Raw genomic sequence first — 1149138 nt, 5'->3', positions numbered from 1 at the left:
CCGTCTGCCTTTTCAAGCATCGTGTAGTAGTATTTGGCTTTTCACTCTTTTGAAAACTAACTCTCTGCACTTAATAAAATTAAAAAAACAACAAAACACTGCGATCGTTTCCCTCTTCTATAGGAGGCCCAAACTGAGAGGGCTCAGAGCAGTGTGTCCACCCCCTCCGTGCCTAGGGGTCACTCTGCTAACAGGAGTCTCCGCCAAGTTTTCTCTAGGATGCCCTTTGCTATCTGGTTGGTCTATTCTGGGCCCAATTTTTGGTTTATCACCCTCCTTAAGGAATATATATGCGTAAGTCCTAAATAAACTCCTAGGAAACAATATCTAGCAATGTATTAAAAGAATAATAGGACATAACTGAGTAGGGCTTATTACAAGAATACCAGGGAGAGTCCAAGAAATGAACCCTTGATACACATCACACCATGGCTGAATCACAAAATAATTATTCTGCATGAAAGAAGCCAGACAAAACAAGAATGCATCTAAGACCCTAGAAAGTGCAAACTGATCTATAGTGACAGAAGGCAGATCGCTGTTGCCCGGAGGAGGGGGGCCAGGAGGAAGCGATCCCAGGAGGAGGAGGAGGAGGCGCTGGGGCACGATAGATTGTTTGCTCTTTTGATGGTGGTGTTGGATTCATAGAGGGCAGGCACATGTCAAAACACCAAATTACACACTAAAAAGATCAAAGAAGCTTCCACATTAAGAAATTTACTAATGTGGTCAAGTGTATAAGGTTGGGTTCCAGGGTCAGGACATAAAATGGGAAGCCACGTGGCAGATGAAAACATCCCCACACAGATGTTTCCAATGACAGAGGCTTTCTGGAGGCCAGGGTTCTCCCAAGTCCTCCCCGACTGTCCACACTTCCCAGGGGTGTAACTGGGAAATTTCTTTCTTCTTCTTTTTTTTTTTTTTTGTAGAGACAGAGTCTCACTTTATCGCCCTCAGTAGAGTGCTGTGGAGTCACACAGCTCACAGCAACCTCCAAGTCCTGGGCTTAGGTGATTCTCTTGTCTCAGCCTCCTGAGCAGTTGGGACTACAGGTGTCCGCCACAACACCCGGCTATTTTTTTTTGTTGCAGTTTGGCCGGGGCCGGGTTTGAACCTGCCACCGTGGGTATATGGGGCCAGCGCCCTACTCACTGAGCCACAGGCACCGCCCTAACTGGGAAATTTCTTTCCGTTCTAGCTTTGGGACTGTCTTCTGTGAAACGGGGACTCAGGGCCGTTGCAGGGTGAGAGGTGATAGGTGTGAGGTGCTCATGATAAAGTAGAGCCTCCGTGGATGGTAACAATGAGAAAGCATGTTCCTCACACCTCCTAGGACTTTCTGCATTCCAGGGCTTCCCTGCCAGCTGGGGATCTTGAGAGAAAGGACGTGGTTCCTGTGAGCTGTCACTGCATGCCGGGAAACACAAGGCAGCCACTGGGCACAGGGACTGTCCCACCTCAGTCCTCAGCACATCAACATAACAGGGTCACTTTATTCATGAGTCCAGCTCAAGATCCATCCTCACCAGCTTTCCAGAAACTGTTTTGGGATCCCCAGGGGAGGGAGGACTTACTTAAAAGCAAACAAATGTTAGCTGTTTGAAAAGCACGTTGAATATGTATTCTGAAAGCAGGGAATAGCAATAAACACAGCAGCATCAAAGAATATATCTGAAAGGAAATTCCAAAATGCGACATTCAGGGTTCGTTTTGTTAGTTGGGATTTTAACTTTCAGAATACATGACAAATGTCTTTGGGTTTTGGAGGGGCTGATTTCATCACCAAGACCTGTCATTCCGGGAGAGAAAGAGACCAGTCACAGGTGTGAGGAGACTTCCCAGAGGCTGCCCCAGGGTAGGAAGACAGGTGCAGCTAGACCTCCATGGTGTGGCTCAATAGCAGAGGCGTAAGTGGGTGCGCGGTGGGGTAGGGCCCCCCCTTGGATCTGGTCAGGAAAGACAAACCCATCGTCACCATCGCTGTCATCGCTGTCACATATATCTTATTTAATCTAGAAGACAGCCCCGTGAGGGTAGGTGTTATTACCATCTCTCTTCTACAGATGAGGAAACTGAGGCAAAGACAGGTTAAGTGCTTGCTCAAAGTCATACATGCAGGTCTGGGGAGGCAAGATGATTCCACCCAGGGGGGTGTTCTTATTAATAGAGCATTGATCTAAAGATGTAACTTTAAGGGTACTGGTTCCTTAACCCCTACAAGGCTACAGGCCTGGGGACGCTCAACCAATTTATGGAGGGGCACATCATGACTCTTTTCATGATGTTTAGAAAAGAGGAGTGAGGGGCAGGACCCATGGCCCCCTAAGTAAGCAGGGGGCGTGCAGGGACTCCCCAGTTTTTCTGCCTACAAACATTGGGATGGCCCCACATTTTACAGATGAGGAAACTGAGTCCAGAGGACCTATCTAACTTGACCAGAGCCCCACAGTTAGTCCAGAGCTGGGACTTGAATTCAGGTCTTCAGGGGTGCTGGCTCTGCCCACACTGCTCAAGAAGAGTCAGGGTTTCTTGTTACTCGGGTTCTAGGAACTGAGGCCCTGAGAGGTGAAGGCAGCTCTGTGTCTCCTCCCACCTTGTCCCATCCACATGGGCAAGACCCTTGCAGCTGCCACTGGGGGAACAGGAGTCCTGGTCGGCCACTCAGCTGACACAGGACTTTCTCAGCCTGGTTCAGACGGGCAGGTGTAATTCAGGAGAACGGACGTGGCTTTTCAATAAACTTCAATACCTGCCCATTGAGAAAAAGGACATCCACACAAGGGAAATTATATGATGCGCTGTTCAAAAGACTTTGGATGGGGAAGGCTCCGAACCCATCTGGGAATACAGCCAGAAAAAAGTCATTTCCACAGCTTACAGGGAAGCAGAGACCGTGACTCTGCTGGAGAAGCCTTAGTTAGAGAAAGGCCTGAGGGCCCCTCAGGAAGGGGCTCCTGCCTCTGCTTTCCTCCCAGAACCATATTACCCACACCTGAAAAAGTAAGGATGTCCCCCCACACACATCCAGAAACTGCCCAGCAACAGAAGGGCGTAAGCTACCCCCACAGGCTGCACGCAGCAAGAAGCCAGGCTCTGCATAGTCCTGCTTCTGTGATATTCCGAAAAATGCAAAACTACAGTGCCAGAGAGAGAGAGAGAGAGAGCAAGTGTGGCCAGGGCTTGGCTAGGGGGAGGAGACAACTGCAAAGGGGCCTTAGGGGACTTTCTGGGGTGATGGAAATGCTCTGTAGTTTTGTGGGGTGGTGGAAATACCTTGTCAAAACTTCTCCAACTGTGTTAAGGAAGTAAAGTATATTGAATGTGAGTTGTACCTAAATCCAGCCGGTGGAGCATCACTGGGAGAAAAAGGAAGAAGGGGGGCAGCCCCGGCTCTGCTTCTGCTGCTAGACCCCAGTCCCTGCCTTAATGGCCACGTGGGAAGGGTCCCTGCAATGTCTTCTGGGGAGGCCCAGCACCCACTGCCACTCGCACTTCTGTGGAATGAATGAACCCATCAGGATGGGCACCTCTGGCCACAGCCTCAGGAGACAGTGTGAACAGCCAGACCCCTGCCTCTGCTCTGCGGCTGCCAGCAGGCACTCTCCTGGCCGGGCTCTGAGGACCGCCTGCTGCCTTCACCCCAACCCTCACTGGGCCAACCTGGGGCCCTGAGCAGATGCTGGAGACTGGGCTCTTCCCTGGAGGGGCTCACACTCAGAGGGGGTGGCAGAGCTGGCTGCAGATGATTATAAGAGGGTGAGATGGAGGGAACCCCTGGACTGCAGAATCTGAAGACAGGCTGACCCTGACTGGAGGTCAAGGAGGCTTCCTGGAGGAAGTAACATTGCAGCTAAGCTTCGGGGTGATGAGAAGTTGGCCAGTGAGAGGCAGGGGAGCGTCACCAGCCACGGCAGGAATGAGGCAGTGCGGCCTGGGGGCGGAGGCTCCGGGGAGGGGCGCAGCACTGTGATTCTACTGGAGAATGATGTGTGTGATGGCTGGTGAGGGCCCCCTCTTGGGTCTTGAAGGCTCATGAATCTTTAGGCTCCCCTGAGGAAATGGTGGGTCCCCTGGGGAGTGGTAGTATTGGGTTTTCATTTTAGAAAAATCCCCAGGGCAGTCAACTTCTGGGCTTCACGTGCCAGCGTTTGGGTTTCATTTTGTGTTTTTAACATCTTTAGTTCATAGGGTTGCCACCTTTTAATTTTGTCTTTAAAAAACAACCACTATTCTCTCTTGCCGTCATGTCGAATAAAAAACAAAAGTGGTGAGAGGGAGCAGATTCTAACACGCAACATTGGAAAGGAACTAATCTCAGGGTATGGAACAAATTTTAAAACTGAATACATGTAGATTTATGACAAATTCACTATGTATCCCCCACAGACCCAAATAGACTTCCCAGGTCCAACTGACACCTTCAGACATGCTGGAACCTTGAGCTGAATCACCCTCATGAACACGTCAGAGACATGGAAACAGGCAGAGAGCCCCCTAAGCCACCTGCAGCAGGAGGGAAGAAGCTGGCAGGGGCTGGGACAGCCATAGAAGGCTCTAGAACTGTGTTGTCCAAGTAGGTAGCCACTAACCATGTGTGGTTATTGATTTCTTGAACTGTGGCTACCCTGAATTGAGATCTGCTGTATACGTTGGACTTCAAAGTTTGGTGATAAAAAAGAATGTACTTATCATATCAGTATTTTGATATGGTTTGCATGTTGGAATAGTAATATTTTAGAAATATTGAGTTAAATAAAAATATTATGAATTTCACTGTTTTCTTTTTACTTTTTTACTGGCCCCATATGCTGGAGGTGGTGGGTTCAAACCCAGCCCCAGCCAAAAAAAAAAAAAAAATCTGCAAAACAAACAAACAAACAAAAAAAAAGAAATATGGCTACTGGGTGGCACCTGTGGCTCAAAGGAGTAGGGTGCCGGCTCCATATCCAGAGGTGGAGGGTTCAAACCCAGCCCCAGCCAAAAACTGCAAGGAAAAAAAAAAAAAGAAATATGACTACTACAGGATGTGCAAGTACTTACGAGCCTTGCATCAGCGTCTCTCATGATATTTTTGTTCTAGGAGCTGGTGTCTAAGCAGTGATAGAGCAGGGGCCGGGAGAGGCAGGGGGCACAGCAGTGGAGAGTGGAGGAGGGGGGAGCTGGACCTGATGCCTTTGGCCATGGGGAAGGAGTGTAGGTCTTTTAGCAGAGGAGAGAGGTGTGGAAAGCTGTGATAGAGAATGGCGTTTTTCTGGAGCGATGTGCAGGAGGTCAGGCCTGGGCAGGGTGATGCCAGCAGGCTGTTGGCAGGGTCTGGGTTGGGAGACTGTGAGGGTGTGATGGGAAGCCTGAGCTGGCGGGGACGGGGAGTTCAGAGAAATCCCACAGCAGTGACACACTAGATTAAGATGGACAGATGGACAGGTTCTGCCACCTCAGGTCCCTCAGAGTCCACTCCTGAAGCCCAGAGAATGTCACAAAGAAAAGTTCAGGGCACCTGGTGGGGTCACTGCTGCTAGGTGGCACGTTTCCCTACAGCCTGTCTCTCTCTCACACACACACACACACACACACCCTTTCCTGAGTTACCAGGACTGAGCTGGGGGAGGACAGCTCACAGCAACCCCTAACCCTCCTCTCTGAGCCACAGGACAATTTGCTTACACGTTTGTTTAGCTGAACCACAGCCACCACGGTTACGATGTGTCTGACCTCTCAGGGTCACGTCTTGAGTAACATACAGAAGCACCCTATAAATTACGTGCGTCCATGACACTCTGACTGAACAACTTTCTGACAGGTGGGCAAACATTTCAACTCCATCTCACCATCTCACAGGTGGTCAAACAGCATCCTGAAGAAATGAAGGGATTTGCCCAGAGAGTCCTAATCACTTTTTGGTGGGGCAAGGGTGATGGATGTGTACAGTGTTTGGGAGCCAGGACTGACCTCTCCCAGGGCTCCCACCCACCTGGACCAGGGCTCCCAAGAATGCCTGGCCTGCCTGGAGGCCTAAAGAGCAGAGCAGGTCCTTGCCGCTCTCTGAGCTGCCTGTGTCCCCACACCTGAGGCCTGAGCCTGGGGACGCCATTTGTGGCTAGGGCCAGCAGGGGGCGCCCCAGGACAGACGAATTCTTCAGACTTGCCCAAAGGGATGGGCCAGGAACTGTGTCCTCTGTACAGGCAGAACTGGTGTACCTGTCTTCCTCTTCCTTCCAAAACCTGGATGGTCAGGTGTCTTCAAGGAATCGTGTTGGGACAACCCCTGCTACATCTGACACCCTTGATCAGGCCCAGTGCTTTGGAGAGAGGTCCTTGAAAAGCCCCCACCAGGAGAAGTTTTCCCAAGACAACCGGTTAATCTGTTTGTCAAGGAAGAGGGACTGACAATTTTAGGGTGGGGGCTGGGGAGATGCCAACTGGGAGAGGTTCCCTGGGAGCATTTGCCAGGACCATTTCTTGACCCACATTGAATGTGTTCCCCTGTTAGGCCTCACACTCTTGGGGGATCTGTGTGGATGGAGAGGTGTCAAACCCTTGGCATCCCCTCCCATGACACCCACACTTAGGACTCAACCTCCTAGAGCCAGGGCAGATCTCTGATCCCAGGTCACGGGTGTGGGTAGGTTCATCCAGAAGTCAGTTCCAAGGTTAGCTCAGAGCTGCCCTGGGGGGTAGGGGGGGCAACAGGTGCCGGGGGGCCTGGATGGGATCTTCTCTAGTAATCGAATTATTTTAGGGAGAGAGTGGCAGGCAGGCCAGGGAGTGTGCACCGTGCAGATGGGTGTCACAGAGCAGAGTTCAGTGCTGTAGTTAAATCATACACGCAACAGAGTTAGTCCCACACCTACTTAAAGACGTGTGATGGCGATTATGTGGCATGATAATTGGGCAGAAATAGGAAAATGTGTTGTGTAAATGACTATAATTAACATGGCTTTTGCTCAGTAAACCTTTTTACAGCCTTCTGTTCTCTGCTAGTGCTTTCCTGGGAAAGGCAGGTTTGCTGTTTCTGCTGACACCAGTTTTAGGGACATCCTACTCACCCTGACAGAGACATGCATTTTCCAGAGGAAACTTCCTTCTCCTATTTGCAGCCCACGTGGTTTAGGTGGTGCTGACCCCATGCCCAACTTCATGAGCACGTGACCCATTAGAGGACTGCGCACCGCCGTGCCCCAGTAACGCAGTGAAGGGATGGCCGTGTAACCCAGACATAGTCAATGAAACTCAACTCCTGGACCCTGGAGAGATCTGTAGGGAAGAGAGAAATCTCTTTCTGTTGGCCTTTAATGTGGGGGGCCAACCCATGGAGAGGATGGGCCTGGAAAGTATGCTGATTGAGAAAAGAGCAAAAACAGAGAGACCAGGTCCTCTTGACATTGCTTAATCTCTGAACCTTTTAGTTATGTGAGGTAATAAATACAATGTTTTACTTACACTAATTTGAGTTAGATTTATGTCACTGTGTAACAAAAAGTCTCCTGTGGGTTATACTTTAGGAAAGGTTAAGGCCACCTGGATAATTTAAAAAAAAAATTTTGTAGATATGGGGTCTTCATATGTTGCCCAGGCTGGGCAGTGAGAGGGAACCAGTCTGGATAGGAGGGACTGAACTTGGACAGGTGCTAGGGAGAGAAAGACGTGGACAGTTCTGAGAAGAACTGAGCTGGCATCATCGCTGGGGCTGCCTGAGTGACTGGAGGTACTGGGGGGCGGATGAGAATGAGTCAGGGGCCAGGGCCATCCCATTCACAAAGGCAGAGACTATAAGGAAGGTTGTGCGTGTGGAAAGACACCAGTTTCCACTTGGCAAACACACAGTTTGGGTGCCCTGGGTATCCCAGTACTTGCCCAGTGGGCCACTGGCTATGGCTATGTGAGGGTCCGAGAGCTCAGGCCTGGAAAGGCAGTGTGAGGTCAGCAGAGGCCTTGAGAGTGAAGACATTGCCCAGGAGACCGGAGAGTGAGGATGGAGGAGTTGGGGCCATGCACTGACAAAGTGCTGGAAACAGAGGAGAAGAAGTCTTGGAGATGACAATTCCAGAGAGCTCTGCCGAAGTCATCGCCAGTCCTTTCTTCCTTTTTCTTTTCTTTTCATTTCTTTTCCCTCTCTTCTTTCTTTCTTTCGCAGTTTTTTTTTGTTTGTTTGTTTGTTTTTGTGGGGGGGGGCTGGGGCTGGGCTTGAACCTGCCACCTCCGGTATATGGGGCCAGTGCCCTACTCCTTTGAGCCATGGGCGCCGCCCCTTTCTTTCTTTCTTTCTTTTTTTTTTATTGAGATAGGGTCTCTCTGTCACCTAGGCCAGAGTGCAGTAACACCCTCACAGCTCACTGTAACCATGAACCCCTGGGCTCAAGTGATGCTTTTGCCTCAGCCTCCTGAGTAGCTAGAACCACAGGTGCCTGCCACCTCTGGCTAATTATTTTTAACCTTTTTGTAGAGATGGGGGTCTTGCTATATTGCCCAGGCTGGTCTCAATCTCCTGGCCTCAAGTTATCCTCTGACCTCAGCTTCCCAAAATGCTAGGGTTACAGGCTGCTCCTGGCTTCACCAGATCTCTCTTTAACCTGGCTGCCACCAGCCTGTAACCCCACAGGTAAGTGCAGAGATGGTGTCTGATTCATTTCCCAGGGATTCCTAGAACCAGCTGGCACCTGGTGATGGGAGCTCAGTAACTGCTGGATGTGTGAGTGAAGGAAAAATGAAAAGGCAGAAGGACTGGTGGACTACAAATATGGATATGGACCAACTTCTTTTTAAAAATAATCAGATTGGAACATTAGGTAACCAGTTTGGTTGGTTTCTTGGAATGGGCACTTGTGTCTGGCACCTCTGTGAGGCCCGTCTCCTCCGCTTTCAGGGCCAGAGTCCTCCCCCACTCCTCTTTCCTTCCTTATGCTGCTTCAAGTCACAGCCAGGGAGGAGCTGGCAGGGAAACAGGCCACTGATTTCATTTTCCTTTTCGAAGGCCTGGTGTTCCCTTTACATAGTGCCCTCTGCACCTGGCCCCAGCTCCTCCTTTCTCACTCTCTCGTCTCCCTGGACAATGTCTCCACTTTCAAGGCTTCAAGAGCTGCCCTCTGCTGACCCCACATGGCCTGCCCAGACTGGAGCTCTCTGACCCTCACACAGGCCCAGCCAGCGGCCTACTGAGCAAATCCCAGGATGCCCAAGGCGCCAGATCTCATGTTTGCAAAGTGGAATACCTGCTCTTCACATTCTCTGCCTTGGTGGAGAGCATGACCTGGAGCCCTAGAAGGGCCTTACTCCTCTTTGTCCCCCACCCACTCAAATCCAATTGCTTATCAAGACCTTTTGATGGGCCCGGCACCTGCAGCTCAGTGGCTATAGCACCAGCCACGTACACTGGAGCTGGCGGGTTTGGATGCAGCCCGGGCCTGCCAAGCAACAATGACAACTATAATCAAAAAATAGCTGGGTGTTGTGGCAGGTGCCTGTAGTCCCAGCTACTTGGGAGGCTGAAGCAAGAGAATCACTTGAGAGTTTGAGGTTGCTGTGAGCTGTGACGCAACGGCACTCTACCAAGGGCAACATACTGAGATTCTGTCTCAAAAAAACAAAAAGATCTTTTGATGCTGCTGCCTGATAAGCGCTTCTCAGATCTGTTCCCTTTGCTCTCACCCTGGACCTGCCTGGCTTCAGACCCTTGTACTGGCTGGATCCTGCTCATTTTCACCCATCCTCCTCACCCCTGCCATGGTCCAAACGTTGGTGTTCTCCCAGATTCATATGTCGGAACCTAATACCCAGTGGGATAATATTGATATTAAGAAGTGAGGGCTTGGGCAGCACGCGTGGCTCAGTAAGTAGGGCTCAGGCCCCATATACGAAGGGTGGCGGGTTCGAACCCGGCCCTGGCCAAACTGCAACAAAAAATAGCCAGGCATTGTGGTGGGCACCTATAGTCCCAGCTACTTGGGAGTCTGAGGCAAGAGAATTGCCTAAGCCCAAGAGCTGGAGGTTGCTGTGAGCTGTGATGCCCTAGCGCTCTACCTAGGGTGACAAAGTGAGATTCTGTCTCTAAAAAAAAAAAAAAAAAAAAAAAGTGAGGACTTTGGGAAGTAATTCAGTCCTAAAGACTTCACCCACATAATCCCACATAAATGGGATTAGTATCTTCAGAAAAGAGGCTCAAGTGAGCTTCCTTGCCTCTCCCACCAAATGAGGGGACAGCTAGAAGACATGGCTCTGGAGGAACAGGTCCTGACCCAACCCCAATCTGCCAGCACCTTGTTCTCCCACCCCTCAGCCTTCAGAACTGTGAGCAATAAATCACACTGTTCATAAATTAGTCTAAGGTGTTTTGTTACAGCAGCCTGAATGGACTTCCGGATGGCACTGCAGGTGTGAGCCACCACCAGGCCTCGTCACCTCCCACCCCCCAGCCCTGGACAACGGCAGAGCCTGCAGCTGCTGCTGCCGCACCAAGGTTGCTTTCCGTATTCCTTCTCTTTCCCCACTCCTGCCCGGGACCCAGATGCTGTCCTGCCCAAAAGGGGTTAAGTGAACCCCTGACCGTTGCAAGTAGTTATTTGGGTGCCAGGTTGGAAGCTTAGGTGAAGAGAGGCAGATGGCCTCCTGCAAACTCTGGGAGCTGGTGAGCCAAACTGTACCACCTGGGAGCCCACATAATGGAACACACAATCAGGCCTCCTAGTGGGTGGGCAGTGGGAGTTCCTGCGGTTTAATCTGCATGTCATTAGTGACCAGTGATCCTGAGCATCTTCCCGTGTGCTCATTAACCATTCATATGTCTCATTGATTCAGTGTCTGTTCAAATCTGCTAACATTTTAAAAATTAAGTTTATTAGCTTATTGAGTTGTGAGAGTTCTTTATACAGTCTAAATACAAGTCCCTTGTTGGATATATATTGTTTCATTTACAGTTTTATTGGGATGTAATTCACATATCACAAACATCACCCTTTTAAAATATATAACTCAGTAGCTTTTATTATATTCCCAAAGTTGTTCATGGAACACCACTGTCGGTGTGTTTTACCAATATTTTCTCCCAGTCTATGGCTTGCTTGCTTTTACATTTTCTTAACAGATTGTTTTGAAGACAAACTGAAAGGGGGAGGGGGCCACTTGACGGCAGAAATCTCACAGAGCACCGAGGCTTGTAGGAAAGGTTTTTATTGGTGAGGGAAGGATGCTGCAGAGCAGCACCAAGGAGGAGAGAAAACAAGAGAGAGAGGGGAGAAGAGAGAGAGAGAGAGAGCACATGTGCAAGAGAGAGCTGTATAGGTTTGGTTAGGGGAAGTCTTAGAATGGTGACGGGACGGTAGAATAGCCAGTAAGGAGTTACTGCTCTGGCTGGAAGAGCCATTAGGGGCAGGCCATAAGTTTGAAATTTTCAGTGGGTAGCTGTAACTTTAAGAGTGAGACAGCTACGCTTGGTCTGTAGAAAGTAGGAGGGGGCTTTTCTGGAGGTGGGGCTTTCTCTGGGGCAATTACCTAACACAAACTTTTATAATTGTGATGAAGTCCAATTTATTGATTTTTTTTTTCTTTTGTAATTTGTTGTTTGGAGATTTATTTAAGAAATCTTTGTCAGACCCAAGGTCAATAAGATTTTCTGCTATTCTTTTTTTCTAGAAGTTTAATTAGAGTTTTACAACTCTTACATTTAGAAAAATGATCCTTTCAAGGCAATTGTTGTATATGATGTGAGGTCAGAGTCAAGGTTCATTTTTTTGGTCATTTTGGTCATAACATTGTTCCAAGACCATTCATGGACAAGAGCATCCTTTTACCTATATTAAAAATCGATTGGGGTGGTGCCTGTGGCTCAAAGGGGTAGGGCGCCGGCTCCATATGCCGGAGGTGATGGGTTCAAACCCAGCCCCCACCAAAAACTGCAAATAAATAAATAAATAAAAATTAAAAATTAAAAAAAAATCGATTGACCTTACACGTATGGATCCTCTACCAGACTCTCTCTTCTGTTTCATTTATGTACTTATTTTTGTACCAACACCACACTATCTTGTTTACTGTGGCCTTAGAATAATTCTTAAAACTAACTAGTATGTATCCCCAAATCTGTTCTTTTTCAAGGTTGTTTTGGCCATTCAGTTTCCTTTTGCATTTACATATAATTTTGTTGTTGTTGTTGGGGATTCATTGAGGGTACAAAGAATCAGGTTACATTCATTCCATTTGTTAGGTAAAGTTCCTCTTATAATTGTGTCCCACCCCCAAAAGGTGTGTCACACACCCCGACCCTCCACCCCCTCCCTCCTTCCCTCTCTCTGCTCTCCCCTTCCCACACCCCCACCGTGTCATTAATTGTCCTCATATCAGAATTGAGTACATAGGATTCTTGCTTCTCCATTCTTGTGATGCTTTACTGAGAATAATGTGTTCCCTTTCCATCCAGGTTAATACAAGAAATGTAAAGTCTCCACCTTTCCTGGTGCCTGAATACTATTCCATGGTGTACATATACCACAACTTGTTAATCCATTCCTGGGTTGGGGGCATTTAGGCTGTTTCCACATTTTGGCGATTGTAAATTGAGCTGCAGTAAACAGTCTAGTACAAGTGTCCTTATGGTAAAAGGATTTTTTTTTTCTTCTGGGTAGATGCCCAGTAATGGGATTGCAGGATCAAATGGGAGGTCTAGTCTGAGTTCTTTGAGGATGCTCCATACTTCCTTCTGAAAAGGTTGCATTAGTTTGAAGTCCCACCAACAGTGTAAAAGTGTTCCCTTCTCTCCACAGCCATGCCAGCATCTGCAGTTTTGAGATTTTGTGATGTGGGTGAGGTGATATCTCAGGGTGGCTTTGATTTACATTTCTCTAATAGAGACAATAAGCATTTTTTCATATGTTTGCTAGCCATTTGTCTTCTTTAGAGAAGGTTCTGTTCCTCTCGCATAGTGACATAAGGGATTATTGGCTCTTTTTATGTTGATTGAGTTCTCTGTAGAGCCTAGTTATCAAGCTTTTGTCTGATTCAAAATATGCAAATATATTTTCCCATTGTTTAGATTGTCTATTTGCTTTGGTTGTTGTCTCCTTAGCCGTACAGAAGCTTTTCATTTTAATTAAGTCCCATTTGTTTATTTTTGTTGTTGTTGCAATTGCCACAGAAGTCTTCTTCATAACATCTTTGCCCAGGCTGATATCTTCAAGTGTTTTTCCTATGCTTTCTTTGAGAATTTTTATCGTTTTATGCCTTAAATTCAGGTCTTTTATCCATCTTGAATCAATTTTAGTGAGTGGAGAAAGGTGCAGGTCCAGTTTCAGTCTTTTACATGTGGATATCCAGTTCTCCCAGCACTATTTATTGAATAGGGAGTCTTTCCCCCAGTGGATGTTCTTGTTTGGTTTATCAAAGATTAGGTGGCTATAAGATGTTAGTTTCATCTACTGGTTTTCTATTTGGTTCCAAATGTCTATGTCTCTATTTTTGTGCCAGTACCATACTGTTTTGATCACTGTGGCCTTGTAGTACAGCCTTAAGTCTGTACTATGCCCCCAGCTTTGTTTTTATTACTAAAAATTGCCTTAGCAATAAGAGGTTTTATCTGGTTTCATACAAAATGAAGAAATATTTTTTCCAAGTCTTGAAAGTACAATGTTGGTATTTTAATAGGGATGGCATTGAATATGTAGATTGCTTTGGAAAGTACAGACATTTTAATAATGTTGATTCTTCCCAACCATGAACACGGTATGTTCTTCCGTTTGTTAATATCTTCTGCTATTTCTTTTCTTAGGGTTTTGTAATTTTCTTTATAGAGATCCTTCACCTCTTTTATTAGGTATATTCCTAGGTATTTAATTTTCTTTGAAGCTACTGTGAAGGGGATTGTGTCCTTAATTAGTTTCTCAAACTGGCTGTTATTGGCGTATACAAAGGCTACTGATTTGTGGACATTGATTTTATATCCTGAGACATTAGTGTATTTTTCGATCACATCCAGGAGTCTTGTGGTTGAGTCTTTGGGGTTCTCTAAGTTAAGATCATGTCATCAGCAAAGAGGGAGAGTTTGACCTCCTCTGCTCCCATTTGTATGTCCTTTATTTTCTTCTCTTGCCTGATTGCATTGGCTAGAACTTCCAGCACTATGTTGAATAGTAGCGGCGATAGAGGACAACCTTGTCTGGTTCCGATTCTAAGTGGAAAAGCTTTCAGTTTTACTCCATTCAGTAAAATATTAGCTGTGGGTTTGTTGTAGATGGCCTCAATCAGTTTAGGAAATGTGCTGCCAATGCCTTTACTCTTCAGTATTCGAATTACAAAAGGATGCTGGATTTTATCAAATGCTTTTTCTGCATCTATTAAGAGGATCATATGGTCTTTGTTTTTGCTTCCATTTATATGATGAATTACATTTATGGACTTGCGTATGTTAAACCAGCCTTGTATCCCTGGAATGAAACCTACTTGATCATGATGTATAACTTTTTTGATGAAAAGCTTTAGTCTATTGGCTAAGATTTTGTTGAGAATTTTTGCATCTATATTCATTAGTGAAATTGGTCTGAAGCTTTCCTTTGTAGTTGGGCCTTTTCCTGGTTTTGGTATCAGCGTAATGTTTGCTTCATAGAATGTGTTGGGGAAGATTCTTTCCTCCTCAATTTTTGGGAATAATTTCTGCAATATGTGAATAAGCTTCTTTGAAGGTTTGATAGAATCCTGGTGTGAAGCCATCCTGACCAGGGAATTTTTTTGTTGAGAGATGTTATTGTTTCTTTGATCTCAGTGCTTGAAATTGGTCTGTTTAGGAGATCTATTTCTTCCTGGCTAAGTCTAGGGAGAAGGTGTAATTCCAAATATTGATCCATTTCCTTCCCATTGTCAAATTTCTGGGCATAGAGTTTCTTGTAGTATTCAGAGAGAATCTTTTATATCCCTGTGGCATCTGTTGTTATTTCCCCTTTATAATTTCTGATTGAGGTTGCTAGAGAGTTTACTTTTCTGTTTCTGGTTAGTCTGACCAAAGGTTTATCTATTTTATTTGCTTTTTAAAAAAAGCAATGCTTTGTTTTGTTAACTTTGTAAATAATTTTTTTGTTTTCAATTTCATTAATCTCTGATTTAATTTTGGCTATTTCTTTTCTCCTGCTGGGTTTAGGGTTAGATTGTTCTTCTTTTTCCAATTCCATAAGATGGTTTGTGAGTGTGCTGATGCACTAACTTTCTGTTTTTCATCTAGCACAATAAATTTTCCTCTCAGGACTGCTTTTGCTGTATCCCAGAGGTTTGGTAACTTGTGCCTTCATGTTACATATAAATTTTGGAATCAGTTTGTCAGTTTCCACGCACATACCAAAAAAGCTACTGGATGTGGTCAGGATTGCAGTGAATCAATGGATCAATTTGAGAAGAATTGACATTTTAACAACACAGAGTCCTCTGATCCATGAACACAGTATATTTCTCTTTTTATTTAGGTCATCATTTCACTCAGCAATGTTGCACAGTTGTCAATGTTGGAGTCTCGACTATCTTTTGACAAATTTATCCTTAAGTATTTCATGTTTTTGATGCTATCACAGGTCATTACTTTTAAAATATGAATTTCTAATCGTTTGTTTCTAGTATATAGCATACACAATTTCCGTACTGTTAGTGTGTGAAATACAAATGATTCTTGCATATTGGTCTGGTGCCCTTGTCAAATTCTCTTATTATTACTATTGTTATTATTTTTTGAGACAGAGTCTCACTGTGTGACCCCTGCTAGGATGCAGTGGCATCATTGTAGCTCACTGCAACCTCAAACTCCTGGGCTCAAGTAATCCTCCTGCCTCAGCCTCCTGAGTAGCTGGGACTACTGTACCCAGTCTCCCTTAATATTCCTAGTATTTTTTTGTAGGATCTGTAAGATTTTCTACATAGGTGATCAGGCCGTCTGCAAATAAAAAGTTTTACTTCTCCGGTGCGGTGCCTGTGGCTCAGTGAGTAGGGCACCGGCCCCATATGCCAAGGGTGGTGGGTTCAAACCCAGCCCCCGCCAAACTGCAACAAAAAAATAGCCAGGCATTGTGGCGGGCACCTGTAGTTCCAGCTGCTTGGGAGGCCGAGGCAAGAGAATCACGTAAGCCCAAGAGTTAGAGGTTGCTGTGAGCCGTGTGATGTCATGGCACTCTACCTGAGGGTGGTACAGTGAGACTCTGTCTCTACAAAAAAAAAAAAAGAAGTTTTACTTCTTCCTTTCTAATCAGTCAGCATTAATTTCCTTTTCTTGCCTTATTGCATTGGCTAGACCCTTCACTATAACATTGAATGGAAGTGATAGAGAAGAATCCTGCCTTGTTCCTGATCCTGGAAAGCATTCCCTCTGTCACCACTAAATGTAACATTACCTGAAGGATTTTTGTAGATGCCTTTTTCAGGTTTAAAAAAAAAATCCCTTCTACCCTTAGTTCTCTGAAAGGAATTTTTATCATGAATGGAGACTAGACTTTATTAAAGATATTTTTTCATTTATTAAGATGATTATAGGGGCTGTGCCTGTGGCTCAGTGAGTAGGGCGCCGGCCCCATATGCCGAGGGTGGCGGGTTCGGACCCAGCACCGGACAAACTGCAACAGAAAAATAGCCGGGCGTTGTGGCGGGCGCCTGTAGTCCCAGCTGCTCGGGAGGCTGAGGCAAGAGAATCGCGTAAGCCCAAGAGTTAGAGGTTGCTGTGAGCCGTGTGACACCACAGCACTCTACCCAAGGGCGGTACAGTGAGACTCTGTCTCTACAAAAAAAAAAAAAAAAAAAGATTATAGTTTTTCTTTCTCAATTTGTTACTATAATGAATTATAGTGATTGGTTGAAAAATATTAAACCAACCTTATATTCCTGGGATAAACTCCACTTGGCCATGATGTGTTATCCTTTTTAATATACTGTTGGATTCCACTGGATGAAACAAAATTTTTTGAGAAAGAGTCTCACTCTGTTGCCCTCAGTAGAGTACTGTGGCATCATAGCTCACAGCAACCTCAAACTCCTGGGCTCAAGTGACCCTCTTGCCTCAGCCTCCAAGGTAGCTGGAACTACAGGTGCCTATGACAATGCCCAGCTAGTTTTAGAGATGGGGTCTTGCTCTTGCTCAGGCTGTTCTCAAACTCCTGAGTTCAAGAAATCTACCTGCCTCAGCCTCCCAGAGTGCTAGGATTACAGTTGTGAGCCACAGCGCCCCACTCCACTGGATAATATCTTATTAAGAATGTTGCATCAGCAAGGCAAGGTGGCTCACACCTATAATTCCAGCACTCTGAGAGCCTAGGGCAGGAAGATTGCTTGAGCTCAAGAGTTTGAGACCAGCCTGAGCAACACAGTGAGATTCCATCTCTACTAAAAATGGAAAAATTAGCCAGGTGTTGTGGGGGGTGCCTGTAGTCCCAGCTACTCAGGAGGCAGAGGCAGAAGGATGACTTGAGCCCAGGAGTGTGAGGTTGCTGTGAGCTGTGATGCCACACAGCATTCTAGCTGGGCGGGGGAGGGAGGGAGGGAGGGAGGAAGGAAGGAAGGAAGGAAGGTTGGTTACATCTATGTCTGGTGGGAACACAAACCATTCCTTATGTTATGTGGGCTCCAGACATTGGTCCCCCTGCTCCTTTTGGGTGGCTGTCCCCCAGCCTCGGGTAGACTCCTCACATACACACACGGATCAGTTCTCAGATGAAGGCGTGAGGGAGGCCCTCTGCAAGCCACCACAACTTTCTTTCCGGGTAGCTCTCTCTTCTTGGATACTCCACCCTATGAATTCCAGCACTTGGGCTCCTTGGACTTACCTCTGTTTCCTCAACTCAGGGGACCTGGGGTTGAGGTTCAACCTGGGGTTGGCTTTCTGCCCGATCTGAAAACTCTCAGAAGTGCAATCAAAGCCTCACTCCATTGTGTCTCCTCTCTCCGGGGCCGCTGTCTTGCACTGCCTGCTGACCAATGTCCAGAGTCCACTGCTTCATCTATGCTGTCTGGCGCTTTACTTGTTTCAGGCGCGTGGGTCAATCTGGTCCTTACCACTTCATATTGGATGGAAGCAAAGTCCCAGGCTTTTCCACGTGAGAAATTTTGTCTATTTTTCGGTAGCTGAGATCATCTGGCCATGTAATTTGATAACCTATTTTTCTCACTCAACATTTTAACATAAGCATTTTCATGTGATTTTAACCTTTTCATGGATGTCAGTTTGAGGGATGTGGAACATTCTGTCAAGGCTGTGGCTAAGTTTCATTGATTCTGCGCCTGTGTCTGAACAATCCCCTTCGCAGCCCAGTCAAAGGAGGTGAAGCCCTCCCCACGTCAGGGGCCTTTGCCCTTCCCTCCTCAGACTTTGCTTGTCACTTCCTCAGCAGAAGACATTTTGTACCATAAACTTCAAGAAGGTGGTAATTAAGGACTGCAGAAGATGCGCTTTTCAATTTAAACCTATTTTTTTCCTGAATGGAGCAGGTGTCTGGAAGTCATAGTTGCAGGAATGAAAGAATCACATTATTCAGAGTTTGCCTGTAATTAAGCTCATCCACTTTCTGAATGAAGCCCTGTGCTCAAAATAATAACAACTAGAGCTCCCACTTGGCGAGTCCCTACTTTCTTAGCAGGCATCGTCTCGGGCCCAGAGTCAGACTGTGGTTTGCTCCAGATACTGGTGAACCCCAAGAAGGCTTCTCCTGAACTCCTGCTCCAATCCCCCTTCCTCAACTCTGGTGCCGCTGGAGATCTTGAGGAGGAGGTAGAGGGAGCATGTTATCAAACAAGGTAAACTGAGCAAGAATGTAATCCTAATGGCTACCATTTATTAAGGCCCGGGGTTAATTAATCCTCATAATAGCTCTTTGAGGGACATATTGAGAAATTATGGCTCAGAGAGGTGAGTTAACTTGATCAAAGTCACACAGCAAGTTGGTAGTGTTGCTGGGATTCTAACCTGGACAGTGTGACTACTTTAGAACTGTTTCTTTTAACCAGTCTGATTTGTTTAGCTAATGGAAGCCATTCTCCCCCCTCTCCACAGATGCCCAGGAGAGCCAGGTGGCAGGGATAGCCTAAGAAGTGCTGAATCCCAAGAAAAACTTCAGTCCTAGGACTAACCCTTGGGTGGTTTGAGCACCCCTAAAGCCAAGAGCCACACAGAGGCCACAATTCCACCCTGGAGGGAGTCAAATGGGCCCTCTGTCCCATATGGGTCTCTCCTACGCACCCCCTGTCCAAGTGCCCTTTTCCTGCCCCGACCTCTGAAAGAACCAGGAAATTCTTTAGTGAGGTTAGTCATTGTCCAGCCCACCTACACTACCAGTGTGGTGCATTACAGTATTTTCTATTTTTTCAACTTTACCAGCAAGGAAACCAAGGCTAGAAGGTGGGGTATAATTTGTCCAAAGAAAGTAAAGGAGACAGAATTTGAGCTGAGGTCTGCTATGACTCACTGGTGGTAAAATTCTTCATAATTCACAGCCCTTAGGTGTCTTATCTCATTTGTGAATCTGCAAGTCCTTATTGAGAGAGTGGAAAACAGAAGGCGCTCTATCCCTCCTCGGGGAGTGGAGGATCAGACAGATAACAGATATTACATTCTTAATCCAAGGCAGCCCTGACCACACAAATTGATTCTGAAGCTTCCTCTAAACCATTCTGTGGATTAATTATGGCACGTACCAGTCAAGGTCTTTGGTTAAGGACAAAACAAAAACAGTCCTTTCTTTTTTTTTATTTTTTGAGACACGGTCTCACTCAGTGGCCCTGAGTAGAGTGCAATGACGTCATAGCTCACAGCAACCTCCAACTCTTGGGCTCAAGTGATTCTCTTGCCTCAACCACCCAAGTAGCTGGGACTACAGGTGCCGGCCACAATGCCCCGCTAGTTTTAGAGATGGGGTCTCCCTCTTATTCAGGCTGGTCTCCAACTCCTGAGCTCAAGGGATCTTCCCATCTCAGCCTCCCAGAGTGCTAGTATTACAGGAGGGAACCACCCCGCCCAGCCAATAAAAATACATTTGACTAACTTAAGCAGGGAAGAGACTTGTTGAAAAGCTATTGGTTTGAGCCAACGTTCCCAGGCCACTGAGCACCCAGCCACAACCACACCTTAGGATCAGTCTGCTCTAGGCATTGCTGCCTGGTCCCCCAGCACCTTAAGGGCACCCCACAGAAGACTGGCCTCTCTCTGCAGCGCTCTGCTGCCATCCCTTCACAAATAACAGCAACAGCTAATCTTCACTGAGACCTCCCTGGGTCCAGGCACGCGCTAAAAGCTTTCCCTCTATTAATTTATACTGTACATGAGGAAACTGAGTCACAGAAAGGCAAAATGAGTTTCCCAAGGCTAACAGTAAACAGGAGGGCCAGGATTCCACCCGGCCTGCTGGTTCCTTCCGGAGCCAACGCTCACGCCCAACCACCACGGTTTGCTTTATGCCAGCATCTCGGATGGTCCTTTTGGTGTGTGTTCCTCCCTCAGGATCAAGCTTCCAGCGTGGCTCTGAGCTGAATCCATGTCCCATCTTTCAGGGACAGGACAGGAGACCACCTGTTCTGCCTCAATTTCCCAAATGGGGAGGTATGGCCCTGCAATTCCCTGCAGGTGGAAGCGGACTCAGGCGCTGGGCAGGCCCAGTGTCAATGGCTCCCACAGAACTGAAAAGACTCCAGAGGAGAGCCCTTTGCCAAGTGTCTGGCCCTCAAAAACACAGACAGCAGTCTAAGATAGACAGACTTTGGGGTCCTTAGCAAGTAGGGTCGTTCCTGAGATCCAGGGTAGATTGGGTAACTCATGGTGTGTCCCTCCTGGGGACAGCTGGGCTGGGTCCCCAGACGCCTGGGGGCCACATGCATACAGGCTGGGAAGCAGCCCTTGCCCCCTGAGCTGGGGTGTCTCTCACTCCTCTTCCCCATCCCTGGAGGCGCCTCTCAGGGAGAGCAGAGCCGCTATCTTTGGCATTTTTCAATGTCAGCAACAGAGAAGCAAAATCAGCCCCAAGGCCTGTTTAATTGCAATATAAAAATCATGCTTTTTCAAGGGAAAAAAAGAGAGTTCCCCACCCCTTTGGTTTCCAGCACAATACTGTATCTGCTGATTCTGTCTCATTCAAATCCAAATAAGCACATTCATCATCCCAGAAAGTGCCATTCAAGCTCTGCTCTCCACATGGCTGTGCTTTGCCTCAAATGTTCCCAAGCTCAGTTAAATCCTGGTGCAAGCTGATGCACCCCAGAGGAGAGGGTGCTGAGGGGAGACGCCCCACAGCTCCCTGGAAAATGCTGTCTCACTCCTCTGGTTCCCCAGGGCAGAAGGAAAGATAGCAGGGGCCCTGGACCTGCCAGCTCTGACCTGAGGTATGTCCCCTCCCCTCTCTGTAAAAACAAAAGTTTGCACTGGGTGGGGGACAGCAAACAGAAGCCCCATGCACCTGTATCCTCCTACCTGCCCGTGCCAACACCTCTAATGACTCAGGCTTTATTTACTAAGCCCAGGTTCAGTCTTAGACCTTCTCAGCACAGCACTCCAGGCCACTAGCACTTAAGAAGTGTGTCACCACCTTAGGTGTAAGAGTCTCCTGGATCCCTTCCAGGTCATACACTTAGAGTTAGAGAGCAGTAATGACAGCCAGCAGACTTTCACTGTGAGTGTCCTGTGGGCCAGATAGCGTTCTAAGTGCTCTCCCTATGTGAATATGTATTTAACACACCCAGCGACCTTCTAAGTATTACTTATGTCCCCACTTGATGGACAAGGCACAGATAGGGTAAATAACTTGCCTGAGGTTGATAGCAGGTAGGTAGAGGTGTTGGGACTCAGACTCAGGCCATCCAGTTCCAGATGTGAAGCTCCTGACCTCTCACTAGGGCACACATAAGTCAATCAACACCAAAACTTGCCTCTGGATAGAGATGGGGCCACATCTGATGTCCCTCCCCGTCACCCTGTACTCAACCAATGTTTGTCAAATAAACAGATAAATGGATGGATGAATAATGAATGAATGAAATCCAGAAAAACACTAGGAACAACCCAATAATAATTATATCATTAATGGCTGCTGCTTACTCAGGGCTCCCTCTGGGCCAGATGTCATGCTACCCCCACTTAGGAGGGGCTCAAAAAATATCTGTTGAAAAATGAGGATCCTAATTACTGTCCTTGGTATCCCCAGGGCCAGGAGCCAGGGAAGGAAACTGACCACATACAGGCAGAGGCTTTTCAATTTTTTTGTTTTTGACTGTGACCCACAGAAAGAAATTTGTTTTATATACAGACCTTGAAACAGCAGTCCCATAAAACAATATTTACCCTCCCTAATCGCAAAGTATTGTGATCACTTTCTAGTTTATCCTGTCAAAAGAAGGGACTAGGGATGACGTACTAGGTTGTGTTCAGGGCCCATGTGTGGCTTGTGTGATTTGGAAAACATGGCTCGAAGGTCAGGCATTAACTGGGCACTCACTACCAAGTGTGCAGTTAGCAACGTGTATGACTCAAACAACAGCTCACGAGTGAGGTCAGCGCTAGTTCTGTGTTTCAGATGAGGGAACCGCGGCACTTGGCGGTCCAATGTATCCCTTAACTGTTCCTGCAGAACAAACAGCTCAGGCTCTCAGTGGTGCAAATCAGTAAACGTTTACTTCTCACTCACAGGTCTGGCTGGAGTGGCTCTGGGCCACATGTCTCTCATCCTCTCCCTGAGACCACTGGGCAGCCAGGACACAATCTTTTCCCAGCAATGGCAGTGACACAGAAGGACAGGCCCCGCTGCAAAGCACATTCCAAGCCTCCACTTGCTTCATCTGCCAATTCCCAAGTCCTGGGGAAACACTGTGACGCGTGCAGTGAGGCTTTGGTTTGGGCTCTTCAGGAGAGAAAAGTCAGAGACCTGTGCTCTCCAGCACAGCCATGTGACACGTTTGGTTCAGACTGCTTTTGGGGTATGGAGTCCAACAAAAATCAGCATTTAGAAGTCAGTCATCTGACAGAAAATAGAATGAGGGTTTCCAGAGGCTGGGAAGGGTCATGGGGAGGGGATACAGGGTGGGGATGGTTAATGGGTACAAAAATATAGGTAGATAATTTAATAGAATTGACAATATTTGATAACAGAACAAAGTGACTATAATCAACAATTAGTTAGGGTCTTCTTTAAGATAACTTAAAGAGTCAACTGGAATATTCCTAACACTAATAAATGTGACATGCCTGAGGTCAAAGATACCGCAGTTACCCTGATTTGATTAATTCACATTTTATGCCTGTATTAAAACATTCATGTGCCCTATCAAGATATACAATGATTATGTGCCCGTAACAATTAAAAATAAACAAATTTTTAAGTCACCCATACTGTACGGAAAGATTTATAATTCTTTGTTTCTGCACTTCCAGTGAATTCATTCCTTTGAGAAGAAGGGAAGAGAGGAGGGAGGGAATCCAGAGGGCAGATATGTGGGTAGATGGCCTCGTATCTCTGAGCTGAGGTTCCCTCACCTTTAAAATGAGGATACAGCTGAACATACATTTTAACATGCCGCTGAGTGACAAAATGAGGTTACGGCACAGCGTGCAGAGCAGCGTCTCGCCCTTGCGGCTTTGTGTTCGTATTTAATGTATATGCATGTGCGTGCATATTTAGAGAGATCTATGGAGAAGGTCCGCCTAAATCTTACCCATGGTTACCTCACAGTGGTGGGATTTGGAGTGGTTTTTGCTTTTTCTGTGTACTTGCGTTGTTCTGCATGAATGTTTTTACCAAGAAAATGCATTACATAGACCCTCAGAGAAAGCAACAAGGGCAGTTTTATTTTGCTAAACAAAACTAAAATTGTCAGCACTTACGCCTGTCCCCAGTGCCCTCCGATGGGGCAGCCCCCACCCCCAGCTGGCCCTCCTTTCATGCCCAGGCTTATCTGCTAACCGGGGTGCAGGCCCACACACCATCCACATCCTGGCCGCTTGTCCTTGTTCCTCCCACTCACCACCCTGAACACTCTGGACGTCTTATCTTGCATGTTCCATTTCCCTTCCCCAGTCCCACGACCTTTAACAGCATGGAGTTAATCTTCACTAACATTCTGTGAGATTGGAATTCATTCATTCTTCTTCTAACCTCAGTCTAACTCCCAGGTTTGCAAGTAGGGAAATGTTAATTATCACCTTCATTATACAGACAAGTCACAGCAGAAGCCACGGCGTCGGAGCTGGAAGGCCCTTAGGAGACTGTCTATCAGGGATGGCAAACACAGGGTATCATACCATGTTTCCTGCCATCTCATGACCAGGCAGACATTACTAATCAAACAGGCATCTTTCCCAGGAAGCCAGGGCACCTTTGAATCAATGTCAGTGTTATCCTGCCAGATAACTGGAGTTGGTGTGTACGTCAAGTCCAATCCTGGATGGGAGAATGGAGATGCCGAGAGGCTCAGAGGCACTCAACGTCACTCGTTGAGTTTATGTCCCGACTTCCTGCTCTTAGGCATAGACAGAACTGGCCACAGAGGAGTCATGTTGGAGTTCAGTACCTGTGACTCTAACCTTTCTCCCTGCACCACTGATAGGTGAACTCGCCTTATCTTCGCTTTCTGCACCCTGAAGGAAAGCAAGGAGGGTGATCTTCAGCTGAAAAAACCCAGGATGCATGTCAGATGGCTTTTTGGTGGTCTCCATAAATTGCTGAGTGGATAAGTGAGCCCCAAGACACCAGGCCCACACACGGGAACAGGCCTGGCCTGGACCTATTTCATTTCCAGTCACACCGGAATCAAGCAAGATTATGAACACAGTGCACAGACCTAAACAGCCACGCCTGATAATCCACCTGCTCACTGTCACTTTTAAGGTGCTGTGTCTGCCTCTCTCCAACCGGGAAACACTAAATCCCGCTGCTTAAGGAGCCACTTCACGCTACAATATGCCAAGGGTCTTTCTCAAGACCTGGCTGGTTCCCACGGAACATCCACACACAGGAGCCCTGGCCCCCAGCCCGTGACCCTGCTGTGGGGACTAACCAAGAGGCTGTGTCTGGCAGAGAGGGGACTTCACATGTGGCCCATGTGTTATGTATCAAAACAACAAACATGGCCATTCCACACCCCTTCTTTCTAAAGCCCCATTGCACTTTAGGCATTAGGAGTTGAGGGCACAGACTTCGGAGTGGACTTGGATTCAAGTTCTAGTCCACCACTTATGCATCGGGGGACTCTGGATGAGGCATCTGATCCTGCTCGGTGCCCTCACTAAGTAAATGAGCTCACAAGGTTAATGTGAGGTGAGGAGCCCGTGCTGGAGAATGTATAGGACACCAGCTCAGCTACTGGCACCTAGTTGGTACTTACAGAAGTTAGTATCATAGGTGGTGTCCAGACACGGGAGGAGGGACCTGTGAGCCACCCCTGGGTCACAGTTCACGGGGTCGCCAGCTGGAGACAGAGGCTGGGTGGACAATGCAGCTGACGGGTGGACAGATGTGGGTGAGGGTGGGGGTAGGGAGGGGGATGTTTGTTCTATCCTGTGACAGAAAATGTCAAAGAAGCGATTTGTGGGCAGCACCTGTGGCTCAACGGAGTTGGTCGCTGGCCCCATATGGGTTCAAACCCAGCCCTGGCCAAAAAAAAACCTGCCAAAAAAAAAAAAAAAAGAAGCGATTTGTGAGGGCTCAAAATTGGCCCCCCTCGTTTCAACTTCAAAGGTCACATTTCCTGCTCCCCTCAGTAACTCGCCACTTATCCGTATCAGAGAATTCCCCGGACCCTTCCCAAACCTGTCTACATCCTCAGAGGGCTTACTCAGACTGCCCTGCCTTGTTCTGCCACATCCAGCAGAAATCCTCAGCTTGGTGCTCCGGGTCACCACAGCCGTCAGACCCATCCACCCATTCCCTGAGCTGGGCACGGCAGGGTGCTCCGTGGGGCACAGGGGTGGCCCTGGGGAGGTGTTGAAAGGATGGCTCTGGGGAAGGATGCCCTGCTGCAGGTGTGACCAGGGGGAGGCTCAGGGCCCTTCCCATTTGCACACCTGCTCCTGGTCTTGGGTTCTCGGCTCAGCAAGGCCCCAGGCACCATTCTGTCCCAGCCGCACTGCTCGGCAGTCCTGTGTCTCAGCCAGACACCCAAGGCAGTGAGGGGTGGAGCCTTGCACGCATCTCCCACGGCCACTTGACACACGGTAAATTGCTTTTCATGAACTCAGGCAGGAGGCGGCCCGGGGGAGCGACTGCCTGGTGACGCGTGACATCCGTAAGGTACAATCTTCATTCCGTGCAGACAGGATTGGGGCTGGCTGGCATGGAGAGCCGCCATGGTGGCAGCGGGCTCCCAGGCAGCACAGTGCCACGTTGCCAAGCCAGGTGTGCTCCCCACCCCGCCAGGCCTGCTGAGTGCAGACTGGGGGGCTCCACAGGGGAGAGACGTCAGCAGAGACATGGGTAGAGGCGGGGGCGTCCTGGAGGAACCAAGCAGCAGCTGCCCGCTGCTGCTTCTGACACTTGGTTTCTTCCTCTCTAAAATGAATGCGATGGCCTCTCCCACTTGCCGGTATTATTCTGAGAACTAAACAAGCAGAAGTCCTAACAGTGACAACAATGCTTGCATCGGTACAGTAGTCTGCAGTTAACAAAGCCTCTTTCCTTGCCAGGAACACAATTCAGTAAATATTTCCCCTCCCCTGTGAACTGCTGCCTTAAATGCCACAGTGAGCCTGACCTTTCTCCTTGGCTTTGTGAGGGCAGGCGCCCTGCAGTGGAGAGAGAGGGCACGTCCTACCCGCACTTTCCTCTACTCCCACCTGCTCTGCTGGTCTGGAGAGGGACCGAGGAAACTGGCACCCCCCACCCCAGAATGGGAGGGAAGTACAATGGCACACCCTGATGTAAGCGTGAGCGAGCACCTAGGATGCTCTATCACCCACTGGTAGGTAGATACAGTTGGATACCCCCATTTCATGGGGAGGGGACTGAGACTGAGAGAGGCCAAGAAGCTGACCCTGGCCTTGAGGCCTGGTGGTGGCAAAGCCAGTGTAAGGACCTGTCTGAGGCAGAGTGGGCAGGTGGGGGAGCAGATGAACAATTAGAGCGGTCTCAGCTATGGGAATGGATAGGTGTGTAGGGAACAGATGGGTGAGGGGTGGCGAATGGATAAAATTGGAGGGTGCAGATTAAGCCACCAGTTAATGGGAAAACAAAAATTGCATCAGGCGACAGCCCTGGGGCCCAGTGCTGCTCCGGGATGCCCTCAAGTCTGGGCTCCTAGGGCCCCTAATCAAGGTAGGGGAAGCCTTCCCTGAACGCGGTCTGTGGGGAGTCTTGGGTGGGCAGTAGAGGAGGCTGACTTCCTCCCACTGCCTCATGGGGGCGCTGCTCAGCTCCTGCCCCATCCTGCCCTCCTGCCCCTGGAGGTGTGAGCGCACAGGCTGGGGCCCATCCCGCAGGAGGGTTGTGATGAAGAGTCCTACCCTCGTGCCATCTGTGCCGGGAGTCTGGGACCTTCCAGTAGTCACAGCACTAGTCTGTTGAAACAGAGGAAGGCTACCTGGTGGGCAGTGTAGGGGTCAGGTGTATATCCTCCGGGAGTCCTGGCCCAGCTGGCACTGTGCCCCTTGTCTCCCTGGCTGCGGCAGCTTCTCATCATCAAAGGCTCAGCCTCCTCCATTATTCACCAGGGCCCAGCTGCCCCCACCCACATGCACTGGGCCCACCCCTGGGGCCTTGCACATCAAACACTTCTCTCTGTGTGCTCTGTTTCATTTTTAAATAGACTCATTTCCTTCCTCATCTCCTAGTTCATCCACAGAAACAGCTTTTCCTCTAGTTGCTCAGGCCAGAAACCTTGGGCTCCTAGAAGATTCTCTTTCTCTCCACACCGCTGCAGGCCTGCGGGCTGCTCCTTCAGACCCCAGTACCCACCACATCTCCCACCTTGACCTGAACACCCCAGGCCTGGACCATTGCAGCAGCTGCCCCTTCATCTCCCCACTTCTGCCTGAAGCCCCTGCAGTCTCTTCTCAGCTCGTATCATGGCCCCCTGTCCAGACCCCTATGTGGCCCCCAGCTCAGTCCTGACTGTGGGCCTCAGGCCCCACCTGACCTGTCCTCTCTGCATCACCCCCAGCCCCTGCTAACTCCACTCCCGCATCGCTGGCCTCCTGGCCACTCCTGGCACCCCCCACCATAGGGCCATCCTGGGGTATCCCAGGTGAATATCCCCACAGCCCACGGAGTCATAGCTCACAACAACCTCAAATTCTTGGGATCAAGCCATCCTGTGGCCTCAGCCTCCCTAGTTGCTAGAACTATAGACACCTGTCACACCTGGGCTAGTTTTTCTATTTTTAGTAGAGATGGCATCTCACTCTTGCTCAGGCTGGTCTTGAACTCCTGAACTCAGGCAATCCACCGGCCTTAGCCTCCCAGAATGCTAGGATTCCAGGCGTGAGCCATCGCACCTGGCCACCCCCATCACCTTCTTTAAAACTGCATCCTGTGGCTTGCTGCCCACAGCTCAGTGGTTAGGGCGCTGGCCACATACACGGGGGCTGGCGGGTTCAAACCTAGCCCAGGCCTCTAAACAACAATGACAACTACAACAACAACAACAAAAATAGCTGGGCGTTGTGGCGGGCGCCTGTTGTCCCAGCTACTTGGGAGGCTGAGGCAAGAGAATCTCTTAAGCCCAAGAGTTTGAGGTTGCTGTGAGCTGTGAGCTGTGACGCCACAGTACTCTACGAAGGGCGACATAGTGAGACTCCATCTCAAAAAATAAAAACAACACTGCATCCTGCCTCCCAACAGAGCATACCGATCGCCTTACTTGCTCTCCGTTTTACTTCACTCGCTGTCAGTACCTTCTAACAGCCACATAATTTATTTACTATGTCTACTGTTCATTGTCCCCTGCTTAAGCTCAACAGAGGCAGAGACTTTTGTCTGTCATATTCATCTTTGGATCTCAAAGCCTAGAACAGTGCTTGGCACACCGTGGGCACTCAATAAATATTTGTTGAATGAATAATATAAAGGTCATTAGAAATATTCTCACTGCGTAAGTAATGATATTATCAAAGTAAGGAAATTATGGTATAAAAAGTAAGGAAAATAGAAAAGAAAGAAGGAAATTAAAATTAGTCCGAGTCTTACCACTTAAGCACAGCCAATCATTAATATCTGGGGGTAACGTCTTCTAGTCCCTTCTGTTAAAATGTTCATAACAAGGGCGGCGCCTGTGGCTCAGTGAGTAGGGTGCCGGCCCCATATGCAGAGGGCGGCGGGTTCAGACCCAGCCTCGGCCAAATTGCAACAAAAAAATAGCTGGGCGTTGTGGTGGGCGCCTGTAGTCCCAGCTACTCGGGAGGCTGAGGCACGAGAATCGCTTAAGCCCAGGAGTTGGAGGTTGCTGTGAGCTATGATGCTACAGCACTCTATCGAGGGCGCTACAGTGAGACTCTGTCTCTACAAAAAAAAAAAAAGTTCATAACAAGTACCCCAAATTGCTTGCCTACCATATACCAAACATTGTTCTAGACCACTGTCAAATGTCATTCTTAACTCTTTTTCACAACAAGCCTTGTGGCAAGTGTCACGCCTATTTTTCAGATGAGGAAACAGAGGCCCTGAGAGATGAAGAAATTTGCCCAGTTTTAAACTGTTATCTTGACAATTGTGCTAGTACTAGAGATATCATTTCTGGTCCTACCTTTAACACTTAATAATATCCTCATAATGTCCCCATGTCATAAAACCATTTGCGAACACAGCTGTTAGTGGCTGCATAATCCTCTGTCAAGAGGACATTTCCCTAACCAATCTCTTAGTGTTCAGGATTCTGGATATTTCTACATTTTATCATTATGAATAATAAATGGATGTTCTTAAACACAAAGCTTTTCCTACATTTGTGAATGTTTTCTTCATCCTGATTTCTAGAAAGGAAAACCCCTGGGGTACAGTTGTACAAAATTTTAAAATGTCTCTGATGCCTATTACCAAAGGCCATGTTGAAAACTGCATTGGGAGGGCAGCGCCTGTGGCTCAGTGAGTAGGGCGCAGGCCCCATATGCCGAGGGTGGCGGGTTCAAACCCAGCCCCAGCCAAACTGCAACAGAAAAATAGCCGGGCATTGTGGCGGGCGCCTGTAGTCCCAGCAGCTCGGGAGGCTGAGGCAGGAGAATCGCGTAAGCCCAAGAATTAGAGGTTGCTGTGAGCCGTGTGACGCCACGGCACTCTACCGGAGGGCGGTACAGTGAGACTCTGTCTCTACAAAAAAAAAAAAAAAAGAAACTGCATTGGGTGGGTTTGGAGCGCGTGTGTTGGGGTAACTGGAGGGTAGTGGAGGTGGGGGGGGCAGCGCAGATGTTTTCCTGTGGTTTCTTTGTCCTTCTCACAGGCTAGATTGGCTCATGTTTCTCCAGGTGAGATGCCCTTGGTTATGAGAGCCCCAGGCTTTGGTGTGTCTGCAGCCAATGCCTTCTTGCCTGCCACATGAATATTACAGGCAGGCTCCTGAGGATCTAAATATTTGATCAGAGTGTGTGCCTGGCTGCCAGTGAGCTGTGTTCAGAGCAAATTAGACTCTCCTCCCCTCTGCTGCACCCAAGGTGGCATGCTTGAGGCCTAGCCACCACCAGACAATGTGGTCAAGTGTTGTCTGTGGAAAGCTGATCACCATGGACAAGACAGGTTAAAACTACAATGACACATATTACAGCAGCCCCAGGCTTCTCTGTATTCCACAGCTACCGCCCATACCAGCACCCCTGACACCTGAGCAGGAGGAGAAGGCAGGAGCCAAGACCCCCAGTCCAAGGCCTGGTGCACAGTAGGGCCCACGAGTGAGACTTGATCCTGGAAACTGAGGATATTCATTTAACTCATGCACCTTGCTGAGCACAGTGGTTCATGCCCGTAATTCTAGCACTCTGGAAGCTAAGGTGGGTGGATTGCTTGAGCTCAGAAGTTTGAAACCAGCCTAAGCAAGAACAAGACCCCGTTTCTACTAAAAACAGAAAAACTAGCTGGGCATTGTGGTGCCCACCTGTAGTTCCAGCTACCTGGGAGGCTGAGGCAAGAGGATTGCTTGAGCCCAAGATTTGGGCTTTGGGGATTGCTGGAGGATAGCTTTGAGACTCTGTCTCAAAATAAAAAAAGAAAAATGCTCATTCAACTTATCTACTCACCACTTATTAAGCACCTATTGAGTACCAGACTTCATGCTATGCACTTTGCCAAGATAATTTCAATTGTACTTAGAATAGTGCCTAGCATGTAGTGTTTTAAAAGCCTTAGCTGTTATAGTTATAATAATAAATGCTATTATTTACTTACTGTTTATGATCTTAACTCTAGAGGGAAGTATGATCAGTATTCCCATTTTACAGATGAGGAAAACAGTTTACAGCTCAGCTAAGGAGTCAAGAGGCTAGTACCAAGACAGTTCATTCCAGACCCAGACCTGTGCATGGATGCCATGGCCTGGCCCGCACTCTGAGACTGGGATGCTGTGTTCATCCATCCAGGCTCCTCCAACCCCAGCTTTGGCCACAGAGGGAGATGGACAAACTCCTGGGGCTGGTGGATCTGTCACTGCTCTCGAGAAGCATGGCCTTGCAGGGAGAAGACCCTGGATTTCATGGGGGAGACCTCATGAGGCTGGCATCCAGTCTCTTGCCTGTTTGGGAGCTCCCAGGCCTACTGATAAGGGCTTGGAAGGAAAGCAGGGGTGAGGTGTGGGGTGACTGAGATGTGATACAATGCAGAGGATGGTGATGGAAGGGCCTGGGGCAGATCTCTGGCCTTCAGGGATACTAATGCAGAGCTGGTATCCCCCCAAATGAGGCCATCTGGAGCAGCCACATCCCGGCCCAGTGAAGATCTGCAGATGCCCTGGGAGGGGCCATCCCCAGCCAGAGCTCCCCTGCCTGCCTAGGGGCCGTCCCCTCCTCGCCCTGGCTTGTGCTGGCTCTGACAGGAGCAGCCTGCTTCCCACTCTCCCAGCTCTCTGTGTGACACTATGTGTTGTCTCGGGTCCCAAGAGTCATTACTGCCACTTCTAAGGGTATATTTTGCAAAAGTCCTCAAGGAGTTGGGCAAAGATTTGTTCACAACAGCGCTCATCATAATGGTGATGACAATACTGTTACACCCACGTGTCAGACCACTCGCGCACACAGCCATCCATTCCTCCCCTCTCTCTTTTTTTTTTTTTTTTTGCAGTTTTTGGCCGGGGCTGGGCTTGAACCTGCCACCTCTGGCATATGGGGCTGGGGCCCTACGCCTTTGAGCCACAGGTGCTGCCCTCCCCTCTCTCTCAGTCACTCATCCATTCCTCAGACATGGTAGGAGGATCAGGGTGTCACTCCTCAACCTTAAATCCTCCCATGACTTCCCATCACATTTAGAATAGAAATCAAACTCCTCAGCAGGCCCACAGACCCGCAGATAACCTGTCTTGAGAAACGTCTTCCTGTTTCTCAATTAGCATCTGCCGTTCCCTCCGCCTGACACTCTTCCCACCTCTTCCCAGCCTCTTGCAGTCTCAGCTCAGCCTCCCCTCAGGCAGCCTTCCTACCTCGGGTCCCTTCCTTCCATCACCCTGTTCTGGTTTCTCCATAAATTAATTATGTTACTTACTAAATCATCGGCCACTCAAAATCTCAAAGTCCCAAGAGAACAAGCACTAGTTTTGTTGGCTGCAATACCCCGGGTGTCCACACTCATGCCTGTGCTAAGGAAGGGGAGAAAGGGGAGAGCGAGGGAGGTGAGCTAGACCCCGCAGGCTCTCTGTGTCTGCTCAGCCAGCAGAGACTGGGCGCTATACCAGGACCCATTGTGCCGGGGGCATGCGGGGTCCCTGGGTCTCTTTGCTCCTCAGAAGAGGAACAGGACAGGTGCTCCTTTGTCCGTTTTACAGCTGGACCTCGGGAAGAGTGACTAGGCCCCAGGATCAGAGGCCTGCCCACCCCTCAGCATTCCCAGGAGCCCCCCACCCCAGCAGCCAGGTGAGGTTGCCTGCCCTGCTTGTCATTCCAGCCATAGTAGCGTCCTTCCCTCACACTTCCCACAGCACCAGGAGTGGATTTGTGATAACGTCCAAATAAATTATTGAAGCGATTTTCCTCGCGGTGGGATGAAACTCCAGGCTGATAACCATGTGTAGGGCGGGGGAGGTTCAGCTCCTGTGCCTGCCAGGACCATTTCCTCTGGTTTGGCATAATCACCCTGGGCTAGAGAAGGCAGGCAGACTTACTGTTGGGCTCAAAGAACCCTGGTGGGGGCCACAGTCTGAGAAGCTGGGCAGGGTCTAGAGGTGGATCTGAGGGAGGGCTGGGGGACCCCTGTACAGGGAGGATTCCAGCGCCTGATGTGGGCGTCCTGTGGGACACCGTCCTCCCAGTCTGGGCTGGGGTAGAGGTTTAGGGTGAGTCACTGCTGTGTCCTGGAAAGTGACAGCCCAGGCTTCTCAGGTGAGGTGAAGCCTGGCCTGGGGATCAGGGTGAGGGATGCTGGGCCCACACGCCACTTGTGTGAGTGGCGCCTTCCTGTTGTTCCTAAGGATCAACCTAATCCAAGGTGGTGGGAAAGGCGTCCTGTGTCAGGGTAAGGCCGAAGGGCAGGTCTCACCAGTTACTGTGACACCCTGTGCCTCTGTAGCAGGGACTTGGGCCTCTTGAGGCACCGGAACCGCGGGGCCACACCTGTCTGAGGTCCTATTATGTCAGGACCTACATAATCCCCAATCCCTCAGGGAAGATTCCTTCCTCCTCTCTTCCCAGACTTTCTTCCCAAGGCCCCCTTATTTCCCTAAGGAGCGTTTGAAAGCCAGACCAGGAAGGGATGGGCCTAGCAGGCAACTTCTGCCTCAGGCCCTGCTGGGAGCCTCCTTGAGCCAGAACAGAGCCCCCGCTTCAAAGAGGAAGAAAAGGGGAGAAATACCACCAGGAAAACAAATCAGTTTCTCTCCTTGTAGCCCTGACCCCCTCAGTAGCAGCAGCAGTCTTTGGGGCTGCCAGGAGGAGTTCCTCCTTCATACTAAGGTGGGTGCCCAGGCAGCCCCGTGGCTCTGAGGGGCAGGGCCGGGCCAAGGGGCGTTGTGGGCAGGAGTCATAGTGGGAGGAGTGGCTCTCAGCTGGGGATTGGCATCTGAGCCTTGGGGTTCTTCCTAAAAGTCTCAGGGCAAGTGGAGGCCTAGCTGGTGGGCTCTGAGAGACAGTGTAGGGCAAAACAGCTTGAGGCCCTGGCTGCTGTGTGACAGCTGTGTGGACCTGGATGAGTGGCTTAACCTTTCTGAGTCTCCTCATCTGTCTGTATCTGTCATGTGAAACACCTGCACGCAGTCAGGCCCAAGCCCCCTCCTATGGCCTAGAGCCCACAGTCTGGGCTCGTCATGGGGGTTGGGGGGTGGCAGGGGGGAAGGGGGAACCTCCAGTGCTCAGCACAGAAGAGGTGTCCGTGACTCCCAGAGGATGTGGACGTAGAGAACTGGGGCCACAGATGAAGTGCCAGGAAATGAAGAGGCAGAAGTGAGCCCAGCCATGGTGTATGGTCCCTTCCGGGGCCTCAGTTTCCCTACCCTCAGTGGGGATTGTCATCCCTGCCCTCGCCACACACAGGACAAGGGGAAATGATAGCAGCTAATCCTCATGGAGTGGCTCCTGGGGCTACCTTGTTCAGGCCACAGGACAACCCTGTGGGTAGACAGTGTTACACCTTACAGATGAGGACTCAGAGGCACAGGCAATGTGGCTAATGGTGGCTAAGGTACAGTGGGGGTGGAGGGGAGGGACAGAGGAGCTGCATCCAAGTTCTCAGCTGCTAGAGCTGGCCCTGGCCCCCTCCTAAGACCCAGACACTGTCCGGACACTGGCACAGAGCAGGGGAGCTCTGCTCAGCCCCCTCAAACAGGGCCTAAAGGAAGCTGACTCGGCTGTGGGTGGGACTGTGGGGCCAGGGCACCGGGTACAGAACAGATTGTCAGCAGGCAATGTGCCTCCATCCCCAGTCAAGGGCAGATCTGCGTCACTGTCACTACAGCCACCTCCCACCCTCTGCTGGAACCCTGCAATTGGTCCTGAAGGTGAAGGGGGGCTGACCCACATGGGAGCTCCGGAGCTGGGCCACCTGGCTCCCAGCCCATCCTTGGAGGGTGTGAAGGTGCAGGCAAAAGAAGAAAGCAGCCCACAAAGCCCCCGCTGGGCTAATCCTCATTTAATCTTCAAACAACCTGCTGTGTGGAATTGTTTTGACAGCCCATTTAACAGAAGAGAAGCTGAGGACTGGAGAGTGTGGGAAGAAATACATAATTGAAAACGGACAGCTGAGCAGAGTTTTCAGGCCCTGCAGGCAGATGCAAAATTGCAGCTAGGCTGACGGCCTAAGAGTCAGCATTTGCTATGCTCCCCCTTAGTTCCATTTTACATATATGCAAACTGAGGTTCAGGAAAGAGGGAGTGGCCAGCCCCAGCTCGCGAAGCCTGCTGTGTGAGAGCTACTGATTGGCAGGTCTTTACTCTCCTAGAAGTTTTAGTCCATTGGGGGAAACAGATTCATACCAGACCCAAGGCAACTCAGCTGTGATTAAGACATGAACCAGTCCTCTGGGAGGCTGAGAAGAGAGGGAGAATGCCAGTCAAAAGGCAAGATGAGGGGAAGGACTTCCACGTATGGGGACAGAGGAGATGGAGGCAGGCAAGTTGGAGACATGCTCAGAAAATTGTGAGGGGTCCTGGGAGGCTGGAGCATTGGTCACAGAGAAGTGGAAGGGGAGGTAAGCCAGGTGGGGTGCCCCAGGGAGCAGAGAACCTCTCTAAGGTTTGCAGCACAGCATGGGAAATGGCTGGGAGCAGGGTAAACAGGCCATAAGCCTCAGAGAAGCAATAACTGCAGAGCTGGGTGTCGAGACTGGCACTTGTAGGGCTCCTGGGTTGACAGCAGGTGTCAGGAGTTTGGGCTGTGGGTTCAAGTCCTGGTTCTGCCGTTACTGGATGGGTGGCTTTGGAAAGTTGCTTGCCTTCTCTGAGCCCTGGCTTTTTCCTCTGCAAAGGAAAAATTACAGCAGAACTACCTCCTAGGGTTGTTGTGGGTGGCAACTGTGAGCACGCAGGGCTTTTCATTTAAACCTTCCAACGCAGTAGGTAGCTAGGAGCTATCATTACCCTCATTTCACAGAAGGGCAAACCGGGATTGATTATGGACAGTACATAAAGGGATAACTTAGATGACCACACAGGCTCCAGGGGTGGCTGGAGCTCTGTTGGACCTGCATCGCCCTTCCCTCTGCACCTAATCCTGCTTCCTCCCCATGGCTTCCCCACCTGTTGATCCCTAATAAATATCCTCCACATCTCAAGATCTGCAACTCGCAACCCCGTCTGTGACAGAGCCCATTTATTCTCCAGACAGCTTGGCAATCCTGCTTGGTGTTCAGTGTGGCCTTCAGTGACCCATCCTCAAGCTCCTCCCACTCCCCAAGGAGGACCAAGGATCAACCCACCAAAAAGAGGACGCTGCCTGCAAAGTGAGCCAGAAAGGACCCTTGGAGTCAGCCACATTGGGCTCCATAGGGGGCTGAATGGTCACCCCCAAAGTGAAATGTCCATGTCCTAATCCCCAGAACCTGTAAGGACTGTCTTTTTTGGAAAGAGGGTTTTTATAGCTGCAGTGAAGGATTCTGAGATGAAGAGATCACCCTGATTCAAGGGACCCTAAAGCCAAAGACAAGCGTCCTTGGAAGAGTGAGACAGAAGGAGAGACACACAGAGAAGGTAATATAAAGATGAAAACAGAGATTAGAGCGATGTGGCCACAAGCCAAGGAAGCCAGAAGGCTGGAAGAGGCAGAGGGAATCTCCCTCCAAGCCTCTGGCGTGGGCGTGGCCCTCCCCACCCCCTTGATTTCTGACTTCTGGCCTCCAACACTGGGAGAAACTACCTTCTGTTGTCTCCGAAGTGACTCTGTTTGTGGTCAAGCATTACAGCAGCCGCAGGAAACTAAGACAGGCCCCAAGTCCAGGTTCCACGTATGCCCTTAAGAAGATGGGGAAGTGCTTTCTGGAGATCCTGGGTCGAGCCCTGAGCCAGCCACGCTGCGGTCAGGGGAGAGCAGGGGCACGCTCTGGGGCAAGTGTCCTTGGTCTTAGAGTTTGACCTTTCGTAGGAAGCATATCAGGGAAGGTGGAGAGAAGTCAAGCCAGGGAGGGTATCATAATTGCAACAGTCTGAAGAACTGAAAAGCACGGTTCTTTCTAGAAATTTGGCTTAGAGATACAATGGGAGTGTGAGTTACCCAGAGGAGGGAGGAGGGGGACACAGTTCAATAGAGAGGCAGGGGCCAGACCGCAAAGGCCACTGGGTGCCCAGGGGTGGCTTATTCTGGATGTGAGCGTTTTTCAACTTCATATTTTAGAGCAGTTTTAAATTTCCAGAAAAATTGCAAAGGTTGCATAGTTTCCATACACTTTACATTTGTTCCAATTACTGAACCAATGTTGACATATTATTACTTCTTCAGATTTCTTTTGTTATCACCCAAGGTCCTTTTTCTCTTCCCATTTAGGACATGACATTTCATTTAGTCATTATGTCTCCTGAGACTGCTCTTGGCCGTGACTATTTCTTGGACTTCCCTTGTTTTTGATGACCATGACAGCTTTGAGGAGAATGCTCCTCAGCTGGGATCTGTCTCATATTTTTCTCATAATTAGACTGGGGTTAGAGATTTTGTAGAGTTTTGCCACAGAGGCAAAGGGCAGCTTTTTTGACACTATAGCAAGGCTGCTTACTCTCAGCATGACTTATCACTGTTGATGTTGACCTTGGTCACCTGGCTCGGGTGGCCTTTATCAGGTTTCTCCACCATAACTCCAGTTACTCTTTTCCGTCCCTTTCCATGCTGTATTCTTTGGAAAGAGGTCATCGTGCACAGACCACACCTAAGGGGTGGGAAGTTAAGCTCCACGTCCTTGAGAGGTGTGGAGTATTAAGCAGGAAATTCTCGTGGTCAGATTTTCTTCTTAAAACCCGGAGGTGGCTAGACACAGTGGCTCACACCTGTAATCCCAACACTCTGGCAGTGGGTGGGGGACTGAGATGGGAGGATTGCTTGAGGCCAGGAGTTCGACTAGTCTGGGCAACATAGTAAGATCCTGTCTCTATTTAACAAAAAAATTAAACATTAGTGAGATGTGGTGGCAGGTTCCTGCAGTCCTAGCTTCTTGGGAGGCTGAGGCAGGAGGATCACTGGAGCCCAGAAGTTTAATGTTGCAATGAGCTATGTGCATTCTAGCGTGATGGCAGCGCAAGACCCCATCTCAAACAAACAAAACCCAAATACTTCAATAACCAGGGTTGACAAAGATACGGGGAAATAGACCCTTTCATATTTTAGTGACAGAAGTACAGATTGGAACATGTCGAGGAGACAATTTGATACATCCTTCAAATATTAAATATATATGCCCTTTAACCCAGCAAGTCAATCCTGCAAAAATGTCTAGCCACAGTGATAGTGGACAAGAATTCCTGTGGCAAGTTTGGGCACAGCGGCTCACTCCTGTAATCCTAGAACTCTGGGACAAAGAGGTGGGTTGATTGCTTGAGCTCAGGAGTTTGAGACCAGCCTGAGCAAAACAGAAAAACTAGCTGGGCCTGTGACAGGTACCTGTACTTCCAGCTACTGGGAGACCAGCCCGAGCAAGAGCAAGACCCCATCTCCACTAAAAACAGAAAAACTAGCTGGCCCTGGTGGTGACTGTTACCTGTACTTCCAGCAACCCCAAGAGTTTGAGGTTGCTGTGAGCTGTGACGCCACAGCGCTCTACTGAGGGTGACATAGTGAGACTGTCTCAAAAAAAAAAAAAAAAAGGAGTTAAATTGAAATTCTCCAAGGTATGTTACAAATGCAAAAGTATTTGCAGGCTTATATATGATCTAAGTCTGTTCCTGTGAACAAAAAGTGTACGTTGCTACGTGTATGTGTATATAAGGCTAGCGGAAGTGTGGCAGGATCCACAGGCACCGGAATCTGGTGGCTGTAAGGACAGGGACACTGGGGCGGGGGTGGCGGCAGAGGAGGCTTCTACTTTTCACTTTCTACTTCTCTGTAGTGTTTGATATTTTGCACAATAAGCAAGCATAGCTTTCATGACAAAAAATGTTTTGTTTTGGTTTTTTTTTTGCAGTTTTTGGCCGGGGCTGGGTTTGCACCCGCCACCTCTGGCATATGGGGCCGGCGTCCTACCCCTTTGAGCCACAGGCACCGCCCCGACAAAAAATGTTTTAAACATCAAAAATATTTCTTTGAAGATTTGCATTTGAAGGAACCCACTGTAGTTGCTTGGGAAGGATGAGATGGGGAGCCCGGGTGGAGTGGAGAGACCATCATCAGGGTGTTTAGATGCCACAGCGGGGCAGAGAAGAAGGTGGGTTGGGGAGTTACTTAGGCAGTAGAATTGAGAGAACTTGATGATTTGGGGTGGGGGTGGGATGGGGGAGGCAGAGGGTGTTCCCTGCAGGGTCCTGGCAGGAAGAGGGTGGTGCATTCAGACTGTGTGACGGAGGAGAGCATGACAAAGGGACTGCTTAGGAAAGTCTAGGTGTATTAAAGGAAGTCAAGGAAGGATTGTGCCACACCCAGGCTAGCCCCCTTTGGGAGCTGTCACCACACGCAGGCCTAGAGGCAGAGGGAGGGCAAGATGACTAGACCAGACTGGGTGGCTGTGGAGAGGGTGCCCGACAGGTGCTGTCACTTAGGGGACCAGCCTCCCTGCAGCCTGGACCACAGATACGCCATCCCCACTCCTGCCTGCCCTTCTCCTGTTGGAACATGGTAACTCCCATTGGCCAAACCCAACTGGAGGCCACAGGACAAGTTTATGGAGGACAGCTGCCTGAGTGACAGCAGCAGCAGCTGGCAGAGGGACCCAGCACAGAGATGGAGAAGCATTGACTGATGTCCAGACTCCTGGTACAAGTGCCTGAGGGGTGGCATGACCCTGGGGATGGGACCTCAGCAGGAGCAGGCTTCAGGGAGGGTAAAGAATTCCACTGGCTCTAAGTTGGGCAGGGTGGGCTACCTGCTTCATGATAGCCCCAACATCTGGGGGGGGCCACATTGGGATACTGGGTAGGTCCCCTTCCTATGGTGACCCCTTGAGGTCACCCCCCACCAACCTCTACCTGCCCTGGCAAATGGGCCTCTGCCTGAGATAGGTCCTAGATGACTTTCCTTTAAGGGCACATACCAGGTTGTAGGCTTGCCAGAGGTTCTGGATCCCCCCAGACTCTGTGGGTGCAGCCTGGTCCTACAAAGGCAGCTTTGGCCCTCCGGACCTCAGGGCTGGGTTAACTGATGGGGGACGTCTTACTCAAAGCTGCTCAGACTAGCCTGGGCCGGAAAGCCTTGAGATGCCATATGGACCCTTGGTAGGGGAAATCTCTAAAAAGCTTGGCTTTCTGTGGAAGGCTCAGGTGCAGCAGAGGCAGGAGGAGGGGACACTGTTCCCCCAGCCTCCTCCAGATGGTGACCAACTCCTCAGAGGAAAGAAGACCCGGAAGCAATGCAAATAGAGTGTGTGCAGGGAGAACCAGGAGCCCACTGGCACTACTGGCACATTCCACAGGGCCCTGTAATCTGATTAGCTCCCAGGAGGGCCCAGGAGGGTTGGGGCGATGGGTGGGGAGAACAAGCGGTCAAGGCTGGCCTCTAGACTGCATTTTCCTAGTCCTGTCTCTCCAGCCCATTCTAAAGCTTTGGAGTCTCCCCATCTAATTACCCTCACTGATCATAAGCGAAAACCGAGCCTCTGCAAGGGAAAGGGACTTGTCCAGAGTCACAGGATGTAGGGATAAATCCTGACCCTATATTTCTGCCCTTTCTCTGTGAGATGTTTTCCCAGCCCCCTTTGGTGACAGACTCACCTCCACCCTATGCAAGATTGGTATGTAGCTTTTGGGACCCAGTGCAAAATAAATATGTGGAGCTCCTTGTGGGACCCTGTGCAGGTTGATGGGCTGTGCACCCCAAGCCCATGCCAGCTCTCAGTGCCACTTAACACCGTTACCCCAGCCCCAGCACCCTGCCTTGCTGGAGGAGTGGAAGCCTTCCTCAGCCCCAGGGGCTCCCCTGAGCCTGCAGTCCCTGGGTCTCTAGATGGTGTGGGGGCAGCGTCTCTAGCAGACCAAGGGAACCCCCCTTTCCCTGCCAGCATCTTCAGCACCCAGCACAGGCTTGTGGGTGTTTGTAAGTGGTACAGCACACTTCTCCCAGTGAGGACATTTTGGGGTGAACTTGGAAGCCCCTCCCACCCTGGCTCTAGGGAACAACCAGTGGGTGGTGGGTAGGGGGCTCCCAGACCCAGTGCCTCCCTCCAGGTTCACCCAGATCCTCTCAGGACTCAAGTTCAGCCTCCCTCCTCTCGGGTTTCCCAAAGCAGGGTAGGATGGCTCCTCCTTTTCTGGGAAAAAAGTGGGGACTAAAGAAGATTAAGTGATAAGGGGATTTCACAGAAAGCTGCTGTAAAGCTGATGGGGTGGGAATTAATAGATTAATATCCGGGGCCAAGCTCCAGGCTCTGGGCCCTGTGCCCACATCTTTGCTGATAAGAGTTGATTCCAGTTCAAGAAGTACAATTCCCTTCAGGCAGTCAATCTGGAGCAGATAATTGATAATATTTCCATTGTACAGATGAGAAACTGAAGCTAGGAAGGTCAAAATTCTTAAAAGTGGCTGAGGTGTGATTTAAACCCTGTTCCGGCCCAAACTGTCTTCCAGCCCAGTTCCCCACCTCGGGGCCCAGACTGTCTAGGAGCTGAGACACAGGGAACTCAGAGGAGGGATAGGTCCTTGTGGCAAGGGCATCAGGGAAGTCTTCCTGGAGGAGGAAGAAGAGAGAAACACATGAGCTGTCTTTGAAAGTTAGGCATCATTGTCCTCAGGAGAGGGATTGTCACAGGCAAGCAGAGCAGCCCCATTAAAGGGGTGGAAGAGGGCTGGGCATATGAGTGTTGGCTGGGGACCGAGGTTCTAGTAGGGGTCCCCAAGGCAATTACCAGGCTGAAGGACTTAGCCTTGGTCCTCAGGGCCAGGGGAGGTCTGGACAGTGGCAGCCTGGTGGCCCTGGGATCTATGAGCAGGCAGGGGGTACATTCTGGGCTTCAAGGAGCAGGGACAAGCTGAGCTTCGAAAGGCCAGGGGGTCAATTTGGATCACCCAGGAAACTCCAAAGGAGATAATGAAGGGCCTGTTTCTTCAGAGTTTGCCTGCTGATTAACTTTGGTCCTTGGCCCAAGGATCTGCAGAAATCTCAGTTTTAGCAGGCCAGGCAGCCCTGCATGATACTGGGTGAGAGGAAGCCCACAACCCACAGATCTGTCTTCTCTCACCTGGGTACTTCACACTACTACAGGCCTCAAGACAATTGTAAGAGAGGAGGACAGTGACGGCCAAACCCCCAGAAATGCCCATTTGGCAGATGGGAGCATGGAGGCTGGCAGTGGGAAAGAACTTACCCCAGGCTATATAGCTAATAAAGGGAGTGGCAGGTAGAGAATGTTGATCTAGGATGGGTCTGGGTTTTTTTGTTTGTTTGTTTTGTTTAGTTTTGCTCTGTTGCCTTCACTGCAACCTCAAGCAATCCTCTTGCCTCAGCCTCCCGAGTAACTGGGACTACAGGTGTGCATTCTACTGCAGCCGGTTATTTGTCTATTTTTAGTAGGGACAGGGTCTCAATCTTACTCAGACTGGTCTCAGAACACTGTGTTCAAGCAATCCCCCAACCTTGGGCTCCCAGAGGGCTAGGATTACAGGCGGGAGTTGTCACACCTAGGATAGGTCTTTTAATTTTGGAGGGGAGAGGAGCAAACATCAGTGAGTGTAGATATTTCAGGGGCCTGTGGGGCGCACACTATCACTCATCTTGACTATGGAAGTTGGCATCCAAGCTCAGAGAAACTAAATGCCCTGCCCAAGGGCACACAGCTGAAAAGAGGGCAGGTGACTTCTTTGCTGAGCCTCAGTCTTATCATTTTTGCGAGAGGGACTCAGGCTGGGAGTGTTACTGGACAAAGAGGTCCGGCTGCCTGTCACTAGAAAAATCAGCATGAATATGATCAAACTTCTAGATCTATCCCTGGTTTGCAAGGCCAGTTCTCTCAGGCAAGAGGGGAGCCAATATGCAGAGACTGGTGATAGGTCCAAGCAAGCTTTAACACCAATCTTGTTCAACATTATTCTAGCCTCTATAATTTTACAAGAAAGAGGGAGTATAAATATTAGGAAGGAAGAAAGAGACAAAAGTACTATATTACTTACATATGATGTAATTACAGGTCATTATGAAAGTTTTGAGATACGCAAAAATCCAGAAACGTAACATCTGTGCGTATGGAAACAAATAAAGCCCACCCAGAAACAGCAACAAGCTGAGCAAGTTGAAAGTTGCACAGGTGAATCAGAAAAGACACTGTCAACTGTGTTTCTTGAAAGTGAAATAATGGTGGGGGAAAGGAAGAGCAGAGAGAGGGAAGGAGGAAAGGGGGTCTCAGTGTGTGACACACCTTTTGATGGCAACACACAATTGTAAGAGGGGCTTTACTTAACAAATGCAATCAGTGTAACCTGGTTTCTTGCACCCTCAATGGATCCCCAACAATAAAAAAAAAAAAAAAAAAAAGTGAGGTGGCGCCTGTGGCTCAAGGAGTAAGGCGCCGGTCCCATATGCCAGAGGTGGTAGGTTCAAACCTAGGCCCGGCCAAAAAACAAAAACAAAAACAAAAACAAAAACAAAAAAGTGAAATAACGACCATAATACAGTATGTCTCAAAACTTTTGTAGTGACCCACATATACACTTGATAAACTAAAAAAATAATTATTATTATTACAAATAAAATATTTTGATAGAATTAAGGGAAAAAAATGTAATGTAAGGTGGCACCTGTAGCTCAAGTAGCTAAGGCGCCAGCCACATACACCAGAGCTGGTGGGTTCGAATCTGGCCCAGGCCTACCAAACAATGACAACTACAACCAAAAAATAGCCAGGTGTTATGGTGGGTGCCTGTAGTCCCAGCTACTTGGGAGGTGGAGGCAGGAGAATTGCTTAAGCCCAGGAGTTTGAGGTTGCTGTGAGCTGTGACACCACGGCATTCTACCCAGGGCTATAGCTTGAGGCTCTGTCTCAAAAAAAAAAAAAAAAAAAGTAATGTAAAAAGTAATAGATTTCCAAAATAAATAAATAAATACATAATTTAGAAAAAAAAAGTAATAGATTTCCTATATGATAATGAGTTAGAAAGGGTAGTTAAAGGAAAGATCCCATCTGCAAAAGTAGCAAAAAAGATAAAATATCCTGTAATACATATAAAAGGGAATATGCAAAATGTGTATAAAATATTGTAATGTTACTGGACACCTAAAACAAAATAAGAATAAATGGAAAGAGACACCGTATCTGTGAATAGGAAGATAGTACTTTAATAAAATCAGTTCTCCGTAAATTAATATATGTGTTTAGAATGATTCCAATAAAAATAAAAATAACAGTTCTTCCCCAAGTATATGGTGGCTAGAACATGATAGGTATTATTCTCAGCTTACATGGAACATAGATGGTCCGGATTGATGGCCCCTCTCTCTTTCATCTCCCTTTCTCTCTCTCCTTCTCTTCCCAACACTTGGTTTCCAAGGTGACTGTTTTCATGTGCCTCAAGCTGGTAGAGGAACATGAATGATCAAGAACAGGAGTTTTGGGACAGCGCCTGTGGCTCAGTGAGTAGGGTGCTGGCCCCATATACCGAGGGTGGTGGGTTCAAACCCTCAGCCAAATTACAACAAAAAATAGCCAGGCGTTGTAGTGGGTGCCTGTAGTCCCAGCTGCTCGGAAGGTTGAGGCAGGAGAATCACGTAAGCCCAAGAGATGGAGGTTGCTGTGAGTCCTGTGACGTTATGGTACTCTACCGAGGGCGGTAAAGTTAGACTCCGTCTGTACAAAAAAAAAAAAAAAAGAATAGGAGTTTTTTTTCAGGCCAGTCCTAAAAGTGATACATATCACTTCCACTCACATCTATGGGCTAGAATTCTGTCATATGACCTCATTTAATTACAAGAAAGGACAGGATATGTTGTCTATCTATGTGTTTAAGAAATAGAGGAATTAAGCTGAAGCATTCTTTGACATGGGAAAAATTTCACATGAAAAGCATGCAACAAAAGTTGGTGACCATTATGACAATTTTATGCAAATTTTGACCACTTAGATGAAATGGTCAAGTTCCTTAAAAAAACAACTCTAGCAAAACTGACAAAAGAAGAAATAGAGAAACTAAATAGCCCCATGTCTATTAAAGAAATAATACTTGTGATAAAAATCTTTCCTGCAGAGAAAACTCGAGGATTAGCGGGTCCTTGCTGGTAAATTCGATCAAACATTAAAAGAAGAAATAATTGCGGTTCTACACAAACTCTTTAGGAAATAAGGGTTTTAAAAAATTTTTTTTGATTTATTTTCAAGACAGAGTCTCACTTTGTCACTCTTGGTAGAGTGCCATGGCCTGTAGCTCACAGTGAACTCAAACTCTTAGGCTCAAGTGATCCTCTTGCCTCAGCCTCTCAAGTTTGGGACTATAGGCACCACCGCAATACCCGGCTATTTTTAGAGACGTGATCTTGCTCTAACTCAGGCTGATCTCAAACTCCTGAGCTCAAACAATTCACCTGTCTCAGCCTCCCAGAGTGCTAGGATTATAGGCGTGAGCCACCGCACCTGGTCTATTTTCACTGTTTTTCAGATCCTACATACATGTGCCTGCACATCTAGTTCATTTCTTCTCACTGCTTCACTGTGTTCTGCACATTCATTACGTTTTACCAAAGTACTCTCCGAATGAGAGGAGAAGCTACACACTGCTGCCTCCACACACATAACCACCTCTTCTTTCTCCCAGGGAGGAGATGCTGGGGCATAGGGTATGTGCATGAAAAGGGCTGCCAGGTTGCTCTCCCACATGGCAGCCATCAGTCCACACTTCCACCAGGTGCCTGTAGGGGTTTCTGTAGTTCAAAAAAAGGTAATTTATTCATCTTTGTTACTCCTATAGTAGGGCAGCTATTGTTTTTGCATGGCCAGCATCTATTCTTCCTTTTTCTGGTCACTGTGCCCTAGTATTCTTTTATAAGTCTACCTGTTCCTCATTCTCAATCCTTGTGATTCCGGTGGGACTCACCCTGCTCTCTTACATCCCAATTTGACCATGTGACTAAGCACTGACCAATAGCAGCTAGTCTAGCACCTCTAAGTCAATCAAGTGAAAGTAAGTGACTCAAACTGGATCACATTGGAACCATCAGGACTTTTACTGGAACTGTTGGGTGGCTGGTAAATTTAGAGCCACTGGAAACTGTCACTGCTATTGTCTCAGGAGAGGAGCTATGAAGGGCAAAGCATTTAAAGAAGAAAGCCTACCTGAGATGGGAAGAGAGGCTAAGCCTTGATGCCACCTGTGCCCCTGGAACCAACTATGCCTGAAGCTGGCGTAAGTCAACAAATTCCTTTTTTACTTAAACCAATTTGAGTTAGGCTTAGGTCACTCACAGGCAAAAGAAGTCAGCCTAACCTATAGCTCTTGCCCCACTTATCCTGGTTCCAGGCTTACAGTAGGTCACAGCGATACAGGACAAGTGGCATCCCAGCCAGCCGGTATAGCTGGTGGAGGGGGCGTGGACCTGCTGCCTCCACCTTGGTGATGTTGGTGTAGTAGCAGCAAGCAGCGGAACCAGCAGGGGTGGGTGGGCGGGGGGGGGGTCCCCATTTCCTAGGTCTGGGAATGAAAGGGATTATAGCCATTCATTTGTGACCCAGACATGTTGTTCCAGACATGTCCTAGACACGATGTCCCAGACACACTAAATGTAACTACTAAGCCCAGCTATATGTAACTACTGAGGGCCAAACATGTCCCAGACATGTTGTTCCAGACATGTCCCAGACACAATGTCCCAGACACCCTAAATGTAACTATCAAGCCCCACTAAAGGTAACTACCAAGGGCCAGACATGTCCCAGACACTATATCCCAGACACCCTAAATGTAACTACCAAGCCCCACTAAATGTAACTACCGAGGGCCAGATATGTCCCAGACACAATGTCCCAGACACGATGTCCCAGACACACTAAATGTAACTACCAAGCCCCACTAAATGTAACTACCAAGGGCCAGACATGTCCCAGACACGATGTCCCAGACACACTAAATGTAACTACCAAGCCCCACTAAATGTAACTACCGAGGACCAGACGTGTACCAGACACGATGTCCCAGACACACTAAATGTAACTACCAAGCCCCACTAAATGTAACTACCGAGGGCCAAACGTGTCCCAGACATGTTGTTCCAGACATGTCCCAGACAGGATCTCCCAGACATGCTAAATGTAACTACCAAGCCCATGTCCCAGACACGCCCCCATGCGTGTAACTACCGAGGCCCCCATGCGACTATATATACCCCTAGACAAAGAGCCTGCAGACAGACAGACAGGGAGAGAGAGCACTTTTCTTTTCTGTAAATAAATCCTGTCTTACCACTGATCCATGGTGCACGGATTCATTCTTTGAATCACCGAGACCAAGAACCTACAGAAGAGGGAAATTCCAGTATCAACAGGAGAAATCAAATAAATGAGTTCCTGATTGAGAATAAATGAGACATTAGAAACAGCCACCAGTGATGTATAAACCTCCATGAGGCCCTCTGCAAAAGTTCCGATGAAGTATATTTCTGGGAAGGCCCACAAATAAGAAAGTGGGCTTATCAGTGTAACCTGGCTTATTGTACCCTCAATGAATCCCCAACAATATAAAAAAAAAAAAAGAAAGTGGGCTTGAAAAAAATTCCTTGTGCTAAATTCACATACTAAGGCTAAACAAGGCACATTCCAGCTCATTCACTACAGTTCTGTTTTCTTCCTTTTGCATACAGATAATCAGGGTGTCCTCCTAAACTAGGAGGGTAACCCGAAACCCAGCCACATGCCCCCGAGAAGAATAGAGAACAGATAAACACTAGAAGACTTTTCTCTTCCACAGCTTTCCAGGGATATGTGTGTGTGTGTGTGTGTGTGTGTGTGTGTGGTGCTTATTTTTTTGAAAAGTGGGTACTGAGAAATCCTAAGAATGAGGTCATTAGTCCCATCCATCTAACAATGATTTAAACTAAAAATAAAATTAGAATTTCTTATGGTCTTTAACTTGGATATTCATAAAAAGCAATAGATGTATTTGATTTTTAAACTACCAACAGTCAGGCAGATTGGTCGCCTGAGGCTTCCTGCACCGGGCAGGGAGGCGCGGAACTCAGCGGGCGGCTGTCAGAAATGGGGGTTTTAAAATGAGCCACGAGGCTTGGCACCCGTAACTCAGTGGCTGGGACGCTAGCCACATACACCCGTGCTGGAGGGGTCGAACCCCGCCTAGGGCCTGCTAAACAATGACAACTGCAACAACAACAAAAAATAGCCGGGTGTTGTGGTGGGCTCCGGTAGTCCCAGCTACTTGGGAGGCCGAGGCCAAGAGGATCCCTTGAGCCCAACAGTTTGAGGTTGCTGTGAGCTGTGACAAAGTGAGACTCAAATAAATAAAAAGAAATAATAAAAAACTTCTTCCATCAAAAGACATCACTGACAAAACATAGCTAGGAAAGCTGATACCAGAATTTGGTCTTCAGTAGTTTCTTGGTCTTAGTGATTCAAAGAATGAATCCATGGACCATGGATCAGTGGTAAGACAGGATTTATGTACAGAAAGGAATACAGAAACGCCAGCGCTCCTGGCAGAGAGAGAAAAGCCAAGTCGGGAGAGAAAAGCTCTCTCTCTCCCCCTGTCTGTCTCTCTCCTGGGCTGTTTGTCTAGAGGGGCTCGGTAGTTACATTTAGCACATCTGGGACAACTCGTCTGGAACATGTCTGAGACAGCGTGTCTGGGACAACTCGTCTGGAACATGTCTGGCCCTCAGTAGTTACATTTAGCAGGGCTTGGTAGTTACATTTAGTATGTCTGGAACATTGTGTCTGGGACATGTCTGAGTCGTGTCTGGGTGGCAAATGAATGGCCTCAATCCCTTTCATTCCCAGGTCTAGGAAATGAGGTCCACCCTGCCTACCCTCCAGCCCGCTGGTTCCGCTGCTTGCTGCCACCGCACCAACACCGCCAAGGCGGAGGCAGCCGGTCTGCGCCCCCTGCCAGCTCCACCAGCTGGCTGGGATGCCACTTGTCCTGTATCAAAGCTATGGATTGGTACAAAATATTTGCAAAACATATACACATATATATGAGACAAATGATTGGTATTTAGGATATATAATGAACTCTTACGACGCAACTTTTCTTTTTTTTTTTGAGAAAGAGTCTCACTCTGTTGCTCCAGGCTAGAGCGCCATGGCATCAGCCTAGCTCACAGCAACCTCCACCTCCTGGGTTCAAGCGATCCTCCTGCCTCAGTCTCCCATACAGCGGGGACTACATCGCTGCCACCACCCCCAGCTAATTTTTCTATTTTTAGTAGAGATGGGGTCTCACTCTTGCTCAGCTTGGTCTTGAACTCTTGAACTCAAGCAATCTCCCCATCTTGGCCTCCCAGCATATCCAATTTTTAAGATGGGCCAAAGATTCGAACAGACATTTGACAAAAGAAGTTATGCAAATGGCCAAAAAGCAAAGAAGTGCTCAACATTATTAGTCATTATGGAAATGCAAATTGAAGCACAATAAGATACAACCATAAACCCACCAGAATGGTTAAAATTGAAAAGATCGACAACACCCATTAGACAGCGTAGATCAACATTTTTTTTTATTATTAAATCATAGCTGTGTACATAGATCAACCTTTTTTATAATACCTTGTGATGGTGAGAATGTAGGGCAGTAAGTTCTCTCCTGCCTCGTTGATGGGAGTACAAATTCACCAGCTTTTGGGAAGACAGTCTGGTGATGATACAGGACAAGTGGCATCCCAGCCACTTGTGCAGCTGGGGGGCACGGACCTGCTGCCTCTGCCTTGGTGATGTTGGTGCAGTGGCAGCAATCAGCGGAGCCAGCAGGCTGGAGGGTGGGCAGGGGGTCTCCATTTCCTAGGCCTGGGAATGAAAGGGATTGTAGCCATTCATTTGGGACCCAGACATGTTGTTCCAGACATGTCCCAGACATGATGTCCCAGACACCCTAAATGTAACTACCAAGCCCCACTAAAGGTAACTACCAAGGGCCAGACATGTCCCAGACACTATATCCCAGACACCTTAAATGTAACTACCAAGCCCCACTAAATGTAACTACCAAGGGCCAGACATGTCCCAGACACAATGTCCCAGACACGATGTCCCAGACACACTAAATGTAACTACCAAGCCCCACTAAATGTAACTACCGAGGGCCAGACGTGTCCCAGACACTATGTCCCAGACACCCTAAATGTAACAACCAAGCCCCACTAAATGTAACTACCAAGGGCCAGACATGTCCCAGACACTATGTCCCAGACACCCTAAATGTAACAACCAGGCCCCACTAAACATAACTACCAAGGGCCAGACATGTCCTAGACACAATGTCCCAGACACGATGTCCCAGACACACTAAATGTAACTACCAAGCCCCACTAAATGTAACTACCGAGGGCCAGACGTGTCCCAGACACTATGTCCCAGACACCCTAAATGTAACAACCAAGCCCCACTAAATGTAACTACCAAGGGCCAGACATGTCCCAGACACAATGCCCCAGACACATGTCCCAGACACACTAACTGTAACTACCAAGCCCCACTAAATGTAACTACCGAGGGCCAGACATGTCCCAGACACAATTTCCCAGACACACTAAATGTAACTACCAAGCCCCACTAAATGTAACTACCGAGGGCCAGACGTGTCCCAGACACAATTTCCCAGACACACTAAATGTAACTACCGAGGCCCCCATGCGACTATATATACCCCTAGACAAAGAGCCTGCAAATAGACAGAGAGGGAGAGAGAGCACTTTTCTCTCCTGACTCAAGTTTTCTCTCTCTGCCAGGAGCTCTGGCGCTTCTGTATTCTTTTCTGTAAATAAATCCTGTCTTACCACACTGATCTGTGGTCCACGGATTCATTCTTCAAATCACTGAGATCAAGAACCTATTGAAGAGTGAAATTCCAGTATCGGTGATATCCATCAAATATAAAATTATACTCACCCTGTGACCTAGGCATTCAGTTTCCAGGAATTAATTCAACAGATGCACTTCCACATGTCCAGAAAGATGAATGGCAAAGATATCAGTGCAGCCTTGTTCACAGTGGCAAATAATAGCCTTCGAGAGGAGCCTGGTTAAATAAATGAGCATGGAGAGGCAGAACGGAATTCCCTGAGATGGCTTAAAGTACACGAAAGACATTTAGTGGTTTCCTTAGGACACAGACTCTGGAGCCAGGACGCCTGGGCCTAACCCCGGCTCTGCCACTTACTGACTGTGTGACCTTGGGCCTTAACCGAACCTTTCTGTATTTGATTTTCTTGTTGTTTTTCTTTCCAGCCAAAATTCTTCCTAAGGGATGTGCTCCAGTTTTCCTATCTGTAAAACAGGGTTCTTAATAATAATAATAACAGCAACAGCAGCAATAATAATAATGCCACCTACCTCAAAACATTGTGGTAGGCCGGGCGTGGTATCTCACGCCTATAATCCTAGCACTCTGGGAGGCCAACATGGGTGGATTGCTTGAACTCATAGGTTCGAGACAAGCCTGAGCAAGAGCCAGACCCTAGCTCTATTAAAAATAGAAAAACTAGCCAGGTATTGTGGTGGACGCCTATATTCTCAGTTTCTGGAGAGGCTGAGGCCAGAGGATTACTTGAGCTTGAGTTTGAGGTTGCTGTGAACTATGATGCCATGGCACTCTCAAAACAAAAACAAAAACAAATCCCCCAAAAAAACATTGTGCTGAAGATTAAATGAGCTGAAACACACAACACATTTAGACCAGTGCCTAGTATATGGTAATTACCATGCATGTGTAGGATAGAATTATTAGTGACCTACAACAATCTCCAAAACATATTAAATACAAAAGAGCAAGATGTGACTCTAGTTCTATAGAACTATGGTGTGCAGGATAGTTCTACATGTTTCTGCTTGCACGTGCATGAGATACCTCTGGAAGGATCCACTGCAAACTACAAATTGCATCTGAGGAGCAACCAGAGATGGGAATCACAGTTCTCACTGAGTAACTTTTAAGTGCTTTTTTTTTTTACAAAGTAAAAAATATACTTTTACAAAGTATATATATATATTTATTCCAAAATAGCAAAATTAGAAAAGACATATTTTGCAAAGAAAACCCCTTGGGATGATAAAACTCTTCTGTATCCTGATTATGGTGGTAGTTATACAAATTTATACATGGATTAGAATTCACAGACCTGCACATGAAAAGAAAAGAAAACATACATTCTACTGTATGTTTTTTAATGTAAAAAAAGAAAGTCCCTTTGGGACAGTGCATAACGCAGAGCAAGCCTTGAGGACAGCAGACCAGTGAGGATGTGACTGCATTTTTTTTTTCAGACAGAGTCTCACTTTGTTACCCTGAGTAGAGTGCTGTTGTGTCATAGCTCACAGAAACCTCCAATTCTTGGGGTCAAGTGATTCTCTTGACTCAGCCTCAGAGTAGCAGGGATTACAGGTGCCTGCCACAACGCCCAGCGATTTTTACAGACGGGGTCCCACTCTTGCTCAGGCTGGTCTCGAACCTGTGAGCTCAGCCAATCCACCTGCCTCGGCCTCCCAGAGTGCTAGGATTACAGGCGTGAGCCACCGCGCCCGGCCCAAGGTGACTGCATCTTGTAGGGAAAGAAAGTCTCAGAACCCAGGGTGGAGCAATGGTGTGGGAACACAGAGGAGAGAATTCAGAGCTGTGCAGGGAAAACACTGTGCTTCCTTCTTTCATGAAGCACCTGCTGTTTGCCAGCACCATCCATGCACTCTCTAGTCACAATCCCCAGATGGCAGTTGTCATCATTCCAAATTTCTAAATGAGATTAAAATGCTTTGCCCAAGGTGTAAGCATCAGGGCCTTTGAACCAGGCTTGTCTGACTCTAAAAACTGCACCTTTTAGCACAGCAAGTTCCTTTTCCCCTAATCTATTAGACATAGGGGAATCTGGGCAGGCTTCACAGAGGAGGTGATGTTGGAACCTCTTAAGGCTGATGCTTCTGTTCTGCAGTGCTGTTCACAATGTGGTCTCTGCAACTGGTTCCCCCCTGCAATTGTGCAGCGCACAACCTGCACAGCCATGTGCAGCCACTCTGAGTTTTTCACACAGAGACGTATCCGTTAGATTTTGCCATGTAACAAACCACCCTTTAAAACAGTAAGCATTTGCAGGCCAGTGGGACAGTTCTATGTTCTTAGCTGGGTTTGTTCCCTCACCCGAGGCAGCTGGTGGGCCAGTTGTAGGCTGATAACTATCTGGTCTGTCTGGGATCGTCCTAGTGATAGTACTAAAAACCCGTATCCCAGAAAACCCATCAATCCTGGGCAAATGGAGAGTGTTGGTCACTGTAGCTGCGTGGGTGCTTGGTCTCCATAGGTCCCATCTGGGATGGCTGGGGCCTCCCACCATGGGGTCTCTCATGTTCTGGTAGCCTGGCCCAAGCCATTCACATGGCAGTGACAGGGGTCCAAGACAGAAAGAAGCAACACGTCCTCTTAAGGTTGAGGCTTGGAACCAGCCCATCATCACTGCGGCCACGTCCTGTTGGTCAAAGAAAGTAAAAAGAGCAGCCCAGATTGAGGGGTAGGAAGACAGACTCCCCCTGCTGAGGGGAGGAATGATAAAGTCACATGGTAAGAGGCACGGTATGAGGAGGGTGGAGAACTGGGGCCGGTTCTTTTTTCTTTTTTTTTTTTTTAGACAGACTCTTAAGCTGTCACTCTGGGTACAGTGTAGCAGAGTCATACTCACAGCAACCTCCAAGTCAGGCTCAAGAGATCCTCTTGCCTCAGCTTCTCTATTTTTAGTAGAGATGGTATCTCACTTTTGCTCAGGCTGGTCTTGAACTCATGAGCTCAAGCAATCCACCCGCCTCAGCCTCCCAGAGTGCTAGGATTACAGGCATGAGCCACTGCTCCCGGCAAAATTGGGCCAATCCTGTGATCAGTCTTTCCCAGAAGGGAAGTCCTGACTCTGGTGCAGCAGTAAACACAGTGAGATCAGAGCTGCCCAGCTGACCCATCAATGCTTATTGTTTTAAACACACTCTTGCATTTGGAAGGTGGTTTATTGCACAGCAAAGTCTGATTGATGCACCTTCCTGGTCTCAGTGGCAGGAAATTCAGTGTGGCTGGAGCACGACAGGGCTACAGAAGGAGAATAATATGATTGGGACCAAGTGCTTTTCTCATCTCTTGGACTGGTAGAGTGAGAACAGGTGAGGGACCACTATTCCTTTGTACAAGTGGGAAAGACTGGGGCCCCGAGACGGCAGGCATGTGCACAAGGCCACCCAGCTGGTCAGCGCAGAGATTGGAACAAGGCTTCTCTTCCTGGGCCCTAGGGGTGAAGATTCTGTTGCAGTCTCTTTCCTTGACACTAGGAGGCCATCAACTATCCGTGAAAGAATGAGAGGTGGGTGGGCTGACAGCGATGGTGGGATTGAAATCTCAGGACTCCCCATGCCACCTGCATGGCTATGTTTATTTATTCCTTCAATATGAATGATCTTTTTTTTTTCCTTCAAAAATTCCCTGAGACTCCCTCTGTATCATTAGGTAGCAAATGGATCTGCAGTTGTTTAACTAGGCTGGGAAATTATGGACATCCAGAACCTTGACAAGGATTCTTTTGCCTCCTGGGGAGGCCTTGCAGGCCAGGAAATCAGGCCAGGTCCAGAGAAAGGGCCTCCCTGCTCAGGTCCTAGCCAACCTCTCTGAAATGCCACTAAGCTGTTGTGAGTGACTCTGGGCTAGTCTCTTCCCTCTCTGGTCCTGGGGCTTTGTGTCTGTCCTGGGAAGGCGTGAGTGGGTGAGATGTAGTGTGGTGAGATTTGCCACAGCAAGGAGTGTCTAGTATCCCAGGGAGGAGGCCTGGCTTGAGCAAACGGGTGGTGGCAGGACCCACAGGGACCTGTGCTTGGGACATGACTGCCCCCCAGTGTGGCTGAGGGGGGAGTCAGCAGAGTGCAGCACCCACCCGTGGCAGTGAGGGAAACGGTCCTCACTTGGGAAGAGCAGATGATGCTCTGTTTGATCAGCGCGTCTGCTGTGTGCCCAGGGCTCATGTACATCCTGCCCCAGCCCGCTGCTGTTGCCCCTGCTCATGGGAGGACAAGCCAGCTACCTCACTGGACAAATGAGGAGATCGGGCTTGGGGGAGGAAGTGATGTGTCCCATGTGACACACGGGCAGTCTAACTTTAGGTTCTTTCCAAAATCTGTGAACCCTCCTACCCGGGGAGTGTTTCTAGTCCCGGCAGTTACGGCAGGGAGGGAGAGAAATTGGGGGGACTGACCCCTTGCTACTGCTCTGTGAACCCAGAGTTCAGCCCTCACATTGGCCTAGCTCTTGAGGCCCAGGTCAAGGTGGCACCTGCTCCCCACACCCCTTCACCTGTCTTTAAACCTACTTCTGTGAACCCTCTGAGCGAGACCTTGGGAGACACCCTCAGGAGGCTGATTCCACCCACAGAACTCTGGGGTCCCCCCAGGGTCCTGATCCAGGCTGACAGCGGTTCCCGGCCAAGCTGTATTTCCCACCCATCGAGGCCTGCAAATCTCCAGAGCTAGTATTTGTTTAATACTTCCCTTTCATAGACTTGCTTTTCTCTAAAAGCCTTTTTCTCTTTAAATTGAAACTGGAGGTTTATTGTAATAAACTTTTTATTTTAGAGCAGTGTTAGATTTACAGAAGTATGGTGAAGAGAGTTGCGATCGACTCACTTCACAGGCTTTATTTTAACATGAAACATTTCATTATTTCTGTAAATGGAAAACCAGCAGGACTTGCCTCCACTAGACCTTAATCTTAAAAATGAACAGTGAAAGCAAAACAATGTTATTACATTTTTAAAATTGAAATAAAAAATTAACAGTCTGATACAAGTAGTAATAAATCTGATCGATTTACAAAAATGCAGCCTGTGCAGACTTGGCTGAGCGTGTGTGTGTGTGTGTGTGTGTGTGTGTGTGTGTGTGTGTGTGTGCGCGTGCGCAGGCATAAGAGGAGGCAGGCATAAACCACATCGCACAGCAGGGCCATCTCCTGGGGCCATGTGACTTTCCCCTGTGGCCCACTTTAACGACCCTGCTGAGAGCTGTCCAAGGATTGGTCTGGGCACAGCACAGTCTGAGTTTACAGAGCACCTGCTCATGTCCCCCACTGTCCCAGCCTCCCAACACCCAACAGGATGGTGGGCACTGTCCTCACCTCTACTTTTAAGATGAAGAAACCAGACCTGGTGCCGTGGCTAATGCCTGTAATCCTAGCACTCTGGCTCAGGAATTTGAGACCAGCCTAAGCAAGAGTGAGAATCCATCCTACTAAAAATAGAAAAACTAGCCAGGCGCAGTGGCAGTCGCCTATAGTCCCAGCTACTCAGGAGGCTCAGGCAGGAGAATCACTTGAGCCCAAGAGTTTGAGGTTGCTGTGAGCTGTGACACCACAGCACTTTAACCAGGGCAGCGACCAAGTGAGACTCCGTTTCAAAAAAAAAAAAAGATGAAGAAACTGAGGCAGTTTAAGTAATTGGTTCAAGGCCACAGCCAGGAGTCATCCCAAGGCACTTGGGCCCCAAAGCCTGCACTTCTAACTGCTGTGTTCTGCTACCAAGAGCAGAAAAAAAAAAAACAGAGGAACTGTCTTTTAAACAAGGGAGTCTCTTTAGTTTTATTTCCCCTGATCAACTTTGTACTCTGAAATATCTCAATTACATAGAAAAGTTGAAAGAGTAGAAAAATGAACACCCTCTATGTCCTCCTCCAAGATGTGACCATTGTTAACATTGTCACTGTGTGTGTGTGTGTGTGTATTCTTCTGTTTCCAACTGAAATAAACAGAGCCTTTTCTCCATGTGTCCTTGGTGGTCATACCAGGTTTGATGTGCTTGTTATCTTTTTTCTAGATACATTTTAAAATAAAGGCATTACTGTGAAAATGAGATGTTCTTACCTCCTCAAATCACCCTGTGCACCCCTGGTGGTATGCTCGATTCACACTGGGGAAACACTTGTGGTCATTATCAACAAGGCTGTGAGCTGCCCAGACCCCCAGCTCCCTCTGCTGGCAGGATACGGGGGCTGCATGGGGATGACACTGCTGGAGTCAGGGTGAGGGAGGCAGGGAGTCCTGGAGTGTCTCAGATGAGGACGAGGGCCATGGAAAGGATGTGGGGCAGTGCTACATGGGCCTTTGCACAGGCTATTTGCTGGGCCTGGATGCTCTTCCTGTGTGTTTGGAGGCTCCTCCTCTCCCTCCTTCCATCCACTTGAGTGTATGCTCAGATGTCCCCTCTCAGAAGGGCCTTGCTGGCCACCCAGCTATAGTGCTTCCCACTCCAATTCATTTTCTTCAGGGGACTTCAAATGACACCACAGTTTTGTACACTGGTCTGTGAACTCCACGAGTGCTAGGACACCTGTCTTTATTTAGCATGATGCCTGTGCAACCTGTGCTTCACACAGAGCCTGACACCGGCTCTAGCAGATGACTCGACTGCATGGTTCAGTGGCCAGGGGTTCTGATCAGACACTAGGCCTGGTGCCAAGGCATTCTGGTTCTTGTGTACATACTGTGATGGGGAGCTCAGTCTCTCCATTCCTGAAAGATGAGGGTGCTCCTCTCACACGTTTAATGTCCCTTCAAAAACTAGAATTTGTATTTTTTTCAAAGGATAATGTAACTCCTTGAGAAACTGAGAGGGAGTTTGTGCCCAGTACAGGGTGCCTGCCAGGGACTCGGTGGTGGTAAGTACCCTCCATCTCCATGGGCCCCTGGTATGCATATCTCTGAGCAGGAGGCCACTTTCACTCTAGACTCTGGGCCCATGGGGTCCTCACTCCTGCTCCCCCAGTTTGCTCCTTCCTCCTCCCTACCCACCAGGAGTCCTTATTGATAAAATCCTGAGCTGGATGTGGCAGTGAGGAGTGATTCAGCTCAGATGTAGCAGTCCTGGGTTTTCTGCCACAGACTCACTGGGTGACCTTGGACCTCACCTTCTATACCTGCAAAATGGGGACAGTGAGTTCTTTGTAGGCCCAGGGACAAGGAACTATTCTAGGTCAGACTGCCAAGCCACAGGGGCCTTCTGCAAATAGCAGCAAAACCATGCTGTTCCCTGAGGCCTTGGTACAAATCAGCAGCAGAGAAACATGTCGGGGCCAAGTTTGCCTGAGCCCAGGCAGAATTACAGAGGAGCCAGGTCAGGGGCCCCGCAACGGCCTAATGCTGAGCTGTCAGAGTGATGCATGGGGCAAATTAATACATAAGTAAAACAAGAGTGGGCTGTGGCAACTTGGCCACAAACCACACTCCTCAGCCAGCCTTGGATAGGGGCACAGGAGCCTCGGGAAAGGCCCGGTCCAGTGTCTTCTGTGTCCACCGCCCTCCTCACAGGCCATTCAGGCAGAGGCTTGTCACCCAGGCTTTGCTTGGCCACGTTCCTCTCTGATGTGCCCTCCCCACCTGGCTCCAGACACAGTGACCTGGAAGGGGGCACTGCCTGGGCAAGGCTCAGAAGTGTGAAAAGGCTCAGGAAGTGAGAAGGCAGCGCAGAATGTGGGAGTCCCAGAGTGAGGTCCTCCACAGGAGAGGTAGGAGGGTCCAGGGTGCCTGGCGAGGGCGAGAGGGTGATGGGGGTGATGGCAGGGTATTAACTGAGGAAGAGCCGGGACATTGGGTTTTGAACAACCCCCATGGCTGGGTGGGAGAAGGGACTCTGAGGGGCCCCAGGGGAGGCAGGGAGACCAGTGAGGAGGCCGTGGAGTTTGTCAGGTGAAGGAGAGTGTGCACTTGGCCTAGGGAGGGCAACTTGAGGGGTGAGTCATGGTGGGGTGAGAGAGTGAGCGGAGACCGGTGGCTGGGTGCTGAGTGGCTATGGGCAGTGGGAGGAGGTGTGGACAGTCTCTGGGCCCAGGCTGCTCCTGCCCAGCCCCAGGCCAGCCAGTGGTCTCCAGCGGAAGCTTTACCCCAAAGCTGCTCCAGTCCAGAAGACCATCGGTGTTGCTGCCTGCAACCCTGAAATGGGGTAAAGGATTATCTTACTTGTTTGTATTAGTTTTTCTTAAATGTATGTGTAGCTCACATGTATTTCAATGTTTAATTTGGGGGGGGCTTTATTTAGAAGTGCGGTGGCAATTTTTGAGACCAGAAATATGTCAAAGGAACTTAACTTCTGTTTATAACAATTAACCTACAGTAAAATTGGTTCCCTTATTTGTCATTTCACTTAAAGTCGAAATTTCCAACAACTTATCCATAACATGAAATGAGGACCTACTGGGCAGAAAAGACACTTGGATTGTCACAGCTGCTCAGCCGCGGGAGGAGTGATCCAGCTGTGCAAGGTGCCATCAGAGGCCACGTGAATGCTCCTGCACGTCTCTGTGGAGGGAGGGGAGGGATGAGCTGTCTGGGAGCCCTTCCAGCTGAGGGGCAGAGCACTCAGTGTGGCTCACAGTGCAGGAAGCTCCCTCCGAGGGCTAGCCTTAGCCTTGACCCTGCTGCAGTCCTGAAGGCGCCCAGCCCAGGACCAGCATCCCCCTCCTTGGGCTGGGTCTGACACTCTACAGAGCCATGGGGCTGCCATGTCTACACTCTTTATCACTGGGACCATCAGCCCAGCAAGACTAATGGGAAAACTGAGGCCCAGAATGTAATGGGACTGGCCTAAGTCACGTCTGTGCCATCAGAGGATTAAATAAAATATTATCCAATCCTTTTTTTTAATTGTTAAATCATAGCTGTGTACATTAGTATCCGATCCTTTTGTAGTTCATAAGCGTGACGATTGGGTTTTCATGCGCATGAGTGAGATGTGCCTCCCACAAATCTTGTTACGACGTTAGCACATTACCCGTCTGACATGAAAAAATAAATAAATAAAATATTAGCCGGTGTGCAAGGGCTTTTGCCACTGTCTGATCAGCTGGGTCCAGCCCTGCCCTGACTCTTGAGATCATTTGACCACTGGACATACACCTCATAGTTGAAGCTTCTCGGGGAAGCAGGAAGCTGGGATTCCTGTGACTTCCTGTTGCTATCCCCAGAACTGCCCTTGGGAACTCTGCAAACACTGGCACAGGTGTACAGCAGGAAGTCCAGGTGGGGCATTGCCATCTCATTTCTCAACACTTGAGCAGGCTGAGGGCTGGGCTGCCTGTCCTCAAACTCCTCCACTGAAGCCTGGGGTTCCTTCATTACAGCCGAATCCCTGACTCTCAGTATTGTCTCTCAGGAGGCTGATTCCCACTGGGGGGCTTATGACCCAGAATCTACTGATTCTGCCTGTTCCAGACCTAGTGAAGGGGCCCTAGGCTCAGGAGTCCTAGCTCTGCTCCTTACTAGTGATGTGACTCTGGGCAAGTTCACTCACATCTCTGAGCCTTACTTTCCCAGAGGGTTCAAACATGCCACAGACAGATATAGCCTGCACAGTAGTTTGTTTTAATCAAATTGGTTACAACAGTTTAATTCAATTTATTTATTTATTAGACATTTAAAAGATAAATGATCAAGACATGGCATACAAAAATCTAGAATCTTCTAGATCTTTAGCTTTTCTTGAAAAAATCAGAATATCTCGTCTTACTGGGTCCCCATCCCTATCAGGCAACAAACCGCTGGAGCGAATCTCACTCCCTACTTCCTATAGCCCCTGGAGGACAGTGGGCTTTCTGCCCTGAGTTGAGCTGGGAGCCCCCAGCCTCTTGTCTCAGAGCACATGGCCCACACCTGGTTGATGGATGGATGGACGGATGAATGAATAAATGGATGAATGAATGAAAGCAGCAAAATTCATAATAATAATGCCTGCTCCTTGCCCCTCATTTCCCCAGAAGAGTGCGAAGAGGTCCTGGTGTCTTGAAAACTAGGAAGTACCTGGAATAGTACTTATGGACTATTCCTGGACATCCATGTACACGCTTATATTCAAGCAAGCAACAAAATAAAGTAAGTTCTGGGAGTTTACACACACACACACACACCCCTACTGTCAAGCACACACAGACACAGCTACCCACAGAAATCATGTGTAGAATTAGCTGTCTCCACACACGAATATAAACATAAAGGCACAATCATGCAGAAACATGCAATGCCCCCCACCAGTAGGGTCACACCAGACGTGTCATCTGGTACCTGTGCTGGAGTCAGTCCATGTGGGGCTGAACTGGCTCCGAGGTTGAGGAGGCGTCTCCTGGAGACAGGCTGGGAGGCCTCGAGCCAGGGCCTGGGAAACTAGACCACTACCTCCCGCTGGAGCTTGTTCCTGGATAAATGATGTGTGTGCTGGGCTCTCAGGGGGAGAGGCTTCCGGGCTGACTTCTGGCTCCCATTTCCTTCTTGCCACTTGTGTTTTTAGGCCACCTCTGACCCAGCAAGCCCCTGCTCACAGGGCATTGCTTGGGCACCTTTGTAGGCCTCTGTCCCTTAAATAAGAAGAGCCAGTTTTACCAGCATTTGCCAAGCACAGGGCCAGACACAGGGAGAACTTAGTCCCCAGGCGCCTCCCAGACATCACCTAGTCCGGGTCCTAATGGCACTGACACTTGGCCCACAGCACGCTTCAGATACGTCATGACACCTCCAACAAGTGGGGATAATTCTGTTCATTTTAAAAGAATGGAAACAGAATCAGAGAGACAAAGGGAATTGCCTCAAGTGACCCAGCCTCCCAAGGGGGGTCCTCACCCCTGTGCTGCAGTCTGGGTCTCCCTCAGCCCTAGCCACACCTGGAGAGGCCACAGGAGCAGGGCACTCCAGGGTAGGGCACAGTCTCTCCTTGGGTCTAGGGAGGCAGCAGGGTGGACATTGCTGGAAGCAGCCTGGCTTTTCTGGCTCAGCACCCAGGAGAGGGGCTCCCAGTCTGAAAGCCATAGACACTGGGTCCTAACAGGCTGTGGCCAGGTTTTCAGGTAAAGGCAGGTCCTTGGGAGGTTTCTGTGGGCCCCCAGGCTCTGAAATCCCTGACCTAAAGGAAGGAGTGTAGCCCTAGGCCATCCCAGGCACCGGGCACTACAGAACAGGCTCAAGCTGGCGCCAAGGGTTTAAAAGATTATGACGTGAAAAGCTTCAAGCTAAGAAACTTGCACGCCTGCTGATTGCCTTCAAGAATTAGGCAAGACAGCCATGAGCAGACAGAACTCAGGTTTACAAGAAATGTGAAACTGCTCCTTGCCTGACCCCAGCTGAGCCCTGGGCTGTCCCCTTCAACACTTCTGCGACTCTCTGGGTGAGGTTGGACAATCCTGCCCATCTCAGGGCCTCGGCCTCCCTGGCCTCTGGATGTCAATGGGGATTCTCAAACTATGTTTCTCATTTGGGAGAGGATTTGATAGGATGCTGCCAGCTGTGGGGTCTAGAGTCCCCCTCTACAACAAAACCATTCAGTGTGACTGCATGTGGTTCATGCCAGTAATCCCAGCACTTTGGGAGGCTGAGGCAGGTAGATCCCCTGAGCTCAGGAGTTCGAGAACGGCTTGAGCAAGAGCAAGATCCTATCTCTACTAAAAATAGAAAAACTAGCCAGGCGTCGTGGTGGGCACCTTTAGTTCTAGCCACTCAGGAGGCTGAGGCAAGAGGATCACTTGAGCCCAGGAGTTTAAGGTTGCTTTGAACTATGACACTACAGCACTCTACCCAGGGTGACTGAGTGAGACTCTGCTTCAAAAACAAAAAAGACATTTTTATTTGAAAAAAGAGCTCTGGGCTCAGCGCCTGTGGCTCAAGCGGCTAAGGCACCAGCCACATACACCTGGTGGGTTTGAATCCAGCTCAGGCCTGCCAAACAATGATGGCTGTAACCAAAAAATAGCCAGGTTTTGTGGTAGATGCCTGTAATCCCAGCTACTTGGAAGGCGGAGGCAGGAGAATAGCTTGAGCCCAGGAGTTGGAGGTTGCTGTGAGCTGTGATGCCACGGCACTCTACCCAGGGTGACAGATGAGGCTCTGTCTCAAAAAAAAAGAAAAGAAAAGAAAAGAAAAAAGAGCTCTGTGACTAAGTTCGCGTATCTGAGATTTCTCCCCCCAGTGTCCTAGGTCTGCTGTCTTGGTATTCTGTATTCAGGCAGAACGTGGCAGTGGAAGTCAGGAGTCTCCAGCGTCTTCTTTGTTTTAGAGGAGAGGGGGTGGTGTTGCCTCCTGTGACAACGATGGCTCATGTTCACCGAGCACTTACCATGTGCCAGGCTCTTAGTGATCCCATGGGACTCCATGGGGTAAGTATTTTCCTCCTCCTTTTTGTGGAGTGAGAAGCTCCAGTGGGAAGCTCCACATCAAGCCACTTGCTTAGTGTCACACAGGCAAGGCCGGGATCTGAGTCTAGGGCCCCTGCAGCAGTGTGAGTGGGGTGGGAGTGCCGGGTGTGGGAGCAAGCAGAATAGTAAGATTTGTCTCCTGCCTCTGACTCTGTCTCCCCAGCTTTCTTCTGACCCCATTGATACGACTCACCTGGCCTGACCGTTCTCCTGGCTCAGCTTTAACTCCTCCAGTGGCTCCTCGCTGCTCTCAGGATACAGTCTCGGATCCTGGGTTTGACATTTCCCTGGAAAGTGTCCTTTCCAGCCCCACTGCTGCCACGCATGGCCCTGTGCCCTACACCCCGTGCTTCGCGTGGGTTGAGCTGTGTGGCTGTGTCCCCAGGCCCAGCCTGTGCTTCCTCACGCCACTCCATCCTGCTCTCTCTGCCTGAGAGAGGACATTCCCCACTTACTTGAGTGAGTCCAGTGCTCACTCCCACTGGACTTTTAAAACTCAGCTCCAGGCAGCCTTCGCTGGGCCCCTGGGTCAGGCCGTCTTCTCTGTGATGCCACAGCCTGATCCCTGGATTGTCATAGTTTCCATCTCTGCCTGCCCCTCCATGGCTGGGTCCTGGACATCGCCCAGCACAGGGCCTGGCACAGAGAGCCCTGGCACAGGCTGTCAGGGACCCTGTGTAGACCTGGATGGTGGACAAGGTTCTAGGGCCCCTGGGGAGATGGCCCCACATAGAGTGACCGTAGCAGGTTCAAACCTAGCCTCAGCCAAACTGCAACCAAAAAATAGCTGGGCGTTGTGGCAGGCGCCTGTAGTCCCAGCTACTCGGGAGGCTGAGGCAAGAGAATAGCGGAAGCCCAAGAGCTGGAGGTTGCTGTGAGTCCTGTGACGTCATGGCACTCTACCGAGGGCAGTAAAGTGAGACTCTGTCTCTACAAAAAAAGAAAGGGCCACAACAGAAGTTACTCGGGGCTCTCCCTGGAATGTTAGGAAGCCCACCTCCTCCATGATGCCTGGCTAATTTTTCTATTTTTAGTAGAGATGGGGATTTCTCTTTTGCTCAGACTGGTCTCAAACTTGTGAGATCAAGTGATCCACTCGCTTTGGCCTCTCAGAGTTTTAGGCTTATAGGCGTGAGCCACCAGGTCTGACCACATGTTGCATTTTATAAGAAAGATAAAGGAAAGAAAGAACCTCTCTGAGGAAGAAAAAAGATTGCAATGGATAATTATACTGGGACAATAGATATAAACCAATATTGTTCTGGGAACACCGGATGTACAGCCACCTTGATATGAAGCATACAAATAAAGAACACCTTTGAATCCAACTTAAACATGTGAGTATGACTCACACCGTGGGCTTCTTTCTTATCCCCTCCCCTGCCTTCCTTGTGGAAGTAACCTCTGTCCTGAATTCTGTGTGATTCATTTTTCTCAGGTAAAAAACCAACTTGGATCATATACATATGAAAAACTAAACAATGTCGTTTTGAGCCTCACAAATGTTGGGTCGTTTGTATGCCTCACAAATGTTGGGTCGTTTGTATGCAGTCTTTTGCAACAAGCCTCTCTCACTCAGTATTTTGTTTCTAAACATGGTTGGCTGAAGTTATGTTTGATTCCTTTTTGCTGCTCTATAGGATTTCATTACAGGGAGATGCCACAATTAATTCATTTTCCTGGTAAAGGCCTTATTAGGGTGGTTTCCAGGTTTTTGCCATTATAAACAGCACTGCTGTGAATATCCTTGTATGCATCTCCAGGTTCTTATATGCAAGAGTTTCTCTAGGGTTCACATTTTGAAATGTGATGATATAGTAATGAAATCACAGTCAAGTCAAGTTGGAAATTTATACTGTATTAGGAGCATCTAAGAATTTCTGCTGATTCCCACCTCACCAGAACTTGCTATGGCCAGACTCCTTTTCTGTGGAAAATCTCCCTGTGGTCTTAATTTGCATTTTCTTGATTTCTGTCAGGTTGAGCATCTTTTGTTTTCCATTCATATTTCTTCTGGTGGGAAATGCTGGTTCGTATCTTTTGTTCCTTTTTAATTGAATTATTGGTCTTATAGATTTATAAGAGTTCTTTCTGCATTCTGGGTAGTAATACTTTGTTTGTTATTTGTGCTATAACATATAATGTTCATGGTTAATCTTTTCAACAATTAGAAAAATAATTAACTTGGAGGAAACAGAGACTAGGCATGGTTAAAAACCAACAGAAACAACAACAAAACATTACTAACATCCTCAAAGAAATAAGAGAAAATATTGTGCCCATGAAAAAAAAACAAGGTCCTATAGAAAAAAGAATAGTCAGCTAGGCACCTGTAGCTCAGTGGCTAGGGTGCCAGCCACATACAACAGGGCTGGCAGGTTTGAACCTGTCCTCAGTCTGTCAAACAACGGTGACAACTACAACAAAAAAATAGCCAGACATTGTGGTGGGTGCCTTGTAGTCCCAGCTACTTGGAAGGCTGAAGCAAGAGAATCACTTAAGCCCAAGAGTTTGAGGTTGCTGTGAGCTGTGAGCACTCCACTGAGGGTGACAAAGTGAAACTCTGTCTCAAAAAAGAAAAGAAAAGAAAAAGAAAAAGGAATAGTCAAAGAAAAAACAAGATCTTACAAATACGATGAGAAAATTTAAAAAACAGCAAAAAATCCTTGAGTGTTAAAGAAATCTTTCAGAATGGAAAGTAAAAATGGATGAAAATAAAAAATAGGTGAAAAAAAATAGAAGAAATACAGAGGACCAGTCCAGGAGGGCTAGTATTTAAATAATTAAGGCGGTCCAGAAAGAAAAAAATGTAAAAATCATAATACACATAGTATTTTTTGTTTTGTTTTGTTCTTTGTTAATCAGGCCCAGGCAAGGTGTGAACTCGCCACCGCTGGTGTGCAGGGTCAGCACACTAACCACTGAGCTACAGCACCCAGCTATCATAGAGGTAGTTCTAGAAGTTTTTCTACAAACTGAAGATGTGAGGACCCACTGTGTGACCAGAACAATCCGTGGAAATAAAGTGACTTCAAGACAGACTAAGGAAATGAAAACCTGAAAACTTCTAGAGACAAAGGGTAGGGTTTTTGCAAGAGACTGGGAAACAGAGTGGCCTTTGGCTTTTCAATAGGAAGTAGAAGACGATGGAGCGAATCTTCAAAATTCACATGGAAAATTATTTCCAGGGCCAGGTGGTGGCTCAGGCCTATAACCCTAGCCCTCTGGGAGTCGGAGATGGGGAGATTGCTTGAGCTCACAATTTCAAGACCACCCTGGGCAGGAGCGGGAGGTCTTAAAAAATCTGCCTCAAATATCTCTTTTTAGAAAACTATACATGGATGTTCCCCAAAATAAGGTAGCGAATTTAGAAAGAAGGCCTGGTATTTAGGAAACTAGGGGTTCACCCAAAAGTTCAGAACAGCCTCCAAAAGATGAGAAGGGAGATCTTACCATGAGAGCTGAGCAGCTGGCCTTGGCATCAACAAGTCTAATACACAGCAGTCAGAAATCTGCAGGAACTCCAACTCCGCAGGAAGTTGGTAGACTACGGCAGTCCACCCTTACCCGAGGTAAATACATTCCAGGACCCCCAGTGGACGCCTAAAACCTTGGATTGCACTGAACCTGACAGCCATCAAACAGAACACATCTGTTTGTGCCTTCTACCCACAAATTTAATGCCTTTCCCTTTTTAACTAAGTGCTTACCATGCACTGTGGCTGTAACTTACAGTGTGAGGTATGACAGCAAAAGTAGGACGGATTTCTTCTTTCTTCTGCACAATTTCACGGGTAGAAGATCCAATCTTACTGTAGATCTTAGCAACCTCAGCATGTGATTCTTTTCCCCCCTTTCCTTTTTAAATGGAGAAGTTTGCCTTTTCACTTAAAGAAAGCACTTGGCAGCTTCCCTTTGGCATATCCAAATTGCCAGCATCACTCTTCTTATTCTTTGGAACCGTTATGAAGTAAAGTAAGGTTACCTGAACAAGAGCACTGCAGTACTAAGACAATTGATCTGATAAGCTAGAGGACCACTGAGTTACTAACTGGTAGTAGCATCTATGGTGCCTGAGAAGGAATGATTCACACCCTAGGCAACTGAAAGCATTGGCTAGGATGTGGAGACATTGGCCCTTCCATGCGCTGTCAGTGGGAATGTAAAATGGTACTAGAATTAAATGCAATATGGTCCAGCCATTCCACTTCTGAGTATATTCAAAAGAAATGAAAGCAGGGACTTTGAAAGGTATCTTGTACATTCATGTTTATAGCAGCATTATTCATGATGGCTAAAACATGGAACCAACCACAGTGTCCATTGATAGATGAACAAAGAAATAAAAGAAGGACTATCCATACAGGGAAATATGATTCATCCTTAAAAAGGAAGGAAATTCTGACACATGTTACAACATGGATGAACTTTGAAGATATTGTGCTAAGCCAACTAAGCCAGTCACAAAAGGAAAAATACTGTCCAATTCCACTTAGATGAGGTGCCTAGAAGAGTCAAATTTATAGAGACAGAAAGTAAAACGGTGGTTGTCAGGGGTTGGAAAGAGAAAGGAAGAGGAGTTATTTAATGGATACAGAATTATAGTCTGGCAAGATAAAAGGTTCTGGAGATGGATGTTGGTGACGAGGGCACAGCAGTGTGAATGCCCTTAATGCCGCTAAACTACACTTAAACTTGGTTAACATGGTAAATTTTATGTTATATATATTTTATCACAATTTAGAAAAATGATTTGAATCACTCAATCCCAATCATCTTGGAAGGATGGACGGGCATTGACTCAGAGTAAGTGTCTGTGTGTGAGTGTTTTGGGGGGTGTTGGAGGTATGAGGGAGCTAAATCTTCGTCTTCGTGGCAGGAAATCAAAAGACAGTGCCTAAAATGGAAAGATCAAGAAATAGGAAGAAGCGTGTTATTTAACGATGTGGAGGTAAATTCCAAAAGAATCAGCTAGAAGAGCTGCGTGGTCTTCTGTGGAGAGAGAAATGGAGGTGGGAGCGAACAATGTGAGTTTTTCACAACAAGCCTTACAGAACAATTTGATTCTTTAAACTATATGAAAGTAAAACTTCAATTTAAAAAAAGAGAACTAATCCAAAATAAAAGCAAACAGAAAATTGCTGAGCCTGTCCTCAAAGACCCTGTGACTCAGGCAATGGCACCCAGGGCCTGGGCCCTTTCCAAGTCACCTTGAGAAGCATCTGTCATTAGGACTTGTGTCCTCCATGCTTCCGGGAATGAATGAGGTTGGGGTGACACGGTGGGAGGGCCCTCAGAGGACATCTGCAGGGACAGACACCCATTGTTTACTTGAATAGCTGCACGTTTATTTTAATGTGTATTGGAAAAATGTAATTAGCATATCAAGCCTGTGATTTCATGGAGATTATTGCTCGGGATGAAGCTCAATTTATTAAGTGAAAGGATTTAAGGGAATGGCTGAAGTCAGGGTGAGAGAGGGAACTGGCAGACGCTGCTTAACACAGAGTCAAAAAGCCCCTAACATCCTGATCAAAAACAAGATGTGGCAATAGAACAAGTTAAAATTGGTTAGAACCAGGATGGCCAAGAAATATTTCATTTCTTGACCTTGAGCTCATTATGCTTTAATTATAATACATTAGCATGCTAAAAGAAACTTCCATCGGACACCAGGACAGTTTTAGGATGAAACCTCATAAAGTAAAGAAAGGAGAGAGTCCCAGTTCTAAGAAAGCAGTGCCCCCTTTCCAAAAATGAATATGACTGTCCCTCCTCTTCTTAGCTTATGATTAAGCCATTGCATAAATAAAGAAATCAGGCTTGGCGCCCATAGCACAGTGGTTACAGTGCCAGCCACATACACTAAAGTTGGCGGGTTCGAACCCAGCCCAGGCCAGCTAACCAACAATGAAAACTGCAACAAAAAATAGCCAGGTGTTGTGGCAGACACCTGTAGTCCCAGCTACTTGGGAGGCTGAGGCAAGAGAATTGCTAGAGCCCAAGAGTTTGAGGTTGTTGTGAGCTGTGACGCCACCGCACTCTACCGAGGGCGACATAGTGAGACTCTGTCTCAAAAAAAAGAGAGAGAAATCAAAAAAGCACAAGTTCTGTTCTCCTCAGCAGGGAGAGCTGGCTTTTCTGTTCTGTGGAGCTGATCTTCTGAATAAAACTCACTTTCACTTTACACCAGGGATGTCTAACCTTTTTTCTTTTCTGCTGTGCATCGGAAGAATAAGTGTTGTCTTTAGGCCACATAGTAAATACACAAACACTAAGGAAAGCTGATTAGCAAAAAAAGGTCTGTGCATACTGTGATATCACACAGAGAAGGGGCAAAAGTCCTCCAAAAGGCAGCATTCAGCCGACATCTGCAGGTTGGACACCCCTGCTTACACTGCTTACACTGTCCCAATACTAGGAATTACTTTCCTGTGTCAAGGGGAAATACTGACCTAGTTCAACACCAAGCCCAGAGAGGGAGAGGGACTGGCTCGCTCTCAAAGTGAGCAATGGGGGAAGCCATGGCGGAGAGCACATGGCGGAGAGGCAAGAAACCAAGGCTGGGTTTGTTCAGCTTTTCTGTGAACCCCTGAACCACCTTGCAACGCTCAACTCTTGTGTCTTCCTCGATAAGGTGAAGGGGTTCTGCAGCTAAGAGCAATCATGCTAATGATAACTGTACATAATCCTTACAGAGCTATCTCTTACTACGTACCAGAAACGACAACAACAATAATAGCAAAGATTAAGTTACTATGTGCTGAAAACCCTGCTGAGAGCTGTATTTTATTTCATTTTTGAGACAGACTCTCATTTTGTTGCTTTTGGTAGAATGCTGTGGTGTCACAGCTCACAGCAACCTCAAACTCTTGGGCTCAAGTAATCCTCTTGCCTAAGCCTCCTAAGTAGCTAGGACCTCAAGCGCCCACCACAACGCCCAACTATTTTAAGAAACGGGATCTCTCTCTGGCTCAGGCTCAAGCTGGTCTTGAACTCATGAGCTCAGGCAATCTACCCACCTCGGCCTCCCAGAGTGCCAGGATTATGGGCGTGAGCAATGGCGCCTGGCCTCCTGCTAAGAGCTTTATATACATAGCTGATCCTCCATATTTGTGGGTTCCACATCAGTGGATTCAACCAAAGGCAGATCGAAATTATCCAGGAAAAAATAATGCATCTGGAAAAAAAAAATGAAAAACATTTTAAAGTACAAGCTTCCCTCCCCTTCTCATTACTTCCTACTCAGTACAGTGTAACAACTATTTACATAGCAGATACATATTCTGAGTAATCCAGAGATGACCTCAGAGGAGGACGTGTGTGGGTTATGTGCAAATGTTAAGTCAGCCATTTTACAGTGGGAGTTTGAGCGTCCATTGATTGAATATCTGAGGGCATCCTGGGGCCAGTCCCCAGGGATCTTGAGGGAGGATTCTATTAACTTATTTCATTCTTATGAATCTTATGAGACAGCCCCAGTGACTGCTGCTTCCTAGGAGTCACACTCCTGAGTAGTCCCTTCCAACATAGAATGGGGCTGACCTCTGTAACCAACAGAATATTGCAAAAATGAGGGAGTGTGACTTCCACTGTTAAGTCATAAAATGGTGACTTCCTCCTTGTTTTCTCTTTCTTGGACCAATCACTCTAGGGAAACCCAGCTGCTATGTTGTGTGGACACTCTAGCAGTCCCATGGCAAGATCCGTAAGGAGAAAACCTGATTCCTCCTGCCACAGTCAATAAGAACTTGCCAGCCGTTTGGGTGAGCCAACCCAGACCCCAGCCCCAGTTACATCTTCAGGAAACTGCAACGACCACACCCTCCTGACAGAGCCAGAGCTAGAACCACCCAGCTCAGAGGCTCCCAAATTCCTGCCCCACAGACACTGTGAAAGATAATAAATGTTTATTGTTGCTTTAAGGTGCTAAATTTTGGGGTCATTTGATATGCAGCCATAGTTAATTGATACTATTAGGTAACATTATGACCCCCATTTTAGAGATGGACAAAATGAGGGCCAAAAATTTCAAGTAACTGGATGACACAGGTAGTAAGTGACTGAAACTATAGTAATTTGGATCTATGTAAAGTTCATGCAATGAATTAGAATCTCTGTTTTATAGGACTGTCTCTCTGAGCAAAACACTCTGCCTGCTAAGAGAGAGAGAGACAAATATAGAGTGATAGTGACAAGAAGACATGGGCAGTGGACTCACATGAAGGACATGGCTATAATTCTGTGGGGTGAAAGAGCAGGCTGCAGAGCGCTCCACTGCCCGGGGCAGTTCAGTTCTGACCGTCTCAGGGCCGCAGGTCTCTGACTCTCCCTGGGCTGGTGACCAGCTCTTTTCTTCCCTGTGCTGACATTGTCTGTCCTAAGCTATCACCGCCTCCAGACCAGAGATCCTCAAGGGCAGGGATGGATTGGTGTTTGTCTGTGTCCCTTGCTTAGCACAGGGACAGCCAGGACTGGGTTGGTGTGCTGTGTGTAGAAGGCCCTGTGGCCCTGGCCTGGGAGAGAATTCATTTGGCCACCCCTTCCTTTTAAGAAGACATCACTGGTGACATAGCAAGGTCCAGGATGACTTAGCTTCTGACTTGAGGAGTTCCCCATTGGATGGAGGATACAACCACAGCCCAGTGTGATCAGGGAGATTAGGACACACAGTGCCGGGGGAGCCAAGAGGAGTGGGGAGGACCTCTGTGGAGAAGGCTGGAAAGCTTCCAGAAGAGGAGGCATTTGGGCTGAGGCCCAAAGGATGAACAGAATTTGGACCAGGCATGGTGGCTCACACCTGCCATCCCAACACTTTGGGAGTCCAAGGTGGAAAGATAGCTGAGCCCAAGTGTTTGAGACTAGCCTGATCACCAAAGCAAGAACCCACCTCTACAAAAAATAAAAATAATAAAAAAATAGCCAAGTGTGGTGGTGCATCCTGGTCTCAGCTCCTGGGGAGGCTGGAGCAGAAGGATTGTTTAAGCCCAGGAGTTGGAGGCTATAGCAAGTAGGCTACAACAGGAGTTGGAGCCACTGTACTCCAGCCTGGGTGACCGAACAAGACCTCATTTCTAAAAAAATTAAAATGAAGTTGGCCCATACAAGAATACTCTAGGCAGAGGGGACAACCTGACAAAGGCCTGAAGCTCCAGCTTTTTTTGTGTGTGTGTGTGGGGGTAGCCTCCAGTAGCTCTAGTGGCCAGATGCAGAGGCTTGGGAGGGTCAGGGTGCCATGCCGACAGCTGATGGAATGTCACCTATTTCTGTCTCATGGGGACTCACTGCATCTGGGGTAAGGTTTAGGGGTTTTCTTTGTAAACCCAAAGGTAGGCAGGGCCAGTATGCTAGAGTGAGCCCCAAATGGAAAAGCGGAGAGATGAGGACAAGTAAGTCCCCTGGGCAGCAGCAGCTGTGCCAGAACCTCAGTGTCCATTTGCTGTCTCGTGTGTTCCGAGGGCTCGGTTTTCTCTCTTTGCTCCTCATAGGAGTTAACCAATTTATATGCCCTAAAAAACTCCCAGTTCTGTCATCTGGGTTCAAACGCTGGCCGTCACTTACTAGCTGTATGCCCTTGCCAATGCTTAGTTTGTCATCTGTACAATGGGACAAACATAAAACTCACCTCGTGGAGATGTTTTAGGGATTAAATGAGTGAAAGAATGTAAAATACTTAGAATGGTGCTCGGCCCTTAGCAAATGCACAATAAGCATTAGCTATTATTATTATTTTCTGTGATTCCTTTCAACTTTTTCTTATATTTAAATATAGTTCATCCAAGGCTTTTCATGTGCAAGGCCTTGTATTTATCATCTGATGACAAAGATGAGTATGACATAGTCTTCCTAGGGGTACAGAAACCTTCAGTGAAGGCAGAAACAACCATTGGTCAAATATCCCCTGTGCCAGGGACCTAGGAAAGCAGGAGAGCTCGTTCCAGTCCTCGAGAACTCACAGGCTGACAACGGGGACAGGTGCATAGATAACGGCAACACAGAGTGATCAGGGCTGTGACAAAGGGATGCCTGGGGACTGCACGGACCCATCGGGGCTGAGAAGAGCCAGGAGAACCTCTGCTGTGGGGGCTGTTGACGGACGAGACCGGTGTGTGTAGACAGTATGAGCAACAACTCCCCTGGGGAAGATTGGGGAGTGTCTGGGCTCAATCTTGATTCTCCGGGTGTTGGAAAGCCATTAGGGTTTTGTGGATAGGGAATTAAATTTGGATAATTATAACAATAACTAATATCTATTACGTACCTATACAGCATACAGGATACAGTACTGTATGCTGTGCGTACCCAATGTCATCAACCAGATGAACACCATCACCATTCCCATTTCTCAGATATAGACACTGAGCCTTAGAGGCTGAGTGGCCCAAGTTCACCTAACTAGAGAGGGAAGGAACAGATGCAAACCCAGGTCAAAAGCCCGTGCTCTCTATCTTCCTGCTGCCTCTGAACTTCAACTCACACCCAACGTTGGATGAGTATCAGGAATTCTCCATCTCCTCCATCTCAGGGATGAGAAAGTGAGACTCAGAGATGCCACTGACTTTCCCAAGACCACAGAATGGAGGAGGGACTGAGCTGGACAGATCAGTCTGGGCTGAGGAGGGGCTTACACCCACCATCCTGGCATGTTGCTCCCAATGGGCATCACTGTGCTTAACGCAAAAGCCGAACTCCTTGCTGGGGTTTGCAAAGCCCTCATGTGATTCGGGCCTCGTTGAGTCTCGGGCCTCGTTGAGTCTCCAGCCTCATCAGGCTCTAGCCCACCTTGAGGTCTGCACCAGGAATGCCCTTTACCTGATCTTCATGTGGGTCAGGCACCTTCTTGACATTCAGCAAAATATCACCTCCTTAGTAAGGCCTTTCCTGATCCCCTTCTGTAAAGTCACTCCCATCACTCTCATATCACATATCATTATTTTTTCCATAGCAGTTACGATGATCTGAAATAATCTTTTTTTGTTTTGTTGCTTTCATGTTTCTCTCTCCCAACTAAGACATACTTTGCAGGAGAGGAGGCAGGGACTATATCTATCTCTACATGGTATCCTTGAGCCTTGAACAGTGCTGGGAGTTTTGTTGAGTTAGCCTGCATGTCATCGTCTCTGTGTTGATGATCAGGGACTGACCCCTCTGGGAATGACGCCAAGTCTGATGTACCTCCATACTCCCAGGCCCAGAACACCACCCCAAGGTGTTTGTTGAATGACTGAATAAACAAAAAATAGAGTAATGGCAAGAGCAACCTGCTGGGCCCCCAGGGGTCTAAACCCTTCCGGTAAGGTGGGCCCAAACATTGCCACTGGGCTGCAAAGCCCATAATACAGCCCAGGAAGCTGCTGATGAGATAGGATGGTTTCCAGGCCTAGGGCTAATAGCTCCCACCCATCTGCTGGGGAAATGAAGGGGCAAGCGGGGAGGGGGAGGGCAGACACTGGCTCTTGCCACCCACTGGCCAATGCCCTGAAATCTCATTTTCTAAAGAAGATTGTGTGAGTCTAATCCCAGCTCTGCTCTCTGCACCCCTTCTCCCCCTCTTGGGTGAAGTGGGGTAGCAACCCTCCAGAAGAAGCTTCTCATTTGCAGAGGGGGAACTGCCAGCAGCCACAGGCAGGGATAAGGCATCCCATCTGTGGGCCCCCAAGACCTGATCTTTCTCCATCATGGCGAGAATTACCTTGTCCTCCCCGGGGTCCCCCTGTGGAGTATACTGAATGAGGATGAATGAAATAGTCTGTGCACTAGGCCCAAGCCACGGGCCTCATATCCCAGCCCGTGATCGCACGAGCATGTGACTTGCACAGATGCACATGGGTGCAGAAATGAGAACAGCCACAACCACACAGACTTGTAATATCCCGACCAGAGTCAATGACAGGTGGAGAGGTCCTGCCTGGCGCCCACAGCTTCTCGTTGATTACCCACATCTTGGTACCCCAGCCCCTAACCTCCCCTCCCCACCCCTTGCACACACTGCACAGGCCTGTGCACCCTGGAACATCATTTTCCCTCCGGCCCAAGTTCAGTCCTAATCATCCCTCAGCCGATCTGCCTGTCACCTCCTCCAGGAAGGAAGTCTCCGTTGCTTCCCTTGGACCTGCTACCTCTGAGGGCAGGGGCCGGCCTGGCTCATCTCTGCATCTGCAAAGCCCAGCACTCAGGAGCGCCCACAGCAAGGTTCTAGAGCACGGGCTGAGGGAGGAGCGGACCAAGGACAGGAGGGAGGAGGGAGAGGAGGCGGCTGCAGGAGTAGCGTGGGGCGGAGGCGGCAGCAGGAGGGAGCGCGCGCGCTGGCGGCTGCCGCGCAGGGCCGGGGCCGCGCGCCCAGCCTAAGCCCGCCCCGCCGCCGAGCGTCACCGAACCTGCTTGAAATGCAGCCGAGGAGCCCGGGCGGGCGGCAGCGGCGGCGGCGGCGGGGGCAGTGGCATCCCCGGTACCACGGCAAGGACTCAGAGGGCTGAGGCGCGGCGGCTGCAGCAGCGGCGCGGGGTGCACGGGGTGCGGCGGCCGGAGCCCCAGGCCCGCCATGGGCCGCCCCGAGCGGGGCAAGCTCCGGCCGCTGGCGCTGCTGCTGCTGCTGCTGCTGCTGCGGCTCCAGCATCTCGCGGCCGCGGCAGAGCCGCTGCCCGGCGGCCAAGGTGCGTGTTGCTGGTCCCTGGCCCGGCTCCGCGCCGCCCTAGCCGCCAACAAAGCGCGGCCCGGCGGCCGGAGGAGTCGGGAGCAGGTTGTGGCGGGGCACTCGAGCCCGGGGCTGACAGGGGCGCCCGGGCGAACAGGCTCTTAGGGACCCAGTTGTTTCCAAATTGGCCCTTGGCCCCCCCGCCCCTGCGGCTCCCAGAATTGAGGGCTTTGCCTCCTGGGTTCTCGCCTTCGGAGGATGGATGAAAGGGGGGCCTGGTCGGCCGGGAACTTTGCCGGGGGCAGAGGCGGTTCATGGTTTCGGATGAGCTGTGTGATCCTCGCGGTTGGGGTTTATTTGACACGCGCGTTCCGCGGCTGCCTTGGGCCGGGCAGCTTCTCCGCCTGACAATGCGATTCGGAGACCCCTGCGCGCCGCGGAGAGAGGGGCTGCCTCCGGGGCGGACGTGCCCGCGGCGCGCGTGTGCTGGGGGCTCCCCGTAGGCTGTGTCGGCTCGGATCTCGGACTGTGGGTCTTGTGTGCGGGTGAGTGTCTGAATGGAGGGCATACCCAGGTCCTGTGACACCCACCGTAAGTATGCGCCTGGCCTCTGCCGGCCACGAAGCGGCCCGCCATCTGAGGAGCCCTTAGCATCCTGCTCTCTCTCCGGATCGAGTGTGCCCGATGCCCCCGGGGTCTGCAGCATTGCCCCTTTCCTTCGCCCCGGCAGACCCTTCCCGTGTGGCCAGGGCTGCAGGGTGGGGAGTGGGGCTCGAGTCTGCTGATCCAGCTCACGCTCCCTTCACCCCGCAGGGCCTGTCAAGGAGTGCGAAGAGGAGCAGTTCCGGTGCCGGAACGAGCGCTGCATCCCCTCAGTGTGGAGATGCGACGAGGACGACGACTGCTCGGACAACAGCGACGAGGACGACTGCCGTGAGTGGCGGGCCAGAGCGCTCCGACTCGGGGAGGGAAGGAAGAGTGGGGGCGCCATGCTCTGGGAGCACGTGGCTGCAGCCGCGGCGCCGCCGCCGGAGTCCGCAACCGGAAAACCGCTTGGGAGACGCTTCCCTCCGGGCCAGGTAGCTCCTGACCACCCGGAGGGAGCAGGGCAGGGGCGTGTCCTCAAGGAGAGGGGGCGGAGCCCAGGTTGGCGTGCCACGCTGGGGCTGCTGGGCCGGAGCTGTGCACGCGGACCAGGCAGTCCCTGCAAACGTCTAGCTTCCCTGACACGGCCCTCTGCGATTGCCGCTCGGCCCCGCGGGACGCGCGCGTGTTTCAAACTTACACACAGCTCCTGGCCCCACTGCGCTCCTTTTTTTGCTCGGTTTTTGTGAATAAATAGGCTCCCCGGGGCCCCTGATTGGCTAGGAGAGGACCACCCCATAGGCCCCGGTGTCCGGAGCGACCAATCGTGGGGCGGGCGGGTGTGTAGTATTTGGAAGTCTTGGGCGCTGGGGCTCTGCCCTGGCCCCGCCCCGGCCACACCCCCGCGCGCATCCTCAGGGTAGTAGGATCCGTCGCTCGCAGCTTTTCTGCCTAGTCACGGTGAAGACCTTTTTGAACCCCGGTGGTTGGAGACGGCGCTCTCCCGCCAGCCTGGCCCGACTGTGAGTCATGGGGCACAACAGGAAGGAGGGGACGACTTTGTTTCCTGGAAGGGGCCCGAGGAGCCCGAGGCCCACGTGAACCCCTGGCGAGTGCAGGTGGCTGGCTGTCTTTGCTGAGCACGGTGTTTGCCTTCCACAAGCGCTACTGATTTTAAAGTTCCTTCTCCGGGTTTCTGGTGTCTGTGGGGCCGAAGCTAGTCAGCAAGCAATTGCCACCGCCAAAGGAACGTAGTTCCAGGAACAGAAAAACAGCCTTCTAGAGACAGCCTCAGGCAGTCATTCATTCCTCATTACTGGAATGATTGGAGGTGCTGTCCAGACCAGGCCAGCCCCCGGGTGTAGCAGTGTCTGAGGGGAGAGGGCAACGTGGACAGACCCACAGCTCACACTCTGTGCAGGAAGGGAGGACAGGCACCTTCTCTGTTGAATCCTTGAGTTTTTTTGTTTTGCAGTTTTTGCCCAGAGCTGGGATTGAACCCACCACCTCTGGCATATGGGGCTGGCGCCCTACTCCTTTGAGCCACAGGTGCCGCCCAAGTCCTTGAGTTTTTTTTTTTATTGTTGCAGTTTGGCCAGGGTTGGGTTTGAACTCACCACCCTCAGTATATGGGACCAGCACCCCACTCACTGAGCCACAGGCACTACCCGTCCTTGAGTTTTTTTTGACTGCCACTCAGCCTGCCCTGTTCGTTCTTGGACTTAACCCAAAGTTAGCTCTGTCCTGTCTCCATTTTCTCACCTGACCACTTAGGCTAATGATTACTGTCCTGGCAACCTCACAGGACTGTTCTGAGGATGAGTTCTAGACATGTAATTGGAAATAATAAGACTCACTTGTGCTGACTGTTAACTGTGCCAAACACTGTGGTGTCTATCTTACATAAACTGCTTTCGTCTTCACAACAGTCCTATTTTACAGACCCAAGAATGGAGGCCCCGAGTGGTTACTTGCTCTACCCCTAGTCATTTGCCAAGTAGGAGCTTGAACTTAAGCATTTGACTCCAGAGTTCTTAGCCTTATCATGATGCTGGGCGCCACCCAGTGCTGGTGAAGTTAGGAGAATAACTGTTTCTAGGTAGAACATTATCATGAGTTTTATTGCTGGGAACCATTCTGTGATTCCCTTGCAGTGGGTGTGGTGAGGAGGACGAAGGGAAATAGAAACTGCATTTTGAGGCTGGTTATACCTTATCTCCCTGGCTCTTCATAACAACAGCCCTGGGAGGGTGGCTGTAAAGAGCAAAAGCTCTTCTTGCTTGGTAGACAAGGGTGCTTGCTTGGTGAAGTGATTTGCTCAAGGTCACACAACTCAGATGACAGAACTTGGTCTGGATCTCTACCTGCCTTCTAGTTCAGGGGCACAGTCTACTGTGGTGGAGAGTGATGCAGAAAGACCCAGCAGCATGGTCTAGGAGCTTGGAAGCCATACTCTATCAGGGGTGTCCAACCTTTTTTTCTGTCACACATTGTATGGAGAAGAGTTGTTTTGGACTACACATTAAATCCACAAACACTAACGACATTTGATGAGCAAAAGAAAAAAGTTTGTTGCCTACTTTTTATGATGTGGGTCACCCCAGATAAGCAAAACATTCCTCAAGTAATCTATGTTGGGTCTGTGGGCCACTGGTTGGACACCCCTGCATGTTGGGCTGTCTCATTTCATCTCCATGGGAGGCTTTGGGCAAGATGGAGGTATGAAGTAGCTGGTGGCTGAGTGGCCCCAGGGAGGGCCAGGAGAGCTCCGATGGTCCATTGGGACTCCTGCTCTGGTTCTGAGATGGATGATATAGAATCTTAGGAAGATAGTCCCTGAGCAAAAGCAAATGATGCCAAGGGCTGCGAGTGGAAAGGGTGTTGGCTTTGTTGATATACCAAGTATCAATTGTACGTGGCTTGACTTTCCTGAGCTTTCCTGATTGCCAAACACAGCTAGCTGTCCCTCTCCATCAGTGGTTAAATCCCTAGATGGTCTTCACACAGGGCTAGCGAGGAGAAGGGAATGGGGGCTCTTTCCACCTGTGTGGTCTTTAGAAATGGACTCCTTGTAGTCACAAAAGGAAACTGAAGAAATGGGGTGAGGTTTTGGGTGGCTGTGTTGGTGCCAGTGATCTTTCCTTAGCCCTTCCCTTCCCCTCTGAAGAATTCTCCCCACCTCCCTGTTCCAGGCCACCTGCCCAGACTGTATTTCTTTGAACTCTTCTCCCTTCAAGCCACTGGCTTCTCCGTGGGCAGCCTCCCTGACTTAGACCTGACCACCTCCTTTGGCACTCCACCCTGCAAGAGGGCCTGAGCTGCCCCACCTCTGTACCTCTCTGGGCCTGCAAAACGGGGTTGGAGTTTGTAGATAAAATTTGTGTGAAGAAAAAGGAGCTTGAGCTCCCAAAGGATCGTAATGCTGCCCAAGTACCAAGAGGCTTATGGAGGCCGGAGGGAGGGAGATTTTATTTTGAGGAAGCCAAGGAAGGCTTCCTGGAGGAGGAGACAACTGAGCTAGGCCTTGAAAGATGGTAACTAATACCATTCTCCCAGGGCTTAATATTTTAAAACAGATAGTATGTCTCTATATTATAGCGGACACTGAGACTCAGAGAGGTGAAGTGACTGCCCCAGACTCACGGAGCTCCTCAGGGTTAAGCTGGAACTCATATTAGGCCTTCTAAGTTCTGATCCTCATCCATAGTGGGTGGGACTTGGCCCTTGGGAGGCTCAGAGCTTGTGGGATAGAGAAGGGAAAAGCTCATGGGGTTTTAGTTCCCAGCTCAATGGACCTTCAAAGTGGAGGAAGGAGCTGGAAGCCGAAGGGCCAGGCCCAAGGAAGCCCAGGGGCAGCCTGGCCAGGGGAAGTCAGTGGGATTCCAGGCTATGGACCTGGGTCACGTAGGCCAGCTGGCTCCCTGGCCTCAGTTTCCTGTTGCTCCCAAGTGTCTAGGGGCAGAGGCAGGGACTTTGGTCTCTGGCCAGACCTTTACTCCCATAGTAACAGCAGCAGCAACACCCACTACCACTTTCTGAGCTCTTGTTTGGACCTGGCATTGTGCTGGCATTTTACATGCATCACTTTGTGTTCTTCTATCAAATGGGGCACCTCATGAAGTATCTGGATTATTCCCATTTAATAAAGGCCCAGAACGGTTAAGTAACCGGCCCAAGGGTGTATGGTTTTTCAGGGAAACTGCTGGGGTGTGAATGCAGGTACCCAACTGTGGAATCTATGCTGTCTCAAGTACTAGCTGGTGACCTCAGGCAGGTCCTCCCCAGGCCTTCTTCCCCACCTTGAGACATCTTAAGGCTCCTCTGCCCTTCCCCCCGTCCCCCTCTGTGAAGAATTCTGTACTTCTGGGCAGCAGTCTTGTAAATAATTGAAGCTCTGGCTGGTGCAGTAGCCAACGTTTGGCCTTCAGTGTGCAGCTGGAACCACAGCCCCAACACCCACCACAGCTTCATCTCCTTTTGGGGATGGAGTCGTCTGACAGACAATGCTGCTCTTCTCAGAACCTCAGTGTCCTCAGCCCTCAGCCCTCCAGGCACCTCCACCATTCAGAGCCCCTCTTGGGGCTCCCAAGTACCCAGAGGGTAAAGTCAGCTTGGACTTTTCTGCATTTGGCCCTCTGTGACTGGCTCCTGACGCCTACTCCCCTCCAGCCTCTTCCTGTGAGTGTGGGACACCAAACTTTAGCATCTGTCATGTTCCTTTTGCTTGTCACCTCCAGGCCTTTGCATGTGCCCATCCATCTGGCTGGGATACTCTTTCTTCACCTCACTGGCTATGTCCTTTTTGTCATCTTAGGAGATTCAGTGCAGGTATCACCTCCTCCAGGAAGCCTTCCCTGACACCTCCCTCTCCCCAGGCTGAGATACAGGAGTTGAGATAAGAGACTTTGGGACCCAAGTCAAAATCATAACACTCCTGGTTTTACATCCCAGCTGTCACCTCCTGGCCTTGGAAGATGATAATAGTCCTTCCTTCCCAGAGAAGTTGTGAGGATTAAATGAGGTCCTGTGCCTTGTGAGCTGTAGGTGCTCAGTGAATGGCAATGGGTATGATCATTTTTGGAGAAGTTCTACCAAGCTCTCTAGGTACCTGACTCTGGTCTCTGCAGGCCACCCAGGACCCTCTCCTTTCCTTGCTCCCATGTGCTTAGCTGGATGTTGTCTGAGGCTCCTGCAGCTGGTGCTCACCTCAGCCAGTGGGTTGCCCAGCCACAGAGGAGGTGGCCTCAAGGCTCCCCAAGATGGATCTGGAGGTGGCAGAAGCTGCCAAAAGGGACTGGGAGAAGAAATGAGTCAAACAGGCCAGGGCCTTGCAGGGGCAGGGGCTGGCTTCCCTCAGGCTGTGTGGTTGTCTTGGAGACTGTCCCTGGGAAGGAGAGGAAGGCCTACAGCCTCTAGGGCTCTGGCCAGCAGTCCCCATGCTTCTCTTCCTTCCAGGCCCAGGTCTGCTCTCCTGGGACTGATTCCAGCAGGCCTTGGGAATGTTTGCCGAAGGTTTTCCCTTAGAAAACATCCCATGGGCCCTCCTGGATCAGAGTCACTCTCTGTGAGCTTCTTGAGTTTCTTAGGCCTGCTTGGGGTTCAGGCTGCAATTGTTCTTGGAGCTGGTTGGCTTCTTGCTCCCCAGTGGTCTGCTGGTGGCCGACTTGACAGCTTTCCCTCCTTGGAAAGATGTTGGCAGCAGGCGAAGCCAAAGAGACCCCTGCCCAGGGAGAGAGTGAGGCGATGAGAACCCAGAGGGCTGCTGGAGCAGGTACCCTCCCAAGGGATGTAAACAAGTGGATGTTCTCCTGGCTCCAGGTCAGTAATCACACCCCCAGGTGCATGCTTTCCCCAAGGAGCCAGTCCTGGGCCTGTGGGAGGGTGTGGGGCTGTGTCCTGGGGACTATGGAGCCAGGCCCTGGGGCCCCAGCTGTTAAGCAACCTTAGTAACACCTATCCTGAAAATGCCCACACATCCAGGTCATCTATTCCCTGAAGGCCTAGCAGGGATGCCCCCTCCCTCATGATGCCTCTCCCAACCTCTGTCCTCCAGCCCTCCAGCCTCTGACCTCCCACAGCATGTCCTGTTCTTCTGTAGGTTACAGATCCTTCTCCACAGTGTGCCCTGCCAGCCTCATGCAGGGTACTAGGGTCCCAACATAAACAGTTCCCACAAGGAATTATATCCTTGGACAATTTACATCCTTCAGCTTTCCCACTCATGAGGGTCATTTTATTACTTTTCCTATTTTGAAGATGATGAAATAGGCTTTCACAGGAGACATGGCCAATGTCATGACTCTTAAGTGATGGAGCTGGGATCTGACCCAGGTCAGTCTGGTCTGGAGTCTGGACTTTTCTTTAGGCTGTTCCTCTCTGAGGTCTATCCGTCCTGCTGGGTCAGAGGACCTTGTGCGTGTAGGGTGTGGAGGAAGTTGGTGGGGGGTGGGGGGGAAGGTGGCCACAGTGCCCAGCATTGCCTCCTTGGGCTATGGGTTTCTGGCCTGTGGGGAATGGGAAGGGACCCTCTTCTCTGGAAACCCCAAGAGGCCCAACATAAGGCGCCCCCCTTTTCTAGCCTTCCATGGATATGACCTATCACAATTTCCAAAGGTTTCTCTCGGCCATTGCCTGTGAGATTGTTGCTCTTCTAACTGTACAGAAAGGGAAACTGAGGACCTGATGCTATGTCGCTGGCACAGGTGACCTCAGGGAGTGTCAGCCCCAGTGTTATCGCCCTGACTGTCTGCGGTCTGTCACACAGAGCCTGGCTGCCTCCCTGCACCCAGGATTCTCATTGCTTGCCCTGCAAACTTGGAAGCTTTGCTAGCTCTCGGCTTCAGAAGTTGAAACTGAGGCCCTAGTGGCCAGACATCAGCTGCAGGGGTCAGTAGGAGCCCATTGCCAGCACCAGGGTGTCCTCAGTCCCTGGGTGGGACTGGAGTCAGAGCAGTACGGGCTCCCTCCTCCCGTCCACTGCTGCACCCATGCTAGATCAGGGAACCGGGTGTTCGTAGGCTGAGGGGTAGCACAGGCCTCTTTGGGCTCCAACACTGGGGACTTCAGGCACGTCACAGCCCCTGGCTGGGTCCTGCTTACCCAACCCTGGATGGGTGGGAAGTCATCTCCAATGCTCATGTTTATATTCGTAGGAGTTGATGAGCATGCTTGCCGGGGGGGGGTTTCTCAGGCAGGGTCTCCTCCAGCAGTGCCTTAAAGTATCATGACTGCATTTTGCAGAGGAAAGAGCTGAGCCTCCAAACACTGAAGTCACTTGCCCCAGGTGGCCCGACTGTTCCATGGCAGGCCTGGGCCATGCCTGTCCTGGCTACAAAGCAGGTGACATGAGAAGGTAATGCGTCCCCAGCGACAGTTATGTGTGGCTCGGGCTGTGCCTCAGCCTCCCTTTCCAGGGGTCTCCCTTGGTTAGCCCCTGCCAGTGGTGTGCCAGCTCCCTCCCGAGTAGCACTGGCTGACCCCTAGGGTGCCCTTGAGCATCAGCTGGGTCCCCAGGTGGGGGTTTTAATTATCATCCCTGCTCACCTGGCTCCTCTCACAAGCCTCTCACAAGCTACTCTGTCACAGTCCCAGGAATAGCCCCAAAGTCGGAGTGGCATAGCAGGGGCTGAGGGCCTTCAGAGGAAGAGTCCCTGCTCCTGACTGAGCTCCTCACCTGTCACACTTCTGCGTTGCCGGGGCTGGGAGAGCCAGGCCTGGCCACTTTGTTTGTGCGTATGGAACCTGGCGTACTCTCAGGCCCCACGGAATGCCCCTGAGTGACTAGGAAAGTCACCCAGCAAGGCCAGGGCTGTGGGGCTTTCAGGTCTACACGGTTCCCATGGTCCTCACTGCCTCTACACGCCTGCCTCTTGGAAGGTAGACCGTGGCAGGACAGACAGCTCAAAGCCCCCTGGGGGACTGCCAGTCTAAGTGTCCACAGCAGTGGTCACTGGTCTTGACTTGCCACAGGGACTTCAGCCGCTCTGCCGATGTTGTCAGTTTCCAGGTCTCTCATAACCACAGTATGACCTTTTCCATTTTGTGTCTCACAGGGATGGTCCTGGGAGGCAGGCAGTGTAGGAGTGAATTCTTATCTCCATTTTCCTGCGGAGGAAATTAAGGAGGGGAAGGGACTTGCCCAGATATTGGTAATACTGAAGCTAAAACTCACCTCAACTGATAATAGTTTTCCAATAGAAGTAACTTTTTCTGATTATATGAAGATAGTTTCATAGTTATAATAAAAAAAAAATCACAGATAATAAAGAAAAGCAAAAAAAAAAAAAGGCAGCAGTCACTCGAGGTTTTCCCTGTGGGCTGGTATGCATGAACACAGGTTTTTTTTTTTTTTTTTTTTTTTTAACAAAAATGAGGTCATGTTATGGCAGCTGATTCCACACATGGCTTTCTATGTCAATAACAGTAGATTCACATCATTGTTTTAAAGGGACAGATAGTATTCCATTGTGTGGCTCTCCCATAATTTAATGATATGCTCTCCTGTTGATAGATGTATGTTTAGTGGCTTCCATTTTTCCCTCTTCTGTACAATGCTGGGATAGATACCCTTGTGCTACATCTTGGTATATTTGTCTGATTCTTTCCCTTACGACGGATTCTTAGGAAAGGAATTACGCAGCATGGATGTTTTCATCATGGCCACGTCACTCTCTAGAGAGGAGACTTGTTTCCATCTCATACCATCACTCCCTACATGGCCCCACGGCCCCCCTTTCCAGTAGGGCAGGCAGCCTGAAAGACCTCCCTTCCTGCATACAGGGCCACCTCGTCCTGGCCCCATGAGACAGACAAAGTAGCCATATCTAGGCCACCACACAAAGCAAAGGCAGGAGAAAGGACAACTGTGTTCTGGCCCCAAGGACTTCTCACACCCACCAAAAAGCTAGAAGAGAACAACACTGTTCCTCATTCTTCTCAAGATACTGGTGGAATTCATCTCCTCCATAGCATTATGATAATCGTTTTGTCTCTGCCCTTGCTGTGTGACCCGAGCAAGGGGCTCCCCCTCTCCAAACTTCATTTCCTTTTCGCTCATTAGTCCTTCCTCCACCTGCACCCAGAGCAGACTCCTTCTGCTTGCAGCTGGGTTTGGGACTGGAGCTGGCCTGGGGCTGGAGGACCTGTGCCCTTGGGGTCCCTTCCTGCCTGTTGAGGTTTGGGAGGAGAAGAGCTGGCTTGCTGGGCTGAATTCTGGGCGGGTAAACGGAGGGTAACCCGACGTTTTAGGTCCACTTGCAGAACTCGGCCCTGAGGCCCGGGTTCCTTGGGCTCCTTTCCCTCCTACCTCCTTCCTGGGTGCATGATTGGGTTGGGTACAGCGCAGTGATGGAGAAAAACGGAGTCAGGCCCACCGGTCCCCGAGCCATTCTGAAATGGATGTGAGCCCAGGCTGTGGTGGTGCGTAGGCTGACAGTAAAGCATTTCACCCAGAGCCTGGGTCTGAAAATGAGCATTTTTCTTCCCCTTCCTGAGCCCATGATTCCAGCACAGGGAAAGGCCAAGTAGAAGGGGCTATCAGCCGCTTTCCTCCTCCTCCAGCAAGGACATGCACGCACAGCAAGAGGGCAGCTGCTGAACTAGCAGCTAGAGAGATTTAGATCAGCTGGCCGGTGGGGAGGACTTGGCTGCCTGAGAGGACAGCAGCTTCTTGGGTTGGAGGGATGGTAGGAATCATCTCATCCACTCCCATCTGCACTGGGGGCCCTGGGTGGCTGGTGGACCTCCAGGCCTGGTGTGGTAGTTACCCATGAGGGCCCTCCATTTTCCAGTGGGTGCAGGTTAACAGCAGAGACTTGGTGGCTGAGGAGAGGCAGGAAGGGCCCATCAGGCCCAGGTTAAGCTGGCTGACTAAATAGCTGGAGGCCAAGGGTGGGCTTTCCTGGTGGCCTGAATCCAGGAACATTCCAGCCAGCAGTGCTCCCCTCTCCCTCCCACTCTTCCTGGACTCTGAGCTGCCATCTGCTTCCCCATCACCCTCAGAGCCCTTTCTCGGCTGTGGGCACACATGCGTGTGCTCGGGGTACGTGCATGAGAGGAGGGGGTGTGCACCAGGAGGGAAGTGACCATTCTGGACATGAGGAGACCAAGGTGATGCTCTTCCTCCCACACCCACCCAGGCTGCCCAGACCAAAGCCCCCCACTGGGCTGTTATGGCTGGGGAATTATCGCAAGTTATTTGTAGTTGGAGAGGTGCCAACAATCTCTGTTCCCAGGGTGTCCTCTGCCACAGTAGCTTGTTCCCCAGGCCTCTGTCTGCAGTGTGCACTGGCCCCACTTGGAGGTCTAAAGCTGTTAGAGCAGCTGTGCCTGGGCATCAGGCCTCCTCTGCTCCCACCTTGCTCAGTCGCTGTTTGGGTTCTTGCCCTTCTTGGGGTCTCTTATTGGGAGTGGGCTATCTCCAGCCCCTCTCAGTCCCAATTCCCTGGGATTGTTTTGTTTTCCCCTGAGAGCCAGGGCATAGCCAGGCCCTAGGTGTGGGAGCTCCAAAGAGCTGTGCCCTGTTCCCTGAGGCCCAAGAGGCCCAGGGCTAGAAGCAAGGGGCAGGTCCTCTAAAGCCCAACCCCACAGACCCCCCAAGGGTCTACCGCAACCCCTGACACGGGGGACATGGCCTAAACCATATACACAAAGCCCAAACTGTTTATTAGCAGAGCCTACATCTGCTAATAAACTTGGTTTTTTTTTCCTACCTGCTTATTTTTTTGCTGAGGTCTGACTGAGCTGTTTTTTTAATAACTTTGAGCCAGCTAGGACAATATTAGCTGCCTATGTGACATCCTTATCTCCCTCCCTGCTGTCCCTGGCTGCCTCTGCCGCCTGCTTCTCCAAAGTAGGAGTCAGATGTGCGAGGGGGGCTAGTGTGGCCTCTCCAGTGTTGGCCAGACCTGGGTTCAGCCTGCAGCCCTTCCACTTCCTGGTCGGAAGGCCCAGGGCAAGTTCTTTAAACCTGAATCCCAGACTCCTACACTGCACAATGTGAGTAATAAATAACTCCTGGCCCATGTAAAGGACCAGAAACCTCATCAGCTCTCAGTGTGCAGGCCCTGAGCCAGTCAGTTCTTATTACACCATGAATTAGACCAAACCAGGGCAGCAAGGTCCGCCAGCCTGTGAGGTTTGGGCCCCTGTTCTCTGTGCTGCCTCCTCTCCCCAGACGCCTTGCCCTCCCTCCAGCCTCTCCAGCCCCAAAGACTCCATGCAGAGGTCTACCCTCCAGAAACAAAGGCCTGAGCCCTTGTTGCAGGTGGTTAACTGAACTACTTAGCTTGCTAGTTGCCCCTCAGGCTCTCCAGCCCCAGAAACCAGTCACCCTCATCTTGTCACAAACTTGCCGTGTGACCTGGGTAAGTCCCTGCCCTTCTCTGGGGCCCTATCTTCCATCTGTGCTGGGAGAGGGTTAGGATTAGATCAGTGGGTTGAATCACTGTAGGCAGCTTTTGAAATTCAGCCCCACTCCCTTTCCAAGCTGACTATAAACCTCTGCTTGGTGCAGAGCCAGCTGGGAGTCATAGATGAGGAAGTCTCTGGGGTCCCTCCTCATTGGTGAGAGGTTCAACCAGCAGAACCAACCTCCCAGCTGTGGGACCCTGGCATGGTACTTCACCACTCTGAGTGCCTGTCCCATCTGTGCAGTGGAGCCATCAATACCTGCCCCCATGGTGATGGTGGGATTGAGATGTGAATTTACCAAAAGCACTAAGGGCTGGGAGCGGTGGCTCACATCTGTAAATCTAGCACTTTCGGAGGCTATGGTGGGAGGATCATGAGCCTAGGAGTTTGAGACCAGACTGAGCAACATAGTGAGACCCTTTCTCTACGAAAAATTTAAAAATTAGCTGAATGTGGTGGTGTGCAAATGTAGTCCTAGTTACTTGGAAGGCTGAGGCAGGAGGATCAATTGAACCCAGGACTTTGAGGTTGCTGTGAGCTATGATGACAGCACTACACTCTAGCCTGGGTGACAGAGCAAGACTCTGTCAACAACAAAAAAAGACTAAGTGCAGCTCCTGGCATGTGATGAGTGCTCAGTTCAAGGCTGACTTGGCTGATTTTGACCTCCTTCTCTGAACCTCCGTCTTCTATCCTTCAAGAATACCCTCTTGTTCAGGGCTGCTGAGAGGGTGGACTGGGAGGGTTCAGGGAACCCCTAAAAGGCTCCTTTGCCCTCTCCCCCTTCTTCCCTTCTGCCCTAGGCCGTAACTCACTGGCCCAATTTAATTAGGGAGAGAGTCATTCCAGGGACTCATTAGGAAATGAGCCCAGAGCCTTGGGGACCTGTGGGAGGGGTGGGGTGAGGGAGGTTACATTGTGTCTGGCCCTGTCCAGCCCTTGGCAGTGCCCCAGAAAGTGAGGGTGCTTGGTCCTTTAGAAGGCAGGACACAGACCTGTGACACAGGCATGGCAGCCGAAGCTGAAGGGACTGACATGTCTGCATCTTCAGCCCCCACCCTTCTCTGGCCTCACCTCCTCGAAGGGGATGGGGCGGGTTGGGAGAGGAGGTTTTTCTGGTTCTCCTCCACCCACCCTGGTGCCCACTGTCCTGGCCTGTGATCTGTGTGAAGTGAATGAATGAGTGCGCTGTGGCTCTTGGGGGCTGGGACAGCATCTCAATGGCAAAGCAGCCTCCCCACTCCCATCCCACAGCAAGAATTCCCTCAGCAGCCCTGGGAGTGAAGGTCAGGGTGTCCAGTACCTTTAGGGACAGGGAGTTCATGTACTGTCCAGGCAGCCCCTATTGCCCCCAAACAGCTCTCCCTGTTAGAAAATGTGTTCTTCTGTCAATCCCAGATCTGCCTCCTACTGCTCTCCTGTCCCTCTCTGAGCCCAGCTCTGCTTCTGGGGCCTCTGTTATAGAGACTGCCCCTCCCCACTTTCACCCGAGGCCTGTCCAGTGACCCTTCCATCTGTGCCACAGTCCCCAGGCTCAAGGAGGTATAGCCTGTGATGCTGACTTGCAGTGAGGGCTCAGATAAGACCCATCCTTCCTGGGGCCACTCTTCTTGGCCTCTCCCAGTGTGGGCTGTTTGGGTACACACCCGCAGGCTCTGTAAATGTCAGCTCCCTGTTGTGGCCCTGACTTACCTCTAAGGCCTTTGAAAGGTGGTGGTGGGGGGTAAGGACAGAGTGCCAAGCCTGAAGATAAGGGGTGACATCTATATAGACAGCTTGGTCTCCTGGACAGCAGGGCAGCAGTGCCCAGATCCTGCAGTGACCTGTGACTCAGCACATAGTACTTGGGGGGCTGTGGCTGAATTTGGACCCTTGGACCAGTGTGTAGCACAGGCATTACCTAGCCCTTGGTTTGGGAACCTGAGAGTTGTCACAAACTCTGTTTTCCTTCCCTTGAACCCTCACTGCTAATGGTCCCCAGGTCCTTAGACTCCTTCCTGCCTACCTGCCAGTCTGAGACCCTCCCCACTTCCACTGCCATGCCTTTCCGGGATCCCCGTTCTGTAGCCAAGTGCTCTTAAAAAAGATGCAAAGTTGCATCCTTCCCTTGCTCAGCATCCTGCAGTGATGCCCACTTCTCATTGGATTGGACATTCCGAGCTCTTCAAGACCTAACATAACCTGTCTCCTCTCTAGCCCCAGGATCCCCATTCATTGCCCCCAAAGCCCCAGGACTTTGTGCTCCAGCCCCACCTGGAAGGAGACACCTCATGCGCTTTCTCATGCAGTTCCCATGGCCTGGGAGGGCCCACCTTTGCTTGTTCAACCCCACTTGACCTCTAGTCATCATTTCCAGGAGCCCCTCCCCCCACCCAGGTGGGTCAGAACCCCCTCTGGGCTTTCCCTCCATCTCTGTCCTTGTCACTCTTCACCATGATGACCTGATTTAAAGTCTGTGGTTCACGATGTGCACCATGAGCCTCTCAGGGATAGGGGCAGTGTAGGGACAGGGGCAGGGCTACCTGGCCAGGGCCTGTGGAAGGTGGAAGGAGAGGAGAGGAAAGGGTGGAAGGCGTGTCTGAACTTTGAACACGCCCCCTGTCCCCGGCCACTTGCTGAGGGTCCAGCTCCACTGTTTGTCCGGGCCTGGATGGAATGTTTCTGTCAGTTCCAGGGGTACCTGGTGTGGACTGGAGCTCTGAGTCTTAGCTCTGACGTTCACTGAGGGTTGTTCTGTGCGTGATGCCCTGTCCCGGGAGCACTGGCTCCCTAACTAATGTGTGATCTTCTCTGAGCCTCAGCTTCCTCTGCTGTGAAATGGGTAGAGAGAGGGCCTAAGACCCCCCCCCAGCTGTTACTCTGGGCACATCTGTGCTGTGGCTGAGGTCAGGCCTGGCCCTGAGGGACCCGTAGACTACAGCCACCAGGCCTCTGGAGCCCTGGGCTAATCTTCACGGGGCAGGAGTGAGGTGAGCAGGGGTGTTTGCCCGGTGCTTTGGTGTGGCCGTGCTTAGAGCTATCCTGTCCCCCCACCCCCACCCCATCTTCTTCAGAATGCATATCCTGGTTTTAAAAATTCAGCATCTCAGAGGCTGGGTGTGGTGATTCATGCCTGTAATTTTAGCACTCTGGGAGGCTGAGGAGAGTGGATCCCTTGAGCTCAGGAGTTTGAGACCAGCCTGAGCAAAGTTAGATCCCCATCTCTATTAAAAATAGAAAAATTAGTGTAGTGCAGTGGTGTGCACCTGTAGTCCCAGCTACAAGGGAAGCTGAGGCAGGAGGATGGCTTCAGTCCAGGAATTTGTGGTTGCTATGAGCTAGGCTGATGACACAGTACTCTACCCAGGGCAACAGAATAAGACTCTGTCTCAATAAGGAAAAAAAAATCTACCTCTTAGGAACCCCTTGAGTCCTGGGCAAACTGAGACACTTGACCAGTCTACTTGTACCCCACAAACCCTGCCACTGCTCCCCAGGTCTGTAGTAGGCTTCCCATTCCTGTGCTCTTTGCCAGTAGGACATGGCTCACTTAAAACAAGGCTGATTCCCCTCCCCCACCCCCTCATTTTGGGAAGTTTCAAGAGAGAAATAAGAGTCTCTTGGAAGGTCTGGAAGATCCAGGGCCAAGCCCCCTGGATGGGGAGCTGTGTGGCTGGGGCCAGGAGGCCTGGTGACTGTTACAGATTCTGCCTCCAACACAGCTGTGTGACTGTCCGTCTTTGGCCAGCTCACCTCCCATGGACCTGGGGAGAACCACAGCAGTGATGGGCCTGCCTTGTGTTCCCGCTGCCATTTATGCTCTGCAAGGCATTTTCCTGTCTGTCAGTGTCCCATTTTGGCCTCACTACTTCCAAGTGGAGGACAGCACTGAGCTCCTTATTCTCACCTTAAATAGGAAGAAGCTGGGGACACTCATCATTTGCCCGGTCCAGGCCCCTGCAATTGACAAAGCCCTTTTCCACGTGTTGCTTCCAGGCTCATGGTAGCCCTTGGGAGGCAGGCCCAGCAGGAATTTCTACACCCGAAATCCCACAGCATCTGACTCCTCAGTGTGTGGGGAGAAGGGAAGACAAATGGGTGGCGGTGTTGTGGCCTTGGTGTGTGCGGTTATAGGTGGGGGTTGCTGGCTGGCCGGTCCTCCCCCACCCCATGCCCCTTCCCGTCAATGTCTTCATCAGTAGGAAGAGATGGAGACAGATGGAAGTGAAGGGAGAGACACGGGAGGGCGCAGGGGGAGGGGTGGGGTGGAGAAACACTGGAGAGGGGAGGGGAGGAGTCCAAGAGCCTCGCCACTTCCTCTGCTGGTTCTCAGTCTGTCTGCACGGATTCCTGACAGATGGAGGGAAAGGGGGAGCTGGTGCCAAGAGGCTGTCACCGCAGGCGGGCAGAGCTGGGGAAGGTGCTTTGTGGCCAGGGTTCGTGTGGGGAGAAGGAAGCAGCTGGTGGTCTGGCTACTAGGCCTCCCTGGAGCCTGCTCCCCGGGAACTGTTGAGGAGCAAGAGGGTGGGAGGGGGGTGAGCCTGCCCCCTGCCTGGGACTGGCTGTGCCTTTGCTTATGTCCGGGCAGAGGTGGCTACTCCCCTCCCTCCTCCACACCCTGCCATTGGCTGGGCCCTCCCACCAAGGATACCTTCTGCCCATTCCTCACTGGGTTTGGGAGGTGGGCAAGGGCTCTGAGGGCTGGTGCTGGACTATGGTTGAGGTGGGCCAGGGTAGGGGGCTCAACAGGTGGAGCCAGGACCGTGCGTCTGTGCTGTCCTGCGTGCCTCCCAAGCCCCCTTCATGGAGAAGGGCCTTTTGCACGTCCCCCAGCTCCGACCCATTTATGGGGTGGGCAGGCCTGACCTGAGGTCTCTTTACAGTGGCCTTCTCCAGATGGAGTTGGCCTCACATCCCTTCCCAAACCTCTAGTGCCGACACAGGGCTAGGCACAGAGGAAGGCCACAGTGAATGGTTGCTGAAGGAGTGAATGGATCCCCTGCATGCACAACTCCGGGGACAAAGATCTCATTCCTTTGTAAAAAAGTTCTTTCTGGTCGTGTCCTGAGAGGCCCATGGGTCCCAGGCCTGTGCAGGGAACATGGACCCTGGCTCAGAGCAACACTTTGAAGCAGAGGCCAGAGGCACCTCTGAGCCTGCCCGGCCTCTCAAGTCCTGCTGGGTTGAGTCTTCTGCCCAATCTCAGGGTCATTTGTCACCACAGCTGTCACACACTGAGGCCACACGGGCCAGGTGGTATCTCTTCAGTCTTTTTTTTTTTTTTTATAGAGACAGAGTCTCACTTTATCACCCTCAGTACAGTGCTGTGGCATCACAGCTCACAGTAACCTCCAACTCCTGGGTTTAGGCGATTCTCTTGCCTCAGCCTCCTGAGTAGCTGGGACTACAGGCGCCTGCCACAATACCCGGCTATTTTTTTTGTTGCAGTTTGGCCGGGGCTGGGTTTGAATCCACCACCATCGGTATATGGGGCCGGCACCCTGCTCACTGAGCCACAGGCGCCGCCCTCTCCTCAGTCTTCACATCAGCCCCATCAGGCAGGTACTGTTTTTAACCCCCCCCCTTCACAGAGGAGAAAAATGAGGTAGAAGGTGATCCCTTCGAGGTCATATGGCTGAGTCAGGAGACTAAATGTCTGAGTCTGGAGGGTGGGAGGTGGCTGGGGTGGGCCTGGATGGCCTCTTCCTGGAACATGGGATCAGGGGGCCCTTGGGGCTGTTCTGGAGTTGGAACCTGCCCCATCTCAGCCCCTTTCTCCTCCCCTGCCCCACATTGTTCCCAGGTAAGACCCATGGGCCTGGGGCCCAGAGTCCCTGCTGTCGCCTGGGAGGCCAGAGTGTGGGGGTGCTCCACGGTGGAGCCCAAGGCCCTTAAACTGATAGGACAGCTCGCTGCCCCATTCAGTGACCCCAGATGTGTACAGGCTGATGGCTGGGGCCCGAGTGGCGGGGGCTGCTATCTTCTGTGGTGAGGTGTCAGGAGAGGTGGGTGGGGGCTGGGCCTTCTTGCTGCTTAGCATGGTCTGCTCAGAGGTACCCTCCCTGTTAATATTAATGATGGCAATCATTCATGATGAGTGACAGCTTGCCTACCCTTGCCAGGGCTGGGCCAGGTGCTTTGGGGAAAGCTGAGAAGAGCAGGAGGTGGTGTCTCTCCTGAGAGGGGGACGGGGGTGTACCTCCCACTACCGTTCTCTCTTCCCCAGAGCCCGACACCGGCTGGGCACTCAGCGGCAGCTTAGGAAAGTCTTGATGACTGAAAAACAGGGATTGGGCCTCTTTGATGGGATGCCCACCACCCAAGGGCACACTTCTCCCCTTCCTCCATCGTTCACAGATTCACTTTGTAAACAGCATCTCAGGCCCTGTGCCTGCCTCAGTGTGGCCTCCTGCCCTTTCCCCACCCCATGCCAGTGAGTGTAGCCTCCTCAGCCCCACCTACTGTGTGCCCTACATACAGTGTGATGGGCTCTCCCAGGGGTATGACCTACTCACCCAAGATCACAGAGCAAGTGAAATGAGCCAGTCACCCCCACTTCTTGGTGCCTTGGTTTCCTCCGCTGCACAGTGGGGTTGTGGAGTACCTACCTCAAAGGACTATGGTTGGGAGCATTAGATGAGGGCTGAGCACAGCGCAGAGCGGGCACACAGTTGCACTTGCCCTTATGCCCTGCTACTGTCCACACGTGACCTCATGAGTCCTTTAACAGCCCTGCGAAAGAAGATTTGTCCTGTCCCTTTGCTGATAGTATGGTGAGGCACAGAGAGGTGAGGAGACTCACCCAAGGGCACACAGCACGTGAGTGGAAGCAGCAGGATTTGAACCCTGGTCTCTCACACTCTGATGCCCATGTGTGTTAGCCACTTTGCTAGGCAAGGGACAAAGGACTTAGTCTGAGAGTGACTTTGGCATTGGAGTTACAGAGGCTCCTGGCTGCTCGTGGGGATCTGTGAGTCTCCAGCTCCCTGCACGTCTGTCAGCCTTTCTGAGAACCTTCCTTGGGCCTCTCCCCTCCCACAGGAGCAGAGAAGCAACAGACAAGGTCCTGGGCGGTGGGGATGGGGGATTTCCCGATTCTGGCTAAGATCTGTCACAACATTAATGTTAATTAAGCCTTGTTAATTCAGCCCTCTGCTTTACACAGAGCTCCTGACAGCAAATTGCTCATAAGTGAGGCAGTAAATTTATTACTGCGTTTTCCCAAACATTCGGCAGCAAAGATCATGCCCCAGGTTGGGCAGAGGAAAGGCCTAGAGGGCAAGTGATGCTTGGTGGACTAGTAAGTCGGAACCCCCGGGACACTCATGGCCCGGAGCCGAGTGGGCCTCCCTGAGAGAACTGGCTAAGGCTGAATTCTGGTCCCTTCGGCTCAGACTGCCTGGAGATGTAGTGAGCTCCCGTCATTGCAAGACAGAGCTGAGGCGGGAGCTGGGGGCCATGCTGAAGACCTGCGGTGCCTGCCTCAGTCCGGCCTGCACAGCAGGCTGCCTCATAGCTCTGTGCTTTGTATACACTCTGTTCCCTTTGGTTCCTCCTACAGCACCTTGAACTGTGCTCTGCACACAGTAGGACTTAGTAAAGGTGCATTTGGATTTGAACAGTAAATGACCTTCTCACTGTAGTGCAGTCACAAGAGCACCAGTGGCCCCCCAGGGACTGAGCTCCCTGTGTCCCGCAGCATTCAGGCAGGACCCGATGTCCTTGCCAGGGGTATACTAACAGGGGGGTTTTCTGTGTCCTGGGTTGTGGGGGTCTCTTGGAACCAGGATCAGGCCCACATTCTGGGCAGGAGGCCTGTCATTCCAGGTCTCCCTGCTAGGCTAGGTATCTACCCATCAGGTCCTCACCTTTCCTGGGGGCAATGGGACCCCCTTTCCCCTCCTAAGTCCTGCTTCCCTCCTTGGCCTCAGGTTGAGCCATGTGTGGGCTATTTGGAATAAGCCCAGCCTTTGGGTACCTAGAATTTTTTTTTAATTAATTAGAGCATTAAATGGTAGTCCTCAGGGAGAATCCCACCATCTGGCTGTCACAGGAGAAGCAGGAAAATCTGCAGATTTGTCTGCAGTGTGTAAGTGAGCATCATATGAAGCCAACTGTGTGTGTGGGTATGCGGTCTGTGTGCTGCGGTGTGGGCAAAGCATGGCACCTGTGTTCTGTCTGTGGTGCACACACAAGCATGCGTGTGGGCAGTACATGCCTCACTGTGTGACGCGTGCCCATCTGGAGGTGTGCGTGCTGCTGCATGTGCCTGAGTGTCTTTACATCTGCCTGAGCACAATTCTGTGTGTGGCCTGTGCCCAGGCCTGGCTTTTTGGGGCAATGGGTTGGGCTGGGCCATATGCAGAAAGAGGGCAAGCCTCTCGACCCCTCCTGGCTGAGATGGTGGTCACAGACAGCTGTGCAGAAGGGGGACAGGGTAGGTTTGACAAGTGTACAGCTGGCCTTCCCGGGGTGGGGAGGCCAGAATCCTTGTCCCCTATATAGGACAGATGGGGAAACCCAGGACTGGAGCCCAGGCTCTGGGCTCTCTGTGTGGTGCTCTGTCTGTTGAGTGGGCTGTTGACCTGGTCACCACCTTTGGCATCACTGATGCTGTTGGATTTCATGCTGGCTCCGAGAGGTTCCTGAGAGGAGGATACCACCCTCGTTTCTCAGGGTTGCTCAGGGGCAAGGTCAGGACTCCCGCTCCAGAGCCTGTGTTTGTTTCATTTCATGGAGGAGGCATGTGAGCTGCTGGAGAATGCCAGGCATGATCACCTGCTCACTTGCTGTGTGACCTGGGGCCCATCCTGTTCCTCTCTGAGCCTCAGGGGGTGGTACTAAGAACTAGAGGAGGAGGCATGTGCAAAGAGCTTTGTAAACCACGAGGTGGGGTAAGGTGACCTGGCCCAGAGGTGACCATCAATCTATGTTCAACGCCAGAACTGAGGCCTGAGTCCACGTGTCCCCAGGGTTTCCTGAGGAGCAGGCCAGGATGTGGGGCCCAGGACAATGGCTGGTGCCCTCCCCCAAGCCTTGCAGAAGGAAACTTTCTCCAGAATGTCTGCCTGGTTGCTAGCACTGCCCTTATGAACTAGAGCAGTAATAGGCTCAGAGAGCAGTGAGACCCAACCCCTCATCTAACATGGTGACACTGAGGCCCAGAGAGGATGGGTGGCTTGCTCGAGGCCACACAGCTGCTCGGAGGTACAGCTGGGACCAGAACCCAGGCCTCCTTGCCCTTGGCTCTCTGTTCCCCTTGTACTGCACTACTGTTTTGCAAAGGGGTGAAGGAGACATGATAGATGGTTCGTATACCTGGAGAGAAGGATTGGGGTGCCACTGAAATGGAGAGGATTTAGGTCCTTATGCATGGTTAAAGGATTTTAAAGTCATGTTTTTTAACAAGTATTGTTTTTACTATATACAGACTGCTGGATGGTAAAGATTGTTTGTATTTTGGGCTATGAATTCTATATAGATAGAAAAGACCCAGGCCTCAAGATTGCCTATGTTCATTCTTTCATTTAGCACATACTCCCTTGGCGCCTGCCTGTACAGACCTTGTCCTACCTCCAATGAGCTGCTAGTCTGGCAGGGAAAGAGTTATATGACAGCAACTCAGGGTGGTGAGGCTGTGGAACAGAAGAGGTGTGTGATCCCACAGATGACTTCCCAATTGAATGAAGGTGGAGGGTTTTCCACTCCCAACTCCTAAAGAATGAGGAAGGAGTGTACATCAGACATCCTGGCCTCACATGATCTCAATCTTAGGCAGGTTCACCATTCCTGCAGAAATGGGGGGCTGGGCACCACCCACCCAACTCTCCCTGGGCTGGGGTCCCTGCGCAAGGTGGAGGATAGGCTGTCCTAGAAGAGCTCTCCGTAGGGCTTAGGTGAGACTGGTGCAGAGCAGGGGTGTAGGCAGCAGGGAAGGTGGGTGGCTGAACCTCCTTGTAACCTCTTCTCGCTGCCTGTGTCCAAGTGGGCCAGTCTTGTAGAGACAAGACTGCTTGGGCTCATAATCATTGTGGGATTAGCTGCGGAAGCTGCTTCTGAAATGGCTGCCCTGTGAGCCCAGCCAGCTGTCTGGTGATAATTCCACCTTCCTCCACCTTTTTCTCAATGAACAGCCCTTCAACTTTATACATGAGGCAGTAAGTCAGAGAAGAACCAGATAGCCCAGGAGGACAGAGGTTAGGCCTTTAAAAATTGTAATGCAGACTTCTCGTGTACAAGCCCGGCAGTGGGGGTGGTGGCAGCTCCTCACTGAGTATTTTCTCTGCCAGGCCCCATGTCGGGCCCTGAAGTGTGTTGTCTAACAACCATCAGGATTCCTCATCACATTTTTAGACGAGGAGAACATAGGCTCAGAGAGGTTAAGTAGCCTGCCTCGCTCCTTCCCTTACAGGATTTGAGCTCTGGGTTCCTTACTTACCCTGTTCCTGGTGGGAGAAGAGCCATAGCAGGGAGCAGACTGGAATCTTCCAAACCTGGGCCCTTGCAGGAAAGACCCAGGGGAGTGGAAGGCTCTGGGGCAGAAGGCTGTGCTGGCTGGACAGGCTGTTTCAGAAATGGCTTCCCCGTTTGCAAGCTGCAATGGGCCTGCCTTACGGGGGGATCCTGGGCAACCTGTGTAAGGGACTCTGAGAAGTAGCAGGGGTGGCTGAGATCAGGGCCAGGATGCCAGTGGGCAGGGAGAGTGTGCCAGGCACCCGACTCACAGCCATCTTTGTCCCTTTCTGCCAGTCCCTGGTGTGGCTCCTGCCATCAACTCTGTCCATACTGCTGGCCCTGCGACTGGCCTCAGAGCCCTGAGCCACAACTCTCCCAGGACCAACACCCTAAGACACAGCCACCCCCAAAGGGCTTGCCAGCTCCTAGCAGGGAACCTGGCACACAGTAGGCACCCTACTTGGTTCTTTTGGGTTCCAGAAGCAGAGGCACAGACTTCTAGTTAGGACAGAAGTCAACAGAAGCTTGGGGCTGGGCAAGGGGAGGCTGCCAGCGGCCCCTCACCGGGCCTCCTGAAGTGGGCCTGGGGGCCCCCCTGCCCTGAGCATTTGCCAAGCAGCCCAGTGGCTACGCGTGGGCCTGCCTTTCCTCCCCCACTTTGGCATGGCCATCTCCCAGGAAACGGAGAATTCTCCCTCATTCCCATCATTAGGGTGCCAGGGCAAACAAACAGCCTAATCCAGATGAGCCCTGGGCCACAATCACACCCTTTGGAGTTTTTTTCTTTATTTCTAGCAATTTTGAGAAGCCTGAAGTAATTGGTATTCCACGTGGGTTAACAGAACTGCTGCCTCCTTGGTATTATGCCTTAATTTCCTTTATCACATAGCACGCTGGAATTAATCGCCCCTCTCCTTCCTTTTCCCACCGAAACCTATCACCAGCCTGTCTGCTGGTTAAAGTCATTTCGTGGCAGCTCTTGGCTTCTTTCCACTTCCCTGGGAATCTTTCTGACCAGAGCCAAAGAACAAGGAGGGGTGAAAAATCCATTTGTACAAAGTCGGGATCTCCTGTTGAGAACTTATTTCCCTCCCTGTTCAAGAGGAAGGAACGTGTTCAGCCTCCAGCCGGCACAGCTGACTGAGTCCCCTGTCACTGAGAGCATTCAAGAGGGTGGAATGGCCATATGTCAGAGGTAGGAACAGAGGATTCCTGCACTGGTGGGGGGTGAGGGGGGTGGCCTCTGCCACTCCTGGCGCTGGGTTAGGGTCTATGATTCAGAGCTTCTAAGATTCTGTTCTGTTCGTGACTCTAAGATTTGTGATTTCAAATTTGGAAAGATTCTGTGACTCCACTGCAGGCGTCACATTTGGCCAGTTAAGTACTTTTAGGTTGTGTGTTTTATGACTCTAAGATCCTCTCTTGCGATAAGGAGAATGTGTTCTGTGATTCTAAGGCCATCTTACCATTCCTTGAGTCTTTTTTTTTTTTGAGACAGAGTCCCAAGCTGTCGCTCTGGTAGAGTGCTGTGATGTCACAGCTCAGAGCAACCTCCAACTCTTAGACTTAAGTGATTCTCTCGCTTCAGCCTCCCAGGTAGCTGGGACTATAGGCACCCGCCACAATGCCTGGCTATTTTTTTTTTTTTTTTCTTTTTGGTTGAGTTGTCATTGTTGCTTAGCAGGCCTGGGTTGGGTTCAAACTCACCACCCTAGGCGTATGTGGCCAGTGCCCTTGCAGATTGAGCTACAGGCGCCGCCTCATTCCTTGAGTCTCTTAAGCTGCAGTTTTGTTCCTGACCGTGCCTTGGGAGGTAGTGTCACTGTTTGCTGAGGTAGCCCGGGGAGTGTGATTTCCCTGGCCACATTTTCCCCATCTATGAAATTCGAGGGCTGGACCATGTGGCCTCTAGGGCCAAGTAACAAATGCTGTTGGCACCTCCTGAGTCTTTGCCAGACCAACCATTCCCCAGCCATCCCCCAAAGTCCAGCAGGAAAGGTGGGGGAGTGAACAAGGGTCATTAGAAATAAGCCTCATTGACAAAAACACTGCCTTTAATCTTGATGCCTGTAGCCACATACACCGAGGCTAGTGGGTTCAAACCCAGCCCAGGCCAGCTAAACAACAATGACAACTGCAAATATAAAATAGCTGGGCATTGTGGCGGATGCCTGTAGTTCCAGTTACTTAGGAGGCTGAGGCAAGAGAATCGCTTAAGCCCAAGAGTTTGAGGTTGCTATGAGCTGTGATGCCACGGTGCTCTACCAAGGGTGACAGAGATGCTGTCTTAAAAAAAAACAAACCTGCCATTGGAGATTTAATTTCAACACCTGCAGTCTCCTTTAATCCTCACCACCTGAGATTGTTAGCCCTATTATGTAGGCGAGGAAACTGTCTCATAGGTGTCTTACGGATAATTTACCTGTAGTCACATGGGTTGTTCCTGGGACCTCGCTTTGAATCACTTGCCCTTAGCTCCGCCACTGATGCAGGCTGGAGCCTAACTGGACAGAAGCAGCCAGCCATTGTGATGCAGGGATTTTGGGGAGAGCTCCTGGCCTGGGGGTGATCTCTTCTGCGAATGGAACTCACGCTTCTCTGCTGGAACCAACCTCTGGGGCAGCTAAAGAGCTTCTGAGAGTGGACCACATTTCCTTCCAAACGCACCAAGAAGCTCGTCATAGAAGCAGCGTACTCCACTTGCTTTGAAGATCTACCTTTTCCTTCTGGATCAAACAAGGTTTCTCAGGGTGGGCGTCCTCAGCCCCTGCTGCTGCCAGCCAGCATCACCCTTTCCTGGAGGCCCAGCGTAAAGCCTCTGATCCAGCCCTGCCTGCTCTCCCTCCTGCAGCCCCTGCAAATAGAGAAGGGAGAAGACCTCCAAGGGCAGTGTCCTTGTCCTACAGCTGGGGGCTCTGAGGCCCAGAGAGGGGGAAGGAGGGTCTTCAGCCACATGCTGACTTCACCCTGAATTCTGATCAAGTCCTCACATACCTTGTTCTGGGTTATGGCTGCTATATCTGGGGTTCTTATGTCCTCAGGAAGGAAGGTCCACAGCCCATTTTTTCCTTTCCTTATTAGGCATTAGGGATGAGACAACCTGGGTTCTGGTCCTACCTCTAGCTATGTGACCTTGGAGCCATGTGACCTTGGAGCAGACTTTTAAGGATTTTACTTCTTCACCTGTCAGAAGGGTAGTGACCTCCACCTGTGCCCACTTCACAGAGCTACATTGAGGAGCCAGGCCAAGGGCTGGGGATGGAGTCCCCCAACCTGTCCCTCCTCTCTGCATCCACTTGGGACCCAGAATGCCAGACTTCCTCAGGGCTCATCACTTGTGTCCCCTCCTGGAAGTGGTGCTGGCTATGCTTGCCCACTCCCCTCAGCCTTGCCTCTCACACCTGGAGGGCCCTCTGATGGTGCACGTGGAAACCCTGACATCTTATGTCTGGATGAGGAGACTGAGACAGAGGAGAGTAAGGGACTTCTCCAAGGCTACCCCAGGAGTGCCCAGGGCTCGCGAGGCCCGGATTGCAACCCAAGCCTGCTTCGTGGAACTCTCAGAAGCCCGTGAAGGGTTTTCTTGCAGTTGAGGGCTCAGCTATCATGAGACAAGATAGGGAGGGTTTGCATGTCCCTGAGCCCAGCTCTGTGACGGTGGCTGAGCCATGAGCCCAGGCTCTGGGCTGGGGATCTGTCAGACACCGTTGATAGCTGATGCTTGAGCTGACCTTGCAGGGCAGGCGGAGGCTTGCCAGGTGTAGCCACCTGAGTAAAGGCCCCTAGTGGGAGGATCATGGTTTGTCCAGTGAACTTTGAGTGGTTCTGGGAGGAGGTTGTGGCCAGGACAGGCCAGAGCAGTTAGCAGGGCAGCGTGAAGTGTGCTTGGTACCCTGCTAAGGTGCTTCATAGTATTCTAGGGGAGACGGGAAGCCAGCAGGACAGGGAAAGATGGCCTTTGGGAGGACAACGGCACCTGGCTCTGGATTTACAGCCCCACAGGTAGACTGTGAGGACCCGGGGATCAAACTTCATTCTCTGTCAGCCTTGCTCTGGGCCTGGTATGGGTAAAATCGTAACTAAAAAGGAGAAGAACTTAGAGCTTGTCTTGTTCAATCCGTTATGCCATGGAGGAAGAGGGCAAGGGACTTATACAAAGGCCACAGAACAGAGCCAGCACCCCGGGCAAGGGGGTGGTGGTGCAGAGAGCTCAGTGCTAACTCCATTCTCAGTAAATATTCTCAACCTTTCTCAAAATAAGCTGGCAGCCTCCCAGCACAGACCTCAGCAACTTCGTAGGGTGACACTTCAGCCTACACGCCTCCTTCTGGGCGCCAGGTAAGCAGAGACTCCTTGGATGACCAGCACAAGGCTAGGCTACCAGCTTCCTGGGCACAGCCTGCCCCACACTCCCTGGGAAGAAGCCCAGGGCCCAGCACCGGGGAGCACCCAGAGAGGCAGCAGGAGATGGGTTTCCCAATTACAGGTGTCGCTGCCTGTTTGTCACTGGGACAGGCCAGTGAGGCTTCTCCCACCAGCCTAATTGGTGAAAGCATTTGCGTTTTCCACTTGGCCAGGGCTGCTTCCCAGCGTGCAGCCTCTGCCCAGTGGGTGGAGGGTGCTGCATCAACATCATCACTGACAGCAGAGGCCAGAGTGTCCTGACTGCCTGTGGGAGAGAAAAGGGAAAGGGACTCATCGCCCCTCCCCCAGATGGGCAGGGGTCCCCAATCACTGACTCTACCAGAAGCAGTGTCTGTGCCTGGTAGGATCTGGGGCCTCTCTGGCCTGGCCGCTTGCCTGGGCCCTGGCTGCCGAGTTCTGCTCTGGGAGCCCTGAGCTTCCCGCTTACAGTTGCCGGGGTCTGAAAGCCCAGAGAGGCCTGCCCAGTGCGTGTTGGTGGAGCCTTTTGTTCAACTGCAAAAGAAGCAGAAGTGCTGCTCCTTCTTCCCTCAGAGGGCTGGTGGCAAGGGGGACAGGGCCTGGAATGTGGGGGTCCGGGGTCTGCCCAGGGGAGGCAGAGCCATGGACCCATCAGCTCCAGGTGGCCTGGCTGGGGTTAGCCCGGAAGGCCTCCTGGTCAGAGGAGGCTGAGTTTCCCCTGGGGTCTGTCAGGTGCTCCTGGCCAGCAGCATGGAGGAGGAATATGGGGTTGGGAGCTGGCCCTGGGTTGGAAGCCCTAAAGCATTTCCCAGCCTTCTTCCCTTCTGCCCTCTGGAGACTTCTACTTTGAAAATGCCGTGAGTTTTCTTCTAGCTGTTTCCCTGAGACCTCTAATCCCACTGCCAAGTGGGGACCAAAATCCAGGGGGTGGGGGTGGGGGGCTGGTCTGAGCCTGTGAGATGGGCAGGAAGGGGGCCACTTCCTCGGTGTCCACCTGCTTCCTAAGCAGCACCCCCTACATCATGCTTGGTCTCTTTGCCTCTGCTGGTCCCACCCTACCTGCTAATCCCCACTCCTACCTCCCAGTCCCTGGGCTGTCCCTGGCTCGATACCTCCTGCATCAGCAAATCACTAGGACAGGGAGACGCTTTTGTCATCTGTCCTTGGAGAAACTCATCTTCCTTGTGGCGACGAGGACCACATACCCCAGGGAGGGCTTGGGCCTCCCTTGGTGACAGTGGGAGTGTCCAAGAGCAGCTGGTGGCTACTGAGGAAGGACTTAAGCATAGCAAGTCCTAGGGAACCCTCTTGAAGGGGCCTGGAACAGCACCAAGATGCACAACCCATCTGTGTTGTGGGGTCTCAGATCTAGAGGGTCAGCCGGAGGGGCCCTTAAAACTTTGTTCACATGAGGAGACTGAAGCCCAGAGTGGGAAGAGGTGATGCTTGTCAGAAGAGTGGGACCATGGGTGTTCTTGGAGCACCCACCTGGCAGCAGACCCTTTGAGAGATGGTATGAAGGAGACCCTGAGGTGAAGGAAATGATTTTTGTGGGGCCCGGGGGACACTTGGGCCGAGGACATGGAAGAAAGAGCCCTGGGCCAGGAGCCAGGGGACTTGGTTCAGCTTCTGGCCCTGACCCTACTGGCTGTCAAGTCTTGCTCAGGTCCCCTACCCTTTCTGGGGCTCCCTCCTGTCCTCATTTAGTGGGGGGCACCTCCTGAGAGGGCCCCCAAGCTGAAGTCTGGTGAGGGTGATATGGAGACCCCATCTTTTCATCTGAGATGGTGGTGTGGGCCACTGGTGGAATAACGCCTGTGTCCTCTGCCACAGCCACAGGACATTGTGCTGGTCCTGACACTCCAGTCTTTCCCCAGCTCAGCCCTCCCCTGGAAAACCGTCCCTGTGCCGGCCTCGCTTACAGTCTCTTCCTCTGGCTTCCCTGACCTTTCCACGTCATTTGACACTTGGTGTTTTGAGGGGTTTTTGTCTTATGATTTGGCTTGGTTAGAATGATAACTGCTTAGTGGAATGGGTTGGTGGAAAAGAATACCAGGAAAATTGGGAGGGGAACTTTTCCCAACCTAAAGCAAAGACACCCTCACCAAAACGTGTTTCTTCCCCCAGACCCGCTTTGTTCATTCATCCTTTCCCCCAGCCCTTCTTCCGTCTGTGCTCTGCATTCTCCCCAGGTGGGATAGGAGGCTGGGGGGAAAGTGAATTCAGATGTCACCTGCTGATGGATGGTGGCGGCTCAAGCCCCACAGCCCGCTGGGCAGCACAAAGCTGTGGGCTGAGCCCGGCCCACCGCATTTGGTGGGTGCTGGCTCCCTGTGCCCTGCCGTCAGGACACTGTGGGCGCAGTTTGCTTTCTCAGTACCACCAGGAGCCTTGAGTCAGAGACCAGTGAGCATGTCGGTACTTGGACTCAGGTAACAGTCCTTTGTAGAGGGACATCGCAGTTTAGCGACATCTCTGACTCCAGCAGTAACTGTCATAGTCTCATCACAGAGGCTTAGGGGGTGCAAATCAAAGTGTTGGGACCTCAGAGCCTTGTGTCCTTAGAGATTTAGAATTATAGACTTACGGGAACTGTCTTAAATGTTACCGTAGACCCACACGCTCTTTAAACCAAGCGTTTTGGGAAATAGCATATGTCCAGGGAGGAATTAGGATTTGAACCAAGTGCTGCTGGCCCCAAACGCTGCTGGCAATGGGCTGTGAGTTTCAGGGGTGCCCCAGCAGAGCTCTGGAGGGGCTGCTGAGGAAACAGCTGGTGGAGCCCCCAGCCCTGCTTCCAACGGTACAGCTCCATTTTTATCTGTTTTATATTTTGGAGTTTCACTTGGAAAAGGGATTCTTCAGCTTAACAATCACGTTTGCCAAGCCCTGCTTTGTGCCCCAACTCCATGCCAGGACTGAGAGGGTGGCTCCGGCAGTGGGTGGACAGGCGGCAGGCCAGGGCCTCCCGGGTGGGGGCGTGGGTTGCTCTAGGCCACCGTCTCCTCCCCCTCTCACTCCTGCTGTGTTGTTGCTGCAGCCAGAGAACACTCTGGGTCTGTCGTCCTGTTGACTGCGGTGACAGTTTAATAGTAGCTTCCTGGGCTGTCATTTAAATCTGCCTGCCAGGTTAGTAGGCCAGGGGCGGGCTGGCACGCCCCCTGCTCCCACCCCGGATCTCCGTTCTGCTGGCAGCAGTTGTCTTGGCAACGCCAGGCCCTGGTGAGCTCTGCCGAAGGGTAACCGTGGGGGGAGCAGCCCTTTCATCTCCCGGCTCGGGTACAAGTGGCCCAGCTGCCTCACGGCTGGGATGTGGGGCTGGAGCCAGGCTACCGGGTGCTGGCCCAGGCCTACAAGTGCGAATGGCCTTGTCCATGCCTCTGGGCACCGGACTCGAGTCCAGGGCTTTATCATTGCTCTTTCAGTCTCTCAGCTGCCCCAGGAGGGAAAGAGACCTGGCTGTAGTTGTTGAGTTGAGCTGTAACCCACCTTTCTTATGGGTCTCTGCTCTGCCCTCAAAGACTATTCCCTGCGGCCCAAGACCTGCCCTTAGAAACCAGAGAGCAGACAAAGCCTGTGTACCCGACGTCTTTCTCATCTCCCTGTCCCAGGTGGGCTGATATTATTTCCCTCTCTTGCGTTCTGGGACCTCCACTAGACATGTTCCTGCTCTGAGGACCGGGGTCTCTCTAGTGGGGTCCCCCCAGCTTCACTTGGCTCAGTCTCTGTGTCATAGCATTTCCCCTGTTTTTCATGGCCTCGTGGGGCTTGCCCAGAGACAGAGGACTGGGTACCAGATTCTGCAGTGTGAACATGGGCCAGTCGTTTCCTTTATCTGACCTCACCTCATCTGCAGCATGACAGGTTTGCACCACAGCAGGGTTTTTTCCCCACTGTGGCTCATTGGGCCACTTGTTTCTTGGGAAATTAATAGACATGGCATCTGAAAAAGGAGTTCTTTGGTTAAAGAAAGTGCTAGAGGAAACATAGTCAATCAAGTATCTTTCCTGCAGGCCTTCTCAGGTCCTTTTGTAAGACCCTGGGCATAATGAGTCTCCAAGGGGACAAATAATGAGTGCCCATCTCAAATGTCTGGTTGGATGGCCACCCCTGCCCTCTTCCTTGCTCTCTGTCCCTCCCTTTCTCTGCTAGGGCCAGTTGTCTTGCTCAGCCTCACCACAGCCCAAGGGGAGCTCTGGCAACTTGGAACAGTGGGTTTTATTGGCGGCTAGACAGCAGCCCTGTGCTTAGCAAGAGGCTGGATGTGTGAGCTCAAGGAAAGCCAGGCCCCTGTGTTGGGCCTCAGAGGGCCAGTGTGATGCCAGGCAGGGCAAGTTGGCCCCTGGCCTGGAGGAACTCACAGGTCCTTTGCCACTTGCCTCTTCCTAAGCCCCTAATGACCACTCTACTGGCTGGGCCCTGTTACCCCTCTTCTTAGAATGTCCTTCATTGCCCTCTGCACTCCCACAGCTTGGCTGACTCTTCTTTGAACACAGTGCCCTCCTCTGGGAAGCCGTCTCTGACCCCTGGGTTGGGTCAGGTGGCCAACCCTGGCTTCCTGGCTAGACCAGGAGTCAGTACTTGGATTCAAATGTGACCCTTCCACAAACATGTGCTGTGACCTTGAGCAGTCATTTCTCTCTGGAACTTGGCTTCCAGGTTTAAAAGATGGTCATGAACAGGGAGCCTCATAACCCTGGGGTCTGACATACTGGAGCGTTCTACTGATTCTTGTTTTGAAGTCTCCTCCCTGCACTGGGGCTGCAGGATGAGTGTGAGTCGGGAACAGCAGCCTGAAGGATGTGTATTTTCCCCTGGGAAGCTGGGAGGTGCTGAGTGCTCATAATAATTCCACAAGGTCAGGTGGCCTGTGGCTCAGTAAGTGGGGTGCCGGCCCCACATACCGAGGGTGGCGGGTTCAAACCCGGCCGTGGCCAAACTGCAACAAAAAAATAGCTGGGTGTTGTGGTGGACACCTGTAGTCCCAGCTCCTCGGGAGGCTGAGGCAAGAGAATCGCTTAAGCCCAGGAGTTGGACGTTGCTGTGAGCAGTGTGATGCCATGGCACTCTACCAAGAGCGATAAAGTGAGACTCTGTCTCTACAAAAAAAAAATACATAAAATCATAATTGAACAAGGTCATCTATGACCTCTTTGGGACTTGGTCAGCACCACACCTCCAGGCCCAGAGGGTTTAAATGATAGAGTCACAGACAGCAGCTGGGGCCAGAGCTATGACTTCACACACCCCAAACTTGCCCCATTTTGCTTTTCAGTTCATAAAGCCTTGACACCATCCTTAACGCATTTGCTCCTCACAACAACCATGTGTGTTTCATTAGCCAGGGATGGTATCCTTGAAGGCAGATGAAGTGAGGCTCAGAGAAGTTGTGTAACTTGCTGAAGTCACACAGCAAACTACTGGCAGAGCAGAGTTTGATAGACCGCGGACTGTCTGATGTTCTCCTTGCCTGTGTTCTTGTTATAAATAGCAGGTCCCAGTTCCTTTGTCCCGGATTTCCCACTCTGCCCTGGGGCAGGCCCCTCCTCATTGCCCTCTGGAATCTCCAGTCCTTTGTGGCAGCCCATCTGTTGCCATGGCACCAGATTATGATGTCGCAGAGCCTGGATGACTATGTATCATTCCTGGGCTGTGGAGTACAGGGACTCACAGAGGTGGGCATTGTCCAAGGGGCAGACTGGCACGGAGGGACATAAATCCCTGGAAACAGGGAGCCATGGCCTTGAGCCCAGCTGGGGAATCGCCCTGGGAACCAGAGCCAAGGCCAGGAAGGTGGAGGTCTGGCACAGCTTGCTCTGACAGCCTCAGAGCAACTGCTCAGCCCTCATCTCCTGTCTGGGCTGATCCAGCCTCTTGATAAGGGATTCTCAGGCTCATTATGCTGAATGACTTGACCCTGGGTGTTCACTGGGATCTCCCAGCAGAGTCTTTTGCCTCTTGTCCCTACAGCGCTACTACAAGACAAAGACACATGCGCGCTTGCCCTGGTTCACCCTGCGAGGTGCGACTGTTGTTTGCAGAGAGAGGAAAGGAGCTTGCCCTGGTTCACCCTGCGAGGTGCGACTGTTGTTTGCAGCTCTGACTGCAAACCCTGCCATGCAGTTCCACTTCTGATGTGCCCTCAGAGGTGGTTTACTCTAGTGCTCAACCTGGAATCAACCATGCTGCCTCAGTTTCCCCATGGTGGTCCATTAGCAGGGCACCGTAGGCCCAGGTTTACTCTGCTGCATGTTTCTGGGCACTGTCCAGAAGACCTGAGAGGCATTTAGCTTCACTTGCCTCCCTGGGGTCCTCCTCCTTAGCGAGGTAACATTGAAGGGGTGAGGACCTTTAGAGGAAAGGGCCCAAGCTTTGGCAGCTGCCACACAGAATTGAAATCCCACTTCAGCCACCTATTACCCTCACCTCTTTGAGCCTCAATTTCCTCTTCTGTAAAATGGAATTAATAATAGCTATTGGCATAGCTTCAAGGAGTCACTGGGATTTAAGGTGAAAACTTCCAGGTCAGAGCCAGGGTGGAAAATGTCCAAACTGGTCTAGATGGTGAACAAATCTATACCCAAAACAACACCACGGGACACCATCTCATGGGCCTGGCTAACCTCGAAGCTGCCCTTCAGGACTCCGATGGGACTTGGGCCTCCTTGCCCAGTGCCTCCCAGGGCTTGGCACGTGGAGGGAAGCCAACCTGACCCCTGGGCTTCCAGAGTGCCAGGGAGGGCAGGGCTCTTGGAAGGCATCTGTCCTGTGCCCAGTGACAACCCCTTCATCACCTTCCTCTTGCTGTTGTGGGCGCTGCTGGTTGTGCATCCTTCCCAGACTTGCTACTTGCTCTGAACTGGGCTGATTCTCTCCTGTGTTCTCAACGCAGAACCTGGAACAGATCTGAGGCTCACTGAATGCCGGGCTGAAGCTTCATGGGGCTTTCCCACCTGCTTTGGGCTTTTCCTCCACATCTGAGACTGCTGAAGGGGTCCTGGGCCTGGACTTCCTGATATATCACGTGGTTACTAATGAGTCCTTTAGCCTGGGGTTTCCTGGGTAAAAACTCCAGCACAGAGACTGACATGAAGGAGGCACTCACTGAATGTTAGAAAGGAAGAAGGAAAAACTAGAATACACCTTTCTTTTTTTTGGGTGCTGAGCATCCTCCGGTGTTCACACTGGGAGATACCGCAGGTGCTGTGGTTCGTTATGGTACTTAGCGTAAGTGATTACAGACTGATTTACCGATATCTGGTATCTGTCACTGACAACCTCTCAGCACAGAGCACACAGGGAAGGCCACTTGAGGGACGTGGGCTGAGAGACAGGAGAGTTGGTTCCCCTCCTTTGCTGTGTTTCCCTGGGCTGGCCCATTGTCCTCTCTGGGCCTCAGTCACCCCACCTGTAGGTAGACTCTGATTCCTCTAGTTTTTTTCTAGCCACACACATACAGAGGCATTCTTATAAGGCAAGAAAACTCATCTTAGAACACAGATATATTGCAAGGACTCTATTGAAAAGAAAGGCAGAAATGGGACCCAGGGACACTCAGGGCACCCAGTCTCTCTCTCCCAAGTCCCTCCCAGGCTGCCCAGAGCAGGGGAGCAGTCGTGTGGCTCTCAAAGCAGCCAGAGGGCCTATGGGTAGCTTTAAATAAAGCTGGCCCATGGGAAGTAGCTTCCCTGGGTGAAGGTGAGCCCCAGCCCCAGCTGTGTTTCCATTGGATGCAGTGTCTCCCCACAGATCTATATTTAGTCAGGTCCACAGGGACAAAGAAGAAAGGAAATCTTAGGCCAGGTGCAGTGGCTCATGCCTGTAATCCCAGCACTCTGGGAGGCTAAGGTGGGTAGATTGCCTGAGCTCAGGAGTTCCAGACCAGCCAGAGCTAAAGCAAGATGCAGTCTCAAAAAACAGCTGGATGTTGTGACAGGTGCCTTGTTCAAGCTGCCTTTGTCTGTAAGCCAGTTCCCCCAACTCTGCCTTCTTTCCATTACACACTAGGCTTAGAGATTACCTCCTCCAAGAAGCCATCCCTCCACTCCACCCAGCCACTCCAGAGTCTGAGGCAAGAGAATCACTTAAGCCCAAGAGTTTGACGTTGATGTGAGCAATGCCATGGAACTCTAGTTGGGGCAAGAAAGTGAGACTCTGTCTCAAAAAATAAAAAAGAAAGCAAATTATATTGGACTGTGTGGATCAGTGATGACTTAGAGGAGAAGGCATCAAACTATACGCACCAGGCCAAAGCCAGACTATTTTTTAAATAAAGTTTTATTGAAACATAGGCATGCTCCATTTACCTATTGTCTGTTGCTGCTTCTGAGAGTTGAGTAGTGTGACGGACCATATAGCCCTCAAAGCCTAAAATATCTAAAACTTGCACCGTCTGCTCTAGAATAGACATTCAGGGTATTATGGAACTCGTGGTGATGGGGGCTGACCAAGATGAGGGATGGCTTCTTGGAGGAGGTAATCTCTAAGCCTAGTGTGTAATGGAAAGAAGGCAGAGTTGGGGGAACTGGCTTACAGACAAAGGACAGCTCGAACAGGTGTGATGTTATAATGGTGTGGGGGATGCAGGGACCTACCAGCTGTTGACGTGAAGCTGAATTGGAAAGTGGAGGTGGGGGGAGACAGACTGAGGCCAAGGAACTTCTCAGCCCCTGGGGAAAGGCTGCATCCTGATGGCCCCTGAGGTTACATTTAGCCCCAAGGTAAGCATTCAAGAGGGCATCCCCTGATCCCCCATGAAAGCCCATCAGGGCAACTGCCCTCACCCTGCCCTGGCCTGCCAGATGTGGTCTGTGCTGAGTGCTGGTGTTCAGGAAGGAGCGGGGCTCCAGGTCAGCACAGAGCAGTAATAATAGGGGCATGTTAGGATATGGACAGCCCTCTCTTGACCCTTCCCTGGCCCCGAAACTCTAGTTCCTCTCAGGACAAGGTGCAGGGACAGGGCAGAGAGTCTTGGGTTGGGGCTGGTGCCCACATCTTGTCCTAGGTCTGCTACCAGCTATGAGATCTCAGCGGCTACATCACCCATTTAGGTACTGAACCCCCATTTCTTTTTTTTTTTTTTTTTTTTTTGTGGTTTTTGGCCGGGGCTGGGTTTGAACCTGCCACCTCCAGCATATGGGACCGGCGCCCTACTCACTGAGCCACAAGCGCCGCCCTGAACCCCCATTTCTTTTGCTTCTAATTTCAAACTCAAGCCATGAAAACAGCAATAGGTGCTACTTGCTAAGCATCTGCCATGGGGCAGAATCTGCTGCATGTTCTTTATACATTATAACTTCTTGTTACTCCTCACAGTCTGTTTTCTTCTCCCCTGTATATAGATAAGAAAACAGGCTCAGAGGTTAATTAACATCTTCAAGGTCACACAGACAAGAGGAGGCAGAATTGGGATTCAAGGCTGTAAGCACCTCGGGGCGTCTTGGTCAGGAGATCCTCTTCCCACTGCTCACTATGCTAACCACAAAGCAGTCGTCCACAGTAGGAGACATGATGACCAGCTCCCCGGTGCTTGCAGAAGGGGCCTCAACTTCCAGTCGGGTTGGAGGAAGCGGAGCAGGCAGGGAAAGACTGAGAGGGAGGGAGCTAAATCCGCTGCTACAGGGGATCGGGGACCATGGAGGCCATGGCAGTGGAGCTGGACTTTGAGGGGACAGAGGGGTGTGGTGAATCCTGTCACCCTTGCTGGACTAGAACTGTTTGACTTGGAAGGCATGGCCAGAATGTCCCCTGTCTTCACCATGATATTTAGTAAGTGCCTGTGGCATGAATGAGCATTCCTCTCCTGCCCTCTGACTTGTCTGGGAGGCACTCTCCAGCCCAGCAAGGCAGTGAAAGGTCATGTGATCCACCTTTCAGACCAACAACATCTTGGTCCCCCAGTGCCACCTGACTGTGTGCCCTAGCAAAAGATTGCTGTACCCACCAGGCCCATCATGCTCTTCTCCTTGCCCCACAGCCAAGAAGACCTGTATGGACAGCGACTTTACCTGTGACAACGGCCACTGCATCCCTGAGCGATGGAAGTGTGACGGCGAGGAGGAGTGTCCTGACGGCTCCGATGAGTCTGAGGCCACTTGCAGTGAGTCCTGCCCCTGGGGCTGGGTGAGGGTGGGCTATGCTCTGGGCCTCAGTTTCCTCAGATCTTCCTCGCTGGGAGGCTCAAGTGGGGTGATCACTTGAACACCTTGTGCCGTATCTTTGGGGGCCTCCTGGAAAATAGCTTAGTGTGTCCAGTTGCTCCTTTCCATTTGTCTGTTTCTGGGGCTTTCTTCATGGCCCTCTTTTAGGCTGCACCTGTTCTGTAGTGACAGGAGCTAGATGGCGCTCCCAGAACATCCTCCAGGCCTCCCCGCTATTGTTCTCGAGGACCCTGATCATAATTCCAATAGTGCTAATGGCAGCTGGCACTTAGCAAGCATTTCCTGTGTGCTGAGCTCTTTGTGCGCATTAATTTCTTTTATCCCCACAGCAGCCTCTTGCGGCAGGTACAATCACTTTCTGAATTTTGTAAAGGAGAACAGTGAAGCTCAGAGAGGTTGAGTGACTTGCTGAAGGCTACCTAGCCCTTTCCACTCTCCTGGCTGGGCTGAGCCTAGCAGCCCCTGCCTCTGTGGCCAGCTGGGTGGCAGCAGAGGCAGCCGGGGGAGTCCCAGGCCTGCCTCCCCTGCTCAGGGCTTTGTTTCTCCATGATTTATTTTCCAGGCCCTAATCCTCAAAGCAAACTTACACCCAGCAGGTCATTCTGTGACATTTGTTAAATTAAAAAGGAGATGAGAAGGGGGCAGGAAAGGACCCAGAGGTCCTGAGGCAGAGCTTCAGCGTGAGCCCCAGACAAAAGGCGTGTGAGGGGGAAGCAAGCGGAGGACGAGGGGCTGGCAGAGACCTGGGATCCCCTCTTTAGGAATAGCGGTCGCCCCAGAGGCAGAGGTGGGGACAATGGAGACCAGAGTCCTATCCCGGGCTGCTGCCGGTGATAACTGGGTTTCCTTGTCGCCTAGCAACAGAGCTACCCGTCTCTGCATAAGGGAAAGAGAGCGAGAAAGGCAGAGCGAGCGGACCCCTGCCAGAGACAAGGGGGCCCTCATTTCCTGCACAGCTGCCCCCACTCTCCCCAGCCTGCTGTAGGCCCCATCCTTTCCTCACTCCACTGAGTATCCAAATTCCCTGCCGTCCCGGGGGCGCCTCAGCAGGAGGGAAGCCCGGTGCTTTGTCCTGAGCTTCTGAAGGAACAAAGCCCTGCCACGCCCACTGTGACTTTCATCCTCTTGGCAACCTTGGGAGGGAGGTGGATCCCCACACAGAGAGAAAGAAACTGAGGCTGGAATAGGTTCAGCTGCTTGCCCAAGGCTGCCCAGCTAACAAGGGGCAGAGGGTGCTCAGAGAGGGTAGCTGTGGCCACAGGGGGTCAGTCTGCTCAGCCACCATACCCTGATCCAGCAGCTACCCGGACACGGGGCTGTGCACGGGGAAGGAAAGGAGTCTCATCGTGGTCATAGGTTGGGGACTGTCTGGGGGCTGTGCTCCCCCTGCTCCCCACATCTCTGTTTGGGTCGATGTCCCTTTCCAGCCCTGCTCTCTTGGGCCGCCTCCCTTCCCTGGGCATCCACTCCTCTCCTGGCCCTTCCTGTCACCATCTCTCTCCCTGAGCAGCCCCGTGTTTCCCTCTGTCCTTCCCCCTGTCCCCTATCTCAGCACTGGCTGCCTCTCCACCTTACGAGCTGTACAGAGACCCTGCTGTCTCCCCCCTCATGTCTCCCAGACACACTTTTGACAGTTGGGAAACTGGAAGCCCAGAGGAGTTGATAGGCGTGTTTCAAAGACACATAGCTTGTTCATGGCAGGTCTCCCTTCCATGACAAAAGTCAGGCTTCTCACACTCCCTGAGGTTTGACCAGGTGCTGGTGGGAACAGCAGCTGAGGAGACTGGAGGCCCAGCTCTGCTGTGGCCTTCCCCTCTGTGTGCTGTGAGGTCCTGCACGTCTTCCCACCCCGCTAGGCCCTGATCTCTACCATTCCATAATTCCAAAGACTTCACAGTGTCCAGATTCCCGAATTCTGTATTCTGGCACCTTCTTTCTCCCTTGCTTGTGCCCAGCTGGGGTGCTATGGCCAGGATCCCCAGTATCTGTGCAATTATATCAGTCAGAGGGTGGCAAGGTCTGTAGGTAGGGAGGAGGCTGCCTGGAGGAGGTTGGCCAGGATGGGACCTCAGGGGTCAGTCAGAATTTAGAACAGCAGGACCTGGTGGCATTCTTGCTCACTGAATGAGAATCCAGCAGCCAACCTGCTGTCCATTTAATTGGCATTGCCATAGCAACTAACATAGCCTACCAGGTTCCTGGAGCTGTGCCAGCTCCCAGGAAAGAGTCCCACTCCCCAACCCTAAAAGAAACATTATAGGCAGTTAGTAAAGCGTGGTGAGTTTGGTGTGGTGAGTTTGGTGTCCGATAGAATTGGGTTCACGTCCTATAACCTGTGAGACCTCAGGCAAGTTGCGTGATCTTCCTGAGCCTCAGTTTATTCATCTGTAAAATGGTATAGTATAAGTGAATAGTATAGACAAAAAGAGTTACATTCAGAAGGAAAGGGATATAAGAGCAGGTCTGAATTCTGTGTTCCGATCCCCTTTGTCTGCCCCTAGCTGGCTGGGGTTTCTCCCAGCTCTGATTCTCTCTGGGTTCTGTATCTATCAAACATAGCCAGGAATCACAATGGAAAAGCCCAGAACATTTGTCTTATGAAAGTAGCATTTCTAATTATAGCTCACTTGATTGGGAACGGCTTCTGACCCACCTTCAGACAGCTGATGGGAGGGAGAGGATGGTACAGTTCTGGGTGCTACCGATATGGAGGTTTTTTTTTTTTCATGCATTTTAGAACCTTTCCGCTTGTAAGGGGGACCTCTCTGATTCAGCAGGCTCACCTATTATAGGTCAGGAAATGGAGGCCCAGAGATGTTTCTGACATCACCCAGTAAGTGAGGAATTGCCCCAGCCAGAAGCATTTGGCCTGGCCCTGTGTGAAGGAGCTTGATATACCCACCCCTGCACAGTGGGGTGGTCCCACTCTGTGCTCCCTAGGGCAAGATTTAGAGTGAGTATAGGCCAGGCATGGTGGCTCACGCCTATAATCCTAGCACTCTGGGAGCCCGAGGTGAGTGGTTTGCCCTGAGCTCACAGGTTGGAAACCAGCCTGAGCAAGAGCAAGACCCTGTCTCTAAAAAAATACCTGGGCATTGTGGCGGGCGCCTGTAGTCCCAGCTACTTGGGAGGCTGAGGCAAGAGAATCGCTTAAGCCCAAGAGTTTGAGGTTGCTGTGAGCTATGATGCCACAGCACTCTGCCGAGGGTGACATAGTGAGACTCTGTCTCGAAAAAAAAGAGACATTTCCCACCACTGAGTCTCAGGTGTCCTGAACTAGCAGTCCCCATTTGGAGGCTGCCTGTCTCTAAAACTCACTTGAGTTGACACTGCTCAATCCATAAGCAGTCACCAAGTACTTTCATTCGTCTATTCAACAGACATTTCCCCTTTTGTCAATTTGTGAACTTATCAGTAGGGAGAAGTACTGATGGATTTATTTGGATTTCTGGGACTGGATTCTCTGGGAATTTACAAGTGCCTTCTGCTACTCCAGGATGGAGTTTTAAGCCCCCTTGCCAACCTTGGAGGGATCCTGCTGTCTGAGAGACAGTAAGGTTCTTCACTTCTGCCTCTCAGAACCTGGGCTACTTGAACAGCATCTGTCATGAAGGGCAAAGCTCTCTGAGAAGGGCTGTAGCATGGTGGACCGTGTGGACACCCAGTGTACATTGCCCAGTGGTGGAACTAGCCTCTTCCACCAGCCAGCTGTTCATGAATAAAACAAAGACAGGTGTTTTCTGAGCCCCATTCTCAGATGAGGGGTGCCAGGGAACAGAGGGGTTAAGTGACTTGGTTAAGGACCTCAGTTTTAGTAACTGAAATTTGAACCCAGGTCTGTCTGACTCTAAAACCCATGCTCTTTGTCCTATGTCAAGCTGCCTAGGGGCCTTTGGCCTCAAGTATCCTGAGAACAGACATCAGATGAGTATCTTATACAACCTGCCTGAGCAAAGGCTCAGTGAGCCCCCTCCCTCCAGTGACCCCTCTCTAGCCCAGAAGTACCATGAAGAAAAAGGATCTACCTTTCTTGTGGGCCCTGGTTAGGTGCATTAGGTACAGTAATATAGCGGTGGGTTTGGACCTGGGATGGAAGTCCAGCTCTCACCACAAGACTTTGAACAACTTTCTCTGGGCTTTGCCCTCTTCACCCATAAAATGGAGGTAATCAGTAGGTAATAATATCACCCACCTCACAGGGAGACGCTGAGCATCAGTATTTAAGCAGATCCACTTCCCAGGGCTGTGCATTTGAGAGGGCTAACCTGGGAGCCCTGAGAGCCAGACTCAAGTGCTAGTTTCAGAGAAGAGCCAGATCACAAGAGAGATGGTGAGGAGGTTCTAGGGGTGATAGGACTCCGAATGCTCAGCATCCAGTAGCCACATGACCCTAGGGAGGTCCCTTCCCCTCTCGGGGTCTCACTCAGTCTCCTGACACTGCAAGGGATGCTCATGCATGTGACCTCTGAGGCCTCTCATGCCCTGGCATTCCACAAGCCTTGGCTCTTTGGGTGTGGGGGCTGTTACCAGACACTGCTGAATCCTCAAGGGCCTGTAATTAGAGCTGTCTATTTAGGGACACAGCAAATGTCTTATTAATTATAAAGAAAGGAAGCAGACAGATTGTTTAATCATTGTCCTTGCTGAAAGGTTATGCAATTAACTGTATAAATATTCATTAAAAGTTCGAGCGGCTGCCTGCTGCACTGGGGTCTGCAGAAACAGGCTTTTGAAGGTGGTGCCTACAGCCAAGGGCCATTTCAGTCACCTGGGCTATCAGGAGGAGACTTTGGGCTGGTTCTGGAGTGTGTGTGGTTTGATAGAAAGGGCAAGGTTCTAATCACAGGAACCCAGACTCTGTCTCTTACCTGTTGTGCATGTTTGGGCCAGGACTTGGTTTCTCTAAACCTCAGTTTCCTCATCTGTAAAATAGAATGCTTACCTGCAAGACTGCTCTCCCCCTCCACTCCAGGAGCTAACAGACATGATACTCTTTATGAATGGTGCCTCTGGAATTTGCCTGCTTACCTGTCCAGGTGAGGGTTAGGGATTATTTTAGTCCTTTTGGCTGTTATTACAAAATACTTTCAATTGAGTAATTTATAAATAACAGAAATTTATTGCTCACAGGTCTAGAGGCTGGGAAGTCCAAGATCAAGGCAGCGGGCAGATTCAGTGAGGGCCAGTTCCTTATAGATGGCACCTTCTTGCTTTATCCTCACAATGTTGAAAGGGAAGGAATCCCTCTGGCCTTTTAAAAGGGCACTAATCGCATTCTCGAGGGCTCCACCCTCATGTCTTAATCACCTCCTCAGACCCCAACTCTTTTTTTTTTTTTTGTAGAGACAGAGTTTCACTTTATTGCCCTCCGTAGAGTGCCGTGGCATCACACAGCTCACAGCAACCTCCAACTCCTGGGCTTAGGTGATTCTCCTGCCTCAGCCTCCCAAGTAGCTGGGACTACAGGCGCCCGCCACAACACCCGGCTATTTTTTTTTTGTTGCAGTTTGGCCAGGGCTGGGTTTGAACCTGCCACCCTCGGCATGTGGGGCCAGCGCCCTGCTCACTGAGCCACAGGTGCCGCCCAAGACCCCAACTCTTAAAACTATCACATTGGGGGATTAAGTTCCAACATAAATTTTGAGGGGACACCAATGTTCAGACCAGGCAGAGTGAAATGGGAGAATGTAAAATATTTGGCATAGAGAGCAGCACCTGTGGCTCAAAGGAGTAGAGCACCAGCCCCATATCCCGGAGGTGGCGAGTTCAAACCCCAGCCAAAAACTGCAAAAAATAAATAAATAAATAAATAAATATATATATATATATATATGGAGCAGACTAACACATTGTAGGTGCTCGATAAACTCCCCTGGGAGGTTCTGTCTTATGAGGCCTGGCTTAGGCATAAGTGATCACCTTGCCCTTCCATCCCATTGCCATCTCAGGGGCATGCAAACATACGGAACACCTCTATCACTTTTATCATGGTGAATGTTGACTCGGGTTCTCATACAGAGGAGCATGGCAACACCTGGGTTTGGGTAGGGAGTTACTATTATGCAGATTCCTGGGCTCTGGCCTCAAAGTCTGAGCTCAGTTGGCATGAGCAGCGGCCCAGGAGCCTGCACTTCTAATAATAGTTTCTTCACCCCCTTCCTCTGAGGACCCTCTGGGAAATGCTGGTAAGCATCAGCTCCCTTGTGTCCTTATGGGGCCTGGAGGAAAGCGCTTACCTGAGGCCCTGCAGTATGTTGGTGATAGAAATGCCCTGCAAGGGCCTCATCTCCAAGTCCCAGTCTCCCTTCACCACCCCACATGATAACCCTGAGGTGGTGTTTTTCAAAGGTCTCTAAGGCCAGACACAGTGGCTCATGTCTGTAATACCAGCACTTTGGGAGGCTAAGGTGGGAGAATCACTTGAGACCAGGAGTTTGAGGCTAGCCTGGGCAACATAGCAAGACCCCATTTCTACAAAAATAGTAAAATTAGCCAGGCATGGGTGGTATGCACTTGTAGTCCTAGATGCTCCGGAGGCTGAGGTGGGAGGATTTCCTAAGCCCAGAAGTTAGAGGTTACAGTGAGCTATGATCATGCCACTGCAGTCCAGCCTGGGTGACAGAGTGAGACTCTGTCTCTAAGAAAAGGTCTGTTGAGTATCAGTGCTTTCCAGAGCTCTACCTCTCTACCTGATAGTTATTTGTAAAGGGAAATTTCTATAACATGAATCCTATGAATCCTGTATTCCCAGTGGATTCCAAGAGATTCCTTTTGCTCATAGGAATAACTTTGGGGCCTTCACTTGGTGGGTGTCTAAGATACTCCCCTAGCAGTAGTTGTTTCTTGACTTAGGCACCGGCCCTCTCCCCAACTTATCTGTGCCCTTTTCTCCATCCCTGTGGTCTTTCATCCCAGCTATAGAAGAGGGAGGGAAATTGTTCTGAGTTCAGAAAATAAAATTGGGGGTGAAGCGCAAGTGGCCCATTGCCTCCAAGGGTGACGTGGCCTATGCCATCTCTGGCATCAAACACAGCTGACTTTGAATCCTTACGCTGTTCTTTACCAGCTGTGTAACTAGAACTCAACGCTCACCACCATGTTCGTACACATAGGCTCAAATACTCATGGTATGAACAAACAAGACTCAGCGCCCTCACCTGTTAATGTGTGAATAACAGGTAACATTTAGCAAGATCTGGGCTAGCTGTTCTCTACTGAGAAGAGCTACAGTAGTTTATAGACATTAACTTAGTTGTCATAACAATCCTTTGAGACAAATAATGATATTATCCCCACTTTACTGGCTCAGAGGTGAGAATTGTTGGCCAAGGTCACATGGCCAGTGAGTGATGGAGCTAGGATTTGAACTCAGTCAGCCAGGCTTCAGAGTCTGTGTCCTCGACCTCCAAGCTGGAGGCCAGGGCATAATCCTCTCACCCTGCTGGGTTATTGTGAAAATTAAATGCCTGGCTCATCATAGAGACCACTGAGATTGGGCCTCCCGCAGGCCTTGGAAGGCAGTAGGGAGCCATCCATGGAGGTCTAAGATGCATCTGTCCCTAGCCCTGAGTAGGGTTCTCATTCTTCCAAATTGAGAATCAACCCTGGGGCATCAGGCACCTGATTGAGTCAGCCTCTGATTGAGGCTGCAGTAATTATAGCTGTGCCGTCCCGCTGGGCCCTGCCGTGCAGTGGCTGCTCTCAGCAGCGGGCCCAGCACCATCACTGGGGGATGGGGTTGGAAGGGTATGGGCTGGAGCTGCTGGAACCTCAGTGAGCCCTCTAAATTTACAGATTCAGATCATGGGGTCACTGATCTGGGAGTCAAACTGAGGCCCGGATGGGGAATTTCTCTTCCAAAGGCACACACATCTGGGAAATGGCCGAGTCTTCAGCGAGCAGGGCATGGTGGCTCTATGATGCTGGAGCTTTCAGAAGAGGTTTGGAGGGGTGGGAGGTGCAGCCAGGTGAGGCAGGCAGGAGTCAGTGAGTCCAGGAGGGACTTAAGTGCCAGGGACCAGGGGGCCGTGAAAGACCGTTAATCAGGAGTCATATTTAGAATTTGGAAAGCCCTAGGGAAGAGTTGGACTTCTCAAAATGAAGAAACTGAGCCATGAAGGGGGAGGGCCCTGACAGACTCCTAGGCCCTCAGGCCAGCAGGGTGGAAGCAGGTGGTAGGACTGGTTGGCACCATGCCCTGTGGGCCCCTTGGCTAAGCCATGCATGGATGTCTGTTTCCACAGCCAAGCAGGTGTGTCCCGCAGAGAAGCTGAGTTGTGGACCCACCAGCCACAAGTGTGTGCCTGCCTCATGGCGCTGCGACGGGGAGAAGGACTGCGAGGGTGGAGCGGATGAGGCCGGCTGCGCCACCTGTGAGTCCGGGGTCAGAGCCCCAGCGTCTGCCAAGCCTCAGAGAGTGGCAGCCACTTCTGGGGAGGGGCCTAGTTCTCTGAGAAGCTTGGTAGCTAGGGAGGAAAGGATAATGACTGGAACGCTAGCCATGGCCAGTCACTTTGGAGACATTTATTTTCTTCATCCTCACAACCAACTCATGAGGAGCCATTATCATCACCATTTCATACGTGAGGAAACTGAGGCTCAGACAAGGGAGGAAAAGTGCCCAAGGCTGAGTGATGCAACTGAGATTCAAATTCAGGTCTGGACAGCAAAGCCCATGAGCTTTTTCTACGCCTGACATCTGCTCATTCATCTCACAAAGCTACCTATCCCCGAGCTAGGGAGGGGGAGCCGGGGCGGGGTGGGTGGCTGAACTGAGAAATCGTGGTGACCTGAGCCAGGGCACTGGCAGTGCTGGGGGACAGGCAGACTCCTGACGTGAGATAGACGACTGTTGCTGAAATCTCAGATTCAAGCACAGTTGTCACGGGGTGGGGAAGACATGCTTAGCAGCCTCAGCAGGGACAGATGGAAGTGGCCACTGGGACAGTTCCACATCACTGAGCTTCAAACACAGGATTATTTCCTTCCCAGAGAGTGGGCCAGCAGTGGGGAGCATGACCCCACCTTGCTTGTTTCCATTCGATGGGTACCTACTGTGTGCCAGGCCTCGAGCCACGTTCTGAAAGGGCTAGCGAGGCGAATTCTATATAGTCTTCCCTCTGGGCACACGTGATTAACAGGGCAGACAGACTGGCTGTCATTAGCAGGCCACGAGGCTGGGCTGAGATACAGGTGGTCACTCAGGAGGGTTTTTGCCAGGCACTTGCCATCACTGCCGCTCACCCCCACTCCCATCCACCAGCGTCTATATTTGCATCCTATCCATCCTTCCTGGCCCGGGGGAACTGCCATCTCCTCCAGGGGCTTCTGAGTCATAGCACTCCAAGATTCTAAGTCTGGAGTTTGGATGTATCTGAAGCAGGAAGCATTTGGGGGTGGGGGGAGATGCTGGCTGGGCTGAGCAATTTCAAAGCCCCAGTGATGGCACTGGCTTCTTTCTTCAGCTGCAATAATTTAACTGAGACTCCTCGACTGATGAGAGTCCTGTTCCCTCCTTTCCCTGCTGCCCCCCAGAGTCAGAGGATTCCTCCAATATGAAGCCTACTACCGCAGGGGGCAGATGCATCTCTAACTAGGGCATGGTGGGACAGGAACATTTCCCATTAATTACAGGGATCAGAGATAGTAGGAGGTCATGTTAAGCTTTTCTGCTGCAGCTCCCATCCACCTGGGCAGAGAAACAAGAATCCTTCCCTTCCCATCTCTTAGAGCTTCTCCCATTTACAAGTGTGGGATGGAGTCTCTGGACGTAGGCTGGCCTGAGAGGGTGGATCTTTTTTTTTTTTTTTGGTAGAGACAGAGTCCCACTCTATGGCCCTCGGCAGAGTGCTGTGGCCTCACACAGCTCACAGCAACCTCCAACTCCTGAGCTTAAGCAATTCTCTTGCCTCAGCCTCCCAAGTAGCTGGGACTACAGGCGCCCGCTGAGAGGGTGGATCTTAAAGTTACTGTCAGCTTAAAAACCCCAGAGAAAACTCGTTGTTAAGAAGCACTTCTCTCAGAGCGGTCAGAAGGCAGCGGGTCCTGCCTGCTGGACACATAGGAGCTAGCTCAGCACAGGCAGGAGGGGCTGGCTGCTCTAGCCAGTAGTGTACTCTGAGGAATGACAGCTCTGGGAGCCGCAGAGGCCTGGAAGGGGAACTGACACCATCAGAAACGTGGTACAGCTGTCAGAAATACATGATGTGTACTCCCTGTGTTATGAAACTGAAGACATCACTCTATTTCATGTCCACTAACAATGAGAATTGACATTTTTTCCATCAGAAAATAGACACAGACTATGAGCTCCCCCAGGTGGAAAGAGAAGGTGCTACCACCTGCCTGTTACCTGTGGCCACAGCCACGGCCCGCAGGCCCACCTGGCCCCCTGTTTTTGGCCTGTATGTGAGGACACCAAGGAGGGAAGGAGCTGAGGAGGTCGCTGCCCTGAAAAGAGCTTACGCTCCGGGAAGGGAGGAAAAAACCATAATGCTGAGAGGAGGAGTCAGAGTAAGAAGGAAACACCCCAAACTGAGTTCTAGTTCTCTTATCTCCATCAACAGTGTGACCTTGGGCATGTTGCTCCCCTCTCTGGGCCTCAGTTTTCCCATCTGTAAACTGGCAGTTGGGTTGGCTGGTCTCTAGTGCTGTCTGCCTCTGGGCTCAGACCAGCCTACCAGAGAGAAGCCTAACGGCCCAGGCAGGTCCGGGACCTATACCCTTTCTTTCTTTTTTTTTTTTTTTAATTGTTTCAGATTAATTTGAGGGTTCAAAGAATTAGGTTACAGCGTTTGCATTTTTTAGGTAAAGCCCCTCTTACAATTGTGTCCGGGCCCACAAAAGGTACCCGCTAACATTGTGCCCATTAAGTGGGAATACAGCCAACCCCCTCCTTTCTCCCCTCCCCCCACTACTTCGTTCCCCTGGCCCCAAACTTGAATTGAATTGAGCTTTTCTCTTACATGGGCATGTATTAGATCGTCTACTGGCTTCATATTAGTATTGAGTACCTTGGATTCTTGCTCCTTCATTCTTGTGATACTTTACTAAGAAGAATGTGTTTCAACTCCATCCAGGGGCCTATACCCTTAATTACTGCACAGCCCATGATTACACCTCCCACCTGGACCAGTCCAGTACCATCCACTCCACACCCATTTACTGCAGGGAGCTCTGTGCCAGACCCTCAGGACAAAAGAGGGTTGTCCCGAGATCCTTTGTGGTCATGGGACAGATGGAGAAGGATATGAAGCCTGGACGCCTGAGCAGGCTGTGAAGAACAGACAAAAAGGAAGACAGAGGGAGATTTCCTAAGCGAGGGAACACTGAGTGTGTTATGGACAAGGCTGAATTTGAGTCCGTGAAGTGCAAAAACCCATCCCTGCAGGCGGTAAAGGTCATGGTGTGCAAGGAGGGGGTTTCCAGCTGGTGGGCCAACTTGAGCACCAACCCAGAGGTGGCACCTGCACCCTGGGCCCAGCAAATGGTCTAGTGTGGCTTTGGCGGAAGTATGTTCATGAGTGAGGTGACATGGTCAGAGACACTCCAGGCCAGGGCCCATAGGCCGAGCAGTGCAGGTTATGTACAGCAATGCTATAAGGCGGCAACCCCAGACCCTGTTCCCTGGGAAGGGTCAGTGTCCTGCTACAAAACAATTCTTGGGAACATCAAAGCTCCCTCAACACAGGCAGCGCCCCACAGCTTTTCAGTCCCCTCGGCGCCCAAGGCGCGGCGCAGCAGAGCAGGAATTCTCGTTTCCCGGGGAGGCCCGGGCAGGGCAAGTCTTCCCCTGGCGTGCCGGTGCTGGGGCCCCTTTACTGTGCTGGCCTGTGCGCCGGCCACTCAAGCCCCCCGGAGGGACTGGTCCTGGCCCATAGTGAGGGTCCGAGCCCCCGCCGGCAGGACCACGGGGCCCCCGGTTGGCAGGGCTGGGAGGCGGCGGGCCGACCGGCTCTCTGTCCCGCGCAGTGTGCGCCCCGCACGAGTTCCAGTGCAGCAACCGCTCGTGCCTGGCCGCCGTGTTCGTGTGCGACGGCGACGACGACTGTGGCGACGGCAGCGACGAGCGCGGCTGCGCCCACCCGGCCTGCGGGCCCCGCGAGTTCCGCTGCGGCGGTGACGCCGGCGCCTGCATCCCGGAGCGCTGGGTCTGCGACCGCCAGTTCGACTGCGAGGACCGCTCGGACGAGGTGGCCGAGCTCTGTGGCCGCGCCGGCCCGGGGGCCACGTCCGCGCCCGCGGCCTGCGCCGCCGCCGCCCAGTTCGCCTGCCGCAGCGGCGAGTGCGTGCACCTGGGCTGGCTCTGCGACGGCGACCACGACTGCAAGGACAAGTCGGACGAGGCCGACTGCCGTAAGCCCCCTCCATACCGCCCAGTCCCTTCCGGGGATTGCAGGTCCGGCTACCTGACGGCCAGGTGCAGGCTTCCTGTCCTCACCTGGCCCTGACTGTATTGCCCTGATTGACTACGGAGGAGACGAGGTAGGGAGAAGTCAAGTGACTTGTTTGAGGTCACGTGGCTTACAAATGCTAGCTCAGGTCTACCTCCAGAAACCACACCTCTCCGCTGGTACCTGTGTCTCTGCCATGACGCCCTCCCGGTCATTCTCCCCACCCCTACCCTTTCCTGTTACAGGCACCCACTGGTTCCCTTGCTTGTACCCCTGCACTTGGGAATTCCTCCCCAGTTCCCCACCAGCTACACCTGCTCATCTTTCCAGGCCTGGCCCAGGTTCCTCTGACCTTCCCAGCTGGGTTGGGCCCCTCTGCCTGGCTCGCAAACGTCCCTGAGCTGCCCTCTCTTACAACATAGCTCACACCATGATGTTCCCATCTGTGTATCCCCAGCCCCCCTGCACTCTGAGCTCCTAAGGATGAGACTGCCCTTAGGGGTCTCTGGACTCCCTACCCCCAAGCCCCAGCACAGTGCCTGGCTCAGGAGGGGTTTGCAGAGTGGATGAAGTTATTGTAACAAGCACTAAGACTCAAAAGAAGGCCATGTGTCTGTTCTGGAGGAGTGACCTGGGTGAGAGGCGGTAGAGAGGGGAAAAGGAGACCTGGGTTTAGTCCTGTCTCTGCCAGGCAGAGTGCTGTGTGACCCTGGGCAAGGCCTTCTCCCTCTCTGAGCTTCAGTCTCCCCATCTGTACACTGGAGGTACTTTGGGCAGGTATCCTAAGCTCAGCCACTGGTTCTGAATATGGTGTAGGGGTGGGGGGGAGGGGAGGAGGAGAGCTGTCCTCCACCTCATTGACCCTGACCCTCTTCCCTGCCCTCTCCCGGCAGCGCTGGGTACCTGCCATGGGGATGAGTTCCAGTGTGGGGATGGGACTTGTGTCCTTGCAATCGAGCGCTGCAACCAGGAACAGAACTGTCCAGACGGGAGCGATGAAGCTGGCTGCCTACAGGGTGCGTGTGGTCAGGGCACAGGGACAGCGTCCTCCATGAGGGAAAGCTCTGAGTGCTCTCCTGCCTCTGGAGAGAACAGAGTTGGAAGAAGTCTCCCCTTGGTTCCTGAAATGCATTTTCCTTCAGAGCACCACTTGCCCCTAAATCACCTGGCTCCCCTTCCATGGGCTCCTTCTGACACCAGAACTAGATGTTTAAGGACTTTGCAAAAGCTGAACAAGGCCTAGGGGGACAGGAAAGGGCACGGTAAGGAGTCCGGTCCCCCATTGTTTGTCCAGGTCCAAGCCTCTGAGTGGCTTTTTTTTTTTTTTAAACTGAGACAGAGTCTCACTTTGTCCCCCTCAGTAGAGTACCTTGGCCTCATAGCTCACAGCAACTTCAAACTCTTGAGCTCGAGCAAGTCTCTTGCCTCAGCCTCCCTTGTAGCTGGGACTACAGGCTCCCAACACAACACCCAGCTATTTTTTTTGTTTGTTTGTTTGTTTGTTTAACAGGCCTGGGCCAGGTTCGAACCCACCAGTTCCAGAGCATGTGGCCAGCACCCTAACAATTGAGCTACAGGTGCCCAGCCCTCTTGAGTGGCTTTTCTCACTAATTCCCAACTGGAGCAGAGTCTGGATCCTGTTCTCCAAAGAGCCCCTTTAAATCTCAGATGGCTCTTGTGGTTAACACGTGCCCTGTGCAGGAGCAAGGACTCCAACTCACTGGTCATCTGAGGGAACGGATAGCAGGTTGGGCAGTGAGGCAGCCTCCCATATTTAGGGTCCATGGGGCAAAAGTCCTCCCTCAGCAGATGGTCAGTCCAGCCTCCAAGGTCCCTCCCAGGACATTACTACTGCCAGATCAGGCTCAGACCACCTGTGGCCCAGCTAGGCGAGGCCTGGATCTCATCCTGTGAGCAGAGCTTCCACAGCCCTGGATTTGGCTGTCAGTCCTAGGCCACCCTCTAGGGACCTGTGGTGGCTAGTGCAGAAACTCTGCTCACTGCCTATGGGCCATGGCCCAGCCTAGCCCTTCCCATCCAAGGCCTCACAGGCACTGTCCACTCTCTGTCCGGCCCAACAGAGTCAACTTGTGAGGGTCCCCGCAGATTTCAGTGTAAGAGTGGCGAGTGCGTGGACGGCGGCAAAGTGTGTGACGCTCAGAAGGACTGCCGGGACTGGTCAGATGAGCTCCTGAAAGAGTGTGGTACGGTACCTGTCTGCTCAACTGCTGGCTAACCCTCCTGTCATGCCCTGTCCCAGCATCTGGGCTCAAGGCCCCCGAGTGCCCCTCTGTTCTGACCCTCTCTCTGGACTCCCGTGCTGACTGGGGGCTTTAGATGGGGCCTTTGTCCCTGAGGCCTCTTGTTCTGCAACTCTATGAAGTTCTAAAGGCCTTTCCTTTCTAGCCCCATGCTTAAAAATGACACTTCCTCTCACAAACTTGGCCTCTGCTCCTCATTCCCTTCATTTTCAGACCTCTGAGTGTGTGTTCTCTGGAACTTTCTCATTTCCTCAGTATTGCTGCCCTGCTAACCTAGCCAGGGTCCTGGCCTCTGAGGAGGTCCTGCATAGAGAGATGGGGAACAGCAGGGAGGCAGCCAAGTGAGACACTCCCCAGGGCCGGAGCAGGCCGGACCCAGCAGCAGGAGGTGGCACCATCCTTAGCTCCGAGGAGCTCAGGCTTGCTGACATCAGACTGTAGGCTGTACTACAGTGAGAAACAGAATGAAGCAGCTGGGTTCAAGGAGTAGGGCGCTGGCCCCATATGCTGGAGGTAGCAGGTTCAAACCCAGCCCCAGCCAAAAACTGCAAAAAAAAAAAAGAATGAAGCAGCTGCCCTGACAGCTAGAGCTGGTGCTGCCAGGCTAGAAAGAACAGAGGCTGTGGGCTGTAGGTGGGGTGGGCATTCCAGAGAATCAGCAGGGCTCCACAGGTCATTTCATTACTGCTCCCAGAAGGTCAGAGCTAGAGGAATTTTTAGCCAGAGAGGACAGAGCCTATGTCGGCCTCGCTCTCATCCACCTCCTGGCAGACTGTTATCCCCAGCACCTCCCATCCTGGTACTCAGAGGAGCTTCATTCTCTGGAGCTTCCCAGGAATAGCATATTTCCTCCCCTTTCAAAGATTCAAAAGAAAAAAAAACTAATCATGAAAGGAAGAGGAGCTGAGTGAAGGTCATTCAGCCAACATGTAAGCATGCAGGGGGCTGATGCTCCTGCCCCCAGGCCCTGCCGAGAGACCTCCCAGAAGAAGGAACCTATATGGAAGAGGGACAGGGAAGCAGGAGCCACTGAGCTTAGCTTCACACACCCAGATTTGGAGTTGGCCAGGCCCTACTAACCTACTAAACTCTCTCTTCTCTCTCACCTTTGCACGACACACCAAAGAGAAGTATGTACGCATGTGTTTGTGTCCGTGTGTGTCCTTTCTGTTCCCGTGTCAGTGAGAGGCCAGTGTCTCTACCCACATCTGCGACTAAGGCAGGGGAATTGCCTCTCTGCATGTGTTCTGCGTGAATGTGTCTGTGGAGTCCGTGGGCCTGTTTGTGCCTCTGCACATAAGCTGGTGTGTGCGTGCATGCTGGCGTATGCATGCAGTGTGTGCGTGCAGGTGTGCACAGGCTGGAGAAAGTGATCCCGGAGCTCCTTCCTTCCATGGAAGGAAGCCTCAAATGCTGCTCAGGCCTCTCCGGGGCACTTTATCCCCGTCTCTCCCAGGTCCCCAGAAAAATCAGCTCCATTTGGACTAGATAGAATTAGGAAGGACCTGAGTTTCCCTTCGGGCATTCTAGGGAAGGGCTGACAGGGATGGACAGGTCCAGACCTGCTATCCTTTCTCTTCCCTGACCCTGCCCTCCTCACACCTGGAGGATTCGCCCCTCCCTCCAGAAGCCAGAATCACTTTGAGCTGTCCCCTTTTCCCTTTCAGAGCCATCCTACACATGCCACTCCATCGAGTGCTCAGTAAATAGAATTGTTGAGTTGCTGCCACCTGCAAAAGGAGAGGAAGGAAGTGAGTGGATATAAGATTGAGGCAGTGAGTGAATGGGAGGAGAAATGGAGGGGCAGAGCTCAGGAAGTAGTAGGGAACTCAGGGAGGGCTTGGAGGACAGAAGGCTTCCTGGAGGTCGTGCCCCCAGAGACTTTTCCAAAGTACTGTGCCTCAGCCCACCCCTAGGGCTGGACATGGCTGAGTCATCCCCAGGTCCTCCAGTCATCAGGTTGCTGTGGTCTTGTTCTTTCAGTTCTGCCAACATTCCTGGGAAACAGGAGGCGGCCCAGGGGTAAAGGGGACATTCCCTAAGCATGGCTCAGGCTGGAGGTGGGGACACTCCTTATCTGTGCATGGCCTGGGGTGGGCAGCTCAGACCAGCTGTATGCATGGCCATGGCTGGCTCAGCTCAGCTCTGCTTGGCTTGGGTAAAGTGGCAGTGCATGGCCCTGGTGGGCAGAGGGGCATGGCACCTTTTCTTGGCTTGTGGAATTGACCTATGATCCTAAAGCTCAGGAGATGCTCTGAGAACATCAGTCCTGGGCTCCCTGACCACCTCCAGGATCTTGCCAGAAGGTGGGGAGGGAGGGAAAGATGGGGGGGGACCAGAACCAGATGACCTCCGGGCCTCCCTTTATCCCTTGCAGCAGTTGGTAATCCTGGGACCAGCCTCCATGACAAAATGGAGAAACAGAGTCAAATGCTGAGAGGAGAGGAGTTGAAAAAAATCCACTGTATTAGCTCAGAGTAGCAACAGCTCTGGGTAAAGAAAGTCTTGAACAACCACAAGCGTAGCAGGGGGCATATTGTGTCGTTCACACTCCTTCTGGGTGTCAGATTAGCTCTGGGGGCCCGTCCGAGTGAGGAGCATGACAGATGGAGTGTGTCCAGAGAAAGGCACCCGAATGTCAGGAGACCAGAAGCAGCACTTCTGGAGGTTCCACGGGAGTCTCCGCAGCCTGGCGGGCCCCACACCGCAGAGCTGGGAGCAGGCAGATCGGTGACAAGGAACTGCAGAACAGGGAGTGGTGTTCCCAGGTGGAGCCAGCTGCCCCAGGAGGGAAGTGGGCTCCCTGAGGGCATTTCAGAAAGGATTCTGGAAGTATCCTGAGGGTTGGACATGATGCAAGCAGGCCCCTTCAACTCTGAGGTCAGAGGAAGGAGGAGCTCTAAGAAACATGTTTGTGAAAGGAAATGCCTTTGGCCACCAGGAAAGGCCTAGCTGCCTCCAGCCTGGGAAAGGACAGAGCCCAACTTGAGGTCCTGGGGGCCGAGGATCTGAGTTCTGGTTCCATTCTGTCCCTGTCTCTGTGTCTGGCCTCTGCACTTCCTCTTGCCCAGACACCTGGGTCATGAGGCTGAGGTCGCCTGGCTCTGTGGAAGTCCTGCTGCCCTGAGGCTCTGCTTCTGCTCTGGGCCCTGCCCCTGCCCCACCCTCTCCCTTGCGGGACTCCTGGACCCTCAGGAACCTCTGTCCCTTCCCAGGGCTGAACGAATGTCTGCACAACAACGGCGGCTGTTCCCACATCTGCACAGACCTCAAGATGGGCTTTGAGTGCACGTGCCCAACGGGCTTCCGGCTTCTGGACGAGAAGACCTGTGGCGGTGAGACCTCCCCCTGCACCCCCAAGCAGAGGCTGATCCTCTTGCCAGTTCTGACCCTTGCTCCTCCCCACAGACATTGACGAGTGTGAGGACCCAGATGCCTGCAGCCAGATCTGTGTCAATTACAAGGGCTACTTTAAGTGCGAGTGCCACCCTGGCTATGAGATGGACATACTGACCAAGAACTGCAAAGCTGTTGGTATGGACACCCCAAGGGCAAGTGGACGGCTGTGAAGGGGGTGCAGGAAGCAGCGCTTTCCACATATGTGAGGAGTAGATGTGCACATGTGTGTGCACATAGAAAGCAGGCTGCACACATGGTGCACCGTGCCAAGAATGCAGTGCACGCTGATGCCCACACACACGCTGTACAGGGCCACTCAGTACAGCTCACAGAGGCCACACACACAGAATGTGGGCATGCAGACTGTGCACACAACATCAGCAGGACACAAACAGGATAGCCTGTGCAGGCCTGTTTATCCATCAGTCCCAACAGTGAAATTAATTCATTTTATTCAGTTGATTGTATTGAACACCTAAGATCGTTGTAGGCACTGGGGATTCAGCAGTAAGCAAAACACACAAATCCCATCTGCCTTCATGGGACTTCTATTTTAAGTGGGACAGACAAGAAATCAGAAAAATAAATAAAATACAGTGCATGGCAAATGGTGAGAAGGCCTAAGGAGAAATATCAAGTAGAGAATGGGAACAGGGAAGTCCTGGGGGGCTGTGGGTCATAGAACGGCCAGGGAAGTCCTTGCTGAGAAGGTGGCATTTGAGTGCAGAAGCCTTGAGTCAGGAGCATTCCTGGGTGTTGAAGGAGCAGCATGGAAGTCAGCGCCGTTGGAGCAGGACTATGAGGAGATGAAGTCAGGGAGGTGACTTGGGCCAGATCCCAAAGGGTCTTGTAGATGGTTGTCAGAGCTGATCCTGGATTGCAGTCTAAACTGGGGGAAGCCGCGGAGGGGTTTGAATAGAGTGTGAACATGGCGTGACATTTTAACAGGCTCCCTCTGATGACAGTATTGTGAACAGACTGTAGATCAATGTTTTTCAACCTTTTCTATCTCATGGCACACTTGAACCTATAGTTAAACTTCTGTGACACACAATTATGTTTATCAAAAAAAAAAAAAGTAAAAACAAGAATATACTTAATATGCTTTAAACTTCTTTTGAAAATAATTTAACTAATGGTCTTTACATTTTTTCATGGAGGGGCTGGATGCAGTGGCTCACGCCTGGAATCCCAGCACTCTGGGAGACCAAGGCAGGCAGATTGCTTAAGCTCATGAGTTGGAGACCAGCCTGAGCTACAGTGAGACCCCGTCTCTAAAAAATAGCCGGGCATTATTGTAAGCACCTGTAGTCCCAGCTACTCGGGAGGGTGACGCAAGAGAATCACTTGAGCCCAAGAGTCTGAGGTTGCTGTGAGCTGTGACAGCATAACTCTACCAGGGGCAACAAAGTGAGAATCTGTCTCAAAAAAAAGAAAAAAGAAAAGAAATAATTTTTTTCACAGCATCCTGGCTGAAAGTCACTGCTGTGGAGGGCAAGGATAGAAGCAGGGGGACCACAGAGAGGCGACTGTAGAGGCGGCTGGACCAGGGTGTGTACCGGGGAACAGTGGGAAGTGGGCAGACTGCAGGTAACTGTGGGGGCCAGCTACCAAGGTTTCCCTATGAATTGGATGTGCGATATGAGAGGAAAAAAAGGGTGTCAGAGATGACGTCAAGGCTTTCGGCCAAGCAACTGAAAAAATAGAATTTCCATTTATGGACCTGAGAAAGTTGGTGAGACTGCTTGGACATGTTAAGCTTAACAAAACTGTTCAGATGTCCGAACAGAGAGATTGAGGAGGCAGCTGGCTATTTGAGTCTGGAGTTCATGTGCACAAATACAGTATGAACATTCAGACCGTCACAGCACAGTAGCCATAATGCTTGACGTGTACCCCATAAACCCAAAAGCCTACCACCGCAACTGTACAACATATAAGACGTTGATTCGCATACCACATGTAACCTGTAGCCTGTTCTTACCCCTCAGAGGACACGGGTAGTATGTGGCACAGATGACAGGCATGCAGTGAAGACGGCACACAACTCTGCATGCACAAACCCACACATTAATACCTAACTTGTAATTATACAAAATCTCAGACCACAGGCGTACGTGGTCACCGTCACAGACTAAAATCCCTTCAACATGTCCCTCTAACCCAGCTCCTGCCTTTGAGGAAGTGAAGTGTCTCTGCTCTCATTTTGGGGTGAAAAAAATCACACAGTTGATCAGTGGCAGAGCTCGTCCTAGAACCTACCTCTTTGCCCCTTCCTGTACTCGGAGCCCATTTGCTGTGGTATTTGTACCACACCCTCCCTCATCCCACCCGGCTTTGAAACAGTCTCCATCACTACCTACAGACCACACACGCGGCCCCAGGCCCTACGTGGCTTTGTGCTGGTCCTCCCTTTGTCTCCAGGGGATAAATTAGCCTGGCACAGATGCACAGTGACAGGGACCAGGTGGCCAGCAGAGGTGTCTGCTGGAAAACTGAGAGGGAGAAGGCCCAGGCAGCTTTGTGGGCAAGTGCCACTCGGAGCTGCCTGAGAGTGGCCCTGTACATCTAAAACAGCCTGGAGTTGGCACGAGGCCTTCACAGGCCTCTGGGGCAGCAGCCTTCCATGTGGAGTATCCAGGAATATCTGTACCACTGATGATCTTCTGAAGATGTAATCCTAAGTCTAAAACTGGGTTTCGTGTATACGTGGCCAATCTGTCATCTGTCATACACGTCCTGCCTCTGCCACTGACTCGGGGGAAGAACGAACTCTTAGCTCACAGAACCCTTCATGCTCTGGCCCCTGCCAGTCCCTGCAGCTTCACCTCCTACTGGGTCCCCAAACACTTTGCCTAAACTGCAGATTCCTAGCAACCTCCCTGAGGAGTTCCTCCCCCTGTCTCAGCCCTGCTGTCTCCTCTACACTGGCTCAGGTGGATCCTTGAACTATGGCAGTGGGGGTGGGGTCCCCAGCAGAGAAGGTGGTAGTTACTGGAAGGAAATGCTTGTTAGGTGGAAGGGGCAGTTTAAGCCTCCAGGCCCTGAGGCTGGAATCAAGGTATGTTGGGGGGTGAGTGATGAGGCAGGCGGGACAGGGAGCTGGGGGTTGCACTGCACAAGGCCTTAAGTGCAGGCCTAAGGAGGAAATGGGGAGTCATAAAGATTTGGGGGGAATTTATATCCAATAAAAAGAATGAAATCCTGTTACGAATGGCGTTCTGCACGTTAGGCTTCTATACTCATGATTTCATCTGCTCCTCTGACCTGTGAAGTAGGAATTATCACCCCTATTTTATAGGAAAATGAGGTATCACCCAGCAAACCAGTGGCAATCCAGACTCCCTGCCTCTGGCACTGACCCTTTCTGTTTTGTTGTTTTTTTTTAGAGACAGAGTCTCACTTTGTCACCCTCTGTAGAGTGCTATAGCGTCACAGCTCACAGCAACCTCTAACTCTTGGGCTTAGGTGATTCTCTTGCCTCAGCCTCCCAAGTAGCTGGGACTACAGGCGCCCGCCACACGCCAGGCTTTTTGTTGCAGTTTGGCTGGATGGGGTTCGAACCTGCCACCCTTGGTATATGGGGCTGATGCCCTACCCACTGAACCACAGGGGCCGCCCTGCACTGACCCTTTCTCTCTTGGCCTCTCGGCAGCTGGCAGGAACCCGTCCCTAATTTTCACCAACCGGCATGAGGTGCGCAAGATAGATCTGGTGAAGCGGGACTACTCACGCCTCATCCCCATGCTCAAGAACGTGGTGGCGCTAGATGTCGAGGTTGCCACCAATCGTATCTACTGGTGTGACCTCTCCTACCGTAAGATCTACAGGTGAGTGGCATGTGCCCTGCAGCCAGGCCTGGGAGTGGGAGTGACCGGTGGCTGGTAGATGAGTAGAGGAAGGGTGGCCTCTGCCTCTGGTGTTTCTAGACAGAGTTGGGTCTTGGGAACTGGTGCAGAATCAAGGTGGATATGGACCTGGGCTGGCCTAAGCTGAGGGCTTTGTTGGGTGAGCTGCTTTAAGTCCCAAACACCCAGGCTTTGTCTGCCCTCTGGCGGCCTACTAGGGAAGTGCAAGACACAAGAACTATTCAGCCACAGCGTGAAGAAAAAAACCTCTGTCTCTAGGGAGGATTTTCAAGGCAGCTCACTTATCTGTGTGCAGGATCTCGGGGACTCAAAGATGATTTAGATATGGCCCCTGTGAGGGGGATAATGAAATCCTCTGTGATGATCATGACAGAAAGTACAGGGGAGGGCTCTGACCCAGTGTGGAGGTCTGGGACATCTTCCTGGAAAGCACTTCACTGTCGCTGTGACACCATAGCCAGGGGACTTTTGTGCTTGGGAAGCTCTTCACACACTTGAAGAGTGTTTCTCATAGGTTCTTCTCAAAGGCTTGTAGCCTGCCTCCCAGCATGTCCGGACTCCCTTGGGGTAATCACACCTTTTCTTTGTCCTGAGATGTACTTGGCAAGACTGCCAGTATCTAGGGAATGGGAGACACTGAGTCACTCTGAAAGGTGATGGCGGATGGGTGGGTCAGTGAGCAAATTCACCAAGCCCTGCTCACTGACACCGGATTCCTAGAGACCTACCTCCCCTACCACAGAGACATGCTCAGTTCACACTTGCACACCCAGAAAAGCTACAGCAGCGCCTGTCTAGCAGTTGTGACTGAAAGAGGCAGGATTTGATTAAAATCAGACTAAACATGGGCCTGAAGGAGGAGGGATCTAAGTTTACTCCCAGGTTAACTTGGGGATTTTCAGGTTTCTACCTTGGGGGTTTCACGGACAGTGGGGCTGCTCTCTGAGCTGGAACACACTGGCAGAGGATCGGCATCAGCGTTCTCCAGTCTGTCTCTCTGGCTGAGGGGAGCAGTTGTGGACATGAGGAGTTCAAAGTGTCCGTGGGACATCCAAAGGAGGGGAGCAGTCGGCTTTGCAGTATGGAAGTTAAGAGAGTTGTCAGGATTGGAGAGTCAGTTATGGACGGCAGTGGGCGCTGTGGAACTAACTGCCCTGAAATGGGGAAAATAGCATTTGGGAAGTGAAGTCCTGCCCATGGCTCCTCCTGAGTGTCTACTGTGTTACTGGTCCCTTCTTTCCATTCTCACCGTATAACCTTCTTCAGGCCCTTATCTCTCCCCTGGATGTTGTGATAGCCTCCTAACCAGTTTTTTCCCTGCCTTCCTCCCCTCTCCTTCCAGCCCATCTATTCCCGTGATGCTGCAGTGATCAAACATGCCTGTTTGGCTGGGTCCTCTGCCTCCCCTTACCCCAGGATAAAACCCTGCTTATTTAGTGTGGTGCTCAGAGCCTGTTGGGGTATAGTCCTTATGCATATTTCTAGCCTTACATCTCACATGCCCACCTCTGCCCCATTGAACATCTCACTATTCGAGAACACACAACCCCTGGGCATTTGCATGTGCTGTTCCCTTTGCCTGAATGGGCTTTCCATCCTTCAGGACTCAGCTACAAAGCCTTCTCCCGCCCTCCAGGATGACGTGATCTCCATCATCTCTGTTGCCATAGCCTCTAATGCTTCCCGTAATCCCATAGTATTATATCTGACTGCAAGTTTCCGTCCCCCACAGCTCCTCCAGGGTAGAGACTAACTTATTCAAGCCTGTGTCCCTACCCTGGTGACCCGGGGAATGTTTTGAATGAAAATTAGCCAAGTTCCTTTAAAATCCACTGCCATGGGCCAGAAGGAAGAGAGAGGGGGGAAGAGTGGTGCACAGACATTCCAGATGGGCACGTGGATAGAACCTCTCCTCCACGGCCATCTCTGGTTTCTCCTAAGTGCCTACATGGACAAGGCCAGTGACCCAGCAGAGCAAGAAGTCCTCATTGATGAGCAGCTGCACTCCCCAGAGGGCCTGGCAGTGGACTGGGTCCACAAGCACATCTATTGGACTGACTCGGGCAATAAGACCATCTCAGTGGCCACAGTGTACGGTGGCCGCCGGTGCACCCTCTTCAGCCATAACCTCAGCGAACCCCGGGCCATCGCTGTCGACCCCCTGCGAGGGTGAGTGTCCCCACCTCAAACTCCCCATTCTCTCAGCATAGGTGCTCAGTCCTCCTGTCTGTCACAGGAGCCATCTTCAGGGCTCTGGAAGGTTCTAGGCCAGGCATCCTCAAACTTTTTAAACAAGGGGCCAATTCAGTGTCCCTCAGAACGTTGGAGGGCCGGACTATAGTTTAAAAAAAAAAAAAACTATGGGGCGGCGCCTGTGGCTCAGTCAGTAAGGTGCCGGCCCCATATACCGAGGGTGGCGGGTTCAAACCCGGCCCCGACCAAACTGCAACCAAAAAATAGTCGGGCATTATGGCGGGCGCCTGTAGTCCCAGCTACTCGGGAGGCCGAGGCAAGAGAATCGCTTAAGCCTGGGAGTTGGAGGTTGCTGTGAGCTGTGTGAGGCCACGGCACTCTACCGAGGGCCATAAAGTGAGACTCTGTCTCTACGAAAAAAAAAAAACTATGAACAAATTCCTATGCACACTGCACATATCTTATTTTGAAGTAAAAAAACAAAACAGGAACAAATACAATCACACCGCCTCATGTGGCCCGCGGGCCACAGTTTGAGGACCCCTGTGACTAGGCTGTTCACACACCAGCCATGAGAAAGAAAGCCTGTGCCTTCATCCTGTTAATCCTGAGCAAGGGTTTTTTGGGCATTGGTCACCAGAGTTCTGCCTGGATTCTCCCTCTCACTCATTTTATCAGAGAGTCAGAGCATCTAAAAGCAGGTAGATCTCTAGAAATTGCCTGACAGAAGTTTCTTGGGGAGGAAACCTGTCCTCAGGATGCTGCAAGTGGGCAGAGACAGGGAGCTCATTTGCTTTCCATAGGGCCTGTTTCATTATGGGGCGGCTCTTCCCATTAAAAGAGTGATTTTCAACTGGTGTGCCAGGGCACATAGGTATGCCGTGAGAGAATCTTAGGTGTGCTATGAAAAATTTTAAAGATCATTAATTAAATTATTTTCCAAAGAAGTTCAAAACACAGTACGTATATTCCTTTTTTTTAACTCTTCTTTTTGGATCAACATAATTTAAGTGTGCCACGGAAATTTAACTATAGGTTCAAGTGTGCCGTGAGTTAAAAAAAAAAAAAAAAGGTTGAGGTCAGCACCTGTGGCTCAAAGGGGTAGGACGCCACCCCATGTGCCGGAGGTGGTGGGTTTAAACCCAGCCCCTGCCAGAAAACTGCAAAAAAAAAAAGGTTGAAAAACACTGCATTAGAAGGTGGTTTTTCCCCTCTCATAATCCCGAATCTGTCTTCCTGTAACTTTCCCCATTGGCCTCTCTGCCCTACACGGACAGCCAGCAAAATTTGCAAACTGAGATCACTGGGCCTGCCCTGCTTCTGCCTGCCCACCTCCATCACCACCCCATTGCCCTCAGTCTCGGGGCCCCTCACCCCCTGCTTAGGAATTCTGAGCTGAACAGGACCCCGCCTCTCATCAGGGGGAATGTCTTGAGATAGCATCAGGTTTTTAGCAGTTGTGTCCATGTAAAGTTTACCAGAGTAGCCAACTTCTTCCTGCTGCTGTGTCCTTAACTGTTACATAATGATAAGAAAACTCTCTTCTTCAAGAGAGGTGCTGGCAAGGGGAGTGGCCTATGAGAGAGTGTGCGAGGGCTTGGGAAGCACCTGGCAGCTGCCATTTACTGGTGTGTGGCAGGTGTTCCCAGCCCAGCGGGAGGCACTGAACGTTCTAGTTGAGCTCCCACATCAACCCCATTCCCTGTCTGCTCTCATGCGCACTCTGCCCCCCAAACCATATAGTTATGCTCAGCCCAAACCTGATGCACTGTAGATCTGTCACGGTCCCAGCCAGAGACCCACTGCATACTCAAACCGAGGTAATTGGAGGAAGGTTTAATAAAGAGACTATTTACAAAGAAGTGGGCAAACTCTAATGTACAGTGTTGAGTCAGTAACATGGGCTACTACAGCCCTGGTAGGTCTAAGGAGATGGGGGCAGGGAGGGCTGGCCAAGTTAGGAAGATCATCACTTTCTCTTCTATAAACCAGGAAAGAGGCTGGGCGAGGTGCCTCACGCCTGTAAACCCAGCACTTGTGGAGGCCGAGGCAGGTGGATTGCCTGAGCTCAGGAGTTCCAGACCAGCCTGAGCAAGAGCAAGAGCCTATTTCTACTAAAAATAGAAAAACTAACCGGGCGTTGTGTCGTGCGCCTGTAGTCCCAGCTACCAGCTACTCAGGAGGCTGTGGCAGGGGAATCGCTTGAGTCCAGGAGTTTGAGGTTGCTGTAAACTATGATGCCACAGCACTCTACCAAGGGCAACAAAATGAGGAAAAAAAACAGGAAAGAAAGCGTTGACTGGGGGTCCTTCCCACACTGACACTCTAAGGGTCCAAAGTGGGGGAGACGCTAACAGACTGTTCAGCTGGGGCTGAGTGGACTCTCAGGGGACACAGAGATTCTCTTTAGTTCTCAAATGAGGTGAGGGCAAAAGCACCTGCTAATTCTGAGCTTTTATGGTGCCCAAGGATTTCAGAGTCTTCCCAGTCCCCACTGAGCATGATCCTAGCTTTTCAGTGGGTCATTGAGCCCTGTGACTCAGGCCACCCTAATCATGTCCCCAGGAATAAGTGAAATTGCATTCTTTTGTCTTTTAGGTTCATGTATTGGTCTGACTGGGGATACCAGGCCAAGATTGAGAAGTCTGGGCTCAACGGTGTAGACCGGCAAACACTGGTGTCAGACAACATCGAATGGCCCAATGGAATCACCCTAGGTGAGCCCCGCCTTTCCTTGGTTGCGAGGCTATTCTAGCACCTGATCCTGACCACCAACCAGGACTCTAGGCGTCTCATTTCTGGGCCCCCTGATGGTGCCATTGATCCCTGATGGTTGCCCTAAGCTGCCTCAGTGTGAGGCCTGGAAATGTGGGTAGGGAGGGAATACAGAGGAGCAGAGCTCCAGGCCCACGTCCTGGGTTTCTGGCCTGATCCCTCTTCCCCTCTTCCCTCCCAAGACTTGCTGACCCAGCGCTTATACTGGGTTGACTCCAAGCTCCACCAGCTGTCCAGCATTGACTTCAGTGGGGGCAACAGGAAGGTGCTGATTTCCTCCATTGACTTCCTGAGCCACCCCTTTGGGATAGCTGTGTTTGAGGTGAGTCCCGAGAGGGGAGGGATGGCCCCACTAGGGGGTGAAAGCCAAGAAAAGCCTTGTTCAAATAGAGCTACTCCCTGAGACCTGTCCAAATGTAACAAGGAAACCAGCTGACTCTTTTGCAAATAGTGTGTGGGCTGCCTGCACACAAAGGCTTGGCGGCCCTCATCTGCCTGGCAGCCTTGCCTGTGGTGTCCTCCCAAGACTCCATCTCAGAGCACTTCTTGTAGGGGAGTTGCTAGGCAGGATGTTTCCTCTCTGTGCCCTCAGCACCCAGAGCCGTGCCACAGACATGGAAGGTCCCCAGTACAGGGAGGAAGGGAAGGAGTATACATTTCCATTTACTGCAGAAAATGGGCCTGAGAGATGCCATTCAATCCAGCACACTTCTGCTGACCTCTGCCAGACCCTGTGGTCACAGAAGTGAATCAGACACTATTCCAGTCCTCAAGAAGTTCCCAGGAAGGTGAGGAATCAAGACCTCTGACCCTAACAACCTTTCTTTTCCTGGAATGAGGAAGCTAAAACCAACCAAAGTCTCACACAGTCACCTCTTCCCCGAAACTAACTCTGCCACCAAGGGGAAGGAAAGCAAGGGGCCAATGGTCTGTGATGGGCACTGGCAGTAACTGCTTGGAGCAACATCGCCCAGCACTGCTCCAAATTGTGGGCAAAGCTCCACCTCTAAGTCCATCCCCCCAAAATGTGTGGTGTGTTTATGTAAAGTATGTATATGTGTATATATAAATGTACGTGCTGGTGCTTATGAGTGTAAGCGCAGCTTGCACACCAGTGTGCATTGAGACTGCTTATTGAGGTACAAGTGTGCCTTCATGTGTACAGGTGATATTTAAGTGTGTCCTGGATCTGCGTATGAGGATGCACTGTCATTCCTGTAAATGTGGGTTTGCCTACAGCGGCGCATCTAGGCTTGTGTGGACTCATATCTGTGCATGGCCGGAAGCTGTAGGGGCCCAGCAGGGGACCACAGCCCTTGGTAGCGCCACATCCTCTCCGGTCCTGCTCCTGTGCCCCAGTAATGGTAATAGCCATAAAGATCCAATTTCAGGGTTCTGCTGGGCTCCAGGTAGGATGCCCAGCCAAGCACTGCTGAGTAGCTTTGTGGCCTTAGACCAAAACACAGAATCACCAAATAATGCTTTAAGACAGAAGAGAACCAGGGAAGCGTTCATCACAGATCAGAGCCTGAGAGTTCCACGGCAGTATAGCTCAGAGGAGATTTGAGGGACAATTCTTATGGATGTGGGTTGGGGCTGAGCCCTCAGGTTGAAGTCGTGGGTTTAGCTTCTAGGCCTCCCATCCTCTGCATCTGTACCCCACAGGACAAGGTGTTCTGGACAGACCTGGAGAATGAGGCCATTTTCAGCGCAAATCGGCTCAATGGCCTGGAAATCTCCATCCTGGCTGAGAATCTCAATAACCCACATGATATTGTCATCTTCCATGAGCTGAAGCAGCCGAGAGGTGAGCCATCTCTGACCCTAGGCCCCAGGCCCCTGCCTGTGTCCTCTCCCTCCACTGGGTGGGCTGTGCCCACCTTCATGTCACAGCTGAGCACCCCCAGGGGTGATAGTTGCAGTCCCTCCTGTTGGCAGATGCTGTGTCACCATGGATTTCGTCTCATTTTACCTTAAGATCTTTGTGAGACAAGGCCAGGTATAAGTGAACATAGAGATGTCTGATTTTTGCCAATCCCACAAAGTGTGTAGATATTTCTTTTAACAGATGAGGAAGTTGAAGCTCAGAGAGGCAAAATAATGTTAGCAGGTAGCAGAACTAAAACCCGAGCTCAGGTGGGTCTGATTCTAAAGCTCCTTCTGGTGTGATACATTGCTCTCATTTGCCATGTGTACCCATTTTGCAGTAGTATGTTGTATAAGCTAATGTGTCCTAGGGCCATATAACAAGGCAGCTTGTCCACTGGGAATAGAATCCAGGAATCCTACGGCAAAGGTGTCCCCTCCTCTACCTCTAGGGTATATATACTATGTTTAATTTCAACTATAACTGAGGTGTCTGCTGCCAGGGTGAAGGTGAGAAAGCAAAGGAGAGTAAGGAGATATAAGATTGGTCCTGATTCAAGATGTAGAAATCTAAATGAGAGGCATAGCTGGAGTCGTGGGGGCAAAACCCATGGGCTTTAGGTGCAAGAGTCCTCCATTTAAATTGTCTCTAAAATTCCTGGAGGTCTAATTTTGCCAAGTGTATTCTCTGTGAGCCTAGGTGTCTTCATCTATCAAACTAGGACCTAAAACCCACCTCTCAGGATTATTGTAAGGATTAAGTGAGAGCGTAGGGCTAAAACACCAGGTGCAGCGCTGGATGGATGGTACTCAGTGAAAAGTAGAAGGAAAGCTTTCTGAGCAAGCCAAGTGAGAGAGCCATCCTCAGGAGGCAGGAGGACCTGGCGTGTCCCGTCTGTGCCCCACCTGTCTCTCTCTCTGCCATTAGCTGCAGATGTCTGTGAGCTGAGTGCCCAGCCTAATGGCGGCTGTGAGTACCTGTGCCTTCCTGCTCCTCAGACCTCCAGCCACTCTCCTAAATACACGTGTGCCTGTCCTGACACAATGTGGCTGGGTCCAGACATGAAGAGGTGCTACCGAGGTAAGCAGAGTTTCCAGCAGGGGGGGATCCATGGCAGTGCCAGACCCGACCCTGCTGAAATCTTTCCTTGGCTCCGGGCCCCAGTAGGCTCCGGGTTTTCCTCTCTCTTCTCTGGCTACTCACCACCTTTGCAGGCTCCTCTTTTTCACCTTCCTTAAATGCTCACAACCCCACATCTTCCTGAGGATTTCTCTTCTCACTCCCAAGAAAAAAAATGCACATATACATAAAACATTTTAAATTCCATTTCATGGAATTTCTGAAGCCCTTGGAAACCTCAATTAAGAACCCTTAGGCTGGGTGGCGCCTGTGGCTCAAAGAGTAGGGCGCCTGTCTCATATGCCGGAGGTGGTGGGTTCAAACCTAGCCCCGGCCAAAAACCAAAGAAAAAAAAAGAACCCTTAGGCTTCAGTTACTATTCATATGCAGATAACTTGCCTATTCCTTACTTAATACACTACACAGACACCCTTTTGGCCTAACCTTGTGGTTAATACTTCAACCACATAAATAAATGCATTCATTTCCTAATTTGAGGACAGCCAAGGCCTTTTATTTGAACTTAGGTCTGCTACACCCCGTTCAATTGTTTAAAGTGGAGTAAGAATTTAAACCTAGTGGGATAACAGTATGAGTATAAAGTTAGATGTGTATGAATTCCCTTCCTCCCAGTCTTCTACAGTAGTCTTGCCCACACCTACTTCTATAGTATTGTTTTAATGACTTGTCTTTATTGAATCAAAGTAAAGGGCTTAGGATTCAGCCAAAGAAAATATCATTGGGGTATTAGGAAAGGCTTCACAGAAGTGGCATTTGAGCTAAGCCACGAGGATGAGTTCCTAAGTATAACTCAGAGGCAATAACTTAGGCACTAAGCAACAAAATTCTCTGTCCAAGTGACCTCCATGGTATTTCCCCTCCAGCACCTCAGTCTACCTCAACTACGACGTTAGCCTCTACCACGCCGGGGACAGTATCTGCCACCACAAGAGCCCCTGGGACCACCGTCCACAGCCCCACCTACCAGAACCACAGCACAGAGACACCAAGCCTGGCAGCTGCGATCCCAACCTCAGTCAGCGTCCCCAGGGCTCCCAGCATCATCCCGTCTACCCCAAGCCCTGCAACTAGCAACCACTCCCAGCACTGTAAGGAATGAATTCTGCATTCTCTCATGACATGGGAGGGGTCCTAGGGAAGCCAGCATGGGGGGATGTGAGAAAAGAAGAACATCCCAGAGCCACACACTCTGCATCTCTGAGGAGGAAGCAGGGCAAGGTCCAGTGCCAGCCTGCTGCTCAGACCTCTCAGCTGCCCCTGCCTTATGGAGGGCCCAGGGGAAAGCCACATCGTGTCTCTGAGCCTCCGTTTCCCCTCCTACAAAGTGGAAATAATAATAACCCTTCCCAATCTGCTTCTCAAGATCGCCCTGAGAGACAAGGCAGGCAGAGTACCCAGGGGTGCTCACACACACAGCTTCTGCCGACTCTGGTCTGTGTGTGTATGTGTGTTTCAAGAGTTACTGAGGTGTTCATGAGGAGGTGTTCTCAGGTTTGGGAAGCTCTGGTCTCAGTTCCCAGCAGCCCTTGTAATCTCCCCAGATAGCAGTGCCCATAACTGGGATCTGCTTGTGTTTCTTTCCAACCCTGGTAGGAAAGTAATTAAGTTCACCACTTAAATCACTGGGAGCAGTAATTGTCACTGCTAGAGATGTTCTATCTCATTAACTAGCAAATACCTTTTTAATTGAGTTACCTGCCGGGGGAGTTTATTTAAAAGGATAAACTATCTTTTAAATTTTTTCCCGTACGTGGATGGCCTAGAAACCAAGCAGCTTGGCAGCACCTTTCCGACTGGGCTGTTTTGCCAGTGGAAGCTGCATTTTCATCAGAGTGGAGCCCTTACTCCCCAGTCTGCAGAGCCAGGTGAATTCCAGTTCTGCTTATCTCAGGGCAGAGCCTCGTTCAGCCTGTCCCCACTGGCTTCATCACGCTCGAGGCTTTAATCTTGCTGTCCAGTGTTTGCTCTGGTCGCAGACTGAGAGGCCAGCAGCATCTCCAGTTAGCTCTGTACAGAGAGCAGCTCTTTTCTCCCCCTGATAGTTAGATCCCCTGGGAGTCACAAGGAGAAACAGACACATTGAGAGAAAGGGATCTGGGCCATTGCCAGGGTGCAGTCATGTCCTTACTTAGAGCAAATGTAGATGACGGCACCTCTTCCCACCTCAGAGGGCTGTCGGGAGGACCCCAGGAAAAGTGCTTTCTAAACTATAAAGTGCTGTACAAATGCTATAATGAAGATGGTTGCAAGACTGAGAAGGACAACACAGCACATGCTTTAAAAAATACAGGATAGGGCTCAGCGCCTGTGGCTCAAGCGGCTAAGGCCCCAGCTACATACACCTGATCTGGCGGGTTCGAATCCAGCCCGGGCCCGCCAAACAACACTGATGGCCACAACCAAAAAATAGCCAGGCGTTGTGGTGGGCGCCTGTGGTCCCAGCTACTTGGGAGGCAGAGGCAGGAGAATCACTTGAGCCCAGGAGTTGGAGGTTGCTGTGAGCTGTGATGCCAGTGCACTCTACCAAGGGCAACAGCTTGAGGCTCTGTCTCAAAAAAAGAAAATACAGGATAGGTTGGACGGGGAGGCACCTTCCTATAATCTCAGCACTTTGGAAGGCGCACACAGTAGGATTGCTTGAGGCCAAGAGTTCAAAACTAGCCAGGGCCACATACTGAGATCCCATCTCTACAAAAAGAAAAAACAATAATCATAATTAAATTAGCTGGGCTTGGTGGTGTGCACCTATAATCCTAGGTATGAAAGCTGAGGTGGGAGGATCACTTGAGCCCAGGAATTCGCGGTTGCAGTGAGCTATGATTGCCACTGCAATCTTGCCTGGGCAGCAGAGCAAAATCCTCTCTCTCTAAAAAAAAAAAATACACACATACGCACTAGAGTGTGCCAAAAAATGTAAAAAATACTAAGTTTGTAATACTCAAGTTACATTTGACTTATACAATCACAACAGGTGCGCAGTGTGACTTGCATTCATCTTTTGTTATTGGTGTATATATTATTATGATTTTAATATATATGTATATGTGTGTATATATACAGCATATTTTCCAAGCACTTCTCAATTTAGAATGTGCTTTTACATATTGAATTTCTAATTAGGCCTCACAACAACCCCTATGCCACTGTCCACCCTCTTTGAATTAGTAAACATTGTGCCAGGCACTGTGCCAAGCATCTTATATGAATTAATCCTCACCATATCTCTAGGAGGTAGATAATAATATCATTACCCCGTTTTAATGATAAAGAAGTATAATATAACATGTGTTTATAATACACCACTCACCCAAGGTCACACATGCAGTGAACAGCAGAGCTGGAATTTGAATTCGGGAAGTCTGATGCAGAAGCCTGTACGCTCGATTCCCCTATGTTATACTACATCTGTTTAAATTACTTATGAAAAATACACTGACACGCAGGTTGACGGACAGCACCAAAAACAACGTTGACAAAGTAACTACTGGCTGGAAAAGATAAGCGACCTAGTCTGTCAGCCGCAGAAAGCCTAAGTGCTCCTGGACCTTGCCATGTGCAGCCCCCAGCTTCCTACTACCATGACTCTGTGGGAAGGGTGTGGACTTGGTTTGTGAGTCCTGTGTTCAAGTCCCAGCTCTGCCACATACCTGTGAGTCCCCAAACCCTTCAGGAAGACTCAGTTTCCCCATCTGTGAAATGGAGATAACCTGTGTCCTATTCATCTCACTGGAGTATTGATAGGATATGGAAAGACTGAAGTATTAAGCACTCGCCAGGCTCATCATTTTAGAATAAGGATGAGAAGCACTTGGGTAGTTCTTACTGCTTGAAGCCAACAAGGCCTTGGACTCACAGCGATGGAGCATCATTCTGCAAATGTTTGTGTTTTGCAGATGGGAATGAAGGTGGTAAGATGGCCTCCACAGTCACTGCTGCTGTCATTGGGATCATCGTACCCATAGGTGAGTGTGGCCCTGAGTTACTGGGGAGAGCAGAGAGACCCTGGCCAGACCTGGAGAAAAGCACAAGAAAGATAGAAAACCCGGCACAGTGACTTGTTCTGCCTGAGCAGCCTGCCTGCTCACCCCCCAGTCCTCATGTGCTTTCTTAGCCCGGCACATAAGACTTTCAGGATCTAGCCCCAGGTGACCATCCAGGCACATCCGCCATCCCCCTCATTCACACTCTTCCCTTCAGCCATGTGAAAGTGCTACGGTATGTTCCCTGGGGAAAGGGCTGATGTGGCTCTTACTTACCACTCTCCCCTGCTCCTAGCAATAGCTGGCACCTGGTAGGAAATTAGATTTTTATGGAATTAATTAGCAGAACTGCTTGCCATCCCTTTAATAGGTCATGCTGTCCTGCTTTCTTTGTGTTTGGTTTTCAACAAACATTTATCAAGCAGCTACTATGTGCCAAACTCTATGATAAGGGGAGACAAGGTGGTTAAAGATGAGCAAGACAAGGTCCTGTCCTACAAAAGGTTATAGCAGTGGTTCTCAACCTTCCTAATGCTGCGACCCTTTAATACAGTTCTTCATGTTGTGGTGACCCCCAACCATAAAATTATTTTTGTTGCTACTTCATAACTGTAATTTTGCTACTATTATGAAACATAATGTAAATATCTGATATGCAGGATGTATTTAGGTGACCCCAGTAAAAAAGTCATTCGACCCCCAAAGAGGTCGAGACCCACAGGTTGAGAACCACTGGTTTGTGGGCTTGTTGGAAAGGCAGTAACACAGAGAAGTTTATTATGACATGACACATCCTAAGATTAAGCTGTATCATTGAGTTCAGTGAAAGTACTGAGGACGCACCTAACTTTGGGGAGAGGGGAATTGGGCAGGGGAAGTTTCCTAGCAGAAATGGCAATGGAGCTGGGTCAGCCAAGAGTAGGGTCAAGACCAATCTAAGTATAATGAAGATGGCATGAACAAAGCCAGGAGTGGGGAATGGCATGGCCGGGTTTAGATCCAGAAGGAGTTCCATACGGCCAGAGTATAACATTTGGTCAAGACCTCGCAGAGAACCAGGGGGCTGGCTCGTCCTTTCCCTCTCTGATGTTCACATAGTATCCTATACATCCCATCTCGCCTACCAGGGTCATCTCTTGGCGGTACCTTTGAATTGTTATTGTTCATCCGTAAGCTTATCTCCCTTGCTTGGTCATCAGTACTCAAGGACAGAAACTTTGTCCTTTTCCCCTGAGAATCCTCAATATGGTGGTGAGTTAGTGTGAATGTCACTGGGATCTTTGTGCCCATAGGGAAAACTTCTTCCCTGCCTTCCCTTAATTCAAGACACTATGCCGAGTGGCGACAATGCAGGGAAGAATAAGATAAAGATTTTAAGAGCTTTCAGTCTTTAATCAGACTAAGCATAAAGAAGCCATCCAAGGTAGATGTTAATACATATTATAATATGCTATGATAGAGACGTATTAGATGTAGGTACAGGCTAAGGCACAGCATTCCTGGGGAGGAACAGTGGAAGGAAAGATAATTACAGGGAAAATGCGGTGCTTCTGGAGAAGCGGGATTTGAATTGGCCTTGAAAGTTTTCACCACAAAAGATGACAGTGAGACAGTAATTTCAGGTGTATTTTGAGTGGAGTGTGAGAAAGACAGATCTACCCCTTTCTTGCCATCCTGTGCTCTGTAGAAAAAGACACGTGTGTGCTGTTTTGCTGAAACAGCTCACTCTGATATAATCAATATTTTAAATTTCTACTAACTTGAGAGGTGAAAGATGAATGATATTTCCCTGATATTTCTCTTTGAGGCAGAATAGGTTTTCATAAGATTATTGGCTATTTATTTACATTTTATCCTTCACGAATTGTCTATTCACAGTCTTTTCTGATTTTTCTATTGGTTATCTTATTCTTACTTATAGAAATATTTATACATAATGAATATTAAATCTTTACAATAGACGTTACAAATGTTTTCTCCCAGTCTGACACTTAATTTTAAAATTTGTTCGCAGTATCTTTTGCCATGCATAAATTTGATTTTTAAGTATCAGATCTGTCAATCTTTTGTTTTATGATTTCTGGATTTTACTTAGGAAAGCTTGTCTCATGCTAAATTATTAAAACATCTCCCAATATTTTCTCCTGCTACTTTAAACTTTTTTTAGTATTTAGGTATTGATCCGTTTGGAATTTATTTTTGAGTTTTTTTTTTTTTTTTTTGAGACAGAGTCTTACCTTGTCACCCTCAGTAGAGTGCTGTGGCATCACAGCAACCTTGAACTCCTGGGCTCATGTAATTCTTTTGCCTCAGCCTCCCAAGTAGCTGGGACTACAGGCACCCCCACAATGCCGGCTAGTCTTTTTAAAGACAGGGTCTCACTTTTGCTCAGGCTGGTCTGGAATTCGTGAGCTCAAGCAGTCCACCCGCCTTAGCCTCGCAGAGTGATAGGATTGTGGTGAGCCAGCTCACCCGGCCGGACTATCTTGAATGTTTTCTCGTTCCATTTTGTTTTCTAATTAGGTCTTGCTAATGAAAAAGAAAGCTGTTGATCTTTATGTTGATTCTTGACTGACTAAAATTATTTCTAATAGTTTCCCACTCGCTTCTGTAAGATTTTCTAAACAGGAAAATAGTTGTAAATACTAGCAGTTTGGTTTCTTCCTTTCCTGTATTTATACGTTTATGTGTTTCTGGAGCTACTGTATCACAGTGATCTCCAAGACAGTAAATAGTAGCAGTGATAACAGGTATTCTTGCCTTGTTCCTATTTTTAATGAGTATCATGACTATAATCTTCCTAAAACAGAAATGCTCTCTATAGCATCCTGGACAGGAGGTTCTCCAGCCTCCACTTGAAGGCTCAGAGTGAGGACTTACAAAGCTGCTTACCCCATTTTTGCAGCAAGCATTTTTTACTCATTCATTTGTTCACACTCAGAGCCCATGTTGCCCTGCTGTGTTCCCTTGTAGAGATGCTCCTCTTCTGGTGGAGTCCTCCCTTTGGAAAGAAGCACCCCCTCTACCCCATCCCACTCTCCACCCCCAGTTTTGAGAACACTGAGATTTAGAGAAATCCAAGAAAACAGTAGCTTTAGAGTAAAGGTATGGTTTAAAAAAAAACCAAAAACCTCACTAATTCATTGAGAACATTACTGAGCACCTACTATGGTAGGCACTGAGCATAAAGGGATAAAAGAGACACAGTCCCTGCCCTCACAGGGCTCAGGCCAGTGGTGGGTACAGACACGTAAAGTTAGACACTGTGCCCAGAGCAGTTGGGGAAAGACTCCACATTTCAGCTGCATCTTGAACAATAGCAGGAAGGGATGGGAGAAGGACCTCCAAGGAGCAGGAAAAGAACACACAGAAACAGAGCCCGAGGTGTGAGGGGCAGTGAGGTTGGAGAGGTGGCAGAATGTGCACGAGGTCCAGGCAGTGGCTGGAGCCACTGGAGAGCCACTGGAGGTCCAGTGTCGTGTCCCTTCCTCCAGCGGTAATAGCCCTGCTGTGCATGACTGGCTACCTGATCTGGAGAAACTGGAAGCGGAAGAACACCAAGAGCATGAATTTTGACAACCCAGTATACAGGAAAACAACAGAAGAAGAAGATGAAGACGAGCTCCACATAGGGAGGACTGCTCAGATTGGCCACGTCTATCCTGCAGTAAGTTTTTCTTGCTGGGAGAATTCCTGCCATTCTATCCTTCTTCCTCCCATCATTCTTCCCTCCCTCCCTCACTCCCTTCCTTCCTTCCTTCCTTCCTTCCATATTTCCTTTCTCAAACATTTATCAAGAACCTACCCTGCACCAGATACTCTTCTAGCCCCTGGGGAACACAGAGCTGCTGGGGCAGGTGGTTGGGGTGAAAGGGCATCAGGACCACCCTACACCTAGAGGCTCTTCCTGGTAGTTAAGAAGCCAGATGTCCTTCTTTTTGCTGAGTTAGTTTTCAGAACCTTTGGCGAGGAAGGGTGACTGTGACCATTTAACTCAAATGTATTCATCTCAAAACTGTATTCCAGTTGTGTGCCAAGCACCACATTGGATACCAAGTGTTCAAAAGTAAATAAGGAATGTACTTGGCTCCCAAGGAGCTGGGGGTAGTTAGAGATACTACCATACAGTTGTACCACTCTGTGCTGCGTGACGTGGTGGAAGCTCAGGAGTCCCTCTTCCAGGAAGCTTTCCCTTGCTTACTTTGTTGTACCATGGTCCCCTAGGCCCCTCTCCATCACAGTACCTGTCACACTATATCAGCTTCTCATTTACTTAGTGGTCTCCCCAGTAGACTGTGAAATCCTTCGGGGAAGAACTGTTTGATTAAATCTGTTTTCCTGGTGCCTAGCACAGCATAGCTTGCATCCAACAAATATTTGTTGAACAACTACTATGGAAAGATCTACTTGGGAGCTATTAATTCTGTCTGGGATACCAGGCAAGGAATACCTCACAGAGAAGGTGACATATGAACTGTGTCCTTGAAAGGATTAATAGCAGTTTTTTAGGTAGAGAAGGAAGGAAATGGCATTCTAGACAGATGATGTACAAAGCCTTACAGGCACAACAGAACATGGCCTGTTGGGGGAGCAAGGACCATGAAGTGGCTGTAGCAGGTGTCATTGTTGTATAGCAGAGTCAGGGGGCTGAGTGTGACCTCAGAGGTCATCCAGTCCATCCCCCTGTCAGGCAATCAGCAGCTTTGATCGCCCACTGTGGGCAGAGCCCTGTCTTGGGGAGACCAGAGAACTGGAAGACCCAGCCCCTGCCCTCAAGGAGCTTTTTGTCTTGCCGGGGGAACCAAGGTCACAGCTGCACCAACTCCCGAAGAACCCTCTTTCCGAGCTGCCTGTCGTCAAGTGCAAGGTAGGGCAGTGCCATGCTAAGTCTGAGGGGCTGGTGAGTGACGGCATGAACCCAGGCAGGTGCAGCCAACCCTAGAAGGCTTTCTGGTTTTGGAAGGCTGCAGATTGTAAGCTGGGTGTCGGGGCGAAGAGGAAACGTGGGCTAGTCACATACCAAGGAGATGGCATGTGAAAGAAAGTGACTGAGTATGGGGCAGGGCAGACAGAATTGCTGCTGAAGCAAATTGTTCGTGAAGGGGAGCCAAGGGAAAGGAAGTGAGGAGGGTTAGCAGAGGCCTTGAGGATTCTTAACCTTGGCCAGTTTAAGGAAATCGTTGCTTAATAGATTTTTTAAGATCAGAGGGGCTGCAGTGGAAGAATTATTGACCTTGGAATAAGAAGATGACTTCTGGTTCCACCATTCCATAGCCCTGTGATCTTAGTCACTTCTCTCTGCTTTTATTTGTAAAATGAGGATAATAAGCCCTGTGCTGTCTGCCTTCTGAGTTAATACAGTCCAAGAGGGATAGCACACGTGAGAGCACTTTGTGAATTACAAAGCACTCTATTATTTCCAGAGAAGGAAAACAACTTAGGGGGAGTTCCTCCTGTTGAGTCTAAAGACCAAGTAATGAGCTCCTGCCAGTTGCAGAGAAACAGTGTAATAAAGGAAATCAACATTCAGTGAGGATTTAGACACCTGTTACGTGTCAGACACATTTCTCAGTGTTCTCCATACATTTTCTCATTTAATCTTCGTAGTAACCTTATCGAGGTGATATTATTAGCCCCGTTTTGCAGATGAAGAAACTGAGATTCATAGAAATTGAATAACTTGCCTAAGGTCATAGCCAGGAAGTGGCAGAAGTAGAATTGAAACTCCAGTCTGTATGTACACAAAAGCCATGCTCCTTCCATTATATCATGGGGTAAGTAGCCTTGCAGCTCTGGAAATCAGCATTCTCAGCAACCTGTCCTCTCCTCTGTCCTTTTCTCGGGTAGCTCTACCATCGCTGCTGAGGCCTGTCTTTGGCCTAGAGATCTGTCTTGGAGAGAGTGAGAGGGTGGCTGGACTAGAATAATGTAGAATAATGTAGTTTCAAATAGCAATGCTTGTGGACCATGACCATGGCATTCATTAAAAAAACCCATGATAACCCAAAGATGACTTGAAAGGCAGTGGAATTACTTTTTTACCCAATGTAGAATGCCCAGAGATGGAAAGTACCAACTCTGGTTCTATCTTATGCTGGTTGGGTTGATGTATAGTACTGTGGTATCAGGTACTATATTAAACACTCCACGGGCCTTATTTATATCATGTGGTTCCCCAACAGCCCTATGAGGTAGGTCCTGTTATTTGACAGATGATGAAACTAAGGCTCAGAGAAATGAAGTGGCTATGCCCAAATTCACATCGCTATAAGAAAGGTACTGAAACTAGGGTCTGTCTAGAGGTGAGTATCCAGGAAATGGAAAAATGGCAAACTCTTAAGATTCCATCAGGACCAGTCAGGGAAAGTTAAATGTATATCCTGGAGAAGAAAACAGAATGAAGGGAAGAAAATTCAAACACCCATCTGTAAATGTCAAGAGTTGTCTTTGTCAGAACTCTCTAAGAGAGAGAATCAAGGAACATCAGAAGATGGAAAGAAACAGATTTCACATTAATATAAGAAAGAATTTAAATTCACTGTTCACAAGGGAATAGACTAGCTCAGAGGCTAGTGGTCAGCCTTTTGTGGTAGAGGGGAGTCTTGCGTGTAATGACTGGGAAGTAGGGGTGAAGGAGAGGAGGAGTGAATGTAGTTGACCTGCGTCGCCTTCCAGTTCTGTTTAATCAGTTGGAAAGGTGCAGCATATTCCTAACTGTTTAGGAAGTAGCGTGCTAAAGACATGTAAATGGTAGGCTGAGATCTGACATTTGCCAGCACTAATTCATTGAAGTTGACTAAACCTAAAATCCTGTAAGGGAGGATCAATAAAGTTCAGATCGCTGATGAAAAAACTACAGTTCTGTATTCCCACAGATCTGGGGTCGTATTTTAGTTCAGCCACTTGCTATGTGATCCAGAAAAAACATTACTTAAGATCCTTGAGTTTCAGTTTTCTCATCTGTAAAATAAATATGTTAAATCTTGTCTCTTGGGATAATTTGAAGATTATGTTCAGTAGTATCTATAAAGTAATAGCATGTCTGATACTTGGTCAACAATCAATAAATGATAGCTCCTATGGATCTGATGATGATTTCTTTGGTCTGTCTCCCCAGCGAGTGGCATTAAGCCTTGAAGACGATGGACTACCCTGAAGATGGGACCATCCACTTCGTGCCTCCTGGAATTCAGTCCACACACTACACTCTCTGGATGATGTATGATTGGATGAATGGGTTTCTATATAAGGGTCTGTGTGAGTGTGTTTGTGTGTAATTTTTTTTTTAATTTATGTTGCGGAAAGGTAACCACAAAGTTATGATGAACTGCAAACATCCAAAGGATGTGAGAGTTTTTATATGTATAAAGTTTTATACACTTTTTAACTGGTTGCACTACCCATGAGGAATTCATGGAATGGCTACTGCAGAGTGACTAACATGTACATAACCAAATGGGGGCCGATGGTACAGTACCTTACTCATCATTTAGAAATTATATTTACAGAGGATGTTGATTTTGGGGGGGTGTTTTTTAGGTTTGGGGGTTTTGTTTTTTGTAAATAAGATGATTATGCTTTGTGGCTATCCATCAACATAAGTAAAAAAGAAAAACCACTTCAACTCCCTCCCCCATTTAGATTATTTATTAACATACTTCAGAAATAAGATTAGTTCTATAAATAATCTAGAGAAGCGAGAGTATTTATTTTTGGTATGATTGGCCCACCATGCAGACTCTGTGTGTGTACATGAGTATGTTTATATGTGTATGTGTGTGAGAGAGAGATCTGTAGAGAAGAGGCACACCTATGGCTGTTGATCAAATACAGAAAGATAAATTTATTTTAAAGCGGTCCACAAGAGGAGTATCCATAGTTTTCCACAAAGACTTAGGAAGTTAGACTTAGAAAACATACCATGGTTTGTGCAAACATGTCGTGGGAAAGGCAGATCTTTTCACCTCTGGCTGTTCCTGAGACCCCAGTAAGTCAGGGAGAGCCACAGCTGCTGTGACTTCCACCCGGGCTTTCTTGTTCCGGCTGAGGTCAGCGTAGAGACATTACATGGTGCCAGAGCTCCTGTAAGCTCAAGACAGAACAGGCCTAAACCTCAGCTCCTCTTTGTCTTAATATTCTGCCGTTCAAGTACCTTCCTCAATTTCTTTCAGGACACTTGGGTTGAAACTTAACCCAACTTAAACTAATGTAAGTTAGTTTCCTCGGAAACACCCAGAAGGGTGCTATCCTTATTTATAGAGCCAAGTGGAGATACTTCCCCAATGGCTCAAGTTTATTCTGAGACATGCTGTGGATGAGGATAGGGATGGTGGAGATTTTATTATGTCTCTTATTTCTCCCTTCCCCTTACTCTCTGCCATTTCCTTTAGGTAGGGAAAACATTTTAAAGTAATAACTAGGTTTCTTATCATCATGCATTCATGTAGATGAAACTAATTTTTGGCTTAAGGCAAAAAACCAGGCCAAACCTGAAGTCCTGTTTGTGGGGAAATGGCATACACAATATTATAGTATATTGGATATATATGTTCGCACAGGGACTTGGTTAACTGCTTTGTAAATAAAAGGAAAAACTCTGGGCATATGTATAGATTTTTTTTTTAATTATGGACACCTCCTTTGCTTTTCCTGGGCTTTGGGGAGATGGGGAGAAGTGCTGTTTTCTATTTGTGGGGGTCTACCAGTGGAAATATAATCCTACAGTCCCAGAAGGAATTTAATCCCCAAGGACTTTCTCATCCAAAGTGTAGTATTTTCTTAACTCTGCTGCTCTGCTATTTCACTCCCACTACACAACCAAGGACGAGGTGCAACATGGGAGTGTTTGGCTTAAGTAGGAGCAGAGGACGTGTATCTAGATTTAACATACCTGGAACTTGATACACTTAAGCAAATGCCTCTAACCCCCATCCTCCAGATGCCCCAACTCAATGATGCTTGGACGTCTCATCAGCTTGATACTCTTTGAATTTCCAGGCAGAAAATATGGAGTACTATCATCCTGTTCCCAGGACTTTCCTCAACATCATGGTCTGTGAACCTCTAAGAAACAACTGTGTTCAGAGCTTGGGCACTATGTTTTCCATTAGTGAACAATTTTCTCATGATGTGCATGTGTTGACAGTCCTGACACATTCATTGTCAGGCCAAATGCCCTTGACCTAGAATGACCAACACCAAACAGAATTTTAAGAACAGGCAGCCAACTCCTATGGAGCTTAATCACTTAATACTATTCTTTCAAGAATGGAAAGTAAAATTATTTTTGACTGAAGAAAAATGTTGATAATGGAAAACATGGAAATTTATATAAAATAAGTGACTTTTTCTGTAAACTTTCTCCAAAGAAATTGAATTTTCCAGGGAATTAATTGGTAACAGTGGCTAATGCATAGTTTCTAAACTTTCAGTAAGATCCTGGCCTTCGCAGAACAAAATAATGAATGGGGTCTGGACATATAACCTGAGACCTTAAAATGATGATGAAATCCACAGTTTTTTCAGAGAAATCCACGTGTCATGAACATACTACAACTGCAGTTGGAAAGAGGGAGCTATGAGAGCAACCTATAAGCAGCAAATAGTGAGATATCATGTGCTCATTGGCAGGAAATAAATGAAATCAGGAGTCAGGTCCACTTTCTCCCTATTCTTGGAGGCTTTTAAGCCTTGTTTTGAGGAGTAGTTATATTTCCATTGCCTTTTGCCCCTGCACATATGTATTTACAGCCAGTAACAAACCATACAGACGTTAGCTGAGAGAAAGCTCAAGGATAATACCAAAAGGGCAGAAAATGTATCAGACAATATTTTCTTTTTTTAAAAGAAGCCCGTCCCAGTCCTTCCCTTCTCTAAGAGATTACTTTGGGCTGCCTGGCCATTGTGTCAGCTTGCTACCTACCCTGTGGCCTATCTTTCCAGTGGAATTATAATGGCACTGGCTGAAATGGCCTTCCAGAAACAGAAAACGAAAACTTTATTGCTCTTGAGAGCATGATTATTTATAAAATAAATTGAAGTAGTCTGTACCGTCAACTGGCAAAGAGAATGAGATCCGATTTAAATTTATGGCCATAAATCCTTCCAGTTCTCGCTATATGATTGCAGTATATTCATTCACTACAACCACTCACTAGACTCTGCCTGTACTGCAGATACAGAGCTCGACCATGTGTTCTGTCCTCACAGAGCTCTACACTAGCAGTAGAGGAAGATAGGGGCATACAAGTGGAAATGAAAAAGCAATCAACTCTACTCAGACTACAGTTAGGGTACAAAGGGAAAGAGGGGGCATTCTATTTGAGGAGATGAGGATAGGGTCATCATAGGAGAAATGATTTTAAGCTTAAGTCTTTTTTTTTTTCTTTGTAGAGACAGAGTCTCACTTTATGGCCCTCGGTAGTGTGCCGTGGCCTCACACAGCTCACAGCAACCTCCAACTCCTGGGCTTAAGCGATTCTCTTGCCTCAGCCTCCCAAGTGGCTGGGACTACAGGCGCCCGCCACAACGCCCGGCTATTTTTTGGTTGCAGTTTGGCCGGGCCCGGGTTTGAACCCACCACCCTCGGTATATGGGGCCGGCGCCTTACCGACTGAGCCACAGGCGCCGCCCTTAAGCTTAAGTCTTAAGAAGGGAGTCCAACTGCTTCAGGCAGAGGAAACACTGAGCTAAGATAAGGAAGCATGAAAAGCACAGGGGCTTTAAGGAACTGCACATAGTTCATTATAACAAGGAACAAAAGGCTTGACGGGGGTATAGCAAGAAATGAGCCAAATGGAACGACAGGTTAGTGTCAGCACTTTAATTTCTGATTCACTTAAGCGAGCATTTCTTGGTCTTACTGTGTATGAGGCCCTAGGTACGTGGAAAACTGATCAGGATGTGTGTTGGCACTCTGAGGACATGATGTTCAGCCTCAGCTTTCCACTGGCCATAGGGAAATGCTGACTGTGTCAAAGATGTTTGATATGGTCAATGAAAACTCACGTACAGGCAGTGGATTTTCACCTGAACACACCATGCTGTCAAGAGCCTCTTAGATTTTTCTCAACTGTGAGAAAGAAAACTGGAAATTTGAAGACATGGAGAGGAGATCCCAATCATGGTCCAGGCAGGCGCTGGTGGGAACGGACTGGGCACAGCAATGCAAGCCTCTCTACCCCATCCCCAAACTGCAGCCACACACTCCTCATTGCACAGAATATAAATGAGTTAGCATTGAAAGTTTCAGAGTAAATCATTTCCTTTCTCACAAATGCATGAAGATAGAGTATCAGAGTCTTCTCACTGCATTTTTAGGGTATTAGGGGTTGTCAAGATAGAATTTAGAAAATGAAGGAATTACAGCTTCAAATTTTTAGTTAATATAAAAAATCAGGAAGCTCTGTTCATTCAGACTGTGCACCATGTGCACAGTCAAGAATCAGCAGAAACCCTCTGCATTTACAAGCACTTTGTGCTATAAAAAGTAATTTTTAAAAAGCCACCTATAAATATATATTTAAAGACAAGGTTTTGATACTTTTTTATAAAAACAAGAGAAAACAAATACTTGTACAAACCATGTACTTTTTAAACTAGCATTTTGTTCTGTACAAGCTGTTGTGAATTTGGGAGCAAAGTACTGGTTTGCAAACTCCATTACATTGTACCCAAATGCATTTTCCTTGTTTGACTTCAGCCACCCCCAAATGACCGTATTTGATGTAACAGTCTGGCATGTTAGAATGTCGTGTCACACTACCTGATCTGCTCTTTTTGTTCTATCATTCCAAGTCTCGTCAGCTGCTGTACCTGGTGCCATTGCCGTCTGGTTTCTTTTCCAGAGGCAAAGGGACTTCTGTGCTGCATCTTACTAGCTGTACTGACATCATCTTGGTGAACTGAAAACCAAATGTGGACATTTGTAAAATCAGTGCACTGTTTCTAGAGAGAGATTAAATTCATATTTTAAAATCATTAAGAAGTGTTTCATTGTGATGCTTTAAAGAGGGGGAGAGTGAACTGTCACTGAGACCCTATTGGATGCCAGGTATTCTACATAAGTTATCTCAAGCTTTGTCAACTATCCTGTGAGATAAGTGCTGTCAATATTATTCACTCCCATTTTATAGAGGATGAAATGGGTGAAACCACTGCCCAAAGTCATAGTTATTTTTAGCACTCCCAAAGAGCAATTATACATGTAGCATGCTTTGCCTAAATTTTCATTTTCTGCTTCTATCTGGCTAACTCTTGCTCATCCTTGAGTACTCCACTTGGGTAATGCCTCCTCCAGGAAGCCTTCCCTATTCTCTCAGACGGGGTTAGGTAACTCACCTCTGGGCTTCCATAAGAATTTTTGCCTACCTGCATCCTAATAGTTCTTTCTGCCCTGCCACTCACTCCCATGCTATTACCAAAGTAATCTGGGACCTCCTTGGTTATAAATCTAGTAAATACTTTCAGTCCTTATCTTCCTTGACTTGACCCAGAGGCGTGTTTAAGACTATTGACCACTCCTTTCGGGAACACTTTTTTTTTTTTAAATTGTTGGGGATTCATTGAGGGTACAATAAGCCAGGTTACACTGATTGCATTTGTTAGGTAAAGTCCCTCTTGCAATCATGTCTTGCTTTGGCTTCCATAACACCAGACTCCTGGTTTTCCACTTACCTCTCTGGCCATCTTAAGTCTTCTTTGCCTACCCCTTAAATCATGGTATTCTATCTCAAATCCACCTATCATCATTTTCTGTCATCATTGACAGTTTCTGAGTACAGGTCATCATCATCTTGGATCAACACCATCTTATTTCAACAACTACTTATTCCAATTTCATGCTTCTAGTCTTTCTATTTTCTAATCCAACCTCTAACATTGCAGCTAAAGTGATCTCTCTAAACTGCAATTAAGTCATGTCACCACCACCTTTCCTGTTAAAGCCCTTGAATTGCTTCCCTGGCATCCCAATCTTCTTGGGTTTGCCCAAACTCTTTAAAATAGCTTTTTAAGACCCTTTGTGGTTTGGCTGCTGCCCCTTCTCCAACCTCATCACTCACTAACCAGGGGCTGGGAACCTGTGGCCTTCTAGATCCTTACGTGTGGCCTTTTGACTGAACACAAATTTTACAGAACAAATCATTTTATTTTTATTACATTTTTGTTCATCTTTTATATTTTTAAAATGAGTGAATTTTAAATACCCAAGAAAATAAGTTTCAATAAAATAATCCTCCTGTATTGACTAGCACAATTAGAACATCAGTAAGCCAAAAGGGCTAAACTGACAGAGGCTGTGCTCATGGTTTAGTTCTACCTTCCCTGCCGGACTGGTGCCACTACTGCAGGAGGCTGGTTGGGGAGAGTTTATGGGAGTTGGTACGCCGATCCATTACTGGCTTTTGACAATGACACACTGCGTTTCTGTTTGAAGTGGAATCTGTGAATAGTTGCACAGCCCCACATTATTTTTTAAATTCTGCCTGCTTAACAGCCCATCATGTCAAAGAGAATGCTAAAGGAAGAAAACAGATTTTTTAACAAGAATTGGGGATTGCAGTATTATCTTGTTTCTACTAAAGATAAGATGATCTGCTTGCTTTGTGATACTGCAGTATCGACATTAAAGAAATTCACTGCTCAGCATCTTAACACTCATAAGGACCACAAGTATTTTAAATTAGAGGGAGAAGCACAAAATGTTGTACTGCAGAAATTAAAAGATGAAAAGCAAAAGCAAAGGCAATTCCTTCAAGCATCAATAAGACCTAGAAATAATACCACTGATGCAACTTATAAAGTAGCTAATATACCTGAGGAAAAAGGGAAGCCATTGAGTGAGGTGGAAATTGTGAAGGAATACATTATCAAGCCAGGCGCAGTGACTCATGCCTGTAATCCCAGCACTCTGGGAGGCTGAGGCAGGAGAATTGCTTGAGCTCAGGAGTTTGAGACCAGCCTGAGCAAGAGTGAGACCCCCATCTCTACTAAAAATAGAAAAACTAGTTGGGTTTTATGGTGTTTGTCTGTAGACCCACCTACTCGGGAGGCTGAAGCAGGAGGATTGCTTAAGCCCAGGAATGTGAGCTATGATCACACCACTACATTACAAAAAGTTGCATTGTCAAAGTTGCTGGATGCTTTGACCTTGATAACATGTCAAAGTACAAACAACTTTCTTTTTCAAGGAGAAGCATAACTCAATGGCAACATGAATTAAGCTTCAATTTAACAGAACAACTTCATGCAATACTTCAAAATGAAAATATATATTATTCAATCACTTTGGATGAATCAACTGATACTACTGACTCAGTGCAGGTTTTTTTTTTTTAGAGACAGAGTTTCATTTTGTCGCCCTCAGTAGAGTGCTGTGGCATCACAGTTCACAGCAACCTCTAGCTCTTGGGCTTAGCTGATTATCTTGCCTCAGCCTCCCAAGTAGTTGGGACTACAGGCGCGCCCGCCACAAGGCCCGGCTATTTTTTTGTTGCAGTTTGGCCGGGGCTGGGTTCGAATCTGCCACCCTCGGTAAATGGGGCCGGCACCCTACTCACTGAGCCACAGGCACCACCCTCAGTGCAGGTTTTATACTTTATTTGGGTTGTAACAGATGTCTTTTTTTTTTTTTTTTTTTGAGACAGAGTCTCACTACGTGGCCCTCAGTAGAGTGCTGTTGCATCACAGCTCACAGCAACCTCAAACTCTTGGGCTCAAGTGATTCTCTTGCTCAGCCTCCCAAATAGCTGGGACTACAGGTGCCTGCCACAATGCGTGGCTATTTTTTGTTGCAGTTGTCATTGATGTCTAACTGGCCCGGGCCGGGTTTGAACCTGCCACCCTCAGTGCATGTGGTCAGTGCCATAACCACTGTGCTATGGGTGCCGCCAGAAAAATTTCTTTACTAGGAAGAGTTACTCACTCTCCTGTGAACAGAATACGGGGAAGAGCTGTCTTCAACAACTATCAAAATAAATGTCACGAAGGTGGACTGAACTTGGTAAATTTAGTATGTACAGATGGTGTACCTTCCATGACAAGAAAACACAAAGGGCTTATTGCACAGACAAAAATAAGTATTAACAGATCCAGATGCTCTCACTTCTTTCCATTGTATCTTATGTCAGCAAAATCTCTGTGCTAAAGCTACTATTTTAAGTGATACTTTGCATAAAGTTGTAAGTATCATTAACTATATTCCAGCATATGCAGCACCATCTGTCAGTTTCATCAGTTTTGTCAGTTTCATAACATGCTAAAGTTGAAGGATGAGGTATTCAGAGTGGCTTTGCCTGATCACTTTAAAGCACATTGGCTATCACAGGGACAGGTGTTAGCCAACATTTTATGCAACATCTTGCATCAAACTCTACAAGAACAGTTTAATTTTATGAAGAATAGAATCAGCAACGTGAATTATTGAAAGATTTTGTATAGGACTGCAACATTTCTGTGTTATATTATGTCAAATCAAAACAACTTGAATATTTCTTTGCCAGGTAAAATAAAGTCTATAGTGGCAAAAAAAAAAAAAAAAAAAACCAAGCATTTAAAAAAATCAGTCTTTTTTTCAAAACATGTCTTCAAAACAAAAGTTTAGATAAACTTTTTCCACAGTTAGCAAAGGTCATTGATGAGCAGGATGATATATGCAAGTCATTTGAAGAATACACAGCTGTTATAGACCTACTAATTGAAGAATACGATGACAGGTTCACTGACTTTGAGAATCATGATGTCACACTCAAATTAGCATTTCTCGCTCAGCTAGTTAATATCACCAATGCACCTAAAGAACTACAGATGGAAATGATTGAGCTCTCAGTAATCATTATTTGATAGGAAAGATCCAATTAAAATATGGAAAAATGCAGAATACCCAGACCTTCAGAAACATGCCCCCCAGATACATTCTTTTCAACTATTGCTGCAAATCTACATTCTCCTACTTAACCCAAGTGAAGATGACTTTAAGGTCGCAAATTACTGTTACCCATCAAGAAGATCAGCTGAAACTGTGGCCCTCCATGCTGCAACCAAATATTCAAATACTTCCAATGAAAAGCAAACACAAAAAGTCATCAAAAATTTAGTCAACTTTAACAGTTTTCATTTTTTGAAATTATTAAGTACGTAGTATATTTTTGCAAAATAATGTACATTTTTTAAGTATGTCTAATTGAAGTTTCTCAAATGTGACCTTATTTGTTTATAGTTAAATTAATGCAACCTTCTGGCATGAAGATTCCCCACTCCTGCGCTTATCATTATAACCACACAGTTCTGCACCCTCACTTATTATAACCACACAGTTCTGGACCCTCACAGTCCTTCAGAAAGACTTCCCTTAAGCTCCTAGAACGGATTAGAGGCCACCCCATGTGCTTCCATAGTATCATGCACTTCCCCTATTGATAATCTTATCCCTGCCTTGTAATTGCTTATATGCTCCTTAACTGCCTCCTCTACATGCTCTATGAAGAAATGTCTTGCTCACCATTGTAATCACTAGCAGGACACATACTAACTAGATGCCCAGTAAATTATGCTAAATTCAGACACTGCAGACACCCACACCACGTTCTATCATGTCGTCTCATACCTAAAACTCTAGGTTTACTTTCCAGCCTGATTAGAATCAGTCCTTTACATTTGGCACTGTTACTTGTCATAAATTTCTTGGTGCTTTGATTTGCCACATCTGCAGATGCCCAGATTCACTGGTTACATAATTTTACTCTTGGAAAAAAGCTTGTGGCAATTGCCTGATACCTCTATTATCTCCAATTACCACCTCAAGATTGTTGTGATGATTCAAAGAACAAGCACACGTAATGTTAGCCTTGGAGCTAACATTAGGTGCCTAATACCTTTCTCTTTTTCTGGTATACCCAAGTCCAGTGTTTTCTTTTTTTTTTTTTTTTTTTTGTAGAGACAGAGTCTCACTTTATGGCCCTCGGTAGAGTGCCATGGCATCACACAGCTCACAGCAACCTCCAACTCCTGGGCTTAAGCGATTCTCTTGCCTCAGCCTCCCAAGTAGCTGGGACTACAGGCGCCCGCCACAACGCCCAGCTATTTTTTGGTTGCAGTTCAGCCAGGGCCGGGTTTGAACCGGCCACCCTTGGCATATGGGGCCGGCGCCTTACCAACTGAGCCACAGGCACCGCCCAAGTCCAATGTTTTCTAATAACAGTGCCTAGGATCTTATAGCAGTTTACAGTTTGCAAAGTATTTTTCCAAGACATTGTTTCTTATCTGCAGTTCTGCCAGGTGTACAATATTACCAAGCTCATTTTAAAAACAGGGAAACTGAGGTCTAAAATATTGAATCAGTGCACCCATGGACACAGTGGATCGCTGTTACACACGGGATTATTCTAATACAAGTCTCTACTCACTCTACATTCTACTGGTGCTTTTTCGGGGAGAAAAGAACTCAACATTAAGACTGCGAGTGAGAACCAGAGACTACTGGCCTGATTTACAGAATAGTATATGGTTATAGTTACCAGACCCCAAGAATTAATGTCATCTCAGCATTAATGTCATCTCTAGAACCATTTTCTGTGGTTGGAACTTAGATAAGCTAAAGCAGCTCCTATAATTATGATTTTGATTGCCCTGGGCCTACTCAACTGTAAGTTTTTTCCACAGCCAAAGCGATCTTGCTAAAGTGCAGTTAAGTCATGTCACCACTTCCTTCCACTTGCCAGCTTAACAGTAGCAAACCAATGGTGAGGGCTGTCAGGGACATGCAAAAACAAACTATCCTTAACTCCCCCCTTACCCTGCCCCATTGGTATACCACTGTACTTCAGCCTTCACTGAGGACAACCACTTTGGTCTAAAACGTAAGAGTCTCTTGGGCAGTGGTCCTCAACTATTACTCACCTGGGGAACTTTAGATAAAATACCAATGCCCAGGTCCACCACTGGGGATTTTATTTGGTTTGGGGCAGGGCCCAGGCATCAATATTTCCTAAATGACCACGGGGGATTCCACTGTGCATCCAGGACTGAGAATCACTGTTAGGTAAGTGGAATTGCTGGGTCAGCAGTTATCTGTTCTTGCTTCCTAGCATGCTCTTGGTGGAAGAATGAGCAGACACACCAAAAGCAAGGTAAGCAAGAAAGGAGATTTATAGAAAGAGGGAGCAAGATGTGTTTGCCACATAGTATGAAAGGTTCCCTGTGGTAACAAGAGGCCCTGGGTATGGCCTAGGGTCTTGTTTTATAGTGTCTGGATTGGGCCCTCCTTGTGTCACCACTGAACCACTTTGATGGACAGGTAATGACATAATTAGCCTTCGGTTACTCTAGGTCACTTGGGCAACCGCTGGAGGACAGACCACCCACCTTTGTCCCTGAAAGCCATAATCTCTATCTACCTAACAGAAAGACTAGGAGTGGGAAATCAAATATTCAGTTTACCTTCTCCTCACAACGCCTATTCTAGAGACCAGTGAGGCAGAAAAGGATAGAAAGGTAGTAATAAAGGGCAGAAAGGGATAATATGGGTGGATAAGAGCGGGCCCGTCACTTGCAGGGAAATCTCCACTGTGGATTCACGAAAGAGGCCGCTGAAAACGGTTTTCTTAAACAGGAAAGTTCAGACGAAGCCAACTTTTGACATACGGTGCGTGGAGTCCTCCGGGGAGGTCGGGTCACTTCACCCCATTTTACTTGACGTAGGCCAGAAACGGTGAAAAGCTTTGGCCGACGCACCAAATCAAGTGTCCTTTAGAATGAGGGTGAGCCAGGCTGGGCGCAGGGCGCAGGGTGGTCGCCCGAAGCCAACCAGGTGCCTTCCGCCTCAGGCCCAGCAAGAACCCGGGAGGGCGAACTTCAGCCTTACCCCAACTCCGAAGCAGAAGCGGCGGACTGCTTGACCCCACTCCGGGTTAAAGGTACCAGTTCCCTCCTGGGGGTGGGGGGCGTGGCAGTCTTCCCGGAGGGGCAGGGAGCGAGGAGGACCCTCCTCCGCGGCGACGGCGCTGAGGTCATTTCCGCGCGCCGCCTCGACGTCAGTGCCGTGCGCGGGCCGCGGCGGTGAGGTTTGCTGTAGAAGTTCGATCTTATTCGCGTTCTGAGAGCCATGGAGAGTGACTTTTATTTGCGTTACTACGTAGGTCACAAGGGCAAGTTCGGCCACGAGTTCCTGGAGTTTGAGTTCCGACCCGACGGTAAAAACAGCCTCCCGCCTACCGGAAACAGACTAGGCCTGGGGGCGGGCGAGTGGGGAGGCTCGGGGCTTGGAATTGGGAGGTGGGGGACTAAAGGAGGAAGGTGATGAAACCTGTGCGGTGGCTGCCCCGCAGGGTCTTTCTATCCAGGTACCAGGCGACTTCTGTTCACTGACATTTTCTGTTCACTGAGTGTTTGCATTCAACAAACGTTGCTTGCACGTCCGCTTTGTGCCAGGCTCTGTTCCACTCTCTGGGATCAACAAAGATAGACAAGCTTTCTCTCTTGTGGAAGTTGTGTTAGTGTTGGGAGTGATATCGTAAACAAAAAGGTAATTCCAGGTAGTGAAGAGTGGTCAGGAAATAAAATGATAAAATAATTGCTGGGCGGGCTGCTTGTAGATAGGGTGGCCATTACAGAGCTCTCTGGAGAAGGAATATTTGAACTGAACTCTTGAGAAGAAGGAGCTAGCTTTGTGACACAGAACAAGTGCCAAGTGTCAAGGCTGAGGGCAGGAATGAGGTGGGCATGTTGCCAGTGGTCAGTGTAGCTAAAGAGTAGTGAGTTCAGGATAGGAGATAATGTTGGATAGGCAAGTAGGAGCCACAGTTTGGAGGGTAGGTCTCTATGGTACAGAGTTTGGAATTGGAATGTTATAAGCAGAGAAAAGATGTGATATGTTCTTAATAAAGTATTCTACCTATAATGTGCTGAATAAAGAGTGGAAACCGGGCTCCTGATTAGGAGATGGTTGCAGTTGTCAAGACAAATGGAATGTTGATTGGGACTAAAGAAATAGTGTGGAGATAAGGATTTAGGATACTGTTGGAGGAAGAACCAGTTGGACTTGTGTCATTGGTGGGATTTGGGGAGAGGACACTGATAAGGGAAAGAGGAATCAAAGATGACAGAAAACATCCACTCAGTGAGGGGATAAAGATGAATCTGATAAGCCCTCTGAGGGAGACAGATTTGTAAACAGTGAGGGTGTATTGGGTGTTGTGGTAAAGAGAAATAGAGGGGGCTTCTCAGAGCGGAGAGGATGCACCTAACCTAGTCTCGGGGTCAGATAAGACTTCCTGCATAAAATGATGTGAGGTGGCTGGAGGGCAGGGACATTATAGGAGTTGGTTAGGAGTCCAGAAAGAGTCAAGAAGGTATTTTGGACAGCATTAGTAGCAAAGAGGCTGAAAAGTAAAAAGTGCATGGGATGTTTCCGGCAGAAACCAAGTAGTTTGATGGACTCCAGCAGTGTGAGAGAGAAATATTGCAAGAGTGTGGCTGGAAAGGCAGATGGGCTCAGATTAGCTATAAGCAATTGATGGTATCAGAGTAACCTAGTGAGACAGGTCTGATACTAAATCACTTTGTTCACTGTATGGAGAATGCACTGAAAGGGAAGAGACTTCAGGAAGAGGAACAGTGCAGAACCTTTCTAATAGCCCTGACTTTTGAAATAAGTTAATTTGACTCTTTTTACATGTGTGTGTCTACAGGGGAAAAAAAATCATGTCTTCTATTCCCCTTGTTTTCTTCTTTATCCCCACACCATATACTCAGATTAGCCTGTTGGAGGCACAAATGCACACAAAGAGCTTTGGTTACCAAATGTGCTCAGCCATAAAAGCACATTTTCATCACAGAAGCAGATCACAGTGTTACACAGTCCCACAATAATATATATAAACAGCATCCTGCAGTTATCAAAATGCTTTTATATCCTAGCACTCTGGGAGGCCAAGGCGAGAGGATTATTTGAGTTTAGGAGTTTGAGACTAACCTGAGCAAGAGCAAGACCCCTTCTCTATTGAAATACAGAAAAATTATCCTGGTGTGGTGGTGCAGGCCTGTAGTCCCAGCTACTTGGGACTCAAGAGAATCACTTGAGCCCAACGGTTGAAGTTACTGTGAGTTATGATGCCATAGGACTCTACCCAAGGCAATAGAGAGAGACTCTGTCTCAAAAATAATAATAATAATAAAATAAAAAGAAATGGTTTTACAACTCATTTGAGCCTTAGGAGGTTCTGTGTGCAGGTAAGTTACCAATTACTATCCTTATTTTTAGCTGAGGACATTAATCTGCCAAAATGTGATTTGCCAGAGTCACAAAAGAGCCAGCCTATATTGTTTTACCACACTTGAGCAGCCTTTTGCAAGAATTACAGGTCAGAGTCAGCTGCTGTGAGCCTGTCTAATAGCCTGAAGTAAAGAACTGACATGATTAATATTGTTGAAACACCAAAGGTTTAAATAGTAAATCTGTTAAGGCACATTGAAGACCAAATTAGAATATGTTTTAGGCAATAGCTGGTAGTATTTGTAGGCTAGTAATGCTTTATTCCTGTGTTTTTATTGTACATTGAATTTGTTTTTATCCCTCACAGGGAAATTGAGATATGCCAACAACAGCAATTATAAAAATGATGTCATGATCAGAAAAGAGGTATGAGCCTTCATTCACTACACAGTTTGAGCCTTTTGTCTTGTACTGTTTTTGTTCTTTCTGGAAGTAGTATTGACAGGTAGAGAACAGAGAAGTATGTATATGTCTGTAGACAACTTCTGGATTAAATCTCAAATCTTTTAGTTTGTATTTTCTTTTATAATGCCAAATCAGTTACTGGTAACCAAAGTCTGGCACACCTTGGTTTGAACCCTGAATCTCCTGCTTACTAACCATGTGATCTTGGGCAAGTCCCCTGTCTGAATTTGATAAATTTTCTGTTTTTTCATCTGTAAAAAGAAGGATAATACAACCTACCTCCACTCCTCTGTTGCAGAATTAAATATGTTATGCTTAATGTGCTTCGTATGTTCCCTGGCACATAGTACTCAATGGGAAGGGCAGTTTAATTTGCATCTGAAGGGCGTGTAGGGAGCATAGGAAAGCAGTTAACATCATTGAATGCATGTTAGATATCAGGTGCGGCACTAGGTGTTTTACATATATTTTATTTAACCTTGATTATAAGCCCATGTGATGGGGGCATTATATATCCCCTTTACAAACAAGAAAATGAAGGCCTAGATAATAACTGTGGGGCTTGTTTTTAAGTTACCCCTGCTTGTAAGAATTACAGTGGGAATTCAGACCCATGCCTACCTCTGTAAAAATATACGTGCTCCATTCCGCTGTGATTTCTGCCACACAATTAAGGCTTGATCAGAGCTACTGTTTCCTTTTAACCACTTTGTTGCATTTGAAAAGTCTTAACAGTCAATATATTTTCATACTATTACATTTAATTAGCTATTGATTTCATACTTATCTACACATGTCAACATCCTCACTGCTAGTCTATAAAATGTATTTTAAAAACATCTCTCTGGTCCCCAGAAGCATGTTACTTAGCTGAGAATAAAACAGCACCATTTTGTGCTGCTAAACAAAATACCTGAGGCTGGGTAATTTATAAGCAACAGAATTTTCTCACAGTTTTGGAAGCTGGTAGGTTTGGTTCCCCGTGAGGGCCCCGTCCCTGCTTCTAAGATGGTGCTCTGCTGGTGCCCTTACTGGGTACTCCAGAGGGGACAAATGCTATGTCCTTATAAAGCAGAGGAGCAAAAAGGGGCCAGTGGTTCCTGAGCTCTTACAAGGCACTGATCCACAAGGGCTCCTGGCCCACAGTGGGCTCATTGTATACCCTCATGGCCTAATCACCTAACAGCACTGCTTTTTTTTTTTTTTTGCAGTTTTTGGCCAGGGCTGGGTTTGAACCTGCCACCTCTGGTATATGGGGCCAGTGCCCTACCCCTTTGAGCCACAGGCACTGCCCCCAGCACTGCTTCTTAATACTGTTGAATTGGGGATTAAATTTGAACATGAGTGTTGGAGGGAACATAAACATTACCACAGTAGGGTGCATTCCCAGATGTGTTTTGGGTTCAGGTGTGAATTGGGTAGGTGAGCAGGGAGAAGGTCCAAGTGAATAGGATGTGCCAGGAGGTGGTAACAAGTAGATAGGATAGTGGAGTGTAGTTACTGGGTACTTCTGACCCTGTCTCTCTCCTTTAGAATGCTGAGGTCAAGAGTTAATGTCTTCCCACTTAAGGAGATGCCATAAATAAGTCTGTAGGAGCATGTGTTTTTATCTTACATCACTTCCTGAGTCAAAGCACTGCTTGTGGATACAACTTGAATTTTGTTTTTTAACTTGCTTTCAGGCTTATGTACATAAAAGTGTGATGGAGGAACTCAAGAGAATAATTGATGACAGTGAAATTACCAAAGAGGATGATGCTTTATGGCCTCCTCCTGACCGAGTGGGCCGACAGGTGCGTGTTCTATTGATCATCCTATACTGCAGAAGATAAGGTTTACTGCTCTGCATATGACAATAAATCCGTGTGTGTTTGTGTGTGTGTGATTTGCCCTGCACATAGCAAATTACCAGCACCTTGGTCTAAGGAAACATTAATAGGGAGGAACAAAGAAAGCGGGTAGTACTGCTGGCCACTTAGAGTCCAGCCCTGAATTTCTTCTTATGACAACCCTCTTTCTCAAATCTTTCACTGCCCACTCAGGTAGTGAGTAACCGGTATGGACAAAGCATTGTAGGCATACAAAGATAAATAGAACATAATTGTTTCAACAATCTAATAGAAGGAAAATCATATAAGTAACTAAGTGTATTATGTCAATTCATGGCTTATATATTCATTCTGAAGACATTTTGGTAATTAAAAATATAAAAACCACTCTCAAGTTTGAACAGAAAAGATATGTTTCTGCCACAACAGCTGAAACTCTAATCCAGATTTCTCCTTTCCTATTTCTTCTGTCCCATATTATCCATTTTTCCATCTTGAAGCAAATGTGATCTTTAAAAATGTATATTTATTTGTGTAATCCACTGATTCAAATGCTTCAGTGGATTCCCACTGCACTTAAATCCCAAACTTCAACCTTATCTTCTGTCGTCTTCACAATCTCTGTGTTCAAGCCTTACTAGCCTCATTTCTGTTCCTCAGACACACCTAGTGGATCTTACTTTAAGGCCTTTGAACATGTCACATTCTGCCTAGAATATTTTTCCTTTAACTGTGTACAAAACTATCTTTATTATTGAAGTCTTCAAAAGTTACTTTCTCTCAGGCCTGGCGCCTGTAGCTCAGTGGTTAGGGTGCCGGCCACATACACTAGGGCTGGTGGGTTAGAACCCGACCCAAGCCTGCTAAACAGCAATAACAACTGCAACAAAAAAATTGCCGGGCATTGTGGCAGGCATCTGTAGTCCCAGCTACTTGGGAGGCTGAGGCAAGAGAATAACTTAAATTGCTTAAGCCCAAGAGTTTGAGGTTGCTGTGAGCTGTGACGCCACAGCACTCTACCAAGGGCAACATAGTGAGACTCTGTCTCAAAAAATACATATAAATAAATTAAAGAAAAAGAAAGTTAAGACATAAGATAACATTTTGAACCTGTTAAACAACAAAGAAAACTCAGCATATTAAGGATATGAGAAAAACGGTGTTCTTATTATAGTAATAATGGACCTGGGAATAGAACTAAAATTAATACAGCCAATTTAAGGAGCAATTTGGTAGGATCAGGCATAGTATTTTTTTTTTAAACAGAGTCTCACCATATTGCCCTTGTTAGAGTGCCATAGCATCACAGCTCACAGAAACCTCAAACTCTTGGGTTTAAGCAGTCTTTTGCCTCCACCTCCCAAGTAGCTGGAACTACAGGCACCCACCACAATGCCTGGCTATTTTTTTGTTGCAGTTGTCGTTGTTTAGCAGGTCCGGGCTGGGTTTGAACCCACCAGCCTTGGTATATGTGGCTGGCACCCTAACCACTGAGCTGTGGGCACCAAACCTCAGGCACAGTTTATTATCATACTTCTGGGAATTTTCCTGGAGACATTTTCACATATGTATCACAAGATGTGTATAACACTTCTTGCCACATTGCTTATATAGTAGAACTTCTTTTTTTTTTTTTGAGACAGAGCCTCAAGCTGTCGCCCTGGGTAGAGTGCAGTGGCATCACAGCTCACAGCAACCTCCAACTCCTGGGCTCAAGTGATTCTTTTGCCTCAGCTTCCCAAGTAGCTGGGACTACAGGCACCTGCCACAATGCCAGGCTATTTTTTGGATGCAGCTGTCATTGTTGTTTGGTGGGCCCAGGCTGGATTCGAACTCGCCGGCTCAGGTGTATGTGGCTGGCGCCTTAGCCACTTGAGCCACAGGTGCCGAGCCTATAGTAGAACTTCTAAGTTAACCACCCAAGGAACCGTAACAAACTGGTTACCAGATGGATGTGGTCAGTATAAGGAACTGAACCTACTGTACTGATAAGGTACATGTGGGGCATGTCTAATCTATGGAAGTTAGGTCAACTTGATGTGGTCCTTGTAGAGAAGTGGTCAACCATGGAGGTTCCTACTGCAGTAACAAAAATTTGGAACTTAAATCTGCTTCAATAGGGAAATGGAATTCTTAGCCTAAAACACTTACAACTAATGAAGTAGATCTACAGAACTCAACATGCATAAATCTCAAAAACAATATTGAATGGAAAAAGCAAAAAGATACATATAGTATGACCATTTTTGTAAGATTTTTTTTTTTCTTTTTTGAGACATAATCTTACTTTGTCATCCTGGGTAGAGTGTCACGGTGTCATTGTAGTTCACAACAACCTCAAACTCCTGGGCTTGGGTGAACCTCTTGCCTCAGCCTCCTAAGTAGCTGGGACTACAGGTGAGCACCACTATGCCTGGCTAGTTTTTCTATTTTTAGCAGAGACCAGGTCTTGTTCTTGCTCAGGCTATTCATGAACTCCTGAGCTCAAACAATCTGCCTCAGCCTCTTAGAGTGCTAGGATTATAGGCATGAGCCATTGCACCTGGCCAATGTAAATTTTTTTTTTTTTGGCCGGGGCTGGGTTTGAACCCGCCACCTCCAGCATATGGGACCGGCACCCTACTCCTTGAGCCACAGGCGCCGCCCCAATGTAAAATTTTTAAAACATAGGGCGGCGCCTGTGGCTCAGTGAGTAGGGCGCCAGCCCCATATGCCGAGGGTGGCGGGTTCGGACCCAGCCCTAGCCAAAATGCAACAGAAAAATAGCTGGGCGTTGTGGCGTGCGCCTGTAGTCCCACCTGCTCGGGAGGCTGAGGCAAGAGAATCGCGTAAGCCCAAGAGTTAGAGGTTGCTGTGAGCCGTGTGAGGCCACGGCACTCTACCCGAGGGCGGTACAGTGAGACACTGTCTCTACAAAAAAAAAAAAAAAAAAAATTTTTTTAAAACATATCACCAAATCTAAAAACATGAGTAGAACAGATACACCCCAACTTCAAGGGATGCAGGAAGAACAGAATAGGAAGTGAACATAAACTTTGTAATATTTTATTTCTTTAAAAAAAAACCTCACGCAAGCATGACAGAATATTATTTCTCAAATCTGGGTATTGGGAACATTGATCTCTATTTCTTTTTTCTATTTTCTGATAGAATGATAAATCAAAAATAGGAAAAATAGAAAAAATAAGTAGAGTTCCCTAGAGTGTACATTCCACGGGGCAGAGACAGTTCTTTGGTTTTGTTTGGTTTTACCTGTCCTAAGCACTGAGAACAGTCCCTGGCACGCAGTAGGTGCTCCCATAGATATTTTGTGAACATTTATGGTACTCATGTTACGATTCAGAAATTCAGACCCAAGGTCATACAGCTAGGAAGTGACAAAGCGAGGGTCAAACCCAACGTTTTGCTTGTCCCATATCCCCCAGAAAGGTTAGATCCTTTGGTATTTTTAAGACACAGATCTATCCATGTTACTCCACATTGTTAACAATGAAACCTTGTGTATAAAATAGTATATAAATTCTTCCAAATCTCAGAAGGATACAGCTTTCTCTAAAAGTATGAGCTTCTTACGGGCTAAACCATTATTTATCTGTTTCTAGAACCTAGCATACTTTGGAGCTCAGAGGGAAATGCCCTTGTTTTTGTGGCCATCTGTAGTAGAGTTTGTGATTTGGCAAATGATAAACCCTTCTCCTATGTGCTTGATGAATAATCCAGTTCTTCTCAACTTCGATTTTTTTAAAATATGTTTTTAGGAGCTTGAAATTGTCATTGGAGATGAACACATTTCTTTCACAACATCAAAAATTGGTTCCCTTATTGACGTCAATCAATCCAAGTAAGTGTACATGATCCTTACATCCATTTGTGTCTGTTTTGGAGCAATAAGAAACCCTTAACCCAACTGTAACCATTATAGGAAGATCTGATGCCTAACTGAGGTGGCAGCTTTGTTCTCCTTGTTAGGGAAAGACTCTAAATATTTTCAAAGGCTTGCTCCTGTTACTTTTGGTGTTTCATTTGATCACTGCTACTAAGAGCTTCTCGGTGACATTCACACATACAGATTAATGCACAGGAGCAACCAGAATAGAAAGTGAAATATGCCAAAACAAGACCCAGGATAAACTGTACCTTCACCAAGTCTGAATAGCTTTTTCAGTATTGACCATTCAGACTGGAGCATCTTAGTCTGACTTTGATAAAACTTGAAATTTTTTAGGATCTGAATTTTAAAATTCATGTTGTCAGTGTGGCAAACTATAAATTGAGCGTGAGTCTGTGCGCTGCAAAGGATCCTTAAGAATTTGGCAACCTTAGGCAGTACCTGGGGTTCAGTGGGTAGGGCACCAGCTCCATATATCAAGGGTGACAGGTTCAAACCCGACCCCAGCCAAAATGCAACAAAAAAATAGCTGGGCGTTGCGGTGGGCGCCTGTAGTCCCAGCTGCCTGGGAGGCTGAGGCAAGAGAATCACCTAAGTCCAGGAGTTGGAGGTTGCTGTGAGCTACGATGCCACGGCACTCTACCGAGGGTGATACAGTGAGACTCTGTCTCAAAAAAAAAAAAAACAGTATTTGGGGGCGGCGCCTGTGACTCAAGGAGTAGGGCGCCAGTCCCGTATGCCGGAGGTGGCAGGTTCAAACCCAGCCCTGGCCAAAAAACACAAAAAAAAAAAAAAAAAAAAAAAGAATTTGGCAATCTCTTTGGCTCTTGTATTTTGAGGATTTGGGAGTAGATACGGCTCACTTTTAGTAAATATTGAGCATAATTGTGTTCCTTTGTACAGTCTCCTTGTTCTTAGCTAGTGATGCCGTAGTAATCAACTTCTTGGTCTTGCATGTATTACTTCTTTTTATAAAGTTTTCCTAATTCTGAAAGTAATATGTACTCACTACAGAAAAATACAGGAACTGTAACAAGGTAGGTAGAAAGTAAAAATTGTCGATCAATTAGACAAACTTCATTAATGTCTTGTTAGTCTTTTTTTCTCTGTACATTAAAAATAATCATTTTTTAAAAGCACAAAAAACACTTGAAATCAATCTGTTATTTTAATCGTAATTTTTTCACTCAATGTGTAAACACTTCCCCATTTTAAAAAGTCAGTGTATTTAAGTGATCGCATATTCCATTTTAATATAGCCTTTTCCTTCTTTATGGACATTTGATTGTTGAAAGTTTTAATGCTGTCAGTATCTTTATAAGGAACATCTTAGTAGGTAAGTGATAATTAGGGTTATTAAGTGGTTTTTTTTGCCGGTTTCCTCAGTTTTTAAACATTTTTTCCCTTGTATTTTAGGGATCCAGAAGGTTTACGAGTATTTTATTATCTTGTCCAGGACCTGAAGTGTTTGGTCTTCAGTCTTATTGGATTACACTTCAAGATTAAACCAATCTAGGTTGAATATTGCTGTGGACATGAGGGGGGTGGGAGTAGTTATTAATTAACATTATCAGGAAATTTTTGTGTATATCAGGGCAATATTTTTTATAAGCTATAAATGATTGTCTTTAATAAATGTGATAAAATCCAATTTTTATTATTTTATAAAGACCCGAATATGTGAACTTGTCTCAATTTCTTTGTAAAACACTAACATCCTCTGCGAAGTATTGCCCCCAAATGGAATCTAATCAATCCCCTAGGTATATCTACCATTTTATAGGAAATTAGAGAATAGAGAAACATGCTAAGAAAAGTATAATGGGAATCCAATGAGCAGTTTCTAGAGGAAATTCCAGAACAAATGACATGGTTTCTTTAATAAATTGCAAAGGAAACAAAGGGAGTGGGAAAATATAAAAGAGATTTAAGAGAGATGTTAATCAGTATGTTTGAACCCTATTTGGACCATGATTCAAAAAGGAAATTTGAACTCCTATGTGATGGTTTTTTTTTTTGTGTGTGTGGTTTTTGGCCGGGGCTGGGTTTGAACCCGCCACCTCCGGCGTATGGGGCCGGCGCCCTACTCTGTTGAGCCACAGGCGCCGCCCTATTTGATGATTTTTATTTTAAGTGTGTAATAGTACTGTGGTTAGGGCTTTTTTTTTTTTTTTTTTTTGAGAATCTCACTCTATTGCTCTGGGTAGAGTGTGGTGGTGTCATAGCTCTCAGCAACCTCAAACTCTTGGGCTTGAGCAATCCTCTTGTCTCAGCCTCCCAACTATAGCTGCCTGCCACAATGTCCAGCTAATTTTTAGAGGCGGGATCTTGCTCTTGCTCAGGCTGGTCTTGAACTCCTGAGCTCAAGCAATCCACCCACTTCTGCCTCCCAAAGTGCTAGGATTGAGCCTGGCCCTAGTATTGTGGTTAGGGCTTTTAAAATAACCTTTTAGAGATACAGCTATATTTCAGTAGTGTGTGTGGAAATACTTCAGTTTAGTACATTACAAGAGATAAAATACCTGACTGGTCTTAGAAAAGTTTTACATTAATCCATTTTTAAAATCAGAACACCAACAGCCAGTTAGGACTGAAACCAAATTGGTACAGACTGGGAATCTGTTCAGCAGTCAGACCTGTAGGAGCTTCTTGCCTAAGTGTACTTCTTTAGGCAAATTGCTGATTGAACAGATTGCACCTGCTAAAAGGAAGTAGCCCTTGATAAGCCTCATTTGAAAGCAATTAATTACAACTCACATCCCTAAACACTGGCCAGCTTGATACAAGGTCCCAAGTATTCTGACTCCTGGCCCAGCGCTCTTTTCACCACACTCGGCCTCCTCCTTCAGAGACTATGGGGCAAGTGAGAAGCAGTGCCGAGATGTTAGGGCTCCTGAATCCAGCGCACCTCCTGCTATAAGGGTACTTGGGGCGATGCGGCAAAAAGTCACCTTATCCACCTGGTCTTCAAGTATTAAAACAAAAACAAATTTTTTTTTTTTAAATGACAGTGAAGACTTCAGAAGATTATGAAAGGGTTCTTGGATGGGCTGTTCGGTCTAACCCGGACTAGAGGCCAGGTAAAACAAGGTTCAGTGAGCATGACAGAAGGACAAGCCAGGTGGGAGCGCAAAGAGACAACTGAAGCCAGGAACATCTAGTCCCAGGGACCACGATGAGAAGGGCGCGGACACTTGGCAACTCTGAAGAGTGGCCTGCAAAGCAGCACTCGGTCGGCGAAACAGGAAAGGGCAGCTTAGAGAAGATAGGCTTCATCTCCAAATCTGCCAGGCTGCAGGGGGAATCGACGTGAGCTGAGAAGTTTCAACTGGCAGGCAGACTAATGAAGAGCCAAGAACGAGGACTCGGGGGCAGGAAGATGCCAAGCAGAAGTTTTGAGGAAGTGGAACTTGAGTCTGGCGCCTTAGACCACTCGGCCGTCCTGACACTCGCAAGCACAAGTTTTGTACAGAGGCTGTTTTGTTCGCTTAGTGCTGGCACAAAATCGACGTGCGTTACCGATTCCTGGAGGCATGCTTCAGGGGAGCTGAGCACTGGTTAACCACGGACTTAGCTGACATTCACAGGTTGCAGTCCACCTGCTGAGAAGAACCCGGCGGAGAGGGCAAGCAGTGCGCGCAGGCCCCGCCCCTCCCCGAGGCCGCGCACTGAGGGTGCGCAGATCGCATCCGCCTTTTACGACGCGCCGGAAAGTAGCGGCCGCAGCCAGCGGCAGGTTGAGCCGGGACATTATGGGGGTGAGGGGAGGCGACCCGCCGCCGGGGCATTGGAGGGACAGGTGGCGAGGATCTGGGAGGCAGACGTTCGCGCCAGAAGGGAACGAAGGGCGTGTGCTCGCGTTGAAGGAGCGGGAGGCAGAGCTCGTGCTGGGAGGGGCAGGGCAGAGCCGACGGTCGGGACTAAGCGGTCCCTTGTGGGCTGCGCAGGCGCAGCTGACGCGGACTCTGTGGCCCTCCCTCTCCTCAGAAAATCGCGCTGCAGCTCAAAGCCACGCTGGACAACGTCACCAACCTCCGGCCAATGGGCGAGGACTTTCGGTGGTACCTGAAGGTGCGGGCGGACCGCCAGGCCCTTGGTCCGGGAGGAGGGAAGAGCGTGGAGAGTCAGTGGAGCTTCTAGGGGTTTTCGGTAGGGGCAGCTGGGGCCAGACACCGGGAAGAGGTGGCCCATCCTCATCTCAGTACAGGACAGGAGCTTTTTCTACGGTCGCATGAGAAATATTTAGCCAGACGCATTAAATGTTCGGGTTTTATTCTTACTAGAATTTTAGGTTTGCTTTTTTAAGTTTATTGGTTCATCTTTAACGGGCAGTCTTGGAGCTCTTCCTTTTGTAATTTTTGCCTCTTAAATATTTCGTGCTCTTAGTAAACAGGGACTAAATGAAATGCTTCGTGAAGAGACCTTGTGATTATTTAATAAGGTGAATAATTTCTCCTTTGGTTTTATTTGTTGATTTGGTTTTATTTTTTGTGAAGTAGGTCGATTTTAAGCATAATTCACTCTTCCCTTTCCATGTTGGTAAAAAGCTGGTACCCTAGTGTCATGGTCTGCAGAAGTCCTACTACTACCCAAACAGTTTGAGGCCCTTCACTATCCCAGAGCCTCTGCTGTATTTTCCTCCTAGTCCAGGCATTCTTCTGTATGGCCAAGAGCCCTATCCTTCAAGAAGTTACCTCTGCCCACTTTTATTTCCACGTATTTTGAAGCCTGAGTGCCAGGGCTTATTTGGGCAATCAGTATTTTTGGCTTTAGGCAGCACAAAGTCTAGTTAAGGAGACAGGGAAATAGAGTGACAACAGATTGATTACAGACAGTCCCCGAGTTACACACATCCAACTTATGCACAACTCTCACTTACGAATGGAGGTTATTACAGTAAATCCTTGAGTTACAAACATCCAACTGACATACAACTCAGACTTACAAATGGAGGCTATTTTATGTAATAGGTAAATGTACCTGTTCCAACTTACATACAAATTCAACTTAAGACCAGACCTACAGAACCGATCTTATTTGTAACCTGGGGACTGCCAGGTGGCCCCTTTAGGGCCTAGGGGAATGCAAAAGAAGCTCTCAATCAAGCAGAGGAGGTGGGGGGCCTGTTGAAGCCATTTCTGTACCACATGAACCTTGAATCATCTGCTGGACAGGGCACTTTTTAGAGGAGGGTGGGTATGTCAGCATAGGAAGCAACTTGACCTGTCCTTTGCCCAGAGATAAGTCCAGTTATGTCCTTGGTGGGGCTAGTTGTAAAGATGAAGTAAGAGTGCCAAGAAGAAAGTAGATTGTGGGCGGCACCTGTGGCTCAAGGAGTAGGTCGGGCGCCGGTCCCATATGCCAGAGGTGGCGGGTTCAAACCCAGCCCCGGCCAAAAAAACACACACACACAAAAAGAAAGTAGATTGTAAGTCTGCCCACCTCACAGTTTCTTTTTCTTCTCTCAGTGTCTGCCCAGCTCAGCCGCTTGATTTACTAATACTTTTTTTTCCTTCCAAGATGAAATGTGGCAACTGTGGTGAGATTTCAGAGAAATGGCAGTACATCCGGCTGATGGTAACTGTTCCCTACCACCACCATACTCACAAATACAAGTACACCTCTGGGGAGGAATTGGGGAAACTGACCCTAATCTCCCTGGTCCTTTGGGCCCATTTTTCTTGAGTTTGGGAGGGCAGGCATCTGTGTGTGCAGCACGGGAATAGCAGGCATATTTGGGATGTGAAGCAGAGTTCAGAATTAAGGGGAAGCCTTTTCCTCATTCTCAGGAAGCCTCCCCAGGGTTCTTGTCATAACAAGTCACTCCCCCTCTCTGGATCTTGGTCTCTTAACTGGAAAATAAGTAGTGGGACTGGATATCCTCAGGACCCTAGCATTTATTTGATGTGTAACTATCGGTTCTGTTTGCTCTTTGCCAGGACAGTGTGGCCCTGAAGGGTGGGCGTGGCAGCGCCTCCATGGTCCAGAAGTGCAAACTTTGCACACGGGAAAACTCCATTGGTAGGTCAGGCCCAGAATACTGAGTTCTGCCAAGCTGGCCCACAGTTACCTGGTACCAGGCCAAAAGCAGGCTCATGTTATCTATGGGTGGAGTCAAGCCTACAGTGCAGAAGCCTGTGCAGTGATCTCTTTTTCCCAGTGTCACATTTGGGTAACTGGGTGGGGCCAGGGTATGGACTCAAGTCAACTTCGTGTTTTTTTTGTTTCAGACATTTTGAGCAGCACCATCAAGCCTTACAATGTAAGTTTGTTGCTGTGGTGGCAGGTGTTTTAGATTTGAATCTAAACTGGGAGCTAGGAGGCCTGGGTTCTAGAGTTACATCTGTGTCACTGTGACCCATCACAGGATATTCAAGCGTGTACTTACTCAGTTGTTCATTCACTCAGTTGTTTATTACCATACACTGAGCACTTGAAGAAAAAGACTCATCACCAGGCTGTTGCAGTGCCTTATAAACTCTGTGCTATGGGAGCTCAGGGCATTGCTGACCCACCTGGCTGCTTAGCTCACATCACTGAGAGCGCTTGTCTTGTCTACATTTCAGGGGATGTGCAAGCCTTCTCCAAAACCACAGGTGGAACAGTCCTTGGATGCATCCCATACCATGATAACATGGATGTAATTAGATAGTTATTTGCTAGTAACTTGCATAACAAGCCCAAAAGTGAGGCAGAGAGAGGGTGTTTTGGGTCTTTTTGTTTAAAGAAGGACAGTTATTTGTATTCACTTATTCCTTATTTGATATTTACTTAAAATGTCTGAATTATGCCAGATTCTTGGCTTTGTTTTGAAGTTAAATGAGGACTTGCCCTCGAGTAAAAATCATGGTGTGGTTGGTGTGCAGGAAATTATTTTACAGTAGATAATAGGAAGAGAGTGAATGTGTGGGTATGGTGCTTGGAGTCTCTGGGCCTGTGGGTCAGGTAAACAAGAGTTTCCTGGCCACCTACCCACAAGAGGTATCCCTTCCCACATACATACACCATGTCAAAGGCTTTAGGTCATAGGTCAGCCCTCTGCCCTTGCAGCATGGCAGAGAGTTGGCAAAAGGCTACGTGGCTGTGTGTACCACGACTGTCTGGATGATTTGGAGACCTTATAGCTCAACATTCTTGTTCATATTTTTGTGTTGGTAATTTTATCTGTCATTTATTGAACATGTCAAGTACTGTGCTGAGCACTTAACATATATTCCAGATTCTCAAAATAAACTTGTAGAGGTCTCCTCAGTTTTGTTTAAGATATCAGGAATCTTGGGCCTGGAGGGGAAGAGAGGCAGAGCTCAGCCTCACAGCCAGCTGGGCTGACCCCAGAGAATCAATACTTTTTCTGCAGTACTCATGTCCACGGAAAGCCTGATGGGGATCAGGTGGCTTCTTTTAAGAAGGGAATGAGTTGTTCCCAGGTCCCATTTTAGAGGGATAGGGGCAGGAAGGGCGGGGGTCATGGGGCCATCTGGGTGCCCGTTTGAGCTTACCCTCTCAACGCACTTTCTTTTTAGGCTGAAGACAATGAGAAGTTCAAGACAATAGTAGAGTTTGAATGCCGGGGCCTTGAACCAGTTGATTTCCAGCCACAGGTGTGTGTCTTCGTAGGTAACCTGGATGGGGAGGGCATGTTGTGAAGCAGAACTATGCTTCCTACAGAGACCATGGACTGGGAATGACTGTCATTTATCAGGTGGTCACTATATGCTGCGCACAATGGCTGTCACTTTCACATGTTAATTCATTTAATCCCCATAGTAACCCTATGGAGCTGTTCATCCTATTCAGATGAGGAAAGAAATTCAGAGGTTTTGTGACTTGCCCAGGATCATACAGCGAGCAGTGGGGTTATAATTTGGTCCAAGTCTGTCTTTCTCTAGAGCTAGTGCTCCTCCCTTTTTGTTTGTGCAGCTTTTCTTTCTTTTTTTAGAGTCTCACTTTGTTGCCCTCGGTAGAGTGCCATGGCATCAGAGCTCATAGCAACCTCCAGCTCTTGGGCTAAGGCGATTCTCTTGCCTCAGCTTCCCAAGTATCTGGGACTACAGGTGCCCACCACAATGTCCAGCTATGTTTTTTGTTGTTACAGTTTGGCTGGGACCGGGTTCGAACCCACCACCCTCAGTATATGGGGCTGGTGCCCTACTTACTGAGCCACAGGCACCGCCCTGTGTAGCTTTTCATGTCACAACAAATCAGAGGCAGACAGAAGAGAGAATACCATCATCCCCATATCATAAATAAGAAAACTAAGGTCCAGAGAGGAGAGTGACATGCCCAGGGTGGTTCAGCAAATCAAGGATAGCAGAAGAATTCACCCCACCCCTCCTGCCTTCTGGTCTGGAAGAAACTGCCAGGTCCTGGAAGCTCTGTCTTCCATCTCAAAGGCATTGCAAGAAGAGCTAGCAGCAACCCAACAGCCCTCACGTGTCAGCCTAGTGCCTCCATTTCCCAGGATTAACTGCTGGCTTTCTGTTCTCTGCAGGCTGGGTTTGCTGCCGAGGGTGTGGAGTCAGGGACAGTGTTCAGTGACATTAATCTGCAGGAGAAGGTATGAAAGTTGGGGACCTTGCATGGTACTGTAGGGCGCCTGGTGGAAATTATCCTTTTGTTAAACAAGGCTCAGCGACGGAAAGCTCATTGTATTTTTGTGCTTTTTGTTGGTGATTTCACTATATAGCCCAAATGTAGGGCTCTCTGGTGTACATGCATGGAGGCTGTGATGTGCTTCACAGGGAAAATACATGTTAGGTAAGCCTTGTTCTGACATGAGTTATAGTGCTGCTGGCCATGAGTTCAATGTTAATAAATCAACATTGTATATTAAGTAAGGTGTCTTTAAACAGCAGTACCACATGAAACAAGATTACTTACTGATCAGAGCCCACAGGAACCTAACCCTGCATTCCCCTGGGAGCAGTATTTGTGGTGACTTTATAAAGCCTTGCTATAGTGAACAACAAGAAATAGTCTCTATTACTGGACATGTTACTATCCTGGTGATAGAAAAGCCTTGCACTCAGGTTGAAAGAATGACAGAAACTCATTTAGTTTGCATAGCGCCTCATAGTAACAGTAGCTGGCACTTACTGAGCTCTTATATGTGCCAGGCGCTATGCTAACTGCTTTTACATGCTTTTTACGTTGACTCTTTCAACATTCAATATGAAATATATTGTCTTTTCTTTTTAATAGAGGTCAGGACTCAGAGAAGTTAAGTGACTTGTCCACAGTCACAAAGCTAAAATCGCTGGAATTTGGGCCTGAGCTGTCTGGCTTTGTTCAGGGTGGTATGTTTGTGACTATCTGAGTCAGAGAAATGGGCTTTCTAAGTCCCAGCTCTCTACTTTCCACACTGTTCCTTTCGGCCTTATGAGGCTAACATTGCCACTTTATTTCACAGGATTGGACTGAGTATGATGAAAAGGCCCAGGAGTCTGTGGGAATCTATGAGGTCACCCACCAGTTTGTGAAGTGCTGAACTCTTCCTGCACACTTGCCCTTAAGGATTGAAACGGGACAAAGTGCTCCAAGTTGCAGAGCCCACTGAGGCCAGTCCCTTCTTCCCTCGTCTCCTAGTAGCTGTACCAAACCCTCCTGGTCTGCATGCTAGGCTCTGTTGCAGCTTCCCAAGCCCCACAAATAAAGCCCCTGTTGCTGCCGCACTGGTGTGTGAAGGTGGAGTCAGATAGCAGCCGCTCCCTCCACAAGTATTCACACTTTTCTTGCCTCTTGCCACCTTCCCTTGGATTTAAATCATGCGCCTGTCCCTATTTATGAAATGTGCAAGAGCACATGGCTTCTGAAATCTCTCTGGCTCTTGAGGAGTGAGCAGGTCCACCCAGAAGATTAAAGGTGTAAAAGCCAGTGGCACAGAGGGCAGCAGAGCCGGGAATGATGCCATGAGACCAGCAGTTCTAAGCCAAAACACTGTCTAAGCCAAAACACTGCATTGACCAGCTTGGCCAAGTAAACCCAGCCATCCCCGTTAGCTGGCGTCCCTTCTTAGTCCAGAGCTAAAAGGGACTTTAGAGGTTAGCAGTCAACTTCTGGCATGTATCTACTCTACAAAAGAGCTGGTCACTGGCTGTGATTGGACTCCCTGCTCATCGAGAGAGTCAAGATGAAAGTTCTTCTTTATTCTCAGTCAGCCTCTATGGGCCTTGTAGCTGCTTCTGCTGGTCCTGGTTTGTCTCCCTGTGACCACACTTACATGTTCTGCCCCTAAATAACTCTTTGGAGCTATGAAGACAGCAGTCACAGCCCTTTAAGTGTCAAGAGCCTGGTTCCCTGGGTCAGAAGACCCCCATACAGTAAACAGTTGTTCAGTGAACAGCTGGATGATAAGAGGATGCTCGTACCTTCACACCAGCGAACCTGCCATTTGGAAAACCTTACCGGGGACCTTATTTCTTCAGTGTTCCACGGGAGGCTGGAATTCTTTGGAAGCAAAATTTCATATCTTTATTTCCCATATCTGAGAGTGGGAAAGGGCTTACCCATTCCCAAGCTTGTTGTGAATTTATAGGAAGGGTATCTTCAGATTTTAGGCAAAGCTGGCTATGTCCAAGGTGGCAAGGAAGTGCCTCCCTCATCGCCTCTGACGTCTGGCGATCACATCATGTTTCCTCTCAGTTCTCTGCATTCATGGCCCACTGGGCTCTTCTCTACACCTAACAGAGCTGGGCTTCTTCAGTCCTCTCAGCCAGCAGGTCAGCCAGCCCTCTGCCCAGTGGGTCTAGTCCACTGCCTGTCTAGGAAGCAAATAGTCGAGGCAGCATTGGGCTGGGCAGCCTTTCTGGTTTTAGTCTCTGTACCAGTCAGTGTGTGTTACACTCATAAAGACAAACACTAAGGGGATTTCATTATCCTTTATTTTCTCATCTTTCAGGAAATTGGGAGAGGACCCAAGTAATTAGTAGAATAAAGGAAAAATGAAATGGATTATGTCAACAGATGAAAAGTGTTCAGTAAAATTCAACACTCGTTAATAAACCAGAGAATTTAGCAAACTAGGAACAGGAGGGAGCCACCCTCACCTCACAAAAGCTACCTTTAAAAACAGCAATGCTGTGTTTAATAAATGATAAAATTTTGAAAAATTCCATTCAAGATGAGGTGAGATGAGGAAGCTTTCAAACACTGCCTCTGTTAACATTGTGCTGGGTCCCAAGCAGTGTGATAAGACTATAGAAATTAAGAGGAAAGGAAGAACTCATTTTCCTCAGGTTATGATTTTTGACTGAAAAAAGTCCAAAAGAATTAACAGGTGCTGGATTTAAGATCAATACACAGAGATCAAATGTATTTCAAAGCACTAGCAACGCAGAGTACAGGAGCGACAACGTTCATAGCAGTAACCAGAAAGGACTAGGAATTAACCTGTCGGGGAGTTAGGACCTTAACGGAGAAAACTATTAAACTTCAGTGAAAGGTAGTAAAGCCTAAATAAATGGAGACTTAACACTACTATTGATGGTTAGGAAGACTTGATTTTATAAAGATGCTTATTTCCCACAATTACCTTTATAAATTAAATTCCAATAGAAATGCCAACTTAAATAGGACTAGCCACAGTGATCATGTCTGAGGACTGCTGTCCCCATTCCTCAGCTAGCCAAGTGCTGCCAGGCTGAGTCCCTCCCTTGGTTGGTCCATCAGGGCTCCAGAGAAGGTCGCTTTCATGCCTGGGCTCTAAAAAGCCGCAGGACTCAACAGTACTGAGCATTTTTGTTTTGTGGGTACCTTTGGAGCCTCTGAAGGCTCGCGTGGCACATTCTCCTGAAGTCTTCTCCACCAAAGTCTAGAGAAGCAAAGGGTCAGAGTGATGTACCCTGTGTGAACTAAGTCGTTCCCAATAATAGCCTTGTACTGGATCTCTGGGAAAACTTCTGAAAAGGACAAGTTTTCTGGCCTCATTTCATTTCTACTGAATCAGCCTCTCCCGAGCTAAGGCTTGAGATTTCCTATTATTTTTTATTTATTTATTTTTTTTTTTGTAGAGACAGAGTCTCACTTTACTGCCCTCGGTAGAGTGCCGTGACGTCACAGGACTCACAGCAACCTCCAACTCTTGGGCTTCCGCAGTTCTGCCTCAGCCTCCCGAGCAGCTGGGAGTACAGGCACCCGCCATAATGCCCGGCTATTTTTTGGTTGCAGTTCAGCTGGGCCAGGTTTGAACCCGCCACCCTCAGTATATGGGGCCGGCACCCTACTCACTGAGCCACAGGCGCCAAAATCACACCACCGCCCCGCCTCAGTGAATCAGGCATCCAGACCACCAGAATCGTTGCTGGGGCTTCCCAGCAGGGTGTACTCTGAGTCGCTGTAGGGATCGAATGAGATAATGTAAGCAGTGTGTTCAGCAGTGTCAGGGACCAGTCAGTACTCAGGAGTGAATGGCAGCAGTTAGGATTGATTAGAAACGCAGAGGCAGAGTCTGCACTGTGCCCTAATGACCACGTACCCACTCGGAGTCAGCCCAGGGCCCAGTCGTGTGTGCCCTGGAGATGAAGCCAGATAGACTCAGCTGAGCACCAGGTGTTAATTAATCCCTGCCTTCTTCCCTGCTCCCTGAAGATGCAAGAGGAAGGTCGTGGATTCTTTTCAAATGAAAAGATCAAAAACTTTGCCCAAAAGCTATTTTTGCTTCTCTCTAAATTGGGAAACAGTAGACAAGTGACCTTGCCCCAGTTCCCCAAGGATGGGACTATTACAGCTCCCTCTTCTGGGCCCACTGCTTTCCATTTAGAAAGAATTGGTTTGGAACCAAAAGATAAAATGTCACAGGAAGCAACAGATGTCAGATGTTGATTATAAACGTCAGTTGCTTAAATTTGTAGCAGATAAAGATAGATTTACAGTGGGATTTGGGTTATTCATAATAAACTGCAAATTGTGAATTAAAAGTGATCTCAGGTCATATCAAAAGAAATTATAGCAGGCTGAGGGTGAAGACAAGACTCTCCCTTTGATTTGAGCAGCCTGTGCTGTGCGGAAGTGCCCCCTTCGTGAGATAAAAACAAAATTTTCCAGGCCTAGAGCTCATTCCCTGTGAGGTACTGGAGAACAAGAGATGTCTTTCCAGAAGAAAAAACTAGGAAGGTGAGGAGAAGGGGCAGACATGATTAGCTTTGGTAGAGCTGAGGATTGGGAAAAGGCAAAGGCCATTACAGTCCCTAGGGGAAAAGCCAGCACCAAACGCAGAGTTCCAGTGACATAGATTTCAGTTCTGTATAGGGGAGATGCTCCACTTTCTGCCCAGAATGGGAATGTACTAATTATAAGGTAGTGAGCTCTAAATCCCTGGAGGTTTTCAAGAGGAGGAACAAATAATGAGGATTCGAGTCTCTGATGTGACTTAAGATCAGAATTATCAAATCAGAATTCCAGTTTGCATGCATGCAGTAAGGAATCAGTGAGCTAGACAATCCTCGAAGTCTTTATTTTTATTTTTTTTGTTTTCTTTTTTTATTTTAGAGACAGAGTCTTACTTTATCACCCTCGGTAGAGTGCCATGGCGTCACACAGCTCATGGCAACCTCCAACTCCTGGGCTTAGGCGATTCTCTCGCCTCAGCCTCCTGAGTAGCTGGGACTAACAGGCGCCCGCCACAACACCCGGCTATTTTCTGTTGCAGTTTGGCCGGGGCCGGGTTTGAACCCGCCACCCTTGGTATATGGGGCCGGTGCCCTACTCACTGAGCCACAGGCGCTGCCCAATCCTGGAGGTTTTTACAGCCTTTGGTTAAGAATCACTTCAACAGCCACATACAGCGAGTTCAATCGTCAAAGGCTGGTTGGGGTGAAAACCAAAGACTTTTCTCTTCTTTGGAAGTATCCTGGACAACAGTGTTTTAACAATAACTGAAAGGGAAAATGAATCCAGGACCAATTCCATCTGCCTTAAAAGTTCAGGTTTTGTCAGTTTGTTTCTTCCCTTCCCGTTCTCTGGGTGTTAGTCTGGAGCCAGTCACTTCCGGGTAACAGTCCACGTATTTAACTGTGAGCCCTATAGCTCACTCTCCTGCCATGCTGCATAATTGCTAAGGACACCAATACTCCTGGTCCTGCTGTTGGATGTGCCACCCGGCTCACGTGTAGAACCAGAGGTACAGACGTGCATGATACATTCCTCAGCCCTCAAGATACTGCTCAGGCAGAACCACAATCGCAGTACGGGGCTTCCGGTGGGATGTGTTCAGTTGTTCTACAAATATTTAATGGGCCACACTTGTGTTGCGGCCCGGGGGCTGCCCATAGCCTAGCAATGGAGATGGTTGCAGAAACTGGTAAGTGCTGGATAAAGGTCCGTTTGGAATGCCGTGGGCATACACAGGAGGGGCACTGACTACTGCAGTCTTATAGGGGTGCAGTGAGGGGAGGTTTCCTAGAGGCAGTGACTCTAGGTAAAACCTGAAAGTTGAGCAGAAGGTAACCGAAAGGGCAGGGAGGGTGGCATACTCCAGGCAGAGGCAACATTACGTGAGATGGTGTGGGTCCCTGGGGAAGTGCAAGCTGTCCAGAGGGGTGAGAATGAAAAGATCAGACCAGTGGGGCCAGCTCCATCAGGGCCTCAACTGTCACACTGAGGGATATGGACTTTTTTTTTTTTTTTTTGAAACAGAGTCTGGCTTTGTTGCCCTGGGTAGAGTGCTATGGCATCATAGCTCACAGCAACTTCAAACTCCTGGGCTCAAGCAATCCTTTTGCCTCAGCCTTCCAAGTAACGGGGACTACAGGTGCCTGCCACAATGCCAGCTAGTTTTTAGATAGAGACGGGGTCTTGCTCTTGCTCAGACTGGTCTCGAACTCCTGACCTCAAGCAATCCACCCATTTAGGGTTCCAGAGTGCTAGGATTACAGGTGTGAGCCACCACGCCCAGCCAAGATATGGACTTCTTTCCAAGGGTAATGGAAAGCAATTAACAGATTTTAAGAAGGGACATGATCAGAGTTATCCATAAGAAAAATTACCAGCTACTGTGAGGAGGATGGAGGGAGGGAGTTGAGGCAGGAGGGCCAGCCAGAGGGAGAACAGACTCCATCTCTTGATGGGAGGAGCTACAAAGTCACCTTGTGGGTGCCAACAATCAGGCACTGTGTCAGGCCCCTTGCTGGCTAAGACAGGCCAATGCTAGGAGTAGCTGGAGGATGGGAAAAGGTATGACCCATTCTTCCCATGGGGGACAGACCCTATGAAATGGCTTCATGGCAGTAGACATTTGAGCTAGGCTAAAAAGAACAAGGAAAAAATTGTCAGAGGATGTGCCTGGACAAAGGGCATTCCAAAGGATGACATTGCAAGGTACAGAGCCACGGTAGAGATAAGGCATGGCTGAGACCTCGGGGGGTGTGGCTGACACATGAGGAAGGTGATGAGGAGTGAGAGGCTGCTAGTGTGAATTCCTTTGTTGCCTGATGACTGAGTATGGCACAGATGGTATGATATCAATAAAAGGAAAAGGAAAAAGACAATTTTTCTTAGCCCCCACCATCCTAACTCCCTATCACAAATGTGTCTGTTTCTCCCTATCAAGACTTATCTACACACAGATGTGTTTTTATATGGCTATAATCCTAGCACAGATTTAAGTTAAATCTTTAGTGAAAGTAATTCCCAGAAAGGAACTACGTCGGTAACCAATGCTGCTAAAACACTGCCCTCCTCTCTGCTGGAGGCTGGCCGTCTTTGGGCTCCCCTCATCTCTTCGGGCATTAAGCCCCAGCTGTGTCTCCTGCTAGACACCCCCCCCCAAACTCCCTCCTTTTCACCAGCCTCACCTGTCCCGTGTCTCCTCTTCAAATACTCTCATTCTTCTTTGTTGGTTATGTGAAGATATTGAATGAGTGTCACTAGATTTGGAAAGTGTTAAGATGGTCTAACAAAACATAAGCTAATAAAAACCATTAGAGAGCACTTCACACCCATCAGAATGGCTATAATCAGAAATGACCAAAACAATAAGTAAATAAATAAAGTTACTGTGTAACTCAGCAGTTCCACTCTCAGGTGTGTTAGCCATTCCACTCATGCAAACATGTCCGTGCAAAAACTTGTGCATGGGGCGGCGCCTGTGGCTCAGTGAGTAGGGCACCGGCCCCATATACCGAGGGTGGCGGGTTCAAACCCAGCCCAGGCCAAACTGCAACCAAAAAATAGCTGGGTGTTGTGGTGGGCACCTGTAGTCCCAGCTGCTCGGGAGGCTGAGGCAAGAGAATCGCTTAAGCCCAGGAGTTGGAGGTTGCTGTGAGCTGTGTGAGGCCACGGCACTGTACCGAGGGCCATAAAGTGAGACTCTGTCTCTACAAAAAAAAAACAACTTGTGCATGAACACTCACAGCAGCATGATTCCTAATGGCCAAAAGGTGGAAACAACCCAAATGTCCATCAGCCACTGAGTGGACAGACATGATGTGTTGTATTCGTGCCCTGGAATATTATTCAGCAATAAAAAGAAATGAAGTACCAATACGTGCGAGGACATGGGTAGACCTTAAAACCATGATACTAAGTGAAAGGGACAAATCACAAGAGGCCGCATAGTATGTGACTCTGTTTATATGAAATGTTCAGGACAGGAAAATCTATAGAAACAAAAAGTAGATTAGTGACTGTCTAGGGCTTGGGAGATTTAAGGGGTTATGGAAGAAGGGAAGTGATTGCTAACGGGTACAGGGTTTCTTTTTGGAACAACAATGTTCTAAAATTGTGGTAATGGTCGCGTAATTCTATGAATATGCCAAAAACAGTTGAATGATACACTTTAAATAATTGAAATGCATAGTATTGTGAAGTTTATCTAAATAAAACTGCTTTTTAAAAAGGATAAGCTACATGGTATCTACAAACCTCAGTTCAGGGGTCCTGGGAGCACCTGGGATGATGTCCAGGGATACTGGGGTGGCTGTGGGTCTGGTACAGAGAAAGTGGCCTGATAAAGCTTGCCGACTTCCAAAGATCTGCTCCTCACGTGGGCAGCCCCACATGACAGCCACTTTAGGGTCAGGAACGGCAGGGATTAATTTAATAACATTCACTGTCCTGAACTGGGAAGCCAACAAGTTTAAGATCTAATTACTGGTAGGCTGGATAAATATCAGCATAATAGAAAGAGCGGGGCCTCCATCTCGGCCTATCCACCTCTGCAGGTAAAATGAGGATATCTTTGGCCTCTTCTAGAGCTGACATCCAATCAGTTGCCGCATAGAGAAGAGCTTACAAATGGTTCCTTCTGTACAAATGGGCAAGACTTGTGTGTGACCCCTAACTGGGCTGAGATCAATAGTTAAGTGTCTTTGCCACCCTAGCTACCACCTTGAATGCTTCCTTGGATTTAAACACGAATCCAAAACGTGAAGGGGAGCTGTCCGTAGGAACGCTGAGCACTGGACAGGCCAGTAGGAGGCCCCCTGAACAAGCTCCATGCACTCAAGCTGTGTTTATGTTCCCTATGAACATGAGCACCAAGTATAGTTTGTCAGCCCTGTATGATTCAGTTGGTTCTAAGAGTTAATGCTATGGAGAACTTGCTCTTCAAAGAGGTCTGCACCTCAGTAAGCACTGGAAGGGCCACATCTCACAGAGCAGTGAGGAGACACGGACGGATTAAGCTTCAGCTATGTGTCTGGTTTTGATCATCGTAACCTCCCCATGCTGTAGGAAATAACCTCATTTTACTAAGAGGAACTCGTGGCTAGAGAGGCAAAATAACTTGCCTATGGTCAGAAAGTCGGGACGAGATGGAATCAGGATATGATCAGGCATTCCTAATTACGGTCCCTGAATGAGTGGCAGTATGTTTCTGTGCATTGGCAGCCACCAGGTGTCCCTCTCTGACCAAACCAGCACACAAGGGACCAGCTACTTGCTGGTGTTCACTACCACTGAGGATAGGTGATGAGAACTAAGATAGGCAGGTATGTTTTTATGAATTGTAAGGATTGAATGGGGTAATGCTTTCTATGAGTTGTAAGGAGGATTAAATGAGGCAATGCTTCGCGACTGTTTCATACCAGAATCCAAATCCCAGTGGTGCCGCTAATTCACAGGAAGCCACTAGGAACGGAGTAAAATTAAAATTAAACACAAGGACGGCGCCTGTGGCTCAGTGAGTAGGGCACCAGCTCCATATACTGAGGGTGGAGGGTTTGAACCTGGCCCTGGCCCTGGCCAAACTGCAACAACAAAAAAAACTGGGCGTTGTGGCGGGAACCTGCAGTCCCAGCTACTCGGGAGGCTGAGGCAAGAGAACCACTTAAGCCCAAGAGCTGGAGGTTGCTGTGAGCTGTGACACCACAGCACTCTACCGAGGGTGACAAAGTGAGACTCTATCTCAAAAATATAATAAATAATAAAATTAAATACAACAAAACCCCTTCCTTTAAAAAAAAAAAGAAAGAAAAAGCCCCAAACAGCCTTCCTTTCATGTTACAGCAGTGTTCTAACCATAATTTGGAAGGAAAAAAAAAAAATTTTTTTTTTGAGACAGTCTTACTATGTTGCCCTCGGCAGAGTGCTGTGGCGTCACAACTCACAGCAACCTCTAGCTCTTAGCCTTAAGTGATTCTCTTGCCTCAGCCTCCCGAGTACTGGGACTACAGGTGCCCACCACAACACCCAGCTATTTTTTTGCTGTAGTCTTCATTGTTGTTTAGCAGGCCCAGGCTGGGCTCGAACCTGCCAGCCTTGGTGTATGTGGCCAGCGCGCTACTCACTGAGCTACGGGCACTAAGCTGGAAGGAAAAAAAATTCTGTCACTTCACTCAATGAAGAAGTCTCCACAACTGCAAAATATAGAGTGATGTCTTCTACCTGAGACCATAATTAGCATTAGCTAGTTAAAATAAATACAGTCCAATTATAATTGATGTGCATAAACTTTTGACCGGAGGAATACAGAAGACGCTTCATTACAGCAGGACTGTTACAATCAAGCAGTTTACTCCTCAGAAAAATGAAGAGTACAGCAAAACCTCTGTAAGTTGACCACCCCAGGGACTGTAACAAACTGGTCAACACACAGAGGTGGTCAAAATAAGGAACTAGGCCTACTGTACTGGTATGTACATGTGATGTATGCCCAGTCTGTGAAAATTAGGTCAACTTAAGGAAGTGGTCACTGTACAGAAGTCGTCAACTATGGAGGTTCTACTCTTTTTTTATTTAATTAATTAATTTATTTAGACAGAGTCGCACTTTGTCCTCCTTGGTAGAGTGCTGTGGCATCATAGCTCATGGCAACCTCAGACTCCAGGGCTCAAGTGATTCTCTTGCCTCAGCCTCCCCAGTAGCTGGAACTACAGGTGCCTATCACAACGCCCAGCTATTTTTAGAGGCAGGGTCTCACTCTAGCTCCTGCTGGTCTCCAATTTGTGAGGTCAGGCAATCTGCCTGCCTTGGCCTCCCAGAGTGTTGTGATTACAGGTGTGAGCCACTCAGCCAGCCCTCTACTATTTTTTAAGTAGATAATGTCCCAGAAAAGATGGGCAAATTTACAGAGAGGATGAAAAAGCAATCCCACCATCACTTAAGCCAGAAGCCAATGGGAACTTACTGAACTTATTGTTGGAAAGCTCTTTGTGATGACTTGGAAATTAGATTAAAAAATTTAAAAGATAAAAAAAAAAAAAAAAAATTTAAAAGATATCATCTTCAAGAAAAATTAAATTTTATTTTTGCTTAAACAATAAATACACCTGAGTTATTTTTCCAACCTCTACCTCCTGATCAAATGCCCTTAAAAGCAAAATCTCTCATTATCTTCAGTTGTTCTCTAGTCCCACATGTTTAGCTTTAAAACCATGATTTTAAAGCTCAGGCCTGCAGCACAAGCTGCTCAGGCACCTCCATGCTTAGTTTCATTAGTCACAGACTAGCACCTATTGGCTACACAGGCTTCACTATTCATGAAGCGATGGTGGCTTTTCATCCACCCAGAAGCTAAGTTTTGATGGGTTTGCCCTCTAAGACATCAAACATGTCTTCTAAGGCCTTCTCCACGCACTCGAGAAACTCCCGGGCATTGCGGCCTGGGTAGGAAGCGACATTGCAGCCTATCCAGTTGTCATGAACAGCATACGCAATGCCAAAGCCATCAGGGACCACAGGGGCAAAGCCACCGAGTTTCACAGCCGGGCTGCTCAGTGTGCTTGTGGACAGGATGTTGTGGTTTATCTGTCTGTACGCAGGGTCCAGGTAGAACTCGGGCAGGGCAATCCCTTTGGCTGCTGCCAGATACCGCAGTGCAAACAAGTGTCGGTCAAAGCCCTGGCCTGTCAAAGACAAAATGGAAAACAGCATTTCAGAATCTCAGAATAAAAAAGGACCTTAGGAAAACCTCCCATTCATTGTAGCATCCTTAAGAGTGGAAGAAGGGTCTGTCTACCTCTGCGTTCATACCCCAGCTCATTAACCCTTCAGCTCATTCTAGAATGCTTTTACTATTTTAAAAACATGTTAAATTATATAATATTTCAAAATAGTGGTCAACAGCTGAGCTAGAAGTGAGCCTAAAATGAGTGTATGCTTTTGAAAATTTTGAACTGGTTTAGTCAAATAGTAAAGAAAATAAGTGAAGAGAACTATGGACTCAAAAACTAGGATAAAACTCAAAGTCCAATTCAAGTGCAAAGGAGAAGATTGAGTCAGTGGAAGACAATGGAAAAGGTGTTTAACCAGGGTTCTAATCTCAGCCTCACTACTAACCTTCTAGTAACATTGGGCCAGCAGCCTCACCTTCCTCCCTATAACATGGAGGAGAGAGAAACTAGATGTCTCGGCGGTTCCTTTCAATTCCCAGACTTTATAGCTACAGGAAAGGATTGGACTACGTGATCCGACATGTCTTTTCCAGGTCTTGAGTTTTTGCACAAAAGTTGAACACTGACACTTAAGTTGGGGAAGAGCTTCTGAGATGACCTATTTGCAGGGAGTTGACACATTACAATTGAGGTGAGTTCAGGGGTGCTGTGAGCTCAAAAATCCTAAATTGTCAAAAGTGAATCTGATGACCAATGAGTAATAGAAAAAGAATCATGTGTCACAGCTGGAAAATATCTTAAATGGGATAGTTAGATGAATTTCCCCATTGCTGCTTAGGAGATCCCTAGTGGCTAGTGTGGCTGTTTGGCTGTTCAGACTGCTAGTGTAGAAAAAAAATCATTTTGGGTACTGGCAGATGGATTAATCCTCGTGAAGTGGTAAGAATCACATTTGGGGCAGAATATGACTGGGGCTCACTCAAGCACTGGGGTAGCAAGTCCCAAGGGCACGTTCCCATCCTTGCCTCACCCATTGCAGCTTCTTTGGTCAGCTGGCCATGGTACTTGGAGCACTCAGCCATCATCTGCTGAAGCTCTCCAGCACCATGCTTGGAGGGCTCCCTGACAAAGGCCTCCGAGCACCTCTTTGTGAAGATGGAGGCTGGGCGGATGGTCTCCGTGCGGCCGTGCTTGAATGCTGCAGTGCTGCAGGACTCATAGGTGGCCACTGTCTGCCCGTGCTGGCGCAGGAAGGCCATTTGGAAGGCCAGCTGGGCCACTGCATCAGGGCTTAGCTTCTGCTTCTTCAAGAATTCTTTGCCTCCTCTCTGAAACTGGATGTAGTCGATGGTGAGGGTTTTCATGGTGGCATCAAACTTCTCCTTAGCAGCAGTGATGCCGGTCTTCAAGGCATCATTCAGCTTGAAGCTGAGTTTCTGCACAGCGGCAGAAGAGTCAGTGGTAGCTGGCCTGCTCTGTGGAGTGACAGCAGGGGCCTGAGTGCTGTCATTAAACACTTCATTGAAGAACCTAAGCACTGCGACACCATCACCCCAAGCATGCTCAAAGTGGACAGCAGCAGTGCCATCCTTGGCTATAATGAGGTTGAAGGATTTATCAAACCAGCGGTTTGTGCCATCTCCATGCAGCATGTTGTGGGACAAGTGGATAAGGTCCTTAATGGGGAAGTCATCCAGGCAGAGGCAGAACACAGCAGAGTCCACTTTCCTCACGCTCTCCTCATTGCCGCTACTAACCAGCTGCTGCCTGAGCTCTGCCCACACGTCCCGGTTCTCACTGGTCAGGTACGCCAGAGGAAACTCGGGGGCAGGACTAACATCTGAGAGAATGTACTTCAGATGCGCCTGGATTTCTGAGGCACTCACAATGTTCCCACCTTGATCCAGGACATCAAAGACATAAAAATGTCCTCTTCGTAGGACCAGGAGGTGTTTGGCCTTGTCATCAGTAAAGAGTTCATCCCGAGTGGGTTTGGGTAAACGAGTTGAACTGAAAAGCCGAAAATACTGGGACATGTCCAGGGGATATGCATTGACCAAGTAGGCACCATACCAGGACAAAGGGGAAGGCACAAAGCGTATGAGTCTCTTGAAGGTGTCAGTGTCACTTTTGGCAGGGTTCAAGTGGAATACTTCTGGTTCCAGAAGCCCATCCCGGAGGGTCTTCAGAAACCGGAGGGCAGAAACAGTCATGTTGGTCGCCCTGGTAAGCTGGTCATTAAATTCAGGTTTTGGGTCAGGATTGAATGACATAAATGGATTAAAGTTCAGAACAACAGAGTCTCGAGCCATTAAGTACATATCAAACCAGGGACCTAAAAAATAAAAATAAAAAACCAGCAAAAGTAAATGCAGTTCCTAAAAATAAAATTTTTGGAAGAAAAAAAATTCAAGCATAGGCAGAGGAAACGACATCAACTTCCAGAGGGTGGAATTCCCTGAATTGTTTTTCAGAGATGGGGTCTGGCTGCGTCACCTACACAAAGTTTTTGTGTGCACATATGTTCTCAATTCTCTTAGGCATATAATTAGGGGTGGAATTGCTAGACTAGATGGTAAGTCTGTCTCACCTCTGAGGAAGTGCCAGAGGGCTTTTCCAAGTGGCTACACCATTCCCACAAGCTGTATATGGGGCTCCAATTTTCCCAGGTTCTCAGCAACACCTGTCATTGTATGTCTGATTGTTTGGAGCCATTCTGGTGGGTATGAAGTGGTATATCTTTGTGGATTTGACTCGCATTTCCCTAATATTTATTAATTGCTTCTTTCTCAGTCTGTTTTCTTTCTTGGTTCACAAAGGAATAAAACACAGTAATACCTCACTTACATTCATGCTGTAACAAACTAATTCCCACCCCATCTCCTTGGCTTTCTCTTGCTGTTTCTCCTTTCAGGGACAATATTCCTACTTGACTGTCTCCTTCATAAGAGGGGAGGTCTTCGCCATCCCCTTGTGTATTCCTTGTTTTAGGAAGTGGTCAATTATCAGTGCATGTGGATCGCTCACACTAGCCCTCTCCATTTCTGCAGGTTTTGCCTGTAAAAACTGCAGAAACAATATTTTATCAGAAAGTGTATCTTCAAGACAATTCAGGCTCGGATTAGCAAGCATGAATAAACTCCATAAAGAAAACCATCTTCCACTGGAGTGAATAATGTTTACATGTAAAGCACTGTTCTTTTTTTTCTTTTCTTTTTTTTTTTTTTGAGACAGGGTTTTACTCTGTTGCCCTGGGTAGAGTGTCGTGGCATCACAGCTCACAGCAACCTCAAACTCTTAGGCTTAAGCAATCCTCTTGCCTTAGCCTCCCTAGTAGCTGGGACTACATGTGCCTGCCACAACCCGGCCAGTTTTTCTATTTTTAGTAGAGATAGGGCCTTGCTCTTGCTCAGGCTGGTCTCAAACTCCTGACCTCAGGCAATCCACCTGCCTCAGCCTCCCAAAGTGCTAGGACCACAGGTGTGGCCAGTGTTCTTGAGCACTGTCTCCTCAACAACTAGGTAGAGGAGGAATACACTCAGCCTCCATATTTACCTACAGAAGAGAGGATGAGATGTTACTTCATTTGCTGATCTCACTGAAAGTATCTGAGACCAAAACAGGAGAAAAGATGCCTTACTTTTCATTATGGAGGGCCCACAGCCCAACCTACCTACCTGAAATGTAGCTTGTCTGTTTATTCTGTTTGTCTTGAGCAACTAGCTGCTTGTGAAGTTCTCTTCCAATCCCATTTTCAAAACTCTTACAAAATTGTTCTGTTTTCCTGAAATGTTTAAGAAAAGACAGAATCAACCCTGGTAGAGAATCCATGGCCGGAAACTCACACAGAAAGCTTTGGGTATTTTACAGCATATCCCCAGAACCTAGAATGAGATTAGAAAGTATCTCTGATCAGAAGGAATAGGAGTCAACTTAAATGGATAAATCAAGGATATCTTCTTAAAATAACTGGTCAGGGCTCAGAGCCCACACTTCAGTGGTTAGGGTGCCAGCCACATACACGGGGCTGGTGGGTTCAAACCCAGCCCGGGCCTGCTAAACAATGGCAACTACAACAAAAACATAGCTAGGCGTTGTGGTGGGTGCCTGTAGTCCCAGCTACTAGGGAGGCTGAGGCAAGAAAATTGCTTAAGCCCAAGAGCTGGAGGTTGCTGTGAGCTGTGACGCCACAGCATTCTACCAAGGGCGACATAGTGAGACACTGTCTCAAAAAAAAAAACTGATCAGGAAGATAAGTCAACATCTCACAAAACAATCTGTACTCTAAGCTCTAAGAAGCAATTTAGCATGTAGAAAAGGATGTAAGTTTTGGAGTCAAAAAGAACTAAGTTTGAATCCCAGATCTGTCATTTTTCAAACTGTGTGACCTTGTATAAGTTACCTAATCTCCCTGAGTCTTGGTTTCTTGATATATACAATAGAAATAATAGTAACACCTTACAAGATTAAAAGATATTTACAATGCCATGAATTTAGAATAGCCTAAAACATAATATCTACTTAATAACTGGTAGCTATTAATTTACTACCCTTTCAAGAGAAATCTCCAAGTGACTCATACGAAATACTTAAAAACAGAGTAGCTTATGAATAGTTCATTTGTTTCTCCATCACTGTGCAGAGAAGGACTCTGTAATTCTAATGGCAATGCCTGTCATTATACAAAAAAATTCCCATTACGGAAAAATCCATTTTTCAAGAATATCTGATATTATTTGCCAATTCCAGTACCACAAACTGAGTGGGTTAAAACAACATAAACTTATTCTCTCACAGTCCTTGAAGGCTGTAAGGGCAAAATCAAGGTGTCATGTTCTCCTTGAAGACTCTAGGGCAGAATCTGTTCCATGCCTTTCTCTTAGCGTCTAACGTGGCTGGCAGTCCTTGGCATTCCCTGGCTTATCGACATAGTGCTGCCATCTCTGCTTGTGTCCTCACATGGCTGTCTCTGTGTCTCTTCTTGTTATGATGACACCGGTCAAATTGGATTAAAAGCCTACCTTACTCCAATAGTGCTTCATCTTAACTAATAACATCTGCAACAACCCTATTTCCAAATAAGATTATATACTGAGGTTCATGAGAAAGGGCATAAATTTGGAGACATAGTTCCCAACCCATTAAACATGCTCAGCAAGCAATCTCCTGCTCTTCTACATGGTCTCCTCAGTGGACCTCCCTACCAAGAAGCACATGCCCTCTGTAAAGAACCAGTACCAGCTAGCCCGCTGGGTACGCATGCCAAGAAAGTACGATCGGGGCACTCTGGCTAATCAACCATCTCCTGTTGAGTCTGTTAGAGGAACTCTCACCTCAGGGGTTGGTCAGTCTTCATGAAAGAAAATCTATTTCCTGGAGGCGCCTGTGGCTCAGTCGGTAGGGCGCCGGCCCCATATGCCGAGGGTGGCGGGTTCAAGCCCGGCCCCGGCCAAACTGCAACCAAAAAAAAATAGCCGGGCGTTGTGGCGGGTGCCTGTAGTCCCGGCTGCTCGGGAGGCTGAGGCAGGAGAATCGCTTAAGCCCAGGAGTTGGAGGTTGCTGTGAGCCGTGTGAGGCCACGGCACTCTACCAAGGGCCATAGAGTGAGACTCTGTCTCTACAAAAAAAAAAAAGAAAATCTATTTCCTGAAAGTTGGCAAACAAATAAGTAGGTTCCAAGGAAGCCCAATCAAATCACAGACATTCCCTGAAGCTTGGTTCACCATCACTTGCCAGCCCCTCTTGAACTACCCCAACCATGGTCCTACAGGGTTCTCAGTGTTTACCTGAACTGGCCATCATCCAAGAGAGGCTTCTGTGCACTGAGGTATCTCTTGATGGTGTCTTCAAGTTTGGGAATAGGCAGCCTGGGAAGAAAGCAAGGCCATTGTAAGGCTGACAATACGTGGAAGAGGTTAATTACTTTCACAGGCTTAAGTTTTAAACTGATTACTGGATAATTAATTTCCTTCCCCAAAAAACAATGATGAGAGAAGCCACTGATAAATCAGAATCAATGGATTTACTAATACAAGTATCAATGATAACTCTAATTTGAAGTAAAATAATAACTACACTTTTAATTTTTATTTACTTAAAGACAGTATAAATGCATTTTTGTTACTTTCTCTCTCAATAAAAGATAATTACATAAAGAAATAATTATAAATTTGCATTACAACTCAAGACAAATCACACAATGAAGACAACACAATTAAAAAGTAGTCAAAGGATCTGAATGGACATTTTTTCCTGAAGGTCTACAAATGGCCAATAAGCACATGAAAAGGTGTTCAACATAATTAAGCATGAAGGAAATATAAATCAAACCCACCATGATACATGGTATACCACTCTATACCCACTGGGATAGCCATCATAAAAAAGTTAATAACTAAACTTTTAAAATAAAATAATAATAATGGATTCAAAATGGGGAAAACAGAAACTACCCCAAGCATTCCTATTTCCTGGTCACAATTTTACTACCTTTGCTAAAACTGTATTGACACTGATTCAAATTATACTCTCAGTTTGAACAACTGATTTTTCTCCTCCAGGATAAACAATTTTAAAAATTTTTTCCTATGTACTTTACAACAAAGAATCATACAAGAGTGAAACATAGATCTGTGCAGGGGCCAACCAAATATGGGGGCAATCTTCACAGAACCAGCTATCAAGCCATTCCTGGACACCAGGAATCCTATTAGGAGGAAGCAGGTAATTTAATCCCATGGGCTTAAATAACAGAACAACAGTTTACCTACTCATCATTCTCTACCAGTAAATTCCCAAAAATGGTTACAGGGATGAAGTTACTGGACCATAGTGAAATAAAAACACACAGACAGTAAAGGGAGCTGCATTTTTTCTTTCATTTCAATAGTTTTATTGAAAGATATATTCTCTAGTATCAAAGCAAATGTAGTTTGCTAGGTTACCTCTGCCAACTCAAAATTAACACTAATATATGTCTGATTCACTTAGGAAAACTGAACATTATTGGCAAAGCCTAAATTAAAAGCTCCGTGAAAGGACAGCTTTGCTAATACACTAACAGGAAAAGTTATCTATCCCGAATCTCTAACATCAATGAGGTGAGCATTCTCACTAACTGATCACCTGCGGAGATGTTTTCATAGCAACTGAAAAGAGCTGAACTGACAAAAAGAAAGTGTAAATCCTTGTCAGACCAACCTAATGATATTCCAAAGATACGTCTCCTAGAGAAAAGTAAAACGGGGTGTTATCAGTCTGTAGCCAAGAAAAAACAGGAGAGATGGACCCCCTGACATCTTACAGCTGCCTTCTGCTTCTAAGTCCTCAGCTAGTTCTGTTATCAGCTAACAGCCCTAACTATTTTTTCCCCTTTTTCTTTGTCCTCATAAAAACCACAAGCTATTTCTGCTTGGGTGGCACTTTCCTTTCTTCCTTTCATGTCCTGTGCCCTCTCCCTCTTCTCTCTCTTCCCCTTCTCTCTTTTCTTTCCTTTCTCTCTCTCTCTCTCTCTCTCTCTCTCTCTCTCTCTCTCTCTCTCTCGCTTGCTCGCTCTCTTTTCTCTCTCCTCCCCCAGAGAAAGCAAAATAATCTTTTTAGCTTCTTTATACATATATTTTAAATTTTGTGTTGAGAACTCTTTCTCCACGCTAACACTTAATATAAGATATACTGTGGTTTGGCTGGGCACAGTGGCTCACGCCTGTAATCCCAGCACTCTGAGGAGGCTGAGGAGGGTGGACTGCTTGAGCTCAGGAGTTTGAGACCAGCCTGTCTCTACTAAAAATAGAAAAATTAGCTGGGCATTGTGAAGGGCACCTGTAGTCCCAGCTACTTGGGAGGCCGAGACAAGAGGATTGCTTGAGCCCAGGAGTTTTAGGTTGCTGTGAGCTATGATGCCAAGACACTCTACCCGGGGCAACAGAGTGACACTTAAAAAAAAAAAAAGATATACTGTGGCTCATCAGTTTATTCTTTAATGCATATTTATCCGTAACATGATGACAAAAATAAATCTGAATTATTTACAGCCATTATGGACTTAGACTGCACTAAGTAACCATGCACAGCAACTAAGTTTACCCTGTAGAACCCCTTACATTCACTGACTTACAAAAAAAATCATAAACATCACCCCGGCTACCGCATAATCATAAAGTTGCCTACTTAAGTTTCTGAAGACTTTGTTTTAACACAGTAGAAATATTAAATTTACCTTCCTTCTTTAAAACAAAATTTTTTTTAAAAAAATATTTAGGATTTATTTAAAGGCCTAAAAACATTCAGAATGGTACCACTGTAACTTATAATAACAACAACATAATATAAAACTTTGAAAAATGTAGACACAATTAACACCTAAATAACGCACTATCCAATTCTCAAAAGCAAGTGCTATTTCAGAAAATGTAAGGTGGATAATAGCAAAATTTTTTCATACACTGAAAGAAAACATAATTAGCAGCAAGCTAATCAGACAAAACAAACATTTTTACATTTTCCATTTTTTTAATGTTGCTTCATAAAGCCATTGATAATTGAAGCTTCCTTCAAGTATAGGATTTCTAACAGTAAAAATTATGTTTCAAGCATTTTTTTTTTGTAGAGACAGAGTCTCACTTTATGGCCCTGGGTAGAGTGCCGTGGCCTCACACAGCTCACAGCAACCTCCAACTCCTGGGCTTAAGTGATTCTCTTGCCTCAGCCTCCCGAGCAGCTGGGACTACAGGCGCCCGCCACAACGCCCGGCTATTTTTTGGTTGCAGTTTGGCCGGGGCCAGGTTTGAACCCGCCACCCTTGGTATATGGGGCCGGCGCCCTACCGACTGAGCCACAGGCACCGCCCTGTTTCAAGCATTTTTATAAAGAAATGAAAGCCACAGACTATCATTGTTTACCAAAAATTCATACGCTAAAAAGTAAAATACAACTAAACTGAATTTATATGCTTTCCTCTTCTTCAACAGCTTTAGATGTTTCTCTCTATCCTTTATATTTTAATTAAAATTAGACCTAAGGCCCAGTGCTATGACTCACACCTATAATCCTAGCACTCTGAGAGGCCAAGGCCAGTGGATTGCTTTAGCTCAGGAATTTGAGACCCCCCCATCTCTAAAAATAACTGGGTGTTGTGGTGGGCACCTGTAGTCCCAGCTACATGGGAGGCTGAGGCAAGAGGCTCACTTGAATCCAAGAGTTGGAGGTTGCTGTGAGCTACAATGCCTCGGCACTCTAACAAGGGTGACAAAGACTGTCCCAAAAAATAAAATTGGACCTAACTCATTTATGTAGATGAAGGGAAAATTATTTATAATGAAGTATCTTTAAAATTACCTTCTATATACTTCTACCCTTACCCCGCTCATCACCACTATCTATTGCTAAAGTGACCAATAATGCAATGTGCTGTCTGACGGGGCCAAAGTGATATGTAATCTTAAAATTCCTAAATATCCAAGGTTTTAACTTTCTATCAAAATAGACAAAAAGACTACAGTGGACAAAAATCATAATAAGAATAAAAATCCATATTATTTAACTAAAACCTTTCTCTCAAGCTACAAGCACCCTTTAGACTAGCATTAAATTACATCGTGCAGGGCGGCGCCTGTGGCTCAGTGAGTAGGGCGCTGGCCCCATATGCCGAGGCTGAGGCAAGAGAATCTCGTAAGCCCAAGAGTTAGAGGTTGCTGTGAGCCGTGTGACGCCACGGCACTTTACCCGAGGGCGGTACAGTGAGACTCTGTCTCTACAAAAAAAAAAAAAAAAAAAAAAAAAATTACATCGTGCATACATAACTATGACAGTTGAGATTTGCCCTGGAATCTAAAATAAGTTTCTATTTTACAGTTTTATCAGCTGTTAGTTTTGCTAGGGGGAAGAGAATTTTGTGTTAAGAAACTGGTACATATAAACTAACAGCTAAAATGTTCACATAAACCTTGAGGAAACAAAAGGATGAAGTTAGTGGGTTTTTAAAATTTTTTTATAGATGGGTCTTGCTACATTGCTGATCTCAAACTCCTGTCCTCAAGTGATCCTCAGGCCACAACCTCCTGAATAGTTGGGATTACAGGCATGAGTGATTGTGCCTGACTTGTAAAACAAAATTTTAAATTAGAGGCAATGGGAGTTTGATAAAAAACAGTCCTCATTAAAAAGTTCCAGACTGTTAATTCTAGCCTAATTTTACTTTAGTGGAGTCAATTTTCAGAGTGATGATTTGTTTTTGAGTTATGAATACAAAAGAAACTAAATTTTCTAGATGGAGCTAAATGGAAGCTCCATTTACATGAGATTATACATAGATTATGTATAATCATGGATATAAAAATCACTAGTTTTGGAGGGTGGCACCTGTGGCTCAACAGAGTAGGGTGCCAGCCCCATATGCCGGAGGTGGCGGGTTCAAACCCAGCCCCGGCCAAAAAAAAAATCACCAGTTTTGGGGGTGGGGCGTGGTGGCTCACGCCTATAATCCTAGCACTCTGGGAGACCGAGGAGAGTGGATTGCCTGAGCTCACAGGTTTGAGACCAGCCTGAGCCAAAGCAAAACCCCATCTCTAAAAAATAGCCAGGTGTTGTGGCAGGTACCTGTAGTCCCAGCTACTTGGGAGGCTGAGGCAAGAGAATCACTTGAGCCTAAGAGTTTGAGGTTGCTGTGAGCTATGATGTGGTGACAAAGTGAGACTCTGTCTCAAAAAAAAAAAAAAAAAATCACCAGTTTTCTACAAAATATATTAAAGATAACTTAATGAATAAGCCACACATTCCAGGTCTATATTTTTATCTTATATAAAATACCCTCGATATAAATTTATACAGCAAGACAGTCCACTTTACTGGATTGTCTAATACTTAGCAGACAATGGCCATAGCGAGGAAGTTACTGGTTCACACAAAAAATATGAAAAGTATAGTGAGTGTTTCACAAATTTGCTAACTTTGCTTAATTTAAAAGTCTTTCCGTAATTCTCAGGTTATGTTCTTTTGGGGGAATGCAATCATTAAAAGTCTTTTCTTTCAAGAAAATATCAATAGCAGTATTTTCCCCCCATAATTTTACTGATCTGTTAAATCTAAGAGTATAAGAACTACTAACACAGTGTAAAGAAAAATGAGATTTTGAATCAGACCTAGACTTGATGCCTACCTAAAGTTCTGCCACTTAATCTCTAGCTATATGCTCAAAGGCAGCAAATGACTTGTCTCGCAGACTCTGTTTCCAGCGTCTGGAGAACTCTAAAATGCATCTGTTAAGAGGCCAGGCATGGTGGCTCATGCCTATAATCTTAGCACTCTGAGAGGCCAAGGCAGTTGGATTGCTTGAGCTCACAGGTTCCAGACCAGCCTGACCAAAAGCCAGACCCGTCTTCTAAAAATAGCCGGACATTTTGTGGCAGGCGCCTGTAGTCCCAACTACTTGGGAAGTTGAGGCAAGAGAATCACTCAAGCCCAAGAATTTGAGGTTGCTGTAAGCTATGATGCCACAGCACTCTATCAAGGGCAACAAAGTGAGACTCTGTCTCAAAAAAAAAAAAAAAAAGCATCTGTTACATTTCAACCACATCTAGATCTAACACAAGTCTATCACAGTCCAGTATATCGCAGAGGCTACATTCTCAGCCTTTGGAATCACACAGATCTAGGCTTGCATCCTGGACTCTGGCACTTAACTAAAAGAAAAACAACAGATAATTGACATTTATTGTGGATCAATTACAGACCTAACTCTGCGCCTCATTTTTTTTTTTTTTTAACACAATTGGACCCTCTCCTCCACATACACCCCAGACCAATTCCAATAATTTAAGGTCTAAATAGTGACTCTTTACATTAGGCTACGCCTAACCTTCTCAAAATTTCAGCAAGTGTCTTGTGATTCTGGCTTCATGATCCTTGGCTCTAACCTTCCCTCGTGCTCCACGCTTGGTGAACTGTGAAGTTTCCCTTCCTTATCCAGGCACCACATACAACACAACAGTTCTCTTCTGGCACATTCTAGATTTGTAACAAATATTTGTTTAAAGCAGTTATAATATCTGTGAATGTCTGAGTACTTCTTATGTGCCAGACTCTGTACTAAGGGTTCTATTTAGAATTAAATATCCTGATAGGAAGGTAATACAGTAGAATGTCCATAGCTGACCACGTCCCCTCAAGTTGACCTAATTTTCATAGACCAGACATGAACCACATTTATGTATCAGTACAGTAGGCCTCGTTCCTCTGTCGACACTTCCACATATTGACTGGTTTGTTACAGTCTCTGGGGTGGTCAATTTACAGAGGTTCCACTCTAAGTTGGAAAAAAATTCCCATTTGTAGGTTAGATGATTTCCACCTGGCCACACAGCTAGTTGAGATTTGGAGCTGGGAGGAAAAATCTGGTCTGACTCCTGGCTCATGACTTTAACTTCCTTAAGATGCTGCTTCCTACTTACCACATTATATCCTAACTGTTTACCTGTCAAATCTCCCCCACTGTACAGCAGGCTCCTCACCTTAGACTATTTGGTCTCCAAATCTATATTAAAGTGTTTATCAAGTTAATAATGGGAATGAGGTGGAGCGATCCACTGTCTCCTCAGCATTTGCAGTCTTATATCCTGAGGTTATATAAGCATGGCCCTTATCGATAACACCTCACAGAATTATAAACTTAAAAACAGCAAATTTTATGTTATGGATATTTTTACTACACTCACAAAAGGGCCAAGCAAAAGCATAATACCTAAAACATAAGCAAATGACAATCCAAGGCTTTCTAGAGGAAAGAAAATCGAGGTCCACCTGGTTAAAAGGCAGCAGTGTTAAGACAGGAACAGGAAAAGGGAGGGAGACCCAACACAAAAGGTTTGGTTGTTCTCCACAACAACTAATTATGATAGTTCTCTGTCTGTGATACCTTATCTCAGTCCATCCTCACAACAGCCCTAAGAATTGTGTGTTGCCATTCCTACTTCACAGGTAAGTACTGTGGCTCAAAGGAGCTAATAAAATCGCTCAAAGTTATAGCTAAAGAGTTGCACAGCCAGAATCTGAAACTAAGTTTGACCATATGTCAAAGTTAGGGCTTTTCATCAAGTGTAACATCAAAATGAGTGTCAAAGATCAGAACTTACGCCAGTCTAGACTCTCAGAAAGATTTTCATCTCTGTGAGGTAATGGAAGCCTAAGGGAAGGTGGTTGCTTAAAGTTGCACCTGGGTGACTACTGGTATTCTTTGTACCTCCAGATTCCTACCAATTTCTGTGCTGCTGAGGGGGTTGGAATATGTAATCTTGAATATGCTCTCCAGCTTTCCAATTGTAAAGAGCAGAAAATTCCTCTGATCTTAAACCTGGGTGGGGCCCAGCCCTGCCTGAAAGTCAATGACCATCTGACTTCTGAGCTTGGCAAGGCAAGTGAAGACAGTTCTCAGTTCTCACCTTTCCCCCACATGCTGGCTCAGCTCATACCCACAGGCTAACAGTGCGGCAGCATGTCCCAGGCTCATCCCACAGGCACAAAGACCCTTTTTTTTCCTCTCTCCCTCCTGCCAAATTTAAATATTCTCATTTTAGTCTATCTTAGATGTTTGTACAAGATGTAATTTCATAAGAATCGCCCTTGATCTTCCTGAAAGGGTAGGGGTGGGCAATGATGACGGTGGGTTAAGTGGTCCTGGATGTGGACAAAAAGAACAACCCAGTAGTTAGGGGTGATGCCTGTGATACAATGTTTATTCTACTCATGCAGAAAGAGTGCAGGCCTCCAGCCCCTAGAACAGGGGATTGCTAATGGCAGTTTGACTAAGAAAGGGTCTTTGAGACAAATGTGGAACTTGGCTCCAAGAACTGCATAGAGAAACTACTTTAGGTTTGGTTTTAGAAGGTGAAGAAAATTTCTTATTTTATTATTATTATTGTTGTTATTATTTTGGTCTTGCTCGGTAACCCAGGCTGGAGAGTGCAGTGGTGGGATCAAAGCTCACAGCAACCCAGAACTCTTAGCGCAAGTGATGTTCCTGCCTCAGCCTCCCAGGTAGCTAAGCCACCACACCTGGCCAAACGGTGGAAAAAATTTCTAATATAGGAAGAAAAGACCTGGCAACTCAAATAAAGGGTGTGAGTTCAAAGGCTGGGAAAACTGGAAGCCACATATAAGAAAGTATTGGGTGAGAGAGAGAAGAGGAAGATTTACTAGGGCTGAGTGAAGTGTTTCAAAACTGAGCAGCCTATGGTGAATGGGAGTGCAGATAATTTGGGGGGTCCTGATAAGAGTTTGGGCAGAGTACTGAGAGTGGGCTGAAGCTACACGGGATAATGTGGGTGAGGAAGGATATTTTAGGGGGAAGAATCTGTTGAGGCGGGTTTGGTGGGAGTGAAAAAGTCTCCAGGTAAGGTTTTAAAAAGGACATGGGGGAGGCTAAGTTGTGCTAAGGGTAAACACTTAAGAGGGGTGTGCTTGTGGGGACTGATGGGTGCTACAGATTACTGCAAGAAACGGGGGTGGGCCCGACCTCCGGGGTAGTAGGGGTAAAGGAAGTGGTGCTGGGAGAAGTGGCGGGAGAGTAACTACCAGTGTCAGGAATTAGCCCACCCAGTATTCTGGGCAGGAATGCGGCGCACTCGTTAAAGTACTTCAGGGAACATCCCATGTGAGGGGTTAGGGTGGTGGTGGAGATTTTTCAGGGAGAAATGTAAAGTACTCAGGATATCTGGTTGGAAGTTAATGGAGAGGAAATTTGAGAAGGGTTCAAGATGGGAAACTGAGAAAGCAACAAGGGATTCTGGAAGAGAATGTGAGGGTTCTGTGGTCCCTGTCTGAATGCTGAAAGTCACAGGACTCCCAGATCATGGGATGGGGCAGCGGCAAGTTCCCCAGCAGAGTCCTAAGTGACTGGAGTCAGGATGGCGGCGGGCAGCGGGCACCGGGAGGCCGGGCTCACCTGGGCAGGCTGTCCTGGTAGTGCATGGTGGGCACGATGCTGTGCTGCAGGTACTGGGCGGGCCCGGAGCCGGCGCTGAGGGGCCGACAGGGAGCTCCCGGGCCCACGGCAGGGCCCCGGGGCCAGGCGCGCAGCAACAGACGAGGCACCATAGTCCCGGGAGACGCCTGCGGCGGCAAGAACGCGGCGGGCGGGGGAGTTTCGAAGTATAAAGGCTAGGCCGCTGCCGCAGGGACGGGGACACAGCGTCCGGACCTGGTGTCCACTTAGACTCCGTCTGTGAGTCACTTCCGGTCCGCGGCGGCCTCTGGCCCCGCCCCCGGGCCGCGCGGCCCCCGCCCACCGCCGCGCCGAAGGGGCCCCGCCCCCAAGCCGGGCGACCCCGCCCACCGCCGCGCCGAAGGAGCCCCGCCTCCCGCCCACCCCTGCCCCCCACCCCAGAGGCGGGAAACTGAGCTCCGGGCAGTCTGCTTCTCCCGGTTTGGAGCAAGGTAGAAACCGGACTCAAGAAAAACTGAGAGACAATCCGAAAACCCAAAGGTGACCCAGGCTCCGCTCCTCCGAGACTACGGACTAAATATTAAACCTCTATTTCCTTGCCTAAGAAATAGAGATTATGATCGTTCAACCCATCTCCCACGATTCTAGACATGAAATAAGCTTATGTAGTATGTAAAGTGCCTGTAACAGGTAAGCAGTAGTTGGTGTCGGTTGTTTTTGTTCAGAAATCCGTGATGTTTGCCCAATTCGAGATTTTTTATGTAAAATGATTCTTAACGCTGCACAGCAGCCTTGCCAGCTCAGCCCAGCGGATACCAGAAAAAAAGTGAGCAGGGGCTGGAAGCCGTGGAGTCTTCCTCTGACCACCTCTTCTGCGCCCACGTACGCCCTTCAAAGCAGAATCCCCACTGCTTGAACATCTCCAAAGGCAGGAAGCTCAGTGCTAAGAGGAAACCTTTGTCCTCTGGCTGTAGAGTGTCATATGCCCCTGCAACCACCGCAGAACAGAAGGCTACCTGTCACCACAGACCACTGCAGAAAGTTGTCACCACATATCCCCAACGGAGGTTCCTTCCAGCTCTTAACTCTTAAGATTTCACAATTTGAACATAGATCCATCATCCTTCATCCCTCACAAAACAACCGAACAGCTGATCACACCCCAATCCCTGATCTCAGCAGTAGGCTCTGCTCCCACTTTACAGAAGAAGATGTAATATAATGCTGCCTGGCTTGAGGCACAACAGAATTCCATTCTGGAAACACAACCTTCTTTTACCTCCAGTTCTCAGTCAAGGCCCTATGGGTTTGCAGCAGCCAAGTACGTTGTATCTGCTCCATAACTGGCTAAGCAGAACCAGAACCTGGAGCACACCAGAGATAGCACTGGACTGAGTGTCAGAAGACCTAAGTTTTAGTCTCACTTCTGCTTGAGCAGGAAGATCAATGACCAGCTCCGCCACTCATTCAATGATGATTAGGAATGCTTAAGAACTAAGCATGGAATTAAAAAATACTGAATATCTAATCTTCCTCCCGTGAGGAGAGAAAAAAACTCAATTGACCCAAGTCCAAAACATCAGTGCCATTTGCCTATAGGGCATGAGGGTAGAAGGAGAATATAAAATCCTTTCTGAAAAAGATCACCCACAAATCCTGACAGTACAGATTCTTGAAATGTGAGGCACATATCAAGATCTATGCAGAGCTAAGAGGATCAGAGGACCAGGAAGAAATAGTGGACCCAATAGAACAGCAGCAGGGATAGGGCTCATCCAGTCCGACAGCTAAAAGAGGCTGAGAAGCCTTCTGTGGGTGCAGGCCAGTAGGAGCATAGCTAACCCTTTAGGCTTATGTCCAAGGCCTTCTGAATTCTGGCCCCCACCTGCTTCTCCAGCTCCTATCAAGTCACTCAGAGTGACACTAAGCTACTCCTATTCCCATCCTTGAACTGACTACATGCCTTATTTATTTATTTTTTTTCTTAGGTATCTCTGCTGTCTGGAATGTACTATCCATGAATCTCTGCCTAGTAAACACATCCTCATCCTTTAAACTCCATTTCAGAACTCACAACCTCTCTGAAGTCTTCCTTGATCCTCATCCTTCCTCCCTTCAAGAACAAATCCTTCCTGCTGTGACTTCACAGCATTGTTCACGTTCTTTTCCTGTCATGTATACAAAATATAACTGTATTATGACTTACATAATTATCACTTATCAGTCATCTCCCACAAACTTTGACATCCTACGAGGCAGGGACCTTATTTTCACTTATGTACCCAGGTGACTAGCACAGGGCCTGCTGTGGACATGGGCTTTTCTTCTTTTTCCTAGGGATGGCCCTTGCACCCTGTACCACATTAAGGGTAACCATGAGCTGGGAGACCAGAAAGACCATATTTTGCTGTGTCAGATCAAGAAATTTCCTCTACTTAGAGAAGAATCCTGAAAAATAAATTGTTTATATTGAAGTAATCCCCAAAGTTCTGTTTTAAATTAGCTATGAAAAACCAGAACATGGTGGCCAGGTTAAAGCAATATTCATACTAAAAATAAAAGTTCTTAAAAACAATGAACTTAAAAAAAAAAAAAACAACAATGAACTTTAGTTGGATAGAAGAAGAGTTCACATTTCAAAAAAAAAAAGATCTGGTTGGTTAAGTATGACCAAAGTCAACAAATGTGAAACCCAAGCATTCAAAGAAATGACAGGAACTAGTAGCTAGAGTTGACCTGGCCTTCCCAAGTTCTCAGGTTCCACTGGATCTTACTTGGACCAAATCTTGCTTAATATCATATGCCAGACCTTGAAAAGCACTACCTGATTTAATGGGATTTGTTATAATAAACTTGAAGCCTGGCTCGGCGCCTGTGGCTCAAGCGGCTAAGTGCCAGCCATATACACCTGAGGTGGAGGGTTCAAATCTAGCCCAGGCCACCAAACAAGAATGATGGCTGCAACCAAAAAAAAAAACAAAAACTGGGCGTTGTGGCGGGCACTTGTAATCCCAGCTACTTGGGAGGCAGAGACAGGAGAATCGCTTGAGCCCAGGAGTTGGCAGTTGCTGTGAACTGTGATGCTACAGCACTCTACCTAGGGTGACAGCTTGAGGCTCTGTCTCAAAAAAAAACAAAAAACTCGAAGCTTTGAAAAGAAATTGAGTATGTGAGAAAGTATTTAAATAAAAAAAGTGAAAGCAGAGTATAAAAGATGCTCTTTCTGGGCAGTGCCTGTGGCTCAGTGGGTAGGGCGCTGGCCCCATATACCAAGGGTGGCGGGTTCAAACCCGACTCTGGCCAAACTGCAACAACAACAAAAAAATAGCTGGGCGTTGTGGCAGTCACCTATAGTCCCACCTACTCGGGAAGCTGAGGCAAGAGAATTGCTTAAGCCCAGAAGTTGGAGGTTGCTGTGAGCTGTGTGATGCCATGGCACTCTACAGAGGGTGATAGAATGAGACTGTGTCTCTACCAAAAAAAAGATGCACTTTCTGCGCCATAAAGGAACTTGTATGCTCAAGGCTCAGCACCTGTAGCTCAGCAGCTAGGGCACCAGCCATAGCTGCTGGTGGGTTTGAATTCATCCCAGGCCTGCCAAACAACAATGACAACTACAACCAAAAAACTAGCCAGGCGTTGTGGCGGGTGTCTGCAGAACCAGCTACTTGGGAGGCTGAGGCAAGAGAATCACTTAAGCCCAAGAGTTGGAGGTTGCTGTGAGCTGTGATGCCATAGCACTCTACCCAGGGCAACAGCTTGAGACTCTGCCTCAAAAAACAAACAAACAAACAAACAAAAACTTGTATGCTCGTTAGATATTTGACTAAACCAATCACTGAAGATTTCATGATGTTTGAAATAAAAAAAAAAAATCTGTTCCTTTTAACTTTACTCTTCTGTTTACTTTTTGAAGCATTGCTGAGAACTATTAGAGAAAAAGAACCAGTGACGGGGCATAGATCGCTTATGAGTAATGGCAAATGAAGTGTGTTTTGGAGGGATGCAGAGGACAAAACGTATGCATCCCACACATGGGGCCTGGTCATCTGAGCTGGCAGGCTATGAGGGTTACAATAGAGAGTGGGATTGGGGAGGAGGTGAACACTTCACCCACAGCTGACACCTCCTGAGCAGGGCCCTGGACAGGGAGGCCTTGCCACTCCGGACCCCTTGTAGTTGTTCCTGACTTCTGCTGTACTGCCGTGTGCATTTGGCTCTTCTGAAGTGAGGAAGGCTAAGTCAAAGTCCAGTACCCTCTAATTTGCTCAATTTTCGGTGTAGATTTTTCTGGCAGGGGCAGGCCTTACCCACTCAAATCTCCAAGTCAGTGGCCAGGTAGGAAGAGAGAGGGCAACTTTCAAATCTCTAAAATGGCAGCCTGGTACAGTTGCCTAAGTGTGATGAGATTATAATAAAAGATCACTTTCCAATAGAAGCTTAGTTTCCCTACTGGGTCCTTTGGTCTCAGTTTTTTCTTTTCTTTTTTTTTTTTTTTTTGAGACAGAGTCTCATTACGTTGCCTTCGGTAGAGTGCCGTGGCACATAGCTCACAGCAACCTCAAACTCTTGGGCTTAAGTGATTCTCTTGCCTCAGCCTCCCAAGTAGCTGGGACTACAGGCGCCTGCCACAACCTCGGCTATTTTTTGGTTGTAGTTGTCATTGTTGCTTGGTGGGCCTGGGCTGGATTTGAACCTGCCAGCTCTGGTGTATGTGGCTGGCGCTCTAGCCGCTGAGCTACAGGTGCTGAGCCGGTCTCATTTTTCTTTGTGAGCCTTTGCTGATTTCAGTGAGAGAAAGAAGGTGTGTGTGAATGTGTGTGTGTGTGTGTGAAAAAGAGAGAGAGAGAGAGTGTGTATGTATTCTGGGTTAGTTAAAAACCTCACAGAATTCAACCACACAGAAACCTCAGTCAAAAAAAAAATTTTTTTTAAGGGGCAGTGCCTGTGGCTCAGAGGAGTAGGGCGCCAGCCCCATATGCCAGAGGTGGTGGGTTCAAACCCAGCCCCGGCCAAAAAAATAAAGAAAATTTTTTTTTAAGATTGTAGGAGAAATGGACAAATGATGTCAAAAGGAGATGTCAAGAATGCCATGTTTTAAAACTTACATAAAACTTCCAGCTCCTATGCCGTCTGCTCCACTGTCTGTACTTCTGCTGCTACTTCGTTCCGTACCCCATCAAAGCCAGAGAGCACTGGGAGGAGCTGAGAGCCAGATGTGGCTTCTTCTCAAAACTGTCTGAGAATCCTAATGCTGGGGACTCAGCCCGTCACTATTTCCACATCTGAGACCGTGGAGCTAATGGTAGCACGGGCTGAACTCTGGGTCCCTTTAGGGCCACACCAGTCCAGTCAGCACAGCCGAGGAGGAGTCGTGACCCCAGCCTTCCCAGTTGAGATGGGATTTCGGCCTCTGGATCTCGTGGGCAGCAGCCTGATGCAGCAGCAGGAGCTCCTGGGGTGCAGACAGACAGTTCTGAGTTCTCCACGCACTGGTCGTGTGACTTTAAATAAGTTCATGTGGCTTGGCGCCTGTGGCTCAAGCGGCTAAGGCGCCAGCCACATACACCTGAGCTGGCAGGTTCGAATCCAGCCAGGGCCTGCCAAACAACAATGACAGCTGCAACCAAAAAATAGCTGGGCGTTGTTGGAGGCGCCTGTAGTCCCAGTTACTTGGGAGGCAAAGGCAGGAGAATTGCTTGAGCCCAGGAGTTGGAGGTTGCTGTGAGCTTCAGCGACAGCTTGAGGCGCTGTCTCAAAAAAATAAAAAAAGTTCACATCTGGGCCTCAGGTTCCTTTATTAGTAAAAGCGAACTAATCCGTACACTGACTCCTTCTCAAGTTTGTTATGGGAGAGGATTTTGCAAACTGCTAAATGCAGATGTGAGTGTTTAAATTTTTGCAGGAGACAAGGCTTCTAAGTCCTGTAAAATCTGTCTCCTTCTTATTTTTCTGTTCCTTAACTGGATTACTACAGTTGTGACTTCTTTCCCTGTTTCCAGGCTAGGTCACCTCCAACTCATTCTCCATCATGCCGTCAGTATTATGTTTCTGAAACACAAACCTGGCAACAATAATAATAGTAATGATGAGGGCTAACATTTATGGTGTACTCGCTATTTGCCTGGATTCAGTTTTCTTAAAATCCAGCATTCAGAATGAAGGTCAGACTCCTTGGCTTAGCACGCCTTCCTGATCTTGTTCTTAATTTCTTCTCTAACCTCCCTTGAGTGAACCCAAGCCTTTCCCAATATATTGTGTTATTTTATAGTTCTTGTTGTTGTTCTAACTTGATCCTATTTGTTCTTTGAACTCGGTCCTACCTTCACTGACCACAGAGAGGCCTTCTTTGCCCTTGACTGATCAAGCTGGCTGAATCACCCCCTGTCCTCAGCTCCCACACAAAACACCCCATGCCCAGCATTTAGCAAATGCCCTGGCCTCGTTGGAGCTTTCATTTGTTCTCCTCACCAAGTTCAGTGCCCTGGCCAAAAACTACAAAAAAAAAAAATATGTCCAGAATCAGATCACTTTTGATTACTTCTACCAGCGTAAGCTGGTTCAAGCCATCGCTGTATCTTGTCTACATGATCGCATTAATAAAAATGGCTAACATGTATATAACACTTACTGTGTGCCAGGCACTCTCTTGTGCTTTACCTATACTGACTCATTAACTCTTCATAATAACTCTGTGAGGTAGATATTACTATCACCTCAACTTACAAAAGGGGAAACCAACGCCCAAGGAGGTTGAGTGACTTGCCCAAAACTCAGACGGTAAGGAAGGGAACTGTTCTCCATACTTCTTCCACTCTCGCCCCTGAGCAATCCCAATGGAACATCTGTTAGAGTATATCCATTCTTTTTTTTTTTTGTAGAGACAGAGTCTCACTTTATGGCCCTCGGTAGAGTGCCGTGGCCTCACACAGCTCACAGCAACCTCCAACTCCTGGGCTTAAGCGATTCTCTTGCCTCAGCCTCCCGAGTAGCTGGGACTACAGGCGCCCGCCACAATGCCCGGCTATTTTTTGGTTGCAGTTTGGCCGGGGCCAGGTTTGAACCCACCACCCTCGGTATATGGGGCCGGCGCCCTACTCACTGAGCCACAGGCGCCGCCCGAGTATATCCATTCTTTACTGAAGACTCTTTGATGGCTCTCCATTTTACTCAAGTAAAATTAAGACCTCATAATACCTCCGATGTTCTTTTTTTTTTTTTCCAGGAAAAAAATCTTTATTCTCCATCAAGCCTCCCACTCCACTTCCCCCACGTGACTCTTTTGTTTTCCTCCAGCAAATGTTGTGTGATAAACCCCAGATAACTCCTTATCCAGAAAGTTGGATTGAGCCATAGGCAGAAGATGAAAGGATGAAAGACTATTCTTCGTCTTTCTCCTTGTACTTATGCCAACTCTCTGCTCCAGTTTCTCTTGGCCCCACTAACCACTGATCGCCAGGGCAGGAGCAGGAGGTAGAGCTGGTACCAGGGTGATAGGATGAGATCCCATCTTCATGGTCCTTTCACAGCACACCCCTTTGGAACCTGGTCCTCTCCTATATGGTCTGACCCTGTGGAAAAAGGGTTCTCAGGAGGCCTTGATCTCCATAGTAGTCCTTTGGTTTTTCCATCCTTCATGACTAGGTTCATCAGAGGTTCCATTACTGGAGTGTCTATCATGGGGGTTTTGGCCTTTGGGTGGTTTAGTCCTCCAAAGATGCAAGCTACTATGCTCTGGCCCTGCCAAGGTCCCCTCCAAACTTATATAGTCTTCTGAGAGGCCCACCTCTTGTGGCCTGGCTCTTTGGTATTCAGGCTCTTTGTAATCTAGCCCTCTAGGAAACTTCTCAATATGTGGGTCCTCACAGAGTATATGAAGTTGTGTCTTGGCCTTCCTGGAACAGTGGTCCCTAGGTTTGAGGCATCCAGGGGTCTGGTCCTCCAGGAGTTTCTTCTGCAGCTGTACTCCATTGTCTGGCTCTTTGGTGAACCTGTCCTCCACAGCCTGGCTGTCTGATGGCATAGGAAACTATGGTCTAGCCCTCCTATAGCATGTTTCCCTACACTTAGCTCTAGCTGGTTTTTGTGTAGGGGACAGACTTTCTGAAGATTTGTGGGGTGATTTGACTCTCTGGCAGGAGTCATCTAGCTCTCCAGTGGTCTTGTCTCTGTAGAACTGGTCCTTTAGTGATGGGTTTGCTTGTGACTGGTCACTGTCACAGACCTGTCCTCCATGGTCTGGGTGCATGCAGGGCTTGTCTCTGGTCTGACCTGTTTCTGGGGATCTCAGTGTTTGCTTGAGCATCAGGTACTCCTTACGGCTATTGATGGCCTGTTGCAGCCATAGCAGCTCCATGGCCAAGTGGCTGCGGTGGTATTGGAGCTCCTGAAGCTGAGGCTGGCTGTGAAGCAGTCCTGGACCTGTGGCTGGGTTCTTCATCCTTATCATGTCTCCAATTTCTTCCTGGCTGGTTTTCCTGCTCCGGTCAGTCTGAAGCCAGGGGCCATCACCTCGGCAGAGATTTCCTGGGTTTGCTGAGCTCTCTCCTGACTTCTTGAACACCATCTCCTCCCAGATGGCCTCTCTTTCAGCCTCTTTACATGAGAAGTGGCTCCTCAGTCAGTACCTCCGATGTTCTACCCTAGGGTAGTCAAAGCCCAGTTTGCAGGCCATTCTGGCCCATCACCCATTTTTATTTTTATTTTTTTTATTGTTGGGGATTCATTGAGGGTATAATAAGCCAGTTACACTGATTGCAATTGTTAGGTAAAGTCCCTCTTGCAATCATGTCTTGCCCCCATAAAGTGTGACACACACTAAGGCCCCACCCTTCTCCATCACCCATTTTTATAAATAAAGTTTTATTGGAACACAGCATGCTCACTTGTTTACATTTAGTCTGTGGCTGTTTTCACACTATAGTGGCAGAGTTGAGTAGGGCAAGAGAGACCACATGGTGCACAAAGCCTGAACTATTTACTATCTGGCCCTACAAAAATAAAAGTAAAAGTTTACTGACCCTTGTCCTACAAAATTTGGCTTCCTGATGTCTCTGATGCTGCCCCCGCTGCCCACCTTGATTCTGCTCCAGCCACACTGGCCTCATTGCTTTTCTAAGATTCCACCAGGTATGCTCTGACCTCAGCCTCCACCTGTGCTGTTTTCTCTACCTGGGATGCTGTTCCCCAGGACTTGGAAGCTTTACTCCCTCACACACTTTGGTTCTATATTCACCTTCTCCCCAGGCCTTTGCTGATTGATCATCTTATCTAAAATTGCAATACTGCCCACCTTGTCTAGCCTCTTTCCCTGCCTTATTTTTTTCTGTTGCTCTTAGCGCCATCTGAAACACCAGACATCTTATTATGTATGTGTTTGTTGCCTGTCTCTCCCAGTAGACTGTAGGCTCCCTGAGAGCAGCCATCCTTATTTTGGCACCTTCTGTATGTCTAACACCTAGAACAGTGCCTGGCACAGAGTAGGCATTCAGTAAATATTAGTGGAATGAATGAATGAATGGTATATTTCTTCAGTAGTCTGCTAACTAGTTCCCTTATTTCTGGTTTCTTCTCTCTTCTGGTCCAGCATCCACACTGCTACTGGCAATCCTTCTAAACCCAGAGCTCCTGTCCTTCAGTGACCTCCCCACCACAGAAGAAAGGCTCCCTCCACTGTCACATGTGGCCTTTCCCAACCTGGCCCAGACCCATTCCCTACTCCCAGGCTCTCTTGAGGCCTAGGCTGCACCACACCCAGTCTTTCACCAACTTCTGATGTCCATGTGTGACTCTTTGGCATGTCACATTCTGCTATCCACACTTGGACCATCTCTTTATCTTTTCTCTGCTGCTGCCCATTCCTGTGCATTCCTTTGGAAAACTACCTCAAAGCCTGGCTCACGTGTCACCCCCCTGAGGTCCTCTTATGCCAGATGTCCAGCATACACCCAAATCATGGCTTTTACCACATGGCATGGAGGGGTCCACATTTGGTCCAAATGGAAATCATGAGTTACTAATAGAGCTTGACTTTATGTGTATAACTTTAAAATAATGCAGCTCTCACCCATTAAAAGAAATTAATGAAGATTTGCATTATTTTAAAATGGGTTTTCTAAGTCAGTTGCAAATAGTGTTTACGTTCTTGCCACACGGTGGTGCCAATTTAGCCAGTGAGCAGAAATCTCGGGCATGTCCCGTCAGTGCTGCCTGAACAAGGATGTTTACATGCTCTCATTGCTGTGGCTTCTAATTGGTCTTTGCATTTTAAAATTTCTTTAAATATCTAATGATAACATCATCCAAATATCCCATAAGCAACAGTACTACTTAAGAGTGTCGACATGGCACTGCTGAAAATCAGTTACAATGGGAGGAGTTAGGATGTGATGAAACCCCACCACGTGCCCTCCATAAAACACTAGAGAGGGTACTGAGAATATAGAAAGCGCGGTTACAGACTGATGTTTCCCTAGCACGCATTTCCATAAGAAATATTCCTAAGGGAAAATGAGCACTGCACAATGGGAACTGTGATGCCTGCCCTGTGTGGGAAGGATTTGTTTTTTTCACTTCCTTAGCCATCCATGGAGAGATTCCTAACAACCAGTTTATAGTGTAGCTGCTGTTTTGTTTGGTAGTTAGGTCTGTGAGCAACCTGGGTTCAAATCCTGACTCCACCACTTGCCAGCAGTGTGAACTTGGGCAAGTCATCAACGTTCTGCATCTTCCTTATCTGTGAAATGGGACATAACAGTACCCAGCTCACAGGGCTGCTGTGTGTCCGCTGAGTGGGGATAATCTATTAGGGCTTAGCATAGTGCCTGGGACAGAGTGACGTGCTCATCGGATGTTAGCCAGCCCTCTTCTCTTCATCATCATCGTTGTGGTTATCATCTCTGCTCAGGGCTGAGCCCGCCCCAAGAGGTGGAGACTTACCATCGCCAAGAGCACCCTTTCCCCTTTGCCCCTCCCCGTCTCTGGCACATAGCTAGTCAGAAAACCAGTATGTTTTGCAGCTCTTTGCCAATCTCATTTTGAAATTTGTGGGAAAACTTTTGGGTTTTCCCAAAATAGTAGGAAAAACTATCATAGCTTTGGTGAATCAAGGCTGGCAAGATGTTGGCAGAGCCTTCGGGGACCTGCCCTCCCCTCTGCCACATCCACCTCGCCTTCCCTGGGCTATTCTGACAACCTCCTCACATCTCTGGGACCTTCCTTCACAAGGACCTCCTGCCTGAAACATGGCACCCCGTGAGCCAGACCCAAAGTTCTCTCCTACATCTTCCCTTCAAATCTTAGAGACCTGGGCTCAATGGGAGGCACCCCTCCTCCTGCCCCTCAGAAGGTACTCTTGCCATCTTTGTGAATAGGATATGTTAGGGACAAGTAAAAAGATGAAAAGGGCTAGAAACGGATTATAGGGACACTTTCTCCTTGATGTGGCATTTGGCTGGGAAGCCTTGGGGTGACCAATTTGGAGAGCTGAAGACGGAGATTGCTTCTGACTAGAAGACTCTGGCCTGGGATCACTGGAGCATCTGGGCATGCCTGTAAGAGGCAGAGTGGGGATCCATTAGTTGGGGTTCTCCAGAGCAACAGAACTGATAGGATTATGTATGTATGAAGAGATTCATCATGAGGAATTGGCATGTGTGATTATGGAAGCTGAGAAGTCCCACTTTCTGCCGTCTGCAAGTGGGAGGCCCAGGAAAGTCAGTGTTGTGTTTCTGTCAGGGCCTGAGAACCAGTGGGGAGCTGATAGTCCAGTATGGCGGCAGGAGAAGACCAGTGTCTCAACTCAAGCTGTCAGGTAGAGAGCAAATTCACCCTTCTTGCCTTTTAGTTTCATTCAGTCCCTCGGGAGATTGGATGAGGCCCACACACTTTTCAAATGCTAATCACATCCTGAAACACCCTTACAGATATACCCAGAAATAATCTTTACCCAAATATCTGGGCATCCTGTGATCCAGTCATGTTGACACACAAATGAAATTAACCATTCCAAGGAGGTATTTCCTGAGCTTCATCTCTGCCAGGGTTCAGAATCTTTTTCGCATGGTCTTCTAAGAGAATTTAGCTACCAAATTGCATTTTAAAAGCAATTTATTATTTCTTTTCTCTGTTAAACACACACATACACACACACACACATAAAAGCATGAGTGTATAAACCAGGGGGCAGGGAGCTGAAGGAAGGATTGTTGGGGTAAAAGGTGAGGTGGGAGATACATGCCTTCCAGTGGTCTAGAGTTCAGAGGTACTGGCTTGGGTAATGCTCTGAAAAGAGCCCTGGAAACTCGGACATTTGCTCTTAGCTCAGCCACTAATCGGCTGTGTGACCTTAAGGAAGTCATTTCTTTCAAGCCTCAGTTTTGACATTGAGGGGAGTCTGGGAATTTCTGATCTCTACAACCCCAGATGAGTTTTCTCCCCTTCTGCTGCCATTGGGCCCCATCAGCCATGCTCAAGTTCCAGAGAGATACCAAGTCTTTGCCCCTGGCTCCTCAAACATGAGCCTACACAAAATGACTCTTGCTACATTATTTGTTAATAAGGAAATGATAAAAGGAGCTGCCCTTTCTGCACCATCTCTCATATGCCAAGCAGTGTGCCAGGGACCTTTATGAACATTATGTACAATTCTTACAGTGCCTCGGGGTAGAATTTTTTTTTTAATCTTGATACTGGAAATTGATTACATCTCTCCATTAGTAGCATTTGACTATTAGCGTTGATCCCCGCAATGTTCTTTTCTGGTTTTAGTCCACCTCACCCTGATATGGTGATTTACAATAAGAAATATATTTTTCAAAAAAAAAAAAAAGAAATATATTTTTCTATCTTCACCCATGGCTCCCAGCAGAGAGCTCCTAAACTCTAGTACAGTGGTTCTCAACCTGTAGGTCGTGACCCACAGGAACTGTATTAAAGGACCATGGCGTTAGGAAGGTTGAGAACCACTGCTCTAGCAATTTGCAATGGGGATACAAGCTGTGTCTTCTGTTCTAGTTTGACCCCAGTTCCTGACACGGAACTCCTAATCCCTTGGAGCGTCCTGGGTGATAGGAGTGTCTTTTGTTCTAATAAGGTGACTCTTAATGGATTCCTAAATGGGTCACCAGAGAGACCAAGTTGCGATTAGAAGGTTGAAATTGTCAACCCAACTCCACCCCCAGGAACAGGAGCAGGTCTGAAGTTTGAGTTAATCTATCATACCTACATGATGAAGTTCATATAAAAATCCCTGAACTAGGCCTTTCTTTGTCCCAGCAATTAAGGCCTGTTCACTGTCTATAGTGAACCTATCTTGCTTTGCAAACCAGTACCTTGCTCTTACTCTGTAAATCTATCTTTCTCTTTCTCAATAAACTTTGTTTCATGCTTGCCTTACTTTGGGGCATCTAGTCATTATTTGACCAATGTTGGGGTTCTGGGGAGACCCCAACACAGGCTGGGGGCTTACAAGGGAGATGGCACTGAAGGAAGAAGGAGACTTCACACCAACTTAATGTATAAAGTCTGGGTAGCCTGGAGAGGCATACACTGTCTCACATACTGAGTGGCAGTTTGAGACAGAGCATTAGCACTTGGAAACCTCGCATTGATCTCTAAAACAAAGCATTGTGAAAAAATGCAAAGGTGTCAAAATTCAAAAATAGGATTAAAAAGGATCCCAATCCCTCCTCTACCAAAGGGGGAGTACAGAGTAACAGCTGGATAATTGGGAACATAGGGTAATAAATCGTCAACAATGGCCCAATAACACATTTAGAAAAGGGGGAAAGGAAAACAAGTTTCATCTCCACTGGGCAGACACCTAGCTTCCCTAATCTAACTGCTGATCAGGAGTCCAAAGTTCTCAGCCTGAATGCCTGCTGATTCTCATGCAGGGATGGGTTATTTTTTTTGTGTGTGTGTTGTTATTTTTTAATAGAGACCACATTACTTCATTTGTCACTGCAAATAATAAATGAGAGGCAATAATTCAAGAGGGCCTCAGAAAGCTTTTTCATCCACAAAATAATAAAGGATAAGCACCTTCACCACCCAAGCATTTGGTTGAGTTTTTCTTTTGATCTCTGTTCTCTCACCAACATAAGCATGCTGCTTCCAGATGTAACTCTATCTTCATATTTTCTACTACTTAGGAGGCTAGCCTATCAGTTTGATTTAATAATGTAATGGTGTCCCTAACTTAGCTGAGGAACCTAGACAAGTCTTCTTTGCTTTCAGCTTCATCCCAAGGTCCATGAATGTTTTCTTTAAAAAGCTGCAGGCGAATGAGGTGGAAAGGACAGAGACATGAGATGGAAATCAGCAGAAGGGCAAAGAGTATGGCTCCCACAAAATTAATGGACAACAAACCTCCCAAGGCTGAAAATACAAAAAGCAGAGTGACCCCCGCATAGCTGCGGGGAGTACATGCCTTCAGTTTCTTCTGTAACATGGGCCCCAGGGCAAAAATCTGGATGGCAAACGTCACCATGATGAAGGCATGCAGGGACCGGGGAAGGCGTGAGGCCAGGCAAACAGAAGCAAAGATGGCCATGTTCAAGGACAGCGTGCTGGATACAATGGCAGCATTGGCACCATAGTCAAAGAAGATAAGGTGGCCTAACAGCATGAAGACTGACGTGGTATAGATGGTGTCAGTGCTGACGGACTCTGTCAAGGTCTTCAGCACTGGGGAAAAGCCATAGGTGAAAGTAATAAAGACTAGGGCACTCTTCAGGTCAGCCCACCGGGTCCGTCCACTCTTCTTCCGTCCTTCACCTCCATCAATGAGATCAAACAAAACATACCCAATCAGTGAGGAAGCCAGGCCAGTCCCAAAAAGCCAGTGGGGGGCTAGAAGACCTTCATCCATATACCACCAGATAACCACAAAAACACAGACACTGCACAGCTGCTGTACTACCACGCTAGACTCAAATACTACAGCCCAATATTGATATTTCCGAGCATAGATGTTCTTCCGGAGTTCTTCCAGGAACCGCCGGTCCACATAGTTATCAGGGAAAGGCTGTCGCTCATACAAGACCTTCTGCCACTTAGCTTCCTTGGTGTTAGTTACAGGTTGGGCACACATCATCCCTTCCCTCAAGCTTAGGCCAGTCGAATCTCCTTCACAGAGGTCCATGTGGTTCTTCTTCATCATGTTTTGAAATAAGACCTCTCTGGAAATCTCATGCTATGTTTGATACTCTACTGGCCTTTCCTTGTTTTCAAAGGCAGCAACCCAGGCTAGGCCTGCAATAGATGAGTTTGTTCTCTGCAGCAGGACAACACAGCCAAGTTCCGGTGAGCTAGGAGGGGTGCATGGCCAGGGAAGGGCAGCCGCCGGCCTCCTTCCCCATCCAGGGCGCCGGGGGTTGCGACGGCAGCTCGCAGGGATGGTTTTGATGACATTACCCTGTCTGGGCTGCCTCTGGGTTCCTTTCATCTTCAATAGTCTTGATAAGGAGCTGCAGGAATGGTCCACCTTCATGCTTTACCCTGAATTGGAGGGCTGGAAAAGAGATTAACCTATCCACCTCCCACAGACCAAGAGCACCCCAGGAATTGAGGATGCAGACAGCTGCCTGAACCCTGACATTTTAGGAGACAGATAGCTGTCTTGAAACTCACCGGTTCTACCCAGAATTGGCATCAGAAGAGAGTAGGAGAGCACAGAGCATTCCAAAGCATTCTGAAGCTTACAAAGTCATGCCTAAGCTGACCTTAAAAGAATGGGTAGGAAAGGAAAAGGGAAGAGCTCGTTCTGCAGAGGAAATAGGACGTGGAAAACACCTATGTATGATATACAGACCAGCAAGGATTATGCTAGATGACCCAGGGATGATACAGATCCTGAATGATAAAGTGAAAAGATAATCTGATGACCTTACAATTCTACTTTTGGTATATACTCTCGAAATTGAAGACAGGTACTCAAATACATGTACACACATTTTTATAGCTGCATCATTCACTGTAGCCTCAACATGGAAACAACCCAAATATCCATTAGTGGAGCAATGGAAAAACAAATTATGGTATTTACCTGCAGTATATTCCATACACACATAATGAAATACTATTTAGCCATAAAAATGAATAAGTATGATATATCATACAACATGAATGAACCTTAAAGACATTATGCTAAGCAAAATAGCCCCACATAAAGGTCACATGTTCTGTGCCTTCATTAGATTAGTTGTGTCCAAGCTGGGGCCTGTGGGCTGCATGCAGATCTTGGGAGGACTTTCTTTGTTCATCTATGACAGTGGTTCTCAACCTTCCTAATGCCCTGGCCCTTTAATAAAGTTCCTGTGGGTTGCGATCCACAGGTTGAGAACCGCTGATCTATGGTGTCAGATATCACAAATAATATGCACGAAACTTTTTTTTTAATTTTTGCTAATAAGCTTTTGTTAGTATTTGTGTATTTAATGTATGGCCCAAGACAACTCCTATTCTTCCAATGTGGGGCAGAGAAAAAAAAAGGCTGGACACCCCTGGTAGATAAATAATCTGATAGGAATAGAGAAACCCATAGGAAAGCGATACAGATTGGTGAATTCCAGGAACTGGGGGAGTGGGGAGAAACTACTTAATAGGTAAGAGGTTTTACTCTGGAGTAATGAACATGTTTTGGAACTAGATATCAGCCAGTTGTGCACAACATTGGATACTTACTAAATGTCACTCAATTGTTCACTTCAAAGTGGTTAATTTTATGTTATGTGGATTTCATCTTAATAAACTATTTTTTTTTGTTTGTTTTTTGGTTTTTTTTGTAGAGACAGAGTCTTACTTTATGGCCCTCGGTAGAGTGCCATGGCATCACACAGCTCACAGCAACCTCCAACTTCTGGGCTTAAGCGATTCTCTTGCCTCAGCCTCCCGAGTAGCTGGGACTACAGGTGCCCGCCACAACGCCCGGCTATTTTTTGGTTGCAGTTTGGCTGGGGCTGGGTTTGAACCCGCCACCCTCGGCATATGGGGCCAGCGCCCTACTCACTGAGCCACAGGCGCCGCCTTAATAAACTATTTTTAAAACTCCCTGAACTAAGCCAGGTATGGTGGCTCATGCCTGTAATTCTCGCAGTTTGAGAGACTGAGGTGGGAGGATCACTTGATGCCAGGTGCTGGGGACCAGTGAAACCCCATCTCTACAAAAAACAGAAAAATTAGCAGGACAAGGTGTGGCACATACCTATAGTCCTAGCTACTCAGAAGGCTGAGGCAGGAGGGTTGCTTGAGCCCAGGAATTTCAGGTTGCAGTGAGCTCTGATGATGCCATGGCACTCTAGCCTGGGCGTCAGAGCAAGACTCTGTCTAAAAAAAAAAAAAAAAAACAAATCCCTGAACTGCAGGGTTTAAAGAGCTTCTGTGTTGGTGAACAAGCCAGAAAGGTGGTGCAACCCAACTCTGTGGAAAAAGAAACTCCTGAGCTGGGGATCCTTCTGAACCTCACCTTTATGTATCTTTTCATCTGACTGTTCATCTGTATCCTTTAAAATAGCCTTTGTAACAGGCCGAGCGTGGTGGCTCCTGCCTGTCATCTCAGTACTCTGGGAGGCCAAGATGAGAGGATCCCTTGAGCTCAGGAGTTCGAGACCAGCCTGAGCAAGAGCGAAACTCCATCTCTACTAAAATAGAAAAATTAGCTGGATGTGGCGGCAGGCACCTGTAGTCCCAGGTACTTAGGAGGCTGAGGCAAGAGCCTCACTTGAGCCCAGGAGTTTGAGGTTGCTGTGAACTAGGCTGATGCCACAGCACTCTAGCCTGTGTGATAGAGTGTCTCAAAAAGTAAAAAAATCCTTTGTAATAAATCAGCAATAGTAAGTAAACTGTTTTCCTGGGTTCTGTGAGCACCTCTACCAAATTACTAAATCCAATAAGGGAGTCATGGAAATCTGATTTGTAGCCAAGTCAGAAAGAAGTTGTAGGTAACCTGGGGACTTCCTGCATATGACTGGCTCCTGAAATGGGATTGAGCTCTTAACTTGTGGGATCTGCACCAATTCCAGTTAGTGTCAGGATGGAGTTGAATTGTAGGACCAGCTGGTGTTGGAAAGTGAGTCATTGTGGGCAAAACCCCACATATCTAGTTGCAGAAGTGTTCTGTGTTAAGAGTATGGAAAATACACACTTTATGGGGGCAAGACATGATTGCAAGAGGGACTTTACCTAACAATTGCAATCAGTGTAACTGGCTTATTGTACCCTCAATGAATCCCCAACAATAAAAAAAAAAAAAGAGTATGGAAAATGGCTAGTTTTTTTCCCTTACATTTGTTAGTTTTTCCTGCACACCCCCTCACCATTGATCTCCATCCTCTTCATCTCCTCCCATAGGCCTTCATGATAATGCATTGGCTATAGGTCTGTCAATGTGCCTGTATCCTGGTGAAACAGGTTCTCTGGTTTCAGGTGTGCTTGTGTCCATGGTATTGTGAGGCATCGTGTCCCACCCCTATTTTTACCCACACCGTTTGGAAGCATGACCCACATTGCTATGTGCGTGACTAGTCCCTCGCTTCTGCCTGCTGTGCAGAATGCCCCAGTCACTCCATCAAGGCTTACTCACCTGCTCCCCTGGGTCTGAAAACCTCTGGTATCCCCACTGTCTGCTACCAAAGACGGCCCCACAGTGAACATCCTTCTACGTGTTCATTGCCTTACACAGCAGGATTGCTGGGTCCCAGGGCATTTGCAAAGTGGAGGTTATAGTCCCAGTTTTAGAGCTTAAAAAAGAAGGCCTATATTACACAATGAAATTGGGGATTCATTTCCAGAATTTCTGCCTCCGTATCCTGGACTAGCCACAGGGTGCCAGCCTGACTCTGTGAATAACTAAATCTATTCCAGGGAAGCAACACTTAGTTTCCCTGCTATGTGGTTCTCACATCTCAATAATGACCTGAGATAAACCCAACGGGTTGTCTAGACATCTTGGCGTGACTATGGCTTGAGGAAGCCTTGCCTCTTTGAATTACTGACAACCTCTCACGTGTCTACAGCAGGACACAGTTAAAAGTCTTTATAACAACCCTATGAGGTAGGAATGATCATGATTTATATTACACAGCAAAGGAAACCGAGGTTCAGCATCACTTAGCTGTAAAGTGGCAGGGCTGAGAATCAAGTTTACTGTAATCCACACTATCTCAGAGATGGTTCCCTGCAGCCAGGCGTTTGGATGAGATCACAAAAGCTCCAAACTCTGAGCCAGTTGTTTGCAGACCCTGTCTGCAGATAGTTGGCACTGGGCAGGACCGGCTCTGTCCAGGAGAGGGAGAGACCCCAGTTGGCACACAGAAGGGAGAGGGACAGGGACCAGGGAGAGCCCCTCACACCAGCAATCCTGAGCTGCAGAGTTCTGTGCCGGTGGTGGCAAGGCACTGTGGCCTACACCCAAGAGGTGACAACCTGGCATCCCACTCCTGGCTCTCTCCCCGGACAGAGAAATATCAGCGATGACAGAAGAGAAACAAATGCCCTCTGTTTTGAAGCCTTCCCTGACAATCCCTCTTTTATCTCATTCCATTCCATTCGCTTGCGAAGCCCAGCATTGCTACCACACGCTCCCATGTGACAAACATTTATGCTCCACTCTGGGCCAGAGCGGGTGCTCAGATCAATTGAATGATTAACTCACCAGCCGGGAGTTACTGAGCAAGGTACTTACCCCCTCTGTAGGGGCAGACACTTGCTCAGCAGAGCAAACACTCAGGGAGCAGGCATGGGAGGGTGGTGCTTGAAGCAATAAATAGGAAAATGGTAAATATAAAATGTTAGGGAGCACTGGGAAAGGAAGGGTGAATTATCTCTGGCAGAGCAGTGGAGGCACAGGAGCCTCTAGTGAGCAGAGGGATGATGTTTATTTTTATTTTATTTTTATTTTATTTTATTTTTTTTGAGGGATGATATTTAGCTGCAGCGCAGCAAAGGGAGGAGCACAGGTAACATGAGAGGTTCCCTCCCTCTGCAAAGTGCCTTCCCCACATACCTCTTTCCTCCCCTCTGTGTCCCGGAGAGCATGCAGGGCACAACCAGCCCATGGTTGCACTTGCTGCTTCCAAGCCTGTCTTTCCCCTACACTCTGAGCTCTTTATTTTTTTTGAGACAGAGTCTCACTCTGTTGCCCTGGGTAGAGCACCACAGTGCCGTAGCTCATAGAAACCTCAAACTCTTGGGCTCACGGATCCTCCTGCCTCAGCCTCCTGAGTAACAGGGACTACAGGTGTGAGCCACCGTGTCCGGCTAGTTTTTCTATTTTTAGTAGAGACAGGGTCTTGCTCTTGCTCAGGCTGGTCTTGAACTTGTGAGCTCAAGTGATCCGGCCACCCCCACCTTCCAGAGTGCTAGGATTACAGGCCTGAACCATCGTGCTGGGCCCATGCTGAGCTCCTCGAGGCCTGGGATTCTGTGTCTGTCCTCGGCACTGGGTTGTACACATGGTCAGCCCTCGGGGGAGAATTTTTAGGTGAATGAAATGGGGGCACTCGTGGATGGCATGAGTGGTGGAGAGTTCTGCCCACGTGTACATAGGGCAAATGCTGGAAACGAGCGATGGAAGTTGGGAGTTAGGTGGCATATGACTTATCTTGTCTTTCCGGACAAATTGGTGGTGTAAGGCTCTGTAGTTAGCCCATGGTTGTGAGGAAGTCCTGTCATTCCTGGAAAAGAAACTCAGAAGGATGTGTCAGTGCAACAGGGAGTTACAGAGTTCCGCTCAGCAAATCTTACTGGCCTGGGAACTTGAAATATAAGAGAACTACTGGGCGGTGCCTGTGGCTCAGTCGGTGGGGCGCCGGCCCCATATACCGAGGGTGGCGGGTTAAAACCCGGCCCCGGTCAAACTGCAACCAAAAAATAGCCGGGCGTTGTGGCGGGCGCCTGTAGTCCCAGCTACTCGGGAGGCTGAGGCAAGAGAATCGCTTAAGCCCAGGAGTTGGAGGTTGCTGTGAGCTGTGTGACGCCACAGCACTCTACCGAGGGCCATAAAGTGAGACTCTGTCTCTACATATAAAAAAAAAAAAAAAGAAATAAAAGAGAACTACAAAAATAAATATACATATATATATGAAAAAAGTTTTCTTGCTTATGGAATCAGTTACTGCACTTTTTCCAGGATGAGTTTGTGAACTTAATTGTTCAACTTCATAGGTGGTGTTACCACTCGGGGCCTGACTAGGGCTGGAGTGGTCACTCACGTGAAGAGACCACCTTAACTAGAGCCAGGTGACCTTGACCAGAGTACATCCCAGTCCAAGGTGACCCTGCAGGAAGGAAGGAAGCAAGGGAATAAATAGATAAATGCCCTAACCCCACTTTCCTCTGGCTTTCTTTATCTGTTTCTGCTCTGCTGTCTGAAGACACAGGGGCCCACTCGTGTATTTCTAGCTGAGTTTCCCAGGCTGAGAACAGGGTGGAAAAGGTGAAAAGGGAATCTGGAAGGGGACCCCAGAGAGCTCCAGCTCCTTCTCTAAACCCTCCCTTCTCTCTGCATCTCAGGCTGAGTGTGGTGACTGGGATGGGAGACTTGTTTGGCCTTTTCATTCCCTCCTTGATATCCATCCTTTCTTACACCTGTGGGTCACCACCAATGCAGCTTGCACTTAAATGCTGAGGACTCACTACCTTTTTTAAGGTGGCCCATTTTTGGCAACCGCTCTCTGAAACAAATGGTGGCCCCCAGGTCACCAAACTAAGGTGTAGGGGTGGGGGCGAAGAGAAAGAGAAGAAGAACATTCTGGTAAATTTCTAAAATAACAACCCCCCCCCCCCGACATACACACAGACAGTGGTAAATGTTTACTGAGTACCAAGCACTGGCCAGCTCGTTTAATCCTCCCCTATCTCCACAACAGATGTCATTTTTCTCCTGCTTTACAGATGAGGAAGCTGAGACTTCAAGAGCCTAAATAACTTAGCGTCCTTCAGCCAAAGGTGCTCATGGAAGGAGGACTGATTCCTGCCCTTGAAAAGCTGTAGTCTTGTTAGGGAGACAGTGAGCAGGTGGTAAGTGCTGTAAGAGAGAGATGAGAGGTCATGTGCGGTTGTCAGTGAGGCTGTCTCAAAAGAGGGGACATTTGCACTTGGTCTTGAAGGACAATTTCATTCCCTGGATGGACCAAGAGCATCGCAGGCAGTGGGATAGCAGGTGCCATACTCAGGCAGAGCATTGTGAGGTGGATGATGACGAGAGTCTCTCTGGAGCCCGGGGACAGGGAGGAGCGGAGGGAAAGTGGAGAGATGAAGGCAAGGACAGTGGATGTTGGTTGTTGTGGTAAAATAAGTCCTCACAGCAGAATTCTTGCTGACATGCAAATTCCAAATTTTATTTGAAATGTAGGCTAAGTACGCCCTGATCAGCCAGAGACCCTGCATCAGAGGTGTTATATGAATTTCAATTGTTCAGCTTGGTCCAACACAACTATAAAAAGAACTGAACAGGGCTTGAAAATGGTGTTTTGAATTAAAAAAAAAAAAAAAAAAGAAGAAGAAGCAGAGTCAGAAGAACCTTTTTTTTTCTTTTTGAGATTCTTGCTTTGTTGCCCTCAGTAGAGTGCTATGGCATCATAGCTCATAGCAACCTCAGACTCTTGGGTTCAAGCGATTCTCTTGCCTCAGCCTCCGAGGTAGCTGAGACTACAGGTGCCCGCCACAACACCCGGCTATGGTTGAGGCGGGGGGGAGGGAGGCGGAGCAAGATGGCAGCCGAGTAACAGCTTCCTTGCATCTGGGCACTGTAAGTCTGGGGAGATAGGACTCCAGGCATCTCTGGCTGCTGGAATCTGCCTGTCATCACCCCTGAGCGGATACAGGGAGTCAGCGAGAGACTTCTGGACCCCAAGAGGAGGACTAAAACAGTGGAAAACCGGCAAGTGGTCGCGTGTGTTCAATCCGTCTAAACCCGCCCGCAACTTCCACAGGCACGAGAACTTAAAAAGCAAGAGGAAGTGAAAGGAAAATTAGGGCAAGGAAACAGATAAAAGAAATCACTCATGAGGAAGAATCAGCAGAAAACTCCAGGCAACATGAAGAACCAGTCCAGAACAACCCTGCCAAGGGACCAGGAGGTAGCTACCACAGATGATTCCACCTATGAAGAAATGTTAGGAATGACAGAAAGGGAATTTAGAATACACATGTTGCAAACAATGAAAGAAATGATGGAAACAATGAAGGAAACTGCTAATAAAGTGGAAAATAACCAAAAGGAAATTCAAAAACAGAATCAAATAAGAGATGAACGATATGAAGAATATAAAAAGGATATAGCAGAGCTGAAGGAACTGAAACAGTCAATTAGGGAACTTAAAGATGCAATGGAAAGTATCAGCAACAGGTTAGACCACGCAGAAGAAAGAATTTCAGAGGTAGAAGACAAAGTTTTTGAGATAACTCAGATAGTAAAAGAGGCAGAAAAGAAGAGAGAGAAAGCAGAACGTTCCCTGTCAGAATTATGGGACTTTATGAAGCGTTCCAACATACGAGTTATAGGAATTCCAGAAGGGGAAGAAGAATGCCCCAGAGGAATGGAAGCCATACTAGAGAATATTATAAAAGAAAATTTCCCAAATATCACCAAAGATTCTGACACACTGCTTTCAGAGGGCTATCGGACCCCAGGTCGCCTCAACTCTAACCGAGCTTCTCCAAGACACATTGTGATGAACCTGTCCAAAGTCAAGACAAAAGAAAAGATTCTGCAAGCTGCCAGGAGTAAGCGCCAGTTGACCTACAGGGGAAAATCCATCAGAGTGACAGCAGACTTCTCTAATGAAACTTTCCAAGCAAGAAGACAATGGTCATCTACCTTTAATCTACTTAAACAGAACAATTTCCAGCCCAGAATTCTGTACCCTGCTAAGCTAAGCTTCAAAATTGATGGAGAAATCAAATCATTTACAGATATACAAACATTGAGGAAATTTGCCACAACAAGACCAGCCCTACAGGAAATACTTCAACCTGTTCTGCACACTGACCACCACAATGGATCAGCAGCAAAGTAAGAACTCAGAAATTAAAGGACAGAACCAAACCTCCACACTGATGCAAAAGGTAAAACTAAGCAATGGACTCTCACAAAATAAGACGAATAGAATACTACCACACTTATCAATTATCTCAATAAATGTTAATGGTTTAAATTCCCCACTGAAGAGACATAGATTGGTTGACTGGATTAAAAAACACAAGCCATCCATTTGCTGTCTGCAAGAAACACACCTGGCTTCAAAAGACAAATTAAAGCTCCGAGTCAAGGGTTGGTAGACAATTTTTCAAGCAAATGGAATTCAGAAGAAAAGAGGAGTTGCAATCTTATTTTCAGATACATGTGGATTTAAAGCAACTAAAGTCAAAAAAGACAAAGATGGTCACTTTATATTGGTCAAGGGCAAAATACAACAAGAAGACATTTCAATTCTAAATATTTATGCACCCAATTTAAATGCTCCCAGATTCTTGAAACAGACCTTACTCAGTCTGAGCAATATGATATCTGATAATACCATAATAACAGGGGACCTTAACACTCCTCTTACAGAGCTGGATAGATCCTCTAAACAGAAATTAAACAAGGATATAAGAGATTTAAATGAGACCCTAGAACAACTGTGCTTGATAGACGCATATAGAACACTCCATCCCAAAGATAAAGAATATACATTCTTCTCATCACTCCATGGAACATTCTCCAAAATTGATCATATCCTGGGACACAAAACAAATATCAACAGAATCAAAAGAATTGAAATTTTACCTTGTATCTTCTCAGACCATAAGGCACTAAAGGTGGAACTCAACTCTAACAAAAATGCTCGACCCCACCCAAAGGCATGGAAATTAAACAATCTTCTGTTGAATAACAGATGGGTGCAGGAAGAAACAAAACAGGAAATCATTAACTTCCTTGAGCATAACAACAATGAAGACACAAGCTACCAAAACCTGTGGGGGATACTGCAAAAGCAGTTTTGAGAGGAAAATTCTTCGCTTTAGATGCCTACATCCAAAAAACAGAAAGAGAGCACATCAACAATCTCACAAGAGATCTTATGGAATTGGAAAAAGAAGAACAATCTAAGCCTAAACTCAGTAGAAGAAAAGAAATATCCAAAATCAAATCAGAGATCAATGAAATTGAAAACAAAAGAATCATTCAGAAAATTAATGAAACAAGGAGTTGGTTTTTTGAAAAAATAAATAAAATAGATAAACCATTGGCCAGACTAACGAGGAATAGAAAAGTAAAATCTCTAGGAACCTCAATCAGAAACGATAAAGGGGAAATAACAACTGATCCCACAGAGATACAAGAGATCATCTCTGAATACTACCAGAAACTCTATGCCCAGAAATTTGACAATGTGAAGGAAATGGATCAATATTTGGAATCACACCCTCTCCCTAGACTCAGCCAGGGTCTGAGCACTGAGATTTCAAGCACTGAGATCAAAGAAACAATAAAAAAGCTTCCAACCAAAAAATGCCCTGGTCCAGATGGCTTCACTCCAGAATTCTATCAAACCTTCAAGGAAGAGCTTATTCCTGTACTGCAGAAATTATTCCAAAAAATTGAGGAAGAAGGAATCTTCCCCAACACATTCTATGAAGCAAACATCACCCTGATACCAAAACCAGGAAAAGACCCAAACAAAAAGGAGAATTTCAGACCAATCTCACTCATGAACATAGATGCAAAAATTCTCAACAAAATCCTAGCCAATAGATTACAGCTTATCATCAAAAAAGTCATTCATCATGATCAAGTAGGCTTCATCCCAGGGATGCAAGGCTGGTTTAACATACGCAAGTCCATAAACGTTATCCACCATATTAACAGAGGCAAAAATAAAGGTCACATGATCCTCTCAATAGATGCAGAAAAAGCATTTGATAAAATCCAGCATCCTTTTCTAATTAGAACACTGAAGAGTATAGGCATAGGTGGCACATTTCTAAAACTGATTGAAGCTATCTATGACAAACCCACAGCCAATATTTTACTGAATGGAGTTAAACTGAAAGCTTTTCCTCTTAGAACTGGAACCAGACAAGGTTGTCCTCTGTCACCTTTACTATTCAATGTAGTGCTGGAAGTTCTAGCCAATACAATTAGGCAAGACAAGGAAATAAAGGGAATCCAAATGGGAGCAGAGGAGGTCAAACTCTCCCTCTTTGCTGATGACATGATCTTATACTTAGAGAACCCCAAAGACTCAACCACAAGACTCCTAGAAGTCATCAAAAAATACAGTAATGTTTCAGGATATAAAATCAATGTCCACAAGACAGTAGCCTTTGTGTACACCAATAACAGTCAAGATGAGAAGCTAATTAAGGACACAACTCCCTTCACCATAGTTTCAAAGAAAATGAAATACCTAGGAATATACCTAACGAAGGAGGTGAAGGACCTCTATAAAGAAAACTATGAAATCCTCAGAAAGGAAATAGCAGAGGATATTAACAAATGGAAGAACATACCATGCTCATGGATGGGAAGAATCAACATTGTTAAAATGTCTATACTTCCCAAAGCAATCTACCTATTCAATGCCATTCCTATCAAAATACCAACATTGTACTTTCAAGATTTGGAAAAAATGATTCTGTGTTTTGTATGGAACTGGAAAAAACCCCGTATAGCTAAGGCAGTTCTCTGTAACAAAAATAAAGCTGGAGGCATCAGCATACCAGATTTTAGTCTGTACTACAAAGCCATAGTGCTCAAGACAGCATGGTACTGGCACAAAAACAGAGACATAGACACTTGGAATCGAATTGAAAACCAAGAAATGAAACTAACATCTTATAACCACCTAATCTTTGATAAACCAAACAAGAACATACCTTGGGGGAAAGACTCCCTATTCAATAAATGGTGTTGGGAGAACTGGATGTCTACATGTAAAAGACTGAAACTGGACCCACACCTTTCACCACTCACAAAAATTGATTCAAGATGGATAAAGGACTTAAATTTAAGGCATGAAACAATAAAAATCCTCCAAGAAAGCATAGGAAAAACTCTGGAAGATATTGGCCTGGGGAAAGACTTCATGAAGAAGACTGCCATGGCAATTGCAACAACAACAAAAATAAACAAATGGGACTTCATTAAACTGAAAAGCTTCTGTACAGCTAAGGAGACAATAACCAAAGCAAAGAGACAACCTACACAATGGGAAAGGATATTTGCATATTTTCAATCAGACAAAAACTTGATAACAAGGATCTATAGAGAACTCAAATTAATCCACATGAAAAAAGCCAACAATCCCTTATATCAATGGGCAAGAGACATGAATAGAACTTTCTCTAAAGACGACAGACGAATGGCTAACAAACACATGAAAAAATGTTCATCATCTCTATATATCAGAGAAATGCAAATCAAAACAACCCTGAGATATCATCTAACCCCAGTGAGAATGGCCCACATCACAAAATCTCAAAACTGCAGATGCTGGCGTGGATGTGGAGAGAAGGGAACACTTTTACACTGCTGGTGGGACTGCAAACTAGTACAACCTTTCTGGAAGGAAGTATGGAGAAACCTCAAAGCACTCAAGCTAGACCTCCCATTTGATCCTGCAATCCCATTACTGGGCATCTACCCAGAAGGAAAAAAATCCTTTTATCATAAGGAGACTTGTACTAGACTGTTTATTGCAGCTCAATTTACAATCGCCAAAATGTGGAAACAGCCTAAATGCCCACCAACCCAGGAATGGATTAACAAGCTGTGGTCTATGTATACCATGGAATACTATTCAGCCATTAAAAAAAATGGAGACTTTACATCCTTCGTATTAACCTGGATGGACGTGGAAGACATTATTCTTAGTAAAGCATCACAAGAATGGAGAAGCATGAATCCTATGTACTCAATTTTGATATGAGGACAATTAATGACAATTAAGGTTATGGTGGGGGAAGCAGAAAGAGGGACAGAGGGAGGGGGGTGGGGCCTTGGTGTATGTCACACTTTATGGGGGCAAGACATGATTGCAAGAGGGACTTTGCCTAACAATTGCAATCAGTGTAACCTGGCTTATTGTACCCTCAATGAATCCCCAACAATAAAAAAAAAAAAGTTTATAAAAAATAAAAATAAAAATAAAATAAGATTGGGGGTGGGGGGGTAGTTCTTGCTCCAGCACAGGCTGGTCTTGAACTTATGAGCTCATGTGATCTGCCCGCCTCAGCCTCCCAGAGTGCTGGGATTACAGGCATGAGCCACCGTGCCCGGCCTCAGAAGAACCTTTTGAAACTTTCAGAAAAATTGACTTCTCCATGCTTCAGAAATGGTGTCTGTCACCTGGCGTAGTTAACAAAACCTCGGGTGAGATGGGTGCCAGCAGCCTCATCACCCCCATAAGATGGATGCCAGCTGCCACTGACTGGCACCAGGGGGCTGGGTAGGACAAGAGTTGAAAGGACAAAAGATGAGAATACCGTAACTCTGAAAGGATGACAGGCACCATCACTCTTAGATCGGTCTGGATCAAGCCGGAATAAAACATGATAAGAGCTAACAAGCTAAGGGCTGTCATAGCAAGAGTTAACGAGCGAAGTGCTGTGACAAATTGCTTTACTTATCTGCTAATTGCCAGATCTTCTTTATGTGACCTTTATGTTACCTTATTGTTAACTATCTGCCCTTTATGTTATCTTTATGTTATCTATCTGCTAATCTGCTAAATTGCAAGGTTTGCTTCTGTAAAAGAGGTCATCCTGACCCCAGGCTTGCTTTTTGCTTCTTTTGCCAACTTTCAGCCCACCTGTTTGTTTCTTTTGCCAACTTTCAGAGTATAAAAACCCCAAGTTCAGGGCGGTGCTTGTGGCTCATGAGTAGGGTGCCGGCCCCATATACCAAGGGTGGCGGGTTCAAACCCGGCCCTGGCCCAATTGCAACCCAAAAATATCCGGGTGTTGTGGTGGGTGCCTGTAATCCCAGCTACTTGGGAGGCTGAGGCAAGAAAATCGCCTAAGCCCAAGTGCTGGAGGTTGCTGTGAGCTGTGATGCCACAGCACTCTACCAAGGGTGACAAAGTGAGACTCTGTCTCTAAAAAAAAAAAAACAACAACAACAACAAACCAACTTCAGACCTAGACTTTGCTGAGACAGCCCTGTGGTTAATTTTGAACTTCTAATTTGAGTCAGTGATCCTTATCTCGCCCCATAACACAGGCTCCTGAGGTCCCCGCATCTCAGAGACATTACAGCTCTCAGAAGCCTATTCCCAGGTGTCTTCTCATAGAATAAGCTGCCACTTTTCTCTTCTGCTTCCTCATTCCCACTGCCTCTGACCTCTCTCCCCAGACCCCACTCAGCAACCGGTTTATCCACAGTAGAAACAACCCAATGGAGAGAATCAGGAATCCCTCAGGGGAGGATGAGAGCAGTTTGCACTCAATTTCATGGACAATAAACAATAAGAAAACAAGCTCCTCTGGGACATTTAGTTCAACTGTGGTTCCCAGGCTGTGTATGGACATTAGGCAGCCTTGTTCAACTTCTGCATATCTTGTGTAGCTAGCCCTGCCCTGGGTGCCCCAAACTGTTCACACCAATATTTGTGAAATTCTTAGGTGCCATTGGCATCTTTAAGAAGCAGGTAGGTCATTTGATGAGGAGTCTATTGGAGGGCACTCGGATCTACTGATTTACTCAGGCAGAAAGTTCAATTAATTAGAAAACTCTATTTTGCAAGAATTCAGAATAACCAGGCATTCATTGGACTCTCCCTAAAAGCAGTTCTTCTGGATTTACTCCCGTGGATTGTACTCTAAGAAATTGAAGCAGCAGCAACACCCATCACCTTTCCTCAAGGCGTTTTCATTCACCTGACAGTAACATAGATAGAGTCTACCATGTGCAGGCACGGCACTGGGGGCAGGGCCTCAACCTCGCAGGCAATGGTCAGAACCAAGAGGTAGGAGCTAAGTGCAGTCTGTCAGACCAGAATGGACATGAACACTTAAATGACAGGGAACAGGCTATTGATTCAGAACTTGCTGTAGCAAGGGAGTCAGCCAGCAGCACTTGGCATTGGCTGAGACTCAAAGGCAGGCAAGGGAGTGGGGCAAGGGAAGGTTGTTGACAGCGTGGGGAAGCTGGAGGTAGGCTGACTGGATGCTGAACATCTTTTGTGGCTGGTTTGAGGAGCATATTTGGCTTTCTCTGGCTAGTTCTGAGTTGGAAGCAGAGGGCAAAAAAGCTCATTCTGTCCTCTGGGTAGAGTGCAATGGTGTTGATGTCATTGACTAAGTTCTGGGTCGATTAGTGCAGAGGTGGTGGTCTGGCTTCCCAGGCTGGTGGCTGCAGTGGTTGTGGGTCTGCATTCAATTATCAGATATGGTCTGGTCATTGTCTGTTTATACATTTAGTCTCTCGGTGTGCACATGGATGTTCATATGCATATTATTTGAGCCACTTATCAAATGGGACATAAGCTTGAGGCAGAACGGGGTTAAGAAGTGAAGCGGGGCATTGAGCACAGGGATAAGCAGACAACAGGCGTTTAAGAAGTCCCTGCTCTAAAGAGTGAGGCTGGGAGGCGAGTCTAGGACTTCAGACTTCACATTGTGGCTGATCCTCAGTCCCCGTCAGTTCATTCCAGTCATTCCACAGATATTTCTGCTTGTTTTTGCTGTGTCTTCTTTCCTCTATTAGTTCTTTTGCAAGTAACCAGCTCCTCTTCTGATGTTTTTTGTTTTGGTTTGGCTTTTTTGAGACAAAGTCTTGCTCTGTCCCCTGGGAAGAGTATAATGGTGTCAGTCTAGCTCACAGCAACCTCAAATTCCTGGGCTCAAGGGGTCCTCCGGCCTCAGCTTCCCAAGCAGCTGGGAATACAAGCAGGTGCCACTATGCCCAGCTGATTTTTCTTTTTTTAGTAGAGATGGGGTCTCGCTCTTGCTCAGACTGGTCTCAAACTCCTGAGCTCAAGGGATCCTCCCATCTTGGCCTCCCAGAGTGCTAGGATTACAGGTGCAAGCCACTGTGCCTGGCTTTTCTGATGTTTTTAGCTTGTCTCCCTCCCTTAAGTTTCTGAATTTTTCCAAATCCAATTTCTTTTTTTCTTTCATTTTGGGGGGAAGGGGAATAGAGTCTCACTTTGGCATTCTCTGGAGAGTGCTGTAGCATCATAGCTCATGGTAACCTCAAACTCTTAGGCTAAAGTGATCCTCTTGCCTCAGCCTCCTAAGTAGCTGCGACTACAAGGACCCCACCACAATGCCTGGCTATTTTTAGAGACAGGTCTCACTCTTGCTCAGGCTGGTCTTGAACTCCTGAGCTCAGGCAATACACTTGCCTTGGCCTCTGAGAGTGCTAGGATTACAGGCATGAGCCACCACTCCCGGCCCCCTATACCCAATTTCTAAATTCTCTTAAATGGTTTTGTAGTGGTTTGAATGGTGGTCCCCCCAAAAGATACATCCAGACCCTAACCCCTAGAACCTGTGAAGATGACATTGTTTGGTAAAGGGCCTTTGCAGATGTAATTAAGACCATTCTGGATTATCTAGGTGGGGCCTAAAGCCACCAGCAGCGGGAGACCCCACAGACACAGAGAGAAAGGCCATGTGAAGATGGGGGCAGAGACTGGAGTGACACAGCCACAAGCCAAGGAATGCCAAGGCTTGCTGGCCGCTATCAGAAGCGAGGAAACAGCCAGGGAACAGATTCTCTCCCCAGAGCCTCTGTAGGAAGCAGGGCCCTGTCAACACCCGGATTTCAGACTTCCAGCCTCCAGAACTGTGAGAGAATAATTTATATTGTTTTACCCACCAAATTTATGGTAAATTATTACAAGACACTGATGCCGTCACCCACTGACCAAAAACTGTGTGATTTTGAACACTATAAATACTGTTAAACCACCTAAAAAATTATCAAAAGAAACAAACCAAAAAACCCCATGATCCCCACCAGGAATATTGATTATTTCTATTTTTTTCATATTTCCTTCCATTCCCTGTACTTACAAATACCTAGTACAGTAGAACCTCCATGGCTGACCACCTCCCTACACTGACCACGCCTTCAGTTAACCTAATTTTCATAGACCGGACACGCACCACCTGTACACACCAGTACAGTAGGCCCAGTTCCTGATGTTAACCACCTCCGTGTGTTGATCAGCTTGTTACAGTCCCTTGGGTGGTCAATTTACAGAGATTCTGCATCGTTGTCAAGTCTCCTTTTCATTCATCTTTATAATAGAGATATTGTCCCACATTGCTCCACTGTCTGAATCATTATATTCACAGCTGTATCTCATAGAGTGGAACCAGAGCATTACTTAATTATTCCTCTATTGTTAGCTATCTAGGCTGTTTCTAAGCTTTTTATGTTAAGGATAAAGTTGCAATTAAACACAATAACATAGGCTCAGCTGCTGTAGCACAGTAGTTAAAGAGCCAACCACATACACCAAGGCTGGCGGGTTCAAACCCAGCCCAGGCCAGCTAAACAACAATGACAACCTCAACAAAAAATAGCTGGGCATTGTAGCAGGAGCCTGTAGTCCCAGCTACTCGAGAGGCTGAGGCAAGAGAATCGCTTAAGCCCGAGAGTTGGAGGTTGCTGTGAGCTGTGATGCCATGGCACTCTACCCAGGGCAACAAGCTTGAGACTCTGTTTCAAGAAAAAAAAAAAGAATCAGGGCGGTTCCTGTAGCTCAATGAGTAGGGCGCCGGCCCCATATACCAAGGGTGGCAGGTTCAAACCTGGCCCCTGCTAAACTGCAACAAAAAATAGCTGGACATAGTGGCGGCCACCTGAAGTCCCAGCTACGTGGGAGGCTGAGGCAAGAGAATCACTTAAGCCCAAGAGCTGGAGGTTGCTGTGATCTGTGATGCCACAGCACTCTACTGAGGGCGACATATTGAGACTCTGTCTCTAAAAACAAACAAACACAATAGCATAATAATCGCATTTATGGTGAACCTATGCCCAGAAACGCCACTTTAAATGGTTTTATTTAAGCCTCTTAATAACTCTCAAGCAAAATGAGTCTGGGGGTAGGGTGTGTTACAGACCAAGACACTGGAATTTTGAGAGATAAATTGACATGCCTGAGGCATAAAGCTAGAAAGCAGGAGAGCCCGGATTAAGTGCGTCTGACTCCAAAACCCTTGCTCTGACATCCAGCCACTCTGCCTCCCAAGTCGGGGCAAAGAAAATGTTTAGTTAACACCGTATTGTCCAACTACATCCCTACGAGTGAGACGACAAAGCCGGAGGTTAGATGCTCATCCTGTCCCAAACTCCTATTGTCACACCACCTGGGCTGCTGCTTTTCCCCTGTGCCACCCCCACCCTCGCATCCTCTCTCCATTCATCTGCTCTCCTCTGGGACCATCACCCATGTGCCATTTTCCTCCAGGTCGAGTTAGGTGGGAGGAGAGAGCAGTCGGTACTTACCACTCTGCGGCCTCTGTTGGTCTGCAGTTTGGACAGTGGCTGTGACCCTCCCTCTCTGACTCATGGCTGCTGCTTCCAGCCTCCCTGGTTCTGGTAATGGCTCTTTCCCTCCCCTGCAGGCTCCTCCAGAGCCTCGCCATCCATAGCTGCCCTCCTCAACTGATCCCCACCTTTTTAAATGCCTTCATCACTCTCTCTTCATTTAACCTCCTAGTATTCCATTTTCTTCTTATGGAACGTTTTTTAGTACTTGTGAATTAGCATTCACACGTTTCCAAGGTACTGAATGACACCATCAAGGCCTGAGATCTCCAAGGGCAAGAAAGAGTTTCTGGGCCGGTGTGAGATCCCTGGGAAGTAGATCCCTCTGTCTTGTTCGGTCCTCCCATGGCAGCCTCTTTATGAGGAGTGGGCTTGCCCTTCCCTCTTGCCCCAGGTGGAGGCCTCATCTAGGTGGGGCCACCCTCTCCCTCTGTTCCTTGATGATGGTGCTGAAGCTGAGAGGTCAGGTACTATGGGGCCTGGGGCCCACGGTCCACCCATGTTGGAGAAAAACAATCTGGTCTGCACAGACAGAGAGACAAGTGAGGGAGAGGCACAGAGAGAGACAGATGTGAAAGAAAAGATGGCCCCAGAGGGATGGAGAAATAGTGTGAGCACTCGACTCTCCAGTTCTGGGTTCTAGACCCATGTGAGACCCAGGCAGCCTCATCCTCAGGTTCTCTGCAGGATCTCCATTTCCTTTCCCATAAATCCCCCCACTTTGTTTCAGCCAGTTGGGGTAGCTGGTGCATACTTTTGTTTAACCAAATGTTCTCTGCAAAGACCTCTTTGCCACATGGCACAGAGGCTCAGCTTGGCTTCCGAGAGAAAGTCCCACCCAAGGATCCCGTGACAAACAAGCAAGAATGAGGCTGATTGGCTTCTATTATAGAGTCCTGTGGCCCTCACACCTGGAGGTGTAGGGGACATCTGTCCACCCAGGTTTAGACCTACTGGTGGGGCGGGAGGGGGCTGATTATAACAAGAGCCCAGCAGGGAACAAAGGCCTCATACTCTCTGATTACTCTTTTTGTCTGAAAGTCATAATCAGTCAGGGAAGCAAAGATGTTATTCACCAAGTATTTATTCCAGCACTGTATTATAAGAGCAAAAAATCATAAACAAACTGAATTTCCAACCCTTAGGGATTAGCCAACTAAATTGTGGAAGAGCCACGTAATGTACTATAATGCAGCCACTAAAAAAGGGCTTGGGAAATTTAGTTATTCATGTGAAAAGATGTTCATAGTATAGGAAGTTAAAACAATCTGTGCAATAGCTAAAATGTGGAAGTGACCAAGGCATCCATTAACAGATGAATGGGCAAGCAAAATCTGGTGCATACACACAACAGAATGTTATTCAGCCTTAAAAATGAAGGAAATTCTGACCATATGACAGCGTGGATAACCACTGAGAATATTATGTTAAGTGAAACATACCAGCTAGAAAAAATCATTACTGTAAGATTCTACATAGATGAGGTAGGGTAGTCAAAGTCATAAACAGAATGCAGAAAGATCATTGCCAGAGGCTGGAGGGAGGAGGGAAATGGGGAGTTATTGTTTAATGGGTACAAAGTGTCAGGTGGGCAAGATAAAAGTTCTGGAGAAGGTTGGAGGTGATGATTGGTAACAGGGTACATGCGCTTAATGCCACCCCACCATACACTTAAAAGTGGTTAAAATGGTAAATTTTGTTATGCATAATTTACCACAAGACAAAGGGTGAGGGATGCAATATGTATGCTTTTACACACACACACACAAAAGACATACAAAAATGAAAAAAAAAGACATACAAAAATGTTTGGGGAGTATAATCTGTTATTTCTTGGTGTTGGATGGTGCATATTTTTTATGTATATTTTTCTTACTTTTGACAGTGCACATGTATCACTTGCAGCATTTTGTGTTTTAGTTGAAAAAAAGGAGGGCAAGGGCGGTCGCTCATGCCTGTAATCCTAGCACTCTGGAAGGCAGAGGCGGGTGGATTGCTTGAGTTTAGGAGTTCCAGACCAGCCTCAGCAAGAGCAAGACCCATCTCTAAAAATAGCCGGCCGTTGTAGTGGGCGCCTATGGTCCCAGCTACTTGGGAGGCTGAGGCTAGAGGATCGCTTGAGCTGTGAGCTATGGTGCCACAGCACTCTACCCAGGGAGACAGAGTGAGACTCTGTCTTTCAAAAAAAGAAGGAAGGAAGGAAACAGAGCAAGACCCGCGCAGCTGGCGGATGGACTTGGCCTGTCTGCGGGGGACGGTGGTGTCAGGGAAGGGTGCAGCGCCCCCTACAGGTGCCAGATGATCCTGTTCATTACCTGGCAGACCCCAGTTATCCTGGTGTGATCCCAAGCGCCTAGACGTGGAACCCAGATCAATGCTCTTTATACGTGTGTACACTCAATAGCAAGTGCATGGAGAACCACAGACGCTGCGAAGAGCTTCCATCTCTCCTCACTCCCCTGCACTTTTTCTATCCTTTAACTTGTATGATGCCTTCTCTCTCTCCTGGACAACGTCAGTCCATTCATCAAGATTTGACTCAGCTGACGCTTCCTCTGGACGCCTTCCCTGACCGCCGGGCTGTGTTTGGAGACACCCTGTGACCTCCCACAGTCTCCCGAGTGCCCTGTGTGCAGCGCACATCACACAGACCGTGAGCGCACGGAGGCAGGGCCACAGCTCTGCAGCTCTGCAGCTCCGCAGCCTCAGACCCAAGCTGCGCCCTGCGTGGAGGGAGCTGGGGATGGTTGAGCTGAGCAGAACCCATCTGGTTGGGAGGAGGCAGCTCGTTTCTCTATGGTGGTCATCCAGGACTAGCAGCTCAGTTTTCAACTCCGCATCTACGATTATGGCTAATAATTTGCTTTCCTAAAACAAAAGGGAGGTAAATCATAAATGGTTTGTAGATTTAGGGCTTGTGTCTTTGTCATAGTCAGGTCAGTGCAGAGAGGTCCTGAAGGAGCTGTGCTCCAGCCGGAGACGTACAGCCTGGGGTTCAGAAAATCTATGGGGTGGGGAGATATCCTAAAGAGAGTGAATTCATCTCACTATGACTCACGTTGCTTTTTAATGCAACAATAATCCCTGGTCAGACTACTTTGTAGAATCATTGTAGGAGAAAATAAAATAATGGATAAGGAAGGAACAGCATGGGGGGCGGGGGGAAGGACCCAGACTATACCAGGGGACCAGCTTTTTAGAGAGTCAGCCCAGGACACAGGCATACCAACCTACATAGATATAGATGGATATTACATTACCCCCTATGAAAAAAGTATTTATTTAAAATTAATTTTTTTTTTTTTTTGCGGTTTTTGGCCGGGCCTGGGTTTGAACCCGCCCCCTCCAGTATATGGAGCTGGTGCCCTACTCCTTTGAGCCACAAGGCACATCCTAAAATTAAACTTTTATATTATTTACTTTCCTGCCACATAAATACTATTTCAACAACAATGGGACTAGTTAATAGGGGCATTTAGTTAATTATTATTTAGTAGTAATTAATAGTAGGTTTAATGAAACACTTAACATGTGTATGAAAAATATAACAATACTGGCTGGGCACAGTGGCTCACACCTATAATCTTGGCACTCTGAGAGGCTGAGGCAGGTAGATTGCTTGAGCTCAGGAGTTCGAGACCAGCCTGAGCAAGAGCAAGACCCCATCTCTAAAAATAGCCGGGCATTGTGGCAGGAGCCTGTAGTCCCAGCTGCTGAGGAGGCTGAGTCAAGAGAATCACTTGAGCCCAAGAGTCTGAGGTTGCTGTGAGCTGTGACACTACAGCACTCTACCAAGGGTGACTAAGTGAGACTCTGTCTCAAAATAAATAAATTAATTAAAAATATGTATATATAAAAAACCAATATTTTTATGATGTTATATCCTATGGTGCAGCCAGTTATTTAACTTTTTTTTTTTTTTGTAGAGACTGAGTCTCACTTTATCGCCCTTGGTAGAGTGCCATGGCATCACACAGCTCACAGCAACCTCCAACTCCTGGGCTTAGGAGATTCTCTTGCCTCAGCCTCCCGAGTAGCTGGGACTACAGGCGCCCGCCACAACGCCCGGCTATGTTGTTGTTGCAGTTTGGCCGGGGCTGGGTTTGAACCCGCCACTCGTGGTATAAGCCAACTAAGCCACAGGCACCACCCGAGTTATTTAACTCTTTAAAATGCTTTTTGGTTATTTAAATTTTGTAGGCCATATTGCTTCTACCTGCCTCTGGAAAACTGCAGTCCTTTACTAGAATCTCCAGAAATCTTGGAGAGGGAAATGGTGAGAGAAATTAGTTTGATCAAATATATTAAACTTCACCATCTTTGCTGGATCTCAGTGAGCCTGAGCAAAACGGGAATATTTTAGCAAGAAATTTTTTCAAAATGTACTCCCTACCCTTACTTTGTAAAACTGGGTGACAGCCCATGTAGTTCTTATGGAAATTGAGATAATGTGCATGCAAATATCAATGAATTTCTTACTCCCTTAAATTTTTGTGGGATTCCTAAATAGCATATTTTAACTTCCATTCAGAACAATAGGATGTTGAATAAATTGCCCTTTTATGTGAAAAAAAAAATGTACTTTGTCTTGGGTTGTCATCATACACCTTTCCCAGAGATTCCAAGTGAGGCCATTTTTGCAGTTGAAAATGTAAGTCCAAAAAAAGGCAATGGTCATTCTAAACTGGTTTGATTCAATTGTCATCCTTATTTTGCAAAGATCACAAGTGGGTCACAGATTATATCTGAGGGAAAAAGTAACTTTCTTGGCAAGTGACTCATATCCACACACATCCTTTATTTGAATTTTGGGTGTTTTTCACTTGGGCTCGAGCTGCTCAAGAACAGCCCATCAAGGGCCCACAGAGTAGATCCTCATCTTTAATGCCAATTAGTTTAATTAGTTAACCAATTAACTTATTTACAGACGTGGGGGTATTGAAAACCCACAACATTGCCTCTGTGGCTGTATCCGTTCCCTCTTTCTTGGGCTTTTCCTGTATTTCAAGCTTTCTAGGTGCTGAAGATACAGCAAGGAACAAATATAAAAGGTGAGCCTGCCCCTCTCACCAAAAATCTCACACATTCTTAGCAGAAGCGGGGACCCATGGAAGGCAGCAAAGACTGTACTGTGGTACAATGGAACAAGTGTGGATTAGGGCTCACAAAGCTTGAGTTTATTTTGAACTTTCTAGCTGTGTGACCTTTGGAAAGTTATTTGACATCTCTCTGCCTCAGTTTCCTTATTTGTAAAACAGGGATAGTGAAAATATCTATTATGAAGAGTACATTAACTAAACACTTAAAGTGCTTAGAATAATGCCTGGCTCCTGGCAAATACCCAATTATGTTCTTCTTTCCTGCTGTTGCTGTTGTTATTAGTTCACAGTAGGTCCCGTAACATCTCAGCTTCAGCTTCTCTTGTAAAGGAGACAGTATTAATGCCTCCCTCCCACCATATAAAAGGTGCAAATGAGATGAAGCAGGTGAAAGCACTTTATCAACTGTGGGCCTAAATGAAGGGCTCAAAGCCTTCAGCAGCCAGTGTTCAGGGGCTCCAGGGAGAGGAGGGCTTAGGAGGCGGAAGGTGGCTGGGAGTCATGGGGACTGAGTGGGAACAAGGCGCCGACTCAGCTCTAGCAGTTGTGTTCATGCAGATGTTTCCAATGAAGCCACAAATCCAGATTTTTATGTAAGATCCCTAGTTTTTAAATGTTGGCAACTAAGTCAGGTTTTTGCAAATCACTTTGAGTGCCAATCAAAACAAGAGTGCCGGCTGCCAATTCGTACCCTGTTGTAAACTTTTACAACTATTACTTAATAAACTAAGGGGGGAAACTATGAAAATAGCTGATGCAATAACTAAACTGAAAAGCCAAGAAATAACTCACATATACTGGGTGTTATGTGTCATGCACGTTATATAGCATTTCATTCTCCCAGTGGCCCTGAGAGATAGGCATTAACATCCCCATATTCCAGATGAGGAAACTGAGGCCCAGAGATGGACAGTCACACAACTGGTGAGTGGCTGAAGGGGTTGGATGCTATATCTCTATGACTCCCAAACCCAATCTCTCTTCACTCTGACGGTATGGCAAGATGACAGCACAGTATCACCCGAGCCCACAGGCCCATAGCTTCGCTGCCGAAGTAAAAGGCAGCAGACCCAGCCTTGGGACTCAATGTCCTGCCTTGTTTCACGAAGACCATTAACGCTAACCCCATGGAGAATGTTTGTATTCCATCATTCAACGCTTGAATTGTATGTTTGTATTCCATCATTCAACGTCTTTGCCTAAAAGAGTGGTTTGGGCAGTAAGGTGTCTTTTCAGTAAGGTTTCCAGATCTGTGGGCAACCTAAAGAGAAAGGAGAGGGAAAGGAAGTTAGAGTCTCCAGATCAAAAGGGGTCTTGGAGCCAGTCTCCAAAGCAAAGTCCAAAAATGCACCAAGGTCTCCACACTGCTGTGGTTTACATCAGCATCTCCCATCACACTCAGCCAATGCTAGGCCCCATGCTCAAACAATTCAATCACAACCCGGAAATTTGATGGGACTTTTTATTTGATTGTTTTTTGTTGTTGTTGTTGTTGTTGTTGTTTTTTGAGACAGTCTCTTCTATTGCCCAGGCTAGGGCACTGTGGCATCAGCCTAGCTCACAACAACCTCAAACTCCTGGGTTCAAGCAATCCTCCTGCCTCAGCCTCCCGGGTAGCTGGGACTACAGGCTCCTGCCATGACATCCAGCTAATTTTTCTATTTTTCATAGATGTGGGCCTCGCTGTTGCTCAGGTTGGTCTTTTTTTTTTTTAATTGTTGGGGAATCATTGAAGGTACAAAGAACCAGGTTACATTGCTTGCATTTGTTAGGTAAAGTCCCTCTTATAATTGTGTCCTGCCCCCAAGAGATGTGTCACGCACTGTAAACCCCCCACTCCTCTCCCTCCTTCCCTCTCTCCACTCCCCCATTCCCCAACCCCCACCATGTACTAGCATCAATTGTCCTCATATCAGAATTGAGTACCTGGATTCTTGCTCAGGCTGGTCTTGATCTCCTGACCTCAAGCGATCCTCCTACCTCGGCCTCTCAAAGTGCTAGGATTACAGGCATGAGCCACCATACCTGGGCCTGACCTCTAATATAGTGTTAATCTACATTTATCTTGTTGAATGAAGTTGACCATCTTTTTGCCTGTTTAAAGCTATCTGTATTTACTTAATTTTGAAATGCCTTTTCATGACTTTTGCCCTTTTATCCCAGATCGATGAGACATGTATTTTCCTCCTCTGTTTCTAGAAGCTTTTCATATATTAGAAGGCTTAATCCTTGATGATAGGAGTTGCAAACAATTTTTCATAATTTATCTCTTGTTTTTTGACTTTGTTTATGGAGTTTAAAATTTTTAGTTTGGTTCTTAATTTTTCTTATAATATAATATTGTTCTCTACCTAAAATTTAGTTCTTGACAATCTGACTCATCCAGAATCTATCACAGGGTCAACTAGAGCCTATCAGAGGCCAAGGACCAAGCCCTTCTCCTCAAGGGAAATTTTTCCCAGTCTCCTTTTCCCTCCACTCCTCACTGGGTGGGCACCTGCATAGCAGGACACTTTGTTCCCTGAGGACCAGCCACAGTGGCTTTGTGGCCTCAGATAAGTGAGTCCTACTCTGTGGCACCTGAGGGGGCATGAGCCCATCCCTACCGTGGAATAAAGGTTGGCCACGGACTGGTGCCTTCTTGTCTCCACAGGCTACACTCTGACCTTGGACCTTTGGCCCAGGCCAGGCTTCCCACACCCCATGGGACAGGCAGCCACTATGTCTGGGCTCCTGCCCTACTCAGAAAACATCCAGATGCTCTGGATCCACCAGACCTCTTTAGCCTCATCTCTGATCTCTGGCCTGAGCTCCCCACACAGACTCAGCCTCTCTAACTGGGGTCCTCTGCGTGCCCGGACAGATGCCTCCATCAGCCACCTCTTCTTCCTTTAATCTACCTCAAGTGTTAACCTTCAAAATTAAATAAGTCTACTGATCCAAGAAAAGAAATGTTGTATTGACAATATTTTTATATAAATACTTATGTAGTATCTACTAAGTGACAGGCCTGAATAGTGTTTTTTCCTACAATTTTTCAATACAAATATAGGTCGCTGTACAGAAGGTCCCCAATTTACAAGGGTTTGACTTAACCATTCATTGACTTTATGATGGGTTTACTGAGCTGTAACCTCACAGTAACTCAGGAAGCATCTGTATATAATTGTGTATAAATGTTTTTCCACTTAATCTAGGGTATAAATTTTTTTATCCTCCCAAAGAACAAATTATTCTGAGTTCCAAAGACCTATTTACAAGTAAAATTCTGGGATGCAGCCCATTTGTAGGTTCTCAAGTCAGTTGGTATGTTTTCCATCCTCTGTTCAGTGCTAAGCTCTGAGAAGACAAAGTGACCAGGTCTCCACAGTGACCACCAAAAACTTCTGAGGACAGGCTTGGCACCCGTAGCACAGTGGTTATGGAGCTGGAGGCTGGTGGGTTTGAATCCGGGCCAGCTAAAACAATGACAACTGCAACAAAAAAAAAATGGCCGGGCGTTGTGGCGGGTGCCTGTGGTCCCAGCTGCTTGGGAGGCTGAGGCAAGAGAATCACGTAAGCCCAAGAGTTGGAGGTTACTGTGAGCTGTGACACCACAGCACTCTACCCGGGGCGACCTGGTGAGACTCTGTCTCAAAAAGAAAAAAAACTTCTGAGGATAACTTACTAATTAATGAACCATGGAGAAGTGACCTAACCAAATGCATTGTGTCCTTAAATGCCCACATGAGTGCCCATGCTCGTCCCTTGGTTTAGAATCCTTCTCTGCACCTCTTCTCAGAAGCCTGGGCCCTCAGCCAACTCCCTGGGCACAGCCCCAGGCTAGGGGCCTTGTGACTTCCAGATCATGGCCCCTCTGCACTGTTTGTCCTGGGGAGTCCAGAGTTCATCACAAGTTGAGCCAGCTCAACCCCTTCAGCTTAGAAGCTCCCTATGGCCACAAAACCCACTATGAGCCTGGGGTAATTTTTCTCTCTTTGGAGCTTCTAGAACAGTGTTTTGTAACCTCTTTTATCTCATGGCACACTTGAACCTACAGTTAAAGTTTCACATCACATTTAAATATGTTGATTAAACAAAAGAATAGAGAAAATAATATACTTACTGTGCTTTGACCTTCTTTTGAAAATAATTAATGATCTTTAATTTTTTTCACTGCACACCGAAGATCCTCTCATGGCATACCAGTGTGCCATGACACACCAGTTGAAAATCACTCTTCTTGGCTTGGTGCCTGTAGCTCAGCGGCTAAGGTGCTAGCCACATACACCAGAGCTGGCGGGTTCAAACCCAAACCGGTCCTGCCAAACAACAATGACAACTACAACCAAAAAATAGTCAGATGTTGTGGCAGGTGCCTGTAGTCCCAGCTACTTGGGAGGCTGAGGCAAGAGAATCGCTTAAACCCAGGAGTTGGAGGTTGCTGTGAGCTGTGATGCCACAGCACTCTACTAAGGGCGACATACTGAGACTCTGTCTCAAAAAAAAGAAAAAAGAAAAAATCACTCTTCTCGCTTTGGCGCCCATAGCTCAGTGGTTTGGGCACCTGCAACAAGCACTGGGGCTGGCGGGTTCGAACTCGGCCTGGGCCTGCTAAAAACAACAACAACAACCACACCCCCCAAAAAGAAAAATAGCCGGGCATTGTGTCGGGTGCCTGTGGTCCCAGCTACTTGGGAGGCTGAAGCAAGAGGATCTCTTAAGCCCAAGAGTTTGAGGTTGCTGTGAGCTGTGACACCAGGGCACTCACTCTACTGAGAGTGACATAGTGAGACTCTGTCTCAGAGTAAATAAAAAATAAATAAATAGTCACTCTTCTAGAAAGAGAGGAGGAAATGAGAAATAAACTAATATTTACACTTTATATATTTGTTCTTTAAACTCATCCCGTTGAAGTTGGGGTTACACAAATCCTCAGTGGAAAGATGGAGGCCCAAGAAGGAAAATGGATTTTTTTTTCATATAGACTATTTTATTTAATCTTTTATTCACAGATGGAAAAGTTAACAATCATGGGATTAAAGTGATTTAAACAATGATTTACACATACTAAACATTTCATTCATTTGATGACTAGAGTTACTAATTTTTTTTTTTCCTCAGAGGAAGCATTGTGTCATAATTATTAAAAGCATTGGTTTGAAATAAGAGACTTGAATTCATATCCCTGATCTACCATTTACTAGCACTGCGGTTTAGAAAAAGTTAGTCTTTTATGTTTTGTGAGTTTCAGTGTCTTCAGCTGCAAAAGAGAGATAATAATATAATACCAATTTCATAAGATTATGGACATTAAATGTGCTCCATCGATGTTATCTGTGGTTAATATAATAGAACATGGATTTAACACAATAGAACATGGATTTAAGGTCATAGAACAGGGATTTAAAGGTGGGTTTGTGCTTTGGCCGTATCTAAAAAAAACGACACTAGTTTAGTGGTGTCAGTAATACACAGAGTGCCCAGTTAAATTTGGATTTCAGGTAAACACACACACATATATGTATATATGCATTATATATATATACACACAATATTAGAACATTAACTTATGCTAAAAATTATTGCTTATTCATCTGAAATTCAAATTTAACCTGATAGTCTATATTTTTATTTACTAAATATGGCCACCCTACACATGTTTCTTTTGTGAGAATTCATTTTCTTGGATATTACCTGAAAAATGTGTCAGAAAACTCATGTACTTGGGTTATGGCTTGTTCCTTATGTGTCAACCAGTGCTTTTGAGAGTCTACTGGCTTGCCATTTGTAATCAATAAAGCAGAAATATTCTGATATTGCAATTTTCAAAAATACCAGTTATATTTCAGTGCCTGCTTTGTGCCATACGTAATGTGCTTTAATTTCATTAACATATTTAGTACCACCCCTCCCAACAGTCTTATGTAATCAGTGCTATTGATATTGCCACTTTAAAGATGAAGAAACTAAGGTTCAGAAAGGTTAAGTGACCTTTCCTGTGAGAAGAGTGAGTAAATAAGGGAACTTGCACGTTCTTTTGCTTGTTTCATTGCTACCTGATAAAACACCTCTTATCAAAGAGTATAAAATGCTATAAAAGATGGCTAGTACCAAGATCTGTATTAACCCACTATCACACAGTTCTAAAAAGCAATTTAATATGGCTTATGCTGTGAAACATGTGTTAAAATGCCTCCAGACTCTGGTTCACTCCCCTTCACTGTGCTGGTTTGTGACACCCAGGGGTAGTTATAGGTCTGGAATATCTTACCTGGATGCCTCTTCTGTTCTGTGCAGTGAAGGGTGAGGTGGGGGAGGCAAGATGGCCGACTGGAGCCAGCTTTCCACAGAGGCTCCCATCCAGAAGGAGAGTTAAAGGACAGAAGTTTAGCAAGTAGCCGAAGATTTGGAGCTGAGCCAAGAGAGAAGGTTGATGAATGCACATCAACCCTGCTGAGGTGAGCTGCAACCCCAAGGAAACAAACAATAGGTACAAAATCCATTGCCAAGCCGATGGGAGTCCCCTCCCCCAAGAGAACGGCTCACAGTATACTCTATACAAACAAGCAAGCAGAGTTCAGATCCCCTCCTATTTTATCCCATGGGAGAGACCCTCTAAAACTGGAACTCCTTCCCTAGAGAGGACTTAAGAATGTGCCATGGCACTTTTCCACCAGGCATAAGACTGTATAAAACCGTATATATTCTCTACCTGCAATTATGAACTCCCAGAACTCCCCTCCACTCTCACCCCAAGGTCTGGAAGCCTGTCCCCCATGGAGTCCAGATTTTGGGCATTTTCTCAAGAGGTGGACAGAGCATGGGCTGTTGCTGGTATGTGCTGATTCTATGGCATGGGAGTAAGGAGAAGATGGTGAACTGAGAGAACCCCAGGGGAGAGGGAGAGGTGGTGCCCCTTGGCACAGAGCAACAGCGGCAGCAGTGGGAACAATAGGGCTCACATCCCTGGGGATATTTTGGAGAGACACTCCCTACCCCTCTGGTCAACCAGAGGAAGCTGGGCATCTTCTCCGGTGGCAGCCACTGGTAGAACAGATCTGGGATGGAAACGCAGGCCCCATGAGTAAAGGGTATGCCTGAGGCAATAGCTGCCTGGACCAGGCACAGTGGGGACACGCGCAGAGACGGCATACTCCCAGGGTGGGGCTGAGCGAGGATTGGTTTAATGAGTCTAAGAAACACCCGGCCCTCAGGGATGATAGCTGAGAGAAAAGCAGGTGAGAGCTGAGTGTGAGGTCTAACCGCGCCTGCCCCAACACAGACTGCAGCTGAGATAGACACATCAACTTTGCGTAGCGGCACAGACCAGGGCTGAGTCACAGTTTCTGTGAACTCAAACAGTGTCTGATCTGCAGGGGAATATAGCTGGAACAGAAAAAATTCTGCAAAATTGTTCTGTTCTGTCAGCAACATCAATCAGGGGCGAGGCTGGAACTGAGTGAACTGCCCCAGCCTCCATTAAGCACCTGAGGTTCTCAGGCCTCAGCTCCCCCTGCTGGATAGTAGCAGACAGCAGCAGCCTGGCTGAGGAGACATAGACCTCCCTGTGACTCAGGCAGGCTCAACCTCCTGGAGCGTCAGTTCATTGGAGGGAACTGAGTCATAGCACTGCGGGGTTACCAGTGACTGGGTGTGACAGAGGTTCAAGGTGGGGAAGGAGGCATCAACCTTCCAAGACTAATTCATTTGCTGGGTGGGTCCTTCTGACTTCATGGAGCACTGAGCATGTCATACTTGAGCTGCCAGCAGACCCTGCTATCCAGTTGCCAGAGACGTTTTGAACTCTCACACCTGAGACTAATGCTGACTGGGACAATTGATTTGGACTTCTTGAAATGGGCCAATCACCCGAGGACCATCCAAAGTGGTACCCTGGGTGTGTGGTTGTGGGAGGGTTTGATTTTCCTTTCCAGTTGTTGCCTGGGGGGGGGGCAGGGTGACTTAATTGCTGGTATTTCTCCACAGCTGAGACTTCAACCCGGAGTAACTGATTCACTAGGGTAGGACAGAGACCAGCTAAAAACAAGACAGAACCACTTAGCCCCATCACACCAAGCAGGTCCCCAGTTTCTCAGGCTGTAGCACTGTACAGGTCCTTTGAAAAGCTCTAGGGAAAAAGGTACAAACACCAGTCCCAGTTCTTGGGCAATGGGCTGGTTAATCACTACTCCAGGAGCCCCCAACCCAACTTCACCTTATCTGCTCATCTAGCCAAACAGTATAAAATAATCATGGGGCAGAATCAGTGGAAAAATTCCGGTAACATGAATAACCAGAGTAGATCAACTGCCCCAAGGAATGACATAGCAAACATGACTGAAGATCCCATTCATAAACAGATGGCTAAGATGTCAGAAATTGAATTCAGAATTTAGATTGCAAATAAGATTAATAGAATGGAGGTAAACTTGCAATTAAAAATTCAAGGAGCATTTCAAAATTGTCTCAAGAATTCAATGAATTCAAAGACAAAATCACCAAAGATTTTGACACACTGAGACAAGAATTTGCAGCCCTCAAAGATCTGAGAAATACAGTAGAATCCCTCAGTAACAGAATGGAGCAAGCAGAACAAAGGATTTCTGACATTGAAGGCAAAGCTTTTGAACACTCCAAAACACTCAAAGAGGAAGAGAAGTGGAGAGCAAAAACGGATCGTTCTCTCAGAGAGCTCTGGGATAATTTAAAAAACTAATATTCACCTTATAAGAATTCCTGAAGGCAACAAGCTTGACTTCAAAAGGCGCAGAGGCTCTTCTTCACGAGACAATGAAAGAAAACTTTCCAGACGTGCCAAGAGATTCTGAAATTCAGATAGTTTCAGAACCCCAGCACTACTCAACCCAAATAAGACATCTCCTAGGCACATTATAATTAACTTCACCAAAGTTAAAATGAAGGAGAAAATTTTGCAAGCAACCAGATGTAAGAAAACCATAACCTACCAGGGCTTCCCCTTGGTAGGTTACAATATTAGAATAACTGCAGATTTCTCTGCTGAAACCTTTCAAGCTAGAAGAGGGCGGTCATCGACTTTTAATCTCCTAAAACAAAATAACTTTCAACCCAGGATCCTGTATCCAGCAAAACTGAGTTTCATTTATGATAGAGAAATTACTTTAATGACATTCACATGTTGAAAAAATTTGCCATAACTAAACCAGCTCTCCAGGATATTCTTAGACCTACCCTCCATAACGACAAGTGCAATACTCCACCACAAAAGTAAACTCACTCAGAAACTTTTGATCAAATTCCAACTTCCGCAGTAGCAAAAGGATTAAAAATGTCCACTGTGGCTCAGTGAGTAGGGTGCTGGCCCCATATACCGAGGGTGGCGGGTTCAAACCCAGCCCCGGCCAAACTGCAACCAAAAATAGCCGGGTGTTGTGGCAGGCACCTGTAGTCCCAGCTGCTTGGGAGGATGAGGCACGTAAGCCCAACAGCTAGAGGTTGCTGTGAGTCCTGTGACGTCATGGCACTCTACCAAGGGTGGTAAAGTGAGACTCTGTCTCTACAAAAAAAAAAAAAGTCCACTGGACTTTCAAAAAATTCAATACCCAAAATTCTACTAGGCTTATCAATGTTTACAATTAATGTGAATGGCTTAAATTGCCCTCTCAAGAGGCACAGATTGGCTGACTAGATACAAAAACTCAGGCCAGATATCTGCTGCATACAAGAATCTCATCCTACCTTAAAAGATAAATATAGTCTAAGAAGGCCTGGTGCCTGTGGCTCAAGCAGCTAAGGCACCAGCCACATACACTTGAGCTGGTGGGTTCGAATCCAGCCCAGGCCTGCCAAACAACAATGATAGCTGCAACCAAAAAATAGCCGGCCCTGTGGTGGGTGCCTATGGTCCCAGCTACTTAGGAGGCAGAGGCAGGAGAATCGCTTGAGCCCAGGAGTTGGAGGTTACTGTGAGCTGTGATGCTACAGTACTCTACCCAGGATGACAGTTTGAGGCTCTCTCTCTCTCAAAAATAAATAAATAAATAAATAAATAAAAATTTAAAAATTAAAAAAATACATATATATACACAAATATATATATAGTCTCAGGGTGAAGGGTTGGTCATATATATTTCAGGTAAATGGAAATCAGAAAAAAGCAGGTGTTGCAATTTTATTCGCAGATACAATAGGCTTTAAACCAACAAAAGTAAGGAAAGATAAGGATGGTCTTCATATTTGTTAAGGGTAACACTCAACATGATGAGATTTCAATTATTAACATTTATGCACCCAACCAGAATTCACCTCAATTTATAACAGAGACTCTAACAGACACGAGCAACTTGATTTCCTCCAACACCATAATACTCAGAGATTTTAACACTGCTTTAGCAGTGCTAGATAGATCCTCCAAAGGAAGCTAGGCAAAGAAATTTTAGACTTAAACTTAACAATTCAACAATTGGATTTCACAGACATCTACAGAACATTTCATCCTAACAGGACTGAATACACATTCTTCTCATCAGCCCAGGGAACATACTCCCAAATTGATCACCTCTTAGGTCACAAGTCTAACCTCAGCAAATTTAAAAGAGTAGAAATTATTCCTTGCATCTTCTTGAACCATCATGGAATAAAAGTTGAGCTCAATAACAACAGTAATCTACATACTCATACAAAAACATGGAAACTAAATAACCTTATGCTGAATAATAGCTGGGTTATACTGAATAATAGCTGGGTCATGGATGAGATTAAGAAGGAAATTACCACATTTTTGGAACAAAATGACAATGAAGACATGAATTATCAGAACCTCTGGGATACTTCAAAGGCAGTCCTAAGAGGGAAATTTATAGCACTGCAAGCCTTCCTCAAGAAAACGGAAAGAAAGGAAGTTAACAACTTAATGGGACATCTCAAACAACTGGAGATGGAAGAACACTCCAACCCCAAACCCAGCAGAAGAAAAGAAATAACCAAAATCAGAGCAGAATTAAATGAAATTGAAAACAAAAGGATTATACAACAGATCAATAAATCAAAAAGTTGGTTTTTTGAAAAGGCAATAAAATAGATAAACCTTTGACTAACCTAACCAGGAAAAAAAGAGTAAAATCTCTAATTTCATCAATCAGAAATGGTAAAGATGAAATAACAACAGACTCCTCAGAAATTCAAAAAATCCTTAATGAATATTACAAGAAACTCTATTCTCAGAAATACAAAAATCTGAAGGAACTAGACCAATACTTGGAAGCACACCACCTTCTAAGACTTTGCCAGAATGAAGTGGAAATGTTGAACAGGCCTATATCAAGTTCTGAAATAGCATCAACTATACAAAATTTCCTTAAAAAGAAAAGCCCAGGACGAGATGGCTTCACATCAGAATTTGACCAAACCCTTAAAGAGGAACTAGTACCTATATTACTCAACCTTTTTCAAAATATAGAAAAAGAAGGAATACTACCCAACACATTCTATGAAGCAAACATTACCTTGATCCCCAAACCAGGAAAAGACCCAACAAAAAAAGAAAACTATAGACCAACATCCCCAATGAATATCGATGCAAAAATATTTAACAAAATCCTGGCAAACAGAATCCAGCAATACATCAAACAAATTATACATCATGACCAAGTAGGTTTTATCCCAGGGTCTCAAGGCTGGTTCAATATATGTAAATCTATAAATATAACTCATCACATAAACAAATTAAAAAACAAAGACCATATGATTCTCTCAATTGATGCAGAAAAAGCCTTTGATAATATCCAGCATCCTTTCATGATCAGAACACTTAAGAAAATGGGTATAGAAGGGACATTTCTTAAACTGATCCATCTACAGCAAACCCACAGCCAATATTGTATTGAATGGAGCTAAATTGAAATCATTTCCACTCAGATCAGGAGCCAGGCAAGGTTGCCCATTGTCTCCACTGCTTTTTAACATTGTAATGGAGGTCTTAGCCACTGTAATCAGGCAAGAGAAGGCAATCAAGGGGATCCACATAGGGCCAGAAAAGATCAAACTTTCACTCTTCACAGATGATATAATTGTATATCTGGAAAACACCAGGGATTATACTACAAAACTCTTAGAAGTGATGAAGGAATATAGCAGTGTCTCAGGTTACAAAATCAACACTCATAAATCAGTAGCCTTTATATATACCAATATAGTCAAGCTGAAAAAACAGTCAAGGACTCTATTCTGTTCACAGTAGTGCCAAAGAAGATGAAATATTTGGGAGTTTATCTAACAAAGGATGTGAAACATCTCTATAAAGAGAACTATGAAACTCTAAGGAAAGAAATAACTGAAGATGTAACAAATGAAAAAACATACCATGCTCATGGCTGGGAAGAATCAACATTGTTAAAATGTCCATACTACCAAAGCAATATACAATTTTAATGCAATCCCTATTAAAGTTCCACTGTCATACTTTAAAGAACTCAAAAAAATAATACTTCGCTTTATATGGAATCAGAAAAAACCTCAAATAGCCAAGACATTACTCAGAAATAAAAACAAAGCAGGAGGAATCACACTACCAGACTTCAGACTATACTACAAATCAATAGTGATCAAAACAGCATGGTACTGGCACAAAAAGAGAGAGGTAGATGTATGGAACAGAATAGAGAACCAAGAGATGGACCCAGCTACTTACCGTTATTTGATCTTTGACAAGCCAATTAAAAATATTCAATGGGGAAAAGATTCCCTATTTAACAAATGGGGCTGGGTGAACTGGCTGGTGACCTGTAGAAGACTGAAACTGGACCCACACCTTTCACCATTAAGTAAGATAGACTCTCACTGGATAAAATATTTAAACTTAAGACATGAAACTATAAAAATACTAGAAGAAAGTGCAGGGAAAACTCTTGAAGAAATCGGCCTGGGCAAATATTTTATGAGGAGGACCCCCCGGGTAATTGAAGCAGCTTCAAAAATACATTACTGGGATCTGATCAAACTAAAAAGCTTCTGTGCAGCCAAGAACACAGTAAGTAAAGCAAGCAGACAGCACTCAGAATGGGAGAAGATATTTGCAGGTTATGTCTTCAACAAAGGTTTAATAACCAGAATCCACAGAAAACTCAAATGTATTAACAAGAAAAGAACAAGTGATCCCTTCTCAGGCTGGGCAAGGGACTTGAAGAGAAACTACTCTGAAGAAAACAGGCTCACGGCCTACAGGCATATGAAAAAATGCTCATCATCCTTAATCATCAGAGAAATGCAAATCAAAACTACTTTGAAATATCATCTAACTCCAGTAAGATTAGCCCACAAAATCCCAAAACCAGAGATGTTGGCGTGGATGTGGAGAAAAGGGAACACTTCTACACTGCTGGTGGGAATGCAAACTAATATGTTCCTTTTGGAAAGATGTTTGGAGAACACTTAGGGATCTAAAAATAGACCTGCCATTCGATCCTACAATTCCTCTACTAGGTATCTATCCAGACGACCAAAAATCACATCATCACAAAGATAGTTGTACAAGAATGTTTATTGCAGCCCAATTCATAATTACTAAGTCATGGAAAAAGCCCAGGTGCCCATCGATCCACGAATGGATTAATAAATTGTAGTATATGTACACCATGGAATATTATGCAGCCTTAAAGAAAGATGGAGACTTTTAACTCTTTCATGTTGACATGGATGGAGCTGGAACATATTCTTCTTAGCTAAGTATCTGAAGAATGAAAGAAAAAGTATCCAATTCAGCCCTACTATGAAGCCCTACTATGAAACAATTATAGCCCAAGAATATGGAGAAAGGGGAGAGGGAGGGGATGGAAGGAGGGAGGATGGGTGGAGGGAAGGTAATTGGTGGGACCACACCTATGGTCAATCTTACAAGGGTACATGTGAAATTTACTAAATGTAGAATATAAATGTCTTAACACAATAACTAAGAATTGTGTTATTGTGTTGATAACCAGGAAGGCTACGTTAACCAGTTTGATGAAAATATTTCAAATTGTATATAAAACCAGCACATTGCGCCCCATGATTGCATTAATGTACACAGCTATGATTTAATTTTTAAAAATGCCTCCCTGGGGGCATCCTGGAAAAGTGTGAGACTAGTCGGGCCTCTTACTGAGATTCCTATGCTGAAAAATTTTTAATCTTATGTTGTTGCCTATGTTTCATATAAGACTAATATAATTAATAAATTTGAGCTTCAGAGACTTTAGTTTCATGAATGACATTTATAACCTAGTAAAAAATCTCACATAAATCATCTGGGCCTTTACTTAAAGGAGAGAGGAAAGAAATAAGCTGTGTTGTTCATACAAAGGAGCTCTAAACAGACCTTGACTCTGAGGCAGGCACAGCACCTGTATTCCTCAACCTGGTATCTGAGAGAATCTTCCATTTTGCACAGTATGTTCTTAGAGAATGATCTGCCATGATTATAGCACAGAGCATAAGAGCATGCATGGGACTGCAACTTAGTCTATTATAGTTCAAGTGAAAATGGATTTTTTTATGGTCACATAATTAGTAGAGACCCAGTCTAGAATAATAACAATGATAGTAACAATAATAGCCAGTAGTTACTGACAGTGCCCTGCAGGCCGCTAAGCATTTTTCATACATGGCGGTATTTAATGCTCATAACTGCCCTGTGAATGAGGAATTGTTAGTACTACCCCACCAGTTATCAATGAGGAAACCAAGCTCCTAAGAAGTAAAGTGGCTTGCTTAATGTCACCTACCAGTGGGGTGGTGGTGTGGGATTCAAATATAGGTGCCCCTTGCCCCCAGCCCACTGTACTCCCTTGATGTCCCCCTGTACTGAGTACCAGGGCTCAGGTGGGGGTAGGAGAAAAGGTGGCCACACCGCCTTCCTCCCTCACTAGCTCTCCTAGCTGTTTATGTGGCTCAAAAACTCTTCTGTTGCAGAAATCAAGTTCTCTGGTTTCCTCTTCAGACAAGGAGGGTAAGAAGAGCTGGGTCCAAATCCTGGCTGTGCTACTTACCAGCCAATTTATTCAGGCCTAAGTGTTCTCATTTGTGAAATGATGATGGGAATGCCTTCCTCATGGGGTCATTGTATAGACTGGATGAACTCGGGTATGCCAAGGACTTGGCACAGAATAGGGGCTGAACTAGTGGGTTTTCTCTTGGTGTTGGCTGAGACCACAGCCTTCATCTACTTTGGGGGAGGTTATTTTCTCAGGATGCAGATATCTCCTTTCCTAACCTCAGAAAGTTATTGAGCATCAGCTGATAAGGAGAAAGAGGTGCTCTCCCCTTAGAAGGGTGAGGCATGACATCTGGACAGGGAGCTGGCCTCGTCCCCATTTCCCTAACAAGTCCAGCTGCTTCACGCTCTGTTTAGAATACGAACTATATATACCTTTCCATTGAGCCAAGGACAGATTGCAGGAGAAGCTGGCAGTGGCCTTGATTTCTATGCCTCACATTCTACATATGAGGAGGTAAAGCACCTAAACAAGAAATCTAGAGCCCCAAACATGTCACATTCTTCTGGCACACACATTTCCTTCTAGTTAAATAATGAAGCTTCTTTTTTTTTTAAGACAGGGTCTCACTATGTTGCCCTCTGTAGAGTGTTATGGAGTCACAGCTCACAGCAACCTCAAACTCTTGGGCTCAAGCAATTCTCTTGCCTCAGCTTCCCTGTAGCTGGGACTACAGGCACCTGCCACAAGGCCCAGCTATTTTCTTTTTCTTTTTTTGTTTAGCAGGCCCAGGCCAGGTTCAAACCCATCAGCCCCGGTGCATGTGGCCAGCGCCCTAACTACTGAGCTACAGGCACTAAGCCACATACTGAAGCTTCTTAATTTCTGCCTGGCTTTGAAAAGAAGAACCTTCTTCCTCTTTCATGTTTTTGCTTTCTTATCAAACATCAAATTACTTGAATAAACTGTTAAACATTGTGTTTTTTGGCATCCCACAGAAAAGATGCCTACTCAACTAGAATTTCTTTGGATTAATGCACGAATGTAAACCTGCCTGGGAAGGGATTGGAGGGGAAGGGCCTATGCAAAAAAAGCTACAGTATTTATCACCTCACCTGGCCTAATCTTCCAAGTTCACAGTCCCTGGACTTTCTCCAGGGAAGGATACTAATATCAGACCAAACAGACTTTGAAGGAAAAAATACTGCTAGAGATTAGGAGGGTCACTACGTAATAATAAAATGATCAAATTGCAAGGAAAACTTATATGAAACCAATAACACAGCTTGCAAATATATAAATTAATAATAGGACTACAGGGAGGAAAAAGACAAATCCAAGATCATGGTGGTAGATTTTTTTTTTTTTGTAGAGACAGAGTCTCACTTTATGGCCCTTGGTAGAGTGCCGTGGCCTCACACAGCTCACAGCAACCTCCAACTCCTGGGCTTAAGCGATTCTCTTGCCTCAGCCTCCCGAGTAGCTGGGACTACAGGCGCCCGCCACAACGCCCGGCTATTTTTTGGTTGCAGTTTGGCCGGGGCCGGGTTTGAACCCGTCACCCTCGGTATATGGGGCTGGCGCCCTACCGACTGAGCCACAGGCGCCGCCCCAGATTTTTTTTTTTTTTTTGAGACAGAGTCTCACTATGTTATCCTCAGTAGAGTGCTGTGGCATCACAGCTCACAGCATGTGTGACTGGTGCTATCACACTTTATAGGACAGATAAAGATGACAGACATTAAAACTGTGGGCAGGGATGTGGAGAAATTGGAATCCTCATACTTCACTAGTAGGAACGTAAAATGGTATGGCTACTTTTTGTTTGTTTTGTCTTTGTTTTTTGAGACAGAGTCTCACTTTGTCGCCCTCAGTAGAGTTAGGTGGCATCACAGTTCACAACAACCTCAAACTCTTGGGCTCAAGTAATCCTCTTGCCTCAGACTCCGAGTAGCTGGGACTATAGGTGCCCACCACAACGCCTGGCTAGTTTCTTTATTTTTAGTCGAGATGGGGTCTCACTCGTGCTCAGGCCCGTCTCCCACTCCTCAACTCAGGTAATCTACCTGTCTCGGCCTCCCAGAATGCTGGATTACAGGCGTGAACCCCTGTGCTCAGCCCAGTGTAGCTACTTTGTAAATAGTTTGGCATTTTCTTAAAATGATAAACATAAATTCATTAAACAATTTAGTAATTTGACTCACAGTATCTACTCAAGATAAATGAAAATGTGTTCACAGAAAGACTTTTACATGAGTGTTCATAGCAGCATTATTCAAAAAGCCAAAATGTGAGCCTGAGCGTGAATTAGGACCTTGACCAGGTGTGGTGGCTCACCTAGCCCTCTGAGAGGCCTAGGTAGGAGGATTGCTTGAGCTCAGGAGCTCAAGACCAGCCTGATCAAGAGCTAGACCCCATCTCTACTAAAAATAGAAAAATTATCTGAGTGTTGTGGCTGGCACCTATGGTTTCAGCTACCCAGGAGGCTGAGGCAGGAGGATCACTTGGACTCAGGAGTTTGAGGTTGCTATGAGCTAGTCTGATGCCATGGCACTCTACCTCGGGAGATGGATTAAGACTCTGTCTCAAAAAAACAAAATAGTGAGACCTTATCTATACAAAAAATAGCCAGGTGTTGTGGCACATATCTGCAGTTACAGCTATTTGGGAGACTGAGGCAGGAGGATCCCTTGAGCCCAGGAGTTTGAAGTTGTTGTGCACTATGATGAGGCCACTGCACTCCAGTCTGGATGATAGAGCGAGACCCTGTCTCAAAATAAAAACAAAACCCTGGCATTGTACCATATAAAGATGAACAATAAAATTTATGCTAATAATTTAAATTTGTTTATTCATTTAAGAATAACATTAAATTACATTTTTAAAAAACCCATGGGCTCAGCACCTGTAGCTCAGCGGCTAGGGCTCCAGCCATATACGTCAGAGCTGCCAGGTTCGAATTCAGCCCAGGCCAGCCAAACAACAATGACAACTACAACCAAAAAATAACTGGGTGTTGAGGTGGGCGCCTGTATTCCCAGCTACTTGGGAGGCTGAGGCAAGAGAATCTCTTAAGCCCGAGAGTTTGAGGTCGCTGTGAGCTGTGATGCCACAGCACTCTACCAAGGGTGACAAAGTGAGACTCTGTCTCACAAAAAATAAATAAATAATAATAATAAAAAAAAAACCATGATGAGTTGAAGGACAGATGGTAAGAGAAATAAAAAAGCTATTTGAACAAAGAGACCCACATGTTTGTTTTACACTGGGCCCCACAAATTATGTGGTCAAGTTCTGCTTATAAATTCCCTTTTTACCTAAGCCAGCTTGGTTTAATTTTCTGTTACTTGCTAACAAAAGTCCTAACTATTTGGAAACTTACTTTGAATCTGTTCCTTAGTTCCTCACATGAGAGGAAGTGCCTTACAATGTAAAGATCATGGAAACCTAATAAACACACATATATGTAAAAATGAAAAAAAAGAGGTTTACTAACTTGAGCAAAGTAACACAGCTTCCAAGAGAATGAGCTGATTTGAATTTGGCTCAGTGTGACTACTTAAAGTTCAGTCGCCGCAGGCTACTGAGTCCTTGAAATGTGGCTAATGCAACTAAAGAATTGAATTTCAAACTTTATTAATTTTTTTTCTTTTTTTGTTTTAGAGACAAGAGTTTCACTTTGTCGCCCTCGTTAGAGTGCCTTGGCATCACAGCTCACAGCAACCTCCAGCTCCTGGGCTTAGGCGATTCTCTTGTCTTGCCTCAGCCTCCCAAGCAGCTGGGACTACAGGTGATCACCAAACGCCTGGCTATTTTTTGTTGCGCTTTGGCCAGGGCTGGGCTCGAACCTGCCACCTCAGTATATGGGGCTGGCGCCCTACTCACTGAGCCACAGATGCCACCCAACTTTATTAAATTTTAATTAATTTAAATGTAAATAGTGTGACTAGCGCTACCACACTAGATAGACCAGATCCAGTACCTCTGACCCTTGGACTGGCCCAGTGAGTGTCTGGGAGGGGCTGAATCGCCCACTTGCTCCCTCTGGCCCTTGGCCCTTTCTGGCATGTCTAGGTCAGTGATTTTCAACTGGTGTGCCATGAAAGGATCTTAAGGATGCAGCAAAAATTTTTAAAGAGCATTAATTAAATTATTTTCAAAAGAAGTTCAAATCACAGTAAGTATATTCTTTTGTTTTATTTTTCATCAACATAATTTAAGTGTGCTGTGGAAGCTCAATGATAGATTCAAGTGTGCTGTGAGATAAACATGGTTGAAAAACACTGGTCTAAGTGAAAGTGTTACAGTACCCGGACAGGGCCTGGCACATAGTAAGTGCTTAACAAATAGTAGCTGAGCGGTTTCAGGCATGATTTCCATAAATGACAACTCTAAACAGGAGGAGCTGCCACAAGAGAGTGACTTTCTGAGGCAAATGTGGGAAAGAATCAGCCCTCAGCAGAGGTCAGGACAGCCGCTTGGTGACTAACGCTTTCAGGAATCCACACCCGGCCGGGTTATCTACCCACAGAAAGGCTTCCCAGAAGGGCCTGGCCTCTAGTGAATTAGGAAGACATGTCATGGAGATTAAGGCGCCTCTGTTGTGTCTCTGGAAAGCAGCCAACAAACCTCGAGTGTCATCACCACAAACCCATCTGGGATCACACAAGGCCCAACCTAAACTCGTCTTGACACCCGGTGAAAGGGGTGAGGCCCAGCACTGCTGGCTACTCCAGCCCACTGACTGTTGCCAGTTCCAGGCAGCTTGGCTCTCACACCTCCAGCCTGGGCTCCTCTTTCGGAACTGGCTCCCCTCCCTTCACCACTTCCCCCCCACCTTGAGCAGCACCCCCTACCCTGGCTGCCTGAGGTTTCAGACTAAATGACACCTCTGGGAAGCCTTCCTACATCCACCTCCCCCAGCCTGAGTTGGCCTCTCCACTAGCCCTGAAGAATCTTTCCTCATTAATCGTTAATGAGGCTGCTGCCCCACTGGCCTATCCTGAAGAGCTGCCCGGTGAGAGGCACCCCAGCTGCAAACCCACTTCTACCCAGTGAGACAGCTGCAGCCGCCATGTGTGACTTGGTATTCTTTTTTCAACAACACTGTTTCCCTCCTAGGTCTCTATAGCACCTTAATCTGTGTGGCTCGAGTCTCCTGCAAAGTGTCTCTCAGGCTTTCACAATGGCTTCCTGTGCCCAACTCAGTGGCTCAGTCTGGGGCCCCAGACAATGCCCAAAGTTCTCCACATTCCTGGTCGAGCTCTCCCCAAGGCAGTTCAACTGAGTGCCAAGTCCAAGAACACCGAAACAGTTCACAGAACCCACTTTGGATGACTATTTCATCTAATTTTAAGAACGCTATTGTTGTCTTTCTGTGTCACACTTTTGATGACTTCATACTCTTCTGCTTCACAAAGTTTCTCTTCAGAGATATCCAAGCTGCAATGTAATCCATCAGAGACAGAGTCTCACTTTGTCACCCTCAGTAGAGTGCTCTGGTGTCACAGCTCACAGCAACCTCTACCTCTTGAGATTAGGCAATTCTCTTGCCTCAATATCCCAAGTAGCTGGGACCACAGGTGCCCGCCACAATGCCCAGCTACTTTTGTTGCAGTTTGGCCGGGGTCAAATTTGAACCACCACCCTCCGTAGATGGGGCTGGCGCCCTACCCACTGAGCCACAGGTGCTGCCCAAGTTTAATTTCTTTACTCTTCCATATGCTTGTTATATTTATTATGAATATCAAAGATTACTTTGCAAAAATAAAAGGTATATTGATACATTAATACAGGAATGAGTAGATAAATAGTATAAGCAATAAATCAATTGTACTAAAATGTTAATAGTAGGATGTCAGTTGTGGATTTCTGGATGTTCACAACATAATTCTTTCAACTTTTCTGGATGAATGTTTGAATAAAATGTTGAGTGATCTATTTCTGAAATTAAATGACAAATAAAACAAAAACTGTATTTCTAACAACCAAAAAAAAAGAAAAGAAAACTTAATATAAATAGAAAAAGAGCATGCAATTAACCATGTGTCTGTCTTTTGTGCAAGGCAGATGACTCAGCATAATGTTTGTGAGAGCCATTCATGTTATTGTATGTATCAGTAGTTTCTTGCTGTGGGCATTATGCCATTCTGTACAAATCTTTCTATGGACATATATCATTTCCTTTAAGTAACACTTACTTAGAATTGTGAGTCTTATGGTAAGTATATGTTTGTCTTTATCAATAGTTTCCAAACTATTTTCCAGAGTGGTTGTAATATTTTATACTCCAACCAGCAGCATATGAGAGTGCAGTGCTCCCCAGGCTTGTCAACACTTGGAATTGTCTGTTTAATTTATACATGCTAGTGGATCTATTCTTGTTTAATTTGCAATTTTGTTATACTAATACTGTTGAGCATCTTGCATGTGTTCATTGGCCATTCCTAGCTCTTTTTTGGTAATCCTTCTGTCCAAATCCCTTACAGACTTTGGGCTGTTTATCTTATTGTTAAATTATAAGAATTCTTAATGTATTATACAGTTCTTTATCAGATACACATATTTTTGAATGTTTTCTCCCCATTATCAAGTTGCCTTTTTGTTTTTCTGGTTTTATCTTTTAAGGCAAAGAAGTTCCTACCTTTGCTGATATTTAATTTATCAATTATTTGCATTGAGGTTTGTGTTTTATTTATTTCCTAAATAATCTGCTTACTCCAAGTCATGAAAATTTTCTCCTATTCTTTCTTCTAAAAGTTTTACAGTTTTATGTAGGAGAACTATCAAAGCTAGTTTGTGAGCTGTTTTGAGTCAATTTTTGTGTGTGGTATGAGGCAGAGGTAAAGGTTTCTCCCCCCACCCCCAGGTAAATATTCAGGTGTTTTAGTAACATTTGTTTCACATATTATACTATTGAATTTCCTCAGCACTTTTTGTCAAAAAATCAATTTAACTTATTAAATATCAAATATATAAATCTATGTTATATGTTAAATATATAATCTATATTAAATATATAACACATTAACATATAATATAGATGCACACTTTTTTATATGTATATAAATGTAATGTATATATATATAATATACATATATATCTTTTTCTGGATTCTCTGTTCTCTATTTTTATTTCTATACATGCCCATCCTCATACCAATATTGACATTTACTGTAGTAAATCACAAAAGTATGTACTATAGTTTGAATGTATCCTCCAGATTTTATACATTGGAAACTTAATCCTCAGTGTGGTAGTATTGAAAGGTAGGTTCTTTAAGAGGCGTTTAGATCCCAAGGACTTTACCCTTCCAAGTGCCTTAATTCAATCATACATTAATGGATTAGTAGGTTATCTTGAAAAGGGAACCGGTGGCTTTATAAGAGAGACCTGAGGAAGCATGCTAGCATGTTCAGTCTCCTCCCCATGTGATACCCTGTGCTGTCTTGAGATTGTTCATATAGTACCCACCAGCAGGAAGTCTTCCACTAGAAGTCCTGGGGGTGGAAACTTCATGGAGAAGATTAGCATCCTTATAAAAGAAACCTCAGAGAGTTTTGTTACACCCTTTCATTACACTACGACACAGCTAGAAGGCAAGGTCTCTTAGGAATGGGCCCTTAACAGACAACAAGTCTCCTGGCTCCTTGCTCTTGAATTTTCCAGCCTTCAAAATTGTGAGAAGTAAATGTTTGTTATTTATAAGCCACCTAGTTCATGGGAGTTTTGTTGTAGCACACTGAACAGACTAAGACACCATATTTATCAAATTTATCTCTGAAGACTTTTGTGATTTTGATAGTATTTTAAAGGGTAATTCTGCAATTCTGTTTTATATATTTTTAGTTCTGGTATAAGGAAATACAATAAATTCTTTGAATATTGAAAAAAAAGTGTCTCTCAGACTTCTTTTTTTTTAATTGTTAAATCATAGCTGTGTACATTAGTGCAATCAAGGGGTACAATGTGCTGGTTTCACATACAATCTGAAATATTCTCATCAAACTGTTCAACGTAGCCTTCATGGCATTTTCTTGGTTATTGTATGTAGACATTTGTATTCTGCCTTTAGTAAGTTTTGCCTGTACCCATTCTAAGATGCACTGTAGGTGTGGCCCCACCCATCACCCTTCCTCCACACTGACTTCCCCCATCCCTTCCCCTTCCTTGGCCCTTTCTCCATAGTCTTGTGCTATAGTTGGGTTATAGCCTTCATGTGAAAGCTATAATTTAGCTTCATAGTAGCGCTGAGTACATTGGATACTTTTTCTTCCATTCCTGAAATACTTTGCTAAGAAGAATATGTTCCAGCTCCATCCATGTAAACATGAAAGAGGTAAAGTCTCCATCTTTCTTTAAGGCTGCATAATATTCCATGGTATACATGTACCACAATTTGCTAGTCCATCGTGGGTCGATGGGCACTTGGGCTTCTTCCATGACTTAGCAATTATGAATTGGGCTGCAATAAACATTCTGGTACAGATGTCTTTGTTGTATTGTGATTTTTGGTCTTTTGGGTATAAACCTAGTAAAGGAATTATAGGATTGAATGGCAGGTCTATTTTTAGGTCTCTAAGTATTCTCCAAACATCCTTCCAGAAGGAACGTATTAATGTGCATTCCCACCAGCAGTGTAGAAGTGTGCCCTTTTCTCCACATCTGCGCCAACATCTCTGGTTTTGGGATTTTGTTATGTGGGCTATTCTTACTGGGGTTAGGTGATATCTCAAAGTAGTTTTGATTTGCATTTCTCTGATGATTAAGGATGATGAGCTTTTTTTCATGTGTTTGTAGATTGTGCTTCTGTCTTCTTTAGAGAAGTTTCTCTTCAAGTCCCTTGCCCACTCTGAGATGGGATCACGTGTTCTTTTCTTGCTAATATGTTTGAGTTCTCTGTGGATTCTGGTTATTAGGACTTTATCGGAGGTATAACTTGCAAATATTTTCTCCCATTCTGAGGGCTGTCTGCTTGCTTTACTTACTATGTTCTTGGCTGTGCAGAAGCTTTTTAGTTTGATCAGGTCCCAGTAGTGTATTTTTGATACTGCTTCAATTGCCTGGCGAGTCCTCCTCATAAAATATTCACCCAGGCTGATTCCTTCAAGAGTTTTCCCTGCACTTTCTTCAAGTATTTTTATAGTTTCATGCCTTAGGTTTAGATCTTTTATCCAGTGAGAGTCTATCTTAGTTAATGGTGAAAGGTGTGGGTCCAGTTTCAATCTTCTACAGGTTGCCAGCCAGTTCACCCAGCACCATTTGTTAAATAGGGAATCTTTTCCCCACTGAATGTTTTTAATTGGCTTGTCAAAGATCAAATAACGGTAAGTAGCTGGATTCATCTCTTGGTTCTCTATTCTGTTCCAGACATCTACTTCTCTGTTTTTGTGCCAGTACCAGGCTGTTTTGATAACTATGGATTTATAGTACAGTCTCAGGTCTGGTAGCATGATTCCTCCTGCTTTGTTTTTATTTCTGAGTAATGTTTTGGCTATTTGAGGTTTTTTCTGATTCCATATAAAATGAAGTATTATTTTTTCAAGATCTTTACAAATGACAATGGAGCTTTAATAGGAATTGCATTAAAATTATATATTGCTCTGGGTAGTATAGACATTTTAACAATGTTGATTCTTCCCAGCCATGAGCATGGTATGTTTTTGCATTTGTTAACATCTTCAGCTATTTCTTTTCTTAAAGGTTCATAGTTCTCTTTGTAGAGATCTTTCACGTCCTTTGATAGTATACTCCCAAATATTTCATCTTCTTTGGCACTACTGTGAAAGGAATAGAGTCCTTGACTGTTTTTTCGGCTTGGTTATTGTTGGTATATATAAAGGCTACAGATTTATGGGTGTTGATTTTGTAGCCTGAGACATTACTGTATTCCTTGATCACTTCTAAAAGTTATGTAGTAGAATCCCTAGTGTTTTCCAGATATACGATCACATCATCTGTGAAGAGTGAAAGTTTGATCTCTTCTGACCCTATGTGGATCCCTTTGATCGCCTTTTCTTCCCTAATTGCAATGGCTAAAACTTCCATTACAATGTTAAAGAGCAATGGAGACAATGGGCAACCTTGCCTGGTTCCTGATCTAAGTGGAGATGATTTCAATTTAACTCCATTCAATATGATATTGGCTGTGGGTTTGCTGTAGATGGCTTGTATTAGTTTAAGAAATGTCCCTTCTATACCAATTTTCTTAAGTGTTCTGATCATGAAGGGATGCTGGATATTATCAAAAGCTTGTTCTGCATCAATTGAAAGATCATATGGTCCTTATTTTTTAGTTTGTTTATGTGCTAATTACATTTATTGATTTACATATATTGAACCAGCCTTAAGACCCTGGGATGAATCCCACTTGATCGTGGTGTATAATTTTTTTGATGTGTTGTTGGATTCTGTTTGTTAGGATCTTATTGAGTATTTTAACATCAATATTCATCAATTTTCTTTTTTTGTTGGGTCTTTCCCTGGTTTGGGGATCAAGGTGATATTTGCTTCATAGAATGTGTTGGGTAATATTCCTTCTTTTTCTATATTTTGGAAGAGGTTTAGTAATATAGGTACTAGTTCTTCTTTAAAGGTTTTGTAGAATTCTGACATAAAGCCATCTGGTCCTGGACTTTTCTTTTTAGGGAGATTTTGTATAGTTGATACTATTTCAGAACTTGATATAGGCCTGTTCAACATTTCCACTTCATTCTGACTAAGTCTTGGTAGGTGGCATACTTCCAGATATTGGTCAATTTCTTTCAGATTTTCATATTTCTGAGAGTAGAGTTTCTTGTAGTATTCGTTAAGGATTTTTTGAATTTCTGAGGGGTCTGTTGTTATTTCGTCTTTACCATTTCTGATTGATGAAATTAGAGATTTTTTCTTTTTTTCCTGGTTAGGTTAGCCAAAGGTTTATCTATTTTATTGATCTTTTCAAAAAACCAGCTTTTGGATTTATTGCTCTGTTGTATAATTCTTTTGTTTTCAATTTCATTTAATTCTGCTCTGATTTTGGTTATTTCTTTTCTTCTGCTGGGTTTGGAGTTGGAGTGTTCTTTCTTCTCTAGTCACTTGAGATGTCCCATTAAGTTATTAACTTCCTCTCTTTCCGTTTTCTTGAGGAAGGCTTGCAGTGCTATAAATTTCCCTCTTAGGACTGCCTTTGCAGTATCCCAGAGGTTCTGGTAACTCGTGTCTTGATTGTTGTTTTGTTCCAAAAATTTGGTGATTTCCTTCTTAATCTCGTCTATTACCCATCTATCCTTCAGCGTAAGGTTGTTTAGCTTCCATGTTTTTGTATGGGTATGCAGGTTCCTGTTGTTATTGAGTTCAACTTTTATTCCATGATGGTCTGAGAAGATGCAAGGAATAATTTCTATTTTTTAAAATTTGCTGAGGTTAGATTTGTGGCCTCGGATGTGGTTGATTTTGGAGTATGTTCCATGGGAACATGTGTATTCTAATGAGAAGAACGTGTATTCAGTTTTGTTGGGATGAAATGTTCCGTATATGTCTGTTAAGTCCAGATGTTGAATGGTTCAGTTTAAATCTTAGATTTCTTTGCTTAGCTTCTTTTTGGAGGATCTATCCAGCACAGCTAAAGGGGTGTTAAAATCTCCAACTACTATGGAACTGGAGGAAATCACGTTGCTCATGTCTGTTAGAGTTTCTCTTATAAAGTGAGGTGCATTCTGGTTGGATGCATAAATATTAATAATTGAAATCTCATCATATTGAGTATTATCTTTAACAAATATGAAGTGTCCATCCTTATCCTTCCATATTTCAGTTGGTTTAAAGCTTATTGCAGGGGCGGCGCCTGTGGCTCAAGGAGTAGGGCGCCGGTCCCATATGCCAGAGGTGGCGGGTTCAAACCCAGCCCCGGCCAAAAAATAAAAAATAAAAAATAAAGCTTATTGCATCTGCGAATAGGATTGCAACACCTGCTTTTTTCTGCTTTCCATTTGCCTGGAGTATAGATGGCCATCCCTTCACCTTGAGTCTATATTTGTCTCTTAATGTAAGATGCGATTCTTGTATGCAGCAGATATCTGGCTTGACTTTTTGTATCCAGTCAGCTAACCTGTGCCTCTTTAGAGGACAATTTAAACCATTCACATTAATTGAGAATATTGATAAGCCTTTTAAGAGTCCGGTGGACATTTTTAATCCTTTTGCGACTGTGGAAGTTGGAATTTGATCAAAATTTTCTGGGTGGGTTTATTGTGGGTTTACTTTTGTGGTGGAGGATTACGCTGGTCTTTTTGGAGGATAGGTCTGAGAATATCCTGGAGATCTGGTTTAGTTATGGAAAATTTCTTCAACATGTGAATGTCATTGAGGTATTTAATTTCTCCGTCATAAATGAAAGTCATCTTAGCTGGGTACAGGATCCTGGGGTGAAAGTTATTTTGTTTTAGGAGATTAAAAGTCAATGACCATCATCTTCTAGCTTGAAAGGTTTCAGCAGAGAGATCTGCATTTATTCTAATATTCTTGCCCTTGTAGGTGATGGTTTTCTTTCGTCTGGCTGCTTTCAGAATTTTCTTCTTCATATTAACTTTAGTGAAATTGATTATGATGTGTCTGGGGGATGTCTTATTCGGATTGAGTCATGCTGGAGTTCTGAAACTGTCTGCTATCTGAATTTCAGAATCTCTTGGCATGTCTGGAAAGTTCTCCTTCATAATCTCATGGAGAAGAGATTCTGTGCCTTGTGAAGCCACTTCACCACTTTCGGGGATCCCTATAAGACGAATATTGGTTTTCTTCAAATTATCCCAGAGCTCTCTGAGAGAGTGATCTGTTTTTGCCCTCCATTTCTCTTCCTCTTTGTGAGTTTGGGAGCATTTGAAAGCTTTGTCTTCAATGTCAGAAATTCTTTCTTCTGCTTGCTCCATTCTGTTACTGAGGGATTCTACTGTGTTTCTCAGATCTTTGAGGGCTGCAAAGTCTTGTCTCAATGTGTCAAAATCTTTGGTCATTTGGTCTTTGAATCCGTTGAATTCTTGAGATATCTTTTGGGTTACTGCTTCGAATTCTAATTCGATCTTATTTGCTATCCAGATTCTGAATTAGATTTCTGACATCTCAGCTATTTGTTTGTGCATGGGATCTTTTGCTGTGTCTGCCCCATTGATCCTTGGGGGAGTTGATCTACTCTGATTATTCATATTGCCAGAGTTTTTCTGTTGATTTCACGTCATGATTGTTTTTTACTGTTGCCTCTGGCCATCCTCAGAGTTGGGGAGGTGTATCTCCAAGATTAGACCCCAGCGGGATCACTCTATTGTTGCTGGATCTTTGTAGGGAGTGACCCTGTGTAGTTCCTCTGGGGCTGCCCCATCAGGGGAGTCCTGGTTGTGGAAGCAGCTCCAGAGTGTGACACACCTGGATCCAGCAACAGGGTGGGAGGTGGTGCGCATGGTTCTGGGAGTGCCTGGCACCCAGTGAAGTGACTTTGGCACAGAGAGCCCAAGGTTCCAGCAGTCTCTGGCCAGGAGAAGGGCTCTGCGCAGAGGCAGGGAGGGCTCCAGAGGGCACCTGCCTACCAGAGTCCCTGGCCAGTTGAGTGGGCCGGTGTGGAGGCGGGGAGGGTACAGGAGGGAGGACACAGGGTTGCATGGCTCCCACAGTTCCTGGTCAGGGCATGTGGAGGCCTGGCGGGTGTGGGTCGCGGGTTGGGGGTCGTAGCGCAGCTCTTATGGAGGTCTGGGTGGCATCAAGCCCAGGAGTTTGAGGTTGCTATGAGCTGTGACACCACAGCACTCTACCCAGAGCAACAGCCCGAGGCTCCAGTGTGCCAAAACCGGTCTCACTCTGCCCCTGAGGGTTAAGGCTGTAAGGCAGCTCAGTCCCCACCTTTAGGCTGCTCAGTCACTAGGTTACTAGCTCCTGCCCAATCCTTGCTCTGCTACCGTGAGGGCGGAGCTTGCTGGGGCAGTTCTCTCACAGTGGCTCCCTGCGGCCCACAGCCAAACACTATTAGCTCCGTCCGGCTTAGCGGCTCAGTCTGGGGCCCTAGACAATGCCCAAAGTTCTCCACACTCCTGCTCAAGCTCTCCCCAAGGCAGTTCAACTGAATGCCGAGTCCAAAAACACTGAAACAGTTCACAGGTAAGGCCTTTCTGGTTTGCAGTCTCACTGCTGCTTGTACTTACGGTTGCCGGGGGGATTAGGTTGATCGAACACACGCAACCACTTGCCAGTTTTCCACTGTTTTTATCCTCCTCTTGGGGTCCAGAAGTCCCTTGCTGACTCCCTGTATCCTCAAAGGGATGATTATAGGCAGATCCCACCAGCCAGAGATGCCTGGAGTCTTATCTCCCCAGATTCACTGTGCCCTGTTGCAGGGAAGCTGTTACTCAGCCGCCATCTTGGATTATTCTCTTCTTTTTTTTTGTTGGGGATTCATTGAAGGGACAAGAAACCATATTACACTTATTGCATTTGTTAGGCAAAGTCCCTCTTACAATCATGTCTTGTCCCCAAACGGTGTGGCACACCTCTCAGGCTTCTTACTGCCAAATAGTTTCAGCTGCCCTGGAGGACAACTCCTTGTTCCTGAGGGGGCTGCCAGCCACCCCCCATATACTCTTCAACTTTGGGGATTCTCCATTGAAGTGTTTTCAAATGACATGACAACTAAAAGATCTGGGAAGCCAAGTCGGGTGGATGGCTTGAGCTCAGGAGTTTGAGATCAGCCTGAGCAAGAGCAAGAGCAAGACCCCATCTCAATTAAAAACAGAAAAATAAGCCAAATGTTGTGGCAGGTGCCTGTCATCCCAGCTACTTGGGAGGCTGAAGCAGAAGAATTGCTTGAACCCAGGAGTTTGAGGTTGCAATGAGTTATGATGCCATGGCACTCTACCCAGGGCGACAGAGTGAAACTTGATTTTTTTCTCATAGATTGTTATTTCCTTGTCAGAGCCGATTAAAAGGGAACTGCAGTTAATCCCTGGCTAGTGACTGTGGAAGGGCCTAAGTAGGTGGGAAGAAAAGGGGAGGAGTATTGTATCTGGGGTAGTCAGGGAAGGCCTCAAGAAAGAGGGGGCATTCGACCTGATGTTAGTGACAAGGAAGGACATTCTAGGCAGAAGAAATAGCAAGGGCAAAGGCACGGAAGCCTCAGAGGAGACACATAATTCCAGGAACCACAGTCATTTGGTGTCGTGGAAGCACCCAGTGTGTGCAGTAGCAGATGGTGTTCTGAAGAGACAAGAGAACACAAGATCCCGAGGATCTCCAATACTTTGCAGGAGAGCACGGACTTGGTCCCGGAGGCGGGAGTTTTCCCAAGTGTGTTCCCCAAACACCAGACCTGCAGAATTCTGTTCCAAAAGAGGGGTATGTATCCTCCACTTGGAAACTTCCTTCAACACAGGCCACGACAGGCCCAGCACAGCTCATGCCTATAATCCTAGCACTCTGGGAGGCTGAGGCGGGTGCATTGCCTGAGCTCAAGAGTTCAATACCAGCCTGAGCAAGAGCAAGACACTGTCTCTAAAAACTAGCCAGGCATGGTGGTGGGCACCTGTAGTCCCAGCTACTCAGGAGGCTAAGGAGGCAAGAGGATCACTTGAGCCCAAGAGTTTGAAGTTGCTGTGAGCTATGACGCAATGGTACTCCATTGGTGACAAAGCGAGACTGTCTCAAAAAAAAAAAAAATTGCCCCCGGTTGCACAGCTAATAAATAGTATTACTAAGATTTTAACTCCAACAGTCTGATTTTGAGCTGTCTTGTAAAGAATTTGTCTAATTTTGTTTCATCAACCATTTCCCAAACTTGTTTTTTATGTAATTATGGGGGAAATGTTTGCATATCTAGTAACACTGCAGAAGGCAGTTGTTTCTTAGACAATCGTGAGCTATGGAAGTGTTCTGAGCCCGGAGCCTTTGGATTTGATTTCCAAATATCTTTAGTGAAGAACTCTTTATCAGTCACTTACCCGTAAGTGGGCATTCATTCGTCTTTTCTTAGACCCCCCCCCCAATTTTCTTATAAGCTCTCCAAGGGTAGCTGCTGTGTCTCATTCACCCCTGTGTTCCCCAGTACTGGGGGAGGGGGGCACTAAATGGTGCTAGAAGAATACTTGCTAGAATGCAAGTGGGAAAGAAAGGCCTGGCGTCTGGGAGGCAGGTGGTGGTAGGGTCAGAGTTTTGGGGAGAACGAGACAGCAGTGATTGTGAGGAACATCCTGAGAATCCCAACCTTGGAGCTGGAGGGGAAAGCAAGACTCACTTACCTACTTCATGGCACAGCTGAAAGCCTGAATCAAATGCAAATGCAAATCCAAATATCTACTCTGAATGTTTTCTAGGCAGCAATTAACCACCTAGTTAATCACAAAATGAGGCATTTGTAGGAGTGGAAGATACAGTAGGAAACGTTTGGTTTTAAGAGTCAGAGTTGGGGGAAAAATGTCTGAGAGTTGGGCGGTGCCTGTGTCTCAAAGGAGTAGGGCGCTGGCTCCAGATGGGGGAGGTGGTGGGTTCAAACCCAGCCCCTGCCAAAAAGTGCAAAAAAAAAAAAAAAAAAGCTGCTGCCCAGCAGGGACTTTGAAATTTGGTTTGTTGAACTGAAGTTCCTTAGAAAGCACTCAGCCCATTTCTCTCATTCTAAAGGGGCAAGACTGAGACCCAGAGAAGGCATGGTCACAGAGCGGATTAAGTTGGGACCAGAATCCAAGTGTCTCCTCCCAGTGTGGAGCCCATGGTTTCAGGACTGTGCCCTGCCCTGTCCTCTCCATTCCCCACCCCCTGGGGGAATGCACACCCCTCTCCGATGTGTTCCCGCCCCTATTGCAGATGGCACTCCCTGCTGTCGCCCAACTGCCCCTAATGAGATTACAGATTCCTGGTGATATAGACGAGGGTTAATTCTCCCTGGCTTTAAAGGGCAGTCCAGGCCACAAGAAATAGCAAAAAAGAAACTCTTTCTCCAAAGCATTAAGTAGAATGATCATCCTAACAGGCCTTTTCCCTACTCAGCACGCTGGAGCTCACACTGCTCGCCTGAACATTCTCCAGCTGGAATTTTGTACTGGCCCTAAGGAAGCAGACGCTGTCATTATCTCTCTTGAGTATTATCTCTTTGGATGGGGAAAGTCAGGCACAGTGAGATGAAATGGCTTGTCCAGAGTCACACAGCTAGTAAGTGGTGGAGCAGAGACTTGAATGCAGGTCTCTGGGTCATCTTTAATAAAAATAATAGACCCTGCAGACCTGCAGGGTGCCAGGGTTAAGTTTAAAACAGCCCTGAAGAATATGCACCCCCATTGCACAGTGAGAGGCACAGCCCAAGTTTGAACTCAGGTCTGCTGGACTCAAAATCCTCACTCTCCACAATACTGCCAAGGGCCTTTGAACCCATCCACTGGTTCATGTGGCGGAAACCAAACCGACATAGGTCTCAGTTCTACCCTGCTGCTTGCTAGCTCTGTGACGTGGCCGAGGGACTCTGGGATGATTCCCTCTGATTAGCACAGGTGAAGCCACAGACCAGGCGTGGCCACACAGTGCACGCTCATTGCTCAGCCACCTTGGGTCCTTCCCCTGTAAAATGGTGATATTGACAGCACTTACATCTCGGGATCAGTGCTGCCATTTAATTTGCTAACACAAACAAAATGCTTCTAGAACAGCGCCTGGTACACAGTAAATGCTCACTGAATGTTGGCAATGACTGGTGTTTTATTGCCTTGCTTTCGATTCTTTCTGGAATTAGGTGGGGGTAAAATTCAACCAACCAGCCAAGCAAATGTTCCTCTGGTTCCTCCACCGGTACCTGGTCCACCCCTCTGTAAAGAGGAGCACTTGGCTTTGAGGTCCAAACTCCCAGACCACATGGCCTGCTCTAATTTCCCAGGCCCTAATCTGCTCCCGGCTCCTAATGATGCAGCTGGTAATAGGATTGTGGCTTCCCTCTGGGGCAGCCGCACAGGCCATGGCCGTGGGGCTGGCAACTGGCAACAGCTGAGGAGCCAGAGCCCTCTGCCTGCCCAGACCCTGTGCCCCCGGCTGGCCTCACGTGCATGGAATGGTGCTGTGCCCCTTGCCAGCGGGCCAGGCTCACCATGGTGCCGGGGGCCATCCTGGCGCGGGGACGGGACGTGTGCAAGCGGAATGGACTGCTCATCCTGTCCGTGCTGTCGGTCATCGTGGGCTGCCTCCTCGGCTTCTTCCTGAGGACCCGACGGCTCTCACCACAGGTCAGCCCCCTGGAGCATCTCAGGGGTGTGCGGGTCTGTGGGGATCTCACTCCACGCTCCCTGGTCAGTGTGTGAGTCCTTTGCCTCTCTGGGTGGCAGTTTTCTCTTCTGTAACATGGGTGTGATAAAAACCTTACAGGACCACGCCGAGGAAAGGATTACAATCCCAGGATGACCGGGTGACTGAGAGGAAAGGATGTCTCCTTAGAACAACTGCAGGGCTAGGAGCTGTGGTGGGGGAAGGATGGGGTCTCATACGAGTCAGAGCAGGCTCCAGAGAACACCTCCTAAAGGCAGCTCGGACGAGAGAGATCCAGGAAGGGCCTTCTAGGCAGAGGAGACAGGAGGAGCCAGGTACAGGGGCTGGAGCTTGGGACCAGCAAGCCCGCAGGCCCCACCGCCAAGCAGAGACTTGGGGCCACCACAAGAAGCTTGTGAGAAGAAGAGTGACATGGTCAGATCTGAGTTCTGGGGAGTTCCCTCAGGTATTGTGGGGGGGGGGCAGGAGGACAGTGAGGGCAGCTGTCGGGAGACATGGTGGTAGAGGAAAGGGGCAGACAGGAGAACTGTTTCCTAAAGGGGAGCCTCGGGCTGTGCCGGATGGAGTGTGAGGCTGGGGGACAGGGAGGCACGCAGGCCCCTGCTTTGCCATGTGACGATCATGGTGGAGCTTCCTACCTGGGAAAGGGCCCCTTTCCCCTCTCAGCCAGTCTTCTATGGGAGAGGGAGGGACATTCCACGGTGGTAAAGAAACATTATTCTGTCGCTTGTTATGATAAGGAAGACTTTACTCAGGACTATTGCCACAGGTCAAGACCTCCTGTGGGAGAGGTATACAACTCATCTGCAGATAGACAAAGGCAGGGGGATTGCAGCCAAGGAGCAAGTGAGGGAATCAGTGGGTGATAATTACTAGGAGACACCCAGGTTGGGAGATCCTTGCTAAAGGCAAGCCAGGGTGACCCCCATGTTGAAAGTGGGGTGAGGAATCTTACCAGATAGGAGGAGTTGGCAGGATTCTCACCACAACTGCACTATACAGGCCACAGCCCACAAGGACAAAAAGGACAGAAACTCATTGAAAAGAGGGTTCGGGGAGCCTGTCTCAAGTTCTGTCAAAGAGAAGGTCCTTGTCAATGGATTCCTGAAAGGTTTTCTATTCCACAAAATTCCTCTTCCTGCAGCTCCCTGAAGGTGAATGCTGTATGGAACCAGCATATGGGACTCAAGGAATCAAACTTTGTCTGGAGTTGAGCCTGTTCTTACTATAATAACCCTGTTAAGCCTCGAGCAGTTATTTAGGAAGAAGCTTGAACTCTGGAACCAAAGGAACCCTGAACTTTGACTCTATTAGTAAATGGCTGAGCAAAATCCCATCTCTTCTCTGGACCTCAGTTTCCCTATCTGTAGAGTAGGGAAGTATATGCCTACTAGAATTATTTTTAGGGCTGTGCCTGTGGCTCAAAGGAGTAGGGCGCTGGCCCCATATACCAGAGGTGGTGGACTCAAACCTAGCCCCAGCCAAAAAAAAAAAAAAAAAAAAAAACTGCAAAAGAAATAGAATTATTTTTAGAAATAAATCAAAGATTCATCAGTGCCCAGCAAACAGTAAGTGCTAAATGATTGTTAATTCATCCCTCTCTCCCTTATCAGCTTTCAAATTCCTACCTACATAACGAACCACCTCATTCCATATCTTATAAAAAAAAGATTTTTCAGACCTGTCTCCATCTGAAATAATACTCCCACACTCAGGCCAAGTACATTCCTGTACCATAACCCACTTGCCGACTACCTCGCCTTAGAGCCTATTATGTAGGTATCTGTTTCCCCCGACAGACTGTGAACTGCTAAACATGGGTTTTCTGGAGTGTGAGCCTAGATCAGGGGAAGGAAAAGAGAGAACACTCAACTATTTGCTGTAATTAGCTAGAAATAGAATAATGATCGGCAATCTGCTCTCTTTAATTTTCCTCAACAACAGAAAAATTACCGCAGGAAGATTATTTTGTGAAAACAAATTGGAATGCCTATTATTAAAAGCCAAACTCATCTGTAGCCTCCTTTGCCAAAGCTGCCTTCCCCATCTGTTTGGAAATGCAAGTGTATTCCGGTCTGGATTAACCTGCCAGATAAATCCAAGGAAGGATATGGAGTCTTAGAACAATTATTTGGCAGGAATTGGCTTTCTCAGCATCTTGCTTTGAAATCCAGGATTTTTCTGTTTGATCTCTTTGCCTGTGACTCAGAAAATAAACCCTTCTTATTTTGTAGGCTTATGCAATAAAAATCATAAACAATTTGGAAAATGGTGGAATGTTCTATTGGTGAAAAGAACTTAGAAAGATCATAGAATTTTTATCTCTGGAATATCTCATTTTAAAATTTCAACCATTTTGAAATTATGGGCATTCCATTTTGAGACTTCCAGGCAAACAATGGCACATCGCAAATGCATCCATTTTCCTCTCCTGCCTGGAATTCCACTATTATTCTAGTAATGGAATGTTTAAAAGGTAAAAATCATCAGGAACAAAGAGATTATAAAAGGAGATAGCTGACAAAAGAAATTAAGAGACAACATCAAATCAGGCAATATGGAAGTGGATGAAATTGAACGAGCTCATTTAGTAGAACACAGGAAGCTAAAATCTTACATCTGTAGATGTTGATACCAAGTCAGTTCGTCTCATACAACTCCAGAAGGGCTCTGGACATAAAAATGCTTTAGACAGGGATGAGGCATGGAGTTGAGAGCAGTCAGAATTTTCTAACCAGAGCAGTTAGGCCCTTCCATTTCCCACAGTCAGGGGACTCCTCATCCACCCATCTCTACCCCACTGCCTGCCCCAAGGAGCCAGAGAAACTTGCCTTGGGGATGTTAGGCCCACCCGTGTGTGTTGGGGAGGGGGCGATGGTGAAGCTCATGCTTCAAGTTAGTGAGCAGACACCTCCATTCTGAATGTGAGACCCCTAGTTTACAAACTGTTGTCAGTCTAGCTTGGGCATAGCCCAGTTCCCCAGCCAAAGGTAGGAAGGGACTTATTTCATTGAAGCTTCAGAGAAAACATTTCTAAATTCCACTATTATGGAATTCAGAATGCCATCCCACCCAGCCCCAGTGAAAAAGCCACTCATCACCCGTCACTGTGTGCTGAGGAGCCATCTGTTTGCAAGCCCTGCTCATATACACAGAGGTTTAGCTCCTTGAACTTATGTATGAACAGAAAGCCAAAATCACTGGAAATTTTAGAAAAGCTGTTAATGTGAAAGAGATTAAACAAAGAGAAAAGATGGTTTCTGAGGCAGCAGAGACAACACGGGCGGTAGAAGAAAACTCTTCCATCTTTTCATAAGCTCTTGGGAGCTACAAGAGAGGATACCGTTACTGTGAAACAGAATGGGATGCTAAAAGGAAAGAACAGAGGACAAGAAAGAGTTTTGAGAAATTAAAAATACATATAAGGGGGAGCATCTGTGGCTCAAAGGGATAGGGTGCTGGCCCCATATACCGGAGGTGGTGGGTTCAAATCCAGCCCCAGTCGGAAACTGAAAAAAAAAATATATATATATATATATAAGACCCAAGGAAAAAAATGCCAATAGCTGAGATAAAGTTGTAGAAATCTCCCAGAAAGTAAAATGCAAAGAGATGAAAATGAAAATGAAAAAAGAAAATATAAGAAAATTGGGGCTTGGCACCTGCCGCTCAGTGGCTAGGGCACCAGCCACATACACCGGAGTTGGCAGGTTCAAATCCAGCCTGGGCCTGCCAAATAACAATTACAACTACAACCAAAAAGTAGTTGGGCATTGTGCCGGGCACCTGTAGTCCCAGCTACTTGGGAAGGCAAGAGAATCGCTTCAGCCCAGGAGTTTAAGGTTGCTGTGAGCTATGACACCACGTCACTCTACCCAGGGCGACATAGTGAGACTCTGTCTCAAAAAAAATAAATAAATAATAGAAGAGAAAAGAAAAGAAAATTGGAATGTCCAACACCCAACAATCTTATAACAGTTCCTAACATAGAAAATGGAAGTGAGGAAAACAATTGCAAAGAACACAAGAAAGCCTCTTAAAAGTGAAAGGAAGCACAGCCCCAGGAAAGGAAGTGAAGGGAAGAGAAGGGAGGAGAACGGCCCTATCATGGCACATCACCACGAAATTACAGAAAGGCGGAGATAAACAAACAATCCTCCGACGGCTCCGGGACTCACACAGGTCCACGTGAGGAGGAGGAAGCGAGGACGGCTCTACGCAACCAGAAGACAATGGGGCAATGCCTTCAAAATGTGAAGGGGAAATTCTTTTCAAGTGGGACTCTTACCCAAGGCCAAACTATCACCAGAGATAAAGGTAGAATAAAGGACTCGGAATGAAGTTTCTCTGCCATGCACCCGTACTCAGGAAGCTACAGAAAAAGATGTTCCTGCAAATTAATAACCCCAGCACACAGTCCAGAATGATGGTGCGGAGGAGACCCAGGACAAGCACTGGGCCTAGAGGGCAGCCTGTTCAGACCGGGGCTCAAAGATGGGGAGCTCCTGGCCTGAGCTCCCAGGTGGGAGAAAAGGGAACTGACATGCTCGAGTGTGGAGAAGGCACTAAATACAAAGTTAAGGGGACAAGTGTCCTTTGTTACGTGGATGAATTACATCCTGCTGAAGTCGGGGCATTCGGGGTGCCCATCCCTGGAATAGTTTGCACTGTACCTGACGAATTTTTATCCTTCATCCCCTCCCCTCTCCCTTTCTTAGTTTTCAGCATCCGTCACACCACTTTAGGACCATATCTATCCCTAGTTGGGCTCCCACTGATGAGTGAGAACATGTGGTATTTGTTTTTCCATTCCCGAGATACTTCACTTCAGATAATGCTCTCCAGTTCCAACCAAGTTACTGCAAAGAACATTATTTCATCGCTTTTGATGGCTGAGTACTACCCCACAGTATACATGTCAATACATCCCCATTTTCTTTATTCACTCATCAGTCCGTGGACGCTTAAGGTGGTTCCAGACTGTTGTGAGTTGTGCTGTGCTAAACATTCAGATGCACGTATCATTTTTATAAAATGATTTCTTTTCCTTTGGGTAGTTAGCCAGAAGTGGGACGGCTGGATCAAATGGTCGGTCTATTTTAGTTCTGAGGAATTTCCATAGTGGTTGTACTTGCTTACACGCCTACCAACAGTGGATAAGTGCTCTCTTTCACCCCATCCGTGCCAACGTCTATTGGTTTTTAGTTTTAGTAACGCCAGTTCTGACAGGGGTAAGACGGTATCTCGCTGTGGTTTTAATTTGCATTTCCCTGGTGATCAGTGATGGTGAACGTTTTTCTTCCTGTGTTTGCTGGCCATTTGTCTATCTTCTTTTGAGAAAGATCTGTTTATGTCTTTTGCCCAATTTTTGATGGGGTTGTTTTTTCCTTGATGATTTGTTTCAATTCTTTGTGGATTCTGGATATTAACCCTTTGTCAAATGTATAATTTCCAAATATTTTCTCCCATTCTATAGGTTGTCTATTTACTCCGTTGACTATCTCCTTTGCTATGCAGAAACTTTTTCTTTTAATTATATCCCATTTATTTATTTTTGTCATTGCTATATTTGCTTTTGGAGTCTTAACTCACAAATTCTTTGCCTTGGCCAATGTGCAAAAGAGTTTTTCCTAGGTTTTCTTCTAGAATTTTTATGGTTTGGGGGTCTTACATTTAAGTCTTTAATCCATCTTGAGATAATTTTACCACATGGTGACAGATAGTGTTCTGTTAGTTATTTTGGTAGACATGTTAAAATGTTTGGAAGAAATGAATGGGCGATTCTCAGAAAATAAGACAAATAAGAATCAGTCAATTAACTTCAGAGGGAAAATGAACACTGTGCAAACGAGAAGCCATAATTATAACACATTACTTGGCTTAACAGCACATTGTGATGAACATATTATAAACTTTGACTATTGATTTGCCCAAATTTGAATATAAATATAATGATGAAATGGGAGGAGGGGGATAGGAGCTAAGTTCTCATCAGTCATGGCAGGGAGTTTAACAGATGTCCAAATGATGAATCAAAAACTAGCATTATTGGCTTGGCACCGGTAGCACAGTGGTTCCAGCACCAGCCACATACACCAAGGTTGTACTTGCTTACATGGCGGGTTTGAACTCGGCCGAGGCCAGCTAAACAACAATGACAACCACAACAAAAAACAGTCGGGTGCTGTGGTGGGGGCCTGTAGTCCCAGCTACTTGGGAGGCTGAGGCAGGAGAATTACTTAAGCCCAAGAGTTTGAGGTTGCTGTGAGCTGTGACGCCATAGCACTCTACCGAGGGCGACATAGTGAGACTATGTCTCAACAACAAAAAATAAATAAATAAGTAAACCCCCCTTTAAAAAAAAAAACTAGCATTATATAATCTGTTATGGAATTAGAGTTTAAAAAGAAATAGAACCACAACCATATTATTTTGAAATATTGGTAGTAGGGGAAATAGTTGTAGGACTTGAGCACGTTCATTCCTGGGAAGTGGGGGGCTAGGAATAGGCAGGGGGAAAGAAGGAGCTGAATTTTTTATCATTAGAGCCCTTTTTAACTTAAAAAATATATATACATGGATTAACGTTAATTAAAAATATAGTCATGGTGGGTATATTTCTTTCAAAAGCAGATTTTCTGGTGCATTGACATGGTGGCAGAAGGGGGCTGCTGTCACAGTGCTGTGGCTGACATCTGGTCGGCAAGTCACCCCTCTCCGGGCTCAGCTTCCTCCTCTGTGAATTGGTGGCCTGGATGAGAGGATGGGCTCTGTACCACATTGTCACAGCACCAGCATTCCACCATTTAGGGCTTTTCTTTTCTTTCTTTCTTTCTTTCTTTTTTTTTTTTATTAAATCATAGCCGTGTACATTAATGCAATCATGGGGTACAGTGTGCTGGTTTTATAAACAATTTGAAATATTTTTATCAAACTGGTTAATATAGCCTTCACGGCATTTTCTTAGTTATTATGTTAAGACATTTATATTCTACACTTAGTAAATTTCACCTTGTAAGATGATTTAGGGCTTTTCAAAGCATCAGATCATTAGCCAATATGTTTGGCTTTGGTTAAAAAAAAAAGTTGCAAAAGATACAAAAATTTAACATGCCTCACCCACGACCTCACCCTCTGAAGAAAGTGGTCCCCAGCGTAGGGCTGCCAGAAATAGCAAAACTAAATTAAATTTAAAATGTCACACCCAGGTAAAGCAGACTATAAACAATAAATAATTATTTTGAGTGTAAGCAAAGACTAAATTATTTGTTATCTGAAAATCTGATTTAACCAGGCTTATCAGTCTCTTCAGCTTCAGTGGTCAGGTGCCGACCACGTGGCCCTGTTTTCAGGAAACAGCTACTGGGTGAGGATTTGGTGCCCTAGACAAAGATCTGTGGATAAACTGGAGCCAGCAGCCTGTGAAGGGGCCAGAAGTAAGAACTGAGCCTAATCCTGAGTGGCATCTCACCGATCCAATCCAATCCTTCTTTCAGTACTTAGGGGAGAAGCCCCAGAGAACAGGCCCAAACAGAGAAAATGACACTTCCAAGGCCCTGTGTGCTTATGACTCCACCTCCTCCTTAACTAGGCTGGGGACTTGTCTGGGGCAGGAGCTATGCCTGATTCATTTTGGGGGTATCCAGAATGATGCCTGGCACAGTGTGGGTTGAATGAATGTCCATAGCGTGGACAAAGCGAGGCCCTGCCCTCTCTCCACTTCCCATCTGCTGCGTGAGACACAGTTTATGTCACGGGCAGGTGGGCGGCTGGTGCAGATGCAGCCAGGGCTGTCAGTTGCTGGGATTCCTGCCCGTTTGCTCCCACCCAGTTCTGTGCTAAGAGCTTGGGTTCATTCTCTCATTCAAGCTCATCCAGGGAGTTCTCATTCAATGGCCCCCTGAGGTAGAGTCATCCCCCTTATCCACAGTTTCACTTCCCATGGTTTCAGTTACCTGGGGTCAAGGGTGGTCCAAAACTGGGTGAGTTAATGTGCAATAAGATATTTTGAGAGAGATCACATTCCCTTAACTTTTATTACAGTATATTGCTCTAATTGTTCTGTTTTAGTATTCGTTATTATTGTTAACCTCTTACTGAGCCTAATTAACAAATTAAACTTTATCACAGATACATATTTATAGGAAAAATGTAGTATTTAGAGGGTTTAGATTATCTGCAGTTTGAGGCAACAACTGGGGGTCTTGGAACATGTGCCTTGAGAATAAGAGGAGACTATGGCAGTTATTGACCTCGTGTGACAGATGAGGAAAACTCAAAACTCAGAGCTCTCACAGAAGACGCTAAAGGCCACACAGCCATTTGGGTGGAGTGGGGGTTGCCAGGGTTGGAATCCAGGTCTGTTTGGCTCCAAAGTGAGTTCTTCCTCCACGGACACAGGAGCGTGCGGGTGAGACGGTGCAGAGGTGACGCCCACCGTAACCCGGCTCTTGCTGTGTTTTCAGGAGATCAGTTACCTCCAGTTCCCGGGAGAGCTCCTGATGAGAATGCTGAAGATGCTCATCCTACCGCTGGTGGTCTCCAGGTAAGGGGCAGGATTTTGGCTAGGTGGGCTGGGGCGGGGAGAGGGGAGGGCAGATTCTGTCAGTGCCTTGCACCTGCTGCAGGTGGCTGATGGCACCTGCAGGCCCAGAGGGAAGTGGGGCTGTGAGCCCTTATGGACAGTGTCGTGGGCTGCTGGATTCCAGGTCATTCGGTGACACTAATTATTCAATCTCATCCAGTGGACTTTTTAGTGAACTGAGCAAGTGATTTGGAATCGTAGGCATGACCTGACTGCAGGATAGCTCAAGGCCAGCGAGTTCAAGGATGCCTTCCCAGAGGAGGGGCTCTTTGCTCCTAGCAGGAGCAAGGCATGGGAAAGACAGCTAACTCTGGAGATGCTCCAAAGATGAGGTGTGGGTTCATCTGTGTACTGAACTGGCTGTGTAGCCTGGGACAAGCTATCAAGCCTCTCTAAGCCTCAGTTTCCTCACCCTACTTCGTAGGACTGTCATGAAGTGGGGTTGTGAGCCCTTATGGACAGTGTCATGGGCCGCTGGATTCCAGGTCACAAACTGTATGTTTGTGTATGCTAAGGGTTCAGGAGGCCGGGTCTCAGGGGATGGAGGGAAGGGTAGTGGAAGGTGAATTTGGAGGCTGGGGCTCTTGTTCAATCATGAAAGATCTTGAACACCTGGCTAAAAAATTTAGACTTTCCCCAGTAGGCCAAGTCATTCTCCATGGAAATCATTGGAGATCACTTGGCCTCTACCAGTGATGTGTTAGGTGACCTCAGGAAAGCCCTGCCCTTCTCTGGGTTTCAGATTTTCCAGCTGTACAACGAACTCCTGCTCTCGATGGCATCTGAAAGACTTTTGCTCTGAGGCTATGGGTTTGGAATATTCACCTCCCAAGACTCTCTTGCAGGGAGGAAGGTGAACAAGCCCCTGAGTCCTGGGGGTATAAGTGGGTTCTGTCCCCTGGGGACAGCCTCCCAGCCTCCCTGCTGCCGAGGACAGAGCCAGCTCCTCTGCCCTCTCCCTCTTGCAAGGTGGAGCTATTGCTCCTTAGGCCAAGGGCACCAGTTACTGGGACTTTGTGCTCTCCCAGGGAGGCTCTTGCAGGCAGCATTCAAGTCTCTCCGGACTCAGCTTTCCAGGCTCTGCTGGAATTCCACTTCCCTCAGGAAGCCTTCCCTGACTCCTCAGCCCGCTTTGGTTCTTGTCTCTTTATGCATCTTTTGAGTCATTCACTGAGTCGGTGAATCTGTCAAGGTCACCAGTGACCTCCATGTTGCTAAATCTAATAGACACTTGGGATTCTGATCTCTACACAGCAGCTGGTAAAGCTGATCACGCATGCTCTCATGAAATACTCTTCCCTATGGCCTTCCCCAATCCTGACGTTGTGTAGAGAGCACAGTGTGAGAACTGGGGAAGGTCACAGGGAAGATATTTCACGTCAGTTTCTCTTCCTACTCAGCTTCCAAACACTGAGGTTTCTCAGGCCCTTTCTTCTCTAGCCCTGTGGCTTTGATGTGCCACCTATCAACCCAGCACTCCCAGATACAGCCCTGCCTCCCAGATCTCTCCTCCAAGCTCCACACTTGATGAACCAACTGTATACACTAGAACCTCTATAAGGTGAACACCCACGGGACTCTAGCAAACTGATCAGTGTACAGAGGTGGTCAACTTAAGGAACCCAGCCTACTGCACATCCAGTCTATGAAAATTAGGTCAACTTAAGGAGGTGGTCAGTGCGGGGAGGTGGTCAGCTACAGAGGTTCTGCTGTATTTGACATTTCCAGGTGGATGTTTCACAAGCATCTAAAGTTTAATGTAACCAACTTGAGACTTTTTACCTAGTAAACCAACTCCTTTTCTTGTTCTCTGCTTGTCCAGAAAAGGCAGCTCAGTCTGCCCAGGTGTCAGGCAAGTCCCCAGGGTGTTCTCTCTCCCTCCCCGCCCTTAGCCGACCCTCAGCTGCCCCAGCTGATTCTGCCTCTGCCTCCCATTCATCTCGCCTCCCTCCACTGGAGTCCCGAAGCAGACCAAGCCCTGCCCGGCCTCGGGGTCTGCACACATGCTGTTCCTTCTGCATGGAACACGCTTCCCCGGTGTCATATTCCTCCTCCTCCTCCTCTTCCTTCTGGCCTCAACTTGCACGTCACCTCCTTAGAGAGGCCTCCCTGCTGTCCTCCTTCACGCCACCCGGCTGTCCTTCCTGCGCTCTGTTCCTTTCTCCGGCACTTGTCATACGTTGTCATTCTAGGAGTATTCACGTGTCTTTACCTTCCGCTAGATTAAGCTCTGTGAAGTTGGCCGTGCTGGCCACGTGCCTGGAGCATAGTAGGTGCTCATTAACACCTGTCCAGTGAATTAATGAATTCAGTAATCCCGTGTCATGCTTTCTGGGTGCTTGGCCCGTGCTGGGCATGGCAGATACCGCGATGACCACGGGACTGTTCACAGGCTGTGGGGAAGAGTGACAGGAAAACAGACAATCACCCCACAGCTGAATAAGTGTGCTGGGGGAGGAAGCGGCCCCTCACCAGGCCGCGTGGTGCACCCTCACGGCTCACTGTGTTCACGGCCTGGGCGTGGCCGCTGTCTCAGAACAGAGGCCCTTGCGTGTGCCCTGGCGTCAGACAGACCTGAGTCCCCATCCCAGCCCTGCCATTCCTTGAGGAGGCCCTTGGCCGGGTCACTCAGCTTTTACAGAAATCCTGCTCAGAAGCCAGAGGCCTAGCTCCTAAACCTGCCTCCACCACAAATGATCCTGTGACCCAGGGTTAGGCCCTCCCATCCTGGGCTTCCTTCCCCAGGGACTAAGGGCCCATCCAATTCTCCGAGTTCTTGCTCTCAAACACCTGGTCCCCCTCTGTGAGGCTAACGTGCTTGCTCTTGGCTGGAGATGGCGGCACGTGGTATTAACTTGAGAGAACCCAGCACATGTTCAAATGTCTCGTTTGTTTATTATACAGTTTGGGCAGATGCAGAGCAACCGTGTCACTAAAAAATGGAAGTGATTTAAAATTTTCCTACCAAAGGAAAATAAAACTTCCCAGGGAGAAAATGGCATATTTCTGAGCCCTAAATGCCTTGTACCTGAACCCTCCTTCCTGTAGCCCAACCTGGTCTGCAATCCATCCATCCATCCCTCCCACGCTGCTCCCGCCAGGTGTCCCTGCCCTCAGGAAGAAACCACTCTGGTGTGAGGTTGTCACCCAGGGAAGAGCAAACTCATCCGAGCGGCTTTAAAACACTCAGATGTCAGGCCTCACCTTGGGCTCACTAAACCAGAATCGCCAAGGGACCTAAGCAGGGATTTGTTTTAAAAGCTCCTCAAATATTCTGATGGTTTAAAAACCCCTGAGTGTCTTGGGCTCACATCTTTTGTCCAGACAGCTGCTCTCCCATCTCTGAGGGCTCCAGGCTGTGACCCAGGAGGTGGGTTTTCTGCAGCACCTTTGCTGTTGGACGTCAGGAGGACACACGGTTAGGTTCATTTGCTTCTGGTTCTAAATAACCTGCAGGTCCAGGCCCCAGAGCTTGGCACCCACAACTATCTACTCCCACCTCTTCTCCAGGACAACTTGCTACCCTTCCCCCTGCCAAGCCCCTGGAACCAGGCTGGCCTCCCCGCGAATCCCGAGGCATCGGTGTGCCACCCCTGTCTCCATGCTTCTGCTGTTGCTGATCCCCTGCCGTGAATGCCCTTTCTTCTATGCTTAATTTAGTGTTGTCTTGCCCCGAGTTCAAGACCTAGCTCAAGTTTCTGTCTGCGAAGTCCTCCCAGCTCCCCATTTGTTGGTTGAAGCCCGGCTTAGTCACTTTCCCCACAATCCGGCATCTTCCAGCTGTTGGGCTTCTTTTTGCTAGAATCCACGTTAACCCAGCCCCTAGCCCGACCCCTCCGCAGAGAGGTGTGCTGCAGCCCAGCTGAGTGCGCCCGCCCTTGGCCGGTGGCGGCTGAGTCACAAGGAAGGTGAGCAGGCAGCACAGACAGGCATCTTTGAGGATCCACAAAGGGTGCAGGGCAGGTGCAGATGTGCAAACCAAGATGCCGACCAAGTCTTATAGTCTTACCTGCACCATGTGAAGAACACCCCCTCACAGGGTTACTATGAGAATTAAATAAGGTAACGCACCTGCATAGCGCTCAGTACCTTGTGGATGCCACATCTTTGTTTTTCTGGATTATTCAAGCATCACCAGACCACTCCGAGGCCCAGATGTTTCATGAAACCCTCCACCTTTGTTTCTGTTCTTAGCAGGTGGCCCCTTGGGATGACTTCTTCCTTCCTTATGGTTTTAAATGGCACCTGAAGCTTCCTAGGCAGCTCCCTTCACTGAGGTGCCCTGGGATACTTGTTCACTCCCAGCACAGACCTGCATCAACACCCTCTCGCTGCCTGAGCTGTGCACACCTTGTCCACAGTGGCCTCCTCGGAGGCACGGGCCAGATTCCCACCCATCTCACCACGATGCACTCACCTGGGGCCCAGAGCTGTTCCTCGTGCCACGACTGTCACAGCCTCCTCATTTCCCGTGAATTCCTAGTGTCTCCTGCCCCTTGCCTTCCTCTGCCCTTGCCCTCCCTTTGCCAATCTCCCATTCACACAGACATCCCTTGCTTTAACTGGTTCGTGAAGGTGGCAACTTCACTGGCAGCTGGAAGAGAGCACAGGAAAGAACCTGTTCACATTTAGATTGTAAGGCCTTCTGCTGTCTCCTGGGTGTGTTTGTGCACTTGGGCACTATGTGTATTCGTTACCAACTGCAGTGTAAGAATCAGTTGATTCCTACTGGTTGATCCATCCCCAAGTCTCCGTAGATCAGCAGGCTGGATAGGGCTCAGCTGGGTCCTCTGCTCAGCACCTTACAAGGTTGCAGTCAAGGTGTCAACTGGGCTTCATTCTCGTCTGGGGGCTCAACCAGGGAAGAATCCACTTGGCAGCTCATTCAGGTCATGGGCAGAAGAGATTTCCCTGTGGCTGTTTGTCTGAGGGCCCCTGGCTGTCAGCTGGAGACCACCCTCAGGTCCTGCAGGCTGCTTGTAGCTCCCACCTGTCTCAATGGGGCAGTTCACCAGGTAGCACTGGGCCACATCATGGTGGTTCTGTCACATCATAACCTGTGTCACCTTTCGTTAGAATGGGTCACAGGACTATCCAGGGAGTGGCTCCTTGAGGTTGCCTTAGAGCGTGTCCACTTCTTTCTCTTCCTCTGCTCCCAGACCAGCCAGAAACCCTGCCCTTTCTCTTTCAGAGGTCACCCCCACTTATTCTCTGTCCCTGGAGTAGGGTGGGGTCGGGTGGGGCTGCTGCTTGTTTTCTGGTTCTAGTGGCTCCTCCAGAAATTTCTTCCGAACAAGTACAGCTCCCTCATTGCAAAAAGAACTCTGAAGAACACAACTTTACCCCGTCATCTGATTTCTCACTGCCCACTACAGGGTCAGATACACTACACAGTAGGTGCCTTTAGAAGCTGTCTTTTTTAGATGTTTTTGTACTTTAAGTAGATAAGCAAATTACAAACATGTTAGATAACAGAAAAAAAAATTTTTTCCTAATTCTTTCACTATTTTTCTTTTACCTATAAATATTTGTTCTTATCATTCTTAGTAGTGATGCAAAGGTCTACCAGGTCCAGGGTGTGGTTCTTGGCTGACCCGTTCAAGCTCAACCTGTCTGTGCTCCAGCATCCTCTGATGTTGGCCGGAGGTGACCAAATAAACCAAATGGCAATTTATTCATTCACAGAGATAAAATGCATTTGCCAAGAAGGACAGATGCACATAGCCTCTGGCCAGAGCATTTTTCCCTGTAGGCTTAGCACATGGGGAACCCACTGGTTACATCTGATTGCTGGAAGGACCATTTAATTATTTCATTGTGTAACCAGTGGAACTGTGGGTCTGCCATTTTCAGTGAATTTTGGCCCTCCCCACAACCCTCAGCCTTATGAAAGAGTCCCATCATATATGCATTAACTTAAGTGAATTTGATTACATCTACTCTGAAAAAGAGAGAAAATCATTTAAACAAAGCAGGAGACACACCCCCTTCTAAGTGTACCACAGGAGAGGAGGGTGGGCTTTGCCCTCAGCCAGCCTCAGAGCCCATGTGCCTCTCAAGGTGTGAGCACTTCCCTGGAGGTGGTGGTTCATGGGTCGTGACCCCTTTGTAACAATGAAAACACATCCTGCATATCAGATATTTACATTACGATTCATAACAGTAGCAAAATTACAGTTACGAAGTAGCAACGAAAATAATTTTATGGTGGGGTCACCACAACATGAAGAATTGTATTAAAGGGTCATGGCACCAGGAGGCCTTAGGAAGGTGGAGAATCACTGCTCCAGGGCATGCAGGGAGGTATGTTTTATAGATCCTGGCCTCTAAGTGTGTGCTGACTGCTTCATCTGTTGTTCACCTAAGGAAACAACCCACTCCAAGGCTGGAAGAAAAACTGTCTTGAATGAACTTAAACAAAACCATATCTCCTGAACTCTATGGGCATCTCAAGGGATATATGTTCAGGGGTAAATTTAACTGTTTTTTGCTTTATTTACTGACTTGCAACCGAATATGCTGAATGTGGTTCTACTCCTCTGTACAACCAAAAAGCCCAGTGTCTTCCTCTTGAGGCCTCTATCCATTGGTCCAGGTCAGCTTGTTTCATTCAGTGGAAGTTTCTGGTGCCAAGTAGAGAGAGAACTGGATCAGCTAATCCTGGTTCCTTCCACATGGTGTCGCTGTTGAACACAGGTCCTGCATGGTTTGGTAGCCATCTGTATGCTGACGCTTACAGGGATGCCTTGCTCTGAAATCCTGGGTCACACTGAAGTGCTCAATCATTGTTCCTCAAAGCAGCCTCAGGCATGCCTTGAGATTAGCTCCCTGGGAGTCAGGGGTTTCCTCCCCTGGGAGTTCACCCTCAGAGTCTTAAGTGCCAACAGATAGATCTTGGTTGGGAGACTCCAGTGTACAGTGACACTAACTTCAAATCACAAAGAGCAGGAGACAGAAACTTAGTTTCTTTTCTCTCACAAAGCCCCTGGGCCTGGCATGCTAATTGGTACAACTTCCCATAATTCTGCAGACCTCAAGAAGTTCTCAAGAAGGGGCCCTCCTATCAACCCACAAAAGACTCCTTTCCCCTAGACAGTGTGTACCTTCTTACCTTACATTTACTATTCAAAAGATTCTTCTCAAAGTAAAATTGGCTGCAAGGGGAATTTCACCATCAACCTATGAATATAGAAGCCTCAGACAAAAGTTAGAAAATTCTGCCTTGCATTACATTGGCATAGGAACAAATAGTCCGAAGGATAGGACCTATCACAGCACCATCGCCTGCCTGCATCAGGGCCCCTTTCCCATGAGTGATGCCTGCTGGGGGGCCAATGGATTTGCCACTCTCAGCTCCCTTCCTGTGCCTCCACTGGTGACTGACCCCACGCTGATTACACCTTTGCTTAGAAAAGTCAAGCCTTTAGGACCCAGGAGGCTTCCTTTCCTGTTCTCCCCCCATAAGGCCACTTGTTACTATTCTGATCCTTTTTGCCTTTAATTTATAGCCTAGCCCAGTGTTTTTCAACCTTCTTTATCTCATGGCACACTTGAACCTATAGTTAAAGTTCTGCAGCACACTTTGGTTATATTGATCAAAAAAAATTGAGTAAATGGCTCAGCGCCTATAACTCAAGTGGCTAAGGCACCAGTCACATACACAGAGCTGGTGGGTTCAAATCCAGCCCAGGCCTGCCAAACAACAGTGACAACTACAACCAAAAAATCGCCGGACATTGTGGCGGGCACCTGTAGTCCCAGCTACTTGGGAGACTAAGGCAAGAGAATTGCTTAAACCCAGGAGTTGGAGGTTGCTGTTGTTGGAGGGCAACAGCTTGAGGTTCTGTCTAAAAAAAAAAAAGTAAAAAAAAGAATACATTTACTGTGCTTTGAACTTTTTTGGAAAATAATTTAACTAATGATCTATAAACATTTTTGTGGCACACCTAAGATTCTCTCACAGTACACCAGTTGAAAAATCACTAGCCCACAGACACCTGGGTTCTTCCTTGATAATGAGGCGATTGTGGTGTGGCTGGAAGGGACCGGGTCTGGATGCAGGGGATCTGAATACTGCACTTACCACGTCTCTCAGGCTCATGGGCACCAAGGAGATAAACATCTGGTCATCTGTATGTCCTCAACATAAAGTAAAGTCTCTGTGCTGTGGGAATAAAAAAAAAAAAAAGAAAAAGAAAAAGAAAAATCACTAGCCCAAAAAGTATTGGCAACTTTCTGTTCCTGTAAGTTCTTGGAGCATACCTCATTGTTACTTCCAGAAAAATAATCTATAGCTTGCTTTTTAAAATTTTTTTGGATTTCTTTTTATTTTATGTTATTTCTTTTTTTGAGACAGACTCTCACTCTATAGCCCTGGGTAGAGAGTTGTGACATCAGCCTCCCTCACGACAACCTCCTTCCAGTGTTCCTCTTGCCTCAGCCTCCTGAGTAGCTGGGACTACAGGCCTGTCTGTACACACACACCCGGCGACTAGCCCGCCACCACACCCAGCTAGTTTATTTTTTTTTAGTTGAGATGCTTTCTTGCTCTGTTCAGGCTGTTCTTGCACTTCTGAGCTCAAGCAATCCATGCACCTTGACCTCCCAGAGTGCTAGGATTATAGGTGTGACCCACTAAGGCGCTCGGCCCTATTTTTTTTTTATTTTCACTCAATATGATACCATGAGAACGTCCATGCTGCACCCTCACCTTTGCAACCATGTTTTGCAATTCCACTCAGGGGCCGGTGCAGAGTTTGCAAAGCATTTTTCCTATCACTGGGCACTTGGCGTGCTGCTGGGTCCACTGGTGGGGCATCCCTCTGCCTCAGGGATCTGGACTCCCTTCAGTTCTGTTATTTATCACACTCTTAGCCTCAGCCATAAAATAGAAACAATGCTATCTGCAAATTTACAAAGCAGGTGACAGCAGGTGCTGTGTGTGTGTGTGTGTGTGTGTGACCTATCGTGGCCCCACGGAGGTGGCATTTGCATCTAATCTTGAGAAGTCCATTGACCCTTGTTTTTCACACATCCCCAGACCAGAACAACAGAAAGAACCAGGGTGGGTTGAACCAGCATCTGGATCCAGCTAGAGCCTCCAATTCTCCACTTGCTTTTTGCCAAACCCTCCCCCCTCATTCTCCAACTTCTTAAACCAGGCATCATTCAGGAAAACCCGAATCCACGTGTTTGTGGTTTACTGATGCCGCACATGGCGGAGTGTTTTGTAAGCTCCACATCACAGCAGAGAAATCCAAGTGTGTGTGTGGGTCTGGGTGTGAATCTGTGGTGTGTGTTGTATCAGGTATATACTGTTTTCCATTCTATTTCTTATAAGAATTTTAAACTGATTTTCCTTAGAATCAGGAAATCATGTTTGGCCAGAGAAACTCAACACTCCCTTCTCCCCCTGCCTAAGGAACTCTAGTTTGGCAGAAAACTCCCAAACACCCACGTTCTGACTTATTGGAGATGGTCCTGGGCCAAGTAGCCGTCAAAGACTGGTTTGAGAGCCAGTGTGCAGGGGGCAGCTGCCCTGGGCTCCCCAGGACAGGCTGCGAGAGGGAGGCAGGCAGGCGGAGCAGCAGCCAGAGGCCAAATTGAGTGCAGCCCATGCTTCTGGACAACGCCGAGTCACGGGGCAGCCGTTCTCAGCCGAGCTCTGCTGAACCTTCTGATGGGAGCCTGGGATCTGTCCTTGGCCTCTTGCCCAGTCAGCTGATTGCCTTACTCATCAGGAGGGGAAACGTGGCCGGGCTGCGGGCTGCAGGCTGCGGGTAGGGTCAGACCTTCAGCCTGGTGACTCCAAAGAACTCCTGGAGTCTCTCCCCTTCACAAACTTGTGTGCTCTCGCCCCCTTCCAGCTAGGGACGTCCTGCCCATCCTCCATTGCTCCTTCCAGCAGTCCCTTCCTTCAGGAAGCCCAGCCTGATCCCTGGCTGCGCTAGCCCCTGCTTCCAGGCTGTCTTGGTCACAGCCACAATCGGGATACTGGCCAGGCATGCTCAGGAAGCCACCAGGGGGGGACACAGTCTGTGCAGCGCACAGCAGGGTGGCAGCCACCTGTGGAGACATTCCGGCTTCTTTACAGCTGACATTCTTTGCCCTGAGGGTAGAAAAGGGGTACGGGTTCCACTCCCGTGGAGCTGGGACCTGGACCTGACCCTGATTTCACTTGGGCACACAGCCTTCATGATGAGAAATGGTTAAGATGGGCCAGAGGTTGGACTATGAGCTCCCTGAGGGCTAGAGCTGTGGCTTCTCCAGCTGTTGTATTTGATTCAAAGTTCAGGTTCATGTGTGCACAAGTCCCAGAGGTGAGCCCTCCTGGTGCCCAGCAGCCTGGGAAGGCAGCAGTGTCCCATGGTGCCACGCTGGTCTCTGTGCCCCTTCTGCACCCTTCTCCTCTGCCCAGGCCCTGTCCTCCCTTCCACCCTCCCCCATAAATCCAAAGTGGGGCCAGGCAGTTTGGGTCCGGGTGGCTGGAGAGGGCAGGCTGAGCCCAGGGCGGGGAATTCCCTCCCCTGGAGGCAGATTTCATTCTGACACCAGGAAGGCCTTCCTAATAAGTATCCCCAGCCCAGTGTAGGGGGCTGACTCGAAATGCTGAAGTCCTCTGTCTTCTGAAGTGTGTGACAGGGAGTGGCAGAGGAATTTCTGATCTTGGGAGGAGAGTACTGAGACCAGACGGCCCAGACCTTAGCTCAGTGGGAATTAGGACATCCCACCTCAGGCCTTAGGAGGATTTCAGGCTGGGGGCATGACAGAGCCATCCCAGAAGCACAACTAGGAGCTAATGTGCCATTTGCTGTCAGCTGCTAGGCCTTGTCACCTGCTCAGGGGAAAGCAGCAAGTTGTGATGTTCGGATGGGCTGAGGGACCCTACTCAACACAGACACCCAGCTGCCTCCTTCCTGTGGCCCATCAGGTGGACTCCCTATAGTGTGTCCCCTGGGCCAGCTTGGGAGAGCCTCTCAGGCTAGGTCAGCTGAGGCCAAAGCTCAGGGACGTGGCTGGTGGGGGTGCTAAGGACTCCCTGCTATCTCTTGGGTCCTCCAGTGCCAGGTACTGCTAACAGCTCACTACAGTGTGCCTTCAGCGAGTGCCCGCACACCTCCAGTGGCTGGGGATTCATTTCCCAAAGTGGTTCCTTCCAGGGCAGGATACTTCTGCTAGAAAGTTATTTCTGGTGCCGAGCTGAGAGCCTCATGGCTTTTCCCAGCATTCTCAGGTCTGCTCTGCTGCAAGATCCTAGCACCTTTCCCCTCAACAGCCCCCCACCCAGGCGTGTCTCTGCCACCTGCCACCCACTCCAGCTGCCCTCTGGGGGACACTCCCCTTCCCCAACCCTTTCCCAGGGGGATTCAACATTGGGGCAGGTCTGTGGTATCTTTGACAAGCCCCGGGCTTCTGCAGCCACAAGCTAAGGGCCCACCAGCCTGTTGGCAGCCACACTTCCCAAGTGACTCACCAAGCTGGCAGCAAACACAATCCCAAAGTCCCCCACCCACGTGCTGCTGCCACAGCTCAGCCTCCCCCTCCCACCCCAGAGTTTGTGCTTTTCAAGCTGTTGGAGCCAAGTACGGCCCAACAGATGTCTGTGTTCACTCTCATAGTGTCAGAATTGGCCTGTGGTCCCAGCCTGCTGGGGTCTGCTTAGACTCCCAACTCTTTCATCCAACACGTTAGCTGTTCTTCCCAGCCTCCTGTCCTCCGCAAATCCAAGCCATGTGCTGTCAGCGGTCTTGGCCAAGCCATTGATAAAAACAAGAGGGCTGAGAGCAGAGCCCTGAGGCACACCTCTGGAGACCCTGTCTACTGCCTGAAATAGTCTTTTGACCCCTTGCACCTTCTTCACGCCCCATCTGCCTCAATACCACATAGACAGTCCCCTAGGAATCCCCCTAAACCTGGCAAAGGGACCAAAGCGGGTCCAGGTGACTTGTTCTCAGGGAACCTACAAGGGATGCTCAGTCCCCAGGGCTAATAAGTTGTCTTCTTAACAGTGAGGTCTAAAATGTCACCCTAGTTTAACATCTCACACATCAGCAAACCTGCACTCAGTCCTATGCTAGGGCCTGTGTTCTGAGAACCTAGAACTAAACCGGATTGAACCCCACCCCGGAGGACCTCCCAATCTGCTGGGGCAGGCAGTCCCAGGACAGACAATAACAACACAGACGGAATACTAATAATTGAAATGTGTTATGGCCAGGCACAGTGGTGCACTCCTGTAATCCCAGCAGTCTGAGAGGCAGAGGCAGGAGGATTGCTTGAGGCCAAGAGTTTGAGACCAGCCTGAGCAACACAGCAAGAACCCATCCCTACAAAAATTTAGCTGGACATGGATATACGCTCCTTTAGTCCCAACTACTCAGGAGGCTGAGCCAGGAGGATCGCTTGAGCCCAAGAGTTTGAGGTTGGAGTGATCTGTGATCATACCACTCACTACCCTCCAGCCTGGATGATAGGGTAAGACCTTATCTGGGGGGAAAATTAATTATACCGTACACTTATTACATCCTAGGCCCTATTCTAAATTGAGACTAACCCTCAAGATACACCATTATCATCTCCATTCATCCTTAGTGGAAACCGAGGTACACCAGAGCTCAGTAACTTGTCCAAGGGCTCCCGGCAAGGGGAAGATGAGACAGCCTCACTCCCACTCATCCCCTGCCCACCTGTCCTGTGCTAGAGATTCAGGTGAGCCCACTGGCCGGGTGCCCTGCAACAACTGGGAAGCACAGGGTACCCTGCAGACATGGAGCTGGCTGTAGTCAGGGACGGCTTCGCAGAGGCAGTGATGTGTAGCTGAGCTCGGAAAAGGCTGCGCTCAGAAAAGGAGTGCAGATTTGCCAGGCTGGGGAAATTGGGCCTGTGCGGGAGGGAGGGGCAGGGAACATGGATGGAGTTCCAGGGCGAAGGTAGTTCAAGGAGCAGCAGGGAGACCACTGAGGTGGGAGAGTAAGCCTGGCCCCTGCAGCCGGCCCAAGGTCACTGAAGGAGTTCGTACAGTTCCCTAGGGCAGTAGGAGCCATCCCACCCTGGCAGCAGATCTCTGTGACTCTCTGGGGCTCCCTCTGCAGTGAGGGGCACAGGTAGCTGCAGACAGAGCCATAGGGAGTTGTTTCTGTCCCACCCGTCTCCAGACCTCCTGATGGGAGATGGGCTCAGGGCTCCCACCTGAGGGCTTGATATGAGAACCAGGTAAATGTCACTAAGTAGCCTTTTCCTCCCTCCATGAGGACCCTAGCAGCCACTGCCTCCCTTCCTCCACCCCTGCAAGTGGAACAATTACCAGATTGAAACAGGCTGGGCCCAGAGTCCAGCTGCCTCCCCGCTGCCTCTGGGGGTTAGTGGCTCTAATCACCACAATCTCTTGATCCACAATCCCTGAGCTCTGAGTGGTGACCAGATGGCTTGGGAGGGAGCGAAGTCTCCTTCCTGGGGCCCTAAAGGACCTCAGGGGCTCCCAGGAGCACCCAGCTTGGAGCGGGTGAGATGAGGTTGCCTATTCTGCTCACCATAAATCACAGGAATGTTGGAGATCATCCTCGTGAAACCTCCCACTCCATCTGGAAGTCTCCATTCGGCACCATGACAAGTGGCCATTCAGGCTCCACTTGGATGCTTCTAAAGATGGGAAGCTCACCACCACAGATGTGCGGGCTATAGCCATGGGTCATGAACTCTGAGAGTTGAACTGAAACATCATTATTACATGGACCAGATCACATTAAACGACATGGGCCAGTGGGGTGGGTCACACTTGCAATCCCAGCACTTTGGGAGGTTGAGGCAAGAGGACAGTTTGAGGCCAGGAGTTCAAGACTAACCTGAGCAGCATAATGAGACCCATCTCTAAAAAAAAAAAAAAAAATTATAGTCAGCCCAAATCAGAAGACCCTTTTTTCCACAGGAATTAAACCAGGTCTGCACCACCAAAAGACCCTATGGGAAAGGGAAAACCCCACAGAGTTCCAAGTCAGAAATTCCTGTTTCAGTCTTTTTTTTTTTTTTAAGACAGAGTCTCACTATGTTGCCCTCAGTAGAGTGCTATGGCATCATAGCTCACAGCAATCTCAAACTCTTGGGCTTAAATGATTCTCTTGCCTCAGCCTCCCAAGTAGCTAGGACAACAGGCGACCACCACAACGTCCAGCTATTTTTTGTTGCAATTGTCATTGTTGTTTAGCTGGCCCAGGCTGGGTTCCAACCCGCCACCCTCAGTGTATGTGGCTGGTGCCGTAACCACTGTGCTACGGGTGCTGAGCCCCTGTTTCAGTCTTGATGCTACAATTAATCAGCTGGTGGCTTAGCCAATTATCTCTGCCTCCCTGAACTTTATTTTCCTTGCCTGAAACACAGAACTGGGCCATCCCATACAATAGCCACTAGAAGTAAGTGGCCATTGGGCACTTAAAATGGGGCTGATGCAATCAAGAAACTAAATTTTTAATTTATTTCATTAATTGAAATTAAAATTTTAAACCTGAAGCAGCACAACAATTTCAATCGCTTACCCATTGAAATAATAATATTTTGGATATACTGGATATTTATTCACATAAATAAAATAAAGCATTATTCCACTTAACTTTATCAAAAAATAAATTTCACCTTTTTTTAAAAGTGATTTCTAGAAAATTTTAAATTATAAATGTTGCTTTTATTGTAATTCATAGGGCAATGATGACCTAGAAGGTTATTTAAGCCAACAGGGTGGATATTCAGGTGTGTGGGGGACAGTAAAGCTCCAGGCAGATGATGGTTTCTGTGGCTGCTGGGACTCAGGCACCGTGTTTTGCATCACCCAAGAAGATGTGCTCAGCTCGGCGCCTGTACTCAGTGGTTAGAGCGCTGGCCACATATACCAGGGCTGGGGGGTTCGAACCCAGCCCAGGCCTGCTAAACAACAATGACAACTACAACAAAAAAATAGCTGGGCATTGTGTTGGGCACTGTAGCCCCAGCTATTCGGGAGGCTGAGGCAAGAGAATAGCTTAAGCCCAAGAGTTTGAGGTTGCTGTGAGCTGTGATTACATAGCACTCTACTGAGTGTGATACAGTAAGACTCTGTCTCAAAAAAAAAAAAAAAAAGAAAGAAAAAGATGTGCTCATTCTAGGAAGAATACAGAATGTGAAGAAAGGTAAAAACAAAACGAAATGGTCTAACATCTCACCACCCAAAGACGACTACTGTTTAACTTTCTAGAGTCTGTTATAGTCTACTCATGTACGTGGAACCTAATGTTCCTCTCGCTGCCCTGTCCTCGTGCCTAGGTTCTCGAGAAAGTCACTTTAAAGTGACTTTAGCCACTTTAGCTGCTTAGCCCTAAAGTCTTAAACCTCAAGGAGACCCCACCCAGAGGAACTCCCAAAAGGCCAATGGCAGGACCTTTACACCCTTTCTTGGGACCGTGAGCTCTGGGAGAGCCGTGGGTCCCACATGGAGCCCACACTCTCCCTGCATTTGGCCCCCATCCTTCTGGGCTTCTGCCATCATCCAAGGTGACCTGGCACTGCTGGCACCAGCCTGGGGGTCAGCCTGTCTCCAGCAGTTCTTTTCCCACCTGCAAAATTACTTGGGTCTTGGGATGGGATTCTCTCCATTTTGTCCATTAGCTCACCTCTCCAGAGCCAGGGTGTTCCCCCCAGGTCTGGGTCGGGGTCCCCCTCCTGCTCTGTCTAGAACCTGCAATCCTTCCCTCCCACGTCTGGGTCTGTCCCTGAGTTGGGACACCCCAGCTTAGGCCTCTTCTTCCCCAAAGGATCTTCTGAAGGGCCCTTTATCTTTTTCTGAAATCCAATTCTCATTCTACTTAACTTTACCACAAAATGAATTCCACCTTTTTTTTAAGTGATTTCTAGAAAATTTTAAATTATAAATGTTGCTCTCATTGTAATTCATAGGTCAATGATGAATTAGAAGGGTATTTAACCCAACAGGCTGGATGTTCAGGTGTTTGGGGGACGGTACAATCCCTCCCGCACAATCCCTCACATACCTGTGTACACGTCCTGACTGCAGATCAGGGGTGGGAGGTGCAGAGCTACATAGGATCCACCAACTTGCTTTTCCACTTAGCATTAAATTGGGAACACCTTTCCAGTACACCCCCACCCTTTGCTGCTGTCTGCCACGCCATATCATTTAATATAATCCCCATTGAAGACTTCTTAAGTCAGTCCCAGGTTTCTGCCTACAAATGCCACTTGAGTGACCCTCCTGGTACGTGGCTTACTGGGATATTCTCAAATCTAAGGAACTCTCAGCCTTCCCTTCTCTTATACCCAGCAAATTCTGCTGCATGAGACGTGCTGAAAGACCACCAGGCCCCTCAGTGGTGTCCAGACCCCTGGCCTGGAGTACAGACTATCTTCTCTTCTCTGTCCCATCTGTCACTGTTCCCCAAACATACTTCCCAGCCACCCTGCTGCCATCCCACTGCCTGGCACATCTGCCCCATCTCCAAATCCTCTCAGTTTCCAAGAACCAACACGAGTGCCACCTCTTCCAGGAAGCCCTCCTTGACTAGTTAGAAGTAATTTCCCCCTCCTCTGAAAAGACAGGACCTCCTTGTCCCCACCTTGTCGTACTGACATGTCCACCTTGTCCAGTGGTTACCTAAGTGCACAGTGTCCCAGTGTTCTTGGCTACCTCCCTCATCACCCTGGCCAGACTAGGAGCTCCTTGAGGCCAGGGACAGGGTCTGATTTCTCTCTGTGGGCACAGAGCCTGCATTGGAGCGGGTATGCTAAAGGTTTGAATAAACACACAAATAAAAGAAGACAAGCCTGGAGTCAGGGCCTGAGTTCCAGTCCAGCTGGGCACCAGTGTCCTGTGAGAGCTTGAGCAGGTCTTCCTCTGGGGCCGTGGCTTCCCTGTGGCCCAAGGCAGCTGGATTTGACTGAGGCCAGGATTTTGTTGTGGTGGGAGGACTGTCTGGCCCTAGGTAATGGTGCAGGACGACCCCTCATTTCCTCTGGCCACACAATCCCATTATGAGCCTGCCAGGATTTATGTCTGAGACCCACCCTAAGCCCATCACTAACATATGGCACCCTGGCAGATGAAGATGAGCAGAGATTGTAAACACTGACACATTCATTCATTAGTTCATTCATTCCCTCCTACACTCGGCAATCTGCTACCAAGCCAGGCCCTGGGCCAGATCTGTGCCTGGCTCTGGGGACCCCCCTTGGATCAGACCCTGGCCCAGCCCTGAAGGCCTTTCCACTAAATAGTCAGCAATTCAGTGAGTGAGGGCTGGGACAGAGGGAAGCCTAGGCACCATGGGAGCCCAGAGAGGGGCCTGTACTCAGCCTGGTAGTCAGGGATGCTTCCTGGAGGAGGAGACCCTTAAACTATGTCCTGATGGAGGTCAGCCATTGCCACAGTAAGCAGGAAGAGCAGGGGCCGGAGGAGTTGGCCTTGCTCAGCCCTGCCGCCCCTGGCTGCTGTGTGGAGTCTGATGATAAGAGAAACATGGACCAGGGATTATCTGCTCTTGTTTACATGATTAAAGCCAGACAAATACTTCCTTTATCTGAAAGAATGAAAGGGCTTTAGGGAAAAATCCTTTTGGCAGGAAAGCAAAGCACAAACATTTCCTTAATTAATCTCACTCCCCTCCTCCTCCCCCCTCCACTCTCCTCACACCCCCACAGCAGTCAGAAGAAGAGCAGCTCTGGGCTCTGGGGTGGCCTGAGCTGGTGGCCAGAGGTGGGAAGGAGTGGAGAGGAGAGAGACCCACAGGCCCCCTAGCACAGCTCCTGTGAGGTCTGGGTCTAGCACTAACCCCAGACAGCCCTTGGTGGCCGCTCTTAGGGAGAGGCACCTCTCATGGCCCCATTGTACAGATGGGGATCCTGAGGCCTGAAGATGAGAGAGTGACTTGCTTGCCTGAGGTCACACAGCCGGTTGGTGGGGCTAGAACTAGAACCTGGGTCACCAGCTCCAGCCCAGCATTCACTCCGGGGATTAAGGAAGCTGTGTGAGTTCAGTGCCAGCTCTGGGAACTCACAGGGGGGTCGGTCCTGCCTGTCCTCTCAGGGGCCCTCAGTCCAGTGAGAGAGATGGACTATTAAACAATGACAACCAAGGTCATGCCAAAAGTGGCCAGGGGCCCAGAATGGACTCCTAACTCTGGGGAGGGGCAGGTAGACCAGGGAATTGACCCTGAGCAGTCTTCCTGCAGGGAGGAGTGAGGCACGTGGAGGAGGCCTAAGAGACAGCACAGGGAGAGGCCTCAAGGGGTGAGCATGCTTGGCCTGTGACCCTGGGCACAGGGGAGAGGGCAGAGCAGAGAGGCTAGAAGGAGCCACAGGACTGAGTTACTGGAGAAAAGACTCCCCAGGGCACTGCAAGGGTGTGGGTGCAGCCGGAGGGGGCCACAGAGGGTGGGCCTAAGAGCCTGGCCAGGCCTGGGCCTCCCCACCTGCTGACCCACCCCATCCTCCCAGCTTGATGTCCGGCCTCGCCTCTCTGGATGCCAAGACCTCCAGCCGCCTGGGCATCCTCACTGTGGCCTACTACCTGTGGACCACCTTTGTGGCTGTCATTGTGGGCATCATCATGGTCTCCATCATTCACCCGGGCGTTGCGGCTCAGAAGGAGACCACGGAGCAGAGCGGGAAGCCCATCATGAGCTCGGCCGACGCCCTGCTGGACCTCATCAGGTAGAACTGGCCACTGACACCTGCTTGGGAAGGCCCTGCCCGGCAGAGGCCCCTAGAGCCTCTCACAGAGGGGCGCAGAGGCCACTGGCTCACACTGCAGTCTGTACCCCCAGGCTTGGGGCACTGGGAGGGCAGCGCAGAGCAAACATCCGGGGCCTGCGCTGACTTCTGACCCCGCGAGCTGCTCGTGCAGGCCCAACCTGTAAGGCGGGAGGCCAGCAGTTACTGGTCCCTCCCTCTCGTCACAGGTCTTCTCTTTACAGATGAGAAAATGGGGTTCACAGAGTTGTGTGACTTTTCTAGGGTCAGCCAGGATTTAGGTGATGGAGCCAGGATTCAACCCACACCTGTATGCCTCCAAGGACAGTGCTCTTGTTGTGGCCATGCCTTAGCCACAACAGGCTGAGCACATTCTCAATCCTGGAAAACACTGCAGACCCAGTGACAAAGTCAACTGGGACTCCCAGTCCCAGGCACCCTCCAGGCTGCCCCCCCCCTCTCCTGCCAGCACTCGCTGTCCCTCCACTGCCAGCTTTATAGCAGGCCTTGTGGGGGAGGAGCAGTCAGTCTCACAGGAGGGAAGGACCCTGAGCAGCCAGTGAGGAAGTGGAGAATTAAACCGGGGACAGACTTTGGAGGACAGAATTAAACCAGGCCAAAAGTTGAGTTTTGTCCTAGAGGCCACAGGAAATGGGTTTTAGACAGAGGAGAGGCACGGCCCAAATCAGAAGACTCACTGGGGCCACTGCAGGGACTGTGGATGGGGAGGCGGTGAACCCAGAGCCAGGGCAGTGGGAGGGGCCTCCAGGGCTGCCCTGGAGGGTGCATTGGCAGGCAGGCGAGATGCCAGTGAGGGAGCTGATGGCCCGACATGCCTGAACATCCAAGTGAACAGTGGTGTGGTCACCTAGAGCAGGGGCAGACATCTGGGGGACATGTCAGCTGATGGTTGGCCAGAGATGGAGGTATGGAAGTCACCAGGTAGGGGTGCTAGGTATGACCCTGGTCAGAGGAGCTCCCCATCAGGCTTGTCTGTGGCCTCCTCTAGTCCCTCTCACCTTTGAGTTAATTGCAGATACAGGAAGTCATACTCATCTAACTTAAAATCAACGCTATCTTAGCCTTGTGGGACTCGGAGTTGGAACCATGCAATAGGAAGAGAGTCGTGATGAGTTTGTTTCTCTCTTTCTTGCTCCGCCCGTTCCTTGCTGAGAGAGTGGCCGGGTGAGCCAGGAAGGGCCTCCTAGACTAGGCTGGGGTGAGCCGGGGTGGGTGGTCTCTGATTGTGTTTTTTCTGGGGTACTTTCATGGCTACTTGGAACCCTCCTATCTCTGCTATCTCTCACCTGCTGTCTCTGTGACTCAGGTAATCCCTGATCTGGCTGCTTACTATGCCCTTCTTAGACTTGACCCCTGGCCAACTCCTCTGATGGGTGACAACTCCATATATGATCCATGAGAAACTTACACATCCTTGCTGAAAGTGTAGGCCTTTTCCAGGGCCTTTGACATAAGTCAGGCACCATCCCCTATGTTCCTCAAATCTAAGGGGACACAAGCCATGATCTCTGAGTACCCTGTTCCCCAAAAAATAAGACATCCTCCGAAAATAAGACCTACTTACAGGAAAGAGAAGATGTCCCCTGAACATAAGACCTAGCGCATCTTTGGGAGCATACCTTAAAATAAGACACTGTCTTATTTTCGGGGAAACAGGGTAGTTCTCTTGGCTTAAAGTTAGGGAGAAGCATGAAGTATTCCTTCCCTCCCCCACCGGAATAGATGCCCAGCACACAGCCTGTCTCCCTCTCTCCAAAGAAACTCTCATTCTCTGTATTAGTTAGCTACTGCTGCGTAACAAACCAACCCATGACTTAGGGGCTTAGAATGAGAACCAGAAGTCTAGGAGTCAGCTGGGAGTTTCTGCTGATTTGGACAGAGCTCATGCATGTGCCTGCAGGTTGGTGTAGGGTCATCTTGGCTGGGATGACTCAGTTGTGCTGCTTGCAATCTTTATTAATCCATCGGGCTAGCCTGGGTTTATTTCTCAGTGGTGACAAGATTCCAGAAGAGAGCAGCCTGAACATTTTCTTATGATGGAGGTAGAGGAGAAAGAAGAAATAAAAATGTGCAAGTGTTGGCAGCTCCCATAGCTCAGTCGGTAGAGCGCCAACTGCATACACCAAGGCTGGCGGTTCCAACCCAGCCTAGGGCAACTAAAATAACAACGATAACTGCAAGAACAACAACAAAAATAGCCAACAGATGTGGTGGGCACCTGTAGTCCCAGCTACTTGGGAGGCTGAGGCAAGAGAATCGCTTAAGCCCAAGAGTTGGAGGTTGCTGTGAGCTATGACGCCATGGTACTCTACCCAGGGCGACGGCTTGAGATTCTGTCTCAAAAAAAAGAGAGAAAAAAAAAAGTGCAAGTGTTTTTCCAAGCCTCTGTTTCAGGCAAGTCCACCAACATCCTCGTGGCCACAGAAAGTTATGTGGCCACACTCAGGGTGGGAGAGGACCACAGTGTTACAAGGGAAAGAGAGTGCACTCATTGGGGTCATTACAATCAATCTGCCACTCCTCCACCTCTCCAGGAAAATCTCCACGAAAATTCACCCTGGCAGTGTGTGCTAAACTCAGGATCATAAAAATGCTAGCAGCTTTTTTATGGTTCTCACAGATAGGGTCTGTTCTGTGCGCACTCACTAGCCTGTTCATCCCAGGGCTTTGGGCACCTTCTGGACTCTGGCACTCCCAGTTTTTTTTTTTTTCCAGCCTTGGAAACCTCTCACCTGAGTTCCAGATTCTCACTGTACATGTCTAAGTCACCTCAAAATTCACATGTCCACACTGGACTCTTGGTTTTCCCCATAACCCTGCCCTTTCTTCAGCCCTTCCATGTTAGGCCAACATCTCTCACTCACTTATATCCTGAATCCAAATCCTCAGCAAATTCTGTCAGCTCTCCCTTGAAAATCATATTCCAAACTACTGCCCTCTGTCCCCTCTGCCACTGCCACCATCACCGCCCGCTCCAGTGTCCAGCCTGGCCACTGCTTTTTCTTGCCTTCCTGTGATCTGTTCTCCATCCTGCAGCCAGAGAGCTCCTTTCCAGAACCTGCTCACAACCCACCACCTTCAACGAGATGGTGATCTCCCCGGGCTCTCCTCCTCCCACTCCTGCTTCTGCCCCCCCAGCCCTGCTTCTCTGCGGGGTGTCACTGATACCTCTCTGGATGGCCCATCCCGTGGAGAGCAGAGCCCAGGGCTCTTACCCTCCTTCCTCAGTGTCACTTCCTTGGGGGGACTCCTGGGCTCTGTCACTCTCCCTGTTACCTTCTCTTGTTCGCTTTCCCTATTAGCTTTTATTACTACCCAATATCACCTCATCTATGTGTGTCTTTATTTCTTTTTCTGTCACCTCCACTGGAATACTCGTATAATATGCCAGTGAGGACCAGATCTTTAGATCTGTTCCCTGCTGTTTCCTGGAGCCTAGAACGGTGGCAGGCACAGAGCAGATGCTCCGAGCTTGTCAAATGCACATGTGGGCTTGGACTCAGTGGTGGGGCTGGGGTCTGAAGCCCCTGGGGGAGCCAGAATGGTCCAGGGAGTGAGCAGGTCTCCAGCCACCCAGAAGGCTGCACAGAGCCCACACAGCCCAGCCCAGCATCAGGCAGGAGTAGACCCAGAAAGTGGGTGTCCTGGAAGCGTCATTTCTAAGATCCAGTAGTTTTAGGATTTGGTGACTATGAGTCACCATTTCTTGCAGTCTGTGATTCAGAACAGCTTTTCACATGGTGGAGGGGTTGGTGGTGCTGCCCTCCCCACCACGGCCTCCCCTGCTTGGGGGCTGTGAGGCTCTGGATTGGACACATGTGTCAGAGTCAAATGTTCCGGAGCATTCCGTGCCCCATTGCTTTTCACATGGTGAAAATTGATCCTTCTGCTTTGAGGCTCCTCCCACCTCCCCATTCTCAGCCCCGAGGCAAGCTGTTCTGCAAAGCTGGGTGGTTGGGGAGCACTGTCGCCATTCCTTGGTCAGACAGCAGGGCTGCTAGGAGAGAGTATGTGCTTCCTGGGACAGGGAACTGGGACCTGGAAGGCCTGTGGTCTCAGTCCTGCACTGCCATCGCTAAGTCAGTATGTGATCCTGGGTAGGCCAGTTCCCCTCTCCAGGCCTCAATTTCCCCAGTGATTTCTAAGGTTCTTTTTAGCTCTGTGGTTCTGAAGCACAGAGGTCTACAAGCCAGTGAGGAGGCTTCAGGGCGTGAGCAGAAGCTTCTGGAGGCAGGTTCTGAGAGCTAAGGTTGGGAGGACAGGGCACAGCCGACCGTGAAGGCCAGGTTGAGGGCCTGGCTGTGTGGCTTCAGAAATAGGAAGATGAGGGGTTGGGAAGGGGGAGGCTAGGGTAGACTGAAGGGGACAGGATATGGCTGGAGGTGTGGGGTGCCCTGGGAGGGGTGCAATAACTTCCATTTCTATTCAGCCCCCTCTGTTAAGCACCTGCTCTCGCCAAATCCATTGCGCTGAGAGGTGGGGAGCAAAAACAAGTCCCTGCATCAGGACTGTCCGCCCTCTCAGGACTGATGGGTAAGTGGGTACAGTGAACAGTCACACCTGATGTTCCGAGAGGCTGTGCAGAAGCTGGGCACCAGGTACCTGCTCACCCTCACTCTGGCCGAGGGCGGGTACCTACCAAGTGTCAGTGACTGGATGACAACACGGGTGACCCGGCAGGGAGCTGGGAACTCGGGCAAGTGCGCCAAATGAAAAGCCAGAGCTACGTGGGGGCTGACTGCACAGGGACACGAGGGCCCGCCACACGTTCTCGGGTGCAAAGATGTGTGTCTATGCCCCAAGGAGGATCCAGAGGAACACAACACGCCATGTCCCCAGATGACCTATTAAGACACAAATTCCTCTCCCAGGGCGCCGAGTGGGGGCTGCAGAACACTGACGTCTGCTCACAGTGCAGACTCACAAAATGAAAACTCAGTGGAACACTAATCAGAGCTGGCCCCTTCTTTTTCTTTCCAATCTTATTAAAACACCACAGAGATTAAGTAATGACTTGGCTGTGTTTATGGCTCCCAGTTACCCTCTCAGGGACTGGATAGAGCTCTCAGGAGCTGTACTTGAGAAGAATAATCCCCACCTTTGGGTCCTGGGTTGGGACGAAGGACTAGGAGTGAGTTTGGAACCGTCACAGTGAGCACTTACAAATAGCAGGTAAGGAGGGGAGCCGAGAGCTGGGTTCTGGCCCTTCCCAGAGAACCGTGCGGGGAGGTCCAGGGCAGAGTATCGATGTCTGGTAGGCAAAGCTATTAATGTCCCTCGGCATCTTCCATATTTTACGTAGCTGCCACCAGGAATACAGGCCTCGTGGGACAAGCAGGAAGCTTCCTGTGGTGGCCCAGAGCAAAGAAACATTTAATAATCAAAAATACAATTCTTTTTTTTTTTTTGCAGTTGTTGCCCAGGGCTGGGTTTGAACCTGCCACCTCTGGCATATGGGGCTGGTGCCCTACTCCTTTGAGCCACAGGCGCTGCCCAAAAATATAATTTTTGATTAAAATCTACAGGACAAGTTCATTGATTATTAGGTTGAGCACACATAGGAAGTGTTTTTGGCTCCTGGTTAAGAAACACCTGAACTAGCAGGGCTAACGCAAGGTGAAGGCTTGCCTTTTCTCCTGAATGGGCAGACCAGATGTGGGAGGATTGTGGCCCCAGGGATCCCTGCTCGGTCCACGTGGGTGCTCTGCCATGCTTAGCACCTGGTTTTCATCATCAGTTTGTCTTCTGGTCCAGGAAAGTCGCTCATGTTCTAGCTATTATGTCCATGGTCCAGGCAGAAAAAAGAAAATCAGAGGAAAGGACCAGAAAGACCTCTGCACTTCCAGGAAGCACCACCCGGTGACTTCCACGCACATCTCCATGGGATCACGGTTTGACAGCAGGCCCTGCTGGTCCCACAGCATGACAGGGCTCCTGTGTGGAAGGAGGGAGGAGAGATGGAGTCTAGGTAGGCAACTAGCTACCCCCACCCCAGCCCACATTTTAAATTATTCCAATTGTAAAAGAAGTTGTAAAGAAATGTACATGCTAGGTGTAAGTTCCGTTTGGTTTTTTAGGACTTCATGGAAGTTCTTAGTTTTTGCTCATGCTAAGGCAGCCTTCCCTCTAAGCCTCAACAGAAAACAACCTTGCAAGTCACTTGGGCTTCCTGGGGCCATACCCAGGAGAGGTTTTCAAACATTTGACAGTCAGGGAGCACAGGCATCTGCACCCCAGTCATAGATGCCCAGAGCAGGTTGGCCACTGCACCTGCCAGCTGTGTGGCCGTACGGCCCTGGCACGCCCCCAGCACTCGCTCCGGTGGCACTGGTGCTTTGGATCTGCCTGATGCCAGGAGTCCTTACAGTCATTCTGCTGACAGACAGCTGCTTACAACTCATTGGAAAAAAGTTTCATTTAAGCTTCTGAGATCCCCAATTCCAGAGTTCTATTTCTTTTCTCCCTTGTGACAAAGCAGGTAAATTAGGGGTGGGTCACAACATACCCATAACCATTCTCGCTGGTTTTCTGTCTTGACAGCTCATTCTTTTTTGTTTGTTTGTTTGTTTTAGCAGGCCCGGGGCCGGCTTCGAACCCACCAGCCCTGGTGCATGTGGCCGGCACCCTAACCACTGAGCTATGGGTGCCCAGCCTTGACAGATAATTCTTGATCCTCTTCCTCCTGCCATATGCTTACAGTGAACCTGTATTTTAGCAGCAGTGAAAAAAAAAATGACAGTTTATGTTTCTACAACTAGGCTACTAGGGCGTGAAATGAGGCACACTCATATTCACATATATGACTCCAACGTGTGTGAGCTAAGCCTTGAAAGAGAAGAGATTTTGGCAGGAACAAGAGTGGTTGGGTGGAAGATCCAGGTGGAGCAGGCAGCTGGGTGCAAAGTCTGTGCACACCTGTGCCAGGAAGGGCGAGCACAGGAACAAGCCTCTCTGTCAGCAACTCAGATTTAGGACTGATTCCTAGAAGAAGTGTGTAAAGACACAGATTTAGAACTGATTCCTAGAAAGGAGTGTGTAAAGACACAGATTTAGAACTGATTCCTAGAAGGAGTGTGTAAAGACACAGATACCAATGCTTTTGAGACTCATGACACGAATTGCTCAATTGCTTCAGAGGAAGTTTGCTGTCAGAACCACGTGAAGGTGCCCATGTCACCTCCCTGGATCCTGGAACCTCCCCAATGACGTTATTGTCATTTCAAAAAATACATTGTCTGTCTGACGAGTGAAAATGCCATTAATATATTGATGACACAACATTTTTTTATTTTTTTGTTTTTGGGGGTTTTTTTTGTTTTTTTTGGATTTCAATTCGACACAACATTTTTTTTTTTTTTTTAAAGCTTTTGTGGCAGGTGGCGCCTGTGGCTCAGTGAGTAGGGCACCGGCCCCATATACCAAGGGTGGCGGGTTCAAACCCAGCCCCGGCTGAACTGCAACCAAAAAATAGCTGGGCGTTGTGGCTGGCGCCTGTAGTCCCAGCTGCTCAGGAGGCTGAGGCAGGAGGATGGCTGAAGCCCAAGAGCTGGAGGTTGCTGTGAGTCCTGTGACATCATGGCACCCTACTGAAGGCAGTAAACTGAGACTCTGTCTCTACAAAAAAAAAAATAAATAAAAGCTTTTGTGGCCTCGACTGCCAACGGAGATTTTCAGATGACCCCAATAGCATGTCATATCTTTTTTTTATTTTTAATTTCAGCTTGCTTGTTCATTCTTCTTCATTTGAAGTACTCTTTTTTTTGTGTGTGTGTGCAGTTTTTGGCCGGGGCTGGGTTTGAACCCGCCACCTCCGGCATATGGGGCCAGCGCCCTACCCTTTGAGCTACAGGCACCGCCCTGAAGTACTCTTTTTTTGTTGTTGTTCATTTTCTTCTTCCTCTGGTGATGCTCTTTCCCGTTGCCTCCCCAGTAGCTGGGATTACAGTCGCCCACCACAACGTCCGGCTGGTTTTGATGTTGTTAGTAGAGACGGGGTCTTACTCTGGCTCACTGCTGCTCATACTGGTCTCGAACCTCTAAGCTCAGGCAATCCACCCGCCTCGGCCTCCCACAGCGCTGGGACTACAGGTGTGAGCCACCACACCCGGCCCTGTCATATCTTTTGATCATTTCATATTGGGGTATTAATGTTTTGTGGTCTATTTGTTTATGCAGCAAATATTTACTAAGTACCTGACATATGACAGCAGATGCTCCCCAGGTGCTGGGGACACAGCAGGGAACAAAACAGATGTCTCTGCACCCCCAGGGAGCTCTGGGGAGAACAAATAGAGGTCAACACAGAAGCAAGGACAAGATGTGTAAGACCCAGCACATTCTTCATTCAGCTTCCCCTAATGTTAGCATCTTACATGACTGTGACACACTTCGTTAAAACTAAGGAGTTAAATTGGCACAATGCTATTAACTAAATTACAGACTTCATTTGGATTCTACCAGTTTTCCCACAAATGTTCTTTCCTTTTTTCTGTTCCAGGATCCAGTCCAGCTTGCACTTAGGAATTTCTTAATTTTAACACATTAACTGCCATGTGAGTTGTATTTAATTACATTAGGTTCAAGCCTGGGGCCTTGTGAAGCATATATAACTCACACATCTTTTGACCTATCTTAACCTACAAAACTCCGTGGCCCCAAGGGAAAAACTATTTTTTTTTTTAGAGACACAGTCTCACTTTGACACCCTTGGTAGAGTGCTGTGGCATCACAGCTCACAGCAACCTCCAGCTCTTGGGCTTAGGCGATTCTCTTGCCTCAGCCTCCCAAGTAGCTGGGACTACAGGTGCCCACTACAACACCCGGCTATTTTTTGTTGCAGTTTGGCAGGGGCTGGGTTTGAACCTGCTATATATGGTATATACCCTTATATTTTGTTATAAGGCGCCCTACTCACTGAGTCACAGGCGCCACCCAAAACGATCTTTTTTAGTGTGGCAGTTAATGTGTTAAAGTAGTAAAGTCTATTAATTGATTGCTCATTTTATTCTTAGAGAGTCCTTTCATATTTTGAGTCCTTTCATATTTTCATATCAACTTACATTTCTTTTGGCTTTTTATGGTATCATATATATATATATATATATTTTTTTTCTTTTTAGGGGCAGAGTCTCACTTTATAACCCTCAGTAGAGTACCATAGTGTCACAGCTCACAGCAACCTCCAACTCCTGGGCTTAAGCAATTATCTTGCCTTAGCCTCCCAAGTATCTGGGACTACAGGCACCCACTACCATGCCCGGCTATTTTTTTGTTGCAGTTTGGCCAGGGCCGGGCTAGAAACTGCCACCCTTGGTATATGGGGCCAGCACCCTACCCACTGAGCCACAGGCACCACCCCTATGGTATCATTTTTTAAAGAATTATTTCTTTAAACCATCTGGAATTTATTTTGTTATAAGGTGTAAAATAAGGATCTAATGTTTATTTTCCCAAATAGTTGGTCAGCTATACCATACTCTATAATGAATCCTTCCTTTCCTCTCTGATTTCTGAAGCAACTTTTATCAAATGTGAAATTCTTAGATGTACTAAATTCAGTTTCTAGGCTACAGGTTCTCTTATACTGAGTATTCCATTGACATCTGGGTCAGTATCACACTGTTTTGACACTTACATTTTTACAGTATGTTTTCACATCTGATAGGATAAGACTCCTCCACCTTCAGCTTTATAATAAAATATTACTAAGAACAGTGACCCCACTTATGTACCAGGTCCTGTGTTGGGCTCCCCAGATAGGATATGAACAACCAAGTCTCAGCTGTAAGGAGGCCACTCCCTTGGGGAGGTAGACAGGTCAACCAGTGACCACACTGCTGCCTGGTGGGGTGGAGGTGATCAGCACACACAGGAGCTTGGGACCTGCCTGGGGCAGCGGAGAGGGCGGGGCAGAGGACATGATGCCTGACCCTGATTGTTTGGAGTAGGAGTGAGCCAGACAGGGAAGCAGGCAGAGTGTTACAAGCAGAGGTAGCAGTGTGGACACATGCCGGCTGCTAGAAATGCACCGGCACAGTTAGGGAGCTGTAAATGCTGCAGGTGGGGCAGTGGGAAGGGGCCCAGCGGGGACAGGTGAGGCTGCAGAGGGAGGGGGCTGGCTTGAGGAAGGCCTTGACTGCCAAGGGAGATGTTCAGATGACCCCAAGGACACAAGCCTCAGGGCCCTGCTGTCCTGGGCTCCGGAATTCTTCAACTGCTGGCTCTCTTCCCAGGAACATGTTCCCAGCCAACCTGGTGGAAGCCACATTCAAACAGGTGAGTAGGTCCCTGGGTGAGGGAGGGGAGGGGGCAGCTTACAGAGGGGCAGGCAGGCGGGCTGGAAAGGGACAGGTCTGCCCAGTCCATCTCCTTCTTTCCTAGCAGTGGGATGCTAGAGGGGAGGGGAGGTGGAGGGACCTAGATCCTTAGGGCCTCCCACCACCACACCCCTGTCCTAAGTTGAGTTTTTCATGAAGAAAATGACATGGGTGGAGGATGCTCACACATACACTTCCTCCCTCAACCTCTCAGTGACCCTGCATTGAGGTAGGATCGACCCCATTTCCTAGATGAGGAAACTGAGGCTCAGAAGAATTAAAGGACTTGCCCAAGGTTATACCTGTAAACGGCAAAGCCAGTAGGTAAACCCTGGCCTGCCTGGCTTCTAAGCCCATTTTCTTCTTCTTTTAAAAATAATCCTGTGTCCCCCTAATACGAATAGCAATAATGTTCACTGTAGAAAATGAGGAAAACACTAAAAAATAGAAAATAAAAATCACTTCCAGTTCCAGTACTTAGCTATAGGGGTAGCAAATGGTATGTTTTAGTCTTTTTTTCCTCTGCATTTATTTTTAAAAATAATATTAGGATCATGGTACACATACGACTTTTACCTTGCCTTTTTTTCACTTCCATTATATATATTATGAGCATTTTCCATGATTATTAAATGTTTCTTAAAAGCACAATATTTAGTGGTGGTGTAATAACCTGTTGTAAGGCTAGACTATAATTTATTTGGCCATTCTTCCTTTCAGTGGTCTTTTAGGATATTTTCAAACTTTTGTTGAGTTTTTTTTTTGAAACCCAGGCTGGAGTGCAGTGGCACAATTACAGCTCACTGCAACCTCAAACTCCTGGCCTTAAGAGATCCTCCTGCCTCAGTCTCTTGAGTAGCTGGGACTACAGGCACCCACCACAACACCTAGCCAATTTTTAAATTTTTTGTAGAAATAGGGTCTCACTATGTAGATCAGGCTGGTTTTGAACTCCTGGCCTCAAGTGATCCTCCTGCCTCAGCCTCTCAAAGTGCTAGGACTACAGGTATGATCCACTGTACCAGGTAAGATGTTTACGTATTGTGGTAAACATACTTGTACATCAGCCTTTGTCTGCACTTCTAATAATTTCAGATTCTCTTTCCCCTTCCAAAATGCTCACTAGTCAGTTGACTCAATCCAGCAGGCATTTCCTGAACCCCTTCCCTGTGCTAGGCCCTGTGTTGAGCCTGGGGACACAAAGGGAATGATGACGAATTGGAGAGAAGCCTTCAAAATAAGGTGTTGCAAAAGCTTTTGCAAATCACTGCATCTCTCTCCTGACATCTTAGCTCTTCTTAACCTATGAAATGAACCAGATTGCGAAGGGCCCTGAATGCTAGGCAAGGGTATTGGGGACCAGTCCCAAACTACACCATGGGTTCTTTTCCAGTGACTGGCGGTGACAAGAGGATGAGGGGAAAATAAAGAGTTGAAGACACAAGAAGAAAGTTTAAAAAGCAGGCCCATGAGACCTTCCACCTCTAAACATGAGGACCAGCAAAAAGGCCCTTACCTCCAGGCTAGCTCCACATTTATTACACACATCCCTGTTTAATCATCAATCTAACAGGGAAGGCTGAACCCTTAGGAGATGGTTCTTGCTAGGCTTGCATTTTCTAACTAAACTATTTCTTTAACTAACTACTTTAATTAGACTGATTTACCTCTGGCTGTTATTAGTCTAAGTTACTTATGATCTTAACACAAACAGAGCATGGGACAGGGAACACAGTCCAGGAGCAGGCTCTCAAAGCAGACCCCAATCAGACCACGCACACAAATCTCAAGAGTGGCGATTAAACCCTTCCGGAAGACTCGTGGGCAGACGAGCTGGTGCTGCTGCCAATACTGAGAAAACAGAGGAAAGAGACATTTTCCTCCTTATCTCCCCGAGAGACCTTTTCTCTCTTAACAAGGTTTAGGTGCCCGCCCTGTCTCCAGCACGTTCTGCACTCCCTCACTATTTTCCTAACTCCCCAAATGCACTCAGTCTCCCAGAGAGGGCAGCCCTGCTCGAGCCTCTCTCAGTGCTCAGTGACCTCTGAGCCCAGTCGTGCTGGGAGAGGAGTGAAACTCTGGCAAGACCATTTCTCTGTTTGAAAATGCTAGGCCAGGGTGTCACACTTTGCAACAGAGTTGGGGCTCCCGGTATTACTATTGCAGTCTGAAAGCGAATGTGCTGTTCTCTGATCCACTTCCCTCCTGTCTCTTTTCCCTTTTGCCCATCATCTGTGATCATTTTCTTAATTCCATTCCTAACCTACTTATAATAAACAGCGATTTTAAACTTACTAAATCATTATTTCTAGCAATGCAAGCACATCAAGATATGACTCTAAAGTGACCCACATGTCCACCCACATGAGGGGGTTTGGATTTTATTCCACTTGCGATGGGGAATTATTGAAGATACAAGTCACAAAGAAAACATCCCTCTGCCTCATACCTTTTTTGGAATACTCTTCTTCTTTTGGCAAATTCCTACCTCTCCTTCAAGACCCAAGTCAAGTGTCCCCATCATTGGGAAGCTGACACTTGGGCAGTTAGTCGCTCCTTTTCCAAGGCTCTCAGAGCAGAAATCATATCTAATTCATTTTTTTTATCTCCAGCAACCAGCACAGAGTTTCGACATGGGGATGATGATGATGATAAAGTAATGTTTGCGTAGGGCTAGCCAGGCGTCAGGAGCTGTTGTAAGCACTTCATATAGAGATGTATGTTTCATTTAATCCAGGGAGGCAGCTACTACACATGGATCCCAGGATCCCATTTTACAGATGAGGAAAACACACAAGAGATTTTAGGTCCATGTATTTCTCAAGTGGTTCCTTCTTTTCCCTAGAAGACTTAACTTACTGATACTGTGATATGTGGGGAGACAGGAGGCTCCCTTATTTGGGCTCCTAATACCTGAGGAATGAGGGGGAGAGGAATGCCCTGAGGGCCGAGGGAAAGGCAGGCAGCTGGATTCACTTTGTCTAGAAGGCTGAGCCTTTTAAGAGAAGTTCTGAGTTTCCATCAGTGGAGGGCAGGTTGGCTGACATTAGATAGATGGATAATGGACAGTTGGGAGGGTCCAGGTGGTGAATGGAGGACTATTCAGGTGATGAGGAGATGGACAGGTGGCTAGAGAAGGCCCAGATGGCCCTGTGCATAAACAGGAGAAGGGATGAGGACATGAGGGAGGCAGGTTGGGTAGCACAGAGATGGCGGAGGGACTGTCAACTCCCTCTTGGAATAATACTGATGATAAGCCCTGCCCTGCCCAACCCACAGGCTTATTGTCACTCCAATAGGATATGGGTAGATACAAATGTGCTTTCAGGCTGCAATTGTTGCTGCTGATATTAATAACCACACTTGGCCCTATCTCCCTCCTGGCTGGGGTGTCGCCCACTAGTACCGCACCAAGACCACTCCGGTTGTCAAGACCCCCAAGGTGGCACAGGAGGAGACCCCTCCTCGCCGGATCCTCATCTACGGAGTCCAGGAGGAGAACGGCTCTCGAGTGCAGAACTTCGCCCTGGACCTGACGCCACCGCCTGAAGTCGTGTACAAGGCGGAGCCTGGCACCAGCGACGGCATGAACGTGCTGGGCATTGTCATCTTCTCCGCCACCATGGGTATGTGCAAGGCGAGCCATGCCACCCTCCTTGCAATCATCTGAGTTCATGGAAGGTGGTTCTTTCCTTTCCTGTCCAGCAGAGGGGCTGGAGCCTCCAGCACCTCAGTGACCTCAGAACAGATGAGGTGCAGGTACACACAGACACACACTGACATGGACACAGATAGGTGCAGGCACCCGCAGACACAGTCACACACTGACTTGTACACTGACACCAGTGATTTTCAACCTGTGTGCTGTGGCACCCTGGTGTGCCGTGAGAGGATCTTAGGAGTGCTGGGGAAACTTTTAAAGATCATTAATTAGGTCAGGTGCAGTGGCTCATGCCTGCAGTCCTAGCACTCTGGAAGGCTGGTGAATTGCTTGAGTTCAGTAGTTCGAGACCAGCCTGAGCAAGAGTGAGACCTCATCTTTAAAAAAAAAAAAAAAGCCAGGCATTGTGGCGGGCGCCTGTAGTCCCAGCTGCTTGGGAGGCTGTGGCAAGAAGATTGCTTAAGCCCAAGAGTTTGAGGTTGCTGTGAGCTGTGATGCCAAGACACTCTACCCAGGGTGACAGAATGAGACTGACTCAAAAAAAAGAAAAAAGATCATTAATTAAATTATTTTCGAAAGAAGTTCAAAGTACAGTAACTACATGCTTATTTATTTACTCTTTTTTTTTTCAAGCAACATAATTTAACTGGGCTGGGGAAGTTTAACTATAGGTTCAAACGTGCCATGAGATTAAAAAAAGGTTGAAAAACACTGACTTACACAAATGTACACTGGTAATGTTTCACTCAGACGCCACTGACACACGCTCAGTGAAGTCTGAGTGAATTGAGTTCACTCGGGGCTTCTTGGGTTCAGGCACCCTTTTCACGTGTGCAAAGAGAGCCTGGGGGTGGGGCCTGTGTATCAGGTGCTCAGAGGGGTGCTTCCAAACACCATCTCAGGTCACTAAGGTCCTGGTTCCCTGCATGCCTAGAGCTTTGCCAGACCTTGCTGAGTGCCTGCACCAGCCATGCTGTGGGGTGGGTGGAGAACAAGCCAGGCTGTGCCATCAGGGCAGGTATCAGTGTGTGCCTGACACAGCCGCTCGGAAGAGGATTGCTTGAGCCCAAGAGTTTAAGGTTGCTGTGAGCTATGACACCAAGACACTCTACTCAGGGTGACAAAGTGAGACAGGTCTTTCTTTGGTCCCCTCAACCCAGCCCCCTTTCCATACCCCTCCCTGGTGTTGGGATGTGACTAATGCTAAGTCCTTGGATGACCCCAGAAAAGTCCAAATGGGTCTGAGGAGAGGCAGGAATAGCCTGGGAGAGGCAGAGCCCAGGGAGACCCAGGTCCATGTCAGCCAGACCATGACAGGCGAGTTGAGTAGGGCGAGGCCCCATGTCACCTTCAACTGTGGTTTTACCTCACCCCATCACCGCGGGTGGCTGCTCTGGGACTGTGCACACACAGGTGTCCCTGGGCAGGGAAAGAACCTCCTCTGGTATCCCATAGACTAAGGGGTGAACCCCTATCCTTCCCCTGGGCCTCTGAGCACTGTGCCAGTGAGCTTCCCTAGAACAGCCAGAGAGTGTATGCTGCTCCCCATATTAATCACAGCAGAAGAGAGAGTAACCACTATCACAGCAGCACCCCCAGGACACACCACACATGAACGTGTATGTGAAGAGAAGCCCGGAACACCAACTGGGGAGAAACAGAGGCTCGGGGAGGGCATCATTCGTCAACAATGAGTGTTGCACACCCACACGGGCTGACCACGGTGCTCACAGCACACCTGCGGACGCAGTTCTGGCCCTCACAGAGCCTCCTAGCAGAGGAGACGAACAAATCAGACAAACAGGAAACAATGTTCTAAGTTGTGGAAGGAATCAGCTGGCGGTGAGACAGACACAAACAAGGGAGGAGTTTGAGATGGGGGTGGGGGTGGCCGGCATCCCAGCCGCCGGGCACTGCATAGGCAAAGGCCCTGAGGCAGCTGATGTATTCCAGAGGCTTAAGGAAGCCCCGGGTGCCAGGGCACGGTGAGGAGAAGCAGCAAGGCCAACATAGGAAGGAGGTGCAGACGGGCCAGCTCCAGGGACCCAGGCAGTGGGCTCGGCTAGGGTCTAAGTGCACAGGGCCGTCAGCGGGGGCACCTGGCAGGGAGCATTCTATCTTGAGAAGACGGATGGAGAGAAGGAAGAGATGAGGGCCCTGCTGGGTCTGGTGTTGGAGCCAAGAAGAAGAGGGTAGGGGTGGGGTGGTGGTGCAGCAAAGCTGCTGGCAGTCAGCCAGGCTGAGACCTGCACACAGGTCTGTCCCCCAGTGCACCTATGACATGTTCGTGTGTCCCCGTCCTACAGGCATCATGCTGGGCCGCATGGGTGACAGTGGGACCCCTCTGGTCAGCTTCTGCCAGTGTCTCAACGAGTCGGTGATGAAGATTGTGGCAGTGGCTGTTTGGTGAGCCTGGTCGGGATGGGTCCTCTCCCACCCCACCCACCCTGCCCTTTCTGCTCCTAGGCCGGTGGAGGGCACGATGGTCCCGTCCTCATCCTCTGCTCTCCTGGGACACAGCAGAAAGCCACAGGGAGGTTCAGCCCTGGGCCTGAGGCCAGAGCTACACATGTTTTCACAGATCCACCCAGCCCTGACCAGGCCTTCTTCTGGCCCTGGGCCTGCCACTTCCAGGCAGGACAGCCAAGAGCTCAGCCTGGCTCTGCTGCCTTCCCAGCCTCAGTTTCCCAGTCAGAAGGGGCATCCTCAGATCAGCTTTAGGAGAAGGGAGCCCAGGAATGAGAAACAGCTGCTGTTCCTCGCTGAGTTCAGACCTTAGGAGTTCAGATGGGTCATGGTCTTGCTGGGGCTGCACTGGGGTACTTCTCAGAGACGCAGGCAGGGTGGGACCCTGACTGCCTGCCACCCGAGCCCACGTCGCCTGCCACCCCCAGGTACTTCCCCTTTGGCATCGTGTTCCTCATCGCCGGCAAGATCCTGGAGATGGACGACCCCAGGGCTGTGGGCAAGAAGCTGGGCTTCTACGCGGTCACCGTGGTGTGCGGGCTGGTGCTCCACGGCCTCTTCATCCTGCCTCTCCTCTACTTCTTCATCACCAGGAAGAACCCCATCGTCTTCATCCGCGGCGTCCTGCAGGCCCTGCTCATCGCACTGGCCACCTCCTCCAGGTACCCTGGTGGGCAGGCTGTGGGTAGGATGGCAGGGCGTGGGGGCCGGGCTCTGTCCACCGGCCAGGCATCGTCCGCCCACCGCCACAGAGCCACAGAGGGAGACCGAGTGACCCGCTCCACAGGCACAGGGTGGCCCAGCCGCACTGGTGGCAGGACCTGGTGGGGACTTTCCGTTTGAGGCCTCACCAGCCTGAATCACCTCTCAAGGCCTTCCCTCCCTGACTGCCGGCCCGCCCTACGTTTCACTCAGATGGGCATCGCATATATGCAGCGGGGGCAGAGGGAGCTGCAGAGTCTGTTGAAAAATCACATCAGCAGTGAACTGCCGTTGCCTTCTGCCGCCACATGATGCTCCTATTGGAGTCAGGCTGCGTGCCCTTCTTGGGACTCACTGGGACCTCCCTGCTGGAAGCCCAGTTACAGGGAGGCAGTGTTGCCAGGTGGCAGGGATTTGAGTCATGGCTCCATCAGTCGCTTGCTGTGTGACTGCAGGCTGGTCACACCCTCCCTGGGCACCAGCTTCCTCGTGCACACTCGGGGCAGCTGGCATCCCCCAGGCTGGACTCATAACCGTTGTCATTGTGCTCACGTCTGTGGCACTGCCCACAGACACAGAGCTGCTGGGGGGGGGGGTTGAGGTAATGGATCCTCGAAGGGTGAGAATGCCAGGCTGGGCCAGATGAGTCCGCACCTGGCCTCAAGGGTGGTTGAAGGGGCAGGAAGGAAGCAGTCATTTGCAAGCATCGACCCTGTGAAGAAAGGGCGTGCTCCCCACAGCGAGTGTCCAAGCTCCTCAGTAAGGATGTTGAAGGGGCTCGAGCCAGCCACATCCTTCTGGCACCAAAGGCCTCACTCTTCCCTCCAGTTCCTGCTGCCTTCTCTTCCATGGGCCTCAGTAAGACGCCCTGCATGCCCCACCCCCACCCCAGGCAGACCCAGGGACCCACCCTTGGCAACAAAAGCAGAAGAAAAGCCCAGAAGGCACTGTCCAGGAACATCTGTGCAGGGCCAAGGCCAGGGGGTAAAAGGGAAGGACAAAGCCTCAGACAGTGCCAGCTCCCATGCCAGGAGCCAGCCACACCAGGGCCAGCATCCCCGGCCACCTCCTGCCAGCAGGATCCACATCTAGGGCTCATTAGAGGCTCTGCCAGTAGAACAGTTTCCTGGGCAGTGGCCTGTGGAGACAGGAAGGGCTCAAGGGCTACTCCAACCTGGATTTTCATCCCAGCACAGCCAGGAGGGACTCTCACAACAAACATAGTAACTGAGTGTTACCACGCAAACATGCAACTGAGCATTCACCCAGGTACTGTTCAAGACAAAGAAGCTGAGGCACCAGCTTCAGGAACTTGCCAGGGCCACTTGGTAGGAGGCTGGAATCTAAACCCAGGCTGGCCTGGAGCCCCTGCTGTTCCATACGTCATGTGCTCTTGGCACAGCAGGAAGACATTGGGTCAGCCTTTTCCCGCTCTGGGCTCAGTTTCCTCATCTGTGAAATGAACGCAAAGCCATCCCCATAGGAAGAACAGGCGAGGGTACAGCACAGCGCCTGGCGCACGGAGGTGCTCTGCCAGCAGCTGCCCCCTCCTGCACTGAGCACCCACATACCCTGTGTGCTGGTGCATGCTCTACCCACCCCGTGGGCCACTGCCGGGTGTAGGGGGAGCTTCCTGTCAGAGGCCCTGACCATCCTGCAGAGGGCACTGCACAGACACTAGCCCCTCTGCCCTCAGCTCAGCCACGCTGCCCATCACCTTCAAGTGCCTGCTGGAGAACAACCACGTCGACCGGCGCATTGCACGCTTTGTGCTGCCCGTGGGCGCCACCATCAACATGGACGGCACTGCGCTCTACGAGGCTGTGGCTGCCATCTTCATCGCCCAGGTCAACAACTACGAGCTGGACTTCGGCCAGATCATCACCATCAGGTGCACCCTGACGCCCATCCCCTGTAGGGACAGGGCGGGGCCAGAGGCGCCTTCTGGATCCTCCAGCTCCCGGACCTGTTGGGCTCTCTGAGGCCAGTCAGTCCTGGGGCTGGGAATCAGGACACAGGGCTCCTTCCATAGATGCCCTGCACCTTGAGGGTGGACAGAGGGCCAGGTCCAGCAGCTCTGAGCCTTGGAATAGGTGGAAGTGGGAGGGCAGTCCAGGGGGCACAGAGCAGGACTAAGGACCGTGGAGAGGCCACGCAGGGCAGGAGCTGAGGGAGGTACTGGGGCCAGGCAGGCGCTGAGAGGCAGCCTCACGTGCTAGGCAAGAACACTGGTCCCGCCTTGGGGAGGCTGGGCAGACCTGTGCCCGGGGAATCTCAGAATCTCACAGGTGTCTACACCTTCCTCAAGAGGGTCTCCTCAGGCCATGGATCGGGGCTCATGGTGCCACAGGACGTGAGCATGGATGTGTCCCCCAAGAACTCACTGAGGTGGCATTCCTAACAACCCTGCTCCATGTGGCTGCCCAGAGGCCCTGGGATTCTGGCCTCTCCTTGGAGCCAGGGCCCTGACAGTGCCCCCACCCCCCCACCCCACCTCCGCAGCATCACAGCCACTGCAGCCAGCATCGGGGCAGCTGGCATCCCCCAGGCTGGACTCGTAACCATGGTCATCGTGCTCACGTCTGTGGGACTGCCCACTGACGATATCACCCTCATCATCGCTGTCGACTGGGCTCTGTGAGTGGACTTGGGCCTGGCCCCAGAGCTCATGCAGCAGGGGTGGCTTGGAGGGCAGCAGGTGGCAGGGTGGGGGGTTGAGCCCCTGCCCAGGGTAGAGGAATGGAGAATTGCCCCTTGCAGCATAGTGGGAGCGCCCTACTCATCAGAAAAGACCTAGCTATATGGCCCTTTGTTTAAAAATTATAAAGAATTTCAAGATAGAAACAACAGAACATTAAACCAGGCCCGGCCCCTCTAAGCATGGGGACTATACAACACACAGCCACACGCCCGTGAAGCCAGCCCTGCCTCGGGGGGGAACCACCTGGCTGCAGGCTCCTCATTCCTCAGGGTTGAGTACTGTGCTCTGTCAGCTCCCCTCCAGGTGCCCCCTGCTCACCACCCTGCTTGGCTCTGCAGGGACCGTTTCCGCACCATGATTAATGTGCTGGGGGATGCTCTGGCCGCAGGGATCATGGCACACATCTGCCGGAAGGACTTCGCTCGGGACACAGGCACAGAGGTGAGATAATTGTCCCCCTCCCGGCCTGGTGGCCCTCTCCTGGTGGAGCCTGGTCGGGTGGGAACCAGAACTTCCACCAACCAGCCAGGCAGCCTTCAGGCAACCACTCCATGTCTCCAGGCCTCAGTCTCCTCATCTGTTACGGGGGAACTAATTTCTCTAGCATCTGTTTATCAAGCACCCACGGTGGCCAGCACTGACATAGACACAGGAGGAACAGTGGAGAGAAAATAGGATAAAATCCCCTGTCCTCGTGGAACTCACTGTAGCCTGGGGAGGGTGCTGATCTGCTCAGCACCAACATGAACATCTGTGGGTCTGTACAGGTGGTGTAGTCTTTGGGCTGTCACAGGCTGCCCCACTTCACAGGGAGGAAGCTGATCTCGGGCAGGGGAGCCATTGATTCCCTCACTGGACCCTGTGGGTCAGGTCCCCTCATCTACTAAGATAGCCCCAGCAGGAGGCAGGGCAGCTTGGGAGCAGAGCCCAGGGAGGCCACATGGCAGGCCTGTCAGAAAATCCATCTCATGGTTCCCAGACCTGAGGTTGTTCTGTTCCATCCTGACCCTCAGTCCTCCCTGGTGTCTAAACTTGGTCCCGCCTGCTGTTACCAAGACCTGTTTCCCCTCTCCAGAAACTGCCACCCTGCGAGACCAAGCCAGTGAGCCTCCAGGAAATCGTGGCAACCCAGCAGAACGGCTGCGTGAAGAGCGTGGCCGAGGCCTCAGAGCTGACACTGGGCCCTGCCTGCCCCCACCACGTCCCCGTGCAGGTGGAGCAGGATGAGGAGCCAGCAGCCACCAGTCTGGAGCACTGTACCATTGAGATCAGTGAGCTTGAAACCAACGTCTGAGCCTGCAGGGCTGGGCTGGGGCAGAAACACAACTTTCCAACCCTCCTGAGCAGTCAACAGGGGCCAGACTCACACATTCTTCCTACCCTTGAGAGACTCAGCCCCACTTGACAGAAAACAAATCTCGCAGAAGGGAAAGGTCTCAGGAGCAGCCCCAGCCAGAGACTGATGGGCCCAGCATAGCCCAAGCACCAGCTGTGACAGTTTTCCCTGTGGACGACAGAATTGAGGCCCTGAAAGCTGAAAACACTTGCCCGAGGCCTTGCCAAGTAGGGTTATGGCCAGGATGCTAACTCAAGTCTTTCAAGCGTGGACCTCTCCCTTCTGGAGGTCAGATGCCGGGTGAGGCTACGCCACCACCACCACTTCCCGTGTGTGAAGACATAACAATGATGTCCTGGTTTCTGCCCCAGCTGTGTCCAGGCCAGGTCCAGGCCTCCACCCCACCCCATAACAGGTGGCCTCAGCCAAACAGTTCTCCCCAGGGGAAGCCCAGCCCAGGGCGAACACCCACTGCTTTCCTGGGGCCACTGTCCATCCGGTCTCCTATCCCACCACTTGGCTCTTGCAAAGCTCATCAGATGCGGAGACAGATGTCCTCACTGCAGCTGGAAAGCTCCTTAGACACAACCAAGCCAATCTCTCATGAGACAAGTGGGCAAGCCAGGCTCTGGGAGAGGCTCAGCCTGGGATGCTCTGGTCAGTTCCTAAGAGGCCTCTGTGGCAAAGTCAGCCCTTTTTGTGTTTGCGAATTCCATGATAATAAAGACATTTTGTTTTGCACTCTGTGGGCTTACAGACCACTTCTTTATTGGGCTAATCCAGGCTATCACAGTGTAGACGGGCCTATCCGGGCAGCTGGAGTATGGACAGGCCTGTGCACATGGCCAGAATACAAACAAGCTTTTCCATGTAGCTTGAGTGTAGACAGGTCTACCCAGGGTGTCGGTGCGTGGAGAGGCCTGCCTGGGCAGCCAGAGTGCAGATGAGCCTGGCATGGTAGCTGTCCACATGGGAACAGGAGCCCAGGGAGGGCTGTCATATTCAGAAGATAGCATACAAACTGGCCTGCCCAGGGTTCTGTCTCAACAGCCTCAGTGTGGCTGGACCTTGTCCAGTGTGGACAGACCACTCTGCCCCCAGCCCGGCTCTGATTTACAGACAACACCCTGGAGTCAGTCCCCATAAAAGGAACCAATTTCCTTAGCCGGTCCAGCTCCCTTTGGTGAATGCTTTGTCTTAGAGAGGGGACATGCCCTGACTGCCTCCCTCATACTCCTCTCCTCAGAGTGCCTCCAGGAGGCCTGCAGGGCGCAGGGCCCTGTCACACAGCCTGTTCTAGGTGTGCCCTGGGGAGAAGATAGAGCTCTAGGGTCTGGAGGGGTCTTGCACCGGGATGTCGGCAAAGACACCAACGTACAGAGAGGAGCCAGGCCCCCCAAGGTCATTCAGGGAGTGAGGAGGGCAGCTGTTCCCAGCCACCCACCCTGAACTACCTCCATCCTCCTCCTAGGACCATGGTCTGAGGAGTCTAGGATACCCCGGGATACTTCCAGGATACCCCCTCCTGCTGCTGGGGGCTGCGGGGTGACCATGAGAGTGGCCTTCTTTGTTGAGGCCCACTCGTCCAGGAGAGGTGAGGCGTCAAGGCACAGCCACTCGCAGCTTCGTGGGGACAGGCTTGCTCACTCCCTCCCTGTGTCACAGCTCTAACCCCCTTTGAGCAGTCAAGTCTGGAGCCTTGACAGGAGCACACTTACATATCTCCAGCAGCAGAGAGGTCACTACTTCTTGGGTTTCTCAAGCCACTGTGGGGTAGCGCTGCCTATCAGAGGTTCTCCTTAGCTGGGAGCTGGGTAGTACCTCCTGCAGCTGCCTCTCCCAATTCCAGTTCTGTCCCTACGGGTGTGGGGAAACACTGAGCATGTCTGTTACCTCTGCCCTGGGGAGGCCGTCAGAGACCTGGGTCCCCAAGTTGGCTCTGCTCCAGCTCCCAGGCCCACCTTGAGTCCTGTCTGCCACAGATCCCACTGACAAGTCTCCTTAAGTGCAAAGGTTCCCTGTGACCCTCCAGGTGAGCCCTGAACAGGCCCACAACCTCTGGGAAGGTAGTGTGAGCTTAAAGGGCCAATATGTGGTCCCAGGACAGGACCCGTGGGTTCTCATCAAGCCAACAGGCTGCACCCAACTCCTGGCCTCCTTACCTGTGGCTGAGCCCGTCTCCCTGGACATCTATGGGTACAGCTACTGTCTGGGCCCCAAGACTAAAGTCTGCACTGACGCCTGCTGGTCTGGCCAGCGCACAGGGGTGCTTGCGTCCTACCCTCCCCAACCTGGTGCCAGCCCAGCACGGGGCAGGAAGCACACACACACACGGCCACAAGCTGCAAGGACAGGCTAATGCTTTTATATTAGTTTTTCTATAACAAGAAAAATCAGTTTCAAGATTTTTATCATTTTTTTCCTTGAAAAAGAATAAAAAACCAAAGGCACCGAGAACTTCCACAGGCCTAAAGAATAAAGACAGTGTCTCATAGGTGTGGCTGGGTCTTTCCTGCCTGGCTCGGCCCCACTGCCTCTTCCTCACTCCTGCCCATCAGCAAAGTACCTGGGGCCTACCAAGGCATGGCAGGGAGAGGCTCTCAGCAGAGTGGCTGCCCCAGCACCTACCTGGGGTGACAGAGTGGCAGAGCCAGGGCAGCAGTCTTGAAGGTTCCTGCCCCCTTTGAGAGGCAAAGGAACAAAAGCCAGCTTTTGTGAGTTCCAGAGGACAGCAGGCACCTGGCCAGGGCATGGAGATAACCCTGTGTCTTCTCCAGGGGACGGACGGACAGATGCACCAGGCAGATGGCGAGCTGCTCTGGCAGAGCTGTTGGTGGCATAGGCTGTGGAGGGCTGTTTGCACATGTCTGTGTATGTGTGCAACACACGGGCACACGAGTACAAGTGTCAGTGGGCAGGGAGCAGGCACCTGTGTGTGCAGGGCAGAGTCAGACCTCCTGTTAACTCAGAAGGCGTGGCGGTGGAGGGGAGTGTGCAACCAGCTGTGTGTGTGGCCGAGCGGGTGTGTATGGGTGTGACGTGCTGTCTGCACATGGCTGGCCGTGGGAGCATGTTCAAGCTGTGTTGTGTGGGATGCCCCTGGGGTGCAGCGCTGGGAGTGTCCGTGTGAGTGTGGCAGGAGGAGGTTCACAGGGCACAGGCGAGTGCTGCAGAAAGGAGTCCAGCGGTCCGCTGTCCTGCAGAACACACAGGAGAGTCAGGGGCCAGCTCGGTAGACCCTCAGCCACAGCCAGCATGGAGGGGCCCGCTGGAGGTGAACTCCACTCAGACGGGCTCTGGAAAGGCCAGGCTAACTGTGAGGGGGTGGGGAGCTACACTGGGAGCCCAGAGCTCACTGGGAGGTGCACCTGCCGATGTGAGTGGCCTAGTGTGCACCAGAAAGCCTTGGGTCCCACCAGCCACTCCTCAGAGCCCTGGTCAATCAACCTGCCTATGGCCAATGTCCTCCAGAGGAGACAGATTCTCACCCATCCTAGGATTCCCATAGCCCACCCTGCCCCTGCCCCACCCCCATGAAGGCCATAGTGTCCTCACTGAATGGCCAGTCACCCTGTCCCTGACCTCTAACTCTGCATGATGATAGGGCATCAGGGGGTGCCTGGGCCTGTCCCTCCGAGCTGGGATAATCTCCCCATGCTGTCTTCTGTGTCTTCAGCCTGGGTCTGTTACCCCAGCTCCCTCTGCCATCTGCCCACAGGGTCCTCAGCCCTCAGGCTCCTCTTCCCCAGGCCCTACTTCAAGTCAGCATCCTGACAGTGGCCTAGTGACCCCATGCCCCCTGTCCCCACTGCACGGAACATTCCTACTAGCCTGTGATAGCTTCTCCGGCCACACTGCCTCTCCCCTGGCTAGCCAGTACATGCCCCCTCTCCAACAGCCCCCTCCATGACACTGCTCACCCACTCTCCATCTCCACCCGCTTCCCTGCCCGGCCCGACCCCCTGCCCCACGACTTCAGCCACTCTCTAGTCAATACTCTTAGTTTCCTTGGTCCTTGCCCTCCTGTCCTATACACCTGGCTACAAACCCAGCCGTGGATGGATCCAGTGGTCCATCTTCTCATACCCCCTGGTCTGCTGAGCACCTGCCACTGCACAGAGAGAACAGAAGGCTAAAGGCATCAGGCTAAAGGCATCGGGCTGATACGACCCGATGTCCAGCCACCAAGCCACTAACCAGCCTGTGACTATAGCCTCTTGGCCCTCTGCCCCTCCTGCCATAGTGTAAGAAGCACTGAACCTCCTGCCAAATCCAGACCCTCCTACCATCCCCACAGGAGCCCTCACCCTCCTCCCATGTCATTAGCTCCCCTTCACCCTCCCCACTTCCCATCAGCATCCGAGCCAGCTCCATACCTCAAAAAAGGCATCTAATAAAGGGGTCCTTCCCGGATTTCACACCCCCTCCCACACCACCCTCTCTCATCTCTTCACACCCAAACTTCTTGAAAGGGCTGTGTACACTCCCTAGATCCACTTTCTTTCTTTCTTTCTTTTTTTTTTCCTAGAGACAGAGTCTCACTTTACCGCCCTCGGTAGAGTGCCATGATGTCACAGGACTCACAACAACCTCCAACTCTTGGGCTTTTACGATTCTCCTGCCTCAGCCTCCCGAGCAGCTGGGACTACAGGCGCCCCTAGATCCACTTTCTTTCTAGCCATTCCCTCTACCCTCCCTCCCCTGCAGCCACTCCCTACAAAGTCACTGTGACCTGTATGCGGATAAACTCAGTAGGCCCCCAGTGGTGCTCAGCACTCTCTGTCCCTCAGCAGTAGTGACACGGCTGATTCTCCCCACTTTGGAAGAAGCTGGTGCTTGTACGTATCATGTGTGTATGTGTGTGCACATAGGTGTGCTTGTGAGAGCCCATGTGCAAGGTACACACGGGTGCGCATGTGTCCCCAAATGCAGGCATACATGTGCATGTAGGTGAACACATGGTCTATGCTGGAAATGCGCCATGAAGTACAAGCACACGTGTGTCTGTGTGCGTGTGTGTGCTGTATGTTCTGTTTCTGTGTGTTTCGTGAATTTGCGCATGTTTAGACATGCTTGTACATACACGTGTGTTGGCACATATGTATCCTTGCACATGAGGGGGTGGGGAGCTACACTGGGAGCCCAGAGCTTGGGTTACACACACACATGCAAATACCCGTTGCCCATGGCGGCCGGTGGGCTTCCTACCTTCTTTCCCACCTGCTCCGTGCGGGTCTTTCTGCAGTCTCGCTCCCACTGTACCTGCTCCCCTCCCTCCCTGGCAAATTCCCCCAGCCCCTGCAGCTTCAGAGACTGCTGAAGGCTGACAAGGCCTGGATTCCTGTCTTCAGCCCCAAACCCACATGTCCAACCCCCTGCCCTGGGGCAGCCCCCATCACAGCACTGGTCACCCTGGGGTAGACTGCTCGGCCTCCAGGAGCATGCTGTTACCCCCCCAACCTGTCAGCCAGGGCCTGCTGCTTCCCTAACGTCTTATAAATTTGCAAAATGAATGGATGACGCAGACAGAAGGTGAAGAGTGGACAGCAAGAGCCTAGGCGAGGCTCAGACACAGGACGATGTGGTGAGAAGTGAGTGTCGCCCCCACACAGACCACCTACCTAGGTCAGATCTGTGTCGCCCTGTCCCTATCGCATTTCCTCTTCCTCCTCCTCCTCATCCTCCTCATCCTCTTCTTCCTCCTCCTCCAAGCGGCCCCGGTCCTTGGAAACCTCACCGAACTCGAAGTTGCCTTCAATGTCCAAGACCTGCAAATGCTTCAGCCTCCGGAAGGCGCTCTCCACCACAGAGCCCACAGCCAGCTTGTTAAACCTGTGCAGGCCATCCAGACAGGGCCAACGTCAAGAGCCCGGCCCCCAGAGTCCCTGCCTGAACCCCTAGAAGGTGAAAGGGAAGGGAAAGTGGCACGGCGGGTGGAAAAGGTATGATGCGTGATGGAGAGTACTTGTTCAGGGCAGCCACCGCCAGGTGCAGGGCTGGCACAGGGCTAGTCCCCTACAGAGAGCAGGTCCCGGTCTGCATACACTACCACTGCCTCCTCAAGAGTGGCAGCCCTGGTGCCAACTCTCTGTCCACCTGTGGCACTTACCCCAAAACCTGGTGGCACCGAGGTGCCTGGTATGGCTCTATGGTACAGGCTAGGGCACACTCAGCATGGGAACGGGGAGACAGTGGCTCTGATCTCAGCGCCTCTGCTCTCCACCTCGGCTCCCTTGCAGAGGCCTGAGGCATGTGTCACACCACCCAGCCACCATCACCAAGCCCTGGGCCTCTGGGCCACAGAGTCCCCGGAAGTACACCCCTACTCTGCTCTATCCCTCTGTGATTGGGGGTGAGGGCTGTGAGGGGTACAGAGAAGAACCACCCCAGCTCTGATGTAGGGGAGCCCCTCAGCTCCTCAGGGAGCCATGTCCTGGGAATCGTTCCAAACCCCACCCCTAGACCCACAGCCCAGCTGGGACCTGCACATCTATTCCTGGTCTGAGGCCCAGGCCCAGCCTGGGTGGCTGTGGACACAGCAGTCACCTGTGCTCTCTGGGCCTCAGCTTTCTCAGTGGTAAATTGAGAGGATGCTCTCTGGGTTCCCTTCCTGCCATAGGAGCACTAATATCACCTGTATGCAGTGGTTGTCAAAGTTTCCAAAGCTCTTTTACAGACCTACAAACCATATCAGGCCTGGCCATAACTGTCCTCACACTTGAGAGCTGAGAATGCAGAGGCTCAGTGGGGTCCTGTGACCTATCTGTGGTCACACAGCCAGGCAGTGGTGCAACCAGTGGTCTTTCAACACTGACCTCCACCTGCACCTGTTCCCATGTGCCTCAGCTGCCCCTCCAGAGCTGGGGCAGACTTGGAGGGGAGTGTGAGGGGCCACTGGAACATTCCTACCTGAGAAAGATCCCCTTGAGGTTGGGTGTGGAGTCAAAGGCGTTGGCAGGCACGGTGCTAATCTTGTTGTTCTGCAAATACAGGTACTCCAGCGACTTGGGGAGCCCTTCAGGGATCTCTGTGAGCTGGTTCCCAGCAATATCCAGCAGCTGCAGGGGTGACCAAGGGAGTCAGGGACTCCCACCTGTGCAAAGCACTTAATAGCTTATAAAAACCCCAGCAAGCCCCAAGCCCATCTAACACTAATGATGGCCCTGTGGGGGGCAGGGAGGAGGAAGTCTATAATTATCCCCATTTTCCAGGTGGGGAAACAGAGGCTTAGAGAGGTTGAGTGATCTGTCCAAGGCCTCACAGCCTATAAGAGGCTGGAACCCAGTGCACCTGACTTTAAACCTTCATTATAATTACTGTCTGTCCTACCCAGCCCCTCTCCTTCCCACATGAAATCATAGTAAAGATGTTTGAGCACCACAGTCCTTCCTTCTCAACACACCTGCCATTACTCTCAGACTCAAGACATAAGATGGCCCTGGCACGGTGACTCACACCTATAATCCTAGCACTCTGGGAGGCCGAGGCAGGTCATCTCTTGAGCTCATGAGTTTGAGAACAGCCTGAGCAACAGTAAGACCTCTGTCTCTAAAAACTAGCTGGGTGTTGTGGCAGGTGCTTGTAGTCCCAGCTACTTGGGAGGCTGAGGCAAGAGGATTGCTTGAGCCCAAGAGGTTGAGGTTGCTGTGAGCTGTGATGCCACGGCACTCTACCAAGAACGACAAAATGAAACTCTGTCTCAAAATACATTAATTAATTAAATAAAGACTTCAGATGGGCAGAGCCCAGGGATCCTCCAGCCTTTGAATCTCATCCTATTGGCCCTGGATGAGAAGTACATGCGTGAGCCTCAGTGAATAGTGGGGCAGAAGCCATGTGTGAGTCCCACGATGACCCCAGCACAGCAGCCAGACCCAGGCTGGTCAGTCTGAACTATCTCGTGCCTGGAGTATAGGAGTGGCAGCCGGGGAAGTGGCCATGGGGTTCCAGGGAGCAGGACAAATGCTGTGCAGGAGACTTGTGCATGCACTGGCTCTGGGGCCACCCATGCCCAACTCAGACACCTGGGCAGCCGTGGTTGGGGGGTACCCAACCAGGGAGGGGGGTACCCCATGGTTTCTCAGCTCCCTTCCTTACCCTGAGAGGCTGGGTTCAGGGCCAGAAACTGGGAGCAGTGAATCTAGAGAGCCAGGCAAGTTGGTACCGGGATTCCAGGGGAGCACAAGCTTCATGCACGTTAGGAAGTCCCCCTGTCACCTCCCTTACCCAGCAGGGCCCCCTACTTCCCACTGTGTGCCCTCCACACATCTCTGCTTCAGCATTTCCTCATGACATTCCTTAGTGCCCGTGGGCACAGCGTCGGACAACGCACTGAGACACTGCCTCCACCAGCAGGAAGACGGCCTGGCAGTGGAGATGGACACAAACTCTGACAATGACAAGCTTGTGGGGTTGAGCTGTAATGAGCGAGTCCAGGGGGAGGGTCAAGCCCCAGTCTTGAGGCAGGGGGAGCCTTCCAGGGGAGTCGAAGGCAGGCAGCATGCTTGGGGGCTCGGAAGTCACAGGAGCGGCTGCCTGTAGGAAGAGCCAGTGTGAGGAAGAGTCCCCCACCGTCACTAGATATCCTTGGTCTAGGCCCAGAGAGGCGTCTGTCCTGCCCATTATTGATGGACGGTAGGGGACTTCCTAGAGAAGGTGACACCTGAGCGAGTCCTTAGTATGTGTTCCAGAAGGGCCTTATCCCCGCCTAGGCCCCCATTCCCAGAGCTGTGTCCAGGCTTGGTACAGGCCTGTGGAGTGAATGAGTGAATGAGAAGCTGTCCCCAGGGAACAGCGGCCAGTATGAGCTGGGAGCAGATGTGCAGCAGGCTTGGAAGGCCCAGCAAGGGCCTCGGTTCTCAGGATGGTGGATCCACAGCAGGGTTCTGGGCAGGAGCCAGAGTTGGGTGTTTGTTTTTCAAGATGTTCCTAGTACACAGGAGTGGAGGCCTCCTAGGAAGCTGAGGCCCAGGGAAAAAATAGGCTGCCGGTCTCAGATGCAGGCAGCAGGGACATGGTGGCACAACTGTCAGGACTAGGCAATGAGGGGCTGTTGTCAGGGGGCAGTGGTGAAAAGGGGGATGTCAAGGGGGCTTACGGGCCTCTTGAGGGGCACTTGATGGATATCACCCTGTCCGTTCAGTGAGTTAGAAAACACAGCAGGAAGAGTGGAAATGGAAAAGAAGACAGTGGGTTAGGGGCCCCTTGAGAAGACAGACAGCACAGGTGGCTGGTTACTGGTGTCCGGCACTCAGCAGGTGGTCTGGGTGAGGAGAGACCCTGCTGACCTCACAGGGACAGCTGCCCCATGCTCTCTCCACCCTGCTCTACCTCCGGGCTGACCCCTTCCCCGATCCTCCCCATCCTCCAGGCCTCTGCCCTGTACTCTGCTCAGACACCCCAACCTTGCAGCACCCCCCATGAACTTCCACAGATCGTTCATTCATCCCTCCCCAGGCACTGGCAGTGGGTCTGCCACACAGGGGGCTGGGTCCAACGGTGACACAACAGCCTGAAGGCCTGCTTCTTACTGTAGCTGGAGGAACCGGCAATAAACAAGTGAACAAATGACCTAATGCCCAGAAGAGACCAGGGCTATGAAGGAAAGCAAGGCAGAGGAAGGCCAGAGAGTAAGGGAAGGCCTCCCAAGGAGGTGACCATGGAGCAGAGCCCTGAGGACGTCTGGGGAAGACAGGACAGCACTGAGCCTCTCAGGTAGGTCTGAGCGTGAAGGGCAGGACCTGGTAGGGCCAGCAAGGAACCCCGGGTGTGGCCCACAGTCCCTGACATGGCAGCACCTTGTCTTCCCTCCCAGGTTCTGTTTTCAGCCATGCTCACAGAGTTGGGAAGGTTCACCTGTTACCAAAGGAGGCTAGATTCATGGGCCCAGACATCCCTGCCTGATCTGACCATGTGACCACAGCAGTGACACCCACCGGCCAACCCCCAAATGCTGGAGCAGACCCCCACCCCCACCCCAGCCCTGTGCAGGCTGGTGAGGTCAGCCCACCCCCACCCCACCCCCTTCTCCTTGCACCTGTCCCTATCCTGACTCTGGTGCCACCCAGTCTGCCCCCCAGTTTTCCTGAACCACAAGGCCCTACCTGCAGCCATGACGGTCCCTTAGCCCCACAGCCCTGCTCAAACCTGCTTCTATCTGTAGATGGCGGCTCAGCCAGGCCACACCAGCTGAACTCTGCCCTTGGTTCCTGCAACTGAGGGTGGGCTAGGCTGACCCAGACATGTCAACCCCTACCCAGCCTCTCCAGCCATACCTGAATGTGCTCAGCCTGTCCCCCGCCCTTCACCGGGCCCCACAGGTGGGTGGGCCCAGGGCAGCCCAGCCCTCACCGGCACGGCCAGCCGGCTCCAGTCCCCTTACCTGCAGGCCGGCGAGGTCTACCCAGGCTCGGGGGCCGAGGGCCCGGCTGCGCAGTTTGTTGCCGGTGAGGTAGAGCTCCCGCAGCTGGGCCATGCCCGCCAGCGCCCCTCGCGCCAGGGCAGCCAGCTCATTGCGCTTGACCTTCAGCACGTGCACGTTGCGGGGCAGCCCGGGCGGCAGCGTGTGCAGCCGGTTGCCGGAAAGGTCCAGCGAACGCAGCAGGCGCAGCTTGCGGAAGGCATCGCGGTGCACCTGCTGGCTGGTGATGCGGTTGTAACTGAGGTTGAGCTCCTCCAGAAAGTAGGTGGTGGCGAAGTCGTCGCGGCCGATGCCGGCGATCTGGTTGTGCAGGATCATGAGGGTGCGCACGCGGCGCGGCAGGCCGCTGGGCACGCGCTCCAGCGCGTTGTTGTACAGGTGCACCGTGTGCAGCCGCTTCAGGCCCTGGAAGGCCCGCGGGTGGATGCCGTGCGCGCGCAGCCGGTTGCTGTGCAGCAGCAGGTACTCCAGGCTGCGGATGGGCGTCAGCACGTCGGCGTCCACGCTCTGGATGACGTTCTTCTCCAGGTGCAGCAGCACCAGGCTGCGCGGCAGCCCCGCCGGCACCCGCGACAGGTTGTTGCTGGACAGATCCAGGTACTCCAGGCTGGAGAGCTTCCTAGGGATGGGAGGGAATTAGGATGGCTGGCTGGAGCCGCGCCGCGCCTGGGGAAGAAGCAGGGGACCTGCTTCGGATTCAGCCCGGCTCGGCCACCCGACTGCCTGGGGGACCCCCGTCCTCTCTGAGCCTCTCATTGGGGTGACTCAGTGAGGCAAGACTCAGTGGGGTGACTCTATCGGTATGGAAAGGTTCTAGCATGGTTTCGGACACATAGGAGTTAGTTTGGAGATCACCGTTGAACCTTTTGTGAGCCTTTGATGGCTACCCTGGGCCTTCGAAAATGAAAACACATTTGCTTTCAGTAAGAAAGCTTGAGTTTATATTTCACACAGAGAAGTCTGCCTCTGCAAACACTCCCTTGCCTCACTGGAATCTTGGCAGGCCTTCCCTATAGGTATTATTTGTTCTTAGGAACAGAAATGTCAACACAAGCCTCAAAGTTCCCTCTCCAGGAAAGCAGGCGAGGGGAGGTGGGCAAGGGATGTGTGTGAGGGGCCTGGCTGGATGGTGGGCCAGGAGAGGTCACACTGGGGCCTCACCAGAAGGTCTCATTGTCCAGGCCCTCATCGGTCAGGTAGTTATTCTGCAGGTACAGCTCCCGCAGGTTGCTCAGCTCACTGAAGGCCCCTGGGGGAATCTTCTCCAGCTTGTTGTTCTGGGAGGTGGGAAGGAAGGGCCAAGGGGCAAGGTCAGGCCCTCAGGATGAGATGCGGGGCAGGTTCAGGGGAGCCACCAGGAAGGGACCCAGGCCAGGAGCATCACAGGTACAGATGGTCCCCTACACAAGGTGCCTCAAAGGCCAGGTGCCCGGGCTCTGCCTACCCTACACAGTGGGCCCTGTGCTCTCTGCCCCACAGTCCCACTTGGGCAGTGCCTGTGCCCATATGGGCCTGAGCAATTCCCCTTGCAGGTCCCTGCCTTGGTGCCCTGGCCATGGGGTCTGCTCTCTGCCCAGCCCTCTCCATTCCCCACCTTGAGGTGCAGCTTGTACAGGGCAGGCGGCAGGTGCTTGGGCACGTGGCGCAGGAAGTTGCTGGACAGGATAAGGATCTCAACATTGCTGGAGCCGTTGAACATGTTGTCTGGCAGCCCGGCATCGGCCAGCTTATTGTTATGCAGGTACACAGACCTAGAGAGTAGAGGCACAGGTCCTCACTCCACCTGGCCCCTAAGCCAGCTCACCTGGTGAGCCTTGAAACCCTTGCTCAGGCTGATTCTGGGGCCTGGAGTGCTCTACTCCCCAAACCCACGGGTTCAGTTAGAAGAGCCTCAGACGCCACCTACATAGCTGGGGGACCAAGGACCAGAAGGGTCAGTGCCCTACCAGAGGTGGTCCCATAAATTAGCATCAGAAATAGGATTTTGCTGACCCCTAGTCCTGGTTCCTTCCCCATTTTCAAGGTTCTTAGTTGACCCTGAGCTGTTCCAGCCCTGGAGTCCTTGCTCCACTCTCACCTCCTTTATCTCTGCCTTTTCTTTACCCCCCAAATAAAGGAAATATTGAAAGAAGACATTTTGGCGACAGTAAGGACATCAGCTACTACAGTAGCTCTGATGGCCATTCCAGAAAGGAGTTCCAAAAGTGCTTTTAAGGGTAGACTAGGTGCAGGCATCAATACACAGCTTCCCAAGGGAAGTACTTTGGAGGTGACCATAGTGATGTTCGGCAATGAGGAGGTAGCACTTTTTCTAGGATGAGTTTGGCAAATTGTCAGATCTCATACACATATACTTTGTAAATAAATAAACAAATAAATATATAAACAAACAAACAGACACTGTGTGCCAGGACCGGTCTAAACTTTGAAGACCTAACTGTGGATACAACCAACAAGTCTCTGCCCTCGTGGCACTGGCGTACTAGGAGGGAAGGCCAGGGGCAAGACGAGCACGTATCAGATAGAGCTCAGGCTCCAAGACGAGCACGTATCAGATAGAGCTCAGGCTCGCTGTGCAGCCTCGCTTGCGCCTCAGCCTTCTCATCTGTGGGATGGAGCTGTGCACAGGGACCCTAGGTCCTCAGGCAGAGAGAGAGAGTCAAGAGAGATGACAGATGGAAGAACGGAAGCAGTGCCAGGCCAACTCCTGGAGGAGCCTCCACCGCAGCCCTGTCCTGCCCCACAGCACCTCCTTGCCCTGCTCACACACCTGTGCCCTGCTCGCTCCTCCTAAGGCGGCTCTGCCTGTTGGAAGATGCTCCCCTCACCCAAGGGCTGGGAAAAGGGGAGAGCACCCTGCCCCAGCTCCCCACAAACCCTGGGGACAACACTCTGTCCTTGCCTTCTGGACTGACCCTCCTCATCCCTCAGGGTCCTGCAGCCCCCAGGTGTCACCAGGCTGCAAAGGACAGCCCCTCCTCCAGGGCCTGTCTATGCTTCATACAGGACAGGCAGCCTCCATCTCAGCCCTCCCCTTTTCTCAGCCCGACCCTGGGGTCACCCCTCTGACCTCTAACCTCAAGTTTGGCTTCTGGCCGAAGGTGAGCCCGTAGATCTTGGTGAGATAGTTGGCAGCAAAGTCCACGCTGATCAGGGCGTTTGGCAGGAATCGGGGTGCCAAGGTCAGCTGGAAAGGGAAATATTGGGGCCAAAAGACCACTGGAGGAGCAGGGGTGAGCCCTGGGTCCTAGTGCCTGCTGCTCACCAGGGCCCCTTTCCTGTGTCCCCCTCTGTACCAGGACCCTCACTCTAAAACAGAAACCTGTCTCTCTTCCCTGATGGAACAAAAGCAAAACCTCCCTGGTTCCCCCAGCCCTTAACTTGGCATTTAGAGCCCTTCAGACCTGTCCCCTGCTTGCCCAGCCTCCCAGGTGGGTGAGATATAGCAGCAGTGGCTTTTAAAGGCTCTGAGGGCAATGGGGAGGCGAAGAGGCACAGTGTCCAGCGAGGGCTGGTGGGCACTGGGGACCTGTGGCAGTCCTGGACCTGGGTGAGAGACCCAGAATCCAGAAGCACCCCTGGTTGTGGCTGGGACTGATGGTGCTGTAGGTGGCTGCAGATGCCCCTTGTAGCAAGGGGAAGGTGGAGGAAGATTCAGTTTGGGGGCTGAGGGCGGGAAGTGGTGTAGCTACTTCCACTAGATGTCTAGGCAGATGTCAGGAAGGCAGGAGATCTTTGAGTCCCAAGCTGGAGGAGTAGAAAGGTTGGAGACAGCCATCGGATGTGGCTATGATGCAGATTAAGTCAAAGCTTGGGAGGGGACGGATCACCCAGGGAGAATTCAGAGAGAGAAGAGGGGCGGGGACAGAGCAATGGGACAGACCAAATGTTTTGTGCTTTCTTGCATTTGTGGCTTCACTCATGCTGTCCCTTCTACTGAAGAGCCCTGCTCTCTGGGACCCCTGGCCGGAATCCTGTTACCTTTCATGGCTCTGCTCAAATGCCATCTCCTCTAGGAAGCCCTCCAAGTGCCCCTTCCCCAGTGGGGATAATCTTCCTCCACTACACTCTTATAGACTTTGGCCTCTGTCTTCATCTGCTGACACACTCTGATGCCCTGAGTCACAGGCATCTCTCTCTGCCCCCCATCCACCCAGGGCCATGTCTGAGCAGGAACAAGGACCCAGTGGCCAGCCCAGAAAAGGCCTTGGTGGAAAGTTCATGGAACTCAGGGAAGACAATGCCAGGACAGGGCAGCACACCCCCACCTGCCTCGGGCCCCTCACCTTATTGTTGGCCAGGTACAGGTAATTGAGGTTGGTCAGATGCTTAAACGCCTCCTCTGGGAGCCCTTCAAAGGACAGGCATCAGTCAGGGCCCTGGATGGAGGAGACGCTACAAGGGAGCACGGCCGGTGCTCACTCCACTCCCCAGGCTGGGGGAGGGGGAGGCAGCATAGACCCCTTCCCAGTCAATCCAAGGTGCCTACCCAGCCCTATTTTGTCCTCTTTGCTCATACAAGCCCAAGCTCAGAGGAGCAAGCAGTTAAGTGTCTGCTGGGGGACTGAGTGATTCCTCACCCTGAGCAGGGATGATCCTTGAAAGGTCAGGCCTCTGGCAGAAGACGCAGCCTGACCCCTTCCTACTAGGAAAGGGTGCTCCCTTCAGGGACAGCCCCAGAGGACTCAGAGCCCCTCTTCACCCATGGGCAGGTGGGTCCCAGCTGGGGCCTCCAGGCCTCCCTGCCACCTGGCTCACCCTGCCCCATCTAGCAGATGTGGTGTCAGGACTTGACCAGGCTGGCCCTTCTCCAGCTGAGGCTGGCCTCTGACACTTGGTTCTGGGCTCCAAGACCCCCAGACACTGAGACTTACCCCAGTATCTAACAAGAGGGAAAGTTACCTAAACTGTATAGTGTCCCTCCATGGAACACCCTGCTGCTGCTATTGTAAAATGACAGTGAGAGATTTTAGCAATATACAAAACGCTGCTGAACTGAAGGGTAAGGTTTAAATATCTATAGTGTGAGTTCAGTTTTGAATTAAAAATACAAAGAAAAAAGACTGGATTAGATTGTGGTGATGGGTGCACAACTGGATAAACGCACTAAAACTTAGCAAGTTATATGTTGAAATTGGGTAAATTTTATGCCATATAAATTATACCTCAAGAAAGCTGCTTTTTGGGCCAGGCACAGTGGTTCACACCTATAATCCTAGCACTGTGGGAGGCCAAGGAGTCCTTTGAGTTCAGGAGTTCGAGACCAGCCTTAGCAAGAGCAAGACCCTGTCTCTATTAAAAATAGAAAAACTAGCTGGGCATTGTGGTGGGTGCCTGTAGTCCCAGCTAGTTGGGAGGCTGAGGCAAGAGGATGGCTTGTGTCCAAGAGTTTGAAGTTGCTGTGAGTGCCCTTGCCATTCTACCCAGGGCAATAGTGGGAGACTCTGTCTTGAAAAAAAGAATGAAAGAAAAGAAAAGCAAGCTCCTTTTTAAAAATGGAAATAAATATACCAAAAATATCAATAGTGATTAATTCCAAATTGCAGAATTAGGAGTGTTTTTGTCTTTGTGTTTTATTTCTATTTTCCTAATTGCCTATCCTAACCATATATTATTTTCATCATCAGAAAAACAAATTTCAAAATTTAAGGACTCTATAACTTTTTGATTCTAAAGAGCCCCTGAATTGAAGGTCCTCTGACAAGGACCCAGGAAGCTAAGTTTCTCTAAAGCCTCTCCCCTGACCTGGCCCGCAGGTCCCAGAAACACCCAACTACAGGGAGCCCCTTGCCCGTGTGGAGCCAGTCCTTGTCCAGCACCCCACCAGCCTGGCCCAGGCTTCCTCTTTTCCACACCCGCGATGTGCTGGGCCAAGCTTTCCACATGGGTACCCAGCACCACTCAGGCCCCCATCCCCGGCCTGATGGCTCCAATCCTGGGCTCTGGGTGACCTCTCACCCCGGGAAGTCAGGCGGTTGTTCTGGAGGTTCAGTGTCTCCAGCTGGTGCAGCCGTGAGAGCTCCTGGGGGTAAATCTTCTCCAGCTGGTTGTTCTGGGGGAGGGGGCAGACACAGAGGCAGCATTAGTCTGGGGGTGCCTGGAGCTCCTGTCCCTGCCCCTAGCTTCAGTCCTAGCAGCCAGTCCCTCAGCTGGGCACCTCCTCCTTGGGATTCTCCCCCAGGGCAGACAGAACCTGGGAGCCAGCTATGGGCCAGGCCTGGATATGGAAGTGAGTCCTGCCTTTAAGGAGCCCCAGGGACCTACATGGGCAGTTCTAGCTTGGCATGCTGTCTCCCTCCAGACCTGTTCCCTGAGTGTGCCCACACTCTGAGGCCATGGCTATTCCCCAAGCCAGAAACCACTTTCCCTTCCCTTTCCTAGCCCTGCAGCTCCTTCTGTCCTTAGAATGCTTCAAATCCTAGGCAGGGACCACCTCCTCCAGATGCCTTCCTGGGATGGATCGGGCTGGACCAGAGCCTGCTCTCGGCCCCACAGCACAAGTCCTTCCCTTTCTGACATCTCTACCTGTTTAGGTCTCTGCCCCTCCTGCAGGCCATAAACACCGGAAAGGCCGGGTGCATTCAAGTCCCCCCTGCATGCCAGCACCCAGCATGGGAGAGAGCAGAGCAGTGCCCAAGAGATGCTTTGTGTACATGAATGAGCAGAGGGACCAACAGAAAGAGCTGTCCTTAGTGTGTCCCCTTCCCTCACTGGGACCCTGGCCATGAGCTCCCACAGCTGCCAGCCCAGACCCACCAGGGTGTGTGAACTCAAACCGGTCACTTTCCCACCCAGGGCTGATCTCTGGGAGTGGGTGTAAAGCCCCTCCTGTCCCCCTCCAGAATCACTGGGCCACACACGGCCATGACGGTTGCACCTGTGCTCCCACAGTCCCCCCAGTGGGGAACACCATATCCCACTCCTCAAGGTTCCAAATTCTAGCTGCCTGCCGCTCAGCTAAAGAGAGCACTCTGTCCTCCAAGGCCCCGAGTACTCTGCTTTGCTCGGATTTTCCTGGCTCTGTGGTGCCCTGATTATCTACTGAGAGGGTCAGTTGCCAAGCAGGTCTTGGTCCATTTTCAGACAGAACCTGAGAGTACTTCCTGGGCCTCCTCCCAGACTCCTCTAAGTGAGCAAAGCAGGTGGTGATCTTACAGTGCTCTGTGACAGGCACGTCAGAAGAGGTGCCACATGGGCAGGTCTGGAACTCCACAAGTCTGACCTCCCCAGCCCCTGTATCTGGGGGTGAGAGCCACGAGTACCGGGAGTTCTGGGTGAGTAGGGTGCTATGAGCATTGGGGGTTCTGGATAAGAGCCATGTATGCAGGAAGGGCAGCCCATGGTGGCCTCACCTGCAGAGACAGGTGGTTGGTGTGCTCAGGCAGGTCCCCTGGGAACTCACGCAGGTCGATGCCACCACAGTCCACGACACCCTCCTGAGAACAGGCACACTCTCGGGGGCAGTCAATTGTGGCTGGGCCAGGCACTGGCTCCTCAGGGCTCAGGACAAGCACCGCCTCCTCCTCCAAAAATTCATTCTCTTCTGGGCTCAGGCTATGGCCACCACTTCGGCCAAACAGTGGGGCCCTCACTGCAAGCACAGGTCCTCGGTGCAGCTGTGGTGGCAACAGCAGCAGGAGCAGCCACGCCCAGGCCATGGTGCCTGCAGGGGAGGCCAAGACAGACCCACCTTAATACCAGGGCCGACAGGTGTTAAGGTGAGTGGGCACACAGCTGGGACCCTCGAAAGTCATGTCGGGGCCCTCCCAGGCACAAAGCAGTGCCTACTGTGGCCCGGTCCTCACACCCAGCTGATCTCCTGACTGCCATGCTTCCCAGCCCAACCCCATAGGCTGCCCTCTGGAGGAGTAGGGGTGACATGAAGCCCTGGCCATAGGTAGGTCTGCAAAACCTTCTGCAACCCTCACCAGACCTGGCCCTAAGGACTCTGTGTCCTTCTCAAAGAAGGGGAAGCTAAGGCACAACCTGGACTTGGCTGCATTCTTGCTACCCTGGCACAGACAGTGCTGGGGGATCCTGCCCTCTTCCAGCAGCCACGGCCATGGTGAGCCAGCACCAGCAGGGTGCATCCCAGCTCCTCAGCCTGCCATTCTTCTGAGCCCTTGCACATGCTGTTCCTTCTGCCTGGAATGCCCTTCCCCTGCCTTGTACAATCAGCAATTTCTTTTCTGGGAACCAACTCCAGTGTGATGACTGGGGAGATGATTCTGAGATGCCCCAGGGCTCTCGGTTACTGTATTCCTCCAGGGCTTAGCACTAGTTGCACTGGGTTGTGAATAGTGAAGGTGTCTTTCTCCCACACAGGTCTGTGAGCAGCAATCTGTGTCTGGATGTAGGCCAAGCCCAGAGCCTGGCACAGAGAAAGCATCAGTGCGTGGAGCTGCCCTCACGGCCTCCCAAGTCCCGTTCCTGATGTTTCCACCCTCCGCCGCCTTCACAGGGGCCTGATGTGCTCACACGGCCTCTGTCCCTTCAGGAGACTTCTCCCCCTGTATGCTGCCCTGGTGCCTCAGGGAGGGGTCCAGGGGCTGATCTCAGGCCCACTGAGGAATGTGCTGGGTGCCACTGTCCCACCAGCTGTCCCCTGGGCCTGGGCTCAAGGCTGGGTCTCTGAGTTCTCTTTACAAGGACCCACTTAGACAATGTCTCTGGGATAATGGCTCTAGAGTCCTACAGACAGACCCCAGTGTGAGTGCTATGACACCATGTAGCACCACCTTGCTGAGCCTCAGTTTTCTCGTCTGTATGATGCAGATAGACATGGAAACTTCCATGAGGAGTCAGTAAGGTAACAAACACAAGGCGCCTGGAGCCTGAGAGGTGGCGAGGAGCTACATCAGTGCTGCAGGATCACACACAGCAGCGCGCTCCATCGACAGAGCTTGAGGTGCAGCAGTGTGGCGGGGGCGGGGGGGAACATCCACCCCTGAGCTGCGTGGCCACGAGCACGGGACTTGGGCTGAGCCTCTCTCTCTGCCACCGGATCAGGAGCCACAACCCATAGAGCAGTCAGAAGAGTCTGACAAAGGGCTGGGCCTGGGAGGGTCTGGTAAACACAGAGCTTGACAATGACAGCAGCTTTGGGTGGAGCCAGCCGCCAGCCCTGCAATCTTGGCTCTGGCTCTTCCCAGTGGTGGGACCTTGTAACCCTCTCAACCTCAGCTTTCTCACCTGTCCTTGGTGATAACAGCAGAACTGTCCTCACAGGGAGATTGCGAGGAGTCAGTAAGAGGCACTTACTTCACACAGGAAGTGCTCAATGAACACTGGCTCTTCCTTTCACTAATTCTGTTCCCTGGACATGGCCTACACCCGCCCACACCATTATCCCCTGCTGCTTCCCTTTCCAGGGACTTTGCAGCCCTGCCACAGGCCCACCTCCTCCTAGAAGATGCTGCCGACGCTTTAGCCACCTGTGGGTTCCCACTGCTTATAACTGCTGCAGTATTTCACTTGGCTCAGCCAACTCTGAGCTGAAGCCCTGCCTGTACCTACCTGGCCTGGGGTCACAGTGTAAGAGGGGCCCCGAGAAGCACAAGGCCCCAGAGGGGAGAGGTGTGAGGAGAGGAGGGTGGTAGCCAGGCTTGCTGAGCCTATGAGTCCCCACGAACCACACATACTCAGGCCTGGCAGAGAACCAGCAAGCCCAGCACACACACAGCTTCCAGGCTCCAGGATCGGTTGGCACCAATGAGTGATGCCCACAATAGCCTGGCCTGATGCTCTCCCTGCCACAGCCCCGCACCCCTGCCCCCAACCAAATGCCAGTCACCAGACCATGCTAAACCCCATGGCTGGCTCAGCAGTTCTCAGCCCCTGGAGCTGCAGAGTTAGACTAGAGCAAGCCTTCTGCCTCCTTGCCCATTTGACCCCACTGCAGACCTGGGTTCTAAGAGGGGGTGTGTGGACACAGACCCAGGCCCCAAATGCCACCAGGGCAGGAGGCCAGGGAGAAGGAATAAGGGGAAGGATCACTGGTCCTTTCATATCCCGTGTGCTCACTGGACAGGCTGTTTCTGCCTCCCTCACCTTCAGTTTTGTATCTGTAAAAATCTGTAAACTGTACTCATAAAAATATTTCATTCATATAACATACTAAACCATACTGAAAATGTTATTATCACTTTACCGACCAAGGAGCAAGGTCCATCTGGATCAGCCAATGTTACAGCTGTTAAGTGACAAAGCCAAGGTCCCAGCCCAGGTCTTAACCAGAGCTGTGCTGCTCTCCCCAAGCAGTGTGTGCAGGGACCCAGTCAGGAGACACAAGCATGGCTTCTGCTCCTCCGAGGCTCCCAGCTGCAATGTCCACAAGTGGCTACTGAGCGCATGAAACGTGGCTGGTCCGAGTAGAGATGTGCGCATGAAGGGTAGTTAGTATACAGGATTTCAAAGACATGATACAAAACAGAATGTAAAACATCTCATTAACATTAATGGTAGTGCATAAAACATCTCATTTATTGTTATATTGATCACATGACAATATTTTGGCTGTATTAGATAAAATAACATTAATTTTACTTCCTTCACTTTATTTTTTCTAATGTTGCTTCTAGAAAATTCTTCGTTGCATGTGTGACTTGCCCTCATGGCTCACATTGTATAGGGTGGACAGAAAGTTTGTGTGCAATTTTGGTAACAGCAGCTTTGGATGGAGCCAGCCGCCAGCAGTGGATTAGTGACAGGAGGCCCAATGTTAAATGTAAACTCCACACAAACTTTATGTCCACCCTGTGTTTCTATCGGACAGTGAGAGTCCGGAGCATTGTGTGTAAACTGAGTATTATAATCCCAGTGTGTCAGAGGGATGGTGGTGGAAAGTCAGAGTCCACAGGAGCCCTGAGGAAGACTAACCTCCCTGGAGCCGGAGAAGGCTTCCCAGAGGTAATGCCTGATCTGGCCATTCTGAAGGGTGGGTATCAGGCAAAGGGAAGAGGTCTGCAAGCTACGGGGTCAGCACGTGCAAAGCCCTGGGGACAGGGAGGCCATGCTCATGAGACTGTCCGGTGGGGGACGGGGACTGGGAAGTGGGCATAGTGGCCACATGCCTAGGCCAAGAAGGAGGCCAGGTTTGGGAGTGTGAGCCTTATCTCTGGAAGATGAGGACCAGTGAACAGCAGGAGCCTGGCATAGGCAGGTCTGAGGGTGGGCTGTGAGACTGTGTGGTGGCGGCGGCACAGGCCTGAGCTAAGGAACCTGGTCCCTGCAAAGAGGGAGGTGCTGGATTCAAAGGAGAGGCGGTTAGAACTGACAGTGGCCCGCCACCCTCAGGACCACAGACTCCTGGGCAGCTCCAGCTTTATCATCCAGCTTGACTTTCGGCCACACTGCTGACCTTAGTGTCAACCTGAAATACTTTTTCTTTTCTTTTTTTTGAGGCAGAGTCTCAAGCTGTCACCCTGAGTAGAGTGCCGTGGCATCATAGCTCACAGCAACCTCAAACTCTTGGGCTTAAGTGATTGATTCTCTTGCCTCAGCCTCTCAAGTAGCTGGGACTACAGGTGCCCACCACAATGCCCAGCTATTTTTTAGTTGCAGTTGTCATTGTTTAGCAAGCCCAGGCTGGGTTCAAACTCGCCAGCCTCGGTGCATGTGGCCGGAGCCCTACGCATTAAGCCATGGGCACCACTGAATACTTATTTTTCTGAGTAAGATAAACAAGCCAGCACAGCCCCTTCTATATGCCCAGCCCTGTGGGAGGGGTGTAGGGAAGAACAGAGAAGAAAGCAGACCCTGGTCTCCAAGAGCTTCAAGTCTGCCTGGGGAGTAATAACTCAACCCCCTGGGACGCGGGACAGCTCAGTTTGCAGGGAGCCTTTCTCGCGCAGAGCTTTAGAGGTACAAAGACATGGGTTCCAGTCTTGACTGCTGTGTGAGCTTGGATGTCACTTCACTGCTCTGAGCCTCTGTTTACTAGTCTAAGAAGTGGAGCTGAGAGCTACCGTGAGGATGAATCAAAATGACAGGTCCAGCCAGTGCTGGCCTCAAGTAGGTGCAACACACACCTACTTGGGGTTACTGTTACTGTTACCTGCTGTCTCCTCCCATATCCTCCTGGGGAACCAAATCTCAAGGCCCAAAGCGGGGGGAAGGGAAGGGAGACCCAAGTCAGAAGGCAGACCCCTTGGCCTCCCAGGCGATGACTTGCTGTGGGGGGGGGGGCCCAAGCAGCTGCATCTAGTTGACTTTAATGGCAATAATATTGGGACTGAAAGTTCATCTTCCTATTCACAGGCTCAGAGCACCCAGGGGCTTTTGTTGCTGCCCATCTCTAGAAAACTTCCACTCAAATGCCCCCACTCTGGAGCCTCTCCTGCCCCCACAACTGGGTTAGGGTGTTTGTCCCTGGTGCTGCCACTACAACCGGGAGTGGAGACAGTGGTCAGGAAATGTTTGCTAAATGAATGAATTTGTGCAAAGCGAAGTTGGGAAAGACCTGCAATATTGTCTGCTCTAATTCCTTCAGTTATAGCTCCGCACGGTAAAGGCAAGGCCAAGAGTAAAACTTGGGTCTTCTTACTTCTTCCCAGAGCCTGAGTTGGTCTGAACTCTTCAAGTGAACAAAGCAGCAGGAACTGTACTCCCGGCAGAGGAAGGGCACCAGCAGAGGCAGGTGTGGGGATGGGGGAAGGGAGAGGTGTTCTGAGGAAAGGCAGCTAAGCAGGTTTGGAGGCCTAGGTTGCCAAGGGCATTGGACGTTATGCCAAATGGTTGGTGACAGAAGCCATCCAGAGTTCCAAGCAAGTTGTGATTAGCACCCTTACTATGACTCCACCAGGCCTTCGAGGGGCCATCGTTAGGACAGACAGAAGGGACAAAGCTGCTCCCAAAGGAACATGAAAAGTCACGTGATTCCGACACCTCTTAACTTGTACTCTAGACTAGATGGTCTCTGCACCCTACAAGTGACAGGGAGGGCAAGACCTCCAGCAGGGTCGCTGGTCCCTGGGCAGACCCCAGGCTCTTCTGAGTAACCTACCTCCAGCGCTGCCAGCCCAGGATCTGGCTAGCCCCTCCGGCCTCACTTCTGCCTTCGCAAGGTGGAAAGTTTCAAGGTAGGAATGGGGCCTCCCCGGTCCGTAATTCACTACAAGCGCCATGCGCTTATTCCTCCCGAATAAGGACTGTCAGTCCCCCAGGCACCTGGGCCCGGGTGCGGGGCCCCTCGCGGCCGCGCCTCCTCCTCTCCAGAAAGCTGCAACTGCCTCCCAGCCCCAGCCCAGCCCCAGCCCCAGCGCCAAGCGCTCTCCAACGCCGCCGCTACCGCTTCCACCTGATGTATTCCAAAGCCACCATCTCATCCTCAGCCCCAGGCCGGGCTGGTGGTTCAGGGACCTGCAACCCAAGGCTTCTGCTGCAATAGCAGAAGGGCGTGGACCCCACTCCCAGCCCCGCCTCAGTCTAGCGGTGCCGGCCGGGAAGCAGCCGCGTGCAGACGCTCCAGGCCGCCAGCTTTGGCCCGAGAGGCAGCGTTGCTAAGCTGGGGCGGCACAGTGGCCGGGGAAGCCGAGCCCTGGAGCGCCCTGTGGGCAGATCTCTGCCCCTCTCTGGGCCTCAGTTTCTCTGTCTGTAAAGAAGTCGGAGGGTGGACTCGCTAGGGCCCCTGATGAGTTGACCAGGAAATACGCAGGGATATTCTGTGCCCCGGTTCTAAGTGCAGGGTCCACGCCCCTCCCCAGTTCCACCTGCCCCCCACATTCCGGGTCGCCCGCCCGCATCCTTCCACTCCCCCGCATCCGCCCTCAGATTCTTTCCAGATGTGCGCAGCGGGAGGGGCCCAGGGACTGGGACCAGACTCTGGTCCGAGCGGAGAAAAGGCCCCAGCCCGAGTCCTGACAGCGCAAGGGTCGCACCCCCAAGGGGGACATCTCCCGCGGTGCCCTCCAGGCAGGGTCCGACGGAGGGGGCAAGTGCGGCGGCCCTCGCCCGGACAGTAGCAGGGCTCGTCCGGAGAAGCGGAGAAGTCTGACCCTCTGCCAGGCTTGGCCCCGGCCCCTCGAGCCCCCAGCCCCGGCCGCCCGCGCCCCGTACCTGCTGCGCCCCGGCGCCGCGCCGCGCCCCGCCGGCCGAACGCTCTCCCCCGAGTGTCGGCTGCGCTCGGCGGGCTCGGGCTTCTTCCATTCAAGTCGAGCTGTGAGCTCCGCGACGCAAGTTTTGTTGTGGGTTTTCTCCTCCCCGCCTCTCCCCCGCCCCACCCCACCCCCGTGCATCTGATGGACGCCGGCCTCCTCCGGACACAGCGCTGGGCACCCCCAGGCGCGGGGTGTGGGGGGGTGCGATGGCCGGCGCCCTCCCTGTGCTGGACTTGGCCAGGCCCCACTTCCCCGGGAGGCAGAGCCGCCGCACCGACCCCCCTCGGCTCGGGCGGGGCCGCCACACCACGCCCCCCCTCCAGGAGACCGGGAGGCGGGTGCCTGAGCCGCAGCGCTTCCTAGTTCCCAGCCTTCCGCGCAGGAATTGGACCCCCTTCAGGCCCCAGCACCTGAAAGGAGGGCCGGGGAAAGGGCCCCGTCGACCCAGGGCGTCTGAGCTCAGCTTCTTCCTCCCAGTGGAGGATTCTCCAAGCGCGAGTACCTTTCCCTTCACTCTTCCACCCTGGGGTCCTGGGCTGTGGCTAACAGGGCCTCCAGCCAAGACCCTGCTGGGCCTCTTCCCGGAAAAGTTCCCCTTTCTCCACCGTACCCCTCTTGGCCCTGGGCCCAAGGCCTGGTGAGCCCTGAAGGATAGATGATAAACCGACCAGGAGCTGGGTGCATGAGGACCCTGGTCGCAGAGAGACAGGGGAGTGAACAGTGAGCCCTCACAGCACCATATTGCTCCCAGGAGCCGAAAACGTTTCCAAGTAAGGAAGCATTAACTACTAGCAGCTGAAGCAACACTGTTTGGCGCCAGGGGCTTCAGTGGTGGAACAGGCTGTGGGGCTGGGTTTAGGTGGTACTTGGCACCTCCTCTGTGTGACAAGCCTCTCCCCCACTACCTGCTCTGGCCTGTGGGCAGGACACCCACAGTTATCTCACCCGGCTTGCCTCGTGCTGGAGACCCAGAAGGAGAAATCAAACATGGGACCACTTGCTCACCCTGACTTGCTGGGGCTGTGACGCAGCTCCAGACCTTTCACCGCTAAGGCTGCTGCCATGGCATCCTGGTACTTCCTCTCTAACTTCACCCCTGCAAGGGAAGAACTGCTGCTGCCCCTCGGACAAGTGACTGAGTAAAATGGCCCTTAACTGGCAAAGCTGGGGTTTGAACCCAGGTTTATCCTTCTCCACAGCCCGAGTTCTGTCCCCAATAGAAACAGGCAAGTCACTTGAGCGTGCAAGCGTAGAGTGTGCATTTGAACCCAGGACTATTTCCATGACACCAGTAACTCAAGAACTTAGCAAGAATGGGAAGGGGAAATATTTTGCCTTCTTTGGCCTCAAATTTCAGTCCTTTCTGAGCTCAAACTTACGAGAGTTGGTATGATTCACAGGATTGGACAGGGGCCAACAGAGATGCATCTCAGATCTCCTCCTAAACATTGAACCCAGGTTCAAGTGGAGCTACAAGAACAGGATTCCCTGGCTTGCATACCCATGAACTAAAAACCAGCACATACTGAGGGCCTACTAAGTACCAGGCACCATCTTAAATCCTTACATATCTTAATCATCTCGGCCCTGCGGGGAGGGTATTCTCTGCATCTATAACAGCCAGGCCCCGTCCCTATGCCTCCCAAATAGGCTCTTCTGTGGAAAGCCAAGCCAGGTGCCCACATGTGCTTTGTGGTTGTCTGGTGCTATCATCTGTCTTCAGGACAGTCTAATAGTCACTTTGAGTGTCTCTGGTGGAAAAATGCAGGCAATCCTGGTGCTCTAAAAGCAAATCCTCTACCTTTCAGAAGGGCTGTAGAGACAGACTTGAGTTGGAGATTTAGGTTTCCTTAATCTACTTGTACTGCTGCAACTCCTCCTGGCTGCTCCTCCAGTCCGGCTCCTGTTTGATGTTACTGTAGTACATTCTGTCCAGTGTAAGCTATGAACTTGGACCTGGGTTCAAATCCCAGGTGGATTCAAATGAATATAAACATCATGCCTACACTTCAAGGAATATCTGAATTAAATGCCAGGCATTCTGCACAGTACCTGGCATGTGGGAAGGGCTCCATATAATTGCAGCTATTATTATTACAAAACTAGCACCCAGATCTGACCGAATATCCAGGAAACATTATTAAAATAGAAATGACGAGTGGAAAGAATGAAGTAGAAACCTCTGCATTGCCCAGCACAAGTGTCTTCAAATTCAAAACAATAAGGAACAAGAACGCTCAAAAGAGGAGGGAGGAAAGACACACCTGTGGCTAAAGAGAGCGAGGAGTGAAGGACAGGAAGGCTGGCAAAGGGGTCTGAGGACGCAAGGTGGGACAGGAGGAATGTGAAGCTGCGAGAAGAAAACAGTTCCTCTCACCTTGAGATGAAGGCTCAAGACCTTTCCTTAGTTACTAATAGGCTCCCGAATACTGAGCTATGGTAGCAGCTTGATTTTCTGGACATTTTAGGAATCAAATCACGTATACTGTTGCTTGGGATATATGGATTCCATTGAATGATCTTGATAAAAGGGAAGACTCATCCAGGAACAAGCAGCGAATGATGGGAAAATCACAGGCCAAGTCAGATACACAAAAAGTCTTCTGAACTCCTGTAACATCCCATACAAACTCTTATTGGACTTTTCTGGCTGTATTATGTTTTTCACCTCTTTCCCCCACCAGATTATGAGCCCCCCAGGGCAGGAATCTCATCTCCATGTCCTGAAAGGTCCCCTTTCTAGCCCTTTATAAAATGACATCATTGCGATAGGCAGAATGGCCCCCCAAAGATACACACACCTTAATCCCTAGAACTTGTGAAGATGTTGGATGACAAAAGGGACTGTGTAGATGTAATTAAGGTTATGGACCTTAAAATAGGGAGTTTATCCTAGATTATCTGGGTGGACTTACTCTAATCACATGAGCTCTTTTTTTTTTGTAGAGACAGAGTCTCACTGTACCGCCCTCAGGTAGAGTGCCATGACATCACACGGCTCACAGCAACCTCTAACTCCTGGGCTTACGCGATTCTCCTGCCTCAGCCTCCCGAGCAGCTGGGACTACAGGCGCCCGCCACAACGCCTGGCTATTTTTTGGTTGCAGTTTGGCCGGGGCTGGGTTTGAACCCGCCACCCTCGGCATATGGGGCCGGTGCCCTACGCACTGAGCCACAGGCGCCGCCCATCATATGAGCTCTTAAAAACAGAGAACTTTTTCTGGCTGGAGGAAGGAGAGAGAATGCAGACGGGGAGGTTGAGCGATCTGAAATGTGAGGTGGACTCAACTACCTTTGAAGATGAAGGGGGCCATAAGCCAGGGAATGAGGCAGCCTAGAAGCCGAGATCCCCCAGGCTGCCAGGAAGGGTAATAGAAACTTCCTACAGCAACATGAAAATGAATTCTCTCACCATCCTGAACAAGCAAGGAAGCTGGGCCATCTTCTTCCCTAGGGCCTCTGGATAGGAGCTCAGGGAAGCAAGACTTTGACTTCAGCCTTGTGAGGCCCAGAGCAAAGAGACCAGTCAAACCTAACCAGACTTCTAAACTACATACTGTGAGATGATAAATCTTTGTTGTGTTAAACTACTACATTTGTAGTAGTTTGTTTTGGCAGCAATAGAAAATACAAATGCTAGTAACAAACTGGTACGGCATTTTCCCACACACGATTTCACTTGATCTTCACAGCAGGATGGTTTAACAGCCCCCTTAGCTAGGAAACAGGTGCTCATATGTAACCTGCTCAGGTGACCCACCTAATGCATGTCTGAATCAGAATCCAAACCCGGATCTTCAGGTTCCAACTCCATTGAGAGTTATCTCCAACTACAGCTCGTGAGCATTTGACGACTTGAGGATTCTACTACCTAAAGCTAGATAAAAATGTAGAATGTAAATGTTTTGGCACAGTAACTGAGATAACGCCGGAAAGGCTATGTTAACCACTGTGATAAAAATGTGTCAAATGGTTTATGAAGCGAGTGTATGATGCCCCATGATCATATCAATGTATACAGTTATGATTTAATAAAAATATATATATATAAAAAATAAATAAATAAAGACGAAATCTAAAAAAAAAAAAAAACGGATGAAAAAAAAAAAAGACAATGAAAACCTAAAAAACATGGCTTGGCCCCTGTAGCTCAAGAGGCTTAGGCACCAGCAGCTCAAAAGGCTTAGGCACCAGCCACATACACCAGAGTTGGTGAGTTCGAATCCAGCCCGGGCCTGCCAAGCAACAATGACAACTACAACCAAAAAATAGCCGGGTGTTGGGCGGTGCCTGTGGCTCAGTGAGTAGGGTGCCAGCCCCATATGCCGAGGGTGGCGGGTTCAAACCCAGCCCCGGCCAAACTGCAACAAAAAAATAGCCGGGTGTTGTGGCAGGCGCCTGTAGTCCCAGCTGCTTGGGAGGCTGAGGCAAGAGAATCATGTAAGCCCAAGAGTTAGAGGTTGCTGTGAGCCGTGTGAAGTCATGGCACTCTTCCTGAGGACGGTACAGTGAGATTCTGTCTCTACAAAAATAAATAAATAAATAAATAAATAAATAAATAACTGGTGTTGTGGTCCCAGCTACTTGGAAGGCTGAGGCAAGAGAATTGCTTAAGCCCAGGAGTTGGAGGTTGCTCTACCCAGGGCAACAGCTTGAGGCTCTGTCTCAAAAAGAAAAAGAAAGCCTAAAAAACAATTAGGTTGTTTTTATACTATGAAAACTTGAAAGTGTTTGGATATTTATTTCCTTTGAATACTGTTTCTTCCAAAGGTATATATTATAGTTTTTCTTCCAAAGTAAAGTTAGGAACAAGTCAGAGTACAAACAAAAAGATATCCAGTCTTCCTTCTGACATGTAGAAGAAAAAAAAGACTGATCAGTGGCAAAAGAAGAAATTCACAAGAGTGATTATCAATGAAATGCCACTTTTCCCCATTTAGATAATCTTTCAGCTATTTTTTTTTTGGCCGTTTTTGGCCGGGGCTGGGTTTGAAACTGCCACCTCCACCATATGGGGCTGCACCCTACTCCTTTGAGCCACGGGTGCTGCCCTCTCTCACCTACTCTTTTTTTTTTTTGTAGAGACAGAGTCTCACTTTATGGCCCTGGGTAGAGTGCCGTGGCCTCACACAGCTCACAGCAACCTCCAACTCCTGGGCTTAAGCGATTCTCTTGCCTCAGCCTCCCGAGCAACTGGGACTACAGGCGCCCGCCACAACGCCCAGCTATTTTTTGATTGCAGTTTGGCTGGGGCTGGGTTTGAACCCGCCACCCTCGGTATATGGGGCCAGCGCCTTACCGACTGAGCCACAGGCGCCGCCCTCTCTCACCTACTCTTAAAGTATATCTCCCACAGTGAACTGCCCTGTTTTTGCCATCTCTGTAGTCAGAGCTTCCAATCCATTCACTGTCAGGAAATTCAACTGATATTTAGTTCAAAACTTCCTTTTCTATATTTCCTCCCCTTACTTCTAATAACTAACCAAAATAATTCCCACCACCGCCACCTTTGGCTTTTCCATTTCTCAAATATGTCTTAACTGATACCACACCCTGCCCTTGGGTATCCCTTTGGCAAGCTTAATCTTCCTTCAGTCTGCTTAAGTCCATTGTTCTTACCCTTTTCCAATTCTTTCTGTTCTCATAGAGTCTATAATCTTTAACACTGTTGTTCATACCACACAAAAGGGCCATATTCTAAGTCGTGAACTATACAACAAATTGCAGAGAAAAAGAAAACTTGGTAGTTGGTTAGAAAGTTGTAGCACTTAGTACTTTTCTGCCTGCAATTTAAATAAACAGCAGACTACAGTCAGTTTCCCCAGCTTTACATAAAAGTTTACCGCCACAAATTTAGACATGAAAAGGTCAAGCACTTACTACATGCTGCTGGATAACAGTACTGTGAATATTTACAAAGTATTTAAATAACTATTAATAGAATAGACTAAATGGACATCACTTTTGCACTAAGTTTTGGATATATTTTTTAAAAAATGTTTTTCCAAGAAGTCTGGCTAAAATTCCATACCAAATTAAAACTTCCAGCCAAATGGAATCAGACTTCACATTTCTTAAGGGCCAGAAATCTGGCCCAATAGTCTCTGTTCTTACCAAGAATTAAAGAGCTGTTTGTTTGCAGCAGTCTCCTGATAGATATAATACTGGACCTTTCCAGAAGATTTTGTAACTCTCTATTGAGAAAAACTCTAAAATCTGGCCAGACATGCCTGTGGTTCCTGATAGCACATCAATCTTTCAAGCTCCTCATTAGAGCTGGTTTAGAGCTCTAAACACACTCAATCCTACAGTAATTGACTCAGACGTACAATCTGGCTGATTCCCTCTTTTTTCTAGTCAGTAACACCAAGCAACTTCTTCTTTTTTTTATTTTTATTTTTTGCAGTTTTTGGCCAGGGGTGGGTTATGAACCTGCCGCCTCCAGTATATGGCGGGTTCATAACCCTACTCCTTTGAGCCACAGGCGCCACCCCACCAAACAACTTCTTTATGTTCAAAATGCAAACAGAGTGGGCTGCTAGAACTGCAATCTTTGAGCAAAATGCAAACCTTCTGAAAGTCAAACTAAACAACTGTATGTCCACTGACTTACAGAGATTACTAAGTTTTAGTCGTTCTTGAGAAAAATGTAAAGATGTAAACAGTCAATAAAAGCAGACTATCCTCAATTCTGAAGCCAGCTGATTATCTGAACTAAAAGGCTTGTCACAAAATGTTCCAAAGAATGAATTCTTCGTTAAAAAAGTTCTCAAATCAACATCGGGCAGTGGCTAATCAGTACCTACTATGTGCTTGACACTTTACAGCTATCACTGTGAATCCTCTTAACAGCAGCAAGGTAGGCTTACTCTGTCTCCCTGACTAGATTGCCGTGGCATTATAGCTCACAGCAACGTCCAACTCTCGGGGGCTCAAGTGAGCCTCTTGCCTCAGTTTTTCTCTTTTTAGTAGAGACAGGGTCTTGGTCTCGCTCAGGCTGTTCTCAAACTCCTGAACTCAAGCAATCCACCCACCTTGGCCTCCCAGAGTAAGTAGGCATTATTATTCCTTCTTCTTCTTCTTTTTTTTTTTTTTTTTTAATAAGAGATAGGGTCTCTTCAAACTCACTCATGGGCTCAACTGATCCTCAGCCTCCTGAGCAGCTGGGACTACAAGGTCCGTGCCACCATGCCAGGACAATTTAATTTTTGTTGAGACAAGGTCTTGCTATATTGCTAAATCTAGTCTCAAACTCCTGGCCTCAAGCAATCCTCCTGCTTCAGCCTCCCAAAGCACTGGCATTACATGTGTGAACCCCTGTTCCTGGCCTATTATTCTTTTTTATTTACAGAAAGAGAAACAGACTCAGTCCTTTCTTATCATCAGCTCAAGGCCCCACAGCTGTGTTAAGTGCCACAGGGACTTAAAACCCACATCTAATGGGCCCCAGTGTTTTCCCACTATACCGGCTGCTCTAAATGTTATTTTCTGAGACTGCTAAAGTTTCAGAAGATGAAACTGTTCATTGTAGAATTTCATACCTTTTCCTAAGGTGACAGAAGGAACTTGTATTTAAGTGTGATTGAATGTAAGAATTGTATAATTTTAAAAGAACTTTCATGATCATTCTCTAATCCTCTTCCAGAAACAGTTATGGCTGCTTACTTTGGTGGATGCTGCATTCACACTAGAGGCAGAGATGAGTAAGAGTTTCTACATTCAAAGGGTGTATAGTCTAAGGAGAGTGACTGTCAAGAATTCAGTGCCCCCTCCCCACCTTTTGCAGAGGAAGATACTAAAAGCTGGTCAGGCTTAAATGCCTTACCCCAACTTAGCTCAACATCCTAATCCTGCTTCAATTACCATATCTCTTTAAATTCAACCAGGATAACAGAAATCTGAGAGCATGAATTTATCTGACAGACATATACAGCAATAAGACTAATGATTTTAATGTTCAAAGAACTCACTGAGCTACTTGTGTGTGTGTGTGAGAGACAGTCTCACTATGTCGCCCTCAGTAGAGTGCCGTACTGTCACAGCTCACAGCAACCTCCAACTCTTAGGCTTAAGCGATTCTCTTGCCTCAGCCTCCCAAGTAGCTGGGTCTACAGGCGCCCGCCACAACGCCCCGCTATTTTTTGGTTGCAGTTGCCATTATTGTTTAGCAGGCCTGGGCTGGGCTTGAACCTGCCACCTTCAGTGTGTGTGGCCGGTGCCCTACTCACTGAGCTACTTTCAGGCGCCAAGCCTGAGCTACTTTGTTTTTAAAAAAATATATAGTGAGGCCAGGTATGGTTAGTGGTGGTGGCTCATGCCTATAATCCTAGCATCTGGGAGTCCAAGGCTGGTGAATGGCTTGAGCTCAGAAGTTTAAGACCAGTATGAGCAAGAATAAGACCCTGTCTCTATTAAAAATAGAAAAACTAGCCATGGCACTCTACCCAGGGTGACCAAGTGAGACTGTGCCTCAAAAATAAATAAATAAAATGTAGTGAGATCACCAATAAACTGATTTTTCTTACTACAGGCAGTCCCCGAGTTATAAATATCTGACTGACATGACTTGCACTTACAAATGAAGGCTATTGCAGGTAATAGGTAAATGTACCTATTCCAACTTACATACAAATTCAACTTAAGAATCTACAGAACCTATCTTTTTCATAACCCAGGGACTGCCTATACTGACTGTTTCAGTATGAAGTTGAGTGTTAAGGGAAGCTGCAAATATTTTCAAAGAAAGATCAGGGTAATAAGTGAGGCTAGGGAAGGAATTTTTTTTGTAGAGACAGAGTCTCACTTTATTGCCCTTGGTAGAGTGCCGTGGCATCACACAGCTCACAGCAACCTCCAACTCCTAGGCTTAGGCGATTCTCTTGCCTCAGCCTCCCAAGTAGCTGGGATTACAGGCGCCCGCCACAACGCCCGGCTATTTTTTTTGTTGCAGTTTGGCGGGGGCCGGGTTTGAACCCACCACCCTCAGTATGTGGGGCCGGCTCCCTACCCGCTGAGCCACAGGCACCACCTAGGGAAGGAATTTTTAATGTTCTCTTTCACCTTCAGAGCTACAAAAAGATCTTTGTAATAGAGAATGCAATTCCCATCCTCAGAAATGCCCTCTGTGTGAATATAAAATTGTTACTCAGCTTATCTTCTTCATTTAACAACACAGGCCGGGACTGTACTGGGGGTATCAAAATGGACACACGAGAGGCAGTCCTTGCCCTTCACTGTTTATGCTAGAGGTTGAAATGTCTGAATTTTTTACTCGACTTTTTGACAAGCTCCCAGCACGTCAGTATCTGCAGCAGTGACTAACCCTATGCACGTGATAACATGTACCCTCAGAAGGCAGACCTTGGCGATGAGCTTGAGTAGGATATAAATAACCCCATGTCATCACCATCCCAATAATGAACAGGAGGCATAAATGCATTAATGAGCTCTCTGGTGGGAGACAGAAACCACAGACTACAAAGGACTGATCAGCTCTGTCATGGCAAACAGGGACAGCTTCCTGAAAGTAAAGGCACCTGAGTGGGTCTTAAATGATAAAGAGAAATTTACCAAATGAAATGTGGTGGGCAGGAGAGAGGAAGGTGAGAAGGGGACCGGGAAGAGCTTGTGCAAGACGACCTAGCTTAGCACTAACAGCATCAGTGAATGCGCTTGCTTTGTTAATCACTTGGAATCTCACCACCAAATAGATCTTCCACTGTTATTTTTCAGAGCTTTATGAAACCAATTCCAATCTAGCTGTTATCCTTACTACTCCACTGAAACTGGTTTGTAGTGGTCACTAGTGACTTCCGTGTTGCCAAATTTAATACTTTTTGGACACGATCCTGGTTGACCACTCGCCCTTTGTGGCTGTAATCTCTTCTGGAAGTTTTCCTCCCCCTCTCTGGCCCCGCTTCCTCCTCTGACAGACCTCTAAAAAGCTGAAGTTCCACACAAGCCTTCCCCCCACCCCAGGTGCACTGTCTCTTTCTGGACCTTAAATACAACCTGTATGTTCACGACTTCCAAATGTGCATCTTCAAGCTGACCTCATTTCTGAGCTCCAGTGTGGTAAACCCAACTGTCTCCTTACTATCTCCACTTGGAAACCTTACAGGCAACTCAAAGTTAACAAGTTCAAAAGTGAAACTTACTTTAACCAATCCCTCTGAAACTTGCTTGTCCCCTTATCACTCCAGCCATGATCTACTGATCAACTGGCCAGTCACCCAAAGTCATTCTTGCCTCTGCATCCAAGTTCTCCCAGCTCTACCTCTGCCTGTTTTCCTGGACCTACTTCCACTGCCCCAGTCCAGGACACCACCATCTTACACCTGCACATCCAGCCTCTGCCACGTGTCCATCTGCCAGGCAGCAATTTAAGTCATTTAATTCCCCTGCTTACGGCCCTTCAGTGGTGGTCGTCGGCTCTGTTCACCAATATTCCAGCTCCACTCTCTCCTTTTGGTACATGATAGGCTTTTAAAGTTAGGTGGGTCGTGTGACTTTCTTTGGACAATGAAACGGAGGAAGAGTGATGTGTTATTACCTCTGGGCAGAAGCTTCACGGGCCAATAAGCACTTCACCTTTTTCTCTTCCTCTGCCACGATGGACATGATGTTCTAAAATAGTGCCTGCTGCATTAGCCTAGGCTCAAGACTCAGGATACGAAGGCAGGACAGATAGGAGTCTGAGTGAGAAATAAACACACGTAAAGCTGTAATGTCAACAGCTCCTGTCTGCGCTCAGAATGAAATGCAAACGAATTCCAATATAGCTGGCTCCTGTGTACCTATCCAATCTCATCTAGGGCTGGACCTTTCTGCTCACTCCACTCCACTCACATTGGCCGCCCTGCAATTTTTGGAACAGGCTAAGCCTGTTTCCACCCTTCTATGCAATATTCTTTGCATGGGTTGCTCCTTTTCAACTTTAGACCTAAAGGGAGATGTTTCCCTTAATTGCCTTATCAAAAGCCCCTCACTGTGACTCTCTAATAGCAGCCTGACCATTTCCTGCAAGGCACTTAGGAGCCCACATGACTGATGGGCTTTCGCATTAAACCGACTATCTCCAGAGCCTAGTACTGTGCCTTCCACACAGTACCAGACAGATGACAGGCTCTCAATAAATACTTGTTTTAAACAAATGAACAAATGAGAAAAGACTCCAACAGTGGGACATACACTACAAACGTCCTATCATATGAGCAAGTGATGGTGGTAATGGTGAGGACAGAAGGAGACCTAGCACTGCTTTAGGTACTTTATATATGTTACCTCTCTATGCTGAGATTCTCTTAATCCTCAGGAGGTCAATGTTATAGCTCGGTAGCACAATCAGTAACAGCAGTTTTCACTCAGAGCTATTAATCTCCTCCCTCCGAACCATAATACTAAGGGTAAAAAAAAAAAAAATCAGCCATACGATCAGTTTTTCCATTACACACATAAATTATGTTTATATATGAACATATTTCTACCCCAAAAACCAGTTTCTGTTTTTCTTGTTTTGTTTTTTTAGGCTCTTCCTAAAGCCTGATGCAGCTCTCTCTTGTTATCTGGAACCGGTAAGGACAGAATGCTGCAAATCCAAGTTATAGTTAATCGCTTTCCTTGAAGTCTTTTTCTTCTCAGAGTAAGAAGATACTATGATTAGGATATAGGTCTGTATTATGACTTTATTTTATGGAACTTGAGACCAAATTATGTTAGCTTGATTTACCCTCTTGACTATCACCAAATGCTGGTCACAAAAATACTCAAAGCTAAATGGCATAAGAGCAATCAGATTCACAGTCCTGACCGTAAGAGCAAGGGATCCCTAACGTCTAAAAACGAATGAACCACCTGGTTTCTTACCTCTTACCACCCCTGGAGGAAGTAAAAGTCTAACAACAGAAAGGCAGTGCTCGGGTAACTCCCGGACTGTTCTGCTGGGTTCTGAGGAGACTCAGGATTCTCAGAGCAGAAGGGACCTTTCGGACCACCTACTTAAAATCCCCTCTCCCAACAGTTTAGCAAACAGGCCCAGGCAGGCAGTTAAGTGGCTAAGAGAAGCCAGTCTCAGGCTCCTAATCAAGTGCTCTTCCCACTCCCCTCATCAAGATCTAGCGATCATGTCAAAGTAGCCAATGTAGTAGTAGTTCATGTCCAGATAACATTCACTTTGCAAATCCCTCAACGTTTCTCTTTATTCTCCATCACCTAGAAAATTCTAAGCAAAAAGAACATACAAAGGAGCTGGGCACCATAGCTAACTCCCACCCTCCCCATCCCTGGTTTGCTGGCCCTGCAAACCAGGGATGGGAGGATGGGGGGTGGGGAGTTCGCACCTCGCCTGGGCCTGATTAAGAAAACAATAAAACAAGGGAGACCAGGAAGAGCCATTTTAATTTTCTATTAAACATTCTTCCAAAAGCATTATTTTATCTTCTATGTTACTGAATTATAAGAAATAACATTAGCATTAGAAAATTAGGAAAAAAGACAAATGCAGATACTTAAACACACATGAAAATTACAACACAGACGGAGAGCTTTATAAATTTGAATAGATTATTATTTTAAAACCGTGCATCTCAAAGCAAACTTTATTTTTAACAGTGTTTTATGACTCTAATACACATATTTTTCAAGAAGGAAACCCAGTTTTAAAACATTTTTATTTTAAAAATAAGCCTGTGTTCAGCAACACATCCCCCTTCCAAGAAGTGATCATATTTCTTTTATTTTAATTTGGGAAGAAAATACTGTTTCTGATGGCATGAAATGCAAACTTTTCTTTGAAATGGGAAATGCTTAAGTTGGTTTTCTTTTATCATCCTAGTGCAGAATTTTAAGCACTATTCATGAGAGATTAATTAAAGGTCATTAAGTGCACAACACTAATTACTGACCAGTTATTGGAACTGTTTCTTCACGAGTTCTCCCAAGGAAAACTCTTAAATCGAATATTCAGCAGAATAGTCCCTAAATATACTTTATAAGCATAATAAGAGCTTTTATCTACATAATTTTTTGGATTTTACTCTTCCTAATTTTATTCTGAAACTCAGTTTTACCCCAAACCATAATTACCATATTAACTTTGTAATGCACAGTTGTATGCAGCTCAGCAAAGCAGCCGTACACCATCAGGCTCTATCCACCCAGAGCTTAGGGAAAACAGGATTGGTCATACAATTGAAAAACAAATCTGTCTCGCACAATTTGCCAAGGTGTAGTTTCAGTCTAAATGCTGACAATGAAATATATGGATGTGTAGCTATATATTTCATCTTGATTTTCAAAAGTAGCCAAAGGGAGTTCTTCACAGCTTAGGTTTGCCTGGCTGAAGCTGAAGATTTTGCAACTTCATGGCCAGACCCATGTTGCCAGTGATTTTCAGTTTGCCTTGAAAGAAAGCCTGTGAATCAGAAATAAGAACACGCGTTACTTGGTGTTTTTTGTTTTGAGATTGCTGATGTTTCTAGACTATCCAGCCCTGAGATCATTTATTTATCCAGGTCACTTGACTTTCTCCAAAATGTGAAACTTGCTTTCTGGAATAGATTTAGAACCAGATTCCTCAAAAGGAAGAATCTGTAAATGCATGCTTTACATAGAACAGAAAGAAATATCTTTCCCAAATGTCTTCTCTTAGAAATTGAGTCTGTTTTTACCTCTCTTCCTCAAAGGTGGTACGTTTTCCAATTATTAGGGAAAGTGAGTTCACACTAGACTGATTTTGTTTAAAAACGTTACATGTGGGTTGAAAATATGAACTGAAATTTCTCAGCGGGCTGCTGGGAGACAAGCATACACAGAAAACATACTTAGAAACTTGGGATTCAATACAATGAACTGGCCACTGGTGAGATGCCACCCATTTCTTCTTCTTCCTTTCTTTTGGTCTACGTGATAAAGGATTTTTATTCCTACAGAGGATAGGCAGGCAGCCTGCTGAGACTGAAAGAATCAAACCAATCTGAAGTGCAAAGCCACAATCTGTTCCACTTAACAAATGCCTAGGACTAGATCACATGATGTTTGCTAAATTTACCATGTAACAAAATCCCAGGAAAACTTAAGAGAAACAGCAAAATTGGGAACATAGTATGATTTCCCTGCCGTGGTCTCAGTTTTTTTTTTAACTCAAGTCTTAGAATGGGGCTACATGAAAAAAGTTTCTGGTCATCTTTACTCTTTAAGCAAGTGCATTAAGAAGTTAGGAGCTTCTACATCATTCATGGGAATGCACAGAGCTCTTTTTTTCTACAGCTCTTGGTAAGGGTGACTAATTCCTTCCCCTCCCCCTACTCCACTGTCTGGACAAACTAAATATTTCCTTTCTATATGGCACAAAGCCTTCCATCTGATGACTTTAAAGGTCAGGTGTTGGCTTGGCGCCCGTAGCACAGTGGTTACGGCACCAGCCACATGCATTGAGTCTGGTGGGTTTGAACCCAGCCAGGGCCAACTAAACAACAACAACTGCAACAAAAAACAGCCAGGCGTTGAGATGGGCACCTGTAATCCCAGCTATTTGGGAGGCTGAAGCAAGAGAATTGCTTAAGCCCAAGAGTTGGAAGTTTCAGGCAGTGCCTATGGCTCAAAAGAGTAGGGCACCCGCCCCATATACCGGAGGTGGTGGGTTCAAACCCAGCCCTGGCCAAAAACTACAAAACAAAAAAGAGTTGGAGGTTGCTGTGAGCTGTGACGCCATGGCACTCTACCAAGGGCAACATAGTGAGACTCTGTCTCAAAAATAAATAAATAAGTAAATAAATAAATAAAATAAAGGCCAGGTGCCTCAGAACACAACATATTTAACATATGTCATTTAAAAATATGGCCCAGTAGTACAAGAAAAACCCACCATCTTTCCCCTTTTTATGTTAAAAGAGAAAAATGAGTTTTTTATTTACTAATACTTGAAAAAACATGAATCTTCACTCTTCAGAGAATCCAAAAGTAAGGATCATTTTAATCTGGCCCCTAAGTGTTCTTCACATGTGCTTTCTGCTGGACAGCACATTGTCCAGCACTGTGGCCAAATAATGAAATTAGAATTTCCACAGCATTTAATGACTTCCGGTCAAATGCTCTACTAAACATAAGGTAAGGCCATTAGTGCATTAATAGTAAGGTCTGTCATTTTTATCTTTCATTCCTCTGGGTATGAACAGGTACTAAGGAAAAATAAGCTGACATCTCACCCCCCAAATGGGCAGTACATAGATAAATTGAGAGCACAAAGGCAGTAATGTGTGAAGTCTGGACACCCTGCCACAGCTGTGCACGGTGTGTTCCACGGGCGGGAGGGAGGATGACAGCCAGCTCCTATTCTGGTGGCCTCTGTTCTGTCCAGATTTCTGAAGCAGGCTCAGTGGGTGAAAATTATAGTGCCAATAGTATATTCAGCTGAAACATCACAGATGTGAATCTCTCACTCATCATGGCATCCACTGAAATATGCTTAGTTGCTTAGAAATAGCATTTTTAAAAGGAATGCAAATGGAAGTCAGACTTAGTTGTTTTACCCAAATTGCCAATACCAAAGATCCACAGGAATAAGACCTGAAACGACTTAGGCTAAGGAAACAAAAAATTAAACTGCAATGGAATAGTTTCTTCTTTGTTAATGGAAAGCTCAGTATATCAAGTTGTCAGAAAGCTCACTATATAAAGTCCGTTCAACACTGTGCAACTACAAAAAAAAATTAAAAACACACACACAACAAAACAAAACACCGTGCAACTACAGAAGACAAGAAAGCACTAATAATTTGGGGACCAGCAAAATCTATACAGGGCATAAATACATTTAAGACAAATAAAATTTTATTCTAATAACTGTTTATGGAAAACCTAAAAACATCACATATTGTGCTAAATTCCAGAAATGCAAAGATGAATAAGAAGTGGCTTGATTCTTTGAGACACCCCCAACCTACTGGGGAAGAGTGAGGCACATTCTGGCTACTGCTGTCCAATAAGCAGCACGGAAGAGGGACGGCTCCCCAACAACTTGGAAGGAGGCCCTTGGAGAGAACATCTGCACTAATTTTAAAGGACAAGGAGTTTCTCGGGGAAGACAATGGAGGACAAAAGAAGCGCATAACCAAGGACACAGAATGTAAGAGGCTGTGCCTTTGTCACAACGCTCCTCCTACCACTCGGAGCACTCCTACTCTCTAGCTGGGCACTGCCAATGTCTGACGACCCTGGGTACTCAGTTCAACTGCTCCTTCCTCCATCCTCCACTGACCACAAGCCAGGAGTGGCAACTTGGGCCCTTGGCTGTACTTACTCTTTTATAAATCTGTGTCCTACCATATTGTGGCTGCCTTGAGAGTGGGGACTATTTCTCATTCATCTGGGTACTCCCACACACAGGGTGGTGTCCGGCACACAGCTTGCTTCACAAATGTCTGCCATTTGTTAGGTGAACATTTTGGGGAGCACTGGGCTTTGTGGGTCTCATCACTATGTGGGTTACAGTATGAGGCAGGAGATGCAGTGGAAAGGGCCAGAAGACCCAGCAGGGGATCTGCTCCATCACACTTACCGACTGAGGATTCATTTTGCCAGTCATTAAGGCCAGTAAGTCAGAGTCAGCCATTGTGATTGTGCAGTCAGCCTTCTTATCTAAGACAGAGATACGTAGGAAAAGGATCGAGAAAAGAGGGAGGGTTCAGTTCCACATAGACATTTTGGTCAACAGCCCCGGACTGCAACAGAATCACCCAGTAACGGGGCAGTGTGGGGAAATGGGCACTTGCATGAATTCACACGGCAGCCTTGTAAAATTCGACCCAGACAATAAGCAACTTTGATCTTTAATCAGAGGGAATTGGTTAATTAAACAAATTATAGTATAGTCATATAATGCAGCCATTATAAGAAATGATGTGGATCTACACTTAATTGACATGAAAATATTCATGTTGTATTATTTGTGATATTGTTATATAAGCCAGTTACAAAACAAACTGTATGATCCCATTTTTGCTTTAAAAAATCAGTTATGTAAATATAGAAAAAACAGCTGTATACTTAGAAACCAATATATTACTAACAGTTATTATGGCAGATTCTAAAGTGACCACTCCATGACCCCTGTCCCCAGCGTATATGCCTTTAAATCAGTGGTTCTCAACCTTCCTAATGCAGTGGCCCTTCAATACAGTTCCTATGGGTCACAATCCACAGGTTTAGAACCAGTGCTTTAAATAATTCCCTTCCCCCTCAAGGAAATCTCCAACCAAAAAATAATAAATAAATAAATAAATATTTGGGGGCAAGACATGATTGTAAGAGGGTCTTTACCTAACAAATGCAATCAGTGTAACCTAGTTTCTTGTACCCTCAATGAATCCCCAACAATAAATAAATAGCTAGCTCTTTGCTACACCTTCTAACATTAAAAAAACAAAACAAAACAAATTCCCTTCACTCTGGTGTGAACAAGACTATGCCCTGCTTCTAGATAACAGAATACAGCAAAAGGAATAGGATGTCATTCCTGAGTTTTGCTACATTATTAAAGATTCCACCTTGCTAGCAGGCTCACTCTCCCTGTCCTATTAGCGTTGACTAGCTAGCTGCTTATTCAAAGGGCTTCCTAAGGAGAGGGCCATGTGGCAGGGAACCATCATTAGGTGCAAAGGACCGACTCTGGCCTATTGCCAGTAAAATACTAAAGCTATCATTCTCATAGCCACAAGAAAATGAATTCTGCCAGCAACATGAATGAACTTGGACAGGGACCCTCCAGATGACAGTCCAGCCCTGGCCAATACCTTGATGGCACCCTTGGGTGACTCTCTGCAGAGGATCCAGAGGAAACAAAAAATAAACTTACAATGGAAACCCATGGAAACTGTGAGGTAATAAATATGGTAGATATCTGGGGGAGATAATCTTAGGCAAAGCAAACAGAGAGTAGAAAGCCTCCAAACCAAAAGCACCCCACATTCAATCAATGTTGTTTTAAGCTGCTGAGTTTGTGGCAATTCATTGTACAGGAGTAGAAGATGAACAAAGTTATCTAGATCAAGGGCTAAACTTCATAAAGGATCAGACACAAAATATTTTAGATTTTGTAGGTCAATAGGTTTCTTTTTTTTTTTTTGCAGTTTTTGGCCAGGGCTGGGTTTGAACCCGCCACCTCCGGCATATGGGGCCGGCACCTTACTCCTTTGAGCCACAGGCGCCACCCGGTCAATAGGTTTCTATCACAACTACTCTGCTTTGTTCTTGCAGTGCAGAAGCAGCTATAAATAATTACATAAACAACTGTGTGCCTGTGTTCCAATAAAATATTCGCAAAACAGGTGGCACAGGAAAGAGATGGATTTGGAACTTACACAGCTGCTAAAGAACTGGTACCCAGCATATATAAAGAACCTCCACTCAGTTAGAAAAGTTACATAATCTGATATAAAAAAAGGGCAAATGACTGTACAAAAGAAGATCTCCAAGTGGCCCCAAAATACATGAAACAGTGCTTAACTTCATTAGTCATCAGAAAATGCAAGTAAAACCACGAGAAGCCATGTAGCTACTAGAATGAGTGGCTGAATTAAAAAAAGAAAGAAAGAAAGAAAAGAAAGAAAATCAGACAATATGCAGTGCTAGTGAGGATGAGGACCAACTGAAAACTCAACACGGTGCTACAGGGACCGTTAGACAGTGCAGCCACTTGGGAAAACAGTCTGGAAGTTTCACATAAAGCTAAACAGAGGCCAAGGCCAAGGCCAAGCACAGTGGCTCACACCTGTAATCCTAGCACTTTGGAAAGCCAAGAGCTCAAGACTAGCTTGGGCAATACAGTGAGACCGATCTCTACACAAAAATATCCCTCTCAATTTTTTTTTTTTAAGAGACAGAGTCTCACTTCGCCACCCTCGATAGTGCCGTGGCGTCACAGTTCACAGCAACCTACAATTCCTAGAGTTAGGCGATTCTCTTGCCTGAGCCTCCCGAGTAGCAATTTGGCTGGTGCCAGGTTTGAACCTGCCACCCTCGATATATGGGGCTGGCGCCCTACACTGAGCCACAGGTGGCACCCAATTTTTTTTTTTTTTTTTTTTTGAGACAGAGTCTCACTATGTTACCTGGTGACACCTTGCCATGGTGTCACAGCTCAGAGCAACATCAAATTCTTGGGCTTATTCTCTTGCCTCAGCCTCCCAAGTAGCTGGGACTACCGGCGCCTGCCACAATGCCCAGCTATTTTTTGGTTGTAGTTGTCGTTGTTTGGCAGGCCCAGGCTGGATTCGAACCTGCCAGCCCTGGTGTATGCGGCTGGTGCCTTACCTGCTGAATTAAGGTGCCACGCCCACTCCCCAAAGTTTTAAATAGCTAAACACACACATATCATACGAACTAGTAATCCTACTGTCAGGTATTTACAACAAAGAGAAATGCAAACATGTCCACATAAAAACCTGTATGCAAATGCTTATGGTAGCATAACTGAAAAATTTCAAATGTTTATTTCAGTGAAGAAATAAACCACTCAGCAACAAAAAAGCATAAATTCCTGATGACACCTTCAACAGTATGAGCGAGTCTCAATGGAACAGCCAGGCATCGTTTAATGCCATTCGTACAACTTTCGGGGAAGTTAAAACTATAGGGACAGAAATCACATCAGTGGTTGCCAGGGCCTGAGGGTGGGAGGAGGAAAATGACTACAAAGCAACATACGGACACTTCTGGGATGACACAAATACAGTAGAACCTCCACAGATGACCACCTCCCTACACTGACCACCTCCTCAGCTTAGACCGCATTTTCACAAAGTGGACACGCACCACATGTATGTATCAGTACGCTAGGCCGAGGCCCTTGTGTTGACCACCTCCGAATGTTGACCAGTTTGTTACTGTCCCCTCAGTGATCAATTTAGACATTCCATTGTATTCAACATCTTGACTTTTAGAGATTGTTACACAACTGTATGCATTTACCTAAATTCATAGAACTGCACATCTAAAAGGGGTATATTTATTGTATAGAAATTGTACCTTAATAAGCCTGACTTAATAAAAACTGACAGTACTTTGTACTGTTTTTGTTTTGTTTTGTTTTGTTTTTTTGCAGTTTTTGGCAGGGGTTGGGCTTGAACCCGCCACCTCCAGCATATGAGGCTGGCGCCCTACTCCTTTGAACCACAGGCGCAGCCCCAGTACTTTGTACTGTTAAAACTGTGGAGCAACTGAAACTTCATATAATGTAAAATAGTACATATAATACAAAATACCTAAAACCTGTTTGGCTATATTGTACCTTATGACCTAGAATTTTCTTCCTTTTTTTTCATTTTTCATCTTTAATATATAATGTTTATTGAAATATTATTCACACATATTTTGGCACTTTTTAAATTCTGTTTTCTGGGTTTTTTTGAGACCCCACCCCCTCCCTCCTTCTCTCTCTCTTTGCTCTCCCCTTCCCTGTGTCATTAACTGTCATTAATTGTCCTAATATCAAAATTGAATACATATGATTCCTGCTTCTCCATTCTTGTGATGCCATGCTAAGAATAATATGTTCCACTTCCATCCAGGTTAATACAAAGGCTCCATTTTTTAATGGCTGAATAGAATTATGAATAATGACCTAGAATTTTCATACTGGGTATGTGGCTGATGGAAATTAGCAAAATGGAAATGTCCACTAAAAGATATGTTTAAGAACATTTATAATGGCTTTATTTGTAAGGCCTTAAAATGGAAATAATGCAAAGACGTATCAACCACATAATGAATAAAGTCGGGTTTTCACATAGTAAAAATAAACTACTGCCACATGCAACAATACAAATCAATCTTATACTGCTGAACAAAAGAAGCCAGATGTAGGGCGGCGCCTGTGGCTCAGTCGGTAAGGCGCCGGCCCCATATACAGAGGGTGGTGGGTTCAAACCCAGCCCTGGCCAAACTGCAACAAAAAATAGCCAGGCGTTGTGGCGGGCACCTGTAGTCCCAGCTACTCGGGAGGCTGAGGCAAAAGAATCGCTTAAACCCAGGAGTTGGAGGTTGCTGTGAGCTGTGTGATGCCATGGCACTCTACCGAGGGCCATAAAGTGAGACCTTGTCTCTACAAAAAAAAGAAAAAAAAAAAAAAAAGAAGCCAGATGTAAAAAAAGAGTAAATTTTTGTGTTTGTCTTTGGTTTTGAGTCATAATATTATTTTTTATTAATTTTTATGTATTTATTTATTTATTGAGACAAAGAGTCTCACTATGTCACCCCAGGTAGAATGCCACGGTGTCACAACTCACAGCAAACTCAAACTCTTGGGCTTAAGTGATTTTCTTGCCTCAGTCCCTGAAGCAGCTGGGACTACACGCGCCCGCCACAACACCCGGCTATTTTTTGGTTGCAGTAGTCATTGTTGCTTAGCAGACCTGGGGCGGGTTCGAGCCCGCCACTTTGGGTGTATGTGGCTGGTGCCCTACCCACTGAGGTATGGGCACTACCGCACCTTTTTTTTTTTGAGACAGAGTCTCACTATGCTGCCCTCGGTAGAATGCCATGGCGTCACAACTCACAGCAACCTCAAACTCTTGGGCTTAAGAGATTGCCTCAGCCTCCCAAGTAGTTGGGACTATCGGCACCTGCCACAACGCCCGGCTATTTTTTTTTTGCAGTTGTCATTGTTATTTAGCAGGCCCAGACCAGGTTAGAACCCACCAGCCCCAGTTTATGTGGCCAGTGCTCTAACCACTGAGCAACGAGCACCGAGCCAAAAAAAGAATAAATGTTATTGTCCTATGGTTCTATTTATTTGAATCTCCAAAATTAATACAATCAATCTATGGTGATAGGATTCAGAATGGGGGTCCGTTTGGGGGATGGATAGTGATGGGGGGGCATAAGGAAGGCTTCTGGAATGCTGGCAGTATTTTGATCTGGGAGATGTATTCATTTGTAAACATTCATCAAGTGGTACACTTCAGATTTATGCCCTTTACTACAGGATAGACATCAATAAAAATTTTACAAAAACCAAAACAAAACAGAAAAACAGATGGTGGGCTAGCTAGGATCCATAAGCTCTGATTTGCCAATACCTAACTTAGATGGTAGAATATGGGAGAGTGAGTTTCTCATTTTATTTCTCTATTATTTCTAATTTTTTTTTTATCAAGTGTATATTATTTAAATAATGGTTTTTTTTTTAATATTACTTTCAGTATTATCAAAGTAACATGGGGAAAAGACAAGACAACAAAGACTAATATCTCATTGCTAAACTGTGTACTTGGAGCAAATGAGAGGTTTTGAGTACAAAAGAAAACATTCACCAAGAAATCACATTTTTTCAGCAATGTTTTAGGCAATCAATTAATATAGTAATACTACTCTTAGCAGTTGGCTCCTCCTCTCATTAAGAAATAGTTCAAATCAGGCCGTCTGGGAGCAGTAATCCTAGCACTCTGGGAGGTCCAGGCGGTGGACTGCTTAAGCTCAGGAGTTGGAGACCTGCCTGAGCAAGAGTGAGACCCTGTCTCTACTACAAATAGAAAAACCAGCCCGGCACAGTGGCAGGCACGCGTACTCCCAGCTACTTGGGAGACTGAGGTTGCTGTGAGCTATGATGATGCTACGGCATTCTACCCAGGGTGACAGAGTGAGACTGTCTCAAAAGCAAAAAAAAAAATTAAAGAAGAAAAGAAGAAAAAGAAAAAGTTCAAATTAAAGTTGGTCTCTCTGTAGAAACCAAGTCATTTTCTATTTTCATTCATTGTTTGTATCTGAAACTACCTAATTTGCATATATGCATTTTCTGTGCCCAGTAGACGAGGGCTCCTGTCAGTCTTTTTCACTGCCGTATCTGCAGGCCTTTGAAGAGTGCCAGACACATAAAAGACAATCAATAAATACCTGCTGAATAAATGAATAGATGCCCAACATCTAATCAGATAATCTGTGCCTTAATAAAAGGTGAGGGTAAACTGTTAAAGCATATTATTAAATAACTAAAACAAGATAGGAGGCTCGGCGCCTGTGGCTCAAGCAGCTAAGGCGCCAGCCACATACACCTGAGCTGGCGGGTTCGAATCCAGCCCAGGCCCGCCAAACAATGATGGCTGCAACCAAAAAATAGCCGGGTGTTGTGGCGGAGGCCTGTAGTCCCAGCTACTTGAAGGCAGAGGCAGGAGAATCGCTTGAGCCCAGGGTTGGAGGTTGCTGTGAGCTGTGATGCTACAGCACTCTACCCAAGGTGACAGCTTGAGGCTCTGTCTCAAAAAATAAATAAATACATAAATATAAAACAAGATAGGAAAAATAGGTTTTTATTATATGTCTTATAACTCAGGAATAGCCCTAAAAAGACTCTGATTCAATAGTCATGCTAGCATGGCTGCTAAAAACATTTTCTCTTATTACTGGAAAAAGGATCTGAATCCTTAAAATGAAGTATATCGTCTAGAAAATTCTAGGTTCTATTGTAGATACGTAACATCAAAGAGCAGAGAGGAAAAAGCAAACAGAGATTGTTGGACCTGTGCACAATATTTTAAGAAAAGACCTGAGGAAGTAAAATCTGCTATTGCTGTTGCTGTAGTATCAGCATTTACCGAGCTCTACCTATGCTGAGCACTTCACACACCTGGTCATCTCTTTTGGTGTTTTTAACAATCCGTTGAGGTCAGAGAGGTCAAATAACTTGCCCAAGGTCAGAGCTATTAAGTGGCTCAGCTAGTTCTGAATGCAGATTCCTGTTTCCAAAGCTAATACTCCCAATTGTTAGGCCTTACTTCTTCCTCAAGTAATAGAAAGAAAGAGTCTTTCTATTCTGGATACCTGTTAGTATCTTCTCCATGAGTTCTGCCCCTCCCTCCTTTCCTTTGAAACAACTCATCAAAAATGAGTCTGAATCGGGAGTCCTCAAACTTTTTAAACAGGGGGCCAGTTCACTGTCCCTCAGACCGTTGGAGGGCCGGACTATAGTTTAAAAAAAAACAACTATGAACAAATTCCTATGCACACTGCACAGGAAGTGAAAAAACAAAACAGGAACAAATACAATCACACCGCCTCATGTGGCCCACGGGCCGCAGTTTGAGGACCCCTGGTCTGAATATTTAAATACCCCTTTAGAGAAAGAAGCATCCTCCCATCCTCTTAGTAAGGCTAACCTTTGTTGCACCTGTGCTCCTGATCTCATGGGGCCTCCCTCAGTAATGTGTCAGTAATGAAACCCAAACACCTCTGACAGGCCTCCTTCTACACAGCCCCGGGTCTCACGTCTTCACCTCCAAGACCTCCAGCATCTACTCTAACACCACTCAGTTTTAACTGGCTTCACCAATCATCAGCATCTGATGAATCATCCCCAAGTCCTTTTGAGGAGCTTATACAAGTCTATGTGCCCAAGCAAAATTAATATTTAATGTATGGGTTGGGGAAGAAGCAGTGATTTACTAAGTACTTACTATCTAGGGCTTTTATATGTGTATATCTTATCTCATTTAACCCCCCAACAGCTCTATGAAAAGGCTATTCTCTTTCCACTGAACCTTGGAGATGGGAGATCCTAAGGCCTTCTGTAACATATCGAGCACTCCAGTGTTGAGAGGTCAGAAAAAAGGAATAAAAGAACAAAGGAATAATATATCATGTTAGATTAATCAAAGGTGGCTTCCTCAAGACATACTATGTGAGTTGTTTCAAAGGAAAGGGGGGGGGCAGAACTCATAGAGAAGATCCTAACAGGTATCCAGACAGCAAGAAAAAGATGCAGAAAAATGCACAAAAATCTGAAAGTCCTTAATAGAATCACGTACATAATCATCACCAAGCTCTCAGAGTACAAGCAAATGAAATACATTTAAGTAAATCTTACTTCATTAACAATAAGCAAGCCTCCTAACACTCTGTACAATTCTTAAGATGCCAGTTCAACCTAGGACAGGTTATTAATGCTTTAACATAGCTAATGTCTAACAAATGGCCATTTGTTGGTTGATGTAAAAGGAGCTGGCAATTTCCAGTGGTGGCTTTTACTGGGTAAGTCCATATTTCAACACCACTCCTGGCTGCCAACAAGTGTCCATTTCAGCAAAAATTACCCTGCCTCAGGGTGAGATCCCTTTGGATCTGGGATGGGGCATCTAATATGAGGAGAGCACGTAGCAGGAGCCTATAGGCAGGAACACAGCTTTTCTGAAATCATTCAAAAGCTTTCCATAGCATGTTATCATTCATGACAAACAAATAACATACAAGAGGAAAAGGAGAATTTTTTTTTTTTAAGAATCACCTTAACATCTACCTGGGCAAAGCAGAATATTAAAATAACCATTAATTGGGCGGCGCCTGTGGCTCAAGGAGTAGGGCGCCGGTCCCATATGCCGGAGGTGGCGGGTTCAAACCCAGCCCCGGCCAAAAAAAAAAAAAAATTAAGAATTCTTTTGGGCGGCGCCTGTGGCTCAAGGGGTAGGGCGCCGGTCCCATATGCCGGAGGTGGCGGGTTCAAACCCAGCTCCTGCCAAAAAAAAAAAAAAAAAAAAACCATTAATTTTTAGTCATTTAAAAAAATTGGCACTGACTGAGCACTGTGGCAGGTGGATTGCTTGAGCTCAGGAGTTTGAAACCAGCCTGAGCAAGAGTGGGAGACCCCATCTCTACTAAAAATAGAAAAACTACCCAGATGTTGTGGTAGACACCTGTAGTGCTGGCTACTCAGGAGGCTGAGGCAGAAGGATGGTTTGTCCCACGAGTTTGTGGTCACTGTGAGCTAGGCTGATATCATGGCACCTAGCGTGTGCAGCAGAGTGAGATTCTGTCTAAAAAAATTAATTAAAAAATTAAAAAATCATCACTACTATAATTCCCAAAGTTCTATTTCTAAAAGCTGGAATCTGGATGAAGCCTTTAGCTTTTCTTCCTATACCACCTTAGAGTGGCAGCTCAAAGAATACAAAGTTATAGTCATTTTTCTGCCCATTCATTTGGGAAGAAAAAAAAAAGGACTGTATAATTCAGGACCTTCTCCAACAAAGCATGCTGCCTACAGATGGAGGTCCTTCCTGCTGCTCAGCTTTTCCTTCATTAACTTCTCAGTGATTCTTTGGCTCATCACATTACTTTACTTCTCCCACCTCCAAGATCTACAGTCTCTTCTAGGAGTTCTGACAACCTCCTCTCCCCTCACAATGAGTCTGAATATTTAAATACCCCTTCAGAGAAAGAAGCATCCTCCCATCTCTTACTAAGGTAACCGTTGTTGCTCCTGATCTCACGCTCTCCTGCCGGACCTCCCTCGGTAACGTGTCAGTAATGAAACCAAACACTTCTGACAGGCCTCCTTCTACACAGCCCCGGGTCTCACGTCTTCACCTCCACGACCTCCAGCAGCTTCTCTAACACCACTCACTTTTCTCACTGCCAACACTTAGGCTGGCCATCCTCTCTGCTCACTTAGTGGCAAGATCCATCCTCCTGAATGTTCTCTCTGCCTCTGATCTGACCCTTTCCAATTCATCGGGTCTAAGCCACCAGCTTTCATTTCACAGCTTTGATTTTCACTCTTCTACTTAAAAAGCTTTAATGGATTAATTATATACCATATAACTTTCAAAGTTCCTATCCTGGTATTTTAAGCCCTCCAAAATCTGGTCCTCCATCTATCCTATTTTTAAATGACACCAAGTTCTCTCCAACAAGAGAAATTTAACAATACACTAAAGATAGGGCAGTGCCTGTGGCTCAAGGAGTAGAGCACTCATATACCAGAGGTCCCATAGACCAAAGGTGGCAGGTTCAAATCTAGTCACGGCCAAAAACTGCAACAACAAAATAGAAATTTAAGGTTGGCATCTGTGGCTCAAGGAGTAGGGCGCCAGCCCCATATACTGGGGGTGGCGGGTTCAAACCCGACCCTGGCAAAAAACAAAACAAAACAAACAAAAAATACAATATGGCTATATTGTATAACAATTGTGTTGTTAAATGGCTGAATTCTGAACACTTACAAAGTGGCACTCGTTCATTCTATTGTTCATTTCTAAATGACTTATTTTTTGAAGGCCTACTATGGGTCAGGTACTATTCTAGGTACTGGAATGCAGCAGAGAACTTAAGAGGCAAAATGGTCTTTCTTCACAGAGCTTATAAATCCAGCAGGAGGTATAGGCATTATTAAGTAGATAAATAAAACATTACGTGGTATGTCAGATAGTGATAAGGCAAAAACAACACTAGGGAATGGTAATGGGGATTTGATTTTTTAAAGGGTGGTTAAGGAAAGGCTCACTGAGAAGGCTGCATCTGGGCAAAGATCAAAGAAGCTGCGGGAAAAGTCATGAGGATATCTGGGGGAGATCATCTCAGCAAAGCGAACAGAGTAGAAAGCCTCCAAACCAAAAGCACCCCACATTCAATCAAGCAACAGCAAGGAGGCTGTGTTGAGCAAAGTAAGGGAAAAAGTGGTAAGACATGGGAAACTGGGGCCAGATCACACCATTGTACAAGCTCTGTTTTTCTTGCAGTGAGCTGAAAGCCATTGGAGAGTGCTGAGCAGAGAATGGGTAACAATCTGAGTTAAGTTTTAAAATGATCACTGTGGGCTAGATGTGGAGGCTCAAGCTTGTAATCTTATCACTCTGGGAGGCCAAGGCAGGTGGATCACTTGAGCTCAAAGGAGTTGGAGATCACCCTGAGCAAGAGCGAGACCCGGTCTCTGAAAATAGCCAGGTGCTGGCAGGCGCCTACAGTCCCAGCTACTCGGGAGGCTGAGGAAAGAGGATCATATGAGCCCAGGAGTTTGAGGCTGCTGTCACTCTACCAAGGGCAACAAAGTGAGACTCTGTCTCAAAAAAACAAAACAAAACAAAAAAAAAAACCTTGTCAATTAAGCAGCTATATATAAGATTTATACCTTGGGGGCGGCGCCTGTGGCTCAGTCGGTAAGGCGCCGGCCCCATATACCGAGGGTGGTGGGTTCAAACCCGGCCCCGGCCAAACTGCAACCAAAAAAATAGCCGGGCGTTGTGGCGGGCGCCTGTAGTCCCAGCTACTAGGGAGGCTGAGGCAAGAGAATCGCTTAAGCCCAGGAGTTGGAGGTTGCTGTGAGCTGTGTGATGCCACAGCACTCTACCAAGGGCCGTAAAGTGAGACTCTGTCTCTATAAAAAAAAAAAAAAAGATATATACCTTGGAGTTCAGAAGACATAAATCTGCGAGTCATCAGTGTAGACTGCTTTTAAAGCATGAGACTAGATGAGAAACCCAGGGAGTAAATGCATCAAGAAACTAAAGCTTGGGACACATCAATGCTGGGAAAATGAGGAAGTCTAAGATTATGAGAGCTGGGACGTTGAATTTAGCAGGGTAGTAGCTACTGGAAACCTTGATAAGAACAGTTTGGGGATAGTGATGAAGACAAAAGATGACTAAAGTGGGTTCAAGAAAAATTTAGATGAGAGGAACTGGTGATACTGAGTGTAGACAGGTCTCCTGAGGCCACATAACCATGCACTGGACTGTGTGCTTTACAGGCTAATTGAGAGATTCTTTTAATGCTCTCATCAACCCTATGAAACAGGTACCACTGGGAGGCACCTGTGGCTCTGTGGGTAGGGAACCAGCCCCATATGCTGAGCGGGTTCAAACCCAGCCCTGGCCAAACTACAACAAAAAATAGTTGGGTGTTGTGGTGGGCGCCTGTAGTCCTAGCTGCTTGGGAGGCTGAGGCAAGAAAATTGCTCCCAGGAGTTGGAGGTTGCTATGAGTTGTGACACCACAGCACTCTACTGAGGGCGCTAAAAAAAAAAAAAAAAAAAAACTAGTTTACTAGTCCATTTACAGATAAGAAAGTCAAATCTCAGAGAAGTAACCTGTTTAAGGTCAGAATCTGTGAGTGGCAAGGCCAAGAGCCCAACCGAAGTTTGTCTAATTCCAAATTCTGTAAGATTGGCGACTCTGTGATAGAGCCTCAAAATCGCTGCAAAGAGGTGACTTTAACCGGCTCCTCGGGATTCACAGGTTCTGTAACAAGGTCCTACATCTCTAAAGCCAGCCCTTTTGGGAAAACAAAGCAGATCCCTATTTTCCTGGCTGACAGTCCCTGTAAACTTGTCAGTACTTCTGCAGATGACGTCACCCCTGCACTCACCTGAGTTAGGAAGCACTGACCCTTTGCCATTCTTCACATCCACCACCCAGGTGGCCTCTTTACCCCCAGGGCCATCCTTCACCTTGAAGGCAAAAATACCACCGATTTTCTTCACAAACTGTTCCCCTTCCTGGAAAGAAAAATAACACTGGAGTTATAATAAGTCCATTTCTCTGGCTTTCTCCCCAAGCAAATTAATTTTAAATAGATACATGATGTGAGCAGCTGGGCCAGAGGGCAGTTTCCAAGGTCCCTTAGGACCGATCTTTTACCCAGAAAAGTCTGAAAGGCGACCAGGCATCAACTCCCATATCTGGCAAATCTTTCATTAAAATGGCTTTTTAGTATAACTGGTGAAAGGGAAGTGAGGACAGGAGATGCACGGCAGTATTTTCTGCCAAAATACCATTCACGTCTCAATAATTTGGAAAAAATTCTGGCTTCTCTAAATGGAGGAATCACTAAGCCCCCACTCTCTTTTTATGTAGGTAAATTCCTTTATATGTTTTTGAGTCCTTGGAATCAGAACTTAAAGACAAATAGTTCTGAAATCAAAGCCTTTTTTCTTTTCTTTTCTTTTTTTTTTTTTGGTCAACCCATTTTCTGTATTAGTATAAGGAATTATGAAGTAACACACTGTCCAGCACATACTTTTGGATCTTAGAGAATGAAGTTGGCCTAAGCACACACACACAAAAATAACCTCAGACCCTGATCTCTGCAAGGGGGTCTCCTTTCTCCTTTTTTCTTTATCTTTCTCCTTCCTTCCCATTCTGCTTTATCCTTTCTTTCTGAAACATTTATTGAGCCAGACATTGCTCTAGGCACCAGGGATAAGGAAGGAGGAGTCAGCAAAGTACAGGATAATAACATACCACGATCACTGTGACAATACACTGGCATCAAAGGATACGAGGGCACTACAGGAGCCCAGAGCAGCAGCTAAGCCAGGTGGCAGGGTAAATAATGAAAGGATGACAATGACCTCAGACAACTAGTTTAAAAAAAACAAGCATAATAATCTTGTGATTATCTCCAGAGCTGACAAGTTCGAATCAAGCCAGGGCCTGCCAAACAACAATGACAACTACAACCAAAAAAAGAGCCAGGCGTTGTGGTGGGCGCTGTAGTCCCAGCTACTTGGGAGGCTGAGGCAAGAGAATGGCTTAACCCCAGCAGTTGGAGGTTGCTGTGAGCTGTGATGACACGCGGCCCTACACCAGGGCGACAGCGTGAGAGAGCCTCAAGCTGTTGCCCCTGTGTACAGTGATGCTGTGGCTCAGTGGGTAGGGCACCAGCCCCATATATCGAGGGTGGCGGGTTCCAACCTGACCCAGGCCAACTGCAACAAAAAAATAGCTGGGCATTGTGGCGAGTGCCTGTAGTTCCAGCTACTCAGGAGGCTGAGGCAGGAGAATAGCCTAAGCCCAGGATTTGGAGGTTGCTGTGAGCTGTGATGCCACAGCAAAGGTGACACCAAAGGTGACAAAGTAAAACTCTTGTCTCAAAAAAAAAAAGAAAAGAAAAACTTATTTGGTATAAATTCCATCTTTTTTCTGCCTACATATATCTTAAATGGGGTCATATGGTTTTGTAATCTACTTTTTTCTGTTTAAAATAATTATCCCCATTACTGTGTCACTAAATATTCTTCTCTGTAGTTTTATTTATTTATGAGACAGAGTCTCAAGCTGTCGCCCTGGGTAGAGTGCCATGGCATCACAGCTCATGGCAACCTCCAACTCCTGGGCTTAAGCGATTCTCTTGCCTCGGCCTCTCAAGTAGCTGGGTACAGGCGCCCGCCACAACGCCCAGCTATTTTTTGGTTGTAGTTGTTATTGTTTGGCAGGCCCAGCCTGGATTCGAATCCGTCAGCTCTGGTTTATGTGGCTGTTGCCTTAGCCACTTGAGCTACAGGCACTGAGCCACTTCTCTATAATTTTAAATGGCCACATATACATCTTTAATTGTAAAAGTGTGTCATACTTTAACTGATACCCTGTTGCTTTTTATTCAGGCTAGTTTTAACTTCTGGCTTATATCTCAATGCTGTGAATAACAGTATTATATCTAAATATTTTTACATAGCCTCATTAATTTAAGGATAAATTTCCAGAATTAAACCTTGATGATTAAGAACATTGCATCTGGGATCAGCATGCGTTTGAGTTCCTGCTCTTCCACGCCCTCTACAAAACTAGCCAAGTTTTCCTACCTGTTCAGGGAATAAAACAATAGTAGCTCTCATAAAGCTGTATGAGAATTAATTTATATCAATATTCACAAAGCAAAATAATTCCTAAATGAATGTTAGCCATTTTTTGTTGTTATTTTCTTATATGATTTTTCTATTATTCCTGAGTTTGATATAGCAAATTCCAATCATAATTGCTCTCTTCCAAATATTCTTGGACTTTTGGGGGGGGACATGTTTTCCTCCATTTGTACTTTTTATAATCTAGTTAGTTCTTCCCCCCAAAATGTTTTTGGAGTTGGATGAGGTTAAATAAAATATATGGATCTTCCTGAGGGAGAAGCAGTATCTTTACAATACCATGACGTATCATCAGGTTTTCTTTAATGTCCCTTGGGAAAATGTCATTCTCCCTCCACCCCCCCACAGACTTTTGTATATTTCTTGCTAAGTTTATTCTTGGGTATTTTATATATTGCTCTTCTTAGTATCTTTTCATTATATTTTATTGCTGGGTTATTGCAAATATACAGAAATAATATATTGTATGGATGTTTTTTAATTAAAAAAAGGAAAATATATACAAAATTCTTCCTTTTGGTATCATAATATTCATTCTTTTAACAGACTTAAAATGTTTACTATATTCCTACATTATGATAAAATACCTAAAATACTCACATAATTATTGCCCCTCAGGAACTCACATAACCTCGCATTAGTTGCTAACTTCTGTTTCTATGTATGCAGAGAGCCTGGCCTTAAGTCATTTTTTTTGAGACAGCGTCTCACTATGTCGCCCTGGGTAGAGTGCCGTGGCGTCACAGCTCATAGCAACCTCAAACTCTTGGGCTTAAGTGATTCTCTTGCATCAGCCTCCCAAGTAGCTGGGACTACAGGCACCCACCACAACACCCGGCTATGTTTTTGTTGCAATGGTCATTGTTTTTTAGCTGGCCCGGGTCGGGTTTGAACCCGCCAGCCTTGGTGTATGTAGCCAGTGCCCTACCCACTTAACTACAGGCATCACCAGGCTTGAATTTCTTAATGGCTCACCACAGCCAAGAGGATGATATCACTCAAAAGTCTTTGAAATCTGAAGGTTATATGTTCTTATTTCCAGTCATTTTCTCATCCTCCCCAGTCTCTCAGTTCTAACAATACTGATCATTTTAAATTCCATGAACATGTAATTGGGTAAATGAGGTGAAGGCTATGTTAATTAGTAGGATCTAAGTGCTCCAATTTGTACAAATAATCAACACATCGAATCCCATAATGGCATAAATGTATTTATCATATATGTGCAAATGACTTAATTAAAAAAAAATTAAATTCCACGAACATACATGTTGAGTGCTCTGATGCTTCCATGCCCCTTCCAATGCGCCAACCCAGGACATAAACTCTTCCTAGTCTCCACTCCCACCCACGACCTCCATTCAAGTCTCAGCTCATGTGCTAACCCTTTGGGGAAGGATTCTCCATCTCCCATTACATACCTTGATAACCCTTTGCACAAGCACCCATGTTTCTTTTTCTTGTTAAAGTAACTGCTTTTTCTGGAAAAAATTTTCCGTGTCTCTCTTTCTACTAAATTCTGTTCCCTGAGAGGCAGGGTCATATTGCTAGGAAGTACTATGTCCAGAACTCAATCCCAGGTAGGTTTAATCCCAAATCCAGTGCTCTTTCCATCTGACCATACCATACTGAAACTGTAGGTTACACTGATACTTGTAAACTTTAGCCTATGACAGCAGAGCGGTATCTACCATCATAAAATGAATTAAAACAAAGTTCAAAGTCTTCTCCACATTCCTTAAAATCTTTTCTCTCTCAAGGTTCTGTGGAGAAAACGTAGGAGTGGATTAATACTGTTGGTGTGCTAAGCCACTCAAAAGCCTGGCTTCCTTGGGGGCCAGCGGCCATGCAGGATGACTCCCCGGTGTATCCATGTCATCTACTTGCACAAGGCCTCACGTACACAGCTATGAGCAGACACCAACAAGTCAGAGCAGGAAAACACCAGCAAACATACAGAAATTTGACCTGCAAGACTGAAGAGAAATTCTTATAATCTTACTACTTATCCTCCCACCTCCTTAAAACAGACGTAGATTAATTTACACTTGCTGTTACTTTTGAGAACCAACTCACTCTCTTATAAAATTACATCCTTTGGTCAATAAACATTTTCAATTGAAGTGGGAGTGAGAGAGAGTTAAGAAAATGTATGAGGAGAGAGTGTTAAAAGGAAAAAGAAAATACAGTGGTGAAACTAGAGCTCATTAGTACTAAGAAAGTTCTCAGTGCCTTCTTATGTGAAGAAAAGTACTTGTTTCTGAGTAGGCAAAAGGTCAAGGAGTAGGTCCTGTTGTAAACTTAGTAGGGACAAAAAATTAAGACAGAATTCAAAGAAGGGCAATGGACTATTGGGAATAAAGACAAAAGTGGAAATAAAATCTCCTGCCAGGCTGCCTTTGCTAATGCAGAAAATGCATGAATTGACAAAAGACTTTGAAACTTTCACTTTCTAGTACTGCACACACTTGGGAAACTGACAATCGTGGGAAGGAGAAAAGAAACAGGGGGCCAAGGCTGGTGGGGGTGAGGTTATAGAAGGGAAAAGAATTAAAAGGGGAGCAAAAGGTATACATTTGCAAAGCTAAAAGAATGCTGCAACATAAAAACAGCACTGCTTTGTTAATTCCAATAATGAAGTATTCAATGACTGATACAGAGCTATATCTCATACTTCATAACAGATGATCTCTAGACTACTTTTCTTATTTGATTTTCAGTAATAGAATAGGGTTGAAGAAAATGGAGCAACTTAGATGCAATGGGTTGCTTGTAGGAAAATAGTAGCAGTATATAGTAAAAACTCCTCAGCAAAACCTTTAGGGAGTCCTACTTCATTTTACGCTTGTAACGAAAGAAATTTTCAAAAATGATAATGAGATATTTTTCTCCAAATTAGACTGGCCAAGTTTTATTTTAAGGGACATGGTCTCCCTATGTTGCCCAGGCTGGACTCAAGCTATCCTCTGACATTAGCCTTCCAACTAGCTGGACTGTAAGTCCATACTACTGCACCCTGCTACAAAGATTTTTTTAAAACCAGCCAATATATTATCAGAGAAGGTGTGGGGGAAGGTTATTCTCATAAATTGTTAGTCATTTTGTAAATTAGTATCTTCCTTCTGGTGAGTAGTTTGATAATATGTATCAAAAACCAAAATGTGGCTCAGTGCCTATGGCTCAAGCAGCTAAGGCGCCAGACACATACACCTGAGCTGGCAGGTTCAAATCCAGGGCAGGCCCACCAAACAGCAATGATGGCTGCAACCAAAAAAAAAAAATTAGCCAGGCATTGTGGTGGGTGCCTGTAGTTCCAGCGACTTGGGAGGCGGAGGCAGGAGAATTGCTTAAGCCCAGGAGTTGGAGGTTGCTGTGAGCTGTGATGCCACAGCACTCTACCCAAGGGGGACAGCTTGAGGCTTTGTCTCAAAAAAAAAAAAAAAAAAAAGCAAAATGTATATACCTTATCACACAACAACTTCCTCCCTTTAATTATTTATACTAAATGGATCATGGAATAAGTATTTAAAGATGAGTACAAAAGGAAATTTATTACAATCTTGTTTTACTTACAAATTTTAAATACAACATGACATTCATCATAGGAAGCTAAGTTAGGCATACCATGTATTAGAAATGAGGGTACGATTTATATGAACACACTGTCAAGAGAAAAGAGCAGGTTATGAAACAGGCATTCCCACACAGGTGTATTCCCACAAGATGGCGACCTGACAAGTTTGCAGTTCCTGGCCAGTATGGGCCCCCGCTCTCCGGAAGGAAGGTCATGGATCATTATAAAAATCCTGGAAACACTGGGTCCTTTCACAAGGCATGGTTACATCAGCTGTTTTCACAATGACGCTGCAATTGTAGATGTTAGTTAAGTCCTCTGCCCTGTAATAGGGGATGCGCACACCATGTCTGCCTCTCACACTGTGGCTCCAAGATGAGGGAAATTCAAAGCTTAATACACAGCTTAATATTCTCAATCCTTTTGTTTATTTCAGCCCACTGTGATAACCTTAACAGATGTGCATTTGAATCGTGATTGTGGCTATAACCATGCCTCATATGGTCTCAAATCCAAAATCAATAATGAAATCCCAAGGTACTTCTAAGTTTAAAACAACGAAATAAATATCTAATGTTGCCTGACAAAAAAAACCTCTTTTGGGAGAGTTACTGTTAGATTGCTTTATATGATTATCTATCGAGATTATTATCAATAATTATGCATGTTATACATAAAAATAGATATATCTACAAGTATAATAAAAAACCCCAGATATATGACCCTAGATACACAAAACTGTAAGTTTATATACACAGAGAAAGACATTTAAAAGAATGTTAACTCTATTAACATTTTAGTGAACTCCTGAATGGCAGAATTTGGCCAGATTTTACATTTTTATTTTTTATGTGTTACTGTATACCGTAAACTTTTTCAATTAGCATCCTTTTTTATAACAAAAAACTAAAAAGTACTTAAAAAAAAATCAAACATAAGGCTGGGCGTGGTGGCTCATGCCTGTAATCCTAGCACTCTGGGAGGCCAAGGCAAGTGGACTGCCTTGAGCTCACAGGTTTGAGACCAGTCTGAGCAAGAGTGAGACTCCATCTCTAAAAATAGCCAGATGTTGTGATGGGCACCTGTAGTCCTAGCTACTTGGGAGGCTGAGGAAAGAGAATCCTTGAGCCCAAGAGTTGGAGGTTGCTGTGAGCTATGACACCACAGCACTCTACCAAGGGTGACAAAGTAAGACTCCGACTCAAAAAAAAAAAAAAAAAACAACAAAAAACTAAAAACAAAAGGCTCAGTGCCTGTAGCTCAAGTGGCTAAGGCGCCAGCCACATACACCAAAGCTGGTGGGTTTGAATCCAGCCCGGGCCTACCAAACAACAATGACAACTACAACCAAAAAAAATAGCCAGACATTGTGGCGGGTGCCTGTAGTCCCAGCTACTTGGGAGGCTGAGGCAAGAGAATTGCTTAAGCCCAGGAGTTGGAGGTTGCTGTGAGCTGTGATGCCACAGCTTGAGGCTCTGTCTCAAAAAAACCCATAATTTCTTTTTTAAAAAAATGTTGATATTATGTACATTATTATTATTATTATTATAGGCTTATTTTAAATATTATTCTTTGAAATGATTCTAAGATCTTTTTAATTTAGAAGGAAATTATACCAAAATAAATTAGAACCCTTTTACATATGAACTGAATATCTATCCCTTTGACAAAGAGGGCTTAGAAAAGAGTGACAATTTTAACAGTATTTATTATAGCTCTTGGAAGCTGAAGATTTATACATCTGTGAAATTCTTACTAGAATTACAAGGAAATTAGTAAACACTCAGGAATCTAAATACAATTAATATTTGACATGATACAAATTTTCAACTTGAACCACCTTGTGGCAACTCCTGAAACCTATGTCTGCTTCCCCTAGTCCCAGTAATATTGCAGATTAATCTTACCTCTTCAAGCTTCTTCTCAATCTCCTTAAAGACAACATTTGCTTTAAATCCATCACCTGGAGAGCTGGTTGGAGCAGCCTCAATTTGATGAGTTCTAAAAGAACTGTAGAATAAATCAGTTTCAATTCATGGAGTTACATAGGTACTAGGTTTTTCAACATTTATACAATAGTAATTTGCAAAAACCCTAAGAATAAAGATGGTGTGACTCTTATCCAAAGGAAATCATTAGTAAGTAAATAAAACAATTAAGTTTTTCTTCCCATTTTCTCAACTAATCACAAGCTCATTGGGCACAAGGCACTGTTCTTCAAAATACCGTACACCAAAGAAGCTACCCTAATGAACAATATGCTTGCTAGGGGACGAGACAATTAATAAATGTTAAAAATAAGGAGCAGCGCCTGTGGCTCAAAGGAGTAGGGCGCCAGCCCCATATACTGGAGGCAGTGGGTTCAAACCCAGCCCTGGCCCAAAAAAAGTAGAAAAAAAAAAAACAAGTGATAAAAATAAAGAAAGAATAGGCTCAGCGCCTGTGGCTCAAGCAGCTAAGGCACCAGCCACATACACCTGAGCTGGCGGGTTCGAATCTAGCCCAGGCCCGCCAAAGTTCAATGACAGCTGCAACCAAAAAATAGGCAGGCGTTGTGGCTTGTGCCTGTAGTCCCAGCTACTTGGGAGGTAGAGTCAGGAGAATCTCTTGAGCCCAGGAGTTAGAAGTTGCTGTGAACTGTGATGCCGCAGCACTCTACCCAGGGCGACAGCTTGAGGCTCTGTCTCAAAAAAAATAAATAAATAAAGGAAAGAACAACTTTACTATGAAGAAGATAAGGCAGGCTAAGGGGATAAAGAGTACAGTATATTTATGTGTATGGTGTGCTGTTTTCTATAGCACGATCAAGAAAGGCCTTCCTGAAGTGGTGATATTTAAATTAGGTCTTAAAATAGTGAATGAGCTAGTTCCACAAAGATTTAGGTAGGGAAGCCAGTTCTAGCCTGAGAGAACTTCTCTGTAAAGAACTAGAGGACCACGCCGGGTTGGTGGCTCCAATCCTAGCACTCTGGGAGGCCAAGTAGGGTGGAATGCCTGAGCTGAAAAGTTCAAGACCAGCCTGTGCACGAGTGAGCTATGCCCCCTAGCAAGGTGTTGTGGCAGACACCTGTAGTCCCAGCTACTTGGGAGGCTGAGGCAAGAGGATCCCTTGAGTCTAGGAGCTTGAGGTTGCTGTGAGCTATGATGCCCCAGCATTTTACCCTGAGGCAACAGAGTAAGAGTCTGTCTCAAAAAAAAAAAAGAAAGAAAGAAACAGAAGGTAAAGAAAGTGAAGGGCAGTATGATGCAAGCACTCCAATTTGTACAAATAATCAACACGCTGAAATGGGCATAAATGTATTTATGATCTATGTACAAAAGACTTAATAAAAAAATTAAAATTAAAAAAAAAGAAAGTGAAGGGCTTTATAAATCAGTCAGGTGGTTCAGGTTTAAGTATAATAGGAACGGTAGGCTGTAAGCTAGAGTGGTACAATCCAATTCACATGTTTCCAAAAAACAATCTGGATGCCAGCTGGAAGATGGATGGTAAGGGGGCAAGTGTGGGGCACAGGAGTCAATTAAGAGGCTTCTGCAGAAGTCCAAGACAGAGATGATGGGAATTAAAATGGATGATTATAAGGCAATGGGAAATAAGCAGAGGTTGAACTCCAGATTTACATTTTTCCTGCAACACAAGACATGAATTTAACAACCACCTGCCCATTGGCTGTTTCATATTTAGGAAACAACCACAGACAAAATAGCCTGATGTGGCAGAAGGAACACAGCCTTCGTAACTGTGAAGTCCTGGGATGGAATGCCAAGGCCTCCTCCACTCGCTAGTGATATGATTCTGAGCAAGTTACTTCATCCCGTGCAGGGCAGCTGGCAGAGAACCTGGGCCGTGGTAAAAACACAACAGTCATTAACTGTTAAGGCTCTAGAGTTCTCAACCTTCCTAATGCCACGGCCCTTTAATACAGTTCCTGTGGGTCACGACCCATGGCTGGAGAACCGCTGCTCTAGAGTTTCAAGTGTTAGGTATGAACAAAAAAGCATCTAGCATGTTAAAAGAGTGACACGAAAGGAAACTGGAGAACTGGGATCTGATCATGCAAGCTAGCCAAAGTAGAGAACTTGGGAAGCCACAGAAATAACACAGAAGTGAAATAGTTTGATTTGTGATTATTCTTACAGCAGCCTGCTGAATGAATGGGAGGAGGGGAAATGCCACGAATAGGGGCCAGGGACTATTTAGGAATCTGTAGTAATAGTCCAAACAGAAGCGAATGGCAGCCTGGACTAGGAGGCAGTTTGCCAGTGGAGATGGAGAGAAGAAGTAGATTCAAAATAGAATAAGAATCCGCAGGTCTTGCTGCTGGGGGGAGGGAGATAAGAGGGAAGTGGCAAGGATTATCCAGGCGTTTGGTTGGAGATACTGGGTGATGGTAGTGACGTTGACCAAGATAAGGAAGAATAAGTGGGAGTAGAGGGGATGTGAGATAAAAGCAGCTGAATGAGAATCAGGAGCTTAGCAGAGAGGTCCAGGCTAAAGATGCAGGATCCTCAGCATAACGAAAGCATTTAAATCCACAGGAAGAGACCAAAAGGCAATTATAGAGAAAGAAGAGAGCATAGGGCAATGCCCTTTAAGAACCCCATTATCCAGAGGTCAGAAGAAGCCAAAGCAGCAGCCGGTGATGCAAAATGAAAACCTGAAGAGCACCGTGTCACAGAAGCCAGGAGGGCAGAGGTTCCAGGAGGGAGGAGCGAACTAAGTCAAGCACTACCCAAAGGTCAAATACTCACTGGATCTGGCACATGGAAAGTACAGATGACCTTAACAAAAGCAGGTTTAAATGGTGGAGGGTTGAGGTCAGATTTTAGCAAATTAAAGAATGAATAGGAGAGGGAAATAGAGATGGTTTGGTTCTTTTGAGACATCAATTTAGGAGAACAGTGAAGTGTGGTATCAAGGAAGGTTTGTATTTTGGGAGCGACAGGATAAAAATGAACTCTTTATTGGGCGATGCCTGTGGCTCAAGGAGTAGGGCACTGGCCCCAAAGACTGGAAGTGGCGGGTTCAAATCCAGCTCCCGGCCAAAAACTGCAATTAAAAAAAAAGACCTCTTTATTTTGACTTCTCTTAAAGAAATGAAGAGTTTCCTTCTGGACGTGGGCATATGGGAGTCCTATAACATTTTTTTCCCTTTCCCAAAATGTACTGCGCTAAAATATACATAACATAAAATTTACCACCCTAACATTTAAAATATACAGTTCAGTGGCATTAAATACATTCAATTATTGGACTACCATATCACATCCATCTCTATAATTCTTTTCATCTTGCAAAACCAAAACTCTGTACTCATTAAATAGTAACTTCCCATTCTCCCCTCCCCCAACCCCTGGCTACCACCATTCTACTACAATTTTGATTACTACAGATACCTCATGTAAGTGGAATTACACAGTACTTGTCTTTTTGTGACTGGTTTATATCACGTGGCATAATGTCTTCCTGGTTCAGCCGTGTTACAGAACTTTAAGGAAGGTATGATTTTATTTTAAGATTTATCAGAACATGTACGTCTGATAATGACAATGACCCAGGGGAAGGAGTGACAGGGGATAGGATCTAGTGGCCTGTGACTTGAGAGAAAGAGGAGGATCAGATGGGTACAATTCTAGTGGGTCTATATATCTTGGGATGGACGTTGAGAGAGTTTGGATTTATTTTTTTTTTTTCCCCCCGCCACGTGACCGCCCCGGCCCGAGAGTTTGGATTTAATAAGCCTTCTATTTTCTCAAGAAAGTATAAGGCAAAGTAACCAGCAGACAGCAAGCATGAAAGGGTGGTGTGGAAATTAGTCTTGAGAAGCTGAAAAGCGAGCCTACTAGAGGAATCAAGTAAATATTCTGAGAAAAGAATGGAACCTGGGCTGCAGCTGTGCTGCCTGCAAGCCCTTCCCAGAAAGCTCCCTCATGTGCCTGAAAGCCTCGGTCTTAGCAAACTACTGCCCAGGAAATCCCTTTTCTGTGAAACCCCATTAACTATCAGCTTCACAAGAGCAGATACCACATCTTTAAAAAAAAAAAAATTTTTTTTTTTTGTATTGCCAGTTCCCCCCTGGCACACAACAGGCTTCTAGTAAATAAACAGTGACTGAATGGAACTGAAATTGCATTGAGTTCTCCCGTGCCTTAATCCTAATTCTTTCCTGTTTCATTCAGAACAGAATTATCTAGGATACACTGTCTTTTTAGTCAAAAGTCGGAAGAAGTACAGTGGCTTATGTCTATAAACCCAGCAACTTGGGAGGCTGAGTTGGGAGGATGGTGAAGGCATAAATTTGACACCTGTCTGGGCAACCCAGCAAGACTGTCTCAAAAGAAAATCTAAACAGGTGCCCTAAATCAAGTACACACATCTCGTTCTCCTCCACGAGCCAATTACATTTCATGAACGGTCCACCTTTTCAGCATTTTTATTTTGTTTTGTTTTAGAGTGCTCGCTTTGGTAACACATATACTAAAACTGTCTTGTTTTAGTGAGACTCTGTCTCACTCTGTTGCTGAGGCTCAAGTGCCATGGTGTCAGCCTAGCTCGCAGCACCCTCAAATCCATCCTCCTGCCTCAGCCTCCCAAGTAACTGGGACTACAGGCTCCCGCTATGATGCCTGGCTAAATGTTTTATTTTATTTTATTTATCTTTTTTTTTGAGACAGAGTCTCACTATATCACCCTCAGTAGAGTGCAGTGTCGTCACAGCTTACAGCAACCTCAAACTCTTGGGCTTAAGCGATTCTCTTGCCTCAGCCTCCCAAGTAGCTGCGACTACAGGCACCCGCCACACTGCCCAGCTATTTTTTTGTTGCAGTTGTCATTGTTGATTTTAGCTGGCCTGGGCTGGGTTTGAACCCACCAGCCTCAGTGTATGTGGCTGATACCCTACCCACTGAGCTACGGGCACCACCCTAAATTTTTTATTTTTTAGTAGAGATGGGGTCTCGCTGTTGCTCAGACTGATCTCAACTCTTAAGCTCAAGCGATCCTTCCACCTTTGGCATTCCAGAGTGCAAGATTATAGGCCTCAGCCACCTGGCCTAGCTCACAACCTTTCAGCTTTTAATCATCACTGTGCCTCCAAACTTTCTGCCTCTTAACATGTTCTCAAAGGTCACAGATATCTATCTCGCTTATTTGAAAGACTCGTCAAGTAACTAATTAAACAACTTTCCATCCAGATTAGTAAAAAAGTTAATAAAGTTTAATCAATATTTTCTTTTCTTTGTTTTGAAACAAGTCTTGGTACAGTGCCATGGTGTCATAGCTCACAGCAATCTGAACTCTTGGGCTTGAGCAATCCTCTCATCTCAGCCTCTCAGAGTGCTAGGATTAGAAGCACTAGCCACCATGCCCTGCAATTAATATTTTCTGAAAACCCCTATTCCTTACAATTTGTGATATATCCTGCCCTAAGAAACTAAATATACCAACTTAAACTGAGAAAGAAATTATTCACATTCACAAAAGAACATTCTTCATGACTTCTTCATATATAAAGTTCAGAAAGTTTATTCATGGCTCGGCGCCTATAGCACAGTGGTTACGGGCCAGCCACATGCATCGAGGCTGGCAGGTTCGAACCCACTCCGGGCCGCCAGCTAAATAACAATGACAATTGCAACAAAAAAAATAGCCGGGAGTTGTAGTGGGTGCCTGTAGTCCCAGCTACTTGGGAGGCTGAGGCAAGAGAATCTCTTAAGCCCAAGAGTTTGAGGTTGCTGTAGGCTGTGTGCCATGGGACTCTACCAAGGGTGACATAGCGAGACCCTGTCTCAGAAAAAAAAAAAAAAAAAAAGATTATTCACATTTATAAATGTAAATAATTTCTTTATATACAAAGGTCTTTTAGTAGAAACTAAATTATGATTCATTTTATTTAATTTTAAATTTTGCTTTATATGGCCGGGCAAAGAGGCTCACGCATAGAATCCTAAGCACTCTGGGAGGCTGAGGCAGGTGGATTGCTTGAGCTCAGGAATTCGAGACCAGTCTGAGCAAAAGTAAGACCCTGGCTCTAATAATACCTGAGAGTTGTGGCTGGTGCCTGCAGTCCCAGCTACTCAGTAGTGTGAAGCAACAGAATCGCATAAGCCCAAGAGTTGGAGGTTGCTGTGAGCTGTGATGCTACGGCACTCTACCCTTGAGCCCAAGAGTATGAGATTGCTGTGAGCTTTGATGATTCCACAGCATGCAACCCCAGAGTTTGGAGACTGTATCTCCAAATAAATAAATAAATAAATAAATAAATTTGGTTTCCTCCCATATTGTCTCGAAGATAAAAAATAAATAAATTTTACATATATGTGTGTGTGTATATTCATGATTTCCTGGAATAAATCTGGTATATTAAATGTTAAAAGGAACCTTGAAGATTAACCAGCAGAGTACTCTACTTGGTATACAAATTGCCTCTATGATTCCTGAAAATTTTCATTCTAAGGCCTAAAACAGGTTTTGCCCCAACAATGTCAAAGACTGGGCTGCCGAGCAGCCAAACAAACAGGAGCTTTGAATCCAGATGATAATTAGAATGTTGATCTCTACCATGTAAGACCCTCTTTAGATAAATTGTTTTAACTTTGACCACCAATTTCCCAATTTATAAACAGGATATAATACCTATTCTGCAGGGCTTTTGTGAGGATCATACAAAAAAGGGTATGTGAAGTACCTATTGTGGTCCTAGCATTTAGTAGGCCCTCCAAAAGTGGTTGTTAAAGAACTCTTACAATGGCTCGGTACCACAGTGTTTAGGGCACCAAACACATATGCCGAAGCTGGCGGGTTCCAACCCAGCCCAGGCCAGCTAAACAACAATGGCAAGTGCAACAAAAAAATAGCTGGGCATTATGGCGGGCGCCGGTAGTCCCAGCTACTTGGGAGGCTGAGGGAAGAGAATCACTTGAGCCCAAGAGTTTGAGGTTGCTGTGAGCTGTGATGCTACAGCACTCTACTGAGGGTAATGTAGTAACACTCTCTGTCTCAAAAAAAAAAAAAAAAAAAAGAACTTTTACAATAACACAAGAATAAAGGGATAATTAACCCAACTTTAAAATGGCCAACGGATCAGAAAAGGCATTTCTTCAAAAAAGACATGCATATGAAAAGATTCTCAACATCATTATCCATTAGGGAAATGCAAATCAAAATCACAATGAGATACCACTTCATACCCACTAGGAAGGCTAAAGTTAAAAAAATAACAAAGCATGACAGGATGTGGAGAAACTGGAACCCTCCTGCAATGGAATATTATTCCATTCCATATAGTGGCTCAAGCCTATAATTCCAGCAACTTAGGAGGCTGTGGCAGGAGGATCATTTGAGGCCAGGTATTCAAGACCAGCCTATGCAATGTAACAAGACCCCATCACTAAAAATATGGGAAAATATTAGTTGGGCATGGTGGTACTACTTGGAAAGCTGAGGCTAGGGGATTGCTTAAGTTGACGAGTTCAAGACTGCAGTGAGTAACAGAGTGAGACCCGTCTCTAAAAACAAATAAAAAAATAGAAATTTTAAATTTTTAGGCTGAGTGCGGTGGCTCATGCCTGTAATCCTAGCACTCTGGGAGGCTGAGGCTGGTGAATTGCTTGAGCTCTGGAGTTTGAGACCAGCCTGAGCAAAAGCAAGACCCCATCTCTACTAAAATAGAAAAACTGAGGCAAAAGGATCACTTAAGCCCAAGAGTTGGAGGTTTCTGTGAGCTATGACACCACAGCACTCTACCCAGGGCAACAGCTTGAGACTGTCTCAAAAAAAAAAAAAAAAAAAGAAATTTAAAATTTTTGAGAACTTAAAAAAAAAAGGATTTAAGTACTATTATATGCTACAACGTGGATGAGGCTTGAAGATATCACTCTCAATGAAAAAAGCCAGTTATGAAAGACCACATAGTGTAGGATTTCATTTTCTAAAATATACAGAATAGACAAATCCATACATGGAGACAGAAAGTAGATTAAAGGTTGCCATAGACTACAAGGAGGGACTACTAAATGGTTACCTAGGTCTTTTTTAGTGATGAAAATGTTCTAAAATTAATTGCAGTACAATTAATGACAGCACAACTCTAAAAACCACTGTCACTGAATGTAACATTTAAAATGGGCATGTGACTTAGGTCTCAATTCAGTTGTTGAAAATAATCTTTAAGGCCAGGCAAGGTGGTTCATGACTATAGTCCTAGCACTTTGGGAAACCAAGGTGGGAAGACTGCTTGTAGCCAGGAACTCAAGACTACCCTGACCAAGACAGCCACACCCTGTCTCTACAAAAAAATACAAAAGTTACCCAGGCATGATGGTGTGCCTGTGTATACAGTTCCAGCTGCTTGGGAGGCTGAGGCAGGAGGATAGCCTGGGCCCAGGGGTTTGAGGTTGAAGGGAGCTGATGACACTATTGCACTCTAGCCTAGGAACAGAGCAAGACCTTCTCTCAAAATAATAATAATAATAATAATAATAATAATAAAGTGGTTACTGTTATCCTTTGTTTTTAGAAAGACTAGGAAAGCCTTCATTTTATTTATTTATTTATTTTTGCAGTTTTTCGGCCAGGGCTGGGTTTGAACCTGTCACCTCTGGCATATGGGGCCAGCGCCCTACTCCTTTGAGCCACAGGAGCCGCCCGGAAAGCCTTCATTTTAATCTAAGCTTCATCCCTAGATCTAACATTTAACCAGTAATAGTTTGTTCTGATCAGAGATGGTTGTCCTAAGCACAATAAGTAATAGGGAATAAAGTTCATTTGTAATCAGTAAGCCCCTGACTTCGGAGCAGACACGTGGTCCCATTGTGGACAGAAATCTAGCCCAAAGAGCTGGGAGATGAGAAAGGTAAAAAAAAAAAAAAAAGAAAACCTCAGAGGGGTCTAGTGGCAGGTATGATCAGACCCTCTTTTCCCATGCTGTGGGCTTCAATTCACTGGATATGTTCCCCATTCCTTATTAAAGATTCAAGTTGATTATTTCCAACCCTTTAGGTAGTATTTATAGTTTAACATATAATACCATTTTTTAACCATTTAACCAGTGACATGACTAAAGAATTGAAAAGAAGGAAAATGCACTAGGAAATCAAAAGCCTGCAGTTTACTGAGCAACTATAATGCGTAACAGATATTTTTTATTTGTTAGTTCTCTAATCTCTAATACAGATATTTTCAACATTTTCTAAGTGAGGAGAAGGCATTTTCTAAATGCCCAAAGAAGCCAGTGATATAAAAATGTTGATAAGATGCCCTTTCTACTGATCAACACTGCCTCTCTGAGAACTCTGAAACGGCCCTTATAAATTGATCAAGTGATGCACGAAAGAACTAGAGGAAGGTCTCCCCAACTCTGAAGAGGCTTAGCTAAAATAATAATCACCCCCGTCCCCTTGTTTGCAGGATAAAAGTCACTATCCCCTAGCTTGCTTCTCCATAGTTGCTACTCTACAGGGCACAGCTGGAGGTTGTGAAGATTCTTAACTTTTCTCACCTATTTAGAATCTAGGGGTAGTTTTTGAGCTATCCTCCAGGTCCTGAATCCCAGTGGATTGACAGACCCACCCAGACCAAGGAACTAACTCAACTGGTGTCTTGGACCTTTCCACCCGAAGAACTACATCCCAGTGAACTGGCTGACCCATCCAGACAGTGGCCCAGACCAAGAAATTGACAGTTCTGCCCTGAACCAAGACAATTAGCAGATCCTGATTGCCTAATTCTCTGCCCACCAAACTGTCTTTAAAAACCCTGTCTCCCCAATTCTCTAGGAGATGGATTTGAGAAATTTCTTCCACCTTCCCACTTAGCGCCACGCAGAATAAACTCTTTCTCTGCTATAAACCCTGCTGTCTCGGGGTACAGGCTTTCTCTTGGGCAGAGGGCAGATGAACTTGATTGTGTGGCAATAATTCTAGTCCATAAGATTTTTTTTTTTTTTTTGTAGAGACAGAGTCTCACTTTACTGCCCTGGGTAGAGTGCCGTGGCGTCACACGGCTCACAGCAACCTCTAACTCTTGGGCTTACGCGATTCTCTTGCCTCAGCCTCCCGAGCAGCTGGGACTACAGGCGCCCACCACAACGCCCGGCTATTTTTTGGTTGCAGTTTGGCCGGGGCTGGGTTTGAACCCGCCACCCTCGGCATATGGGGCCGGCGCCCTACTCACTGAGCCACAGGCGCCGCCCTAGTCCATAAGATTTTAAAAGATGTCACACACACAGGTGGCATTTAACTAGTTTTGTAAGTTCCTCATTGTAATTGCTACAGGAGCATAGAGATAGATACAAATCACATTACGATTACTGCAACCATTCCTTAAGTATCTGTCTTAGAACAAAGCTATAGTAATGCACGTGTATGTATGTGTAAAATGTCAGCTAGAAGTAATAGTACCTAGCACTCAGCTAGCAGCCACATTATGATCTCTATATACCATTCTCCATTAAAAGGAACCAGGAATCTCTTCAGGTACTACCTAGGTGAAAGAAATAAAGGAAAGAGGGCCAGGCACAGTGGCTCATGCCTGTAATCCTAGCACTCTGGGAGGCAGAGAGCAGCTTGAGCAAGAGCTAGAGCGAGAGTCCTGTCTTTAAAAAAATAGCTGGGTGTTGTGGCAGAGCGAGAGTCCTGTCTTTAAAAAAATAGCCGGGTGTTGTGGCAGAGCGAGAGTCCTGTCTTTAAAAAAATAGCCGGGTGTTGTCCTTGAGAGGCTTAGGCAAGAGAATCGCTTGAGCCCAGGAGTTGAGGTTGCTGTGAGCTGTGATGCCATGCATTCCACCCTGGGGCAAAAGAGTGAGAGTCTGTCTCAGAAAAAAAAAAAAAAGGAACAAGGACTCCATGGAGAAATGACTGATCTGGGGCATGGAAAGTACAAGATGAGCCGAGAATATCTTCTTGAGCCAAAAAGGAAAAACTAAAAAGAATCATGGGGACACATGAATCAACTTAAAGGGCCAAATCAGGGGCATTCAGAGCATCAAAATAATTAATACTAATGCATTATAACCTATTAACTGAGAATTCATGAGTTCATACTATACATATGTTTGTATAAACATGTGAATGATTTAAAATTTACTTTTTATTTATTTAATTTTTTTGAGACAGAGTCTCACTTTCTTGCCCCGGTTAGAGTGCCAGGGTGTCAGCGTAGCTCACAGCAACCCCAAAGTCCGGGGCTCAAGTGATCCCCTGACTGCAGCCAGACTACAATTTAAAATATACAAATAAATTGGGCGGCGCCTGTGGCTCAGTGAGTAGGGCGCCGGCCCCATATGCCGAGGGTGGCGGGTTCAAACCCAGCCCCGGCCAAACTGCAACCAAAAAAATAGCCGGGCGTTGTGGCGGGCGCCTGTAGTCCCAGCTGCTCGGGAGGCTGAGGCAAGAGAATCGCTTAAGCCCAGGAGTTAGAGGTTGCTGTGAGCCGTGTGATGCCACGGCACTCTACCCGAGGGCGGTACAGTGAGACTCTCTCTCTACAAAAAAAAAAAAAAAAAAAATATACAAATAAATTTTAAAATGAGAGAGAGTAGAAAGCTCTTCCTTACAGCAGGATACCAGTTAATAAATACAGACGGAATAAAGCTAGAAAATTATCTATGAAAGCCACAATGAATGGTAACAGCTGAAAGTTTAATGAGGGTGATTTATATAATCTCAAAGCATCTCACCATAATCACTTATTAACTACAAAGTAAATGACAAAATGTCAGAGAAAAACATGGTAGATGCCATTTTAATCAAGTGATTAAAGCTAATCACCAATACGGGACAAGCACCCTCATGCACCTCCACATTTGGGTACCTAGAAGGACACGGCACCCCCTCAGTGGTATTCCTGAATCTAATTATGAGGAAACATCGGCAGGGGGCAGTGGCTCATGCCTGTGATCCTACCACTCTGGATCCCAAGTAGAGCCCAAGTAGAGTAGATCGCCGGAACTCAGTAGTTCAAGACCAAAAAGAGTGAGACCCCCTTCTCTACTAAAAATAGAAAAATCAGCCAGGCAAAGTGATGCAAGCCTGTTCAGTAAGGTGAGGTATGCTGACACCAGGGCACTCTACCCATGGTGACAAAGTGAGACTCTGTCTCAAAAAAAAAAGAGAGAATTGGAACAATCCAAATATGCCTCAGCTAAGGAATCAGTACTAGTAAAGAAACTAGTATATCCATACAATGGAAAGCTAGTATATCCCTACAATAGAATATTACTGAGCAATAAAAAGGAACAAATTACTGATACAATAAGAGGATGAATCTAAAATATATAATATATTATATAAAGTTAAAGAAGCAGACTCAAAGAATTTTTAATTACATTCACATGAAATTCTGCTAAAGGGAAAACTACAGGGGCAGGAAAGAGCTCAGTGGTTGCCAGGGCAAGAGGAGAAGGGGCACTTGAGAAATTTCGAGGGGGATGGAACTGTTCTACATCTTGATTATGGTGGTAGTTATATGGCTGCATGTTTGTCACAACTGTGGAAATATAAAAAAAGGGGTAAACTTTACTGTATATAAACTGTACTTTAATAAACAAAGTTTAATACAATGGCATGTATTTATGTAATAAATAAATAATAATAAAAAACAAAGTTGAGAGCAGTGCCTGTGGCTCAGTGAGTAGAGCACCGGCCCCATACTAAGGGTAGTGGGTTCAAACTCGGCTCTGGCCAAACTGCAACAAAAAAATAGCCGGGCGTTGTGGCAGGTGCCTGTAGTCCCAGCTACTCGGGAGACTGAGGCAAGAGAATCGCCTAAGCCCAGGAGTTGGAGGTTGCTGTGAGCTGTGACGTCACAGCACTCTACCGAGGGCGATAAAGTAAGACTCTGTCTCTTAAAAAAAAAAAAAAGAATCGTTTTCTCAACTTTGGTCTTTAGGAGTGAGTTATGTTCTACCACTAAACCTATCAATAATATCTGCAATATATTCCAAGCCAATTTATTAGTCATTAATGTAACTTCTGATTGTTTTCATGCTTTTGCATTCTCAGAAATAATTGACTCTGGTCACTGTGAACTGTTCTTTCTCTTAATTTAGTCTCTTGAAAATAAAAGAATAAAAGAATTATGGGGATTCTGTTGCCCAAAATTCATGCCTTTCTACTCTGAGCAAATTAGACAGCTACACTAATATGATGACTGTAGCTCTTTATAGTTTGACTTTTACTAAGGATTTTCAACTTCAAATATGAACTGGATGGAATTTCAGAGGTCAGTCCATAGCAATGAATCCAATTTAGGAGGAAATGAGACTCAACACCTTTTATTCCACTTCAACAAACATTTATTCACTATAAAAGAGACTCTAAGACCAGGAGAAGTTACAGTATTAGGCCTCAAGGACTTCAACAATAAAGAGAATAAAAAGAAGCTAGATGCACGGCCACCAAGCAAATCACAACTGGACAGTAAGTACCCCAAAAGGTACAAAGTGCTATGGATATTCAAAGAGAGGTGGCACTAGACTGAAATAGGCTTTAAAAGAAAGACACAACTTTTACAGCAGAAATGATATTCTAAGCAGAGAAAGAAGAGGGAGAAGACAGGAAGAGACCCTAAAGCCTGTAGAAGGTAAGAACATAACACACTGAATAAATGAAGTGTGTCCCAAAGGCACAATAAAATCCCTGCACTATGCACCTGTATAGTCCCTGCACTCTGGGAGGCTGAGAAGGAGGGTCCTTTGAGCCCAGGAATTTGAGATTGCTGCAAGGATGACTGATACCATAGCACTCTAGCCCCAGGCAACAGAGCAAGACTCTCAGTCTCAAAAAAAATAAGTAAAAAGAAAGTGTCTTATATGCGTCATATCTTTTGTGGAAAATAAAGTATGAATAAATGATTAAATAATTACCAAGAATTTCACAATGACTCAATTAATATTAAAAGCTACATAAGTTTAAAGAGAATAAGAGAGAGTTAGGGGCGGTGGCTCACACCTGTAATCCCAGCACTTTGGGAGGCAGAGGTAGATAGCCTGAGCTCACAAATTTGAGACCAGCCTGAGCCAGAGCAAGACCGTGTCTTAAAAAATAAAACAACAACAATAGTCAGGCATGTGGCAGGAGCCTTCAGTCCCAGCTACTTAGGAGGCTGAGGCAGGAGAATCCCTTGAGCCCAAGAGTCTGAGGCTGCTGTGAGCTATGACAGCACAGCACTCAATCAAGGGCAACAAAGCGAGACTTGGTCTCAAAAAAAAAAAGAGAATAAGGAGAGAAAATACAGACAAGGACATTTACTTTTGTTCAGATTATTGGTGGCCTTACCTGACTTCAGTGGTGAGGCATGTAGACTGTGAGGTGTTCCAGCTTAGAAAAATAAAGGTAGGTTGGGAGAGGTGGCTCACGCCTATAATCCTAGCACTTTGGGAGGCTGAGGCAGGAGTTCGAGCTCAGGAGCTCAGGAGTTCGAGGCCTGAGTGAGATTAGCTCTACTAAAAATAGAAAAATTAGCTCAGCATTGTAGTAGGCACCTATGGTCCCAGCTACTCAGGAGGCTGAGGCAAGAGAATCTCTTGAGCCCAAGAGATTGAGGTTGCTGTGAGCTATGATGCCACAGCACTCTGCCCTGACACCACAAGCACTTTACTCAGGGCAACAGTGAGACTCTGTCTCAAAAAAAAAAAAAAAAAAAAAAGAAAAGAAAAGATGGCTTAATATAAAAGGCTCATCTTGAAAAAGAGAAATTAGGGAAGAAGAGTAAATTTGAAAAGGTTCAAAAGAGGGTAGATATAAAATACTCAGAGCAAATTTACAGAAAGTGGTTAGAAATAAAAGCATGCAAAAGAGGAGAGCTGAGCCTTGGAAAGGAAGGGGAACTATTTTCCTCTGGGAAAGAGGAGCACTTCTTTGAGAGATGAGCAGGGAAGCTGAGGGATCCTGAGAGGGGATGGGAAAGAAAGTGCCTCGAGACTTTAGGAACTCAGGCATTTGGAGGAGAGGAAGAAAGTTAGCAAGATAAATAAGTCTTCTTCTAGCAGCAATATGGGCTCAGCTAGATTCAGAAACATACAATTGCAAAGATCCAATCAGCACATTTGGTGACTTTCTGTAAGCCACCTCAGAAGCCTGGGAGGCAACGAGGAGAAAGTAAATTGTGGGAAAAGAAATCAAAAAAGTGACTCGCCTAAATTACTCAGGTTGGCAGGACTGAGACTGGTAGCCAGCCAGCTGCGGCTTCTAGTTCAGCACTCTCATTTAACTAAGCTGCCTCCTTTCTGTAACAGAATTTTTCTAAAGACAGTTAAACTTAGAGGCTAATGGTCGGTTTTAAAGCCATGTTATTAAAACAATGCAATGTGATACTTTTCTATGCATACTGACATGATAAAATCAGAATTTCTTACATGCAAAACATCATCAACTGTGCAAAGTCAGAAAGATTAACCGACAAACAAAACTCAGAATGCTACTGACCTGGCAGCTTCAGGAAAACCCATCCTGTAAAGCGTTACAACCACAGCTCCCCCAAGGCCTAGGTTGTGCTGCAGAGCCACCTTTGCACCAGGAACTTGCCTCTTTCCGGCTTCCCCTCGCAGTTGCCAACAGAGTTCAGCGCACTGGGCCAGACCTGACAAATCAAACACCGAGAGTCAGAGCAGGCCGGTTTGGCAAGCAGCCTCCACCAGCTTTCTCACGCCAGGAAAGGGTTTATGTTTAATTGTGACTTTTAATCAAAGCATTGGATTAAACTGAGACCATGTTTGCCTAAATAATAACTTCCCTTATAACAATGAAGGGTTTTGTAGCTAGTCATTCTCCCCACTAAGTAATCTCTGTATTAAGACGATAAATTCCCTGCACTCTTTGTTTAATTCAACCTGTTGTTCTCTGGCATTTTGCAAGAAAAAACATTAAATATACAATTCTCTGGCCCAGGAAAAATGGCATAAAAATGATATCATTTTTCAGAATTTTTTGAGTGCCGTGGCGTCATATCTCACAGCAACCTCCAACTCTTGGGCTCCAGCAATCATCTTGCCTCACTTTTTCTATTTTCAGTAGAGGCGGGGGTCTCGCTTTTGCGGCTGGTCTCGAACTCCTGAGCTCCAGCAATCCACCCACCCTCGCCTCCCAGAGTGCTGGATTACAGACATGAGCCACCGCGCCCTGCCTAATATCATTTTTAATGTATCAAAAATAAATAAACAAGAATTCATAAGTTCACTTTCCCTAAAAACTTTAGCTGGTATGGGGAATTTTTCATATTATTTACCCAAAGTAATTCCCAGCAAGAAAATTGTTTTCTTCTTTCCAAGAAAAGCTCTGAATTCACAAGAGTAACATTCTGTCCCCTGGATAATAAAATCAAAGATTTTTATAGCTGAAAGGAACCTAATGATATAAACACTAAGCAACAGGTTAAATAATATATATCTCACCAGGAGCAATGGCTCACATCTGTAATCCTAGCCCTCTGGGAGGCCAAGGCAGGTAAATCACTTGAGTTCAGGAGCTTGAGACCATCCTGAGCAAGAGTGAGAACCCGTCTCTACTAAAATAGAAAAAATTAGCTAGACATTGTGGCAGGCATCTGTAGTCCTGGCTACTTGGGAAGCTAAAGCAAGCGGATCTCTTAAGCCCCAGAGCTTTGAGGCCGCTGTGAACCATGATGAGACACCACTGCACTCTATTCAGGGTGACAGAGTGAGATTCTGTCTCAAAAAAAAAGAACATATGTCTCAAACACTTTTATTTATTTATTATTATTATTTTTTTTGGTAGAGACAGAGTCTCACTTTGCCGCCCGTAGAGTGCCATGACGTCACACGGATCACAGCAACCTCCAGCTTTTGGGCTTACACGATTCTCTTGCCTCAGCCTCCCGAGCAGCTGGGACTACAGGCGCCTGCCACAACACCCGGCTATTTTTTGGTTGCAGTTTGGCCGAGGCCAGGTTTGAACCCACTACCCTCGGTATATGGGGCTGGCGCCTACTCACTGAGCCACAGGCGCCACCCGTCTCAAACACTTTTAAAAATGGGTAGCTCCACGCCTTGTAATAATTTTTTTGAATTGTGAACATTGAGAAGTTCTGGCATAGAAGCCAGATGAGGGGCTCGGCTCCCCCAGCACAGTGGTTATGACACCAGTCCCATACACTGAAGGTGGCAGGTTCTAGCCCTGCCTGGGCTAGCTAAAAAACAATGACAACTGCAACACAAAATAGGTGGTCATTTTGGTGGTTGCCTGAAGTCCCAGCTACTTGGCAAGAGAACTGTTTGAGTTTGAGGTTGCTGTGAGCTATGACACCACAGCACTCTACCAAGGGTGACATAGTGAGACTCTGCTTCAAAATAAAAAAAATAAAAAAGAAAGAAAGAAAAGAAAAAGGCTCAGAGCATGTAGCTCAGTGGCTAGGGCACTGGCCACATACACTGGGGCTGGCAGGTTTGAACCTAGACCTGCCAAACAACAACTACAACAACAACAAAAATAGCCGGGCGTTGTGGTGGGCGCCCGTAGTCCCAGCTACTTGGGAGGCTGAGGCAAGAGAATCACTTAAGCCCAAGAGTTTGAGGTTGCTGTGAGCTGTGATACCACAGAACTCTACCCAGGGCGACATAGTGAGATGCTGTCTAACAAAAAAAGAAGAGGGTCTGTAAGAAAAGAGAAGAGGCCAGTCCAGGAATAAGGAAAGACTTTAAAACAGGGGAAAAACAGAATGAAGACTGGCCAGATGTCAGCTCTGCTCCTACAGAGTAGCTGAAATGGGGAAGTGAGCCTGGAGCACTGCCTGGGGCTTTTCTCTACTGTGGATCAGGACTATGGGTGTACGTGTAGGGTCAAGATTAAAGGTAGGGTGTTTCAAAAAACTCTGGCCTTGAGGAATTCCAGGAATCTGGGGAGGGGATTGATGGTTTCTGACCTGATATGCTAAAATGGCCGCCCTCCTGTCAGTGCTTTGAGAGTTCCTTTCCCACAAACATTTTGAAAAAGGTCCAATTGAAATGATACTATCATACCCAAACTTTGAGGCAATCTGTTTTACTAAAACTCTGCTTTATAAAAGGCCTAATTTACAGGCCTGTAAATCCTAGAACTCTGGGAGGCCAAGGCAGGAAGGTTGCTGGAGCTCAGGAGTTTGCGACCAGCCTAAGCAAGAGTTAAGAGCCTCTCTCTACCAGAAATAGAAAAAAGTAACCTACCTGAGAGGCTGAAGCAAGAGGCTTCCTTGAGCCAGGAGTTTGAGGCAGTGAGCTATGATGATGCCAATGAAAGCACATATAGTGAGAAGGCGATGGAGTCTGTCAGGCTGGGGCAGACATGACACAGCTGCTCTGGTCGGTTCAGGTCCGGTCTGACCTTCACCCCGTGTCTCCCATTCTTATTGTTTTATAAATTTAGCTCCCACTGAAAGATACCTATCTTGAGTAGTTTATGTGAATTGATTTAGGAGACTAAATCTGGAATGTTGTAATAAGCCTATAAATTATGCTGATTATTACTTAGAATAGGGGTTGGTGTAGTCTTTGCTTTGAACTTTTATGTATAAAACTGTAATTTTGGAAATGGAAGAACAGAACAGTCTTGGAGAGGCTACTCTCACTGTTCTCGAGAATGCCAGCCTTCTGACAAATCAAGTTTGGTGGACCTGTCCCTGTCTCTGCATATTGGTTGATAGTGACACGTGGCCAGACCTTCTTTGTCCAGTAACACCATTACATTCTAGCTTGGGTGACAAGAGAGTCTGTCTGTAAAAATAATACAATAATCAATAAAAAGGCCAACATACCAAATGGATATTCCAGCCAATAAACATTTACTGAATGCCTATTACGTGCTGTACACTGCACAAGGCTCACAAGATAAGCATGGTCCTTTGCCTCATGAAGCTGATATTTGGGATATAAAAGAAAGGATGAAACAACTTTTGTCAGACCCAGAGTAAACAGGCCCAGGAAGGCCCAAAGGAAAAGAGGCTCATGTTTACAAGTCAGAGAAGAACTGTTTTCAAGGACATTCTAAAACCCTTTCATTGGCTTGGCGCCTGTAGCTCAGCAGCTAGGGCGCCAGCCACACACACTGGGACCGGTCATATTCGAACCCAGCCTAGACCTGCCAAATAACAATGACAACTACACCAAAAAAATTGCCAGGCATTGTATAGTCCCAGTTACTTGGGAGGCTGAGGCAAGAGACTCTCTTAAGCACAAGGGCTTGAGGTTGCTGTGAGCTATGATGCCTCTCCACTCTACCCAGGGCGACAGAGTGAGACTCTGTCTCAAAAACAAACAAATAAAAAACCCTTTCGTATCCTGCAGGCACCTCCTGCTTTAACAAGGCTTATCACTAGACAGTCTTTAGGACCATAGTAATTCAGATCTGATGTTCTCAGAGAACACTTGCTTAATAATGGCGTCACTACCAATGAACTGACAACTCTGATTTCAAACTTCTGGAACCAAAGAATTCTGTGCCTAGGCAGTTTCTGTAAATAAACTCCCCCCCCCCCCTTTTTTGTTGCTAATATAAGCTCTCTTTACCATTTCCCAACTAAAAGCACTGGTGGTTTACTATTTCATGTATTATGGATTATAATTCTTATTTCCATTCTTGAGTAAACACAACATATTTAGAGATAATTTTCTCTAGTGTCTTTTTTTTAAGGTTGAGATAGACATATTATAGTCCAATAATGCTACCACAGGCATAAGCAAGGTGTTCCAAGAGCACAAAGGAGGAATATTTCACATAGCTTGGAAAGTCGAAGGATAACTCCCAAATGAATGGAGATGAACTGAGACCCTATGAATAAAGAAGAAAAAGTCAGGGAAAACAGGAGAAAATAATGCTTTAAAAAATAGAGATGAGGCTCAGCGCTTGCGGCTCAGCGGCTAGGGCGCCAGCCACGTACACCAAAGCTGGCTGGTTCGAGCCTGGCCTAGGCCTCCAGAACAACAATGACAACTGCAACAAAAAAAACAGCCTGGCGTTGTGGCAGGCACCTGTACTCCCAGCTACTCAGGAGGCTGAGGCAAGAGAATGGCCTAAGCCCAGAGGTTGCTGTAAGCTGTGATGCCACGGCACTCCACCAAGGTACTGAGGGCGATAAAGTGAGACTATGTCTCTACAAAAAAAAAAAAAAAAAAAAAGGAGTGGTGAGCACATGCAAAGAAAAAATATGTATGGTCTGCTTAAGGAATAGAAGTTATGTGAGTAATGCAACAGGAAAGAAAGTACCTCAAACAGCCAATCTAGTGAGGAAGGAGAAAAAGAGAGGGAAAGGGGAGGGGAGGGGAGGAAGAGAAAAGGGCTGAAATATAAGATTGCAGAAACATGTCTACAATTTACAATTAATTTCAATCACATTATACCATTCCTATTGTAAGGGATGTGGTATACCAAATAAATCTTTACTCATCATTTGCTCAACACACATGTGGCAAAAAAAAAAGGAAAGGGAAGAAATAAAGATCCATGTTATTTTTTTGTTTGTTTGTTTGTTTGTTTTTTGGAGATAGGGTCTCACTCTGTTGCCCCAGCTGGGGTGCACTGGCATTATCATAGCTCAGTACAGCCTCCAACTCCTAGGCTAAAGCCATTCTCCTGCTTCAGCCTTCTTAGTAGCTAGAATGACAGGCACATGCCACCATGCCTGGCTGATTTTTAAAATTCTTTTTTTTAGAGACAGAGTTTCACTTTGTCACCCTCGGTAGAGTGCTGTGGCATCACAACTCACAGCAACCTCCAGCTCTTGGGCTTAGGCAATTCTCCTGCCTCAGCCTCCAAGTAGCTGGGACTACAGGTGCCCGCCACAACGCCCGGCTATTTTTTGTTGCAGTTTGGCCAGGGCTGGGTTCAAACCTACCATCCTCAGTATATGGGGCACCCTACTCACTGAGCCACAGGTGCCACCCCATTTTTTAAATTCTTGTGGAGATGGCGTATCTCTGTCTGAGGCTTTCAGCTTGTTTTCTTATTATTTATTTACTTTTGACAGAAGTATAGTACCAGTGGAAAAACAAACATGATTGTCTGAGCTTTCTGGTTGTCTACTTTCAGAATAAACAAAATTTCCCGGGTGGCGCCTGTGGCTCAAGGAGTAGGGCGCCGGTCCCATACGCCGGAGGTGGCGGGTTCAAACCCAGCCCCGGCCAAAAACCACAAAAAAAAAAAATAAACAAAATTTCCCCCGATTTATAGAATACAGATCTGTGAAGGGTGGAAGTCAAAAGCTGGCCTCAGATATCTACTTGCCAAAAAGGCATGGGAGACAGTTAAGAAAGCATTAACTATGTGAGAAAACTTTTGTTTTCTTTTTTAAATTTTCCTTCCTTGGATGACTCCCGGCATTGTTTCCCTTTGCTTGGCAAAAAATAAACTATCAGGGCAGCACCTGTGGCTCAGTGAGTAGGGCGCAGGCCCCTTATACCAAGGGTGGTGGGTTCAAACCCGGCCCTGGCCAAACTGCAACAAAAAATAGCCGGGCGTTGTGGCGGGCACCTGTAGTCCCAACTACTAGGGAGGCTGAGGCAAGAGAATCGCCTAAGCTCAAGAGCTGGAGGTGGTTGCTGTGAGCTGCGACGCCACAGCACTCTACCGAGGGCGACAAACTAAGACTCTGTCTCAAAATAAATAAATAAATAAATAAACTATCAAACATGAACATTATATGAGCATCCTATCAAAGCAATACACTCAATTAGTAATACTCTTCTTATTGTCACTTAATAAGGGAAAAGAAATGTTTAACTTTATCACCATCTTGCTGCAAACATTTCCTAACAAGATGTCGGTCAAGCTTTTTACATAGAAATTATTGGCCTAGGAATGAGCTATGTAGATATCGATACACAGTCTTTTTGAAGACAAAAGTCTTGCTCCTTCTTTCGGCCTAGAGTGTCTTAGCCTAGCTCACAGTAACCTCAAACTCCTGAGCTCAAGCAATCCTCCTCCCTCAGCCTCTTGGGTAGTTGGGATTATCGGCACCTACCGCCCAGCTAACTTTTCTATTTTTAGTAGAGATGGGGTCTTGCTCTTGTTCAGGCTGGTCTCAAACTCCTGACCTCAATCAATCCTCCTGCTTTGGCCTCCTAGAGTGCTAGGATTACAGGCATGAGCCACTGCACCTAGCCTAGAAGTTTCTTAAATATAATACCATGTTGGGGTTCAAAATATGCTACCCCAAAGTATAGCAGGTCAGCATCAAGCTGCAGGAGACAGGAGGGTCTCAGAAGCAAAATGGTCTCTATGAACCTTCCCTCCTTCTCCTCTAAAGCAAGCCTAGAAAGGTTACTCTCTGACCTAGCCCTGCTGAAATCAGGTCATAAGACCCTCAAATGACAGACATCCTGCCCTAAATCCAGAGGAAAGGAATGCTACACAGAAAGGCCCAGAAGAATCCGAGCAAACAGGTCTCGCTGGGTTCCTCCCCCAGTTTCTTACCATTAGATCATACCTTTTTGTCTAATATGTTTTTCCGCAACTATCTACTTCTTCTATTAGATTTAGCATAAAGACACATAGCTTTCCCTGGACCTTGGGTTTTCATTTCTGAAGACTCCCTGTCGTATAAAACTGTATTAAACAAATTTGTCATACTTTTCTCTTGCTTTTCTTTTTTTCTTTCTTTTTTTTCTTTGAGATAGAGTCTCAGTTTGTCATCCTCAGTAGAGTGCCGTGGCATCAAGCTCACAGCAACCTCAAACACTTGGACTTAAGTGAATCTCTTGCCTTAGCCTTCCAAGTAGCTGGGACTACAGGCACCTGCCACAATGTCCACCTATTATTAGAGATGGGGGGGGTGGGTCTCACTCTGGCTCAGGGTGGTTTTGAACCTGTGAGCTCAGGCAATCCACCTGCCTCGGCCTCCCAGAGTGCTAGGATCACAGATGAGAGCTACATCACCTGGCCTGTGCTTTTCTCTTGTTAATCTGTCTTTTGTTATAGGAATGTCAGCCATGACTCCTGTAATGAATGAGGAAAAGATATTACTTTTTCCCCTCTACAACCACAGGTACAATCCATAAAAGAATAAACAGATAAAATGAATTTATAAAAAAAAAAATTTTTTTTTTGAAACAGAGTCTCAAGCTGGGCAGAACCTGTGACTCAGTGGGTAGGGCACTGGCCCCATATACTGAGGATGGCAGTTTCAAACTCAGCCCCAGCCAAACTGAAACCAAAAATAACTGAGTGTTTTGGCAGGCACCTATAGTCCCAGCTACTCGGGAGGCTGAGGCAAGAGAATCGCTTAAGCCCAGGAGTTGGAGGTTGCTGTAAGCTGTGATGCCATGGCCTTCTACCGAGGGCGACAGTCTCAAAAAAAAAAAAAACAAAAAAAACCAAAAAAGTCTCAAGCTGTTGTCCTGGGTAGAGTGCTGCGACGTAACAGATCACAGCAACCCCCAACTCTTGGGCTCAAGTGATCACCTTGCATCAGTTTTTTTTTTTTTCTTTTTGAGACAGTCTCAAGCTGTCACGCTGGTTAGAGTGTGTGGCATCACAACTCACAGAAACCTCAAACACTTGGGCTTAAGTGATTCTCTTGCCTCAGCCTCCCAAGTAACTGGGACTACAGGCACTTGCCACAATGCCCAGCTATTTTTTTCTTTTTGGTTGCAGTTGTCATTGTTGTTTAGCTGGCCCGGGATGGGTTTGAACCCGCCACCCTTGGTGTATGTGGCTGGCACGGTAACCACTGTGCTACGGGCTTGGAGCCATGCCTTAGTATTTTTTTTTTTTTTTCCTATTTTTAGTAGAGACAGGGTCTCACTCTTGCTCAGGCTGCTCTTGAACTTGTGAGCTCAAGTAATTCACCAGCCTCAGCCTCCCAGAGTCCTAGGATTACATGCGTGAGCCACCACACCTGGCCAAAACTTCTGCTCTTTAAAAGCCACTACTAAGAGAATGGGGAGGGGGGGAATCATAGACTGGGAGAATGCTTTTGCAAAGCATATATCTGATGAAGCACTTTTATATAAAATATGTAAAGAATTCTTGGGCAGCGCCTGTGGCTCAAAGGAGTAGGGTGCTGGTCCATATACCGGAGGTGGCGGGTTCAAACCCAGTCCCGGCCAAAAAACTGCAAAAAAAAAAAAAAAACATATGTAAACAATTCTCAAATACAAAAAAGAAGAAAAACCCAGTTTAAAAAGCAAACCCAGTTTTGGGCAGTGCCTGTGGCTCAGTGAGTAGGGTGCCAGCCCCATATACCAAGGGTGGCGGGTTCGAACCCGACTCCAGCCAAACTGCAACAAAAAAATAGCTGGGCATTGTGATGGGCGCCTATAGTCCAGCTACTCGGGAGGCTGAGGCAAGAGAATAGCCTAAGACCAGGAGTTGGAGGTTGCTGTGAGCTGTGACACCACGGTACTCTACCAAGGGTGACAAAGTGAGAGTCTGTCTCAAAAAAAAAAAAAAACAAACAAAACCCAGTTTTAAAAATGGACAAAATATTTGAACAGACATTTCCAAAAAGAAGATACACAGATGGCAAATAAGCCTATAAAAAAGAACATCATAAGCTTGGCCCTTGTAGCACACTGTTTATGGAGCCAACGACATACACCAAGGCTGGCAGGATCAAACCTAGCCCAGGCTAACTAAAACAACAATGACAACTGCTACAAAAAATAGCCGTGCATTGCAGCGGGCGCCTGTAGTCCCAGCTACTTGGGAGGCTGAGGGAAGAGAACCACTTAAGCCCAAGAGTTGGAGGTTTCTGTGAGCTTTGACGCAATGGCACTCTACTGAGGGCAACATACTGAGACTCTGTCTCAAATGGCTCGGCACCTGTGGTTCAAGTGGCTAAGATGCCAGCCACATACACCTGAGCTGGTGGATTCGAATCCAGCCCAGGCCGGCCAAACAACAATGATAGCTGCAACCAAAAAATAGCCAGGTGTTGTGGCGGATGCCTGTAGTCCTAGCTACTTGGAAGGCTGAGGTAAGAGAATCAGTTAAGGCCAGGAGTTGGAGGTTGCTGTGAGCTGTGATGCCACAGTACTCTACCCAGGGTGACAGCTTGAGGCTCTGTCTCAAAAAAAAAAAAGAAAAAAGAAAGAAAAGAACATCATTAGTTATTAGAAAAATACAAAATAAAACCACAAGGAGATGCCACTACTACCAATTAGAATGGCTAAAATTAAAAAGAATTACCATACCAAATACAAGGATGTGGAGGAAGGTAAAATGGTACAACCACTTTGGAAAACAGCTTGACAGCTGCTTAATATACATGCACCTAGACTACAATCCACTCATTCCACTCCTATGTATTTACTTAAAAGAAAACATAATATATGTTCATATTAAGACTCATACATAAACGGTCATACTAGCTTTACTTCTGAGACCCCTAACCTAGAAACAACCTAAATGTCAATCAACAATAAATTATATCCACATAATGGAATACTACTTAGCAATAAAAAGAAATAAACCATTGATGTATGTAGTAACATAGATGAATCTCAGGCAGACCAAAAAAAAAAAAAAAAAAAAAAAAAGAGTATACACTGTAAGATTCCATTTATATAATACTCTAGAAAACAAAACTAACCTAGAAAATGCGAACTAATCTAAACTAAATGCAACTGTGTGGGAGCTGAGTTGATACCTGGTCAGTCTCCACTGAGCTTTTCCCTTCTATTAAAGTCTTTCCTTGCTGCTGGACTGGCCTCCTCCTTCTTTCTTGCAGACCCTCACCCTGGTTCTATGCAAGAACCTTTCACTAAGGAGTATATATTCTCTTATGTATTATAGTTATTCGCTATATCATTTGGCTCTTGTACACTCTCTAAGGGCAATGGCCACCTTGAATCCTAGCCCCCAAACCTGGGTATGCATGAGAAACTCTTGAAAAACTTAACAAATATAAAAATTGTTTAAGATCTACCTAGACCTAAGAATCAGAATTTGTAAGGGTAGAGCATGATATATTTTTAAAAGCTCCAAGAAGTTCTGATTAAGACTATGAGTAGTCCCATATTTGAAAGCTAGTGACCTACACTGCCAAATGATATGGTTGCTACACAATAAGCTATTGTTGAACCAACATGGGCTGAATAATGGAAAATCAGGACCTCAAACTAAGCGAAAGTCATACCTTTCTCGAAAGCTAGACTGAATTGTTTAACAACCAAACTAAAAAAACCAACTTCCAGCTTCCAAGCAACAATCCCCATATATCAGATGTTTCTCTCTGACACCTGTGATGGCTCATGCCTAGAACCCTAGCACTCTGGGAGGATGAGGTGGCCTGAGTAAGACTAAGACCCTCATCTCTAGTAAAAATAGAAAAACTAGCCAGATGCCTGTAGACCCAGCTGATCAGGAATGAGGCTGGAGGATTGCTTGGGCTGAGGAGTTTGAGGTTTTTGTGAGCTATGACACCCCGGCACTCTACTGAGGGCAAAAAAGTAAGACTCAAAAAAAAAGAAAAGAAGAGGCTCGGCACCCATAGCACAGTGGTTAGGGCACTGGCCATAACTGTGGGTTAGAACTCAGCCTGCGTCTCCTAAACAATGACAACTGGAGCAAAAAAATAGCCGGACATTGTGCTGGGCGCCTATAGTCCCAGCTACCTGGGAGGTTGAGGCAAGAGAATCACTTAAGCCCAAGAGTTTGACATTGCTGTCAGCTGGGATGCCACAGCACTCTACCAAGGGTGACATAGTAAGACTCTGTCACAAAAAAAAAGGTGAAAAGAAATATGATACCATGACTGCAAAGTAAAAAAAAAAAAAAGTTCACTTTTAATCTAATTTTTCTAATTGAAAAATCTAAAAAGATTTTATGTGTTTAAGCCAACAATGAACAAAAGAATACTTAGGTGGAGCAAGATGGCAGCTTCCCTGCAACTGGGCACAGTGAGTCTGGGGAAATAAGACTCCAGGCATCTCTGGCTGGTGAGATCTGCCTATAATCATCCCTTTGAGGATACAGGGAGTCAGCAAGGGACTTCTGGACCCCAAGAGGAGGACAAAAACAGTGAAAAACTGGCAAGCGGTTGCGTGTGTTTGATCGACCTAATCCCGCCGACAGCCGTAAGTACAAGCAGCAGTGACACTGCAAACTGGAAAGGCCTTACCTGTGAACTGTTTTGGTGTTTTTGGACCTGGCACTCAGTTGAACTGCCTTGGGGAGAGCTTGAGCAGGAGTGCGGAGAACTTTGGGCATTGTCTAGGGCCCCAAACTGAGCTGCTGAGCCGTACAGAGCTAACAGTGTTCAGTTCTGGGCTGCAGGGAACCATTGTGAGAGAAGGCCCCAGCAAGCTCCGCCCTCAGGGTTGCAGAGCAAGGATTGGGCGAGAGCTAGTAACCTAGTGACTGAGCAGCCTAAAGGCAGGGACTGAGCTGCCTTACAGCCTTAACCCTCAGGGGCAGAGTGAGACCAGTTTTGACACACTGGAGCCTCAGGCTGTTGCCCTGGGTAGAGTGCCATGGCGTCACAGCTCATAGCAACCTCAAACTCCTGGGCTTGGCGCCGGAGCTGCCATAAGAGCTGCGCCACGACCCGTGCCCACCGGGACTCTCCATGCCCTGACCAGGAACTGCAGGAGCCGCACAACCCTGCATCCTCCCACCTGTACCCTCCCTGCCTCCACACCAGCCCGCTTGTCTGGCCAGGGACTCTGGTAGCCGCTAGCCCTCCAGAGCCCTCCCTGCTTCTGCGCAGAGCCCTTCTCCTGGCCAGAGGCTGCTGGAGCATTGGGCTCTCTATGCCAAAGTCACTGGGCGCCAGGTACTCCCACATCCGTGAGCACCACTCCCCCGCCCTGTTGCTGGATCCGGGTGTGTCATAAGCCGGAGCTGCTTCCACAACCTGAACTCCCCGGCTGGGGCCGCCCCAGAGGAACTACATAGGGTCACTCCCTACAAAGATCCAGCAACAACAGAGTGATCCCGTTGGGGTCTAATCTTGGAGAGACACCTCCCCAACTCTGAGGACGACCAGGGGCAACAGTGAAAAACAATCATGAGGCGAAATCAACAGAAAAACTCTGGCAATATGAATAATCAGAGTAGATCAACTCCCCCAAGGATCAATGGGGCAGCCTCAGCACAAGATCCCATGCACAAACAAATAGCTGAGATGTCAGAAATCAAATTCAGAATCTGGATAGCAAATAAGATCAAATTAGAATTCCAAGCAGTAACCCAAAAGATATCCCAAGAATTCAACGAATTCAAAGACCAAATGACCAAAGATTTTAAAAACTTTTTTTTTGTGTGTGTGTGGTTTTTGGCCGGGGCTGGGTTTGAACCCACCACCTCTGGCATATGGGACCGGCGCCCTACTCCCTGAGCCACAGGCGCCGCCCCAATGACCAAAGATTTCGACACATTGAGACAAGAAGTTGCAGCCCTCAAAGATCTGAGAAACACAGTAGAATCCCTCAGTAACAGTATGGAGTAAGCAGAAGAAAGGATTTCTGACATTGAAGACAAAGCTTTCGAACGCTCCCAAACTCTCAAAGAGGAAGACAAATGGAGGGCAAAAACAGATCACTCTCTCAGAGAGCTCTGGGATAATTCAAAGAAAACCAACATTCGGGGCGGCGCCTGTGGCTCAGTTGGTAAGGCGCCGGCCCCATATACCAAGGGTGGCGGGTTCAAACCCGGCCCCGGCCAAACTGCAACCAAAAAATAGCCGGGCGTTGTGGCAGGCGCCTGTAGTCCCAGCTACTCGGGAGGCTGAGGCAAGAGAATCGCTTAAGCCCAGGAGTTGGAGGTTGCTGTGAGCTGTGTGAGGCCACGGCACTCTACCGAGGGCCATAAAGTGAGACTCTGTCTCTACAAAAAAAAAAAAAAAAAGAAAACCAATATTCATCTTATAGGGATCCCCGAAAGCGACGAAGTGGCGTCACAAGGCACAGACTCTCTTCTCCATGAGATTATGAAGGAGAACTTTCCAGACATGCCAAGAGATTCTGAAATTCAGATAGCAGACAGTTTCAGAACTCCATCACGACTTAACCCAAATAAGACATCCCCCAGACACATAATTCATTTCACTAAAGTGAATATGAAGGAGAAAATTCTGGAAGTGGCCAGACAAAAGAAAACCATCACCTACAAAGGCAAGAATATTAGAATAACTGCAGATCTCTCTGCTGAAACCTTTCAAGCTAGAAGTCAATGGTCATCCACTTTTAATCTCCTAAAACAAAATAACTTTCAACCCAGGATCCTGTACCCAGCTAACCTGAGTTTCATTTATGACGGAGAAATTAAATACTTCAATGACATTCACATGTTGAAGAAATTTGCCATAACTAAACCAGCTCTCCAGGATATTCTCAGACCTATCCTCCATAAAGACCAGGGTAATCCTCCATCACAAAAGTAAACTCACCAAGAAAATTTTGATCAAATTCCAACTTCCACAGTCACAAAAGGATTAAAAATGTCCACCAGACTCTCAAAAGGCTTATCAATACTCTCAATTATAATGTGAATGGTTTAATTGTCCTCTAAAGAGGCACAGGTTGGCTGACTGGATACAAAAAGTCAAGCCAGATATCTGCTGCATACAAGAATCGCATCTTACATTAAAAGACAAATATAGACTCAAGGTGAAGGGATGGTCATTTACACTCCAGGCAAATGGAAAGCAGAAAAAAGCAGGTGTTGCAATCCTATTCACAGATGCAATAGGCTTTAAACCAATTGAAATAAGGAAGGATATTTGATCAAATATAGATACTTCATATTTGTTAAGGTAATACTCAATATAATGAGATTTCAATTATTAATATTTATGCACCCAACTAGAACGCACCTCAATTTATAAGAGAAACTAACAGACATGAGCAATGTGATTTCCTCCAGTTCCATAGTAGTTAGAGATTTTAACACGCCTTTAGCAGTCCTGGATAGATCCTCCAAAAAGAAGCTAAGCAAAGAAATTTTAGATTTAAACATAACCATTCAACATCTGGACTTAACAGACATCTACAGAACATTTCACCCCAACAAAACTGAATACACATTCTTCTCATCAGCCCACGGAACATACTCCAAAATCGACCACATTCGAGGCCACAAATCTAACCTCAGCAAATTTAAAAAAATAGTAATTATTCCTTGCATCTTCTCAGACCATAATGGAATAAAAGTTGAACTCAATAACAACAGGAACCTGCATACCCATACAAAAACATGGAAGCTAAACAACCTTATGCTGAAGGATAGATGGGTTATAGACAAGATTAAGAAGGAAATCACCAAATTTTTGGAACAAAACAACAATCAAGACACGAATTACCAGAACCTCTGGGATACTGCAAAGCAGTCCTAAGAAGGAAATTTATAGCACTGCAAGCTTTCCTCAAGAAAACGAAAAGAGAGGAAGTTAATAACTTAATGGGACATCTCAAGCAACTGGAGAAGGAAGAACACTCCAACCCCAAACCCAGCAGAAGAAAAGAAATAACCCAAATCAGCAGAATTAAATGAAATTGAAAACAAAAGAATTATACAAAGATCAATAAATCCAAAAGTTGGTTTTTTGAAAAGATCAATAAAATAGATATTTGACCAGGAAAAAAAGAGTAAAATCTCTACTTTCATTAATCAGAAATGGTAACAATGAAATAACAGACTCCTCAGAAATTCAAAAAATCCTTAACGAATACTACAAGAAACTCTACTCTCAGAAATATGAAAATCTGAAAGAAATCGACCAATACCTGGAAGTACGCCACCTACCAAGACTTAGCCAGAATGAAGTGGAAATGTTGAAGAGGCCTATTATCAAGTTCTGAAATAGCATCAACTATATAAAATCTCCCTAAAAAGAAAAGCCCAGGACCAGATGGGCTTTACATCAGAATTCTATCAAATCTTTAAAGAAGAACTAGTACCTATATTACTAAACCTCTTCCAAAATACAGAAAAAGAAGGAATATTACCCAACACATTCTACAAAGCAAACATCACCTTGATCCCCAAACCAGGGAAAGACCCAACAAGAAAAGAAAATTATAGACCAATATCACTAATGAATATTGACGCTAAAATACTCAATAAGATCCTAACAAACAGAATCCAACAACACATCAAAAATCCCACAACCAAGTGGGATTTATCCCAGGGTCTCAAGGCTGGTTCAATATACATAAAGCTATAAATGTAATTCAGCACATAAACAAACTAAAAAATAAGGACCATATGATTCTTTCAATTGATGCAGAAAAAGCTTTTGATAATATCCAGCATCCCTTCATGATCAGAACACTTAAGAAAATTGGTATAGAAGGGACATTTCTTACACTAATACAGGCCATCTACAGCAAACCCACAGCCAATATCGTATTGAATGGAGTTAAATTGAAATCATCTCCACTTAGATCAGGAACCAGGCAAGGTTGCCCATTGTCTCCATTGCTCTTTAACATTGAATGGAGTTAAATTGAAATCATCTCCACTTAGATCAGGAACCAGGCAAGGTTGCCCATTGTCTCCATTGCTCTTTAACACTGTAATGGAAGTTTTAGCCATTGCAATTAGGGAAGAAAAGGCGATCAAGGGTATCCACATAGGGTCAGAAGAGATCAAACTTTCACTCTTCACAGATGATATGATCGTATATCTGGAAAACACTAGGGATTCTACTACATAACTTTTAGAAGTGATCAAGGAATATAGCAATGTCTCAGGCTACAAAATCAACACCCATAAATCTGTAGCCTTTATATATACCAACAATAACCAAGCTGAAAAAACAGTCAAGGACTCTCTACACACTCCTTTCACAGTAGTGCCAAAGAAGATGAAATATTCCTATCAAAGGACGATAGTGACCAAAACAGCATGGTATTGGCACAAAAACAGAGAAGTAGATGTCTGGAACAGAATAGAGAACCAAGAGATGAATCCAGCTACTTACCGTTATTTGATCTTTGACAAGCCAGTTAAAAACATTCAGTGGGGAAAAGATTCCCTATTTAACAAATGGTGCTGGGTGAACTGGTTGGCAACCTGTAGAAGATTGAAACTGGACCCACACCTTTCACCATTAACTAAGATAGACTCTCACTGGATAAAAGAATTAAACTTAAGACATGAAACTATAAAAATTCTTGAAGAAAGTGCAGGGAAAACTCTTGAAGGAATTGGCCTGGGTGAATATTTTATGAGGAGGACTCCCCAGGCAATTGAAGCAGTATTAAAAATACACTACTGCGGGGCGGCGCCTATGGCTCAAGGAGTAGGGCGCCGGACCCATATGCCGGAGGTGGCGGGTTCAAACCCAGCCCCGGCCAAAAACCACAAAAAAAAAAGTTCCTACAAAAATACACTACTGGGACCTGATCAAAGAGAATACTACAAGAATCAAACTAAAAAGCTTCCGCACAGCCAAGAACATAGTGAGTAAAGCAAGCAGACAGCCCTCAGAATGGGAGAAAATCTTTGTAGGTTATACCTCTGATAAAGGCCTAATAACCAGAATCCAGAGAGAACTCAAACGTATTAGCAAGAAAAGAACACGTGATCCCATCTCAGAGTGGGCAAGGGACTTGAAGAGAAACTTCTCTGAAGAAGACAGACGCACTATCTACAAACACATGAAAAAAAGCTCATCATCCTTAATCATCAGAGAAATGCAAATCAAAACGACTTATATCACCTAACCCCAGTAGGAGTAGCCCACATAACAAAATCCCAAAACCAGAGATGTTGGAGTGGATGTGGTGAAAAGGGCACACTTCTACACTGCTGGTGGGAATGCACACTAATACGTTCCTTCTGGAAGGATGTTTGGAGAATACTTAGAGACCTAAAAATAGACCTGCCATTTGATCCTGTAATTCCTTTACTAGGTTTATACCCAGAAGACCAAAAGTCACAATATAACAAAGACATCTGTACCAGAATGTTTATTGCAGCCCAATTCATAATTGCTAAGTCATGGAAGAAGCCCAAGTGCCCATCGACCCTTGAATGGACTAGCAAATTGTGGTACATGTATACCATGGAATATCATGCAGCCTTAAAGAAAGATGGAGACTTTACCTCTTTCATGTTTACATGGATGGAGCTGGAACATATTCTTCTTAGCAAAGTATCTCAGGAGTGGAAGAAAAAGTATCCAATGTACTCAGCCCTACTATGAAGCTAAATTATAGCTTTTACATGAAGGCTATAACCCAACTATAGCACAAGACTATGAGGAAAGGGCCAAGGAAGGGGAAGGGAGTGGGGAGGTTAGGGTGGAGGGAGGGTAATGGGTGGGGCCACATCTATGGTGCATCTTAGAATGGGTACAGGCGAAACTTACTAAAGGCAGAATACAAATGTCTACATACAATAACTAAGAAAATGCCATCAGTGTAACTTGGCTTATTGTACCCTCAATGAATCCCCAACAATAAAAAAAAAAAAAAGACAATGACAAAAAAAAAAAAAAAAGAAAAGAAAATGCCATGAAGGCTACGTTGAACAGTTTGCTGAGAATATTTCAGATTGTATATGAAAGCAGCACATTGTACCCCTTGATTGCAATAATGTACACAGCTATGATTTAACAATAAAAAAAAAGAATACTTAATTCAAATGCTTAAACCTGTTTTTTTCTTCTACTATAGGTGCTATTCTGGCAACTAGAAAACTTTCATCTAGATATAAACAAGTTAAAATCAGAAACCAAAATCATGGAGCTTTAATTTTAAGCTAATTCTCCAATATTGAGTTCCTACCAAAGTAGTATTAATACCGTTTGCATAAGAGAACATCCCATCCTTAGCATCAGTCTTCATATATTTCGGGAGCGCTTGACCATTTTCTGATTCTCATAGGATCCTATTGTAGTTTGTTATCCAAGTAACCAGGGAAAAATTTTTAAACTACTCAAGGCTGTAATTCTGATATATTTTCCAGGAGTCTGAATTCTTTTGGGGCCATAGCTAATAGCTGTATGTCAGATTTACTTGAAGTATATCCAAAGCCTTAATATGTAGCACATAAACATTTACTCTTCACCAAATCCTCATCCTTATTCAGACTACCACTCAAGTCATCAAGATTTATCACTTTTTTGGGCTGGGTGTACTGGCTCATGCTATAATCCTAGCAGTCTGGGAGGCCAAGGCGGATGAACTGCTTGAGCTTAGGAGTTTAAGACCGGCCTGAGCCAGAGCGAGATCCCGTCTCTAAAAATAGCTAGACATTATGGCAGACACCTGTAGTCCCAGCTACTTGGGAGGCTGAGGCAAAAGGATCACTTGAGCCCAAGTTCTAGGTTGCTGTGAGGGTGACAGAGCGAGACTCTCCCTAAAAAAAAAAAAAAAAAAAGATTTATAACTTTTTCCGTCAATATGCTACATCATCTCTGAACACAATACCTCAAGGATTAATAATAAAAGAAAAAAACTACCAACAGGATAGACACAAATATTGGAAAGAGTTATGAAAGGATACTGCAGATGTGAGTCCTTCCTTAAAGTATTTAAAAGATTGGTAAAATTGTTAATATCTAATAGGAAATCCAAAATTGATAAAGTTAAAGAAGAAGGCATTCTCCTACTCTGCTGGTACCAGTATACATTGGCACAATCTTTTTTTTAAGAAACTTTGGGGCTGGGCACAGTGGTTCACACCTGTAATCCTGTAACTCTGGGAGGCTAAGACAGGTGGATTGCCTGAGTTCAGGAGCTGGAGACAAACCTAAGCAAGAGTGAGAGCTGCGCTCTAATAAAAAAAAAAAAGCTGGATATTGTGGTGAGGGCCTGTAGTCCCAACTACTTGAGAAGCTGAGACAAAACGATCACTTGAGCCCAAGAGTTTGAGGTTGCTGCGAGCTATGACCAAGGGCAAGAGTCAGACTCTGCCTTTTTTTATTATTTTTTTGTGTGTGTGAGACAATCTCCACCAATTTTTTTTTTTTTTTTTGTAGAGACAGTGTCACTTTATGCCCTTCGGGTAGAGTGCCATGGCATCACACAGCTCACAGCAACTTCCAACTCCTGGGCTTAAGCGATTCTCTTGCCTCAGCCTCCCGAGTAGCTGGGACGACAGGAGCCCGCCACCATGCCCAGCTATTTTTTGGTTGCGGTTCAGCTGGGGCCGGGTTTGAACCCGCCACCCTCGGTATGTGGGGCCGGCGCCTTACCGACTGAGCCACAGGCGCCGCCCAATCTCCACCAATTTTAAAATGCATATTAACCTTTGACACAGTGAGTCCACTGTCCGGAATTTATCTTATAGATACTTGACAAAAGTATGGAAAGACACAAAGAAAGATACTTGCTGCAGCACTATTTATAACCAACTTGACACGACCTATATGACTTTCAATCAGGAAATGCACGTTCCAGCGTTCTGCGTGCTTGGGTGCCCAAGCTACGGAGTGTCTCAGTCTAGGCAGATGAAGAGAGTGGCTAGCAAGATGAACAAAGATGCGCAGATAGGAGCAGCGATTAAGCAAAAGTTGATAGAAACTGGAGAAAGAACTTAATTAACTGAATGTGGCTGGAAGGATTAATTGAAGGCACACTGTGAAAAGGTAATTAAAGAAAAAGGGCTACGACACTTTTGACAACATGGTGGCTAAAATCACTCCAAAAAGCAGAGTCCTGATATATGACAGTGTAAAGAAGGAGCTCCTGCAAAGAAGAACATTCCTTGCACGGCATGCCAGCCTTTAAAATTGAATTAGATTGTGTTACTCTGTGGTTTTATTTCTGAAAGCAATACTAACCATAAATTAGACATCAACTTCCCAGAATAAAATCCTTTTTTGTATGATGGCATAAAAAATAATAACAGGCTGGGCGTGGTGGCTCACACCTGTAATCCCCACACTTGGGAGGCTGAGGCAGGTGGATTGCCTGAGCTCACCAGTTTGAGACCAGCGTGAGCCAGAGTGAGACCCCACCTCTAAAAAACAGCCGGGTGCTGTGGTAGGCACCTCTAGTCCCAGCTACTCGGAAGGCTGAGGCAAGAGAATCGCTTAAGCCCAAGAGTTTGAGGTTGATGTTGGCTGCGATGCCACAGCACTCTACCGAGAGTGACACAGTGAGACTCTGTCTCAAAAAAAATAATAATAATATGGGCGGCTGTGGCTCAAAGGAGTAGGACACCAGCCCCATATGCCAGAGGTGATGGGTTCAAACCCAGCCCCGGCAAAAATAAATAAATAAATAAATAAATAAAATCATAATAATAATAATTAAATTATTAGGTACACTCTGACAATGGAAGTACTATAAAGGCATTAAAAAGAATAAGGAATATTTGCAAGTGATAATATAGAAGGATTTTTTTTTTTGAGACAGAGTCTCACTATGTCTCCCTTGGTAGAGTGCCGTGGCAACACAGCTCACAGTAACCTCAAACTCTGGGCTTAAGTGATTCTCTTGCCTCAGCCTCCCAAGTAGCTGGGACTATAGGTGCCTGCCACAACACCTGGCTACTTTGTTGTTGTTGTTGTTGTTGCAGTTGTCATTGTTGATTAGCTGGCCCAGGCCGGGTTCGAACCTGCCACCCTCGGTGTATGTGGCTGCTGCCGTAACCACTGTGCTATGGGCACTGAGCCAATAACATAGAAGAATTTTTAAGATATAACTGAAAAAAGGAATCTACAATGTGATAAATATACACACATACATACAGAAAGACTGCATAAACATATAAACACATACATTTGTAAAAGCATACACATATTTGGAAAAAGACGGAAGAAATATTAAAAAGAACTGACTCTGAGAAGTAAAACTTAGGGTAGGAGGAAGAGAAAGACTTGTTAAATGTTAAAATTTGTCATCCAGATAGAATATTTAAAAAATACATAACAACCTTTTCGAGAACTATTTGGCAGTTTCTTGTAAAGTTAAACATATGTGTGTGTGTGTGTGTGTGTGTGTGTGTGTGTGTATCCTATGACCCAGTAATTCCACTCCACATTAGCAACCCAGGAGAAATAAAAATACATGTCTTCAAAGAGACTTGTACACAAACATTCACAGCATTCTTGTTCATACAGCCCTAAACGGGAAATAACTCAAATATCCAACCACTACTTAATGAATAAACAAACACTTATATTTCAATTATACAATATTACTTGGCAATAAAAAAAGAACAAACTACTGATAATGAGAAAAACTTGGATGAATCTTCTATTCTTCTGAGTCAAAGAAGCCAGAACCCCTCCCCGCAAACCGAGTACACGTGTATGTACACTACACGATGATTCCATTTCTATGAAGCTCTTGGAGCAACAAAACCAATCTATGATGATAGGAGTCAAACAAAGTAGCCCGGTGGTAGTGGTGTGTGGGGCCAGGGGACTGACTGAAAATAGAATGGAACTTTTGTGGGTGATAAAATGTTCTTTTGCCTTGTTTTATAGCTAGTAGTTATGTGGATGTATACAACTGTCAGAACCAATTACACATTTAAAGTGTATAGTACAATGGTTTGTAGTGTATTCATTTAATTTTGTAACCATTACCACAATTTTAGAACCTTTTCATCACCTCAAAAAGAAACTCCATACCCTTTAGCTATGCCCCACAGTCCTAAGGAACCATTAATCTACTTTCTGTCTCTACTTTCTGCCTTCTCTGGGCATTGCACAAAAACAAAATTATATAATATGTGGTCTTTTCTTACTGCATTCTTTCACTTAGCAAACTGTTAGGTTTCACCTCTGTTGAAGCAAGTACCAGTACTTCATTGCTTCCGTGGTCAAAGAGTGTTTCATAGTATGACTATAACACATTCTGTTTATCCATTCATTGGTTGATGATAGACATCTGGGTTGTTTCCACTTTGGGGCTATTATGAATAATGTTGCTATAAATATCAATGTACAAGTTTTTGTGAGAACTATGTATTTTATTGTATAAAAACTATATTTAGGGCGGCGCCTGTGGCTCAGTTGGTAAGGCGCCGGCCCTATATACCGAGGGTGGCGGGTTCAAACCCGGCCCCGGCTGAACTGCAACCAAAAAAAAAAATAGCTGGGCGTTGTGGCGGGCGCCTGTAGTCCCAGCTACTCGGGAGGCTGAGGCAAGAGAATCGCTTAAGCCCAGGAGTTGGAGGTTGCTGTGGGCTGTGTGATGCCACGGCACTCTACCGAGGGCCATAAAGTGAAACTCTGTCTCTACAAAAAAAAAAAACAAAAACTATATGGGCGGCGCCTGTGGCTCAGTGAGTAGGCGTCAGCCCCATATGCCGAGGGTGGTGGGTTCAAACCCAGCCCTGGCCAAACTGCAACAAAAAAATAGCCGGGCATTGTGGCGGGCGCCTGTAGTCCCAGCTACTCGGGAGGCTGAGGCAAGAGAATCGCTTAAGCCCAGGAGTTGGAGGTTGCTCTGAGCTGTGTGATGCCACGGCACTCTACCGAGGGCCATAAAGTGAGACTCTGTCTCTACAAAAAAAAAAAACGATATTTAATCTTTAAGAACAAATATAATAATCAGATTGTTACTATAAAGCAAGATTTCTGAGTATTTCAGTGGATGGCTAAATAAAACCATCTCAGAATGCCAGACAAGCAAATTATAAGAAAAACATATTCTTTCAGAGGAGAAAAAATTGTATGTCAATAAAAACAACTAATCGGACATGTGATACGCATCTCCTGTTGGAACAGAGGTTTCCTGTATGAGCGAGGAAGGTATCTGAAAGGAGAACTGAAATCACTGCCTCACACACAAACTTCAGTAGAACTCATATAAGGCTTCAGTGACCAAACCACAAGAATATTTATTATCATCTTGACATCTCTAGGTCCCGTTAACAGCAAAACCAACACTGAAGTATCATCTAATTCTTTAGAGGGATACGGAAAGAAGTTCAGTCCATTTACCAAAGGCAAAAAATACCTTTAAAATAATGTCTGTGTAGGCTTGGTGCCTGTAGCTTAAGCGGCTAAGGCGCCAGCCACATACACCACAGCTGGCGGGTTCAAATCCAGCCCGGGCCTGCCAAACAATGACAACTACAACCAAAAAACAGCTGGGCATTGTGGTGGGCACCTGTAATCCCAGCTATTTGGGAGGCTGAGGCAAGAGAATCACTTAAGCCCAAGAGTTGGAGGTTGCTGTGAGCTGTGATGCCACAGCACTCTACCCAGGACAACAGCTTGAGGCTCTGTCTCAAAGAAAAGAAAAAATAATAATGTCTGTGTAGTATTGGGCATAATATTTACATAGAGATATGGTGCCAAGAAGCTGTCATACTAGAAAAAAATTATTTTCTTTACAAATTTAAGAATGCTCTTTTCCTGAAATTATTATAAATTAGTTTTAATACTGTGATACAAAATAAGCTTTATTACTGGACAAAACCACCAAAAAAACTAAAAAAAAAAAACAAAACAGTTAAGAGGCTCCTTCCTGGCTTCCTTTTGTAAAAATGTTAGGAAATTGCCGTATTCCTACTCTCACGGGAACTCTTCTGTATACTTTACAACACTTACGTCCTCATTTAATCCACAGAACAGCCTTTTAACGCTGTATTTTATTGCCATTTTACAGGTAAGAAAACCAGGATTAACTAGCTACCCTACATACTGAAGAGAGTGAAGAGGTTGGGACTAAACCCAAGACTTCATTTTTACAGAACACACACCTAAAATCCCAGCGCATCCCCTACGCACCCTCTGTCCATGGCCACCGTCCCTGAAAGCGCACCTGCACTACGGCCACCTTCTCGCTAATTGTTCCTTGTGAGTCCCATGTGCTTCCATAAAAAGTATGGAAAACACTGCATCAAGACTGCTCCAGGATTACCAAGGACTTCATAACACCTAACTCCTAAGAATACTCTTTACTCTTCATCAATCTTGTTTTTGTGGCCTGATCTCTTACTTTTTTTTTTTGACAGAGTCTCACTCTCTACCTGGGACAGAGTGCAGTGGTATTATCACAGCTCAGTGCAACCTTAGATTCTTGGACTTAAGTGATCCTCCTGCCTAAGCCTCCTGAGTAGTTGGGACCACAGGTTCCTACCACTACACCTGGCTAATTTTTTTATTTTTAGTAGAGACAGGGTCTCTCTCTTGCTCAGGCTGGTCTCGAACTCCTGAGTTCAAGGGAGCCTCCCACCTCAGCCTCCCAGAATGCTAGGATTACAGGCATGAGCCACCATGATGGCCTACTCTCTTACTTTCCAAACTCTCCTCTCTTTGCTCACTTACTATTCCTTCTCTTTATTCTTTTGCTTATTTGTTTTTGAGAAAGGATCTTGCTCTGTCACCCAGGCTGAAGTACAGTGGCATAAAAACAACTAATCATAACACCTAATCATAACTCACTGCAACCTCAAACTCCTAGGCTCAAGCCATCCTCCTGCCCCAGCCTCATGAGGACCTGAAACTATAGGCATGTACCACTGCGCCCAACGAATTTAGTTTTTATTTTCAGTAGAGATAGGATCTCTCTATGTTGTCCAGGCTGGTCCGGAACTCCTGGGCTCCAGTCATCCTCCCACCTCAGCCTCCCAAAGTGCTAACATCACAGGCATAAGCCACTACACCTTCTCCCCATTTCATTATTCTTAATGGCTCTTTTTCTCCACTTACACTTTTAACATTGAAGTCTACTAAAAGTTTTTTTTTTTTTTGCAGTTTTTAGCCAGGGCTGGGTTTGAACCGGCCACCTCTGGCATATGGGGCCAGCGACCCACTCCATTGAGCCACAGGTGCCGCCTGGAAAGTTAAGATTCTATCCTTGATTCTTTGTACTAGATTTCTTTTCAACTCCAACTTTATATTTGGCTCTCTTTTATTTATTAATATTCTCTACCTGGGGAAACGCCACTCCCATACTTTCCACTATCTTAACACATGTTTTAGTTCTTTTCACACACCTACAGTAGCTAATTCAAAGTCTCTGTCTAGTTCAGGCCAATGTTTTCGCTTCTTCAGGGACAGTTCCTATTGACTGCTTTTTTTCCAGTGTGCATGTCTCTTACTTTTTTGTTGAAACCTGGACATTGTAAATAACACAATGTGACTACTCTAAAATCAATCGGATTCTCTCCATTTCCCAAAGTTTGTTTGCTATTACTGCTGTATGTTGTTGTTTACTTAGTGATTTTTCCACACTAATTCTTTGTATTCTTTGTCACGTATGGCCATAGAATTTTTTCTTGGTTAGCTTAGTGGTCAGCTACTGACTGGACCAGAGATTTCCTTAAATGCCTAAACTAACATGTCTTTGATCTTTGCCGGACCTCTGGTATGTGTATTGGGTTTTCAGCCAGGCACTTTACAACTCCACCTTAGCCTTTACTTCCTGCTTCTGCAAAGGCCCAAAGTTAGCCAGAGGTCAGGACTCGGGGACCTTCTCAGATCTTTCCTGAGCACGCCCACAGTTCTGACCATGAGCACTGCCTTATGTATGCACTTGGCCTTCTAGATTCCCAAGAATATGTCAGATCTTTTTAAGACCTCTAGGGATGGGCAGTGCATGTGGCTCAGTGGGTAGGGTGCTGGCCCCATATACCAGGGTGGTGGGTTTGAACCCGGCCCCAGCCAAACTGCAACAACAACAACAACAACAAAAATAACCGGGTGTTGTGGAAGGCACCTGTAGTCCCAGCTACTCAGGAGGCTGAGGCAAGAGAATCGCCTAAGCCCAAGAGCTGGAGATTGCTGTGAGCTGTGACGCCACAGCACTCTACCGAGGGTGACAAAATAAGACTCTGTCTCTTAAAAAAAAAAAAAAAAAATAGCTGACTGTTGTGGCAAGCGCCTGTAGTCCCAGCTGCTCGGGAGGCTGAGGGAAGAGAATTGCCTAAGCCCAGGAGTTGGAGGTTGCTGTGAGCTGTGACATCACAGCACTCTACCGAGTGCGATAAAGTAAAAAAATCTGTCTCTAAAAAAATTTTAAAAAGGGGGCAGCACCTGTGACTCAGTCGGTAAGGCGCTGGCCCCATATACCGAGGGTGGCGGGTTCAAACCCGGCCTCGGCTGAACTGCAACCATAAAATAGCTGGGCGTTGTGGCAGGCGCCTGTAGTCCCAGCTACTCGGGAGGCTGAGGCAAGAGAATCGCTTAAGCCCAGGAGTTGGAGGTTGCTGTGAGCTGTGTGATGCCATGGCACTCTACCGAGGGCCATAAAGTGAGACTCTGTCTCTACAAAAAAAAAAAAAAAAAATTTAAAAAAGACTTCTAGGAATATCTTTTCTTTTTTTTGAGACAGAGTCTGACCATGTCACCCTCAGTAGAGTGCTATGGTGTCACAGCTGACAGCAACCTCAAACTCTTGGGTTTACACAATTCTCTTGCCTCCCAAGAGAGGGAGTAGTCTCCCAAGTAGCTGGGACCACAGGCACCTGCCACAACATCCACCTATTTTGTTGTTGTTGTTGTAGTTGTCATTGTTGTTTGGCAGGCCCCAGGCCACATTCGAATCCGCCAGCCCCAGTGTATGTGGCAGATGTCCTAACTGCTGAGCTACAGGAGCTGAGCCAGGGGCATCTTATTCTTCAGATTTTCACCTTTAAGTTTTTTGGTTATTTGATTATTTACCCCAATAGGGACCTCAGATAGCTACTTTGTTAAACAATGTCACCGATCATTTTTTGACAAATGCCTCTGGGGAAAACTGCTTTGCACCAAGGGAGTTTTTGGTCAAGTTAAGTAAAGGTAAACCTTTCAAGTGGGGTTTACTGGGGTGTTGTCAGACAGGTCAAATAATTGTAATTCTCTAAAGATGGGACTCAGAAAGAGTTCCAACTCTGTTTTCACTCCCTCAGTGCTGGCTAGGCTGCTAATCTTGTGATTGCAGGCTATGGGTTTTCTTTTCTTTTTTTTTTGTAGAGACAGAGTCTCACTGTACCGCCCTCGGTAGAGTGCCGTGGCGTCACATGGCTCACAGCAACCTCTAACTCTTGGGCTTACGCGATTCTCTTGCCTCAGCCTCCCGAGCAGCTGGGACTACAGGCGCCCGCCACAACACCCGGCTATTTTTTTGTTGCAGTTTGGCCGGGGCTGGGTTTGAACCCACCACCCTCGGTATATGGGGCCAGCGCCCTACTCACTGAGCCACAGGTGCCACCCAGGCTGTGGGTTTTCAAGGTTACCATAGAGCTGAGAAGAGGAGAAGGTATTACAGAAAGCGAAAATGCCACTAAGTTTGCTGTTCTTACAGAGATTCTACTCCTTGGTGTTGTTGTTTTAAATAAACACCATCCCCAAACCCCTCAGATTATTGTAACTTTTTGGTTAATTTCAAAGTTATGAAAATAGTTGATCTTGATAGTTTTTGCCACTGTTCTTGGTATTTTTATAAAGGAGAGTATGGAGATGTTGCTATTACTATTTTTTTTTTTTTTTTTTGTAAGACAGAGTCTTAGTAAGTCACCCTTGCTAGAGTGCCATGGCATCGCAGCTCACAGTAACCTCAAACTCTTGGGCTTAAGCAATTCTCTTGCCTCAGCCTCCCAAGTAGCTGGGAGGTGCCTGCCACAACGCCCGGGTATTTTTTGGTTGTAGTTGTCATTGTTGTTTGGCAGGCCTGGGCTGGATTTGAACTCACTAGCTGCGGTGTATGTGGCTGGTGCCTTAGCTGCTTTGAGCTACAAGCGCTGAGCCTCAAAATTATTTTACAGATTGCATTGTACAAGTTTGTCATTTTATAATTAAGGAATGAAGAGTTAAAGTCATTAATTCCCTGATAAAAATAGTCATATAGGGCGGCGCCTGTGGCTCAAGGAGTAGGGTGCTGGTCCCATATGCCGGAGGTGGCAGGTTCAAACCTAGTCCCAGCAAAAAAAAAAAAAAAAAAAATAGTCATATGACCAGTCAACAGCAGAGCCTTAGTAAAATTCTCATTTCAAAAGTTCTAGTCCTGGCTCTGCGCCTATAGCTCAAGTGGCTATGGCGCCAGCCACATACACCAGAGCTGGCATGTTCAAATCCAGCCAAACGACAACTACAACCAAAAAAAAAAAAATATATATATATATATATATACACACACACACATATATAGCTGGGTGTTGTGGCAGGCACCTGTAGTCCGAGCGATATGGGAGGCTGAGGCAAGAGAATTGCTTTAGCCCAAGATTCTGAGGTTGCTGTGAGCTGTGACGCCATGGCACTCTACCCAGGTGACAGTTTGAGACTCTGTCGCAAAAAAAACTACAAAAGTTCTAGTCCTGGTTTGGTGCCTGTAGCACAGTGGTTACGACACCAACCACATGCACCAAAGCTGGCAGGTTGGAACCTGGCCCAGGTCTGCTAAACAACAATAACAGCTGCAACAAAAAAATAAGCTGGGTGTTGTGGTGGGTGTCTGTAGTCCCAGCTACTTGGGAGGCTGAGGCAAGGGAACTGCTTAAGCCCAAGACATTGAGGTTGCTGGGAGCTGTGAAGCCACGGCACTCTACCAAGGGCGACATACTGAGACTTTGTCTCAAAACAAAAAAGTTCTAGTCCTAGCCTCTTTGCCTACTTGCTCTGGTGACAGAGACCCATTCACTGTCTTTGCTGAATGTACCCTGCTTTTCAAAATTTCTTACTCTATAAATCTATCTTTCTCTTTCTCATGCTTGTTTGATGCTTGCCTTACTTTGGGATGTGTCTGTTCATTTTTTGACCAAGAGCATTCCAAGAAACAAGGACCCATGCAGCTGCCTGAAACCTTGGCGTTTTAGGGGATACATAGCTGCCTTAAAACCCAAAATTTTTGGTGCTGCATGATTCAGATAAACCTGACTTAGATTAATTCTGCCTAGACAAACCAACTTGCCTTTTCCATAAAGACTCTAACATAGATGACTAGCTTTCCCTTGCAGGACTGAAAGGCCATTGAAGTTTCCCAAAGACTTCTAGAGGATATCACACTCTATACTCCCTTGGAGAATCTCCAGTCCCTTCTGCTGTGGCTCCTTAAAAAGTTTAAAAAAAAAAAAAAAAAGAAAGAAAGAAAGCAGTGCCTGTGGCTCAGTGAGTAGAGTGCCAGCCCCATATACCGAGGGTGGCAGGTTAGAACCCGGCCCCAGCCAAACTGCAACAAAAAAATAGCCGGGCATTGTGGCAGGCACCTATAGTCCCAACTACTCGGGAGGCTGAGGCAAGAGAATCACCTAAGCCCAAGGGCTGGATGTTGCTGTGAGCTATGACGGCACAGCACCCTATCGAGGGCAAAAAAGTGAGACTCTGTCTCAAAAAAAAAAAAAAGAAAAGTTCTAGCAATGTTATCTCCAGAGAAAACATGTTCTGTGCAATGTAACCACATATAAATAGCATGCTCATTTCAGAATGATTCTTATCTAGCAGGTCTAGCAAGATCTCTATTTGGAAACATCCTATTAGTTAAGTTATAGAACTATACCTGGAAATAAACAAACTTTTAAAAATATAAATGTTGAATTTAGAGTTTCAAGTAATTCAAATTCTCCACAATTAATCAGGATTATTGATGTCTACTACTATAATTAAAGAAAAATCCAGAAATTTATAAACAATGTTTATAAAACATTGTTCATAAAAGTACCAGCTCCCGAATTCAGAGAATACAATCTTCCATTTAAATCAATAAATGAATCATTCATACTTATGGCAAAATGAGCTTTCAAAATTTATGAAATCTGTGCCATCATATTAACCCATAATTAAAAAAGCATGAAACCTGTGAGTCATATTACCTGTAGCTCCCAGCGGGTGTCCCTTTGAAATCAATCCACCACTAGGATTTATGACCCATTTTCCTCCGTAGGTATTATCTCCTCTATCAACCAGTGTTCCACCTTGTCCTACATAAGGAAAAATAGTGTTCAGAAAAGTTAAAATAATGTTGGAAGAAATGATATGCTTTTTTAAAAAATTTCTATATAGCCAAGAATTTCTCAGAGCAAACATTTTTTAACAGTTTAAACTACCAACAGTGTAACATAAACACTTCTAAAGGCTAAGTAATAAATATTGAACAATAAAGGCTTATATTTTCAGAACATTTTTTGCATATAACACAAAATCTTATATGTGTCTTGGAGCTCTCTGGCTTCTAAAATTACTCCAAATACCAGGCCGGGCATGGTGGCTCATGCCTGAAATCCTAGCATTCTGGGAGGCCAAGTTGGGTAGATTGCTTGAGCTCAGGAATTCAAGACCATCCTGAACAACAGCAAGACCCCATCTCCACTAAAAATAGAAAAACTAGCTGGGCATAGTCTCAGCTATTTAGGAGGCTGAGGCAAAAGAATCACTTAAGCCCAAGAGTTCAAGGTGCTATTTCAGGACAAAGTGAGACTGTCTTAAACAGAGAACAACAAAAACCTCGGGGTATACATTTGAAAGTCATATACATATGATTTATATGTATATAGATAAATACGTCGCATATATGATGTATATACTCATACAGAAAGATAATACGTAAAAAATGTTTAACCTTGAGACTGGGTCACAGTTCTAACACTGTCTCTTTCACTTACAGTCTATGTCTTCCACTGACTGCAAATAAAAATATTGGATAAAATACAAAAACGACTACCTGAGGACTCTGAAAAATAAATAAAAGCAACAGGGAATCACAGAGGAAGTTAAAACTTGAAAGAGCCACTGCATAACAGTGACTTTGCAACTGTCTTTTTTTAAGGTTCTCTCGTTGTAACAGTCTTGCCCCAAGATTGAGCACAGCCCCATCAGAGAATGGCAGCAGGGACTGAAGAGGTACCTAAAACTCTAATAGAAATCCCATCCTTCCAACCAAAGGAACCAGAAAAAGAAATCTCTGCAGGTTAGAGACTAAGGGAAGAAGTCCACAGTAGAGAGAACCAGAGAAAAGGATCCCCAATTCTGTGCATGGACTGTGTAAGTCTCAGGCTCACTCTTATACTAAGCATGCGCTTAGAAAACTAAACAAAGAGGTTTTTTCTCTTTTTTCTTTTTTTGTTTGTTTTTTTGAGAGAGTCTCAAGCTGTTGCCCTGGGTAGAGTGCTGGGGTGTCACTGCTCACAGCAACCTCCAACTCTTGGGCTTAAGCGATCCTCTTGCCTCAGCCTTCCAAGTAGCTGGGACTATAGGTGCCCACCACAACATCCGGCTATTTTTTGGTTATAGTTGTCATTGTTTGGCAGGCCCGGGCTGGATTTGAACCCACCAGCTCCAATGTACGTGGCTGGTGCCTTAGCCACTTGAGCTACAGGGGCTGAGCCTTTTTTTCTTTTTTGAGACAAAGTTTCACTTTGTCACCCTCACCCTTGATAGAGTTCTGTGGTATCACAGCTCACAGCAACCTCAAACTCTTGGGCTTAAGCGTTACTCTTGCCTCAGCCTCCCAAGTAGCTGGGACTACAGGCACCTGCCACAATGTCAGGCCTTGTTTTTGTTTTATTTTAGAGATGAGGTCTACTCTGGCTCAGGCTGGTGTTTCGAACTCCTGAGCTCAGTCAGGCAATCCACCCACCTTGGCCTCCCAGAGTGCTAGGATTACAGGTGTGACACCACAGCCGGCCTCTAAACAAAGGCAATTTAGAACCTGTCATAACAAATTGGCTTGAGGTATGGTTTGAGGACAATTTTAACTTCAGAAGGCAACACAGAACCTGTCATAACAAACTGACTTGAGAGCTTGCTAAAACAAAAACATCAACATTCTCTAGACGATCTATATAATTCATCTACCAGGATCTAATCCAAAGTTATTTAATGTACAAAGTATCAGAAAGTTACTAAATATCAAGATAAAAATAATAGATAGGAAACCTGAGAAAGCCTAAGGATGGAATTCTCACTGATTTCAAAACAGCTGTTAGAACTTCTAACAAGGCAAAGAAAGCCACATAAGCAATACCAAAAAGATAAAAGTTCCAAGAGAGAAATGAAAACTATAATATAAAATGAACCAAATGGAAATTTTATAATATACAATATTTGAAATAAAGAGATCACTAGAATGGTTCAAGAGCAGAAAGAGGGTAAAAGAGGAGTCAGTGAATTAAAAGGTATATCAATATAATGATCTAATCTGAAAAACAGAGAAAAGGGGATTAAAAGATAAACAGTTTCTATTTGTACCAGAATGTTTATTGCGGCCCAATTCATAATTGCTAAATCATGGAAGAAGCCCAAGTATCCATAGACTCACGTATGGATTAATAAATTGTGATATATGTACACCATGGAATATTATGCAGCCTTAAAGAAAGATGGAGACTTTACCTCTTTCATGTTTACATGGATGGAGCTGGAACATATTCTTCTTAGTAAACTATCTCAAGAATGGAAGAAAAAAGTATCCAATGTACTCAGCCCTACTATGAAACTAATGTATGGCTTTCACATGAAAGCTATAACCCAGTTACAACCTAAGAATATGGGGAAGGGGGAAAGGGAGGGACAGGAGAGAGGGAGGTGGGCGGAGGGAGGGTGATTGGTGGGACTACACCTGCGGTGCATCTTACAAGGGTATATGTGAAACTTAGTAAATGTAGAATGTAAATGTCTTAACACAATAACTAAGAAAATGCCAGGAAGGCTATGTTAACCAGTGTGATGAAAATGTGTCAAACGGTCTATAAAAACCAGCGTATGGTGAAAAAAAAAAAAGAAAAAAGAAATAAATAGATAAACAGTTTCTGGGACCTGTGGACAATATCAAAAGGCCTACTATGTATGCATCATTGGAATCTCAGAGAGCAAAGAACATCTGAGGCAAAAAAAATACTTTACCAAATATGGAGAAAGACATAGTTACAGAGTTAGGAAACTCAGAAAACCCAAAATAAAATAAACAAAAAGAAAACCATGCCTAGATACAGCACAAACTGTTAAAAAAAAAAAGCCATGAAAACAGAGAGAGAAAAATGACCAGTTACAAATAGAGAAACAACAATTTGAACGACTACAGACTCCCCATCAGAAACCATGGAGGCCAGAAGACTACATTCAGCAATAATTTCCTTTAGGCATTAAGTTTAAGTAAAGATACTCTCAGATGAAGGAAAACTAAAAGAATTCCTCTTCAAGAGACCTGCTTTGGAAGAAATGCTAAAAGAAGTTCTTTAGTCTTAAGGAGATAATGGCAGAGAAAAATCTGCACATTAAGAACAAAGAAAGAGGAGGCGCCCTTTTCTCAGTGAGTAGGGCGCCAGTCACATACACTAAACCTAGCCGGTTCGAACCCGGCCTGGGCCAGCTAAAACAATGACAACTGCAACAAAAAAATAGTAGGCATTGTGGTGGGTGCCTGTACTCCCAGCTAATTGGGAGGGTGAGGTAAGAGAATCATTTAAGCCCAAGAGTTTGAAGTTGCCATGAGCTGAGACACCACAACACTCCACCAAGGGTGCTATAGTAAGACTCTGTCTCAAAAACAATAAACAAACAAACAAACAAACAAAACAGAAGAAAGAGCCACATAAATGATAAATATCTGGACAAATATAAATTTTTTTCTCCCTTTCAAAGTGTTTAAAATTTGTGTGACTATTGAAAACAAAAACTGTAATGTTATATGTTGGGGTTTTCAACAGATGTAAAACATCTAAAAATTATAGCATAGGGATAGTGTAGGGCAAAGTTTATGGTTGTAAGGTTTCTACATTTTTTTTTTTTTTTGCAGGTTTTTGGCCGGGGCTGGGTTTGAACCTGCGACCTCTGAAACATGGGGCCGGCGCCCTACCCGTTGAGCCACAGGTGCTGCCCAGGTTTCTATATTTTATGTGAATGGTACATATTAACTGAAAGGTGAAGGTTAGGATGCATAATACTACAACCCTTATTGCAGTTCTTAACTGGAAGAGATTTGTCCCTCCCCCAGGGGACATTTGGCAATATCTGGAAATGATTTTTGATCGTCACAGCTCTGGGGGGAGATGCTACTGGCATTTAGTGGGTAAAAAGCCAGGAATATTGCTAAATATTCCACAATGCAAAAGCTCTACCACAAGAATGATAGAACTCAAATGTCAATAGTGCCAAGGATGAAAAACCTTGCCATGCAACAACCACTGAAGAAAAAACAAAGAGACACGGCCAAAGAAGTGAAGAGACAAATTAAAATGGCATCTGAAAACATATGATGCAAAAGAAGGCAGAAGAGGACCAGAGAAACAAGAATCAGAGGAGGAAACACAAAGAAAACAATAAAATGGCAAACCTAACTCCTATCATATCAATTAATGGATCAAATTGTTAATGATGTAAATCAACATTGTCCAACACAAATATAATTTCAAATTTTCTAGTATATATTTTATTTATCATGCTCGACATACTTAGATATGTATATTATATATAAATACATATAAGTATATATTCTATATCTAAAATACCTCTTTAACATGTAATCAATATAAAAGAATTATTAGTGAAATACTTTACCTTGTATTTCTCATATTGAGTCTCCAAAATCTTGTGTGTACTTCACATGTCAATTTGGACTAGCCACATTTCAAGGACTCGGTAACTACATACAGCTGGACAGCTCATAGCTATTGTATTAGCATAGGTTTAAGTACTCCAGTTAAAAGGCAAAAATTGACAAAGTGGATTGACAAAGTGTAAAAAACAGTAATTACAGGTTACGTGCTACCTATGAGACATACTGTGAATAAACACCACAAATAAGCTGAAGACAAATGAAGGGGGGAAAAAGTATCATTCAAAGAATAAGGATAAGAAGGATGGAGTGGACCGAGTGACAAAGTGAGACTGTCTCAAACAAACAAAGAAAAATACATAGATCGAGCATCACTAACTCAAAATTCCAAAATCTAAAATAGTGCAAAGTCCAAAACTCCTTGAGCACCAACATGACACCACGGGTGTAAAATTCCACTCCTGGCCTCAGGTGTCAGGTCAGAGTCAAAAGGAAGGAACACACCACACAGTTTATTCAGCATCCCCAAGGGATGAAGTATCTTTCTGGCCCCTTCAGCTGTGATACTTTTTTTTTTTTTCTTTTTGAGACAGAGTCTTACTCTTAGCACCCTTAGTGGAGTACCTTGGCCTCATAGCTCACAATAATCTCAAGCTCTTGGGGTCAAGTAACCATCTTGCCTCTGTTTTTCTATTTTTAATAGAGACGAGGTATTACTCTCTTGCTCAGGTGGGTCTCAAACTCCTGAGCTCAATCAATCCGCTCCACCCTGGCTCCCAGAGGGCTGGGATTACAGGCATTAGCCACCATTCCTGGCCTAAAAAAATGTTTTAATAAGCTAAAAATGGGGTGGCGCCTGTGGCTCAGTGAGTAGGGTGCCAGCCCCATATATCAAGGGTGGTGGGTTTGAAACTGTCCTGGCCAAACTGCAACAAAAAAATAGCCAGGCATTCTGGCGGGCACCTGTAGTCCCAGCTACTCAGGAGGCTGAGGCAAGAGAATCACCTAAGCCCAAGAGCTGGAGGTTGTGAGCTGTGATGCCACAGCACTCTACCCAGTGCAACAAAGTGAGACTCTGTCTCTAAAAAAAAAAAAAAAAAGCTAAAAGCTAAAAATGAAGATCACAAATGTGTATTTAAAGAACAGATCCTGAAGATAAGGATTTGACATCATTAAAAAAAGAAAAGAGAGTGGATCCATCAGTTTCACGGTGAACACATGCTACTTAATGGTATGATGATTAAGAAACAAGCAAAAAAAAACCTATCATGATGAACTGAAAAATTGAAGGGAACTGTGAATATTCAACAGACTGGTGTAGAAATTTAAGAAAAGATCAGGTAGGGCGGCGCCTGTGGCTCAGTGAGCAGGGCGCCGACCCCATATACCGAGGGTGGCGGGTTCAAACCCAGCCCCGGCCAAACTGCAACAAAAAAAAAAAAAGCCGGGCGTTGTGGCGGGCGCCTGTAGTCCCAGCTACTCGGGAGGCTGAAGCAGGAGAATCGCCTAAGCCCAGGAGTTGGAGGTTGCTGTGAGCTGTGTGGCGCCACAGCACTCCACCAAGGGCAATAAAGTGAAACTCTGTCTCTACAAAAAAAAAAAAAAAAAAAGAAAGAAAAGATCAGGTAGGCTTGGCGCCTGTATCACAGTGGTTATGGCGCCAGCCACATTCACCGGAGCTGGCAGGTGCGAACCAGCCCAGTCCAGCTAAACAACGATTACAACTGCAACAAAAAATAGCCAGGCGTTCTGGTGGGCGCCTGAGGTCCCAGCTACTTTGCAGGCTGAGGCAAGAGACACTTAAGCCCAAGAGGGTGAGGTTGCTGTTAGCTGTGACACCATGGCAAGCTACCAAGGGCAACAATTTAAGGCTATGTCTCAAAAAAAAAGAAAGACAGAAAAAAAGAAAGAAAACACCAGGCAGGGTAGCTCTTACCACTCTAGGTGACCAAGGTAAGAGGATCATTTGAAACCAGGAGTTTAAGCCCAGCCTAGACAACAGAGCGAGACCTTGTCTCTACAAAAAATAAAAACAAAAACATGAAGGCTTATCACAGTGTTTCACACCTATAATCTTCACACTCTGGGATGCCAAGGCAGGAGGATTTCTTGAGTTCAGTCTGAGACTAGCCTAAGCAAGAGTGAGACCCCCATTGCTACTGAAAATAGAAATATTAGCCAGGTGTGGTAGTGTGTGCCTATAGTCCTAGCTACTTAAGAGGCTGAGGGAGGAGGATTGCTTGAGCCCAGGAATGAGGTAATTGATGAATTTTGTTGTTTAATGGTGAAAATAAAGTTTTCTGAGTAAAGTTTACCAGTTAATATGCCTTCTTCAAAGATATTACCTTCTGGACAGAGTCCCAGTGCTTCATAAGTAAGGAGTTCATTGGAAGTAAAGCAATCATGAAGTTCTATCACATCAATATCATTTGGTCCCAAGCCAGATTTCTCATAACATCTTTTGGCAGCAACTTTACTCATATCGAAGCCAACCTAAAACCAAAACCACATAGAAACAAATTAAGGGCACAAAAACTGGGTCTTTTACACAAGGATTTTAAGAGATTAAAGTATGCATAATCATTGCCTTTTTTTTTTTTAATCGAGATAGTTCTACCCTCTCCTCTGAGCAGAGTGCAATGCGTCGTAGCTCACTGCAACCTCAGACTCAGGCTGTAGGCATCCTGCTGACTCAGCTTCTGAAGTCGCTGGGATTACAGACCTTGCCATGGTGCAAAACCCCAGCTGGGTTTTTCTTTTTTTTTTTTTTTTGTAGAGACAGAGTCTCACTGTACCGCCCGCGTCACACGGCTCACAGCAACCTCCAACTCCTGGGCTTACGCGATTCTCTTGCCTCAGCCTCCCTAGTAGCTGGGACTACAGGCGCCCGCCACAACGCCCGGCTATTTTTTTGGTTGCAGTTTGGCCGGGGCTGGGTTTGAACCCACCACCCTCGGCATATGGGGCCGGCGCCCTACTCACTGAGCCACAGGCGCCGCCCCCCAGCTGGGTTTTTCAATTTTTTTTGTGAGTCAGGGTCTCACTCTCAGACAAGCCTCGAACTCCTAAGCTCAAGCAATCCTCCGGCCTCAGCCTCCCACAGTACTAGGATTATAGGCACGAGCCACTGCGCCCAACTAAAGTATGCATAATCTTAACAGTGAAAATTAACCACACATTATTAAAATCTCAGCTGATTCTATATTATAAAGAAAGTCCAAATAAAACACTATCCAGGTGAGAGAATGTACATATCCAATTTTATGCTAAAAACCCCCCCCCCAGAATTTTAAATAAAATACATAATAAAGACGTAGAGGCTTGGCGCCTATGGCTCAAGCGGCTCAGGTGCCAGCCACATACACCAGAGCTGGTAGGTTCGAATCCAGCCCAGGCCCACCAAACAATGATGGCTACAACCAAAAAATAGCCAGGCATTGTGGCGGGTGCCTATAGTCCCAGCTACTTGGGAGGCAGAGGCAGGAGAATCGCTTGAGCCCAGGAGTTGGAAGTTGCTGTGAGCTGTGATGCCATGGCACTCTACCCAGGGAGACAGCTTGAGGCTCTGTCTCAAAAAAAAAAAAAAAAAAAGAAAGACGTAGAATTCCTCAGACCACATCTTATGCTAAGTTACAAAACCTCTATCATATTATATCGTATACTTGTGGTACATTAGTTGAAGAGATTTATCAAGACATCATTATGAGTCAGATATACTGAAAAATATGGGGGAATTTCTATATGAAAATGCATACTCTTCTTTTACAAGATCACACAAGATCAAACTATTTTTCCAAAGTCCATGCTCTTAATACCTCCTTGGCCCCAGAAAACAAAAGAACATGAACATTCCTTCAACATTTCTTGAAGGAATAAAACTGCAACATAATGAAAAATGTAGCCTTTTTTTTTTTTGTGAGGCAGAGTCTCTCTTTGTCACCCTTGACCCTTGGTACAGTGCCGTGGCATCACAGCTCACAGCAATCTTAAACTCTTAGGCTCAAGAGATTCTCTTGCCTCAGCCTCCTGAGTGCTAGAACTACAGGCACTCAGCACAACGCTTGGCTATTTTTAGAGCCAGGGTCTCGCTCTTGCTCAGGCTGGTCTTGAACCTGTGAGCTCAGGCAATCCACCCACCTCAGCCACCCAGAGTGCTAGGATTATAGGCGTGAGCCAACACACCTGGCTGAAAAATGTTTAATCAGAAAACTATTTTAAACAAGTTTTATCTTTGCCATAATCTAACTGTGACCTTGGGCAAATTATAAATACATTTTCAAATTCACAGAATTTTTGTAAAATAATTTTATAAATAATTTATCATATAAGAGCATGTATGTGTGTATCTTTAAATATTCAATGAACTCAAGGTCTAAATTCTCATCTTTTTTACTGTTCTCCATTTTGTACTTAATCTTTAAACAGGATTTTTAAAGCTCTAAAGGGTAAGAAAGTTCTCTGAACATCTTTATTGTTCCCCTTAATTCGATAAGATTAGAGTTCTGAACATATTTAGTCAAATCACAATAAAAATAAGCAGCAGGTTGGCTCAGCGCCTATAGCTCAAGCAGCTAAGGCGCCAGCCACATACACCTGAGCTGGTGGGTTCGAATCCAGCCTGGGCCTGCCAAACAACAATGACAGCTGCAACAAAAAATAGCTGGGCGCTGTGGCGGGCACCAGTAGTCCCAGCTACTTGGAGGCAGAGGCAGGAGAATCGCTTGAGCCCAGGAGTTGGAAGTTGCTGTGAGCTGTGATGTTACAGCACTCTACCCAGGGCGACAGCTTGAGGCTCTGTCTCAAAAAAAAAAAAAAAGAAAAAAATAAGCAGCAGGTCTAATTAATTAAAAGTTACATAAGGGGCGGCGCCTGTGACTCAGTCGGTAAGGCGCCGGCCCCATATACCGAGGGTGGCGGGTTCAAACCCGGCCCCAGCCAAACTGCAACCAAACAAAAAAAAATAGCCGGGTGTTGTGGCAGGCGCCTGTAGTCCCAGCTGCTCGGGAGGCTGAGGCAAGAGAATCGCTTAAGCCCAGGAGTTGGAGGTTGCTGTGAGCTGTGAGGCCACGGCACTCTACAGAGGGCCATAAAGTGAGACTCTGTCTCTACAAAAAAATAAATAAATAAAAAAATAAAAAAGTTATATAAGCTTGGCACCCATAGCTCACTGGTTAGAACACCGAAGCTGACAGGTTCAAACCCAGTCCGGGCCTGCTAAACGACAATGACAACTACAAGAACAACAACAAAAAAATAGCTGGGTATTGCAGTAGGCACCTGTTAGTCCCGGCTACTCGGGAGGCTGAGGCAAAAGAATCGCTTAAGCACAAGAGTTTGAGGTTGCTGTGAGCTGTGACGCCACAGCACTCTACTCAGGGCAACATAGTGAAACTCTGTCTCTAAAAAATAAAATAAAAGTTATCATATGATAATGCATGGCTCCATCATAAGAAGCATATCTGTTCTCATTAGTCATTTTCCCTTAACAGATTAAGGATGGGTTGTAAAATTACAATATCTAGACCAATTTTTTGTAAGTAAAAATTTCTTTTTTTTTTTTTTTTTATTAGAGACAGAGTCTCACTGTACCGCCCTCGGGTAGAGTTCCGTGGCCTCACACAGCTCATGGCAACCCCCAACTCTTGGGCTTACACGATTCTCTTGCCTCAGCCTCCCGAGCAGCTGGGACTACAGGCACCTGCTACAACGCCCAGCTGTTTTTTTGTTGCAGTTTGGCCAGGGCTGGGTTTGAACCCGCCACCCTCAGCATATGGGGCCGGCGCCCTACTCACTGAGCCACAGGCACCGCCCATAAAAATTTCTTAAGGCCATGTATAGTGGCTCACACTTCTAATTCCAGTACTTTGGGAGGCTGAGACAGGAGGATCACTTACACCCTTGAGTTTGAGGCTGCAGTGAGCTATAACAACAACACTGCACTCTAGCCAGGACAACAGAACAAGACCCTATCTCAAAAAGAAAACAAACAAAAACAAAAACAGAATGGAATGATGCTTTCAGAGCTGATAAGAACATAAACTCACTTTGAAATTTTAAACAGGGATTTCTCAATTTGATTAATAAAATAGAATCTCAGACATACCATTTTAATAATACTTTTTTCTTCAAATGAGCTTGGCAAATCAGTCACCATTTCTTGTGCCAAAATTTCCACAGCTTTGTGTTGCAAGCCAAACTTCTGTACAAATGCTTCACTAGCCAAAACTGCCGCTGCAGCACCATCTGAAGTGGGACTAAGAGGAAGAAAAAAGAATTATTTACACCCAGTACTACCTCAATTCTAGGATTTCAGGCGAGGAGTTCTTTCTACATGAGAAGGCCAATGCTTGCTCATAGGTGATTTATCTTCTTTGCAATCTATAGCTACAAATTGCACATGCTTTCCGCCTCAGGACTAAACCTTTATCAGGAACATATTTAGTTAACTCAGAATAAAAATAAGCAGCAAGTCTAGTTAATTAAAAGTTATCATATAGGCTCGGCGCCTGTAGCTCAGTGATTAGAACACCAGAGCTGGCAGGTTCGAATCCAGTCCAGGCCAGCTAAAAGACACTGCAACAAAAAAATAGCGGGGTGTTATGACGGGTGCCTGTAGTCCCAGCTATCTTGGGAGGCGAAGCCAAGAGAATCGCTTAAGCCCATAAGTTTGAGGTTGCCACAAGCTGTGATGCCACGGCACTCTACTGAGGGTGACATAGTGAGACTCTGTCTCAAAAAAAAGCAAACCATGAAGGAAGGTGGCAAACACAAGAGGCCCTCTGTGAGTTCAGCGGGACTCCCTAAATGGGCAGGTGCTTATATTACAAAAGAGAAAACCTAGCTCAACTTCTTCACTTCCAGCATCTCCAGGGCATAGCCAGATGTTAACTAGGACACAGATAGGAGCTATGCAGTACAGACAGTCTCCAAGTTACAAACATCTGACTTGCATACCACTTGCACTTATGAACGGAGTTTATAACAGGTAATAGGTAAATGTCCCTGTTCCAACTTACATATAAATTCTACGTAAGAATAAACCTACAGAACCTGCCATTCGTAACTCAGAGACTGCATGTATTCAGTCAGTTCTCTAAGAGACAGTTATTGTCTAGCAATTAAGATACGACTATTATCATCTTTAGAATAAAATGATTTTTTCCTTGCTCCTAGCTACTATTACAGAGTACAACTTCCTTTAGTAGAAGTATACAAGAGGGAAGCAAAGTGCTGCGGAGGAAAAAATTTTTAGATTCCAAGCCCTTTAAGCCACATTTTAATGAATAAATGTAATTAAAATAACCAAAGTAGGTAGAACCATAAGAAAAGGAAGTAAAACACATAATTATCCCACAGAGGAGACAGTATGTCTCCAGACGGGGTAGGAAGCAAGGGTAAGCTAGTGCAATAAGCCAGACTGAGGACTGCAGCAGGCACTCTGTAAAAGCTCCACCCTCCTACAGAACCTGAGGTTTAATGACAGGGAGGGAAGCAGTTATTTCTGTCTATTAAATGTTAAAACACATTTTTCTTACCAACATTGTAGGATAGTCAAATAATCAAACACTTTTTTAGACGCCATCACTTCATCTAAACTGTATTCATCTTGGAACTGGGAATACCTAAATACAACAAAAATATTAATTATACAATGTGAGGTAGTAATTGCAATTTTTGTTGTAGAATTAGAGACAGAACAATAAATATTCTTTTCATAACCAAAAGAGACTTTAAAAAGTTTAAAAGTCTCAACCTTTAATAAAGAAGTCATCTGAATTGAGTTAAAAAAAAAAATCCTAACTCTAAAATACCATTAAGTGGTATAATAAAAAATTTATCTGCTCTTCCCAGCCACTGGGGAGGCTGAGGCAAGAGAATCACCTAAGCCCAGGAGCTGGAGGTTGCTATGAGCTGTGATGCCACGACACTCTACCAAAGGTGATAAAGTGAAACTCTTGTCTCTGCAAAAAAAAAAAAAAAAATTCTCTGCTCTTTGTCCTGAGTTCCTGCCATGGAGCTTCTGAAACCCTGGGAATTTCCTGAGTGATGGGTGTGTCTTTATTATGCTAATGAGATGACTCAAGGTAGGCCCCCTTGTTATCCTCAACAGGAGAGACTGACCACCAAAATGACCAATCATGTGAGTACAAGGCTGGGACTTTTGAGCTAGTTAAATCTCTGGGAAGAAAAGGAAGGCTAGAGATTCAGTTTACACATGTAGCCAACGATTTAACTGAGCATGTCTACATAAGGAAGCCCCAGGAAAAACTCTGGACACACAAGTTCTTTTTTTTTTTTTTTTTTTTGTAGAGACAGAGTCTCACTTTATGGCCCTCGGTAGAGTGCCATGGCATCACACAGCTCACAGCAACCTCCAACTCCTGGGCTTAAGCGATTCTCTTGCCTCAGCCTCCCAAGTAGCTGGGACTACAGGCGCCCACCACAACGCCCGGCTATTTTTTTGTTGCAGTTCGGCCGGGGCCGGGTTTGAACCCGCCACCCTCGGTATATGGGGGCGGCGCCTTACCGACTGAGCCAAAGGTGCCGCCCAGTTCTAAGAGGCTCCTCGTTGGTGAACACCCGGAAGTACCAGGAGGGTGATCTACCAGACTCCATACGGAAAGTGCATGAACGCTCTGCATTGGGAACCTCTCAGATCTTTCCCTACGTGCCTCTTCATTTGGCTTTCCTGCCTAATATTCTTTATAATAAAACTATAATTACAAGTTAACACTCTCCAGAATTCTGTAAGTCATTCTAGTGAGTTATTGAACATGAGGGAGTCGTGGAAATCCCTGGATTTATAGCCAGTTGGTCAGAAGGATGGGTGGCGTGGGTATACCACTGGTAGCTTATCTGAAGGGAGGACAGTCCTATAGAAGACTAAATCCTTAACTCACAGAGTTAATGCTAACTCTGGGTATTTTATGCCAAATTAGGCTGAAGCAAACTCAGTTAGTGCTACTAGTTAGGGGTTAAAAGTAATACCATCTTTTTCTTCCCCCTGCTGAATTATAAAATACTTGTTCCTTTAAGCAAAGTTAAATGACTTACTACAATTCAGTTAATTTTTGTGCTGGTGATATTATGCAAGTACATTTAATGAAGGCTAATGAAGCTTTTGAATAAATGTATGAAATTAGGGGCAGCACCTGTGGCTCAAGGGAGTAGAGCGCGGGCTCCATTTGCCTGAGTGGCGGGTTCAGACCCAGCCCCAGCCAAAAACTGCAAAAAGAAAATATGAAATTTGTAATAAATTATCTGCATTCTTAAAAACGCATTTCCCTTCTGATCAATGCAAAGAAGAAACTTATTTTTATCCCCTTTGGCTCCTCTAACAATATAATCAGATGGCTTCAGGAACTTTGCTCTGGTGAAAATAGCCATACAGAGACATAAGGGAGTTTCTAAAAACAAACTTCAACTGGTATGGAAATTATCAATCAATTCAAATGTTTAGAGGATAAAACCTATATAACTTAGATCTATATGCCAGTCTCTGTGCCTCTGCTGCTAAAGTTAACTATAACCATCCCAACTTCTTCTTTTTTTTTTTTTTTTTTTGTAGAGACAGAGTTTCACTTTATGGCCCTAGGTAGAGTACCATGGCATCACATAGCTCACAGCAACCTCCAACTCTTGGGCTTAAGCGATTCTCTTGCCTCAGCCTCCCAAGTAGCTGGGACTACAGGTGCCCGCCACAACACCCGGCTATTTTTTTGTTGCAGTTCGGCCAGGGCCGGGTTTGAACCCGCCACCCTCGGTATATGGGGCCAGCACCTTACCGACTGAGCCATAGGTACCGCCCCACCATCACCAACTTTTAAAAACAATACCTTATTTGTACCGGGCACCAAGGACACAGACATAGTCTCTACCATCAAGGAACTAACTACAATTCCTTGGGAAAGAGATACACAGTTCTAAATATATTATAATACAATAAATGCTATGTTAGACAGGGTGCTATAGAAACAGAAAGAATATGCCTCAAATCCAGACACCAGAAGGTGATTCCTCTATGAAGTTAGACAAATAGGAAGTGGCATAGAGAGAATTACTGACCAAAGGAGCAGCACCTACAAAACTTGCCAAGATAAAAAGAGTTCACTGAAGTGAGGGCATGACGTCTGGGAAGGAATATGGAGGCTAGATGAAGATGGGACCAGGGTGGTGCCTGTGGCTCAAAGGAGTAGGGCACCAGCCACATATACTGGAGGTGACCAGTTCAAACCCAGCCCCGCAAAAAAAAAAAGAAGAAGATGGGGCCAGATAAATAAACAGATCAGATCAGACCAGGAAAGGCCATTTCATGGTATTTACATTTTATACTGAAAACAATGAGGAACTATTAAAGGATACTAAGCTGGGGAAATAACATGATCAGATTTGTACTTCTGCAAGAAAGCTGATATATAGAAAAGGGATGGTAAAGAAATGTTAACCGGGGCTCAGTAGGTAGGGCGCTGGCCCCACATACGGAGGGCGGCAGGTTCAAACCCAGCCCTGGCCAAACTGTAACAAAAAATAGCCTGGTGTTCCCAGCTACTCGGGAGGCTGAGGCAAGAGAATTGCCTAAGTGCAAGAGCTGGAGGTTCCTGTGAGCAAGGGTGACTAAATGAGGTTCTGTCTCTAAAAAAATAAAAAATAATAAAAAATTTTAAAAAAAGAAGAAATGTTACCAAAATAAAACAAGTAAGAGACGAGGACAATAGTTAAGATAGGAAAGAAGTGAAAGATGGAGAGGAGGGATGAATTTGAAAGACAGTAAAGAGGCAGAATCCCTAAAACTTTATCCCGAACTATATATGGAACACTAAAGAAGAAGGCCCAAAGATGACATGACATCTAGTTTTCTCTTTTTTGAGACAGAGTTTCATTCTGTTGGTAGAGTGCTAATGGCATCATAGCTCACAGCAACCCTAAACTCTTAGGCTCAAAAGGTCCTCTTACCTTAGCCTCCTCTCCTGAGTAGCTGAGACTATAGGCGCCTGCCTCAAGGCTTGGCTAGTTTTTCTAGTTTTAGTAGAGATGGGGGTCTCACTCTTGCTCTGGCTGGTCTTGAACTCCTGAGCTAAAAAAATCCACTTGCCTTGGCCTCCTGGAATACTAGGATTACAGGCATGAGCCACAACACGTAGCCTTCTTTCTTTTTGTTTTTTTGAGACAGAGCCTCAAGCTATTGCCCTGGGTAGAGTGCCGTGGCTTCACAGGTCACAGCAACAGCAACTCCAGCTCCAGGACTCAAGCGATTCTCCTGCCTCCACCTCCCAAGTAGCTGGGACTACAGGCACCAGCCACAACGCCCGGCTATTTTTTTGGTTGCAGCCGTCATTGTTGTTTGGTGGGCCCAGGATGGATTCAAACCCATCAGCTCTGGTGTATGTGGCTGGCGCCTTAGCCACTTGAGCCACAGGTGCTGAGCCTTTCTTTTTGTTTAAATGAGAAAAATGTATTATTTATGAATCTTAAGCAGTACAAAACATACAAGCTCAAAATGAGGTGCAATGAACATGGACATGACGCTAAGCCACTCTAGTCTTTTTCATAAAATGAATAAGATATGAGTTTAATGAACCATAGTAATTCTTATAGCAGTAATATTCCTTTTTTTTTTTTTTTTGCGTTTTTTGGCCAGGGCTGGGTTTGAACCCACCACCTCCAGCATATGGGGCCAGCGCCCTACCCCTGTGAGCCACAGGCACTGCCCTTCCTTTTTTTTTTTTAAGACAGAGTTTCACTATGTGAGCCCTTGGTAGAGTGCCGTGGCGTCACAGCTCACAGCAACCTCAAACTCTTGAGCTTAAGCGATTCTCTTGCCTCCCAAGTAGCGGGGACTACAGGCGCCACCACAATGCCCGGCTTTTTTTTTTTTTTTGTTATAGTTGTCATTGTTGTTTGCCAGACCCGGGCAGGATTTAAACCCACCAGCCCTACTGTATGTGGTCAGTACCCTAGCCACTTAGCTACAGGCACCAAGCCAGCAGTAATATTCTTTTTTTTTTTTTTAATTTAATTTAATTTAATTTTATTTATTTTTTTTTTTTTTTTGGCCGGGGCTGGATTTGAACCCACCACCTCCAGCATATGGGACCGGCACCCTACTCCTTGAGCCACAGGTGCTGCCCAATTTTTTTATTTTTTTATAGAGACAGAGTCTCACTTTATCACTCTCGGTAGAGTGCCATAGCACCACAGCTCACAGCAACATCCAATACCCGGGCTTAGGCGATTCTCCTGCCTCAGCCTCCTGAGCAGCTGGGACCACAGGTGCCCACCACAATGCCCAGATATTTTTTTGTTGCAGTTTGGCCTTGGCCGGGGCTGGGTTTGAACCCACTACCCTCGGTACATGGGGCTGATGCCCCACTCACTGAACCACAGGCGCTGCCCCAGTAATATTCTTATTTCAGCAGGGCCCTGTAGCTTTTATCTTTAAATATGCAAAGGTAAATTGAGCTATGGAGTTTTGGGGGGTTTTCGTTTGTTTTTTTTTTGTTGTTTTTTTGCGACAGAATCTCACTATGTGGCCCTCAGTAAAGTGCCATAGTGTCATAGTTCACAGCAACCTCAAACTCTTGGGCTTAAGCGATTCTCTTACCTCAGCCTCCTGAGTAGCTGGGACTATAAGTGCCCACCAAATGCCTGGCTATTTTTTGTTGCATTTGTCATCACTGTTTAGCTGGCCCAGGCTAGGTTTGAAACTGCCAGCCTCAGAGTATGTGGCTGGTGCCATAACCACTGATACGGGCGCCAAGCCAGAGTTAGTTTTTTTTTAAAGAATAAAGTGAGGCGGATGGCCGGGCGTGGTGGCTCATGCCTGTAATCCTACCACTCTGAGAGGCTAAGATGGGTGGATTGTTTCAGCTCAGAAGTTCAAGACCAGACTCAAGACCAGCAAGAGTGAGATCTCATCTCTACTAAAATTAGAGAAAACTAGCTGGACATAGTGGTAGGCGCCTATAGACCCAGCTACTCAGGAGACTGAAGTAAGAAGATCACTTGAGCCCAAGAGTTTGAGACTGCTGTGAATGAAACTAGACAGAGTGAAACTCTGCCTTAAAACAAACAAAAAGAGAATATAATGAGTAACAAAAATTACGTGAAGTACTCTGAGCAAAACTACATATACATATAAATGAAACATTTTTCATCTAGATAAAAATATTGATGCCAGGATAGGCTCCCATAGCTCAGTGAGTAGGGTGCCAGCACCTACACCGAGGCTGGCGGTTTTGAGCTTGCCTGGGCCTACTAAACAACAATGATAACTCCAACCAAAAAAACAGCCAGGCATTGTGGTGGGCACCTATAGTCCCAGCTACTCAGGAGGCTAAGGCAAGAAAATCATGTAAGCCAAAGATTTTGAGGTTACTGTGAGCTGTGATACCACAGCACTCTACTGAGGGCAACATAGTAAGACTCTCTCAAAAAAACAAAAATATTGATGCCATAACCAAACCATATGATCCAAGTTCTCCAGACAAGAGGATGCAGCAGTGAACTTTCCATACCAGTTTGTCCCATTTTTAACTTGTTCAAATTCTTCTGAAGCCTGAATAACTAGCTGCCATCAGTTAAACGCTATTGCCTGGAAGGAGACTGCAGTTCTGTTAATATCAGAACCAGTGAGGAAACTTGACATTAAAGTATAGGTTAAGAATCTCAGCTTGGAGCCTGTAGCTCAAGCGGCTAAGGCGCCAGCCACATACACCGGAGCTGGCAGGTTCGAATCCAGCCCAGGCCTACCAAACAACAATGACAACTGCAACCAAAAACATAGCTGGGCATTGTGGCGGGCACCTGTAGTCCCAGCTACTTGGGAGGCTGAGGCCAGAGAATAGCTTCAGCCGAGGAGTCGGAGGTTGCTGTGAGCTGTGATGCCATGGCACCCTACCCAGGGTGACACCTTGAGGCTCAGTCGAAAAAAAGAATCTCTAAGATGTGCCTCATTAGAAAACTGACCTAGCTAAAAACCATCTCAAGGAATCTAAATTTGTGAGCTTTAAGGAATTTTTACATTAGTATGGAGATTTTGGTTTTCCTGCTTTTTATAACTCCAAAATTCATTGGGATGGCCTATTTGGATCTCTAAATGATCCTGCTGGGAGTCAGGGTTCCCATGGATGGTCTTGTGCCTTCTCCTTATCTTGGTAACATGGCTAACCGGCTGTCTGTCAGCTTGTTCCTGATGGTTAATCTACATCTCAGTCTCACCACAAGAGGATGCAGAAGTTTGACTTTCATCCTGATTCTCATTTCCTTTTCTTGCGTCATGTTTAAGGTGGGCCTTTAAGGCTTTTAACAGCTTATTTGCCCTCAGGTTAGTCCAGGGGCCCAGATCTTGGCTGAGTTCTTCAGGTCACTGAACTTGAAGGAGTCCAGCTCCTCCAGGGAGGGGACGGTCATCACAATCTGCAATCCAGTCAACACTGTCACAGGATGGACAAGAGAACTTAAACACTTTTCAAAGCTCTGTTGCCACTCCAGGCTTTCACTGACATCTAGTTTTCTATTGCGGATAATTAAGTGTATGCAGACGTCATTTACCAAGATGCAGAATAATGAAACAAAAACAGGGTTAAGGAGCAATGATAAATTCCGCACAGACATGCTGACTGAGGCACCTGCAGGACACAGGATACTGAATACATATTTGTTGAATGGATGAATTCCTTAAGAAAAATACTGTAATTGAGTATAAATGAGTGCTTGGTTAGTCAGGGAGCTAAGTGAGAGAGAGATTTGGAAGCTCTGATTCTCTTAGGCTGAGAAGTTGCAGGGTTGTCATCTCCTCAGCATACGGGTGCAGTTCCTTACCAGTTTCAGGAAGTCACAAGGATTTTTAACAGTTCTCCAAGTATTGAGGACAAAGAAATCAGCTCTAAACTTCCTTTATGGGCTCAAGACTGCTTATCCTAACTATACTACTCAGCAACAGGAAAATTTTGTTGTACATGTACTATGTTCCAAGTTCCCTGATAGATTACGTAGAAACAAAGAGGAACCACAACCCCAGATCAAGGCTCAAGTCAGAGGCGTAGTAACTACACGGGATAATACTGTGACGTGTTACAACAGAGGCATGCAGAACATGGGGTGAAGCTCACGAGCAAAGAGAATTATGCTCAAGAAGCTTCAAGGAAGTGTTAAAAGAAACAATATTTGGGTTGGGATTTGATGGGTAAGTAGATACAAACAAAGAAAATGAAACACAGAACAATATTCCAGGGAGAGCTAACAGCATTAAAAAACATAAAAGCAAGTACTGTACAGCACATTTGGGGAAAGCAAAGTAATTTGGTGAGGCTAGAGACTGGGAACATCCAGGAATGGTAAGAAACGAGACTAGCAAGGTCAAACGGGGCCAAATTGTAACAGGCATGTTATCTCATACAAAGGAATCAGGGCTGGGCACAGCTATTAAATCCTAGCACTTTGGGAGGCCAAAGTGGGAGGAAGAAGTTCAAGATTGCAGTGAGCTATGATCACACCACCGCTTTCCAGCCTGGGAGACAGAACAAGACTCCATCTCTAAAAACTAATTTTTTTTTTTGCAGTTTTTGACCGAAGCTGGGTTTGAATCCACCAACTCTGGTACATGGGACTGGCGTCCCACTCCTCAGAGCCATAGGCAACACCCTAAAAACTGATGATTTTTAAAAAATTAATTAAAAAAAAAATTCTAGTTGTAGTGGCTCAAGCCTGTAATCTCAGCATTTTGGGAGGCCCCAGCAAGAAGACTGCTTAAGGCCAGGAGTCCAAGACCAGCCTGGGCAACACAGTGAGACCAGATCACTGCAAAAAATAACCCAGGCATGGTGGCAAGCACCTGTAGTTCCAGGTATTCCAGAGGCTGAGAGAAGATGACCTGAGCCCATGAGTTCCAGGCTGCAATGAGCTATGATGACACCACTGCACCTCAGCCTGGACAGCAAAACAAAACAAAACAAAACAAAATGCACAAAGGAGTCAGAATTTATCATAAATGCAATGGAACCCCTTAGATCTAGGGCATGGGATTAGATCCTATTTGTTAATTAGGTATGTCATAAATTCAAACATCCATTTAAAATCAGGAAAAAGCAGAGAACTGGGAGCCGCATAAAGTATTAGGAATATGAAGTAATGATCTACTTGTGGTATAAAATGTTTCATGTCATAGTTCTATGTTTATTAAATGTGCCAAACTGTTTAATCGCACAGAAATAATTTACTGAGCACCTACTATGTTCCATGCTCTGTATTAAGAACATAAAGATAAGAAATGGCTCTTGCCTCACTGATTTTATAACCTACTACAAGAAAAAACTATAAATGTTTATTATTTTGCCACTACTTAGAATGAATTGGGTCAAATTCCCTAATCTCTGTAAGCCTCATTATCATCAACTACAAAATCAGAATAAAAATATTTATCTTATAAAACTCTTGAAAGGATTAAATAAAAACAGACATAAGGATACCTAGCCTTCTGAGACACAGTTGAAATGTAAGAGAGCTAGTACTTTTCTGCTATTGTCTGGTAGAGCTTTGATAGAGCTCCTCCTTAGGTTACATCAATTTAATTCCTAACAGACCAATTTTATTCAGCAACCATTAAGCCATGAGCCAGGGATTCATTGCATTAGGTGCTAAGGATTAAAAAATTATTGATTATCTTTTTATTTCAGATTACTATTATAAATACAATTAACTGGCTTGGCGCCTATAGCTCAAGTGGCTAGAACACCAGCTATATACACCAGAGCTGGTGGATTCAAATCCAGCCAGGGCCTGCCAAACAATGCCAACTACAACCAAAAAATAGCCAGGTGTTGTGGCGGGTGCCTGTAGTCCCAGCTACTTGGGAGGCTAAGAGAATCCCTTAAGCCCAAGAGTTTGAGGCTGCTGTGAGCTGTGATGTCATGACACTCTACCCGGGGCGCCAGCCTGAGACTCTGTCTCAAAAAAAAAAAAATACAATTAACCATAATGTTCCACCAGAATAAAAATCAGTGACGCTAAATTAATTAAAATCAACTCAGTTACTGATATGCATTTTACAAACATTTTAACTAATCAAAACAAACGGAGCGAAGTTTTAAGGAATGGCTCAAAATGGTAACTGGTTATTTTAAATTTTTTTTTTTTTTTGTAGAGACAGAGTCTCACTTTATGGCCCTCGGTAGAGTGCCGTGGCCTCACACAGCTCACAGCAACCTCCAACTCCTGGGCTTAAGCGATTCTCTTGCCTCAGCCTCCCGAGTAGCTGGGACTACAGGTGCCTGCCACGACGCCCAGCTATTTTTTGGTTGCAGTTTGGCCGGGGCCGGGTTTGAACCCGCCACCCTCAGTATATGGGGCCGGCACCCTACTGACTGAGCCACAGGCGCCGCCCCTGTAACTGGTTATTTTAAACTAAAATTATTTTAATAAATTTCATTCATTAAAGTTGCAATGTATGACCAATTACGTCTTTTAGTACCAGTCATTTATGATTTTTTTTCAATTATTAAGCTTAAATGATGTTGTAAATATTAAACAGGCCAAAAACTAGAACTAAAAAGTTGTCAATGGCTCAGCACCTATAGCTCAGCGGCTAGGGCACCAGCCACATACACTGGGGCTGGCGGGTTCGAACCCAGCCCGGGCCTGCCAAACAACAATGACAACTACAACCAAAAAATGGCCGGGCATTGTGGTGGGCGCCTGTAGTCCCAGCTACTTGGGAGGCTAAGGCAAAAGAATCACTTAAGCCCAAGAGTTTGAAGTTGCTGTGAGCTGTGACAACACAGCACTCTACCAAGGGAGACACAGTGAGACTCTGTCTCAAAAAAAACTTTGCCACAGACTTTTACAAAAAGAAAATAAAATACTCTTTAATATCTTTAAGGTCTTGCGTTTTCTTTTCAAGCATAAAGTTGCACATTGTACAGGAGGATAACTCAGATTTTTATTTTTTTCATGTCTCTGAAACACTTACGGGTTATTAACTGAATGTTTATGATTTTTCCATCCAATTTTTGCGAAGTGTTCAATTTTTGTTCCTATAGAGAAAGCAAACATCTCTTAGTGGTTATTGTTTTTCTGCTGCTTATTAGCAGATGTTGCAGTGATACTCAGTGCTGTGTTAAATACTGCCACGTTTCCCCTGCATAGATCTCATCAGTACTGAAGAATTCAACACTGATTCCTCACATAAATATTTTTATAATTAAATTTGGGCATTTAATTAATTAAATCAAGTGACAGGCATGTTAGATGAAAATAATTCAAACTAGTACACTTAGTAGAAAAGCAAGGGTCCAATTTTTAAAAAATGAGAAAACAGGGCAGCGCCTGTGGCTCAGTGAGTAGGGCGCCGGCCCCATATGCCGAGGGTGGCGGGTTCAAACCCAGCCCCGGCCAAACTGCAACCAAAAAATAGCCGGGCGTTGTGGCGGGCGCCTGTAGTCCCAGCTACTCCGGAGGCTGAGGCAAGAGAATCGCTTAAGCCCAGGAGTTGGAGGTTGCTGTGAGCTGTGTGAGGCCACGGCACTCTACCAAGGGCGGTACAGTGAGACTCTGTCTCTACAAAAAAAAAAAAAAAATGAGAAAATATAGTCCAGGACCTCAGCAGTTTTAAGTCAAGACAGTACCGCCATCAATTCTCCCAGGAGGCTACCAAATACCCAGTGCCCCGGATGGGGTGAATTTTACAACTGGCACCTTCCAGTGCCTGATAAATCTCTCATCTTCTTCCCTTTCCTTATGATAAGGCAGAAGGGACTTTAGAAGAGCTACATCCTAACAAGAAATATGTATGCTTTTTAAATTCTTAAACAGAAATTTAAAAAATAGTATCATGAAAACAAAAGCAAGTATACTAATGAGGTACTTTTTTTTTTTTTTTTGAGACAGAGTTGGATATTTTTTAGAGACAGGGTCTGGCTCTTGCTCAGTCTGGTCTCCAATTCCTGAACTCAAGTGATCCACCTGCCTCAGCCTCCCGAGTAGCTGGGACTACAGGCACCCGCCATAACGCCTGGCCATTTTTTGTTGCAGTTTGGCCGGGGCCGGGTTTGAACCCATCACCCTGGGTATATGGGGATGGAGCCCTATCCACTGAGCCACAGGCGCCACCCAGCATTAATTATTTTTTTAACAAGTGTAAAAAAATAAGAAAAAGTCAAAGTATGTATTACCTTTTTGTGACTAAATTGACCATTATTAGATCCAAGAAAAAACAGTATCTGGGTATCAGCAACACAGTTAACTAAATTTCACAGAGCATCTTTTTGGACAAGACAAGGAAATAGTGTAGTGTGGCTTATGTTTCTTTTTTTTTTAACTTTTGCTATTTTTGGTGTTACAAAAAAAAAATATGAGAGTTCTTCTATCCAAGTAAGTTTAGACTGGATTAGACAAATTTTTTTTTTTTTTTTTTGAGACAGAGTCTCAAGCTGTCACCCTGCATAGAGTGCCATAGTGTCACAGCTCACAGCAACCTCAAACTCTTGGGCTTAAGCGATTCTCTTGCCTCAGCCTCCCAAGGAGCTGGGACTATAAGCACCTGCTACAATGCCTCGCTATTTTTTTTTTGTTGCAATTGTCATTGTTTTTTTAGATGGCCCAGGCTGGGTTAGAACCCACCAGCTTCGGTGTATGTGGCCAGTGCCCTACCTACTGAGCTACAGGCGCCACCGGACAAATTTCTTCACTATGAGACATTCAGAGCCTTCACTATTGCCTATGCATTTGACTGTCCAGAAGAGCGTTAAAATATAAAGCACTTCCCAACTCATCTGACCCATGTCACTGAGCATTTTGTGAACTTAATGTTCCACAGAACACTCATTGGGAATCAACCTAGAGAAAAGTTTCTAGGACTACCCTCTAACCTCAGCCATGCTCTAGTTACTATTTCTACCAAAGTTGGATTAGGGCCAGGCATGGTGGCTTATGCCTGTAACCCAGTGTTCTGGGCAGCCGATGCAGGAGAATAGCTTGAGTTCGAGAGTTAGAGACTAACTTGACCAAGACCAAGGCCCCATCTCTACAAAAAAATAGAAAAAAAAAACCATAGCAGGGCATGGTAGTGCATGCCTGTAGTCACAGCTACTGTGGAGGCCAAGCCAGGAGGATTGCTCGAGCTCAGGAATGTGAGGTTGCAACGAGCTATGATGACACAACTGTACTCTACCCAGGGAGACAGAGGGAAACTGTCTCAAAAAACAAAACAGAACTGGATTAAAAAATTAAAGGCACTCTCACCAAACCTAAAGCTGGGAGGGATTGCTATAATGCCAGATCCAAGTTGACTTCAAGAAGGCCTATCAAGAGGATAGACCAGAATATAAATTACATGCCTACTTCTATTCTTGAATCCCCAGGACAACCTAGGAAGAGCACCTAAGAGAAAGAGTCTATGGTTCTGATGAATTATAGCAACAAGATTTAGCAGTGTGATATGACTACCAGCAAAGTTTACACGTGATCACAATACAGCAATTAGACTGGTGATAGGTCATGAAAAGCATGAAAAGTCTAATGGGAAGTAGTTAAAGAGAAGTGGAGAAATTAAGCACACGTTGGCTTCAGATATTTGCTGGTGGGTTCAAACCTGGCCTGGGCCTGCCAAACAACAATAACAACTACAAAAAAAAAAAAAAAAAATAGCCATGTGTTGTGACGGGTGCCTGTAGTCCCAGCTACTTGGGAGGCTCAGGCAAGAGCATTGGTTAAGCCCAAGAGTTTGAGGTTGCTATGAGCTCTACCCAGGGAGATATCGTAAGACTGTCTCAAAAAAAAAAAAAAAAAAAGTAATCATCACTATTATTTTATAGTTAATATATCCTGGCATCTTCCACAGTTCCTCAATAAATACTAGCTCTTTCTTATCTCATGTATATCATTAGTAATAAGCCGTAAAGTTTTTAAATTTAACACACCATATTTTTCCATATGTTCTTTTCCAGCGAATCCAAACATCTGAGGAGCAACTGGGTGGGCAGACAATCCATATTTATTGATTAGGACATCAAGATGTTTATCTGTTGGATTGGTCCTATCTGAAAACTAAGAAGGGGAAAACAAAATTTCATAAGCATGTAGCATTATATCTCTTTCAACTACCACAATGTTACTAACATACTTGCTTATTCTAAGCACATAATAAACTAATATGAACAAAATTAGTAAAGAAATGCTTTCCAGGGAAACATGGGAAGAAGAAAAATAATCAAGTGATCAAACAGGTATTAATTCTTTCAAGAAATATTTACTGAGTGTCCAGTATATACAAGGAGCATGGTGAAGATAAAAGAGTGCCCAAATCAGATAAACACTGTTCACACATGGCCTGCCACACAGTGAACATTCCCTAAGTTGTTGAATGAATAGGATATGTTTTTTTGCACCACAAAGGAGTTGTAAACAAAATACTGTTTAGTCATTCTCCATGATTAATAGAAAAATAGGGGTTTTTTGTTTGTTTTGCAGTTTTTGGCCAGGGCTGGGTTTGAACCCACCACCTCTGGCATATGGGGCCAGCGCCCTACCCCTTCGAGCCACAGGCACCGCCCTTTTTTTGTTTTTTGTAGAGACAGAGTCTCACTTTACCACCCTCGGTAGAGTGCTATAACATCACAGCTCACAGCAACCTCCAGTTCTTGGGCTTAGGCGATTCTCCTGCCTCAGCCTCCCAAGCAGCTGGGACTACAGGCGCCCGCCACAACACCTGGCTATTTTTCTGTTGCAGTTTGGCCGGGGCTGGGTTTGAACCCACCACCCTCAGTATATGGGGCCGGCGCCCTACTCACTGAGCCACAGGCGCCACGCGAACACAGAAATCTTATAAGTACATATAGACTCGGCACCTAGAGCTCAGTGCCCAGCACGCCAGCCACATACACCGGAGCTCGCGGGTTTGAACCCAGCCCAGGCCTGCCAAACAACAATGACAATGCCTGCCTACAATCAAAAAATAGCCAGGTGTTGTGGCGGGCGCCTGTAGTCCCAGTTACTTGGGAGGCTGAGGCAAGAGAATCGCTTAAGCCCAAGAGTTCGAGGTTGCTCTGAGCTATGATGCCACTTGACTCTAATGAGGATAACAAAGTGACACTCTGTCTTAAAAAAGAAAAGAATAAGTACATATAAGCCAGGTGTGGTGCTCATGCCTGTCATCCTAACACTCTGGGAGGTGAGGTGGGTGGATTGCTTGAGTTCAGGAGTTCAAGACCAGTCTGAGCAAGAGCAAGACCCTGTCTCTACTAAAAATAGAAAAAACCCAGGGCAGCGCCTGTGGCTCAGGGTGTAGGGCTCCAGCCCCATATATCGAGGGTGGCAGGTTCAAACCCGGCCCAGGCCACACTGCAACAAAAAATAGCAGGGCATTGTGAGCTATGATGCCACAGCACTCTACCGAGGATGACATAGTGAGATTCTGTCTCAAAAAAATAAATAAAATAATAAAATAAAAAGAATTTGTATGGGAATGTGACATTAGAGAACTACAGAAACCTGGTCTCCCTGGGTGAGATCTCTTTAGTGTACAATTCCTGTTCCACACTAAGTATTTTATATTCTACTTTTGTATGATGTTTCCTGGAATTTTCTGAGTTGCATGAATTAAGTCTTCTTGGATCTAAGCCATACCGGATTACCTATCTAGAGCAAAGAAAAGATCCCTGGGAGACGAAGAGATGAAGGACAGTAGTCAGCTATGTCTTCTCATTACATCCAAGATCATTTTCCAGAGAAAAGCATAAAAGATTCAAGCCAAAAGGCAATATTGAGGAGATATGAAAGCTGTGGCATTGGCTCGGCACCTGTGGCTCAAGCGGCTAAAGGGCCAGCCACATACACCTGAGCTGGTGGGTTCAAATCCTGCCCGGGCCCGCCAAACAAGAATGACAGCTGCAACCAAAAAATAGCCAGGCGTTGTGGCGGGCACTTACAGTTCCAGCTACTTGGGAGGCGGAGGCAAGACAATTGCTAGAGCCCGGAGTTTGGGGTTGCTGTGAGCTGTGATGCCACAGCACTCTACAGGGCAACAGCTTGAGGCTCTGTCTCAAAAAAATAAAAGAAAGCTGTAGCATTGATAATTTAAAATTAGGAAGTGAGATGGAACACATAGGTACAGAGTAGGGAAAGATACCGCAAGAATGGAAAGATGAATATCCAAGGTACTCCGTACTAATAGGAAATCAATATATAAATAATTACATGTTCCTAGTCCAGTTGGGGGAGAGGGAGGAGGTATGGCAGAGGGGGGAGGGCAGGAGGCGGGAGCTCACCTAATGTGCACATGGGAGGGTGTATGACACGCCCCCTGGGTAAGGGGCTCTTCTACAGATGGAACTTTGCCCTGGAGGTGAGAACAATGTAACCTAGATATTGTACCCTCATATTAATTTGAATAAAGTTAAAAATAATAAAAATAAAAATAAAAAAGGGAAAGGAAAGAAAGGATATTACAATGAAATTAACCAGTATTCAACCACCCATAGCAAAATTTTCCAATGTAATAGATGCATGAAAGTCCTTAGAAATTTTTATAGTATAAATAGACACAAGATAAGACATACTGTAAAAAAAAAAAATCCTTTTCAAATGTAAGAAGTGTGGAAAACCTTTTAACCAGTGTTCACACTTTACTGAAAATAAAAGAACTCAACAGAAAAGAGAAACTGCACATAGTTAAAGAATGTCACAGAGTCTTTAAATCTTGCTCAAACTTTTCCTGTCACAAGATAATTCATACTGGCAAGAAGCCCTACAAATGCAAAGAATGTGGCAAATCTTTTAGCTACTGATCAAGCTTCAAGTAAGATGAAAGAATTCAAACTGGAGAGAAACCTTTTAAGTGTGAAAAATGTAGCAAAGCCTTTAACCAGTACTTGAGAGAATCCTTTTAAATGTAAAGAATGTGGCAAAATCTTCAAATATTCTTCAAGTCTTTCTAATCATAAGAAAATTCACACTGGAGATAAACCCTACAAATGTGAAGAATGTGACAAAGGTTTTAACAAATGCCTAATTCTTACTGTACGTAGGGAAATTCATACTAGGGAGAAACCCTACCAAGTGTGGCAAGGCCTTTAATCAGTGCTCACATCTTATTACACACGAGGGAATTCACACTGGAGAGGACACTTTCAAATGGGAAGAATGTGGCAAAGTCTTTAAACATTCTCTAGAACTTTCTAATTGTAAGAAAAGTCATCCTGGAGACGAACCGTAAATATGTAAAAAATGTGGCAAAGTCATTACTTGATTTTCTTCTCTTACTATACATAACAGAATTCATACCTGAGAAAAAGCCAATATAAAAAATGAAGCAAATTCTTAAAACTGCTCAGACATTAGTCCACCTCAGAGAGTTCATACTAGATAAAGGCAATATAAACGTAATGACTAAAAATAACCCTCACAAGAGCGGCGCCTGTGGCTCAGTGAGTAGGACACTGGCCCCATATACGAGGGTGGCGGGTTCAAACCCGGCCCCGGCCAAACTGCAACAAAAAATAGCTGGGCTTTGTGGTGGGCACCTGTAGTCCCAACTACTCGGGAGGCAAGAGAATCGCCTAAGCCCAGGAGTTGGAGGTTGCTGTGAGCTGTGAGACGCCATGGCACTCTACGAAGGGTGACAAAACGAAGAAGACAATGAAAAGCTAGTTCTCCAAGCCTGAGCACCAAATAAGGCCACAAGAGGAAACTCCAAGAAGGCAGCCATCTGAAAGCCATTCCTCATCGGGAACTGAACACTCTGATCTTAGACTTCCCAGCCTCTAGAACTGGGAGAAATAAATTTCTGGTGTGTAAGCCACTCAGTCTGTAGCATTTTGTTAAGGTAATCCAAGCAGACTAATAATAATACATTGTTGGTGGGAATCCAAAACAGTGCAACCATGATGGAAAACAGTTTGGCAGTTCTTCAGAAGGTTAAACAAATAGTTATAATTTGACCCAGGATTTCCACTATTAAGTATATACCCAAGAGAACAAAAAACGTATCTCCATATAAAATCTTATACACGAGTAGATTAGTAGCTGCCTGGGCAGGGACAGGAGTAGACAGGAAAATTTTGTTTTTATTTGTGTAGAGACAGGGTCTTGCTATGTTGCTCAGTCTGGTCTTCAATTCCTGGCTTCAAGTGATCCTCCCGGCTCAAGCCTCCCAAAGTATTGGCATTAGTTATGCATGAACCACCATGCCAGGCTCCTTGTTCTATACTTTTTCTTTTTTTTTTTTTTTTTTTGAGACAGCCTCATTATGTCACCTTCAGTAGAGTGCCATACAGTCACAGCTCACAGCAACCTCAAACACTTGGGCTTAAGCAATTCTCCTGCCTCAGCCTCCCATGTAGCTGGGACTACAGGTGGCCACCACAATGCCTATTTTTTTTTTTTTTTTGTAGAGACAGAGTCTCACTGTACCGCCCTCGGGTAGAGTGCCGTGATGTCACACGGCTCACAGCAACCTCTTAACCCTTGGGCTTACGCGATTCTCTTGCCTCAGCCTCCGGAGCAGCTGGGACTACAGGCGCCCGCCACAACGCCCGGCTATTTTTTGGTTGCAGTTTGGCCGGGGCTGGGTTTGAACCCGCCACCCTCGGCATATGGGGCTGGCGCCCTACTCACTTAGCCACAGGCGCCGCCCACAATGCCTATTTTTTGTTGCGGTTGTCATTGTTGTTTAGCTGGGCCAGGCCAGGTTCGAACCCGCCAGCTTCGGTATATGTGGCTAGCGCCCTAACCACTGTGCTATGGGCACCGAGCTACTTTTCTTTCTTTTTATCTCTGACATAAACCCTGTTTTTGACATTTCACTGCCCCCTTACTCCCATCTATACCTACATTTCTATGCATTTCTATTTTTCCTTGCTTTGTTCTTTTCTTTCCCATATTTATTCATCAACTTACAGCAATTTGTAACTGAATTTAACCACCCTTGGTAGAGTGCTGTGGCATCACAGCTCACAACCTCCTCCAACTCTTGGGCTTAGGTCATTCTCTTGCCTCAGCCTCCCAAGTAGCTGGGACTATAGGCACCTGTCACAACACCTGGCTATTTTTTTGTTGCAGTTTGGCCGGGGCCAGGTTTGAACCCTCTACCCTCAATATACGGGGCCAGCACCCTACTCACTGAGCCCCAGGCGCTGCCCTGAATTTTTTCTTTTTCTGTTTTTGAGACAGAGCCTCAAGCTGTCGCCCTGGGTAGAGTGCAATGGCATCACAGCTCACAGCAACCTCCAACTCCTGGGTTCAACTGATTCTCCTGCCTCCACCTTCCAAGTAGCTGGGACTACAGGTGCCCACCACGACACCCAGCTTTTTTTTTTTTTTGGTTGCAGCCATCATTGTTGTTTGGCGAGCCTGGGCTGGATTCGAACCTGCCAGCTCAGGTGTATGTGACTGGTGCCTTAGCTGCTTGAACCACAGGTGTCAAGCCTTTTTTTTTTCTTTTTTTTTTTTTTGAGACAAAGTCTCGCTATGTTGCCCTCAGTAGAGTACCGTGGTGTCACAGCTCACAGGAACCTGAAACTCTTGGACTGAAGGGATTCTCCTGCAGCTGGGACTACAGGAACCCACCACAATGCCCAGCTATTTTTTATTGCAGTTGTCATCACTGTTGTTTAACTGGCCGCGGCTGAGTTTGAACCCGCCAGCCTCAGCGCATGTGGTTGGTGCCATAACCACTGTGCTACCGGCTCCGAGTCTGGATCTTGTTATTAAGTGCCCTACAAAAGCACTTAGGAGAGCTAAGTTCTAGCTTAGCTCCAGGAGAGATAGAATGCTCTAGGAGATTAATTCTTCAAATAAACAGCCATTGGATCTGTGGTCCTTTGGGACTTGTCAAAGACACGGTTTAGCATTTTGTCGGATTTATTTTCAGAAATTCTCTACAATTAAAAAGATAATTTATTAAAGAGTATTGCCTACTTCATGGTGTGTGTAACACACTGCTTAGAAGTGCTATAAAGAACGAACTCCAAATTGAATAGCCTTTATATTAATAATTTCCCTATTGATACATAATGAGTTGTGGAAGCAATTCCATTCAAAGAACTCTTTGCATGTTAATGATTGATCACTTAAAAAAAAGAGCATATTAATAGTAACAAAGTACAGTTTAACCCTCTCCTATAAATAAAAATCAGGTGACTGAATAAAGTACTTGAGTATAACAAAAATAACTTGCCATCTGTTTGTGGTCCCTAGGTGGGTCTCTAAGCGGAGGGCTTGACCTCTCAGGCCTGCTTTGCTAAGTTCTGTTCTCCGTTTGTCATATGTACGTCCCTTCAATTCATGTAGCATAACTTTTTCTCTTTTTATGGGCATGTTGCAAACAGAAATAATAATTTCTTCTTCTTCTTCTTCTTTTAAGACAGAGTCTCACTCTTTTGCCCAGGCTAGAGTACTATGGTATCAGCCTAGCTCACAGCAATCTCAAACTCCTGGGTTCAAGTAATCCTCCTGCCTCAGTCTCCCAATTAGCTGGGACTTCAGGTACCCACAATATCCAGCCAGTTTTTCCTATTTTTATTGGAGGTCAGGTATGGTTCTTACTTAGGCTGATCTCAAATTCCTGAGCTTAAGTGATCCACTCACCTCAGCCTAAGCAACCTTATTTCTCAGTCTTCTCCAATTCCCACTCTCTAATCCAGTTTTTCAAACTGTTTCCTGAGTATGCTGTATTCACTCCAAAACCAAAGAATTGGATTTTTTTTTTTGAGACAGAGTCTCACCATGTTGCCCTTGGTGGAGTGTCGTGGCATCACAGCTCAAAACAACCTCAAACTCCTGGGCTTAAGTGATTTTCTTGCCTCAGCCTCCCAAATAGCTGGGACTATAGGTGCCTGCCACAATGCCCGACTATTTTTTGTTGCTGTTGTCACTGTTGTTCAGCGGGCCCGGGCTGGGTTCAAACCTGCCAGCCTTGGTGTATGTGGCTGATGCCGTAACCACTGTGCTACGGGAGCCAAGCCCATGAACTGGCTTATTATATTCTCTCCTGACACTCAAAAAGAGCTCTTTTCCCCTTAACCACTCTTCAATAATCTTTAAAACTCAACCTAATTTTGTACTAATTTTGTAAACTGTTCTCTCAGAGAAAACAACTAATTGATTTGAATGACTATTATATGCCAGACACTCTTATGATATCTAAATGACACTATCACATTTATTTAATTTAATTATGGGTAGAGATGTTTGAACAAAGAAAATGAGATCAAGTTGATCGCATGAGATAAATATTAGTATAATCTTTGATAACAGCTAATGAGTTCTCTTGAAAACATTTTCTAACAAAGATTCCAACTATATTAAAATTTGAATTTACCAGGAGATCAATTCCTAGACATTCATATTTTAAACAGTAATCAGTTATAAATTTTAAGAAGTAATTCCCCTTGGGGGAAAAATATATTTTATTTTTAAAATTACCTAATTGACACAAGAAAAATAAAACCAAAAATAACCATTAATTATCAAATGAATATTATTACTTCAAAAATGAAGAAAATAATGGAGTTAAAACTAAAATACAATTTTTTTTGTTTTTTTGAGACAGTCTCACTTTGTTACCCTCAGTATCATATATAGCTCACAGAAACCTCCAAACTCTTGGGCTCAAATGATTCTCTTGCCTCAACCTCCTGAGTAGCTGGGACGGACTATAGGTGCCCACCACAAAACTGGCTTTTTTTTTTTTAGAGACAAGGTCTCGTTCTTGCTCAGGCTGGTCTCGAATTTGTGAGGTCAGGCAATCCACCCACCTCAGCCTCCCAGAGTTGCTAGGAGCCACCACGCCAGACATAAAACACAATTCTTTAAAATCAGTTGATAACTAAATTAAAAGGTCATTAAAGTCTTTACATTATTAAAAAATTGATTTAAGGAACAGTGCCTGTGGCTCAAAGGAGTAGGGCGGCGGCCCCATATGCCTGAGGTGGCGGGTTCAAGCCCAAACCCAACCAAAACTAAAAAAAAAAAAAAATTGATTTAGGGCTCGGCGCCCATAGCACAATGGTTACAGCATGTACACCAAGGCTGGCGGGTTCAAACCCAACTCAGGCTAGCTAAACAACAATGACAACTGCAACAACAAAAAAAAATAGCCAAGCATTGTGGTGGGCTCCTGTAGTCCCAGCTACTTGGGAGGCTGAGGCGGGAGAATTACTTAAGCCCAAGAGTTGGAGGTTGCTGCGAGCTGTGACACCACAGAACTCTACCTAGGGCGACAAAGTCAGACTCTGTCTCAAAAAAAAAAAAAAAAAAATTTGATTTAAAAGTTCCTTAAGGGCGGCGCCTGTGGCTTAGTCGGTAGGGCACCGGCCCCATATACCGAGGGTGGCGGGTTCAAACCCGGCCCCGGCCAAACTGCAAACCAAAAAATAGCCAGGCATTGTGGCGGGCACCTGTAGTCCCAGCTACTGGGGAGGCTGAGGCAAGAGAATCGCTTCAGCCCAGGAGTTGGAGGTTGCTGTGAGTCGTGTGACACCACGGCACTCTACCAAGGGCGATAAAGTGAGACTCTGTCTCTACAAAAAAAAAAAAAAAAGTTCCTTAAAATTGTTTAATAATTGCTTCTAAAAAGCTTTATAAAAACAGTGCTTTATATAACCTCAAATAATATTCTTCATAGAATGATCTACTAATACTCACCCCACTATTTTCTTTGTTTTTATTTTATTTTGCCTTGTCACTGTGATGTGTCTATGTATGGGTTCGTTTTTTTTGTTGTTGTTGAGACCGAGTCTCATTATGTCACCCTTGGTAGAGTTCCATGGTGTCACAGCTCACAGCAACCTCAAACTCTTGGGCTTAAGCGATTCTCTTGCCTCAGCCTCCCAAGTAGCTGGGACTATAGGTGGCCGCCACAATGCCAGCTATTTTGTTGTTGTAGTTGTCATTGTTTAGCAGGTGTAGGCCAGGTTTGAACCTGCCAGCCCTAGTGTATGTGGGAAGCACCCTAACCACTGAGCAACAGGCGTCAAGCTGTATGGGTTTTCTTTTTTTTTTTTCTTTTAGAAACACAGTCTCTGGGGCGGCGCCTGTGGCTCAGTGAGTAGGGTGCCAGCCCCATATGCCGAGGGTGGTGGGTTCAAACCCAGCCCCGGCCAAACTGCAACAAAAAAATAGCCGGGTGTTGTGGCGGGCACCTGTAGTTCCAGCTACCTGGGAGGCTGAGGCAAGAGAATCGCTTAAGCCCAGGAGCTGGAGGTTGCTGTGAGCTGTGTGATGCCACGACACTCTACCAAGGGCCATAAAGTGAGACTCTGTCTCTACAAAAAAAAAAAAAAAAAAGAAACAGAGTCTCACTCTGTCACCCTCAGTAGAGTGCCTTGGCCTCACAGCTCACAGCAACCTCTAGCTCAAGGGCTTAAGCGATTCTCTTGCCTCAGTCTCCCTAGTAGTTGGAACTACAGGCACCTGCCACATGCCTGGCTATTTTTTGTTGCAGTTTGACTGGGGCCAGGTACAAACCTGCCACCCTTGGTATAATGGGGCTGGTGCCCTACTCACTGAGCCACAGGTGCCGCCTAGGTTTTCTTTTTATTTATCCTACTTTGGATTCGCCCAAGTTGTTCAATCTATGAATTAGTGTCCTTAATTAGGTTCAAGAAAATCAGTAAGACCAGGTGTGGTGGCTCAAGCTTGTAATCCTTGCACTCTGAGATGCCTAAGTTGGTAGATACCTGAGCTCAAGAGTTTGAACCCGAGCAAAATAGCCTCTACTAAAAATAGACTGCAGCACCTACAGATGTGCTTGGTTGGTCAGCATCCAGCGGGCCCCAGGGTGGGATCAGGGCGTGGTGGCCTGGCCCTCAGCCCCAGGACATCTCGCTCACTGGCTGCTCCCAGCTCGGAGGGGTGCAGGCCACAGGGTCCCCTCCAGGGGCGTCTGCCTCCCTGTCCCCTCTGTCTCTAACTTCGCCCTCTAAATGTTCGACTGCGGAAAGGTTTTTATAATTTTAAATTATTACTGCTTTGAAATAAATGTACGTTTTAGCTCAAAAAAAAAAATAGAAAAAACTAGCTGGGCACCTGTAGTCCTGTAGAAAAAACTATGGCAGGCACCTGTAGTCCCTGCTACTTGGGAGGATAAGGCAGGAGGCTCACTTGAACTAAGAAATTTGAGGTTGTTATGAGTTGGATTAATGCCGTGGCACTCTAACATGCTCAATAGAGTGAGACTCTATCAAAAATAAAGGAAGGAAGGAAGGGAGGGAGGGAGAAGAAGAGAGAGGGAAGGAAGGAAGGAAAGGCCAGGGGTGATGGCTCATGCATGTAATCCTAGCACTCTGGGAGACAAAGGCAGGTGGATTACTTGAGCTCACGAGTTCAAGACCAACCTGAGCAAAAGCAAGACCATGGCTCTACTAAAAATAGAAAAACTGGGGTGGTGCGTGTGGCTCAAAGGAGTAGGGCGCCGGTCCCATATGTCGGAGGTGGAGGGTTCAAACCCAGCCCCGTCCAAAAACTGCAAAAAAAAAAAAAAAATAGAGAAACTGAGAGAAGAGGATCGCTTGAGCCCGAGTTTGAGGTTGCTGTGAGCTATGATGCCATAGCATTCTACCCAGGGTAACAATTTGAGACACTGCCCTTTAAAAAAAAAAAAAAAAAAGCAAAATTAGTAGCATTATCTCTTCAAATAATGCTCTATTTTCTAGGTGACCATGTCTGCTCCATTAATTTCTTCCTCTTTATTTATTTACTTATTTAGAGACAGAGTCTCACTTTACCGCCCTCCCCGTGGCATCACAGCTCACAGCAACCTCCAACTCCTGGGGTTAGGTGATTCTCTTGCCTCAGCCTCCCGAGCAGCTGGGACTACAGGAGCCCGCCACAAAACTGGGCTATTTTTTTTTTTTTTTTTTTTTTTGCAGTTTGGCTGGAGCAGGGCTCAAACCCACCACCCTCGGCATATGGGGTCAGCATTCTACCCACTGAGCCACAGGCGCTGCCCTGCTCCATTAATTTCAATTAAACATATACAATCCTTCATATAACTTTATGTCCTGCCAATTTTCCACTTGTTTTTTTGCTCTATGGTATATTTTAAACAATTATGTCGAATTCACTCCAGTTTCACTAATTCTCTTCTAAGTCATATACAGTCTGCTATCAAATATATCCTTTGAATTTTTATTTTTATTTATTTATTTTTTTTTCTGGGACAGAGTCTCAAGCTATTGACCTGGGTAGAGTGCCCTGGTGTCACAGCTCATAGCAACCTCCAACTCCTGGGCTTAAATGATTCTCTTGCTTCAGCCTCCCAAGTAGCTGGGACTACAGGCGCTCACCACAACGTCCAGCTATTTTTTGGTTATAGTTGTCATTGTTGTTTGGCAGGCCCAGTTTGGATTTGAACCCGCCAGCTCTGGTGTATGTGGCTGGCACCTTAGCCGCTTGAGCTATAGGCGCCAACATATTTCATTTTTCTCATCCATGAATTTTATTTGGTTCTAAAGGAACACCTATAATGTTCCTTTTTTCAAAGAACACCTATAATGTTCCTTTTTTCAGGGAACATTCTTTTTTTTTGCAGTTTTAGCTGGGGCTGGGTTTGAACCCGCTACCTCTGGCACTAAACATTAAAACTGATATATAGCTTAAAGCGATTTGGAGGCTTTTATTTCATTAAATATAATAAGTATGATTAAATTTATTTCTAATAAATCCAGAAGCTGTGTTCTTTAGAGATCACGTTTTACTATCTTTTCATATCTCAATTTTGTTATTTCTTTAATAGTTGATTATTTTTGATTGAGCAGCCTTGAAAATTTACTCAGAGTTCTCAAGGCATAGAAGGAAGATGCTTTCCAAAAGGAAATTTGCCTAGGTTACTTACTACCATTCTATAACAAATTTGGACTCAATTCATGGTTTAAGGTTTCTTGGAAGCCTAAGCAAGAGCAAGACCCCATCTGTACTTAAAAAACAGAAACAAGGGGCAGCGCCTGTGGCTCAAGGAGTAGGGCGACAGCCCCATATACCAGAGGTGGTAGGTTCAAACCCAGCCCCAACCAAAAAAAAAAACAAAAAAAATAGAAACAATTAGGGGTGGCGCCTGTGGCTCAGTCGGTAAGGCGCCGGCCCCATATACCGAGGGTGGCGGGTTCAAACCCAGCCCCGGCTGAACTGCAACCAAAAAATAGCTGGGCGTTGTGGTGGGCGCCTGTAGTCCCAGCTACTCGGGAGGCTGAAGCAAGAGAATCACTTAAGCCCAGGAGTTGGAGGTTGCTGTGAGCTGTATGATGCCATGGCACTCTACCAAGGGCCATAAAGTGAGACTCTGTCTCTACAAAAAAAAATAGAAACAATTAGTTGGGTAAAGGGGCACATGCCTATACTCTCAGCTACTCCGGGACTCTGAGGAAGGAATTTGAGGTTGCAGTGAGCGAGCCAGTGACACAGTTAGAATTTGTCTTAAAAAAAGGGTGGCGCCTGTGGCTCAGTGAGTAGGATGCCGGCCCCACATACGGAGGGTGGCGGGTTCAAACCCAGCCCCAGATGAACTGCAACCAAAAAACAGCCAGGCGTTGTGGCGGGCGCCTGTAGTCCCAGCTGCTCGGGAGGCTGAGGCAGGAGAATCGCAGAAAACCAAGAGCTAGAGGTTGCTGTGAGTCCTGTGACATCATGGCACTCTACTGAAGGCGGTAAAGTGAGACTCTGTCTCTACAAAAAAAAAGTTTCTCAGGCTTGGCACCTGCAGCTGAGTAAGTAGGGTGCCGGCCACATACACTGAGGCTGGCAAGTTAGAGCCAGTCCCGGGCCTGCTAAACAGCAATGACAACTGCAACAAGAAAATAGCAGGCATTGTAGCAGGTACCTATAGTCCCAGCTATTTCAGAGGCTAAGGCAAAAGAATCACTTAAGCCCAAGAGTTTGAAGTTGCTGTAAGCTATGATACCATGGCAATCTGCTGAGGTCAACAAAGTGACACTGTCTCAAAAAAAAAAAAAAAAAAATGTATTTTAGTTTTAACTCCAATATTTTCTTCATTTTTGAAGTAATCTTCATTTGGGAATGATTATTACTTTTTGGTTTCATTTTTCTTGTGTCAATTAGGTAGAACTATCTATTAAATTGTACAAAACATTAAAAATAATAATAAAAGGGGCAGCACCTGTGGCTCAAAGGAGTAGGGCACCAGCCCCATATGCCGGGGGTGGCAGGTTCAAACCCAGCCCCGGCCAAAAACTGCAAAAAATAAATAAATAAATAATAATAATAAAATAAATAAATATGACACTTTACAAAAAGAGCACAGCATGAGCTGTGATGCCACGGTACTCTACCAAGGGTGAAATTATAAGACTCTGTCTCTTAAAAAATAATAATAAAGAAATAATAATAAAATACCAAAATATAGTTACTTACAAGTGGCTCACTCTTCTAGCACTCTGGGAGGCCAAAGTGGTTGAATTGCTGGAGCTCAGGAGTTAAAGAGCAGCCTAAGCAAGAATGAGACCTTGTCTCTAAAAATAGCCAGGTGTTGTGGCAGACCCTTGTAGTCCCAGCTACTTGGTGAACTGAAGGCAGGACGATCACTTGACCCAGGAGTTGGAGGTTGCAATAAGCTATGATGTCAGTGCACTCTACCAAGGGCAACAGAGTAAGACTCTATTTCATCAAAAAATAAAAACAGGGCGGCACCTGTGGCTCAGGGAGTAGGGTGCCAGCCCCATATACCGAGGGTGGTGGGTTCAAACCAAGCCCCGGCCAAACTGCAACAACAACAAAAAAAAATAGCCAGGCGTTGTGGCAGGCGCCTGTGGTCCTAGCTACTCAGGAGGCTGAGGCAAGAGAAATCAGCTAAGCCCAAGAGCTGGAGGCTGCTGTGAGCTGTGACGCCATGGCACTCTACCAAGGGTGACAAAATGAGACTCTGTCTCTAAAAAAATAAATAAATAAATAAATAAAATAAAAATAAAATATCAAGATCTATACATATGGGTGACACCTGTGGGTCTGTGAGTAGGGCGCCGGCCCTATATACCGAGGGTTCAAACCCAGCCCCAGCCAAACTGCAACAAAAAACAGCCGGGCATTGTGGCAGGTACCTGTAGTCCCAGCTACTCGGGAGGCTAAGCAAGAGAATCGCTTAAGCCCAAGAGCTGGAGGTTGCTGTGAGCTGTGATGCCCTAGCACTCTATCGAGGGTAACAAAGCAAGACTCTGTCTCTAAAAAATATATATCTATACATGTACAGGTGACCATAAAGCTCATGTGTAATTTAAAATAATGGCCACCCTATGTATCAGCTGTTGGATTATATTAACTCATTTAATAAATATACCAAATTATGTTTTATGTTGCTTATTTTCTGATAGTGTTGTGACAACTCCAAAATAATAGTATATGAGACTCACTTTTATTCCAATGGATCCTTTCTCCATCTTCTCAAACCCAAGAGCCAAGACACATTCTGCCACACCTTAAAGGAAAATGTAATTATTTTGAAAATTAAAATTTCCAGATACCAAACAAAATACCATTAAATACTTCAATTTGGGGGCGGCTCCTGTGGCTCAAAGGAGTAGGGCACCAGTGGAGGTGGCAGATTCAAGCCCAGCCCCAAACTGCAAAAAACAAACAACCAACCAAACAAACAAAAACTTCAATTTAAATATGTATGGCAACAAGAAAAAAATTAAATACATATGACAGGCTCGGTGCCCTTAGCACAGTGGTTACAGCCATACACATCAAAGCTGGCAAGTTCGAACCCAGCCTGGATCAGCTAACCAACAATGACAATTGCAACAAAAAATTGTTGGACGTTGGCTCGGTGCCTGTGGCTCAAGCAGCTAAGGCGCAAGCCATGTACACCTGCGCCCTACTCACTGAGCCACAGGCACCGCCCCTGGATTACTATTCTTTTTTTTTTTGTAGAGACAGAGTCTCACTTTATGGCCCTCGGTAGAGTGCCGTGGCCTCACACAGCTCACAGCAACCTCCAACTCCTGGGCTTAAGCGATTTTCTTGCCTCAGCCTCCCGAGTAGCTGGGACCACAGGTGCCTGCCACAACGCCCGGCTATTTTTTGGTTGCAATTTGGCCGGGGCCGGGTTTGAACCCGCCACCCTCGGTATATTGGGCTGGCGCCTTACCGACTGAGCCACAGGCGCCACCCAATTTTCTCTTTTTTTTTTTTTTTTTAATAGCGGTAAGATAGGACTTTATCAGACAAAATGGAATACACAAGGAGTAAAAAAGCATCAGGGCTTCTGGCAAAGGGAAAGACCCAAGTTGGAAAATCTCTCTTGCGTCCTTTGTCTAGGGTAAACAAAAATTTGATTAATGTCTAAATATGTTTCAGTAAAGAACAAACATAAAATATTAATTCAGGGCTTGGTGCCTGTGGCTCAAGCGGCTAAGGCGCCAGCCATATACAACTGAGCTGGTGTGTTTGAATCCACCCCAGGCCTGCCAAACAACAATGATGGCTGCAACCAAAACAATAGCCAGGCATTGTGGCAGGCGCCTATAATCCCAGCTACTTGGGAGACGGAGGTAAGAGAATTGCTTGAGCCCAGGAGTTGGAGGTTGCTGTGACCTGTGATGCCACGGCACTCTACCCAGGGTGACAGTTTGAGGCTCTGTCTCAAAAAAAAATAATAAAATATTAATTTAGAATTTTAGGGAGGCCAAGACATGAGCTTGTATTACATGAGCTCACGAGTTCAAGACCAGCTTGAGCAAGAGCAAGTCCCTGTCTCTAAAAATAGCCAGGCACTATGGCAGGTGGCCGTAGTCCCAGCTACTTGAGAGGCTGAGGCAAGAGAATCGCTTAAGCTCAGGAGTTGGAGGTTGCTGTGAGCTGTGATGCCACAGAACTCTACCCAGGGCAATAGCTTGAGGCTCTGTCTCAAAAGAAAAAATAAAATAGGGTGGCGCCTGTGGCTCAGTTGGTAACGCGCCAGCTCCATATACCGAGGGTGGCGGGTTCAAACCCAGCCCCGGCGAAACTGCAACCAAAAAATAGCCAGGCGTTGTGGCGGGCACCTGTAGTCCCAGCTACTCGGGAGGCTGAGGCAAGATAATCGCTTAAGCCCAGGAGTTGGGAGGTTGCTGTGAGCTGTGTGAGGCCACGGCACTCTACCGAGGGCCATAAAGTGAGACTCTGTCTCTACAAAAAAAAAAAAGAAAGAAAGAAAAAAGAAAATAAATAAGGATTTCAGGCTGGGCACGGTGGCTCACGCCTGTAATCCCAGCACTTGGGAGGTGGAGGCAGGTGGACTCCCTGAGCTCATGGGTTCGAGACCAGCCTAAGCAAGAGTGAGACCCCATCTCTAAAAATAGCGAGTGTTGTGGCGGGCACCCATAGTCCCAGGTGGGAGGCTGAGGCTAGAGAATCGCCTAAGCCCAAGAGTTTGAGGTTGCTGTGAGCTGTGATACCACAGCACTCCACTGAGGGCAACTTAATAAGAGTGTCTCAAAAAAAAGAAAGAAAAGAAATTCCTCTAATGGAAGTGTGGATAAATGATTAAAAGGGGCAAACAATCCCACAGTTTGTTAAAGTACACTAGAGAAGCACTACTCACCACCCTGAATCAGCTGCTGGGCCACAAATAATGCTGTAGAACCAGTAGAACAGTTATTGTTCACATTGATTATAGGGATCCCCGTCAGTCCCAGACTGTGATAAATAGCCCTCTGTCCACTGGCAGAGTCACCTGAATAGAAAAAGAACAACTTTAGTACATGGAACAGCAATGCAACATAATGCTACATCACTTTTTTTTTTTAGTATTATGCCTTGGCCTAACATACAACACGTTAGGGGAGCTGGGCACGGTGCCTCTCACCTGTAATCCTAGTACTCTGGGAAGCCGAGGCAGGTAGATCACCTGAGCTCAGGAGTTCAAGATCAGCCTGAGCAAAAAGCAAACAGCCCCCCACCCCTAAACACCCCCCCCAATCTCTACTAAAAATACAAAAGCTAGCCAGGCATTATGGTGGGCACCTGTAGACCCAGCTACTCAGGAGGCTGAGGCAAGAGGATTGCCTGAGCCCAAGAGTTTGAGGTGCTGTAAGCCTCTGATGCCATGGCACTCTACCCAGAGTCACAGACTCCATCTCAAAAACAAACAAACCAAAAAAAAAAACAAAATGTGTGGCTCGGCACCCATAGCACAGTGGTTACAGAGCCAGCCACATACACCAAGGCTGGCGGGTTTGAACCCAGCCTGGGCCAGCTAAACAACAATGACAACAGCCAAAAAAATAGCTGGGCATTGTGGTAGGTGCCTATAGTCCCAGCTACTTGGGAGGGTAACAAAGTGAGACTCTGTTAAAAAAAAAAAATCAAAAAATCAAGACTCTAAAAAAAAAAAAAATCAAAAGAAAGAATATATGTGCCCTTTCTTTACATGATAATAATACAGAGGTAGGAAAGTGGAGATAATATCAAACAATTCAATCCGGCTAAGGCTACAGAATAAAGGAAGCGATACTTCATTAATACTTATTGTAAATCAGATATAAATCTTTTTTGGGGGGGGTCAGGATCCCACTCTGTTGTCCAAGCTAGACTGCAATGCTGTTATTATAGCTCAATACAGCCTGAAACTCCTTGAATTCAAACCATTCTTCTGCCTCAGACCTCCAAGAAGCTGGGCCTACAAGCATGTGCCAAACTGCCCAGCTAATTCTTCTATTTTTTTGTAGAGACAGGGCCTTGCTATGTTACTCACGCTATCTCAAAATTTGGTACTCAAGCAATCCTCCTGCCTCGACCTCCCAAAGGGCTAGGATTATGTGTGAGCCACCTTGCCCAGCTAGATACAAATATTTAAAACTGTATCAATTCATTAAAGGTCATAATTTACTCTTCATATTGACTCCACAACTTCAAATCTTTAAGAGATGCAGAAGGCGCCTATAGCTCAAAGGAGTAGGGTGCAGGCCCCATATGCTGGAGGTGGCGAGTTCAAACCCAGCCCCGGCCAAAACTGCAAAAAAAAAAAAAAAAAAGAGATGCCAGGAGCAATGGCTCGTACCTGCAATCCAACAATTTCAAGAGGCCAAGAAGGGAGGACTGTTTGAGGCCAGAAGTTCAAGATCCGCCTGGGCATCATAGTAAGACCCTGTCTCTATAAAAAAATTGTTTTTTAAGTTTAAAAGATTCTGGGGCAGCGCCTGTGGCTAAAACAAGTAAGGCGCTGGCCCCATATACCAGAGGTGGCAGGTTCAAACCCGGCCTCAGCCAAAAACTGGAAAAAAAAAAAGATATAATGGCTTGGCGCCTGTGACTTCAGCAGCTAAGGTGCCACCCACAAACACCTAAGCTGGCAGGTTCGAATACAGCCTGGGCCCACCAAACAACAATGGACGTCTGCAACCAAAAAATAGCTGGGCGTTGTGGCAGGCACCTATAGTCCCAGCTACTCGGGAGGCGGAGAATTGCTTAAGCCCAGTAGTTGGAGGTTGCTGTGAGCTGTGATGCCACTGCACTCTACACAGGGAGACAGCTTGAGGCTATGTCTCTAAAAAAAAAAAAAAGATTCTGTATGCCAGGGAATTCTAGAAAAATGTGATCTATCATAAGCACACACATGGGGCGGCGCCTGTGGCTCAGTCGGTGAGGCGCCGGCCCCATGTACCGAGGGTGGCGGGTTCAAACCCGGCCCCAGCCAAACTGCAACCAAAAAATAGCCAGGCGTTGTGGCGGGCACCTGTAGTCCCAGCTGTTCGGGAGGCTGAGGCAAGACAATCGCTTAAGCCCAGGAGTTGGAGGTTGCTGTGAGCTGTGTGAGGCCACGGCACTCTACAGAGGGCCATAAAGTGAGACTCTGTCTCTACAAAAAAAAAAAAAAAAAATATATATATATATATATATAAGCACACACATGACTTCTCTCAAGTACCATTACCACCAAGACTGACATGCTGGAGCAGTGTGATCAGAGTATCTGAAACTACTCTACAGGAGTCTTCAGCAATCTCCTTCCTAATCAATGAATGCTTCTACCTCTCTTGACCCAGTATGTTTCCCTTGTAGAACTGTCTTGATATCTTGAGATCTCAAGAAAATAAATGATAGATATACACAAAGAATCATCAATAGTAATACCTACAATGGTATATTTTTATAATGCTATATGTTTATTTTCATTGAGACAGAGTCTCACTATGTTGCCCTTGGTAGAGTGCCGTAGTGTTACAGCTCACAGCAACCTCAAACTCTTAGGCTTAAGCGATTCTTGTAGTAGCTGGACTACAAGCGCCCGCCAAAACACCCAGCTATTTTCTTGTTGTTATTGTAGTTGTCATTGTTGTTTGGCAGGCCCAGGCCAGGTTAGAAATGACCAGCCCTGGTATATGTGGCTGGCACCCTAACCACTGAGCAACGGGCACTGAGCCAATAGTGCTGTATAATAGTTACAGTATTTTTATAATAATCAGAAATTAGAAACAACATAAAATGTCTAAGAACAAGATATTGTTAATACTACTGCTACTAAAACTAAATAAGCTACAGTAGATCCCCAAGACCAGAGTATCTTGTAGTCATTAGAAATACTGTATGGATTGGGAGAAATGGAGAGTACACACTTTGAGATATAAGATGAACAAGTTCTGGGCAACACCTGGGCAGGGCAACACCTGTTCTGGGCAACACTCAAGGATTCCAGCCATATGCCAGAGGTGGCGGGTTCAAACCCAGACCTGGCCAAAAAAAAACTGAAAAAAAGGGCAGCGCCTGTGGCTCAGTGAGTAGGGCGCCGGCCCCATATGCCAAGGGTGGCGGGTTCAAACCCAGCCCCGGCCAAACTGCAACAAAAGAATAGCCGGGCGTTGTGGCGGGCACCTGTAGTCCCAGCTGCTCTGGAGGCGGAGGCAAGAGAATCGCGTAAGCCCAAGAGTTAGAGGTTGCTGTGAGCCGTGTGACGCCACGGCACTCTACCCGAGGGCGGTACAGTGAGACTCTGTCTCTACAAAAAAAATTTAAAAAAAACTGAAAAAAAGATGAACAATTTCTAGAAATCTAGAACAGAACTGGTAGCAATGGATATACTAATTTATTTTATTGTGGTATCATTAAACAACACATATATAAATCATCATGCTATATACCTTAAATACATTCAATCTTTATGTAACAATTAAATATTTTCAAATGCTATGAACAGACTGGAAACATCTTAAATATCCATTAAAGGGGATGAGTTAAAAAAATTATAATTCATGTATATTTTATATACACACATACACACACAAAGGAACACTATGCTACCATAAAAAAAACCATGGAAGTTCTTTATGATATGATTTGAAATGGTCACCAAGAACTATTAAGTAAAAAAAAACAAAAGAAATACAAAATAATATTTATGCTATCCTACCACGTGTATAACAAAAGCAAAGAGAAAAGGAAAATGACATACCAACATACGTCTTTGCCGTAGCGGGTAGGACACCAGCAACGATACACCAAAGCTAGTGGTTCGAGCCTGGCCCAGGCCAGCTAAACAATGACAACTACAACCAAAAAATAAAAATAGCCGGGCATTGTGGCGGGCACCTGTAGTCCCAGCTACTTGGGAGGCTGAGGCAAGAGAATCGCTTAAGCCCAAGAGTTTGAGGTTGCTGTGAGCTGTGACACCATAGCACTCTACCCAGGGTGACAGCTTGAGACTCTATCTCAAAAAAAAAAAAAAATTAATTGTGAAAACTGGTTCCCTAAGTGAAGGACACCACAAGACACATAGACAGACGTAAGAGTGATACTTATATAAACTACTACATTATACACAACTACAAACGCTACGTAATCTTTTGTATTTTTGAACCATGTAAATATTCAATCTATTCTAAAATAGTATTAAACTTTACTGAGAAAATGTTAATGATGTAGTCCCAGCTACTTGGGAGGCTGAGGCAAGAGAATCTCTAAGCCCAAAAGTTTGAGGTTGCTGTGAGCTGTGACGCCACAGCTTGAGACTCTGTTTCAAAAAAAAAAGTTTTATTACGGCTCGGCACCCATAGCACAGTGGTCACAGCGCCAGCCACAGGCACCGAGGCTGGCAGGTTCAAACCCAGCCAGGTCAAGCTAAACAAAAATGACAATGCAACAAAAAATAGCCGGACACAGTGCCCGGCACCTATAGTCCCAGTTTCTTGGCAGGCTGAGGCAAGAGAATCTCTTAAGCCCAAGAGTTTGAGGTTGCTGTGAGCTGTGATGCTACAGCACTCTACTCAGGGCGACATAGTGAGACTCTGTCTCAAAAAAAAAAAAAAAAGTTTTGGGCGATGCCTGTGGCTCAAAGGCATAGGGTGCCGGCCCCATATACCAGAGGTGGCAGATTCGAACCCAGCCCGGGCAAAAAACTGCAAAAAAAAAAAAAAGACAAAAATAGTTTTATTACATACAAAAAAAGCCAATACATACAAATTTTAAGATAATAATGAACAAAAATTTATCTTCTGAAGACTAATTATACTTACATGGTAGAACCCTGGGTAATTCCTTTGTTTTTTTTTTTAATATGACAAATGTTTTTAAATTTATCTCGTCCTTTGGCAATATAATGACAAAAAAAATTACACTGGGTTGACACATGAGGGAAATGAATGAATGACAGGAATAAGACTTCATTCTGAGAGGTATTTTCTTCAATACAAGGCGGTTGAGTGAATTGTCAGTATTGAGGGTTAAAAGTCACAAATGCCTCTGCAATGTGCCCTGCAGTGCCTAGGTGGTTGCTACTAGATTTAGGTGAATAATTTCTAGAATACATAGTTTACCACATACCATAAACGTAGCCAACACATGCTTGGTCCACTGTTGAATATGGGATCTGTGCATCAGCTAAAGCCTTCTGGCCTATGGAAACAAAATTTTAATCAGAAAGTGCTATAAGTATTTGCTTTAGATAAATAAAAATTAAGTTTAGCATTTACTCAAAGTAAATCTACCTGCAGGGTGTCCAATCTTTTGGCTTCTATTGGCCACCCTGGAAGAAGAGCTGTCTGCAGTCACACAGTAAATTCACAAACACGAAGGAACCTGTATAATTAGCATGGTACCTGCCACCCCAGGTAAGCAAAAAAGGCCTCACATATTAATTCTAATTATGCAGCAGCCCATTCAGAAAATCATCAAGCAGGTCTCAAGTCTGCAATTACTATTATAAACATAAATTACTCATAAAACATATTTGTGAGTTTCCTTTTTTTCTTTTGAGACAGAGTCTCACTGTATCGCCCTCTGTAGAGTACTGTGACGTTACGGCTCACAGCAACCTCCAGCTCTTGGGCTTAGGCGATTCTCTTGCCTCAGCCTTCTGAGTAGCTGGGACTACAGGCGTCCGCCACAGCGCCCGGCTATTTTGTTGTTGCTGTGTAGTTTGGGCAGGGCTGGGTTCAAACCTGCCACCCTCGGTATATAGGGCCAGAGCCCTACCCACTGAGCCACAGGCACCGCCCTGTGGGTTTCTTTTTATACAATTTATATTATAAAAATAAAAGATGAGGGGCGACACCTGTGGCTCAGTCGGTGGGGTGCCAGCCCCATATACCGAGGGTGGCGGGTTCAAACCCAGCCCCAGCCAAACTGCAACGAAAAAACAGCGGGGTGTTGTGGCGGGCGCCTGTAGTCCCAGCTACTCGGGAGGCTAGGCAAGAGAATCGCTTAAGCCCAGGAGTTGGAGGTTGCTGTGAGCTGTATGACGCCATGGCACTCTACCTAGGGCCATAAAGTGAAACTCTGTCTCTACAAAAAAGAAAGAAAAATAAAAGATGAGGTAGCACCAGTGGCTCAAAGTAGTAGGGTGCCGGCCCCATACACGGGAGGTGGCAGTTTCAAACCCAGCCCCAGTCAAAAAAATAAATAAATAAACCAAAAAATACAAAATAAAATAAAATAAAACAGGCTATGGCTCAGTGCCTGTAGCTCAAGCAGCTAAGGCACCAGTCACATACCCCAGAGCTGGTGGGTTCAAATCTAGCCCAAGCCTGCCAAACAATTATGACAACTACAAACAAAAATTAGCCAGGTGTTATGGCGCCTCTAGTCCCAGCTACTTGGGAGGCTGAGGCTAGAGAATCACTTAGCCCAGCTGTCACACCATGGCACTCTACCCAGGGCAATAGCTTGCGGCTCTGTCTCAAAAAAAAAAAAAAAAATTTTTTTTTTAATTAAAAAATAAGAGAGACTCAGTGCCTGTGACTCAAGCGGCTAAGGCGCCAGCCACATACACCTGAACTGGGCAAATTATATCTACCATGATTTCACTGCTTAATGAAAGCACTATCAATAAATGGCTTTAATTTTTTTGCTATTAAATATGCTACTACATACCTACCTTTTACAATGGATTCTGAATTGAAACTTTTTATTTTTTATTTTTTTGCAGTTTTTGGCCAGGGCTGGGTTTGAACCCACCACCTCCAGCATATGGGGCCAGGGCCCTACTCCTTTGAGCCACAGGTGCCGCCCAACTTTTTTTTTTTTTCTTGAGACAAAGTCTCACTATGTCGCCCTGGGTAGAGTGCCATGGTGTCAACAGCTCACAGCAACCTCTAACTCTTGGGCTTAAGTGATTCTCTTGCCTTAGCCTCCCAAATAGCTGAGACTACAGGCACCCACCACAAGGCCTGGCTATTTTTTGGTTGTAGTTGTCATTGTTGTTTGGCAGGCCTGGGCTGGATTCAAACCCGACAGCTCCAGTGTATGTGGCTGGAGCCCTAGCCGCTACAGGCACCAAGCCTGAGTTGTAACTTTTTTTTTTTTTTGCAGTTTTTAGGCTGGGGCTGGGTTTGAACCCACCACTTTTGGCATATGGGGCCAGGGCCCTACTCCTTTAAGCCACAGGTGCTGCCTACTGAGTTGTAACTTTGGAAAAAATTTTTGTTGAGAAAACAGACCTTTTTTCAGTTTTGCTATTTTGTCCTTACCACACAATCCTTCACATCCATTGAATTCGGCAGCATGCTTTTGTATATAATATCTTTTCAAATTATAGTCTTTGAAAACTGGCATATATTCCCTATAAATTAAGCAGAGTGCCTTACTATTTGGCTTAATAAAAAGTAGTCATCTGTCCACTTGTTTTTTTTTTCTCACTTTGTTGCCCTCGGTGGAGTGCCGTAGCATCACAGCTCACAGCAACCTCCAGCTCTTGGGCTTAGGCGATTCTCTTGCCTCAGCCTCCCAAGTAGCTGGGACCACAGACGCCTGCCACAACGCCCAGCTATTTTTTGTTTCAGTTTGCCCGGGGCCAGGTTTGAACCTGCCCACCCTCGGTATATGGGGCCAGCACGCTACCCATTGAGCCACAGGCGTTGCTCCATCTGTCCACTTCAATAACCAATCTTCCCTCACCCATAATTTTTCTATTTTGGGGTTCTATTTTCTTTTGAGACTTTGTAGAAGCCATGCTGGGATTAAAAAAAAAAAACAGATAAGGGACTCTATTTTTATTATGATAATTGACAAGAATATAGAAAGCAAGGTTTGGGACAGGACCTCCCACATCTGAGCTCCTGATGCAGGGAGAGGCAGAGGGCCCACTGTAAAGCATAGCTGGCAATGTATAAGGTGCCACAAAGGTGTGAAGTGCCCTTAGGAATCAAATAAGAGGTTTGGCGCCCGTAGCACAAGTGGTTACAGTGCAGCCACATACTCAAGGCTGGAAGGTTCGAACCCAACTTGGGCCATCTAAGCAACAATGACAACTGCAACAAAAAATAGCCCGGGCTCTGTGGCAGGCTGTAGTCCCAGCTACTTGGGAGGCTGAGGCAAGAGAATCTCTTAATCCCAAGAGTTTGAGATTGCTGTGAGCTGTGATGCCACAGCGCTCTACTAAGGGCAACACAGCGAGACTCTGTCTCAAAACAACCAACCAACAACAACAAAAAAGAATCAAATAAGAATGCTTACTGGACTTCTAAATAACATAAAAGTGCAACGTTGCAATAGTAGTTTGAAATATCATTGATAATCGCTACCTTGCCAAGTTACCAGGAGCATATGTAACATCCAATGGTATCAATTTGACAGTGGTTGGACGATAACACACTGAAGGCCACACACTGCCATAAAATTGAAGCCATCAATGTGTACAAATAGCGAGAATGTGTATATTTATTTATTTATTTTATTTTTCTAAGACAGACTCTCACCCCTGATAGAGTGCCATGGTGTAACTTATAGCAACATAAAACTCTTGTGCTCAAGCGATCCTCTTGCCTCAGCCTCCTGAGTACCTGAGACTACCTGTGCCCTCCATGATGTCCTGCTACTTTTTCTATTTTAGTAGAAATGGAGTCTCACTCTTGTTCAGGCTGGTCTTAAACTCCTAATATCAAGCAATCCACCTGCCTCAGCCTCCCACGGTGCTAGGATTACAGGCATTAGCCACCACGCCCAACCAAAATCTTAGATTATTTTAAGTAATTTTATGATTCTGTGTGGGGCTGCATTGATAGCCATGCTGGGCCACATGCAGCCTGAAGGTAACTGGCTGGACCAGTGACTTGCATTATACAGTCTCTGTCCAATTCAAATGACAGCCCCTTCATCAAGTCTTCTTGGAAGTCTCCTTTCAGAAGTAATCATTTTTCCCTTTAAGCTACTACATCACCTTTCCATATCTCCTTTGGTTCTTAAGACTGTCATAATTAACTTCACATTTAAGTATAAATATAGGGGCGGTGCCTGTGGCTCAAGGAGTAGTGCGCTGGCCCCATATACTGGGGGTGGTGGGTTCAAGCCCAGCCCAGCCAAAAAAAAAAAAAAAGTTGGGGGCGGCGCCTGTGGCTCAAAGGAGTAGGGCACTGGCCCCATATGCTGGAGGTGGTGGGTTCAAACCCAGCCCTGGCCAAAAACTGCAAAAAAATAAAAAATAAAAAGTTACAATTCAGAGTACAATTGTAATTGTACAATTGTACAATTGTAAAAGGTAGGTATGTAGTAGCATATTTAATAGCAAAAAAATTAAAGCCATTTATTGATAGTGCATTCATTAAGCAAAGGTGGTGGGTTCAAACCCAGCCTCAGCGGAAAACTGGAAAAAAGAAAACAAAAGTTGGAACTAAGTATAAATATAAGAGTCTTTTATTTTTTTTTTTGTAGAGACAGAGTCTCACTTTATGGCCCTCGGTAGAGTGCCGTGGCCTCACACAGCTCACAGCAACCTCCAACTCCTGGGCTTAAGCGATTCTCTTGCCTCAGCCTCCCGAGTAGCTGGGACTACAGGCGCCCACCACAACACCCGGCTATTTTTTTGTTGTTGTTGTTGCAGTTTGGCCGGGGCCGGGTTTGAACCCACCACCCTCAGTATATGGGGCCGGCGCCCTACCGACTGAGCCACAGGCGCCGCCCTAAATATCAGAGTCTTAAAGTTCCTTAATGGTAAGGTCCTTGTCTTATTCATCTCTGTGGCTCCATCACACATCTAGAGGTCAAAATGAGATAGAATGTCATTACCAGGAACAGGCAACATTAACATACTCATCTTACAGAGCCATGATCAATAGTCGGATATGTTGGTATGTGCCTATGAGAGAGGATACCAGAGAAGGGTGAGGTCTAGAAGAACAGGTCTTCTCAAGGAGACACAAGGATACACATGCAGTGTCCTCTCCACGGTGACTCAGCTCTTGGGAATTTATAAATTTAACTTCCTGAAACTTGGAAATTTCCAAGTTCTGTGAAATCCTGTAGTTCTGTAGGGGCGGGAATAGCAGCTCCTGCTTGATTCAAACTGGCCAATGAGAAGGGTACCTGTGGGGTGGCACTTTTTGACTGTCAATAAAAAGCGAAAGACCAAGGCAGTCAGGGAGCGCGGCCATTTGGAATTCTTCTACACCATAAGCTCCCGGCTGGTGAATAAAGCCCTTCCTCTTATAAACGTGGTGTTTGGGTGCTCTTTCTCTCCGTTGGGCCTTGTCTTCCTGCAACATTTTTGGTTCCCTGACTGGGAAGCGAGATCACCCCTGGAGAGAACACGCACCTGGTAGTTGCTGCCAATCCTCTGGACACCCATGTGGGGGCCCCTGATCGGCCTGGGCGACGTGAACCACTGAGCGTGCCAGGGAGGCAGTTTGGCCTCCCTGTGTGGACGCCTCAACTGGGCTGAGAAAGGACCCCGTCGGCGGGTCTTCAAGGAGTCAAACACCGGGAGGAACTGGCATACAGGAACAGGTACCTACACTGCGAGACGTCTAAGGCAAGGTGTGATCGATCTGGGGACCCCACTACAGTTTTAGTGGAAGAGGAGCCTGACCAACTCCTTGGGCATGAGATCGCCGGCAGGTCTGTTGAGAGGTGTGTGAGGGTGTGTGGCTGTGGTGTGACTGAGAGAGGGTGGAGTTGGACCTCCCTTCACAGGGCCTTCGGGAGTGTGGGTTTGCCTCCTATGGCTAAGCAGCAGCTCAAGTGGGAAATTGAGGCTGCCCAGGTTAAGAAGTGAGTTGGGATTGTGTGCACGGGAGTGCTCTGAGAATGACTGAGATGGGTAACAATAGGTGGGGTTTCACCGCCCCCCCCATTCATGGGGTGAAACGAATGTGTGAGTGTGCCCTTCTTCCCTGCTCCAACTTTGCCCCCTGGCTATTCTGAGAGAAACTGGAAGTTCCAGGTTGTGCCCTTCCTCCCTGCTCCAACTTTGCCCCCTGGCTATTCTGAGAGAAACTGGAAGGTCCAGGTTTCCCGCCTTCTGTCTTTGGTGGCGGCCACGTGGCCATGTGGGTCTTGGGGGGGAAATGAAAAGATATTAGATCAATGAATCCCCAACAATAAAAAAAAAAAGAAAAAAAAAAAAAAAAAGAAAAGATATTAGAAAGAATGTTGTTGTAGTTTTGTTACTGGAATTTCTTCAGTGAGTGTTTGGTCTCAGGAATTTGAGAATTGAGCCTGCAGGCCACAGATCAGTGATGAAATGGCATTTTGTTGGATTGAGGGGCATGCAGAGAGTGGAGAGTGCCAGAGCTACTGGCAGAGCTGCCACTTAGCCATAGGAGGCAAACCGACACTCCCCTAGGCCCTGGGAAGGGAGGTCCAACTCCACCCTCGGAGTTGTCTCGGTCACACCACATCCACACTCTCACACACCTCTCAACAGATCTGCCAGTGATCTAAGTTTCCATGTCTGGTCTCTCCCACTGGAAAGCAAACAGCATTGGGACTGCCAGACTTGGCCAAGCCCTTTACTCTGTATGTCTCAGAGAGAGATAAAATGGCTGTGGGTGTGTTAACCCAGCTGGTTGGGTCCTACCTCTCTAAGCAGTTAGATGGAGTGGCACAGGGATGGCCACCCGGCTTACGGGCTCTAGCTGCTACTGCTCTCCTTGTGCAAGAAGCCGATAAGCTGACTCCAGGGCAGGATCTCAGAGTGAAAGTACCGCACTCTGTGGTGAATACAAAGGGACATTTCTGGCTCTCCAATGCACGATTAACTAAGTACCAAAGCTTAATGTGTGGTAACCCATGCATAAAATAGAGGTATGTAACACGCTGGACCCAGCCACACTCCTTCCAGTCAGTGGAAGAGAGACTGAGCATGACTGTACAGAAGTTATAGATAACGTGTACTCTAGCAGACCTGACTTGCGTGACCAGCCCTGGACAGATGCAGACTGGGACTTCTATGTACATGGAAGCAGTTACGTGACAGAGCAAGGTGAGCGGCAGGCTGGGTACGCAGTGGTCACCTTAACAGAGACTGTGGAGGCTAAGCCTCTACCTCAAGGCACATCTGCTCAGAAGGCTGAGTTAATTGCCTTGACCCAAGACTTAGAATTAAGTCAAGAAAAAAGTGTAAATATTTACACTGACTCTTAAGTATGCTTTTCTGACTCTCCAAGTGCACGGGACATTGTACAAGGAGAAGAGACTTTTTTTTTTTTTTTTGTAGAGACAAAGTCTCACTTTATGGCCCTCGATAGAGTGCCATGGCATCACACAGCTCACAGCAACCTCCAACTCCTGGGCTTAAGCGATTCTCTTGCCTCAGCCTCCCAAGTAGCTGGGACTACAGGCGCCCGCCACAACGCCCGGCTATTTTTTTTGGTTGCAGTTCGGCCAGGGCCAGGTTTGAACCCGCCACCCTCGGTATATGGGGCCGGCGCCTTACCGACTGAGCCACAGGCGCCGCCCAGGAGAAGAGACTTTTAAACTCTGGGGGAAAGGACATTAAGTATCAGCAGGAGATAACTTCAGTTACTAGAGGCAGTATGGAAACGCCAGAAGGTAGCAGCATCACGCACTGTCATGGACATCAAAGAGATGCTTCCACCATGGCTAAGGGGAACACCAGAGCCGATACTGAGGCACAAAGGGCTGCACCCCAACAGTACCAGGTGTTGCGAGTGGCTCCCCTCATCCCATGGGTTCCAGAGCTCACCCCTATCTACTCCCAGGAGAAGGAATGGTTGGCAGCAGAGGGGAGCCAGGAAGCAGAGGGAGGATGGATAAAGATGCCAGACGGACGAGTAGCAGTTCCCAGGATTCTAGGAGCCACCGTGGTGACAGGAGTGTTTGATGAAGTTGCTGGGCCAGTACTTCTACATCTCCCACCTGGCAGCCTTGTACAAAACTGTCAGTCTACAGTGTGTCACCTGCAGCCAGTTCAATGCGTGCCAAGGACCAACGGTACCCCCAGGAATCCAGTCATATGGAGCAACGCCCTTCAAGGACTTCCAGGTAGACTTTACTGAAATGCTCAGGTTTAGAGGGAACAAGTACTGGCTGGTGATGGTCTATCAGACTTGGAATAGGTAAAAGGCTTCCCCACTGGGATAAAAAGGACTCCTGAAGTAGTAAAGTACTGCCCAGAGAAATCGTCCCATGGTTTAGGCTGCCACTCTGGTTTAAATTTGGAAATGGGCTAGCCTTCATAACAGAACTAGTGCAAATAATAAGCTAAAGCTTTGAATAATTTATAGGCCTCAAAGCTTAGACAGGGTAAAGTGCATAAACAGGACCATAAGAGCAGAAAAAGGTAAACTCGAGTCTGGGGCCCTAGACAATGCCCAAAGTTCTCTGCACTCCTGTTCAAGCTCTCCCCAAAGGCTGTTCAACTGAGTGCCAAGACCAAAAACACCAAAATAGTTCACAGGGGGGCGGAGACAAGATGGCTGACTGAAGCCAGCTTTCCACAGAGGCTCCTGTCCAAAAGGAGAGTTAAAGGTCAGAAATTTAGTAAGTAACCTGGTGGATTTGAGCTGCACCAAGAGAGAAGTTTGAAGAACACACATCAACCCCACTGAGGCAAGTTGCGACCCCAAGGATACAAACAAAAGGTACAAAATCCATCATCAAGCAGACGGGAGTCCCCTCCCCCATGAGAACGGCTCAGAGTGCCCCACAAATAAACGAGCAGAGTTCAAAGGTCCTCCCGTGACACTCCATGGGAGAGACCCTCTAAAAACTGGACCTACCTCCCCTTCTAAGGTGCCATGGAGTTCTCCTACCAGGCCAAAAACTATATAAAACTGTATATATTCTCTACCTGCAACTCTGAGCTCCCAGCACTCTCCTCCACTCTCACTCTGAGGTCTGGAGGCCTGTCTCCCAGGAGTCCAGATTCTTGGGTAATTTCTTGAGGGGTATGGACAGGGCCTAAACTGCAGCTGTTCAGTGCTGACTCTGGGGCACGGGAGTGAGGAGAGGACAGTCAGCTGAGAGGGAACCACACCAGAGCAGCAGTGCCCTGAGGCGCAGAACAACAGCCGTCTTTTAGCAATAATAGGGCTCACTCCTGGATATTCTGTAGCCACAACCTCTGTCTCTCTGGGCAACCAGAGGAGGCGGGGCATCTACTCAGGTGGCAACCACAACAGAACAGATCTGGGATGGAAACGCAGGCCCCGTGAGTAAAGGGTTTTCCTGAGGCAGTACCAACCTGGGTGGAGCACAGGGACTAGAAATGCACTCGCAGGCCCAGGAAGTTCCCAGGGTGGGGCTGACCCAGAGGACCGCTTTACTGAGCCTAAGACGCACCTGGCCCTCAGGGGATCGTCAGCCTATAGACAAAGGAAGGCAGCAGGATAGAACTGACAGGTAACCAAATACAAAACTGCAGGAGCGAAGACAGGGCCTGAGGCGCAGGCTCTGGGAACTCAAAACAGCTTCTCTTCTCCATGGGAATTTAGCAGGGACAGAAACAAATTCCCACAAAGTTGTTCTGTTTTGTCAGTACCATCAATCAGGAGAGAGGCTGGAACTGAGTGAATACCCCCCAGCCTCCATCAAGCGCTCGAGGTTGTCAGGCCTCACCTCCCCCTGCTAGACAGAGGCAGAGCGCAGCAGCCTGGCTGAGCAGAAACAGATTGCCTCGTGATTCAGGCAGGTGCAAACCCCTGGAGTATCTGTTCACTACAGGCAACTGGGTCAGCCAACTGCGGGGCTATCAGTGACTGGGTGTGACGGAGGTGCAAGGTAGGGAAGGAGGCTTCAACCTTCCCAGACTGATCTATATGCTGGGTGGCTCCTCCTGACTCCATGCAGCACTGGAGCAAGCCTTATCAGAGTAGTGACCAGACCCCTGGGATCCAGCTGCCAGAAACCTTTTAAACTCTCCCACCTGAGACAGGTGCTGACTGAGACAACTGATTTGAACCTTTTGAACGGAGCCAATCACCCGAGGACAATTCAGGTGCTGCCCTGGATGTGTGGTTGTAAGAAGGTTTGATTTTCCTTTTCCAATTGCTGCCTGTGGGGGGCAGGGTGACTTAATTGCTGCTATTTCTCCACAGCTGAGACTTCAACCCAGAGTAACTGTTTCACTAGGATCAGACAGAGACCAGCTGAAAAATAGACAGAACCACTTAGCCCCACCACACCAAACAGGTCCCCCAGTTTCTCAGGCCATAGCACTGTACAGGTCCTCAACAAAGCTCCAGGGGGAAAAAATCAAACAGTGTAAAATAATCATGGGGTGGAATAGCGGAAAAACTCTGGTAACATGAATAACCAGAATAGATCAACCCCCGCCAAGGAAAGATACAGCAGATGTAACTGAAGATCCCACTCATAAACAGCTGGCCGAGATGTCAGAAATCGAATTCAGAATTTGGATTGCAAACAAGATTAAAAAAATGGAGGAAAATTTGGAATTAGAAATTCGAGCAGCAATTCAAAAGTTGGAATTAGAAATTCGAGGAGAAATTCAAAAGTTATCTCAAGAATTCAACGAATTTAAAGACAAAACCACCAAAGATTTTGACACACTGAAGCAAGAATTTCCAGCCCTCAAAGATCTGAAAAATACAGTAGAATCCCTCAGTAACAGAGTGGAGCAAGCGGAAGAAAAAATTTCTGACATTGAAGACAAAACCTTTGAACGCTCCCAAACTCTCAAAGAGGAAGAGAATTGGAGAGCAAAAACGGATCACTCTTCCAGAGAGATCTGGGATAATTCGAAGAAGGCTAATATCCTCCTCAATGGAATCCCTGAAAGTGATGAAGTGGCCTCACTAGACACAGAGGCCCTTCTCCATGAAATTATGAAAGAGAATTTTCCAGAAATGCCAAGAGATTCTGAAATTCAGATAGCAGACAGTTTCAGAACCCCAGCACAACTCAATCCCAATAAGACATCCCCCAGGCATATCATAATTAACTTCACTAAAGATAATATGAAGGAGAAAATTCTCAAAGCAGCCAGATGTAAGAAATCCATTACCTACAAAGGGAAGAATATTAGAATGACTGCAGACCTCTCTGCTGAAACTTTTCAAGCCAGAAGAGGGTGGTCATTGACTTTCAACCTCCTAAAGCAAAATAACTTTCGACCCGGGATCCTGTATCCAGCTAAACTGAGTTTCATTTACAATGGAGAAATTAAATACTTTAATGACATTCATATGTTGAAGAAATTTGCCATAACCAAACAAGCTCTTCAGGATATTCTCAGACCTATCCTCCATAATGACCAGCCCAATCCTCTACCACAAAAGTAAACTCACTCAGAAACTTTTCATCAAACTCCAACTTCCACAGTGGCAAAAGGATTAAAAATGTCTACTGGACTTTCGAAAAACTTGATACCCCAAATTTTACCAGACTTACCTATATTCTCCATTAATGTGAACGGCTTAAACAGTCCTCTAAAGAGGCACAGGTTAGCTGACTGGATACAAAAACTCAGGCCAGATATTTGTTGCATACAAGAGTCACATCTTACCTTTAAAGACAAATATAGACTCAGGGTGAAAGGATGGTCATCCATATTTCAGGCAAATGGTAATCAGAAAAAAGCAGGTGTTGCAGTTTTATTTGCAGACACAATAGGCTTTACACCAACAAAAGTAAGGAAGGATAAGAATGGTCACTTCATATTTGTTAAGGGTAATACTCAATATGATGAGATTTCAATTATTAATATCTATGCACCCAACCAGATGCACCTTAATTTATAAGAGAAACTCTAACAGACATGAGCAACTTGATTTTCTCCAGCCCCATAATAGTTGGAAGACTATCCAACACGTTCCAAACATCACCCTAATCCCCAAACCAAGAAAAGACCCAACAAGAAAAGAAAATTATAGACCAATATCACTAATGAATACAGATGCAAAAATATTCAACAAGATCCTAACAAACAGAATCCAGCAACACATCAAACAAATTATACATCATGACCAAGTCAGTTTTATCCCAGGGTCTCAAGGCTGGTTCAATATCTGTAGATCTATAAGCATAATTCAGCACATAAACAAATTAAAAAACAAAGACCATATGATTCTCTCAATTGATGCAGAAAAAGCTTTTGATAATATACAGCATCCCTTCATGATCAGAACACTTAAGAAAATTGGTATAGAAGGGACATTTCTTAAACTGATAGAGGCCATCTACAGCAAACCCACAGCCAATATTGTATTGAATGGAGTTAAATTGAAATCAGTTCCACTTAGATCAGGAACCAGACAAGACTGCCCATTGTCTCCACTGCTCTTTAACCTTGTAATGGAAGTTTTAGCCACCGCAGTTAGGGAAGAAAAGGCGATCAAAGGTATCCATACGGGTCAAAAGAGACCAAACTTTTGCTCTTCGCAGATGATACGATTGGATATCTGGAAAACACCAGGGATTCTAATACAAAACTCTTAGAAGTGATCAAGGAATACAGCAGCGTCTCAGGTTACAAAATCAGCATTCATAAATCAGTAGCCTTTATATATACCAACAATAATCAAGCTGAAAAAACAGTTCAGGACTCCATTCCATTCACAGTAGTGCCAAAGAAAATGAAATATTTGGGAGTTTATCTAACAAAGGACGTGAAAGATCTCTATAAAGAGAACCATGAAACTCTAAGAAAAGAAATAGCTGAAAATGTTAACAAATTTTGAAACATACCATACTCGTGGCTGGGAAGAATCAACATTGTTAAAATGTCTATACTACCTGGGCGGCGCCTGTAGCTCAGTGAGTAGGGCGTCGGCCCCATATGCCGAGGGTGGCGGGTTCAAGCCCAGCCCCAGCCAAACTGCAACAAAAAAATAGCCGGGCGTTGTGGCAGGCACCTGCAGTCCCAGCTGCTCGGGAGGCTGAGGCAAGAGAATCACGTAAGCCCAAGAGTTAGAGGTTGCTGTGAGCTGTGATGCTACAGCACTCTACCCGAGGGCGGTACAGTGAGACTCTGTCTCTACAAAAAAAAAAAATGTCTATACTACCCAAAGCAATATATAATTTTAATGCAATCCCTATTAAAACTCCACTGTCATACTTTAAAGATCTTGAAAAAACAATACGTTTTATATGAAATCAGAAAAAAACCTCGAATAGCCAAGACATTACTCAGAAATAAAAACAAAGCAGGAGGAATCATGATACCAGACCTCAGACTATACTACAAATCGATAGTGATCAAAACAGCATGGTACTGGCACAGAACAGAGAACCAAGAGATGAATCCAGCTACTTACTGTTATTTGATCTTTGACAAGCCAATTAAAAACATTAGTGGGGAAAAGATTCCCTATTTAACAAATGGTGCTGGGTGAACTGGCTGGCAACCTGTAGAAGACTGAAACTGGACCCACACCTTTCACCATTAAGATAGACTCTCACTGGATTAAAGATTTAAACTTAAGACAAGAAACTATAAAAATACTAGAACAGAGTGCAGGGAAAACCCTTGAAGAAATTGGTCTAGGCGAGTATTTTATGAGGAGGACCCCCTGGGCAATTGAAGCAGCTTCAAAAATAAACTACTGGGACTTGATCAAACTAAAAAGCTTCTGCACAGCCAAGTAAAGCAAGCAAACAGCCCTCAGATGGGAGAAGATATTTGCAGGCTATGTCTCCGACAAAGGTTTAATAACCAGAATCCACAGAGAACTCAAACATATAAGCAAGAAAAGAACAAGTGATCCCTTCGCAGGTTGGGCAAGGGACTTGAAGAGAAACTTCTTTGAAGAAGACAGGTGCACAGCCTACAGACATATGAAAAAATGTTTATCAGGGCGGCACCTGTGGCTCAAAGACTAGGGCGCCAGCCCCATATGCCAGAGGTGGTGGGTTCAAACCCAGCCCTGGCCGTAAACTGAAAAAAGAAAAAATGCTCATCTTTAATCATCAGAGAAATGCAAATCAAAACTACTTTGAGATATCATCTAACTCCAGTAAGATTAGCCTATATCACAAAATCCCAAGACCAGAGATGTTGGCGCAGATGTGGAGAAAAGGGAACACTTTTGCACTGCTGGTGGGAATGCAAATAAATACATTCCTTTTGGAAAGATGTTTGGAGAACACTTAGAGATCTAAAAATAGACCTGCTATTCAATCCTATAATTCCTCTACTAGGCATACACCCAGAAGACCAAAAATCACACGGTAACAAAGATATTTATATCAGAATGTTTACTGCAGCTCAATTCATAATTGCTAAGCCATAGAAAAAGCCCAAGTGCCCATCAATCCACAAATGGATTAATAAATTGTGGTATATGTACACCATGGAATATTATGCAGCCTTAAAGAAAGATGAAGACTTTACCTCTTTCGTGTTTACATGAATGGAGCTGGAACATATTCTTCTTAGTAAAGTATCTCAAGAATGGAAGAAAAAGTATCCAATGTACTCAGCCCTACTATGAAACTAATTTATGGCTTTCACATGAAACCTATAACCCAGTTATAACTCAAGAATAGGAGGAAGGGGGAAAGGGAGGGCTGGGAGGGGGGTGGGGGGCGGAGGGAGGGTGATTGGTAGGATTACACCTGCGGTGCATCTTACAAGGGTATATGTGAAACTTAGTAAATGTAGAATATAAATGTCTTAACACAATAACTAAGAAAATGCCAGGAAGGCTATGTTAACCAGTGTGATGAAAATGTGTCAAACGGTCTATAAAACCAGTGTATGGTGCCCCGTGACAGCATTAATGTACACAGCTATAATTTAAAAAAAAAGAAAGAAATTGGAAAACTCTGCCAGGAAGCAAAGCTTAACCGGATGCAGGCTTTGCCACAGGTATTGTTCAAAGAGGCCTCTGTCAATTCTCTGCAATTTAGCAGGAACTCCTAAAAGAACTGGGAAAGACTGAACTGAATAGACAAAAACCCTTGAAAGACTAACAAGGAAAATCTCCACTGGGGTAACTAACTGTGTTCTGTTTAGTCTTTTGTGTCTGTACATCTTTTCTCTCTGGAAGAGCAAGGGGACGAAGCCTAGGTCTGGAATCAGAACCTAGTCCTCTGGAAACCAAGATAGAAAGGACTTTACACCATCATTCTGACCACATGCACAGCAGTGAAGATGGAAAGAATCCTCACCTGGAGTCATCACAGCTGTCTGAATAGGGCTTCACTGCCCCTTGGAAAGTAAAGGTAACGATCTCTTTTAAAGACCATACCTTTCTCTCCCACAGATTCCTTAACCATCCCAACAAATGGATGTAAAATCATGAGTCACTGTCTGCTCTGCTCTGGTCACCTTTCTCTCCTCCAGTGAGCCACTAAGCAATTCTCCATACATGTTCTGCTCCCTTGACTGGGCTTTCATTTGTGCTTACAATGCTGCTCCATCCATGGAATTAAGACACACCACACAATAAACTATGACTGTTCAAAGACCCAAAGGTCCTGTATTACCTGCTTCTTTTGCCAAGTCAGGGTAGTCTCTTGAATTCTCAGTTCCAGGCTTCACAAACTAGAAATATAGAAAATAATAAATAGAAACAAGCATAGTTAGATTTTGTTTTCAAAACAACTGTTCATTCAGATAAAAAAACATATTGAGCACCCATTATATCAATGAGAATAAATAAACTGAAACTACAAATAAAATTATGGCCAAGTTTCACAAATGTAACGTTTAAGAGAACAAGCCAGAGCTAATCCACGGTATTAAAGGTCAGAAGTCAGGGAAATGGTAACCCCGAGCAGGTTATAGTGACTGAAGAGGGCACAAGTGCTAAGATGCTGGTATGTACCGTTTATGTTTGTTTTTTAACTAATTTTTTTTTCTCGAGCAAAACAAAATCAAATTTAATGGTCTTAAATGCAAAAGTAGAAACAAACAAAAAACACAAAAGAGCAAAAGAAAATTAACAGAACAGAACAACCCAAAATGTCAAGGCAGTTATGAAGAGAACTACAAATCAAAGGTTTTTGTTAATAGATAACTGGCAAGAAGTTAAGTAGTTTTCTGCTGAGTGTTCATATGAAAGCAAAATTCCAAAACAAAATCCGACTAAAATAGAAAAAAGTCTAGCGCTCACAAGAAGGGATGCGAGAAATACAATGCTCAAATGTTTATGTGTTATTAAAAAACAGAGCTATCTTATGCCTTCAAGCTATGTTAAAAGCTCTTGGAAACTGAAGAAATGATTGACAATAGTATCCGCTGTGTAGGGCACCGTGCATGCAATGTGCGGACTGAAATTCAGGATGTGAGTAGCAACACATCTTCAGGCGGCCTGGAGCTTAGATCTGACTCTCGAATATACTGGAGTTTCCCTGAAACTCTTTGGTCCGTTCCCATTGGTGCCTGGGCTTACGAAATACACTGTGTCCTTTTCTGGAGGGCCCAGCCCAGCATGCAACCCCCTCCCCGGTGGTGGCTCACAATGGATGGGCCGGCTGCCACTCCCAGGACCACTCGGCAAAGCCGGAGGCTGAGCGAGCAACGGGACCTGCAGGAGAAAGGCAACGGGACCTGCTTGGGAAAGCAACTTTCTATCAACCAAAGCACAAATCGCTTAAAATGTTGAAGAGGTTGAGAAAACACACACTCAGCATCTGTCTAACATCTTTAGATTAAAAACTAAAAACTAAAAGATCACTTTTTGTTTATCCAGTTTGTGGAGACATCAAATGAAATGAGTGTTAGACAGTCTTAGAAGTTAAAGCATGCTTCAGTTTCACCACCAGCCAGAGGGACTGGTTAGTCAATGCAGTCTAGTCAGGTTTCTGTTTAATATATATCTTAAAGGAAATAACTTACAAATGCAAAATTGGTCTAACATTGTGGGATTTCAAACATTTGAACATGTCAGTTGCATCCCCGAGTATAAAAACCTTCTCACTTCTCATTCGGACTAAGACAAACACTTGTGAAAATTGGCGCAAAATGAGTTGTACACTAACGAAAAAAGTTTCAACTTCTTCACTCTTAATTATCTATTCCATACAAAGAAAGCATGAGCGAGTTATTTGTGAGACTTGTTGGTTTTGAAGGAAACCTGTAAGATTTTGTCCCCCAGGCGGTAGCCATTCAGACTGGCTATGGCCATCGCAGCTTCTTCATAGTTTGTCATGGTCACAAAGCCAAACCCTTTGTTTGCACTTGTTGGTGTTGAAATCGCGAATCACAGGTGGCGCCTGTGGCTCAGTGAGTAGGACACCAGCCCCATATACCGAGGGTGGGGGGTTCAAACCCAGCCCCGGCTGAACTGCGACCAAAAACTATCCGGGCGTTGTGGCGGGCGCCTATAGTCCCAGCTGCTCTGGAGGCTGAGGCATGAGAATCACGAAAGCCCAAGAGCTGGAGGTTCATCATGGCACTCTACCAAGGGTGGTAAAGTGAGACTCTGTCTCTACAAAAAAAAAAAAAGAAAGAAAAAAAGAAATCGCGAATCACTTTCACATTGGTGACAGTGCCAAAGGGGCCATACATCTGCCAGAGGATCTCCTCGTCGGCGTCTTGGCCAAGGTTGTAGATAAAGATGCACCAGCCCGAAGAAGCGTTTCCTGGGACATTGACACCAGAAAGCCCACTCATGTGATCTACACCCATAGGGGAGAGTCTGTATCTTTGTGCCTGGTGGTGAACCGGGCCTCTGAACCGTCTAGCTGGTGAGTGGTACAGCTGTGAGAGGAGTGCCCCATTTTTGTTCTGGTTAGGGTTGGCGGCAAACTTCACTGTGATGGGCTCGGAGGAACCTGGGGATTTATGACCATTGAAACTGATAATTGCAGGCGGTGCCTGTGGCTCAGTGAGTAGGGTGCCAGCCCTATATGCCGAGGGTGGCGGGTTCAAACCCAGCCCCGGCCAAACTGCAATAAAAAAAAAAAAAGAAACTGATAATTGCCTCTTCTGCTTCCAACCGTTTGTCAAATCAGATAAATGCAACCCCTCTGGACAAACCTGTGGTCTGGTCCAGAGAGAACATGTCCTCCACATCCTTCTGGGTCATGGTCCTCGGGAGTCCACTGATGTACGAGTTGACATCTTTGATGACCTCTGAGCTCGGGCGAGCATATGATACCTTAATGGTTTTGGACTGGAGCCTCAGGCCATTCAGTGTGTTGATCGCTCTCTCGGCGTCCTTTGTAGTCACGTAGTTCACAAAGCCATAGCCCAAGTGTGTCCTGCTACTTTATCCCGAGTTAAGTTTTGCAGATTCAACTTCACCAATGCTGCTGAACAGACTTCGTAACTCATCCTGGGTCATGTTCTGAGGGAGGTAGTTGACGATTAAATTTGTTTTCCCAATGTCACCCCTGCAGTCTTCAGCCATGTGGTCTTCATAACTACTAGACATTCTATTTTCCAAAAATCTGGACATAGGCAGGCAGGCCCGGGGATGCTCCGGGACGGGAGGGTGGGCAGTGGCGGTGCGGCACTAATGGCTCCACTTGGCCTCGGTAGCGGTGGGGGCAACAACGACGGCCTAATTTTTTTTTTAACATACAGTCTCACTCTGTTGCCTGGGTTAGCATACAATGGCATCACCACAGCTCACTGTAACGTCAAATTCCTGGGCTTAAGCAAGCCACCTTTCTCAGCCTCCTGAGTAGCTGGGACTACAGACTCACACCACTGCACCTGACTAATTTTTCTGTTTTTTTTTTTTTTTATACAGACAGGGTCTTGTTCTCTCTCAGGCTAGTCTCAAACTCCTGACCTCAAGAGATCCTCCTGCTTCATCCTCCCAGAGTGCTAGGACTGCAGTTATGAGCCACTGGCACACGACCTGAGGAACATTTTTTTTTGAGATGGAGTCTCACTTTGTTGTCCTTGGTATAGTGTTGTAACATCACAGCTCACAAGGACCTCCAACTCTTGGGCTCAAGCAAGTCTCTTGCCTCAGTCTCTCGATTAGCTGGGTCTGCATGCTTACACCACTATGCCTGGCTAATTTTTCTGTTTTTTTTTATAGAGGTAGCAGGGTCTTGTTCTTTCTCAAGCTAGTCTCAAACTCCTAACTCCAAGAGATCCACCTGCCTCAGCCTCCCAGTGCCAGGACTGCAGTTATGAGCCACTGGCACACTGCCTGGGGAAGTTTTTTTGTTTGTTTGTTTTGTTTTGTTTTTGAGACACAGTCTCACTTTGTTGCCCTGGGTAGAGTTCCATGGTGTCACAGCTCATAGCAACCTCAAACTCTGGGGCTTAAGTGATCCTCTTGCCTCAGCCTCCCAAGTAACTAGAACTACAAGGTTCCCACCACAATGTCCAGCTTGGGATTAATATTTTAATTCAAATGAATATCTATTTTTTTTTTTTGAGACAGTCTCATGTTCTTGCCCCCAGTAGAGAGCTATGGCATCATGGCTCACAGCAACCTCAGACTCTGGCTAAAGCATTCTCTTTCCTCAGCCTACTGAGCAGCTAGAACTATAGACACCGGCCACAATGCTCAGCTAATTTTTAGAGATGGGGTCTTGGTCTCACCCAGGCTGGTCTCAAACTCCCGAGATCAAGCAATTCACCACTCCCAGAGTACTAGCTTTACAGGCGGGAGCCACCGTGTCAAGTCCCTGAGGATGTTTTAAGATAATGGGATTAGACTAGTTCCGGAAAACCAGGTAGAATTTAAGTAGGGTATATCAGGAGATAGGCAGCATAAGCTATCAGCCAAATGGTAGTTGTGACTTAGTTATGTTAAAACATTAGGACACCATGGGGTGGCCGCCACAGCTCAGGTAGGTAGGTGGTAGGAGGCCAGCCACATGCACCAGGGTTAGTAAGCTCAAACCCAGCCCAGGTCTGTTGAAACAAACAAACAAAAAAAATAGCCGGGCAATGTGGCAGGAGCTTGTAGTCCCAAGTACTCAGGAGGATGAAGCAAGAGAATCGCTTGAGCCCAGGAGTTTGAGGTTACTGTGAGCCACAGCACTCTATGGAGGGTGACAAAGTGAGACACTGTCTTAATTAAAAAAAAAAAAAATTGGTTCGGTGCCTGTGGCTCAAGCAGCTAAGGCGCCAGCCACATACACCTGAGCTGGTGGGTTCGAATCCAGCCTGGGCCCGCCAAACAACAATGATGGCTGCAACCAAAAAATAGCTGGGCATTATGGCGGGCGCCTGTAGACCCAGCTACTTGGGAGGTGGAGGCAGGAGAATTGCTTGAGCCCAGGAGTTGGAGGTTGCCATGAACTGTGATGCCACAGCACTCTACCCAGGGTGACAGCTTGAGGCTCTGTCTCAAAAAAAAAAAATTAGGGCGCCGGCCCCATATGCCGAGGGTGGCGGGTTCAAACCCAGCCCCAGCCAGCCAAGGGTGGCAGGTTCAAACCCAGCCCCGGCCAAACTGCAACAAAAAAAAAAATAGCCGGGCGTTGTGGCGGGCGCCTGTAGTCCCAGCTGCTCGGGAGGCTGAGGCAAGAGAATCGTGTAAACCCAAGAATTAGAGGTTGCTGTGAGCCGTGTGACGCCACGGCACTCTACCCGAGGGCGGTACAGTGACACTCTGTCTCTACAAAAAAAAAAAAATTAGGACACCCACTGTAGGAATTCTAACTCATTTCCCACATTGAATAATAAAACCTCATTATGAACTTCACAGTGGGGCAGCACCTGTGGCTCAGTGAGTAGGGTGCCAGCCCCATATACTGAGTTTGGGAGGCTTGAACCCATCCCCAGCCAAACTGCAACAAAAAAATAGCCAGGCATTGTGGCGGGCGCCTGTGGTCCCAGCTACTCAGGAGGCTGAGGCAAGAGAATCGCCTAAGCCCAGGAGTTGGAGGTTGCTGTGAGCTGTGATGCCATAGCACTCTACCGAGGGCAATAAAGTGAAAAACTCTGCCTCTAAAAAAAAAAAAAAAAAAACTTGACAGTTACCTAGTAGACTTTACCTTGTAGACTTCTCCCTCTTCATCAAATCCTGACCCAAGGTCCAACAGACCAGACCCAAAGAGACATACTTTGACCTAATATGCACATCAATAATGGCACTCCACATTTCCTCCCCATGGATTTTGAACAACCCTCAACCTCTACCTCCCATCTAGAGGAAAAATAAATGTATGGTTATAAAATTGTGCTTTAACCAACAGCCATATAATAATCATTCCACAGCAAAGATCTGACTGCATTAATACCATATTTTAAAGTCTTACTGTCAACTGCAACAAAAAAAATAGCCAGGCGTTGTGGCAGGTGCCTGTGATACCAGCTGCTTGGGAGGCTGAGGCAAGAGAATTGCTTGGGCCCAGGAATTTGAGGTTGCTATGAGCTGTTATGCCACACTCTACCAAGGGCAACAAAGTGAGACTCTATCTCAAAAAATAAAAAATAAAATAAAATAAAAAGTCTTATTGTCGGGCGGCACCTGTGGCTCAGTCGGTAAGGCGCCGGCCCCATATACCGAGGGTGATGGGTTCAAACCCGGCCCTGGCCAAACTGCAACCAAAAAATAGCCAGGCGTTGTGGTGGGCGCCTGTAGTCCCAGCTACTCGGGAGGCTGAGGCAAGAGAATCGCTTAAGCCCAGGAGTTGGAGGTTGCTGTGAGCTGTGTGAGGCCACGGCACTCTACCGAGGGCTATGAAGTGAGACCCTGTCTCTACAAAAAAAAAGAAAAAAAAAAAAAGTCTTATTGTCATCTGGGAGCCTACAGCTCAGTGGTTAGGGCACCAGCCATGTGCACATGGGCTATGGATTTGAACACTGCTGAACAAAAAATAAAATAGCCAGGCGTTGTGGTGGGCACCTGTAGTCCCAGCTACTCAGGAGGCTGAGGCAAGAGAATCACTTGAGCCCAGGAGTTTGAGGTTACTGTGAGCTATGACACTACCGCACTCTACAGAGGGTGACAAAATGAGACTATATAAAAAAAAAAAGTCTTGGCGCCTGTGGCTTAAGCGGCTAAGGCGTCAGCCACATACACCTGAGCTGGCGGGTTCGAATCCAGCTGGGCCCACCAAACAACAATGACGGCTGCAACCAAAAAAAAAAAAAGCAGGGCATTGTGGCGGGTGTCTGTAGTCCCAGCTACTTGGGAGGCGAAGGCAGGAGACTTGCTTGAGCCCAGGAGTTGGAGGTTGCTGTGAGCTGTGATGCCATAGCACTCTACCCAGGGTGACAGCTTGAGGCTCTGTCTCAAAAAAAAAAAGTCTTACTGTTCATCTATGTTAGTAGGGCGGTGGTCCCATATGCCAGAGGTGGTGGGTTCAAACCTAGCCCCGGCCAAAAAAAAAAACAAAAAGTTTTTCTCTTCAATGAAACAACAGGATGATTTTTCTATTTACGTGTTTTGATTGAACTATCTACTCTCAGCCCACTGGTAAAATAATAAAATTTTAGGGATGCTGTCTCAGAAACAGAACTCTTGCTAGGAACTCTTTCACAAAGCTCATCTATTTAATATTGTTCAACTAACATTCATTGAAGGCCTTTAGGGACCAGGCATTTTCAGGGTGACAGGAGTATAACAGTGAATATGACATGGTACACACCCTGGAGGAGCTTACATTGAGAAAATACAGACATATAAACAGAATTTCAGTACTGTATAACACAGTCAGTACCAAGACAGAGATAAGGACAGTACAAGGCTTTACTGGCAAAGTCAGAAGGATCAGAGGCTTCCTGGAGAAGATAAGACATGAACTGATTCTTTAAGAATGCAAAAAAAGTTAACCAGGTGAAGATAAATGGTACAAGCAGTAAGAATAAAAGAAGCAAAGCAACAGGTATGAAAGTACAGAGTATGGGAACAAACTAAAAGCAATTGGGCTTTAGGGGGTAGTAATGGTGTCAAGAAAAAGGCCTGGTACCATATGGTGGCTCATGCCTGGAATTCCAGCTCTTTAAGAAGCCCAGGCGGGAAGAAGGTGCTTGAAGTCAGGAGGTGGAGACAAGCCTGGGCAATATAGCAAGACCCCCATCTCTACAAAAACAAAATAAATTCACCAGGCCGGCTAGTGCACGCTTGCAGTCCTAGGTACTCCGAAGGTTGCTCATGCCACCGCACTCCCACGTGGGCAGAAGAGTGCGACCCTGAAGGGGCACGGGATAGGAAAGATGAAGACCGCAGGAACCTCTAGCCTCCAGAGTAGCAAACGGACACTTGTGCGGTTAGAGCATCCAGGAAAACTGCCACCTGTGCCATGACAATGAGAACCATTACTGTCTCTCTTGGCGATCCACACCTAGAGTTGTCTCTAAGAAGGGATCCAGACCTAGTGACATTCGCGACCCCTCTAAAGAGAGAGAGATAGCTCCTGTCTCGGGTGGAGCTGCACGTATCTCTGGACTTCACTCAGAATCTAAAGAGGTGAGAACCTTGGACTAATCCTAAGAGCTGCTTCACAAACTCTGACCAGAGAGAAAAGGGAAGGAGAAAAAAATGACCACAGGGGGCGGTGCCTGTGGTTCAAAGGAGTAGGGCGCCGGCCCCATATGCCGGAGGTGGCGGGTTCAAACCCAGCCCCGGCCAAAAACTGCAAAAAAAAAAAAAAAGACCACAGGAACAGGCCCGTGACACTACGACCCCCCAGAGACACCCGTAGATCACATCTGTTCCCCGCACCCCGACGCCCCACAAGCCAAGCAGCCGCAGCTGGGCCAGCACCCTGCGGGCGGGAAGGACGGGCGGAGAACAGCGCGGGCACTGACCATCCTGTTTCCCGGTCCCCTCCGAGGTCCCCTGGCCTCACAGGGGCCGCCTCCGTGGGTACACTGCTCCGTTTACCTTGGTCATGCCAACCCCCACCACGAACACCCGGCGCATGGGCGGAAATCTCTGCACCGAGGGAAACATGGCTCCGCCAGTGCCCAGCCGATGCGAGCGCAGCGGACGACAGCGGAGAACTGCCCCGCAGGCGGCCGGGAGTTCACTCGGGAGGGCGGGGCGCGCCTGACGGCGGAAGGCGGGGCGTGGCAAGGACTTCTGCGCGTGCGCGGCGCGCGGGCCTTGGACGCGGAGGGCGATCTTATTGACCTGCGTGCGCAGAGCTGCGGTTTGAGGTTCCGGGGCGTGGGCTCGTCCACTTTATAACTTAGTACCCACCAGTCTCCACCTCTTATCCTGTGTTTAGGTTCTTTACGTCGAGAGCAAGTAGGCGTAGAGTAGGACCTGACGCTGGGAAACCAGAGTCACAAAAGGGTATGCTGAGGAAATCCTTGGGAGCATTGTGTGTTCTGTTTCTGGAGGGAGTCAGGACAGACAAGGTGTGTGTGAGGCTGGCGGGGTGGTAATAACCCCCTTTCGGAGGCTGGGGGGTACGGGGTCGTAGGAGCAGATATTTGCTTGACCCCGAGGAATTGGTGGTTACAGTGAGCTGTAATGATAGCACTGCACTCTAGCCTGGGAAATAGAGCAAGCCCCTGTCTCTCTTTCTCCTTTTTATTTTTTTTTTGGCAGAGTCTTCCTTTGGTTCCTTGGGTAGAGTACTGTAGCGTCGTAGCTCACGACAACCTCAAACACTTGGGCTTGAGCAATTCTCTTGCCTCAGCCTCCGGAGTAGCTGGGACTACAGGTGTGAGCCACCATGTCCGGCGAGGTTTTTTCTGTTTTTAGTAGAGTCGGGTCTCGTTCTTGCTCAAGCTGGTCCTGAACTCCTGAGCTGAAGATATCCACTGCCTTCATTTTCCAGAGTGTTAGGATTACGGGCATAAGCCACCGTGGCGAGCCTCATTATTTGTTTTTAAGTAAGTAATACTTACTTACTGAACGCATGTCAAAAGGTCAAACTGAAAAATTCTCCCTCCCATCTCTACTCCCACCCTTGTCTCTCTTTCCTATCCTAACAGAGATATTTTATACAAATACAACCAGATGTGTACGTGTATATATAAGTAATGTTCTCCCCTTTCTTAACGCAAATTTAAGCTCTCTTTACACATTATTCTGCATTTTGATTTTTTTCATATACCAATGAATTTTGAAGGTTGTAGCTGCATAGAATTCAATTATTGATGTACCATAATTTATTTAATCAATCCCCTGTTGATGGATATTAAGACTGGCTCCAGTCTTTTGCTAATATAAATAATGCTATAATAAATAGCCTTGTGGGTATATCTATAGGTTAAATTTATAAAACTGGGATTTCTAGACCAGGCACGGTGGCTTGCACCTTTAATCCTAGCACTCTGTGTCACCCTCGGTAGAGTGCCATGGTGTCACAGATCACAGCAACCTCAAACTCTTGGGCTTAAGTGATTCTCTTGCCTCAGCCTCCCAAGTAGCTGGGACTATAGGCGCCTGCCACAACACCTGGCTATTTTGTTGTTGTCATTGTTGTTTTTAGCAGGCCCTGGCTGGGTTCAAACCCTCCAGCCTTGGTGTATGTGGCTGGTGCCATAACCGCTGAGGTACAGGCACCGAGGCTCTTATTTTGATTTATTTCAGACATAGTCTTTCACTTTGTCACTCTCGGTAGAGAGCTGTGGCATCATAGCACAGAGCACCCTCCAACTCAAGTGATTCTCTTGCCTCAGCCTCCCAAGTAACTGGGACTACAGGCGCCCACCACAACCCCCCACTATTTTAGAGATGGGGGTCTCGCTCTTGCTCAGGCTGGTCTCAAACCTGTGAGCTTAGGCAGTCCAACCACTTTGGCCTCTCAGAGTGCTAGGATTACAAGCCTGAGCCACCTCACCCAGCCCAACAATATTTTTTAAAATTCAGATTACAGTTCAGAAGAGATTCCTGAAGAAGTATTTCTTCTTCTTTTTTTTTTTTTGTAGAGACAGACTGTCACTTTGTCACCCTGGGTAGAGTGCCGTGGTGTCACACAGCTCATAGCAACCTCTAGCTCCTGGGCTTAGGAGATTCTCTTGCCTTAGCCCCCCTTGAGTAGCTAGGACTACAGGCGCCCACCACAATGCCTGGCTATTTTTTTTGTTGCAATTTGACCATGGCTGGGTTTGAACCGGCCACCCTCAGTATATGGGGTTGATGCCCAACCCACTGAGCCACAGGCACTGCCCATAGTATTTCTTCTTAAAACCAGCAAGATTTATTTATTTATTATTTTTATTTTTTTGAGACAGAGCCTCAAGCTGTCACCCTGGGTAGAGTGCAGTGACATCACAGTTTACAGCAACCTCCAACTCCTAAGCTCAAGTGATTCTGCCTCTGCCTCCCAAGTAGCTGGGACTACAGGCGCCCGCCACAACGCCCGGCCATTTTTTGGTTGCAGCCATCATTGTTGTTTGGCTGGATTCAAACCCACCAGCTCAGGTGTATGTGGCTGGCGCCTTAGCTGCTTGAGCCAAGGCACCGAGCCGAAAACCAGCAAGATTTAAAAAGGATAAAAAAATGTTTCTATTCTTTATGACCTTATTTTTACTATCACTCTTGTCCCACTCTCCTTGCTTCTTTGCTAAAGTTCCCTTGATATCTCAGAAACAATAATATTGTAGAGAGAAGGTTACAGGTGCAACTTTGTAATTTTATTTATTTTTTATTTTATTTTATTGAGAGTCTCACTTTGTCACTCTTGGTAGAGTACTGAGGCATCATAACTCACAGCAACCTCAAACTCCTGGGCTTAAGCGATTCTTTTGCCCCAGCCTCCTAAATAACTGGGACTAAAGGTGCCGCTGCAACATCTGGCTGTTTTTAAAGATGGAGATGGGGGGGTGTCTCACTGTAGCTCAGGCTGGTCTCGAACCTGTGAACTCAGGCAATCCACCTGCCTTGGCCTCCCAGAGTGCTAGGATTACAGGCATGAGCCACTGCTCCCAGCCTTTTATTTATTTATTTTTTTAGACACCAATACTTGCTATGTTACCCAGGCTGAACCTCCACTCCTGGGTTCTATCAATTCTCCAGACTCAGCCTCCCCGCCTGTGGCTCAGTGAGCAGGGCGCCGGCCCCATATGCCGAGGGTGGCGGGTTCAAACCCAGCCCTGGCCAAACTGCAACAAAAAAATAGCCGGGTGTTGTGGCGGGCGCCTGTAGTCCCAGCTACTCGGGAGGCTGAAGCAGGAGAATCGCCTAAGCCCAGAAGTTGGAGGTTGCTGTGAGCTGTGTGATGCCACGGCACTCTACGGAGGGCAATAAAGTGAAACTCTGTCTCTACCAAAAAAAAAAAAAAAATTTACAGACTCAGCCTCCCAAGTAGTTGGGACTACAGGTATGCACCAGTGTGCACAGCTTACTTTGTTATTTTACCTCTTAAAAATTTGACTGATTGAGGCAGCGCCTGTGACTCATAGGAGTAGGGCGCCAGTCCCATATACCGGAGGTGGTGGGTTCAAACCTGGACCTGGGCAAAAACTGCAAAAAAAAAAAAGAAAAAAATTTTACTTATTGGAAGTATTTCCCTTTCATCTGATGGCAGCCATCAGGTAAGCCAAGATGGGTGCATACAAGTACATTCAGGAGCTATGGAGGAAGAAGCAGTGTGATGTAATGTGCTTTCCTCTGAGGCGGCGGTTCTCAACCTGTGGGTCGCAACCCACCGGAACTGTCTTAAAGGGCCGCGGGATTAGCAAGGTGAGAATCACTGCTCTGAAGGTCTGCTGCTGGTAATTCTCCTAGCTCTCAGTGCTCAACGGGGCTGTCTGCCCCACTCAGCAGGATAAAGTGCTCAGACTGGGATATAAAGCTAAGCAAGGTTTTGTCTCATAGGATTCATGTGTGGCGTGGTGGTCACAAAGGCCCAGTTCCTAAGGGTGCAACCTATGGCAAGCCTGTCCATCATAGTGTTAACTAGCTAAAGTTCACTCGAAGCCTTCAATCTATAGCTCAAGAGTGAGCTGGCGCCACTGTAGGGCTCCAACAGTCATGAATTCTTTTTTTTTTTTTTTTTTTTTTTTTTTGTAGAGACAGAGTCTCACTTTATGGCCCTCGGTAGAGTGCCGTGGCATCACACAGCTCACAGCAACCTCCAACTCCTGGGCTTAAGCCATTCTCTTGCCTCAGCCTCCCGAGTAGCTGGGACTACAGGCGCCCGCCACAACACCCAGCTATTTTTTGGCTGCAGTTCAGCAGAGGCCAGGCTTGAACCCGCCACCTTCGGTATATGGGGCCGGCGCCTTACCGACTAAGCCACAGGCGCCGCCCAGTCATGAATTCTTATGAGGTTGTGAAGTTTCAACGTACAAATTATTTGAGATTTTCCTCATTGATCCATCCCTTAAAGCTATCAGAAGAAATCCTGAGACCACCTCAGTGCTTGTAGCTCAAGCATCTAGAGCACCAGCCACATACACCGGACCTGGTGGGTTCAACTCCAGCCCTGGCCTGCCAAACAACAATGACAACTACAACAAAAAAATAGCTGGGCATCGTGATGGCCGCCTATAGTCCCAGCTACTTGGGAGGCTGAGGCAAGAGAATCGCATGAGCCCAAGACTTTGAGGTTGCTGTGAGCTGTGATGCCAGAGCACTCTACCAAGGGTGACAGCTTGAGACTGTCTTAAAAAAAAAAAAGAAAGAAAAAGAAATCCTGAGACCCATTGCATCACCATACCAGTCCACAAAAAGCACAGGGAGATGTGTGGGCTGACATCTGCAGGCTGGTAGAGCATTGGGCCTTAAGTTCCACCATACTATTGGTGGTTCCTGCCATGCAATTTGAAGTAGGCCCAATACTCTCCAGCTCCACCATTACTGCTCATGTAAGTAATGTTTCATACCTAAGAAACAATTTAAGATGGTCAAAAAAAACCTTTCATTGATGGACTTTTTTTTTTTTTTTTGTGAGACAGAATCTCACTCTGTCACCCTGAACAGAGTGCCATGGCATCATAGCTCACAGCAGCCTCAAACTCTTGGGATCATGTGGTCCTTGAAAGGTTCCAGACCCAAGGATAAAATGATTCCAAGGTGCAAGATGAAAGAAAACGGAGATCCAATTCATGCAATTAAAGTGATTTTTATTCCACCTGGAGTGTAGGTGGGGTGAGATTCCTGCCTAGGGAGAAATCCACATGTGGATTTAAAGGGTTAGGGCAACCAGGATTGGTGGCATTCCAATATCCTGGGAGGGACATGAATCTGACCCTTCCTGGGCAGGCCATGAACCTGACCCTGTCTAGGCAGGGCAAGTTTATTTGGGCAGATACACCTGATTCTATCAGTCTTCTTGCTTCAGTTTTTCCTTTTTTTTTTTTGAGACAGCGTCTCACTGTCGCCCCCGGTCGAGTGCTATGGCATCACAACTCACAGCTTGAGCCCAAGAGCTGTCAAACTCTTGGGCTCAAGCTAGTCTCTTGCCTCAGCCTCCTGAGTAGTTAGGACTATAGGCGCTCGCCACAATGCCGGGCTATTTTTTGTTGTAGTTGTCATTGCTGGTTAGCTGGCCTGGGCCGGGTTTGAACCCGCCACCTTCAGCTGGCACTGTAACCATTGTGCTACAGGCACCCAAGCCAGTTTTTCATTTTAAGTAGAGATGGGGGTCTCACTCTTGCTCAAGCTGGTTTCAAACTCCTGAGCTCGAGCAGTCTACCCACCTGGGCCTCTCAGAGTGCTAGAGGTGGACAAGAGGGAGACCAGCCCACCAGCACTGATAGCCCCCTCTTTTCCAAACACTGGGGAAAGTAAAAACAAGAAGGATGAAGTAATGGGGCAAATATTGGTAAAAACAGGATGAGGCCTCTTTGGTGGCTCCACTGGCACCTTAGGGGCCTGCTGACTCCATTGTTCTAAAAAAAATATTTTTCTTGCTGAACTAGTTGATCAGTAACTGTTATTAACTGTAAGTGCCATAAATTTGCTTCCGTACATACTGGTTGTATTGTTTTTTAGCCTGCATAAGTCACCATATAAAAACTGTCCCCAAGCTGGTCATCACTGGTCAGTCAGGCTGACCAGTGGTTTTTTTTTTTTAATGGTTTGGGTATAAAAATTTATTATACATAAAGAATATTACCACTAATGAATGCAGACAGAATAGGACACCATGGTATTGAATGGAGGATGGCTAGTTCTTTGGAAAGTGAACAGGTTAGGTGGCTCGGGGCCACACATTAGTCAGCCAGACAGGAGGGTACACACCAAACATCAGGACACTGGGCATCAAGTGACTGCTGTGTGCCCATGCTCCTTCCCTGCCTGATTTGGAGCTTTCAAGAATGGCACCCAGAAGCAAGCAACTGAGCTGAAGGGAATCGCTTAGCTGGCTCAGGCTTGACTCTGAAGTCATAGAACACCATTTTAAGTAATATGTTTAGTTGGATGATTTCTATAAATTATATGCAAAGTTTCTAACCATCACAATTCAGTGAAGTACAAAACATTAAGTTACTGGCTGTGGGAAGAGAAGGCAGCACCCATGGTGGAACCTTCCAATCTGGTTGTTCTAAGGGCAGGGCGGAGGGGAAGTTCTTTTTTTAACCAAGCCCCTCATTTCAGTGTGCAAAAGAATTACTCTGATCAATATTAAATTGGATTGAAAACAAAATGGACTAAAAAGCAAATACTACTCTATGTTGAGGTAGAAGTGGGGGGAAAGAATGAGTCCTTGAAAGCAGGGAGACAGCTGGGGAAGATTCTGTGGCTGTGACCCTGGATGGTCACTCACGCTGCTCCGTTTTTACTTTCGGTGGTCTCAGGAAGGTCTGATTTTTCTTCTCTTTCTTTCCCTTTGTATTTGCTTGAAAGTTTCTCCAGCTGTCCACACGACCATCTCGACTTTCCTCAAAGTTTTTCTGCCACTCTCTTTCTCGAGCTTCAATCTCTTCTTCCCTTTATCGTTTCCTTTCATGCATCTCTTTGCTTTTCTCTCTTTCCTTTTTTTTTTTTTTTTTTTTTTTTTTGTAGAGACAGAGTCTCACTTTATGGCCCTCGGTAGAGTGCCGTGGCCTCACACAGCTCACAGCAACCTCCAGCTCCTGGGCTTAAGCGATTCTCCTGCCTCAGCCTCCCGAGCAGCTGGGACTACAGGCGCCCGCCACAACACCTGGCTATTTTTTGGTTGCAGTTCAGCCCGGGCCGGGTTTGAACCCGCCACCCTCGGTATATGGGGCCCGCGCCTTACCGACTGAGCCACAGGCGCCGCCCTCTCTTTCCTTTTAATTTCCAGCTCAGCAAAGAGTTTCATGGTCTGTTTATACACTGCTTGTTTGAACAACTCAGGATCATCCTCTACAATTGTAGGTTTTCCTTCCGCTTTCACAGTGTGTTCCACGTATTCTTTTCCTGCCTGAATTACATCCAGGGCCCTCTTTTGTTCCTGATCCAGTAGCAACTTGTAAGCTTTGTCCACAGCTTCAAAAGCCTTTTGTGCTCTGTCAGCATCATGTTGATTTTTGTCAGGATGCACCAGTGTGGATAACTGCCGAAACCTCTTTTTTATTTCTTCATCTGTGACTTCAGGATCTATCTGACGAACCTCAAATGGGTTCAAATCAAAGTAAGAGGAACTAGGATGGGTCAATCTTTCAATTTGATTTTTGGATGTTAGAGCAGAATCTCTCTTATTTGTTTCACCTCACTGTGGAAGGTCATAAATGCTTCCTCTGTGCTGCCTCCGCCACCCCAAGTCCCGCTCTCTCCCGAAGCCACCATTTTCCCGGCCCCTGACCAGTCTTAATAAAGGCTCCTAATTGGCTTCTTCAATGTGTCTGGTGATCTCATCTTGCATACCATAACACTAGGATTACAGGCCTCAGCCATGGCGCTGGCCCTTTATTGATTTATTGATTGATTGAGACAAGGTCTCACTGTGTTACCCAGGGTAGTCTAAAATTACTGAGCTCAAGTGATCCTTCTGCTTTGGTCTCCCGAGTAGCTGGGGTTATAGGCACTTAGCTCACTTTGTTACTTTAAAAACTAGAAGAAGAATTTCCTTCAGTCAGTCTGCTGGAGGTGTCATAACAAAATACAAATACTAGGTAACAAACAACAGAAATTTACTTTCTCACAATTCTGAAGGATTAAAGTCCAAGATGATGGTCTCACCAGGGTTAGTGTGTGGTCAGAAGCTCTCCTAGGCTGATGGACCGCTGTCTTGTCCCTATGTCCTCACGTGGCCTTCCCTCTGTAGCCATCTGTGTCCAGATGTCCTCTTATTTTTTTTTCTCTCTCTTTTTTCCCTCCCATAGAGACAGAATCTAACTCTGTTGCCCAAGGTGGAATGCCAGAGTACAGTGATGCATTCACAATTCACTGTGACCTTGAACTCCTGGACTCAAACAATCTTCCTGACTCAGCCGGGGGACTAGCTAGGACTACACCCCAGCTAGATAAGGACACCTTTAACCCACACAAGTGTAGGTGAATGTGGGAGATAGATAGGTTGACTTCTCAGAGGGGTACCCTTCCTCAATCCTGGGTTATATAGGGAAAAGCCTGCAGATGGATAGTCCCTGGGGGTTCCCCAAAACCACTGAAGATGAAAAGAGCACAGAAGCGCCCAGATAGGCTAGACTAGGTGCAGGCATTTGAAAGTCAACAGATGGGAGGCATTAAAATCTTTGAACTTTTTTTTTTTTTTTGTAGAGACAAGAGTCTCACTTTATCACCCTTGGTAGAGTGCCATGGTGTCACACAGCTCACAGCAACCTCCAGTTCTTGGGCTTAGGCACCTGCCAGAACGCCTGGCTAATTTTTTGTTGCAGTTTGGCAGGGCCGGCTTTGAACCTGCCACCCTCAGTATATGGGGCTGACACCCTAATCACTGAGCCACAGGCACCGCCCAAAATCTTTGAATTTTTGATATGTGGTTAGATTAGGAAACCTGGTTTATTTCCCCTGCAGTGATAGAACTAACTTCTCTCTCTCCCTTTCTACTTTTTTTTTTTTTTTTTTTTTTTTTTGAGACAGAGCCTCAAACTGTCAGCCTGGGTAGAGTGCCATGGCATCATAGCTCACAACAACCTCCAACTCTTGGGCTCAAACGATCCTCATGCCTGTTTTTCTATTTTAGTAGAGATGGGGTCTCACTTTTTTTTTTTTTTTTTTGAGACAGAGCCTCAAGCTATTGCCCTGGGTAGAGCGCTATGGAATCACAGCTCACAGCAACCTCCAACTCCTGGGCTCAAGTGATTCTCCTGCCTTCGTCTCCCAAGTAGCTGGGACTACAGGCGCCCACCACAGTGCCTGGCTATTTTTTTTTTTTTTTTTTTTTTGGTTGCAGCCGTCCTTGTTGTTTGGCGGGCCCGGGCTCGATTCGAACCTGCCAGCTCAGGTATATGTGGCTGGCGCCTTAGCTGCTTGAGCCACAGGCGCCGAGCCATGGGGTCTCACTCTTGTTCAGGCTGGTCTGGAGCTCCTGAACTCAAGCAATCCACCCACCTCAGCCTCCCAGAGTGCTAGGATTACAGGCTTGAGCCACCACACCCACCCGTGGGCACGGGTGGTGCCTAAGATTCTTTCAAACCTATCTTTTGCATATGCATCTTTGTTGGAAATCAATAAAAGCCTTCTGGGCGGTGCCTGTGGCTCAGTGGGTAGGGCTCCAGCCCCATATACCGAGGGTGGTGGGTTCCAACCCAGCCCTGGCCAAACTGCAACAAAAAAGTAGCCGGGCGTTGAGGCGGACGCCTGTAGTCCCAGCTACTCAGGAGGCTGAGGCAAAAGAATTGCCTAAGCCCAGGAGTTGGAGGTTGCTGTGAGCTGTATGACGCCATGGCACTCTACCAAGGGCTATAAAGTGAAACTCTGTCTCTACCAAAAAAAAAAAAAAAAAAGCCTTCTGAAGAGGCCAGAGAAGGGCTGCATTTTTTTGGTTTACTCAGCCTGAGTTAATGTAAACCTTCTCCTGACATTCTCAGACATTATGTCTTAAATTGGTGTAGTTTTCCAAGTCTGCTTTCAAACCAGGTCGGGGTTCAAGGGCAAAGACCCCCAATAGGTGGATTCCTTTTCAGTCCAGGATTTTGAGACTAGCCTGGGTAACAGGGTAAGACCCTTTCTCTAAGAAAGTTAAAATAGGTGGTGCCCCATAGCTCTGTGGGTAGGGCACCCGCCACATACACCTAGGCTGGTGGGTTTGAACCCCACCTGGGCCAGCTAAACAGCAACAACAACAACAAAAATAGCCGGGCGTTGTGGTGGGCACCTGTAGTCCCAGCTACTTGGGAGGCTGAGGCAAAACAATCGTTTGAGCCCAAGAGTTTGAGGTTGCTGCTGTAATGCCATGGCTACCCAGGATGACATAGTGAGACTCTGTTTAAAAATAATAATAAAATAAAAATAGGGCGGCGCCTGTGGCTCAGTCGGTAAGGCGCCGGCCCCATCTACCGAGGGTGGCGGGTTCCAACCCAGCCCCTGCCAAACCGCAACCAAAAAACAGTCGGGCGTTGTGGCGGGCGCCTGTAGTCCCAGCTACTCGGGAGGCTGAGGCAAGAGAATCACTTAAGCCCAGGGGTTGGAGGTTGCTGTGAGCTGTGTGATGCCATGGCACTCTACCAAGGGCCATAAAGTGAGACTCTGTCTCTACAAAAAATAAATAAATAAATAAATAAAATAAAATAAAATAAAAATAAATTAGTTGGTTTAGCGCCTCTGGCTCAAGGCGCTAAGGCATCAGCTACATACACCTGAGCTGGTGGGTTTGAATCAGCCCGGCCCTGCCAAACAACAATGACGGCTGCAACCAAAAAATAGCCGGGCATTGTGGCGGGTGTCTGTAGTCCTAGCTACTTGGGAGGTAGAGGCAAGAAAATCTCTTGGGCCCAGGAGTTGGAGGTTGCTGTGAGCTGTGATTCCATAGCACTCTACCCAGGGCGACAGCTTGAGGCTTTATCTCAAAAAATAATAGTAATAAAATAGATTAGCTGTGTGTGGTTGTGTATGCTTGTAATCCCAGCTATTTGGGAGACTGATGTGGGAGGATTGCTTGAAGCCAGAAGTTCATGGTTACAGTGAACTATGATCAGCCCTGGTGACCAAGTAAGACCCTGTCTCTTGGCTCAGCTCCTGGTGGTTATGGCACCAGCCACATACACCGAGGGTGGTGGGTTTGAACCCAGCCTGGGCCAGCTGAAAAACAATGACAATGCAACACAAAATAGCTGGTCATTTGGCTCAGGGCCTGTAGCACACTGGTTATGGTGCCAGCCTCACACACCGAGGCTGGTAGGTTTGAACCTGGCTCTGGCCAGCTAAACAACAATGACAATTGCAACAGGCAGGCACTTGTAATCCTAGCTACTTGGGAGACTGAGGCAAGAGAATCGCTTAAACCCAAGAGCCTGAGGTTGCTGTGAGCTGTGACACAAGGGCACTCTATGGAGGGCCATATAATGAGACTCTGTCTCAAATAAATAAATAAAGACCCTGACTCTACTGGATGCAGTGGCTCATGCCTATAATCCTAGCACTCAGGGAAGCTGAGGCCCATGGACAGCCTGAGCTCAGGAATTCAAGACCAGTCTGAGCAAGAATGAGACACTGTCTATACTAAAAATAGAAAAACTAGCCAGGAGGCTGAGGGAAGAGGATCACTTGAGCCCAAGAGTTTGAGATTGCTGTGAGCTATGATGATGTCATGGCACTCAACCCAGGGCACAGAGTGAAAAAAAAGAAAAAGGAAGGAAGGGAGGGAGGGAAGGAGAGAAGGAAGAAAATCTGTGCTTTTAAGCTCAAAGGCTCCTTCTCTGTTTACCCCTGAAGGTTTCAAAGCTACCAGGCAAACAAGTGTCTTCACAAAGTTTACTTAAAATTCCAGAAGACTGGGGGGTCGTGGTGGCTCATGGCTGTAATTCTAACACTCTGGGAGGCCAAGGTGGATGGGATGGATTGCCTGAGCTCAAGAATTCCAGACTATTGGCTAAGATCAAGTGTAGTATCTAGAAAAAAAGAGAGAAAGAGTTCCAGACTAGCCTGAGTAAGAGTGAGACTCCATTTCTAAAAATATCCGGGCATTGTGGCTGGTGCCTATAGTCTCAGCTACTCAGGAGGCTGAGTCAAGAGGATTGCTTGAGCCCAGGAGACTGACGTTGCTGTGCACTATGACACCACAACACTCCACCCAGGGAAACAAGGTGAGATTCTGTCTCAAAAAAAAAATTTTTTTTTCCAGAAGCCCAAGGTATACAGATTAGCAGATTAGCTTCTTCCCCTCCACAACTCTTAGAAAATAGCAGATGCATAGCCGGGCGTTGTGGCGAGCGCCTGTAGTCCCAGCTACTCGGGAGGCTGAGGCAGGAGAATCGCCTAAGCCCAGGAGTTGGAGGTTGCTGTGAGCTGCGTGACGCCACGGCACTCTACTGAGGGCAATAAAGTGAAACTCTGTCTTTACAAAAAAAAAAAGAAAATAGCAGATGCAAATCCCAAAAGTCTGCTCTAGAATGCCTTTTTCACTTAAGACTCCCCTTCTCGGGCGGCGCCTGTGGCTCAGTGAGCAGGGCGCCAGCCCCATATACCAAGGGTGGCAGGTTCATACCCGCCCCGGCCAAACTGCAACAAAAAAATAGCCGGGCGTTGTGGCGGGCGCCTGTGGTCCCAGCTACTCGGGAGGCTGAGGCAGGAGGATCGCCTAAGCCCAGGAGTTGGAGGTTGCTGTGAGCTGTGTGATGCCACAGCACTCTACCGAGGGCAATAAAGTGAAACTCTGTCTCTACAAAAAAAATATATATATATAAAAAAAAAAGTCTCCCCTTCTCAGGCGGTGCCTGTGGCTCAGTGGGTAGGGTGCCGGCCCCATATACCAAGGATGGAGGGTTCAAACCTGTCCCCAGTCAAACTGCAACAAAAAATAGCCGGGTGTTCTGGCGGGTGGCTCTGGTCCCACCTACTGGGGAAACTGAGGCCAGAGAATCACCTAAGCCCAGGAGTTGGAGGAGGTTGCTGTGAGCTGTGATGCCATAGCACCCTACCGAGGGTGAGGGCAACAAAGTGTGGCTCAAAGGAGTAGGGCGCCGGGCCCCATATGCCAGAGGTGGCAGGTTCAAACCCAGCCCTGGCCAAAAACTGCAAAAAAAAGAAGAAACTCCCTTCCTTTGCTTTTCTCCAGGGACCAAGCCCATCTATTGGCCAAGGAGAGCAGTCTAATTTGTCTACTTTTTTTTTTATTGCTAGTGCACTTGGTGTCCAAGAAATCACTGCCAAATTCAACATGTGAAGTTTTGCTGTATGTTTTCTTCTCAGTTTTATAGTTTTAGGTCTTATTTTAGGTCTTTGATTCAGTTCGAATTAATTTTTGTACATGGTGTTAGGTAAGGGTACGCCTTTGTTTTTAGGTATGCAGATATTGACTGAGGATGGAAGGAGGTTAAAGGGGCTACAAGGAGGTGGGAGAGGATTATGGCCTTCCATACAAGGAAGCTGGAAAGAGCCCTGAAGGGAAATAAGGAATTTCGGGTGGGTGTGACCTAGTTAATTTAGTATGTGCTATTCCTGCAAAATATAACTTCTAGCCTGTGACCCATGTCCTCTAGTGCATGAATGATCCCCTCTCAAAGACAGTGATTCCCCCCATAAAACAAAGATAAGGATCCCAGCACAGAACAATGCACACCATGGTTGCCACCAACATCATGAGACTAACAGATGCTATAGCATCTCTCGTAAAATAACTGTTAAATAGTGATGCAGAGTAAAGAAAACTGGATTTAATGTGACAACTGAGGTAATCCATAACCAATGAAACCAGGATGACAGTCCTGAAGGCCTAGGAGGAACCAATGGGAATTCTTATAGAAAATTGAGGCAAGACATGATTGCAAGAGGGACTTTACCTAACAATTGCAATCAGTGTAACTGGCTTATTGTACCCTCAATGAATCCCCAACAATTAAAAAAAAAAAAAAAAGAAAAGAAAATTGAGGAGGAATTGGGATAAAAGTACTTATGTTGGTATATTGCCTTGGTGTGTCATCTCCTCTTGCTTGAGAGGGGGACCCTTTTCCACCCTCCTGGAAAAGCCTGTGCTTCTCTCTACTTTCCTTTAAAATAAAAATTATAGGCTCAGCACCTATAGCTCAGCAGCTAGGGTGCCAGCCACATACACAGGAGCTGGCGGGTTAGAACAAAGCCTAGGCCTGCCAAACAAGGACAACTACAACCAAAAAATAGCCGGGCATGTGGTGGGCGCCTGTAGTCGCAGCTACCTGGGAGGCTGAGGCAAGGAATTTGCTTAAGCCCAAGAGTTTGAGGTTGCTGTGAGCTGTGATGCTACAGCACTCTACCAACGGTGACAAAGTGAGACTGTGTCTCAAAAATAAATAAAATAAAAAAACAGCCCGCAAACTAGGAAAAATGTCTTCACTAGGCACTGGATCTACCAGTACCTTGATCCTAGTCTTTCCAGCCTTCAGAACTGTGAGAAGTAAATTCTAGTGTTTGAGGTTGCATTGAACAACGATAAGGCTACTGCACTTTAGCCTGGGCAACAGAGTGAGACAAACAATCTCTATCAATCAATAAGCAAACAAACTAACCATCTAGTCTGTGGTGGGTTTGTTACAGCAGCCCAAACTAAGACATTTCCACTGCCTGTGTTGCCCATTGTGCCCTTACAACAAACCTTTTTGATTTAAGCGAGTTTGTGTAGCTTTCCTTGTAACAAAAATCTCCCACGCTGTGTGTTTTCCCAAGGCTTAATATAGCAGTGATCATATTTGTGTCAAAGGGACTGTATATTAGTTTACTATAACAAAGAGACACCAAGCACCAATGACTTTGAGGAGGGAATTTTATTTCTAGATTGCCTAACAGTCCAGCTATGGATTGGAAGCCAGGAATGTTAGTGACTTTGGAAACTTTGAACAGGTGGAGGGTAGGAGGTTGTGGGTTAGGGAGAGGGTGCACCGAACCCTATTGTTCCATCCTGAATGAACTAAACAATGCCACTGCTGACCTCTGCCAAGCAGTTTGGGAAACAGTGGTAGGCAGAAGCTAGCCAATTTTTTTTTTGCAGTTTTTGGCCAGGGCTGGGTTTGAACCCACCACCTCTGGCATATGGGGCCGGTGCCCTATCCCTTTGAGCCACAGGCGCCGCCCAGCCAATTCTTTTTGTAAGCCAATTTACTGAGCTTTAAATTGGGACAAGAGATAAATTTAGCAGGTGAGGCACTAATTTCACTGCTTCAGTGCCTCACCTCTTGTGAGGTGCAAATGGGAGGTGAGGCAGTGAAGTGAGTAAATGAAGACCACGTCCCAAGGAAGAATGAAATGACATTTTATACTTTATTTTCATTTATTTATTTATTTTTGAGACAAGAGTCTCAAGCTGTCACCCTGGGCAGAGTGCCCTAGTGTCATAGCTCACAGAGACCTCCAACTCTTGGGCTCAAGAGATCCTCTTGCCTCAACCTCCCAAGTAGCTGGGACTACAGGCAACAACACCCCGCTATTTTTAGAGAAGGGGAGGAGGGTTCTCATTCTGGGTCAGGCTGCTTTCCAACTCGTGAGTTCAAGCAATCTACCCACCTTAACCTCCTAGAGTGCTAGGATTACAGGCGTGAGCCACAACGCCCGGCTAATTTTTATTTTATCTTTAAAATAAAAATTAGCAGGCCTGGGCCGGGTTCGAACCCACCAGCCCGGGTGCATGTGGCCAACACCCTAACCACTGCGCATTTTTTAAAGAAATGACGTTTACTAAGCATATTTGTAAACTAGGTTCACACACCTCCATTGTCATCCCCCTTTCACAGATTAGAACGCTGACGCTTAGAGAGGTTGGCAATGTTGTCCCAAATCACACCGAAGAGGGGGGCTTCTCCGCACAGGTCCCCGGTCCCCAGAAGGTGCAGAGAGCGGCGACGGCCCATAGGTGGAGCAAGTGGAGCAGGAGGTCTTGGCCCCGCCGGCACCGCGGGGAGCCTTTCAGCGCAAGCCCAGGAGGTGGCGGCCCGAGTGCTACCTTCCCCGCCTGCGCCCCGATGCTGCGCGTCGTGCCCCGAGCCCTGCGCCTCCCGCGCCCCTGGAGGCCCCTTCGGGCCCGCGGCTGCGCCTCGAACAGGGCGGCCGGGAACCCCGAGATCCAAGTGCGTGCCCTGGAGGGTCCAGACCAAGGTAAATGATGCGCCGTTACCCGAAGCGCCCGGAAAGCCGCTGGGACGAGGCCGGGCCACGGACCCAAGCGACGGCCGGCGCACCCACTGCGCGCGGGGAGACCGAGGCCGGTGGGGAAGCGGGTCGCGTCGCACATGTAAGGATTCTGTCCCCAACGGCCTGCCTCCCAGTCTGGGCTCCCCAGCAGCCCAGGGCCCGAGAGGGGTGGGCGACCTCCTGACCAGGCTGCCTGACCCAGCTGGGGTGGGGCTCTGTGTCAACGCAGTGTCCTCAGCCCTCCTTTAGTTGCCTCGGGCTGAGTGGAAGGGGCCTGGAGCTGGGCAGGGGTAGGCCTGGGTCCAGGAACCCGGGTCAGGAGCGTTAAAATGACGGGTTCGCCTCCGCTGCCAACGGCCCTGGCACGGTTCGGGGGGCGGAGGCGGCAGAGCCAATCCCGAGGGCCGGGGCGGAGGGAGGGACTGGCCGCGGGCGCCGGCGAGCTTTGCGCCCTGGTGAACTTAGAGGTGTAATATTAAGGGGAAAGTTCCCCGGTCACTGACTGGAGCTGTGTCGCGTTGGTGGACTTAAGGCGCGTTCTGTGCCACTGGCACATTCAGTGCGCTGCGCTTAACCTCTGGCCTGTCCGCTTCTCCCGCAATCGCAACCCCTCCCCCTGCGCTTGATGCAGCATTGTTTATATCCGAGTTTTAATTTACACAGGTGGCATTCCCTTCCCTGACCAGGTGGGATTGCTAGACCCTAGAGAATATCCCACACCGCTTAGTTCACTGCCTACTGCCCACCAAGTTTACCCGGATAGTCCGATTGTCCTCCCGCCATCACAGATGAAACAATGGAGGCCCGGATTGTGCTGGGTTTACAGTTGGAACCAGATCTGATTTCAGAGCCTATTCTCAACTGTTAGATCATCACTGATTCTTCTAATAATTCAGTGACTCGAAATACAGACTGTACATCTATAAATGAAAAAGTATTATGAGTCATAGAGCTTTGGGCTCACTTGCAAATGTTGGGAATCATTTTCTCCAGTATGAATGACAGATTAAGTATGAAACAGATTAAGCCTCTGTCCTTGTCTCCCGTATATGAGGGAGGAAGTCAGTGACAAGAGAGAGGAAACCAAGGTGGAACCGTGGAGGACGCCTGGGAACCCTCACAGAAAGTGAGTTGGGTCATTTCATTTGATGTTCATAGTAGAAGCCACTAACCTTCCACGGAGGCTGACAGCACCAGAGCATGGCCACATCTTACCTGTCATCCTTGAGAGTCAGATGGACTGGCCAACCGCTCTTCACTGTTTTGGGTTTTTTGTTTTGTTTTTTTTAAGACAAAGTCTCAGTCTGTTTTCCAGGTTAGAGTGCTTTGGCATCAGCCTCTCTCACAGCAATCTCGAATTCCTGGGCTCAAGCGAGCCTTCTGTCTCAGCCTCCCAAGTAGCTGGGACTACAGACACCTGGCACAACACCGGGCTTATTTTTCCATTTTTAGTAAAGATGGGTCTTGCTCTTGCTCAGGCTGGTGTCCAACTCCTGAGCTCAAGCAATCCACCCACCGCAGCCTCTCAGAGTGTTAGAACTATAGGTGTGAGACACTGTGTTCAGCTGCTTCACTTCTCTTTTGCAGCCCTATTTATTTTATTTTATTTTATTTCATTGAGACAGAGCCTTAAGCTGTCGCCCGGGTAGAGTGCTGTGGCATCAGAGCTCACAGCAACCTCCAACTCCTGAGCTCAAGCAAGTCTCCTCTGTCTCTGCCTCCCAAGTAGCTGGGACTACAGGCCAGGCTATTTTTTGGTTAGAGCCGTCATTGTTGTTTGGCAGGCCTGAGCTGGATTCAAACCCACCAGCTCAGGTGTATGTGGCTGGTGCCTTAGCAGCTTGAGCCACAGGCACTGAGCCCCTATTTCTTAACAGTCAAGCATCACCCAGACTACATTCTGGAAAATGTGTCATTAAATGGTTATGTCCTTGTGTGACCATCCTAGAGTGTACTTACACAAACCTAGATGGTACAGCCTACTGCACACTTAGGCTCTATGGTATAGCCTTTTGATCCTAGGCTACAAACCTAAACAGCCTGTTACTGACTGCATACTGTAGGCAGTTGCAACACAATGCTAAGTATTTGTGTACCTAAAATATACCTAAACAGAACAGGTCCTGTAAACCATAAGGCATAAAAGATAAAAAATGGTACACTTGTAAAAAGGTACTCACTGTGAACAAAGCATGCAGAAACTGGAAGCTCTGGGTGGGTTTATGAGCAAGTGGTGTGTGACCATGGAGGCCCATAACCTTACTGTTCACTACTGTAGACTTTTTTTTTTTTTTGTGGTTTTTGGCCGGGGCTGGGTTTGAACCCACCACCTCCAGCATATGGGACCGGTGCCCAACTCCTTGAGCCACAGGCGCCGCCCCCACTACTGTAGACTTTATAACCACTATACACCTAGACTACATGTTAAACAAAACTGATAAAAAAAAAAGCTTTTTTCAGTATAAGGGTTTTTTTTAATTGTTTTTGGCCCTGGCCAGGTTTGAAACCACCACCTCCAGTATATGGGGCCGGCGCCCTACTCCTTTGAGCCACACATGCCACCCCAGTATTTACACAGGGATTTTTTTAAAATTTCAGATTAAGGCTGGGTACCCGAAGCACAGTGGTTATGGAGCCAGCCACAAGCATCGAGGCTGGCGGGTTGGAGCCCGGCCCAGGCCAGCTAAACAACAATAACAACTCCAACAGGAAAATTGCAGGGCGTTGTGGCAGGCACCTGTAGTTTTAGCCACTTGAGAGGCCGAGGGAAGAGACTCACTTAAGCCCAAGTCTTTGAGGTTGCTGTGAGCTGTGATGCCATAGCACTCCACCGAGGGCGACATAATGAGACTGTCTCAAAAAAATTCAGATTAATATGAGGGTACAAATGTTTAGGTTACATTGTTTTCGTTTCTAAGGTAAAAGTCAAGTTATAGCTGAGCCCTTCACCCGGGGGGCATGCTGAACACCCTTGCATTGGGCATATTAGGTGAGATCTCTCCCATCACCCTCCCTCCTTCCTTTTCCCCTTTCCCTCCGCTCCTCTTCAATATAAGTTAGCCTTGGTTTACTGTAACTTTTTTATTTTGTAATTTTTAACTTTATGACTCTTGTAATAACAGATAGCTTAAAACACATTGTGCAGCTGTACAAAAATATTTTCTTCCTTTATATCCTTGCTCTATAAGCTTTTTATCTATTTTTTTTGTTTGTTTGTTTTTAGAGACAGAGTCTCACTTTATCGTCCTTGGTAGAGTGCTGTGGCATCACAGCCTTACAGCAAGCTCAAACTCTTGGGCTTAAGCGATTCTCTTGCCTCAGACTCCCAGGTAGCTGGGACTACAGGCGCCCGCCACAACGCCCGGCTATTTTTTGGTCATAGTTGTCGTTGTTTGGCAGGCCCGAGCTGAGTTTGAACCTGCCACCTCCAGTGTATGCAGCTGGCACCCTACCTGCTGAGCTATAGGAGCTGAGCCTGTTTTCCAAATTCTCATCACAAATATTTGACATCTGTCTTCTCTGCTAGACCATAAATGCTGTGAGGACAAGGACTGAATCTGCCCTTGCATCTGGGATCAGAGTGTCTAGGACACAGGCCAGCACATGTTCAATACATAAATGTACACATGAGTGAATAAAGAGAGCCTGGCTGAGTCTTAAGAAATGTCAGTGATTGGGTGGCGCCTGTGGCTCAGTGAGTAGGGCACCGGCCCCATATACTGAGGGTGGCGGGTTCAAAACCAGCCCCGGCCAAACTGCAACAAAAAAATAGCCAGGCACTGTGGCGGGCGCCTGTAGACCCAGCTGTTGGGGAGGCTGAGGCAGGAGAATCCCTGAAGCCCAAGAGCTGGAGGCTGCTGTGAGTCCTGTGACATCATGGCACTCTACCAAGGTCGGTAAAGTGAGATTCTGTCTCTATAAAAAAAAAAAAAAAAAGAAATGTCAGTGATTAAAAATTGGGTAAAAGAGGCCGGGCGCAGTGGCTCATGCCTGTAATCCAGCACTCTGGGAGGCTGAGGTGGGTGGATAGCTTGAGCTCATGGATTCAAGAGCAGGCTGAGCAAAAAAGCAAGACCCTCATCTCTACTAAAAATAGAAAAACTGTGCTCAGCGCTTGTGGCTCAAGCGGCTAAGGCAGCAGCCACATACACCTGAGCTGGCATGTTTAAATCCAGCCTGGGCCCGCCAAACGATGGCTGCAACCAAAAAATGGCCGGGTGTTGTGGCGGGCGCCTGTAGTCCCAGCTACTTGGGAGGTGGAGGCAGGAGAATCGCTTGAGCCCAGGAGTTGGAGGTTGCTGTGAGCTATGATGACACAGCACTCTACCCAAGGCAACAGCTTGAGGCTCTGTCTCAAAAATAAATAAATAAATAAAAATAGAAAAACTGGGGCGACACCTGTGGTTCAGTGGGTAGGGTGCCGGCCCCATATACTGAGTGTGGTGGGTTCAAACCTGGCCCAGCCAAACTGCAACAACAACAAAACAGCCGGTCGTTGTGGCGGGCGCCTGTAGTCCTAGCTACTTGGGAGGCTGAGGCAAGAGAATTGCCTAAGCCCAAGAGCTGGCGGTTGCTGCTGTGACCTGTGATGCCACAGCACTCTACCAAGGGTGACAAAGTGAGACTCTGTCTCTAAAAATAAATAAATAAATAAATAAAAATAGAAAAACTGAGGCAAGAGGATCGCTTGAGCCCAAGAGTTGGAGGTTGCTGTTGCTATGATGCCACAGCACTCTACCCAGGGCAACAGCTAGAGACTGTGTCTCAAGAAAAAAAAACTGGGTAAAAGAGAAAAGGCCAGGACAATGTGGGGCCACCAACACCAAGGCAGACACGTGTGCGTGTCATCTGCTTGTCCAAACCCTCAGAATATACACAGCAGGCATGAGCCCTAATGTAAACGGAGGCCTCCAGGTGATGACGATGTACAGTGCAGGCTGCTCAGCTGAAACGAATGTCCCTCTCTGACAGGCGGCGGACAGCGGGAGGGGCTGGGCCAGCGGGGGTCAGGGAGCGCGTGGGAGCGCTTTGTACTGTACTTTCCACTTGATTTTTGCTGTGAACCTAAAACTGCTCTAAAAGTGTGTCTGTTTAAAAGCATAAGCTAATACAAGCTTTTTGGAAGGAAGTATGGAGAAACCTCAAAGAACTCAACCTAGACCTCCCGTTTGATCCTGCAATCCCATTACTGGGCATCTACCCAGAAGGAAAAAAAAAAACCTTTTATTATAAAGACACTTGTACTAGACTATTTATCGCAGCTCAATTTACAAAATGTGGAAACAGCCTAAATGCCCCTCAACCCAGGAATGGATCAGCAAGCTGTGGTATATGTATACCTTGGAATACTATTCAGCTATTAAAAAAATGGAGATTTAAAAAAAAAAATGGAGATTTTGCAGTATTTGTATTAAGCTGGATGGAAGTGGAGCACATTATTCTTAGTGAAGCATCACAGGAATGGACAAGCATGAATCCTATCTATTCAACTTTGATATGAGGACAATTAATGACAATTAATGACACAGTGGGGGAGAGTGGGAGAAGGGGAGAGCAGACAGAGAAGGTGGGAGGGGGTGAGGGAAAGGAAAAGGGAAAAAAAAAGAAAAGAAAATAGTGACTAATTCTCACATAAATTGGATTTAATTTTGACCATTACTTAAACATTAACATTTTTCTTTTTGAGACAGAGCCTCAAGTTGTCGCCCTGGGTAGAGTGCTGTGTCATCACAGCTCACAGCAATCTCCAACTCCTGGGCTCAAGCGAGTCTCCTGCTTCTGCCTCCCAAGTAGCTGGGACTATAAGAACCCGCCACGATGCCCGGCTATTTTTTGGTTGCAGCCGTTATTGTTGTTTGGCGGGCCCGGGTTGGATTCAAACCTGCCAGCTCAGTTGTATGTGGCTGGTGCCTTAGCCACTACAGCCACAGGCACGGAGCCTAAACATTAATTTTTTTTTTTTGTAGAGACAGAGTCTCACTTTATGGCCCTTGGTAGAGTGCCGTGGGCTCACACAGCTCACAGCAACCTCCAACTCCTGGGCTTCAGCGATTCTCCTGCCTCAGCCTCCCGAGTAGCTGGGACTACAGGTGCCCGCCACAACGCCCGGCTATTTTTTGGTTGCAGTTCAGCTGGGGCCGGGTTTGAACCCGCCACCCTCAGTATATGGGGCCGGCACCTTACACAGGCGCCGCCCTACACATTAATTTTTAATTCAACTTGTTAATATGTTGTTTAGGATATTGCATCCTCATTTATAAGTGAAATATGTTTGTAATTTCCCTTTATAATAATATATTTTTTCCATTTTTAATATCAGGTGTATCTAGATGAAGTAGAATGATTTTTGAAGTATTTCTTCTTTTTCTATTGTCTATAAGATTTGGCATGATCTGTTTCTTGAAATTGTCTTTTATTTTTATTTATAAATATTAGTAGTCTATTTTTTGAGACTTTGGGGGAAAAATACAAAGAAGAAGTTAACTGATGACTCTGTACAAACCTCAACATCAAAGCATTCTATAATAGACATACTCTTATTTGACAAAGTGAATGTTACTTTTTTGCATTATTATTATTATTATTGCTCAATATTTCATTGAAGCAATCGTCTAATTTCTTTTCTGAATGTATTTATCTTCATTCATTCTTTACAAGGTTTTTGTTTCTAGTCCTTATCTTAAACATTGTTATTATTAAATTTTAAGCCTTTTTAATTTTGTGAAGGTAAAAAGTGGAAACCAAAAAAAAAAAAGAAAAGAAAAAAGAAAACTAAAGAGGAAACCTAACATTAAAAAATAAATAAATAAATATTCTTTTAAAAAGCCAAAGCAGGGGGCGGCACCTGTGGCTCAGTCAGTAAGGCGCCGGCCCCATATACCAAGGGTGGCGGGTTCAAACCTGGCCCCGGCTGAACTGCAACCAAAAAATAGCCGGGCGTTGTGGCGGGCGCCTGTAGTCCCAGCTACTTGGGAGGCTGAGGCAAGAGAATCGCTGAAGCCCAGGAGTTGGAGGTTGCTGTGAGCTGTGTGATGCCATGGCACTCTACCGAGGGCCATAAAGTGAGACTCTGTCTCTACAAAAAAAAAAAAAAAAGCCAAAGCAGGAAATATTCAAGAAGAAGTGTGAGTACTATCAGCAGAGGTTTCTGGGACAGAGAGGTTGTAACAAGGGTGCAAACATGTCCCTTGGTTAGTGAACTGACTGCATTGGTCACTGAAGTGAGAACAGTTTCTGGGAGTGATAGAGGCAACCTAGATTGGAGAAGGTTTAAGTAAATGGAAGGTCAGGAAGTGGCCAAATGAAAAGAGAGAACTCTCTTAAGAAGCTTGGCTGGCTCGGTGCCCATAGCTCAGTGAATAGGTCACCAGCCACATACACCGAGGCTGGCGAGTTCCAGCCCAGCCCAGGACAGCTAAACAATGACAGCTGCAACCAAAAAATAGCCAGGCATTGTGGCAGGTGCCTGTAGTCCCAGCTACTCGGGAGGCTGAGGCAAGAGAATCCCTTAAGCCCAAGAGTTTGAGGTTGCTGTGAGCTGAGACACCACTGCACTCTATGGAGGGCGACATAATGAGACTCTGTCTGCAAAAAAAGCAGCAGCTTGGCTGTTGGTGGTGAAAGAACCTCACACAGGTAGGGCAAGGGCTACTGTCTTGCCAGAGAGGAAAGAGCATGAGTGTGATGAACCCTCTGTATTTAGTTGCCAATTTCTTGTGATAGAGGAACAAGTTGATTGGTCCCCATGCTTGTGAAATTAGCAAAATCCAGACTTTAGAAACCCTGCAGGTCAAATGCCCAGGTTCCTTAACAGATAACCTTTGAGGGAAAGACAGTGCTAGAGGAAGAATCTGGGGATTTTAACAGGCTTTTAAAAGACACATCAAAAATTTATAACTGGCAAGTTTATGACATGGCCAGGTGTGGCCTAATTCTGGCACTCTGGCATTCTGGCCAAGGTGGGGCCTCCCAGAGGTGTGTGTGTGATGATGGCAGGAGCTCAGGAGTTTGGGACCAGCCTGAGCAAGAGCGAGACCATGTCTCTACTGAAAATAGAAAAACTAGCCAGGCATTGTGGCAGGCACCTGTAGTCCCAGCTACTTTGGAGGCTGAGACAAGAGGATCGGTTGAGCCCAAGAGTTTGAGGTTGCTGTGAGCTATGAGGCCACAGCACTCTATTCAGGGCACAGAGTAAGACTCTGTCTCAAAACAAAACAAAACAAAACAATAATGTCTTGGGATGCACACTAGGGTGATAAAATTAGGAAAAAATACATGGATGTAATCAGTATAAAAGTCAAGAGTCTGTAGTCCCAACTACTTGGGAGGCTGAGGTGGGAGGATCACTTGAGCCTAGAAGTTCAAGTTTAGCCTAGGCAACAAAGTGAGACCTCGTTTTTTATTTTTTGAGTGTCACTTTGTTGCCCTCAGTAGAGTGCTGTGGCATCATAGCTCACAGCAACCTCAAACTGTTGAGCTCAAGGATTCTCTTACCTCAGCCTCCGAAGTAGCTGGGACTACAGGCACCCACCACAACACCTGGCTATTTTTAGAGAGGAGGGCTTACTCTTGCTTGGGCTGGTCTCAAACCTGTAAGCTCAGGCAGTCCACACGCCTTGGCCTCCCAGAGTGCTAGGATTACAGACATGAGCCACCACACCCAGCCTATAAGACCTCATCTTTTGGCTCAGTGAGTAGGGCACCAGCCCCATATACCGAGGGTGGCGGGTTCAAACCCAGCCCCGGCCAAACTGCAACAAAAAAATAGCCGGGCATTGTGGGCGCACCTGTAGTCCCAGCTGCTCAGGAGGCTGAGGCAGGAGGATTGCGGAAGCCCAAGAGCTGGAGGTTGCTGTGAGTCCCGTGACATCACGGCACTCTACCGAGGGCGGTAAAGTGAGACTCTGTCTCTACAAAAAAATATATAAATAAATAAATAAAATAAAATAAAAATGAAAAAGAAAAAAGTTATTTTGGTGGGGAGTTGGGGGGGCTATGGCTGTGTCAGGGCACACAGTGGGGCTTCTAGGTAAGAGCTAGCACTATTTGGGTGGCTCAAGGAGTAGGGCGCTGGCCCCATATACTGGAGGAGGTGGGTTCAAACCGGGCCCCGGCCAAAAACTGCAAAAAAAAAAGAACTAGCACTGTTCTATTTCTTCATTAGGGTGGTGGTTTCGAGGGTGTTTGCCTTAGTGTAACTATTTAAACTCTAGAGCAGTGATTTTCAACCAGTGGGCCTAGAAAGAATCTTACATGTGCCACAAAAAAAAAATTTTTTTTTTTTTTTGCAGTTTTTGATGAGGGCTGGGTTTGAACCCACCACCTCTGGCATATGGGGCCAGCACCCTACTCCTTCGAGCCACAGGAGCTGCCCAGTGCCACAAAAATTTTTAAAGATCATTAATTAAATTATTTTCGAAAGAAGTTCAAAGCACAGCAAGTATTTTCTTTTTTCACTTTTTTTTTTGATCAATGTAATTTAAGTGTGGCGCAGAAGTTTAACTATAGATTCGCGTGTGCCGTGAGATAAAAAAGGCTGAACAACACTGCTCGAAAGGAAGAAGTTTGACTGTGAAGGGAAGAATACTATGGAGAGAACTGTGAACATGAAGCGGGGTGCGCGCCTGATGATGGCAGAAGCAGACGAGGGCTACTGGGATGGTCATTTTGCTTCACAGCTCACGAGCCCTTCTACTCCCCTGTGAGGCAGAAAGAGGGAGGTTTATTCTCTCCGTTTTAGGGCTAGGAAAGCCCTCAAGCTGCTTGGTCACTCCGGTTGTCTAGGGCAGAGGCTGCCTGGAACACAGGCAGGAGTGAGAAGGCCTAGTAAGCTCACCACGGCTGCCTTGTCCCCTACAGGAATCTCTGAGATTCTGATGAACAGACCCCATGCCCGCAATGCCTTGGGGAATGTCTTGGTCAGTGAGGTAAGAGAGGGCGTGGGAGTGGGGCGGCGTGTCTGGGGATGGTCTGGGCGTATCTGACCGAGTATCTGACCTGGTGTCCCCTGTAGTTGCTGGATGCTCTGGCCCAGCTGCGAATGGAACGGGAACTGCGGGTCCTGATCTTCAGAAGTGGAGTGAAGGGTGTGTTCTGTGCAGGTAGGTTCTGTCCCCATCCCAGGGCTGTGCAGCCTCCCGCCAGCCTGCAGGGCTTGGGGGAAGCCTGAGATCAGCTCCAGCATAGAACTCACTATTCCCATTTTACATATATGAACTCAGAAGCTTCCTCTGGTCAGGACTTGAAGACTCTATATTCACACTTCTCTTATCCCCCAACATTTGGCCTTTGATGGCCCCAACATGGTCACCATTCTCATCAAGGCTCTTGCCCACTGACGTGCCACTGTATCTGTGCTTGTTTCTCAGTTCTCTTACTTGACCTCTGGCCCTCCTGGGACCCCACTGACCTTGTTTTTTTTTTTTTTCTTTTTTTGAGACAGAGCCTCAAGCTGTTGCCCTGGGTAGAGTGCCATGGTGTCACAGCTCACAGCAACCTCCAACTCCTCGGTTTAAGCGATTCTCTTGCCTCAGCCTCCCAAGTAGCTGGGACTACAGGTGCCCACTACAATGCCCGGCTGTTTTTTGGTTGCAGCCGTCATTGTTGTTTGGCAGGCCCGGGTTGGATTCGAACCCACCAGCTCCAGTGTATGTGGCTGGTGCCCTAGCTGCTGAGCTACAGGTGCTGAACCTATTTTTAATTTTTTGAAACAGACTCTCTGTAGCTGGACGTTGTGGCAGGAGCCTGTAGTCTCAGCTACTTGGGAGGCTGAGGCAAGAAAATCGCTTGAGCCCAAGAGTTGGAGGTTGCTGTGAGGTGTGACCCCATGGTACTCTACCAAAGGCAACATAGTGAGACTCTCTCTCAAAAAAAAAGAAACAAAAATCTCTGTCACCCTGGCTAGAGTGCCATGGTGTCATAGCTCACAGCAACCTCAGACTCCTGGGCTCAAGCAATCCTTCTGCCTCAGCCTCCTGAGTAGCTGGGAGGACTATAGGCGCCTGCCGCTGTGCCCAGCTATTTTTTCTATTTTTTTTTTTTTTAGTAGAGACAGGGTCTCACTCTCACTCAGACTAGTCTCAAACTCTTGAGCTCAGGGGATCCACCTGCCTTGGCCTCCCAGAGTGCTAGAATTACAGGTGTGAGCCACCCCACCCGGCCTGAGTTTGCCTTTAAAAAATTAATTAGTCAATAAATTAACTTTTACTTTATTATTTATTTAACTTAAAAATGTTGATAAAATTGGCTTGGCACCTGTAGCTCAGCAGTTAGGGTGCCAGCCACATACACTGGAGCTGGTGGGTTTGAACACAGCCTGGGCCTGCCAAACAACAATGACAACTACAACCAAAAAATAGCTGGGCATTGTGGTGGACACCTGGAGTCCCAGCTGCTTGAGAGGCTGAGACAAGAGAATCACTTAAGCACAAGAGTTGGAGGTTGCTGTGAGCTGTGACACCATGGCACTCTACCGAGGGTGACATGAGACTCTGTCTCAAAAAAAAAAAAAAAAAGTTGGACAGCACCTGTGGCTCAAAGGAGTAGGACACTGGCCCCATATGCCAGAGGTGGTGGGTTCAGACCCAGCCCTCACCAAAAACTGCAAAAAAAAAAAAGATAAAATATAAATAACACCGAGGGCGGCGCCTATGGCTCAGTGAGTAGGGTGCCGGCCCCATATGCCGAGGGTGGCGGGTTCAAACCCAGCCCCGGCCAAACTGCAACAACAAAAAAATAGCCGAGCGTTGTGGCGGGCGCCTGTAGTCCCAGCTGCTCGGGAGGCTGAGGCAGGAGGATCGCGTAAGCCCAAGAGTTAGAGGTTGCTGTGGGCTGTGTGACGCCACGGCACTCTACCCAAGGGCGGTACAGTGAGACTCTGTCTCTACAAAAAAAAAAAAAAATATATATATATATATATATATATATATAAATAACACCAAATTTGGGGCAGCGCCTGTAGCTCAAGGAGTAGGGCACTGGTCCCATATGCCAGAAGTGGTGGGTTCAAATCCTGCCCCGGCCAAAAAAACAAAACAAAAAAAATAAATAAATAACACCAAATTTACCATTTTAACCATTTGTGTGTATGTGTGTGTCTGAGAGTGTGAGAGATAAAGTTTCGCTCTGTCACCTAGGCTGGGGTGCAGTGGTGCAGTTATAGCTCACTGCAACCCTTAACTCCTGGTCTCAAGTGATCCTCTTGTCTCAGCCTCCCAAGTAGCCAGGTACACCCCTACTCCCAGCTAATTTTGTAATTTTTCTTTTTTTTTTTTTTAAGTTTTGTAATTTTTCATAGAGGCAAATAAAAAAAATTTTTTTTTTGAGAGACAGTCTCACTTTGTCACCCTTGGTAGAGTGCTGTGGCGTCACAGCACACAGCAACCTCTAGCTCTTGGGCTTAGGCGATTCTCTTGCCTCAGCCTCAGGAGTTAGCTAGGACTACAGGCACCCACCACAACACCAGCTATTTTTTGTTGTTGTTGTTGTTGTTGCAGTTTGGTGGGGCCTGGGTTCGAACCCGCTGCCCTGGGGGTACATGGGGCCAGTGCTCTACTCACTGAGCCATAGGTACTGCCCTTGAGGCAAAATTTTTTATAGTGGGTGGCTTAGTGAATAGGGTGCCGGCACCATATACTGAGGGTGGGAAGTTCAAACCCGGCCCTGGCCAAACTGTAACAACAAAAAAACATTAGCCGGCCGTTGTGGTGGGCACCTGTAGTCCCAGCTACTCGGGAGGCTGAGGCAAGAGAATTGCCTAAGTCCAAGAGAGCTGGAGGTTGCTGTGAGCTGTGATGCAATGGCACTCTACCGAGGGTGACAAAGTGACACTCTGTCTCTAAAAACAAAAATTTTATAGTGGTCTTACTATATTGCCCAGGTTGGTCCACAACTTCTGCCCTCAAGCAGTCTTCCTATCTCAACCTCTCAAAGTGCTAGTCAGCCTCCCAAAGAGCTAGTATTACAGGCATGAACCACCATCCCAACCCATTTTAACCTTTTCTTTTTTTTAAGAGACAGAGTCTCACTTTATCTCCCTTGTAGAGTGGTGTGGCATCACAGCTCACAGCAACCTCCAACTCCTGGGCTTAGGCGATTCTCTTGCCTCAGCCTCCCAGCCTACAGGCGCACTCCACAATGGCCGGCTATTTTTTGTTGTTGTTGCAGTTTGGCTGGGGCCGGGTTCGAACCTGCAACCCTCAATATACGGGCCCAGCGCCCTACTCACTGAGACACAGGCGCCACCCGAATCTTTCCTTGTTTAATACTTCTCTCCCCTGCCCCTTCCTTGACTGGGTTTCCGGTGTTTCTTCTTCCTCTTTGGCTCCTTCTCAAGTCTCCTTTGCTGGGATTCCCCAATGAGCCATTTTCCCAGGGGCTGGCACCAACCCCTTGCCATCTGCAGGTGCAGACCTAAAGGAGCGGGCACAAATGAGTGAGGCAGAAGTGGGCGTCTTTGTCCAGAGACTCCGAGGCCTGATGGATGAGATCGGTGAGGGGCTGGGCTGGGCTGGGGGGTGGGGGGGGTTGGAGGAGGGAGTCTGGGACCCCTGCAGATGCCAGCTTCACCCCCACCCTCCATCCTCTAAGCTGAGTGCTTTGTTTTGCACTCAGTGGGAAGACAGATGACTCTCCCAGGGGGATGGACGGGTACAAGGATCTAGAGGAGAGGGCTGGAGGGCCCAGAGGGCATTTTTCCTAGAGGGGGAGCTGGGACTCCAGTCTTTGCGCTGCACGCTGCCCTCAGAGCTCAGGCCCGGCCATTCCAGGCGTCAGTCAGGTTTCTCCACCTGTGCTTTCAGGCTCTGCAATTACTGTTCCCTTTGCCTGGAACCCCGGATACCCCTTCTTGGCCACCTGGACTTTTACTCATCCATTCCCTTCTCCTCCAGGAAGCCTTCCTGACACACCTTCCAAGCTTCCTTTTGTCAGAGAACTGAAATCACTGCCTGATTACATGTTGGCCTTCCCTGTTAGACTGAGCTCCATGTCTGATTCAGTTCTATGGTCTCAGCATGGAGTACCGAGCCTGACGGGCAGAAGGCAGGGCCCTGGGTGGCCAGCAGGAGTAGGCCTGCGTAGGGATCACCCAGCCCATCTTCCTGTTCTCATTCCCCAGCTGATCCCAGAAGTTTCCCTGATAGGAAGGAATACTGACTTCTGGATAACCTGGCTGAGGCAGCAGGTGATCCCTGACCTGGGACCAGCTCACCCGCCTCCTCAACCTTGAGTCTTGTCCTGGTCCTGCCAGGTCCTTGCAGCTGAGCCCTCCTTCATCTCCACAGCAGCCTTCCCTGCACCCACCATTGCTGCTATGGATGGGTTTGCCTTGGGTGGAGGCCTGGAGCTTGCCTTGGCCTGTGACCTCCGAGTGGCAGGTATTGACTAGGGAGTAAGGTGGAGGGGGGATGAGGATGGGAGGATGAGTGAGACTGGGTAAGTCTGGAGCTTCTGCAGTCAGTGACTGCACTTGGACTTCCAACCAGGAGCAAAACAGGTGGTGTTGGGAACAAAGGGACTTAGGCAAAAGTTGCCTCCCTCATTTCAAGAATGATCCTAAGCCCCTCAGAGCAACTGCTGACAGTAAAAGGATTATGGAGAGGGAAAGCCGAGGAAGACAAAGATGAACGTCCAAGCTTCTGATTCTGTCCAAGTCAGATTTATTTATAATGTTTTGAACAAAGGTGAGCCGCAGAGACCATCAGTGGCAGAGCTAATCACATTACTTGTTCTGAGCAATTGAGCTTAGTCTGAAAAGTGGAGGGAACGAAGGTAACTGATCACATTTTAGGGTAACTGCCGTGGTGGTGAGCAGCCCTTCTCGGAGGCAGTTAGATGGAGCCTGAGAGCCGTCAGGGTGCCACTCTTGCCCCAGTGCTTTCTCCTGCAAACCCAGGAGTAAGTGTGCTACCTCTAGGCATGAGGGTCACTTCTAACTACACAGTGCAGGTCAAAGAGAAGGACTTGACCAGGTCCCGGCTCCAACTTCTGACTTGCCCATGTTCAGGCAGCTGACTTAGTGTTTCCGAGAGGACCAAGAGGGTGAAGGTGTTAATGAAGCCTCATGAGCTTGACATTACACAGCTCACATGGCCTGGGCTGAGGGGATTAAGGAGAGGGAGCGCCTGTGGGGAGGGGTGAAGATCAGTCAAGGGAAACTTCTCGGAGGAGGTGGAACTCAGGACATAGACTCAAGTCAGGGACACTTCCGGGTGTGACAAAGCTGGGAGGGACCACCGTGATAGGGGCAGGAGTCACTGACACTGTAGGCCAGGCCAGAGCTAAGGGGATCTATCAACCTACAAATAGGTTATCAGGCATCTTCTGGGAGCCCCTTCCTTGTTCTAAGCACCGTTACTCATGTACTCCTTAGCAGCAGAAGAGGGCCAATCATTTTTTCCACCTTTGAGGCTCAGGAAGGGTGAGACTTGCTGGTGACACACAACTCCAGCAAAGGGCATGGTAGGATAAGGGGTGCCTGGGCCTCCTGGCTTCAGGCGAGGGCAGGGTCTGGAGGGTAGAGTAGACCAGAGGCAGGTGTCCTTTCTCCCTAGGGATTAGCACTGAGGATTGGCAGAGCGGACTCACTCTGTTCTGTTTAAGCAGCTTCCTCGGCTGTCATGGGACTGATTGAGACCACTCGAGGGCTCCTCCCAGGGGCAGGTAACCTCACCAAGAGCACCTACCACCCCCTTCCACCTGCCCGTCCCACTCTATCCTGCCCTGTGTTTGGGCCCTGCCCTTCCGCTCTAAGTCTGTCTGCTCCTCTGAGAAGTCTTGGCTGACTCCCAATTCCAATGCCAATTCCTCACCCTAACCCATCCACCTGGCAGGAGGGACCCAGAGGCTGCCCCGCTGCCTGGGGGTGGCCCTGGCAAAAGAGCTGATCTTCACGGGCCGAAGACTAAGTGGCGAGCAGGCCCATGCACTGGGGCTGGTGAATCACGCGGTGGCCCAGAACCAGGAGGGGGATGCTGCCTACCACCGGGCACGAGCCCTGGCCCAAGAGATCCTGCCTCAGGTGTGCTGGCACGGGAGGGCGGGCCTGCACTATTGGAAGGCATGGTGTTCCCTGGGGCTGTGTATCCATTCACCCAAAGACAAAAACTTAACCCTTTTTGGAGTTTTTGATCTCTTCAGCCATCCAGTGAACAAAATCAAATCAAAAAACTTTTTTTTTGAGACAGTCTTACTATGTCACCCTCAGTAGAGTGCCCTGGCATCACAGCTCATAGCAACCTCAAACTCTTGGGTTCAAGTGATTCTCTTGCCTTAGCCTCCCAAGTAGCTGGGACTACAGGCTCCCACAACAGTGCCTGGCTATTTTTAGAGACAGGGTCTTGCACTTGCTCAGGCTGGTCTTAAACCTGTGAGTTCAGGCAATCCACCTGCCTCGGTCTACCAGAGTGTTAGGATTACAGGCGTGAGCCACTGCGCCGCCAATCAAATCAGATTTTAATTTTGAATTAAAATGAAAATTGAATTCCAAAGGACTAGAATCAAATGAGCACGAAAGCCTCAGACTAATACTATCCAACAGACCTTTGTGAGACATTTTGTTCCTCAGCGACACTAGCCACATGTGGCTCCTGGCAACAGTATTATAAAGTAGCCTTACTGTCCCAAAGACTGAAAAGGCAAGATTCTAAGAGGAATACAGAACTTCCAGCCCACCTTTCCTTTCCTACCATACTTCCTGGTACAGAAATTCTTGAAATTTATCACGTAGGACAGGTGTTAAGACTCATTTTTTTTGAGGCGGCGCCTGTGGCTCAAGCAGTAGGGCACCAGTCCCATATGCCGGAGGTGGCGGGTTCACACCCTGCCCCGGCCAATAAAAAAAAAAAAAAAAAGACTTATTTTTTTGAGACCCTGGGTAGAGTACCATGGTGTCATAGCTCACGGCAACCTCAAACTCCTGGGCTTGAGCAATCTTCCTGCCTCAGCTTCCTGAGGAGCTGGGACTATGGGCATGTACCACCATGCCCGGCTAGGTTTTTTTTTTTTTTTTTGGAGGAGGGGGCGGGGGTTTCTATTTTTTTTTTAGTAGAAACAGGGTCTCGGTCTTGCTCAGGCTGGTCTTGAACTCATGAGCTCAAACAGTCCTCTCGCCTCGGCCTCCCAGAGTGTTAGAATTATAACTGTGAGCCACCCCATCAGCCTTACTTTTTAAAATCCTCGAATAAGGCCAGGCACAGTGGCTCACACCTGTAATCCTACACTCTGGGAGGCCAATGAGAGTGGAGTGCTTGAGCTCATGAGTTCAAAACCATCCTATTAAAAAATAGCCAGGTGTTGTGGCGGGCTGTAGTACCAGCTACTTGGGAGTCTGAGGCAAAGAATCCCTTAAGCCCGAGAGTTTGAGGTTGCTGTGAGCTGTGACACAACAGCACTTTACAGGGAGCAAGAAAGTGAGACTCTGTCCCTGAAAAATATATTACAAATCCTCAAGTAACTTTGGAGCATAGTCACCAAAAGTTTGGAGCTGCTCACTGGAGTAGGTTTAGGCCTTGCCCAGAGCCTAAAGACATCAGCAGAGACAGCTAGGTCTGGCTGGCTGCAGTCTCCAGGTCTTGAAAGGCTCTGCCATCTTCTCACAACTATATAGCAGCCCAGGGTAGAAGGAGTTGGGGGCAGGAGATCTCAAGTTTCCATAAAGATATAAAAGCAGTTGAAACAGAAGTAGGTTTGACTAACTTATAATAAATGGCGGAGGTAGGTTTAACTTATAATAAATCTTGATTGGGCCTGTTCCCAGTATCTCTCAACTGTCAGACACAATGCTACTAGGTACTTTTTTCTGGGGAGGGGGTGTGCCAGTCTCATTCTGTCATCCTGAGTAGAATGTTGTGGCATCGTAGCTCACAGCAACCTCAAAATCCTGGGTTCAAGTCATCTTCTTGCCTCAGCCTCCTAAGTAGCTGGGACTACAGGTACCCACCATCACGCCTACCTAATTTTTTCTGCTTTTAGTAGAGACAGGCTCTCACTCTTGTTCAGGCTACTCTTGAACTTCTGAGCTTAAGCAATCCACTGGCCTCAGCCTCCCAGAGTCCTAGAATTATAGGCATGAGCCACCATGTCCAACTGCTACTAGGTAATTTATTTATTATCTTTTTGAGACAGAGTCTCACTTTGTCTCACAGTATAGTGCCCTCACAGCTCAGCTCACAGCAACCTGAAACTCTTGGGCTTAGCAATCCTCTTGCCTCAGCCTCCCAAGTAGCTGGGACTATAGGCACCCGCCACAATGCCCAGCTATTTTTAGAGACAAGGTCTCAAACCAGTGAGCTCAGGCAATCCACCCACTTTGGGCGGTGCCTGTGGCTCAAAGGGGTGGGGCACTGGCCCCATATGCTGGAGGTGGCAGGTTTGAACCCAGCCTCGGCCAAAAAGTGGAAAAAAAAAAAATCCACCCACCTTGGCCTCCGAATGCTGGGATTACAGGCGTGAGCCACCATGCCCGGCCCTCTACTGGTGCTTTTAATACAGTCTCAACCATTTGAACAATCTAATTAATTATCTACCATTTATGAGAAAACAGACCTGGAAAGGTTCAATGATCTGCTTGTCAAGGTCACAAAAAGTGATTCCAATATCAAAATAAGACAACATTGGTATGTCAGCATTTATTTTACAAAAAAACAATGTAATAAAAAACCCTGCTATTTTGTCAAGAGTACAGAATATGTATAAAATTTCAAAAACTATGAAACTAACACATTTACAATACAGAAAATTTACAAACATATTACAAAAGTTAAGTTTATAAAACATGTTAATTATACATCATTTTAATATTGACTGTATTTGAATTAACCATGAAAATAGGTAATTAAAAAAAAAATCCTTCCCTTAAATTTAATCACTTTTTTTTTTTTTTTGTAGAGACAGAGTCTCACTGTACCGCCCTCGGTAGAGTGCCCTGGCATCACGCGGCTCACAGCAACCTCTAACTCTTGGGCTTACGCGATTCTCTTGCCTCAGCCTCCCGAGCAGTCTTCCCTTATTTTTTTTTTTTTTTGTAGAGACAGAGTCTCACTACTTTATGGCCCTCAGTAGAGTGCCTTGGCATCAAACAGCTCACAGCAACCTCCAACTCCTGGGCTTAAGTGATCCTCCTGCCTCAGCCTCGCAGTCTTCCCTTAAATTTAAATAATCCTGCCTCTTATAACTGAGATCTTCTTTAATTTGGGGGTCAGGGACTATAACTTGTAAAAATTGATAATTTAAACCAAAAGCTTTGGTTTAACAGAAAGAAAGCATTTTTCTTTTTCCAGTCTCATGCATAAATGGATAGCCTGACCATTGCCTAGATAATTTAAATGCTGTCAGGGTTCTGCTACACTTGCTTAGAAAAGTAATACAGAATTCTGAGTCACTCAAGGTAACAACTGATTGCAGTTTCCACAACTAGAGCTGCAGACTGTCTACAGTTTGTCTTTCTGCATAAACTAAAGATGATAATCACAAGATGACGTATACCGATATATACCAAATACAATGAAGTAACTACTATACTAACACAATCACCAATATTTTCAGTAAAAGTAGCTTTGTATTCCAAACACCAGTCTACCAGAAACTGTCCTAGAGTGGCCAATTTCAAAGACCTTCTGCAACGTGAAAAGCAAGCCTGCAATGTCCAGCTGTGTTGCCAGGTGCTCAGAGCAAAGAGGGGGCCCTGGTGGGTGTGCCGGTGAGGGTGGCAGATGGCCACCATCTAGTGGACAAACTACTCTAAGACGTCATGGTTCCAGAGTTTATTCAGCCCAGAAAAAAAAATATCTTCAAGGTCCGTACTTGGATTTCTCCCTTAAGTAGTAAATACACATTCTCCTTTGGATAATGCATTTGTTTTCTTTCTCATTTTCAGAGACAGGGTCACACTTACTGCCCAGACTGGAGTGCAGTGGCATAATCACAGCTCACTGCGGTAGCTAGCTAAGATTACAAGTGCATGCCACTACATCCAGCTAATTAAAAAAAAAAAAACAAGGGCAGCACCTGTGGCTCAATGAGCAGGATGCCGGCCCCATATACCGAGGGTGGCGGGTTCAAACCCAGCCCCGGCCAAACTGCAACAAAAAAATAGCCGGGCGTTGTGGCAGGCTACACTGTAGTCCCAGCTACTCGGGAGGCTGAGGCAGGAGAATCGCCTAAGCCCAGGAGTTGGAGGTTGCTGTGAGCTGTGTGAGGCCACGGCACTCTACCGAGGGCCATAAAGTGAGACTCTGTCTCTACAGACAAAAAAAAAAAAAGAATTTAGAGCGGTGCCTGTGGCTCAGTGGGTAGGGCGCCAGGCCCATATACCCAGGGTGGTGGGTTCAAACCTGGTCCTGGCCAAACTGCAACAAAAAAATAGCTGGGTGTTGTGGCAGGTGCCTATAGTCCCAGCTACTTGGGAGGCTGAAACAATAGAATTGCCTAAGGCCAGGAGTTGGAGGTTGCTGTGAGCTGTAACGCCACAGCACTCTACCAAGGGCGATAAAGTAAGACTCCATCTCTATAAAAAAAAAATTTTTTTTTGTAGAGAAGGGGTCTGCTTTGTTACCCAGGATGATCTCAAAGCCCTGGCTTCCCAAAGTACTGGGATTACAGGCATGAGTCACTGCCCCCCCAGTCTCCACCTACATATGTACTATGTATAGTTTAACTTTTTTGTTTTTTTTTTTTTGAGACAGAGCCTCAAGCTGTGGCCCTGGGTAGAGTGCTGTGGCATCACAGCTCACAGCAACCTCCAACTCCTGGGCTTAAGCAATTCTCTTGCCTCAGCCTCCCAAGTAGCTGGGACCACAGATGCCCGCCACAACGCCTGGCCACTTTTGGTTATAGTTGTCATTGTTTGGCAAGCCCAGGCTGGATTCGAACCCTCCAGCTCTGGTATATGTGGCAGGCGTCTTAGCCGCTTGAGCTACAGGCACCAAGCCTAGTTTAACTTTCTTTAGTGAAAAATCAGTTTCTTTACTAGATAGTTACCTAAATAATAATAATTATGATGTCCAGGCACTGTCATCCTTCCACTTTGGTAGGCTGACACAGGAGGATCACTTGAGACCACGAGTTTGAGATCAGCGTGGCCAACATAACAAGACTCTACTATATAAGAAATTTAGAAATAACAGCCAGACGTGGTATTGTGAGCCTCTAATCCCAGCTACTTGGAAGGCTGAGGCAGGAGGACTTCTTGAGACCAGGAGTTGGAGGTTGCACTAGGCTATCATTAAGCCATTGCCTAATGTAGCCTGGGCAACAGAGCAAGACTGTGTCTCAATAATATATATTCATAGCAAGCAAATGAGAGAGCAGAGGAATGATAAGAATATAAGGTAAAAATCAGCTCATCCTAGTTTACCTGTGGCTGCACTAGTAGTCCCATGTCCCAATAACCCTTCCGTCACAACCAAACCTGGAGTTGGTCACCCAAAGAGCCCAAACCTTTCTTCTCCCCAGAGATCATCACTGTTAACAATTTGCAAACTTTTCCAGATATTTTCATTACATATAATACATATTTTGCACATGTAGTCATATATTTAAATAATTGTTAAATTCCTTTTAATGGTTTAGAGGACAAGGAATATACCTTTAGAGGTTAATTCAGTTCTAACAGAAAATTTAACAATTAAAATATACATAATAAAGAATTAAAGTAGTATGGAACTATACAAAACAAAAAATGAAGATCTCCATTTCCTTAATTTTTCTCCCCAAAACAACACATTTTACACAAATGGAAATGTAATATACACACCAGGAAGCAACTTGCTTTTTGCACCTGACATCTTTTGGAGATTTTTCCACGTTAGCACATAACTTTTATACAACTGTATACTTTTGTAGTCATGGCATGGATATGTCATCATTAACCTGTATCCTACTGATGAACCTTTATGTTTTATCATTTTGCTATACCAAAATTGCTGGAGTGACTCCCTACATGGAGTTGCAACCAAGAGCACGTGCATGTAATTTTGCCAGATTGCTTTCCCAAGGCGCGTCAATGCATGCAAATAAACACCAGTCTCTCCAGTCTCAGCAACAGTGAGCACCACTCACTGCACCACCTCACTGTAGGACCTGCCTGCAGCTGCGGGACATGCTCTGCACTTAAATTTCCTTTCCTATGAACTACCTTTACATGCCTTTTGTAAATGTTTTTCAAAAATTGCACCAACTTACCAACTTTTTATAAAGGAAACTCATCTCTCACAAGTGTTTTTCTTCCATTTTTGACTTTTGTCCTTTATTCCCCAAGTCTGAACTTTTTCATTTTCATGTAGTTTTTTTCATTTACAGCCTCCATGCTAGCCCTTTAAGTATCATTGACTTGGGCGGCGCCTGTGGCTTAGTTGAGTAAGGCGACGGCCTCATGTGCGAGGGTGGCAGGTTGGAACTCGGCCCCTGCCAAACTGCAACACCAAAAATAGCCAGGCATTGTGGCGAGCGCCTGTAGTCCCAGCTGCTCAGGAGGCTGAGGCAAGAGAGTTGCCTAAGCCCAGGAGTTGGAGGTTACTGTGAGCTGTGACACTATGGCACTCTACCAAGGGTGACAATGTGAGACTCTGTCTCTAAAAAAAAATTAAAAAAAAAAATCATTGTCTTTTTCTGATAGTCTGTGGGTAGGAAAGCACTTTGTTTTTTTTTGCTCTTTTCTATGACGCTGTAGCATCATAGCTCACAGCAACCTCCAACTCTTGGGTTTAGGCATTTCTCTTGCCTCAGCCTCCCAAAGTGGCTGGGACTACAGGCACCCGCCACAACCCCTGCTATTTTTTATTGCAGTTGTCATTGTTGGTTAGCTGGCCCCGGCCAGGTTCGAACCCGCCAACTTCAGTGTTATGTGGCTGGCGCCGCAAGCCAGGAAAGCACTTTGTATAGTATGTTGGACACCTTGGAAGGACAGGCTGAATGACAAGAACCCCAGATGGTTAGGATTGGGAGGGTCGGGGATCAGAGTCTGACTTCCTTTATAGAAAAGAAACCTCAACTAACAGGTTAGAACACTAACGAGATAGGTCAGTAGAACAGCTGGAACTAGACACAGTAGTCCACTGTCTCCCTGTCCAAATTTCTATCAGCACTGATCCTTCCTCAACCGTTTCCTTTTCCCTAGGCCCCCATTGCTGTGCGGCTGGGCAAAGTAGCCATTGACCGAGGAATAGAGGTGAGAGGGTTTGGCTTTGGGACTTGGGTCCACTAAAGTCACTCATGGCCAGGACAGTGAGTGCTTTTAGGGCTCAGTGACAGCACAGCTGCAAAGAACTCAAAAACTGGAATCTTCGAAAAGACTCTGACCTCTTGGCTCTGCCCAATTTACCCATCTGCAAAATGGGAACTTTGACCAGATAATTGTTTGCATTTTATCCTCTTTGCCCCCTTTGGACAGAGGAAAACAATTGAGGTTCAGAAAGGGTAAGTGACTGGCCCAAGGTCATAGAGGGAGTAGAAAAAAATCCAGGTCTGTGTGGCTCCCACTCAATGTTGCGGGGTTGTGCTGAGAGTCAGTAATGTGGCCTCAAGGGCCCAGGGCGCTGCTGCGCATGGAGCTAACCCACCCCTGGACTTCAACTCACCCAGCGATTCCCTCACCACACATTGAATCTAGACTTGAGTGAGAAACTGGGACATAGAGATGAGTTAAATATGGTCACTGCCCCCAAAGTAGGGAAGGGGCAAGAAGACACAAATCTCTAATAAAAGATTAATGATACTAAGCAGACACCCTGGAGAGGTTAAAGTGCTGGCTATAAGATTGCACTTGACTTTTAAACTTAATTAAAAACAAATGCAACATTTAGTTCTTCTTTCAAGCTAATCACAGTTCAAGTGCTCAGCAGGCATATGTGGTTAGTGGCTGCCACACTGGACAATGTGGCTTAAAGAACGTTTTCCGGAGTTGGGCCATGGGAAGGATAAGAATTCCAGAGAAGAGGAAGTTTGAGCAGAACAGAGCTATAAAAACAAACAGCTTGACGGACAGGAACTTGGGAAAGACAGGCAGCATGCAGAGTAGAAGGCAGGCTGGGGAACAGATGGTCTGGGTCCAAGACCTGCTTGTGCACATTCTGTTGTGAACGCTCAGCTTCCTGTGCCTCACATTTCTCAGCTGTGTGATAGGGATGCTAACCGTCGCTGTGAATGGAATGGTTCTTCTAAGTGCTAATCATATAAGCCCTGGGCCTGGAGGCTGGAGAAACTGCCAGGAGCCAGGTTCTTCTTGAGGGCAACAGAAGCAAGCGAAGTTGGGTGGCGCCTGTGGCTCAGTGAGTAGGGCGCCGGCCCCATATACCAAGGGTGGCGGGTTCAAACCCAGCCTCGGCTGAACTGCAACCAAAAAATAGCCGGGCGTTGTGGGGGGCGCCTGTAGTCCCAGCTGCTCGGGAGGCTGAGGCAGGAGAATCGCAGAAGCCCAAGAGCTAGAGGTTGCTGTGAGTCCTGTGACATCATGGCACTCTACTGAAGGTGGTAAAGTGAGACTCTGTCTCTACAAAAAAAAAAAAAAGAAGCAAGCAAAGCTAACAGGGTGGTGCAAGGCATGGTGAGGCAGCCAAATGGAAGACTAGGGACTCCTCCCTTACACAGGGTCTCTGCAGGTATGTTGATCTTTTTTTTTTTTTTTTGCAGAGACAGGGTCTTACTTTATTGCCCTCGGTAGAGTGCCGTGGCCTCACACAGCTCACAGCAACCTCCAACTCCTGGGCTTAGGCGATTCTCCTGCCTCAGCCTCCCGAGCAGCTGGGACTACAGGCGCCCGCCACAACGCCCGGCTATTTTTTTTGTTACAGTTTGGCCGGGGCCGGGGCCGGGGCCGGGGCCGGGTTTGAACCCACCACCCTCAGTATATGGGGCCGGCGCCCTACTCACTGAGCCACAGGCGCCGCCCGTGTTTGTCATTGTTAAGGTGTTCCTGCTTTAGCTAGGGAGTTTCTTATCACAGCCATCTCTGTTCGTACAGCCTGGTGGAGGCAATAGTGTAGGCTGGCTCCCAGTATGGTTGCAGAGGGATCCACGCAGTACTTCTTTCTTACAGGTGGACATTGCATCAGGGATGGCCATTGAAGGGATATGCTATGCCCAGGTATGTGGCTGCTGCCCTTCCATGTGTGCTGGTTAACAGAGGCTGGGCCAGAGTTGGGGGAGACTGTATAATACATGCCCAGTTTAGAGGGTTCCTCCCCATAATTAACCTAGAATGGTTCCGAGGGAGCTACCCTGCTGCTCTCTGGGATTATTTCCTCAGCCATCTGATGGTGATACATACTGCCCCACTTAGTGCCCAGAAAAATCACAAGAAAACAAAGAGGTACTTACACGGCTCCTGCTCTCCCTGTACCAGAGGCCACTGCAGTGGCCAGGCTGGGTTGGAGCATCAAGGCTTAGTTATATATAGCCTGCAGGTTGTGTGTGTTCAAAGGGCTGTAAACCTGGGACTGACTTATTCAGTGAGTAAAAAATGCTGATCTCCAGATTAACAAATATCCAAAACACTTGTAGGCTTGCAGAACCTAGTGGGAAACAGCTATACACTCAGATTCAAAGCCAGATTTCTTACTGCAAAGGCTAATCTTTCTTCTCTACAGAGGAGCCTTGTTCTTAGACTGTGGCAGAGATAGGGAGCTCCCTGGAAACCTGCAAGTAGTGTGAGGCAACAGCGAGGGAGCTCAGATCCTAGAGCCAGTCTGCTCTCCCCAGGAGACAAAGGAGCCACTGAGGCTTATGCCTTTGCATGGCTCAAGACTGAAGTCAGAAACACTTAGATCATGGCCTTGTCAAAGGCTGAACAAGCTGAAGCAATGTTTTTTTTGGCCTGTAGTCCTGATCCCCCCCCACACACACACACATTAATATTCCATACATTGTTGCAGAATATCCCAACCCAGGACCGGCTGGAGGGCATGGCCGCCTTTAGGGAGAAGCGGCCCCCAAGATTTGTTGGCAAGTAGCCCACTTAACCTTAGGATGCCTTAAAGAGCTGGATCCAGAAGGAAAAACTGCAGCGGGACTGCCTTCACCATTCCACCTCTCTGGGCTTCTGTTTCTTCACAAAGACAATGATGGATGGAACGTGACTGGTACCTGGGTGCTGACTATACCACTTACTGCTGCCTTTCTTATCATCACTATGGCTAATCACTAGGGTCATATATGCTTTGGAGAATGTCTGTCTCTCCCTATTTGAATAATAAACTAGTACTATAATAGATCCCTCTGGGTCTTTGTATCGTTGGCTCTCAGGCCCTAACCTCTGTCTCTCAGTTATAAGGAATTAAGTACAGATGTCAAAAGATCGTGACAAAAGACACAATAAATAAATGTTGGTTACTGAATGAGCATGTGTCAGGATCAGACAGAAGCTCTCTACCAGTTACTTGCTGTGGTTAAACCTTGGACAAATTGTTTAACCTCTAGGCCTCGGATTTCTCATCTGCAAAATGACTGTTGTGAAGATTTTTTTGAGACAGAGTCTCAAGCTGTCACCATGGGTGGAGTGCATGGCATCATAGTTCACAGCAACCTCCAGCTCTTGGGCTCAAGCAATCCTCTTGCCTTAGTTTTTCTATTTTTAGTAGAGACAGGGTCTTGCTTTTTGCTCAGGTTGGTCTCAAAGTCAGCAATCTACCCGCCTCAGCCTCCCAGAGTGCTAGGATTATAGATGTGAGCCACCGCACTGGCCTGTTGTGAAGATTTAAAAAAAAAAAAAAACCCTACATTCAATAAACATGTCCTAATTGTTAAGTTACAATCCTCTTGTGAGGACTAAACCAAATAACTGCTGTGAAGATTTTGCGTAAGTGATAGGGTGATCGGAAATCATTCATGACCTTCAGGAGCCCTGAGAAGGGTGCAAATAACTCTGCTGGAAAAAGAGAGGATCAGGAATGGGCAAGTAACATTAGAACTGAAGCCGGAAGATAAATAGGAATTTGAAGTAAAGAAGCAGCAGCTTGATGGAACAGTATGAGCAAAGGTGAACAGCGGGTGAACACCCTTAAAAACAAAGAGGGGCTGATACACACCCACCCCTCCTCTTGTACCAAGGCTGCATTGTGAGCTGTGGGCTTGTGCCCATTTTCTAACTGGATCCTTGTTCTGGATAAGCATCCTGAGCCTAGGTCTGGCCTAGAGTCCCTAAACCAGTAGTTCTCAACCTTCCTAATGCTGTGAACCTTTAATACAGTCCAAACGGGTTGCAACCCACAGGTAGAGAACCGCTGCCCTAAACCATGAGCATAGATGCATATGATTAACATTGTTGACTTGCTGCTAAATACAAATATGCCCCTGAGGTTATGCTTGTGTCCTGGATGGGAGAAGGAATAAGGAAGAGCCAGGCCTTATAATCAGCACAGACAGTACCAGCTAGGACTACTCAGCAAAGTAACAACCTTAACTGAACTCCCCTTTCTCACTTGTTATGTGAGGAGAATGAAACTAACCTAACCTGCGCGGCGCCTGTGGCTCAGTGAGTAGGGCACCTGCCCCATATGCTGAGGGTGGCGGGTTCAAACCCGGCCCCGGCCAAACTGCAACAAAAAAATAGCCGGGTGTTGTGGCGGGTGCCTGTAGTCCCAGCTACTTGGGAGGCTGAAGCAAGAGAATCGCGTAAGCCCAAGAGTTAGAGGTTGCTGTGAGCCGTGTGAGGCCACGGCACTCTACCCGAGGGCGGTACAGTGAGGCTCTGTCTCTACAAAAAAAAAAAAAAAAAAAAAAAAGAAACTAACCTAACCTAACCTACCCCCAAGGATTATTGTGAATGAGACAAAACTTGAGGGCACCTGGTAATAGAACTCGACCTCAATACACCCTCACATTCGCCAAAGGTAGGATCTGATAACACAGTGTTCTGAGGTATTGGAACACAGGTAAGGAAACTCAGACACCGATGTTGGAATCATGTGTTAAGAAACAGTGCAGTTTAGGGACTATCGAAAGAAAAAGGTTACAAGCCCTGCTTATCTACACTTCCTCACTTGATTACAAAAGATGAGACCACATTAGCTAACAGCACAAAAATCTAGCCCTGGACTATGCAAAAAAAAAAAGAAAAGAAAGAAATCAAACAGGAATTTACTTTTGTTTTTGTAGAAAATTAAAACTTAAAATATAAATGACAAAACATATTTATCAGTAGTCAATAATAAGGAAGGAATTCAGATTCCATTCCTTAGAGCAGCTCTGCAGAGGCATGAACAAGAAAACTTATGGGGTGGCGCCTGTGGCTCAGGGAGTAGGGCACGGGCCCCATATACTGAGGGTGGTGGGTTCAAACCCAGCCCCGGCCAAACTGCAACAAAAAAATAGCTGGGCATTCTGGCAGGTGCCTATAATCCCAGCTACTCAGGAGGCTGAGGCAAGAGAATCGCCTAAGCCCAGAGTTGCAGGTTGCTGTGAGCTGTGACGCCACAGCCTTCTACCAAGGACAATAAAGTGAGACTCTGTCTCTAAAAAAAACATTTCTGATAGTTTTATATTGAAGGTGTAGCTAGTTCTCAAAAAAAAAAAGCCTGTGCTGGGTAGTGCCTATGGCTCAAAGGAGTAGGGTGCTGGCCCCATATGCCAGAGGTGGTGGGTTCAAACCCAGCTCTAGCCAAAAACTGCTAAAAAAAAAAAAAAAGCCTGTGTTTTCCTATCTCCACAATGGGTAATAAAACCCCTTGAAATCGTTGGCAAAGTATTTTTCCAGACCTCCTTCTTCCTCTCAAGTTTGTTCACAGTCCCACTTAAATTAAATTTTGAGGAAGTTAAATTTTGAGGCAGGAAGATTTACCATCCCCTTATAATCTTTCATCTAAATATACAATCCTGGGCCTATGTCACACTGTGCCCCACCAGCTCACCCACTTATACAGAATGTTATACTCAGTCTGATTTGCAAAGTCGCAGGGAGAAAAAGACAAAGATAGAAGACTTAACGTTTTAAACATATATTATTTCTTTTCTCCTTTTAAGTAGAAAGTACTTTGGTATCCAAGGGGGAAAAAATTAGTTCTGCCTTCCAAAGGAGATATTTATAAGCATATATTTCCCACTTCTTTTCATACGTTCCTCCTCTCATAGCTTAACATAAGCATGAATAACAACTCAGGAAAATGAACATAAACGCTAAGGTCTCTCTACAGGTCTCTCCTTCTTCTACTGGGTAAACCAGTCCCACTCCCCTGACATTTTCCCAAAGTAAAAAAGTCATCCAGGGCTAAGTACATTACAAAGCTGTTCCAACACAAGCTCTTCCCACAGAGTCCATAGATTGATTCTTCAAAACTGATGCTGAAGGGGTGTTCCCAGAATGATTCGAACTTGATTTGGGATTATGGGTATCATATAAATTCAACCGCTGTTGAATTAACTAATGGAACATCAACACTAACCGACCGAGGACAACTGTTTCAACATTCGATTACTGAACGGGCAGAAGGCCTGCCGGGGAAGAAGGGAGAGCACCCGGAAGCCTCTTAGGTCAAGACCTGCATTCGACACAGGGGGGTCTTTGATAATCCATGAAATGCATTCTGAAGTCATCTAGAATGGAGGCTGCAATCTGCCGCGCTTGGGGGTTTGCCTTGCTGTGCTCCTGGATGTCACACAGGAGCTGTAATCCTCCTTCTTCCACCAACAGTCTGCAGTATTTGCTGGCTGAAAGGAAATTAAAGACATTCTATGGAAAACTGACATTTCCCAAGTCACCACATTTTCTATTCTGAAGAAAGAATACAAAGGTTTAGGCCCATTAGCCCAAGAATTAACAGATAAAATGAGTTAATTCTAAAGAAATGTATCAAAATGGAATTAATGCCTGGCTTATATGGTGAGATAATAGATGATCATTTTACTATATTTACCTCCAGACAACCCTATGCTTCAAACATGTTTAATTCTAGCTCAAAAAATGCAAAACTGCTTTTATTAAAAGATAATATACATCACAAATCCAGGCAATATGTTGGACTAAATAACATGAAAACATCAGATATTAGATGCAATATAATTTAAAAATATTTTAATGCATAGTCAATGTACAAGATAAACTTAAGCGCACTACAAGGTCCCACAATGAAATTCGTGAACTCCTGTGCTTATGTTGGCAGCACGGTACAAACAACTCAGTAAGGTTTCAGAAACGTGGCATGTCAGCTCCACACAGCTGTGTCTGTGTCAACTTGTGGTGGTGTCTTGCTGAATGGCATTCATTATTGCCATTGTGTGGGGGTTTTCTGTTTGTTTTGTTTTTTCTTGCAGTTTTCTGCCGGGGCTGGGTTTGAACCCACCACCTCCGGCATATGGGGCCGGCGCCCTACTCCTTTGAGCCACAGGCGCCGCCCACCATTGTGTGTTTTTGTGTGCCATCAACTCAATGTCAGAACTTGACAGCAAGCAAAATTAAATTTCTTGGCAAGGGTGGAAGTGTAAGCCCAAGTCTATGGGAATAAAGCCATGAAGAAAATGGCAGTGTACAAATGAATTACACATTTTTCTGAGGGGAGAGAAAGTGCCACTGATGAAGAGGCAATAATGAGCAGAACTAAGGAAAACATTGCAAACATTCCTTGAACTGTGTGTCAAAATCATCAGCTGACTGTGAGAAGCATAGCAGGCTAAGTAAACAAGATAGAGAAAGAGGAAATTTTTTTAAATTTTATTTTTTTAAGACAAAGTCTCATTTTGTCACCCTCAGTAGAGTGTCGTGGTGTCATAGCTCACAGCAACCTCAAACGCTTGGGTTTAAGCGATTCTCTTGCCTCAGGCTCCCAAGTAGCTGGGACTACAACACCCACTATAACGCCCGGCTATTTTTTTGGTTGCAACGCCTCACTGTTGTTTAAGAGGCCGGGGCCTGCCCGCTGTGGTGTATGTGGCCAGCGCACTACTCACTGAGCTATGGGAGCCAAGCCAAAACAGGAAAATCTTAACTGAAAATTGTGGCATGAGAAAGATGTGGCTATCTTTTCTTTCTTTCTTTCTTTTTTTTTTTTTTTTTTGAAACAGAGTCTTTTTATATCGCCCTCGGCAGAGTGCCGTGGCGTCATAGCTCAGAGCAACCTCAAACTCTTGTGCTTAAGCGTTGCATACCTCCTTCAGCCGGAGCTGAATTTGAACCTGCCAGCCTCGGTGTATGTGTGGCGCCATAACCACTGTGCTACGGGTGCCAAGCCAAGGTGTGGCTCTTTCATCACAGCAACACCCCAGCTCACATGGCACTGGGAGGGAGTTACTAGCCAGTAAACAGATAACTGTATTGGAATGCCCTCAGTACTCACCTGATCCGGCCCCCAGACACATTATTCTTTACCTGAAGATGAAGGAAATATTGAAAGGAAGATATGTTGATGACATTGAGGACATCACAGTTATTACAACAATAGCTCTGACAGCCATTCCAGAAAAAGAGTTCCAAAAGTGCTTTGAATTGGTGCATAGCTTCCCCAGGAGAGTACTTGGAAGGGGATGCTCAGCAAGGAGGTATGCAACACTTTTCCTGGGATAAGTTCCCAGACTTAACTGTCAGACCTTATAAGCTAACCTGTGGTATCCTGGGGCAGCAGGGGAACATCAGTCCTAGTAATCTAACAATTTAGATTTTAATGTGGAAAGCTGAAAGCATAATCAGTGCAAAAACTGGATCCTCATAGGGCTAAAACAAGAGAAGGGTAACACAGTGAAATACCCTGTCTCTACCTACGTTCTAGGGGTGCAAGGGAGAGGGGAAGAATGTCCTTCCTGAGAATGCGTAACCACAGTCCCAAGTGGTAACAGGGTTTGAATTCACACTGCCTGAATGTTGCCGAGAAATTAATACGAACATCAGCTCAAGCCTAAGAAAAGCCCTGCAGCACTACACAGAAGCAAATACAGAACTGTACCGAGGGACACACTGACCCGCTCTAAAATGGACTCACAGAAAACAAGCCTACTGGAGATCTGGAGATGGTCTCATAATCCAAACAATAGCTAAATTAAACCACCCCCCATATACATACAAGTAAGATCAGATACAGACCATAAAATAATTACTTTTAAAGAATAAAAACCAGGAAGATTTTAAAAAGCAAATAACAATTATATACATTTAAAAATGTGTCTCTGGGAAAAAAAAAAAAAAAGTGTCTCTGCAGTTGTTAGTCCAGATTCAGACATTGCTAAAGAAAGAAATAATGGGGTGGTGCCTGTGGCTCAAGGACTAGGGCGCTGGTCCCATATGCCGGAGGTGGCGGGTTCAAACCCAGCCCCGGCCAAAAACCACAAAAAAAAAAAAAAAAAAGAAAGAAATAATGAACTCAAAAGCACAGCCACAGTGATTACCCAGAAAGTAGCACAAAGGAACAAAAACATGTGCTATGCTTTGAATGTACTCCCCAAAAGTTCACACTGGAAATTAATTCTTCGTCAAGGCAGTTTTAGGAGACAGGGCCCAGGGGAAGTTACTTGGGTCATGCAGGCTCTGCCCTTGTGAGGAATAGTGTAGCTGGCTCCACGCCTGTAGCTCACTGGTTAGGGCGCCGGCCACAGGCACCAGGGCTGGTGGGTTCGAACCCAGCCAGGGCCTGCTAAAACAACAATGATAACAACAGCAACAACAAAAAAAGCCAGGCGTGATGGCAGGTGCCTGTAGTTCCAGCTATAGGCTGGGACAAGAGAATCACTTAAGCCCAAGAATTTGAGGTTGCTGTGAGCTCTGATGTCACAGTTCTCTAATGAGGGCAACAAGTGAGACTCTGTCTCAAAAAGAAAAGAATGGGAGCGCCTGTGGCTCAAAGGAGTAGGGCGCTGGCCCCATATGCCGGAGGCGGCAGGTTCAAACCCAGCCTCAGCAAAAAAAACTGCAAAAAAAGAAAAAAAAAAAAAGAAAAAGAAAAGTGTAGCTCTTTCTTAGGACTGGGTTAGTTCTCCCAAGAGTCAGCATGATCTTTTTTCACCCACCTGCTCTTCTGCTTTCCTGCTACACTATGAAGCAACATAAGAGCCTCACCAGATGCAGCTACCCAATGGTGGACATTCTAGCTTCCAGAACCATCAGCTAAATAAACCTCTTTCCTTTACAAATTACTCAGTGTTAAGTATTTTGTTACAGCACAGAAAATGGACTAAGACAACATGTAAACTATTTAAAATGTGGAGCCAGGCACTGTGGTTCACGCCTGTAATCCTAGCACTCTGGGAAGCTGAGGCGGGAGGATTGCTTGAGCTCAGGAGTTCAAGACCAGCCTGAGCAAGACCAAGACCCCTGTCTCCACTAAAACTAGGAAAAAAAAAAAAAAGCCAGGCATTGTGGCAGGTGCCTATAGTTCTAGCTACTCTTGAGGCTGAGGCAAGAGGATCACTTGAGCTCAAGAGTTTGAGGTTGCTGTAAGCTGTGATGCCACAGCACTCTACCCAAGGGGACCAAGTGAGACTCTGTCTCCCAAAAAAAAAAAATTAAAGTGTGGTGGCCGGGTGAGGTGACTTACACCTGTAATCTTAACAATCTGGGAGGACAAGACTGGTGGACTGCCTGAGTTGCCGAGACCAGCCTGAGCCAGAGTGAGACCTCATCTCTAAAAAAATAGCTGGGCATTGTGGCGGGTGCCTATAGTCCCAGCTACTTGGGAGGCTGAGGCAAGAGAATCACTGAAGCCTCAGAGTCTTTGTTGTTGTTTTTTTTTTGGAGACAGAGCCTCAAGCCATCGCCCTGGGTGGAGTGCCATGGCATCCCAGCTCACAGCAACCTCCAACTCCTGGGCTCAAGCAATTCTCCTGCCTCAGCCTCCCAAGTAGCTGGGACTACAGGTGGCACAACACCCGGCTATTTTTTGGTTGCAGCCGTCATTGTTGTTTGGGGGCCCAGGCTGGATTGGAACCCACCAGCTCAGATGTATGTGGCTGGTGCCTTAGCCACTTGAGCCACAGGCGCCGAGCCTAAGCCTAAGAGTTTGAGGTTGCTGTAATGCCACGGCACAATACTGAGGGTGACAAAGTGACACTCTGTCTCAAAAAAACAAAAAAAAAAGTGTAGGGAAAAGATCTAAGATGTGGAAGATAGAATGAGAAAAGGTACAATACATGTCTGTAGAAGAACCACAAGAAAAGCAGAATAGAGAAAATGGGAGAAAGGTAATATTTTAAAAGAACATGCCTGAGAATTTTCTTTTTTCTTTCTTTCTTTTTTTTTTTTTTGGTAGAGACAGAGTCTCACTTTATGGCCCTCGGTAGAGTGCCGTGGCCTCACACAGCTCACAGCAACCTCCAACTCCTGGGCTTAAGCGATTCTCTTGCCTCAGCCTCCCGAGTAGCTGGGACTACAGGCGCCCGCCACAACGCCCGGCTAGAGAATTTTCATTATCTTAGTAAGACATGAATTCTTAAATTTGTAAACGTAAGTCTCAAGCATAAGAAACAAATTTACAGATAAAATACAGTAAAACTTCAGATTAGAAAAAAATATGGTTCTACAAAGGACCCCCCCAAAAGAAAAATTAAATATAAAGGAATAATAATTAGGCTGATGGCAGAGCTCAACAGCAACAATAGAAAATGGGAATGTTATTTCTCTCAAATATTTATTTTTTTTGAGACAGTCTCAAGCTGTTGCCCTGGGTAGAGTGCCATGGCATCACAGCTCACAGCAACCTCAAAATCTTGGGCTTAAGTGATTCTCTTACCTCAGCCTCCCAAGTAGCTGGGACTACAGGCACCCGCCACAACACTAGGCTATTTGTTTTGTTTCAGTTGTCATTGTTGTTTTAACTGGCCTGGGCCAGGTTCGAACCCGCCAGCCTGGGTGTATGTGGCCAGCACCCTACCCACTGAGCTATTTTTCTATTTTTGGACACAGAATCTCACTCTGTTGACAGAGTGCTATGGCATCATCATAGGTCAAAGTAACCTCAAATTCTCAGGCTCAAGTGATCTTCTTGCCTCAGCCTCGCGAGTAGCTGGGACAATAGGCACCTGCCACAATGCCTGGCTATTTTTTTTTTTTTCTATTTTTAGTAAAGACAAGGTCTCGCTCTTCCTCAGGCTGGTCTTGAACTCCTGAGCTCAAGCAATACACCCAGGCCTTGGCCTTCCAGGGTGCTAGGATTACAGGCAAGAGCCATTGGGGCCGGCCCTCCCCCAAATATTGAGAGAAAATAATTGTCATTGTAGAATTCTATATCCAGCTATACTATTATGTGGAAGCAAGAATGTTGGGGGGAAGTGTAACAAAGGTATTTGTCACTAACAGATTTTCCAAATCTGAACCAAGAAAAAGAGTAGGGTAAATAAAGCAATGGTGAACAAAGAAAATGGTAAACAGTTGGGAATATTAAAATAAGCATTAATTGTATAAAATAATACCAGCTAAACTACCTTTAAAGGTATAAAAAACAAGGTGGAACTAAAATATATTAGCCATTTCATGGATGGAATCCCCTTTAAGTTGATTTAGAAATTCAACATCATGTTAATAACACTACTACAAGGACTGCTGTGAATGAATTGAAAAGTATGTCTATGGCTGATACGAAAACCAAATACGAAACAGCCAATGTTAAGTGGGAGTAAGTAGTGTACTAAATTTTTCCAGATATTAAAGTATGCTATAACATCAACTGTAAAAAACAGTGTGGAGGGTGGTGCCTGTGGCTCAGTGAGTAGGGCGCCAGCCCCATATACTGAGGGTGGTGGGTTCAAACCCAACCTCAGCCAAACTGCAACAAAAAAAGTAGCTGAGTGTTGTGGCAGCTGCCTCCCAGCTACTTGGGAGGCTGAGGCAAGAAAATCGCCTAAGCCCAGGAAGTGGAGGTTGCTATGAGCTGTGTGACACCATGGCACTCTACTGAGGGCGACAAAATGAGACTCTGTCTCTACCAAAAAAACAAAAAAAAACCAACAGTAAAAGTGTGGAATTAGCACATAGCAAGATGTGGCTTTTGTGGCTTCAAGACCAGAAAAGTCAAGAAGAGGGTAACTTGCTTATCACAAGGAAAAATATGGACTATTTAATAAAAAATGATATTGGCAAAAAGTAGAAATATAGAAAAAATTAAGTTATAGCCATACCTTAGATCGTGCATCAAGAAAAGTTTCAAATGGATCAAAGATGAAAAAATGAAACCACACCAGAACACGAGACTTTTCTTACAATCTAAGCGTAAACATGATCACAAATCCAAAGTCCATACGACAAAGATTGACTTGTAAACGTATAAAAAGCAGGGGAAAAAATACTGAACACACATGTCACAAAGACCAAATATATATAAAAAGTTCCTTCAAATCAGGCTTGGCACCCGTAGCACAGTGCACCGAGGCTGGCGAGTTCAAACCTGGCACAGGCCTGCTAAGCAACGACAAATGCAACAACAACAACAACAAAAAAAAAATAGCCGGGCGTTGTGGTGGGAGCCTGTAGTTTCAGCTACTTGGGAGGCTGAGGCAAGAGAATCACTTAAGCCCAAGAGTTCGAGGTTGCTGTGAGCTGTGACGCCACAGCACTCTACCCAAGGTAACATAGTGACATTGTCTCAAAAAAAAAAAAAAAGACATCAAATGAGCCAATCACTTGCACTTTAGATTGGCAAAGATCAAAAAACTCAGTTCACATCTTTTTTTCGTTTTGAGACAGAGTCTCACTTTGTTGCCCTCGCGATTCTCTTACCTCAGCCTCCCAAGTAGTTGGGACTACAGGTGCCCACCACAACGCCCGGTTATTTTTTAGACAGAGTCTTGCTCTTGCCCAGGTTGGTCTGGAACTCCTGAGCTCAAGTAATCCACCTGCCTCAGCCTCCAGAGTGCTAGGATTACAGCTCTCAGTCTTTTTTTTTTTTTTTTAGAGACAGAGTCTCACTTTATTGCCCTCAGTAGACTGCTGTGGCGTCAAACAGCTCACAGCAACCTCCAGCTTCTGGGCTTAGGCGATTCTCTTGGCTCAGCCTCCCAAGTAGCTGGGACTACAGGCGCCCGCCACAATGCCCAGCTATTTTATGTTGCAGTTTGGCCAGGGCTGGGTTTGAACCCACCACCCTTGGTATATGGGGCCAGCGCCCTACTCACTGAGCCACAGGCACCGCCCCAGGTCTCAGTCTTTTTAACTAAAAACGTTTTGCTTTTTTTCTTTTGAGACAGAGTCGCAAGCTGTTGCCCTGGGTAGAGTGCTATGGCATCATAGCTCACAGTAACTTCAAACTCTTAGGCTCAAAGCAATCCACTTGCCTCAGATTTTCCATTTTTAGTAGAAATGGGCTTGCGATTTTGCTCAGGCTGGTCTCAAACTTGTGAGCTCAAGCGATCCACGTACCTCAGCCTCCCAGAGTGTTAGGATTACAGGGGTGAGCCACCATGCTGGGCCTCAGTTTCTTTTTAAAAACAGCTAAATGCGGAAGACATAGGTGAACAATTTTTTGAAAATCCATCACAAACGCGTTCCTTACACAGAAAAATAGGTAGAAAACTATTAGATTTTAATACATACGGTTTTTACTGCAGACGTGATACATAGCCCACAGTGCCCAGAGCTGAACTTCTGGTTGAGAGAAGTTGCCAAGGAGTGGGAAAAATGCCTTGAAAGATCTAAGAAAGGACAAAGATGTTATTTCAGAACTCAGGGCTAATGTTCAGGGATACAAAAATAATCTTTAACTGTTCCTCATTAGGTTTGCAGAAACGGTTTAAAAGGCAAACACCAAAACCAATGCAGAGAGAAAGAGTACTTGATTTAATAGATTTCATAGTTCTCACTGAGACAGATATATTACTAAGTATATAAAGGGAGCTACTGGCTTGGCGCTTGCAAGCGGCTATGGCACCAGCCACATACACCAGAGCTAGTGGGTTCGAATCCAGCCCGAGCCTGCCAAACAACAATGACAACTGCAATCAAAAAATAGCCGGGCACTGGGGCGGCGCTGGTGGCTCAGTGGGTTAGGGTGCTGGCACCATATACTGAGGGTAGCGGGTTCAAACCCAGCCCCTGCCAAACTGCAACAACAACAAAAAAATAGCCGGGCATTGTGGCAGATACTTGTGGTCCCAGCTACTCAGGAGGGTGAGGCAAGAGAACTGCCTAAGCCTAGGAGTTGGAGGTTGCTGTGAGCTGTGTGACACCACGGCACTCTATGGAGAGCAATAAAGTGAGACTCTGTCTCTAAAAAAGCAAAAATAAACAAACAAACAAAAAAATACCAGTAGCTGGGTGCCGTAGCACAGTGGTTATGGCACCAGCCACATGCACCAAGGCTGGTGGGTTCAAACCCAGCCCAGGCCAGCTAAACAATGACAACTGCAACAAGAAAATAGCCGGGCAATGTGGCAGGCACCTGTAGTCCCAGCTCCTTGGGAGGCTGAGACAAGAGAATCGCTTAAGCCCAAGAGTTGGAGGTTGCTATGAGCTGAAATGCCACAGTACTCTACTGAGGGCAACATAGTGAGACTCTGTCTCAAAAACAAAAGCAAACAAACAAACAAACAAAAAAAAAATCCGGAAAAAAAAAGAAAAACAGTCAGGCATTGCGGCCGGCGTCTGTAGTCCCAGCTACTTGGGAGGCTGAGGCAAGAGAATCGCTTAAGCCCAGGAATTGGAGGTTGCTGTGAGCTGTGGGATGCCATAGCACTCTATGGAGGGCAATAAAGTTGAGACCCTGTCTCTAAAAAAACAAACAAAAAAAAATTAGCCAGGCATTGTGGTGGGCATCTGTAGTCCCAGCTACTTGATAGGCTGAGGCAACAGAATCGCTTAAACCCAGGAGTTGGAGATTGCTGTGAGCTGTGATGTTACAGCACTCTACCCAGGGCAACAGCTTGAGGCTCTGTCTCAAAAAAAAAAAAAAAAAAAAAAGGAGATACCATTTAAGAAGTTGCATTCTATGGTAAGATAAGATACATTTCACGTCTCATTTCTTTTTTTGTTTGTTTGTTTTGAAGAAAAAGTCTCAAGCTGTCGCCCTCGGTAGATAGAGTGCTGTGGCGTCACAGCTCACAGCAACCTCAAACTAGGGCTTAAGTGATTCTCTTGCCTCAGCCTCCCAAGTAGCTGGGACTACAGGTGCCTGCCACAACGCCCAGCTATTTTTGTTGTTGCTGTTGCAGCTGTCGTTGTTTTAGCTGGCCTGGGCTACGTTCAAATCCGCCAACCAGTGTATGTGGCCAGTGCCCTACCCGCTGAGCTTCAGGCAATGCCCTCACATCTCATTTCATATTCCAGCTTATACACTGTCAGCCTCATTGTTATAGATGAGGAATACCAAGTCTCATACATTTTCTAGTAATGATATTCCCAGTATCACAGAGAAATAGGATCTGAACACAGGGTTAACTGACTCTAATACTTTACCACTGAAAACAGGCTTTAAGAATACATTATCCGCTCGGCGCCCGTAGCACAGTGGGTAGCATAGTGGTTGTGGTGCCAGCCACGTACACCGAGGGTGGCAGGTTTGAACCCGGCCCAAACCAGCTAGAACAACTGCAACAACAACAACAAAAAAAAATGGCTGGGTGTTGTGGCGGGCACCTGTAGTCCCCGCTACTCGGGAGGCAGAGGCAAGAGAATCACTTAAGCCCAAGAGTTTGAGGTTGCTGTGAGCTGTAACGCCACAGCACTCTACTGAGGGTGACACAGTGAGACTCTGTCTCAAAAACAAAAAAAAAGTACATCATTATGAAATTACCTGTAGGTCACCAATGCTGTCATCTTACAACTTGAACTTGGCCAGTTCTGGATGGTTGCATGCTATAGCAAAAAAAAAAAAAAAGAGGATAACCAGGATTGTAATATTGTATTCCACCATTTTACAAAGGTCATAACAGATGATTTTATGTTATTTATAATTATGTAATTTTAAAATAAAAATTTTCAAAATAAGAATGAATTGAGATAACTACTTGGCAAAATATAAATTATATAATCATTACATATGTGGAATATATAAACAGAGTCATATAGGGAAAAATGCAATAAAAAGGGTTATCTGTATAAAGATGGTTGGTTGAGTACGCATTTACCTCTACTCTCCTTAAACACCACTAACAGTAAAAATGGCTTAAAATATAAGGCAATAGACGAGAACAACAAATGGAGAAATGATTATTGATTTAGCAGATATAGCACTGGGAAAGGTTAAAAAACAAACCGATTTGAACACCTAAAACACTTAAAAATTCGGCATATCAGGTACTTCCTCCCAAGTGAAATTAGGGATGTTATGGAAAACAGGATTTGTTCAAAGAATCAAGAAATTAAGACTTAGATCTGGCTTGGCGCCTGTAGCTCAGTGAGTAGGGTGCCGGTCACATACACTAACGCTGGAGGGTTCGAGCCCAGCCTGGGCTAGCTAAACAACCATCACCACCACCACCACCACCACCACAATAATAGAAAAAGGCTTTCAGATCTCCTCTCTCACCTCTAATAAAAATGGACTAGGTTGGCTTGGCGCTTATAGCTCAGCAGGTTGGGCACCAGCCATATACACCAGGGCTGGCAGGTTCGAACTCGGCCTGAGCCTGCCAAATAACAACAACAACAACAACAAAATAGCTGGGTGTTGTGGCGGGAGCCTATAGTCCCAGCTACTCCAGAGGCTGAGACAAGAGAATCACTTAAGCCCAAGAGTTTGAGGTTGCTGTAAGCTGTGACACCACAGCTACCTAGGGCGACATAGTGAGACTGTCTCAAAAAAAAAAAAAAAAAAAGGACTAGGAGGCAACCCCATGCATAATTAAGGGTAGGAGCACCAGGAGGCTGAAGTGAAGTGAAAATATGAACAGTAAAATGTGGGCGGTGCCTGTGGCTCAGTGAGCAGGGCGCTGGCCCCATATACTGAAGGTGGCGGGTTCAAAACCTGCCCCAGCCAAACTGCAACTAAAAAGTAGCCAGGCGTTGTGGCGGGCGCCTGTAGTCCCAGCTACTCAGGAGGCTGAGGCAAGAGAATCGCCTAAGCCCAACAGCTGGAAGTTGCTGTGAGCTATGACGCCACAGCAGTCTACTGAAGGTGACAAAGTGAGACTCTGTCTCTTAAAAAAAAAAAAAAAGGTAAACTCTGAAACTTCCCTGACCCAAACACTATTCCTTTACCGAGCTTTCAGACTGTTGGCAACCAAGCTTATAGTTTCATATAAGAGAACAGAAGATTATTCCCCAGGTAAGTTCCAACCAATAGAACAAAAGATCTAAAGACACATCAAGGAACACCTAATCCAGATCACTCTACAGTAAAGCCCACAGTTACCACGTTCCACCCATGCGCGGTTTCCAAGAAGTCCTACTCTGAGATATTAATGGATAAGTGAAGTTTACAATATACTTTAGGAAAATCTATACCAAAACAAATAGGGGGAAATAGCACTGTGTAGGAAACAAAGAATTTGAAGGAATAGGAAAATTTATAAAAATTATTTATCATTAATCCCTTTAAAGAGGTAAAAGAAATCAGATATAGCAACCATGAAATAGGAATAGAGTATTCTATTTTTCTTTTTTTTTTTTTTTTTTTTTTTTTAGAGACAGAGTCTCACTTTGTCGCCCTCGGTAGAGTGCTGTGGCATCACAGCTTATAGCAACCTCCAGCTCTTGGGTTTAGGCGATTCTCTTGCCTCAGCCTTCCAAGTAGCTGGGACTACAGGCGCCTGCCACAATGCCTGGCTATTTTGTTGTTGTTGTTACAATTGTCATTGTTGTTTTAGCTGGCCTGGGTAGGGCGTATGCGGCCAGCACCCTACCCACTGAGCTAGGGGTACCACCATGGGTCACAATTTTTTTTCCTGTGTTTTTCTGATTTTCCATAATGCTCATTTTTAAAGCTGTTGTGCAGGGGGAAGCAGAAAGAGGGATGGAGGGAGGGGGGTGGGGCATTAGTGTGTGTCACACTTTATGGGGGCAAGACATGATTGCAAGAGGGACTTTACCTAACAATTGCAATCAGTGTAACTGGCTTATTGTACCCTCAATGAATCCCCAACAATAAAAAAATAAAATAAAATAAAATAAAAAAACTGTTGTGCAATCTGGAAAAATAAGTGTTCTGTGAGATGAAATTACTCTAGATTTTATAAAGAAGAATGAATTGGTTCCTGTACCAGGTCTCGGAGAAGAGCACTCCTCTGAAAGTCACGGGCTAGCCAAGGCTGTCTGTCTGATGTCAGGTGGGCTACGATACCTGCAGCAAAATAGCTCACTTCCATTTCCTTGCTGTGGAGTAAACTGCTGACATGCTTCACCATATCTTCACTCAGCAGCCCGGAAGACAGCTCTCTGACTTCTGCTACGTTGTTCTACAGGTCAGATGGAGCAGAGATCATAAAGGACAGGAGGGGAGGGAAGAATAAGAAACCAGTTTTCCTTCCTTTCCACTGCCCAGTGAAGATACTGTATTTTGCCATGTATAATACATACTTTTTGCCCAAATTGTTGAGGGAAAAATAAGTATGCACATTATACATGGGAAGTATACTCAGGAGCAGGGAAGGGGGAGCCTAGTGAGTGTCCCTGGGCCACTGTGCCTTCCCACCAGGGCAGTGAGTTCCAGTCCAGGAGAATCTGTGATCTGATGAGAGTGGGCCAGAGTGGTCTCTGCCGAGCACCATGTTCAGAGAAGGGGGTGGTGGGGGGGGCTGGCAAGGCAGACTGCTGCTATTCAGGGCCAGGGGCAAGGGGCAAGGGCTGAGGGCCAGCTGTGCAGAGGGGACTGGGAACTCTGCACAAGCCCCAGGGACTCACCTGGGGTGCCTATGTTGCCTCAGAAGCTCCCACCCACTGGCCACAGCCCAGCACAGCCCCCACGTGACAGAGAAAGGGCTTCTGGGGAGAGGAAGAGGCAGCCCTCACAGAGTGGGTGGCTGTGGGAGAGCAGTGAGATCTGCATTTATCAGGGAAGCATAAGCCCGCCCCAAATGTGTCTCTGCCAGCCAAGAGCTGGCCACTTTCTCAAGAGGTTGTCTTCTTGAAATCTGGGCTAAAAATGTGGGTGCACATTATACATGGCAAACTGACACATTCAGAACACTTACTCCCATCCCTAATACCCACAATCTCAACCCTTGATGAGGATGATCATTAATTAAAAAAAAAAAAAATCACCCAGTAAGCACTTACTAAGTGCCAGGCACAGTCTTTGATAAGTAAAGATGTCTTTATCTCCCTTATCTCATTTAACCCTGAAAATAGTCCCATAACGAAACTTGACACTCGGCAAAACTAACTTGTCAGGTTCACAGTGCTAATAACTGGCTGAACTAAAACACAAATCCAGGCCTAACTTAAACACTTAATATTACTAAGGGCCTATGGAATGTTACATAAGTTTTAACAACAGTGAAAGGCAGGTAGTATTCATTTTACATATTGTATTAAATTGCTATGCTGAGTAACGAATTACCATAGACTTAGTGGCTTAAAACAATATGCATTTATTATCTCCCAGTTTCTGTGGATAGGAGTCTAGGCACGACTCAGCTCATCCCTCTACTCTTAGGTCTTACAGAGTGTTGGCTGGGCTGCTTCTCATCTGGAAGCTTCACTGGGGAAGAATCTACTTCCAAGCTAACTCAGACTGTTAGCATGACTCATTTTCTGTGGCTACAGGACTGGGTAATTCAGGTTCTTGCTGGAGGCCACCCTCACCTCCTAAAAGCTGCCCAGAGTTCCTTAAAAAGTAGGCTTCTCACTCCTCCAATGACTTCATGGCCGTTTAGTCCTTCAGAGCCTGTGTGTCTGTTAGCGCACACACATATGTGTACACATATGGTAACATGATCATAGGAGTGACACTCTATTGTCTTTGCCATATTCTACATGTTAGAAGTAAAAGGTCCTAGTCACAACCGACAGGAAAGGAAGGGATTACACAAAGATGTAAATGCTAAGAGGTCTGTGAACACAAATGAAAAAATAAAACTTAAAGGGGTTGAACAGTCAAGGTAAACAGAACGGTTAGTGCTAAACTCTGCTGCTTCTGAAGCAGGTTTCAGAGTAAACTCTCAACACCAGTATGTTAAAAAGAACCTGGGACACTAAAAATCTAAGGGAAAATTAAAATGCCCCGTTTTTATTAAGACCAGCTACACCCCTTGTGAACAGCAGGATATAAGTGTTAAATAAATTATCAGATGTTAGTCCCAAACAAGGAGAAACAAACAGCATCTTCAGCAGTACTAAGAGGGGTACCTCAGTTGAGCCCCAAGTCTACAAACCTTCAGTATTCTGAGAGGCTCCCCTTTCCCCACCAAAACAAGTGAAGGATCTTCTAGGTCTGCTACTGGGATACATAGAGATTTCCATCAAATTTTCTCATGTTATTTTCCATTGCTTTTCTCCTTCCCATCTTTTCCCAAAATTCCAAAAATTCTATTCTGCAGTGTCCCCCAAATGACATTTCCTTACCTTCCCTAGCCGAAATGACTTTTATCCCCTCCCTCATCTCTTCTTCTACATTTCCACACCTTCGGATTTCCATTATGAATCATCTATTCCTCCCTTTCACATCCTGAGTCCTATATATGCAAAGTATCAGAAAAGATTAAGGCACAGTACCTGCAAGTGTACTTTCAAGTTCATAATCTACAAGCAAAAGCTCCCAGTGGACTTTGTGCCTCTCTACTAGCATCTGTCATAGTCAATACTAAAGAGCTATTTGTATTAATACCACTTCCCCAAAGTTATAAGCATCATCACCTTGATAGATTTCATACATCTGTGTCTCCCATTGCACAGGGCATGGCAAACTGCAGGTGTTTACAAAATGTCTTCATTACTTTTTGAAAAACTTCACCTTTATCTTTAGAAAACAAAGAAATTTTTCAATTATTGAATATCCTTACCGAGAGGTAGTATAGAAGTATAAACAAAGAAATTTCTTTTGTGAGGGGTGGATGGGGAGAAAGAGTCTCACTCTGTTGCCCAGGCTGAAGTGTCATGACCTCAGCCTACCTCAAAGCAACCTTACACTACGGGGTTCAAGTGATCCTCCTGCCTCAGCTGCCCAAGTAACTGGAACTACAGGTACCTGTCACACTGCCCAGGTTTTTTCCGGGAGGCTTTACTAGAGATAGGCTCTCACGCTTTTGTTCAGACTAGTCTTGAATTCCTGAGCTCAAGGAATCCTCCTGCCTTGGCCTCCTGGAGTGCTTGGACGACAGGTGTAATCCACCACACTCCACCTAACAAATTTTTATTGGATTTTTTTTTTTTATTGGAGACAGTCTTACTCTGTCCCCCTGCGTAGAGTGCTCTGGCATCATAATAGCTCGCAGCAACCTCAAACTCTTGGGCTTCAGCAATCCTCTTGCCTCAGCCTCCCAGGTAGCTGGAAATACAGGGGCACACCATTAAGTCCAGGTAGTTTTTCTATTTTTAGTAGAAATAGGATCTTGGTCTTGCAAGGCTGGTCTGGAACTCCTAAGCTCAAGCAATCCCACCCACCTGAGACTCTCAGAATGCTAGGATTACAGGTGGGAACCACCGTGCCCAGCTTCAAAGAAAATTTCTAAAAAATGTATTGCTGGCTTGGCACCAGTAGCACAGTGGTTATGGCGTTAATCACCTAACCAGGGTTCAAACCCAGCCAGGGCCAACTAAAACAACAATGACAATAGCAACAAAAAACAGCTGGGCATTGTGGGAGGCACCTGTAGTCCCAGCTACTTAGGAGGCTGAAGCAAGAGAATCTCTTAAGCCCAAGAGTTGGAGGTTGCTGTGAGGCCATGGTACTGTACTGAGGGTGACATAGTAAGACTCTGTCTCAATAAATAATTAAATTTATTGCCTTCATAAAGAAATATAATACACTGGTTATATCAAAGGGTCTAGAGCTCGACTGCCTAAGTCTGAATTTTGATTCTGCCTCTTACTACCCAGGCGACTGGATAAACAGCGCTTCTGAGCCTCAGATTCCCTATTTTTTTTTTTTTTTCAGACAAAGTCTCAAGGTGTCACTCTGGGTAGAATGTCATGGCGTCATAGCTCATAGCAGTCCAATTCGGACTCAAGCGATCCTCTTGCCTCAGTTTTTCTATTTTTAGTAGAGATGGAGTCTCGCTTTTGCTCAGGCTGGTCTCCAACTAGTGAGCTCAAGCAATCTACCCGCCTGAGCCTCCCAGAATGCTAGGATTACAGGCGTGAGCTACCACACCCAGCCTGAGCCTCAGATTCTTTATGTATAAAATGTGGATAATGATGTACGGTGTTGACATAATTTCTTTCTAGCCCTCTAGCAATGACTTTGCTGCTTCTACCATCAAGGGATGGCTTTCACCTCCGATCTGGGCTTAACCACATAACCTGCACCATCCAAACAGACATGCAGTACAATGGTGACAGAAGCAGAGTTGTTTTTTTTTTTTTTGTAGAGACAGAGTCTCACATTATGGCCCTCGGCAGAGTGCCGTGGCCTCACACAGCTCACAGCAACCTCCAACTCCTGGGCTTAAGCGATTCTCCTGCCTCAGCCTCCCGAGCAGCTGGGACCACAGGTGCCTGCCACAACTCCCGGCTATTTTTTGGTTGCAGTTTGGCCGGGGCCAGGTTTGAACCCGCCACCCTCGGCATATGGGGCCGGCGCCCTACCGACTGAGCCACAGGCGCAGAGTTTTACAAATCACTGCACAGTGAGTGGGGACTGCCTTCTCTTGCTGCCCTGTGAAGTAGCTCATGGAGACACAAGGCAACATCCAGCATCAACTGTCACACATCAGAGTCAGGCCATCTTCAATTCTCCAGCCCCACTCAAGTCACCAGATGACTGCAGCTACATAAATGACCCATATGAGACCTGCAGAAGAACTGCACAGCTCAGCTGAGCAGAGCTCAAATTGCTGATCCACAGATTCCTAACATTAAATAAATGGCTACTGTTTTAAGCCACTAATCTAATTAGTAGATAACTGATATATAATGGTATTTACAAGGATAAATGTGAAGATTAAATGAGATTATAAATGTAAATTCCTCACAAAGGTGCCTAGCATATAGTAGGTACTACCAAAATGTTAGTATTTTTAAAATGGAATTAGATTAAAATTGATTTGAATACCTTACCAAAAGACCAAGTACTTTGCTTTGTATTGCTGACTCTGAAAAAGTCTGTCAAAAGAACACATAAGTTACTTTATCATGAAGAACAGAACTTTACGAATAAACTCAATCCTGTCTTCCCACCTCTAAGACTTGCGTAAAGATTGTCAATCCATGATTTTCTACAAAGTGCTTGCAAGCAGCTGGAGACTCATCTGTAAGATTCCAAAGTGCTTTCAAAGCAAACAAGAGGGTGACATCATCTAAATTTTCAGTAGTCTTTTGTTTTACTATTGCTAGAAGCTCCTAAAAACAAAAGAAACAAGAAAGTTAGATGCCCTAGTAACTCATGCAATTCCAGTATAAGGAGTAATGTTAAAAACAGGTTTAGAATCAAAATGGGGTTTTAAGCCCATATTTTAGCACTTAGTAGCTTTGTGATCTGTTTTCTTTCTAAAAATAAATTATACCTATGTCTTATTCTTGAGCTCAAATGAGCCTATCTTGGCTTCCCAGAGTGCTAAGATCACAGGCCTTAGCTATGGCACCCAGATTGATAACTGAAATTATTTCTCTAGCCCTAACCACTCTCCTCTTAAGCTGTACTCCATATATCAAAACTGCCTTCTTGACAATTTAAGCATCTCAGTAACTACCACATTTAAGATAGATTTCGATCAGATATACTAATGAATAGAATAGGCCAGGCAGATAGCTCATCCCTGTAATCCTAGCACTCTGGGAGGCCAAGGTAGGTGGATTACTTGAGCTCAGGAGTTCTATGCTAGCCTGAGCAAGAGTGAGACTCCATCTTTACTAAAAATGGAAAAACTAGGCTCGGCGCCTATAGCTCAGGCATCTAGGGGGCCAGCCACATACACCGGAGCTGGCAGGTTCGAATCCAGCCTGGGCCAAAAAATAGCTGGGCATTGTGGCAGGCACCTGTAGTCCCAGCTACTTGGGAGGCTGAGGCAAGATAATTACTTGGGCCCGGGAGTTTAGGGTTCTGTGAGCTGTGACGCCACTGCACTCTACCCAGCACAACAGTTTGAGACTCTGTCTCCAAAAAAAGGAAAAACTAGCTAAGCATGATGGTGCACCCCTGTAGTTCCAGCCACTTGGGAAGCTGAGACAAGAGGATCACTTGACCCCAAGAGTTTGAAGTTGCTGTGAGTTATGATGCTGCCACAGCATTCTATCCAAGGTGAAAAAATGAGACTGTGTCTCAAAAAAAAAAAAAAAAAAAAGTCATAAATTAACCTAATGGCTAGATATTAAATATTCATAAAATTCCATTTACAACAGCAATGCAACAGGTAAAATCCTTGGAATGAAGGTAAGAAATACACAATATCAACATGAAGAAAACTTCCTCAGGCTTCTGGGGGACATGAAAGGCTTGAATAAATAGAATAACATATCCTTTTCTCAGGGAAAAATCAGTATCATGGGATATCAGTTTTTCTGCATTAATCTATAAATTTAACACATTCCCAACTAAAATGAGATTTTTTTTTTTCTTTAGAAACAGAGAAGCCAATCTGGTATCTACATAAAAAAACAGATAATATAGGGCTGGCGCCTGTGGCTCAAAGGAGTAGGGAGCCAGCCCCACATGTGGGAGGTGGCGGGTTCAAACCCAGCCCCAGCCCAAAACTGCAAAAAAAAAAAACAAAACAGATAATGAATGAAATTTGAGGACAGATCTTGAATATTAAAGCATTTATCAAGTTAGTAAGTAGACAGACCTAAAAATTAATGCAACAAAATAAAGACCAGAAATAGATGCAAATATATAGGGGAATTTAATAAAAGTGGCACTATAAGCCAAGTGAGGTGGCTCATGCCTATATAATACCAGCACTTTGGGAGGCTGAAGCAGGTGGATTGAGACCAACATGAGCCAAGAGTGAGACCCATCTCTACTAAAAATAGAAAAATTAGCCAGGTGGTGTGGCAGGCACCTATAGTCCCTGCTCCTAGGGAGGCTGAGGCAAAAGGATCATTTGAGCCCAGGAGTTTGAAGTTGCTGTGAGCCAGCACAGTGCTGTCTCAAAACAAACAAACAAAAAAAAAAGTACAGACGCAACTGCAAATAAATTGAGAAGAAACAATAAAAATGGACCCCTACAGCGAGGTGTGTGGCTCATCCCTACAATCCTAGCACAGTGGGAGGCCCAGGCTGGAGGATCACTTGATATCAGGAATTCTAGACAAGCCTGAACACAAGCAAGACCCCAGAAAAGTCAGCAAGGTGTGCTAATTGCAGGCCTGTAGTCTCAGCTACTTGCGAAGCTGAGGCATAAGGAACTCTTGAGCCTTGGAGCTGGAGATTGCAGTGAGATACAAGGACTGCTACTCCAGCCTGGGAGACAAAACAATAACACCTACACCTCAAAAAACCAAAACAAATAAAAAACTTACATTTTAAGTAAAAAAAATGTAAGTCACAGATGAAAAACATGAGAAACGTTCAGAAATACTTCATGAAGTAGGGAAATAGTTTACAAGTGTGCCACGGCAGAAAAAGAATAAATTCAACTGCATAAAAACAAAAAATTACCTTATGGCGAAACATGGCATAAATTAACTAAAAACAGAAAAAAACAAATGCAAACTGGGAGAAAATACATTTATCTAATAACATGGTCAAAGCCTCATTTCCTTAATGTATTAAAAAAATCCTATAAATTAGGGAAAAAGCCAAATAGCCAAAAGAAAATACATAAAAGGCCATAGGTAGTTTACAAGAAATATAAATGACTGCCTTTTTTTTTTTTTTTTTGTAGAGACAGAGTCTCACTGTACCGCCCTCGGGTAGAGTGCCGTGGCGTCACACGGCTCACAGCAACCTCTAACTCTTGGGCTTACGCGATTCTCTTGCCTCAGCCTCCCAAGCAGCTGGGACTACAGGCGCCCGCCACAACGCCCGGCTATTTTTTGGTTGCAGTTTGGCAGGGGCTGGGTTTGAACCCGCCACCCTCAGCATATGGGGCTGGCGCCCCTACTCACTGAGCCACAGGCGCCGCCCATAAATGACTCTATTAAAAATAAATAAATAAATAAATAAATAAATAAAACAGAAAAAGGCCAGGTGTGGTAATCCTAATACTCTGGGAGGCTGAGGCCAGTGGACTGTCCTGAGCTCACAGGTTTGAGACCATCCTGAGCAAGAGCAAGATCCCTGTCTCCAAAAAAATAGCTGGGCATTGTCGCAGGCACCTATAGTCCCAGGTACTTGGGAGACTGAGGCAAGAGAATTATTTGAGCCCAAGAGTTTGAGGTTGCTGTGAGCTGTGAAGCCATAGCACTCTACCAAGGGAGACAAAAGTAATACTCTGTCTGAAAATGAAAGAAAAGAAAAAAAAAGGGGGGGAGGGGAGAGAATGGGAAAGAAGGCTCAAACATCAACTAAAATAAGTACAAAATGAAACTATGTACATTTTTTAATGACCAATGTTAGCCATTTTATTAATAGTTAACTACTTAATTTTTTTAAATAATTAACTATTTATTAATAATACTAATTTATTAACACTTGTGACATAAGTATGTTAGAGACTAGAGGATATAATCTGTAGAAAGCTATGTAAGAGAGCTAAATTCTTATTTACCAAAGCAACAAAATTAGTTGAGAACACCTAATCAGGCTCAGCGCCTATAGCACAGTGTTTACGGCGCCAGCCACATACACTGAGGGTAGCAGGTTCGAACCCTGCCCAGGCCAGCTAAACAACCGCAACAAATAAATAGCCGGGCGTTGTGGCGCGCGCCTATAGTCCCAGCTACTCGGGAGGCTGAGGCAAGAGAATCACTTAAGCCCAGGAGTTGGAGGTTGCTGTGAGCTGTGTGAGGCCACGGCACTCTACCGAGGGCCATAGGGTGAGACTCTGTCTCTACAAAAAAAAAAAAAAAAGAATCACTTAAGCCCAAGAATTTGAGGTTGCTCTGAGCTGTGACACCAAGGCACTCTACTGAGGGCCATAAAGTGAGACTCTGTCTCTACAAAAAAAAAAAAAAGAGAACACCTAATCAAGAAACTATAGTGTAAGCATTTTATTTAGAAATACGAAAATCAATTCTGAAACTAAAAGAAAGGGAAGAGAAGGGAAGGAGAGGAAAGGGAAAGGGAAAATTAGCCAGGTGTTGTGCAAGAGCCTGTAGTCCCAGCCACTCAGGAGGCTGAGGCACGAGGATCGCTTGAGCCCACGAGTCTGAGTTTGAGGTGGCTGTGAGCTAGGCTGATGTCACGAGCCCTCTAGCCTGGATAACAGAGGGAGACTATCTCAGAAAAAGAAAAAAGAAATGGAAAAGAGTAGAAAGTTTCTTATGTATGACATGTTTTATAGATTCCCATTTAGGTCTTTTAGAATGCTTTGATTTTTTTTTTTTTTTTTGTAGTTTTGGCTGGGGCCAGGTTTGAACCCACCACTCCTGGTATATGGGGTCGGCGCCCTACTCCTTGAGCCACAGGCGCTGCCCAGAATGCTTTGATTTTTTAAAAGAGTGGTCATAGGTTACTTTTTCTAAAAAGTGGTTATGAAAGTGACAATCAGGGAGAGCCCAATCTATAACAGATACTTTATGGGCTGTCGTTTCCCTGGGCAAAAAAATAAATAAATAAAAGTGACAATCAACCTACCTTAACTGCCACAAAGAGCTCTTCTTTAAGTTGTACGGTTTGCTCAGGTGAGAGCTAGAAGCAAACAGAAAACCTAATGTGAAATATGTGAGCTCTATAAAAACTAGGGAGACAGAAATCTTACCTTTGAGCAATCACATACCTGCAGGGCTAGAATAGAGGTGATGCTCACTGCCATTGTTTGCATCTTGGGGTTTTCACGCTTACAGAGCCATCTCATAACAAACTTGGCAGCATCAAACCTGAAAAAGCAGTATTTACTTTTCTCACAATTATACGAAATTTGTGAAAACTGTAAATGGAGGGGAGAAATCACTTAGCTTTCCCCATCTAATGCTATAATAAAAACAATCTTGGACTTCTAAAGTCTCGGCTATGAAAACCAAGAACATTTGCCACAGAGAGGAAAAGATCAGGAGAGCAACAGAAAAGTACACAGATAAGAAAGGATATGAGCAAAAATGGCCAGGCACAGTGGTTCACGCCTATAATCCTAGCACTCTGGGAAGCTGAGGCAGGTGGACTGCTTGAGTTTAGGAGCATGAGAGCAGCCTGAACGAGAGCCAGGCCCATCTCAACGAAAAACAGAAAAACTAGCTGGGCTTGTGGTAGTTGCCTATAGTTCCAGCTACCCAAGAGGCTAAGGGAAGAAGATCTTTTGAGGGCCAAGAGTTTGAGGTTGCTGTGAACTATGACACCACAGCACTCTACCCAGGGCAACAGAATGAGACTCTACCACCAAAAAAAGAATGTAAGAACAAAATGCATAAGATTTAAAGAAAGAAATCCAAGGAAAAAAAATATTTATCATTATGGGTCAGAAAAAGAAAGGAAGTTCTCGCAGAAGTAATTTGTAACCTGAATCGTAGACTGTGCTAAGATGCTATCGTACATGAATGACTTGGTTAGAAAGTGACTCACCCAACCACAAAACAGAGGCTTTGTTCACATCAGCTTTTGCTTCATTTTTCTGTCCTTTGCATTATCTACTCTGAATGCTCTTGTTTTTGCTTTTGCTTTTTACTGAGACAGGGCCTCACTCTGTGGCCCAGGCTGCAGTGCCATGCCATCATCATAACGCACTGTCGCCTCAAACACTGGGGCTCACGTGACACTTCTGCCTCACTCACCCTTCTAAGAAGTTGGACAATAGGCTGGAGCCACCACACCTGGCTAATTTTTCTTTCTTTTAGCTACAGGGCCTCACTCTTGCTCAGATTGGTCTGGAACATCTGACCTCAAGCAATCCTTCCCACTCAACCTCCCAGAAGTGCTAGGATTGCAGGTGTGAGCCACTGCACCCAGCCAACTGTCACATATATTTGTAAACTCACGAAATCTGGAAGATTACAAAGGCCTCAAGAGGAATACCTCTGGTATTTCTATGATGATGATGATAATTTTTTTTTTTTTTGCAGTTTTTGGCCGGGGCTGGGCTTGAACCCGCCACCTCTGGCATATGGGGCTGTTGCCCTATTCCTTTGAGCCACAGGCGCCGCTGATGATGATGATTTCTAAAAATTATTGTATAGGCTCGGCACCTATAGCACAGCAGTTATGCTGCCAGCCAATACACTGAGGAAGGTGGGTTTGAACCCGGCCTGGGCCAGCTAAACAACAATAACTGCAACAAAAATTAGCCGGGCATTGTGGCGGGCATCTGTAGTACCAGCTACCTGGGAGACTAAGGCAAGAGAATCGTTTAAGCCCAGTAGTTTGAGGATGCTGTGAGCTGTGACACCAGGGCATTCTACCAAGGGCAACATAGTGAGACTCTGTCTCAAAAAATAAAAAGAAAATTATTATTGTATAATGGAGGGGTTTCTGGCACACCTCCTGAGTAAAAGACTCAAATACAACTTAACCTTTTCCTAACAAATAAAAACAATGTAACTTAATCATATGTACCTCATTTTAATCTGAATAAAAATATATTTAATTTATTATTATTTTTGAGATAGAGTCTCACTATGTCACCCTTGATAGAGTGCTGTGGCTTCACAGCTCACAGCAACCTCCAACTCTTGGGCTTTAAGCAATTATCTTGCCTCAGCCTCCCAAATAGCTGGGATGACAGGGGACCACCACAACGCCCAGCTATTTTTTTGTTGCAATTGTCACTATTGCTTAGCTGGCCCGGGCCAAAAGTTTGAACCTGCCATTCCCAGGTATGTGGCTGCCACCATAACCACTGTGCTACAGGCGCTGAGCCAACAGCCTATTTTTCTTAAACTAGGCACAATGCCATATCTAATCTTCTTAAGAGTCACTATTTTACAAATGAAGAAACTTACAAGGAAAGATACTGGAAGGGCTAGACCTTCAGTACAAGTGTCTCTGGAGCCCATGTTCTTACCCACTGCCCTATATTATAAATCACTTTAGGGAACATTTGCAAGTACCTATCTAATCACCTCTTTGGGGAAGAGGTTTAATTGTACCTTTGCACCAGGTGTGGTGGTTCATGCCTATAATCCTAGCATCCTAGGAGGCTGAGGTGGAAGGATTGCTTGAGCCAAGCCTGTACAAAAGTGAGACTCTGTCACTATTGAAAATACAATACAACAGGTAGCTGGGTGTGGTTGCATGCCATGGCCTGTGGTCCCAGATATTTGGGAGGCTAAGGAAAGTAGATTGTTTGAGCCCAGGAGTTTGAGGTTGCTGTAAGCTAGCCTGAGGCCATGGCATTATAGCCCGGTTAACAGAGCAAGATTCTGTCCAAAAAAATAAATAGACGGGTAGGTAGATAGATATATACACATGTAAATCATGTACATACATACATAATTTTTAAAAAAATAGACTTCTCCCCAAACACCTTATCCCAGCCTTTATCAGGGCCATATGCTCAATAATCAAAAGCCAACAATGCTCAGAGTAACCTGGGCAACACCCCAATTACATGATCAAATTTTATACTTGCCTGTCAAATGGAACATCCACAAGAATCCTGGAATTGGTTAAGGAGAGAAGACAATTCTTCTGTAACTTTTAGAGATAAAGAAAAATAGTTTTGAAAAAATGTCATCCTCCATTCTAAGCAAAGGCTCTAAGAGGGGTCCTCAAACTTTTTAAACAGGGGGCCAGTTCACTGTCCCTCAGACCGTTGGCGGGCCGGACTATAGTTTTAAAAAAAAACTATGAACAAATTCCTATGCACACTGCACATATCTTATTTTGAAGTAAAAAAACAAAATGGGAACAAATACAATCACACCGCCTCATGTGGCCCACGGGCCATAGTTGCAGGACCCCTGCTAACTTCCCTTATTGAGAGCTCACCAAGTACCTGGCCCTCTCCAACTTTTTCATTCAATAGTATAACTAATGGTTGCTCTTCAGGAATGAAGACTGTGTTGAGCAGGAACTTTCAAGAAAAGATAAAAAACCCCATGATTGCATTAATGTACACAGCTATGATTTAATAAAAAAAAAAAAAGATTAAATAAAAAAAAGAGAAGATAAAAATACAAATTTTTTAAATGAAGAAAACCACCTTCCTAACTGTATTTTTAAAAATCAACTCCCATTTTAAGTACAGGTTTGAATGAGACTTGACAAATTCATTGACCTGTGCAAATCACCCCCTCAATCAAGAAAAAAAAAACATTTCAGCTCAGTGCCTATGGCTCAAGCGGCTAAGGCGCCAGCCACATACACCTGAACTGGCAGGTTCGAATCCAGCTTGGGCCCGCCAAACAATGATGGCCGCAACCAAAAAATAGCCAGGCCTTGTGGTGGGCGCCTATAGTCCCAGCTACTTGGGAGGCGGAGGCAGGAGAATCGCTTGAGCCCAGGAGTTGGAGGTTGCTGTGAGCCATGATGGCACAGCACTCTAGCCAGGGCAACAGCTTGAGGATCTGTCTCAAAAAAAAAAAAAAAAAAAAAAAATTTCTATCACGCCAAAGAACTCTACTATAACCCCCCTCCAGTGAAACCCAACCTTGCTAACCTCAGGCCCAGGAAATTACAGTCATTATAAAGATCAGTTTTTTTAAGGTCTCACATAAATAGATTCAAACAGTATCTGTTCTTTTATGTCTGACTTACTTTTTGCTCGGCGTATAATGTTTCTGAGATTCCTATCTGGTGGCACGTTATCAGTACTTCATCCCTTTTTGTGCCAAATAGTATTTCCTTATATGAATATATCACAATGTAACCAATTCACTCATTTTTAGTCCCTTAGATTGTTTCCAGTTTTATGGATATATGCTTTCATTTCTCTTTTGTAAATACCTCAGAGTGGAATGACTCTGTAGCATAGCATACAAAGTGTTTTACCCTCTTTTTTTTTTTTTTTTTTTTTTTTGAGATAGTCTTATTATATCGCCCTTGGTAGAGTGCTCTGGTGTCACAGCTCACAGCAATCTCCAACTCTTGGGCTTAAGTGATTCTCTTGCCTCAACCTCCCCAAGTAGCTGGCACTATAGCCGCCCGCCACAATGCCCAGCTATTTTTTTTTTTTTTTTTGGTTGTAATTGTTGTTTGGCAGGCCCGGGCTGGGTTCAAACCCGCCAGCTCCGGTGTATGTGGCTGGAGCCCTAACCGCTGAGCTACAGGCACCAAGACCAAAGTGTTTAACTTTTAAAGAAACTACCAAAACTGTTCAAATCTTTTGACCTTTTCAATTATTGGTTTGTCCAGTATTAACAAGATCTTCATATATTCTGAATAAAGTCCTTCATCATATATATAAAGTGAATATTTTATCTAGTCGGAGGCCTACCCTTTCATTTTGTTTATTTATTTTTTAGACAGAGCCTCAAGCTGTCGCCCTGGGTAGAGTGCCATAGCATCACAGCTCACAGCAACCTCCGACTCCTGGGCTCAAGCGAGTCCTCTGTCTCCGCCTCCCAAGTAGCTGGGACCACAGGCGCCCACCACAACACCTGGCTATTTTTTGGTTGCAGCCATCATTGTTGTTTGGTGGGCCCAGGCTGGATTCGAACCCGCCAGCTCAGGTGTATGTGGCTAGCACCTTAGCCACTTGAGCCCCAGGCACTGAGCCCCCTTTCATTTTCTTAATGTTTGTGTGCGAATGTGTAAGTATGTCAGAGAAAAGCTTTTCATTTAGATGAATTTTCTTTTTTTTTCTTCTTTTATACTGAGTCCTTTTTGTAATCATGGTAGCGTCCCTGCAAGATAAGTGTAAGATGAGGTATGCTTTTTTAATCCTAAGATTAAAAAGGTCATAAAATACTTTCTACATTTTCTATAAAATTTTTATTGTGTTAGCATTTACATTCATTCATTCCTTCATTCCAAGTCTTACTCTGTCACCCTAGGTAGGGTGCCATGGCATCATGGCTCACAGCAACCTCAAACTCTTAGGCTCAAGTGATCCTCATGCCTCAGCTTCCCAAGTAGCTGGGACTACAGATGTGCCACTACACCCAGCTAATTTTTCTATTTTTACTAGAGACAGGGTCTGGCTTTTGCTCAGGCTGGTCTCAAACTCTTGAGTTCAAGCTATCCACCTGCCTCAGCCTCCCAGAGTCCTAGGATTACAGATGTGAGCCACCATACCAGGCCTAGCATTTACGTCTATGATTTAGTCAAACTTCATTTTCATGTACTAGGTAAGATGAAGGTCAAGATTTTTAAGCCTAAAAGGATATACTGAAGTGTCAATAGATGTCATTCATTTGTGTATAACTCTTAATATGGATATATGCTTTCACTCTGCTATTACTGTTCCTGGGTAAGCAATTTATTAGAGATTTTCAAAATGTTAACATCACTGTTTATCCATAATTTCTATTCTTGCTATAACAAATTCAAACTTCTTATCTATTCTCTTTCTCTAAGGAGAGATAACCAGAAATAAATACCTATTTTTCTTATATTTGTCCTAAAGTTAAAAAAGTACAAACAAATATTCCATTCAAATTACCTGCTGGTAATGAGGGAAGTTTTTTAGAGCCTTGAAAAGCAGACAGGTGACCTCTGACAACAGACGAACAGGCATCCCCCTGGCCAGTCCTTGGCGTGTTAAGTTCAGAGCACAGGCACTGGCTGTGAACTGCACTGGCAAATCCAATGGGTGATTCCTCATTCCTACAGCCACAAGCTGAAGATGAACTTGTTTTTAGTGGCACATGACAACATTCGCATTCTTTATACTGTCTTGTGTATTTCGGTTGGCAAAAATGGTTGCCTGTTGGACAGTATCAGACTTTCCCTATTATCAGCATTTATTCTTTAGGACATCAAGGTATTGCAATAATACCTTCTAATCCAAACCCAGTCACTAATTAGTATATGACTCTAGGCAAGTCACTTCTCTTCTCTAGACCTCCATTTCCTCATCTATAAAATTAATTTCATAATCATCTATTGTGATAGGCATTGCAGTGGATACAAACATGATTCAGATTTACTCCTTAGAGCAAAGCCTTCTAAGAAAAATAGGGTATGTAAGCAAATAACTGTGAGGAATGTTAAAACATAAACGAGGCATAAATCAAGTCATTTCTGATCCATTTACTGAGGGAGTAATCACCTCTGCTAGATAATCGAAAAGCTTCATTCAGAGAAAACATCTTGCGAGGGTCTCAGATAGGATTAGACAGAAAGAGATAAAGATGGGGGGGAAATGGACAGGGTATTTTCAGGGAAGGGAGGTGTGATAAGGAAAACCACAAAGTGGGCAAAAGGATGAGAAGAATGCACAACAGTGGAGAAAAGTTCAAAAAGTGATAAAAAGTAGGTAAGTTAATTTAAAGCCAACCTGCAGAAGACCCAGAAGACAAATGTAAGCTAAGGCATTGTTCTAAGCTTAGACCCCACCAGCACTGACATTCAGCGACTTGTTTCCTCTACCAAATACATCACCTCAGAGATGAGAATCTAGGGATACTACATCAACCATGATTTTAAGAGACCATAGCCCATCAACTTTGACAGCTGCACCAACTTACGAAGCCTAGAAATAGACCTGATATACTTCTGCTATGAAAAATGATTGTTTTTGTAAATTGCTAAACCTGCTTTTTGGATTTCATAAGATTGCCATCATCTGCAATTTAAAAATCCAGAAACCAGTCTTGGTTCCTGTGGCTCAAGCAGCTAAGGCGCCAGCCACATACACCTGAGCTGGTAGGTTCGAATCCAGCCCAGTTCTGCTAAACAATGACGGCTGCAACCAAAAAATAGCCGGGCATTGTGGTGGGCACCTGTAGTCCCAGCTGCTCAGGAGGCTGAGGCAAGACTATCGCTTAAGCCCAGGAGTTGGAGGTTGCTGTGAGCTGTGTGAGGCCACGGCACTCTACCGAGGGCCATAAAGTGAGACTCTGTCTCTACAAAAAAAAAAAAAAAAAATCAAAAAAAAAAGAAATTTAATCCCCAAGTTGCAGAAACAGTCTTTTTTTTTTTTTTTTTTTTTTTTTGAGACAGTTTCAATTTGTCACCCTGGTAGAGTGCCATGAAGTAATATAGCTCACAGCAACCTCTAACTCTTGGGCACAAGTGATTCTCCTGCCTCAGCCTCCCAAGTAGCTGGGACTACAGGCAACTGATATAATGCCCAGCTATTTTTAGAGATGAGGTGTCACTCTTGCTCAGGCTGGTCTCAAACCCATGAGCTCAGGCAACCAGAGTGCTAGGGTTAGAGACAAAAACCACCATGACCGGCCACACCCATATTTTAAATTAACTGCCAAGTATTACAAATAACTACATGATAATCTTTCTTAAAATCCTTCACTTACATGTTTTACTTAATTCTAAATAATAATTTTCAAATAAACACACATAAAAGAAAAATAAAATAGCTGCAATTTTCTTTCCCAAACCACTTAATACTTTAAATTACACTTAAAATCATCCCTGCCTAAACAAAAGCTAAGTTTGCTTATCTTAGTAGTAGTAACCTCGTTCACTAAATACTTCAAATGGCAGATATGACAATCCTCATAAAATAATGATGAAAATGGGCGGCACCTGTGGCTCAGTGAGTAGGGCGCCGGCCCCATATGCCGAGGGTGGTGGGTTCAAACCCAGCCCCGGCCAAACTGCAACAAAAAAATAGCTGGGCGTTGTGGCGGGCGCCTGTAGTCCCAGCTACTCGGGAGGCTGAGGCAAGAGAATCGCGTAAGCCCAAGAGTTAGAGGTTGCTGTGAGCGGTGTGACGCCACGGCACTTTACCTGAGGGCAGTATAGTGAGACTCTGTCTCTACAAAAAAAATAAATAAATAAAAAAATAATGATGAAAATAAATTTTAATTTTTTTTTGGTTTATTTTTTTCCACACAGAGTCTCTTTCTATCACCAAGGGTAGAGTGCCTGTGGCATCATAGCTCTCCTCAACATCAAACTTTTGGGTTCGAGTGTTTCTCTTGTCTCAGCATCCTGAGTAGCTGTGACTACAGGCGCCCACCACAATGCTCAGCTAGTTTTTCTATTTTTAGTAGAGATAGGGTCTGGCTCTTGCTCAGGCTGGTCTCAACCCCCCGAGCTCAAGCGATCCACCACCTCTGCCTCCCAGAGTGCTGGGACCACCCGCCTGAGCCACTGTACCTGGCCAATTATTTTGATTTTGTTCTAGGCTTGTTCTTTTAGAAGACCAGATATTATAATCTTCAAGAGTAAACATGTAAGGGCAAAGGTGGTGCACATAGCTCAGTGAGTAGGGCACCAGCCACATGCACATAGGCGGGCAGGCTTGAACCCCCAGCCCAGGTCTGCTAGACAATGACAACTGCAAAAAAAAAAAAATAGCCAGGCCTTGTGGAGGACACCTGTAGTTCCAGCTACTTGAGAGATTGAGGCAAGACAATCGCTTAAGCCCAAGAGTTTGAGGTTGCTGTGAGCTGTGACACCACAGCACTCTACTGAGGGCAACATAAGACGACTCTGTCTGGGGGCGGGGGGGGAGGGCATGCAGAAGAGTAAACACATAGATGGGAAAAAAAATGAGCAAGAAACAACTTCTAGGGTAAAATGAATTTGTGTTAATAAATTAGTAGGTTCTGGGTAGCACCTGATGGCTCAAGAAATAGGGCACCAGCCCCATATACCGGAGGTGGTGGGTTCAAACCCAGCCCTGGCCAAAAACTACAACCCAAAAAAAAAAATTTTTAATGAATGAATGAATTAATTAGTAGGTTCTATTTTAGATAAAATCTTGTAGTATTTCTAGTATCCCCTTACTCATACCAAATTTTACAAATTATTTGATTCAAACTGATTCTATGTAAATCCAGATGCTCAAAGAGGACAATTTGGCAGCTAAGTTTAACAACATACTCTTTTCTCTTTATTCACGATATAGTAAGATATATTTAACTCATTTATTCAGGAGGTTTATTGAACATGGGTTTTTTTTTTTGGAGACAGAGCCTCAAGCTGTCGCCCTAGGTAGAGTGCTGTGGCATCACAGGTCACAGCAACCTCTAACTCCTGGGTTCAAGCGATTCTCTTGCCTCAGCCTCTCAAGTAGCTGGGATTACAGGTGCCCGCCACTGACGACCAGCTATTTTTTGGTTGCAGCTGTCCTTGTTGTTTGGCAGGCCCGGGCTGAATTTGAACCCGCCAGCTCAGGTATATGTGGCTGGTGCCTTAGCTGCTTGAGCCACAGGCGCCAAGCCTATTGAACATGTTTTAATAGAACCAAGTTAAGACGTAATAACAAAAACTGTCTTTCAGCATTTACCTTTAAAATAGCAGGCATGGTTACCTGCATTGAAAATGTCTCCGTGAACAGCCTATAGAGGGCCTCCTTCATAAAACATGATCTATTCCTGTATCGGCTCAGTGCTTCTGTAATCTGATTCATATTGGCTCCTCCAGCAACCTGAAAAACAAAGATGTTACCAACAGCTTTCACCTTTTTTTTTTTCTGAGACAGAGTCTCACTATGGTACCCTCGGTAGAGTGCTGGAGCTCACAGCAACCTCAAATTTATGGGCTTAAGCAATTCTCTTGCCTCAACCTTCCAAGTAGCTGGGACTACAGGCACCCACCATAACGCCCAGCTGTTTTTTCATTGCATTTGTTGTTGTTTAGCTGGCCTGGGTCAGGTTCGAATCCACCAACCTTGGTGTATGTGGCCAGCGTCCTACCCACTGAGCTACAGGTGCCACCCTCAGCATCCATCATTGAGCAGAGAATTTTGGGGGCTTCAAATGTTGGCAACAATAATAAGTAATGTTGAATTAAATGTTCTAGGTGCTTGACAACATTCCTCTCATTTAATCATAATTCTAACAGATAAAATTATTAACTTCATTTTTTTTTTTTTTTAGAGACAGAGTCTCACCTTATCACCCTCGGTAGAGTGCTATGGCATCACAGCTCACAGCAACCTCCAACTCCTGGGTTTAGGCAATTCTCTTACCTCAGCCTCCCAAGTAGCTGGGACTACAGGTGCCCGCCACCCAGCAATTTTTTTTGTTGCAGTTTGGCCGGGGCTGGGTCTGAACCCACCACCCTCGGTATATGGGGCCGGCGCCCTCCTCACTGAGCCACAGCGCCACCCAACTTCATTTTTTTTTTTTTTGTAGAGACAGAGTTTCACTGTACCGCCCTCGGTAGAGTGCCGTGGCGTGACACAGCTCACAGCAACCTCTAACTCTTGGGCTTACGCGATTCTCTTGCCTCAGCCTCCCAAGCAGCTGGGACTACAGGCGCCCGCCACAACGCCCGGCTATTTTTGGTTGCAGTTTCGCCGGGGCTGGGCTTGAACCCGCCACCCTCGGCATATGGGGCCAGCGCCCTACTCACTGAGCCACAGGCACTGCCCCCAACTTCATTTTTATATTATGGGTCCTGAGAAGTACACTGTGCAGCTCAATGTAACAAAGTGGTGGCATATGAATCAAAAACTATCTCCCTACAAATATATCACAATGAAGACCTTAAATGAATGATGTAACATGTAAATTTGTTTTGTTTTGAGATAGTGTCTCACTCTGTCCTCCTGGATAGAGTGCCATGGGGCCATAGCTCACAGCAACCTCAAACTCTAGGGCTGAAGCAATCCTCTTGCCTCAGCCTCTGGAACAGCTGCAACTACAGGTGCCTACCATGATGCCCAGCAAAACATGTAATTTTTTAAACAACCAATAACAATAAACATGTATGTTTTCTAAATACTCATATAGGATAAATTAGACGAAAGAACAGGAAGAAGGCCACAAAATAAATGAAAAAGGAGTTACCTTTTTTTTTTTTTAGTAATATTAATTCTGCTGGCTTGGCACCTGTGGCTCAAGTGGCTAAGGCACCAGCCACATACACCTTAGCTGGCGGGTTTGAATCCAGCCCGGGCCTGCCAAACAATGACGGCTGCAACCAAAAAATAGCCAGGCGTTGTGGCAGGCGCTTATAGTCCCAGCTACTTGGGGGACAGAGGCAGGAGAATCGCTTGAGCCCAGGAATTGGAGGTTGCTATGAGCTGTGATGCCACGGCACTCTACCCAGGGGGTCAGCTTGAGGCTGTCTCAAAAAAAAAAAAAAGAAAAAGCCTTGAAGGCTACGTTAACCAGTTTAATGAAAACATTTCAAATTGTACATAAAACCAGCACATTGTACCCCATGATTACATTAATGTATGATTTCATTAAAAAAATTAATTCTTACTTGCTACTGATGAATACATTCTAAGAAATCTACATATAGACTTTGAATCTAAAGGATAATGGCAGCCTGGCAGCCCAGTGATTCTGAATCTCTCCTATTCCCCTCCTTCCAGTATGTCTTCTCTCCAAACAATAAAATCAACAAGGAATTTAAATAAAACTGGACGTGATCCACTTTTCAGCATTCCTGGGAAGTGATAGAAAAGGATAAAAAAAAGGGTGGCGCCTGTGGCTCAAATGGGTAGGGCGCTGGCCCCATATGCTGGAGGTGGTGGGTTCAAACCCAGCCCTGGCCAAAAACTGCAAAAAAAAAAAGGATAAAAAATAAGGGCAAGAGGTATTAATAGAATTAAGGATCCTGCAAAATGAAAATAACCTCTTCTCCACCCTACCATTACCAATATCATCATCTGTTAAAGAAATCTTATTTTACCAAACTGACAGGACAACACTTCTAAATTTAGGAACCCTGTCAATTAAATGTCAAGAAACATAAAGATTCGGCTCGGCGCCTGGGGCTCAAGTGGCTAAGGCGCCAGCCACATACACCTGAGCTGGCGGGGTCGAATCCAGCCTGGGCCTGCCAAACAACAATGACAACTACAACCAAAACATAGCCAGGCGTTGTGGCAGGGGCCTCTAGTCCCACCTACTTGGGAGGTGGAGGCAGGAGAATCACTTGAGCCCAGGAGTTAGAAGTTGCTGTGAGCTGGGATGCCATTGCACTCTACCCAGGGTGACAGCTGGAGGCTGTCTCAAAAAAAAAAAAGAAAGAAAAAGAAACAAAGATTCAAACCAATTCCATATAAAGCAATCATAAAAAAATCAGAAAATTCCTAACATAATTGATGCCATTTAAAAAAAAGAAATAAGAAAATGAAAATCTATGCATTTTATCTGAGAAAAATTCTTCCATAAATCAACAAAAATTAGGAAAATTATAAAGACCTTAAAACTGACTTAAATAGGGCAGCACCCACAGATCCATGAGTAGGGTGCCAGCCACATACACCAGAGCTGGAAGGTTCAAACCAGGCCCGGGCCTGCTAAAACAACAATGACAACTGCAACAACAAAAAAATAGCCAAGTGTTGTGGTGGGCCCCTGTAGTCCCAGCTACATGGAAGGCTGAGGCAAGAGAATCGCTTAAAGCCCAAGAGCTGGAGGTTGCTGTGAGTTGTAAAGTCACGGCACTCTACCGAGGGCAACAAAGTGAGACTATCTCAAAAAAAAAGTATGCATATAGCATGGCATCTGGCACAAAAGAGCTAATGTATAATTATCAATATCAAGTTGACTTAACGACATGGAGACTGGGACTACTTGTTAATGTTATATTCCCACAACCTACCACATTATAGGTGAACAATTGTGAATCATTAGATAAGCTAAGGATTTTTTCTGTCTTTGTAACTTCAATACCTAGTGCAAGTCTGGTGTACAGCAAAAGCTTAATGACGTTTTGAGTAAATGAAACAAAACTTATTATCAGGTAAGAACAAACCCTCAAGCCTTGTTCTGTAGTAAAGAAGTCAGAATAACCAGCATCTGTAGCCAATAGTCCCACAAATTGCATCGCAGGCCGTTGCCCTATAAACAGTTCTACAGCTCCATCAGTGATGCAATTGCCCCCAGAAATATCCAGTGATACAACATTAGGCAGGATATCCTTCTGCTGTAACAAATGAAAAGCTAGGTCTGATTTGAGTTGCCTGTGATCAGAAATATCCAGGTGAAGCAGACATTTAAGTTCTCTAATGACTGCAAGAATTTGTGGTTTGGACATGGTCAGGCATTTCAGATAATGCATTGTGAGAGACTTGAGTCGATCCTTACAGGTAAGCAATGCAGAGATGTCAGTGACCAGAGTGTTTGAGATATCCAAGCTTTCAAGTCTTGGTAAGTGAGAAACATTAGCCAGGTCTTCAGTATGAAAACAGACATTGAAAACACTTAAAATGCGAAGACCAGTGAGCTGACCAAAGGACAGCGGTCTTGAACCTTGGGGGACGCTTGTTGAGTCTAACAGGAGACACTGGAGATTTTGCTGGATCCAGTTATTGCTGCAGAGTCCGCTGATGATATCCGGGACTGGGAGGTCAGCACGTACTGCAGTAGCATCCAGTTCAATGAGTTTATGATGGCAGAAGGCTTTTATGAATGCAGCTGTAGAGATTTTAGCTTTTTGGATACTGACCAGCTTCAATTTCATTTGGTTGCCTTGGAAAATGCTTGCCGTTCTGTCAGTCAGCTTGCCTATAAGACAACCAGAACCAACTTATAATGATAACTTACTAGGGCTGGACATGGTGGCTCACCCTGAGCTCAGGAGACCAGCATGAGCCAGAGCGAAACCTTGTCTCTTAACAACAACAACAAAAGCTGGGACTTTGTGGCGGGCGCCTGTAGTCCCAGCTACTTGGGAGGCTGAGGCAAGAGAATCGCTTAAGCTCAAGAGTTTGAGGTTGCTGTGAGCTGTTAACGCCAGAGCACTCTGTGGAGGGCAACAAAATGAGACTCTGCCTCCCCCACAAAAAAGACAACAGATTGCATGCCTTTCCGGCATGCAATGTGGCAATGACAATAGTTGTAATAAAAATACTTACTAATAACACTTATGATACTTATAATAATAATGCCTGTACTTACTCCTTACTCTATGCCAGGCATTGTTATTCTTCCACTAAAACTATAAAAGAAACCATTGTTACTAGTACTATATAGCTGAGGAAAATGAAGCTTAAAGAGGCTAAGTAACTTCCCAAGATCAACATAGGAGGCAAAATCAGTCAAACCCGGTTTGACTCTACAGCTCAAAGTTTTTTATCCACAGTAACCTTGCCACAGAAACGAATAACAAAATAACATAGGTAAATAAGTACAGAATACACAATATGCAAAAAACACAACTAATGATTACTTCTAACTAAATTACTAGATGATCTTTAACAAGTCACTTAATTCTCTGGGCCTCATTTTCCTCATCTGTAAAATGAGAAGGTTGTATTAGATTTCATTAGCAAAGATTTACTAGGCATCTTCTGTATGTGAGATCCCATGTTAATAATGGCACACATAGGCTCGGCGCCTATGGCTCAAGCAGCTAAGGCACCAGTCACATACACCTGAGCTGGTGGGTTCTAATCCAGCCCGGGCCCGCCAAACAATGACGGCTGCAACCAAAAAACAGCAGGGCGTTGTGGCAGGCGCCTGTAGTCCCAGTTACTTGGGAGGCAGAGGCAGGAGAATCACTTGAGTCCAGGAGTTTGAGGTTGCAGTGAGCTATTATTGTGCCATTGCACTCCAACCTGAGCAAAAAAGCTCCGTCTGGGGCGGCACCTGTGGCTCAATGGGTAGGGTTCCGGCCCCATATACCCAGGGTAGGGGGTTCAAACCCATCCCCGGCCAAACTGCAACAACAACAAAAATAGCCAGGCGTTGTGGTGGGCGCCTGAAGTCCCAGCTACTCAGGAGGCTGAGGCAAGAGAATAGCCTAAGCCCAGGAGTTGGAGGTTGCTGTGAGCTGTGTGACCCTACGGCACTCTACCGAGGGCAATAAACTGAGACTCTGTCTCTAGAAAAAACAACAAAAAGCCCTGTCTAAAAATAAATAAATAAATAAAGTAAATTGTAGAGGAGCCTTATCATTACCTTGCCAAGTCAACACTCCAACAAATCGATCAGCTACTCCCTGAGGGAAACTCCAATGCTCCGGAAGGCACAGTGTTCCATCAGGTCTTTTAGAGCACAATTTATCCAGGTTAGCAACCAGGGAATTCAGGCAGATGTTGACCAAAGAGTAGGGAGATGCTTCCTCCTATCAAACAATCCCCAGACAAACTTAATAGATAGAATACAGCTGCAAAAATTCAACATAAAATTTACCATATCAGCTCAGTGCCTGTGGCTCAAGCGGCTAAGGTGCTAGCCACATACACCTGAGCTGGTGGTTTGAATCCAGCCCGGGCCCACCAAACAATGACGGCTGCAACCAAAAAATAGCTGGGCATTGTGGCAGACACCTATAGTCCCAGCTACTCGGGAGGCTGAGGCAGGAGAATCACTGGAGCCCAGGCTGTGAGCTGTGATGCTACAGCACTCTACTCAGGGCAACAGCTTGAGGCTGTCTCAAAAAAAAAAAAAAAAATTATCATCATGCCATACATGTCCTACTTGATGCGGATACCTGAAGATATGTCCTCTTTGGAAATAATTTATATGTAATGAAACCACTTACTTGGCTCAGCACCGGTAGCACAGTGGTTACAGTGCTAGCCATATACACTGAGGCTGGTGGGTTCAAACCCGACCTGGGCCAGATAAACAACAATGACAACTGCAACAAAAAATAGTCAGGCATTGTAGCAGGTGCCTGTAGTCCCAGCTACTTGGGAGTCTGAGGCAAGAGAACCACTTAAGCCCAAGAGTTTGAGGTTGCTGTGAGCTGTGACGCCACGGCATTCTACTGAGAGTGACAAAGTGAGGCTCTGTCTCAAAAAGAAAAAAAAAACACTTCCTTATTATGACAGTGTAAAAGTGATATGCATTCAGTAGAAACCATGAATTTTGACCTCTTCTTGTGCTAGTCATAAGCTGTATTTTTTCCCACTGTTTAAGAAATTTTTATTAAAGCAAAAATTTTATAATGCAAATTATGTTTCCTTGCTCAGTTATCAATTCTGTTACTTAGAACTGACATTCTGAGCTATTCCACAGTAAAGAATTACAAAATTAAAGAAAGGAATGCTGGGTGGCACCTGTGACTCAGTGAGTAGGGCGCTGGCCCCATATACCCAGGGTGTCGGGTTCTAACCCGGGCCCGGCCAAACTGTAACAAAAAATAGCCGGGCGTTGTGGCAGGCGCCTGTGGTCCCAGCTACTCAGGAGGCTGAGGGAAGAGAATAGCCTAAGCCCAGGAGTTGGTGGTTGCTGTGAGCTGTGATGCCGTAGCACTCTACTGAGGGCGACAAAGTGAGACTGTCTCTAAAAAAAAAAGGAATATTTTACATTTTTGTACTTTGCTGAAATTTTTTTTTCCATGAGTCTATAAAACAATGTTTTTACTATGTTTTAAGTATTTTTGTTTTTAAATCAATAGGTAATCTAGGAATAGAATTCTATTTATCTACTGGCATTTGCTTGATACGTAAGGTTCAAAGTTTCCTTTCCTTTTTTATTTACTTTATATTTTGCAACTTTTCCCATAATATTTAAGTTTTTTGATGTTTAGTTTTTTTTTTTGTTTGTTTTTGAGACAGAGTCTCACTTGGTCACCCTCTGTAAAGTGCCATAGTGTCTTAGCTCACAGCAACCTCAAGCTCTTGGGTTTAAGTCATCTTCTTGCTTTAGCCTCCCGCATAGCTGGGACTACAGGTGCCCACCATGCCTGGCTACTTTTTTTAGAGATGGGGTCTCGCTCTGGCTCAGGCTGGTCTCGAACCTGTGAGCTTAGGCAATCACCCACCTCAGCCTCTCAAGTGCTGTGATTACAGGCATGAGCCACCGCACCCGGCCCAATGTTTAGCTATTTTTCTTTGGTGAAGCACAAGTTACTTTTCGTGGACCCTGATCAATTTTAAACAATTAGAACACCAGAAGTGCTGTTAACTGCTTTCTGGGCAGCCTCTTTAGCTTGGTGGGCTGGTAGTACAGCTACTGCTTCATCGACCTTAGAACAGAGAGACTCTGAAGACTCAAGCATACGAGGAAGTTCTGAATTATCGATCTTCAACATGCCAGTGATTTTACCAGCAAGAGTAGGGTGCATGGCTTGAATAAGAGGAAACAGCCATTCACCCAACATTTGCTTTTGCTCTTGAGGAGGGGCAGATGCCAACATGAAAACAGTGTAAGGTTCCTGACCTTGTACATGAACAGCAGGCTGTTGCAGGGTAACTTATGGCTGTGCATTAGGATGTGGACCCACTGTCTGTGTTGACATGACTCATGGAACCTATTCTCATAGTACTAAATGTTAGTCTAAGAGTGGCTCAGCGGATAGCCCCAGGGCATATTTTGTATTTTTTGTTGGTTTTTGAGACAGTCTCACATTGTCGCCCTTGGTAAGATTGCCAAGGCATCATAGCTTACAACAGCGGTCCTCAACCTGTGGGTGGGAGCAAGGGTGGCAGTGGGTCTGGGCCGCGGGAAAGTCTCAGTCTTTTGGTTCCTTCTTGAAGCTGCTGCAGGTCCGCGGGAGGCCCAGTTGTTCTCAGCTACTTCACTGGGTTATTTTACAATAGAGGGAGAAAAAAAAGTTTCTGGTGGGAGAAACACAGATTTTTGGTAAATTTCTTTTGGGGGGAGGGGGTTTTAAAAGTTTTTTTTTACTTTAGTTTTGTTTTTGCAGTTTTTGGCTGGGGCTGGGTTTGAACCCGCCACCTCCGCATATGGGACCAGCGCCCTTCCCCTTTGAGCCACAGGCGCTGCCTTTTGTTTTGTTTTTGGAGTCAGAGTCTCACTCTGTTGCCCTCGGTAGAGTACCGTGGTGTCACCCAGCTCACAGCGACCTCCTGCTCTTGGCCTTAGGCGATTCTCTTGCCTCAGCCTCCTGAGCAGCTGGGACTATAGGCACCTGCCACAACGCCCGGCTGTTTTTTTGTTGCAGTTTGGCCGGAGCAGGGTTCGAACCCACCACCCTTAGTATATGGGGCCGGCGCTCTGCTCACTGAGCCACAGGCACCATCTAGTTTTTTGTTTTTGTTTTTAAATAAAAAATGTGTGTCCCAAGCCCAGAGCACATAATCCACACTCAGCACTAACCACCTGGGAGAAGGGGCCATTGTGCTGTTACACCATCTTTTTTTTTTTTGAGACAGAATCTCAAGCTGTCACCCTGGGTAGAGTGCTATAGCATCACAGCTCACAGCAACCTCACTCTTGGGCTTAAGTGATTCTCTTGCCTCAGCCTCAAGAGTGACTGGGACTACAGGCACCCACCACAATGCTGGGCTATTTTTTGCTGCATTTGTCATGGTTGTTTAGCAGGCCCAGGCCAGATTCGAACCCACCAGCCTCGTGTATGTGGCCAACACTGAGCCTGTTGTATCTTTTGATGATAGGCAGTGGCAGTCCACAGCTCCCAGTCATCCATGTGACTGCAAAGGTAAACTAATAACACTACTTGGTATCTTCCTGAAAAACACTATTATCTGCTGTAACTGCAGTTCCCAAACCCTGGGCTACTTACGGACTGATACTTGAGCTCAGGAGTTTGAGGTTGCAGTTAGCTACAATCATGCCACTGCACGCTGGTCCAGGCAACAGAGTAAGACTCTGTCTCATAAATACATACATAATGTCTATAAAACCAATGAATCCTACCTTATCTTTTCCAGATCTCTCTTTAAGCCATAGTTGAAGATATCCTATTGCCTCCTTAACATGAGGTCAGATAATTTGGTTCACAAACTTATTGAGAAAAAGTACTACATACGTCTTTGCTGAATATTACTTCAAAGTATTCTCCTTGGGAAGCTGTATTCCAACACCAGCACCTAATTCACCCTTCAAAGTACTTTTTTTAGGATGATTTTGCAAACTTAATCATCTGATCTCATACCACAGACAGTTCTGATAAGCCATTCCATTAAAAGAGTTCCAAAATTGTTCTGAAGGGTGAACTAGGTGCTGGCATCAGCACAGTTTCCCAAGGGGAGTACTTTGAAGGTGACCATAGTGATATTCAGCAATGAGATGCATATATGTAGCACTTTTTCTAAAATGAGTTCTCAAACTTAATTGTCCAACCGCATTTCTTTTCTTTCTTTCTTTCTTTTTTTTTTTTTTTGAGACAGAGCCTCAAGCTGTTGCCGTGGGTAGGGTACTGTGGCATCACAGCTCACAGCAACCTCCAACTCCTGGGCTCAAGCAATCCCCCTGCCCCTGCCTCCCAAGTAGCTGGGACTACAGGTGCCCGCCACAACGCTTGGCTATCTTTTTGGTTGCAGCCATCATTGTTGTTCGACGGCCTGGGCTGGATCCAACCTCATTTCTACTTAACTTTATAAAGTACTTTAAGCTCATCTTGTACAAAATTGAACTTCCCCAATCTTTCCCAGCTCAGTAAACAGCATCACAACTATTGAGTTGCTGAATCATTACCACATTTCTTTGTCTTCAACCAACAACATCCTGGCCACACAAACATACATATCCAATATATTAATGAACTCCACTTGTTCTGTCTGACAGCTCCCACTTGTCACCTACCTCCAAACTAGATTCACTCCTTAACCTCTGCCACCCTGTTCTACTACTGGAGGTGACCTGTGTGGTTCCTACATATAGATTCCCTTACCTTCCGATTGTCAGTTTGGTTCTGAGAACACCAAACTCTCAAAGACATAAGAAAGGACAGTGAAGTTAGGACACTTACAGTATTCATTTCCTAGTGTTACTGCAAAGTGAGAGGCTAAAACAGAAACTTATGGCCAAGCAGGGTGGCTCACGCCTGTAATCCCAACACTCTGGAAGGCTGAAGTAGTTGGATTGCTTAAATTCAAGAGTTTGAGACCAGCCTGAGCAAGAGAAAGACCTTCATCTCTACTAAAAATAGAAAACTACCAGATATTGTAGTGGGCACCTGTAGTCTCAGCCACTTGGGACCCTGAGGCAAGAAGACTGCTCAAGCCTGAGGGTTTGAGATTGCTGTGAGCTGTGATGCCATGGCACTTTACCCAAGGCACAGAGTGAGACTCTGCCTCAAAAAAACTCACCAGGCATTGTGGTGGGCACCTGTAGTCCCAGCTACGTGGGAGGCTGAGGCAAGAGAATCACTTGAGCCCAGGAGTCTGAAGTAGCTATGAGCTATGATAACGGGGCACTCTAGCCTGGGGCAACAGAGTGAAACTACCTCAAAAAAAAAAAAAAATTATTTTCACAATTCTGGAGGATAGATTCCAAAGTGTCAGCTCCCTTCTGAAGGTTCCACTTAATGCTTCCAGCGGCTCCTAGCTTTTCTGGCTTTTCAACAGCTTAGCTCTCAATTTCTGCCTTCATCTTCACATGGCCTTTTTTTATTTTTTGAGACAAAATCCCACTCTGTCACCCTGTGTAGAGTGCCATGGTGTCATCATAGCTCACAGCAACCTCAAACTCGTGGGCTTGAGCGATCCTCTTGTCCCAGCCTCCCAAGTAGCTGGGACTACAGGTATGCGCCACCATGCCCAGGTAGTTCTTTCTATTTTTAGTAGAGACTGGGTCTCGCTCTTGCTCAACCTGGTCTCCTGAGCTCAAGCAATTGGCTCACCTCGGCTTCCCAGAGTGCTAGGATTATAGGCAGGAGCCACCACGCCCAACCCTCATGGCTTTCTTCTGTCTCAAATCTCTCTACCCCTCTAAGGTTACTACCAGTCATTAGACTCAGTTCACCTTACTAAGTCCAGATGATCCCATTAACATCTTCAACTTATTATAATTACAGCTGCAGAGTCCCAATTTCCAAATAAGGTTGAATTCACTGGTACCAGGGTTGAGACTTGGACAGATCATATCGGGGAACACAATTCAACCTACTATGCTGTACTTCCTCAGCTGTCTCTGAAAAGCTGTCCTGGGTTGGCTGTGTCCTCTAACCATTCCTCTAAAACTCATTCCCTCTCTCCTGCAGGGTCCTTTGGGAGGTACAGGGTCTGCTGCTGAACATGGAATACTACATTACTATGGTTTCCCATACCTCACCCTTATTATCTTTGGAAATAATCCCTCAATTAATTAACCATCCTTGAATTATCCCTATTTTGAGTGTGTCACCTGCTTGGACAGCTAAATAGACATACCTCCAAAATAAATCTTTTTTTTTTTTGTGGTTTTTGGCCGGGGCTGGGTTTGAACCCGCCACCTCCGGCATATGGAACCGGCGCCCTACTCACTGAGCCACAGGCGCCGCCCCAAAATAAATTTCTAATCTATCCTTTTTCTAACTCTGCTGTCAATTTCCTGGGTTTTTTTGTTTGTTTGTTTGGGTTTTTTTGACACAGAGTTTCACTATGTCACTCTTGGTAGAATGGTGTGGCATCACAGCTCACAGCAACCTCAAACTCTTGAGCTTAGGCTATGTCTTGCCTCAGCCTCCCAAGTCGCTGGGACTACAGGTACCCACCACAAAGCCCAGCTATTTTTTTGTTGCAGTTGTCATTGTTGTTTAGCTGGCCCAGGCCAGGTTTGAATCTGCCAGCCTGGGTGTATGTGGCCGGCGCCCTACCCACAGAGTGACAGGTGCCGCCTCCACTATCAATTTCTAATCCAAGTTGTTACCATCTCACCTAGAATACTATAAAACTCCAATTAGTTTCTCTGCTTGCATTCCTAAACCTTTCTTAATCCATCTCTACCCAGAGGCTAGATTCATCATTTCTAACATGTAATTGTACTATGTAACTCTCCTAAATATAATGTTTTATTGGGTACATGTTTTTAAAAATGTATTTTTACATGCAACAAATGGAAGATAAATTTAAGACTTACAACAACATTTTAAAAATATCCAATTCTGGCTCGACGCCTGTGGCTCAAGCACCTAAGGCGCCAGCCACCTATACCTGAGGTGGCGGGTTTGAATCCAGCCCGGGCCCACCAAACAACGACAGCTGCAACCAAAAAATAGCCAGGTGTTGTGGCAGGCGCCTATAGTCCCAACTACTTGGGAGGCGGAGCCAGGAGAATCGCTTAAGCCCAGAAGTTGGAGTTTGCTGTGACCCGTGATGCCACAGCACTCTACCCAGAGTGATAGCTTGAGGCTCTGTCTAAAAAAAGAAAAAAATCCGATTCTTGCTTGGGGCCCATAGCACAGTGGTTACAGCGCTGGCCACATGCATGAAGCTGGTGGTTTGAACAGGGCTCAGGCCAGCTAAACAACAATGACAACTACAACAACAAACAAACAGCCGGGTGTTGTGGCGGGTGCCTGTGGTCCCAGCTACTAGGGAGGCTGAGGCAAGAGAATCGCTTAAGCCCAAGAGTTTGAGGTTGCTGTGAGCTGTGACACCATGCTACTAGGGGCAACATAGTGAGACTTTGTCTCCAAAAAAAAAAAAAAATAATAATAATCCAATACAGATATTCTCTTCATCTAAATACACAGGTGCCTGTGTGACCTATTTCATGGTTAAGAAAAAAATAAACACACACATGAATTCCAGTCTTCCAGGCAGCTGCTAAAAAAAGTACTGAAATATGTGAAGCCAGACAGAGTCACATATTATATGATAGCATTAATGTGACATGTCCAGAACACGCATAGCCATGGCGACATAGAATAGATTAATGATTGCTAGGTCTGGGGGCGGGGATAAGATGGAGGGGTGATAGCTTAAGAAACATAGGATTTCTCTCTACAGTGATGAAAACGTTCTAAAATTAACTATGATGGCTGGACATACATGTGAATATATTAAAAGCTTTCGAATTGTTAAAAAAAAAGATAACACAGCATCACAAAGCAGCTTACAATAAACTATTATCAAATACTAGAGGAAGCAGAAGAAAACTCAATAGAAACAGGTCCGAAAATAACTGAAATACCATTAGCAGAGAAGACATTTATTTATTTATTTATTTATTTATTTTTGAAACAGAGTTTCACTATGTCATCCTTGGTAGTGTGCCGTAGCGTCACAGCTCACAGCAACCTCAAACTCTTGGGCTTAAGCGATTCCCTTGCCTCAGCCTCCCAAGTAGCTGGGACTATAGGCACCCGCTAAGCCTGGCTATATTTTTGTTACAGTTGTCATTGTTGTTTGGCAGGCCTGTGCTGGATTCGAACCTGCCAGCTCCAGTGTATGTGGCTGGTGCCCTACCCATTGAGCTACGGGCACCAAGCCTTGAGATAGAGTCTTACTTTGTCACCCTCAGTAGAGTGCCATGGTGTCACAGGTCACAGCAACCTCTAACTCTTGGGCTCAAGGGATCCTCTTTGCCTCAGTCTCCTGCCACAAGGCCGGACTATTTTTAGAGACTCTTGCTCAGGCTGGTCTCGACTCATAAGCTCAGGTGATCCTCCCGCCTCCAGCCTCCCAGAGTGCTAGGATTACAGGTGTGAGCCACCACACGTGGCCCCAAAGCATTTAAAACTGCTATTATAATTCATGGATTTAAAAGAGAACATGAATATGAACAAGGAATAAATGTGGCATCTCAACAGAAAAATGAAAGATCCAGGGCGGTGCCTGTGGCTCAAAAGAGTAGGGCACCAGCCAAAAGCTGGAAGAAAAAAAAAAAAAAAAAAACAGAAAAATGAAAGATCTGAAAAAGGCCTGATGCAACTTCTGGAGTTGAAAAAATACACTAGAAAGGGATTATCGGTAGATTAGACACTACAAAAAAGCACCTAAACATGGAGGTATAGGGGAAAAATATTTTTAAATAACACAGGAAAACCCTGGGGGGAAAAAAAATGAAGAAAACCTAAAAGGGCAATCTTTTTTTTTTTTTTTTAAAGAGACAGAGTCTCACTTTGTTGCCCTCAGAGTGCTATGGTGTCACAGCTCACAGCAACCTCCAACTCCTGGGCTTAGGCGATTCTCTTGCCTCAGCCTCCCGAGTAGCTGGGACTACAGGTGCCCACCACAACGCCTGGCTATTTTTTGTTGCAATTTGGCCAGGGTCGGGTTTGAACCCACCACCCTCAGTATATAGGGCTGGCGCCCTACTCACTGAGCCACAGGCACCGCCCCTAAAAGGGCAATCTAAAGCAACCCAATATAAATGTATAATTAAAACTCCAAGAGAGTTTTAATGGTGATGACAAAAATTTTAGGTGGCCAGGCGCAGTGGCTCATGCCTGTAATTCCAGCACTCTGGGAGGCCAAGGTGGGTGGACTGCCTGAGCTCACAGGTTCAAGACCAGCCTGAACAAGAGCAAGACCTTGCCTCTAAAAATAGTCGGGCGGGCTCAGTGCCTGTAGCACAGTGTTTACGGTGCCAGCCACATACACCAAAGGTGGCGGGTTCGAGCCTGGCCTGGGCCAGCTAAGCAACAATGACACCAAGGCAACAAAAAATAGCCGGGCGTTGTGGCGGGTGCCTGAAGTCCCAGTTAATTGAGAGGCTGAGGCAAGAGAATTGCTTGAGCCCAAGAGTTTAAGGTTGCTGCGAGCTATGACGCCACACCACTCTACCAAGGGTGAAAGTGAGACTCTGTCTCAAAAAAAAAAAATTTTAAAGACATAATAGTCAGTGAAGGCAATGTTCTATACTTAGAAGCTAAAAAATTGTTTTGCAGTTTAATATCCATTAAATTACAGTTAACTCACTGAGTAAAAAAAAAAAAAAAAATTTTTTTTGATGGGTTTCTTTAAAAAAAAAAAAAAAAAAAGGTCAAAGGGTGGCACCTGTGGCTCAAAGGAGTAGGGAGGGCCCTAGCCCCATATACCGGAGGTGGTGGGTTCAAACCTGGCCCCAGCCAAAAACTTCAAAAAAAAAAAAAAAAAGTCAAAAAGGTCAAAATTAAATGCAAAATATAAACCCATTGATCCAGAAGCAAAATGGATGCAAAGCAGAAGAAACAAGAGAAAGTACATGGCAAATGTATCAAAACCAATATTGTAAGAAAAATCTTAAGATGATGGGAGGGGGTAGGGGAGCAGACAGTTAAAAGAAGCAAGACCGATGAACTGTCATCAGAAACAAAGCAAGCAGGCCGGGCTCTGTGCCTCACACCTATAATCCTAGCACTCTGGGAGGCCAAGGCAGTAGTCTGCTTCAGCTCAGGAGTTTGAGACCAGCCTGAGTCCAGAGAAACCCAACCTCTAAAACTAGCCGGGCGTTGTGGCGGGCGCCTGTAGTCCCAGCTACTCGGGAGTCTGAGGCAAGAGAATCTGCTTGAGCCCAAGAGTGTGAGGCTGCTGTGAGCTAAAACACAATAGCACTCTACCAAGGGTGTCAAGGTGAAAAAAGAAAAAGCAAGCCACAAAATAAAATGACATTTTTTTAAGTATTATGGAGGGGGGGCATTGTCAGATCCAGTGAAAAAAAATTTTTTTTTTTTTTTTGGTAGAGACAGAGTCTCACTGTACGGCTGCCGTGGCATCACACGGCTCACAGCAACCTCCAACTCCTGGGCTTAAGTGATTCTCTTGCCTCAGCCTCCGGAGTAGCTGGGACTACAGGCACCCGCCACAACGCCCGGCTATTTTTTGGTTGCAATTTGGCCAGGGCTGAGGTTTGAACCCGCCACCCTCGGCATATGGGGCCGGCGCCCTACTCACTGAGCCACAGGCGCCGCCCCCCAGTGAAAATATTTTTTAAGATTGAAGATGAAGGCCAGGCGCTGGTGGCTCACACCTGTAATCTCAGCACTTTTGGGTGGCCAAGGCGGGCAGATCACCTGAGCTCAAGAGTTTGAGACCAGCCTAAGCTACAGCCAGACTCAGGGCGTTGTGGCAGGCGCTTGAGTCCCAAATACTCAGGAGGCTGAGGCAAGAGAATCACTTGAGCCCAAGAGTTAGAGGTTGCTGTGAGCTGTGACACCAGGGCACTCTACTAAGGGCGACAAAGTAAGACTCTGTCTCAAAAAAAAAAAAAAAAAATTAAAGATTAAATATATTTGCAAATAAACAAAAGCAGAAAGAACCTGCTGCCAACAGATACACACTATGAGAAATGTTAAAAGAGGTTCTTTAAGCTGAAAAAAAAAAAAAAAAGGCTACAAGATGGATATTTGGAAACTAGGGGGGGAAAGTACTGAAACCATAACCATTAAATATATATAAGTGGCGACTGAGCCACAGGCGCCGCCCTGTGCTTAGAAAGTTTTACAATTTGGAGACTGTTCAACTTTTAAGATTCCCCACAGAGGGACTGATCAATAAGAACTTTAAAAAGTTAGTCAGCATCCCATGATTAACCAAAGCCCTATTAATATGTTTGAGACTTTCCAAAGGAGTAGTTAAGAATACTATGTAGGGCGGCGCCTGTGGCTCAGTCGGTAGGGCGCTGGCCCCAAATACCGAGGGTGGCAGGTTCAAACCCAGCCCCGGCCGAACTGCAACCAAAAAATAGCCGGGCGTTGTGGCGGGTGCCTGTGGTCCCAGCTACTCGGGAGGCTGAGGCAAGAGAATCGCTTAAGCCCAGGAGTTGGAGGTTGCTGTGAGCTGGGTGAGGCCACAGCACTCTACCGAGGGCCATAAAGTGAGACTCTACAAAAAAAAAAAAAAAAAGAATACTATGGAATCAGCTTAACCAAGACCCTAGGTAAACCAATCAGTGAATACATGAGGAAAACTCAATTAGGCAGCAGTCAGCACTTCCCCCAAAAATGCAACACGAGTTAAGAAATACATAAACAGGTTTGGCACCTGTGGCTCAAGTGGCTAAGGTGCCGGCCACATACACCTGAGTTGGAATCCAGTCTGGGGCCGCCAAACAATGAAGGCTACAACCAAAAAATAGCCTGGCATTGTGGTGGGCGCCTGTGGTCCCAGCTACTTGGGAGGCTGAGGCAGGAGAATCACTTGAGCCCAGGAGTTGGAGGTTGCTGTGAATTGTGATGCAATGACACTCTGCCCAGGGGGACAGCTTGAGGCTCTGTATCAAAAAAACAAAAAAACAACTCAAAAAAACAAAGAAATACATAAACAGGCTCGGCTCTCTTAGTACAGTGGTTACACGCTGGCCATATGCACTGAAGGTGGCAGGTTCAAACCTGGCCCGAACTAGCTGAACAATGATAACTGCAACAACAACAAAAAAAAAACTGGGCGTTGTGGGGGGGTGCCTGTAGTCCCAGTTACTTGGGAGACTAAGGCAAGAGAATCACTTAACCCAAGAGTTTGAGGTTGCTGTGAGCCGGAGGCGACACATTGAGACTGTCTCCAAAAAAAAAAAAAAAAAAAGAATAAGAAAGAAAAAGAAATACATAAACAGTAGAAGCAAAGCTAGGAATTGGGGAATACATACAAGGGGAAAAGTCTATAAGGGATACTTCCTTACTCTCAAGGAAGAGACCCACACCTTCCTCTCAGGTGTTTTTTGTTTGTTTGGTTGTTTTTTTGGGTTTTTTTTTTTTTTTTGAGACAGAGTCAGTCTGATGCCCTGGATAAAGTGCCAAGGCGTCATCACAGCTCTCAGCAACCTCCAACTCTTCCTCTTGCCTCGGTTTTTCTATTTTTAGTAGAGACAGGGTCTCACTCTTGCTCAGGCTGGTCTTGAGCTCCTGAGCTCAAGCAATCTACCAGCTTCAACCTCCCAGAGTGCTAGGATTACAAGCGTGAGCCACCACACCCGACTTCAGGTGTGTTCTATCACCTATAAACTTACGTGTGTTCTATTTGCTTAAAAAAATTACAACTTTTCCATTAAATTGCCACTGCTGCCTGACTTCCTCTTTTCACGATGTTCTGCTAATGCTACTGGGTGTCTTCTTTTTGTACCAGCCAAGTCATCAAGGTGCTCTTGGATTCTAGAGGCTGCTAGTGGCACCCAGAGAAAGCCCAAACTAGGGCTGGGGACTTCACAGCCCCTTAACAGACTCATTACCAAAACTGACAAACTGTTTAGTAAGTGCATACACATTTAGCAATATTATGTTTTCCTTTTTTTTTTTTTTGTAGAGACAGAGTCTCACTTTATTGCCCTCGGTAGAGTACCATGGTGTCATGCAGCTCACAGCAACCTCCAGCTCCTGGGCTTAGGCGATTCTCTTGCCTCAGCCTCCCAAGTAGCTGGGACTACAGGCGCCCGCCACAATGCCCAGCTATTTTTTTCTTGCAGTTTGGCTGAGACTGGGTTTGAACCTGCCACCCTTGGCATGTGGGGCCAGCACTCTACCCACTGAGCCACAAGGCGCTGCCCAATGTTATGTTTTCTTGACCCTTTTGTAAACACAGAATAAAGTATACAAACAGCCCTATAAAATTTAATTTTCTTCCAAGAAATAGATATTACTGATAATAAATAGTTAGGGGCACAGTGGCTCATGCCTGTAATCCTAGCACTCTAGGAAGCCAAGGAGAATGGATTGCTTGAGCTCAGGAATTCGAGACCAGCCTAAGCAAAATCAAGACCCCATCTCTACTAAAAATAGAAAACCTGAGGCAAGAGGATTGCTTGAGCCCAAGAGTTGGAGGTTGCTGTGAGTTATGACACCAGAGCACTCTCCCCAGGGAGACAGCTTGAGACTCTGTCTCAAAAAAAAATTCCCTCAAAGAAACTGATCTTTCATAGTGGCACTGGTAAGTTCTATTAATTATTTGGATAAGAAATAATGCCAATCCTACACAAACTCAAAAAATAGATGAGGAAACATTTTCTAATTCAAATTGAGGCCAACATTATTCTAATACTAAAACCAGAAAATATTACCTCTAGAGAGCAATATCCCTCATAAACATACACATAAAAACACTCAAAAAATATGAGCAAATAAAATGCTGCAATATTATCACTAATGATACATCATGACCAGGTAGGATTTAATCACAAGATATAAAATTAAATTCTCAACCAATGAAATTCAGAAGAAAAAACTAACATTAATTTAAAAATTAACATTAACCAAAAACAGAACACTCATATGATCTTTAATATAAATGCCAAAAAAAAACTTTAGCAAAACACATATTCATGGTCTTAAACTTAGCAAACTTGAAAAAGAAGGAAACTTCTTTAATAGACGTCCTTAATTTGACAAAGGACATCTACTAAAACCTACAGGCAACATCACACTTAAAGGAAAGATCTAGAACTTTATAAAACTGCACTCCCCACTTTAACACTGTAGAGGAGGTTAACAGAAAACACTGATACAATTTTTTTTAAAAAAAGGGAAAAAGGAGGCCATCTGTCATGGCTCACTCCTATAATCCTAGCAATTGGGAGGCAGATGCAGGAGGACTGTTTGGGGCCAGGAGTTCGAGACCAACCTGAGCAACATACTGAGACCCAGTCTACAAAAAATAGAAAAGTTAGCTGGGAGTGGTGGCAAATGCCCCGTAATCCCAGCTAGTCAGGAGGATGAGGAAGGGTTGCTTGAGCCCAAGAATTTGAGGTTGCTGTGAGCTATGATCACTGCACTCCAGCCTGGGAGGCAGAGCTAGACCTTGCCTCAAAAAAAAGTTAAAGACGACAGAAATGTATATAAGTATACACATATCACATGTGTGTGATATATTCATATTTACTATTTGTGTAATTAAAATAACTTAAAATAAACTATATCCCCCAAAACGAGTGTACTATGAAACCAGACAGATACGACCACTTTTACAAAGAAATCTAGTGTTTCGATTCCAAGCAGCAGCAAAAAAAAGTCTAAGGCACTGTTTTAGTATACACTTTCCAGCTTTTTCATTAGCTACAGACAAATTTATAAGTTGTAATAGCTTTTTCAAGTTAAGTCCAAAACGCTCCAGGCCAGATCTTTAGCCGGCAAACAAGTCTTCCAGCTAGGCGTCGATATGTAAAGCAGAACCTTAAACAGAACAGATCCTTCTCTCCACAAAAATTTGAGTTGAGCCTTCACCACTCGACCCTACAGACTTCTCAGAAGGTGGCCCTCGGGGCGTAAATGTGAGTCCGACGTCAGAACGCCTTAAGTCAAGTTCAGCTTCACCAGCAAATCAATTAAGTTTCAAGGTTCCCAACTACACGCCAGTAAAATGGAGACCAGCAAAGTCCATTAATTACTGTAGGAAAAAGAGAATTCAAACACAGCAGGTGCTAAACACACGTTCTTTTGGTTTGCATTTTGCTCAGAGTTTAGTTTAACAGCCATTCGGGAGGGGAAAGGGAGGGGACAACATGTGGAATTGAAGGAATCTCAGTCTCCGGGTTCGTTTCCCCAGCAAGACGCAGGAGGGCCCAAGGCGTTGGGCCGAAAGGTCACTGCCTTTGGGGAGGGCCACGTCCACGACGCACGTGCCGAAGAGGTCAAGATTTGGGATATTTGTGTTTATGATAACAATAATCCCCAACCCTGTCTACGACCTAGCACCTACGTCCAAGCATACTCGACTCCTGCAAGAGTTGCCGCCTTGACCATGAACTGGTTCAGAGTCGGAGACCTGAGAAGGGTCTCGCTCTCGCCTCTCAGCTGTGCAAGGTTGACGCGCTCAGCGGGAAGGCTGAGACACCCCGAACAGAAAACTGCTACCCCCAGCGCTCTGCCGACTTCCCCCACCACGCGGGGGGCCTCGGCAGGGGCCAAGCACCCCAAGTGCCCGCGGACTTTCCGCGCTCGCTGGAGTCCGGCGTCACCGCGAGGTTCTCAACCCCGCCCCGACGCCGGTGCTCACCTGCACCACGCAGCAGCCCAGGGCATCCTTGCGAGCGTCGGGGGGGACGATGGTCCGGGGCAAGAGTCCCGGGTGCAAAAAGTGAACCATGGCCACCCCCCACCGGCCGGGCGCTGAGGAGATAGCGGGCGTCGAGCAGACCCGGATCCCGCCAGAGCTGGCGTCCGCCACCGTCTGGCGGCTGCTGGGCACCACCAACCACACCGACCCAGCACGCAGCGCTCCGGGCGCGCCCGGCCTCAAGGCTTTTGAAAAGCCCGGTGTGCGGCCGCGCGCGCGCGCCCCCGGGGGCGGCCTCCCGCAAGCCCCGCCCCCAAGGCCGGCGATCCCAGCCCCCACCCCGCCGACCACTGTTCCACCCGGCCAGGGTCCCAACCGTCCTCCTCCGCAACCCTAGTCCCAAAACTAGCGTTAACCTGTCCAACCACTGCCTAACTTCTACTTACTCCTCTAAACCAACCTCCCTCAAGCCCACATCTCACTTTTTTTGGTAGAGACAGAGTCTCATTCTATCGCCCTCGGTAGAGTGCTGTGGCGTCACAGCTCACAGCAACCTCCAACTCCTGGGCTTAGGCGATTCTCTTGCCTCAGCCTCCCGAGCCCACATCTCACTTTTTATTTATTTATTTATTTATTTATTTATTTGAGATAGTCTCACGCTGCTGTCCTGGGTAGAGTGTGCTGGTGTCATCATAGCTCACAGCAACCTCTTGCCTCAACCAGCGGAGTAGCTGGGATTACTATTTTTAGGGTGGTGGGTGGTCTCACTCTTGCTCAGGCTGCTCTGGAACTCTTGAGCTCAGGGAATCCACCCGCATCGGACCCCCAGAGTGCTAGGATTATAGGTGTGAGCCATCCTACCGGCCCACACCTCAGTTTAGTAAAAGGATTAAACAAAAGAATATAATTTAACATTTGAATCCAATCCACTTATGAAGGACATGTGCTTGGTAGCACATTCCTGTCATCCCTTTAGGGGCATTCTCGAGGACCAGCTCTCTGGAGTTGGGAAAGTATGTATTTTAAGTGCTCTAATACTTTAAAATACATTCTTCAATGACTTTGCCCCTAAAAAGTTAGCAACAACCTCCTGTCATCCCTTTAGGGGCATTCTCCAGGAATAGCTCTCTGGAGTTGGGAAATTATGTATTTTAAGTGCTCTAATACTTTAAAATACCTTCTTCAAAGACTTTGCCCCTAAAAAGTTAGCAACAACCTCTCCCATAGCAATCCTCCATGTTTCAACTACTGGCAACGCTGGATAAATCAAACACGTAGAAAACGAAAGCAAAATATTGGCAAGTATCGAGAAAAATACACTACTTGGCTTTCTTGTCACCTAAAAAGTACCAAGAAGACCCTTATAACCTGCTCGAAGAAAGAATCCTGATAAATTAGTGCACTTCCGCTGCCTTAAGAGAAAATAATGCCTTGGAAAAGGAAAATTGTTAGGAATACGAGCCTGGGAGTTTGAATCCTAAATTGGAATACCAGTTTGGCCATTGTTAATTTGTGAACCTTGAGCAAGATTCTTAATTTCTCTGAAGCTCAGCTTAGTCATCAGTAAAATCATCTCACTAGGGGCGGCACCCGTGGCTCAGTGGGTAGGGCGCCGGCCGCATATGCTGAGGGTGGGGGGTTCGAACTTGGCCTCAGCCAAACTGCAACAAAACATAGCCGGGCGTTGTGGCGGGCGCCTATAGTCCCAGCTACTTGGGAGGCTGAGGCAAGAGAATCGCCTAAGCCCAGGAGCTGGAGGTTGCTGTGAGTTGTGACGCCAGGCACCCTACCAACAGCGACAAAGTGAGACTCTTGTCTCTCTCTCTTTTTTTTTTTTTTGTAGAGACAGAGTCTCACTGTACTGCCACGGCTCACAGCAACCTCTAACTCTTGGGCTTACGCGATTCTCTTGCCTCAGCCTCCTGAGTAGCTGGGACTACAGGCGCCCGCCACAACGCCCGGCCATTTTTTTGTTAGTTTGCCTGGGCCGGGTTTGAACCCGCTACCCTCGGCATATGGGGCCGGCGCCCTACTCACTGAGCCACAGGAGCCACCCGAGACTCTTGTCTCTTAAAAAAAAAAAATAAAAAGACTCTGTCTCAAAAAAAAGAAAAGAAAAGAAAAAAATATCAAACAGGCGGCGCCTGTGGCTCAGTGGGTAGAGCGCCGGCCCCACATACCGAGAGTGGCGGGTTCAAACCCAGCCCCCCTCAAATTGAAACAACAATAAAAAAAATAGCCGGGCATTGTGGCCGGTGCCTGTGGTCCCAGCTACTCGGAAGGCTGAGGCAAGAGAATCGCCTAAGCCCAGGAGTTGGAGGTTGCTGTGAGTTGTGACGCTACAGCACTCTACGGAGGGCAATAAAGTGAGACTCTGTCTCTAAAAAAAAAAATAAAAAAAAATCATCTCACAAAATTAATATGAGGATGTAAAACACATCGCAATGCCTGGCACCTGTCCAAGTCCCTGGTAAGTGGATTGGATTCAAATGTTAAATTATATTCTCTTATTTAATCTTTTTACTAAAAAAAAAAAAATCCTGTAAAGTGGATTGGATTCAAATGTTAAATTATATTCTCTTATTTAATCCTTTTACTAAAAAAAAAAAATCCTGTACAGTACATATCATTTTACCCATAAGGAAACTGGAGGATAAAAGGTTAAATAGACAAGTTAAACTTTTGGCCAGGTGCAGTGGCTCACACCTGTAGTCCCAGCTACTTGGGAGGCTTAGGCAGGAGAATTGCTTGAGCCCAGGAGTTTGAGGTTGAGCTATCATTGAGGTTACTGCACTCTAATTAACTCTAGCCCAGGTTGGCTCAGCGCCTGTAGCTCAAGCGGCTAAGGCACCAGCCACATACTCCAGAGCTGTCGGGTTCAAATCCAGCGGGGCCTGCCAAACAACCACAACTAAAACCCAAAAATAGCTGAGCATAGGGTGGTGCCTGTGGCTCAAAGGGGTAAGGGCGCTGGCCCCATCTGCTGGACGTGGCCCGTTCAAACCCAGCCCCAGCCAGAAACTGCAAAATAATAATAATAATAAATAAATTTTAAAAAATAGCCAGGCGTTGTTGTGGCGGGCCCCTGTAGTCCCAGCTACTTGGGAGGCTGAGGCAAGAGAATTGCTTAAGCCCAAGAGTATGAGGTTGCTGTGAGCTGTGACGCCACGGCACTACTCTACCCAGGGCTACAGCTTTAGGCTCTGTCTCAAAAAAAACCCAAAAAACTCTACCCCAGCTGACAGAGGAAGAGATCCTACCTCAATAAAAAGGAAAAGAGGGTGGTGCCTGTGGCTCAGTGAGTAGGCTGCAGACCCCATATATACAGAGGGTGGCAGGTTTGAATCCAGTCCCTGCCAAACTGCAACAAAAAATAGCTGGGCATTGTGGCAGGTGCCTAGAGTCCCAGCTACTTGGGAGGCTGAGACAAGAGAATCGTCTAAGCCGTAGAGCTGGAGGTTGCTGTGAGCTGTGATGTTACAGCACCCTACTGAGAAAGACAAAATGAGACTCTGTCTAAAAAAAAAAAAGTAAAGAAAAGTAAAAAAAAAAATAAATAAGTCAAGGGAAGTGGCTAATGCCTGTAATCCTAGCACTCTGGGAGGTCAAGTTGGGTGGCTGTTTGAGCTCAGGAGTTCAAGACCAGCCTGAGCAAGAGCAAGACCCCGTCTCTATTAAAAAAAAAAAAAACAGAAAATCTAGCTAGGCATTGTGGTGGGCACCTGTAGTCCCAGCTACTCTGGAGACTAAGGCAGCAAGATTCATTGAGCCTAGGAGTTGGAGGTTTCTGTCAGCTATGACCTCATGGTACTCTAGCCAGAGAGAAAAAGCAAGACTGTCTCCACCAAAAAAAAAAAAAAAATTAATTCATTAATTAATTTTTTAAAAAAGAAAAATTTTTTACCCAGCTGATGAATGGCCAACCTGAGCATCAAAATTGAGTTTTTTAACTGCAAAATTTATCAATATGCTTTTTTTTTTTTTTTTTTTTTTGAGTCAGAGCCTCCAGCTGTTGCTCTGGGTAGAGTGCTGTGGCATCACACAGCTCACACCAACCTCCAACTCCTGGGCTCAAGCGATTCTCCTGCCTCCGCCTCCCAAGTAGCTGGGACTACAGGCACCCACCACAATGCCCGGCTATTTTTTGGTTGCAGCTGTCATTGTTGTTTGGTAGGCCCGGGCTGGATTCGAACCCGCCAGCTCAGGTGTATGTAGCTAGCACCTTAGCTGCTTGAGCCACAGGCAGCAAGCCAATATGCTTTTTTTTTGAGACAGAGCCTCACTATGTCACCCTTGGTAGAGTGTCATGGCGACACATCTCACAGCAACCTCAAATTCTTGGGCTTAAGCGATTCTCTTGCCTCAGCCTCCCAAGTAGGTGGGACGACAGGTGCCCACAACAACCGGCTTTATTTATTTATTTATTTGTTGTTGTCATTGTTGCAGTTTTGGCCGGGGTCAGGTTTGAGCCCAACACCCTCGGTATATGGGGCCGGTGCCCTACTCACTGACCCACAGGCAACGCCCTAATTAATTAATTTATATTTTCATTTTCCTTTATTTCTCCTGCATTATCAATTTTTCCCTCTTTCTCAGATTGTGTCCAGATGCATTTACAGAAGCTGTTCCTTCTCATAATTAAAAATAAAAATACTGGGGCAGCGCCTGTGGCTCAGTCGGTAAGGCGCCGGCCCCATATACCGAGGGTGGCAGGTTCAAACCTGGCCCCGGCCAAACTGCAACCAAAAAATAGCCGGGCGTTGTGGCGGACGCCTGTAGTCCCAGCTACTCGGGAGGCTGAGGCAAGAGAATAGCTTAAGCCCAAGAGTTGGAGGTTGCTGTGAGCTGTGTGAGGCCACGGCACTCTACAGAGGGCCATAAAGTGAGACTCTGTCTCTACAAAAAAAAAAAAAAAAAAGACCCACCTATTTGACCAATTTCTCTCTTCAGATATTTCCCCCACCTCCTTTTTTACATCAAAACTTCAAAACAGGGCAGCGCCTGTGGCTGAGTGGCTAGGGCACCAACCCCAAATACCGAGGGTGGTGGGTTCAAACCCAGCCCTGGCCAAATTGCAACAACAACAACAACAACAAAATAGCCAGGTGTTGTGGTGGGCACCTGTAATCCCAACTACTCAGGAGGCTGAGGCAAGAGAATTGACTAAGCCCAGGAGTTGGAGGTTGCTGTGAGCTCCATGCTATGACACCATGGCACTCTACCAAGGGCAATAAAGTGAGACTGTCTCTACAAAAACAAAACAAAACAAAAAAAAAACTTCAAAACATTTGGGAGGCCGAGACAGGGATCCTGAGGTCCTCAAACTTTTTAAACAGGGGCCAGTTCACTATCCCTCAGACCGTTGGAGGGCCAGGCTATAGTTAAAAATATATATATATATGATCAAATTCCTATGCACACTGCACATATCTTATTTTGAAGTAAAAAAACAAAATGGGAACAAATACAATCACACCACCTCATGTGGCCCATGGGCCATAGTTTGAGGACCTCATTGAGCTCACAGGTTCAAGACCAGCCTGAGCAAGAGTGAGACCTATCTCTAAGAAATAGCTGGAAGAACGGGCCAGGCAGGTCACACCTGTAATCCTAGCACTCTGGGAGGCCAAGGTGGGTGGATTGTTTGAGCTCATGAGGTCTAGACCAGCCTGAGCAAAAGCACTAAACACCCCCTTCACCCTCCCACCCCTGCCTCTACTAAAATAGAAAAACTGAGGCAAGGGCGGCGCCTGTGGCTCAGTCGGTAAGGCACCGGCCCCATATACCGAGGGTGGCGGGTTCAAACCCGGCCCTGGCTGAACTGCAACCAAAAAATAGCTGGGCGTTGTGGCGGGCGCCTGTAGTCCCAGCTACTCGGGAGGCTGAGGCAAGAGAATCCCTTAAGCCCAGGAGTTGGAGGTTGCTGTGAGCCGTGTGATGCCATGGCACTCTACCGAGGGCCATAAAGTGAGACTCTGTCTCTACAAAAAAAAAAAAGAAAAAAAGAAAGTGAGGGAATCTTGGGAATAAAGAGATATTAAAAAAAAGAAAAAAGAAAAACTGAGGCAAGAGGATCGTTTGAGCCCAAGTGTTTGAGGTTTCTGTGAGCTATGATGCCACAGCACTCTACCCAGGGCAATAGCTTGAGACTGTCTCAGAAAATAAAAATTAATAAATCACAAAAATAGCGGGGCATTGTGGCGAACGCCGCCTATAGTCCCAGCTAATCAGGAGGCTGAGGCAGAGGAATCACCCGAGCCCAGGAGTTTTGAGGTTGCTGTGAGCTATGATGCTACGGCACTCAACTCCAGGGTAACCGAGAGAGACTCTGTCTCAAAAATAATAATAATAGGGGTGGCGCCTGTGGCTCAAAGGGGTGGAGTGCCGGTCCCGTATGCCGAAGGTGGCAGGTTCAAACTCAGCCCCGGCCAAAAAAATAATAATAATAATAATAAAAACAAATGTTGCCTTATCAGTAAAGACTTCCCTGATTTTTATTTTTTTGCAGTTTTTTCTTTTTGGCTGGGGCCGGTGCCCTACTCCTTGAGCCACAGGTGCCGCCCGACTTCCCTGCTTTTGATCCCTGTCACCACACCCTCCCTCTGCTTCTTGCTCCTCTTATTCTGCTTTCCTAATTTTTGCCATTTGTCCTCCTGTATTACAGTATTTGTTTTATTTGGCATAGTTTCTGCTTCCTCCCAGTAGGAAAAAATGCAAGCCATGTGGGGGCATCAATTTTGTTTTGTTGTATCCCCAGGTCTAAAACAGTGCCTAGCTTATAGAAGGTGGTCAATAATAAATGTTCATACAAAGAAAAATATTTTTCTTTTAGAGACAAGATCGCCTTATGTTGCCCAAGCTGGGGTTCAACTCCTGGGCTCATGAAATCCTCTCACCTCAGCCTCCTAAGTAACTGAAACTAAAAGGGTGTGCCACCAAATCCAGCTTACGATTTTTACATGTCAATTATAACTTAATTTTTAAAAAGTGTTGAAGGGGTTTGGTGCCTGTGGCTCAAGTGGCTAAGGTGCTAGCCACATACACCTGAGCTGGTGGATTCGAATCCAGCCCCGGCCCACCAAACAACAATGACGGCTGCAACCAAAAAATAGCCGGGCACTGTGGCAGGCACCTGTAGTCCCAGCTACTTGGGAGGTGGAGGCAGGAGAATCGCTTGAGCCCAGGAGTTGGAGGTTGGTGTGAGCTGTGATGCCACAGCACTCTACCCAGGGTTGAAAAAAAGTGTTGAAGGGAAGCACCTGTGGCCAAAGGAGTAGGGCGCTGGCCCCATATACCAGAGCTGGTGGGTTCAAACCCAGCCCCGGCCAAAAGCTGGAAAAAAAAAAAAAAGTGTTGAAAAAATACATGAAATGGCTATATGGAAAAAAGAATTTTTTTTTTTTTTTTGCAGTTCTGGCCAGGGCCGGGCTCGAACCTGCTCGAATCCCAGTATATGGGGCCAGCGCCCTACTCCTTGAGCCACAGGCGCTGCCCAAAAAAAAAGAATGTTTTTTTTTTTTTTTTTTGAGACAGAGCCTCAAGCTGTCGCCCTGGGTAGAGTGCTGGGATGTCAAAGCTCACAGCAACCTCCAACTCCTGGGCTTACACAATTCTCTTGCCTCAGCCTCCCAAGTAGCTGGGACTTACAGGCACCTGCCACAACGCCTGGCTATTTTTTCATTGTAATTGTCGTTGTTTGGCAGGCCCGGGCTGGATTCGAACTCACCAGCTCTGGTGTATGTGGTTGGGGCCATAGCCGCTTGAGCTATAGGCGTCAAGCCAGAAAAAAGAATTATAGCTGTAAAGGTTGATTTCTCCCCAAGATGAGAGATAAAGCTGCATCTATGTAGGGGAAGGCAAGTTGTATAGCAAACCTGTTCTCTACTCCTTTCTCTCTCAATGTTCTGTACAATTGCCCCATCTCTTCATCAGTTTTCCAATTCAATTTAACAAAATTTTCTGAGGATTCAGTCCACACTCCTAATCTGTTTCCAAACTCATCTCTTTTATTCCTTTACCCAATTAACAGTGAGTGCTTTACCTAAAGCACAGATCACCTTTCTCCCCAGTTTAGAATACTTCCAGACTGGGTATGGTGGCTTATTCCTGTAATCTTAGCACTTAGGAGGCTGAGGTAGGAGGATCCCTTGAGCCCAGGAGCTTGAGAACAACCTGGCCAACATAGTGAGACCCTTTCTCTACAAAATATTTCTTTAAAATTAGCCGAGAGGCTTAGTACCCGTAGCACAGTGGTTACTGTGCCAGCCATGTGCACTGAGGCCGGAAGGTTGGAGCCCAGCCCGGGCCTGCTAAACAACAATGACAACTGCAACAAGAAAATAGCTGGGCGTTGTGGTGGGCACCTGTAGTCCCAGCTACTTGGAAGGCTGAGGCAAGAGAATTGCTTAAGCCAAGAGAGGAAGGTTGCTGTGAGTTGTGATGCCACAGCACTCTACCAAGAGTGACATAGTGAGATTGTCTCAAAAAAAAACATTTACTTGAGAGTGGTGGCAGGCACCTGTAGATTCAGCTACTCGGGAGGCTGATCTGGGAGGATTGCTTGAGCCCAGGAGTTCAAAGCTGAAGTAAGCTGATTAACCTACTGCATTACAGCTTGGATGACATAGAGATATGCTATCTGAAACAAAACAAAACCAAAGCACAACACTTCCATGGCTTCCCATTGTTGAAACCTAAATTTTTTTTCTTTTATCTGGTGACCTCACTGTCTACAATAAGAAACACAGCTTCTTAGGATAGTTTTATTTTATTTTTAGAGACAGGGTTTCACCCTGTTTTCCAGGCTTGAGTGCAGTAACACAATCTTGGAACTTAGGTTCAAGCAAGCCTCCTGCCTCAGCCTCCCAATTAACTAGGGTAGAGGCCTGTGCCACCACTCTCAGCTAACTTTTTAATGGTTTTGAGAGATGGGGTCTCACTGTATTGCCCAGGTTGGCCTTAAACTCCTGGTCTCAAGTGATTGTCCTGCCTCAGCTTCCCAAAGTGCTGGGATTACAGGTGTTGAGTCACCAAGCACACTCAGACTTATGGTGTTTTTCTTTTGAGACAGAGTCTCTCTTTGTCACCCTTGGTGGAGTGCCGCCATGTTGTCATGGCTCATAGCAACCTCAAACTCTTGGGCTCAAGCGATTCTCTTGCCTCAGCCTCCTGAGTAGCTGGGACTACAGGTGCTTGCCACAATGCCTGGCTATTTTTTAGAGATAGGATCTCACTCTTGCTTGGGCTGGTCTCAAACCCGTGAGCTCAAGCAATCCACCCACCTCAGCCTCCCAGAGGGCTAGTACTACAGGTGTGAGCCACTGCGCCTGTCCTAGACTTATGGTGGTTTTACGTGGGCCTTCATGATCTGTCTCTTGGTTATCTCTCTAGCTTAAGCTGTTAGTATTTCCCTGCTATGAACTTTCCTTTGATTATTATACATAGAAATTCTTTAATTTGTAAAATATACTTTTGCACATTCTGTTGCCCACTCTACCTCACCTTACTAAGTACTTTCTACTAATCCTTCTTGTCTCACTTAGATGTCGCTTCTAGAAAGTGAGTCTTCTAGAAAGTGAGTTCCCACCAATTCTAATGAGTAGGTAGGGGAAGAATAGTGCAGATACAGATAAGTTAGGAGATTTAAAGAAATCAAACTCCTGAAATTAAATTAGAAAACCATACTCAAGATATCCTTAGATTGGAATTGTATCTTTCTTTCTTTTTTTTGAAACAGGGTCTCAAGCTGTCGCCCTGGGTAGAGTGTTGTGGCATCACAGCTCACAGCAACCTCAAACTCTTGGGCTTAAGCAATTCTCATTCTCACAAGTAGCTGGGACTATAGATACCCACCACAACGCCCAGCTTTTTCTTGTTGCAGTTGTCGTTGTTTAGCTGGCTCGGGCTGAATTCGAACCTGCCAGCTCCGGTGTATGTAGCTGGCTCCCTAGCCACTGAGCTACAGGTGCAGAGCCGGGATTGGATTTCTTTAAGAACTTTGCAATTTTTCTTAAGCTTCATTGTCATTAAGTGTATGGTAATGGTTATGGGCTCTGAGAAAAGACTAGGTTCAAATTCCATTTTCACTTCTCCATGGGGCAGTTACTTAACACATAAGTCTTCTGGAAAATGAGATAATAAAATGATAACATGGCTCGGCGCCTGTAGCTAAAGTGGCTAAGGCCCCAGGCACATATACCAGAGCTGGTGGGTTCGAATCCAGCCCAGGCCTGCCAAAGAAGGACAACTACAACCAAAAAAATAGCCTGGTGTTGTGGCGGGCTCCTATAGTCCCAGCTACTTGTGGGCAGAGGCAAGAGAATCACTTGAGCCCAAGAGTTGTAAGTTGCTGTGAGCTGTGACGCCATGGCACTCTCCCCAGGGTGATAGCTTGAGGCTGTGTCTCAAAAGAAAAATAATAACAACAATAACAATAAAATGATAACACTAAACTTGAAGAATGTCAAGTACTAAGAGTACCTAACATCGGGTGATGCCTGTGGCTCAGTGAGTAGGGCGCCAGCCCCATATACCGAGGGTGGTGGGTTCAAACCCGGCCCCGGCTGAACTGCAACCAAAAAATAGCCGGGCGTTGTGGTGGGCGCCTGTAGTCCCAGCTGCTCGGGAGGCTGAGGCAGGAGAATCGCTGAAGCCCAAGAGCTGGAGGTTGCTGTGAGTCCTGTGACATCATGGCACTTTACCGAAGGTGGTAAAGTGAGACTCTGTCTCTACAAAAAAGAAAAAGTACCTAACATCAAACTTGCAGAAAGTGAAGCACTAAAAAATACCCACCCCTTATGTGTTACTTTTGTCATCTTAAATAGGATGCTTTCCTTTTTTTTTTTAATTTTTAATTTCAGTTTACTTGTTCATTCTTTGTTTAAAGTGCTCCTTTTTTGTTGATTTTCTTCTTCCTCTGGCTGTGCTGGCTGTTTTTGATGTTGTTAGTAGAGATAGGGTCTTTTTTTTTTGTAGAGACAGAGTCTCACTTTATAGCCCTCGGTAGAGTGCCGTGGCATCACACAGCTCACAGCAACCTCCAGCTCCTGGGCTTCAGCGATTCTCTTGCCTCAGCCTTCGAGTAGCTGGGACTACAGTGCCCGCCACAATGCCCGGCTATTTTTTGGTTGCAGTTCAGCAGGGGCCGGGTTTGAACCCGCCACCCACGGTATATGGAGCCGGCACCTTACCGACTGAGCCACAGGCGCCGCCCTAGAGACAGGGTCTTAACTCTGGCTCACTGCTGCTCATACTGGTCTTGAACCTCTGAGCTTAGACAATCTACCCGCCTCGGCCTCCCACAGCGCTGGGACTACAGGCGTGAGCCACCACACCAGGCCAGGATGCTTTCCTCTTTTTTTTTTTTGGCCGGGGCTGGGTTCGAATTCACCACCTCCAGCATATGGGGCCGGCGCCCCATTCCTTTGAGCCACAGGCGCCGCCCTCAAATAGGATGCTTTCTAAGCCATCATGTGTTGGCTTGTAACAAATCTTTGGGGAAAAAAAGTCTTTGTCTCTTTCTGAGGATCAGTCTCCTCATCTGAAAAATGGAGTATGGTGCTGGATCAGAGCATCTCTATAACTCTCTAAATCCCTCCCTTCACCTAAGGTGTTCAGTAAGTTTTTCAGGAATATTTACTGAAATTAATGAATTAAAAATTGAATAAAGCTGGGCACCGCGGCTCATAGCTGCACTCCCAGTACTTTGGGAGGCTCAGATAACAGGATACCTTGAGCTTCTGAGTTTAAAGTTTGCAGTGTGGTATGATACAGATACCACTGCACTCTAGCCTGGTAACGGCGTGAGACCATGTCAAGTTAAAAAAAAAAAAATTTAAGATAAATCGTATTTAAAAAATTCGTGGGTCGGGTAGCGCCTGTGGCTCAGTGAGTAGGGCGCAGGCCCCATATACTGAGGGTGGCGGGTTCAAACCCAGCCCTAGCCAAACTGCAACAAAAAAATAGCCAGGCGTTGTTGCGGGTGCCTGTAGTCCCAGCTACTCAGGAGGCTGAGGCAAGAGAATCGCCAAAGCCCAGGGATTGGAGGTTGCTGTGAGCTGTGACACCACGGCACTCTACCCAGGGCGATAATGAGACTGTCTCTACAAAAAAAAAAAAAAAAAGTATATATATATATATATCTCCATGGCTTGGCGCTTATACCATAGTGGTTACAACACCGGCCACATGCACCAAGACTGGTGGGTTCAAACCCGGTCCAGGCCAGCTAACCAACAATGGCAACTGCAATAACAAAAAAATAACCAGGCGTTGTGGTGGGTGCCTATAGTTCCAGCTACTTGGGACGCTGAGGCAAGAGAATTGCTTAAGCCCAAGAGTTGGAGCTTGCTGTGAGCTGTGACACCACAGCACTCTACCCAGGGCAACATACTTAGACTCTCTCTCAAAAAAAAGAAAAATTCAAAGACTAGCTATTAAGATTTGTGATTTTATTTATTTGTTTATTTGCAACACAGCCTCACTCTCTCACTATGGGTAGAGTGCTGGGGCATCACAGCTTGCCACTACCTCAAACTCTTGGGCTCAAGCGATCCTCTTACCTCAGCCTCTCATGAGTTAGGACGCCATAGCACATTACAGAGGGCAACAAAGTAAGACTGTCTCAAAAAAAAAAAATAAAGGGCGGCACCTGTGGCTCAGTCGGTAGGGCGCCAGCCCCATATACCAAGGGTGGCGGGTTTAAACCCGGCCCCGGCTGAACTGCAACCAAAAAATAGCTGGGCATTGTGGCAGGCGCCTGTAGTCCCAGCTACTCGGGAGGCTGAGGCAAGAGAATCGCTGAAAGTCCAGGAGTTGGAGGTTGCTGTGAGCTGTGTGATGCCACGGCACTCTACCGAGGGCCATAAAGTGAGACTCTGTCTCTACAAAAAAAAAATAAATAAATAAATAAATAAATAAACAAACAAAGATTTGTGATTTATCCTATTTTTTTTTGAGTCAGAGTCTCACTCTGTTGCCCTAAGTAGAGTGCCATGGCTCACCATCTCTCACAGGAATCTCAAACTCTTGCACTCAAATGGTCCTCTTTCCTCACCCTCCGGAAGGGCTGGGACTACAGCACCCATCTCAGTGCCTGTCTAGGTTTTCTGTTTTTCAATAGAGACAGAGTCTTGCTCTTGCTTAGGCTGGTTTCAAAACACCTGAGCTCAAGCAATCCACACACCTCACCTCCCAGAGTGCTAGGATTGCAGGCATGAACGACCATGCTGGGCCTTATCATATCTATTTCTGTTAGCCTTGTTTTATTTCCCTTATCCTAGTGGTCACAGTTAAAACCTTTATTATGAAAAGGACCTGCTTAGGAAAAGGAGAAAGTAAAAGGAATCCCAGAAGTCTATTGAGTGGAGCAGCCTTAAACAGGAAAAGTCCAGCCTGGAGTTAAGTGGTCTCCTTGGAGAATCATTAGTGGAAGGTCACACGCTGAAGTAGTGAACTGAAGAAAGAGAAACTGCTCCTGGGCAACAGAATTACCTAGGGCAATGGTTCCCTAAGGCTGGTTCACGGACTCTCGCTATCCTATTTAAGTGGTCTTAGGCAGGCAGAAAATGAATAAAATGAAGGCAAGTAGACTAAAGGCCAGGTTTGGGGTCTGTCGCTCTGTGGTTAGGCTGCCAGCCACATACAACGAGGCAGGTTTGGACAACTGCAACCAAAAAATAGCCCGGTGTTGTGGCAGGCACCTGTAGTTCCAGCGACTTTGGAGGCTGAGGCAAGAGAATCGGTTAAGCCCAAGAGCTGGAGGTTGCTGTGAGCTGTGACGCCACAGAACTCTACAAAGGGCGACACAGTGACACTCTATCTCTAAAAAATAAATAAATAAAAACACTGACACTTCCTCAAACAGAATCATTTTTGTACATCTGCATTTATGCTATTATACACATATGTGTACCTGAGGTTCTTATATAATACTTGTGTTTTTTGGTAATTCCCCTCACTAAATATGCTTAAACAATATACATTGTGGTTAATTATCTCAATATTTGTGTGAATGAAAGATATCACTTTCTCCAGGAAGTCTTCTTCGAGTGTCTGTGTAACGAGTGTCCAGGTGTAGTCTCTATGCCTCTATAACAAGCACCGTGGACTGGCCTGTAATATACCATCAACATTTATTTATTTAGACAGAGTCTCACTTTGTTGCCCTCAGTAAAGTGCCATGGCGTCATGGCTTATAGCAACCTCTGACTCTTGGGCTCAAGCAATCCTCTTGCCTCAGCCTCCAAATAGCTGGGACTACAAGTGCCCACCACAACGCCCGGCTATTTTCAGAGGCAAGGGGTCTCACTCTGGCTCAGGGGTCTCAAACCTGTACGCTCAGGCAATCCACCCGCCTCGGCCTCCAAGAGTGCTGGGATTACAGGCATGAGCCACTGCACCGGCCAACACCATTAGTATTAATATTTATTTATTATAAATATATTTATTTATAAATTAATACTTATTTATCTGTTTATTTAATACTTATTCTTCTCCACTAAGCTGAAGTTCCTTGAGGGATTTATAAGTTATGTAAGTTCCAACACTTCATAGTACCTAGCATAAATATTAAATGAAATAAATGTTTATGACCACCTTTGAGTGAGGAAAAAAAGGAAATAGATGTATGATGTTTCAGTACTAAAAACTTCTGCAATAAAACTGGCCTTTTTCAGAAAGCAAATGTGTAGAATCAAAGTAGGTTAAGACACACTTGACATAAAATTTGTAACATTTATTTAGGCAAAAAAAAAGTTCCAAACCAAAAATCTGTACACACAACATTAATACTTAAGTCATGTCCTGATTTAAAATAAAGCATGATTCATGTACAAAATACTCCCCTTCATCTGGCCATAGTGAAAACAGTGCCGTCAGTCCAGATAGTTGAGAGTCTTTGAAATGTACATACATTATACTTTCCAATGAATTTTTTATATCCTAAAATCAGTTAAACTTGTCCATCAGAATTTAAGTAAAAGATAGCTTTTCTAACATTCACAGTCAGTGACAATTTATCAGTGGGAAATCTACAAAAGTCAGGGATTTTCAAAATTTTATTGTTGCGGATTATCTAAGAATATAAATCTTGACATAACATCCTCCCATTTTTAAAAGAAAAAATGCAATAGCCGGGCATTGTGGCGGGCACCTGTAGTCCCAACTGCTCCAGAGGCTGAGGCAAGAGGATCGCCTAAGCTCAGGAGTTGGAGGTTGCTTTGAGATATGACGTCACGGCACTCTACCAAGGGCAATAAAGTGAGACTCTGTCTCTCTAAAAAAAAAATAAATAAATACAGGAAAAAATGCTTTTAACAATTTCCTGCTTTGGCTCAGTGCTTGTAGCACAGTGGTTACAGGGCCAGCCACATACACCAAGGCTGGTGGGTTCAAACACAGCCCAGGCCAACTAAACAACAATTGACAACTGCAACAAAAAATAGCTGGGCGTTGTGGCGGGCGCCTGTAGTCCCAGCTACTTGGGAGGCTGAGGCAAGAGAATCCCTTAAGCCCGAGAGTTTGAGGTTGCTGTGAGCTGTGACAACACAGCACTCTACCGAGGGCAACATAGAGACTCTGTCTCAAAAAAATTTTTTTTTCTTGTTTTTCTTAAAGTATCTCAGTTTTCATTAGCTAAGTAGTTTCTTCCAATCTGATTAAAACTATGTTAAAAGAACCCAATTTGAACAGTTTTCTCAAAATCCAAATTAAGCATATACTATTAATAAACTAGATTTACAATTTTCCATAAAATAATTTTGATTAATTTAGATTTCTAAAACATTCTTAATAGCCATTCTGTGTGGCTTATTAGCTGTAAAGCTAAGCTGTACTATCCAAAAGAGCTTTACTTCATTCAGAAAATGAGAAACAGCAGTGGTCTTTGCATATTTTACCCAAAAAAGGGAAAAATAGGCAGAGAAAAGCTCTTTCTGAGGTTACCAGTTAACACACTAGGTTAAGATTTAGAAACCAAAAGAACTCACAATTAGATGTGTACCATTTCATGCAAATCTATGAAATACTAAATAAGATGAAGCAATGTCTCATTTAAAGCATGATGAGAAAATTTTCCTACCATAGTGTTATTTTCATCACTGGACAACAGATGGTTTTATATCTCTAAAGTTTATATCTCTAAATTAGAGATACAAATTTTATATCTCTAAAAACAGTTTATGAGTGTAGACTGAAAATTTAAAATGTGTCAATAATGTAGTGAATGGTAAAGACTAAACATCCCTTATATACAAAAATTATTTGGAACTGCCACAATGGATTTGAGAGGAAAATCAAAAGTTTGCAAACCTCTCTGGAAGCTGTCTCACACCACTATTCTTAAGCCTTAGCAGTATAAAGTCCTCAAATAAGTAACATATAGATAAAACTGGAAGGGCCCACATTAGCTGAAGTATGATACTGTTGCCTATACCTTCAGTTTAATAATACTGTCAATACCACAAAAGCTGTACAATAACCAATGTAAACAGATCATTAGAGGGCCTCCTGCCCTCTACGGTGGGTTCCACAATATATAAAATGGTTAAGTTTGTTTTCCCTGCTACCTCTTTTCAACCTTGGGTATTGCTGCACATTGTTCTATGGGGCGGGGGTTGGGGAGAGCGCAGTTAATGCATTTTAAAATTAGTAAGCCAAATATTTGGTTGATTAATCTATATTAGCACATAAAATAAGTTTACATTAAAATGTGCTCCACAGGGAAAAGAAGATGGCTCAATGCTACCTTAACAAATGGCATAATGAAAAACAGCTAAATTAAAATAAATAGGGAGAAAACAGGCTAACACAAAAGGTCCCATTTGGAAGAGCAACTTCCTAGAAGTGGATATATAGAATTGTTTTAAACACGAATGTTTGAATCTTGGGAAGTTTGCAAATAAAAGATAATCATGAAAGCAAACTCATATATGGCAGCTTTATTCACCTGCACCTCGAGTAATCCACTTGAATAATACTAAATGCCGTGCCCAGCTAGGAGTGAGGATCAACAATAATTAAGGTCAACTCCTAGAACTGTGGGTCTGATATGTTTATTAAAGATCCTGGACTAATTAAGATCAGTAGCCACTGAGTCCTTAGCCAGAGGGTAAACTAACCCCTTGTTACAACTTGATAAACTGTTTCTTTTCAACTGCAAAAAGAAAAAAATAATTTTTTTTAGAGTATAAAGAACACAGCAAAACTTACTTGATGTAAATATGATGTCTTAATTATATTTGCTCTAATTTATTGTTTTACTCAATGATACCAAAATGTATCATTATACTTTAAAAAGTCTAATTTCATTTCCTTTTTATTTTTGTTTTTATACAGAAATTAAGTTTATTATTTTTTCTTCTTTAAAAAAAAAAGAAAAAGAAAAAACCTCATTGAAGAGAAGCTCCTCCCTCTTCCCCTAAAGGTGGGGGACTGTGAAAGATAGCTGGGGAATCGAGTACAAGGGTTCATTTCCTTTTAAAAAAAAAAATTCATTTACTTTTTTTTGAGACAAAGTCTGACTCTGTTGCCTGGCTACAGTGCAGTGGCATGATGATAGCTCACTGCAAACTCAAACTCCTGGACTCAAGTGACCTTCCTGCCTCAGCTTTCCAAGTATCTGGGACTACAAACAGGTCACCATGTCCCTGACTAATTTTTCTATTTTTTTGTAAAAACAGGATCTCACTCTTGCTCAGGCTGGACTCAAACTCCTAACCTCAAGCAATCCTCCTGTCTTGGTCTTCCAAAGCGGTAGGATTGCAGGTATGAGCCACCGTGTGTGGCATAATTTCTCTGAAGTAGATCTAAAATTTTTTTTTTCTTGAGACAGAGTTACCCTGTGTAAAGTGCAATGGCATCACAGCTCATAGCAACTCTTGGGTTTGAGCAATGCTCTTGCCTCAGCCTCCCAAGTAGCTAGGGTTACAGGTGCCCACCATGACACTCAGCTAATTTTTCTATTTTTAGTAGAGATGGGGTCTCACTCTTGCACAGGCTGCTCTTGAGCTCTTGTGGACTGATCTAGTGATGATTTACAATATCTGAGCAGTCCAATGATTGGAGCAATAATGAGTGGTTCAACCCTAATCTAAATTATGCTTGTAACAGCACCTCTATGCCAGTGAAAGGTAACCCTTGAAGGCACAAGAACTGCTACATTCTAGTTTACAATTGCAAAAGGCAGGCCTCCTAGATTCTAACTAGAGAAACTGGCCAGTTATGCCTCATAATTTCAATAAATACATCTAGTATATTTCAGCCAGATTTAAGACTTTCCAGACAATTCTGTGCCTTAATTATATACATAATTTTTGAGAATTATCCCAACCACAAAGGCACTAAATTTTTTATATATTTGGGATGTGATAAGTGATTTCCTTTTTTAAGACTCAGAAATATCTGGTCACTACTGATGCTTAAAGCAGTAAATTTAAATTTGATCTTAAATTTTCTGAGGCTTCACCTATCAAGAAGTGAATCTGAGGGCGGCGCCTGTGGCTCAAGGAGTAGGGCGCCGGTCCCATATGCCAGAGGTGGCGGGTTCAAACCTAGCCCCGGCCAAAATCCAAAAAAAAAAAAAAGAAGTGAATCTGAGTAAATAAGGGATTTACTGTTTTCTGTACATTTTTAGCCATTTCTGAAAATAATTTGTAAAGACAAAAACCTAGTCTTAGCCTATAAGGAATATGTACTTTCGTCTTTAACAGTATAAAACAGAAACTTGAAGCCAAACTTCTCAAATAGGCTTTCCCTTACCTACACTAGATAAAAGACATGGAAATGGTAAACAAACCTATCAACTTTCAAGCTTCTGCAGGCCATTTATTTCATGAATTTAGCCTTAGACATCAAAATTCACAAGAAGGGCAAAAAGAAACTTAAAAGTTTTAAAATATTTTTCTCCAGTTGCGCTTTGTGGTGGTAGTGTCGGGGGTAGGGTGGGGCGGGCTGCAGCGCCAGAGCACAAGCTTGAAAATAACTGGGGCCGCCTGCCTGCACTGTGGGTGGCTCTTTTAACCCCAGCAACACTGGGGGCTGTGGGTGGGCAGAAAAAAAAAAAAAAAGGATTTTTCTATTTCCTTAATCTATGAAAAGTTATCTTATACAAATTCCCAAGCCAAAAAAAAATTCCCAAGCATTAGCCCACAATTTTTTTTTTTTTTTTAAGAGACAGAGTCTCATTTTGTTGCCCTGGATAGAGTGCTGTAGTGTCACAGCTCACAGCAACCTCCAGCTCTTGGGCTTAGGTGATTCTCTTGCCTCAGCCTCCTGAGTAGCTGGGACTACAGGCACCCGCCACAATGCCCGGCTATTTTTTGTTGCAGTTTGGCCGGAGCAGGGTTTGAACCCACTACCCTCAGTATATGGGCTGGCACCCTACTCACTGAGCCATAGGTGCCACCCTTTAAGGTTTTTTTGTTGTTGTTGTTGAGACAGGGTCCCACCCTATGCCCCTGAGCAGAGTGCAGTGGGCGTGGTAGCTCACCACAACCTCAGACTCGGGCTGCGGGCACCCCGCTGCCTCAGCCTCCGGAAGCCGCTGGGATTACAGGCGCTTGCCGCGGCACCCGGCTGGGTTTTTCCATTTTTTTCACGAGTCGGGGTCTCACTGTCGCTCAGGCGAGTCACGAACTCCTGAGCTCAAGCGATTCTCCCTCCTCAGCCTCCCACAGTGCTGGGATTACAGGCGTGAGCCACCACGCCCGGCCCCTTTAAGGTTTTTAATGGTTCTAAATACCTGTTTTCTTTTAGTTTAACTCAGTTTTCACCCCTATGGAGTAACTCCAAAAATTTCAAGTCTGATTACTGTGATAGTGGTATGAAACGTGTGTCAAAGAATGTTATCAGTGTGGTAGTAAACTAGCTCCTTCCTAAATTAAGTTTTGGTGGATAGTCAATATAATTTAAACTTCCCATTTAACATCTCTATTAAAATATTTTGGCCATTTATGGAAAAACTGTAGTCATCTGAGATTGCAGATTGACCTTATTCATAAAATAAAATTTTAAACTTAACAGGAAATTAAGTTTCTTGGTGACTTGCTATCTCCTAACTGCTATTATTGATTTAATGACAACTGATTCTTTACTATACTGTATCAGGTAACTTAAAGGAGAGGTAATTATCTAAAAGATAATCCCTCAAAATTATTTCCTGTTGTACACTGGAAGTAGAATCATTACATATAGCCATTTAACAATAGTCTAATTCTCTTTTCATTTTGGCAGTGAGATGTGGATCTCCTTCTTCAACATGAACATATTAGTAACATGTACATATCATGAACAAAACATTTAACTTTTTATGGCAAAATTTACTATTGTCAATTGTATTTTAACTGAGCAGGTTAACACTATGTTGTAGTCTCTGTTCCACTGAAGGAAAATGACTTCAGAATAGAAGGAAAATGACGGTAAGTTTTAAACAGGGGAAGTTTTTTACAAATTCATATTTTCACAGTATCACATGTAGACTTGGAAAGTTTTTAACACAGAATGCTCTAATATTGTACACTGTGATACTTGGGGAAATTTCTGCAGAGTAACCAGCAGTCTGTGTAGGAAGTAGCAGCCTATGCTTCCAGGCATAAATATGGAGAACAATTTTCTGACCACTGTGGGGTCCAGAAGGATAGCCTATCCCATTTTAAAAATTACCCCATAAAAGCAATTCCCATTCCTTAACAGTTTTTCTTTCTTTCTTTTTTTTTTTTTTTGCAGTTTTTGGCCAGGGCTGGGCTTGAACCCGCCACCTCTGGTATATGGGGTCGGTGCCCTACTCCTTGAGCCACAGGCGCCACCAACAATTTTTCTTTCTAATATATTTTTCTGCCAGCCATCCAGGTTCCTACCAGTGAGTAGCTTCCATGAGGAGTCAAATCTAATTTCCATTCTTTCACACTAAGAAGGACATCTTATAAAAGGGGCACGGACACAGAATAAAGGCATTTGATACAGAAGCAGTATAAAATCTACAACTGAAGCAGTGCCAGAAATCAGGTTGACAGCTTATCTGAAGCTGCAAATTGAATGGAAGGGACTTTGAGATCAGAAAAGTCTGGCCTAAGGGTTCGTGCAAACTTTACCTTAAAACTGTAGAATCTCAAATACAGGTAAGTTCAAACACTGAAAGGTGTGGAAAATTTTCTAAAAGGCAATGATAAAGGAAGAGACCCTTCTTGCCTCATAAGTTAAAAATCACAAGACAAATTAGAGACTGTTCACATGGGCAGTACTGTACATTATTAATTCCAAACTGATCTTATAACTCTTGTCATAGAAACCTCCAAAACATCACAGGGGGTAAAATATTTCAAATGGACCAATCACAAAATGGATGCCCATGATTCAACTATCTAATTACGTATGGCTATCAATTTAGTCTGGCCTGGGACTGCTTTTTAGAGGGAGGAGGCCTCCCATGGCGCACAATATGTTTTTCTAAGCTGTCCAGAATGGCCACAGCAATCTGTTGGACGTGGGGATCAGTATGGTCATGATCTTTGATGTTGTATAAATGCTGCAATCCTCCTTCTTCAATCAGCATGCTGCAATATCTTGAAGCTGAAAGAAAACAGGAGAAACAGCTTTTCTTAAAACAATTATTCCAAACACACACACACAAAATGAGTTCTTAGGAGCTTTTTGTAATTAAATTTTAGTTTTTTTGTTACTGAACACTAAAATGCTACAGCATAATAAATAACTCCATAATACAGCGGTTCTCAACCTGTGGGTTGCGACCCACAGGAACTGTATTAAAGGGCCATGGCATTAGGAAGGTTGAGAACCACTGTTATAATATGTCTACAGTGCAGGCCCACACATAAATAATACACATGCCCTAATCAAACAAAGAAAGAAGGTTCTAACCTGAAGATATACATAGCCTGGAAAAAAATAAAAAGAACTAGAATCACAAGAATTTTTTATATAAATTTTAATAGAATTGGCAGATATATGAGGAATTCCATTCCATGTATATACTATATAGTAGCAAAGTCTCAACTTCTGTAACCATCAAAACAGTGTACATTATATTACATAGATTAATTTTTCGTCCCTTCACCTTTCCCTCATTATTCCCCATTACCTTACCTTTGTCCCAAAATTGCAGGCAGGATAAGTGCTGTCACACCTTTATGCATTTCCTATGCTTCCCTTCTAACTTTATGGCACTCATACTGCACATGCAATTTTTTTTGGAGACAGAGTCTTACTATGTCGTCCTCGGTAGAGTGCCGTGGCGTCACATCTCACAGCAACCTCAAACTCTTGGGCTTAAGTGATTCTCTTGCCTCAGCCTCCCAAGTAGCTGGGACTACAGGCGCCCGCCACAACACCCAGCTATTTTCTGTTGCAGTTGTCATTGTGTTTGGCAGGCACAGGCTGGGTTCAAACTCGTCAGCTCCGGTGTATGTGGCTGATCCCAGAGCCACTGTGCTACGGGCGCTGAGCCTGCACATGCAATTTTTAAAATTTTTTAAATATTTTCTTTGCCTTTTGTATATATTTTTTATTATTATTACTTTTTTTTTGAGACAGAGCCTCAAGCTGTCACCCTGGGTAGAGTGCTGTTGCATCACAGCTCACAGCAACCTCCAACTCCTGGGCTCAAGCGATTCTCCTGCCTCTGCCTCCCAAGTAGCTGGGACCACAGGCGCCCGACACAACGCCTGGCTATTTTTTGGTTGCAGCCGTCATTGTTATTTGGCAGGCCTGGGCTGGATTCGAACCCACCAGCTCAGGTGTATGTGGTTGGTGCCTTAGCTGCTTGAGCCACAGGCGCCAAGCCTATTATTACTTTTTTTTAAGACACAATTTCACTTTGTCTCCCTTAGTAGAGTGCTGTGGTGTCATAGTCCACAGCAACCTCAAACTCTTGGGCTGAAGCGATTCTCTTATCTCAGCCTCCCGAATAGTGGGGACTAACAGGCACCCACCACAACACCCAGCTATTTTTAGAGATGGGGTCTTACTCTGGCTCAGACTGGTCTTGAACCTGTGAGCTCAAGCAATCCACCCACCTCAGCCTCCCAGAGTACTAGGATTATAGGCCTGAGCCACCATGCCCGGCCTATTATTATTACTTTTGAGACAGAGTCTTGTTCTGTCACTCAGGCTAGAATGCCATGGCCTCAGGCAAGCTCACAGCAACCTCAAACTCCTGGGCTCAAGCAATCTTCCTGCCTCAGCCTCCCAAGTAGCTGGGACTACAGGTGTATGCCACCAGGCCACCAAATTTTTCCATTTTTAGCATAGATAGGGTCTCATTCTTGTTCAGGCTGGTCTCAAACGCCTGACTTCAAACAATCCTCCCACCTCAGCCTCCCAAAGTGCTAGAATTATAGGCGAGCCACTGCATCTGGCCTGCCCTTTGTTTTTAAAAATATTTCTTCTTTTACATATTGTGACTTTTAAGGTTTTTCCCTTTGTTTCAGTGATTTTTATTAAAATGTAATTTATACAAAATAAAATAAAACATTTTAAATCTATAGTTTGGTAAGTTCTGCCAAATGCATTCACCTGTATAACCACCAGAACACTCAGGAGAGAGAATATTTTTATCAACTAAAAAATTTCCTTGGTAGCGCCCATAGCTCAGTGGGTAGGCTCCAGCCACATACACCGAGGCTGGCCTCGAACCTGGCATGGCCCAGCTAATACAACAATGACAACTGCAACAACAAAAAAGTAGCCCAGCATTGTGGTGGGCACCTATAGTCCCAGCTACTTGGGAGGATGAGGCAAGAAATCGCTTAAGCACAAGAGTTAAGGTTGCTGTGAGCTGTGACATCATCGCACTCTACCCAGGGTGACAGCTTGAGACTGTGTCTCAAAAAAAATAATAATAATAATGATAGGGTTGTGCCTGTGGCTCAGTGAGTAGGGCGCCAGGCTCATATACTGAAGGTGGCAGGTTCAAACCTGGCCCCGGCCAAACTGCAACAAAAAAATAGCCGGGCGTTGTGGCGGGTGTCTGTAGTCCCAGCTGCTCGGGAGGCTGAGGCAAAAGAATCGCCTAAGCCCAAGAGCTGGAGGTTGCTGTGAGCTGTGACACCACAGCACTCTACCGAGGGTAGTAAAGTGAGACTCTGTCTCTACCAAAAAAATATATATATAGCCAGGCGTGGTGGGCGCCTGTGGTCCCAGCTACTCAGGACGCTAAGGCAAGAGAATCGCCTAAGCCCAAGAGCTGGAGGTTGCTATGAGCTGTGATGCCATGGCACTCTACCGAGGGTGACAAAGTAAGACTCTGTCTCTAAAATAAATAAATAAATAAATAAATAAATAATAAAATAAATAAATAAAAAGTTTCCTTGTACACCTTTGCAGTCAATCTCCCCTCTGGGCCCTCAATCCAACAACCACTATTCCAATTTCTTTCCTGTCTTTTCCTTCCTTCCCCCTTCCCCTCGCTTCTTTCTTTCTTCCATTTTCCTTCTTTTTTTTTTTTTTGAGACAGTCTCACTTTCTTGCCCTCAGTAAAGTGCGGTGGCATCATAGCTCACAGCAACCTTAGACTCCTGGGATCAAGCAATTCTCTTCCCTCAGCCTCCCAAGTAGCTGGAGGTAACTACCATAACGCCCGGCTATTTTTGGAGGCGGGGGTCTCTCTCTAGGTCAGGCTGGTCTCAAACTTGTGAGCTCAGGCAATCTGCCCACCTCAGCCTTCCAGAGTGCTGGGATTACAGGCGTGAGCCATCGTGCCTGGTCTTTTGACAGGGTCTCACTCTGTTGCCCCAGGTAGAGCACAATGGCATCACCATAGCTCACTGCAACCTCAAACTCCTGGGCTTAAGCTAACCTTCACTAGGCTAACTTTTGTTGTTTTTTTGTAGAGACCAAGTGTCTAATGTTGCTTAGGCTGCTTTTAAACTCCTAGCCTCAAGGGATCCTCCTGCCTCAGCCTCCCAGGGTGCTAGGATTACGTGTGGGAGCCACTGCACCCAGCCTTAGAATATGTTCTTGCTTATGTAATTGTTTATTATATCTTCTTCACTTATAATGGCATGCAAATATTTCACTCTATGGATATTTCGACTTTAGTTATCATTTACCTATTGCTAGACCTCTAACTTAAAGTTAGTGTCTATTATAAATAATGTTGGAATAAGTATCTCTGTAAAAAAAAAAGCTTTTCAGTATAATTTTAAAATGAAAAGGGAGACTACTGACTCAGCGCCTGTGGCTCAAGCAGCTAGGGCACCAGCCATATACACCTGAGCTGGCGGGTTCAAATCCAGCCTGGGCCCGCCAAACAATGATGGCTGCAACCAAAAAAATAGCTGGGTGTTGTGGTGGGCGCCTGTAGTCCCAGCTACTCGGGAGGCTAAGGCAAGAGAACTGCTTAAGCCCAGGAGTTTGAGGTTGCTGTGAGCTGTGATGCCACGGCACTCTACCCAGGGTGACAGCTTGAGGCTCTGTCTCAAAAAAAAGAAAAGAAAAGGGAGACTACCTAAATGTTCATCAATAGGTAAGTGGTTACATAAATTAGTGATAAATTCATTTAATTCAATTAATTTAATTTAATTTAATTCATTTAATAAGTGTATAGCTATGTGCTATGGCTGAATTGTGTCCCATGAAAAGGTATATATTACAGTTTCCCGGTATCTCAAAATGTGATCTTATTTGAAAATAAGGGTCATTGCTGATGTAATTTTTAAAGTTAAAAATGAGCACATTAAGATGGCTCCTCATAGGACTGGCATCCTTTATGAAACGAAAATATTTGGACACAGAAAAAAGATACACACAAGGAAGACAATGTCAAATACACAGGGAGAAGGTGGTCTTCTGACTTGAGTGATACATTTATCGTCAAGGAATTCCAAGGATAAGAGACAAACACCAGAAAGCTAGCAGAGGCAAGAAAGGATTCTCCATTAGAGACATCAAAGAGAACATGGCCCTACTGACACGCTGATGTCAGATATCTGGCATCCACAAACTGAGACAATAAATTTATGTTGTTTGAAACCCCCCAGTTTGGCTGGGTGGTTAGGGTGCCAGACACATGCACCGGGGCTCACAGGTTCGAACCCAGCCTAGACCTGCTGAAAACAATGACAACTAAAACAAAAAAAATAGCCAGGCATTGTGGTGGGCGCCTGTAGTCCCAGCTACTTGGGAGGCTGAGGCAAGAGAATCGCTTAAGCCCAAGAGTTGGAGGTTGCTGTGAGCTGTGACACCACGGTACTCTACCAAGGGCGACACAGTGAAACTCTGTCTCAAAATAAATAAATAAATAAATTAATTAATTAAATAAAAAAGGAAATCACCCAGTTTGTGGTATTTTGGTTACAGTTGGCCTAGCAAACTGACATCCTATAATAAAGATTATGTGATTATTACAAATTATGCTAAAAAAATTATAAAATATTAAAGATGCTCATTAAAATGTGTGAAATAGATACCAATATTATTCCCTTTTAACAGATGCGGACACTAAGGCCCAGGTTTAATATGAGGGACACTCTGAAAGCTTTGAGATACACAAAAATTAAGAAATGTAGGCCAAGATGCCTCTAATCCTAGCAGTCTGGGAGGCTGAGGCAGGTGGACTGCTTGAGCTTAGGGGTTTGACACCAGCCTTAGCAAGAGTGAGACCCCCATCTCTACTAAAAATAGAAAAATCTGGGGTGGCGCCTGTGGCTCAGTGAGCAGGGCGCCGGCCCCATATACCGAGGGTGGCGGGTTCAAACCCAGCCCCGGCCAAACTGCAACAAAAAAGATAGCCGGGCGTTGTGGCGGGAGGGGTCAGGTTCAAGCCCGCCACCCTCAGTACATAGGACCAGCACCCTACCCACTGAACCACAGGGCGCCGCCCTCTTAAATTTTTTTTGAGACAGTCTCTCTCTGTTGCCCCAGGCTAGAGTGCTGTGGCATTATAGTTCACCTCAACCTAAAACTCCTTGAGCTCAAGAGATCTTCTTGCTTCAGCCTCCTGAGTAGCTGGGACAACAGGCGTGGGCTTCCCCAAAACTTTTGGTAGGCATACTGTTGTATACCATGGAGCAGTAACAGTCTTTTGTTCCTCCAGAAAAAGTTCCTACATGACTGCTTTTGGAGAAGAAAGTTGCCACACTTCACTTTTGTTAGTAGATTTTCATTGGGGAAAAAATCTACACTGCTGACTGTCACTTTTTCTTTGGATCAAACTGGTAAATCCAGGTTTCATCACTAGTAATTATGTTAGAAACAAGTGTAGACTTGCCTGCATCCAATCTGACTAGCATTTTTTTTTTAGAGACAGAGTCTTACTTTGTCACCCTTGGTAAAGTGCTGTGGCATCACAGCTCACAGCAACCTCCGGCTCTTGGGCTTAGGCGATTCTCATGCCTCAGTATCCCGAGTAGCTGGGATTACAGGCACCCACCACAACACCCGGCTATTTTTTTTTGTTGCAGTTTGACCGGGGCTGGGTTTGAACCAACCACCCTTGGTTTATGGGGCCAGTGCCCTACTCACTGAGCCACAGGTGCTGCCCACCTCTTCTAAATTTTTGAAACCACTGAAAGATTGTCATGTGGGAAGAAGTAAAGTCCCCAAAAAGCCTACTGCAAATGCTGAAGGCTTCAAGACTCCTTTAACACACTTTCTTTTTTATGAGACAGAGTCTCACTATATCGCCTTCAGCAGCGTGCCATGGCGCCACAGCTCATAGCTGAGCTCAAACTGTCAGGCTCAAGACATTCTCTTGCCTCATCCTCCCAAGTAGCTGGGACTACCAGCACCCACCACAAGACCCAGCTATTTTTGTTGCAGTTGTCATTGTTGTTTAGCTGGCCCAGGCAGGGTTCAAACCTGCCACCCTCGGTATATGTGGCTGGCGCCATAACCACTGTGCTACAGGAACCAAGCCTTGTGCACATTATTTTAAATATTGTATTAACATAAAAATTATATTCAGGGTTAAAATCTAAGCTATCTGGTTAAGAAAAAAATGAAAAAAATTATCTTCAGTCTATACGTATAAAGTGTATATAAAACATAAAAGAATTTTGTGTTTAGACTTGGGTCTCATCCTCAAGATTATATCATTATGTATATTCGAATATGCCAAAATCCCCCCCAATCAAAATCTCAAACATTTCTAGTCCCAAGAATGCTGCATAAAGGATAAAAAGACAATCAACCTGCATCTATCTCTCTCCCTTTTTTATTTTTTTTGAGACAATCTTTCTGTGTTACCTAGGTTAGAGTGCCACAGCGTCAGCCTAGCTCACAGCATCCTCAAATTCCTGAACTCAAGCACCTGTGACTCAGTGAGTTGGGCGCCGGCCCCAAATACTGAGGGTGGTGGGTTCGAATCCGGCTCCAGCCAAAGTGCAACAAGAAAAATAGCCGGGCGTCTGGCAGGCACCTGTAGTCCCAGCTACTTGGGAGGCTGAAGCAAAAGAATCGCCTAAGCCCAAGAGCTGGAAGTTGCTGTGAGCTGTGACACCATAGCACTCTACTGAGGGTGACAAAGTGAGACTCTCTAAAAATAATTTAAAAAAAATTTTTTTTTTTCTATTTTTAGTAGAGATGGAGGTCTCGATTTTGTTCAGGCTGGTCTGTAACTTCTGAACTTCCACCTTGGCCTCCCAGAGTGTAGATTACTGGCGTAAGATACTGTGCCCGGCCTCAACCTGTACCTCTTAATTATTAAAAGCCAAAGCAGCATTAAGACATTTTAATACAAGCAGAAATAAATTCCATTAAATTGAATTTAAATATAAGCAAAATAAGCCCAGAAAGCAAAGTGGCAACTACCAAAGTAGTAAAATATTCTAGCATTTCCCAAATTATAGGGAACTTTAGAATAAGTCCTTCGGGTCTCTTATTCCAAAGGGTAAATATGAAAAAACACTGATACCTAAAAGTAATCACAAGGGTGGCACCTGTGCTCAGTGGGTAGGGCGCCGGCTCCATATACTAAGAGTGGTGGGTTTGAACCTGGCCCCAGACGAACTGTAACAAAAAAATAGCTGGGTGTTGTGGTGTGTGCCTGTAGTTCCAGCTACTTGGGAGTCTGAGGCAAGAGAATTGCATAAGCCCAAGAGCTGGAGGTTGCTGTGAGCTGTGACGCCAAGGCACTCTACTGAGGGCGATAAAGTGAGATTCTGTCTCTAAAAAAAGAAAGAAAAATAGAAGTAATCACAAAAATAAACACTTATGTGAAAATGACTATTATCTTCTACTGAGCAGTGAAAGGTCCATTTCTTGAATTATGAGGAAAAAAGCCTAGGGAGGCTGGGTAAATGATGACATAGAATCTTGTTAAGAAAGTAATCCTAGTACTCTGGGAGGCCAAGGTGGGTGGATTGCCTGAGCTCATGAGTTCGAGACCAGCCAGAGCAAAAAGCAAGACCCCACCCCCACTCCCACCCCATCTCTACTAAAAATAGAAAAAACTGAGGCAAGGGGATGGCTTTGGCCCAGGAGTTGGAGGTTGCTGTGAGCTATGAAGACACCATGGCACTCTACCCAGGGCGACAGCTTGAGATTCTGTTAAAAAAAAAAAAACAAAAAACTGTGGTGCCTGTGGCTCAAAGGAGTACAGTGCAGGCCCCATATACCGGAGGTAGCAGGTTCAAACCTAGCCCTGGCCAAAAACTGCAAAAAAAAAAAAAAAAAAAAAAAACAGGCTCAGCACCCATAACACGGTGGTTACAGTGCCAGCCACATACACAAAGGCTGGCAGGTTCGAATCCTGCCTGGGCCTGCTAAACAATAATGACAACTGCAATAAAAAAATGGCTGGGCATTGTAGTGGGCACCTGTAGTCCCAGCTACTTGGGAGGCTGAGGCAAGAGAATCTCTTGAGCCTAACAATTTGAGGTTGCTGTGAGCTGTGATGCCATTGCATTCTACCAAAGGCGACATAGTAAGACTCTGTCTCAAATAAAACAAAACAAAATAAAACTAGGAAGTTCAGGGCGGCGCCTGTGGCTCAGTGAGTAGGGCGCTGGCCCCATATACCGAGGGTGGCGGGTTCAAACCCAGCCCCAGCCAAACTGCAACAAAATAATAGTCAGGCGTTGTGACAGGTGCCTATAGTCCCAGCTACTCGGGAGGCTGAGGCAAGAGAATAACCTAAGCCCAAGAGCTGGAGGTTGCTGTGAGCTGTGATGCCCCAGCACTCTACTGAGTGCAACAACATGAGACTCTGTCTCTAAAACCAAACAAAATTTAAAAAAAAAACCCAAACTAGGAAGTTCGGGCAGGTGTGGTGGCTCACAGCTATAATCCTAGCACTTTGGGAGGCTGAGGTGGTTGGATTGCTTGAGCTCAGGAGTTTGAGAACAGCCTGAGCAAGAGAGACCCCATCTCTACTAAAAATAGGGGGAAAAAATAGCCTGGCATTGTGGCAGGTACCTGTAATCCTAGCTACTGAGGAGGCTGAGGCAGGAGGATTGCTTGAGCTCAGGAGTTTGAGATTGCTGTGAGCTGTGACACGGGCACTCTACCCAGGGTGACAGAGTCAGACTCTGTCTCAAAAAACAAACAAAAAATAAAAACTTAGGGAATTCTCAGAACCTATAGGTTTAAAAGTTTTAGAGCAGGGCGGCACCTGCGGCTCAGTGAGTAGGGCGCCGGCCCCATATGCCGAGGGTGGTGGGTTCAAACCCAGCCCTGGTCAAACTGCAACAAAAAAATAGCTGAGTGTTGTGGTGGGCGCCTATAGTCCCAGCTGCTCGGGAGGCTGAGGCAAGAGAATCGCGTAAGCCCAAGAGCTGGAGGTTGCCGTGAGCCATGTGACGCCACAGCACTCTACCAGAGGGCGGTACAGTGAGACTCTGTCTCTACAAAAAAAAAAAAATAATAAAAATAAAAGTTTTAGAGCAGAGACAGTTTAATGTAGCTAAAGAGGCAATCTTATATTTTTTTAATGAACAACTCTGTTTATGGGTAATTTAGTAGGAGGAGCCAAAGAAGCCTCCAGGTGGGAGTTGAGGTGGATACAAAGCAGTTTTCTCTGTGACATTCCATTCTCTAAACATATCCCCTCTATCTGACATACGAGGACTTATTGCTGAGTTGTGTTTTTGTGGTAGCACGCAGTTTTCTCTTCTCTTTTTTTGAGACATGGTCTTACTCTGCTTCCCAGGCTAGAGTGTGGTGGCATCATCATAGGTCACAGCAACCTCAACTTCCTGGGTTCAAGCAATCCTTATGCCTCAGCCTCTTGAATAGCTGGGACTACAGGCATGTGCCACCACAACTAATTTTTTTTTTTTTTTTTTTTGAGACAGAGCCTCAAGCTGTCACCCTGGGTAGAGTGCCATGGCATCACAGCTCACAGCAACCTCCAACTCCGGGGCTTAAGCAATTCTCTTGCCTCAGCCTCCCAAGTAGCTGGGACTACAGGCGCCTGCCACAACGCCCGGCTATTTTTTGGTGGTAGTTGTCATTGTTGTTTGGCCGGCCCGGGCTGGATTCGAACCCACCACCTCAGGTGTATGTGGCTGGTGCCGTAGCTGCTTGAGCTACAGGCGCTGAGCCATTACCACAAGTAATTTTATTTTTTATTTTTTCAGTAAAAATGGGGTCTCACTCTTGCTCAGGCTAGTCTTGCACTCCTGAGCTCAGGTGATCCTGCCGCCTGAGCCTCCCAGAGTGCTAGGGTTACAGGTGTGAGCCAACATGCCCAGCCTAATTTTTCTTATTTTTGTAGAGACGGGATCAACTTACTCTTGCTCAGACAGTGCACTTAGTTTTCATCAAAGAATGTAAGAAATAATCTCACAGAATATTACTGCCATTGCTATAAGTACATTGCTAAAAATAACTCTCACATCTCCTATACAAGGGCCTTTATAATATATCCCCTATTAAGGTAGCATATAAGAAATTTAATTAGTTCGGGTGAAGTGGCTTCATGTCTATACTCCTAGCACTCTGAAAAGCCAAGGTAGGTGGATTGCCTGAGCTCATGAGTTCGAGATCAGCCTGAGCAAGAGTAAGACCCCGTCTGAATTCCTGAGCTCAAGCAATCCACCTAGGCCTTCTAGAGTGTTAGGATTACAGGAGTGAGCCAATGCATCCGGCCTTGTATCATGACCTTTAAAAACGAGTGATATGGAACCTGATTTTAATGCTTTGCTTCTCTAGAGACTGTGGGTGCACAGAGTGACATCTTAGACAACAGGTGAAAATTTGGCACTGTTTTTATTCAACAAACACACTCACTCGTAGGCTCTTAATCTTTAAATTCAGTGAGGTTAGAACAGTGTCCCATTGACCATTGTTATTCAGTATCTAGTATTGTCAAGCTCATTCTCAAAGAAGGCATTTGATTTTTAACTAAGAATTCTCATTTTATCTTTAATAGTCAGTGTCTTTAAATACAATTTAGACATGGCTTTCTTGTGAAAGAATTTCATTTAGAAAAGAAAAACATTGTTCTCTTTTGTGGTACGTACGATTCTTGCTGCAGACATGTTGCATGGCCCAAACTGCCCATAGCTGAACTCCTGGTGTTGTGAAACAGCCAAGTAATGGGAAAAATGGATTAAAGGACCTAAAGGTTCAAAAGAAAAGAATCAGAGTTATATCCCATATTTAGCAATACTACTAAAGCAGTGATTCTTTTTTTTTATTTTTTTATTTTTGGTTTTTTTGGCCGGGGCTAGGTTTGAACCCACCACCTCCGGCATATGGGACCGGCGCCCTACTCCTTGAGCCACAGGCGCCGCCTAAAGCAGTGATTCTTAAACTTTTTATTTTCAAAATCTCATCCTGTTGGATCTAAACTTATATCTAAATATAAGTGGGCTACAGATCATCTTTTCTTTATCTTAGCCATTTCAGAAAAGATAGCACTCAGACATCTCTCAGTATAGAAGATGAAGGTGATTAGAACATGGTACTAAAAGAGAAAATAAAATGTTCAGAAGCTACATTTGAAGACTAAGTAGAAGTAGACATTGGTTTAGAAAGTAGGAAATAGAGAAGTTAGATGACAGCTAACTGATAGAACACCATGAATTAGTCTTTCTATTTCTACTGTTTTAAACAGTAAAAATTAGTCTTTCCATTTCTTTTTTTGTTTGTTTTGTTTTTGTTGCTGTGGCATCATAGCTAACAGCAACCTCCAGCTCTTGGGCTAGGGTGATTCTCTTGCAGCAGCCTCCTGAGTATCTGGGACTACAGGTGCCCTCCACAACACCCGGCTATTTTTGTCGCAGTTGCCAACTGCTGTTTTAGCTGGCCGGGGCCAGGTTCGAACCCATCACCCTCAGTATATGGGGATGGCGCCCTACCCACTGAGCCACAGGCGCTGCCCTAGTCTTTCCATCTCTACTGTTATAAACAGATGTGGGTAGAACATAAATTGGAGAAGTCAAAAATGTTGGCCATATCAACATCTATAAAGCAAACAAAAATAAGCTGTAATGAAATTAATTGTACAGCAACCTGAATTATATCAGGTAACTAATAACTTGGCTATCAAGTTACCTAATTGTCATCAACAGAGATAGGCATTCAGTATGTACTTTGATAAATAATTACAAACTGTTTTCCCTTGCCGGGCATTGTGGCTCACTCCTATAATCCCACCCCTCTGAGAGACTGAGGCGGTGGATCACTTGAGCTCATGGGTTTGAGGCCAGCCTCAGCTAGAGCAAGACCCTGTCTCTAACAATAACTAGGCATGCTGGCGGGTGCCTGTAGTCCCAGCTACATGAGAGGCTGGAGAATCACTTGAGCCTACGAGTTTGAGGTTGCTGTGAGCTATGACGCCACCATGGCACTCTGGGGGTGGGGTGGGGGGTAGAACCAGGGGACCACAAAGTAAGACTCTGTCTCAAAAAAACCCAAAAAACTGGGGCAGCGCCTGTGGCTCAAAGGGGTAGGGCTCCAGCCCCATATGCCGGAGGTGGCGGGTTCAAACTCAGCCCCCGCCAAAAACTGAAAAAAAAAAAAAATTCTCTGGCGGCACCTGTGGCTCAGTCGGAAAGTAGTTAAGAATACTATGGAGGGCGGCGCCTTGGCTCAGTCGGTAGGGCGCCGGCCCCATATACGGAGGGTAGCGGGTTCAAACCCGGCCCCAGCCAAACTGCAACCAAAAAATAGCCGGGCGTTGTGGCGGGCACCTATAGTCCCAGCTGCTCGGGAGGCTGAGGCAAGAGAATCGCTTGGGCCCAGGAGTTGGAGGTTGCTGTGAGCTGTGTGAGGCCACGGCACTCTACCGAGGGCCATAAAGTGAGACTCTGTCTCTACAAAAAAAAAGAAATTCTCATTCCAGCACCAAAGCAGATAGCTTACCTAATAAAATCACTTAAAAAAAAGAAAAAAAACTGTTGGTTCGGCACCTGTTGCTCAGTGTTTGAGTGCTGGCCACATACACCAGAGCTGGTGGGCTCGAAACTGGCCCACGCCTGCAAACAACAATGACAACTACAACATAAAAATGAAAAAAAATAGCCAGGTGTTGTGGTGGGCACCTGTAGTGCCAGCTACTTGGGAGGCTGAGGCAAAAGAACCGGTTAAGCCCAACAGTTTGAGGTTGCTATGAGCTGGGAAATCACAGCACTCTACTGAGGGCAACATAGTGACACTGTCTCAAAAAAAAAAAATAATAATAATAAAAAAAACTGTTTCCCCAAATGAATCTAGTGCTAACTTCTAGTTTCTTCAATGTATTACCCTGATTTAGACCTCCTTGCATTGATACATTATTTTCTCTTCCTAAAATCTCCTGGCCTCTAATTAATTACCTTTCAAAACTCAGCTCACGGGTGGCGCCTGTGGCTCAAAGGAGTAGGGCACCAGTCCCATATGCCAGAGGTGGCGGGTTCAAACCCAGCCCTGGCCAAAAACTGTAAAAAAAAAAAAAACTCAGCTCACCATTCCATTCCTCTGGAAGCTTTTTACCATTTTCCAGCATGGATATAAGGACTCTCACTTTAAATTTCATATTGTATGTATATCTAGGCTAATAGCGAATTATATCTGATTCACTGTTTTTGTATCTGGCACAGGATCTCATTATGTTGCCCAGAATAAGAGCAGGCTGGAGTTCAGTGGTACAATTATAGCTTACTGTAACTTCTAACTTCTATGCTTAAGCAATCCTCTCACCTCAGCCTCCTAAGTACCCACCAAATCCAGCTAATTATCTTTATTTTCTTTTTAGCCAGAATGTCACTTTATTGCCTTGGGTAGAGTGCCTTGGTATCATTGTAACTCACAGCAACCTCAAACTCTTTGGCTCAAATGATCCTCTTACCTCAGCCTCCCAAGTAGCTGGGACTACAGGTGCCCACCACAATACCTGGTTAGTTTTTTTATTTTCTTTCTTTTTTTTTTTTTTTTATTTTTTTGAGACAGAGTCTCACTGTATTGCCCTTGGTAGATTGCCGTTGTGTCATAGCTCACAGCAACCTCAAACTCTTGGGCTTAAGTGATTCTCTTGTCTCAGCCTCCCAAGTAGCTGGGAATACAGGCACCTGCCACAACGCCCAGCTATTTTTTGGTTGTAGTTGTCATTGTTGTTTGGCAAACCCAGGCTAGATTTGAACCTGCCAGCTCTGGTGTATGTGGCTGGCGCCGTAGCCGCTGAGCTACAGGCACCGAGCCAAGTTTTTTTATTTTCAGTAGAGACAGGGTCTTGCTCTTGCTCAGGCTGGTCTTGAACTCTTTTTGGTTTTTTTTTTTTTTTTTTTTTTTTGGCCAGGGCTGGGTTTGAACCCACCACCTCTGGCATATGGGACCAGCGCCCTACTCCTTGAGCCACAGGCGCCGCCCCTGGTCTTGAACTCTTGCCTCCAGCAATCTTCCTGTCTCAGCCTCTCAAAGTGCTGAGATTACAGGTATGAGCCACCACGCTGGTGTCTCATACACATTTGAACTTCATTAGGACGTAAGATTCTTGTGGGCAGACACCATGTCTTGTTCACCTTTGAATTTCAACAGAAGGCCAGGTGTGGCGGCTCATGCCTATCATTCTAGAACTTTGGGAGGCTGAGGCAGGAAGATCCCTTGAAGCCAAGAGCTCAAGATCAGCCTAAGCAACACAGCCAGATCCCATTTGTACAAAAAAATAAAAAAATTAGCCAATGTAGTGGTGTGCCCTGTAGTAACAGCTACTTGGGAGGCTGAGGCAGGCAGATTGTTTGGGCCCAGTCATTGAGCCATGAGGATACCACTGCACTCTAGCCCAGTCAGCAAGAATGAGACACTGTCATGGGGGAAACAATTTTTAGAATAAAGAACAAATCCCTGGCACTTGGGACTCTTATCTTCAATAAATGTGAAATGAAGGAAGAAAGGATGAAGGATAGGTGGCAGAAAGAAGTAAAAATACTTTGCTACTTTGAAAGCCATTACTAAGATAGATGCAAGACAGAAAACTTATACGTCCAGTAGAAGTGATCTCTAGGCGAGCAAAATTACTAAGTTTCTGGTTTAATGTTCATTACTATGTTAATTACCTGTATGCTACCATCTCACACTCTGGAGTTGGCCATTTCAAAATAGCTGAATGCTGGAAGACACAAAACATATAAGAAAGGATTACAGTATTTATTTAGCATTGCATAATTTATTACATTCTGAGGCTCTATAGTTTAACTACTATGAATGTTATTTGTCTATATGCTTCCAGAAACACCAAATAACCCTACCAAATCATCTAGGAGAGAATTCCTCTGGCTACGACTCAATGTCCAAGCTTGTTCACCTCTTGATATTAAATGGGCAATAATTCCAGCTGCAAAGTAACTGACTTCTACTTCAACACTGTGTAGGAGACTACTGATGTGGTCTATGAAATCCTTCCACATTAATTCAGAATGCAATTCTTGTACTTCAGCTATATTATTCTGGAAAAAAAAGAAATATAAAAGTTAAATGAGTATACCTCCACTTCACCCTGTCCCAGAGACGTGGGGGAAGGGAAGTGTTAAAAAAAAAAAAGAAAAAGAAAAAAAATCAAAGTTAAATCTAAAGTAATGGCTAAGAGAACTGTTTTCAGACCCTAGACAACAGGCAATGCATAAAGATGAGAGTAAAGTATTAATATTTCTCTGATAAAAAGTGGGCGGTGCCTATGGCTCAGTGAGTAGGGCAATGGCCCCATATACCGAGGGTGGTGGGTTTGAACCTGGCCCCTGCCAAACTGCAACAACAATAAAAAATAGCCAGGCATTGTGGTGGGCACCTATAGTCTCAGTTTCTTGGGAGGCTAAGGCAAGAGAATCGCCTAAGCCCAAGAGCTGGAGGTTGTTGTGAGCTGTGACCCCAAGGCACTCTACCGAGGATGACTCTGTCTCTAAAAAAATTCTCTGAGAAAAAGTATTCAAATGGGGGCTGGTCACGGGGCTCATACCTGTAATCCTAGCACTCTGGGAGGCCGAGGCAGGAGTTCCGAGACCAGCCTGAACTAGAATGAGACCTTGTCTCTAAAAATAGCCAGGCGTTATAGCAGGCACCTGTAGTCCCAGCTACTCAGGAGGCTAAGGTAAGAGAATCACTTGAGCCCAAGAATTTAAAGTTGCTGTGAGCTATGACTCCACAGCACTCTACCCAGGGCAATGTGATATGACTCCATCCCAGGGCAATGGAATGAGACTCTGCCTCAAAAGAAAAAAAAGAGTATTCAAATGGGGACAGTTTTCAGACCGCAATGAGGGGGAACCTAAAGAGAGCATCATGGTGGTTTTGTTTTGAGATAGTCTCACTGTGTCACCCAGGGTAGAATGCTGTGGCTTCACAGCTCACAGCAACCTCAAACTCTTGGGCTTAGGCGACTCTCTTGCCTCAGCCTCCTAAGTACCTGGGGCTACAGGCACCTGCCACAATGCCCAGCTTGTTTCGTTTTATTTTTGAGACAGAGTATCACTAGAGCGCCATGGTGGCATCATACCTCACAGCAACCTCGAACACTTGGGCTTAAGCAATTTTCTTGCCTCAGCCTCCTAAGTATCTGGGACTACAGGCGCCCGCCACAACACCTGGCTATTTTGTTGTTGTTTGGGAGAGCCCATATAACCTGTACGGGGTCTCATGAAATCTTTGACTGGGTAATAAAAATGGGATAAAACTCCATGAGGCTAGGCTACTACTAGAAAGTAGTATATGAACAAATCCCAAAGTCAAATAGGGCTAGAAATAGTTCACATATCCAGCAGCCAGCATGAAGAGATCTCATTATAAGCAAAGCATTTAATAGTAGTAGAGCTAAATTATATATTAGCCAAGAGCAACTTGATCTGTAAGTAACTGCATATAAGAAAACTATTAAAATCCAGCAGTCACCAATATAAATTTTTTTTCTTTTTTTCTTAAACCCATCTAATGATGCTAGAAACCAATGTAAATTTTATAAGGACTGGCACTCAAGTCAAAAATTACCAGACATACAAAGGGGTAGGAAAATATGATCCGCAACTAGGAGAAAAAAATCAATCAACAGAAACGACAGAGATAAGGAATTAACAGCCAATGACCTAAAACAGCTATTATAGTTGGGTGCAGTGGCTCATGCCTATAATCCTAGAACTCTCGGAGGCCGAGATGGGTGGATTACTTGAGCTCAGGAGTTTCAAAGTAGACTGAGCAAGAGTGAGACCCCATCTTTAAGAAAATAACCTGGCGTTACAGCAGGCACCTATAGTCCCAGTACTCAGGAGGCTGGGGCAAGAGGACTCTTTAAGAGTTTGAGGTTGCGGTGGCGCTTGTGGCTCAACAGAGTAGGGCGCCAGCCCCATATTCCGGAGGTGGTGGGTTCAAACCCAGCCCCGTCCAAAAAAAAAAAAAAAAACTGCAAAAAATAAAAAATAAAATAAAAAGAGTTTGAGGTTGCTGTGAGCTATGTCGCCATGGCACTCTGCTGAGGGGTACAAAGTGAGAGTCTGTCTCAAAAATAAGTACATAAATAAATCAGCTATTATAAATACTATAAATGTGACTCAGGATAAAATAAAAACATAGGCTTGGTGCCTGTGGCTCAAGCAGCTAAGGCGCCAGCCACATACACCTGAGATCATGGGTTCAAATCCAGCCCGGGCCCACCAAACAACAATGACGGCTGCAACCAAAAAATAGCCAGGTGTTGTGGCAGGCACCTGTAGTCCCAGCTACTTGGGAGGCGGAGGCAAAAGAATCGATTAAGCCCAAGACTTGAGGTTGCTGTGAGCTGTGACTCCACAGCACTCTACCCAGGGCGACAGCTTGAGACTCTGTCTTAAAAAAAAAAAAGACCTAAATGTTAACGTCTAGAAAAATAAACCCTAGTATCTGAAATGCAAAATATACTGGATGAGATTAACAGTAGATGAGAAACCACAGGGCGAAAAAATCAACGAACTAAAAAAGAAAAACAGAAGTAGAAAAGAATCCAGGGTTGGAGCCTGGGTCACAGTGGTTAGGGCACCAGCCATATACACTGAGGCTGGTGAGTTCGAACCTAGCCACAGCCAGCTAAAGGAACAATGACAACAACAACAACAACAACAACAAAAGAACAGCTGGGTGTTGTTGAGGACACCTGTAGTCCCAGCTACTTGGGAGGCTGAAGCAAAAGAATAAAGAGAATCGCTTAAGTCTAAGAGTTAGAGGTTGCTGTGAGCTGTGATGCCACAGCACTCTACCGAGGGTGACATAGTGAGGCTCTGTCTCTTAAAAAAAAAAAAAAAAGAAAAGAATCCAAAGCAAAGTACTGAAACAAAAAATACTGTGTGGGAAGTGACTGTGGCTCAGTGAATGGGGTGCCAGCCCCATATACCAAGGGTGGCGGATTTGAATCCAGCCCTGGCCAAACTGCAACAAAAAAATAGCTGGGTGCTGTGGTGAGTGCTGGTAGTCCCAGCTACTTGGGAGGCTGAGCCAAGAGAATCGTCTAAGCCCAAGATCTGGACGTTGCTGTGAGCTGGGACATCATAGCACTCTACCAAGGGCGATAAAGTGAGACTCTGTCTCTAAAAAAATAAAATAAAATAAAAAGAATTTTAAACATATGAAGTAAAAACTGATACAACTGTAAGGAGAAACAAATAAATCCACAATTATAATCAGAGATTTCAAAACTCCTCTGTCAATAATTGACAGAACAGTGCAGTGCCTATGACTCAGTGGGCAGGGTGCTGGCCCCATATACCGAGGGTGGCAGGTTCAAACCTGACCCCAGCCAAACTGCAACAAAAAAATAGCCGGGTGTTGTGGCAGGTGCCTGTAGGTCCAGCTACTTGGGAGGCTGAGGCAAGGGAATTGCCCAAGCCCAGGAGTTGGAGGTTGCTGTGAGCTGTGTGATGTCACAGCACTCTACTGTGGGCAATAAAAGTGAAACTCTGTCTCTACAAAAAAAATAAAATAAAATAAAAATAATTGGCAGAATAGGTAGGCAGAAAATCAGTAAGGATATGGTAGACTTGTACAAAATCAACCAACAAGACTTGAGTGCCATTTATAGAACATTACGCCCAATAATAGCACAATATACATTCTTCTCAAGTGTCCAGAACATTTACCAAATAGACCATGTTCCCTGCCATACACAAGTCTCAATAAATTCAAAAAGACTCAAATAAAACAAGCCTATTCTCTGACCACAAAGAATTACATTAGAATCAATATCTCAAAATAAATTAGTGGAAAACAATTTTTTTCCCACAGACACACTCATTCACTCTCTCACACACAACATGGGATAAAATAAAATTTAAATTGTAAGGTAATAGAGACAGATATGGAAGGAAACATATCAGTTGTATTAATATTAATTATTTCCTAGAGATCAAAATGATAGAAGGTGGGGCGGTGCCTGTGGCTCAAAGGGGTAGGGCATCAGTCCCATATGCCGGAGGTGGTGGGTTCAAACCCAGCCCTGGCCAAAAAAAACACACACACACACAAAAAAAAAAGATAGAAGGTTGAGAACAGAGGTTTTTTTTTGTTGTTGTTTGTTTTTTGAGACAAAATAAATTTTTTTGAGCCCAAGAGCTGGAGGTTGTTCACTCCATTGCTCTTGGTAGAATGCTGTGGCGTCACAGCTCACAGCAACCTCCAACTCCTGGGCTTAGGTGATTCTCCTGCCTCAGCCTCCCCAAGTAGCTGGGACCACAACTCCCGGCTATTTTTTTGTTGCAGTTTGGCCAGGGCTGGGTTTGAACCCACCACCCCCAGTATATGGGGCTGGCACCCTACTTACTGAGCCACAGGCGCCGCCCGGGAACAGAGTTTTAAACATTTTAAATATATTTCTCTACTGTCTCACTAGTTATGATAAACATGTATTCCTTTTGAAATTTAAAAAAAATTGTGTTTTTTTCTTTTGGGGATTTTTTTGAGATAGAGTCTCACTTTGTCACCCTCAGTAGAGTGCTGTAAAGTCAGCTCACAGCAACCTCCAGCTCTTGGGCTCAAGTTATTGAGCCTTGTCTCAGCCTCCTGAGTAGCTGGAACTACAGGTGCCCACCACAACACCTGGCTACTTTTAGAGACAGGGTCTCACTCTTGCTCAGGCTGGTCTTGAACCTGTGAGCTCAGGCAATTCACCTGCCTCGGCCTCCCAGAATGCTAGGATTATAGGCATGAGCCACCGCCACCACACCTGGCCATGTTTTTTTGTTTTGTTTTGTTTTATGAGACACTGTGTCGCCCTGGGTAGAGTGCTATGGTGTCGTAGCTCACAGCAACCTCAAACTCTTGGGCTCAAGCAATCCTCTTGCTTCAGCCTCTCAAGTAGTTGCAACAAGCACTCGCCACAATGCCCAGCTAGTTTTTCTATTTTTTTAATTTTTTTTTGTAGAGACAGAGTCTCATTTTACTGCCCTCGGTAGAGTGCCATGATGTCACAGGACTCACAGCAACCTTCAGCTCTTGGGCTTCCGTGATTCTCCTGTCTCAGCCTCCCGAGCAGCTGGGACTACAGGCGCCTGCCACAATGCCCAGCTATTTTTTGGTTGCAGTTCAGCCAGGGCGGGGTTTGAACCCGCCACCCTCGGTACATGGGGCCGGCGCCCTACTCACTGAGCCACAGGCGCCACCCAGTTTTTCTATTTTTATTTATTTTTTATTTTTTAATTTTTTTTTTTTTTTTTTGTAGTGACAGAGTCTCACTTTATGGCCCTCGGTAGAGTGCCATGGCATCACACAGCTCACAGCAACCTCCAACTCCTGGGCTTAAGCAATTCTCTTGCCTCAGCCTCCCGAGTAGCTGGGACTACAGGCGCCCGCCACAACGCCCGGCTATTTTTTTTTTGGTTGCAGTTCAGCCGGGGCTGGGTTTGAACCTGCCACCCTCGATATATGGGGCCGGCACCTTACCCACTGAGCCACAGACGCCGCCCAATATTTTTTAATTTTTTTAGAGACAAAGTCTTATTCTGTTGTCCTCAGTAGAGTGCGTGGCGTCACACCTCACAGCAACCTCCAACTCCTGGGCTTAGGCGATTCTCTTGCGTCAGCCTCCCAAGTAGCTGGGACCACAGGTGCCCGCCACAACACCTGGCTATTTTTTGTAGCAGTTTGGCCAGGGCTGGGTTTGAACCCACCACCCTCGGTATATGGGGCCAGCACCCTACTCAGTGAGACACAGGCATTGCCCGGTTTTTCTAATTATGGTAGAGATGGGATCTCACTGTTGCTCAGGTTGGTCCCGAACTCCTGAGCTCAAGAAATCCAGCTGCCTTGGCCTAACAGAGTATCAAAAAAAGTATTTTTGGCCAGGCACGGTGGCTCATGCTTGTAATCCTAGCACTCTGGGAGGCTGAGGGGGGTGGAATGCTCTGAGCTCACAGGTTCCAGACCAGCCTGAGCCAGAGCAAGACCTTATCTCTATAAATAGCCAGGCATTGTGGCGGGGACCTATAATCCTAGAGAATTGTTTAAACCAGTGGTTCTCAATCTTCCTAATGCCGTGACTCTTTAATACAGTTCCTCATGTTGTGGTGACCCCCAACCATAACAAAAATAATTTTATGGTTGGGGGTCACTACACATGAGGAACTGTATTAAAGGGTCACGGCATTAGGAAGGTTGAGAATCACTGGTTTAAGCCCAAAAGTTGAGGTTGCTGGGAGCTATAATGCCACAGCACTCTACCAAGGGCTACAAAGTGAGACTCTGTCTCAAAAAACAAAAAAAAAGTATAAAGCCCTAAGAGATCTTTCTGAATTCTTAAATTCTTCCTTTCTTCTTCAGGTAGCTGAGCCAACTTCTATTTAATTCTATCTAAAGAGAATAGTGATTATTCTATTTAATAATTATATGGACCCTGAATAAAACAATCACATACTGTAATTTATTTAACAATTCTTCCAATACTGGGCATTTAGGTTTTTTTTTTTTTTTGAGACAGAGCTTCAAGCTGCCACTCTGGGTAGAGTGTCGTGGCGTCATGGCTCACAGCAACCTCCAACTCTTGGGCTTAGGTGATTCTCTTGCCTCAGCTTCCCAAGTAGCTGGGACTACAGGTGCCTGCCATAACGCCTGGCTATATTTTGGTTGTAGTTGTCATTGTTGTTTGGCAGGCCCAGGCTGGATTCGAACCCGACAGCTCTGGTGTATGTGGCTGGCGCCTTAGCCTCCGAGCCTCTTTTTTTTTTTTTTTTTGAGACAGAGTCTCATTTTATCACCCCCTGTAGAGTTCACAGCAACCTCAAACTCTTGGGCTACAGCAATCCTCTTGCCTCAGCCTCCCGAGTAGCTGGGACTTCATGCGCCCAGCACAATACCCGGCTAATTTTAGAGATGGGGTCTTGCTCAGGCTGGTCTTGCTCAGGCTGAGCTCAGGACAATCCACCCGCCTCAGCCTCCCAGAGTGCTAGGATTACAGGCATGAGCTACTGCGCCCTGCCTAGTATCATATATTCTTGCATATGAAAAACAAACATCAATTTATATATTTTTTAACTCACTCATCTGTGCCTCCTATAATCTAATTCTTTGAGAGTACAGGTTTGCTCCAAATGGCTTTTGCCACATGCCTAGCCAAAGAATAGCAATTTTCTTTTCTTTTTTTTTTTTTTTGCAGTTTTTTGGCCGGGGCTGGGTTTGAACCCTCCACCTCTGGCATATGGGGCTGGCACCCTACTCCCTTGAGCCACAGGCGCTGCCCTAGAACAGCAATTTTCAATGTATTACCTCAGACAGAAAAAAAATTACAGCTTGGAACTTAGCAGGAAATACTTATGTCTTACCAAAAGTCCTAGAACTTTCTGTTGAATTGATGATTCAGTTGGAAAAGACTATAAAAACAAAGAGAAAACTATATAAATACCTAATAAACCAAGTATAATAAACGAATGCTTAAATAAGTAATTCAATAAATAGCAAAACTGTAACCTAAATTTCCATTCTTACCTCTAGAACCCTCATGAAGAGTTCTAATCCTTGGTTTTCAATAAAGTGCCTACATGTGGTTGGGGATTCATCTGTGAGGTTCCAAAGTGCACTCAAAGTAAACTTCAATGTAGTGTCCACAGAATTTTGATTGGTTTTCTGCTTCACTATTTGAAGAAGTTGCTGAAAAGAGAAAACGGAATGTTTCATTTTTGAATTATTACAATTTGTGGTTTTTAATAACCATAAATTGACAAGGATTAGTCTCATAGACTAAAGTATTTCCTACAAAAGGTTCTTATATATAAAACAAATAGCAACTTGAATTAAACTTTCCTTCAACAAGAAAAAAAGCATAATATTTTCTTCCTTTCTTTTTTTTTTGAGACAGTCTCAAGCTGTCACCCTGGGTAGAGTGCCGTAGCGTCACAGCTCACAGCAACCTCAAACTCTTGGTTAAGTGATTCTCTTGCCTCAGCCTCCCAAGTAGCTAGGACTACAGGCACCCACCACAATGTCTGGCTATTTTTGTTGTTGTTGCAATTGTCACTGTTTTAGCTGGCCCAGCCTGGGTTTGAACTTTCCAGCTTCAGTGTATGTGGCTGGCTCCCCACCCACTGAACTATTATGCTGGGTGCCACCAGCATAATATTTTCTTTTTTTTTTTTTTTGGTGTTGTAACATTCTAGTAAGTGTGTATACAGTGGTATCTTGTTTTAAATTACAACCAGCATAATATTTTCATAAATACTTCTATATTATTCTGATCATGCCTTCAATCTAATTACCTGTAAAGAACACTGACAAATGATTAAAACTTTGGATTAACTATCTTTCCCAATCACATATACTACTTTCAGATCCTAGATTTAAAATGATGGAGGCTAAGAAACAGGAATGAAGTCAATATTTATTAAAGATCAGCAAATTATAACCTGTATGTACCATAGTATTATTATCCCCCCCACTTTTTTGTTGTTGTTGCAGTTTGGCTGGGGCTGGGTTTGAACCTGCCACCCTTGGTATATAGGGCTGGTGATCTACTCACTGAGCCACAGGCACTGCCCCCCCCCTTTTTTTTTGAGACAGAATCTCACAATATCACCCTTGGTAGAGTGCCATGGCATCACAGCTCACAGCAACCTCCAACTCTTGGTGCTCAAGTGATTCTCTTGCCTCAGCCTCCCAAGTAGCTGGGACTACAGGCACCCGCCACAATGCCCAGCTATATTTTCGTTGTAGTTGTCATTGTTGTTTGGCGGGCCCGGGCTGGATTCGAACCACCAGGTCCTGTGCATGTGGCTGGTGCCTCAGCAGCTTGAGCTACAGACACCAAGCCTATTATCCCCATTTTTCAGGAGAGAAAATTGAGTCTGAGATCTATTAAGTAAGAGGCTGAGGCAGGAAGATCACTTGAGGTCAGGTGTTCGAAACCAGCCTGAGAAAGATTGAGGAGCGAGATGTCCCCCCACCCCCAAAAAAAATAAAAAATAAAAAATTAGTAGATGCCATGGCAGGCACCTATAGTCCCAGCTACTTGGGAGGCTGAGGCAGGAGGACTGCTTGAGCCTAGGAGTTTGCAGTTGCTGTGAGCTAGCCTGAGGCCTGAGTCCACGGCATTCTAGCCCAGGTACGAGAGTAAGACTGTCTCAAAAAAAAAATTAAGTGGGCAGCACCTGTGGCTCAATGAGTAGGGCTCTGGCCCCATATACCAAGGGTGGTGGGTTCAAACCTAGCCCCGGCCAAACTGTAACAAAAAAATAGCCAGGCGCTGTGGTGGGCACCTGTACTCCCAGCTACTCGGGAGGATGAGGTAGGAGAATCACCTAAGCCCAAGAGCTGGAGGTTGCTGTGAGCTGTGACACCACAGCACTCTACTGAGGGTGATAAAATGAGACTGTCTCTAAAAAAAAAAAAAATTAATTTTGTTTTGTTTTTTAACATTAAATAATTTGATTATAGTCAACTTAGTAAGAGAAAGTAGGAATTGGAAGAACTGATTCTATCATATACTTAACTCCCAATTCTCCTTTAAAATGGTAAGATGCAATGATAAGAGAATTAAAGTCTACATTGGATATAAAGATGATACCCTGTTTCCCCGAAAATAAGACAGTGTCTTATTTTAAGGTATGCTCCTAAAGATGCGCTAGGTCTTATTTTCAGGGGACGTCTTATCTTTCCTGTAAGTAGGTCTTATTTTCGGAGGATGTCTTATTTTCGGGGAAACGGGGTAGCTTTGAATCCCAATTGTAAATTATTTCTATCATGGTTTTACCCTAAGAAATTTAAGTCTGAAAGAGAAATGGTTTAAAAATTATATAAGGCATCCATAACTGCATTTTCAGATTACCTTTTGGGGGTAAAAGAAAGATCTGCTAAAACAGATATAAGAAAACATTAATGAACACTACTACTAAAGGTTATATACAATTCAGGGGAAAAAAATTTAAGGAACACAAACATCCAGGTACAATTAGGCCAGTTAACAGCATAATGGTTAAGTATAGTACAAGAAGAAAGCTACCTGAGCTTAAATATAAACTCTGTTATCTGGCTACCTACACAACTTTACCAGTTTCTTTGTTTCCTAAACTATAGATTGCAAGTGATAATTAAGAGCAGGTGGGAAAAAAACTAGCTATAATCATTATCACTACTACTATTAATTCCTACTATTAAACTAAGCTTGATTTCCTCCAGGGGTGTCTGATCTTTTGGCTTCTTTATGCCACACTGGAAGAAGAGGAGCTGTCTTAGGCCTCACATTAAATATATACCAACACTAACAAAAGCTGATGAGCAAAAAAAAGGTCCATGCATAGTTGTTGTGATATCCACACCTACAGATAAGCAAAAAAGTCTTCCCATAATGGGCCACAAGTTGGACACCCATGCTTCCTTAAAATCTCTGAATATATCTCTAGCCAAATTATTGAGACATACAGCAATAAAAAGCCTTTTTTTTTTTTTGAGACAGAGTCTCACTCTGTTGCTCTGGGTAAATTGCTATGGTGTCATCATAGCTCACAACAACCTCTAACTCTTGGACTCAAGAGATCCTTTTGCCTCAGTTTTTTTATTTTTAGTAGAGATGTGTCTCACTCTTGCTCAGGCTAATCTCGAACTCCTGAGCTCAAGCAATCCACCCACCTCAACCTCCCAGAGTGCTAGGATTATAGGCATGAGCCACCCCGCCAGACCTAAAATGCCATTTTTTAGACTAACATGTCATTCATGCAATAAGTAAAAGTAAATAAGAATCCTTTTCTACTTTTCTAATATATATTTTATTTTGTTAGGTACTTAGTATACATTCCTTCAATTAATGTTTTTTCCTTCTCATAATAACTATATAGAGTATTTTTTATCACCTCTAAGAAAATTGTGACTTGCTCAAAATACAACTAGTAAGAAAGAGAATTGGCAATAAACCCATATGTCAACTCCAAAATTCCTACTCTTTCTTTTTTTTTTTTTTGGCCGGGGCTGGGTTTGAACCCACCACCTCCGGCATATGGGATCGGCACCCTACCCCTTTGAGCCACAGATGCCGCCCCAAAATTCCTACTCTTTCAATTATCCTACAGAAGCCTTCCTTTTCCTTATATTTCTTTTTCATTCATATTCCTACTAATATACTATTTATTGTTTTATTAATTTATGTAAAAAAAAATTTTTTTTTTTGAGACAGAGCCTCAACCTGTCACCCTGGGTAGAGTGCCATGGCGTCACAGTTGACAGCAACCTCCAACTCCTGGACTCAAGTGATTCTCGTGCCTCCGCCTCCCAAGTTGCTGGGACTACAGGTGCTTGTCACATGCCCAACTATAAAAAAAAAATTTTTTTTGAGGCAGTCTTAAGCTGTCGCCCTGGGTGGAATGCCATGGTGTCACAGCTCACAGCAAATCAAACTCTTGGGCTTAAGTGATTCTCTTGCCTCAACCTCCCAAGTAGCTGGGACTACAAGTGCCTTAAACTTAAGCTTTCAAATGTTTCTTCAGCCTCAGCCTCTTGAGTCACTGGGATTACAGGTATGTATGCGCTACTGTATCCAAGTTATACTTTTTAGATTGTAGTATAACTACCGGTGCCCACCACAATGCCCAGCTATTTTTCGGTTATAGTTGTTAATTCTTGTTTAGCAGGCTGGACTGGATTCAAACCCGCCAGCTCTGGTATATGTGGCTGGCACCCTAGCCGCTGAGCTACAGGTGCTGAGCCTATGTTCAATTTTTTTAGAGATAGTCTTGTGATATCACAGAGGCTAGAGTGCAGTGGTGATCATACCTAACAATAGCCTTGAACATCTGATCTCAAGCAATCCTCCTGCTTCAGCCTTCTGTATAGTTGGTACTATAGGTACATGCCATCACCTGCCTAAATTTTTTTACCATTTTAGAGACAGGGTCTTGCTAAGTTGCCTAGGCTAGTCTTAAACATTTTTTTTTGAGACAGAGTCTCAAGCTGTCACCACCATGGGTAAAGTGCCATGGTGTCATAGCTCACAGCAACCTCCAACTCTTGGGCTTAAGTGATTCTCTTGCCTCATCCTCCAAAGTAGCTGGGACTACAGGTGCCTTAAACTTAAGCTTTCAAATGTTTCTTCAGCCTCAGCCTCTTGAGTCACTGGGATTACAGGTGTGTGTGCGCTACTGTATCCAAGTTATACTTTTTAGATTGTATTATAACTTCATCAACATAGCTATTTTCTCTATTATACTGCGAGTCAATGGGAAGAAATTGTAGACACAATTCAGTGTGAATCCCTATTATCTAGGAAAGTAGCAGGAACTTGATGGGTACGCTATACACAGTTATCAAATGAATGACTTACTTTCTCATTGCATACATTATGTATAAGTCATGGAAAAAAGGAATCTCTTACTTGACTTCTCTTTTCTTTTCTTTTTTTTTTTTTTTTGAGACTGAGTCTCTCACTTTGTTGTTCTTGGTAGAGTGCTGTGGTGTCATAGTTCACAGCAATCTCCAATTCTTGGGCTCAAGTGATTCTCTTGCCTCAGCCTCCCAAGTCCCTCAGCTGGGACTACAGGTGCCTGCCACAACACCAGCTATTTTCAGAGACAAGGGCTCGCTTTGGCTCAGGCTGGTCTCAAACCCATGAGCTCAGGCAATCCACCTGCCTCAGCCTCCCAGAGTGCTAGGATTAAGGGCATGAGCCACTGCACCCGGGGTCTTACTTGACTTTTCCATGTACTATTACTGTTCAAACAACTCACGACAGGATTTTTTTTTTTTTTTTTTTTTTAGATAGAGTCTCCCTTTGTCACCCTGGGTAGAGTGCAGGGGTACCATTGTAAAACTCTTGGGCTCAAGCAATCCACTGGGCTTGGCCTTTTTTTTTTTTTTTTTTTGCAGTTTTTGGTAGGGGCTGGGTTTGAACCCGCCACCTCCGGCATATGGGGCCGGCACGCTACTCCTTCGAGCCATAGGCGCCGCCCTAGGCTTGGCCTTTCTAGTAGCTGGGACGATAGGTATGTGCCACCAGGCCTGGCTAATTTTTCTATTTTTAGTAGAGACAAGGTTTTCAATCTTGCTCAAACTGGTCTTAAACTCCTGACCTCAAGCAATCCTCTACCTCAGCCTCCCAAAGTGCTAGGATTACAGTTGAGTAAACAAAGGGATTTTTTTTTTTTTTTTTTTTTTTGGTTGGGGCTGAGTTTGAACCCGCCACCTCCAGCATATGGGACTGGCGCCCTACTCCTTGAGCCACAGGCGCCACCCACAAAGTGATTTTAATAAGAAGCTCTTTTTTTTTTTTAATAAGAAGCTCTTAAAACAGACTTTTTGCCTCTAGTCCTTCCTAAAACACTGTTTATATCTACTCTCTTGAAAGCTTTTTAAACTTTTTACTGTTTATTATTGTTTCTTCAACTGATTATAAGTAAGCAAAATCATATATCAATTACTTAAATTATCTGCTTCTCCAAAGCATATAGCACAATCTTATGCCTATAATAGTCCCTATGCTTTCTAGATAAATAATAAAAATCACAGAATTTTATAACTAGACAGGTAGATAAGATACTAATGCTTACGTGGGCCCCAAGGTTCAAGTAATTTGCCTAAATTCACAAAATGAGTTTACAAAAGTTAGATCTTAGGTCATCCAATTCCTAGTTCACAGCTCTCTCTATTTCTGTTAAGGAGAAACAAACTCAAAGCTGCCTCTATGAAAAGAAATGAATACACCTCTATGCCTCTATGAAAAGAAATGAATACTTAGAAGTAACAAAAAGAACTTTAAAAAATATATAAAATGATAGAAGCAATAAAAATGAATATGTACATACTATCTACTGCCCTATATAGAGGATAAAACAGACTTACTCTGACAATGAAGAGCTCAGCACCAAGTTGTGCAGTTTGTTCTGTAGAAAGCTGCAAGTAAGCGTAAAACAAAGTAAATGTCCAAGAACTCACCAGTGTGAGTTCAGTAGCATTCGCTGTAACAGATTCTAAAGGTCAGACTAGAAATCTGTAATACTGAATGCAGCCTGAACAAGCAGGCTAGTAGAGAGGTTTACTAATCTTTCTGGGCCACAGATTTGGGGGAATGTAATGAGAAATAGATGCTTATAGAAAATTATTCAGCAAGAATGCAGGTACCTTGGCAGCTAGGATAGAAATGATAGCAACTGCCATCCTTTGCATGTTTTGATCCTCATGGTTGCAGAGCCACTGCATGACAAGCTTGGCTGCTTCAAATCTGAAAACACACAAAGGGTTTCATCAACAAATTCTGGAGTACCAGCCACAATTTTCAGAGCTATAGGAAATAGACACTATAATTTAAATAGATGACAAGGAAAGGAAAAATTCCTCTTAACTGAGAGAATAACAACTACATTTAGTGTTTCAGAGATAATTCCATATTATTAATTCTGACATTTTGTAAAGACAGAGAGTTTGGAAAATGATTTTATACTATCTGGCATTTCATCTTGTAGAATTAGAATATATTTTTAGTATATATTTGAATACTGTAGTGGTTTCAATGCTATAGTCATAATTTAAGTATTTTCTGGGATCCTCGTAGCACCTAGTACAATAAGAGCATTCATTTTACTAAATCAATTTTTTTTCTTAAGACAGTCTTACTCTGTTCCCCAGGCTAGAGTGCTGTGGCATCATAGCTCAGACCAACCTCAAGCTCTTGGGCTCAAGTGATCCTCTTGTCTCAGCCTTCCCAGTAGCTGGACTATAGGTGTCTGCCATAACACCCAGCTAGTTTTTCTGTTTTTATTAGAGACAGGGTCTTGCTCTTGCTCAGGCTGGTCTCAAACTCCTGAGATTAAGCAATCTAGCCACCTCAGCCTCCTACAGTGCTAGGATTACAAGTGTGAGCCACTGTACCCAGCTGTAAATTAATTGATTGATTTCATTAATTAAGCCCCTGCTTTGTGACAAATGTTATTCTTAGAGATAGAGTATTGAAAAAAAAAAAAAACCAAAAACCAGAACAATGTCCCTATTCACATAGAGCTTACACTCTAGTGAGGAAGTCAGAAAATAAATTAGATAGGCTTGGCATGAAGCTCACACTTGTCATCCTAGCACTCAGAGAGGCTGAGTTGGGTGGATTGCCTGAACTCACTGGCCTGAGACCCTGTCTCTAAAAATAGCCAGGAGTTGTGATGGGTGCCTATAGTCCCAGCTACTTGGGAGGCTGAGGCAAGAGAATTACCTGAGCCCAAGAGTTTGAGGTTGTTGTGAGCTATGATGCCATAGCACTCTACGGAGGGCAACAAAGTGAGACTGTCTCAAAAAAAAAAAAAAAGACGATGAAAGAAAAGAAATTAGATAATTAAGTAAAATACATATAGGATTAGGTATTTTGACATATGCTATAGAGGAAAAAAAAGCAAGAAAAGAGAAATCATCAAATGAAATTTTATGAGGGGCAGCTAGGGAAGGAGCTAGGGAAGGCCTCATTGAAACTTTTTTGTTTGTTTTTTGGAGATAGGACAGGGCCTCAGAGTCTCACTCTATTGCCTGGTAATGAAGGAAGTGGCATCACCATACCTCAATGCAGCCTAAAACTCCTGGGCTCAAGAGATCCTCCTTTCTCAGCCTTCTGAGTAGCTGGGACTACCACCACAGCCACAGCCAGCAACTCACTGGAACTTTTGAGAAAGTGATATGGATGTCTATGGGAACGCAATTTCCCCTGAGGGAAATAGCTCTGAAGTAGGGACACTCCTGGAAGTTTTGAGAAATAGCATGGAGAATAGAGAACAAGGGAAAAAATTCTGAGAGAAGTTAGACTTAACAGGGGAGACAGATCATACAGTCTTTCTTTCTTTCTTATTTTTTTTTTTTTTTGAGACAGAGCCTCAAGCTGTCACCGTAGGTAGAGTGCCGGGGGATCACAGCTCATAGCAACCTTCAACTCTTGGGCTTAAGCGATTCTCTTGCCTCAGCCTCCCAAGTACCTGGGACTACAGGCGCCCACCACAATGCCTGACTGGTTTTGGTTGTAGTTCTCATTGCTGTTTGGCAGGCCCAGGCTGGATTTGAACCCGCCAAATCCAGTGTATGTGGCTGGCACCCTAGCCACTGAGCTACAGGTGCCCTAGCCCATACAGAGTCTTAATAAAGAATCAGCTTTTACTCTCAACAAGATGAAAAGACATGGATGGCTTCTAAGTAGAGATATAATATGAACTGAGATAGTTTACCAGCTGTGTTTAGAATAAACTTAAGGAGGGCAAGGATAGGAGCAGGAGAGCAGTTCAGAGGCTACTATAATACACTTGATCTTAGCCAAAAGGCCGAGAAGTGATAGAGAGGCTACCATAATAAGTGAGGAGATAAATCACTTTTTTTTTTTGTAGAGACAGAGTTTCACTTTATTGCCCTCGGTAGAGTGCCATGGCATCACACAGCTCACAGCAACCTCCAACTCCTGGGCTTAAGCGATTCTCTTGCCTCAGCCTCCCGAGTAGCTGGGACTACAGGCGCCCGCCACAACGCCCGGCTATTTTTTTTGTTGCAGTTTGGCCAGGGCTAGGTTTGAACCCACCACTCTCGGTATATGGGGCCAGCGCCCTGCTCACTGAGCCGCAGGCGCCACCCCCGATAAATCACTTTTAGTGTATCTCAAGAGATAGAAATGGAAGTGAAGAGAAACAGTCGAATTCTGGATATATTCTGAACACAGGGATGGATTTGCCAAAGGACTGAGTATAGGAGATGATGGGTGGATTCAAGAGTATATGTGTTTCTGATAATCTTACCTATAGTCTCATCCTTTATTGCTTCTTGGCCTTTTGGCTAAGATCAAGTGTAGTCTCATCCTTTAAGACTCAGCTCACATATAACTTCCTTATTTTATTTTTTTTTCTGGAGACCGAGTCTCACTATGTTGTCCTCAGTAGAGTGCCATGGTATCATAGCTCACAGCAACCTCAAACCCTTGGGCTTAAGAGATTCTCTTGCTTCAGCCTCCCAAGTAGCTGGGACTACAGGCACCTGCCACAACGCCTGGCTATTTTTTGGTTGTAGTTGTCATTGTTGTTTGGCGGGCCTGGGCTAGATTAGAACTGGCCAGCTCAGGTGTAGGTGGCTGGCACCTTAGCCGCTTGAGCTACAGGCGCTGAGCCTAATTTATATTTTTTTACTCACTGAACTATGGGCGCTGAGCCTAAAAATTATCTTTTAAAATAGCAAAATGAAAAAAAAAATCACCTTTTAACTCCCAAATTACGACATTTTAGAAAACAAAGGACCCCTTTTGTACTTACTAAAATCCAGGTGCATGCCCTCCCTTAACCTCTGCTCAAAAAGTTTCCTCTATTAATTCAATATTAAATAATGATAATAGGGCAGCACCTGTAGCTCAATGGGTAGGGTGCCGGCCACATACACCAAGGCTGACAAGTTCAAACCCAGCCCAGGCCAGCTAAAACAACAATGACAACTGAAACAACAAAAAAATAGCCGGGTATTGTGGCAGGTGCCTGTGGTCCCAGCTACTTAGGAGGCTGAGGCAAGAGAATTGCTTAAGCCCAAGAGTTAGGGTTCCTGTAAGCTGTGATGCCATGACACTCTACCAGGGGTGACAGCTTGAGACTCTGCCTCAAAAAAAAAGAAAGAAAGAAAAAATAATGGTAAGAAGTATGTTACAGTTGTAGTTCTAGTCACTTAGAACTAGAAGACCAGAGTCTTTCAACATTGCAGTTATTTAGTCACAAAATTACAGCCAAGACAATGAATCTTTATATACCCTGGTTTCTTTACCTTTTGAATGGGGATAATAATGCTTATAGCTGAAAATACTGTATGGATATTCTAAAAATTATAAACAATATAAGTTCTAAAGCAAAGGATTATGAAAACAGGGGCCAATTGCTTCCATATATGTCAAAGCACTAAATTAGAGAAAGTGGAGGAAGTGTTGTATAAGCAACCCACAATCCAACCTACTCAATTAATCCTACACCAGCGATATCCTAAGGCTAAATTGTAAGAAATGGCCTAAAACAGATTTCGAAAATTCTGTTTTGCTCCATTTTAAGTTCTAGGGCTATCACTTGCCTGTTAAATGGAACATCTTGGAGGATCCGGTCACTGCAAAGCGAAAGGAGGCAATTCTTCTGTAACTAAGGAATTAAAGGGAGAAAAAAAATCTTAAGTAAAATATCACTTTATCTTTTGTTTTTGAGCCAGAGTCTTGCTCTGTCACCTGGGCTAGAGTGCCCTGGCCTCAGCCTACCTCCCAGCAACCTTAAATTGGATTCAAGCTATTCTCCTGCCTCAGCCTTCAAGTAGCTGGGATTACAGGCCAGTTAATTTTTCTATTTTTGGTAGACAGAGTCTCGCTTTGCTCAGGCTGGTCTTGAACTCTTGAGCTCAAGGGATCTTCCTGCCTCGGCCTCCCAGGGTGCTAGGATTACAGGGGTGAGCCACCATACCTGGCCACTCTGTTCTCTTTTAACCAAAGTTAGTTTCTAGGCAGAGAGGAAAAAGACTGAGGAAACACCAGTTACTTCTTACAGCCTTTGTTCTGCCCATCTACTATTTTATTTTTTTCTTTTATAATTCAGATTTTTATTGGTTGTGTTGAAGATCAACACAGACTTTTTTTTTTTTTAATTGAGACAGAGTCTCACTATGTTGCCCTTGGTAGAATACTGTAGTGTCACAGCTCACAGCAACCTCCAACTCTTGGGTTCAAGCAATTCTCTTGCCTCAGCCTCCCAAGTAGATGGGACTACAGGCGCCCGCCACAATGCGTGGCTATAGTTTTGTGTTTTTTAGTAGGCCCGGCCTGGGGTCGAACCCACAAGTCCCGGTGCATGTTGCCAGTGCCCTACCCACTGAACTACAGGTGCTGCCCCTCAACACAGACTTTTAAATTTGTACAATTAAATTTTTTTTTCTTTTTTTGAGTCAGAGTCTCACTATGTCACCCTCAGTAGAATGCCATAGCGTCACAGCTCATAGCAACCTCAAACTCTTGGGCTTAAACGATTCTCTTGCCTCAGCCTCCCAGTAGCTGGGACCACAGGTGCCTGCCATAACACCCAGGCATTTTTCTGTTGCAATTGTCATTGTTGCTTTAGCTGGCCTAGGCTGGATTTTAACCTGCCAGCCTTGGTGTATGTGGCTGGCACCTTAACCACTGTACTACTGGTGCTGAGCCTCATCAGCTATTTTCTTATTGCAGTTGTCGTCGTTTAGCTGGCCCTGGCCAGGCTCAAACCCACCAGCATCAGTGCATGTGGCTGGCGCTGTAACCACTGTGCTATAGGTGCTGAGTCAAATTTTTTTTTCTTTTATAGTTGAGATTTTTATTGGTTGTGTTGAGGATCAATACAGACATTTTATTTATTTATAAACAGAGTTTTACTATGTCACCCTCAGTAGAGTGTCGCAGCATCACAGTTTACAGCACCTCAAACTCTTGGGCTTAAGCGATTCTCTTGCCTCAGCCTCCCAAGTAGCTAGGACTACAGGCACCCACCACAACATCCAGCTATTATTTTATTATAGTTGTCATTATTATTATTTTTTTTTTTGTAGAGACAGAGTCTTACTTTATCGCCCTCGGTAGAGTGCCATGGCATCACACAGCTCACAGCAACCTCCAACTCCTGGGCTTAAGCGATTCTCTTGCCTCAGCCTCCCGAGTAGCTGGGATTACAGGTGCCCGCCACAATGCCCAGCTATTTTTTGGTTGCAGTTTGGCCAGGGCCAGGTTTGAACCCGCCACCCTCGGTATATGGGGCCGGCGCCTTACCAACCGGCCAACTTACACAGGCGCCGCCCATATAGTTGTCATTATTGTTTAGCAGGCTCAGGCCGGTTTCGAACCCTCCAGCTTTGCTGTATGTGGCTGGTAACCTAATCACTGAGCTATGGGCCCCAAGCCCAGTACAGACATTTTAATTTGTGTGATTCTTAACATATGTACCCAAAAATCTAAGAGGTCGTTTGCTGTAATTCTTTTTTTAAACAATTATTCCAGTGACTTTCCAGCTTAAAATTTGGAGGCAATTTTTCCATAAGAGGATGTCAAGTATCAATACCTTTAAATGTCGCTAAGCTGTTACATTGGTCCCACCAATTCACAGTTTATTACTATATACACTACATACTCAAATTGTCAGTCTTTCACAACATAGCACCAAAGTTATTAGAAAAACACATAGGACTACCACAACCAAAGATATCATAGAGTGTACACAATTCTGACAGGGAAAGCCATCATCAAGGCAGTGGTTTTCGTTAGGAAACAATTCTACTAAAAAATAAGGGACTAGAAGAAATTTTAAAGGACATTAAATGCAAGACTGGTACTCCATATTGCCATTTAGTATACTTTGCATTACAGGATATAAAAACTAACCCCCCATCCATGGAATGTTAAGCTGACCTCAAAACAGTCAAAATCTCACATAATTCAACATCCTGCACTATTTTCTGGTTACACACACACACACACACACATACACACACAAAACAAACAAACAAAAACCAACCAGCAAATGATTTCACCTCTTAAAAAAAGTATTTACTTGGGGTGGTGCCTGTAGCTCAGTGGGTAGGGCGCAGGCTACATACACTGAGGGTGGCGGGTTTGAACCCAGCCTGAGCCGGCTAAACAACAATGACAATTACCATGAAAAAATAGCTGGGCATTGTGGTGGGCACCTGTAGTCCCAGCTACTTGGGAGGCCGAGGCAAGAGAATCTGTTAAACCCAAGAGGTCTGAGGTTGCTGTGAGCTGTGACACCACAGCATTCTACCCAGGGTGACATAGTGAGACTGTCTCAAATAAAAAAAAAAAAAAAAAGTATTTACTTGGCTGGGTGCAGAGGCTCACGCCTGTAATCCTAGCACTCTGGGAGGCCAAAGCAGGTGGATTGCCTGAGCTCACAGGTTCGAGACCAGCCTAAGCAAGCACGAGACTCCATCTCGAAAATAGATGGATGCTGTGGTGGGTGCCTGTAGTCTCAGCTACTCTGGAGGCTGAGGCAAAAGAAATGCTTGAGCCCAAGAGTTGGAGGTTTCTGTAGGCTATGACACCATAGCACTCTACCAAGCACCACAAAATGAGACTCTGTCTCAAAAAAAAAAAAAGTCTTTACACTTAAAAATGGGATGAAAGGGCAGCGCCTGTGACTCAGTGAGTAGGGCGCCAGCCCCATATAACGAGGGTGGTGGGTTCAAACTTGGCCCCGGCCAAACTGCAACAAAAAAATAGCTGGGCGCCTATAGTCCCAGCTGCTTGGGAGGCTGAGGCAAGAGGATCGCCTAAGCCCAGGAGTTGAAGGTCGCTATGAGCTGTGATGCCACAGAACTCTACTGAGGGCAGTAAAGTGACATTCTGTCTCTATCGAAAGAAAAAAAAAAGGATGAAGTGGGATTCCTGCTTTTTTTTTTTTTTTTTTGAGATAAGAGTCTCACTCTGTCACCCTGGGTAGAGTGTTGGGGTATTAATTCTTTGAGGAAGGTATTAATTCTTTGAGGAAGCTTTCTTTTTTTTTTTTTTTTTGTAGAGACAGAGTCTCACTGTACCGCCCTCGGTAGAGTGCCGTGGCATCACACGGCTCACAGCAACCTCTAACTCTTGGGCTTATGCGATTCTCTTGCCTCAGCCTCCTGAGCAGCTGGGACTACAGGCGCCCGCCACAACGCCCAGCTATTTTTTTGTTGCAGTTTGGCGGGGGCTGGGTTTGAACCCGCCACCCTCGGCATATGTGGCCGGTGCCCTACTCACTGAGCCACAGGCACCGCCCTGAGGAAGCTTTCTTAATTTTCAAATTGTCATAGCTCACAGCTACCTCAAACTCTTGGGCTCAAGAAATCCTCTTGTCTCAGTTTCCCAAGTAGCTGGGACTCCAGGAGCCTGCCATAACACCTAGTTTTTCTGTTTCTTTAGTAGATATGGGGGTCTTGTGCTTGCTCAGGATGGTCTGGAACTCCCAAGCTCAGGTAATCCACCCACCTCTCATCCTCTCAGAGTACAAGGATTACTGGCATAAGCCACCACCACCACCCCCGCTACAGGTAAATCTTTGGTTTCCTGGTTAGCTACTACAGCCTGTTTTCTTTTTGGTTGCACGTTTTTATCTGAAGATTTATCCTTTGCTGCTGCCTTTTTTGGTTTTGTTTCCACTTTTGCAGGAGCACACTGAGCTGACAACTGTGCTGATCTCCTTCCTCTTGAGCTCTTCCACCATTGCACCTCTAGCAAAGCTGACCTTCTTAGGGATCTTAGCGGCAGGCAGGGTGCCTGCCTGGTGTCTGTGGCCTGCTGTGTTCTGAGAGCCTTTGCAAAGCTTGGTTGCCTGGCCACTGACACTTCTATTGCTGTCCGAGCAGCAGAGACCTGTGGACCTACCCGTATACTATTGAAAGACTGACTTCTCCAAGCTGGGGTTTAGGGAATCACCAAAAAACAAATAAAGAAAAAAAGACTGACTTCCACTGGACCCATTTAAGTTTACTTGCATATTTGTTTTGTCTTTTCCGTCAGAAGATAGATAACAGGATAATTCCAGCTAATCTCCCTCCCTTCTGGTGGCTTATAAAGTAATCTTGTCTTTTCTGTTTAAGATGGAGAGGATGGCAAAAACAGTGCCTGGTGACACAGCATCAAAGAATCTAAGGCAGCTTCTTTGAAGACAGTCTGACTCTAACCTAGAGTACATGGGGCTAGTGTTCTACACATTAGCCTCTAAATAAAGAGTGACTAATAGACTTGGTTCTACCTTTTAAATAAACTTTAGACAGTGCAATTAAGTAAGAGTAAATGACAGCCAGGCACGGTGGCTTATGCCTATAATCCCAGCACTCTGGGAGGCCAAGGCAGGTTGATTGCCTGAACTCGGGAGTTCAAGAACAGCCTAAGCTAGAGCAAGACCCCATTTCTAAAAACAGCTGGGCATTGTGGTGGGTACCTGTAGTCCCAGCAACTTAGGAGGCTGAGGCAAGAGGACCACTTGACCCCAAGGGTTTGAGATTGCTATGAGCTATGACACCATGGCATGCTACCCAGGAGGACAAAATGAGATTCTGCCTCAAAAAAAAAAAAAGAGTAAATGATGACTGGGCGCCCATAGCTCAGTGGTTAGGGCACCAGCCACATACACCAAGGCTAGCGGGTTCAAGCCCAGCCCAGGCCAGCTAAATAACGACAACTGCAACAACAGAAAAAAAATAGCTGGGCTAGTGTTGGGCGCCTGTGGTCCCAACTACTTGGGAAGCTGAGGCAAGAGTATTGTTTGAGCCCAACAATTCAACAATTTGAGGTTACTATGAGCTGTGATGCCGTGGCACTCTACCCAGGGTGACAGAGTGACAGGTCTCAAAAACAAACAAACAAAAAAAAACTAAAGAGTAAATGAAATATGAATAATTCATCAACTGAGTCAAGCTATGCCACCCTAACAGGTGATTTAGATGGTTCTCATGAATTGAAATAAAGATTTTTAAGGTGTGGGTAGTAAGAAATGTCATAATTTCTTGAATTTAGAAAAAATGGCTTCTTAATATTTTTAAAGGTTTCTATGTGCAATTGGAAGAGTTCTTATCTAAAGCCAATTTACTAGCTGGGTGCAGTGGCTCATGCCTGTAATCCTAGCACTCTGGGAAGCCAAGGAGGGTGGATTGCTTGAGCTCAGGAGTTAGCAACCAGTCTAAGCAATAAGGAGATCCATCTCTGCTAAAAAGAGAAAAATTAGGTTTAGTGCTTATAGGTCAGTGGTTAGGGCCCCAGCCACATGCACCAGAGCTGGCATTTCGAACTCAGCCTGGACCTGCTAAACAATGACAACAACAACAAAAAAATAGCTGGGCATGGTGGCAGGCACCTGTAGTCCCAGATACTTGGGAGGCCGAGGCAGGAGGATAAGCTGAACCCAGAATTTGAGGTTGCTGTGAAGTGGGGTGATTCAACGGCATTCTACTGAGGGCGACATAGTGAGACACTGTCTCAAAAAAAGAAAAAAAGAAAGAAAGAAAAGAAAAGTAAAAGAAAAATTAGCTGGGCATTGTGTTGGATGCCTGTAGTCCTAGCTACTTGGGAGGGTGAGGCAAGAAGACGGCCTGAACCCAGAGTTTGAGGTTGCTGTGAGCTAGACGTCACCCTACCCAGGGCAATAGAATGAGACTCTGCCTCTACATACATACATACATAAATACATAAATAAGTAAATAAATAAAATTTACTATAAGGGAGTTCAATCATGAAAAGCAAAACTTGGATATATAAAGCTAGACAAGGAAAAGAAATACAGGGCATGTGGCATGTATGCAGAGTCACCACCTAACTACTTGGGAGGCTAGGATTGTTTGACCCCAGGAGTTTGAAGCTTCAGCAAACTATTATTATGCCACTGCATGCCAGCCTGGATGACAGAGAAGGACTCCTTCTCTATACAATACATACATACATACAAACACAAAAACAAGTATAAAACCAACATCCTTGGGCGGCGCCTGTGACTCAGTTGGTAAGGCACCGGCCCCATATACCGAGGGTGGTTGGGTTCAAACCCCGCCCCAGCTGAACTGCAACCAAAAAATAGCTGGGCGTTGTGGCGGGCGCCTGTAGTCCCAGCTACTCGGGAGGCTGAGGCAAGAGAATCACTTAAGTCCAGGAGTTGGAGGTTGCTGTGAGCTGTGTGATACCATGGCACTCTACTGTGGGCCATAAAGTGAGACTCTGTCTCTACAAAAAAAAAAAACAAAAAACCAACATCCTTTTGCTTTGCTTCAGGGAAGATGTAGAGAGATTACGTAACAGAAGAAATGACAGAGAAAAGACAAATAGTAAACCCGAGGTGAATGATATTGAAAAAGTCAGGTACAAGTAGAATTAATTAAGAGGATTTCTCAGTAGTTTTTATATTCACCACAGGTGGGCAAGGTGATAGGATGGACTCTACTTGAGGATCCATTTATCTCCCCTAAAATGTATAGTTATCTGGCAGATGAGTGAGTAGCACCATATCTTTCCCCCTTCTCCACCTTTCTCCCCATTTTTCTCCCCAACTAAACACAATAATGTATATAGGGTCCATGGAAATAAGAGAGGCAATAATGCTATTCCAATTACCTCTGCATGGAAAGCCTGTTCCTCCTCCTTTACTTGGAAAATTAATTTTCCTTTAAAATCCAGCTCAAGGAAGGTATTAATTCTTTGAGGAAGCCTTCTTAATTTTCAAATTGTCCTAAATGCCCTTCCTGGACCCCCAATACTACTTACTTTTCTTTTAGTACTTGTCATGTTCTGCTATATTATATGTTCCTGTATCTGGAGTCATAAAATTTAGCACAGATACACATAGTTTGAATTCAATAAGAAAATGCTAAACGTAACTGAAAAAAATGACTAAACAGGTAACAGAAGGTAAGTTTCACAGGATCTATGGCTTACTAAATCTGAAAGTACCACAGGCAAATATGGAAAAGATGAAGACTTTTGCAGTAGTCTTCAAGTTCTGCCCAGCTAGAGTTTTGATTTTGGAGTCTGTAATCTGAAATATGTAAGTATTGAAAACTTTTCTATGCTGGCATTCACCAAATCTGGCCCTAATCTGGATATTGCTGGCTGTCTCCTACACTTTCCATCCTACACACCAGTCACAAGCAACTTGCCCTTCCTGGAATGTCCTGTGTGTTCCACATAGGTCCACTGCTTTTCTGCTTTTCTCTCATGTGAAATCTTACTCCTTTTTCAAGATGTGACTGAAATATCACCTCTCCTTTGAAATCCTGCCTGGAGTCTTTGTCCATATACCAATCCAGCTAGTAGAATTAATTATTCTCAAGTTTCTTTGGCATTTAATTCAAATAGCTGAAGAGAATTTACATAATAGCTTACCATAATCCAACTTTCTAACTAATCAGAGTTCCCAGGTGATTTTTAGAAAAAAAATGTTTTTATCAAATATTACAGAAGAATATTTTTAAAATATATGTAAGCATAAGGCAGTGCTTCTCAAACTTTAATGTGTAAACAAATTGTCTGGGGATCTTTATAAAGTGATTGATTCAGTTGGCTTGGCGCCTGTAGTTCAGCGTCTAGGGCTCCAGCCATGTACACCAGAGTTGGCATGTTCGAATCCAGCCCAGGCCTGCCAAACAACAATGACAACTACAACTAAAAAATAGCTGGGCATTGTGGCAGGTGCCTGTAGTCCCAGCTACTTAGGAGGCTGAGGCAAGAGAATGGCTTAAGCCCAACAGGTTTGAGGTTGCCGTGAGCTGTGATGTCACAGCACTCTACCCAGGGTGACAGCCTGAGTCTCCGTCTCAAAAAATAAAAAAATAAAAAGATTCAGCAGGTCTGGGATCTTGAGATTCTGCATTACTTATGAACTTGCTGGGGATGCCAACACGGCTGGTTAGTAATACACACTTTGCGTAGCAAAGATATAAGGAATAACAATACAATGAATATCTCTGTACCTACCACTCATTTAAGAACCTGTCACCAATAGTGTCATTAGCAAACTGTTTGCCCCCTTCTGTTTCCTCTCATTTCCTCTCAGAGGAGCCACTAGCCTGAATTTTTTTTTTTTTTTTTTTTGAGATAGAGCCTCAAGCTATTGCCCTGGGTAGAGTGCCGTGGCATACAGCTTATAGCAACCTCAAACTCCTGGGTTCAAGCGATTCTCCTGCCTCCACCTCCCAAGTAGCTGGGACTACAGGCGCCTGCCATAACACCCGACTTTTTTTTTTTTTTTTGTAGAGACAGAGTCTCACTTTATGGCCCTCGGTAGAGTGCCATGGCATCACACAGCTCACAGCAACCTCCAACTCCTGGGCTTAAGCAATTCTCTTGCCTCAGCCTCCCGAGTAGCTGGGACTACAGGTGCCCACCACAACGCCCAGCTATTTTTTGGTTGCAGTTCAGCCGGGGCCGGGTTTGAACCTGTCACCCTCGGTATATGGGGCCGGCACCTTACTGACTGAGCCACAGGCGCCGCCCAACACCCGACTATTTTTTGATTGCAGCCGTCGTTGTTTGGCAGGCCGGGCTGGATTCGAACCTGCCAGCTCAGGTATATTTGGCTGGCACCTTAGACACTTGAGCCACAGGCACTGAGCCCACTAGCCTGAATTTTGTGTTTAACAATCTCTTGCTGCTTTTTTTTTTTTAAACACATATTTATATCTGTAAATAATATGCCATATAGTTTTGTAAATTTTTGAACTGTAAAAAACTGGAATCATGCCAGGCGCGGTAGCTCACGCCTGTAATCCCAGCACTGTGGGAGGCTGAGGAGGGAGAATCGCTTGAGCTCAGGAGTTCGAGACTCGCCTGAGCGACAGTGAGACCCAGACTCATGAAAAAAATGGAAAAACCCAGCCGGGCGCCATGGCGAGTGCCTGTAATCCCAGCGGCTTCCAGAGGCTGAGGCAGTGGGGTGCCAGCAGCCCGAGTCTGAGGTTGTGGTGAGCTATCACTCCCACTGCACTCTGCTCAGGGGCATTGGGTGGGACCTTGTCTCAACAACAAAAAAAAAAACTGGAATCACATGTATGTATGATTCTTCTGCAACTTTTTATACCCAATTTGTATGAGATTAATCTAGATTGTAGTCTGGAGTTAAAATTCATCCATCATTCACTGTTTTTAAGTATTCCGTTATTCTGCTGTATGACTAAACACAGACACAGACTGATGCCAATTTGCCATGCTTTTTGCAAACACTTTTTTTTTAGAGATAAGTCTGCCTTCCAGGCTAATAGTGGCATGATCATAGATCACTGCAACCTTGAACACCTGGGCTTAAGAAATTCTCTTGCCTTAGCCTCCTGAGTAGCTAGGACTACAAATGCAGGTTAATTATTTATTCCTTTTTCATTTTTGTAGTGGCCTCCCAAAGTGCTGGGATTACAGGTGTGAGCTACCACACCTGGGTCAAACATCTTTTTTTTTTTTTTAAGAGACAGAGTCTCATTCTGTCGCCTTCGGTAGAGTGCCGTGGCGTCACAGCTCACAGCAACCTCCAACTCTTGGGCTTAGGCCAGCAGTTCTCAACCTATGGGTCGCAACTCCTTTGTAATAATGAAAATACATCCTGATCATATGCCAGAGGTGGCGGGTTCAAACCCAGCCCTGGCCAAAAACTGCAAAAAAAAAAAAAAAAAAAGAAAAACTATTGGGCGGCGCCTGTGGCTCAAGGAGTAGGGCACTGGTCCCATATGCCGGAGGTGGCGGGTTCAAACCCAGCCCCGGCCAAAAACCACAAAAAAAAAAAAAAGAAAAGAAAATACATCCTAATATCATATATTTACATTACAATTCAAAACAGTAGCAAAATTACAGTTATGAAGTAGCAACAAAAATAATTTTATGGTTGGAGGTCACCACAACATGAGGAACTGTATTAAAGGGTAGCAGCATTAGGAGGGTTGAAAACCACTGGCTTAGGCGATTCTCTCGCCTCAGCCTCCCAAGTAGCTTGGATTGCAGGCACCCGTCACAACACCTGGCTATTTTTTGTTGCAGTTTGGCTGGGGCCATATTCAAACCCACCGCCCTCGGTATATGGGGCTAGTGTCCTACTCACTGAGCCACAGGCACCACCCCCAAACATCTTTTTTTAAAATACAGGTGGCCATGCTGTATATAACAGCTTTATTGGCTCAGCGCCTGTGGCTCAAGCGGCTAAGGCACCAGCCACATACACATGAGCTGGTGGGTTCGAATCCAGACAGGGCCCGCCAAACAACAATGACGGCTGCAACCAAAAAATAGCCAGGCATTGTGGTGGGCACCTGTAGTCCCAGCTACTTGGGAGGCAGCGGCAGGAGAATCGCTTGAGCCCAGGAGTTGAAGGTTGCTGTAAGCTGGGATGCCACAGCACTCTACCGAGGGCAACAGCCTGAGGCTCTGTCTCAAAAATAAATAAATAAATAAATAAATAAATAACAGCTTTATTAAAATATAATTCACATACCATACAAATTACCTGTTTAAAGTGTACAATTTGACAGTTTTTAGTATATTCAGAGTTGTGCACCCATTATAACACTTTCATCATCCCAGAAAAAAAACTCTATACTCATAATGACTCCCCATTTCCTTTACCATCATTTCCTAAACTTGTTTATTTGCATCTTCTTTCACTTTTCCTTGATCAATTTTTTCTTGATCAATTTTGCTAATGATTTTTTGATATTATTAAATACATGTATGTTCAAGGAATCAATTCTTGGTCTTGTTGATCCTCTTTAATCCAATGGTATGGTGTGCTTGTATTTTATTTCATTTATTTTTACTTTTATCTTTTTTTTTTTGAGACAAGAGTCTCACTATGTTGCCCTCAGTAGAGCGTCGTAGCGTCATAGCTCACAGCAACCTCAAACTCTTGGGCTCAAAAGATCTTCTTTCCTTAAGCCTCCTAAGTAGCTGGGACTACAGACATCTACCACCACACCCAGTTAGAATTTCTTTTTTTTTTTTATTAAATCATAGCTGTGTACAATAATACAATCATGGGGTACAGTGTGCTGGTTTTATATACAGTTTGAAATATTTTCATCGAACTGATTAAAGATTTGCTATATTTTAGAAGAGATGGGGTCTTGCTCTTGCTCAGGCTGGTCTTGATATCCTGAGCTCAAGCAATCCACCCAACTCAAACTCCCAAAGTGCTAGGATTATAGGTGCAAGCCACCATGCCCGGCTCGGAAATGGACGTCTTACTCATTTTTGCATCCCAGTATTTTATAGTGCCTGGTCCAGAATAGATAGTCTGTGTTTACTTGCTGAAATTATCACAAACTCCAGATCTAAATGAAAGATGAGTTTTGGATATTTTGCCCTATTTTCTGCAACATGGATTTTTTTTTTTTTTTTTTTTGAGACTTGAGTCATTCTGTTGCCCTAAGTAGAGTGCCATGGTGTCATAGCTCATAGCAACTTCAAATTCTTTTTTTTTTTTTTGGAGACAGAGTCCTACTATGTCACCCTTGGTAGAGTGCTGTGGCATCACAGTTCACAGCAACCTCCAATTCTTAGGCTCAAGCGATTCTCTTGCCTCAGCCTCCCAAGTAGCTGGGACTACGGGCACCTACCACAATGCCAGGCTATTTTTTGTTGCCGTTATCATTGTTGTTTAGCTGGCTTGGGCCGGGTTTGAACCTGCCAGTCTCAGTGTATGTGGCTGGCACCATAACCACTGTGCTACAGGCACCGAGCCAGCAACCTTAAATTCTTGAGCTCAAGTGATTCTCTTGCCTCAGCTTCCCAGATAGCTGAGACTACATGTGTCCACCACAATGCCCAGCTATCTTCAGAGGGTCTTGCTCTGGCTTAGGGTGGTCTTGAACTTCTGAACTCAAGCAATCCACCAGCATTGGCCTCCTAGAGTGCAAGGATTACAGGTGTGAGCTACCACGCCCAGCCTTGCAACATGCTTTTAGGCATTAAACTTCTCTGTTTTTCTATACTCAGTAACACCACAAATTTATTACTATGCAGACCAGGCATAGTGGCTCACACCGCAATTGTAGTATTTTTAGGAGAGTGAGGCAAGAGTATAGCTTGAGGCCAGGAGTTCAAAAGCATCCAGATTTAAAAATTAGCTGGGTGTGGTGATGTGTGTCCATAGTCCCAGCTATGCAGGAAGGAGGACTACTTGAGCCCAGGATTTACAGGTTGCAGTGAGCTATGATCACACCACTATACTCTAGACCAAGGAACAGAGTAAGACCCTATCTTAAAAAAATATATATATATGTATATATATATATATATATATATATATTATTATATAGCCTCCAAAGATATATAAATTTGCAGCCTTGGTTTATTAAACTGAACTATATAGGAGATGGAGAGGAGACACCAAAAGGACTATTTGAATGGGAATTCACATATTCTTACCTGCTGGTGATTGGGGAAATGTTCCATGGCTTTGAGCAGCAAGTGGGTCACATCCGCCAGAAGTCGGACAGGCATTCCTGCAGCAAGGTCCTGTTTGGTTAAATTAAATACACAGGCGCTTGCAGCCAGTTGTACTGGCAAATTCATAGGGTGGTTTCTCATCCCAGTAACCACAAGCTAGAGAAAAAAAATTAGTCCTCTTAATTCATATAAATAAATACAAGCCTTCTTCACAGAGCAACATTACTTGGTTGATCCATAATAATTTCAAACATGTCTTAAGTTTCTTTTTCATCCTACTGTGCAAAGAGCCTAGGACATAGAAGTTACTCACAAATAGTTCTAGCTACCTCGTTGAGGCAGGTACATACACAGTTGTTTGTATTTAGAATTTTCTATAAAACTAATGAATACTTTCTATACTCATCTTTGTATATCCAAGACCTAGCACAGTGCTTGTTATTTGAAAGGTAGTGAATAAATTCTCATTGGCTTGATTACAATAAACTAGTGGAAGACTTGACTTTTACACTCCAACCTTCAGTTCCTTGAGAACACTGTTGAAGTCAGAGTGAATTAAATACATTCACTTGCCTGTCCTAGAAAACTTTTTTTTTTTTTTTTTGAGACAGAGTCTTATCACTTAATTAAGCCCAGGAATTGGAGGTTGCTGTGAGCTGTGACGCCATGGCACTCTACCTAGGACGACAGCTTGAGGCTCTGTCTCAAAAAAAAGAGAGACAGAGTCTTACTATGTCACCCTCAGCAGAGTGCCATGGCGTCACAGCTCATAGCAACCTCAAACTTTCAGGCTTAAGAGATTCTCTTGCCTCAGCCTCCCAAGTAGCTGGGACTACAGGTGCCTGACACAAAACCCAACTATCTTTTTGTTACAGTTGTTGTTGTTTAGCAGGCCTGGGCCAGGTTTGGACCCACCTGCCTTGGTGTATGTGGCTGGTGCTTTAATTGCTGAGCTGCGGGCGGCAAGCCCTAGGAAACTATATTTTACTTTTTCCTTTCTCCTAAAAGCCCAACACATCCTCCCCATCCCTCACCATCAGCTGAAGATATTGCTTCCAATCACACTAAGAAAATGGAAGCAATCAGACCAGAACTTCAGATTCTCACTACCTCATGTATCCCCCTTACCAGAGTATACATATACATATGCCACTTTCCTGTCTATTACTATAAATGATCTTTTGGACTCCTTTCTGAAGTTAATTCCTCCATTTATAAGTTAGATCGTTCCCTTCTTATCTGCCAAAGTACATCACTTCAGCTATTCTCTCCTTTTCTAGGTCAATGTTTTTGTTCTATATTGAACCATTCATATTAGCATACAATTAAGCTATTATTTCTCCTATCTTAGAAAACAAAACAAAACAAAAAGCCTCTTTTGATCCTATTTCCTCAATTACCATCTTTTTCTTTGCTTCTCTTTGCAGCAAAATTCCTTGTAAGAATTACCTACATTACTTTTTTTTTTTTTGAGACAGAATCTTACTTTGTCACCCTCGGTAGAGTGTCATGGCATCATAGCTCATACAACCTCAAACTCCTGGGCACAAATGATTCTCTTGCCTCACCCTCCTGAATAGCTGGGACTACAGGCGCCCACACAATGCCTGGCTATTTTTTAGAGACAGGGTATCACTCTGGCTCAGACTGGTCTTGAACCCGTGAGCTCAAGAAATTCTTCCCCTCAGACTCCTACACTGCTGAGATTACAGGCATGAGCCACTGTGCCAGGCAAAAGACCACATTTTGATAAACACTATCTTAAGCAGTCAACAAACCTAAAAATCTCCCTTTTTGTACTTCAAAAACTGTCTTGTTCAAAATATATTAGCTCGGGGCGGCACCTGTGGCTTAGTGGGTAGGGCGCCAGCCCCATATACCAAGGGTGGTGGGTTCAAACCCGGCCCTGGCCAAACTACAACCAAAAAATAGCCAGGTGTTGTGGCGGATGCCTGTAGTCTCAGCTACTAGGGAGGCTGAAGCCAGAGAATCACTTGAGCCCAGGAGTTGGACGTTGCCGTGAGCCGTGACGCCATGGCACACTGTCTCTGAAAAAAAACACAAAAAAAACCTTAGTTTGGTATGATGGTATGTGCCTGCAGTCCCAGCTGCTTGGGAAACTCAGGAAAGAAGACAGTTTGAGCCCAGGAGTGTGAGTGAGGCTGTAGTGTACTACAGTTGTGCCAATGAATAACCATTGCATTCCGGCCTGGGCAACACTGTAAGACACTGTCTCTTTAAAACAAAAACAATTAAATGTTTTCTTTCTTTCTTTTTTTTTTTTTTTTTTGAGACAGAGCCTCAAGCTGTCACCTTGAGTAGAATGCTGTGGCATCACAGCTCACAGCAACCTCAAACTCCTGGGCTCAAGCGATTCTCCTGCCTCCGCCTCCCAAGTAGCTGGGACTACAAGGCACCTGCCACAACGCCCGGCTATTTTTTGGTTGCAGCCGTTGTTGTTTGGTGGGCCCAGGCTGGATTCGAACCCGCCAGCTCAGGTGTATGTGGCTGGTGCCTTAGCCGCTTGAGCCATAGGCACTGAGCCAACAATTAAATCTTAATTGAAGAATAATGTGGATCAGTTATGAAAACACAGGAGGTTCTAAATAGCATGGAAAGTGTGTGATGCAATTCTAATACTGCATTTCTTTTTTTTTTTTTATTGAGACAGAGTCTCAAGCTGTTGCCCGGGGTAGAGTGCTATGGTATCATAGCTCACAGCAACCTTCAACTTGGGGGCTCAAGTGATCCACTTGCCTCGGGTTTTCTATTTTTAGTAGAGACAGGGGTGGCGCTTTTTGCTCAAGCTGGTCTCAAACTTGTGAGCACAAGCAATCCACCTGCCTTGATCTCCCACAGCGCTGGGATTACAGGCATGACCCTCTGCACCCGGCCTCTAATACTGCATTTCTATTATACAAAGACCCTATACAGGGAGCAATATAGGGGTAATATATAAGGCAGTTCCTAATTCCAGTCATATACTTCTATTTTCTACTCCACCGTAAAATATTGCGGTGATTAGTGGTAATTAAATCTACTCCACCGTAAAATATTGCGGTGATTAGTGGTAATTAAATATGCACCCTAAGGCATTTAATGTCATTTAATGAGACTACTATAAAAATTCAATAACACGAGGTTGCTGTGAGCCGTGTGACGCCACGGCACTCTACCCGAGGGCGGTACAGTGAGACTCAGTCTCTACAAAAAAAAAAAAAAAAAAAATTCAATAACACTATGCAACTATCTTCCCTCTCATTTATGGTTACAAATGAAATCATACATCATCAATCCCATTATAAATCAAAATCAAAGACTAAATGCAAATTTTTGACATTGTTCTTCACAAAATCATCATCTACACAGGTAGATGATTTCAAAAATTCCATATCTAATTTCTTATTCTTACCTTTAAAATTTCTGGCTTTGTTTTTTCCATCACATGAGTCAGACTAAAAAGATGAAACAGAGCTTCCCGGACAAAGAATGCCCGTTCACTGTACCGCTTCAATGCTTCTGCAATCTGAGTTTCATTGGCTTCTCCAGACACCTTTGAATGTAATCAAAAGATTAGCTTTTAGAATTCTTTTCAACCTTCTTTCTCTATCTAAACATCACTTGCACAGCTGACATTCAGAATAGTTATGTAAGGCTTGAAAGAAATGGAAATAATTACTTTCCAAGTAATCTGGGGAGGAGTCATCCTAAAGAAGTATATTCATCTTGAAGAGATGTACATTAGATAGGTTCGGAATCTAGCATAAGTGAGATAAAAAATTTTCTATGTTGCACCTAAAATAAATCTCAAGATATTTAACACTATGTATAAGGACTTATCACATTATTAAGCAGTATCTTTCTCTTAAAGATAACCCTTTTCCCCTAGATCATAGTGTTAAAGTTACTCTGGTCGTTTTTCCCCCTGATATTTCAATAAGCTAAGCTCTTTCTCTGCAAAAGGCCATTACATGTAATGTCCTCTCTGACTGAAAACTTCCTTTCTCTCTTTGGTTGTCTAATTTATACTTCTTAATTTAAGTTAAATGACACTTCTTTTTTTTTTTTTGAGACAGGGTCTCAAGTTGTCACCTTGGTTAGAGTGCCATGGTAACATCATAGCTCACAGCACCTCCAACTCTTGGGCTCAAGCGATCCTCTTACTTCATTTTTTTGGATTTTTAGTAGAGACAGGGTCTCGCTCTGGCTCAGGCTGGTCTTGAATCTGTGAGCTCAAGCAATCCACGGCCTCAGCCTCCCAGAGTGCTAAGATTACAGGCATGAGCCACCACACCAAGCCTTCAATGACACTTCTTTAAACAGGCCTTCCTTGACTTGGTACCCAAATATCAGTGGTTAGGGTGCCAGCCACATACACTGAGCCTGGTGGATTTTAACCCAGCCTGGGCCTGCTAAACGACAACTACGACAAAAAAAAATAGCTGGGCGTTGTGGCGGGCACCTGTGGTCCCAGCTACAAGGGAGGCTGAGGCAAGAGAATTGCTTAAGCCTGAGAGTTTGAGGTCGCTGTCAGCTGTGACGCCAGGGCACTCTACCCAGGGTGACCCAGTAAGACTCTTGTCTCAAAAAAAACAAACAATAACGAGGAAGAAGCCTTCCTTGACCCACAGATCTAAATAAGGTTGCACTTAGGCCCGGGCATGGTGGCTCACGCCTGTAAATCCCAGCACTTGGGAGGTTAAGGCTTGTGGATTGCCTATGCTCACAGGTTCAAGACCAGTCTGAGCCAGAATAAGATTCCTGTCTCTAAAAATAGCCAGGCATTGTGGTGGGTGCCTGTGGTCCCAGCTACTTGGGAGGCTAAAGCAAAGAGAATGGCTTAAGCCCAGGAGTCTGAGGTTGCTGTGAGCTATGACACTACAGCACTGTTATCAAGGGTGAAAAAGTGACACTGTCTCAAAAACATAAATAAAATAAAATAAAAATAAGGTTGCCCTTGGGTGGCGCAGCTCAAAGGAGTGGGGCACTGCCCCCATATACTGGAGGTGATGGGTTCAAACCCAGCCCTGGCCAAAAACTGCAAAAAAAAAAAAAAGGTTGCCCTTAAACATCTCTTTCATAGCCATTATCATAGTCCCCTCCCCTCCATTGATCCATTCATCACTTTACCCCAATGGTCAGCATTATGCTTGGCTCAGGATAAGCACTCAATAAGTATTCATCAAATAAACATGTTAATTTCCCCAGATTTATCAAGCTGCCATTCAGCACCAAGAGGTTCTGTTCAAAATTAAGTCTATCTAGGAATTTTTCATTTATACAGGTCAATTTTTTTTTTTTTTTTTTTGGGAGACAGAGCCTCAAGCTATAGCCCTGAGTAGAATGCCACGGCATCACAGCTCATAGCAACCTCCAACTCCTGGGCTCAAGGATTCTCCTGCCTCCACCTCCCAAGTAGCTGGGACTACAGGCACCCGCCACAATGCCCGGCTATTTTTTTGGTTACAGCCATCATTGTTGTTTGGCGGGCCCGGGCTAGATTCAAACCTGCCAGTTCAGGTGTATGTGGCTGGCACTTTAGGCACTTGAGCCACAGGCGCTGAGCCCAGGTCAATATTCTTAACTGTGGTTCATATACCACTGGGTAACCAAATACAGATAATAGGAAGAGGCTCTTTATAAAAGTAATCTAATAAATGAAAAAGAAATAATTAAAATGGTTGGGCGTGGTGGCTTACACCTGTAGTCCCAGCCCCGTGGGAGGCCGAGGTGGGTGGATTGCCTGAGCTCAGAGGTTCGAGACCAGTATGAGCAGCAGTGAGCCAGAGTAAGATCCAGTCTCTACTAACATCAAGAACAGCTGGATTTAACCAATGTGATGAAAATATGTCAAATGGTATATAAAACCAGTGTATGGTGCCCCATGATCGCATTAATGTACACAGCTATGATTTAATAAAAAAAAAAAACAGCCAGATGTTGTGGTGGGCGTCTGTAATCCCAGCTACTGGGGAGGCAATGGGAAAGAGAATCACCAAAGAACAGTAAAACAAAAAAGAAAAGAAACAAACAAAAAAAAGTACTGCAAACGAAGAAGAATGAATAAGCAAGCTGAAATTAAAAATAAAAATTTTTTAAAAAGAAATAATTAAAATATCACCTTAATAATCCCCAATAAATTAATAGAATTAGGTAGTGAGGGCCAATAACTTCTAACATCACAGAAACAACTAGACATCATGTATCCTACTGAAAGAGTACAACAACTCAGGGTCCTGGCAGACGGATCAAACAGTCTAAATAAGCCTCCAAATCTAACTATAATTTGCAGAAAAATACAAGAAGAAATATGCACTATTAGTACACAATCAACAAAATCTAGACTGTGGGAACTCTACAAATCAAAAGGACTAGATTCAATAGACAAATTATAAAGAAAAAGAAAGGTACAGGAGAGGAAACTCTAAATTAAAAGATACTTAAAAGACAAATAAAAAAAATTTTTTTTTTTTTTTTGAGACAGAGTCTCACTCTGTCCCCCTGAGTAGAGTGCTATTGCATCATAGTTCACGACAACCTCAAACTCTTGGGCATAAGTGATCCTCTTGCCTCAGCCTCCCCAGTAGCTGGGACTACAGGTGCCAGGCATAATGCCTGGCTAGTTTTTCTATTTTTAGTAGAGATGGGGGGGTCTCACTGTTGCTCAGGCTGGTCTCAAACTCCTGAGCTCAGGCAATCCACCTGTTTCAGCCTCCCAGAGTAGTAGGATTACAGGCATGAGCCATTGCAGCTGGCCCTCAAAATTTTAAAAATGGTCAAGATTAACCAATTGCCTAGAGAAAACTAGTTGGGTCATAAAACTATGAAGAAATGAAAGAGCATGATTATCATTAAGATCAGGACAGAGGAGACACAATTACAACAAGGACTCTACCTAACAAATGCAAACATTGTACCCTAATTGTTTGTATCCTCATATTAATCTGAAATAAAAAAAAATAAAAAATAAAATACTAAAAGAAAAAAGATCAGGACAAAGGTTAGTTTTATGGAGGAGAAGGGAGTTATGCTCAGGATAAGGCACATAAATGAGCTGTGGGGTAAACGATAAAGTTCTATTATGAGGATCTTAAGTATGTGTGCCTTATTTTCACTCATTAAGCTACACCTTTATTTTTTGTCTTTGTACCTGTTTTATTGTACAATAAGGTAAAAAAAAAATGCAAAAAAAAGTCATCCAGAGAGACATAATCTTATTAAAGATGAAGATTCACTCTTTTTTGGCATATATACTTATATAATGCATTATGTAGGCTGTCCATAAAGTTTGTGTGGCATTTATATTACTCAGTAAGTTTTATTTATTATTTTATTTTATTTTATTTTTTGAGACAGTCTCATTCTGTAGCCCTTAGTAGAGTGCCGTAGCATCACAGCTCACAGCAACCTCCAACTCTTGAGCTTAAGTGATTCTCTTGCCTCAGCTCCCCAAGTAGCTGGGACTACAGGAGCCCGCCACAACAATGCCCGGCTATTTTTGCTGTAGTTGCCACTGCTGTTTTAGCTGGCAGGGACAGATAAGACTCTGTCCAAATAAATAAAATAGAATAAAATAAAATAAAATGCTTTTTAAACTTTCTATTTGTATAAAATACATACAAATTGGGCGGCGCCTGTGGCTCAGTGAGTAGGGCGCCAGTCCCATATGCCGAGGGTGGCGGGTTCAAACCCAGCCCTGGCCAAACTGCAACCAAAAAATAGCCGGGCGTTGTGGCGGGCGCCTGTAGTCCCAGCTGCTCGGGAGGCTGAGGCAAGAGAATTGCGTAAGCCCAAGAGTTAAGAGGTTGCTGTGAGCCGTGTGACGCCACAGCACTCTACCCGAGTGCGGTACAGTGAGACTCTGTCTCTACAAAAAAAAAAAAAAAAAAAAAGAGTAAAAAAAAAAGACAAATCCAGAAAAACAACGAAATGTGAAATGAAAAATATTTGTTAAGATATAATAAATGGATAATGATCTCAGTCAGATATTGTTTACCCATATTCACTTGGTTCCAACAATCTTATAAATCTCTTATATAAAATACATCCTCAAGTTACCTTTTTTTTTAAATTTTTTTTGTAGAGACAGAGTTTCACTTTATGGCCCTTGGTAGAGTGCCGTGGCATCACACGGCTCACAGCAATCTCCAACTCCTGGGCTTAAGCGATTCTCTTGCCTCAGCCTCCCGAGTAGCTGGGACTACAGGCGCCTGCCACAACACCCGGCTATTTTTTCGTTGCAGTTCGGCCGGGGCCGGGTTCGAACCTGCCACCCTCAGTATATGGGGCTGGCGCCCCACCGACTGAGCCACAGGTGCCACCCTCCTCAAGTTACTTTTAAACATAAAATTAAAGAACTCTTGTTATTAGTATGTTAACTACTCTAAACCAGCAGTCCCCAATCTTTTTGGAACCAGGAACCAGTTTCATGAAAGACAATTCTTCCACGGACTGGGGATGGGTGTGAGGTGGGATAGGGATGGTTTGGATATGAGTCTGCATAGCAATTGATTTATTATGGTCTCTGTGCAGTCAAACCTCTCTGCGAATGATAATCTGTATTTGCAGCTGTTTCCCAGCACTAGCATCACTGCCCCAGCTCCATCTCAGATCATCAGACATTAGATTCTCATAGGGAGGGTACAACCTAGATCTCTCACATACATAGTTTACAGTAGGGTTTGAGCTCCTGGGAGAATGCAAAGCCAGCTTCTGATCTGATAGGAGGCAGAGCTCAGGCAGTGATGCTAGCGATGAGAAGCAGCTTTAAATACAGATGCACCAGGCTAGCAATGGCTTATACCTGTATTCCTAGCACTCTGGGAGGCCAAGGTAGGTGAATTGGTTAAACTCAAGAGTTTGAGACCAGCCTGAGGAAAAGGTAGACCCTGATTAAAAAAAATAGCTGGGTTCTGGGCGGCGCCTGTGGCTCAGTGAGTAGGGCGCCGGCCCCATATGCCGAGGGTGGTGGGTTCGGACCCAGCCCCGGCCAAACTGCAACAGAAAAATAGCCGGGCATTGTGGCACGCGCCTGTAGTCCCAGCTGCTTGGGAGGCTGAGGCAAGAGAATCGTGTAAGCCCAAGAGTTAGAGGTTGCTGTGAGCTGTGTGACGCCACGGCACTCTACCCAAGGGCGGTACAGTGAGACTCTGTCTCTACAAAAAAAAAAAAAAAAAAAAATAGCTGGGTTCTGTGTCAGGTGCCTGTAGTCCTAGCTACTCGGGAAGCTGAGGCAGGAGGATCACTTGAGCCCAAAAGTTTAAGGTTGTTGTAAGCTATGACACCACAGCAGTGTACCAAGGGTAATAAAGTGAGACTCAAAAATAAATAAGTAAATAAAAACATACATATATACATAACATATGAAGCTTCCCTGGCTAGCCTGACACTCACCTCCTGCTTTGGAGCCTCATTCTTTTTTTTTTTTTGTAGAGACAGAGTCTCACTTTATGGCCCTCGGTAGAGTGCCATGGCCTCACACAGCTCACAGCAACCTCCAACTCCTGGGCTTAAGTGATTCTCTTGCCTCAGCCTCCCGAGTAGCTGGGACTACAGGCGCCCGCCACAACGCCCGGCTATTTTTGGTTGCAGTTTGGCTGGGGCCGGGTTTGAACCCGCCACCCTCAGTATATGGGGCCGGCACCTTACCGACTGAGCCACAGGCGCCGCCCTGGAGCCTCATGCTTAACAGGCAGCAGACTAGTACAGGTCCGCAGGCCAGGAGTTTAGGACCATAGCTCTATACCAATCTCAATGTCTATGTATTTTATTCAGTGATTAACACTACACTGACCAGTGATAAACCCTCAAATCAAGCAGTCTAGCTCCTCAAACTGTAAGTATCTTTAATTCAATCAATTTCATATGTTAGATGAAAAAAAACAAGCATCTGCTTTTTTTTTTGATATAGGGTCTCTCAGCTCGGTGCCTGTGGCTCAAGCGGCTAAGGCGCCAGCCACATACACCTGAGCTGGTAGGTTCGAATCCAGCCCGGGCTGCCAAACAACAATGATGGCTGCAACCAAAAAATAGTCAGGCGTTGTGGCAGGCACCTGTAATCCCAGCCACTTGGGAGGCAGAGGCAGGAGAATTGCTTGAGTCCAGGAGTTGGAGGTTCCTGTGAGCTTTGATGCCACAGCATGCTACCAAGGGTAACAGCTTGAGGCTCTGTCTCAAAAAAAAGATACAGGGTCTTACTATGTTGGTGAGGCTAGAATGTAGTAGTGTAGTGTATTCATAGCTCACTACAACCTCAAACTCCTAGGCTCAAGTGATCTCTTACCTCAGTCTCCCAAGCACTGGGGTCTACACGCCCACCGTACACAGATAATATTCTATTTTTTTTAGAGATGGGGTCTTGCTACATTGCTCAGGCTGGTCTCAATCTCTTGGCCTCAAGTTTTCCGTCCACCTGGATCTCCCACTAGGATCAGAAGTGTGAGCCATCAACCTGGCTTATGTATCTGCTTCTTCGACCATGTTTTTTCTTTCTTTTTTTTTTTTTTTGAGGCAGAGTCTCACTATGTTACCCTCAGTAGAGGGCCATGGCGTCACAGCTCACAGCAACCTCAAACTCTTGGGCTTAAGCGATTCTCTTCCCTCAGCTTCCCAAGTAGCTGGGACTACAGGCACCTGCCACAACACCCAGCTGGCCCGGGCTGGGTTCAAACCTGCCACCCTTGGTGTGGCTGGCGCCGCAACCACTGTGCCACAGGTGCCAAGCCTGCTTCTACTATTTTTTATAAACAAATTTTTTTTTGTTTTTTGAGACACAGTCTCACTATTTTGCCCTCAGTAGAGTACCCTGGCATCACAGCTCACAGTAACCTCAAACTCTTGGGCTCAAGTGATTCTCTTGCCTCAGCCTCCCAGATAGCTGTGACTACAAGCACCCACCACAATGCCCGGCTATTTTTTTGTTGCAGTTATCGTTGTTTTAGCTGGCCTGGGCCAGGTACGAACCTGCCAGCCTTGGTGCATGTGGCCAACGCCATAACCACTATGCTACAGCGCTGAGTCAAGTTTTTTTTCTATTTTTTAAAAAATAGAGTTTTGGGCGGTACCTGTACCTCAGTGGGTAGGGTGCCGGCCACATACACTGAGGTTGGCAGGTTCAAACCCAGCCCGGGCCAGCTAAAACAACAATGACAACTGCAACAACAACAAAAATAGCCAGGTGTTGTGGCAGGCATCTGTAGTCCCAGCTACCTGGAAGGCTGAGGCAAGAGAATTGCTTAAGCCCAAGAGTTTGAGGTTGCTGTGAGCTGTGATGCACTCTATACAGGGCAACAGCTCGAGACTCTGTCTCAAAAATGTGTGTGTGTATATATACATATAGTTTTATTCTGTTACCCAGGCAGTAACATGATCTTTGCTCACTGTAACCTGAAACTCTTAGGCTCAAGGAATCCTCCCAGCATCCCAAGTAGCTGAGACTACAGGCATGCACCAGCACCTCTTGCTAATTTACAAAATTCCTAGTCTCAAACCCCTAGCTTCAAGCAATCCTTCCACCTCAGTCTCCCGAAGTACTGAGATCACAGGTATGAGCTACTTTGGCCTACAGTTTATAACAGAGAAACTGTCCTTAATCACTATATTAAGCCTTAATATTTATTATATGGATTTAAACTAAAATGTATACTCTAAGGACCTATTATCGTATAGCACATCGCACATACTTCTATTATAATATCTCCCATACTAGAATAAAGCTTTTTTTTTTTTTTAGAGACAGAGTCTCACTTTGTCACCCTCGGTAGAGTGCCATGACGTCACAGCTCATAGCAACCTCCAGCCCTTGGGCTTAGATGATTCTCTTGCCTCAGCCTCCCGAGTAGGGGGACTACAGGCACCCGCCACAACGCCTGGCTATTTTTTTGTTGCAGTTTGCCTGAGGCCAGGTTTGAACCCACCACCCTCGGTATATGGGGCCAGCGCCCTACTCACTGAGCCACAGGCGCTGCCCTAGAATAAAGCTATTTTTACATCTTTCTCTTCTCCACTACACTAGAATTCCTCAAGAGCAAGGATACTAACTCATTTTTTAAAAGTACTTAGTAGGTCAGGCACGGTGGTTCATGCCTATAATCCTAGCACTCAGGGAGGTCAAGGCAGGTAGATTGCTTGAGCTCAGGGGTTTGAGAACAGCCTGAACAAAAGTAAGAGCCCATCTCTACTAAAAATCGAAAAACCAGGTGGGTGCTATGACAGGCACCTGTATTCCCAGTTATTTGAGAGACTGAGGCAAGAGGATCACTTAAGCCCAAGAGTTTGAGGTTGTTGGGAGCTATGACACTGTGGCACTCTAGCAAGGGTGACTGAATAAGACCATCTACAAAAAAAAAAAGAAAAAGTACTTAGTGAATTTTGTTTGAAATGGACCAACTCAGCTTGGCACCTATAGCTCAGCAGCTAGGGTGCCGGCCACATACACCAGAGCTGGCAGGCCCTGCCAAACCACAATGATAACTACAACAAAAAAACATCCGGGCGTTGTAGCCGGCGCCTGTAGTCCCAGCTACTTGGGAGGCTGATGCAAGAGAATTGCTGAAGCCCAAGAGTTTGAGGTTGCTGTGAGCTGTGATGCCACCGCACTTTGCCAAGAGTGACATAGTGAAACTCTGCCTCAAAAAAAAAAAAAAAAAAACAGAAAGAAAGAAAGAAATGGATCAATTCCTCTGCTTAAGAAACTTTCATGTAGGGCGGCGCCTGTGGCTCAGTGAGCGGGGCGCCGGCCCCATATACCAAGGGTGGTGGGTTCAAACCCAGCCCCGACCAAACTGCAACAAAAAAATAGCTGGGCGTTGTGGCGGGCGCCTGTAGTCCCAGCTACTCGGGAGGCTGAGGCAGGAGAATCGCCTAAGCCCAGGAGTTGGAGGTTGCTGTGAGCCGTATGACGCCACGGCACTCTACCGAGGGCAATAAAGTGACATTCTTGTCTCTAAAAAAAAAAAAAAAAGGGGGCGGCGCCTGTGGCTCAGTGAGTAGGGCGCCGGCCCCATATGCCAAGGGTGGCGGGTTCAAACCCAGCCCGGGCCAAACTGCAACAAAAAAATAGCCGGGCGTTGTGGCGGGCGCCTGTAGTCCCAGCTGCTCGGGAGGCTGAGGCAAGAGAATCGCGTAAGCCCGAGAGTTAGAGGTTGCTGTGAGCCATGTGACTGCACGGCACTCTACCCGAGGGCGGTACAGTGAGACTCTGTCTCTACAAAAAAAAAAGGAACTTTCATGTACCTTTACTACATCTTGATTACTGCAGCTCAAAATAGGAGTCTGAGTTCAAGAGAGAGGTCTAAGTTAGAGACACAAATTTATATATGCGTTAACCATTGACATATAGATATAAGGAGCAACGTATGGAACTTTAACATTTAGAGGCTTGGAAGATAAGGGAGAACCAACAAAGTAAATTGAGACTGAGTACCAAGACAAACAGGAAAAAAAAAAAGGCATCATATATCTTGGAAGATAAATTTAGAAAAGAAAAAAGTGGTTTCAAGAAGGAGGGCAAGATCAAATATGTCAAATACCACTTTAGATGAAACAAGATGAAGATCAAACCAAGACTAACGCTTGGTTTAGCAGATTTTCAATGTTTTCAGGAGCTAGGACCCACATCTTGGAATAAGGTGGACAAAAAATGTAAGAATTCTAATTGTGGAGAAGTGGAAGGTTCAGGAAACTAATGGTGACAGAAGAGAAGTTTGAGTGCAGAAATTAATGATGTCAAACTTGGAAATTCTATGGTAAGAAAACTATCTGTGGTGGGACTAGAAATTGACGAAAAAGACAGAACTAAGATACTCAAACAGGCAGTGAGATATAGTGGAAAAAAAAACAGGCTTTGGAATCAAATAGTCCTTGGGTAGTAAGGGCAGGCTCTCATACCAGCAAGTTACACTGACTCTATTTCTTGCATCCTTTAATGTGGTCTAAAAACTGAGGCACTTCCAATGTACTCAGCCCTACTATGAAACTAATCTATGGCTTTCATATGAAAGCTATAACCCAGTTATAACATAAGAATATGGGGGAGAGGAGGGGGGAGGATGGGCAGAGGGAGGGTGATTGTGGGATTACACCTACGGTGCATCTTACAAGAGGACATGTGAAACTTACTAAATGTAGAATATAAATGTCTTAACACAATAACTAAGAAAATGCCAGGAAGGCATGTTAACCAGTGTGATGAAAATATGTCAAATGGTATATAAAACCAGTGTATGGTGCCCCATGATTGCATTAATGTACACAGCTATGATTTAATAATAATAAAAAAAAAACTGAGGAACTTAAGACCAAAAAGCCAATCTAAAGCCAATCTAACCTAATTTAAAACATCACAATTCTGAAATAATCCTTCCACACAAGGTTCCCACTAACTTCACTAAACTGGACAATTCTAAAAAAGGATATGAGGCAGGCCAGGCGCAGTGGTTCATGCCTATAATCCTAGTGCTCTGGGAAGCCAAGGCAGGTGGACTGCGTGAGCTCAGGACTTAGGGACCAGAGTGAGCAGGCGTGAGACCCTGTTGCTACTGTGCTAGTTAAAAAAAAAAAAAAAAAAATAGAAAACACTAGCTGGGTGTGGTGGTGCACACCTGTATGGAGGCTGAGGCAAGAAGATCTCTTGAACCCAAGTGTTTGAGGTTGCTGTGAGCTATCACACCAGAGCACTGTACCCAGGGCAACGGACTGAGACACTGTCTCAAAAGATAATAATAATAATAACTTTACCTAACAATTGCAATCAGTGTAACCTGGCTTATTATACCCTCAATGAATCTCCAACAATAAAAAAAAATAAAAAAAAAATAATAATAATAAATATTAAATAATAAAATAAAATAGGATATGTAGCAATCTCAGTTCTCCTCCTCTGCTATTTCTCAGCTCTCAAAATGGTAGTAAAATTATTTAAAAGAACAGCAATTTTTGTACATATTTAAATAAAGGGCAAAGTTCTAATAATTATTTCTTTTTTTTTTTTTTGGAGACAAGGTCTCACTCTATTGCCCAGGCTGGAGTACAGTGGCACAATCATAGTTCACCACAGTCTTATGCTCCTGGGCTCAAGAGATCCTCCTGCCTTAGCTGCTCAAGTAGCTGGGATTACAGGCATGAGGCACTGCAGCCAGCCCCAATGAGCTTTTTTCTTTTTTGTAGTTTTTGGCCGGGGCTAGGTTTGAACCTGCCATCTCCAGCATATTGGGCAGGTGCCCTACTCCTTTAAGCAACAGGCGCCGCCCCCAATGAACTCTTTTTTAAAAACTTATTTTAAAACAGTGATTCAGGGGTAGCACCTGTTGCTCAGTGGGTAGGGCGCTGGCCCCATATACCGAGGGTGGCGGGTTCGAACCCGGCCCCAGCCAAACTGCAAAAAAAAATAGCTGGGCGTTGTGGCAGGCGCCTGTAGTCCCAGCTACTCGAGAGGCTGAGGCAAGAGAATTGCCTAACCCCAGGAGCTGGAGGCTACTGTGAGCTGTGACACCCTCTACCAAGGGCAATAAAGTAAGACTCTGTCTCTAAAAAAAAACAACAAAAAACAGTGATTCACGATGTTGGTTAAACACTGCAATTATCTAAGGAATTTAAAACATACTGATGTCTGGGTACCAGCTCTCCTTCCTACCACAGAGGACTTTGCACTTATCATTCTATCTGAATGCTCTCTACTGAGTTACTCACTCTTAAGATCTCCGCTCATTCATTAATTTCTCCTAGAAACCATAAACTAAGTCAGTTCTTTCTGTTAAACACTCTCACACATTAGTATTATGTATCTTCTAGATTCTTAGACTATATAGTTTAAGGCATATATACATCAAATATAAAAATACATAGATAATACATAATTAGGGCAGCGCTCACAGCTCAGTGGGTGGGGTGCCGGCTACAAACACCAAGGCTGGGCCAGCTAAACAACAATGACAACTGCAACAAAAAATAGCTCGGCATCGTGGTGGGTGCCTGTAGTCCCAGCTACTTGGGAGGCTGAGGCAAGAGAATCTCTTGAGCCCACGAGTTTGAGGTTGCTGTGAGCTGTGACGTCACAGCACTCTACCCAGGGTGACAGCTTGAGACTCTGTCTCAAAAAAAAAAAAAATTATCACCATCTGGTGCTATGTGCCTACAGTCCCAGCTATTCGAGAGGCAGAGGTGAGAGGATCCCTTGAACCCAACAGTTCAAGAATGCAATTAACTAAGAGAGCCACTACACTCCAGTCTAGGCAATAGAGCAAGACCCTAGGGATTGGGGGGAGGAAAAAGAAAAAATAGTATATTTAATGGTTCAAAATATCTAAAATATCTAAACCTTATCATTGTAACCTATCGCTTATCCAGGACTTACTATGTGACTTGCACTTTATATACATAATTATTAATCTTTAGAAGAATCCTGCAAGGTAGGAATATCTTTTTTTTTTTTTTTTTGCAGTTTTTGGCCAGGGCTGGGTTTGAACCCACCACCTCCGGCATATGGGGCTGGCGTTCTACCCCTTTGAGCCACAGGCGCCGCCCGGTAGGAATATCTATTTTACAAATAAATAAATGGAAACTCAAAGAAGTTACATCATAGGCAGGATGCAATGGCTGATGCCTGGAATTCTAGCACTTTGGGAGACGAAGGTGGGAGAACTGCTCGAGGTTAGGAATTCAAGACCAGCCTGTGCATCCTAGCAAGGACACAACTCCACAAAAAATAAAATTAGAAAACTGCCAGGTATGGTGGCACACAACTATAGTCCTAACTACTTGGAAGGGTGAGGCAGCAGGACTGCTAACTTGAGCCCAGGAGTTTGAGGCTGCAGTTAGCTATGATTGTGCCACTGCTGGCCTTGGTGACAGAGTGAAACCCTCTAAAAAAAAATCAAAATAGCAACAAAAAGTTACATCATAACTTGTTCTGGGTCATGACACAAGTAAGCTGGGATTTTAATGAGGACTCTGACTCCAAAGCAAGCCTTTTTACTACATAATGCCCTGTTTCATGAACATGTTCCATATATTATTAGATATTCATCTTTTTTTTTTTTTAAACTGAATTGGCTTTTATTTATTTATTTATTTTTTGCAGTTCTTGGCCAGGGCTGAGTTTTTTTTTTGTTTTTTTTTTTTTGGCCGGGGCTGGGTTTGAACCTGCCACCTCTGGCATATGGGACCGGCGCCCTACTCCTTGAGCCACAGGAGCCACCCTATTAGATATTCATCTTAACAGAGTCTTATGCAACTAAGACAGTGGTCAGCCTAACAAAATAATATATTTTTAAGGTCTAACCTTCAAATGTCCTTCGCCTGTGAGGAATTCAGAATAACCAGCGTCAGTGGCCAGCAAACCTACAAACTGCATGCTCGGTCGCTGTTGTATAAAGGCTTCAACAGCTTTATCTGTCACATGCTTTCTCCCAGAAACATCCAGAGAGACAAGGTTGGGAAGGATATCTTTTTGTTCTAGTAAGCGAAGAGCTATATCTGATGTAAACTGTTTATCATCTGAGATATCAAGATGATTCAGATGTTTTAGTTCCCGAACAACATCCAGTATCTGGGTAGTTGTCATTTTTAAACATTTCAAGTGATGCATGGTTAAAGATTTGAGTCGGTCTTTGCAGGCCAGCAAAGCAGTGATGTCTGTGATCGAGGTGTTAGAAATATCCAGGCTCTCTAACCTTGGCAATGAGGCAACTTCAGCCAGGTCTTCATTATAAAAGAGAACATTGGTGATGCTTAAAGCTCGAAGGCCAGAAAGCCGGCTGAAGCACCGCTCGTAAGGATCCTCAAGGGAGAGAGTTAATGAATTCAGCACTAGGCACTGGAGATTTTGCTGGATCCATTTGTTACTGCCAAGCCCACTGATAATGTCTGTAATTGTGATATCAGCATTCACACCCGTGGCATCAAGTTCCACTAACTTGTGGTGGCAGAAGGCTTTCCGGAAAGCAACAGCAGAGATCTTTGCTTTGCGAATGCAAGCTCGCTTTAAGCGCATCTGGTTGCCCCTAAAAATACCCACAGTTCCATCATTCAGTAGACCTGGGGAAAAACAAGCACCACTTTAACATCAAAAAACAGTTGAAGAATAGCTAAAATTTCTATCACACTTATATTTTCAAAGCATTCCCATGTCACAGTATTTCATTTGATAATCCCAACAATAATATTTTCATCTCAGGCTCGGCACCCGTAACACAGTGGTGAGGGCGCCAGCCACATACAGAGGGCAGATTTGAACCCAGCCAGAGACAGCTAAACAACAACAGCATCTGCAACAAAAAATAGCCAGGCATTGTGGTGGGCACCTGTAGTCTCAGCTACTTGGGAGGCTGAGGCAAGAAAATTGCTTAAGCCCAAGAGTTTGAGGTTGCTGTGAGCTGTGCTGTCATACCACTCTACAGAGGACAACATAGTGAGACTCTGTCTCAAAAAAAAAAAAAAATATATATATATACACACACATATATATATATATTCATCTCAATGAATTATTCACAATTTATAGATGGGTAAACTGGGGATCAGAAAATGGTTTTCCACAATCACAGAGCTAGCACGTGATAGTATCAGGGCTGCTGTAGACATTAACAATATCCACTAACATCTGGTTCTATTCACTTAGTAGACAGATAACCAGCTACATTTCTCAGCACTCCCCCAGAGTTAGATGAGGCGACATTCCTAGTTCTGACCAAAAGGTTAGGCTGAAGAATCTAAAAGCCAGTGCCTGATTTTTCATGCTATCTTTTGCTATCATGACAAATGAGGAACCTTCATGTATAGTTTCATGAAGGCAGAACCTCTGCCTCTGCCTAGATCCTAGGGTGCCCAAGCAGCAGAACCTCCTATAGCCTAGTAGGGGTTACGTACCATGAGTGAGTTATAAACTTTGTGTTAAGTATTTGATTTATTACAATTTATTTATAGCTTATCCTTTAAATTCATTACAACACATTGTATGTATGTGTGTGTGTGTATATATATACACAAACACATATAAGCATAATATATTTAGCACATACACAATGCCTATAAATTCATTGTTAAATCACTAGCTAGATCTGAAACCTAATTAAAAGGATCTAGTTACAGGGGTGTCCAACCTGTGGCCCATGGGGCTGCACACTGATTTCAGTGAGGACTATTTTTGTTTATCTGTGGTCTTGGCTATCCCGAGAAGTATGCACAGACCTATTTTTTGCTAATCATCTTTCCTTAGTGTATTTGATGCATCATGTAAGATAACTCTTATTTTTTCAATGTATGGCAGGGAAAGAAAGGTTGGACACCCCTGACACTGGGTGTATCCCCTTCTGTCAGATGAATACAAAAAAATAACCTCTTAGAGATCTACCTGTCTACTAATCAACAGTGCCCCCAAATATGTGATATTTTGGAACAGATCTCAAAAATATTACATACTAGATAACATCTACTGTGAAAGAAGTGACAGTCATACAAATAAATAGTCGTCTAAGAACAGTCTGGGGCGAATTACCACTTGGGGCAAGGTAAATAAATAGTTTAAAGTCAAGAGAAGAACTCTTTAAGTGTGATACCTCAGCTGGCTTTATACTCCAGATGCAGCTAGGTTGCCAGCCAACTCCTTAAATTAGAACTGAGGTATTTTTAAAGGGAGCATTGCTAGTTAACAGATTTTGCACATTCTCATCAAACAGCTAAAAACTCAGGTTGGGTGTGGTGGCTCATACTTATAAACCCAGCACTTTGGGAAGCTGAGGCAGGAGGACCGCTGGAGATCGGGAGTTCAAGACAAGCCTGAGCAAAATAGCAAGATCCTCATCTCCTCAAAAAAAAAAAAATATATATATATATATAAAGTCAGGTTGCAGCACGACTACAGTCCCAGTTCTCAGGAGGCTGAAGCAAAAGGATCACTTGAGCCCATGTGTTTGAGGTTACAGTGAGCTATGATCATGCCACTCACTGCCCTCATGTCTGGGCAACAAAGTGGTGAGATTCTATCTCCAAAAAAAAAGAAAAAAGAAAAAGAACAAAATGGACAAATGATCTGAACAGTTATTTCTCAAGATATACAAAGGCCAATAAATACATGAAAACATGCTTAACATCACTAATCATCAGGGAAATGCAAATCCAAACCACAATGAATTATCATCTATACCAGTTAGGATGGCTATTATAAAAAAGACAAAAGTGACAGATGCTAGTGAGGACATGGAGAAAAGGGAACTCTTATACACCGTTGGTGGGGTGGCGCCTGTGGCTCAAGGAGTAGGGTACCCGGCCCCATATGCCGGAGGTGGCGGGTTCAAACCAGGTCCCCGCCAAAAAACTCAACAACAACAACAAAAATACACTGTTGGTGGAGATGTAAACTAGCATAGCCACTAGTACAGAGAACAGTATGGAAGTTCTTCCAAAAACTATACATAGAACTACCATATGATCACACTATAGAATATTTATACAAATGAGAGGAAATCAATATATTGAACGACATAATGCACCCCTATGTTTACTGTAATACTATTCACCATAGCCAAGTCCAACAACACACAAAAGGATAAGGAAAATACAACCAAGTACTATTTAGTCATTAAAAATAATGAAGTACTGTCACGCATAGCAACCTGGATTGAACCAGAAGACATTAGGTTAAGTGAAATAAGCCAGGAACAAAAAGTTAAATACTGCATGTTCTCACTCACACGTGGAAGCTAAAAAAAGTTGATCTCACAGAAGTAAAAAATAGAACTAAGGATACTAGAGGCTGAGAAAGGAGGAGGGGGAAGATTTGTTCAAGGATACAAAATTACAGCTAGATAGAAGGAATAAGTTTTAAAGTTCTATACCACAGTAGGATGATCATACTAACAATAATATATAATTTCAAAAAGCTAAGAAGATATCGAATATTCCCAATACAAAGAATGATATGCTAATTACCCTGATCTGATCTTTATACATCATTTTTTTTTTTTTTTTTGTAGAGACAGAGTCTCACTGTACCACCCTCGGGTACAGTGCCGTGGCGTCACACGGCTCACAGCAACCTCTAACTCTTGGGCTTACGCGATTCTCTTGCTTCAGCCTCCCGAGCAGTTGGGACTACAGGCGCTTATACATCATTTATATTGAAACATCACTATGCCCCCATAAACATGTGCAATTATATGTTAATTTTAAAACTATAGTAAAAAATACAGCTACCAGTATCATTAACCCTGTGAGTAGGATAAATAAGTAAAGCATTTTAAACACATGTATATGTCAAGCATTTTCTAAAATTAATATGCTATTTTAAAAAGTATGATATAACCAATTAAAAGCATTCATAGAACAATTTTTTTTCCATTTGAAAGTTTTCATGGGTGGTGTCTGTGGCTCGGTGGGTAGGGCACCAGCCCCATATACTGAGGGTGGTGGGTTCGAACCCAGCCCCGGCCAAACTGCAACAAAAAATAGCCAGGTGTTGTGGTGGGCACCTGTATTCCCAGCTACTCAGGAGGCTGAGGCAAGAGAATCACCTAAGCCCAGGAGTTGGAGGTTGCTGTAAGCTGTGACACCACAGGACTCTACCAAGGGCCATAAAGTGAGACTCTGTCTCTAAAAAAAAAAAAAGTTTTCACATACACTGCTCAGGTGATAGGTATACCAAAAGCCCAGACTCCATCATTATACCAAATGTACATGTAATGGAATTCAATTTGAATCTATTTAAAACATTTTTTTTTTGTAGAGACAGAGTCTCACTTTATGGCCCTCGGTAGAGTGCCGTGGCGTCACACAGCTCACAGCAACCTCCAACTCCTGGGCTTAAGCGATTCTCTTGCCTCAGCCTCCCGAGTAGCTGGGACTACAGGCGCCCGCCACAACGCCCGGCTATTTTTTTGTTGCAGTTTGGCCGGGGCCGGGCTTGAACCCACCACCCTCGGTATATGCGGCCGGCGCCTTACCGACTGAGCCACAGGCGCCGCCCATAAAACATTTTTTTTTTTTAATTTAAAAAGAGGCTGACACAGTAGCTCACACTTGCAACCCTAGCACTTTAGGAGGCTGAGATGGAAGGATTGCTTAAGGTCAGGAGTTCAAGACTATCACTATCCAAACCAAGAGCGACACTCCATCTCTACTAAAATATAGAAAAATGGGCGGCGCCTGTGGGTCAGTGGGTAGGGTGCCGGCCCCATATACCGAAGGTGGCAGGTTTGAACCTGGCCCTGGTCAAACTGCAATAAAAAATGGCCAGCCGTTGTGGTGGGTGCCTATGGTCCCAGCTACTCAGGAGGCTGGGGCAGGAGAATTGCCTAAGGTCAGGAATTGGACCTAGCTGTAATTTTGTATCCTTGCTGGGAGCTGTGACGCCACAGCACTCTAATGAGGGCGATAAAGTGAGACTCTCTAAAAAAAATAAAAATATATATATTCAGAAAAATTAGCTGGGCCTGGTGTTGTATGCCCGTAGTCCTAGCTATTCAGGAGGCTGAGACAGGAGGATTGCGTCAGCCCAAGAGTTTGAGGTTACAGAGAGCTATGATAATGCCCCACTGCATTGTAATGCAGGTGACAGAGTGAGACCCTATTTCAACAAATAAATAAATAAATAGAAAAAAGAGAAAATTTTCCAAATAAATGAGAACAAAATTTTGCTTTTCATTAAATAAATAAATATATGTGCCCAAAGTCACAAATCTGGAGTCTAGACTTTTTCTTACACTGTATTTTATGTATAATTAAAACAAATACTTCATAAAACATTATTGCTCTTACTACTAAGATGTATTCTGAGATATTCTGAGATGCTCTATTCTCTTCTATTTCAGTTTTGGTGGGGGTTTTTGTTTTTGTTTTTTAATTGTTTGGGATTCCTTGAAGGGTACAAAGAATTAGTTCACACTGACTGCACTTATCAGATAAAGTCCCTCCTATAATTGTGTCCTGCCCCCAACAGGTGTGCCATACACCATGATCCCCATCCCCCTCTTTCCGCTCTTCCCACTCCCTCATTCCCCTTTGTTCCCCTTGTATTAGCTCATCTAGTGCCTTCATATTAGATGCCTTCACGCTGGATTCTTGCTTCTCCATTCCTGTGATGCTTTACTAAGAAGAATGTGTTCCACCTCAATAGATTTAACTTTTGAAAACTTCAACTAAAAGAATCCCTCAGAACATCAAAACATGTTATTAAACTCTTTGGGTATAAAATAATTACTGAATCAAAATGAACTTGGACAATTTTAAAGAAGTGACAAAGTCTTCCGTACGTCAATCTGAACAAAGTATTTTATTTTTATTTTGTTTTGTTTTTTAGAGACAAAGTCTCACTTTGTTACTCTCGGTAGAGTGCAATGGCATCATAGCTCATAGCAACCTCCAGCTCTTGGGCTTAGGCGATTCTCCTGCCTCAGCCTCCTGAGTAGCTGGGACTACAGGCACTCGCCACAATGCCCAGCTATTTTTTGTTGCAGTTTGGCCCAGGCCGTGTTCGAACCTGTCACCCTTGGTATATGGGGCCAGCGCCCTACTCACTGAGCCAAAGCGCTACCCTGAACAAAATATTTTAAAAGAATCAGGCTGCAGGGTCAATGTTATAATATGACTATAATCTGTTTTATACAGTTTCTGATAATACAATTTTCAATACAAATTTCAACTTAAAAAAAAAAAATTGGGGGGCGGCACCTGTGGCTCAGTGAGCAGGGCGCCGGCCCCACATACCGAGGGTGGCGGGTTCAAGCCCAGCCCCAGCCAAACTGCAACAAAAAAATAGCCGGGCGTTGTGGCGGGCGCCTGTTGTCCCAGTTGCTCGGGAGGCTGAGGCAAGAGAATCGCTTAAGCCCAGGAGTTGGAGGTTGCTGTGACCTGTGTGACGCCACGGCACTCTACCGAGAGCCATAAAGTGAAACTCTGTCTCTACAAAAAAAAGAAAAAAAAAAAAATTTTGGCCAGGCATGGTGGCTCACGCCTGTAATCCAAGCACTTGGGAGGCTGAGGTGGGTGGATTGCCTGAGCTCACAGGTTCGAGACTAGTTTAAGCCAGAGTGAGACTTCTCTAAAAAAAATAGCCAGGCATCCAATCAGCCTAGTGTTGTTCAAAAAAAAAAAAAGAAAGAAAGAAAGAAAAGAAAAGAAAAATAGCCAGGTATTGTGGGGGGCACCTGTAGTTCTAGCTACTTGGGAGGCTGAGGCAAAAGAATCGCTTGAGCCCAAGAGTTGGAGGTTGCTGTGAGCTATGACACCACAGCACTCCACCAAGGGTGACAAAGTGAGACTCTGTCTCAAAAAAAAAAAAAAATTTTTTTTTTTTTTCAGGACAGGTATGGTAGCTTATACCTGTAATACCAGCGCTCTGGGAGGCCAAGGTGGGTGGATGGCTTGAGCTCAGGACTTTGAGACCAGCCTGAGCAAGAGCAAGAGCAAGACCTCATTTCTACTAGAAATAGAAAAACTACAGTATAGCTGACCCTTGAATAATGCAGGGGTTAGGGGTTGTGATCTCCATGTAGTGAGAAAGCCACATATAACTCTTGGGCCTCCCAGAACTTAACTACTAATCGTTTACTGTTGACTAGAAGGCTAACCAATAGCATAAGTAGTTCATTAACACATATGTATGTTTTATATTTTATATACTATGTCCTTACAATAAAGAAAGCTAGGGGAGGGCGGCACCTGTGGCTCAGTGAGTAGGGCGCCAGCCCCATATGCCGAGGGTGGCGGGTTCAAACCCAGCCCCGACCAAACTGCAACAAAAAAATAGCTGGGCGTTGTGGCGGGCGCCTGTAGTCCCAGCTGCTCGGGAGGCTGAGGCAAGAGAATCGCGTAAGCCCAAGAGTTAAGAGGTTGCTGTGAGCCGTGTGACGCCATGGCACTCTGCCCGAGGGCGGTACAGTGAGACTCTGTCTCTACAAAAAAAAAAAAAAAAGAAAGAAAGCTAGGGGATAAAAAAATAGAAAAACTAGCGGGGTGTTGTGGGCACCTATAGTCCCAGCTACTCAGGAGGCTGAGGTAAGAGGACCCTTTGAGCCCAAAGAGTTTGAGGTTGCCATGAGCTATGACACCGCAGCATTCTACCCAGGGCAACAGAGTAAGCACATTTAAAAATTGTGACAGGCTCGGCACCCATAGCTCAGTGGTTAGGGTGCCGACTACATACACGGGGGCTGTGGGTTCAAACCCAGCCTGGGCCAGCTAAAAAAAAAATGACAACTGCAACAAAAAAATAGCCAGGTGTAGCGGGCACCTGTAGTTCCAGGAACTTGAGAGGCTGAGGCAAGAGAATTGCTTAAGCCCAAGAGTTTGAGGTTGCTGTGAGCTGTGGTCACTCTACTGAGGGTAACATAGTGAAACTCTGTCTCAAAAAAATAGAAAAAACAAAAAATAAAATAAAAATTGTGATAAGAGGCTCGGTACCTATAGCTCAAGCGACTAAGGCGTCAGCTACATACACTAGAGCTGGCAGGTTCAAATCTGGCCCAGACCTGCCAAACAATGACAACTACAACCAAAAACTAGCCGGGTGTTGTGGTGGGTGCCTGTAGTCCCAGCTACTTGGAGACTGAAGTAAGAGAATCTCTTAAGTCCAGGAGTTGGAGGTTGCTGTAAGCTGTGACACCATAGCATTCTACCCAGGGTGATAGCTTGAGGCTCTGTCTCCAAATAAATAAATAAATAGTGGGCTCGGTGCCTGTGGCTCAAGCAGCTAAGGCGCCAGCCACATACACCTGAGCTGGTGGGTTCAAATTCAGCCCAGGCCCGCCAAACAACAATGAAAGCTGCAACCAAAAAATAGCCGGGCGTTGTGGCAGGTGCCTGTAGTCCCAGCTACTTGGAGGCAGAGGCAGGAGAATTGCTTGAGCCCAGGAGTTGGAGGTTGCTGTGAGCTGTGATGCTATGGCACTCTACCCAGGGCAACAGCTTGAGGCTCTGCCTCAAAAAATAAAAAAAAAAATAAATTGTGACAAGAATTGACAATGTCACACCTGTAATCCTAGCACTCTGGGAGGCCAAGGCAGGCGAATCGCTTAAGCTCAAGAGTTTGAGACCAGCCTGAACAAGAGGGAGACCCCATCTCTACTAAAAGTAGAAAAACTAGCCGGGCATAGTGATACTTGTCTGTCGTTCCAGCTACTTGGGAGGCTAAGCCCCAGAGTTTGAGGTTGCTATGAGTTATTATGCCATGGCACTCTACCCAGGACAACAGAGTAAGACTCTTTCTCAAAGATAAAAGGAAAAAAAGTTTTCAAACATAGAAAAATTTATGAAGCAACTTTTAAAATTTGTGGTAAGAACTGGCAATGTTGGGCAGCGCCTGTGGCTCAGTGAGTAGGGTGCTGGCCCCATATACCAAGGGTGGCACGTTCAAATCTGGCCCCGGCCAAACTGCAACAAAAAATAGCCGGGCATTGTGGCAGGTGCCTGTGGTCCCAGCTACTCAGGAGGCTAAGGCAGGAGAATCGCCTAAGCCCAGGAGTTGGACGATGCTGTGAGCTGTGACACTACAGCACTCTACCGAGTGGGACGAAGTGAGACTCTGTATCTTAAAAAAAAAAAAAAAATTGGCAACATGTTTTTTTGCATAGTCTCTGTAGTATTTACTCTTGATTGTTTGAAGACAGCCATAATTTTTATAAAGAGCTTAAATAATTCACAACCCTTTTTCGGTGAATAAGGCAGGTAATAACATTGGGGTAACACAAATAGGAGCAGCAAGTTATTTCTCTGATCCTCTTCTAAGGTGATTAGGAAAGAGAAGATAGAAAAATACATTTAAATCAGGCATATTATTCTGAGGGCAATTATTTACACTTGTTTAAAAAACACTTCTATTATTTTATACATATAAAGCATTTGCCACAGTGTCTGATATATAATAATAAGCATTCACTAAATGTTAGCTGCTATTAGTAGCTATCAGTAGTTATATTTCAAAAGGATAATTGTATTTGGCAAATTTAAAATCTTAGCATTTATTTCTTTGATTTACAAGACTAGGTTTTTTTGTTTTTGTTTTTTTTTTAGAGACAGAGTCTTGTTTTATTACCCTTGGTAGAGTGCCATGGCATCACAGCTCACAGCAACCTCCAACTCCTGGGCTTAGGCAATTCTCTTGCCTCAACCTCCCAAGTAGCTGGGACTATAGGCACCCGCCACAATGCCCGGCTAAGTTTTTTTCTTTTTTTTTTGAGACAGAGTCTCACTATGTCCTATGTCATACCTATGTCTACCCTTGGTAGAGTGCTGTGGCACCATAGCTCATAGCAACCTCAAACTCTTGGGCTTACGCAATTCTCTTGCCTCAGCTTCTCAAGTAGCTGGGACTATGTCACGATGCCTGGCTATTTTTTGGTTGCAGTTGTCACTGTTGTTTGGCAGGCCCGGGCTGGATCCAAACCCACCAGCTCTGGTGTATGTGGCTAGCGCCCTACCCACTGAGCTACAGGCGCAGAGCCAGGACTCTACCATGTATTAGCAGAGTGACTCTCAGCAAGTTACTCCTCTAAACCTGTTTCCATATCTGTATATGAACAGGAGTACTAACAGCTACCTTACGGAGTTTTTTTTAATTTAACATTGATTGCATTTGTTATGTATAGTCAGTCCCTCCTATAATTGTGTCTTGCCCCCAAAAGGTGTGTCACGGGCGGCGCCTGTGGCTCAGTCGGTAAGGTGCCGGCCCCATATACCGAGGGTGGTGGGTTCAAACCCGGCCCCGGCTGAACTGCAACCAAAAAATAGCTGGGCGTTGTGGCGGGCACCTGTAGTCCCAGCTACTCGGGAGGCTGAGGCAAGAGAATGGCTTAAGCCCAGGAGTTGGAGGTTGCTGTGAGCTGTGTGAGGCCACGGCACTTTACCGAGGGCCATAAAGTGAGACTCTGTCTCTACAAAAAAAAACAACAAAAAAACAAAAGGTGTGTCACACACTGAGCCCCCTAACCCACTCCCTCCTTCCCTCTCTCTGATCTTTCTTTTTCCCATCTCCCTCCCTCATTACCTTACAGAGTTTTTGAAAAAATTCCATGAAAATATATATAAAATGCCTGGCACATAGGCAATAAATAAATTACAGTTATTATTGCCAAATTTTATTGTATTTTATAGCTGTGGACAAATCACATTCTCTTCTTGTAAGAGTTTAAAACAAACCTTAACGATATAAAGATATGTCTTTTTCAAGCTAAAACTTAGAGGTAACAAAAATAATCAATATATAAAAAAAATAAATAAAAAATAATCAATATACTTAATCAAAACTTCACAGATGAAACTTTTTAATTTATTTTCAGAAGTTATTTTTGAAAACAGAAGTATAAAATCACCTGTGATTTCCTTTTTTTTTTTTTGAGACAGAGTCTCACTTCCCCAGTAGAGTGGCATCATAGGTCATAGCAACCTTAAATTCTTGGGCTCAAGCAACTCTCTTGCCTCAGCCTCCTGAATAGCTGGGACTATAAGCAACGGCCACAGTGCCTGGCTATTGTTAGAGATGAGGTCTCACTCTGGCTCAGGCTGTTCTCGAACTTGTGCACTCAAGCAATCCATCCACCTCAGCCTCCCAGAGTGCTAGGATTACAGGCTTGAGCCAGTGTATGCTGCCTTGGTGTAATTTACCAATTAAAAAGGCAAAAGCAGAAATTAGTTTTACCACAATATTATTGATTCTCTCACTGTCCAATGAAGACATAATTTTATACTGGCAGACTTCTGAGTATTTTGTAAGTTAAAGGAATTATTTCTGATATAAGAAATAATTTCTCAAAGCAAAAAATAAAAAAGGCTTGCCCAGATTGGAAAAGAAAAATGTTTTATTCTAAATTACACAATAAGAGGAAGATTAAGTAAAACTAAATGAATTCCTTTTCCTAGAATCAGGCTCATCTGACCTCTGTTATTTCTAAGAAAATAATTAAATGGTTACAATAGCATTTCAAAATCCAATTCCAATCAACAGCATATAATTTTTGGTTCTTCTCTTTATTTTTTTACCATGAAAAGCCATGGTCTGAAGCAGTCTATCAGCCACCTCCTGTGGGAATACTCCAGGTTCCTGCAGACACAATGTTCCATCTTGTCTTGCTGAACAGAACTTCTCGAGGTGAGTAGTCAGGAAATTCAAGCAGATATCAAGTAAGGAATAGGGAGATGCCTCCTCCTTGGAACCCATGAAAAAAAACATAAAGGAGCAAAAAACCCAACAAGTTAGTTTCCAGCAAAGCAGAGAATAAAATATTGACATACTCATTCAACAAGTATTTATTTAGGCTCTATCATATGCCAGATAACTGTGGTTGGCTTTGGGAATACAATATGTTGTCCATGTTCTCAAGAAGCAAGAGAACAGAAACATACTGAAATAAACATTTGCATACAGTTTCTTCAGTACTATAATAGAAGACATCCTAGGTACTATATCAGCACATAGCCAGGGGTTCTAATCAGTCAGATATGATCAGGGGAAGACCTCAAAGGGATAGCAAATTAATCTTCCTAAATTACTATCCATGATCCTCTCCTGCTTAAATCTTCAATAAACTTCCATGGGCCTGAAGACAAATGACAAAATTCTTAGATTGTTAGACATACACCCAAATCCACTTAAAATCTAGCCCAAATTTATTAATACCTTTCAACTTGATCTCCTATTAAATTCCCATTCCAACCTGATGGTGCAAATATTGATGAATTAACTTAAGTAAAAAAATATGATATAGGGCGGCGCCTGTGGCTCAGCGGGTAGGGCGACGGTCCCATATGCCGGAGGTGGCGGATTCAAACCCAGCCCCGGCCAAATTAAAAAAAAAAAAATATGATATAGATGTTACAGCATCAAAAAAAGAAAAGTTTGGCCAGGTGTGGTGGCTCACACCTGTAATCCCAGCACTTGGAGGCCCAGGCAGGTGGGTTGCCTGAGCTCACAGGTTCACTTGTAGTCCCAGCTACTTGTGAGGCTGAGGCAAGGGGATCACTTGAACCCAAGAGTTTAAGGTCACTGTGAGCTAAGATGCCACAGCACTCTACCAAGGGTGACCAAGTGAGACTCTGTCTCAAAAAAAAAAAAAAAATTTTTTTACACGAAAGAAAATTGGAATGTAATCCCGTAAATTACCACCTTTTATGACTGGAAAACATTTGAAAATGAAAAATTTTAGAAATTTATCTTAAGGTTTTTTGCTGTTCAATAAAAATGTAACTTTAATGTTTTTTATAGTTGCCTTTATAAAGTTTAGATTATTATTTAAAAAAAGATAAAACCCAGTTATTCCATTCTGATGAATAAAAAATTAACCAAATTATTACACAGAATTAAGTATATGGGCTTTAATTACCCAACAATAATATAATTAAAATATAATTACACTTGGGCGGCGCCTGTGGCTCAGTCGGTAAGGCGCCAGCCCCATATACCGAGGGTGGTGGGTTCAAACCCAGCCCCGGCTGAACTGCAACCAAAAAATAGCTGGGCGTTATGGCGGGCGCCTGTAATCCCAGCTACTCGGGAGGCTGAGGCAAGAGAATCACTTTAGCCCAGGAGTTGGAGGTTGCTGTGAGCTGTGTGATGCCATGGCACTCTACCGAGGGCCATAAAGTGAGACTCTGCCTCTACAAAAAAAAAAAAAAAACATATATATATATATATATAATTACACTTAACAATCTGTTAGGTACTTTCTAGATGATTGTACTGAGTATTTTACAAGAACTATCCATTATTTCATTTACTTCTCACACTCTTTTTCTTTTTTTTTTTTTTTGAGACCAAGCCTCAGCTGTCGCCCTGGGTAGAGTGCCATGGCATCACAGCTCACAGCAACCTCCAACTCCCGGGCTCAAGCAATTATCCTGCTTCCACCTCCCAAGTAGCTGGGACTACAGGCACCTGCCACAATGCCCAGCTATTTTTTTTGGTTGCAGCCATCATTGTTGTTTGGGGGGCCCGGGCTGGATTCGAACCCACCAGCTCAGGTGTACGTGGCTAGCGCGTTAGCTGCTTGAGCTTCAGGCACCGAGCCCAAACATTATTTTCTTTCTTTTTTTTTTTTTGAGACAGTCTCACTTTGTCACCTTCAGTAGAGTCCCGTGGCATCACAGCTCACAGCAACCTCAAACTCTTGGGTTCAGGTGATTCTCTTCCCTCAACCTCCCCAGTACCTGGGACTATAGGCGCCTAGCCACAACACCTGGCTATTTTTAGAGGCGGGGTCTCACTCTGGCTCAGACTGGTCTCAAACATGTGAGCTCAGGGCAATCCACCCACCTTGTCCTCCCACAGTGCTGGGATTACAGGCATGAGCCACCGAGCTGGCCTCAAACATTATTTTCATTTTGCATAAATGAAAACAAGCTCAGAAAAGTAACATCTTTCTCAACATTCTACATACAATAAGTGACAAAGTGCAGCTTCAAAACAAATTGGGAACAAAACAATTTTTTTTTTTTATTGTTTGGCGTTCATGGAGAATACAAAGAATTAGGTTACACTGATTGAATTTTTACATAAAGTTCCACTTAGGCTCAGCAGCTTGTAGCACAGTGGTTACAGAGCCAGCCACATGCCCAGGCCAGCTAAACAATGACAACTAAAATAGCCAGGTGTTGTGGCAGGTGCCTGTAGTCCCAGCTACTTGGGAGGCTGAGACAAGAGAATCGCTTAAGCTCAAGAGTTTGAAGTTGCTGTGAGCTGTGACGCCAGGGCACTCTGCCCAGGGCAACATAGTGAGATTCTGTCTCAAAAAAAAAAAAAAGACAAAGTCCCTTTTATACTTGTGTCCCACCCTCAAGATGGAAGCATAACTTTTAACAATATTATACTGCACATGTGACATTTTAATGACTAATACGCAGTCATTAAAAATTATATTTCAGGTTGGGCACCTGTAGCTCAGGGGCTAGGGAGCCAGCCACAGACACTGGAGCTGGCAGGTTCAAATCCAGCCTGGGCCTCCCAAACAACAATGACAACTACAACCAAAAAAATAGCCAGGGTGTTGTGGTGGGCACCTGTAGTCCAGCTACTTGGGAGGCTGAGGCAAGAGAAACGCTTAAGAGGTTGAGGTTGCTGTGCGCTTTGATGCCACAGCACTCTACCCAGGGCGACAGCTAAAGACTCTGTCTAAAAAAAAAAAAATTATATTTCAGAAGCCAGATAAGGTGGCTCACCCTATAATCCCAGCACTTTGGGAAGCTGAGGCGGGAAAACTGCTTGAGCCCAAAAGTTTGAAACCAGCCTGGACAATATAGCAAGACACCATCTCTACCAAAAATGAAAAAAATTAGCCAGGCATGGTAGTGTGCACCTGAGGTTTCAGCTATACTCAGGAGGCTGAGGCAGAAGGATCTGCTGAGCGTAGGAGCTCTAGGAAACAGTAAGCTATGATCTTGCCACTCTACTCGAGCCTTGGCAATAGAAGATGCTGTCTCTAAAAAATAAACAAAAATAGTATATTTCAAGGTGAGGTGGTGCCAATGCAGGAAGATCCCTTCAGCCTAGGAGTTCTATCCAATATGGCAATTTAATAAGACCTTTTCTCTTAAAAATCAAAAAATAAGCCAGTGCAATGGCTCATGCCTATATCCTAGCCTCTGAGAGGCCGAGGTGGGAGGACTGGTTGAGCTCAAGAGTTTAGGAGTTCAAGCCCAGCCTGAGCAAGAGGGAGACATTATCTCTACTAAAAACAGAAAAAATTAGCTGGGCATGATGATGCATACCTATAGTCCCAATTACTCAGGAGGCTGAGTCAGGAAGATTGCTGGAACCCAGGACTTTGAGGCTGCAATAAACTATGATAACACCACTGCACTCTAGGCCTGGTGAAAGAGAAAGACTACTCTGGTAAAAAAAAAAAAAAAAAAAAAAAACAGGCTGGCACAGTGGCTCCAGCCTGTATAATTCTAGAACATCACCTGAGTTTGAGACTCAGCTTGAGTAAGAGAGAACCCCATCTCTACCAAAAAAAAAGCAAAACAAAAAGCTTAGCCAAGCACAGTGGTGCATACATGCAGCCCTAGCACCTGGGACGCTAGGCAACAAAAAGCTTAGCCAAGCACAGTGGTGCATACATGCAGCCCTAGCACCTGGGACGCTAGGCAGCAGGATGGGTTGAGCTCAGGAGATTGAGGCTGCAGGGACCTAAGACTGTACCAGTGCACCCTAGCCCAGGCAACAGAGTGAGCCCTTGACACACATACACACATCCCAATGTTTTTTTTTTTTTTTTGTAGAGGCAGAGTCTCACTTTATGGCCCTGGGTAGAGTGTCGTGGCATCACACAGCTCACAGCAACCTCCAACTCCTGGGCTTAAGTGATTCTCTTGCCTCAGTCTCCCAAGTAGCTGGGACTACAGGCGCCCGCCACAACGGCCGGCTATTTTTTTGGTTGCAATTCAGCCGGGGCCAGGTTTGAACCCACCACCCTCAGTATATGGGGCCGGCACCTTACCAACTGAGCCACAGGCACCACCCCATCCCAAAGTTTTTTAATTAAAATTATATTTCAGGCAGTGCCTGTAGCTCAGTAGGTAGGGCGCCAGCCACATACACAGAGGGTGGCAGGTTCAAACCTGGCTCAGGCCAACTAAACAACTGAAACAAAAAAATAGCTGGGTGTTGTGATGGGCACCTGTAGTCCCAGCTACTTGGGAAGCTGAGGCAAGAGAATCACTTAAGCCCAAGAGCTGGAGGTTGCTGTGAGCTGTGACACCATAGCACTCTACCGAGGGTGACATAGTGAGACTCTGTTTCAACAAAAAAATAAAAAAAAAAAACGAAATATAGGGCGGCACTTGTGGCTCAAAGGAGAAGGGCACCGGCCCCAGATGCCAGAGGTGGCAGATTCAAACCCAGCCCAGGCCAAAAACTGCAAAAAAAAAAAAAAAAAAAGGAAATATAGTGATAGTTATATCAAATTTGGATTTTCATTTATTAGAAATAAACTATCTACACTTCCAAGGTTTTAATTGGGAACACCAGGCTGACAAGGGGGATCCTGGAACTCTTTCTTTTGTCATTTAGAAACAAAGCAGAACAGTCATAAAAACTTTATTTTTTTAGCCAGGTATGGCAATGCACACGTGTAATCCCAGCTACTGGGAAGGCTGAGGCAGGAGGATCACATGAGCCCAGGAATTTGAGGTTGCTGTGAGCTATGATCACACCACTGCACTCTAGCCTGGGCAAAAGAAAGATCCTGTCTCAAACAAAACAAAACAACTTTATGATTTTTTGTTAAGTACAAAAATGCAAGTGTCATAAATTTCGGTTTTGGAAAAGTCAGTCATTGGCTATTTTGATACTATTAACATAATTGTAATCTACATTTTAATATATATTCATTTTAAAATCTGACAAATAATGCTTTATCTTATGTTAATGTGTCATCTGTTAAATAGGAAAAGGCTGAAATTTATTTAAAAAAATTTTGGGTGGGGGCAGTGCCTGTGGCTCCGTGAGTAGGGTGCCAGCCCCATATACCAAGGGTGGTGGATTCAAACCCAGCCCTGGTCGAACTGCAACCAAAAAATAGCCGGGCATTGTGGCAGGCACCTGTAGTCCCAGCTACTCGCGAGGCTGAGGCAAGAGAATCACCTAAGCCCAAGAGCTGGAGGTTGCTGTGAACTGTGACACCACGGCACTCTACTGAGGGTGATAAAGTGAGACTCTGTCTCTAAAAATAAATAAATAAATAAATAAAAATTTGTTTTTTGAGACAGAGTCTCAATTTGACACCCTCAGTAGACTGCCATGGTGTCACAGGTTACGGTAACCTCAAACTCTTGAGATGATTCTCTAACCTCAAACTCATGGGATGATTCTCTTGCCTCAGCCTCTGGAGTAGCTCAGACTATAGGCATGTATCACAACACCCAGCTATTTTTAGACATGGGGGTCTTGCTCTACCTCAGGCTGTTCTCGAACTCCTAAGGTCAAGCAATTCATCTACCTTGGACTCTCAGATTGCTAGGATTACAGGTGTGAACCACAGAGCCTGCACTTACTTGAACGTATTTTGTTTAGTGTATCATTAAATGAACTACATATATAATTTTATTTTATTTATTTTATTTTTTTGAGACAGAGCCTCAAGCTGTCCTCCTGGGTAGAGTGTCGGGGCTTCATAGCTCACAGCAACCTCCAACTCCTGGGCTCAAGCGATTCTCCTGCCTCCGCCTCCCAAGTAGCTGGGACTACAGGCACCCGCCACAAGGCCCGGCTATTTTTTAGTTGCAACCATCATTGTTGTTTGGCAGGCCTGGGCTGAATTCGAACCCACCAGCTCAGGTGTATGTGGCTAGTGCCTTAGCTGCTTGAGCCACAGGCGCCAAGCCACATATATAATTTTAAAATAAAATATATTTTACATAAGATTACTGCTTTCTCATATATACAAAACTATACAAAAATAGGTTCTTGGAAATGATTAAACATGACCCCTAGAATGAACAAATTTAATAAAATGAAAAGGACTAAAAAATAACTTTCTACTTAAGAGACATCACCATTATTTTGAAATCAGGGACCCATAAAAAGTTTGATATACAGTACCACAGAGCAAAATTGGATAAAAACAATCTCAGTGACTTAGGATAATTTTACCTGGAGAAATTCAGCGCAAGATACTCCAAAAATGATTAGAATGACTATCCTAAACAGAACAAACTGTTGGGTCTTGTTTGTAAATTTTAGTAATAGGAAGTGATTCTGTCCTCATATATGATTGTGTCCACAAGCACAATATATCATCTGCAGAAAATACTTATGTGGAATCACTGTTTAATTTTGAAATATTTTAATCAGCATATATACCGTATGTCTAAAAGGGGGAGATACAGAATGCTACCAGTGGTATTTAATCTTCCTTTATAATATATTCTTTTAAGCAAGAAGCAAATTTAGTAAGCTTCCTTCCTATTGTAGGACATTTCTCCATCTGTGCTTCTGAATGACTGATTCACACTAGAACGGTATCTCTCAGACTTAATGGTTCAAAAGCATAAGCTTGGCAGGGATTTCAACTTATTTATTGATTCCCCACACACACATATATCTTCTTAGCAGTTTCAAGACTTGATAGTTCTGATACAAACCCCTAGGGATGAGGGTAGGAGTCATTGTTGCCTGGGAATTATTTTCCCATTGCTGTATCTGTGTATTTTATTTGCCTTGTCCCATCTAGGAATATTCATTCTTCAAGGACAAAGTCTCGGCTTCTACACACCCTTCATACTCTGAAGTCCTAGTCAAATACTATGTACTCAGAAGGTGTCAAAGATGTGCTACTAGAACTGAATCCTTCTAAGAGAGAACTGTTAAAATAAGTTACTGCAGCCAGGCACAGGGCTCATGCCTATAATCCCAGCATTCTGGGAGGCTGAGGCAGGTAGATTGCCTGAGCTCACGAATTTGAGACCAGCTTGAGCAAGAGTGAGATCTCATTTCTAAAAAACAGCCAGGTGTTGTGGTGGGTGCCTACAATCCCAGCACTCTACTGGGGACAAGAAAGTGAGATTGTCTCAAAAAATAACATAACATAAGTTACTGCCCCTTTCCTGACCTCCAGCTTTCTACATGAATGAATGAGAAAAGGGGTTTGTGCATGTTTGTCAGTATATTCTTGACATGGTGACTAACAATTAATGTAATCTTCACTCAGTCATTACAAGACGATAAAAATGATATCAGCAACCTAAAGAATTAGTAATAATAATAATAAATAAGGTTGGGAAGTACTGATTCCTTAATACACGACTTTTGGGGGAACTACTGTTTATAAACAAAGGACTTTGGTAGGGTAAGTTTACTTTGTTTTAATATTCTCATAAATCTAAAAAGGCAGCATATATGAAACTGAAGACCAGCAAGCAAAATTGCAATGCTATTAGTGATTACCCACAAATCCATAGTGATGCCTCTATGGAAAATTCACTTAGCCAAAAATCGGTGTGCCAGATCTTCGTATTTTATTTAGTTCCCTTTACTCTCCTTCCTCCAATTTTTTTTTTTTTTTTTTTTTTTTGTAGAGACAGAGTTTCACTTTATCGCCCTCGGTAGAGTGCCGTGGCATCACACAGCTCACAGCAACCTCCAGCTCCTGGGCTTAGGCGATCCTCCTGCCTCAGCCTCCCGAGTAGCTGGGACTACAGGCGCCCGCCACAACGCCTGGCTATTTTTTTGTTGCAGTTTGGCCGGGGCCGGGTTTGAACCCGCCACCCTTGGTATATGGGGCTGGCGCCCTGCTCACTGAGCCACAGGCACTGCCCCTCCTTCCTCCAATTTAAACCACCAACACCATACAAGGTAAAGGCAAAGTTCACACACTTACTTTTCACCTGGACTGGTATAACAGCTTTCCTTGTTTCAAAGTGTTTCATAATGCATTTAGGATGACCAGCCTCAAAATCTTTTCTTGATTATAATACTCCTTCACACAAAAAAACTTTTCTTTCTTTTTTTTTTGAGACAGAGTCTCAAGCTGTTGCCCTGGGTAGAGTGCCATGGCATCATAGTTCACAGCAACCTCAAACTCTTGGGCTTAAGCAACTCTCTTGCCTCAGCCTCCCAAGTAGCTGGGACTAGAGATGCCTGACACAATACCCAGCTGTTTTTTTTTGGATGTAGTTGTCATTGTTGTTTGGCAGGCCCAGGCTGGATTCAAACCCCCCAGCTCCAATGTCTGCAGCTGGCACTCTAGCCGCTGAGCTACAAGTGCCAAGCCCAAAAAAAATCTTTCAAGTTACTCAGGGTCTTTATAACAGGCCCAAGCTCCTTAGCCTATGATTCAAGGTCCACCATGATGTGACCCTAAGATCACCTAATCTTAATCTCCTATTGCACCCTCATGCTAGAGTTGCACATTTTCCAGGTGACATCACACCTGTTTCTGTCTCAGCTTCTATGCTCAAGCTGGTCCTTTTGCCAGGAATGGCCTTCCTTCACAAATTATTACCCAATAAAACTTCACACATTAAAACCCACGGTTCAGGGCGGCGCCTGTGGCTCAGTCGGTAGGGCGCCGGCCCCATATACCGAGGGTGGCGGGTTCAAACCCGGCCCCGGCCAAACTGCAACCAAAAAATAGCCGGGCGTTGTGGCATGCGCCTGTAGTCCCAGCTACTCGGGAGGCTGAGGCAAGAGAATCGCTTAAGCCCAGGAGTTGGAGGTTGCTGTGAGCTGTGTGAGGCCATGGCACTCTACCGAGGGCCATAAAGTGAGACTCTGTCTCTACAAAAAAAAAAAAAAAAAAAACCCACGGTTCAAATGCTCCTTCTCAGCAAAGCCTCCCTGAATATCTGTCATCCTTAAAGTCCTTCATTCATTCAACACTTGAGTACTTACCATGTACCAGGCACAATATAAGTGTTAAAGGTAACATGACAGCATGGCCTATACCTTCATAGAGCTACCTATCCCAATGGATTACAATGATGAAATGAAATGAAATATATAAAACACTTAAAATAGTATGTAGTAGGCTCAGCGTCCATAGCACAGTGGTTATGGCACCAGCCACATGCACCAAGACTGGTGGGTTCAAACCCAGCCCAGGCCAGCTAAACAACAATGCAATTTTGTGGCGGGCGCCAGTAGTCCCAGCTACTCTCTGAGGCAAGAGAATCACTTAAGCCCAACAGTTTGAGGTTGCTGTGAGTTATGACACCATAGCACTCAACGGAGGGTGACATAGTGAGATTCTGTCTCAAAAAAAAAAAAAAAGTATGCAGTAAAACCATAATCAATAAGTATTAGCTAGGCAGCGCCTGTGGCTCAAAGGAGTAGGGCACCAGCCCCATATACTGGAGGTGGTGGATTCAAACCCAGCCCTGGCCAAAAACTGCAAAAAAAAAAAAAAAAAAGTATTAGCTATTAGTACTGCTGCTTAACCATCCTATCTAAAATAGATGCGCCCCCCCCAATATACACACAGCACATCACTATATATCTCACCCTATTTTATTTTTTCTTAGCATGTATTAACTACTAATCAATATATATTTATAAATCTATTTGTTTATTGTCTATCCCTCCCCCTATCTTTTTTTGGTTTGGGTTTTTTTTGTTTGTTTGTTTGTTTTTTGAGATAAGAGTCTTGTTCTGTCACTCAGGCTAGAGTACCATGGACTCAATCTAGCTCAGCTCACAGCAACCTCACACTACTGGGAGGTCCTCAAACTTTTTAAACAGGGGGCCAGTTCACTGTCCCTCAGACCATTGGAGGGCTGGACTATAGTTAAAAAAAAAAAACAAAAACTATGAACAAATTCCCATGCATGCTGCACATATCTTATTTTGAAGTAAAAAAACAAAACGGGAACAAATACAATCACACTGCTTCATGTGGCCCGCGGGCTGTAGTTTGAGGACCCCTGGAAGCGATCCTCCTGCCTCAGTTTCCAAAGTAGCTGGGACGACAGGCTCATGCCACCACTCCTGGCTGATTTTTCTATGGGGGTGGGGTCTTATTTTGCTCAGGCTGGTTTCAAACTCCTGACCTCAAGCAATCCTCCCATCTTAGCCTCCCAGAATGCTGGGATTATAGGCATGAGTCACAGCGCCGAGCCTGGTCTTCTGTTTTTTAACCACTGTAACCACATTGCCTACAACATCACCGGGCCCTTAGTACCTGTTTCAGAATAATCTCTATACAAATGATTTTTACACTCTAGAAGTAGAGACAGATGCTAATAAAATAATTAAAACAAGATATATAAAAATACAATTAATATGTATTCTATAAGAAAGAACTACATAATAGGCTCGGTGCCCATAACTCAGTGAGTAGGGTGCCAGCCACATATATGGAGGCTGGTAGGTTCGAGCCTGGTCCAGGCCTTCTAAACAACAATGACAACTGCAGCCAAAAAATAGCCAGGTGTTGTGGCAGGCACCTGTAGTCCCAGCTCCTTGGGAGGCTGAGGCAAGAGAATTGCTTAAACCCAAGAGTTGGAGGTTGCTGTGATCTGTGAAGCCATGGTACTCTACTGAGGGTGACATAGTGAGACTGTCTCAAAAAAAGAAAAAAAAAGAGCTACATAATAAACAGTGGTGTGATCTAGATTTTTTTGAAGGGCAGGTGGAGCAGATAGGATTTCCTTGAGTTCCATGAATTGAGAACTCCAGGATATGTCAGAGTTAAGCAAGCCAAGAGAGAGCACTACCACAGGTTATTTGCACATTTTGTTCATTCTATCTGGACTACTCTTTTCACAACACTATAATTTGACCCCTTAGTTCTCTACTTGAAAATAAGATCCTCTGCAAAGCCATCCCTGACTATCCCACCCCATTATGCTGCTATTGCTCCTTTCTTAGCACATTCAAAATGTACTGAAACCCTCCACATTTAAAATCACTCTACACATACATAAGATACAAAAGGCAGGGACCACATCTGTTTTACTACCTGTGATATCCCGAATGCCAACAGAGTCAATGGCACTCCAAAAGCACGCCCGTAGCAGTGGTTAGGCGCCAGCCCAGGCCAGATAGAGCAACAATGACAACTGCAACAACAACAACAACAACAAAAATGGCCAGGCATTGTGGTGGGAGCCTGTAGTTCCAGCTATTTGGGAGGCTGAGGCAAGAGAATCACTTGAGCCTAAGAGTTTGAGGGGGCTGTGAGCTGTGACACCATAGCACCCTACTGAGGGTGACATAGTGAGACCAGAGTCTCAAAAAAAAAAAAATAAATAAACCAAAAATAAATAAATAAATAAAAAAGAAAAGGGCTCTTGGTTCTCAAATTGTGGTTCACAAATCAGCAGCTGCAGCATTACTTGGGTTCTTGTCAGAAATGCTAACTCTCAAACCCTACCCAAAACCTAATGAATCAAGTGGGGGGCAGCAAACCCTCCAGGTGATTCTCATTTTAAAGTCTGAAAACTCATCTTAAACATCTCATATAACATAATAAACATTTAACATATATAAAACATAAAGCTTTATAATAATTATTCATTTGACTTATTTATTGAGTGCCTACTAAACATAATGCACAAGGAAAACAAAAAAAGTAGCCTCTACAGACAATTGCTAGCTCATAATCGGCTAATATTTTGCCTCTTCACCTCGTCTGTACTCTTACTATGTGTGTATGTGCGTCAATAAGTAAGGAAAAATCAAGTTGGTTGGAGGCAAAGTCTAAAAAATAATCATGCTTAGAGGCTGGGTGCAGTGGCTCACACCTATAATCTTAGCACTCTGGGAGGCTGAGGTGGGTGGTTTGCATGAGCTCACAGGTTCCAGACCAGCCTGAGCCAGAACAAGACCTCATCTCTAAAAAATAGCCAGGCATTGTGGTGGGCGCCTGTAGTCCCAGCTACTAGGGAGGCTGAGGCAAGAGAATTGCTTGAGCCCAAGAGTTTGAGGTTGCGGTGAGCTGTGATGCCACAGCACTCTACCAAGGGGAACAAAGTGAGACTCCGTCTCAAATAAATAAATAAATAAATAATCATGCCTAATATAGCTATGGTCTGAATGCTTGTGCCCCTAAAAATTTGTATGTTGAAATTTTAATCCCTAAGGGGATGGTATTAGAAGGCAGAGCCTTTGAATGGTGATAAGATCAGTAGAGCAGAACCCTTATGAATGAGATTAGTTCCCTTATAAAAGGGGCCCCAGAAAGTTGTCTTGTCCCTTCCATTATGTGTGGGCACTGTATTTTGCTACAGCAGACTAAATGGATTAAAACAATATCTATAGTTTCTACTATACATCTTCCTTTCTTTATAAAGGTAATCCTGCTTCCTACCATGCATCCTAATTCCCTTCCACTTCCTACTCACATTTACAATGAAGCATCCTTTCTCTTCCCAAAATGATTTATATAAATCTTATTCATCTTTCAGGACCAGCTCAAATGACACTTTGGGATCTCAAATACCCAAAGATGAGTACACAACTCCTCCCTCTTTATTTATACATTCTTAGGAGGAGGGATCATACTTCCAAAAATCTAACTTGATGTCTTAAGCAGAATGGCTTGTTATTCTGAAGAGAATATCAGCATATTTTACTAAATTTTCTTTTGCACCAAAAATAAGATTCTCAAACTCACACTGGGTAGTCCAGTTGCCTCACATTTCAGTTTAAGATTATACTTATCAGGTAGGAAAATGAGACCATAAAGTCAATCATTCAAGCACCTAGTTGGCCTGAGCACCAGGAATAACAGGAATAAGGCACAGTTGCTGCCTAACAGAACCCACATTCCACAGGGAGAAACAGGTTAACACACAATAACAAGGTAATGGGTTGTGAAAGTGAAGGAGACAGACACAGGAAAATGACAACCTAAAAATGCAAGAGTCAGGGAATTACGGAAAGTCCATAGATTAAATGACTTTATGGTAATAGTAATACACTTTCCTAAAGAACAGATGGAGGGAAAATAAAAACTGACTAACCTCCTAGGAGAACATAATTATCAGGATTTAGTTTTCACTAGAATGTCTATTCCTCTCAGAGACCAAAATGTAGCTTGTTGCATGTGACAGAGCTGCATGTGATGGAGCTGGAGCAATGTTTCCAATAAATCTACTGCAAACCACGTGTAATCCAACTGAATGAAAAAAAAAATCAACTGAAGTTTGAATCTATTGTGAAAAATTTGCAAATAGAAGGTTCTCTCAAGTAAAGCAGAGACAGCAAAACAAATGAACCCGTGAGAAGGTATTAAAGAGGCTGTCACAATCTGACTGCCCACCAAGTTGATTGTCAGTCCTCAAATGCCCTTGGTTTCTGCCTCAAAAAAAAAAAAAAAATCATTTGTTCTCAGTTATAATAGTCAAGCCTGTAAACAAATAGTTTTCCATTTCCCAAACTGTACCTCTCCATCAAAAGATGCTCAAAAAAAATCAGAAGTTTTAAACTTATTTCTGTCAAAAGGCTAAATATCTTATAAGGTCACAGTATGCATGCTGGCCTTCACTTCATCACTCTATAACACACCATGTCTCAGATTTAGGAATGACACTAATAAGGCTTCCAGGCTCTCTCTTCAATACCTCCAATCTCCCCCTTCTCCTCTCCAAAAAAGAAAAGGAAAAAAGAATGACTACAAATTCCTATCTGCCCTCCCTACAGCTCCCGGGAAGCAATAGTCCTCAATTGTTCCTGCTTAGACCCCAGAAGACTGTAGAAGGAAATGGGGACAGCTGTGAGAGGGGGCGAGGGAGGACATCCGATAAGGAGGAGAGGACGGAGGGGAGAAGGGATACGGAGAGAAGGGGGCAGTGCAGATTAAACGGTGAATGGAGGGGTTGGTGAGAAGCAAGCAAAAAATGCGGAGGAAACGGGAGACAGGACTAAAGATCACAGAAGAGAGGAAAAGGCAAAATAGTAGAGAAAAGGAAGGAAGGGTTAAGGTTAAAGGACGCGGAGGGGGTGGCACAGAGAACGAGAAAAAGGCTGTCACTGGGAGCGATAAAAAAAGGATGTCCCTGGGAAGAAGGGAGATGAAGGGGGTGTTACCTACAGGGGCTCCCCCCAGCAAGTGAATGGGGTACACGGGGAAGAAGGAGCTGGAAACCGAGTGGCCAGGAACAAGGGACTGAGGTTAACGCAGGATCCCGAGAGGGACACCAGAGCTAGGGAGGGGCAAGCCCGCGGGGGCTAAGGTGGCGGGCGGCTGCGGCTCGGGCAGGCCTCGCTCCCTCACCATGGCTGAGCCGGCCTGGTCCTCGGGCATGCAGCCTCTGTCCTGGGAGCGGCGGCGGGCCGGACCGGAGCCCGCCCCCAAGCTGAGCCGGCGCGGGGGCTCCAGGAGGCTCCGGCGAGCGGCGGCTCCGGGCTCGGCCCAGGCCTCGGCCTCTCTCCCTCAGAAGATACAAGTGCAGCAGCCGCAGCTTCAAGCCCGTACAGGAGCGCAAACTCCGCCCCCGGGACGCCCCGCCCGGGCTCGCGAGCCGAGCTTGGCCCCGCCTCCTCTCGCAATGCGCAGACTCCGCTGAGGTGTCCCCGGCCCCAAGCCCGACCTCCGGATTCGCCCTCCGCCCGGGCCTTTAAAGGAGCCGCACACCTCAAATCCTCCCTGGCTCCCTTTAAAAATGAGGAGACCTTTAAATATTACGTCATGACTAGAGACTAGCGCTGCCTCTCATTTCAGTCAACTGTATTTGTCCTCCTCTGTCACTTACCATCATTCTTTAAGGTGTTAGTGTCTGGTTTACTGTCGTTCATTACTACTACTGTCATAATTATGGGTGATTTCAACATTCTCTGAGATGGTTCTTCCGATCCTCTAGCCTCCCAGATTCGGGTCTAGGAACAATCGCCTCAACTTCTCACTCCCAGGCTCATATCTTAGATCTTCTCCTTAGCAATAATTGGAACCCTCCATAATCTCAAATTGCATTCATCTAACGCTCCCACCACAACCTTATTCTTATCTCACTCCCTCTGATAATACTCCAAAAACTGTTCAACTCCACTGAAACACAAATTTATTTATTTATTCGTTCATTCATTCATTCAGACAGTGTTTCACTCTGTTGCCGTGGCTAGAGTGCTGTGGCATTACAACTCACAGCAACCTCAGTCTCTTGGACTCAAGCAATCCTCTTGCCTCCGCCTCCCAAGTAGCTAGGACTACAGGCGCCTGCCGCCATGTCCAGCTGCTTTTTCTATTTTTGGTAGAGATGGGTCTAGCTGAGACCCAAATATATTGATCCTACCGAAATCCACTGATCCTACTACCTTTTAGCTGTTCTTCCTCACCCTGTCCTCAAGTTCTGGCTTTCTTCCTTAAACAGCTAAGATTCTATTGTTTATTATGAAAATCAAAATCATGCCCAGGTATTCACTTTCATTTCTCCAGTCCTTCTGGAGGAAACTCCTATCCTGAACCTGAAGCAAAACGGAGAGGGTGGAGAAGAATCCCAAACCATACTGTCTGGTTGACTGACGTTCCCTGAATTTGATATCATTATTCTCAAAGCGGCCCATAATGCTTGACTATACTACTACATTTCTCCAGTTTCATGCATTTTCCCATTTCATGGTGGTGGCTCACGCCTGTACTCCTAGCACTCTGGGAGGCCAAGGAGGGTGGATTCCTTGAGCTCAGGAGTTGGAGACCAGCCTGAGCAAGAGAGAGACCTTGTCTCTACTAAAAATAGAAAAACTAGCTGGGCCTTGTGGCAGATGCCTATAGACCCAGCTAGGAGGCTGAGGCAAGTGATCACTTGAGCCCAAGAGTTTGAGGTTGTTGTGAGCTATGACACCATGGCACTCTACCCAGGGCAAAGAGTGAGAATTTGTGAAGTAAGGTGAAACTATGGCACTCTAGCATGAGCAACAGAGAGAAATCTTGTCTCAAAAATAATAATAATTCTAATAATTTAGAGCCACTTATTTTATACGTAAAATTAATTTTTACCATGAGGATTGGCTTTATCAATGTTCTAATTTTAAGAGGTTCTATACAATTTTTTTATTCTGGTTGAGTTAATTAAAACCAGACCAGTGGTTACTCATAATAAGGTTGGTTAGTATAATCAATCTCCTTTGGCAAATGGACAACTTTAAGTGAAAAATTGGCCCGGCAAGGTGGCTCACGCCTATAAGCACTTGGGAGGCTGAGGCAGATGGATTGCCTGAGCTCACAGGTTCAAGACCAGCCTGAGCCAGAGCGAGACCTTGTCTCTAAAAATAGCCAAGTGTTGTGGTGGGCGCCTGTAGTCCCAGCTAATTAGGAGGCTAAGGCAAGAGAATAGCTTAAGCCCAGGAGTTTGAGGTTGCTGTGAGCCATGACACCATGGCACTCTGTCAAGGGTGACAAGTGAGACTGTCTCAAAAACAAAACAAAGAAAGAAAGAAAACAGAGATTTAAGTGAAAAAAACTGTTTTCTTCAACAAACATTCTAAGAAATGTGATTTCCTATAACGATTCAAAATCTCAAGGTTGCAAATTGGGATTCCTTGGAACTATGAAAATAAGCTTTGTGGAAGGTGGGGCCCACTGGCTCACTAGCACTCTGGGAGGCTGAGGCAGGTGGATTGCTTGAGCTCACAAGTTCAAGACCACCCTGAGCAAGAGTGAGACTCCATCTCGAAAACTAGACAGGCGTTGTGTCGAGGACCTGTAGTTCCAGCTACTCAGGAGGCTGAGGCAAGAGGATCTCTTGAGCCCAAGAGTTTGAGGTTGCTGTGAGCTATGATCCTACAGCACTCTACCCAGGGTGACAAAGTGAGACATTGTTAAGAAAGGAAAGGAAAGGAAAGGAAAGGAAACTGGGAATTCAACTTTATGAGGAAGAATTCAGAATAAGTATATCTATAAACTTAAATTCAGTGATAAATAGTACCATATTTTGGGGTGGCGCCTGTGGCTCAAGGAGTAGGGCGCCAGCCTCATATACGGGAGGTGGCAGGTTCAAACCAAGCCCCCGGCCAAAAAAAAATAGTACCATATTTTGTTGTGTATAACATCCTCCCATATATAATGCACACCCATGTTTTTGGCCCAAATTTTTCAAGAAAAAAATTTTTTGTTTTAATTTTTTTTTTTCTTTTTCTTTTTCTTTTTCTTTTCTTTCGTTTTTGCAGTTTTTGGCCAGGGCTGGGCTTGAACCCACCACTTCCAGCATATGGGGCCAGCGCCCTACTCCTTTGAGCTACAGGTGCCACCCTGTTTTAATTTTTTAATGTAATTTTTTATTCTTCAGCTGAAACAGTGCAGATATGATTTATTATATACTTAGCTACAATTGAGAGCAGATCTAGTCCAGAATGTCAGGTCCAAGGCAAAATACCAATAGGTACTTTTTTGGTGTGAGTAAGACGCATCTCCAGGGATGGTCTTGGCAATCCAGCGTCTTACCTCCACTGAAAGACACATTCCGGACAGTACCATGCAGTTCAACAGTCTGAACAGTAACATGCCGTCCAACAGCTTGTGCAGTGTTCTCAGCCTCTGGTGTTCTATGTTACTGCTTTTGTGGCCTTTATGTGTGTACAAGTAAGTGGTTTCCTTGCATCTCTGCCTTTTCTTCTTTTGCACTTCAGTTGTATATTTGATTCTTCCTCCACTTGGCTGAAGTGAAGGCACAGAAGTTTCTAGAAAGCTGTGCTAAGGCTGAGAGATTCAAATCTTTTTATATATATATACACACATATATATTTAGGTGTTTGTTTTTTATATTATAAAGGAAGTTTAGCATTTTTTTTAATTTTTGTTGTTTTTTTTTAATTGATTATTTATTTATGTATTTAGTGTGTGTGTGTGTATGGTTTTTGGCCAGGGCTGGGTTTGAACCCACCACCTCCAGCATATGGGATCGGCGCCCTACCACTTCAAGCCACAGGTGCCGCCCAGCATTTATTTTTTAACATATTATGGTACAAGAAATGTTATGTAACAATAAATAATTAGAAAACATTAGAACAGACACAAATTTTATGGGCCAGGCACTCTCACGCCTATAATCCTAGCACTCTGGGAAGCTGAGGCATGTGGATTACCAAAGCTCAGGAGATCAACATCAGCCTAAGCAAAAAAGTGAGACACTGTCTCTACTAAAAATAAAAAAACTAGCCGAGTGTGGTGGCAGGCACTTGTAGTCCCAGCTACTTGGGAGGTAGAGGCAAGAGGATCTTTTGAGCCCAAGACAATCTGTGAGCTAAGATGCCATGGCACTCTACCCAGGACACAGAGTGAGACTTTGTCTCAAAAGAAGAAAAGAAAAATTTTATGTACCAGTAACAAATTTATACTATTTATGATCACAGAAGGCCGGGAGCTCTTCATCACTGTCAATATCAGAAGTATAGTCTTCTTGGATTTCTACATTGCCAGTGTATTCTAAAGAATCACTTTCTTCATCTAATAAATGTCATCATCCTCAGTTCCATCCATAGCATTTCTGGTGCTACATTTTTTAAACGTTTTCACAACCACTTCCTTCTTGACACCATTTCATGGCCTTAGGATCCAATCACAAACTGGGTAATAAATGCTTTCTTGATTTTGCCTGCAGGTGTTAAATCATTATCAGCTGACTGCATCATGACATCCACTTTCTTTTTGGGGGAGGGGGCAAAACAGTCTCACTTTTTTTTTTTTTTATAAGAGTCTCACTTTGTTGTCCTTAGTAGAGTGCCATGGCATCATAGCTCACAACAACCTCAAACTCTTGGGCTCAAGCAATTCTCTTGCCTAAGCCTCAGGCTCCCAAGTACCTGGGACTACAGGTGCCCACCACAACACCTGGCTATTTTTAGAGATGGTGGGGAGGGGGAGTCACACATGCTTAGGCTGGTCTCCAACCTCTAAGCTCAGGCAATCCACCTGCCTCGGCCTGCCAAAGTGCTAGAATTACAGGTGCGAGTCACCATGCCCAGCCCAACATCCACTTTCTTCATTAGGGCCTTGAAGGGCTTGTTTACTGATACATCAAGAGGTTGCAGTTAGCTAGTTAGTCTACCAGATATCACAGCAAGTTGGGTTTTCAAATCTGCTATGATTGCTTTTGCATTTTGTGTAACATGGGCTTTGAAGTGATCAAAAACAAGCAAAGCTTTGGGGGCATCACCTGTGGCTCAATGAATAGGGTGCTGCCCCCATATACCGAGGGTGGCAGGTTTGAACCTGGTCCCGGCCAAACTGCAAAAAAAGATAGTCGGGTGTTGTGGTGGGTGCCTGTGGTCCCAGCTACTAGGGAGGCTGAGGCAGGAGAATCACCTAGGCCCAGGAGCTGGAGGTTGCTGTGAGCTGTGATGTCATAGCCCTCTACCGAGGGTGACAAAGTGAGACTCTGTCTCTTAAGAAAAAAAAAAGCAAAGCTGCTTTTCTAAGTAATCCTCCAGGCCTTTGTGACCTAACTTTCTTAATATTTCATATTCTTTCATATTTCCATGCCTTCTTCTTTCATCCATCCTTTTTCATGTACGTGGACAATAACTCTACTTGGAATCTTTTCTTTTGGAAATGCTTTTATTTTGAAGATGGTCATGGATGGTAGCTTTTTCCCATCCGCACAACAGGCTAGAACAGCAGTGAAAGTGTTTTCTCACATCCACTAGTTTTAACAGCCACAGTCTTTGATCCTTTGACATCCACAGTTCTGTCGGGTGGCACATTGACACCTCGAATTTAAGTAGGAACTCACCTGTGTTGGCGATTTGGGATACCTCAACGTTGTAAGTCTTTCAAAGACTGATAACAGAATGAAATTCCAAAACTTGGAATTCTCACAGGCTGCTGGAAGTTTGGGGTCAAGTGTTTTTGTTGTCCTCGTGCTCAATCCCTCTCTCTTCATAAACTTAAAGCACTATTTAGGTGTCCCTGAAAAACCATCAGTGTTTTGTTTTGTTTTTTCTCATACAATCCTATTTCCCTCTTCTCGTATCATCTTGGTTGAAACAGCAATCCCAGGGTTCTTGTGTTGTTGTTTTTTGGTTTGGGGGTTTGTTTGTTTTTGTAGAGACAGAGTCTCACTTTATCGCTCTCAGTAGAGTGCCGTGGCATCACACGGCTCTCAGCAACCTCCAACTCCTGGGCTTAGGCGATTCCCTTGAGCCTCCTGAGTAACTGGAACCACAGGCGCCCGCCACAACACCCGGCTATTTTTCTGTTGCAGTTTGGCAGGGGCCGGGTTTGAAGCCGCCACCCTTGGTATATGGGGCCAGTGCCCAACCCACTGAGCCACAGGCACTGCCCAGATTTTGGGGTTTGTTAAAAAGATTCTCACTCCGTTGCCCTGGGTAGAGTTCAGTAGTGTCAATATAGCTCACTGGAACCTCAAACTCTTGGGTTCAAGCCAAGCCTCCTGAGTAGCTGAGACTTATAGGCACATACCACAGCACCCTGCTAATTCTATTTTTAGTAGAGATGGGATCTCACTCTTGCTCAGGCTGGTTTCAAACTTCTGGCCTCAAGCAATCCTTTCACCTCGACCTCCCAGAATGTGCCTTACAGGCATGCACCACAAAGCCCAACCAGAGATCCTAGTTTGACGCTGCTCCAGAATCCAGGTCTTTATCTCCTGCCACTTTAGAGGTTTCCTTCACATTGGACATCTGAAGAAGCTTTTCTTTCCTCTTTTTTTTGAGACAGAGTCTTACTATGTCACCCTCAGTAGAGTGCCAAGGCATCACAGCTCACAGCAACCTCCAATTCTTAGGCTTAAGTGATTCTCTTGCCTCAGCCTTACAAGTAGCTGGGACTACTGGCACCTGTCCACAATGTCCGGCTAATTTTTTGTTATAATTGTCATTGTTGTTTAGCAAGCCCGGGCCTGTTCAAACCCACCAGCCCCAGTGTATGTGGCTGGCACCCTAACTGCTGAGCTACAGGCGCCAAGCCTAAAGCTTTTCTTCTTTTTTTTGGCTGGGGCTGGGTTTGAACCCACCACCTCCGGCATATTGGGCCAGCGCCCTACCCCTCTGAGCCACAGGCGCCTCCCTAAAGCTTTTCTTCTTGCCTTCACCCTCTGATGACATTGTCTGTGGTATAAAGTCCAAAGTGTCTCTCGGCAGCTCTGTTGCCATGCTCTTTAGCATATTTAATAACTGTTAGCTTAAAAAAAATAATAACTGTTAGCTTAAAGTTTGCAGTGTATGAAAACCATTTCAGGGCAGCGCCTGTGGCTCAAGGAGTAGAGCGCCGGTCCCATATGCCAGAGGTTCAAACCCAGCCCCGGCCAAAAAAAAAAAAAGAAAACCGGGCGGCGCCTGTGGCTCAGTCGGTAAGGCGCCGGCCCCATATACCGAGGGTGGCAGGTTCAGAGCCGGCCCCGGCCAAACTGCAACCAAAAAATAGCCACGTGTTGTGGCGGGCGCCTGTAGTCCCAGCTACTTGGGAGGCTGAGGCAAGAGAATCGCTTAAGCCCAGGAGTTGGAGGTTGCTGTGAGCTGTGTGAGGCCACGGCACTCTACCGAGGGCCATAAAATGAGACTCTGTCTCTACAAAAAAAAAAGAAAACCATTTCAACTTTTTTCCAAGGGATCTTCCAATCATTTTTGTAAAAGTAGCAGCTAGATTGCTAGCTCCTGCCTAAAGTGTATGAAGGGAAATACATAGCTCTTAGATGTTTGAAAATGCTTTTGTTGCAAGTGCTCCATAAGTTCAACAAAACTGATTACTACTATACTTTGAGGTATTCTTTTGCATACAGATATCATTATTGCTTTCTAGAGTTATACTTTTAGTGCATAAGCATAAATAAAAGAATTTAAAACATTTATATAGATACAGAATTAGTACCACCCATGTGGGTAAAAAAGTGTGCAATAAGTGGTAAATAAGTTTGCCATTATATATGGCAAAATACGGTATATAACTGGGCAGTAGTCTTTCCTCTTATCTATGTAAACAGAAGTTAATGGTTAATTCAGTGCTTTGCTCTCTCAAAAACACTTGTGTCCTTTCAAAATTCTTCCAATTGACATTTGCGCCTTCTGGTCTTGACCTAATTATAATTAAGACCGAATCTAAGACATTCAGGGTTTATAAGGTTTTCAGAATTTGGAAGACTCCTTCATAATCTTAAATGATAGCCATTATTATTACTATTATGAAAATATCAACTTGGTCTAGGAGGTACACCAAAAGCAAGTAAGGACTAGGAAGCTACAGGAAGGTAGATTTCAGCTGGACAAAAACAAGAATAATCTAAAAGTGAGAACCATCACATATGGAACAGGCTACTTACAAGGTATGAGCTCCTAGTCACCAGAGATGTGCAGAAAGGGTCTGATTGACCAAATAGAGCAGATATGATAGGCAGATGCTCTCTGATGACTTAAAAAATAGATTTGACGGGCGGCGCCTGTGGCTCAGTGAGCAGGGCGCCGGCCCCATATACCGAGGGTGGCGGGTTCAAACCCAGCCCCTGCCAAACTGCAAAAAAAAAAAAAATAATAAATAAATAGATTTGATGATTGTTAAGGTTCTCTCTAATTCTAAACGTCCATGATTCAAGAAAATTAAATGAGAAAAAGCAAAAAGCAAGGGAATAGGAGTTTCAATACAACTCACTGATTTCTAAGGCAAGATTTCCTGTTCAGTAGTTTGAAACATTGAGGGAAGGGACCATTCTGAAGATACTGTACTGTCTTTTGTGGACTCTGTTGAATAATTAAAAAGATACCCAATTAGGGTGGCGCCTGTGGCTCAGCGGGTAGGGCGCCGATTCCATATGCCGGAGGTGGTGGGTTCAAACCCAGCCCCGGCCAAATTAAAAAAAAAAAAAAAAAAAGATACCCAATTAAAAATAACCAAGCTCCTCTTTAACAATTTAATTAAGGGGAAAATAAACTTACTGAGTATGGTGAAATTTCAGCTGGTTACTCCCTGAGCATGAGGTGCTGAGCTGCATTCCAACCACTCATCAGAATGAAGACTCAGGACAGAAGTTTCCAATAAGCACCATCTATTAAAAGAACTACCCCTGGTTGGTGGGGTGGCTGCTCTGTATGTAGAGTTAAGCAGTAGCACAGGGATGTTTCCCTCCAGGGCCAAAAGTAGCAATCCAGTTAGCTCTAGAAATCCCTCACAAAGTCAGAGCAAACAGTTTTTTAGAAGGCAATTTATCAGCCAGCCTTACAACAATCCCCTGGTGCTTAGAGAAGGAGTTATTATCCTATTTTATAGATAAGAAAACACAGGCTCAGAAAAAAGAAACTTCACAAGTCAGCAGTGAAAGAGCTCAATCTGACCCTAGAGCTCATATTATTACCTCACAGCCTTGGAGAGGACTGAAATTTTTCTCTACCATAGGAAGGATCTCAGGGGAACAGGAGGCTTTTCTAATGCAAAATTAATTTTCTAGGCCCAACCCAGCCCAGCCAAAGCCTGCAATCATAGCACTTTGGGAGGCCAAGACAGATAGATTGCTTGAACTCAGGAGTTTGAGACTAGACTGAGCAAAAGTGAGACCCCATCTCCAGTAGGCTGGGCATGGTGGCTCACTCCTATAATCCTAGCACTCTGGGAGGCTGAGGCAGATGTATTGCCTGAGCTGATAAGTTCAAAACCAGCCTGAGCCAGAGTGAGACCCCCACCTCTAAAAATAGCTGGGCGTTGTGGCAGGCGCCTGTAGTTCCAGGTACTTGGGAGGCTGAGGCAGGAGGATCGCTGGAGCCCAGGAGTTTGAGGTTGCTGTGAGCTATGACTCCATAGCACTCTCCCCAGGGCAACAAAGTGAGACTGTGTCTCTAAAAAACAAAACAAAACAGGGCAGCGCCTGTGGCTCAGTTGGTAAGGCGCCAGCCCTATATACTGAGGGTGGCGGGTTCAAACCCGGCCCCGGCTGAACTGCAACCAAAAAATAGCCGGGCGGTGTGGCGGGCACCTGTAGTCCCAGCTATTCGGGAGGCTGAGGCAGGAGAATTGCTTAAGCCCAGGAGTTGGAGGTTGCTGTGAGCTGTGTGAGACCAAAAGTGAGACTCTGTCTCTACAAAAAAAAAAAAAAAACTAATTTTCTCCTATAGTACATTGCAAATTTTATTTATTTATTTATTTATTTTTGAGACAGTGTCTCACTATGTTGCCCTTGGTAGAGTGCTATGGCATCCCATCTCACAGCAACTTCAAACTCTTGGGCTTAAGCGATTATCTTGCCTCAGCCTCCCAAGTAGCTGGGACTACAGGCACCAGCCACAACACCCAGCTATTTTTTTTAATGGTAGTTTTCATTATTGTTTAGTAGGCCTGGGTCGGGCTCAAATCTGTCAGCCCTAATGTATGTAGTTGGCGCCATAACCACTGGGCTACAGGCGCTGAGCCTATTTACTTTTTTTTTGGTAGAGACAGAGTCTCACTGTACTGCCCTCGGGTAGAGTGCCATGACGTCACACAGCTCACAGCAACCTCTAACTCTTGGGCTTACTTGATTCTCTTGCTTCAGCCTCCCGAGCAGCTGGAACTATAGGCACCCGCCACAATGCCTGGCTGTTTTTTTGTTGCAGTTTGGCCAGGGCTGGGTTTGAACCCACCACCCTCTGTATATGGGGCCGGCGCTCTACTCACTGAGCCACAGGCGCCGCCCTATTTACTTTTCCTTATTGAGACAGAGTCTCACTTTGTCGCCGTTGGTAGAGTGCCATGGCGTCACAGCTCATAGCAACCTCAGATGAGAGAGGTTTAAGCGATTCTCATGCCTCAGCTTCCCAAGTAGCTGGGACTTCAGGCGCCCGCCACAGCGCTGGCTGTTTTTTGTTGTTGTAGTTGTCATTGTTGTTTTTAGTAGGGCCGGGCAGGGTTCGAACCTGCCAGCCCCAGTGTATGTGGCTGGTGCCCTAACCACTGAGCTATGGGCACTGAACCATGCAAATTTTAATGTCTGTCATAATCTCCTGGAGTGTTTGTTAAAGCAGTTTGCTAGGTCCCTCTGCCAGAGTTTCTCATCCATTAGGCCTGGGTCAGGGTCAAGATTTTGCATTACTAACATGTTTCCTGGTGATCTTGATGAGGCTGGTCCAGGAAAACACTTTCCATTCCCTCATACTGTCTCTTATCTTGCTACTTTCTCCTATCAGGTGCCAGAAGGCAAGTGAGGATAATTTGAGCAGGGGGGACAAAAAAGGATTTTATACCTCTCTAGAAGGCTTCTGAAATACAGGTGTACTATCTCAGGAGAAGACTGAGGAGCACTGTACCAGGAGATAGGAGGATTGACTTCTAGTCCCTGGCTCTGACATTGGGGAGGTATTTTTGATGACCTTCAAGGCCCTTTGAAACTCCAGAATGCTGAGTCCTTAGGCAAATCTTTCCTCTCTGTGGGGTTTGGTCTCTGTAAAATGTTGTGAGAGGGTAAGTGGTCAGGAAGGGTGACTGTGAAGCTCTCTACCAATTCTAACATTCTGGCTCTATACTTATCTAGCCAGAGTCTTGATTTCTCTAGATAAGTTACCAGCCACTGTTAACCTGAACAGCCATTTCCTGCAGGGCGCTGCTGGTCAGACCCAAGTTACCAACCACTGTTAACCTGAACAGCCATTTCCAGCAGGGTGCTGCTGGTCAGACCCTAACAAGGCTGGATAACCCTACGTGCTGACATCTGGAGATTGTTTATTCACTTCCAAGGCTACTGTCACAGATAAGTTGGGGAACTGGACTCCATGGTACCTGTCGAGAACCCAGGGCACTCTGTGTACTCGGCGAAGTGTTGATTGACTTTAAATTTAGTCTAAAGTAAAAATGCTTTGAAAATCTAACCACTTTAAAGTAAGAAGATAACACATAACTATGGAACCTATGAAGAGGAATCTGTTTAACTTATACTATGACGAGTAATAATATTGCTAATGTTTTCTTTTACTGTGAGAATTAAAAAGTAACAAAGGAGGGGGTGGCGCCTATGGCTCAAGGAGTAGGGTACCAGCTCCATATACCAGAGGTAGTGGGTTCAAACTTGGCCCTAGCCAAAAACCGCATAAGAAAAAAAAAAGAAAGAAAGAAAAGAAAAGAACGAAGTGAAAGAGGTGGGCACAGCAGTTCTTTGGGAAGATATCCCCCTGCTCTCTAGAATCACAGGTTTTTCTGTAAATAAAAGTGAAACTGTTGATGTCTTATCTGCTTCTCCATTGACTGGCTTGTGCGACAGGCGGACAGACTCTGTCCAGCAACAGGCATCTGGTCCCAGAATGGACAAGGAGCAGGTAATATTTAACATGGGCCACAAGAATTTGGAGAAATTTGGCAGCGTCTGTGGCTCAAAGGAGTAGGGCGCCAGCCCCATATACCGGAGGTGGTGGGTTCAAACCCAGCCCTGGCCAAAAACTGCAAAAAAAAAAAAAAAAAGAATTTGGAGAAATTAGAATGCACATGGGACATCCTTTTCACATGGTGACTCCAAAATCTCATGGGGGACCTGGTGAGAACTCCTAACTGTGGAATCTGAATATGTGTCTCCAGAGGAGAGAAATGTAGATTAAAGTTAATTAAGTGTTGGGCCGCGTCTGTGACTCAGTGGGTAGGGCGCCAGCCCCATATACTGAGGGTGGGGGTTGGAACCCGGCCCCGGCCAAACTGCAACAAAAAAATAGCTAGGGGTTGTGGCGGGTGCCTATAGTCCCAGCTACTCAGGAGGCTGAGGCAAGAGAACGCCTAAGCCCAGGAGTTGGAGGTTACTGTGAGCTGTGTGAGGCCACGGCACTCTACCAAGGGTGATAAAATGAGACTCTGTTTCTAAACAAACAAACAAAAAAGTTAATTAAGTGTCTACTAATCTCGTCTTGATTCAAAAGGAACAATAAAGCAGGGTTTTGTACAGAAAGAAGCAAACTCCCTGAACCTGTAAGTGTGGTGATGTAAACCAAGCCCTTTTGTGTGACTAATCAGGGTGAGGCAAAGATATCCAGTGAGATTACATTTTACCATGTTCTATCTTTTGTTGTAAGTTACAAGTCTTTCCTGTAGTTTCCCAACTTTTTTTTTGTTTGTTTGTTTTTTTAAGAGACAGAGTCTCACTTTATCGTTCTCAGTAGAGTACCGTGGTGTCACAGCTCACACCAACTTCTGGGCTTAGGTGATTCTCTTGCCTCAGCCTCCCAAGTAGCTGGGACTACAGGCGCCCGCCACAACACCTGGCTACTTTGTTGTTGCAGTTTGGCCGGGCTGGGTTTGAACCTGCCACCCTTGGTATAATGGGGCCAGCTCCCTACCCACTGAGACACAGGCACTGCCCAGTTTCCCAACTTTTAATATAAATAGATAAAGTTAACTCCTAAAGCTTTTAAACTATGTTTCGGAAAATTACATAAATGCCCAAAACATATTTATTGTGAGAAAGATCATTACTTTGGGAAGTATGCCTACAATTATTCCCTTAACCTATAAATGACCTTTGTAGTGTTGTCTTTCCTTTTCTTTATTCCCCAAGACAGAGAAATCTCTGGAGGTGTTAAATAGAAATCAGTTAAACAGTTCAGTCTGCTTTTTCCTCCTGAAGTTGTTGGTTTTAGAATAAAGGTACCTCTAGGCGGCACCCATAGCTCAGTGGGTAGGGCACTAGCTACATACACCAAGGCTGGTGGGTTTGAACCCAGCCCGGGCTTGCTAAAACAACAATGACAACTGAAAAAAAAAAAAAGTACCCGGGTGTGTGGCTGCTGCCTGTACTCCCAGCTACTACTTGGGAGGCTGAGGCAAGAGAATCACTTGTGCCCAAGAGTTTGAGGGTGCTGTGAGCTGTGATCCCACAGCACTCTACCTAGGGTGACAGCTTGAGACTCTGTCTCAATAACTAAATAAATAAATAAATGTACCTCTAGGTATTTTTTTTTTTTTTTGAGACACGGTCTTATTATGTTGCCCTTGGTAGAGTACTGTGGCATCACAGCTCACAGCAACCTCCTCCAACTCTTGGGCTTAAGCGATTCTCTTGCCTCAGCCTCCCAAGTAGCTAGAACTACAGGCGCCCACCACAACACCCAGCTATTTTTTTATTTTAATTGCAGTTGTCATTGTTGTTTAGCTGGCCCCAGCCAGGCTCAAACCCACCAGCCTCAGTGTATGTGGCTAGTGCCATAACCACTGTGCTACAGGCACTGAGCCTACCTCTAGCTATTTCTGATTCAAACATCAAAGTGAAGTGTATCACATAGAACAAGGAATCAAAGCTCTTTGACACAGAATTTTAAACTTAAGACCAAGGAGGGAAGGTAAATGTTGCCCAAATTTCAGGTGTGAGTTAGGGAGAAGTATGTGCCTAAGGTACACAAAGAACTGACCATTAGGTGAGACCTCTACATGTCAGGGCCGGTTCAGCCCCTTAGTACAGTGGTTATGGCACAGCCACCACCAAGGGTGGCAGGTTTGAACCCGGCCTGCGCCAGCTAAACAACAATGACAACTGCAACAAAAAATAACCAGGTGTTGTGGCAGGCACCTGTAGTCCCAGCTACTTGGGAGGCTAAGGCAAGAGAATCGCTTAAGCCCAAGAGTTGGAGGTTAGAGTAGGACGCCACAGCACTCTACCCAGGGTGACGAAGTGAGATTCTGCCTTAAAAAAAAAAAAAGCAGGGCCATATTCTAACTCAGCCATGTTTATGGCTGTCATCAACTAAACACATTCATAGAAGACCTTGGCACTTACTCCAGTACTTGTCACAGTGTGGTCCCCACCTTTACCAGCATCACCTGGGAGCTCGTTAGAAATCCAAATTATCGGGCAGCACCTGTGGCTCAAAGGAGTAGGGTGCCGGCCCCATATGCCGGAGGTGGCGGGTTCAAACCCAGCCCCGGCCAAAAAAACTGCAAAAAAAAAGAAAAAAAGAAATCCAAATTATTGGGCCCCCAACTGAATCAGAAGTTCTGGGTATGGGGCCCAGTAAACTGTCGTGTTTATTTTCCCAGGTAAAGTCTTGTTTTATTTGAATAATTTTTTTTTTTTTGAGACAGAGCCTCAAGCCGTCGCCCTTGGTAGAGTGCTCTGGCATCACAGCTCACAGCAACCTCCAACTCCTGGGCTCAAGTGATTCTCCTGCCTCTACCTCCCAATTAGCTGAGACCTCAGGCACCCGCCACAAAGCCCAGCTATTTTTTGGTTGCAGCCATCATTGTTGTCTGGCAGGCCCAGGCTGGATTCGAACCCACCAGCTCAGGTGTATGCGGCTGACACCTTAGCCGCTTGAGCCACAGGTGCCAAACTTATTTGAATAATTTATCCATGTTATCACTGAGGACACTATGTACAGATGACAGATGGGGAAAAGAGCCGGATGTAACAGCTCACGCCTATAATCCTAGCACTCTGGGAGGCTGAGGCAGGAAGATCTCTTAAGAACCAGGAGTTCAAGACCTAGTCTCCAAAACAATGAAAACACAAGCCTGTAGTCCCAGCTAACTGGAAGGCTGAGGGCAGAAGGATTATGTGATCCCAGGAATTGGAGGATGGAGTGAGCTATGATCACAGCGCTGCATTCCAGCATAGGTGAAAGAGTGAAAGCTTATCTCTAAAAAAAGAAAATAAAGTGCTCGCTTTGGCAGCACATATACTAAAATTGGAACAATACAGAGAAGATTAGCATGGCCCCTGCGCAAGGATGACACGCAAATTCGTGAAGCGTTCCATATTTTCGTGAAACTTAGTAAATGTGGAATGTAAATGTCTTAGCACAATAACTAAGAAAATGCCAGGAAGGCTGTGTTAACCAGGGTGATGAAAATGTGTCAAACGGTCTATAAAACCAGTGTATGGTGCCCTATGATCACATTAATGTAGACAAGTATGATTTAATAAAAAAAAAAAGAAAAAGAAAATAAAATAAATTTAAAAAGAAAAAAAGAAAGGAGAGATTCCTTCCTTCTTTCCCTCCCTTTCTCCTTCCTTCCTTTTCTTTTCTAGGCAGAGCCTTGCTCTGTTGCTCAGGCTAGAGTGTCATGGTGTCTCAAACTCCTGGATTCAAACAACTCTCCTGCCACAGCTTCCTGAGCAGCTGGGACCTCAGGTGCCTGTTACCATGCCTGGCTAATTTTTTCTATTTTTAGTAGAGACGGGGGTCTTACTCTTGCTCTTGAACTGGGCTGGTCTCAAACTCCTGAGGTCAATGGATTCACCTGCCTTGGCCTCCCAGAGTGCTAGGATTACAGGTGTGAGTCACTGCACCCAAACCCAAGTGATTCTTTTTTTTTTTTTTTTGTAGAGACAGAATCTCACTTTACTGCCTTCAGTAGAGTGCCATGATGTCACAGGACTCACAGCAACCTCTAGCTCTTGGGCTTCAGCGATTCTCCTGCCTCAGCCTCCCGAGCAGCTGGGAACCCAAGTGATTCTTACGGACACTAAAATCTGAGAGCCACCATGCTATTGAAATCCTACAACAACAGGGGTGATTTCCACATTGATCTAAGTGGCCAAGCCTCTTGACCTCTTCAGTTCCATGCACTTCCCTTCTAATTCAGCCACTCACTCTCATGGCCACTCCCGGGATCTTGTCAAACTAAAAACTCCTTCAGGTCTGAAGTCTAAAAACATTCTGCATGCTCATCACAATCTTTTCCAGGGGTCCTCAAACTACGGCCCGCAGGCCGCATGAGGCAGTGTGATTGTATTTGTTCCCTTTTTGTTTTTTTACTTCAAAATAAGATATGTGCAGTGTGCATAGGAATTTGTTCATCGTTTGTTTTTTTTTTTAAACTATAGTCTGGCCCTCCAACGGTCTGAGGGACAGTGAACTGGCCCCCTATTTAAAAAGTTTGAGGACCCCTGCATGTCTATGCTATCCTTGAATGGAGACAAACTCTCCCATGATTTCAAGGTAGATAGGGAAAGGCCAGCCTTCAGTACTGATGAGTCCAAAATTTTGCATTAGCCCAAACCTTTCTCCTAATCTCAGACCTCCTCATCCAAAGCCAAATGCCTGGATCTCCCACTGGTATCTCAGAACAACAGGTCCAAAGATTAACTCCCCATCTTTCCCCAAAACTTTCCACTTCTTGTTCTTCCTATTTCAGGAGCAGACCCCCACGAGATGTTTTTTTGTTTTTGTTGAGTTGGGTGTCTCACTATATTGCTTAGGCTGGTCTCAAAACTCCTCGCTCAAGCAATCCTTCCATCTCCACAGATGTGTTTTTAAGGTCACCTGGGAGTCATCATCCTTCACATCTTCCTCTCCTTCACCCCTTGCAACCAAGCATCACCCAAATACTATCAATTTTTCCACTTGGGGGTCATATGTAATTTATGATTTATTAATTTATTCTTCAACAAAAGATTTGCAAAGCTCTTTCCAAACTAGGAATTCTGGTGGAACTAGGTGATTTCTTAAATTTTTTAGAAATCACCTAGGAACTAGGTGATTTCTTAAATTTTTTTCCCTTCTCTGTATACATTTCTATTACCAGTGCTTTTGTTTAAGCTGCAATATTCTTTCCCTTAGGTAGTGGATCTCAATACCAACTTCACATTAATATCACCTAAGAGTGTTCAAAACTACATGTATAAGGCCTTGATCTACAATCCAAATAATCTAATTTAATTGGACTGGGCTGGAGCTCCAGTATTCCAGGTGCTAATTCTAGACTATATTTTTATTTACTTACTTATTTATTTTGAGACAGAGTCTCACTTTGTTGCCTGGAGTAGAGTGCCATGGCATCATCGTAGCTCACAGCAACCTCAAACTTTTGGGCTCAAGCAATCCTCCTGCCTCTGCCTCCTACATAGGTGAGTCTACAGGCACCCACCATAATACCCGGCTAGTTTTTCTATTTCTCCAGCTCTGCCAAAGTGATGCTCCCACCATGGCCTCCCAAAGTAGTAAGATTACAGGTGTGAGACAGTGCCTGGCCTATAGAAGAATTTTGAAAGGCTCTGGTCCTAGGGCTGTGTAGGTTTGAACCCAGCCTGGGCCAGCTAAACAATGACAACTGCAACAAAAAAATAGCCGGGCATTTGCCTGTAGTCCCAGCTACTTGGGAGGCTGAGGCAAGAGAATCGCTTAAGCCCAAGAGTTGGAAGTTGCTGTGAGCTGTGACACCAAGGCATTCTACCCAGGGCAACAGCTTGAGACTCTGTTTCAAAACAAACAAACAAACAAAAAACAAAGACTATGGTTATCCATATATATATATATATACACATATATATATATTTCTTTTTCTTTCTTTCTTTTTTTTTTTTTTTGAGACAGAGTCTCACTTCTCACTATGTCGCCCTGGTAGAGTGCCATGGCATCACAGCTCACAGCAACCTCAAACTCTTTGGCTTAAGGAATTCTCTTGCCTCAGCCTGCCAAGTACCTGGGACTACAGGCACTCGCCACAATGCCTGGCTATTTTTTTGTTGCAGTTGTTATTGTTGTTCAGCTGGCCCAGGCTGGGTTTGAACCCACCAGCCTCGGTGTATGTGGCTGGCGCCACTGTGCTACAGGCGCTGCCCTCCTCATATATTTTTAATTAGACATCTCCATTTTTTGATCAAAATATAAATGCTTCACCAATTTGTGTATCCTTGCGTAGGGCCACCTAATCTCTATATTGTTCCAATATTAGTATATGTGCTAGCCAAAGCTAGCACATGACGTCTACATTTTTATTATCAGTTTAATAATTTCTTAGTAAAATACTCTTGCTTTGCTGTTTTGGGACACTCCGTCCGAAGCCCTACATACTCAAATTATTCCTTTCAATGGTGCTCTAGCCATTTTTACCCCCAGAGCAATATGTGTATAGTAACATATTACAGTATTTGGGATAGGTGAAAGGTATATCTTTCTTTTTTTTTTTTTTTTTTTTTGAGACAGAGTCTCACTTTTGCCGCCCTCGGTAGTGTGCCATTGTGTCACAGCTCACAGCAACCACCAGCTCTTGGGCTTAGGCGATTCTCCTGCCTCAGGCTCCCAAGGAGCTGGGACTACAGGCGCCCGCCATGACACCCGGCTATTTTTTTGTTTTGCAGTTTGGCCGGGGCTGGGATTGAACCCGCCACCCTCAGTATGTGGAGCCGGGGCACTACTCACTGAGCCACAGGTGCCGCCCAAGGTAAAAAAAAGTGAAAGAAAGGGCTGGGCACAGTAGCTCATGCCTGTAATTCCTAGCACTCTATGAAGCTGAAGTGGGTAGATTGCTAGAGCTGTGGAGTTCAAGACCAGCCTGAGCAAGCATGAGATCCTGTCTCTTCTAAAAATAGAAAAACTAGACAGGCTAGTGGCACATGCCTGTATTCCCAGGTACTGGGAGTCTGAGGCAAGAGGATAGCTCAAACCCAAGAGTTTGAGGTTGCTGTGAGTTGTGATGCTGTGGCACTCTACTCAGGAGGACAGAATGAGAACAATAAAATAAATAAAAGCAAAAGAAAAGCTATTGTGAAAGAAGAAAAGTAAAAGGTACATTCTAGGCAGATTAATTTTAGGAAAGAATTATACACGTAGACGTTGTGACAAATGATTCTCTTAAAATTAATTATTCATGCTTGTGTACCCCCTAAAACGTCTTCATGACCTCCCCCCCAGGGGTATGGGCTCACCTGTTTGAAGCCTGCTCCTTCAAGCGTTGTGGCCTCCTCAGTGGCCCTTCTGTCTTAAGTCTTTTTTTTTGAGATAGAGTCTTACTCTGTTGCCCTGGGTTGAATGCCATGGCGTCACAGCTCACAGCAACCTGAACTCTTGGGCTCAAGCGATCCTCTTGCCTCAGCCTCCCAATAAGCTGGGACTACAGGCATCCGCCACAATGCCCGTATTTATAGTAGAGACAGGGTCTCACTCTTGCTCAGGCTGGTCTTGAACCCCTGACCTCAAGCAATCCACCCACCTCGGCCTCCCAGAGTGCTAAGATTACAAGCGTGAGCCATTGCATCTGGCCTAAGTCTTTATTAAAAAATACATATAACTCACATTCCATAAAACTCTTCCCTTTTAAGTGTATAATTCAGTGGCTTTTAGTAATATTTACAAATGCAACCATCACCACTAATCTCAGAAGCCTATATCTAATAGTGGTTGCTCTCTATTCAGCCCTCCCCACCAGCCCCTGGCAACCACTAATCTACATTCTGTCTCTGTGGTTTTGCTTATTCTGGACTTCTTTTTTTTTTTTTTTGAGACAGAGTCTTGCTCTGTCACTCAGGCTGCTCACCACAGCCATGAACTCCTAGACTCAAGGGATCCTCTTGCCTCGGCCTCCCCAGTAGCTAGGACTACAGGGATGCACCACCACACCTGACTAATTTAAGAAAAAAAATTTTTTTTGTCCAGGTATGGTGGCTTACACCTGTAATCCTAGCACTCTGAGAGGCCAAGGTGGGTGGATTGCTTGAGCTCACAAGTTCGAGACTAGCCCGAGCAAAAGTGAGATCCCCATCTCTACTAAAATTAAGAAAAAAAAAAAAGCTGAGGCAAGAGGATTACTTGAGCCCAAGAACTGGAGGTTGCTATGAGCTGTGATGTCATGGCACTCTACCCAGGGTGACAGCTTGAGACTCTGTCTCAAAAAAAGGGGGAGGAGGGTTGGGGCCAGGCGCGGTGGCTTACACCTGTAATCCCAGCACTTTGGGAGGCCAAGGCAGGCGGATTGCCTGAGCTCACAGGTTTGAGACCAGCCTGAGCCAGGACAAGGCCTCATCTCTAAAAATAGCAGGGTGTTGTGATAGGCACCTATAGTCTTACCTACTTGGGAGGCTGAGACAACAGAATCACTTAAGCCCAGGAGTCTGAGGTTGCTTGAGTTATGACGACACAGCACTCTAATAAGGGTGACAAAGTAAGACTCTGTCTCAAAATATATATATATATATATATATATATTTGTGAGTTGTGAAAAATTTTTTTTTTTTTTGTACAGACAAGATCTCATATTTCCCAGGCTGGTCTTGAACTCTGGGACTCATGTGATCCTTCCACTTTGGCCTCCCAAATTGCTAGGACTACGGGAATGAGCCACCATGCCTGGCCTGTTCTGTATATGTAATATAAATGGAATCATACAATATGTGGCTTTTTGTGTCTGGCTTCTTTCACTCAACATTATGTTTTTAAAGCTCATCTATGTTGACCGGGCACAGTGGCTCATACCTGAATCCTAGTATTCTGGGGGACCAAGGTGGATGGATTGCTTGAGCTCAGGAGTTCGAGACCAGCCTGAGCAAGAGTGAGACCCCCGTCTCTAAAAATAGCCGGGTGTTGCAGTGAGTGCCTATGGTCTCAGGTACTCAGGAGGCTGAGGCAAGAGGATTGCTTGAGCTCAAGCGTTTTAGGTTGCTGTGAGGTGTGACGCGACAGCACTCTACTGAGGGTGATAAAGCAAGACTCTGTCTCAACCCTCCCCTCCAGAACAAAGCTCATCTATATTGTAGTATGTATCAGAACTTGGCTCCTTTTCATGCTGAATAAGATTCCATTGTATAATATGGATGTACCATACTTTGTTTATTCATTCATTAGGTGATGAACATTTGGCTTGTTTCTACTTTTTGGCTATTATTAATAATGCTGCTATGAAAATTTGTGGACGTGTTTTTAAGTGAAGGTTTATTTCCATTTCTCTTGGATACATCCCTAGGAGTAGAACTGCTGGGTCCTGTGGTAACTCTTTAATGTTTTCATGAACTGCCAAACTATTTTCCAAGATGGCCGCAACATTTGACATTCCCGCTTTCCAATTTCTCCATAATGTCATCACTTGCCAAAATTGTCCATATTTTATATTATAGTCATCCCAGTGAGTATAAAGTAGTATTTTTTTTTTTTTTTTTGTAGAGACAGAGTCTCACTTTACTGCCCTTGGTAGAGTGCCATGACGTCACACAGCTCACAGCAACCTCCAAGCTTCTGGGCTTATGCAATTCTCCTGCCTCAGGCTCCCGATCAGCTGGGACTACAGGCGCCCACCACAACGCCCGGCTATTTTTTGGTTGCAGTTTGGCCGAGGCCGGGCTTGAACCCACCACCCTCCGTATATGGGGCCAGCGCCCTACTCACTGAGCCACAGGCGCCACCCTAAACTAGTTTCTTATGGTCTTAATTTTCATTTCCCTAATGACGCTGAGTATCTTTCAATGTGCTTAAAAGCTATCTTTAATCTCAAACATCTAAGTCAATTCTCTTTTGCTACCGAAATTAGCTTTCTAACCGTATTACACCTGGTTTGGAACTTTTCTAGGGCTCTACATCTCCTACAGGATACGGGCCAAATCCTTAATTTTTTTTTTTTTTCAGTTTTTGGCCAGGGCTGGGTTTGAACCCACCACCTCTGGTATATGGGGCCAGCACCCTACTCCTTTGAGCCACAGGCACTGCCCCAAATCCTTAATTTTTGACACCAGGCATTTTCCCATCTGGCCTCTGTCTATGCCTTGGGCATCAACACTTTCACTACATGGCTCCCAGCTCTGCTCTAGCTACACTGCATTACTCAGAGGCCTCGGAACAATATACTGCTATTTCAAGCCTCTGTGTATTGCTCATGGTGTTCCCTCTGCCAAGAAATCTTTTCTTGCTTTCTTCAAATATGCCTTCCACTTGTCCTCTAGTACTAAATTTAGTTCTCTCCTCCTCTTCTCCTCTGGAAGGCCTTTCCTCATCACCCACTCCACAATTAAGTTAGTCGTTCTTTATTCGCTTCCATCTATAAAATCTACTATTTTGGGGCTGTTCCTTCTGTTTTCCTCCCCAACTAGGCTGTGAGCAACTTGAGAGAATTGACTAGATTTGATTTATCTCTGTCTTCAGGGCCCAGAACATGGCCTGACTGGAAGCAATTAATTTCATGGGATCCTGGTGTCCCTCAAATGCCCTCTGGCTCAAATGCTAAGATCTTGTTCCAGGTCCTCAGGAGAAAGCAAAACCAGATTACCTTTAGGCATCTTAAAATAACCCAGACCTCGGGCGGTGCCTGTGGCTCAGTGAGTAGGGCGCCAGTCCTATATGCCGAGGGTGGCTGGTTCAAACCCAGCCCCAGCCAAACTGCAACCAAAAAATAGCCGGGCGTTGTGGCGGGCGCCTGTAGTCCCAGCTGCTCGGGAGGCTGAGGCAAGAGAATCGCGTAAGCCCAAGAGTTAGAGGTTGCTGTGAGCCATGTGACGCCACGGCACTCTACCCGAGGGCGGTACAGTGAGACTCTGTCTCTACAAAAAAGAAAAAAAAAAAAAAACCAGACCTCAGACAGAAAAATTTTCAATTCCAAGAGTATATAATAGTTAAGACATTTTAAAAAGGAGTAATAAGGTAATATTACACCCATTAATATTAATCCATTTTTTTCCAGCTCATCAATTATAGGTACTAGATTACTATTCTTTTTCTTTTTTTTTTTGAGACACAGTCTCACTATGTCACCATGGGTATAGTGCCATGGTGTCACAGCTCACAGTAACCTCAAACTCTTGGGCTTAAGCGATTCTCTTGCCTCAGCCTCCCAAGTAGCTGGGACTACAGTCACCCACTACAATACCCAGCTATTTTTTGGTTGTAGTTGTCCTTGTTCTTTGGCAGGCCTGGGCTGGATTCGAACCCGCCAGCTCTGGTGTGTGTGGCTGGCGCGCTAGCCGCTTAGCTATGGGTGCCGAGCCTGGATTACTATTTTTTCTTTCTTTTTGTAGAGACAGAGTCTCACTTTACTTCCCTCTGTAGAGTGCTGTGGTGTCACAGCTCATAGCAACCTCCAGCTCTTGGGCTTACGCGATACTCTTGCCTCAGCCTCCCGGGTAGCTGGGACTACAGGCACCCACCACAACGCCTGGCTATTTTTTGGTTGCAGTTTGGCCAGGGCTGGGTTTGAACCCACCACCCTCGGTATATGGGGCCTGCGCCCTACTCACCAAGCCACAGGCACTGCCCCTGGATTACTATTCTCTTTTTTTTTTTTTTTTGTAGAGACAGAGTCTCACTTTATGGCCCTTGTAGAGTGCCATGGCCTCACACAGCTCACAGCAACCTCCAACTCCTGGGCTTAAGCAATTCTCTTGCCTCAGCCTCCCGAGTAGCTGGGACTACAGGTGCCCGCCACAACACCCGGCTATTTTTTGGTTGCAGTTTGGCCGGGGCTGGGTTTGAACCCGCCACCCTTGGTATATGGGGCCGGCGCCTTACCGACTGAGCCATAGGCGCCGCCCTGGATTACTATTCTTATTGTCAATCTGTGTTAGGTACTACTATGGGCCAGTCACTTTCCCTTCACACAATTATTTTACTGGAGAAGTAATATAGAGTACAGTACCTTTTAAGAGCACAGAATCAGAGCAAGCCAATCTACCAAGGTTTAAGCTCCTCACTTACTGGCTACATGAGCCTAGAAAAGTTATGTGACATTTCTGTATCTTTGTTTCTTTATAAAATTAGTATGATAATCTTACCTCATAGAGTTCTAATGAGAATTGAGTTACTACTAAAAAGAAAAAAATAAAATAAAAAGATAATTGAGTTACTATATATTTATGCCGTATATTTAAGCCTCTTTTTTTTTTTTTGAGACAGAGCCTCGAGCTGTAACCCTGGGTAGAGTGCCATGGCATCACAGCTCACAGCAACCTCCATCTTCTGGGCTCAAGCGATTCTCCTGCCTTCACCTCCCAAGTGGCTGGGACCACAGGTGCCTGCAACAATGCCCGGCTATTTTTTGGTTGTAGCCGTCATTGTTGTTTGGTGGGCCCGGGCTGGATTCGAACCCGCCAGCTCAGGTGTATGAGCTTAGGTGCTTGAGCCACAGGCAACAAGCCTATTTAAGCCTCTTGAAACAAGATATGGCATGATGTAACTGTTACATAAGTGTTAGCTACTATTATAAAGCTAGACCTTATTATCGCAAGCTAGACATTATTATCACCATTTTACAGATGAAAAAACTGAAGCTTAGAAAGAGGAGTGACTTGCCCCACATTATAGAATTAAATTGAGTCCTAGATCTAGTAACTGACACAAATCACTTACTTTGGATGCACATATTCCTGGGCTTTTTCTCAGGAGACCCTTCATGGTGGTCCTTCCATGTCCCACAAATCATGCATCTTCCAGTGACAGAGCATGTGTGTGTTGGGATAGGGTGATAAAATTACTTCCCCAGGCACCTCACTTGTCATCGTATGTTCACTGTTCTAGCTCTTTCCTAGGAGGTCATATGCATGTAATAGTTTATTTTCCAACAAATATTAATTTAGGCTTTGCAAATCCTTTCCTAAACTGGGAATTCTTTTTTTTTTTTACCTTTTTTTTTTTTTTTAAAGCTAGTCAAGTGAAGCTGTGGGAGAAGGAACAAAGGAATCTGTAACTGGTTGTGATCGATTAGTTACAAACACCACTGCACTCTGACCAGCCCACGATAGGACAATTTCTTTCTTTCTTTTTTTTTTTTTTTTTTTGTAGAGACAGAGTTTTACTTTATTGCCCTCGGTAGAGTGCCGAGGCCTCACACCGCTCACAGCAACCTCCAACTCCTGGGCTTAGGCGATTCTCCTGCCTCAGCCTCCCGAGTAGCTGGGACTACAGGCGCCTGCCACAACGCCCGGCTATTTTTTTGTTGCAGTTTGGCCGGGGCTGGGTTCGAACCCGCCACCCTCGGTATATGGGGCCGGCGCCCTGCTCACTGAGCCACAGGCACCGCCCTAAACTGGGAATTCTTTTTCTTTTTTTCAAGACAGAGTTTCACTTTGTTGCCTTCGGTAGAATGCTGTGGTGTCACATGGCTCACAGCAACCTCAAACTCCTGGGCTTAAGTGATCCTCTTGCCTCAGCCTCCAGAGTAGCTGGGACTACAGGTGCCCACCACAACACCCAGCTATTTTTAGAGGCAGGGTCTCGCTCTTGCTCAGACTGGTCTAGAACTCCTGAGCTTAAGTAATCCACCTGCCTCAGTCTCCCAGAGTCCTAAGATGACAGGCATGAGCCACCATGCCCAGCCTTAAACTAGAAATTCTATGGGTAGAAAATTCCCTAACTAATAACTCTTTTACTCTACATTCTTTTCACTGGATCATGTGCCCAGTAAATACCTCTCCTTTGTGCCATGTTATATGCTGGACAGTGAGGACACAAAAATAAGACATAGTCCTTGCCCTCAAGATGCTCCAGTCTAATGGCGCAAGGAACAGAAAACAGAAAAGGAATATGGGGTGGTGCCTGTGGCTCCAAGGGGTAGGGCGCCAGCCCCATAAGCCGGAGGTGGTGGGTTCAAACCCAGACCCGGCCAAAAACTGCAAAAAAAAAAAAAAAACAGAAAAGGAATATGATCAGTAATCTTATAAAAAGAAGCATGGGATGGCACCTGTGGCTCAGTCGGTAAGGCACCAGCCCCATATTCCGAGGGTGGCAGGTTCAAACCCGGCCCCAGCCAAACTGCAACAAAAAAATAGCCGGGCGTGTGGCGGGCGCCTGTAGTCCCAGCTACTTGGGAGGCTGAGGCAGGAGAATCACTTAAGCCCAGGAGTTGGAGGTTGCTGTGAGCTGTGTGATGCCATGGCACTCTTCTGAGGGCCATAAAGTGAAACTCTGTCTCTACAAAAATAAAAAAAAAAGAAGCATGGGTCCAGGCATCATGGCTCATGCCTATAATCCTAGCACTTTGGGAGCTGAGGCAGGAGGATTTCTTGAGGCCAGGAATTGGAGATCAGCCTGAGTAACATAGCAAGACTTTGCCTCTGGGGGAAAAAAAAAATTAGGCCAGCATAGTGGCATTTGCCTATGAGCAATGTGATCCTCTTGTCTTAGTCTCTTGATCATTTACATTTCCCTGAGCATGCCACATTGAGCTGGGTCCACAGACACATTATGGGAATGGCTACAATCATAACAAGCTGAACCAGTTTGGGTGGTGAACAAGTGCCTATTGTACCCAGCTGCTTGAGAGGCTGAAGCAGGAGGATTACTTGAGTCCAGGAATCCAAGGCTGCAGTGAGATATGATCATGCCACTGAATTTTAGCATAGCAGACAGAGCAAGACCTTATCTCAAAAAAAAAAAAAAATCATGGCATCTATTAGGAGCACAAAAGCATCCAGCCCAACAGCTGGGGGCCAGAATTTTACTTGGTCTTTGAAGAATAAATAAGGATTACCTTAATTAAGACGTGGGGGGGGGAGGCGGTGCCTGTGGCTCAGTGAGTAGGGCGCTGGCCCCATATACCAAGGGTGGCGGGTTCAAACCCAGCCCCCGCCAAATGGCAAAATAGCCGGGCGTTGTGGCGGGCGCCTGTAGTCCCAGCTGCTGGGAGGCTGAGGCAAGAGAATCACGTAAGCCCAAGAGCTAGAGGTTGCTGTGAGTCCTGCGATGTCGTGGCACTCTACCGAGGGTGGTAAAGTGAGACTCTGTCTCTACAAAAAAAAAAAAAAAGAAGAAGGAGGGAAGAGCATTTTAAGTAGAGGGAACCATGTGTGTGAAGGCTGGAACACGAAACCAGATGACATGTTTAGGGGTGTCATCCCTAAATAGTTTGGGATAAGGCACAACCAGTGTGTATGTGAGGGCAAGAGACCTAGATGGACAGGCAGGCTGGGGCGGATTACCACAGGGTTCGTGGGTAAAGGTGAGAACCCTATACTTCACCTTTAATGCCCGGTGACATTTAGTTACGGCTGTCTTTTGACACAATTGCTTTTTTCTGACAGCTAGCATTTGGTTAAAGTTAGAAGTCCAGATTAATTTATTCACTGAACAACATGTGCTGAGCACCTGCCTGTATCAGCATTCATGTACAGGCAGGAGGCCTAAGGAATAGATTTTTGAAATCTTGTGAGCTTTATAGATGGTACTAAATCTCAGCTCACACTGGAGATGATTTATACTGAAATCTGACCCCTTCCCTGCCCTTGGTGTTGTCACCCTTCTTGATCATTTACATTTCCCTGAGCATGCCACATTGAGCTGGGTCCACAGACACATTATGGGAATGGCTACAATCACAACCAGCTGAACCAGTCAGCTTGGGTGGTGAACAAGTGCCTATTGTACTTAGGCACATGGAGCTGCTAAGTGAGACGGAGAAGGAAGAGAATATCACATACTTAGTCTCTGGGATTTCAGAAATTGCAGAAAGTCAAATATGGGAGGTAAGTTAGAAATCGTTACTCAAGGCCAGGTGCAATGGTTTATGCTTACGTGTATAATCCCAGCACTCCGAGGTGGGAAGATCTTTTCAGGCCAGGAGTTCAAAACCAGCCTGACAATATAGAGAGAACTCTATTTCTACAAAAAGAAATAGAAAAAATAGCCAGGCATAGTGGGACATGCCCCATAGTCTCAGCTACTTGGGAGGCTAAAGCAGGGGGATGCCTTGAGCCCAGGAGTTTAAGGCTGCAGTGAGATATGATGGTGCCATTCACTCTAGCCCTGGGCAACAGAGTGAAATCTGGTTTCAAAAGAAAAAGAAAAGAAAGAGAAGAGAAGACAGAAGATGTTATTAACACATGAGATAAATGAGCACTTACAAAGTGCTTGAATTTTTTTTTAGACAGTCTCACGTTGTCATCCTTGCTAGAGTGCTGTGATGTCATAGCTCACAGCAATCCCAAACTCTTGGGCTCAAGTGATCCTCTTGCCTCAGCCTTCCAAGTAGCTGGGACTACAGGCGCCCACCACAACACCTGGCTAGTTTTTTTTTTTTAGACAGAATCTCAGTTTTTGCCCCCGGTAGAGTGCCATAGCGTCATAGTTCACAGCAACCTCAAACTCCTTGGATTCAACAGGTCCTCTTGGCTCAGCCTTCTGAGTAGCTGGGACTATAGGGATGCCACACACCTGGCTATTTTTAGATAAAGAGCCTCAAGCTTACTCAGGCTGGTCTCAGACTTCTGAGCTCAGACAAGTCCACCCACCTTGGCTTCCCAGAGTGCTAGAATTACATGTGTGAGCCACCATGCCCAGACTAAAGTGCCTGACTTCGTGTTGGGACCCTCATGGACCAATAAATAAATCAGACCGGTTCCTATCCTTAGAAGTTCACAGCCTGGTAAAACAGATAATAACCACAGTGCTTCAGGAAGTGGAAAAGATCTCAGCTGGCTAACCACAGCCTGTTGTCAACCAGTCAAGCATCCTAGATAAGGACCAGAACTCAATGGTTTCATAATCTTAGCGAAGGCTAGAGAGAAGTGGGAAGGGCAGCCTACACAGACAAAACTGCCTAAGGAGTTCAGAGAAGAGGAGTGAATCAGAATGATTGGTTTGTCTAGAACTGGTGGAGAAGCATCAAGTGAAGTGGTCAGCAGGGGCCAGGTGGGAGGGCCTTAAATGCTGAGCTAAAGGTATGGGCATTGTGGAGTCTTTGGTTTCCAAGTGGGAGGAACACAGTTAGATCTGCCTTTTAGAAAGACAATTCCCTTCCATTACTGGGCCCAATATATGTGTAAAATGAGGGAGTTGATGGTTTTTTTTTTTTTTTTTGAGACAGAGTATCAACTCTGTTGTGGCATTAGCAGTATACCTCACAGCAACCTCAAACTCCTGAGTTGAAGTGATCCTCTTGCCTCAGCCTCCTGAGCAGCTGAGACTACAGGCACCCAACACAACAACCAGCTGATTTTTCTATTTTTATAAGATATGCGGGTCTCGCTTTGTTCAGGCTGGTCTCAAATTCCTGAGCTCAAGCAATCCACCTGCCTTGGCCCCCAGAATGCTAGGATTACAGGCATGAGTCTGCTTTAAAACAGCGTTTCTTGAATGTTACTGTGCATCTAAATCACTTGGGGATCTCATTAAAATGCATATTCTGGCCAGGTACTTGGGAGCAAAGGCAGGAAGATGGCTTGAACCCTGGAGTTCGAGGCCAGCATAGGCAACATAAGGAGACCCTGTTTTAAAAAATAATAATAATAGGGCAGTGCCTGTGGCTCAATAGATAGGGTGCTGGCCCCATATACCAAGGGTGGAAGGTTTGAACCTGGCCCTGGCCAAACTGCAACAAAAAAATAGCCAGGAGTTGTGGCAGGCACCTGTAGTCCCAGCTACTCAGGAGGCTGAGGCAAGAGAATCAATTAAGCCCAGGAGCTAGAAGTTGCTGTGAGCTATGAGGCCATAGCACTTTACCAATGGTGATAAAGTGAGACTCTGTCTCTAAAAAAATAATAATGAATAAATAAAATAATAATAATTAGAAAATGCACATTCTGGTTCAATAGGTCTGAATGGGAGCCCAAGATTCTCCATGCCCCCTGACTTCTACTGCTTATTTTCAGCCTATTTTCGTGGCTTGACGTGCTCATTCACTCATTCAACACAGATGTATTATACACCAGCTATACTTCAGACCTGTCATAACGTGTGAATGTGGAGAAAATGTGAAATATACAAATGTGGGAGGAGAAGGCTTATTGCAGCCTGTGGCTTATTGTTGAACCGTCAGCCCCAAAGATGGATTACAGAGGAAGCCCACAAAGACAAGTGAGATATCAATATTAATCTCTGACTTTTGTATATACATTCATCAAATATTTGCTAAACTTTACTCTGAACCAGGCCCTATGATAAATTCTGATGACATAGGCATAACCAGTTCTCAGAGACTTTTAGCCTTTCCCCCATCATTAACACATATATATTTTTTGAGACAGAGCCTTAAGCTGTCGCCGTGGCATCACAGCTCACAGCAACCTCCAACTCCTGGGCTCAAGCGATTCTCCTGCCTCTGCCTCCCAGCTACAGGCGTGCGCCACAAGACCCGGCTATTTATTTATTTATTTATTTTTGGTAGCAGCTGTCATTGTTGTTTGGCAGGCCTGGGCTGGATTCGAACCCAACAGCTCAGGTGTATGTGGCTGGTGCCTTAGCAGCTTGAGCCACAGGCGTGGAGCACCCCCCCCATCATTAATATTAACTGCCATTTGCTGAGCACTTAATATGTGCCAGGGTTGTACTAAGCTTCACACATTATTATCATAATTATCTTAATTCTCAAAAATCTCACTACATGAGGCCAGGCATTTTTGCCTTTTTTTTTTTTTACCCTAGTTTTCTTTATTTAAATAAACGTTTGTGTTGTAGTTGGGATTTCAAGGTCAAATTCTGGCTCTGCCACTTAATAGTGTGTGATCTCTTTTTTTTTTTTTTTTTTGTAGAGACAGAGTCTCACTTTATGGCCCTCAGTAGAGTGCCGTGGCCTCACACAGCTCACAGCAACCTCCAGCTCCTGGGCTTAAGCGATTCTCTTGCCTCAGCCTCCCGAGCAGCTGGGACTACAGGCGCCCGCCACAACGCCCGGCTATTTTTTTGTTGCAGTTCGGCCGGGGCCGGGTTTGAACCCGCCACCCTCGGCATATGGGGCCGGCGCCTTACCGACTGAGCCACAGGCGCCGCCCAGTGTGTGATCTCTTATAGGTAAAATGGAAATGTTATCTCACTGGGTTGTTGTGAGGGCTCAAACTAAATGAATGCATGAAAAGCATTAAGATGTTGATCATAAAACAAGACTACAGAGGATCAAAAGTGATTAGCAATTAGTACTGTATGAATTGTGGCTGGCTAAGAAGGGAGTTCTTTAGGATAGTGTTTCTCAAGGTAAGAATTTGAGTTTCATTTAAAGTTATCACTACTAAGACTACAATACTCTGAACTTATGTTTACTCTTTACAACTATGTGGCTTTAATAGTCTATTTTTTTACCTTATTTCCAAGAAAAATCTTATAAACACATCTTAGGTTAAATAGGTGCTTAGGGTATGAAGAAAATTAGCCTATATGTTAATGTAAGTGAAAACATCTCTGGTCTGTCTTTTAAAGATATTTCATCAAACACAAGTAAACACAACTTCTTTAGACTTCAGTGAAACCTCTTATATGTATTTAAGGACATAGAGCTCTGCCTCTTATACTCATAAACTGTGATAAAACTTAGATAAGGATTTGACTACAGAGAGAAATAAATAAACTTCAGGGTGATGTCATTTTTCCCTGCAGCCCAGTGTGCCTACCATTGTGTCTTTTTGATCATTGATGTATCCATAGAACCTAGAAAAGTGTTTTGTCACATGGCTCAGTGCCTATAGCTCAGTGGCTAGGGCACCAGAGCTGGTGGGTTAGAACTCAGCCTAGGCCTGCCAAACAATGATAACTACAACCAAAAAAAAAAAAAAAAATCCAGGTGTTGTGGTGGGTGCCTTTAGTTCCAGCTACTTGGGAGGCTGAAGCAAGAGAATTGCTTAAGCCCAAGAGTTTGAGGGTGCTGTGAGCTGTGAGGCCACAGCACTCTACCAAGGGCAACATAGTAAGACTCTGTCTCAAAATAAATAAATAAATAAATAAAGTGTTTTGGCACATGATAGCCACTCAAAAAAGTTGGCTGGGCATGGTGGCTCATGCCTGTAATCCTAGCACTCTGGGAGGCAAGGTGGATTGCTTGAGCTCGGGAGTTCGAGACCAGCCTGAGCAAGAGTGAGACCCTATCTCTAAAAACAGCCAGGTGTAGCAGTGGGCACCAGTAGTCACAGATACTCCAGAACCTGAAGCAAGAAGATTGCTCGAACCTAGGAGTTTGAGGTTGCTGTGAACTATGACATCATGGTACTCTACCCTGAGTGACAGAGTGAGACTCTGTCTCAAAAAAAGAAAAATTTGTCTAAGCCAGGTGCAGTGTCTCATACCGATAATCCTAGGACTTTGGGAGTTTGAGGCTGATGGATTGTTTGAGCTCAGGAGTTGTTTTTTTGCTCTTTTTTTTTTTTTTTTTTTGAGATGGAGTCTCAAGTCATTGCCCTGGGTAGAGTGCACAGCTCACAGCTACCTCAAACTCTTGGGCTTAAGCAATCCTCTTGCCTCAGTTTTTCTACTTTTAGTCCAGACGGGGGTCTCGCTTTTGCTCAGGCTGGTTTCAAACTCGCGAACTCAGGCAATCCACCTGCCTCAGCCTCCCAGAGTGCTGGGATTACAGGCATGAACCACCATGCCCGGCCTTAGGAGTTGTTTTGTTTTGTTTGTTTGTTTTTTGAGACAGAGTCTCACTATGTCACCCTTAGTAGAGTGCTGTGGTGTCACAGCTCACAGTAATCTCCAACTCTTGGGCTTAAGCGATTCTCTTGCCTCAGCCTCCCAAGTAGCTGGGACTTCAGGCACCCGCCACAACACCTGGCTATTTTTTTGTTGCAGTTGTCTTTGTTGTTTAGCTGGCTCAGGCCATGTTCAAACTCGCCAGCCTCTGTTCATCTGGCCCGCACCAGAACCCCTGTGCTATGGTCGCTGAGCCTGAGCTCAGGAGTTTAAGACTAGCCTGAGCAAGAGTGAGACCCTATCTCTACTAAAAAATTGAGAGAGAAAAAAAATAAATAAATAAACTAACAGAGTGTGTGAGTGTGCCTGTAGTCCCAGCTACTTGGGAGGTTTGGGAGGCTTGGGCCAAGACGATCACTTGAGTCTGAGAGTTGAGAGTTTGAGGTTGCTTTTGTGCTGACACCATGGCACTCTACTGAAGGTGACAGAGTGAGAATCTGTCTCAAAAAAAAAACCAACCCAAATTATAAAAGGCAGAACTAATGCGTAAGAATCACCTGGAGAACCTGTTAAAAAAAGACTGCTGAGCCCCCTTCCCAGCGTATACAATTCAGTATATCTGGGGTGGGGCTGAAGAATATTCGTTCTAACAAATTCCCAGGTTATGTGAAAATGTTGGTCCAGGGACTACGTTTTGAAAACCACTGGTCTATACTAACCGTCCTCCCAGTTTCTCATTTATTTCTATAAGGTGAATGGAGAGTAATAGTCCATGATATTCCACAGGAGATGAGGAAAATGAGGCCTGAAAAGCAATACAATTTGTCCAAGGTCCCACAGCAAATGTGGGATTCCATAATGAGTATAATTCCAAAGTCCTTGTCATTCTTGATATATCTTGCGGCCTCAGATCATGACATGGGCATGAGAAATGGAGGAAAGAGAGGCAAAGAGGAGGGCATTTGGCTGAAGGAGACTAAGTTGGAAAGATTACCACCCAGGTGGCTGTTCTGAGTGTCTGTGGCTCTGTCAGTAACTTGCTTCATGCCTTGGGACAAACTCCTTTCTCTGTACATCTCTGTTCTCCCTGTAAAGCAGGGGCCATTCCACCTTAAAAGCATAGCCGAGGAGTTGCATAGGCAAACAGGCGCTGAGGTGGCACCGAGTCCAGTTTCTGAATGCTTCCTGCTGGCCCAAAGCCAGGCAGGTCATGTAAGGACTGTGTAATGTGCAATCACTGCTGTTGAAATGCGAGTCTGAGCAGAAGTAGCAGCTGTCACAGCCTCTCCAGGTCTTGCGGGAGGTGGGGAGGTGGCTGGGATGGATGGGCAGCAGATTCTGCAGGCACAGGCTTGGGAGATTGACCGGCCACAGGAGGAAGAGTGAGGTGCCTCTGCGGCTAACCCACCCAATGCTCTGAGTCCCGAGGGGACCCGCAGAGAACAGCGAGCCGAGCAATCCCCGGCAAGCTACCTGGAGCTTGCTGCCCTGAGTCACCCCTAGCAGCTCCAGCTGCTAAGGAAGACCGGCTGGGTTTAGACGCGAGCACCAATCCCAGGCCGTCAAAGTGACCTCACAGCAAACGGGATTGGCCCAGTCTCTCTCACGGGGCGTGTCCTATTAGCTCACCGGTGTGTAACCCTTCCAGGGAGGTTGAGTAGACATTGTGACCTTAAGGAAAATCACTTCACTTCTCTGAATCTCCTTTATTAATAGGAGACAGTAATATCTCTCCTGCAGTGGCCCATAAAACAGTGAACACTTCTAGGGAAGACACCATGTCTTTAAACAGTACGTTTATTATTTTGTTTGCTTACGAAAGTAATATACAATTATTATAAAGTAAATACGGAATCTAAACAGTGGAAGTCTCCTATGAACTCTTCCCTCACTCTTTCCCAGCCCATAGTTAGCAACTTTATTTATTTATTTATTTATTTTTTGAGACAGTCTCAAGCTGTCGCCTTGGGTGGAGTATTGTGGTGTCACAGCTCATAGCAACATCAAACTCTTGGGGTTAAGCGATTCTCTTGCCTAAGTAGCTGGGACTATAGGAGCCTGCCACAATGCTCAGCTATTTTTTTTTTTTTGGTTGGAATTGTCATTGTTGTTTAGCAGGCTCGGGCCGGGCTTGAACCCTCCAGCCTCTGTATATGTGGCTGGCACCTTAGTCACTGCGCTACAGGCGCCCGGCCCATAGTTAACAACTATTAACAGTCCTGTGTATTTACCCTCGGGTTTTTTTCTATGAATACAGAAAATATTAAGTTTTAAATACAAATGGTTGTGTTACACAACTTTTTTTTTCACTTAACAGTGCATTAGAATATCTTTCAATGTCAGTATGAATACACCTATTTTATACTTTTTTTTTTTTTTTTGTAGAGACAGAGTCTCACTTTATGGCCCTCGGTAGAGTGCCGTGGCATCACACAGCTCACAGCAACCTCCAACTCCTGGGCTTAAGCGATTCTCTTGCCTCAGCCTCCCAAGTAGCTGGGACTACAGGCGCCCGCCACAACGCCGAGCTATTTTTTTGGTTGCAGTTTAGCCGGGGTCGGGTTTGAACCCACCACCCTCGGTATATGGGGCCGGCACCTTACCAACTTAGCCACAGGCGCCGCCCTATTTTATACTTTTTAATGTCTATGTTGCATTCAAATCCTCTATTATTGGACACTTCTTGTTTCTTTTTTTTTTAGAGACAGTCTTATTTTGTCCCCCTTGGTAGAGTGCTGTAACGTCACAGCTCACAGCAACCTCCAGCTCTTGGGCTTAGGCTAGTCTCTTGCCTCAGCCTCCAGAGTAGCTGGGACTACAGGCACCTGCCACAATGCCCAGCTGTTTATTTTTGTTGTTGCAGTTTGGCTGGCACCAGATTTCAACCCACCACCCTCTGTATATGGGCCAGTACCCTACTCACTTAGCCACAGGTGCTGCCTGACACTTATTGTTTCTATTATAAGAAAAGCAGCAACAACAACAAGACTGCAATAATTTTTTTTTTGTTTTGAGACAGAGCCTCAAGCTGTTGCCCTGGGTAGAGTGCTGTGGCATAACAGCTCACAGCAACCTCCAACTCCTGGGCTCAAACGATTCTCCTGCCTCCGCTCCCAAGTAGCTGGGACTACAGGTACCCGCCGCAAAACCCAGTTATTTTTTGGTTGCAGCCGTCATTGTTGTTTGGTGGGCCCAGGCTAGATTCGAACCTGCCAGCTCAGGTGTATGTGGCTGGCGCCTTAGCTGCTTGAGCCACAGGCACCGAGCCAACAAATATTTATTTGAGTAAGAATTTCTGTAGGATACATTCTCGGACGTTGAGTTTCTAGGTCGAAAAATATACGTACATTCTGGATGGCGCCTGTGGCTCAGTGAGTAGGGCGCTGGCCACATACATTGAGGGTGGTGGGTTCAAATCCAGCCCTGGCCAAACTGCAACAAAAAAACAGCTGGGCATTGTGGCAGGCACCTGTAGTCCCAGCTTCTCAGAAGGCTGAAGCAAGAGAATCGCCTAAACCCAGGACTTGGAGGTTGCTGTGTGCTGTGACGTCACAGCACTCTACTGAGGGTGATAATGTGAGACTCTGTCTCTTAAAAAAAACAATAATACGTACATTCTAAATTTTAGTAAGTATCACCAAAGTGCTCCCCAAAGAGGAGGCATCAATTTATATTTCTACTAACAGTGTATGGGGATGCTGGCTAACCAGATGAAAAATAGACAGATGAAAAATATCACACTGTTTTTCATTTCCCTTCTTCTGATCACTAGGAGGACCATCTTATATGTTCATAATCAGTGCTCATTATTTTCCTTGTTCCTGTTGAAACCTTGTGTTTTTCAATTTTGCATCCATTAAGCCCTAGTCATTATTAAGTACCCAGAGAATGTTTGTTGAATGAATAAAGAGTAATGCTCCAAAGAATAAATGAAATCATGTATATAAAGTACTAAACTTATAATTGGTGATCAATCAATATTAGTTAAATCTAAGTCCAAAGCTGGGTGTGGTGGCATGCCTTTAGTCCCAGCTATTCGGAAGGCAGAAGTAAGAGGTCACTTGAGTCCAGGAGTTCCAGTTTAGAGATAGTGAGACCCACATCTGTAAAACAACAACAACAACAAAAATCTAATTCTGGAGTTAGGAGAGGAACTCTATAATGCTCTTGATTGCCTCCTTTCAAGATCTAGAATGGATGTTGTCTAGAATTACAAAATGCCTGGCATCTCAGTCTTCTCACTATATATTTTAGAATAAATTACTTAGCTTTTTTGACCTTCAGTTTTTCTGCAACAGTTTTAACAGTGTTTGCAAGTTGATTCATGCTTATAGTAAAGGGTTATCAGGCCAAAAAAATGAAATCAATTTAAAACAAACATATTCATATATTATTTGAGTAATTAAAATAATTAAGTTTAAAAAGTAAATGTAGGCTCAGTGCCGGTGTCTCAAGCAGCTAAGCGGCCAGCCACATACACCTGAGCTGGCGGGTTCGAATCCAACCCTGGCCCGCCAAACAACAATGATGGTTGCAACCAAAAAAATAGCCAGGTGTTGTGGCAGGCGCCTGTAGTCCCAGCTACTTGGGAGGCGGAGGCAGAAGAATCACTTGAGCCCAGGAGTTGGAGGTTGCTGTGATCTGTGATGTCATGGCACTCTACCCAGGGCGACAGCTTGAGGCTCTGTCTCACAAAAATAAAAAGTAAATGTAAATTTTTTTTTAATGTTTATTTTTTGAGATAGAGTCTCTTTATGTTGCCCTCGGTAGAGTGCCATGTCATCATAGCTCACAGCTACCTCAAACTCTTAGGCTCAAGCGATTCTCCTGTCTCAGCCTCCCAAGTCGCTGGGACTACAGGCACAGGCCACAACGCCCGGCTACTTTTTGTTGCAGTTGTCATTGTTGGTTAGATGGCCTTCCCTTCTGAACCTGCCAACTTCAGTGTATGTGGCTGGCCCTGTATCCACTGTGTTAAGAGCACCGAGCCATAAATGTAAATATTTATAACAATAGAGGGGAAATAAACCTACAGATTTAAAAACAGAACTAAAAAGAAAAGAAGTTGGCTGCCCTTTTAATAACCTTAAGTTTCTTCTTTTTTTTTCCTTTATACCTCACAGATGGGTCTCACTATCTCATTACATAGTCTCACTATGTCGCCCTGGGTAGAGTACCATGGTGTCACAGCTCACAGCAACCTCAAACTCTTGGGCTTAAGCAATTCTCTTGTCTCAGCCTCCCAAGTAGCTGGGACTACAAGTGCCCACCACAAACCCGGCCATTTTTTGTTGCAGTTATCATTGTTGTTTAGCTGGCCCAGGCCGGGTTCGACCCCGCCAACATCTGTGCATATAGCTGGCACCGTAACAGCGGTGCTATGGTCGCCAAGCCACCTTAAGTTTCTTTTTAAACTGTGACTTCATATTTGGCTTACCTACTTTTCCATCTTTTCACCAACTAACTTTGTCGCCCTCTATTGCTCAGGTGATCTCATTTCAATGCAGTTCAACACAGCACATATGATTAGGCAAAAGTACAACTACAGGGGTGGCGCCTGTGGCTCAGTGGGTAGGGCGCTGGCCCCGTATACCCAGGTTGGTGGGTTCTAACACGGCCCCGGCCAAACTGCAACAAAAAAATAGCTGGGCATTGTGGCAGGCGCCTGTAGTCCCAGCTACTCGGGAGGCTGAGGCAAGAGAATCTCTTAAGCTCAGGAGTTGGAGGTTGCTGTGAGCAGTGTGATGCCACGGCTCTTTACCGAGGTCGTTTCTACAAAAAAAGAAAAAGTACTACTTACTACGACCAGATACAGACTTTAATTATCTACATCACCCTCGTTAAGTTTTGCTTTATTCTTTTTTTTTTTTTTTTAGTATTACGAAGATAAATTTTATTTAGAAACAACAAAGAGAAAGTTTAGAGCACTTCGAAAGACTCTCATGGGTCCCTCTCATGGAGGAAAAAAGGTGAGAGAGGCCTCTGCTCTATTCTTGGTCCTGTGACCAGTACAAGAGACACAGAGGTCACATTCTGGTGGAAGACATGGACTTCATTCCTTTAGAGGTGTGTCAAGAAACATTTCCAGAACAGGAGTGACTTCTAGGCAGAAACTGTGCTAAGCACATTATATAATATATGAACTTTCAGTCCTTCTAACAGCCAAACAATGGATCTGCATCTACAGAAGAGGAATCAGGTTCATAAACATGATTATTTTAAGGTCACAATTTATTTAAAAATAGGATGTGGATTCTGAACTAAGTATGTACCCCCTCTGAAACCACAATTTACCAAGTGGTATGGAGCACGGAAGGGGAGCATCTAAATCTATTTTGTGTGGGTGGTTGTCGCTTCTAGGAAGACTTTTATTATAGAGAAGAGAATGTGTGATTTGGGCCAAGAAGGCATCAAGAGCAGAGAGAGGTAAACAGGGACACAAACTTGGGACCTATTCAGAGAACAGAAGGTGGCTGGGGTATGGGGAAGAGAGGCACAAGATGAGGATAGAATCAGATTTCATAGTACCTTGAAGGTGGTGCTAAAAAAGAGGGGCTCTGGGCGGCGCCTGTGGCTCAAAGGGATAGGGCGCCAGTCCCATATGCTGGAGGTGGTGGGTTTAAACCCAGCCTCGGCCAAAAACCACAAAAAAAAAAAAAAAAAAAAGAGGGGCTCTCAGCTAAAGTTCAGGGCTTCCCAAACTGGGGCATGCTGAGGAGTACCCTAAGGTGATCAAGGGTATGAGAAAAACCACAGGTAAGGGGTACCCATAACTCAGTAGTTAGGGTGCTGGCCACATGCTCTGGGGCTGGTGGGTTCGAACCTGGCCTGGGCCTGGTAAACAAACAAACAAACAAATAAAAAAAGCTGTGGCTCAAAGGAGTAGGGCACTGGCCCCCATATGCCGGAGGTGGTGGGTTCAGCCAAAAACTACAAAAAAAAAAAAAGCTGGGCATTGTGATGGGTGCCTGTAGTTCCAGCTACTGTGAGGCTGAGTCAAGAGAACTGCTTGTGCCCAAGAGGTGGAGGTTGCTGTGAGCTATTATGCCACGGCACACTACTGAAGGTGACAAAGTGAGACTCTGACTCAATAAAAAACAAAAACAAAGAAACACAGGTAAATGTGGCATATCACCTGGAATGTCAGTTTTCCCAATGTTTGGGAAAAGGCAATTTTTCTATTAAAGGTGTATTATGTCATTGAATGTAAGTTCATATAAATTTAAAAACTAAAACTGGGATATCAGACATGTCCCAGCTGCATCACACTGCTCTCCAATAAAGAAATGGTTGTAAGTGGTCCATTCTCTATGGCTCTTAGGTATTGGTTAGTAGTGGAACTTTTTGGAAAGCATTGCTATAGGTGATGGGAAGCCATGGATGAACTTCACTGAAGGTGCTAGACTGGGACTGGATGGGATTCAAAGGTAATAGGAACTCTCTTTGATGAGCTTTCTGCGTAGGCTTTATGGAAATGATGATTCTTAGCCAGAGCAGAACAAAGCAAAAAATAGGTGAAGTTCCTAGCCAGGCGCAGAGGCTCACACCTGTAATCCTAGCACTCTGGGAGGCTGAGGTGGGTGAATTGCTTGACTCCACGGGTTTGAGACCAGCCTGAGCAAAATTGAGACCCTATCTCCACTGAAAGGAGAAAAACTGGGGCAAGAGGATCACTTGAGCCTGAGTTGGAGGTTGCTGTGAGCTAGGATGCCACAGCACTCTACCCAGGGTGACAGCTTGAGACTCTGTCTCAAAAAAAAAAAATATTGGTGAAGTTCCTCTCCTCTTCCTTCTCCCTTTTTTTTTGCAGTTGTCATTGTTGTTTAGCTGGCCTGGCTGGGTTCCAACCTGCCAGCCTGGGTGTATGTGGCCGCCCTACCCACTGAGTTACGGGCACAGCCCCCTTCTCCCCTTGATATGTTCCTCTTCTACCCCATGCATTTATTAAAAAAATATGTGTTAGGGCGGCGCCTGTGGTTCAGTGAGTAGGGCGCGGGTCCCATATGCCGGAGGTGGCGGGTTCAAACCCAGCCCTGGCCAAAAACCACACACACACAAAATATATATATATATATGTGTTACATATTAACTCCCTACGTGACCTTGAACAAGTTACTTAACCCTTCTGTACCTTAGTTTCCCCAGTGACCATCACAGTGAGAATTAAATAAGCTAATTCATATTAAGCTCTTAAAAGAAATCTAAAAAGGTAAAAGTTCAACATAAGCTATTATCACAGTGACGTTACTATAACCTCTACTGCTGTGTTCTAGTCATCATCTCAAGGCCATTTATTGCTAAGATTAATTCACAATGGCGTCCCCGGATGGACCTGAGAAGAATATAGATATGAAATAGATTTTTCATTGCCCTTTGTACCAATTTAATGATTATTGGTCCGTCCAATTACACATGGCACACAGAAAGAGCTCAAAATCCTTTGCTGAATGAATAGACAATGTCTATTGTCTGCAAGCTCTTTTTTGTTTTTTGGTAGAGACAGAGTCTCACTTTATGGCCCTCGGTAAAGTGCCGTGGCATCACACAGCTAACAGTAACCTCCAACTCCTGGGCTTAAGCGATTCTCTGGCCTCAGCCTCCCGAGTAGCTGAGACTACAGGCGCCCGCCACAACGCCCAGCTATTTTTTGGTTGCAGTTTGGCCGGGCCCGGGTTTGAACCCACCACCCTCAGTATATGGGGCCGGCACCTTACCGACTGAGCCACAGGCGCAGCCCTGTCTGCAAGCTCTTCTAAAGCAGGGGCTATACTTTCTACCTATCATATCCCTAGAACCCTGCACCGGATGTGGCATACAGTAGGCACCAAGGAATTACGAATGTAAGCACAAAACCAAGGCTACAATGCAGACATCAATAAGATGCTACAAAACAACTGTTTTAGGAACAGGGTTATAGAGGTAAGCGTGACTGCCTAATCCTGAAACAGCGCGAGAACTGCTGGGAAGTCCAGGTTCGCTACTATTAGCCTTCCGGAATCCCGGGATGAGCGCAGACGACGTCGCCCCGCCCCTTCACGACCCGCCCCCTTCTCTGCTCACGCGACTGCAGGGGCGGGGCGCCAGGGTAACCCCTGCGAGCCGGAGCCATGGCCGGCGTGGTGGACTTCCAGGATGAGGAGCAGGTGAAGTCCTTTCTCGAGAACCTGGAAGTGGAATGCAACTACCAGTGCTATCGCGAGAAGGACCCAGACGGTGAGCGCCGCCAGCGCAGCCTGGGGACACGTGGGAACCCAACGGGGAGCTCAGAACCCGGAGAGGTCGCGAAAGTGACTTCTGAGGGAACCTGGCAGGGGCACGTGGCAGGCTGAGGACGCGTCTGGACGCGGTTGGGAGGGGCTGGCAGCGGGAGAGTACCTGGAGGCGGGGGCGGGAGAGAAGAGACGTGTTTGTGCTTTGAGGTATTGGGACTGGGGAAACATCAGTGAACAGATAAAATTTCCTGTCCTCATGTAGCTTACATGCTAGTGGGGGAATCTGTCAGTAAGCATAAAGAAATAATTATAGTGTCAGAGAGTAGTAAGTGTGGAAAAAAAGAACTGGGTGAAGGGTATCAGGATTTCAGGAGGGCATTTGAACAAATCCTTGAAGCTAAGGGAGTGAACCGTGCAGATCTGTCCTAGGCAGAGATAACGGCTGGTGAAAGGTCCTGAAGCACAAATGTGCCCTATGTATTGCGTAAACTTTGGGTTGACTTGAGTGTGTGAGTGGATGGTGGTGTGGAGAAGGGGTCTTGCTCTGCTGTTTGGGCTACATTGTAGTCACACCATAGCTCATTGCATCGCCAAACTCCTGGGCTCAAGCTGTCCTCTTACCTCAGCCACCCAAGTAGCTGGCACTGTAGACAGGTGCCACCACGCCTGGCTAATTTTGTCTTTTTTTTTTTTAGAGACAGGGATCTTGTCCATGCTCAGGCTGGTCTCAATCTCCTGACCTTGGCCTCTTCTCTTTTTTCTTTTCTTTCCTTTTCTTTTCCTTCCTTTTATTCTTTTTTTTTTTCTTTTGTTCTTTCTTTCAACAGGGTCTTGCTCTGTTGCATGGGATAGAGTTGCAGTGGTATCACCATAACTTATTGTGACCTTGAACTTCTGAACTCTAATCATCCTCCTGCCTCACCCACTGGAGTAGCTGAGGCCACAGGCATGCACTACAATGCCCAGCTAATATTTCTATTTTTTGTAAAGATGAGGTCTCACTGTTTTATTCAGTGTGGTTTCAAACTCCTGGCCTCAAGTAATTCTCCCTTCTCAGCTTCCCAAAGTGCTAGATTATAGGCGTGAGCCACCATGCCTGGCCCATAGTGATTTATTTCTTCTTTTTTTTTTTTTTTTTGAGACACAGTCTCTATGTCACCCTCAGTAGAGTGCGGTGGCCATCACAGCTCACAGCAATCTCAAACTCTTGGGCTTAAGTGATTCTCTTGACTCACCCTCCCAAGTAGCTGGGACTACAGGTGCCCACCAGAATGCCCCGCTATTTTTTTGTTGTAGTTGTCATTGCTTTTTGGCAGGCCCGGGCTGGGTTCCAACCCGCCAGCCTCAGTGTATGTGGCCAGTGCCCTAACCACTGAGCTATGTGCGCTGAGCCTCATAGCTATTTCTTGAAGCTAACCATAATATATATATAGCATTATATATTATTATATATATATTATTCCTTGAAAGTCATATATATAACCACATGTATATATAGCATAACCATAACACAGAGTTGCTCTGCAGTTTGATGGCTTAAAAGAACCTGTAGTAGTTCTTTTTTTTTTTTTTTTTTCTTTATTTGTGGTTTTTGGCCGGGGCTGGGTTTGAACCCACCACCTCCGGCATATGGGACTGGCGCCCTACTCCTTGAGCCAGAGGCGCCGCCTCTTTTTTTTTTTTTTTTAGAGACAGAGTCTCATTTTGTCACCCTCAGTAGAGTGCTATGGAGTCACAGCTCAGAGCAACCTCCAGCTCTTGGGCTTAGGCGATTTTCTTGCCTCAGCCTCCTGAGTAGCTGGGACTATAGGCACCCGCCACCATGCCCAGCTATATTTTTGTTGCAGTTTTGCCGGGGTCAGATTTGAACCCTCTACCCTCGGTATATGGGGCCAGCGCCCTACTCACTCAGCCACAGGTGCTGCCCAGAACCTGGGGTAGTTCTTTGAGGGCAGGTCCATGTCCCTAGTATAGAGAGAATTATGAAGAATTGGGGTCACTGAGGAGCAGGGTGTTTAGAGAAAACTTCACAGGGATGTCTGAAGGGATAAGCAAGTGTTGATTAAACAGGGTGGATGGTGGGAGAAGAAAGTGCTATCTTTTGGCTGGTTCAAGTTAGGATGTAGTCAGAATTACCATAGTATGTCAGGCCCTAATTGCCGGGCTGAGGAATTTAGACTTTGTTCTAAAGGCAGTGGAGAGCCATACATGTTGTTTGAGGAGCAGTTTATGGTAGTGTACTGTGGAGAATATACAGAGCAGCAGGGTAAGGGTGGACCTGTGAGAAGGACTGGTTGTGGCACTTTAGATGAAGAACCAAGAAGAGGCTACAGTTTTTACAGCAACTGGAATAGTAGTTTCCTTGAAAGTCACACTCTCTGACTTAGACAACTGAAATAGCCTTTTAACCTATCTCTCTGCTTATACCCTACCTCCCTTAAAATCCATTTTCTACTCTCAAACTGGTATTTTAATTTTTGTTTTGTTATATTAAGTGTATGTTAGTAACATTCTTGTTGTCAGTGTCCAGTTACATCTTCTCACACACCTAACTTCCTCCATACTCATTCAAACATATACAAACATACAGAGTAATTGGGGTTTTTTTTGCAGTTTTTGGCTGGGGCCAGGTTCGAACCCGCCACTCCTGGTATATGGGGTCGGCACCCTACTCTTTGAGCCACAGGTGCCACCTACAGAGTAATCTTTTTATTTTTATTTTTTTTGAGACAGAGCCTCAAGCTGTCACCCTGGTAGAGTGCGGTGGCGTCACAGCTCACAGCAACCTCCAACTCCTGGGCTCAAGTGAGTCTCCTGCCTTTGCCTCCCAAGTAGCTGGACTACAGAGCCCACCACAATGCCTGGCTATTTTTTGGTTGCAGCCGTCATTGTTGTTTGGTGAGCCTGGGCTGGATTCGAACCCACCAGCTCAGGTGTACGTGGCTGGCGCCTTAGCCGCTTGAGCCACAGGCGCCGAGCCTACAGAGTAATCTTTTAAAAATACAAGTGGGACTGGTGGTGCCTGTGGGTCAGTGAGTAGGGCCACATATACCAAGGGTGGCGGGTTCAAACTCAGCCCTGACCGAACTGCAACAAAAAATAGCCGAGCGCTGAGGCAAGCAAATCGCCTAAGCCTAGGAGCTGGAGGTTGCTATGAGCTGAAACGGTCACAGCACTCTACTGAGGGCGACAAAATGAAACTCTGTCTCTAAAAAAAGAAAAAAAGGTCAGCGCCTGTGGCTCAGTGAGTAGGGCACCAGCCCCATATACCAAGAGTGGCAGGATTGAACCCGGCCCCAGCGAAACTGCAACAGAAAAATAGCCAGGCATTGTGGCAGGCTCCTGTAGTCCCAGCTACTTGGGAGGCTGAGGCAAGAGAAACCCCTAAGCCCAGGAGCTGGAGGTTGCTGTGAGCTGTGACGCCACAGCACTCTACCAAGAGCGACAAAGTAAGACTCTGTCTCTAAAAAAAAAAAGAGAAAAAAAATACAAATGGGGGCAGCGCCTGTGGCTCAGTGAGTAGGGCGCCGGCCCCATATGCTGAGGGTGGCGGGTTCGGACCCAGCCCCGGCCAAACTGCAACAGAAAAATAGCCGGGCGTTGTGGCGCGCGCCTGTAGTCCCAGCTGCTCGGGAGGCTGAGGCAAGAGAATCGCGTAAGCCCAAGAGTTAGAGGTTGTTGTGAGCCGTGTGACGCCACGGCACTCTACCCGAGGGCGGTACAGTGAGACTCTGTCTCTACAAAAAAAAAAAAAAATACAAATGGGATCATATCACTTCCCTTATTAAAGCCCTCCAGTGGACCGAGGCATGGTGGCAAGTGGCCTATAGTCTTAGGTATTCAGGAGTCCTGAGGCAGGAGGGTTGCTTGAGTCCAAGAGTTTGATGTTGCTGTGAGCTGTGAACGGGCCACTGCACTTCAGCCTGGGTTACAGAGCGAGATCCCATCTCTTAAATAAATAAATAAAAATTAATTAAGTAAAAAGCCCTCCAGTGGTTTGCTTTTATACTTGGAATAAAATACTCCTCCCTGTGTTCTCTATGGCCCTGTGATAGGTCCCAATCTTTCTCTCATTTTCTATCCTACTCCTTGATTGAGCCACATTATAGCTTATTCATGCCAAGCTTATTCTCACTTTTAGGTCTTTGTACTACCCCCTTTCCCATTTTGTTGTCTTTAAATAGCTAGACCTTTCTCATTATTCAGGTCTCAGCTCATATATCACAGTCCTCAGTGAGGCTCTCTCTGATCGCCTAGTCTTTGTTAACCCTTCCCCCAACATGCACAGCAGACTAGCTCATCATCATCTTGTTTTGTTTCACTTGTAGCATTTATTACTGTTTAAGTACATCTTGTTCATTTACTTAAATATGAAATGTCCGATTTTGGTTTTGGGGTTTTATTTATTTTATTTTATTTTTATTTATTTGTTTATTTTGTGTGTGTGTGTGTGGTTTTTTTGGCCGGGGCTGGGTTTGAACCTGCCACCTCCGGCATATGGGAACAGCGCCCTACTCCTTGAGCCACAGGCGCTGCCCTATTTATTTATTTTGAGACAGAGTCTCAGTATGTCACCCTCAGTAGAGTGCTACACAGCTCACAGCAACCTCAAATTCTTGGGCTTAAGTTATTCTCTTGCCTCAGCCTCCCAAGTAGCTGGGACTACCAGTGCCTGCCACAGCGCCCAGCTATTTTTTTGTTGCAGTTGTCATTGTTGTTTAGCTGGCCTGGGCTGGGTTCGAACTTGCCAGTCTCAATGTATGTGGCTGATGCCGTAACCACTGTGCTATGGGCACCAAGCCGAAATGTCCAGTTTTGAATCAAAAATTTAGTTTGTTATATCTTAAACAAGAAGCAGTATGGTTTTCTGTTGTTGTTGTTGTTGTTTGTTTGTTTTTAGAGACAGAGTCTGACTTTATCGCCCTCGGTAGAGTGCCATGGTGTCACAGTTTACAGCAACCTCCAACTCCTGGGCTTAGGCGATTCTCTTGCCTCAGCCTCCTGAGTAGCTGGGACTACAGGCGCCTGCCACAACACCCAGCTATTTTTTGTTGCAGTTCGGCCGGGGCCAGGTTCGAACTGCCACCCTTGGTTTATGGGGCTGGCGCCCTACCCACTGAGCCACAGGCGCCGTCCGAGAAGCAGTATGATCAATCAAAAGCATTCACCCAAACTATCAAAACAGTTTTGCCATCGTAATGGTAGCTTGCTTATGACAGCAGCAAAGAAGCTTGGAGAGAGTCAATGGAATTGTGAAAGGTGTTTTCCACAGCTCGTTGAGAATTGAATATTTTTCTTTTTCTTTTCTTTTCTTTTTTTTTTTGACAATTGGATATTTTTCCTTGCAAGAAGTGATCCAGGCTTGGCACCCATAGCTCAGCAGTTAGGGTGCTGGCTACATACACCGGAGCTGGCAGGTTAAAATACAGCCCTGGCCTGCCAAACAACAATGACAACTATAACAAAAAAATAGCCGACCGTTGTGGCAGGCGCCTGTAGTCCCAGCTACTTGAGAGGCTGAGACAAGAGAATCGCTTTAGCCCAAGAGTTTGAGATTGCTGTGAACTGTAATGTCACGGCACTCTACCAAGGGTGACATAGTGAGATTCTGTCTAAAAAAAAAAAAAATGAAGTGATCCAAACCCTGAAAGAATTGGTAGTCACTTGGTGCAAGGTCTGGTGAGTATGGTGGATGACAGTTTCAAAGTCCAACTTCTGTACTTTGAGCAGTATTGTTTTTTGGGACATGTGGTCTTGCAAGCAGCTTGGCCTTTTTCTGTTGACCAGTCTTGGCTGCTTACTCACAAACATCCTCATCATTTCATCTAAGTGAGTGCAGTAAACATCCACTGTAATCAGTTAACCACCTTTCATGAGAATATAGGGGATACTGATACCAGCACTGGACCACCAGACAGACACCATTAGCTTTCTTGATGAATATTCAGTTTTGGACTGTGTTTCAGCACTTCATCTTTTTCCAGCCATTGGCTGCCACAACCATTGTACCAAATGCTTGCGAATGTCAAAAAGAATCCAGTCCACCAGACATAACAATAACAGAAATGGTAGAAATGGTTTGCCTGTATGTTGTGACAGCGGAAAAAGGCAAGCTTCAAGATGATTTCTGTTCTGACAGTCATTTAATTCATGTGGTACCCATCCCATGTATTCTTTATCTTGCCAGTTTGTTTCAAATGGTCCAATATTGTTGGAATAGTAACATTAGACCTCACTGGTAATTCATATGTAGGCTGAGATGGATTGACTTCCACTATAGCTTTCTTCTCATCATTATCCACCTTGGTCTTAGGTCACCCGTGTGGCTCATCTTCAAGTTTAAAAATCACCAGAACAGAACTTCTTAAACCATTGACGTACTGCATGTTCATTAGCCACATTCTTCCCAAACACTTTGTTGATATTTCAAGCTGTCTGTGCCGGAACTCACGGCGCCTGTGGCTTAAGGGAGTGGGGCGCAGGCCCCATATGCCGGAGGTGGTGGGTTCAAACCCAGCCCTGGCCAAAAACTGCAAAAAAAAAAAAAAATAATAATAATAATAAATAATAAATTTACAAAAATAACACAAATTTTTGACTTATCCATGGTTTCACAAAAATTGCTCTAAAAATTTTTTGAAAGATAATCACAAGCTAAAAGGTGCATTTTAAAGAATGAAGTTGTACCTTCACCATTAAAAAAAAAAGTGTTGGGCAGCACCTGTGGCTCAGTGAGTAGGGCGCTGGCCCCGCATATACTGAGGGTGGCAGATTCAAACCCAGCCCCAGCCAAAGTGTAACAAAAAAATAGCTGGGTGTTGTGGTGGTCGCCTGTAGTCCCAGCTACTTGGGAGGCTGAGGCAAGAGAATCACCTAAGCCCAGAAGTTGGAGGTTGCTACAGAGTGTTAGAGTGAAATGTCAGAGATACCAACTGTCAAACTTAGTGATTAAGGAAACTGGACATTCCATACTTAATAACCTAACCAGGGGTCCTGAAACTGCGGCCGGCGGGCCACATGTGGCGGTGTGATTGTATTTGTTCCCGTTTTGTTTTTTTTTACTTCAAAATAAGATATGTGCAGTGTGCATAGGAATTTGTTCATAGTTTTCTTTTAAACTATAGTCCGGCCCTCCCAACGGTCTCAGGGACAGTGAACTGGCCCCCTGTTTAAAAAGTTTGAGGACTTCTGATTGTATTTCCCCCACTAGTTTGTAAAGTTTAACCTTGTCTGGTACATAGAGGCATAGAGATGCTTAAATATGTGTGGAGTGAAAAGGAATGAGAGATATGTCGTGTTGTTTGGAATGAGGAAGAAGGGAGAGGGGAGAGATGTGAAGGAGAGAGGCTTTCTGGGACTGAGAGACGACCGAGGAAGCTGCCATTTCTACTCTTTGGGCTTCACATTCCCACCCTGGCCGAGGAGTAAGGTACAGTCATCACAGTGTCCCCATTCTTACTGCTGCAAAGCCCGGGATTCCTTTGGTTTTCAGTGTTTTCACTGCTGAACTTCATGAGAGGTTCCGAAGCTAGCAGTTTCAACCATGGAAAGCAATAGGTGTTTGGGCCTGGCTGACAGGAAGGAGGACTGACAGGCGAGCAGCCAGTGCAGGGGCCAGGTCTCCCCATTCCATACATAGTTCAGTTCGTGGCTAAGGGAAGACTGTCCCATTTGTAGGAATGGCTGAACACCACCTCTGTTCTTTGTAGTAGAGTCAGTTTGCCAAACCTGGCCTTCCCCACTGGCAGGCAGCACCCCCAGATGTGAGGAGCAGCTCTTACTCTCTCCTCACAGGTTGCTATCGGCTGGTGGACTATTTGGAAGGGATCCAGAAGAATTTTGCTGAAGCTGCCAAAGTATTGAAGTTCAACTGTGAAGATAACAAGCACAGCGAAAGCTGCTACAAACTAGGAGCCTATTATGTGACTGGAAAAGGTAAGGGGGGTGAGGGCTTCCATGTCAGTGACGCACCTGAGCTTCACTAAGCACTCTCCTCACAGCCCTGGAGAAGCCGTGTAGGCATATTGGAGAGTTATAATTCAGCAAAGTGATGGGGGAGGAGCACAGCCTTTCAAGTTAGGCAAACCTTAGGTAATGCTATGTGCAAGTAATGGAACCCTGGGAGACATCCATGCTAGCTCTGTGCCTCAGTGTAGGTTGGAGGGAAATAATAGCTGCTTTGTAGGGTTGTTGTGAGGATTAAATAGGATAACGTAGGTAAAGGCATCAGCACATGCCTAGCACAGAATAAGAAATCAGTAATTTTTAATTGATTAAAAAGTTAAATTCTGGGCGGCGCCTATGGCTCAAGGAGTAGGGCGCTGGTCCCATATGCCGGAGGTGGCAGGTTCAAACTCATCCCCGGCCAAAAAAAAAAAAGTTAAATTCTATCTTTCCTTCCTTTTATCTTTTCTCCTTGTGTTCTAATTGTAGTTATCATTGGAATAGTGTTTAAGTTATCTGTTACTAAATAACAAATTATTGCACTAGTGTATGTGGGTCAGGAATGGGAATGATTTAGCTGGGTGCCTCTGTATCTAATGAGGTTGCAGTTAAGACCTTGGCCAGGGAGCTAGGGTGCAGTCATTGGAAGGCATGATTGGAGCTGGAGTTTCCAATTCTAAGACAGTTCACTCACATGGCTAATGGCAAAAGCCGCTGTTCTTTGGCAGCTGTTATCAGGAGAGCTCAGATCCTGTGACATGGTTGTCTTTTTTTTCTTTTTGAGACAGAGTCTCAAGCTGTTGCCTTGGATAGAGTGCTGTGGCATCATAGCTCATAGCAACCTCCAACTCTTGGGCTCAAGCTGTTCTCTTGCCTCAGTTGTTCTGTTTTAGTGGAGATGGGTTCTTGCTTTTTTTGCTCAGGCTAGTCTCAAACTTGTGAGCTCAAACGATCCACCCGCCTCAGCCTCCTAAAGTGTTAGGATTACTGGCATGAGCCACTGCGCCCGGCCTTGTGACATGGTTCTTTTCATGAGCTGCCTAAGTGTCCTCATGACACATCTGGCATTTCCCAGAGCAAGTGATCCAAGAGAGAACAGATAGAGAATAATGGTCTTTTGGAACCATACAATGTTTATTTCAATCACATTCTATTTATTAGAAGTGAGTAACTGAATCTAGCCCATACTAACGGGAAAGGACTTACATTCCACCCCTTGAAAAGGAAGGAATATCAAAGAATTTATGGTCATATTTTAAACCATTACAAATAGGGCCGTGACCTTTGACAGGCCACTGTTTCTTCCATCCGCTATATCATGAGCTTCTTGAGGGTACGATTTGCTCATCTCTTGTTTGCAGTGCCCAGCCAAGGTAGGTTAGAAAAGGTGTTAGAGAAAGTTTGATGATGAGGATGTCTTTTTAGTAGTCTACGGACTACTTCTGCTTTCACATCAAACATGGTGTCTATGATAGTCTCTATTTTATTTTATTTATTTATTTATTTTATTTTTTTGTGTTTTTTGGCCGGGGCTAGGTTTGAACCCGCCACCTCCAGCATATGGGACCAGCACCCTACTCCTTGAGCCACAGGCGCCGCCAGTCTCTATTTTATTTTTAATTTTTTTTTTTTTTGTAGAGACAGAGTCTCACTGTACCGCCCTCGGGTAGAGTGCTGTGGTGTCACACGGCTCACAGCAACCTCTAACTCTTGGGCTTACGCGATTCTCTTGCCTCAGCCTCCCGAGCAGCTGGGACTACAGGCGCCCACCACAATGCCCGGCAATTTTTTTTGTTGTTGCAGTTTGTCCGGGGCTGGGTTTGAACCCGCCACCCTCAGCATATGGGGCCGGTGCCCTACTCCCTGAGCCACAGGCGCCGCCCCATTTTTATATTTTTAATCTCCCCCAGGTTCATTAAGGTATAATTGACAAATATTTTATATTTACAGTATATAGTGTGATTTTTTTAAATTTTTTATTTAATTTAATTGTTTTAAAATTTTGTGCTTAAAAATGAGATATTAGTATGTTGCCCAAGCTGGAGGAATGCAGTAGCTATTCATGGAGGTGATCATAGCACACCTGGGCCTTGAACTCTTGGCCTCAAATGAGCCTCCTGCCTCAGCCTTAGGGGTAGCAGGACTGGGGCACACACTCCTACACCAGACTGTTACATTTTGATACATTTTACAATGTGAAATGATTGCTACAATCAAGCAAATTATAGCTATCACCTCACATAGTTTTGTGTTTGTGTGTATATGTGGGGAGAACATTTTAAGTTCTACTTGCTCAGCAAATCTCAAGTATGTGATAGAGTATTGTGAACTATAATTACTATGCTTTTCATTAGCTCTGCAGAACTTACGGGTCTGGCCTAACTGAAACATTGTACCCTTTGATCAGTATCTCTCTGTTTCCTCTACCCACCAACCTCTGGCAACCGCTGTTCTATTCTCTGATTCTAGAAATTCAATTTATTTATACTCCACCTCTAAGAGAGGTCATGTATTATTCACTTATCATAAGGTCCATCACTGCTTTTACTATTTGGGACTTTTGTTCCACATTAATTTTAGGATTTTTTTCTATTTCTGTGAAAAATGCCATTAGAATTTTGATAGAGATTGTATTGAATCTGTAGATTGCTTTGAGTGCTGTGGACATTTTTTTTTTTTTCTGTAGAGACAGAGTCTCACTGTACCGCCCTCTGTAGAGTGCCGTGGCGTCACACGGCTCACAGCAACCTCTAACTCTTGGGCTTACGCGATTCTCTTGCCTCAGCCTCCCGAGCAGCTGGGACTACAGGCGCCTGCCACAGCGCCCGGCTATTTTTCTGTTGCAGTTTGGCCGGGGCTGGGTCCGAACCTGCCACGCTCGGCATATGGGGCCAGCGCCCTACTTACTGAGCCACAGGCGCCGCCCGACATTTTAATAATATTAAATGTTACTCCAGTTCATGGACATGAGATATCTTTCCATTTATTTGTGTCTTCAGTTTCTTTCATCAATGTTTTGTAGTTTTTGGTGTCTAGATTTTCACCTCTTTGGTTAAACATATTCCTAAGTGTTAGGTTTTTATTTATTACATTATAAATGGGATTATTTCTTGATTTCTTTTTCAGATAGTTTATCATTAGTATATATAAATGCTACTAATTTTTGTATGTTTATTTTGTATCCTGCAACGTTACTGAATTTTTTTTGGGTGGGGGGAGACAGTCTCACTTGGTCATCCTTGCTAGACTGCCATGGCATCCTAGCTCACAGCAACCTCAAACTCTTGGGCTCAAGCAATTCTCTTGTCTCAGCCTCACAAGTAGTTGGGTGCCCACCACAATGCCCTGCTATTTTTTTAGAGACAGCGTCTTGCTCTTGCTCAGCCAGGTCTCAAACTCCTGAGCTCAAGCAATCCTCCTGCCTCGGCCTCTCAGAGTGCTGGGATTACAGGCATGAGCCACTGTGCCCAGCCTCCATCTAACTGTATTTCTTTTTTTTTGAGACAGAGTCTCAAGCTGTCACCCTGGGTAGAGTACCATGGCGTCATATTTCACAGCAACCTCAAACTCTTAGGCTTAAACAATTCTCTTGCCTCAGCCTCCCAAGTAGCTGGGACTACAGGTGCCCTCCCCAATGCCTGGCTATTGCTTTGTTATAGTCGTCGTTGTTTGGCAGGCCTGGGCTAGATTTGAACCCGCCAGCTCTGGTGTATGTGTCTGGCACCCTAGCTGCTGAGCTACAGGTGCTGAGCCCTTGAAACAGGTATCCCCTTTGACCATGACTGCACTCTCAGGCCACTCCTTCCCAGGAAGTCCCAGGCAGGGCTCCACAGGATGGCCAAACAAGTTACTTTATCTGGCAGTATTGTTCTACAAATGCTCACCTGCTCTGCCCCCAGGTCTACTCCCTCTGCCTTGTGCTGAGGAAAAAACAACACTGACGACAACACCAGCTGAGGTCTAACATGTCTCATTATGGCCACAGCCATTTTCGGGGAGCCCAGTTATCCCCCTACTCCCCACTAACAAGGAATAGGGGAGGCAGGGGGAAACGGGACAAGAATTCACTGAAGTCACTGTGGCCCTAAAATGGTGATAACACTCCTTTAGGGGAGGAGGAAGGAATGAAGAAACGAAATAAAAATTTACTGAACTTGTCGTCTTTAAAAATTGTTTGCAGGTGGTGCCTGTGGCTCAAGGAGTAGGGCACCGGCCCCATATACTGGAGGTGGTGGGTTCAGATCCAGCCCTGGGCAAAAACTGCAAAAAATAAAATAAAATAAAAAATAAAATCTCTCTTAGCAATTGAATATAACACATTACTAAAAAAATAATAATAGTGCGGCGCCTGTGGCTCAAGGAGTAGGGCGCTGGTCCCATATGCCAGAGGTGGCGGGTTCAAACCCAGCCCCGGCCAAAAATCACAAAAAAAAAAAAAAAACACATTACTAAAAACATAATAATAGGGTGGCGCCTGTGGCTCAGTGAGTAGGGCCCCGGCCCCATATGCCGAGGGTGGCGGGTTCAAACCCAGCCCCGGCCAAACTGCAACAAAAAAATAGCCGGGCGTTGTGGCGGGCGCCTGTAGTCCCAGCTGCTCGGGAGGCCGAGGCAAGAGAATCGCGTAAGCCCAAGAGTAGAGGTTGCTGTGAGCCGTGTGACGCCATGGCACTCTACCCAAGGGCGGTACAGTGAGACTCTGTCTCTACAAAAAATAATAATAATAATAATAAAAAAATAAAAATAATTGTTTGCACCTGTGGCTCAAGCAGCTAAGGCGCCAGCCACATACACCTGAGCTGATGGGTTCGAATCCAGCCCGGGCCGCCAAACAAAAATGATAGCTGCAACAACAACAAAAAAAAAACAGCCGGGCGTTGTGGCAGCGCCTGTAGTCCCAGCTACTTGGGAGGCGGAGGCAGGAGAATCGCTTGAGCCCAGGAGTTGGAGGTTGCTGTGAGCTGTGATGCCATGGCACTCTACCCAAAGTGACATCTTGAGGCTCTGTCTCAAAAAAAAAAACAAAATTGTTTGCTTATCTGCTAACTGCACCTGCAAGGTCTGCTTCTGTAAAGGCCAGTTGTAAAATCCAGCAGCTTACTGGCATCAGCTCAACCAGCCCCTAGCCCATACCTTATAAAAACCCACACCCCAACTGGTCAGGGCTACTCCCCTAACTTAGGGAGACAGTTGGCCGGCCAGTCTAATAAAGACTCCCAATTAACATTTAAATTTATCTGTCTAGTGGTCATTCACTCATGCTGTAATACCCTAACTGTGTTTTTGTGCCTATTAACCAATTTCTGTTCATCCCTGCCCACCACCCCAAGCTCTATTTTATTTTATTTTATTTTATTTTATTTTATTTTTTTGCAGTTTCTGGCCTGGGCTAGGTTCGAACCCGCCACCTCCAGCATATGGGACTGGCGCCCTACCCCTTTGAGCCACAGGCGCCGCCCCCCAGTCTCTATTTTAAAGAAAATTTAGCGGTGGCGCCTGTGGCTCAATGGAGTAAGGCGCCGGCCCCATATGCTGGAGGTGGCGGGTTCATACCCAGCCCCGGCCAAAAAAAAAAAAAAAAAAAAAAAAAACCTGCAAAAAATAAAAAAGGAAAAAAAAAAAGAAAATTTAGCATTAACAGGAATTTCATTTTGCCTCCTGGAGCAAAAGGACATGCCACTGGAAATGCAAATAAAGGTTATGTGCAAGATCATAATCCCACTGCTTTGGGAGGCTAAGACAGGAGGATTACTTGGAGGCCAGGAAATCAAAACTAGCCAGGGCAATGTAGTGAAACCCACATCTCTATAAAAAAAAAATAAAAAATTAGCTGGATATGGGGGCACAGTCCTGTAATCCTAGCTCCTCACTAGATTGAGATAGATCATTTGAGCCCAGGATTTAAGGCTGTTGTAAACTGTGATCGTGCCACTGTACTCCAGCTTAGGCAACAGAGGGAGACCCTATCTCCCAGCAAACAAACAAACAAACTTATGTGCCAAGAGTAGCAGCTCAAATATAGTTACTTTCATGCCCATTTTAAAACAATGTTTCTGGGCAGCGCCTGTTGCTCAAGGAGTAGGACACCAGCCCCATATACCGGGGGTGGCAGGTTCAAGCCCGGCCCTGTCCAAAACTGCAAAAAATTAAAATTAAATAATAAAAACAATGAATGTTTCTAGGCCTCTTTGCCTAGTTGCTATGGCAGTGGGATCCATGTGCTGTCTATGGTAAACTTATCTTGCTTTGTAAATCTGTGTCTTGCTCTGTAAACCTTTCTTTCCTCAGTAAACTTTGTTTCACACTTACCTTACTCTGGGGCATCTGGTCATTTTTCAACCAAGAGTACCTTGAGAAGGAAAAAAACCCAATGTTTTTAGGGTGGTGCCTATGGCTCAGTGAGTAGGGCACCAGCTCCATATGCTGAGGATGGCGGGTTCAAACCTGGCCCCGGCCAACTTGCAACAAAGAAATAGCCGGGCATCGTGGTGGGTGCCTGGTCCTAGCTACTTGGGAGGCTGAGGCAAGAGAATCGCATAAGCCCAAGAGTTTGAGATTGCTGTGAGCTGTGACACCACGACACTCGTAATGAGGGTGACACAGTGAGACTCTGTCTCAAAAAAAAAAAAAAAAAAACAGAGGGAGGTGGGTGGGGCCTTGGTGTGTGTCACACTTTATGGGGGCAAGACATGATTGCAAGAGGGACTTTACCTAACAATTGCAATCAGTGTAACCTGGCTTATTGTTTATTCATTCATTACCCTCAATGAATCCCCAACAATAACAAAATAAATAAATAAATAAATAAATAAGAATGAAAGAAAAAGAAAGCTGTATACAAAAAATTACATATGGTGTGAACTCAGCTATATATAAGTGTTTAAGAACAAAAATGTTCTTTGTGATTATTTCCAGATTGGTGTCTTGGTAAAGTTTTGGGTTCCTTTTGTTTTTATGCCATATTTACTATATTTTCTACAAAGACTTTGAGTTTGCTATTAAAGAAATTATTTTTTTCCTTCTCTTACTAGAAAAATTTATGTAATTAATGATGTACATTCACACTTATTATTACTGGTATTTTTGCTGAAGTGTTCCTAAGTATCTGCTGTATACAGTGAACCAGTGAACTAGATACTGCCCAGTAGAGGAGGAGAAAAATGTATACTAATGCCTGGTACACCTGGGCGGGCTTCATACGCATCTCCAGAGAGAGGAGTTCACAGCAGTTTGGTTTTCTTCCAATAAATTCAAAGTAAAATAAAAAGTTAAATTTTCATTTACGCCAGATGCAGTGGCTTGAGCCTATAATCTTAGTTACTTGGGAAGCCAAGGTGGGAGCATTGCTTAAGCCCAGGAGTTTGAGGCTACGGTGACTTATGATCACTCTAGTCTGGATAACAAATCATCTCTAAAAAAAAAAAATTAAAAAATTTGTTTTTAATCTATAAATAACATCTGTGATCTAATTTTTCTTTTCTTTTTTTTTGAGACAGAGCCTAAAGCTGTCCCCCTGGGTAGAGTGCTGTGGCATCACAGCTCACAGCAACCTCCAACTTGTGCGGTCAAATGATTATCCTGCCTCTGCCTCACAAGTAGCTGGGACTACAGGTGCCCACCACAACGCCTGGCTATTTTTTGGTTGCAGCTGACGTTGTTGTTTGGTGGGCCTGGGCTGGATTCGAACCCGCCAGCTGAAGTGTATATGGCTAGCACCTTAGCCACTTGAGCCACTGGTGCCAAGCCTGTGATCTAATTTTTCAAAATACTTTTATCTAGTATCCATTCAGCCAATCAGCATTTAGTTTGAAAACACACGCAACTTGCCTGTAGTCCCAGCTACTTGGGAGGCTGAGGCAAGAGAATCGCCTTAAGCCCAGGAGTTGGAGGTTGCTGTGAGCCGTGTGACGCCACGGCACTCTACCCAAGGGCGGTACAGTGAGACTCTGTCTCTACAAAAAAAAAAAGAAAAGAAAACACACGCAACAAAGATGACTGGAATGGTGTTTGCTTAATGAAAATCATGGTTATTTCTAAGATTTGGAATGATTACTTTAATAAAGAATTGTGGGGTCAGTGCCTGTGGCTCAAGTGGCTAAACCCAAGAGTTAGAGGTTGCTGTGAGCCGTGTGACGCCACACACTCTACCCGAGGGCGGTACAGTGAGACTCTGTCTCTACAAAAAAAAAAAAAAATAGCCAGGCATTGTGGCGGGCATCTGTAGTCCCAGCTACTCGGGAGACTGAGGCAAGAGAATTGCTTAAGACCAAGATTTGGAGGTTGCTGTGAGCTGTGATGCCACAGCACTGTACCGAGGGCCACATAGTGAGATTCTGTTTCCAAAAAAAAAAAAGTGGGCCCAAGAGAAAAGCTCAATTCAATTCAAGTTGTGGGGAGGGGAACAAAGGAAGGGGGAGATGGAAGAAAGTAGGGGGTGGGTGTGCTCCCATTTAATGGACACAATGTAAGGGTATATGTTATGCCTCTTGGGTGCCAGACACAACTACAAGAGGGACTCTATCTCACAAATGCAAACATTGTAACCTTGTTGTCTGTACCCTGACATTAACCTAAAATAAATAAATAAATAAGAATATAAATATAAAAAAAGAAGTGAGTTCTGCCACCACCTCTATTTAAAATTACTTGTTAGCAGTTTCCCATTGTTTTCAAGATTAAATCCAGAATCCTTAATATGACCCACCAGACCCAGCATGTTCTGGCCTCAGCCTGCCTTTCTGGCCTCCCTCATGTAGTAATTTCTGGATTCTAGCCACAATGGCTCTTGTTCTCTTTGTGTGCTGTTCCCCCTACCTGGAAAATACCCCACTCAAATTTTGTTTTCCCTTTTTTCTTTTCTTTTCTTTTCTTTCTTTTTTTTTTTTTTTGAGACAGTCTCAAGCTGTCACTCTGGGTAGAGAGTGCCACGGCATCATAGCTCACAGCAGCCTTCAACTCGGGCTCAAGCAATTCTCTTGCCTCAATTTTTCTGTTTCTAGTAGAGACGGAGTCTAGCTTTTACTCAGACTGGTCTCAAACTCGTGAGCTCAAGCAGTCCGCCCACCTCAGCCTCTCAGAATGCAAGGATTACAGGCGTGAGCCACCCCACTGGGCCTGTTTTCCCTTTTTTTATTGTATCATAGCACCAATATCCCTTCTTTGAAGAAGTTTTCCTTGTCCTTATTTCCTAGTCTAGGTCAAGGGTCATCGCACCCTAACTTTTCCTCCATACCCTTGTCTTGTTTGCAATCAGACATTTTTGTGTTTTTTTTAAAGACTCATGTCTCATGAGACCAGAAGATCCACAAAGAGCAGGACAGTGCCCTTTGTTCTCAGGACCTAGCTCAGCAGTTGGCAACTAACAGACAGTCAGTATACAGTTGTCCCTTGGTATCTATAGGAAATGGTTCCAGGACCCCAATCCTAACCTTACCAAAATCTGAGGATGCTTAAGTTTTTCATACAAAAAGGCATGAGCTCGGGCGGCGCCTGTGGCTCAACAGAGTAGGGCGCCAACTCCATATGCCAGAGGTGGAGGGTTCAAACCCAGCCCCGGCCAAAAAAAAAAGGCATGAGCTCATAGTGTATATAACCTACACACATTCTCCCATATACTTTAAATCATTTCTAGATTACTTTTAATATCTAACACAATGTAAATGCTCTGTAAATAATTGTTATATTGTATTTTAAACTTAGTATTATTATTTTTATTGTTGTATTTTTTTGGCAGGTTTTTTTTCCCCTAATGTTTTAAATTTGCAAAGGTAGAACCTGTGGATAGAAAGGGCCAGCCTACCATATTTTTTTTTTTTTTTTTTTTTTTGGTTTTTTGGCCAGGGCTGGGTTTGAACCCGCCACCTCCGGCATATGGGACCGGCGCCCTACTCCTTGAGCCACAGGTGCTGCCCCTACCATATGTTTAAATTAAAAAATATTTAATTAAGAGCTTAGGGCGGCACTTGTGGCTCAGTGGGTAGGGCACCGGCTCCATATACCCAGGGTGGCAGGTTCAAAACTGGCCCTGGCCAGACTGCAACAAAACAATAGCCAGGCATTGTCATGGGCGCCTATATTTCAGCTACTCGGGAGGCTGAGGCAAGAGAATCGCCTAAGCCCAGGAGTTGGAGGTTGCTGTGAGCTGTGATGCCACAATACTCTACCAAGGGCGACATAGTGAGATTCTGTTTCAAAAAAATAAAGAGCTTACAAAGATGCCATGCTCTCGCTATAACCACATGAAGTAGATATTATCATTTCAAATTTTACCTCCCTTACCTTTGGGCTTCCTCATAAGATATCATTTAAATAAGATTCCATGGCTGTGGCTGGGTGTGCCTGTAATCCTAGCACTCTGGGAGGCCCAGGCAGGTGGTTTATCTGAGCTCAGAGGTTCAAGACTATCCTGAGCCAGAGTGAGACCCTGTCTCTACCAAAAAAAGCTGGTTGTTTAGCCGGGAGTTGTGGCGGGCGCCTGTAGTCCCAGCTACTCGGGAGGCTGAGGCAAGAGAATCGCTTAAGCCCAGGAGTTGGAGGTTGCTGTGAGCTGTGTGATGCCATGGTACTCTACCGAGGGCCATAAAGTGAGACTCTGTCTCTACAAAAAAAAAAAAAAAGCTGGTTGTTGTGGTTGGCACCTGTAGTCCCAGCCTCTTGGGAGGCTGAGGGCAAGAGAATCACTAAAGGAAGAAAAGGAAAAAATAAAATAAAAATAAAAACTTTGGGGTGGTGCCTATGGCTCAGAGGAGTAGGGCACCAGCCCCATATACCATCAAACCCAGCCTCGGCCAAAAAAAAAACTTTGGCTTGGCACCTGTACCTCAGGCGGCTAGAGCGCCAGCCACATACACCAGAGCCGACAGGTTTGAATCCAGTCCTGGCCAAACAATAGCTGGGCATTGTGGCAGATGCCTGTAGTCCCAGCTACTTGGGAGGCTGAGGCAAAAGAATCACTTGGGCCCAGGACTTTGAATTTGCTGTGAGCTGTGATGCCATGGCACTCTACCCAGGATGACAGCTTGCGACTCTATCTCCAAAAAAAAAAAGACTTCAAACTAAGACTATTGAAAGCCAGTGAAGGCAAAATTAAAAAAAAAAAAAACGACTCTGTGGCTAAAAAAGATGGAAAGTTTGTGCGGTAAGCCAGGCTACTTTCCTTTCATGCTACCTGAGCTCATAGTATGTGGACTTTATTCAGGAATTGTTCTCCTGACCTTGGCCAGAAATAATCAGGTTCTGCCATGGGATAAATTTACATTTTTCTTTGCTTTCCTTCCTTCCAGGTGGACTGACCCAGGACCTGAAAGCTGCTTTCAGCTACTTTTTGATGGCATGTGAAAAGCCTGGAAAGAAGTCTCTAGAAGCATGTCACAATGTTGGTCTCCTGGCACATGATGGACGGGTCAATGAGGATGGCCAGCCCAACGTGGGGAAGGCCAGGGACTACTATACAAGAGCCTGTGATGGTGGCTATGCCTCCAGCTGCTTCAACCTCAGTGCCATGTTTCTGCAGGGTGCCTCTGGCTTTCCCAGAGACATGGGCCTGGCATGTAAATACTCGATGAAAGCCTGTGACTTGGGCCATGTTTGGGCCTGTGCCAATGCCAGCCGCATGTACAAGCTGGGGGATGGTGTCGACAAGGATGAGGCCAAGGCTGAGCTGCTAAAAAATCGGGCCCAGCAGCTACACAAAGAACAGCAGAAAAACATCCAGCCCTTAACGTTTGGGTAATACGGCCCATCTTCCCTCCCAGGCAACAGCATGAGACTTGGCACTGCCTGTTTTTGAGGCCTGATACAGCCCTATCTGAATCAGTAGCACTGGTTACAGAGATCCATTGCCCCAGAGTGTTACTCGCAGGAATGCAGCCTGCAGTGTTTATTTCAGTCCGTTCCTTTATCTGAGTATGTTCTGTGAAGATACCCAGATCTTAATTTTCAAACTCTTGAAACTCTGTGAAAAATAAGAGCAAACTAGAGAGCCATAGAGATGAGGGTTGGGGGTGGATAGCAGCAAACTGGAAAACAGCAGCCACAGGGCCTGACATCAGCCGTTTGTCATTGTCATCATCATCATCATCATTGTTTAGTTGTGAGGGCTTGAAAATCAGAAAGTATCTTGATTTAGGTAATAGAGGTCTTGAGCTAAGAACAGCTAAATAGTCGTAACCACCACCTCTGACTTATATAATGACTGATGTAGGCTTGCTTTTTGCCTTAAGAGTTAGATCTTTCAGTAAATTCATAGAAATCAGGAAGGACTTACAACAAAGGTTAAAGGCTGTTAGGCTTTAGGTTGCTACAGATGAAACCTAAGCCTGCCTTCCTCTGGAAGAGACATTCACAGCTGAAAATTAGCATCTCCAGTGTAGTCACCTGGCACTGCCCATCATGCCGAGGGAGCAGATTATTCCCAAGACAACTTCAGCTAGGAATTGGTAAGCAAGGACTCTGTGACATTTTATCCCCTGGAACTGAACCATTTTAATTGTCCCTGTGAATAAACTATTTTGATTAATTTATAGTTTGTGTTATTAGTGTTCTCTCCAGATTCCAGGTAGGTAGTTGTTAAACCTCTTTTTTTTTTCTCACCCAGCAGTGATTTGGGGAGTAACATGGTTGTGTCTTTTATTTTTTTAATTTTTATTTTATTATTATTTTTTTTGACACGGAGTCTCACTTTTTTGCTCTCAGGAGAGTGCATGGCATCACAGTTCACAGCAACCCCAAACTCTTGGGCTCAAGCGATTCTCCTACCTCAGCCTTCTGAGTAGTTGGGATCATAGGCATTCGCCACAATGCCCGGTTATTTTTTAGAAATGGGGTCTCACCCTTGCTCAGGCTGGTCTCGAACCTATGAGCTCAGGCAATCCACCCACCTTGGCCTTCCAGAGTGCTAGGATTATAGCCGTGAGCCACTGTGCCTGGCCAGTTGTGCCTTTTCTTTTTTTTTTGTAGAGACAGAGTCTCACTGTACCGCCCTCCGGTAGAGTGCTGTGGTGTCACACGGCTCACAGCAACCTCTAACTCTTGGGCTTACACGATTCTCTTGCCTCAGCCTCCTGAGCAGCTGGGACCACAGGCACCCGACACAACACCCGGCTATGTTTTTGTTGCAGTTTGGCTGGGGCTGGGTTTGAACCCGCCACCCTTGGCATATTGGGCCAGCGCCCTACTCACTGAGCCACAGGCGCCGCCCTAGTTGTGCCTTTTAATAAGAACACCACTTTATCTTTTTAAAATTCTTTTTCTTTTTTTTTTTTTTGAGACAGAGTCTCACTTGCCCTCGGTAGGGTGCTGTGGTGTTACAACTCACAGCAACCTCAAACTCTTGGGCTTACGCGATTCTCTTGCCTCAGCCTCCCAAGTAGCTGGGACTACAGGCGCCCGCCACAATGCCCAGCTATTTTTTGATGCAGTTGCCATTGTTTAGCTGGCCGGGGCCGGGTTCACACCCACCACCCTCGGTGTATGTGGCAGGCGCTGTAACCACTGTGCTAAGGGTGCTGAGCCTCTTTTTAAAATTTAAATTTATTAATTTTGTATTTACTATAAAAGAATCGCTTAAGTACACTGTCTTAGGTCTGGGGGTGGAATCAATATGTAAACCCTGGAGCCACCTGGGACTTTAACATAACATTGCCGTCAATGTCCCTGGATGGTTTGTCTCAAATTGCGTAATCAATAGTACATTTGCTTTTTCTATTATCTCCCCAGTTTATCACCAGGGGGCGAGCTTGTCACTTTTCTGCAATAACAGGACCATTTATATCTGTCATCACCTACTGTTTTCACAAGGAAGGCTTGCTCTGTGCATGAAGGTGGTTGAGCGCAGCTGGCCAACTTCTCAAGTTGATGGAGGAGAGGGCCTTTCCCAAGAGTAGAGCAGAAGTCTTAAAAGACATCAAATTCATTTTTAAAATGTAAAGTAGCTTTTAGTGTGCTCAAAATAAACTGTAGGGGGGGCGCCTGTGGCTCAAAGGAGTAGGGCGCAGGCCCCATATGCAGGAGGTGGCAGGTTCAAACCCAGCCCCGGCCAAAAACCGCAAAAAAAATAAGAAAACTCTGCACATAGTAGAAAAAATAAACTCTGTAGGCCAATAAGCATATGAAAAGATGTTCAACATCAGTAATCCTTAGGAGAATGCAAGTAAAACAAACCACAATGCCACAACGATCTTAAAACTTAATAGTAGGGCGGCGCCTGTGGCTCAGTCGGTAGGGCGCTGGCCCCATATGCCAAGGGTGGCGGGTTCAAACCCGGCCCCGGCTGAACTGCAACCAAAAAATAGCTGGGCGTTGTGGTGGGCGCCTGTAGTCCCAGCTACTCGGGAGGCTGAGGCAAGAGAATCGCTTAAGCCCAGGAGTTGGAGGTTGCTGTGAGCTGTGTGAGGCCACAGCACTCTACCGAGGGCCATAAAATGAGACTCTGTCTCTACAAAAAAAAAAAAAAAAAAAAAAACTTAATAGTAAAAAAAAAGCCTGATTTTTAAAATGGGCCAAAGACCCTCACAGATAGCTCACCACAGAAGATCTGCAACTGAGTATGTGAGAAGACTCGGTATGACGTTTCGTCTGGGATATGCACGTAGAATAAGAGCACTGTGCAAATACTGTATTAGAATGGCCAGTACCCAGAACACTGACCGCATGAAATGCTGGGAGAGTTGTGGAGCAACAGCAATTACCATTCATTGCTGATGGGAATACAAGATGTGTACAGCTACTTTTTGTTGCTGTCTGTGACAGTCTCACTTTCATCCTCAGAGTGCTGTGGCCTCATAGCTCAAGTGATCCTCTTGCCTCATCCTCCCTAAAGGTGTGCACCATTACAGAAACACTAAAAAAACTAGCTGGGCATGGTGTTAGGCACCTGTAGTCCCAGCTACTGGGGAGGCTGAGGCAGGAAGAGCACCTGAACCCAGGAGTTTGAGGTTGCTGTGAACTAGGCTGATGCCACAGTACTTTAGCCTGGGGCAACAAGGCAGAGACTCCATGTCAAAAAAGAAAAAAAGACTCGGCACCTGTAGCTCAGTGGCTAGGGCACCAGCCACATACACTGTAGCTGGTGCACACATACACCAGCCCAGGCCTGCCAAATAACAACCAGCTATTGTTGTTGTTGTAGTTGTCGTTGTTTGGCAGGCCCGGGCTGGGTTCAAACCTGCCAGCTGCGGTGTGTGTGGCTGGTGTCCTAGCCGTTGAGCTACAGGTGACGAGCCGAGTTTCAAATTTGTAAAATGAAAAAGTTCTGGAGATTAGTTGCATAGCAATATACTAACATTACTGAACTATAATTTTAAAAGTGGTTAAGATGGTAAATTTTACATGTATTCCATCACAATTTTTTAAAAACCTAAACATTTACGATTTTATTATATTTATTTATTTTTTTGATACAGAGTCTCACTTTGTTGCCCTTGGTAGAGTGCAGTGGCCTCATAGCTCACAGCAACCTCAAACTCTTGGGCTCAAGCGATTCTCTTGACTCAGCCTTCTAAGCAGCTGGGACTACAGGTGCCTACTACAATGCTTGGCTATTTTTGGAGACACGGGTCTCGAACCCGTGAGCTCAGGCAATCCACCCGCCTCGGCCTCCCAAGTGCTAGGATTACAGGCCACTGTGCCGGCCAACTTTTAGTATTTTAAAAAATACAGGCCTGGGCGGCACCTGTGGCTCAGTCAGCAGGGCGCCAGCCCCATATACCGAGGGTGGTGGGTCAAACCCAGCCCCGGCCAAACTGCAACAAAAAAATAGCTGGGCGTTGTGGCGGGCACCTGTAGTCCCAGCTACTCAGGAGGCTGAGGCAGGAGAATCGCCTACGCCCAGGAGTTGGAGGTTACTGTGAGCTGTGTGACGCCACGGCACTCTAGCGAGGGCAATAAAGTGAAACTCTGTCTCTACAAAAAAAAAAAAAAATACAGGCCTGGGCATTGTGGCGGGCCCCTATTGTCCCAGCCTACTTCAGAGGCTGAGGCAAGAGAATTGCTTAAGCCCAAAAGTTTGAGGTTGCTGTGAACTGTGACGCCATGACACTCTACCGAGGGCAACATAGTGAGACTCTGCCTCAAAAAAAAAAAAAAAAATACAGGCCAGGAGTGGTGGCTCATGTCTGTAATCCTAGGACTTTGGGAGACCAAGGCAGGAGGATCACTTGAGGCCAGGAGTTCACGATCAGCCTGAACATGAGTAAAACCCCCATCTCTACGAAAAATAGAAAAATTAGGCTGGGCTCAGTGGCTCACGTCTGTAATCCTAGTACTTTGGAAGGACGAGGCGGGTGGATTGCCTGAGCTCAGGAGTTCAAGACCAGCCTGAGCCAGAGCAAGACCTTGTCTCTGAAAAAAAAAAAATAGCTGGACGTTGTGGTAGGCACCCGTAGTTCCAAATACTTGGGAGACTGAGGCAACAAAATCACTTAAGCCTAAGAATTTGAGGTTGCTGTGAGCTGTGACAGCATAGAACTCTACTGAAGGCGACAAAGTGAGACTCTGTCTCAAAAAAAGTAGAAAAATTAGCCAGGCATGGTGGTTTGCACCAATATTCCCACCTACTGGGGAGGCTGAGGCGGGAGAATTGCTGGAGCCCAGGAATTTGAGGTTAGAGTGAGCTGTGATGACACCATTGCACTCTAGCCTAGGTGACAGAGTAAGATCTTGTCACAAAAAAACAAAAAAAACCCAAGGTTTGAAGTTTGGGGTTATAAAATTAATATGTTCTTATAAAATGTAATTTGGAACATAGACAAAACCATTATCCCTCACTACCCTTCACCACCTACTGTCATTCTTTGGCATAATAGTGTTGGTGTTGCTTAGTCATTTTTTAAGACTCTTACTTTTTCAATTAAATAATGGGTTTTGTGATTTTGAAAAATTAGGCTTACTTGATTTTTAGGTGGCAGATGTGGTGGATTATTTATTTATTTATTTATTTTTTGTAGAGACAGTCTCACTTTATGGCCCTCGGTAGAGTGCCATGGCCTCACACAGCTCACAGCAACCTCCAACTCCTGGGCTTAAGGAGAGTGTAATGACACTGCTTGCTGTGAGCAGAGTCCAAAAACCCATCTTCAAACATTGCCTCAAAGGCTGCACCAAAGTCAGAACTCATGCATACTGGCTCTTAACAACCTATTGCCTCCCCCAGCAGCCTGGGTACAAATGGCTTTGGACCCTTCTGAACAGTAAATTATTCTTTGCATTTTTTTATTTATGTATTTTTTAGAGACAGAGTCTCACTTTGTCCCCCTCGGTAGAGTGCTGGGACATCACAGCTCAAAGCAACCTCCAACTCCTGGGCTTAGGTGATTCTCTTGCCTCAGCCTCCCAAGTAGCCGGGACTACAGGTGTCCGCCACAACGCCCGGCTATTTTTTGGTTGCGGTTTGGCCGGGGCCGGGTTTGAACCCGCCACCCTCGGTATATGGGGCCCACACCTTACCCACTGAGCCACAGGTGCCGCCCAGGTGGATTATTTTTTTATGGACCACTTCCTGCCTGGGGCCTCTGGTATTTGCCTTCCTGAGTCATATTTGAATGGGGCTGGGAACAATGGAGTGGGCATTAACAATGTTAGAATGTTATATGTCATGAAAGTTATTAAAATGCAAAGAGGGAGGCGCCTGTGGCTCAGTGAGTAGGGCGCCAGCCCCATATACCAAGGGTGGCAGGTTCAAACCCAGCCCCAGCCAAGCTGCAACAATAACAACAACAACAACAAAAATAGCCGGGCATTGTGGCAGGCGCCTGTAGTCCCAGCTACTCAGGTGGCTGAGGCAAGAGAATCACCTAAGCCCAGGTGTTGGAGGTTGCTTTGAGCTGTGATGTCCCAGCACTCTACCGAGGGGGACAAAGTGAGACTCTGTCTCTAAAAAATACATAAATAAAAAAATGCAAAGAATAATTTACTGTTCAGAAGGGTCCAAAGCCATTTGTACCCAGGCTGCTGTGGGAGGCAATAGGTTGTTAAGAGCCAGTATGCGTGAGTTCTGACTTTGGTGCAGCCTTTGAGGCAATGTTTGAAGATGGGTTTTTGGACTCTGCTCACAGCAAGCAGTGTCATTACTCTCTTCTAGCCTGCAGGCATTTGAATCATCATTAACAACTATTTCCTATACCCCAGGCTTGTGCTGTACTGCAGGAAATTCAGAGATGGTCTGATGATCTAAAGGAGAAGGTTTGTAATTGACTAGAGGTTTGTGTTCTCGCTGAAATCTGACAGTACAGCCCTCAGTACTGTGAGAAAGAGAAGCTAGAGTCCCAGAGAGGGAGGGGAAGGCCTAAGAGAATTTGGCTTTTTTTTTTTTGAGACAAAGTCACACAATGTCACCCTGGGTAGAGTGCAATGATGTCACAGCTCACAGCAACCTCAAACTCTTGGGCTCAAGAGATTCTCTTGCCTCAGCCTCCCAAGTAGCTGGGACTACAGGTGCCCACCACAATGCCAGGCTATTTTTTTTTTTTTTTGTAGAGACAGAGTCTCACTGTACCACCCTCTGGTAGAGTGCCGTGGCGTCACACGGCTCACAGCAACCTCTAACTCTTGGGCTTACGGGATTCTCTTGCCTCAGCCTCCCAAGCAGCTGGGACTACAGGCGTATTTTTTTTTTTTTTAAGAGACGGGGGTCTGGCTTTCCGGGCCGCTCAGGGAGGGCCCATATGGCATTGTTCTGGATTCCCACCGTAACTTAAAGGGAAATTTTCACAATGTCCGGAGCCCTTGATGTCCTGCAAATGAAGGGAGAGGATGTCCTCAAATTCCTTGCAGCAGAAACCCACTTAGGTGGCACCAACCTTGACTTCCAAATGGAACAGTACATCTACAAAAGGAAAAGTGATGGTGTCTACATCATAAATCTGAAGAGGACCTGGGAAAAACTTCTGTTGGCAGCTAGGGCCATGGTTGCCATTGAAAACCCTGCCTCCAGGACACTGGCCAGTGAGCTGTGCTGAAGTTTGCTGCTGCCACTGGAGCCACTCCTATTGCTGGCCGCTTCACTCCTGGAACCTTCACTAACCAGATCCTGGCAGCCTTCCGGGAGCCTCGTCTTCTAGTGGATACTGTCCCCAGGGCTGACCACCAACCTCTCACAGAGGCATCTTATGTTAACCTGTCTACCATTGCTCTGTGTAACACAGATTCTCCTCTGCATACGTGGACATCGCCATCCCTTGCAACAAGGGAGCTCACTCGGTAGGTCTGACATGGTGGGTGCTGGCCCAGGAAGTTCTCCGCATGCGTGGCACCATCTCCCGTGAACATCCGTGGGAGGTCATGCCAGATCTCTACTTCTATAGAGATCCTGAAGAGATTGAAAAGGAAGAGCAGGCTGCTGCTGCTGAGAAAGCTGTGACCAAGGAGGAATTTCAGGGTGAATGGACTGCTCCAGCTCCTGAGTTTACTGCCACGCCACCAGAGGTTGCAGACTGGTCAGAAGGCTGCAGGTGCCCTCTGTGCCTACCCAGCAGGTCCCCACTGAAGACGGGAGTGCCCAGCCTGCCACAGAGACTGGTCTGCAGCTCCCACTGCTCAGGCCACTGAAAGGGTAGGAACAACCACGGAGTGGTCTTAAGCTGTTCTTCCACAAGCTCTTAAACAAGATGGAAATAAAGGAGGAAAATAAACATCAGTTTAAAAAAAAAAAAAAACAGAGACAGGGTTCTGGCTCTGGCTCAGGCTGGTCTCAAACCTGTGAACTCAGGCCATCCATCCGCCTCAGCCTCCCAGAGTGTTAGGATTACAGTCATGAGCCACAGTGCCCTGCCAGGGGATTTGGCTTTTATCTTGTGGGTAAAGCAGAACCTCTAAAGGGTTTTGAGCAGGAAAATGAAATGATCACATTTGGAAATTAGATCACCTCAAATGCAGACAATGAATTGGAAAGGGAAGGACTATAGTCAGGGAGACCAGTTAGGAGAGGATGGCAGATGTCAAGGTGAGACATGGTGGGACCTAAGCTAAGGCCTAGTGGGGAAGGAGAGGGGTAGCAGTGGGCTGTGGAGGCAGGTGAATAAGCAAAATCTGGCCTTGAATGCGGGGAAGGGGGAAGTAGAGGCAAGCATCAGGTAAAGAAAAAACAAAAAACAGGTCTTAGTTTGGGCAGCTATGTGGACAGTGGGAGCTATTCATATTGATTCTGAGCTTATGGGATGGGGTAGGGAAAAGAAACTTTTTGAGCTACTTGGTGGATTTTTTTAAACTTAGAAATGAATTCCATTTTTTATTTGTTTTATGTTTCATGCAGTTGCTTGAAAACTTTTGGGAAGGGCAAGATGGCAGAGGGGGAAATGCCTAGACTTTGGATCCTACAGATGGGGACAATTCTGGATTAGTCCAAGGCAGACTCAGCGTGTGTGTTTAGGGCACCTAACAAAGAATGAGAAAAATATAAATTCAGCTTCTTAAAAGTAATCAATTTTTTGGAAAGAAGTATGGAGAATCTTCAAAGGTCTAAAATTAGAGCTCCTATTTGATCCTGCAATCTTATTACTAGGCATCTACCCAGAAGAAAAAAAATCATTTTATCCTAAGGACATTTGCACTAGACTGTTTACTGCAGCTCAGTTTACAATTGGCCAGGATGTGGCACCAACCTAAATAGATTTACAAGCTGTGACATATGCATACCCTGGAATACTATTCAGCCATAAAACAGATGGAGACTTTACATCTTTTGTATTAACCTGGATGGAGTTGTAACACATTCTTCTTAGTAAAGTATCACAAAATGGAAAAGCAAGTATCCAATGTACTCAGTCCTAATGTGAAGCCAGTAGAACTCTATTCAATTCAAGCAGTGGGGAGGAAGAATGAGGGCACACCCCTTGGGTGTGGGAGGAACTCTAACATAAGCAAATATTGTAAGCTAGTTGTTTGTACCCTCACATTGACCTGAAATAAAGTAATCACTTTGGGGAGAAAATTGAAACTTTTTGGCTTCCTAACATTTTGTCTTGCAGTTGAGATCTCTTTTTTTATGAATTCTACATTAGAGATTTCGGGATTAGGGAATCAGACTATTTCCAGATCTTAGTTCTAAAGGTCTTCAGCTGGGTTCCAATTTGGGGTTTTCTTTTCTTTTTCCTTTTTTTTTTTTGAGACATAGTCTCAATCTGTCACCTGGGCTCCTGTGCCATGGCCTCAGCCCAGCTCACTGCAACCTCAAACTCCTGGGCTCAAGTGATCCTCCTGCCTCAGCCTCCTGAGTTAGCTGTGGGTTTTGCTTTTTATTGGATGTGGGAGGTTGACCAAGTTACTCTACTTTCTGTGTTTGGGTTTTGTCACCTCTCAGATGGGAGTAACAAAGCCATCTAATAGGGTTGTAAGGATGATTAAATAGTAGCTCTTATCATAGAATGATAAGTGCTTCTTTGAAAAGATTTTTATAGAACTAGATTTTATAATTAGATAATAGCTTTCTTTCCAAGTGGCATTGTTAGCCTGTGAGGGGAGTCTAGCTTTTAAATCAGGCTGCTTTTGCTGCTTTTCTGTTAATATCTAGGGAACTGAGGATGGGACTCTGGAGGGGTATCAATGGCACTAAACAGCCACAGGAAGCAGGCCTGAGGCAGGGGAGGTGGGGGCTGCCTCTACCTTCTCCCTTCTCTTCTGAGTGCCTGGGAGTCATTGAGAAGACTTGCACCTGCTAGGGGCCCCGAGTGGAAACTATTCCTAGCCATTCGTCCCAGGCTTGAGGAATGGTGATTGCATTACAGTTTATAAATCAGGACTCCCCACTGTCGAAAGGGGAAAGGCCGGGCGGCGCCTGTGGCTCAGCGGGTAGGGCGCCGGTCCCATATGCCGGAGGTGGCGGGTTCAAACCCAACCCCGGCCAAATTAAAAAAAAAAAAAAAAAAAGAAAGGGGAAAGGCCAACATTCTTTGCCTAACATATAAGACTCTTCACCCCCATGGTATGATCCTGCCTCCCTATTTAGCCCCATCTTGTTCCTAACTTGGGCTTCTGTGTCCAGGAGCTGCTTATAATCTCTGCACCACTGTCCACCTTCCCCCCACCCCAAATGCCTCACCCACTCCACACACAAATAGCCACTGTGTGTGATGATGGATGTGTTAATTAATTTGACTGTGGTAATCACTACACAATGCACATGAATATCAAATCATCATGGCGTACACCTTGAACCTATACGCTTTTTGGCAATTAAATATTTATAATGAAATAGTCACAACAAAAACACCCAAGCTGTTTCTTACTGCCAAGCTTTTGCTGATGCGGATTTTTCTCTCTGGTTTACCCTTCCACCTTCATCTTTTAAGACTCTGGAAGCTTTCCCTCATCCCCCAGGTTGCCATAGAGACTTTCTCTGCTCTCTCACGTCTGGAGTTTCCACCCATCACGACACTGATCCCACACCGTTATCTGTGTGTTTATGATCTTCACTGCTCACAAGACTGTGTCTGGGCTATGGAGATTTGGTCAGCTCCATTTCTATCTTTAGCGCCTGCATTGAGGCTGGGCACACAGCAGCCGTCAGTGGCTGCTTGCTAAAATGAACAGCACAGGAACGGCACCTTAGCAGTTTCATGACCACCTCAAGCCAAATCAGTTACAAGCTCCTCTTCATATCCAGCGACCTGAGTCTGCAAGACTTTACTGTTTATGAAACTTTTTAACAAGATAAGCTCCTGTCTAAGCCAGAGCTGGCGCGACTTCCGTACATGATAGATCGGTATTCTTCTCTGGTGTTCTGTTCTTTTTATAAAAAAGAAGTCTTTCTTAGTTCATGTAATAAACGTTCATTATTCCAAAAAAAAAAAAAAAAGAAGTCTTAAAATAATGAAGGAAAACGTCCCAGCACAGGGCCACCGTGGCATCCTAAAAACATACTCAATAACTTAATGCCGATAAACCAGCGTTGGGCAGTGCCCATGGCTCAGTGAGTGGGGCGCCGGCCCCATATACTGAGGGTGGCGGGTTCGAGCCTGGCCCTGGCCAAACTGAAACAACAACAACAACAACAACAACAAAACAGCCGGGCATTGTGGCGGGCACCTGTGGTCCCAGCTGCTCAGGAGGCTGAGGCAGGAGAATCACGTAGGCCCAAGACCTGGACGTTGCTGAGCTGTGACGCCTTAGCACTCTGCAGAGGGCGACAAAGTGAGACTCTTGTCTCTTAAAAAAAAACAAAAAAAAACCGCGTTGATATCCTTGTGGCTAAAGTCCAAGTGTGCCACATTCTTGGAATACTAAAAATATCTTTCTTGGAATACAAAGAATTAGTAGTCTTTATTCATGATCATAATTATTTGTTTTCATCTGTACCTTCCTAGTTAATTTATGAGGCTCTAAAGACAGGGATCAAGAACTCTATCCTCTTTGAAATCCTTCAAAGATTTTTGTTCTCTATTTCCTTGTTTATTTTTCATTTTTATTTGTTTGCTTTTTTGTTGTTGTTGTTGTTGAGACAAAGAGTCCCACCCTATCCCCTGAGCAGAGGGTGATGGTGTCATAGCTCACTGCAACCTCAGACTCGGGCTGTGGGCATCCGGCTGCCTCAGCCTCCAGAAGCTGCTGGGATTACAGGTGCTCACCACAGCACCCAGCTGGGTTTTTCCATTTTTTTAGGAGTTGGGGTCTCACTCAGGCAAGTCTCAAACTCCTGAGTTCAAGCAATTCTCCCTCCTCAGCCTCCCACAGTGCTGGGATTATAGGCATGAGCCACTGTGCCCTGCGATTTTTTGTTCTCTATAACAGTGAGTATACCCTACTTCTCAATCTCCTGGCGGGCCTGCTTAAAATAGAGATTCTGGGGTCAACCTAGACCTACTGAATGAAAATCTGGAATTTATTTATTTATTTGAGACAGAGTCTCACTATGTCACCCTCAGTAGAGTACTGTAGCATCACAGCTCACAGCAATCTCAAACTCTTGGGCTTAAGCAATTCTCTTACCTCAGTCTCCCCAGTAGCTGGGACTATAGGCGCCTGGCTACTTTTTTTCCTTTGTTTGTTTTTTGTTACATTTGTCATTGTTGTTTAGCTGGACTGGGCTGGTTTTAAACCCACCAGCGTGGCTGGTGCTATAACCACTGCGCTATAGGCACTGAGCCTATTTCTTTCTTTCTTTTTTTTTGAGACAGAGCCTCAAGTTATTGCCCTGGGTAGAGTGCTGTGGCATCACAGCTCACAGCAACCTCCAACTCCCGGGCTCAAGCGATTGTCCTGCCTCCACCTCCCAAGTAGCTGGGACTACAGGCGCCCACCACAACGCCTGGCCACTTTTTGATGGTTGCAGCTGTCATTGTTGTTTGGCGGGCCCGGGCTGGATTCGAACCCGCCAACTCAGGTGTATGTGGCTGGCGCTTTAGTCGCTTGAGCCACAGGCGCCAAGCCTATATTTTTATTTCTTGAGACAAAGTCTTACTTTGTCACCTTCCATGGAGTAGCATGGCCTCATAGCTCATGAGCAACCACTGTGGCACAGGCACCAAGCCTATTCATTTATTTCTTGAGACAAAGTCTCATTTTGTCACCTTCCATAGAGTGCTATGGCCTCCTACCTCACAGCAACCTCAAACTCTTGGGCTCAAGTGATCCTCTTGCCCCAGCCTCCAAGCAGCTGGGACTACAGAAGCCTGCCACAATGCCCAGTTAATTTTTTTCTACTTTTAGTAGAGATGGGATGTTGCTCTTATTCAGGCAGTTTGATCTCAAACTCCTGAGCTCAAGTGAACCACACACCTTGAAAATCTGTATTTTAAATAAGCAAAAACCTGGAAAATTCTTATGCATACTAAAGCGGGAGACACACTCAAGGGTTATGAAGCCCCCTCTCCTTAGCCTGGCACCACGGCCCCTCTGTGGTTGGGGCTCCAGTTCTTATTGAGCAGTTCCACCAAAATATCTGGCTTTCTCGCCTCTCCTGGCACAGTCTGGCCAACTCCTAATCATTCTTTACAACTAACTCATCTGTTATCTCCTCCAGGAAGCCTTCGTGGACCCCTAAGGTCTGTGGTGCTCTGACAGTCCCTGTGTTTCTCACTCTTTGGTTTTTTTTGTTTGTTTGTTTGTTTGGGGTTTTTTGAGACAGAATCTCACTTTGTCACCCTGGGTAGAGTGCTGTGGTGTCCTAGCTCACAGCAACTTCAAACTTCAGCTCAAGCGATCCTTTTGCCTCAGCTTCCCAAGTAGCTGGGACTACAGGTGCCTGCCACAATGCCCGGCTATTTTTTAGAGATGGGGGTCTCACTCTTGCTCAGGCTGGTCTTAAACTCCTGAGCTCAATCAATCTGCCCACCTCGGCCTCCCAGTGTGCTGGGATTACAGGCAAGAGCCACTGTTCCTGGCATCACTCTTGGGTCTTTCCACATGGTTTGGGGTAGTGTAAGCACCTCAATGTCATAGGTTGTGTCTGACTCATTTCTATTCCTGGCGCCTAGCTCAGGACCTAGTACACATAAGGTACATAATGAATCTTTATTGAAGGAAACTGAAGGAAAGGAAAACTCAGAGGGACAATCCCTATCTTCCAGCAGATCTATTGAACATTGGAAAAGTAGAGGTTTAGAGAAGGATCTGGACTTGAATCATTTCTCTGACACATACGAACGTTTTATGTTACCTCTCTGAGCCTCATTTCCTCATCTCTGAAGTAGGGATAGTGTGAGGTATAAGGGGTTAAATGAGATAAAACAAGTGAGGTGCCTTGCTCAACGCCTGGCACATTCTAATTGTGTAATAAATCACTGAAGGACTAGCTTCTGGGAGCAGAACTAGGCTCATTCTTTATAACTCCAGAGACCAGAACTAAGCCCAATGGATGGAAGCTGCTAGGAGACAGGTCTCAGTTCAGAGAGGTCTGAGTAGAAGTAAGAACTTTCTACTTGGCAGATGGGAAGCTTTGGGAGCAGATGAACTTCCTGTCCCAGGGATATGCAAGTCAAGGGTAGATGTTCACCTGCCAGGGTTGATGCATGAGGTTTGGTGGGGTGAGTGTGGAAAATCTTGAAGATGGGAGCCAGCTAAAGCATTTCCATTCAGTGCCCTCCATAATTCATTATTCATTCAACAAACACTGAAAGGCTCTGCTAGGCTGGGCCATAGGTTGGACCCTGGGACACAGAGCTGCACCTGACAGAGTCCTTGACATTCAGAAGCTCAGAGTGTAAATAGTGGTCATTTATTGAGTAACTACTATGTGCCAGATGCTCCAATTCTCTCGACATCCTAAAGAAGCCTTCATTTTCACTGTATTTCAAAGAAACTGAGACTTGCAGAAAGATCAGAAAGACCCACAGAGTGAATATTGCAGCTGAAATTAGGATTCAGTATTGAACTCAGTCTTGCCTCACTCCTAAATCCTCTTTTCACTACCCAAGGCTGCCTCCTATTCAGATGTTGGAAATTCTTTGTAGTCTCAGGGAAATCCCCAAACAGTACCCAGGCTCTTCTGAGTACCAAGTAGATACTGATGAATATGAGTTAAAAGGTTATGGTCAGCTGCAGGAGGAGCTGGTCTCCTTGTAGCATACTCTATGCCCTGACAGTCTCTCTATTCTGTGCCATGTGGAGGGCCCAAGAGAACATGCTGAGGTCAGACCTCCCCATTCACATGACCAGCCAAGCTGCCTGGGCCAGGGCTCCCTGAGGGAATTTGAAACCTGGTTGGGTTCCATCAGCTCCAAAAATAGCAGCTGACCTTACTCTCCCCTAGCTGATGGCCTCTGATCAGGTTCCAGCAGGCCCCAGTGGACTCCAGACATGAGTGGCAGCGAGCTTTGACCTTGAAGCTGCTCTGAGATGATGCAATAATAGCAACATTCATTAACTACCTGTCGTGTTCTTGGAGGAGGACACAACTGTGAGTGAGGGCTGAGAAGTATGCGGTCCATTTTACAGATGAGGATACTGGAGCTCAGAGATATCAAGAACTTACCCAAGGTCATGTTGACAGCTAGGTTTGAGTCTGGGCTGCCTCTGCCAGTAAGTCTGCTTCTGTGAGGACAGAAGGGCACTCTCAAGATCTCAGAGGGGTCCTGGGCAGAGAAGACAAACTCCATCAGCTTCCAAAGTGATGCTCCCCAGAAGAATGAGACCCAGGCTCTTAGAAACAGACTTGAGAGCAATAGACACCCTGGAGAACGTTCTCGTCCGTTTGAGCCTGTCAACTCATTTATGGAATAGGAATCACACTCACACAGCAGGCAGTGCTTGAGCAGAGACTTCGTTTTCTTTTTTGTTCGTTCGTTTGTTTGTTTGTTTTTTGAGACAGAGCCTCAAGCTGTCGCCCCAGGTAGAGTGCTGTGGCATCATAGCTCACAGCAACCTCCAACTCCTGGGCTCAAGCGAGTCTCCTGCCTCCGCCTCCCAAGTAGCTGAGAGGCATCTGCCACAACGCCCAGCTATTTTTTGGTTGCAGCCATCATTGTTGTTTGGCAGGCCTGGGCTGGATTAGAACCCGCCAGCTCAGGTGTATGTGGCTGGCGCCTTAGCCGCTTGAGCCACAGGTGCCAAGCCATATCCTCCATATTTTCAATGAAGTAGTTAGCACAGCTCCTTGCACATAGTGAGCCACAGGCACCGAGCCTGAGCAGAGACTTTGGAGGCACGCAGATCTGATTTAGATCCCTGGATCTGGTATTTCCTAATGACAAGACCTTGGATAAGTCATATAACTGCCTCTCTGAACCTGTTTCCTCATTTATTTGTTCTACAAATAGCTTCTGAAAAATTGTCCTAGCAGCTGGGAATGGCAGTGAAAAAAGCAGACAAAAACCACTGCCCTTGTCAAGTTTATATTCTAGAATTCTAAAAAACACCTCATTGGGTTGCTGTGAGCATAAAATGGAAGAATGTACAAGTAACTAATAGTGTGTGGTAAATGATAAATGTTTGGTTTAATGATACTGTAATTATGATATGAAGATGCCTGGGTAATACTCAGCAAAAAAACAAACATTTAATGTGATTTGAAATTAACTATTTCATTTAACAGACAAGGAAAATGATTCCAGAGAAGGCATGAAACTAGCATCTGGTTGCCCAGGATGGCCATGGAAGGTTCTCAACTCTTAGTCTGGTGTTGTGGCCACTAACCCCAGAGGGCTATCTCTGACAGGGGTAGCCAGGGAGGGAGGTGGGTAAACTGAATCTTATGGCCAGTGAGTTTACATTATGGGTGTTGGATGGCATAAAAACTGAAATTTCTAAATTCTTTCACAATTTTCTTTTTTTTTTTTTGTAGAGACAGAGTCTCACTTTATGGCCCTCGGTAGAGTGCCGTGGCCTCACACAGCTCACAGCAACCTCCAACTCCTGGGCTTAAGCGATTCTCTTGCCTCAGCCTCCCGAGCAGCTGGGACTACAGGTGCCGGCCACAACGCCCGGCTATTTTTTTGGTTGCAGTTTGGCCCGGGCCGGGTTTGAACCCGCCACTCTCGGTATATGGGGCCGGCACCTTACCGACTGAGCCACAGGCGCCGCCCTCTTTCACAATTTTCAAAATGCTGTCATAGGTATTATCTTCATTTCATTCCACCGAGCAGGGACTTTTTTTTATTCACCTGGCTTATACAAAGTAGGCCCAAAATATTAGTTGAATGAGTTTCAAGTTATCAATTATAGCTAATTGATGGATTTCAGAGCACAAATAGATCATAAATCCCCTGGCTCCAAATGCTTCCTGTGTTCACCAGGTGTACCAGAAGCTTCCCGGGTTTAGCACATGGGGGATGGGATGATGGTGGGACAAGATGATGGTGATGTGGAGTGATAAAGAACTGAAAATACAGCATGCTACTCAGGGCTCGTTTCATGGATATATGACATATGCATTTGCACAAGGCCCTTCGCCTAGTTTAATCCTCTGCTGTCACCACCTTGAAATTTTGCTTGCTTGTTTGCTTTTTTTTTTTTTTTTGAGATAGGGTCTTGTTCTGTTGCCTGGGCTACAATGCAATAGCTCGCTGCACCCTCAAACTGCTGGGCTCAAGCTATCCTCCTGCCTCGGTCTCCTGAGCAGCTGGGATTACAAGCACATTTCGCCACGTCCAGTTAGTCTGTCTTCCTTCCTTCCTTCTTTCCCTTCCTTCCTTCCCTTCCTTCCCTTCCTTTTCTTCCTTTTTTCTTCTTTTTTTTTTTTTTTTACAAGATAAGAGTCTCGAGCTGTCACCCTGGATAGAGTGCTGTAGTGTCACAGCTCACAGTAACCTCCAACTCTTGGGCTTAAGCAATTCTCTTGCCTCAGCCTCCTGAGTAGCTGGGATTACAGGCGCCCGCCATAATGCCCGGCTATTTTTTGGCTGCAGTTGTCATTGTTGTTTGGCAGGCTTAGGCTGGGTTCGAATCCTCCAGCTCCAGTGTAGGTGTATGTGGCTGGTGCCCTAGCCGCTGAGCTACAGGCACTGAGCCCAGTTAGTTTTTCTATTCTCAGTAGAGACAGGTTTTGCTCTTGCTCAGGCTGGTCTCAAACTCCTGACCTCAAGCAATCCTCCTCAGCTTCCCAGAGTGCTAGGTTTACAAGTGTGAGCCACTGTACCTAGCCTTTGAAATTCTTTTTTTTTTTTTTTAGAGACAGAGTTTCACTCCATTGCCCTCTGTAGAGTGCGGTGATGTCACAGCTCACAGCAACTTCCAGCTCTTGGGCTTAGGCAATTCTCTTGCCTCAGCCTCCCAGTAGCTGGGACTACAGGCGCCTGCCATAACACCCGACTATTTTTGTTGTTGTTGTTGTTGCAGTTTGGCTGGGGCTGGGTTCGAACCCACCACCCTCGGTATATGGGGCCAGCGCCCTACTCACTGAGCCACAGGTGCCTCCCACCTTTGAACTTCTTAAAAACTGTTAAACAATTGGCCCTACCTTTCAATCCGGACTAACCCTGTAGATAATTTATGTAGTGCTGTGCACTGGGGTAGGAGGTAGCAGTCCTTGACCTGCCATGGTCCTGGGACTTGTCAGAGACTTGTCGATTCTGCGGAACAATAGCTGAGTCACCAACAGACAGGAAGAAAGCCAGACCACCAGACCAGTCTGGCCTGCGACTACAAATCTCTGAGCCTGGAACAAAGCAAGAGAGAAGACCACGCTCAAGGGAGATTCTGAGGATAGAACTGTAATCCCCAGAGAAGGGGTATGATCTCAGGGAGGGTCAGACAGACAGACTTTTTTTGTGTGTGTGGTTTTTGGCCAGGGCTGGGTTTGAACCCGCCACCTCCGGCATATGGGACCAGTGCCCTACTCCTTGAGCCACAGGCGCCGCCCCTAGACAGACTCTTTTAACAATCAAAATGTAATCATCCCATGTAAAATATACCTCAATAAAGCTGCTGAAATATAGTCATAATACTAGCACTTATCATGCACAAGGAGCTGTGCTAACTACTTCATTGAAAATATGGAGGATAAGCCAAAGTAGCTGGGCATTGTGGCGGATGCCTGTGGTCCCAGCTATTCAGAAGGCTGAGGCAAGAGAATTGGCTAAGCCCAAGAGCTAGAGGTTGCTATGAGCTGTGACGCCACGGCACTCTACCAACAGTGACAAAGTGAGACTCTGTCTCTAAAAAAGAGAGAGAGAGAAAATCACTTAAGCCCAAGAGTTGGAGGTTGCCGTGAGCTGTGATGCAACAGCACTCTACCCAGGGCGATAGCTTGAGTCTCTGTCTCAAAAAAAAAGCAAAGAAAATACAGTGGTGGCTGAGCACGGTGGCTCATGCCTATAATCCTAGCACTCTAGGAGGCCGAGGTGGGCGGAAAGCTTGAGCTCACAGGTTTGAGACTACCCTGAGCAAAAAGCAAGACCCCTGTTTCTACTAAAATTAGAAAAACTGAGGCAAGAGGATCACTTGAGCCCAAGAGTTGGAGGTAATGTTATGAGGTATGACACTACAGGACTTCTACCCACCTCCACTGTATTAAATGTTCAGTGGAGTACCAGCTACATTTAATGAAAATAACAGCAAACAGTTAGAACTTACTCTGTATCACGTACTGTTTTGAGTGCTTTATAAACTTTAAGTCTATTTTTATTTTTTATTTTTTTGAGACTCAGTCTCACTATGTCGCCCTCGGTAGAGTGTGGTGGCATCACGATTCACAGCAAACTCCAACTCCTGGGCTTAGGCGATTCTCTTGCCTCAGCCTCCCGAGTAGCTGGGACTTCAGGCGCCGGCCACAACGCCCAGCTATTTTTTATTGCAGTTGTCATTGTTGTTGTTTTTTAGCCAGTCCAGGCTGGGTTTGAACCTGCCACCCTCAGTGTATGTGGCTGTTGCTATAACCACTGTGCTATGAGCGCCGAGCCTATAAACTTTAACTCTTAATTCTTGCAACAACTCTGTGCTATTAAGTACTATTTCTATTCAATTTACAGAAATGCCACTGTATTTGCTATGGAAACAAATAGAAATGGAAAGAGAAAGATCAATAACATATTATCGATCAGTTCAGGCCTCAGGATGAGTGTGTCATGGAAGAGGTAAATCTTCTCCCTCCATTGGTCTTAGTTCCGAGGCACATCCAAAAATCCGTGGCTTGTATCTCTTACCATACTGAGTGTGATTCTAGTGTAAGGATACATCTTGTCCCTAAGCAAACCAACGTCTCTATCAGTTGTCTCACCAAAGAAACAGCCATTTATGCCATTAGTAGAGGAAAAATTGGCTGTGCTGTCATTGAGAGGTGGTTCTATACTTTACTTGTGGGTGATTAAAAGGATTTCCAAGGATAATTGTGATTATACCTTCTTTCTTTCTTTTCTTTTCTTTCTTTCTTTCTTTCTTTCTTTCTTTCTTTCTTTCTTTCTTTCTTTCTTTCTTTCTTTCTTTCTTTCTTTCTTTTCTTTCTTTCTTTCTTTCTTTCTTTCTTTCTTTCTTTCTTTCTTTCTTTCTTTCTTTCTTTCTTTCTTTCTTTCTTTCTTTCTTTCTTTCTTTCTTTTTCTTTCTTTCTTTCTTTCTTTCTTTCTTTATCTTTCTTCTTTCTCCTTCCTTCCTCCCTCCCTCCCTCCCTCCCTCCCCCTTCCTTCCTTCCTTCCTTCCTTCCTTCCTTCCTTCCTTCATTCCTTCCTCCCTCCCTCCCTCCCTCCCTCCCTCTCTCCCTCCCTCCTTCCTTCCTTCCTTCCTTTCTTTTCTTTCCAGAGTCTCACTTCATGGCTCTCAGTAGAGTGCCGTGGCATCTCACAGCTCACAGCAACCTCCAACTCCTGGGCTTAAGCGAGTCTCTTGCCTCAGCCTCCCAAGTAGCTGGGACTACAGGCGGCCGCCACAATGCCCGGCTATTTTTTGGTTGTAGTTGTCTTTTTCTTTCTTTCTTTTTTTTTTTTGTAGAGACAGAGTCTCACTTTACCACCTTCAGTAGAGTGCCATGATGTCACAGAACTCCCAGCAACCTCTAGCTCTTGGGCTTCCGCGATTCTCCTGCCTCAGCTTCCCGAGCAGCTGGAACTACAGGCGCCCGCCACAACGCCCGGCTATTTTTTGGTTGCAGTTCAGCTGGGGCTGGGTTTGAACCCGCCACCCTCGGTATATGGGGCTGGCGCCCTACTCACTGAGCCACCCGTAGTTGTCATTTTTATTTGGCTGGATTCGAACCTGCCAGCTCTGGTGTTTGTGGCTGGCGCCTTAGCTGCCTGAGCTACAGGCGCTGAGCCAAGTGGTTTGTTTTTATCCTTTGAACACTGTGAACTATGTGAGTGAACAGGTTTCCCTTTTTGCTTTGGCTGTTGGAAGTCTTAGAGCTAAGTATGTGGGACATAAATTTAGCTGCGTAGGTCACTATGTTCTGCACTTTTTGTACCATTCCAGGCTCCACTTCTTTTCTGCCTTTTTTCCCCCCCAGTCTTATCTTGCCCCTCCTTAATGATCTTGTTTTATTATAAATGTCTTTCTGGATCAAGGCAGAGTAAAATTAAATAGTTCTTAGCTTAGAATTTATGGACTCTGACATGAGTCATTGATATCTGAAATGATATTCAAAATTTATTTGTATAAACCTTCTTTCCTGCGAAGAAGGAGCCCCAGATTTTAACAGTTTCTTTAACGAGTCTGCATTCCCCCAACTATGAAGAGCCACTGATATTAATGAACCAAGCAACAAACAAATGTGTTTTTTTGTTTGTTTGTTTAGTAGGCCCTGGCTGGGTTCAAACCCACCACCCCTGTGCACAAGGCTGGCACTCTAACCATTGAGCTATGGACACCCAGCCCAAATAAATGCTTTTAGTTGGCCTCGGTGCCTGTACCACAGTGGTAAGAGCGCCAGCCAACCAAAGCTAACAGGTTCAAACCCGGCCCAGGCCAGCTAAACAACAATGACAACTGCAACAAAAAAATAGCCAGGCATTGTGGCAGGTGCCTGTAGTCCCAGCTACTTGGGAGGCTGAGGCAAGAGAATATCTTAAGCCCAAGAGTTTGAGGTTGCTGTGAGCTGTGATGCCATAGCACTCTACTGAGGGTGACAGCTAGAGACTCTGTCCTAAAAAAAAAAAAAAAGTAAATGCTTTTAGTTGGAAGGTGAATGTTTCACTTATAGTGCTGGTATTTGAAAATGTTGGCACAATGGCAGGAGGATTGCTGGTTGGGCAGTACATTGGAATGTCAGATTGAAGAATGAATGTTAGTTGAGTATAACGCCCTCAAAGTGACAGAATATAGGGTGCTGGAACATTAGTGTGTCAGAATATTCTGGAATGTTGATGTAACTGGGTCTCTAGAACACCTCCTTCCAGATGTCTTAGCATCTTTCTTGCCAGTGTCTCAGTTGTATCTCAGGCTTGGGCCTCTATCTGATTCAGCCTTTGAATCTCCAACAGCCCCTGGCTTAGTGCTGGGTAAAGGTCCAGTGAAGACCTGATTGGCTGCTGGGACGTCTCAGTAGTGGGCACCTGGCTGGTCCATGGTCTTCTGAACCACCTATTCCCTTCTGACTGAGCACTTTGACATCTGTCTCAAGTGCCTCAGAGACTCAGGACCCCAGGAGATTACCTCATCCACTTCTGTGTCTTCAACATCTGGTTCAGGGGCTGCCCAGAGGGCATGCCCACCTTATGGCTACTTTAGGGTAGCGTGGGTGAGCTGGTGGAAAGAGGACAGACTGTCTGCAGATGGGACTCTTAGGGCTGGAGGTCAGCTTCTGGGGCTGTTAGGCTGAAGGCAACTCAGGATCCTTGAGTTCCGTCAGGGGCAGAGGAAGCAAGGTCAGAGTTAGCTGGAGAAGAGGTGAGGCTACCAGAGGAACCTGATCCAAAGGCCAAATCCAGGAGCTGGGGTAGGACAGAGACTGATGTCCTTCAACCTGGAGTTCAGAATGGGTGAGGACAGAGGAGGAATTTGGTGAACCGAGTTCCTGGATGCTCTCTCCCCCTTTCTCCATCCTCGCATTCACATAGCTAACATTTGCTGAGGCCGCCTCTGTGGCAGGTCTCTCTGGAGTTAACCGTCTGTCATGGGGAGACAGGCGCATAGACAATAACATATGTCATTGCCATAGGGAAGCTGTTGGGGCTGCAGGAAGCCAGAGGAGGCCCCAACTCAGCTTGGGAGTCAAAAAAATTTTGGAAAATTTCCAAAATTTTCTTCTGGAAGGAATAGGGGAGGGGTGGAGGCATTTGTAAAATGGGAAGGCTGCCTAACGGGCCAATGTACACGGAAATTTCCCAGGGACTAGGTATAGCCCTCAGAAGAAGGTGCTAATGATCACAGACTGTTCAGTTCTGTGGGCCGCACATATATGATCTGCCCTGGGCTAATTACCTTCAGACTTCTCTCCCCAGATATTCCAATAACCCACAAGTTTAAGTCTGTTACAATCCATTCCAACCAGGAGAGTATATATAATTGGCTCTTAACATATGGAGACATTTCCAGATTTTGAGAGAACAAGTTTCTCTAGAGGTGCAAAGCCTGCTATCTCCCAGCTACCCTGCTGCTATCTCCTTTCTTTCTTTCTTTTTTTTTTTTTTTCGAGACAGAGTCTAACTATGTCACCCTGGGTAGAGAGGGACTACAGGCACCGGCCACAATGCCCAGCTATTTTTGTTGTTGTTGTTGTTGTTGCAGCTCTCACTGTTGATTTTAGCTGGCCCGGGCTGGGTTCGAACCCACCAGCCTCAGTGAATGTGGCTGGTGCCCCACCCACAGCTGCCTGCTATGTCCTTTCTTCCTGGTCCACACCTTAGCCAGGCCCTGATCCCACAGCTGGGTGGGTCATTTACTCCTACAGAGATCATCTCAGTTACTTCAGCTTTAAAGTGAGTTCCACAATGGTGTGATCACTGAAGTTGATGACAAAATAATTGTATGTAAACCATGGCTGTTGCACAGATGATTCGCAGGAGGTGCTGTGCGAGGCTGGGCAGAGTGCTTCTCTCTAGAACTCCGCTTTCCCATCAGTAGAAGGGCAGAAAGGATACAGAGATGGCTACGGCCTCTTACTGCCTTGACAATCTATGTTGAATGCTGGATGTCCTGTTTTTAGACTGCTGCTTTGAATTAGAGGCCATGTGATAGGGTATATTCTAGATATAGGAGATGTGGACATGATTCTGGCTCAGATTTGCTTTGTGAATTTGGGACAGCCACTAAACCTCTCTGAGCTTCAGTTTACAATGGCTCCAGTTACAATTTTGTAAACTGAGCTTTTGCAAGGTTCCAGTGAGCTAAAAGCAATGTGATGATGGTGATGGTGGTGGTAAGGGTGATTTGTCCACGTAACAGTCATTCTCTGACATGAGTTCGAATTGTGATGATTGTCAGGAAGTTAGGAGCCAGCTCCAGAGTCAGAGGGAATGTGAACAAATCTTTGAAAGCTTTCAGCATGGCTAAGCAAACATTCCCAGCAAGAGCTATTAATGGGGAGTGGGGATTAACCCTTGCTGACTACCTATGTCCATTTGTTCCTTCCATTCCTATAAGGTGGATGTTAGTGTACCTATTTCCTATCTGGGTAACCAGTAAATAAATCTTTCAGGGACCCAGGCTCTCCACATGTAAAATGTAATATTACCTGACTTGGGGTCACTCAAGGCTGTAAGTGGACATACACTTTGCCTATCTGGAGGAATTGCAAGCTACATGGAAGCTGAAGGAGACAGCAACTCCTCCTGATGTTTGTGGGCTAGAGCAAGTTGATGCCCCGCCTGGGGCTGACCACAGACATCTATCTTAGTAATACATTGCACTTACATATCACTTTACATCACAAGACATTGTTGGACAATGTACTATTGATATATTTGTAAGTCTAAAAAAACCTGGTGAGGACAGTAGAACTGGAATATTCTTTTTAGAGAAAGACACTTAGCTCAAGATAACCCCGTAAACGGTAGTGGCCTAGTACCCAGGTCTCAAGACAACAGTCCAGGGCTGGCGATCTGGTGGTGTCCATGCATGTGGGGACACACACACACACACACACACACACACACACACACACGGTGCTGCTCCATCTGAATACTTGGGTACCTTGTGCGTTAGCAACCTGAGCCATCAGGGAGGGAACACTGTGTACCAGAACCTGCAGAAAGGAATGTTCCTGTAGTCACCTTGCTGATCTGGGATGTAGGGGGTTAGGAGGACGGTACTTGAGATGCAGGGTAGGGGTGAGGAGGAGACAGGTACACTCATCCTAAATTGGGGCCCCCTCTGCTGTCCCTACTGGGCCCACACTGAGCAAGGGAGGTTTTGGTTCCTGTGGTATCTGCAAAGTGGCTTAATTGGACTTAATGGAAGAAAAATGTGCAATGAATGTGGATAATGCATATGGTGACTCCCTGAGGAAGGCTGGCTGGAGGAAGGGTGATGAGCTGTAAGGCTGAGGGTAATTAGGCTGGAGCTCCATGGATGAGCCCACGTGGTAGACAGCAGGAACAACTGCTCCTCCCTAGGGGCCTAGGACCCTCCTGCTGAACCACATCCCCATCCTGCCCTGGCCTTTATTTTCTTTTTTTTTGAGACAGAGTCTTACTATGTTGCCCTCGGTAGAGTGCCATGGCGTCACAGCTCACAGCAACCTCCAATTCCTGGGCTTAAGTGATTCTCTTGCCTCAGCCTCTCAAGTAGCTGGGACTACAGGCGCCTACCACAATGCCTGCCTATTTTTTGTTATAGCTGTCATTGTTGTTTAGCTGGCCTGGGCCGAGTTGGAACTCGTCAGTCTCAGTTTCGGTGTATGTGGCTGGCACTGTAACCACTGTGTTACGGGCGCCGAGCTTGCTTTTTTTTTTTTTTTTTTTGAGACAAGAGTTACACTTTGCCACCCTCAGTGTCATCAGAGCTCACAGCAACCTCAACCTCAAACTCTTGGGCTCAAGCTAGTCTCTTGTCTCAGCCTCCCAAGTACCTGGGTTTGCAGGCACCACCACAATGTCTGGCTATTTTTAGAGATGGGGCCTCACTCTTGCTCAGGCTGGTTTTAATTCCCTGAGCTCAAGCAATCCACCCACCTTGGCCTCCAGAGTGCTAGGATTATAGGCGTGAACCACCCCACCCAGCTCTGCCATGGCTTTTAGACTTGCCATCCCATCTGGAGAGAGTCAGAGAATGTCAGATTCACAGGATTCTGGGATTAGGTTCAAGCTCAGGATTCTAGAATCACAAACCTTTAGCATCACATAAACAATAGAAAATTTCAGAATCTAACAATCAGATAATAGGAAGCCCTGGGGAAAAAATTTAGGTCTTTCTCCAACCTTCATTTAATAATAGTAAATAACATCTGGGGAGCATATCACTCTTTCCAAAGTCCTTTCACATCTGTAGGGGTGGGTAGGAATGAGTTGTGTTAAATCTTCGGTTTGAGTAATGTGTGAGAGGTCAAAAAGGGCTGGTTGAGATTGGAATCCTGTCTTGTAGGATAAATTGTTATTTTCCATACGCTAAGGTAGGAGACAGAGTCTCACTCTACTGCCCTGTGTAGAGTGCTGGGAGGTCATCATAGCTCATAGAAACCTCAAACTCTTGGGCTCAAGAGATCCTCTTGCCTCTAGCTTCTCCACTAGCTGGGACTACAGGTTCCTGCCACCACGCCTGGCTAATTTTTCTATTTTTAGTAGAGAAGGGTCTCACTCTTGGTCAGGCTAGTTTCAAATGCCTGAGTTCAAGCAATCCACCTGCCTCAGCCTCTCAGAGTGCTAGGATTCCAGGCGTGAACCATCTTGCAGGCCTGATACCTTTGTCTTAAATCACCTCTAACTAGTTGGTATAATGTATCCAAATTCTGTGTGTGTTGTGTAAATTCTGCATGGTCCTCTGTGAGTTTTTTTCAGAATGCATTTGGCATATTGCAATGCTCAAAAATGCGATTATCATTGTTGCATCAGCATAATCAGGCCTGGTACATTCTGCGATAGCTTTTTTGCAGGTTTTATCATCCAGTACTATTTTCAGTTCACAAAGGACTTAAACAACCTATCCAAGAATAGACTTCAAGTCACTAACGTAAAGACTGAACTTCAAGGCACATGCTCTGATCTCCTTAGAATAAAAAATTGAATTACCAAACATACAGAAAGAAGAAAAAAGGAAAAATAAGCCTCGGTGGCTAGGAGCACATAAAGAAAGCCCCTCGCAGGAGGGGTGGTGGGTGACGCAGAGGTGCGCCTAGTGGAGGGAATCTGTGCTTGGGTTCCTGCCAATAATGGGCTGCGCCAAGCTTGGGACAAATACTTCACGCCTCTGGGTCTCGGTTTTTCCCGATTTCAAATGGGATAATAATTCCGGGGTGGGGGTGGAATTGGCGAGTTTAGAGGTCCTGGAGCATCTGTAGCCACTACGTAAACAACTAAGAGATGGAGAAGGAGGAGGGGTGCTGAACAGCAGGGAGCAGCGAGGAGCTTACAGTCTCCATGGTAACGCACAGCCGCAGGGAGGGAAGGCGGGGTTTGGGAGCCCTGAGCTGAAGGTTCAGAAGATGAAGGTTTCTCAAAGCAGCTCCCTCCTCCCTCAAGAAAAACCTCCTTGGAGATGTGGCCGTCGGCGCTGGAACAGCTCTCTGTACTAGACCGGGCAGTGATGTGTCTCATGCTTGAATAAACAAATCAGCAGCTTCCACACTGTAGTGTAACTGTCTGCTTAACCTATCAGTCTTCTCCTGGTTGCCCAAGAGTTCCCTGAGGGCAGCAATTAGGAATGATTCTTTCTTTGTTCCTAGAGCTCATGGCTGGACCAGGCACACAAAAGATATGAAGAACGTGTTGGTTGAATGACCATAGTTGGCAATGGTGCTTTAGTGAATGGTCTACATGTCCAAAGCTCATTGAAGCCTCAAGAGGTACTCTCTTCAAAACTTAAAGTCAACATTATGGAACCCTTCCTCTACCTCTTTGAGGCCCTCCAAGTATTGCCATGGTCCATTAAGGTCAAATGTAATCCCTTCTTTCTCCATGAAGGTTTCTGGACTATTTCTTTTTTCCTGCCTTAGAATCTCTGCAACTCTAATGGCCCCTATTCCACATCTTCAGCATTTGCAGGAGAACTCTCTCTGGTTGTTCTCTAGGGGGTTCAGGGAAACCTACTCTTCATCCCTAGTGAGGAAGGCCCTTGTCAGGGTCTACAAGACCCTGGAGCTGTCCAGTTGATCTGTTCTGGTCACTCAGCAGAAGTAGCAAGTTCAGCCAAATTAAAGTGAAGGTAAGATAATGGGGAGTGTAAACAAAGCGCTGGGACTCTAATGCAGCAGAGGGGGGAAAAGGCGCAATTTATTTAATATAAACCATGGGGGCCGGGCACAGTGGCTCACACCTGTTATCCTAGCACTCTGGAAGGTGGAGGCGCTCTGACTGCCTGAGCTCAGGAGTTCGAGACCAGCCTGAGCTAGAGCAAGACCCCATTTCTAAAAATAACCGAGTACTGTGGCCGGCGCCTGTAGTCCCCGCTACTTGGGAGGCTGAGGCAAGAGAATTACTTAAGCCCAAGAGTTGGAGGTTGCTGTGAGCTATGACTCCACAGCACTGTAGGCTGGGGTAACAGAGTAAGACTTTGTCTAAAAAAAAGTAATAAAGGCTAGGCACTAATAGCACAGTGGTTACAGTGCCAGCCACCGATGTAGCAGTGCCGAGGCTAGCAGGTTCGAGCCTGGCCTGGGCCTGCTAAACAACAATGACAACTGCAACAAGAAAATAGCTGGGCGTTGTGGCAGGTGCCTGTACTCCCAGCTACTTGGGAGGCTGAGGCAAGAGAATCGCTTAAGCCCAAGAGTTTGAGGTTGCTGTGAGCTGTAACATGACGGCACTCTACCAAGGGTGACATAATGAAGCTGTCTTAAAAAAAAAAAACAACACTAATAAATAGGGCAGCACCTGTGGCTCAGTGGGTAGGGTGCCGGCCCCATATACCAAGGGTGACGGGTTCAAGCCCGGCCCCAGCCAAACAGCAACAAAAAAATAGCTGGGCGTTGTGGCAGGCATCTGTAGTCTCAGTTACTTGGGAGGCTGAGTCAAGAGAATTGCCTAGGCCCAGGAGTTGGAGGTTGCTGTGAGCTGTGTGATGCCACGGCACTCTACAGAGGGCGATACAGTGAGACTCTGTCTCTACAAAAAAAAAAAAAAAGTAATAAACAAGTAAATATATCATTGACTTTGCCAGAGAAATTGGTAGAGGGTGCCACTAGCTAGAGGAGACTGCACATGCAGGCCGTACACCTGTACGTGGAAGTGTTTCATCCTAGCTCCCCGACAATTATCTGTAAGTCTGTCACTGATTCCCTGAGTCTTTAAGTATTCTTATCTATTTCGTGTTGGTTACAGGTTGCCTTAGTTACCACATGTGCCCATTTTCCTTTACATGTTAACAACAATTGTTACTTGCTATTTTCTAGGTATGGCACGGTGGTGACTATTAGTCTTGTGATGTTTGTGACCTTTGCCATGTACACCGTTCTGTAACTTGTGACCATGATTCTCCTTTGTGTCACAAGCTGGGAACTGTATTTTATACACAACAGGACATACTTGGTCATTTGAGTCACAGGGTCCTGAAACTCATTGTTGTAGGGCCCTTTTAACGTTCTTATCTAGGCGGCCAGTCGTTTGTCCTACTTCCCCATAGCCCCTTTGTATCCCTAATCAGCCCTGGCAGGGTTGCATCTTCTGACCTAAAGGCTGACCCTACAGTACAGAGGTGGACCTACAGTTTGCCTTAAGCCAACACTCTTTGAGTGGCCTTGACCTCTAAGGAACACAGAAGGTGTGTGAGGAGCCATTCACATCCCTGTGAGTGTTCCACACGTGAGAGTGATATATAATGTTTATTTATTTGAAAACAATTTTTTTTTAGATTATATCTTACTTTGTCGCCCTTGGTAGAGTGGCATGGCATCGTAGCTCACAGTATGGCAGGAATCTAGGCCTGGCGAAATAAAAGAGTCACCACACTGAAGACAGAAAAGGAAGGGGTTTTATTTTAGCAGTGGAGCTGCAGCAGACTAGAATCCAAACTGGCCGAGCTCCCCATCAGCTCTGTCCTTTTATTGGACTTACAAGTAGACAGATAAAGGAATTACCATATTACCTCTCGTTGGAGGTGTCCAATCGTGCAGAATTTACAAAAGTGGAAGCAATAGCAAGCATTAGTTTCAAGGACGCAGGAAGCTAAGTTTTACAAATTCTTAAGAGCTGGGTTACCATGGAGAGGACCTTGCAGGTGTGTCCTTGGGCTTCTGTGGAAAAACCTTTTTTTTTCCCCAGACTTTACTTTTCCCGGTATCCTCTTGGGCTCAAGCAATCCTCTTGCCTCAGCTTCTGGAGTAGCTGGGACTATAGGTGCCTGCCACGACACTGGGCTATTTTTAGAGATGGGGTCTTGCTCTTGCTTAGGCTGGTCTGGAACTCCTGAGCTCAAGCAATCCACCCCCCTTGGCTTCCCAGACTGCTAGGATTACAGGCATGAACCACCTCACCTGGGAGTTAGCTGGGATGACAAGCATAAGCCACCATGTCCAGCTAGACAGCTAGAGTGCTATATAATGTTTTGTGATCCTTAATGTCTCAAAACTGGATTTACTAATGACAAGTGGCTCACCCACAGTTAAATATGCTGATAAACATATGTATAATGGAGGTGATAAAACCTGTGTGTGGGGAGCATCCTCACAATTTGACAAGAAAGTAAAGCCAAAAGGCTGAGATAATGATTTGGAACACCCCTGTGGAGAGCCAAAAAGAATAGCAAAGAAACTGCCCATGCTCCAGAGGCCTGCAGAAACGCTGCCTGTGAAAACTCTGAGGTCTTTCATATGTCAATATGTTGGCAGCAACTGCCTGAAGCTCTACCTGAGGAGAGCAGTGACCCTGTCCCCAGCTGCTGCTGTTTCCACTGTCAGCATGCTCGTCTTCTGATCTCACCATGTTTCATTTCCCCTCTCTGATTCCCACCGCGTGCGTGCGTGTGTGTGTGTGTTTGTGTGTTGAATATGTATGCATGGTTGTTGGCTTGTGAATTCCTTTCCTTTCCTTATTTGAATTCCAAATAAACCATGAATTTGAAAGCATTGAATTGACCCCTGAGTCACTGGGAAGTGCACAACTGGGCTGATTTGAACCTGACACAATAGAGAGCCTCCCAGGTATACAGGCGAGATCTGGGATTAGAGACAGGGCAAGGCACATACACGGCTTCCTTGGGCTCTAGTCTGTGGCCTGGCTTCAGTCGCCCCAGACTCTGGTGCCTGAGCTAACTGGGTGCAGACCAGGAAGGGCAGTGTCACAAACCAGTCAGTAAAAGGGTCTCTTCCTCTTCCTGACAAGAGGAGAGATGTCTAGGCCCTGAGTCACTTCTTGTTGGCCCAGAAGCCATCCTGTCCTTCAGATTTCTGAAGTGTCAGGAGCCAAAGGGGCTGGTGTTCAATAGGCCCCAAAGGCAGAGAAAGATCCTGGGTAGCAAATTTTACTTCAGTCAGAAAGAACATGAGAGCAAGCAATCACATAGATGCTGAGTTCCTTTCTGTGCTTAGAACTGTTTCCTGGGGCTCCCCTTTGCTCTCAGGATATAGACCAAGTTCCTCTTTATTTTTTTATTTTTTTTATTTTGAGACACAGTCTCACTCTGTTGCCCTGTTTAGAGTGCCCGGGCATCATAGCTCACTGCAATCTCAGAATCCTCCTGAGCTCAAGCAATACCCGCTTCTTGGCCTCCCAGAGAGCTAGGATTACAGGCATGAGCCACTGCCCAGCCAAGACTAAGTCCCTTAATATGGTAAAGCCTTCTCGCCATTCCCTACCTTGAATCTGGTGTCTATTCAAACTGAGCTATTTATTGTTACTTGAAATAATCATGTGCTCTCTCTTAGCTATGGGCCTTTGTATATCCTGTTCCTCATCTGGCACCACAGACCCTCCTCCCCTTTCAGCTATCAGTGGGTCCTTTAAGACTTAATTCAGGGGTGGCACCTGTGGCTCAAAGAGTAGGGCGTGCCGGCTCCATATACTGGAGGTGGTGGGTTCAAACCCAGCCCTGGCCAAAAACTGCAAAAAAAAAAAAAAGACTTAATTCAGGCATCACTTCCTCCAGGAAGCCTTCCTGAATTCTTTGGCTGGTTTAGGGATCTTCTATAAATGCCTGTAACCATGAGCTCCTTGAAGACAGGGACTCATTTAGCCCAGATGCTGGCAGAAAATCATTCCTAATTAATGTTCAAAGAACAAATGCAAATGTCTGAGGAGAGAAAAATCATGTGGTAGGAGAGCTATAAAGGAGACTAAAATGTTCTAATATTTCTAAGTTTCAAGATTCAATATTCTCTAATTCTCAGTTGAAGATTCAGACTCAGGCTCCCCTCTATCTGGAGCCCACTCCCCCCAGCTAGCCACCTCCGCCCACCCTGTAACCTCTGTTTGTTCTCAGGCAGGCACACGCACATGTTCTGAACATAAGCAGGAAAGCAATTTACAAGAAATAATTGCCGGTCAATGTGTGCTGGGGAGCAGTGGTGAGCTCAGACTTTCTGTTTGTGCGTCAGCCCACCCGGCTTCCTCCCTCTCTGGCTGCCCTGGGGGAGGGGCTCCTGTCTCTCAGGGTGGGCAGTTTGTTTCAAATGCAGGACTCAGACTAGCCAAACCCAGTGAGAGCTGGCTCTGAGGAGTGGTTGAATTCAAAGGAGAGAAGCTGAACATGGGGGGCAGGGAGGACCTTTATGAGCCTTTGGATACACAGGTCAGCAAAAACAACACACACAGTTCTATTCTCCACCTGTTGGGGAAATTCTACCAGGTCTTCAGGGTGCTGCTCAGTGTGAGGTCTCGGCTACCCTATGCACTCTGGGTCCTCAAAGCCTGTCTTTGTTCTGCAGGGTCAGTTATGCTCAAATGGTGGTCCCAGGCCAGGCCTCAGCATCACCTGGAACTTATTAGAAATGCAAATTCTGGGGAGTTAGTCCTGACCTACAGAATCAGACCTGGGGTGGGGGCAGCAATCTGTTTTTCATCAAGCCCTCCAGCTGATTCTGATGCAGCCTAAAATTTGAGAACCATTTGAGTTTTAGAATTTCCAGACCAGTTCCCCCATATGACTATGAATAGCCGAAAGACAAGGGCACTGTCAGTTTCTCCCTTGTAATCTCCCAGCCCTCCCTTGTAAGACCCAGTACAAAAAAAATGTTCAGAGAAAAACTGAATTTACCAATGAGGATACCAAGGACAGAGAAGGGATGGGTCTGTGCAAGGTCACAGGGAGCATCAGTGACTAAACCTCCCCCATCACGTACACGAAGTACTCTAAGCTTTGTCTACAGCTAATAACTGGCAGTTCCTGGGACACATGAAGCTGCCTCTCACTGTTTTTGAACAGGCTGTGCTCTGATTATAATGTCTTCTGACCCTGTCTTTCCTGGAAACTTTGACTCATCTTTGATGATTCAGCTCCGATATCACTTCTTCCCTAAAGCTACATGAAGGGCCACCATTGGGTCCGCTGGCCATTTTTGTACCTTGCCCTCCATATGAGCCCCTTGAGGGCAGGGGCTGTGTCTGAATTCCCTCTATTTCTGGAAACCTACACAGGCCCTGGCACAGAAAAGATACCATTGAGTGTACAATGAGCAGACAAAGGTGCTGAGTTTAGAGTGCTGAAAATAAGGCCATGTGCGGTGGTTCATGCCTGTAACCCTAGCACTCTGGAAGGCTGAGGCAGGTGGATCACCTGAGTTCAAGACCAGCCTGAGCCAGAGTGAGATCCCGACCCTAAAATAGCCAGGCGTTGTGGCAGGCGCCTGTAGTCCCAGATACTTGGGAGGCTGAGGCAAGAGAATCGCTTAAGCCCAAAAATCTGAGATTGCTGTGAGCTGTGAGGCGTGGCAGTCTACTGAGGGTGACAAAATAAGACTCTGCCTCGCTGAGGCAAGAGAATCGCTTAAGCCCAGGAGTTGGAGGTTGCTGTGAGCTGTGTGAGGCCACGGCACTCTACCGAGGGCCATAAAGTGAGACTCTGTCTCTACAAAAAAAAAAAAAAAAAAAAAAAGACTCTGCCTCAAAAAAAAAAAAAAAGAAGTGCTGAAACTAAAAGACCACTCACATAGGCCAGGCACAGTGGCTCTGCCTATAGTCTACTGCCTGTAATCCCAGCACTCTGGGAGTTTGAGGCTGGCAGATTGCCTGAGCTCAAGAGTTTGAAACCCGGGCGGCGCCTGTGGCTCAAGGAGTAGGGCGCCAGTCCCATATGCCAAAGGTGGCGGGTTCAAACCTAGCCCTGGCCAAAAACCACAAAAAAAAAAAAAAAAAAAAGAGTTTGAAACCCACCTGAGCAAAGCTAAACTCTGTCTCTACTAAAAATAGAAAAACTAGCCGGGCATTGTGGTGGGCACTGTAGTCCCAGCTTCTCAGTAGGCTGGGAAGAAAGAGAATCCCTTGAGCCCAAGAGTTTGAGGTTGCTGTGAACTATGATGCCACAGCACTCTACCCAGGACTACTAAGACTCTGTCTCAAAAGAATAAAAATAAAGACACACACACACACAAATAATGCAAGACCAGAACCAAAGTCTCTTAACTTCCATCTAGCATACTTCTGTGTGTGGCTCACCCTGTCTTGCCATCCCATCATGCGCCCTTTGCTGGTTCAAGCACAGATTTCACTGTTGCCAAAGCCAGCAGCAGGTCATGTCACTGCATGAAATGTCAAGAGCTGTAGGGCGGCGCCTGTGGCTCAGTCGGTAAGGCACCGGCCCCATATACCGAGGGTGGCAGGTTCAAACCTGGCCCCGGCTGAACTGCAACCAAAAAATAGCCGGGCGTTGTGGCGGGCGCCTGTAACCCAGCTACTCGGGAGGCTGAGGCAGGAGAATCGCTTAAGCTCCAGGAGTTGGAGGTTGCTGTGAGCTGTGTGATGCCATGGCACTCTACCGAGGGCCATAAAGTGAGACTCTGTCTCTACAAAAAAAAAAAAAAAAAGGAATGTCAAGAGCTGTTTTGGGTAGCTTCTGAGTCTCCATGGTTCTTGCCTCACACGCACAAGGCAAAACCTGAAGTCACTGCCAAAGTTAGGTGAGCTGGGAGAGGGGGGGTGGCAATTAGCACCCTGCCCTAAGATTCCTCTGTAGTCAGCTTAATAATAATAAAAAAATGCTAACATACGATAAGAGCTAACACATAGTGCTTTCTATTTGCCAACACTATTCTAAATATTAGCATGGACTAAATAACGTAATCCTCCCCCAAACCCTATGAGGTAGGTACTGCTATTATCCCTGACTACACTGATGGAGAGGACCAGGTACAGAGGCTAAATTGCGAGTAAGCGACAGGGATGGGATTTTAATCAAGTATTTGGCTCCAGATTTCCTGCCCTTAATTTTTACTGGACAAAGAGGGTCTGGCTGCCTGTTGCTGTCAGGCAAACGCATAGCCCGGGATTAGGTCCAACAAGGTTTATTGTCGGAGAGCCAGCAATCCGGAGAACAGCTAGAGTGATCTCTCCAATCTGTTGTGCCCTTTCATTTCCAAAATCACAGTTTTATACATAAATGTTCAAAGCAAAAACCATATTAACCCTTATCTTAAACAATAATAAACAATAATCAGCATAACCCATGACCGATTGCAACACTTTCCAATTCAAAAGTTTATCTCCTAAATCACTTGTCCTAAACTACTCAAGATATACATCTTTATGGTTGGAGCTAGATTTACAAAACAAGAATGGAAAATATGAGGTGAAGGTCACGTAGGATCTAAACCAACCAGACCAGCTGTGCTATGTAAGCCCTAGCCTGACTGACTCCATCTTATTTTCATTACCTGCCCTCTCATTAATGACAATGTTATACTGAAAAACGTCCATCTGCAATTTTAAGTCTTTTAGCACTTTTTTTTTATTTTTATTTTTTTGTAGAGACAGAGTCTCACTTTATGGCCCTCGGTAGAGTGCCGCGGCCTCACACGGCTCACAGCAACCTCCAACTCCTGGGCTTACGCGATTCTCTTGCCTCAGCCTCCAGAGTAGCTGGGACTACAGGCACCCGCCACAACGCCCGGCTATTTTTTGGTTGCAGTTTGGCCGGGGCTGGGCCTAAACCCGCCACCCTCGGCATATGGGGCCGGCGCCCTACTCACTGAGCCACAGGCGCCGCCCCTTTTAGCACTTTTATATTTATGAACAGAGTTTAAATCCATCACCTTCTTGAACACTTACAATAATCCAGCAAGGGAACTAAAGGCTCAGAGAGACTAAGGGACTTCATCACACAGTGACCAAGTCCACCCTCTGGAGCCTGTGTTCAGTCTGTTTCATCTACCTGAGAAATTGAATGACGGCGTTGATATGGGGCTCGCTCCAGCGTGGGGCAGAGGTGCTGGAGAGGCAGGGATCATCCTTCTATGGGTGCTACTCATCTTCCCAGGGACTCCTAACTACCCCTACTTTGGCACAGGGAAACAAAGTCAGAGTTCTGACTCCCCATTGGGTGAAGGGCTTTTCTGATTGCTTCTACCTGATTGCATGGACTTGTTACTGGTGATTTTTCCCTACTGTCTCACTTTGGCCTACACAGGCAGGCAGAGCAGTGAAACTTGGCCCACAACAGAACGTGGGTACCTTTCCTGGGAAAGTCCTCATTTATCCCCTGAGGCTGCCAAGTCCCTTTGAGCATTCCACTCTCACTTTTCACTGAAAAGAGACTCCAGAAGGGGATGATTCTGAGACATTTATTGGATGTTTATGGGGCTGGTCCATGTGGGTCAGAGTTAGGGATGGGGGTCTCCTGAGGGCTGCCCGGAATGTCACTGATGGTCACTGTGGCCATGAAACAGTGGTGGAAGAGGCGTTTGGAGTCTGCTGCCTGATGAGCATTGCTTTCCAGTCGAGGCTTCAGGAATGGGTAACTCTCCCTGAGAGGGCTCACTCCTGGCACCTTTGCAGCAACACCCAGGTTCCCACCTTGGCAGTCATGGGGCAATTCCTCGGGGCCTGGAAAAGCAAAAAAGCAAGCTGAGAATGTAGGGCTTCATCCTGCAGCTCCTCACCCCACTCCCAGGATAACTTCTCTGAGTGCTTACCTTGAACAATACATTGTGCTCAGAGTCTTTTTTTTTTTTTTTTTTTTTGAGACAGAGTCTCAAGCTGTCGCTCTGGGTAGAGTGCTGTGGCATCACAGCTTACAGCAACCTCTAACTCTAACCTCTAACCTCTAACTCCTGGGCTTAAGCGAATATCTTGCCTCAGCCTCCCAAGTAGCTGGGACTATAAGTGCCCACCACAACGCCCAGCTATTTTTTTGGGGGTTGTAGTTGTCATTGTTGTTTGGCAGGCCCGGACTGGATTTGAACCCAGCTCTGGTGTATGTGGCTGGCGCCTTAGCCGCTTGAGCTACAGGTGCCAAGCCCAGAGTCTTTTTTAAAAAAAATTATTTTTGAGCAGCGCCTGTAGATCAGTGGGTAGGGTGCTGGCTACATAACACTGAGGCTGGTGGGTTTGAACGGCTTGGGCCAGCTAAAAAACAATGACATCTGCAAAAAGAAAAATAGCCAGGAGTTGTGGCAGGCACCTATAGTCCCAACTACTTGGGAGGCTGAGGCAAGAGAATCACTTAAGCCCAAGAGTTTGAGGTTGCTGTGAGCTGTGACACCATAGCACTCTACTGAGGGCGACACAGTGAGACTCTGAATAAAAAAAAAAAAAAAAATAGCCAGGTATTGTGGTGGGCACCTTAGTCCCAGCTACTCGGGAGGCTGAGGCAAGAGAATCACTTGAGCTCAAGAGTTTGAGGTTGCTGTGAGCTGTGAAGTTACAGCACTCTACTGAGGCAACAAAGTGAGACTCTATCTCAAAAAAAAAAAAAAAAAAAAAAATTAGCCAGGCATGGTGATGGCATGAGAAAGGAGGATCACTTAAGTCCAGGAGTTCGAGGTTGCAGTGAGCTATGATCACACTTCAGCCTGGGCAACAAACTGAGACCCTGTCAAAAAAAAAAGAAAATAGCTGGGCGTGGTGGTTCACACCTGTAATCCTAGCACTCTGAGAGGCCGAGGTGGGTGGATTGCTTTAGCTCACGAGTTCAAGACCAGTCTGAGCCAAAGCCAGACCCCATCTCTACTAAAAATAAAAAAATAAAAAAACCTGGGTGGCTCAGTGAGTAGGGCGCCGGCCCCATATACCGAGGGTGGCAGGTTCTAAACCCAGCCCCGGCTGAACTGCAACCAAAAAATAGCCGGGCGTTGTGGCAAGCGCCTGTAATCCCAGCTGCTCGGAGGCTGAGGCAGGAGAATCGTGGAAGCCCAAGAACTAGAGGTTGCTGTGAGACCTGTGACATCATGGCACTCTACTAAAGGTGGTAAAGTGAGACTCTGTCTCCACAAAAAAAAATAAATAAATAAATAAAAAATTAAAATAAAAAAATAAAAAAACCTGAGGCAAGGGGATTTCTTTTTTTTTTTTTTTTGCAGTTTTTGGCTGGGGCTGGGTTTGAACCCACCACCTCCAGCATATGGGGCTGGTGCCCTAGTCCTTTGAGCCACAGGCGCTGCCCGCAAGGGGATTTCTTGAACCGAAGAGTTGGAGGTTGCTGTGAGCTATGATGCCTTGGCACTCTACCCAGGGTGACAGCTTGAGAGTCTGTCTCAAAAAAATAAATAAATAGGGCAGCGCCTGTGGCTCAATGGAGTAGAGCGCCAGCCCTGGCTAAAAACTGCAAAAAGAAAGAAAGAGAGAAAGAGAGAAAGAAAGAAAAATAAAAATAAAACAAACCAAAAGGAAAAAAAAGTTTATAACCAAAAGTGTATCAAATGTTGAAGCCAGAAATTGGAGTCATCTCTCACACCTTCTCCCCCAAACACCTTCACAAAGCCAAGCAATTCGCCAGGTCCTGCTGATTCTACCTAATCACCATCTGCCACATCCACCCAGTTCTCTCCATCCTCAAGGCTGTCCTCTAAAGTTAGGCTTTTTTTTTTTTTGAAACAGTCTCAGTATGTAGCCCTCTGTAGAGTGCTGTATCGTCCCAGCTCACAGCAACCTCAAACTACTGGGCTTACACGATTCTCTTGCCTCAGCTTCCCAAGTAGCTGGGACTACAGATGCCTGCCACAACACCTGCCTATGTTTTTGTTGCAGTTATCATTGTTGTTTAGCTGGCCTGGGTTGGGTTCAAAGGGCTGCCACTGTAACCACTGTACTACAGGCGCTGAGCCCTCTTAGGTTAGGCTTTTATCTTCCTCTGCCCAGACCACTGAAACAGCCTCCAGGTGGGCCTTGAGTCCATCCTTTACCTTACAGCCAGAGAGACCTTTCTAAGGTCAAGTGAGTCCACTGTTCCTCTTTTTTTTTTTTGAGACAGAGCCTCAAGCTGTCACCCTAGGTAGAGTGCTGTACCATCACAGCTCACGGCAACCTCCAACTCCTGGGCTCAAGCGATTCTCCTGCCTCTGCCTTCCAAGTAGTTGGGACTACAGGCGCCTGCCACAACGCCTGGCTATTTTTTGCTTGCAGCCCTTGCAGCCGTCATTGTTGTTTGGCGGGCCTGGGCTGGGTTCGAACCAACTAGCTCAGGTGTATGTGGCTGGTGCCTTAGCTGCTTGAGCCACAGGCGCTGAGCCCACTGTTCCTTTCTCAAAAGGCTTCAGGGGCGGCGCCTGTGGCTCAGTCGGTAAGGTGCTGGCCCCATATACCGAGGGTGAAGGGTTCAAACCTGGCCCCGGCCAAACTGCAACCAAAAAATAGCCGGGCGTTGTGGCGGGTGCCTGTAGTCCCAGCTGCTCGGGAGGCTGAGGCAGGAGAATCGCTTAAGCCCAGGAGTTGGAGGTTGCTGTGAGCTGTGTGAGGCCACGGCACTCTACTGAGGGCCATAAAGTGAGACTCTGTCTCTACAAAAAAAAAAAAAAAGGCTACAATATCCTTTCATTACCTATAATCCTTGAGGTGTTATCTCAGTGTGGTTTTAATTTGCATTTCCTTAATGACTAATGAAGTTGAACATATTTTCATGGGCTTATTTGCCATCTGCATATCCTTTTTCAGTGAAGTGTCTGTGCAAATATTTTGCTCATTTTCTAATATGATCATTTCTTTTCTTTTCTTTGTTTTTTTGAGACAAGAGTCTCACTTGGTCACCCTTTGTAGAGTGCATCTTAGCTCACAGCAACCTCAAACTCTTGGGTTCAAGCAATCCTCTTGCCTCAGCCTCCTGAGTAGCTGGGACCAGAGGAGCCTGCCACAACACCCAGCTATTTTTTTAGAGATGGTGTCTTGCTCTTGTTCAGTTTGGTTTGGAACCTGTGAGTTGAGGCAATCCACCCACCTTGGCCTCCCAAGTGCTGGGACTGCAGGCATGTGCCACCACACCCCACCTCATTTGTTTTCTTTTTCTTTTTTTTTTTCAGATGGAGTTTCATTATGTTGTCCTCAGTAGAGTACTGTGACTTCACAGCTCACAGCAACCTCAAACTCTTGGGCTCGGGGCGGTGCCTGTGGCTCAGTGAGTAGGGCACCAGCCCCATATACCAAGGGTGGCAGGTTCGAACCCGGCCCCAGCTGAACTGCAACAAAAAAGTAGTTGGCTAAGCCCAATAGCTGGAGGTTGCTGTGAGCTGTGATGCCACAGTGCTCTACTGACTGTGACAAAGTGAGACTCTGTCTCCAAAAAAAAAAAAGAAAACTCTTGGTCTCAAGCGATTCTCTTGCTTCAGCCTCCCAAGAAGCTGGAACTACAGGTGCCCAATGCCCTGCTATTTTTTTTTAGAGACAGAGTCTCACTTTGTCGCCCTTGGTAGAGTGCCGTGTGTCACAGCTCCAGCAACCTCCAGCCCTTGGTATATGGGGCCGGCACCCTACTCACTGAACCACAGGCGCTGCCCCTAGCTATTTTTTGGTTGTAGTTGTCATTGTTGTTTAGCTGGCCTGGCTCAGGTTCAAACCCCCCAACCTCGGTGCATGTGGCTGACACCGTAACCACTGTGCTATGGGCACCAAGCCACCAATTTATCTTTTTTTTTTTTTTTTGTAGAGACAGAGTCTCACTTTATGGCCCTCCGTAGAGTGCCGTGGCCTCACACAGCTCACAGCAACCTCCAACTCCTGGGCTTAAGCGATTCTCTTGCCTCAGCCTCCCGAGTAGCTGGGACTACAGGCGCCCACCACAACGCCCAGCTATTTTTTGGTTGCAGTTTGGCCGGGGCCGGGTTTGAACCCACCACCCTCAGTATATGGGGCTGGAGCCCTACCGACTGAGCCACAGGCGCCATCCCAATTTATCTTTTTTAAAAAATGTATTGTATAGGCCGGGCACAGTGGCTCACACCTGTAATCTTAGCATTTTGGGAGGCCGAGGTGGGTGGATTGCCTAAACTCAGGAGTTTGAGACCAGCCTGAGCCAGAAGGAGACCTCATCTCTGAAAGTAGCCGAGTGTTGTGGCAGGTGCCTGTAGTCCCAGCTACTCAGGAGGCTGAGGCAAGAGGATCTCTTGAGCCCAGAAGTTTAAGGTTGCTATGAGCTATGACACCATGGTACTCAACCCTACGGTGACTGAGCGAGACTCCATCTCAAAATAAATAAATAAATAAAATAAAAAATGTGTTGTTTTTGTTTCTTGTCTAATAATTCTTTACCTAACTCCGAGTCATGAAGATTTTCTCCTGTCGGGCGGCACCTGTGGCTCAAAGGGGTAGGGCGCCAGCTCCATATGCTGGAGGTGGTGGGTTCAAGCCCAGCCCCGGCCAAAAACTGCAAAAAAAAAAGTAAAATAAAATAAAAAAATAAAAATTTTTTTTTCCTGTCTTCTTCTAAAAGTGTTATTTTATGGCTTACATTTAGATCTATTTTAAGTTCATTTTTGTGTAATGTATGAGATTTAGGTGAAGGTTTATTTTTACTTATGGAAATTATTACCTAACATGATTTATTGAAAAGATTATTCATGCCAGGCAAGGTGGCTCACACCTATAATCCTAACACTCTGGGAGGCCGAGGTGGGTGAATTCCCTGAGCTCAAGAGTCCAAGACCAGGGCGGCGCCTGTGGCTCAGTCGGTAGGGCGCTGGCCCCATATACGGAGGGTGGCGGGTTCAAACCCGGCCCCGGCTGAACTGCAAACCAAAAAATAGCTGGGCATTGTGGTGGGCACCTGTAGTCCCAGCTACTCGGGAGGCTGAGGCAAGAGAATCGCTTAAGCCCAGGAGTTAGAGGTTGCCGTGAGCTGTGTGATGCCACGGCACTCTACCGAGGGTGATAAAGTGAGACTCTGTCTCTACAAAAAAAAAAAAAAGAGTCCAAGACCAGCTTGAGCTAGAGCGAGACCCCGTCTCTAAAAATAGCTGGGTGTTGTGGCAATACTCAGGAGGCAGAGGCAAGAGAATTGCTTGAGCCCAAGAGTTTGAGGTTGCTTGAGGTATGATGCCATGGCACTGCACTCTATAGAGGGTGACAAAATAAGACTGAAAAAAACAAAACAAAGCAAAACAAAATTGTTCTTCCCCCAATTGAACTGCTTTTGCACCTTTGTCAAAAATCTGCTGTACAAACTTATGATGTGGATCTATTTCTGGACTGTATTTTGATCTATATGTTTCTATATGTTTTTCCCTCCCCCAACACTAATACCACATTGCCCTGATTATTGTTTTTTTTTTTTGAGACAGAGTCTTATATGTTGCCCTCGGTAAAGTGCTGTGGCGTCACAGCTCACAGCAACCACCAACTCTTGGGCTTAAGTGATTCTCTTGCCTCAGCCTCCTGAGTACCTGGGACTACAGGCGCCTGCCACAATGCCTGGCTATTTTTTTTTTTTTTTGTAGAGACAGAGTCTCACGGTACTGCCCTCGGGCAGAGTGCCGTGGCATCACATGGCTCACAGCAACCTCTTAATTCTTGGGCTTACGAGATTCTCTTGCCTCAGCCTCCCGAGCAGCTGGGACTACAGGCGCCTGCCACAACGCCCGGCTATTTTTTTTGTTGCAGTTTGGCCGGGGCTGGGTTTGAACCCGCCACCCTCGGCATATGGGGCTGGCGCCTTACCGACTGAGCCACAGGCGCCGCCCTATGCCTGGCTATTTTTGTTGCAGTTGCCACTGCTGTTTTAGCTATCTGGGGCTGGGTTCGAACCTGCCACCCTTAGTATATGGGGCCAGCGCCCTACCCACTGAGCCATAGGTGCCGCCCAATTATTGTTTCTTATTGTTGTCAAATCTTAAAATAAGAAGCATGTTTCCTCTAATTTCATTCTTTGTTAGTATTACTTTAGCCATTCTAGTTCCTTTGTCTTTTCACATAAATTTTAGAATTACCTTGTCTATATATACAAGAAAAGCTGCTGCAGACTCAGTGCCCGTAGCAGAGTGGTTATGGCTCCAGCCACATACACTGAAGCTGGCAGGTTCAAATCCAGCCCAGGCCAGCTGAACAACAATGACAGCTGCAACAAAAAAAATAGCAAGGTGTTGTGGCGGGCAATTGTAGTCCCGGCTAGTGGGGAGGCTGAGGCAAGAGATTGCGTAAGCCCAAGAGTTTGAGGTTGACAGCTTGAGACTCAAAAGATAAATAAATAAATATTAAAAAGCTGCTGCAATTTACTATGTTGAGTCTTTTTTTTTTTTAGGCAGAGTCTCACTCTATGGCCCTTGGTAGAGTGCTATGGCATCATGATAGCTCACAGCAACCTCAATCTCTTGGACTCGAGCAATCCTCTTGCCTCAGCCTCCAAAGTAGCTGGGACTACAGGTGCCCGCCATGACACCTGGCTAATTTTTCTATTTTTAGTAGAGATGGAGTCTCACTCTTGGTCAGGCTGATCTTGAACTCCTGAGCTAAAGCAATCAAACCACCTTGGCCTCCCTGAGTGCTAGGATTATAGGCATGAGTCACTTCTCCCGGCTCTATGTTGGGTCTTTCAGTTCATGAACATGGTGTATCTCTCCATTTATTTAGGTCTTTGATTTCTTTCATCAACATTTTGTAGTTTTTTGTTTGTTTTGAGACAGAGTCTCACTTTGTCAGCAAGGCTGGAGTGCAGCAGCACAATCATAGCTCACTGCAGCCTTGAATTCCTAGGCATAAGGGATCCTCCAGCCTCAGTCTCCTAGAAGCTAGGACTACAAGTGTGTACCACTGAGCATGGCTAATTAAAAAAAAATTTTTGTGTGTGTATAGGATCTTGCTTTGTCACCCAAGCTGACCTCAAACTCCTAGGCTCAAGCAATCCTCCCATCTTGGTTTCCCCAAATGCTGGGATTACAGGCCTGAGCCCCAGTGCCTGGCCATGTAATTTTTAACATACTGATCCTGTACATGTTTTGTTAAGACTCATAACTGACACATATTTCATTTTTATGGAGCAAATGTAAATGGTATTATTGTGTTTTAAAATTTCTTTCTTTTTAAGAAAAGTTTTTTTTGACAGTCTCATTTTGTTGTTCTTCATAGAGTGCTGTGGCATCACAGCTCACACAACCTCAAACTCTTGGGCTCAAGTGAGTTCTTGCTCTGGCTCAGGCTGGTCTCAAATCTGTGAGCTCGGGGAATCTACCAACCTACCACCTTGGCCTCCCAGCTGCTAGGATTACAGGTGTGAGCTACTGCACACAGCCTTGGTATTATTGTGTTTTTAATTTTGGTTTCCAATTTTGTGTTGCTATATCACCCTGGCTAGAGTGGTGGCATCATAATTCACAGCAACCTCTATCTCCTGGGTTCAAGCAATCCTCCTGCCTCAGTCTCCCAAGAAGCTGTGACTATAGATGCACATGTGATGCTTACCTAATGTTTTCTAGTTTTAGTAGAGACTGGGTCTTGTTCTTCCTCAGACTGGTGTTAAACTCCTCTTGCCTTGGCCTCCTAGAGCAAGCATGAGCCATCAAGCCTGGCTTGATGCTTGGTATTGCCCTTGTATTCTATGTCCTTGTAAACACGCTTATTAGGTATAAGTAGTTATTTTTATGTATATGTTTTGTAGATTCTTTGGGAACCTTGGTAATTTAACCTTGCATTTTAAGACATTTCAGCTAGTACAGGGATTTAGTTCACCCTTCCATTCAAGAATCCCCTTCCCCGAATCCCACATTTATACTGTTTCTGATTACCTTCCATGGACAGAGAAGCTTTTTTTTTAAACCAAGGATTATAAATTGGTGAGCCAAATATGGCCCAGAGCGATGAAGTAATGAAGCTACCTTTTTGCAGGAGTATTCCAGGTTTCACTACAAGTAAGTTCTACTTTTTTTTTTTGTAGAGACAGAGTCTCACTTTATGGCCCTCGGTAGAGTGCCATGGCCTCACACAGCTCACAGCAACCTCCAACTTCAACTCCTGGGCTTAAGCGATTCTCTTGCCTCAGCCTCCCGAGTAGCTGGGACTACAGGCGCCCACCACAACGCCCAGCTATATTTTTTTTTGGTTGCAGTTTGGCCGGGGCCAGGCCTGAACCCGCCACCTTCGGTATATGGGGCCGGCGCCCTACCGACTGAGCCACAGGCGTCGTCCCAAGTTCTACTTTTTTAAGATATCTTTTTGGAGAGTGGCGCTTGTAGCTCAGTGGGTAGGGTGCCGGGCACATACACTGAGGCTGGCAGGTTTGAACCTGGTCTGGGCCAGATAAAAAACCAATGACAACTGCAACAACAGCAACAACAACAACAACAAAACCCAGCCAGGCATTGTTGCGGGCACCTGTAGTCCCACCTGTAAGCTGTGATGCTATGGCACTCTACCCAGGGTGACAACTTGAGACTTTGTCTCAAAAAAAAAAAAAAAAAGATATCTTTTTGGAGACAAGGTCTTGCTTTGTTGCCTGGGCTAAAGTTCAGAGGCATCACAGCTCTCTGCAACCTTACAGTCCTGGGCTCAAACAATTCTCCTGCCTTAGCCTTCCAGCTAATTTTTCTATTTTTGGTAGTTATAGGGTCTCACTCTTGCTCAGGCTGATCTGGATCTCCTGACCTCTTACCTCAGCCTCCCAAAGTGCTAGGCATGAGCCGCCAAGCCTGGTCAAGTTCTACTTTTATTAAATCAACAACTGCCTCCCTGTGGCTTCCTCCACTGATCTCAACGCTGTTCTCTTGCTTGTCACTAAATGTCTGCTCCTCCTGTCCCAGAATAACTGCAGAGCTAGGAGGCCCTAGGCCATGAGCCCTGAGTCTTCTCTGTTCCAGGCCAAATATCCCCAGCTGTTCAGCTTATCCTGATATGACCTTGTTCCCAGATCTGAGCTAGTTACTTGCCTCTGATCACATGCTTATTGGTCCTTCTAAATTGTGGATCTTCTGAGTAGCTGTCAGCCTGTGCTCTGGGAATCCCTTGGGCTTCCAGGAGCTAAAAAACCTTGGTACAAGTCTTCATTCTGCTACGTTGCGTAAATCATTGTCTAAAATCATTGTTAAATCATTGACATTATGTCAACTGCTTCTTTCTAAATCTCAGTTATTGCCTCATAAAATGAGATAGAAAGTTGGGCTGGTTTCATTTTTCTATTTCTTTTCCTTTGGACTTCAAGTTTTAAAGGATTCTGCCTGTCTGATAGACTATTCATTAAGTACTAATTTTTTTTTTGAGACAGAGTCTTACTTTGTCGCCCTCGGTAGAGTGCAGTGTGACGTCACAGCTCACAGTAACTCCCAAACTCTTGGGATTCTCTTGCTTTAGCCTCCCAAGTAGCTGAGACTACAGGCACCTGCCACAATGCCCGGCTATTTTTTTGTTGTAGTTATCCTTGTTGTTTAGCTGGCCCAGGCCAGGTTCGAACCTGCCAGCCCTCTTGTATGTGGCCAGCACCCTAACCACTTGCTAAGGGCCATAAGTACTATTTTTTTCCATTTTGTATTAATCAAAGAATTCTGGTCAGTAGGAGAGAGTCTATGTTAATTATTCCTGTGGAACTGATCTAATTCTATTTTTTTTTTAAGAGATAAAGTCTCACTTTATCGCCTTCCGTAGAGTGCTGTGCCGTCACAGCTCACAGCAACCTCCCAAGTAGCTTTTCTCTTGCCTCAGCCTCCCAAGTAGCTGGGACTACAGGTGCCTGCCACAACGCCCAGCTATTTTTTTGTTGCAGTTTGGCCGGGGCCGGGTTCGAACCCACCACCCTCAGTATATGGGACCGATGCCCTACCCACTGAGCCACAGGGGCTGCCTGGAACTGATATAATTCTAGATAAAAGTAAAGAAACTTGGTCCCAGTAAAACCTTTGGAATATTGGATATTGCTCAAGAATCCTCATTACTATATTTGGGGACCCTCAGAAAACTGGAACCCATAGTTGGGAACCTAAAGAGTAGATGATAAAAAGTTATGTCTGAGATGTGATAGGTGCTGTGTTCCATCCAATTCAGAGTAAAGATGGGCCACTATTCCTTTGCGTCTTCTTTTTTTTCTTTTTGAAACAGTCCCACTTTGATGCCCTGGGTAGAGTGCCATGGTGTCTTAACTCACAGCAACCTCAAACTCTTGGGCTCAAGCAATTATAGGCTGAGCAACTGCACCCAGCCCACTTCTTTGCTTCTGGCCTTACATTTCTGTTAATGTGACCTGAGATTCCACTCACAATTTTAGAAACCACATCATACTTCTGCTTTGTACTGGGCTTGGCTTGTGGACCCACCATGGCTTTTTTTACATGATTCTTTCCTCCAGATCCCAAAGCTTTCCTCGAATCTGCATGCCAGGGCTTTCAATCCCACAATCCCAGCCTTTTAGGGAAACTAGTGGAAATAGGCAGTGTTCCCAGCTTGAATCTCACATACTTTTGACTATTCCTTTGGCTAATATGTAATGGAAGCCATTAAAGTCCCAAAGGATGCCTGAAGCCAGGGCTGGGGGATTCCATCTTTGAGAAGTTGCCCTCTTGGGCTCAAGCAATTCTCTTGCCTCAGCTTCCCGAGTAGTGCTCACCACAACGCCCAGCTATTTTTAGAGGTGCGGTCTCGCTCTAGCTCGGGCTGGTCTTCACCCCGTCAGCTCAGGCAATGCACCCACCTCAGACTCCCAGAGTGCTGGGATTACAGGCGTGAGCCACGTTGCCTGCCCCTTGTTTATTGTTTTGTTTTTATTCCAAGAGGCACTTGGGAAAGGAAGAAGCCTTAAGACAAATATACCAAGCTCTATTTTGTTCTTTTATTTTTGATACAGAATCTTACTCTGTTGCTCTGAGTAGAGTGCTGTGGCGTCGTAGCTCACAACAACCTTAAACCCTTGGATTCAAGAGATCTTCCTGCTTCAGTTTCCCAAGTAGCTGGGGCTCTAGGCACCTACTTGTCACAGGTTTGGCTAAGTTTTCTACTTTTTAGTAGAGATGGGGTCTTGCTCTTGCTCAATCTGGTCTCAAGCTCCTGAGCTCAGGTGATCCAACTGCCTTGGCCTCTCAGAACTCTAGGATTACAGGCTTGAGCCACCCTGTACAGCTTGGTATAATAATCTTTTTTTTTTGAGACGGAGTCTATGTTGCCCTCAGAGTGCTGTGGCATCATAGCTCATAGCAACCTCAAACTCTTGGGCTTAAGCGATTCTCTTGCCTCAGCCTCCCAAGTAGCTGGGACTACAGGTGCCCACAACTACACCTGGCTATTTTTTTGTTGTAGTTGTCATTGTTGTTTAGCAGGCCCGGCCAAGGTTTGAACCCTCCAGCCCCAGTGTATGTGGCCAACACCCTAGCCGTTGAGCTACAGGCACTGAGGCAGGAAATCCATTTTTCTTTTTTTTTTTGTAGAGACAGAGTCTCACTTTATGGCCGTGGCATCACACAGCTCACAGCAACCTCCAGCTCCTGGGCTTAAGCGATTCTCTTGCCTCAGCCTCCCGAGCAGTTGGGACTACAGGCGCCCGCCACAGCACCCAGCTATTTTTTTGTTGCAGTTTGGCCGGGGCTGGGTTTGAACCCGCCACCCTCGGCATATGGGGCTGGCGCCCTACTCACTGAGCCACAGGCGCCGCCCAGGAAATCCATTTTTCATCTTAAAAATAAGGAAGAAAAACAAGAGGACAAACTGTCTCTAACCCTGGTGACCGAATAATCCAGCTGGTGGCTGAGAAGTGAAAAGTGGGAAAATGGCTTCCATTGACAGGCGAAGGGGTGAACTGTACTCCCCTAAGGCAGACAAGCTGGAGGTCTGGCTAGATAAGTGACGTAGGTGACAAGCCAGAATATCCCACAGTCCTGGTCTGGCACGATGGAAAGAGTAGGACTTTGGAGACAGAAAGACATCTGTCTGAATTCCAGCTCCACATTTATCAGCTGGGGTAAGTCATCTAGCGTCTCTGAGATCTGGTTTTCACATCTGTAAAATGGGCGATAAGGAGCCCTACCTCACCAGGGCAAGTGGAAAGATTAGATGAGATGGTATAGATAAAATTTAAAACAGTGTCTGGCACATAACAGGATTGCAGATATCAATCCTGTCCAATATAGTAGGGACCTCCCTTTCTCAGCAACAGAGATAAGGAAAGGAGAGCAGGGGGAGGTAGAGTTGGCTCTGTCACTCACTCATTAGGTGACTTTGCGTTTCAGATTCCTCATCTGTAAAATGGAAGTAGTAATAAAATCTATACTCTGGCTCGGAGACCGTAGCTCAGTGAGTAGGGCGCCAGCCACGTACACCTAAGCTGGTGGGTTCGAGCCCAGCCCGGGCCTGCTAAACAACAATGACAACTGCAATCAAAAAATAGCCGGGTGTTGTGGCGGGGCACCTATAGTCCCAGCTACTTGGGAGACTGAGGCAAGAGAATCGCTTAAGCCCAAGAGTTGGAGGTTGCTGTGAGCTATGACACCACAGTACTCTACGGAGGGCGACACAGTGAGACTCCGTCTCAAACAAAAATGAATAAATAAAATAAAATCTATACTCTGCCCCGTAATTATGAAGACCAAATGCGGTGGCTCATTCCTTTTAACTAGTGTACCATATTTCATCACATTAGACAACAGTTTATTTATGCATTCCTTTGCTGATGGACATCTAGTTTGTTTCTAATATGACAGGTTATCATGACACCTATCTTTACAAGTCCTATCCTAATGCAACCATTTCTCGAAGGCATATACAAGTGGAATTACTGAGTTATAGGGTATATGCATTTTTAGTTTAAAGAGATACTGCCAAATTATAAAGTGGTTGCACCAATTTATATTCTTAGCAGCAGTATATGAGAGAATCCATTTCCCTCCCAACCTTCTCACTGTTAATATGACCTACTTTTGGTATTTTGCCAATATAATTTTTTTTAAGGTATAGCATTCTTTAATCTCATTCTTCTGGTTATTAGTAAAGGCTGAGAGTCTTTTCATGTGTATTGATATTAGGCATTTGTATTTCTTTTATTGTGGATTGCAATTTTTCTCTCCCTTTTTTTTTTAGAGGCAGAGTCTCACTTTGTCACCCTTGGTAGAGTGCTGTGGCATCACAGCTCACAGCAACCTCCAGCTCGTAGGCTTAGGTGATTCTTTTGCCTCAGCCTCCCGAGTAGCTGAGACTACAGGCGCCTGCTACAACGCCCGGCTATTTTTTTGTTGCAGTTTGGCCGGGGCTGGGTATGAACCAGCCACCTTCAGTATATGGGGCCAGCGCCCTACTCACTGAGCCACAGGCACTGCCCTCTCTCTTTTTTTTTTTTAGAGACAGAGTCTCACTTTGTCACCTTTGGTAGAGTGCTGTAACATCACAGCTCACAGCAACCTCCAACTCCTGGGCTTAAGTGATTCTCTTGCCTCAGCTTCCCGAGTAGCTGGGACTACAGGCGCCTGCCAGGACACTCAGCTATTTTTTTGTTGCAATTTGGCCGGGGCTGGTTCAAAGCCGCCAACCTCGGTATATGGGGCCAGTGCCCTACCCATTGAGCCACAGGTGCCACCTTTTTCTCTCTTTTTTTATAGAGAGAGTTTGCTGTGTCATGCAGGCTGGAGTGCAATGATTCAGTCGTAACTTACTTGCACCCTCAAACTCTGGGCTCAAGTGATCTGCCCACCTCAGCCTCCTAAATAGCTGAGACTATAGATGTGAGCCACCACATCAAGCTTATTTTTGTTTTGTTTTGTAGAGATGGAGTCTTGCTATGTTGACCAGGCTGGTCTCAAACTCCTGCCCTCAAGCGATCATCCTGCCTTAGCCATAATTACCTCATGTTTTAAAAGTATATTTATGTGGCTGAGTGTGGTGGCTCATGCCTGTAATCCTAATGCTCTGGGATGCTGAGGCAGGTGGATCACTGAAGCTCAGGACTTCGAGACCAGCCTGAGCTAGGGAAACCCCGTCTCTAAAAAATAGCTGGGTATGGGTGGCACCTGTGGCTCAAAGGAGTGGGGTGCCGGCCCCATATTCCAGAGGTGGTGGGTTCAAACCCAGCTCCGGCCAAAAAATGCCAACCCCCACCCCCCTCCACACACACACGAAAAAAAAAAAAAAAAAGCTGGGCATGTGGCAAGAGGATTGCTTGAGCCCAGGAGTTTGAGGTTGCTGTGAGCTATGATGCCATGGCACTCTACTCAGGGTGCCAGAGTGAGACTCTATCTCAAAAAACAACAACAAAGGCTCGGCATCTGTGGCTCAAGCGGCTAAGGCGCCAGCCACATACACTTGAGCTGGCGGGTCCAAATCCAGCCCCAGCCCGCCAAACAACAATGACGGCTGCAACCAAAATATAGCTGGGTATTGTTGCGGGTGCCTGTAGTCCCAGCTACTTGGGAGGCGGAGTCAGGAGAATAGCTTGAGCCCAGGAGTTGGAGGTTGGTGTGAGCTGTGACACCACAGAACTCTACCCAGGGCAACAGCTTGAGGCTCTGTCTCAAACAACAACAACAACAACAACAACAACAACAACAACAAAAAGGTGTATTTATACATTGTAGATATCAATCCTGTCTTATTTCATATAAAGGTGATTCTCATTATTCACAGACTTATTCATATTATTATCTTATTCTATAAAATTACCACAAACTTTGAATTAGCAAATCCTAAATCATATAAATATGTATATATACTAAATTCCTATATTTTAATTAGTCTGCTTCTGGACCTTTTTTATTCTGGTTTTTTCAACCTTAACATTCCATTTTCTGTTCCAGAGTTTCTTTTCTTTTCTTTCTTTTTTTTTTTTTTAGTTATTCAACATTTATTTATTTTTACAGCAGCCACATTGCCAAAGAGTTCTTCCTTTAGTAGATCTGGTCCTGGGTCACAAACACTAAATCACAAAAGGCGTAATCATTTGATGTGACCAGGTAAGTCTGCTTGTTTTTATGGGGTTTTTTTTGCTTATTTGTTTGTTTTGAGACAGTTTCACTCTGTTGCCCTAAGTAGAGTACTATGGCATCATAGCTCACAGCAATCTCAAACTCTTGGGCTCAAGACATCCTCTTGCCTCAGTTTTTCATTTTTGGTAGAGATGGGATCTTGCTCTTGCTCAGGCTGATCTGTAACTCATGAGCTTCAGCAATCTGCCCGCCTCAGCCTCCCACAGTGCTAGGATTACAGGCGTGAGCCACAGCGCCCGGCCTGTTCTAGGGTTTCTTAACCTTGTACTACTGATAATGCTTTGTTGTGGGATGCTGTCCTCTATATTGTAGGATGTAGCCACTATGCCTGGTTTCTACCAACAGATATCAGTAGTACCTCTTCTCCTCATTGTGACAACCAAAAATGTTTCCAGACCTTGTCAAATGTCCTTGGGGAACAAATTTGTACTTGGTTCAAAACTACTGCACTGCCCAATTCCATTAATTTCTATGCCAATATCACACAAACAAATTCTTAATATCCTTTTTGAGTTTTTAGACAAAAGGCCCTGGTATGTTGCCCAAGTTGCAGTGCAGTGATCATAGCACACTAGAGCCTGGAACTCCCGGAATTCTACTACAGCCTGGATCCTCCTGCCCCAGCCTCTTAAGTAGGTGGAACTAGCCTCCTAAGCATGCTCCACCCAGCCAGCTTTAATCATTATATCTTTTAAAACATGTCTTATGAGCCAGGAGCAGTGCTCACACCTAGGGCCAAGGTGGGTAGATTGCTTGAATTCACGAGTTCAAGACCAGCCTGAACAAAATAGAAAAACGGGTGGCCCCTGTGGCTCAGTGAGTAGGGCACCGGTCCCATAAACAGAGGGTAGCTGGTTCAAACCCGGCCTGGGCCAAACTGCAACCAAAAATAGCTGGGCGTTGTGGCAGGCACCTGTAGTCCCAGCTGCTAGGGAGGCTGAGACAAGAGAATTGCATAATCCCAAAAGCTGGAGGTTGCTGTGAGCTGTGTGACATCATGGCACTCTACCGAGGGCAGTAAAGTGAGACTCTGTCTCTACAAAAAAAAAAAAAAAATAGAAAAACTGAGGCAAGAGGATCACTTGAGCTTGAGTTAGAGGTTGCTGTGAGCTACAATGCTGTGGCACTCTACCCAGAGAGACAGCTTGAAACTCTGTCTCAAAAAAAAAATAAATAAATAAAAAATGTCTTATCAGGCTTGGCGCCCCATAGCACAGTGGTTATGGTGCCAACAACATGCACTGGGGCTGGCGGGTTCAAACTCAGCCTGGCCAGATGAAAAACGACAACTGCAACAAAAAAAGAGCCAGGTGTTGTGACAGGCGCCTGTAATTCCAGCTAGTTGAGAGGCTGAGGCAAGAGAATCGCTTAAACCCAAGGGTTTGAGGTTGCTGTGAGCTGTGATGCCACAGCACTCTACCGAGGGTGACATAGTGAGACTCTGTCTCAAAAAAAAAAAAAAAAGAAAAAAATTTCTTATCACCCAACAGGGCAAGTTCCTCCTCTTTCTTTTTGTTTTTTGTTGTTTTGGAGGCAGAGCCTCACTTTGTCACCTGTGGTAGAGTGCCATGGTGTCACAGCTCATAGCAACCTCAAACTCTTGGGCTCAAGTGATTCTCTTGCCTCAGCCTCCCAAGTAGCTGGGACAACAGGCACCCGCTACAATGCCTGGCTGTTTTTAGAGATGAGGTCTCACTCTGGCTTAGGCTGGTCTCCAATCTGTAGCTCAGGCAATCTACCCAGCTCTGCCTCCCAGAGTGCTAGGATTATAGGCATGAGCCACTGCGCCTGTTTTTTTTGAGACAGATTCTCATTCTGTTGCCCTGGTTCGAGTGCTGTGGTGTCATAACTCCCAGCAACCTCAAACTCCTGGGCTCAATCTTCTTGCCTCAGTCTCACAAGTAGTTGGGACTTTAGTCACTTACAAAACGCCTGGCTAATTTTTCAATTTTTAGTAGAGATGGGATCTCACTCTTGCTCCAACTACTGAGCTCAAGCAATCCTCCCACCTTGGCCTCCCAGAGAGCTAGGATTACAAGCATGAGCCACCATGCCTGGCCTTCCCCCTCTTCTTTTTTTCCAAAATTGTTTTGCTCAGTCTTGTACCTGTATGCTTCCAGATTAACTTGAGAATTAATTTTACAAATTCCAGGACACATTTTGTTGGGATTTTTATTTTAGTTTCTTTTCTTTTCTTTCTTTTTTTTTTTTTTTTGAGACAGAGTCTCACTATATTGCCCTCAGTAGAGTGCTATGGCATCACAGCTCATGGCAACCTCAAATCTTGGGCTCAAGCAATTCTCTTGCCTCAGCCTCCAGAGTAGCTCTTTTTGTTTCTTTGTTTGTTTAGCAGGCTCTGGCCAGGTTTGAACCCACCAGCCCTGGTGCATGTGGCTGGCACCCTAATTGCTGAGCTATGGGTACTGAGCTAGCCTGGGTATTTTTTTTTTTTTTTTTGAGACAGAGTCTTATTATGTGGCCCTTGGTAGAGTACTGTGGCATCACAGCTCACAGCAACCTCAAACTCTTGGGCATAAGTGATTCTCTTGCCTCAGCCTCCCAAGTCCTTGGGACTATAGGTGCCTGCCATAACGTCTTGCTATTATTTTTGTTGTTGTTGTTATTTTTGCAGTTGTCGTTGTTGTTTGGCAGGCCTCCGGTGTATGTGGCTGGTGCCCTAGTCCCTGAGCTACAGGTGCCAAGCCCAGCCTGGCTATTTTTTATAGACCAGGTCTCACTCTTGCTCAGGCTGGTCTCCAACTCGTGAGCTCAAGCGATCCACCCACCTTGGCTTCCCAGAGTGCTAGGATTACAGATGAGAGCCACTGCTCCTGGCCCAGGACTTTTAACTACAGATTAATTTGGGGAGAACTGACATTTTTATGATGTCGAGCCTTCTCATCCACACCCACGCCATATCTCACCACATAGTCAGGTTCTTTACGTCTGTCGTTAACCTTCATTACTTTCCTCTATCCAAGCTGCTTCTGGTCTCCTCTAGGCTGAGATTATGTTCAGACTTTTTTCTTATTGCCTGGCTGCTGCCTCTCAGGTCCTTCTGACTCCAAGGGGAGCCAGATGAATCCTTTTACCTTCAAAAGTCACCCCTCCCGCTTCGCTTCCCACTGCTCAGCCACAGCAGGATTGATCACACCCATCAGGATCTAAGAAGGGTTCTTGTGTTGTTGCTTGTTGCATTTTTATTGTTAAATTGGACAATTAGTCTTTTCCGAATGACAGCATCCAGCCCTCGCTTTCTGAGAATCAGCTCCCCCTGCCCCTTCTGTCTCCCTGATGTCTGGCACTCTTGCTCCTCCTGCTGAATTCAAATTCCTCTCTTATCCTGCCTGGCCTTATTCCCTATGGTGCCCCAGCATGACCGACTTTGTCTCTATGTAGGGCTCACTCACTTGGTGTTGCCCACAACCTTGACCTTTATTTACCCTTTATCCTGGGGTACTTCATCTCTTCTATTAGGCCTAATCAACTTCCTCACCCATTCAAGTCTCCTCCCCCTTTTGAACCCCTCTTTACATTTGGTATCAAATAATTTTGTGCTTAAGTATATACTTGCACAGACCCAGTGTGAGGAGCAGAGAAAAAGAGTGACTCGAGGCAGACAGATACGAGCTGAATTTTAGCCCACCATTTTTTTTTTTTGAGACAGAGCCTCCCCCTGGGTAGAGCCATGGCATCACAACTCACAGCAACCTCCAACTCCTGGGCTCAAGCCGTTCTCCTGCCTCTGCCTCCCAAGCAGCTGAGACTACAGGTGCCTGCCACAATGCCTGGCTGTTTTTTGGTTGCAGCTGTCATTGTTTGGCGGGCCCGAGCTGGATTCTAACCCGCCAGCTCAGGTGCACATGGCTGGTGCCAAGCAAATGGATTGCTTGAGCTCAGGAGGTTAGGACAAGCCTGAGCAAGAGCGAGACTCTAGCTCTACTAAAAGAAGAAAAACTAGCAAGGTGTTGCGGGGGGCATCTGTTGTCTCAGCTGCTTGGGAGGCTAAGGCAAGAGGGTTGCTCAAGCCCAAAGAGTGTGAGGGTGCTGGGAGCTAGGCTGATGTTATAGCACTCTAGCTGCTGGAATAGAGTGAGACTCTGTCTCAAAAAAAAAGGGGGGGGGGGAATTAGCTTGGCATGGTGGCACATTCCTGTAGTTCCAGCTACTATGGAGGCTGAGGCAGGAAGATCACTTGAACCCAGGAGTTTGAGGTTGCTGTGAACTATGACGACACCATTGTACACTAGCCTGGGCAACTGTTCCCACTTTCCACCCCACAAAAAACCCCAACTGTATGTCGTTCCTGAATAAATTGTGAGTTTGGGTGGCAGAAAAATTTTCTCATTAATTCTACTTTGTGTGAAGTAATAATAAAATCAGTGTGCATTCCCAAAGGCTAGAATTAAAACATTGCTTTAGAAAATCCACAACGTGGATTAATCCCAGTGTGACAAATGGAGCGCTGACTATGTTAAATTACTCTGATCAACGCTGAGCTCATGAAGAGTTTGGGATGGAAATGCTCAGTATCATGAACCTCCTGAGAAATGTGCTGCTGCTTTTGAATATTACAGGAACACTCACACGACAAATGTTCTAAACATCATTTCTAAATCTCTTTCCTCAAAAAAGGTGCTAGCCTATTGACCACAAGGAAATCAAGAGGCCTCTTTCTTACCGGTTGTCTGTAAGCTTAAGCCTGGGTCCAGTTTTGTGTGGGGCTTTGCGCTGAGGAACAGGTAACAAAGCACACAGGCTGTGACAACAAAGGCCAGGAGGACCACTGCTGCTATGGACAGGCCCACAAGAGCGCCGACACTGGGGAGAGAGAACCACATGGGAGCAGTGTCAGGAAGGGGACTTGAGAGGCAGATGCTATGGAGGTGTGGCAGGAATCAGCTTCAGTTTTTGTTCTGTCCCTACACGTCTTTTTTTTTTTTTTAAAGACAGTGTCACTCAGTCACCTGGGTTGAGTGCTGTGGTGTCACAGCAACCTCTAACTTTGGCGCTCAAGCAATCCTCTTGCCTCAGCCTCCCAAGTAGCTGGGACTACAGGTGCCTGCCACAACGCTCGGCTAATTTTTCTATTTTTTGTAGAGATGGGGTCTCGCTCTTGCTCGGGCTGTTCTCAAACTCCTGAGCTCAAGCGATCCACCTTCCTTGGCTTCCTAGACTACTAGGATTGCAGGTATGAGCCAGGGCACCCGGCCTATCCCTACCCATCTTAACCGGGCTTCTGTGACTCACCATGCAAAAGGGCTCAAAAGTATCCCATCAACTCATGCCAAGTACTACACACTATAAATATAACGTGACACGGCTCAGTGCCACCATGTAACTGGGACTCAGTCTGTGTTCACTTTCTTTCTCCTTTCCTTCCTTCCCTGCTTTCCACAACCTGTTCCCACCCCAGGGAGCTGGAGAAGGTCTTAAAGGTCCCCCTCCCCCACCCTGCTGTTTCTTAAAACTCAAGACACATAGTAGGCCTTAGTTAAAAACAGTCTGTCCTGGGTGGCGCCTGTGGCTCAAAGGAGTAGGGCCCTGGCCCCATATGCCGGAGATGGTGGGTTCAAACCCAGCCCTGGCCAAAAACTGCAAAAAAGAAAACAAAGAAAAAAAAACAGTCTGTCCTTCCAGCCTCAGATAATTTCTTACCCAACTTCCACATTCCTTTTGACCATTACAGTGTCAACTCCATGTCTAAAATACTGCTCTAATGCAAGCATTGTAACATGGTTCTTTATACCTTCAATGATTCCACAACAATAAAAAAGTAATAATAGGGCGGCGCCTGTGGCTCAGTGAGTAGGGCGCCAGCCCCATATGCCGAGGGTGGCGGGTTCAAACCCAGCCCCGGCCAAACCGCAACAAAAAAATGGCCGGGCGTTGTGGCAGGCGCTTATAGTCCCAGCTGCTCGGGAGGCTGAGGCAGGAGAATCACGTAAGCCCAAGAGCTGGAGGTTGCTGTGAGCTGTGTGAGGCCACGGCACTCTACCGAGGGCAGTAAAGTGAGACTCTGTCTCTACAAAAAAAAAAAAAAAAAGTAATAATAATAATTTAAAAATAAAATACTGCTCCATTGCTGGTCCTTCACCCTCCAACCTCACGGTCTCTGCCTCAAATCAAGCTTTGATCACAGTTTCTTTTTTCCTCACACACACCACTCCACGAAACACTTCTGACACCGGCTGTAGGTGTGGTGGAAGTGGTGGGGTTCTCCCCATACCAAGCGATTCTTTAGCAGATACCAGCTGGGTGTCCCCTAACTTAACTCAAATCTGACACTATTTGGAGATAGTGTCAGATCCCACAGGTTGAGGGCTCAGTCCCACAAGACTATCACTTAATTTGATATCAATTGAAAGTAGTAGGTTGTTACCTATACTTCTGACCCACCCTCTATAAAATTATGTACTCATGACCCCTTCCTTGGGTTTTGATATATTTTGCCATTATAGCTTATAGGACTCAGGGAAACACATTTACTGGTTTATTATTACAAAGGATATTACAAAGAATACAGATGAATGGCCAGATGGGAAAGATACATAGAAAAAGGTATGGGGGAAGGGCGAAGAGCTTCCACATTCTCTCAAAGCACACAACCCTCCAGGGACCTCGGCGTGTCAGCAATACAGACGCTCTCTAAACGGTCTCTCTGGGGCTTTATGAAGGCTTCATTAAATAGGCATGATTGATTACATCATTGGCCATTGGTGATCAATTCAACCTTCAGTCCCTCTCTCCTCCTCAGAGGTTGGGAGATGGGGATGTCAGTTCCAGCCTGCTGATCACATGGTTTGTTTCCCTGGCAACCAGCCCCCATCCTGAGGCTCTCCGGGAGCCCACCAAGAGTCACCTCATTAGAACAAAAGATGCTCTGATCACCCAGGAAATGAAAGGAATTTAGGAGCTCTGTGTCAGGAATCAGGGGTCAAAGACCAAATATTAGAATAAAAGATTCTTTTAGCACCCCTATCTATCAGGGTCTGGGGGCAGAGACCAAATATATATTTTCTTATTACGACACAATATCATATCTGATCTCTAGAAAACCACCTCCTGGCTCATATGGGAACTACAGTCTTTCTGATTTCACATGATCTCTCCCCAGCATCTCATCATCTCCCCGTCTTCCATGAAACTGGTACCCAGGCTTGGCACCTGTAGCTCAGTGGTTAGGGCGCCGTCCATGGACAAGGGAGTAGGAGGGAATGGTTTGGGGATGATTCAAACACATCACATCTCCACGTCAGATCATCAGGCATTAGGTTCTCGTAAGGAGCGCACAACCTGGCTCCCTCACATATGCAGTTTACAGTAAGGCGGGCAGGTTTGAATCTGGCCTAAGCTTGCTAAACAACAATGACAACTACAACAAAAAAATAATAGCCAAGCGTTATGGAGAGTACCTGTAGTCTCAGCTACTTGGGAGGCTAAGGCAAGAGAATCACTTAAGCCCAAGAGTTCGAGGTTGCTGTGAGCTGTCACACCACAGCACTCTACTGAGGGAGACAAAGTGAGACTCTGTCTCAGAAAAATAAAGAAAAATAAAAAGAAACTGCTACCTGGTGCCAAAAAGGTTGGGGACCACTGATATAGAGTCTATTAAGAGTTTATTAATGATATAGATGTTTTCAAATAATATTTAAGACCATGGATAAATTTTTATGAGATAATGTTAAATGACAAGAGCAGGACACATACTAAATACATAGCATAACCCCAACTTTACTGAATAAATATAAATATAACCACAATCATACAGACATAAGGCTGGATGGAAATACACCAAACTGCTAACGGGCTGTGGCTGGGTGTAGTGCAGACTGTAGATGTCCTGTCAGCGTCCCCTTGGTCTTATCACTGTGGAATATTCTGGCCAGGGTTTCGACTGCTCTTTGTCTAGGGACTTTCTTAGGCCGCAATAGGCTCCGTCTGCACATTGGGCAGGTCAGAAGGGCAGGTCATTAATGCCTCCCTTCCCCCACCAGCTCACACCCAATGATAGAAACTGGCATGTAGATACTCACCAGCAGGTGGGATAACCCCAAGGTGGACATTCTACACTGGCTGGCAGAGTTTAGGCTCCACTTACCCTTGGTGTGACTTGCCTGGTAATGCCCATTGTGGCTTCTTTCCTTCCTGGTCTCACTTCCCCACCCTCTACCCATATTTTCAGGGATCATTTACCATATAAACTACTTGCTATCAAATCCTTGTCTCAGAGTCTTCCAGGAAGCCAAACTGAGACACTAGATTACCCAAGATTTCTTTCTCTTTTTGTTTCTTCTGTCCTTTTCAAACTTTCCACATTGAGTATGTACTATTTCTTAGTTCTTATAATCATGCTAATTAAATATTGCTTTCTCAGTTGGGATGTACATATTGTTCACAGGGCTATCTGGGAGACCTGTGCTTAGATTGGGACCCCTACTCTCTATGAGGGACAAATGTGGGCACCTGGATGCAAAAGGACCTCTAAAGGGGCCCTTTGAGCAATGGGTGAGAGAGCTGGGGGTCTATGTCCCACATCAGACGTCAAGGAGCAGGCACTGTCTGTGCTGATCTATTTGGGACAGAGCTGTGAACAACAGGGTAGACTCTAAGGAAAGAAAATCTGTGTTCAGTGTAAGATGAGCTTTAAATGACCAGAGGCGACCCATGGTGAATGTGGTGAGGATGTAGGGAACACGTGAGCTCCCCATCATGGGGCAAGTTTGCTCAGGACACAGGGAAGAGTACTCCTTTCAGTAAAGATAAAGATTTCCCATTCTGGATGGGAAATTTCCTTAGAAAGTCTCTTTCCTTCTAGAATTTCACCGTTCTGACTGAAAAATAAAAACCCACTGTGACTCCCTAAGAAAGAATGGGAGAGACAACAAAGCAGGGCTTGGGTGTCAGGTAGTTTTAAATCCAAATCCTGGTTCTGCCACATTTAAGCTTAAAAAAACCACCTTACCTCTCAGATCTTCATTTGTAAAGGTTCCTATCACGCTCAGTGGCCATAAGGATGAAGTAAGATGATATATACAATGCCTGACCACTACTTTGCCCTCCAGCAAAGCTCATGTCCCACTGAAAAACAGAACTAGGGATGGAGGATGTTTGGCAAGCACCAGACTGTGCGCTAGAACCAGCTGCTTCTCCACAGGGTGTCACCGCTTCCTGAGACACAATTTTAAAGACAGCAATTCTTGAGCACTGCCTCTCCAAGGAAACAGTGCTTACCTGAAGATTTTTACATTTCTAAGAACTGATTTTCACCAAAAGGTGAATAGAATTCAAATAGAATTTAGAGCAAAACAAGGTCTCTGCCCTGCAATGCTGGGGGTCTGTTAGGAGAACGCTGGTAGAGTGGTTGCAGGGTTCGTAGCACACAGATCACCTAGACACGCTGAGGACCCTCGGTTCCCCGCTGCCACTTTGCGTTTATCTGTAATGTTTATGGGCCACGTGCTGTCCATGTCTAGGACATTACTCCAGAACCTTTCAGCTGCTCTTGGGGTCACAGAATAGAGCACGAGGACATGAGATGTGACCTCAGAGATCACCCCATTTAACCCTTCACTAACGCATTGTCTGCGCCACTAAAGCACTCCACATCAGAGGGTTTCCAGGGCAACGGGAGGGACCACGAGAGGTGCATAGGGAAGAAGGTAATGGCAGAGAAAAGGGGTCCTGGCTGGGTGCTGAGGGGATTACTCACCTCAGTGCCCAGAAGACAGTAGAGGGCTAGTGAATGTTTTTCAAATGATCTGAGTAGATCAGGATATAAGAGCCAGGCTAGATCCAGAGGTCCTCAAACTTTTTAAACAGGGGGCCAGTTCACTGTCCCTCAGACCATTGGAGGGCTGGACTATAGTTTTTAAAAAAAAAAAACTATGAACCAATTCCTATGCACACTGCACATATCATATTTTGAAGTAAAACAAACAAAACGGGAACAAATAAAATCACACTGCCGCATGTGGCCTGCGGGCCGTAGTTTGAGGACCCCTGATTTAGGCAGTCATGGCCAGGCGTGGGGTCAGACAGGGCTGAGTTTTCATCCCAGCTCTCTCAGCACTCACATAGAGTAACTTCACCTCTCTCAGGTTTTCTTATCTGTGTAAGGTGGAGGAGACATGCCAGGGCTGTGAATGTGTGAAAGTATGTAACCTTTAGATGTCCTAAGTAATGCTCTTTAAATCTCTCTCTGTTATGATGTTGATGGATCTTGGCCAATTCACTTGCATACTCTGAGCTACACTTCTCACACCTTTGAACCAAGAAAGGAATTTCATGGAGCACTTACCATATGCACAGGTCATTTTCATGTGTATTATTTCATGCATTCCTTATAACAAGTCACAAGACAGATACTCCTATTGCCATGTTAAAGTTAAGAAAAGAGACTAGGAGAATAAATAACTTTCAGGGCTGGGCGCCGTGGCTCATGCCTGTAATCCTAGCACTCTGGGAGGCCGAGAAGGGTGGATTGCTTGAGTACCCAAGTTGGAGACCAGCCTGAGCAAAAGCGAGACCCCCGTCTCTACTAAAAATAAAAAAACTGAGGCAAGAGGATAACTTGAGCCGGAGTTGGAGGTTGCTGTGAGCTATAACACCACAGCACTCTACCCAGGGTGACAGCTTGAGACTTTGCTTCAAAAAAAGAAAAAGAATAAAATAAAGTAACTTTTTCAATCTGCATAGGTAAGTGACAGAACTAATGTTTGAAACAGGTTCTGCCCAGCCCTAAAGTTCCACACTGTCTCTGTACTTCAAAGGGAGGCCAGTACCATCACCTTATTTCAGTGCTAACTGCTCACTTCAACAAATATTCCATTGTTTTACTTTAGGCGAATGTTGCCTCTCTCTACATGGACTGTGAGCTCCTCAGGGGGAGGGAGTAACTGATTTTTGTGTTCCCAGTTCCTTGCAAAAGCTATAAGGAATGAATAAATGTATGGATGAACAGGAACTAAATTAATATGATTCTCTGGGTTATAAACAGCAGCCAAATGCACAGGATCTGACAACCTGGCCATCGGAAAATCTTTAGGATTATAGTAAGAGTAGCCTAGAAAAAACAATGTTTGTAATTATCACTGACATATATATATATATATATTTTTTTTTTTGTAGAGACAGAGTCTCACTGTACCGCCCTTGGGTAGAGTGCCGTGGCGTCACAACGGCTCACAGCAATCTCTAACTCTTGGGCTTACGCAATTCTCTTGCCTCAGCCTCCCAAGCAGCTGGGACTACAGGCGCCCGCCACAACGCTCGGCTATTTTTTTGTTGCAGTTTGGCCGGGGCTGGGTTTGAACCCGCCACCCTCGGCATATGGGGCCGGCACCCTACTCACTGAGCCACAGGCGCCGCCCCTTTTTTTTTTTTTTTTTTTTTGAGACAGAGCCTCAAGCTGTCTCCCTAGGTAGAGTGCCGTGGCATCACAGCTCACAGCAACCTCCAAATCCTGGGCTCAAGCGATTCTCCTGCCTCTGCCTCCCAAGTAGCTGGGACTACAGGTGCCCGCCACAATGCCCGGCTATTTTTATTGGTTGTAGCCATCATTGTTGTTTGGCGGACCCAGGCTGGATTTGAACCTGACAGCTCAGGTGTATGTGGCTGGCGCCTTAGTCGCTTGAGCCACAGGCACTGAGCCTATCACTGACATATATTAAGTTGACTTCACCTCTGTTATCTCATTTGGTCCTTGCTATATTGCCTTAAGTCAAAAACCAGGACAATGATTGGTCATCCTCCCCGTTATAGATAGATGAAAAAGCAGAGGTTCAGAGAGATTTTAGGGGCATATGATGCTGTCCTTTCCTACCCAGAGGGCATGTAGCCCCTGCTCAGATGCCTCCAGAGATAGGACAATTACTATTCAGATGGCCTTCTCCATTTTCACTGGTGATTGTTTCCCAGAGCAAGCTAAGGATCAGATCCCATACTCTGGGCGAAGCTTTGGGAGACCCAGAGGGATTGAGATCTATTGCCCCTTCAACCCAACACTTAGGTTCCAGGAATGTCAAAACTTGCATAACTAACCCCTTCCCTGAACAAATGGAGGAACTGAGGATGGACATTCACCCAAACCATACTTCTATTAATATTGCCCAAGCTGGCTTTTGCTGTGGTGTTACACTACCGTCTCATGATGACTTGGAGGCAGCGCTGACTTCAGACCTTCTGCCTTAGCTTGGGTGTTGGGTTACATCCCCAGCACTCACTGCAGGGCTGGGCACACAGTTAGTGCTAGCGAGCAGTAAAGAGCAGCTAAAAGAATGACTAAATATTAAAAGGAAGGAAAGGGTTGAGGTTGGGCTGAGGTTGGGCTGAGACCGGGGGTGGGGTGCAGCACCAGGCAGGAATTAAGAACTGAGGTTGACATTCGTACATAGGTCCAGGACATTCCTGGAACCTAAGCGTTGCATTGAGGGGGCAATAGATCTCAATCCCTCTGGGTCTCCAAAGGCTTTGCCCAGAGTACGGGATCTGATCCTTAGCCTGCTCTGGGAAACAGGCACCAGTGAAAATGGAGAAGGCCATCTGAATAGTAATTGTCCTATCTCTGGAGGCATGTGGTACAAATAGCTGGGGTGAGTAGGTGGGAGCAGAGCTGAGGTGGGATTGCAGGCAGGACTGAGCAGGAGGCTGTGACTGGTGATAGGATAAGGACTGGGCTCAATAGTGCTTTGGGAGTCAGGGATGAGGCTGGCATTGCTATACTGATTAGGAAAGGGACCCAAGTGGGCACTTGGATGAGGATTGGGTGGAGAATGTTTGAAGATGGAAGTTTGCTGTTGGGGAGGGGGGGAGGTAAGGGTTGGTATTGAGAGTGGTGGTGGTCTGAAGTTCGGAGCAGGGCAAGAGTGAGGATTGTTTTGGGGTAGAGGTTGTTTTGGGGTTCAAGCATGGATCTAAATAAAGGTTGGGGTCAGGATGAGGACATCGAGCTGTGACAGAATTTCACGGGGAGGCTGGGTTGGGGACAGGGTGAGAGGAAAGGTTGGTATTGGGGTACAGCTGGAGGAGGGGGCTGGTGTTGACGTTTACGTGGGAACTTGGACGAGGGCTGAGTCTGAGCCCGGGGCGAGGGTGAAGTTCGAGGTGGGGTTAGGGGCCAGGGCCGGTACCTGAGCCACCACATGTAGCTGTGCTCGTAGGGGAAGAAGCTGTGCGGGTCGTCGCAGCAGTACTTGTGGTCGCGGAAGCCGCAGCAGAAGACTGCGGCCGCCTCGCCCCCGGGCCGCGGGCAGCTGAAGCCGCGCACCTCCTCCTGCGCGGCGCTCACGTAGCCGGTGCAGGCGCCGCTCATCGCGCCCCGCGCAGCCACCTCGAGCCCCCAGACGGCTGGCGAGGAGCGCCACGGAGCCAGGCGCGGCCGAGACGGAGCGCGCCCGAGAGAAGCAGAGAGGAGGACGCAGCGCGAGGCGCAGCGGTGAGTCCCGGAGCCCCCGAGGACCGAGGCGACCAGGTACGCGGGACCGCGGCGGCAGGGGAGGGCCAGGAGGACGGAGAGCGGCGGGAAGAGGGAGGAGGGCGGGAGTGGAGGCCGGCGGGAGATGGCGCGGGAGCCCCCGGGGCAGCCCACCGCCCCGCCCCGCCGCCGCCTTCCCGCTTCATGCCGGAGGGCGCTGGGGGCCCGCAGAGACGGGACGTGGCCGCGTGCGAATTCGAGGTCCCCCGCGGGGGCTCCTCACGTGCCCCGAGCTACGCACGTGCTGGACGCTGGGAATCTCTGGGCAGTTCCGGGTTCCAGGCAAGTGACCAGCACGCCGCCACACAGAGATGACACCCCTAGGGTCAGTACAGGGATGATTAGCACACCACTGAATTTTCTTTCTTTCTTTCTTTTTTTTTTTTTTTTAAGAGACAGAGTCTCACTTTATCACCCACCGTAGAGTGCTGTATCGTCACAGCTCACAGCAACCTCCAACTCCTGGGTTTAAGGGATTATCTTGCCTTAGCCTCCCAAGTAACTGGGACTACAGGGGCCCGCCACAACGCCCGTCTATTTTTTGGTTGCAGCCATCATTGTTGTTTGGTGGGCCCGGGCTGGATTCAAACCTGCCAGCTCAGGTGTATGTGGCTGGCGCCTTAGCCGCTTCAGCCACAGGCGCCAAGCCAGGCCTGTGGAATTTTAACACAGGTCTGTCTTGGAAGCCCGTGCTTCACAGCCTCTTTTCAGATGGGCATTTATTTATTATGTTTTTTGTTTTTTTTTTTTGAGATAAGAGTTTCACTTTGTCTCCCTCGGTAGAGTGCTGTGGCGTCATAGCTCACAGCAACCTGAAACTCTTGGGCTCAAGCCATTCTCTTGAGCCCCCCAAGCAGCTGGGACTACAATCGCCCACCACAATGCCTGGCTATTTTTAGAGACAACGTCTTGCTCTGGTTCAGGCTGGTCTGAACCTGTGAGCTCAGGCAATCCACCCGTCTCAGCCTCCAGAGTGCTGGGATTAGAGGCATGAGCCACCGCCACCGGCCCCAGTGGGCTTTTTAATGTCTCATTTTCTGTTACCTTGCCTGTCTCTTCCTTTCCCTAAGAACTACCTCCTGCAATGATAATGCTCACATTTCATATTCCCTGCTCCTGGCTTAGGACAACAAGGCCAATGTGGCTGTGAATTGTCCCAGATGGCAGTCTCCTTCCTGGTAACCTACAGACAAAGCCAGAAGAAATGTCCATTTTGAGAAATTATTTTCAAATTATAAAGGCTATTTTCTCACTAGGATCAGAGACCCACAGCCTGACGGAGCTCTCAGAGCCTTGGTTTCCCCAGTGTACTCTGAGAGGACAGGCAGATTTCTAAGGGCTTCATACAGCCCTGCAGGGCCTTAGTTTTTAGTGGATAGAGTAGAAAGTGGTCGATGTGATGCCATAGGTGCCCCCCAGTTCCTCCACCCCTTGCTTTGGGTGTGAGGGGAATGGATCCTAGGTATCAGGGGATCTGGGATCAAGCCTACCTCTGCCCTTTCCTGCGTTTTCTCTCCGTGCTTCAGGTTCTTTTGTCTTCATCCAGGCCAGTTCCTCAAATGTTAGTGTATGTCACAGCCATGGGGTCAGATTTGGGTCTGTTCTCTAGAAATACAAAGTAGGATGGAAGAGTCAGACTGACACATGATCACAGGACAGGCTAGTAAAAGGGGAAATGCAGGGACTGTGGACAGAGAGAGGGACATGAGGGAGCAAGGAAGGGTTCTGAGGGGCTAGTGCCCTCAAGGGTTACTGTGAGGTCAAATATGAAAACTTGGGGGTATTGTTATATTATGATCCAAAAAATTCCTCTCCTGGACCCTGGAGCTCTGCAAACAGGAAGCTGGAGGCCTGCTCTAATGGAGGTGCACTTTGGCCTTATTTGTCAGATGGAGAAGAAAGGGGAGGAATCCTCTGGGAAGGAGAGAGGCCTCCTAGCTACAGGTTTGGAGATTAGCTGGGAGGAAAGCAGCACTCTGCCCTGGCTTTTGGCAAAACTGGGAGCCCTTGACAATTTCCAAAACCTTTTCTCAGCCAAGAATTAATTTGTTCCTCCTAACAGCCCTGTGGGGTGAGCCAAGCAGGGATGATTATGCCCCTGAGAGAAATAACAAGAGCAGTGTCACAAAGTGAGCTGTGGCTCAGGTAGGCCTGGTACCCAGGTCTGTCTAGCCTTTGGCACTCCGATGATCTCTAGTCAGAATAATGTTTTTAACTGCTATAAATAACATTATAAATTTAACATTTTAACATTATAAATAATGTAAGATCACAAAGAATACCACTTGTATTGAATTATGATTTAGTCCTACTTTTTAAAAAGTGTCACATAAAATTTGGAGATGGGTTTATTAACTACTATAACATTGAGGCACTGGGCGGCGCCTGTGGCTTAGTCCGTAAGGCGCCGGCCCCATATACTGAGGGTGACGGGTTCAAACCCGGCCCCGGCTGAACTGCAACCAAAAAATAGCTGGGTGTTGTGGCGGGCGCCTGTAGTCCCAGCTACTCGGGAGGCTGAGGCAGGAGAATCGCTTAAGCCCAGGAGTTGGAGGTTGCTGTGAGCTGTGTGAGGCCACGGCACTCTACCGAGGGCAATAAAGTGAGACTCTGTCTCTACAAAAAAATATATATATATATTGAGGCACTGAATAAAATGAGCAGTATTTTAATGTGTCTCTGGCATAATGCAGGAATAAGATAGTATGAAAACATTTGTGATTTCTGTTGGTGACAGAGACACAGACTACCACTACTATATGCATAATGCATGTTTTTCAACCTTTTTTATCTCACGGCACACTTGAACCTACAGTTAAATTTCCACGACACTTAAATTATGTTGGTCAAAAAAAAAAGTAAAAAAAATACTTTATGTGCTTTGAACTTCTTTCAAAAATAATTTAATTAATGTCATTTAAAAATTTTCATGGCACATCATTTGAGAATTATTGGCATAATGAATGAAGATGCTAAATTCAGGGCGGCACCTGTGGCCCAGTGGGTAGGGCGCCAGCCCCATATACCGAGGGTGGCAGATTCGGCCCCGGCCCCGGCCAAACTGCAACAAAAATATAGCTGGGTGTTGTGGCAGGTGCTTGTACTCCCAGCTACTTGGGAGGCTGAGGCAAGAGAATCGCCTAAGCCCAGGAGTTAGAGGTTGCTGTGAGCTGTGATGCCACAGAACTCTACCGATGGCGATAGTGAGACTCTGTCTCTAAAAAAAAAAGAGATAGAAAGAAAATGCTAAATTCAGTTAGAGGTTAGTGATAACAAGGATGTATTTTTTTTCCCATCTAAGTACATGGACCTGTTGCACTCTTATCTGTGGACTCCTGGGGCTCTGTGGACCTATATTAGAATCCTCTAGTTTCTCTGGTCTAGCTCCTACTTTAATGCCTTTTCCTTCATTATGTTGTCCTACAGACACTTATTACTGATGTATTAGGTGCCCGGCAGTTTCCTAGCCTGTATGTCATGTAGTCCTAAAACTTCTTCTGAGGTAGGTGTCAGTCTTCCCACTTTGCAGATGAGGTAACTGAGACTCAGGGGGGTTAAATAATATATCCAAAGCCACACAGCCACTAACTGGTCAGAGTGTTATACTTCCTTCTGCCCCAGCTGAGGTCTTGGGATCAGAATCCCCAGTATCAGAAGGGAAAGAAGCTATAGAAGGAAAGGGTGGTCAGGGAGAACACATTGGGAACTAAAAATTATGCTCTATGCTTTTCATTATCTCCTCTAACCCTTACAGTACCTTGTGTAGTATTAATCTCTCCATTAAGAAAAATTAAAAACAACAAATGCATATTCATTATAAAATAATAAAGTAGGCTGGGTAGAATGGCTCACACCTGTGACCCTAGCACTCTGGGAGGTCAAAGTGGGAGGATCTCTTGAGCTCAGGAGTTCGAGACCCAGCCTGAGCAAGAACAAGACCCCATCTCTAAAAAAAATAGAAAAATTAGCAGGGTGTGGCGGTGGGTCCTTGTAGTCCCAGGTACTCACCTCGGTTTGAGGTTGCTGTGAGCTATGATGATGTCACTGTACTCTACTCTAGCCAGGATGACAGAGACTTTGTCTCCAAGAAACAAAAACGAAGAATAAACACAGATAATCTACTAAAAGAAAAAGCAAAAATCAGTAGAGTATGATGTGATGGCTCATGCCTATAATCCTAGATTTTGAGAGACCAACACTGATCACTTGACACCAGCAGTTTGAGACCAGCCTGGACAACATAGTGAGAGCCTATTTCTACTGAAAAATTAGCAAGGCTTGGTGGTGCATGCCTATAGTCTTAGCTGCTTAGGAGGCTGAGGCGGGAGGATTGCCTGAGCCCAGAGTAAAAACCCATCTATGGAAAAATCAATCAATCAATAAATAAAACTCACCCATAATTTCACCATACAGAAATATCTATTAATACCTTGCTATAAAGTCTTCCAGGTGCATACGTACACACAACTATGCACCCAGTTTATGAACAGGAAAACTGAGACCCAGAGAGGTTAAGTAACTTGCTCAAGGATAAGAAGTTGCAGTCACTTGCTGTGTGAGCTTAGGCTCGTTACTTTCCCTCTCTGTATATAGGCCAGTGAGATGGAGAGTGTGAAGTATGGCACTGAGCAAGCCTTAAGAGGAAGCAGCTTCTGTGCAGTTCCTGAAACAGTGCTCTCCAGACCTCTACAACTTTGTCTCCAGGAGCCATGTTTCCCCCCACCCTCCTTGGGAGGGTTAGGAAAGAAATGTCCCTTCATTATGGTCGGCCATGCAGCCTGGTGACTGAATCAATAGACATGACAACTTGAGGGCAACCTGTGGCTCAAGAAGCTGGTTCTGCTCAATGTGACACAGTGATCAATGGCCCAGGCAGGACTAGTACCCAGGCTTTGCCACCTGTCTGGTCTGCAGTGGGTTCCTGGCTCCTGGACCACACAGAACACCGGTAGCCCTGCCTCTCCTTTGCCTCCTGTGCCCAGCTGTGCCTGTCTGACTGTGTGGATGCTGCCGCCAACTGGACCCACCCTCAGCTCCCGCATGCCAGCCTGGCTTAGGCACTTCCCAGCTTGCTGGTCACCAGAGCTAGAGAAACAAAGGGAGGGTGAGACCTGCATCAGGTCTCTCTAAGTGCCAGGTCAGGAAGGATGCTTTCCCTTCTCTTCAAGAATAAAGTCAAGAATAAAGTTCTTGTAATCCTAGCACTCTGGGAGACTGAGGCAGGTGGATAGCTTAATCTCAGGAGTTCAAGACCAGCCTAAGCAAGAGCAAGACTCCATCTCTATTAAAAATAGAAGAACTAGGGCAGCACCTTTGGCTCAAAGGAGTAGGGCACCGCCCCATATGCCGGAGGTGGCGGGTTCAAACCCACCCCTGGCCAAAAACTACAAAAAAAAAAAAAAAAAATTGAAGAACTAGCTGGGTGTCATGGTGGGCTCCTGTAGTCCCAGCTACTCAGGAGGATTGCCTGAGCCCAGGAGGTTTGAGGTTGCTGTAAACTATGACACCACAGCACTCTACCAGGGAGACTGTCTAAAAAAAAGAAGTTCTTGTGTCTAGTTCTGAGAGAGGTAACTTAGCCTCAGTTAAATCTAGGGACACAGCCAGCCTGGAGTGATTCTAGCCAGGTGCTTCTCCACTCTGTCGCCACCCTTTCCTTTTAGGTTTTGGTGGGGTTTTTTTGTTTTGTTTTGTTTTGTTTTGTATAGACAGAGTCTCACTTTATCGCCCTCGGTAGAGTGCTGTGGCGTCACAGCGCACAGCAACCTCCAGCTCTTGGGCTTAGGCGATTCTCTTATCTCAGCCTCCCGAGTACCTGGGACTATAGGCACCCGCCAAAACGCCCGGCTATTTTTTTTTTTGTTGTTGTTGTTGTTGTTGTAGTTTGGCTGGGGCTGGGTTTGAATCCGCCACCCTTGGTATATGGGGCCGGCGCCCTACTCACTGAGCCACAGGCGCCCCCCTTGTTTTGTTTTTTGAGACAGAGGCTCAAGCTGTCACCCTGGGTAGAGTGCCATGGTGTCATAGCTCACAACAACCTCCAACTCTTGCACTTAAGTGATCCTCTTGCCTCAGTTTATCTATTTTTAATAGAGATGGGATCTTGCTTTTGCTCAGGCTGGTCTCAAACTCGTGAGCTCAAGCAATCCACTCGCCTTGGCCTCCCAGAGTGCTAGGGTTACAAGCGTGAGCCACTGTGCCCGGCTTCCTTTTAGGTTTTTGTTGGTTTTCTGTTTGTTCATTTTGCTGGGCAATCTTTAAGACACAGAAAATGCCATAAAGAGTAATACAACCCAAATACGCATTAACAGCTGAATGGATAAACCAATTATAGAATTTCCATATAATAAAATACTAGTCCTCAGTAAAAAGAAAGGAGCTACATGTATATGCAACATTTCTTTTTCTTTTTTTTTTTTTTTGTAGAGACAGAGTCTCACTGTACCGCCCTCGGGTAGAGTGCTGTGGCGTCACACGGCTCACAGCAACCTCTAACTCTTGGGCTTACGTGATTCTCTTGCCTCAGCCTCCTGAGCAGCTGGGACTACAGGCGCCCGCCACAATGCCCGGCTATTTTTTGTTGTTGTTGTTGTTGTTGCAGTTTGGCCGGGGCTGGGTTTGAACCTGCCACCTTTGGCATATGGGGCTGGCGCCCTACTCACTGAGCCACAGGCGCCACAATATAAACTTCATTTCTTTTTTTTTGTTGTTGTTGTTGCAGTTTGGCCGGGGCCGGGTTTGAACCCACCACCCTCGGTATATGGGGCCTGCACCTTACCGACTGAGCCACAGTTGCTGCCCTGTATATGCAACATTTCTATGTATCTCAAAGGTACTGTGGTGAGAAAAAGAAGCTGGACACAAAAGAGAACATACTGTTTGATTCCATTAATATAAAATTCAAGAACAAAAAAAAATTTCAAGAACAGGCAGAACTAACGGTGCCTGTGGCTCAGCGGGTAGGGCACCGGTCCCATATGCCGGAGGTGGTGGGTTCAAACCCAGCCCCGGCCAAAAAAAAAAAAAAGAATGGAGAGCATGGGCCAGGCGTGGTGGCTCACGCCTGTAGTCCCAGCACTGTGGGAGGCCGAGGCGGGTGGACTGTCTGAGCTCTGAGGTTTGAGACCAGTATGAGTAGCAGTGAGCCAGAGTAAGACCCCGTCTCTAGTAACAGAATCAAAAACAGCCAGACGGGCTCAGCGCCTGTGGCTCAAGCGGCTAAGGCGCCAGCCACATACACCTGAGCTGGCGGGTTCGAATCCAGCCCAGGCTGCCAAACAACAATGATGGCTACAACCAAAAAATAGCTGGGCATTGTGGTGGGCTTCTGTAGTCCCAGCTACTTGGGAGGCGGAGACAGGAGACTCGCTTGAGCCCAGGAGTTGGAGGTTGCTTTGAGTTGTGATGCCATGGCACTCTACCCAGGGTGACAGCTTGAGGCTCTGTCTCAAAAAGCAAACAAACAAACAAAGAAAACAGCCGGAACGTTGTGGTGGGCGTCTGTAATCCCAGCTACTGGGGAGGCAATGGGAAAGAGCGTCACCAGAGGAAGAAGAAAATGAACAAAAAGGGCGGCGCCTGTGGCTCAGTGAGTAGGGCGCCAGTCCCATATGCCGAGGGTGGCGGGTTCAAACCCAGCCCCGGCCAAACTGCAACCAAAAAATAGCCGGGCGTTGTGGCGGGCGCCTGTAGTCCCAGCTGCTCGGGAGGCTGAGGCAAGAGAATCGCGTAAGCCCAAGAGTTAGAGGTTGCTGTGAGCCGTGTGACGCCACGGCACTCTACCCGAGGGCGGTACAGTGAGACTCCCTTTCTACAAAAAAAAAAAAAAAAAGAAAATGAACAAAAAAAAAAGAGTACTTTAAACGAAGAAGAATGAACGAGTAAGCTGAAATTAAAAATAAAATAAAAAATAAAAAAGTATGGAGAGCATGGCACTACAGTGAAATACGCAAATAAAAACAAATTCGTATAATGACTTAAATGTATGAGATGTTAGAGTTGACATCATAGACTACTTTTGCTTTGAAATGACTGTGGCTTCAGTAAAATCATATTTAAATTTAAAAAGAAGAAGAAGAATGGCGAGCAGAGCAGTGGTAGGTAAGGCCAGGCTCAGGGCTGATTCCAAACAGGCACAAAGGGTGATAACAGATGGTGGAAATGTGCTGTATTTTGATTGTGGTGGTGGTTACATGAATGTACATATCTGTCAAGAGTCCCCAAATGGTATACTTAAAATAGGTCTATTTTGTCATTTTAAAATACATCTCGGCTCGGCACCTGTGGCTCAAGCAGCTAACATACACTTGAGCTGGTGGATTTGAATCGAGCCCGGGCCCACCAAACAACAGTGATGGTTGCAACCAAAAAATAGCCGGGTGTTATGGCGGGCGCCTGTAGTCTCAGTTACTTGGGAGGTGGAGGCAGGAGAATCGCTTGAGCCCAGGAGTTTGAGGTTGCTGTGAGCTATGATGCCATGGCACTCTATCAAGGGTGACAAAGTGAGACTCTGTCTCAAAAAATAATAATAATAGTAATAAAGAACATGGGAATGATAAATACCAAATTTGAGAGAGCAATTATCTCTTGGTGGACTAGGGAGGACTACACAAGGGATTTCAAGCCAGAATGATCAATCATTTTGTTTCTTTTTTTTTTTTTAGACAGAGCCTCAAACTGTCACCCTGGGTAGAGTGCTGTGGCATCACAGCTCACAGCAACCTCCAACTCCTGGGCTCAAGCAATTCTGCATCCGCCTCCCAAGTAGAATCATTTTGTTTCTTAAACTGAGTGGAGGATAAAGCTGGCCCCATATGAATTTTAGAATTATTTATTTCTTTAGCTGTGAAAAATGACATTGGAATTTTGATAGGGATCACATTGAATCTATAATATATGTTTATCTTCTTATTGAGTTGTAACAGTCCTGGATACAAATCCTTAATTAAATGTAGTAGAACCTCTGTGAGTTGACCACCCAGAGGACCGTAACAAACTGGTCAACATACAGAAGCAATCACATGAAGAACTAGGCCAACTGTACTGATACCTACATCTGCTTTACTTTCTCATACAGCTTTTATTAAAGGAGCATATCGTATGAAATTACACATAATCAAAACACAATAAAATCATACATGTGGAGCCAGGTGCATTGGCTCATGTCTGTAATCCCGGCACTTAGGTGGCCGAGGCCGGTGGATTGCCTGAGCTCAGGAGTTCAAGACCAGCCTGAGTCAGAGCGAGACCCCTGTCTCTAAAAATCGCCGGGCGTTGTGGCGAGCGCCTATAATCCCAGCTGCTTGGGAGGCTGAGGCAAGAGGATCACTTGTATCCTAAGTTTAAGATTGCTGTGAGCCAAGACGCCATGGCACTCTACCAGGCATCAAAGAGGGCTACAAAGTGAGACTCTGTCTGAAAAAAAAAAAAAAAATACATGTAGTATTACACAAAATCAGAACATTTACTGTTTTCTCATGGTTTAATCATTCTTTCTGAAAAAAAAAAAGTCAATTTTGATCTCTTTCTTATTACAAATGTAAGTGGAGAAAGCACTCTCAATCCTGGCTACCCCACTCAGTATACCTGGGCATTTTTCCACAGCGCATGAGTTCAACTGCATTATCAGATACCTGACAGCCTCTTCTTTTGGAATCTCTGCAATTTCTGTCATCCTCACTTGCTGCTTCCACTTCATCAGCTGCTTCTTGCACGTTTACTCTGGTCTGTACTTTGGTCAGTATCTTTTGGGAAATGCTTCTGGGTTAGGTCCATTACAGGTTGCTACCTCATTATCCTTCGAACCTTCACAATCTATTCCTTTCTCTTCTGCCTTGGAAGATGGACTGTGTGCTGGGGCCAAAACATCGTGCTCTTGGGTTGTGACAAACCCAATTTTCTTAAATACTTCAGTATCATTTCTGGCTGAACTTTATTCCAGGCAGAACTTATACACAGGGCAGCATTTAGAGCAGTGATTTTCTTTTTTTTTTTTTTTTTAGAGACAGGGTCTTACTTTGTCGCCCTTGGTAAAGTACCATGGCCTCACACAGCTCACAGCAACCTCCAGCTTCTGGGCTTAGGTAATTCTCTTGCCTCAGCCTCCCGAGTAGCTGGGACTACAGGCACCCGCCACAACGCCCAGCTAGGGCATCAGGTTTTTTTGTTTTTTTGTGTTTTTTTTTGGCATCAGGTTTTTGAATGGGCATGTCTTTGTCAATTTGCCAATCACCAAAGGCATTACTTCTTCTCCAGTTGAGCTAGACAAAACAGAAGTGTGAAATGTTCTTTGGAAAAATTTTTTTTTTGAGACAGAGTGTATCACCCTGGGTAGAGTTCTGTGGCATCATAGCTCACAGCAACCTCAAATTCTTGGGCTCAAGCGATCCTCTTGCCTCAGCCTCCCAAGTAGCTGGGACTATAGGTACCTGCCATAACACCCAGCTTATTTTTAGAGATGGGGTCTTGCTCTTGCTTAGGCTGGTCTCAAATTCCTGAGCGGGGGCAATCCATCCCCTTCAGCCTCCCAGAGTGCTAGGATTACAGATGTGAGCCATCGTGCCTGGCTTATCCACAACTTCTACTGGAACTTCACTGGATTCACCACACAAGATGTTCTGGGAGATCTTGTGTCACAGTTTAAATTTCTCGAGCCAGCCACTTGTTGCTAGGAAATCTGCTACCGCCAATGCTAATTGCCAGAGATTCAGGTAATTAACTGCCCTCATTTGTTTGAACCAGCTTAATGCAGCTTTACTGACTCATTGAGGCAAACGTTCCTCCCTTTCTGTGAGAGTTCTCTGCTTTCCTTACCATACCTCTCCAGGTACTCATGTTTACGTTTTTGGATGTTGCTTACTGTGGTCTTGTTAATAGCAAAATGTTCTGGCATCTTTCTTTGGCTGCTGCTTTCCAGAAAATGTAGAAGATCAATCTTTTCCTTCAATGTCAGTTCTTTGGAGTTCTTTCCTTTGGGCCATCATGTCCTAATTAACTGTTTTGGTGATCGTAGGTTATACTTACAATTCAAACCAGTGTGTCATATTGAAAAATCTTCCACCACACTTGATAAACAATAGGATGTTAGGCCTAATCCAACACCTGCTAATAATAAAAAACAAAAGAAGAACTTACACTAAAGAAAAAATAATACAACTAAGGGGCAAAGTCCGTACTTTCTACCCTTTGGTGGAGAGTTGACTCAACTGGTCAAGTTATGGAGGGTAAATTAATATTGTGTGTCACAGTCTTAAGTGGTCAAAGTACAATTTACAGAGGTCAATATATAGAGGTCAGCCTTGCATTGAGTGTATGTGGCATGTGTCTAGTCTATGAAAAGTAGGTCAACTTAAGGAGGTGGTCTATATAGAAAGGTGGTCAACTATGGAGGTTCTGCTGTATGTGTGTGTGTGTATATATATATATATTTTTTTTTTTTTTTTTTTTGAGACAGAGTCTCACTCAGTTGCCCAGGGTAGAGTGCTGTGGTGTTATTGCTCACAGCAACCTTAAACTCTTGGACTCAATTGATCCTCTTGCCTCAGCCTCCTGAGTAGCTAGGACTACAGGCGCCTGCCACAATGCCTGGCTATTTTTATTTATTTATTTATTTTAAAAGGCATTTTATTTAGACAACTAAAAACAATTAGATGTTCAGAAGTGGCTATTTTTAGAAACCAGGTCTCACACTCACTCAGGCTGGTCTCCAACTCTTGAGCTCAAGTGATCTGCCTGCCTCAGCCTCCCACAGTCCTGGGATTGCAGGTGTGAGCCACCTCGCCTGGCCTTGCTGTATATTATTGTAGACACTTTTCTCTAGTCTATGGCTTGCCTTTTCTTTTTCTTTTTTTGCCCCAGAAGTGTCTTTCTTTTCTTTTTTTCTTTGACAGAGTCTCAATTTGTCACCCTATGTAAAGTGCCATGGCATCATAGCTCATAGTAATCTCAAACTCTCCAGCTCAGGCGATCTTCTTGCCTTAGCCTCTCCAGTATCTTGGACTACAGGCGCCCACCACCACATCTGTCTAGTTCTTCTATGTTTAGTAGAGATGGAGTCTTGCTCTTGCTTAGTCTGATCTCAAACTCCTGAGCTCAAGCGATCCTCCAGCTTTAGCCCCCCAGAGTGTTGAGATTGCAGGCATGAGCCGCCTTGTCTGGCCTCAGAAGTGTCTTTTAAAAAGCAAAAATTTGGTTGGGCGGCTCCTGTGGCTCAGTCGGTAAGGCACAGGCCCCATATACCAAGGGTGGCGGGTTCAAACCCGACCCCGGCTGAACTGCAACCAAAAAAAAAAACAGAGAAAAAAAAAATAGCCGGGCCTTGTGGCGGGCGCCTGTAGTCCCAGCTACTCGGGAGGCTGAGGCAAGAGAATCGCTTAAGCCCAGGAGTTGGAGGTTGCTGTGAGCTGTGTGAGGCCACGGCACTCTACCGAGGGCCATAAAGTGAGACTCTGTCTCTACAAAAAAAAAGCAAAAATTTGGGCTGGGGTGGTGGCTCACTCCTGTAATCCTAGGGTAGATGTCTGGCCCTTTCCCAGGATCAGTGTCTCCAACCTGAAACCAGCCCTGTCCTTGCTGAAGCTATACCAGAGTCCAGGAAGCAAATAGTATAGGGGAAGTCAAGAATGTTGGAACCAGACCAGGCTGGACTGCAGTTTCCACGTGGCAACTGACTTGCTAGGTGATCTTGGACACCTCACTTAGCCTCATCTGTAAGATACAGGTATATGAGCATTCAGTAAAGGTTAGTTCTGTTCTTCCTTCCACTGCGCTGAGAGCAAGGATCGGATCCCACATTGGCTCCACATACAGAAAACTGTAGCCTTTTTTTTTTTTTTTTTGTAGAGACAGAGTCTCACTTTACTGCCCTCGGTAGAGTGCCGTGGCGTCACACAGCTCACAGAAACCTCCAGCTCTTGGGCTTATGTGATTCTCTTGCCTCAGCCTCCTGAGCAGCTGGGACTACAGGCACCCGCCACAACGCCCGGCTATTTTTTTTGTTGTTGTTGTTGCAGTTTGGCCGGGGCTGGGTTTGAACCCACCACCCTCGGCATATGGGGCCAGCACCCTACTCACTGAACCACAGGCGCCGCCCCAAACTGTAGCCTTTTTCTACAGAAGATTGTTAGTAAATTGTGTCAACCCCATGACTAAAATGACTACAATTGCTTTTTTTCTTGAACTGGGCAAGCCTGTTTCCTTCTCTAAGCCTCAATTTCCTTATCTTTTAAATGGGGATAGTAATACCTAAGTAACCACAAGAAGACTGAGTATTTGTAATGTGCCAGACACTGCATTGAATGCTTTATGGGTGTACTGTCATTTAATCATCACAATAGGTCTATGAGCTAGGTGCTATTTTTATCCCATGTCCTACAGAGGTCACTGAGACCCAAAGAGGTGAAATACTTTGTCCAAGAGTCACCCAGCTGCTAAGTGGCAGAACCAGGAAGTGAGTCTTGCTCTGTAATACTCTAGCCTAGGATTTCCCAACCAATTGACGTTTTGAGACAGACAATTCTTTGTTATGGGGAGAAGTCCCGTGCATCGTAGGCTAAATGTACAGCAGTATCTTTGGCCTCTGCCTACCAGATGCCAGTTGTATCCATCCCTCAGTTGTGACAACCGAAAATGTCCCCTTGGTACTTTTGAGCCCAGTGGTAAGCAAAATCACCCTCAGTTAAGAACCACTGCTCTGGCTGGGCACGGTGGTTCATGCCTATAATTCCAGCACTCTGGGAAACTGAGGCAGATGAACTCATGAGCTCTGGAGTTTGAGACCAGCCTGAGCAAGAATGAGATCCTGTCTCTACTGAAAATAGACCAACGAGGGCGGCGCCTGTGGCTCAGTGGGTAGGGCGCCAGCCCCATATACCGAGGGTGGTGGGTTCAAAGCTGGCCCTGGCCAAACTGCAACAAAAAAATAGCCGGGTGTTGTGGCAGGCACCTGTAGTCCCAGCTACTTGGGAGGGTGAGGCAAGAGAATCGCTTGGGCCCAGGAGTTGGAGGTTGCTATGAGCTGTGTGACGCCACGGCACTCTAACGAGGGCCATAAAATGAAACTCTGTCTCTAAAAAAAAAAAAAAAAAAATAGCTGGGCGTTGTGGTGGGCGCCTGTGGTCTCAGCTACTTGGGAGGCTGAGGCAAGAAAATCACCAAAGCAGTGCATCTTACAAGGGTACATGTGAAATTTAATAAAATGTAGAATATGGATGTCTTAACACAATAACTAAGAAAATGCCAGGAAGGCTATGTTAACCAGTGTGATGAAAATATGTCAAATGGTCTATAAAACCAGAGTATGGTGCCCCATGATCGCATTAATGTACACAGCTATGATTTAATAATAAAATAAAATAAAAAAGAAAATCACCGGGCGGCGCCTATGGCTCAATTGGTGAGGCGCCAGCCCCATATACCGAGGGTGGCAGGTTCAAACCCGGCCCTGGCCGAACTGCAACCAAAAAATAACCGGGCGTTGTGGCGGGTGCCTGTAGTCCCAGCTACTCGGGAGGCTGAGGCAAGAGAATCGCTTAAGCCCAGGAGTTGGAGGTTGCTGTGAGCTGTGTTGAGGCCATGGCACTCTACCGAGGGCCTTAAAGTGAAACTCTGTCTCTACAAAAAAAAAAAAAAAAAGAAAGAAAATCACCAAAGCCCCGGAGTTGGAGGTTGCTGTGAGCTGTGACAGCACAGCACTCTACCGAGGGCAATAAAGTGAGACTCTGTCTCTACAAAACAAACAAAAAAATAGAACAACTAGCGGGGCATTGTAGTGAGCGCCTATAGTCCCAGCTACTTGGGATGCTGAGGCAAGAGGATCTTTTGAGCCCAAAAGTTTGAGGTTGCTGTGAGCTGTGATGTCATGACACTCTACTGAGGGTGACAAAGTGAGACTGTTAAAAAAAAAAAAAAAAAAAAAACCCACTGTTCTATAGTCCACAGTCCTAGACAATGTCTTTCCTCTGTAATACAATAGAGCTAAGGAAGCTTCTTTCCTCCTAAGGCTCAGTAAAGGAAATCAACTGTAGACAGCTACTATACTAATGGGAACACTGTTTCATATCTCTTATGGGCCTGTTTCCACATATAAAGTGCCTTCTCAGACATCATTTTGTCATTTTTTCCTAAGCAAGAGATCATATGGGTGAAAGTGTCTAGCACAGTCCCTGGCACATACAAGATAAAATCCTATATTTCCTTTCATTGCCTAGACAAGCAATGAAGGTTAGCAAGGTTCTGACTATTCCAAGGTTACACAGCTGATAAGGGTATATTGTCATTTGTTATATTAATTTGCCTGTTAATTATTGTTTTCAACTCTTTTTCTATAATCCTAAGAAGAATTTCTTCTTTCACTGGAAGGAATAAGGCAAATCAGAAGAATCTTAGCATCTTTGTTTGCTAGAGTCAAATGGATATCACAAGCTATCTAGTTTAACTCCTTAGTGCTTGGTTCTCAACCCATCTGGGTTGCCAGATGAAATACAGGATGAGAGGATAAATTTGAATTTCAGATGAACTACAAATACTTTTCATTTTGTTTTGTTTTTTGAAGACAGGTTTTTTTTTTTTTTGAGACATAGTCTCACCTTGATGCCCTTGGTAGAGTGCCGTGGCATCATAGATCACAGCAACCTCAAACTCCTGAGCTCAAGTAATCCATCTACCTCGGCCTCCCAGAGTGCTGGGATTACAGGTGTGAGCCACCACACGTGGCCTGGAGACAGGATCTTATTCTGTTGCCCAGGATAGAGTGCAGTGGCCTAATCATAGTTCACTGCAGCCTCAACTCCTGGGCTTAAGTGATATCTAAGTAGCTAGGACTATAGGTACACACCACCACACCTAGATAGTTTAAAATTTTTTTATAGAGACAGGGTCTCACTATGTTGCCCAGACTGATCTTCAACTGTTGGCTCAAGCAATCCTCCCTGGGCCTCCACAAATGCTGGGATTACAGGTGTGAGCCACTGCACTTGGCGAGTGCCCTTTTATACCTGTTGTTGGCTCCCTGTACTTCTTCCTGGTGCTTATCATAATTGTAATTATATAATAATTGGTGTAATTATTTGTTTATCCTTATAATTAAGGTTTATCTTTTCCACTATTCTCTAAGTGTCATACAGTTGGGAACATACTTTTTTTTTTGAGACAGAGTCTCACTTTGTTGCCCCAGGTAGAGTGCTGTGGCATCACAGTTCACAGCAATCTCCAACTGTTGGGCTTAAGCGATTCTCTTGCCTCAGCCTCCCAGGTAGCTGGGACTACATGCACCCGCCACAATGGCCTGGCTATTTTTTGTTTTTTTCTTTTTTGGTTTTTGGCCAGGGCTGGGTTTGAACCCGCCACCTCTGGCATATGGGACCGGTGCCCTACTCCTTGAGCCACAGGCGCCGCCGCCTGGCTATTTTTTGGTTGTAGTTGTCTTTGTTATTTGGCAGGCCTGGGCTGTATTTGAACCTGTCAGCTTCAGTGTATGTGGCTGGTGCCCTAGCTGCCGAGCTACAGGTGCTGAGCCTTTTTTTTTTCTTTTTAAAAGGTAAATGGTCTTGCTCTGTCACCCAGGCTGAAGTATAGTGGTATCATAATAGGTCACATAGCCTCCAATTCCTAGGCTCAAAGAATCTCCCTGCCTCAGCCTCCCAAATTGCTGGGATTACAGGCATGAAGCACTACGCTCAGCTCAGAACATGGCCTGTTTTGTTTACTGACATATAATTATGGCTCCAGAAACATTTGTTGATGAATGAACGTCCTTTCCAAACACAGTGTTCCAGGAAGTCTTTTCACAGTCACATCCTCCTCCTTCCACCCTCCACCCTGGCTCACAGAAGCAGATAAGTACATTAATTAGGTTGGGTCCTCTTTTTCTCTCAGGAACTGACGTTGATGTTGAAAGAGAATCATCTGTGGGTGAAAGGAGACCCCCCCCCCTCCAGCAAAAGATAAAGGCCTTTCTCATATCTATAGCCAGAAATGACCTTCTCCTCTAACTCCTAACTGGTGGTATCTTGCTTTTTTTTTTGAGACAGAGTTTCACTATGTCGCTCTTGGTAGAGTACTATGGCTTCACAGCTCACAGCAACCTCAAACTCTTGGGCTTAAGTGATTCTCTTGCCTCAGCCTCCTGAGTAGCTGGGACTATAGGCACCCGCCACAATGCCAGGCTATTTTTTGTTGTAGTTGTCATTGTTGTTTGGCAGGCCCAGGCTGGGTTTGATCCCGCCAGTTCTGGTATATGTGGCTGGTGTCTAGTTGCTGAGCTGGTATTTGGCTTTCTAATCTGCTCTAAACTCAGCCGATAGCTAAGGGGTCAGTAATAAGATTTAACACAAAAGTATAATACCAATTAATAACTAAGGTGTAGCAAATAGCTAAGCTATTAAGTACTAAGGCATAACCTAGGCCGGGTGTGGTGCATCACGTTTGTAATCCCGGCACTCTGGGAGGACAAGGTGGGTGGATTGCTGGAGCTCACCAGTTCCAGAGCAGCCTGAGCAAAAGCGAGACCCTGTCTCTACTAAAAATAGAAAAACTGAGGCAGGAGGATCACTTGAGCCCAAGAGTTTGAGGTTGCTGTGAGTTATGATGCCATGGCGCTCCACCCAGGGTGATAGCTTGAGACTGTCTCAAAAAAAAAAAAAAAAGGGCATAACCTAATAAATATGGTATTTGGTTTATAAATAAGATGTTAAAGGCCAGGCACCATAGCTCTGCCTATAATCCTAGCACTCTGGGAGGCTAAGGTGGTAGGATTAATTGAGCTCAGGCGTTTGGGACCAGCGTGAGCAAGAGTGAGATTCTGGGCTCAGCGCCGTAGCTCAGTGAGTAGGGCGCCAGCCACATACACCGAGGCTGATGAGTTCAAGCCCGGCCCAGGCCTGCTAAACAACAATGACAACTGCAACAAAAAATAGCTGGGCATTGTGGCAGGTGCCTATAGTCCCAGCTGCTTAGGAGGCTGAGTCAAGAGAATCACTTAAGTCCAAGAGTTAGAGGTTGCCGTGAGCTGTGACGCTATGGCACCCTATTAAGGGTGACATAGTGAGACATTGTCTCAAAGAAAAAAAAAAAGAAAAGAAAAATTAGCCGGGCATTGTGGCAGGCACCTGTAGTCCCAGATACCTGGGAGGCTGAGGCAAAAGGATCACTTGAACCCAGGAATTTGAGGTTCCTGTGAGGTAGGCTGATGCCACAACACTGTAGTCTGGGGTAACAGAGTGAGACTCTGTCTCAAAATAAAAAACAAATAAAATAAAAAATAAATAAGATGTTAGAAGATGATCAGTGTTAGTAGATAATCAGATGTTATTAAGAACACCTCAAGTGTTAGCTGATAACTAAAGGATTAAATTAAAACCAAGATGTTGGCAGATAGTGGTTAACCAATGACTAAGGTACAGTTGACGAGGATTTAAAGTGACATTTTTCCTAGAGACCCTTGCACATGTTAGATAGAAGGGACTTGCAACAGCAGAAAGCTGATAGGTTTATAGGAATGCAGGTCTAATTGGAGTGTAAAATCCTCAGCTGGACTCTCAATTTCTGGGGAAACGTTTGCTCTTCTTTGGTTTCAAGATAGTCTGGTCAGGGGCAGACAGGGACTGGAGTTCAAAATGCTTACCATGTAATTCAATTTAATCTGCTAAGGGCACTGTGCTGAAGTGGGGGAAGGGAGGGCAGCTGCTTAAATGATGAGAATAGAGTGTTATGAGTGAGTGAGCAAATGAGGGATTGTGGGGCCGGGCATGGTGGCCCATGTCTGTAATCCTAGCACTTAGGGAGGCAGAGGTAGGAGGGTTGCATGAGGCAAGAGTTTGAAACCAGCCTGGGCAATGGTGAGACCCCCTTCTTACCCCCATCTCTCCAAAAAAAAAAAGCCTGGTGTGGTGGCATGTGTGTAGTCCTAGCCACTGAGGAGGCTGAGGCAGGAGAAGTGCAAAACAGAAAAAAAGGAAAGAGAAAAGGCTAGAGGGGTACAAAGGCTGGGTGGAAGGAAGTGCAGAGATGCCAGGCAAACGTGACGGTGAGTTTAGTTCTGGACGTGTTGAACTGAGGTGTCTGTAGAGATGCCCAGTAGGCAGGTGGATATGAGTCCAGTATCGATACAAGGTAAAGATTTGGGTGTCATCAGTGTACGGGTGGTCAAAACCATGAGAACAAAACCATGAGACGGTTATGGAAGTACGTGGGGGGAGAAAAGGGACCAGACTGGAACCCCAAGGAAGCCCCATGGGAAGGGATAGGAGGAGAAGGAAGCAGCGCTCAGAGAGAGGGGGGAACTCAGGGAAGACGGGCAGGAGGGAAGAGCGGGTCAGGGAGAAGAGCGTCGCAGCAGGGGCAGATGTGTCTTGAGGTCAAGGAGGATAAGGTCAGAGGGATGTTCACTGGATTTCGCAGTAAGGAGCTAAGTGATGGCCTCCGTGAGTGCAGTGAGTTAAGGCACAAATATGGGTGGTAGAGGCAGTGGGGAGGGGGAGGCGGGAGCTGTGGGAGAATGTAGTTCCAAGATGTCTATCAGGTACATTTCAGATATCTAGGTTTCACTGTGTGTGCGTGTGTGTGTACACGTTCACACGAGCATATGTAGAGCAGGAGCTTAGAGGGGGGAGTGGAAGGGCAGGCTGGAGACAACCAGGGCGGCTTGTGGTCAGTCTAAACAGGGTGAGAATCTATGGCCTTCTGATCACAAGATCGTTCTTTTATAAGCATCAAAAGAGGCCAGAAAAGTTTCGTGTTTCTCTTCTGTACCCCCTTATTTTTTATTTGTTTTTAATTTAATTTTTTTATTTTTTTAATTTTATAATTTTAATTTTTTTAAAAATTGTTTAAATTTTTTTTTTTTTTTGGAGGCAGAGTCTCACTTATTAACTCTTAGTAGAGTGCTAAGAGTTAATACACAGCTCACAGCAACCTCCAAATCCTTGGGCTTAGGAGATTCTCCAGCCTCAGCCTCCCAAGTAGCTGGGACTACAGGCACCTGCCACAACGCCTGGCCACCTTTTTGTTGCAGTTTGGCAGGGGCTGGGTTCGAACCCACCACCCACAGTATATGGGGCTGGTGCCACAGGCGCTGCCCACGTACCCTTTTCTTCTTCTTTTTTTTTTTTTGTAGAGATGGAGTCTCACTTTATCATCCTCAGTAGAGTGCCATGGCCTCACACAGCTCACAGCAACCTCCAACTCCTGGGCTTAGGCGATTCTCTTGCCTCAGCCTCCGAAGTAGCTGGGACTACAGGCGCCCGCCACAACGCCCGGCTATTTTTTGTTGTTGTTGCAGTTTGGCTGGGGCCCGGGCTATTTTTTGTTGTTGTTGCAGTTTGGCTGGGGCCCGGGCCGAACCTGCCACCCTCGGTATATGGGGCTGGCGCCCCACCCACGGAGCCTTAGGTGCCGCCCCCACGTACCCCTTTTAATGAAAGGATTTGTTATGTAAAATTTGAATTCGGTCAGATGACCACACTTAAGGACCAGGAAGGCCACAAGTTTCCCTAAGGTTCCCCACTGTTGGCGCTGAAGCTTTTGAGAAGGATCATTAAAGGAGACTGTAAGAACAACACAGTCAACCCTTTTGTTCTTCAGTGGGAAAATGGAGGACAGCAGAGAGGGAGCAAGGTGCTCAGTCTGTGACTCAGTCAGGACTTGCATCTGAGTCTCCAGACTTCTAGAAGACTGGCCTTGGGTGAAGTGAGTTTGACTTTTTTTTTTTTTTTTTCAGTTTTTGGCCAGGGCCGGGTTTGAACCCGCCACTTCTGGTATATGGAGCCTGTGCCCTACTCCTTTGAGCCACAGGTGTAGCCTTGAATATGACATTCTTATTGGCCAATGATTTACCAAGCCCAGTGACTTTGCCCATCACTCCAGTTTTCAGCTGTCTCTTTTTATGCTTGTATAAAAGTATGTATTTTACATACAAAATTCAAACATTACAGAAATATTTAATGAAAATGACTCCTGTTACCTCACTCTACCACCTCAAGGACAACCGCCATTAACAGTTTGGTTTATGTTTTTCCCCTTTCTCCACTTAACGTTGTACATTTTTTTATTTTATTTCTTCTTTTTTTCTTTTGAGACAGAGTCTATGTCGCCCTCCGTAGAGTGTGGTGGCATCATAGCTCACAGCAATCTCAAACTCTTGGGCTCAAGCAATTCTCTTGCCTCAGCCTCCCAAGCAGCTGGGACCACAGGTGCCCGCCACAACACCTGGCTATTTTTTGGCTGCAGTTGTCGTTGTTTAGCAGACCCGGGCCAGGCTCGAACCTGCCAGCTTTGGTGTATGTGGCCAGCGCCCTACTCACTGAGCTACGGGTGCCAAACCAGTGCCCAGCTATTTTTTTAGAGCAAGGTCTTGCTCTGGCTCAGGCTGGTCTTGACCCTGTGGGCTCAGTCAATCTACCCGCCTCAGGCTCCCAAGTGCTGGGATTACAGGTGTGAGCCACCGCACCCAGCCTCATTCTGTATAATAACTTACTTTTTTTCACTTTTGGACAACTTTCCATGGTGGTATATAGAGATATAATTCATTTTAACTATGATCTTTTCATTTGGATTTGTGCCATAATTTATTATCAGACCTATATTGATGGGCATATGAGAAGCATTGAGATTTTCCCTATTCTGAACAGTGTACATACATATTATTATACATTTGGGGGTCTTTTATAATAGTAAGGGAAATGACAGGGCAAAGGGTATGAACATTTTGTTTTAAAAGGTATTGCAGGCTGGGCGCCGTGTCTTACACCTGTAATCCTAGCACTGTGGGAGGCCAAGGCAGGTGGATTGCAGGTGGAGCTCACAAATTTAAGACGCCTGAGCAAAATCAAGACCCTGTCTCTACTAAAAAATAGAAAAACGAGGCAAGAGGATCACTTGAGCCCAAGAGTTTGAGGTTGCTGTGAGCTGGGATGCCACGGCTTTCCACCCAGGGTGACAGCTTGAGACTTTGTCTCAAAGAAAAAAAAAAAAAAGATACTGCCAAATCACACTCAAGAAACTTGTGCCAATTTATTGTCCCACCAATGGTTTATGTGAATGCCCATTTCTCCACATCCTTACCAACAATAGGTATTATCATTTTCAAACTCTGTCAAACTTGAATGAGCCTGAACATCTTTTCATATCCTATATTCTTTCATGAATTATCTATTCATATCTTTTGCCTATTTATTATTGTAGAATACTTTTGGTCAGTGAATTCTTATTGGGTAATAATGATTAGCTTGATTTTTAAAAAGGCCTCCAGGCCAGCCGTGGTGGCTCATACCTGTAATCCTAGCACTTTGGGAGGCTGAGGCTGGTGGATCACTTGAGCTCAGGAGTTCTAGACCAACATGAGCAAGAGTGAGACCCCCTACCTCTACTAAAAGTAGAAAAACTAGCCGGGCAGGTGGTGGGTGCCTGTAGTCCCAGTTACTTGGGAGGCTGAGGCAAGATCACTTGAGCCCAAGAATTTGAGGTTCTTGTGAGCTTTGACATCATGGGACTCTAGCCCAGGCAACGGAGTGAGACTCTGTCTCAAAAAGGAAAAAATTAATAAATAAAATAAAATTTAAAAAGGCCCAGAAGCCTTTGTACCAAGTTACTAACAGTGAATAAGATGATAGGAAGTGAGGAAGATACATTCATTTTTATTTTATATTGTCCTATATTGCTTGGATTTTTACAATGAACTTGCATTTCTTTTGCAATTAAAAAAATAATAGGCTCAGCACTCATAGCACAGTGGTTATGGCACTTGCCACATGCACTGAGGGCAATGGGTTCGAACCTGACCTGGGCCAGCTAAATGACAATTGCAAGAAAAAAATAGCTGGGTATTGTGGCGGGCACCTGTAGTCCCAGCTACTTGGGAAGCTGAGGCAAGAGAATCGCTTAAGCCCAAGTTTAAGGTTGCTGTGAGCTGTGATGTCAGGGCACTGTACTAAGGGCAACATAGTGAGACTGTCTCAAAAAAAAAAATAAATAAATGAAATTTAAAAAAAATAATAATACTGAGGCAGGAGAATCACATAAGCCCAAGAGTTGGAGGTTGCTGTGAGCCATGTGACGCCACGGCACTCTACCGGAGGGCGGTATAGTGAGACTCTGTCTCTACAAAAAAAAAATAAATAAATAATAATAATAATAATACAGGCTGGGTGTGGTGGTCACACCTGTAATCCTAGCACTGTGGGAGGCCAGTGGATTGCTAGAGCTAACGAGTTGGAAACCAGCCTGAGCAAGAGTGAGACCCCATTTCTACTAAAAATAGAAAAACTAGCCAGGCGTTGTGGCATCACCTGTAGCCCCACCTACTTGGGAGGCTGAGGCAAGAGGATCACTTGAGCCTAGGAGTTTGAGGTTGCTGTGGGGTGGCGCCTGTGGCTCAAGGAGTAGGGCGCCGGTCCCATATGCCGGAGGTGGTGGGTTCAGGCCCAGCCCCGGCCAAAAAAAAAAAAAAAAAGAGGTTGCTGTGAACTGTGATGCCACAGCACTCTAGCCTGAGGCAACAAAGTGAGACTCTTGTCTCAAAAAATAATAATACAGGGCGGCACCTGTAGCTCAGTCAGTAGGGTGCCGGCCCCATATACGGAGGTGGCAGGTTCAAACCGATCCCCGCCGAACTGCAACAACAACAAAAAAATAGCCAGGTGTTGAGGCAAGCACCTGTAGTCCCAGCTACTTGGGAGGCTGAGGCAAGAGAATTGCTTAAGCCCAGGAGTTGGAGGTTGCTGTGAGCTGTGTGATGCCACGGCACTCTACTGAGGGCCATAAAGTGAGACTCTGTCTCTACAAAAAAAAAAATAAATAAAGAATAATAATAATAATATAGAGAAAACAACTACTCTACTAGTAAATGTTTGCGCTGGAGTCCCATTGGCTGGAAATTCATGTTGGATGAGAGTTTTTATTGATAACAAGTGTTTTTTTCATTTGTATGCAAAAAACATTTATTGAATGTTTCCTATTTCTCTAGCACTGCCTTAGGCACTTTCACAGATATTTCATCCTAATCCTCACAACAGCCCTGTGAGGTAGGAATTGGTCCCATTTTACAGAGGTCTTTATGGGTGGGAGATTATTGCTTGATACTTCTATTTGCCACATTTTATATTGGCTAGAGGTTCTTACTGGCTGACCAGTCACTGGTCAAGAGTTCTCATTAGCCAGGAACTCCTATTTGTTGCTCTAAGATTTAAATAATCAAAATGACAGTGGCTGGGTGTCGTGGCTCACACCTAGCAGTTTGGGAGGCCAAGGCTGGTAGAATGTTTGAACTCAGGAATCCAAGACAAGCATAAGCAAGAGTGAGACCCTGTCTCTACTAAAAATAGAAAAACTAGCCAGGTGTTGTGGTAGGCACTGTAGTCCCAGCTACTCAGGAGGCTGAGGCAAGAGGATCACTTGAGCCCAAGAGTTTAAAGTTGTTGTGAGTTATGATGCCACGGCACTCATTCCAGGGGCAACGGAGTAAGACTGTATAAAAAAAAAATGATAGGACTTTCCCCCACATGAGTAAGAGTGAAGGAAGGAGAGTTATTGTGTCTCTCCCTTTGAAGCACCATCTGAGTTTACACTGGTAGGGATAGGTGGATATGGGGGAGGGGAGTGTAGGAAACAGTGGTTATAAGTCTTCTCGCTTCTGCAGGATGAGCTTCCTCACCAGTGCTGTGATCTGGGGCTTGACCTCATCCACTGACACAGTGGGGTCCCAAGCCCCTACCACCTTTCCATCTGGGGCCACCAGATACTTCCAGAAGTTCCAGGTGGGCTCCTTCCCAGAAGTCTCTAGAAAGAAAGGAAGAATGAGAACAAAATGTGCTTCCTGTGTCCCCTCTCCTGGAATTCCATTACCAGTGTCCGTCTTTCCCTTGAGGCAGTGTAATCCTGATGTCCAGCCCACACCCCAGACCACTTCAATCAGAATCTGTCAGGCTAAGACTGAGGCATCAGTATCTTTCAAAAGCTCTCCAGGACTGTAATCCTAGCATTCTGGGAGGCTGAGGCAGGTGGATTGCTCGAGCTCAGGAGTTCGAAACTAGCCTAAGCAAGACCCTGTCTCTAAAAAACAGCCAGACATCGTGGCAGGTGCCTATAGTCCCAGCTCCTCAGGAGACTGAGGCAAGAGGATCACTTGAACCCAAAGATGAGGTTGCTGTGAGCTATGATACCATGATACTCTACCTAGGGTGACAAAGTGAGACTCTGTCTCAAAAACAAAAAAGCTCTCCAGGAGGGTGGCACCTGTGGTTCAAAGGAGTAGGGTGCCGGCCCCACATGCCGGAGGTGGTGGGTTCAAACCCAGCCCCGGCCAAAAACTGTAAAAAAAAAAAAAGAATAAAAAAAAAAAAAAGCTCTCCAGGAGATTTTAATGCGGGGCCAAGCTTGAGAACCACTGCCTTAGGATTCTGTGAAGTATTTGATGAAGCTGTATCAAATTACCCTTTATTTATAACCTCAGACTACTGAACAGGCTATACCCTATTCTCTGATTAAATCTTAATGGTTTCCAAATGTTAGTCCATGAACTGGTTGCATCAGAATCACTAGCAGGGGAGGGAGACTACTTAAAATAAACAGATTCTTGGGCCCTGCTAGTCGGTCTCAGGCTTATGCATTTTTTAGAGCTCTCCAGGTGCTTCTAAAGCAAGGCCAGGTTTGATCTATAACTATAGGAACTGAGAGGGAACTAATAAAAGCACACAGGAAAAAAGCAAACATTAGGATTGACCCACAGAGCAAAACACAAATCTGCCTCGGTAAGGGACCTTTTGTTTGGCACTCTCTTGTTTCTCATTTACCCCTCCAGCTAAGTGGGTTGTGGGGTGGGTGTCAGGGTGGTGGTGGGGACCACAAAGGTAACTAAAAGCATGGAGTGAGGAAAGGCAAAAATGGAGCCTCCAAAGGAGGAAGAAGGCCTGAGGGAGGAAACAGGACCATAATGACAAGCATAGTCCATGACCCATTTTGTGGCTCTGAGGCTTTTGGGGCTAGAGAAGGAATCTAGTTCTCAAATACAATAGAACGCCAGCGGTTCTCAACCTATGGGTTGCGACCCCTTTTAACTGTATTAAAGGTTCGTGGCATTAAGAAGGTTGAAAACCGGGTGGCGCCTATGGCTCAGTGGGTAGGGTGCCGGCCCCCTATACCGAGGGTGGCGGGTTCAAACCCGGCCTTGGCCAAACCTGCAACAAAAATATAGCCAGGCGTTGTGGTGGGTGCCTGTAGTCCCAGCTACTCGGGAGGCTGAGGCAAAAGAATCGTCTAAGCCCAGGAGTTGGAGGTCGCTGTGAGCTATGATGCCACAGCACTCTACCTTGGGCAATAAAGTGAGACTCTGTCTGTACAAAAAAAAAAAATAAAAACCTACAACAACAAAAAAAGAAGGCTGAGAACCACTGGTCCAACCTCCATAGCTGACCACCTGTCTACGTTAATCATCCCCTTAAGTTGACCCAGTTTTTTTGTTTTTTTTTTTTTGTAGAGACAGAATCTCACTTTATGGCCCTGGGTAGAGTGCCGTGGCCTCACACAGCTCACAGCAACCTCCAACTCCTGGGCTCAAGGGATTCTCTTGCCTCAGCCTCCCAAGTAGCTGGGACTACAGGCGTCTGCCACAACGCCCGGCTATTTTTTGGTTGCAGTTTGGCCGGGGCCGGGTTTGAACCCACCACCCTCGGTATATGGGGCCCGCGCCTTACCGACTGAGCCAAAGGCACCGCCCATCTAGTTTTTTTTTTTTTTTGCTATTTTTGGCCAGGGCTGGGTTTGAACCTGCCACCTCCAACATATGGGGTCGGCGCCCTACTCCTTTGAGCCACAGGCACTGCCCCAAGTTGATCTAGTTTTCATAGTCCAGACATGCACCACAGGTACTATCAGTACAATAGGCCTAGTTCCTTATGTTGACTAGTTTGTTACGGTCCTTTGGGTGGTCAACTTACAGAGATTCTACTGTATTAAGATCTGGTATGTTAGCTCAGACAGTTTCCTCAGATGGCCTCTGACTCAGGGCAGGAGATGCCTCAGTCAGCCTTCTACAGGCACTGTGGAGTCCCTTATCTGTGCAGTGATTGCTCCATCATAAGTCTATAAACTCAACTGATTCATACTGACTAAAATGTGGGGGCCCAGTCTTCTTCTAGGTGCCTCTGAATGTGCAAACAGCATCCCACAGAAGTCTGCAGGAGTGCTCCTGAAGGAGAACTTCCAAGGCAGCTGTTGTGGAGATACTGTTAGGCAGGCATACCCCTTAGCTAGCCCCTGCTCCCACTATCCTTACAGGGGAAGGGTTACAGTCACCCAGCCAGTGGCTCCTGCTGCTCAGGGAACCATGGCTTCAGCCAACTGAGAGAAGGTGAGGAGCTGTAGGGACCAGAACTCACGTGTCAGGTACTTGAAGGCAGGGTGGGCACCAGTACCAGTGACTGCGATCTTACTAAACATGGGGAATGAGACACTGTAGGTGCGGCGGGCAAAGCTCTCGATCTCCTTGTTGCTGTCAGGCTCCTGTTGGCCAAACTGGTTGCAGGGGAAGGCAAGCACGTTGAAGTGGTGGGGACCCAGGTCCCGTTGCAGCTGCTGCAGGGCTCGGTAGTGCTGGTCTGTGAAGCCACACTGACTAGCTACGTTCACCACCAGAGACACCTGCAGACCAAAACAAAACAACGTCCAGACACATTCGGGACTCAGTGAGGACTAATGCGTGCAACCGCACATGCCCTGACATGCCCCCAAATGTGACTCCCTCAACAATCAATGTACTCTCACATATACAGGAACATTCCGTACATATATATACGTGTGTTCTATGCTCTCATACATACACAAACACATGTACATGTGAAATCAAACACTGAGGGACTTACAAATGCACGCACACACACATGAACATTTGTGAACAAAAGTACACAATACATATAAATGGGTATGCACCTGCCATGACACAAACATATATTAGCAAATGTCACACGTGCCCACAAACGTAGCACATTAATAGAGAGGGCACACGCATTGGTGACCACAAATCGGGAAGTGATTAGGGGAAGTGGAAAGGCAGACCTGGATTGAATTTTTGGCTCAGATAGCACTCATCACTTCCCACTCCACACTCCTGTGCATGCATCAGTCTCCCTTCTAGAACATGAACCTACTGAGGAGAGGAGCTATGTCCATTTCGTCCCTGGGTGCATATGGACAAGTTTTTGTAAGCGTCAGCTTAATGAGTAGGTGTGCACACATACGCAATATTAGACACCTGCATGGGTATGTGGACACGCACAAGTTTTCTGGATAAAAGGATGCCTAGGACCACGGGGTGGGGGCGTGGGGGAAAGATGCCTAGGACGCCAGGGCAATCCCTTTACGGCCCCCTCCTCTCCAGCAAACAAATACTACCACTTTCATTGATCCCTAGATGAATCTTTTGACTTATTAAAGACTTTAGGCAATAAATATCAAGCTGACTGATGAAACTTGTTTATAATAATACTGCAGTTAGAATTCTGACACCAATACTATGTTTTTAGCTTCTAGCTATATATTATTAAAGGATTTGTTTGTTTGTTTTTGAGACAGAGTCTCACTTTGTTGCCCTCTGTAGAGGGCTGTGGTGTCATAGCTCATAGCAATCTTAAACTCTTGGGCTCAGGCGATCCTCTTGCCTCAGCCTCTTGTGTAAGCTGGGACTACAGGCATGCACCACAGTGCTCAGGCTGGTCTTGAACTCCTGAACTCCTGTACAAGTCCACCTGCCTTGGCAGTGGCCTCAGCATTATTGACATTTGGGACTTGATAGTTCTTAGTTGTTGGGGCGCTATCCTGTTCATTCATTGCAGATGTCTGGCAGCATCCCTGGCCTCGACTCACTAGATGTCTAGTCTTAATGATCAAAAATGCCTCCAGGCCGAGAGTGGTAGTTCACGCCTGTAATCTTAGCAATCTGGGAGGCTAAGGTGGGAGGATTGCTTGACCTCATGAGTTCCAGACCAGCCTGAGAAAGAGTGAGACCCCCTGTCTCTACTAAAAACAGAAAGATTAGCTGGGTGGCATATCCTGGTAGTCCAGCTATTTGGGAGACAGGCAAGAGGATCCCTTAAGCCCAAGAGGTTGAGGTTGCTATGAACTAGGCTGAAACCATGGCACTCTACCCAAGGTGACAGAGTGAGACGCTGTTTAAGAAAAAAAAAAGTCTCTGGACATTGCCAAATGTTCGCTGGAGGGAAAAACCACCACCATTTTAGGACCACCAGATTATATGATTGGACCACTGAGCTATAATTCTTGTATCCTACCACCACCAGATAAGGAAGGACCCAGTTCTGGGATAATTAGAACACCCCTCCCCCAATTTAAGGGTAGTATAAACTATAATCTGCCTGGGGTGGTACGAAACTGAAACTCCTACCCACCACTCACCCCACCCCCTAGTTAGGATTCTTCCTCTGTCTTCCCTGCTGGATCCTTGTGCAATGACAACATTAAAGCTTGCTTATGTTTAACCCACATTGGTGTGTCTGCCCATTCTTTTGGAAAGGGGAAAAATCATGCATCTAATTCCATCCCTGAGACCAAAACACTTGGTCCTTAGAGACCAAAACATAGGTAGACACACCCAAATACACACAGTTAATTTACATATATAAATATACAGGCACAAACACAAATCAGATTTGTACTCATACACAGAAGTAAACAAACAGACCATTCACACACACGTACACACTACATTCAGGCCTATAGGTACGTGACCGCACATGGTAGACAGGCATAATCCCAAGTGATCACCTATTCATCCATACTCAACACTAGTATAAATGACTGTTATCTCAGTTAGCTGGAGGGCATAAACTGTCAGTCTTGCTCATGGCTGTGTGGGGGCTGGCATGTAGTAGAAGCCAGGAAATGTTTGCAAGTGAATGAATGAGTTTACCACCCAAACAGAAGGCCTAGCTTGGGTTAGTGGACAGCATGGTTCACAGCTTCCTTGGACTGTTTCCATCTAACCTTGGCAAATAAGGGCATGGACTCTGGAGCTGGACTGCTTGGGTTCAAATTCTAACTATATTTCTTAGTAGCTATGTGACCTGGTTCTATTTTTGACTTAACACTTATTACTACTAAGAATTAATCTTGTTCATTTCTCAGTTCCTTATTATCTCTTCCCTCCCCACTCCATATAGGCTCTAATTAAAGTGGAAATGTCGGGTGGCGCCTGTGGCTCAGTCGGTAAGGCCCTGGCCCCATATACCGAGGGTGGTGGGTTCAAACCCAGCCCCAGCACCTGAGGGGCAGTCAGGACAGGAATTACTGCCCCCAAGACTCACATCCAAATTTGAGGATTTCAAGGCTTATCTCTCCTAATGGTAATACTAAAAAATAAAATGAAGAATTTCAAGGCTTATAGAGTATTTTCTTCCCTAGAGATGGCCTTGTTTTCCAGGAAAATGTTGACAGCCATTTTTATGTGGTTCAACCAAATCTGCATGCCCTGGGCCTTCCCACACCAGAGTCCCCAGGTCCATCCTGAAGAGGCAGATGTGGAAGACTATTCATTACACACAACAAAATGTGTGGTCCTCTCAATGTAGTGTTGGAGGTCTCTCTTGGTCCCTCCCTGATCCTTCCGCCTCATCTCCCACCACTCTCAGCCTCTGATTTCATACTCCTTCAAGCACAACTGCTTGCAGTTTTCTTCTCATCCCTTCCTCACCACTGCTCTTGCTATTTGGTTCTTAGTCTTGCTAAAATCTAGGTTTGTTTAGAAGACTCGACCCATACATAAGTCCTCTCCAAACTTAGATTCCTTCTTGGTAAGGAGCCTGGATGACTATTAGATCTCATCCTGAGCTGCCGTTTAAGGAGTGTGCCTAGAGAGGACCACAGATGGAGGGGAGTCGGGATTCTCTTCCAGGCTCTGTCGTTTTCTAGAGCAGTGTGGCTTTGTGCAAATGCCTTCCCTCTCTAGCCTTAGTGTCCTCTCCAAAGGATGACCTGAGTAAGGTTCCCGTGCCTCTAAAATGATAATTCCCTCTGCCTTGCACATTCATTTCCACACCGTTCTCTGATGGACTCCGTATCAGCAACTCCCCCTGTTCCAGATGCGGAAACGGGGAATGGGAGAGGGAAAGGCCGCACGATGCTGCGGTTCCTTTTCCCACCCATGAATGGCAAGGCTGGGCCTGGGTTGAGACCTGGACTCTGCTGACTAAAAGTGTTGGGAGCGCAGTCGGCGTAAACTGAGGGCTTCGGGTGTCACTGCGTGCCAGGGCAGTGCCACGTAGTCGCGGGGCAGAGCGGGACGCAGGATCTGCTGGCGCGGAGCCGGGCCTGCGTGCGTGCGGGGTGGGGAGCGCGGAGCCAGGGCCCGGCTGCCCGGCTGGAGCCCCTCCGAGCCACACCCAGCAGGGCCCCCGGCTGCGGGCGCCGCCGTCGGCCGGCGCGGCCCCGCGGGGGGCGCTCACTCACCGAGCCGCGGTACTTCTCCAGCGACACCAGTTTGCCCCGGATGTTCACCGCCTTGAAGTCGTAGAAGTCCTGCTCCCGCTGCTCGCAGGCCGCGGCCCACAGGAGCAGCCACGCCGCCGCCGCCGCCGCCACCATGACTCGCTTCCGAGGTGGCGGTGCTGCGAGGGCAGAGGCGAGGCGGCGGGACGCGGCGTGGGGGGCGGGAGGGGGCGGCCCCGGCGCCGCAGGGCCCTGCGAGGCAGGACGCGCCCCCTTCTCGTTTTCCTCTGCCGCCGACCGAGTACCCGGCTCTGGACCTCAGTTTCCCCATCTGTACTGCGGGAGCGCTGGACTCCGCCCTCCTGCACCGGAGCCCTGAGCCGCTGTTTCAGGATTTTGACCATTGAGACTAGAATTTATTTCAGTGACGCTCCCTCTTGTTCCAGCGACTTGTAGGGGGAGGGAAGCAAAAATCTGGGTCTGCGATCTTATCTTCGTGAGCGCCTTAGCCTTAGGCTGGCCACGCCGCAACCCTGGGCCTCAGTTTCTCCACTTGTCTGGTTCAGCTAGCCTCCCTTCCTGATACACCTGGTCAGTGTGGAACAGGATTAATAGAAAAATCATTTGGATGATTGAATGGTAATGGTGCCTACAAACTTTAGGCGAATGAATGGATGTTCCCTGAAAGTGAGGGCTTAGAGAAGCAGAAGAGAAGGCTGTGGAAGGCTGTGGAAGAGAAACCCTGTGGCAGGCTGGATTCCTGGGACGCAGATTCTGAAATGGAGTTTGGAGTGCAGGGCGTTTAAGAGGGGAGCACCCTTGGGGTCAACAACACCTATGGAAAGCCAGGGGCCCGGAAGGACTGGGGTAGCAGAGGGAGAAATAGAGAGCTCCATACAGGCCCAAGGACAGATTTTTTTTTTTTTTTTTTTTAGAGACAGAGTCTCACTTTGTTGCCTTCGGTAGAGTGCCATGGCATCACAGCTCACAGCGAGCTCACATCACAGCTCACAGCAAGCTCTTGGGCTTAGCCAATTCTCTTGCCTCAGCCTCCCAAGTAGTTGGGACTACAAGTGCCCACCACAACGCCTGGCTATTTTTTTTGTTGTAGTTTGGCTGGGGCCGGGTTCAAACCCACCACCCTCAGTATATGGGGCTGACACCCTACTCACTGAGCCACAGGCGCCACCCTCCAAGGACAGTTTTGAATGACGGGACAGGGACTCTGGAGCTAGAGTGGCTTATCAGAGTGGCTTATCAGGTCTGAGATGGCCAGGCCTTTATACCCCTTCTTTCATCAGTCCTTGGATGTGGGGCCGTCTGGGAAGGGGTGCATCAAAGGCCAAGATGGCCCTGACTCTGGAAGGGTAGACAGTTAAAAGCTTTGCCTTAGGGATGCAAGGCTGGTTCAACATACGCAAGTCCTTAAACGTTATCCACCATATTAACAGAGGCAAAAATAAAGATCACATGATCCTCTCAATAGATGCAGAAAAAGCATTTGATAAAATCCAGCATCCTTTTCTAATTAGAACACTGAAGAGTATAGGCATAGGTGGCACATTTCTAAAACTGATTGAAGCTATCTATGACAAACCCACAGCCAATATTTTACTGAATGGAGTAAAACTGAAAGCTTTTCCTCTTAGAACTGGAACCAGACAAGGTTGTCCTCTGTCACCTTTACTATTCAACATAGTGCTGGAAGTTCTAGCCAATACAATTAGGCAAGACAAGGAAATAAAGGGAATCCAAATGGGAGCAGAGGAGGTCAAACTCTCCCTCTTTGCTGACGACATGATCTTATACTTAGAGAACCCCAAAGACTCAACCACAAGACTCCTAGAAGTCATCAAAAAATACAGTAATGTTTCAGGATATAAAATCAATGTCCACAAGTCAGTAGCCTTTGTATACACCAATAACAGTCAAGAGGAGAAGCTAATTAAGGACACAACTCCCTTCACCATAGTTTCAAAGAAAATGAAATACCTAGGAATATACCTAACGAAGGAGGTGAAGGACCTCTATAAAGAAAACTATGAACTCCTCAGAAAGGAAATAGCAGAGGATATTAACAAATGGAAGAACATACCATGCTCATGGCTTGGAAGAATCAACATTGTTAAAATGTCTATACTTCCCAAAGCAATCTACCTATTCAATGCCATTCCTATCAAAGTACCTACATCGTACTTTCAAGATTTGGAAAAAATGATTCTGCGTTTTGTATGGAACCGGAAAAAACCCCGTATAGCTAAGGCAGTTCTTAGTAACAAAAATAAAGCTGGGGGCATCAGCATACCAGATTTTAGTCTGTACTACAAAGCCATAGTGCTCAAGACAGCATGGTACTGGCACAAAAACAGAGACATAGACACTTGGAATCGAATTGAACACCAAGAAATGAAACTAACATCTTACAACCACCTAATCTTCGATAAACCAAACAAGAACTTACCTTGGGGGAAAGACTCCCTATTCAATAAATGGTGTTGGGAGAACTGGATGTCTGCGTGTAAAAGACTGAAACTGGACCCACACCTTTCCCCACTCACAAAAATTGATTCAAGATGGATAAAGGACTTAAATTTAAGGCACGAAACAATAAAAATCCTCAAAGAAAGCATAGGAAAAACACTGGAAGATATTGGCCTGGGGGAAGACTTCATGAAGAAGACTGCCATGGCAATTGCAACAACAACAAAAATAAACAAATGGGACTTCATTAAACTGAAAAGCTTCTGTACAGCTAAGGTGACGATAACCAAAGCAAAGAGACAACCCACACAATGGGAAAGGATATTTGCATATTTTCAATCAGACAAAAGCTTGATAACCAGGATCTATAGAGAACTCAAATTAATCCACATGAAAAAAGCCAACAATCCCTTATATCAATGGGCAAGAGACATGAATAGAACTTTCTCTAAAGACGACAGACGAATGGCTAACAAACACATGAAAAAATGTTCATCATCTCTATATATTAGAGAAATGCAAATCAAAACATCCCTGAGATACCATCTAACCCCAGAGAGAATGGCCCACATCACAAAATCTCAAAACTGCAGATGCTGGCGTGGATGTGGAGAGAAGGGAACACTTTTACACTGCTGGTGGGACTGCAAACTAGTACAACCTTTCTGGAAGGAAGTATGGAGAAACCTCAAAGCACTCAACCTAGACCTCCCATTCGATCCTGCAATCCCATTACTGGGCATCTACCCAGAAGGAAAAAAATCCTTTTATCATAAGGACACTTGTACTAGACTGTTTATTGCAGCTCAATTTACAATCGCCAAAATGTGGAAACAGCCTAAATGCCCACCAACCCAGGAATGGATTAACAAGCTGTGGTATATGTATACCATGGAATACTATTCAGCCATTAAAAAAAATGGAGACTTTACATCCTTCGTATTAACCTGGATGGAAGTGGAAGACATTATTCTTAGTAAAGCATCACAAGAATGGAGAAGCATGAATCCTATGTACTCAATCTTGATATGAGGACAATTAATGACAATGAAGGTTATGGGGGGGTGCAGAAAGAGGGATGGAGGGAGGGGGGTGGGGCCTTAGTGTGTGTCACACTTTATGGGGGCAAGACATGATTGCAAGAGGGACTTTACCTAACAATTGCAATCAGTGTAACTGGCTTATTGTACCCTCAATGAATCCCCAACAATAAAAAAAAAAAAAAAAACAGCAATAAAAAAAAAAAAAAAAAAAAAAGCTTTGCCTTTATAGCATTCCCATCCGCTAAGGTCCCAAGTCTTCACTGATCTGGGATCTGCACTGTACCTCAGAGTGTCTCCCATGCTTAAGAAAACTACTGAGTCCATGAAGTGCCAAGCATAGGGCTGAATGCCGACCCTGTACTAGTCCAGTAACTCACTGCCTGGGGTGAGAGAAGCCAGGTAAAGTGGAGACTTCATGTCATGTGGTAAGAACTAGCACACTCCTGCAGTCCTTGAGCAAACACTTCCTGAGCACCTGTTCTGCCAGGTTCTACTCTAGGTGCCTCCCTAGCTAGGGAGACATAGGCATTAAATAATTCATGTAGTTTTTTTTTGAGAAAGATTCTTACTCTGTCTTGCCCTGGGTAAAGTGTTGTGGCATCATAGCTTACGGCAACCTCAACTCCTGGGTTCAGTCGATCCTTTTGCCTCAGCCTCCTGAGGACCTGGGACTACAGGGGCCTGCCACAATGGCTGGCTAGTTTTTCTATTTTGTAGTAGAGACAGGTTTTGCTCTTGTTTAGGCTGGTCTCTAACTTGTGAGCTTCAAGCAATCCTCGCACCTCGGCTTCCCAGAGTGCTAGAATGACAGGTGTGAGGTCTGGCCTAATTCATATAGTTCTAAAAGTACTATTGTGGGAAATAGCACCTAAACTAGTCTGGGGGACCAAAAAGCCCTTCCCAGAAGAGAAGTTTGAGTTGAAAGAATGAGTAGAAATCATCCAGGTTGAAGCAGGGAAGCAGAGAGAAACGTGGCGCATTGAGAAACAAAGAAAGCTGGTTTGCTGGAGCAGAAAGGACAAGGGACGGGAAGGGAAGGTGGAGACGCTGGCAGAAGTGTGGTCTTATAGAGCCTGGTCGGCCACGAGAAAGATTATGGTCTTTAAACCAAGACATGAAGGTTCGTTTTCTCTTTTATTTTTAAAACAGAGGTATCGGCTCCTCACCTGTAGCACAGTGATTGCGGCACCTGCCACGTACACCGAGGCTGGAGGGTTCGAACCCAGCCCAGGGCAGCTAAGCAACAATGACAACTGCAACAAAAAATAGCTGGGCATTGTGCCGGGCACCTGTAGTCCCAGCTGCTTGGGAGGCTGAGGCAGGAGAATCACTTAAGCCCTGGAGTTTGAGGTTGTTGTGAGCCGTGATGCCATGGCACTCTACCCAGGGCAACATAGTGAGACTCTGTATCAAAACAAACAGTCAGAGAGGTATCACAGTGAGTCTCAGGTTGTAGAAGGATCACTCTGGCTGTTCTATGGAGAGTAGGTAGGAAAGGACAAGAGCAGAAGTGCTCCAGATGCTGGGGTAGAAGAAGCTCTATGGCTGCCCAGAGGCAGTTGCTATTTAGCCTGAGCACCCAGGGAGAGCCTCCTGGAGGAGGTGACACTAGTATCCTCTCTTTTTTTTTTTTTTTTTGCAGTTTTTGGTTGGGGCTGGGTTTGAACCCACCACCTCCGGTATATGGGGCTGGCACCTTCTCCTTTGAGCCACAGGTGCTGCCCCCCTAGTCTCCTCTCTTGAAAGAGGAATGGTGGGGACACAATTATAAGAGAGTTCGTATAAAACAAATGCAATCAATGTAACCTGGTTCTTTGTACCCTCAATGAATCCCCAACAATTAAAAAAAAAAAAAAAGAGGAAGGGTAATTCTCTAGGCTGAGAAGGGGGAAGGTGAAGGAAAAACAGCTGTGTGTTGTGGTGGGTGCCTGTAGTCCCAGCTACTCGGGAGGCTAAGGCAAGAGGATCGCCTAAGCCCAAGAGCTGGAGGTTGCTGTGAGCTGTGATGTCACCGCACTCTATGGAGGGCAACAAAGTGAGACTCTCTCTAAAAAAAAAAAAAACAAAAGAGAAGGGGGAGGTTTAAAAATGATAGACTGAGAAAGCAGTGTCTGTGAAGGCAAAGAGTCTGAGAGAAGAGGTGAGAAAAGGTGTGGAACAGATGAGGCTGGAACAGGGCTAGATGGAGAAGGGCTTTGAGTGCCACATCGCTGTCTAGGCTGTGCCATACCCGGGCTTTGAAGCTGAGAGAAGTGGCGACCAGGGGAAAGGGCGCTTCAGGCAAGGGCCAAGGCATAAATGAAGGGCCGTTGCCCTTCGTACTCCAGCACTTTCTCTTGTGGGAGTCGTACTACTGTGATGGAGCCCACACTATTAAATTGTCCCCTCTTCCCTGCTTTGCCTTGTGAAACTGCTGCTCTCCCTTCCCGCCCTCTGTTCCTTTAACTCAGCCTTTCCTCCAGTGCCCCAGTAACCAGAAGTTCTCAAATTCTACTTCAACAACTGGGAGTTTTGCGAGCTTGGCCAAGCTATTTGCTGTTAAGATGCAGATAGGAGGGCATTTCTACTAGACAGGGGAAAGAGTTGGCAGTGAATTGTTTCCTACTTACAGATTTCTTTCCTGAGCCCTTTTCTCCTCTTCCATTCATGCTGAAAAACCCAGCTCAGATGTCACCTACTCTGCTGCTAACTGAATCACTCCCTCCTCTGCTTTTGTATTGACTACATTTCCTGTTAGCAGGCTGATGGTAATGTTGTGTACTTGTCAGTTTCCGTGGCTGTCTCCCCCATCAGACTGAGAGCATCTCGAGAGCGAGCAGGCTTGTGTCTGAATCATCTTTGTGTCCTGGCGTATCATAGATATTCAATCAATGTTCACTTTTCTTTTTTTTTTTTTTTCTTTTTTTGGTGGTTTTTGGCCGGGGCTGGGCCGCCACCTCCAGCATATGGGACAGGCACCCTACTCCTTGAGCCACAGGCACCACCCACCAATGTTCACTTTTCTTAAACTTTTTAGTGACTTCTATTACTTCTCTATGCTATAATCTGATATGAAATGCTGTTGATTTTAGCCAAACAGTGTATAGTTTGTCATTTTATTTTCAGTCTCCTGCAAATTCTTGGTGTTTCAGAGAGAGCACAGTTATTTCCTGTGGACCATCTACACAAACAGGAGACCCACAGGTCTGCAAAAATGCTTATGGGCGGCGCCTGTGGCTCAACTAGTAGGGCGATGGTCCCATATGCCGTAGGTGGAGGGTTCAAACCCAGCCCCGGCCAAAAACCACCAAAAAAACAAAAAAAAATACAAATGCTTACAGTTTTTGGTGGAAGCACCTGGAACTCACTCCCAGGACTCATTCCTGGATGTACACTACTCCTCTTGCCTATAAGCTCAAAGAAGCTCTTTATAGGTATTTAAAAGTTCACTAATGTTTCTTTTTTTTTTTCTTTTTCTTTTTTTTTTTTTTTGTAGAGACAGAATCTTACTTTATGGCCCTCGGTAGAGTGCCGTGGCGTCACACGGCTCACAGCAACCTCCAACTCCTGGGCTTAAGCGATTCTCCTGCCTCAGCCTCCCGAGTAGCTGGGACTACAGGCGCCTGCCACAACGCCTGGCTATTTTTTGGTTGCAGTTTGGCCAGGGCTGGGTTTGAACCCGCCACCCTCGGTATATGGGGCCGGCGCCCTACTGACTGAGCCACAGGCACCGCCCAAATAACTCCTTTTTTTTTTGTAGAGACAGAGTCTCACTTTATGGCCCTCGGTAGAGTACCATGGCATCACACAGCTCACAGCAACCTCCAACTCCTGGGCTTAAGGGATTCTCTTGCCTCAGCCTCCCGAGTATCTGGGACTACAGGCGCCCGCCACAACGCCCAGCTATTTTTTTGTTTGCAATTCAGCCGGGGCCGGGTTTGAACCCGCCACCCTCGGTATATGGGGCCGGCACCTTACCAACTGAGCCACAGGCGCCGCCCCTAATGTTTCATTTATTCAATAAATTTTTGAGTACAAGAAATAAAATACTGTGTATTTTAAGGGCTATTAAAATAGTAATGAACAAGAGAGTTAAAAAAGACAGGCAAGGCTCAGCACCTGTAGCTCAGTGGCTAGGGTGCTGGCCACATACACTGGGGCTGGCAGTTTCAAACCCAGCCCAGGTCTGCCAAACAACAATGACAACTACAACAAAAGAATAACCCAGCATTGTGGCAAGCGCCTGTAGCGAGATCAGCCTGAACAAGAGCAAGACCCCGCCTCTAAAAGTAGCTGGGTGTTGTGGCGGGTGCCTGTAGTCCCAGCTACTTGGGAGACTGAGGCAAGAGGATCACTTGAGCCCAAGAGTCTGAAGTTGTTTGTGAGCTATGAAACCACCACAGCATCTCTACCCAAGGTGACAGAGTGAAACTCTGTCTCATTAAAAAAAAATTTTTTTTAAATGGGCTTATAGGGCGGTGCCTGTGGCTCAGTGAGTAGAGCGCTGGCCCCAAATACTGAGGGTGGTGGGTTTGAACCGGGCCCTGATCAAACGGCAACAAAAAAATATAGCTGGGTGTTGTGGTGGGTGCCTGTAGTCCCAGCTTCTCGGGAGACTGGGCAAGAGAATGGCCCAAGCCCAATGACAAAGTGAGACTCTGTCTCAAAAAAAAGGGGGGGCTTTTATCCTAGTGGGGAGTAGCAAGGATAAAAACTAACACTTATAATACATCCGGTATGGTACTTCATTCAGGGGGTGATAAATAGGAAGAGAAGTAGAGAGTGTGGTGGTAGAAGGGGGAAAGGTTGCAAATTTAATTCAAATGATCAGGAAGCCTCACTGAGAAAGTGATATTTGAGCAAAGACTTAAAGCAAGTCAGAGAACAGATAACGGGGAAAGTAGAGGAGCTTCCAGGTAGAGAAAAGAGCAAGTACAAAGGCCCCGAGGCAGGACTGATGTGTTTAATGACTGGCAAAGAGGCTCGTGTGACTGGAGCGGAGCGAGTGAGGGGAAGAGTAGCAGGAGACAACCTCAGAGAAGTAAGGGACAGGTGGGCACGTTCTGGTGGGGCTCCCATCATAAAGACTTTGACTTTGAGATGAGAAGCCATTCAGCGTTTTAAGCAGGGAAAGTACATGTCTAGTTTATGTTTTTTGTTGTTGTTATTGTTGAAATGAAGTTCCACCCTATGCCCTGAGCAGAGTGCAATGGCGTCATAGCTCACTGCAACCTCAGACTCGGGCTGTGGGCATCCTGCTGCCTCAGCCTCTGGAAGCCTCTGGGATTACAGGCGCTCGCCGCAGCACCTGTTTTTCATTTTTTTAGGAGTCAGGGTCTCACTCTTGCTGGAACTCCTGAGCTAAAGCAATTCTCCCTCCTCAGCCTCTCACAGTGCTGGGATTACAGGCGTGAGCCACCCCACCCAGCTAGTTTATTTATTTATTTATTTATTTTGAGACAAAGTCTCACTTTATTGCTCCCAGTAGAGTGCTATGGCATCACAGCTTATAGCAACTTCTAACTCTTGGGCTTAAGTGATTCTCTTGACTCAGCCTCTCAAGTAGCTGGGACTACTGGTACCTACCACAATGCCCGGCTATTTTTTTTTTGTGTTGCAGTTATCATTATTGTCTACCTGGCCTGGGCCAGGTTCAAACCTGCCAACCTCAGTGTACGTGGCTGGCGCCTTAACCACTGTGCTACGGCCGCTGAGCCAACGTCTAGTTTATGTTTTAACAGAATCATTCTGACCACAGTACTGAAATGAGATGAGTCAGGAAGCTATTGCAATAATCCACATGAGGGGACATGTGGGTGGTGGAGGTAACAGGGAGTAGTCAGACTGAATATATGGTAGAACCTCCATAGTTGATCACCTCGGACTACACTGACCACTTCCTTAAGTTGACTGAATTTCATAGACTAGACATGCACCACATGTACATATCAGCACAGTAGGCCTAGTTCCTTATGTTGACCACCTCGGTATATTGACCAGTTTGTGACTGTCCATTGGGTGGTCAACTTACAGAAGTTCTAGTGTATTTTGAAAGTGGAGCCAAAAGGATTTCTTTCTAGGTGGGATCTAGGGTATTGGGAGAAAAAGAAGAGTTACCTGAAGGTAATAATCAGAAAAATTGGAAAGATCTAGTTGCCATTAGTTGAGATGAGGAGGCCCGCAGGGATGACTGGTTTGGAATGGAAAAGCAGGTGCTCAGTTTTGGATACATTAAGTTTGAGTTGCCTATTAGCAGTGGTATGCTGGTAAAAGTTTAACAATTGACCTTCCAAGAAAAAAATGTATGTGTGTATATACACATAAGTTCATTATAAAGTTTACCATATAAATGATACATAGCACACAATTCACAAATAATAAAATATATAGTACTCCTTATGGTAAATTCCATATAGGGCAATTTATTTTCAGAACAATTGATTTTTGCCAAACTGTTGCATCTATAAGCCAAGCAATGGTTGCAACTGCTGAACAAGTGTAAACGCTAAGATTAATGTTGGTTGGTATTTTTATTTTTATTTATTTATTTATTTTTTTTTATAGAGACAGAGTCTCACTTTATGGCCCTCGGTAGAGTGCCGTGGCCTCACACAGCTCACAGCAACCTCCGACTCCTGGGCTTAAGCGATTCTCTTGCCTCAGCCTCCCGAGTAGCTGGGACTACAGGTGCCCGCCACAACGCCCGGCTATTTTTTGGTTGCAGTTTGGCCGGGCCGGGTTTGAACCCGCCACCCTCATGTATATGGGGCCGGCGCCTTACCGACTGAGCCACAGGCGCCACCCAGTATTTTTATTTATATTAATAGTAAGGTCAAAGTGAGACAATAGAAACATATGTCAGAACTGTGACATAGTCAATGACACAAGTGACTTCTGTGTGGAATCAGATCATAATTTTCCAATACAGGAAGAATATTTCCTCAAATTTTTGTTATACACAGGAAATGGCTGCAGACATAGTACATTCTAATTTAATTTGCATTATTAACATTTTTTTCCATTACTTTCTTTTTTTTTTTTTGTAGAGACAGAGTCTCACTTTACCACCTTCGGTAGAGTGCCATGACATCACAGGACTCACAGTAACCTCCAGCTCTTGGGCTTACGCGATTCTCCTGCCTCAGCCTCCCAAGCAGCTGGGACTACAGGCCCCCGCCACAACACCCGGCTGTTTTTTGGTTGCAGTTCAGCCTGGGCTGGGTTTGAACCCGGCACCCTCGGTATTTGGGGCCGGCGCCCTACTCACTGAGCCACAGGCGCCGCCCTCCATTACTTTCTTAAGTCTAGGTAATCAAGAAAGTCAACAAAACAATTAATCAACCCCTAATGGGGAACATTTGCCCATTTTGTGATGTCGTACTCCCACCAAGGTTGATTTTGAACTAACAACATGTTATTGAACATGGTGTGAGGAAGAGGTGCGACAGTAGCACACCATTATGTAGCATTTCCACGATCCAGGTAGATTAGCTGTAAATAACGTTGAGAGCATAGAGAATAATAAAATATAGTAAAATAATTAGAAACTTAGGAGTGTGGGATATTGCCTTTGTTTTTAATATAATTTATCTAAATTTGTTTATATAATTTAATGCTTAGTAACGGCTATCGTTAGCAAGACGCTTGCAGAAGTCCTGAAAACATAATAATTAACTCTAGGAGCTGGCTCGGTCACTGTTCCTGTCTCTCCCAAGGTGGGACAGATGAGTCTGGAATTGGAAGAGATCTAAAGCAGAGGTATAAATTTGTGTGTGGACAGCTTACAGAGTATTTAAAGCCATGATAGTGGATGATGATGGAGAGTTGGTATAGAGAGAAAGGAGGACAGAGGACAGCCCTGGGGACTCCAACATTCAGCATCAAGAAGATGAAGACATTAGGCAAGTGAGAGGGATCCAGAAGAAAAGATTGAAAAAGAGTAGTAGGCAGAGGAAGGACCACAAACAACAGAGTTCGATATCAGGGATGCCAAGTGACAAGTTTGTTCCAGGATGGAGAGAACAATTAACTGGTAAAATGCTGCCGATAAATTTAGGAAGGTTAGGAGCAAGAAGTGAACATTGGACTTAGCAACTTGTCCTTTAACCAACAAAGGGAATTAAACAAACAAAAACACAGTATGTTCATGCCTCCCTGCCATTGCTCATGCCACTTCCTCTGCCTGGACAATTTCCCCTGCCTTGTTCTTATATTTAGTTCCCATAGTGCTTCCAGATTTTATCAGTCAAGGTCTCTAAAGGAAACAAGCCACACACTCAGATTAGGCAATGTGATGAAGGTTTATTTACAGAGGGACTAATTTCAATCATACAGGTGGGGTGTAGGGCAAGACAGGGATGGACTAGGGACCTAACTGAGCTGTTAACGCCTCTTGACCTGAATGGGTAGGAAGAGGTTTCAGAAACTAGAGAGTCCTATACTTCAGTCTATCTGGAAAGAGGTAGTCACTTTCAAAAGAGATTCACAGCCAGCCCAAGGCTAGACTTGTCGGGAAGTAGCTGGGCAATTGAATACCCAGCCCTCACTCTCCTCTCTCTTATCAGCCTCCTCTAAGTTGACCTGTACCAACCTTGTGCTCAGGCTGGTCTTGAACTCCTGAGCTCAAGTGATCCGCCTGCCTCAGCCTCCCGGAATGCTAGGATTACAGGCGTGAGCCAGTGAGGCAGGCCTTCACTGTATTTTCTACAGAATCTGAATATAATCCTCGATGGTAATTTGAGAAGGGAACATTTGGCCAGGCACAGTGGCTCAGGACACCAGTCTGAGCAAGAACGAGACCTGGTCTCTACTAAAAATAGAAAAAAGCTAGCCGGGTGTCATGACTGGTGCCTGTAGCTCCAGCTACTCAGGAGGCTGATGCAGGAGGATTGCTCAGCCCAAGAGTCTGAGGTTTCTGTGAGCTACAATGAAACCACAACACTCTACCCAGGGTGACAGAGTGACAAGGTAAGACTCTGTCTAAATAAATAAGTAAGTACATAATACATGTATACGTACGAGGCATGATGGCTCACACCTGTAATCCCAGTACTTTGGGAGGCTGAAGCAGGTAGATTGCTTGAGTTCCCAAGTTTGGACCAACCTGAGCAAGCATGAGATCCCATCTCCAAAACAAAATAAAACAAAATAAAAATAGCCGGGAGGGGGAGGCAGGGGCGGGTGCCTGTACTCCCAGCTACTTGGGAGGCTGAGGCAAGAGGATTGCTTGAGCCTTAGAGTTTGAGGCTGCTGTGAGCTATGATGACACCGTGGTACGCTACCCAGCACAACAAAGTGAGACTCTGTCTCAAAAATAAAATAAAATAATACATCATAAAGAAGTAATCCCCCAGGTGATTCTAAGGGGCAGCAGCATTGAAAATCACTGCTGTGTTGTTGTTGCCTACCTAGCCATATGTTGCTTTAAGGAATCTGTGAGCTCCTTGAATACAGGACCATATTTGATTCAAACTTGTGTTTCTAACCTGCAACATCAGACCTGATACAGGGCATGTGTTCAGGACAGGAAAGTTCACATTATGATTTCAAATTTTGTATAATTTCTTTCTTTTTTATTTTTTTGAGACAGAATCTCATTGTCTGTTGTCCTAGACTAGAGTGCTGTGGTTTCAGCCTAGGTCACAACAACCTCAAACTCTGGGGTTTAACTGATCCTCCTACCTCAGCCTCCCAGAGTGCTAGGATTACAGGCATGAGCCACGAAGCCAGTGGTTTTCAACCTTCCTAATGCTGCAGTTAGGGTGATTTAGCTTGCTGTATTAGATCAGTAATGGTATGGTATTGGTAATGCTATAGCAATAAATAACCTTTTGCAAATAAGAAGTAGTGTACCCAACTTCTTTTCTTTTCTTTTTTTTTGAGGCCAGGAATATCATGGGGCCTGATTGGACTGATGGAGGCTCTGCCTTAGATTCTATCTGAGGCTACATCCTATTAATATCTTTACTGCATCCGATGGTGCCCACAGGCTATCTCTGCACCTGCTCTTGGAAAATTAACACAGTTCTGTTTAGAGGCCCTGAGGGGTAGGGGGACGCAGTGGGGTTTAGTTATTTAAGTATCTAAAGCACTTAGCACCATGCCTGGCATGCAATAAATGTGGGCTTAATTGAATTGAACTGTTGATAACTGTTGTGTGATCTTGATCAAGTCACTCCCACTCACTGGACCAGAATTTCCTGCATATAAAATAAGATAATTTTCATAAAAGGTACCTCTGACTTTACAAATGGGAACCCTAAGGCCCAAATAGAGGAAGAGACTTGCCCAACTTCAAACCACAAGTCAGATGAGAGACAGCAGTTATGGCTGAAGTCTTCTCACTCCACAGTGTCAAATACAAAAACAATATTGTCCTTTCGATCTAATTTTATGATCCTATAGAGAAGTTAGAAACAGCAAACTGAAGATACATGTAGCAGCAGGGATAGATCTTGAAAAATATAGAGTGGGCCAGGCACAGTGGCTCACATTTGTAATTTTAGCACTCTGGGAGGCCCAGGCAGGTAGATTGCTTGAGCTCACGAGTTTGAGACCAATCTGAGCAAGAGTGAGACCCCCATCTCTACTAAAAATAAAAAAATACTAGCTGGATATTGTAGCAGGCATCTGTACTCCCAGCTATGGAGGTTGAGGCAAGAGGATTGCTTGAATCCAGAGTTTGAGGTTGCTGTGAGCTAATATGCCACACAGCACTCTACCAAGGTAGACAGAGTGAGACTCTATATCAAAAAAAAAAAAAAAGAAGAAGAAAGAAAAAATATACAGTATGTCTAAAAGTAAACTACATCATGAGATTATAACCCACTATCATTTATATAAATGTAAAATGTGTGCACATAAAATCAAAATGCATATTCTGCAAGAACAATGTAAATGAGTATAAAATAAACACATTAGAAGACTGGTCTGTATGGGTGAGGAGAGGGAAAGGGAGAAAAGAAAATAAGTACATAAAACAAGAGGGAGGCCTTTAAATCCAATGAATATAGTGTGCCATAAACGGAGAAATATGCTTACCTCAACTCTGCACCTGAAGCCGAAAAAGAAAAATATACAAGCCTTGCTTTCTCATGGACTTTATTTCTATCAGTATATGTAAAAGGAAAGCAGGTAGATTCTGTCACTGATATCTAAAAATCCTTTTCTCCTCTCCTTGGCTTCTACCCTCTTTTACTTTCTGTATGTATGTATTTATTTATTTTTGAGACAGAGTCTCACTTTGTTCCTGGGTAGAGTGCTGTGGCATCATAGCTCACAGCAACCTCAAACTCTTGGGTTCAAGCAATCTTCTTGCATCAGCCTCCCCAGCAGCTGGGACTACAGGCACCCACCACCATGCCTGGCTATTTTCAGAGAGGGGATGTAACTCTTGCTCAGACTGGTCTCAAATTCTGAGCTCAAGCAATCCACCCGCCTCAGCCTCCCAAAGTGCTAGGATTATAGGCGTAAGCCACCAAGCCTGGTCTTCTACATTCTTTTAGGACTCAGCTTCTCTCATCAGACCCCTAGAGTAGCTTTCTCCCTAGTCTCCTACCTCCAATCTCATACCATCCAATCCAGTGCAGTTTTCCACAGAGCAACTAGAATAATCTTTGTCACACAATACTCTTATCATTTCTTTTCTTTTCTTTCTTTTTTTTTTGTATTTTACAAGAGTCTCACTTTGTTGCCCTTGAAGAGTACTGTGACGTCACAGCTCACAGCAACCTCAAACTCTTAGGCTTAAATGATTCTCTTATCTCAGCCTCCCAAGTAGCTGGGACTACAGCACCCACCACAACACCGGGGTATTTTTTTTTTTTTTATTGCAGTTGTCATTGTCATTTAGCTGGCCTGGCCAGATTTGAACCCGCCAGCCTTGGTATATGTGGCTAGTGCCATAAGCACTGTGCTACGGGTGCTGAGCCCATGTTATTTCTTTGCTTAAATACCCTTCAGTGACCTGGTCTGTGACCAAATAACCTATACAGTGTGGGGCAGTGGTAAAACACACTGGAACTAGCTGCGTAGGTAAGTTGCTAAGTTCTTCCACTTTCCGTGGAATTTTAAGTCAGTTAACCCCCCGGGCCTCTATTTCCTACCCTGTAAAACAAGAATAATAATAGTACCTGCTTCATTGTATGCTTGGTGGGTTAAATAAATTAAAATAGGTAAAGTGGGGCAGCACCTATGGCTCAAGGAGTAGGGCGCTGGCCCTATATACCAGAGGTGGCGGGTTCAAACCTGGCTCCAGCCAAACAAACAAAAAAAGCAAAAAAGGATCCCATATTTAAGATATTACAATAAAAATTATTAAAAAAAAAGTAAAATAAAATAGGTAAAGTACTTTAAATTGCCAGTCACACTACAAACAGACATTTGGTTGTTATTATTATTATTATTTTCTTTTTATGCAGTTTTTGGCCAGGGCTGGGTTTGAACCCACCACCTCTGGCATATGGGGCTGGCACCCTACTCCTTTGAGCCACAGGTGCCACCAGTTGTTATTTTTATTCCAGACCCTCCACAGTTTGAATCCCAAACCATCCAGCCTCATCTCCTGCCTCGCCTCCCTATTTCTGATGCTCACAGGCTCTGTTTCCTCTCCTCTGCACGGTAGACCCCCACTTGATTAGAAAGTCCCTCCTTGGGGAAGCTTTGCTTCAGGCCCCTTGCCGTAGACGGGGTGCAGTCGATTGATGGGGAATCCTCCCTTGTGTCCCAGACCCCTGTGTATTTATCACACTGTGTGGTAAATTTCTCTTTCAGTATCTCTTTGCCTTACACCATACCTGGAATATGGTACTTATTTAAAAAAACTTTTTGTTGGCATACAATATGCATACAGCAAAGTTAAGATATCATAAGCATACAGCTTTGGTAAACACTTGCAAGCTGAGCACACCATGTAACCTGCACCCAGATCCATAAACAGAATCCTTTTGGACTCCAAAGTCTTCCTCATCCACTTCAGGCCACTACCTCCCAAGCCCCCCTGATTTCTGACAGCTTAGATTAGTTTTACCTGTTTTTGTGCTTTATCTAAAGGGAATCATACAGAATGAACTTTTTTCTACTTGGCTTCTTTCACTCCTCATATGTTCCACGCATCAATATTCCGTATGTGTGTGTGTGTAATTACAGATTGTTCGTGCTCATGCTGTGTGTGCACTATTAAATTACGTGAATACGCTATGAATTGTTTATCCATTCTACTTTTGATGGGCACTGGATAAATGTAATATTTCTTGAATGAATGAAGAAATACACCCGTCCTGATACAGTGTGAATTCTTTGAGGAAATAGATAGGGTTTTATTCATCTCTAATCTAGCATGCGCCTGGCACTTGGTGGGAGCCCAGTGAGTATTTGAGGAATGAATTGCTGTATGATTCCCCCAAGCCTTTGTAATTAAACTGGTCATTTCCCTATCCTCGGTGGGGCCTCAGCTTCAGATCCCTGGGTGATGCAGGTGAGTTGCTAGGCAACAGCATGAGGCTGGCTCTGGGGTCACAGTGAAGAGTGTGCTGCTGAGGCTAGCCTGATGGTAATTGGAAACACTTCTATTCAGCAGCCTCTGAACTGCCTCTGGTTTCTCCCCTCCAGCCCATCCCCCCAACAGCTGCAGGAGGGATTGTTCTAAAACAGACATCAGATCACTACACTCCCCTGTTCCAAAACCTCCTGGCTCTCAGTCAAGAAACTGAGGTTCAGAGAGTAGAAATAACTTGCCCAAGGTCCATATAACAAGTAAAATACAGAATTAAACCTAGGTTTGTCTGATTCCCAAACCCAAGCTCTTTCCAGTATTTTGATTTGGAAAAGTTGAATTTGGGGTGCCCACTGGTGGAGAATTCCAGGCTGGAGTCTACTCTGGTTCCATTGCTGCTCTCTCTGTCAAAGCTTTCTGTGGAGTAGGTGCTCCAGCAACAAACAAGAGCCTATAGGCTAGGACACCAGTCTCCCTCCCCCCATGGGAGAAGAGATGAGTTTGAAGGTTCCCTCCAATTTGATATCTAAAATTTAAGATCTGGAGTTCTGACTGGTAGGCCTTGATCTGGAGCAACAGCATTTGAACCCCAGAGCCTCTGCCTGACCTCACTTATCCCACAAAGGCACAACAGAGCAGTAAGCACTTGACCAAGATTGCAGGACCAAAGGAGGGCTGTCAGGAAAGGATTCAAGGACAAGGGTATATTTTGAGTAATGAGTAGGGGAGGCAACCAGGTAGAAGCAAGGGGAATATAATGGAGGCAGTTCAAATGGTCAGTGGTGGCCAGGCCTGGTGGCTCACACTATAATTCCAGCACTTTGAGAGGCCAAGGTGGGAGGGTTGCTCAAAGCCAGGAGTTTGAGACAAGCTTGGGCACTGTAGTAAGACCCCATCTCTTAAAAAAAACAAGCCTGGTATGGTGGTGTGCACCTATAGTCCCAGCTACTTGGGAAGCTGAGGTTGAAGGATCCTTTGAACCCAGGAGTTCAAGCTTACAGTGAGCTAATATTGCACCACTGCACTCCAGCCTGGGTGATCAATCAAGACTTTGTCTCTAAAAAAAATTGAAAATGAATGTCTAATGGTGTGGGTCAGGAGAGGCTTAATAATCTGGTTGAAGCCTACTTTCCTAGGAGAAATTATAGGGCTTTCAGGTATTTGTTCATTCATTCATCCCATAAATATTTCTTGTAAGCCATGTACCTACCCTATGCTTCAACCACACTGAACTTCTGTCTTTCATGTGATGAACAAAAACTTTATTCCCCCTCCAACATTTGCATGCACACACACACAATTCTGTGGGAAACCAGGCCAGTAAATCTGTAGTAGTCTGTAAAGGGATGGAGAAAGGGCAAGCAAAGGATGATCTCCAGGAGAAAGTGTCACTTAAACTGATAGCAGAAAAAAATGTGGTTTTAGCCAGGTTAGGAAGGGATGAAAGGGAACTGGTCTAGGTAGAGAAATAACATGTGTAAAGGCTCAGAGGCAAGACAGCATGTACATTTGGACAACTAGCAACTTCTCATGGCAAAGTCTTACACATTCTCTAAGTGTCCATTCAAACATAGCCCCTCTTCCTTTGTGGCGCCATACCCCATTGTCTCAGGGAGACTTCCATCCTATCTTATTCTCAGAAGGCTTACAATGTCTTCTCTTTTTTTCTTTTGAAATTAAAAATTGTTTTTAAAAAGATGAGGTCTCACTATGTTGCCCAGGCTGGTCTTATGTGACACTCCTGCCTCAGCCTACTGAGTAGCTGAGACTATAGGTACCAGCCACTGGGCCCAGCCCTAGAATGGTTTTTTCCTTTCCTTTTTGTGGGAGAGGGATAATCACTGTCACCCAAGATGGAGTGCAGTGGCATCATCATCGCTCACTGCAACCTCACACTTCTGGGCTCTAGCAAACCTCCTGCCTTAGCCTCCTGAAGAACTAGGAGTACAAGGCATATGCCTCGACATTCTGCTAATTTTCCTATTTTTAGTAGAGATGAGGGCTCACTCTTGCTCAGGCTGGTCTTGAACTCCTGAGACCAGTCTGAGCTCAAGCAATCCACCCACCTCAGCCTTTCAGAGTGCTAGGATTACAGGTGTGAACTATGGCATCTGGCCTAGGATGTCATTTCTTAGATAATTTATTACATTATATTGTCAGTTATCTGAGGTGATATTTTGTTCGTGTGTCTACCTCTTGAAAGCAGGGAATATGTTCCTTGAAAGCAGGGAATTATGTCTGATTTTGCTTTGCAAATCAACCATTGAATAGTGGGTAGTCAATAAATATTGTCAAATGACTGAATAAATGAAGAAATTATTCAAGTGTCCTTCTCCCCCATTGAACAACAAGTTGTTCAAAGGCAACAATTCTGATTCATCTCTAAGAAATCCTTGACTTTTCAGCATGGCAGAGAGTATACAGGCTTTCAGAGACAAACACAGGGCAAATCTCAGTTGAACCAAGTACTAGCCGTGTGACCTTAAGTAAGTTACTTATCCTCCCTTGCCTTTGGTTTCCCAGTGGTCAAGTAGAATAATGGTTCTAAACTCACAAGATTGCTTTAAGGGTTGAATGAAAAAATATGGTGGAATCTCTATAAGTTGACCACCCAAGAGATTGTAACAAACTGGTCAACATACGGAAGTGGTCAATGTAAGGAACTAGGTCTACTGTACTGGTACATATATATGGTACATGTCCAGTCTATAAAAATTAGGTCAACTTAAGGAGATGGTCAATGTAAAGAAGTGGTCAGCTATGGAGGTGCTGCTGTGAATATTGCCTAGCACAACCTGACATGTTGCTGGTTGAGTGAATGGACAGATGAGTGGGGTAGCAGTGGATACGTGGACGGCTGAAGAGAAGGTAAAGGAAATGACAATATCCCTCCATCTCTAGATAAGGAAAGTTTTCCCCTCATCAGTCTGGGAGAAGACTAAGGAACTTCTCTTCCTACTCAGAGAGGCCAAATTCCAACTTAGAACCCGTTAATGTGTTGTGTGCTCTGTCGCCCTAAGACCTTCCCACTTTCTCCATCCTTTCATTCACTCTCTTGTACCATCTGTGAGTATCAGTGTTTTCTTCCCAAACTGGAAGCCCTTGGAGAACAAGGATAAGGATGGATTCCTGCTCCTGACTCCCCAGTACCTTGCACATGGGGAATAGTCCTCATTAACCACATGTGAAGTTGAAATATGAAGAATAATGACTCTGAACAATACATTCAGGGCAATTACAGACTCTATTTCAACTCAAAGACATCCCATCAGAAAAAAAAAAAAAAAAAAAAAGTCTTGTTTCCTGGTAGCAATTTTCTATTCGAGGCTGGCAACTAGGTTTATTGAAAGACCTTAAAGTTATGGTGTGATTTTGGTGCCCCATGATCATACTAATGTACACAGCTATGGTTTAATAAAAAAAATAAAAAAAAAAAAAGAAAGACCTTAAAGTGCTGTCGGTCCAAGTCAAAGAAGGTTCAGAAAGCCTTTTCTTGGCAGAGACTCAGTCTTTTTTTTCTATTATGTCAGTTTCTTTAAACAAAAAAGGATTTAAAAATCTTTTAAAATTGATTCTCTTGTAAACACTCAAGGAAAGAACGTCTATCCTGTGGCTAGGCTGTGATCAACTCTGAGATTAATAAAGTAGAGCTCTCTTATTTGCAAAGACATGAAATGTCTGAAACTTCCCATTCATTTCTTCTAATTGGCAATAATCTCCCCCTCCCTACACCTCCTGATTGAGAGATAGCTCACTTCCTATTAGAAGAAAACCAGATCACTAACCTGGGAAGCCCAGTCCTGGAAAGAGTTTATTTTAGCAGAGCATGCTTCCAGAGGGAGCAGAAGGCAGGAAGCCTGCGTTTTCTCTCTGTTTCAGTCCACCTGGTACCTGGACTTACCACCATGCTTGTGATTGGTCTCAGCTTTTCCTCCTCCCTCTTGGGACACTTTACAGCCTTCGAAATATTTGGGCAGATGTTTCCTGTGGAAAATACTCCACAGGGCTGCCTTCTGTTATATGGATCTCTGGTAGAAATATCAAAGGTTTGAGACAGGGGCCCATATGGAGATGTTAGAAAGTATATTGTAGTAAGGGATCTGTTTGTTATAATATTAGAAAATTCCTTTCTAGAAATTTCCTTACGTTGCCAACAATTAAAACCTCTTCTTTTCTTCAACTGGCAAACTTTAGAATTTTTTAAACTCTTGGCCCTACCGCTTATGAACTGTATAGTTTTGGACAAGTTGCTTAACCTCTTTGGAACTCAATTTCCTTTTCTGAAAGAACTTTTTTTGGGGGGAGGGGGAAGGAAAGTTCCTACCTCCAAGGGTTGTGTAGGTATGTGAAAACCTGGCACATAGTAATTACTCATAAGTTATAATTATTATTTGTGCTATACCATTGAACCAAAGGCTCAGCTCTGCTCATTTTCTGAGCCAATCCTGGCTAACATAAGGGCAGACTGTCTCACCTCTAATAGCAGGTTAAGCCAGGAATTAGACCTGGTTCTTAGTAGGTCAGGTGTGAACCCAGTTCAGATTGTACAACTAGCCTTCAGCTGAAATTCTCCTACTTAATACATCTGCCCCATGATTGTCAATCTGCGTGAGTCTTTCTAGGCCTAACCCAGGTAGGGGGTGGGGATAGATCCTGCTCCTTATGCCACTGGCTGGCATATGCTACAAACAGAATGACAACCCAGAGCCACAATGTTCTTCCCATCAGACTCTTCTCAGCATCACTTGCTGCCTAGACTCTGGCTTCGTGCCCACCCAAGCCATGGATCCAGAGCATGTCTCAGTTCATCACACTCTGGTCTCTACCTCCTCTCTTTTCCTCTACCAGAGGTGTTCAGCTTTTTATTTATTTTTTTTCTTTGCCTCACACTGGAAGAAGAATCACTTTAGGCCACACATTAAATATACGAACACTAATGAAAGTTGATTAGAAAAAAAAAAAATGGTCCCAGCATACCTTTCATGATACCTGACACCACAGATAAGCAAAAAATCTTCCCCAAATCAGCCCATGGTGCCAGTGGACACCCCTGATAGCCCAAGGGAAAAAGAAGAGAGGGATTAACATTTATATAGTAGGCATCCTTATATATAATTTTTTGCTTAATTTAATGCTAATAACTCCGTGAAATAGGTATTACTCTTCATCTTCATTTTATAGATGAGAAAAACTGAAGTTCAGAAAGGCTAATTTGCCCAGAATCACATAAATTGCATATTGAACTAGTGATGGGGTGAGATTTTGAAGCCATTTCTGCTGCTGAAGTCCGGGATCTTTCCATTGTAGCCTGCATGTTCACTGTAAGACCCTACAAACACTTTCACTGGGGTCAGGGGATTCCCCTAGGCTTCCATTCTTTTTTTTTTTTTTTGTAGAGACAGAGTCTCACTGCACCGCCCTCGGGTAGAGTGCCGTGGCATCACACGGCTCACAGCAACCTCTAACTCTTGGGCTTACGTGATTCTCTTGCCTCAGCCTCCTGAGCAGCTGGGACTATAGGCGCACGCCACAACGCCCGCCTTTTTTTCTGTTGCAGTTTGGCCAGGGCTGGGTCCGAACCCGCCACCCTCAGGCATATGGGGCCGGCGCCCTACTCACTGAGCTACAGGCGCCGCCCTAGGCTTCCCTTCTTACATTCTGCTTTGCACCTCCAAGGCCATTGCATTCCTAGGGTCCTGCTTGGCTTTGCATCTTGTCTCTTCCTTCTTGTCTTGCCTTATTTGCACACAGTAATCTTATTCCAATGGCTGCTTTGTGACTGACCAGAAAACAATTTTTTTTTACCTTGAGACAGAGTTCACTATGTTGCCCCTGGCCAGGGTGCTGTAGAATTATAGCATCATAGTTCACAGCAACCTCAAACTCCTGAGCTCCAGGGATCCTCTTGCCTCAGCCTCCTGAGTAGCTGGGACTATGGTGCCTGCCACAATGCCCAGCTAGTTTTAGAGACAGGGTCTTGCTCTTGCTCAGGCTGGTCTCGAACTCGTCAATTCAGGCAATCCACCCACTTTGGCCTCCCAGAGTGCTAGGATTACAGATGTGATCTACCATGCCTGGCCTCAAGCAGGTAGTTTTTAATTTTATTTGGGCTGTTAGCAAAAAGAAGTATAAAAACTGTGTTTAGAGATCTGCTTATGGCAGTGGTAGCAGGACTTAAATTTATCAGGGGACTGGACTATAATAACTGCCTTCAATTCAATTTCCCTTCCATCCCAGAAGTGAGCCTATGATAACGATGCTTTGGTATGTTTCTGTGATTGGGGACCTAGTTGACTGAAGGCTGATGTTTCACAGAAGTTTGGAGTAGGAATGTATCATGGAACCCTTCTAACCCAATGCTATCATTGTACATGTTGTCAGCTGGATGCTCAGAGGAGGGGTATAACTTGTTCAAGGTCACACAGTGAGTTAGTGGCATAGTAAGGACTAGAATTCGGACTTTGTAATTTCCGATCTATACTACTCCTTTAGCAGTATATAGTGTGATAATGAGACTAAAAACACAGATCCAGCTGCCTGCAGTGGCTCACACCTGTAATCCCAGCACACTGGGAGGCTGAGGTGAGAGGATTACTTGAGGTCAGGAGTTGGAGACCTGCCTGAGCAAGAACGAGACCCCATCTCTACTAAAAATAGAAAAATTAGCCAAACATGGTGGTGTATGCCTGTTGTCTCAGCTATGCTCAGTATGCCGTGTTGGGAGGCAGAGGCAGGAGGATGGCTTGAGCCCAGGAGGGTGAGGTTACTGTGACCCAGGCTGAGGCCATGGTACTCCAGCCCAAAGCCCATGCAACAGAGTGAGACTGTCTCAAAAACAAAACAAAACAGGCTCAGTGCCTGTAGCTCAAGCGGCTAAGGCACTAGCCACATACACCTGAGCTGGCGGGTTCGAATCCAGCCCGGTTCCACCAAACAACAATGACGGCTGCAACCAAAAAATAGCCGGGCGTTGTGGTGGGCACTGTGGTGGGCGCCTGTAGTCCCAGCTAACTGGGAGGTGGAGGCAGAAGAATCGCTTGAGCCCCGGAATTAGAGGTTGCTGTGAGCTGTGATGCCACAGCACTCTACCCAGGGCAACAGCTTGAGGCTCTGTCTCAAAACAAAATAAAACAAAACCCCCATAAATCCACATCCAGGGTAAGCCCACTAGCTTGCCTCTGCCTTGCCACTATCAACTAATGCCAGTATGTCACCAGTCTTTTCAGTGGGAGCTTCTGGACATTTCAAGTAGGGGTGGGGGAGAAGAATAAAAGTGGATAGGTACCCTCCTCTTTTATTAACTCCATTTTGATGTAGTTACACAACATCCAAGTATCATTCACAAACAACTGTGAGTAGAGGAATGGGGTGGTTGGCCATTAACCAAAACTCTTCTACTGTATTTTTCAAAAGAGAGGGTCACTAGACAAATGTGACATTTACAGTGTCCCTAAGTGAGAGCTGGGCACCCAACTTTCCTTTTTCCTTAGGAAACTGTTTCCTACCTACAAATAACTGTGAATGACTAACAATAATCATTACAATTGGCAGCTCTGTGGCTCTTAGAAATAATACAGAGGATGAGTCATATAAAAGGCTACTATTAAGATAATTGTGAATGTACTAGACTGTTTATTGCAGCTCAATTTACAATCGCCAAAATGTGGAAACAGCCTAAATGCCCACCAACCCAGGAATGAATTAACAAGCTGTGGTATATGTATACCATGGAATACTATTCAGCTATTAAAAAAAATGGAGACTTTACATCCTTCATATTAACCTGGATGGAAGTGGAAGACATTATTCTTAGTAAAGCATCACAAGAATGGAGAAGCATGAATCCTCTGTACTCAATTTTGATATGAGGACAATTAATGACAATTAAGGTTATGGGGGGGGAAGCAGAAAGAGGGACGGAGGGAGGGGGGTGGGGCCTTGGTGTGTGTCACACTTTATGGGGGCAAGACATGATTGCAAGAGGGACTTTACCTAACAATTGCAATCAGTGTAACCTGGCTTATTGTACCCTCAATGAATCCCCAACAATAAAAAAAAATAATAAAAAAAAAGATAATTGTGAAAAGGAACAATTAGAACTGTATATGTTAACATGGTTAAATTTAGAAAGTGAATGTCAAACAAAAATGTCAGGTTGCAGAAAAATATTTATAGTACAAAACCATGTGTATAAAGTTAGGAAACATGCAAAGTGGCAGTATCAATTCATATTTTACAAATATATGCACAAGTAGATATAGAATTATAGATGTGTATGTATGTGCGGGTTAGTATGTAAACAACTATTTCCTAGCGCTGACCCCTGAGATCTGAGAAGCACTGATACTCCATAAGCAATTATCACATCTAATGCCTAGTTTATGGTTTCCAAATATCAGTCTTCCATACATAGAATAAAGGGCCGGGTGTAGTGGCTCATGCCTATAATCCTAGTACTCTGGGAAGCCAAGTTGGGTGGATAGCTTGGGCTCACAAGTTTGAGAACAGCTTGAGCCAGAGGGAGATTTCGTCTTTAAAAAGCTGGGCAGCGCCTGTGGCTCAGTGGGTAAGGCGCCAGCCCCATATACCCAGGGTGGTGGGTTCAAACCCAGCCCTGGCCAAACTGCAACAAAAAAATAGCTGGGCATTGTGGCAGGCGCCCGTAGTCCCAGCTAGAGAATCGCCCAAGGATTTGGAAGTTGCTGTGAGCTGTGACACCCCAGCATTCTACCAAGGGTTAATAAGTGAGACTCTGTCTCAAAAAAAAAAAAAAAAAAATACAGCTGGGCATGTGGTGGGTGCCTATAGTCCCAGCTACTTGGGAGGCTGAAGCAAGAGAATTACTTGAGCTCAAGAGTTTGAGGTTGGTGTGAGTTATGACACCACAGCACTCTACTGAGGGTGACAAAGAGAGACTCTGTCTCATAAAATAAAATAAAATAAATAAATAAATAAGTAGAATAAGGGCTCCTTGTAGAAGAGATTGATTCCAGCAATGAAGCAAAGGAAAATACAACATGAGCCTAGAGCATCTTGTGTTCCTAAGATTAGAACATTTCAAAAAAATACAATAGTCAGCAGCCTGTAATCTTAGTGCTATGGGAGTCCCAGGCGGAGGACTACTCGACTTCAGGAATTTGAGACCAGCCTGAACAAGAGTGAGTCCTCTTCTCTACAAAAAATAGAAAAATTAGGCTCGGCTCTCATAGCTTAGTGGTAAGGGTGTCAGCCACATACACTGAGGCTGGTGGGCTCGAGCCCAGCCAAGGCCTGCTAAACAGCAATGACAACTACAACAACAAGAACAAAAAAATAGCCGGGCATTGTGGCAGGCGGCTGTAGTCCCAGCTGCTTGGGAGGCTGAGGCAAGAGAATCAATTAAGCCCAAGAGTTTGAGGTTGCTGTGAGCTGTGATGCCATGGAGGGTAGCGGGAGTGACCTAGGAGAGGGTGACAAAGTGAGACTGTCTCAATAAAAACAACAACAACAACAACAACAGCAAAAATAGAGGGCGGCGCCTGTGGCTCAGTGAGTAGGGCGCCGGCCCCATATGCTGAGGGAGGTGGGTTCAAACCCAGCCCCGGCCAAACTGCTGGAGGTTGCTGTGAGCCATGTGACGCCACGGCACTCTACCGAGGGCAGTAAAGTGAGACTCTGTCTCTACAAAAAAAAAAAAAAAATAGAAAAATTAGTGGGTGGTGTGAGCTTGTAGTAAGTACCAGCTGCTCAGGAGGCTGAGGTAGGAGGATTGCTTATACCCAGGAGTTCAAGGCTGCAGTGAGCTATGATGATGCCATTGCACTACAGCCTGGATGATGAAAAGAAACACCCTCTCTCTCTAAAAAAAAGTAGGAATTAGGGAGTTAGAAAATCACCACCATTAGAATACAATAGTATTAAGTGCAGCAAACAAGATCCACCAATGAATGCTAAAACTAGTGGATGAAAGTTCTGAATGTTTAAAGAAAAATAGAATATTTACATAGCTTCAAATTATATCTCCTCCAATATTGTTTTTCAAAAAGGAAAAATAATAAATTTATAGTGGAGAAACCTGAGAGCCCCATATTAACCAGGTGATTTAAGGTTAATATTGAAATCAGTAAAAGATATAGATAACATACTCCCTGAAGTGATGTGCTGAAAAGGGTACATACTTCTGTGACATTTGCCCCCCAAATCCTTAGTCTCAATCTAGTCATGAGAAAACATCAGAAAAATCCAATTTGAGGAATCCAATTCTACAAGATACCTGACCAGGACTGTTCAAAAGTGTTAAGGCAGGGCATGGTGGCTCATGCCTATAATCCCAGCACTTTGGGAGGCCAAAGTGGGAGTGTCACTTGAGGCCAGGAGTTCAAGACCAGCCTGGGCAATAAAGCGAGACTCAGTCTACAGAAAAAATTTAAAAATATGTTTGGTGGGCTTGGTGGTGCATGCTTGTAGTCCCAGCTACTCAGGAGGCTGAGGCAATGGGATCACAGGGCCCAGGAGTTCAAGGTTACAATGAGCTTTGATTGCAGCACTGCACTCTCACCTGGGTGACAGACCTAGATCCTGTCTAATAAAAAGTGCCAAAATCATGGGAGAGGAGTAAAAAAAAGGAACTGTCACAAATTGGAGGAGACTAAGGAAACTGACAAGATGCAAGAGGAATCCTAGGGCAGATGTGAGAGTAGGTAAAGGACATTAGTGGGAAAACTGGTGAGATCTGAATACAAACTTTAGTTTAATTAATAATATTGTATTAGCATTGCCGAATGTGTGGCTTACACTTGTAGCACTCCGGGAGGCTGAGTGGGGTAGATGGCTTGAGCTCAGAAATTTGAGACCAACCTGAGCAAGAGTGAGACCCCATCTCTTAAAAATAGCCAGTGTTATGGAGGGCATGTATAGTCCCAGCTACGTGGGAGGCTGAGGCAAGAGGATCACTTGTGCCCAAGAGTTTGAGGTTGCTGTGAGCTATGACACCATGGCATTGTACCCAGGGTGACAGAGTGAGACTCTGTCTTAAAATAAAAAAAGAGAAGAGTTGACATTATAAAAGTAAGCACAGGCTCGGCGCCCAAAGCTCAGTGGTTAGGGTGCCGGCCACATACACTGAGGCTAGCAGGTTTGAACCCGGGCCTGAACCCACCAGCCTCAGTGTATGTGGCTGGCACCCTAACCACTGCGCTTCGAGCACCAAGCCTCAGGATGAGATTTTGATAGCAAGGAGAGAATCACCAGTAATGTTTTAAGAGCAGAGAGTAGAAGGTAGTGTGAGCAGAGGCCTACCTACATCTTCTTGGACAAGGCATTGCTACTTTGTTTGCTCAACAAGGCAACCACCTTGATTCTTGGTGGTGCATGTGAAATGCTTCTAATACTAAATCACTAAATGGCAATTTGCTGGCTTGATTTAATTAGCTCCAATCTATCCACTTCAATCATACTTAACAAATAATAGCACTTTACTCATTTATTTAATAACTTATTCAAAATCAATTTTATTGTACATCTGTTATGTCATATGCTCTAGTCCAAGTGCTAAATTATGAAATGTATGATCTAATGAAGAGGAAATGTTCAAGTAGTTACAAATGAAATAAATATAGGGAGAAAAATTGGGTATAATAGGACCATATGCATATAATAGGACCACATAATAGGAAGGTATAAACTTGTCTTCAGGTCAGGGAAGTCTTCCTTCAGAAGCAGTGTTTAAGCTGAAATGTGAAGGGCAAGTAGGAGTTAGATAAAAAGCTAGGGAAATGAGTGGGAAGAGACCGTGGGAGTGGCATTGCATGTTGTGAAGGCCTAGAGGATTTAAGGAGCCAGATTTTGTCCGGAGAATGAAAGGTGCTTAATATTGACTGAAGCACAGATTACGGGACATGAAAAGAAGCTGAGAGATTGCTGGAGGTCAGTTCATTTAGGACTTTATGGTCATGATGGGACATTCACAGATTCTCTCTCTGGGTCTGGCTTTGTTCTGAGAGATACATAGAATTGAATCAGATCTTAAAGCTCTTTAATCCAAAGCCTTAAATAGCTCACAATCAGGTGGAAAAGAGACACTTTGACAATGGCAGTGCAGCATGATAAATATGATGAGATTTTTCATGGGAATTCACGGGAGGGATACTTAAGAAATAAAATTATTTCATCCTATTGCCTTTTAAATTATTTCATATTGCTTCCAAATTCTTATTAGACCAGTCAATTGTAAGGCTAGGTTTTGATTAATGTTATTTTCAGACACAGAAAAATGATTTAGCTGTTTAGGCTACAAAGCAATTTCTATTACAATTCTTGCTTTTAACCTCTATACTACAACTTTCTTTTCTTTTCCTTTTCAAATCTCACTCATCCTTGAAGACTCTGTCGAACTGTTCCCTTCTCACTTTACCCCAGATAGAGCTAGAAATCTTCCCTTCTGTGAAGCTAAAGGACCCCAGCAGTCCCTATGATAGCATTTATCACAATACACCAGGTAAATGTTTTCCTGTATCCCACTAGACTTTTTTTTTTTGAGACAGAGTCTCATTATATCACTCTCGGTAGAGTGCTATGGCATCACAGCTCACAGCAACCTCAAACTCTTGGGCTTAAGCGATTTTCTTGCTTCAGCCTCCCAAGTAGCTGGGACTACATGCACCCGCCACAACGCCTGGCTATTTATTGTTGCAGTTGTTATTGTTGTTTAGCAGGCCTGGGCTAGGTTCAAACTCGCTAGCCTTGGTGTACGTGGCTGGTGCTCTACCTACTGAGCTACAGGCGCCGAGCCCCCACTAGACTTTTTTTTCCCACTAGATTTCTTAATCATAGAGATTTTGTTTTGCTCATCTTTTAATAAGCCATTCAACAAATATTTATGAAGCAACGACTATACACCACTCATCAGGCCAGACACTGCAGATTCAGTGATAACCTGGATGGACTCAGTCCCTGCTCTCACAGAGCTTGTAGTTTAGTGCAGAAGGCAGGTGTGTAATCGAGCAGGAACCGTAAGTATGACAGGTGCTAGGCTGAGGTGAGTGAAGTGCCGTGGGGAACCCAGAGCAGGTGTGTCTAACTTCCTTTAGGGGGATAACGGAAATCTTTCAGAAGGAGGTAAATTAAGCCAAGAACTAAAAGAAAAGCACAAGAGTCATAGGTCCAGGGCTGAGACAGAGCACACCACCTTCAAGAAACAGAAAGAAATTCACAGACCAGTCGAGTCTGGGGACAGGCAGTGGAGTTTGGGTGGATGGGTGCTGCAGGGGGTAGGGGGAGCAATTAGAGATAAGTGCATAGTGTGATGTCAGACACTTAGAAAGCCCTATGTAAATATTTGTTAAATGAATGAATGAGGCGTTCGTTCCCAAACTGAGAAGACCTCTGGGAAAGCCCAATTGGTTTGTGATGGTTCTCTTGTTCACTGGGAGGCATTTTAGTGTGTTGGTTAAAAGCCTGGACTCTGACACCAACTGCTTAGGTTTTAATGTTAGCTTTGACAATTAGTAACTGAGGCCAGGCCCAGTGGCTCATACCTGTAGTCCTAGCACTCTGGGAGGCTGAACCAGGCGGAATGCTTTAGCTCAGGAGTTTGAGACCAGCCTGAGTAAGAGCAAGACCTCATCTTTAAAAATAGCCCACTGGTAGGGGGCGGCGCCTGTGGCTCAGTTGGTAGGGCGCTGGCCCCATATACCGAGGGTGGCGGGTTCAAACCTGGCCCTGGCTGAACTGCAACCAAAAAATAGCCGGGCGTTGTGGCGGGCGCCTGTAGTCCCAGCTACTCGGGAGGCTGAGGCAAGAGAATCGCTTAAGCCCAGGAGTTGGAGGTTGCTGTGAGCTGTGTGATGCCATGGCACTCTACCGAAGGCCATAAAGTGAGACTCTGTCTCTACAAAAAAAAAAAAAATAGCCCACTGGCGGCTAAGGCAAGAAGGATCGCTTCAGCCCAAGAGTTTGAGGTTGCTGTGAACTATAACAACACAGCACTCGACCCCAGGTGATTAAATGAGACTCTGTCGCAAAAAAAAAAAAAAAAAAAAGACAATTAGTAGCTGAATAACCCAGACAAATACATAACTTTTCTGTGTGTCATTTTCTTTTTTTTTTTTTTAGAGACAGAGTCTCATTCCGTTGCCTTTGGTGGAGTGCTGTGGCATCACAGCTCACAGCAACCTCTAGCTCTTAGGCTTAGGTGATTCTCCTGCCTCAGCCTCCTGAGTAGCTGGGACTACAGGTGCCCGCCACAATGCCCGGCTATTTTTTGTTGCAGTTTGGCCGGGGCGGGTTTGAACCCACTACCCTTGGTATATGGGGCCAACACCCTACTCACTGAGCTACAGGCGCTGCCCCATTTCTTTATCTATAAAATAGAAATGATAATAATTCATAGGATTGTTGTGAAGATTAAACGAGTCAATGATGTCTGTGAAGCACCTGGAACAGTGCCTGGTACCAAGGCCTGTGTGTTTGCTATTGTCATTCCTCTATTCATTAAGACATTTATTGAGGGCCAAATATCCTGCTAGATCCTGTGAAAATAAGATGTGACTTCAGCCATGGAGGAGGACCATAAAACCCAGTGAAGAAGAAGGTTCATAAATAAGCAATTACAGCACAATGGGATCGAGTGAGGTGATAATGGTGCACGCTGCAAAACTGAACAAGAGCGAGTGACTCATTCTCTCCAGAGAAGCCAAGCGAGGCTTCAGAGGGAAGAATGCATTTAAGTCGGGTGATGCAGCTTGAACCAACCGTCTGGCAGCAGAAGAATAGTAGGGTTTATCAGGCTCAGGAAGAAACATGTTGCAAAGGCTTAGTAAAGATGCAAGCCTAAGGCATGTTTAGGAAATGGCAAAGAGCTCTGAAGCATGCGTTACATTCCAGCGGTCATGCTATGCACTCTTTGTAAATTATTTCTTTTATTTTCCACAGGAATCTAGGAGGTGAGAATTGCCATCCACAATTAATTAATTAATTAATTATTATTTTTGAGATAGAATCTTACTCTGTTGTCCTGGGTTGAGTGCTGTAGCATCATAGCTCACAGCAACTTCAAACTCTTGGGCTCAAGTGATCCTCTTTGCCTCCGCCTCCCAAGTAGCTGGGACTATAGGCGCCTGCCACACACCTGGCTTATTTTTCATTTTTTTTTCAGTAGAGACAGGTTCTCACTTGCATCGTGGCTTACGCCTATAATCCTAGCACTCTGGAAGGCCTAGATGGGTGGATCACTTGAGCTCAGGAGTTCAATACCAGCTTGAGGGCGGTGCCTGTGGCTCAAGGCGTAGGGCGCCGGTCCCATATGCCGGAGGTGGTGGGTTCAAACCTAGCCTTGGCCAAAAAAAAAAAAAAAAAAATACCAGTTTGAACCATCCAAATTTTAGAGATAAGGAGATGATCAAAAAGGTTGAGAGACTTGGTCAAGATTATAGGAAGCAGCGGGTCTAAATTTCAATCTGTATCTGTGTGATTCCAAGGTTTGTGTTCTTTGCTCTGTACTTGAGGAGAGGATGGGGCCAGACTGAGAATGATCTTGCACATTTTTAGTATAACTAAAAGTATAATTCATTAAGACATTATACTTTTATTTAAAATTTTAAGGTCAGGCATGGTGGCTTGTGCCTGTAATCCCAGCACTTTGGGAGGTTGATGTGGGAAGATGGCTTGAGGCCAGGATTTTCATGACCAACCCTGTCTCTACAAAAAATAAAAAAAATAGCCAGGCATGGTGGCGCACACCTGTGGTCCTAGCTACTCAGGAGGCTAAGCCTGTAGGATTGTTTGAGCCTGGGAATTGGAGGTTACAGTGAGCTGTGATCATGCCGCTGTATGCTGCCTTAGAGCAAGACCCTATCTCACAAAAAAAAATGTAATAATGTTAAATAGCAATCTTGTTAAATAGGCACTTGATATTTCTCAGTCTTCTTATGTAGAAGAAATTTACCATGAATTAAACTTTTAAAGATATCTCAAGGTTATTATCATGACCATTATTTATTGTTCTCCAATGTTCTGTGTTAATATCCTAAAGATTTGTTAGGGGATTGGTTAGGGTGCTCTCTTACATCTGTGTTCCCCAAACTTTTTTGAGGAGCCGTAGGGTGCGATAGCTGTAACTCACAGGGCACTAAGATTTTAAAATTTAAGAGAAACACAGCAATATTCAATATCTCTCTGATACCACACAAACTTGGGTTCAAGGTTTCAACATTAGATCTGTCTGTGTGCCTCTGGAAGATGTTATGTCTTTGTGAATCTGGGTTTTCAGAAGTTGTTATAATAAAAAACAAGTACTAAATGAAAATCAATGTCGAATAAGAAATGAGTGCAGGCGGCGCCCGTAGCTCAGTCGGTAGGGTGCCAGCTACATACACCCAGGCTGGTGGGTTCCAACACGGCGTGGGCCTGCTAAACAACGATGACAACTGCAACAAAAAAATAGCCGTGTTGTGGTGGGCGCCTGTAGTCCCAGCTACTTGGGAGGCTGAGGCAGGAGAATCGCTTGAGCCCAAGAGTTTGTGGCTGCTGTGAGCTGGGACGCCACTGCACTGTACCGAGGACAATGTGGTAAGATTCTGTCTCAAAAAAAAAAAAAAAAGAAAAAGAAATGAGTGCAGCAGTATACAATCTGACTCCAAAGTCTGAGAAGTGAATTGCTCAACAGCAATTAGTAAGTGGCTGTGAATATTTAAGAATAGAACACTATATATATTGGGCAGCACCTGTGGCTCAGTGAGCAGAGCACCGGCCCCATATACCGAGGGTGGCGGGTTCAAACCCGGCCCCGGCCAAACTGCAACAAAAAAATAGCCGGGCATTGTGGTGGGCGCCTGTAGTCCCAGCTACTCGGGAGGCTGAGGCAGGAGAATCGCCTAAGCCCAGGAGTTGGAGGTTGCTGTGAGCTGTGTGACGCCACAGCACTCTACCTGAGGGTGATAAAGTGAAACTCTGTCTCTACAAAAAAAAAAAAAAAAAAAGAAGACTATATATATTATGATTTCAAATGACTAGTAAATTATTATGATATAAATACTAATAATTAGGTTGTTTGGACTTAATTACTTAATAAATTGAATTTTTGTTTGTTTGGTTTTGTGGCATGGGGGCGTGGAGGGGATGGCGTGAAAAAATTCCTGAGACATTCAAGGGGCATTTGAACTAAGAAAGTTTGGGAGCCTCCACCTTACACAGATGGATCCTAGATTGCTCTGCTTTCACTACTTTTTTGGTTTATTTTTTTTCTTTGGCATATCTCACCTCTACTGTTACCAATGTGCCCGCTGCACTTAAAACTCATGTAGTACTTAACAATTGCAGGTACTTGATATATATTAACTCACTTAATCCTTGTAACAGCTGTGCAAAATAGCTCTTGTTATTATTCCCATTTTACAGATGAAGAAATTGAGGCAGAAGGCTAATTACCTCATTCCAAGTCATACATCTAGGAAGCAGCACCAGGATTGAAAGGTGCAGTTTGACTCCAGATCTGTGTTCTCTGCCTCCCAACCGCCCCCCCCCCCACTAGTTGTTAGTTCTGATTGGCTGTAGGCATGGGAACAAGTATCCAAGCTTGTTGGGACTACATGTACAGTACAAGGTGAAAGTCACTTGTGGGAGAAAAGTGCATGAACTCTCCAGCATGTGCAGTTTGCACAAGACTGAGCATAAAATACTTGAAAATCACTCCTTCCTCTCCCTGGCTCCTCCAGCTGCTGTAGTTAGCAAAGGTGGGAGTAGGGTGGGGTGGATATTTTTTGGATTATATAAGGAAGTCATAGGCTGTCTGTGTTTCTCAGGGGGTCCATTTTAACCTTGGATCCTCCAACCAGCAAGTTGCTCTTCTTTGGAAACAAAAAGTGTTTAAAATACTCCTTTCACTGTTGAGGAGGACAAAAGTGGGCAGAAAAATGCAAGAGAGATAAGCCATTAAACAAGTTAGAGTTAAAAAAAATAATAAACAAGTTAAAGTTATCTAGAGCTAGGCAGAGAAATATTAAATTCACAGAAAGAAATGCCATTTCAGGGGGCAATATAGACGAAAAAGGGGGGGCAGCACCCATAGCTCAGTGGGTAGGGCGCTGGCCACATACACTGAGGCTGGCAGGTTTGAACCCGACCTGGGCCAGCTAAACAACAATGACAATTGCAACAACAACAAAACAATAGCCAGGTGTTGTGGTGGGCGCCTGGGGTCCCAGCTATTTGGGAGGCTGAGGCAAGAGAATCGCTTAAGCCCAAGAGTTTGAGGTTGCTGTGAGCTGTGACGCCACGGCACTCTACCCAGGGCAACAGCTTGAGACTCTGTCTCAAAAAAACAAAAAAAAAAAGAAAGAAAGAAAAGAAAAGAAAAAGAAGAGGGAGTTTTGCAGACAGCTTGGAGAGATCAAACTTCCTTAGAAAAATGATAAAAATTATACTTAAAGTGAACCTTGAGCAAATGCAACAATAGCGATTTAGACAAACAGCCTGAATACGAGAGAATTGGTAGAATGGGAAAGTGCAGGAAGGAAAGTCTGAATCAGATCAGAGAAACTTACTTTCTTTGGTTAAAAGCTTTCTTTAATTTTTTAGGGAGGAGGAACTGAAAGTTTAAAACAGAACCTATTATGCCACCTTTGGAGATTTGTATTCAGATTTATGCATAAGTCCAGGGGTAGTAAACTGTGTATTTTTGTTTCAGACTCAGGTTCAGTCTTTCTCAGTGAAAGATTTTTGTGAACTTCATAAAGTTTCTAGTAAAGAATCCTTCTATGTATGATTTATAGGTAGCAATCTGGATGGCTAGACTCTTCCTGCTGTGCAGTCAAAATTCTGATAACCAGAGTGGGCAAAATGAGGGAAACATCTTTTTCAGTCTGAGTGTAATAGACAGATCACAAACTTCCTGACAACTCTGAGGATGTTCAGAGTTCTTGCTTATGAAACTGCTTGAGAGCTGGATTCTGGATAGATGGAATTTATAGCAACATTATGTCCTGGATTTTCTAGGACAGCCCAGATTTCAAATATCCTATCTCATTGTAATTATAAGTACGCTTAAACTTGTGCTGTCATATATCAATTTGGATATAGACAGGAAAACATGGACATAATATAAATGATCCTTTCTTGGAGTGTATGATAAGGACAAACATCAGAAGGAAGTCATGGTTGGGTCTAGAAGGATAGCAGTGCTCTACTAAGAATATTCCTTGGTAAGATGATATAAAAAAGCTATCTTTGGTGTGAAAGAGGCAGGAAGAAACTCCTGCAAAATCGAGGATGGTGTGTGTGTGCCATTTGAGGAGAATAGAAAAGTCTAAAGGGGGAGAAGTTTGGGGACAGAAAAGAGAGAAGCTGCTCCTAGAGAAGGTCATCTCTGTCCCCTTTGGAGCAGAGGAAGAGACTGAAAGTTTGGAGAATTCAGAAAGATGGGGGTAGGGTGGGGGTATGGGTTGAGGGAGGGTAATTGGTGGGACCACACCTATGGTGCATTTTACAAGGGTACTTTTTTTTTTTTTGTAGAGACAGAGTCTCACTTTATCACCCTTGGTAGAGTGCCGTGGCATCACACAGCTCACAGCAACCTCCAACTCCTGGGCTTAGGCGATTCTCTTGCTTCAGCCTCCTGAGTAGCGGGGACTACAGGTGCCTGCCACAACGCCTGGCTATTTTTTTTGTTGCAATTTGGCCAGGTTTGAACCTGCCACCCTCAGTATATGGGGCCAGCACCCTACCCACTGAGCCAAAGATGCTGCCCTACAAGGGTACATGTTAAATCTACTAAGTGTAGAATATAAACGTCTTAACACAATAACTAAGAAAATGCAGTGAAGGCTATGTTAACCAGTTTGATGAAAGTATTTCAAATTGTATATAAAACCAGCACATTGTGCCCCATGATTGCATTAATGTACGCAGCTATGATTTAATAAAGAAAAAAAAAGAAGTAGGTAAGGTATGAAAGAAAAAAGTTATGCAAATAGGGCGTGGTGGCTCACACTTGTAATACTAGCACTCTGGGAGGCCAAGGCAGGTGGATAGCCTGAGCTCAGGACATCTCTACTAAAAATAGAAAAACTAAACCAGATGCGGTGGCTCACACCTATAATCATATCACTCTGGGAGGCTGAGGTGGGTGGATTGCCTGAGCTCATGGGTTCAGGACCAGGCTGAACAAGAGCAAGACCCTGTCTGCATGGGTGGCGCCTGTGGCTCAACGGGTAGGGCGCCAGTCCCATATGCCGGAGGTGGCGGGTTCAAGCCCAGCCCTGGCCAAAAATAAAAAAAAAAAAAAAAAAAAAGACCCTGTCTGCAAAAATAGCTGGGCATTGTGGCAGACGCCTTTAGTCCCAGCTACTCGGGAAGCTGAGGCAAGAGAATTGCTTGAGCCTAAGAGTTTGGGGTTGTTGTGAGCTATGATGCCAGGACACTCTACTGAGGGCAACATAATGAGACTGTCTCAAAAAAAAAAAAAGAAATAGAAAAACTAGCCAGGCATTGGGGCCAGCACCTGTAGTCTCAGCTACTTGGGAGGCTGAGACAAGAGGATCGCTTGAATCCAAGAATTTGAGGCTGCTGTGAGCTATGATGCTATGGTACTCTACAAAGAGTGATGGAGTAAGACACTGTCTCAAAAAAAAAGTTATGCAAAGACTCAGAGAATAGAGAGCGGAAAAGAGACAGGAGACTAAAAAAGAGGGAAAGGGAGAATATTATTAAAAGTGAAGCTTAGGGGGCAGCGCCTGTGGCTCAGCAGGTAGGGCGCCGGTCCCATATGCCAGAGGTGGCGGGTTCAAACCCAGCCCCGGCCAAAAAACCAAAAAAAAAAAAAAGTGAAGCTTAGAAAAACTTAAAAGATTCAGACACTTAGGAAGAGGAGAGAGGCAGTCGTGGGAGAGGAGGAAGGAAGAGCAGCTAGAAGGGCAAGAACACAGGAGAGATGAGACCGGAGTGAGGGGAGCAATCGTGCCTGGGCGGGAGAAGGGGAGAAGCTTGTAGTTGCTCTTGAGACAGTGGCTGTCTAGAGGGCCCTAGAGGAATGCTGCGAGAAATTGAAGGCTGGGATCTTTGCAACTGGACCAAAGACACTATAAAAAATTCAGAGCGTTGGGTGGCGCCTGTGGCTCAGTGAGTACGGCGCCGGCCCCATATACCGAGGGTGGCGGGTTCAAACCCAGCCCCAGCCGAACTGCAACCAAAATATAGCCGGGTGTTGTGGCAGGCGCCTGTAGTCCCAGCTGCTCTGGAGGCTGAGGCAGGAGAATCTCGGAAGCCCAAGAGCTAGAGGTTGCTGTGATTCCTGTGACATCATAGCACTCTACCCGAGGGTGGTACAGTGAGACTCTGTCTCTACAAAAAAAAAAAAAAAAATTCAGAGCATCATATGCTAGAACTGGTGATCCCTTCAAGGAGTCCCTTACTTTCCCTCCAAAGCCATAAGTGTTCTTAGATCATATTCTATGGGGAACTTTGGAGACCCAGCAAGACATTTGTTGATGTTGCATAACTATAAGGAAATGTCTTCTCTAAAATATTGTTGGCTTGTAAGGCAGGGGTACTTAGCTGACTAGAAAGGTGAGTTTCTTAGGTTCTTTGGGACAACAAAGGAAGTGTGTCAATCCCCAACTTTCCAAAATCTAGGATTTTATGCTACCAGTTAGTATTTATTTTTTGAAGGAAAATTCATTTGTAGATGTAATAACCTTTGCCCAGAGATTCTGAGAAACTTCAATTTAATCTTATTTTATTTTATTTTTTTTGAGATAGAGTTTTACTAAATTGCCCTCTGTAGAGTGCTGTGGCATCACAGCTCACAGCAACCTCAAACTCTTGGGTTTAAGTGATTCTCTTGCCTCAGCCTCCCAAGTAGCTAGGACTACAGGCACCTGCCATAATGCCTGGCTATTTTTTTTTTTTTTTGTGCCCGGCTATTTTTTGTTGCAGTTGTCATTGTTGTTTAGCAGGCCTGGGCTGGGTTCCAACCCGTCAGCCTCGTTGGCAGTACATATCAGGAATCTTTTAAATTTTCACACTACTTGATATAGAAATCCCACATTTGAGGATTTCTTTGAGGAAATAACCTTATAGTGTTTTGTGCATTTTTTTTTTTTTTTTAGAGACAGTCTCACTCTGTCACCCTCTGTAGAGTGCTGTCGTATCACTGCTCACGGCAACCTCCAACTCCTGGGCTTAGGCAATTCTCTTGCCTCAGCCTCCCTAGTAGCTGGGACTGCAGGCACCCACAACAACACCTGGCTATTTTTTTTATTGTTGTTGCAGTTTGGCTGGGGCTGGGTTTGAACCCGCCACCCTTGGTATATGGGGCCAGCGCCCTACTCACTAAGGCACAGGTGCTGCCCGTGTTTTGTGCATTTATTCCAAAGGCATTATTTATAATAGAAAAAAAAATAAGTAACTTGAATGCCCAACTGGTTAAGCAAATTCTACTTTCTCTTAATGTAATATTTTGCTGGTGCTAATATTGTATTTATAAAGAATTCTTAATGATGTGGAGAAATACTTGTGATAAGGCATTAAGTAAAAAAATTACATATAAGAGTTTGATCTTATTAGGGCAGGACCAGATGTCAGGACCTCTTGTTCCCAGGTTCTTGATTCCCAGTACCAAAAAATGGTTATTGGTACCGAGTTGATGGAATGAATGAGCAGAGCAAGTAGGTGCAAAGCAGGCAAAGTACCAAAGTTTAAAGGAGAACTGCTCCTGGCTCGCTCGCCACAATGTTAGAGTGGAGTGGTGATGGCTCATAGTAGTTGCCAAAATAATTAAAGAGAACAAGAGCAAGGAAGGTTTAGGAAGAAAGGAAAAGTTTATTGTAATGACCTGTGCTATAGTTGGGTTATAGCCTTAATATGAAAGTTATAATTTAGCTTCCTAGTAGGGCTGAGTACATTGGATACTTTTTCTTCCATTCCTGAGATACTTTGCTAAGAAGAGTATGTTCCAGCTCCATCCATGTAAACATGAAAGAGGTAAAGTCTCCATCTTTCTTTAAGGCTGCATAATATTCCATGGTATACATGTACCACAATTTGCTAGTCCATTCGTGGGTCGATGGGCACCTGGGCTTCTTCCATGACTTAGCAATTATGAATTGGGCTGCAATAAACATTCTGGTACAGATGTCTTTGTTATATTGTGATTTTTGGTCTTTGGGTATAAACCTAGTAAAGGAATTATAGGATTGAATGGCAGGTCTATTTTTAGGTCTCTAAGTATTCTCCAAACATCCTTCCAGAAGGAACGTATTAGTGTGCATTCCTACCAGCAGTGTAGAGGTGTGCCCTTTTCTTTTTTTTTTTTTTTTTTTGTGTGTGTGGTTTTTGGCCGGGGCTAGGTTTGAACCCGCCACCTCCGGCATATGGGACCGGCGCTCTACTCCTTGAGCCACAGGCACCGCCCAAGTGTGCCCTTTTCTCCACATCCGCGCCAACATCTCTGGTTTTGGGATTTTGTTATGTGGGCTACTCTTACTGGGGTAAGGTGATATCTCAAAGTAGTTTTGATTTGCATTTCTCTGATGATTAAGGATGATGAGCTTTTTTTCATGTGTTTGTAGATTGTGTGTGTGTTTTCTTTAGAGAAGTTTCTCTTCAAGTCCCTTGCCCACTCTGAGATGGGATCACGTGTTCTTTTCTTGCTAATACATTTGAGTTCTCTGTGGATTCTGGTTATTAAACCTTTATCGGCCGTATAACCTGCAAATATTTTCTCCCATTCTGAGAGCTGTCTGCTTGCTTTACTTACTATGTTCTTGTCTGTGCAGAAGCTTTTTAGTTTGGTCAGGTCCCAGTAGTGTATTTTTGATACTGCTTCAATTGCCTGGGGAGCCCTCCTCATAAAATATTCACCCAGGACGATTCCTTCAAGAGTTTTCCCTGCACTTTCTTCAAGTATTTTTATAGTTTCATGTCTTAAGTTTAAATCTTTTATCCAGTGAGAGTCTATCTTAGTTAATGGTGAAAGGTGTGGGTCCAGTTTCAATCTTCTACCGGTTGCCAGCCAGTTCACCCAGCACCATTTGTTAAATAGGAATCTTTTCCCCACTGAATGTTTTTAATTGGCTTGTCAAAGATCAAATAACGGTAAGTAGCTGGATTCATCTCTTGGTTCTCTATTCTGTTCCAGACATCTGCTTCTCTGTTTTTGTGCCAATACCAGGCTGTTTTGATCACTATCGATTTATAGTATGGACTCAGGTCTGGTAGCGTGATTCCTCCTGCTGTGTTTTTATTGCTGAGTAATGTTTTGGCTATTTGAGGTTTTATTGTAATGACCTAGATAGCAGTCAGGGTCTCAGTCTAGGGACTGCAGGCATCATGGAGAGCGCAGTGCTGGATTTTTTTTGGGACAGAGTCTCACTTGGTCACCCTTGGTAGAGTGCTGTGGCATCTTAACTCACAGCAACCTCAAATTCTTGGGTTCAAGCGATTCTCTTGCCTCAGCCTCCCAAATAGCTGGGACTACAGGTGCCCACCACAGCGCCTGGCTATTTTTTTTTTTTGTAGAGACAGAGTCTCACTGTACCGCCCTCGGTAGAGTGCCGTGGCGTCACACGGCTCACAGCAACCTCTAACTCTTGGGCTTCCGCCATTCTCTTGCCTCAGCCTCCCGAGAAGCTGGGACAACAGGCGCCCGCCACAACGCCCGGCTATTTTTTGGTTGCAGTTTGGCCAGGGCTGGGTTTGAACCCGCCACCCTTGGCATATGGGGCCGGCGCCCTACTCACTGAGCCACAGGCGCCGTCCTTTTTTTTTTTTTTTTTTTGTAGAGACAGAGTCTCACTTTATGGCCCTCTGTAGAGTGCCGTGGCCTCACACAGCTCACAGCAACCTCCAACTCCTGGGTTTAAGCGATTCTCTTGCCTCAGCCTCCCGAGAAGCTGGGACAACAGGCGCCCGCCACAACGCCCGGCTATTTTTTGGTTGCAGTTTGGCCAGGGCTGGGTTTGAACCCGCCACCCTTGGCATATGGGGCCGGCGCCCTACTCACTGAGCCACAGGCGCCGTCCTTTTTTTTTTTTTTTTTGTAGAGACAGAGTCTCACTTTATGGCCCTCTGTAGAGTGCCGTGGCCTCACACAGCTCACAGCAACCTCCAACTCCTGGGTTTAAGCGATTCTCTTGCCTCAGCCTCCCGAGTAGCTGGGACTACAGGCGCCTGCCACAACGCCCGGCTATTTTTTGGTTGCAGTTTGGCCAGGGCCGAGTTTGAACCCACCACCCTCGGTATATGGGGCCGGCGCCCTACCGACTGAGCCACAGGCGCCGCCCGCGCCTGGCTATTTTTTAGCGATGGGGTCTCGTTCTTGCTCAGATTGGTCCTGAACTTGTGAGCTGAGGATTACAGGCATGAGCCACCACGCCCAGCTCCACAGTGCTGGATTTTATACATGACTTTTGGCGGGCGTCAGCTACTTCCTAGAATTTTCCCAGGGTCTTGATCAATCCTGTTCTCACAACAACTGGTATTAATCTGTTTGAATCAGTAAGGCCCTGGGACATTAATCAGTTCCCCCCAAAACAACCAGCTCCTCAAGACAACCCCTTTGCAATGTCCTGCACCTGCAAGGTCTTTTTCAGCAATTAGCTCCAGTCCTGTAATAAATAGCCCAGGTCATCCTGACCCAAGCTAGTTCCAAGTAGCTTAACTGCATCTGCCCATCCTCCCTGCTCACATCTAACGAACTGCCTAACCTAACAATCTCAAAAATGGTAAAGGCATTGAAAAAAAAAAAAAAAAGACTGGCAGAAAATATGCCAAAAAGTTGTTTAGATTGGAGATCTTAAAATAGTGGGATTATGGGCTATTGTTATTTTTTTCTTTATGTTTTCTATAATTTCCAGATTTTCTGCAAAGGGAATTTAATACATTTAGAGTCAGAAACAGAGGTTTAATTTTAAAAGTTTAAAAAATTGGAAACTAAATGTTTAGAATTACATAAGTCACTTAGTTAAAAATAATTTTACAAATGCTTTCGAAGTTGTAAAAAAAAATAGGCTAAAGAAAAAAACCCAAAAATATTTGTCAAAAGGAATAAAACAAAATTTGACCTATGAATAAAAAGTTATAAAGGCTATCTAACAACATGAAAATACTTTTGATTTGAGGTTAAATGAAAAGAGGCCCAAATAATTACAATTACAACCATCCACTTCAGTCCCTTAAACAATCAGCCTGAAAACATGCAGCAAAAACCCCATAAAAAGAATTTCCCTGTACACGCTGCTATTCCTGCGGTGGCTAGTTCTATGTCTTAGTCTGTTTGGCTGCTGTAAGAAAATGACTTAGATTGAGTAACTTATAAACAGTGGAAACTTACTGCTCATGGTTCTGGAGGTGGTGCAGTTTAAGATCAAGGTGCCAACAGATCTGATATCTGGAAAGGGCACCTTTTGCTTCTAAGATGGCACCTTCTTGCTGTATCTTCATCTGACAAAAGAGGCAAAGCAGGTCTTTTCAATCTTTTTATAAGGGCACCAATACCATCCATGAGCTAAAAGCCCTCAAGACTTGATCACTTCCCAAAGGCCCTTTTTTTTTTTTTTGAGACAGAGTCTCATTATGTCGCCCTCAGTAGAGTGCTGTGGTGTTGAGGCCTCCCAAGTAGCTGGGACTACAGGCGCCTGCCACAGCGCCCGGCTATTTTTCTGTTGCAGTTTTGCAGTTTGGCTGGGGCTTGAACCTACCACTCTCCGTATATGGAACTGGCACCCTACCCACTGAGCCACAGGCGCCGCCCACATATACTGACTTTCTTCATGTTTTTATTGACATAGACATTCATATAGTAAGGTGTGCAAATACCAAGGGCAGAACTCAATGGTTGGTCTCCATACCCATTAAATGATAACTTCTCAGTATTTCCCTCTCCCCTGCCCCTGGCCACTACCACCCTACTTTCTGTGTTTATGATTTTGACAACTCTACATCAAATAAGCAGAATCATACATTGTTTATCTTTTTTTTTTTTTGGCCGGGGCTAGGTTTGAACCTGCCACTTCTGGCATATGGGACCGGCACCCTACTCCTTGAGCCACAGGCACCACCCCATTGTTTATCTTTTTATGGTTGGCTTACTTCACTGGGCATAACATCATCCATATTGCAGTGTATTACAAAGGCTCCCTTCTTTTTAAGCGTGTATAACATTCCATTGCATGGATATATCACATTTTGCTTATCCATTCATACACCAATGAACTCCTGGGTTGTTTCTACATTTTAGCTACTATGATTAATTCTTCTGTGAACATGGGTATACACATATCTCTTTGAGACACCGCTTTCAATTTTTTTGGTATATACCCAGAAGTGAAATTGCTGATCATATGATAATTCTATTTTTTGAGGAACCACTATATTGCTTTCCAAAGTGGCTTTATCATTTTACATTCCCATCAACAGTGTGCAAGGGTTCCAATTTCTTCATATTCACATCAACTCTTGCTATTTTCTGTTTTCTTTTTTTTGTAGTAGCCATTCTAATAGGTGTAAGGTGGTACCTCATTGTACTTTTGACATGCATTTCCCCAGTGACTATTGATGTTAGATATCTTTTCATGTGCCTATTAGCCATTTGTGTATCTTCTCTGGAGAAATTTCTATTCTGTTCAAGTCCTTTGCCCATTAAAAAAAATTTTTTTTGTTTATAAGTGCTAGTAAAACATTTATTTTGAAAATTCATTTGGCGTTCAGGTGATAAAAGTGAATTAAGAGCTAATAATCTTATTTAAGCTTTAAAAGATGAAAAGAAGATACAATTTCATATATGCAGATTTTTGAAATATAGAGTAATATTGTAAAATAACAGCTAAAAGAAAAGCTAGGAATGTAGCTCAGTGGGTAGGCGCCGGCCCCATATACTGAGGGTGGCAGGTTGGCTCTGGCCAAACTGCAACAAAAAATAGTTGGGTGTTGTGGCTGGCACCTGCAGTCCCAGCTACTTGGGAGGCTGAGGCAAGAGAATCACCTAAGTCCAGGGGTTGGAGGTCGCTGTGAGCTGTGACGCTATAGCACTCTACCGAGGGCGACAAAGTGAGACTCTGTCTCAAAAAAAGAAAGAAAAGCTATGAATGTTATTCTTTTTCTTTTGAGGCAGAGTCTTAAGCTGAATGTTATTATTATTGTAAGTTATTAAAGAATAACTAAATGTTATTCTTTATTCCAGTAGCTATGATTAACCCAGTCCTTGTTTATGTGCTTCGATTTAGTACTACTGAGTATCTCCTATATGCAAGGCACTCAGGGCCGTAAGTCCTAGCCTCTAGCAAAGAACTTCTAGAAGACCTCCCCAGGTGGAAGCCAATAAGGACAGTGTGCACCCTTGTGCCTTTGGTCTGTGTGTCTATTGGCTCTTCCTCTCAGGTTAATAGCACTCCTTGTCTGGAGCAAGCTTAGCTTCTGTCTGAGAAGTCTTTTGCTCTGATGTAGAAGCCATGCCAAAGGACAAAGACTCATTCAATTGTCATCACTGGGCTGTTGTTGTTATTAAGTTTTAGGAGTCCTCTGTATATTCTGATTATTAATCCCTTATTAGATATGTGATTTGCAAATATTTACTCCCATTCTGTGGGTTGCCATTTTACTCCATTGAATTTTTTTTTTTTTAAGAAACATCATCTTGGGCGGCGCCTGTGGCTCAAGGAGTAGGGCGCCGGTCCCATATGCCAGAGGTGGCGGGTTCAAACCTAGCCCCGGCCAAAAACCAAAAAAAAAACATGATCTTGGCAGGGTGCAGTGGTCACACCCGTAATCTTAGCACTTGGGAGGCCGAGGTGGGTGGATTGCCTGAGCTCACAGATTTGAGACCAGCCTGAGCCAGAGTGAGACCACATCTCGAAAAATTGTCAGGCATTATAGCGGGCACCTGTAATCCCAGCTACTTGGGAGGATGAGGCAAGAGAGTCGCTTGAGGTTGCTATGAGCTAAGATCCACGGCACTGTACCATGTGAGGGTATCTCAAAAAAAAAGAAAGAAAGAAAGAAAGAAAGGAACGTGATCTCAGCCGGGCACAGTGGCTCATGCCTGTAATCCTACCACTCTTGGAGGCTGAGTTGGGAGGATTGCTTGAGCTCAGGAGTTTGAGACCAGCCTGAGCAAGAGTGAGACCCTGTGTCTATAAAAAATAGAAAAACGAGCAAGGCATTGTGGCACCCTACTCCTTGAGCCACAGGCGCTACACCAGAACCCAAGAGTTGGAGTTTGCTGTCAGTGTCAAAAGACACTATCAGGGTTACAATTGGTGGTATACAGCTGTAGTTCCAGCAACTCAAGAGGCTGAGATGGGAGGGTAACTTGAGCCTAGGGATTTGTGTCTAGCCCAGGCAGCAGAGCAAGATCATGTTTCTTTGCCTTTTTTTTCCTTCTCCTTTTTTTTTTTTTTGAGACAGTGTCTGTCACCTTGAGTAGATGCGGTGGCATCATAGCTCACAGCAACCTCAAACTCTTGGACTCAAGTGATCCTTTTGCCTCAGCATCCCAAGTAGCTGGGACTACAGGTACCCACCACAATGCCCAGTTAATTTTAAATAGAGGTTTTATTCTTGTTCAAGCAGGACTCCCACTCCTGAGCTCAAGCCACCCACCATCTTGGTCTCCTAGGGTGCTGGGATTATAGGCGTGAGCCATAAACTGGAGGTTATGCACTCTTTGTGACTGCGATCATCATCAGCCAGAGGCTGCAGTCTCTTTCCTTAAAGAAATCAAGTATATGGTGGTAAAAAAATGGGGCTTAGGGAAACAGTTTAGCAGAGTTAATCATGTCTCTCCTTTGTTTACAGATGTTCAGTGATGATATAAAGCCTATTTTTTTTTTTTTTTTAGAGACAGAGTCTCACTCTATCGACAGCTCACAGCAACCTCCAGCTCTTGGGCTTAGGCGATTCTCTTGCCTCAGCCTCCTGAGTAACTGGGACCACAGGTGCCTGCCACAATGACACATCTATTTTTTTGTTGCAGTTTGGTCAGGGCTGGGTTCAAACCTGCCACCCTTGGTATACGGGGCTGGCGCCCTATTCACTGAGCCACAGGCGCTGCCCCTAAAGCCTGCTTTTAAAAAATGTTATACATAGCCTTTTATGGTCAACCAGCAGATCTACTTGTTTTGAGTCAATTTATCTCTTAGGTACCTTTCTTATTGTGATTTAACTTATTTTTTTTTTTTGCCGGGGCTGGGTTTGAACCCGCCACCTCCGGCATATGGGACCGGTGCCCTACTCCTTGAGCCACAGGCGCCACCCTGTGATTTAACTTATTAAGTTGCCTTTTCATTATTATTAGTTTTATTTTTTTAACTAGATTTTCTATCACCTAGGAAGACAACAGAACATGAATATTGATCCATGGAACAATTATATTTCTCGGGCAGCACCTGTGGCTCAAAGGGTTAGGGCCCCGGGCCATGCCAGAGGTGGTGGGTTCAAACCCAGCCCTGGCCAGAAACTGCAAACAAACAAACAAAAAAACAACAAATTATATTTCTCATTAGGTATAATGAAATTAGATTTTTGCGGGCGGCGCCTGTGGCTCAGTGAGTAGGGCGCCGGCCCCATATGCCAAGGGTGGCGGGTTCGGACCCAGCCCCGGCCAAACTGCAACCGAAAAATAGCCGGGTGTTGTGGCGGGCGCCTGTAGTCCCAGCTGCTCGGGAGGCTGAGGCAGGAGAATCGCGTAAGCCCAAGAGCTGGAGGTTGCTGTGAGCCGTGTGACGCCACGGCACTCTACCCGAGGGCGGTACAGTGAGACTCTGTCTCTACAAAAAAAAAAAAAAAGAAATTAGATTTTTGCTGCAAGTAATTTTTACCCAAGGTTGGATGAAACTGAGCTTCCTGAACTTCCAGATTGGAAGGCTAAATTTGGAGGCAACTACAATCATGAGATCTCCCTTCAAAGTATCAGCTAGAAGTCCTCGGAGTATTTTTACACAGCAGTTGGACCTTTATCATTTTATTTCTCAGTAATCTGTGGTTCAATGGAAAGAACACAAGGTTAGTATTCTAGTCCTGCCTGTGATTGACTATATGACCTCAGGCAGTAATTAAAGCTTATGTGGCAAAAATTTCCTCATTCTTCAACTCAAAACAGTACTGGTTTTATGTGTACTTAATTGTGATGATAAACAAGAATGTAATGTGGCTGGGTGCAGTGGCCCAGGCCTGTAATCCTAGCACTCTGGGAGGCCAAGGCAGGTGGATTGCTTGAGCTCATGAATTCGAGACCAGCCTGAGCCAGAACAAGACTGTGGCTTGGCATCCTTACTCAGTGGTTAGAGTGCTGGCCACATGCACTGGGATTGGTGAGTTTGCATCCAGTATGGGCCTGCTAAACAAAAAATAGCTGGGCGTTGTGGCAGGCGCCTATAGTCCCAGCTACTTGGGAGGCTGAGGCAAGAGAATCGCGTAAGCCCAAGAGTTTGAGGTTGCTGTGAGCTGTGATGCCATGGCACTCTACTGAGGGCGATATAGTGAGACTCTGTCTCAAAGAAAAAAAAAATGTAATAGTTGCTAAAGTTTTCATCTCAAGCATGTAGTTATTATAGCAAATACAAATCTATGTATTTGTGCTCGAGTTCATAATATATTGGTGTCAGACTTACAAAGCAATAAATAAGAATTCAGCGTTGTGGCGGGCGCCTGTGGTCCCAGCTACTCGGGAGGCTGAGGCAAGAGAATCGCTTAAGCCCAGGAGTTAGAGGTTGCTGTGAGCTGTGTGAGGCCACGGCACTCTACTGAGGGCCATAAAGTGAGACTCTGTCTCTACAAAAAAAAAAAAAAAAAGAATTCAGAGAGTAGAGGGATCACATTTGGTGGAGTGCGACATTGGGTAATCAGAAAGATTTAATAAAGGAAGGAGGAGTTGAGCTGGGTCTTGAGGAACAGGAAAGGTGGAAGAAGAGGGTTATCTAGAAGGGATAAGAGAAGAAAGGCATTGGGATTCTCAGTCTGTCCACAGCTTTCTTTCCCAGACTTCTGCGTACTCCAGACTAAACGCTATCCTCTGAATCACAGACATGTGTCTGGCACGTAGCAGGCAGTCTTTAAGATCCAGCTTCTACCTCTTCATTGTTGCCTCACCCAACTGGAATTTATCATGCTTCCCTTTGTATTTTCCCCACCCTGTTTGTATGACCTGTTGCTTTTATTCTAGTTCAATAGAATCTCCTCCCTTGCTTAACAGTAAACTTTTTGGAGATATGAATTGGAAGTTTGTCTTTTTTCCTAAGCATCTAACTCAAAACCTTTGCTCTTAAGTAACTGGGAAATATTTATTCAATTGAATTTGCTTCAAGGACACTGATGTCACTATCAAGTGACAAGTGTGTTGGTGTCATCTTTATGTTTCCTGCTGTATTCCTTTGTGTGAAGTAAAGGTGCAGTTTAAAACTTACAGATGAGAATCGAACTAAAAGAAAAAACAAAAAAAACTTACAGATGAGGAAACTCAGAGGGTACACTTGCCCAAAGTCATCTACTTGATACATGTCAAAACCAGACAGGGCTCTTTTTTCTTTTTACAGAGTTTCACTCTGTTGCCCTTGGTGGAGTGCTGTAGCGTCATAGCTCACAACCACCTCAAACTCTTGGGCTCAAGGGCCTCAGCCTCTAGAATAGCTGGGACTACAGGTGCCTGCCACGATACCCACTTAGTTTTAGAGACATGGATTTCACTCTTGCTCAAGCTGGTCTTGAACTCCTGAGCTCAATTAATTCACCTGCCTTGGCCTCTCAAGAGTGCTAGGATTACAGGCCACTGCATCTGGCCTGGGCAGGGCTCTTTTGACTTGAAATCCGCTACCTATCCACTATTCCTGGGGTTTCTAGCATGAGACAGATAGGTGTAAAGTAACTCTCAGAGCCTCAGTTTTCTCATCTGTAAAAGGGGGCAATAGTACCTACCTCACATGATTATTGTGAAGATTAAATGGGGTAGTGTCTGTAGTCCTTAGCTCAGTGCCTAACTACGTAGTGGGCAAATGCTTGTTCCCTGCTCACTAAGCTTATTATCCTTAAGGGGATTCAGATGGACATGCTCAGATAAATAAGAGGCATTCAATTCTAGGGTACAGTGGGAAGTATGTGACCAGATAGGGGGACTGTCCCTCTGTAACCTCTCTTTTTTTTTTCTTTTTTTTTTGAGACAGATCCTTAAGTTGTCGCCAGGGGTAGAGTACCATAGCATCACAGCTCACAGCAACCTCCAACTCCTGGCCTCAAGCAATTCTCCTGCCTCTGCCTCCCAAGTAGCTGGGACTACAGGCGCCCGCCTCAACGCTGGACTATATTTTGGTTGCAGCCGTCATTGCTGTTTGGCGGGCCCCCAGACTGGGTTCGAACCTACCAGCTCAGGTGTATGTGGCTGGCGCCTTAGCCACTTGAGCCATAGGCGCCAAGTCCCTCGGTAACCTCTTGACACTTCTAGCCTTGGCAGGGTGTGGGCTCAACCTATAATCCCAGCACCTTGGGAGGCCAAGAGTTCAACATCAGCCCCAGCCAACATAGTGAAGACTCCATCTCTACAAAAAAACAGAAGAATTATCCAGGCCCCTGCATCTTAGTCCCACCGGCTCTGGAGCCTGAGGAAGAATGGTTTGAGCTGGGGAGCGTGAGTTCCAGGGAGCCGTCGTCATTCCACGCTGCTCCTAGCCTAGGCAACAGAGAAAGACCGTGTCTAAAAAAAAAAGAAAATTAACAATTCCAGCTTCTGAGTCATAAGAAAACGGTATCAGGTACTATCCTGTGAATATTTGAGATTTAACGTCTTCCTTTCACCCCCATGCCCATTCTTGTCGTATCTTTTTTTTGCCCAGCGTGAGTCACACTCTAGTAGGACTACAGTTGTGTGATTTGTCCGAGTCTGGGGGCTTTTTATTTTTTTGTAGAGACAGAGTCTCACTTTATCGCCCTCGGTAGAGTGCTGTGGCGTCACACAGCTCACTGCAACCTCCAACTCCTGGGCTTAGGTTATTCTCCTGCCTCCGCCTCCCGCCACAACGCCCGGCTGTTTTTTGTTGCAGTTTGGTCGGGGCTGGGTTCGAACCCGCCACCCTCGGTATATGGGGCCTGCGCCCCACTCACTAAGCCACAGGTGCCTCCCGAGTCTGGGGCTTAACAAAAAACCCCAAAACCTTAAGTCCTGTGTCTTTAAAGAATATAATTACATGGAGAAACCCAACAAGTTAAAAAGCAGTGGGAGGAGGGGGCCCATTGATGGTAGTTGCTTTCACACCCGCTTGAAACGAAAGAAATGCTTTATAAAATCTTTTTTGGGGGAGGGTGGGAAACGCTCCCGTGATTTCTCTTTTGATTTCCTTATCTCCTGAGTTGGCTCCCTTTTAAAAGGAGAAAAAGTCCAGCAGTGGTGGGCAGCGGGCAGCCGTGAACCGGCCGAGGGAGACCCGGGGGCTTCCCCTGCGCAGCTCTCGGCGCGGGTGGGGGGAGGGGCGGTGCTCCGAGTCCCGCAGTGGCCGCCGAGAGCCCGCCGAAGGGTCGGGCCCAGCCGGGGGCCAGGCTTCCTTCCTGGGGTAACAGCTTTGGGAGCGAGGCGCAAAGGCAGCTTTCGAGCCCCTCTTTCCATCTGGGGGCTTCAGCAGAGCCCAGGAGGCTGACAAGAGCAGCCCGAGCCACCTGAGACGCGCCGGCGACCCGGCTCCGCTCCGCACCGGCGCCCGGAACGCTGCGGGTCTTCGCGGCTCCGCCCCTCCCCCTCGGCGTGGGGCCCCGCCCCCTCCTGCGGGCTAACGAGCGTCCTCCGGCGCGCTCCCCGTCCTCAGCGTGGGCGTGAGTGCGCGCGCCTCCCACCTCGGCCCGCTTCCCATTGTTTCTTCGCGACCACCACAAGCCCCCTCCCCCCGTAGTGTTTACTTCTCCCCTCCCCCGCCCCGGTTTAACCGGTACCGGGGGCCCTCAGAACCCTTTCCTCCGCGTCTCCGCTCCGGGTCTCCTTTCCGTTTGTCTCCTACCCTGCAGTCCCGGACCCCCACTCTGGGTTCGGTCCTTCCCTCCCCTCCCCCCCGCCCCCTGCGCCCACTCTCCCTCGGCCCCCTCCCCTCAGCCGGTCCTCCTCTCTCTCGCCCTCCCCCCTCCTCCCCCTCCCCATCCCTTCCCCCCCACAATGCAGTTCGCGGCGCGGCGGACATGGCGGTGGAGTCGTGAGCTCGTCGTGTCCCGGCCTCCAGCTGCGGCGGTGACGGCGGCGGCGGCAGCAGCAGCAGCGGAAGGCGGAGGGGGTGCGGGAGCCAGTGAGATGAGGAGGCGTCGCGCGCGCCTGTAGCTCGCGGGCCTCGCAGGTACGGAGGTTCCTGCTGCGGCGCAGCTCCCGGTGCGGAGGGGGTGTGCTCGGGAAGGCCGGGCGGCCCCCAGTTCGCCCACCTCAGGTGCCGAGCCTCGCAGGTGTGGCGGGCCCGGCCCGAGCGCGTCTCCGCCGCCCCCTCGGGGCCTGACACTTCTTTCTTTGCTGGAACGGGCTTCGGGTGTTCTAGGGGAAGACTGAGATAAGGGAGGTAGGGACAGCGGCCTGGACGGCCTGAGGAGGACATTGGGGCTCTTTGGGGGAGGAACTTCACACGGTGGCTGGGGCTCCCGGCCCGCATCGAAACCTGTTGTAGACCCGTAAGGCGGGTTTTGAGTTAACGGGATTAGTTTGAGCATTCTCTTGGGTCCAGTACGATTCCCTGTCATGCTCGCCTTTTCTTTCACCCTTGGTTAAATCTAGATGTGTGTATATGTACAACATAATACGTACACGCATATAACACATAATAAATGTATTCTCTGAGCTCACGTGTAATATATAGTGTTTCTCTGAAGGGAAAAGACAGCGGTGTCCGTGTGATTTCGTTTCTTGCTTGCCCGCCTTCTCTCACCCCCGCCCCCCAGTCCAAAGGTGGTAATACACGCTTTTGACGTGGGTAACTGTGAGGCTCCTATTTGTAAACAGACTGCACTCCCTGAGTGTATTTCACGCCTCCTGGAGAGGTTTCGGATCCTCCTGATAATCTGGATTGCAAAAGAATGAGATTTTTAGACCTGAAAGAAGAACGGCGGGATTTCTAGTGGTATTTGAATGGGATGAATTGGTTATTTTAACAACCAATTGGTTAATGTTGGTTAAACCAAAATGTTGGTTAAACATTTTCTTTCCGGTATAAAGTACCACAGCTTAAAATCAGGTGAATTTTGTACCTTGAGTGCTATCTTGGTTTCAGTAAATCATGTTTCTTCATTTTGGTATATTTTTGATACAAAAGTAGTTCCTTACAAATTTGACGTTCCCTTTTCTGATTTTCTTAGTGTCCAGAATTGCAATTCGAATTATGTATTGTTGGCATAACATTTAGTAATTAGCTGAAGTTGATCAGATTATGGTACCTTTCATTTTCAAAGATCGCGCCCCCCTGGTAGCAGCAAAGTGTTTGTAATCTTGGTGAAAGAGAACTTACCATATTCTGAGTTTTAAAGTAATGAGAACAGTCAGCTAATAAAATTGGATGATTCCAACCGGGTAGCATAATTTATAGATTGCCATACCAGGATGTTGAATTGTGGGATAGTTTAAAAAGAAAAGTTGACTTTGTGTCTGTGTATATGTTGAAATTTTCTTTAGGGTCAGAACCTATGTATGTCTAGAATTTGCTGTACTACATTGCATCCTAGTAGTGATTAGTTATAACTTGCAAAATTATGAAATATTGATTCATTTAAAAAGCTGTTTAAGATGATCAGTAAACTCATTAGTGTGTAGTATGCTGTGTCTTAAAATAGTCCTTAGAAACTATATACTTTGGGGAAGAAAACAATTAAAAATCATTTTATGCTTTCGAAATATTTATATTTAATACAAACAAAAGAAAGGTACTTAAAACTCTTTCAGTTAAATTTTACCGCTGTCTGCAACTTCTCATTTGGGTAATGTAGAAAATGAAAAAATGAAACCTCTGTGAAATAATCCAGATGTGGAAGTGAAAGTTTTTGACATTTAATGTTTTAAGTCTAGCAAAATCTAAATACAGAAAGGCCAAGTTGTTAGTAATACAAATAAATTACACGATATCCGGCACATAAATTTAGTTCAATTTTATAAATTCTGAATCACATCTAAAATTACATTTATTGTTAATTTAGCTAGAACAATATTGTGTCTACATTTTATTTTTAGGCCTTTTAGAACTAAATCTTATGTATTTAAAAACATAAGATGTTTAAAGAGAGTTTTTTTTTTTCTTTTTGAGACAGAGTCTCACTAAGTTGCCCTTGGTAGAGTGCTGTAGCTTCACAACTCACAGCAACCTCCAACTCCTGGGCTTAAGCAATTCTCTTGCCTCAGCCTCCCAAGTAATTGGGACTACAGGCGCCTGCCACGATGCCAGGCTATTTTTTTTTTTCCCCCGTTGTTCTTCCAATTGTCGTTTTTTGCGCAGCTGGCCTCCAACCCACCAGCCTTGGTGTATGAGGTTGGCGCGCTGTAACCACTGTGCATAGGGGTGGAGCCTAAAGAGAGTTTTTATTAATTCCCAGAGCAGCTTCATTTTAATAAGCATTAGTAATTGGAAAACTTTTTTTGACCTTAAAGTTAACCTTGACATACATAGTAAGTGCCATTGATGTTGTGTTCTTTTTACACGACTGTCAAGTCTGATCTGTGGTAAAGAAAGGTGTTTGAATTTATTTATAGCAGAAAGTTTCTGGTTTGAGAGAAAGAAAATAAACAAGACTTATTGTAAATGCTAATGCCAGTAAATTTTGTTTATCCTTAAAAAAAGATCAGATCAGGGTGGTGTCTGTGGCTCAAAGGGTTAGGGTCCTGGCCCCATATGCTGGAGGTGGCCGGTTCAAACCCAGCCCCAGCCAAAAAAATGCAAAAAAAAAAAAAAATCAGATCATTTTGATAAAACAGAATTGAGTGTGTTCCTTTTAAAAATACATTGCAAATACTTGAATTGGTAAAATACTATGTTATAAAATTCAGTTAAAGTCATTGCTGCAGATAGAAATATGTTCTAAAAAGAACAATTCTAGAAAGATCTGAAACAAGAGACAAGGACATCATAGTTCAAAGCAGGATAATGTGGACTTTTTCTTGTTAATTTTAGAGGAATTAGAGTTGTTCACATGGTACTAACTGAATTCCTTTAATTCTAAAATCCTAGATAATTGCATGATTTGGGGAAATAATTAAAAAACAGTGTAATGGTCCCCAGTGTTTCTTATAAACCCCCCCCAAAAGAAAAGGTATGTAAATGCAAGATTAATGGTTCAGACTTTTTTCTTCCTTTTTTTTTTTGGCTGGGGCTGGGTTTGAACCCGCCACCTCCGGCGTATGGGACTGGCGCTCTACTCCTTGAGCCACAGGCGCCGCCCAAGACTTTTTTCTTCTTAAGTGAGAGTTTAATTTGTGTAGTTGTCTTATGGTTTTCTTATATTATCTCATTGGATATCTAAAATTATTTTGAGAGGGAACTAATATGTATTAGAGTACCTGTTTTGTTCCAGGAACTGTGCTTTATGCATTTTTTCTCTTGTTCAGCATACCAACTCTATAAAACCTGTTTATAGATGGGGGAATCTGACTCACAGAGATTAAGTAGTTTAGTGTAGATCATAAAATTAGAAAGATTTCAAAGCAGGTCTCTTTTCTTTTTTTTTTTTTTTTTTTTTGGCTGGGGCTGGGTTTGAACCCGCCACCTTTGGCATATGGGACCAACGCCCTACTCCTTGAGCCACAGGCGCCGCCCGAGATCTCTTTTCTTAATATATTTTATATGTCATGTTGCTTTTCAGATGTGTTAATTATTTTCTTAGTTTTGTAGATAGGGAAACTGCAAAAGTTGTTCATTCATTCATTTGACCATTCACTTCATCAAACATTTGCGTTCATACTTCATATCAGACACTGCTAGGTTTTACGGAGACAAAAATATAGAAGACAAATTCTGCTTTCAAGGAACTCAGTCTTCATACAATATATAATACAATAAATCACAACACTTTAGATTATGAAGTTCACAGGGAAGAAGCTAGTTCTTGTAGGCAGAGGGTGTTAAATTCTGCATATTCACATAGATTGTGAAAAAATAAGTTAGAAGTATGTAAAATATGAGTTATATAGAATAACTAAACTTGATTGTGTTAGCCACTGTAGTTGAAATGATATAATTATTAAAATTGATCAGTCATTAAATATTCATTAAACTCCAGTCATGCGTTGAGCATTAGTTTAGGCCAGTGATACTCAGACTATGTTTGGGGACCTTTAGAGGGGATGTCTTGGAGTCAAATTATTTTCATAGTAGTATTAAGATACTATTCGCCTTTTCTTCTCTCATCCAGAGTGATGTCTATGTGAAATGTGAAGACATTATTGCTTTGGTGATAATGGAATGTGTAATAGTGTATTTTTCCCCCCTTTTCTTTGAGATTTAATTTACTATACTATTGGCTAGGTGTAGTGGCTCATACCTATAATTCTAGCACTGAGAGGCCAAGGTGGGAGGATTGCTTAAGGTCAGAAGTTTGAGACCAGTCTGAGTGAGACCCAGACTCTACATGAAATAGAAAAATTTGGCAGGTGTGATGGCACCACTCCTATATGTAATCCCAGTTACTCGGAAGGCTGAGGCTAGAGGATTGCTTAAGCCCAGGAGTTGGAAGTCACACTGAACTATGATGATGCCACTATATTCTAGCTGGGGTGACAGAATGACACACCATCTTAAAAAAAAATTACAATATCATAAAATTGACCGTTTTAAAATACATGATTCAGTGGCTTTTAGTATATTCATGAGGTTATATGTTCATCACTTTTTAATTCCAGAATATTTTTATTATCCCTCCAAAGAAGTCTGTACCCATAACAGTCACTTCTGATTCTCCTCTCTTCCAAGCCTTTGGCAACCACTACGCCACTTTCTATATCTAGAAATTTGCTTCTAGAGATTCTGGACATCTCATATAAATGGAATTCTACATAGTACAGTATGTGGCTCTTTTTTGGTTGGCTTCTTTAACTCAGTGTTTTCAAGGTTTGGCCATATTGTAGTATGTATCTCTTAATGGCTCAATAGTATTATAGTCCATAGAGTTACTATAGTTTGTTTATCCATTGTTCATCTTATGAACATTTGGTTGTTTCCACTTTCTGGCTATTGTGAATAATGCTGCTATGGATGTGGTGTAAAAGTTTTTGTGTGGATGTATGTTTTTATTTCTCTTGGGTTTATACCCAGGAACAGAATTACTGGGTGTTTTGATACATTTATGTTTCTGCCAAATTGTTTTCCAAAGCTGCTGTACCCTTTTGTATTCCTGCTGACAATGTAGGATGGTTCCAATTTCTCCATATCCTCACCATCACTTATTGTTGTACATCTTTTTAATTATAGTCATTGTAGTGGGTGAAATGGTTACCTTATTGTGGGTTTGGTAGCTCATGAGATGTTGAGCATCTCTCATGTGCCCGTTGTTCATTTGTGTATCTTTTATTTAAAAAAAATTTTTTTTTCTTTCTTTGTTAAATAAGCCCTGCAAATGCAGGATCTCAAAAAATTGGTTAAAGGGGCGGTGCCTGTGGCTCAAGGAGTAGGGCGCCGGTCCCATAAGCCGGAGGTGGCGAGTTCAAACCCAGCCCCGGCCAAAAAAAAAAAAAAAAAAAAAAAAAAATTGGTTAAAGACTCAGAATTGTTCCTCTCTATGGAAATAGAGAGTATGTATGTATTTATTTTTTGCTGGGGCTAGGTCTGAACCTGCCACCTCTGGCATATGGGGCCGATGCCCCACCCCTTTGAGCCACAGGCGCCACCCAGAGTATGTATTATTTAAAATTTTTTGAGACAGAGTCTCATTCTGTCGCCCTGGTGTTGAGTGTCATGGCATCATCAAAGCTCACAGCAACCTCAAACTCTTGGGCTCAAGTGATCTTCATGCCTTACCTTCCCACATAACTTGGATCACAGGTGCCTGCCACACACCCAGCTAATTTTTTCTATTTTAGTAGAGACAAGGGTCTTTCTCTTGCTCAGGATGGTTTCAAACTCCAGAGCTCAAGCAATCTACCTACCTCACGGTTTCAGAGTGCTAGGATTACAGCCATGAACCACCCTGGGTCAGGGTCTTGCTCCATTGCCCAGGCTGGAGGGCAGTGGAATGATCATAGCTCACTGTAACCTCCATCTCCTGAGCTCAAGCGATCCTTCTTTGTATGCCTTGTAAGTAGTTAGAACTACAGGTGCTCATCACCAGATCTGGTTCTTAGTTCTTTCTGCAGTGTTTTATAATTTTCAGTGTATAGGTCTAGGTCTTTCACTTCTTTGGTTATGTAATTCCCTAGTATTCTATTCTTTTTCATACTATTACAAATGGAATTATTTTCTTAATTTCCCTTTAGATTATTCATTGTATATAGAAATGCAGCTGATTTTTTGTGCGTTGACTTGGTATCCTACTTTGCTGAATTCATTTATTAGTTCTAATAGTTTTTTTGTATGTGGAATCTTTGGGGTTTTCTGCATATAAAATCCTATCTGCAAATGGGTAATTTTACTTCTTTTTTCCAATTTAGATGCCATTTATTCCTTTGTATTGGCTAGAACTTCCAGTACTAGGTTGAATAGAATGATGAATGCAGGCTTTCTTTCCTTAGTTCTCATCTTAGAGAAAAAGCTTTCAGTCTTTGACCATTGAGTATGATGTCTGATACAGGTTTTTCTTCCATAGCTTTTAGTATGTGGAGGTAATTTCCTTTCCTAGTTTATTTTTTCTTTTATTATTATTATTATTATTATTATTTTTTTTTTTTGAGTCAGAGCCTCAGGCTGTCGCCCTGGGTAAAGTGTCATGGCATCACGGCTCACAGCAACATCCAATTCCTGGGCTTAAGTGATTCTCTTGCCTCAACCTCCCAAGTAGCTGGGATTACAGGTGCCTGCCACAACGCCTGGCCATTTTTTGGTTGTAGTTGTCATTGCTGTTTGGCGGGCCTGGGCTGGATTCAAATGCCAGCTCTGGTGTGTGTGGCTGGCGCCTTAGCGCCTTGAGCTATAGGTGCCGAGCCTGTTCCTAATTTATTGAGTGTTTTTATCATGCAAGGGTTTTGAATTTTGTCAGATGCCTTTTCAGCATCAATTGAGATGATCGTGTGGTTTTCTTCTTCTTCTTTTTTTTGAGGCAAGAGTCTCACTCTGTCCACCTGGGGTTGTGTGCTGTGGCAGCATCATAGCTCACAGCAGCAACCTTGAACTCTTGGGCTCAAGTGATCCTCATGCTTCGGGCTTCCCAAGTAGCTGGGACTATAGGTGCCTACAACATCATCTGGCTAATTTTTCTATTTTTAGTAGCGATGGGGGTCTCTCTCTGGCTCAAGGTGGTCTCATGCTCAAGCGATCCGCCTGTCTTGGCCTCCCAAAGTGCTAGGATTAGGTGTGAGCCATAGTGCCTGGCAGGTTTTCTTCTTCTGTAAATTTGGCATAATATGTTGATTTTTTTTCATATGTGGAACCATACTTGCATTCCAGGAATAAATCCCGCCTGATCATTGTATATAATCTTTTGAATATCCTGCTGAATTTGGTTTGGTAGTATTCTGGCAAGGATTTTTGCATCAGTGTTCATAACATTGTATTCATTTTTTTATACCGAAATATCTTTTATGACAAATGTTGTCAAAGGGCAACATGCATGTAGTATATAAACAAACATTAAAGCAAAAAATGGCAAATATATTAGGCATTTTTAAAAGCAAATGATAGGGTGGCGCCTGTGGCTCAGTCGGTAAGGCGCTGGCCCCATATGCCGAGGGTGGCGGGTTCAAACCCAGCCCCGGCCAAACTGCAGCCAAAAAATAGCCGGGCGTTGTGGCGGCACCTGTAGTCCCAGCTACTCGGGAGGCTGAGGCAAGAGAATCGCTTAAGCCCAGGAATTGGAGGTTGCTGTGAGCTGTGTGAGGCCACGGCACTCTACCGAGGGCCATAAAGTGAGACTCTGTCTCTACAAAAGAACAAAAAAACAAAAAAAAAGCAAATGATACTGTTAAAATCAACAAAAATAAACTGTAAAGCAAAAAGCGTTATTAGGAATAAATTCAGTGCGTGGGGGGTAAAAATATACAATTTATTATAAAAGGACAATAGTTTTAAGCGGCTGCTTCTTTTTTTTTTTTTTTTGAGACAGAGTCTCAAGCTGTTGCCCCGGGTAGAGTGCTGTGGCATCACAGCTCACAGCAACCTCAAACTCTTGGGCTTAAGCTATTCTCTTGCCTCCGCCTCTCAAGTAGCTGGGACAACAGGCGTCTGCCACAACGCCCAGCTGTTTTTAAGTTGTAGTTGTCATTGTTGTTTTGGTGGCCCGGGCTGGATTAGAACTCACCAGCTCTGGTGTATGTGGCTGGTGCCCTAGCCGCTTGAGCTACAGGTGCCGAGCTTTAAGCTTCTTTATATCTTATAACATTCAAATATGTTTAGTTAGGATTACAGAAAGAAACAGGCGTATAATTAAAGTGATCACATATTTGTCAAGTGTGTCAATACCTGACTTAACAACAGGTAATTGGGAAGTGCATCCTCTTCTTACGCACTATGAAATATTTATAAAAATTGACTATGTGCTGTGGGTACGAGACAGTCTTCAAAAATGACATTCACACGTGGCTATCCAGCTGTACTCAATTAGAAATGAAAATGAAAAATATAATCAAAGATTATATGTTAATTTTTTTATTTTTTAAAATTTCAAATTAACATGGGGGTATAAATGTTTAGGTTACCTTATTTTCAATTCTAAAGTAAAGTTGAAGTTGTAGTTGAGTCTTTCACCCAGGGGATATGCTGAATACCTTCACATTATTTACATTAGGTGAGATCAAGCCAATCTCCCACCCAATCCCCCTCCACTCTCTTCTCTCCCCTTCTCCTTGCTAGACTATATTTATGTTTTATCTTTTGTGTGGGCATATAGTTGTTTATATATTGGTTTCATGCTAGTGCTGAGTACATTTGGGTATTTTTTTATTTTTTTGTGGTTTTTGGCCGGGGCTGGGTTTGAACCCGCCACCTACGGCATATGGGACTGGCGCCCTACTCCTTGAGCCACAGGCGCCGCCCTACATTGGGTTTTTTTTTTTTCTATTGTTGAGATATTTTGCTAAGAAGAATGTGTTTCAGCTCCACATAAACACAAAAGATGTAAAGTCGCCATCTTTTCTTATAGCTGAATAGTACTCCATGGTATACATATGCCACAGTTTGTTGATCCATTTATGGATTGATAGGCATTGGGTTGCTTCCATGATTCATTTTATTCATTTTTAAGTGACATTTAGTGACATTAAGTACATTGACATTATTGTTCACTATCACCACCATCTATCTCTAGAATATTTTCATTTTCCTGAACTGAAACTCTGTGCCCATTAAACAATAAGTCACTTTTCTACCCAGCCCAGACGCATTCTACACAGTAGAATGGCAACCACCATTCTACTTTCTTGCTCTATGTATTTGACTACTTTAGGTACGTCATATAGGTAGAATCATACAATATTTGTACCTTTTCGACTGTCTTATTTAACAAAGTATGTTTAGGATACATCTGTGTTGTAGCATGTGTTAGAATTTTCTACTTTTTAAAGGCTGAATAGCCAGGTGTGGTGGCTCACGCCTGTAATCCCAGCACTGCGGGAGGCTGAGGAGGGAGAATCGCTTGAGCTCAGGAGTTCGAGACTCGCCTGAGCGACATTGAGACCCCCAACTCATGAAAAAAATGGAAAAACCCAGCTGGGTGCTGCGGGGAGTGCCTGTGATCCCAGCGGCTTCCTGAGGCTGAGGCAGTGGGTCTGAGGTTGTGGTGAGCTACCACGCCCACTGCACTCTGCTCAGGAGCATAAGGTGGGACCCTGTCTCAACAACAACAACAACAACAACAAAAAAAAAAAAACAAAGGCTGAATAATATTCCATTGTATGAATGGAATTTGTTTATCCATTCGTCTGTTGATAGGCACTTGGGTTGCTTTCACCTTTTGGCTGTTGTGAATAATCCTGTGAACACTGATGTTCAAATATCTGTTCACGTCTGCTTTCAGTTCTTTGGATGTATATACCCAGAAAGTAGAATTTTTGGGTCCTTCTATCTAATTTTTTTAGAAGCTGATATACTCTAAAAACTTGATATTTTTTTTTTTTTGTAGAGACAGAGTCTCACTGTATCACCCTCGGGTAGAGTGCCGTGGCGTCACACGGCTCACAGCAACCTCTAACTCTTGGGCTTAAGCGATTCTCTTGCCTCAGCCTCCCGAGCAGCTGGGACTACAGGCGCCCGCCACAATGCCCAGCTATTTTTTTTTGTTGTTGTTGCAGTTTTGGCCGGGGCTGGGTTTGAACCCGCCACCCTCGGCGTATGGGGCCAGCGCCCTACTCACTGAGCCACAGGCACCGTCCAAAACTTGATATTTTTGAACCACAAAAGTTTTAAATTTTGATACAAGTACAATTCATCTATTTTTCATTGGTTTTTCTCTGCCTGAGAAATCATTGCCTAATCAAGATAATGAAGATTTACTGCCATGTTTTCTTTTCTTTTTTTTTTTTGAGACAAAATCTCACTGTGTTACCTGCGGTAGAGTGCTGTGGCGTCACAGTTCACAGCAACCTCAAACTCTTGGCTTAAGCGATTCTCCTGCCTCAGCCTCCCAAAGTAGCTGGAACTACAGGCACCCGCCACAATGCCCAGCTATTTTTTTGTTGTTGTTGTCATTGTTGTTTAGCAGGCCCGGGCTGGGTTCGAACCCACCAGCCCCCGTTCATGTGGCCAGCGCCCTAACCACTGAGCTACAGGCACTGAGTCTGCTATGTTTTGTTTTAATAGTTTTACACTTTTAGTTCCTACATTTAGATCTTTGATCCATTTTGAATTATTTTTGTATGTGGTATGAGGTAGAGGTCCAACTTTATAATTTCATGTGTGGCTATTGTCCTAGTATTATTTATCGATAAGACTGATCTTTCCTTTGTTGTATAGTTTTGGCACTCATTGAAATTAATTGACCATATATGTATGGGTTTACTTCTGGGTTCTCAATTCTGTTCCATTGATTTGTATATCTGTGTTGCGTGACTGGAGACGCAAACGAACAGCAGCTTTGCCGTGGGTGTAAACTCGCTCCTGTACTTATTACATCAAGAAACAGACTACATGAAATGAGATGGCGTGTAGCGAAGATCTTTATTTAGGGGTTTGATTTTATACCTTTCTAGTCACGTAAACACTCAATTTATTATCTATTAGTTTTACCATTATTTCAATTTACCTATTTGAAATCAACTAAAAAGAAATATCCTGTTACCACATCAACACAATCACTTTTTTTTTTTCAACACAATCACTTTTTCAGTAAACATCTTCTTCTAAACACTGACTAATCTCCGTGCAGGTGTGTAAACAAAATCATAAAGAAGAAAGTAAACAAGGGGAACAGAGTTAATGGAAAAATATTTTCAAGCATACACTCAGTTCACTCAGTATGAAGTAATGACTGTGTCTTCTCCTCAGGGCAGAGCACCTATAGACCTCTGCGACAATATGTTGTTAACATAAGTCAACCCTCTGGCCCGTATCTCTGAGGAAGGGCAGCATGCCCTTTGATCTCAGGCTTCACAGGGTGTATAGCTTCAGAGAAACGGCTTAAGGAATTTACAACTCCAAGAAAACCAACTCTGCATATTGCCCAGGGGGGTCCAGGTCCCTTAAGCCTCTGGAAGAAAAGCAAGTCATTTTAAACTCACACTGAATTCACTTTGTGTGCTTGATGTAGGATATGTTTATTTGTAAATATTATCCTCCAATCTGTCATTATGCTAGTACCATTTTTGTGTTTAAAACTTGTATTCAAGCATTTTGTGATAGCACTACTTTTAAAGCAGTGATTTTCAATATATGAGGATTATACTTCCTTGAGAAGGTATTTTACGATCACTTTGGAAGGTCTTATAAGCTGCTCTTATCTCTCCTGCACCCTTATTCTAGTGTTCCACCTCATTTGTAGTAGAATTAGTTCTGTCTATCAGTTATGTTGGAGCAGAAAAAGGTTTGAGAATCATTATTCTAAATCCCCTAGAGCAGGGGTTCTCAGCCTTTTTGGCACCAGGAACCTGTTTCATGGAAGACAGTTTTTTTGTTTTGGAGACAGAGTCTCAGTCTCCCTGGGGTTGAGTGCCATGATGTCATAGCTCACAGCAACCTCAAAGTCTTGGGCTCAAGTGATTCTCCTTCCTCAGCCTGCAGAGGAGCTGGGACTACAGGCATCTGCCACAATGCCTGGCTATTATTATTATTTATTTATTTTGAGACAGAGCCTTAAGCTTTTGCCCTGGGTAGAGTGCTGTGGTATCACAGTTCACAGCAACCTCCAACTCCTGGGCTTAAGTGATTCTCTTGCCTCAGCCTCCCGAGTAGCTGGGACTACAGGCGCCTGCCACAACGCCCAGCTATTTTTTGGTTGTAGTTGTCATTGTTGTTTGGCAGGCCCAGGCTGGATTTGAACCCGCCAGCTCTGGTGTACGTGACTGGCGCTGTAGCTGCTTGAGCTACAGGTGTCTAGCCCCTGGCTATTATTTTTAAGAGATGGGATCTCTCTCTTGCTCTGGCTGGTCTCAAACTCCTGAGCTCAAGCAGTCTGCCTGCATTGGCCTACTATGCCCGGCCCCATGGAAGGTAATTTTTCCACAGAATGGGGGCTAGGGGCTATGGTTCTGGGGTGATTCAAGTACATTACATTTATTGTGCACTTTATTTCTGTTATTACTACATTATAACACACAATGAAGTAATTATACAACTCACCATAATGCAGAATCAGGAGAACCCTGAGCTTGTTTTCCTGCAACTGGAAAGGCCCATCTGAGGGTGATGAAAGACAGAAACCCAAAGTGTGTTGCTTACGTCCAGTGTACTCTGTTATCTTGTTTGCTATCACTGCAGAAAACCCTGCTTTACAAAGATAGGGTGTTGGGAATGGAAGCCGGCGTTTCAGTGTTGTTGGGTCAATCTCAGGATATTCTACCTTGACTTCAATCCAGAATTATAGAGATTAGAAGTTGTCTCAAACAGACTTTTTTTTTTTTTTTTTTTTTTGCAGTTTTTGGCCAGGGCTGAGTTTGAACTTTCCCTACCCTTTTGAGCCATAGGCGCTGCCCTCAAACAGACTTTTGAGGCTACCATCATTTTATGATCTCAAGCAATTGATCTACCAAAGATTGATTCACCTGGCTTATTTATAGAATTGTGGATCCTGGATCTTCAGTCTATTTGTGAATAAGCCAGGTTGTGGTTGGAAAGTAATGCTGGAACACTTTTGAAAGTTGTTGAGATAATTGATCATGCACCATCTGAGAGAAAGAAGGCTCTGGCTCAGTCTCTGTCAAAATCTCTGTTAATTGGCTTTTTAAAGAAATTTTAAGTTAATTAAAATTTTTTTTTAAATTTTATTTTATTTATTTTTTTTCTTTTTGACTCTTAAGTACTACCACTTCCTTTAGGAACTCTAGCTACAAAGTCCCTGAACCCAGAATTAAGCTCCCAAAGAAAGAACCTCCTTTATTTTGGCTGGGGCTGGGTTTGAACCCGCCACCTCTGGCATATGGGGCCGATCCCCTACTTCTTTGAGCCACAGGCGTCGCCCTAAAATTTTATTTTGGACAGTCTCACTCTGTTGCTATAGGCTAGAGGGCCATGGCATCAGCCTAGCTCACAACAACCTCATATTCTCCTGGGTTCAAGCGATCTTCTTGCATCAGCCACCCTTGAGCACCTGAGCAGCTAGAATTATAGGTGCCTGCCACAGTGCCTGCCTATTTTTTTTTTTTTACTTTTAGTAGAGATGGTATCTTGCTCTTTCTCAGGCTGCTCTTGAACTCCTGAGCTCAAGTCATCCATCTGCCTGAGCCACAGCGCCCAAGTACTTTTTTCTATTTTTGGTAGAGATGGGGTCTTGTTCTAGTTCAGGGTGGTCTCAAACTCCTGGCATCAATGATCTTCCCAGCTCTGCCTTCCAGAGTGGTAGGATTACAGGTGTGAGCCACCCATCCCAGACTCTAGTATTGCTTTGACTGCAGACACTTTATCTGTTGACTTGAACACAGTTGTCATTATCCTCTGAAGTGACAGATTGAGTTTGTTGAGCAGGTTGAGTATGTCATACAAGTAAGCAGGTTTTGTAACCCATTCTATGTCACTGAAATGTGCTGCCAGTGGTGACTGTGTTTTTGAAAGAATTCCTGCAGCAGCTCTTGTAACTCAGAAACTCTGGCCAGTGATGTACCTTTGGAAAGCCATCTCTCTTTTGTGTATAAGAGATTATGTGTGTGCTCTGCATCCATCTCCTCACAGAGCTGGGCGAATAGACATGAGTTAATAGACATGTACTTTAATGTGGTTGGTAATTTTAATCACCTCCTGCAAAACATTGTTTAGTTCAGGTGACATTTTTCTTTCTTTCTTTTTTTTTTTTTTTTTTTTTCAGTTTTGGGCCTGGGCTGGGTTTGAACCCACCACCTCTGGCATATGGGGCTGACGCCCTACTCCTTTGAGCCACAGGCATTGCCCTTTGAGCCACAGGCGCTGCCCAAGGTGACATTTTTCAGCTAGCCAGCATTTCCCTGTGGGTAACAACTGTGTAGACTCATATTAAGAAGTGATATTTTTGACCTGAGTAGTGAAACCAGAAGCTGGTCCAGTCATGGCAGTCATTCCATTTAGTGCATATACTGACACAAAATGACCAGTTCAGTTTTCCTGATGTGTAATCATTTAAAGACTTGAATAGTTATACAGCTGTGGTGTGGTTGGCAACAGAAGTCCACATAACATATCCTCATGCATATTCTCCTGAAAAATATATCACACATAAGCAAGTGTTGTTGCCTTGTTGTCAACGTCAGTAGACTCGTCAACCTGGATTGCATACCACTGTGACTCATAAATCCCAACAATTGTGCCTCAATATCCTCTGGTGTTTCATCAGTTCTTCTGGTTATAATATAGCTGTAATAGGAATATGTTTTGGTGTATCTTCTCCTAAAAGTTCATGGCAAATATCTTAGCAGCAGGCAGGATCAGCTCTTCACCATTTAATAAAGGGCTTCTTAGCTTTAGCAATCTGGTTAGCCACTAAGAATGTTCTTAGTGCAGACACATTTGATGAAGTGGTGGCCTTCAATATTTGGTTCTGTTCTTTGTGTTCTCATTTTATTCTTTTGAACAGTTCCTAAAGGCTTGTCTTTTAATGCAGGGTGCTTGTTCTCCATGTGGCAACACAGATTTTATTTTATTATTTATTTATTTTTTTATGACACAGTCTTGCTTTGTTGCCCTTGGTAGAGTGCTATGGCATCACAGCTCACAGCAGCCTCTAACTCTTTGGGCTTAAGTGATTCTCTTGCCTCAGCCTCCCAAGTAGCTGGGACTACAGGGCACCTGCCACAACGTCCAGCTCTTTTTTGTTGCAGTTGTCTTGTTGTTTAGTTGGTCCAGGCTGGGTTCAAACCTGCTACCCTTGGTGCATGTAGCTGGCGCAGTAACCACTGGGCGACGGGTGCTGAACCTATTTTTTATTTTTTGAGACAGGGTCTCAAGCAGTTGCCCCTGGGTAGGGTGCCGTGGTGTCATAGTTCATAGCAACCTCCAACTCAGGCTCAAGCGATCCTCTTGCCTCAGTTTTTCTATTTTTAATAGAGATGGGGGTCTTGCTTTTGCTTAGGGGTGTCTTGAACTCATGAGCTCAAGCAGTCCACCTGCCTTGGCCTCCCAGAGTGCTAGGATTATAGGCATGAGCCACTGCGCCTGGCCTGTTCTTTTTTTTTTTTTTTTTTTTTTTTGACAGTCTTACTTGGTCACACTTGGTAGAGTACTGTGGCATCTTTAGTTCACAGCAACCTCAAACTCCAGGGCTCAAGTGATCCTCCTGCCCTCAGTCGCCTAAGTAGCTTGGACTATAGGAGCTATGTTTTATTTTTATTTATTTTTTTGAGACAGAGTCTCAAGTTGTCACCCTGGTAGAGCGCTGTGGTGTCACAGCTCACAGCAACCTCAAACTCTTGGGCTTATACAATTCTTTTGTCTCAGCCTCCCAAGTAGCTGGGACTACAGGTGCCTGTCACAATGCGTGGCTATTTTTTCGTTGTTGTTGTTGCAGTTGTCATTGTTTTTTTTTAGCTGGCCTGGGCTGGATTTGAACCCACCAGCCTCAGTGTATGTGGCTGGCGCCCTACCCACTGAGCTACGGGCGCTGCCCCAGCTATTTTTTTTAGAGATGGGGTCTTGCTCTTGTGCAGGCTGGTCTCGACCTTGCGAGTTCAGGCGATCCACCCACCTCAGTTTCCCAGAGTGTTGGGATTACAGGTGTGAGCCAATACACATGGCCTAAGCAAAGCAGTTTTGAATGTTTTTGTTGGATAGTTAGTTGTCACATATGGTATACGTAGCTGGCTTGGGGAATATGAATCATCTGTTGCAATGAACCTATAATTTAAGTAGGACTCTTGGTATTTTCTTTTAAATGCAGCTTTCATTTTGTTAATAATCTTAGATCTGTCTGATCACTGATTCTTTCCTCTTTTTCAAAGAAGCTCTTCAGCTATATTTGTTTTTTACTTGTTTTTGCTAGGGTTAGCTTTTTGACTTAACTGTGACCGAGACAAGTACACAATGCAGGAAAGAGGCAATGATAGAAGTAGTAAATAAAATAACAGGTAGGCCATGTGTGATAAAAAGTAAGTGTCGGATTCTGACTTAAAGCATGCCACCACATGTAGCTGTACAATTGAAGTACATCAGCTCTTGCCACTATAAAGCCTGCTATCAGATGGAGCTTGTTACTTGCCCCTGGTAGGATTTGGATATGAGTCTGCAAGCAACTGATTTATTGTGGTCTCTCTGCAGTCAAACCTCTCTCCTAACGGTAATCTGTATTTGCAACCACTCCCCGGCTCTAGCATCACTGCCTCAGCTCCAACTCATTATCATCAGGTATTAGATTTTCATAAAGGGTGTGCAATCAAGATCCCTTGCATGTGAAGTTTATAGTGGGGTTCACAGTCCTGTGAGAACTTAATGCCTCTTCTGATTTAGTAGGAGACAGAACTCAGATGAAGCTTCCCCCACTGGCCCTCAGGCACTCATAGCAGCAGCTCACCTCCTGTTGTGTGGCCTGTTGTGTGGCTCTAGGGAATATAGCTTACTTCCTTTTTACCTGTTTCCTCAAACCCAGGAAATCAAATTTGTATTTTTCTATATATTGTCTTCTATCTTCCTCTAAAATTCTTTCTCTCCTCCTTTTTTTCTTTTTTTTTTTTTTCTTTTGTAGAGACAGAGTCTCACTGTACCGCCCTCGGTAGAGTGCCGTGGCGTCACACGGCTCACAGCAACCTCTAAATCTTGGGCTTACGCGATTCTCCTGCCTCAGCCTCCCGAGCAGCTGGGACTACAGGTGCCCTCCATAATGCCCGGCTATTTTTTTGTTGCAGTTTGGCCGGGGCTGGGCTTGAACCCACCACCCTTGGTATATGGGGCCAGCGCCCTACTCACTGAGCCACAGGCGCCACCCTCTTTCTTTTTTTTTTTTTTTTTTTTTTTTTGAGAAAGTCTCACTTTGTTGTCCTCTGTACAATGCTGTGGTAACCTCAAATTCTTGGGCTCAAGCGATTCTCTTGCCTCAGCCTCCCAAGTAGCTGGGACTACAGGTACCTGCCACAGTGGCTGGCTATTTTTAGAGAAAGGGACTTGCTCTTAATCAGGCTGCTCTCAAACTCATGAGCTTGGGGAATCCACCCACCATGGCTTCCCAGAATGCTAGGATTACAGGTGTGAGCCACCTCACCCGGCTAAAATTCTTTCTCTTACAAGATGGGTGCCCTGCTGTTTGTGTTTCTTGTCTGACTTGTCATTTCTATCTAGGAGCCTCTAGGTCACTCACTTATATTCACTGATAATTTAATGTGATTCTGAACATCCTATCAGGCACTTGGAAGCATAATATTGAAGGTCACTTAATACTTTATTATTCTTTAATTTCTGTATTCCAGTCATATCCTACTGTACTTTCCTGGCGTAACTACTTATATGGTTTAAAATAGTTCTGCTTCGGACCAAAATCTAAATTGTGTATATTTGCATTTTTTATTATATTTTTTAGTTTTTCTGACGTATTCCTAATCTCTGTATGTAGCCTCTTTTTAGGTTTATCCTTTCCTCCCTCTAGCACCATACCTGTTATGTTTCTTACTCTATTGAAATATTCATTTTGTAAATCTCAGACCTAGCATGAATTTTAATATCTGCAAATTGTATAAACTAGTGGATTGATGTTTATGTATTTAGATAGGTCCTTAACATAGTGTGGCAGTGTTCTAATCAAGTTCCTTTCCTATTCGTCACATTTGCTATTATTTTACTCCCTTAAGTCCTCTACTGCCCTCTGTTTTTCTCACTCATTGGTGGCCTTCTGTTTTATAGAACAATGTTAAAAAAACTTGGGTTTCCTACAGTTCTTTGAAATACTGATAAGTGGTGCTGGCAAAAGAGGCTGACTTAGTTAAATCTGGGACATGTTGCAGAGATTTACAGTGTTTATTATCATATTGAATCTGAGAGGTTCTTCAAGAAAGAAATCCATTTAACTGTTTAATACAGGCCCCCCCATCCTACCAAAATCATTTGATAAGGCCCCAAATAACCTTTTTAAAAAGCTTTTTTACTATTATTGCTAATTACTATTATTTACTTTAGTGACTCATCTCCTTCTCCTTTCCTCTCTGTTTTGCTCTGTAGAAGTTATTCTTAACCAGAAACTGTGTCACTCTTCTGCTTATAAATTTATGGGTTATCTTAGCTGAAGTATAAACTCAGCTAGTTCTGCAAATGTATTCATCAGCTTATGTTCCCAATTCATCGTTGCGCATTCTATTCCATGGTCCTAAAAAATTTCTCAAAGTTTTATAAACACATTTTGTTTGGTATGTAGTCTTATCTGTTAGGTCTATGCCTTCTTACTCTCTTTGGGAAATTATTTTTCAGCTCAGCTGCTGTCTCCACGATGAAGGCTTTTCTTAGGCTCTTTCTTCTGAGTTTCCATAGCTGTGTCACATGTCATTATTTGTTTATATGACTATCTCCCTTTTAAGATATGAGTCCCTTATTTATCTTTGTATCCTCAGCTTTTAACCCAGCATCTTACATATGAATATTGACAAATGTTTGTTAAAGTTCATTCCAGATTTATGTATTTTCTTGAAAAAAATGCAGCCTCAGCTATATATATAGTTTGCAGGGCTCAATGCAAAATGAAAATTCAGGGCCCCTTATTTAAAAAGCAGAAATTGCTGGGAGAGGTGGCTTTTGCCTGTAATCCTAGCACTGTAGGAGGCTTAGGTAGGAAGATCACTTGAAGCCAGGAGTTTGAGCCCAGCCTGAGCAAGAGGGATACCTTGTTTCTAAAAAAAAAAAGAATAATTAAGTGGGCATGGTAGCATGTGCCTTTAGTTCCAGCTGGTTGGAGGCTGAGACAGGAGTATTGCTTGAGCCCAAGTGTTTGAGGTTGCTGTGAGATGTGATGATGCCACTACACTCTCCTAGCCTGAGTGACAGAGTGAGACTTTGTACCGCCCCCACCAAAAAAAAAAAAAAAAAGAAAAGCAGGGAAGAAAGTGTTGTTAAAGGTAGTAAAACATAAAAAGTTTTTTTGTTTGTTGTTTGAGACAGAGTCTCACTATGTCACCCTCAGGAGAGTGCTGTGGTGTGACAGCAACCTCTAACCCTTGGATTTAAGCGATTCTCTTGCCTAAGCCTCCCAAGTAGCTGGGACTAGAGGCTTCTGCCACAACGCCCGGCTGTTTTTTTGGTTGCAGTTGTTATTGTTGTTTAGCCCAGGCCGGGTTTGAACCTGCCAGCCTCCATGTTGAGCCCTACTCACTGAGCTATGGGCGCCTGGCCAACATAAAAATTTTAACCTTTCTTCAGCAGTCTGTCAACTTATGGTATTTTTTGTTTACTTTTAAATGTTATTCTGAATAAAGAACAATTAAATATTTTAAATTATTAAACAGTGAGTTTTACTGTTCAGCTTTATATTGTGCAGTGCCAGTTTTTTTTGTTTGCAGACAGTTTTGATCTGTCACCCTGGGTAAAGTGCAGTGGTGCCATCATAGCTCACAGCAATCTCAAACTTCTGGGCTCAAGCAGTCCTCCTGCCTCAGCCTTCCAAGTAGACTATAGGCATACACCACCATGCCTAACTTTTTCAGTTTTTAGTATAGACAGGGTCTGGTTCTTGCTGGGCTTGTTTCCTACTCCTGATCTCAAGGAATTCTGCCTCTGCCTTCCAGATAGTTAGCAAATATTATAGATGGTACATTGCATCTGACCCTACAATGCCAGTTTTAACTACAAACATAAGAGCATTTAACTTTTATGTAGAATTGTTGGTATTTTGTAGCTTATACTTGCATATATAGTTCATTTTTACCAGAACAGTGTAAATGCTGCCCAAAACCCACTCGACACTTTTTAAAAAGTTAATTAATTTTTTATTACTCGACTTCTTATGTTACTTCTTGGTACTTGCACATTTGTCAACACTATCTTTGACTTGCTGAGACTAAAAGACTAAAAGTCTTTTAGTGGAGACTAAACGAAAAAGAAAGTATGAATTGCATTATTTTTCCTTTTCCTTTTGTGTCATCATAAATGTTTAGTTCAAGGAAGTGAGCATGAGTAAGAAAATACATGATAGTATTCTCTGGTCATTCATGCTCACCTCCCCAACTTTTCAGTTAAACAAGAGCATTTGTCTTTCATGGCACATGCCTGTGGTAGATAGAATTTGTGTTCTGCTCATATTGGATAGGATCTTTTGTATGTATTTGTTACATCTAATTGGTGTATAGCGTTGTTCATGTCCACTATTTCCATTTTGATCTTCTGTCTGATCTATCCATTATTGAAAGTGGGGAACTAAAGTCTCCAAGTATGGTCGGGCATGGTGGTTCATGCCTGTAATCCTAGCACTCTGGGAGGCTGAGGCGGGTGGATTGCTGGAGCTTAGTAGTTCAAAACCAGCCTGAGCAAGAGCGAGACCCTGCCTCTAAAAAATAGCAGGGTGTTGTGGTGGGCGCCTGAGCCCAAGAGTTTGAGGATGTTGTGAACTGTGACACCATGTCTCCTGACTGCGACAAAGAGAGACTCTGTCTTAAAAAAAAGAAGTCTCTAAGTATGATTGTAGAACTATTTCTCTTTTTAATTCTGTTAATTTTTGCTTAATATATTTTGAAGCCCCATTGCTAAGTATGTGTATGTTTATAGCTGTTACGTGTGTTTGTTGCGTTGCACTTTTTTTTTGCAGCTGTTGGCCAGGACTGGGTTTGAACCCACCATCTCTGGCACATGGGGCCGGCGCCCTATTCCTTTGAGCTACAGGCGCTGCCCTGTACTTTTTCTTTTTTTGAGACAGGTTCTTTGGGTGCCTAGGCTGGAGTGCAGCATGATCATAACTCACTGCAGCCTCAGACTTCTGGGCTCAAGTGATCCTCTTGTCTTAGCTTCCCAGTAGCTAGGACTATAGGTGTGTCCCACCATGCCTGGCTAATTTTTTAATTTTTTGTAGCAGTGAGGTCTTGCTTTGTTACCAGGGCTAGTCTCAAGCTCTGGGTCTCAAGTGATCCTCCAGCCTTGGCCTCCCAAAGTGCTGGGATTACATGTATGAGCTATGCCAGCCAGCCTGGATTAAACTTTTTATCAGTGTATAATGCCCTTTTTTGTTTCTTGTAACCTGTTAGACTTTAAGTGTGTTTTGTGATCATATACCTGACTGCATTAGAAATAAAATGTATATTTTGTCTGACAATAATATAGTCACCCTAGCTCACTCTTGGTTACTGTTTCCATGGAATATCTTTTTTAGTCCTTTTTTATGTACAACCTCTTTGAATTTAAAGTGAATCTGGTAGATAGATGATACATGGATCATGTGTTTTTTATTTAATTTGCCAATCTCTGCCTTTAATTGGAGAGTTTAATTCATTTATGTTAAATTACTGATAAGGATTTACTTTTGCTATTTAGCTATTTATTTTCTATATGTTTTATATGTTCATCAGTTTATCTAACGCTGTATTTTATGTATTTAGTTGATTTGTTTATAAAATACCATTTTGATTTCCTTTTCTCTCTGTTTTATTAGTGGGGTTTGAACCCGTCACCCTTGGTATATGGGGCCGGCGCCCTACCGACTGAGCCGCAGGCGCCGCCCTGAATTAATTTTTTTTTTTTTTTTTTAGAAGAGACAGGGATTCACTCTTTGCTCAAGATGATCTCGAACTGAGATAAAAGGATCATCCTGCCTCAGCTGCCCCAGAGTGTTAGGATTACAGGTGTGGGCCAATGTGCCCAGCCTTTGTTTATATTCTTTTGGTCACAGATTACATCTTTATATATTGTATATAAATTCACATAGTTTTTTTTTTTTTTTTTTTGCTCAGGCAGTCCACCTGCCTGGCCTCAGTGCTAGATTACAGGTGTGAGCCACTGTACCCTGCCTAATCATGGATTTATAATGATTTTTTATGCATTTGTCTTTTAAAATAATGTGAAAGGAAAAATCTCTCAAGAGTTACAAACCAAAAGTACAATAATTATGGCTTTTATATTTATCAGCGTGGGTTGTTTTTGCTAGTGTTCTTTACTTCTTATAGATTTGAGTTAGTGTCTGGTATCCTTTAATTTCAGGGAACTCCTTTCAGCATTTCTTGTAGAGCTAGTCCACTGGTAATGAACCGTCACATGTCACAACTTTTGTTTATAAGGGAATGTAATTTTTCCTTCATTCTTTTTTTTTTTTCTTTTCTCCTTCTTGCTTGAAGAGTAGTTTTGCTGGCCAGGGAGTTCTTACTTAACAATCTCCTCCCCCTCTGGGCGGCGCCTGTGGCTCAGTGGGTAGGCACCAGCCCCATATACGGAGGGTGGAGGGTTCAAACCTGGCCCCTGCGAAACTGCAACAAAAAAATAGCTGGATGTTATGGCAGGAGCCTGTAGTCCCAGTTTACTTGGGGGTGCTGAGACAAGAGAATCGCCTAAGCCCAGGAGTTGGAGGTTGCTGTGAGCTGTGATGCTATGGCACTTTCCTGAGAGTGATAAAGTAAGACTGTCTCTCTTTAAAAAAAGCTGTAGAAAGAGAACAGAGGAAGAGGAGGAGGACATAGATACAGGGATCCTCAAACTATGGCCTGCAGGCCACATGGGGCGGTGTGATTGTATTTGTTCCTCTTTTTTTTTAACTTCAAAATATGTGCAGTGTGCATAGGAATTTGTTCATAATTTTGTTTTTGTTTAAACTATAGTCTGGCCCTCCAACCGTCTGAGGGACAGTGAACTGGCCCCCTGTTTAAAGAGTTTGAGGACCCCTGTATAAGAAAAAATTTCCAGAAGTGAAAAATGTGAGTTATTGATTAAAAGACCTAACCTGAATATGCAGCAAAATGAAGAAATATCTATAGCAGGGAATACCACTTCGAAATTTCAGAATACTGAGGTAAAGATAATTATCCTTAAAGTTTCCATTGAGAATAAACCAGTAAAGTATAAGTAGAGAATAATAATAGTATTTTCTTTGTGATAGTCCTAGAATCTAGAAATCATTGAAAAGAAACTTGTAAGATTCTGAGCGAATGAATGATTTTTTTTTTTTTTTGGCCGGGGCTGGGTTTGAACCCACCACCTCTGGCATATGGGACCAGCGCCCTACTCCTTAAGCCACAGGCGCCGCCCCAAATGAATGATTTTTAACCTAGAATTTTATACCTAACTAAACAAATGGTGATGATAAAGACATCTCAAATATGTAAAGTTTTGTAAAATTTATCTCCTTTGTGAGTTTAAGGGGGTCCAAATAAATAGCACTTTCTTTCTTGAATTCCAAACAAGTGATGAGACTTGAATATGGAGCATCTAGGGACTAGAATATAATTTTATTAATGGTAAGGTTCAGGCTCCGCACCTGTGGCTCAAGCGGCTAAGGCGCCAGCCACATACACCTGAGCTGGTGGGTTCGAATCCAGCCTGGGCCTGCCAGAAACAATGATGGCTGCAACCAAAAAATAGCCTGGTGTTGTGGTGAGCGCCTATAGTCCCAGCTACTTGAGAGGCAAAGGCAGGAGAATCGCTTGAGCCCAGGAGTTGGAGGTTGCTGGGGGCTGTGATGCCATAGCACTCTACCCAGGGCGACAGCTTGAGGCTCTGTCGCAAAAAAAAAAGGGGGGGGGGCAGTACCGGTTGCTCAAAGGAGTGGGGTGCCGGCCCCATATGCTGGAGGTGGCAGGTTCAAGTCCAGCCACAGCCAAAAACTGCAAGAAAAAAAAAAAAGATAAGGTTCAATTTGGAGAATGAAGCTTATGCTTTCAAGTGGTTTTCTAAATATTCAATGCCAGAATTAGGCATAATTAGCCTTCAGGCATAGGCAGAGCTGAACAACTGCAGGCCCCATGTGAGGCTTATACCTGTAAATGTTAGAATGTGAAGGAATATAGTGGGATTTTCTTCTCTGTAGAGAACAGAATTTAAAGAGGAAGAACAGGGAAAGAGGCTAAGTTTTGGTTAGATTATTTTTCCAGACTTACTGATGAAATGTTACCTCATCTCCTTGGGAAATGTATGAATGAGTGGAAAGAGGTCAGGAATGTTAGGATAATTGTCCGCTACACCAAGTGAAATATCAGAATGGGGCATAATTCTTTTCATTATCTCCCCTCCCCTTTTTTTTAGAAAGCTGCTGGAGAATTTGTTCCACCAAAAGAAAAAGAGGGAGTAAATCTAGGAGGAAGGAGTAACTCTTAAAAGTGGAAAACAGAGGGGCGGCACCTGTGGCTCAGTCGGTAAGGCGCCAGCCCCATATACCAAGGGTGGCGGGTTCAAACCTGGCCCCGGCCAAACTGCAGCCAAAAAAATAGCCGGGTGTTGTGGCGGGCGCCTGTAGTCCCAGCTGCTGGGGAGGCTGAGGCGGGAGAATCACCTAAGCCCGGGAGTTGGAGGTTGCTGTGAGCTGTGTGAGGCCACGGCACTCTACCGAGGGCCATAAAGTGAGACTCTGTCTCTACAAAAAAAAAAAAAAAAAAAAAGTGGAAAATAGAAGAGTTAACTTGAGAAGGAGGAAGGGAATTGGTAGGATGATGAGAAAGGAAGTTAGTCTACTAAGGATGATAATTGGAGTAGAAATGTAGTAGTGACCAGGAAGCTCCTAAAAGGGATTACGAAAAGAACAACTAAAAGATTACTTGATGTGTTTGAACACATAGGATATGTAGTTTTTTATAAGTTTAAGGGATATAAAATGCAGTTTTGTTATATGCATATATAGCATAATGGTGAAGTCTGGGCTTTTAGTGTATCTGTTACCCTAATAATGTACATTGTACCCATTATCATCCACCCCTTTCCTACCTTCCTGCTCTTCCACCCACTCTTCCAAGTCTCCAATGTCTGTCATTCCATCCTGTCTTTCTATGTGAACACGTTATTTAGCTCTCACTTATGAATGAGAACATGTAGTATTTGACTGTTTCTGAGTTCTTAAGATAATGGCTTCCAGTTGGATCCATGTTGCTGCGAAAGACATGGTTTAATTCCTTTTTATGGCTGAGTAGTATTACATTGTTATACCACAATAGTCTTCCATATATACCACATTTTTTTTATCCAGTCATCTGTTGATAGATACTTAAGTTAATTTCCATATTTTTATTATTGCAAATAGTGCTGCAATAATCATATGAATGTAGGTGTGTGTCTTTCTTTTTTTGTTTTTGACAGTCTCACTTTGCCACCCTCGGTGGAGTGCCTTGGTGTCACAACTCAACAGCAACCTCAAACTCGTGGGCTCAAGTGATTCTCTTGCCTCAGCCTACCAAGTTGCTGGGACTACACGTGCCTGCCAGAATGCCTGGCTATTTTTAGAGATGGGGGTCTCGCTTTTGCTCAGGTTGATCTTGAACCTGTGAGCTCAGGTAATCTGCCTTGGTCTCCCAGAGTGCTAGGATTAACAGGCATGAGCCACTGTGCCTGGCCAATGCAGGTATCTTTCTGATATAAAGATTTCCTTTCTCGGGCGGTGCCTGTGGCTCAGTGGGTAGGGCGCCAGCCCCATATACCAAGGGTGGCAGGTTCAAACTCGGCCCTGGCCAAACTGCAACAAAAAAATAGCTGGGCATTGTGTCAGGTGCCTGTAGTCCCAGCTACTCGGAAGGCTGAGTCAAGAGAATCACCTAAGCCTAGGAGTTGGAGGTTGCTGTGAGCTGTGATGCCACTGCACTCTACCAATGGCGATAAAGTGTCTCTACAAAATAAAAAAAAAGATTTCCTTTCTCTTGGAGGCAATACCTAGTATTGGGATTGCTGAGTCAAATGGTAGTTATATTTTGATACTTGAGATATCTCCATGTTTTCTGTAGAGGTTGTACTGATTTACATTTCCATCAACAATGCATAAGCAAGCATTGCCTTTTTTCTGCATCCTTGCCAGCATCTATTATTTTTTGACTTTTTAGTAAAAGCTTTTCTGGCTGATATGCAATGATATATCTCATTGTGGTTTTAATTAGCATTTCACTGATGATTAGTGATGTTGAGCATGGTTTCATATGTTTCTTGGCCATTTCTATGTCGTCTTTTGAAAATTGCCCGTTCATGTCTTTTGCCCACTTTTTTTTTTTGAGACAGAGTCTTATTATGTTGCCCTTGGTAGCGTGCTGTGGTGTCACAACTCACAGCAAACTCAAACTCTTGGGCTTAAGCCAGTTGTTTTCAACCTTCCTAATGCCTCAACCCTTTAATACAGTTCCTCATTTTGTGATGACCCCCCAACCATAAAATTATTTTCGTTGCTACTTCGTAACTGTAATTTTCTTACTGTTATGAATTGTAATGTAAATATCTGGTATGCAGGATGTATTTAGGCGACCCTGGGGTCGTTCTACTCCCAAAGGAGTTGTGACCTACAGGTTGAGAACTGAAGGATTAAGCAATTCTCTTGCCTCATGTGATTCTCTTGCCTCAGCCTTCTAAGTAACCTGTCACAACTGGCTATTTTTTTATTGTTGTAGTTGTTGTTGTTTAGCTGGCCCAGGCTGGGTTCAAACCTGCCAGCCCCAGTGTATGCGGCTGGTCCCTAACCACTGAGCTATGGGCGCCAAGTCAGCCTTTGCCCACTTTTTAGCTTTTTTTCTTGTTCAGTTTCCGTTGTTTAAATTCCTTATATAAATTGTGCATATTAATCTCTTGTCAGTTGTATAGTCTTTTTTTTTTTTTTTTTTTTGAGACGGAGTCTCACTTTGTTGCCCTCAGTAGAGTGCTGTGATGTCATAGCTCATAGCAACCTCAAACTCTTGGGCTTAAGTGATTTTTTTGCCTCAGCCTCCCAAGTAGCTTGGAACTATAGGTGTCCGCCACAATGCCTGGCTTTTTTTTTTTTTTTTTTTTTTTTTTAGAGACGGAGTCTCATTATTAATCAGGCTGGCCTTGAACCCAGGAGCTCAGGCAGTCCATCCACCTCAGTCTCCCAGAGTGCTAGGATTGCAGATGTGAGCCACCACGTCTGGCCAGTTGCATAGGTTTTAAGTATTTTCTTTCTGCAGGTTGTCCATTCACTTGGTTGATTATTTCTTTTTATATGTGGATGCTTTTTAGTTTAAGTCCCATTTGTGTATTTTTATTTTTGTTACTTGTGCTTTTGAATTCTTTGCCTAGATCAATGTCCAGAAGACTTTTCCCTAGGTTCTCTTCTATTTTTATAGTTTTGGGTCTTACATTTAAATCTTTAATCCATTTTGAGTTGGTTTTTCAATATAGTGAGAGAGGGGTCCACTTTTCATTCTTTGGCATATGGCATGCCAGTTTCCCCAGCATGAGGTTTTTCTCCAGTGTATGTTTTTGTCACGTTTGTCAAAGATCACTTGGCTGTAGATCAGTGGCTTTATTTCTGGATTCTGAACAGATATTTATAGTTATGTCAATGATTTATTAATATATTTATAGAAAAAGTTTAAGAAAAATGAGGAAACGATTAATGCCAGGTAAAACTGCGTGTTATACCAAAAGGGGAATATGATTATAGTATATACATTACTTAATTCAAAAGTCTAGATCTAGTAATCTAGTAAAACAAAAGATTTAATCTTTTCTCATACAGTAGTTCTTAGGTAAGTGGCCATAAGATTTAGATAAGTGGTTTGTTCTGTGTGGTTATTTAAGGACCCACATTCCATTATCCATATTGTCCAGCCAAAAGTGTGGTCAAGGCCGGGCACGATGGCTCATGCCTGTAATCCTCGCACTCTGGGAGGCTGAGGCAGGTGGATTGCTTGAGCTTACAGGTTCAAGACCAGCTGGAGCCAGAGCGAGACCCCGTCTCTACTAAAAATATAAAAAACTGAGGCAAGAGAATTGCTTGAGCCCAAGAATTGGAGGTTGCTGTGTGTTATGATGTCACGATGACACTCTACCCAGGGCGACAGCTTGAGGAAAAAAAAAAAGTTTTAGGGGGCCGGGTGCAGTGCTCATGCTTGTAATCTTAGTACTTTGGGAGGCTGAGGCAGGTGGATTGCCTGAGTTCACAGGTTTGAGACCAGCCTGAGCCAGTGCAATACCCTGTCTCTAAAAATAGCTGGGTATTGTGGTGGGCGCTTGTAGTCCCAGCTACTTAGGAGGATGAGACAAGAGAATTGCTTAAACCCAGGAGTTTGAGATTGCTGTGAGCTATCATGCCTCAGTACTACTAAGGGCGACAAAGTGAGACTCTGTCTCAAAAAAAAAAAAAAATGTGGTCAAGAGCTAGCAGTATGGAACATAGTCTGGGCTTGTTAGAAATGTAGACTGTCAGGCCCCAACCTCAGTCTACTGAATCAGAATCTGTACTTAGTAGTTGATTTGTATGCACAAAAGTTTAAGACTCATTGGTTGGATTAAAACATAATTGTTGATTGAATGATTGAAGCTGGATGGTTAAGAATTTTTTATCTAATAGTGAGATGGGATGGTTGCTTAAGCTCAGAAGTTGAAGACCAGTCCAAGCAAGAGTGAGACTGGGTCTCTATTAAAAATAGAAAAATTAGGGCGGCACCTGTGGCTCAGTCAGTAAGGCGCCGGCCCCATATACTGAGGGTGGTGGGTTCAAACCCGGCCCCGGCCAAACTGCAACCAAAAATAGCTGGGCGTTGTGGCGGGCGCCTGTAGTCCCAGCTACTCGGGAGGCTGAGGCAGGAGAATCGCCTAAGCCCAGGAGTTGGAGGTTGCTGTGAGCTGTGTGAGGCCACGGCACTCTACTGAGGGCCATAGAGTGAGACTCTGTCTCTACAAAAAAAAAAAAAAAAAAAAAAAGAAAAAAAAATAGAAAAATTAGTGGGGCATCATTGGTAGGCTATAGTCCTAGCTACTTGAGCAGCTAAGGCAGGAGGATGTTTGAACCTAGGAGTTTGAGGCTGCTAGAGCTAGGTTGATGCCATAGCATTCTAGCCTGGGGCAACAGAATGAGACTGTGTCTCAAAAAAAAAGGTGGTGGTGGTGGTGGTAAGAACTTGATCATAAGGCCACACATACCTGCAGAGAAAGTTGGGAAATACAGTCTACTTGTGTGCTCAGGAAAAAGGAGAAAATGAATTTTAATTTTGATGACATCTAGTGAACTCTGTACTATAGTGTAATACTTGGCTCAGCTGTGAATAATATTGGTATATCTTATTAAAATCATACTGGAAGGATAGGGTTAGAGTGGGGAAATACGTACAATTCATTCTTTCTAAGAGGAACAATTGAGATAGCCAAATTTTTATCTTCTGTAGTAGGACTAGTCAATAGATATGGTTGTTATTTTTAATATTTGAGACAGGGTCTCTCTTTTTTGCCTGTGCTAGAGTGCAATAGTGTGATTATAGCTTCCAGCAACCTCACACTTGGGTTCAAGGGATCCTCCTGCTTCATCCTTTCAAATAGCTGGGACTATAGGCATGTGCTACCACACCTGGCTAATTTTTCTTTTCTTTATTTTTTTGAGATGGGGTCTTACTCTTGGTCATGCTGGTCCCAAACTCCTCAAGCAATCCTCCCACTACGCTAGGACTCCATGTGTGAGCCACCATGCTCAGCCAGAAAGCCACTCTTCCTTTATGGAGTTTAAAGTCTAGTGGGGAGACTGACATAAATCAGATTATTCACTGTTCACTGTGTATAAAATTGTACAGAAGAGAATGGTTTCTCTTCAGTCTATTTTTAGGACCACTCCTTAGAGTAAAGGTTCTTCAAATGTGGTTCCCAGTCCAGCCACATCAGCATCACCTCAGAACTTGTTAGAAATGTACATTGTCACGCCTCATTCCAGACAGACCTACTGAATCAGAAACTCTGGGGGGTGGAGCCCTCCAGGTGATTATGCTGAATGCTAAAATATGAGCACTACTCAATCAGTATTTTAAGTTTGATTTATTACTGATAGCATTTTAATGCTAAGAGCAACCAGTTGTATATGCCACAGTATATGATTATTAAACATTTTAATTACTGTAGAAATGTTTAATAATATAGTCATTATTTAGAATTCATTTGTTAAGTATGTTTAGTGAGATGTTTTCCCTGTAGAGGAGAGGAGCATGGTCTGTAAATGGTTTTACTTTATGGATCTTGAGAGTTCCCAGGTAATTTTCTATAATTTATAAAATTACCAGAACCAGGGCAGTGCCTGTGGCTCAAAGGAGTAGGGTGCTGGCGCCATATGCCGGAGGTGGTGGGTTCAAACCCAGCCTCGGCCAAAAAACTGCAAAAAAAAAAAAAAAAAAAAAATTACCGGAACCAATGTAACATTACTATCACTGTGTTTTAAGATTTGTATAGAATTGGGCGGCGCCTGTGGCTCAGTCGGTAGGGCGCCGGCCCCATATGCCGAGGGTGGCGGGTTCAAACCCAGCCCCGGCCAAATTGCAACAAAAAAATAGCCGGGCGTTGTGGCGGGCCCCTGTAGTCCCAGCTGCTTGGGAGGCTGAGGCAAGAGAATCACTTAAGCCCAGGAGTTGGAGGTTGCTGTGAGCTGTGTGAGGCCACGGCACTCTACCGAGGGCCATAAAGTGAGACTCTGTCTCTACAAAAAAAAAAAAAAAAGAATCAATAAAAAAGATTTGTATAGAATCAACTTTTTTTAGAATAGGCTCTAAAACACTGATTTTCAACCTGTGTGCCTTGAAAAATTTTAAAGATCATTAATTAAATTATTTTTAAAAGAAGTTTAAAGCACAGTAAGTATATTGTCTTTTTTCACTTTTTCTAATCAACATAATTTAAGTGTGCTGTAGAAGTTTAACCATAGGTTCAAGTGTGCTGTGAGATAAAACTGATTGAAAAACACTGTGCTAAAAGATAGTTCGTTCATCTACTCATCTTTACTATGATAGAAATCTATGAGGGCAGCGCCTATCGTTCAGTGAGTAGGGCGCCGGCCCTATATACTGAGGGTGGCGGGTTCAAACCTGGCCCCAGCCAAAAAGCAACAAAAAAATAGCCAAGTGTTGTGGCGGGCGTCTGTAGTCCCCGTTGCTCGGGAGGCTGAGGCAAGAGAATCGCCTAAGCCCAGGAGTTGGAGGTTGCTGTGAGCTGTGACGCTACAGCACTCTACCAAGGGTGATGTAATGAGACTCTGTCTCTTAAAAAAGAAAGAAAGAAAGAAAATCTGTGACTTAGATTCTGTGTCTTAGGTTCATTGTCTTTCTATTTAGGGTTAGCCAGCAGCTGGTTGGACTTAGTGGTTGGAGGCTTTAGGTAAAAATTGGCTTATGATGTTATTTTTATTTTATTTTATTTTGGGACAGAGTCTCAACTCTGTTGCCCTGGGTAGAGTGCTATGTGGTCACACAGCTCACAGCAACCTCAAACTCTTGGGCTTAAGCGATTCTCTTGCCTCAGCCTCCCTGGGACTACAGGTGCCTGCCATAATGCCTGTCTATTTTTTGTTGCAGTTTCATTGTTGTTTAGCTGGCCCGGGCTGATATTGAACCCACCAGCCTGGGTGTATGTGGCTGGTGCTGTAACCACTGTGCTATGGGCGCTGAGCCTAATTATTATTTTAAAGCAGTAAGAGCTACTGACTTTCTGTAATTATACCTTAAAATAGTTTCTCTGTCCCATGGAAAGGTTAGTTGAGTGGTAACTATTGCTGTGATTAGCTCCTCCATTAATTGTGCAAAAATCATTTCAGGTAAACGTTCTCAGCTAGCATACTTACACAGTTCTTTTAAGTCTCAAGCCCTAGAACTTGTAGGCTGTTCAGCTACTTGAATGATGGAGAATTACACAAAGTTATCAGAAACTTCTTTTGGGGGCAGCGCCTGTGGTTCAACGGAGTAGGGCACCAGCCCCATATGCCGGAGGTGGTGGCTTCAAACCCAGACCCGGTCGAAACTTCTTTTGGCCTGGCGTGGTGGCTCACACCTATAATCCTAGCACTCTGGGAGGCCAAGGTGGGTGGATTGCTTGAGCTTACGAGTTCCAGACCAGCCTCAGCCAGAGCAAGACCCCGTCTCTACGTCTCTACTAAAAATAGAAAAACTGAGGCAAGAGGATCGCTTGAGCCTAAGAGTTGGAGGGTGCTGTGAGATATGACAACATAGCATTCTACCCAGGATGACAATTTGAGACTCTGTCTCAAAAAAAAGAAAAATAAATAATTTCTGCCAAAATTTGCAGCTGGAAAGGAACGGTGTGAAAACATTAGTCTGGAAGTAGATAGTATTTTAATTGCTAGTGATTTTGAATTCTGCTAAGTACCTAGCATTATAAGGATTCAAGCAAGATAGAAGATATGATTAAACTAAAAGCAGAAATGGACTCATATCTCAATGATCTATCTATCTAATCTATCTATTAATTTTGGAGACAGTCTTTGTCGCCTTCGGTAGAGTGCAGTGGTGTCATAGGTCATAACAACCTCAAACTCTTGGGCTCAAGCGATTCTCTTGCCTCAGCCTCCTGAGTATCAGGGATTATAGGAGGCTGCTACAACATCTAGCTAGTTTTTAGAGACAAAGTCTTACTCTGGCTCAGGCTGGTCTGGAACCTGTGAACTCAGGCAATCCACTCAACTTGGCCTCCCAGAGTGTTAGGATTACAGGCGTGAGCCACTGTGCCCAGCCCACAATGATTTATTTAAAAGTTAATGGAATATATTCTAAATTCTATTGTTTACTCATATATTATTATTATTTTAGAGAGAGAGCCTGACTTTGTCACCCTCGGTAGAGTGCTATGGTATCACAGCTCACAGCAACCTCCAGCTTTTGGGCTTAGGTGATTCTCTTGCCTCAGCCTCCCAAGTAGGTGGGACTACAGGAACCCGCCGCAATGCCTGGCTGTTTTTTTGTTGCAGTTTGGCTGGGGCCGGGTTTGAATCCACCACCCTCTATATATGGGTCCGACACCCTACTTACTGAACCACAGGCGCAACTCATATATATTATTCAAATTTTAAAAAAGAAATTCATTAAAATTCTTTGCATTTTGATAACTAATAAAGATATAAATGTCATTTAAGGTTAGAATTTCATTTACTGTCTATTTACCATCTTCTAAAGATGTAACCAAGCAATGCTATGGAGTGTGCACTCGGAACCAGTGATCGGTGAGCCCTATTTTCTTTTTTTTTCTACAGTTGCTTGCCACATACCTAGATAATTTTTCAATTTTTAATAGAGACAGAGTCTTGTTCTTGCTCAGGCCGGTCTTAACTCCTGAGCTCAAGCATTCCTCCTGCCTCAGCCTCCCATAGAGCTAGGATTATAGGTGTGAGCCACCACACCTAGCCAATCAACCTTATTTTCAAAACCCTCTTTCCTCAGAGAAAACTTCATTTGTAGGAATTAAGCATTTTTGGGAAAGTTTGTTATTCTTGACAGCACAAAGTAAAAGAACAAAAAAGAAAAAGTTGAAAATAGCAGTTATGCTATAAAATTACACTGTTTTTTGAAGAATATTTGTTACTCTTAAAGAAAAGAGGGGGATTTTAGATGAGGAAGATTAGAAGATGAATCAGATTTTCATTTTTATAGTCTTTTCATAATTTATGTATATTTTTGTTTAATTTTTGTAGCTTTTATTTATATATATAAACTTGATTTCTAGAGGTTTTTTGAGTTGAAGAATAATGTGTCTAAAAAGTTTCACAAAGAAAAATTGTGGATCAACTTTTTTTTTTTTTTTTTTGTAGAGACAGAGTCTCACTTATGGCCCTCTGTAGAGTGCTGTGGCCTCACACAGTGCACAGCAACCTCCAACTCCTGGGCTTAAGCGATTCTCTCGCCTCAGCCTCCCGAGCAGCTGGGACCACAGGCGCCCGCCACAACGCCTGGCCATCTTTTGGTTGCAGTTTGGCCGGGGCTGGGCTTGAACCCACCACCCTCGGCATATGGGGCCGGCGCCTTACCGACTGAGCCACAGGCACCGCCCCATCAACTTTTTTTTTTTTGTAGAGACAGAGTCTCACTTTATGGCCCTCTGTAGAGTGCTGTGGCCTCACACAGCTCACAGCAACCTCCAACTCCTGGGCTTAAGCGATTCTCTTGCCTCAGCCTCCCGAGTAGCTGGGACTACAGGCGCCCGCCACAACGCCAGGCTATTTTTTGGTTGCAGTTTGGCAGGGGCCGGGTTTGAACCCGCCACCCTCGGTATATGGGGCCCGCGCCCTACTGACTGAGCCACAGGCACCGCCCAATCAACTTTTTTTTTTTTAAGAATCAAAGTCTCTGTCACCAAGGTTGGAGTGCAGTCGTACAATCATAACTCGCTGTAGCCTAGAACTTCTGTGCTTCAAGTGATCTTTCTGCTTCAGTCTCCCAAGTAGCTGGGACCATAGGCACGTGGCACCTTGCCTTGCTTATTTATTAATATTTTTGTAGAGACAGAGTCTTGATTTTTTTTTTTTTTTTTTTTTTTTTTACCCTCAGGCTGGTCTTAAACTCCTGGCCTCAAGCAATCCTCCCATGTTGGTCTCCCAAAGTGTTGGTATTACAGGTGTAAGCCATTGCATCCAGCCAGTTAGTATTGTTATAGCAGTCTTTATGGCTATTGTCAGTAAGATGATATCTATTAAATTATTAAAGAATCATGGTTAGAATAGCTTTAGGAAATCTAAAGATACTTTGTCTGGACAAGTAATGCTTATAATCCCAGCATTTTGGGAGGCCAGGGTGGGAGGATTGCTTGAGGGCATGAGTTTAAGACTAGCCTAAGCATCATAGCCAGACAACATCTTTACAAAAAAATAGAAAAATTAGCCAGGCATCGTAGCACGTAGCACGTGGCTACAGTCTCAGCTACCCTGGTGGCTGGTGGGGGGAAGATCACTTGAGCTCAGGAGTTTGAGGTTGCAGTGAGCCACTACTCTCTAGCCCAGGTAACAGAGTGAGACCCTGTTTCCAAAAACAAAACAAAAGCAGTGCTGGTAGCTCAGTGGGTAGGGTGCCGGCCACATACACTGAGGCTGGCAGGTTCGAACCCAGCCTGGGCCAGCTAGAACAATGACAACTGCAACAACAACAAAAATATCTGGGTGTTGTGGTGGGCACCTGTAGTCCCAGCAACTTGGGAGGCTGAAGTGGGAGAATTGCTTAAGCCCAAGAGTTTGAGGTTGCTGTGAGCTGTGATACCATGTCTACCGTGGGCGACATAGTGAGACCCTGTCTCAAAAAAAAAAAACCAAAAAACCCCACAGAATTCAAACACACAGGTGTGCGCACACAGACACGTGAAAATTTAGACATTTTGGTTACAAGACAAGGTAAAACTAATGTTCTAGAAGTAGAGTTCATTTTTGTTTTAGAACCTACAGCGACAATTCCTATGAGAATTTAGAAATAGGCATTTATTTTGTCAACTCTTTTGAAAGCTAGGTAAAATACCATATCAGGAATAGTAAAAGCAAAAAATATATTGATTAAAAAATTCAAATATTCAAAACCTAGGAGCAGAAGCATTCTTTTATAGTTAAAAGTTGCTACATTTGGGGCCGCGCCTGTGGCTCAGTCGGTAGGGTGCCGGCCCCATATACCGAGGGTGGCGGGTTCAAACCCGGCCCCGGCCAAACTGCAACCAAAAAATGGCCGGGCGTTGTGGTGGGCGCCTGTAGTCCCAGCTACTCGGGAGGCTAAGGCAAGAGAATCGCTTGAGCCCAGGAGTTGGAGGTTGCTGTGAGCTGTGTGAGGCCACGGCACTCTACGGAGGGCCATAAAGTGAGACTCTGTCTCTACAAAAAAAAAAAAAGTTGCTACAGTTGGGTGGCGCCTGTGGCTCAAAGGAATAGGGCACTGGCCCCATATGCCGGAGGTGGCGGGTTCAAACCCAGCCCGGCCCCGCCCCCCCCCAAAGAAAAAGTTGCTACAGTTCTACTGGAATGTGAGTAAAAAAAAAAAAACAAAACTAATGATGAAAATCTGGTATGATTTTGATTTAAATTTTGATTTTTATGATAACTTCTTAAAATGTTACTTTGTATAATAATTTAGAAGGAAGAATTTAATAAAATACAATATTACTTTGGACTGAGATCAAGGCAGAATTTAGAAGATTATACTACAAGTAGGAATTATAAAAGCTAGGTGTAAGTTGAAATAACATACTTTAGTGTGAAAACACTTAGGTAAGTTTAATTAGTTTTTTCTTTTCTTTTTTCCTAGAAATATGCTTTTGCATACTCTACACATAGTTTGGAGTAAGTGCTTGTGTTTACGTTCTTTATTTTTTCTTGAGACAGAGTCTTACTTTGTCACCCTCGGTAGAATGCTGTGGCATCACAGCTCACAGCAACCTCAAACTCTTGGGCTCAGCCTCCTGAGTAGCTGGGACTACAGGAGCCAGCCACCAATGCCCAGCTATTTTGGAGACGGGGGTCTCTCTCTGGCTCAGGTTGGTTTTGAACTCGTGAGCTCAGGTGATCCACCCACTTTGGCCTCCCAGAATGCTAGGATTACAGGTGCGAACCCCTGCGCCCAGCCTTGAATTTTAGGTAATGTTTTTGTGTTTATATTAATTGTGTGGTTATATGATGAGAAGTGTTTGCCTAATTAACCAAATAGTTTAGTAAATTAACCAAACAAAGTTAAAGTTGCTTCCTTTCAATCCATGCAGTTTGCTTGTGCTGACAGAAGGATTCTAACTTTTATTCATATTATTAATCTTTATTTAGAGACATTAATCTTAATTTAAGGCATTTGGGGCAAGGTGAATGGTAAAAAATAATTCTCATAAAATATAGCATACAAGGCATATTTTTAATATAGATATAATTTAATCAAATGCAGTGTTTTCGTTTGTTTATGCTATGTGGTAAATTTACTGTTTCTTAATATAATTGTTCCTGTTATATTTTGAAACAGATAATGTGTCTGACTGACTTTATTTTTTCTGTCACTTTTTTTAGAATTGTTTTTTGAGAGCAATATTAGGTTCACAGCAAATTGAGTAGAGAGTGGAATCACCATATATACCCTGTCCCCGTATATGCATAGCCTCTCCCACTAACAGTACCCAGTGCCAGAGCAGCATATTTGTTAACAATCAACGAACCTACATTTGCCATGTTATCGTCACCCAAGGTCCATAGTTTAAATAGGTTTCACTGTTGGTAATGTATATGCTGTATATATTGTGTCATTATACAAGTGTATAAGGACACATATCCATCGTTATAGTATCATACTTAATATTACCTCCCCCCCGAGATAGGATCTTGCTCTGTCACCCTGGCTAGAGTGCAGTGGTGTTAGCTCAGTGCAACCTTAAACTGTGGGGCTCAAGCGATCTTCCTGCCTCAACCTCCCAGGTAGCGGGGAATCTATAGTCATGGGTCACCTTGCCCAGCTAATTTTTCTAATTTTTGTTGAGATGAGGGGGTCTCACTGTTGCCCAGACTTGTCTTGAATGCCTTACTTCAAGTGATTTTCCTGCCTTAGCTGCCCAGAAAGCTAGGATTACAGGCATGAGCCTCCATGCTCAGCCTGTTACTGTGACTTTTTAACTCTGGATTTCTATTGTTTTTTAAAATTTACTTCAAAGAATTTATTTAAAGTCTTTTATACTTCAGAGGTGGAGAAAACCTGTTGACATTATTTCCCCAGGTTTAGAGAGTCTAGATGAAGTAGGTTAGAGGTATAAATAGGGACCTTTTTTTTTTGAGACAGAACCTCAAGCTGTCCCCTCCACCCCCCGGGTAGGGTGCTGTGGTGTAACACCTCACAGCAATCTCCAACTCGTGGGCTTAAGTGATTCTTTTGCCTCAGCCTCCCAAGTAGTTGGGACTACAGGCTCCCGCCACAACACCTGGCTATTTTTTTGGTTGGAATTGTCATTGTTGTTTGGCAGGCCCAGGCTGGATTCAAACCCGCCAGCCCTGGTGTATGTGGCTGGGGCCTTAGCTGCTTGAGCTACAGGTGCCGAGCCAATAGGTACTGTTTAATAGGAGAGTCAAGGGGCAAGATCTTACTGTTAAGGATTGTATAAATTTTGGTTATAGCCTGTAAAGATCGGACTTTAAAAAATGTTTTTAATTTAATTTAATTTTTTAGAATTTTTTTTACTAAATCATAACTTTGTACATTGATGCATTTATGAGGTTCAGGGTACTGCTTCCATATACAATGTGAAATGTTTACATTGAACTAAGTTAGACATCACAATTATACTCATTTCTTAATAGTTTTGAAATGTACCATTGCATCATGTACATTAGGTGAGGTTCCCCCCAAATACCCTCCCTCCACCCATACTCCCCCTCACCTCCCCTGTTTCTCCTCTTCCCTTCTACTTTCTGGACTGTAGTTATGTTTTGCCATTCGTATGAGTATGTAGGTGGTTATATATTGATTTCATAGTAGTATTGAGTACATTCAATATTTTTTTTCCATTCTTGAGATACTTTACTAAGAGAAGATTGGACTTTTTGTGTTTTCTTTATCTTACTTCCTTTTATGTTAAGTGTGATGCATCAATTCCATGTTTTATTTTCCAATTATTAATAGCTGAAATTCTTGGAGTAATATATAACAAAAATCCTTTATTTTGAGGCTCTAATACCATAATTACATTCAGTTTCCCTTGATAAACATTTGGTTATTATTTACTTAGTGGTCTTTAATTCCTTCTCACATAGTCTTATTAGGTTTTTTCTTTTTTTTTACAATTCATTTTTGAGAGCAAAGTTTAAAAGATTTTTTTATGTCTCATTTATAAAAACATGGCTTTCTTTTTGCGTTTTAAATAACAGTTTTTTTTTTTTTAACCCAATAGTTTGCTTGCCTAAACTGGATTCGAAGCAATTTAAACTACTGGAAATCTGCCATTTTACAATATTAGAATTGGAAAGAAGCAGGTTTTCAAATAATGGAAGAGTCTAAGACCTCTAAAAGTGAAAATCATGAACCAAAGAAGAATGTTATTTGTGAAGAAAGCAAAGCAGTTAAAGTTATAACTAATCAGACTTTGAAAGCTAGAAATGATAAATCCATAAAAGAAATTGGAACCAGCTCTCCAAATAGGAATAGTAGTAAAAAAAGTAAGCAAAATGATAGTTGTGCAGAAAAAACAGAAGCGAAATCATGTAAAGTAAATGCTGCTGGCCCTAAAGATTTGGGATTAGTCCTTCGAGATCAAAGTTACTGCAAAGCAAAAAAATTATCTAATTCACCTATGAAAACTGAAAAGGCACCTGTTTTACAAGCAAAATTAGAAAAGACACCTGGTTTACACACAAAAGCAGAAAAATCACCAAAGTCACCTAATTCACCAATGAAAGCGGAGAAAGCACCTACTTTCCAGATGAAATCAGAAAAGGTGCCCAGTTCTTCAGCAGAAGCAGAAAAGGTACCTAGTTTACCATTGAAAGAAAATATGAGACAGACAGAATTACAACAGATTGGAAAAAAAATTCAAATTTCCTTTACTTCTGTGGACAAAGTGAATGTTGTAGCTACAGAGGGGAAAAAATCTGCTATGGAAAACTCACCACAATCTCAGAATCAACAAACACGTGCAGATAATACTGGTGATTCTGATGATAGTGCTTCAGGAATTGAAGACATATCAGATGATTTGAGTAAGTACAAATTAGATTATTCTACAAATCACGCTTTTGGGAGGGATTTTTCTGTATTAATGTTCATTACATTATCTCTGATTTGACTAATGATAGAAAGGGCATTAGTAATATATCTCTTAAAGTTACAAAAAAGCTTTTCCATTTATTATGATAAGTGCAGTAAAATGGCTGTACAAATACAAATTTAGTAGCTCCTTTAGTCGGCGTGGATGTAGATATGCTCATCTACTTTTTGAAATGGTTTTTGTAACACAATGTATATTGTTCATTCGTTCACCAAATGTGTATGTATTGAGTTCTGTTATATAGTATGTATATCAAAAGTGTGTTTATAATGCAAAACCAAAAACCACACAGTCCTACACCTAGACCTTTAGTCTGATGGGAATGATATACATGAGTAAAATGATTTTTAGTGCCAAAACCTTAATTATCAGGCTGGGCGTGGTGGCTCATGCCTGTAATCTTACCTCTCTGGAAGCCAAGGTGGGTGGATCACCTGAGCTCACAGTTTCGAGACCAGCCTGAGCAAGAGCAAGACCCCATCTCTAAAAGTAGCCGGAGTTGTGGCCGGTGCTTGTAGTCCCAGCTACTTGGGAGGCTGAGGTAAGAGAATTGCTTGAGCCTAAGAGTTTGAGGTTGTTGTGAGCTATGATGCCAGGGCATTCTACCAAGGGCAACAAAGTGAGATTCTGTCTCAAAAAACAAAACAATACAAAACAACTTAATTAGCATTGAGAAAGCACATGATTAAATTATGAGATTCAGACTTTGGGTTGGAAAAAAATGCATGATATAAGTGTGAGACTCTAAATATGACTGAGCCTCATTGTGGCTGGAGCAGGGATTTGAAGGCAACAATGGCAAAAGATGCAGCTGAAAGGGCATGCAGACATTAGGGAATGAAGGACCTGGATAAGCCATGACGAGAAGTTTTATTTTTTTTTTTAAATGAAGTAAATTTATTTTGGGTTAATGTGAAGATACAACCAACCAGGTCAAAATATTTGATTTTGTTAGGTAGAGTTTGTCTTGTGGTTCTGTCCCCCACACAAAAGGTGTGCTAACCCCTTCACCCCGTGCTCATTCAGTGAGAGCACCCCAAACCCCTCTGCCTCCTTCGTTGCCTCTCCCCTCAACTTGAATTTAAATGAGTTTTTCTTCTATTTGGGCATGCGTTGGATTGTCTCCTGGCTTCATATTAGTATTGAGTACATGGGGTATTTGCTTTTCCATTCTTGTGATCCTTTACTAAGAAGGATGTGTTTCAATTAAATCCAGGATATTACAAAAGATGTGAAGTCACCATCTTTTTTTATGGCTAAATATGTTCCATGATGTGCATGTTATCACAATGTTTATCCTTTCCTGAGTTGATGGGCATTTAGGTTGTTTCCATGTATTAATGAGAGTTTGGACTTTATCATCGTAAGTATTTTTGAGAAGCCACTGAAGAATTTTTTTGTTTTGTTTTAAATTTAAATTGTTAACTCCCTAAATGTTCTTCAGGAGAAGGGTTTTAATAAAAGTAAGGTAATGCTATGATGGGATTTTTTTGAAAAATCCTTTTGGTTATAGTGCAGCAAATTTTTTGATAGGAACAAGAGAAGTAGAGATTAATTAGAACATTGTTATGATTTACTTGAGAATAATTATAAAATTCATTTTGTTCTGGGTCTTGATTTTTGTTTTAATTAATAATTTAGAATTTTGTCTATATATTTCAAGTAACTTTAATCCTGATTTTGTTTAAAGAATTTCCTTTTATAAGTGATTTTCCTGGTGTTTCTGTGACCTTGACATAGAAATAAAAGGAGCCATTTCTGAATCATTTGCTATACTTTGAGAAATACTGGTAAAGAATCCAGAAATAGTTTTTTAATTATGTTGGTACACAGATGATGGAATATGGATAGACTTTTTAAAAAAAATTTTTAATGAAGTTATCTTATAGTGTATAAGAAAAAATATCAACTTCATAAATATATATATATATATAGAGAGAGCATAGGACAAGGCCACATTTAAAAAAATAAGTCAATATACAGTATCAAGCAAATACTGGTAATGTTTAGATTTGACAAAAATGTAAACATGAGGATACCTTGGGAAATAGCAGTACTGAAGATCACTTAATTGATCAGGCATGATGGCTCATGCCTGTAATCCTAGCACTTTGGGAGGCTGAGGTGGGTGGATTGCCTAAGCAGGAGTTCAAGACCAGCCTGAGCAAGAGCGAGATCCTGTCTCTAAAAATAGCCAGGCATTGTGGCAGGCACTTGTAGTCCCAGCTACTTGGGAAGCTGAGACAAGAGGATCACTTGAGCACAAGAGTTTGAGGTTGTTGTGAGCCAGTGCACTCTACCAAGGGTGACAAAGTGAGGAAAAAATATTCAGTTAAGGGTTTCATCACATGAATTAATGAAAAACTTCATTAAAAAAGGACAAATTAATGAAAGTGACATAGTAAGATAGTTAAAAGTATGGGCTGTGGAATACAATTGAATGGGTTTTGGATTCCCATCTTCTCCAGTTAATAATTTTATAATCTTGAATAAACTACTTCTCCCTTAAAAATATTTTCTGATTTTTAAAAAGTAGAGATGCTGCTATCTATATTACAAAGTTTAAGTAAAATGAACCAGTAGGGTGTTTCATGTAGTACCTGACATGGGTGAGTTCATTTATTGTTATCATATTACTCTAGTTAAATGCTATTTTGTTACTTGTTAATGTGAAAAACAAGGTGAACTAGTTTAAGGAAGCTACTTGATCAAGTAGAAGTCCTTGGGGGAAACTTGGTTTAATGAATTGGTAGGAATGACATATAGCATAGCAGTCATTTTTTTCATAAATAAGTAACTAATACTTTAAAGAATTCTCTTCAATATGTATAATATTTACCTTGAAGTAATGTTCAGATATAATTATTTAGTACTTCTTTTTTGCCATATGAAAAAATCCAAATTAATGATATTTGAATTAGTGATTCCTCATTAGATTACCCCTTGTTAAAATAGAATAAAACCGGCCCAGCCCCTGTGGCTCAAGCAGCTAAGGCTTCAGTCACATACATCTGAGCTGGCAGGTTGGAATCCAGCCCTGGCCCGCCAAACCACAATGGTGGCTGCAACCAAAAAATAGCTGGGTGCTTAATCCCAGCTACTTGGGAGGCAGAGGCAGGAGAATCGCTTGAGCCCAGGAGTTGGAGTTTGATGTGAGCTGTAATGCCATAGCACTCTACCAAGGGTGAGAACTTGAGGCTCTGTCTCAAAAACCAAAACAAAGAAAACCTTTGTATCTAGATCATTATCTATTTGTACTTAAATACAAATGTAGAAATTTGATTAATCTCAGTGTTCTCTAGTATGGCCAATGTTAGCTTCCTTCTACCCCTTTCACCATTTTCCTTTTGTCATTCATGCTGTTCAATAAGAATTGTTTTTATTTTTTGATGTTTGTGATGAGCCAGATACTGATCTAGTCATTAGGAATACAGCAGTGAATGAAACAAATAACATCATCCTTACGGAGTTAATATTCTAGTGGGAGGAAATAGATAAAACATAATGAAATTGTAAGTTAAGTTAATCCTTTGAGAAAAATAAAATAGGAAAGAGCATAAGGAATGATGCTACTCTTGCTGGTGTTTCAAATTTAAATCATCACTTAGAAGGTAACCTTAGAGCAAATTTTTGAAAGAAAGAAGTGAATGAGCCAGGTGAAAATATGAGAGGAGAGCATTCTTGATCTGGGTTTCTCAGCATTTAATACACACTTGAGAAGATTTTTTCTTTTTTCGGAGACAGTCTTACCCTGTTGCTGTGGCGTCATAGTTCACAGCAACCTCAAATTCTTGGGCTTGAGCAATCCTTTTGCCTCAGCCTCCCGAGTACCTGGGACTATAGTTGCTTGTCACAACACCCAGCTAGTTTTTCTTTTCTTTTTTAAAGAAGAGGAAGTGTCTTGCTCTTGAGGCTGGTCTCTAACTCCTGAGCTCAAGCAGTCCACCTGCCTTGGCCTCCCAGAGTATTGGAGAGCGTATTAAAGTGCAGATTCTTAAGCCTCATATGTGTGTCAGAGATTTTTGATTCAGAAGGCCTGGGGTGGAACCTGTGAAATTGGATTTCTAATAAGCTCCCAAGTGCTGCCAATCAGGATTCTGCTTTGGGCCAGCAAGTCCTATCACCTTTATTGTGTTTTCAATGTGGCAGCCAGAATGATCCTGTTAAAATGAGTCAGATTATGTGACGCCTATACAGAATGTTTCAGTAGCTTCCCATACATCAGAGTAAAAGCTAGTGTTTTTACAGTGACTAGTAGAGCCCTATATGACCCAGGACACTTCCATACTTCTTTGCCCTCATTCGTTTACTTCTCACCCTTTCTCTGTCTCTTCTCCAACTGCATGATTTTTTTGCATTTCCTCACGTATGAAGGCATATGTCCACTGGAGGGCCTTTTGCATTTACTTTTTCCTCTGCTTGGACCATTGATCTCTCAGTGTCCTTAGGGCTACCTGTCTTAACCTCCTTCACCTTCTTAATGAGGCTTTTACTAGATCACTTATCTAAAATTTATGGCCTGGTTTGGTGCTCATAGTACAGTGGTTACAGTGCCTGCGACATGCACCGGGGCTGGCAGGTTCAAACCCAGCCCGGGCCTGCTAAACAATGACAACTGCAACGAGAAAATAGCCAGGTGTTGTGGCAGGCACCTGTAGTCCCAGCTACTCAGGAGGCTGAGGCAAGAGAATTGCTTAACCCCAAGAGTTGGAGGTTGCTGTGAGCTGTGACACCATGGTACTCTACCGAGGGTGACATAGTGAGACTCTGTCTCAAAAAAATTAAAAATAAATAAATAAATAAAATAAGAAAAATAAAATTTATGGCCCTCACTTCTGTCTTAGAGACTTACACCTTTTTCTTGCTTTTCTCCATAGTCTTTTTTTTTTTTTTTTGATTTTTGGCCAGGGCTAGGTTTGAACCTGCCACCTCCTGCATATGGGACCGGCGCCCTACTCCTTGAGCCATAGGCGCCGCCCTTCTCCATAGTCTTTATCAGTATCTGTCAGTATTTTAATCTTATTTATCTTTTTGTGTAATAGTTTTAAGACATAATTCACATACCATAAAATTCACTCTTTTAAAGTGTTTAATACTTCAGTGGTTTTTAGTATACAGGATGTGTAGCTATCACCACTGTCTAATTCTTGAACATTTTCATTACTCCCCAAAGAAACTCCATACCCATTACTCTCTCCTCCTGCCCACTGGCAATAACTAATCCTTCTGTCTCTATAGATTTGCCTATTTTATATAAATGGAATCATATACCAGGCGGCCTGTTGTTTCTGACTTTTTTCACTTAGCATAATGTTTTCAAAATTCGTCCATGTTATAATATGTATGAATGTGCATCATTCTTTTTTATTGCCAAATAATGTTCAATTGTATGGATATATTTTATTTATCTATTCAGTTGATAGACATTTAAATTATTTTTATTTATTTATTTTTTGAGACAGAGTCTTATTCTGTTGCTCAGACTAAAGTGCAGAGGTGTCAACCTAGCTCATAGCAACCTCAAACTCCTGGGCTCAAGTGATCTCCTGCCTAAGCCTGCCAAGTAGCTGTAACTTTCAGACACCTGCTATAATGCCTGACTGATTTTTCTGTTAGTGAGACAGGGGTCTTGCCCTTGCTCAGGCTGGTTTTGGAGTCTGGAGTTCAAAGGATCTTCCTACCTTGTCTCCCACGGTGCTAGGATTACAGGTATGAGTCACTGGCCTGGGGACATTTGGATTGTTTACATCTTTTGACTATTCTGAATAATGCTGCTAAGAACTTTTATGTAAAATTATGTAAAAGTTTTTGTGTGGATGTATGTTTTTCTTTTTCCTGGGCAGATACGTATATCCAGAAGTTGGATTGCTGTGTTATATAGTACCTCTTAACTTTTTTTTTTTTTTGGTAAAAAACACATATGTTAACCATTGTGACCATTTTAAAATTCAGTGGCTTTGAGTATTTTACAATGTTGTGCAATCATTACCACTGTCTAATTCCAGAACTTTTTCGGCATCTTGAAAGGGAATTCCATGGCCGTTAAGAGTCACTCCCTGGGGCGGCGCCTGTGGCTCAGTGAGTAGGGTACCGGCCCCATATGCCGAGGGTGGCGGGTTCAAACCCAGCCCCGGCCAAATTGCAACAAAAAAATAGCCGGGCGTTGTGGCGGGCGCCTGTAGTCCCAGCTACTCGGGAGGCTGAGGCAAGAGAATCGCATAAACCCAAGAGTTAGAGGTTGCTGTGAGCCGTGTAACGCCACGGCACTCTACTGAGGGCCGTACAGTGAGACTCTGTCTCTACAAAAAAAAAAAAAAAAAAAAAAGAGTCACTCCCTGGGCCGCGCCTGTGCTCAGTGAGTAGGGTGCCCGCCCATATAATGAGGGTGGCGAATTCAAATCTGGCCCTGGCCAAACTACAACAACAAAAAATAGCTGGGCATTGTGGCAGGCGCCTGTAGTCCCAGCTACTCTGGAGGCTGGAAAAAAAAAAAAAGTCACTCCTATTCTCCACTTTCCTCACACTCTGGCAACTACTAATATACTTCATGTGTATTTGCCTATAACTCATAGAAATGGAGTTATACAGTATGTGGTCTTTGTATCTATCTGGGTTTCAATTAGAATTATGTTTTTAAGGTTTATCCATGTTGCAGCTTGTATCACTGCTTCATTCCTTTTTAATGATAGTGCTATGGATTGAATTGTGTCCCCTTCCAAATTTGTATGTTGAAACCCTAGCCTTAAATGCAGTTGTACTTGGAAATAGGGCTTTTGGGAGGTAATTAGGGTTAAATGAGATCATTAGGGTGGAGTCTTAATCTGGTAAGAGTGGTGACCTTCTTATAAGAAGGGAGAGAGAGAGGTATCTTTATCAGAAAAGGCCATAGCAAGAAGGTGGCTGCCTAAAATCCAAGGGGAAAGCCCATACCAGACACTGACCCTTGCTGGAACCTTGATCTTGGACTTTCCAGTCTCCAGAACTGTGAGAAAATGAATTTCTGTTGTTTAAGCCACTCAGTCTATAGTATTTGTTATGGCTGCCTGAGCTGATTATGACAGCTGAATAATATTCCATTTTAGGTATGCTGTATTTTATTCATTCATCAGTGATGGACATTTAGGTTATTTCCACTTTTTCTGTTGTGACTAGTGCTTCTGTGAACATTGATGTACAAGATTTTATGTGGACACAGATTTTAATTCTTGTTTTGTGAGGGTATTAACATCTTGTGGACAATGTACACAGCTATGATTTAATATAAAAAAATAAATGCTATCTTCAACTTAAAAAAAAATCTTGTGGAACTGATGTTCTATGGAACATAGTTTGGGACTTTCTGTCTGAAATTAATTTATATATTCCAAAAAGGCAAATAATTTCATTTATTTCTGTTTTTTTTTTTTTTTTTTAATGAGACAGGGTCTCACTCTGTTGCCTAGGTTGGAGTGCCTAGGTCCATTTATATTCACTATAACCTCGACCATCTGGGCTGAAGCAGCTCTCTTTTCTCAGCCTGCCAAGTAGCTGGGTTTACAGATGTGTATCACCATGCCCAGCTAAATTTTTTCTATTTTTTGTAGACACGAGGTCTAGCTATGTTGCCTAGGCTGGTCTCCAACTCCTAGCCTCAAGCAATCCTCCCGCCTTGGCTTTCCAAACTGCTGGGATTATAGGCATGAGCCACCATGCCTGGCCTAGTTTTGACTTTTATTTTTTTTTGTAGAGACAGAGTCTCACTTTATGGCCCTCTGTAGAGTGCCATGGCATCACACAGCTCACAGCAACCTCCAACTCCTGGGCTTAAGCGATTCTCTTGCCTCAGCCTCCTGAGTAGCTGGGACTACAGGCGCCCGCCACAACACCCAGCTATTTTTTGGTTGCAGTTCAGCCGGGGCTCAGTTTGAACCCGCCACCCTCGGTATATGGGGCCGGCGCTTTACCTACTGAGCCACAGGCGCCACCCTTGACTTTTATTTTTTTTTATTTTTATTTTTAGAGATAGAGCCTCAAGCTATTGCCCTGGATAGAGTGCCATGGCGTCATAGTTCACAGCAACCTCCAACTCCTAGGCTTAAGCGATTCTCTTGCCTCAGGCGCCCGCCACAACGCCTGGCTATTTTTTGGTTGTAGTTGTCGTTTGGCAGGCCCGGGCTATATTTGAACCTGCCAGCTCTGGTGTATATGGCTGGCGCCTTAACCACTTGAGCTACAAGGCGCCACCCTAGTTTTGACTTTTAAAGAAGGGTATGTAGTTTTCTCTGATTCCTTATATTGTCAGAAATAATAATTTTTCAAGATTTGTTGATGTTAGTTGCCTTTTATTCAGGCAAGTTATGTATCCAAAAAAGAGAAGGTTATATTATTATATTGTCTTGCTATTATCCTTTTTCACAAAATGTAAACATAAAACCAGGATTTATATTTTCTTTTATGTTTCCATAATAAAATGGTTACTGCAAAACTAAATTAGTTTTTCTTGGCTTGGTGCCCATAGCACAGTGGTTACAGCACCAGCCACCTACACCAAGGGTGGTGGGTTCGAACCCGGTCCGGGCCAGCTAAACGATGCCAACTGCAACAAAAAATGGCCGGACAGTGTGGTCCCAGCTACTTGGAAGGCTGAGGCAAGAGAATCGCTTGAGCCCAGGAGTTTGAGGTTGCTGTGAGCTGTGACCCCATGGTACTGTACTGAGGGCGACATGGTGAGACTGTCTCAAAAAAACAAAAAACACTAAACTAAATTAGTTTTTCAAATATTAAGACATAATTGCCGATTTCTTAGAGAGCACCAGTGTTCCCCTGATTATAATTTAAAAAACACTTAATAGCCAGGCATAGTAGCTTGTGCTTGTAGTGTCAGCTACTCAGGAGGCTGAGGCAGGAGGATCATTTAAGCCCAGAAGTTCAAGGCTGCAGTGAGCTGTGTTCACACCACTACACTGCAGCCTGGGTGACAGAGCAAGACCCTGTCTCTAAAAAAAAAAGAAGAAAAATAATTGTTTATGTAACCCAGCTATACTTCTGGAGACTTCTGGCATTTGAGTCCTTTTTATAACATTCTTGTCTTAACAAGTTTGCCTTCCTATTTTAAAAAATCCACTGCTTTTGTAGTAGGAAATGTACTACGTTCAGAGGCACATCATTTTTTTTTTTACATCATTTCTTCTTTATTTAGAGAATCAGTGCTATTGAAGGGTAGAATAGACTTAATCAGGGTTCACGTAGATGGCATGTAGTTGGCTTTTGAAGGCAGAGTGGAGGAATTTGTTTATTATCTGTGAGAACTTCTTTTTGGAATTGCTTTAAAATGCACCCAGATTTATTTATTTATTCAGTACACTTTTGGGAAATTGTCAGCTCTGGTCTAAGAATTGTATTAAAATCTTGAAGGTACAAAGTTAAATAAGACCTGGTCATTAGCATCAAAGAATCCATCAGCTAATGTAGGAAATAGATAAATGAATACAAATTCCATTACTCTGTAAATGGGAGATTAAAGAGAGTAATAGAAGAGTATAAAAGTTACAAGAGCAGCTTTGGAAACAGATGGTGCTTAAACTGGATTTTGAAGAACAGGTAAATATTACCAGTTGAATTGAGAAGGAATTGATGGAAAAGGAAATAGCGTATTTAAAGACATTGAATTAGCAGTGATTCATTCTAGCACATTTGGTATGAATGAAGTGAAAAGTGTTAGGTGGTTAGCTCTCTTTCTTTAGGTTTTAGTTTCAATGATACTTCCTTAGAAACTTTCTCTGACTTTCATATCTAAAGTTGGTCTGTCAGTTTCTTGCTTTTTTCCTTTATAGCATTTATTATAATTGGTAATTATTGTATTTGTTCTGTTTACTGCCTTCATGAGGGCAAAGGACTATGTGTAATATTCTAGGGAGTTTAAACTCCATCTTGAACTCTTTGGAAGCCTTTTATGTATATATTTATTTATTTAGACAGAGTTTCACTTTGTCACTCTAGTAGAGTGCTATGGCGTCATAACTCACAGCAACCTCAAACTCATGGGCTCAAGCGATTCTCTTGCCTCAGCCTCCCTAGTAGCTGGGACTACAGGCGCCCGCCACAACGCCCGGCTATTTTTTTTTTTTGTTGTTGTTTGTTTGTTTGCTTTTAAGACAAGCAGACATTTATTAAGACGTGCTGCACCCATTACAGGGCGATGCTTCAGTTTAAAAGCATTTCTTTCTCAAGACAGCAGCTTAGAGGCTTTGCTTTAGTATTTTGACAAAAAGCCATAAATCTTACATGATGACAAGACCAAAGAGAGAGTATTTCCAGCCTTGTAAAAGGTGGGAAATGCAGGAAGGGGGTGAAACTGTTCCCAGATTCCTCTGGTGCCTTCAGTAGGAAGATAAGCAAGCACCATCCTCAGTAAGGAAGGATTATGTCCTGCCATGAGGTAAGAGGCTGAGGCAGAGAGCTCCCCTGTGTTGTCAGTGTCTAAACTTAACAATCCTCAGTATTTGGAAGAAAAAGCTCTTGGTTCCCTTCAAGGCCGGGGAACCCCAGAGCAGGAGAGCCCTCCTGACCACATCTTTAGCCAGGCTTGCCATCCCGGTAGGGGAGCAAGTGGAAATGGATGGAGGGGCAGAATCCTACACAGCCGCCATCCTCCAGCTTCTTGCTGACACCTGCGATGGCCGTGTGTGGCACATTTCATGTGTCCATCATGCTGTTTCCTTCCCTGGGCAGGTGGCCCTTCCCAGCCACCTTCGCAGCAGGTGGGGCTCTGGGACTGAGTCCTGACCAATAGGAATATGAGCAGAGCTGCATTGCTTTCAGTCTGGCAAGTTAAAAAAAGACTAGTGCACCACTTTCATCTCACTTTCCCTACTGTGATGACACTGGAGGCCATATGTTCCACATGTATAACTACAAGGGGAAAGAGGGCTACCAGCCCATAAGGAGTGGGAGGTGAGCAAGCACTGTACGGAGTTAGGCCCTGGAGATTCCAGGCTTATTTGTTATCAATGCCGAGCTTAGCCCATCCTCATATACTACGTATCCATTTCTAGTCAATGACATGTAAGGGACATGTACTACGGAGGTTCTGTATAGATCTTTCCATATCTAATGCATAGACTTTTCAATAAAAGAGAGAAGCACATAAGGATGTTCATTCATTACCCCGGCTAGCTGTGCTCTTCTTGTTTTTTGAGAAGTTCTGTTAGAGTGTGATGTTGGGGACCACAGCAGCCCTGATGGAGGGGCTGAGGAGGGGACCAATAGAATCCTGGAGATGAGAGCTCAGAGCCCAACATTCTGAAACTGTTGGTCTAAACTGGGAATGCCTGATTCTATACTTCTTTCTTAAAAAATAATAAATGTCCAGATGGTGATGGGCAGGGCCTGTGGCTCAGTGGGTGGGGCACTGGCCCCATATACCAAGGGTAGCAGGTTCAGACCCAGCCCTGGCCAAAATGCAACAGAAAGATGGCCAGGCATTGTGGCGGGCACCTGTGGTCCCAGGTTCTCAGGAGGCTGAGGCAGGAGAATCGCCTCGGCCCAGGAGTTGGAGGTTGCTATGAGCTGGGTGATGCCATGGCAATCTACTGCAGGGGAAAAAGTGAGACTCTGTCTCTACCAAAAAAAAAATAAATAAATAAAATAATAATAATAAATATCTGGATGGTGACTTATTTGCATTTGAACACAACTGCATTGACAATAGCTGCAAATGAGGATGAGGAATGTGGTTATAATGGACATCCATGGCTCAGCGCCTGCGGCTCAAGCAGCTAAGGCGCCAGCCACATACATCTGACCTGGTGGGTTCGAATCCAGCCAGGGCCCGCCAAACAACAATAACAGCTGCATCCAAAAAATAGCTGTGCATTGTGGCCGGTGCCTATAGTCCCAGCTACTTGGGAGGCTAAGGCAAGAGAATCACTTGAGAGTGCTCGGCTATTTTTATTTTTATTTTTTATTTTTTTGTTCAACAGGCCCAGGCTGAGTTTGAATCCACCAGCTCTGGATAATGTGGCTGGCTTCCTAACCACTGAGCTACAGGTGCCCAGCTGTCTTTTACATACTTTAAACAAGAGAATAACATGATTTGGTTTGTATTTTAAAAATCATACTGGTAGTAGACCCTAATGTAGGCCACACCCATATTGCCAGATGTTGGAAATGTGAAGATGAGAACACAGGAGAAGCAAAGGAAACATGATGATGTAGTGGGAGATATTCATGAGTTCCAGTGGAAGCAAATAGGAGCCTTGTGGTCTGGAGTGTATATGTTCTTTTAACTTTTTGTTTTTTTGTAGAGACAGAGTCTCACTTTATGGCTCTCGGTAGAGCGCCGTGGCCTCACACAGCTCACAGCAACCTCTGACTCCTGGGCTTAAGCGATTCTCTTGCCTCAGCCTCCCGAGTAGTTGGGACTACAGGCACCCGCCACAACGCCCGGTTATTTTTTGGTTGCAGTTTGGCTGGGGCCGGGTTTGAACCCGCCACCCTCGGTATATGGGACCGGCGCCTTACTGACTGAGCCACAGGTGCCGCCATTAACTGCTAGTGACTTTAGTGACTAATCTTCTGTGAGTGGAACTCAAAATAACTTTTTATTAAATTCATGTCAGAGACCTGTAAGGTGATTAGGTTATGTTAGCTTTCTGTAGTGTAGGCTTAGTTATAGGTGAGTTTGAAAGAATGAGGTAAGTGTTTGACCCATGAAATAGATTTTTCTTTGTGTATATTGTATATCACTTAGTTTTATATGTGTATACTACCTTGTACAACTAAGGAGAATGTAAGGAAGAATTATTTTTTCCTGTACATGTATAATTTTATTATCTTTTTTCTATTTGAAAATTTACCTGTTTTTGATGATGAACTAAGTGAGTACTTCCTTTTCTAGGTAAAATGAAGAATGATGAATCTAATAAAGAAAATTCTTCAGAGATGGACTATTTAGAAAATGCCACTGTGATAGATGAATCTACATTGACACCTGAGCAGAGGCTGGGTTTGAAACAAGCAGAAGAACGCTTAGAAAGAGATCACATCTTTCGTCTTGAAAAAGTATACTATGTTGTTTTAGTTATTTGGAGGGAATTGTATGTTTCATAACTTTTCTTTCCCAAGGACAGATGTTTTTATTTTATTCATTAGAGAGAGGTACACTTCATCTTTTTTTTTTTTTCCCTTTTTCATTCTTCTCCTTTCCCCCTCTTTTCTTTTTTCCCTCGTTTTGTTCAGCAAATACGCATATCTGTTTCTGACTTCATTCATTCATTACAAGGGTAGGCAAACTGCGGTCTACGCCCTTGTTCTTGTTTTTGAATATGTTAAAGTATATGTTGTCCCCCTTTTTTGGTAAAGAGTTTTGTTGGAATATAGCCATGCCCATTTGTTTACATATTGTCTATGGCTGCTTTCTTGCTACCATGGCAAAGTTGATAGTTGCCATAGAGACTATGTAGTTTGCAAAATGTAAAATATATGCTATTTATCAAAGCATATAATATTTACCAAAATATTACTTTGGCCCTTTACAGAAGTTTGCTGACCCCTGATCTATTCACTCATCAAATAGTTACTGAGTGCTTGGTTATGTGCCAGGTACTATGCTAGGTACTGGGGATATATTGGTGAAAATGGCATAGTTTCTTCCCATTAGAAGTTAATGGGAACTTCTATGTATTAAGAACTCTTCTAGTCATTGGTATATTGTTCCTGAGTACTAATTAGTTTCTTAAGCTAGAAATACACATTCCTAGCCTCAGCAATACACTGTTGATGTTAAAGGAAAGAAGTCTGGGTGTGGTGCCTCATATCTATAATCCCAACACTCAGGGAGGCTGAGGGGGGTGGATTGCTTGAGCTCTCAGTTCAAGACCACCCTGAGCAAGAGCAAAACACAGTCTCTAAAAATAGCTGGGCATTGTGGTGGACTCCTGTAGTCCCAGCTACTTGGGAGGCTGAGTCAAGAGAATTGCTTGAGCCCAAGAGTTTGAGGTTACTGTGAGCTGTGACGCTGTGGTATTCTAGCAAGGATGACAAAGTGAGACTGTCTAAAAAATAAATAAATAAAATGTTATTAAGGGAAAGAATCACAAATCAAACTTTTGACAAATACATACTTAGAATATTTGTGAATATGAATACAAGGAAATAGGTTATTGTTCTTAAAATAAAAAAAAAATGTGTTCTTAAAATAAAAAAAACAAATGGTGTGATTATGTATAGTTTAGAAAAATGAGATCATAACTAGAGTGAAGAAGACAATACCTGGGTTAAGGCAGAGTAGTAGTCATCACATGAAAAGAGAAAGGAATATCAAGGAATAAAAGACCTTTATACAGGAGAATGTTGGGTTATATAGCTAGGCTGATAAAATCCTAATTAAGAGGGAAGTCTTTTTGCAATTTGCTGTTTTACTTAATTCTGTCTTTACTTAGTCCTCTCACTTTTCCTTTCCTAAGCCTGGAATTAGTAGTTATTTCTGGATTGTACCATTGTCAAGGTAAATATTGATTGCTTTTTATGTACCATGATCTGGTGATAAAAAGTTAAATTTGGGCATGCCTCACATTTTAAAAAACATTCCATTTTTCTAGGAGTTTACTAATTAGAGAAAACATGGTGGTCCAGGACCCAGAAATAGCTCTGTAGCTTGTTCCTTTCCACAGATGCCACCTACTGTCAGGGAGGCACATGCAACCTAGTGATGGACTGCCTTGCCCCTTGGGTCATGGGGATCAAGAAATCCCCTGGGAGCTACAGGGTCCCTCCCAAAGCTTGAGGCACTGAAGTTCTCCACCAGCGGGACCAGAGTCTACCATGGACACAGAAGAACATCTTGACAGCTAACTCATTAGCACAAACATCAACCAATAACTGATAGAACAGTAACATAGCACTTTAAAGCATCTTCTGACTCAAGCGAACACGGTCTGGCTGATTCACACTCAACACGTACTACCCACCATCACTGATAGACCATTTCAACTTCAAAAGATGCAAAGAAGATCAAAAGGAAGGAGGAATAGAGCAAAGTAAGTAGGGGAAGGAAATAAAGAATAAGAAAACAAACATGAAGAAGAACCCTTAAAAAAGTACTGGTAATCAAGACAGATCAGCTCTGCCTAGGTGTGACAATATGGCTACCACAGAAGATCCCAAAGATAACGAAATTGTGGAAATGACAGAAAGGGAATTCAGACTATGGATGGCAAAAATGTTGAAGGGAATTAAAGGAAAAGTGGAAAACCAGCAAAAGGAAATCCAGAAACTGATTCAAGAAATTAATGAAAACCAAGACCACGTCTCCAAGGATCTGTATAAAATTAGCTTAAGGAGATGAAGGAGTCAGTTGGGAAGTTTCAAAATGTAATAGAAAGTTTCAACAACAGATTAACCTTGGAAAAGAAAGAATCTCAGAGCTTGAAGACAAGGCTCTTAAGCTAATCCAGTCATTTAAAGAGGCAGAAAAGAGGCAAGAGAATCACTTAAGCCCAAGAGTTTGAGGTTGCTGTGAACTGTGACAAAATGAGACTCTTGTCTCAAAAGATAAATAAAGAGGCAGAAGAGTAAAAGCAGAATAGTCTCTTCATGAAGTATACAAACATATGAAGTATAGGTATCCATCCCTAAAGGAGAAGAAGAGAATCCCAATGGCATGGAAGCCCTAGTTAATGATATTATAACTGAAAATTTTCCAAGCATCACCAAAGATTCAGACATAAACCTATTAGACAGATATCAAACCCTGGGTTGACTTCATTTAAACAGAGCCTTTGCAAGACACATTATAATTAACCTGGTCAAAGTTAAAAGGAAAGAAAATTCTGCAAACAGCCAGGTATAAGCCATACTGACCAACAAGAGCAAACCCATCAGTGTGACAGCTGACTTCTCAGCTCATATTTTACAAGTTGAAAGAGAGTAAGCTCCTGTCTTCAATTTTCTTGAACAAAACAACTGCCAGCCAAAGATTGTGTATCCTGCAAAACTTAAGTTTCACATCTGATGGAAAATCAAATCTTTTACTGACAAGAAAACATTGAAGAAATTTGCCACTCCAAAACCAGCTATACAGGAAATACTCAAACCAGTAATATATGCAGACCAACACAATGGGATCTCCAGCCAGCAAAATAAAGACACCCTGAAACTAAAGGACAAAGCCTAGCTTCCATAATGCCCCACAGTGGCCCACAATTGCAACAGATTTCCACACAACCAGACAAAACAGAACTCCACTCTACTTATCAGTTATCTCAACAAATGTGAATGGCTTGAATTCCCCACTGAAGAGACACAGACTAGCTGATTGGATAAAAAAGTATAAACCCAAGTTTAGGCTGTCTTCAGGAAACATACCTAATCCTCAAGGAAAAAATCAAGACTCAGGGTGAAGGGTTGGAAAACAATATTTCAGACAAATGGAAACCAAAAGAAACAGGAGTCAAAATCCGTTTTGCAGTTACAGTTGACTTTAAAGCAACAAAAGTAAAGAAAGGCAAAGATGGACACTATAGATAGAGACAGTGCCGCACGGGGCAAGTGAGAGCCGGACGAGCACTGGGTGACTCTGTGCCTTGCTGAGGAAAAATAACTAAACATGGGCAAAGGAGATCCTAAGAAGCCGAGAGGCAAATGTCATCATATGCATTCTTTGTGCAAACTTGTCGGGAGGAGCACAAGAAGAAGCACCCAGATGCTTCAGTCCACTTCTCAGAGTTTTCTAAGAAGTGCTCAGAGAGGTGGAAGACCATGTCTGCTAAAAAGAAAGGAAAATTTGAAGATATGGCAAAGGCGGACAAGGCCCGTTATGAAAGAGAAATGAAAACCTATATCCCTCCTAAAGGGGAAACGAAAAAGAAGTTCAAGGATCCCAATGCACCCAAGAGCCCTCCTTTGGCCTTTTTCTTGTTCTGTTCTGAGTATCGCCCAAAAATCAAAGGAGAACATCCTGGCCTATCCCTTGGTGATGTTGCAAAGAAGCTGAGAGAGATGTGGAATAACACTGCTGCGGAGGACAAGCAGCCTGATGAAAAGAAGGCTGCAAAGCTGAAGGAAAAATACGAAAAGGATATTGCTGCATACCGAGACAAAGGAAAGCCTGATGCAGTGAAAAAGGGAGTCGTCAAGGCTGAAAAAAGCAAGAAAAGGAAGATGAAGAAGATGAAGAGGATGGAGAGGAGGAGGAAGATGAAGAAGATGATGATGAATAAGTTGGTTCTAGTGCAGTTTTTTTCTTGTCTGTAAAGCATTTAACCCCTCTGTACACGATTCACTCCTTTTAAAGAAAAAAATTGAAATGTAAGGCTGTGTAGGATTTGTTTTTAAACTGTACAGTGTCTTTTACTACCAAATGTGTCTTTAGATAGCCCTGTTCTAGTAGTATTTTCAATAGCCACTAACCTGGCCTGGTGCAGTATGGGGGTTGTAAATTGGCATGGAAATGTAAAGCAGATTCTTGTTGGTGCACAGCACAAATTAGTTATATGTGGGGATGGTAGTTTTTTCATCTTCAGTTGTCTCTGATGCAGCTTATACGAAATAATTGTTGTTCTGTTAACTGAATACCACTCTGTAATTGCAAAAAAATGTTGCAGCTGTTTTGTTGACATTCTAAATGCTTCTAAGTAAATGTAATTTTTTTTTTATTAAAAAAAAAAAGATGGACACTATACACTAGTTAAGGTAACAGTACAATAAGACGTTGGAATTCTAGGTATTTATGCACCAGACTTTAACTCTGCCAGATTTATAAAGCAAACCCTACTTGTTCTGAACAATATGATAATTTAACAACACCATATCAGGAACTTTAACACCACACTCGCAGTACTGGACAGATCCACTAAGTAGAAACTAAAAAAAGAAACAATGGACTCAAATATACTCTGGACCAGCGGTTTTCAACCTGTGGATCGTGACCCACAGGAACTGTCATGGTATTAGGAAGGTTGAGAACCACTGCTCTAGAACATTTCACCCCAGTACTACTGAATATGCTTTTTTTTTTTTTTTTTTTTTTGAGACAGAGTCTTATTATGTTGCCCTCGGTAGAATGCCGTGGTGTCACAGCTCAGAGCAACCTCAAACTCTTGGGCTTAAGCGATTCTCTTGCCTCAGCCTCCCAAGTAAGTGGGACTACAGGCGCCAAACTGGGACTACAGGACCACAAGCCTGGCTATTTCTTGATTACAGTTGTCATTATTGTTTAGCAGTCCCGGGCTGGGCTCGAACCCGCCAGCCTTGGTGTATGTGGCTGGTGCCCTACTTACTGAGATACAGGCACCGAGCCTGAATATACATTCTTCTTATCAGCTCATGGAACATTCTCCAAGATCATTCATATCGTAGGACACAAATCAAACCTCAACAAATTTAAAACAATAGAAGTTATACCTTGCATCTTTATAGACCACATGGAATAAAAGTAGAATCCAGTTCTAACAAAAATATTCATCCCCATACAAAGTCATGGAAACTCTGGCTCCATGCCGTAATCACTCGGTGCCAGTGGTTATGGTGCCAGCCACATGCACCTAGGGTGATGGTTTTGAACCCAGCCTGGGCCAGCTAAACAACAATGACAAGTGCAACAAAAAAATAGCCGGGCGTTGTGGTGGGTCCCTGTAGTCCCAGCTACTTGGGAGGCTGAGGCCGGAGAATTGCTTAAGCCCAACAGTTTGAGGTTGCTGTAAGCTATGATGCCAAGGCACTCTACCAAGGGTGACAAAGTGAGACTCTGTCTCAAAAAAGAGAATGGGACCTGATCATATTCAAAAGTATCTGCATAGCTAAGAACACAATCAACAAAGCAAAAACTTCAGAATGCAGAAGATAATTAAATCCTATGAATCTGACAAAGGGCTAATAACTAAAACTTGCAAAGAACTCAAGCAAATATAAGAAAAAGCAAACAACTCCATTACCAAGTGTGCAAGACAAATGAACAGAAACTTTTCTCATGAGGGCAGATGAATGGCCAACAAACACATTTAAAAATGCTTATCATGGCTTGGCACCTATAGTTCAGTGGCTGATTGGTTTGAAGCTTGCCTGGACCTGCCAAAGATCAATGACTGCTACAACAACAACAAAAGTGCCCTTGTGGCGGGCACCTGTAGTCCCAGCTCCTTGAGAGGCTGAGGGAAGAGAATTGCTTAAGCCCAAGACATAGTGAGACTGTGACTCAAATAAATAAATAAATAACTTATCGTCTCTAATTACTAGAGAAATGCAAATCAAAACCACTGTAGTGTATCTCCTAACCCCAGCGAGAAGGTCCACTCACAAGGTCCCAAAGCAACAAATGTTGGCATAGTTGTGGAGAGAAGGTGACACTCATGCGCTGTTGGTTGGACTGCAAACTAATATAATTATGAAAAGAAGTATGGAAAGTTCTCAGAGAACTAAAAGTAGACCTTCCATTTGATCCTGTAATGCAATTACTAGGTATCTACCCAAAAGAAAAAAAGTCATTTTGCCATAAGCACATTTGCACTTGAATATTTATAGTTGCTCAATTCACAATCCCTCAATTGGAAACAATTCAAGTGCCCTTCAGCCCATGCACGCATTAATGAACTGTTACATATGTATACCATTCGATACTATTCAGCATAAAAAAAGGAGATTTTGTATCTTTTGCAACAACCTGGAAAGATTTGGAGACACTCTCCTAAGTATCACAAGAGTGAAAAAACAAGCATCACATGTAATCTGTACTAAGTTGAAGCCAGTAGATTAACAACCATGTGCTTGTGTGAGAGAAAAACTCAGTTAAATTCAAAAAGGTGGGGAGGGTGTTTGGTAAGTTCCCACCCAAATAGTACAGTGCACAGGTATATGGCACACTTCCTGGGTGAAGAATACAACTACAATTCAGATTTTGTCTTATAAATGCAAAGATTGTACCCAGTTGTAGGTATCCTCTTATTAATCTGAAATTAAAAAAAGAGACTATGCAAATGATAGTACTAATAACAATATTATTTGAAAATAGAATCATGGGCAAAAGAGTGACCATCTGGAGTTGGAGGAATAGAGGTATCAATTTGGAAAATGCTTCTAAAGGAGGTGACATTGGGGCCAAGTCTCAAAGATTGACTAGGAGTTGATAAAATGAGTAAGAGAAGGGTGGCCTAGGTAAATTATATAGCTTGTATAAAGGAAATGGGAAAATTTCTTTTCAGGAAAAATAAGCGGGTAACTGGATGGGAAGATAATTAAGAATGAAGCAGAAGGGCGGCGCCTGTGGCTCAAGGAGTAGGGCGCCGGTCCCATATGCCGGAGGTGGCGGGTTCAAACCCAGCCCCGGCCAGGAAAAAAAAAAAAAAAAAAAAAAAAAAAAGAATGAAGCAGAAAAGGAAGAAGCTGGGGTGGAATGGGTACTTGATAGTATTAGGAAAGAATGGCCTGGGGGGAAAGGAGTCTTGGAAGCATTGGAAAGCATTTTATTTGTTGTTGAATTTAAACAATCAGCAGTGATTTAAAGTTACTGTGCCAATGCCAGTCATCAAACTAATATATGTCTGATCCCTTTTCTGATACCTCTTTAGTTTTTATGCCCTCCAAGCCTCTTGTTTTCAGTTAATGGTACTTTTTATTTTTTGTAGACATAGAGTCTTGCTTTATTGCCCTCTGTAGAGTGTGGTGGCATCACACTGCTCACGGCAACCTCCAACTCCTGGACTTAGGTGATTCTCCTGCCTCAGCCTCCCAAGCAGCTGGGACTACAGGCACCCGCCACAACGCCCAGCTATTTTTTGGTTGCAGTTCAGCTGGGGCTGGGCTTGAACCCACCACCCTCGGTATATGGGGCTGGTGCCTTACCGACTGAGCCACAGGCGCTGCCCTATACTCTTAATTAACATTTTTTTTTTTACATACTTCAGACACCCAGTATAAATATTCTTCCTAAGTACCTTGATTTCATCAGGTCCTTTGGTTCATAGTGTACCCATAGATTATCTAATTGAGGAATAAAGATACAGATTTTTTGATATATGCCAAAGAAGACAAAAATCCAACCGATCAGAAGGGTAAATTTCCATACTTGGAATCTTCATGTCCAGAAATCATTCTCCTATGATAGCTTGTCTACAGAAAGTTTAAAAAGGCTAGTCTGTTTTCTAATGATAAACACAACTATAATAAAGGAAATGTTTCAACATTATTCATATGTTTCTTCTTTTAAACTAGAAATTTATGATGGTGAGACCATTTTTGTCTTACTTGATATTGTGCTTATGTAGTATTTTGCTTAAAGCAGTTGGTTGGTAATTAGAGGTAGTATGCCTAGTGGTCAAGTGCGTGGATTTTAGAGTCACTGGGTTTAGCTCTGCTACTTACTAGTTGAGTATCAGATAAATTACTTAACCTCTTTTTTTTTTTTTTTTTGTAGTTTTTGGCCAGGGCTGGGTTTGAACCCCTTTGAGCCACAGGCGCCGCCCTGTTTTTTTTTCTTTCTTTTCTTTTCTTTTTTTTAACCTCTTTCAACCTCACTTTCTTCGCTAGCAAAATGGGATTAATAAAAGTAACAGCTCATAGGGCTGTTAGGAAGACTAAATGAGAAAATAAAAGTAAATTTGTTGGCATAAGACCTAGTATGTAGTCTTAAATAATGATTAGCTACTTGTAGAATTGAATTATTTTATCAGGTAGGGCAATTTTTATTATTTTTTGAATAAGGAGATAGAATCAGGCTGTAGTGATAGGAGATTTATTCAAGATCAATTGAGGTGTCATCCCAGGTCTTCTGACTCCTCATGTAGTGTAATACCAAGATTCTCTTACCATAAGAATCTAGATATGCCTTTGTCTTCTAATTTTTTACAACTGAAAATCCGACTCCTGCATCCAACCCTTTTTATACCTCTACTGGTCTTACCTTGAGCCAAGCCAACATCATCTCTTTTTCTGGATTATTACAATATGCTGATAACTGCAATAAACATTTCTTGCTTCTGTTCTTAATACACAATGATACTTTTACAGTATTAGATCTTGTAATTTTCTGCTCAGAAACCTTGAATGGTCTTCATCACACTTAGAAGAAAAGCCAGAATCTTCACAGGGGACCTTGTGATCTGGCTTCTTTTACTTTTTATTTCAGTCGTACTAGCTTTTTTGCAGTTTGTCAAACATTTTAGGCACATTTCTGCTTTACTTTTTCCTCTGCTTAGAATATCTCTTTCCATATACCCACACAGCTTAATCCTTTATTTCCTTTGGGTTATTTTATCAATAAGGTCTTAAGTGATGACTCTTTTAAAAAAATAACAGTAAGTCTCCTCACCTATATTCCTATTTATTTATTTGTTTGTTTTTTAGCCATCTCCCTACACTAGAATGTAAACTCAGTGATTTCCATCTGTTTTGTTTATTGCTATTATGCTCAGCTCTTACATGTTTGATGTATAATATGAACTTTAAAGAACATTTGGTAAAGAAAGCAATAATTGTGGTTGAAAACTAAGAGGTGGAGTTTTCTGTGAGGACTTAATTTATTCTCCAATAGGAATTGATTTTTAAAAAAATTTTATTCTAGGGTGGCACCTGTGGCTCAGTGAGTAGGGCGCCGGCCCCATATACCGATTGTGGTGGGTTCAAACCCAGCCCCGGCTGAACTGCAACCAAAAAATAGCCGGGTGTTGTGGCGGGCGCCTGTAGTCCCAGCTGCTAGGGAGGCTGAGGCAGGAGAATCGCTGAAGCCCAAGAGCTAGAGGTTGCTTTGAGTCCTGTGACATCATGGCACTCTACTGAAGGCGGTAAAGTGAGACTCTGTCTCCACAAAAAAAAAAAAAAATTTATTCTAAAGAGTTGAAATAACTGGATGGAACTGAATTTTTTTATTTGCTTATGCCTTGGGCAAATTATTTAGTTTCTGAGATTTAGTTCCTTTGCCAGTTAAATGGGGAATCCTGATAACGGTTTTTCTACAGTTAATAAATACTCTATAAGTAGTGGTTATATTTATTTTTATTCTGTGGCAGGACTTTTGCTAAATTTAGGGCAGGTTTCTCATACATAAAGGAAATCATGTGTAATATTCTGAGATGATAGTCTTTTTTTTGGCAGGAGCTACAGCCTATTGAATTCAAAGATCAATCTGAAATAAAAATTAAGCATTGCTGAAGTTTCAATGTAAGGTATTAGAAACTTTTAAAATCTAACATGTATTGTGTTTTTGTAATATTTTATCTTACCATCTTATGGGAAAAGTGTTGGTTTCAGATTCAGACATACATGAATTTAAATTCTGCATCTTCCACTTAATATATCCGTATGAAAGTTGTAAAGCTCTCTGAGCTTTTGTTTTCACATTTGTAAAATGAAAACAATACCAATCTAATTGAATGATTAGGGGAGTTAAAATGACAAATTGTATGTGAAATTCTAACATAGTGCTTGGTAAATAACAGGCCTCAGTAATTATTGTTTTATCATGAATTTGAAAATACATATACAAAGTATGAGTAAAGTACTATGTTATTACAATGTCAGAATTACTCCTTTCAGAGTAGTGACCTCAAGAGGTTATCTATTTATTCTCACGATTCTGTAATTGATTAGAATAGTTTTAGAACTCAACTTTTGAAATTTGTCTTCCATATTTTTGATCCATTCCACTGAAATTCTCTTTTTGAAGGTGGGTTTTTTATATATATATATATATTTTTTTTTTGAGACAGAGTCTTACTATGTCGCCCTCGGTAGAGTGCTGTAGCATCACAGCTCACAGCAAGCTCAAACTCTTGGGTTTAAGCAATTCTCTTGCCTCAGCCTCCCAAGTAACTGGGACATAACGCCCAGCTATTTTTTGTTGCAGTTGTCGTTGTTTAGCTAGCCTGGGCTGGGTTCGTACCCGCCAGCCTACCCACTGAGCTGCGGGTGCCGCGGGATTTTATTTCTTATAGTAATCAAAAAAACTGAAAGTTAAGTTTGAAACCAGTTTTGTGGTAGCATTAGAGTAAAACTAAGTAGCAAGACTCTTTCTTATCTTACATTGGGTTCTAAAGATAATATTTGATGAGTATTAAAACTTACCATTATCATGCTATTGTTTGAAGTTAGTATATAATCTCCTATAACTGTTTAGAAAAGGGACAGTCATGTCCTGGATATGTAAATACTGATTGGTTTATTAAAAACTTATTCCTGGGCAGCGCCTGTGGCTCAGTGAGTAGGGCGCTGGCCCCATATGCCGAGGGTGGCGGGTTCGGACCCAGCCCCGGCCAAACTGCGACAGAAAAATAGCCGGGCGTTGTGGCGGGCACCTGTAGTCCCAGCTGCTCGGGAGGCTGAGGCAAGAGAATCGCGTAAGCCCAAGAGTTAGAGGTTGCTGTGAGCCGTGTGACGCCACGGCACTCTGCCCTAGGGCGGGTAAGTACAGTGAGACTCTGTCTCTACAAAAAAACCCCAAAAAAACAAAAAAAAAAACTTATTCCTTCAGTCCTTATTTCTGTGTGTTAATTTACATAATTGTATTATTTACTTACTATCATCAATAATTTATTCCTTTATTCTTATAAAAATGCATTTTTAACTTATCTCTTTAGCGATCACCAGAATATACAAATTGCCGGTATCTATGCAAACTTTGCTTAATTCACATTGAAAATATCCAAGGAGCTCATAAGCATATAAAGGAGAAGAGACATAAGAAAAATATTTTGGTAAGTTCTTTTAAAAAATTTATTTTTCAAATGGTAAATCTGTATCAAATAATTTTTATTTTTGAAACTAAAAATGTGATACTTCTCCAGTTTGTTATATTTGTAGCTGAAATGATAACCTTGAAAGCTGTGATTGTTGTCCTTATCTCAAGTGGTCACAAGGGTAATCTCAAGACCAGTTAGCTCATTCTGAAGAATGTTATTTCCTAAGTTTAAAGCTATCAGGTACAATCAGTCTGTCTAACTGATACTGAGTTCTTGTGTGCTAGGCAAGTGAATAAGATAGTGACAGTTTTTGCCCTCAGAGTTTCTAACATTTTTAAGTAATGAACCTCATTAAAGGGGGAAACATGGTGCTAAGGAAGTGGACAAGGATATTTTACTTGCTCTATATTGATAGGGAAGATTTCTTTGAGAAAGGGACCTTGAGTGGAACCTTGAAGTAGTAGTTTAAATGACAAAGAGATGAGTGACCTAGAGAATTAAGTGGAGAGCAGTTTACACAAAAAAGTAGCATGAATAAAGTCTTAGGCATGGGGGCGGCGCCTGTGGCTCAAAGGAGTAGGGTGCAGGCCCTATATGCTGGAGGTGGCGGGTTCAAACCCAGTCCCAGCCAAAAACTGCAAAAAAAAAAAAAGTCTTTTAGGCATGAAAGCACATGGCATAAAAGGAACTGAAAGTCTAGTATGATTAGAGCAGAGAAAGGTAGAGAGAAAATGGTGTGGCATGTAGCTGGAGAAGTATAGACTATTTAGGGCCTTACAAGCTTTAGACTTTAGGAATTTGTAATTTTGGGAGTATTTCTATTCAGATATTTCATAGGCATGGATACGAGCGCTTTTCTTTTTTAAAATGTGTTAGTATATTAACTATTTCATTTTTTCTTTTTAAAGTTACAGTAATTATACTGTGTAATGTCTTAATTATCTCTAAGTCTCGGCTCATATATCTTCTCTGAGAAGTAGTCTTTCACCTGACCCTTTCAGCAAGTCTGGGTAAGGTAACTCCTTTGTGCTCCTAAAGCAGCTTTTATATACCTTGATCAGAAAACCTAATGCTCTCCCCTTCTATACTTCCTTATTCAGTATTTTAGAGGGTAGGTTTAGTTTCTTACTAATTTTGTTTCTGAATTGCTAAGGACAATCATGTCTGACGCCTAGGAGGTGCTCAATATATTTGTCTTGAAAAAAAATGAATGCTTGGCTCTGCGCCTGTATCTCAGTGGCTAGGGCGCCAGCCACATACACCAGAGCTGGCGGGTTTGAATCCAGCCTGGGCCAATTACAACCATTAAAAAAAAAAAAAAAAAAAAAAAAGGCCTGGTGTTGTGGCGGGCACCTATAGTCCCAGCTTCTTGGGAGGCTGAGGCAAGAGAATTGTTTAAGCCCAAGAGTTTGAGGTTGTTGTGAGCTGTACCATGGCACTCTACTGAGGGCAACATAGTGAGACTCTGTCTCAAAAAAAAGAGAAAAAAATGAATGCACTGAAGTAAGTTAGGAACTTGGAAGGCAAGAAATTATTCAGATTTTACCACCTTACTATTTTGATTTCTTTAGAGCTTGAGAAGATTTAATAAGACAGAGTCAAGGTGGTAGTTCAGGAGATAGTAATTGAGAATTTTCCAGAAGTGTTTAACGATGCTGATCATTAGTTCCAAGAAGTTTAGAGGATTCTAAGAAAGAAACTTTAGAAGAAAACTATACTTATACATGTTATCTTGGGTATTATATACATTAAGGTTGAATATACCTTATCCTAAATGGGGTGAGAAGTGTTTGGATTTTGTTCAGAATATGAAATATTTGCATTACATTCCAATGAGCGTTTCCTTTGAAAATCAGTCATATCAGTGCTCAAAAAGTTTCAGGTTTTGCTGGACACAGAAACCTGTACCTATAATTGTAGCTATGCAGGGGTTAAAGCAGTTGGATAGCTTGGGCCCAAGAGTTTGAGACCAGCCTGGACAATATAGCAAGACACTGCCCCCCGCCCCCCATCCCTGCCAAAAATCATATATGAAACACTTACAGTTAACATCATACTTAATAGTGAAGACTAAATGCTGTCCCCTCAAGAGTAGGAAAGTAGGCAGGTATGAATATGCTACTATGGAAAACAGTATGGTGGTTCCTCAAAGAATTAAAATAGACTGGCCTGAGCAAGAATGAGACCTTGGCTTTACTAAAAGTAGAAAAACTAGCCAGAGTTGTGGCAGGTGCCTGTAATCCCAGCTGCTGTGGAGGCTAAGGCAAGAGGATTGCTCAGACCCAGGAGTTTGAGGTTGCTGTGAGCTATGACACCACAGCAACAGCGTGAGACACTGTCTCAAAAAATAAGTAAGTAAAAATAGAACTGCTATATATAGCAATTTCACTTCTGAGTATAAACTTAAAAGAATTTTGAAAGCAGGGTCTCAAAGAGATATCTGTACATCCATATTCAAAGCAGTGTTATTCACAGTAGGTAAAACATGGAAGCAGTCCAAGTGTCTATTAACAAATGAACAGATAAGCAAAATATGATATATTCATATGATGGAATATTATTCAGTATTAAAAAGGATGGAAATTCTGCAATATGCTGTAACATGTATGAACATTGAGAAATTATGCTAAGTGAAATATATCAGTCACAAAAAGAAAACTAATACAGCCCTTTTGGAGAGAAGTATGGAGAATCATCAAAGATCTAAATGTAGACCTTCCATTTGACCCTGTAATCCCATTACTAGGTATTTACCCAGAACATCATAAATCATTTTACCATAAATACATTTGCACTAGAATGTTTATTGTGGCTCAATTCATAATCACCAAGTTGTGGAAGCAACCTAAGTGCCCATCAACCCATGAATGGATCAATAAACTGTGGCATATATATACCATGGAATATTGTGCAGCCATTAAAAAAGATGGAGACTTTACGTCTTTTACATTTACCTATATGGATTTGAAATACATTCTTCTTAGTAAAGTATCGCAAGAATGGAAAGGTAAATATCCAGTGTACTCCATACTTTTATGAAATCAATATATAAACAATTACATGTTCCTAAGAACAATAAAACACTATTACAGTCCAGTTTGAGGGTAGAGAGAAGCAGGAGGCAGGGAGAGTGGAGGATGTATAGCAGAAGGAGGGAGGGCAGGAGGCGGGATCTCACTTAATGTTTACGTTGTGAGCATGTATAACATGCCCCCTGGGTGAGGGGCTCTTGTACAAATGGAACTTTACCTTGGAAGTGAGAACAATGTAACCTAAATATTGTACCCTCATATTAATTTGAATAAAGTTTAAAAATAAAATAAAAACAAAAGAAAAATAGCCTGTGATTCCATTTATATGAAGTTTTTAAGAGTAGTCAAAATCAAAAAGAAACAAAGAATGGTGGTTGCTAGGGGCTGGGAGAAGGGGGCAACGGAAGTTATTGTTTGATGGATATAGAGTTTCAGTTTTGCACATGTGTACTATGTTAGAGTGTTTGGATTTTATTTTAAGCATTATGGAGCTAAGTGACATATATTTTTGGAAGGTTACTGGAATCAATATGAATGAAGCCTGAGAAGGGTCTATTTGAGGAGACCAGTTAGTCTTTCATGATTATTTAGTTAAGCAATGATGAACATCTGAGCTGAAGTAGTAGTGAGTAGTACTAGTTGAGGTTAGATTGTTGAAAGATTCAAGATGGGTAGGGGTGGAGGCCTACGGTGTCTAGAATGATCATAAGGTATCTGATTTAAGATGTTATTATAAATTATGGTATCATTTACATAGACAAAAAAGAAAAGTATTTCAGAACATACTGATTTTGAGACACTTAACGGGACATTTCAAGTAGAGATTTCCTGTAATCATTTGCATATAAAGATCTGGGACTTGTATTAGGATCTGGAGATTCAAATTTGGTAATTCTCAGTTGGGTTAGATCACCACAGGAGTGAAAAGGAGAGAAGATCAAGTAACATAGACATTTGAGGACTATTAGAGGAAGAGCAGCCAATAACCTGGTGAACATGTAGGTAGTTCAAAGTGTGATAATACAAGTAAAAATAATCCAAGAACTTAAAAATGTCTGATTTGGCAACTAAGGAGGTTTTGATAATCCTGATAAGAGCAGTATCTGTTTTAGAGCTAAAAAGTACATAGTTTTGAGTGAGCAGGGGTAAGGAAATAAAAGAAAAGGAGGGATAGATTCAACTTGCAGGAAAACTTGTGAAGAAAGGAATATTGGTGGTAACAAGAGTGGCACACAGGATCTTTTTGTTTGTTTTCTTTTAATATGACTGAGTAAGGCCAAGGCGTGGTGGCTCACGCCTGTAATCCTAGCACTCTGGGGGGCCAAGGCAGGTGGATTGCTTGAGCTCAGTAGTTTGAGACCAGCCTGAGTGGGACCCTGTCTCTAGAAATCAGCTGGGCGTTGTGGCGGGTGCCTGTAGTCCCAGATACTTGGTAAGAGGATCACTTGAGCCCAAGAGTTTGAGGTTGCTATGGGCTGTGACACCATGCCACTCTACCAAGGGCAACAAAGTGAGACTGTCTCAAAAAAAAAAAAAAAAGGCAGAGTAAAACTTACTGCAGTTTTAATTTTTTTTTTTTTTGTAGAGACAGAGTCTCACTTTATGGCCCTCGGTAGAGTGCTGTAGCCTCACACAGCTCACAGCAACCTCCAACTCCTGGGCTTAAGCGATTCTCTTGCCTCAGCCTCCCGAGTAGCTGGGACTACAGACGCCCGCCACAACGCCCGGCTATTTTTTGGTTGCAGTTCAGCCGGGGCCGGGTTTGAACCCACCACCCTCGGTATGTGGGGCCGGCACCTTACCAACTGAGCCACAGGCGCCGCCCTGCAGTTTTAATTTTTTATTAATTTGAATAATCATTAATCTTTATCTCTTTCTTGATTGTGGATTCCATGAGGAGAGGATTATATATGCATTCTCTTTTTCCTGTTATAATTCCATTGCTTAGCACAGCTTCTGGCTTTTCATGTGCTTGGGGCCATTCATATATCTTCTTTGGAGAAATGGTTATTCAAGTCCATATGTTATTTATTTATTTATTGTTTGGGATTCATTGAAGGTACAAAGATTTAGGTTACACTGATTGTATTTCTTAGGTAAAGTCCCTCTTTAGGAATGGATTCCAGTTCATTCTAGGTTAATACAAAAGGTGTAAAGTCTCCATCTTTTTTAGTGGCTGAATAGTATTCCGTGGTATACATATACCACAACTTGTTAATCCATTCCTGGATCAGTGGGCATTTAGGTTGTTTACACATTTTGGCGATTTTAAATTGAGCTGTGATAAATAGTTTAATGCAAATGTCCTTATGATAAAAGGATTTTTTTTCCTTCTGGATAGATGCCTAGTAATGGAATTGCAGGATCAAATGGGAGGTCTAATTTGAGTTATCTGCAGATTCTCCATACTTCCTTCCAAAGAGGTTGTATTGGTTTGCAGTCCCATCAACACTGTAAAAGTGTTCCCTTCTCTCCACAAGCACGCCAGCATCTGCAGCTTTGAGACTTTGTGATGTGGGCCATTTTCAATGGAGTTAGGTGATATCTCAGGGTGGTTTTGATTTGCATTTCTATGATGATTAGGTGTAATGAGCATTTTTTCAGGTTTGTTAGCCATTTGTCTTCTTTAGAGAATGTTCTATTCCTGTCTTGCCCAGTGATATATGGGATTGTTGGGATTTTTTAATTGATTAATTAGAATTCTCCTACGTACTAGGCTTTTGTCTGATTCATAATACGCAAATATCTTTTCCCATTCTGAAGGTGGTTATTTGCTTTGGTTGTTGTCTCCTTGCCTGTACAGAAGCTATTCAGTTTAAGTCTTATTTATTTTTGTTGTTGCAATTGCCACTGACATCTTCTTCATAAAATCTTTCCCCAGGCCGATATTTTCAAGTGTTTTCCCCATACTTTCTTTGAGGATTTTTATTGTTTCATGCCTTAGATTTAAATCTTCTATCCATTTTGAATCAATTTTTGTAAGTGGTAAAAGGTGCGGGTCTAGTTTTAGTCTTTTTTTTTTTTTTTTTTTGTAGAGACAGAGTCTCACTGTACCACCCTCGGGTAGAGTGCCAGGAGGTCACACGGCTCACAGCAACCTCTAACTCTTGGGCTTATGCGATTCTCTTGCCTCAGCCTCCCAAGCAGCTGGGACTACAGGCGTCCGCCACAACACCCAGCTATTTTTTTTTTGTTGCAGTTTGGCCAGGGCTGGGTTTGAACCCGCCACCCTCGGCATATGGGGCCGGTGCTCTACTCACTGAGCCACAGGCGCCGCCCCTAGTTTTAGTCTTTTACATGTGGTTATCCAGTTCTCCCAGCACCATTTATTGAAAAGGGTTTTTTCCCCAGTGTATGTTATTGTTTGGTTTATCAAAGATCACGTGGCTATGTTAGTTTCATCTCATGGTTTTCTATTAAGTTCTAAATGTCTGTGTCTCTATTTTTGCACCAGTACCATGCTGTTTTGATCACTATGGCTTTGTGGTATAGCCTAAACTCTGGTAGGTTGATGCCCCCGGCTTTATTTCTGTTACTAAGAATTGCCTTGGCTATATGGGTTTTTTTTCTGGTTCCATAGGCAATGAAGAATTAATTTTTTCAAATCTTGAAAGTATGATGTTGCTATTTTAATGGGGATTGCATTGAATCTGTAGAGTGTTTTGGGAAGTTTCAACTTTTTAACAATGGTGAATTCTTTCCAGCCATGATCATGGTATGTTCTTCCATTTGTTAATGTCTTCTGCTATTTCTTTCCTTAGGGTTTTGTAATTTTTCCTTCACCTCTTTTGTTAGGTATATTCCTAGGTATTTCATTTTTTTTTTTTTTTTTTTTTAAAGCTACTGTGAAGGGAGTTGTGTCCTTGATTAGCTTCTCAACTTGGCTGTTACTGGCATATATAAAGGCTACTGATTTGTGGATGTTGATTTTATATCCTGAGACATTATTGTATTTTTTGATTACTTCTAGTCATTTATTTTTTTATTGTCCAGTTTTAGGAATCGTTTTTATATTTTGGATATTAATCTCTTCTTAGATACATGATTTACAAATATTTTCCCCAATTTTGTGGGTTGCCTTTTTACTGTGTTGATTGCGTCCTTTGATGAACAAAAATTTTACCTTTTTAGGCTAGGAGTGGTGGCTCACGCCTGTAATCCTAGCACTCTGGGAGGCCGAGGCGAGTGGACTGCTTAAGCTCAGGAGTTCGAGACCAGCCCGAGCTAGAGCAATACCCTGTCTCTACTAAAAATAGAAAAACTGAGTCAAGGGAATCACTTGAGCCCAAGAGTTGAAGGTTGCTGTGAGCCATGACACCACGGCACTCTACCCAGGACGACAGCTTGAGACTCTACCTCGAAAAAAGGCATCACAGTTCACAGCAACCTCCAGCTCTTAGGCTTAGGCAATTCTCTTGCTTCAACCTCCCGAGTAGCTGGGACTACAGGCACCTGCCACAGCACCCAGCTATTTTTTTTTTGTTGTTGTTGCAGTTTGGCCGGGGCTGAGTTCAAACCTACCACCCTCGGTATATGGGGCCGGCGCCCGACTCGCTGAGCCACAGGTACCATCCGACTTTGCTAGTATTTTGTTAAGGATTTATTGAAAGTTTTTAGTAGGAGTAACAATATGGAAAATGGGGTGAAGAGCCAAAGATTGGAAATGGGGATTAATTAGGAGTCTCTTACCTCTTGGACAAGTTTTCCTAGCCTAAACTAATTCATTTTGGAATTTGCTTCATCTCAGTAGAAGGCACTGTCATTCACCTAGGTGGTAGGACAAATACCTTTAAGTCATCCTTGATTCATCTCTTTGTCTTATACTTCACATTCAAACCATCAGCCAAGTCTATAGACTTTACCTTCATTATACCTTGTTTCTAAACTTAAGCATTCATTGCATACCTCTGCTTCCTGCTTTAGTCTAAGCTACTATCACCTCTCACTGGGCTGTTTTTTTGTTTGTTTGTTTGTTTGTTTTTGAGTCTCAAGCCGTCACCCTGGGTAGAGTGCCCAGTGTGGCTCACAGCAACCTCCAACTCTTGGGCTCAAGCGATCTTCTTGCCTCAGTTTTTCTATTTTTAGTAGAGACGGGGTCTTACTTTTGCTCAGGCTGGTCTTGGACTGGTGAGCTCAAGCAATAAACCCGCCTTAGCCTCGCAGAGTGCTAGGATTGCAAGTGTGAGCCACTGCCCCTGGCTTCACCTGGACTTTTTCTAACTTACCTCCCTCTCTGCTCCTTACAGAATGTTCTCGATGTAGGAATTAGGATTGTTCTTTTAAGATATGTCATATCATGTTACTTCCTTCTCTTACCCCTTTAGTGGCTTTTCAACTTAGAATAAAATTCTAAGCCCTTCCCAAGTCCTGTTAGGTGATACAATATTTTATTTCTAAGTAACTTTTCAACCTCATCATCAATCCATAGTTACCCCTTTGTTAGTTAGCTACAGCCACCAGGTAATAGGAGGGACTTTTTGTGTGAGAGTCTTTGCGTTTTATTCTCTCTGTCTGGAACACTCTTAATTTAAATGTCTCTCTCCTTCACTTCATTCGCATCTCTGATTAAATGTAACCTGTTCAGAGTAGATTTCTTTGTCTACCTTATTCTAAAATAATGCACTTTTGGATGTTAAGGTAGGAGGATTGCTTGAGGCCAGGAGTTTGAGACCAGTATGGATATCATAGCAAGACCTCATTTCTATAGGAAAAAAAAAGCTAGCCAGATGAATGGTGTACTCCTGGAATCCCAGTTACTCAGGAACCTGACGCAGGAGGATTGCTTGAGCCCAAGGTTTGAGGTTACAGTGAGCTATGGTCATGCTATGTCCTCCAGCCTGAGTAACATAGCAAGACTTTGTCTTTAAAAAAAGAAAATTGTTCATGAAAAGCTAAAGGAAATAAATTAAAAATAGAAAAACAAAAACAATACCCTTTTCTCATCATTCTGTAACCTTTCTCCCAATTTTATTAGTCTTCATAGCACTCATCTAACATGATATATGTTGTCTGTTTCCTCTAATTAGAATTTAAGTTATTGAAGGCAGGAACTTGATTGGTAATAATTTGTTTTATTTTTTATTTTTATTTATTTATTTTTGAGACAGGGTCTCATTTTGTCACCCTCGGTAGAGTGTTGTGGTATCACAGCTCACAGCAACCTCAAATGCTTGGGCTTACGCAATTCTCTTGTCTCAGCCTCCAAGTAGCTGGGACTGTAGGCACCTGCCACAACGCCCAGCTATTTATTGTTGTTGTTGTCGTCCTTGTTTAGCAGGCCTGGGCCAGCTTTGAACCCGGCAGCCTTAAGTATATGTGGCCGGTGCCCTAACCACTGAGCTACAGGTGCTGAGCCTGTTTTGTTTGAGACAGAGTCTCACTTTGTCTCCCATGGTAGAGTGCGATGGTGTCATCGCTCATAGCAACCCCAGTCAGTCCCTTGGGCTTGAGTGATCCTCTTGCCTCAGCCTCCCAAGTAGCTGTGACTATAGGGCCCACCACAATGCCCTGCTATTTTTTTTTAAAGACGGGGCCTCACTCTTGCTCAGGCTTGTCTGGAAATCCTGAACTCAGGCGATCCATCCTCTTTGGCCTCTCAGTGCTAAAATTATAGGTGTTAGCCACCGCGCCAGGCCTTGATTGATAATATTTGTGACAGAGGATGTATGAGGATGTCAGGAGGACATGAGGATATCAGTGAGAATGTTTGATGGAACAATATCCTAAGGGAAGTATGATAGATTATTAATAGCTTAGGTGGGCTTGTCTTTTACGTTCTTATTTCCATGAAAATCTTAGCAGTATAATTCAGAACATTTTGTGGTATAAAGATAATTTTGTAGCTTGTTGATCTCAATGTTTTTTTCCTTGTCTTTGCTGTTAATCTGTTAGATGAATCTTAAAAAAATAGTCCCAAAACTTAGATTCACATCCAAGATTTAGAGTATAATTAAGAATCCCAGAAATGGTCACAGAAATTTATAGAAATTAGTTTAACTTAACCCTGGGTTAGAATGCAGTGTCATCATAGCCACAGCAATCTCAAACTCTTTGTTTCAAGTGATCCTCTTGCTTCAGCCTCCTAAGTAGCTGGGACTACAGGCACTTGCCCTAATGCCCAGCTAGTTTTTCTATTTTTAGTAGAGGCAGGGTTCACTCTTACTCAGGCTGGTCTCAAACTCCTCAGCTCAAACAATCCACCCTCCTTGGCTTCCCGAAGTGCTAGGATTATAGATGTGAGCCACTACTCCTGGCCTTGTAAATAGCATTTTTTATAATCAGAAAAATAATTTATAAAGGTCACCGTGTATATGTGACATAATCCTTTTTTAGCAGAATAGAGATTTCTTGAGCATTTTGTTGAGCTACTGTTGGATAAAATAACAGAAATATGTTGTAAATACTAGGCAATGTGTTGATAGAGTCCAGGAAGTCTTCCTGGGACCATTTAATCTGATACTTAGGTGCTGACTGATATGATTCAAGACTTCTGCTACGTCTAAGATAGTCTGCCTGGGTTCAACAAAGTTTTCAGCTCAAAGGCAGAGGTCTCAGTTTCTTTTGTTTACATATCATAGGTGGCTTGTATCTGGTGCACAGAAGGTGAATATTTGCTGAGTTAATTTATGTTCTTCCCTGCTAAATGTAAGGATATTAAAATAGAATTTTTTTTTTGTTTTGTTGTGAAATGTTAACACTAATAGGAAAAACAGGAAGAAAGTGAGCTTCGTTCCTTGCCACCTCCCTCTCCTGCTCACTTGGCTGCTTTAAGTGTTGCAGTTATTGAATTAGCAAAAGAACAAGGAATAACAGATGATGACCTCAGAGTGCGTCAGGAAATTGTGGAGGAAATGTCAAAAGTTATAACAACATTTTTACCAGGTACAAATAAAGTTCATATTTGATTTTAAAAATCACAAAACTCTTTGCCTTGCTTCTCTTGAACTAGAGTAAATTTCTTAGTGTTTTCCTTTTTTTTTCTTCTTAAAAGTAAATTTGTTTTATGAATGATTTTTTTTTTTTAGGGGGAAATATTTCAAACAATGGGAATTGAGATTTATGGTATAGCGTAAGTTTGTAGTAAAAAGAAAAAGATGTTCAGAATACTAGATACAGAATCATTTCTTGGTGTCGCAATATTTTTTGAAATATACAGTTTTCAGTAGCATTGATTTCTGAATGGACTTGATAGTTAAATTATTTTCAATATAAATATTCCAAATAGCCACTAAATAAAATTCCTATTCCTTGCTGGTGGGGAAATATTAATTTATTTTCAGTGTGGACATTAAAAAAATCTTATTTTTTGGTGCAAGGGGGTGTCAGGTCAGATTTTAGTAATTATGTGTACACTAAAATTTGCTTAGCTTGTATCAGTTTTTCCATCAATAATTGGTAAAAGTAATATATGTTAAATAAGGCTTATTTCTGCCTACCAAAGGGGTTTTAGATAGTTGTAAGTTAATGGTTTCACATAGATTTGTTTGGGGATATATATAAAGGATATAAAATTAAAATATTACATTTAAAAATTCTATAATAGTATGATTTTCTGCCTTTAAAGTGCATTAAATTTTAATTTAAATTACATAAAATAGTTTATTACTATAGGAAATAAAAGAATAAAATCTTTATGATCTTAATGACTTGGATGACTTTCACATATTTTGTGAGCTTGACTTTTATGTATACAAGTTAGCATGAACTTAGTTTCTAAGAAGCTAAATCTGCCCGATCAGTCTCAATCATGTTATTTTCAGTTTTCCCTCTGGTGAGATTTTTTTACAAGTTTGCCTTTTGGCGGGTCATGGTGGCTCATACCTATAATCCTAGCACTCTGGGAGGCTGAATCAGGTGGATTGCCTGAGCTCAGGAGATCAAGATCAGCCTGAGCAAGAGGGAGATGTTGTCTCTAAAAGTAGCTGAGCATTGTGGTAGTCGCCTGTAGTCCTAGGTACTTGGGCTGAGGCAAGAGAATTATGTGAGTCCCCAAGAATTTGAGTTTACTGTGAGCTGTGATGCCATGGCACTCTACCAAGGGTGAAAAAGAGAGACTCTGTCTCAAAAAAAATTTCTGTTTTGATTTTTAAAATAACATTTGATAGTCTGAGAAAGGTAGAGGTAGTGCATTATTGTACCTTTTTTTTTTTTTTTTTTTTTGAGATCCTCAAGTTCGAGCCCTGGGTAGAGTGCTGTGGCATCACAGCTCATAGCAACCTCTAACTCCTGGGCTTAAGTGATTCTCTTGCCTCTGCCTCCCAAGAAGCTGGGACTACAGATGCCCGCCACAATGCCCGGCTATTTTTTTGGTTGTAGTTGTCATTGGAGGGCTGGGACTGGATTCAAACCTGCCAGCTCTGGTGTATGTAGCTGGCGCCTTAGCTGCTTGAGCTACAGATGCTGAGCCTATTTTTTTTTTTTTTTTTTTGTATAAACTCTTGAGAGCCACAGTTTTTTGGATTTTAGGTTTATAGTATTAGTGAACTTTCCTTCATTTTGTATTTTTAAAAATCACTGCCATTGAATGTCTGTGATCTTTTCCCCATTTAGTGATGTCTCCTGTGTAAGTATAAATATGTAAATATAAATAAGTGTAGTTTGTGATAGTAGCTTTAGCTAGGTTAGAACATTTATTACTTTTAAATATTGAATATTAAACATTCTGGGCTCAGCGCCTGTAGCTCAGCAGTTAGGGCGCCGGCCACATACATTGGGGCTGTGGGTTCAAACCCGGCCCGGGCCTGCTAAACAACAATGACAACTACAACAACAACCAAAAAAAATAGCCAGGCATAGTGGTGGGCACCTGTAGTCCCAGTTACTCTGGTGGCTGAGGCAAGAGAATCACTTAAGCCCAAGAGTTTGAGGTTGCTGTGACCTGTGATGCCAGGGTACTCTACTGAGTATGACATAGTGAGATTCTGTCTCAAAAAAAAAAAAAAAAAAAAAAATATATATATATATATATAGAAAAAATAATAAAAAAATGAAAAATATTACACACAAATGTGAGTAAACAAAACAACAACAACAAAAAAATCTATTAAAAAAAAAAAAAAATGGCTTGGCTCTTGTAGCTCAGTGGCCCGGGCGCCGGCTACATACATTGGGGCTGACAGGTTTGAACCCAGCCTGGGCCTGCCAAAGAAGGGCAACTTCAACAAAAAAATAGCCAGGCATTGTAGCGAGCATCTGTAGTCCCAGCTACTTGGGAGGCTGAGGCACGAGAATCGCTTAAGCCTGAGAGTTTGAGGTTGCTGTGAGCTGTGACATCATGGCATTGTACCGAGGGCAACATAGACTCTGTTTCAAAAAAAAAAATAAAAAATACATAAACATAGTCTGTGTCCTTTCTATATGAACTATTAACACAATTTTGTTTAAACACTGAACTGGTATAAGTAATTTCTCTCTCCCTTCTCTGTTCCTATATCCCCAAACTGGGAAACATTGTTATTATTTTATAGATAAGTTAGAATGATGTTATTCTTATATAATCATTTTACTAGAAATGGAAAGATAGATTGAAGTGTTTTGTTTTTTTTCCTAAGTTCCCATGTTTGCACTCCATTTCACTTTTTGATGTTTTTCTTTTATTCCAGAATGTTCACTTAGGTTGTATGGCTCGTCCCTGAGTAAGTTTGCTCTGAAAAGTAGTGATGTTAATATAGATATAAAGTTTCCTCCCAAGGTAAGTAAATAGAAGAGAACCTTTCATTTTATTTAACTAGTACTTAGTAATTTTTGTAGATTATCTTTTTAGAGAAGGGTTGCAGTGGAATATAAAACTATGGTTTGTAGAGTGTTACTATCATGACTAAACAATACTTTTGTATATTACTATTAGGCAGTGTAAAAGAAAGGAACCAGATAAAAGGAAGCAGAAGCGGAAGAGAGTTGTAAGGGAAAAAAAGTACTTGTGTCTGAGCATATTGTGTAGTTATTATTTCTGCTATGCAGTATAGAAAGTGGAAAGAGGTTTGAAGTCAGACATAAGAGTTCAGATTTTGGCTGCGAGGAGCAAGTTACGTGATCTTTTTGAACCTTGGATTCCTTATCTCCAAAATAGGGATAATAACTTTTATAGTAAATGAGATAATAATGCCAGGTATTTTAATATAGTACCTGTTACATGATGGGTAGTTTTAATAAGTAGTAGCTAGTTTCATTAGCAATAGTAACAATATTGTTTAGCACTGCTAGCATTGCTTATTTATTTTTAAAATAGTCAATATTTATGTTTAAAATTTGTTATATAATACCTTTATGTTCAAGAAGATTGAATTTGGGTGACAATTTGGTGTTTTAATTTCTAGCCTAATATATTTACTTTGCAATTAATGCATGATCATTAAATACTTGAAAATAGCTGCAAAGTACATTTTAAACATTTGGCAAGCTTGTTACGTAAAAGTAGTATTTTGTCTAAACCTTTAGGCCAAGTTGCCAGTTGTTGTGTGTGTGTATATATATATATATCCCTTAAAATTTTTTTCTCAACAACTTCTTTTCCACTAGTTTTACTGTGAAATTTCAGAACCTTTTTCTAAGACCCAGTAATTTTAGGAATGTTGCTGGAATAATAGTGATGTATCATTCATTAGATTCTACGTTTTTTTTTTTTTTTTTTTTTTTTTTTTTTTTTGAGATAGTCTTACTTTGTTGCCCTTGGTAGAGTGCCATGATGTCATAGCTCACAGCACCCTCAAACTCCTGGGCTCAAGAAATTCTCTTGCCTCAGCCTCTTGAGTAGTTGGGACTACAGGTGTGCCACACACCTGGCTATTTTTAGAGGTGGGGTCTCTCTCTGGCTCAGTCTGGCCTCAAAGCTGTGAGCTCAGGCAGTCTACCCGCCTTGGCCTCTCAGAGTGATGGGATTACAGGCGTGAACCACTGCTTCTGGCCTTAGATTCTACTTCTGTGAACAGGAATTGTTGATATAAAAGTAAAACACGGGACGGGGCAGGTGGGTAGAGGGAAGGGGATTGGTGGGATTACACCAGGGGTGCATCTTACAAGGGTATATGTGAAACTTGGTAAATGGTCTGTAAAGCTAGTGAATGATGCCCCATGATCATATCAATGTACACAGCTATGATTTAATTAAAAAAAAAAAAAGTAAAACACTATTCTGTTAAAATACAGAGCATGATTTTATTTAAATGTTATTCTTTAACATGAAATTTGAGTTCTCCCTAATGTTCTGGTGCTACTTGAACTTCAAAATTAGCTTACTAATTTAATTTGAAACTTTTAATATGAATTTAATTCCAAACTTTTTTAGATGAATCATCCAGATCTTTTGATACAAGTTCTTGGGATTTTAAAAAAAAATGGTGAGTTTCATTGATTTTTTTTTTTTTTTTAAAGTATCTTTGTAAAGGCACATGCATTATGTTGTTTTATATGGCTAACCAACTTAAAACTAAAACTGCTAGCAAATTGAGTCACTGTTCTACATATAGACATATGTATTTATTTATTTAATAGGTATATTTGAAAACATAATTTACCTGACAGTTCAGAAGTACAATATTAAAATTGATATGTAAAAAACTGCCTTTTGGGTAATTTGAAAAATTATTAGTTTTGCATTTTATGGACATTTCTTGTATAAAGGAGAATGAAAACGTGTAATTATTAGGAGGTCATTGATGAAGGAACTTTTGGGAGAGATTTGGAATAAAAATGCGCTGGTACATATGTTTTTTTCTTCCCACTTGAAACAGTCATAATCATTTATGTATATCAACTGAATCATACCTATTTTTTTACACTTGTCTTATCTAAGTGGATTGCCTTTGTAAACAGGGCATTCATATAGGTAAACATAAAATTTAGAAAATTACAAGATCCTTTAAACCAGGCCTCAAGTCATGTATTATAATTTAGATTTTTTTCTTTGTTTTTATTTACTTTTTTCTTGTTTGTTTGTTTTGAGACAGAATCTCACTTTGTCACCCTGGGTAGAGTGCTGTGGCATCACAGCAACCTCAAACTCTTGGGCTTACGCGATCTCTTGCCTCAGCCTCCCAAGTAGCTGGGACTACAGGCGCCTGCCACAATGCCCAGCTATTTTCTGTTGCAGTTGTCATTTTTGGTTAGCTGGCCTGGGCTGGGTTCGAACCCTCCAACTTCGGTATATGTGACTGGTGCTGTAACCACTGTGCTACGGGAGCTGAGCCTACTGTTTTTTCTTGTATTAAGGTAAATGCTTAAGATTAAGCTCGAGATCTGCAGCCAGATTTCTGGTTCAGATTTTAGTTCTGCCACTTACTGCTTGTGTGTCCTTTGACAAATTATGTCAGTGTTATTAGTTTTGTCATCTGCTAAATGGCAATAATACAATATCTTTTAGTTGAAAGGATAAATAGGTTAAACCATATTTTAGAAAAGTGCCTGGTATATAGAAACTTCTTCTTAACATTTTTGTTGCTGTGATTGTTATTGTCACCTTACATTTTGTGAATTTAAGTACCTGGCAAAAGTATTTGCAGTTTGGCTTAGAGAGCCCTGTTTTTAGCCTTTCCCTCTTACTGACTTTAACATCAGTTCTAAACTTCGTTTTTCTTTTTGTCAGCTTATTTATCAGCTTCTTCTGGTCATTATCCTGGGATTCCTCTTATTTATCAGCTTCCCTGGTCGTTATCCTGGGAAATTAGTTTTCAATAAATGAATTTGGTACTCTATATCTTATAACTGTATATCTGTATCTATATAGATACATATATATGTATTATATAATATATAATATATATACAATATATGTACATATATATATTTTTTATTTTGAGACAAAGTCTCACTTTGTCACACCTGGTAGGTGCTATGGTGTCATAGTTCAAAGCAACTTCAGACTCACAGGCTTAAGTGAGTCTTTTGCCTCAACCTCCCAAGTAGCTAGGATTATAGGTGCCTGCCACAACGCCCAACTATGTTTAGAGGTGGGGTCTTGCACTAACTTAGGCTAGTCTCCAACTTGTGAGCTCAGGCAATCCACCCTTGTCAGCCTCCTGTGCCCGGCTCTCGTAACTGTATTTTAATATATTTTTTTTCTTGATTGATTCACACCTGTTTCTATTATAATTACTTAAAACTTTAAAGCTTCAAGAGTTATACATGGCTTTTACCTCTTCAGTTTTATTAGATAGTATCAACCTAGAACAAATATTGAAAATACAATTTTTATACTAAAATATGTAAGTAGATCATCTTAAGTCATATAGTATAGGTTTATAAAACTCAGTCGGATTTTAAAATTGATTATTTCCTTTTTTATATTTTGTATTCTTTAGAAACCTTTCTCCTGTCGTGTCCAGGATCTGTTATGTATCTGTATTCCAAACTTCGTACTGAGCTTTAGTTCTTCAGTACATGTTTTTTGAATAAGTGATTCCAACAAGTACTACTGAGAGATCTTCTTTGAATTTCAAGTGAAATAATGTTAATCCATTATTATTATTATTATCATTTTTTTTTGGAGACAGAGTCTCACTATATCACCCTTGGTAGAGTGCCGTGGTGTTGCAAAGCTCATGGCAACCTACAACTCCTAGCTTAGGCGATTCTCTTGCCTCAAGCCTCCCGAGTAGCTGACTGGGACTATAGGCGCCCGCCGCAACGCCCGTCTATTTTTTGTTGCAGTTTGGCCGGGGCAGGGTTTGAACCTGTCACCCTCGGTATATGGGTCCAGCGCCCTACTCACCTGAGCCACAGGCGCCACCCATGTTAATCCATTATTAATGTTAATCCAACTCCATCTATTTTTATTTAGATCAGACATTATGTCACGGAGGTTGCCTTGGACATAATAGAGTCTAGGGTGGAAATATACTTTATTCAGTTAGTTCTTCTTAGCAGCTTTGATTAGGCAAACTCTTCATATATTAACAAGAAGGGTGGCCAGGAGAGTTAGCTTCTACTTACACAGATAATTTAATAGGATTAAACTGTCAAAGCATGATAGTTCCTCATTTTGTGACTCTTGTGGAAATAACTTCAGAAGCAAGTGCTGTCCTTTCTTTGCTGTATCTTTGCGGGTTTAACAACTTTTAACTAGATGATCTACTTATTTTGAAACATCTAAACTCTTAGGGATGTTAAGATCTTTCTTCTTGAGGTGATTATGATTTTTGGACAGTATTTCGACTACGTGTGGTTTGTGATACATAGCTAATGATACAAAGCCAGGTAGGAGATTCTGTTCGGTTATGCTCATAATCATTAGAGTAGATTATCCCACAGAAGCAATGTAAGTGATTTTCAGAAGGAAACTATCAATGTTTACATAGAGTAAATATTTTAAAGATGTTGACATTAGCTAACTTTTTTTTTTCCCTCATTAGCATTATATGTAGATGTGGAATCTGATTTTCATGCTAAAGTTCCTGTTGTGGTGTGCAAAGATCGGAAAAGGTTGGTAACAATAACAAGAAAATATTATTTTTTAGAACCCAAACAACCAAATTTGTAGTGAGTTATCTATAAGCGAGGACAGTTTTATTTTAGATTTGTCCTTGGATTAACATGACTAAACTAGTTTCTGTTTATTAAAAATAGCAGGTTTACCAAATGTATGTAAGAAATAGTAGAATTAACAGACAGTTGAAAATAAAGCACTCTAGGCAAAACTTTGATTTCATGTTTTTCCTTAAGTTCATTGACTCACCCAACAATATTGAGCATTTATTTATATGTAGGTACTGTTTTGCTTTAGGGATACAAACATATATAAGAAATAGCCCTTCTTCTGAAGTATTTTACAGTCTGTTAGAATCTAGTTTTTAGTTTAGTGAAATTAAATGAGTCATTGAAGACTGATCTTGCCTTTCAAGTCTGATGTCTATAGGACTGAGAGCGCAAAGTGCCTTTGAAAAAGGCAACTAAGGGCTCGGCGCTTGTAGCTAAGTGGCTAGAGTACCAGCCACGTACACTGGAGTTGGCGGGTTCGAATCCAGCCTGGGTGCCACGGCACTCTACTGAGGGCAACAAACATAGTGAGACTTTATCTCAAAAAAAAAAAAAAAAGGAAACTAAAATAATCCTGTTTGAAATCAATGTGGGAGACAGAAACAATATAGAAATGGTACAGTATTTTTTTATTGATTATGAACTTGTATTTCATACATTTTAAAGGTAGTCTATAGAGATCTAGTTCAGATTTCTCATACTATGTATGAGAAAATTGAGGCTTGGAGTGGTTAATCCAGATTGTTGAAATTCACTTTTTAGGGAAAAAGTTGAATTAGAATAGAGGCAGTCTGACTTCTAGTGTTTTTTTTTCCCGCCACATTCTGTCAGATTGCCTGTGTGGCAATCTCAGATTCATTCTTCTCCTCACTTCTAAGTTATCTCTGTTATACTCTGTCACCACCCCATTTAAGGTAGCTGCAATTTTCACTTACATATAAGTGTTACTTGAGAGTTAATATGCAAAACCTTTCTAATCTTTAGTCTGAAAGTGACATCAATAAAATCATGAAAGCTTGGAATAGGAAGAATTAGAGTCAAGTATAGCTAGCTAGCTAGCTCAGTATCTCTTTCTATGCTTTTCTTATGTGTAAGACAAAAAGAATGAACTAGGAAATTATGTTATAGTACTTGACATTGAGGAGATCAATGTCCTTTCTCTCATATGTATCAAATTTTGGCAATTCACAATACTGCTTTTGAAATTAATTTTCCATAAACTTAAGTACTAAAAGAGGTTGAAGATTTATTTCTGAAGTACAAATGGATGTTAAAATATCATTCTGCTAGGTGTGGTGGCATGTACCTATAGTCCCAGCTGTTCAGGAGGCTGAGGCAGGAAGATCACTTGAGGCCAAGAGCTCAAGGTTACCATGAGCTATGACCAGGCTATTGCACTCCACTCTGGGTGACAGAGATAGACCCTGTATCTTTAAAAAATAAATTACAGATGAGTTCAGTTCTTTCCCCCTTCCAGAAGCTCTGGTACTTTTTACTTCTTCTGTATTCCTTTCTAACTTCTAATAAAAGTTCTGTCTTACCACTGGGGGGGTGGGTGGGAGGGAATTACATGCACAAAAATATATATGTAATTTACATGGAACTCTAGTAATAGAAATGATGTGTAGTTTTCAGTTTTAAATTTATTAAAACATTTGTTTCTATTATGACTTTCTAGGTACTGTAGTTAATGTGGTGACTGGAAAAGGTAGTCATAGGATTTGAAATATACTGCTTTTTATGGTATTAATACAGTGGCATTTGCTTTTTTTCCTTATTCACAGTGGCTTACTTTGTAGAGTAAGTGCAGGAAATGATATGGCCTGCCTCACTACTGATTTACTTGCTGCTCTTGGGAAAATGGAGCCTGTCTTTACTCCCTTGGTGTTAGCCTTTCGCTACTGGGCTAAGGTAAGTGAACAGAAAGAAAGGAATTTTTTTATTTTATTTAATTAATTTATTTATTTTTTGTGCTGTACAAGGAAAAGAAAGGTATTTAATCTGTAAAATCAGTCAGTGCTTTTTCTTACACTGACATGTAACATGTATTGTAACATGTGGGACAAAGTCATTATCTGTACCAGACAGAAAGTGATGTGGCAAATTCTGATTTATGAACATCAAAGTAAAGTCTCAAATTGATATAGACTTACTGATATATTTCAGATTTTTTTTTTGAGACAGAGTCTATCCACTTTATCCCTGGATAGAGTCCGTTGGCATCATAGCTCACAGCAATTTCAAACTCTCAGGCTCAAGCACTCCTCTTGCCTCAGTCTCCCAAGCAGCTGGGACTACAGGCACCCCCCCATAATATCTGGCTTTTTTTTTTTTTGAGACGGAGGGGTCCCGTTCTTGCTCAGGCTGGTATGAACTCCTGAGCTTAGGCAATCCACCTGCCTCGGCCACACAGAATGCTAGGATTATAGGCAAGAACCACTGTGCCAGGCTTATTTTAGAATTTTTGGTTGTCATACTTTATTTTCTTTCTATATACTATAGAAATGTTCTCTTTTATATGTTAATGTATAAGGTAAGTTAAAGTTATAAAGTTGTAAAATACGGCATGTAAGTTAACTTTTTTTATTGGCATATTTTTTCCAATCTCTAAGAATGATATTCTCTTTCCTCAAAATCATTGATAATATTGAGCAATTTCTGATTGTGGACTTAGTTGTCTAGGTTTCCTAAATTGGAATTAATTTATACATCTGAACGCTGTGGTTGCCCTGTGCTCATTTCTTTGGTGTGGAGGTAGGGATAAGGAATGGTTAAGTAATTACTAATGTTAGTCCAAGTGACCAGAGAGAGAGAATTTAGCTTTTTTGTGTTTGTTCTTAACTATATCAGTACAGTATTTATCACTTGTTAGATTAGTGGTGAATAAATTCTCAGTCTTACACAAAGAAAACCGATGAAGGGGATGGTGGCAGACTGATAACTTTAAGGCAAAACAGTCAGAGGATTCTCTTTGGAATTTTTTTTTTTTTTTTGTAGAGACAGAGTTTCACTTTATGGCCCTTGGTAGAGTGCCATGGCATCATACAGCTCACAGCAACCTCCAACTCCTGGGCTTAAAGGATTCTCCTGCCTCAGCCTCCCGAGTAGCTGGGACTACAGGCGCCTGCCCCAGTGCCCGGCTATTTTTTGGTTGCAGTTCAGCCGGGGCCGGGTTTGAACCCGCCACCCTTGGTATATGGGGCCGGCGCCTTACCGACTGAGCCATAGGTGCCGCCCAGGAATTTTTTTTTTTTTTATACTCTGCTTAGAGGATTACCCCACCTCCTCCAACTGCATGGGGCAGTACCAGCTGGCTGAGCAAGTACAGCTTGAAAAGTAAGGAATAGTCACAAAGCCTGAAGTTGGGGCTTCTTTATACTCAAGGCCTTTGTACTATGTATTTGCTATTCCCTTTATCTAGAATGTTCTTACCCCAGGTATTCATATTGGTTTACTCTTATTTTTTCAAGTTTTTGTTTAAATTTTACTTTATCAGAGTTGCCTAGATGACCCTATATAAAATAGCATTTCATCTATCATTTTACCTGCCTTTACCTTGTTTTATTTTTTCTAGTATTTACTGTCACCTGCCGTACATGTATTTATTTGTTTGCAGGCTGTTTTATTCCATGAAATTATAAACTCGGGCTTGGCACCTGTAGCACAGTGGTTACGGTGGCAGCCATGTACACTGAGGATGGCAGGTTTGAACCCAACCCCGGCCAACTAAAGTGCAACAAAAAAATAGCCAGGCATTGTGGTGGGCTCCTGTAAGTCCCAGTTACTTGGGAGGCTGAGGCAAGAGAATCGCTAAAGCCCAAGAGGAGGTTGAGGTTGCTGTGAGCTGTGATGCTACGGCACTCTACTGAGAGCAACATAGTGAGACTCTGTCTCCAAAAAAACAAAAGAAAAAGAAAAGGAAATTATAAACTTGGCTGGGCGCATTGGCTCACGCTTATAATCCTATCACTTTGGGAGGCCAAGACAGGTGGATTGCCTGAGCTCACAGCCTGAACCAGAGTAAAGACCCCATCTTTAAAAATAGCTGGGGGAGGGGGTTCCTGTAGTTCTAGCTACTTGGGAGGCTGAGGCAAGAGAATTGCTTAAGCCCAAGAGTTTGAGGTTGCTGTGAACTGTGATGTCATGGCACTCTATTGAGGGCGACAAAGTGAGACTGTCTCAAAGAAAAAAAAGGAATTATTAACTCTTAGCATAGATTTTAATTCGTTTTATTTATTTATTTATTTATTTATTTTTTTGTAGAGACAAGAGTCTCACTGTACCGCCCTCGGGTAGAGTGCCGTGGCGTCACACGGCTCACAGCAACCTCTTACTCTTGGGCTTACGCGATTCTCTTGCCTCAGCCTCCCAAGCAGCTGGGACTACAGGTGCCCGCCACAACACCCGGCTATTTTTTGTTGCAGTTTGGCCAGGGCTGGGTTTGAAAGCGCCACCCTCGGCATATGGGGCCGGCGCCCTACTCACTGAGCCATAGGCGCCGCCCTTAATTTGTTTTATTTATTCACTTCTTGTCCCCAGGGTCTCTTATTTTACTGGGTCAGGATATAATATATACTTAATACATATTTGTTAAATAAATTACCCAGTTTCTTTAGAAAAGAGATTTTTAGGACAGGCATGGTAGTTCACACCTATAATCCCACCACTTTGGAAGACAAGGTAGGAGAATTGCTTGAGGCCAGAAATTTGAGACTGGCCTGACCAACATAGTGACACCTCATCTATTAAAAAGTTTTAAAAATTGGGAGGGTGTACTCAACATGTGTCTGTAGTTCCAAGCTGCTGGGGAGGGTCAGGCAAAGAGGATTATTTGAACCCAGGAGTTTGTAATCTTGTCTCAAAAAAAAAAAAGATCTGTGTGTGCATGTGTGTGTGTACACATATGTATTTATATATGGTTATTTGAGTATAGAAAAAGGCATGATAGAGTACATACAGGGTTGTTAATAATTGAAGCAGATGTAGAGATGAGGTAAGGAAAAAAATATGTATTTTAGTTTGGGTTAGTAAGAAGGTACATATCATTAGGTCACATTATTTGTGTTTGTATGGTTAAGTCCAAAGTCTGAGCGGTAGCTGAGTCCTTCATTCAAGAAGTGTACCATATACCCCTACATTATACTCAGTAGGTGGGAACTTAGTCCCTTCCCCCCTCCTTCTTGAATTTGTGTTTTTCTCTTATATACATAATATGTATAGAATATATATATTTAAGAGACAGGTCACCCCCTATAGCCCACGGTGGGGTGTGGTGGCATAATCATAGCTTACTGCAACCTCCATCTTCCCACCTCAACCTTCCAAGTAGCTGGGACTACAGGTGTACCACCATGCCTGGCTAATTTTTAAATTTTTTTTTGGTAGAGATGAGGTATTGCTGTTGCCCGGTCTGGTCTTGGAACTCATGGCCTTGGGCAATCCTACTGTGTTGATGTTCAAAGTGCTGAGATTATAGTGTGAGCCACCATGCCTGCCCTGGGGATGGGGGTGGGGAGATACAAAAAATATATATATATTATTTTTATTGAGATAGTCTCACTTTATTGCCCTCTGTAGAGGCTGTGGCGTCATAGCTCACAGCAACCTCAGATTCTTGGGCTCAAGTGATTCTCTTGCCTCAGCCTCCTGAGTAGCTGGGACTACAGGTGTCCACCCCTGAGAAAAATATTTTTAAACGATATCCACAGTAAAAGCACTACATGTAATATAATTCCATTTATATATCTTTAGATGCATAAAGAAATGAATGACAAGATGGTCACCAACATGTTAATGGTTATTATTTCTAGGTAATGATATTTCACATTATTCCTTATGTTTTGCTTTGTTGTTTAAGCTTTTTACAATGATAAAGGTAGAAAAAATAAGCTGCTTTTATTTTGAAAATAGAAGAAGCTAAATGATGGTACTATTTCCCCTTTGATTTTGCAGTTGTGTTATATTGACTCCCAGACTGATGGTGGAATCCCTTCTTACTGTTTTGCTTTAATGGTGATGTTTTTTCTACAACAGAGAAAACCCCCTCTTCTTCCTTGCTTACTTGGAAATTGGGTAAGCATGAGTTTGTGATGTATATGTGCGTGTATATGTGTAGTTTGCTCTTGCAGAGTGTTCTGCTCAAACATTTTTTAGCTGGAATTCTGGTTTGTCTGTTTGTCCATTTTTTTTTTAATAATTTTTCCACTACCAATTTGGAATGCCTTTTCATATAGATTGAAGGCTTTGACCCAAAAAGAATGGATGACTTTCAGCTGAAGGGCATAGTAGAAGAGAAGTTTGTGAAGTGGGAATATAATTCAAGTAGTGCAACTGAGAAAAACTCAATTGCTGAGGAAAACAAAGCTAAGGCAGACCAACCAAAAGATGATACCAAGAAGACAGAAACAGACAACCAAAGTAATGCCATGAAGGAAAAACATGGCAAAGTAAGCTGTTTTTGTTTTTGTTTTTGGCTTTTCTATCTGTAGAATTTGTGATGTCTTCTATTGAAGCTATTTTAATAGTAGATTGACCTTCAGCACGCCTCTTGGCCTCATTTTCCTCATCTGTAAAGTGAGGGGTTGATCTGGTTTAGTTTTTCAGTATTGAGATACCCTGATGAATTTATCCTTTATTTTGCAAAACTTGCATTGTTTGAATCATGTCGAGGTAATTCTATCATTTTTCATCTAGGCAAGGAAAATTTCCTTCAGGAGTTGGGCACTGACCAAACTTTAGCACATGGGAATTAGTGCCAGACTATATAGAGGATAAAGGCCCTGTGCTCTATGACAGGGTGGCTTGCTTATTTGATCATTCAACATTCATTTATTAAGGACCTGCTATGTGCTGGTCATTATTTTGAGTGCTAGTGAACCAAAGATGAATGTACTTGGATTGCGGCATCCAGAAGGTTGTAGTCTTTGAAGTAGACAGATTTATTATTACAGAAACCTAAAGTTTCCTGAAGTCATTGCTGTAGCTATACTGAATTATTTGTAGTTTCCTGGATATTCTTCCCTACTCCATTCAACTCTACTTTCCTGTTCTATTTCTCTGTCCTCAACTTAGCACAATACTGTCAGCTAATCTTGCTTACTTCCTTGAGAAATCTGAAGAAATCAAAAGAGAACTTCTGCACACTCTCCCCGTTATCTGCCACCTGTACTCACATACTCACATATACTGTGTCTGCTGCCTGCTTTTTTTAAAAAGACATAGAATCTTGCCCCATCACTAAGACTGCAGTGCAGTGGCATGATCACAGCTTATTGATGCCTCCAGCTCCTGGGGTCAGTCAATCCTCCCCTCAGTCTGAGAGTACAAAAACACACCACCATGCCTGGCTATTTTTTATTTTCTGTTTTTGTAGAAATGAGGTCTCACTATGTTGCCCAGAGTGGTCTTGGTCATGGACTCAAGTGATTATCCCACTTTGGGGTCCCAAAGTGCTGAGATTAAAGATGGGAGGCATTGTACTGGGCTGCTGCCTGCTTTCATGAGGAATTTTCTTTGCTCTTATCTAAGATAAAAGTCATTTTCTTTACATGCACATTCACTCTTATCCCTTCTTGTTTATTCCAGAATATCAGTCTAGCAAATCTTCTTTTTCTCCTAAATTACAATTTTTCATTCTCTGCTAAATCAAGTCATGCTTTTTATTTCTCCCATTTTAAAGAAATATCTGACACAGCTTCCTCTCCCAGCTATTTCTTTGCTACCTTTTGCAGTAAAACTTCTTGAAAGAATTATCTGTATTCTCTATTTCAATTTCTGTTTCCTCAACCTCACACTAACCAGGCTTTGACTCCATTTATCTGTTAAAACTTGTATCATCAAGTCAGTAAACCTCCACATTACTAAATCCAGTGGTAATTTCTCTTGCCAGTTGATGTCTTCTTTCTCTGAAAAACAGTGAATAAATAAAAAAAAATAAAACTGAGAAGTTTATTCCTTCTTAGTCTCATTTGTTTGACTCTTAACTAGTAAGTGCTCCAGGGCTCAGTTTGTGATCTCTCTTTTCTTGTGTATGTACAGTCCTTGGGTAATCCCATCTAATCCTGTGGATTTTAAGTACCCTTTATAAGATGATGGCTCTCATATTTAAATCTCCAGCTATACCTGTCTCTTAACCTTCATAATTTTATGTCCAACTGTTAATTTAAAGTCTCTACTGAGATGTCTGATCAATGTCTTAAAGTTAATATGTCTAAACTGAACTCCAGATCCTTCCTTGAAACTTACTCCCTACTCAATACCCAATTTTCCCATCTGAGTTGATGGCACTCCGTCCTTTCAGTTGCTTATTGAAAAACCTTGGAATTACCCTCTGTTCCTTTCTTTCTTTCATACCCCATATCAAGTCTGTCAGGAAATCCTGTCATCTCTACTTCAGATTATATTCAGAATTTAATGAATTCCTACCACCTCTATTATTACTATCCTGGTCGTAGCCACCATCATTTGTGGCCAAGATAACTGTTGCTGCTTCCTAATGGGCTTACCTGCATCTACCCTTGTTTCCAGTTTCATTTTCTTTCCTTTTTTTATTACACACCACTATACTGACAAAGACCTTATTGTCTATTCTGAACACAATAATCAGAATGCTTCTTCTAAAACATAGGTCAGATCAGGCCTTTCCCCTCCCCACACTTAAAATGCTTTAGATGTTCTTCATTTCATTTAGAAAACAAGCCAAACAAATCCTTACTGGGTAGCTCTTTACTTTCCTCTTGTACTTTTCATCTTGCTCTACCGTACAAGTTTTCCTGTTTTTCTTTTCAAAGCTAGTCACACTTCTACTTTGTGTGTTTGCTCTGTTTCCCATTCCTAGAGCACCTCCCCCCTTCTTCAGATCACACCTCTTCAATAAGTCTTATCTTGACCACTCTGTTAAACACTTTTAACCTTCTCCTGCTCTCCCACTCCTATCCCTTTTATTCGCCTTTTTTCCCCCATAGCACTCAAATCTTTTAACTTATTATGTGATTTACTTAAGTTTGTCTTCTCTGTGAAGAAAAGGATCTTTTTGTTTCTCCCCCAAGATACATTCTGAATGCCTAGCACACTGCCTGGCAGTATTTGTAGGCACTCAGTGAATAGTTGTAGAATTAAATGTGTGAATGTATTTCATGTCTTTATGCTGCCTAGTGGTCACTTTTAGCCAGTCATCATCTAAACAATTCCTTTGGAATTTAGGTATTACTTTCTATTTAGGACCCCACTGATTTATTAGAGGTCTGTCTTAGCATATAGCCATTACTGTAATTGTTAAATTGTTTATTCCTGTCCTAATAGTCTATCAAGTAATACCTCACCTTATTTAAGTGGCAGTATTCACAACGTGGACCCAGTAGCCAGCTAGTCTTTAGTCAGATCTTTGCCTTGTAGTATATGTTTCATAGAATTATCAGAACTAATAGTTAATATATGCTGCTCTTAGAAGAGTGAATAGTGCATGAGATCTATTTTATGATATTCTCAACAATGCTGAGGACATATCTTCTGCAGAAATGTTTGTTGAATGAACGAATTAGTTTTTTTGAAAGTCAGGGAATTTATTTGCATTTAAAAAGTAATTATTGCAATGAGGAGCTGTAGTAATTATTATGTAGTGGTTTGCAATCTTGTCTACACATAAGAATCACTTGGGGAGCTTTGCAAATCCCATAGCTAAGTTAAGTCAGAGTCTTGGGAGGGGGATGGAAGGTAGTGTTGGTGTGGCAGTCAGGTATTAGTATATTCTAATGTTCCTGTATGATTCTAATGTGTAGCCAAGGCTGGGAATCACTGGTTTTGGTAGAAAGAATACAGAATTCCTAGGAGTTAGTAAACTGGGGTTCTGTTCCCAACTTTGCTTCTTACTCTAACTGCTTTTTGGCAAGTTATTCTCAGTTTTTGAAAATATGATCTCTAAGGTCTTTTCTAACTGAAAATCCATTGACTCTGTAGTTCGTGAAGCTTAAATGAGAAGTATTTTTTTCTTTTCCAGTCCCCTTTAACATTGGAAACACCAAATCAGGTATCCTTGGGACAGTTATGGTTAGAGCTGCTAAAATTTTACACACTGGATTTTGCTTTGGAGGAATATGTTATATGTGTACGGATACGAGATATTTTAACAAGAGAAAACAAAAACTGGCCTAAAAGGCGAATAGCTATTGAAGGTGAGGTAATATTATGTTTCAGTTGGAGAAAAATTTTTTTATGCCATTTATCATCTATTTTAAAATCTAGCATTATAAGTTTTACTTGTTGCTTTTGTAGCTCTATATTTGCTGCTAGGTTGTCATTATATATTTGATTAATTCTTTGTCAAGTAATGGTTTCTAAGCTTAATACCTATTTGGGGGTTTCTGAGACGTAACTATGTTGGTTAGTAACATTATTAGCTTATTTTTTTTTTTTTTTGGCCAGGGCTAGATTTGAACCCGCCACCTCCGGCATATGGGACCAGCGCCCCATTATTAGCTTATTTTTGTGCCTTTATTTTGTAATTATGAAAAATTTCAGGAGTACCAAAGAAGTTACTATGAATACAACAGAAATACAGAACAATAGAAATTAAGACTACTACATGAGGCTTGGATTCCGTACCACAGTGGTTACAGCGTCAGCCATATACACCAAAGGTGGCAGATTCAAATCCGGCCCGGGCCAGCTACAGAACTGCGACATAAAAATAGCTGGGCGTTGAGGTGGGCGCCTGTAGTCCCAGCTACTCAGGAGGCTGAGGCAAGAGACTCACTTAAGACCAAGAGTTTGAGGTGACTGTGAGCTGTGACGCCATGGCATTCTACCCAGGGCAACATAGTGAGACTCTGTCTCTAAAAAAAAGAGAAAAACAAACTACATGAAATGAACATCTTTTTGAATAAATTTGTGTCATGAGATTATGTTGAATTTTAATTTAAAGGTCAGTTTTTGTTTTCTTAAGTACTATCTGTTAAATGTGGCTAAGTTAAAGGAAAAAAGAATAATTGATATTGACACACAGGGTTCCACATTGAGATTTAGGAACCTCGAAATTTTTGTAGAGACAGAAATTAGTAGAGTGGCTTCTAAATTCCTGATCAATCACTCATGTTTTATAGACAGGAAATTGAATTATGTCCATCATTTTAGTCTGTTCAGCATACATATTATTCTGTTTCCTCACTCCTCTGCTGGCCTTTTCGACCGTGTGTTGGACCCCAAAATATTCTGAAGTAGACAAACGTACTTACCTCTTGTACTCTCTTGCACATAGTAAATGAATGCTGAAGCCTCCAACCATAATTTATCTCTCTCTTTTTTTTTTTTTTGAGATAGTCTTTCTATGTTGCCTTTGGTAGAGTGCTGTGGTGTCACAGCTCACAGCAACCTCAAACTCTTGGGCTTAAGCAATTCTCTTGCCTCAGCCTCCCAAGTAGCTGGGACTACAGGCACCACCACAACACCCAGCTATTTTTTGTCTCATTTGTCATTGTTGCTTAGCTGGCCTGGGCTGGGTTTGAACCTGCCAGCCCCTCTCTCTTTCTCTGTCTCTTTCTCTTTTTTTTTTGCCTTTTTCTTTTCTTTGAAAAGGGAGAAAGAAGCTAGGAAATGTTTTTTAAAGCCTAGGATTTTTTTTAAAATTTTAATGTATTTATTTATTTATTTGTGAGGCAGAGTCTCATGCCGTTGCCCTGTATAGAGTGCTGTGGCATCATCACAGCTCATAGCAACCTCAAACTCTTGGGTTCAGGTGGTCCTCTTGCCTTAGCCTCCTGAGTAGTTGGAATTATAGGTACTGGCCACAACATCCAGCTAGTTTTTAAGTAGGGATGGGGTCTCCTCCCTCTTGCTCAGGCTGTCTTGAACTTCTGAGCTCAACCAATTCACCCAATCTCAGCCTCCCAAAGAGTGCTAGAATTATAAATAACAGCAAAAAGTAATAGATGCCCCGATTTTAACAATTTGAAGCCTGGCCTTTTAATCCTTTTACTTAATCTTTAATAGTGGAAAACAGATATTTTGTCTTTTGGGTGGCACTATTTTTTTTTTCCTGGGGCTTATTTACATATAAATAAATGTAAAAATCTGGTAATTCACCTTTTAGAAGTTTGTTATATGTGCTTAATGATGAGAGTGCAATTGATGCAAGACTTTTGAGGGTTGCCATTTTAGATTGGATCGTGGTTTAAATTTTGGTATAATTTTTACTTTTTAGTTCTCTTTTTACTTTTCTTTCTTTATTTTTCTGATCTTACTAAAGTTAAACCTAAAATCAGTGTTTTTCAAGTTGAAGCTTTGAGAGTTTTAGTTTGTGTTTTATTTATTTGTTTATTTTATTATTATTTTTTGAGACAGAGTTTCACTTAGTTGCTCTCGGTAGAGTGCTTTGGCATCACAGCTCACAGCAACCTCCAGCTCCTGGGCTTAGGCAGTTCTCTTGCTTCAGCCTCCCATGAAGCTGGGACTACAGGTGCCCGCCACAACGCCCGGCTATTTTTTGTTGCTGTTTGGCCAGGGCTAGGTTTGAATCCACCACCCTCGGTATATGGGGCCGGTGCCCTACTCACTGAGCCACAGGCGCCACCCTAGGTTGTGTTTTATTTAAATTGCAAAGAGCTTATAACTAATATTAAAGAAGATTATGACAAGAGATGAACACTGTTAAGGCTCCTGGAACTTGAAAATTTTTATTCAGTGATAATGTATTGGAGTGTATTGGCATAGCTCCTTTTTTCAGCAATTCCATCAGTGAAACTTTATAATTACTGAGTTGGCCTTCTCAGCCATTTTCTTATTAGTTTTTTTCCTATAGTTCTTTCAGTTTTTTCCTTTATGGGAGAGACAAAGGAAAGGATGTTGGTACTGTATTTCCCAACTCAGGTTTCAGAAATTTTCATTGGGACTCTAGGTTAGAAAAACCTTGGGAAAATGTACTTTGCTTATAATCTGACAGTTAGGATTTATTTGTGTAAGCTTGGAAATGTAGTTTGTTTAGTGGAGACTTAGCTGTTGACTACTTGTTTTTTTTTTTTTTTTTACTAGATCCATTTTCGGTCAAGAGGAATGTTGCACGGAGCTTAAACAGCCAGCTTGTTTATGAGTATGTTGTGGAGAGATTCAGGGCAGCTTATCGGTATTTTGCCTGTCCTCAAAGGAAGGGTGGAAATAAGTCTACAGTGGACTTTAAGAAAAAAGAAAAGGGAAAAATAAGCAATAAGAAACCAGTGAAGTCTGACAATATGGCAACCAACTGTAGCATTTTGTTTAGGGAAAGCACAGAGAAAATAAATGCAGAAAGAAATCAACCTGATAAATATGATGAAATGGAATGTACATCACAGAGATGTATTAATGACAATGAAAGTTTGTTGGTAAATGAACTAGGTTTGGCTGTCTGTGGACGGGGATCTTCATCTCTTTCTACCAGCGGAGGCAGTGAATTAGAGACAAAATCAGTGAAGAAACAAGATGATTTAGTACCTTCAGAAACTTGTTTAAAAAAGGAGCTCAGTCAGTGTAATTGCATGGATTTGTCTAAGTCCCCAGACTCAGATGAGTCTGCTGGAACAGATTGCAGATCAGATTTAGAAACAGACAGTTCACTCCAGATTGTGTGCACCAACACATCGGCTACCTCTTATAACTGCAAAGCTACAGAAGATGCATCTGACCTTAAGGATGATGATAATCTTCCGACCCAGGAATTATATTATGTGTTTGATAAGTTTATTTTAACCTCTGGCAAGGTAGGATATAGTTTGTAATCAATCTGTAAGATTTTGTTGTATGATACTGTACTTCTTTATAATTTTTAGATTTAGAAATGTAAGAATAGCTTATATGGTGGTTACTGTTGTTTTGGAATGATACTTCAGCATGTATTTTACTTTTTGCCTTTTTCCTATAGTTGCTTTTAGCTAATGTATATAAAACCTTAAAAGCTTTCATCACTCTATTACTAATTGGTTTTATTGAGTTTCTCATATATGAAAGGATTCATTTGATGTTTTATGAAAAACAATTTAGCAAAGGCAACATATATTTAAAATTTTGCTTGATTGATATATATATATAAATTATTTTTCTTCCAGAAAGAATACAAGGTTTGTATATTATAGTATTCTATTTTTTTCTTTGTCCCCTTACCCTATATTATACTATTTTATTTTATTTTTTGAGACAGAGTCTCATTTTGTCACCCTTGGTAGAGTGCCATTGTGTCATAGCTCAGAGCAGCCTCAAACTCTGGGGCTCATGTGATCCTCTTGCCTCAGCCTCCCTGGTAGCTGGGACTACAGGCACCTGCTATTAACACCTGGCTATTTTTGGAGACGAGGTCTTGTTCTGGCCCAGACTGGTCTCCGACTCTCGAACTCAGGCAGTCCATCCACTTTGGCGTCCCAAAGTACTGGGATTTACGGTCATGAGCCACTGCACCCTGGCAGTGTAGTATGCTATTTTAAAGAATTTGGTTTTAGCGCTGGGTGCGGTGGTTCATGCCTGCATTCTTAGCACTCTGGAATGCCGAAGTGGGTAGATTGCTTGAGCTCACGGGTTTGAGACCACCCTGAGCAAGACCTCATCTCTAAAAATAGCCTGGTATTTTGGCGGATGCCTGTAGTCCCAGCTGCTTGGGAGGCTGAGGCAAGAGAATTGTAAGCCCATATGTTTGAGGTTGCTGTGAGCTGTGACTCCAGGGCTCTCTACCAAGGGAGGCAAAGTGAGACTCTGTCTCAAAGAATTCGGTTTTTGGTGAGGGGAAGACTATAAGCATACTAAAGGGTAGTTGAAGGAAACTAAGGTTGGGAATCAAAAATGAGAAGAACCTGGATTCTGTCTTTGCTATAGATCTTTGCTGGATTTTGCCTTATTCCTTACTAAATTATGGGAATTCTAATTCTTATACTTTTGTTTTTGGCTAGGGCTAGGTTTGAACCCGCCACCTCCGGCATATGGGACCGGCGCCCTACTCCTTGAGCCACAGGCGCCGACCCTAATTCTTATACTTTTAAAGTGGCATAATCTGAACTTTTAACTCATTAAGTCTTAGAAAATGCCCCAATGAACAGAAAATAAACAGTAACTGCTTTGTTAATCAAGGAAAGTTTTATGGCCAGGTATAGGAGCTCACGTCTGTAATCCTAGCACTCTGGGAGGCCAAAGTGGATGGATTGCTTGAGCTCACCAGTTTGAGACCAGCCTGAGCTAGAGCAAGACCTCCATTTCTACTAAAAATAGAAAAACTGAGGTAAGAGGATTGCTTGAGTCCAAGAGTTGGAGGTTGCTGTGAGCAGTGATGCCACAGTACTTACCTGGGGCAACAGCTTGAGGCTCTTTCTCAAAAAAAAAAAAAAAAAAAAAGTTTTAGCTAAGTAATGTTGCTTTAAGTGCGGTGCACATAATTGAAATATCATCCAAATGAAGAAATGATTATATAGATCATATGTCAGACAAGTAGAATATTTTTTTAAAAACTGATAAAGTCGGGCGGCGCCTGTGGCTCAGTCGGTAAGGCGCCGGCCCCATATACTGAGGGTGGCGGGTTCAAGCCCGGCCCCGGCTGAACTGCAACCAAAAAATAGCTGGGCGTTGTGGCGGGCGCCTGTAGTCCCAGCTACTCGGGAGGCTGAGGCAGGAGAATCGCTTAAGCCCAGGAGTTGGAGGTTGCTGTGAGCTGTGTGATGCCACGGCACTCTACGGAGGGCCATAAAGTCAGACTCTGTCTCTACAAAAAAAAAAAACTGATAAAGTCATCCAGTTTTATCCATAATTACTCATTGATAAGCTTTACAATTTTTAACATAATTACGAAGCAGTATTTTTTGTTTAAAAATTGGTTTTACTGAATATAAAAGAATATATATATTCAAAAGTCTGTAGATATTTGATGTATGCAATGGGATGTGTTTAGAGACACATATATGCCTGGGAAATCATCACTATCAATGCCATTAATTTGTCCATCATCTCTAAAAATCCTCCCCCCTCTCACTTTCCTTTTGTGGTAAGAACACTTAATATTTGATCTCTTAGAAAATTTAAGATTATAATACAGTATTGTTAAACATAGGCTTTACATTGTATAGTAGATCTCCAGAACTTATTTATTTTGCATAAATGAAACTTTGTACGCTTTGACAAACACCTCCCCCTTTCCCCCACCCCTTTAAGCAGTATTTCTTCATTCTATGTAAGTACACATTGGTTGCAGTTTATGTAAGTTGCAGTATTTAAGGCAATTAAGACAATTGAAAGGATGAAGTAAATGGCTGATATATAGAAAAACTTCTGAATTATATAACTGCAGTTTATATTACTTATACTTTATATTGTTTTTTTTTTCCTGGAAACTTAGGGTAAGGACTGTTTCTCCAATTTTAATTTTTATTAGTTATCTAACTTTTTTTGTTTTAGAATTTCCTGCCTAAATATGTCATGGATTTTTTAAAATTAATTAATTAATTAATTTTCATCATAGTCTCAGTCTGTCACCCTGTGTAAGAGTGCCATGGTGTCATACCTCACAGCTCCCTCAAACTCTTGTGCTCAAGTGATTCTCTTCTGTTGCCTCAGGCTCCCAAGTAGCTGGGACAATAAGCACCTGCCACAACGCTGAGCTATTTATTTATTTATTTCTTGTAGAGGCAGAGTCTCACTTTATCGCCCTCGGTGTGCCGTGGCGTCACCCAGCTCACAGCAACCTCCAAATCCTGGGCTTAGGTGATTCTCTTGCCTCAGCCTCCTGGGTAGCTGGGACTACAGATGCCCGCCACAACACCCGGCCATTTTTTGTTGTTGTTGCAATTTGGCCAGGGCTGGGTTTGAATCCACCACCCTCCGTACATGGGGCTGGCGCCCTACCCACTGAACCACAGGCACCGCCCTAGTTTTTCCACTTTTAGCGGAGATAGGATATCGCTCTTGCTCTGGCTGGTTTCGAACTCCTGGTCTCAAGCAGTCCACCTGCCTTGGCCTCCCGGAGGGCCAGGATAACAGACATGAGCCACAGGACCCAGCCTGGAAAAGTTGATAGTGTTAATTAGCACACAGTATAGCATTACTGCAAAGGTTTCTGTATGTAATTTGCTTTAGAGTTTGTGAATGTCTAGGGTAAAACTGGAGGAAGACGCTAACTGTAGCGTCTTTTCCTTATTGTAATACACCTTTCTGGGTGTATTACAATAAGGAAAAAGAAAAGGGGTCTTCTTTAACTATATGTAATTTTTCAGCTAGTTGGCATGAATTTTTACTGTTTTAACCATTTGTCTGATGCTCCACTGTGATACATTTAAAATGGTAGTATGGTTTGTAGTCCATTTAGTGGCTACTGAGTAGGAGTTGTTCTTTGGATGAAGTTAATTCACAGTTTGGTTTTTTGAGTGCTAATGTAATTAATTTTCTATCTTCAAAATCAACCAATCACAGAACCCCCAGGAGTGGGGGGGCGACAATAGGCACCTGCCACAATGCTGAGCTAGTTATTTATTTATTTTTATTAGTATCTAACTTTTTTTGTTTTAGAATTTCCTGCCTAAATATGTCATGGATTTTTAAATAATTAATTAATTAATTAATTTTTGCATCAGAGGGTTCTGTGATTGGTTGATTTTGAAGATAGAAAATTTTTGGAGTGAAATGAAAGCTGTAACTTAAAATTTCTTTATAGTCTACTTTGCTAGGTCTTAGTAAAATAAAAATAAAACTCATATATTTCCTTTTGGGAACTGATCAAGTTGTTTGAATTAACCCATACCTTCTGTATGTATCTCCTGGCATTTTCTGTATTTTACATCTTCAGGTAAGTTTACTCCTTGATATAATTTTAGTGGGAGAGAAAAAGTGGTTGACTCAAAAAGGTTTTTTTATATCACACTGTACTTCATTAACATTTTTTTGCTTTTGTGTTTTCAGCCTCTTGAAAGCACAGGTTATCAGAACTGAGTTATATAAAAGATTGATTTTGGATTCACATTCTAAGTAATGACATTTGTCAAAAGTTTATTAGATTATTAGATTATTTTTTTACCTTTGTATAGCCACCAACGATAGTATGCAGCATCTGCAAAAAGGATGGCCATTCAAAAAATGATTGCCCTGAGGATTTCAGGAAAATTGATCTAAAACCTCTACCACCAATGACAAACCGATTTCGAGAAGTACTTGATTTAGTATGTAAAAGATGTTTTGGTAAGTCTTTTTATCAATATAACTACTGGGACTAGAGTTTTTCTTTGATATTAAGTATTTTTTTATGTTGTGGAATTATTTATTTTCTAATATAAAAACAGGTTGCTTACATTTTATTTTTTTGTTTTATTTTTTTTCTCATTAAACTTTGTTTTAATGGGTCTCAAAATTCTGTGACAGATTTTTGGTCATGTCGTTTCCATTAAAAAGTACTGATTTTAAAAACCAATAACTTAAAACTGCCACACAAAAAGAAACAAATGGTCCATAAAACATTTTCCTTTCCTTCTAAAGGTTTTACCATGCATTGTTATCATTAACCAGTCTTTTACTGTTAAACTTAAATGGCCAATTGAAACAAACAGTTCTGAGACCGTTCTTCTACCACTGATTAAGACTGGGGTGGCAGGTATTAGAGATAATATTCATTTAGCCTTCTGAGCTTTCTGGGCAGACTTGGTGACCCTGCCAGCTCCAGCAGCCTTCTTGTCCACTGCTTTGATGACACCAACAGCAACTGTCTGTCTCATGTTAACGAACAGCGAAACGACCCAGAGGAGGATAATCTGAGAAGCTCTGAACACACATGGGTTTGCCAGGAACCATATCGACGATGGCGGCGTCACCGGATTTCAGGAATTTAGGGCCATCTTCCAGCTTTTTACCAGAGCGGCGGTCAATCTTTTCCTTCAGCTCAGCAAACTTGCAGGCAATGTGAGCTGTGTGACAATCCAGTACAGGAGCGTAGGCAGCACTAATTTGGCCTGGATGGTTCAGGATAATCACCTGAGCAGTGAAGCTAGCTGCTTCCATTGGTGGGTCATTTTTGCTATCACCAGCAACATTGCCACGACAAACATCTTTGACAGACACATTCTTGACATTGAAGCCCACGTTGTCTCCTGGAAGAGCTTCACTCAAAGCTTCATGGTGCATTTCAACAGACTTTAACTTCAGTTGTAACATTAACTGGAGCAAAGGTGACCACCATGCCAGGTTTGAGAACACCAGCCTCCACTCGGCCCACAGGGACAGTACCAATACCACCAATTTTGTAGACATCCTGCAGAGGCAGACGCAAGGGCTTGTCAGTTGGACGAGTTGGTGGCAGAATGCAATCCAGAGCTTCAAGCAACGTGGTTCCACTGGCATTGCCATCCTTCCGGGTGACTTGCCATCCCTTGAACCAAGGCATGTTTGCACTTGGCTCCAACATGTTGTCACCATTCCAACCAGAAATTGGCACGAATGCCACTGTGTCAGGGTTGTAGCCAATTTTCTTTTTTTTTTTTTTTTTCTTTTTTTTTGTAGAGACAGAGTCTCGCTGTACCGCCCTCGGGTAGAGTGCTGTGGTGTCACACGGCTCACAGCAACCTCTAACTCTTGGGCTTACGTGATTCTCTTGCCTCAGCCTCCCAAGCAGCTGGGACTACAGGCGCCCACCACAACACCCGGCTATTTTTTGTTGCAGTTTGACCGGGGCTGGGTTTGAACCCGCCACCCTCAGCATATTGGGCTGGTGCCCTACTCACTGAGCCACAGTTTATGTAAGTGCTGACTTCTTTAACGATTTCCTCGTATCTCTTCTGGCTGTAGGGCGGCTCAGTGGAATCCATCTCGTTAACACCAACAATTAGTTGTTTCACACTTAGTGTGTAAGCCAGAAGGGCATGCTCACGGGTCTGCCCATTCTTCAAGATACCAGCTTCAAATTCACCAATACCAGCAGCAACTATCAGGACAGCACAGTCAGCCTGAGATGAGCCTGTGATCATGTTTTTGATAAAGTCTCTGTGTCCTGGGGCATCAGTGATAGTCACATAGTATTTGCTGGTCTCAGATTTCCACGGGGAGATATCAGTGGTGATACCACGCTCATGATCAGCCTTCAGTTTATCCAAGACCCATGCGTACTTGAAGGAGCCCTTTCCCATCTCAGCAGCCTCTTTCTCAAATTTTTCAATGGTTCTCTTGTCAATGCCACCACATTTGTAGATCAGATGGCCGGTAGTGGTGGACTTGCCCGAATCTACGTGTCCAATGACAACGATGTTGATATGAGTCTTTTCCTTCCCCATTTTGGATCGTATGGGCGGTTTTCACAAGACCTGTGTTCTGGCGGCAAACTCGTTGTGAAAAAGCTTACATTTTATTTTGGCAGAGGTTTTTGAATAGTTTATAAAGCCCCAAGCACAGATACTTAGTCAATGACTGTTATGTGCAGGGCAGTGTTGTAAATGATTTTAAGGAGCTTAGACCTTGGATCTGAGCAATCTGATATGATAGGCTATTAAATTGAAATCAATTAAAGTTAAATAAAAATTAAGTTCCTCAATTATGCTAGACACATTTCTAATAAGCACTAACTGCATGTGGCTAGTGATTATTGCACTAGACAGTCTAGTTAATATTTCGTTTTTTCTTTTTCTTTCTTTTTTTTTTTTGAGACAGAGTCTCACCGTGTCACCTTTGGTAGAGTACTGTGGCATCACAGCTCACATTAATCTCAAACTCTTGGGCTTGAGCGATTCTCTTGCCTCAGCCTTTTGAGTAGTTGACTGTAGGTGCCTGCTACAACGCCCGGCTATTTATTTGGTTACAGTTGTCATTGTTACTTATCGAGCTCGTACCCCCCAGCCTTGGTGTATGTGGCTGGTGCTCTACTCACTGAGGTATGGGTGCTGAGCCTATTGTCATTGTGGTTTAGCAGGCCCTGGTCGGGTTCGAACTCACCAGCCCTGGCGCCCTAACCACTGAGGATGGGCGCCAAGCCTAGTTAACATTTCTTTAACATTTCGGTTATTGCATTGCCCTTGTAAAACACAGGTCTAGATGGATGTAGAAGACTATGTAAATTGCTATAATTGGAAGCAGAATGTGTTATGTGCTGTAGTATTGGTAAACAAAGGCAGTGCAAACACAATTTTAACTGGGATCAGAGGAATCAGGAGTAATGATGTAGTATTTGAGATGGACTTTGAACTGCATTTTTACATTATGCCTAGAAGCATAGAGTGCATAATGTGTTTGATGTAGTGGGGTTTAAGAAAGGCAATAGAGAAAGATAAGTCTATAAGGATATTTGGAGGAAAGTCTTGCATGCCTCATTCAACAAACATTCGTCAAGTACCTGGGATATATTGATATATTGTTCCTCAGCAAACATTTATGAATTACTTGCTATGTCCAAGTAAGATAAAATGTGCCTCCTGCAAGGCAACCACTTACCTGCTTTTGTCACTATAGATTAAATTTGCATTTTGTAGAGTTCTCTGTAAATTGAATTACATAGAATGTACTCTGTTAGTTTTGGCTTCTTTCACTCAGCATAGTTATTTTGAGATTCACCCATGTCATATCTATCAGTGGTTAATTCCTTTTTATTTCTGGGTAGTAGTCTGTTCTATGGGCATACCAAAATTTGTTTATCCATTCACCTGTTGTTGAATATTTAGCTCATTTCAAAATTTTGGCTGTTAAAGATAAATCTGTCGTGTATGTTCATGTGTGGGTCTGGATATGGACCACATGCTTTCATTTCTCTTGTGTAAATATTTTGGAGTGGAGTGGTTGGATCACAGCATATTGTTTTTTAGCAGCTTTATTAAGATGCAGTTCATTACATTTGTTTTTATTCAGTCATTTATCTCAATGTGGACTCAAGGGTATTTTATACTTCAGGTTATAATATTACTACTTTGTCTTCTTGCTCAAATTATTCCAGATTTAGCCATTGTTAGCTCTTTCAGTTGTCTTCTGGGTTCCTTTTACATATACCTATCAGTGTGCCCAGTTTTTTTTTTTTGTTTGTTTGTTTTTTAGCACTTCCTTTCTTTCTGGCACTATAAGATGCTCTAGCTCACCATGTATATTTTCTGCCCTAGTCGTAGAATCAGATGTTTCTCCATGGAGCCCTGGTTCCTTTTGTTGGAAAATGGTATTAGAAATCAGTATCTGAATACTAGGTGTGCTTGATATTACTGGGGTGTCATTGCTTTGAGGCCTTCTTAGAGTGAGAAAGTATGTATATGTGTACTAAGCCATATATATTACACTCTTCTGTAAGTATTTATATGTGTGACCATCGTATCTATATTAAGCTAAACATATACTGAATCTCTAATTCTAATTCCTTACCATATGGTTAATTCTCACCTTGTTTCCTTGCTTATCTGTAAACTCCCACTCTAATGATGCGACACCTGGTTCCCACCATCTACCAGCCATTTATTGTCCAATTTCAGTATATATGTATAGCAGCATCAGAAATGTTTACAACTCTTTTTTTTTTTTTTTTGTGGTTTTCTGCCGGGGGTGGGTTTGAACCCACCATCTCCAGCATATGGGACCGGCACCCTACTCCTTGAGCCACAGGTGCCGCCCAAGCATCAGAAATGTTAACCCATACCCCTTTGGGAAACAACTTTATCAACTAAAGTACAGTGTTTATGTGTAATTTTTGTTGCCCTCAGTCTTACAGGTTCCACTCATGTTCAGATTTACCAAGGTTAGCACCTTTCCTCTCAGTCCTTTGGGTGAAGTTGTTTCATATATTTATAATATAGTTGGATTCTTTTGTCATAGTCTGCCTCACATCCTGAGATCCCCTGATCTACTAGATAAGTTTTTTTTGGCCAAGGCTGGGCTCGAACCCACCACCCTTAGCATATGGGGCTGGCACTCTACTCCTTGAGCCACAGGCGCCACCCAAGTTTTTTAAATTTGCATATATTAAGGGACGCTCTTTGTGCTGCAGAGTTCTGTTGGTTTTGTTGACTGTGTTGTGTCATATATTCATTAATAGAGTTTCATACAGAATAGTTTTACTGCACTAAAAGCAAATTGCCTGTATTTCATTTTTCAACTCCCTCTGTAACCACTGATATGTTTATTTTTTAAAAAACTGAATATTAATTTAATTCTTTATGGCAAAATTATAATAAATTACTGCTTTGTTCTTGTTACTATATTAACTTTTGGGGGTGAATCTGGAAGAGGAGATAAGAAAAATACTTTGTTCTTAAGAATGTATGGTCTTACTTGGAAAAATAAGATGAATTTAAATGCAATAACTAAAAACTGAAAAGACAGTATAAAATCAGATGCTGGACTATAGCATGTAGTTTGGAGAATTAAAGAAATGGAATAAGGAAAGATCATTAAAAGCTGGTTTTCAAAGCAGTTTATATGGAAGATATGAAATCTTGACCAGGCAGTTGAGGGAACTATTAGATTTGAATAGCCCTAGTGCCTAATGTACAATATGAATACAGTCTTAACAAAAGAGGAAAACAAGCATGGTTATTGGAAAGAGTGGAATGTGTGAAGAAAATAGTGTTAAATAGTTTGATGACATACTGGTAAATATCTCATAGGGAAAATGATCATGTAAAATGTACATTGATCTTTAAACATTATTTTTGTCCTGTCCCTTTTCCTTTCCCCTCCTTCAGTAACGTTTATGGTTTTAAGGTCAAAAAAGTTAACAAATAATGAAGACATTGTAAAATTTTTAAAAACTGTAAAAATTTTATGGCAAAAACTCGAAGATGTTTTCAGATTCTATTTTCCTTACTTTTCTTTTTCCTTTTTTTTTTTTTTAAACCTAGATGAGTTATCACCACCTTTCTCTGAACAACACAACAGGGAGCAAATTTTAATTGGCTTGGAAAAGTTTATTCAAAAAGAATATGATGGTATGTCATAGGTTAAAAATTGATTGCTTTTGTTGCTATAGTCACATGGTCTTGAGTTTATTTAATTTAAAAAATGCTTACTGAATGTTATGTACTAGGTACTATTTTAGTTACTGGGGATACAGTGCTAATAAAAGAAGTGAAACCTGCCTTCATGAAGCTTTAATTTGGGGGGAGGGGAGACCGTTGACTAACAAGTGTATAATATTATATCAGCCAGTGAATGCTGTTAAGGTATAGGAGCTAAAAATATAGAAGTGATGGAGTGTTATGTTAGGTCTTTCTGAAAAGGTGGCATTTGAGCAGAATCCTAAATAATATGAAGACGTAATTATATGAATATGCAAGGAGAGACCACTGTAGAGAGAACAAGACTGGATTATGTCTGATATGTTTGAAGACCAGATGGCTGGAGTATTAGAGATAGACTGTAATAGAAATATGAGGTGAGAGAAGTGGCCTAGGAATTGAATCATTAGGTAGAAGGACTTTGGATTTTATTTTGAGTGTCTAATGAGAAGCTTTCAGAGGGTTTTTAACCAGTTAAGTGCCATGATGTGAGAGAAGAGATTGTAATGCCATCAGAGTCTAAGTAGGCAGAACATTTAGGAGGCTACTGCATAAGTCCAGATGAGAGACATAATAGCGATTTGAAGAAGTAGACAAGTATTCAGTTTTGGTATAATTTTGAAAATAGAGCTGACAGAATTTGCTGATGTGAGAGAAAGAAAGAAATTAAGGGGCGGCGCCTGTGGCTCAGTTGGTAAGGCGCCGGCCCCATATACCAAGGGTGGCGGGTTCAAACCCGGCCCCGGCTGAACTGCAACCAAAAAATATCCGGGCGTTGTGGCGGGCGCCTGTAGTTCCAGCTACTTGGGAGGCTGAGGCAAGAGAATCGCTGAAGCCCAGGAGTTGGAGGTTGCTGTGAGCTGTGTGAGGCCACGGCACTCTACCGAGGGCCATAAAGTGAGACTCTGTCTCTACAAAAAAAAAAAAAAGAAAGAAGTTAAGGATGGCTTTAAAGGTTTTGCTTTAATAGTGAAGAATTAAAATATTTTGTGCCTAAATATTTTAAATGAGGATAACGTTGATTTATACTTAAAATGAATTTGTACTTTAAAAAGCGATCTGAAAAAAAAAAGAAAAAAAAAAGCGATCTGTTACATGTCCATTTTTTATTGTATTTGTTAGTATATAAAATATTGACCAAATCTAAGTGTCTTATTAATCTAGTACTCATTTCTATTTGCTGATGAGCATAGCTGCTTTTATGTCTCTCAGTTTTCATTGAAATTTCAAGAAGGGTATCAGAATTGGTGAGAGAATTAAGTTTTGAAAATACAGAATTTGTTATTAAATGTGTAAATTACATAATATTAATAGAAAGAGCCAGGGACAGTGATATGTGCCTGTAGTCCCAAACTGCTCCAGACACTGAAGTGGGAGGATTGCTTGAGGCCAGGAGTTCAAGGCTGTTAAGAGCTATTATTGTACTTGTGAATAGCCACTTGCACTCCAGTCTGTATAGTAACATCCTATCTCCAAAAACTTTTTATGGAAATAAAAGAAAAGGAAGAAAAATTCGGCTTTTAAAACCACAGCTTATTTGAAGTGGTAGCTGTTACTGAATGACACTGAGTGTGAAGGGATAACCATATCTTAATTTATATCAACTGGATTAATCACTCTTACTTGGAAGAGAATTAATTCTATATGCTAAGGTGATATTCATAAACGTGCTTGAATTATAACAGGAAAGAACTAATTTATTTTCAAGAGGTCAATCCCCTTAACTATTGATGGTGATGTTGAGAATGAAGAAAAGTAGATGGATTTCTGAGATAAGTCAGAAGAAGTTAAAGCGTTTCATGATTGTTTGGATGTGGAAGTTGAGAGGTTTTAAGAGTTGTACCTATTTTTCTGATGTGGGCAACTGAATGGATGATGATATAATTTGCTGACAATAGGGATTATAGGAATAAAATAAGCTTTTTTTGTTTTGTTTTTAGAGATAGTTTCACTCTGTTGCCTAGGCTGGAGTGCCATGGCCTCAGTCTAGCTCACAGCAATCTCAGATTCCTGGCCTCAAGCAATCCTTCTGCTTCAGCTTCTCGAGTAGCTGAGACTACTGGTGCCTGCAACAATGCCTGGCTAATTTTTCTATTTTTAGTAGAGATGGGGTCTTGTTCTTGCTTTGGCTGGGCTCGAACTCCTGGGCCCTAGGGATCCTCCTACTTTGGCCTCCCAGAATGTTAGAATTACAGGTGTGAGCCACTGCTCCTGGCAGGAATAAAAATGGATTTGAGGTGAAATTGATAGTTTAGTTTTGATATGTTGAACTTATGATATCTGTGGAAAGTGCAAAAAGCAATTGAGTGCGTGGGTATGAGAACTTGGTTAAAAGACCTGGACTTAACATTGTTTTAGAATTTTTTAATGTATCTTCCACTGGTAGGTAATTCAAACCATAGAAGGGGACAAGGTCACCTTGTGCTAAACCACAAGGTAGATAATAGAAGAATCTTCTTTCCTGCTAATTATAAGACTTTTAACTTTTATTTCCCTTTGCTTAGAGAAGGCAAGATTGTGCTTATTTGGCTCCTCTAAAAATGGATTTGGTTTTCGTGATAGTGATCTGGATATTTGTATGACCCTGGAAGGCCATGAAAATGCAGAGGTAAGAGTTAGTGCTTGGAAAGGGATGTGGAAATTTCATTTTCTCCCAATGGTGAATATATTTTTATTTTTGTATGCAATATTGATAAAATTACATGAAGTCATTCTTTGTATAAATATATTCGTAATAGCAGTGTTTGAAGTATAAAACAATTGGGCCAGGTGTGGTGGCTCACGTCTGTAATCCTAGCACTCTGGGAAGCCGAGGTAGGTGGATTGTCTGAGTTCACAGGTTCTAGACCAGCCTGAGCAAGAGCAAGACCCCAGCTATTTGGGAGGCTGAGACAAGAGAATCGCTTGAGCCCAAGAGTTTGAGGTTGCTGTGAGCTATGACGCCATGGCACTCTACCAAGGGTGACAAAGTGAGACTTTGTCTCAAAAAAAAAAAAGAAATATAAAAAAATTAGCATTATCAACTTAAAAGACATTCAAATCTTAAAATGAATAAATTTACTATTTCAGTAATTTTATAATGCAAAAATTATATCCCTGTGTATTATAAGTGCTTTGTAATGAATTTTGGAAAAACATTACTATATCGTAAAGTTGGAATTTTTTCATCAGACTCTGAGAAGCTGGTGCTTCAGTTTGGTAGTGAACGCTGATCTCACTGTGTCTTCCCGTATCTCTTCTATTAGGTGATTTCTTTGTATCACTACAGATAGTAAATACAGGCAGTCATCTAATTTATAAATGAGTTGTGTTCTAACAATTAATTGTAATTTTTGGCCACTCACATACAATTTTTTTCATAGAAGCAATATTGTAAGTTATATTCTAGGATAGCTTTTATTTTTATTTTTTTAAATGTTTTTATTTAATTAATTAATTTTTGTTTTGTTTCGTTTTGTTTTTTGTTTTTGAGACTGAGTCTCACTCTGTTGCCCTGGGTGGAGTGCTGTGGCATCATAGCTTACAGTAACCTCAAACCCTTAGACTTCAGGGATCCTCTTTCCTCAGTTTCCCAAGTAGCTGGGACTTCAGGCGCCCATCACAATGCCTGGCTGATTTTTCTATTTTTAGTAGAGATGGGGTCTCTGTCTTGCTAAGGCTGGTCTTCTGAGCTAAAGCGATCTATCTACCTGCCTCAGCCTCCCAGAGTGGGATTATAGGTGTGAGCCACTGCACCTGGCCTGGGATAGCTTTTAGAAACCATTTTGGGTGGGGAGGGGAACTAACATTTATTAAGTTCCCAATATACACTTTTACATACATTATCTCATTTCATTCTTACAACCACCTTCGAGGTAGGTATTATTTCCCCCATTTTACAGATGAGGAAACTGAGGCTTTGAGAGATAAACTGACTTGCCCAAGTTCACACAGCTAGTAATTGTTGGAGCCGGGATTCGTACCCAGGTCTGTCTGACTCCAGAGTTCATGCTCTTTCCATTGTGTCTCACTGCCTCTTTGTAATTTTTTAACCCATAATGTAGCTGAAATATAGTACTAATAGTACTGTAGAACCTAACCACTACTTTCTGAAATCAAAAGCTTTCTGAGTTCCACCGTGAGATGCCAGGAGCAGACCTTCCCCCAGTGCAATTTCAGTAGTGAGAATGGGTACTTAACGCTTTCCTTCTCTGTGTACCAGGCCTTATAGTGGGAATGAGATTGTCCAAGCTCCAGTGAAGAAAGGGACTGATTGGGCAGGCAAGAAGTGTTCGAGGCCTTTCTTCCAGCAACTGGAAAAGGAGGGGATTCTTGTAGATGCTTGGTCCTTTACCAGCATAGCTACTGGTATTTATTTTTCAAAATAGGGGACTGCCTGCAAGATTGGGGTGAGGCCAAGCTTCTGGCATCTGTAGTGGTGTCAGTATAGCCTCTATTACTTTATAAAAGATTTCAGCAAAATAATAACTTTGCTGAAATAGTTCTTTGAAAAGATAGTGAAATTGTTAGTCTCGGAGTAAAGTTGTTAGTGATGCCATGTGGATCTTTATTTCTGGCCCGAAGAAGTTGCTTTTGGTATTGCTATCTTACTGTTCTATAAAGAAACTGAAAAGTTGCAAATGTTTTATTTGTTCTCCTTAACTAAATTGTATTTAGTGCTGTCAACTTGGAGAGAGGCTGCCCTTCTCCATTTTGAAGAGCAAGAATTAAGGAAGTAGGAAATGATTTTTACCCAAGCAGGAGGTTAGAATTTTAGGTAACTTTTATGTAAAATTTAATCACACTTCTGATCTGTAAGGTTTATGTATTGTGTATGTGTACAAACTGTGTCATTCACATTGGGAAGGTGAAACTTTAAAAAAGAATAAATTATTTTCTTTCAGATGAGCCATAATTGAAACTTTAAAAACTCAGCATAATTGTATCCTTCAATAATAAAAAAATTACTTCCTTTATTCATTTTATTGTACATGCATTAGTAAATAACGATTTCCTTGAAATCCCCATATTAAGCTACTATGTCTGCTGCTCTCTTGTAGCTAAAAGGAGCATGTCAGAGATATGCAAAAGTGATTTACTAATCACTGTTGGGATTGATGTTTATACCTTTCAGCTTAATACAGTTAATTTATAATACCATTATCCTCCCTGTTCTTGTATTATGATTATCATTATTGTACCAACTAGCTGTCTCTGGTTTTTAAAGAAGTAAGACATTTAAATTTGCAGAGGTAAGAATTTCCTTGGAGAAATAAGTGCTGGTAATAATAGGAGTATCTTTCTATTCCTCATCAACATAATTAACAACAACAATAAGTAGCTCACAGATTTAAAGTGCTTATTTTGTACCGGTCATGCTGCTGGATGTTTTTCATGCATGTCTCTAGTGATCCTTCCAACAATTCTGTAGGGCAGGAGTTTATGATTATCTTGATATTATAGAATAACAGCGTGATGCTCAAAAGGGTTATGGGTCTGAATACTTAGTTCAAGATTTAAATCCAAGTTTATCAAAATTCAGAGCCTATGTTCTTAATTGCTGTACTATTTTGTTTCCAATAAACCTACCTCTAGTTTATTCACTTGTTGAAAACTATATTATTCTACTGTGTTTGTGCTTCTCAAACTTTAATTTGCATGTGTATTTCCTTGGTGTCTTGTTAAAATGCAGATTGGACTGGGGAGGGGCCTGAGATTCTGCATTTCTGTCAAGTTTCAGATTATGCTGATACTGTGGGTCTGTGATCCACATACATTTCAGTAGCAAGGTTATGTAGAGCTTTATGACTAGAAATTTTAAATGCTAGCATGAAATGCTTAGACTGAAGTAGAATTTGCACAAGGCCAAACTGAGTCAGACAAAATTTTAATGTATTATTTATTTGTTTTGTTTTTTTAGAAATTAAATTGTAAGGAAATAATCGAGAATTTGGCAAAAATTCTTAAGAGACATCCAGGTATGAACCTTAAATATTAGCTTTAAAACAAAATACAAAATACAAAATAGTATTACATCATGAAATTATCGAACCTTCTGAACTGAAGCCTTTTTTTAAAAATAGGTTTAAGAAACATTTTGCCTATAACCACTGCCAAAGTGCCTATCGTAAAATTTGAACACAGACGAAGCGGGTTAGAAGGAGATATCAGTTTATATAATACATTGGTAAGTTTCTTTTTTATAGGCTAGGTGTAGTTGTATTTTTCATTTCAAAAGTTAAAAATTACTGACTATACCTTTATGTTTAAAACTTTCAAACGTGAGCAGTATAAGGAGAAAGTATTTTATTCGTCATCTTAATATTTCCTTCAGATTGGAGGTTAGTTTTTGACTCATTAATAGCTACTTTACGTTTTACATTTATATATTTTTTATTTGGCATGTATCATATCTTTTTAGTGATGTTTAAGTTTGATTTGCAAAAGTTTGAAATGTTTTCAAATATTAATTATTTTTCAGGCTCAACATAATACAAGAATGCTAGCTACTTATGCAGCTATTGATCCTAGAGTACAGTATTTGGGATATACTATGAAAGTGTTTGCTAAGGTATTTATGAAACAGTTAATAATCTGCTTTGTTATAATACTCATGATATTTAAAATGAAACATACTGATGTCAGACTTGTGAAAAGTGTTGTCTCAGTCTTATTTACCTGAACTTAAAAAAAAAAAAGACATTATTAAGTGGGTTTGTGATTCATAGTCTTTTTCCTGTGCATGCTCTATTGCAATAGTTCTCAACTTTCCTAATACCGTGATCCTTTAATACAGTTCCTGTGGGTTGCGACCCACAGATTGAGAACTGCTGCTCTATTGCTATGTTCAACCTTAGCTAGTTTCTCAATGGTGAAACTTTTTAGTGCAGTGTTGATTTTCAATCTCAGGTGTGGGATTTGGGCTACCATCCTAGTTAAGAATCTCTGGGTTAGGAAATGTTTGGGTTTAGTGATAAATTTTTCTGATAAGAAAACAATAATACCAATAAAACGTTACGCTTTTCCTGTTACAATATTGGTTATACTATTGAATTCTGTTTTCTTGTTCTTATGCTAAATGTGTAAACTACACAAGGGCAGAGACTTTTATTTCTGTAGTTCATTGTAGCTCCTGCTTTATAGTAGCTGCTCAGTAAATAGAAATAGTGAATTTTATGAATGTGTATGAAAGTATTGGTAAGGGAGAGACTTAATCAGATTTTCATTTCTTATAATTTACTCTTTCCGATAGGAAAGCATATTTGTTTAGATACTCCTGTGTTTCTAGACAGCAAGCGTCTTAGAGAAGAAAGAAAAGCATGCAGGCACAAACTACATATAGCTACTTTTAAAGATTTGTCGCACAAGATTATTCCAACATGACAGTTTGGCTATAAATACGTAAGAGTTTGGTAATGAAATCAAATATAGATATAAGCTAAATCCTTATTCAAGGACGGAAGTCTCTGAAGATTTCTTTTCATTAGATTTTTTTTTGTAATTTAAAATTATTTGAATATCCAGCATATTCATATCTTCAGAATTCAAAAGATCTAAAGGGATATATGATGGAAAAATGAAAAATTTCCTTTCTACACCTATTTGCTAGCCAACCAGAGTCTCTTGCTAGGGACAACCAGTATTAAAAGTTCCTCTATCCTCCCAGAAATACTACTAGTATAAGCAAATGCACAAATTACCTATCTCCTTTTTATTACAGATAGAAACATACTGAAAATGTTGTTCTGTACTTCTTTTAAACTTTGTGATAAATAGAATTTGGAGATCATTTCATATTAGTATAAGAATATCCTTATTCGTTTTATTTTTTATTTTTTGGTAAGAAACTGGGTTTCACTGGGTTGCCCAGGCTAGCCTTGAACTCCTGGGATTACAGGCATTCTTTGTTCTTTTTTAATGGCTTCATACTATTACATTGCATTGATAGTCCTCAACTTTATTAATCTGTGCTTTGTTAATAAACCTAAAATTATTTCTGATTTTTATTATAACTTCTGATTTTTGCTATTACAACAAGTGGTGCAATTAAAAAACCTTCATATTTCATCATTTTACACATTTCGTGGCATATTTACAGAACACATTATTAAAATAGAATTGTTAGGTTAAGGGAAATGTGCTTTTATAATTTTGATACTGTCAAATTTATTCTTGATAGAGTTTGTACTAATTTAGAACACATTATTAGAATCGAATTGCTAGGCTAAGGGAAATGTGCTTTTGTAATTTTGATATTGCCAAATTTATTCTTGATGGAGTTTGTACTAATTTTGTGCTCTCACCCACAATTTAGGAGAGTGCCTTTTCCTCCACACCCTGTGTAAGAGTTTGTTATTGAACTTTTAGGTTATTTGTTAGTTCAGTGTGTTAAAAAATTGATGTGGGCTTGGCACCTGTAGCTCAAGCAGGTAGGTTGCCACCCCATACACCGGAGCTGGCGGGTTTGAATCCAGACCAGGCCTGTCAAAACACAATGACAGCTACATCAAAAAATGGCTGGGTGTTGTGGCGGTGCCTGTAGTCCCAGCTACTCGGGAGGCTGAGGCAAGAGTATCACTTAAGCCCAGGAGTCTGAGGTTGCTGTGAGCTGTGATGCCATGGCACTCTCCCGAGGGTAACAGCTTGAAACTCTGTCTCAAAAAAAAAATTGATGTGGCAAAGTTATTAATATTTCTGCATGGAATAAACCTCTGAAGTTTTATTTTCAATCATTATGGTTTTTGTAGCGATGTGACATTGGAGATGCTTCCAGAGGAAGTTTATCTTCATATGCATATATCCTTATGGTGCTGTACTTTCTGCAGCAGAGAAAGCCACCTGTTATCCCAGTTCTACAAGAGGTAGGTGTTTAAGAAATCTATAAAGGAGTTTTTGTTTAAACATTGGATCTAAACACAGTAGATTTTGCTCACTTGATATCACCATGAGGGATTTTTTCATCATGAACGTCCTAAGTTTTTTCACGCCTTGTTGAAAAGTTTATTGCAGGGAAGTATACACTACTGGAAGAATATTAGATAAACAAAACTCCTGAATATCTGTTGTAATGTTTTTGAATTTTACAGCCTTAGGGTACTGCCGATGATTGTGAAATTCTCATAGTCTATCATGAACATAGTATCTTAAGATGCAAGTATTTAAGTTTCTTCTCTCTGGAGTATTTTTGATCCTGCCTGGCAAAGAAGTTTGATTTATTCTTATGTATCTTTTTGTCAACCATTGAATTTTGGTTGAGAATGAGCCCAAGGAAATTATTCTTCACCTCTTCTAAGGTCATATTAATTATATTACATTAAACATAAGAATGTACATTAAAAGAAAGTCAATTTGTGACTTCTGAGGGACTTCATAGAGTTCTTTTTTGTAGCCAGTTTATATTCTTTGAAATAGGGGCAAAAGAGTTCTTAATCATCCATCTCTTCCTCTTGATTCTTAGCACAAAGTGGATATGTAGGCATTAGGGAGGATCTGGTTCTGATTTTGTAGAATGATTTTGTACCTGTTTTAAGGTAAGAGACAAGCATCAGACTTGTTTAGAAAATCATATATTCTGATTTTACATCGTTTATAGTCATGGGAAAGAAAAAAAGTTAGTACTCAGTGCAGTAGCTCATGCCTATAATTCTAGCACTTTGGGAAGCTGAGGTGGGAGGATTGCTTGAGGCCAGGAGTTAGAGACAGCCTGGGGAACCGTGAGACTTTGTTTCTACAAATTAAATTAGCTGGACATGGTAGCATGTGCCTATAGCCCCACTTCCTGGGGAGGCTGAGGAGGAGGATTACCTGAGCCCAGGAGTTTGAGGTTGCAGTGAACTATGATGACATCATAGTACTGTACCCCAGGCAAGAGAGTGCAGCCTGTCTCTTTAAAAAAAAAAAGGCTGTCTCGGCACCTGTAGCTCAGTGGTTAGAGCACTGGCCACATACACTGGGGCTGCTAAAACTGCAAAGACGACTACAGCAACAACAACAAAAATAGCTGGGCATTGTGGTGGGCACCTGTAGTCCTGGCTACTTGGGAGGCTGAGGAAGAGAATTGCTTAAGCCCAAGAATTTGAGGTTACTGTGAGCTGTGATGCTAGGGCCCTCTACCGAGGTTGACATAATGAGACTTGGTCTAAAAAAAAAAAATTTGCCAAATCTGTGTTGGTCTATCTATATATGTGTGTGTTTAAAGTCTTTATTTTTTAAGAGCAGTTTTAAATTCATAGCAAAATTGAGAGGAGGTACAGAGATTTCCCATATACACTTTGCACCTATGCATATATAGCTTCCCTCATTGTTAATCCCACCAGAGTGGTATATTTGTTAAAACTGGTGAGCCTAACATTGGCACAGTATAATCATCCAAAGTCTATAGTGTACAGTAGGATTTACTCTTGGTGTTTTATACCCTGTTTACACTGGACAAGTATATATCATTATAGTATCATACAAATAATTTTTCACTTCTTGAAAAATCGTCTGTGTTCTGGGTTGAGGGGAGAAGACGATAACCCCTGACAACCGTTATCTCCATAGTTTTGCCTTTTCCAGAATGTTATATAGTTGCATAGTTGCATCATACAGTCTTTTCTGGTTGACTTCTTTCACTCAGTAATATACTTTTAAGGTTCTTTCATGTCTTTTCTTTCTTTTTTTTTTTTAGAGACAGAGTCTTCACTTTGTTGCCCTAGGTAGAGTGCTGTGGCATCACAGCTCACCCCCAGTGTATGGGGCCAGTACTCTAACCATTAAGCTAACCATTAAGTATAGTTAGTTTTTATTTTGCTGTTGTTTAGCAGGCCGGGGCGGGCTCAAACCTGCCACCCTCAGTGCACAGGGCCAGCACTCTAACCATTAAGCTAACCATTAAGTATGGTTAGTTAGTTTTATTTTTTTTTTTGAGACAGAGTTTCAAGCTATTGCCCTGGGTAGAGTGCTGTGACATCACAGCTCACAGCAACCTTCAACTCTTTTTTTTTTTTTCCCCAAAGCCTTTAAAACACATACATTTAAATTACAAGATTACAAAAAGGATTTCTTGATGGTAAACATATTTTGGGTAAACATAAGCTTTCTAAATTTACAAGCATTTCATTGCAAATATTAATACTCTACACTCCTCCTTTTTACATATAGGAGAAACTTCAAATCCTTTACTTTAGGAAGAAACGGAGGAAAAGCAATACCTTAAGAGCAACCATTCCTATTTCTCCACTTTCCTTGGGTGATCTAACATCTTATGTACATTAATTACAAAAAGAAATTTTAGAGTCCATTGAATTTAAGCACAAGATACAGCTAAAATTTCCCCAAGCATTCTAAATATTTGATGTTTATAAGTGTGAATAAATAATAGGTATAAGTCAGATTCTAAAACTAACTGAAGGATGAAAAGAAATTGACATGAATAGCCAACAGTCAGTAAATATAAATTTTACTATGGGGTTTGCTCCAACCTTCCTTTTCTATTCTGGAACCACTCCAACTCTTGGACTTAAGCAATTCTCTTGCCTCAGCCTTCCAAGTGGCTGGGACTACAGGTGCCCGCCACAATGCCCGCTATTTTTTTTTTTGTTGGTTGCAGTTGGCGTTTTTTGCCTGCCACAACACCTGCTATTTTTTTTTGGTTGCAGTTGGCATTTTTTGGTGCCCGCTACAACGCCTGGCTATTTTTTGGTTGTAGTTGTCATTGTTGTTTGGCAGGCCCGGGCTGGATTTGAACCTACCAGCTCCAGTGTATGTGGCTGGCACCCTAGCCACTTGAGCTATATAGGTGCCAAGCCAAGTATGGTTAGTTTTGTCAGAAATTGCCAAACTGTCTTCCAGAGTGGCCATACCATTTTGCATTCTTACCAGCAGTGAATTAGAGTGCTTGTTGCTCTGTGTCCTTTCTAGAATTTGGTAAGTGTTAGTGTTCTTTATTGTGGCCATTCTATCAGGCATGTGGTCGTATTTCATTGTTATTTTAATTGCATCCTCCTGATGACCTGGCAGACCTTATTTCATATGCTTATTTGCCATTTCTGTGTTGTCTTCTGTGAGGTTATGTAAGGGTTTTGGCTCATCTTTTTTTTTTTTTTTTTTTGAGACAGAGTCTCACTTTGTTACCCTTGGTAGAGACCTGATAGTGCCATGGCGTCATAGTTCACAGCAACGTCAAGCTCTTGCGCTCGAGCTTCTCTTGCCAAGTAGCTGGGACTACAGGTGCCTGCCCAGCTGTTTTTATTTTATTTTTCTATTTTTCGAGACAGAGTCTCACTTTGTCGCCCTTGGTAGAGTACTGTGGCGTCACAGCTTACAGCAATCTCAAACTCCTGGGCTCAAGTGATTCTTCTGCTCAGGTGCCTGCCACAACACCCGGCTGTTTTTTGTTGTGGTTGTCATTGTTGTTTAGCAGGGCCAGGCCAGGTTCAAACCCTACAGCCCTAGTGTTATGAGTCTGGCCCCCTAACCACTGAGCTTCAGGCACATAGCTCCAGCTATTTTTAGAGACAAGGTCTCGCTCTGGCTCAGGCTGGTCTTGAACCTGTGAGCTCAGGCAGTCTTCCTACCTCAGCCTCCCAGAGTGTTAGAATTACAGGAGTGAGCTGGCTCATCTTTTAAGCAGGTAATGAATTTTTAGAGCTCTTTGTATATTTTGAATAATAGTTCTTTATTAGATGTGTCTTTGCAAATATGTTCTTCCAGTCTGTGGCTTATTTTTTTACTCTCTTGACATTGTCTTTTGCAGAGCAGAAAATTTTAATTTTAGGAAAAGTCCATTTTGTCAATCATTTCTTTTATGGATCTTGGCCTTTGGTGTTATATCTAAAAAATCATTACCATAAAGCCATCTAGATTTTCTCTTACATTGTTTCTATTTGTTTGTTTATTTATTTTTGAGACAGAGCCTCAATCTGTTGCCCTAGATAGAGTGCTGTTGTGTCACAGCTCACAGCAACCTCCAACTCCTGGGCTTAAGCAATTCTCTTATCTCAGCCTCCCAAGTAGCTGAGACTACAGGCGCCCACCACAACGGCCGGCTATTTTTTGGTTGTAGTTGTCATAATTGTTTGGCAGGCCCGGGTTGGATTTGAATCTGCCAGCTCAGGTGTATGTGGCTAGAGCCTTAGCCGCTTGAGCTACAGGCGCAGAGCCATGTTTCTATTTATTTTTTATAGTCCCTTGCTGCCCTCCTCGCTGCCCATGAGAGTTCTCTTATGTTGTGTTCCAGCAGTTTTCTAGTTTTGTGTTTTACATTTAGGTCTGTGGTCTATTTAGATTTAATTTTTTGTGAGGTGTATATCGCCTGTATCCAGATGCATTTTTCTTTTTGCATGTGGATATCTAGTTACTTCAGGACCATTTGTTGAAAATAGTATTTTTGCTACATTGTGTTGTTTTTGCTCCTTTGTTGAGGATCAGGTGACTGTATTTATATGGGTTTAGTTTTGGGTTCTGTCTTTTGTTTTATTGATCTATTTGTCTATACTTTTACTAACACTTGATTACTGTACCTGTATAATAAGTCTTGAGGTTGAATTGTTTCAGACTTCCAACTTGGTTCTCCTTCAGTGTTGTGTTGGCTATTCTCAGTCTTTCGTCTTTTTTTTTTTTTTTTTTGCAGTTTTTGGCCAGGGCTGAGTTTGAACCCGCCACCTCCGACATGGGGCCGGCACCCTACTCCTTTGAGACTAACGTGCCGCCCTTAGTCTTTTGTCTTTATATAAACTTTGGAATTGGTGTGTAAATATCCACAAAATAACTTGCTAGGTTTTGATTTGGATTACATTGAATCTGTAGATAAAGTTAGGAGGGACTGACATCTTGACCTTGTTAAACCTTCCTATTTAGGAAAATAGAATATCCCACTATTTATTTAGTTCTGCTTTGATCAGAGTTCTATAATTTTCCTCATGTAGATCTTATATATATTTTGTTAGATTTATATCTAGGTACTTGATTTTTTTTTGGTGATATATAAATGATATTTTGTTTTTAATTTTAATTTTTTATTTTTTTAGAGACAGAGTCTTATTTTGTTGCCCTTGATAGAGTGCTGTGATGTCACAGCTCACAGCAACCTCTAGCTCTGGGGCTTAGGTGATTCTCTTGCCTCAGCTTCCCAAGTAGCTGGGACTATAGGCACCCGCCACAACACCTGCTATTTTTTTTTTTTGGTTGCAGTTTGGCTGGGGCTGGGTTTGAACCCACCACCCTGGGTATATGGGGCCAGTACCTTACTCACTGAGCCACAGGCGCTGCCCTCATTTTGGGTTTTTCTGGCGGCTTCGTTATGTAGGTGTGATTGATTAAGCAATTGGCTATTAGTGATCAACTTAACCTTCTTCATCCCTTTTCCCCTTCCCAGAGATTGGGGGTTGAGATTCAAAGTCCAAACCCTCTAATCATGCCTCTTATTCTAGTGACCAGAATGTATCCTGAAGCTAGCTAGGGGTTACCAGCCACCAGCCAACTCATTAGCTTACAAAGAGACATCTCTTTGGAGATTGTAAGGATTATAGGAGTTGCAAGTTGGGAAACAGGTTGAAGTCCACATATATATTTTAGGTTATCGTAATTACATTAATTGATTTTTGAATGTTGAACCTGCCTTACATACCTAGGATAAATCTCTCTTGGTTGTAGTGTATAACTCTTTTTTATACATTGTTAGATTCGATTTGCTCTTACTTTGTTAAGGATTTTTTCATCTTTGTTTATGAAAGATATTGGTCTGTAGTTTTCTTTCCTTGAAATGTCTTTGTCTGATTTTGATATTAGGGTTATGCTGGCCTTATAGAATGAGTTAGGAAGTATTCTTTCTGGTTCTATTCTCTAAAAGAGATTGTAGAGAATTGGTGTGAATTCCTCCTTAAAAGTTTGGTAGAATTCATCAGTGAACTATCTAGGTCTAGTGCTTTCTTTTTTGGAAGGTTATTAATTATTGATTCAATTTCTTTATTAGATACAGGCCTGTTTAGATAGTTTTTTTCTTCTTGTTTGAGTTCTTTATTATCTTTTAAGGAATTGGTTTGTTTCATCCAGTTTATCAAATTTGTGGGCATAGTAGTTCACGGTATTGGTTTATTATTCTTTAATGTCCATGAGGTCTACAGTGATGTCCCCTCTTTCATTTATCTAATGTTAGTAGTTTACCCTTTCTTTTAGTTAGCCTGGCTGGGGTGTGCTTTTGATTTTGTTTTGTAGCTATCCAGCTTTTGTAAACCAGAGGTGATGTATTTTTTAAACATCACTCTGTATAATAGTCTAAAGTTGTTTAGGCTTTGCATTGGGGGATCTTATGCATGATTCTTCTTGTAACCATTTGCCACCTTGCCAGAATACTGTGATTAACAAAAATGGATTACAAACTTTTGTTTTCATGGTGGTTTGTCTGTGTTCTCTCATTACTCATGGATTGGGAGTCTAGGGTAGCATGATGTAATGGAAAGTATAGGTTGTGATATTTAGAGTCAGAGAAAACTGGTCAGAATCCTAAGATTGACATTGTGGCCTTCAACAAGTTGCTCAACTTCCATGAATCTGAGTTTCATTATCATTAAAAATGTAATGATAATGTATAGTAATATTTCAGTATTGATATACAGAACAAAGACTCTGAATGCCTTTGAATGTAGTAGATATTAAAGTAGGTGTTCATAAACAGTGCTTGCTTTTATTATTTTTACTGTTATGGTTATTGCTGTTTACAGCATTATTAATATTATTATTAGAAAAATACAGGTAGCATTGCTATATTTAACTTCAAAAACTCACCTTTTGCTGGACACGGTGGCTCATGCCTGTAATCCTAACACTCTGGGAGACGGAGGTGGGTGGATTGCTTGAGCTCACAAGTTCAAGACCAGCCTCAGCAAGAGTGAGACCCCCATCTCTACTAAAAATAGAAAAACTGAGACAAGAGGATTGCTTGAAGAACAAAGAGTTGGAGGTTGCTGTGAGCTATGGTGATGCCATGGCACTCTACCCAGGGTGATAGCTTGAGACTGTCTCAAAAACCAAAACCAAAAAAAGTCTCCTTTTATCTGCTTAACAGACATATCCTTAACAATTGATAAAATGAGAGACAGTTCACAGATTGTTTCACAGCCTTGAATATGTGGGACTGTGTGGGATACATATAGATGGATGATTTATGGATTTTTGTTTCTGGTCTTTTTAGGTGGTTGTCATATGGGACCCCATTGTTCATTGGTCTGGCATCAGTTAAATGTTGGTCATGGGCACTGATCATCTTTTGAGAGTAAGAATATGTTTGATGAAGCTAGTGATCTCTGGCTTCATTTGTAATCGAGCCTAACTTAAGGTGGCTGGGTATTAATTAAGGCATAGCTAAGAGTATTTTTGATGGTCAACAACACAAAGTTCTTTAGGTCAAAAGGAGCTTTCCTAAGCAGATTGTTGCTGTATTCCAGCAAATCATCATAAGTAAAAGTGAATTTTTATGTAAAGATTAATTCTAAAAGATATTTTGGAGTGTTATTCACATTGATTTTATGAAATTCTGGATTTTCAGCCTATATCCATTTTAAAAATTGTGATTTAATGAAAGAACCTCAAGGACATTATGGGATGTGAAATAATCCAATCACAAAAGATAAATACTTCTGATTCAATTTAAAAGGTACCCAGAGAAGTTAAATACATAGAGACAGAAAGTAGAATGGTGGTCACCTGGTACTAAGTGGAGAAGGAGTGATAAGAAGTTATAGTTTAATAATTACTATAAAGTATTTTAGTTTTTTGAGATGAAATGAATTCTATGTGTGGATAGTGGTGATAAGAGCACATTAATATGAATGAACTTAATTTCACTGAACCGTACACTTAAAAATGGCAAATTTTATGTTTTATATATTTTACTATAACTAAAAAAACCTTACAATTTAAATGTAACAGTAGAAGTAGATATTGAAATATTAAAATAATTTAAAGAAATAGGCCCAGCATAGTGGCTCACACCTATAATCCTAGCACTCTGGGAAACCAAGGCGAGTGGATTGGCTGAGCTCACAACTTCATGACCAGCCGGAGCAGGAGTGAAACCCCATCTCTAAAAATAGATGGGTGTTGTGGCGGGTGCCTGTAGTCCCAGCTATTTGGAAACATTTGAGCCCAAGAGTTTGAGGTTGCTGTGAGCTGTGATGCTGTGGCACTCAACTGAGGGCAACAAACTGAGACTGTCTCAGGAAATAAATAAATATGAAAGTGGGTCATCCTCTACATAAATATGATTGATTTGTTAGAAGGAGGACTAAGAGCTAAGTGGAGGAGGATTGATGTTGAGTGAGAGAAAGTGCAGGGAGAGGAAGAGAGAAAGAAAAGAGACAGAGAAAAAGATAGAGATTGTGTGTGTGTGAAAGAGAAAGAGGGAGGGGATAGCATTAGTGAGTACTTCTGAGGGCTGAAACATGAGAGAGTTTGTTCAAGCAAAGGAACACGCAAAATGAGTGATTAGTCAACTTTCCAAAGCCCACAGATCTATGTGTTGTGCTATTAGGCAACATAGTTGTGTTGGATTTTGAATGTTACTCAAAAGTTAGAATTCTCCTAAAAGAATCAAAAGATCTAAATCAGGCATGGTGACTCACACCTGCAATCCCAGTGCTGTGGGAGGTTTAGGTGGGAAAATCACTTGAGGCCAAGAATTTGAGACCAGCCTGGGCAATGTAGCAAGACCCTGTCTCTAAAAAAAAAATAAAAAAAATTAGCGCTGAGTTGTGGTGCAGGCCTATATAGTCTTAGCTTTTCAGGAGGCATGGGCAAGAGGATCATTTGAGCTCAGAAATTCAGGGTTTTTAGTGAGCTGTGATCATACTGCACTACAGCTTGGGGAACCAAGGTCTAAAGAGTTAGAGTGAAATTGTTACCTAAAAGTACAAAGTCTCTTAAAAACAATCAAGTTCTAAAGAGGTAGCTTATATTATTTCACTATCTACCAAATAAATCTATTTTATAAAGCAGGGAATACTAATAGCATTAGTATTATATTTTAGCCCTTTTAATACTTTCACTTCCTTCTTGAGGGTAGGATCCTATGTTTTTTATAACTTTTTTTTGCAATTTTTGGCCAGTGCCGGGTTTGAACCCGCCACCTCTGGTATATGGGGCCGGCGCCTTACTCCTTTGAGCCACAGGCACTACCCAGATCCTGTGTTTTTGGCTTTAGATATTAATATTTGTAATTGCCAATCTTTTACTTTTTTGTTTTATGAATTGTCAGAATTTATGCTAGATGATTTTCGGTAAATATATTTGTTTAAGTTATATATAAATCTTAAAAAGCAACTTATTACCTTAAGTTCCTAGAAACTTGATCTTTATATAACATACTTACAGATTTACTGTAATTTGAATTACATAATTCAACAAGCATGTTTTAAGTATTCAATCTGACAATGAAATTGGAGGGGTTAGACATGTTGTTAATTTTGCCAATTACTGTCCCATCAAAAATGGAAAAGGCTGTAGAGCCCACCCTACTTAGTAGTTTTAAATTGTATTCTGGTTTAACTGTTTCCTGGGTGCCATCGTGTGTGTGTGTGTGTGTGTGTGTGTTAAGGGTGGGGAGCTGGATAAGGTGTACTATATTTTCTCCACTCAGGCTTCTATAGAATATTTCTGTATTTGTTTTACATATTGAGCTTCCAAGAAGATTCCATTTTAGGAAAGGGTTCTACACCTTAAAAATAAAACTTGTAAACTACTGACTAATTTATGTATCTTTCATTTTCACTGGGAAAACTGAGGAGTTAGAGGGATGATTGTTTTTGCCTAGAATCACTATTTTGCAGGACTAAGACTAGAAACAAGTTCTGTTGACTGTGAATCTGTTATACCTTTCTATTTTACTGAATCTGTTTCTTAAACTTTCTCTACAATACAAATGTCAAAATTATTCGTGGAGGTCGGTTGTGCTTATACAATTATCTTTTGGGATACTTTTTTTGTCTTATAAAGCAGCATTTCTTTTACCCTCTTTTTCTCTTACCTTCCCCTATGGGACTGTGAATTGTGTATTATTCATAATTGATAAGCAAGATTTACAGTCTTCATAAAGATGTCAGGAAAAGCTACCTGATGTCTCATTTAAAAAATTAATGTCCGAGGCCGGGTGCGGTGTTTCACACCTGTAATCCCACTTGGGAGGCTGAGGCAGGTGGATTATCTGAGCTCACAGCTTTGAGAACAGCCTGAGCCAGAGGGAGACCTCATCTCTAAAAATTGACGGGTATTGTGGTGGGCTCCTGTAGTCCCAGTTACTTGGGAGGTTGAGGCAAGAGAATGCTTAAGCCCAGGAGTTTGAGGTTGCTGTGAGCTATGACACCATGGCACTCTACCAAGGGCTACAAAGTGAGACTCGTCTCCGAAAGAAAAAAATCGGTGTCCATGCTTTTCAGCCTGATATAGATAAATAATTAAATGTACTAGAACCAAAATAGGTCTGTTGATTTCCTCTGAGGATAGAAGCAATAGGTATTATCTATTGTGTGTTTGTACACCTGTCATCCTTTGATAAAACTGCCATTTTCACTTTCATTTAGTTTTGCTTCATTAATTTTGAACTGGATGTGTTTTGATAGGCCAAGTAGGTAACATCAAATGACAGCAGATAATGTCATTTGGAGTCTGATGCTTCCAAGATACCTTCTTCCAACTTTGGTCTTTCAGATACATTTTATTAATTACTTGGCACCAAATTATACCATCCTGACATGTTATTTTTGGAAGAAGTATTTTAGTATATCTTTTATAGGTATATTGTAAAATGATACGAGTATTGGGCCTTTGGGTTGGAACACTTAAAATCTAATAACTTTATTTTTTCTTATGCAGATCTTTGATGGAAAACAAATTCCAAAGAGAATGGTTGATGGATGGAATGCTTTTTTCTTTGATAAAACAGAAGAACTGGTAATTTTTAAGTAGTCTTTGTATTCCAGAATGCTCACTGATTTTTTTTAGGATCTACATAATTTAATAATTTTACTTGGACTTGCTATTCATATTTTGGATGGTACTGTATAGTTGTTTCTTTTCTACTTATTCATAGAAAAAGCGTTTACCTTCACTTGGAAAGAATACAGAATCATTAGGAGAGCTTTGGTTGGGACTGCTTCGCTTCTATACTGAAGAGTTTGATTTTAAGGAGTATGTTATTAGCATTCGGCAGAAAAAGCTGTTAACAACTTTTGAGAAGCAGTGGACATCCAAATGCATTGCAATTGAAGGTAATCATTTAAGCTGATATTAATTCAGGCACAAAACAAAAATTTGGCCAAGGAAATTTTGGACAAAACTAGAATACATTACGATTTAGAAGATTTTTCCTCTCTTGATTTTATTTAAAGTTTTTTTTTTTTTTTTAACTTTTTAAATTTAGAGATGGGATCTCACTATATTGCCCAGGTTGGACTTGAACTCCTGGGCTCAAGCAGTCCTCCCACCTCAGCCTCCCAAGTAGGTGGGATGCCAGGTGCATGCCACTATGCCTAGTTTGTGTATAATTATGAATTAATTCATAATTTTAAAAGAATAATTTGCTGATTAGGATAGTCTGAGTGTATATAGTATTAAACTCCAGTTAGGATTACTAAGTATATTTCATGGTACAGTGAACAAAATTATTTATTTAAGAAACCATATACTTTCTTCTAGATCCTTTTGACTTGAATCATAACCTTGGTGCTGGAGTTTCCAGAAAAAGTAAGTATTAAATTTAGAGATTCCCTGCTTATAAAACTCTGACACATTCTTATGTCTTCATCTTTTATTGTTTTTCTTTTTCTTTCTTTAATAGTGACCAATTTCATCATGAAGGCATTTATCAATGGAAGGAAACTTTTTGGTACCCCTTTTTATCCACTCATTGGCAGAGAAGCTGTAAGTGTATATTTTTTAAATTCTGAATCTTTTTCTTACAAAACTTATTTTTTATAGTACAAGGAACCTCATCCTGTTTCCAAGTTTATGTTGGAAATAGGGAAGAGAGATGGTTGTAGCTCCCTGTATTTTTCCTTATTGCACTTACAATCCATGATTTTTTTTTGTTGTTGGATTTTATTTGATTAATCTATTTGTAAGATTTGGTCTCCCCCACTAGACTATGAGCCCCATGAGGATAGGATCCATGTCCATCCAGAAGGTTCACCTTTCTGTCTTCAGTGCATATCATCATGTGTTGTGCATTGGATATACAAAATAAACATTTGTTGAGTGAATGAGAGTAAATACTCAAGAGTTGGGATTGTTGAATTTTAGATGCTACTCACTTTCCATTTTGCATCACTAGAAATCTTGGTGGAGATATACACAAAGAAGATAAAACCAAAGAAATACTTTATTATTTAAAATACTTTTACTATTATTATTTAAAATAAAACTTTATTTTTGTGTAGCCTTGTTAGCTGAATAGATGGCATGGAACTGAGAGGTTTTCTTTTGTTTGAATGGAATGGCATGTTGTCACACATTCGCTCTTGGTCTTACTCTGGTTTTTGCTTGCTTTTCTGATGGTAAGGGAGACTATAAGGAGGTGTCAGTTTCAGAGCAAGAGACTTATAAGTAAGGCTGGGCTTGGTGGCTCACACCTGTAATCCTAGACCTCTGGGAGGCCAAGGCGGGTGGATTGCCTGTGCTCACGAGTTCCAGACTAGCTTGAGCCAGAGCAAAACCCTGGCTGTTTTTAGAGACACATTGTGGTGGGCGCTTATAGTCCCAGCTACTCAGGAGGCTGAGGCAAGAGAATCACTTGAACCCAAGAGTTTGAGGTTGCTGTAAGTTGTGACGCTAAAGCACTCTACCAAGGGTGACAAAAAGAGACTCTGTCTCAAAAAAAAAAAAAAAAGAGAGAGACAGGTTCTAATAGAAGAAATCTCAAGAGAAAGAAGAACCACGTGTTTACTAATGTATAATGAATGTCCTTGAACTTAATTCAGTATAGTTTCAAGACTCTTCTTTCTTCATGGCTAAGAAAAATAGAAGTATAGATCTTTCTTCTTTGGAGCTTTAGATTTCAACAATTTCAGATAATTTTCAACAATTTCAGATAATTGTTGATTTTCCGGATGATGATAATTATAATGGAGAGAAATAAAATAACAGGAAAATTTGAAACAACACAAAAACTGTGGGCTGGGTGTGGGCATGGTAGCTCATGCCTGTAATCCTAGCGCTCTGGGAGGCCGAGGTGAGTGGACAGCTTGAGCTCACAAGTTCGAGACCAGCCTGAGCAAAAAAAGTGAGACCCCCCTCTCTGCTAATAATAGAAAAACTGAGGCAAGAGGATCTCTTGAGCCCAAGAGTTGGAGGTTGCTGTGAGCAATGATGCCACAGCCCTCTACCCAGGGCGACAGCTTGAGATTCTGTCTTAAAAAAAAAAACTGTGTAAGAACCAAATGACTAAAAAAGGAAAAAACTAACAATAATTTTACTAACATGTTAGTTGAAATAGGAATAAGTGCAAAGCACAGTCAGATAAAAGCAAATATATGACGATGCGCTGATAAAGCACTTTACCTGACACTTGTGGGAATTTCCACCTATTTTTGTGTATGCATGCATATGTTCAGTAGGAACCCAACAATGTTAGTAGAGCACTAAGTTAGAGACCTCAGTAAATGGAAGTGTACTAATTTTAGTTTATGAATACACGTTTTCCATAATTCTTAATTACTTAATATCAAAAAGATGGAGCAATTCCACTACTAGGTTCATACCAAGAGAAATGAAAATATGCATTCACACGAAAATTTGTAAGCAGATTTTTATATCACCATTATTCATAAATAAAAACAACCAAAATTGCAAAAACAACCCACATGTTGAACAACTGATGAATGGATGTGGTATGTCAAGTAAATGAATGGAATATTATTTGGCCATAAGAGGAAATGAAGTACCGATAACATGCTTCAGCCTGGATGAACTTTGAAAATACTATGCTAATGGGCGGCGCCTGTGGCTCAGTGAGTAGGGCGCCAGTCCCATATGCCGGAGATGGCGAGTTCAAACCCAACCCCGGCCAAAAACCACAAAAAAAAAAAAAAAGAAAGAAAATACGATGCTAAGTGAAAGAAGCCAGTTCCAAAAGGCTATAAATTATATGATTCCCTTTATATTAAATGTGCAGTACAGGCAAATCTATAGAGACAGAAAGTAAATTAGTAGTTCTGGGAAAAGGGACGAGAGAATCTTTCATGTTCTCAAAAGCTGTATGCAAATTTAATCATATTTGAAATAAACCAGAGGATTTCTTTCTTTATTTTATTTTATTTTTTATTAAGTCACAGCTATGTACATTAATGCAATCATAAAAATATGGAACGTTTCACGAATTTGCTTGTCATCCTTGCGCAGGGGCCATGCTAATTTCTTTATTATAGGTCCCACTATGTTGCCCAGGCTGGTGTGCAGTGGCTATTCACAGGCATGATTGTGGCACGCTACAGCCTGCCTCATACTTCTGGCTTAAAGTGATCCTCCCACCTCAGTTATATACAACCATATCAGCAGGATTGTTTTATTTATAAAATTTTTTATAAAACTTTTTAACAGAATATTTCCTTGCCAGAAGTGACCTAGTATAGCAGAAGGAATGAGCTTTGTAGTCAGACAGACTTAGCTCTAAATCTTTTATCAGAGATGTAATCTGCTTTTTTCCTATAGGCAGATAACTTCAATTCTCTGAACCTCAGTTTCCCCATCTATAAAATAAGAATAAAAATATTGTCCATTTTATTGAGATTTTTCTCATTCGTATGTAGCATCTCTGTGTAATATAATGTGGTTATAAAGTGGTTAATATTATTAGCACCAGTATTATTGTTATGATTTTCAGTCTTATGGTTTTTGTTAGAGTGAAATATTTATGGATATTTCTTTCTTTTTCTTTTTTAACCATATTTACATCTTGGTCTCCTTTCCATATTTGGATTCAAAAGTTTTATAATGGGCTCGGCACCTGTAGCACAGTGGTTATGGCGCCAGCCACGTACACTGAGGCTGGCGGATTTGAGCCCAGCCTGGGCCTGCTAAACAACAATGACAACTGCAACAAAAAATAGCCAGCGTTGTGGAGAGTGCCTATAGTCCCACCTACTTGGGAGGCTGAGGCAAGAGAATCTTTTGAGCCCAGGAGTTTGAGGTTGCTGTGAGCTGTGACGCAACGGCACTCTACCAAGGGCAACATAGTGAGACTCTGTCTCGGAAAAAAAAAAAAAGTTTTATAATAATTTTTTCTGGTAAAATTACATTTTCTCTCTAGGAGTACTTCTTTGATTCCAGAGTGCTAACAGATGGAGAACTGGCTCCCAATGATCGATGTTGCCGTGTATGTGGAAAAATAGGCCACTACATGAAAGACTGCCCTAAAAGGAAAAGGTTGGCTTTAAATGATTATATATCAACAATACAGGGAAAATAAATTTGAAGGCAGTTTATAGCTATAGTTGTGTTCAGAAATGTTTAAGCAAGAAAGTTCAGGGCTTTAAAGTGGACCTGTGGTAAATGTTCATTTGAGTGGAATTGTGTAATAGAGTGAGATTTTTTTGTGGTATAGTAGTGTCTTATATTATTTTTTTCATTTATTCATTCTTTTTTTTTGAAGAAGCATTTATTGCCACCTATGTGTGTTGGGAACTGTGCTAGGAGCTAAGAAAAAAAAAATGACCAAGATACTGAGTTCTTACTAAGGACTTCACAGTCATGCAAACCAGTTACTAAAATACAATTAACTGAATCACTGAGATAAATGCTATGAGCTATGCCTATATATGTTATAATATATACCTTGAGAACTATGTCTTTTATTGTTCCTTAAAATATGTCTTTGAATCATACTCTTCTCCGTTCCATATGCTATATTTATAGGTTGGGAAAATTCTGTCTTTTTGTTATCAAGTCTAGCCTAATAGAAAACTTGGAACTTTTTAGACAGAATAAACCCCTAGTTTTTATCTCTACTGTTTACTGCCTGTTAAATTTAAGTAAGGCATTTACCTTGCTTAAGCCTCGGTTTCTTCTTTAAAATGGAGATAATAAATATAAACCTGTTAAAGATTATTAGGCGGGCGCCTGTAGTCCCAGCTACTCGGGAGGCTGAGGCAAGAGAATCACCTAAGCCCAAGAGCTGGAGGTTGCTGTGAGCTTGACGCCATTGGCACTCTACCGAGGGCCAAAAAGTGAGACTCTGTCTCTAAAAAAAAAAAAAAATTTAAAATATTTCATGACCAAACTACTGGAACACTCAGTTTCTGTAAAATAAGTAGGTGTTCTATAAATGTGAGTTTCCTTGCCTTCAGAAAGATGCATGAAATAATGGGCATGTTAATCCCTTTGTTACTGTGAGATTGTCGTGTAGTTTAGTTTTTTCTGTTCCTCAGTTTACAAGTCCCTAGCCCCACATTATTGGTATCAGCAGTTTACTGTTTAGACTAAAGAAGAAAGACAGTGAAGAAGAGAAGGAAGGGAATGAAGAGGAGAAAGACTCCCGAGACCTTGACCCACGAGATCTCCATGACTCTCGAGACTTTAGAGACCCCAGAGACCTCAGATGTTTTATATGTGGAGATGCAGGACACGTACGAAGGGAGTGCCCAGAGGTCAAGTTGGCGCGTCAGAGGAATAGCAGTGTGGCAGGTAAATAGAAAAGGCCAGAAATAATTTCTGGTGGAAATGACGTCATTTATATTGATGTCTTGCTAAGGACATGGACTCTTCTCTATTCCAAACCTACTGTATGGTTTTGGACCTTACAGTTTTTTATAGATACAAAATTTAGACAGCGAGGCTTTTACTGTGGATAGTACTTGGATATATTCACTAACAAGGTCTTTATAGTTGTTGTATTCAATTAACTCCTAACTGTTCTTTGTATTTGAGTCAAATCCTTCATCTGTTTCTATCAATGTTACATTCTTTACGAGACAGTTTTTTCTTGGAAATATGTTGGAGAAATTATAGTTCTTTGTACTGCTACTATGAGAGAGGGAGACCTGTTCCTCTTATATTTCACAAGAAATTTTAAGAATTAGATAGTAACCTAAGTTAAGAGTTTATCAAAAGAAAATATAGAATATTTTAGAAGTGTGATTTTCAGTTACCCAAGTTCTTTTTTTTTTTTTTTTTTTAAGAGACAGAGTCTCTGTAGTCCCAGCTACTCGGGAGGCTAAGGCAAGAGAATCGCCTAAGCTCAAGATCTGGAGGTTGCTGTGAGCTGTGATGCCTCCGTACTCTACTGAGGGTGACAAACTCAAACTCTGCCTCTAAAAAAAAGGGGGGGGAGTTTCACTTTGTCACCCTCAGTAAAGTGCCTTGGCATCACAGCTCACAGTGACCTCCAGCTCTTGGGCTTAGGCGATTATCTTGCCACAGCCTCCCGAGTAGCTGGGACTACAGGTGCCCACCACAGTGGCCTGCTATTTTTAGAGATGAGGTCTTGCTGTGGCTCAGGCTGGTCTCAAACCTGTGAGCTAGGCTGTCCACCTGCCTCAGCCTCCCAAGTGCTGGGATTACAGCCATGAGCCACTGCGCCCGGCCAAAAAATGACTTTTTTTTTTTTGCAGTTTTTGGCCAGGGCCAGGTTTGAACTCACCACCTCCAGTATATGGGGCCAGCGCCCTACTCTTTGAGCCACAGGTGCCTGTGGCTGAAAGGAGTAGGGGGTTGGCCCCATATACTGGAGGTGGTGGTTCAAAGCCAGCCCTGGCCAAAAACTGCAAAAAAAAAAAAAAAAAAAAAAGAGAGAGTTTATTGATTGTCATTTCTCTGCTTCTTTAACCTGTTGATTTTTCTGTTTAATGCCTTCTCTTAGCAGCCCAGCTGGTCCGAAATCTTGTAAATGCCCAACAGGTGGCTGGTTCAGCCCAGCAACAGGGTGATCAGTCCATAAGGACTAGACAGTCTTCAGAATGTGTAAGTACTCTGCTTATGAATGGGTGAACCCCTTGAGAGGAAGATAGCACTATTTTTGATGAGTAATAGGGGTTTATTTCTCATATTGGCAAATATAATCTTCCAGATTACATAATGCTTTGTAAAGGTACTTTGCTAGACTCATAAGGTGGAGTGAACATTACTTTTGGAGTAATGTAGATCTGGGCTTCTATCTATGAGCAAGCTAATTAATTTACGTGAGCCCCCTCCTTCATTTGTATAATAACGTAACAACTACCTAAGAAAATGGATTAAAATAAAGTAATGACTTTGAGGATTCAGGTTTTGCCTTGTAGAAAGATATTAGTACAAGAAATAAAAACAGACATAAAAATTGAAATGCATTCAGAGTTTAGTGCTGTTAGGGCAATCTGTGCCTGTCATTTTGCTTGCATAAATCTTTTGTGTGTCGTTTCATATTTTGACATATGGCTACCTAGAAAATGCACCCTGTCAAAAACAGAATATTAAATTAGAATTCAAACTTAGAAGTTTTATATTAAGTTTGCTGAGTTGTTCTCAACCTTTGTCTAATGTGTATTTATTTACTTTGCACTTCTTAGTTAATTCAGTACTGACTACTTACTTTAAACCTGACATGTTTTATTGTTTCACATTTATTATCAAATTTAATCCTTTGAGTGACCTTGTTAAGTGGTAGGTATTGACATGATCAAATTTTAGAAACTGGAAGGTAAGAACAAGCATTTATAAAAGATTCAAACCCAGGTATTTCTAGCTTCAAAGCTGGTAACTATTAAATATGGTAAATTAATATGATTTATGTTTTAGAAAAAACAGAGCATTCGAAGAACCATAATGTGGAGAGTCTTAGAAAAACATTTTGGAAGTTCCCTACCCTCATCCCAAACATTTGAAATCATACTCTGTGCCTGATACTTTTGTAAATATTATACAGAGTGTCCATAATGTTAGTTTGCAATTTACTATATTAAACTATTTAAAATTGCACATGAACTTTATATCCAACAAAATATAAACAAGAACATTTAATGTAGTTAACATTTGTTGAGTGTAAACTATATACTGTATATGCATTCTTTGCATTTGTTATTATAAAATATTTCAAAAATTTAAAAACATTTAGAAATAATAAACCATGTATCACCACCAGGTTTTCACAATTTTTAACATTATTATTTTTCCTTTATTAAAATATTACCCGCAAGGGCGGTGCCTGGGGCTCAGTTGGTAAGGCACTGGCTCCATATATCGAGGGTGGCAGGTTCAAACCCGGCCCTGGCCAAACTGCAACCAAAAAATAGCCGGGCGTTGTGGCAGGCACCTGTAGTCCCAGCTACTCGGGAGGCTGAGGCAAGAGAATCGCTTAAGCCCAGGAGTTGGAGGTTGCTGTGAGCTGTGTGAGGCCACGGCACTCTACCGAGGGCCATAAAGTGAGACTCTGTCTCTACCAAAAAAAAACAAAACAAGAAAATAAAGTAGAAAAGTAAAATATTACCCACAGTTGAAAACCCCTGTGCATCCCTCTTAGACCCCATCCCTGTCTTAGAATCTTCCTATCATCTTCTCTTGCTACAAAAATGTGTCTGTTATCTGAGTTTGCTGTTCATATTTTCCACGTGCATTATTTTTTAATCTTCACAAAAACCTATGAGCTAAATTCTGTTATTATTTATACTTTACAGGTAAAGAAATTGAGATTTAAAATTCTTGGCTAAGGTCAATAGACCCTTGGAATCAGAACTTAAACCTTCAGGCTGTCTCCCAAACTTAACCTAACCACTTCTCACTCTAACCACTTTTCTTTGCTACTCTAATTTTCATTCTCTGCTTTTAGTCCCCACTTCTTTCTCACCTGACCTTTTGGTAAGAGGTCTGTCAAATGGACATCACCACTGTGATGTCTACAAAGCCCCTCAGCATACCTAGGATCTGGTTTATATATCTCCCCATACTTGCTCCCCTGACTTGCCTCTTCCTCCTGTGTTATCCATCTCATGGGATGATCCCACTGTCTGTCTAGTTTCCAAACTTTCTCCTCTCCTTTAACCTCTGTATCCATAACTAAATCCTGTTGTTTCAACCTTTAACAAAAATAGCTCCCTGCTGTTGGCACTCCTCTATCCCTGTGTTGAATTTTCCCAGGCCAGGCTACCATTATCTCAGGTCTTATAGCAGCCTCCTAATCAGTCTCATCAGTCTGTTTTTTTAAATATTCTCTATTTTATTCTTCTTATACCAGAATAATTTTTTTTTAATGTAGATTGATCCTGTTCCTGAGGTGTTAAAAATCCTTCACTGATTTATCACTGCCTTTAGGATGTAGTCTAAATTACAAGACTTACAGGACCCTACCCTAATTTGCCTCTATTTAGCTCTTGAGTCTCAGATCTGTTATTCCTCTGCCATTGTACTCTAGCAATATTAAACTTCCTTCAGATTCCATTTACTTCTTTAAAAGCCACGTATTTTCCTGCCTATAGACCTTCAATCATGTTCTTCCTTCTGCCAGCAACACTCTTCCCTTTCTCTTATCTCTGCCGTCTTATATCAACCGAATTTCTGTTTACAGTGAGTCTCAGCTTAAAGGTCACTTTCTCTGGGAAGCTTTTCTTTTTTTTTTTTTTAATTGTTGGGGAAGGGAAGCTTTTCTTGATCTCCACTTCTTTTGCTTCCTTCACCCAAAGTGAGATTAGGTGTTTCTGTTCTGGGATTCATCAGACAGTTGACCCTTGAACAACACAGGTTTGAACTATAAGGGCCACTTACAGGTGGTTTTTTTCCTTTAACCAATTGGGGCTGGAAAATAGAGTATTCTCAGGATGTGAAACGCGTGTGTTTGGAGAGCTAACTTTTCACATAGGTGGGATCCACCATGCCAACTGCAGGATTTGAGTATGTATGGATTTTAGTTTACTTATGTGGGGCGTCCTGGGATTACTGTCCACTATACTTTATACATTCTTCATCACAGTATTCATAATTTATTGTGATTGCTTTTGTAATTTTTTTTATTTTTTTATTTATTTTTATTTTTTTTGTAGAGACAGAGTCTCACTGTACCACCCTTGGTAGAGTGCCGTGGCGTCACACGGCTCACAGCAACCTCTTAAGTCCTGGGCTTACGCGATTCTCTTGCCTCAGCCTCCCGAGCAGCTGGGACTACAGGCACCCGCCACAACACCCGGCTATTTTTTTGTTGCAGTTTGGCCGGGGCTGGGTTTGAACCCACCACCCTCAGTATATGGGGCCGGTGCCCTACTCACTGAGCCACAGGCGCCGCCCTGCTTTTGTAATTTTTATCTGTTTCCCTGCTTTTCCCCCATAAACTTTAAGCTCTGTAAGGGCATACCTGTCAGTGTTGTATTTTTAGTACCTAGAATAAGGTCCATTACATGTTTTACACTCAATAAATACTTGCTGAGAGACTGATTGAAAGTGACTATGAGATATTTAGATGAAAGTTTCTAGTTCATGATGTAAAATATAATATATATTCTATGTGAAGGACACTCTTTGGATAATGAAAAGGTTTGTGAGGCGGTATCCACGTGATGAAGGGTTTTGAGTACCTTGGAAAGAATTATATTTTTGTGTAAAATGAGGTTTATGTACATCAGAGTTTCGTTTATAGAGTTTATTTTGCATTTTGACCTGTGCCTTTTTTTTTTTTTTTTTGGCCGGGACTGGGTTTGAACCCACCGCCTTTGGCATATGGGGCGGGCACCTTACTCCGTTGAGCCACAGGCACTGCCCTTAATCTGTGCTTTTATAAAATTAAGATGTTTTTAAATTAATTTTAAAATACATCTTTTTATTTTGCAGTCTGATTTGCCATCTTATTCTCCTCAGCCCCAGCCATTTCCACAGAACGCTTCCCAATCAGCTACTATTACTCAGCCTCCATCTCAGCCAGGATCTCAACCTAAGCTTGGCCCACCTCAACAGGGTGCCCAGCCCCCCCATCAGGTTCAGATGCCTATGTATAATTTTCCCCAGTCACCACCAGCTCAGTATTCTCCCATGCACAATATGGGATTGTTGCCAATGCACCCGCTTCAGATCCCTCCCCCGTCCTGGCCTATCCATGGCCCAGTGATCCACTCTGCACCAGGCAGTGCCCCTAGCAATATTAACCTGAATGATCCCAGCATCATCTTTGCACAGCCTGCTGCCAGACCTGTGGCAATCCCTAGCTCTTCTCATGATGGACACTGGCCCCGTACTGTGGCTCCAAATTCCTTGGTGAACAACGGTGCAGTGGGAAATTCAGGTAACCTTCCTTGTCTTTTTTATCTGTCTATAGAAAGATTGGGTGATTGGTATTGCTGGTTCAATCTTGGAAATATGGTAGGCAAACAGTACTTGTGAAGGGGCAGTATCAGATTAGATGAAGACTGAGAGTATAGCTCTGGATTCAGACTGCCTGGATTTGAATTCTGGCTTTGCCGGAATTTTGCCGTGGATAATTACTTAATCTCTTTGTGCATCAGTTTCATCTGTAAAATAGGGTTATCAATAACATCTAATCTATAGGGAAGTTATAAATATTGAAGTAAGGCACATAAATATTAGCTATTACTGCTTGTAATTTTCAGTACAACCCTACTCGGTGTAAGTATTATTAATTTTTTTTTGTTTTTTGTTTTAATTTGAGACAGGGTTTCACTCCGTCTCCTGGGCTAACGGTGCAACCTCAAACTCCTGGGCTCAACTGATTCTTTTGGCTCAGTCCTGAGTAGCTGGGGCTATAGGTGTATGCCATCATACCCAGCTAATTTTTCTATTTTTTGTAGAGACAAGGGGGTCTCGCTCTTGTTCAAGCAGCTCTGGAGCTCAAGCAGTCCACCATGAGCCAGCTTGCCTGGCCAGCACTCATTTTATAGTTGATGGAATTGAAGGGCTAAGTAACTTCATTGTCGTGCTGTCATAATTTATAATGGTATATCCAAATTCTAAACTAACTTCTTTCTTCAAAACCTATCTGCTGTGTGCTCTAGAATCTGTTTCTCAATAGGGAGTAAATCTTTTAAAAGAAAAAGTATTAATAGCATTAAAATATAATAGTTTTTTCTGATATGTCAGAAATACATAATTCATTATAGAACATTTGAGAAATAGACATCTGTCATCTCACTTCCTAGATATAACTACTATTTTGTTATATTACCATCCATTTTCTTATATTTGCCTATTAAAAAAATAGTTGGTATATTGCATAAATCTAGTTTTATATCCAGCTTTTTATTTAAAATTTTTTAGTTACTGCTAATCAGAAGGGAAAACATTTATTTATTTACTGTTTTAGAGACAGGATTTTACCTTGGTGCCCAGGCTGGAGTACAGTGGCTATTAATAGGTGTGACATACATAGTGGTGTTTGCCCTCAACCTCTGGCCTCAAGTTATCCTCTGACTTCAGGCTTCTGAGTAGCTGGGTAGATACTTAGATGCATCTCAACTCACCTGGTTGATATCCATCTTTTTGACATTTATTTTAAAAATTCTTATATATAAATTTTGAAATACATACAAAAGGAATAATTAAAGTATAATGAATTCCTTCCGTTTCCTCCCAGCTTTACTAAATTTTAAGTTATCAATAATTTGCTATTTTTTAATTCTTTTATCTGACCTCTTCCTACCATTTAAAAAAATTCTGGGTTTGAGTATTCAGTCAGATGCCAGATACTGTATCAGATTTGCTTGTTAATCTCAGTTTTATCACTCTGAAAAAGTCATAAGACCGTTACTACACCCAGTATAATCTAATACCAAGTCTTTCTTCATTTTCTCGTTTGTCTAAAACTATCAAGTGTTACTATGTCACCCTCGGTAGAGTGGAGTGCCATGGTATCACAGTTCACAGCAACCTTAAACTCTTGGCTCAAGTGATTCTCTTTTCTTAGCCTCCCAAGCAGCTGGGACTACAGGTGCCTGCCACAACGCCCAACTATTTTTTTTGTGGTAGTTGTTGTTTAGCAGGCCCTAGATGGGTTCAAACCTGCCCCCCTTGGTGTATGTGGCCGGAGCCCTATTGAGCTATGGGTGCTGCCACTATCAGGTATTCTTACTATTGATTTATTTGAATGAAGATTCAAATAAACCTGGGCATGATGGCGTATGTCTGTTACCCTAGCTACTTGGGAGGCTGAGGAAGGAGGTTTGCTTGAGCCTAGGAGTTCAAGAAGAGCCTGGGCAACATATTGACTATGTCTCAAAAAACAAACAAACAAAAAAAAGATTCATGTTTGAGCTATGGTGATGCCATTAGCCAGGCAACAGAGTGAGACCCTGTCTCTAAACAACAACAAAAAAAAAAGTGGCACCTGTGGCTCAGTGAGTAGGGCTCTGGCCCCATATACCAAGGGTAGCAGGTTCGAACCCGGCCCTGGCCAAACTTCACCGAACAAAATAGCCAGGCATTGTGGCGGTTACCTGTAGTCCCAGCTACTTGGGAGGCTGAGGCAAGAGAATTGCCTAACCCAAGAGCTGGAAGTTGCTGTGAGCTGTGATTGCCTCCGCACTCTACCGAGGGCAACAAAATGAAACTCTACCTCTAAAAAAAAAAAAAAAAAGCTCATGTGTAAGTGGTTTTTATATCTTTCAAGTTTAGTTTTTAACAGTTCCCTCTTACTGTTTTTTCTTTATTAACTATTTATTGAAAAAACTGTAGAATTTCCCACATTCTGGGGTTTTCAGATTGTATCTTGTGACATTGTTTAACATGACCTTTGTCTCTATATTTCCTGTAAACTGGTATTTAGATTCGATTCAGATTCTTTTTGTTGGCAAGAATACTTTGTGGTGGGTGCCATGGCTCATGCCTATAAACCTAGCACTCTGGGAGGCCAGGGTGGGCCTGGCTTGAGCTCAGGAGTTCCACACCCTGTCTCTAAAAATAATCAGGTGTTGTGGTAGGCGCCTGTAGTTCTAGCTACTCAAGAGGCTGAGGCAAGAGAATCACTTGAGCCCAAGAGTTTGAGGTTGTTGTGAGCTATGATGCCACTTCACTCTACTGAGAATGACTACGTAAGACTCTGTTTTGGAAAAATAAACAAATGAAGAATACTTTGTGATTTGTCTTGTTTATTTCCTGTTCCCTCACTCCAGAAGGAACTTACTGTTAATATTTTAGTGATTTAGATTGATCTCTAACTTAGGTTTCATCAGCTTGTTCTATCAAAAAGTTCGTCATAAATTTTTACTTAATGATCTTAGCTGCCATTGATAATTGTTGCTGATACCCATTATTTCACTATGGATTATAAAATGATTTTCTATTTGATTCTTTTTTTTTTTTTGGAGACAGAGTCTCAAGCTGTTGCCCTGGGTAGAGTACTGTGGTGTCACAGCTCACAGCAACCTCCAACTTCTGGGCTTCAGTGATTCTCTTGCCTTAGCCTCCCAAGTAGCTGGGACTACAGGTGTCACCACAATGCCCAGCTATTTTTTGGTTGGAGTTGTCATTGTTTGGCAGGCCCAGGCTGGATTCAAACCTGCCAGCTCTGGTGTCTGTGGCTGGTGCCCTAGCCACTTGAGCTACAGGCACTGAGCCTTTCTATTGTTTCTTTTGTAAAAAAGAACTATTTCTTATTAACTGCTTGGTTACCCTGCAATATAATTGTATAGGAAATGTAGACTGAAAGCTATATCTTTCCCTTTATCCATTTTCAAAAGAAATATAGTGATAATTTTAAACAAAACTGTGCTATTCCTTAAAACACTATTATGGAGAAGATATCTTCAATGTTTTGGGGAACTAGTAGAGATGGGGTCTCATTCTTGCTTAGGCTGGTCTCGAACTCCTGAGCTCAAGCAATCTACCTGCCTCAGCCTCCCAGAGTCCTAGGAACATTGAAAAATGTACTTTATTATTTTTGTTTGTTTGGTTTTTGGCCAGGGCTGGGTTTGAACCCGCCACCTCTGGCATATGGGACTGGCGCCCTACTCCTTGAGCCACAGGCGCCGCCCTGAAAAATGTACTTTAAAGGTGCACCTTAAAGGGAAATCGATTTGGGAGGTGGTGAGCCATAGGAAGAACAGGACTCATATTTTTCGAGTTCCCACCTATATGTTAGATCTTGTATAACCTACCTTTTATTTATTTAGTTTTTTTTGGAGAGAGTCTTACTTTGTATTCCTGGGTAAAGTGCCATGGCATCATAGCTCAGAGCAACCTCAAACTCTTGGGCTCAAGTTATCCTCTTGTTTCAGCCTCCCGAGTAGATGGGATTACAGGCACCTGCTATAAGGCCTGGGTATTTTTAGAGATGGGGTCTCATTCTTGCTCAGGCTGGTCCCCAACCCGTAAGCCCAGTCAATCTACCCATCTTGGCCTCCTACAGTGCTAGGATTACAGTTGTGGCCCACCACGCATAGTCAAACTACCTTTTTTTGTTTTCTGATTTAATCCTCATAACCACCTGAAGTTCAGAATGGATCCTAATAATTTAAGGAACTGGGATTTACTGCAAAGCACAGCTTTTCAGTGCCTCAGACTTCTAATAGGGTCTCCTTACAGGCAAAGATATAATTGATTCTGCTATATTGGTTGATAGTCAACTATCCCAGAATTAGTTATATCTTTGCCTGTAGGGAGGATAAAATGTAAGTTCCTTTTCATCAAGTACTAAGGTTCTTTGAAATGTATATTCCCACCTACCTGTCCAGACCTTTCTCTTACTACTTCTTCTACTTATCCCTCTCTATATTGCTGATTGTTGTATAGCTCCCCAAATGTGTGCTTTCCCGCTTCCAGGCTTTCATACATGATATTCTCTCTTTCTGAAATGCCTTCCCTGCCCTATTTTAATTGACCTTTTCTCTAATGCTGACCTCAATTGAATCTTAGGAAAACCATTTACTTCAAGAATGGGTTACCTTCTCTTTAGAAGAGTTTTTGCTTATAGCAGTCATTACATATTATTGTATGTATTATCTAATATGCCTCCTTTATGAATAATTTGAGCAATAATAATGTTTCATTCTTTAAAAAAGTTTATCAAAATCTTTGGCCAGTGGTAGATACTGTATCTTTGTGGAATGTAAGAATATTAGAATGAACAAACTAATGTTTTAAAATGTGTTTTTTTCTTTCTTCTTGTAATGCAGAGCCAGGCTTTCGAGGACTAAATCCTCCAATTCCTTGGGAACATGCACCACGCCCCCCTTTCCCCCTTGTCCCAGCTTCGTGGCCTTATGGTTTGCCTCAGAACTTCGTGCATCAGGGAAATGCCCGATTTCAGCCCAACAAACCTTTCTATACTCAAGGTACCATTGTTTACAAATGAGTTAACAGGCTGGGTGGGTTTTAGTCTGGGATAGGGAGCTTCAGTGAAGGCCAGATTCTAGCATTCATGCATTCAGTAGACATTTATTGACAGAGCATACAGAGTGTCAGACTGTGCCAGGTGTTTGTTGCTCAAGCAAGAGTAAAGAGAATCTCCGTACTTTTCATATAAGTCAAACACATAAGATAGACAAGTATAGGAGCTTAGATGAATCACTTAACGTTGCCCTAGCAATGGGGGTAGTATTTCCATACAAGAGAGTGTATCACAGAAGATTTTGACAATTGAACTAGATCTTGAAAGAGATAACAGGAGATGTTGTAGATACTAGAAAGGAGTGGTATTCTTAGCTGAGGGATTTTCCCTGGCATAATGTGGAAGAAGAGAAAATTAACAGGACTAGAGCATGGAGGTGTAGGAGAAAGATGTGTGGGTATAGGTAATAAAGCTAAAGAGGGTAAGCTGAGTTCGTGTCATGAAGGAGTCTGGATGTGGGTTAGTAAGCAGTGAGGACCTAGTAAAAGTTTGTAAGTTTCATAGAGACATGGTCAGATTTATTTACCAAAAGTAGGACTTGAATGACATTCAAATTTACTCTGCTGGTGCTGTAGTAGTACCAATAATGGCTTTGATGTGGATAATAAATATAACAAACTAAGAATTCCCAGAAACTTGGAGCATTTTATCTAACCTACTTGTCTCAAAGGTATCTGTTCTAACAAGTAAATCTGAGTCTGGCCTTTATCTCTTGATTAATCTAGAAGTTAATAACGCCGTAAGCAGAGTCATTATAGTTAAACTAGGAGTTTAAGACATAAAAGGCAGGCACTCAGGAAATGGTGACTGAATGAAATGATAACTTTAAGGGAAGCTCCCTGGTATGTCTCAAGGCTTGATACATTTAAGCCTGCCTAAACTACTCAGGATACTGAGGTATCCCTCCCTGTATTACCAGAGTGGCAGAAGCTTGGCTGCTGGGTTCTGCTAAGCAAAGGACTACAGTGAGGAAGTTCTCACTACAGTGAGGAAGTTCTCATCAATCATACAAGCCCTTTTAGGAGGGGAAGGTGTTTTCTTCTTGATTCTTCCTCTCCATCTCTCATTTGTCTCCTTACCTTTCTTTTGTGTACCCACAGTTCCTTCCCCTCTCCCTCGTTTTCCTCACCCCCTTAAATGTTTTGACATGTGTCTTCTCCTAATATATAAACAGTAAAAAAGAGAACTAGCTTCAAATTAATTGTAAGGGGTTGTCAGATAAATAGGCATAAGCCTTTCAGTTTTCCTGTCTGTGTTGCATCCAACAGACAGATGTGCCGCCCGTCGGTGTAGAGAGCGTTGTCCCCACCCACCAAGAGGAAACGTGTCGGAGTAATGCCAGTCCATTTTCTTTCAGCTGGTCTACCGATGCACAGCAACCAGCCAATCCTGCTGTCTCAAGGGTATCCGTACCTCAATGTCAGTTACATTCAGCAGAAAAAGTGACATTTAATGGAAAGCAAAACAAATCAGGTCCTGATTTAAAATTTTAACATGTTTAGATAGCTTATTTAAATTACAAGACTGTTTTTAAAGACTGTATTATTTGTATATAAATATGAAGTATAGTTTTTACTAGTATCACCAAATTGAGTGATACAAATTTCATCTATTTTATTACCCTATTTTTAAGGGAATTTTATGTTTTGTTTAACCTTGATGAATTGTATAAAGAGAGAATTTAAAAAATTACATTCTTTATTTTCTATTAGCTGTATTCATACTTTGGTTGCTTCAGACTTTATATATTGTTCTTAAGAATTAGGAAAGAATTTCATGTGTTTTAAATTTGTCACTTCTATTCTTTACAGAACCTTGTAGTGCCAAAAACTTTTTAAAAGGTAAAAAAAAAAATAAAATGAAATAAAATTACAACATGAAGATTCAGGATTTTTCTTTTTTACACACTCTTGTATATTGAACATATTCAAACTTGAGGAGAAAATTGCTTTTGGTTGTATTTGAAGTAGTTCTATTTTAAGTTAATAAATCTTTTTAACAAGAGTCTAATTGGTTAATTCTTCTTGTTTAGATGATGGAGATGTGACAGTTCAGAGATATGTTTTATTTCGGTGAATAGAGTGTTATAAATCACAGGCTTAGTTTTAGAAATTGAAGGATCTTTTTTTTATGTCCTTTATTTTACTGGATCTTTACACCATAGAAGTTGAGAAAAGCAGAGACCATTTCCATTTTATCTCCATTGAAAATAAAAACTGGGGCAGCGCTTAGTTCACCAGCCCCATATACTGAGGGTGGTGGGTTCAAACCCGGCCCCTGCCAAACTGCAACAAAAAAATAGCTGGGCGTTGTGGCAGGTGCCTGTAGTCCTAGCTACTTGGGATGCTGAGGCAAGAGAATCGCCTAAGCCCAGGATTCGGAGGTTGCTGTGAGCTGTGATGCCACAGCACTCTACCGAGGGCAACAAAGTGAGACACTCTCTCTCTAAAAAAAAAATAATAATAAAAACTAAAACACAAATCAATAAAATTAATTCCAAAGCTAGCAGCACACATGTTGGAGTTTGAACCAAATTATCTTTTGAAGGAGAGCTTTTTGTATTTTTATTTTTATTTGTATATGTATTTATTTTTGAGATAGTATCTCACTTTGTCACCATTGGTAGAGTGCTGTGACGTCACAGCTCATAGCAGCCTCTAACTCTTGGGCTTAAGCGATTCTCTTGCCTCAGCCTTCCGAGTAGTTGGGACTACCACAATACCTGGCTATTTTTTTTAGAGACGAGGTCTTGCTCTAGCTCAGGCAACCCACCCGCCTCAGCCTCCCAGAGTGCTAGGATTACAGGCATGAGCCACTATGCTGGCCTTGAAGGAGAGCTCTTTAAATGTTGAAATTAACACTGGCAACTAGAATGAAGGGAAGATAAGTCTTACTTACTGAGGAACTAGTTTGTGCCAGACTCTTATCCATTCTGAGTCCTGTACTGCCAACCTGGAAATTGCAGTTGCCAGGATGGTAATTGTTTACCAATAATACTTGTGATCAATTATAGTATTGGGATTCAAACTCAAGTTGTTGGTGGCTTTGTTTTTTAGCTGTTTTGGTATGATACAGTGAGGTAAGATAATTTTCTCTAACCCCTCTATTAGCCAGATTTACCAGGGATTTTAGGCTTAATGACACTATGGAAATACTTGAAAATGTGCAGAATAAGTAGATAAAGGTGTATTGTCTTTGTTTTCATCCCTCAACTATAGATTACTTAAGACACTGGGCCTTTGCCTCCCAACATGAAAAGTATTTGAAATCTCTTATAGGAGGTGGAGGTTATTTGTGCTGTATTTACAGCCTTGAGTTAAGATCAGGTGTATTTAGTGTTAATTTTTCACATAAAAGCGCCAGCATACTGTTAAGTTGTGGAGTCAGCTCATTTGTTTTATTAATGTGAAATCTGACCTACCCTATTCATTTATGTTAAAGTATGACACGGAACATTCAGGATTTTCTTTTAAATTAACATTAAAGTATTTCATCTCCTTCAAGGTCTTGGAGAACAGGTGATGAGGTGTACAGGGGTGTTCATTTTACTATTCTACTTCTGTAGGTACACTTCAGTCCACTGTATCTGTGGGTTCAGCCAGTCACAGACCAGAAGTACTAGAAAAAAAATTGTGTATTGAACTTGTGCAGATTTTTCATTGTTATAATTCTCTAAACAATACAGTATAACAACTATTTACATAGCATTTACATTGTAGTAGGTATTATAAGTAATTTAGAAATTGAAGTATATAGGAGGATGTGCATAAATTATATGCCAATTCTCTGTGGTATTTTATATCAGGGACTTGAGCATCCTCAGATTTGGATTTTCCTTCCTGAAGGCAGTATATACCACTTGGCAAATGCTATTAATGGATTATCTAGCAACCAATAACCTGAGTTTTACCTATATGATAGTATTATATATTAATTTTCAGGATCTCATTTGCCTCTCCTTCAGTAACTGCCAGTGTTTAATAACTGACGAAACACGAATCTTGTTTATAATTTATATAGTAGCTCAGATTTGTGAATTTGGAAAGCTGATTATTAATTCATATTCATTCTTAAGCAGTTATAAAATACAAAAAATGTTATGCACAGAGCACGCTCATATTTTATAATGTTTTGTATAATGTTTAGAATTAGAATTATTTAAAAACATGGGTATTAATACACTGTAACTTTGTTCAGTCCCCTATAGACATCATAGCTGTTTCCAGTTTTTCTTATATATATAAAATACATAAAATGATGAGATGATAAAGCTATATGTATATTTAATCATTCTGTTAGGGTTAATTCCCATAAATGGGATTATTGGACAGAAAAATAAAGTTCTAAGATTCCCACTACATATTGTCAAACTGCCCTTCAGAAAAGTGATTACCAATTTACAGTTCTAACAATGTATAAAATTTGTTGGTATGCTTATAAAAAAGTGTTAAACTCCAGCACCTTTTTTTCTTACGAGAAATAATTTAATGTGTACAAAAGAAAATAAGCATTACATAAAAGTACAAAGAACAAATCACTTAAAAGTTCATCAGCCAGAAATAAGTACTATTATTATTTGGTGAACTTCCTTCATTCCACCCCTCTCTCTTAATCATACAGACGTATATACAAATAGTTTTACAAAAGTGGGCTCAAATGCCATATTTAACAAATATAACAAATTAATTTTACTTGTAATTGAACAAATGTTCAACTTAAATATTTTTCCCACAAGAAAATCTGCTTCCAAAAGTTTGCTTCTAAAATTAAGGAAAACATGAGGCTGGAGTTTTTTTTCTAGTGTCATGTATTTTTTTCTTTTGTTTTGTTTGAGACAGAGTCTCACTTTGTTATCCTCCAGGAAAGTGCCTTGGTGTCATAGCTCACAGCAACCTCTAACTCTTGGGCTCAAGTGATTCTCTTTGCTTCAGCCTTCAGAGTAGCTGGGACTACAGGCACCCACCACAATGCCTGGCTGTTTTTAGAGATGGGGTCTCACTCTAGCTCAGGCTGGTCTGGAACTTGTGAGCTCAGGCAATCAGCCCACCAGGCCTCCCAAAGTGCTGGGATTACAGGTGTAAGCCACCACACCCAGCCCACATGTTTTAATTAGACTGTGAGCTGTGCTATGAAAGATGAAACCATCATAGTTAAGAATCTCTCTACTTCTGGTTATGTTGTCTCTTTAGTGTTCATAATAGTTCATTTGAACTTCATAATTATTTCCCATTATTTTTTATTTAAAGGTTCAGAAGGGTATACTAGCATACCTTTTACTTCTTTTTTTTATTCCTAGATCCTTATTTTGATTCATTTTGTCTTTGGTTGCATTTCATTATTGGGTAGTCTTTCCCAAAGGCTCATGCCAGTATATTTTTGATTTCTTATGTACTTGAGAATGTGTATTCCCTTTATATTTCAAGACAACTTTGGCAGAGTACAAAATTCTTGACACTTTTTCTCAAACCTTTGGAGCCTTTTGCTTCATTGCCTTTGTTTTCTTCCCATTGTAAATACTTTCTCTGCTTGAAACCTCATTTAATTCTTTTATCTTTTCAATTCATCAGGATTTTTTTCTTGTTCTGAGACAAAGTCTCACTTTGTTGCTCTCAGTAGAATGCCATGGCATCATAGTTCACAGTAACCTCAAATTCTTGGGCTCAAGCGATTCTCTTGCCTTAGCCTTCTGAGTCTGGGACTACAGGTGCCTGCCACAACGCCCAGCTGTTTTTAGAGACAGGGTCTCGCTCTTGGTCAGGCTGGTCTCCAACCTGTGTGCTCGGGCAGTCCACCCACCTAGGCCTCCCAGAGTGCTAGAATTACAGCATGAGCTGCTATGCCCGGCTCAATTTTTCTTGATGGATTGATTTCCTTATATTTTCTGTATTATCTCTATAGTTATTCGTACTCTTTTCCATCTTCTTTTTTTTTCCAGTTTATATTTTGTGTTTTCTATTAAGACCTTTAAACATCACCAATCTTACTTGCCATCTCTTAAGCTTTTCTTTTTGAATCTCTGTACTTTAAGAGATGGGTCTCTGGGCTAGAGTATAGTAGTCATCATAGCTCACTGCAACCTCAAACTCTTGGGCTCAAATGATACTTCTGCCTTGCCCTCTTGAAGATGGCAGGTGTAGCCATTGCACCTAGCCACACTTTCTTTTTTTGGTTTGTTTAAACACATCGTATATCATTTTTGAGTCTCTGGAGAATCTGTCACTTTAACCTGTTGGGGAAAATGGGAAGTGTCTGTGATCATTTTTTCTGATCAATGCATATTTATTTAAGTTTAGATCAAACTCCTGAAGAATAACAGGAAATTAAGAGGAATGAGCTTTAAGTTGGGTTGTTATATTGGAACTCTTTTGCCAACTCCACTATTTCCTTTCCCCATGGGAACACATTTCCTTTCATTTCTTAGTATTAAGAAGTCATTGTGCTCTACAGCAAAGCTTCTAAGACACTGTATTGCAAATTGTGGGAATCAAAATCAGTTTAGTGGTTTGCACTAGTTATTTAAAAGTGTTATCGGGCAGCGCCTGTGGCTCAGTCGGTAAGGCGCCAGCCCCATATACCAAGGGTGGTGGGTTCAAACCCGGCCCCGGCTGAACTGCAAACAAAAAATAGCTGGGCGTTGTGGCGGGCGCCTGTAGTCCCAGCTACTCGGGAGGCTGAGGCAAGAGAATCGCTTAAGCCCAGGGGTTGGAGGTTGCTGTGAGCTGTGTGATGCCATGGCACTCTACTGAGGGCCATAAAGTGAGACTCTGTCTCTACTGAAAAAAAAAAAAAGTGTTATCAATTAGGAAATATCAATTCATTTTGCAGAAGGAATAAGAATTTTCCTGAAATTGGGTGGCGCCTGTGGCTCAGTCAGTAAGGCACCGGCCCCATATACCGAGGGTGGTGGGTTCAAACCCGGCCCCGGCTGAATTGCAACCAAAAAATAGCTGGGCGTTGTGGTGGGCACCTGTAGTCCCAGCTACTTGGGAGGCTGAGGCAGGAGAACCGCCTAAGCCCAGGAGTTGCAGGTTGCTGTGAGCTGTGTGATGCCATGGCACTCTACCGAGGGCCATAAAAGTGAGACTCTGTCTCTACAAAAAAAAAAAAAAAAAAAGAATTTTCCTGAAATTTCAGTATAGAATATACATATGCGTGTACCAATGTGACATTTTTAAAATGTAGGCTGTAATTGCTTCTCAGCCTTTTGGCTAAGAGCAAGTGTAAAATGTAGCCTGCAGTCAAAAAGTTTTGAAATTACCATTCCAAAGTCTCATCCAATAGGCTAGCACATAGATGACAGAAATGGCCTTACAATAAAGTTTTTCCTTAAGCTTTGCCTCTGTAGTGCTGCCTTATCAAGATCATATCTGAAGGCCAGGTGTGGTTGACTCCTGCCTATAATCCTAGCATGCATGGATCGCCTGAGCTTGGGCATTAGGGACCAGCCCAGAGCAAGAGCCAGAGTCTGTCTCTAAAAAAAATAGCTGGGCAGGGCGGCGCCTGTGGCTCAGTTGGTAAGGCGCCGGCCCCATATACTGAGGGTGGCGGGTTCAAACCCGGCCCCGGCTGAACTGCAACCAAAAAATAGCCGGGCGTTGTGGCGGGCGCCTGTGGTCCCAGCTACCCGGGAGGCTGAGGCAAGAGAATCGCTTAAGCCCAGGAGTTGGAGGTTGCTGTGAGCTGTGTGATGCCATGGCACTCTACCCAGGGCCATAGCTGGGCACTGTGGTAGGTGCCTGTAGTCCCACCTACTCCAGAGGCTGAGGCAATAGGATTGCTTGAGTCCAAGAGTTTGAGGTCGCTGTGAGCTGTGATGCCAGAGCACTGTACCAAGGGTGGCACAGTGAGACTCAGAAAAATAAAAGAAATAAAGCCTTTAGGTTTTATCTGGAGAGACATTCATGTACTACTCTTCTTTGTTCTAATTAAAGAACAAAGATACTCTACTCCTTGCTGTGGGTTGGCTGTGATGTTTGGATTTTGGTCTATAGTTCACCATGTCTTAAGCATGCTTCAACATTTGGGGAAGTTTACTTGTTATTAAAATTTATTGGGGTTTGTGTATATAGGGAGTTTATCCTTTAAAATATAGTTTTATTTTAACAATAAATGGGATGATGACTTGTTTGGTCTATGCTTTGCTTAACCATAAAATATTTCTTCTTAGGTCACTTCAGTAAGGAATTAACAGCTAGGACTCTATAGAGATATGACTGCTTTATATGTGTGTGTGTTCATTTTTTTAATTTTGGAGACAGGGTCAGACTGGTCTTCGAACTCCTGGTCTTACGTGCTCCTTCTGTCCTAGCCTCCCTAAGTGCTAGGATTACAGGCGTGATCCACTGTGTCTAGCCAAGATGCTTACATTTAATTGTAGTCTGAAACAGTCATATTAGAAACTATGGACAACTTTAACTCAGGTATAATCATGAAAGGAATCATTGAAGAATATGCTTCAATATTGCTTAAAAGTCCTTTAGTACAATAGCAAGCAACAGAATGTTTATCGTATGACCAGATAGAACTTTTCAAGAAACTGCTGTAACACAGCTGGTCTTAACAGTTCCTGCTAGGACCACCATTGCAGGAAGTCCATTCAGTCAATCACTTTTTCTCTTAAAGGAGTTAAGGTATGTACAGGTAAAGGGAACTCTTTTAGCAAAGATCCTAATAATCTTTTGGTATCAGTACCCATTGGAGACACTTTATTCCTTACTTGGCTTCTTTGTCCTCATCTCTCCCAATTCTCCTCCTTTTCTGAAGGGGGTCGTTGTGGTCTTCAACAGGTGACCTGTACTTCTTCCTGTCAGTGTTGATGTTGCTTATGGTACTGTTGTTTACTTTTCATACACATACGCTCTTCTTTGAGCAATCTCACCTATATCTTCCACAGTTTTATAAACACTGTCAAATCTGCCCTAAATCACGATCGGGAACTCTTAGTTCCTATTTCCGACTATCTGGGCTTTATCTGTACCATAACTATCTCATATTAAACTTGTTAAAATGAATGCATCATTTTTACTGTCACCACAGTCCATTCACTCCCTGCCTCTCTAAAAGCAGATTTTTTTTTTCTTTTTTTTTGTAGAGACAGAGTCTCACTGTACCGCCCTCGGTAGAGTGCCGTGGTGTCACACGGCTCACAGCAACCTCCAACTCCTGGGCTTAAGCAATTCTCTTGCCTCAGCCTCCAGAGTAGCTGGGACTACAGGCGCCCGCCACAATGCCCAGCTATTTTTTGGTTGCAGTTTGGCCGGGGCTGGGTTTGAACCCGCCATCCTCGGTATATGGGGCTGGCGCCTTACCGACTGAGCCACAGGCGCCGCCCAGATTTTTTTTTTTTTTTTTTTTTAAGACAGAGTCTAACTTTGTCATCCTTGGTAATGTGGTGTCACAGTTCACAGCAACCTCCAGCTCTTGGGTGTAGGCGATTCTCTTGCCTCAGCCTCCTGAGTGGCTGGGACTACAGGCGCCCACCACAATGCCTAGCTATTTTTTGTTGCAGTTTGGCTGGGGCTAGGTTTGAACCCACCACCTTCGGTATATGGGGCCAGCACCCTATTCACTGAGCCACAGGTGCCGCCCTGGTTCTTGGTGCTATATTTTCCTTTTTAGAGACAGGGTCTTGCTATCTCGCCCAGGTTGGTTTTGAACTAACTCCTGGCCTCGCGCAATCCTCCTGCTTTGGCCTCCCAAAGTGCTGAAATGACCATCCGTGGCCCACTGCTATATTTTCTGACTTTGGAAATGACACTGGTATCTAGCACTTCAGGTTAAAACCAAAAGTATTTTTCAATCCTGATTTCGTATTGCTGCTGATTAGGTTTGGATAATACTGACATTTGTACATGTAAGAAAGGGTGAGCATCTTAACCTGATTTTCAAAGCTTGTGGAGGAGGAACAAATGGCAGTCTGTAGGAATGTGCTGTAAGCAGTATAAAGGGTGTTAATGCTGCCATCTGTTGAACTCTTCAATGAAACTGGATGAAATGATCCAGAAAAAGCCATATATTTGAATGCATAATGTTCTTACAAAACTGCTAACCAGTTTTCATGGTTATTATCACTTGCTGCTGCTGTAAAAAAGTTAGAAGCTATCATGTTTTACTAGTTTGATATTTGAATAGCAACAGAATAGAATCCCGGGATTCTAAAAACAGTTCCAATCACAGAGCAACCAAGAAGTAAACTACAGAAAAATGGGAAATGGGTGTGTAAGGTTTTAATAATAACAAAAAGGGAATCAGTCACTTGGTGGCCACATTTTTTTCCTTGTCATGCATATCTGCAACCCTCAGATCCTTAGGTCAAAAACTGACTGTAGGAACATCATCCCTCAAAGATGTTGATTAAGATTCAAAAAGAGATACAAAACTCAGCACCTCTTTGATTAAAAAAAAAAAAAAAAAAAAAGTGAAGAAACTTGGTAAGAAAAAACTATTCTTATAGCTGCCTGAGGTGGCGATCTTAATCCTTTTATGCAGATGCAAATTGAGTCCGTTACTCATTCCCTCTCCGGCTCTTCTTGTGGCTTTTCTTAGACCTGAAATGTAACACATATAAATCATTACATTAAGGAACTGGACAAGGATTTAGAGAAGATGGAGATGACAGCCAATATTCATTAAATATGGTGGGTTTCTGGGCAGTGCCTGTGGCTCAGTGGGTAGGGCGCCAGCCCCATATATGGTGGGTGGCGGGTTCAAACCTGGCCCTGGCCAAACCGCAACAAAAAAATAGCCAGGCCTTGTGGCAGGTGCCTGTAGTCCCAGCTACTTGGGAGGCTGAGGCAAGAGAATCGCCTAAGCCCGGGAGTTGGAGGTTGCTCTGAGCTGAGATGCCACGGCATTCTACTGAGGGTGACAAAGGTAGACTCTGTCTCTACAATATAAAAAAAAATATATATATATATAGTGGGTTTATGTTTCAGAGCAGCTTTCTGGAGTCAATTATTACTATCCCAAATTTACCACTGAGGAAATGACCTCAGTATATTTAACAGTAAATGGATTTCTAGTAAAAGTTTATCAAACAAAAGTAACTTGTCCCAAGGTCACTCAAATATTTAGGTTTTAAAGGTTGGGATTAGGCTCAGTGCCTATAGCTCAGCAGCTAGGGCACCAGCCAGACACACTGGGGTTGGCGGGTTTGAGCCCAGCCCGGGCCTACCAAACAATAATGGCAACTACAACAAAAAAATAGCCAGGCATTGTGGCAGGTGCCTGTAGTCCCAGCTACTTGGGAGGCTGAGGCAAAAGAATCACTTGAGCCCAAGAGTTGGAGGTTGCTGTGAGCTGTGACGCCATAGCACTCTATCAAGGGTGACATAATGAGACTTTTGTCTCAAAAAAAAAAAAATAATAAAAAAAAAAGATTGAGATTGAACTCTTAAGTATCCCGGGACCAAAGCTCAATCATACAAAGCTGTAATCCTACTCCCCCCATCCCCAAAATGTAAAATGGTAACACATATAAATCATCCCAGTAAGAGCTAGAGGTCAATTTTGTCTTGTAATACAAGAATCATAATTCCCATCAAAAACAAAGTTTCAGGTCCAACTTAGTTATCATTGGGACTTGAATTTCTTAAAAGCGGTCAATTCATACCTTTCAGGAGACTTTGAGTGGCTCCTATGTCTGTGACTACGGTGATGACCTGGAGAAGCAAAGGCCACTCGGTGAGATTCTGCTCTTTAAACTATAGTTCTCACCCCAATGCCACCCGCCCACCCATGGACTCAATTGGTCTATGCTCTTGTTGGTAGCACCTTTCTGAATTGGTGTATGGGGGCGTTTCAGTAATGAAACAACTTCATAGGCATTCAGTGCTTTATGGCTAATTTCACAAACATCCTATTGGATATTTCACCACTTTTCTGTTAGGTCTTATTCCTATAATTTCAGATGAAAAAACTAAGCCCATCATCTTATCAGTAAAGCTTGTCAGAGTCAAAATGTTCACATTGTCTATTTTCTTTTCTGGTAGACAACAGTATAGGCAGGCACTCCTTATAGTGCAGAAGGCTGATTTCTCCTTACCTCTCATTGTTAAGACAACCCATGGGAAAAGGGCCAAACACTGTACCTGGGGACTTAGAACGGGATCTGTGCCGTCGATCTCGAGACCTGCTACGGTGACGTCTTGGACTCTTGCTCCGATGCCTTTCTCGGCGTGGGGAAGGGCTGCGTAAGAGACTGCTCAGACTACCAGATTTGCTTGGCAATATACACACACCACCACCCAAACCCACCCCGAAACACTACTATGCTTCATGGCAAATGACTGAAGGCCTACCTTCTCCTTTTGGGAGATCGACTCCGCCTATAAAGACAAATAAGAAGAGTAAAGCTTAGGTAGATAGACTGGATGCTGTAGATTGCAAACTGGGCCCAATTCCTGTCCTTCACCCTTCTCTGTACTCAGGTCCTTTGCCATAGAACTTTGTAGCACCCTCCCACTCTGACTTTGGGATTGACCATGTCATTTGCTTTGGCCAAAGGGATGTTTACAATTGTGATACAAATAGATACTGGGAAAAATACTCTTAACGATTGGGGTGATCTGCTCTTGAATTCTGCTACTGCCATGAAAACATGCCCAACTTAGCCTACAGAGAAAAGTTGCCCCCATCTTCCTAGTAAGACCATCTTATACCAGTCAACAGACAGCTGACCACAAAGAAAGTGACTAAACATAGCTGGTACTTCAAAAACTATGTATCCAAGGCCTACTTAATTTACTGACTGCATACTTGTGAAAACAAACAAATGGTCATTGTTGTCTGCCAATGAGGTGGTGGTTTTGTAGTGATACATACTATACTGGACATCTTCACAGACTGGCATTTCCCTCTCTGAAGTCTAAACTTCTAGGCACAGTGTCCAGTGTCCCCCTGACTGGGCCTTACCTTCTGGGAGACCGGCTTCTGCTCCTCCTGTAGCGCAGGGTGGGAGAGCGACGGGGCTTGTCCAAGTCTCGGTAGCTTCTCCGGCGGTGATCAGGTGACGGCACTCTCTCCAACTGGAAATATGATTGGGTCACTGATGGGCACTACATTTCTCTCCCTACCCTATCCTAAAGTCCACTTCCAAGTGACTTTTAAAACGGTAATCTGAGTACAAAGAGGGAAGCACTTGCCCTACTAAATATCAAAACTTACTATAAAGTTTATAATGACAACAATGTGGTACTTACACATGAATAGACAAAATTACCGACAGAAGAGAAATACCACAAATAGACCCACAACTTTGAATTATGGCAAAGATGGTGAAGCATATCAGAGGGAAAGGAATAGTAGTATGAAACCAGAGATTATACATATAGAGGGGGAAAGAATTAGATTTCTACTTCAGTGCAGATAAAATCAATTCCTGGGGTGGTGCCTGTGGCTCAGTGAGTAGGGCACCAGCTCCGTATACCGAGAGTGGCAGGTTCAAACACAGTCCTGGCCAAACTGCAACAAAAAATAGCTGGGCATTGTGGTGGGCACCTGTAGTGCCAGCTACTGGGGAGGCTGAAGCAAGAGAATTGCCTAAGCCCAAGAGTTGGAGGTTGCTGTGAGCTGTGATGCCACAGCACTCTACCGAGGGCAACAAAGTGAGACTCACACTCTCAAAAAAAAAAAAAAAAAAATCAATTCCTGGGTAACATTTCTTGTTGTATTTCCTTTTAGCCTATTCTTTTTCTTTTCAAGACGGAGTTTCACTTTGTTGCCTTCAATAGTGCTATGGCATCATAGCTCACAGCAACCTCAAGATCTTGGGCTCAAGCGATTCTCTTGCCTCAGCCTCTGGAGTAGCTGGGACAGGCACCCACCACAATGCCTGGCTATTTTTTCAGAGACCAGGGGAGGGGAGAAGGTGTCTTGCTCCGGCTCAGGCTGGTCTTGAACCCATGAGCTCAAGCAATCCACCTGCCTTGGCCTCCCTGAGTGCTGGGATTATAGGCGTGAGCCACCCATGCCCAGCTCCTTCTAGCCTTTTTCTGTGCATATATTGTTATCGTAATTTTATTCACAAATGTTTTAGATCTTTTTATTTTAACTTAATGTTAGCATTCTCTATATTTTTCATAATAGTTTTAATGTCTGCCTAGTAGTCTGTTTAGTTATAATAGTTTATCTGATGCTTCTAGCAGCTGGAAAGCTTGGTGGTTTTTAATTTTTCAGCATTATAATTTGTGCTGAAAAAATATGTCTATGTAGTAGAATTTTTTTCCCTAAACTGGGCTATCCTATTTCTTAGGATAGGTTCAATTATGAGGAGCATTTTTTCCTCAAGTATTTAATAGCTAATATTTATTAGGCAATTATAGTATATCAATATATGTTAAGACCTTTATGCATACTGTTCTCATTTAATACTTAAAAGTCTTGAAAGTATCATTATCCTTACTTTACAGAGGCAAAAAACTAAGGTTAAGTATGTGCACAAGTTTATATCCACTAGTAAATGGCAGAGCTGTGATAGAATCAAAGTCTATTTAAAGCTTATACTTAGAGTCTCATTTTATTGCCCTGGGTAGAGTGCTGTACAGTCACAGCTCACAGCATCCTCCAACTCCTGGGCTTAGGCGATTCTCTTGCCTCAGCCTCCTGAGTAGCTGGGACTACAGGCACCCACCACAATGCCCAGCTATTTTTTTGTTGCAGTTTGGCCAGGGATGGGTTTGAACCCCCCCCACCCTTGGTATATAGGGCCGGTACTCTACCCACTGAGCCCCAGGCACCGCCCTGAAGCTTGTATTTTTAATGAGAAAAGAATGAATGTTGTTTTGGTTAAAGAGAGTTCAAAATTAAGGTTTGAAAACAAAAACAAAAAACCATTCCCATCCTCTAGAACTTTCCCTCTTATAACCCTTTAACTCTCATGTGCCTGACCTTCTCATCTTCCTCCTCCTCCTCTTCACTGGACTCCACATCATCCATGTCTTCTTCTAGAGCACTAACCCGAGGCTCCAGTTGCTCAGCTTCCTCCAGCACATAGCGTTTCTACATAGAACATAATGACAGGGGTCACTGCTATCTCCTCTGTCTTTGAAACCCTAACATTGGTCTTCTGGGACCGACAGAAAAGTCAAGAAGCACAGCTATGGCATTTCATTTCAAAGACAGTTCGAGATTTTCCTAAGGAGTTTAAAACACCTGGAATCTATTATATATGTTCTTTTAAGTTCTCCTATAGACATAAATACAAAGCTGAAGGAAACATTTTCTATTTTCTATCAACCAGTGCAGGTATGGCTAGAGCCAAAAATGTGGGCTTCATACACAGAAAACCCAAGGGTCAGTAATTCATGGCTGAGACTGTGTTGGCTGGAAGTTCCACCAGAAGAGACCCAACCTGAAATAGCACCACATCTCCATTAGACCCAGGACCCAGGGAGCTTGAGATTCATGCATTTTGAACTGGGCACACGATATAAACAATCCATTTCTGATTAGGGATCTGAGAGGCAAAGAATGGTGGATGACCTAGATGGATAGTTATAGAATAACTAGTAACATGCATACACTATTTCATTCACTTACCCTGCATCAAAATTCTACGAAAGCTGGGAAAAATGAGCTGGTCACAGGATCACCAGTTTGGGATCTAGGACTGTATCAGGGCATTCAAAATACTTAATGTTTACCAGAATTAAAGTATTTGTATTCAATGAAATGAGAATACATTTCCAGAGTCACTCCTTCTCAGGGCATATCACAATCTAAAATGATGCCCTGTAGGTTGCTTAATAAGAGAAGGATGAGAACAAAAGGCACTCTGAAGAGTCACTACATACAGAGGCCCACACCAGAGCTCACCTCTTGGGTGACATAACATTTATAAGTCAGATTTCCATTTCTCTCTCCTCAGTGGTTCTTGATAAACAACAAATTGTGGTGTTGTCTTCTAGACTCCACAGAGACCATGTCTCTTAAATATCATAAACAGGCTTGCTTAGAGCTGAATGCATGATTGCACTTGGACATTTTCCCACTTGCATTTCTAAAGATAAACTAAGGGTTGTAAGTAACGTAACCCACAAACATTAGCATGAAAATTGGGCTCTGAAAGCAGGTTTTTCACATTTGAAATCTCATTCCCTCCACTATATACTCTATAGTAGCCAATATGGAACAGGAGAGATATACTACACCCATTTTCTGGATTTTTGTTTTGTAAGATTATGACTAGATCAGCATGAACAAAGAGTTGGTTCACTACATTTACATGTGAGCACCAATCACTTTTATCCAGCAGGTCTGGTGCTTCAAGCAACTCCCTCTCATTCATTTATTAATACTTGAGATCCATTCAATTCCCTATTTTTAAGTTGTTGGGATCCCTTTGGTCTTTTTTGTAACTTGGGGTGAAATTCACATAACACATAGCTTTTTTTTAAATTTTAGATTAACACGAGGGTACATACAATAAGATTTCATACATTGCCTTTGTAAGGTTAAAGTCTGCACAGTAATTGGACTTCACACAAGAAGTGTGCCATTCCCCCTTCACTTGAGTTTAGTTTTTCTCTAACCAGTGAGCATGTATTGTTAACCCACTAGTTTCAAACTAGAACTGAGTATATGTGATACTTTGCTATGGAGAATATTCTCCAAAGCCTTCCAGGTTGTTACAAAAGATACAAAATCTCCATTTTTAAAAAGTTGAATAGTATACCATGGTATACATATACCATAATTTATTAATCCATTCATCTGTTAAAGGGCACATGGGTTGTTTCCACATCTTTGCAATTGTGAACTGGGCTGCTATAAACGGAATTTCGAGTGCAAATGTCCTTATAGCAAAATGACTTTTTTTCTTTTGGGTAGACACCTAGTATAATTGTAGGATCAAATGGTAGGTCTATTTTTAGTTCTTTGAGGGGTCTCCCTATTTCCAGAGAGGCTTAACTGGATTGCAGTCCCACCAACAGTACATGAATGTTCCCTTCTCTCCACATTAATGCTACTATCTGTTGCATTTGGAGCTTTCTCTCTGGGGTTAGGTGATATCTCAATGTGTTTTGATTTGCATTTTTTTTTTTTTTTTGTAGAGACAGGGTTTCACTTTATTGCCCTCAGTAGAGTGCCGTAGCGTCACACAGCTCACAGCAACTCCCAACTCCTGGGCTTAGGTGATTCTCCTGCCTCAGCCTCCCGAGTAGCTGGGACTACAGGTGCCCGCCACAAGGCCTGGCTATTTTTTTGTTGCAGTTTGGCCGGGGCTGGGTTTGAACCCGCCACCCTCGGTATATGGGGCCGGCGCCCTGCTCACTGAGCCACAGGCGCCGCCTGATTTGCATTTCTTTAATGATTAGGGATGATTAGTATCTTTTCACGTGTTTGTTGGCCATTTGGTTGTCCTCATGAGAAAAGTCTGTCCTCATGTCTCTTGCCTACTTTGTAATGGGGTTTGCTCTTTTCTTATTGATTTGCTCGAGTTCTTTGTAACACACAACCATTTTAAAGCATATAATTTCAGTGGCTTTTAGTGTATCCACAATTTGTGCAATCACTACTTCCTCTTGCTAATTTCACAACTTTATCACCCCAGAAAAATATCCCATACCCATCAAGTAATCAATATTCATTTTCCCCTTCCTACATTCCTTGGTAACCACTAATCTGCTTTTTTGTCCTGTATGAATTTGCCTAGTCTAGATATATCACATAAAAGGAACCATAAAATACGTGACCACTGATCTTTAAATTATCCCCTATGTTTTATATCTAACAATGCAGCAAGTACTTCATAGCAGTTGGGATATAGCAAATTGTTTCATAATTACTGAACCCTAAAGTAATGGACTCCCCAGTGGGCATTTCTGTGGTTGCTTAAATCATGTAAGAATTAGCTCCCATCCTCTGACTATAGTTTCTGGGACCCTTTAGTTAATGTTACCAATTCTAACATTATGGAGATACGGAATCAGAGAAGACCAGAGCTGGAAGAGCCACAGGCCTTCTGTCTGCATCTATTCCAGTATTTTATTATACCTCAATAAAATTATATAATTTAGAGGGGTTTTTTTGTTTGTTTGAGGCAGAGTCTTACTTTGTCACCCTTGGTAGAGTACCATGGCATTTTAGCTCACAGCAACCTCAAACTCTTGGGCTCCAGTGATTCTCTTGCCTCAGCCTCCCACATAGCTGGGACTAGAGGCGCCCACCACAACACCCGGCTAATTTTTATACATGGGGTCTTGCTCTTGCTCAGCCTGGTCTTGAACCTGTAATCCACCCGCCTTGGCCTCCCAGAGTGCTGAGATTACAGGCGTGAGCCACGGCGCCCAGCCTGCATATGGCCAATTGTTTCAGCATGACTGATGGAAAAGATTATCATTTCTCAATCCTACTGCCCTACAATCTTTGTAGAAAATAAAAATAAATAAATAAAGAATTCCAAACAAACCAAAATTAAGAGACTCAGGTAGTGAGGAAGTAAGGGCTCAGTTTCTCCTTTTAAAAGTTTATACCCTGGCTTTTTACATGAAAATTGATTGAAAAAAGCTGTTCATGAAGTTTCAAAACCACTCTAGGGACATCCTTGATATAACAATATAGCAACTGATGTAACAATTTCAAATATTTGCTTTTAAAGCCCTATCCTTCAAATACTTTATCTGTTTTTATCTCATTCCTAATCCACTACCTTTCTCCTAGACAGGAAGACTTAAGAGATCTGCCTGTTTACAAAGAGAAGGGTGATTCTGATAAGCCTTTATCTCTTACCTGTAGTCGAGGCAGAATGATATCACAAACTCTCTCACTGTGCAGTAGTTCATCAATAAACTCATCCACATGCATCAGTTCAAACTCTGAAAGACAAAAAAGCATCTAATGAAGCAAACTGAAAAGAACACATTTATATAGCCCAAAAGTGAAAGAAGCATTAAGACTTCATATAAGGCTATCTCTGTGCCAGACTTCTTTAGAAGCAAAGGATTAATGGATGACTGGAGCAGGAATGACACCTACGAAAGCAAGCATAGTCCTGAATTAATGTAGGGGTGATCTTAAATAGATCATATAATTAAAATATAATTTCTCATATGACGATTGGTGGGATTACACCTATGGTGCGTTTTACAAGGGTACATGTGAAACTTAGTAAATGTAGAATATAAATGTCTTAACACGATAACTAAGAAAATGCCAGGAAGGCTATGTTAACCAGTGTGATGAAAATATGTCAAATGAGGGCAGTGCCTGTGGCTCAAAGGAGTAGGGCGCTGGCCCCATATGCCAGAGGTGGCGGGTTCAAACCCAGCCCTGGCCAAAAACTGCAAAAAGAAAATATGTCAAATGGTCTATAAAACCAGTGTATGGTGCCCCATGATCCCATTCATGTACACAGCTTTGATTTAGTTTAAAAAAAAGGAAAAAAAAGAAAATATGTCAAATGATCTATAAAACCAGTGAATGGTGCCCCATGATTGCATTAATGTACACAGCTATGATTTAACAAAAAAAACCAACTTTCCACCAAGAAAAAAAAAATTTCTCATATGACAACACAATGTTTTGAATATAGAATGTGTATCTTATATGGCACATGGAGTAATAGTCGTTTAGAACTTCTATGATAACCACTACCTTACTTCTCAACCACAATGGTTCTCAACCACGGATGATTTTATACACCGTCCACCTCCTCTAAGTGTATACAGGCCAGGGATACTTCTACACATCTCACATAGTGTGTGCACAGGCCAACCCCCTCACAAAGAATTATCTGGCCCCAAATGTCAAGAAGTTGAGAAATCCTGGCTTGGTACCCGTAGCTCAGTGAGTAGAACACCGGCCACATACATGGAGGCTAGAGGGTTTGAGCCTGGCCTGGGCCTGCTAAACAACAATGACAACTGCAACCCAAAAATAGCCAGGTGTTGTGGCGGGAGCCTATAGTCCCAGCTACTCGGGAAGCTGAGGCAAGAGAATCACTTAAGCCCAAGAGTTTGAGATTGCTGTGAGCTGTGATGCCACAGCACTCTATCAAGGGCTACATGGTGAGACTCTGTCTCAAAAAGAAAAAAAAAAAGTTGAGAAATCCTATCTTATTCAATGACTTAATAAGTTAATAAAAGTTTAAAAATTAAATTCTTTAAACTTAGTGTTATGCATACAGTGGGGAAAGGCAAATCTTTTGTTAGGACAGTATGTGAGAAAAGGTTTTGACTGTATTACCCGGAATCCCTCTTTAGCATACAAAGTGTCTCTTTGTAAAAGTTATGAAACTACCATCTTGGATATATTTACTATTTTTCAGTGGGATTCCTGTAAGTATGAGTACACTTACTCTATACAGTGCAGTGTGACGTACAATGCTAGAGGAGATGCTAGGAGAAAGAACTGTGAAGATGTAACAAATGGAAAACAGACTTTGGGAGGGCTGGGGAAAGCTTTTATGGAGAAGCCATTCTGGAGCTAAATCTTTTGGGATGGAGCACATGTGAAGGGGATACATGATGCAAGGCAAGGATTGACATAAGATACTGTTGGTAAGGAAGGCAGAAAAAGGGCGATTTGGTAAGGCCAACGGCAGCTAGTAGTCAGAATGAATACTCCCACGGATGAGATGGAAGACACAGATGAAGACCCTAACAGGGTAGATGAAGAGGCGCATTCGCATTACATGTGACAATGTGAGCGCAGAGGTACTGATAAAATGAAAACTGGTCTAAAAACGATGGTCTTAGCTGGACACAGTTCTTTACACCTGTAATCCTTAACTACTTGGGAGGCTGAGGTAGGAGGTTCACATGAGGCCAGGAGATTGAGACCAGCATGGGCACTATAGTAAGAAATAAAATAAAATAAAATAAAAAATCCAGAGACTTGGCAGCATACTCACCTCCATTTCGGTTCTGGCTCTTGATTTTTCGGTAGTCATTGTACAAAGGCTCCAAGTACTTATAGCAATCAATTGCAGTGCCTGTCAGCCTCATGTAAAGTGCCCCCAACATGCGGACATACCTAACAAAAAGATAACAGTGAAACAACAGGCCGGCTTTTCTCAGGGTAGTAATGTGTAAGTATTTTCTTTTTTTTTTGGCCGGGGCTGGGTTTGAACCCACCACCTCCGGCATATGGACTGGTGCCCTACTCCTTGAGCCACAGGCGCCGCCCTGTGTAAGTATTTTCTTTCTTCTCTTTGGCAGGTAAGAAAGCTGCAATTTGGGGGGTAGCATGGAGCAAAAGAAAGATGGCTAAAATAATAGATCTGGGTTCAAGTTCCCACTCCATAGCTTACATTTGTGGGAACTTCATGCATATTGCTCAATTATCAGACAGATCTTCTGTAAAACTAGAACAAAACCTATTTATCTCACAGGATTATCCTAATAATAGATATTTATGCTGAATTTAATAGAAGGTATACGATAGAACAAAACAAGAATGAGCACACATAGACCTGAATCAAGTCAAAAGACATTTGGATTGGATTCTGATTCTGTGTCATTACTGGGTAATTTACTTGTTTTCTCAAGTAAAATGGAGATGATGCTACCTAATGTACTGGCTTGTTAGATTAAATAAGAAATGCATTTAAAGTGCTATTAAGAGCTCGGTGCCCGTAGCTCAGTGGTTAGTGCGCTGGCCACATACATTGGGGCTTACAGATTGGAACCCAGCCCGGGCCTGCTAAACAACAATGACAACAACAACAAAAAATTGCCAGGCGTTGTGACGAGTGTCTATAGTTCCAGCTCCTTGGGAGGGTGAGGCAAGAAAATCTCTTAAGCTCAAGAGTTAGAAGTTGCTGTGATGCCATGGCACTCTACTGAGGGCAACATAGTAACTAAGAAAAGTCAACTATTTTTCAGCTGTTAATATTTTGTAAGATTCCATCCTTTAACTTTTCCCCTTTATCTGGCTACTTACTCAGATCTCCACCTGGGTAACTATCAGGCATTTGAAACTCAACACTTTGTGTGAGCAGCAGAATAGTGTAGCAAAGAATACAGATCCTAAAGCCAACTTTGCCAATTTATTAGCTATTTGATCTTGAGCAAATTAATCTTTCAGTGCCTATTACCTCCCCTATAAAATAGAGGTTAAGGTTAAATTAATAATTATATGTAAAGCCCTTAGAACAAAGCGTGACAGATAATTAAGCTATTATTACGTTTGTTTCCTCCTTGAGTGGTGCTTATCTCCTTTTAGGTGTTTGCCATGGAACAGACAGTGTGTAGAGAGATTTCCATATACTATCTTATTTCACTCTCCCATCAATCCCATGAGTAGATATTACTGTCCCCATTTTACAGATAAGGATAGTAAAGCGTCTAGAAAATTAAGTAACTTCTCCATGGTCACATTAATGAGTAACAGACTTAACTAACATTGTCTTCACTAACACTGTTTTTGTTTTACCCCTGAACATCTAGTACCTACCATCATAAGAGGTACTCACTTATGCTTGATATACGTTCAGTGAATTTGTGAAATCCTTTCTTTTGTGGAAAAATTACCAGAACCAAGAAAATAAAGTAGAAGACTAATACAATCAGAGTAGACAAAATGCAAACTCAAGGACTCAAGAATAAAAACCGTAAGTGTAACAAACACTCTGTGGAAATGAGACACAATGGGTTCAACCCTCTTAACTAAAGCCCAATTCTGAACCACCAAAATTGACGCTTTTGCATTAGTTAATCAACATTTTACTCACTTGAAATCTTCATTTTTGATGAACTCTACAATGATATCTTTCTCAGGCTGAATTTGAAGCATCTTCAAAGTTAAACACAGAAAGGGAGTTGGTTTTATGTTGCCACCGTACACGCCACCCACAAACCTTAACTCCATGGCTTTATCCACTACAAGTTCAGCTAAAATAAAACAAAACAAAACAAAACAAAACAAAACAAAAGCAGAGTCACATCTCAGGCATACTGTATTAGGACTACGTTCTTTCTGGTTGGAAGGGGAAAGAATTAATTCAAGATTTGGTGGTACTAATTACTCAACAGTTAACTTAGTATTAATGATGATGATGATAACAAGTATGCCAGGTACTCTGCTGAACATTTCATCTTTCCTCATTGAATCTTACAATAAGCCATAAGGAAACTTCCAGCATTGTTCTTATTTCCAAGTAAGAAAAAGAATAGCTAAGGAAGGTGCTTGTGCTCAAAGAACCTTGGGCTCAAGGTCCACTGCCAGAGTATTTAAGGACATGGGTTGAAAACCAGAATTTGATAAAAGATCAGAAGGCTGTCTGAAGAACTGTCCTACATTTAAAGATAAAGATATCTTAAAGATAGTAAGATCACGAATTTGGTTTTGAGAATGTTAGCGTTCCTTTAAGACCTTCAAGAGGCTATGTCACGGAATTCTACATGGGTCATTAAGCTTAAAAGTTTGCAACCCAACAGACTATCATTAAATATGGAAATGACTCAAAGACCCCAAGTGAGACACTCTTCAGAATAAAGCCCGAACAGATTCATCTGTGTCTCCAACGCCTAACATGGGACTAGGCACACAACAGGCACTCAAATTTTTCTGAATGACTGACGTACTCCACTCCGTTACTATCCCGAGAGACCATCCGCCAGTCCTACCGGTATTCAATCCGGAGAAATGGGCTACAGGCGGCCAAGAAGGGGTCCGCGCGTTCCTGCTCACCCGTAAGTCCGAAGCACTCCTCTTTCCAGTACTTGGACTCATAGATTCGTGTTCGAATGATCTTCTCCACCAAATACTGAGGGTTCGTGCCGTGGATGCTGTGTGCATCCTTCACCGTACGGTTCGCCATTTTAGAACTCCTTCAGTTCTATTTCCGTCGGGCCCTTTAATGCGTCACGTCCAGGTTAATAGAAAACACCATGGAGGGATGGAGAAAAGTGGGGAAAGTCTCAAGAAACAGTTCAGGCGACCATCTTGAAGCCGGAAAGCGGTTTAAGGAACCTCGTCCGTGAACCTCGACGCCAATCCAATCAATGATGGCAGCTGTACAGTGGAGGAAATACGTCACGCGCCCCCACCGGGTGGGCGGTCTTGTTGGTGACGTACGAGGGAAATACAACCTGGGGGTGGAGCTACGCCGTTTGGCGCGAAAATTCTTTTCTCCACCTTCATTCCTTGCGAGACCTCGGCTTTGGCTTTGGCTTTGGCTTGCGGTCCGTGGCTGTAAAAGGAGAAGTCCAGAGGAGGCAGGTTGAAGTTGCAGCATCTTTCGGAGCTCCCTAAGCGGAGGCGGTGGAGAGCGGAGGCTTTCGGCTCCCAGTGAGTGTGGCTTCCCGCGGGCCGAGGGTAGGACGTGGGAGGGGACCAGAGTCTCTGTAACTGGGGTATGGACTCACTCATTGATTCATTCAGCTGACACGCACCGAGCGCCTGTTAATTGCCGGGCACTTTGAGCCTTTGGAAGTGTTTCTTTTTTCCACATCCTTACTCCTCAAAGGCTTCCCATGCTGCCAGGGTCTGAGCATTTGCAATGGAGAAGTCGGAAGCCAAGCAAAGAAGTATGAGCATTCCTTGCCCTCAGTTCCATGAGACTCTCAGTAATGACTTAGCCTTTCCCTTTAACTGCATTACCTTTGTAAAGCACGCGCCTCGCTTCCTTTCAGCCATAGTGTAGCAATCACTACCGGAAGGCGGAGCAGATGTTATCCCATTTTACAGAATGTTGCAGTTACGCCGAGAGAGACTTGTCTGATTTGCTCTACAGGGTTAAGTGGCCTGGGTTCCTACTCAGGTCTTCTTTTTCCACATGAGCAGCTCTTTTTTTTTTTGAGACAGAGTCTCATTTTATCACCCTCGATAGAGTGCAGTGGCATCATAGCTGACAGCAACCTCAAAGTCTTGGGCTTAAACTATTCTATTGCCTCACCCTCCCAAGTAGCAGGGACTGCAAACGCCCGCCACAACGCCCGGCTATTTTTAGAGACGGGGTGGGGGTGGGGTCTCGCTCTGGCTCAGGCTGGTGTGGAACCTGTGAGCTCAGGGGATACACCCGCCTCGGCCTTCCAGACTGCAAGGATTACACACGTGAGCCACCGCGCCGGCCCAGATGAGTTGCTCTTAACTGCTGGGCTCCTATCCACCTTTTTCTAGAAGAGGAGTCCAGTGGCACCTTTTTTTTTTTTTTTTTTTTTGTAGAGACAGAGTCTCACTTTATGGTCCTTGGTAGAGTGCCATGGCATCACACAGCTCACAGCAACCTCCAACTCCTGTGCTTAAGCGATTCTCTTGCCTCAGCCTCCCGAGTAGCTGGGACTACAGGTGCCCGCCACAACGCCCAGCTATTTTTTGGTTGCAGTTCAGCCGGGGCCGGGTTTGAACCCGCCACCCTCGGTATATGGGGCCGGCGCCTCACCAACTGAGCCACAGGCGCCGTCCTCCAGTGGCACCTTTTCTATTCTCTAGTCTAACCCCGGAATAGAAGGGCCTTTTATTGTGATAGTTGGAAAAAGCACGGATTTAGAGGGATGGGATAGGAGATTCTTATCCTGGTCTACTATTTGTGAAACTGATGATATCTGTAAAATGTGAATAATGTACCCTTTTCCCTGCTGTATTAGGTGGGCAGGGAATCCCACTCAAGTTTTCATTGCTTGTGTGGTTTACCAAGGCTCTCTCCAAAAGTTTTTAACCATAATAGAGGACAATATGTGGACTTTAAAAGATTAGAGAATGCTCTGAAATGGAATGCAAAATTTTGTGTGAATTGTGAGTTCCATGATATTAATCTAATTACATTTAAAAGAAAAATGGAACTACTGTCCCTTACAAATAAATGCAAGAGAGCATGGAAGTGGATTTACCATTCAGACAGTAGCTGATTTACTTGACTTTTTGTAATAAATAAGCACACCAAAGCAAGCTCTTGGTCGTATGTTAACATCCAATTTCTTACAGTACGTTGAGGGCACAGTCATTGGAATCTGGCTGTTCAGGGTTTGAGTTAAGTCTGTGCCATCCTGTATAACATTGGACAAATTGTCACCTTGAATTGTTAATAGCTTTTTTTTTCACTGAGCAAATATTTATGATTGAGTGCATACTGTGTAGTTAACTATGTGCTAGCATTGTTCTAGAATTATTTTTAAGAATTAAATGAAATAAGGGTCTGGCCCAGTGGCTCAGGCCTGTAATCCTGGCACTCTGGGAGGCTGAGGTGAGTGGATTGTTATAGTTCAAGTGTTCCAGACCAACCTGAGCCAGAGTAAGATCCTGTTTCTAAAAACTACCCAGGTGTTGTGGCAGGCGCCTGTAGTCTCAGTTACTTAGAAGGCTGAGGTAAGAGAATCACTTGAGCCCAACTGTTTGAAGTTGCTGTGAGGTATGACGCTACAGCACTCTATCAAGGGTGACAACATGAGACTCCAAGGGGAAAAAAAAATACAGAACAAACAAAAAAAAAGAATTAAATGAAATAAACATGTCAAGAGTTTTGGCTCAACTTTCTGTCATACTGGCTGAGATATGTGCTATCATTTTTATTGCAGCTCTCTTATCTATTTTCCTTGTGTGTGGCTCCTAGGCTAGGGTGTGTGTATATTTCAGAGTTCGAATATCTGTGACATCAAGACCCTGTAATGGTTATCTCCCAGAAGCCTTCGCTTGGCCAAGTCAGGTCTCCCTTTCCAGTTCATTTACCACCTTCCTTGGGGAATCTCTCTGCCAATGGCAGATGCGCATAAAATGCTGGGTCAAGGGTAAGAAAGTCCAGAAAGACAAAAGAGGCTTGACATTTGCTATGATTTTGTTATGCTTCCTCTTCAGGACTCCTGATTAATTTTTTGAGCTTTTCATTGAAGAATAACATACATACAGAAAAATGCATAAATGATAAACACACTTGGGGTGGCGCCTGTGGCTCAAGGAGTAAGGCACCGGCCCCATATGCCAGAGGTGGCGGGTTCAAACCCAGCCCTGGCCAAAAACTGCAACAACCAAAAAAAAAAAAAAAATGATAAACACACAGCTCAATTAATTTCTTTCTTTCTTTTTTTTTGGAGACAGAGTCTCACTTTGTCGCCCTGGGTAGAGTGCTGTGGCATCACAGCTCACAGCAACCTCAAACTGTTGGGTTTAAGGGATTCTCTTGCCTCACCCTCCCTAGTAGCTGGGACTAACGGGCTGCCACAACGCCTGGCTATTTTTTTTTTTTTTTTGTTTGAGACGAGGGAGTATCTCCTTTTGGCTCAGACTGGTCTCCTGAGCTCAGGTAACCCACCCTCATTGGCCTGCCAGAGTGATAGAATTACTGGTATGAGCCACTACCCCCTGGCCTAGAGCACAATTTTTCTTAAAGAGAACATACTCCCTCAGCCATCACTTAGATCAAGAAGAGTGTGACCAGTATCCCAGAGCTCCTCCCTCCCTACAATGTCCCCTTTCATGTTCTCAGTCAGAAAAGAAAAATAGCTTAGAGCAGCTTGAGCTGTGTCAGGTATGCAGACTTTATCAGCTGAGAGAGACTAAAGTATGGGACTTCTGTCTGGCCCCTCACAGCCATGCCTGAGAGCTAGCTGCCTTCTTCCTGAAATTTGTTATCACAAAAGCCAGTGGATGACTAATCAATAGCTAATGTTATTTTATTGTATTTTTTCTTTCTTTTTTTTTTTTTTTTTGAGACAGACTCTCATCCTGTCGCCCTCAGTGGAGTGCTGTGGCATCACAGCTCACAGCAACCTCAACCTCTTGGTCTTAAGCAATTCTCTTGCCTCAGCCTCCCAAGTAGCTGGGAGTACTGGCACCTACCACGATGTCCGGCTATTTTTTTCTGTTGCAGTTGTCATTGTTTAGCTGGCCTGGGCTGGGTTCGAACCCTCCAGCCTCTGGTGTCATGCCAGCTGATGTTATTTTAATGTAAATTATCAGTAAATAACTTAGAAACTGTCTCATCTTTTTCTTTAGAAATCCATTTCATTCTTCTTGGGTCAATGCATAAATATATGTATATATGATATGTATGTATATAAAGAAAAAAAAATCCACTTTAAAATTTAACCGCTGCTATTTGGAGTGTATATTCAAAGCAAGTTGAATCTATACCCCTGGGTTACAGTCCTCAAGCTTGCCCCAAATAAACTCTGTATTAATTTTGCCTTAATGTCTATCTAAACTAATGCTACTGTGAATTCTTTTTTTTTTTTTTTAATTTTAATTTTTTATTTTTAATTTCAACTTCCTTGTTCATTCTTCTTCGTTTGAAGTACTGTTTTTTATCTTCCTCTGGCGGTGTTCTTGATGTTAGTAGAGACGGGGTCTTACTCTGGCTCACATGCTGTTACATACAGGTCTCGAACCTCTGAGCTCAGGCAATCCACCCACCTCGGCCTCCCACAGCGCTGGGACTACAGGCGTGAGCCACCATGCCCGGCCGCTACTGTGAATTCTAATAACAGATTACTTTTGCCTGTTTTGAACTTTAAAAGAGAATCAATATTATATGTATTCTTTTGGCATCTGGTTTCTTTAGTACAATATCATTTTGTGAGATTTCCCTCACGTTGTGTGTGGTTCTAGTTGATTCAGTTTCATTGCTTAATAGTGCTGGTGTGAATATTCTGGTTCATGGCTTTATGATATTTATATATTTCTTTCAGATACGTTCTGTTGAAATTCGTGGGTCATGCTGTATGCACAGGTTCAGCTTTAGTAGATTGTACCAGTTCTCTGAAGTGGTCACAATTTTTGTGCTCCGTGTCCTCTGCCAATGTATAAGAGTTCTGGCTGCTCTGTCTTCTCGCCGTACTTGGTATTTATTGTCTTGATGATTGATTGATTGATTATTATTATTATTTGAGACAGAGTCTCAAGCTGTCACCCTGGGTAGAGTGCCCTGGCATCACAGCTCACAGCAACTTCAAACTCTTGGGCTTAAGCCATTCTCTTGCCTCAGCCTCCGAGTAGCAGGCGCCCGCCACAATGCCCGGCTATTTTTGTTGTTGTTGTTGCTGTAGTTGTCATTGTTTTAGCTGGCCCAGCGGGGTTCGAACCCACCAGCCCTCGTGTATGTGGCCAGTGCCCGACCCACCAAGCACTGTCCCAATTGATTATTTTTAAAAGTTCTCACTATGTTGCCCAGGCTGGGTTGTTTGTTTTTTTTTTTCTGAGACAGAGTCTTACTCTGTCGCCCTGGGTAGAGTGCAATCATAAGCTCACAGCTCATATCTATAATCTGTCAGTTGCCACCCTGAGTATATGGGGCCGGCCCCCTACCCACTGAGCCACAAGCACTGCCTTAAGCTCTTAATTAAATATTTTTTAATTTAAACATATGGTAGGCTGGCCCTTTCTACCCACAGGTTCTACCTTTGCAAATTCAAAAAATTAGGAAAAAAAAAAAACCAAAAAAATACAACAGTAAAAATAATAATACTAAGTTTAAAATACAATATAACAATTATTTACAGAGCATTTACATTGTGTTAGATATTAAAAGTAATCTAGAAATGATTTAAAGTATATGGGAGAATGTGTGTAGGTTATATGCACTATGAGCTCATGCCTTTTTGTATGAAGAACTTGAGCATCCTCAGATTTTGGTAAGGTTAGGATTGGGGTCCTGGAACCATTTCCTATAGATACCAAGGGACAACTGTCTGGGTAGCATCGGTTAATAACACTGATACTTTTGTTTTTTTGTCAGATATATAAAACTCATTGCCATTTCCCCAAATGCCACTTGAAAATTTTTTCCTCTTAACCATGAATCCTTCATTTCATTCTATCTTACCAATATTTGCCAATTATTCAGTATGCAGCTCAGGAAACCCTTTTAGTAATGCCTTCCTTCCTGAACAGCTAGAAGACCTGGTCCTCTAACTTCCAATAGTTTCACTGGGCTCTTTTTTGTTTTTTGTTTCTGTTTTTGCAGTTTTTTGTTTGTTTGTTGCAGTTTTTGGCCGCGGCTGGGTTTGAACCCACTACCTCCAGCATATGGGGCCAGCACCCTATTCCCTTGAGCCACAGGCACCGCCCTTCTGTTTTTGTTTTTGTTTTTGTTTGAGACAGCGTCTCACTTTGTCGCCCTCGGTAGAGTGCTATGGCATCACAGCTCACAGCAACCTCCAACTCTTGGGCTTAAGTGATTCTCTTGCCTCAGCCTCCCAAATAGTTGGGACTACAGGCGCCCGCCACAACGCCTGGCTATTTTTTTTGTTGTAGTTGTCATTGTTGTTTAGCAGGCCTGGGCTGGGTTCAAACCGCCAGCCTCAGTGCATGTGGCCAGTGCCCTAACCATTGAACGAAAGGCGCCAATCCTCACTGGGCTCTTTGAAGTATTAGTTGTCCTTTATTGTATTTATGTTTTAACCCCTCTGGATTGTCAGTGTTGTGAAGACATTTATGTTTTATTTTCACACTGGCAGATGTTTCACACCTCTTGTGCCTTGTTCCTGATAAACACGGGTAACATTTGTAGTTTTCTTCCTCCTGTTTCCCTGGGTAGGAAGAGATAAAACCTATGCTTAGTAGGAGATGAGCATAGATACGAAGTTACCTCTGTTTGAACATGGATGGTAATAAGTAATCTGTGTTTAATCTTCATAGAGCTTGACTTTTTCCTTACAGGAAATGTTTTCTCAATCTAAAATGTATGGGAGTCTTTCAAGGGCAGAAAAAAAGGCAGAACTCACTGAAGGCAGGGAGTGGCTCTGTCTGAGAATCCATCAGAGCATTTTCCTACTAATTCAGAGTTAGGAAATCTCCACAGGAGCCATGGCACACTACCCCACAAGGCTGAAGACCAGACAGACTTACTCGTGGGTTGGCAGGCCACTGTTGGATGGACAGCTGCACCACAAAACCTATAAGTGAGTGATGGAATTGTTTGCTTGTCCTGGAAATATAATTTCTCAAGCTAAACTGTTCATAGCTGTATCCAGCCTGTTCTAATTACTGTATATTGATGATTAAGGGATAGTAGAAATGGATTAATTGTAAGGAGGGGTTTTGTCTGATTTAAGAAAATGGCAGCTAGCATAAATACAGCAACTAATGATGAGGCAAAATTATGACCAGTTAATAAATAATTGACATGTGTGATAATGTCCTATTTACTTAGGCGAGTTCTTTGTAGCTCTTTGATATTTTGATAAATAGTACTGTGTCTTTCCCAGCCCTAAAGATCTCAAACAATTCCATACTGTCACTGGGCTGCTTTCCAGCCTCAGGAAGCCTGTCTTGTTCTTGGTCAATAACTGAGCAGAGTTAGGTTCATATTGAGGCCTTTGGGGTCATGACTCATGCTAAAACAGTCCATTGAACCCACCGTCCAATCTCTCATGTACCTGGGTGAATTTATTTCCCAGTAGGAGAGTTGGTCACTAGAGAGAAACTGTTTAGGAGATCTAGAAATTGGAGAGCACATCCCCTTATGCCCAAGGGTCTAAAGAGCTTGACCCACATTAAGAGATTCCCAATATGTTTCTCTGTTGCTTTCTAGAGAAATGTGTGTGAAAATAAAAGGTGATTCAACTGAGATTCACATCCAGGTTGGACAGTTTGTGTTGATTGAAGGGGAAGATGATGAAAACCCATATGTTGCCAAATTGATGGAGTTGTTTGAAGATGGTGAGTTATGGGCCAAAGTGAAAACTATTCCTTATTGTGAATGATTGGGATTTAGGAAAGAGCGGAGATTGCTAATTCCTGCATTAGACTCTGAAGTGGGGTCACGTAGGAGCTAGCTGTACCCTTTTCCATCAAGAAAACATCGCTCAACTGAGGCAGTATTGAGTAAAAAAATGGAACCGAAGAGCTCAAGAATTTAGCTTTTTTGTTATTTTTAGAAGTAAGAGCGGCTATTGAGGCAGGATTTAGGGGAATGGAGAGAAAGGATGAATTTGGGAAGATGACAGAAGGAAAAAATAGACGATCTGCACTATGGTAGAAATGGGTCCGTTAATTCTGGCCGAGGAAGTTAGTCATTTTGTTAAGTGCAACTTTTTTTTTTTTTTTTGAGGCAGAGTCTCACTATGTCACCCTTAGGAGAGTGCCATAGTGTCACAGCTCACAGCAACCTCAGACTCTTGGGCTCAAGCGATTCTCTTGCCTCCGCCTCCCAAGTAGCTGGGACTACAGGCACCTGCCACAACGCCCGGGTATTTTTTTTTGTGTGTGTTTGGTTAGCTGGCCTGGGCCGGGTTCCTACCCGCCACCCTAGGTTTATGTGGCTGGCGCCGTGACCACTGCGCTACGGGTGCCAAGCCTGCAACTTCTTTAATAAGGGAGGAGGTAAGTTGAATCTGGAAGATGTATCAGTTGGTATTCAGTAAGGAAAGCAAAAACACTTTAGGTATTTTACAAAGAGGTATTTGTGTAGGGAGTATAAGTATTGAAAAGGCTGGAGGAAAAGGTGACGTTTTCTTAGAGATCAGTAAGTGCAAGGAAGCCCCTACCGCCCCTTAGGCTGAAGGAGCATAAAGGAAGCTAGCATTAACCAGAGCCCGGCATTCACAGCCTTGGCTGATTTGCTGAGCTTCTAACCCTCAGCAAACAGGAAAGAAGGGAGCGCACAAAGGTAGAACTGAGCAAAGCACCCGGAGGAGGATTAAGACGCGATCTGGACAACGCACAAATGACTCTTCCAAAAGATAGGAGAGGAATGGCAAGGTCTGTGCCTACGGGAAGGACTGACAACAGGGGATAAAGATGTTTTATGTCTTCACTATAGTTCCCTCTTAAGCACTGCTTTGTTGGTGTCTGCAGTTTCAGTTGCCCAAGGTCAACTGCAGTCCAAAACTATTAGTGGTAAATGGAAAAAGTAGAAATAAACAGGAAGTTTCAAATTGCTTGCCATTCTGAGTAGCGTGATGAAATTTCATGCTGTCCCACCTGGGATGTGATCCATCCTTTTGCCCCAGTGTATTCACACTGTACAGTATGTATACCTATAAATATAGGGCATAAGTGGGGTTGGCAGTATCTGTTGTTTCATGCATCTACTGGGGGATCTTAGAACGAATCCTCAGCAAATGAAGGGGGGGTGGGGTGAGGGTGGGGTCTCCTGTACACGGATAGGACAGATCTTCCATCAGTCTAATGTCCACGAGGGGGAGAAATGTGGGCTTTTGTGTGCAGATTTAGAACCCTCTTGTGGTGCCCCAGTGGATGGCTTTAGTCTTACTCTAAGAAGGAAAGATGCAAAGATTATGATGGCACTGATGAGTGTATGTGCTTTCTTTTTTTTTTTTTTTTTTTTTTTTTTTTTTGAGACAGACTCTCACTATGTTGCCCTGGGTGGAGTGCTGTGACATCACAGCTCACAGCAACCTCAACCTAAAACTCTTGGGCTTAAGTGATCCTCTTGCCTCAGCCTCTCAAGTAGCTGGGACTACAGGCGCCTGCCACAACACCTAGCTATTTTTTTTATTGTAGTTGTTGTTTAGCAGGCCCGGGCTGGGCTCGAACCCTCCAGCCTCGGTGTACGTGGCTGGCGCCCTCACTGAGCTATGGGCGCTGAGCCAGAGTGCATGTCCTTTCACTGAGAGCTAATGCTGGTATGGGGTGATATTAATGATAAAGATGACAATTACAAGCATACATGTGCCAGAAGTCAGCTCAAGGGGTCAGTGCTTTAATTCTTGCAAGGATTTTTGTCTTCCTGCTGTGTAATACCGTCTTTATAATCACAGATTTTGATTTGTTCGGTATCTGATCAGAGTAGCTCTCCTCAAAGGCCTTTTGTGATTCTTTTTTATGCTCCACCAGGCAGTGGAACAATGTGAAGAACATGGGTGCTTGAGTCAGATTGTCTTGAATGGTCCTGTGACCTTTGACAAATTATTTAAGGCCCCTATCACTTGATAACTTTGCCTATAAAAAGAGGCATAGTAGCCAGCTAGAAGTGTTGTCATGGGGATTAAAAATCATACACGTGATCTTAGCACGGTACCTGGCATTCAGGAAGGGCTCACTGAAATGTCCTCATCTTAACCTTTCCCTTTCCATCTAAACCTTCCTAGATTCTGACCCTCACCCTAAGAAACATGCACGAGTACAGTGGTTCATCCGATTCTGTGAAGTCCCTGTCTGTCAACAGCATCTGTTGGGCCGGAAGCCTGCTGCACAGGAGATATTCTGGTGTGATTACCCTGGCTATGAGAACAGCATTAATGCTGAAACCATCATTGGCCCCGTTCAGGTAGGTGGTGTCTGATTCCTGGTTCTTTTTTTCTTTTCTTTTTTTTTGGGGGGGGGAGAGACAGTTCCACTATGTCACCCTAGATAGTGTGCTATGGTGTCACAGCTTACAGCAACCTCAAACTCTTGGGTTTAAGTGATTCTTTTGCCTCAGCCTCCCAAGTAGCTGAGACTACAAGCACCCATCACAACCACTGGCTATTTTTTTTTTCTGTTCTTTTTTGTTGTTGTTGTTGTTGTTGTTGTTGTTGTCATTGTTGTTTGGCAGGCCCAGGCAGGGTTCAAAGCCGCCAGCCCAGGTGTATGTAGCCAGCACCCTAGCTGCTGAGCTACAGGCACCGAGCCCCTGGTTCTATCTTGAAGCTTATTTCTGTCTGTCTCCTAAACTGCTTGACCACAGAAATGTTACTAGCTCTAATTCACTCTGTGGGAGTGAATTTTTTCCTGTCATCTTCTCTGCTTGCCTGCCTGCTTCATCTCAACAAATTTTTCTTTCTTTCTTTTGTTTTTTTTTTTTTTTTTTTTTTGAGATAGAGTCTCACCCTTGTAGAGTGCTGTGGCATCTCAACAACAACCTCAAACTTTTGGACTTAAGCAGTGCTACTGAGTAGCTGGGATTGCAGCCCCCTGCCACAACGCCTGGCTATTTTTTTGGTTGTTGTTTTTGTAGTTTTTTTTTGTTTTGTTGTGTGGCAGGTCCGGCCTGGGTTCGAACCCACCAGCTCCCGTGTATGTGGCTGGCACCCTAGCAGCTGAGCTACAGGCACCGAGCCTCCACAAATGTTTATTGAGAGCACAAACCGTGGGTTAGGAGCCTCCTGCAGGAAGTGACACGAAGGTTGAAACCTGAGGGATGAGCAGGAATTAGCCAACGTATCTCAGTGGGAAGTTATATTTAGTTGTGATTGTGGCAGGCATGAAGCATTGTGAGGCTGAATGCGCTGGGTTAAATGACGGCTTCACCTTGAGTAAATTGGTACAAAGAGTGCTAATTTGTACAGGCAAATTTGTGTTATGCAATTTTATTAATGAGCTGCTGGTTTACAGGCTGAAGTGAGAGACACAGGTCCGCCGACTAAATAGGTAGAACTACTTCAGGCCCCCCAAATGGGACTAGATTGTGATGTGAAATGTGGTTGTGTGACGATTAGATGGTTGGTTTCATGGTAGGGCAGAGAGACTTTGGTCTAGCGAGACGATAATAATTTCTCTCTGAGTTAAATGGCTGAAGGAGAGAAAGGGAGAAGCAAAGGGACAGGTTGGAGCAGGACCGTGTCACGGCCATTTTGAGGAGTACTAAGCCCTTCGTAGGTAAGATGGGGCCAGATTTTAGAAGGCATTGAAAAACTTGTGTAAGTAATTTGAACTTGCTACAGTGGGGGCCATATTGACTATAGTGTGAGGGAATGTGTTTAAGAGAAACATTTATGGGAAAATTTGGTGAGTAAAATGGACTGGCAAAGCTATGTAGGCTGTGAATGTCAGCTAGGAGGAATCGGTGGGAATAATCTAGGAGTGAGATGATGTGTGCTTGAACTAGAGTAATAGGAATTAGGAGGTGAAGCCAGTAATTTAAAAAATGAAACAAATGATTTACTCTAATGTCTTTAAAGCTGTTGATGATTAAATTAATAAGTGCTCAGTAAATGTTAGCTGTTGTGTGTTTTTCTGTCAATATGCTGTGCTGTGTGTGCCTCTTTAGATTGGAAAAGTAACGTCCCAGGCACAGATGTAGTCTTAAATGGTTTTTAGTCATAGCTCTGATGTAATATTCCTTGGTTCTTCGGGCCTCATCTATTTATTTGCTTGAACTTCCTAAATTCAGGTAGTAGCTTTAGCCCCAGATGAAGTGGTACCTACGGATCTGGAAGATGAGAAGATATTCTTTGTGAAACTATCCTGGAATAAAGAGAAATTCAGGCCACTCTCCCCAAAACTATTTGCGGAGTTGGAAAAACTACCGGATGGTAGCTCCAAGGGCCAGAAGCGCGTGGGAACCAAGACTAATTGCATAGAAAGTCCTTCTTGCACCCCAGCAGAACATGTGGTCACAAGGATTGAATCAAAGCACTCCACTGCCAAGTCTCGGCAGACGCCTACCCATCCCGTCACCCCAAGAGCAAGGAAGAGGCTGGAGCTTGGCAGTAAGTATGGAATGGGTCACAGTTCACACTATTGGGGTTAAAAACCAGTGATAAAATATTAATTCACATGACAGCGTTGAGTTTAGTGCAGCAGTGGGCCAGGTCCTGATTGGACATAAGTTGAAATACACATAACTTAAACTTTATCATTTTCAACTTGACATTAACACTCACATCATTGTGCAACCATCACCATCATCTTCCAAATCTTATATGATAATTCCCTATGCCCCTCTTTCCCCAGCCTCTGGAAACTACCATTCTAGAAGAATTTGACTGCTCTAGGTTAATTCATGTAAGTGGAATCATTCAGTATTTGTCCTTTTGTGACTGGTTTATTCCACTTACCGTAATGCCCTCAAAGGTCATCCATATTGTAGCATCTATCAGAATTTGCTTTTTTAAAGCTTCACGTTCCATTATATAAGTCTATCGCATTTTGTGTGTCTGTTTTTCTGTTCATAGATGCTTTTGGTTATTGCAAACAATGCTGTGAGCGTCGGTGTAGCAAATCTCTCTTGGAGGTTCTGCTTCCGTTTCTTTTGAATATACACTCATAAATTGAATTTCTAGATCGCGATAATTCTATTTCAATTTTTAGGAAATTGCTATAGTGCTTTGCATACTAGCTGCATCATTTTGCTTTCCCAGCAGCAGTGCACAAGAATTCTTAATTTCTCCATATCCTTGCCAACACTTGTTATATGAGAGTCATCCATTCCTTTTTTATTGCTGAGTAGTATTCCTTTGTATGAATTTACCATGTTATAGGTTCCCAGTTTAAGGATATGTTGTTGTTTCCAGTCTTGGGTGAATGTGAATAAAGCCTCTGTAACAATTCACACACAAGCACTAGATAACTCTTCTGGCCTTCCCGGCAGCTACTCCCCACATACCACCTGCTGAGGCTGACTGTGAGATCTGCCTCTCCTTTATGTCCTCACATGTCCCCTCTCCTCCTTTCAACTCTGTTCAGATTTCACCTTTCTTTCAAGATCTGTCTCAATACATCTTCATTAGTGCTTAGGTGCTTTAGGGCAATTATTTTACTTTGTATTAAAAATACTCTTGTAGGGGGACCGGGCATGGTGGCTCACACCTGTAATCTCAGCACTCTGGGAGGCTAAGGTGGGGGGATTGCTTGAGCTCACGGGTTTGGGACCAGCCTGAGCAAGAGTGAGACCCTGCCTCTAAAAATAGCTAGGCATTGTGGCCGCCACTTACAGTCCCAGCTACTCAGGAGGCTGAGGCAAGAGAATCGCTTGAGCCCCAGAGTGTGAGGTTGCTGTGAGCTGGGACGCCACAGCACTTTACCAGGGGGAACAAAGTGAGACTGTCTCCAAAAAACAAAACAAAATAAAACAAACAAAAAACAGTCATGTATGTCATCTCTCCTGTTAAACTAGAGTGTCTTGTATGTGGGAACCAGGATTGAAGTTCATTCTACTTTTTTTTTTTTGTTTGTTTTGTTTGTTTGTTTTTTGGAGGCAGTCTCAAGCTATCGCCCTGGGTAGAATGCTGTGAGAGTCATCATAGCTCACAGCAACCTCCGGCTCTTGGGCTCAAGTGATCCTCTTGCCTCACTTTTTCTATTTTTAGTAGAGAAAGGGTCTCACTGTTGATTAGGCTGGTCTCAAGCAATCCACCTGCCTCCATTCTTCTTTGGTCTCCTTCAAGCACCTGGCACAAGCCTTGCCATTTTAACAGCTCAGTTGATATCTATGAGTGAAAGGTTGGGGTCCTTGGTACCTGTGATACTAGTGAGGGAAGAGCCCAGAAATTGCCTCCAGGAATCCCTCTTCTCTCTATTAAGCAGATATAATCTGGGTTAAGAAAGATCTAGGTCATGTTACTTGATTGCATCATTATTATAAATTTCTTCAAATATTTTGGAGTTAGGGTGGAGGGTGTGTAGTATCACCCTGGGTTGAAAACCACCATTCTGGTAGATTATTTCAAGGAAAACTAACTGCCAAATATCTATAAAAACTGACACAAAGGATAACTTATGGTTCTACCTATGAAAGTCACTTATCAAATTTAGGAGAGAGATGAAAAATTGGTGCTACCTAGCCTGGAGAAAGAAAGCATGGGCTACTTTAACATATGGATACTTCATTTCTTTGTATGATTCAATGCATGAATTTGGCTAGACTGGGATTAGGGGGTTATTGCTAAATAAGAAATTGATACATTGTCTTTGTGATTTCTCTCGGGCTTAGGTTTCCCTGGGACACCCAACACTAGGATGTCCCAGACTTCACGTGCCTCCTTGGGGTCTCTGGGAGGAAATAAACGGAAAATGTCCCTCTCTGAGATCCCTTCACCTTCTAAGAGGTCCCTGTCTAATAAATTTCAAACCGTGTCTCCAGTCCTGAAAGCCCCAGAGAAAAGTGGAAAGATTCAACTCTTTGGTACTAAAGATGACAAGAAGGCTTCATCTGAACGTCACATGATCCTGAGAACCCGAATCTCAGCTTTGGAAACCACAGAAATTAGTGAGGACAGAACACTTAACCCGATCAGCAGGAGACGGAGATCCTCAGGGGTGCCCTCAGTGATTCTGAAGCCAGTATACATCAAAAAGAGGTGACCAGAGACATTACCCACAGAGCAAATTAAAATCCTTCACATAATGTTAAATGTCAAAACAATTAGAACAGTAGATGGAAAACCTATGTCATAGAATCCCTGAAAAGCTTTTCCAAAATACAGATTTCTAGGCTTCTTCCCAAACACTGGGGGTCGTGCTCTAACCATTGGGCGCAGGAATCTGTATTTCTGATACTCTTAGGATGATTCTGATATACCCAACTGTCATGTGGGGAATCACTACTCTAGAAGATAATTTCACAAACACACGTTGCTTTGCAGTTCAAGATTTCATTAGTTGCTGTCGCTCTTTGCCACATTTTAATAGTCATTTTTTTAATTAGTTTTTTTTTTTAAACTGGAAACCATTCTCAAATACAGTACAAGATAATGCATCTAGAATAAACTTTGCAGTTTGGCACTAGATAATGTTTGTAGATAATGGGCTATACATACGAAATGCGACGAGCCAGAAATTACACATTTTAATGTTTGCTGCCTAGAAACTTAAGCACCTGGCCCATTATAGGCTGCTCAGCAAGTGCTTTACGTTGACTATATTCCTGCATTGCTACTCACCTTGAGCCTGGGTGTATACTTCATTTATAAATACGTCAGAAACAAAAAAGGTAAAGAACTTTTGCCTGGGGTTAGTATATCCTGGTGTCTAGCTGGGGAGATGGTGAGTCTGATTTCAATAATAAGCTTTAGGCAAACTTCGTTTTCTCAGTTTGAGTCAAACTTCAATTATAAACTTTTTAGCAAAGTGTGATTGGCTCTTTCTAAAGTAGCTATAAAAAGAATTAGCCATTCAAGCCACCTAACTACCTTCGAGTGTCTGCTGTGGTTCCCTGGTGATCAAAACCCCTTCCTTTAACCTTGCTGTGACATCTTGCAGGGATACAAAAGAACAAGAATCTCAGAATGAAGCTGCCTCTGCTCCCCGTCGGACTTGCAGAAAGAGTTCTCTCTTGTCTTTGGATCGGATTAGACAGCAGCTTCGGTAAGTCTGCTCTGTGGTGGGCAGAAAAACATTGTTGCCATATGTCATACCTATAATCTGATCCCTTAAAGCTTCTTATGTTGTTATTCGCCAATCTGTTGAACTTTACCTTTTACTTAGCCTTTTACTTTACCTTATATCTGGAATTATGTTAAGTTTCACATAAATGTCTTAGTTTGAAAGGGACCTGGGGTTAGGTGGCTCCTGTGTCCCCTGATCATCGTGCCTGACAAGACTAGTGGGGGGGGGCATGAATTTTGAATTCTTCATTATAAATAGTAATAACATCATATAAGTTAATGGCAGGGTTAAATGAGATAATATAAATAACACCAGGGCAGGGTGTCTCTAGCAAGCACCTGTATTGCCTGGTCGCAAGAGTGACACCAATTTAGAGTTGAACACTCAATGCCAGAACATATGTCCCCACCATTCAGGTTTCTAGGTTATGACAAAAGTGAAAAAGAGGAAGAGTTCCTGCCAGCAGCAGAGATTTCAGACTGGAGCAGTGAGGAGGAAGAGGCTTCCACGCCACCCCATCCCAGGAGGACACTCAGAAATACGTCTAAGAACCTCCACTTGTCCTTGAAGTCATCCTTACAAACCCCCTCCAAGACGCCAAAGAAAACCGTAAGCTTCTTTCTTAGGTTTATTTTCCGTGAGACATCTCTCTTTCTCAGCTTAAAAGTTGAGAATGAGGCCATCACTCAATTAACAACAGCTGTATTCTGAGCATAGGTCTGTTATAGTTAAACCTTTTCTCTTGGAATATTCGTGGAGGAAGGGACCTAAATGAACGGCAAGACAGACTGAATCCAGTAGACAGTAGGTTTTGAGTTCAAGGTCCTTTTAAGGTACAGAATCAAATGGCCAAGGGCCAGACTTCCTGAGAAAAGTAAACTTGAGTCCTCTTTTCATTTCTTACAAAGAGCACTGGCAGAGTACTTTGTACGTGCTAAGGATTCTCAGTGGGTTCTCAGTCCAGGACTGCCAGCCCGATACACCGAAGAAACTGACATTTCTACTTGGGTGTTGGTAAAATTGTGCAACAGCAAGATGGGGATAAGAGATGAATGGACATCTTTTCTGTTTCCTGTGTAATTTTAGCAGAACATTAAAAGGCATTAAGAAAAAAAGGGTCTTCTCATGTTCAAGTATATTTTAGGAATGTTAGAATTAAACAGTTAAACAGAAGTAGCAACTTGTTCTTCAGAATATAGTTTAGAAATGCTTGATTACAAGATTTTTCCTAAAGCTCATGTCCATTTCTCCATATGCAGATGTGATTGGGCTTGGGTTGAAGTCAAAGGAAAACCTCTAGGGAAGGGAATCTAGTGAATACGTTTGGACCGGAAGCCGTCTTGCCTGGAGGTCCTGAAATAGGCAAAAAGTCACTCTTGTTCTGGTTTGATTGCGTTTCCTGGTCCTCACCCAAAAGAAGGGATACAGGGCTGGGGTACTATCAGCCTAATAAAATAGGTCACAAGTCCCTCAGTTTCTTGGTGGGGCTTTGTTATTCCTTTCTCATTTTCTCCTAAACTATATAAAACCTTTTAAACAGATAGGGTCTAAGTGCTTTCTGCCTGAGGAAGAGGTAGAGAGATGATCACCCTCTGGCCAGGCAGGAAGCAGAGGGTGGGTGGAGGAAAGGGCCCCCACGGAGGGGACACCGTGACGAAGAGGGTAGGAGTAGTTGGCCTGCTCTGTTGAACCATTACAGCAAAGAAGAAAAGGGCTGTTACTGAGCAGGGACTCTGGGGTTTGGGGTAGAAAAATCTGGTGGTTTCTCCAAGTACTGTGTCACGGACTGTGGTGGTCCTGGACTAAAGCTTGGCTGTATTTCCAAATAAACCTCCAGAAAGAGTTAATGAATCAAACCTCAGTTTATGCCTTCTCTTGTACTCTGTATTGGGTTTCTTAATAATTTGTCTTTTAAAATATTTTACTTTTGGGGCGGTGCCCGTGGCTCAGTCGGTAAGGCGCCGGTCCCATATACCGAGGGTGGCGGGTTCAAACCCAGCCCTGGCTGAACTGCAACCAAAAAAAAAAAAGATATTTTACTTTTAAATAATATCCAATCCATACTTTTATTTATCCTTTCTTCAGATTGACATTATGATACTATGGGTACATTACAAAAAAGAAATCATCTCTGGACTATGAACAAAGTGTGTGTGTAACATGTGGCAAGAGAGGGGGACTCATGGAACTTTACACGGGAGGGAACTAAGAAGAATTTACCGTCTCTCTTCCTTTTATGAGATCAGCATGAATCACATTTGCTGGTGTGTCCTGAGTGGTGTTGTGCTTTGTTTTTCCTTTTGTAATAAGTTCTCTGTTTTTGAATATAGCCCAAGTCTAGAACACCCCGTCATGCCACTCCTCAGATTCGCAGCCGAAAGCTGGCTGCCCGGCAGCCCACCAGCATGCTGGAGGAGGCCCGGCTGAGGTAATGCTGCTCTTGGGCCCCTTTCAGATAGTCAGGGTTCAGTGAGACGGGAGTAGTTAGCAGTCACTAATACACCCGACAAGGTTCAGAGTAAAATGAGTACATGTGTTTTGAATAGAGAAACCTCTCTTGAGTGGGCAAGGTGGCTCACACCTGTAATCCTTTCGCTCTGGGAGGCCAAGCCAAGTCGATCACTTCAGTCAGGAGTTCAAGACCAACCTGAGCAAGAGTGAGACCCTGTTTCTACAAAAAGTAGAAAAACTAGCTGGGCATCATAGGGGACCTGGGGGTGCCTGGAGTCTTAGCTACTTGGGAGGGTGACACAAGAGGATCACTTGAGCCCAAGAGTTTGAGGTTGCTGTGAGCTATGATGATGCCATGGCACTCTACCCAGTGAGACTCTGTCTCAAAAAAGAAAAAGAAAAGAAAAAAGAAACCTCTCAAGCAGTATCTGGGTGAGCCAATGTGGACAGGCAGCCCTGGGAGGAAAGACCTGCTGGTTTTCTCTGGGATGGAAGGTGGTTAATGGGGACAGTGTCTCTTGGTTATGGTGCCCTTTTGAACCATTTAGAGATTTTTCAGAATGGATGTGTCTAGATCCTGCCAGAAATCTAGTGGAGTCAGTCTCCTGTGGGATGGGGTCCACCCACATGATTTGGGTGGAGAAAGAGGGCACGGATTATGAGGCCAAGTAGAGAGATCTGAGAAGGAAGGCTTTCCTTTGCATTTGAGTTTTTGTGTAGAAAGCGTAGACAAGTCTTTTCCATTATTGAGTCACCTACTCAATAAACTCAAATTGACTGAAAGTCTTCCTTTCCCCCATTTACCACCAACTGTAGGCTGCATGTTTCTGCTGTACCTGAGTCTCTACCCTGTCGAGAACAGGAATTCCAGGACATCTACAGCTTTGTGGAGAGCAAACTCCTTGACCATACAGGAGGGTGAGTGATGCTGGGACAGGCAGGGAGGTTGAGAAGAAGGCCTCTGCCGGCAGCCACCTCAGGTGTTACATACGGTTCAATCGGATGGGATCTCCCAGTATCAGCAACATAGACAAAGTCATTGCGGAAGCCTAAAGCTTCTGAAGCAGCTTTTGTTGTCAAAGTAATTCTACAGGAACTGAAACTGGCCTTGTATGGGTGGGCAGTTTGTATACAGCATTGCTAGTGGAATGAGTGATTCTGTATAAACAGGTCCTACTTTTACCAGCTCCTGAGGCTGGTCCTGCCCCCCATTTCAGGCATCTTGGTCCGTCCATCAGACACATTCCCACATTGCAAACTGATGACGGGGTGGGGCGGCTGGCACAGCCCTCGCCCACAGGCTTTCCCCTTCTTGCTCTAGGTGCATGTACATCTCTGGTGTCCCTGGGACAGGGAAGACCGCCACTGTGCACGAGGTGATCCGCTGCTTGCAGCAGGCAGCCCAAGCACATAACGTTCCTTCCTTTCGGTTCATTGAGGTCAATGGCATGAAGCTCACGGAGCCCCACCAAGTCTACGTGCAGATCTTGGAGGTAAGCGAACCCATTTAGGCTATTTGGAAAAATACAGTTTCTTGATGCCACATGAAAAAGGAAAAGCTTACTTAATTTTGTGTGTATCTCAGATGTTTATGATATACCAGATTTTGTCCTTCGTATGAGGTGGCAAGGGCAAGAAAATGGAATTCTTACCCTAAGGACCCTAAGGCCTAGGGGCTGGGTAGTGGATGGCTGGCTGGAAGCTGGTACCTGCCAACAAGGGAAAAGCCATGGCTCATGGGTGGCAGTGTGACAAACAAAGGAGACGCGGCCAGCAGCAGGCCGGGGTCTGAACCTTGCTCTTTCATTCATTGGCTGTTGTCCTGGGGCAGGTAGAATTATCTAACGGTGATTTTAAGGGAGCGGGCAGTTTTGGACCCGGCTTGAGACTCATGTGCATTTCGAATGCACTTTCTTTACCTCCTTTCGGTGCTTTGTATTATCTTCACAGCTTCAGACTAAGTAGAAGTAGAATGTAGGATACTGAATTCCTCAGTCTAAGTAGCTTCTTCCATTTATAGCTTTAACTATTAAGCCCAGGGGAGTAAAATCCTTACAGTTGACCACAACTGTTTTTCCCCTAATGCAGAAGCTAACAGGCCAGAAGGCAACGGCTAACCACGCGGCAGAAATGCTGGCAAAGCGATTCCGCACTCCGGGGTCCCCTCAGGAAACTACAGTGCTGCTTGTGGACGAGGTGAGTTGCCCACGGGAGGGCTGGAAGAGAAGTGGGGTGGTGTGTGACCGATGTTCCAGGAGAAGTACTGAGTGGGAGAGGAGTTGCGGCTCCCTTCTGTGTCCATCTGTGCCGTCCCTGGTTGATTGCCTTGCCTTGGTGCTGAGACCTGGTGATAGGTCTTCATTCTGGAGCCCCAGCTCATGCTCTGACCCTGCATCTCTTCTTTTCCCTGGAAGCTCGACCTCCTGTGGACTCACAAACAAGATGTAATGTACAATCTGTTCGATTGGCCCACTCACAAGGAGGCCCGGCTGGTGGTTCTGACCATTGCCAACACAATGGACCTGCCAGAGCGAATCATGATGAACCGGGTGTCAAGCCGACTGGTAGGTTCTAGGGCAGTTCTCAAGCTCTTCTTAATAGATCTATAAACCGAGGCAAAGAGTCTGCAAAAACGAAGACGTGGAAATCAAAATAAATGCGGAGGTTAAGAAATGTGATTTCTGGCTTGGCACCTGTAGCTCAGCAGCCAGGGCGCCGACACATATACCAGAGCTTGGCCTGCCAAGCAACAATGACAACTTTAACAAAAAAATAGCCGGACGTTGTGGCAGGCTCCTGTAGTCCCAGCTACTTGGGAGGCTGAGGCAAGAGAATCGCCTAAGCCCGAGTTCAAGGTGGCTTGAGCTGTGACGCCACGGCAACATAATTAGACTCTGTCTTAAAAAAAAAAAAGAAAGGAAGAAATGTGATTTCTGAAATGCTTCTAATTTCTATGTTGGGATGAAATATGCATGACTTCCTGCAAACATTGTATCTTTTTGGTGTTCTCTGCCAGTGTACTTTTAAACTGCCAAGCCCTGGAGCTTTATTTATTTACTTTTTTGAGACAGAGTCTCACTTTGTCACCCTGGGTAGAGTCTCCTGGCTTCACAGCTCACAGCAACCTCAAACTCTTGGGCTCAAGTGATTCTCTTGCTTCTGCCTCTCGAGTAGCTGGAACTACAGGTGCTTGGCACAATGCCCATCTATTTTTTAGACACAAGGTTTCACCCTTGCTCTGGCTGGTCCTGAGCTCAGGCAATCCACCTGCCTCGGACTCCCAGAGTACTGGGATTACAGATGTGAGCCACCATACCTGGCCTTTAATTATTTAAATAAATGTTTAACAAGTGTACATGGCTCACACCTGTAATCCCAGCATTTGGGAGGCTGAGGTGAGGATCTCTTAAGCCCAGGAGTTTGTGATGAGCGATGATCTTATTGCTACACTCCATCCAGCCTGGGTGACAGAGTGAGACCACTGTCAATGGTCAATCACAAATTTAAAAAAATCATCATAATAAAAATGTTTTAAGCTCTTACAACCTGCCAGGTACTTAGAATAGAGCAGTGAACCTGGTGTGCCCTGTACTTAGAATAGAGCAGTGAACCTGGTGTGCCCTGTACTTAGAATAGAGCAGTGAACCTGGTCTCCCTGTGTGGATCCTCACTGGCCTTGTAGTTCAGCAGGAAGCACAACAACAAATCATGAAAAGCCAAGTACTGTCGTAATGCACAGCATAGACCCTAAGATCCTCCTGCCCACTTTAATGAGACCACCCCTGCTTGGATCAATTTCTAAATGACTCTGATAGAATGAAAGTTTGTAAATGAAATAAAAACATAGTTTGAGAACCATTGCCTTAGAGGATACCACTGTTGTGATGACAATAGCTGAAAACAGTGGTAGTCCTGGGATGGAATGTGTAAATCATTATATGGGACTTGGGAATCCGGTCTGAGGGCTCAAAGGGAGAGTTTCCACCTAGATAATCGATGGGAATTAGTAATCTTGCTCCTTTGTCATTCTGGCTCCCCAGGGTCTTACTAGGATGTCCTTCCAGCCCTATACTCACAGCCAGCTGCAGCAGATCCTGGTGTCCCGACTCAGACATTTAAAGGCCTTTGAGGATGATGCCATCCAGTTGGTAGCCAGGAAGGTAAGTCATCTTCAGGGAACTCCTAGCACCACCCACAACCAGTCAGCAGGCCTTTGCTAAGTACCTGCTAGGTTTGAGCTGTTCTGGGTGCTCACCACCTTACCTACAATAATATTAGGTTGTTAAGTATGAAACCTCTGCTCTGGTGGGTGTTGAGGTTGGTTCCACATTTTGGCGATTATAAATTGAGCTGTGATTGCAGGATCAAATGGGAGGTCTAATTTTAGTTCTTTGAGGATTCTCCATACTTCCCTTCCAAAGAGATTATATTAGTTTACAGTCCCACCAACAGTGTAAAAGTGTTCCCTTCTCTCCACAAGCACGCCAGCTTCTGCAGCTTTGAGGCTTTGTGATGTGGGTCATCCTCACTGGCTATCAGTGTTATCTCAGATGGTTCTGAATTGCATTTTTCTGATGATCAGGACTGATGAGCATTTTTTTAAATGTTTGTTAGCCATTTGTCTGTCTTCATCAGGGTCTTTTTAAATTTTTTTTTTTTTCTTTTTTTTTGTAGAGACAGAGTCTCACTTTATGGCCCTCAGCAGAGTGCTGTGGCCTCACACAGCTCACAGCAACCTCCAACTCCTGGGCCTAAGCGATTCTCTTGCCTCAGCCTCCCGAGTAGCTGGGACTACAGGCGCCCGCCACAACACCCAGCTATTTTTTGGTTGCAGTTTGGCCGGGGCCGGGTTTGAACCCGCCACCCTCGGTATATGGGGCCGGCGCCCTACCAACTGAGCCACAGGCACCGCCCTGGGTCTTTTTAAATTTTTATTGTGAAGACACATCCTCACTATTTCAAATGCATATTTTGGCTTGTGATTATCTTAAAAAAATTTTGGAGCAATTTTTTTGAAACCATAGATAAGTCAAAACTTCGTGTTGTTCTTGAATGTAAGTTCCATTGTGGAACCAATGCAGCGTAGACAGCTTGAAATATCAAGAAGTGTTTGGGAAGGATGTGGCTAATGAACAAATGGTACATCCATGGTTCGAAAAGTTCATTTTAATCTGGAAAATGAGCCACATGGGCAACCTGAGACCAAGGCTGAAAGATGTAGTGGGAATGAATCTGTCTCAACCTACAAGCAAGGTTTGATGTTTCTGTTCCAACAATATTAGACCATTGAAACAAATCAGCAAGGTAAAGAAATTGGATAAATGGGTTCCCTGTGAATTAATTAAATAACCATCAGCAGGGAAATTGCCTCCAAGCTTGCCTTTCTTTACTGTCACAACATAGAGGCAAACCATTTGTACATTGTATTGTTATGTGAGATGAAAAATGGATTCTTGGGCGGTGCCTGTGGCTCAAGGAGTAGGGCGCCGGTCCCATATGCCGGAGGTGGCGGGTTCATACCCAGCCCCGGCCAAAAGAAAAAAAAGAAAAAAGAAAAATGGATTCTTTTGGACAATTGCAAGCCTTTGGCACAATGGTTGGATAAAGATGAAGTGCTGAAAGAGTCCAAAACTGAATATTCATCGCAAAAGCTGGTGGTGTCTGTTTGGTTGCCCAGCACTGGTATTATCCAGTGCAGCCTCGTGAAGCACGATCAGTTGATCACAGAGGATGTCTGCTGCATCCAATTGGATGAAATGATGAGGATGCTTGTGATGAAGCATCTGGGACTGGTCAGTAGAGACGGGCAAGTCCTCTTGCAAGATAATAAACACTCTACCACACATTGCACAAACAGTGCTGTGCAAACTACAGGAGCTGGACTTGAAAGTTCTCTGTCATCCACTGTGTTCACCAGACCTCGCACCGCCTGACTACACTTCTGGGCTTTCGCCCTTTCTTGCCAGGAAAAATATTCAATTCTCAACAAGCTGTGGAAAATACTTCTGCGATTTCATTACAACTCACTCTCCAGGTTTCTTTGCTGCTGGCATATACAAGCTGCCATTAAGACAGCAAAAGAGTGTTAGTAGTTTAGGCACATGCTTTGATTAATTGTATAACTATTTGTTTGAGATGTAATAAATCAAGCCTTCAATCTGAAATCAGACATTTCACATATAATGACCTAGTGTCTATAAGTACAGAGACTCTTTGTTTATCCAAGTTTAAGAATAAATCTCTGGTCTTCTGCCTGAGTAGGAGAGGGATAATCTCTAGGCCAGAGAGTTTTGTGGGAATAGTCCAAATAGCAAGGCCTACAATTTTCTCAGAGAACCTCCCTCCCTCAGTGGGCCTGTTATTCACCCAACAGTGTGAAATAGGGGAAGGATTTAGGACAAGGATCAGCAAACTTTCTGTGAAGGGCCGGTAGTACTTTGCCTTTACATCTTGAAAGCAGCGCTAGACAATATGTAAATGAATGAGCATAGATGTGTTCTGAGAAAACTTACTTATAAAAATGGTTTATGGACCATATTTTGTTGATTCCTCATCTAGGGCATCTTAGAGTTAGTTTCTTAACTTTCTCTACTTCCCTTAACTTTTGACCTTAATCTTCCTTATATGTTAGCCAAAAATCGCCCTCTTACCTCCACTTCCAGTGTCACTAACTCCTGAACAGTCTGAAATGTTTAATGTCCTTGGATTCCTCGCTACTGGCTCAGGCTAGGACCTGGCTTTTCCCAGCCTGCTCCGTCAACCACTGTTCTTCTACCTCCTTCCTCCTTTGCAGAATTACATTGTTTACTCCTTTCCTGCTGCTTCTCTTCCTTTTAGGGTCTCGGTTTTTTTGTTTTTTCTTTGTTTTTGAGACAAAGTCTCAAGCTGTCACCTTGGGTAGAATGCTGTCATATCATAGCTCACAGCAACCTCAAACTCGGGCTCAAGCCTCAGTTTTTCTGTTTTTTAATAGAGACAGGGTCTCACTTTTGCACTCAGGCTGGTCTCAAACTCGTAAGCTCCAGCGATCCACTGGCCTCAGCCTCCCAGAGTGCTGGGATTACAGGCATGAGCCACCGTGCCCGGCCAAAAACTGGCGATTTTTCCTGCCATCCCTTCTGTGGGATGGATTTCATTCACCCTGGGACTGTAGAGGAAGTCGTCTTCCAAGTTCATGCAGAGTCTCCTATTAGATTCCATGTTGGGTGGGCTCTGACTTTTTCTTTTTGTCCCAGAAAGGATGCTTAGGTTCCCCAAGGTTCATGGATGCCCTCAGGGTAAGACAGTTTGGGGTATTTTCTTGCTTCCTAGGGTTCCCCTTTCACTTTGTGCTAGGGATCCTGCAGCAGCCCCACTCACCACTAGTGGGTGCTGCTCCACCAGGATGTGGGGCAGGTGACAGGAGGGAACAGAAGGGATGAGGCAGCTGTATGTCACATCCTTACCCAGTCATTGTGGGATGGCAGAGCAAGGGATGAATATACGCTGATGTGCACAGTTCGGTTTAGGGTTACTTAGAAGTGATTTTTTTGTTTGGAATATTGTAAATTTGAATTCAAGAAACAGAAATAATACACAAAACCTTTTAAATGGCCTTTAATCCCACTTCCCAGAGGTGACTACTTTTAATGTCTTGGTGTGCTGTGTACCATGCACTTTGGAAGGATGTGATCCTTGGGGGTGGGGGGGGGCTGTTGCCAGAAAATATGGTGGTGGTCAGGTGGACGCTAGAGATTATTGGCAAGTACTGGAAACTCAGAAATTGAGATCCTTACAGGCTTCAGTGTGTCTAAAAATTCCTTTTTTGAGACTTAAAATGTAAGTGGCCGGGTGTGGTGGCCACACCTATTATCCTAGCACTCTAGGAAGCCGAAGCAGGTGGATTGCCTGAGCTCAGGAGTTTGAGACCAGCCTGAGCCAGAGCAAGACCCCCATCTCTATTCAAAATAGAAAAACTAGATGGGTGTTGTGGCAGGCTCCTGTAGTCCCAGCTACTTGGGAGGCTGAATTAAGAGGATCACTTGAACCCAGGAGTTTGAGGTTGCTGTGAGCTATGATACCACAGCACTCTACCCAGGGTGACAGAGCGAAACTCTGTCTCGAAATAAAATAATCAAGATAAAATAAAATGCAAGTGGCCTTCTAAGTCAGCTTGGAACAGTGTAGATTCCCTGAGAAGGCCTGGGAGCCCTTCAGCTGGTGAGCACTGGAAAGGCAGGAGAGGCACCAGTAGAGCCATTGGTCTCGTGGGTTGGTCTGATTCATCTAACAGAACAGTGGTTCAGATTTCGGGAGTGAGCGACGATACAATCATCCCCACGCTTCCTTGAGGCTCTCTGCCAGGGGTTAGTACTTACGTTTAGGCTTAAGTCCACCACCACCCTTCCTTTTTAGTTGAACACAGGATCTGTCAGTACTTTTGGGCTAAGATGGCCTCAGGAATAAAATGCTCCCTCTTGTAGGTAGCAGCCCTCTCTGGAGATGCACGGCGCTGCCTGGACATCTGCAGGCGTGCCACTGAGATCTGCGAGCTCGCCCCCCAGAAGCCTGGTGCCCCCGGCCTGGTCACAATAGCCCATTTAATGGAAGCTGTGGATGAGATGTTTTCATCATCATACATCACTGCTATCAAGTAAGCTGCTCCCTAGCTGAAGAAGGCCATGGAAACGTGTTTCTCTTCCCAAGTCATTACTCACCCAACCTGCGTTTATTTACTAATGATACAGTTCTTATTTAAAGGGCATAGTCTAGTTAAGGACACAGAAACAGGGATGACAGGAGTACACTTGCCATTTATTCATCAGGTGTTTAGGGAGCAAATGTGCGATGGGAACAAGAAGGAAGCAGGTGGTTCTCGCTCCCTGTGGTACGCTCAGTTCATGAAATGGGGGTGGGGGTGTGGGTGTTTCTTAGATACTAGTATATTTCTAGATGTGGTTGCCATGTTCCCTTACTTCCAAAGTAGCGTTTTCTGTATTAGTTTGAGACACTGGGGTGGAGTGGGAATCTTGCCATATAACATAGCCAGTTTTTTCTCTCTCCTCTGAAGGCACAGAAAAGTTTTGTTTGGCTTTCCTCTGGGCTGGTGGCACATCCACTTACAAGAACTCACATTTCCTCATTTCCTTTAAGAAACTCCTCCATTCTGGAACAGGGCTTCCTGAGAGCCATCCTTGCAGAGTTCCGTCGGTCAGGCCTGGAGGAAGCAACATTTCAACAGGTGGTCTTTTTTCAAATCTTAGGTTTTGATCTGTGGCTTTTAAAATATATGAAAATTTCAATCAGTGTGTAAGTTTGTCTCTGTCTTGTGCCACCCTGACTGTGTTAAAGGTTATCAGACCAGCACCTATTTTTATGTGATATTTTACTGAGTTGGATAAGAACAGAACTTTGGCGATTGGTTTCTGCATGTTAGTTTGAGGGCCTACTATGTACCAGGCACCATTCATGGAGTAAGATGAACAAGATAGTTACTGCTCTAATACAGCTTATGTTATAATGGGGCAAGGCCATGTTCAAAGATCAATCACAGCCCAGTCTGAGCACTGTTTAATTTCAAGTAAATCAAATAAGAGGAATCAGTAGGGCTTGTGCCTTTGTAGTTTGCTTAAGTCTGGTGTTCCCAGGCTGCCTTAGAAGAAGAACTGTTGAAGGTATTCACGAGTGTGTACCTGAGTGTATGTGTCTGTGTTTATGTACGTTTTACATATCTTCATTCAACTAACACAGGTCAGGGAAGCATTTTCCTTTCAGCTGATTATACATGCTTTCATAAACATTGAATTGCTCTCCATTGTGCCCTTTCCAGTCCTCCTAGAGCCCAAGACAGCTCTTCTGCAGAGGGCAGCATTCACTGTAGTTTGTGAACATTTCCCGAACATCTGCAGTGTGCCATTCACTCTGACAGCTGCCGTGAACCCTGAGCCGAATTGGTTAACATCCTTCTTCCTGACACACTTCCAGTCTTGGTGGGGTTGGGGTCGGAGGGATGGACTCATGAAGATGTAAAGTGGAGAGCAAGCAGAGCTGCTGCAGACTTGCCTGACCCAGCTTCAGGGTAGGAATGTGTTTCCAGCTGGACAACTGCCTCCCTTTATTTCTTTATAAAAGGCCTTTATACTTTTCCAAGGGTCATTGCTTTGGCATCTTTTCACTCTTAACTGATCAGGAAAGTGTCGTTTAGCAAAATTTGACTTGAATTTTGACATTCTCAGTTGTGCAACTCTCAGCCCCCTGGATACCAGGACTATTTGTATAGTAGTGACTTTATTGGGGCACCCATTGATGTGCTCTGGAATATTTGGATCCTGAGTACCATGTGTCTGATTTTCGTAAAAGAGAGATAAATGATTAGATACAGCCTCAAGACTGCCTTTCCTCTTAACCTGTGCTTTGGTTTTTTGTGTCTAGATATACAGTCAGCATGTGACACTTTGCAGAATGGAGGGGCTGCCATATCCTACCATGTCAGAGAGCATGGCCGTGTGTTCTCAGCTGGGCTCCTGCCGCCTCCTGCTGGTGGAGCCCAGCAGGAATGACCTGCTCCTTCGCGTGCGGCTGAACGTCAACCAGGATGATGTGCTGTACGCGCTGAAAGAAGAGTGAAGAGCCGTCAGGAGGAAGCACTGTTAGCTGCCGGGGTTTTATTTTTGTTTTTGTTTTGTTTTTGAGACAGAGTCTCACAATGTCTCCCTTGGTAGAGTGCTGTCACGTTGCAGCTCACAACAACCTCAAACTCTTGGGCTTAAGCGAGTCTCTTGCCTCAGCCTCCCAAGTAGCTGCCACAACGCCCGGCTATTTTTTGTTGTTGTTGTTGTAGTTGTCATTGTTGTTTGGCAGCCCCAGGCTGGGTTCAAACCCACCACCTCTGGTGTATGTGGCTGGCGCCTTGGTCGCTGAGCTACAGACGCTGAGCCAGCTGCTGTTTTCTAAGAGCTTGATTTCCCTTTTTCTATGCACATGAAATTGTTGTAGCAAAGTATATTGAATGCAAGTGACTCGTGTGTTTTGAAATTTTCCATTAAATAATTGCTTTTTCCAGAGCATTTGGAAAGTCATTACAAACATCAGTTTATAAACCAAACTGTCTTTCTTACAATAGGCCCAGAGGCCCTCTCTCAGACTTTTATTTCTATTACTAGCCCTGCCATTTATTTAATGATAACATATAAAATATGTAATTTTATGTATATATGATATTGGATGAATGTAAAATAGTTCTGGGAGAAAATGTAAGAAATTGGTTATATTGGTCACCTAGGGTCAGGGTTTAGATACTCTGACAGACTTTACACTGTATATCATTATGTGTCTTTTAAGTTTTGAACAACATGAAAGAAAATTTAGCATATAATAAAAGAACTGCTGGAAATAATAAGCAATCTCTAGCAATAATAGTTAGAAAATGTTAAATTTTTTAAAGGTACCATTTATTATGGAAGTCTTTAAATGCAACACATTTATAAGGCACAGAAAATATAAGGTACCTAGTCAATGTGTAGCCTAAATCTATTGATAAGAAAATTGTCAGATGAATACAAAATGAAGGAGAAATATTCTACAAACCAACTGTTCTACTCATGGAAAAAATATTAATATCACAGAAGGAAAAAACCCCACAAAACATGAAGGAACTATTCTAGACTAAAGAATTCAGAGACATGACCTCAATGCACCATGCAAACCTTGACTGGGCCCTGGAATTAGGAAATACGAACAATGATTATAAACTGTATTTGTATTAGATAATAGTATTTATTATGTATTTTGCAAGGGTAGGAAATTTGTGATTATGTAGGGAAATGCAGTTCTTAGGAGATTTATGGTGAAATATTTATAAGTGAAGGGTCAGTATCTACAGCTAATTCTCAAATAGTTCAAAAAATGAGTGTATATATATATATATGTATGTATTCATGTATAGATAACTGCATAAAAGAATCAGTATCAGTATATTAAGGATTTCCATAATAACATAAAGAAAAAATGGGTAAATAAAAACACAAATGACCAACTTAATTGAAACATCAAAGGAGGCGTGCAAACCAAAAACCTTTCTGTGATGATATGGAGCTGAACCCCAAATGCCCCAGTGATGGGAGTGAAATACTTTGCAGATACTTTGCTGATAGTTGGTCTGGAAAATGCAAGAAATTCTATGAGCCAGAAATTTTTTTTTTTTTTCTTGAGACAGAGTCTTAACTGTGTTGCCCTCAGTAGACTGCTGTGGCGTCACAGCTCAAAACAACCTCAAACTCCTGGGCTTGCCTCAGCCTCCCAAGAAGTATCTGGGACTACAGGTGCCTGCTACAACTCCCAGCTATTTTTTTGTTGCAGTTGTCATTGTTTAGCAGACCCTGGGCTGGCCTCAAACCCACCACCTTTGGTGTATGTGGCTGGTGCCCTACTCACTGAGCTATGGGCGCTGAGCCTAGAAATTCTAAGTATGTACCCTCAAGAAGTTCACATATGTACACCAGGAGTCATGTACAATATTCAAATCATTTTTTATAATAGCAAGCCATTGGAAAAGTGACTTATATTCATACTGTGGAACCCCGTTCAAAAATGAAAATCAGCTAACTAAAAGTATACCTATCAACGTGGATGAAGCTTACAAACAGGGTTGAGCAGAAAAATAAGTTGAAGGAATTATTCAGTAGGATACCAATAATAAAATGTTTCCAAGCTTGCAAAAAAATATACCATGTGTTGCTTAAGAAGACACATATGTGGTAGAAATAGAAAAGCTCAGGAATAACAAAACGCTGAATTCAAGAGGGCTGTGGTGGATCACCCCTGTAATCCTAGCACTCTGGGAGCCCAAGGAAGGTGGATTGATTGCCTGAGCTCAGAGGATGGGGACCAGCCTGAGCCAGAGTGAGACCCCATCTCTAAAAATAGCCAGGCAACGTAGCTGGCCTGTAGTTCCCAGCTACTCAAGAGGCTGAGGCAAGAGAATCGGAGCCCAAGAGTTTCAGGTTGCTGTGAGCTATGACGCACTTGGTAGACTGCACTCTACCAAGAATAACAAAGTGAGACTATCTCAAAGAGAAAAAAAAATTCATAATAGTGGTTCGTCTTTGGGAAAAGAAAGTTGCCATATGGGAGGTGAACAGCTGGCTTCAACTATATTAATAGTGTTTTTTCTTAAATTTGTAGTAAGTGCCCACAGTTGTTAATTCATGCACACAAGGAACTACTGAGTGTCTACTGTGCACAGTATTGCTCCAGATGCTGGAGATACTTTATAGAAAAAAAAAAATTCTGCCTTTGTAAATGTGAAATATCGTATATCTTTGTGTGTCTCTTAAGTGTTTAATATAAAAATTTTTAAAAGGAATGAGAAACGTGGAAGTAAAACCTCAATTTAAAAATAGCAAAGTCGGTCCCTTCTCTGGGAAATCATCCCCAAAGCGCTAAGCAGATGGAAAAGTTCTTTGTCCAAGGACAGTAGAGATTTTTGAAACTGCTAACTACAAAGCAATAATGACACAGTTTAGGACATAGGAAGGTGTGAATGACACGGAAATGTTTTAGATGAGAGACAAGAGGATGTTTACTGATGCTAGAGAGGTTAGTTTTGAATTTCCCTGGGCAAGTAATTATCTCTGAACCTCCGTTTCATCCAGGGATGATGGCCATCCTGCATAATTAAGATCTATTATGAAAAGTGACTAGTACGAGCTTGGCAGAAAACAGGCACATTCCATTTCTCTTCCTCCCCCGCGGTGATTGCACTGCAGGGTACAGTACTAAGACTTACTGTTAAATTCTCTTAAGTGTTCAAGATACGCACCGCTCTTAATTTTTCTTATCAGCTAATTACAAATGGTACTTTCAGGGGCTGAATTATTAAGAAAAATACGGTGACCCTCTCCTTGAGGCTTAAAGGACACCAACTAAAGGCGGCAGGCCGGCACACCTCGCCCCGGCACGCTTCTAGGGCGGAGCCTGGCCAAGCCCCGCCCCCTCGCCCACCGGGCGGGGACAGGAGGCGGGACCGGCCCCGCCGGCGCGCGCTGGTGTCTGAATCTGAGTGAGTGTGGGGCTTTGGCGGAGAGGTTGTAAACGGCGGGAGCTGGAGCGCACCTACCACGTTTGCGCAAGCATCTGGGCGCCGGGGCGGAACCGCCCAAAACTCCTGCCTCGCCCTATTTGCGCGAAGGCGCCTGCGCGCTACAAATCCCACCCTTGGAGTCACCTGTCGGAGCTCGCAGCCCGCTTAGCCCCGCACTTGCGCACTGCGAGCTGCCCAGCAGGGGAGTCACGTGTTGGGAGTGAGCCGTCGCCCGCGCGGCGCTTCCTGTCGCTACTGCCACCACCGTCGCCCGGTGCTGGGGAGCCTGAGGCGGCGCCAGGAGGGAGAAGGCCGGGATTTGGTTCGGTTCCGCCGCTAGGTATGCTGCATACGCGCCCCCCAGCCTGGGACGCTGCGGGGACGGCGGGGGCAGTGGAGGCGGCTGGGGCGGGACAGGGCCCCGGCGTCACCTCTGCCGGAAGCCCAGGCCCGGCTCTGACTTGGGAGCCTCGGGTTTCACCTGAGACCGGTCACTCCGTGGCCCCAGCTCAGTTGACGGCTTCGCCGTTTCCCCGAAATCTGGCACCCGGGTGCTGACAGCAGGTTAATCTCGGAGCCCTCTTGATTTTACTTCCTCCTCTGGAATCCGCCCACTTCTCTCCATTCCCACCGCCACCCCGCGCTCCATCAGCTCGCCCGGGCTGTTGCAAGATGCTCGGCACACACGCAGCTTCCTGCCTGCGCCCTCCTGCTCCCTGCGCACCTTCCCCTCTGTGGCTGGAGCGATGTTTCCGAAGTCCCCACACAACCCGGTCTCTTCTTTCCGGCTCCCCTAAGGATAATGCCCAAACTCCTAAGGATTAAAGGTTTCTCTGTTTCGCCGCTTGGTTTTTACTCTTTCTAGTCTCACAGTTTATGCCCCAGGTAATGCCTGGCGTTTGGTTGCCTTGTGCAGGCCACGCTCTTCACTTCAGCCATTATCAGGTTGTTCCCTCTACTGGGAATCCTATTGCCCTTCCATCCTCCCAACTTCATGACTCGGCCGGCACATCTCCTCTTCCAAGGAGCCTTTTCTGTCTGTGCTGGAGAATGGGCCATCCCTGGGCACACATAGCCTTTGGGGTGATGTGTAGTCATGAGTTTGTTTGCACCATGTAAACGGTCCGTGAGGGCTGAGACCATGTCCCAGTGCCCAGCACAGAGTCTGACACGTAGTGTGTCCTATGGGTGATTGTGAGATCACTGAGAGAATCAGAATGCTGAGTCAGGTTTCTTTAGAGCACAGCTGTCCAATGGAATTTTCTGTGATTATGTTCTGTATGTCTGTTTTCCAATGGTAGCCACTAGCCACAGACGGCTACTGAGCAATTGGAATATGTCTGGAGTGACTAAGGAACTTAATTTTAAATTTAATTTGAATTCCTTTAAATTTCAAGTTAAATGGCCAAATGTGGTTTCTATAATAGACAGTGCTGCCTTAGAGTCTATCTCAATTCTACCAGCCTTGTTCCCCACTCTGAACCTATAGTTACTTCCCTGAACCTGCTTTCCAAATCTGAGTCAGTTCCATGCTCCTGTATCTTGTGTTTTTTTTTTTTTTTTTGAGGTAGGATCTCTGTTGCACAGGGCTGATACAGTGACATCATCACAGCCATTGCAACCTCAAACTCCTGGGCTCAAACAATCCTCCTGCCTCAGCCTCCTAAGTAGCTGGGACTATAGGCATGAGCCACCGAATCTGGCTAATTTTTCAGATTTTTTTATTTTTTTTATTTGAAGAGACCCCATCTTGCTCTTGCTCAGGCTAGTCTCAAACTACTGGCCTCAAGTGATACTCCTGCCTCAGCTTCCCAGAGTGCTATAGCATCACAGGCGTGAGCCCTTACACCGGCGCCTGTGGCTCAGTGAGTAGGGCGCCGTCCCCATATGCCGAGGGTGGCGGGTTCAAACCCAGCCCCGGCCAAACTGCAACAAAAAAATAGCCGGGTGTTGTGGCGGGCGCCTGTAGTCCCAGCTGCTCGGGAGGCTGAGGCAAGAGAATCGCGGAAGCCCAAGAGTTAGAGGTTGCTGTGAGCCGTGTGACACCACGGCACTCTACCCGAGGGCAGTACAGTGAGACTCTGTCTCTCCAAAAAAAAAACCTTTAACATTAGCAGGCTGTCTCGTCTGTTCCCCATGTTGCTTGCTTCAGTGCTGTAATTCCAACTTTAGTAATTCATTCGTTGGTGTTAAGTTTTGCCTTCTTTGGAAGTTGACTAACCACACCTTACCACAGGTGGCACTGGTGGGGACAGGGCTTATAGGATACTCCATTCTGAGTCTTTTCAGCTCTCCACCAGGTAGGCTGTGAAGATGCCAGGGCCAAGACCTCGGAAAGGCCCTCAAGCAAGTGGCCAGGGTGTGGCAGCTGCCAAGCAGGTATGAATGTAGTCTTCTAAGCCCCTGGACCAATTCGAAGGCAGGCGTGGGGGTGGGGGGTGGTCTCTAGATATCTTGGGCAAACTGGGTCACTTGTGTGGTTTTGCCATTAGTTCACAGACTTTCAGCAATTCCTCTTAGAGGTGGCAGATCCCTTGGAGGCCCGAGTCCTAATCACATCCAGGTGGGGAGAGGGTTCAGGAAGCACCAGAGTTTAGGCTCTAAATGGAACCGCAGTGCTCTCATGGATTCCTCATCTAGGCTCTCAAGATTGCCTGCAGCCAAAGATGCCAGGACTTGAGGGCTTCAGGCAGTGGGAAGACTTTGCTGCTTAGGGACAGAGGGCAGTAGCTGCAGTGGAAGACAGGGTCTGTCCTCCAATTTTCTCCCTTTATTTCTTTTGTGCCCAAGTTTTGAGACTTCTTAGTCCATTTTTTTTTTTTTTTTTTTGGTCTTAAAAGAGGCAGGTAATGAAGGTGGTGGGGAAAAGGGTATAGACTCAAGTCTGTTTCATGTGGGTTTTGGGATAGAAACAGGACCTGTCTCCACTTAGTCCAATAATTTCTGAAAACAAAGTAGAATGGGGCTTACCAGAGGCTAGAGGGAAGGAAGAATGGGGAGTTAGGGTTAAGTGGGTAGAGTTTCAGTTTTGCGACATGAAAAGAGTTGTGAATGCACTTAATATTATTGGACTCTTTAAAATGGTTATGATGGTAAATTTCATGATAAATGTTTTTCCACAATTAAAAAAAAATAGGATCCAGCCATGTGTGGTGGCGCACACATGTAATCCCAGCTACTTTAGGAGTCTAAGGTGGGAGGATCACTTGAGCCCAGGAGTTTGTGGTTGCAGTGAGCTATGATGATGCCACTGCACTCTAGCCTAGGTGACAGAACAAGACCCCATCTCAAAAATAATAATAAATAGGACCTACCTCTAAGATAAAACATAGAATACAGTGCTTAACAGCTATTACCCTTAGCATTAGTGATGATAATGGCAGCATAATTTTACTGGGTTCTTTGTAGAATCTCTGGGGAGATAGATGTCCCAAGGGATAATATTGCAGGCCTCAGGTTCCCTTTCTGCACACTGGGCTTCACAGATTGAAGGGGCCATTGACTGGGACATTGGGAACCCCAAGTCTGGCTCTGGCCCTGCCTCGTCCTGTGGTTCCTAAGAATCCTGCTCTCCTCCCAGCTGGGGCTCTTTGTGGAGTTCAGCCCTGAAGACATGCTGCTGGGGGTGGATGCGACGGAAAGCGATGAGGATCTGGAGGCTGAGCTGCTGGCCCTCACCGGGGAAGCAGGAACCACAGGCGGGACCCCAGCACCCAAGGGGCAGGGTGAGTTTGTGACACTGGCCTGGGCACAGTCCTGGGACCAACAGGTACAGGCTGCTAGTAAGGGGTGTCCTCGACTCGTAGCTGGAAGGACCCAGCCAGACCCTCTGTCTTTCTGGCATCCATGTGCCTTCTGCAGCACTCCCACCAGAAGGTCGGTCCCACCCTGCTTACGCCTTGTGTGACAGGCACTCCATCCCTCCCCATTGTGGACAAATGTAATTCTCAGGCTGACTGAGGTCTCTAACCTCAGCTCTAGCCAGGGTGCAAGGTCTAAGATGGGTACATAGTGCACAGAAATCGTGTTCAGTAACTCAGTGCAGTCTCCCTCCACAGCCTGGAGGAGGTCAAGAGCAAGACCCCAGGAGGATCAGGGGATCTGAATCTTAACTCTCTTCTCACCCAGAACCCTCAAGAGAGAACCAGCCCCCATCCCATGTGTCCCTGAGCTGAGGACAATGGGAGAACCTGGGAAGGGGCTCAGTAGTCTGCCCCTGCTTTGGGGTTAGATACACCTGGGTTTGACTGCCATTCACAGGATTACAATGTGAGGAAAATTAGTGTTGGGATTTCTTGGTTTACTTAATGTATTAAAAGGGGAAATAATATAAACTGTCTTACAGAATTGTTGCCAAGTTCGATTGAACTTTAAAAATCTCTACAGATGTGAAAGGTGTAGGTGGAGGGAATGGATGGGTATGTGTGAGTAACTGCTCCAGGCAGAGTGCAGAGCAAGGAGCAGCTTATTCCCGGCTGAGGAGCTGGGGAGGTTTCCCTGCGGAGTGACTTGGGCTGGGTCTAAAGCAGTGGTTCTCAACCTTCCTAATGCTGCAATGTATTTTCATTGTTAAAAAGGGGTTGCGACCCACAGGTTGAGAACCGCTGGTCTAAAGGAAGAGCACTTTTCCAGGTGGGACTCTTCTGGGGGGCGGGAGGAGAGGAGGATTTCTGCTGGGGTGATTTGCCAGTGCAACAGATTAAAGACCCTCCTTTGCCCATCTTTGACCTTACCTGAGTTGCCTTACCCACTGTGACCCTCTTCTCCAGCGCCCCTGCCCATGGCGCACATTGAGAAGTTGGCGGCGGACTGTATGCAGGATGTGGACGGGGAGGAGGAAGAGGAGGCAGGGCTGGAGGAAGATGCAGACCTGCTGGTGCGTCTGCCAGGCCAGTGTCTGCGGGTCCCATGGTCAACTCAGGCCTGGTGGGCGGCGGGCTGAGGAGAGGCCGGTGTTCTCTGCACACGTCCCTTGCCCTGCCCGCTCCTGTCTTGTACCTTATACAGGGTGACACTTGTCTCTTTTGACCTTTGGTCTGAGTTCTGTAGTGGGGGACTTTCAGATTTGGAATCTCTACTGTTTCAAGGGTATCATCAGATTAAAGCAGTGTTTTGGTAAAAGGGACTTCCAGGCATAGTGGCTGATGTTGGGTAGTACTGCTGGGGGACAGGGTCCTATCATGAACATGGTCACAGTGCCCCCAAGCTCCTAGGACTTGTTTGTCTCCCCAGACTGAGCTGCAGGAGGTCCTGGGTGTGGATGAGGAGGCTGGGCCCCTGGACGGTGAGGAGGCACCTGGCCCTGGTGTCTCTGAGGAAGAGCAGGGACAGGAAAACATTGAGCCTCCAGCGCAGGCAGCCGCCCTAACAGCTTCAGCCTCAGTGGCACAGGTAGCTTCTGGAGGGGGCCCCACATGCCTTCTGGGTCCCCATTGCCCTCATATGACATGTATGTCGCATGGCTCCCGCTGCACAGCCGCAGGGACCCTTTCCTGGGTCCTCCTCCAGCAGTTGCCCTAAGTAGAAACTGAGCCCAGACGCTCCTCCATGGCTGGCTCACCTTAAAGGCCTCTCTGTTCTCCAGACACCCCCAGAAGCCATTTCCTGCCTCCACTGATTATTTGGGCCCCTGTATTGCCTCTGACATGGCCTCTGGCCTCTCCAGGGAGTCTTTGCTTCTCACCTTGAGTTTTTTAGGTTCTTCTCTCTCCTGAAGTCCCAGAGCTCCACAATTTGGGGCAGCTGCCTCTCAGAGAGAGAATGGCAAGGGCCTCGCTTGCCCTCGAGTGGCCAGGCCCTGAGCCGAATTTCTTCCAGGCTGGAGAGCCCCGGCTGCGGATTTTGCTGGAGGAGCGGATTCGCAACTACCGGGAGGCTGCGGCCAGTGCCAAGGAGGCAGGTGAAGCCGCCAAAGCCAGGCGCTGTGAGCGTGGCCTGAAGGTGAGTTGGGCCTAGCCAGAGAGCAGGGCCCGGGGCGTGAGGCCCTGGGGGAGGTGGCAGGTGGAGGGGAGGCCTCCTCACCAGTCCTGTGGAGCTGGAGTCCAGGCTAAGGTGGGGCTGGGTTTCTGGACTGATTCTTTCCCTCAGACTCTGGAGTCCCAGCTAGCGGCTGTGAGGAAAGGCAGGAACATCAATGAGGATGAGATCCCACCACCGGTGGCCTTAGGCAAGAGGCCCCAGGGCCCCCAGGAAACAGCCAACCGGAGCCCTGCGGCAGAGACCCCAGCACCTCCTGCTGTGGAGCCAGGTATCTGGAGGCAGCCAAATGCTGGCTAGTTCCCAGTGTCCTAGGCTGCAGCCTGCCTCCCTGACCTGCCACTGCCCATGACCATTGGTCATCCCTTCCTTAAGGCTTTTGAGACCCAGGGTCTCGGGCACCCAAAGCAGGCACCTTTTCTTTTTGACCCTTGTTCCCTTTCTTGGGGGTGCTTATTTCCCTGCAGACACCCTCTCCCAACCTGAGACAAGCCTCCCAGGCAGCCCTGGCATTTCTGCCCCATCTGATTCAGACCCGGACCCACGAGCCCTGTTGTCATCCCGACAGAGAGAGTACAAAGTGGCTGCCCTTAGGGCCAAGCAGGCTGGAGATCTGGACCATGCTCGAGAGCTCATGAGGATCGGGAAAGTAGGACATCTGATTCCAAGGCCCTGTGTCCCCACCCCTTGTTTTATAGATGGGGGAAACTGTGGCTCAGAGAGGAAGCTGGGCTGGGCGCCAGGATTGAGACTGGCCTGAGGGGAAGCTGTTTCAGTCCAGACTCTTGGGCTTCCCTGGTTTGTGTCACACCTGATTTTCTTGATTCTGCAGAGATGTGGTGCTGTCCTAGAGGCCCTGGAGAAGGGGCAGCCTGTGGACCTGAGTGCCATGCCCCCAGCACCTGAGGGTCAGTGTGGGACTTGTGGGAGGATCAGCTCGGGCTGGGGTTGGGGCTGGGGAGGAGTCCTGAGGCTGGCCAGGCACCCCCACCTGCACTCTGCTCTGGGTCCCCCAGGTCTGAAGCCCCCCCAACACACGTCTCAGGCCCCCACAGCATCGTCACTCATTCCGCCAGCCGTGGAGCAGGTGCAGCCAGTGATGGCCTGTGACGTCCCAGCAACTCCAGGTAGGACACGGTGGATGGGGGGCCTGGAGTGGGGAACCTGGCATGAGCAGGCAGAGCTGATGTCCTCTCCTTCTTCCCTCCAAGTGCCTCCTGCTGAGCCACAGACTGTGCTGGACGTCCTGCAGCAGAGGCTCAGCAAGTACCGTGAGGCGGGGCTGCAGGCCCGGGGCAGCGGGGACGAGCGCAAGGCCCGGATGCACGAGCGCATCGCCAAGGTGGCCATCCGCCGCTGCCTGTCGGCCTCCTGCTCTGCTGCTGTCCTCCATTTCCGTGTCCTCTGTCTTCTGCCTGCCTGTCTGTAGCTCTTGCTGCCTTGGGGCTCTTTCTGTTCCTGGGCTGCTGTCTTCCCATCAGTATTCCTCTCCTCGCCTCCCTCTGTGTCATGGTGGGCAGGGGCCTGTGAACTGCTGCCCACTGTGTTCCCTCCCCTGCTTCCCTTGCAGCAATACCAGGATGCTATTCGAGCACACCGAGCAGGACGGAAAGTTGACTTTGCCGAGTTGCCTGTTCCTCCAGGTGAGGAGGGCTTGGCCGAGGGGTTCTATGGAAGGACTCTGGGCAAGAAGGGAGGGAGAGGTGGGTGATTTCTCATGCATATGCCATCCCCATTAGGAATCACCCACCCTAGCCAGAGCCAGGCAAGGCCCCCAGCAGCCTTCAGCTTCCCTGAGGCTCCCCCACCCCTCCCAGCGCTGTCTCTCTCTCCCAGGATTTCCCCCCATCCCTGGCCTGGAGCCCGCAGTAGGCACTGAGGAAGGTACGGTGGCGGCAACTCTGGCCGCTGCGCAGAAACTGGCTGCCTCACAGGACACAGGCCCGGCAGACGAGGACGAGGACAAGGTTTGGCTGAGGGTGCAAGACTGCAGGGGTCGGTGGGGAGAAACAGCAGATGAGGAGTAAACCCAGATGCTATTATTGTCTGTACCCATAAGCCCAGTGAGGTAGGTCTTCTGTCCTCCATTTTCTAGAGAAAAAACTTTGCTAAGGGCACCCAGCTAGGAGATAGCAAAGCTGGGATTCAGACCAAGGTCTGTCTGATTCCAGAGCCCAGGTTCCATCCCCACTACCCTGGTGATGCCTTCTTGCTGGGGAAGTTAGAGAGCTTTAGAGGCTTCTAGCTGTGAGATCTCGCAGTGCTCAGGAAGCAAGGCCACTCATCGCAGGCTGTACAGGGAGTGAGTGCAGCGTTAGGGAGAGGACCCAAGTCTGGGAGCTGCCGTGGTCACAATGGAGAACACAGCCCCTCATGGCAGCCTCCTGGGCATCTGTAGGCTGAGCCGCCAGCACAGCCTCTGGTCCCTTCAAGCCAACCTCTGTCTGAGCCCAAGGCCTCAAGTTCTAAAGCGTCACTAAGTCCATCTGGTGAGCTGGGGACAAGCAGGGTGGAGGGTAAAGGCTGGGGGGCAGACATGGCCCTAACCAGCGGCTCTGTCCCTTCAGTGCGGGAACAACTGGCACTGCTAGAAGCCCGGAAGCTGCAGTACCAGCGGGCAGCCCTGAAGGCCAAGCGGAGCCAGGACCTGGAGCAGGCCAGAGCCCACCTACGGGTGGCCAAGGGTCTTGAGGCTCAGATCATCCAGGCTCGAGCTGGCCGCCCTGTTGATCTCTCCAAGGTGAGTCCCACCTGGAGCACCAGGACCTCTCAGGCCAGGAGATGGGACAGACTTGACAGGCAGGGCGGTGACTAGGGCAGCTTGGGGAGGAGGTGGGATTTGAACAGGATGTGATGACAGCTGGGAGGGAGCCTTTTGCTTATGCTTGTCTTTAGAGCATGGCCCCCAGAGAAACTGGGAGAGAGCGGGGCTGCCCGTGGTTAGAGATGACAAGGCTGGGTAAGGCCAGGGGGAAGCAGAGTGTTGCAGGGGGCAGGATGGAAGGCAATGGATTTCCATTGTTGGCGTTGAGTAAAAGCTGAAGAACCATTTAGTTTGGATTCCTGCCTTTGTTGGGCTCAGTCAAGGAGTAATCCGACTCTTGGGGCCCGAGGGGCCTCGTGACCTGGATAGGTACCTTCACCCTTGACGGATGAGGAGGGTGACTTCATCCTCATCCACCACGAGGACCTGCGACTCTCCCAAAAGGCTGACGAGGTGTATGCCCAACTGCAGAAAATGCTTCTGGAGCAACAAGAGGTGAGTAGGCCCCTTGTCTATTCCTCTCCTTTCAGTGCCCACAGCCTCTCTGTGGAGAAAGACGAGGAGCTCAACCCGCATGGGTCTGGGTTCAAATTCTGGCTCTTCCACTTACTGGCTGTGTGACCTTGGGCAAGGTGCTTCCCCTCTCTGAACCACATTTTTCTCATCTATAAATGAAATAACACCCTTCTTTCAGGGTGGTTGTGAAGTTCAAACAACAGTGCGGAGGGGAAAGGACCTTGTGGGGGAAGGGAGACAGATATGTATGTGTATTTATGCATTTATCTAGCTGAACTGCTGCTGCCTTTTCTTCTGGAAAGTCTGCTTTCTGAGATGATGTTTGAATAGGTTTTAAGAAAGAATAGGGGTTTGCTGAGTGGATTTTGGGGAGTGGCTGTCTTCAGGAGAGGAAATAGCAAAAGCGTAGGCAGAAAAGTGTGGTGGGACTTAGGAAAGGGACCCTTGGGTTGTGTGAGGCTATGGAGAAAGGTTGGAGCTTTAAGAAGACAGGCCATGGCCCATGTGGTGGCTCACTCCTGTAATCCTAGCACGCTGGGAGACTGAGGCGTGGGGATTGCTTCAGCTCAGGATTTTGAGACCTGCCTGAGCAACAGTGAGACTTCATCTCTACTAAAATTAGAAATCTTAGCTGGGTGTTGTGGCAGGTGCCTGTAGTCCCAGCTACTTGGATCACGTTGAGCCCAAGAGTCTGAGGTTGCTGTGAGCTAGACTGAGGCCATGGCACTCTAGCCTGGGCAACAGAATGAGACTGACTGAAAAAGAAAAAGAAGTCAGGCCTTAAATGTCAACCTGGGCAGGTTCTGCCCTGGGCTCTGGAGGCATTCTGGGCCCCTATTTTCAGAAGTGCCTGCTGTTCTCCAAGCAGTTCATGCACCAGGGCAATGTGGCTGAGACTACCCGGTGAGTGCAAGGGCTGGGGTGGGGCCTGTGAGGTGGGGAGCAGAAAATGAGTCCTGTCTTGCTTATGTGCACACTACTCCTGTCAGGTTTGAGAAGCTTGCTCAGGAACGGAAGAAACAGCTTGAGATACTGCGGCTGGCCCAGGCCCAGGGCCTCGACCCTCCCAGCCACCATTTTGAGCTGAAGACATTCCAGACCGTGAGGTACCGAGGCCTGAGGGAGGCAGTGGCTTTGTGCAGGGTTTGGGAGCTGAGGCTGCAGACTTCTGCCCTTCTGTGGAGGCTTCCTGAGATTGGCCCTGCCGTGGGCACTGGGGCTAGTGAGGAGCAGGATGTGGTCCCTGCCAGGAAGGTGCTCAGAGCAGTCTGGTTGCTGTGGAAAGAACTCTTGACTGGGAGTCAGAGCGAGGGTCTTGAGCGAGAGCAGTTCAGCCGCTGCTAGTTGGAACAAGCATTTCCTCCCTGGACCTACTCTCATTACCGTTCCGGCAGGTGGGCCCTGGAGAACCGACCTTGTCCCCCTACTGTCCTTCACTTTGAGCTGTTTCTTCCTTCTTGGCCATAGGATCTTCTCTGAACTCAACAGCACAGAAATGCATCTGATTATTGTCCGGGGAATGAACCTCCCAGCCCCTCCAGGTAAGCCCCCAGGGTGGCTCCTGCCCTGACACTGCACCTCCAGCACAGCGCTCCTGGCTGCTCTGGCTCCTGACTGCTTTTTCTTCTCACAGGGGTGACCCCTGATGACTTGGATGCTTTTGTTCGTTTTGAGTTTCACTACCCTAACTCGGTGAGGTTCAGGTAGAGGGTAGGATCCTCTGACGCCCACCTTCCATTTCAGGACCTTGTGCTCAGCTTCTCCCCATCACTGGGAGGCCTGGCTCTAGGTTCCTGGCCCTGTACACCTGTTTTCACAAGCTATCCTGGCTTCTTTCTTCTGCTTTAGGACCAGGCTCAAAAAAGCAAAACCGCTGTGGTAAAGAACACAAACTCTCCAGGTACGGGTCACACAAGCATCCCTCCTCCTCCCTCTGACTGTGTATGGGCAGCGTTCGTAGTTCCACGATGCTTTCAGAGCTATTATCTTACTTGGTCCACGCATCTTGAGAGAGACAGGTGCTGTTAACACTCCCCTTACATAGCTGGGGAACAGGCTCACAGAGGTAAAGGGACTTGCTGCGGGTCTCATAGCAAGGTGGTACAGGTGGGACTGAACCTAGGAGTCCTTACTCTAGATTCCAAGTTCTGCCACTTAGTTACACTCTGCATCTAACAAGAGTAGAAAACCGGGCGGCGCCTGTGGCTCAAAGGACTAGGGCGCCGGCCCCATATGCCAGAGGTGGTGGGTTCAAACCCAGCCCCGGTCAAAAACCGCCAAAAAAAAAAAAAAATTGTTCCGAGGCCAGGACCTAGATGCTCTGCCACCCTTTTGTGGCAGTCTCCCTGAATTGCAGACAGAGAGATTAAGAGGGGAAGCCAGCCTGGACCTCTGCTGCCACTTCCTCAGGAAATCCTGGGAGCCAAGCCCCTCTTTGCCTTCCCCTCTTGCAGAATTTGATCAGCTCTTCAAACTGAACATCAACCGAAACCACCGGGGCTTCAGGAGGGTGATCCAAAGCAAAGGAATCAAGTTTGAAATCTTCCACAAAGGGTGAGCCTCCCATCAGGCACACTGCCAAGGAAGATCGTTTCTGTCCCTACTGCCCCCTTCCTCCTCCGCTTTCCTGCATGAGCTCAGCTGGGTCATTTCTGCCTTCCTGCCCAGTCCAATGCTCCACTGCCTCTTGGCTCCCCAGATCCTTCTTCAGAAGTGACAAGCTAGTTGGCACAGCACAGCTGAAACTGGAGCGGCTGGAGAATGAATGTGAGATCAGAGAGATCATGGAGGTAGGACCCTGGGGGCAGGACTTGTGTGGGAAGAGCCCGTGGCCAGTGAAATTCCACAGTAGGTTTTGTGTCTTTCCTTACAGTTGCTCACAAGTGTTCTGTAGGGTAGGAGGTCTCCTCACCTCCCAGGTGAAGAGGTCTGAGAAGTTTCATGGAGGCACCCAGCAGACTGCAGCAAGTCTGTACTTAGGAATCGCCCCCAGACTGCTCCTCACGCTTCCTTGAACTCGGAGAATTACACAGGGACTCTGAGCTTGCTTCTGTCAAATAAGGATATTTAGGCCAGTAAGGAAGGGGGTTACTTAAGCTTGGACAGTGTTTCCTTGCAGAGTTAGACCTGCTCCTGATACCTTTGTGGGCTGGTGCCTTTCCCACAACAGCACACCTGCCCCCACCTGTGTAGGGCTGTTCTTATTGGGGGCCTGGTCTGTATGAATAGCCTGTTGCACCGCTTTGCTGTCCAGCTGCCCCCTCCTGCCCTGAAGAGGGAATGGTGTGGTCAGTGGGAAGGAGCCCTTGGCCTGGGTTCCAGTTTTTTTTTTTTTTTTTTCTGAATATTCATGTATTATTCTCAGAACATACAAACTTATCTTCTCAGAGAATAGAAAACAAAGATTTCACTCAGTGATGTAAAGATGTCTCTTTTTTTTTTTTTTTGAGACAGAGTCTCACTGTGTTGCCCTGGGTGGAATGGTGTGGCATCACAGCAGCAACCTCAACTCTTGGGCTTAAGTGATTCTCTTGCTTCAGCCTCCCAAGTAGCTGGGACTACAGGCGCCCACAATGCCTGGCTATTTTTTTTTTTGGTTGCAGTTTGGCCAAGGCCAGGTTTGAACCTGCCACTCTTGGTATACAGGGCCAGCACCCTACTCACTGAGCCACAGGTGCTGCCTCCTTCCCCCCCCCTTTTTTTTTTAGAGACAGAGTGTCCCTATGTTGTCCTCGGTAGAGTGCCGTGGCAGCACAGCTCACAGCAACTTCAAACTCTTGGGCTTAAGCAATTCTCTTGCCTCACCAGCTATTTTTGTTGTTGTAGTTGTCATTGTTTGGCAGGCCCGGGCTGGGTTTGAACCTGCCAGCCCTGGTGTATGTGACCGGCACCCTAACCATGGAGGTACGGGCACTGAGCCTGGGTTCTAGTTCTGACTGCCACAGAGTCATCCACTTCTCTCTGGTCCATTTATTGAGGTTTGGGGGTGGGCTCTGGGCTTTCAGGCTGCTCCTAGGAGGCAGTGTTTCTTCCAGGAGTTGCATAGGGATTGGAGGGGAAATGGAGTCAGCAGAGCTCTAGGTTTCCCACTTTGATGACAGCACCAATGCTTACCTAGGTTTATATATGACTCTTTTATAACACCAAAAACCATCACTGCCACCAGCTGGACAGGGTGGCTCATGCCTGTAATCCTAGCACTCTGGGAAGCCGAGGCAGGTGGATTGCCCTGAGCTCAGAGGTTCAAGAGCAGCCTGAGCCAGAGTGAGACCCCGTCTGTACAATAAAAAAAAGAAATGGGTGTTGTGGTGGACACCTGTAGTCCCAGCTACTTGGGAGGCTGAGGCAAGAGAGGGCCACAAAGTGAGACTCTGTCTCAATAAAAAAAATAAAGAAAATTAAAACCATCACCTCCACACAGGAGGGGGTGGTGGTGGTCATGAATGGAAGTTCCCGTGTTAACAACATGGGACTCCTTAGCTCCTCTCACTTCTTTCCTGGAGTACAGGGACCAGCCTGCTCCCAGCCGTCCCCCTCTCATGGTCCTCACAGGTCCTAGATGGAAGGAAGCCCACCGGAGGGAAGCTGGAGGTGAAGGTGAGGTTGCGGGAGCCTCTGAGTGGCCAGGACGTGCAGGTGGTCACGGAGAACTGGCTGGTGCTGGAGCCCAGGGGTTTGTGAGGTGGGTAGCTCTCTAGGCCCTCAAGCCTCTGCCAGGGCCTTTTAGGGACCCTTCTCTTATTCAACTCATATTTGGGAAGAAAGCCAGGGAGTTCCTCATTATTAAGGGAGGCCAAGCTGTTGGGAAGGGTTCAGGAGTTGTTTCTTATGTTCCTCAGTAGAACTGGGGGTGGGGGGTAACCTTCTAGGGTTTAAGTGTCTGAGGAAATCCTTTCTAAAATCTGTTTTCTACGGCGGTGCCTGTGGCTCAAAGGAGTAGGGCGCCGGCCCCATATGCCGGAGGTGGAGGGTTCAAACATTTCCAGCCCAGGCCAAAAACTGCAAAAAAACAAACAAAAAATAATAATAATAATAAAATCTTTTTTCTCTGCACTTAGACAGACTTCCTGTGCTTTGCACCCCTGAGCAGCGGATGGTCAGCACTGGGAGAAGCAGCCAGCAACTGTGTGCAGGAGCTGGTTTGTCCCACTTTGCTGCCTTCGAAAGCCTTTGTACATGAGAGACGCTGCTACACGAGCACCAAGCCCTGTTGAGCACGTGCACTAATGACCTCAACCCTGGTCTTTTCTGTTACACAGAAACAGGCTGGATTCCAGGAGCCCCTCTCCCTACTGCCTCTCGCTCCCCATAATCTGGATGAAGGCAAGGATACCCTCCTTGCTCCATGCCATGGAGTCCTGCAGCCCTTTAACTCCTGTGTAGCAACTGTGCAGCCTACCCTGCCCCCAGCGGCACCAGTTCTGGACGTGCCTTTAAAAGCTGTAACTGTAAGGGATGGGAAACCTTGGTGTGATCAGAGCCTCCCCTGCTTAGGGCAGGGCAGGGTTCCGTGACTCCAGTGGGTCAGTGGCAGCCTCCCAGACCGCTCCTTACCCCGCTCTGCCCTGCCTGTGCCTTTGTTCCTGACAGCTGCTGCACTAGCCTTCCTGCTTCCCAGAGGACTTAGGGGAAGAGGAAAGTTATTTTTGGTACTACTTAGTGGGAAATAAGGGGAAGGTCATCTTGGGTGTGGTCCAAAACCTAAGATAAAAGACTGTTAACCTCTAGGAAAAGAAAAAAATATATATATATAAAATAAAATTTTATGTAGCAAATTTTACTTAGGAAACTAGGTCTAATTCTTAGTACAGATTTTACAGTCTGCACAGTGACAAAAGCCTCACGGCCTGTGCTTTTTCAAAGTCACACTAGCACTAAAGGTTGTGACCAAGACACTGCTGCTATGGCTTTGAGAAGGGACATGGAAAGTGTTTCCTCATCAGCTGATCACCTGGGGAAATCCCTTAGTTCTCTGCAAGAAACTCTCCTTTGGCTTTATCTGAATGGCTGGAGACAGAGGGATTTATAGTGGTAAGTAGTTGTAACAATAATCAAAACAAATATTCTGTATCTCTTAGAAATAAATACATCTTTCTTGAAGTAGTAACTTCAAGGTCAACAAGGCACTCATTTTTAAAAAGCTGTAAGTGATAGTGCGTAAGCACAGTTCAGGGGTGGAGTTTGTGCCTTTTTTAGGGGTAACAGGACTGGACTCTGCTTCCTTGCCCTTAAGAGCGGAGCTTTTAGTGGGTCACCGAGCAGGAACTATACACAAGTGACTTTCCCTCCTCCCCAGAATCCTCTGGCCAGTCTTACTTACCTATCACTACTGAGCTACCAAAACATGTGTGTTAACTCTGAATTGTAGTCCCGCGTCAAAGCAGTAATCTAGAAAGGAGGCCTGTTACCCTTCATAAGGTGGCCCAGGGGAAAGAACAGCCAAATGGTTTCTCAACCAACCTACTCTCCTTAGGGTATGTGCCCAACCCAGTGTGCTAAGAAGGTTTGGGGACCACTGTGACTATCCTTGAAATTTCCACCCAGCCCTGGGAATTTCTAGAGTCAGGTCTCTGCTGGACACACTTTTTCAATAGGAAGTTTTCTATGGCTCTGGCTCCCAAGATTTCCCTTTGCAACCCATTTGTCAGCTTCATTGCTCTTTGCTTTTTGAAAAACAGAACCTACAGGCTGAGGCAGGCAAGACAAAGCCTCCCACTGGGCTTGGAGACTGAAATTCTTAAAAGGCCTTTGTTGTAGCTTAGGCACACGTGGGTCACTGACAGTGGGAGAAGCCAGCCCAGCCTCATCTTGTCCTAAGATTTATCCAAATACAGTAATCAAACAGTGAAGATTAGTGACTCATGGGCAGGAGGGAACCAGCTATAATCCAAAGCATTTAAAAATTTTAAGTTCTCTTTTTGATAAAGTACAGGGGTGGGAAATTGCCATGTCAGAAAGCTGCAATAATTTATTGTAATACTGCATTCAAGAAACTTCAATTAAAATAAATATGTACATTATTTTGTAAAAGTCTTACTATGTAGCAAATTTCAAAAAATGAAAACTCTTGGTTAAAAGTTAACATTTCAATGGATTTGCTGTGTCTTTTGTTGGAATGCACACGTAGTGGCAGCAGGGAGGCCCCCAGTTTCCATGTTCCTCTAGATGGGTCTCAGTCATGTGTGACCCTAGGCACTTCATTAGGCTGAGGTAGGAGGATGTAGATTCGTGCTTTGGTTGAAAAGCATTTGGGGGGGCATGTTGCTGAAAGTGTGTGAACTACATTTTCCCATATTTCAGGTGGATCTTTCTTAGCATCAATGACTGTAGGTGTCATCTACTGAGTGCTCAATGAATTCCAACTGTAGTCCTATAGGTGCTTTGGTGACGGCACTAGGTGAGGCTAAATGTTAATTTGAGTGTGATGTCATGATTCTCAGTCAGTGAACCTTTCATTGTGTTCCCCAATTAATAGGTCTGTAACAGTTGTGTGTTCTTCACATGATTCACTTATATCATCCTGCTCGTCAGTGGCCTTTGTTAACTGGGGAAAATGTTCATCCACATTTCCTTTTAAAGAAGTGTTTTGAAAAAAGATAGTTTTTAAGGGCCGGTGCCTGTGGCTCAAGGAGTAGGGCACCGGTCCCATATGCCGGAGGTGGCGGGTTCAAACCCAGCCCCGGCCAAAAATCACAAAAAAAAAAAGATAGTTTTTAAAATGCTTGGATTTTTTTTGCCACATATCATATACAGACTTAGTTTTACTTTGTAAAGAAATTGTCAAGTTGTTTTGACATGGTGTAACAAATAAAAATGCTGCATTCCTGTGAAATCTTTTAGCCATTCACATTGCTATTTCTGTTCTTACAGAGATAAAATTTTGGCTAACACCTGTCCCTGTGGTAGCCAGTGCACTTCAGAATGACAGGGCAAATCATTCAACTTTAGTATGTTAGGAAACTGATGATGCATTTGTATGAATGTAGTTAACAATACTTACGACTTGTCAAGTGTTACTTAAAAGAGTAGCTTTAGCACAAGAGATTTTGCTGATGCAGGACACAATGAAAAGAAATGAAAGCATTTTGATCTGGTAATATTTTTACCTGTGCAATGAACTCTTCATGCTTTCCTGTCATGGAAGGTGCATGGCGAAATTTACCAAATTCAGTCCAACTTCATGTTTCTTGAAAAGTGAAGATACCTATTACCTGTGTTCTGTTTGCAGGATTGCCCAAAGTGAGTAACCCTTTATAGTAAAGAAAATCTAATATGATCCGAAGGAAGTATAAAACCTGCACCAAGTCAGTAGTATCGGTTTTCCATTGCAGTATTGTGTGATGATCTGTTAAGTCAGCAGTTCCAAATGAATTAAAGGGCTGTGGCATTAGGAAGGTTGGTATTAAGTTAAAGGCTAATTCATGCCGCCAATGAATTATGGTTCTTGAAAGAGGCAGTTGTTTGTACTTTGAAACATTATTGGGGGTCTAAGTATCCTACAACTTCAAGAATGCATTCTTTCACACTTCCTACATCACTGAATGGCTTCTCTTTTTTTGCCTGAGTTTATAAGCTACTTGATAAATTGCTTCAGTGGGATTATTTCGGGGTCTTTTTGCTACTTGAGATCATTGTCTTTGCTTTTGCTTTTCATTTTTTAATTTCTTCAATACAACCTTTCATGCCTCCCTTCTAAGTGTTAGCTGATGAGCATTTTATTTCTTTAATATTGATATTGCAGAATCACAAAGCAAGCAAATCATATTGTTAGCAGAAACAGGGTGCCAATTCCCAATCTTTTTTTTTTTTTTTGTAGAGACAGAGTCTCACTTTATGGCCCTCAGTAGAGTACTGTGGCCTCACACAGCTCACAGCAACCTCCAACTCCTGGGCTTAAGCGATTCTTTTGCCTCAGCCTCCCCAGTAGCTGGGACTACAGGCACCTGCCACAACGCCCGGCTATTTTTTGGTTGCAGTTTGGCCGGGGCCAGGCTCGAACCCGCCACCCTCGGTATATGGGGCCGGCGCCCTACTGACTGAGCCACAGGCGCCAATTCCCAATCTTTTTTAAAAAAAGTTTTTTTTTCTTGTTTCTCTTTTTATCTTCTTTGACATGATGGGCTGTTAAGCTGACAGAATAAAAAAAATGCCATTGAGCTATGCAACTATTCACAAATTCCACTTCAAACAAACAGTGCACTGTTGTCAAAAGCTGCTTAGAGACTGGCCTACTGGCACCCCACAAACTCTTGTCAACCACCCCCACACACTGGCACCTTCAGGTGGGGGAAGTTAGAACTGTATCAATGAAGTAGCAGACATCAATTTAGCCCTTATGGCTTACTAATGGTCAAATTGTAGTCAATCTGGGAGGATGACCTGAAACTTACTCTTTGGTATTTTAAATATGTTCATTTTTAAAAAATGACCAAAAATGTATTAATAAAAGGATTTGTTCTGTAAAATTTGGATTCCGTCAGAAGGCTGCACTTACGGCCTCAGGTTCCCCACCCCTGGCCGAATACAATGCATACTTCTCCTGAATTTGTGAACTGAATAAAATATGGAAGAAATTTATTATGGAATCAAGAAGTCTTGCTCACAGTTAAAGTGCAAACTTTTGTGACTTTAACATTATTTTCTCTTTCTTACAGCACCCTTCTGAAACCTGCCTCATTGGTTTCAAATTTTGAAGGCATATTTTCCAGTAATTGTGGGTAGTTCCTAAAAGATCTTCCCCCTTAAGTAAGGACAGGGGCATTCAGGATGAAACCATGGGACTGAGACTGGTAGATCCAAGCTTACACTTGATAGTTTCCTCACAGATGGGAGTCTTTCCTCTGGGCCTCAGCTGCCCAGCCTCTGAAAGGGAGCATCATCATTTCTTAGGCCTCTGGCTATGTATATAATCCCTAAAAATCCTATTACCCTTTTTTAGCATTATTATTACACTAGTAACCACCATCAAAAACTTGCTAATTCCAGAAATGTTTAGCAAATTGTTGTCTAAAATGCACTAAGTGCATAGATTATTTCCCAGATTACCAGTGATGATAGAGCTAAATTTAATTGGAAATTTGAGGCCCACCAGTATCCAGGAACATGGGGAAAGACAGGTGATAGAGCAAAGAATTCCTTATCTCTGTAGCCCCAGAGTCCAGAAGTGGCCCAGGAAATGCTGGCAGGAATAAATGGACAAACTACATTGCCTAGCATTTGGTAAGTATTCAATAATTTATAAAAATTTAATAAATTATTAGAATGGCAATTCTGTTCCTCCAGTTTGAAAGGATCTCTTTATCTGAATATTTTACAATCTAGAAAATTTATGTATTTAGAAATGTGATACCTCAGGCCTGTCACTTTATGTAATTTGTACAATATGCATTCTATAAAACAAAGATAAACAAGAAAAAAGAAACTAGCCTTGGCTGGTTTTTTGTGTTTTTTTTTTTTTGCAGTTTTGGCCAGGGCTGGGTTTGAACCCACCACCTCCGGCACATGGGGCCAGCACCCTACTCTTTTGAGCCACAGGCACTGCCTGGCTGTTTTATGCTCAATTCCACACGATGATTTTACTAAACATCATGCAGTTGAGAATGGACCTGACAAGAGTTTGTCATTAGTGGAATTAGAAAGCTTGCATTGATCCAGAAGAGATATGTACAATGGCAAGATGTATTTGCCTACACAGGAAGATAGATTTTAGGAAAACAGGACCAGCCCCTATAAGATTTCCAAACTCTAGAATATATTTAGACTAAGTAGCTATTACACCAAAAATACCTGCCCTTGTTAACATGTGCCTCTTGTTCTTGTCAGGTTTGAGCTGTGGCAGTCTCACGGCTCAGTCCTTACAAGGTGGTGCTCTATAGGTAAAGGGCACCTGATTTTTTCCCTTTAAAGTCCTGGGTACCCCTGAGTCTGTGAGAAAAGGTCACAATTAGAGTTTTCTGCAGCCACCGTCAGCAAAGCCTTTGGAAAGGCAGAGTAGAATATAACCTCCTACCCCATGGAGAGAGGGATGAACCAGCTGGACACTTCTCAGCCAGGCCTTTAGAGAACTGCCCCACATACAGCTCCACAGCCTGTTCTAGCCACTGAGGAGCAGCCTCTCACCGTCCCAGAGGCCTGCACTAGTTCCCTGGGAATTCCTGGAGCTTGGAGCTATACTTTTACTACAGAGGAACAAGCTCTGCTTTGGCCAGTGACAATTGAGTGAGTTGCCCTAGAGCAGTATTTTTTAAACTGTGGGTTGTAGAACCTGTGTGGTCCTTGACCAAAATAAATTTTTAATGAAAGAGAAAGAGATCAGAGTGCATCACATATATCACAGATTAACTAGATATTTCCTTCTGATACTACTCCCATTCTCATTAAAAGAAACCAGTGCTCCTAAGAGAAATTACTGGGCGGGAAGTTGGAGGGAGAGAGAAATTACTGATTCCAAGGCTGGGGGTGGGTGAGCCCAAGATGAGCCTGAAGTATCTTTTTAGAAAAGACGTTTGGGGAAAAAAAAAAAAAAAAAAGCATGTCACGACGTAGGAACCAGTTTGAAGGGGCCCCATCCGGCTGACATTGAGACCATTTATGCACTTTTAGAACCACTGAAAAAATAATCTGGGAGTCCATAATGAAAGTTTGTTAAATGAATAAACAGGAAGAAGAAGGGCTTTTGCTTATAATAGCTTACCAAGTGCAACTCGGTAAAAAGTGGAGGACATGGGAGGCGCCTGTGGCTCAGTGAGTAGGGCGCCGGCCCCATATGCCAAGGGTGGCGGGTTTAAACCCAGCCCCGGCCAAACTGCAACAAAAAAAATAGCCGGGCGTTGTGGCGGGCGCCTGTAGTCCCAGCTGCTCTGGAGGCTGAGGCAAGAGAATCGCGTAAGCCCAAGAGTTAGAGCACTCTACCCGAGGGCGGTACAGTGAGACTCTGTCTCTACAAAAAAAAAATAAATAAATAAA

The 1149138-nt window shown here is 45.0% G+C and overlaps 19 protein-coding genes, 1 long non-coding RNA gene, 3 other non-coding genes and 6 pseudogenes across 65 annotated transcripts; 15 read left to right on the top strand and 14 right to left on the bottom strand.

The window, feature by feature from the left end:
* The first annotated feature begins 59966 nt into the window (after positions 1–59966).
* On the top strand, positions 59967–60070 carry LOC128575731 (small nucleolar RNA U13). The gene has a single exon (XR_008377138.1). It is a non-coding gene; the product is annotated as a small nucleolar RNA U13 (small nucleolar RNA).
* A 15406-nt stretch (positions 60071–75476) lies between these two features.
* LRP8 (LDL receptor related protein 8) lies at positions 75477–155545 on the top strand. 11 transcript variants are annotated; one of them, XM_053576505.1, is made up of 21 exons: positions 75477–76116; positions 76911–77030; positions 112885–113007; positions 121312–121440; positions 125039–125422; positions 126354–126476; positions 127542–127664; positions 129705–129743; positions 130937–131056; positions 131130–131255; positions 134776–134950; positions 136931–137158; positions 139781–139899; positions 140140–140279; positions 141623–141764; positions 142752–142904; positions 143828–144052; positions 146858–146926; positions 150439–150611; positions 151635–151811; positions 154062–155545. In XM_053576505.1, exons 1-21 carry the CDS (start codon positions 76005–76007, stop codon positions 154098–154100), a joined length of 3039 nt encoding a protein of 1012 aa, XP_053432480.1. In that variant the 5' UTR covers positions 75477–76004; the 3' UTR covers positions 154101–155545. The 11 variants fall into 11 exon arrangements, with proteins under 11 accessions (XP_053432480.1, XP_053432482.1, XP_053432481.1 ...); XM_053576507.1 differs by lacking the exon at positions 127542–127664; XM_053576506.1 differs by lacking the exon at positions 129705–129743.
* A 10352-nt stretch (positions 155546–165897) lies between these two features.
* MAGOH (mago homolog, exon junction complex subunit) lies at positions 165898–175986 on the top strand. Of its 2 annotated transcripts, none has more exons than XM_053576541.1 (5): positions 165898–166131; positions 168520–168578; positions 170300–170410; positions 174205–174287; positions 175752–175986. In XM_053576541.1, the coding sequence occupies exons 1-5, from the start codon at positions 166044–166046 to the stop codon at positions 175849–175851; spliced, it is 441 nt and encodes a 146-aa protein (XP_053432516.1). In that variant the 5' UTR covers positions 165898–166043; the 3' UTR covers positions 175852–175986. The 2 variants fall into 2 exon arrangements, with proteins under 2 accessions (XP_053432516.1, XP_053432517.1); XM_053576542.1 differs by lacking the exon at positions 165898–166131 and adding an exon at positions 166195–166281.
* Positions 175987–177935: 1949 nt separating this feature from the next.
* CZIB (CXXC motif containing zinc binding protein) lies at positions 177936–184003 on the top strand. Of its 4 annotated transcripts, none has more exons than XM_053576540.1 (9): positions 177936–178093; positions 178323–178406; positions 179856–179912; positions 180275–180356; positions 180566–180597; positions 181859–181936; positions 182827–182892; positions 183022–183092; positions 183745–184003. In XM_053576540.1, exons 1-9 carry the CDS (start codon positions 178088–178090, stop codon positions 183812–183814), a joined length of 546 nt encoding a protein of 181 aa, XP_053432515.1. In that variant the 5' UTR covers positions 177936–178087; the 3' UTR covers positions 183815–184003. The 4 variants fall into 4 exon arrangements, with proteins under 4 accessions (XP_053432515.1, XP_053432511.1, XP_053432512.1 ...); XM_053576537.1 differs by adding an exon at positions 178722–178776 and having other exon boundaries at positions 178032–178406; XM_053576536.1 differs by lacking the exon at positions 183022–183092 and having other exon boundaries at positions 177967–178093.
* Positions 184004–193988: 9985 nt separating this feature from the next.
* Positions 193989–209831, bottom strand: CPT2 (carnitine palmitoyltransferase 2). 2 transcript variants are annotated; one of them, XM_053576518.1, is made up of 5 exons: positions 209535–209831; positions 200389–200469; positions 198280–198386; positions 195633–196937; positions 193989–194614 (listed from the first exon to the last, which is right to left on the bottom strand). In XM_053576518.1, the coding sequence occupies exons 1-5, from the start codon at positions 209684–209686 to the stop codon at positions 194283–194285; spliced, it is 1977 nt and encodes a 658-aa protein (XP_053432493.1). In that variant the 5' UTR covers positions 209687–209831; the 3' UTR covers positions 193989–194282. The 2 variants fall into 2 exon arrangements, with proteins under 2 accessions (XP_053432493.1, XP_053432494.1); XM_053576519.1 differs by having other exon boundaries at positions 195628–196937; positions 209535–209821.
* A 13903-nt stretch (positions 209832–223734) lies between these two features.
* LOC128575141 (phosphatidylinositol N-acetylglucosaminyltransferase subunit C-like) lies at positions 223735–224680 on the bottom strand. Its single transcript, XM_053576532.1, has one exon. It carries the CDS (start codon positions 224677–224679, stop codon positions 223735–223737), a length of 945 nt encoding a protein of 314 aa, XP_053432507.1. The 5' UTR covers position 224680.
* Positions 224681–280960: 56280 nt separating this feature from the next.
* SLC1A7 (solute carrier family 1 member 7) lies at positions 280961–332046 on the top strand. 2 transcript variants are annotated; one of them, XM_053576543.1, is made up of 11 exons: positions 280961–281268; positions 289774–289853; positions 308364–308579; positions 318872–318914; positions 322359–322581; positions 324923–325022; positions 325511–325744; positions 327481–327675; positions 328287–328421; positions 328824–328926; positions 329561–332046. In XM_053576543.1, the coding sequence occupies exons 1-11, from the start codon at positions 281092–281094 to the stop codon at positions 329777–329779; spliced, it is 1725 nt and encodes a 574-aa protein (XP_053432518.1). In that variant the 5' UTR covers positions 280961–281091; the 3' UTR covers positions 329780–332046. The 2 variants fall into 2 exon arrangements, with proteins under 2 accessions (XP_053432518.1, XP_053432519.1); XM_053576544.1 differs by lacking the exon at positions 308364–308579 and having other exon boundaries at positions 329542–332046.
* PODN (podocan) lies at positions 314064–354429 on the bottom strand. 3 transcript variants are annotated; one of them, XM_053576524.1, is made up of 11 exons: positions 354297–354429; positions 347594–347904; positions 346200–346293; positions 344528–344592; positions 343319–343428; positions 341836–341992; positions 341403–341518; positions 340203–340860; positions 336731–336879; positions 335443–335653; positions 314064–314573 (listed from the first exon to the last, which is right to left on the bottom strand). In XM_053576524.1, exons 2-10 carry the CDS (start codon positions 347897–347899, stop codon positions 335470–335472), a joined length of 1839 nt encoding a protein of 612 aa, XP_053432499.1. In that variant the 5' UTR covers positions 347900–347904; positions 354297–354429; the 3' UTR covers positions 314064–314573; positions 335443–335469. The 3 variants fall into 3 exon arrangements, with proteins under 3 accessions (XP_053432499.1, XP_053432498.1, XP_053432497.1); XM_053576523.1 differs by lacking the exon at positions 314064–314573 and adding an exon at positions 315982–316253; XM_053576522.1 differs by lacking the exon at positions 314064–314573 and adding an exon at positions 332171–333018.
* Positions 354430–366714: 12285 nt separating this feature from the next.
* On the bottom strand, positions 366715–526321 carry SCP2 (sterol carrier protein 2). Of its 3 annotated transcripts, none has more exons than XM_053576525.1 (16): positions 526240–526321; positions 499590–499647; positions 484290–484361; positions 479077–479208; positions 476903–476967; positions 462467–462593; positions 459520–459583; positions 449090–449176; positions 447658–447808; positions 443900–444047; positions 436876–436983; positions 406735–406888; positions 391218–391320; positions 383462–383591; positions 370893–370972; positions 366715–367748 (listed from the first exon to the last, which is right to left on the bottom strand). In XM_053576525.1, exons 1-16 carry the CDS (start codon positions 526312–526314, stop codon positions 367653–367655), a joined length of 1650 nt encoding a protein of 549 aa, XP_053432500.1. In that variant the 5' UTR covers positions 526315–526321; the 3' UTR covers positions 366715–367652. The 3 variants fall into 3 exon arrangements, with proteins under 3 accessions (XP_053432500.1, XP_053432501.1, XP_053432502.1); XM_053576526.1 differs by lacking the exon at positions 526240–526321 and adding an exon at positions 507854–507991; XM_053576527.1 differs by lacking the exon at positions 526240–526321 and adding an exon at positions 507778–507796.
* LOC128575147 (transcription and mRNA export factor ENY2-like) lies at positions 426462–426991 on the top strand (annotated as a pseudogene).
* Positions 500951–502494, bottom strand: LOC128575150 (ELAV-like protein 1; annotated as a pseudogene).
* On the bottom strand, positions 508205–515812 carry LOC128575454 (dnaJ homolog subfamily C member 8-like; annotated as a pseudogene).
* ECHDC2 (enoyl-CoA hydratase domain containing 2) lies at positions 523545–550429 on the top strand. 3 transcript variants are annotated; one of them, XM_053576528.1, is made up of 10 exons: positions 523562–524023; positions 533918–533985; positions 534072–534159; positions 537462–537548; positions 538342–538434; positions 539663–539719; positions 539890–540077; positions 547173–547223; positions 549090–549137; positions 549925–550403. In XM_053576528.1, exons 1-10 carry the CDS (start codon positions 523597–523599, stop codon positions 550000–550002), a joined length of 1185 nt encoding a protein of 394 aa, XP_053432503.1. In that variant the 5' UTR covers positions 523562–523596; the 3' UTR covers positions 550003–550403. The 3 variants fall into 3 exon arrangements, with proteins under 3 accessions (XP_053432504.1, XP_053432503.1, XP_053432505.1); XM_053576530.1 differs by having other exon boundaries at positions 523842–524023; positions 539660–539719; positions 549925–550410; XM_053576529.1 differs by lacking the exon at positions 547173–547223 and having other exon boundaries at positions 523545–524023; positions 539660–539719; positions 549925–550429.
* A 3088-nt stretch (positions 550430–553517) lies between these two features.
* On the bottom strand, positions 553518–606565 carry ZYG11A (zyg-11 family member A, cell cycle regulator). Its single transcript, XM_053575560.1, has 14 exons — positions 606476–606565; positions 590895–591060; positions 588748–589499; positions 585317–585457; positions 581558–581734; positions 578585–578649; positions 575804–575903; positions 575662–575715; positions 571164–571325; positions 571044–571088; positions 566090–566284; positions 563683–563744; positions 561489–561586; positions 553518–553693 (listed from the first exon to the last, which is right to left on the bottom strand). The coding sequence occupies exons 1-14, from the start codon at positions 606563–606565 to the stop codon at positions 553518–553520; spliced, it is 2283 nt and encodes a 760-aa protein (XP_053431535.1).
* A 6197-nt stretch (positions 606566–612762) lies between these two features.
* On the bottom strand, positions 612763–876429 carry GPX7 (glutathione peroxidase 7). Of its 2 annotated transcripts, XR_008376932.1 has the most exons (4): positions 876080–876429; positions 871999–872260; positions 869091–869401; positions 612763–612803 (listed from the first exon to the last, which is right to left on the bottom strand). XR_008376932.1 is itself a non-coding variant. In XM_053576535.1 (3 exons), exons 1-3 carry the CDS (start codon positions 876212–876214, stop codon positions 869238–869240), a joined length of 561 nt encoding a protein of 186 aa, XP_053432510.1. In that variant the 5' UTR covers positions 876215–876429; the 3' UTR covers positions 868480–869237. The 2 variants fall into 2 exon arrangements, 1 of the variants encoding a protein (XP_053432510.1); XM_053576535.1 differs by lacking the exon at positions 612763–612803 and having other exon boundaries at positions 868480–869401.
* On the top strand, positions 621077–626343 carry LOC128575151 (uncharacterized). The gene is made up of 2 exons (XR_008376934.1): positions 621077–625885; positions 626193–626343. It is a non-coding gene; the product is annotated as an uncharacterized LOC128575151 (long non-coding RNA).
* Positions 625384–625506, top strand: LOC128575721 (small nucleolar RNA SNORA76). The gene has a single exon (XR_008377131.1). It is a non-coding gene; the product is annotated as a small nucleolar RNA SNORA76 (small nucleolar RNA).
* ZYG11B (zyg-11 family member B, cell cycle regulator) lies at positions 626493–717997 on the bottom strand. Its single transcript, XM_053576517.1, has 14 exons — positions 717782–717997; positions 703116–703281; positions 691429–692183; positions 677563–677703; positions 674130–674306; positions 661313–661377; positions 657383–657482; positions 657104–657154; positions 650774–650935; positions 650611–650658; positions 643096–643293; positions 642904–642956; positions 638890–638987; positions 626493–628039 (listed from the first exon to the last, which is right to left on the bottom strand). Exons 1-14 carry the CDS (start codon positions 717809–717811, stop codon positions 627849–627851), a joined length of 2235 nt encoding a protein of 744 aa, XP_053432492.1. The 5' UTR covers positions 717812–717997; the 3' UTR covers positions 626493–627848.
* LOC128575748 (uncharacterized) lies at positions 660030–660194 on the top strand (annotated as a pseudogene).
* On the top strand, positions 733039–733145 carry LOC128575765 (U6 spliceosomal RNA). The gene has a single exon (XR_008377158.1). It is a non-coding gene; the product is annotated as a U6 spliceosomal RNA (small nuclear RNA).
* LOC128575142 (cytochrome c oxidase assembly factor 7) lies at positions 759344–780074 on the top strand. Its single transcript, XM_053576533.1, has 3 exons — positions 759344–759618; positions 767412–767552; positions 778844–780074. Exons 1-3 carry the CDS (start codon positions 759513–759515, stop codon positions 779290–779292), a joined length of 696 nt encoding a protein of 231 aa, XP_053432508.1. The 5' UTR covers positions 759344–759512; the 3' UTR covers positions 779293–780074.
* SHISAL2A (shisa like 2A) lies at positions 815645–844471 on the bottom strand. The gene is made up of 3 exons (XM_053576534.1): positions 844290–844471; positions 835841–835980; positions 815645–815905 (listed from the first exon to the last, which is right to left on the bottom strand). The coding sequence occupies exons 1-3, from the start codon at positions 844469–844471 to the stop codon at positions 815655–815657; spliced, it is 573 nt and encodes a 190-aa protein (XP_053432509.1). The 3' UTR covers positions 815645–815654.
* Positions 844560–1073550, top strand: TUT4 (terminal uridylyl transferase 4). Of its 8 annotated transcripts, none has more exons than XM_053576498.1 (31): positions 844560–844630; positions 928152–928320; positions 967366–968170; positions 981116–981279; positions 992781–992897; positions 1003618–1003795; positions 1006516–1006604; positions 1008198–1008249; positions 1011259–1011328; positions 1013167–1013293; positions 1017335–1017454; positions 1017616–1017828; positions 1021377–1021551; positions 1024403–1025106; positions 1029397–1029547; positions 1035157–1035243; positions 1037817–1037920; positions 1041212–1041269; positions 1041375–1041478; positions 1041773–1041862; positions 1044039–1044152; positions 1055137–1055214; positions 1055354–1055531; positions 1055959–1056006; positions 1056101–1056183; positions 1059566–1059681; positions 1060733–1060938; positions 1062113–1062213; positions 1066042–1066489; positions 1071330–1071488; positions 1072902–1073550. In XM_053576498.1, the coding sequence occupies exons 3-31, from the start codon at positions 967459–967461 to the stop codon at positions 1072988–1072990; spliced, it is 4935 nt and encodes a 1644-aa protein (XP_053432473.1). In that variant the 5' UTR covers positions 844560–844630; positions 928152–928320; positions 967366–967458; the 3' UTR covers positions 1072991–1073550. The 8 variants fall into 8 exon arrangements, with proteins under 8 accessions (XP_053432473.1, XP_053432478.1, XP_053432472.1 ...); XM_053576503.1 differs by having other exon boundaries at positions 1072813–1073550; XM_053576497.1 differs by having other exon boundaries at positions 1060721–1060938.
* Positions 858331–868505, bottom strand: LOC128574731 (protein GVQW1-like; the record flags this gene model as incomplete). The annotated part of the gene is made up of 4 exons (XM_053575559.1): positions 868464–868505; positions 868288–868344; positions 866898–866955; positions 858331–858347 (listed from the first exon to the last, which is right to left on the bottom strand). Coding segments are annotated over exons 1-4 (174 nt in total), but the record flags the coding sequence as incomplete, so codon positions are not given.
* LOC128575149 (elongation factor 1-alpha 1-like) lies at positions 1029677–1031684 on the bottom strand (annotated as a pseudogene). The gene is made up of 2 exons (XR_008376933.1): positions 1031080–1031684; positions 1029677–1030826 (listed from the first exon to the last, which is right to left on the bottom strand). The product of XR_008376933.1 is annotated as an elongation factor 1-alpha 1-like (transcript).
* LOC128575669 (uncharacterized) lies at positions 1058614–1058714 on the bottom strand (annotated as a pseudogene).
* An 8395-nt stretch (positions 1073551–1081945) lies between the features above and the next one.
* Positions 1081946–1095502, bottom strand: PRPF38A (pre-mRNA processing factor 38A). 3 transcript variants are annotated; one of them, XM_053576493.1, is made up of 10 exons: positions 1095176–1095502; positions 1094217–1094376; positions 1092396–1092517; positions 1090274–1090359; positions 1086431–1086541; positions 1084457–1084569; positions 1083844–1083870; positions 1083634–1083743; positions 1083156–1083204; positions 1081946–1082091 (listed from the first exon to the last, which is right to left on the bottom strand). In XM_053576493.1, the coding sequence occupies exons 1-10, from the start codon at positions 1095303–1095305 to the stop codon at positions 1082049–1082051; spliced, it is 951 nt and encodes a 316-aa protein (XP_053432468.1). In that variant the 5' UTR covers positions 1095306–1095502; the 3' UTR covers positions 1081946–1082048. The 3 variants fall into 3 exon arrangements, with proteins under 3 accessions (XP_053432468.1, XP_053432469.1, XP_053432470.1); XM_053576494.1 differs by having other exon boundaries at positions 1083634–1083731; positions 1095176–1095492; XM_053576495.1 differs by having other exon boundaries at positions 1083634–1083710; positions 1095176–1095492.
* A 139-nt stretch (positions 1095503–1095641) lies between these two features.
* ORC1 (origin recognition complex subunit 1) lies at positions 1095642–1125153 on the top strand. 3 transcript variants are annotated; one of them, XM_053576490.1, is made up of 17 exons: positions 1095642–1095775; positions 1102218–1102317; positions 1102950–1103077; positions 1105471–1105653; positions 1107478–1107792; positions 1110015–1110381; positions 1111283–1111387; positions 1111825–1112017; positions 1113739–1113836; positions 1114676–1114777; positions 1115181–1115352; positions 1115948–1116055; positions 1116274–1116423; positions 1117900–1118019; positions 1122322–1122491; positions 1122992–1123079; positions 1124270–1125153. In XM_053576490.1, exons 2-17 carry the CDS (start codon positions 1102223–1102225, stop codon positions 1124462–1124464), a joined length of 2589 nt encoding a protein of 862 aa, XP_053432465.1. In that variant the 5' UTR covers positions 1095642–1095775; positions 1102218–1102222; the 3' UTR covers positions 1124465–1125153. The 3 variants fall into 3 exon arrangements, with proteins under 3 accessions (XP_053432465.1, XP_053432466.1, XP_053432467.1); XM_053576491.1 differs by having other exon boundaries at positions 1095647–1095775; positions 1102205–1102317; XM_053576492.1 differs by lacking the exon at positions 1095642–1095775 and adding an exon at positions 1100143–1100258.
* Positions 1125154–1127937: 2784 nt separating this feature from the next.
* CC2D1B (coiled-coil and C2 domain containing 1B) lies at positions 1127938–1145976 on the top strand. Of its 8 annotated transcripts, none has more exons than XM_053576460.1 (26): positions 1127941–1128258; positions 1130208–1130297; positions 1131499–1131643; positions 1132688–1132794; positions 1133151–1133309; positions 1133736–1133858; positions 1134006–1134165; positions 1134362–1134543; positions 1134727–1134802; positions 1134911–1135021; positions 1135106–1135236; positions 1135465–1135537; positions 1135731–1135861; positions 1136293–1136383; positions 1136462–1136634; positions 1137028–1137153; positions 1138019–1138077; positions 1138164–1138280; positions 1138642–1138715; positions 1138808–1138866; positions 1139023–1139074; positions 1139628–1139727; positions 1139873–1139963; positions 1141726–1141855; positions 1142236–1144772; positions 1144884–1145976. In XM_053576460.1, the coding sequence occupies exons 2-24, from the start codon at positions 1130232–1130234 to the stop codon at positions 1141852–1141854; spliced, it is 2535 nt and encodes an 844-aa protein (XP_053432435.1). In that variant the 5' UTR covers positions 1127941–1128258; positions 1130208–1130231; the 3' UTR covers position 1141855; positions 1142236–1144772; positions 1144884–1145976. The 8 variants fall into 8 exon arrangements, with proteins under 8 accessions (XP_053432440.1, XP_053432438.1, XP_053432437.1 ...); XM_053576459.1 differs by having other exon boundaries at positions 1127942–1128258; positions 1130223–1130297; positions 1142232–1144772; XM_053576458.1 differs by having other exon boundaries at positions 1127942–1128258; positions 1130219–1130297; positions 1142232–1144772.
* Positions 1145977–1149138: the final 3162 nt, after the last annotated feature.

The sequence above is a fragment of the Nycticebus coucang genome, chromosome 22 (genome assembly GCF_027406575.1).
Source record: "Nycticebus coucang isolate mNycCou1 chromosome 22, mNycCou1.pri, whole genome shotgun sequence".
Lineage (NCBI taxonomy): Eukaryota > Metazoa > Chordata > Mammalia > Primates > Lorisidae > Nycticebus > Nycticebus coucang.
This window is presented reverse-complemented; position numbering and strand designations above follow the sequence as displayed.

What these genes read in the sequence shown, in the direction of transcription:
- LRP8 (XM_053576505.1), top strand. Translation starts at nt 76,005, where the DNA reads ATGGGCCGCCCCGAGCGGGGCAAGCTCCGGCCGCTGGCGCTGCTGCTG. An exon ending in TGGGATCATCGTACCCATAG is followed by an intron (nt 146,927 to 150,438) that starts GTGAGTGTGGCC and finishes CCCTTCCTCCAG; the next exon opens with CGGTAATAGCCCTGCTGTGC. An exon ending in TTGGCCACGTCTATCCTGCA is followed by an intron (nt 150,612 to 151,634) that starts GTAAGTTTTTCT and finishes TCCCCCTGTCAG; the next exon opens with GCAATCAGCAGCTTTGATCG.
- ZYG11B (XM_053576517.1), bottom strand. Translation starts at nt 717,811, where the DNA reads ATGCCCGAGGACCAGGCCGGCTCAGCCATG. An exon ending in ACCAGGCCGGCTCAGCCATG is followed by an intron (nt 703,282 to 717,781) that starts GTGAGGGAGCGA and finishes ATGGGTTCCAAG; the next exon opens with GAGGAGGCATCTCCCTATTC. An exon ending in CTGAGCTCTTCATTGTCAGA is followed by an intron (nt 650,936 to 657,103) that starts GTAAGTCTGTTT and finishes TTCTCTTTTCAG; the next exon opens with CAACTTCTTCAAATAGTGAA.
- ECHDC2 (XM_053576528.1), top strand. Translation starts at nt 523,597, where the DNA reads ATGACGTTTACTAAGCATATTTGTAAACTAGGTTCACACACCTCCATT. An exon ending in CCTGGAGGGTCCAGACCAAG is followed by an intron (nt 524,024 to 533,917) that starts GTAAATGATGCG and finishes TGTCCCCTACAG; the next exon opens with GAATCTCTGAGATTCTGATG. An exon ending in CCATTGACCGAGGAATAGAG is followed by an intron (nt 547,224 to 549,089) that starts GTGAGAGGGTTT and finishes TCTTTCTTACAG; the next exon opens with GTGGACATTGCATCAGGGAT.
- CPT2 (XM_053576518.1), bottom strand. Translation starts at nt 209,686, where the DNA reads ATGGTGCCTCGTCTGTTGCTGCGCGCCTGGCCCCGGGGCCCTGCCGTG. An exon ending in TTGGATGATGGCCAGTTCAG is followed by an intron (nt 198,387 to 200,388) that starts GTAAACACTGAG and finishes TAAACATTTCAG; the next exon opens with GAAAACAGAACAATTTTGTA. An exon ending in ACAGACAAGCTACATTTCAG is followed by an intron (nt 196,938 to 198,279) that starts GTAGGTAGGTTG and finishes TTTATTTTTTAG; the next exon opens with GTCCCTGGTTTGATATGTAC.
- LOC128575142 (XM_053576533.1), top strand. Translation starts at nt 759,513, where the DNA reads ATGGCCGGCGTGGTGGACTTCCAGGATGAGGAGCAGGTGAAGTCCTTT. An exon ending in TCGCGAGAAGGACCCAGACG is followed by an intron (nt 759,619 to 767,411) that starts GTGAGCGCCGCC and finishes CTCTCCTCACAG; the next exon opens with GTTGCTATCGGCTGGTGGAC. An exon ending in CTATTATGTGACTGGAAAAG is followed by an intron (nt 767,553 to 778,843) that starts GTAAGGGGGGTG and finishes CCTTCCTTCCAG; the next exon opens with GTGGACTGACCCAGGACCTG.
- GPX7 (XM_053576535.1), bottom strand. Translation starts at nt 876,214, where the DNA reads ATGGTGGCGGCGGCGGCGGCGGCGTGGCTGCTCCTGTGGGCCGCGGCC. An exon ending in TGGAGAAGTACCGCGGCTCG is followed by an intron (nt 872,261 to 876,079) that starts GTGAGTGAGCGC and finishes TTTGGTCTGCAG; the next exon opens with GTGTCTCTGGTGGTGAACGT. An exon ending in TGCCTTCAAGTACCTGACAC is followed by an intron (nt 869,402 to 871,998) that starts GTGAGTTCTGGT and finishes CTTTCTTTCTAG; the next exon opens with AGACTTCTGGGAAGGAGCCC.
- SCP2 (XM_053576525.1), bottom strand. Translation starts at nt 526,314, where the DNA reads ATGGGCCTCCATGGTCACACACCACTTGCTCATAAACCCACCCAGAGC. An exon ending in TGACTTGGCAAAAGAAGCAG is followed by an intron (nt 484,362 to 499,589) that starts GTAATACAGGAC and finishes TTGTTTCCATAG; the next exon opens with GCCAGAAGGCTTTAGCTGAT. An exon ending in TTGACTATCCTACAATGTTG is followed by an intron (nt 447,809 to 449,089) that starts GTAAGAAAAATG and finishes TCTTCCTCTTAG; the next exon opens with TCCCACTTCAGATGGTGCTG.
- MAGOH (XM_053576541.1), top strand. Translation starts at nt 166,044, where the DNA reads ATGGAGAGTGACTTTTATTTGCGTTACTACGTAGGTCACAAGGGCAAG. An exon ending in GTTTGAGTTCCGACCCGACG is followed by an intron (nt 166,132 to 168,519) that starts GTAAAAACAGCC and finishes TATCCCTCACAG; the next exon opens with GGAAATTGAGATATGCCAAC. An exon ending in ATGTCATGATCAGAAAAGAG is followed by an intron (nt 168,579 to 170,299) that starts GTATGAGCCTTC and finishes ACTTGCTTTCAG; the next exon opens with GCTTATGTACATAAAAGTGT.
- ORC1 (XM_053576490.1), top strand. Translation starts at nt 1,102,223, where the DNA reads ATGGCACACTACCCCACAAGGCTGAAGACCAGACAGACTTACTCGTGG. An exon ending in CAGTGCTGCTTGTGGACGAG is followed by an intron (nt 1,116,056 to 1,116,273) that starts GTGAGTTGCCCA and finishes TTTCCCTGGAAG; the next exon opens with CTCGACCTCCTGTGGACTCA. An exon ending in TCATACATCACTGCTATCAA is followed by an intron (nt 1,122,492 to 1,122,991) that starts GTAAGCTGCTCC and finishes ATTTCCTTTAAG; the next exon opens with AAACTCCTCCATTCTGGAAC.
- PODN (XM_053576524.1), bottom strand. Translation starts at nt 347,899, where the DNA reads ATGGCCTGGGCGTGGCTGCTCCTGCTGCTGTTGCCACCACAGCTGCAC. An exon ending in CCAACCACCTGTCTCTGCAG is followed by an intron (nt 346,294 to 347,593) that starts GTGAGGCCACCA and finishes CCCCTCCCCCAG; the next exon opens with AACAACCAGCTGGAGAAGAT. An exon ending in CTGGACAATGAGACCTTCTG is followed by an intron (nt 340,861 to 341,402) that starts GTGAGGCCCCAG and finishes TCCCATCCCTAG; the next exon opens with GAAGCTCTCCAGCCTGGAGT.
- CZIB (XM_053576540.1), top strand. An exon ending in ACTTTCGGTGGTACCTGAAG is followed by an intron (nt 178,407 to 179,855) that starts GTGCGGGCGGAC and finishes TTTCCTTCCAAG; the next exon opens with ATGAAATGTGGCAACTGTGG. An exon ending in CAGTTGATTTCCAGCCACAG is followed by an intron (nt 181,937 to 182,826) that starts GTGTGTGTCTTC and finishes TGTTCTCTGCAG; the next exon opens with GCTGGGTTTGCTGCCGAGGG.
- PRPF38A (XM_053576493.1), bottom strand. Translation starts at nt 1,095,305, where the DNA reads ATGGCGAACCGTACGGTGAAGGATGCACACAGCATCCACGGCACGAAC. An exon ending in ATCCCGTTCTAAGTCCCCAG is followed by an intron (nt 1,083,205 to 1,083,633) that starts GTACAGTGTTTG and finishes TTGCTTCTCCAG; the next exon opens with GTCATCACCGTAGTCACAGA. An exon ending in CACTCAAAGTCTCCTGAAAG is followed by an intron (nt 1,082,092 to 1,083,155) that starts GTATGAATTGAC and finishes GTTACATTTCAG; the next exon opens with GTCTAAGAAAAGCCACAAGA.
- LOC128575141 (XM_053576532.1), bottom strand. Translation starts at nt 224,679, where the DNA reads ATGGACCTCTGTGAAGGAGATTCGACTGGCCTAAGCTTGAGGGAAGGG.
- SLC1A7 (XM_053576543.1), top strand. Translation starts at nt 281,092, where the DNA reads ATGGAATGGTGCTGTGCCCCTTGCCAGCGGGCCAGGCTCACCATGGTG. An exon ending in CATCTTCTCCGCCACCATGG is followed by an intron (nt 322,582 to 324,922) that starts GTATGTGCAAGG and finishes CCCGTCCTACAG; the next exon opens with GCATCATGCTGGGCCGCATG. An exon ending in CTCGGGACACAGGCACAGAG is followed by an intron (nt 328,927 to 329,560) that starts GTGAGATAATTG and finishes TCCCCTCTCCAG; the next exon opens with AAACTGCCACCCTGCGAGAC.
- SHISAL2A (XM_053576534.1), bottom strand. Translation starts at nt 844,471, where the DNA reads ATGAGCGGCGCCTGCACCGGCTACGTGAGCGCCGCGCAGGAGGAGGTG. An exon ending in AGCTACATGTGGTGGCTCAG is followed by an intron (nt 835,981 to 844,289) that starts GTACCGGCCCTG and finishes CTCTCTCCCCAG; the next exon opens with TGTCGGCGCTCTTGTGGGCC. An exon ending in CTTAAGCTTACAGACAACCG is followed by an intron (nt 815,906 to 835,840) that starts GTAAGAAAGAGG and finishes TTGCTTTTCCAG; the next exon opens with GCCCCGAGGAATTGCCCCAT.
- CC2D1B (XM_053576460.1), top strand. Translation starts at nt 1,130,232, where the DNA reads ATGCCAGGGCCAAGACCTCGGAAAGGCCCTCAAGCAAGTGGCCAGGGT. An exon ending in GTGTGGCAGCTGCCAAGCAG is followed by an intron (nt 1,130,298 to 1,131,498) that starts GTATGAATGTAG and finishes CTCTCCTCCCAG; the next exon opens with CTGGGGCTCTTTGTGGAGTT. An exon ending in AGGAAGATGCAGACCTGCTG is followed by an intron (nt 1,132,795 to 1,133,150) that starts GTGCGTCTGCCA and finishes TTGTCTCCCCAG; the next exon opens with ACTGAGCTGCAGGAGGTCCT.
- ZYG11A (XM_053575560.1), bottom strand. Translation starts at nt 606,565, where the DNA reads ATGGTTCACTTTTTGCACCCGGGACTCTTGCCCCGGACCATCGTCCCC. An exon ending in CTACAGAACAAGGCTTGAGG is followed by an intron (nt 585,458 to 588,747) that starts GTTTGTTCTTAC and finishes TTTGTTTTTCAG; the next exon opens with GTTGCTGGAGGAGCCAATAT. An exon ending in ACAGCATTGGTGACCTACAG is followed by an intron (nt 561,587 to 563,682) that starts GTAATTTCATAA and finishes GTCCTTTCTTAG; the next exon opens with ATCTTTCAAGGCATTTTTCC.
- TUT4 (XM_053576496.1), top strand. Translation starts at nt 967,459, where the DNA reads ATGGAAGAGTCTAAGACCTCTAAAAGTGAAAATCATGAACCAAAGAAG. An exon ending in TGGGATTTTAAAAAAAAATG is followed by an intron (nt 1,008,250 to 1,011,258) that starts GTGAGTTTCATT and finishes TTCCCTCATTAG; the next exon opens with CATTATATGTAGATGTGGAA. An exon ending in GAGGAATAGCAGTGTGGCAG is followed by an intron (nt 1,060,939 to 1,062,112) that starts GTAAATAGAAAA and finishes GCCTTCTCTTAG; the next exon opens with CAGCCCAGCTGGTCCGAAAT.